The 926,150-nt window shown below is 42.8% G+C and overlaps 1 long non-coding RNA gene across 1 annotated transcript; it reads right to left on the reverse strand.

Annotated features, from left to right (window-relative positions):
• Window positions 1-202,752: 202,752 nt before the first annotated feature.
• LOC132420744 (uncharacterized) lies at window positions 202,753-758,513 on the reverse strand. The gene is made up of 3 exons (XR_009518424.1): window positions 758,356-758,513; window positions 402,863-403,025; window positions 202,753-202,827 (listed from the first exon to the last, which is right to left on the reverse strand). It is a non-coding gene; the product is annotated as an uncharacterized lncRNA (long non-coding RNA).
• Between the last annotated feature and the right edge of the window lie 167,637 nt (window positions 758,514-926,150).

Raw genomic sequence — 926,150 nt, forward strand, 5'->3', positions numbered from 1 at the left:
CTAGGGTCTACTCTCTTATCACCCAGGCCTCTAAACATGCGCATACCCAAATGGAAAAAGCGCTAGTGCGGGAAAACTCGAGGGCAGGTCCCGCGCCGACGTGTAGCCCCCGCTCCCCTTCGCAGGAGGGGGCGCTAGGTCCCAGCGGCCAACCCTGGCTCGTGCGCCCCTGTCGTCACCGAGGCTTCCCAGGCAAAGTTGGGAGAGAGAGGAGGCGTGCGTCTATCACTCTTTCGTGCGTCCTAGGGAGGGACTCAGGCCCCTGAGGGTGTTCAGGCCCCAGTTAACCCCCAACGTTTCCCCCTGCCGTCCACCCTCCCAACTCTGGTTCTCAGAATGTCCGGGAGTAAACAATCCCAGATTAGGACACGCGCAGAAGGCGGCTCCAGCCAGGATGCAGTCAGTTGCTCCCTACTTCTGGTCCTAGCTTACAAAGATCCGCCAAATCTCAGAAAAGTCTGAAAATTCTTCAGCCCTGAGACTGGATTCAACAGACCGTCGTGGCACACCCATCTCCAGAGTCCCGAATGCCAGGTGTAGGAGGGCAAAAAATCAAGTGAAGTCCTGTGCTGTTGAAGCAGGGCGCGGGGAAGGAAAAGAAGAGACTGGCTACAGTTCCTTAAAACGTTTATTTTTATTCTCTTTAAGGGCCACACTCCTGTTCTCCAGCTGGGTAATAAATGAAGCTAATGTGGCTGACTTGGGCTTTGTTTTTTGTTTGTTTGTTTGTTTCTTTTTCCTCGTAGTTTCCATCACTCAGCCATGAAAATTTAATGACGCATTTAGGGTTATTACCTCCAGAGTCATTGGGCTAAAAATATTTAGCCCAATGCACTCCTTGTAGAGCCAGTAGGCCCATGGCTGGTACATACAAAGTGATGGAGAGACCCTCCCTGTCTCCACAAAATTCACGACCCATTAAACTTATTCCATAATAACAGCTTCTGTACAAATGGAGGCCCCAGCAAACAAAGGCTGTCGTGCTCCTCCTGAAAAGATAACAACTTACATAGAGACAGGAAAAATGCGTGAGGTCATTGGCCGGATGCAATCTTGGGAGAAAAGTTGATGGGCGGGAACTCCCAACAAGGTGAGAGGGAGGTACCACCGGTGGATACTACTGTTTCTATTTACTTACGGGTGTGACCAGCGAACCTAATGGTGGGGACCAGAGCAAGTGGCTCAAGTCTCTCCAACTTTTCTAAAGTTCTAGAAAATGGCAAGAGTTGCTACAGAACACTTAAGATACATTAGTAGAAAGTTCAGGCTCTCCAGGCAACTCTATTAGTTTCCTCATCTGTAAAGACAGACCTCCGGAGTCTGAACTCAATACAAAGAAAACCAGGGGACATGGACAAACCACAGAAGACTTCACTGAAATACAGAAAGGGGGTGTAGAAAACTGTTAATGCACTTCAAACCACTGGGACAAATGTGAAACCTTATGTAACTGAACATAGGTCTAACTTTTCATTGACTCTCCAAAAAGTTTCTCAATGCTTGAGACAGCTGTGAAACATCAAAACAATTTATACACATGTTAAGGCCCTGCCTTTGAGAATTGTGGACTTCACCCCCTTCCACCTTGTTCTGTTTTCAGATGAGGTTATGATTACAGACTTTGAAGGGAATACCTGACACCGAGTGGCTCAGGGATAAAAATGGAAGATGCTCATGTAAAACTCTCTGTTCAGTGTTGGAGAAGGTGCACCAGGGAAACTCAGCAAATTCCCATTAAATCTGACAGGGGCAACAAGATACAACTGTTCCCAACTCCAGGCTGGAAGAAAGTTATACAGATGCTAACTGCAAACAAGCTGCCCACCAAGGACCTAACAGTCTTCAGGGTTAAACCAAATCAAATCTTAAAGTACCATTTTAAGTTTTTATGCCAAACATGTCAAGAAACAACTTACTTAAATATTAGGGTGTTTTTTTTCTTCTCTTAAATAATAATATAGTTTGTATTATGTGTGGCATAAAGAAAAAATCAATAAACATTCCTTTATCATCTACCCTGAGAAACAGCAAAAATGTTTACATTGCTTATTACATTCCAGGCACCATTCTGGGTGCTTTCCATTCATTAACTCATTTAACCCTCATGACAGCCCAGATAGAGAAGTACTCCTCTTGGTGTGTACTGGATCCTGAGTCATCTTTGACAAGTTACTTACCTCTCTGAGCTGCAAAATCTCAGTTCTACAATAGTGATACCTGCTTCATGAGATTGTGCAAGCTTTGAATGGAAAAATATATTGAACATGGCTAGCACTGAATAAGTCACCCAGTAAACATTGGTTCTCATTCCAGAACAATTCCAAAAATAGTTCACTTTAAATCAACGAGCATTTACGGAGTCCATTTTATATATCAGGCATTGTGCAAGGCATTGGAAATAATGATGGTAAATCAGAAACAGATCCTGCCTTTCAGGATCTCTGAGTCAACTGAATAAAAAACATGGGCATGAGTAGTAGCATGCAGATGGGTAGAAAGGCGTTTTATTGAACTTCACGTAATTCATCTGTATGCACATGATTCTTAAGACACCCAGGGGGGCAGCCTCTATAAGTACTGTTTGAGACTGACCTGCAATTGAAAGCAAAACCAAATGTCAGAAATCATAAATTCAACCAGCAATAATCACTCCTCCAAAGGAAGGGATGAAAAGTAGCTCATTTTGTGTATTATTACTTGTGTACATTACTTAAAATTCTGTTTATTCCTACAATCATTTCAAATATACCTCTCATTGGATGGAGTATAATAAAATGAATTTGCGCTGTAAGCTCTGGGGATTTCAAACAAATTATTACATAGCCACTGTTTATTAAATAGTTTGTAGTGCTCACTTATGCCAGGAATATGCTAATATTTCTCTACGCATAAAGCTCTCAAATTAATAAAATTTTGAACAACGTTCAGTAGGAACATTTCTACCCAGCTTATTAGAAACATCATGTGTTCCAAGTATACTAAAATACAGAATGCATAAAATTTCAAAGGTTAATACCAAAGGTATATAAGCCTCTCATGGTCCCTTTCATTCAAGATCACACTCAGATTCTATTTGTTTATTCCAAAAATATTTACTGATTGCTTACTCTGTACTAGGCACAATGTTGGGCACTGACAGAGGAAGAAAACAAAAAGAAAAAAAAAAATTTGCTCTTAAACAACTTACAGGCCCATGAAGGAAACCCATCATTGCATTGCATTGCATTGCAGTAAATGCTATGATAGTGATAGTGCTAAGTATGGGATGCTAGGGGGGCATCAAATCTGGGCATTTAACCCAGAGTAGGATGTTAAGACTTTGTGAAGGAAGTGATACCATCTTGAAAGATAACTGAGTAACCAGGTGAAGCAGGGAAAGGTATTATGATTTCACCTATATGAGGATCAAAAACAGGAAAAATAAACCTATGATAAGAAATATTAGAACAGTAGTTACCTCTGTGGAGGGGGAGTGCCTGGAAAGGGGCACAAGGTACTTTCTGGGATAATGGAATATATGATATCTTTAATGTAGGGTTGGTTTAAATGGGCAAATACGTTCATCAAAACTGATCAAACTAATCTTAAGATCTATGCATTTCAATATATATCTATTTTATCTTAATTTAAACAATTTTAAAAAGAGCACGCACAGAGAAAGTGGAGCAGCCAGTGAGACCCCACATGTTTATGGGAACCACACTACTGATCTCGGGTGGTCTTGGCCTGCAGCGGCTTGAGGCAGGGTTTTGGTTCCCAGCCAGAGATTAAAGTCAGGCCGCGGCAGTGAGAGCACTGAATCTTAGCCACTAGACCACCAGGGACCAGTGGTCAGTGACAAGATCCTGGCCTGTCAGCTATATAGAAAAGAATTTCCACAGAGAGACGGAAAGTAGTGAAACAAGTAAAGTGTTTGTTGGGAGGGAAAAGGGTATGTGTGGATAGACACACAGGTGGGCTCAGAGAGAGTCGCTCCCCTGTGGTAGTTTGAATCACTTTTATGGGGCATTTCTTCCGGGTTTCCTTTGGCCAATCATCTTGCTTTACCTGGTTCTGAGTCCATATTTAGTTTATCTCAGGATCCTCCCGTGCGTGTGCGCACATCTCTTAGCCAAGATGGATTCCAGCGAAGAGGTCTATGGGTAGGTTGACATCACCTACTATGAGGTGACGCCCCCTCCCTTTTTGACCTCCAAGGAGCCCTTCTGCATGTGTGTAGTCGGGAAGGTCTCCTTGACTTCGAGAATGAAGAATATGTGGTCTTTTATCTCTTATCTGGACAGGGCTTAGCTTCTCCTCCCTCCTGCCATTTTGGAGTATCTGTCCGCAGGGGACAAACTCCAGCTGTTCAGACTGGGGCCCATCTATCTCCTGCCTCACTAGGATGGCCCAACATATATCTGTGCTAATATTGCAAGTCCTGAATAAAATATTCTACTCTCAATATAAAAAGAGTGCTGTATGTTGTGCATAGCACTGCCAAAGCAATGAATGCGTTAAAAAAAAAAAAGTATCCTCTAAAAAGTACATTAATGCAAGGATAGTTAAGCCAAAGTGGAGCATATTCCACAAAATGAAAGCACTGACCAGTGATGATGTGGGTGTCATCAGAAGGCAAAGAATTTCCTGGCACAGGAGTTAATCAAATATAGTTTGGATGATGGCTTGGCAGGAATTCAATGGAGAAATTCAAGCTTCAGATGGAGGAAGTAAACGGGGGAAAGACGTCTTGAGCAATAAGACCTTTACATTCTCCTTCTAAACCCTGATATTCTATGATGCCTTGAAGAGTTCTTATTAAAAAGCTCTGAAACCATAGTCACACTTCACATGGTTCTCTCCTCTCCTGTCTCAAGAAGCCAATAAGAGGCTATAACTCTATACTGGAAGATATAGGCTGCATGGTTGAATTTGTATGAAAACCTCACAAGGGAAAAGTCGCCACTTTTCCTGGAAGCATACTGATGCAAATCACACTTTATAAAATGTTTTTTTAAATAAAAAAGAATGTAATTGCTCATTGAATTGTAATATGAATGCAAATTAACTTACAGTAATTATACTGTGCAATTTTCTACTTTAAAAACTTAGAAAATGGAAGAGACCTGATAAGTAATTTGAACTTAATTCTTCATTGTGTTGCGTCATTATGCAATGGTTACCGTAAGCAATTTGCTCTGCTTTAATGTAAAATGTTTTTAGTTTATACCTTTACATTGGCAGGACTTAAATAAGACCATTCCATAGATACAGGTACTTGTTTTTCCCTCCCACCAGTGCCTTGTAGAAACAATGAAGATTAAAATTAATATAGCACAAGGGAATTTGTGAAAGATTCTTCATATATTTTCATTTTGGAACCTTTAGCACATTAAGTGTCTCTATCCTAAGCACTCAATGCGTTTTAGGTCAGGGAATTCCTAACCAAATAGGAGTCCGATGATCAGCATTCACGCTTTAATGGCAAGACTTTGGCATAGAAATAAAGAAAATGCGTGCTAGTCCCAGCTCTGCCACTAATTAACTGTGTGACCTTCCCTATTCAGGCCCTCATTTCACTCATATGTAAATTAAAAGGTTGGGCTAGGTGATTTCCAGCTTCCTTCTCAGCCTTTACAGTCTGAAATTGCTCTGCACTCACTCTTTGCTCTGCATTGTTTGAGCAACATGAGTGACAGTAAATGAATTTCTTATTTAGAATTAATGACCCTCTGAATGAACCGCAAGCCCTCTAGTTCAGTCATTCATTGCTAAAGAATGTCTAACACAAAGATTATCTGTGATGACGCGAATGTAAAAAATAATAATTACCCGTTTTCATGCTAATAATAATTTGCATGTGTAGTTCCCTCAGTGTGGATCCTGTTAACTGCAAGGCAAAGATGCAGAGAGCTGGGGATCTCATTAAGCAGCGGCACGGTGTAGTGGAAAGAGAGGGAGTAAGGCTTGGAATCGCGAGACTTGGGTTTGGTATTTCCTGCGGCTAATAACCAGAGGAAATTCATCAGCCTCAGGAATTTCATCTCTTAAGACAGGATGCTTTCGGTTACTTCCCTGGAAGTTGTAAAAATTAAACCCATAATGAATGGAAAAACATTTGGTCACCTGGATTGGTAAATGTCTCATTTCATCCTCTTAACAACCCTGTGAAGTAGGAGCTACTATTATCTCTGTTTTCCAGCCCTCTCCCCAAAAACACCGAAGGTAAGAGAAGTTTAATAACTTACTCAGAGTCACAGCCCATGACACTTGTCTGCCCTGTCTCTGCAGAGGGGATAGTAACATTCCTTCACCTTCTGGAGTCCCATAATGACATATACAGTATAGATTTCTTTTTCTCTCAACGTATATAGCCTTTTTTTAAAAAAAGGGAACTATTTCATCTTCGCGTAAGTAACAGGACTGTAAATGTCCACTCCTCAGCTACAAAATGGCAATAAAAGTACTTATATTTCTCTAAAGGATTCCCTTTAATTGCCTCTTTAGCATTTATCCCAACCACACCCAGTCCCTTTCTCCCTTCCTAAAAACCTCAATTCACATTTGGGAAAGTATGTAATTTCTCAGAAGCTGACTTCATCCACAGCTCTGGATTGGAGCACAGGACCTAAGCTAAGCCAGTCAACACACCCTATCCCCTTGACCAGACTGGTTGGTTCAGGGGCTAGCAGAAAACTTAACTTTGCCCATCCAAACTTCTGCTGGAAATACTGAGACAAAAAATAGCCTGTAGCCCAGGAAGCAACAGTGTGGGCTCCTAAAGGGAACAGCCCTTATGATAAAGTTGGACCCAATGAGGTCAAAGCAGAGAGAGCAAAAGAAATCACAACCTGTCACATCACTGAGTCACTGCCTAAAGCCAGCATTACCTTCAAACTAACATGAGGCAATATATCCTTTTTATTGTATTAGCCAGCATTATTTGCAGTTTTCATTACTTTCCACGAAAACCAAGCCATCAACTCAATGAAGAGGTATTAAAGACGTAATGAAGTCATGAATGAGGAATTGTAAAAAGCTATGCAATCATAGGGCTTCCCTGGTGGCACAGTGGTTAAGAATCTGCCTGCCAGTGGAGGGTACATGGGTTCGAGCCCTGGTCCAGGAAGATCCCACATGCCGCGGAGCAACTAAGCACGTGCGCCACAACTACTGAGTCCGTGTGCCACAACTACTGAAGCCCGTGCGCCTAGAGCCCATGCTCGCAACTAGAGAAGCCACCGTAATGAGAAAGCCCACGCACCTCAACAAAGAGTAGCCCCCGCTCGCCGCAACTAGAGAAAGCCCGCACACAGCAACGAAGACCCAACGTAGCCAAAAATAAATAAATAAGTAAATTTTAAAAAAGCTATGCAGGGGGCTTCCCTGGTGGCACAGTGGTTGAGAGTCTGCCTGCCGATGCAGGGGACACGGGTTCATGCCCCGGTCCGGGAAGATCCCACATGCCGCGGGGCGGCTGGGCCCGTGAGCCATGGCCGCTGAGCCTGCGCGTCCGGAGCCTGTGCTCTGCAACGGGAGAGGCCACAGCAGTGAGAGGCCCGCGTACCGCAAAAAAAAAAAAAAAAAAAAAAGCTATGCAATCATAAAGTTTAATAATGGTGATTATGACAACAATGAAAATGATGATGGAAGTGAAGAAGGAAATGAGAGCCTTTCAACAAATATGGCACCGAAATTTCATGCATAGCAAAAGCTTCCCTCCGTGATTAAAAAAAACCAGTTCGTTCCTCTATGTTGCCACAATTCATCTTATAATATTCTAGTAGCATGCTCATATATCCCTGATCAAAGCACCACAGATGATGGGTCTTTTCCTGACCACACCTTCGACATGTGTCTCCATTACTCTGCTCGTGCTGTTTCCTCCTCCAGGATTGCTCTTTCCCTTTCCCATTTATTGAAATCCTTCCCAATCTGCAGGATCTAGTTTAAATGAAGCTCCTTCCCTTCTCCAATCATTCTCTCTTTTCACTTTTTTTATATGTTGGGTATCCTTATAATCCTGATCCCTGCCATGGAGCCATTTTCACATGTCTGGATCCCCCATAGAGACTGTAATCTCTTAGAGAAGATGCTAAGCTCCTTATAAACAGCAGAGAGAAAGAGATGTGTGCAACATCTGTCCCTGCACTGTCAAGGGTGACTGAGCCGATGTGGTTGTAATTCCACCAGTGAGCAGTCATCAACCAAAAATATATAAGGAGCACCTTATGAAGAGATGAAAACACCCTGTAAATAAGAATGTTTAGATCACAATCTAACTGGGAGTTTTGAAGAAAGACAGGAGAATGGATGACAGAGGAAGGAAGGAAAGAAGGAAGGGAGGGAGGGAGGGAGAGAAGGAGGGAGGGAGGGAGGGAGGAGTATGGTTTGTGGAATGTTGTCAAAGGATGCCAAGGCAAAGCTCTCCATGGCTTTTGTCTGTCTTCCTGTGCCTTGGGGAGAAAAAACATGAAGCTCTTGTTAGCCATGCCTGTTCTCTAAGGGATATCTCCAGAATGATTAGAAATATAGAGTCTCTTCTATATGTATCCCAGGTAGCAGTTTTATTGTACATTTATAAATATAGAATAAAACATAAATAGTGATTAAGATCATATAATTTTAAACTACAGCTTCATTTCTAATATTAGTTCTGACACTACAAGGGAGTCAATTTGGGTGAGTTCTTCAACTCTCAGCTGCACTTACCTCACCTGTAAAATGGGGATAATGACAGATGATTCTAGTGTCTATTTTAATTATTCAATAAAATAGTGTTTGTAAATGTTTGCCATACTACTTGGTATATGCTAAGAAACTTAATAAATCAGTGGCTATCGGTAGTAGCGGTTGCAGTAGTAATCACTAATTGGCACATGGCTATCTCTTTTCTGGTCACTCAACTGTCTCTAGAAGAGCTACCCTTGGGATAATAAGCACAGATATTCCAGAGTATAGCCATGAAAAGCTTTGGTAACACTACTGCCAATCCTGGTACTCAAACTGCCTTAAAAAATGCCCCTAGTCATGCTAAGCATGACAAGTATTAAGACACTGGTAGATTTTTTTTTTTTTTGAGTGAGCTTCTTTTCCCAAAAATCAATAATCATTGATCATAAAATTCCCCATATTTTCAAACATTTACTTGGGTGGTATACTATAGCACATCATTATCCCTATAAAAATGTTACTCTCGGGCTCTTGCATTCCCATATGTTTTCCTGCCTAGGAGATAAAGAGTTAAGACATACAGCTGACATGCCCAGAAGTGTCAATGACCCTGGGTCTTAGCCGGTAGAAGAGTGCTACTCCTGTGAATGTCATTTGCCACACGTGTATCAGTGGAAGCTACTTTGGAAACTATTGATACAGGTGAATGGAAACTATCAAAAGGCTTTGAACATTTGAGGGAAAGGGTCAGATTTGTGAGGTAGACACATCACTCTCATAGTAGAAAGAAGGTCAAGTAATATATCCAACCCACCCTGACGTCAGGCATTTCCTTCCTACTTTTTGCTGCATCACACCCCTACCCAAACACCACTACTCATGTACACTGAGAATAAAAGAGCCTGAAATTTCACTTAAAAATAAAAACTAAACAAATATCTATCATGGGCACATAATGTTACTTCCAGAAGAAAGTTAATATTTCCTGCCAAATTCTAAAAAAGGACACTTAGTCATTGGGCATCGTCTGTATCTGGATTAACTAAATCATAATGTTTATGCAGTTTAGGGACATGTGAGTCTGTAGTTGCTGGTTGAGTGGGATGACCTGAGATGGTCACACTAAGTTGGAATGGGTTTATAGTAGGAAGGCCAGGTCATAGGAAGAATCAACATACTACTGTGTGCAAAGGACCATGACAAACATTAAAAAGAGATGCTGTTGGGAACACAAACATTCTCTTGCACGCTTCCCTCCCAGGGATCCTCCTAGCTCCCTGACACACACACACCATGCACCTTCACGTCTCTGGATACTTTTCCTCATGCTCCTCCCTCTATATGAAATGCTCTTCTCTACCACTTTGCCTAACTAACATTCTTCAAAGCCTAATTCAAACTTTGGCCTTCTACCCACCCCATCCAAACCCTGTTCTAGGTACTATCACTTGTTCTCTCAACTGTATTATTTAATCACCTTATGAATCGCTGTATTATAGTCATTTGTTTAATGCCTGTCCCTCCAAAAAAGGAAAAAAAAAAAAAACGCAATTTAAATCCTCCTGTTTAGAATACATCAGTGGTTCCTCACTGTATTTAGGTTTCCAAAAGTCTTTATAAAGGCTTTCAAGTCCCTCGATGATCTGACCCAGCCTCAACTCACTCCACTCTTCCCCTGCTCAGTATACTCCAGCCACAATGGCCTTCATTCACTTCTACAAAGCCCCATCTCAAAGCCTTGGCACATAATGACCTGTTTGTTGGAACAGTCTCTCCTGACCTCTAACAGCCTCCCTCTCCCCGGGCCCCAACTCCTACACAGTCACTGATGGTCAGCTTAAATGCCACTTGTCCAGAGGTCTGACCTGACCTCCATCCTTAATGAGGTCCCCTTGTTAAAATCTTTGAAGGCACCCTGTAATTTCCCTTCACAGACCTAATCACAGTCTATAACTATTATTTATAACTATCTATAATATATAATTGTGTTTTATAATTATATCTTGACTTCATCTCTATTTCTTCCTAGTAGACTATAAACTCCATAAGAGCAAAGAAATGTTTTTGTTTTTGCTTGTTGTTTTTGTGTTTGTTTGGTCACTGTAGTGGGTTGAATGGTGTCTCCCGAAAATATATGTCCACCTCCTAATCCCAGGAATCTGTGAATGTGAGCTTATTTGGAATGAATTTTTGTAGTCTTGGTACACAAGTTAGGATCTTGAGATGAGAAGACAATCCTGGATTATACAAGTGGGTCCTAAATCCAATTATGAGTGTCCTTATAAGACACACATTGAGGAAAGACAGAGAAGAGAAGGAGGCAATGTGACCACAGAGGCAGAGATTGGAGTGATGTGGCCACAAGCCAAGGAACACCTGCAGCCACAGAAACTGGAAGAGGCAAGGAACAGATACTTCCCTAAGCACACAGCTGATTTTGGACTTCTGGCCTCTAGAGCTATAAGAAAATAAATATCTGGGTTTTTTTTTTTTTTTTTTTTTTGCGATACGCGGGCCTCTCACTGTTGTGGCCTCTCCCGTTGCAGAGCACAGGCTCAGAGGCCATGGCTCATGGGCCCAGCCGCTCCACGGCATGTGGGATCTTCCCGGACCGGGGCACGAACCCGTGTCCCCTGCATCGGCAGGTGGACTCTCGACCACTGCGCCACCAGGGAAGCCCTATCTGTTGTTTTAAGTCACCAAGCCTGTGGTAATTTTTTACAGCAGACTTGGGAATCTAATACAGTAAGTTTACATTCCTAGTCCTAAACAGTAACTACGTGTTGGATGAATGAATGGGTGAGCATTCATTGAACAAACATCATAGACATTCATCACTACACACCAGAACGTACCACGGTGAACAGAACACAGCAGATGTTCAAAGTATTTATTAAATTTTATCGAGTTGGATCTCATTTTGTGGAAATATAGGCCTATGACATTCTTAGAGCTTAAATATGCAAAAGAAACTTAAAGATAAAGCTTAAGCAAATTTCTTCTTTTATAAATGAGAACAGTAGAGTTGAGAAAGGTTATCTGACTTACCCGTGGCCACACAGCAGGCTCAGGCTGCAGGAGATTGCATTTATTTATATAGTTCCTATACCAACATCTGCCAGAGTATCTTCCCTGAGTACAGTTACATCATTCTCATTAAAATCATTTGCTATGTTGTTAGTTAAAGACGCCAGCGTTCATTGTCATTAAACTAGTCAGTGTGTGTAGGTCTACAGTGATAATAAAATACATATTGAACTAAATCCCAAGAATTGTAAGATAAAAAATCTATCCATTCAAATTCCAAGGAATCCAAGAGGGAATAGCAACACTAGATAGACATTTACTATTACATTTCACTTGATTTAATTATGATTTCATGACTGGTATTCAAATATTTAAGAGCTTATCAGGGATTATCTATTCATTTAAGAATTTACCCCAAAATATATTAAAATGTATAGAATAAACCAACTCACTTCAGATCAAGGTCTTCCCCACTTAATTTCTTTTTTTGTTTGTTTGTTTGTTTGTGGTTTTTTTTGCTTGTTTTTGCGGTAAGCGGGCCTCTCACTGTTGTGGCCTCTCCTGTTGCGGAGCACAGGCTCCGGACGCGCAGGCTCAGCGGCCATGGCTCACGGGCCCAGCCGCTCCGCGGCACATGGGATCTTCCCAGACCGGGGCACGAACCCGTGTCCCCTGCATCGGCAGGCGGACTCTCAACCACTGCGCCACCAGGGAAGACCCCCACTTAATTTCTGACTTAGGGATAACTCCACTTGAGGGGCCTCTAATGATTATGGTATAAATTTAATTCTTTCCCTCAGATTACCTGGTGCGTGGCAGAAAAGACTGCATCTGTTTCTATCAATATAAAAGGAATATCTTGAATCAACCCTTCTTTCCTTCTTCTTCCTCTGCATGGGAACACAATATAACTCTGGAAATCAGAATTTGTGTAATTATTTCACCAGTCTAATTTTATGATCTGAGGCAACTAACATGACCTATTTCTGTGTCACTCACCCATCCACCTATCCAGCCACTCAGGCATTAATTCAGAAAGTACTGATGCCAACCTACATCATCTGATTCCAAAACTCAAGTTCTTTTTCATCACTGTGTCCCCAGTCAATTCATCCCCGTGTAAATGCACCATTAATACCTGTCTATACCTGTCTCTAAAATGAACTATATGATGATATTTCTAGAAACTGGCATATTATGTCCTTTGCGTTTATTATGTATAACTAAATCTGGAGAATCTAGTTATAGTTGGAGGAATCCAGAAAGTCATTTAGTTACGTTCCCAGCTGCAGATCAGTTCTTAATTACGCACATCTATGTAAGTTTATGCATTATATTCCTAAGTATCCTTGGGGCTGGAGCCTTCAAAGTCTCACCTGAAATCTGTTCCTCTGAACAACTATGTCTGGTTCCATTCAGAAAGCCTATATTATGATCATTCATATGTTCATTTATTCAAAAACTCCCTGAGTGTACTCCTCGTGAATGCTGCGCTGGACTAAGCACTGATACTGAGGCAATGAAAGACTAGTTCTGTTCCAAAGTAACTCACAGAATAATGGGAGAGGAAAGTAAGTAAACAGGTAGTTTTGTAAAATAGTGTCCTAAGTACTAAAACACAGATAATTACTAAACGCTTGAAACACCTCCCCATGTCCCCAAAGAGAAGTATTCAGGGTGGGAGAGTGACCAGCAAGCCTTCAAAAGCAGGGGGTTTTGTGAGTCTGTTAGGACAAAGGTCATCCCTTCCTTAGCCACTCACCCACCAGATTCTTTACTACTCAAAGGGTCTCTCCAACTAATTCCTTTCCAGTGACACCGGTCACCCTGTTAAAATTCTCACAGAAGTTCCAAAGAGAGAAATCCTTGTGAAGATTTCTCTGTCTCTGGGCAACCACGGGGCCACTGCCCAGATGAGATATAACTGTTGTACCTTTATTTGTGCCCATATTTGCAAGCGGTTTGTTATTGCCTCAATATATTTCATAGTTTTTAGAGGAAGATTTATCCCTTCTGTGGGCTTTCTTTTCAGAAAGGTCAATAAAGAATCAGATTCCTAGAGAAAAATACTGTATGATGGTACATAATGTGAAACCCAAATGTGATTATACCGAGCCCTTATTTAAAATCATTTAACGGCTCCCCAGTGGCTGCAGGTTAAAATCCAGTGTCTTTAATCTGGCGTACGGGACCTCCATGGTGAGCAGCTGCCCACTCTGCAGCCGCATATTTCATCAAGATGCCCTAACATGTTGGAAAGCACCAGGCAGAACCTTTAGGTTGTAGGAGTCACTGAAGGGCTTAGTGGAGAAGTGATAAGAGCTGGACTACATTTACAGAAGCTTGTTCTACATTCCCTGAATGAAGCAATTGAAAATCCATACGTAACTCAATTTGCTTCCTCAATACCCTTTTGGAATGAGGCAGACCATAAATTAGGAAGCGAAACACAAAGTAAGAAAATAAATAATAAAAATGTTCATAATAACCCTTTACAAAAAATACAACTATAAAGGATCTCCACAGGGACTTCCCTGATGGTCCAGTGGTTAAGACTTTGCCTTTTAATGCAGAGGGTGAGGGTTCGATCCCTGGTCGGGGAGCTAAGATCCCACATGCCTCGCAGCCAAAAACCCAAAAACATAAAACAGAAGCAATATTGTAACAAATTCAGTCAGGACATTAAAAATGGTCCACATTAAAAAAAAAAAAGGATCTCCATGATATTTACTATTGCTTCTGTAAAGATGTCAGTCTGAAGGTTTGCAGACAGCCTCCCTGAGTTATGCCAGTTGCAATCCATTAAGTATTCTCAGACAACTGGGAATCTTGACAAATCCTGAATCACCCAATAGTATGTAAATAGCACTCTATATGTCCCAACAGTTTTGCACAGGTGCATGGGGGTGTATATGTGAATTATTGTGTTTAGTTATTGTCATACTGTCCTGCACCCATTTTTGAAGTGTGCCTTGAATTCAGATGTTGATTTTCCTTTTTGAAAAAATAAAATGTGAAACACAAAAACTCAAACCAGTTAAGAAATATACAACTGCTCTTCTCTACTGGGCAATAAACTAGTTACAGGGGAAAAAACCCTCCAGCAACTTAGAATCAAAATAACCCAATCTGTAACTAATAACATTTGAGTGTTGTATTATTATATTGAACAAACAATCACTGAATTTGTCTCCTTTGATGGATTAATTAATTCAATAAATACTTGCTGTGTATGTATTAGACACACAAAAAATAAAATTATTGTCCAAGATATTATCGTTGCCTTCAAGGAGCAGAGTATTTCCATTTATTTTGAGGTCCCAGTAGCAAGAAATCAAAACAAATACAGAACATAATTTGATACATCCTTCATGCTATCAAGCTCACCCCTACACAGACACATACACACAGATACACACACACACACACACACACACACACACACACACACACACACACACACACAAACATACAACACTGAAAACAGTGATTAAGAATTGGCCTTACACTGTTATTGAGCCCGGGTCTAAGTCACTAAACCTCATCTACTTTATGCTCCAAATGTTGGTAGGTCCTTACCTTCCCACTTCTGACCTTAAGGCTCATTTTTTAATAAGAACTTTTATTCCCCCCCTTTTTTTTTTTACTGAATTTCCAACTAGGATTTTTTTTTTTTTTTCGGTATGCGGGCCTCTCACTGTTGTGGCCTCTCCCGTTGCGGAGCACAGGCTCTGGACGCGCAGGCTCAGCGGCCATGTCTCACGGGCCCAGCCGCTCCGCGGCATGTGGGATCCTCCCGGACCGGGGCACGAACCCGTGTCCGCTGCATCGGCAGGCGGACTCTCAACCACTGCGCCACCAGGGAAGCCCCCAACTAAGATTTTGGTTCCTCCCGAGAAACAACAGCTCAACTTGTCTTGGATAAACATTTTGCCCTCTGATCTGCGGGCCAGAGGCCACTGTCAAGTTCAGTAGGAGAGGGACAACTCCCCAACCCACTCACCATGTTATAACAAGTCCCCATCCGACAGCCCAACATAACAGCCCCACATTTCAAAGGAGAAATGTGTAAATGTAAGAAATATGATAGACCATGAACCGTAAGTCAGGATTCTGCTTGCTGTATGGCAGTATAAAAACAAACGAATATTGCACTAAAATAGTGACTAAAAACCAAGAAACTCTAGGTGTGCCATCTTGTGGAGATCCCTTTTGCCACTATATCAGCTGGAGTCCCCACTCACCCATTTTACCATTTTAGTCTCTTTTGGACTTGATTCCGTAAGTGGTTCCTAGGCAGAAGGTGGATTATTTAGGTGCCTTAGAGACTCTTTTCCAATCTTACCAATGGCTCTGAAACATTTTTCAGCTATATCATTTAGTGTATTTTTCCTCAGCTTGTGAAAATGTGACATATTTGACATGACTTGCTATATCTGTAAGGTTGATTTTATTTATTCTATAATTATTTAGAGTGTTAAATATATGACAGTCTCTGTATCCAACCACTGAATAGCCAACAAGAACAGCTATGATCCCTTCCTTTAGGGAGCTCACAATCCTGTGTTAAAAGACACTTTACATATTAGGGTCATGGATATGCTGCAGGTTGTTTTTTACTAGGGGCTCCTAATAAAAATCCTTAAACAAAAACTACTGGAGCATCTTATGCTCCTGGAATTATTTTAATAGGCTAAACAGCCTTCTTATTATTTAACTGGAAGATAATGACTGAAATGTAAAAGACTAAGGGAGAGTGACCACATTGACTTAAATTCATACTAAAGTGTAAATGACTAACATTGGATATTATTTTATGTATAAAGCTCTTGATAGGGTAGAGCCAAAGAGGAGGGTACACTGGGTTCTGAATTTGGGGAAATCATGGCAGAGAGAAACTTGATGTTATGAGGGGAGAAACTGTCTAGCAAATAATCCAGCTTGTGGTGGGTCCTTTGTAATATTTTTTTTGCTGAAAAGAATACCAAGCTTGAAATCAGAAGTTCTGGGTTCCTGTTTGGGCTCTACAATTTTGTTTTGTGGCTCTGAAAAAGGCCCCTATTCTCTCTGGGACTGAAGTTACTTGTTTATAAAAACGGATAAGATATTCTGCCCAATGATATCACAGATTTATTAGGAAGGTAATATTGATCATAGGCCATAGAACTGTAAGGTGTTAATAAGGCAGGAACACTGTTCTGTCACGTGGATACCTCAAATTATTTTCAAAACAAGAATGAGACCAGTGTAAGCTGCGGACACTGATTTAAATTAATTATACACACACAAATCTTTGTTGGTCCAATTACAAAGTTTTACTTTCAAACTTTAAAACAATGAACTTCAATTTACCTAAAGCCATGCTTTCAGATTACAATAACAGATGATTCCTTTATGCCTTTCAAAGGAATTATTGTGCCACAGGGCTTAGCTCACATTTTTGAAATAAATGTGTTCCAGTAGGATTGTCTGGTTTCTGTTATCCAATCATTCTACAGTTGACACATGTTATATATAGTTCAATGAAAATACCATAACGCTTTTGAAAGAGTTGTGTTTTCTTAAGAAGGCATGTTTCTTGCTTTATATTAGCCATGATTTAATTGCGGGTCATGAAACCCAATGGACAAAAGTCTTTCAGGTCAGCATTCATTACACATCTCCTCCTTGCCTTGGGATGGATCAGCTAATTCTCGACCCCAGACTCCAAGACCACCAGCTTGCAGACACGCGTTTGCATTAGTCCCACTTGGGTAACTCTCCCCACTTTTGTTACCTCCCAATGCTTGCTGAGAGGTTAATTTACTGAGGTTCAAAGAAGTTAAGCTTCTGTCCACAGGCACGTGGAAAAACGTGAACCTCTAAGACTTGAACTTAGGTTTCTAGGGCACCAAAGCCCATATTTGTTCTTCCTACCACATCGTGCTAATTTGTAGAACATCTGACTTCTCCATAGTGAGACTCTTTTTTAGTGGAAGAGACCTGGGTTGTAGTATTCTATTAAAAAAAAAAAAAAAACTATGTTAAAAGATGTTTTGTGATGTGTAGGACAAAAAAGGCTATTTAAATTGAAATCATTTTCCTAGTATCCAAGATCTCTAAATCTCATGCACATTAAGTTTGAATTAACACTAACAAGGGTCTAACAGCTTTGATGCTGTGTTCTTAGATAATTAAATTCTTAGAAAATCATTCCACATTTGAGGGAGAAGAGGACACAGAGAGTTCAGTCTTAATTCAAAGTCACTTACACATTGTTACCTGCTGTTTCCAGGCCTTCACAGAATCAGCAGGGAGGATTTGATATTAAAAATGAGGGTTCCCTCTCTCTCTCTCTCTCTCTCTCTTTTTTTGCCAAGCCCTCAGGGTTGGGGGAATGGTGGAACTGTCCACTGGAACTCTTCCTAAGCTATCACCTTACTTTGGCATCTGTCATATACTGGAAGATCCAGGCCGTTTGGCACATGAAACTGAGGTTCCTATCAGCAGTACCCCTTCCTTTACAACCACACCCCACTTTATGTGTCCAAAGCGCTTCATAGTCTACAAAGCCCTTTCCATTCATTATTGCATGTGACCCTCAGATCCACCTGCAGAACCTTGAAAGATGGTACATACTTCCACATCACCATCCAGAGAAAGTGGCAGGCTACCAATGGGCCTCATCAGGTAGCATTTACCTTGGATAACGCTTTCCATCCTAAACTAACATTTGACCCTGAGACTTAAAGCCACAAGCTAAATCTTGTTGTATCCTAGAAGTAAGCAGGCTTGGGAAGAGTAACTCACAATAACAAACCTCACAAGAGGCTGATGAATACACTTAAGTTCTAGCTTAAGATTTTAGGATGAGAAATAGAACTGCCAGTGGGTGGTAATCATTACATCGGCATAATCAGGGCACTTTGTTCCAGGACAGCCAAGTTATCAGAAGGTCGTTTGATTTTCAAGATGAGAAAGCTAAAGCTCAGAGAGGACTTCCCTGGTGGCGCAGTGGTTAAGAATCCACCTGCCAATGCAGGGGACACAGGTTCAATCCCTGGTCTGGGAAGGTCCCACGTGCTGCGGAACAACTAAGCCCGTGTGCCACAACTACTGAGCCTGTGCTCTAGAGCCTGCAAACCACAACTACTGAGCCCGCATGCCACAACTACTGAAGCCCACGCACCTAGAGCCCATGCTCCACAACAAGAGAAGCCACCACAATGAGAAGCCCGTGCACCACAACTAGAGAAAGTCCGCGTGCAGCAATGAAGACCCAGTGCAGCCATAAATACATAAATAAATAAATAAAAATTAAAAAGAAAAATCTCAGAGAGATGAAATAACTTGCTGTAAACAATCTAGCTGGTAAGCAGAGAAAACAACTGGAACCCTCCATCTCACCCCAGGGATAGAACCAGCACAAGGACGGAAGAACCAGGGTAGCGGGGCTGGTGGTGGTCCTTGAGCTAGGCCCCTGTCTTCCTCCTTGTTAGTGCTTAGATGGGCACCATGGATGCTAATCCTCATGTCTCTCTCTTTAATGTCTTTGAGTGATCCCCAACCCTGAATTAGTAAAGTATAACTTCAGCTTTGTTCTGGTTTGGGAGGGGGATGCTGTCCCTTTAAGGCAATTTTGTATATTTCTGCTTCGATCTGGTATGTGCTGGTTTAGAATTGGACCCTCAGACAGTCACCTTACTTCCTAGGTTAAGATGGCACTCTACAACCAGCTCTGTTCGCCAGCACATAACTCTTCCTAGTAGGCGGGGTGGGAATTATGACCCCCATTTTTCATTTGAGGAACTGGAAACTCAGAGAATTTCTCAAAGCTCCTACAGCTTGTAAGCAGAGGTTCCAGACTTACTCCACACTTCGGGCTTCAGGTCGTGTGCTCTTTCTACTATATCACAATGCCTAAGGACAACAGTAATCATAATATTCATTGACCACTAAATATCTTAAATGCACTAATATATTTGAGCATCACAGCAGCTCTCACTGTTATTATTCCCAGGTTTTCGATGATAAAATTATGGCACAGAGAAACCAACTAACTAGTGCAAGGGTGCACAGTGAGTAAGTAACAGAGCCAGGATTTAAACTCAGTCTGGCCCCAGCGTCTGTGCTCTTAACCACATCCTCACAAGTGGAAGAAAGAAGACTGCTCTGGTGTGGGGTTTCAGGGTCTTGGCTTGGCCGAATATCCTTTGCTCATCTATTGACCAGTGAGTGCTGAACTCTGACACTGGGGCCTCATTCTGGCTTCTAGGAGGGTTGTGTAGCTTCTAAAAAATGCAAACAGTGACTCATTAATTACTCACATAACAGTGTAGTGGAACATCCGATGAGATAAAGACTTTGTGAATGGAAATTACACCACACGGAGACCCTGCGGAGGAAGGCAAGGAAGCTCAGCCTCTGAATCCAAGGGTCCCAAACAAGGAGAAAACTAGTATCTACTCGCCGGGACTCTCACATCCAGCCAGCCCACTCGTTATTGATAACGAGTCAATAACGTGTCATTTCACAACGTTTGCAACACTACACAGCTTGAGGGGAGAAATAAGACTTCAGACTCTGGTCTGTCTGACTCCAAAACCACTGTTTTTTCTCCCTAGCATGATTGCTCCCAGGACATAATCATTTCATTGTAGTCACAATCTCAACCTCTGACTCCCACTTCCCACCTCCTAAAGGTGTCACTTTCCTAGATGTAAAGACTTAAAAGCCATAATTGAACCAGACTATCAAATGCCGGGATAATCCATGTTTAGCAAACAGAATGTGGGGGAAAATTTCAAGAAAGAGTTTTCTGAGTGTTTGTTTTTGAAATGCCGTTCCCGTGAAGCCCTTAATTCAATTACTCCCGGCCACAATATGGAGCTCAGGAACCAGTGTAGGCAGTTACTGTAAGAGAAAAGACCCAAATGCATGTTTCCCTGCTTTGGAGAGACGCTGTGAACTTGCAGGAAGAGGAGGGGAAAAGAGGGTCAGGACTAAACATTTCCTGGGCCTCTAGAATGGGCCAAGCACATTCATAATTCCCCAGAGTGCTCTCAACAACCCTGTAAACTAGGTACTACTGCCTTTTTCTACAGATGAGGGAACCAAAGACAGCTAAGCAACAAGCATGGAGTCACCTAGCTTGTAAACGTTGGAGTCAAGTTTTCAGGAAAACACTACCCTCCCCCATATTCCCAGCAGGCACATCCTCTCTTGGCTTAGCTTGAGAACGTCCATTTTCAGACATGTAAAAGTCCTACAAAGGTCAGAAAGGTTAAATGATAGAGCTACCATTTCTAGCCAGTCCTCTTTCCGCTCTTAAGCTCTTACTAGCCTATGCCCCAGGCTCTACCTGGTACAACGTGAACATTTCATTGCACTTCCGAAGAAAATACAACATGTAAAGGACCCTATAATAAGCATCTTGTGACTGGAGACCATACCTTGTCTGATCTATGCATCATCGTATCCAATGCCTGGCCCAGAATAGGTACTCAATAAATGTGGAAGAGAGGGAGGGAGGGAGGGAGGAAATATTATAGAAGTAAAAGTAAACTGGTAGAATTTGGGAGTTTATTACATGGGAAGAAGTTAGAGAGAAGGGAGAGAAACCAAGAAGATGAAGACATGGGCCATCAAGAATCTTATTGTCTAGTAGATGAGGGTTATGTCTGTGAATATCTATCGTCAGTTTACACAGTGTGTTCTTTTAATAAATGAGAAAGTGTTCCAATTATCTTTTTATTCTGAAGTTTATATTCACTTCCACCACTTGAACTACAAGGAAGGAAAAGATTTAACCACATTTGTACTTTCTGTATTCACATCTGAGAAAATCTGCTGAAATGTTTTTTTAATAAGATTCAAGAAAATGCCCCTAGCCAATCAATAAGCCAGGAAAAAAATACTCCTCTGGTGAGTTGGTGAATTATCCATGTGTTGGTATTTTGGAGCTACAAGAGCCTCATGTTGTTTTACTGAAACTTATCCCACAGGATATTATCAGGAAGTATCATGTAGTTCTGCAGGTTAGCTGATCTGCAAGAAGGAGGTCAAAGAGTGGCATGAATACCGTGAAACACAACTCCAACTCTGTAATCTAATTTCTAAGTCCTCAGACACGTTCTTACTGAAAACATAACCCCCAAAAAATAGTATAGACAGAAATCAATTTTCTCACTTAATCAGCTTCTTTGTGAATTCAACCATAAATTATGTGCTAGAGGAGGCTAATCACATTGTATATGAATCTCACAAAATTTGCATTAATTACAAGCTAAGATGTAAGTGCATTATGTGGCATTGTATGTATTTTTAGTTTATCTCATAAAAAAGGTTATAGCTGCTTATGGTAGACATGACTTCTTTATTCTCCAAACGCATAAAAGAAGAAAAACAAAATCCTACGGGTTGGTTTAGGAAATGGTGTCTTTAGGAAGAAGATAATCTTTTTAACTCTGCTGGTTCTTGAATCGCTGCTAAAGCAGCATCTCCGAGACACTTGCAAGAGTCCCCCTCTATAGCTAATCTCCTTTGAAGCCTAGAAGAGAGGTGCCTAAGAACCAGTTACCTGAATGATTACAAACCTCTGATAAGGTGATTCTGGGTTAGGTTTACTGTGTCCAGTCTTTACTACTATTCTTCAGACCCTCAGGTGACTAATAGTGAATGTGGTTCCTATTCTTTCCTATTTTATGGTCACGGGGCTAATTCCCAACTGTCTTGGAAGTACAGTTATAAGGGGGAACCAAGTTATAAGGAGGAACCAAGTTATAAGGGGGAACCAGTTATAAGGGGGAACCAAGTTATAAGGGGGAACCAGTTATAAGGGGGAACCAAGATGATAATTAGTTGAGGAGCTGTTTAGTTGGGAGGAAAAGTCCCTTTTATGGCTAGAGATGCCAACATATAATACTCTGTTCATTCTTCCACTCATTTCATAGACCTCTACTGTATGCCTGTCATGCACTAAGAATTAAGTTGAGCACTGGGAATTCTAAAATGAACAAACAAGAAATTCTCCATCTTCAAAGACAGCAGTCTGGTAGAGAAGGTAGAATATAATCAAATTATATCAATATTGTGCTGCAAGTGCTTTAATAAAGATATGTGAAAGGAACAGTAATTGATACAAAGGAAAGAGAGAACAACTTCATCTAGCAGGAAGGGGACAATTAGGGAAAGAGGAGGAGAAGATGCAGAGCTTGGTCTTGAAAGATGAAAAGGGATGACAATCCAGAAGAACAAAGGAGATTTCAGGTAGAGGGAAAAGCACGTTTCAGGTAGGGGACCACTGTATGTAAAGGGGACTGTAAGCAGTTTCTAAGGGGCAGCAGTGACAAGATGGAACAGGAAGGGATGCGTCAGTTCATGGAGCAGACAACCTTAACTGTGTGTGAGTGTGTGTGTGCGTGTGTGTGCATCAGCTCTATCTGTCTATCTATCTATCTATCTAGTGTGTGTATGATATAATTTAATGCTCATAAACCCGAGGTAGTAATTTTCATTATCTGAAATTTACAGATGAGAAAGCTGAGACACATCTGGCTATCCAAGGCCACATAGCTGGGAATTAACAGCAACTAAGTACAAATGTATGGAGTCTAATCCTAGAGGCATGTCTCTTCATCATTACATGAGAGTTTGGACTTTACCCTTAAGACGTGGGGAAGAGTATTAAAGAGAGGAGTGTTATGGTAAGAGTAGGTTTTACGTAGATCCCCAAACCACAGTGTGGAGAATGGACCACAGGCAGAAAGACACTTAGGATACCAATGTTAACCATCAAAGCAGTATAACGAAGACCTAAACTACTGCAGCACAGTAAAGTGATTTACCCAAAGCAACATAATCAGCTAAGTCAGGACAAGAAAGCAGGGTCTGGACTCAGCTCACCATCCTGCATCATTCATGATCTCGTTAAATATGGAATCAAGAGAAAAGATCCTCTATTCTAATCTGCAGCTGGGGTCCTGAGTCAGAACCTAGAGTTGAGAGAAACTTAGGTTGATTCAGTACATCTGTCTTCTCCAATCAGGAATTCCTTATAGAACATCACTGTCAGATGATGATCCATTGTGTGCCTGAATTCATTTCCACAAAATGTCTTTCAAATGATTAACATTTACTCAGTAAACATTTATTGAGCATCTATTGTGGTTAAGGCTGTAGATACAATGAACGAAACCCAACAGAATCCTTCAGGAGCTTACAATGTAATACTAAAAGTTGTTTTCCTCTAATATCTACTTATTGTCACTAATTTTATTCCCTAGAATTATACATAGTAAGCTTATTCTCTTATGCATGGTAGCATTTCAAATACTGAAAGATTTGAAAGCTCTCGAGTGTTTCTTTTTCTCTTTTCCAAGCTAAACACTCAGTTTCTTCAACAGTTTTTCGTATAAGGCAGTCAGAGTCCAAGATTGACACAGAAATCAAATCAGTTATAATTAGAAAGATTGCAGATGTTGGTGGCTTTGAGGTATCTGATCACTAGGATCATGGAGGGCGCTGTATTAGAATTCAAATTAGAGTAAATTTAAAATAAAAATGCCTTAATATATTTGCACCTACACTCAAGATCAAAATGAAGTTATTGAATGAATCTTAATAATCAGAGGCTTCTGGTTTAAAATAGTATTAAAAAAGTAGTTGGAGAAAACCTCTGTCAATCTTCCAAAAAAGACAGAAAATCCAAAAACTCATAAAAACACACTGATAACCAGTGTCAAGACAGTGACAAATTATTCAAGAATTGCTCATTAACTACAAGCACTGAACTGTTTAAAATGTAATCAATGTTCCAACCATATCATTCCCATCTGATCTTTAAAAGGATGCTTCTTCAGCCCTTCCCAGTTATCTCCACTCTGATTCCAAAAAATAAAATCTGTTTCAACTTGAAAACTGGGCAAACATTCTTCTCCTAATGGTTTCCACTTTTGAAAGAAGAAAGTAGAGCCCAGAGTGTCCTTCCTAACTTTCCATATTAGAATTCTTTTTATAACCACTCCAAATCATAATTCCTGGAATTAAAAAGACAAACAAAATTGGAATCAGGAAGAAAGACAAAATGTTAACGGTAGTGCAATGAATCCAAGGAGGTATGATTTTCAAAAGTAAAACTGTAAAATTGCCAGAGACGAGGGAGGAGGAAACATGCAGTCCTGTAGCAGTGAATCCTGGGGACCGTGGTTCGTATACACTTCATCTGGGATTGTGGAGAGGAAGGCAAAGAGGAAAGAACCTGTCTCAGTAGCCCTAAACAGATGCGTGGTAAACACAAGAATTGTACTAAGGACTCTGTGCATCAACCTGCCATCCACTGCAGATCTGTTAAAGGAATAGACCAGCATGTCAGTGGACAGAAATTGGAGTCAAGGGCAATCCACATATCACATTTGTTGGCAAACACTAGATCTGAATAGAGATCTCTCCTGTTAAAGGCTGAGTAAATAGAAAACAACAATATCAACATGGGGACGATAAAGAAAAGTACTACAGAGAAAGAGAAAAGGAATTACATATTCAGAAGACCTTTGAAAATTATCTATTGCAGGAACTCTAGAAGAAATAATTTTGGAAATCTATTTGGCATCCTCAGTGTATGCAGGAAGGTATGACCTTCATGAAACCAGAACCAAAAGCCACAAGAAAGAAGGACAGAAGTAAACTAAAAATGTTAAAATTAAAGCCTACTTTGGAAGTGGTAAAGAACAAAATAAACCCTGAGAACAATGGGGTTTGTGATGAAGAGGACAAATTTGAAAAATTTCCAGAGGGAGAAAAAGGGCAAAGACCCATCAAAATAATTAGAAGGTGATAAAAATGGAGGACAGTGAAGAAAATCCACTGTAAGAATTATAGGATTGTCTGAGGAGCAAATGAGAACTGAAACAGAAGGAATAATTTAAGATATAATTGAGGAAAACTTTCCTGAGAGGAAAAACAAAGAGCAAAATGACAACGAATTTGAGCGTACAGATAGCAAAAGCTTGTTGCATTTTAGGTAAAATCAGTTAACAACAGACATACATCTATGTAGAACCTGGAAAGAATGTCAGTTTATACTGTTTTACTAATAAATTGTGGCAAATACTTTGGTGTTTGTGTGTGTATGTGTGTGTGGTGTGTGTGTGTCTGTGTGTGATTCCCTTCCAGTAAGACATTTAATACATAAGAATAGATATATGAAACATAGATATAAGTATGAAATATACATACATTTATATGTAGCACATATGTACACATAATATGCATATTCTTTTGTAGCTTTCTTTTTTCAATTAACAATGTGTCACAAACATTTTCTAGTGTCCTTAAGGATTCTAAAATATTTTTACAGTAGTCCATCACATCATGAGCTATTTAACTAATGCTTTTAAGTCATTCTAATTTTTCATGATTATAAATATAACTGTATTATAAACTTTACCATAAACAACCACATTTCTCTTTATCCTATGAGGTAAATTTGTCAAACTTAAACTGTTAGATTAAACAATATAGATAATAATTTTAAGTTATAAATTTAAAAATCCTAGGTATTCCCTGACCAAACAGAAGACTTCCATTTCCTTTGAGATGATCACCTGCAAGTTAGCCTAAGACTTCTCTTCAATACTTCAACCAGAAGACAGCAAGGAAAAGCCCGAAGTCTTCTCAGAATAAAAAGTTGCAACTCAAGGTATTTAGGCTGAGCTAAGCTGTCTTAATGAGTAAAGGCAAAAGGAAGATGTGCAAAGGCTCAAATAATACGCCACTTGTGTACCCCTATTTTAAAAAATCCTTGATAAAGAAGATGTGGTAGATATATACAACAGAATACTACTCAGCCATAAAAAAGAATGAAATCATGCCAACATGGATGGACCTAGAGATGATCTTACTAAGTAAAGTAAGTAGGACAGAGAAAGACAAATACCATATGATATCACTTACATGGGGAATCTAAAATATGATACAAATGAATTTACTTACAAAACAGAAATAGACTCACAGACATAGAAAGCAAACTTATGGTTACCAAAGGGAAAAGGGGTGGGAAGAGATAAATTAGGAGTTTGGGATTAATAGGTACACACTACTATATATAAAATAGATAAACAATAAGGACCTATTGTATAGCATAGGGAACTATATTCAATATCTTGTAATAATTTATAATGTTTAAAAATGTATAGTTTGATAAAAAAATTTTAATTAAAAAAGAATTATTACAAATGCAGTCATGTAATCTTAGCTTTTATATGTGCAGCTAATAATTTTCTTATAATAGATTCTACAAAAGTTAGTTGTCTTCATGAGTCATGTGAAGACATGACTTTTTGCTCTACCTTTAAAAAATTAAATGAGATTAAATAATATATTATGTGTTTATAAACCTTTTAATGACATGGAAAAATATGACGCAAAGTCAAATGATAAAAAGAAAACAATTTAGATTTGTATAGAGGATGATCTGCCTATGTAAAGAAAAACCAAAATCAATGTTTAAAAGACTAGAAGACCAAAATCTTAAAATAGGTTTCCTGTGATCAGTAGAATTTGAATATTTTTCCCTTTCCTTATACTTTTTTTGAACTTCCAGAATTTATATACGAAGCATCACTTTTTATAATCACAGGAGGAACATATATAATTCAAAATGTTTTGATGAAATAACTTTAACTGAGCAAAGTGAAATCAGATTTAAAATTTTTTAATTTTTGTAAACTACTTGTAAACCTATCACCAAAATATGCTATTTTATGTTGTGTTCTCTTTCAATCAATCTACTTATAAATGGTTTTTATACCTGTAATATAGCTATATACAATTTTAAATTCCCTATTTTCTACTCAGTTTTATTTCATAAATAAACATATGCATATTTCTACTTGGAGAGATATCACACTTGGTATGCTACGCTGGTAAAACATTCCATCACATGTATACACTATGATTTATAAAAACAGTCTCTTATTGTGGGGCATTTAGGTGTTGGAAGTTTGTCATGATGACAAATGCCACAACTTTGTACTCACAGCTCTTTTCTTCCTTTTATAAATTTTTGGGATATACTCCAGAACTGTAATTTTTATGCATAAGGGAATGCATGAACATTGTTATGGTTTTTGGTATGTGTTACCAGATCACCCTCCAAAAGGTGAACCAAAGGAAAAGCCCACGGGGCTTCTTGAACATGAAACTAGAAGAGGCGTTGGCAATCAGCTGAATGGTGCAATTCTAATTTTACAGGAAGAAATAGGAACTGAGAGTAGTCACTGGCTCCAGGACCCAAAGCAAGTTTCATACAGAGCAAAGATCAAACTTAGACCTCTTGACTACAGAGCTCCTCTCACATCACTGTGCCAATGTATTCTCTCTCTCCCTTCTCAATCCTTTTCCTGGAGATGAAGGAAGAAAACTGTGTTGATTTTAGTTTAAGGCAGTGGAGGAAGCAAGAATTTGCTTCAGATCAAATCCTTGCTTTGCCACTTGTAACTCTCACCATGCTGCTTACTTTTTCTGGCCCTCAGTTTTCTCATCTGTAATACAGAGATCCTAATACTGTGCCCATTTTACAGGTTGTTGTAACATTATCTCTATAATGTTGCGGAGCCAGCACTAGCTCATATGGCACTTTGTGAGGGTTAGAAGAAATCAGTCCCCTGAAAAGGTGTGCAAAAGCTAGAACGCACCATTTCTTGAGCAGATAGAACCTTTGTGCCAGTTAGAAAAGGCGTTCCTTCCCCAGGGGAAGCGGAGCCTAACAGTGTGGGGAGCATTAACACAGGATGATGTCAGCTCTCATTCATCCCTTCGTTCTGGAGCCTTCACGTTGAACCACAAGGGGAGGCCCAATCCGTGGGGCACCATTCGTATTCTCATTCTCATTATTATTTGGGAGAGAGGACAATTTCTTTAGGACACTCAGCCCATCCATCCTAATGCCACAACAGTGAAGGCAGAGAATACTTCCTGGCCAGCAAGAGTTAACAGAGGGCTAAATCCCACTGCTCTGAAGGCCATCAAGGCCAAATGCGAGCGCTGACCTTCATTCATTCAGGCTTTGTGCTTCTGCTGAGGGGCTGCAGTTTGCCTGGTGCACCTGCTCTTCCTAATTTGGCCTGTTTGGGTAACAAAGCTCCCAGCGATCATCTAAACCTCATTTGATGCACCTGTGAACAATTCATTATATTAATATAACAGCAGGGGAGGAGCAGAGACACTAATAAATAGACTTTAGCTGCCAGGACTCCTCGTTGCAGCCGCGGAGGCCCTTTGCTTACACTCTCCGGCCCCAGCGGCACTGGGAAGGTCCTGCAGACCACACAGGATGTGTCACTTCCCACAGCTGGCCAGAGTTAAGCACATCAATGAACTGTCTCTTCTCAAGATTTGTAGAATTTCCACCTTATCCGATTCGAAAAATGTGTTCTCAGGTAGAAATGGAGCACGAGTGTTGCTAACTAAGTGTTGCTAACTAAGTGTTGCTAACTAAACGCTTTGTTCAGGATCTGGGCACCCTCTTCATGGCTGAATCTCCATTTATCTCAGCAGATCTGTACCACAGCGGCACACAGAGCGATTGGTCAATGTCTTTCTTTTGGTGACTCTCAGCACTTCTGTGCTGGCCTAATGCTGGAGAGAATTTTCCCTTTTCCATCCCTTGAGAAGATACCCACGTACGTTTTGTAATGCTCTAGTTTACCGCTTCTTCCAAACCATGGGTTGTTTTCCTTTTTTTCCCCCACAAACATAACCCACTCAACTTCAAACTAAAACATGTAGGTTCTGGAAACCAAAATCAATCTATAGATGTTTCAACGTGGTGTATGTCACGCCCCTCCCCCATGCTCCCCCAGTATGTGACCCCTGACTTCCTCTCCAGCCCTGTCTCTCCCCACTTCGCGTCGCGTGCTTCACGCTCTAGTAGGAAAAGGAAACTGTTGGCAGTTCCTCGCAGATGTCACCCTGTTCCCTGCCCCTGTGTGTTTGCCCAAGCTGTGTCCTCTGCCACAAATGTCCCCCACTGCTCAGTGTGCCTTGTCACCTCTTACTCATCCTTCACATTTTGCTCAAGACTGGATTAATTATCCCTCATCTGTGCTCCCTGCTCACACCTCTATCATTACATCAATTCTCTCCTATTGTAACTACCCTGTTATGTTTCTATCTCCCCCCTCCCCTCCCCCAGGAGTGTGAGCTCCAGAAATGTAGGGGTTGCCCTTACTATATGTACATCCTCACTGGATGAATAAAACCATGAACAGCTTTTTGCTGGAGGGAGATGAGGGTAGAGGAGAAAGAAATACATAAAGATGGTGAGACATGGAACTGAGTGGTGTAGGTGAGAACACTGGCCCGAGGCCAGACCTCCCTGCCTATCACTGGCTGTGTGAGCTTAGACAAGTCAGTTCACCTCTCTAGGCTTTTGTTTTTTATTCCATAAAGAATGTTGGGTGATCTTTGGAGCTCAAGGGATTCTGGTGCGGTGAGGGTTGCCCACAAAGCAGGTGGGCAAAACAGATGGAAATCTAGTATTTTCTTTCCTCAGATTCAGCTTCATTTGAAGAATGAGCTCTATGTCTTTAACTGTTGGCCTGAGAAAGCAGTTAACAACTACCGAAAACTCCCAAATGCTTGACATACACTAACTCATATCCTCCTTACGATAACCCTATGAGAGGGAAATACTGTTCCCATTTTTCAAATGAGGAACTGAAGCACAGAGAAGTCAAGTAAAATGCAAATGGACACACAGCTCAACAGTGATGAAGCTAAGATTTGAACTCAGAGTAAGGGGCCTTTCAGGACTAATACTCGGTGGTTTTAATATTGAGCTGAGGATGTAAATAAAAACTACACCTATGTACATAATGTAGTACTTGCAGAGCACTAAGCCAGCGATGCAAACCTGATGGCTGAACAGCAGAGCCCAGAGAAGGCAGTAACCAGTCTGGCTTGGCATATGCAACAAGGGCGCTTGGTGGTAGTAAAACTTTGCGGCACCCCCAAACGAGAGCAGGATGCAGACAAGTGGACAAATGCAGGAGAAACATTAGATCTAGGAGAAAGGGAATATAATCTAATATAAAATATAAAATGAATGTGTTTACCAAACCCAGAGGTAGCAAGGGCTTCACAGTCTATCTTTAAAAGGCATCCATTCCCTCTTGTCACTGCACAGGCAGGCCCTAGTCAGGGTCCGAGTACCAGCTGTATCACTTACCAACTGCGCTACCCTGGACAGGTCCCTTGGCCATGATGCACCTCAGTCTTCCCATCTTTAGAACAGGGTTAATGATAGTGGATTATATGTGACAGGATGTGTGGTTTATAATAAAGTGCAAAGGCACCAAGGTTATTACTATGCTTGGGCATATTTTAACTATTTTCAATATCCTTATTATAAAAATTATGTACCTATAATTCTTGAAATAGCAATATAATATGGATTTCTATTTTGGAGGTCTTAGATTTTTATTATCAGGTAATACATTCTAGCTGCACATTTTTGCCTCAAGGGAGGCATAGAAAAGAAATATAATGCTCCAGATTTATTCTAAGAGGCAAGAGGGAAGATCTCTAGGATGAGTGTGCGGTTTACTTTCCTGCTGTTCCAAACTTTTGGTGGCCTGGAGTAGCAGAGTTTTGTAACAGCCATTGCAAAGTAAATATCTCAGTGACAATGAAAGAGCTACCCTTCTTTGAATTTCCCACAACACTTAGCTCAGCACCAAGATTCAGTGGGATTTTACTGGATTCTATGCTATGCTATTGTTTCTAATCTCTTCTATTTATTCATTCATTCGTGAAATATCTATTGAGAAACTATTTTGTGCCAGGCACTCTATTAGGTGTGTTGATACAACATAAATAAGACATAGCACTTGTCTGCAAAGAACCGATCATTTTGAGTCAGATACAGACATATAAACAACAAATATTTGCTACATCTATCTCTACGTTGGAGAGCTCCTTATGTAGAACACAGGCTACATGCTAGCGTAAAGAAAACCTGGTATACAGGATTGAAAGAAAACCCAAGAAGCCCAGTTATCCTAACCTTGAATTTTTCTTGGTTCCTCAATAAGTGAATAAATACTAGCTAACATTTCATGAGTACTTACTAATAAACACTGAACTAAATATTTTAATGGACTCTCCAATGAACCCTTACAACACTATAAATATGGGTTTTATCATTATCCCCATTTTAAAGATGAGGAAACTGAGGCTTAGAGAAGTTAAGCAACTTGCCATGCTCTCTTTCACCTATGAACACTTTTATATGTGCTGTACCCTCTGGAAAATGCCATCTCCCTTTTTTTCACTGGTCCCCCCTCACTCACACCCCCCAAAAGGCTAGATAACTCCTAACTCCCACCTATGCTTCCAATTTTGTTTTGAGTATCACTTTCTCAAAATAGCTGTCTTTGATCTCTTACACCTTTATTTCTCATAGCACGTGTACTCTGCAATCTTGGCTTACCATCATGTACCAGAATTGCTTGTAGAATCTTCCTCTCCTCCACCAGACATAATCTCCATGAAGGCCATTCTGCCTTGGGTTTGTTTCTTTCATTAGTATTTTCCAAGAGTCCAGCAAAGGGCTCGGCACTTAGAAGGTTTCAAAAAATATTTCTCAAATGAAAGAAGGGGGGAAAAGGTATGCGAAACATTTCAAGTAGCCATCAAATTCAAAAGATCTCCAAGTACTTAATAAGAAATTCTTCCTGGGGTCTTATCATACTGTTTCCACAGCTGGGAAAAGGACAGTAGATTGGTGAATTGCACCAGTTATCTTAGGCAAGTTGACATTTGTTGTACTGCAGGGAATTTCTCTTAGCACAATATTTCCTGGGAGGAGCAGGTAAATATTGAGACAAGATACACGTCAAGTTTTTTTTCCGTGAACCACTGTACAATAATCAATTCCAGAGATAACAAAGGCATTTGTTAACAGCTCCTTCTCCTTTTTCAGAGCTCAGTTCTCAGTCTGGCGATGTTACAAAGCTCAAGAAAAGAAGTGTTGTTAGCAGATGCCATCCACTTGTCAGAGGAAAAATCCAAAAGGCATTCTGTAATACCTCAGCTTTTTTACATACAGATAGTCTTTCTGTCCCCTAGTTCATCAAAATTCCTGATGGAGTGGCTGTAGAAATGGAAAGTGAGGGTTTTACAAGCAGATTAAATGAGAAAAAAGCTCAGTCCAGCAGAAAAATCTCCTTGCACAGTCCTCTGGTTTTCAAGTTATATTTTCACAAACAAGAGTCATGGCCAGGGACATATGTTTCCCTCTATTAGAGTATTTTGCACATTGAACGTGTTATTATTATTATTAATATCTTTTGGTCACCTGTGCTAGATTTTGAGGGCAAAACTTTGTTTCTTTTACCTTTGTACCTTTGCCTACCTGGGTAGCACATCGAAGGCCCCTGGTGTATCTGCTCTGAGCAAATGAATGAATGACATGAATGAACATTCAGTGAAGCCAGTGCAGCCCCTACTTGGAAGAGCTACATAATTCATTCTTGGATGGACTTCTGTAGAATTTCTATCAAGTACTTTTGGAATTTGCCTATGCAAACAGATTAATAGAGCTAAAAACTCTTTTCAAAAGATAGGATCAAAATTGGGGATAGATTTTCCTTTTTATTCTTTCTGAAGACAAGATGCTTTTCATTTTGGGCTTAAACTGTGGCCTGAGGAAGTCCAGTTGCCTCTGCATCCCACTGGACACACCAGCAGGGGCCTAATATGTGTGTAGGCAGGACAGATGAATGAGTGAATGATGGATCTTCCTGTTGTCTTGGCTTCCCTTAGTCAGTGTCTGAGAGAGCAGAGAAAAACCTGAATGGAAAGACCAGGTTGAAGCAAGCAGGCAGCACACATCCTACCTTTGGCAGAAGTGTCTTCTGATTCGACTGCCAGAGGACAGAGCTTCGTTGAGCCTCGATGTTTTATATCCCAGCTGTCATCACCACACTCTAAGTTCTGTTCTTGGAAGAAACACTGTCAAGGCCTTACCTAAATGTTCTCTTTATCTCTAGTGAGCCATGAGGATGTAAGACCCTGGCTAAGGACCAAGCCTAGCCATTTGTTCCTGGCCCCCCGACACACTGACTGCATTCCCAACCTTCAGGGCAAGTGTCAGGAGAATCTGATGTCCAGTCACCTCCAATCCATGAATTGTGGCTCCATTAAGCCTGAAAGGATATCCCAACCCTCCCTTATCTGTTCAAACCATTCATCTATCTTACAGAGAGAGCCGAAGGGAGTTTGCAATTTCTGTGGGTACATCAAAGAAATAGGATTCATTTTTTCCATGTCTAATGACTGGGGTCTTTCTTCTTCAGCTTCTTCCAGTCTCCCAATTTCCTATATGCTTGATTCCCTGCCCCCTTTTTTGTGAGAGTTAGGGAATTTTGGAGAGAGGAAAAAAAAAAAAAAAAAATATATATATATATATACACACACACACACATTCAAATTATGGTTCTGCCATTAGGTGTGAGACTGTGGAAAAAGCAGATAAGCCCTCTGAGTCCACCCGGTCGTCCATAACTTGGGGATCATAATACTTAGGTATCAGAGCTCCAGGGAGGATCATATTACATAATGTAGTCACTGCTGAGCCTGAATGTTTATGCAGTAGTTTTCAATTTCTGCATAACAAATTACTGCACATTTACCAGCTTAAAAAAATACCCGTTTATCCTCTCAGAGTTTTGTAGGTGAGAAGTCTGGGCAGGCTTGGCTGAGTTCTCTGCTTAGGGTCTCACAAGGCCAAAGCCAGGGTGTTGGCTAGACTGGGCTCTTATCTGGAAGCTCTGGGGAGGAATCAGCTTCCAGGCCCATTCAGGTTGTTGGTGGACTTCAGTTCCCTGTGGTTGTAGGACCGAGGTCCCTGTCTCCTTGTTGGCTGTTGGTGGGCACTGCTCTCAGCCCCTAAGGCTTACCTGCGTTCCTTCTCACACAACCCTCTCTGCCTCCTAGTCAGCAATGTGGTGCATTGACTTCTGATTTTTGAAACCTCTCCAACTTCTTCTTTTGCCACAAACCAGAGAAAACGCTGCTTTTAAATAGCATGTGTGATTAGATTAGACTCGCTAGGTAGTCTCCCTTTTGCCATATAATGTGACATAATCATGAGAATTACATATCATAGTATTCACAAGTTCCAACCACACTCAAAAAGGAGGAAATTACACAAGGGCAAGGCCACTGAAATCCGTTCTTAGAATTCTGACTACCACAGTGTATCAGAGTCACCTTGGAGCTTTCTAAAAAAAATACTGATTTTTCTCTACCATAGGCCCTCTCAATCAGAATGTCTAAACGTGGGTGCTGGGAATTTGTATATTTAAAAATTTCTTCATATAATCTGTACATAACCAGTCTATGAATGTAATGTGAAAACCATTGAGTTAATGTATTCAAAGAGCCTTGTACAGTGCCTGCGATATAACATGAACAGAACACGTGTTATTTTCTGTTCCTCTTACCTCTACTATCTTGCTACTAAAAGTGTGGTCCATGGGCCAGTATCATCATCATTTAGAAGCATTTTAGAAATAAAGAAGCACAGGTATCACCTCATAGACTCAGAATCTGTATTGTAAAAAGATCTCCAGGTCATTTGTAACACTGCCTTAGGAAGCTCTCCTAAAATTGACCCATATTATAAACCCTAAAAGGCTATTTGAACTTACTGCTTATTTCCAAGTGGATGTGTTTACACAAATATTTCAATTCGATTAGAATCAATTCAACTAAATCCCAGACCATTTTCCCACATTTTATTGTATACCCGGCACAATGATAGATGGTATATGAAGAAAAAAGAATTGTAAGTTATAATCATGGTTTACTAATGCTCACTCTGTTACTGGATGCATAAAATACACAACAATTTGAGGCAGCAAGTTTGATAGAACGTTTCGAGAACTGTAAGAGCATTTTATTTCAGAGTAGACAGGGAGAAGACCTTGAGCTGGTTCTTGAAGGATAGAGGTAGACATTCTTTAAAAACTAGTTCAAATGTTACTTCATCATTCATTCATTCAACAAGTATTTGCTGAGCTCCCACAAGGTACTGGACACTCGGAGTTGACACTGTTCCTAAGCTCCAGGGGCTCTCTTGTTCTATATTTTGGTCTCATGCATTTATTGTATCATTCAGCACATTGCACTGTATGTCCTTGTCGAGTATGTCAGGTTCCTGCAAAAGATCTTGCACTTAACAGAGACCAAGCTACACTTTTTTTGGTATCTGTTTCAGCACAACAGTGCTTGACATATGGTAAGAGCTCAAGGAGTGAGTGAATGAATGAATAGATGAATGACAACAAGAAAGAGAAAGGGCATTTCTGTGGGGAACATGCATGGATAAAGGTGTGGAGGGAAGAATGACCACAGCGTCTTCCAGAGAGAATTCCAAGCTGATCTGATATGAGAGTTCATCCTGGAACAGTTGACGGAGTAAGGTTCCTTGGAGCTAGAGTATAGAAAAATTGGAATTTTAGGATGAAAACTGTACTTTCCAATTAAATTCAACAGACATGTGTTAAGCTGATGAACAACAGGGAGCTACTATAGGACCTTGGGGGAAACTAAGGAGGTTGGCATATGGTTTGGAATTGCACTGATCAAGTGGTCCTAAATAAAAAAGATTAATATGGCAGAGATGGAGGCAGAAAGGCAACGTACAGGTGTGTGCACATACATGTGTGTGTTTAATGTGCGTATTTGGGGGTTGTAAGGAGAGAGGTATCATAGCCATCCAAGCAAAAAAGCATGAGCAGATGCTCAATATGGAAACATTCCCATTTCAAACAAGCCAGAACATGTAAAAATAGACGGATAGGCCAACTCCGTCCCAACACAGCTCTGAGGAAACATCCTTGGAATGCTGACATACAGTTTACTCACTCATGTATTCAGTCTTGCATTCATTCAACAAATATTAACTCAGTGCTGGGCACTGTGCTAAGGTCTGGGATTACAGAGATGAATAAAATAAGAAAACCCTCCAAATTAAAGCTATTCACTCTGTTAGAGGATTAATCACGTTAGTGACAAGATAAAATTGCTCAAAATTGAAGATGAAAAACGTCTTCTGCAAGTCCTTTAAGCTTTCATTCAGAGTCTGATATTTTCTGGCTCAGCAATGTGGTTAAGTGGAAGGCAGACAGATGAACCTGGTGCTGAATCCATCCCTTACTAGTTACCTGAGTTTATGTTGGTTTTTTCATTTGTAAATGGGCATGATTCCTACATTACAGGACTGTTGGGAAATTTAAGGAAATGATCCACATATGTGAAGTGCCTAGGTAAGTGCACGGCACATTGAGAGGCTGAACCTAGAAACGGCGAATCCAGGCTACATTACTTCTGGCTTCTAGTCACATTTAGCCAGGGGGGCACCAACAGAATCAGAGGGGAAAAGGAGAAAGAAGTTGGGTATGTTTTCTCCATTTCTCTCCTACTCCCTCCTCCTTCATCCCTGTGCCCCTGGCAGAAGACACATCCCTCTGACATGCTAGGTCCCACCAACAGCCCCAGCTCCTCTCCTTACTCCTTCAAAGCAGTGGCAATGCTTCCTGCATTGCTTACCCCTGCATGGGTGCTTCACCATCCACTATTGGCTTCTTTAACGCTGCCCATATCTCTGTAAGTCCCTTTGTTGGTCTCATCATTTGAACCATCTAGGTTGAATTATAATTCCTATCAGTATCTTGACTGTTACAAAGATATTAAATTTTATCAGCAAGGCCACAACTTCTCCAAGTGTCTTCCATGAGCTATTCTGCGGAAAAGAGCTTTCTATGGTCAAATAAGTTTGGGAAATGCTGTATATATGATCTCCCTCTTTGGGAGTCACAATATATATTAACATATTAAAGGTTCAGAGAAGTCTGAAATGAAGAAATGTGTTTAATTTTATTTAACAGCATTTTCTATACTCATTTGACCATGAAAGTATTATTTCATGTAACACCTATTAACATCCTACACTTGAGGAAATGCTGAACCAGGCTAAACTAATAAGATAATTTGTCACATTTATAGTGGTTTGAGGGCAAAAGAACATCGCATTCGGAAGCAAGATTTGCTACTTCTTGTCCTGAATCTGCAACTAACTCATGGAAGACCTTGGGCAGACATCTCACTCTACCGGAACTCAGTCTCCATAGAGAGGCTAGAGAAATGAATCTGTTTTTTCCCTCCTACAAATCTGACTCCAAGGCACATTCAATATTTTCATCAACATGAGCAATCTTGGCAGTTGGGGTAGATGTATCCCAGGCATGTTTTGCTTTGTTTCTTTTGCAACTGCAGCTTTTCACCCCCAGAGTTTTACTTCTTCACAGTTTTCCTATCAGTCAAGACTCCATAATTTCAAACGCACTTGTATCGAACTACACAGAAATGTTTATAAAGCAGCGTTCCACCGTTTTTAATGTTCTTTCCACTCCAGCACACTACAGTTTCTGCAGTAGTAAAGTGATGGTACTGAAGGTATCTCCAGACCTAAGGTCTTATGATGAGCTGAATATGCTACTTTTCATTTAGTTATTTACGTATCATGGAGGGGAGAGCCCCCAACAGAGTCTTGTAATGTAGTGGGTCAGACGCCCTCATTCTCAGAAGGTCTCATGCAGAAAAGCAAAGCCTGAACACATTTAAACTCTTGATGATGACTAGTGATGCACAAGAATCAAGGCATCCAGTAGCGTCTTAAACCCTAGAAACACCAGCAAGAAAGAGCTCTGTCTATAGCCACCAGAGCAAGCCCACAGACATTGCACTCTGCTTGGCTGACATTATTCCATCCATAAAGCACAGTCCAGATATTTCTCTCCACAAGGCAAATTGTAGCTCACAGGAAATGGAATGGAATACAGATTTCAGTTCTCAGAGTTTTAGATAAAAATGTAAATGAGGAGCAATACAATAATTAAACAAATCATTCACAGGAATTTTTATGGCCTACTTAAAACCCATCAGCAGAATTCAAGACACAGCGAGACATTCTGAGTCCTCAAAATAATTGATCTGAGACAAGGCAAACACTCATCTAATCGCCATACTAGAGCTGAAGCAAAGGAGCAGAGAGTTTCCGACTTTCTCATACTTTTACTTCCCCCCCCCCCCCCCCCGCTGGATATTTGAGGAGAAGGTGATGGATCAAATTCCAAAGAAAGGTCAGCAAGACAGTCTCATATTAACAGGTGATATGATCTATCACCCAACTTCAAAGCCACCTGAGACGGTGATGACTAAAACTGTGTGTAAAGCAAAGCCATCCTTTCCAAATGGGGACAAGGAGAGGAAGGCACTCTGTGAAATGACTATTTTCCGTGTAATTAAAAAATACAAGTGTTCTCTCCAAAGGTGAAGTTAAAATTTCCTTAACGCACAAATCAAAATGTTGAATGCACTTCATAATTATTGACTAATGTTTGGAATTAGAATTGTGATGCACATATTGGGTTGTCTCTCAGATCGTCACATATCTGTATTATACACCACTTGAGACAGAGCTAAAAGCCATTTGAGATGAGCTCAATGTAAATGTAGATGTTTGTCAAGGTTGACGTATGCGAGATGTAACTATGGCTGGAAAGGGCCTAGAGTGTAGGCTGGGGAAATAGAGTTATGCAAAAGAAAAAATCTGGAATTGCCGAGAGAAAGAAAGGATGCTAGCGGTTAAAACCAGAGGAAGCAGGAGATTAGAGCACGTATTGTTTCCTTTCTACAAGTGAGACGATGAAGCTGAGAGAGGCACGCCGTCGAAGTCCTCTGGTAAGTAGCAGAGCCAGGATGACAACTAAAAATGGATTCCCAAGCTGGTTCTCTTCCCTGCACATTTTGTTGGCCCCCAGCCAAGTTCTGGCCCATGTAGCTTTAGGCTAGTTCAGCTATAGGGAAACCGGTATTTGCCTCTTAACTTTTAAGACCCATGGTGGGTCATTCTGGGAAGAGAGGTAAAACTGTACCAGCTTGATTTAATTAGGGACATATTTTTACTTAGAAACAATACTCTCCTCTTAACATTTTGCTTAGCATGTTCATACCCTTATATTTATGGTGCACAAAAGAACTGGATTCTGTAGCAAAAAAATACAGGAAGATCCTTCTTCCTTTCCCTCATGGCTTTGGGTTTAAGAACAGTCTTCTCTCTAATGCACAGAGCAGGGAGGGTTTGCTTTATTTCTCTATATAGCACTGAAGCCCTTGACCTCTCTGGGAAGTTCATCATGCTCTCCTCTGTGTTATTTCTGGACTCTGTACAGGACTTAGGTTAGAAGTTATCACTCAGATTGCACTTATAGTGGAGGCAAAGTGGTCAAGAACTTGCCTTCAGACAGATCTGTGATCAAATCCCAATTTACTAAAAGTGACCGGACAAGTTAAACTCTTTGTGCCCCAGTTTCCTCACTTAAAACAATGGGGCAATAGCCCCCGCAAAGAGTGTGTGATAGATTCTCTTGGTGTCTTAGCTGGGCACCATCCCCCAGCTGCCCTGAATGTTGGCTGGGCACATCGTGAATCGATCATTTGCATAAGAATCCTCTTCTTAAGGTTCTGCTTCTAGGGAATCAACTAAAGACAGAGTTGTGAAGATTAAATGATAAATCAGTTTGCACATTGCCCAGCATGGGTAAAGTATTCCCAAATAGTAGCTATTATCATATTATTAGCCACATATCTGGAACCTTTAACACAATTCCTGGCACTTTGAGGTGCTCAATAAATTATACAAAGTGAAGCTATGTGAAATCACATCTTGTCACCTATGCCTCCAATCTGAGTACCCTGAATATCCGTGGAGGTGTCTGTATTGAACTCTATCTCTATCATCTCCAGGTAACACCTCCACCTCTATCCATTTCTGTATATTTTCCTTTAACCACAACAGCCATAAAAATGTCTATTGTTTTCCTAAAGACAAGATGCTTATCGTGGAGAGAGAAAAAAATACAGTTTCTATTCTTAAGAAGTATAAATGTGTTCCCAGATTTACTATCAACATAAAATAAAAGAACAATGCATATCATTAGATTTCAGGAAGTATTTAGGGATAAACCATTAAACCATTATAGCTTTATAAGTAACCACATTAATGGGATATTGATCTATTTAAAGTACTTACTTGCTTTTTCTCCTCTTTAAAATGCTGGAGTAATGATAATACTGAGTGTACGATCTGAGGAATTCAAACAGCTGAACTTGTATTTTTAAAATTTAATTGCCCCGTGAAGCAGAGAGCAGGCTATTGTAAATACATAATAAAATTAAACAAGATTCTGACACTTGATGATTCAGATGTCATGACCCATGGAATACTTTTGCTACGAAAATTAGTGGTGCTTCTGGGTTGCTTCCATTTTCACAGCCATGAAAACAAGTCCATCTCCCCTCACTCAACTGTCCCCCACCATCTATGTCTGCTAAACAGACCAAACCTTATTTAATCCAAAAAGAGACAAAACACAATGAACAAGTTTTATGAATATGGGTTCGCTTTTTTGCTTGCATTAGGAAGTATGAACTTACATTTCCCATTGTTCCAGAGAGCATTATAAGTGTAGGTCAGAAGTGTTAGGGAGAAGAGGTTTGGCTTCATGGCTCTGTAGGAAAGTATTTAGCCAGAAAGACACATCCTGTTATAAGAGATAAAAGTGTTTGTATTCATGATGAAATTCAACAGTTGGGCAAAAAAAAGGGTGCTCTTCATCAAAAGAGGGACACATCCCAACAAAATAATTCTCCTTCAGAAACTCTAGTGTCAGAGGCAGACAAAAACACAGAGACTCTAGGGTATATTTGAGAATGTCAGGACATGGAAATATCCTTAAATATGTATTATAATGATGCTAGATGCCTGAAACCTGGAAATGTTGGGGTACTAAAAGGGGAGGTATTGGGTCTAGGAGAACAGAGGTTGTGTGGTCTGTACTCAGTAGGGGAATGAAAGATAAGTAAGGAGCACATTGGCCTGGGCCCCCAACCTAGGAAGCAAACTGGCATCCCAAGAAGGTACAACCTACCTCTTTTTCCAGGGAGAATGGCCAACGAATAGTAATTAGCATTCATAGGCTTAATCTTTGGCTAAGAAAATCATGGCAGAGAGAGGAATGTCAAATAACTCGCTGGAAGTCACACATATTAAAAAACGTTATTTTTGGCCCTCAAACTGAAACTTCTATGTACAGAGTGCCATGTGCTTTCTGCACACGATCTGATAGCAGCCCTATGAGATGAGAAAATTGAGGCTCTGAGAAGCTACTTGAAGTACTGAAGATGTTACCAGCCCTCAGTGGTAGAGCCCAGCTATGAGCCCAGGACTTTTGCCCAACTGTTGAATTTCTTCATGAACATAAACACCTTTATCTCTTATAAATAGGCTATTTCATTCTGGCTAAACACTTTCCTACAGAGCCATGACTGCCTGCTAAGTTCTGTCCCTTAACTGCTAGGTAATACTGGCCAACACCATATTATAATCACCTATCTATTCACTCAGCTCCATTATAGACTGTGAGGTCCTTGAGGGGAGGAACTATGTCTTGTTATCCCTATTATTCCCAGGACAAGCCACAGGGCTTGGCTCAAAAATATTTGTTGAATGAATGAGTGAATGGACTAGATTAAATGGTACCTAGGATAAACCTGGTTCTCAGGTGTGCCTGTAAACAGTGTGATCATGAATGGAAAATTTTTCAAATGCACATTTTATATTATGTGTGACATTTCCCACAGTGCCTTTATCTACGTATAAAATTTCTCATTCCTTTGTGAAGATCTCCCTGACCTTCATCCAAAGCGATCACTCCTTCTACTAAACTTTGTTAATACATTTATTACAATAGAAAGAGGCCAAAGGGAACAATGGGCTAGGCTTCCTCTTGGATAAGTATCAATTTCTTCATCTATGAAATGGTGGTCCTCCCATTGGCACTTACTCATTTAATATGTATTGAGTGATTTCTGGGTGGCAGGCATATATGTGCATGGTCCTAAAGCAAAAGAGTGGAGTAGGACACAGTTCATGTTCTCACGGATTTTAAAACTTAGAGTTGGAGACAGACGTGGAAACAGATCATTACAACGTAGTGTAGAAAGTGCCGTCTTGAAGACCATGTGCCAGGGGGGCCCAGAAGAAAACTGCTGGGCTCAGCCCTGGGATTTTAGGGAGAATCTCTTCAACGTAGTGGCTAAGAGCTCAGGCTCTGGATTCCAATCCCAGCCTGACCACTCAGCACTTGTGTGACCTCAGGCAATTTACTCAATGCAGCGGTCACTTCCCATTTCCCTGTCTGTAAAATGGGAATAATATTAGCTCCAACCTCAGATGTTTGTTCTGAAGATGAAAATGGTAAATAACGTCTAAACTTTAGCTCCGTGCCAGACACATAGTAAAAGTCTGACAAAGGCTTCACAGAAGAAGCTGTGTCTTGAACGGTGAGTTGGAATTTGTTGGAGAAACAAAGGTATTACATGGAGAAGGCCTTCTAGGTGGAACAAACAGAATGCAAAATGGTTGCGATGTGTGAGGTTTTCAGTCCATCAATTTTAAAACCCACAGTAAAAAATACACTTGACATCACAATTTGGTACACACACATAACTAAAACCATAGTTTAGTAAGACAATACTTACTCTCACTCTGTGTAATATACTCTGATTTATTCCATTCCATTCCATTCTATTCTAATTTTTTTTTAATGTTAAGGTTCCTTGAGCTAATTTTGTGACCTCTTAGTGGGTCAAGACATACAGTTTGGAAAACACTTATTTTAGAACACAGTAAGTGCTGTGGTTTTCCATAGCTGAAGTGTTGGGAATAAAAGGAACAAAACCTGATTATGTTACACACTGTTCCTGTTCCTAGGCCCTGATATGAATAAGAGTGATTAGAGATGAAGTGGAAAAGAAAGTCAGGGTCCTTATCCTAAAGACCCTCACAGAGAAGGGAACCATCCTACACTGCTGGTGGGAATGTAAATTGGTGCAGACACATGAAAACAGTATGGAGGTTCCTCAAAAAACTAAAAGTATAGTTGCCATATGATCCAGAAATCCCACTCCTGGGCATATACGCAGACAAAACTATAATTTAAAAAGGTACATGCACGCCTACGTTCATAGCAGCACTATTTACAATAGCCAAGACATGGAAACAACCTAAATGTCCATTGACAGATGAATGGATGAAGAAGATGTGATGTGTGTATGTATATATATATACATACACACACACACACACACACACACACACACACACACACACACACAGTGGAATATTACTCAGCCATAAAAAAGAATGAACTAATGCCATTTGCAGCAACATGGATGGACCTAGAGATTTTCATACTAAGCGAAGTAAGTCAGAAAGACAAATACCATGTGATATCACTTACATGTGGAATATAAAATACAACACAAATGAACCTATCTACAAAACAGAAGGAGATTCACATACATAGAGAACAGACTTGTGCTTGCCAAGGGGGAGGAGCGATGGAGGAGGGAAGAATTGGGAGTTCGGGATTAGCACACGCAAACTATCATATATATAATGGATAAATAACAAGGTCCTACTGTCTAGCACAGGGAACTACTGATATATTCAGTACCCTGTGATAAACCACAATGGAAAGGAATATGATAAAGACTATATATGTATATATATGTGTGTGTGTGTGTGTGTGTGTGTGTGTGTGTGTGTAATTTACCAGGTTACCCAGGTGCTTGATGTGCAGGTGCTGAGGAACCACTGTGGCGTTCTGACACAATCGGTTTTAAGGGTCTGGGTGATCACTCTGGCAGTGGTGTGCAGGATGGCTCAGCAGGGGCCTGGATTAGAAGGATGTCATGGAGTTATGCTTTGATGAAAGCTCTGAATGACTGCTAGATTCTATTATGATAAACTTGGCAGTAAATTGCACACCTCCTCCTAAAATTCAGTGCCTTTCCCAGGACGTTGAACCCTCTATCCTATTTATGCTTGTACAAAGATTTGGCTGGGGCTAGAGAAAGCCCAGGGCCTCAGGGCTACATGAGTAGATCTGCTTTCCAAGGGTAAGAGCATCTGGTAGTTAAAGTATTAGAGAGGCTTGTCATGATGAATTTTATTTTTAGCAAGTGATTTGAAAATACTGTGCACCTGATCTGAACTCTAACCCATGGGACACGATTTTTCATAAACAGAAATGTAATGCATTTTCTGAAATAGTATGAAATTTAGGTGGTTATCAAAGGCTACTTTGTTAAAATTATCTGCTGGTATTTGATGTCAGAGGCTATTTGCAAGCAAAGTTTTTGGCAAATTAGGATTTAATGGTTAGAGAAACTAGCATTTAATGAGTGCCTACTGAATGCAAGTGCTTTTATACATATTATGGTAGAAGTTCTCGTAAACAACCTTCACTTAAACAAACTGGTAGATTAACAGGGTTCCCATTCTTTTGATAAATCTATTAACTATATCTATTATAACTTTAAAGAACATGAGTAGCTTGTAGATTTTTTTTTAGAATACCCATGTACTTCCATTCACATTGGATGAACTATATGCTAACCATATATTTGTTTATCCAAATTATACTTGTTATTTTTGTCCTGTAATCTACCAAGTAACATGCACATTGATGCGATATATTCACAAAAAGAAATATTTCATTTCATGAAATCTAAGTTGAATGCTTTGGAAAGACCTGATAAAATAAATGGACTGCCTAATAAAATGTTGGATTAAGTTGGAATAGCACAACTATAAAGGATAAAGGCAAGTGGTAAAATTTTTAAGTGTTGTTAAGCACTCATCCTATTTTTAAAAAACTGACACTGGAAATTATTTTTAAATGCTTTATACATATGGTTCATGCCAAGGGTCTGGTCAGTGGGCTGTATTCTCCAAGAAAAGCCCTTGGCTTTAGATGAGAAGATTGCTAAATAAAAGAATTTTTATACCCTCGCTGCGATCTATTGAAAGTCAGCCCTCGAGACAAGGGTTTGTAAAAAAAATATAAAAAGAGAGAGAGAGAGAGAAAAAAAAAGAAAGAACAAAAAAAAGAAGAATTTTTATATTTATTTTGAAATAAGCTATTTAATGTCTATATGTATTAGTTTTTTATTACTCACTGATATTCTGATTACCTAATGCAGCATAGTGAAACATACGAAAGTTAGTGGCTTAAAGTAACAATAATAGTCATTTTGGGGCTTCCCTGGTGGCGCAGTCGTTGGGAGTCCGCCTGCCGATGCGGGGGATGTGGATTCGTGCCCTGGTCCGGGGGGATCCCGCATGCCGCGGAGCGGCTGGGCCCGTGGGCCATGGTCGCTGGGTCTGCACGTCCAGAGCCTGTGCTCCGCAATGGGAGAGACCGCGGCGGTGAGAGACCGCGCACGGCAAAAAAAAAAAAAAAAGTCATTTTGTTAATGAATCTGCATTTTGGGCAGTGCTGAGTGGGACAGCTCGCGTCTGCTGTATTGGGGCAGCTGGAAGGTCGGGGGCTGGGGTCATGTGCAGGATAGTGCATTCACATCTGGCAAGTGATGCTGGGAAGACTCTAACAGCTTTGGGCCGGCACAACAGGGGCTCCTTGGGCATCTTTTTCTCTGTCTGTGTGGCTTCTCCACATGGGCTCTCCAGCATGGTGGCTTCAGGGGAGCCAGAGTTCTTACAAGTCGGTTCTGGGCTCCCAAAGCACAAATCACAAAAAAGAGTAAGCCAGGTGAAAGCTATATTGCCTTTTACGATCTAACCTTATAAGTGTCCTTTCCACTGTAAGCTACCCATCAGAGCATTTACAAACATGCACCCAGGTTCAAGAGGAAGCAGCATGGACCTGCCTCCGATGGAGGAGTGTCAGTGTTACATAACAAGAAGACCACATGGGATGAGAGACAGTTTGGCCACCTTTGGAAAATACTATTTGCTACACCTGCCTTAACTTATTATTCTTTTCAAATAACTGGCTAAAGATCCTGCTATCATTAGATAAAGGAATTTCATTGGAATTAATTTAATTCTTACAGCAAACCTCCTAGATGGGCACCATAATCACCATGCTGTGAACCTGGAAGCTGGGGCTCAGAGAAGCAGAGTGACTAAAGCTTGCCCTCTTCCCATTAAAACCTGCGGCCTTTCTTCTTTTGATAGGATTTGAGACTTGTGTTGTATATGTAAGCATTATGACCATCCCAAGACCTATAAACCGACACAACCCACTGGGACATCCAGAAACTGTGACGGACAAAATGGAGTTTGGATGATTTCAGTTCCACTGCACATCAGACACCACCTATATAAGTGTCTCTAAATCTTTGCTATACATTAGAATCATCTGGGAAAACTTATAAAAAAATTCTGATTCCCAGGTTGCATCCTATACCAATTAAATCACAACATCTGGGGGTAGAAGCCAGACATCAGTCATATTTAAAGATTCCCAGATGATCCCAAAGTGAAGCAAAGTTAGGGAGCTATGACCTAGATTCTCCCCAATCTAATGTCTCTTCATTTCAAGTTTCTAGGAAGTCTTGCCTCTCTATCCCTGTCTCTTTCTCTCTCATTTTTGCTATTGTACTTGGTATCTCTAGTTCTCCCCCAAACTGCTTACCCCAGGGATTTTACTCTGGTAGTATCTTCTGCCCAAACTTCAGACCCTTAACTATAGCAGAGAGCTAGCTAATCAGTGTCTTTACTGTTCTGCGGCTTGGTTTTCTCATACATATTATAGGGAAATGATGATGATAATAATAATACCTACATTGCCATGTTATTATGAGGATTAAAAGAGATAATGTAGGACATATTCAATAAGCTTCTTAAAATATTTGTTGAATGGATGAAAAACATTGAATCATTTCACAAATTTATTTTATGACCGAAGAAATTAAGTCAACATGAATCTGGTTTCAGGTATTAAATACAGATTAAATATTCATTTTAGGACACATTTGTTTTAAGTTTAACACACGGGTTCATGAATAACACTATAAAGAATCCATTCCTTAAAATTTTAATATAAATATCTATACACAAGGGTAAATAAGTGGGGGATTTTATCTCCTCTGACAAGGGGGGGAAAGGCCATTTAAAAATATTACTTATCCCCTTCAGACAGAGAGTGGAGGTGAGGCACAAGAAAACCAAGTTCACATGCAAGGGTCATGATAAAAAATGCAGGTGCTGTGAAACATTTATAAGGGCCAAGTGTAAGGCGGTATGTAGGCTTGAATCTGAAATTACATTATGGCATTAAACAGATCTCCCAGAGGCAGATTTGAAACTTCCAGAAAAGTCTGAAAATGACATCTTTCAAACCGAACAATCATCAAATATGCCCAAGTCATTACCACAAAGTACTTTGCTAATGAGATAGGCTGAAGAAATGGCTAAAAATAATTGACCCCAGTTTTACAGCTGAAAATTGTAAAAAAAAAATAAAAAAACAAAAAAGCTATTGCAGGGTACGAACCTAGAATTAGACATTGGCAACTGTTTGGCATATTAAAGACAAACATTAGGACATGTCTGGCTCAGTACAGAACCATTGCCAATAGCTTTTTATTCACGAACTTCAAATTGCTTTACAAATGACTCGATGTCATCTTTTCTCCTGTAAATTTTATTCCCCTTGTACAGTGCTATGACTTAAAAAAAAAAAGACAGTCTCCCCAAGATCTAACGAGATGTTTGCTCCAATATCTTATTAGGTCCTTGCACAATGCTATCAATTAGGCAAGGCAGATTTTATTGTTCCCATTTTGTAGATAAAGACGTTGAGGTCTGGAGAGGTTAATAACTGGCTTACATCTTTCAAAGTCTTTCAAATGTACTGCTCTGTCTCAGCTAAACAGAAACCACAGAACAGCGTGGGTACCTGTATAAGTGTTTTTCAGGAAGGAAGTCAAGATAGGAAGAAGGAAATTAATGTCTATGGAGCACTTATTATGTGAATTATTGGACACAATGTGGAGAATTGCTTCTGATGTGTTAAATATAACAAGTAGGCTATGAATTGGATGTACCTAATAATCCCAACTTGAAAATATGCAGAGGAAAAAGACGGGAAGAAAATATACCAAAAGGTTCAATTTTGATTACCATCATTTCTCAATTTTCTGTCATAAACATGTATTATGTTGACCATTGAAAAGAATAATTTATTAATTCAACTTGTCTATGGAGTATATACCAGGCATTGTTCTATACACTGGAACTTGGCAGCAGAGAAGACAGATGCAATCCCTGCCCTTATGCAGCATACGCGCTGGAGGTGAAATGAACAATAAAGAGGAAAATCAGTCCATCCATCAATCAAAAATATTTCCTATGGTGATAGTGTTACGGTGACTGTAGGAATAAGATGACAACAAATGCACAAGAGGGGAGTCGGGGCAAGATGGGCAAAATTGAACATAAACCTGAAGGATGTTAAAGAACATACTATACAAGGTCTCAGAAAGAAGCATGTCAGGGCAGGAAACATCGAGAATAAAAGCCTGAGGTAGGAATGAGATTCAAGTGGTGGAAGAAGAGCCTACAGGTCAGTGTCACCAAGCAGAGCCAGAGATGAGGGGGCAGAGGAAATAGTAGTCAGGGGCCAGATCATGTTGGGCCTTGGGAGCCATGTAAGTTGTCTGGACTTTATTTAAATGTGATGAGTAAATTCGGAGTTTCTTGAATACAAGAGTCCTCCCTTACCGGGGCGGGGGCGGGATACATTTGAAGACCCTGATGGATGCTTGAAAGTGCAGGTAGTACCACAGTACCAAACCCTATATATACTATGTTATTTCCTATACATATATACCTATGATAAAGTTTAATTTATACGTTAGGCACAGTAAGAGATCAACAAGAACTAATAATAAAATAGAACAATTATAACAATATACTGTAATATAAGTTACATGAATGTGGTCTTTCTCTCAAAATACTGTACCTATTTAAGGCCTTTTCCATCTTAACTAATAAGCACTTACCATGCACTGTTGAGGTGTCACTAGCATGAATTTCTTCTTCCTCCTTCACAATTTCATGAATAGAAGATTTGATCTTAGCGACCTCGGCCTACCACTTTTTTTTCTTTCTGTGTTGAGAACTTTCACCTTTTCAATTAAAGGAAGCACTTTACAGTTTCTCTTTGGCATATCTGATTTGCCAGCATCACTACTCTTGTGCTTTGGGACCCTTATGAAGTAAAGCGAGGGTTACTTGAACATAAGTACTGAGCTACCAGGACTGTCGACCTGATAACCAGGATGGCTACTAAGTGACTAACGGAAAAGGGGATGATTCAGGTCCTGTTCGGGATGAACTGGGGTGACGCCATATTTCATCATGCCACTCAGCATGGCACGCAATTTAAAACTTACGAATTGTTTACTGGTGGAATTTTCCATTTACTATTTTTGGACCATGGTTGACCATGGGTAACTAAAACTGCAAAAAGTGAAACCTGTGGATAAGGGGGTACTATTGCATGTGTTTCGGGTAGGGGAATCACGAATGATCTGATTTACATGTTGCAAATACCTGTCTGGTTGCACGTAGAAAAGAGCTTGTAAGGAGGAAGCAAATGAAGGAGACCAGAGAGTGAGAATTGTTCAAACTGTCTAGTCCAAGTAAGAAAAGATGATGGTTATTAGTGAAGTAGGACTAGAGGTGGTGAGAAATAATTTGACTCAAGTTTTTTTGTTTTTTTTTTTTTGGTCTGAGTTCAAATGATGCTTCCATTTACTAGGTAGGGAAGCCCAGGGAAGGAGCAGGTTTGGGAGAACACTGAAAAGTTCTGTTTAGGACAGCCTAGATTTCCCAGTGGGGACACGGTGTAGGCGGTCTGGAGCTTAGGGTAGTGGTCAGGGCTGCAGACATATATTTGGGAGTCATGAGTATATGAATGACGTTTAAAGCCATGTGGCTAGGTAAGCTCACCCAGGGAGAGAGTAGTCAGAGAAGAGGGCTCAGAACAGAGCCTGGGAGTCCTCCAGCATTTAAAGGTCTGGAAGAGGAGAAGCCAGCAGCCAAGAGTGAAGACTGCAAATGAACAGCCATGAGTTGATAGAAGGTAGAAGAAAACTGGGAGTTTAAGTTTTCTTGGGGAATAAAAGAGAAAGAAAGAGAAAGAATGGGTTCTTGGGGTTGGTGTTATATACACAAAATGCCTCCATGCCGCTGGTAAATAAATTATCTCAAAAATGTGTTAACATTTCCTGGAAAATCACAAGAAGAGGGTAAGAAAGGGTTACTGACCTCTGAGGCAGAGAGCTGGAACTTGAGATAAAGTCCTGACACTGCCTCTTAGCATTTCTCTCAACTTGAACACATCAAAACTGTAGGCAGCTTGGCCGTCTCTTCTGGAAAACCAGGATGACAGAAGCCAACTGCAAAACCTACAGGCGGGACTCCCCTGGTGGCGCAGTGGTTAAGAATCCACCTGCCCATGCAGGGGACACGGGTTCGAGCCCTGGTCCGGGAAGATCCCACATGCTGCGGAGCAACTAAGCCCGTGCGCCACAACTACTGAGCCTGTGCTCTAGAGCCCGCGAGCCACAACTACTGAGCCCGCGTGCCACAACTATTGAAGCCTGCGGGCCTAGAGCCCGTGCTCCACAAGAGAAGCCACTGCTGTGAGAAGCCCGTGCACCGCAACGAAGAGTAGCCCCCCCACGCCCGCGCCGCAAATAGAGAAAGCCCGCGCACAGCAACAAAGACCCAATGCAGCAAAAATAAATAAATAAATTAATTAAATTAAATACATTTATCTTAAAAAAAACCCTACAGGCTTAGCAGAGCACCCCTCCTCTGTGCTACCCTCTTCCTGCGACTCTTCCCCCAACAGTGCGTTGGACTGAAACATGCTGCTTCCAGATCTGACTCCAGCTTCCAGGCAGTGAGTTCCCCGAGGCCAATGACACCATTTTATATATGCTGGCTCCCAAGCGAGGCCTGGTGCATGGAATAGAGGAGGATCTGGCTCTTTTTTTTTTTTTTTTAAACACTTTTTTTTTTTTTTAAACATCTTTATTGGGGTGTAATTGCTTTACAATGGTGTGTTAGTTTCTGCTTTATAACAAAGTGAATCAGTTATACATATACATATGTTCCCATATCTCTTCCCTCTTGCGTCTCCCTCCCTCCCACCCTCCCTATCCCACCCCTCCAGGCTGCCACAAAGCACCAAGCCAATATCCCTGTGCCATGCGGCTGCTTCCCACTAGCTATCTACCTTGCTACGTTTGTTAGTGTGTATATGTCCATGACTCTCTCTCGCCCTGTCACAGCTCACCCTTCCCCCTCCCCATAACCTCAAGTCCGTTCTTTAGGAGGTCTGCGTCTTTATTCCTGGATGAAATTTCTACCATCTTTACTAGCAGTGTAACACTGGACGCTTTACTTACCCTCTCTGCTCCTCAACTTCCTGATGGTAAAATGGGAATTGACACCTACGTCAGAAGGAGATAATGCATGTAAAGTGCTTAGCATAGCGCTTGGCGTTGGCTAGGAGGGAATACATTATTAGTACGAGCACATCTCGTTTTATTGCACTTTGCTTTGTTGCACTTCACAGATATTGCATTTTTTTTTTTTTTTTTTTTTTTTTTTTACAAATTGAAGGTTTGTGGCAACCCTGCATCGAGCAGGTCTATCAGCACCATTTTTCCAAGAACATTTGTTCACTTTGTGTCTCTGTGTCACATTTTGCTAATTCTTACAATATTTCAAGCTTTTTCATTATTATTATACTTGTATGGTGAGCTGTGGGCAGTGATCTTTGATGTTATTATTGTAATTGATTTGAGGCATCACAAACTGCGACCATATAAGACAGCAAACTTAATTGATAAATGTTGTGTGCATTCTGACTGCTCCACCAACTGGCCATCTCCCCATCTTTCTCCCTCTCCTTAGGCCTCTCTATTTCTGGAAACACCACAGTATTGAAATCAGGCCAGTTAATTCCCCTAAAAGTGGTTTCTTGAGATGAAATCTACTCCTGGTGAAGATGCTATGAAGATTGCTGAAATGACAACATAAGATTTAAAATATTACATAAACTTAGTAGACGAAGCAGTGGCAGGGTTTGAGAGGATTGACTCCAATTTTGAAAGAATTTCTACTGTGGGTAAAATGCTATCAAACAGCATTGCATGCTACAGAGAAATTGTTCATGAAAGGAAGGATCAATTGATGTGACAAACTTCATTGCTGTCTTATTTTAAGAAATTGCCACAACTATCCCAACCTTCAGCAACCACCACCCTGACCGGTCAGCCGCTATAGACATCAAGGCAAGATCCTCTCCCAGCAAAAAGGTTGCGACTCATTGAAGACGCAGATAATGGTTAACATTATGGTTAAATGGTTAAAATTAAGGTATGTACTTTTGCTTTTCTAGACATGATCCTATCACATACTTAATAGACTATGGTATAGTGAAAACATAATTTTTATATGCACTGGAAAACGAAAATATTTGTGCAACTCATTTTACTGTATATTCACTTTATCACAGTGGTCTGGAACTGAACCTGCAATATCTCTAAGGTCTGGCTGTATTTGTGTTGCCACACCTTTGTGATCCACTATCTGCCCTTCTCCATCCTGCTGTGAGCCCCAGAGGATCATATGATTAAAACCACAGGGTCAGGTAGATCTGAATTTAGATCTATGCTCTTCTGTTTACCAGCTGACTTCGACACCGACGTGTGACTTTTAGCACCCTGAGCCTTAGTTTCCTCTTCTGGAAAGAGGGGAGAGTAACACCACGCCCAACGGGCTGTTGGTAGGATAACTGTGAAAATGTGATTAAGTCCTTAGCACTGGTATCCTCATTGTGTCATTATCTCTGTGATGTGTAAGAAAGCCCTTGTAAACGATCATACAAATGCAAGAGATGTTTTAATTGTTATTCACAGGAAGGTCCATTGCTGCCAGCTATAAGGCTGCCCTTCACTGAAAGGCTGCGTTTCTCCTTTCTGTCTTTTACAGGGATCTGCGATCATTGACTCCTCTAAGATTTGGCCCTGGCTCACCCCCTCCAGGAAGCCTTCCCTAATTAATTGTACTTTGTCTAGTCTTTTATTCTCCAAACACTCTATCCTTGGAAGTAATTCAGATTGACAAAACAGATGAATTAGGGTTAATTAGTTATAGCACTAGAGGATTCCTCAGGATTGTTTTAAATCATGCACTCCCAAAGCACAGTTCAACCACATGCAATTTACAAACATTTGATTAACACGCAGGGGCTCTGGGACGTCACTATTGCCCAAACTGAGGTCCAGATTTAGTTTGGGCTACTCAGTGCACGTATATTAAATGTTGCTCTGCTAGTCTTCAGAGCAACATTTAATTGGCTTTGCCTCTTTCAGCATTTAATATTAAATTCCCAAATGAAGGGGACCCTGACTTTAATTTTTATTACTTTCAGGGAGGAAATACCCCAAAAGGGTGTCATAGGTGGGACTCAGAGGCAGGTAGACTGCCAAGCTGATTTTTGACAAGCAAAGTAGTTCATACCTATTGTACTGTCTTAATTGCCTCTCTGTTATGGAAAGTGTGGACTTCCTGGACTGGCAGCAAACTGCAGACCAAAAGAGGGGCCCTGAGGGGAATATTACTCATAGAAGCAAGGGATTGTAAAACTAAAGACCAAGACAATAGTTCTAGAATTGTTTTTTCTTAATGTGTTCCTTTGTTACTCTCCTGATCTGTCTCAGGATAAAGATCTGCTGTAGTTCTGGTACCTGGCTTTTGTATTTGGTGTCTCTGGCTCTTAACCCCTGGTTATCCAGTCAAGGAGTCAGGCTTGGTCACATTCTCTCCCATCCATCCAGTGTAAACAATGGTAACAGTCTGCTATTAACAGTCTCCTTCTGAGACAGGAGGGAAAGGGGCAGTACACAACTGCTAGAAAAGTGAAGAAGGGGCGCAGCTGTTAGGATGAGATAAAAATAGGCTGGAACTGGCTGAAACCAAGGTGGCATCACAAATAGTCTGGTCATTGACCTTTAGCTCCTTATATCTTTATTATAATACTAAAAATCACTCCCCCTTACGCCCTCCATCTGAACATTTCTTTAGATCTATCTATCTATCTATCTATCTATCTATCTATCTATCTATCTATATAGAATCGACACATCCTTTTAACAGCCAAATAATATTCCATAGTATAAACTGTCACAATGTATTTAACCATTACTATACTGAAGAACATTGAGGTTATGTCCTTTCTTTTACCGTTATAAATAATACTGTAAGAAGCATCCTTATACAGTTGCACTCACAACCTACTTTTATTTCTATTGAAGATATCTAATTATTCCAATGGGTCCATAGATGCATGGGTATAATTAGGTTGACTTAGAATGAATCGTGGCTCAGCTGGTACGCACATTTAAAATTTTATAGGTGCCATACAGAGTGAAGTAAGTCAGAAAGAGAAAAACAAATATCATATATTAACGCATGTATATGGAATCTGAAAAAATTGGTACAGACGATCTTATTTACAAAGCAGAAATAGAGACACAGACGTAGAGAACAAACATATGGATACCAGGGGGGAAAAGGGGGGTGGGATGAATTGGGAGATTGGGATTGACATATATACACTATTGATACTGTGTATAAAATAGATAACTAATGAGAACCTATTGTATAGCACAGGGAACTCTACTCAGTGCTCTGTGGTGACCTAAATGGGAAGGAAATCCAAAAAAGAGCGTATATATGTATACGTATTGCTGATTCACTTTGCTGTACAGTAGAAACTAACACAATATTGTAAAGCACCTATACTCCAATAAAAATTTAAATAAATAAGTTAATAAAATTTTATACATGCTGCACTGCCAGTTATTATAAGACAGTATAATTTATAGCTAGACTCCCTTTCCACTCACTAGTTGTTGATTTGGGACAAATTATTCAGATTTCTGAACTTCAATTTCCTCATCCACAAAATGGAAATAATACATTTTTTGAAGCATAAAGGTAATGAGTCTATGCCACCTGGGACAATCTAGACACTTAATAAATTCAACTCTTTTATTATTTTGTTTGCTACTAAAAGGCAAATCCTAAATATACAATTAGCAGAAAAACAAAACCAAAGGCATATGGCTGGAAGACTCAGGCTAATCCTAGCTCTCCCATTACTTGGTGTCAGCCTGGGCAAATCGTTTGAATCTTCAGGGCCTTCAAATCCACAATTATTGAAAGTGGGGGTCAGAATAAGCTGCCTCTAGGTTCTTCTGTAGTTCCACGACTTCTGTAATTGGTTATTTTATTTCCAGGGATTACTAGGAAGAAGCTATCAATCTTTTAGATCTACACAGATTATTTGCACTGAGACAGAGGCAAGATTATAAAATAAAACAAACAAACATCCCAGGCCGGTGCCTTAAATACATGGTGGAGAAACACAATCAGCCCCTAAAGAAAGCATATTCTCTCTGATCTGAGCTGTTGGCAGATCAAAGCTGTGGTACCCATATCTACTAGGTTATCAAACTTTCTTTACAAAGAGGGGCATTAAACCATCTCTGGGGAGACTTGGAATTAGGAAATAGGCTGGTCTCTAAGGTACTTTTAAAAAAAGCCAGTCACAATTCCTCAGTCCTCCAGGCAGGCTCCATCTGTCCCCACCAAGCTCCCAAAAGCCTCCATTGACGATGACCCCTCAGTCTGTTCTGTAGTCTAATTACATGTGTGTCTAAACTCAACAATCAGCCCTTACATTTAACTGACTGTTGTTGTCCCGAAATGTCTGGCCCAGGGCCTTTCTTTGGCCTGAAAGAGGACCAAGAAACTATCGCTGAGTGGAATGAAACTGTGCAATTATTTTCCTTATATAGTTACACTGATTAAATGCTATAATTGAAGATACTCAGAATACATCTTTTGGAAATGTAGCTAAATTGAAAGTATGACTCATAAACCATTAATGTGGGAGAAATTTTAGACAGTCTCTCTCCCAATACCTTCATTTATTAATTTACTCATTCACTCAACTAAGGTTACTGTGTTCTCGAAGAGGAAACTTCTAGAAAAGGTCCAAGTTAAGTGACAATTTCAAGGGTGCACAGTTAGCTGGTAGAAGAGCTGAGACCAAGACTTGGGCTTTCTGATTCCTGATTTAGTGCTCACTTTGCCACATTGCAGCAATAATCAGCAATTTAGTGACTATAATTCCATGCACCATAGCTTTCCATGATATTTTTAATATATACACATCATTGAGTTTCTTGAAATTTTAGTTCTCTGGGATTTTTATGAAAAAAAATCATAACCCATAAATTTCCCTTGTGATTGTTTTCTCTTAAGTCATCATGTTATATAGCAGAACATTTGTTTTGGTTTAGGCCTACAAACTAGAGAATCCGTTAATAATGTCTGGAGAAGCTACCATGTTTCTGATAGAAAATGTCATTCATTTAACAAAAAGTCAAAATCCATAGCCACTGCTATTTGGATGGTGTCTAAACAATGAGTTATGGAGTTTCTTCAAACCAAAGCAAGGGCTGTGAATTGTATGTTCCTCCTGACCCCCCATAATGTCTGAAATCTGATGCCATGTCCAAGGTGGAAAGTTGATATAATAGGAACTTGCAGAGTTTTGGAGTAACAACTGTAACAGATTCTTTTTTGGTGTGTGCTGAATATAATTTACAGGTAGGAGTTTTTCAAAGCTGAGAAGGACACAACTTCTACATACTCACTGTAATTACTGGAAGTGTCTAAACAAATGCAGGGAAGGCTTGTCCCACAACAAAGAAGAAAGCATAGGCTTTGGAGCCAGGTTTAAATTCTGACCCTGTCACTTCACATCTTTGTGAATTAGAAACTCATCTGTCCTCACTGAGTCTCAATTACCTCTTGGGTAAAATAGGGATAACGATATATTCCTCATAGGGTTGTTGGAAGACAACACAGAAAAAAATGTGACTGTGCTCAGTACAATGGCTGGCACATAGCAGGTGGAGCCAGAGACACAAAAATCATGGATAAAATGAATCCAGTAAGTAATGACAGCAGAGTTGAGAACAACTACCAAGAAGGGTCCATACTGGCACCAACAGTTCATCAAGATGAGGAATGTGGTCTACGTGAGGTCCTACATGGGCAATGCCACATCGAAGGAGAAGAAAGGACGGCCTCTTGTTAAAGCAGAGAAGTAGTTTCCCACGAAGTAACACATGAGATGCTTCCTGTTAAGAGAGGAACAGGAGCTCTTTGCAGCCCAGATTGAGATTGGTCAAGTAAGATTTTCTAGAATAGGTGAGTCATGAACTAGAGCTTGAAAGTTAAGTGAGATTCCAATAGACAGAAAGGAAGAGGGTAGTAGTCCGGGAAGACTACCTGCACAGCAAAGCCTCAAAGGCTGGAAAGTGACTGATATATTCTGTACCTGGAGCAGAGATAAGTATTGAGAAAGAGGAAAGGATAGAAGAAGAAACTGCAAAGTGTATGTATTCTAATTTGTGGAAGGCCTTGGTTGTCAAACTAAGGGATTTGTGTTCTCTCCGGTTGACAAAGAAAAGTCACACGCATGATCTCATGAAGAGTGGCCTTTTAGGAAGAATAATCTCAAGTTTGAGCAGAAGTACTGAAGAGGCTGAAGGCAGTAGGAGGTTATGGATTAATGCAGGGCGCTCTGGGGCTGGGCTCAGAGGGCTGGTGATTTTATGTTCCAGCATCACTACTTGATAGCTGTGAAACCATCGGTAACGTATCCAGCATCCCTAAGCTGCAGTTTCCTTTTCTACAAAATGGGAATAAGAAAACCAGGATTTTGTGTGATGTTCACACCCACAAATAAATTGATAGGTAGAGAATTACTCTGTAAACTCTGCAGCAGGGCTGGTCAACAGAAATTTCTGTGATGATGGAAATTCTTTATGTTTATGCTGGCCATATTGCTTGTCACTAGCCACACTTGAAATGTCACTAGCCATCCTTGAAATGTGGCTAGTGTGACTCAGTAGTTGAATCATTCATTTCAATGAATTAGATTTAAACTAAGTAGCCACCATGTTGGACAGCACAACTCTAGAGTCTAGGAAAGTGGTAACAGAAACAACTTTTAAAGGAGAAAGACCCAAGTTTCAAATACGTTTTGACCCAATAGGGCAGTCACTTTAACTCTCCAGGAGGAAGAGGAACAGATATATTGTCAAAGTAGCTAGATGTCATTGAACTCTGGGCTCTAGCCACCAAGGACTTCTTGCGTCTTCTACACCACACCAGGCTCTTGTGAGCCTCTGTGTAGCTCTGTCTGCATGGAGTGACCCTCCACCTTGGTCCCTTGACTTTGCTTGGAGAAATCAGAGTTTCTTTCAGACTTACTTCCGCCATCTGCCACACATCATTCACAGAGTGGTTCCCAGCCTCTCTGTAGATTCTTAGGCTGGGTTATGTCCTCAGGCTACCCTGTGATTCCCACTACCACAGCACATGTCACATGTCACACTGCAGCCTGTCTCCCCCCAGGGGCTGTTAGTACAGAGTGGGTCCCACTGAATGTTAGGGATCAAATGTTTTTTATGGCAAACTATACAAAGCATAACATTTGCTACTTTAACTGTTTTTTTAAGTATCCAGTTCAGTGGCATTAAGCACATTCACATTATCTACAACTATCACCACCATCCATCTCCACAACTTCTTCATCTTCCCCAAACTCAAACTCTGTACCCATTAAACAATGACTCCCTATTCCCTACTCCCCCCAGCCCCTGACCACCACCATTTTACTTTCTGTCTCTATGGATCTGATTATTCTAGGTACTTCATATATGCAGAAACATATAGTATTTGTCCCTTTGGGACTACCCCACCTCACCTAGCATAATGTCCTAGAGGTTCATCTATGTTGTAGCACATGTCAGAATTGCCTTCCTTTTTAAGGCTGGATGATAGCCCATTGTATGTATCTACCACATATTGTTTCTACATTCATCCGTTAGTGGACACTTGGGTTGCTTCCACCTTTTGGTGAAATTATGATAGTGAATAATGCAGCTATGAACATAGATGTATGGGATCAAATTTTGTATCATATTTTTCTGTGTCTCCAACTCAAACTGGCTGACCTACAAAGGGTATAAAATGATAAAAGATGTTTTATTCATCACAGGATGCAAATAGAATTTCTGTGCCACGCACTATTCCTGGAAATACAGGAGATATCCAGTAAAAGTACTGAGTACAAGGAAGTAAGAAAGGGAAAGATGAAAGAAAGGAAAAAGAGAAGAAGGAGGGAAGGATGAAAGAAAGAAAAATAGAAGGAGGGAAAGAGGCAGGCTGATTTATTCACAGCTCAGACCTACACATGGATTGACTTGGCTTTCCTATTGAGAATGTCCATCACACTGGAAAAGCCCATCTCAAACTTCACCTGAAAGGTGTTCCTTCTCTTTCTTTTTCTACCTTTTTCTTTCTCTTCCTTCCTTCTTTCCTTCCTTCCTTTCCTTTCCCTTCCCTTCCCTTTCTTTTTCTTTCCTTTTCTTCCTTTCTTTTCCTTCTTTATTATTTTTTAAAACTTGGTCTCAGAATCAGAAGGGTTGTGTATATTTCTGCCATTTGACTGAGATAAGTCACAACCCCTGAAGCTCAGCTTCTTCATCTTTGCAATGAGACAAGCTCATCTTCCCAGATCTGTGCATGAATGTGTGTTTGGTGCGAGGATGAACTATCAGTATACACAGTGAACCCTAAAGAACTATATGAACTATAGAGATTTCAATTCTTCTCCACAACTTTTCTTCTTCTGTGTTTTAATTATAAGAAGTCAATTAAAATCCATAATGGAAAAAGAGACTGGAGACTTAGGGAGAGTTTCATTTTAAATTCCATTTCTAAGCATAGAGACGAGGCGTGTCAAATTGTTAAAAAAATTTTTACATTCTAATCACTTTCTGACTCGAAGTTTCAAGTGTTCTATTTGGGCTTGACACAGTCAGTGAAGATATTAAGCTTTTATAACACCAGAAAGTGCTAACACACAACTACAGTAATACTCCAGCCACGGGCGACATTTAGAGAATCCCCAGCTACATAATCACATTAACATTTAATGTGCCCAAGTTCAGCTAAAATATGTTTCCTCTCTTCTACATCTCCTTCCTGAAGCAAAACTGCCAGTGGAACTCGAGAATTCCATTTGTGTCCTGTGTTGAGTCCCCCGCAGAAAGGGGGATCCCCCAGACCTCTTTCCCACACAGGCAGCTCCCCGAGGTAAACACAGCTTGTACAGGTGGGCAAACATCTTTTATCATTTTCCACCCTTTATAGGTCAGCCAGTTTGAGCTGGAGACACAGGAGAGTTCCCAGAGAAATTCATTACTGCCACTCATTCTGGTTTTCCGTCTCAATATAATTAAACTTGGCTAATTGTCTATCATGATTAAAATCATGCCAATAACAACCTTGTTCTCACGTTTGGCTCTGTTCCAAACTTGTTAATCGCTCTTGTTTTAGAGGAGGTCATTCCGTACCTCACCTCAGCTGTGAAATTCCTTATACATAACGTGCTTAGATAATAAGATCATCCTTGGGTGACCAGGAACCGTCAACAAGGATGGCACAGGCTGTGGCTAATATACGGGATAGCTGAATCACAATTCTTAACAGCCTGGAACACCATGCTGATTTTAACACAGTGCTATCACACTAGGGAAAAAACGTAAAGTCCCGAATGTGGGCTCAAAGGATTAACTGCACAGGGATAGGATGGCAGGAGTTCCCAAAAGAGACTGGATTATATAAAGTGGGCCCCAAGTTCAATGTGAATCCGTATGGCTTTTAAAAATACAAGATATGGGGACTTCCCTGGTGGTCCAGTGGTTAAGACTCCACTCTTCCACTGCAGGGGGTGTGGGTTCGATCTCTTGGTCTGGGAATTAAGATCCCACATCCATGTGGCCAAAAAACAAAACAAAACAAAACCAAACCAAGATATGCCTGCCTTAACCGCAATTCAACATCTCACCTAATCTAAGAGGTATTGGTGATAAGGTGTACTATTATTTTATGTACCACTAGGAAAAACTGATGCTGCCAATTAAAAGTTGTGATGATACTTTCATGTCATTTAGAATTTGAATTTTATACTGGTGAGAAATCTCTTGGACGCAAGTGTATCCTCTATCATGCAGCTCTGTTTCCGTGCTTTCCGGAGAAGAAATAACGTTTCATTTCAAAGCTGAATCATAGTATAACCTTTTTGAATATCCTGTAACTGTCAATCCAACTCAGCACATGTAGTAACGGCAATGTGCATAACTCAGTGGAAGTGATGGCGGGATGAGCTCTGACCAAGTGCCTGAGCAGAGGTAGTGATGACTTCCTGTTGGCCGGCAGTGATGATAAGATGTCAGAGATTCGAGGATGCGGCCTCATTTCCCAGATACGAAAATGTGGAATAAATATGTATGTTAGGGTTTATGCAGTTTGGGATAGGGTCTAAAGCAAGAGAGATGATAACCCTGCTCTCCTTAATGCTGGTGAGTTCTGTATCTTAGGGAAGAACATGAGCTCTGAGCAACATTTTCTGTATGAGGCTCTTCCTGATTTCCGTATGGCTTCCCCTCAGTTCTCACTCAACATTGCACAGGGCTCCGCTTACACCAGCTGCCGCAGTGTGATGTCATTTTTATTCCCATGTTCACTTTAGAAACTGTATGGTCCTTTAGAAACTCTAGGAGGGTCAAGGGAGCCTTCTTTATTTCTGTCCCATTAGCAATTAGGGTGTGATATAACACATAGTAGGTGCTCAAGAAATAAAAGAACAAATAAAAGAAGGAATGACTATTATCCCGTGATGAACTCTGGGTCACACAATAGATTTCTCTCGTAAGAATTTGGAAAACATTATTGTGATGAAATGATGCTCAAGCAGTTTTAGTTACCGGAATACAAATGTGGTGTCGTTGTTAATGAAATTCCTTTTACATCAACAATGCCCCTGGATCTGAATTTCAAACAGCCTCTCACCTCCCTACCTCACCTCCGCACTCACGTGTATAGACCCTGTGTTCTCATGAGGAGCCCTCAAGACGATGTCAACCAGCTCTGGGTGCAAAACTCACTCTGCCACTTAACTGCTTGAGGGAACTTGAGGTTTTTACTCTCACTTGGTCTCAGTTAAAGAGACCTGCCCCCGAGACTGCCATGAGGATGAAATGCCACCTGGACAGCACCTACGACAGTGCCTACTATACTATAAATTCTCAGGAAGTTTTAGCTACGGGTTTAGAAAGCATGTCATAATTTACAAAGAGCTTTTGCTCTTACCGTGTCTTCTGGTTGGCATGCCAATCCTGAGAGGAAGCTCTTCTATTTTTATGTTTCAAACAGTAAAATTAAGACAGAAAAAAATCATAGTGGCAGATTCTTATCTAACCCAGTTCTTATCAAATAATGTTCATTTTTTTTAAAAAAAGGATTTTCAATCTAGAGAGAACATTGGAGATGATCTGGTCCCAAACTCTCATTTATCACATAAGGGAACGAGGAGCAGAGAGAGACCATGATTTGCTTTCAGCACCACTCACCTGCTGGTGGAAGAACTGGGATTGAAGCTCACAGATGTGGACTCTGAAAAAAATGCTTATTTCAGTATTTTTTAGCCAAGATGGTGTACAACTCTGAGGATTGCATCCTCCAGTGGGAATACTTTCCGGTGCTCTGTGGTCTACTCCTGTCCTCCTCTCCTACCTCATTTTCTACTGACATGACTCTCCTCTCTCCTTCCACACTGATTTTTCTGTTATCCCTCAAACATACTCATTCCCCTACGTACTTGCTTTCTGTCCAGAAAGCTCTTCTCCTGCTCCTTTCCACGTCTGCTTTATCACTTAATTCAAGTCTCTGCTCAAATGCCACCTCTTCATAGAGGAATTCTCTATCCCAATTAGCCTGTAGACCCTAAATAAAAGAGCCCCAATCCACTACCACCTAACGTTCTCAATGCACTCGCTCTGCTATTTTCTTTATAGCACTTATTATTTCCTAATGTTATGTATTTATTTGCTTATTTAATGTTATGTCTCTTTCACTATGATGTAGGGTTCATGAGGGCAGTCACTGAGTTTGTTTTGTTCATCATTGCGTCACCACCAAAACTATGCCTGGCACACAGTATATGCTGAAAATATTCATTGATTGTCTACTATGTTCCAAGCACTGAGATAGGCCCTGGGGGGGTGGTGGGAATTGTGAGTCAAAAAGATATTCCCTCTGCCTTCCTGCAGTTTCTAGTCTAGTAAGGGACACATACATTGATTAAATAATTACAGAAGTATATGGTAAGAGTGTGTAATCAGGAGAAGCAGACTAGTCTTGAGATTCTGGGATTACTTCCCCAAGGAGGTAAATTTCTGCATACACATCTGATGGATAAATGTGTGTAAACTAGGTGAAGAGAGTGGAAGACCGGTGTTCCAACAGAGAGAACACTAATAATATGTTCTACCGGCAAGAAGGGGTAATGATGGAGGGCAGGTATCAGGACGATGGGGAAGTGGGTAGAAATCAGACTGTGGGAGACTCCTCAGGACATGTTAAAGATTTTGGCCTTTATCCTGTGGGCCACGAAAAGCCATTGGAGGATTTTAATCACAGAGGTGATAAGTTCAGTTCTGCCTTTCTCAATGATCCATTTGGTGATTGTTTGAAGAATGATGGGCAAGAGGGTAAGGGAGGGATCAGAATGACTAGTTAGAAGTCACTGCAACAGATCCAGAGGGGAAGTGACAGTGGCTCATACTAGGGTGAAGACTGTGAAAGTGGAAATGGATGGACCAAGATCTTAGAGTTACACTTAATGGGATTTGGTCAAGCACCAAGATTGAGGAAGAGGGTGTGTCAAGGATAACTCTGAGATTGTTTTTTTTTACTTGTGAAATTGGATGAAAGGTATTGATGGAGAGATGGAGAATCTTGGAAGATGACAAGTTCATAAATGTTATTTTGGATGTGCCGAATTTGAGATGCTTTTGAGACATCTAAATGCAGGTGTGAAATAGCAAGGAACATAGGTCTGGGGCCCAGGAAAGATATATCTCTGCACTGGAGATACATCTGGCCCTCAAGGCTATAGGTGTATAAAGTGTAGAGGACAGTCTGAGAAGAGGCCTACAGTGGTGCTTTATGAAACGCCATCATTTAACGGCCAGGTGGAAAAAGATGGATATGAAAGGGCACAGAGAAGTGGCCAGAAATGAACGAGAAACCAGGAGAAATGTGTCCCACTGAGGCTGAGGGTGGAAGGTATCTGTGGAGAAAGGCATGATCAGCAATGGCACACGTGGCAGGGAGGTGGAGGAAAGAGTGCTGGGGTGGGCCTTTGCGGTTGATGACATCGAGGCCATTTGTGGACTAGTGAGGGCCATTCAAGTGGAACAGTGCAAAAAGAAACCAGATTAGAAGAGGCCAAAGGGAGAGTAACAAGATTTGTAATGGAGATGGCAATAAAAGACGGAACTTTTAAGAAGAATAGGTGTGAAGTTAAGAGAGAGAAAGAGAAAAGTTTATAGTTGGTGGGAGAATGGGTGGGATCCCTGGTAGGTTATTCATCTATTGATTCAACACTGAAGACTCGAGCATGTTTAAATGATGATGGGAAGGAACATCTTCTCAAAGAACATGTTTCAAAGCCTATGTAAATGAGCTGGCCTTGGCAAAGGAATTAAGACCACTCTCCTCTGTTGTAATTAGGAGGGCAAAAGGGCAGGAAGGAAATATTTATTGTAGAGAGTGAGAAAATAAGTTGAACAGAGAGGCAATCCTTTTGAAGTTGGTGGTCATGCCAGTCTGCCCATTGAAGTGACCCTCCAGTCACCTGGGCAGCCATGAACGCCAAGTGAAGACTGATTCAGCTTATTCTAGACTGGGGTTGTTCTAGATGTAGGTGATAAAAAAACCAGAGAGACACTGAGTGAAGTAAGTCAGAGAAAGACAAATATCATACGATATAGCTTATATGTGGAATCTAAACTATAAAGAGGTACAAATGAACTTATTTACAAAACAGAAGTAGAGTCACAGACGTAGAAGACAAGCTTATGGTTACCAAGGTTTATGGTGGGGAGGGATAAACTGGGAGATTGGGATTGACATATACACACTACTATATATAAAATAGATAACTAATAAGAATCTACCGACAGGGAGATCAGCTCGGTGCTTTGTGACCACCTAGAGGGGTGGGATAGGGAGGGTGGGAGGGAGGGAGATGCAAGAGGGAAGAGATATGGGAACATATGTATATGTATAACCGATTCATTTTGTTATAAAGCAGAAACTAACACACCATTGTAAAGCAATTATACTCCAATAAAGATGTAAAAAAAAAAACGTAAAAAAAAAAAAAAGAATCTACTGTATAGCACAGGGAACTCTATTCAATACTCTGTAATGGCCTATGTGGGAAAAGAATCTAAAAGAGTGGATATATGTATATGTATAACTGATTCACTTTGTTGTACACCTGAAGCTAACACAACATTGTAAGTCAACTGTGCTCCAATAAAAGTTAAAACAACAACAACAACAAAACCAGAGAGGCAAGGAAGTTAAAGATTGTGACAAACGTGTTACGGACATTATGTTGAATAAAGAACACACTTATCATTTTGTTTCCTGGTTGGACGGAAGACATTTTCTCTTTCATGCATTCTTATTTTGAGCACTTTTTTTAGGCGAGGTTTTAGGCTTACCTGGGTCAATTTGGTTCACGTCCACCCTTTATATTTGACTGTGAACTGCTTTGAAGGAAGGGGCCGTAACTAATTCATATCTGCATTGTCAATGGCTGGCTAGGTATTTTTCACATTTTGGATGCCTGATAAATGATAACTAAGTACATTGTATAAACTGATGCATGTGGAGAACATTTAGGCAGGACAATTACCAATAAAAACATTTATCCATTCTTTAATAAGAGAAATAATAATCACCACTATTCTTGATACAGATTTATGGTTTGCTTCTCAAAATAAAACACACAGAGTGAGCTGAAAACTAGACTAAGTTCTGAAGGAGAGAGGTGGTCATTATTTTTTCAGTTCTCTTCGCTAAGGAGATGTTATTGCTCCTCCTTCCAGAGAAAGGAGAAAAAGGGGAACCAACCAGACTAGATCACTTTAAAATTCTTCATTAGCATCCACACTGAATACATTTCAATGGCAGGAGCCTTAACACAGCTCTCACTATATCTGATGCACGGAAGACGAAGCCTGCCAATCTTGCAACATGTCTCGCGATGAAGGAGGTCAACATATCAGAAAATAAAATCAGTGGCAGAGATTTCAAAGAAATTTATCCCGAGAGTTCTTCTCAATGAATGCAGTGCAAGACTGAAGAATTCAATTACATGAAAAAGAGGCCTTTTAAAAATACCATGCCCAGCTGTTAGTTTTTTGTCATTGCTAACATGAAGGCATATTGTTAGCCATCAGGAAATCCCAACAAATTCATACATTCAGATCACAAGGGATTTGTTTGGTAGATGGATCGGAAATCTGGTCTGCCTCTAGCTCCTTACCCAAGATTTCATTTCTGCCAAGGAGAACGTTATCCGTAATCAAACACAGAAAAATCTAGCTCGTTGCCACTGAGCTGGTTTATTCCTTTAGAAAAGAATCCTGCTTTTAATTCTGATGGAACATTATAATTAACATTTTTTTTAAAATTTGGGGTTGACCAATTGGATGTCTTCTCTCTTAGAAAGTAGAGATGGTGAAGGGTTGTCTAAGTACATTCTGGAAAGCAGTAGCCTTTGTATGAAGAGCCTTAAAAATTCATCTTATCTTGTCTCCTAATAAATCAACATCTAGGGGTTAAGTCAAAGGAAATAATATTTTAGACTCTAAAACATAAAGCTTAGCTTATATAATTGTTCACTGCCGCTTGTTGTGTAGTGATCTCCTGTAAGACTAACAGCCATAAATCTGCTACATCCTGGCAATACGTGTTCCCTCACAAGGTGACTTCAACACTCCTGCTATCCAGAGGTAGAAACTATTTTCCTATCCCTTGATTTTTGACTGTTTTTTTTTTTTTGACTTGTCTTGACCAAAAGAATGTGATGCAAGTAGAGTTTCACTGGGTTTTAGACCTCAAGAGGTCTTGGAGTTTCGTTGGCCCTCTTGTCATGCCACCCTGACATCTCCATGTAGGAAAGCCAGTCTAGCTTACAAGAGGATAAAAAGCATTGAGGAGAAGAGAGGCACCCCAGTGCTCAGCCAGCATCGACGGCCAGGCATAGGAATATGGTCATCTTGGACCTTCACACTCAGCTGACCCTCTAGCTGATAGCAGCTGCTTGAGTGAGTCCAAGGCAAACCAGTAGAATCCACCCAGCCACCCAACAGAAACATGAGAAATAATAAAGAAATGTTGTTTTAGGGCATTTAAGTTTTAGGATGAGACACTCAAAGTGAGGCATACTTGATACACCAAAAAAATGGAAATAATAAACAATATTGGAATGGTTAAATAAATTATGCTATAGTCACATGATGGAATATCATGCAGATATTACACGTTATTTAGGCAGAGAGTTTTTGGTGGTCTGGGAATGTGCTTGTGTTACAATGTTTAGTAAAAAGAAGTATGAAAAATTTTATATATCATGGGCTCTCATTACAGAGAAAATGGCTGGAGAAAAGATACCAAACATTTCAAGGGCTACTAATGATTAAATCAGTTATATCTTTGAACTTGTGTTTTCTCCTAGTCTGTTCTTTTTAGTTTTATTTCAGCTTCCTCCCTTTATTCAAGCCAACAATCATAAATGCTTGTTAAAATAGTGGGTCCCAAATTGAGGCAGAACCTTTGCTAGTGTTTTTAGGAAAGATCACTGTCAATATTTATACTGTCCTGCAGAACCTCCTTCTCTCACAGCTCTTCTCTCTCTGCAGTGTCAGTGGGAAACATGGAAATGAAAGAAGCTCGCTGGGTAGGACAGTCACTTGTGGAAAATTTAATCTGGGCAAAATAGTTAAAGAGGGATCAATAAAGAATATGTTTCAGGTTAGGAGGCATATTCTAGTTTGGTTTCTTTCATAGCACTTAGCCTTTCTTTGATGTCAGGTTTTCTATCTGTCTGTTTATTTGCACATCTCTACATCTAGCATGCTAAGTCTGGGATTTTATCTATCTGGTTCCTGCTATATCCTGATCATAGAACAATGTTAGCCATAGAATAGCACTTTAAATAAATATTCATTGAATGAATAAACAATGTAATAGAGCAAAAACTGGCTTCATATTCAGCAAGTCTCTGTCAGATGAAAACGTAGTGGAGAAAATCCTGGTCTTAAGAGTCTGCAAACCTACTCTAGAAGTTCTTTAATTTTGGAAAAATCCTCTCACTTCTGTGTGTCTAAATTCCTTGCTATGAAGGAATTTTAGAAGAGGGAATGCAAAAATTTACCCTCAAAAGGTAGACGAAAGATTAAGTGAAATTTATGAGAAAGTAAACAGTAAATCCTGGACAATTTTAAACTAGTAACAATACGTGGCACTTGTCTATGTGTCAAGAGCATTACATGCATTCACTCTTGTCCTTGTTGCTGTAGGATGTAGGTATTATTATGTTTCCCACTTTGCAGATGAGGAAACTAAGCCTTATGGAGACTTGGACAAGATAGACCAGCTAGGAAGAAGAGTTAGAATGCAACCTTGGTAGAGTTTCTTGGTTGGTTCCAAATCACATACTCATTCTAATATAATAATAATTGCATTTGATAACAGATAAATGCTACCATCATGATACAAGAATGTTAAGATTCTTCTCTCTTTGCTCCTTTTCTGACAAACTCAGATTCTCGAGATTGACAACATAGGATGCTCTAGTCAAATTCCTGAACTTCTCCTTAGGGCACTCTCCTTGGATCCCTTGTCTTTTATTGCCCCGGGATTCAGACTGTACATTCTAGAAAGAAAAGAAATGCAAGAGCCATATTGTTTCTCAGTCTCCAGGTCCTGCCAATTTAATATGTACTCATTTCTCTTATCTGAACTGACACTGCCCTGGTGTGGCCCCTAAAATCTCTCCCCTGGACCTTTGCTGTTCCCTCCTAATGAGTCATTTTGCTTCTTGTCTCACCCCTCCCACCTGTCATCTGCACTATGTCAAAATGACCCATCTGTAACTCTGACCTTACCATGTCACTCCCTCTTTCCTATCATTTACAAGGAAGTCCATCAACCTAGCAGAATATACAAGACACTCTAAGACTGAGTCCTTTGTCTTGGTTGTTAGTCCCACACTACTCATTCCCTGCCTGGCAATGTCTGGCTGACTGCTTACCACCCTTCTCACATGGCCTTATTTCTCTTCCTGGTGTGTTTACTCAGGGTTACCACAAATTCTACTCATAATTCCCTTCCAGCCACCAGGACTCAGCTCAGGTGTCACCTCATCCAGGAGGTTCTCCCCAGTCCCACAGATGAATTGGGTACCCCTCTTTCCTGCTCTTAATACTCTCTGCTTATCTATTTCATCTACCAGAAGGTGAGCCCCGGGATAGCAAAGGAATCCTGTCATTGCTGTCCATGAAGCGAGAATGATATTGGGACCTACACTTTGTAGGATTATTATAAGGGTTAAACGGCTTAGCATATGTAAAGTGCTTAGAATAGCATATACAGCAGCAGTACTCATGGGAAGCACTCAATAACTGTTTGGTATCATCTTAATATTTTCAGAAACCTGTACCACATCTGGCACATAGGAGGCACTAAAGTAAACATTTGCTGATTTTGAGGCACCAGATTGTCTATACGGTCAACATGGTTTAACAATTTCATAATGAATTCTTAGCATCTCCACTGCGTGTCCTTCAAATAAGAAAACAATTTAAAAATTGTCCATTTCAACACAAGGAACCAGGATTCCTTGGAGGAATAGCTGATTTTGGTCTGGGGCAAGCAATATACAAGAGGAGCCCAAAGCATCTTATAGCACCAGAACGTAAGGAAGTGACAAAACAAAACAAAGCAAAACACATGCCATGATGGGGTATCGAAAGGACATGAAAGCCCACTGAAAGACGTTCTATTGGTCAAAAAAAAAAAAAAAAAATCTGAACAACAAAATAAATAAAAGAGTATTAGATTTTTAACACAAAATATAAAATAACTATCCATGAGTCCATACTGATATAAATAAGTGACAATATATAAATAAATGAGAAAGAATAGAGAAATCTCTTGTGCAGAAGAATTTCAAATTATTTCTGTAAATACTTTGCCCTCAAAGAGGTGGAGCAAAACTCCATACTCCTTGAGTCTGGGTGGGGTCTGGTGATTTCGTACAGTACAGAAAAGGAGCAAACAGGAATGACTTCAAAGTGGAGAAGCCAGGCAAACACCATCTCGGCCAGGTGATCATGGCCGACATCAATCTGGATAAGTCTTGATAATACGCACCTTTGATGGGATGTAATGAAAATGGTACGTCATCTTTGTGGGGTTCCTCCCCAAAACCTATAACTTGAGTCTAACCGTGAGAAAAACATCAGACAAAATCTAATTGAGGGACTGAGAAACATTCTACAAAATACCTGATGAGTATTCCTCAAAACTGCTCAAGTCATCAAAACCATGGCAAGTCTGAGGAAACTGTCACTGCCAAGAGGATCCTAAGGAGACCCGAGGACTAAATGTTACATAACATCCTGGACAGGATTCTGGAGGAGAAAAAGGACATGAGGTAAAAACTAGGGATATCTGAGTAAAGTATGGACTTTGTTAATGCTAATGTATTAATTGGTTCATTCATTGTGACAAATATACCATACTACTATAAGACGATAATGGTAGAACAAACTGGGTGTGGGTTATATGGGAACTCTGTACAATCTTTCTATAAATATAAAAATATCCTAAAATAATTTTAGTTTTTAAGAAGTGTCTATTACATGCCAGACACTCTGCAAGATATATTTCGCTCATTAGCTAATTTAATTCTTGCAGCAACAGATGAGAATATTGAGTCTCAAAGAAACTAAGAGATTTGCCTAAGGTCACACAGCTAATAAATCTCAGAACCAGGATTCAAGCCTGGGAGTATCTGCCTCCAAACTTCATGATCATTTGATGACATGGTATCGAGACTCTAGGAAAAGAAGGATTCTTCCTGAGGAGTGCAAGTGGTCAGAGAAGGCAGTGGGTGTCATCATGCAAGACGAGGATGAGAGTGTTAGTGATTAGCATAGCATAGATGCTCAATACTTTTGATTTCCTTCCATAATTCTTGCACGTCTAGGTTTCTTGACTAACTAATATTCTTATTTCGATGTTTTTACTTTAGGAACGACTACTTAATTTCTTAAACAACTTCCTTATCCACTCTAAGAAATAAGTTTTGGAACAACATTTCATTTTCCACTCTACTTTTCCTTAGAGAAGACTTTCACTGCATTTTTGGCTTGGTAACTTTGGCTTAGGGGAAGTCTTTCTTGATGTGCCAGAATCCTCCCGAGCACAGCAGGGCTGCTGAAATTGTTTGACTTTGCATTGCATTGTTAAGAAATAAAATAAGAGAAAAAAATGCAAGAAAGTGGGAACATTTTGCATCAATATCCTACTTCATTTATACTCTTTCTATTGGAGCATTGATCAGTCTCTTTTAAGTCTTTAAAAATGAAACTTGGAAAAAGAAATTAGTTTCTAGTAAGTTTTGATTATTCTTCCCTGGTGGACTCACACTGTTTTATCATCAGTGTATTTTCCCCCCTTTTATGTTTTCTGGGCTTCTGGCATGAGTTTTACCTCATGGAATGAAGCCAACAAAACTAGTCTCTATACATACATACAACCAAAGATTTTCTTCCCAGTATATATTTATTGAGTCAGTGTACGACTCTTTCTCTCCGTGTGTGTGTGTGTGTGTGTGTGTGTGTGTGTGTGTGTGTGTGTGTGTAGAGAAAGAATAACAACGTCCAATTGATTTACCACGTTGAGTCCAATCAATGGTCTTATAGTCAACCACTAGGGCAGGGAACTCCTGCCCATGCCCATCCCACCCCCATTGGCCTCCCCCTGGAATTCCTACCTTTTTAACTACCTGCTCTGCTGGCCCTCTTGCATTTCAAACCTACAGGCTCCACAATTTTCCCACTTGTCTATCCCTGTTCTCCCAGTTTCTATACATTGCACCCATGTCACCACCATTATCCAGATGGGAAGTTTAGAGGGGCCTTGGACTCTTCCCCTGGGCACACTCCCTTTCTCTGTTCAATCGCAAACTCCTGCTTCCCCTCCTTTCTAGTTAATCCAAGGTCCTCATTATTTCTCACCTGGATCCTTTCAATGATCTCCTAATTAGTCTCCTCACCTCCAGGATTTCCCGTCTATAACCTATCTTCCATCCCCCCACTGGTTTAATTTCCCTAAAGCACAGCTCTAAGCCTGTATCCCCACTGCTAAAACAGTTAAATGGCTCCCCACTGCCTCCAGGATAAATGCCAAAATCCTTATCTTGGCATTCAAGGCCCTTCCCCATCTGGCCCTAAACAACCTTTCCAGACTTATCTCCTATTACTGCCCTACATGAATTTTGTGTTCCAGCCAAATTGATCCACTTATTACCGCATGCCTGTGCTGTCTCTGATTATGAGCCTCTCTGCTCAAGTGAATTTTGCTTTTTGGATAGGTTTACTCATTCCTCTCTGTTTGCCGTTAAAGGTAAGCCCACCTAACCCACAAGGTTACTTCTGGCCACCCAGCCCCACCTAATTACCTGTCCTGCTAATTTTGCCTTTTATGTTTACCATTTTAGTGCATGTTCTATGTTTCCACCTCAACTATGAACCTCTCAAGGACAGTAATGGCGGATGTGGTGGACACTTTCAGTGAGCTGGCTCTCTATCAGCCTGTCTTGAAAATAAAAGCATGAGGGCCTGAGTTATGAGATAAATCTGGCAGCTGTCCTCACGATGTACTCAGCATCGTTCTTTCCCTCTGGCAAGTGGGGGTCTGCAGCAACTAAGTCCTTCTCTTTCCTTCTGTCCTCGAGGTTCAGCTCTCCTCCGGGAAGCTTCATGGTCTCTTTTGTAACGGGCTTCCGCATCTACAAGTGACCTTATCCACTGGTTTCCAAGATGTGCTCAGAGATATCTGAACTCCAGTGGAAGATTCTAAGTTGTCTTAAATGGGAGGGGCCTTTATCTCTTTCCTACCTCCTTCTCTCTGTTGATAACCTACTCCAACACACACACACACACACACACACACACACACACACACACACACACACACACACGCTCCTGAGTCTGATTTCAATGGACTTCTACCACAATGATTCAAAAATATAGTGAACCCAAGAAGAACTTGTTAAATATGTAGATCCCTGTGTCCTACCCCTAGATATTAGGATTCACTAGGTCCGGACTGTGACACAAGAACACGTATTTTTAACAAGCTCCCTGTCTGATTCTACTGATGGTCTGAGAACCACACTTTGAGAATCACTGTTTTACATTGTGGCCCTTCATTCCTGCCCACTGGCACTTTCAATCTGGACCACTTTCTATTTCTGAAAATTTCTCTGAACATTCCAACCATGGTGCCCTTTGCTCCACTTCTGCTTCAACAGCAGTGACTTTCCTTCTAACCCTATCTCTCAAAATCCTACCCACCCACAGGAATGCATGGCTCATGAGAACAGGGACGTTTATCCCTGTTGTTCAGTGTTGTATCCTCAGCACCTAGAATAGTGCCGGGCACATAGGAGATGCTAAAAAATCTTTGTGGAAGGAAGGAGCGAATCTGCTAAGGGGGAAATCAAGTGCCATTGCTTTCTTGAAGCAGTTCTTGATCACTTCCAAAAGAAATGGTTGCATGTTCTCAATCTTAGCACCTTTTTCCCTGTACTTGATCTTATGGGTTGGCAAACTCTTTTCTATAAAGGGCCAGATAAACATTTTAGGCTTTGTGGGACATATAGACACTGTTGAAACCATTCAGTTCTGCAGGTGTAGTGCAGAAGCACCCAAAAACAATATGGAAACAAATGATCATGGTTGTGTTGCAATAAAACATTATTTATAAAAACCAGGCAGATGGTGGGCTGGATGTGACCCATAGACTGTACTTTGCTGACCCCTGCTCTATTAATTTATGTATAAAATTTCTTTCTTTGGTTAGATTCCTAGATTATAAATTCCTTGAGGCAGAGACAGAATCTTATTAGGAAATAAATGTGTGTGTGTACATGGGCATTGTGCATGTGTGTCTGTGTGCATGTATGTTCACATGTGTACATATACATTTATATATGTAGATACAAATACAAAACACACACACACACATATCGAGTGCTTGTGAATGTATTATTTAACTTCTTTGATCCTCAGTTTTCTCATCGCTAAGACCTCCTTCTAGGATACTAGAGATGAAGTGCTTAACCTATAACACATGCTCAATGAGTCTTACTTTCCTTCCTCTTTTTCCTTAAAACAGCACTGCCATCCCCTCTACAGTGCACTCAGCAAACATTTATTGTGGGCCTACAACGTCAAAGGACCACACGTGGAACTCAGTGAAATTCTGAGGTGAATGAGAAGAGAGCTGGGAGAGTAGCACCCATTCTAGATCAGGAGTCAGAGATGTGTGACCTAGTCCCAACTCTACTCACTCCTTCCCCAGCACATTGACTTTCCCATTCTTGGAGACAGCCATTCCATACCTTTTCATTCTCCTCACGCCTCCCAGAGTCCCTACTCACACCCTCACCTTCTTAGCTAATGACCTCACCTCATACTTCACTGCAAATAGATGCTACCATAGCATTCTGTCACATTCCAACCTCAGCGCTACAAACGCCCTCTCAACTCTCTGCACCTGTGCTCTGTGCCTTTCCTCCTGCTCCCATGGGTGCAGTGTCCCTACACGTATCAGAGCCAGACCCCACCACCCACCTCTGAGGCCCCTCCCTTCTCCCTTGCCAAGGACTTTTGTCTTTTACACATATTCTCTCTCCTTTGCATCATTAGTCATCCACCAAACATGCTCTCATATCTCCCATTTAAAAGCAAAAACAACGAAAGCCCTAAAGATGCAAGTGAAGTTCCCTTTCCCATTCATATTTCTAGCCCATTCCAATTGGCCTCCTTCACCACTCTCAAGGCCAGCAGTACCCTCCATGTTGCCAAGTCCAATGGACACCTCTCTATACTCATTTTACCTGTGGGTGGGATTCCAGACCTGACCACTGCCTCCTTGAATTGCTTTCCTCTCTTGGCTTACACAGTTTCAGCACCCCTGGTGGTTTCCATCTAACTTCACTGGCCTCTCCTTCTTCATCTCCTTGGCTGGTTCCTCCGCTTCCTCTCCCAAATCCTGGGACTCCTGTATCTTCTCTATCCACACATTCTCCCTGAGTGAGCTCACCACGGCTGTAAGTACCATCTAAATGCTAGTGACCCCCAAGTTTCTATCTCCAGCACAGAATAATATCCTGAGCTCTAGATATCACCGAGTTTTCTACTAGATGTCTCAAATGTAATATGTCTTCAGTGAAGCTCCTCATAGCCACCCAAGCCAGTCCTTCTCCAAGTCTTCCTCATCTCAGCAAATGGCACCTTTTTGCTTAAGAAAACCCCTTGGAGTCACGCTTGATTTCTCCCTTTTTTCACACTCTCTCTGCGCCAATCTAATCAAACTCTATTGGTTGAACTTCCCAAATCTATCTCCACTTCAACTCCACTAGCCAACCTAGTTCAACTGCTTGTAACAACCTTCAGACCTAAACTTTTCCTCTGGCATCATTAACCTCCCATTCTACTAGTTCATCACCATTGCCTAGCAAACAGGCTCTCCTGTCTCCCCTCTTAAAAGCAAGACAAAAACCATGGATGACTGCAATACTCCCTAACTGGTTTTCTACATAACTCTACTCCCCCAAAACCTATGTTCCACATGGCAGCCAGAAAGCCCACCAAATAAATATAAATCTGATTGTGTCCCTTCCATGCTGGAAACCCTTCCCATTGCTTACCACTGGTAAAAACAAAAACAAAAGCAAAAACAAAATAAAAACAAGCTTCTGCCTACCTCCCAGGCCCCAACAAATGCCATTCTTCCAGCCCATGATGTTTCATCCACAAGGACCTTCTTGCGGTTGATTAAACCCAGCAAGCCCCCTCCTACCTCTGGGTCTTTGAATTTGCTGTTTCCTCTGCCTGAAATGCCCTTCAACTCTTTCTGTGGCTGCCTCATTCTATCCTTTAGGGCTCAGCTTAATTGTCCCTTTTTCAGAGACCCCCTTCCATGACCACCTTCGCTAGAATAATACCATAACGTGCAAGTGTTCTATTTGATATTCCTCTGTTTATTTCCTTCATAGACATTATCACAACAAGTTATTCATTGTTTATTAATTACCTCATTTTTTTTCTAGTTTGTGGCCTGTCTTTCATTGACAAATGTAAGTTCCATGAGGACAAGACTTTGCCATAATCATTGTAGAGTCCTAACACTTAGTCTAATGCTTAGCACATGGTAGCAGCTCAATAAATATTTGTTAAATGAACTGATGACACGTTCTCATCTCCAGACCTCCACCCAGCCATTTGGGATACCTCTCTTTTCTTTGTCTGCTTGGCAAAGCTACTTTTGTCATCCAGATTCATCCTAAAAAGCACCTCCTCTGTGTTTCTATTCCTCTGGGAGGTGGCCACTCCTCCTTCTGTGCCTTCATGCTTTCTGTCCCCACCTCTATCACAGCACTAGTAATAATAACAATCACTCCTGTTTATCGAGCATCACTCCACATGCAGTGCCAAGCGTTTTAAAAATATTGTCTAACTCAAAATATACAACCTCACTCGGAGATAGGAAATATGCCCTCCATTATACAGATGATAAAACTGAGTCCCAGAGAATTTAAGCAACTTGTCCAAGGTCACAAACTAAGGCAGAACCAGAGATTCAAACCCAAGTCTGTCTAATTGCAAAGGTCATTGTCTTCAGCACTGAGCTACAGCTTATACTTTCTTGCATTGTAATTTCTTACATAGCTGTCTCTCCCAACCTTTCTGAGAGCAGCTCTGAACATCCGCAGGATCTAGAACCCCACTAGGAACAGAACTGGTGTTTAAGAAATATTTGTGGAACAAAGAAATCTGTCATCCACAAGTTGATCGAACACTTTCTGAACCTAATAATACATATTAACAGCCAGGAAGAAAGGAGCAAAAGAAAGAAATTCAGTTGGATGGCTCCAAGAAGGAGGTACGCAAAACAGCTAAGTGGGCGAAGTGTGTGGAGTCCCAGCCTGGATGCTTTTCACACGAAAGACAATACCAAGGCCACTGCCAAAGAAGACATGCATTATGTAATTAGGGAGCACACTGCCAGCCATTACTCCAGAAGCTATTTCAAATTGAAACATGCCGGTGTTTGCTCATGTCCCTGTTCACATGAACAAAAGGCCTACATCTTGGAAACTGCTTTTCTTTGTTTGTTTGTAACAGCTCAAGGCATTCTTTGCTTGGCAGCCCGTGGCACAATCTTGCTGCAAGCACTGCCTGGACCCCAGGCGCTGTGGACTGTCGGAAGGAAATGAGGAGGTAAATGAGATGCCCGGTTTGTGCCTGGGGCATGGTGATTGGATGGCGTCATGAGACAATGGAGCCTGTGGGCTCCTGCCTCCTGGGGTGCGACCCATCTTTGTAGATGGCAAAACGGGGGCTGTCTGTGGGAACGACCTGGGAACACCCACAAGGACAGGACAGACCAGGGCTGCGTCTCCCATTTCTGTGCCAGGCTTGCTATACTTTCTCATTTGTTCCTGACAGCAACATGGTATTCCCACTTTGCAGATGAGAAAACTAAAGCTCAAAGCATTCATGACTTGCAAAGGTGACACAACCAGTGGCTGAGCTCAGGTGTAAGCACTGGTTTGTCTGACTATAAACTCTATGATTATTTTTCCGTCTTGTTACCAGTGAAGCTCTCACTTCACTCCTGCCATATTGGCATACTTGCTGTTCCTCAACCCTCCCACAGTCCTGCCCTGGAACTTTCATACTTGTTCTTATTTGTGCCTGACTGTCTCTCCCCTCAGATTATGCACGTCCCACCCCACTCCTACCTTCAAGTCCTAATACAACGTCACTCTCTCAATGAGGCCTTTCCCAACTGTCATTCCCTATCTTCTTCCTTTCTTGGCTTTTCTCCATCAAACGTATTACCATCTGACCTAATAAAGATCTACATTTATTTTCCTTGTTGTTTTTGCCTACTGTCATTTCCCCAAAACTAGAATGTAAACTCCATGGAATCAGTAAAACTGATGTATGTCTAGAGCCTAAAATAGTGTCTGGCACATAGCTGGTGTTCAATAAATGTGCACTGACTAAAAGAATAATTTGAACTTCCAAACAATTTGGACATCAGCAGACCAAGTACATCAGTATGAAGTTAATGCTTCTGGGGGGAAGTTACTGAGACAATAAAAGTTGGATCAAAGAGCTGGCAATACTGAATAGTACGGAGAATGGTATGCTAGATCCAGATTGTCTGGGCTTGAATGCTAGCCCCATTCCTATTAATTTATCATCTTGGATGAGGAGCCAGACTTCTCTGTGCCTCAGTTTCCTCATTTGTAAACTATGTATGATAAAAGTATTTCTTACATAGGGCAGTTTTGAAGATCGAGCTAGGAGACCTTCAAGATGGCGGAGGAGTAAGACCCGATCACCTTCCTCCCCACAAATACGTCAGAAATACATCTACATGTGGACCACCTCCTACAGAACACCTACTGAATGCTGGCAGAAGACCTCAGACTTCCCAAAAGGCAAGAAACCCCCACGTACCTGGGTAGGGCAAAAGAAAAAAGAATAAACAGAGACAAAAGGATAGGGATGGGACCCGCACCATGGGAGGGAGCTGTGAAGGAGGAAAGGTTTCCACACACTAGGAAGCCCCTTCGTGGATGGAGACGGCAGGGTGGGGGGGTGGAAACTTCGGAGCCATGGAGGAGAGCACAGCAACAGGGGTGCAGAGGGCAAAGTGGAGAGATTCCTGCACAGAGGATCGGTGCCGACCGGCACTCACCAGCCAGAGAGGCTTGTCTGCTCACCGGGTGGGGCGGGCGGGGCTGGGAACTGAGGCTCCGGCTTCGGAGGTCGGATCGCAGGGAGAGGACTGGGGTTGGCTGTGTGAACACAGCCTGAAGGGGGCTAGTGTGCCACGGCTAGCTGGGAGGGAGTCCGGGAAAAAGTCTGGAGCTGCCAAAGAGACAACAGGCCATTGTTTCGGGGTGCGCGAGGAGAGGGGATTAAGAGCGCTGCTTAAAGGAGCTCCACAGATGGGCGCGAGCTGCGGCTATCAGCGCGGACCCCAGAGATGGGCATGAGACGCTAAGGCTGCTGCTGCCGCCACCAAGAAGCCTGTGTGCGAGCACAGGTCACTCTCCACACCTCCCTTCCCGGGAGCCTGTGCAGCCCGCCACTGCCAGGGTCCCGTGATCCAGGGACAACTTCCCCGGGAGAACGCACGGCGCGCCTCAGGCTGGTGCAACGTCACGCTGGCCTCTGCCGCCGCAGGCTCGCCCCGCACTCTGTACCCCTCCCTCCCCCCGGCCTGAGTGAGCCACAGCCCCCGAATCAGCTGCTCCTTTAGCCCCGTCCTGTCTGAGCGAAGAACAGATGCCCTCAGGTGACCTACACGCAAAGGCAGGACCAGATCCAAAGCTGAACCCCAGGAGCTGTGTGAAAAAGAAGAGAAAGGGAATCTCTCCCAGCAGCCTCAGGAGCAGCAGATTAAAGCTCCTCAGTCAACCTGATGTACCCTGCATCTGTGGAATACCTGAATAGACAACGAATCATCCCAAAATTGAGGCAGTGGACGTGGGGAGCAACTGTAGACTTGGGGTTTGCTTTCTGCATCTAGTTTGTTTCTGGCTTTATGTTTATCTTACTTCAGTATTTACAGCTTATTATCATTGGCAGGCTTATTGATTTGGTTGCTCCCTTCCTTATTTTATATATATATATATATATATATTTCCTTTTTCTCTGTGAGTTGCATGTGTATGCTTCTTTGTGTGATTTTGTTTGTATACCTTTGCTTTTACCATTTGCCTTAGGGTTCTGGCTGTCCGGTTTTTTTTGTTTGTTTGTTTAGTATAGTTTTTAGCACTTGTTATCATTGGTGGATTTGATTTTTGGTTTGGTTGCTCTCTTCTTTCTTTCTTTCTTTTTTTATTACTTTTAATTTTTTTAATTTTTAATAATTTTTTATTTTAATAAATTAATTTTATTTCTCTTTTCTTCTTCCTTCCTTCCTTCCTTTCTTCCTTTCTTTTTCCCTTTTCTTCTGAGCTGTGTGGCTGACACGGTCTTGGTGCTCCGGCCAGGTGTCAGGCCTGTGCCTCTGAAGTGGGAGACCCGAGTTCAGGACATTGGTCCACCAGAGACCTCCCAGCACCACGTAATATCAAACGGCCAAAGCTTTTCCAGAGATCTCCTTCTCAACACTAAGACCCAGCTCCACTCGACGACCAGCAAGCTACAGTGCTGGACACCCCATGCCAAACAACTAGCAAGACAGGAATACAACCCCACCCATTAGCAGAGAGGCTGCCTAAAATCATAAAAAGGTCACAGACAGCTGAAAACACTCCACCGGATGTGGTCCTGCCCACCAGAAAGACAAGATCCAGCCTCATCCACCAGAACACAGGCACCAGTCCCTTCTCCCAGGAAGCCTACACAACCCACTGAACGAACCTTAGCCACAAGGGGAAGACACCAAACTCAATGGGAACTACGAACCTGCAGGCTGGGAAAAGGAGACCCCAAACATAGTAAGTTAAGCAAAATGAGAAGACAGAGAAACACACAGCAGATGAAGGAGCAAGGTAAAAACCCACCAGACCAAACAAATGAAGAGGAAATAGGCAGTCTACCTGAAAAAGAGTTTAGAGTAATGATAGTAAGGATGATCCAAAATCTTGGAAATAGAATGGAGAAAATACAAGAAACATTTAACAAGGACCTAGAAGAACTAAAGAGCAAACAAACAATGATGAACAACACAATAAATGAAATTAAAAATTCTTTAGAAGGAATAAATAGCAGAATAACTGAGGCAGAAGAACAGATAAATGACCTGAAGATAAAATAGTGGAAGTAACTATTGCAGAGCAGAATAAAGAAAAAAGAATGAAGAGAATTGAGGACAGTCTCAGAGATGTCTGGGACAACATTAAACACACCAACATTCGAATTATAGGGGTCCCAGAAGAAGAAGAGAAAAAGAAAGGGACTGAGAAAATATTTGAAGAGATTATAGTTGATAACTTCACTAATATGGGAAAGGAAATAGTCAATCAAGTCCAGTAAGCGCAGAGGGTCCCACACAGGATTAATCCAAGGAGAAATATGCCAAGACACATATTAATCAAACTGTCAAAAATTAAATACAAAGAAAAAATATTAAAAGCAGCAAGGGAAAAACAAATAACATACAAGGGATTCCCCATAAGGTTAACAGCTCATCTTTCAGCAGAAACCCTGCAAGCCAGAAGGGAGTGGAAGGGCATATTTAAAGTGATGAAAGGGAAAAACCTACAACTAAGATTTCTCTTCCCAGCAATGATCTCATTCAGATTCGATGGGGAAATTTAAACCTTTAAAGGCAAGCAAAAGCTAAGAGAATTCAGCACTACCAAACCAGATCTACAACAAACACTAAAGGAACTTCTCTAGTCAGGAAACACAAGAGAAGGAAAACACCTACAATAACAAACCCAAAACAATTAAGAAAATGGTAATAGGAACATACATATCTATAACTACCTTAAATGTAAATGGAATAAGCGCTCCAACCAAAAGACATAGATTGGCTGAATGGATACAAAAACAAAACCTGTATATATGCTGCCTGCAAGAGATGCACTTCAGACCTAGGGACACATACAGATCGAAAGAGAGGGGATGGAAAAAGATATTGCATGCAAATGGAAATCAAAAGAACGCTGGAGTAGCAATTCTCATTTCAGACAAAATAGACTTTAAAATAAAGACTATTACAAGAGACAAAGAAGGACACTACCTAATGATCAAGGAATCAATCCAAGAAGAAGATATAACAATTGTAAATATTTATGCACTCAACATAGGAGCACCTCAATACATAAGGCAAATGCTAACATCCATAAAAGGGGAAATCAACAGTAACACAATACTAGTAGGGGACTTTAACACCCCACTTTCACCAATGGACAGATCATCCAAAATGAAAATAAATAAGGAAACACAAGCTTTAAATGATACATTAAACAAGATGGACTTAATTGATATTTATAGGACATTCCATCCCAAAACAGCAGAATACACTTTCTTCTCAAGTGCTCATGTAACATTCTCCAGGATAGATCATATCTTGGGTCACAAATCAAGCCTTGGTAAATTTAAGAAAATTGAAATCATATCAAGTACCTTTTCTGACCACAACGCTATGAGACTAGATATCAATTACAGGAAAAAATCTGTAAAAAATACAAACACATGGAGGCTAAACAGTACACTACTTAATAACCAAGAGATCACTGAAGAAATCAAAGAGGAAATCAAAAAATACCTAGAAACAAATGGCAATGAAAACACGATAACCCAAAACCTATGGGACACAGCAAAAGCAGTTCTAAGAGGGAAGTTTATAGCAATACAGTCCACCTCAAGAAACAGGAAACATCTCAAATAAACAACCTAACCTTACACCTAAAGCAATTAGAGAAAGAAGAACCAAAAAACCCCAAAGTTAGCAGAAGGAAAGAAATCATAAAGATCAGATCAGAAATAAATGAAAAAGAAATGAAGGAAATGATAGCAAAGATCAATAAAACTAAAAGCTGGTTCTTCAAAAAGATAAAAATAATTGATAAACCATTAGCCAGACACATCAAGAAAAAAAGGGAGAAGACTCAAATCTATAGAATTAGAAATGGAACAGGAGAAGTAACAACTGACACTGCAGAAATACAAAGGATCATGAGGGATTACTACAAGCAATGATATGCCAATAAAATGGACAACCTGGAAGAAATGGACAAATTCTTAGAAATGCACAACTTTCTGAGACTGAACCAGGAAGAAGTAGAAAATACTTCAACAGACCAATCACAAGCACTGAAATTGAAACTGTGATTAAAAATCTTCCAACAAACAAAAGCCCAAGACCAGATGGATTCACAGGCAAATTCTATCAAACATTTAGAGAAGAGCTAACACCTATCATTCTCAAACTCTTCCAAAATATAGCAGAGGGAGGAACGTTCCAAAACTCATTCTACAAGGCCACCATCAGCCTGATACCAAAACCAGACAAAGATGTCACAAAGAAAGAAAACTATAGGCCAATAACATTGATGAACATAGATGCAAAAATCCTCAACAAAATACTAGCAAACATAATCCAACAGCATATTAAAAGGATCATAACCATGACCAAGTGGGGTTCATCCCAGGAATGCAAGGATTCTTCAATACGTACAAATCAATCAATGTGATAAACCATATTAACAAATTGAAGGAGAAAAACCATATGATCGTCTCAATAGATGCAGAAAAAGCTTTCAACAAAATTTTTTTTATGATAAAAACCCTCCAGAAAGTAGGCATAGAGGGAACTTTCTTCAACATAATAAAGGCCATATATGACAAACCCACAGCCAACATCATTCTCAATGGTGAAAAACTGAAAGCATTTCCTCTAAGATCAGGAACAAGACAAGGTTGCCCACTTTCACTGCTATTATTCAACTTAGCTTTGGAAGTTTTAGCCAGGGCAATCAGAGAAGAAAAAGAAATAAAAGGAATCCATATCAGAAAAGAAGAAGTAAAGCTGTCACTGTTTGCAAATGACATGATACTATACATAGAGAATCCTAAAGATGCTACCAGAAAACTACTAGAGCTAATCAATGAATTTGGTAAAGTAGCAGAATACAAAATTAATGCACAGAAAACTCTTGCATTCCTTTATACTAATGATGAAAAATCTGAAAGAGAAATTAAGGAAACACTCCCATATACCATTGCAACAAAAAGTATAAAATACCTAGGAATAAACCTACCTTAGGAGACAAAAGACCTGTATGCAGAAAACTATAAGACACTGATGAAAGAAATTAAAGATGATACAAACAGATGGAGAGATATACCATGTTCTTGGATTGGAAGAATCAACATTGGGAAAATGACTCTATTATCCAAAGCAATCTACAGATTCAATGCAATCCCTATCAAACTACCAATGGCATTTTTCACAGAAGTAAAACAAAAAAATTCACAGTTTGTATGGAAACACAAAAGACCCCAAACAGCCAAAGCAATCTTGAGAAAGAAAAATGGAGCTGGAGTAATCAGGCTCCCGGACTTCTGACTATACTACAAAGCTACAGTAATCAAGAGAGTATGGTACTGGCACAAAAACAGAAATATAGATCAATGGAACAGGATAGAAAGCCCAGAGATAAACTCCCATACATATGGTCACCTTATTTTTGATAAAAGAGACAAGAATATACAGTGGAGAAAAGACAGCCTCTTCAATAAGTGGTGCTGGAAAATCTGGACAGCTACATGTAAAGAATGAAATTAGAACAGTGCCTAACACCATACACAAAAATAAACTCAAAAGGGATTAAAGACGTAAATGTAAGGCCAGACACTATAAAACTCTTAAAGGAAAACATAGATAGAATGCTCTATGACATAAATCACTGCAAGGTTCTTTTTGACCCACTTCCTAGAGAAATGGAAATAAAAACAAAAATAAACAAATGGCACCTAATGAAACTTAAAAACTTTTGCACAGCAAAGGAAACCATAAACAAGACGAAAAGACCACCCTGAGAATGGCAGAAAATATTTGCAAATGAAGCAACTGACAAAGGATTAATCTCCAAGATTTATAAGCAGCTCATGCAGCTCAGTGTCAAAGAAACAAACAACCCAATGCAAAAATGGACAGAAGACCTAAATAGATATTTCTCCAAAAAAGATATACAGGTCGTCAACAAACACATGAAAGGATGCTCAACATCACTAATCATTAGAGAAATGCAAATCAAAACTACAACGAGGGCTTCCCTGGTGGCGCAGTGGTTGAGAGTCCGCCTGCCGATGCAGGGGACACGGGTTCGTGCCCCGGTCCAGGAGGATCCCACATGCCGTGGAGTGGCTGGGCCTGTGAGCCATGGCTGCTGGGCCTGCGTGTCCGGAGCCTGTGCTCCGCAGGGGGAGAGGCCACAGCAGTGAGAGGCCCGCGTACCACACAAAAAAAAACAAAAAACAAACTACAGTGAGGTATCACCTCACATCAGTCAGAATGGCCATCATCAAAAAATCTACAAAAAATAAATGCTGGAGAGGGTGTGGAGAAAAGGGAGCCCTCTTGCACTGTTGGTGGGAATGTAAATTGATAACAGCCACTATGGAGAACAGTATGGAGGTTCCTTAAAAAACTAACAATAGAACTACCATATGACCCAGAGATCCCACTACTGGGCATATATCCTGAAAAAACCATAATTTAAAGAGTCATGTACCACAAGGTTCATTGCAGCTCTATTTACAAAAGCCAGGACATGGAAGCAACCTAAGTGTCCATTGACAGATGAATGGATAAAGAAGATGTGGCATGTATATACAATGGGATATTACTCAGCCATAAAAAGAAACGAAGTTGAGTTATTTGTAGTGAGGTGGATGGACCTAGAGTGTGTCATACAGAGTGAAGTAAGTCAGAAAGAGAAAAACAAATACTGTATGCTAATACATATATATGGAATCTAAAAAAAAAGGTTCTGAAGAACCTAGGGGCAGGACAGGAATAATGATGCAGATGTCGAGAATGGACTTGAGGACATGGGGAGGGGAAAGGGTAAGCTGGGATGAAGTGAGAGAGTGGCATGGACATATATACACTACCAAATGTAAAATCGATAGCTAGTGGGAAGCAGCCACATAGCACAGGGAGATCAGCTCAGTGTTTTGTGACCACCTAGAGGGGTGGGATAGGGAGAGTGGGAGGGAGACACAGAAGGAGGGGATATGGGGATCTATGTATATGTATGGCTGATTCACTTTGTTCTAAAGCAGAAATTAACACACCATTGTAGAGCAATTATACTCCAATAAAGATGTAAAAAAAATAAAGATCGATGGAGTTATTATGTGTAAGGTATCTAAGATAGAGCCTGGCACATTGTAACTTGCTTTTATTATCATTATCTATTTAACTATCAGTTCCTTTGAACCATCATGCTGTAAAATTTTCTCATGAAAGGATGTAAACCTAGGTTCATCTCTCTTCAGGCACCAAGAAAATCACCCAACCATGCTGAGATTATTGTGAGAAGGAAAAGAAAAACACAGAACAAAATAATGCAGAAAACAACCAACACCTCGATTTCCTATCAGCCCTCGGTTAAAAATCAAGCCCTGTAGCAGTATGTTCGGACACTTAGGCATTGATTTCAAGAGGTAACTTAGACTTTCCCTGAAATAGTAAAAGGGTAAGAAATTACAAGGCAATGATACTGGAGTAATTTGATTTATTTAGGGAGAGAGTGAGCTTTGTTAGCTTATGACCATCATGACTATCCCCTTCATTTCCTCAGAACCAAGGACATGGCTGGTGTTCAAAGCTCAAAGCAACACATAATATATGAAGCAAAGTACTCGTACCAGCTGGATCCTGAAGGTCAATAGTCCTCTCCTTCTTGAAGGCAGGGAGAGCTGGATAATTAACTAGATTGCTCTTGGGAAGTGTCCAGCCTATGGGCTACTGTGCCCAATGCAGGCACCTGAACAGGATCCCCTGTTACCACCCATTCACTCCTCTGCTCTTTCCTTCGACAAATATTCATGGATCACTGTTACGGTGCCAGGCCCTGAGCTAGCTACTGGGGTCACTGAGGTGATAAGAAGGACACGGTCCCTGTCTTCATGAGGATTTACAGTCTAACAGGCTCTCATGCTGACTGAAATGATGGGCTGGAGTTTTCTGTACTCAGTTTTCTAGAGGGAAGTAGAATTCTCTCTTTCTCTCTCACTCACTCACTCTCTCTCTCTCTCTCTCTCCTTCTGTACCTACCTTTCATCTAATCATCCCTCTATCTGTTGAAGACTTGCTGAACACGACATGCCAGGTCCTGCTGCAAGGTGCAAGGGATTACAGTTGACCGTGTAAGTTATTTCATGGTTATGGAGTCTGTCTTGCTCCACAAACAATGTAAGATGGGGAGAACTCACACAAGTAGATCAATGCTTTAAAGTGTTACGGTTCCCACAGGTGTGGGGCTTTGGGGTGGGGCAGATGGAAGAGGACTATGTTTTTAAAGAGAAAGGGGGGCTTCAGGCAAACACTGGAGACTGGATATTGGGACCAATGAAGAAGACTTCCCATCAGACATGGTGTGAGGTTAGACTTCCCCCAGACGACAATTTAAGATGTACACGTTAATACCGAAGAGTCTAAAGAAAAACTACATAGGGCATGACAGTCAGGAAGGGAGAGAAAAAGTGGTTATATCAGCGATATTCATGAGACGTAAGACTTTCTTGAACCTGCTAATTGATAAGTACATAAAGGCGTATTCACACCCCCGCAAGGTAACTGCTGTTTCAACTTTCTCTAAAACTTGATCTCTCACTAGATGGTCCTTTAATCACTAATGACAGCTACGGCTTCTACAACGACAAGTAGAGAAGAATAAAGCCATACTCCTCTGATCTTTTCACCTGATTGCTCAAAAACTTCTAACGGCTGCAATCTCCTACAGAATGGAGTTCAAACTCTTCGCCATCATTCTCCAAGTCCCTCAAGAAGGCTCCAGCTTTCTTTCTGCTCTTTCTCCCACTGCTCCTTTCATGCAGCTAAGAAAGCACCACGTTGGACTGTTTGGACTGCTGTAAATGCCAACTTCTATTTCCACACATCTAATCCTTTGCTTAACGGGTAGTTTTTATCAGAACGCTTTTCCCAACACCTTGTCCTATGGAAATGCTACCCAGAGTCGGAGTCCATCTCAAATGCCACTAACTTATGTATTCATCCATCTATTCGAGAATTATTTATTGAGTACCCTACTAAGTGTCAGTCCTTGGTAATAGCAAGATGAATGAGAAATGATTTCTTGCTCAAGGAGTTTGTGGCCTTAGTCAAAGGTGGAGGAGGGGAGGAAGCAAATACAAGTTTGATGAATTATTTCTCTGATTTCTCCAGGTCATCAAAATAAATCTTTGCTTCCAAAGTCCCTGGCACAAGGGGCAGACATACAGTAAGTGTCATTTACTTATTTGCTTGTTTACATTTACTTATTTGCTTGTTTGCTTAATTATTCATTGTTTATTCGTATCTCTATTGTTACACCATTCTTTTCTTTGTGCCCGGTTCCTCTAGCAGAGGGCAAAGGTCTTGACTTGACTGCTTCTAGATACTTCTGCTCACCGTGCCTTCCACACAAAAGGTATCCTAAATGTTTGTGGGATAGAAGTGAATTGAAACAGGGAAAGAAAAGGCCAAAGGTGAGGTAAAGGAGAGCTGAGAGGCCAAAGTCATCCATTAATTTCAGTTTGAGTATTTTAAACCGTACGATTTCCTCCAGGTTACTAAAGCAAATTTATCTGAGCAAATAAGCTTTCATATTTGCATTTCTTTGAACGCTAATTTGACATGCAAATAAGCCACTAACTAGAGCAGGGCTTCAATCAGCAGTTTTTAAACAGAAATCCCCATAGCTATTGAGATATCTGTGCTTAGAAAGAAACCAGCATTAGCCAGCATCGGTAACAATGATAGAAAGTAACTTTCTCCACATTCTTCTTGAGGTGCTCTATCCACCTCTTCCAGGGCCTCTTTCCCTGAAAATCAGACTCTGAGAGCTGATACCAATGTAATGGCCTTTCAGGCCACTTGGTCCAGCTCTCCCAGCTCTCAGATAGCATCTTCTCTGCCAGTGGCATCCAGGCTCTCTTGATGTACCACCAGCAACAGGGAGCTCGTTACCTCTTAAAAATGTGCTTTCACAGTCCACAAAGACGTTCTTATATCGAACAAAAAAATTCACTTCTTTGTAGCGTCATTCCTGCCAGAGCCATACAGATACCTCTCTTCCATAAAACAGTGCCTCAGACGTTTGCACACAGCAATCGGATATACCATAAACATAATGGTAGTCACCCTAATCATCACCATCATCGTCACCCGCACTGAGTCTCAACTATCGCACTCCATTCTCATCTCTCTTCACTTGACTCTGGTAAGCCCGTGTCCCCCTCTGTGACTTTTACATGCCACTCCCTTCTGAATGACTAGCTTTTGATCTTATCACTCAGGACTCAACTCAAATGTCCCCTCTTCAGAGAAGCTGTGTCTGACCTTCCTAGCTGAAACTGAACTATCCTCATGCCGCCTTTCCCTACATACTCCAGGCCATTTTCGCTGCGTTAACCTATATTTTAAAACTAGAACTCACAACTCTCTGAAATTGTCTGGTGTAATAAAGAGTGTGACTCCATTTTTCATGTTGGCTGACAACTTTTAAGCCTGATTCCTCCCTCTTCTGGCCCACTTCTAGGCAAGCTAGGAAGCCTGGCGAGAAAGCCTGGGTATGCCCTCCTTTGACGTTGGTGAGAGGTTCAAACCATATAAACCTCTACCTGTGTGCAGAGACCCTCACCCCATGCCTACTCCCTACCCACTGTGAAAACTCCAAACCAATCTCATTTCCTGGCTTTCTCAAACCATTTCAGACCAGCTTGGGAGGCCTGCCCTAATCTCCCCAGAGAGCCTTATTACATGAGTCATATTAATAAATCATTTCATACCTTGTTGGTGTATGTGTGGCATCATCAGTTTCAACATCGGAACCGACTTTTGGGTGGGAATCCATTCTGTTTCCAAAGAGGGGCTACAACGTCTGTTTTATTGATTTGTTCGTCTCTCATTCCCTCTTTCTCTCTCACTGAAATGGAAACTCTGATTTTCTACCATCTCTGTGGGGCACAGAGAGATGCCTGCCTGAAGTCAAGGCTCAGTAAATACAAAATGAATGAAGAAATGATTCTGGAGGCATCTCTCTGGAGCAACTCCAGTTCATCCCAGACTGAGTGGAAAATTTAAAAGATGTGATTATTAGAAAATTATTTCTTGACCACAGGACAAGATGGCAGAGTAGAAGGACCTTTAGCTCACCTCCTCTCACGAGAACACGAAAATCACAACTAACTTCTGAACAACCAACGATACAGAAGACTTGAACCTACCAAAAAAGATATTCTACATCCAAAGACAAAGAAGAAACCACAACGAGATGGTAGGTGTGGTGCACTCATGATATAATCAAATCATACATCCCCTGGTAGGTGACCCATGAACTGCAGAAGAAATGATTCTGAAGTTCTTACACTAGTTTTCCTTATAACGGTCCCAAATAATGGCTCCTATACGCTTACGTCCACTAGTTACTACTAGCAAACTAGGTGCCAGACACTGTTCTTAGTGCTTTATGTGAATTATTTCCTTTATTCCTTATATCGACTCTATAAATATTTATCTCCATTTTAGAGGTGAGGAAGCTGAGGTACGGGGAAGTTAAGTAATTTGCTCAAGATCACATAACGAATAGCAGAGCTGGAATTATCATGCAGATGATGGGGCCACAGACATTCTCCCAAGCATCTTGCTGGACCATCTCCCACTGCTGCCACTGCTGCTCTGCTATAGCTCCTCTATCATGTGCTGGACCCATAATCATCTCCTCCAATTCTCCCACAGGCTTCAAGGTGAGTATCCTAATCTCCATTTGCAGATGAGGAAACTGTGGCTCAGAGGGTCGGAAGACTCCCCTAGACATGGCAGGTTGGTTGTAGATCACCCTGCCACCCCACATCAAAGCCCGCAGAGGGCTTTGAAGGCATGAAATTAGAAGCACAGGGGAACAGACATCTGTGCTGAGAAACAGGTTATATAGGAGGGTTGTTTGATAACTAATAGTAAAGATTTGGGGAAATTGCCTGAGTTCTATATCCTACTGCACATTAATCAAAAATAAAGATTCTTCTAATTAACACTTAGCTGTTCAAAGGAATATAATCCCCTGACACTTCCATTGATCTAAGGGAATTGCTTTTTTAAAAAAAATATGTAATTTTTAATTGTAAAAGCTGTATATGTTCACTGTAGAAAACTATGAGAAGACTTTAAATAACTCATATTCCTATCACCCAGTTGTAACTATTAGAGAGAAGGTTTTTTTTGAAAGATGCAATGCTTGGAAAGATAAATTCTTAAAAGTGTGCCATGACTTCATGTTAAATTCTGATGTTGCTTCTAACTACTTGTGTGATTTTAAGAAGTTATTTTATATCTTGAGTCTCAGTTTCTTTGCAGGAAACACCTAAATTAAACCACCTGTTAAGATGATTTGTGAGTTCAAAAACAACTATATATGGAAACACTTTGCATGCTGACTAGAGCATAGTAGGGTCCCAATAAGGGTTTATTTTATTTTTTATTTCCTTCCTTCCTAACTCTGAGTCCCACACTTTTTTTTAAAGAGTAAAGACAATGGCTACTTCCTCTTTCTTCTTCTGTACATGTTCACCACTAATCAACCAGCTTCTATTCTGATGTGGTTCCTGAACTGGTAAAGAATACATTTCCTTGACCTGAGAGTTAAGATGCTCCTTCTATAAGTTCATAACAGTACTTTATTCTAGAAAAATCTGAGGGTGTTTTTAAAAATCTATTATTCTTAAGTTTTATTACCATATTAGGAAAAGTAAGTGAAAATTACACCAAATTCAGTTTTTAGCGTTAACTCTCACATGGGAAAGAATAATCAGAATAAGGATATTATTTGCAAAGAGTATTAGACATTGTTATGCTGCTATCAATTAAAAGCAGGCAGGAGGTTCCCTGGATGAACTTAGTTTTTCCCTTTCTGCACATACTGAGGAAACAAGGTCAAAGTAACTGTAGCTCCTCTTATTAAGGAGCTCCCAATCAAGAGAGAAGAGTAAATTCATAATTTTGGCAAATTTTGGTAACGAATGTTACAATAGAAAGATACTCAGAAAAACATGTCTAAGCAGGCTGGAAATTCAAGGGAAGCTTTCTAGAATAAGCCCTTGAGCTGAGTTTTGACATATGCATAAGAATCATCTAGTGGGAAAAAAAGGGGAGCGGCCATCCAGGCAGAAAAGACATTGGGAATACATATGGGCATGAAATGTATCGCTGTTTTCCAGAAATTGGAAGAAATCACAATCATTCAGTGAGGCTAGAATGAATAATAGCAGCTAACACACATTGAATACTAACTATGGGCTCCCCATTCGCATGGAGTTTACTACAGGGACAGTCAGAGACCCAAGAACCTAAGGGCAGAAGCAGAGATAGGATGCAGAAGTGAGCTAGACCAGAGAATCAAGACTCTCATTGGGAACGTCTTTCCCTCTGTCTCTCCAGACAAGTTTTCTCTGCTTCACAGATCCAGAAAATATACAGTATAGCTACAATGGTCCCTGAGTTTTGCATGTTTTCAAAATGTACAGGGAATGGATTAACTGGCCCAGCCTGTGTCAGTCAGCAGTGAAGGGGTGAACAAGGTCAATTTTAGGAAAAATACAGACCTGCTTGCAACCATGCTGATGGGAGTATTGCACAGAAGAGCAAATTCACAAAAGAAGGCGGCAGACAGATAATTCTCACTGGCCTCGTCTATGAAGGCAATTGGTCATAAATCTTGAGAGGCAGGCAAGGCATCTTATCATGAAGTTTTTTGTCTGATAAGCTAAACCATGTTCATCTCATACTGAACTTCATGAGCAGGCTCTGAAGGATTGGAGCACATGAATGATACGAGAGTCAAACCTTCATTTCAGAAAAGTACTCTGGTAGAGGTTTTCAGGTAAACCTAATGGACCAAATATGGGTGCATTTATCTCCATTCCCTCCCAAAACACTAGCCCAAAATGACAACCATAGTGTACATAGAGAAACAAACACATGCAGAGAAAGAGAAAGGCAGAGGAGGAAATAGCAGGTACAGGGAATATCATCATATTTTTGGAAGATGGATTAGAAATGAGCTAACTGGACAGAAGCTGAATCCTGAGAGCCTACAGAAGGGATATCAAAGTGAAGATGGCCCATTAACCCCAGAGCATCCTAGAAAGGGCTGGGATTTGGAGGCCCTGGGTCCCGAGAGAGGCAAGAATGAAGCTCCATGCTGAAAAGGGGTACGGCTAAGACTGTATACAGAACAGCTAGACAACTAGAGCTCCTTCCCTGCCCTGTGTAGTCAGGTGAATATTATGCTCTCACCCTTGTAGGACTTAAAGGTTTGTCCGGCAAAGCAGTTGCACCCTAGGAGCTCTAAACTCAGGGATGCAGGAATAGTGAAAAGCAGAGGCAGTGCCCTACTGGAAACAGGGGACTAAGTAAAATTTGGGTCCTAAAGTGCTAGACTTCACCCCTAACTCCCATTCCCTGCCTGTTTTGAGAATACCACTAACTGGACCCCTGGCTCTTCCCAGGCAAGAGATTCGAGAATTTTCTAGGGAAAAACAGATTGGTTCCAGAGAAAATACCAATAGATATCAATACTTGGGAAGACAGAGAGAAGTGTATAACTTCCAGTGAAAAAGCTGGCTTGAGAGAGTAAAGTCTATTTGACAAGCTTGTTTTCTCTCCCATCCCAACCCAACTCACATGGCTTCCAATCAGCTTTTTATTGCCTAGCAATTATATATGAACAAGCATCCAATGTGCACCAGACATTGAAGAACACCTCCAATGGGAAATTCTGAGTTCATTATAAACAGAAAATATACTCATAAAAAGCAAAGATACTGCAGGGAACATAAGAAAATAATAATTTTAAAAGGACTCATTATATACTTGGATGAGAAGATACAACATCTATAGAGAAGGCAGAACTATAGAACAGGAATGACATGAAAAAGTATGATCTCTGAAATTTAAAAAAGTATCACTAAAAAAGTTTAAAGGTGAAGTTTAGGAACCATCACAGGAAGAAAAACCAAAGAGGAAAGGAATGGCAATAGGAGAGAGAAGATGAAAAACCAGATGACAAATTCAGGAGGTAAAAAAAGATCTGACTAAAAGGACTTCTTGGTGGGGGGTCGTGAGAGGAGAGAGCGAAAACACAGAGCAAGAGTGATCCACACAATTATGTAGGAAATTTCCCAGAATTAAAGACATGAGTTTCTAAATTAAAAGTACCCAGTGAGTATCCAATACAATGACTTGAGGGGAAAAAAAAGACTTACACCAAAGCATATTACTGTTAAATTTCAGAATAATAGTAGTAAGGAGTAGAACTTAAAAACTTAACAGAGATAAACAACAAAACAAAACAAACAAAAACTAACCAACTAATCAGATAAAAGTTGCTCACTATAAAGCAGATGGAATGAAAATGGCCTTGGATGTGGAAAGCAACACTAAATGCTGGGAGTCAATGAAGCAATACTTAGAGGAAATGATTTTCAACCCAAAGTCTATACCCAGCCAAATCATCAATAAAGGTAGAATAAAGAAATGTCTAAATACTTCCCTGGTGGTGCAGTGGTTGAGAATCTGCCTGTCAATGCAGGGGACACGGGTTTGATCCCTGGTCTGGGAAGATCCCACATGCCACAGAACAACTAAGCCCGTGCACCACAACTACTGAGCCTGCACTCTAGAGCCCATGAGCCACAACTACTGAGCCCGCGCACCTACAGCCCATGCTCTGCAACAAAAGAAGCCACCACAAGGAGAAGCCCGTGCACCGCAATGAAGAGGAGCCCCAACTACAGAAAACCCACACGCAGCAACAAAGACCCAACGCAGCCAAAAAAATTTTTTTAAAAATAAAGAAATGTCCAAACATTCAAGGACTCAAAAACTTTACTTGCTGTGCATACGAACCTAAAAAGATACAGAAATATGTGCATCTGCCTAGTGAGAGCAGTATACCAAGAAACAGGAATATATAGAATCAAGGAAACAGAAAATCCTGCAGAGAAGAGTGGTAATGGGAAATTCCAGAACAACAGCCATGCACTGACCAGTAATCAACTGGTCCATACTGGAGCAGGAGAATGGAGGGTTGCAGAAGTGAGGTCAACAGGAGACCAGAAGAGCTGAAGGATAATTTGGAACTGCACGCAATTATTTGGAAAAATTATTAAGTACTTGAGAGATCTGTTGAAATATTTGAAAAAAAAAGAGATAGACACAGAAAGGTAAACAAATGGAAAAAGGAGGCAAATATTAACTGTAGAAAAAAGAAGAATTTGTAAGAGAAAGGGAATACAGTCATGATACAAAAATTGGCTCTGAGGTAGATGATAGTTGCAACACAGTTATAATAATGTAAAGCTAACTATTGGTGTAACTCAAAATCGTGAAATACATTTATTGAGAGGATAGAAGAGATGGAGTGGAAATGGTGATGGATGAAAACTAAATCTTCAACAACAAAAACAAATGTAAATAGATAATTAATAAAATGTCCAACCAAAAATAAATAGTATGAGCGTAATACTAAGGCACATGAAAATATATACTAGAAAAAAAAAAGTAATTTGTTGCATTGGAGGAGTAAAACCTGGGGATGGGGGGCAGATGGGAAAAGGGACTACTGTATTTCATTGAAGGCTATTTCATACAGCTAATTGTTTAAACCATAAACACAGAAATATACTGATTAAAATGTTTCCAATAACATTTTTAGAAAGAGAAAAACAATCACTTTGATCTTACCTAGTGTGTTAGGGATTATTTATATCTAAAAAGCTTGGAAAGGCCTCCTAGGAAATTTGTTTATTTTGTAAGATTTTGGAAACTGTACAAATCAAAGCCTGGAGTATTTGAGAGGGCTGCACTAAAGAATACTGTCAGATTGGACTTCCTAGCAGAAAATTAGGTTTTGAGCTCTTCAGAATTTATCCAATAAAGTCTATGGTTCTTCAAATTTATTTTTATTTAACTTTTGTGCCAAATTAATCATCAAGCTTGTACCAGGAGAACCTGGGAAAACTTCTAAAGCATCTTAAGTCTGAGGGAAAACCAAATGGGCCAGAATTCTATAACTCAAGTGATTTGCTGACTAATCAGAAAATATTTGCTAACCATCTACTATTGTAGAAATGGTGGTAAATAAGAAAGATAAAGTTCCTGCCTCCCAAAGCTCAGTTTATAATTTCTGTGGGAGAGAATGAGACAGGAAAAAAAGTGAAGAATTATTAGCTGAAACATTTTCTAAATTTGATTTTTTAAAAAGAGAAACCATTGGTCCAAGAAGCTCGGTGAATCCCAAGTAAAATAAATACAAAGAAAACTACACCTAGGCAGTCTTAGGTGTAATCTCTTAGGTGTAATCTTTTTTCTAAAAAGACTTCAAGTCTTTCTAGTCTTGAAAACCAGATAAAGAGAAAAATCTTAAAAGCAACAGGTGGGAACAAAAACAAAGCACCACATTATATGCAAGGGAAGCATAATACGATTAACAGCAGACCTCACAAGGGAACCAGGAGAGATCAGAAGGCAATGGAAAACTTTAAAGTACTTAAAGACAAAAAAATTACTATCAACCTAAAATTCTATATCCAGTAAAAATATTTTTCAAAAATGAATCAAAATAAATACATTTTAAGATAAATATAAACAGAGACAACTTGTAGTCAGTAGAATCACACTACAAGTAGTGCTAAAGAAAGTTCTGCAGGTTAGATAGGTGACATATTAAAAATATACATACACATACTTCTTTAAAGAACTACTGACATCATAAATGAAAAATAATGAGAACATATTGTAGGTTCTATAACATATGCAGAAGTAAAATATATGATGAAGAGCACAAAGGACAAGGTAGGTGAATAGAATTATTCAGTTGTAAGTTGTTACGTTATTGACAAAACAGTATCATACAAATAGTATAATATTTGAAAGTAGCATAAGTCAAGGTGCATAGGTAATTTCTACAGCAAGCTCTAAAAATTAACACAAAAATGTACAGACAAAGTTAATAGAAGAGATAAAATGAAATATTAAAAGAGTGCTTGGTTAACCAAAAGGAAGTCAGCCTAGGAGAAATAGAACATAGATAGAACAATAGAGAACAAATACCAAGATGATAAATTTAAATCCAACTCTACCTTATTTACATTAAATACAACTAGATTAAATACCATGTAAAAAAACAAAGATTGTCTGACTAGATAATGAGGCAAGACACAACTATTTGTCACTAAAAAAAATGCACTTTATGTATAATGATTCAGACAAGTGGAAAGTGGAAGAATAGAAAAAAGATATACAATGCATAAGGAACTTGGTGTGACTGTACTAACATCTGATACAGCAGACTTCAAGACAAACAATATTACCAGAGACAGAGAGGCAGCTCATAGAAATAATTGAAAAGTTCAATTTATCAGAAGATAAAACAATCTTAAAAATGCATGGGCTTAATAGCAAACCCGGACAGACTGACTCTGGAGTTTATCCTGCTCCCCTGTATAATCCAATCACCAAATAAAGAATTATAAGCTGCATTTGTGATTGTACTCTCACTCTTCCTTGTTGTTCATTCACAGAGAGATAAAAACATTTCTACAGATCAATGTTTGGGCATCTCTAGTTCCATTTCCCACGTCTTTTTCTGGGAAACAGATACACAACTATCTACTCATTCAATACACACTTATTAAGTGCTTATTAGACATATGACTGTATAGAGCATCTATTTTATGCCATGAACTTTGTCAGTTGCTAGGGAAGCGATGAGTAATTAACACAGCCCCTCATATCATTAAAGCATTCATATACTGGTAGAAAATCTAGAATAAATCTATGATACTATACCCTGAGATGTATATAATAGTGGGATATGTACAAATATTTTGGCACAGATTGCTAGGAAAGCAACACAATATTGAATGCTACAAGGCTAAATGTATGACTATTAAAATTTACTTTCAAAAAAAATCACTGTGCAACATTTGCTATATCAGCCTCTCTGGGTCTCAGCTTTCTTTTGTGCTAAAGGAAGAGATTTGGGGTCTGTGTTCCTATTTTTTCTACCCTCTCTATGTTGCCATATGTAAATTGTGACATATAGGTGACCAGTTCCCTCCAGGATCCATGCTGCCTATCATCACGTTGGGCACATGAACCAACATGGATTTTATGGACAGAACATATGCCATCAGCACATTTAGGGGAAAGGATTTGTGGGAATTTAGCTTATAATGGAACTCAGTGGGATCTTGCACTCTTTAATACATGACAGAATGCAATGGCAAGAAATTAAATATAGTATACGTGGAGAGACATTCAGCTAACTTCTTCTATGCTTGGGAAAAGAATCCACCATGACTTGACGGAGAGAGACAGAAATATTACTTGTGGAAAAAAGCATTTATAGGGCTTCCCTAGTGGCGCAGTGGTTGAGAGTCCACCTGCCGACGCAGGAGACACGGGTTCGTGCCCTGGTCCGGGAGGATCCCACAAGCCGCGGAGCGGCTGGGCCCGTTAGCCATGGCCGCTGAGCCTGCGCGTCTGGAGCCTGTGCTCCGCAACGGGAGAAGCCACAGCAGTGAGAGGCCCGCGTACCGCAAAAAAAAAAAAAAAAAAAAAAAAAAAAAAAAAAAAAAGCAGTTGTATTGCAAAGAGCATAAGAAAAATAGGTATTCTGATTTCTTCATTCAACCTCCTGATTTCTATCCATTGAATGACTTTCTTGGCAAACAATGACATACAGAATGTTCATTAAGAGAGCCTGTCAGCTTGTGCTTGAATTCTTTTCAAATGTTTAGTGTGCTGTTATCCAATTAAATAATTCAAGGAAGGCATTAAAAAGCACTAAAGAGTGCCATAGAAAGTGTCTTGGTAACAGGAAACAGCAAAGGCAGGGACCTGGGGTCCAGGCTCAAGCTAGGCTCCCACTGTTTCTTGATGACCAGAGGATCTTTCATTGACCTCTATCACTAGATGCCCACACCATGACAGCAGTCAGCAATACTGCCAAGCAATCCCTCCAAACCTAGTAAGCTAGGTGATGGGAGACTCCCTTACATCAAAGGAAGTTCCTACATCGGCAAATCAACTCCCAGGACAAGGCAGAAAATGTTCTAGGCCAAAAGAAGTTCTATATGAGGAAGGAGGGAAGGAGGAGCGATGTGATCAGGGAAACAAGAAGGTTGAAATATGGAAGTATAGATCAAACAGGGAGCTGGAGTGAACAAATTAAAGGGGAAAGAAATGAAGTGGCTGTTAAAGGGAGTGGGGGGTAGGGAGGAAAAGGTGGGCTGACAGCCAGCGAGGCAGGGGTAAATGCTTAACCAGTTCTAGGTGGAAAAATAAAGCCCTGCTCTATAGCATTTGCTTATTCCTGCGGTGCACATAATCCCACCATGGCTGGTTCCATGCTACCAACGTGATGTCACTAAATGTGGAGTTGGGAAGGGGTCTGCAGAAGCTCCCATGTTACGACTTTCCCACCAGATGCATACAATTGACGTAAATAACCTCAAGTGCATAGATAGTCATAAAATGTAGTAAAATAACAAAGAAGTGATGTGTTTTGAGTATTAATTACCTTTGTTTTCAATATAATTTATTTAAGTATAGTTTCATCTAATTAATTTTTTTTTTTTTCTGGGTGGTGCACGGGCCTCTCACTGTTGTGGCCTCTCCCGTTGTGGAGCACAGGCTCCAGACGCGCAGGCTCAGCAGCCATGGCTCACGGGCCCAGCCGCTCCGCGGCATGTGGGATCTTCCTGGACCGGGGCACGAACCCGTGTCCCCTGCATCGGCAGGCGGACTCTCAACCACTGCACCACCAGGGAAGCCCCCAATTTAGTTTTTAATAATGGCTATTTAACAACAGGCTTGCAAATTCCTAGTAATTTACGTGTTGAGCCATCTAGGTTTAACCTGAATATCAGTGGGGGTCCAGGTAACATTGCCCTTCAGCAGGTAGGTTTGCTTCTCTGGGCTACGGATGGGGTGGGGGGGAGGAGGGCTAATGTGTTGGGGGTGGAGATTCTTAGGGCAGAATAATTGTTCTGTGGTCTTTTTGCAAAACACAGCTTCTCTGAAGAAGGGCTGGGGGGCTTTCCTGGTGACACAGTGGTTAAGAATCTGCCTGCCAATGCAGGGGACAAGGGTTCGAGCCCTGGTCCGGGAAGATCCCACATGCCGCAGAGCAACTAATCCCGTGCACCACAACTACTGAGCCTGCGCTCTAGAGCCCGCAAGCCACAACTACTGAACCCACATGCCACAACTACTGAAGCCCGTGCTCCTAGAGCCCGTGCTCTGCAACAAGAGAAGTCACCACAATGAGAAGCCTATGCACCGCAATGAAGAGTAGTCCCCGCTCACCGCAACTATAGAAAGCCCGCACATAGCAACGAGGACCCAGTGCAGCCAAAAATAAATAAATAAAATTTTAAAAATAAAGAAAGAAAGAAGGGCTGGTAGGGTAGGGTAGTGGAAAGTATTCTGGACTAACAGTCATCCTTCCAGATTCTGACCCCAGTAGGTTGGATTAGATGCCCCATCACTTTCTTCTCTATGTCATTGTATGTACCTTGATCTGGCATTTTCCATATTGTACTCTATTTTGGTTTATTCTTCTTTTCTGTTAGTCTAGAAGTCACCTGAGGGCAGAGCCTACAAGGCTATACTGTTTGCAGTATAACTGGTCCAAAGTAAGGTACTCATAGGTAATTTTTGAATGAAAGAATCACTACTGTAACTTGCTTCTATCCGTTTTCAACCTACCTCCATAAGAGGTTTTCTGTTGACTCCATCTTGTTGGATTTTGTTAGGTATATCAGAGGGGGGAGCAGTATGGCCATTCGAGTCAAACAGCCCAGTGCTGGACTCCAAGGACCTGACTCTGGCATTTGGGCAACTTGCTTAACTTCTCTGAGCCTCATTTTTAATGAGGGAATAAAAATGTCCTCTTCATATAGTTGGGGGGTGGGAAATAAGACAACGTGTATACTGCCAATCAAGAGAATAATAACAACAGTAAGAGCAGTAAACATTTACTGAGTGTTTACTAGGTACCACTCACTGTCATTATCACTTTATGTGTATTAACTCATTTCATCCTCATAATAACAGCGTTGGGCAATATCTACCATTATCCCCATTTGACAGATAAGGAAACTGAGACCCTAAGATGTCCAATAACTTACCAAAAATTTATACACAGTTTATAAGGGAGGAAGCTGACGTTCTAACCCAGGCTGACTGGCTCCAGAGATCTCTTTCATGATATCAAAACGCTTTTGCCCCAGAGCTTAGTGAAATTTCCAAAGGTCTAGAATATAATGACACGTATCACCACACTCTCGCCCCCTCCTAACATGTTTATATCTTGTCAACGTGGTACTCCCATTCTCTGCCCAATCTACACTATAGTCCTATTCTCTAAATCATATTTCAGAAGTCAGATTTCCCTCTTTGTGTTGAAACTCAGCATTCATTATGCTTCTCATTCAGGATCTGTTGCTTCTTATATAGAATGTATGCCCCTGTGACACCTGGCATAATATTTTCTAAATGAAGGCAGGAAGGTTTAATTATTTTTTACATCCTATTGCTTTCCAAAAAAATTTTTTTTGGATGACTTAAAACATTTACAGTAAAATAAATTAAACAGAATGAGGGTAAATAATTGGGGCCAGGAATATGTGAGTATAAATAGAAAACAGAAATAGAATATTCATAATATATTTAAAAATTATATATACACAAACCATAAGGGTCATATGATGGTTATGACTGAGTTTCAAATAATATCTATCATGTATCTATCTATCTATCTATCTATCTATCTATCTATCTATCTATCTATCTATCTTTCAGCTTCCTGGCAGCCAAAGTGAAAAAGAATGCATGTACAATAACGGCAACAACAACAAAAACTCATTACCAGTTTAAAAGGGGAGAGAATAGGAATTTCAGTAGATCCTCTGGTGGGTGGGATTTTATATATGGTATGAAACAGGGAGTGAAGAAGTGGTCATTTTCTTCAAAAGAGCACCAGATCAAATGTAGCTTCAAGAAATGATTCTAAGGCTTCACATGACCCCTTTGAGCAATGTCAAGGGATTTGAGGAATTCCAACATAAAATCAGAAGAGCCAACTCTATTGTACATACTGAGGAGACCAGCCAGCCCATCTTTGCCTCGAAGTGGAAACATAAAGAATGCCTCAGTCTTTATTTCCTTTTCTCCTAGGGACCTCTCCATTGTTACTTTACTCCCACACGATATATTATTTTGAGACAGAGAAGAAGATGGAATCTTCTCTCTGTCCTCATGGTTGAACCATTCATTCTGCAGATTTGGATAATATAATCACCCAGGAGTGCTCTGAAATGAAATTATAGAACTGGCCTGGTTTGGAGTTTCTCAGAAGAAATGGGTCTGCTCTGAAAATTACTTGCTGCCCTTTGCAATGGTGGCAGTTAAATAACTCAACAAGAGGACCCTCAGAGAAAATCAATACACAGCAAATTGCAAAAATGTGGATGTAATTTCTGGGGAAAGTGGATTTGATATGAGTCTGTTGGCTGCCAGCATGGAGTCACTCTCCAGGTGGACTAAAGCATGTTGCACCACTTGGCTCCAAATGCTGGGCTGGCCACCAGCTCGCTCTGCAGGTGAGGTCTACAAGTTGACCTCAGGGCTTCAAACAAGTTGACCTCAGCTCAACCCTGCTCCAGGCTATGGGAGCAATTCTGCCCTGAGGTAGGGGCCTGATGCGGGTCCAGCCATATCTGACCCTGGGCATCAAGCCCCTCTGCCTTGTGATGGAGAGCTCACCCTAGTGCAGACTTTTCCTTGTGCTTTGCCTGGGGTCCTGGTCCTAAGAATGGGAATCCTGTTGTGTTCCTCATTTCCAGAGTCTCTGGCTTGGTAACCTGCCTACGCTAGTCTCTAGGAAAAGCCTCTGCTTGCCCTTGTTCTCGCCCAATGCCATGGGCCAAAGGAAAGAGCTTTTAAAAAATGTAAATGAGATAATACAACTCCCTTCTCCAAACTTCTCAATGGCTTCTCATTGTGTTTACAGAAAGCCTTGGCCAGTGAGGCCTTGTATGACCTGGCTCCTCTCTGTGCTCCATCTCATCTTATACTAGTCTGTTCAGACCTTACCCAGTTCTCTCCACTTCTCCAACAGGTGCTCGCACCCATGGTGCTCTCTGCCTGGAATGCTGTTCCCCAGGCTCTTGGCAGAGCTGGCTTCTTACATCCTTTAGGGTTCAGCTGAAGGGCACTTCCTAAGCGAAGACTTTCCAACAGTTCTTTCTAAAGTAGCATTCCTCCCTCATTATTTCTGTCGCCACATTAATTTTCCAACCTCAAGCCATACTAATTGTGTTTCTTTATTTGTCTTCATGTTTATTGTCTGTCTCCCCTGCAATAATATAAATAACACAAGGGCAGAGAACACAACTACTTTATTCACAGCTGTACTCCCAGTGCCTAGCATTGTATCTAGGTCTTAAGAGGTGAAAAGTAAGTATTTGTGGAATGAATGGATGAGTGAATGAATCATGAGCTAATGAATGTTCTAGATCCCTGGTGCTACCTACTTAGTTGCCTGAAGTTACCATTGCAGAATCTATTGTCTTAAGGGGATTCTACTATTATACATTGTTGGATATTCTTGATGAAAATGCTTCGCCATCATGCTCTCTGTTGTCTACATAGTGTTTTTCTAAGCTTTTTGGGGGATGTAGTGGAGCCCTTTTATTAATTTTAAATGCAATCTTGTGATGAAGTCTAAAAGATAAAACTGATAAAAATGCATCTGCTTTACTCGACTTAGGAGTGAGAAGACTCAAGCTTCCCCTGACTCCCCTCAGATACTACTGTAAAATCTAGGGTCCTTTGCAGCATGGCTTGGCAACCTGAAGTTCAGTAGCTGCTTCATCAGCTGTGTGCTTTGCCTTCTAGACTGGACTTCCCTTGGCAAATGGTTGGGTCAATCCACCTTTGATCACCAAGCATCAGTACCACTCTAGACTGATTTTTACAGCAGTCTCTCCTACTGTGCTTCGGCCCTGCAACTAATTGTTCCACGTGTCACTACGCCACAAAATACATCACCAAGACCCTGGATGTGAACAGTTGGTCTCGGAACTTGATGGGAGCCAGCGACAAATCCCATAACACACTTGATCAGTCTGCTAGTGCCAAGAAAGCAGGACAGATTTCTGCGAAAGGATTCTAACAGATGGGATAATTCAAACCAGTTTTATTATTGTCTTAAAATGTATCTAATGCGCCCACAGTGAGGCTTCTAAGGACCCTGACAAAATCTGAAGTTGAAATGAAACTGCAAAAGCATATGCTCACCAGATTCTCAGAGTCAGCAAAGTCTCCCCTAATTACTGCTCTGGTTCCAAACAAAAAGAAGCCTACTTAGTCACCCTGCCCAGAGGCATGTCTCAATAAACCAGTAAACCTCATACTATGTCCTGGAGGCCCTGAGCTCTGATCTCCCAGGAAAAAAAAAAAGATAATTGAGTGAATTGGAAGTCCTTTACATTTACTTTTAAAGCCTGGTGGTCCATTTCGCAGCCAGCTCTATCAGGCCAAGTCTTATGCATGCTGTCATCTTTCTTGTTCTCCCTCTTCTGCCACCCTCTTACACTTTTGAGGACCCTTGTGATTATAGTAGGCCCACCTGCTAATCCGGGATCATCTCCCCATCTCAGAGTCAGCTCACTAGCGACCTTAATTCCATCTGCAACCTTATTTCCCCTTTGCCACGTCACATAACATGTTCACAGATCCTGGGGATTAGGACACAGACACCTTTAAGGAAACGAAGGGGTGTAGGTCTGCACACATTGATCAACTGAATGAACAACGTGGGAAAAAATAAGCTTTGTCTAGTCATCTGTTTTTCTATTCAAACCATGGTTTTGAATTGACAATGTATCAAGACCTAGAATTTCAAAATAACCCCAAAGACTGGAAGTTTGCATTTATCACTTTGAAAAGTCCATTGACTATCTCATGACTTTAAAAATAATAAATTGTAATGATATTGGAGAAAACAAAAAAAGCCTGGTGGTAGGCTCATGAGACAGAAAACTACCCAGGGCAAGAGAAGAGGCATCGACCACAGCTGAGGAGACCCAAAGTTCCTTAAGATGTCCTCAAGACCTTCCCTTTCTGGGGCTGGGTCCTGCCTCCCTCCCCAGCCTCATTTCCTGTGCAACCTGCTTCTCCTTTTCTACACCATCTCCCCCCTGCCCCCCATCATATTGTTCTATGCCTCTATGCCTCTGTTCACATAGGTTCTGTTGTTTGGAATTCAGAGACCCTGGACCAGGTCCCAAAGCAATGCCTCTGCCAGATGAGGCCTGGCACTAGGTATTAGAGATGCAGAGATGAACCACATACAGTCCTGCCTTTGGCAAGTGGGCAGTGTAATCTGGAGCTCTAAGTGTCAAAAACACACCAGACTTCAAAAACCGAGTATGAAGAAAAAGGTAAAGGAATAAGCAATTTTTTGCTTTTTTTTTCTTAACCCCATGGCGTTGGGCTACACCCTGCAGGCCTGAAAACCCTGTAATTAATTGCCCTGCCTCAAGACCTAGGAAAGAGCCCAGAGTCAGTGACAGAAACGTCAACGATTTAATAGATAGGGGATCTTACACATCTGAAGCAAAAGGGTCCGGGAGCGACACGCCACTGTGGATGGCAGATGGCAGGCAGGATGTGGCAGCAGTCTTTGCTACTGAGGGAGATTACCAGTTATAGGGGAACTGACATCAGGTTGGCTTGTCGGTTACCAGGGAAACCCCTCATCATCCCTTTGATAAGCCATCATAGTGGAGATGTTCTGATCTAAAGATCAGAACAATCACTAGCTGGGGCTGGGGGCAAGTATGTAGGCAGTCACTGATTAGGCTCTATGATGAAGAGGGAAGGTCAGTCATGGGAGTAGGGTGTAGGCGAGGCAGGAACTGGTCAAGCAGGGGATGTACAGAGAGCAAGAGGACAGCCATCTTGGGTGGCCTGACCATACACACGATGAAATAATAACATTTTGAATACACTGTGTTAAATAAAATATTAAAATCGATTTTACTTACTTCTTTTTACCTTTTTTAATGTGGCTACTAGAGAATGTGGAATTACACATATGGCTCACATTCTATTTCTATTGGATGGAGCTAATTTAACGGAGTGATTCCTAGACCCACCTGGTCATCTGAACCATCTTAAAAGCTTTTCCAAAAGAGAGATTCCAGGTCTCCAGCCTCTGGCAATCCTGATTTAGTAGGTCTTTATGGGATCCTGAAATCTATTTTCATGATGCTCTCTAGGTTATTCAATGGCTAAGATCATCCCAGTTTGAGACAATGGTCCCCATATTACCCTGGGCTTCCCTCTATTGCAAAGATGGTCAACCCTAATACGTATCAGAATCACACAGGTAGATTTGAAAACTAAAAAGTTAACTCAGCATCATCAAGATTTACGTTCAACTGGCCTGGGTAGAACCCAAGTATTTTTTTTTTTTAAAAAAAGCTCTCAGGTGATTCTCAAGTGTAGCCAAGGATGGAAACCACTGCTCTACCCCAACACTTACTACATACACTGTAGTTTTCCATGCACTTCTCTGATTCCTTCAGTAGACTGTGAGCTCCCTGAAGGCATCTTCTTTGTCACCATATCTCTTTTGCCTATAGTAGAGGCCTCGGGAGTGGCTGAATGAATCCTTTATGATTTGACACTTTGGGGATGGCTCTTCTGTCCTGGCTGCTCCGGTTTCTACTTCTGGCTTTGATACTGCTTATTCTTTGGCCCCATGCCCCTTTTCTGAGCAGCTGGCATCCCCAGCTTCCTGCCTCCCTGTAGGTTTTTGTTCAGCAGTGAGGAGTGGGCCTCGCTGACTCTCTTCCCCCATGACTCTGCTATCCTCACCACCCCCATTTATTCTAAAGGTGGAAGAAAAAGAAAGAGCCGAGGAAGATGTTATCTTCAGTCACCTCCTCTGACCTGAGCCCAAGTCCCATGACTCAGCACACTAGGACAGACAGCAGCCTGTCCAGCACCCAGAGCACTGCGCCATGGGCAGAAGATGTGTGTGTTAGGCCTAGCGCTGCCACTGACTGCCTTGGGAGTGTAGCATCCCCTCTTTGTCCTATATTATTCATCTATAATCGAGTACGGCAGATCGGCAAAGGAAAGTTCTGTGTTCATTACGGCAATGGGATTCGTTTGGAATCCCTGTCCCTCCAACTCTCCATCTTGAACAAAAACCCAAGAAGCATCTATATGCTCAGGCAACAAGCTCAGGATATAGAAAAGAACAAGGGGGAAATGCCTTTTGCACAGGTCTTGTTTCCACACTGTAGCCTTAGCATTTCAATTGTGATGCCTTCCTTTCTCTGAGAACTTCCCAAACCTCCCTCCTCCCGTGTTGGTTTCTCAGACCTCAGCCAAGCTGTTCTCCAACATTCAAGGCCTGTATCTGCTTTCTTGGGAAGCAGTCATTGGAAACTCAACACCAGCTCAGCTTATAGAGACTGTCTAATTAATGACCAGAATGCTGATTCTCTTTGAAAAATATTTTAGAATGAACATTTCACCACCCCATTGTTGCCTTGGAGGAGTAGATGAATTGGAAAAACAAACAAATGAATAAAAATCACTGAAAAGCTTTAAAATAACAGAGTCTAAAAGAGGAGGGGGCTGGTTTTCTAGATTTGAAGTAGGGGATTTAATTGTAATCCTGAAAGAATAAAGTAGCTGACTCAAGCACTTATGTTATAAAGACTATTTCCTGCTACTATTCAAAGCTGTGGCAAAAATAGTAATATATGGTTTCAAATTATTTTGAGTCACTGTGTATGTAACTGACAAAGAAGGGGGGAAAGTGGGTATCTTTTGTTAACTAAGAAATTACCTTTCTTCTCTAAATTCCCTGAGAAACCACAGGACAGACACTGAACCAAATGATTCTGATTGGAACAGAAACCTTTGAGCTACTTCATACAATTACCTGTTTTTTTTTCTGCCAAAGGGGGGAAATCTGCTTCCAGATGAATGAGTGGGTAATTGAAAACATGATAGGATTACAGAAGACAATAAAAATAAATGTAATTTAAAAAGGCCAAAGATCATCTCCGACTTGTACATAAATAATGAAGCTACGTGAGGTGAGTCATGAGAAGAAAGTCTCTTCGATGTGAACTTGGGCACATCGATGGGGAAGCCAGGCGCTTCCAGGGACAAGTGACATAAATTCATACAGATGAGACCCAGGCCTAATTAATTTTCCAGCGTGGAGCCTAATTAGTGAGGGTGTACCCTAATAAGCGGGTGACACATTTAGGTGGTCGCGGTGTGGCCGCACAAAACTGGGTGGCCCGAACTATTGACAAATACAAGTGCAACATGTGTGTCCTATAAATGGCTTAAAACATATGTTGAACATCTACTGTATGCCAAGTCCTGGCCCAGGGACTGTTTTTTCTTTTTTTTTTTTTTGCCTTACGTGGGCCTCTCACTGTTGTGGCCTCTCCCGTTGCAGAGCACAGGCTCCGAACGCGCAGGCTCAGCGGCCACGGCTCACGGGCCCAGCCGCTCTGCGGCATGTGCGATCCTCCCGGAACAGGGCACGAACCTGCGTCCCCTGCATCGGCAGGCGGACTCTCAACTACTGCGCCACCAGGGAAGCCCCCAGGGACTGTTTTTTAAAATCCTGGTATTATCATCTAATTCTGTCAGGCAGACTTTCTTTTTCCCATTTTGTGGATAGAGAAGCCTAGCCTTGGAGACATTTGGACAAGCCCATCTTTGTAGCGCCATTGTCACAAGGGTGACTTTCCTGAGACCCACCTCCAGGTTTGGAGGTCCTGATGCACACCTTCTTCCCCTCAGCAATACTTTCATTTCTGAGACATGTGGTTACATTTTTGAAAATGGGCACATTGACGTGGGAAAGGAAGATATAATAGAATGGGTTCTAGATGGAGGTGGGGGGGCGTAGTTTATGGGCTGATGTTTGCTTTGAGCCTGATAGAAGGAAAGAAAGGAAATCGCCATTTAGGGAACCCTACAGATGTCAGACATTATTCCAGGGACCCTTGACAACCATAATCTCATTAAGTATTTCCACAGCACCAGCAGTGGTTGTTAGATACTGTGCTATTTTCTGGCCTTAGAGAACTTAAGTCACTTTCCTAAGGCTGCCCAACTCTGAAGGAGTAAAGCTGGGATTAGAACCCAAGGGGCTGTGTAAGAATAAACACATGGAAATGGAGCAGAGAGCATCCCAGGGAGGAGAGGTTGTGTGCAAGGCACAGATGAATGGAAGTGTCCAGGGCGTATTTGGAAAATAGTCTCATATTACTAATGAGTTAAGTAAGATCCAAGGAGGCCCAATAAGTTGCCCAAATGGAAAAATGTACGGGATGAAATAGGACAATGTCTGAGAAAGTGCCTGAGGCAGCAGCTGGCTCTCTGGGAGTTTAATAAATGTTAGTCCTTTTCCTTTCTCTTGAAGTCACTCAGTACAGACCGGAGCCAGGTCTTAAATCCAAGTCAGACCCCAAAGGAAATCCTTCTTGTGCTGCATGGTGCGGAAGGGGGTGGTGTATTCTGAGTCTGTGTGCAGAGGACACGCCCCCTGGATACTACCTGAAGATGAGGAAAGAAACCTTCAGCAGGAGAAAAGATGTAAGGATGGTTGGAAGCATGAACAGCTTACTAGGCAGGCCATACAGTGAAAATAAGGGCTTTCCAAGCAGGGGGAACAAAAGCCAGGAGACCAAAGAGTTCAACAGGGTTGGAGCTTAAAGTACTAAGAAGGGAGGAGAGGGATGTGGCTAGGAAAGTAGACAGGAGTCAGGTCTGGAGAGTTTTGTGTCCCCTGCAGAGGCCCTGGGTCTATCTAGGGTTGACCTGAAACCATCAGAGTCCCTTAAACAGGATAAGCTAAGAACACCTAGATTTTCATTCTAAATAGTCATGGGGTGAATTTTATCCCTGTTTGTGGTAGCCAGCCTCCAAGTTGGTCCCCAGTCCCAGTGATGTCTGCCTCTTGTATTCACACCCCCGTGTCATCCTCTCCCACAGCTATCAGGGTTGGCCTGTGTGACGATAGGGTATATGGCATAAGGGATGGTATAGCACTTCGAGATTAGGTTATAATAAACCTAAATAAACCCAATAAACCCACAGCTTCTGTCTCTGCCTCTGTCTCTCAGATCACTTGCTTTGAAGGAAGCCACCTACCACGTCCAGAGCAGCCCTATGGAGACCCCACATGGAAAGGAACTAAAACCTCCTGCCAACAACCCTGGGCATGAACCTGGAGGCAGATCCCCCAGCCTACCAAGCTTGCAAGTGAAGATGGGCCCGGCTGACACCTTTCCTGCAACCAGAGAGACCTGAAGTCAGAATCATCCAGCTAAGCTGTTCTCGGATTCCTGACTCTCAGGAACTGTGTGGAACAATACATGACTGTTGTTGAATGCTAAGTTGCAGGGTCATTTGCTGTGCAGCAACAGATAACGGATCCACTCCTTAAAGACGAGGAAACAGATTCAGACCGATGAACTGATGTAGGCAACACCACACAGCTTAGTAAGTGCCGTTCTCAGGTGTCTGGCTTCAAATCCACTCTTTCTGCTACAGCATGCTATTTCTATTTCCCTTAGTGGTATATCAGGATCAAGTTCTAAACACAATTATTTCAATCTCACTTCATTAGGAATTTCTCTCTTTTCAAATTTATTATCTTGAAATATAGTTGATTTACAATGTTGTGTTAGTTTCTGGGGTACAGCAAAGTGATGCAGTGAGAGTTTGCATTTGCTAGTCCCAAACTCCCAATCCGTCCCTCCCTCATCACCCCCCTTCCTTGGCAACCACAAGTCTGTGAGTCTGTTTCTGTTTTGCAGATAAGCTATTTGTGTAATATTTTAGATTCCACACTATAAGTGATATCATATGGTATTTGTCTTTCTCTTTCTGACTTCCTTCACTTAGTGTGATAATCTCTAGGTCCATCCATGTTGCTGCAAATGGCATTATTTCATTCTTTCTTATGGCTTAGTAGTAAAGAATTTCTTAAGTTCCTGCTATGTGCCAGGGACTGAGCTGTAGAGTGGACAGCACATCCTTGTAAGGTCCAAGATGAATTAAACCCTGCCCCTGCCCCTGCCCTTTATTTCTCTTATAAGAAACTATGGTAAAAGACTGTCATGTATAATAGAACAAAACACAAAATTGTATTACAGTCATGAGAAAGCAGCAACTGACTCATTTGGGGTAAAAGATGTAGAGAAGGTTCCCCGGAGATGATGACTTTGTATCTGGGCCAAGTGGAACAGGATTGGGGTGGAAGGAATGGCATCCCTGACTAGAGGGAACCACAGGAGGAACGACGTAGGAGTGCAAAACAACTAAGTATATTTTGGAAATTGTTAACACTTTTGACGACAATCAAAAGAGACTAAACCTACACTGACAAAAGTAGAAGAATACAACCAATGCAAGGGAACACGCATTTTTGTGTCACTAATCACTCAGATTTTTGTATGGCTAGTCATTGGCTTTAAGAATCAGCCATTTGCAGCAACATGGATGGACCTAGAGATTATCATACTGAGTGAAGCAGGTCAGACAGAGAAAGACAAATATCATATGATATCACTTATATGTGGAATCTAAAAAGGAAAATGATACAAATGAACTTATTTACAAAACAGAAACAGACTCACAGACTTCGAAAACAAACTTATGGTTACCAAAGGGGAAACGTGGGGTGGAGGAGGGATAAATTAGGAGTTTGGGATTAACATCTACACACTACTGTATATTAAATGATCAACAAAGACCTACTGTATAGCACAGGGAACTCTACTCAATACTCTGTAATAACCTATATGGGAGAAGAATCTGAAAAAGAATGGATATATGTATATATATAACTGAATTACTTTGCAGGACCCCTGAAATTAACACAACTTTGTAAATCAACTATACTCCAATATAAAGTTTAAAAATTAAATTAAAAAAGGAATCAGATTAACAATTTAACATTTTAATGCCTATGGCATTCTAGCATTTTCACAATAGAGCAGTGGGTACTTTGCTCGTCATTTTTCTACACATCATTTCATTTAACTTGCATAATTTGTTAATCCCCACTCCTCAGATAAGACGATTAAAGGCTAATGAAGTTAAGTAATTTGCACTAGTGATGACGGGTGGATATTAAGCCCAGGTTTGTCAGAGGCCCCTGTACTTTCTGATTCATATTTTGTCCTTTTCTCAGATGATTGGAAGAGCCTCCCTATTAGCCTTCCTGCTTCCACCCATCTCTCCCTCCACTCTCTTCCCACACAGCAGCCAGAGCGGTCCTTGTAAAATATACATCCAGTGGTGCCACTTCTCTCCTCAAACCTTCCAGCATTCTGTCTCTCTTGGAATGACATCCAGGGGACTTGGCCCTGGAGGAACTGGCTCCTGGCCACTCTCTGATCCCACCCCTGGCTCTTTGCCCCCTCACACATTATGCTTGCTGCATTTGCCTGGAATGTTTCTGCGCAGTTGACTCTCTCCTTACGCTCCTGTCTCTGACTGGCTTTCCCCAGTGACTCAATCTTATGTAGACCACTCCCCAAGCCTTAGCCTTCCAGTCCCTTCTATCCTCTTACTCTGCCTTATTTTCTCCATTGCACATATCCACCTGACATTGCATCCTTTTATTCCTTTACTAGTTTACAATCTGTCTCTCTTCACTAGGATGTGAGCTCCCTAAGGGCAATAAGTTTTATCTGTATTGCTCACGGCTACTGAGGGTGACTGACTTGTCCCAGTTTTCCTGGGGCTTTGCTGGTTTTAGCACTGAAAGTCTCACATCCTGAGAACTCCCTTCAGTCCTGGGCAAACCAGAATGGTTGGTCACTCTACTGATGTTCCTCTTCAACTGTTGGGCTCAAAGCCCTGGGTGAGGGTTTCCCTGGTGGCGCAGTGGCTAAGAATCTGCCTGCCAATGCAGGGGACACGGGTTCGAGCCCTGGTCCGGGAGGATCCCACATGTCGCAGAGCAACTAAGCCTGTGCACCACAACTACTGAGCCCGTGAGCCACAACTACTGAGCCCGCATGCCACAACTACTGAGCCCGTGTGCCGCAACTACTGAAGCACGTGCGCCTAAAGCCCGTGCTCCACAACAAGAGAAGCCACAGCAATAAGAAGCCCACGCACCGCAGTGAAGAGTAGCCCCTGGTTGCTGCAACTAGAGAAAGGCCGTGTGCAGCAATGAAGACCCACTCAGCCAAAAAAAAAAAAAAGCTCTGGGTGATCCAGCCTCTCTGACCATCATCTATGGTACCTGCCAAAGGCAGAATAAGTACATACTAATTAGTCATTTGGTCTCCTCCTTTGGAAACTTCTTCAAGCCTTCCAGTCAAAACCCATAGCTGCCTCCTCCTGATTCCCACCTCATGTTATAAATACCTTCATTTTATTCATAGTTTACATTCTAGTTGGTTCTACTTGCCTCTCAGGCATTTACTAGGACTGTATACCTCTGGGGGAGAGGAGCTATACTTTTGTGTCCCTAGAATACTGTGTAAACAGTTGTATGTCCAAGAAATATTTGTCAAAACGAATATTTGTATAAACCTAGATGAAGACTCCATAGCGAAGCTTCCATGTCAAAGTCATCATTCTCCTTGAATGGAACCATCAGAGGAGATGTGTAGCTCCGAGCACAGCAAGGGACGCTTCCACAGCAAAGAAATGGACCAGGCTGGGAGCTGAGTGGAGGGGAGTGTGTGTGTGTGTGTGTGTGTGTGTGTGTGTGTGTGTGTGTGTGTGTACGCACGCGCGTGCACGTCTGTGTGTGTGCCTGTGTTGTGTGCATTTGGAGAAGCAGGTGGCAGATATGGGGAGAGGGGAAGAAGCTGATAAGACTGAGGAACAGAAGCAGAGCAAAGATGACCAAAGGAGTCATGGAAACAAGAAAAGATTGAGAAAACAATGTAAGATGGGTCCTATGACTATGGTTAAGGATGTTTACTGAAGCATTTGTATGTAAGAGTGGACACATGAAAAATATCTAAGAGGAGAATACATGTGCTGACATGGAAAGCTATGCATTATGTATTTTAGGCAATAAAATGATATGTGGTGTGGTATCCATCACCGTGGTTAGCATCACAGTTCTGGAATCTGGCTGTTCCAATCCCAGCTCCTCCACTCCCCAGCCCTGTGATCTCAGGCAAGGTACTTACTCTCTGAGCCTTTGGTTCATCATCTGTAAAATGCAGATAATAATAGTATCCCTGGGACTTCCCTGGTGGCGCAGTGGTTAAGAATCTGCCTGCCAATGCAGGGGACATGGGTTCGAGCCCTGGTCCAGGAATATCCCACAAGCCGCGGAGCAACTAAACCCGTGCACCACAACTATTCAGCCTGCGCTTTAGAGCCCGCGAGCCACAACTACTGAGTCCGCATGCCACACCTACTGAAGCCCGTGCACCCTAGAGCCTGTGCTCCGCAACAAGAGAAGCCACTGCAACGAGAAGCCCGTGTACTGCAATGAACAGCAGCGCCCCCCTTGCAGCAACTAGAGAAAGCCCATGCGCAGCAACAAAGATCCAACACAGCCAAAAAAATTAATTAATTAAAAATAGTATCCCTTCATGGGACACTTTGAGGATTAACTGACTTGATAGGGGCACAGATGCTACATATTGCTATGTTGTTATTACTATAGGAGCCTATTTAGAGAGAATAATATGTGCATTTTAGAAAACAATGTAAGGATATCAGTATTGATAGGATTATGGCTAATGTCAATTTTTTCCTTTATGCTTATCTGTAGGTTCTAATTTTCTCCAATAAATGTAAATTAATAGTATAGTTTTGTATAAAAATGAAAATAAACAGAACCAGTAAAATGAACTGAGGTGGGTATCAGGATTTGGAGTACGAAGCCAGGAAACTGAGGAACCAGAACAGAGACCAAGAGACAAAGGACACGAGAAGGCAAGGGGGAGGGAAAGCAGTCAAGGTCAAGACTGGAGGTGGCCAGTTACCCACATCGGGCTTCTCTGAGCTTACTCTGGGAGAGCAGACCACGAAGGCAAGGACAGAACAGGCAAAAGTTGTCGAACTGCTGCATCATCTCAGAAGTGTTAGGCACATATATTGGGTACTGAGGACTGTTTGAACTGGCTCAACAATCTGTTTTTATAATCTGGGTTAATTTTTAATGAATTAATTTTTTAAAAAGAGCACCCGAAACTTGAAGCTTCTTTTAATTTGAATCTCATACTACTAAGTTGAGATACTTAATTCTTCTAAAAGAAAACCTCTTAAAGAAAGAGTGTGGCTTAATGCAGTAATTCCATTTACAGAATAAAGGGTCGGTTGCAGAGTTCATTTCCTGCCAAGATAGTAGCTACTGAGAACTCTGGGTAAAGCCCACAGCTGATGTTACCAAAGCACAACGGTCTCACTTCACCTGGGTCTGCTCAGAAGAACTCTGAGAGGAGGTGGCTTTCATCACTGGGAGTGCATTTGTTTTTCAACGAACCAATATGCACATAAAAATATATGGAAGCTAAATGCAAGGTGGTGTCCTGGAATGGATCCTGGAACAGAAAAAGGACATGAGTGGAAAAACTGTGAAATCTAAAATAAAGTCTACAGTTGAGTTTTGAACAAATGTACACGGTTGTGTAAGATGTTAACATCAGGGGGAACCTGGTGAAGGGTATATGGGAATTCTCTGTATTATCTTTACATTTCTGTAAGTCTGAAATTATCTAAAATTGAAAGTTTCTTTAGACACCTCTGGAAGTGGCTAATGACTAAGTGTAGTAATAACGGTTGAGTTCCTATTATGTGCTCAGTGTTTCCTTACATTGTTCCTTACATTGTTTCAGCTGATCCTGTGACGTTGTCCGGTAGCTAGTCCCTGCAATGTCTCTCACATCGGCCATCTCCTCTAATGCCCCATCAGTACCTCTTCCCAAACCACGTCAAATCCCTCTCACCTGGTCTCCCTGACTCTAACATTTCCCACAGCCATACATCCTCCGGAGGAATCAGACTCACAGCTGATCTTCTCACTCTCAGCTCTACAACCTGCTATATCTCACCGAGGCACAGAGCAGGGTTTCTCAAACTCAGCACGATTAAAATTTTGGATCAGGTCATTCTTTGCTGTGGGGGCCATCCCGTGCACGGCAGGATGTTTAGCAGTGTCCCTGGCCTCTGCCCACTTGATGACAGTAGCCTCCAAAAAAGTCTTGAGACATTACCGTATGTCCCCTTGTTGGAGCAAAGTCACCCTGGCTGAGAACCACTGGCCTAGAGAATGAGGTCTAATTCCTTAGTCTGGCGTTCCAAGCCTTCCTGCTATTCCAGTCTTCGGCTTTCTCCATTCACCTTACTTCCCTCCCATGATAGCCATCTTACCCTTTTTGGACATTCTGTTTACACCCTTGCATCTTTGTTTTTGTCTCTTTGGGAATTCCATCTCCCCAGTAAGCAGATCAATCCCAATCCTTTAATATAGTGGCCAGCACACAAAAAACTCTGTTAAATGAAATGAATAAATAAATGATAGAAAAAACTTTTGGTCCATCTGTCTGCAGCCATGTAATGCAACGTTATCTCCTCAAGCATAACTTCCTTCTGTGTTTTTCTTCTCCCGTTGTCTTCTATCTGAGTTTATCTGTTGTACACTATATGTGTACAACATAGTTATAATCATTGTTACTTACACATCCATCTCTCTCTCTCTCTCTTCCCCCATCAGACTGTAAGGTTATAGGATATTAATAAGTACTCAATGTTAGCTTGGTATTTATTATATTCTAGGTTCTGGGGCAAATAACTTAAAAAATATCATCTCACTTATTTCCCATAACCACACTCTGTGACAGGTATTATTATTATCATCTCATTTTATAGGTGAGAAATTTTAAGCTCAGTGAATTGAAGTTATTTTCTCAAGGTCACACATCTAGAAGGTGGCAGAGCTGAGATTTAAATTTAAATCACATAGCAGAGTTCAAGTTCAAAACCGCGCACTAAGGAACCATTTTTTTACTGATCCTTCCGGCTTTTGTACCAAGAGCAGAGCTTTTTACATATGGAATTTGTGCAACAAAGACCTAGTTTTTCAGCTGTGAAATCTAACACCATCCAGGTAAAGTTATAAGCAAACCTCCTCTTTGGGTTTTCTAGTCTTTCACGAGGGCAGTCCACACAAATCACTACATCATGTGATGAGGACTCAGTAGAACTTTCTTCTCAGAAGACTAGTAAAGAACCTTCCTTCCTTTGCAACTTAGCCAACCAGCTTGGAATGTTTCCATGCAGTGCTTGAGCCTGGTTCAGGCTTTGCCCAAGGGCGTATGTCACTGGGTCTATTGGATGTATATTAGACCGAGGCAGCTTTAGACTTAATATATGAAGGTTTTCTAGCATTTCATCTTCTCAGCAATAGTAGCTAATATTAACATGCATATTTACTATGTGCTAGCCTCCATCTTCAGTACCTTATGGGCATTAATTTATTTATCCTCATAATGGCCCAATGAGATACGTACTATTACTTTCCCATCTTACTAGTGAGGAAACTGAGACACAAAGAGCTTAAATAACATGCCCAAGTGATATGGCTCCAGAGCCTACAACCTTAACCAGTATCTTATATTGACATTCAAAGATATAGACTCTTCTGTGAAGTACTGAGAACCCTGTGACTGAAGGTATTTAAATAGAGGTTAAAATTCTTAATATTGCAGGTATTGTAGAGAATATCCCTGCATTGGCTGTGTTCCTACGTCACTTTGTTCAGATCATTACAATAGCAGTGGTCACCACCTATAAGACATAGTTGTTAAACAGCCTGACAAGTTTTTTTTTGCTGCAACTGTGAATTTCTTCAGTGCAAGAAATGGGTCTTAGCTTTGCATCTTCCATAATGTCTGAGCTGTAGTAGGTTTGCAATAAAAATTTGCTGGATTTGTTGGCTAACTAAGGGCTTGAGCACAGAGGTCTGCAAAGGAAGTTATAAAGAATGTGTCGTATTCTCGAATCTCTCTAAGTCAAAGGCATTTTGCTCTCTGGGGCTTTGCTTGGCAAATGTGATGACATCATCTACGGCCTTCCCAGTCCTGAAGGTTAGATGGCATGACTCCTGGGGAGGTTCCCTAGCTGGTCTTCAGGCAGGCCCCGAGTCCATCAAGGACAATCTCTAAGAGTCTGATAAATCAAGCTATAATGAGTCAACCATGCTCAGTCAGTTGAATCCCTTGAATAGCTAAAGACACTAATACATCTTTCGGAGGGGAGACGTTGGATTGTGCAATGAAACAGATAATAGACCTTTTTTCAGGTCAGCATGAATGAGAGTAAGAGCAAGGCTTTAAAATTTCTATTAACTTTTGATAATTCTTCCTAATTTAAAGACAGAACAAAGAAAGAATTTATGAAACAGATTTTAAACAGAAATGAGATTTACAGTGGGTAGTTCTAAGTACCAGATACCAAGAAAAAAAAAAAAAAGTAATGTGAGTTCTGCAGGCATTAGGAAGGGGGCAGGACCGTTCTTTCTTGCTAGGAAAGGCTTTGGAGGGGAGTGCTCTCAGGCTGACCAAGACTGACACCTAAGGAGCTGTCCCCTCTATGAACAGGTATATGCTAGATGCTAAGCAGATGCAGCAGGGTTTGGAGCCCTAAAGACCTGGTGCAGATTCTGAGTTCTTCGAATAGCTGCAAGATTTGTGTACCTCAGTTTGTTCTTCTATAAAATAAGGATAATGATATCTTCCTTAAGGGCACTTGAGAGGATCTGAGTTAATGTACAGAAAAAGCATGGTACTGAGCAAACTGTCAATAAATGATATTGCAGGCCATCCACAGAGTGGTGGACAGGAAGTGGTAAACTCCTAGCTCTCACAGAGGCCAGACCACTCATGCTGGGATGCTGTTAACAGGACTCCTACATGGACCAGGAATTTGGTTATTTGATAGCTCAGGCACAGGATGCTTTGATTCTATACCATTTGCTGCTAAATTACTATTCCAATTATATCTCTCTTACCGTATCTGTAAACCTTCTATACAGACTTACTACTCTCCGTTGAGTATCCATGCCTTTAGGCCTTTTGACCACCATTTAACCACCCATCCCTCTCATCTACCTAGTAATAACGGGAGTCCTTCTAACACGTCTGTCCATCTGTCTATCTGCCTACATCAATCTATCACCTATCAATTTATCTGTCCGCCCATCCATCCATCCATCCGTCCATCCATCTATCTCATCTATCTTTTATTTATTCTAGGTCCTCTTCCCAGCTTTATCTTTACTTCTGCTCACATCCATCCGTCCATCCATCTATCTCATCTATCTTTTATTTATTCTAGGTCCTCTTCCCAGCTTTATCTTTACTTCTGCTCACATCTCGTCTTCTGAACTCCCTGAGGGCACTACTTTCTTGGTGTTTACCATAGACTGTCCTTTATTTTTAAGATAAGTACCTAGTAATCTGTTTCAAAGAACAAAACTTAGTGTCTTGTCTTAGTCATCTTTGTATGCCTCAAAGGGGTTAAAACTATGGTGCAGAGGAGAAAGTGAGTAAAATTTATAAAGCACTTACTTGGTACCAAGCAACGTACAAGGTTCCTTACCTACATTAGTTCACAGAATCATTGGGAACCGCCCTGAAAGATTCCATTATTCTCACTTTACAGTTGAGGAATCTGAAGCTCAGAGGGTTTAAATGTCTTTTCCAAAGTCACATACAGTGGTAGGGTTAAATGTGATTATCCTAAGACCAAGCATTTCCACCAAATCACACTCCCTCCATCTGCACTAGGAATATGCAAATGTGTCTCAACTTGCATGCCGCTAACATTCATTACTTTCCATGAGCACTGTGGGAATGAGTCCAGAAGGCGTGCCATCCATTTGTCATCCCTGATCTCCACCGCTCAGTAGATACGAATTGTTTTCCCTACCATCTCCTCCTCACCTCGTGAAGGTGTCCATAAGCATAGCCTGGAAAGAAGCACAGCCAGAATGCCAGCCCCTCCCTTGGTAGTCCTGCCCTTCTGTGGCACAGAGCAGGTGCGTGATGGTAATGATGATGGATGAATAAATGAATGAATGATTAAATGCATTACAAGGAGGCTGAATGGGGTCTAACGTACTCAGATTCACTGGAGTCTTCTAAGAAATGAAAATGGAGAATTAGCAAACAGAGTTCAGGCAACTTGACAGACCCCTTGAGCTTCCCTCCCTTAGTGTGAGGACACGGGGGCCACTTGAGGGAAAGGCAGACCTAAGATCCCACTGCTGCCTGTGGCATCATTCCATATGCAAATACGAGCCTGCTATTTAAAGAACTCTGCTCCTGAACTCATTAGGGCATCTAAACTCAGACTCAAGCCGCCAGGAGTCTGCATAAGTGGTGTGAATCCCCTAAGAGCCGGAAGGAAACACCATCTTCTTGATGGATTAATTTTTAGGCAAAAAGTGGCAGAGAAATGATTGCAGGAACTTCTTTCCCCAAGATTTGAAACAGGCACTTCTGATTATTAACCAGGGGGCCAAATGCCGAGGTCATGTTCCAAGGCAGAGTTTGGACTAGCAATGAATGACTTCCTCTAGCAGAGAAAGTATGCTAGCACCTTCAAACAAAGAGTACACAGGAGAGACACAGAGCAGTTGAGAAGACTCACTTCCCTCTCCAATGAGGAAAGCTTCTTCTGGGCACTCCCCTCCCCCCTCCCCCCTGTGGATCTGAGTCACCAAGGCAGTGCTGCTGTATTCTGGCTTCACAGAGGACACTGCCATAGCCAGTGGGGTCGGGAGAGGTCTTTCTCACCGCTGGGATATCTCTAAATTAGCTTAGCTTCTTCTGACCCTACTGAAGTACCTGCCATGGATCAGCGTTCATTCTAAAAACCCCAGTTTAGGGTTAACTTAACAAATCCAACTGAGCTCAACAAAAATTCACTCAGTGGTATGCACCTTGCTCAACACTGGAGATACAGAAATGAACAAGGTGGGATTGCTGTTTTCAATGAACCCGCTGTCCAAGAGGACAAGCAGAAAGAGAAATAATGACAAAACAGCACGCTGGGTGTGGTGGTAGTGGGAATGCTGACGCTATAGAGTGTGAAGGAAGGGCTTCTAGCCCCCTTTGGGGGAAGTTTGGTTATAGTTCCTGGAAGATAAGCTTGCTGAGAAATGTACTGGAGAATGAGTGGGTTTCAGATGGGAGGGGATAACATTCCAGATAGAGGAAACTGTGAGTAAAGGCATGGCCTTGGGAACCAGAGTTTGGGGTGCAGAACATTTCCATCAGATCAACGTTAAGAGAGAGTCACTCTGAAGGGTCATGGTCAGGACTGATGCGACTGAAGACTTAGAGAGGTGACAAGTCACAGGTGGTCCTTCTTGGCCAAGGAGCGGGCAATTTAGAGCTCTAAAGGATTCTACATAGGGAAGTTAAGCATTCAGATTTATGTTTCATTCTTAGAGGACGAATTGGACCTGGTGAAAAGGAGGTAGGAAGATTGCTCTGGGACGATAATCTAGGAAATAGATGATGAAGTCCTTACATTAGAGATGGAGAGAAGGTGACAAATTCAGGATGATTAGTGGGGCTGATTGTATGAGGCTAGTAGGGAAAGGGAGGGGGAGGAGCCTGGGATGATTTCTGATTCCAGCTTGGATACGTAGGTGGCTGAGGCTGGTGTCCATTGAAACAGAGATGAAGGGGGAAGGGCTGGGGAGGACACAGGACAGTCATGAGGGTGGGGAGTAAGGAGTTGAGTTCTGGTTCTCTGAAACCTCTGGAGGTCATGAATCTGGAGATGTCCAGCAGATTTTTAGGAGTAGGAACACAGACTTTGGAGTTTTTAGTGGGGGGAAAAAAAAGGGAGTTGAAAGAATGTGGGCATGAAGTTCATGTGAGGGAATGCAAACAGTGATAAAAGCAGTCAGGGCAGGAGCCCATTCAGTAAAAATAAAGGAAGAGGCAGCCACAAAGAAGTAGGCCTGCTAGGAAGACCACTGACAAGCCAGTGCTGTGCACAGAAGCTATGGGGTTAGGGGGTTCAAGAAGTAGGGAAGACTTGGGGTCTAATGCAGCAGGGGCAAGGTGAGGACGGGGGAGGGGTGCTCACTGGGGCTGGCAGCAGCGCTGTCACTAGGGACCAGAGCTGGCTAGGGGATCCACACAATGGAAGGAGGATGACCAGGGTGGGAGGCGCTGATGGGAGGGTTCTAGGAGGGGTGGTGTCAAGAATCTCGGCTGAGAAGGGCAGGAAGGAGAGAAAGCAGCCACTAACAGAGGCAAATGTCCCAAGAGAAGTTTCATTTGTTGTTTGTTTAGGATGAAAGAGACCTAAGCAGATGTATAGGCTGAGAGGAAGTAGCAAGTAGAGAAGGAAAGAGTTAAAGAAAAACTGAGAGAGGAGATAGATATTTGATGGAGTGAACTCCTAAGGAGGCGAGAGGAGAAGGGATTGAGAGTCAGGGGAAGGAAGGCCCCCAACAGGGAAAATACCTCTTCTTCTGAGCTGGAGGAAAGGAGGGGAGAATCCTGCAGAATCCAATAATCTCAGAGAAGTGTTTAAAACGTATGTCAGACAAACAGGCCCCCTCCTCTCTCATTCACTTAGTAGGCTTGTGAGCTAGGAAAGTTACAACTTCCCCAGCTTTGTTTTCCTTACCTGTGACTAGGCTAATGGTACCTCCCTGGCAGGTTATCAGTGCATCAGATCAGGTATGGAAAGCATTTAGCGCAGTCCTGGAGCATAGTAAGTACTCAATAAATTGACGTGTTTGTACTGTTTTTATCATGGAGTTTATCATTATACAGTTCGATTATGGATGTAATATGCTTTTGTGGTTTCATAACAGCACACCTAACCATCATTGCATTTGCTAACATAAAAATGTTTTGAAATCCAAAGAACTTTCTTAAACTCTTTTGGAACAAAATTGTTTTATTAAGTAAGGACTGTATCCTATAGAATATATTATATAATATATATTTATATAATCTGACATGTAAAATATTATATATGTTAATACATAGGCATATATTATATTCATGTATTATACGTATGTGATATACATTATTATATACATATAATATACATATATTATATTATACATTAAAATATATATAAAATAGTCCTGAGGTAGTTCCTTGTCATTTTTTTTTTTTTCTGTAGACTTTCTGGCTCTGTCAGTCTTAAAAGTTTAGGGTTTTTAATGAAACACTACCCTACAAGAATTTTGACAGTGTTCCTCTTGCACTTATTTTAAAACTGATTCTGAAAAGCTTCTAGAAAGGTTTTTCAAAATGGAACATATTAGAATGTGGAAACTCACCGAAGAAGTTATTCATCAGAGCAGAGCATTTTGTGGGGCTGGTTTCACCTCATTTAACGGAGTCACAACATTATAGGTGGGTTGGGCTAGATCCAGATGACATTTACATAAAACGCTCCAGTTGGAGCCTTCAGTCTTGGGCATCTTTTTTTTCCTTTTGTTTCTTTCTCTCTATCTCCTCCCTCCCCCCCCTCCTTCCTTCCTTCCTCTCTTTTTCTTTCTCCCTTACTCTTTCTTTTCTTTTCTTTCTTTCTTTCTTCTTTCTTTCTTCTTTCTTTCTTTCTTTCTTCCTTCCTTCCTTCCTCCCTCCCTCCCTCCCTCCCTCTCTTTTTTCTTTCTTTCTTTCTTTCTTTCTTTCTTTCTTTCTTTCTTTCTTTCTCTATCAAGAGCAAATACAGCACTGTGCTTATGGAAATTAAATAAACAGGTCAGTAATCACCTCTGAATAAGTCTTCAGAATTGACAGAAGTCATTTGTTTCGTAAGTTGCTGATCACTGGTCAGCAATGGGCATTTCTCTCTGACGTGGGGTCAGGTGCTGTAGGCACTCCAGGCTCAGAGACAGGAAGAGACATGTTTCTTTCTCTTAAGAGATCCTCACTGACAAGAACATTGGGATTTAGGGCATGGTTTTTCCAGGGTCACAGTGCTAGTAAAGGTGGGACTTGCAACTTGAATGTAGGGTTTCTGGGTCCAAATGCAGTGCCGTTTCCTGTACGCCTATGCTGATTCTTTATGAGAAACAAGGTCTTTTCAAAGGGATTTACAAACATTGGCAAGCAGAATATGAAATCCATTCTCTCAGCTAAGAATATTCTCTTTCATTCTTTTACATTCTACTTAGAAATGAGCCTTGTCCTCATTTCCACTCCCAGTTAAGCCATTGGGTTTGTCTACTGGCTACTTAACTATGTATTTTGAGCTATGACATCCTGGTTACAGGCCCCACACTTTTATTGGGGGTTGGGGGGCGAGGAGTCCAGTACAGATTGAGAAGGGATGACGTGTAGAACAAGACATGCTCTAAGTAAGAAGCATGACGTTTTACAGTAACTGAACGGCAGGAGGAGAAGTATCTTAATGATGTAATTCAGACCCTGACTGCTAGCCCTGCCTTGGTGTCATGATCACCAACCATTTTACAGATGGCAAAACCGAGGTCTGTGTACACATTCTTCTACTCATTGTACCTAAGTTGCACACGGCGCAGCCTTGCAGCCTGGCATCTGAGAAACGAGTTAAGAATACACAGAAATGGCATAGACCAGTTGTCTTAACTGTGTTTATGCTGGGAATTTGAGGGAGGTACATTAAAGTCTTTCCAAGAAATTACAGCAGTTGAGTATAAGGTCCTCCTTCCAGCTGGAAAAGTATGTTTGGGCTAGAAGACGACAAACAAATGTCTGTTCCTAATTTTCAAGGTGATAAAGGCATTAAGAGATGGGAAATATTCTGATTCTAAGTACTAAACAAAATTGGAGGACAAAACTGAGGTTAGATCATTTTTCCAACATACAAAGGGGAAGCAAACAGGAAACTCACCATGGCTAAAGGAAATCAGTGACTTGGGTTCTAGCCCCAGCCTGCTTAGCGAGCAATGTGACCTTGGGGAAGAACCTCACCCCTCAAACTCTCGGCTTCCTCTTCAAAGAGCTGCCAGTCGCTGTGCTTCGTATCCTCATAGGATCATTTGGAGAATCAAGTGAGTCATCAAATGGAAAGTGCTTCGGAAAATATAGTTTTAAGTGTTAAAGGAATGTTCTTATGTTTCAAGAAGGTAAAGCCCGTGGGAAATCCTAGAGGTGAGAAGAGGGCCAGCTGGGGGTGACATTAGCAGTAAGAAGTGAGGAAATAAATTGACTTATTTTTAGGACAGGACACAGAGGTCCTGTGAGGCCCTGGAATTGGCTGTAGAAAACCAAGGTGGAAATCAAAAGGCTTCAGCTACAGGTGAGGTTGGGGCCAAAGCCACATCTAGGAAGCTCTATCGCATGGCAACCAAGCACGTGACTCTAGAAAGGCCTCCTGCATTTAAGTCCCCACACCAACTCCCCATCCCTTACTTGCTTTGGGGTCTTGAGTGAGTCATTAACCACTAGGCCTTTGTCTTTCCATCTGCAAAATGGGAACAATCATACTTCCCTCATATAGTTGCACTGAGGATTGAATACATCAATGTTTGTGAGGTGCCCAGTGCAACCATGTACTCAGTTTAAGAGTGTGGGCTCCAGAGCCAGAATGCCAGGGTTCAAATCCTCGCTCTGTTACTTACCTAGCCATACCCTCTGAGGTTCTCTGGCCTCATTATCCCCACCTATACCAGGGGTAAGAGTGTCACCTCCCTGATAAGATTACTGTGAGGACCAAAGGAGTCCGTCTGTGTAAGTGCTTTGTGCCTGGCATACAGGAATCCCTCAATAAACGGGAGCTTGTACATAATCAGATTTATTCTAATTACTTTTTATTAGTGAATGCACACTGAGCATTTGAGTGAATATATATTTGAATCCTCAAATATTTTCAGACCTGAATAGAACCTAAAACGGCCCACACCCTCCCCCCGCCCCACCACCAGGGCCCACAGTTTGCTCTCTAACACTCCGAGGGCATATAATTGCTCCTGAACAAACAGAATCTGTCTCTGAGTTTGGACATCAATGGACTTGAAACACACATTAGGATAATCTCTTAACCATGTCCTATAAATATTCATTGTGGTTTAAACCCTTGTCACGATGGAGGAGCCCAACAACAATTCCTTGGGCTGCCGAGTTTCCCTGTGTCAGAGCAGCCAAGGTGAGGGGGCGAGGGCGGGATGCTGCAGGAAGGAGCCAGGGCCGCACCTGGATAGGCTCAGCGCATCCTTCCACCTCCACCCACCACCCCGCACCTGCCTGGCCACTCACAATCACTCCTCTCCTCCCACAGGGAGCTCAGCCATGGCCTCAAGTCATTGGGCCTCCCCAGCACCTAGCACAGATCCTGGCACAGTTTGCTCTACAAAGGTTTGTTGAATAAATGAGGAAGCCTTAGTGGAATGACTGAATGAGGATTAACAGTTCTCCTTGACCATTCGAAGGGGGAGGAGGAGATCTCACAATCCTTGGCGGGGATGTGAGGCACCCCGGGCATTCAATGACGGCCAGAAAGAAAGAGAGGAGTGACTCTGGAAAGACAGGGACTGGAGATGTCAGAAGTCCCTATTGCAATGTCATAAGGATTTTTCCAAACTGGGGTCTGACTCTGGTGGATTCTGATACGCAGGGTGAGGTGGACCCAGAAGCAGAGGTCCCCAGGGAAAGAGCCATGCTTGCAATCAGGTAGGAACAGCCCTTTCCTTTCCCCAGGACCCCAGCCAGTGCCTGGGGCAGGGGATGGAGAGGGCGTGGTTGGAGGATTTGTAGGAGGTACAGAGGAGGGGATTGTGACTGGGCACCTGTCAGGGCTGCTGCTCCACGGGATGTGATTTAGGGCAGGCCCTGCTTCAGGTGGAGGCTGGAAAGCTAGGTAGCAGGCATTCGGCGAATTCCTACTTGGCGCCACAAACTAAGTGCTATTCATCCATTATCTCATTTAATCCTTATACTTGTTGAATCTCCATGTTATCAATGAGGAAAATGACTTCAATAACTTCATTCTTGGATCACACAGCTTCAAACTGATGAAGATTCAAAGGCAGGTTCATTTGATTTCAAAGGCCATGAGATTTTTCAGGATCCTTTGTTCCTCTCCAGGCTTGTGTCCTGGGTAATCAAGATAGGCAGGGGTAGATAGTCCAGGCAGATATCTAGACTAGAGCCCCAGGCTCAGGGTAACAAAACAGATGCTAGATCCCGGCTGCTGGTGGGGTCTTCCTATTGGGTCCTGTTCCCTGGGTGGGCCTGGCTCAGGAGGAGAAGTATCTTAATGATGCAATCCAGACCCTGATTGCTAGCCCTGCCTGGTGTCATGATCACCAACCATTTTACAGATGGCAAAACCGAGGTCTGTGTACACATTCTTCTACTCGTTGTACCTAAGCTGCACACAGCACAGCTTGCAGCCCAGCATCTGAGAAACGAGTTAAGAATACTTAACTCGGATGAACTCACAGGTGACAGGGATCAGGGACAAACGTACAGCACCTGGAAACCTAATCATGCAGCCCTAGACTGAGGACTGGTAGGCAGGGCCTGCCATTCTTGTTTTCTGGTTGCTTTTCGTTCACTCTCTACCTCCTCACCCATAAAAAGATACCTTACAGGGAAGAAAGAGGAGAAGGAAGAGGTAAACAGACTAATGAGAGGCTGTCAGACATCTCCTTCCTATATTGACACAAATGAAGGAAGCTGCTGGCCTCATTACTGGGTCTCCCCCACACGATCACAAGGCTGGAAGAGAACAGGGGGCAGGGTGAAGGGGGCACAAGGAGCCTTGCAAGTGGCTCTGTGATTTTATGCAAATTTCTTAACCTCTCTGGGCTTCAGTCAAACACCCTGTAAAAAGGAATCACTGACATAAATGATGAAAATGAAGTTCTTTGAACCTGATGAAGAGACAACGTAAATGTTGAATTGTATTAAGAGCACCTTGAAAGTGAAAGTAAGATTCCTACCTCTAGTTAGTTTCCAAAAGACTTTCACATTCATTGCCCTGGCTGTGATTAGGTTGAGTGGTGCTGCTATTCAACCCCATTCTACAGCCTGGAAAATTGAGACTCAGAGAGGATACATTGTGTTCAACGACAACAAGTTGAAAAGAGATGAAACTGGATATTGGGAGATGGTGTCGCATGACGTAGACAATACATATGGAGCCAGATACAGCCACAGCCTAAGAATGGTTCCATTAAAATGATAACGCTGTGATGTGTTGCTATGTCTGTCGTAGAAATGAAGAAGCAACGCTGCAAAGGCTAAGAAACTAGCACAAGGATAGAGCACTGTGGCTGAGCTATGAGTCCAAGACTGTCCAACCCCCACCAAAGACACAGACCTGCTGACTGCCCATCTCCACGTGAGCAGTGTGGGTGCTGGACCCGCCTGTCCCACGCTGCCCTGCAGGGCCTGTTCCTCCCAAGGCAGGCCCGGCTCCTGTGGCTGCTTCCCAGCTCACCTCTACGCGAACTTGACTCGAAAGGGTTTACTAAGCAAATTAATAATGTAAACGAGATTGCAGCTAGCACCTTCCATGCAGGGAAGGCCTACTGCACAATAACTGTTTGCATACAAATGAAGGCTGCAGTTGAAAATGAATCTGTAATGCTCTGGAAAGCAGGCCATCAAGGCCGCTGACGGGGGATACTTTGGTATCTCTCGCATCCTTCTTGCTATTACATGAATTACAGCAAGTCTGCAATACAAAGTGCTGTATACCTTAGGCTGCGTTTTTCATACTAGGCTTTCCATTTCCTCCGCACAATAACCTAGGATGGTGCGTGTTAGGAAGGTTCCCATTTAGTTGATGAGGACACTGAAGCTTTGAGAGGTTGGGAAACTAGTCATAGCCCCAGAAGACAGCAGCATGGGACCTCGAACCCAGAGTATCTGCCTCCAGATTTAGCGGCTAAATCTGTGTGGCTAAAAAACAAAACAAATCGTCTTTCTAAAATTTAGTTGTTTGTAAGCCTTTCAATAATATCTGACCTTTAATTGATTACTGAATGCTAAGGAAGCATGAGATCATTTAGTTCTCACATAATCTATGAAGCTGGTATTGTTATTTCCATAAAGAGTCGGAGGCTCACAGAAGTTATGTGACTTTTCTAAGACCACGTGGCAAGTGGTTGGACCTACATTCAAATCGGGCCTGGCTGAACCCAAATCCCAGCTCTCATCCACCCTTATCTTAATTTGCTCTGGGGGTAGGAGTAGCTGTAAAAAACCCAGAACCCTGGGCCCTACCAAGACCTGCTGGATCATAACTTGTGAAGGCTGACTCTGGATGACGTCAACTTTCCGAGGACTCTGATGCTGCCGGTCTCTGGGGAATGCCATTTCGCCTCTTCTTTAGTTTCGATAAGGGTTCTTTAATGTCCCCCTTCCTTGAAGTCCGTGGGCAAATGTCCCCCAAATGGCAGAGGAAAAAGGTACCAGCTAGCTAGAGATGTCACCTCCGAGACGGAGGTACCTGCCAGGGAGGGGAGAGAGCCCTGGGGGCCTCCATTCCAGTATTTTCATTTATCATGCAAATGAACGGAGTAAAATTAGGTCATGTCAGGGGCTTGCAAATCAAAATTGTGCCAGAGGGCCCTTCCCTTAGCCCAGCGTTCTTCAGATGCTTCTATTTCGGAATTTCCCATCTAATCAAGGAGCTCCTGGTGCCAGGTCTCCTCGGCTCGAGGGAGGTCCATGGCCTGGGTCTTTGGATTTGCAGTAATGATTCTCAGCCAGGCCTCAGCTTCCGGCTCTGCTGAATCCAGACAAGGGACCACTAAGTGCTCGCACTGTGAGTTCAATGAAAAAAAAAAAAAGCTGCACGGCCTTGGAGTCAGAGGCCTGCCTGGATTAGATCTAACTGATGCTGTCAGGGCACTGCCCCAGACTGGATGCTTCTCTGCACAGAACTGATCTTCCAGGGAGCTCACACCTGGGCTCTGCCACTTATGAACTAGGGGACATGGGGCCAGGCCCTTGGCCATCTGAGCCCATCTCGCTGTGCCTGACACTATGCAGGTGTGCTCCGTATATACGGCATACGCTTGAAGAAGTCAACTCCTCATGTTTGCCAGTGGGTGATGCATTAGGGATATATATGTACAGTCAAAGGTCGACTTTGAATGCTCCCCTTGTTAATTTGGTTACACATGCATTCACCGTACAGGTACTTGCTCCTGGTAGGAGGGTTTGTGTGGATTCGCATCTGTCCTTTCCCTTGAGCCTGGGACTACATTGCTGACTCCATTCCTAATTCTCTGAGGCGAGACAGTCAAGCTCTTTGCACCCAGTCAGGATTTGCTACCTGCTGCTGAACCGCTGCCCGAATAAATGAATAATTCGCTATGGAAGGAGCTGGTCTTTATTCAAAGCTCCAGCTTCCTTTGATGGGCTGTATTTGGCAGAATAAAGAAAAGTTCGGCACTCCCAAGGGCCAGGGGGATAGAGACAATGACCATCATTTTCAAAGACCTCACGGTGTTTTAGAAATGACCCACCTGAAATCTGAACCATGCAGCTACGCTTCCCCACGACAGTAAGGAAGATCTGGGTGTTTAATAAATTCAAGAAAGCCAGTGACTAAGGGGGAGCTGAAATTCAGAATATTTGTTTTATTTTTAGTAGGTTTGTTCTCTTTCCCTTATTTGTAGTGTTGGCAGCCCCTTAGATGCTGGTGTCCTTATTCCATGGTAGAAAGATATTGGGCTTTGAAAACAGATTCAGTGGAGTTCAGAGCCTTACCCTTTCACTCCCTGGCCTTCTGACCCTGGGGGGCCCCCTCTGATTCCCCTGCAAATGAGGTGACAGAACTGCTATCCACTCCACAAGGCTGCTGGGAGGCTTAGCTGAGGGGGAGATAATGAAAGTGCTCTGTAAACCATAGCTCTATATAGATCTAATTAACATGACTATTTCTGTTCTCTTAGTTCTATTTTCTTCTCTTAATAATTACAGAATCTTGGGTTTGGAGGAGAGCAGATGCACGGTCCTCCTTGTTAGAACCAACTGGAGAGCTGGTTCAAGTACAGACTCTCTCTGGGCCGGTCTTGGTGGTGGCGGGGGAGAGGGACCCTGTGGTCTAGAGAGCAGCCAGGTTTGAGAAACACTGATCTAGTCCCTGAACACCTGAAGCCTCTGCAACCTCCCCAGGAAGAGGTGTTTTCATCATATTACCAATGCAGACCAAGAGAGAGAGACCTGGACAATCTAAAGGTTTTAGTATACTCACCGCTGTCTGGGGAGAACACAGCACACCACACAGGGCCACTCAGGGAAGCACCAGGGTTGGCCGTCAGTCAGAGAGAGATGGGGGATGTGGGAAGGGCTTTTACTGTGGTTTCTTCCAGAACAAAAGGGTGAGGCAGGGCAAGCAGGCTTAGCATTGGCTAGAGTGAGTAATTTCAACAGGCACTGTGACATCAGGACGGTCCCTAGTTGATACCTGGCCCTGGGATGACTAAGACAGGTGGATAGCAGCCTGGAGTATGAGAGCCCAATAGGATAAGTGGTTGAGGTTGTGGACTTTGTTGGCTATTGAAGACAAAGAACTGACTGACCTCAACCAATCCCTCAAAACTAAGTCAACATTTACACCCTTTAGGATGGCTGCTATCAAGAAATAAAACAAAACAAATAAACCCCCAAACCCAGAAAATAACAAGTATTGACAAGGATGTAGAGAAATTAGAATGCTTGTGCACTGTTAATAGAAACATAAAATGGGGCAGCCAATACGGAAAACAGTATGGTGGTTCCTCAAAAAATTAAAAATAGAACTACCATATGATCCAGCAGTTCCACTTCTGGATATATACCCAGAAGAATTAAAAGCAGAGTCTTGAAAGGATATTTGCACACCCATGCTGAGAGCAGCATTATTCACCAACAGTCAAAAGGTGGAAGCAATACAAGTATCCACTGACCGATGAATGGATAAGCAAAATGCGGTCTATGTACACAATGGAATATTATTCAGCCTTAAACAGGAAGAAAATTCTGGTACATGCTACAACATGGATGAACCTTGAGGACATTGTGCTCGGTGAAATGAGCCAGTCACTAAAAGACAAATACTGTATGATTAATTCCACTAATATGAGACCCTAAAGTAGTCAAATCCATAGATACAGAAAGCAGAATGGTGGTTGCCAGGGCCTAGGGGGAGGGGGGAATGGGAGTTGGTGTTTAATGGACATAGAGCTTTAGTTTTGTAAGAAGAAAAACATTCTGGAGATTGGTTACACACCAACGTATGGCTAAGATGGTAAATGTTATGTGTATTTTACCACAATTTTGAAAATCTGGGTCAAGACAGTACACACATATACAAAACTACATTACAAGTGGTCACCTACCTCTGCTTGGATATCTCCAAGGAGGCAGAGCTCACTGCCTCATCAGGCAGCCCCACTGAACTCCAGCCTTCTGACTGTGAGAACCTGCTTCCTGATACTCACCTAATACCTGTTTTCCTGTACCTTCTACCCTTTGGTCAGAGTTTTCCTTTGGGGCCACATAAACTAAGCCTTACTCTTCTTTCACATGATGCCAACTATTGCAACATTTGGTGCCAGGATCCTTTCTCTTTTGGGGTTTTCCAACAGGTCTGTACTTGACAGGGGTTCAAATCTCCTCTCCTCCTTTCACTTCTGTCTGATTCGCCTTGTCTGAGCGGGAAAGGGGTAGTTGCATGAGAAAATGCTCAGACTGTACAGGGAGTTAGCTGTGAAACCTGAACCAGTGATAATAACCACAGCTACTAGTCGCTAAGCATCAGTTACATGCCAAGCATCACACTGGTGCTTTATAGCCAACACATGGCATCCGCCTCACGATCCTATGAGGTGCGTATTATCGTGCCCGGTTTACAAATGGGTTGAAGCTCAGAGAAGTGAAGATACTTGCCTGGGGTCACTCAGCCAGTACCCCGGGAGCTTGCACTAGAACACAGGGCTGCCTGACATCGTTCAGATCAGGGTACTTTCATTTCCTGACCCAGCCACACTGGGCCATGACTAAGAAAATTAAATTCTGAGCCAAAGCAGGAGAGATGTCTACCAGCCTATAGATCTCTCTCTGGGCCTCCTCCGCAGGGACGCTTCAGGGACTCAAGTGACTCTGCTGGTTTTATATGCGAGGCTGGTGGAATGCCTTGTCAAACACCCAAGCATATTTTTGTCACTTTAAGAAATCAAGGCAATTTCTGCGCTTGACAAAGGTAAAATCTTTTAAAGCTTTGGAGGATTGGGAAAGGGAATAAAAAAGACGTTAATAGAATGACATATTTTTAGTGTAACACTTCAGAGAAAACTCTGGGGGAACAAAAAATAAAATGAACGACCTAAATATGTTTTTTTTTTTTACACTAGGAGCTTCAAAGGAGTGGGCTGTGCTGGATATCTGAGTGCCCCAAATCTGTAAAGGATTGAAAACAATGGGAACCCTCTTGGACAAAGGCCCTGCTTTAGTCTGTAAACTGCACCAGGCTGAACGCCGGGTTAACTACTTTGAGCTGACTGACTACGGGTGAATTACTGGACCTTCTCAGTGTCAGCATCTGTAAAGTAAGGACGGTGGTACTAACCTCACAGAACTCTGGTGAGATTTATATGAAACCGACGTATATTAAAATTGTATTAAATATTTATTATATTTAATGTAACATATCTATATAACATATAGTATAATGCCTATATTACATTTAATATTTATATTAAATCAGTTATATTTGATGAAATGAGTGGAAAGCACGGTACGTGATAGGCATGTTCCAAGGGAAAACGGAAATGTTTTCCTTTAATTTAGTGGCAGGGCTCTTAGTTGAAAATTGGACAAACAGCTCAATTAAGAAGACTATTAAGATATCTTCTATTTTCGCTACGTTCCTGAGAACCTAGCAAATATGAATTCTGCAATCAAATGTGAACGTTATAAGTTGATAGGAGCCTACCCCCTCTTGTGGGTGCTGAGTGTGAGAGCCTGGCTGGGGCATCAGGGGTGTCAGGAGGTGTGGACCCTGCTTCTAGCTTCATTACAGGGGCAGGTGTCACCCCAATAGCCATGCTAATCCTTACTAACAGGATTCTGGCTTTGTTTAGATAACAAAGCAGCAATTTGCTCAGGGAGGGTGGGCTCAGTCCCAGAAGTTGAATCATGATTGATCAAAGCTTACCACGGGAGTCTCATTCCTTTTTGCAGGTGACTTTTAGCAATGGGGCCATGACCGAATTCTGGCCATTGAGACAAAAGGCGGGGGGTGGGGGCGCTTCAAGAAAAGATTTTCCATTCTGATGAAATCCTTTTCCTTCCTGCCTCTGCATTCTGGCATGCGATGATGTGATGCCCGAAGCAAGGCAGCCTTCTTGTGACCATGAGGGAGAAAACCAAGAGGTCTGGAAAAGTGAACTCAGAGGGCTGCAATTATTAAACTGCTGAGTTAACAGACCTGGGAACTGCCTGCCCTGTAATTCTAGTCATGTGACATAGTAAACCCCAGTGTTTTCAACTACTTTTATCCAGGTCACCCGTTTCCAAAAGCATCCTAAAGGATACAAACACTAACTCATCCTGTGACCCTAGATACCTGCCCTTTCTAGACCTCAGTTTCTTCTTGTATTAAACGTGGGGTTGGATTAGATTCATGTTGGCAAATGAGTAGGTAGCCCATGGGGCAGATTCAGCCTGGTAGCTGTGTTTGGGTTTCCCTGTGCATCATACAAACCAAACTTACTAAGAAAATGTGACTCCTGTACTTCCTAAAACTCTTCTAACTGCCCTTTTGAGCCGCTACCCTCATGGGATAGTGGTGAAAAATGGAATCTTGTCTGTTAGTCCTGCCTCCCTCTCTTCTGGAACAAAGGGTCTTTTTGGACACCTTGGCTCTTCTCTGTAAATGCTCATGGCCAAGGGTGAAATAGAAGGGCTTACATGCTCTTGTGGCTTTAGAACTATGTGGTTTTCTCTAGATCTGCTGTAGGACCGTAGGGCACGTTGTGGCCCTAGACCCTGTACAGAGTCTGGTCAGACGTAGCAGGCCTTTATGGTTCTTTGGAATATTGTGTTGCCGCTACAGCTGAAATCTTGGATCCTAGACAGAGTCCCTGTATTTTGTAACCTCGGTTGTCAGGTCTCTTCCAGCTGTCTGTGCTGGACCCCTCCACATTCCTTCCCTGGGATGTCCAGGGTGTGGACAGGTGCTGGGGAAGCAGGAATAGTACTTAGATCTGTTATCGGAGACATCTCTGTACACACGTGTGTTACTATGCTCTCCCGTGGGATGTGGTACCAAGCCAAATGCTGAGAGTTCTTGTCTCTCCCAGGCAATGTCCAGAGGAGTGGGCTCTGGCTTCCTGTATTCTTGAGTCCCCTCATCCCTGTCTGGATATCTCCATGACTAGTCCCTGCACCCCTTGTCAAGATGAGGCTACACAGTAGGAGGTAGAGGTGAGAGATGAATAAGAATCCTGCTATCTGACTTCCTCATCAACTTCCTCCTTTTCACATACCCCCAGGACAAATGACCCAAGTTTTTCTTTTCTTTATCCTGACTGGAAGGGACAAATCCTCCTGAATTAGGACGCACGATTTCATGGCAGACAGGTAGGAGAAACCTCTAAACCAGGGACAACAGAAATCAAGAGAATTTTTAAAATTATATCATTGTATTATATTTAAGATCATTTTTCGTTTGTCGCAATATTTTAAAAAATTATAAGATTCTAGATATAAACCAAGATTTTTTATCTTCTCTTTAAAACTTAGAAGCTCTGGCAACATGGAACTCACACTCTTGCAGCACAATAATTGGCTTGAGCTGAGTAGTGTTTTCTTCCCTTCAAGAGTATGTGTACCCATATGGTCACCTTATCTTTGAAAAGGGAGGCAAGAATATATAAGGGAGAAAAGACAGCCTCTTCAATAAGTGGTGCTGGGAAAACTGGACAGGTACATGTAAAAGAATGAAATTAGAACACTCCCTAACACCATACAGAAAAATAAACTCAAAATGGATTAAAGACCTAACTGTAAGGTGAGACACTATCAAACTCTTAGAGGAAAACATAGGCAGAGCACTCTATGACATAAATCACAGCAAGAACCTTTTTGACCCACCTTCTAGAGAAATGGATATAAAAACAAAAATAGACAAACGGGACCTAATGAAACTTAAAAGCTTTTGCACAGCAAAGGAAACCATAAACAAGACCAAAAGACAACCCTCAGAATGGGAGAAAAGATTTGCCAATGAAGCAACTGACAAAGGATTAATCTCCAAGATTTACAAGCAGCTCATGCAACTCAATATCAAAAAAACAAAAACCCAATCCAAAAATGGGCAGAAGACCTAAATAGACATTTCTCCAAACAAGATATACAGATTGCCAACAAACACATGAAAGAATGCTCAACATCATTAATCACTAGAGAAATGCAAATCAAAACTACAGTGAGACATCATCTCACACCAGTCAGAATGGCCATCATCAAAAAATCTACAAACAGTAAATGCTGGAGAGGGTGTGGAGAAAAGGGAACACTCTTGCACTGTTGGTGGGAATGTAAATTTATATAGCCACTATGGAGAACAGTATGGAGGTTCCTTAAAAAACTACAAATAGAACTACCATACGACCCAGTAATTCCACTACTGGGCATATACCCCGAGAAAACCATAATTCAGAGTCATGTACCACAATGTTCATTGCAGCTCTATTTACAATAGCCAGGACATGGAAGCAACCAAAGTGTCCATCAACAGATGAAAGGATAAAGAAGATGTGGCACATATATACAGTGGAATATTACTCAGCCATAAAAAGAAACAAAATTGAGTTATTTGTAGTGAGGTGGATGGACCTAGAGTCTGTCATACAGAGTGAAGTAAGTCAGAAAGAGAAAAACAAATACTGTACACTAACACATATATATGGAATCTAAAAAAAAAAATGGTCATGAAGAACCTAGGGGCAAGACAGGAATAAAGACACAGACCTACTAGAGAATGGACTTGAGGACATGGGGATGGGGAAGGGCAAGCTGGGATGAAGTGAGAGAGTGGCATGGACATATATACACTACCAAATGTCAAATAGCTAGTGGGAAGCAGCCGCAAAGCACAGGGAGATCAGCTCGGTGCTTTGTGACCACCTAGAGGGGTGGGATAGGGAGTGTGGGAGGGAGGGTGATGCAAGAGGGAAGAGATATGGGGATATATGTATATGTATAGCTGATTCACTTTGTTATAAAGCAGAAACTAACATACCATTGTAAAGCAATTATACTCCAATAAAGATGTTTTAAAAAAAATATATATATGTATGTATGTATTAGGGACTTCTCTGGTGATCCAGTGGTTAAGAATCCATCTTGCAATGTAGGGGACGCTGGTTCGATCCCTGGTCAGGGAACTAAGATCCCACATGCTGCAGGGCAACTAAGCCTGCATGCCGCAACTACTGAGCCCGTGTGCCCTGGAGACTTCACGCCACAACTACAGAGCCTGCGCACCGCAACTAAGACCTGATGCAGCCAATAAATAAATAAATAACTATTAAAAAATATGTATTAAATGAATGAAAAAAATGAGCAAATGAACATGTGGTCAGTGTTTGGCAACACTCAAAGGCTATCTATAATTATTACCTCATTGATCACCATTGCAACCCTGGGGGATAGTGTCCCCATTTTAGAGGTGAGGAGACAGGCTCAGAGATACAGAATGACTTCCTCGTGATCACACAGAACCAGGCTTGGCAAGCAGGTCCTTTGATTCTGTATTTTTTTTTTTTAAAGTATAGTTGATTTACAATGTTGTGTTAATGTCTGCTGTACAGCAAAGTGATTCAATTCTTGTTTGGGGTGTAGTGGGATCACACACCAGGTTAGACCAGCAAGACACAGCACTTCCACAAGGGAGCAGCAGGATGACTGTGGTTGGGGCCATTTTCAAGTTCAAAGCCAGCAGAGGATCCCGGGAAGGCCAGAGAGGTGTGTCTGAGACCCTTTCTGGGACTGTGAGAGACCTGAGGCTGGATGGATAAATTTGTCCCATCACATCCCTGACATCTGAACCCAGCTCTGGACAGTTCCTTTGGCTCAGAAGTGCCTATCTTGTGTCACCCAAGTTATCACTTGTTGATACAAAGTAACTAGAGAAGAATCAAAAGCAATGGACCACCATCTTTCTATCAGAAGGCAGGGCTGTTTCTGCCATCATACTAGGAGCTCCCTGAGGACAGGGACAGTGTCTCACCCTCTTCTGTGTCTGAGAGTATAGAAGTGGTGCAGAGAACTCAAGGACCCCTCTTCCCTGGGAGAACCAGCTTGGACCACACCAAGACTTGACCTGGGGCAGACAGACAGTCAGGTGGTAGCAGCAGCTCCACTAGCTTTGTTCCACCTGCCGGAGTGGACCGTGGGAGTCAGGGTCACATAAATTCCTCATGCCACCCTCCCCTTTCTGTGGGGCTTGGATTTATCTCCACATGATAACAGGAGCTCCATGCACCACCACTCAGGAAGAAAAGAGGTCACCCCATCTCATGAAGATAAATACCATAGCATGGTATGACAGCCTCCCTGGGCACCCCACACCGTGTAATTACTATCATAATAAATATTATTACAACCACCAAAAAAAAATAAAAAAACAGTATGTGTACCATCTGGCTCTTCACAGTCTGGACATTCCCCGTTGTCTTGGACCTTGAATGCATCCAATTCATCCATCTATCTTCCCCTTCTTGGCATTTAGTTTTCTAAGATCCACTCCACTTACACAGTTGGGACTCTATGGTCAATACCTCTCCCTGCTCCCACCCCATGGCCAGCACCCTGCTAAGCACAGCCAGGGAATATAACGTATTACAGCCTGATTAAACGTATGATTATCGCATGAATATATAATATATTATATGTAATTACATAACCCAGTTAAGTATGTACAACTAACACTTATTTATCAATAACAAGAAAGGGTTCATAAAACCCTCTAAGAGCATTTGAACATGTCACTTCGCTTCTGTTCTTTGAACCAGCTGTGGGACTGTGTGCAGGTTACCAGGGCCAACTGGACTCCTATTTCCTCAACCATGGAATGAGGAGGACAGGACTAATTCCAGGGCTCTGAGATTACATGAGTTCAGCCCAAGAAGCACACATGCTAGGATTAGGAGACCCAAGGAGTGTAAGATAGACCCTCACCTTTAAGGGGTTTATGGTCTAGTTGGGAAAATAAAGCAAAAGCACACGACAGGGAAAGCATCACAAAGCACAGAGGGATCATTGAGTTCCAGGGGCTCAGTGCTCAGAACCACACGATCTTAGAATCAGAAGGAGCTGTAGAACCTCTTCCTTTCCCACCAACATCTTCACTGACCTCCTCTTCTTCTCTGAAAATGCAATTCAGCATCACCCCTGCTCCTCCTGAAGCCCCCAAGTCTGGGGGAGTTAGTACCCTCCACAGTGGTCCTGCAGCTCTGCACAGTTGCTGTTTGTCTGTCCCCCACTGTGCTGTGACTCTTGAGGGCTAGGAATGCAATCGATATCCGTCTTATTTCCCAGAATTCCCTACCCATTATTTTGGTAACAACACTCCCTTCTCCTTGAATTAACTATGCCAGCACCTCATTCCACGTAGTCCTGATGAAATGGCTGGTAAAGATTTCCATCACACACACACACACAGACACACACAGACACAGACACACACAGACACAAACAGACACACACACACACACACACACACACACACACACACACACACACACACATCCTCCCTCTGGTGAGCAAATAAAATTAGGCCAGGTTCTTTCACCAGGGAATCTGAGTCTTAAGGGAAGTGACATGCTGTGACAGAATATTGAAAGAATTTGAAGCAAATCATTCTTTCCACAGAGTCCATTTGTTCCTGCTTCTGTTATCCACTGGCCTGTCCTTGTTCCCTCACTCCTCCCTTGGATGTTCAATCCTTCCTTAACTCTGAAGTCTTCATGATACTCCCCCTCCTCTGCCTTCTTTACTTTAAGTTCGACAAAGCCATTGCTCTCTGTTGCTTACAACCAAGGATCCTAACTCATTCTGGGATCAAATCTCGTTCAACGTTGGTGCCTAACACAGAGTCTGGCATATGGTGAGCTCTGGAGACAAAATATTAAATGTTTGTTAAGTGAATAAATTCTCTACCAATGCCACCATCCACTCTATGGCATCCCTGACAGATGGCCATCTTTCATTTATCTATTAGACCATGGCCAACAAGGGAAAACTCAGTCTCTCACTAGGCAGCTGAGGCTATTTGGAAATTTTCCCCAAATGAATTCTATCACACATCCCAAATTGTTAGAAAGTTCTTCCCAAATGAGTTAAAATCTTACTCTCATTGCCTTCCCCCAGCTATTCCTTGTTCTTTGCTGGGACCATGAGAATTCTTCCATCAGATAATTTCAAAGTCAGGGCTAGCCACATCTACAGGGCTTCACAGTTCGTTAAGAGTTCTCTAAGGGATAATAATATCTCACATTTGAAAGGCAAATAATACTTAGAGGGTTTTCAAAGCTCTTTACCAAGCACTAGGTAATTTATTCTTACAAAAACTCTGAGACGCAGATTGCCGTGGGATTACCAGTTCTCCATTTCACATGTCAGGAGGCTCTATCCCAGAAAGATCATCTAATTCTTTTTTCCAGGTCACACAGATAATAAAGGGCAGAGTTGAGACTCAATGTCTAATCGTTATGGCTTAATTCTCCCACCTTTTCCGTTTTACCCTGAGTCTCTCACCACAAGATTATAACAATCATCTCAGTGATGAAGATATGGTTTTAAAGGAGGTGCTCTGTTTCAGCTATCCTGTTGGTCAGTTTTAAATATATTCTCTAATTCTTCCATCATCCAAGAGTGTATGAGTATTTCTATATCATGGTTGAGGAAACTGAGGTTCAGTGCAGACAAGAGACTTGCCCAAGATCACTAGGTAATATATATTAAAGCTGATATTGGAACCCTGAATTCACACGTCAGACATACAGGGAATTGGATCATGCTTGTGTGAGCACCTGGCCTGTGCCCCAGAAGTCCACTGAGTACCGTTCAATTCTCTGACTAGGGATCAAGGTCTCAACAAGGTCAACAGCCATTCCCTTATTCACTATCCCTGTGGCTTCTGGGGCCCCTTTGTTGCTCTCCTCTTGCATTTTCTAAAGTCTTCCTCCATCTCCTGCCCTCCCCTCCCCACACACCTATCTGCATTAAATGGTTTACAAAGTCCTATCAGGAGCTTTCATTGCAGAATGATTTAGGGGGAAGAGGGGAGATTGGCTACACACATGGGAAGCATTCGGGTCATTTTTATTTCTCCATCTGTGGGCAGCATCAACTTAACATGGAAAGTGTTTCCCACAGCTGCACTAAGACCAACAAGAAACATCTGTATTCTGCTACTCTGCCCCCCCCCCCCCCCCCCGCCAAAGGAATGGTGTTTTCTTAAAGTTCATCTGCAAGGTTCTATTCCTAGAACTGATAACACTATAAAATAATGGTAAAGTTAATTATTGGCAAATTAAAATAGAAGTGCTTTCTAAATTCTTGGGACATTCACATTACTATCAAATGAGTTTATTGTGATTAAAATGATTAATGACATTCCAGTAAAAACCAGAGAATTAAAATCCTGAATACAAAGAAGGTTAAAGTCTTTTCATCATTAGAGTACATCAAGGAAAACCGCTGAGTGTCCTCCTTATCTGTTTACATTAGCAAAAGAGACACAGAGCAAATAAAGAAAATCATTTGAATCTTCACAAAAACGAAAATCTGGGGGCTCATTTTCTTATTTATGTAGCATTTGGAACCAGCATGTCTTGTACAGGAAGAGAAACAATAGCTCACTTGTAATTTAAACAAAATAGACAGACCAATGGAACAGAACTGAAAGGCTAAAAATAGACCCAAGCATATTATAAGATTTCAGCATATATTCAAGAGGGCATTTTAAAACTGGGGAAAAGGCTGGATTATTAAATAAAGGTGTGGGGCAACTGGTTCATCACTGACTGAGGGGAGATAATTACCTTATATGTTACCCCTAAATAGATTCCAGAACAAAAATAGCTAGATAAAAATGCATGTGAATATTTCTCTATATCTATTGTGTTGAGGCAGGCAGGACAGTAGAAGCACCATTCCAAAAAGAGAAACCAGAAAAGACGACATTAGTAGATTTGATAAGATACAATTTAAACTAAATCGAAAAGTAAATAATAACATGGAGAAAATATCTACAATATATTTGAAAGCGAAAAGGATAATATCTTTGATATTATTTTTTTTAGATATAAAGACTGTCTTTGATATATAAAGATCTTCTACAAATAAATAAGAAAAAGCCAAGTTTCTGATATAAAAATGAGCAAAAGACTTGAAAGAAGAAATAAAAGCAGCCAATACAACTACAACTATGAAAACATTTCCCCCTCAGTAGGAGGTAAATAATGCAAAATAAAATAAAATAATGATTTAAAAAGCCTTACAATAAACAAGTTGTGAGTTTACAGAGCGATAGATGGAACTGCTTAGATTTTGCTGCAAGAGTATGAATTGGCCCCAAATTTATGGAAAGCAATTTGGAGAAAACAAAGAAACAAACAACAAAAACTTGTATGCTGTATTAGTTTGCTAGGACTGTCATAATGAAACCAAGTCTCCCTAAAACTGACCTCCCCTTCTGAATTTATGATTAATCTCTTTATCCAAAACATGATTTCCTTCTTAGTCCCACCCTGTTCCCCTCAGGATTGAAGAGTACCAAAGAAAAGGGGGGATTGAAACTGAGCAGGTCCCTGTGGGGTCTTCCCTGGTACAAAAGCCCCGTCTTGTCCCCCATTTCTTGTTTGTAGAAAAAGGCTTTAGTCTCCTGGCCTTCCCTGAGTTCCAAAGAGTAGACTGAAACAGTTACTAATCAGGAAAGGTGAGGGAATGCAGAAACAAAGGAAAAGCTGTTAAGGAAGAAAAGTAATGATAGCTTAAATAATAGTTCAGCCATGAAACAGAGTCCTAGTTCCTCCTCAAGGGATATAGATAACAATCTGACACATATCTTTTAGTTGTTCTGTAGAAACTAAGACCCCCACCCAGGTAGGGGATGGTGAATACATGCTGACCACAAGCATGGAAACCCCAGACTGGTTGGAACCAGAAGGTTGCTGATTAAGATTCCCAAGACACCACACTGTTACCTCACCATCAACCAATCAGAAGAAAGTCCACAAGCTGACTGTGCCCCCTGCAACCCTCACCCCAAATGTTGCCTTTAAAAACTCTTCCCTGAACACCATCAGAGAGTTTGAGCATGAGCTGCCCATTCTCCTCGCTCGGCACCTGCGATAAACACCATACTTTCCTTCACACCAACCTGGTGTCAGTAGATTGGCTTTGCTGTGTGGTTGGCAAGTGGACCTAAGTTTAGTAACAACAATAAAGTACCACAAACAGGTGGTTAAACAACAAAACATGATTTTCTCACAGTTCAGGAGGCTGGAAGTCCAAGATCAAGGTGCCAGCAGGGTTGGTTTCTCCCGAGGTCTCTTTCCTTGGCTGGTGGATGACTGCTGTCTTGCCATCTTGTAACACCATCCTTCCTCTGTGCACACACATCTTTGATGTCTCCTTCTCTTTGTAAAACGACACTAGTCTTGTTAGATTAGGGCCCCACGTTCATGACCTCATTTAACCTTAATTACTTCTTTAAAGACCCTATCTCCAAATACAGTCACACTGGGGGTTAGAACTTCAATATATGAATTTGGGGTGTGTGTGGGGAACACAGTTCAGTCTGTAACACACATGGAAAGTATATTATGAGTACATACACACACACATGTACAGACCATAAGAATATTCTTACCCTTTTGCCCAGTAATTCTAGATCTAAGATATTACCCTAAAAAGCATACAAAGCAAACAGACAAAACCCCTCCTCGTTCTTAAGTAGACGTACCTCTCATCCTATATCCTATTTCCTAATCTTACTTTCCACTTCAGTAAAATTGGTGATAGACTACTGAATCAGATTCTTTTGAGATGGGGTCCATTCATTCATTGTTATGACTTTTTTTGAAGAGTAGTTTTGGGTTCACAGCAAAATTGAGAAGAAGGTACAAAGGTTTCCCATATACACCCTTGCCCGCTAACGTGAACAGCCCCCCGTTATCAACACCCTGCATCAGAGTGCTACATTTTTTATAACTGAAGAACCTACATTGACACATCATAATCACCCAAAGTCCACAGTTTACACTAGGGTTCGCTCTTCATGTTATACAATCTAAGGGTTTGGACAAATGTATAATGACATGTATCCATCAGTTTAGTATCATACAGAGTAGTTCCACTGCCCTAAAAATGCTCTGTGCTCTACCTATTCATCCCTCTCTCCCACTGTAACCCCTGCCTTATTTTTTTAAATTAAATTCTGAAGTGCTCCTGATATGCAGCCAGATGATGGTGAAATCACTTTGTAAATGACTGTAAAGAATACGAGAGGGTGAGATGTTATTGCCTGTAAACCCTCCCCCTCCCCTCCACCACCATCGCCACCCTGGGGAAAGCTGCATTGCCCCTTGAATGGAGTGTATTCTTGGTGGAGGGCAGCGTGGCTGGGTGCAGAGCACCTCTGCTGGGGGATCTGGCAGACCTGGCTGAGATTTACTCTGTTCTTAGAGACTGTGTGACCTCGGGCAAATCCTTTACCTTTTCTGAGCTTCAGTCTCCATTATCTGTATAACAAGAAAAATAACACCTACCTGCAGAGTGGTATAAGGGTCAGAGATCATTTAGGAAAAGCGTCTGGTGGCCGGCCCATGTTAGATGTCCAGGAAATGGATGATATACTATGATGATCATCACCACAGCCACTTCAGGAACGAATGAAACAACCAAAGTCGTGATGGCAATACCAAAGTGTAGGAATATCCAGATCAAAGGTATCTTATAAAAGTTGAAATTCTGAATTGAGACAGTATGTCCTGGAGGAGATGGTCTATGTTTTGGAGGCAGATAGATCTGGGTTCAAATCCTGATGGAAAGGGGCAGAACCCTGTGCCCCTACCCACCCTAGTACAAAGGCCTCTCCATGTCCCCTGCCACTTGTTTGTAGAAAAGCTGAAATCTCTCAGGCTTCCCTGGGTCACAAAAGAGCAGGTTCAAGCAGTTAAGGGTGAGGACAATAGAGTCATAGACTCAGTTTCTGATGCACATCCCTGACTTGTTTTACAGATACTATAACTGCCACCAGAGGGAAAAAGCTAACTGCATGATGACCAGACTGCAGTCACGACTTAAGGTGCTCCATCTTGAGCAATACTGTGTTTATGGCTAGCAGTATTCAAGGAAGTGGCCTTAACAGAATGGGATTAACGCTACTGCTCATAATAATCTTTATCTTTGTGGGTATCAAAATGATTGTAGCGGGCTTCCCTGGTGGTGCAGTGGTTGAGAGTCCGCCTGCCGATGCAGGGGACACGGGTTCGTGCCCCGGTCCGGGAAGATCCCACATGCCGTGGAGCAACTAAGCCCGTGAGCCATGGCCGCTGAGCCTGTGTGTCCGGAGTCTGTGCTCCGCAACGGGAGAGGCCACAACAGTGAGAGGCCCGCGTACCGCAAAAAAAAAAAAAAAATAATAATAATTGTAGCTCATTTTGCCCATATATGTAAGCAGGCAACTAAAACTGTCAGAAAAGAGATGCCTCAAACCCATGTCAATACCTTTCACCCTAAGACCTCAATGTCCTTTCTCAGCATGAAGGAGTCACAGAACACGGACCTTCATCCCTAATCCCATAGAAATGGAATAATATCTGACGGGGGTGGGGTTTGTAGGCAGCTCTTTGCAGGAACCCACTTTCAGCAGGAAACACTTTTTTCTGGCCAATTTAAGCGAAACTACATTGTGACTAACTTTTAAATCAGGCGCCCCCATGTTCTACTCATCTCTGGCCCTAGCACACATTTCAAATCTTTTGAACACACGATACCTTGCCTAACCTGTTGGTTCTTTCCATAGATCAAAAGAAGTAGAAATGAAGAATAAGTAATTAACAGATGACCAGATCTCTTTCCCTAGCTTCCCCCTCAGTAACCTTGTGAACAAACTATGTGAAGAAGATAGAATCTAAAGACAGATTAGAAGAAGTCTGGGGAATGGTGATGACTCTGACCACATATCTCAATGATTAACTGAGATTACTTCCCTTTTTCCCTTTAAAAACTTTCATGGGGCTTCCCTGGTGGTGCGGTGGTTGAGAGTCTGCCTGCCGATGCAGGGGACACGGGTTTGTGCCCCGGTCTGGGAGGATACCACATGCCGCGGAGCAACTAGGCCTGTGAGCCATGGCCACTGAGGCTGCGCGTCCGGAGCCTGTGCTCCACAAGGGGAGAGGCCACAACAGTGAGAGGCCCGCGTACTGCAAAAAAAACTTTCATGGCAGAGCAGAATCTTCGGAGATGGTTTTGGGGGGACAGAGTCCAACATCTCCAATTGCCGGCATTCTAACTAAAAGCAACTTTCCTCTCTACCAACATTTGCCTCTCTCTCAGGTATTGAGTTTTGAGTGGCGAGCAGCTGGACCTGAGTTCGATAACACTGACTCTGCCAACTGACAAGGTAAATAAATCCAAGTGAGTTGCTTGTACTTTATGCGTCTCTGTTTCTTCATCTGTAAAACAAGGTTGATAAGTTCACTTCACAATGTTCCTGTAAATAGGCATAAATGAAATAACCCAAGTACAACACTTTGCACCGTGTCTGGCACATGGTACGTGCTCAGTAAGTGAAGTCATTTTTTGCCATTGACAGCGCATATCTGCCTCAGACAGGTGTGTTCACGTTGACGGTGTCAGAGGCCCTGGGGAAACCGTCTAGAGCAAAAGCTCTGATGAGTAGGTACAGTGGAGTTTTTCATTCTTTAGAGAATCTTGGGAAGGAAGAGGACTAATAAGTTACTTCATCTGTTACCTTCTTGCTCAAGGATCCCTGGCTACAAATACACTCTGTGATGTTTTTCTCAGATAAGTTACAAATAAGCCCCAACTTGCCTTGAAAGGATTTCTGCCATCTAATAGGCTGGGGTGTTAGTCCTGATATGGTGAAATCCCTTTAGTAGAAAGGCTGTCAGTGGGGCTGGGCCTTTCCTGAGTGCTGGCACTTAAGGAGAAAGATAAGGGAAGATTTCCAAATAGGAACATCTGGAAATGGAACAGGAAGGCTCCAAGGAGAGGAAACACTTATTATTCAAGGCTGCCTTAGGCAATGTCTTCATGGGAAGGTTCCCTGGGACCAGGAATCAAGGATTTGAGGACTAACACTCAGGATTTTAAGGAATAAAGCCACGAGGTCTGTTTCTAGAGCATCCTGGGGTCACTTCTTTCCTCAGGAAATTTACAGCCAGATCGAAAGGTCAGCCAGTGCGGTGGCTGCCTGGGACACCCATATATAGAAAGTAGCAAAATCTCACTGAAATTTAGAAAGTATTGTGCCAATTAATGCAAGAGGCCACATAGGATTTTTCACACAATGGATGAAATTAAATTGGTTGCCATATTAGTGAGGAGTCTTTGGGTTACACATAATAGAAAACCAAGTCAAACTAGATTTTTTTAAAACTGTCGCAAAATACATTAACATATAATTTACCATCTGTATCAGTCAGCTCCAGTCGCCTAGTATCATATCATATAACGAAATATCACAAGCTTGTGGCTTAAACAGAAACTTATTTTCTCACAGTTCTGGAGGCTAAATGTCCAAGTTTTTTTTAACATCTTTATTGGGGCATAATTGCTTTACAATGGTGTGTTAGTTTCTGATTTATAACAAAGTGACTCAGTTATACATATACATATGTTCCCATAAATGTCCAAGTTTAAGATGCTGGCATGGTCGGTTTTTGGTGAGGCCTCCTTTCTTGGTTCACAGACGGCCACCTTCTTGCTGTGTCCTCATACGGCCTTTCCCCTTTGCAAGCTTGGAAGGAGAGCTTTGGTGCCTCTATCTCTTCTTATAAGGACACCAGTTCTATTGGATTAGAGTCCCACTCATGATCTCACTTAACCTTAATTACCTGTTTAAAGGCCCTATCTCCATTACAATCACACTGGAGGTTAGGGCTTCAATATATGGATTATAGAAGGACACAGTTCAGTCTATAACATCATCTCAACAATTTTAAGTGTATAATTCAATGGTATTAAGTACATTCACACTGTTGTGCAACTGTCACCACCATCCATCTCCAGAATTCTTTTCATCTTCCAAACTAAAATTCTGTACCCATTAAACAATAATTTCCCATTCCTTTATCCCCTTAGCCCCTGGAAACCACAAGTGCACTTTCTGTCTCTACGACTATCTCATAGGAATAAAATCCTACTGTATTTGTCCTTTTGTGTCTGGCTTAATTCCTTTTTAAGGCTGAATAATATCCCCACTGTATGTATATACCACATTGTGTTTATCCATTCTTAATGCTACCATGAATGTGGGTATAACGGTATGAAACAGGAGGGAAGGGGGCAGGACACAACCTCTAAAAGAATGACATAGCCATAGGACATGACAAAAACTGGTTAGAACCAAGTAGGTCCAAGATGGCAGAAGATTTGACTTCCAGTGGATCCTGAGCCTCATACGCTCATTGTTAATACATTAGCGTAACCCACCAGTGCCATAACAGTTCTGAGGCCAACCATCAAAGATCACTGGGTGGTGGCCCAATTCCTGGAAATCTCTGCCCCTTCCCCAAAATAGTTGAAATAATTCTCTCCCTCATTAGCCTATGAAATTACTCAGCCCATAAAAACTAACCACAGCATATTTGGGGGCCTCTCGCCTTCTGAGATGGCCCACACTCTGTCTGTGGAGTGTGTTGCTTTCTAAATAAATCCACTTCTTACCTATCACTTTGTCTATCACTGAATTCTTTCTGCGAGGCGACATCAAGAACCTGAGCTTCATTAAGTCCTGAAATCGGGTGTGTGATCTCCATTAAAAGACCGTGGGTTCATCAGGAACAAGACAAGTTTGCCCACTCTCACCACTCTTATTCAACATAGTTTTGGAAGTTTTAGCCACAGCAATCAGAGAAGAAAAGGAAATAAAAGGAATCCAAATCAGAAAAGAAGAAGTAAAGCTTCTTCTTTGCAAATGACCTGATACTATACATAGAGAATCCTAAAGATGCTACCAGAAAACTACTAGAGCTAATCAATGAATTTGGTAAAGTAGCAGGATACAAAATTAATGCACAGAAATCTCTGGCATTCCTATACACAAATGATGAAAAATCTGAAAGTGAAATTAAGAAAACACTCCCATTTACCATTGCAACAAAAAGAATAAAATATCTAGGAATAAACCTACCTAAGGAGACAAAAGACCTGTATGCAGAAAATTATAAGACGCTAATGAAAGAAATTAAAGATGATACAAATAGATGGAGAGATATACCATGTTCTTGGATTGGAAGAATCAACATTGGGAAAATGACTCTACTACCCAAAGCAATCTACAGATTCAATGCAATCCCTATCAAACTACCAATGGCATTTTTCACAGAACTAGAACAAAAAATTTCACAATTTGTATGGAAACACAAAAGACCCCAAATAGCCAAAGCAATCTTGAGAATGAATAATGGAGCTGGAGGAATCAGGCTCCCTGACTTCAGACTATACTACAAAGCTACAGTAATCAAGACAATATGGTACTGGCAAGAAAATAGAAATATCGATCAATGGAACAGGATAGAAAGCCCAGAGATAAACCCACGCACATATGGTCACCTTATCTTTGATAAAGGAGGCAGGAATGTACAGTGGAGAAAGGACAGCCTCTTCAATAAGTGATGTAAAAGCATGAGATTAGAACACTCCCTAACATCATACACAAAAATAAGCTCAAAATGGATTAAAGACCTAAATGTAAGGCCAGACACTATCAAACTCTTAGAGGAAAACAGGCAGAACACTCTATGACATAAATCAAAGCAAGAACCTTTTTGACCCAGCTCCTAGAGAAATGGAAATAAAAACAAAAATAAACAAACGGGACCTAATGAAGCTTAAAAGCTTTTGCACAGCAAAGGAAAACCATAAACAAGACCAAAAGACAACCCTCAGAATGGGAGAAAATATTTGCAAATGAAGCAACTGACAAAGGATTAATCTCCAAAATTTACAAGCATCTCATGCAGCTCAATAACAAAAAAACAAACAACCCAATCCAAAAATGGGCAGAAGACCTAAACAGACATTTCTCCAAAGAAGATATACAGATTGCCAACAAACACATGAAAGAATGCTCAACATCATTAATCATTAGAGAAATGCAAATCAAAACTACAATGAGGGCTTCCCTGGTGGCGCAGTGGTTTAGAGTCTGCCTGCCGATGCAGGGGACACGGGTTCGTGCCCCGGTCCGGAAAGATCCCACATGCCGCGGAGCAGCTGGGCCTGTGAGCCATGGCCGCTGAGCCTGCGCATCCGGAGCCTGTGCTCCGCAGTGGGAGAGGCCACAACAGTGAGAGGCCCGCGTACTGCAATAAAACAAACAAACAAACAAACAAAAACTACAATGAGATATCATCTCACACTGGTCAGAATGGCCATCATCAAAAAATCTAGAAACAATAAATGTTGGAGAGGGTGTGGAGAAAAGGGAACACTCTTGCACTGCTCATGGGAATGTGAATTGGTACAGCCACTATGGAGAACAGTATGGAGGTTCCTTAAAAAACTTCAAATAGAACTACCATATGTCCCAGCAATCCCACTACTGGGCATATACCCCGAGAAAACCATAATTCAAAAAGAGTCATGTACCAAAATGTTCACTGCAGCTCTATTTACAATAGCCAGGACATGGAAGCAACCTAAGTGCCCATCATTGGATAAATGGATAAAGAACATGTGGCACATATATACAATGAAATATTACTCAGCCATAAAAAGAAACAAAATTGAGTTATTTGTAGTGAGGTGGATGGACCTAGAGTCTGTCATACAGAGTGAAGTAAGTCAGAAAGAGAAAGACAAATACTGTACGCTAACAGATATATATGGAATCTAAGGGAAAAAAATGTCATGAAGAACCTAGGGGTAAGACAGGAATAAACACAGACCTACTAGAGAATGGACTTGAGGATATGGGGAGGGGGAAGGGCAAGCTGTGACAAAGTGAGAGAGTGGCGTGGAGATATATACACTACCAAACGTAAAATAGATGGCTAGTGGGAAGCAGCTGCATAGCACAGGGAGATCAGCTCGGTGCTTTGTGACCACCTAGAGGGGTGGGATAGGGAGGGGGGGAGGGAGGGAGACGCAAGAGGGAAGAGATTTGGGAACATATGTATACGTATAACTGAGTCACTTTGTTATAAAGCAGAAACTAACACACCATTGTAAAGCACTTATACTCCAATAAAGATGTAAAAAAAAAAAAAGACCGTGGGTTCAAGTCCCAATCTGCGTGGCATGGTTTCAAGTACACATGGATGTTTTTTATTGTGATGGTGATGATGGTTTCCTGGGTGTACACAATGTCAAAATTTATTAAATTGTACACTTCAAATATGTGCAGATTATAGTGTGGCAATTATTATTTAATATAGCTAAAAAAGCATACATGAAGAAGAAATATTTATTGGGACATTTGACTGGGAAGTTCAGGAGAGCAGCTAACCTCAAAAGGGCTCAAATTATATCACCCGGATTTCAAATAATGGTTATGAGTACCCTGTGCTTTGCTCCTCTCTCAGGCTGCCTTGTCCAATGTGGTGGCAAAGATGATAGTTCTTGGTTTACACCGTTTTTACAACTAGGAATCCTACAGAGCAGAGAATACTGCTTTCCTCCAAGTTCCATAAAAGCCTGAGCTGTTCTTATTGGCCTACGTTTGAACCAACCATTCTGGTTAGGGAAAAAGCGTTGTCTTTGACTGTCCAGTTTGGATGGGTGCCCAGCCATGTGACGGGTAGGAAGGATTTATATCATTAACTATAAGGAATAAATTCCCATTAACAAAGAGGGATTTTGTTACCAGAAGAGCTAAGGCAGACAGAGACTCCAGATGAGTATGGACGCCTTGCTCTCCTGAGGAAACTGCCCTTATATGGAAATAAAAATACACAGTTTGCCAGTGACCCCCTGTGTCATAGAGTATTCTTGTGATCTGCATATGAGAGCAAATCCTTACAGCTGTCAATGTCCCCACCAGCCTCCACGAACCCCAGATCAGCCAGCTAGGTAGGAGTCACCTGCAGTCAGCGGCCAGAACGTCAGCTGGAAATCGGAAACTGAATCGTCCATAGCCTCATGCTATTTACCTAGGAAATAATAATTTATTTTATTCTACTATCTACATGTCGAACGCAAGAAATTTGGGGGTTCAAAAAAATCACAATTCTAACACAACTCCAAGTAGTCCAAATACACTATTTTGAATATATTTGCTAATTTAAAAAAAAATCAGTTTCTCCCATTTTCATTAAGTAAATTCTAAACAAATACTTTAGAACTGTAATTTTAGAAAGACACCAAATTTTTAGGATGCCACCCCCAAGCATCTCGGTCTAACTCTGTTATGCTGCTCTCCCTAGGTTAATTGGGAGCTACACAAACGAAAGTGAGCAGGTACTTTGTGTTAAACGCTAGACAAAGCCTTTCCCGCACAGAATCACTTAGACCCCCTATCTCTTCAGGACTCAGAGATATTCAATGCTTGGTCCAGGGTCACAGACAAAATGACTGAGTGGCAGTTCTGAGATTCAAAATAAAGGTTCTTCTGACTCCAAATGCCATGCCTTGTTTTTTGATTGTTTGTTTGTTTTTTGGTTTTGTTTGTTTTTCTGTGCAAGACCTCCACTTCCATTGTCCTTTAAAAGATCCTTAGTCCTGCCTTTGTCTGATATTACAGATATTGCTGGGAAGCATAGTCCCTTACTGCATAATTCCAAGGGATACATTATCCGATGTTCTTCTGAAAGCCCATTGTGTGCCCTGCCACATAGAGTTGTTAGGAAGCTCAGCATTGATTCCAAAATCCTAAACGTGATCTAAAACCCTGGATATAATCTGGCCCCACGCCTACCCTCTGACTTCATCTCATTTCCCTTCCCCTCTACTTAACACGACCTGACAAGCTGCAGGTGTCTCAGCGCCTCAGTGGTACCAAGCCAGTTCCCCTCAGTGCCTTCCCATGGGCTGTCTTCACCTACCTGGGCCAGCAATCCCCACACACTAATATCTGACTGTTGCTCACCTTTAGGTATCATTTTAAATGTCATGTTTTAGGAAATGACTCCCCTGGATCCCCCAGAGGGTTGTTACCCTGTTTTGTTTTCTCAGGGCACCCTGCACCATGCTTCTCTTCCTTAGCAGTTAAGACAACTGGTACTTAATTACCCACGCTATTATTTCTTTAATGTCTGTCTCTATCTATGGACCCGTTCACAGATATTTTCTGATACACCTATTGTAACGCCTACTAGGTGCTTATTGTCTGAGGCACCGAGGCTAGAGCAGTGTCAGAATATGAGCTCTGGGAGGACTGAGACTTGGTCTGTTTTCCTCCCCATTTATCCTTCAGCCTAGTCTTGTGTTCCACCCAGAGCAGGAACTGAAAGAATGAATAAACGAAGAAAGGAAAGAACACCGTTAATTATTTATGTTAAAGCCGCACTCCATCCCCATCACTGGCAGGCTGACTCTAACCCTATTATCTCTGAGTCCCCAGCACCTAGCAGAGTGCCTGCAAGGAGCGTGAGCTCAAAAAACACATACTCTATTTAATGAATCAGTGAATGACTTCAAGCAATCAATTTAATTTGGCATATGCCTTCCTCTTAGGTGTGCCCATTAATTACCAATTACCAGTGTTTACATTCCAGTGCTTAACCATTTTTTGCTAGCTACTATAAACTCTCTGGGATGAGAGAATTGGCTTCTCAAACGACTTCCTGCATAAATTAGCCCATCTGAAAGCAAGTGTTTATCCCCGGCTCTTTGAAATTCACATCATTCGCACCAACACCCTGCTCAGACAGTTCTTTAATTCCAGTCACCTGGGATTTCTTCCTACCTTTGTTGCCAGCTCCAGCCTAACGCCACATATCTTATCCACCTGGATTTACATACAAGAAAGGTCTAATCAAAGCCTGCCTGATTGTCACATCTACCCCCGGTTACAAATCTGCCATCTAATCAAGAAGACATACAGCAAATCAACATGCACTTCTTTCTGAAATCTTTTGCAGAAAAATGGGAAAGCAGGAGTCAGAGCTGGGAACAAGGGCAGCAGGAGTCAACCAAGGGAAAATTTCCTCCCTAGGTGCAGAACACTGGGAAGAAAGGGACAAGGCAAATGCTTTGTCTGCAGTTTGATACAACAGTGGGTGTGGAAGGAAAACGAATGACCACAAAGTAACATATAATCTAGGGAGCCTAATGGTGTTTCCACCCTGATGTTCTCAGGATCCACAAGGCTACAAAGTTAGAAACAGAGATCCTTTAGTCTAACCCCTTCATTTTACATTTTAGGAGCTAAGTCAGGTTCAGAGAAGGGAATAGTTAATGATAATATTAACTTTGCGCTCTTAGAATGGGCAGGCTTTGCAGGCGTGATCTCTTTGGACCCTCACAATTCCTATATTTGTATTCTTTTACTCTGCCCTTAATACAGATAAGGAAAACAAGGCTTAGCAATGTCATTTTTCCCATCCACTGAGCAAGTAGGCAGTGAAGCCAGGACTCAAACTTGATCGATCATTGGTCCATTCAGCGAACATTTTTTCACATTCTACTAGATCAGCACATCTTAAACTCTAATGTTCATACACGTCACCTGGAGATTTTGTTGACATTCAGATTCTGATTCTGTAGGTCTGGGGTGGGGACTTACTCTTCTCACAAGCTCCCAGGTGATGCTGCCAGTGCCAACACTCTGTTGCTGTGTGACCTTCAGCAAATTGTTTAATTTCTCTGAGCCTCAGTTTCTTCAGCTATAACATAGAACAATAGTACCTATGTCATAGATGTGTTTTACGTGAAACACTCTCTGTAAAGCTCTTAGCAACATCCCTGGCCTATTCAGCAAGAGAGAAAACACTCAGGAAATGTTGCCTATTATTATAGTGATAAACTCTGTACCAGAGACCGTACTGGGGATACACAGATGAAAAGACATTGTGTCTGGCCTCAAGGAGTTGTAATCCAGTGGGGAGGAAAGATTTGGGCTGTGATGGGCAGTGAGAGGGAGCGTGGAAGTTCAGAAGACAGCTTCTTAGCCTTTTATTTTCTGCCACGCCCAAGGCACACCAGAGGAAGAAATCAAGGTAAGTGGCCGATTGGCGTGTGGTCATTGCCGGCCACTAAACAGGGCAGTTTCTCACCCAGGGGCTGAGCAGCCTTTCGGAGCTGATATGATCTGAGGTGATCACTGCAGAGGGATTTCCTTAGTGCTCTAGGTTCCCTCTTCCAAGACCTGGAATCCAGCCATCTGGTGTCGGTCAAGACTCAAAATTGAGATATAAACCCTTATATATTGATAGAACTCTAAACTTTTCTCCTCTGTCCTTTTAGACATGTTTTTCCCTTCTCCTCTCCCGTTTTCTAAATTCTATTCAGCCCCCAAGACCTGCCATGTTAGTCACACCTGCTAAAAGTGAGTGACGGCTGCTTGTGTTAAAAGCCTTCATTTGTTATTAGAGCTGAAGCTTCCACTGAAGTTCTTCTAGTTGATTTAAACTTCTTTTCTTTCCCCCCTAAGAGCATAATTTAACAATTCTCTATAATTGAGAAAACAGAAGCCTAGACTAAAAGCAGGTTCCTGATGTAGGGCTCTCACTGCTACAGCCCTCTGTTAGAACAGTAACTGTCAAAAGCACAAGGTGAGGATCCCTAAGGAATCTTAGAAAGCTGGTAACACATTTGGCATCCTCCCTGGAGGTGCTGGAAACAGCCTTGCTGGGTGCAGGTCCTGGCCTTTGAATTGCACAGCTCTCCCCACCTGGAGCCCAGTCGGCTCCATCACTGAGAAGCAGCGGTGAGATGCTTGAGCACATGACCAAATACGGCTGAGCCTCCGGGTTCTAAAAAGTGACATGGAAATACGAATACCTGCTGACAGGTTTGTTGCGATGATTCGGTAATAATGTATGTAGAACACCTGGTTAGTAGGCGCTCAGCGGGTGGTGGGCATGTCCAGGGTTTTAAGCAAAGTCAGTCATTCCCCAGTAAAAAACATTTGGCTGGCTGGCTGGCTGCACATGGCCCTGAGGCTACACACAGCATGAGGGGCTTAGCCTGGGGTGTAGCCCTTGGGAATCTGCACCCCGTGTTCCTCCCCAGCCTCCTGCCCATCACAGCTCCTTCTGCCCCTCTATTCCACTCTCCAGCCCTGCAAAGTGGCTTCGAGTTCCCGGAACTCTGCCGCCCTTGCTTTGGACCAGTGCTTTACCAGGAGTGTTCACTGGTTCTTTCACCCCTCCCCCAACAGCGCACATCCTGGCTCATCCTTCCTGGCTTAATCAGGTCTCACGATTGATCCCTTCTCAGGAAGCTTCCCCACATGTACCACCAAGCCCAGGCAGAGTCTGTGTCCTTCTGTAACATTTATACTCTCTTGTGGAGCAGCTCACAGAGAACCCGTCTCCTCCTTCACCATGTCTGCATCCCCCAGAAGGATGTAAGCTCAGTGCAGGCAAGAGCTGCAACTGAGGAGCCCTGTTTATCATCCTCTCTCTCTCACCGCATTCAGGGTCTGGCCCAGAGTGGGAACTCAGTAATAATTGGAAACAAAATGGGTCAGACTAACAGTAAGAGTACTGAAAAATAAAGAATGTCACCACTGTAGCGTGAGCAAGACAAACAGGCTTGTCCCGTTGTTCAGACAAAAATTTACACAAACAACTTCATTTCCAGCCTTTCTAGAACAAAGCAGGACTTAAAATAAAATAGAATACAATCAATAAAATAAAATAAACCCATTACCAGGTGCCTGGGAACAAGGGTACCACAGCCAGTGTTGCTTGTCTATCAAGAAACTCTAAAAGAATCCAGGATGGTCAATGCAAGGTACTTGGAGCTGGGGTGGGGATGGGTTTAGGCAGGGCCTCTCTGAACCAAAGAGAGAAAGCCGCCCTCTAAACCCATCACTGAAAAGCCGAGCTCTCTCCTTTTCTAGTGCTTACAGAATCACTTCAACGTAAGCATTGTCATGTAATGAGTTGTCAGGCTGAAGATGTAATTATTGCAAAGAGGAGAAAAATTTCAGAAGTTGAGCTTTAATAGAAAAATGAGATGGGAGCTCTGGCGTTCAAGTATAAAACAAACTTTTTAATATTCATTCCTCCTGCACTCTTTGAAATTCACCTTCAGAGCTCCAAGGTGAACAGGGGGAAAAAAGTTCAATAATTTTCAAATCCTAATTATAATTCATCACAGGTGATTAAACAAGGCTGTGGGTATTTGTTGCTCACCACTATTTTTTCCTCCTTACAGTGGACATTTAATTTTAATTAAAAAGGGAGTTTTTCTTTTCTGTTTAAGGATGTCTGCTTACCTGTGCTTCTGTCTCTCTTTCCCTGCATAGAGACTCAATTCCTCCATCCCCCATTGCTACTAGATACAGAATACTGCATACATATTAATGCCTTTTATTCCGATGGAGAGCCTATTACTTTATCCACCTTCAGTGTCTCTATACTTCCTGAGGCAGCCCATCCAAACTCCACAGGCTGCCTTTCCAGGTCCCCAGAATTTAGCCAGCACAGTCTCTTAAATTTCTGAGCTTCAATTTCTTTGTCTGAGAAATGGGGATGATGATAATAAGATCTATTTTGCTACCCAAGGTCGGAACCCTGGGAAAATGAGATCATTTCTTCTACATTTACTGAAGGACTGATGCGCACCGTGACATCAAGTAACCTATTAAATGCTCTCCAAAAGTTGGCTATTGTTTCTGTTATTGATAATTATTTGTTCATTCATTCACTCAACAAACATACTAAATTCCTTCTGTGTACCAGGCACTCTGCTAATTTCTAGGGATTAAAACAGAAAAGAAAATGAACCATATGCCATCTTTTACCATGAGGACTGACCCAGTTTAAACACAGAAACAGACAGGAGAACAAATATTTCTGATTCCATTTGATCCTCACAGAAATGCTCTGAAGGTACATAAGAGATGGGATTAGGAGTAAGTCTTGTGTAGCTTTGTAGCTCTGTGACCTTGGGAAAGTTCTTTAATATTTTGGGACTCAAAATTCATTGCATAAAAAGTAAGGTCAACAGTATTGTTTCTACCAAGCTTTGAATACTGTATAAAGATTATTTTCCTTGATTTTCTATATTCTCTTCCATAACTCTCTTATGCTCCAATCACACTTCCTAGCCTTTACGGCTGTGACTTCCCCTGCCTAGGCACTTTTCTCATTTATGTCTGGTAAACCTGTAGTCACTCTCTGAAAGTTAGGATAGATGCTGTGAAGCCTTCTTACACCCCTCAGGAGAATTTGCCTGGTAATAGTCCCATAATATTTCTCTGTTCTTGTCCTGATTTCAGCCCAGATCCTGTGGTACAGAGTGAGTTACAGACTTGTCTCCCCCAGATGGTGAGCTTCCTGAGGACAGCATCCTAGTCATCCCTTTACTCCATGCCTGCAATAAAGTGCTGAAGGGGCAGTCAGTGAATGGACGAAGGGGTGTGTGTTAGGATTGCTTGGTTGTAAGCAACAGAAATGGACTTTAGCTACACTAAACGGAAAGGTAATTTTACTGAGAGGATACCAGGTCATTAAAAATGTGGCAGTGAGATGAAGGATCAGGCTCATGGATGGCTGGAAACTAGGGCAGATGGAAGGACCTAAGAAGCAAGAACGAATGGATCACAGCCAGGGGAACCCACCCAACTCTCTTCCCATCCTCGCTGCATACCTTTCTAGATTTGAACTCTGTGAGACAGTCTGACTGGATAGGGAGAGCGGAGCATCTTGAATGTCAGTCCTCCTGACTTCTCTTAAGGGGATAAAGGTTGATCCCCAAAAGGAACTTTGGTTGCTGGTTCCAAAAGAAGGGGGTATGAGTGCTGTTGAGCCCCACATAACAAACGTTCACCACAGGCTGAGCGAATAAATGAGCGCCTCGAATTCTGTGACTTATTTGTTTCTGAATCCCAGGGCTTGGCTCAGTGCCTATCAATAAGTGATCTTCTTTATTCATACTTATTTTAAGATCTGCTCTGGAATTCTTTTTTAAAGAGATAGACTTTATTCTCATCTGCCACTGGAGAGACTGAACAGTCAAACCCAGTCCTCTCTATACAGGGCTTTCTGCCAGACAGAAAGGCTCAATCTAATCACTCTGACCATCTTCACAATTATCAGTCTTCTTGTTTAATAAATCAGTTGAGAGCCACCCACATCAGCCTTTAGGAAGCCGCAGAACAGTCAGCCTGGATGGGCAGGCACAACCGAAGTGCCCTTGTTCTGTTGTCCTTTAATAGTGCAAATTTACAGCTGTGTCTTTTGCCACTTCCTATTTTGTATCGGTTTCTGAAGCTTCATTCTCCATTAAGATCAAGTTTACACAAGAGGCTCTAAGCAGAGCAAACTCAAATCAGACGTTTTTGGATGGAACCCAAAGCCCCTGACAGTTCACAGGTGAGGAGGATTAATTTCATTACCATGCTCCTGACACACCCCCTTTCAGAGTGGTTTAACACCGCTGTTTAGTAAACGGTGTTCGCCTCCTGCTTCTGGTACCAGCCACATTTGCATATTCATCAGAAGTGTGTGCACAGTATTAAACCCGGCAGTTACTGCACTCCTCATTCCGGATTCCCTCTGTGAATGCTGATACCTCTTCCTCCGGCTGGTGCCATAATTTCCTCAAGGTCAGCCCTTGCCGGCATCTCCCCAGGGAATCGGGAGCCGCCACTGCCTTGAACGAGCCACGTGCTGCTGCTTTCTGCACACTCACTGGGTGTGACTCCGTGTGGCTCCAGTGAGTCTGACTTGAAGGGCTGTACATGGGATGCATGAGGGCCAGGTGAGCACTAAAAGTGGTCCCACAAGAGCTCGTTCAAGTCTCGGCTCCAGCACATGCCTTCCTTGATGCTGGTTGCTTTCATCCACTGAGCCTCCACATTCCCATTTGTGAATGAGATAAAGTTTCCCTTTATGTTGACCGTCATGTTGACCACTGGAGATTATTTCGGCAAAGGCTTTTTGTCATCTATGAAGCTATATGGACAAGTAACAAGTTTTTGTTCTTTCTTGTTCTCTTATAAAAGAAAATAAGGAGAGGAAGCCCATGCTCGTCCATCCCATAGAGGGATGAAGGCAAGAGAGACAGGCCGACAGACTGATAGATACGGTTTCCTGGCCAGCCTTCCGCTGTTATCCCTGCAGAGACCTCAGACATCATTGCCTAGTAGATAAGAGATTTCCCCAATATACCCTGTCTAAATTACTGGTCCACAGAATCAGAGAATACAGTAACAATACATTGTTTTCAGCCACTAAGTTTTGGGGTAGCACGTGATGCCTCAGTAGATCACTGCAATGTAGCCAGCCTCTCCAAGTGTGCACTTGAAGTCATAACTCACTAGGGTCCTTGCCTTTGCACAAATCCTATTCCAACCTTGCGATAACCTGACGATTTCATGTCCTTAAAGTTGGTGAGAGGCATAAGAGCAGTATCACTTGTCTTTACCTATCTCCTTTGCTATTTTTCACTCAGATTTGGAACCTCACTTGGAATGTTCTGTCTGTTGTATTTTGGTGTCTTGGACAAATCTTTCCAAATAACATGTGGTTACAAAAATAAAGAATAAAGACAATTTTTAATAATAAGATGAATTGGGCTTCCCTGGTGGTGCAGTGGTGGAGAGTCCGCCTGCTGACGCAGGGGACGCGGGTTCGTGCCCCGGTCTGGGAGGATCCCACATGCCGCAGAGCGGCTGGGCCCGTGAGCCATGGCCGCTGAGCCTGTGCGTCCGGAGCCTGTGCTCCGCAACGGGAGAGGCCACGGCGGTGAGAGGCCCGCGTACCGCAAAAAAAAAAAAAAAAAAAGATGAATTGCCATGAAGAATATAAAACAGGCTAATGGAACAAAGTTACTGCATACTGCTATAGCTAGAGTGGTCAGGGAATGCTTCTCTGAGAAGGTGATGTCTGAGCAAAGAAATGAAGGATGTGAAGGAGGCAATGCTTCCTGAGTTGAAATAATTTTTCTTTCCTCTGACCTCATACTGTCCTTCGTACGCCCAGTGGAACATCTATCACAGTCGGCCTATTCCCGGAGTTATTTATTTTTATTTCTGTCTTCCCATCAGGATTGTGAGGGTCTGGAGGGCAGGCATTACCTTATTTATCCCCACATTCTTCTATGATCTTGCATCTAACAGGTGTTCAGTAAATGAGTGCTAAATAAAATGCAAATCAAGTTGAGCGTGGATCAGAAGCCCTGTTTCATAGAGACATTTACCCAGAAACGGACATGCAGTTAACTGCATGGGAAAGGACCAAAGGCACTACCTGTCCTTTACAGCAATATTTAAAGGGTTGGCTTCAAAGAGAAAATGCTGTACTATAGCCTGATTTCAAGTGAAGAGGGCTTCATAGACTATACAGACACCTTTTCTTGACTCCAAGTACAAGTTCCACTTCTTGCCATGGTGTGTATTCACGTGAGGATTAATTTTAATGTTGTCCAAATCCAATAGGTTTCCCATGATCCTTACAAACAAAAGAATGTGGCTACTCATTCATTCCCTTGTCCTATTTGCAATTATTTGTTTTCTTATTCATAGTGTTAATCCTCAGCCTCTTTATAGATAACATCTTTCTCCAATTCGTATTACTGAACACTGATGCTTTCTTCTAAACACATACAGTTTAATCCCTAAAGCAAAATCTTGATGGATGGCTGTGGGTACTATATTCATGATTTGCATTTTCATCTAAAGATCTTCAGTCAGCCATACTTTGTAGGTCAATATTTTTCAAGATATATTGGTGAGTCCTTAAATCAATTTAGTGGGTTATGACCAAAATTTTATTTAAATTAAATTGAGTAACAGAAGATATCATAGTATATCTAAATAAAGGTATGCTTTTTTGAACCTTGTGTTTGTGAGTGTGTGTGTGTGTGTGTGTGTGTGTGTGTGAGAATACACATGTATGTTTGCACTGGTCACAGTCAAAAATGTTTAAAGTTACTACTGTGAACATTTCTCCAATAACATCCCCTACTAGTCATCATTTTTTTCTTTATGACATCTTCAGGTTTCATGTGCAAACATTAACTTTCCATGATGCCCAGTATGACTTAACGTGGCCAAACTGAACTCATCTTCTCTTTGAATCTGGTTCTTCCTTTTGCCTTCCCTATTTTCAAGAATTACCGTTTACCCACTTACGTAAACTAGATAGCACAACATCTACATTCAACCTTACAGACATAACCAAAATGTATCCCTCTCCATCCATTCCAAAAGCCCATGCCTTGGATCAGATTCTCATCTTCCACTGACTGATCATCACATTACCCTGCATTAGGTCTTCTTAGTTTGAGCTCAGTCCTGCCCAGTTCAAACTTCATTTAGTTGTTTGAATGAAACTTGTTGATATAAAAATTTAGTTGGACTGTACCATTTTATTTCCCCTTCCTCCAGTGATCTAATTAAGATTAAAATAAAAAAGTAACAAAAAAAGGGAGGGGAGTGATAAATAATAAATGAGATATGAGACATGTAAGCAAATTGAAGGAAGTTGGAAAGCAGCTGGATGATGGGTCCCCAACCAAGCAGTCCAGTTATGACTGAGGGGAGTGGATTCAGCTGGTAAGGGTGCTCATCAACCAGGCAGAACCATGGAGGGGTCAGAGTTCAGATTTATCAGAGGGCAAAGAGAGGACTGCTGGAGAGTTAACACCTTTGCTTCTTCCTCCCCTCCTATATGCAGCACGTAATACCCTAATACCCAGAGGAAAATGTCTCTACACTCCAGACCTTCTCCACTGAGAGATGAATGAAAAAAAATATGTATGTGTATGTATATTTATATACACTATGAAGAATAGAAATGATTTATATGAGAGTATCTATAAATATATAAAACTTGAGTATATATAATTTATATATAATTATGATTCACTACATACATATATATAATTTAACTCTCTGGTTAAATTTCTTCATCTGAGAAATAAGGTCACCTCCAGTTCTGACAGTCTATGATTTTCTCTCCTACATGAAAATTTGTATCGGTTCTCTGATCATTAAAGCAACCTGCTGAGTAGATATTTAAGAAAAGGGGGGGAATGGATTGCCCCCTTGGATTTGGGCTTCATTACTAGTAGCATCCTGAAGGAATTTACAATTAAGCATTTGAACCCTCAAAACTAAGGGCTTGGTAAGACATGGGAGAAAACATATACTTAGAATAGACTTATTAATAATACCATTAATAATACCATTTTAAATTAATAATACCATTAAATTAACCACTATTAAATGCTTGTAATATAACAGGCGTTTGGCTAAATACTTACAGATATGATTACACTGGGTATTCAAACAACTTATCAAAGTGGACACTATTGTTTCCATTACACAGAAGGAGAAACTAAGGCTTAGCGAAGGTGAGCAGCTTCACAACCTCACAGAACGAAGCAAATTGCAAAGGCAAGTTTCTATGTCAAGTCTCCAGACTCTAAAACTTGTGTTCTTAATGTTACCCTGCATTCTACCACCTAGTGATTAAGCTCTTCTATTAGCTTCAAGTCAATTTCCCTGTGTCTCAGTTTCCTTACCTGTCAAATGGGAGAAATTCCTGACTTGTATTGCCCTTATAAGATACTGAACTTAATGCTGCCTTGATAAAACCATGCGCCATAAAAATGTAAGTTGTAAATATAAATTGTAATTTGAATGCCTTTGAGTCTACAGTTCAGCAGAGCCCAACTCCCTGTGACTTTACACCAAGCCTATTTATACCTCTTGTTCTCTGCTTAGAGGAGACTGTAGGCATTTATGCAGTCCCTGGACTAGAGGCTGGAAGCTTACAAAACAATAAATACACTTTAAAGAGCAAAGGTAACAGTTCATTAGAAACTGTTCCTTCACATGTTTCCCTTTTCTTGCCATTGGCCTACAGAAGTGGATGCTGGTTTCATCCTCTGGAAATTCAGGACAGTCACCGGGTTTTTTGTGAATACTAAATATACAAAATTCTAAGGCAGAAGAAACGTAAAGTACTATTTTAACAAACAATATATTTTGCAAAAGTTTGTGCACTATGTCAAAAAATAAACTTAGAAAAACAGGTCCCGCCATTTTGTTACACTCCAGATGTTAGAACATCTCGTCTAGTCATTTTTGCGTGTATCTCAAACTTAAGGTCAGTTTGTTTGAAACACAAGTCTTGCTGTATTTTAAAAATAACATAGTCTGGACAAATAGAATTCTTCTGGACAGGAGCAAAGTTAGTGCTATTTGCAAATGGCCATGGAAATGAGGTACCCACTGGGTACACAAGAAGTGCTGGGCACTGGACACAGAATCCCCTCTGATATGCTCGCCTAGAAGGGGCTCCCTGTGTGTCCTCAGCTCCTGAATCTCAGAGCCCTTTATTCACTCATGGCACTTTGTCACCATTGATCTGTTCTCCCTCCTGGACTGAGCACTCTTGAGCTTAGAAGCTTGCCAATTATCTTTCATTCCGAGCACACAGTAGGCTTGAAAGACATTCCTGTTAAATTCGTCTTGTTTAAAGCCACAGAGTTTGTGGTACTTTGTTACAGTGGCCCTAGGAAACTAAAACAATATTCCCCTACCCTCCATTAGACTGTAACTTCTATGAAGACAGGCATTAGTACCTAGCAGGGTACTTATAAGATAGGAGGCATTCAAAACCCTTTGTTGAATCAATGAATAAAAACGTGAACGATCTGGGAGGGATAAATTAGGATTTGGGATTAAAATATATATACTACTATATATAAAATAGATAATCAACAAGGACCTACTATATAGCCCAGGGAACTCTACTCAATATTCTGTAATAACCTATCTGGGAAAAGAATCTGAAAAAGAATGGATATAGGTATAGGTATAACTGAATTATTTTGCTGTACACCTAAAACTAACACAACATTGTAAATCAACTATACTTTAATATAAAATAAAAATTAAATTAAAAAAAGAAAAAAGATACAACAACAACAAAAAGCCCCACGAACAATCTGTTAGTCTGTGTCTTCCATATCAGAGTGGCTTGAGGGCGAGGATTCTACCTTATTGCATCCGCACACCCATCCCCATTCCTGCCTGTCGCACAGCAGTCAGCTCCACAAACTGAAGGAAGTAACAGTGCATTTGTCAAGACAGATGATCTGGAAAAAGTTGACACAGTCATGGTTAAACATGTTTGCGATGCACACAGTCTTTTAAATGAGAAGTGGACTGCGTGTAGTCGAGGACAGCAGGAGGTAGGTTGTTTTGTTTTTCCATAACTGACTCAAAGCTCCCAGAATGCAGCTAAGAGGAAAGAAGTCCAGTTGTGACTGAAAAGAAGCTCAAAGACACGCACGTGTTTTATTCTCATTCCGTATCAGAACGGCATCTCTGATGAAAAGATGCAGTGCCTCCTGATGCTCTGAAAACCCCTACCCACGAGGCACTGGGAGCCTGGAGACTGTGGGAGGCCTCGAGCCCCCTCAGCAGCTGTCCTAGGACCCCCGGCTCTGCCGGATATGCCAGCCTCACGCGCAGAAGCCGCTTCCCATAATGCAGTTTGGCTTCTGCACTCCATGGATCAGCCAGGGCCGATTAAGTAACCAATTTATGTTCTCAGAGCTGTTTAAATGCATGCTGTGTCTGCACGATAGACGGCTCTGGCCTCCTCTGAACCATCCTTCCTTCCCCAGGATTTTTTTTTCTCCCTCAAAACTAAATATTAAAAGGAGTCCAAAAGAATACTGCAAGGGAAACAGGAAATTCATATTTTTTTCTCAGCTAATTCCAATGAAGTCTTCTAACCCAGACGGCATGAATAATTCTACCTATGTGAGTGCTGACAGAGATATGGGTCATAGGCCCCCTGGAAGGCAGGGTGGCACCGCAGAATACACATGGGCCTTGGAGCCAGGGAGGCCTGGGTCCAAATTCCAGATGGGCAGCTCTTAGAGCTTTGGTCTTGGGCAAGTCACCCCACCTCCCTATTCTTTGATCTTAAAGAATGGGGATATAACATTTTACTTTCAGGTTGATGCAAAGTTTCGAAGTACATATACAAATACCAGCACGTGAGTAGCTCTAATTTGGAATCACAAGCTCAGATTTCCACGGGGGCCTGGCAGGTAGCACTGGCCAGGTGGGACCTATAATGAACTGGCAAGCGCTCCCCCATCTCACGGGGCAGCTGCTACAGAGCTACATCCAGCTAGGGGTGAGCATGTGGAAATAAGAGCCCCATGCCAGAGCTTCCCACTTTTCAAGAGAAGCAAGAGTTACAATTTTTTCAAAATGTGAAATCTCTTAAGCTTTAGATGTGGACAGCAAATTAAAAACAAAAAGTACTGATGAGATCAAAGATATCATCTATAAATAGAATCTGGTTTGAGGTCCATTACTTAACGGTTTGTGCTCTAAATAAATGGTCATGATTATTGTAACTTCGGGGCAACTTTTAGAAACAGAGAATATCATACTGTCTTAAAGAAATGCTTTCAGGTTGAAGCATCATTTAATAATACTGGTCTATGATGAAGTTTCTGCTGCCTTGTGGTGAAACAACAACAAAAAAATGAGTTTACCCCACCTCCTTACCAAAGGCTAAGTTTACTCCATTTAAAATATTTTTAAAGATCTTGTGTGTGTGTGTGTGTGTGTGTGTGTGTGTGTGATAAAGTCTTCATTGTTTACGACATGATGATGACGGTGGGTAATAAGTTGTTTTTCACGTCCTCACTAGGAAAAATTATACATTGACAACACTGTTTTGGACTCCCTCCCTGTTTAAATTTAGTCTTACTGTTCTTTTTTAAAAACATGCTAGGGCTAGCAACCACTGGTTTGGAGCATTTCTACTAATGCGAATTTTGTTACATGAGCTGTGTCCATACCAGGTAGTAAAGGCTGTTCACTGCTCCTCATTACTTAATTCCCCTCCCTCCTCAGTGAGTGACTTACTGATGCATGGGGGGAAAAGTTCCTAACTGGGTGCCGTAATTTGTACCAAATACTTGTTTTTGATTAATTTCTCATGTTAATCAATAAAAGAGTGAAAACTGAGTCAAAGAAAAATTGTTCTTTGAGGACCTTCTTGGGTCTAAAAATAATCTTCAAGCAATTCTTAGTGATACTGCAAACACTTTGCAAGCTCTAGCAACTGAAAAGCATCTGAGGGGTCTACAATGGGATCACAGCTTGGCGTCATTTGCAACTCTGCTATTATCCTGTAGAGGCATCCCAAATGCTTCGCCTAAAAGTACACACAGATGGAACTATTCTGAGCCTGTAAGAACTTACCGGTCATCTCTAGCAACCCAAATAACTTGAGATGACATATCATGTTCCTACAGGCAATTCACAGTGAAATATCATCACTGCTGACTTTGGAGGGCATCTGTAAGTGCTGAAATGGTACCGTAAATACTCACAGGTGATCTGTAATGTTACTTATTTTTACTCTCTACAAGTAACAATGAGAAATGAGTATGAGTTTCCTAAGGGAAGGCACTGTGGCTTTTCTTTCTTGACCCCTAGTTCTCGCTCAGTGATTTGTACCACTTTCTCGCTGGCTCACTCACCATCCCCTGGGTACCCGGACACTTTCTCTGATCCTCAATTATGTCAAGCTCATTCCTGCCTCTGGGTTATTACATTTGTTGCTTCTTCTGCCTGGAAGGCTCCTTCTCACACCTTCCTCAGGATGACTGTTTCCTACAGTTCAGATATCAACTCAGATGTTCCCGCCACAGAGCAGCCTTTCCCTGACCTATGAATTTTGAGTTTTTGCCCCAATCACTCTCAAGGGCACTTAATGCCACCTGAAATTATTTATTAGCTCTCTGTATACTGACAGCCTTTACTCTGCTTAGAATAAGAGCAGGGACCTTGTCAGTTTTGTTCACCTGGTTTCTCCACAACATGGTCTGGCATATAGTAAACACACAATAGATAGTCGAATGAATGACTATTGAACATGGTGCAACTACCATAGGCAATCTGTGAGATTCTACAAGAAATCTATCATGTTTTATAAATACTTATAGGAGGTCCATAATGGCAGTGTAGGCATTATAGATAATCTATGGGCTCCGGTAGGTCACCTGCAATCTGTGATGGACCTCCTATTCCAAATGTTATGAAATGGGGCTACAGTTTATTGAGAATTGCTTGGTAGAGAAGAAAGGAAAGGTATTTTGCAGCTGCCACAGACGTAGGAGTAAAGGCATGGCAGCAAGAGAAGGGTCTGAAGTCCTGGGACCCAGGCATAGGCACGGCTGGAATATCAGCCATGCTCTGAGCACGGCAGATGACTAGAGTTGGATAGGGTCAGACCATGGAAGACTCTGATAGGATGGAAAGGGGTTTTGACTTCAGTTCTTCTCCCTGAGCATCAGATTCCTCACCTGTACAATGAGCTGGCTGGGCTATGTTAAGGATGCTTACTAGCCAGGGGACCATATTCTCTCATTCTGTGCCGGTAGCGGATGTTCTTGGTGCCCTGCCCAGACCCCTTTACTGGGCTGCTGCAGCCACCTCCCAGCTGCTGTGAGTGTTGGCTGCTGATGACTCACAGCTGCTCCCTTCTCCCAAGAATAGCCGTCTGCTGCGGAGAGCCACCGGGCTGGGAATTTGAGCGCCATCACCACCTCCACTGGCTGCAGCCAATGCCTAACCACCAGGGTGCAAAAGGTCAGTCCCCTGGCCTCGATTCATGCTCCAGTGGGCAGGCTAGTCCTCAGCTGAGCTCACATCCTTGCTTAGCTGTCTTCCCCTGCTCCAGTCTGCTTTCCCCTCGTCTTCTGAGAGCCTTCCCTCAGTAGATCACTTCTCCAAGAATCCTTGTCTCAAGCTTGACTTCTAAGGAACCCAGACTAAGACCAGTCCCTAGACACACACCACTAAATGGATCACAACCTCCTTACCCTTTAACTCAGACTCAGTCTTGAAAGCATCACCACGGCAGTTCAAGTAACCCTTCCAATCCATGACTATTGGTATTGGAGAGAAAACCTGTTTGCCAACCCTGAGCTAGAACGTTGCTAAGGTCCCTTCCTTTGGTGACATTTTATTAAAAATGACACTTTTTAGGAGACTTGAACTTGTGCTGTGACTTGAGGCGGGGAAGCAGAAAGTCAGAGGTACTCATGTTGGAGAAATTTCCAAGTCTGGTTTTCCCAAGACTCACTTTCTGTGCTCCGCCCATGAAGGTCCCCTGCCATGAAAAAGACCAGATACCAGATTCCATTCTCCGAGCACAAAATTGGGCACCCAGGATATCCTCTCTAAACATCTGGGGATTTCCACATTAACCCAACTTCCCATTTTACTTCAAAAAGCACTTCCTGCTGATTAGATCCAAGGGGTCTAATGGTGTGGACAGCACAGATGCTGAGAGGACCAACTGAAGGATTTCTCCATGGAAACAGAGGGCTCCAGGGAAGAGATCTGAATCCTCAGGAAAAGGAAAGAAAACTCCCACACACCCTGCAAAACTCACTGAAATGGGAAAGAATACCACGCGAAAGGAGTAGCAGACTGGTTGGGAAGGCTTCCCGCAGGGTTGCTTGGGAAATGTTTCAGTAAAGCAGAGGGAGGGAGGGAGCCCCTGTGGGTTCTGGTACTTTGCTTTCTCCCATGAAAGGAACTGGTGTCTAAAGCAATGCAGCTGTCACTGGGGAAGCCTGGATGGTGTTGGGTTCTGAGGTGGGACCGAGTGATGGCAGAGACATGGTAGCAGAAGAGAGCCTAGGGCAGCCTTTCTTATAGTGTATCTTCTGGAATTAATGTTTGGTGGAATATTAACAGCTATTACATGAATAATGGCATTGTTATTTCTGATTGTGGGATCGATATATACGTGTGTGTGTGTGTGTGTGTGTGTGTGTGTGTGTGTGTGTGTGTTTTAAACTCAAGAGGCAGCTGAGCAGAGTTTAGATGCTGGAGGCACACGGCAGTCCAGTCCTGGCTCTACAGTAACTGTGTGTCCTTGAGCAAAAGACTTAACTGCTCTGTGCCATGGTTCCATCATCTTTTAAAATGAGGGTAACAATAATACCTCCCCGTAGAGAGTTGTCATGAGAACTAAATGATTTAGCCTTTGTAAAAACACATAGGGTGTGCTGCGTGTTTGCTACGTAAACAACGTGTTCATCTTGTCAAGTGTAATTGAGGAAAAAAATGGGTTAAACTGATTTATTTAATGCAGGACTCCTCAGAACCTAAAGTGTTAATATCTCTTAGGACAAGGATATGATGTATAGCAGTTCCAGAGACCTTGTTTTCAAGGAACAGGAGAAGCATCTATGTAACAGTTAGCAAGACACTTGTTGAAAGGGATAGTGCTATGAAGTGAGAAATAAAGGGAGTGAACTCACTTTTACTGAGTACCTGGTATGTGCAGTGCTGTGCTGGGAGCATCCTTTACCTTATTCTCTTTCATCTAACTACAACCTTGTGAGGCTGCTCCCCCCTGCCCATTTTATAAAGAATCAGAGCTTCAGAGAGATGGGGTCACCTGGCCAAAATCTCTCATGATGCATCCTGATTTTATCAGACTGCCAAGCTTCCTCCTTGCAAAATGAAGGTAAGGGAGCAGCTCAAGGAGAGAGGGGACCCGAGCTGGGTCCAGAGCAGCGTGGGATTCTGACTGAGGCTTGAGAATTAGTAAACTCCACCTGAGACAGAACAAGAGAGTAAGTCCGTCAGACATCATCACAGCAAGAAAGGACCAAGTTGGCGACGAGGACGATGACTGGGAAGTTTGACAGATCCCAGAATCCTTGTGTTCCCTTCACTTGTGACTTTGTTGCTGTCTGCCTCTAAGAGGGACCAGTGGTCATTCACTTAAAAGTAGATTTGTGGACCTGTCTTCAAGGTTATCAATAAAGGGGATGCTGGGGAATCTGTTTCTCCGTCCTGTAACAGGTGAGAGAGCGAGCCAGGGTGAGGCCTTACAGAAGATGTGTGCTTGGTCTGGAAAGGGGGCTTTTCACACGAGGCCCTTCAGTTCTCCAACAGATGGTGAGTTTCATATCCCAATCCACCTTCTTATATACCTAGACATGTGGTGGCGAGGGACGGATCTCTTCACTCAACCAACATTTATAAATCGAACAAGAAACACCTGGAGGTCTTGTTGCCTACCTCCAGGCTTGTCTCCAGGATTCCAAAGAATATGCTAGTTTTGTACGAGGTCAATGGTCCAAAAATGCTTATTCAGCAAATGACTGATTTAGTGAACCCGGCTTTTCAAATACGCAGAGAAGAAGAGTATGTCCCATAAGCGGATAGGCTCCCAAATACATATGTTAACAGAACAAGGAAGTGAGAGCGAGGGGAAGGGGGTGGATTAAAAGGGATTTGAGCCAAAATTAAACACAAGAAATGACACCATAAAACTCCTAGAAGAGATCATAGGCAAAACATTCTCTGACATAAATCGTACTAATGTTTTCTTAGGTCAGTCTCCCAAGGCGATAGAAATAAAAACAAAAATAAACAAATGGGACCTAATCAAACTTATAAGCTTTTGCACAGCAAAGGAAACCATAAAACGATAAGACAACCTATGGAATGGGGGAAAATATCTGCTCATGAAGCAACCGACAAAGGCTTAATTTCCAAAATATACAAACAGCTTAAACAACTCAACAACAACAATAAAAAAAACCCAAACAACCCAATCTAAAAATGGGCAGAATACTTAAATAGACACTTCACCAAAGAAGACATACAGATGGCCAACAGGCACATGAAAAAAATGTTCAATACTGCTAATTATTAGAGAAAAGCAAATTAAACTACAATAAGGTGTCACCTCACACCCGTCAGAATGACCAGAATGCTGGAGAGGGTGTGGAGAAAAGGGAACCCTCCTACCCTGTTGGTGGGAATGTAAGTTGGTGCAGCCACTATGGAAAACACTATGGAGGTTCTGCTAAAAACTAAAAATAGAACTACCATATGATCCAGCAAACCCACTCCTCGGCATATATCCAGACAAAAATCTAATTCAAAAAGATACATGCAGCCCTGTGCTCACAGCAGCACTATTCACAATAGCCAAGACATGGAAACAACCTAAATGTCCATCGACAGATGGATGGACAGAGAAGATGTGGTACACATATACAATGGAATACTACTCAGCCTTAAAAAAGAATGAAATAATGTCATTTGCAGCAACATGAACGGAACTAGAGATTATCATACTAAGTGAAGTAAGTCAGAAAAAGACAAATACCATATGATATCACTTATATGTAGAATCTGAAATATGATGCAAATGAACTTATCTACAAAACAGAAACAGACTCAGACACAGGGAACAGACTTGTGCTTACCAAGGGAGGAGGGGGTTAGGGGAGGGTAGACTGGGAGTTTGGGGTTAGTAGATGTAAACTATTACATATAGAATGGATAAACAACAAGGTCCTACTGTATAGCACAGGGAACTATAGTCAATGTCCTGAGATAAACAATAATGGAAAAGAATATAAAAAAGAATATATATATGTATATATGTATATATATATATATATATGTATAACTGGATCACTTTGCTGTACAGCAGAAATTAACACAACATTGTAAATCAACTAAACTTCAATAAAAAATGCATAGGATTATGATGGAAACAATATGGGAATATGTTCAGGGAGATGTTTTTAAAATAAATCTGTAACATAGAATGCGCTTTGTTAAATAATAAAATTTAGAGTATGAACTAAAAAAAGAGGAGGGAGGGGCTCTGAGCCAAGACGAACTCTTACACAAGTTGTGAAGCGGGTGAGGTTTATTAGCACTTACCCCCCTCCCCCTCCCCCCTCTCCCCACTAGGCTACTCCCCATCTTCACTTTTGGAACCTCCCTTCCTTCCTCCTGGAGTTTCTTATGGAGAGATCGAGAAGAGGCTTGGGGGTCAGGAAGGTCTGGAACAAGATCCAAGTTCTGCCACAAGCAGCGTGGTCTTGTGACATCCTCTGACCTGAGGCTGGTGTCCTCATCTGTAAAACAGAGCTAAGGAGACAGTCTTCCTAGGTTTGTCCTGGGGATGAAATGCTGGACCTTGCACCTGAGGACACCCAGCAGATGTGCTCTCCACCCTCCTGCCTCCCCCTCCCCCCTGAAGCAGCAGGGGCGGGTGAAGGGACACCATCTGAGGGGCCGGGGCCAGGGCCGGACAGAAGCGGGAGGGCGGTGCAGCGGCTGCCATGCCGCAGGCTCCAGGTCTAGAAATGGGGAGGGGTGGCCCAGCAGACACAACTGCTGCTCCAAGCCATCGGCAATGACGGAAGGCAGGGCTTTTGTCTGCATTGCCTCCCGCTGCAGACTGTCACTTCCTCGCTGACAAGACAATGCGCAGACTGTCCTAGTTTCTCATACCCACCTTCTGTCTGGGGTTCAAAGGCTTGGGTGTGTGTGTGTGTGAGAGAGAGAGAGAGAGAGAGAATGAGCTTGTGTGTGTGTAAGAGAGAAAGAGTGAGCTTATGTGTGTGTGTATGTGAGAGATTGTGTGTGTGTGTGTGTGTGTGTATTAAGGGGGGTGGGGATTACCTGAAAAACATCAAAAGTCTTTCTTTGCCTCAAAGAAAGGCAAATCTTATTGCTCTTGAGAGGGAATGACAAGCTGGTAGTCTCGTCACAGAAGAGCTCTCCCTACACTCACCATGACTTTTAAAATTTCAGAGCAAGGGTTGGGCTCATCCAGGGGTTCCAGTTCCTGCTGAGGGTCGGCAGGGGGGATTGAGATGCTCCCTAAGCAGGTTTTGTCTGAGGACGCCCAGGTAGGCAATTCCATATCCCCTCCTCGTGTGTGATCTATCACTGCCTGCTCCCCTGTACCTGCAGGCAGCCCGGCACTGTGGGTGCTCATTAAATGCTTATTACATGCAGAAGTGTCTTTGGTGTTAAGTGAGAGGCTCAGTGCTGACAGTGACCGGGATGGACTTGCCTCGAAAGGTGAGCACAAGCCATTTCCAGAGTGGAGGTGCTTCTCTCGTTTGCGTGGGTTCATTACCAAGTCCGTCACCTGACACACAGCAGGCCCTCAAGCATTTCTTTACTGAGATGTTTGTTGAACCAACCAGTGGCTTGACCAGATTCAATCGTCTGCATACTTTTCTTGAGCTTTTTGTGTATAGAGACACAGACATGGAAGCAAACTTTAGCTGACGTCCACCAGCAGGCCTTGGCAGTGGGGTCCAAATGCAAATGCCTTTAGCAGTCCTGGAAGTAACCCAGATGTGTGAGGCAAACGCACAAGATAAGAAACAGGAGATTGGGAAGGCAGGCGTTCATGCTCAAGTGTCGCTCACAAAGGTGAGTGTGCATTTTTGCCATCAATTTCTGAAATAATTCTCCTGTATCTTTAATGATACATTTTGAGATTGTTAAATTTTTCTATTAATTAGGAAAAGGCAGCTGGCATGGAAGCACTGAGAGGTATGGGGGACTCCTTACCTCTGATGTGGAAATTAAGGAAGGTAACTGCAAGGCATATTTTCCTCAGTAAACCCTGCCATGGCAGAGCTGGCCACGCCCACCCCGAATGGAATCCTTAGGGTCTAGGCCAAAGCAGGAGAGTTGGGCAGAGATATGGGTTTGAATCCAGGCTGCCCTATTAGCTGTGCGTCTGTGGATGAGACACGAAACTTGGATGAGCTTGTGTTTCTTCGTGTCTCAAATGCGGAAATAATAACTTCATGATAACACGTAGAGTATTTTCTGTCCTAAGTATTTATCACATGTTATTTAATTTATTCGTTACAATGACGAATCTCGTAGCTACTATTCTTCTCTGTTTTATGGACCAGGGAATGAGACTTAGACAGACTACGTAACTTGGCCAATATCACACAGCTAATAAAGTCTGGTAAATTCTGGACTTGAACGAGGGCTACCTGATTTCAAAGCCAACGTTCTTAAGCGCTTTGCTGCTCCGTCACTGCCCTTGTGTAATTTTATGAGGACCAGATGATATTTTCTCTATGGAGTGCATAACAAAATGCCTACCGAGAATACAGACAGTGCTACTCAGTGTACTTCTAATCCGACCCTCTTTGGGCTGTTTGTTAGAAGTTTCCACAAGGTGTGAAAACACAGAATGACCCTCACCTTCAGTATCTTACAGTCCAGAAAAGCAGCACACGGCGGCTGAGCTAATGGCTGCCATCATTCTGGGGAGCCTCACTATGGGACCCACCGGTTTCAGGCCATGGGGATGACCCAAAGTTACCCCAAGGCCACCCAGGGGTTGTGCTGCCACGACTTTGAAATTAACCCTTGTCTCCATGTCTCAATAAGCGAGGTTTTTCAATAACAAGGCAGGGGGATTTATGTAGGGGCCATTTGTCTTCATAATAAATTTATGAAACGATCATTGCTGCTTTTTCTCCCTTCGTATTTGTCATTGGCGGCGTGGTAATTGGTGTTTGAAGCCTGTGCTGGCACGTCATCAAACGAGCCTGCTATTCTGATCAAGCGAGGCTGGCTTGGCAGTGGGAAGCCGGAAGAGCTGACGGGAAGCAGGGAGGCACGGGCCGCAGGCAGTGAGATCTTCCCACGGAAGAAGTGGCCCAAGGCTTTGGGGTCTCAGATTAAGTCATACACCCCCCGCCTCTTCTACAGCACCAGGGCACGAAGGGCTCTATCGAACGTGTTCATCTCCTTAAACAAGCACAGGTTAAATCCGCACACCAGGATGGTGGGCTACCACCTCATTACAGCACGTTAATTATCATCACCTCCAATGGCAATTAATAACAATTAAGGGTCTTGTAATAACATAAGCACTGTGTGTAGCTACTTTAGAAGCTGCAGGAAAGTAGAATGGATGGTTCTGGAATACCCAAGTTGGGAGGGTCAATGGCATTCTCTTAAAATAAGAGTATGGAAGACGTTGCCAGGCTCTGTACACTGAATAGCAGATGCTACAGGCCACCCCCCGCCCTGTCCCTTGAGGAGGTAAGGAGAGACACAGGGGACTAAGCGAGGCCCACAGACAGGCTTATTTGGCCAGGGAGGTGTTTTTAAAAAGTCAGAATTAGAATGCCCTGAGGCTGGACCTGCATTCTCTAGCATGTTCCCGAGACTTGTCTTGTTAGACCTGCCTGTGCCCTGAAGTCAAATCAATCTCTGCTCTAGGGTGAAAAGGAGTCCAGGAGAGGTCTGAGGCAGCAAGCCTCCTTCCAGGTCTGTTGTGAGGAGTAAATGAAAGAATTCCTGTCATGCACTCAAAACACTGTCTGGCACATAGCAAGCACTCAGAGTTCAGCTTTTTTTTTTTTTCTTTTTTTTTTTTGCGGTAGGCGGGCCTCTCACTGCTGTGACCTCTCCCGTTGCGGAGCACAGGCTCCGGACGCGCAGGCTCAGCGGCCATGGCTCACGGGCCCAGCCGCTCCGCGGCATGCGGGATCCTCCCGGACCGGGGCACGAACCCGCATCCCCCGCATCGGCAGGCGGATTCTCAACCACTGCGCCACCAGGGAAGCCCAGAGTTCAGCTTTTTTAAACAATGACAGGAAAACCATGGTTCTCTTCCCCAGTGAGGCAGGCTCTTGAAGACTTTGAGCTTTCATACCTCATTATGGAGTCTGGATAAGAGAGGCAATTTGTAGACCCCAGGCAAGCTGTGTGACCTCTCAGGAGCTCCTCAGCGGTCAAAGGGGATAAATATCCAAATAGTCCTACCGCACACGTGTGTCATCGAACTAAATGAGAGGATACATCAAATAAATGGCAGTGACTTTCTTTCTCCTCCTGTCTTTCCGGTGTTTAAGGCTAGAGGTCAATGGGTCAATCGGTCTCCACCTAGGTTAACAGTAATACAGGTTGTCTTTGTCAAATCAGGAAGAGCGTTTTGGTGCACGGGCTTTTGGCGTCAGATGATCCTAGGATGAAACTCAGCTTGGCCACTTACCAGCTAGTTGACTTTTCCTAGTGACCCGAATTCTCGTTTTCTAGTTGCCATATAGATGGAATGGAAACCTTGAAAGGAACATGATAGGGTTGGGGACACTCAGTGAGGCAGGTATGCCAAGCTCTTAAGCAGTGCTCCATACTTAGCAGTGGTTAAGATGGCTGTACCTAACTCAACGCGAGAACTCGCCTTTTCATTCAAGGGCATCCTTAACTCTCTATGGATCGTTGCTTCCCATTGGTGAATTGAGTTTGATATGTTCATTTTTACTCACTCTTTTTCAACCAAAACTTTAAAAAATGACACTGTATACTTTAAAAAGTTGTAATTTTATGAAATCAAGGTGCATTCTAAAAAACTGCATTAACAAAAACATATACCGTTCCAACCAAAAACTCCTCTTAAACTTGGAGCTAAGTTAGTAAAGAAAACAGCCTTCTAAAACTTACTTGGGAGTTTTCGTACAGATCCTGGCAGAAACTATGCTCTGGAATAAAATATTTTTGCTAGAGCAGCAAATGCTTTCTTTCTTTAATGCATTGCCAGTTTTCTAAGGTTAAATACATTGTCTACAGCATTTTCATTTGTTAGATTTTTCTCTTTATCTTGGGAAATTGCAGAGACGATGTAAATCTAAATATAATTTAATGCAAATGTATTCAAATAATTATAGGATGAAAAATGGCCGACAAGTCAGAGCCCCCTGAATGTGTTAAAGACGGATGATGGCCAGGCGGGTGCTTTTGCCTTGACAAGGTCGGTGTGCTGTGTTCAACAGCAGTGCAGACAGAGAATCCAGGGCATATGTCAGACAGATATCGTCGGCTGACAAGCAGCAACCTTTCCCTACCACCCCTTTCTCCCTCCTTCCCTCCCTCTCTTGCTTATCCCTCTTTCCCACAACATATTCATTTTCCTCTCTTCTTCCCTCTCTCTCTTTTCCGTCTACCTCTTTCCTTCTCTCTTTTTATTTCTCAATTTCTTTTCCCTCCCCATGTCTTTCTATGCCTGGGTCTGTGTGTCTTTCCTCTCTGTATCTCTCTGGCTCCATTCTGTGCCTGTGTTTTTTTTTTCCCTCTCTCTTCTTCTGTTTTCCTCACGCCTCCTCCCCCTCCATCCATCTCCTTTGCTCTATCTCAGCCACTTGGTCCACAGTGACAGGCCAGCCACCGGGCTCAGCACAAGGAGTGGACAAAAGGGAGGCCATGGCTCCACCTCCGCCCTTATGGGACTCAAGGTCTCATGGGAGGGGCAACTAGAGAAACAACCACCCTGCTGAGAAAGGGGAAATGTTACGCTGGACTCAGCCAGCACGCTGGGAGACTCACCTAGTCTCACCAGTCTTGGAAACTGGAGGGAAGTTAAATAGAAGGTGAATATTTAAGGTACATCTTGCAGGGTGAAAAGTTGTCCAGATAGAGTAATCGGCAGGAACTGACCTGAACACACAAGCAATCGTAGAGTTTAAGGAGTGGAGGGAAGATTAGGTCAGGTGCTACTAGATCAGAGGAGAGAGAAGGACGGCGTGGAGATGAAGACAGAATAGAGCAGGGATGTGTTAGAATGAGAGACCTTATAATAGTACATCAGTCCTGGCTGTGTACAAAAGTCCTATCTTTTGGATTTCACAGGCCAGTTTAAAAAAAAAAAAAAAAAAGCTTGGTCAGGCTCTTTATCTTGTGAAATAGGGACATTTACAAAAAATACCTACTATGAGCATCATAATTTTATGATGCTAATGACATTTAAACACAACACTAGTAGAATAAATAATTAGAATAAAGGATATTGGTTTAAAATGGATCATTTAGATTTACATAAAGTTCACTGTAATGTCCTTTTTTTCTCGAGGGAAGATTTTATTAGCTGCCAGGATCACTACTCTTCCACGGATCTGTGCTTGGGAAGCAGTACTGTGTGCAGAGTCAAGGAGGCTGTACTTGCATTTGGGAAGCAGACAGGAGCTGGCAAATGTTTCTAAGGAGATGAGGCAGCTCCCTTCTGCCTGTTGTGTTTTGTGGGTCACAAACCACGGTGGGTTAAATTTTCATATGTATCATTGGAGGATGACCATACTCACCACAGTGGATGGTGGCGGTAATTAAAGTTACCAGGGAATGAGAAGCAATTTAGAGATATATGGAGAGCCAACTGAAGGGATCATTAATATTAGAGGGTGGTCTAATCTTAACACTTGATGTCAGGTGCAGATAGGTAGGGATAGGACCACCCGGAATCATGGTGGGGGTGAGTGGTGAGGTTGAAGGCTTCCGTGCCTTTCAAGCCCCTGTATTTTGCTATCATTGCCCGGGCCATTACTGTGTGCCAGGCACCTGCTAAAAGCTTTGCTTGATTATCCATTTAACTTAATTCCTTGCAACAACTTTTGTGTGCTCATTAGGTATAAAATGACATACTTGTTTAGCATTAGACAACTAGTGGTGGGAAGAGTCATGCCTTTCTTTTTTAAACCACTGTATACCCAGAACCTAATCACTAAAGGACATATAGTAAGTGTTCAATGAATAGTTTTAATCGAAAAGAAGATTTCTCAAAGACCTCATAATGATTAAGGGGCATAGATAGAATTCTAACCAAACCATGACTCCATGGCCCATGCTTGTAACTACTGCATACCAGTGCCTAGATTTCCCTCTCCAAGTACATCCCTGAAGTTATCACTCCTTCCACTAGCGACTGGCTATGCTGGTAGAAGAAGATGCTAAGTACTTATGCTTCAAGGCCCAGTTCCATTGTTACCACCCTGGGAAGGCTCTATAACTCCTCTCGAAGTTGTGGCCTCCTCTGTGTACCACAGCTGATGGTACAGTGAAAAGAACACCTGCTTTGGACTGAGATGATTTGGAACTGAGTCCTGACTGCCTCACATAAGTTGAGTGACCTTGAGCAAGCCACAGCCCCTCTAGGCTTCTGGTTCCTCATGTGTACAAAGGGATAATAACTCTCACTTTGCCTAACACCCCAGGGGTGTTTTAAGATCAAAGTCAGTGAGTTGACATGTCAGAAGCATTTATAAACTGTAGTGTTCTGCACAAGTGTCAGCTATTAATTAAGAGGTCAGGCTGAAGTCACAGCTGGAAGACACAAAGAAAGGGGCAGTTCAGATATGGACAGGAATGTGGCAGATACTGTGGCCAACTTCGTGAGCACCTCCCCATTCCTTCCTTGTCCCAGAAATCTCAGTCAATCATTCATTCATGCCTTCCTTCACTCATCACACATTCACTGAGTGCTCACTCAGTATCAGGTACTCCACCCTGAAAATACCGAAATGAGAGGATATGATCCTATCTCTTTCCCTAGGAAGCTCATCATATGTTGGGAAGACAGACAGTAAATTGAAACTGTTATCAAACGCTTATATTATTTGGTCACATATGGTCTTTTTATGAGTCACTCAAAAAAAAATCTGTTTTTGGGCTTCCCTGGTGGCGCAGTGGTTGAGAGTCTGCCTGCCGATGCAGGGGACATGGGTTCGTACCCCGGTCTGGGAAGATCCTACATGCCACGGAGTGGCTGGGCCCGTGAGCTATGGCCACTGAGCCTGCGTGTCCGGAGCCTGTGCTCTGCAACAGGAGAGGCCACAACAGTGAGAGGCCCGCATACCGCAAAAAACAAACAAACAAAAATCTATTTTACTCATTATCAAATATCTTTTCAGTGCTCACATTTGCAATCTGATTTCCTATTTTGTTTTCATGTGTTATATCCATAGCTTATTGATTATTTTATCTGGTACTTTTATCAAATTAGTTTTATGAATTTTTACTCTTCTAATTTCCAGTTTTTATTCCATTTCTTCAATATTTTCTGACAGTCTTTGTGTTTGGAGAGTTTTCATTTTGTCTCAAAGCAATAATTACGTCTAACACTTACATTGTATTTACTGTGTGCCCAGCGCTATTCCGAGACTGAACGTACATTTACCTAATTACAGTCTATTTGATCTCTCCTCACGTGTCTCCACAGCATTTTTCTACTTTCAAAGAGTTCTTCTGGTTATTACCAATTTTAAACCTTTGATTAAAAACATAAATGTGTAAAATCGCATAAAATTATATAAGTAATTAAATCTTCAGAAACACGTACAATTCTTATGAACGGTTCTCTGCTCTGTATTGTATTTCACAAAAGTGACACATTTACTGTCACATGTTGTAGAACTTCTGAGCTTATTTTAGAAAAGGCTGTAGAAAATACACCGGAAACATATACATTTCTTATGGCCAGGAGCTATTTATGCCCCGCCAGTATCAATATTTATAAACGGATGTGGATTTCATGTGACCACTTACTGGAGTGTTCATATGAGAAACCACCTACCTATCATTCATTAGAGAAACATGCCTGGGTCCTTTAGAGCACTACAGAGGTAGGGATGGGAGAGCAGAAGGTGTGTGACAGGTGTCAGTGGAATACTATCAAGGAGCTAAAGCAACTCAAGTAAGAAGGAGGAGGAAGGAAAGTTTTGGAACATTGTATTCCAGCTGCCATGACAAAAGAGTTTTCGACCACTGTATTAGTTTGCTCCAGCTGCCATGACAAAGTATCATTGACTGGGTGGCTTAAAAACCGAAATGTATTTCTCACAGTTCTGGAGGCTGGAAGTCCAAGATCAAGGTGTCTGCAGGTTTGGTTTCCCCAGAGGCTTCTGTCTTTGGCTTGCAGATGGCCACCTTCTCGCTGTGTCCTCACATGGTCTTTTCTCTGTGCAGGTGCATCCCTGGTGTCTCTCTGTGTGTCCAAATTTCCTCTTCTTATAAGAACAACAGGTTGGATTAGGGCCCACCCATAAGACTCCATTCAACCTTGATTACATCTTGAAAAGTTCTATCTCCAAATGTAGTCACATTGGAAGTTAGGGCTTCAACATATGAATTTTATGGGAACACAATCAGTCCATCACAAACATCTTCAAAACCTGGCTCCAATGTCACCCCTTCTGGAAAGCCTTCCCAGATTTTCCCAGACAAAGCTAATAGTAGGGATTCTCATATGACACTGTCTATTCTTCTTTCTGCCATGTGCTGCACTGTGTTGCAATGATCTTTTCTCTAGGATATACTCACCCCCTCTCAACTGGGAGACTCTCTTCTTTGTATCTCCATCACCCAGCAGTGGTTTGGTACAGTGGGTGGAGTGGGATTATAAAATGACTGATCAATGAATTGAGGATGGAATGTGTCGGGGTTTCTCAAAAGAAACAAGAGCATCTTCAAGCCAAGTGAACAGAATGTTGGCAGGCTACCAAGTGAAAGGAAAGATTTGACCAAGTTTAAGTTTGGATTGGGAATCCAACCATACAGATGCAGGACTGAGGGCTAGTGGCCAGGAGCAGAAGTGCTGAGACAAGATGCTGCAGTGGGAAGAGCCTGAGTGTGGGAACCAGAAGGTCCAGATTCAAATCCCAGTTTTGCCTTAAGGCCAGACACTATAAAACTCTTAGAGTAAAACATAGGCAGAACACTCTATGACATAAATCACAGCAAGACCCTTTTTGACCCACCTCCTAGAGAAATGGATATAAAACCAAAAATAGACAAACGGGACCTAATGAAACTTAAAAGCTTTTGCACAGCAAAGGAAACCATAAACAAGACAAAAAGACAACCCTCAGAATGGGAGAAAATATTTGCAAATGAAGCAACTGACAAAGGATTCATCTCCAAAATTTACAAGCAGCTCATGCAGCTCAATAACAAAAAAACAAACAACCCAATCCAATAATGGGCAGAAGACCTAAATAGACATTTCTCCAAAAAAGATATACAGCCAACAAACACATGAAAGAATGCTCAACGTCACTAATCATTAGAGAAATGCAAATCAAAACTACAATGAGGTACCACCTCACATCAGTCAGAATGGTCATCATCAAAAAATCTACAAACAATAAATGCTGGAGGGGGTGTGGAAAAAAGGGAACCCTCTTGCACTGTTGGTGGGAATGTAAACTGATACAGCCACTATGGAGAACAGTATGGAGGTTCCTTAAAAAACTAAAAATAGAACAACCATATGACCCAGCAATCCCACTACTGGGCATATACCCTGAGAAAACCATAATTCAAAAGGAGTCATGAACCACAATGTTCATTGCAGCTCTATTTACAATAGCCAGGATATGGAAGCAACCTAAATGCCATCGACAGATGAATGGATAAAGAAGATGTGGCACATATATACAATGGAATATTACTCAGCCATAAAAGGAAACGAAATTGAGTTATTTGTAGTGAGGTGGATGGACCTAGAGTCTGTCATACAGAGTGAAGTAAGTCAGAAAGAGAAAAACAAATACCGTATGCTAACACGTATATATGGAATCTAAAAAAAAAAAAGATGGATCTGATGATCCTAGGGGCAGGACAGGAATAATGATGCAGATGTAGAGAACGGACTTGAGGACATGGGGAGGGGGAAGGGTGAGCTAGGACGAAGTGAGAGCGTGGCATGGACATATATACACTACCAAACGTAAAACAGATAGCCAGTGGGAAGCAGCCGCATAGCACAGGGAGGTCAGGTCGGTGCTTTGTGACCACCTAGAGGGGTGGGATAGGGAGGGTGGGAGGGAGACGCAAGAGGGAGGGGATATGGGGATGTATGTATACGTATGGCTGATTCACTTTGTTATAAAGCAGAAACTAACACACCATTGAAGAGCAATTATACTCCAATAAAGATGTTTAAAAAAAACAAACAAAACAAAAAGAAACAAATCCCAGTTTTGTCACTCACTGGCTAGAAGCTGATGGGCAAGTCATTCAAGTGCTCTGAATTACAGTTGGCTTAATAATCAAATGGGGTCATACTACTTGGTAGGAGTGTCTGAGTCAAATGAAGAAACCTATGTAAAGAACCCACTACAGGATCTGGTACATTGTAGGCAATTGACAAATGATAGAAACTTCCACAACCAAACCATGTCAAATCTTTCAAAATGCTGTCTAGGTAGTCACAACTTAGCTCTCCAGACTCCTCAAGGAGCTGAAAGAAACCTGAACTGATTTGGAAATATTTGACCTGCCAGAGGGAGGCCTTCTAAATCCACCGTGGCGAAGAGAAATTGTCCTAGCATTTCTAATGGGGTTTTCCTTAAAAAAATTACATTAAGCCTCCTTGGAGTTCAAATGAAATGCACTCCCGTGACAATACTCAGAGCTTAATGTTCATAACATTTCAGAATAAAAAAATCAGTTCTGTGTTTACTTTGTGCTTATTAAACAGAAAAAAGATGAAGGGAGCAAATAGAGGAAAGATAACCAAGATTATTTCCAATTTCTCAAGATATCCTTTCCACCTGGATGCTTTGATAACGGCATAACAGAAAACAAAGTCTGGGGTTACGTAAGGCTCAAAAATAAGGGAGAAAAAGTCCCTCAGTTCTGTCATCCAGATGTTTTATTTGTGAGGTAACAAAAAGCCAAAGGACCAAATACTGGGGGGACTGACTTCAATTTTAAATTGTCTTAATTTTTAAAGACCTTGAGAGGTCATCTGGAACCTGTGTAAATTTGAAAACTCCTCATCTCAATTAGTTTTGAGAATGACAGAACAGGAAATTGTATAACCTGCTACAAGAGCCCACTCCGGTGTTCAACAGCCCTCACCTAAGAAAAATGCCTCTTAGTGTTAAGCTAAGTGATTGTTTCTGCTGAGAAAAGACGTCAGTCACTTGTTTCACCCAAAGGGTAAAAAGCATGGAGTCTATATAAAAGGGACTAGGTAACTTAAGAAATAGTGAAAGCTACTTTGGTTTTAGAGGCCAAAGAACTGCATTCAAATCTTAATGCTGGCTCTTGCTAGCTGATGACTTCAGGCTTAATTACTTCACTTACCTGAGTACCATTTTCCTTGTTTGTAAACGGGAGTCCTGGCCTCAAAGCATGTTGGGTACTCCATACAAGGAGGGGACTTCCCTGGTGGCGCAGTGGTTGAGAGTCCGCCTGCCGATGCAGGGGACACTGGTTCGTGCCCCGGTCCGGGAAGATCCCACATGCCGCGGAGCGGCTGGGCCCGTGAGCCATGGCCACTGAGCCTGCGCGTCCGGAGCCTGTGCTCCGCAACGGGAGAGGCCACAGCAGTGAGAGGCCCGCGTACCACAAAAAAAAAAGGAACAAGTAGGAAGTAGTGAATTCCAAGTTGTGGTATTACAGTATACTATGATATTTTTAAGTACTGAAATATCCATTCATTTGTTGGTGCACTATTTAAACTTTTCTTAAATCTGAAATTTCAGTTATTAATATCTGGAGAGCAAGATCATTGGTTCAATTATTCAAATTATGTGAAAAGACAAACTGATGCAAAATCCACAAATCTAGACAGCTCCAGGCCTGTCTGGATAGCAATAAGCAACTATATTGTGGTCTTGCAAAGTTCCTGCTGAAGGAACTTCAAAGGATTTCTGAAAAAGTAGAATATGAATGTGACAGTATGGAAATTATTACAGGTACTTCTGCATCAGATTTAGCAAATATCTATGATGCAAATGCAGAAGATGGAGGCAAATCAAATGTTTTCTTTGGCAGGGTGTGGGTGGGGTGAAGTGGGAAAGACCTTATCAATACCAGACCTACAGTCTTTGTTGGGATGGATGTGGAGGAGGGGTCGTTCAGACAAGAACTCCTCATAACTATCAAATAAGAGGTAAAACTATTTGAACATGAAACTTGGAGGAAAATATTTAGGGGTAACTCCTAACTATCTCCAGACCATTCATCTGACTAGTCAGAAAATCACCAGAAAGAGTTTTTTCAGCAGCAAGAAAAGCTTGCACAGAAATATTTTTGCAACTCAGTGATGTCACTGACTCACTGTATTTTTAAACTCACACACTGTTAAGAAGAGCAAATAATATTTTCATTTTCAATTTGGATAACTGATTAGATTTTCCTAAGTTATGTGCCTTTTAGGTTGTATTTTGAATATTTATCTTAATGAACTTTTATTTGCCAATAATGGTATTGTAGTTATAATGTTTCTCTTTTATAAATTTACATTTTTCCTAATGTTTGTAGAATATTTATATGTTTTTGAATTTAAAATACATTAAATAATTTAGTTTCTTTGGGCTTTTTATTTTATAAATTCTCTACATTTTCAAAATAAAATTTTGATAGTATGTCAAATAAATATTGAAGTAACAGAATTGTTATCTCGCTGCAGCATTGTAATCACTAAAGTGGAGTCAGCCAAGTTGAAAGTAATATGACATTGGGCAGGGAGTGTACCAGGACCTAAAGGAGGGGTCAGCAGCCCAAATCAGCAGAAGCAGAGGAGTCTGGCTTTTCTCTCACTCAAGGATGGTAACTTCTCTGCTTGACGTTAGCAGGCTGTGGGGCCTTCTGGTAGACCATATCAGGCATTAGTATCAGGAGAGACGTTAGATTTATTGATTAGGCAAGTGGGTCCGAGTGAAGTCAGGCACAGCAAATATTCCACTGTGGACTTCGAAGGGAACAGCCTGCAGAGAGTAGGAGATTATGGTCTGGAAGTATATGAGATTTAGGGAGGCCAGACACCCTAAATTGCAGAACTGCTGTAAGGATTAAATACTAAATAGTCTCTGGACGCCTTAATAAGGACTCTACATTATACATAAGGGATTATTATAAGATGTGGTATAATATAGTACTGCATAGCTCAGGAACTTGGGGCAAGTTATTTAACCTTGTTGTGACTCAGTTTCCACATCTGTAAAATGGTGTTAACAACAGTGCACATTTAACATTTACCATTTAACACAATGGTAGAGAGAATTATGTGATTAATACATGGAAAGGGTTTAGAGTAATCCCTAGTACATGGTAAGAGTTCAGGATGCTCTATGCCTCTAAAGCAAAGTCATTATTAGTATTATCGTTTTAAACCCAAGAACTCAGTACATCCCAAGGGAGAGTGGTAAAATGAGAATTTTTAAAATTGCAACATCTAACTTGCGTATCAAATACAAAGGTTTATAACCACAATACAAAACATCAATTTGCAAATGTTAATTTATAAAAACATAATAAAAATGTAATATAATTTTTGTATAAATTATTCTAGTATAAGTTACTAAAAATGAAGTCATTTTTACCAAAATAGAAAAGTAAATCTCTTTAATGATGCTTGTGTGAAATTTGGCATGAGTTTAGCACAAATGACTCCTGTTCTAACATGGGATTGACCACAGCAGATGGGAGATTTCATGTACTCTCTGAGCCTGAAAACAGAAGGAAAAGCGATAGGTACTTAGCAGAGCAGAGGGAGTTAAGACCCAAGTGTCTAGGATGAAACAGGTGGGGGGCTTTGGTGCCAACAATAAGCTTGCCAATTCACCCAGGGAATTCAGTGCTTGAAGAAAAGGAGAGACAGAGGAAGATGGGGGTAGCTGAAACACTGGAGAGGACTGTGTGAGGGTTGTGAGAAGAAGGGAAACTACATTCTCAACCACAATATGAGGAAGTCAAGAGATATTGCCTGAAATTGACAGATCAAGACATAGCAATATAAGCGTGTTATTTAGAAATATGGAGTTAAATAGCCAAAAAACCTAAAATGGTGAATGTCTCGGAGTGGTGGGTATATGGAAAGTAGGAGACTGCTAGTTTTGAATAGGAGTTGTAGCACTATTTTTTTTAAATGCATTACAAAATAAAGCAAATAGAATATACTCGATTAAACAGTCGTTACTATCATAGTCTATTAAATAAGAGCAAAGATATGATCAAAATGGGAAAGGTTAGTGATGAGCTTTCCCTAAAGCAGACAGCAATTACTCTATAAAGTTGCCTTATCTGTTTTATAGTTAAAAATATTGTTCTCTAAACCAGGCTCAAAACTATGTATCACGCATGTCAAGAACTGAGGCTTCCTCAGGTTGAGCTCTCTGTCACTTCAGTTGTGGCTGTAACCAGGGAGCACGATGGAGAGCAGCTGTGTCCTTCTCATCAAGCACCCACAGCCTTGTGAGGAGAGGACCAGCCTGGGGGTGGGGTGGGGTGTCCACACTTCTCCTAACAGAGTTTGCTGTCAAATTTGAGCCTGTTGCAGATCCACCTGGGAGGCTTGTGAAAATAGGTGGGATGCTGGGCTCCCCAACCAGAGTTTCTGATTCAGTGGTCTGGGGTGGAGCCCGAGAATTTACTCTAACCAGTTCTTAGGTGATGCTGATGCTGCTGGTCCCGGGACCACACTTTGAGAACCAATGGCCCAATACGAGGTGGGCAAGTGTGCAGTGCAGCAAGGGCAGGTTACAGAGGACTGGCTGAGGGAAGAAGTCTGTTCCTGGGAAGGTGTTTGAAAAGGCTTTGTGCTGTGACAGGAGGGACAGAGTGAGGAATCTAGGTGCCCTACATATTTTCCAAGGCTGGCATTTTGATGTCTTTTAATAATCTTCCTGGCTCAGCCCAACAGTCTCTACTTTAAAGAAATGTCTGGTTCTCACAATTCTAATAATATGTGCCCAGAATAGGGCCCACCAATGAAAGTCTGAAAAATAGATTCAATTATCCTTCTCTACTATTGAACCTAAGCTATACCATTAGAAGCAGCCAGACAGGCTGAGTGAATCACAGGTACATTTTTCCAGGTATCTAAGAAGAAAGAAAACAGGTTCAAAGAAGCAGACCTAGTCTGGAAGAGCCTGAAAAAGGAGATGATGCTTTCTTTTAAAAATGATTAAAAATATTGACAAATGTTATATGACCGATTTGACCTATTAATTTACCAGCCAAAGCTTGCTGTTTCACAGGGTCTATTGAGATCAGAATTGCAAATATAAACTTAAAAGTGTGTCATGGTTGGGACATCCTGGACCTGAGGGTGAGTTTAGGCAATTAGTACATAAAGGCGGGGAAATGGAAAGTAAAAAGTGCTCCGTTCAAGACCTAGCTCCTGGAGGGAGACAACGAGCATCTGCCAGTCAGACTCTTAGGTCAGCAGGGTATGACCTTGGACAAGTTAACATCTCTGAGCTTCAGTTACCTCATCTGCAAAGTGAAGATAATAGTGGTCCATACTTTGTAGCGTTATTGTAAGATTTAGCATGGTCCCTGGCACACGGTATTGTGCTAAAAGGATGTGAACTGTAATAATAGATAAAAACAAGCTCTTTGAAGTCAGATTAGTGTTCATATCTAGGCTGTCACTTAGTAGTGATTCCCTTGGGCAAGTTACCTTTCTAAGGCGTAAGTAACTGTGTTAAAATAGGGATAATAATATATAATCTTTTAGGATTACTCCAAGGATTAAACGAAAGCAAGTATGATAGTATGCATATCCCTTGGCTATATTAAGTACTCAACAAATGAAATTAGCACTACATATATGAAGTCTGACTCTTATGAATATTACTTTTCCTCATCTGTAAAAATAGAACAAATATCTACCCCACCCTCTTCCAAGTTTGGTTTGAGGCTGAAATAAGACAATGAATATGAAAGAAACTACTTTTTATTCATTCATTCAACAAATACTTACTGTGAATCTTTTGTGTACCAGGACTGTTCTAAATGCCAGTAATATACTTGTAAACAAAAAAGGACATAATATCTGCCCTCATGGAGCTTACATTTCTGCTACTAGAGTGGAAGAGGGAGAGATGAATAAACAAATAAATATATAAAGTCAGGTAACAGAAATGCTTTAGAGAAACATAAAGCAAGGTAAAGATGGGGCTGAGATGGAGCAGTTGTGCTATTTTATAAGAGGTGGTCAAGGAAGAAACAGCCAATAAATGGCATTTGGGTAGAGATGGGCAGGACATGAGGGGGTGAGCCAGGCAGATGTCTAGAGGACAGTCCAGGTGGAGGGACAGTCCAGTGGGTCTAATACTCCTGGGATGGGAGCATGTTGGGTGTGTTCAAGGAGCAGCCGAGGGAGGTGGGGGTGTGAGCCACAGATCACATGGGAATTTACAGGGCACTGTCACCACCTTACTTGTGTCCCACCAAATTCATATGTTGAATCCCCAACCCTCAATGTGATAGTATTAGGAGACAGAGTCTTCCTGGAGGTAATTAAGGGTAAATGAGGTCATGAGGGTGGGGCCCTAATCCAATAGGACTGGTGCCCTTATAAGAAGAGCCCATTCCCTCTCCTGCTCCCCCTTCTCCTCCCCATCCCCTGCTGCCTGCACACAGAGGAAATGCCATGTAAGGACACGGCACGAAGGCATTGTTTGTTGAGTCAGGAAGAGCAGTATCACAGAAACCGAATTTGCTGACACCTTGGCCTTGGACTTCTAGCCTCTAAAACTGTAAGAAAATAAATGTCTGTGGGTTAAGCCACCCAGTCAGTGGTATTTTGTTATAGCAGCTCATGCAGACTAGTATACCGTGAAAAGACTTGAAGATGGGCATCCATTGGAAGACCTTAAGCAAGGACAGGACACTGATGCTTTTGCTTTTGTGTGTAAAATATGGGGGACAAGACTGAAAGCTAAGAAATTAGTTATAAGGTTATGACAATAATCCAGGAAAACGATGATAAGCTGCTAAGACCAGGGTGATAGCCATAGATAATGTGGTGAGAAGTGGCTGAATTCTGAGTGTAGTCTGAAGGCAGAACCAGCAAAATGTTCTTGGGGATGGGAAATGGAGTATGAGAGAAAGAGGGGTCAAATGTGACTCCAGGGTTTTTAGCTGAGCACCCAGAAGACTGGAGTTGCTGCTCACTAAGATGGGGAAGGTTGAGGAAGGAGTAGCTGGGGTGGATAACCAGAGTTTGGTTCTGGACTTTTGAAGTGTGCGTTACCTAGCAGTTTTCTGATGGAAATGGTTGGGGATGCAGATGGAGTCATGCGTCCTAAGTTCAAGGGAGTGGTGGGATTGGGGATGAAAATGTGGAAAATGATTAGCATACGGATGGCATTTAAAGCCATGAGACAGCATGATCAAATTTTTAAGTAATAAAATGTTATGTATTTATAAGGATATGCATAAATCAGTTGGGGTCTTTGGTCCCCTTCACTCTTCAGATTCATTACAGAGATCCCACGTTCAGTCTTTCTCCTCTTTGTGTTTTACTAGTAATATATGATGCTGTTTTAAAATGGGATGAGGAGACATCTACTATCTGTCAATACTTTGCAAACAGAATATTTTACTCTTTCCATAACATATCACAGGGATATCCCAGTTGCCAAATCTATTGATAGGTTTGCTTAGCAGCTGTTCCACACTTAACTATGTGTTTAAATACTGTGCTAGCAACTGGGGAAACAATGAGAAAGATACATTCCCAGCTTCAGTGAGTCATGTATTTGCAACAAAGTGTGATAAGTGTGATGACAGAGATAAATAGGAATCCCAGAATCCCAGGGGATGGGTGCCTAAATCTTGCTGGAACCAGCAAGGGCTTGCCAAAGGAGGTACCATCTGGTATGAGTTTGAGCTAAAGGGCTGGTATATGCAGGATGTGTGCAGGGGTGGGTGAGGTCACAGGACCAGCCTGAGCACCAGCACAGAACTAAAAGGATGGCCAAAAGGACATAGGCAGGCCAGGGGGCTAGGGTTAACATGAGATGCAGAGGGTGATAAAGATATGATGCTGGGACTTAGACAGGGGCCGGGGTATGTAGGTCTCCAAACTCCTTATTAAAGAGTAAGGGATTAACATCTACCTTGGAAGGAGGACTGGTACAAGGGGGCAATGCATGTTTTTAATAGGGGGAGTGTTTACAAATTAGTAATAGGTGTCAGAGTCACTTTAAGTAAATAACCCCAAAGAGTGGAAAATCTTTGGGTATGAAGGTATCTTCATATATCACTGACAAAAGTATAATATTCCAAGGAAACCACTGTTCAATAATAGGGAAATGACTAAATGAATTATGGTAGATCTACCCAATGACAGTCCCTTTACTCAATGGAACATTACTCAGTCATTTAAAGTGATTGATAGTAATAGAACCTGGCACCATAGAGAAATGCTTATGGTATGGGTGAAACAAACCAAGCTTTATATTTCTATGCTTAACCTGATAACTGTCATATAAAACATGTCTACATAGACTGGAAGAAATACATGCAAATGATGGATCATGGTTAGTTTTTTGTTTTTCTCTAATTTCTAAACTCCATGCAATATGTTTAGATTGGTTTGAAAATTAAAATTCATAAATACGTAAACAATCAAAAAGTTGCTTATAAAATAAGCATGACATTTGTGTTACTTTTCATGAATAAAAACAAAAATCATGTGTGATAACTTTATGAAAGTTAAAAATAAAAGAGATAAAAATCAATGTTATATGATTTTTTGTATGAAGTACACGTTTGCAGCAGTACTGGGTGAGGAGTGTCATGTCAGATCACATGGCTGGGGCCTGTTGAGAAAGCAGATTCCCTGAAATGGTGAGTAAACCATTGTTCTTCTCCAGACCCTGGCACACAAACCATCCTTATCTTGATGCTCTTGGTTTGGACCTAGTGCAAATGCTCTCATAGTTATAGGTCAGCTTAGTTTTAACCTCATCTCAATAATCTGCATTGCTGGAGAGAGAGGGCAACAGTTCAGGATAACTCAAGTTCCTCATCTGTCAAAAAGGAAATTGAACTAGATCATCTCGGAGACTCCTTATAGTCCTAGAGCGTCCTGATTCTTCTTTTTCTTACAATTTCGAATTCAACGGTATGTTTCCAGTGATGTAATGCACTCTGTTCACATTTTATTTTTAAATGTAGTATACTAACTTACAATTCTATAACCATTTATACTTTATCATTTTCACATATATGTTACCACTTGCTCTCCACAATCACCTCTGATTCCCATTTCCACAGGTAGGGGAACTGAGGCCAAACGATCATGAGTGAAGGGAGACGCAAGAAACCAGGGACACAGAGCCAACAAGTGGCAAAATGAAGGTGATAATCGGGTTTTTCGTTCCAAAGTAGGCCTTCTATCCACTTCAAAATAGCTCCCTGTGCTCACTCGAGAGCCTATTCCCCTGTTCCAATCAATCCATGTTTAAGATTTAACAACTCAAATGGGATATTAGGTAAGTTAAATGGGTTCAGCACCAAGAAGTCACTAAAAGCCAAGAATGACTACATTTTATTGAACCTAATTGGTGAGTCATCTGGGAGCATTACCTTCAATGGGACACCCAGGACTAGTATCCCCAGCTCAGAGACACTGATACTTAAAGACACCAGCAATAGAGTAACATTAAAGCCGTGTGTTACACACAGAAAGATGAAAAATCTAGGGGCATGCAAGCTTTGGATGGTCTTTGTATTGCCCCTGGTAATGCTCACAGGAAGAGACGTGCTTGGCTTAAACAAAGTTGGCCATTAGATAAAATTTCTATAGAAATTTCATTTAGAAGAATCATCTTGCAGCAAATTGGACACCACTACAATATTTGGTGCCTGGGGAACTTACTCCTGGTAACTTACATTCAAACTCACTCCTGGCATTAATGAACTCTATAAAACTCTTAATGGAGCCTTAATTTTATCATCCCTAAAACGTAGTAATGGCAATTTCCTCTAAGGTGGCTATGCAGAAAAAAATTAGCAAACTAAGGCCTGGGGGTGAAGTTGCTGGGGGAGGGGGTTAGATCATTTTGGAAGAGCTGGTCAGCAGAGTTTTCCGCTTTACACAGGACTCTGTCGTAGTCCCTTTCCCAACTTTGATCTGATGTTCTCACACTTGACTTCAGCTAAGTTCCTGGCTTTTTCATGGGTGAATCCCTAAGTTTATTGGTAGAACTCTCCCAGTTCCCTCTTTTTGTGGTTCAGTTCACCCAGCATAATCTCTAAATAAAGTATTACATGTCGGGGGCTTCCCTGGTGGCGCAGTGGTTGAGAGTCCGCCTGCCGATGGAGGGGACACAGGTTCGTGCCCTGGTCCGGGAAGATCCCACATGCCGCGGAGCGGCTGGGCCCGTGAGCCATGGCCGCTGAGCCTGCGCGTCCGGAGCCTGTGCTCCGCAACGGGAGAGGCCACAGCAGTGAGAGGCCTGCGTACCGCAAAAAAAAAAAAAAAAAAAAGTATTACATGTCGGGCACATTTGTGTGTGATCTGTTCAGAACAGATCTGAAAGTCTGGCTATTTGTATTCAAATCATCTCTGCCCTTTTATCATCCCTCTTTCCCTCCCTCCATCCTTCCAAGAAATCTTCGGGGAGCACCTACTCGATTATAGGCTCAGAGGCTTAGGGGAATAGTGGACATCACAAATTTCATCCAGATAGGTCTGGGTTCACATACTAGTTCAGTGATTTACCAGCTGTAAGACTTAGAGCAAGCTGCTACTTCTCCGGTCCTCTGCTTCTTTACTTAACACTGTGACTAACGATTGCTTCCTTACATGTCTGTGGTGAGGTTTATCATCATTAGCATATGAGGGTGATCAGTGATTTTTAAAAGATTCTCAGAGATAGATACTAGAAATAAAGATGCAGAAAAACTGAAAAAAACAAACCAAAAACCCATGATCCTGGCACTCTTTCTTTCATAAGAGTGAAAGAAAACGTAAACAGCAATTACAATACACCCTGTTAAGTGATTTAATAAAGAATCTCCATGGCTGAATCTCCGTGGATGCAGCCACGTCCATACAGGAGGGTTGCTGGTTTTCTTTACCCACGGGAAGCTGATTCCCTGGCCCTCAGGTTCCTACTCTGATGTAGCTTGTCCCAAGCAATAGGGGCCTGGGTTGACCAGATGCCCCAGTGGACCTCATTATGCTTTCTGGTGCCACTCTGAGATTACAAGATCCCCTCCCGCAGCACCACCCACCCCCATTCTAGTTCTTTGGTCAGTCTTCCTGGTCTGAACTTATTATATATCCACTCCTTCCCTCAAGCCCTGATCTTTTCTTATCAACCTTAGGTGTCTCTTGGTTCAAATTCATTTTCTCCCCAACACTAAAAATAAGAATCCTCATGTTACAACCCCATCCATTGCCTGGAGATAATATTCACCTCTCACACACAGGCAGGCCTCCTCCAGCTGTGCCAATTTAGTCCTGTTCTGTTGCTTCATTCATGTGAATAGGATACCTTTGGCAGGTGAGGTGTTATGAACATCAACATGTTAAATCTTCAGTAAAGTCATTCTACAGGGCACGTTCCCCCCCATTTTGTTTTGTCCAGGATGCATCATAATGTCCACTAATATCTCTAGACTTTTCCCTTGAGCTCCTTGGCAATTCATTAATACATACACCCATCCAACAGAGGTTTATTTGAAGACCTACCATGTGCTAGGCATTGTGTTATAGCATTCCTTTGATCCTTGTGAGATTGGCAGGTGTGTGTGTGTGTGTATGCCCACACATGCACGTATGCACACACATGTAGAGGGCGGAGGATAAGGCAGCTATTTCTTCAACTTTGGCTGATGTTCAATGATAAATGTGTGCAGGGGAGCAGGGCGAGGCTTGGCCACAAATGTGGATTTCAGCTGTCACCTATATCCTCCACATCTTTGTCTAGGATCCACACACCTGCCAATTACAGAAATTTTTCTAACCAGGTTTGTGAGCTCATAATTGGTTGCCTATGTCACACTTAAGAATAGGATGGGGCTTCCCTGTTGGCGCAGTGGTTGAGAGTCCGCCTGCCGACGCAGGGGATGCGGGTTCGTGCCCTGGTCCAGGAGGATCCCGCGTGCCGCGAAGCGGCTGGGCCCGTGAGCCATGGCCGCTGAGCCTGCTCCACAACGGGAGAGGCCACAACAGTGAGAGGCCCGTGTACTGCAAAAAAAAAAAAAAGAATAGGATGTTTCCACAGTCACCTCTTCTGCTCACACAGAGACCTTCCTCTGCCAGGGAGGACAGAGGCTCTCTTCCTTGAGAGGCCATCTATACGATGCATTCATAACAGTTTCATTTGTATATACTTAATTTCATCATTGGCTGTGTCACTTTTTAAAGTCCCTGCATTGTAGCTATTAGTTTCTTTTTGTCATCAGCTCTATTACAGGTTGTTCTGTCACGTTCTGTTTTTGTATTTGCTTTTTTGTTAGTTTTAAATACTGGTTCAAATAAGAAAATGTACAGTCATTCTTTCATATTTCACTGCTTTGCCCTTTTTTGGCCAGCTCTGTAATATTTTTGATTTACAAGTAATTTTGAAATATATACCTTTTTTAAAAGGAACAACTATCCACTCAATTTCTCCAACCTAAATCTTCTTCAAGAAATAATTTAAGCAAAATGTTACTATGGTAGATGCTGAATAAGAATTTAGATTATTGCTGTTTCAAGATATTTACTTTTTATTGAAAAATAAGAGTGTCCTGATTGGCTACTCTACTAGAAATTCTGAAGTCCAACGTTGGATCATAATTGTCATCTTCCCGCCTAGGTGTGAGCTAATCTGAGACTGGAGAGATGTACAAGTACAAGAGGCCTCAAACATCTAGAGCTGATCAGGTGTTATTGGACTCAGAGGGCCTGAGCACAGGCAGGTTGGCTATTAGTACACCCATTTGGCAGCTGAGGAAACTGAGGCCCTCAGAAGCTAACTATCAAACAGATGCAGTCAACACTGCACTGGCAGGACACAAACACAGGTGTTGTGATTCTAAATTCTATGCATCCCTCCCCTCCCACTATATCACGTTGTACCTTGTAAGCATTCAGAATCAAGGTATAGTCTTCAAAAGGCATGGGAAGGATGAAGAGGAGATAGGTCTGGGGAAGTGGAATGGCTAGAAGGCCTCTCTAGTATATTCACACTAATGGAGTTAATTTCATTAAGAGTCTGACCCTGAAGCTCAAAAAGGCGAGAAACCAGAGAGAAAAATTTTAATGGATGAGATGTTGTGAGAGGACTTAGGGTTGAGAGGGACAGAAGTCCCAAGAAGAAAGCGGCATGTGCCCTGGGCTGAAAAACCACATTTTTGGATTACGAGTTTAATTTGATTTTTGCTACATTACAGAAAGGGGAATGGTAGAGGAGGTAGAAAAGGAATGGGCTTCCTTATGAAGTAGAGAGCTCCCTGTTATAAAAAGCTTACGACTCTCTGTATTAGTCAGGGTCAACCAGAGAGGCAGAGATAAGCACCAGTAGATTGTGTCTGGGCGTGTGTGTGTGTGTTTGCTCACATACGTGTGTATACATATGTATATGTATATATACACATATGTATATACACATATAACGTCCTAGTGGTTGGTTCTGTTCCTCTGAAAATATGAATGAATCCATTATATATTACATATACACATACATTACATATTTATATATATTTAATAAATATATATGTGTTATTTATTTAATAGAGGGCTTTGGACTTATGCTATGGTGGGAACTAGTTAAGCAGTCTATAACTCTGTTGTATCATATCTGATGCTGGAGCTCGAAGTCCACTGGGCAGGCAGTTAGGAAGGAAAGATGGATAGAAATAATGAGGAAAATCAGGAGCAGCCTGGAACCCACAGGCATGAGCTGAAACTCCATGAGGGCTCAGTAGAACCTTGGTTTTCACTGCTTCCCAGCTTGCCAACGTGGATGACCTGCTGGAGCCAGGGTCTTTTCTCAAGCAGCTAAATGCACACCTCTGGATGAGTTAGAGAAGCTGGAGGAGGGAAAGGGAGAGCACTCGCCGGTCTGGATGCTGCTTCAGGCTGTCTAGGTGAGTCAGCAGATCAGCAAAAACATGTGAGCTGCAAAGTGGCTGCTGCATCCCTTCCATCCTGCAGATCTCCCAAGCCTCTCCCCCGTGGTCCACGCTAACTGGAAACAGACAGGAAACTGAATTCTGAGTAATGTACTTCAGTCTAGCCAAGTTGGCATACTACAAGCCACCGTACGATGTGGGAAGGAATACTGTGTCTGGGGGACAGTTGACTTAGATGCTCTCCAGAGGTACAGCAGAAGCTCAGGGAACCCAGCAGGCCTTCTGACTGTTCAGCGTCCGGGTTGCTCTCTGGCCATGGAAGGCTCCCTGTGCACCCACCGATTCAGCTGCTTTCAGTGCCTTGTCACTAAGGATTTCCATTTTCTAAGACCACTCAAAGAATGGGAAAGAGTCTCCCCAGCTTCTCCCTTCTTTATTGCCAAAGATCAACACACCTGCCTTTTGCATTTTAAGGATTTATAACAGCGTGTATTATCATTATAAGCAACAATAATAGTAACATTATTCATTGAGAATATATAACATGCTGGACCCTTTCACATGTACTCTCTCATTAAATTCTTACAACAATCCTGTGTGAAAAGTATTATTGTTACCTTAATGTTACTGATGTAAAGGTTGAAACTTAAAGAGATTGATTTGCTCAATGTCAGAGAGCTGTTACGTTTTGGAGCAGATTCCAATCCAAGATATTCAGCTTTGGAAGCAACACCACCACCATCACCAAAAATAACAGATAAGCGAAATCACCACATGGCTAAGAACCCTCTCAAAGCTTTATAGTTAAGCCCTTGGTATTTAGAATCTCCTACTTCCTTTCAAGTTGGAGAATCTGTGATTCTGTCAGAAGAAAGCGGGAAAGTAGAAGGGTAAGTAGAGAGAATCTGAAAAAATAAAAACAACAACAGCAACAACAAAAAAGGAGGCATATAGGAGGCACCAAAGGGATAAATGCAAGAAGGGGGGAAAGGGAGGAAGATAAGAAGAAAACATTTTTCCTGTCTTATTACTATTCGACATGGGAAGGCATGATTTCTCATGTATGATGGCTATAAATGACTACAATTGAATAAAAGGTAGATACATCTAATCAACACAATAAATAAATAGCCAACAGCTCAGTTATGACAATTGATGACTTTCAAGCAATTTTAAAAGGTAAGTGGCAACAAAGCTCAAAAGAACACCAAAGAATGGGGACAGTGGTTTTAGCAGTTATTCAGAATTGGGTCCCTGGGGATATCTTCTGAGCATTCTCAGGACAGGGCAGATCCTAGGTCACTACAGTGTTGGCTAATGAGAACAGGCAGTCCTTCAAGTCTACTTCTAGGAGACAGCAACATCACGAAAGCCTTTGAAAATCATGAGTGCATGCTAGTATACAGATCGCTGGTTGCTGAAGACATATAACAGACCAGGCACGTGACTCTCAAACCAGCATCTTCATTGCGCTGCTGCGCGGCTGTGGTTCAGTGCCGCTGAGCAGCTGATCTGTGGAATGTTTTGCCTTGAACCCCTTCTCACCTAGCACAGAGCTGCTCATCCTTTGAGGTCCAGCTCAGTAGCATCCGGTGTCTCAACACAGTTCCCAGCGTTGTTCTTCTGGGCTTATTTCTGTCTGTTCTGTGTGATAATTAATTGTTTACCTCTCTGAGCTCCTCGAGCAGGAGGATTGTAGCCTCCATTAATGACATTACAAGTGCCTCGGGAACACTCTACAGCTTAGAGTCACTGCACTGCTCCCTTGTCTAAGTGCATGCCACCCTGACTACTTAAAAGCCTGGAATTCTTCCCTTCCCAGGCTTCTCAGATTTCTCTCTTCTTTGCCATCCCCACTGACCCTACCATCGTTTACTTCATCATTATACCTTTCTAGGAATAAATGAATAATCTTCAAACATCTCCTTCACCAATGCATGATTTGTCTTCACTTCAAAGGGCTAGGATTTTTTCAAATTGGAGAAGTGGTACTTAGGATTGAGCCCAGAGGTAAACATCTAGGGCTCCAACTCCCTCCAAAGCTATGCTTCAAATCTTTTTTTTTCAAACCATGTGAACAGTCTCTCCCCAAATCAGTCATCAAAGAAACACTGTTCTTCCTTCTTTGGCTTGTTGGTTTACCCTTCTTCACTGAACAAGACGGGAGAACACTGCAGAGCCCCTTCACCATGACCCAAGTAGGAACACAGACCCCTGAGCTGCCTCAGCGTTTAAAAACCAAGAATTTTACAACAGAATACACTCACAGTTGATAAGGCTCCCACATACCTGATATTTCCACCCTTCAAAGCTCTTTTGGACACACTGATCTTAATCACAAAAGATAGATATTATTCTACCCACTTTATAAATAATGCAACAGAGGCTCAGAGAACTATGGTGGTTTGTGTAGGATCTCACAGCTGGTTAGTGGCAGAGTTCAGAAAATAAAAGCCCTTGAATTCCTGAGTCTAGATGAGGCACACATCTGAGAAAGCTTCTCCTCCATTACTCTGGATGCTTACTGATTTTAAATTTTTAAGTCATCACATATCTATATATTTTCAACCTCTGTCTACAGGCAGAATGCATTCGAGAGATTTATGAGACAGGCAATCTAGAAAAGATGACTGTTTGCAGAAGCTACTGCTCCCCAGTCCTCCTTAGGTAGAAAACCTTCATTTGTCTTCCCAAATTCACTCCACCTCAGAGAAGAGCTCTGCGGATGGAAAAGCAAAATAAAAGACCAGACACAGTCCAGCTGCAAATGATCAGCCTCTTCCCTCCACTGAGGTAATTTACAAGCTTCCCCTACTTGGCGCAGTTACTGACATGCCTGGTGAGCTCAGCTGAATAACCTGGCCAGCTATGGGGACGGCGCTCCCCCACCCCAACCCCCATTTCTCATTTAACTCTACTCATTAGAGGAGGCTGTGGTGCAAGCCAGGTTGACATGTCAATAAGTCACCAAGGAAATGCAAAAATTGACAGCTGAGGAATCCCAGCCCCCAGCCTCCTCCACCACAGAACTCCTCAGAAAACAGGTTTCTCAACCTCTTCACCAGGTCACTTAAATGAGTAGTGACATTTGAGTCCCTCGGAGTAATTAATTTCCTCTGTTTCCAATAGCTCCTCACATTTTTAATGAATTTTTACAAGTCTCATATCCTGCAGCCTCCCAGCTCCCTCTCCAGTGCCATTGTTCCCCAAGGTCCCATAACAAATAGCTCCCACTCGTATTTGCCTTGCAAACTCACATAAACTGGAAATGATAAATACATTATCTGGGCTTTTTAACGGACCATTGTTTAATTTTCTATGCTTGTCTGGCTGGGAAAGAGATGAATATTACCTTGTGGAGAATAAGATTTCTATTCCATATAAGGGGGGTTGGGGGTAATCTATAGCAGAAATGCAGCACTCCGTTCATCCTAATAGGCAGGGCTGCTAATTAAAAGTGTTAGGAAGGGACATCCATCCACCAGTCTGTGATTCATTCAGCATTATCCCTGGTAAACAAGAAATAGATATTGGAATGAATGCTTCTAATTTGTCAAAAGAAGAGGCATTTTCAATTGTGCCTTTTTGGCTCCCCGTATGAAGTACATAATTCAGTGTTGCCATCATTTAAAAGTTTAGGACCTCAAAATAATAGTACCTGTCCCTAAACCTCGTAAATCTCCAAGTCTGTTTCCTATGTAGAAACATTCATCTTATGCGTGGTTTGACTTTAGTTTGCACAATTGAGAATGGTTCCTTGTGTTGGTAAATATATTGAAACGGGGCATTTGAGAAGGGAGCTGACATAGTTATATTTAAAAATCAAACCAGTCTGAGCAACCTATTAGGAGAGTCTATAATCTGGGCAGGAAAACTGAAGGCTCTTAATGACATTTACTAGGTACTTAAGAAGAAGGGAATCAATATTCTCTTTCTCTAACCACAGACACAAAGTAGACCAGAGAAAAGCGACCCTAGGCACCAATTCCTAAAGGCTCCATAAACCCTCTAGGGTTTAAGGAGGAACACGAAGCACAAAAGCCATCACTTCAAGAGAACCCTGAGACATCTGTGAGCGTATTCCCAGAGAGGAAGGTTTCCTTCAGACCAGCAAGACAACCAGCCTCAAATATTTACCTTTGTGTTGTGCAAAATAGTCCCTCAATCATGAAGATGTAGAGGCAGGGTTCACCACCATGTCTTGCTGAATGCTGCAAACAAATAAAACACGATATTTAAAAAAGTAAACATTATTTAACAGTCTTGTTTTTCTTCCCTCTATTTCATTCAAGAAACATTAACTAATTTCCTACCACACAGCAGGCATTGGAAATACAGAGATGGATTAAACAAAAACACTCCCAACAAAAATCAACAAGTACAGCTCATTCGTAAGTACTGAATGAGAAGTGGTCCACAATGCCTCTTAGACAGGAGGATGTGTGTGTCTGTGTGTGTGTGTTTATAGGTGTCACTTCCTGAGACATATGTGTGTGCACACACGTACATTTCTACACATACACAGAAGCATGGAAGATTTTTTAAAGAACTTCCCCATATTTGTAATTTGTCTGACTCTCTAAAGGCTTGAGCTCTTGCCTTGAGATCAGTAAAGAAGAGGGAGGGCACTGGAGAAAATGTCAAAGAGTCTTAAAAGTGATCACACCCTTTAATCTGTAATTCTCCTTCAGGAGGCCTTCTCAAGGAAACAATCACAAATGCAGTCCAATATTTATGCACAGATATTGTCATCACAATGTTGTTTTTAAGAGGGAAACAGCCAAAAGAAGAATGATAACGTGAATGTTAGTATTTCTACACAGAATAATATTATGTACATGCAAAAATATTTAAAAATTTTTCAGGATATGGGAATATATATATATATATATATACAACGTAGCAAAATTTTTTACAAAGCTTGAGCTCATCCATGTAGAAATTAGTCTTAAAAATATGCCAACTGTTAACAGTGCTTATTTCTTTGTAGTATGATAATAGGTTATTTTTCTCTTGTTATGTTTTCCAAATTTTCTACACAGATCACATATTATTTTTCTAGGCAGAAAATGAACATATGAACAAATTTCAGCTTCAATATCACCATTTCTGTGCCACTTCCCTTGCATCCTCTTACATAATTGGGAACTCTATGTTCCATGCTCCCCAAGAAATAACTCCATTCTGAAGGTGACACTGCACAGGAAATGTCCATTCCAGCTGCCTCTTTCTAGTTGTGAGCTCCTTAGAGGAAGTTATCATGCCTTATTAACCCTTGCTTCCTGTGAACCTAGTCCAGAGACAAGCTCATAGCTGTCACTCAATCAATGTTTGCTGCATAAGAGAAGGAATGAGTAAGTGAATGAATTAATGTAAAACTTAACAAATGGAACTGACTTGACAAAAATACATTAAGAAAATTGTTCATTCAAAATAATCAGTGGCAATAAAAGTTAAGTTCCATTTGGATTCACAAAAGATAGAAGAAGGTGGAAAGCAGAGAGAGTGCAATTTTTCAGCAAAGACAGTGGAACTGTCTATCCCAAAAGAGACTACGGTTAAAAAACACAGACAGGAGGCTTCCCTGGTGGCGCAGTGGTTGAGGGTCCGCCTGCCGATACAGGGGACACGGGTTTGTGCCCCGGTCTGGGAAGATCCCACATGGCGTGGAGCAGCTGGGCCCGTGAGCCATGGCCGCTGGTCCTGCACGTCCGGAGCCTGTGCTCCGCAACGGGAGAGGCTGCAACAGTGAGAGGCCCGCGTACCGCAAAAAAAAAAAAAAAAAACCAACAAAAAAGACAGACACACAACTCAACATAATGGAATATCACAGCCTACTGATGTTCCAGTATATTCCAAGACGAAGAATCTGTTTAAGGCTGGCATATCTATCTAGTAACAATATCCCATAATAGCAACTCAGTTATTTTACATGTTTGGAGTTACGTATACACAAACTAAGTAGATACTTATTATTAGTTTAATCAGCAATGGGTGGTTGACTCCCTACTGAAGGAAACAAAAAAGCTACAGGATAGATGGTTGCAATGTTTTATACAAATTCAATTTAGTTTATTCATAAAACTAGTGAAATATAGCCAGGATATTAATATATAGTTATACTTCTCTGGAGATAGATCTGGTTTGAATACCATCTCTGTCTTTTAAGAGCTGAGTGATCTTGGGCTAGTTATTTGACCTTTCTAAGGCTCAGTTTTCTTACATATAAAATGGGATAATAAAAACACGAGCTTAATAGGGTTATTGTAAAAAACAAATAAAATGAGAGAAGGCATGGCATTCAAAACAGGCTTCAAGCTCATGCCTGTTTACATGAAGATCTGGAGTTCTTACACATAAACCAGCCTTTCTTTTTATTATGTGCCATGAAGTATGCTAAACACTAAAAATATTACCTCATTTCATCCTCACAATATTTGTATGAGGAAGTACTGTGTTTTCCATTTATAATTCTCTTTATTTCTGTCATATTGGTAGTAATGCCCCCTCTTTCATTTCTGATTTTAGTTGAGTCTTCTCTCTCTCTCTCCTTAATCAATCTAGCTAAAGGTTTATAAATTTTGTTGATCTTTTTGAAGAACCAACTCTTGGTTTTATCGATTTTCTCTATTGTTTTCCTATTCTCTATTTTATCATATTCTTCTACTTTAAAGATGAGGAAACTGATGCCCAGTTTCAATGTTATTAAGTGTCTGAGTCAAGATTCAAACCTAGACTGTCTGGTTCCAAAACCTAATCTCATTAACTGTTCTGAAGACACCAAATCTGGGTTTGCACCAATCTGCAACTCATGAGAAAATTCAGCTTACGGTTTTGCAATGTCACACCATATTACTTGATATGCTATGGCTTGAACTTTATTCCCTGGTAGTCACACGTAAGTGCCCTCCTATTTCTTTTTTTTTTATTAAATACTTCAAGCATGAAGTTGAGTGTAGACATAATTATAACCAAAAACTATGTACTACCACCCAGCCTTGTCACATATTATAATTCCATCATATTTGCTTCAGCTCTTTCCTTTTTAAAACATTACAGAATATAAGCAGATTTTCCCATGAATTCCTTCCTAATTCCAAAAAGATAACTACTCTCCTAAATGCCCGTGCATGTTTTTCTGCGTCTAATACATGTTTGCATCCGTAAACAATACATAGCACTGTTTTGCCTGCTTTTTTGCGGAGCACAGGCTCCGGACGCGCAGGCTCAGTGGCCATGGCTCACGGGCCCAGCCACTCCGCGGCATGTGGGATCTTCCCGGACCAGGGCACGAACCCGTGTCCCCTGCATCGGCAGGCGGACTCTCAACCACTGCACCACCAGGGAAGCCCCTTGCCTGCTTTTTAAAATAAATTTATTTATTTATTTATTTTTGGCTGCATTGGGTCTTTGTTGCCGCACGTGGGCCTTCTTTAGTTGCGGTGAGCGGAGGCTGCCCTTTGTTGTGGTGCGCAGGCTTCTCATTGCGGTGGCTTCTCTTGTTGCAGAGCACTGGTTCTAGGCGCGCAGGCTTCAGTAGTTGTGGTACACAGGCTCAGTAGTTGTGGCGCACGGGCTTAGTTGCTCCGCGGCATGTGGGATCTTCCCAGACGAGTGCTCAAACCCGTGTTCCCTGCATGGGCAGGTGGATTCTTAACCACTGCACCACCAGGAAAGTCCTGTTTTGCCTGCTTTAAAACTTTGTTTAAATGGTATCCCACTGTAGGCATCCATCTGAAACCTGCTTATTTTGTTAAATATGTTTTAAAGTTTTTACTGCTTTGGTAGAATTAGCTTAAATTCTTTCATTTTAACACTTAGATAGTATTTTATCATATGTTTATATTCTGACTGATTCATATTGATGGACATGTGAGCTGTTTCCAAATTGTGTTAATACAAATAACGCTGTGATGGATATTGTTATACTCCTGAGACACATATTGTGAGATTTCTCTATGGACTTGCTGGGCCAAAGAGTATATGCATCCTCAAAGTTATGAAATGTAACAAGTTGCTCTACAAAGTGGCAGTAGTAGTTTATACTAGTTCATATCATTATCAACATTTGGTATTGCCAGACTTTAAATTTTTTTCAATCTGATGGATATAAAATAGCTCATACTTTAATATGCATTTCTCTAATTACTAATGGGACTGGACATTCTTTTATTTTTTATTTTTATATTATTTTTTCCTTCTGCTTTTTATATGCCTATTTTTCTACTGAGTTGTTATAAGAAGGAAACAACACACACTAAGTACATAAGAAAGCAAAATACCTAGTATGTCAGATGGTCATATATGCTATGGGCAGACCAGAAGCAGAGAAGGGGTTGGAGTTCAATCTTAAATAGGGTCGTTACGGAAGACCTTACCAGGAAGGTGACATTTAGCAAAGTGCTAAAATCAGTGTGGGCACAAAATATGGGAAGCAAAATGGTAACGTTATAACATTTGATCAAGATACGTAGTGGTACATAGGGATTTGCTATAATTATATTCTATGCTAATTTGTATGCTTTGGATACAACCCTTTTTCAGTTATATATATTGCGACTGCTTTTCCTAGTCTAAAGCTTATCTTTTTATCTTGTTTATAGTGATACATAAAACTTTTAAAAATTTTAATATAATATATTAGTACTTCACTTTAAGGTAGGTGCTTTATTTTTTTGTTTTATTCAGTAAACCCTTTCCTACCTTTGGATCATAAAGAAAGTCTCCTATAGTTCCTTTTAAAGTGATGCCTTCTGGGGGCTTCCCTGGTGGCTCAGTGGTTAAGAATCCGCCTGCCAGTGCAGGGGACACGGGTTTGAGCCCTGGTCTGGGAAGATACCCCATGCCGCGGAGCAACGAAGCCTGTGCGCCACAACTACAAAGCCTGTGCTCTAGAGCCGGCGAGCCACAACTATTGAGTCCATGCGCTGCATCTACTGAAGCCCGTGTGCTCTAGAGCCCATGCTGCGCAACAAGAGAAGCCACTGCAATGAGAAGCCCATACACCGCAACGAAGAGTAGCCCCTGCTCGCTGCAACTAGAGAAAGCCCGTGGGCAGCAACGAAGATCCAACACAGCCAAAAATAATAAATAAGTAAAAATAAAATAAATTAAAAAAAAATAAAGTGACGCCTTTTGCATTGAATCCACTTGGAATTGATATTCTTTATATGATGTCAGGTTAGAATTCAACAATTTTCTGTACAGATATGCATTGTCCTTATACCACTTATATCTTAGTCTATGATTTCTGCGTTGACTCGTAATGATGGACCTAACATGTATTAAGTTTACAATCAGTATGGTTTCTTTTTGAGCTCTAGATTTCATTTGTCTAGCTTTCTATTCCTGTGCAAATAAATACCCATACTCTCTTAATTACTCTAATTGTATCCTAAATTTTCAAAATTAGTAAGACATATCCTTTTGTTCACCTACCCATTCATCTGTCCATCCATCCATACATATATCCATCTGTCCCTTTTTATGTATTCATAAATATTTGTTGAGAGCCCAACTGTGCCAAACACTAGTTTGGTCACTAGGGATTTACCAAGAAACTAAACAGATATTCCTGCCCTCATGGAGCTTACATTCCAGGGGATGGAGACAGACACTGAACAAATAAATGATAAATACTGAGTATGCCAGATGGTGATAAGTGCCATGGAGACACACGAAGCAGGGAAAGAGGATCCAGCACATGTTAACACCCGATATAATACATACGCCAAATAATCTAATGGGACAAAGATGAACTTTAAATTCACACTAGATATTTAGAGTTTGCAATACAAATTTAAAATGCTTATGCTTGGAATCTAGCGGTAGTTTACAACTTTTGGTGAAGAACCTCTACCCTCAAGGGATGGTGCATGAAAATGCACCCTGTCCTTGCCAGGCTGTGACTACGTAGGAAAGTTTGTTCTAGTCACCTGGAAGGAGAGGTCTGGGCATACATGCATTCTGTCTGGTCCTTTATTGCAGCCTGACTCAAAACACTGGTCTTGGACCAGAAGGACACTGCAGTTTGTCAGCTGGACAGTGTGGGAGCCTGGAAAAGTTCCTGCTTCTGGAGAGCTGGGAATAAGCCCAGAGTTCTCAAACATGGCTCCCCCCGCCCCAATACGAATGTTTTACAAGCTGTCTGGAGGTGTTACATGGTTAAAATTGAACAAGCACTATCTTCGCTACCTTACTCAATTCATAGAGTAAAAAAGCCAATGGATACCTGCATTTTAAAGTTTACCTGTTTCACCCCAGTTTTTTACATCTCTGGCAGTTACCACCTTTACTCTGTATGAAATTTTGTATATTTTCTTTTTAACGCAATGGGCTCTGTATAACTCTAGACAAGTTATTTCACCTTTCTAAATTTCAGTGTACTCACTTTAAAACAGGATAATAATACCTAATTGCAGACTTGTTGTAACCATTAACTACTGTAGTGAAAGACCTTAGCATAGTGACGGTATGTGGTAGTCATGGAGTAATTGGCAGGCCTTATTATTAGCATTGTTATACAAATAGTTCTAGGTATTTGTCAAAGATCTCCAAGACATGTCCATGTCCTGGTATCTGCCTGGGTCTAGAGTCCCAGCCTGAGTCTAGAACTCCAGCCTCTCTGGGGCTGTTCCTGTCTGAGCATATATGAATTCAGACCTCAAGTCCCAGTTCTGGCCCCAGCACTGTAATATCATCAACATGTGAGGGCTCCCTGTGTCCCAATGAGAGCTATGAGGTGTAAACAGCATCAAAGTGTTAGGGTTACCTCATTTACGTATCCCCCCAAACTCTACAGCCTGTTGGATGGGCATTACAGAGCTGGCAATATACACTAGTTATATCTAGGATCGACACATTCGGCTTTGCTAATTTGCATACAACCAATCACAGCAAAGGCAACACCTCTAGGGGATCAGTAACACCTCTAGGGGAGCCAATCACAGTAAGGGAGTTCCTACTACCAAGTGTGAGGATTCCAAGTTGGCACGGCTCCACTGCAGGGGCCCACTGACTCTCCCTCTCCTCATTTTCCAGCCAGTCTCTGGCTAGAGGTCTGGAACTTGCTCTGACAAGAACCCTCAGGCTAGATCCAATCCACAGTGACAGTTTAGCAGCAGCTTGGACAGTGACAGCATCCATGCCAGGACAGTGACAGCAACTAGTGGGCCAGCAGAGGCACCCTCCAAAGGTGAGAGTACTGTGACCTTTTACCTCTACCCCAAATGAATATGTGTGCGTGTGTGTGTGTGTGGGGGGGGGGTGTGTGTGTGTGTGTGTGTGTGAATGTGTTAATAAGTATTGATAAGAAGGAAAGTTTAGTCAAGAGAGGTTAAATACTTCTATGTTGGATACTTCTTTGTTACACTGTGTAATTCTATAATAAATATCAGTCATTGAAAAAGGTGATCTCTGGTTGGGTTCTGCTACATGAAAGACAGGAAACAAATATAGTATAGTTCATAGGTCTTGAACTTCCAGTAGCTTTGGCAGACTGATTCACCTATTCCTTTATCCATCTATCCACCCAGTCTTCCATTCAAATGTTTATTGAACCCTATTATAGTTCAGACATAGTTCTAGGCCCTGGTGATACCACGGTGCTCGCAGATGAATGGGGATAGACAAGTAAGCAATGACGACAGACTAGGATTAATTCTAAGACAGAGATAAGCGCTAGGTGTTAAGAGAGCACAGATGGGGTCCACCTTAGAGGGAAGTCCATGTACTTCACTTCAAAGCCAGTTTGAAAAAAAAGAAACAAAAAAAACTTTGGCACTATGGCCCTGTTTGTTCCAATTACTCTGGGTCTTCTAGCATCTCTCCTACCCCTGCTTCTGCATCTTGCAATGTTCCCGTGTCTGCTGTCTTTATGTCCATCTCCCTGTCCTGCTTCTTGCTTTGCTCTTGGTCTAGATGGACTCTGGGCCTTCTCAGTTGTGACTTTCAACACTTGCATACACACAGCCTTCCCTCCTTCTCTGGAAATTCTCATTCTGGGTATTTCAGATCATGAACATGCCCAGTTCTGTTCTCTGGAGCCCAGTGCCCATCCTGTAAGGCAAACAAAGCAGTTTGTCCTTTGAGGGAATTCTGGGGAGGCTCCTGGGTGAAATTTCCTTTGCCCTATGACATCTCCAGATGGCCCCTAGAGGCACACATACCCAGCACAAGGCTGCCTACCATGTGTGTCTGATGGCTAAAATTAAGGGCAGCAGGGCAGAAAGTAGATCTGACACCACAATTAGACAAACTTGCACCGAGGCTGTAAAACACCCTTGGCCAGTAAATTGTCCCACTAATTAGTTTATTATTTCATTTGAGAGATCAAATACATAAATAAAATTAATAAGCCCTGCAAAATAAGTGCATCACTGGAAATAAAAGTATTTCTCAGGTCATTGCCTTAAACACAAACATTACATGCTAGAATAATGTTAACACAAGAAAGGCAGATCACGCTGCCTTGCAGGCTGGAATGTACCAGCAGCAGCTGGAGGTTAGGGGAGGGAGTGGGTGGCGAGCCCCGGGATGGTCTGAGAACATGAATGGTGTTCTCTACTCTGTCTCCACTTACTGTGTGACCTTGAACAAGTCAATTTCCTCCCCCACCCCCACCGATGAGCTCATTTCCTTATGAGTAAAAAAAGGGGGTTGGACTACTCCAGCTGTGACATTTCACGATTATGGGAATCAAATGAAATCCAAACCTGGATTATTACGATCTTAGTAAACAATTCGTAATGAAAATGAAATGATATCTGAGAATCCATTATAATATTCCAGTATGGATTTAAGAACTTGGAGAGATCGTAGATAATATCTAACTCTACATTCACCTAGCAAGGAAGGGAAAAGGGGACAGAGCTCGCATTCTTTGAGGGCCTATTACGTACCAGAAACTATGCTGAGGACATTCACATATCAACCCTAAGAAACAAGTTCAGAGAACAAGTAAAATGCGGCCAAATCCACACAGAGAACAACAAAATTAGGTTCCCTACTCCCTGGACAAAGGCTTTTTCAACAAACTGTGTTTGATCGTCCAGTCTTTTACTGGAACCCCAGGCCAGGTTGCTTATTGCCTAGCAGTTCACCGGACTCTTGAGAGATACCATGGGTGGTGGGCCCTGTGTGGTGCCCCTTTGTAGATCAGTTATACAAGTACAGATGGCAAAAGGAATGGTGGAGTAGAGATGGACAGCCCAGATCATGTGACTTCTCCCAGGCATCACGGGACAAGATGTGTGCACAGATTGCCCTTTAGGACTAAAGCATTCACTCCCCAGAGACCGGAAGTGTTGAGCTCTGAGCTCTGACTGCTTGTAGCTGAGTACCTGCTTCCCTATCTTCCTTGGCTGAAGACCATCTCCTCTCCCAGAAACACTGCCCCATCCCAGGGACAGCCTGCATCCAATGGCCAAGCTGGCCTCCTTGATTCAATTTGGCACCATTCTGCAGGGCCGTCCCTGCTTCAGAGCTTCCTACAGAATTGGCTGAGGCCTTTGCTGTGACTGCATCATTGTTTAAATCCCCCCCCCCGCTTAAACCTTCAAAAAGTACAATACAAACAAACAATTCAGCCCAGGTAAAGAAGTAGTAAGAAATGACAGTGAACTTGTATAGAATAAGAGCCCTGGAAACAAATCATTCCTCAGGATGAGACTTCTGGTCTTGGATAGTCTAGGTAAAATCAGGTATAGGAAAAAAAAAAGTCCTCTCACTCTGTCTAAAGGTGCCCCCTGTTAGGGGGATTGAGTCCCAAGGGACCAGTGGAGGCAGGGAGGTGGGTTGCCACTAGAGCAGGTGGAAGGCAGTATGATATAATGGAAAGGACAGGAGCTCTGGAGCCAAAGGAGCTACGGCCAGATGTTGGCTCTCCATAGCCTCAGCCATGGTACTAAAACTCAATGAGCCTCAGTTTCCTTAACTATAAAATGGGGATAATCCTTATCTTGCATGACTTTTCTGACCTTTTACAACCTGTATTGACACTGACTATATGGAAACTTTCTCTGGAATCATGCCCAGAGAGAAAATGCTGCAACTTTGCAGGATAATGATTTCACCCAAGGTCTTAAAATCTCCCTTGTGCAGCCCTTGTTTTGTCTCTGACTCATGGGGACACAGTGCAGTGGGCTTCTGGTGGAGGGTAGTAATGAAAGAAAAGGTCCTGGTGAATTTTAGCCTCAGGAATGGCAGGAATGATGGGACTTAAGGATGACTGTAAACATGAAAATCCCAGAGGTTTAGATCTACTCTACCCTCTCAGCTGCCATAACCTGAGACCTAAACTCCTACCGGGAAATCAGAGAGATTTCTGGCATCTCATGGTTTTTGCTTTGCTTTCTTTAGTGCTCTCTGCTCCCCCACTTTTTTGAGTTAAAGCAAATAAAGATCTATTGGCTAGAAAAAGCGCTGTCTAGAAATGGTTACATCACTCATTAGTTAGGTATACAAATGTAGGGCAATGAGACAAACACTCTTTAGAATCATGTACAAAGTATTATGGAAGCAGAATGGAAGGAACATTTAACCTCAGTGACAGACCTGGGGCAGAGAGACAGAAATGGTCTCCTAAGGCAGTGACTCTTGAGCTGAACTCGATAGGCTGTTAAATGGGAAAGAGACCAGTGCAATCCAGATGGGAAAAGAAATAGTTCAGTCAAGATGGACAGACAAGCTCAGGGTGACTGCACTCAGGGATCAAAGGATATGGTATGTGTACAAATAATCGACAGGAAATGCAAGGCTGGAGGGTAGATCATTTGATATTCATTCTTGACCATTATATTGACCTTCCAAATTCAATTTTTTCTCTGCCAGTATTTAGCATCATTTTGCAATTTGACTACCATATGCAATTAAACCATTCTAAGCATTTGAAGAAAACATCATTATATCTTAAAGGCATATACATAGAAGCTCAGAGATTAAAAATAAAAGGGACTTGTTCAAAGTCACCTATTAGTAAGAGGTCAAGATGGGATACAAAAGACTTCTGACCTCAGATCATCAATTTTTTTCTCCTAAACACTAATAAAGTGAACATTTATGACTCTTTTTTTTTTCTTGGTCTCACTATATTGTACAATACCCTTATTTGTTAATTACTATTTTAAAGTATCTATGGTAATGGGAGCTAAATATCTTTCTCTCCCAATGTTATCTACCAAATGGTTTTAAAAAAAACACAACCCATTGTTCAATATTGAATAAAAGGCATATTAAGACATATCTTAAGGTATGTAAATCACAGCTTTAGGGTTAATTTATATTATTTTACAGTATACATATGATTAATCCTCATTAATATGAAACTCTTCTTTGTTGGGGTGCTATATATAATTTTTAAGTGGCTAATTAAACAAGAGCAGAGAGAGATCAAAGGCTGCAACCAGAACTTGTGCTCAATTCTCAAAGGTCAGTTTTGAATATGAATGTAAATGCAAGTGTAAGTTGGTAGGATGGGGGGGTGGGTAGAAGTAAAATTCATGATGAAATCTTAAGAGTCCATGAGGAAGCAACATGGAATAGTGAAAAAATGTACTCTTTTGGAGTGAAACAGATATCAGTTCTGCAGATTATTCTGTGTAAATTAGAACAAGCCTCTCAACCATTCTGAAGCTTGGTTTCCTCTTCTACAAAGTGAGGTTGTTCTGGGATTAAATAAAAGGATGGATGGGAAATTTCCTGGGGGTCCAGTAGTTAGGACTCCGCGCTTCCACTGCAGGGGGCCCGGGTTCAATCCCTGGGTGGGAACTAGGTTCCCACAAGCTGTGGGGTGTGGCCAAAAAAGAAAAGGATGTCGGCAAGTGCTTGGTACATGGAAGCATTTGGTAGAACTATTAATAGTCTTCTGAGCCACTGCCTCCACATCTTAAATTGATCTGGAAATATGGCTTTGTGGGAGCAAAGACAAGTTGATGTAGACAAAGCAAAGAGTTGATTTTTTTAAAGTAAATTTTCTCTAGTATATTTAGGAAAGAAGCCATACATATGAATTCAACTAAGACATAAATTGTGAGCTATCGTCTCTGGAAATGTGGGCTCCTGGCACATTGCAGATATATTTGTCTTTCGTTTTCAACACATACATAGCTAGGTAAATTGCTCCTTTTAAATTATTTCACGTACTATGTAAACATTTACAACTTTAAGCCAAAATAAATCCCATGCCATAAACTTAAGACACAGCTTTGAAGGGCAATTTGCCAATATATAACAGAAGCTTTAAAATTTGGTTAAACCTATGACCCACTTTTAGAAATTCATCCTAAATAAATAATTATGGATATGCCCGAAGATTCAGCCATAAAACTGTCTATGCATCTTTATAATAGTGAAATATTAGCAATAAAGAGATTCAATTAAAAAAACAAGAAATAAAGAGATGCAACAACAGGGGTCTAGATAAATAAATTTTGTCTTTCCATATTATGAGGCCATTAAAATGATAATAAAGAAGAATATTTAATGCCATTAAAATAAGTTCTTAACATTCTAAGTGGAAAAAATGTAGGATAGCAGAATGTACATGAGACTACTTTTGTAAAAAACACTTATGTAAGAAAAAGATGAAAGAAAATGGCCCAAATGTTATGAATAATTATCATAAGCATGTGGGAGAGCTTTATTTTCTTCTTCTTGCTTATTTGTATTTCCTAAAAGTTCTACCATAAATATTTATTTTTATTTTAGAGGATACTAATCTTCTCAAACTTATATTAAAATCCATGCCATAAATAACTTGAAAACACAAACAATATTCTGGAAAAATACATCTGTATAGAAGTATTTGAAAAATACAGTATGTTATTCTATTAAATGTTAGGCAAATTCGGGACTTCCCTGGTGGCAAAGTGATTGAGAATCCACCTGCCAATGCAGGAGACATGGGTTTGAGCCCTGGTCCGGGAAGATCCCACATGCCGCGGAGCAACTAAGCCCATGCACCACAACTACTGAGCCTGTGCTGTAGAGCCTGCGAGCCACAGCCACTGAGCCTGCATGTCACAACACAACTACTGAAGCCCGCACGCCTAGAGCCCATGCTCCGCAACAAGAGAAGCCACCACACTGAGAAGCCCGCACACTACAACCAAGAGTAGCCCCTGCTCGCCGCAACTAGAGAAAGCCTGCGTGCAGCAACAAGGACCCAATGCAGCCAAAGGAAAAAAAAAAAAAGTTAGGAAAATTGATAAGAAGAATAATTGGATACCTTAACAGATAAATGAGGAAGGGACATGAATAAAATAATTAATACAATGAATACACAGGTATGCAGAAATTTTCAACTTTAGAGGAAATCAAATGCATGCAAATTAATAAAATTTGGTGATTCTAAACCCATTAAATTAGCATAGTTTAAATAATAATCAATGATAGTAGGGAAATACATTTTTGCATTCATTATAGGTAGAAGCTTAAAATGGTTCAATATTTTTGTAAAATACATAAGCAATGTGTATCAGTTGCCTTAAATATTGCTAATGTTTGAATGAATGATTCCACTTTTGGGAATCTGGGAATGATTCTACTTTAGGGAGTGGTTTAGAAATCACTCTAATTGTAGAATCTCTATTATGAACAAAAACGTTCAGTGTAGCATTATTTATGACAGGATAATTGGAAAGAAATGCCTATCAGTGGGAGAGAGAGTGACATTTTCATTACAGAAAAGTGTCTAGCTATTAAAGCAATAGTTAAGAATGCTACGCAGTAAAATAAACTGTGTATTTTTTTAAGTGAAAAAGCATGACTCACAACAAATTTGTGTGTGCACACTCAAACACACACACACATTCACTTACTCACTCAAGTACAGAGAGACAACCTGCAAGAAAATACACCAATAATTTTTAAAGGTGTTACCTTTGGATTGTAGAATTGAGGGTTTTTTTTCCTTAACGTGTGTGTATGTATGAGTGTGTGTCTGTCTGTGTCTCTTTGTGTGTTTCGACTTTCCTTTAATGGACATGAGTTAGTTTTATAATGTGGAAAACCTCTCTATGAAGTAAAAATTTAAAAAAAATTGACCTTGTGCCCTTAGGAAAGCCTAAAAGAGCTAGCCCTCAATGCAGAGAAAGCCAGCGGAATATTTGCCCATTAACTAAGGTAAGAAAGTTGCTAGAGAAAAACAAAGCAATAGAAGTTAAAGGTAGTCTGCATCCATTTACAATCTGGCAGGTATCTTAAATCAATTTTATGGGGGACATATTCAGCTGTAGAAAACCATGCAAAGGAAAGGATAAATTATATTTCTTTACCTTTTCAATGTGTGTTTAGCGGGGAAAAAAGGAGGAGAGTGACCATAATGAACAGAAAAGGCATTAAAAGCGAAAATCAAAGTGGGCAGGCATAATATCAACATTGTTATCCTTCCAAATATGTGTGTATGGGGCCAACAAAGTTGGAACTGTCCACTGAGCTTCCCAAAAAAAGGATTTTGGCTGGGATGCATGTCTGCTGGACAAAAGAAACTGGAGAGAGAGGCCAAGCGGTCAGCGATCCTTGGAAAATATTTGTGCAACCAGTACATCTGAGATCTAATCCCACTTGTCACTAATTGATCACCAACGTCCTTGTGACTCAGTCTTCTGATCTACACAGTAAGGGTTCATGTATTCGTTAAATATGCATTGGGTGCTCAGCACTGTGCAAGGCAGCAGGACGCAACTGTGAACAGATAGACCGTGGCCTCTTCTCTTAGATGCTGGTGGGGAGAACCCCACTGCGGAACAGTATAAAGCACAGGTGCTAGAATAAGATGATCCAGTTCTACCTTTAAAACTCCTACTTCAAACCCTTTCATCGCTTGGCCCCTGGAAGAGCTCTCCCTCTTGTTTTCCTGCATCTCCTGTTTGTCCTTCTTCATGCTCCTCTGCTGGTCTTCCTTGGTGATCTGTACTTCTAAGCATCAGTGTTCCAGAGCCTCCATCTCCTGCCTCTTCTCACACTTGCCCTTTAGGTGATTTATACCAGTCTTGTGACTGTAAATACCACTTTATATACTGATCATTTCTGGGTTTATTATCTTCGGCCTCGACATAGCACTTTAACTCCAGACTCATCATTCCACTCGGCCACTGAATAGTCATTTCCAACTTTCAATGTCCAAGAAATGGGTCTTAATTTGGGCTCACCCCAAATAAAAACCCTGTTTTCCTAAACTCTCCCTGTCAGAAAATGGCTACTCTGTTCTACAGGTGACTCAGGCTAAAATATCTGGAGTTATCTTTGACTCTTCTCTCTTTTTAAAAAACCTCACATCTCATCCATCAGCATATCCTATTGGCTCAACCTTCAAAATATATTCAGAAGCCAACTTTCACCATTTCTCCTGCTGTGACCCTATTCTGAACAACCATCATCTTTCACCTTGATTATTGCAATAGTATGCTCACTGGTTTCCTGCAGCTCATCACCCCTCTTCAGTGTAGTCTCAACAGAGCAGATAGGCTAATGCTTTATTTAAAAAATATGAGAGAGAAAGAGAGAGATTGGATTGGTTCTTATGTTACCCAGTGTAAATGCCAAAGAACTCAGCTTGGCCAGCAAGCCCCTGCTTGATCCAGCTTCTGGCTACTACCCCGACTTCACCTTCTGCTACATGTCCCCTTGCTCAATATGCTCTTCCTACACTGGCTCCCTTTGCTATTCCTCCAACATGCTAGGCACTCTTGCTGCCTCAGGGCTTTTGTGCTGGCTATTCTCCCTGATTGAAAAGCACGTCTTCCAAATACTGCCTGGCTTGCTCTCTCACCGTCTTTACATCTTTGCTAAAATGATCTTCCATTATTGGAGAGCTTTCCCTGATCACTCTACATAAGGTTTCAGCCCACATTCTCAGGGCTACTGTTCTGCAAAACTCCAGGGAGTGGCATTTGCAACATAGTCCAAGTGAATTGTGACCCTTGAAGCTGTGCAGTGTACAGCTTGAAGAGCTACACACGGTAGCCCTGTCCGTCATCCTGTCTCCTCTTGTTTTGCTTTTCTTCATAGTATTTGATGCTACTTGGAATCGTTTTTCAGCTAATCGTTTATTGTCTCCCTTATCTCTGCTGTAATGAAAGCTTCACCAGAGTAGTGATTTTGTCTGTTTTGTTGACTGCTGTGTCTCCAGAGATTAGAACAGCACCTGTCTTGTAATAAATACTTAGTAAATATTTACTAAGTAAATGTATGAATAACTTATGGCAGGTTACTTAGCATCTAGGCTTGTGCTATCCAATATGGTAGCTACTAGCAAAATGAGATTATTGAGCATTTAGTTAGTTAAAATATAGCTAGTGCGATGAAGGAACTAAATATTTTAATTCTTATTTTAATTAATGTAAAATTTAAAATGGAAGCAGTGTAAAATGTTTTTTCCATTAAACTCAACGTCATTGTTTTTAATAGAATTACATTTCACTTTAGCAATTGCATTATGTAAGATATTTAAATTAAATTCTTTTTACTTATTCAATGTGGATACTAGAAAATATTAAATTACACATGTGGCTTGCACTATACTTTATTGAACAGCACTGTTTTAGTTTCTTTATCTGTAAAAGGACAATACCTACCTCACAGGGGCGTTGTGAAGTTTGAATGAGGCAACACAGGTAAAACACCTGGCCTAGTGCCTGGTACATAATAACTGCTCATTAATGCTAGCCATTATTGTATCATTGTCTTTATTATTAACATTATTATTATTATTGAATGTGGAGCATATATGTACATATAATAGGGCCCAAATCTTATCTGTGAGGTGAGGAAAGGTTTCATTTTGAAATGTGTTTGAGCTCAGTTCTAAAGGAGAATTATGGCTAGGTTAAGCAAATCTTAAGAGTGAAAGTTGACAGGAGATGCACTGGCCAAAGCATTCCCAAAACAAAGGACAAAGCCGCAACTCAAATCTGAGTTTTTCTAACCCCAAAACCTGTGCTCTGAACCGTCGTATGATATTGCCTCTTAAAAAACTTGTATCAATTGAAATGAAATGTTAAGACTTACAAGGAGAATCTCTAGATCCTAAAATGGGCCCATTTAAGCTTGAGATAAGCAACTTTGAAATTTTATTTGATTTACTACTTTGCAAACTCCACGCCTGAAGATCCCTAGGGCATTCTTTGGACTTAATATTTAGTGCATGAGAACTCTACATGATAATTTAAAATTTTCTTTCCTTATTTTATTGTAATCCTAAACATTGGTGTATGTATATTATAAATCATACGTACAGACGCTTTATAAATGGGCTATGAGATTTCCATGCCAGCTTCTGTGATCGCGTCTATGATTACACTGGTTCCCATGATTACCAGTGTGCTGGCAGTGCCGAACCTTTAATTCAACGCTCCTCAAACCCAGCGATCAAGGACCATAGGGACAAATCAAAGGTCCACAAGATTTTATTTTATATCTTTACATTTAACAGAGTCAATGCAGAAGACTTGACCCATCCAACCCCATCTCAGTAGAATTAGTACTAAGAGAAGGAGAAGAGGAAAGAGAAAGAAGTATTTTTGATTGGCAGTCCAATTCAATTTTAGTCAAATGCTTTAGATTACTCTAGAAAACCCATACCATATTCTGTAAACTGATATATACCTAAGTATTATTATGATTTTCCCGCATTACTATTCATATACATGTGTGTGTGTGTATAGACACACACACACACACACACACACACACACACACACACACACACACACATATATATACACACCAAGCTGTCATAAACATACTTTACATGATAACTTGCCATAATATTTGGAAAGTATTCGTTACAGGACTTTGGGCATCATCAAATCATCTGGATCCCCCCTGATAAAAAGTGTTCTTAAGTCACTGCTGTACCTGGAGGGACCATTCTAATTGGCCTCGCAATGTACCCGAGGGTTAAATTAATTTATGTGAGTCTCACAGCTGGGCAGCTGCCCAGCACTATATACTAGCAGCTGTTTGACACAATAAACCAAGAATAAGATTTTCTTGCAGCAAAAATAAATTTTTAACAATGTCGTGCATTTCCACAGAGGCAAAACACAAGATATGATTTCTGTATGAGATGATTGTGATAGAAGCCTCCTCGGAGGAAGGGTGTCATTTTCTAAGTCAAGGCTCTGTCCTGCCACATTATTTAAGCACAACATGACATGGAAATATATTTAATAGGATTTGGCTACAGGCAAAAAGTCTGAAAAAAAAAGTACAGGGATTCTAAGAATGTGCTGTTGAGTTATGCATGGAATTCAGAATTTACTAGAATCGAAATCCTTAAGACACTCTTTGGCTCATAACAAAACAAAACAAGACAAAACAAAAATTCCTCTCAAGTGTAGCTATACTGGTATTCTCATTATAATAGCCGTCATATTCCCCAGGACCACCGAGAAGATCAAAAATGCATCTTTATATTTATTTCACAATTCAGCTCCACTGAGACTATTTTTATTCAGCACATACTAAATAACTGGCACTTTACCAGACTCTTTGCAACTTTCTATTTATTAGTAATAACAGATAGCTGTAGCACTTGCTTGGGTGCACTTTGTTTCTATAATTTTGCACCAATATTGCAAGGTAGGTAATTATGTTCTTGCCATCTTTGATCCAAGTGTTTGGAGCACAATGTGGTAGTGATTCACCTTGCACCGTTCAGAGAAGAGCAACCTGTAGGGACAGAGGAGCAACAAGACAGGAAAAGCCTGGATCCCTGCAACACATTGTGGAGCTGAGCCATCATTCCAGCTCTGACCAATTACCCCAGGGCTATAATGTGAGGAGGAGAAACATCCTCTACTTTGTTTAAGCCACTGTTATTTTGGTATCTCTTTTGCATATGGGTCAACAATCTATAGTCCAGCTAATGTAGATCGTGCACAAAATTGCAATCTAGGACACTTAGAAAAGAGGGAAATTCTTATTTTCAGGCAAAGAAAATAGATACCAGTAGAATTGTTGGGTAACTGCTGGGAAGGAAAAGAAAAAGTGGAAAAACACAAAATTCCCATTGTTTAATTGACAATTATCATATGATCTAAAAGAGAATAAACAGTATATCCCAAAAGCCAAAGAATGCAGGAAAGAACAGAGCTAGGTCATGAATCCTGAATCTATTACATAATGCAAAAGTTAGGTTGGACAAAAAAGAATGTTTTCAGGGAGAAAGACAATTCTAGACACATGGTAGGCACAAAGCCAATATTTATAAATTTAATGAACATATTGGCCTTTTAATCAAAATATTATGAGTTTAACATTAATCATTTAGACCAGTGGCCAGCAAAATTTTTCTTTAAGGGTCAAATAACAACAACAATGACAATAATAATAAACATTTCATGCTTCGTGATCAAGGGGCAAAATCAAGCATATTATGTAGTTGTTTGTATAACCACTTGAAATGTAACCATTTAAAACATTTCTTAGCTTAAGCCTCAGACCAGATGTGGTCTGCAGGCTGTTTGTCTACCCCTAATTTAGACCAAGGGGGCAATAGAGGACAGTTGTCCCTCAGTACCCATGAGGGATTGGTTCCAAGAACGTCTAGTCTCCCTTTCCCCTCAGATACCAAAATTCGAGGATGCTCACGTCCCTTATATAAAATGGCATAGTATTTGCATATAATCTATGCACATCCTCCCTTATACTTTAAATCATCCCTAAATTACTTGTAATACCTAATACGATGTATATGCTATGTAAATAATTGCTGGCATGTGGAAAATTCAAGTCTTACTTTTTGGAACTTTCCAGAATTTTTAAAAAAAATTTTTTTGGTCCACCATTAGTTGAATCTGAGGATGCGAAACCCATGGATACAGAGGGCCAACTGTACTAAGCTGACTCAGTAAAAGATCTGTAGTCTAAAAGATCTACAGCCAACTGTACTAAGCTGACTCAGTATAAGATCTGCAGTCTAGGGCTTCCCTGGTGGCACAGTGGTTAAGAATCCGTCTGCCTGCCAATGCAGGGGACACCGGTTCGGGCCCTGGTCCGGGAAGATCCCACACGCCACGGAGCAACTAAGCCCGTGCGCCACAACTACTGAGCCTGCATTCTAGAGCCCGTGTGCCACAACTACTGAAGCCTGCGCACCTAGAGCCCATGCTTGGCAACAAGAGAAGCCACCGCAATGAGAAGCCCATGCACCGCAGTGAAGAGTAGCCCCCGCTCGGTGCAACTAGAGAAAGCATGAGCGCAGCAACAAAGACCCAACACAACCAAAAATAATAAATAAATAAAAATAAATTTATAAAAAAATACTATACTAATATCAATAAAAATAATAACATATTTAAAAGATCTGAAGTCTAAAAAATTAAAAATAAATATGCAGTAAATCAACCTTTGATGGGTCCCTATTTATTGGAAGCGCAAATTTTCTCATGTGACTCTTCACAAGGTGGCCCCAGGTTGCCTTCTTGGTCTCACCCATAGATCAATCAGACTGCTCATTATTTTCAAATCACATACACCTTTGCTCATGCTCCTTCCTTTGCCCTTTCCTGCCTTGCTTGCCTAGAGAATTCCCTTGTACATTAAATCCAGTTGACAATATTACCTCTTCTGTATAACTGTCTCTAGACCTTACCCCTACCTCATGCTTTAAGTCAGTATCACTCCTCCTGTGCTCTGATACTACTTCATTCATGCCTCTACTATATACTTTTCATGTGTACAAAATATGATGATTTATATTTCTCTCTCTCCCAGATTATAAGCAGGGACTCGGTTTTACTTTGGCACCATGGGCAGTGTGCACCTCACAGAAGTAGTCATTAAAAACAATACTGTTTATTGAGTCTCTTTTGTGTCCAGTACTGTGCTAAGCTCTTAGAAACGTTATCTTATTTAATTCCCACAACATCCATTTGAGACAAGCTTTAACTTCCTCATTTTACAGATAAGAAGCCCAGAAAAGTTAAATAAATTTCTCATGGCCTCAAAGCCAGTAAAATGACAAAGCTTGAACAAACCCAGTTCTGATGGATCCCAAAGTCCATGATCTTGACCTGTTATGTTGATGCATTGATTGCTGAACAAGCAAATGAAATATGTAACTTACATTAGGCTAATATCATTTCCTGCTGAAGCATTTCTAGGATCTGTTTTAATTTTTTTTTTTTTAATGAGAATGTTTCCTAGTTAATATTATAGGTATTCAGAGGCGACAGAACCTAAGAGATCGACTGGTCCAGCTCCCTTCTTTTTCAGATAACTAAACAAATTAAATTTAAAAAAAAGTAGCTATGAGAAAGCACTTTTTTTTTTAACATCTTTATTGGAGTATAATTACTTTACAATGGTGTGTTAGTTTCTGCTTTATAACAAAGTGAATCAGTTATACATATACATATATCCCCATATCTCTTCCCTCGGGCGTCTCCCTCCCTCCCACCCTCCCTATCCCACCCCTCTAGGTGGTCACGAAGCACCGAGCTGATCTCCCTGTGCTATGCGGCTGCTTCCCACTAGCTATCTATTTTACATTTGGTAGGAGAAAGCACTTATTTTTAACCCAAGATCACACAACTTAAACCCTGGCCTCCTGCTGTGTAGTCTCGAACTTTCTGGGTCATCCCTTGCCATCTCCAGCATGTTCACAAGGCTGTCACCTATAGTCAACCTTGTTCCACATCACTGAATTGGTAGACTCAATGTTAATTTTTAAAATAAATGTTGAAAATGAAGTCTTTACAGTAAGTTAAAATTGTTCTTCCAATTGCACACAAATTAATAAAATAGACAAAATTGCCTTTGCCTTCAGTTTGGAATAATACCTGAGAGTGGGCTTGATGGTCCTCTCTAAGAGGACCCTTCCAACCCTCTGCCACTAGGCTTACTCTTAACATCGGGCTTATCACAATGCATTGTCTTTGGTTGTTCATTTATCTGTCTCTCTCACTAGATTCTGAGCTCCCCAAGAACATGGACCACATTTATATCCCTATTACCTAGCTCAGTTTTTGTCACAGAGTTGATGAAGATCTGTGAAGATTTACTGACTTAGTGACTTGAGGTTGGACCTAGGAGATATGGCCGAGGGAGACCAGTAGGGTGGCTCTTCTGGGCTATGGGTGTTATTTGGAACTTACGGAAGTCATCATCATTGCATATTTCCCTGTTCCACAAAGTCTTTTCCTTAAAAAGTTGTTAGAAAATTCCTGTGAGTGAAACTTTGGCACTTTTTTCCCCTAAGCCTGAAGATACTAGGAGAATCCAGGTGGTCAAATTCAGTGTAATCAGCGTTCCTCAGGGAACATTGTGAATGGATGAATGGAGACTGATTATACAGTAAACATTTAGATTCTGATTATTTCATATTGACATTTCAGAGCAGTAAATATTTTTATGCTGGATTCAGCCTATACCATGAAAATAACTCCCTCCATGGCAGAGTCTACACATATAATTGTATAATTTAATACTTTCATTTAAAACAGTTCTTTTAAAAATCTTTTAGATTTTAAAAGAGTAATTTCTTATCTGAGAAGACTCAACCTTAGACTCTCTGGGCCAGAGACTAATTAGTCTTTCACTAGGGAAATGGAAGGTTCATTTTTCTGAAATTGACTATTTTGATTTGGGTATTTTCCATTCCTAGTGCCAATCAAACCCACATGGAAGCAGTCAAAAAGAGTTAAAATAGAAACCTCCATGGAGGGACATCAAGTGGATAGCTTTTGCTTTTGCTGAAAAAAGGGTGGTTTCAGACATTTACTACCAAGAACAGGAACAACCCTAAAGGGTTGTTGAGGAAATGCATGTTGAGTAATAAGCAGACAGGTTTTGGAAGAGAACCAGCTCAGAAGATTATTAAAGTTATGGGCATGCTGGGCGTGGGGGATGTTTTAAGCCATCTGGTCTCATAAACTCATAAGTAATTGTATCGCAAGTATTCATGAGCATTTTACAGAAGGCAATTGAAGAACTCTTTTGCATTACGAGTCTAGTACATCTCCTAATTTCCAGCACTTGTAAAAGACCCAAGAAGAGAAAATGTGAGCTATGATGTCCATTTCATCAGTGAGCAAATTGACAGTCAGAGAGGCTGGATGACTGACCCAAATGACACAACTAATAAGAGTTCATGAAAAACGCTTTCCCTTATACTACTCTGAGAGGTGAGATGACCTAATTGGGAAGTAGGTGAAGAGTAAGTAGGCATGCTCTGTTCATCTCCACTTTCCCTCTTCCTTCTTTGGGAGCCAGTAGTCTTGTACAAGACATGAGTTCTCCTCTGTTCCACCATGCCATCAGTCTCACCTGATCCAGGAGTCAGCCTAATTCTGGGATTCCACCAAAGGGACCATTTAGCTAAAAGAATAAAGCCACATCCTATGACATGTCCTGCATCATTAATAGAGATGATATTCTGGCCTCCATCTTTATTCTTTTACTTTATTGTTTAACATGCTCAGTACACAGCAGGGAAGAGGGACGCTATTTATTGTGCCCATGGAGACTCCAAAAGTAACTTACAGAGAGTCAGGATTCGAATTCTTCAAAGCTCACTCTCTAATAATTTCTCTAAAATCACCACTCTGGTGACAGCAACAGTAATAATCACCAAATAATCTATAGGCTCCCCTACATCTTCCTGCCTTTCCTATAATTAGTTTGGGGCCCTGTTACAAGTTCTGATTCATTAGCCTATAAGCAAAAATGATGTGTGTCATTTGGGGGTAGCAACAGTCCACTGCACCATATGCTGAGATGGTGGCATCACCATCTCCCTATAAGAGGTAAAGAGCCCAGAGATCCTGGTTCCCTGAGTGACCACATGGAGCAGTCTGTGTTCTCTAGTCATATGGGGCTTCATATGAGTAAGAAAAACAAACTTTTCATATGTCAATACCCCCATCCAGAGATTTGGGAGTTATTTTGTTTCAACAGCATGGCATAGTTATACCTTACCAGGAACTGACTAAGGAAATAAGGGCCAATGTAGGTTCTGGATATGGACAAGCTGGTCACAAGGCTAACACAGAAATATCACAGCAAATAAGGAAGCTTGGCAGAGTCATGATAAAACAACAGTGTCAGCCTAATCATCATTCCTTAATAAGGGTGTTCCTACTACCTTAGCTATTACCATGTATCTGTCTTACTCATGAATTAAAGTCTAACCTCTTTGAGGACAAGGATGATATCATAGCCATCTCCATGCCCTCTGTACCCAGCACAGTTCCTGGGCATGTCAAATTGTCAGTATATGGATGTGGAACAGAAGCGACATGAAGCATTGGTAATTAATACCAGAGCTGCAGTGGAGTTATTATGTCTTTGTATTATTTGTAATTATCATTAGCATAAATTATATGTCTATTCATCATAAATATATACATATATTTATGTTTAAGTTAACTATTTAGTAAACTGAATATTGTTCATTATATAATAATCAGGCTTTTATTTTAAACAGGCATTTGTGTTCCAGAGGTCACGCCCATCGATGCAATTGATTCAGATTGCCCAAGTGAAGGAGAGAAATAAAAGCTTTGTGTTTTGAAAATTATTAACAAAAATATCTAAAGACTCAAGAGGAGATAGAAAGAAATTTGAAGCTGGAAGGGACAAAGAGCCAAGCCAGTAGCAGAGCAGCACCTAGAGGTGGACAACACCACTTTAGAAAATAATAATTCTGTGCATCTGTAAGGACCAAGGGCTAAGGATTGGAGCCAAGGTTACCACTGAGGGTGGAACAGAGCATTTAAGGAGTGGAGTAGAGCTTTGCTGGAAGACAAGCCAGCAAACATAGCAATGTAAGCCAAGGAGACACTGCCATAGATGGAGAGGCAGTGTGCATAGATGAAGGAGAAGCAGATCTGTTCCCATGCTGACCACCACCCAGGAAAGTAATGCTGTATTTCACGCCAACCCAGAGGAAGGAGATTCTAGCTGGCTTTAATGCAAACTGAACAAATAAAAAAGATATGATAGCTCTTATATGCCGAGGTTATGGAGCAATTCGTTCCTGTTACATTCTTAAGGCAGTGTCTTAGGTTCAGGGATGGATTACAAAAGAACATTTGGCAAGATCCTTGCCCTCAAGAATTCAACTAGTTATCTGGGAAAAGAAAAGATAAATGGTAACTACTGGCACAGGAATCCTTTAACCCAAGGAAAAAACCCAGCAACCTCAGCTTGGTAGCCTTGCCTGTTAATGACATGCCTCCAAACTACCTCTCTTGTATTTTCTACCATGAACCTTTCTCTTGCCAACTCCAAGTTCTGGTGAAAACTGGTGATGTTTTCACTAATTTCAAAACATGCTATGTCTTTTAAAAGACTTGAATTGCTGTTTCCTCTGCTTGGAATACCTTCGTTTGCCTAAGACATTCCTATTCAACCTACAAGATCTAGTTTTGATTTCTCTTCCCTGATGCTCTTTTGGTTCTCTCAAGAAAAATAAACAGATACATAGATAGATACATAGATAGCTCTTATATCTATACATTATCTATTTATCTACCTACTGACCTACCTAGAGAGGGGATATTAATATTATTGAGCTCATATTATGTGCTTGCTCTTATGGCCTGAATTGTGTCCTTCCCAATTCATGTGTTGAAGCCCTGGCTCCCTGTGACTGTGACTTGGAGACCAGTACTACAAGGAGATAGTTAAGGTTAAATGAGGTCATAAGGGTGGGGCCCTGGTAGGATTGGATTAGCGATCTTAGAAGAAGAAACACCAGAGAGCTTGTTCTTATTCTGTGAGGACACAGCAAAGGTGAAAACACAGTGAAGGTGGCCATCTGAAAGCCAGGAAGAGGGCTCTTACCAGAATTCAACTATGCGGGCACCCTGATATTGTACTTCCCAATTCCAGAACCGTGAGAAAAAAATTTCTGTAGTATTTTGTTACAACAGCCTGAGCTGACTAGGACAGTCAGTGTTTTCTTTCTTATGTTGTGCCTTCAATGACTCTAACCACCAGAGTAGTGGGTATCATTCCCCCTCTTTCACGAAATGGAGACCAGAGCTCTGAGGGGGAGATTATGTCCCTGTAGGCAAATAGTGGAGTGGAGATTTGAACCCTGGAAGGTCTGTGCTCTTTCTCCTCCATATCCCTGCATCCCAGGCCTTCCTCTGGACTGTCAGGCAGTACCTAGTACACCCCTGGGTGATAGCAGTCTTCACACCACATGACAAGAATCTATTTTCCATGTTAAAGAGTGTGATAAAATTACTCGTAAATGGTAGAATTATTTACCCCAGAGAATCTGAACAACCAAATTGATAGATCATCATAATTAATAAGAGGTATTCACATCAACTGTTACAGAAGTCCAGAGACATGGAGAAATCCTTTGGGCTGGGTAGGGTATACTTTCAGCCAAAAAAAGAAATGTGTTTTAAATGCTCATTCTTTGCCAGGTACTGTTATTCACTGGAAGAAGAAAAGAGATTGCACTGGACCTCCCCTCATGCTTGAGTAGAAGTAAACATTAAATACTAATTTTCTGTTCTCATGTGTCATTTGACTGGGGTCTGGTCAGCCTGGGCTACACACTGGAATCATTTAGGAAACTCAAGAAAACATTGATGTCTGGGTCGCACTTCCAGAGGTCTTTATTTCATTGGTCTAGGATCTTGCCTGGCTATCAAGAAGCTTAAAAAGCTCCCCAAATGACTCTGATATGCGGCCAAGGTTGAAAATCAGTGTACTAGCAACACAGAAGGAGGAGGGGGATTCCAGGTTTAATAGAGAGAAGGAGAGAGACAGAGGGAGGAGGGAGAGAGAAAGAGGGAAGAGGGTGAGAGCAAAGCAGAGGCACATAGAAGCAACCTTCACTCCCATTCCCCATTTAGCGGCATTTAACAAGTGCCCATATTGTGAGAAACACGGCAGAGGACCTATTAATACAATTCAGAGAGGATGCATTAAGAACTAAAACAACGCAAAAATCAAACACCATTGTTTATTTAGTGAATGTCTTTCAAGGGGCTGTAAGTACTAGAAAGACATTATCTTAATAAGCTCCCAGCATCTCTGCCAGGTAGGGGGCAGGTTAGGCTTTTATTAAATGATGCCATATTGAAGTACATTCTTTGCTTAAATCAGAGACTAATGTATAATTATATAAACTATGGGGACCAGTTATACACTTAACATCGTAAGGATTCTAACTCAACTTAGCAGAGGAATGCTGCCAGATATGGAGTCTCAGGGGATAGGCTGGGAAAAGAGACCTGTAGAGAGGCTGAAGGAATAAAGAAGGAATAAAGTAGTAATGACATTATTATCACTATCACTATTATTCAGCCTTACGGTGCCAGGCATCCTGCTCAGTGTTTCCCATGTATCCTCTCAAGTGTGCATTCTATTTTAAATGGTATTCCCATTTTATAGAAGAAGAACATGGTACAGAGAGAAGTCAAACAACTTGCTCAAAGGCAAACAGCTCCCAAGTGGCCAAGTTAGGTTTTGAATCTAGGTCTGATGTGAATGGACTCAAGAGCCCATTCTCTTAATCTTAGGCATTCTTTTAAGGGAGGATGAGGTAGGGAGACAAGTCAGTGAGGATGAAGTAAAGAAATTAAAATTTCCCTCCAGGTCTTGAAATCAGAACAGGTTCTGTAGGTGAGGTGGTCGATGGGGATGGTTTAAAGAATGAGCAGGTAGCCAATAGCTAAAAGCATCTAGACTGTAGATCTCAGAACAAAGGCCTCAGAATGAAGACCTCAGAATGAGGGGATTGTAGGTGGAAAGGCAGAGGACCACTTCATCATCTTCAGTCATCCCAAGAGCACTGTTGACAGTCTTCACACCATGGGATGGGATGAGGGAGAAAGAGTGGTTACCATGCACTAACCACTGAATTAAAGTTTGTGTTTTGACTATACAAACTTCTTCATCTAATAGTATGCTAAGAACACTTGTGAGCCATGTGTTGGGTTCAACACCCACACACACCTGTTTGGTATTCCAGGATACCATATATATTACCATATATACAAAACAAAGTGAGAGAGTCAGATAATTTTCAGTTGAAGCCCTTGGGAACAGCAACAGGAATCAGAGTTCCTGGTGTAAACCCAGCATCAGCCCATTCCTTCACTTTTCAAGTTTAAGGTACTATTTATATTGTGCACTACCCACGGGCCAGGCATTATGCTAAGTGCTTGAAATACATCATCTCATTTAGACACCACAAGAACCCCAGGAGCTGGTACTGTTACTAGCTTTGATTTCCTGATGAAGAAACTGAAGCTTCAAGAGTTAAATGGGCTCATTTGAGATCACACAGCTTGTAAATAGTTGAATGGGGATTAGAACCCAGCTCTTCTTGACTCCAAGGTCTATGCCCTTAGCCAGTATAATGGAAATGGCAATATGGTAGATGTTACCTCCCCATGGGCATTATAGCCTATGGGCTTTCATTTTTTGCAAGTTTAGTATGAGAAAGTAGAATCTGGTGACAGCTACAAAAGCAAACATTAGCTTTATAGTTAGATTAAGAGATAAGATAGGAAAGAGAAGAATTCCAAGGTACTCAGCGATGGCTAGTTCCCATCCGGGGTACTATGCTTTAGCTCTAAGCCTACATTTTTAGAGAGATGGTGTATGAGTTTCCTACAGCTGCTGTAACAAATGACCACACATTTACTGGCCTAAAACAATACAGATTAATTATCTCATAGTTCTGCAGTCAGAAGTCTGCCACAGGTCTCAGGGGGTTAACATCACAGTATCAGGAGGGCCTCACACCTTTCTGAAGGCTCCGGGAAAGAATCAGTTCCTTAACTTTTCATTGTCTAGAGACCACCCACACTTCTTGTCTATGAATGTTCTCCTTCCCCCATCTTCAAAGTATTTAGCAACAATGGTTGAATCCTCACAGCACATCATACCCTCGCTCCAGGGACCTGCTTCTGACATCGTATCTCTTTCTCTGACTCGTCTTACTCCCCCTTATTTCACTTTTAAGGGCTCTTGTGATTACATTGGGCTGAGAATTATCTCCTTATTTTAAGGTCAGCTTATTAGCAATCTTAACTCTATCTTGAACCTACATTCTCCCTTACCATATAAGGTGAATATATACAGGTTCCAGGGTTTAGGACATGGACAACTTTGGGCAGGGGGACTATTATTCTGCCTGCCACAAATGTTGACAAACTAGATCACAAGTCAGAATGATGTCTAGGGAAGCAAGAAGATGGCTGAAAACAATGCAATAGTACAGAAAGGATTAAAATGAAAAGTGACAGTCCTTTGTCTACTTCCTAGCCATAGTCTCACTTTCCAGAAGTAACTATTTTCAACCTGTTTTTCTTTTTTTTTTGGGGGGGCGGGGTATTTCTGCAAGTTACCTCTATATTTCTAGATTGAATGCTTATCAAGCTCTTAATTGCTGTCTCTGTATTTGCATTAGTTTTCCAGGGTTGCCATAACAAAGTTCTATAAATTGGATGGCTTAAGACAACAGAAATTTATTGTCTCTCATTCTGGAGTTTAGAAGTCAAAAATCAAGATGTTGGCAGGACAGTGCTCCCTCTGAAACTTTTATAAAAGAGACTCCTGCCTTGACTTCTGCTGCTTCTTATGGTTTTTCAGGCAATTTTTAGTGTCCCTTGGCTTGCAGCTCTATAACCCCAATCTCTGACTTTGTCATCACACAGCATTCTCCCTGTATGTCTTTGTGTCTTTAGACGGCTGTCTTCTTATAAGGACACTAGTCATATGGGATTAAGGGACTACTCCACTCCAGTATGGCCTCATCTTAACTAATTACATATGCAACAACCCTACTTCCAAGTAGGTCACATTTTAAGGTCCTGGGAGATAGGACTTCAACATGGCTTGTTTTGGGGGGGACACACTTCAATCCATAACACTACTGTCTATGCGTTTCTGCAGCGACCAATGAAGACATTAGGAAGAATATATGGAGAAACAGGGGCTCTTTATTTAAAATAATAACTAAAAGGAGAGGCAGCTGGTCCAAGATGCCAGGAGAAAAACATGGATTGGTACCACATTAAAAATATGGTAAAGAAATAAGAAGAGTATAAACCCAAAGCTATGTCAAATACAGAAAGGGAATCATGAGTAGATGAGAGATTTCAAAAAGTTTCTGAAAAACAGAGGGTAGAGACTGATTACTGATGAATGAAGAGAACCCACCTGCACTACTGAATTCCCAAGAGTTTTCATACCTGGAAAAGTAAGTGTGATGGAAGATGTGGGGTGAGATGTGAGGATGAAAACAGGGAGACTAACTAGAAGCCTGGAGATGGAGCAATAGCCCTATACCCCCGATGCACTACGTAGCCAGCCGACAGGCATCTGACCAAGACCGGCCCCTGCTTGCTCATCTCAGCAACACCGGCCAGCCTACAAGCCCCACCTCCTCAGAGCCCTTATTCGGCTTCTTTAAGTCTCCTCCTGAAACAGGAGCAGACAACCAAAGATGCTCAGCTACCTGGGGAACACTGGCAACATGAAGGAAAAGATCACGATAAAAAGCCACAAAAATATTCAGGAAACAAGAAAATTTTAAAAAACCTCACTAGTTTATTTTAAAACATTCATAAAGATATTGTAATCATTAAAAATGATGCATTTTTAAAGGTAAAAATAAGAACAAACTCCTGGAAATTAAAAATGTGATTGCCGATAAAACAATGAAAGAAAAAGAAAATATGTAGTAGAGTATGAAAATAAGGACAAAGAAATAAGGTTAAGAACAAATGTTCTGGGCTTTCCTGGCAGCGCAGTGGTTGGGAGTACGCCTGCCGATGCAGGGGACATGGGTTCGTGCCCCGGTCCGGGAAGATCCCACATGCCACAGAGCCGCTGGGCCCGTGAGCCATGGCCTCTGAGCCTGCGCGTCCGGAGCCTGTGCTCCGCAACGGGAGAGGCCACAACAGTGAGAGGCCCGCGTACAGCAAAAAAAAAAAAAAAGAGAACAAATGTACCGAGAGAAAATGAGTCCTAACTTAAAATTCTTTGTTAATTAAAAGTGAGGGTAGACTTAGAACTCAGGAAGGCAAGGACTCAGGAAGTTCACCTGCCTTTCTTAGGAAGCTATCTTGTAAAACAAGGTAGTAAACAAAGAAAGAGAATGCCGAGAGACCCCTATGACAGAATATCCTACCCAAGAAGGTCACAGGACAACAGCTGGAAGATTAGAAGCATCCAGATTGGCTCAGGAGCCCAGGGCTAAGGAACGAAGTCACCAGGTAAAATCAGGTGCAGGTAGAGGTGAAGGCAGTGATGGGATTTGAAGAATTAAATAGTATCATCTAGGGACTTCCCTGGTGGCACAGTGGTTAAGAATCCACCTGCCAATGCAGGGGACACGGGTTCGAGCCCTGGTCGGGGAAGATCTCACATGCTGTGGAGCAACTAAGCCCGTGAGCCACAACTAATTAGCCTGCACTCTAGAGACCGCAACCCACAACTACTGAGCCCGCGTGCTATAATTGCTGAAGCCCACACACCTAGAGCTTGTGCTCCGCAACATGAGAAGCCACCACAACGAGAAACCCACACACCGCAACGAAGAGCGGCTGTCGCTCGTTGCAACTAGAGAAAGCCCGCGCATAGCAACGAAGACCCGGTGTAACCAATAAATAAATAAATTTACTAAAAATAAATAAATAAATAGTATCATCTAGAAGATGGGAAATGCTGGTACAAGTTGAGTATGAAAAAGGAGATTCCATTTAAACTTGATTCCTAATGTCTTGATTCCTTGATGCTAAAGTCTTTCTCTTCTGAGTGATGCAAGAATTGAGACCTAGGATCTAGGAGAAGGAGACCTAATCTGGACACGATAATTGGCTCTGCTGTGAACACTATTACATAGTGATAATAATTCAAGTTCCATGATTCATTTTTTTAATTTATTTATTTATTTATTTATGGCTATGATGGGTCTTTGTTGCTGCCCGCGGGCTTCCTCTAGTTGCAGCGAGTGGGGGCTACTCTTTGTTGCGGTGCGCGGGCTTTTCATCGCAGTGGCTTCTCTTACTGTGGAGCACAGGCCCTAGGTTCATGGGCTTCAGTAGTTGTGGCACACGGGCTCAGTAGTTGTGGCACGTGGGCTCAGCAGTTGTGGCTCGCAGGCTCTAGAGTGCAGGCTTAGTAGTTGTGGTGCACAGGCATAGCTGCTCCACAGCATGTGGAATCTTCCCAGACCAGGGCTTGGACCCGTGTCCTCTGCATTGACAGGTGGATTCCTAACCACTGCACCACCAGGGAAGTCCCCCATGATTCATTTTTAAGTTTAGGAATAAAGCCGCCAAGAATTCACTGAAGACTTAATCATGGTTGCAGGGTGGAAAGCAGACGCCATCAATTTGGGATGTAGTGGGGAAACATGGGTAGAAAGGTGAGGTCAGTAATGGCATCGTCTTACAAAATGAGGAGTAAAGAGAGACTGGATGTGGGTGGTGGGACAAGACATGGATGTGAAGTGCGCTGGGAGGAGCAAAGGTGACCCAGAGAGGAACCGGAATACCGACTGGGAGGAGTGGGTTTATGAAATGGACAAAATCCTCATCAGCCACTGCAGGGGTCTGCAGACAATATAGAGACAACAATTAAGAACTTGATAAGCAGTTAATTTAGACACATAGTCTGCAGAAAGATGCTCTCTCCTGCCCCGCTCCCCCCCACTCCCCCACCAAATGTGAAAAAGAGTTGGCTCTGGAGAGTGGGACTATGGGAAGGATGTAGGCAAGGACTGTCACTTTTCATCATAAGCCTTTCTGTCCTTAGGATTTTTTCCAATGCTGTGCATGTATTATTTTAACAACATAAAAATACAATAAAATGTTTTTATTGTGGAAAATTTCAAGCATTTCTTTCTTAAATTTCTAAGTTTTTTTAAATTGAAGTATAGTTGATGTACAATAGTACATGTTACATGTGTACAATATAGTGATGCACAATTTTAAAAGGTTAAACTCCATTTACAGTTATTATAAAATTCTGGCTATATTCCTTGCATTGCACAATACATCCTTATAGCTTATTATATACATACTAGTTTGTACCTTTTAATCCCCTACCCCTATATAGCCCCTACCCACTGTTAACCACTAGTGTGTTCTCTATATCTGTGAGTCTGTTTCTTTTTTGTTATGTTCACTAGTTTGTTGTATTTTTTATATTCTACATATAAGTGATACCATACAGTATTTGTCTTTCTCTGTCTGACTTACTTCACTTCCCATCATACCCTCCAAGTCCATCCATGTTGTTGAAAATGGCAACATTTCATTCTTTTTTATGGTTGAGTAGTATTCCATTGTGTGTGTGTGTGTGTGTGTGTGTGTATACCAATATCTTCAAGCATTTCTACAAGTACGAGAAAAGGGTAGAACCCTTGTTATTCAGCTTCTCATTCTCATCAGTGGACGACTCAACTGCCAGTCTTGTTTCATCGATATCCCCAACCATTTCTCCCCTCCATATTATTTTGAAGTAACACCTACATATTATATATACATCCCTAATTATTTCAGTATATATGTCTAAAATATAAAAGTTCTTTTTTAACTTAAGCATAAACTATTAGCATACCTTAAAAAAACTCCTTAATACTAACAAATATCTAGTAAATGCTCAAATTTCCATTATCCCCTAAATTTTAACAAATAATTTTAATGTGTAAATCTTTTTTTTTGTTTTCAAATAAATAAAAGACTTGCATTAAAAAAGGAGCCAATGGGCTTCCCTGGTGGCCCAGTGGTTGAGAGTCCGCCTGCCGATGCAGGGGACACGGGTTCGTGCCCCGGTCCGGGAAGATCCCACATGCCGCGGAGCGGCTGGGCCCGTGAGCCATGGCCACTGAGCCTGCGCGTCCGGAGCCTGTGCTCTGTGGCGGGAGAGGCCACAACGGTGAGAGGCCCGCGCACCGCAAAAAAAAAAAAAAAAAAGGAGCCAATTCAGTCTGTATAACTACAGAGAAAACAGAAATAGAGAAAAAGTTTCAGTGAAATATCAGAACTTCTCAATCAGGAGAACTGTTGGAATGAGCTGCCTTGGGAGGTGACAAATTCATGTCCTTCTAAACAGGCAAACGGAGCCTGGATGACCAGTTGTCTTAGGAGGGAGTTTTTTTCCTATGGTCCCTAATCATACCCCATTCTTTAACCCTAAAGACATCATGAATTCACAGAGAAACCTTACACCCGAAAGCTATTTGTCTATGAGCACAATTTTAGAAGTCTCAGAAGTACTCAGAAGTCTTTTTTTCCTCTTCTCCTCCTTCTTCTTCCATTCATATATTTATCAGGTTTAACAGTTTTCCAAGCCTCTGCATTGCTTTCAGAAGCCTTAACTTCCCAAAAAACTGTAAATCATTTGAGGTTACGGACCTTACCTGTTGCATTGCTGAATCCCCCAAATTGAACACATAGTAGATGCTTGTTTTAAACTTGGTTTCCGGGGAAGAGATCTGAGACCCGGAAGTCTGAAGATGGGAGGTTTACCAAGGGCTGCTCTCTGAAACCATATCTGTAGCAGATGTGGTAAGTGGGACTGGCAGAGGGACAAGGTAAACTGTGACGCACTGGAACAGAAGCCTCAGCTGATCTTACCGGGAGCTGTGGGGTTGGGATGATTCTTCGTAACTGTCCCAAATGTAGGCAAGGGTAGGGTCATGGTACTCCATCCCATCAACTAATCATTGAATACAAGCTGTCTCTTAAGGCAGAGGTTTACCCTCAGGCAAAACAAGTCTTTTGTGCCAAGGGCAGTAGCTAGACAGGGACTCGGTGAGGAGCGACATCTGCCAGCACTCCCAGCACCAGGGGAATATGAACACCCCAGCCCTAAAGGGAGGCTCTGGGCAGAGGACCTCTACAATGCTCAACTGGTGTGTGCCTATGTGAACTGCAGCCAGAGCTACTGCCTGCCATGGTCCTCCAGGCCCCAGCACTTCAGCATGATCTTGGATCCTTCTCGGAAAATATGATCGATTCCTCTTACTTTCCTTAGGTGTTCGTACATAATTCATGCCATTTGACTGGTATGCCTTGCCTTTCTTTTCAGCCTGGATTTTCCAGAATACAATTCCTGGTCTTGGTTCTTGAATTCTTTGGCTAATTTATCATTACATCCTCTTCTCTTGAGACACTTTATAATGTCTTGCAAATGCGGCAGGTATAGACAAATGGCAATAATAAAAGTCAAAGAAAGAAGTTCCTGCTTGTGTTTTGACGCCCCCATCCCAAACCCTAACCCTAACCCATCCCAAAGTCATCTTCTCTGTGAAATCTAACTGCACTCTCACAGGCAGAGCTAACAGTAGGGTTTACATACTACAGGCAATTTAGCTTGTAATGAGCCTGTCTTTCTCACTCTGCTGCCAATTCAACTCATAGCTTGTTCATTTGCTTCCCCTGGGCCTAGCGTGGTTCTGGCACATAATAGATGTCCAATAAAAGCTCCATCGGATGAATGAATGAATGAGTCGAAATTTGGGATTTTTCTTATGGCCCAAATTCAGTTATTTCTAGTGTTTTCCTGACACTTTATAATTGTTGCTAATGTGGTTCACAAGCAGAACTGGGAAATAAACACCCAGATAATAAGCCTACCTTGTGTAGTTCACAAAATCAGCATAATAAGCTCATGTTTTAAACGAAAAAGGGTGGGGGGGAGGGGAGTACAATTGCAGCTAAAGCCCTAGCACAATCAGTTTTAATTAACATTGCTCATTGTGAGAAATGATAAGGTTTCAGTCATTGTAATTGCCAGTGTTGACAATTAGTTAAAGTCATTAACATCTCAACACCTAAGATAATACATACTTACTGAATTTTAAAGATGTGGAGGAAAGGTAGGGAAGAGTTGGCAGGAAATTCCTTCAGTTTTGCACAGGCTCAGTAAACAGACCCCGTGAACAATCACTTTCCAGTTTTCTTGGAGAGCTGAAGAGAGATACCTAAGATACCACTAGCCTGGCCTCCTTCCTTATTATCCACAGTGCTACAGGGAGATTCTTCTAAACACGCAAGTTTCAGTGTGTTACTCAAACACCGCCAGGGTTCCCCCACTGCCCACAGGAAAGAGCCCAATCTCCTTTGCATTGAATTCAAAACTCTTGACATCCAGCTCCATTTTTTCAGTGCTCCTCCATTCTTCTTGTGTTCTTCTCTCACACTAACTTACATCCAGGCAGTTCCTCTAGATGTCTTTGCTTTTTTTTTTTTTTTGCGGTACGCGGGCCTCTCACTGTTGTGGCCTCTCCCGTTGCGGAGCACAGGCTCCGGACGCGCAGGCTCAGCGGCCATGGCTCACGGGCCCAGCCTCTCCACGTCATGTGGGATGTGGGATCTTCCCGGACCAGGGCACGAACCCATGTCCCCTGCATCGGCAGGCGGACTCTCAACCATTGCGCCACCAGGGAAGCCCGATGACTTTGCTTTTTAGTGCCTCTTACTTTGCATAGACAGGTCCCCTTCTTTTAAATACTTTATACCCCTTTTTTTGCTTGATAAACTTCTCCTCTCTTTAAGACCCAACTCAAATGACTTCTGTCCTCAGGAAAAACAACTTATTCCTTTGTGCTTCCTGTGAATTTTTTTTGGGGGGGACAGTCCATGTAGCACTTACCACGTGATATTATAATAACTTAGTAATTCATCTCTGTTTCCAACAAGCCTATGTCTGCTGGGAGTTCTTAATGTCTAGCCCAGTGCCTGGCAAACAGTAGACCTGCAACAACTGTCCATTGAGTGAGCAAATCAATGGGTAGATGGAGAGATAATTGAAAAATGAACGAGGTAATGAATGAATGAATATGTTCATCAGCACATGGCTCCCTCAGCAGAGATGTCTGCATAGGTTGAGCAGGAGTCATATTTCTTTGGCATTTAGAGTTTCTCTTTCTCCTTACTAAATTCAGAAGGGAATGAAGGGAATACGACTATCTTCAAAATTCTCATTTAGTGTCTACATTGGTTTATGATCTAAATTAGACTCACTAACTATAACAACATCATCAACAAAGACTGACACTCGAGTCCTATATTCTCCACAGTAAGTTCTTTACTTGTAATAACTCATTAAGGTTTCACAGGTTTTTGAAATAAGGGTTATTATTATTATCCTTACTTTACAATTAAGCAATTCAGACAAACAGAAGTTTAGAAACTTGCCCTCAATCACCTAACTAGAAAGTGGTTCTTTCTCCAGGATCACCTTTACAGGCTCCAGTAAAAAGAAGACACACCACACAGAGCTGGTGAACACGCGTTCTGTGAGTAACCTTGATGCGCCCACACTGGGCTGCCCATGCATGATCAAGCAGTCTTAGGGTGGAGCGTTGGGGTGATGAGGATGCAAAACAAAAGAGAGAGATGCTGTTTCACAGAAGTGATTCTAATTTTTTTAAAACTCAAAGAGAAGGACTCATCAGTTAGAACTTAAAAGGAAACATTCTAGTGTAAAATTCAAAGATGGCATTTTAATAGTATTATTGTCCCTTCGCCACTGTTTTCCTGCTCTCCTCCCCTCCTGAATTTCTTCTACTTCCTTTTCTTTTCTTTAAATTATTTATTTATTTATTTTTGGCTGCGTTGGGTCTTCGTTGCTGCGCGTGGGCTTTCTCTAGTTGTGGCACGTGGGCTACTCTTCGTTGCAGTGCGCAGGCTTCTCATTGCGGTGGCTTCTCTTGTTGCAGAGCACGGGCTCCAGGCACGTGGGATTCAGTAGTTGTGGCTCGCAGGCTTGGTTGCTTCATGGCATGTGGGATCTTCCCGGACCAGGGCTTGAACCCATGTCCCCTGCATTGGCAGGCGGATTCTTAACCACTGTGCCACCAGGGAAGCCCTCTACTTCCTTTTCTAACTTACTGGCAGCATCACCAGTCACTCAATTTCCTAGTTAATTTGACTTCTCCGTCTCCTTGCCTCTTAGGTGTACCTAGATTCACTTAGGTGAACCAGTCTTCACTGTGTCCCTCGGTCATTACCTGAGTTCGGATCTTCCTTATCTCTCAACTGGTTTCTCAACTCCAGTTTAATATCCTTAATGTACTCTTAGTTACCATGATGGTATTTCTTCAAATAAAATACTACTACTACTACTACTGCTACTACTATGAAAAATAACAACCTTGGCTACAATCATTTTATGTGTCCCATTCTCCCAGGACAGAGAACAAACTCATTCCTTTGGAGTATAAGTCCATCCCTGATCTAACTACTACCTACCTCAATTTCCTTATCTCCAGCTACTCCACCATCCTTCTCATCTTTGGCTGTACATGCCATGGATATTTATAACACTATTCCTTTTCTCATACAAAGGTAAGTATCCTTTAATCTTTTAAAACATAATTCAAAAGGTATAGCTTCTCCAGGAAGCCATTTCCTGGAGGAAAGTCTACTCTGCCCCCAACTTGGAAAAATAATTCAAATTCTCATGCTTTCCTCTAATACTTTACATCTATCTCTATGTTAGCATGCATAGAATGGCTTAACTTTCTCCATTACATGTCCTATTTAACAACAATCTGAGCTCCTTGAATACATGAACCATGTTTTAGTCGTTTGTGTATGATCAGATTCAAGAGCAAGGTTTGGCATATGGAAGATACTTAATAAAACTTTTTAATTAAATAAGTCAGATAATTCCTCATAAAATCTATATTTCTGGCTTCTCCTGAAAAATTGGAAGATCTGTCAAGATTAGACCTGATTTCCTATGCTACAGAAGAGATTCCCTAAAGGCTAAGCACTCTCTAGTTTGCTGCAGTCCCCACCAACCTCTCTTGCTTTCTCCTAGCTGCCTTCACCCATTTAGGTTACCTCCCTGGCTCTGAGGGCCTTCTATTTTGGAATATACATTGCAGCATCAACTGGGGATGGGAGATAAACTCAGTTTTAGTTATGGTTTATTCCAACCTTGAGGTGCTATGATTCTGAGCACTGTTCTCAAGTAAAAAGTAATTTAGATCAGCAAAGGAAACTGAACAACTCCAGTTTTGAGTTCCTTTCTAAAGCAGCAGGATTCAAGATATTATTACCTATTTGGTCTTTTGAAAAAATCAGTTAAAATACAAGTTTATGTGAATTCATTATGGTGAAAGAGCCAACTCAAGAAAGTAATGTAGACTTTATTCCTGTGTTGATCAATATGTAATTTTGTATGTATCTGACAAAGGAAGCAGAATCTGAAAAGTAGGACAATTCTAATTGTCTCTAATTGCATTATGCAAATGTTTCCAATAGATTTATTAGTCTATTGAACTTACTATTTTAGCAGTTGGTGTGACTCTGAAGTACTCTGAATCTTTGGAAAAGTCATTTTTCCTTCCTTCCTCCCTCCCTCCCTCCCTTCCTCCCTTCCCTTCCTTTCCTTTCCCTTCCTTTTTCTTTTTAATGTAAAAATTATCTAGAATTTCTAGAGCCCAGATTAAGGACCTGGGAACTAGCCCTGATTTGTTCAAAGCCCTGATTTGAACAATGGAGGCTGGACTTGGTGATCTGGCTATAACACTTGTCTTCCCACTGAATTCCAGAGAAGAACTGGCTGATCTGATTGGTTGGACCATTTTTTTTGTTCCTTATTATTCCACGTATACACCTTCTGAAGAGGTATGTATGCTCAGTACAAAAAAGTGACTTTCCCTCTATAGCCAAAGGTATAGATGATTTGGGAAAGGAAAATCTGAGCTCTTTAGTGTGATGTTATAGAAACTGTACTAAATTATGGGAGGAGAGTGGTCACAAGCAGCCGCCTATCATCTTTATATCACCCATAGTCATTTGCATAGTGTTTTGCTCATAGTAGTATTCAGTGAATCTATTGAATAAATGCCTGGTCTAAGAGCCAGGCAAACTTGTCTTCCATTCCAAGCAGTTAAGTGACTTGCCTTCTGGTCACATCTCAGATTATTTGATGGTAAAAATGTAAAAATAACTGCCTATATACTTCAAAATCATATTAAATAATGTTAGAGAAGGATGCTGTGATCTACAATACATAGAAAAGTTGAGGTTTCACGGTTGCCTTCCAACATCCTCACAATTGGAGTCTCCCTCTCCCTATGTTCTTGTAACTTGTGGTTTAACTTTTTCATCTTTGCTTGGCACTGGAAATTTTTGTACACATATCTGTCTGCCCAAATAAGTTATGAACTCCTGGAAAGTAAAGGATACATTTGATTAAGTCCCGTGGCTCTATGTTTAACCTAGAGCTTTGCACATAGTGGAGGCTCAGTGGATATTTGATTAAATTATTTAAATCCATGCTCTAAAGAAGTAAAGTACAATCAAGCAGAGAGAATAATCTTGCATTCATCTCTAACCAAGATAGTGTATATGTATGTATGTGTCTGTCTATCTGTCTATCTATCTATCTATCTATTTCAGGATGAGTTCTTGAGTTCTGGGATGATGAAGAGGCAATCACATAATAGATCATCTGGGAGACAAAATGGTTGTAATTTATAAAATCAGATAATAGAAAACCAGAAAGCTATCCTATGCTCTCTCTCTACTTCACTGCCACAATAAACATATTCCCATAAAGCTTCCCTCTCTCATAAAAATATGAAACAACTTTAGAATTGGTCATTTCTTGGAATTTCACTTGGAAATCACTTCTCTTGTTCATTTTGAACGTGCCTACTAGATCAAGCCTGCTGAGAGGGTATTAAAGTTTTCTGTATTCTTAGTATTTTTGTCTTACTGATTATATCATTCAGGTTCCAGTCAAGAAAACAGATATCATTCTAGGTATTTTGCTCAGGGAATTGGTTGCCTAAGTTATAGAAGAGTACAATTATTTATTTATTTTTTTAATTGGAGTATAATTGCTTTACAATGGTGTGTTAGTTTCTGCTTCATAACAAAGTGAATCAGTTATACATATACTAGTACAACTATTTCTGAAGGAACAAGAAGAGGAGGTAACATTAACAGAGCCCAGAAGCTGAGGCCATCTAGTGGGAGCTAGAATCGCAGAAGAAAATTCCAGTGGGAATGGGGACCAGAAAGAGAAGATTGTCTGGCTGGAGCTTTAGCCAAGGAGGAGACACCACACTAGAGTCATGTGGAGATACGCTGGTGTTCCTTCCTCCTCCTACTCTTTATTCTTTTTGTCAGCACTTCTCCGGAAGACAACAGGCAAGAAAGCTTGGAAATAGAGTTTCCTACAGTACAGAGCAGAGGAATACAAAATAGAGCAAGAAAAGGGCAAAGAATAAATCTGAAAATAAATAGGCAAATGACCAGCAAGTTGATTTATTAAGTACTGAGAGGTGTATGAGAATGTCTTGTCACAAATTTGAATTTTTTGTTTTTTCTGTTTGATGCTGATGGTATAAATAACAGGTACTGACAGGTTTAATATATATGTATGTATGTATACGTTCTTATAACAGCCCTATGAGGTTGGTTCTAATACCATTATCTCACTCTACAGATGAGAAAACAATGAAATAAAAAGAAGTTACATAAGTCACATACCTGGTAAGTAGCGGAATTGTGATTTGAGCTCACGGTAATTTGTTTCCAGAGTCTATGTGCTTAACTACTATACCATATTACCTCTCTACCAATTGCTGCTTTACTGATTTTAAGCAGATGTTATTAAATGCATATATGTTTATAATCGGTATATCTTCTTGGGGAATTGTTTCTTATGCCATTAGGTAGCAACTGCCTTATTTCTTAACATTTTTTCAGTAAAAATATGTGTTTTTCCTGATATTTTTATAGGTCCAGAGGGTATATTTTAAATAGTATTCAGCAGTTTGTATATTTTCTCCATTTTCAAAAACCTGTCAATCTTTCAGGATCCTCATGGTTTAGGTAAATTTCTTTAGGTAATACATAGTTGGATTTTTTAATCCAATGTGATCTGCATATTTTAACTGAGTTTAGTTTTATATATATATATATATATAGTGACTACTGATACCTAAAGATTTTTTACAATGGTTTGTTCTTTCTATCTGCTATGCATTTAAAAAAAAGTCCCCTTCTTTTTTCTATTGGATTAAGTTTTCTTTACTCCCTATTTTTCTCTCCACCAGCTTAGAAGATATTCATTCATTTATAGACTTTAAATAAGTATATTTAACTTCAAATCTAAAGTTAATTAAGAAAAGCTCTCTCTATTCCAAAACAAAGGGGAAAGGATTTTAGACCAATTTTAACTCTAGTCACCTTTCATTTCTTACCTTTTATTTTTTGCCTAGTATTGTAGGTATATCTTATATTTAAATCCACAAATTAGTGATTAGTTGTTTATCATATCTCTCTCCTACTAAACATATAACAGTGATGCATACCCTTTTACAGTAGTGCTTCTTAACACATAGTACTTAATACATATTTTTGGACTGAATAAATAAGTGAGCTTTACTCCCACGTTTATCAATATCTTTTTTCCTCATCCCTTCTTGTATCTTCTTTCATGGTTTATGTTATTTTTTTCAGAAATATATCTTAAAATATAGCACTTAAATTTGTTAGTAAACATTCTTAGCTTTGTATGCAAATGTCTTTTTATAAACATACCTTGAATTATAACTTAGCTGGGTATAGAATTCTAAATTGATAATTATTCCTTCTCAGAACCCTGAAGATATTATTTTACTGCTTTCTGATTTCTAATATTACTTTCGGTAAGTTTTCTGTTTGTCATTTTTTCATAGATAATTTGTCTTTTCTCTCAGGTCACTTTTTAAATCTTTTCTTAGTCTCCAATGTTTTTCCTCCTATAATTTATTTTTAAATAATTATAGATTCACAAAAAGTTGCAAAATATACAGGGGAGTCTTGTGTGCCCTTTATTCAGTTTCCCATAATAGTTACATCTTACATAATTATGGTACATTACCAAAATCAGAAAAGTTTTGAATTCATGTGATAACCACCCCAACCAAGATACAGAAGTACTCTATCACTATAAAATCTTCCTTATGCCTCCTCTACTTCCTCTGCACCACCTTCTTTAATCCCTGGCAACTACTAATCTGCTCTCATCTCTACTATTTTGTCATTTTGAGAATTTTATATAAATGAAATCATACGGTATGTGACCTTTGAAATTAGATTTTTTCCATTCAGAATAAAGCTGTTGAGATCCATTCAAATCCATTCAAATGACTGCATCTATCCGTAGTTCATACCTTTTTTATTACTGAGTAGAACTCCATGGTATGAATGTACCACAGTTTAACTATTCAACTACTGAAGAACATTTTAGTTATTTCCAGGTTTTGGCTATCAAAATGAAGCTGTTATAAATAGATCAAAGTTTTCATTTCTCTCGGGATGAATGTCCAGGAGTATGTTTTATGAGTAAGTGTATGTTTAGTCTTATACGAAACTGCCCAACTATTTTCCAGAATTGCTGTACCATTTTAAATTAACAAGACAATGTATCTAAGCATAGATTTATATGTTTTATATATTTACATGTGTTCTGATTCAATGGATTCATGTAATTTCATTGATTCTGAAAAATTTTGAGCCATTAGCTCTTGGAATATCTTTTATTCCTCATTTTTTTCTATTTAACCTCCTAGAAATCCAATTAAATATGTTGGAACTTTTTCTCCTATTCTCCATAACTATTTTTTACTCTTCCTTATGTTTTTTACCTCTTTATTTCTCTTTGTGCATTTCAAGTACTTGTGTACTCCAGTTAACTAGTTATGTTTTCAACTATGTCTACACTACTGTTTAACTGATTTATTGAGTTTGCTTATTTTAATGACCATATCTTTCATTTGTAGAAATTCTCTTAGATAATTCCAAAGATTTTCAGTTTCTTTTTTCTTGTGCCCTTACTATATTTTTATTTTTCCAAGTCTCTTATATGATTTTATTAATTTAAACATCCCTCTTTTATAATCTCTATTCAACCTTTACATCACCTGCAGTTCTTGAGTGTTTAATCTTGTTGTTTGGTGCCTGCTGACTCTCATTCATAGTAATGTGTTTCCCTGTACATTTTGCATTTCTGGATTTTGATTTCATCATCATATTTCTCTATGGAAATCTTAGGAAGCCTGGGTTGAAGGTGTATCCCTCCAGAAGTTTTCTATTTACTTTTGCCAGGTATCCCAGGGTCAAGTTTGCTCTTGGTTTAGAATTTCATACTATGAGATAATATACATGTAAGGTCTCCAATCTAACTCCATGCAAATTAAAGCAAATTTTTTTTCACCATCCATAACCCCAAACAATGCATAAACCTCACTATTGTATTTCTAATCTGATGGGTTAATCAATTTTACTTAGTTCATTCTTTTATATAAAGTCAGGCAGGCTTTACGAGGGTTTTCGCAGTTTAAATGGAGAAAATCTAAGGACTAGTATCTTTTCCCAATGTGGACTTAAAACTTACATCCCATGTTATTAGTATTGCCACTTTTTCTCTCCACTCCACAGCTATCACTATTTCAACATACTGGTTTTAATTTTGGGTTCATTCTTTGGCTCAGGACTCTTATAGTTTCCCTTTATTTATTTTTTTTAACGAAGTATAATTGATTTACAATTTTGTGTTAATTTCTGCTGTACAGCAAAGTGATTCAGTTATACAAATGTATACTTTTTTTAATATTCTTTTCCATTATGGTTTATCATAGGATACTGAATATAGTTCTCTATGCTATACAGTAGGACTTTTTGTTTATCCATTCCATATATAACAGCTTCCATCTGCTAACCCCTACCTCCCACTCCATCCTTCCCACAACCCTCTCCCCCTTATTTCTTGTAATCTTAGTCTTGCATTTACAAAGTTTACTTTATCCAAGTATTTGATAGTGTAAAGCTCTTCAGGTTATCTAGACCACCATATTGTTAGAGATGAAAAATTGAATGCATCATTTTTACATGAAAGTTTTATATTAAACTTCAATGGTCCTTCAGCAACTTTTATCTTAATCCCTCTCTCATATTACTCAAAATTTTAATAACCACCATATTACAAATTTCTGTGGTTTTTTTTCTCCCCTGCAGATAAACATTTCACAATGAGACATTCCAAAACACGACACACTGTTTTAGTCAAGTACTATATATTTTCAATTCTTAAAAAGGATTCCATCTTTTCATGTGATGATGGTATTACCTCATTTTAGAAACATAGCTTTGCTTAACATGCCAACTTAACAATCAGGAAGTGACTACTGTCACAAGCAGTTCTCCAAGGGACAAGGAGAATACCCACCAAAGTGAGGACTACCTACAAAAATATATTATCTTTGTTATTTTTATTCCAAATAGTTAAAGACTCAACTCCGTGGATTTTTCTCTACTGGCACCTTGATTATTAACTCACAGAAGTGTAGAATGATAGCGTCACAAGGGACTGTTAAAATCGAGTTTTGTGATATACCTTTTGGGAATTGTGTAGCAAATCACCTTTTAAAAATTAATAATGATGTACCCAAGCTTCCAAATTATTTGATTTTTAATTTTTAAAATAAATTAGAACAGGATTCAAGGTCATCTTGAAATGTCAATCTTACTCAGGCACTTTCCGATATGCTCACTTGAGCAGGAAGAAAGGGGAGAGCTATAACCAGTACGTGGGTAATTGTGCGCAACCGTGGGGCTGCCCTTGGGAATGTGTGAATATCACTTGTCATTTGTTTTATAAAGAAAAAAACTATTGAAAACCATTAGTCTAGCTCAGCCCATTCATTTTACAGATGCAGAAGCTAAGGCCCAGTGAGATTTCACAGCATAAGTTAATGGCTGAGATGAGATTTGAATTCAGATCCTCTAAGTTATAGTTAGTATACTTTCTACTATACCACAAATGAAAAGTGAGTATTTTAATAGCATCTAAGTGGAAAACAGAGTGCCGCTGGGTTATTTTAGGATGTTCACATTTTTCTCACTGCATTGAAGCATGCTCTCTTTCGATCAGATTAAAGCTGACAGAGATGAAACAGTTTTGGGCAGATATCCTTGGGTTGGCTCCAGGGCCTCTAATCTACATTTCATCATGATACAAGCACATGTTCCCATCATTGGTACACCCGTCTGCAACAGCCGGGATGTGAATAGCATGCTAACCCAATTTCCTCTATGAATTTATTACTTACTCTTCATTTAAGTTCATGAAACCTAACGGAGACCCAAATAAACATAACAACCTTAACAAGAAGATCTTGGCTGAAGAACCATGCTCACTAGGCAACGTAATCCCAAGATGAAGCCTCAGAGGCAATGGGGAAAAAAAATCAGTCTTGCAACAATACCTTGGGGAATCTCTTCCGAAGATGATTATAATGAAAAATTTTGTTAGATTACATGGTAGAAGTTGAAATATATGAGCAAGTCATGATTTGGCAATAAAATATAATTCTTGTTTTAACTTGGTACAGCTCAGTGGTACCAAATTGATCCACGATTTTCAAAATCAGAGGTGTGGCCTTTAGAACAGAGTGGAAGATGGCAGAGTGTGCGGAGAGCGAATGGAAGCTATAATGGGAAGGCATTTTGGAAGCTGAGTCCAAATGTAAATTGGTTGTTAGAGAAACTATTCAGATCCATCTGGTGGCTGCATGTGATGAATACTAGAAATCCCATCAATGGATATTCACTTTGGCAATGGCAAAGGAAAGTAAAAGAGAACAAGGGAGGACACCAGAGTGTGGATGTTGGACTCAAACCCCCTTGCAAATGTGCAGCAAACACTCCTCCCGTGTTTGAGCGGGGAAACATGAAAGGAGAGGAGTTTTTTAGTTAAAAACAAAAAAAGTAAGAAGAAGAAGTGTCAGGGACATCATAACTACATTATATAACCGAGGGAGGGAAATGGCTCTTTGCTTGCTGAACTTCCAGATTGTCTGTCTACATTGATTTATTCATTCATTCCACCTACATCTGTTCCTCAGCACCTGTTATATTCCAGGCACAGTACCAGGCACTCAAGACAAAAATATGAGAGAACTACATTCCAGCCCTCAAGGAACTCTCACTCTAGTGGAGGAAGAAGACTCTAAAGAGATACAGTAAAGTTAAACAGATAAGAACCAAGCTATATGTATCAATAGTTATGCACATACTACCAGCCAGCTACTGTTTTAAGTCCTTTACATATATTGTCTCATTTAATTCTCGTTGTATCCCATCAGGTAAGTGTAACTATTTCTCACACTTTACAGTGGGCAAATCGAGCACAGAGAGGTTACATAACTTACCCAATGTCACACAGCTAGTAAATGGCAGATCTGGGATGTGAATCCAGGGAATCTGGCTCTAGTACCCAAGCTTTTAACTACTAAGATCTACTCCCTTCTGAGCTAAAAAAGACAGTGTGAAACATCAGAGGAGAAAGTCGCTCTGTCTACAGTGTGGGTGGACAGGGTGATAATAGTGCCGGTGATAAAACAGGGAAGGCTTTGCCAGGGAGAAGCCCCCTAAACTGGGTTTTGAAGAAGATGGTCTGGACAAGTATAGCATGGGGCAACCAGGAAGAGGAGGTGGCTTGAATCAAGTCACTGAAGCTCGCAATGGAAAAACATATTTGGTCCTGGAACCCCAGGAAGCTCCATATGGCTGCAACATAGGAAAACTGATGATGACTGAGGATGACACAGGAAAATGAGTGGCAAAAGAGACCGGATCATAAACGAAGGATTTTGTGTGTACATCTCAAGAATTCCAAGTTTATCCCGAGGGCGAGTGAGAGCCACTGTAGGGTATTAAGTAAGACAGTTCAGATTAAATGTGACTTTACGTAAAAGAACTCAACCACAAGGGTGGACCTGAGTTTGAAGAGGTGGTGGGGAGAAAAGAGGTTAAAGGACCTTTAGAAATAGTCTAGGATGGAGGGGGTGGGGGAAGAGGAGGTAAAGATGGATGATGTAATACTAACTGGGAAGGAATACACAGGGAAGAGGATTACATTTTAGGATAACTATCAAATTTCCATTCCACTTTGCTTTGTTACTCTGTTGGAGTCCAGGAGAATTTTTTTGGTAGACCAGAAAAAAAAAAAGAAGCAATTTTGAAGAAACTGACAAAGTCTCCTGGGAATCTTTCTTTCTCTACTGGCCATCTTGAATGGATGCAGTAATCAGCTGTATTTGACTTGATTAATTTTACCTAAAAGATACTTTGTAATCAATAGTTAAAACAAACAGTATCCAGGCTTAATGCAGTCGGGTTATTAAACTTATGGTTATTTCTTAGCAAAAAATAACTTCAAAACGTTCCAAGCAGTTTTGAGTAAGAAATGACTCAAATTTCCCAAGTTTTTTGTGATTGAAATATTCAATCAGATAACACCAGGGTGAAAATAATGAAGCCTTGAGAGGATGTGTTTCATCAAGTAGAAAATAATTTAAAAGGCATTCTTAAGGATGCAAAAATGACTGTGAAAAAATACTGACTTCCTGCCAAAGAAAGGATTATTCCAGCTCACCAGAAAGAGAAGGAAAAAAGACACCTGTTAGCAGTTTAATGCTAATATCAATTCTGTTTTCAGGCTGGAAATTATGCATCAACAAAAATATAAATATAATTTTTTTCACAGCTGTGTAAGTGAAAAAACATATGTTGAGAAATCAGAGATGACTATTATCCATTATTCAAAATTTCCACAGCCACTGAGTGAATCCAGTGTCAGAATTAGGAATGTACAATGTTTTTTAACTAATTTAATTTACATTGTTGGCTGATGAAATTCCCCAGAGAACCACAATGTGGAAAACTCTTCCCTGTCCGCCATCAAAACTGCTCTGCTATTCACAGGGGCCAACATGGCTGCTAATTTCTTGTCTTCCCCTGGAGAAAAGTCAAGCAGGGTTTGTGGAACTGGAAGAGAAGCCACAAGCCAGAGGCAGGTGGGCCAGGACCACCATAAACACTTCCCCTCGATTCAGATGAAGCCTCCTAACGAGATTCACAACAAGCTCATGAATGAGAAATACCATACAGGCAGCTCTGAGCTTAAAGAAGACGAAGAAAGCAGAATTAGCTGAATAAGTATTTCTTAGAAACTATTTTCTACACTCCTAGAAGCCTGATAGGTGTTATGATGCCAGAGGTGTTACTTGTCATTCTCCACGACCTTGAACAAATGACTTCCCTTTTCTGAGATTTGTTTTTCCCTTCTGTAGAATGCAGGATTAGAATGGAATGGCTTTTCTGTGGTTCTCTCTGGATCTCAAACCTCGATGAGTTTCCATTTTGGGGTCCCAGTCCTGTCCTCAATGAGCTCAGAGTTACACAAAATCCATATGCCTGGCGCACCTGAGATGATGAACTAAATTAATGATCAAAAGAATAAACTGAAAATACCAAGAGGAAGGATATTCTGTCTATGGACCATTGTCAGAGCACTGTCTGCTGTAATCCATTACTTTATTCCCTCGCACACTCTCAATCCATGATTCCATTCGATCCTCAAAGCAATCCTAGGGTGCAGATTCCCTCCCAAAGACAAAGGACTCTGCCCAGAGAATGTGGGACAGTGAAGATTAAGAGGTGGTGAATAGTCAAGGTAGGAACTAAAACTAGGTCTTGCTGATTTTGGCACCACAGCTTTTAACCACTGCCCCATCCTGCCAATAACAACGGCAGGGAAATGAGCCTGAGGTTGGTTTTGAACCCATGAAGGCAGTGAGGTGTAAGAGAAAGATCACTAGGCTTGCAGTCAGATGGACCTGGGGCTTTATGGTAACACTGCCCCATGGTACCTGTGTCGTGCTGGGTTCTCCAGGCTTGATTCCTCATCTGTAAATGGGGATGTCAACGTTCACCTTGTAGGGTTATGTTGAGGCATTAAGAAGCTAATATCAAATGTTTGGCCAATAGCACATAGATAGGAGCTATTTTCCTTCCTCTCACCCTCCTCTTTCCCTGTGTTCCCATTTTTTTTCAGGCCCTGACCAATTTCTTTCCAGTTTTCTGCTTGTCCTATTTGTGTGCGTGGTTTGTCTATAGAGACTGCAAACACTTAAAGGTCACCATTTGCTCAGTCGGGAGGGAGGTAACCATCCCATACTACAGGCACCCTGTCATATACAGCACCGCTCGGCTCCTGGGCCAGGCTCACATGATCCTGATTAGCATACGCCATCTCCCTTGAAGGGAGAGAAAGCACCAGATACACATCTGCAAATTGCAGTCCTTCATTAGCCTGTGTACTGATACTGACGTTACAATTTTCTAGTCAACTTATCACCCACCCAGCCTTCCCTCAGCTCTTCACTCCCGACCTGCAGCCATGCTCTCCTCCCAGGCAACTTCCTTGAGGAACTCCACCTTGTCAGAGGTGGCCAGTGGCGTTCCGTGATGCCACCAGCAAAGGATATGTCCACTGGAGGCAAGAAAATGGGTGAGCAATTAACCAGAATCCTGCTGGTTGGAGACCCCATCCCATCATTGATGCAGTTGCCCGGAATTGAGAAATGGAACATCTCTGGATGTATACCTTTCTTCAAACCGAGAAGCAAATTATGAAGAACGCTGTACTTGGACTCAGAGGGAAAGGAGGGTCCAATATATAAGAATCCACTATGTGCCAGCCTCTTCACTGTCATAAAAAACATAGTAGTTAACTCAGCAGTTAACATTTAGTATGCACCAAGTACTGTCTGAAGTGCTTTTAAAATACTGGCTCATTTAATCCTTACAACCACACTCTGAGATAGAGATGATTAACTTCTTCGTTTTACAAAGGAGGAAACTGAACACAGACAGGTTAGACAATCTGCTCAAGGCCACACAACTGCTAAGTGACAGAGGCAGGATCTGAGCCCAGGCAGCCTGAGGTCTGAATCCAGGCTCTTAGCCTCTTGGCATAGAGAAAGCAGGAACTTCTTAGGAAGTGTGACGGGGACCGGTAGCTGGTCACTTGCCACAGAAATGAGTGGGTATACTAGGGAGAAGCCCTTAGTCATGAGCAGTCAGCATGCTGTGGGTGTCCGTGCTGTGGGCGTCCGTGTGACGCATGGAAGGAAAGGAGAGTGTTGGTTAATCTGGCCAGTTGGTTAAGGAAGTAGACTGTTAAGATACGATCTTTTTAAAACATTTATTTTATTGAAGTATAGTTGATTTACAGTGTTGTGTTAGTTTCTGGTGTACAGCAAAGTGATTCAGATATATATATGTGTATTATATATATGTATATATGATATATGTATTCTTTGTTTTTACATCTTTATTGGAGTATAATTGCTTTACAATGGTGTGTTAGTTTCTGCTTTATAACAAAGTGAATCAGTTATACATATACATTTGTTCCCATATCTCTTCCCTCTTGCGTCTCCCTCCCTGCCACCCTCCCTATCCCACCCCTCCAGGCAGTCACAAAGCACCGAGCTGATCTCCCTGTGCTATGCGGCTGCTTCCCACTAGCTATCTACCTTATGTTTGGTAGTGTATAAATGCCCATGCCTCTCTCTCACTTTGTCACAGCTTACCCTTCCCCCTCCCCATATCCTCAAGTCCATTCTCTAGTAGTTCTGTGTCTTTATTCCTGTCTTACCCCTAGGTTCCTCATGACATTTTTTCCCTTAAATTCCATATATATGTGTTAGCGTACGGTATTTGTCTTTCTCTTTCTGACTTACTTCACTCTGTATGACAGACTCTAGGTCTATCCACCTCATTACAAATAGCTCAATTTCATTTCTTTTTATGGTTGAGTAATATTCCATTGTATATATGTGCCACATCTTCTTTATCCATTCATCCCAAAATTTATAAGGAGCTCATGCAGCTCAATAACAAAAAAACAAACAACCCAATCCAAAAATGGGCCGAAGACATAAATAGACATTTCTCCAAAGAAGATATACAGACTGCCAACAAACACATGAAAGAATGCTCAACATCATTAATCATTAGAGAAATGCAAATCAAAACTACAATGAGATATCATCTCACACCAGTCAGAATGACCATCATCAAAAAATCTACAAACAATAAATGCTGGAGAGGGTGTGGAGAAAAGGGAACACTCTTGCACTGCTGGTGGGAATGTGAATTGGTTCAGCCACTATGGAGAACAGTATGGAGGTTCCTTAAAAAACTACAAATAGAACTACCATATGACCCAGCAATCCCACTACTGGGCATATACCCTGAGGAAACTATAATTCCAAAAGAGTCATGTACCAAAATGTTCACTGCAGCTCTATTTACAATAGCCCGGAGATGGAAACAACCTAAGTGTCCATCATCGGATGAATGATATATGTATTCTTTTTTGTATTTCTTTATTACGGTTTATTACAGGACATTGAATATAGTTCCTCGTGCTACACAGCTGGATCCTGTTGTTTATCCATTCTATATATAATAGTTTGCATCTGCCAATCCCAGACTCCCGATTCTTTTTTTAATTTTTAAAATTTATTTTTTATTGAATAAAAGATTCTTTAAATTCTATAGGGCTTTACAGTTTTCAAAAGTTTCACACACATAGTTTTGTATAATCCCATAATAACCCTTTTTATCCCACTCCTATATTGCCCTGCCCCCCTTCCCTCTACCCACTGGTAACCACTCATTTGTTCTCTCTATAAGATATGATCTTCTGTATTATTATATTATTATAATTATTTTTCCCATTCCATAGAATACTTAACGAAACACAGAGTGGATACATAACTTGTCCAAGGAAGGATTTTAGGCCAGGGCTGTATGAATTCTCAGCCCACCCTCTGCTGAAGGTTCTCAGTGTCATGAAGTCTCCCTAAACTATAGATCAGTCTTTATACGCAGAATTTCTAGAACCAACTTTGCCTTCCTAAGACACAAGCACTGTCCCCACTTCTCATTAGTACTGTCTCAAAAGCATCAGTGTAACATCCAGAAGCAGGAGTAATTCACAATTTTCCAGAAGCAGGGAAAGCAGGGAGTGATTCACAATTTATGTGGAGCCCAGAGCCACAAGGATGCTGTACACAGAACAAGCACTTCGAGCACACATGCCGAGTTCTGGTGAACTGAGTTGATTGCACACTCTAGCTCCAAGATAAAGCCTGAAATGCTGCAGCCTTAGGGATGGATAAGAACTCCAGAGAAGCAGAAGGCACACTTGGCTTATTCCGGTAGCCTAATAGTGGCAAATACATGGCATAGGTGCTATCACTTCCCTCCCCGTCCCCTCTGAAGGCTCGCCCAGCCCACAGAGTGCCGCCAGCATGCCTTGAGCACAGCGCCGTCTCAGACTTCTCAGCGTGGTATTCCCCGCAGTGATACCCACTGATGAGACCAGGCATGTGGACATTGAACGTATTTCCCACCCCTGAAAAACCTGAGAAGTGGACCCAGTACGTTTATACCATCTCATGTCCAATGTGATACTGTCCATAATATATTGCATTCTTCCGCACTGACATTTCATATATGCCTTTCCAACGGAGGGAACCTGAGAGCTCATGTGTGACATGTGGGCAAGAAAGAGTCCTCTGGAAGGGAAGAGCCACAAGCCTGAAAGCTGGCCCATCACACATGACGTTGATATATGGATGCAAAATGATGGGTGTGATGCTACTTTGAGTCGGAGTAGCCTTAGGCCCATGGAACTCAGCCCACCTGAGTTATCCTTCCCAAACCACAAACCTCTCCACCTGAGAAGAGCACTGGTAACCTCTCCCACTCCAAAGCATGGAAGGCAGCCTTGTCAGAGGGAGCATTTAACGCACTCTTGTGACTGTGTCATGCCCATCCTCAAAAGCCTTCAATGGCTCCCTATGGCCTGCTAGATGAACACCAAGCTCCTTGATCTGCTAGGGCTATTACAATCTTGGTTCTCCTATTCCCAACTCACAGGCTTTACAAATTTAATCCAACCCGTTTAAATTCCATAGTTAAAGTGGACACTTTGCAGATCCGCAAACGAGCTGGCTGACCATGGTCAAGTTCCTTAAACTCTCTGTGCTTTGCTCACTTCACTTAGAACGGTGCCCGGTACTGAGAAAGCGCTCAGTAAATGCAAGTGATTATTAGTGTTCTGGGTCGTGTGTCTTCGTCCATGTCCGTTGTATGTCTCTGAATGTATGTCTGTTTCACAGCATTCTGCTGTTTAACCCTACTTGTCTGTGTCTGCCTCTGGGTCTCCCTCTTAAGTTCTCAGACCCCATCCCCAAGCCCAGAAAGATATTTTGCCCTTCTGAAAGAAGTCTCTGGGTGTGCAGGGCAGAGCCCTCTCCCAGGCTGGCTTGGTTACCACAAAGCTTTTCCTACACACACAGGGTATTTTCTGCATCCACAGAAGAATGACAAGAGTGGAAATGTTGTGCTCAGAAAAGCAGGGTTTTTATTTCCCAAGACCTCGTTTCTGTTTTCTCTTATCTTGACACATATTCCTACAAGCAGATACGTGGTGGCCCCCGTTAGCTGACTGTGGCTGCATTTTTCACGGGGGCAAACCCACTTGACCTTTCTGTTTCTACTGCTCTCACAGTTCCCTTAGGAAGGCTGCTGATTGGCCCTTTCGGATTTATAGCCTGTGAGAGTTTATTAAATTAGCAGAGGACTGAAGCAAACACCAGTGTGGGCCATATTCTGTTTCAGCCAGTAGCATTTCGTATTCAAGAAAAAAATTTGAAAGGAAAAAGTTCTGAAGACAGATGGTGTTGATGATTGTACAACAACGTGAATGTACTTAATACCCCAGAACTTAAACTTAAAACTGGTGACAATGATAAATTTCATGTTACGTATATTTTACCATAATAAAAAAAAAAGAAGAATCAATGACTAGATGGATGTATATCATAAGTGCACTTCTTACAGGTTGTTCTTTCTATTCCTGTCCCTCTTGTTTACTTAGACAGGGATGTGTATATGTTTAAGAATTATCTTCGCTTCTTCATAATAATACGAGCCTGGGCAAGGAGCCGACTGCATTCCAGCACCTCACATCACGTGATATTAGGGTAAGGGCATTAGTGGGGAAGTGCATTCTCGAATAAGAATCCTGTGGTCTAGTCCTTTCAGGGGAAGTAGGCAGAGTGTGCAGAAGAGATGCACAGGTAATAAACCAACCTTGGGAAGAACAGGGGTGTTGGTGTCAGAAGACCTGGTTGGAAATCCCAGTACCATAACTGTGGGGTATTGTGTGTGTAAGTCATGTCACCTCTAGGACTTCAGTATCATTATCTGTGAGATGCGGGGTGGGCAAGGGTGGTGGAGGAAAAGGATAAACTGTAAAGTGCTGTGCTCCTATAAGGCCACCCCATTAGCGCCGGCAGCTCCATCTAGGGTGGGGCTCGGCACAGAAGGAGTAGATGGCTCAGGACGAGGCAGCAGTCAGAGCAGGTCGGAGGTTATCAGCATTGAGACTAAGGCTATGATTTACCAGGTCATTGGCACCGCTTACTGCAGAGAGCACTCGATCATCAGAAGGAAATAAATCCTTAAATCTTCCACCTACTTCTGTTTCCTCGCCATTAAATCTGGAGAATATAAACTCCCTTTGCAGGAAGGTTTACTGATTCCTAAGGACAGTGGCTGACCTTAAAAATCCATCAGTACCTGTGTGTCAGGTTAGCCTGTTTCAGGGTAGTAGAGGCCAGGGTCAGACTTTGGACAGTGATGTGGAATGAGGCCGACTCCTGGTCCAGGACAGGGCGCAGGTCGAAAGGAGGTAGGAGGCTGGCATGACCCACAGACCAGAGAAAGGAGAGACTGGGTGTAAGTCAATGCAATTTCAGTCATGATCAGACAGACCTTTGGTGGCTGGAGTCATGGCTGGAGTCTATGACAGCCACTCCACGTATGTATGACTCGCACAGAAGGGCCCTGCGTTTTGTTTAATGCTCTGCTGATGCTATCTTGAAATCTGCAATTTTTTTTAACAAGGAGCCCTGATTTTCATTTTGCGTTGGGCCCTGCACATTATGTAGCCAGTTCTGCAGACAGGATGATATGACTAAATGCCTAGGTTCTCCGGTATGTTCTAATCTTGTCAGGGAGTCAAGAACTACATAGGAAGATCTTGGGTTGAGGAAGAAGAAGAGAGGGAGAGAGAGAGAAAGAGAAAAGGTGAAGATAAGGAAATTAACTATTAAACTCAAATATTACTTCTTCCACGAGGCTGCCCGAGTCCATCCTATTTAAAATTGCAACCTCCTCCCTGTCACCCCTCTCCTGATCCCCATTTCTCAGCTCTACTTCAAAATAAATTTCAATAGCATTTACTATCTGCTTTATTTATCTAGCGTGCATATTTTGTTTGTCCCATTCTCCTAGAACATATGTTCCAAGAGGGCAGGAATCTGTAGCTGTTTAGTTCATTTGTTGAATCCAATGTGCCTAACCCCCCCTGGCATTCTGTGAGCCCTAAATGGATTTTCCATAGATGAAAGAATGTATCAAGCCCCTCACAGGTGCTAAGACCCATGCTGGGTCAGTTCCATGGTTTATCTCATCTAATCCTTATCAGGACCTTACAAGACTTGGTCATTTATTTACTATGTATAGGAGCCAAGTTGGGTCCTAGGGGCACAAGTATAAAGAAGTCAGATGATCCACCCTCAATTTAGGTACTAGTGATTTAGAGATACCCATTTACAACGAAGAACCTGAGGGTCAGAGAGGTCGAGTCGACTGCCAGATGTTAATATAGAGAAAATCCATGCTTTTATGGAAGTGGATGAACATCCTAAGGAGAAGAAAAGCAGAGAGAGTGAGGAAGAGGAAGTTGGGGAGACAGCTGATGGTGGGGCTGGCATGGGAGAGAAACCATACTCTAAGTTCGAAATGGCTTGTTTGGGAAGGTGAAGCTCGGGAAGGGAAGGGAAGGGAGGGGAAGGGAGGGAAGGGGAGGGAAGGGGAGGGAAAGGGAGGGGAGGGGAGGGGAGGGAAGGGGAGGGAGGGGAGAAGAGGGGAAGGGAGGGGAGGGGAGGGGAAGGGAGGGGAGGGGAGGGAGGGAAGGGAAGGGAAGGGAGGGGAGAAGAGGGGAAGGGAGGGGAGGGGAGGGAGGGAAGGGGAGGGAGAAGAGGGGAAGGGAGGGGAGGGAAGGGAAGGGAAGGGAGGGGAGAAGAGGGGAAGGGAGGGGAGGGAAAGGAAGGGAAGGGAAGGGAAGGGAATGGAAGGGAATGGAAGGGAAGGGAAGGGAAGGGAAGGGAAGGGAAGGGAGGGGAGGGGAGGGGAGGGGAGGGGAGGGGAGGGGAGGGAAAGGAAGGGAGGGGAAGGGCCCCAGAAATTATCTTAGGAATTCATTAAACATGAGCATTTTCTTGAGACTTAGCCCCACATCTGAAGGGAATGACTTCCTACTCACCCAGCCGTGACCTTCCCCCAGCCCCCTGATGACCCAGGACACATCACCTACGTGACCTCTAAACCGAAAAGCTGTGCTTTAATGAAAAGAATCCTGAATTTGGATCCAGGAAACTGGATCGAAGTCCCATCCTTGCCTCTCTTGGTGTGGCCTTGGGTGAACCAGTCACCTCACTGCTCTGAACCAAGCCATTCAAATGCGGGTTCGCATTTACAACATGTATCGAACTGTGGTGTTGCTTGAGAAACACTGAACATCATAAGAGCAGCCCTCGGGGCAGGCTGGAGAAAGTACTGAGCCCAGAGCCAAAAGTATCGCCTCCTTTTCCCCAACTCCTTAAGAGCTGTATGGCCTTAGGCAAACCTCTCAACCTCTCTGAGCCTCAGTTTCTTTGCCTATAAGTCACAAGGCCTTAAGCAAAGAGCTAATAGGGTGAGGAAAATGGCTGGCCTGTGGATTGCATTTATAACCTCAACCCCATTAGCCCAAGGTCTTAGCCATCTCTGCAAATTTCACTCCTAATCAGCCTGGACCTGCACAGGATCAAATCTCACAACCAAAGCATGTAATCAGTTCTGCACTTTTTCATAAAAAGTTTTGCCTTTGAAAGTTGCAGAATGTGCCTGATCTGAAGTCCCAACTTTGCTTACCTCTTGCTGACTCCTTTTGCCCAGGTTGTATATAATATACAATATAATACTGAGGTAGGGTAGAAAGTGAGGGGTCCACAGGGAACCTGATACACTTTCCCAATTCAATTGCAAGAGGCAGTTCAGTTCTCTGTATGGGAAAAGTAGTCAAATTATTGCAAATGTCTGGTCAATTCCAAATGTCACCAGCTACCAGTAAACAACAAAAAGCTGGCTACATTCAGGACAGGATCATTTAAAAGATAATTATAATAAGTGATTTAAAGGAGCTCTTTTAATTACCACTACGTATCAAAGCCTCAGGAAGGCATTCCAGAAGAATTGTTTTCTATTGTAACTGCATAAATTTAAATGCCATTCATTTCATGTCTGTCATTCACTTCTCTTCTACTTCATTGATCTCTGTATAGGGGAATTCAATGCCTTCCCTTTCATTTGGAGATTTCATGGTTTCAACTGGAAGAGCTTCGTTTTCAGTCTTTCAGCTCCCAAATGCCATTTCCACTCCACACCATCTCCAGTTCCCAAATGCCATTTTCACTGTGTAATTTTGTGTACGAAATGAAGGCTAAAACAAACAAACAAAAAGTGAGACCAGGTCAAGGAACTGGAAGGACCACTAGCCTTGTCACTAAAAGACCAAGATTTTACTTCTGGCTCTGCCACTAATTTGCTGTGTGACCTTGGGCAAGGTCCATTACCTATCTGGGCCTCAGTTTCTGCATCTATCAAATGCGAGTAAGAATAATCCCTCCCGCTGCTTCTCTCACAAGAAAGGACTATGTAAACCATTCATTCATTTAGCCAGTCAGTCAATCACTCAATTATTATTTAATAAGCACTTACTATAGTCTAGGCAGAATGCTAGCACCCAGGACAGAAAACGAGTGAAGACGCCTCTCTAGCAAGAAGCTGCTGTGGAGGGGAGAAGACAAGAGAGTGAGTGCACCTCTTTGGGTTACATGTGCTCTCTTTCCTGTTCTGTTGTTTCCCTTTTAGTTTGAAAAGTCCTGATTTTAGAGTCTCAATAGATAATGAAACAACAGCTTGGTTTCGTCCAAAAATAATCCATTCAATCTTGAACTTTTGTCCACACAAATAGATGCTTATATGGTTCATTTTTTTGGCCACTTTGTTTAGAATGTTAAATATTCACAGACATAATGAAAACTTTTCCTCATATCAGAAAAGAAAAAAGTGGTTTCTTAACAATGGGTATTTCCAGTCTACTTTCAAGGCACTGTCTAGGCCCAGGATGAATGTACTTCTAGGAGAATGAAATCAACAGGATGTGGAGAAGTGATGGCCCTTTTGATTCTCAAATAAACATTTCTCAGAGGGATCTTCCAGGTCCTCAGGGGATTTCACAGTGATACATTCAAATGTCACCCATCTGTACAAATATCAATATCTAAGTTTTTAAAAAAGACCTACATTTTTTAAAGTGGGCTATCAGAAAAGTACATTAATGTCTCCCTACATCGATTGCTATATTCTGCTTATAAAAATGGTTCCTGGGCTAACCTTGGAAGTCTGAGAAGAAAGGAACCACATAGAACCAATATATTTTTCAGCATTTGAGATGTGTTCGTCCCCCTTTCAAAGATCAAGCTAAGACTGGCATTCAGGGGAACCAGAGAACAAGGAGCAAACACAAGGGGGCAACACTCAGTGGTTGAAGCAAAGGAACCCAAATCAAATCCCCGTCATGACCGAAGCCATCGTGAAGAAAGAGACCTTCCTCCAAGGGGGTTTGGACTTCCTGAATGTCTGATCACTGTTGGGAAGGAGACACCGAATGCTCAGAAACTGCAGCTTGGGAGAAGAAACTGGGTTGAATTTGAAATCAGAATTGCTTGGCTGAATCAAAGCTTAGATCCTGCATCGATATGCAGACTTAGGTTATTTCACCTCCTTGAGGATCAGTTTTGTGGACTGTAAAGTGGACGCGATACTATATATGCTAAAAATGAAATAACGTGATAAAGCTTTATGACCCAAGTGAAGAAAAGAAAGTGTCCCAGGTGAAGTGAGGTGGACCAGTATTCTAAATTGCTCTAATGAGGACCTTGACTTCTCCTCTCCCTGTCTTCCCATCCTGCTTTCCTTCTCTCCCTCCCTCCCTCCCTTTCACAGGGGAAAGAGCATTTTCTGAAGCCAGGAGAGAGCCATAGGTATAGCTGTAGCTATAGGAGAGGGCTCTCAACAGGAGCTGTGGCCTCAGGCAGAGGAACCCATGGCCTTGGCAGAGAAGGAGACTAACTGCCCTGACCCATCTTCATCCGCCTGATTTCTGCTGGTGCTTTCCATTGGCCAAACCCAACCAGAAGCCAGAAAACCAGGAGGCCAGTTGATACAGTCCACTGAGAGCTCTGTGGACACTGGCGGAGCTCGGATCTGAAGAGGCAAGCACAGACCCTTCGGCACCAGAATATATACAGCAGTTTAGAACATTCGAGAGCCACTGGGCTTGCGTCTGATTGAATCCTTGTTCCCCCCACTATGGTACCTTGCATGGGGCACTTACTCTGTCCATGTCTCAATTTTCTTATCTACCTATAGGTTGCTGGGAGGACTAAATGAATTAGTATTCACAGCCACTTAGAGCAGTGCCTGGTCTATCCCCAGTGCTCTAATGGGCACCAGCTTGTACTATTTCACATAGCATACAATGGTGAACAAGAAAGAGGCGTGAGTGCAAGTCTCTCTGAGCATCCTGAACTGCGACTCACACCGGACCGCCTCCTTGATGTCTTTTTTTCTTGCTCTCAGACATGGCTTGTGGTGCGACCATTTTGAGAAGATGAGGTTATAGAGAAAGACCAGCAAGGCAGTGGAGTATCGTCTTTCCATTTTATTTCCCCCTCGTATAGTCCTGCTACAATTTTTGTCTTCATGAAATCAGGACCCGTGAGCCAGATTCCTGTCAATTACAAACATCTGTCCCCACCTGCCTCCATCCCTGACGATGTGGCACCAGGGAAGAGAAGCGGGTCATCCCGAGGAAGCAGCTGAAAGTCCCGCTCAGTCCCAGGCCCTGCATTCTGCTTTGCAACATCAAGAGTCCTCAGCCAGGGATTCTGTTCACCCTGATCACCTCACCTCCTTGCCCCTGGAAGAGACAAGCAAATGGCTGAGAAGTATAAGAAAGGAGCCCTGGACCAGGAGTCCAGAGAACTGTGATCAAATCCTAGCTCTATCCTGCCTGAGCTCTGTGACCTTGACCAAATGACAGTTCCCTTCTTAACCAAAGGTTTCTTAGACAGAAATCAGACTTGAGTACTGAAGGTGAAGGTTCTTTTGAATCTAGAAGGGAATCAGATGTCAAAGCTAGCAGTCATCGTAAACTGACCAACGGACAAGGAGTTAAAAAACCTGTGCTAGAGTTTCCATTCTTGTATGATTAGCCCTGTGACTGGGGACGAGTCAGGTCACGTGCTAGCCCTTAGTTTTCCCATTTGCAAAATATCTACCTGGCTTATAGCTAGATGGGAAAGTGCTTTGCAAATTACTATGTATATTTGAGGCAGGTATAAGGAACATATTATTACAGCTCTGTTCTGACCTCAAATGCTCACCACACTAATTGGCAGCCAGCGTTGCTATACACACCCCACCCCAACAGCCAAGTACCTATTTACTGACTGCTCACAGCCAGGAGTAGTGGGATAAATGCCAGGAATCGGCGTCTTCGCTGTCTGTAACTGTAGCCCACACCCTGGCAGCACGTGAGTGCATTGCTTTCATTATTTATACTTAAGAAACTCCACATAATCGTTCAAGTTCAAAATTTGAATAGATTGCCAGGCAGCTTGTTGAATTATTTATTTTAACTGGCTTATGTCTGTATTGGGTAATTCTTTCCATGTGCTTCTACTCTATCAATAACAGGATGTGATTATTGATTTTTCTAAAGCCATTAGGTTCAATGAATTGTTCAATTAGTTTTACGATTTCAGATGGATAAAGAGGCAAGATTACCACTCTCGGCAGTTAGAAACGACTTTTGAAAAGGAGGATAATGCCCTAATTTGTAAAGTGCACACGTGGATGGGAGAGGCGGGCTCTACGTGGCACATGTGCATCGAAGCTTGCATCACTGCATCCTGGGTCTTATAGGAACCACCTCCTAAGCGCTAAGCTTAGGGGCTGTCAGTGAACACGTACTTGTGGTCATGTTTACCCATCGATACTGTCAAGCTATTATACATCCAGGTGGACGGTAAACCCACAATGACTGTAAAAGATAAATAGTAATAGACAACGTCATATCTAGTTCTGGTCCTAAATCTTTGAAGGCTACTCATTTTCTGTAGAAGAAAGTTCAAAGTTCCAGACAGACAGATCCAGACAATACCCTGTGTGAAACTCACAAACATTTTCTTGACTTCAGCCCTGCGCTTGCACTATTTTCACAACCTGAAGGCTCTCACATCTCTTTCTATTACCGTCCTTTTCACAGGTCGGGGAGGAGAGGAGTACAATACAGAGCTTCCCAAACTTCAGTCATCAATGCATCAAGTCTCATACCCCTAACATTAATGGTATTATACTGCACTTAAACAGTTTTTCAAATGACACACTCTAACTCTTAAACACGTACACCAGCCTCATTCTATGCATTTGCACCTATATAATCTTGGGTTTAAGATTGTAGTCCTATTATTCGTGGTACACATTAAAACACATACACAACCATTAAACCATGAATGACATAAAAATCATCTCACATACTGCTGGGGATTCCCACATCACATTATAGGAAATTTGGCGATAGGAGATTAGATTTCAGACTCTGGCAACAGGCTTGGGTTTAAATGCCAGCCACTTGCTAGCCTTACTTCCTTGGGCAAGTTACCTACACATGCTAGGCCTCAGTTTACACTATCACAACATGAAGATCAGAACAGGACTCCCATCAGACCACTGCTGTGAAAATTATATAAGGTGATATGTGTAAATTGCCTAGAACTTGACGAACATCATTATGCGCAGTTCTGCAGATACCTATGGAGAGCTATTACATCACGGTTAGGAGCAAGGGTTCTGGGGCCAGACTGCCTGGGTCCAAATCCTGGTATTGCCCAATCTTGGGCAAATCTCTAAACTGCCCAGTGTCTCAGCATCCTCAGAAAGTTGCCAGGAGATTAAGTCAATTGACGTAAATATAGTACTCAGAGGACCGTCTATAAACAGAAAGCCCATCATAGATGTCAGCAATTGTGATTATCTTTGCTGTGTTCCAGACACCAGGCTGTGTGCTAGTGATACAGAAAACTGACAGAGAAGTTAAAAATCTCCACTTTTTTGTGCATTTTATATGCAGGTGTGTCAGTATAGACAAAGTACAGGCATGGAGAAGAGGAGAAAGTGGTTCCATATTGGGCGGGGGGGCAGAATAAAGGAGGGCTTCACAGTGGAGGTGACATTAAGCTTGGTTTGAAAGAAAGATTGAGGTGGGGTGTTGAAGGATGAAATTGATTCCTCTAGACCAGTTTAGTGGACACTTCCTCTGGGAAGCCTTCCCTGGTCCCATAGGCACAGTTAAAGGCTACTTATTGTTTGAGGGGGAGAGAATGGTGTTGGACATTGATTTTTTTTTTTAATATTGAGGGACTGACCCATGGTAAGTACTTGATAAATGTTTATGGAGGGTATGAAGTCACCTCTCCTCACCTAGCTTCATTTCCTTATTCGTAAAATAAACATTCTTTCTATTGCCTCTCTGTTATTGTTCTCCCACAGAAAGAGACTAATTAATATTAACAATAATGAAAACTAACATATATCGAATGCTTCCAATATGCTATACAATTTACATATTTCACTTTATCCTCATAACAATCCTGTCAGGTGGATATCGTTATTATTCCCATTTTATAGACAAGTAAGCTGAGGCTTAGAAAGTTCAGGTAGCTCTTCCAAAATCAACCACTAGCCTAAAACATAGCCCACTTGTCCCCAGAACGTGTCCACAACCACTATGCCACGCTGTGCCTCAAAATGTCTGAATTAAATTCTGCTTCATGAGGAAGTGATGTCAACTCCCCGGATGGGGCCATTTACTGAATAATGCACAGCCATTTCTCAGATGAATGAGGAAAGGGGGTGAAAGCCAACTGCTTCCGGGCCCTGGCATAGGCTAGGTCTGTGCAAATCCACATGGTATGCAAATGGTTTATAGCATCAGAAACAAGCTTCCCAGAATGAATCATTTTGCTTCCATTGCTGACTGAGAAATACTCTGCTGATGGTTCGGTCGAGCACAAGCTCAGCTGGACAAGGCTAATTAGGACTGAAGAGACCCAGGGCCTCAGTTGAACTCCTTGGTAATCAGAGAATTATGAAGTTAATATACAAGTATAATCTGTAATAAGATGAAGTGAAGGCAAATAGATTCTAATCACTGTTAACTTTCCCCATGTACGGCTTTCATCAAGTAGTGTGTATCGGATCTCTAAAGGAGAAGTAATCTTCTAGCAGGCCCACAGGGGCGGAGGTTCAACCACCTGGAACAGGTTGGAAGGGGAAAAAATAAGTAGGGCAATGGAATCTTTGGTGTACAGTAAACAGTGTTCATTTAAGCGGCATATACAGCCCTTAGATGATAACCACGTAACACAGGGGGAAATTTCTTTGGGCTCTTCAACCCACTAAGGGGACATTTCACAGATTCAGAACATTAGCCTTGGAAGGACCTTAGAGATTTATTTTCTCCAACTTTCTTATTGTACAGATGGGGAAACCACGGCCCGGGGAGAAGTAGGTGGTGGGATGTAAAATAAAAATAGAAAAATAGAGAGCATGGTATTTTAGAAACAAGATTAACAGTGAATCCAGGGAAAATAGTTTTCTGTCAGCATGTGGGATCTACAGGATAGGACATAGTGAAAAGGCAGACAAGTCACCCTAACCTCAGCTGGCGACAGTGAGATATAGCGGGAGAGGACCACACAGCTGGAATCCTCCGTGTGGTAATGACATGATAAGGACAGTCCACGTCTGATGTGGTCCTGGGGCTGGTGGCCTGCGGGACTGCCCTGAGCACAGGACCTGATTCTGTGAAAAATATCAATATAGGCCTATGTACTTGAGAAACTCTCTTGCTCCCCCCAGGTCCGTTGCACCTCCTTCAGCACAGACAATGACAAGAGTGACCCATGTGATCCGTCACGCATCACACAAGGAGAAGGATGGGCTCTCTGGGGAGTGTGTGGGGAACAAGCGAATCTGGAGGTGGGAGGGCCCGGAAGGCCTCCCTGAGGAACGCTATGCATGCTGACATCTGAGAAGTGGTAGGGTTTAGGCTAGGAGGGCGGGATAGGAAGCCTAGGCGACCCAGGATGCTACTTGTGCAAAGACAGCAACAGTAAGAAGGTGTGGGAGAGAGGGGAGCATCAGGGCCAGGCAGATATGCCGAGCGGAGAGGGGCTCCCCAAAGCATGCCACAGCTATGCCCTGGAGTGTGCGCCCCTGGGTTCGTGAGGATGTGAGGGTCCTTGTGGGTGTACACAATCAGTTATGGGTGACACATACAAAATTCACTCCATGTCGTGGCCGCATTTGTTCACAACTACTCCTTTAGTTGTTCTTGTGCTGCCCTGAATTAAGAGAGCCTCTTCGGGTATTATTAAGAAAGGGTAGGGGCTTCCCTTCCCTGGTGGCGCTGTGGTTGGGAGTCCGCCCGCCGATGCAGGGGACGCGGGTTCGTGCCCCGGTCCGGGAGGATCCCACATGCCGCGGAGCGGCTGGGCTCGTGAGCCATGGCCGCTGAGCCTGCGCGTCCGGAGCCTGTGCTGGAGAGAGTGTTTGAGCAGGATCTGCAGGCGTCAGGCTGAGCCGTGCCTGACTCAGAGAACAGGCAAAGCCACCGGGCAGCTTTAGAAGACTGTCGTCAGATCGCTAGTGTGATAATTGGGGGATAGTCTGTCAAGGCTCATGTGTACTCCTTAGTCTAAAAATACCTCTGATGAGAGCCACTTACTAGACTGCTCTGCAATCTCTCCGAGTCTCCTCGGTAAAATGGAAGTTTTAGGAATTTTCCTTTGTACATTACAGGACTGCCTTGAGGATCAGGAGAGACCATTTGAAAATCTTCAACAGTTACTTTGTTAACACCAGCATATTCTGTTCATTTAGCCCCTAAACAAACTGGTGATCTCAGAACTGGCACCATTCTTTTTTTTTTTTTCCAGTACGCGAGCTTCTCACTGCTGTGGCCTCTCCCTTTGCGGAGCACAGGCTTCGGACGTGCAGGCTCAGCAGCCATGACTCACGGGCCCAGCCGCTCCGCGGCATGTGGGATCTTCCCGGACCGGGGCACGAACCCGTGTCCCCTGCATCGGCAGGCGGACTCTCAACCACTGCGCCACTAGGGAAGCCCCTGGCATCATTTTTAATACATGAGATTTAAGGATCAGAAAGGTCATTCTGGCTAAAGTCACAAAGGAAGCTGAAGGAAACTGTGACATCGGGAGTCTGGATTCTCTGTCCTATGTCCCTCAGCATCTTGCTCCTTGGACTCCCTGCATGGGGTAGGGGGTGCCCTCTGAACGAAGAAGAGCCAGTTAGGTGTGCACAGACCTCTCCCCATGACAATTCATCACTGATAGGTGCAAGGCGTGCCCTGAGGGCACCCTCCATCTGAGCATCTGAGCATCCTCGCCCTCAGCACAGAACAAACCACGACGATGACACGGTTCCTGCCCAGTGGGAAGGAAAACTAAATGGTAGGCAGGCCTGCCATCCAAAGACAGTTCCACTGACAATTTCATTTCTCAGTTTCAAGGACAAAAGCAAAGGTTGGAAAGTTTTGCTTTGAACACAACACTCTATATCTCTAAAGAGCATTAATCTCTCTTCTTCTTTTTTTTTTTTTTTTTTTTTTTGCCGTACCCGGGCCTCTCACTGTTGTGGCCTCTCCCGTTGCGGAGCACAGGCTCCGGACGCGCAGGCTCAGCAGCCATGGCTCACGAGCCCAGCTGCTCCGCGGCACGTGGGATCTTCCCGGACCGGGGCATGAACCGTGTCCCCAGTATCGGCAGGCAGACTCTCAACCACTGTGCCACCAGGGAAGCCCAATCTCTCTTCTTTTCAAATATCCAATGTCTGCTCTAGCAACGTGGAATCTCATGTCAGAAATCTGAGTCTGAGAATAAATGTTGCCATTTACTAATTGGCAATGACCTTGGGCTGGCTTACTCTCAATATAGTAATTTGCAGGTTGGGGATAGTAACATCCAATTCTCAGAATTGTTGTAGGGAATTCTTACAAAAGTGGACCTAGGGGAAAAATTTGGAGGTAAGAGTATGTACTCAGTAAAACGCAGCTTTGGTGCTTTACTCCCAAGGAAGCGGCTTATCTATATGTCCTTTCCACCTAGCACAGTGCCTACCACAGGGGAAGGTACTCACCAATGTCTGCTGAAAGTTTAATTAAATGAGTATGAATACTCAAATGTGTATGTAATTGAAGTATAGTTGTTTTACAATGTTGTGTTAGACTTTGGCGTACAGCAAAATGATTCATTTATATATATATATTTTTCTTATATTCTTTTCCATTATAGGTTTTTACAAGATATTGAATATAGTTCCCTATGCCATATGGTAGGCCCATTTTGGTTATCTATTTTATATATAGTAGTGTGTATCTGTTAAAACCAAATTCCTAACTTATCCACCCCCCTTCCCCTTTGGTAACCAAAAGTGTGTTTTCTATGTCTGTGAGTCTATTTCTGTTTTGTAAATAAGTTCATTTGTATCGTTTTTTAGATTCCATATATAAGTGATATCATATAATATTTGTCTTTCTCTGTCTGATTTACTCCAATTAGTATGATAATCTCTAGGTCCATCTATGTTGCTGCAATTGGCATCATTTCATTCTTTTTTATGACTGAGTAATATTCCAGATAAATGCCATTTATTCAACAAAAACCCATTGCATGTCTACTACTTGTCAGGTACTGCTGTATGATGTACAGAGATTTGACTCCCAAGACATCTGAGACGTGGCATACCCCTTATTTAAAGGTCAGGAAAATGAAGTAGGTTGGCCAAGTTTGCTCTAAGAGGAAGTGGCAGAGTCAGGACGTAATCTGACTCTGGATGACATCAAAGCACTTGGTCCTGCGCACTAAACCTTGGTGCAGGTCCACCACCAGGAAGAGGCAGGAGGATGTCGTCCGTAGGCACATGGACTCTGAGGTCAGATAGCCCGGGCTGCCTTCCTGCCTCTCCCACTCATGAGCCATGAGACCACTGGGCCTCAAGTTTCCTCATCCTTAAAATGAGAGTGCTTTATTATTACGTGCCTTATAGAGTTTTTGTGAATGTTAAGGAAATAAACATATGTGAAACACCGAGAACAGTCCTGATGTGTGACTTGCATTCTCACTATTATGGCTATTTAATGGGATGCCAGGTTGTACTGTGATTAAACTTCCTCTCAGTATTGCTGGAGGTTAGATCTGAACCAATGGGCACAAGTTAACCAAAATTCAGATTAAAATTGGAGACAAGCAAGATATTTCAAACAACTAGAATGGCCAGGGCAGCTTCCCAGAAAAATGAGCCCTCACCACCTAAGGAGATGTTTCAGCTGCATCTAAAGGACCATCGTGTAGAAGTCTGGACTAGATGGCTTCCTCTGAGAATTCCCGGAGTGCCAGGAGGCTATGAGTCCATGGCCATATCCACCCGTGAAGTTCCAGGCCAGTGACATCATTTGGCATGCTAATGAATGGAAATATTTTCTTGCAGGCTGGCTGATTCAAGCCATGCGTACGATGAAAAGGGCAAATCTTTTCATGTGAAATTGTGCATGAATAGAGACTCATTGCCCACATAAAATGCATTTTGGGGAAATGGCTTTCAACAAAGCAGGGTAAGAATACACTGTGAGCTCTTGTGATATGATCATTTGCAGGAGGAACTCAGGCTGATGTTGCAGAAGCCATTGGTCTTGTAATAGACTGAATATTCCTCTTTGGAATCAGAAGTATACATGATTAAAATACCATCATCGTGGGATGGAGTGGAAGGGAGGGGAGGGAGTTATTATCTATGGTGTATCTACTCTGAGTGAGACAGTGAGCTTGGTACTGTATATGCCATCTTCTAATACTATTTGATAGTCATGAAAGGAAGGCACAGAGAGGTTAAGAGACATGCTCAGAGTCACACAGCTAGAAGCAGTGAAGTTAGGATTTCAACTATATTTCTTACTGTAGACCAGTGGTCAGAAGCTGGTGACCCATGGGTGAGTACCAGCCTGAAAGAATTTGTAAGAGAATTGAATTAATTGATCACACTAAAAAATCAGAGTATTTTGTAAAAGGTACATCTACACTTCCAGGCTCTTTTCAAAAGTTGGAAGAGCTGGCAGCACTGGGTCCATAGTTGAGCAGGGCAGCAATTAGGTGGAGCTGAGCAGCCATTGCCTCTTACGACCTAGGCATGCCCTTTCCAGTTGCGTAGCCTTCTCCATTCCACATCGTATTACATCCTAACTGTAGTGGCCCGTTGACTCGCAACAGTTTGTGTCGTGATCCTTACTTTATATACTATGCTATCAAAATCAAGGGCAAGAAATGATGGATGGGAGAAAATAGGACAGGGAAAGGGGGTGCACAGGGAACGGGTTGGGGAGGTGGGAGATGAAGAAATCCAAGACCAACACGAGAACTTGAAGCACCACAACCGGAGATGTCACCCTGCCTCTGTGCTCTGCTCAACTGACCAGCAGAGCCTTCCTATTTTGCAGAAGCTAGTAGCTCAGTCCTCATTTTAGTCTAAATGCTCTTATTTCAGAAAAGATTGTAAACCCAGCCTGGGGGAGAAAATCAATATGCATGACATTTCAAATAGCTCTTTGGTCAGCAGAGGTCTTTCAGGTTAAGGAAAATCAGGACAGATGTGTCATTAGTGCACTGAGCAGGCCTCGTCTTACTGCCCTACCTGATTCTCTTCCTCTCCTCTTTGTTGCTAAGTCATCCTATCCATCCGTAAAATGGATCTTTTCCCGGGATTTTCAAAAGTCCTCAATGAAAACGTCATCAGTATTGATCATCTTGAGGCGTCTACCCCATCTCCCTTTTTGATTTTCTACTGCCTTCCTTTCTTAGCCAGTCTCTCAAAAATGTCCCTCCTGCTGCTGTTTTTCTATTTACTCAACACCTGCTCACCCAAGGAGCAGGAAAGAATCACACTGGTGAGCGCTGGATGATTTTTTTGAAGATATTTCAACATCACACTTAAAATTTCTAGCACTGCCTTTGTTTGCAACACTGACATCACAGGAGACCTTCTTTCGTGTCTCTCCTATCTACCTATGTGACCTACCTTTGAGTGAGTTAATGCACCTTTCTGAAATTCAAGTCTCTCCTCTGGATAAAGCCTACCTCACACCACGGTGATAAGCATTGAATGAAATAATAACATGAAAGGGTCTCCCAACCTCCAACAGATTATATACATTTAACACATGGTAACTGAAATAAAATCTCTACCTGAAACTGGCTGTGTGACCCTAGGCAAATCTGTTAACCATTCTGGGCTTCCATTTCTTTTTTTTAATTTATTTATTTTTTTGCGGTACGCGGGCCTCTCACTGTTGTGGCCTCTCGCATTGTGGATCAACAGGCTCCGGACGTGCAGGCTCAGTGGCCATGGCTCACGGGCCCAGCCGCTCCGCGGCATGTGGAATCCTCCCAGACTGGGGCACGAACCCGTGTCCCCTGCATCGGCAGGCGGACTCTCAACCACTGCGCCACCAGGGAAGCAGGGCTTCCATTTCTTGATCTGGGAAACAGAGGGAGCTGGGCTAGATCTCCAAGATGTCTTGTAACCTAATGTTCTATGTTTGCTGAGCTGCAGGGATCCTCAATTTGCCTCTCCTACTCCCTGTGAGTCTTGGATGCGAAGGTCGTGTCCTTTCACCTTTGCATCCACAGTGCCTAGCAAGACCCTGCAACTCAAAAAAAAAACCTGATGAACTTGCCAGCTCTAGCCACACAAACGCCTCTCATTTACTGTTGTTAGGACTGTAGGGTTGCTCTTAACAATTTATCATCGCAATAGTCCCACCCCAGGTCCTCCTAAAGGAAAGTGCCCCCCTCAAGCTGCTGCTTAAGGGACAACCATAGGTGGCTGATTGATGTGTCCCCTGAGCTTACTGCTCAGCCTCAGGTGACTGGATAGAGGTGAACATACGATCTTATGGTAGCCAATCCAAAGGCAGACCAGACCAACGCCTGGGAGGAGCCAAGTGGGAGGGGTGAGAGGGAGGAAGCAGAGAGAGCCCCAGGGACCTGGGGCAATGTGATGGTTAATTTATGTATCAACCTGAGTAAAGCAGATTGCTCTCCTAATGTGGGTGGGCCTCATCCAATCAGTCGAAGGCCTGCCTAGAACCAAAAGACTGAGAAAGAGGGAATTCCTTCTGCCTGACTGCCTAGATCTGGGACATAGATTTTTTTTCCTGCTTTTAGACTCAAACTAAAACTTCAGCTCCTCTCAGATCTCCAGCTTACCAAGTGCAGCTCTTGAGACTTAGCATCCACAATCACGGGAGTCAATTCCTTATTGTAAATTTCCATATGTGTGTGTGTGTGTGTCTATAATATAGGCAATCAGATTCCTTTTTGGGATTCTGAACTAGGAACTATGTAGGGCATGATTTTTGGCTCCTGTTAGAAGTAGGAACCAAAAGTGAGAAGAAGTAGAGAGAAAAGTGAGGAAGGGCGAGGGCCGTGAAGAAGAGTCACACACTTGAGGGGCTGCAGTAAGTCCAAGTTCAAGGAAGCAGCAGGTGCTGAGACATCAATGTGTCTGGAAGGCGAGAACAGAGGGGGCCTGAGTGGCAGATGGAGGAGGTGCCTGTTCTCAGCCCGGATCGCTCTCTGGTTCTAGTCCTTATCACACTGCTTTTCCTTGCAGCACTTTGAGTGAGAATTGTTGACTTTTAACCAGAAGAGGTTGACCGTATTAGAGGCTTAAAGTCTGCTGCAAAAGATTAGGGTGAGGAAGAAAGAGAAAAGAGGCAGTGAGGAGGTGCATGAGGAAAGCATGGATGGAAAAAAGATGAAGAGGAACAAGAAGGGTGGGGTAGGGGCAGTTGGATCCAGGCTGAGAGCCAGTCACTTGCGGGTTGTCTAGCTGTCCTCAAACACTACAATCAAGATAAGAGGACTTTCCTCTCCATTTCGTGTTCTTTACTTAATAAATAAATAAATAAGACAAACCTGCCTATTTCCTCCCTGGAGAATTGAATGCGATCAGTTCTGGCCATAAAGCCCCCTGGAGAAATTCACCGTGTTCAGGAAACATTAAGAGGCTGAAAGAGAGATGGTTTCTAAGTCTCAGAGGAAGAAGCTTCGCAGTGAAGCCTCGGACCTAATCATTTTATCCCTTCCCTCGGCCTGGTCACACTGCCAATTCCCCCAGCAACAGCAATCTCTCACAAAGGAAGAATCTCAGCGCCCAGGCGCCAATTCAAACCCACAATCAAATAGAAGCCTGAGTTCTCCACTCATATAATTTCTGGTAAACACTGTCAATTTCAGACTTCCAAATGGTGAGTATATTTTTATTCATTTTAAGTTATCCTCGCTTTCATTTTCTTGGAAAATGGGACAACTGGGTAACCCGAGGGGTTTGATTTTCTGTACTTATTTATATGTTTCAACATATATATATGTTGACAGGTATATACACCTGTCAAGACATAAACTGTCCTTCGATGTTGAGACAAAGGAAGAACCATTCCTGCGTGTCCCAAGTAGGATACTCAAAGGCATGGGGTGTGGGGACATCCTTGCTTTTAAGCTCTGTAACAGATTAAAGGCAGAATTGGCACAAGTTTAGCAGGGAGAGAACATTAGCAAATGAATGAGTTTTTCTCTGTTTACAAAACAAATGCGTTTTCTATCGGCTGGGCAGGCAGTCTTCCTCCATTGCAGACCATTAATAAATGAAACTCTATTTGGTTTTCACAGGCATATTAGTCATCAGTGTCACACCGATGGGCAGGCTGGTGCTGTGGAAGACTCTGGGGTCAGAAAGCCAGCGATTCTGATGCTCGGCTCCAGCACTCACTACATCTGTGGACTCTGGTGCATTTCTTCATCCAAGCTGAGCCTCTCCTTTAACATCTGATCAACTGAAGTGACAGAATGTAATGTGTACCGTTCTGGCAAGGGTTGAATAAAATCATCCGTGCAAAGTGAGTGGCACCATGCCTGACCCTTGGTAGGCATTCAGTAAATCTTCCCACCTTCCAAAAAAGAAACTTTGTAATTTAAACAACTAAAAGCCAGGAATAGCCCTGCCCCAGGCAACATAATATTTCACCACTGCAACTGGATTACAAGCAAAAGGGTAATTCGTGAAGTTGTTGACCTGTGTTCCCCCGGGGCCATAGCAGCATGTTGGTTTCATAAAGAGAAGGAGAGGTGATCCCTTTCAGCAGCTGTGCCCTGCCTGAGTCAGGAGAGTTCACCTGGGGTCCCTGGCCTTCTCCTGCCCGTGTCCAAGAACTGTAGGTCTCAGGCTGCCCACCTGAAAGCTGACATTTAAAACAGAGGGCATAGAGAGAGCCCTCAATCTTGTTCTGTACAAACATGGCTGATCACCTCATTTAGGAATCTAAGACCTGCCCGACTGCTGGTTGGAAATGTGACTGCTGCTCTTAAGTTCCTCTGATCCCACTGCCCATGGCCTCCGACCTGGTGACAACAGCTAGGCTCCCAGCACTGGACATGGCTGGTCCATCTGAGGAAGCGGCAGGCGGAGAAATAAGTACATGGGCCTTGGAACCAGGAGGAGATTTCAATACCTGGGTTCACTATTTGAAATCTCAGTTTTCTCCTCTGTAAAATGACACTAGCAGGGCCTCCATCCCAGGAAAGCTGGATTTTCAAATAACATAAGTATTGGCTAGCTGGGACGTGGTAGACCAGTTCTCTACCTCCCTTCCCATCACTGCTCTGTTTACAAAACACTTTCAGAGCCAGAGGTGTCACCCCAACTCTGTTTGGAGGATATAATTACTCTTCCTTCATATATTTGGTAATAGAAACTGAAGTGCAATGAGCTTCTGGGACCTGTTCAAGTGGCATTTAGTAAGTGGCGGAGCTGGGCTGTGAACCTTGGACTTCCAATCCTAGAAGTGAGATTCTTTCACTTCCAATTCAAGAAGTGAGGCTGGCAAGTGCCTCAACACATTAGCGTCATGGACAAGCATTTTAGAATCTAAGAGCTACAATCACCCTTAGAGAGTCCAATCTTCCCATTTTAAACGTGGGAAAATGAGTCCCAGAGAGTGAATTAACGTGCCTGGCTCACACCATTGTCTGAGGCGGAACTTGATCTCATCTCTGCCCCTCTTTTCATCCCCAAAGCCAGGTTCTTCGCTCTAGAACTAAAGTCGCTGACTGGGGGTGTGTGCGCTGGCTTGGTTGCAGCCCTGTTTTATGCTCACTCACAGTTTGCTATAATCTTCCCTCCCCGTCGTCTTCTCTACAGCTGCTATACACGTGGGCATTATCTTCCTGGCCCCTGCAGACATTTGAGACTGCAACCCCTACTTTACGGAAAGCAATTTTTAACTTGAATAAACAGATTCTAAAAGCAGCTAAATACAGCCCAACAGTGATGTTTTTTTCAAGGTTGGCTTTTATTCATCGAATTTGACAATTAAGAAATTGAGACTCAGAGAAGTTGAGCAACTGACCCAAGGTCTCACAGCTCAGGAAGGCAGAGCCGGGGTTCAGCCTGGCGCATCTGACCCCTGCTCTTTCCCCTGCCCTGAGCTGCAGTTTACAGCCGTCAGAGCTGAGCTCCAAGACAACAAATTTACACTGCATGCCTTCACTTTCATTCAAATGAATCCCTCAGTATACAATGACTCTAGGCAAGTTTGCCAAAAACCAGTTCCCTGAATGACCAGCTTGCAAAACAAACAAACAAACACTAAAACAAAACCATTCTCAAAATGGCATAAGGCTTCAGAGTGAATCTTGATATCTATTAAAGCGAATCAGTTCTCTTTCTTTTCCATCTCCTCCTTTTTCAAAAACACTTGGCTAATCTTGGCCCTTTACTCTTCCACATGAATTTTAGGTTCAGCTTGTCATTTCCCCTGAAAAACCCTGTTAGGGTTTTGATTGGAATAGCTTTGAATCTATAGATGAACTGGGGAGAAGAGGCATCTTTATGACATTGAGTTTCCCTGTTCATGAATAGGGTATCATAGTCTCCATTTATTCAGGTTTTTCTTTTATGCTTTTTAATAAAAGTTATGTAAATATCTATTTTTTTCTTCTGTAAATTTCTCGCAGGAGAAATTCCTTCAACAAGAATCTACTGAGCACATAGCATATGCGAGGCCAAAACTGGCCCATCCCATGTGAATAAAGTTTCCTATTTTTTCAAACTTTAACCACCTTGGTTATTCTAGTGCCAGTTTCACAAGCGGCTCATGAGCCTTCATTTGGGGTTGCTAACAATTACATTTTAAACTTCGAGCATTTCTGACTGCTGACAATACACAGAAGGAACAGGTTCCCGGGACCCATGGACTCATCCTCTGTCAGAATGTCTCCTCCCTGGTAGTTTTGGGTGTGTTGTTTCAACTTCTCTCAAAGTGAAAAAGCTATTTAAGCCCCAAAGACTTTCCAAACTTCACCGTGTGTCTTCCATCACCGTGTTGCCACATACAGGGCTCTGAGCCCTAATATTGGCAGTACTGGATTCTGTTAATTAGCCATTTTTCTTTCTTAAATGCAAGCATCTGATTAGCAATGAGATCACACAGGCCTTACTTAAAGCAATTAGTAGTAAATACTTGAGCTTTGTTCAATGAGGTGAGATCTAGGAGCCTTCATCATGTGGGAAAGAAAAAGCCTTCAGAAAGGATAGACTGGCTGTTCCGGTACTTACTCTACTCCCAGCACCTAGTCTGTTAAACGGCAGTGGGGTTTCCAAAATAAATGTTTCTTAAAGAGAAGCAACAACGCTGGCCTGAAAACTGGGTCATCTCCCAACTTCTTTTATCTATTCAGCAAATAGATGTTGAGAGCTTACTATGTACCAACACTGGGCTAAAGTGCTGGGATACAAAAGATCACAAAGATAGTCATGGTCTTTGCCCCCATGCTCATGTAGTCTGGTGTGGAATATACACAAATCAACTTTTATCAAGCAATAAATAAAAAGCTTAATATTATGATAAAGAAAAACAGAGGAGGCACACTTAAGACATAGGAGTTTTGGGGAAGGAGGGGTGATGCAGAAAAGGACCCTGGAAGAGGTGATTGTTAACTTGAGAAAGTAAAGGAAGGTTAGCATACCTACAGAATGAATAAGAAAGTGGGGGAGTGGTAAAGAGAGATGAGATAGGAGAAATAGGTGAGGGCAGATCAGGCAAGGAACACGAGTGAGCCATGTTCAGGAATTCAGACTTTATCTAAGGACAGGGACATCATGGGGGTTTTTATTCAGGAAGATGACATGATCAGATTTGCTTTTGGAGAGTTCATCAAGGAAACAATGAGGGGGACAGATTGAGATTGGGAGGTGAGGAGGTGGGAAGTCCACTTAGGCGGCCACTTCAGTAGTCCACGCAAAGGATGATGATAATGGCTTCCAGTAGAGTAAAGTTACCAGGAATAGATGAGAAAGTTGAAGCCCAGAAGGGACAAGTGACTTGCTCTCCATACGCCAATGGGATGGTAAAGCAGGATTTTGGATGAGTTCAGTAGGGTCCAAAGCCTATCTTTTTACTGTACCCAGTTTTCCTACCATGTATAAGGGACAAGTTAGTCTTGGGAGATTAAGGAAGGATTGAGTGGAGTGGAAAATGGACTGGAAGGAGAACATCCTAGAAATGGAAAGACCTACTAGGAGCCTGTTGCAATAGCACACAAAAGAGGAGCTCAGGAAAAAAGAGAAGGGAATGAATACTGGTTGATCGGTACAGAAGGAGGTAGTCTACAGCAGTGCTTCTCAAATTTTGAAGTGCATAAGAATTCTCTGGAGATCTTATTAAAATGCAGATTCTGAGTCAGTAGATCTGGGGTGGGGCCTGAGATTTTCCATTTCTAAAAAGCTCCACAGTGAGGTCAGTGCTGCTGGTCCAGGGCCCATACATTGAGTAGCAACAGTAGAGCAGCGGTTAACAGCCCAGTGTTTAAGTCAGACAGACCAGGAACTGAATCCTGGTATTGGTATATTGGTACGTATTCACAATGTGACCTTAAGGAATGTATTAGTTTCCTAGGGCTGCTATAACAAAGTCCCCCAAACTCAATAGCATAAACAACAGAAAGCTATTTTCTCACAGTTCTGGAAGTTAGAAATCCGAAATCAAGGTATCAGCAGGGCCATGCTCTGTCTGATGGCTCTAGGGGAGAATACTTCCTTGCCTCTTCCAGCTTCTGGCTTTTGCCAGCAATCTACAGCATTCCTTGGCTTGTAGACTCATCATTCCAGTCACATGGCTGTCTTCCCCCTCTCTGTCTTCACACTGTCTTCCCTCTGTGCATGTCTGTGTCCGTACCATGATTTCTCCTTTTTATAAGGATGCCAGTCAAATTAGATTAGGGCTCACCCTAATGACCTCACTTGTACTTGATTACCTTTGTAAAGACCCTACTTCCAAATAAGGTCATATTCTGAGGTACTGGGTGTTAGGACTTCAACATACCTTTTGGAGGGGGGGATATAATTCAACCCATAACAGGCAAGTTATTGCACGACTCTGAGCCTCAGCTTCTTTATCTGTACAGTGGAGATGATGATTCTTCCTTTATAGGGTTAAATTCAATGAAATAATAGATGTAAAGTGCCAACACACAATAAGGGCTCAAGCCATTATAGTTAAGAATTACTAGGCACTAGGACTTCCCTGGTGGCACAGTGGCTAAGAATCCGCCTGCCAATGCAGGGGACACAGGTTCAAGCCCTGGTCTGGGAAGATCCCACATGCCATAGAGCAACTAAGCCCATGCACCACAACTACTGAAGCCCGCCTGCCTAGAGCCCGTGCTCCGCAACAAGAGAAGCCACCACAATGAGAAGCCCGTGCACCGCAATGAAGAGTATCCCCCGCTCGCTGCAACTAGAGAAAGCCCACGCCCAGCAATGAAAACCCAACGCAGCCAAAAAATAAAGTTTTATTAAAAAAAAAAAAGAATTATAGGCACTTAATATACATGTCACTTAAACATCACAACTGCTGCCCTGTGATGCAGGTGTCATCATTCTCACTGGATACCAGATGAGACTGAGTCTCAATCTGAGTCCCAACAAGGATAAGAATTTGCACAAAGTCTTACTAACATTAAGATTTAGAAGATGGCGGAAGAGTAAGACGCGGAGATCGCCTTCCTCTCCACAGATACACCAGAAGTACATCTACGCGTGGAACAACTCCTACGGAGCACCTACTGAACGCTGGCAGAAGACCTCAGACCTCCCAAAAGGCAAGGAACCCCCCACGTACCTGGGGCAAAAGAAAAAACTAAACAGAGACAAAAGGATAGGGACGGGTCCTGCACCAGCGGGACAGAGCTGTGAAGGAGGAAAAGTGTCCACACACTGGGAAGCCCCTTCGCGGGTGGAGACTTCGGGAGGCGGAGTGGGGGAGCTTGGGAGCCGCGGAGGAGAGCACAGCGACAGGGGTGCGGAGGGCAAAGAGGACAGATTCCAGCGCAGAGGATCGGGCCGACCGGCACTCACCAGCCGAGAGGCTTGTCTGCTCGCCCGCCGGGGCGGGCGGGGCTGGGAGCTGAGGCTCCGGCTTTTGTCGGAGCGCCGGGAGAGGACTGAGGTTGGCGGCGTGAACACAGCCTGCAGGGCGTTGGTGCGCCACGGCTGGCCGGGAGAGAGTCCGGGGAGGGGTCTGGACCTGCCGAAGAGGCAAGAGACTTTTACGTCCCTCTTTGTTTCCTGGTGCACGAGGAGAGGGGATTAAGAACGCTGCTTGAGAGAGCTCCAGGGACGGGCGCGAGCCGCGGCTAAGAGTGCGGAGCCCAGAGACGGACATGGGACGCTAAGGCCGCTGCTGCCGCCGCCAGGAGGCCTGTGTGCGAATACAGGTCACTAGCCACATGCCCTTCCGGGGAGCCTGTGCAGCCCGCCACTGCCAGGGTCCCGGGATCCAGGGACGGCTCCCCCGGGAGAGCGCACGGAGCGCCTCAGGCTGCAGCGTCACGCCGGCCTCTGCTGCTGCAGGCCCGCCCCGCACTCCGTGCCCCTCCCTACCCCCCCGGCCTGGGTGAGCCAGAGCCTCTGAATCAGCGGCTCCTTTAACCCCGTCCTGTCTGAGCAAAGAACAGACGCCCTCCGGCAACCTACACGCACAGGCGGGGCCAAATCCAAAGCTGAGCCCCTGGGAACTGTGAGAACAAAGAAGAGAAAGGGAAATCTCTCCCAGCAGCCTCAGAAGCAGCGGATTAAAGCTCCACAATCAACTTGATATACCCTGCATCTGTGGAATACCTGAATAGACAACGAATCATCCCAAATTAAGGAGCCCTGTGGATGAAAGGCTCTTGGTGCTGCAGCCAGGAGTCAGTGCTGTGCCTCTGAGGTGGGAGAGCCAACTTCAGGACACTGGTCCACAAGAGGCCTCCCAGCTGCACATAATATCAAACAGCAAAAATCTCCGAGAGATCTCCATCTCAACGCCAGCACCCAGCTTCACTCAACGACCAGCAAGCTACAGTGCTGGACATCCTATGCCAAACAACTAGCAAGACAGGAACACAACCCCACCCATTAGCAGAGAGGCTGCCCAAAATCATAATAAGTCTACAGACACCCCAAAACACACCACCAGACGTGGACCTGCCCACCAGAAAGACAAGATCCAGCCTCATCCACCAGAACACAGGCACTAGTCCCCTCCACCAGGAAGCCTACACAACCCACCGAACCAACCTTAGCCACTGGGGACAGACACAAAAAACAACAGGAACTACGAACCTTCAGCCTGCAAAAAAGGAGACCCCAAACACAGTAAGATAAGCAAAATGAAAAGACAGAAAAACACACAGCAGATGAAGGAGCAAGATAAAAACCCACCAGACCTAACAAATGAAGAGGAAATAGGCAGTCTACCTGAAAAAGAATTCAGAATAATGATAGTAGGGTTGATCCGAAATCTTGGAGATAGAATGGACAATAGAATGGACAAATTGCAAGAATCAGTTAACAAGGACCTAGAAGAACTAAAGATGAAACAAGCAACGATGAACAACACAATAAATGAAATTAAAAGTACTCTAGATGGGATCAATAGCAGAATAACTGAGGCAGAAGAACGGATAAGTGACCTGGAAGATAAAATAGTGGAAATAACTACTGCAGAGCAGAATAAAGAAAAAAGAATGAAAAGAACTGAGGACAGTCTCAGAGACCTCTGGGACAACATTAAACGCACCAACATTCGAATTATAGGGGTTCCAGAAGAAGAAGAGAAAAAGAAAGGGACTGAGAAAATATTTGAAGAGATTATAGTTGAAAACTTCCCTAATATGGGAAAGGAAATAGTTAATCAAGTCCAGGAAGCACAGAGAGTCCCATACAGGATAAATCCAAGGAGAAAAACGCCAAGACACATATTAATCAAACTGTCAAAAATTAAATACAAAGAAAACATATTAAAAGCAGCAAGGGAAAAACAACAAATAACACACAAGGGAATCCCCATAAGGTTAACAGCTGATCTTTCAGCAGAAACTCTGCAAGCCAGAAGGGAGTGGCAGGACATATTGAAAGTGTTGAAGGAGAAAAACCTGCAACCAAGATTACTCTACCCAGCAAGGATCTCATTCAGATTTGATGGAGAAATTAAAACCTTTACAGACAAGCAAAAGCTGAGAGAGTTCAGCACCACCAAACCAGCTCTACAACAACTGCTAAAGGAACTTCTCTAGGCAAGAAACACAAAAGAAGGAAAGGACCTACAATAACGAACCCAAAACAATTAAGAAAATGGGAATAGGAACACACATATCGATAATTACCTTAAACGTAAATGGACTAAATGCTCCCACCAAAAGACACAGATTGGCTGAATGGATACAAAAACAAGACCCATATATTTGCTGTCTACAAGAGACCCACTTCAGACCTAGAGACACATACAGACTGAAAGTAAGGGGATGGAAAAAGGTATTTCATGCAAATGGAAACCAAAAGAAAGCTGGAGTAGCAATTCTCATATCAGACAAAAAGACTTTAAAACAAAGACTATTAGAAGAGACAAAGAAGGACACTACATAATGATCAAGGGATCGATCCAAGAGGAAGATATAACAATTGTAAATATTTATGCACCCAACACAGGAGCACCTCAATACATAAGGCAAATACTGACAACCATAAAAGGGGAAATCGACAGTAACACATTCATAGTAGGGGACTTTAACACCCCACTTTCACCAATGGACAGATCATCCAAAATGAAAATAAGGAAACACAAGCTTTAAATGATACATTAAACGAGATGGAGTTAATTGATATTTATAGGACATTCCATCCAAAAACAACAGAATACACATTTTTCTCAAGTGCTCATGGAACATTCTCCAGGATAGATCATATCTTGGGTCACAAATCAAGCCTTGGTAAATTTAAGAAAATTGAAATTGTATCAAGTATCTTTTCTGACCACAACGCCATGAGACTAGATATCAATTACAGGAAAAGATCTGTAAAAAATACAAACACATGGAGGCTAAACTATACACTACTTAATAATGAAGTGATCACTGAAGAAATCAAAGAGGAAATCAAAAAATACCTAGAAACAAATGACAATGGAGACACAACGACCCAAAACCTGTGGGATGCAGCAAAAGCAGTTCTAAGGGGGAAGTTTATAGCAATACAAGCCCACCTTAAGAAGCAGGAAACATCTCGAATAAACAACCTAACCTTGCACCTCAAGCAATTAGAGAAAGAAGAACAAAAAAACCCCAAAGCTAGCAGAAGGAAAGAAATCATAAAAATCAGATCAGAAATAAATGAAAAAGAAATGAAGGAAACAATAGCAAAGATCAATAAAACTAAAAGCTGGTTCTTTGAGAAGATAAACAAAATAGATAAACCACTAGCCAGACTCCTCAAGAAAAAAAGGGAGAAGACTCAAATCAATAGAATTAGAAATGAAAAAGGAAAGGTAACAACTGACACTGCAGAAAAAAAAAAAAAAAAAGATTTAAAATCCGGTTTTCTCCAAAGGGCCTGACTAGGGGGTGTGGCAGCAGAGGTAGAGTTAAAAAATCTCTCCTACAGAGGCAACAGCAGAGAAAAATGATGATTACTTTTATTTAATCGTGCAGCCACACGTGCCGAATACAGATTCTGGTTTCAAAGATGAGGCGTTCAGAAAGCTCAGGGGTTGGAGGAAAGAGGGGGCAAAGGACAGATGATATATGGAGTCCAGTGGATTCATCACGTTCATTGGCATCTGTCATCTTTTTTCATGTTTTAAGGCTGCATCGGCATTTTTTAATAGGCCATAGAAGTTCACAATCAAACTTTCAAAGCTAAAGATACCTCCATGCCATCCCGGAAAATAATTTTTTTTTCCTGAAAAACAAAACACCTGAGTGTTTTCCAGCCAACAAAGAGAAATGTGTAGGCTGTGATGAGTAATTGAACCCACTTTTGTCTGTCTGCAATAAACATTTGCAAAACACATTATCCTTTTGACATTTCCGTTAGGATTGCTCATACTCTATTTTCTGCGAAATGCCTCCCATCCTTACTGGGTTCCTGTAATTACCTCTTTGGAAGAAGACCATCTCAGGCCTTCAGAGACATTATCAATTTTAAACAGTTGATTCCTAATATTTATTGACGTTGCTGTTTATACTTAGCTATCTCTTGAGGGGGAAGAAGCAATGGCAACTTAAGAAACTATACAAAGATTTGGATAGCCTGATATCTAGCCAGAAGAATGATAGCGACGGAGAAGGAGGTGGCAGTTAGAACACATTCCTTCCTTTTTTGTCAATTCTATGCTCATTGCAGGGCCCAGTAGGGGTAAGGAAGTTACACTGCCTGGGCTTTGTCATTTTCAAGCTGTGTGGCCTTGGAAAAATTGCTTAAACGTTCTGTGTCTTAGTTTCCTCACCTGTAAAACCCGGAGAATAACAGCGCTGATTCATAGATTTGGCTGAGAGGATTAAGGAATTTAATATGTTTAAACAACTTAATTATGTGTATATTATCGTATGCACTCAATAAAAGGTAATTATGATTGTGGTTATGATTAGTTCACATGAAGAACGATAGCCTTGAAGTCAAAAGATGTTGCCACTTACTGACTGCGGAATCGCCTTGGTTTCACCCGAAAAATGGACCTATGCAGTGTTCATATCATGCGGAATATTATAAGCCACAGTACGAGTCTTTTTTTTTTTCCAAATTGTAATGGGCTGCACCTGAGACGCCTTTTAGCAGGGGAGTTAAATGGTCAGATTAGCATTTTACAAGATTATTCCTACTGCTCTTCGGGGAATAGGCTGGGCGAAGGGGATGCTAAGAAACCAGGTAGGTGAGACATGACAGGGGCCCATGATGGTGAGGGAGGGGTTGGAACAGAATGGACTCAACCTGTAAATTGCAGACAGACTCCCCAGGACTCAGTCATGGAGGGGGGATGTGAAGGACGATTCCTGGGTTTCGAGACAACCAGACGGAAGGGCAGCTCATTGAAATGGATGCAGGTATCTACACTTACTCTGGAGCAGAAGCAGAGAGAACCCAGAAGGAAAGGAATAGAAATGTGTGTAGAGAGAAGAAGAGGAAAGGGAGGAAGACGAGGGACAGATCTGTGGAGAACCTAAACTCCCCACAGGGTGTTGAAGAATGGCACCGCAGGCTGACAGTGCGCCCGATCAAGGCTCGCAGGAGAGGACACGGCCGTATTAGAGGGACGCCGCACCTGTCACTTTGCACAGAACAATACAGCTTCGAATGGGTGCTTAGTCACATTATTTAAGTGTGGCCTTGCCACCAAAATACATGATGATGTCCTACGGCACAAAAAAGGACTTATTTTGTATCACTGCGTATGTTTAGCCCAGTCCCATGTGTATAACAGAGTTCTGGGTAAATGCTCCTTGAATTTGGAAAGTTGTTGGATAAAACACAAAGCATTTATTTGTCATCAACACTTGGGAGCCTCTGTTAAGCTCTGGGAGTACAGAAGATGAAAGAGACAGAGCCCGTGCCCTTAAGGACATGGATCTTCCCTGGCAGTCTTTCCTTTCCTCCTCTCCTCGCCCTCCCCTCTCCTCTCTTCTTTTTTCCTTCTCTTCTTCCCCTACCTCTCTCTCTCTCAATTTCTGTCTGCTGTCTGCTGTTTCTCTCTCTCTCTCTCTCTCACACTCACATGCACACACACTCCCCATACTGCACCAAAAGGGGAAATCAGCAGCCTGGAGTCCAAAACTGAACTTTTCTGCAGATAGAAACTAGGTCTGCTCAACATGTCTGCTATCCTCCTTAGATCAACAGGCTAACCATGGCATGTCCTCCTCACACTGATGGCAGAGTGCAAGAAAGCAGACAAGCCCAATTTGAAGCCTCTGCCGGCAGCACATCTGCTAACATCTTGTTGGCCAAAGCAAGTCACAAAGGCAGAGTCCAAAGTCAAGGTACAGGCATGTACAACCTGCCTCCAGCAAGAGAAGCTATAAAATTCGTTGATAAACGGCATAGGTACAAGGATGGAAACAGAACCGTGGTTACCTCGGACAAGTCTTTTCCATCCTCCAGGTGTCATCCACAGTGTGAAATGCAGTCCTCAAGCAGCACACAAAATGATTTTAGGTGGCACATGAAACTTAGTGAATTCTTGGATATGGTATTAAATAATATTAAGCACATAAACTAACGATGATTCATGTTTTTTAATTGAAGTATAGTTGATTTACAATGATGATTCACTACTGAATTTGCTTTCAATATTGCCAATTACCTTAAGGAGAAAGTCTGAGTTCACGCCTTTAACAAGCCCATGACCCTTGCTGATTTCCCGTTTTAACAATGAGCTAGCAGGCCACAAGGTCAAGCTAAAATTTCAAAAGATTGCTTTGTTTTCATTTTATTTATTTGTGACCATTTTGCCTTTATAGCAAGTGATGCTGACGTCTCGTTAGTTACCTACATAAAATTTCATTAAAAATACATGTATTGGGACTTCCCTGGTGGCGCAGTGGTTAAGAATCCGCTTGTCAATGCATGGAACACGGGTTCGAGCCCTGGTCTGGGAAGATCCCACATGCCGCAGAGCAACTAAACCCGTGTGCCACAACTACTGAGCCTGCGCTCTAGAGCTCACAAGCCACAACTACGGAGCCCACGTGCCACAACTACTGAAGCCCGAGCGCCTAGAGCCAGCACTCCACAACAAGAGAAGCCACCGCAATGAGAAGCCCGCGCACCCCAACGAAGAGTAGACCCCGCTCGCCACTAGAGAAAGCCCGTGCACAGCAACGAAGACCCAATGCAGCCAAAAATAAATAATAAATTTTAAAAAATACATGTATTTAAATAAAGATGTGAGCCTATTTAAAGAAAATATAAAGCAAATTATTGGCAGCATGTAGATGGCAGAAAATCATGGCTATGGGGCTTGAAGTCTGGTAAATTCTGATCACTGCCAACTTCATTGCTCCAGCTGTGGTCTTCACTTTTACCCCAAGGGTTTTCCAGAGGAAGATGAGCAGCAAGGGGTTTGTCCTTCTCTTCCAGAGGTTCCTAAGACTTTTCATTCCCCCTCCCCTCTAAATTCCAGGGGCCCAGCTGCTAATACGACTGCCCAGCCAGATCTATTTGACTGACATGCTCGTGCCTACACAGCAGCCAGAGTCAGTCTCCCAGGGCTGTCCCTGCCCTTGGCATTGTGACACATGGGCCCAGATTCCAAATGTCATGTCGCATCTCCTTATGGCACCAAAGCACCCTTGTGAGCAGGAAACCCTAACAGATGGCTGAAATGCCTTCAAAAAGACTCCCCCAGACAGCCTGGGAGATGCACGGAGCCCTGTCATTAGTGATGGGTTGCAACATACGCTCAGGAAAAAATGCCAGAGGGAAGAGTGGTTCCTGCACCACCGCATCCACGGAAAGCTTCTTCAAATGCTGCGTAGCAGCTGCCTTAGACAGAGTGCCATTTGCTTTTCTAAAATATCTATTAAATCCCTGATCCCTCTATCCTTGTTTCCCTGGATGTTTAATGGTCCTAAGAGGGTGTGAGGGAAAACTTTTTACTGACATTGAATATTTCATCAAAAAGCAAATGAGGGCGGCACAGTGGTTGAGAGTCCGCCTGCCGATGCCGGGGACACGGGTTCGTGCCCCGGTCCGGGAAGATCCCACATGCCGCAGAGCGGCTGGGCCCGTGAGCCATGGCCGCCGAGCCTGCGCGTCTGGAGCCTGTGCTCCGCAACGGGAGAGGCCACAACAGTGAGAGGCCTGCGTACCGAAAAAAAAAAAAAAAAGTAATAAAATAAATAAATAAATAAAATAAAAGCATTAATTTTCTTTTACTGAAATAAAAAAAAAAATCACTACTTTGCCCATTTTCATTTCACTGGTGACCAACAGCACTCTGTGGACCAGGATTTGGGAACTGCCGTTCTTAGACTGGGAAACTTCTACTCAGCCTGCCAATCTTCAGGAAATCATGACTTTCTCTGGGATTTTCCAAAGCTGAGTCCATGCCATGCAACTCCCCGCCCACGACCCTTTGTTTCCGGACCACCCTAAGAGAAGCCCTTTATCTCTGATCCCACTGCGCTGTGACACCTGGTACTACTACCCAAGGCAGGGATGGTGGATTCAATGCAACAATTCATTCCAACAGCTACTGACCATGTTCCTCATGGGGGCCAGGCCGTGAGTGAGGCATCAGACGTGCAGAAGTGAAAGGTACTAGCCCTTCCCTTAAGTGGCTCACATTGTAGTGGAAGAGACAATAGAAATGGTATAAGTGGGCCCTGCCACCCATTCCATACTCCCTCCCTCTTTGTCAAATGGGCAAAGGAAATGATGAATAACGCTACACAGGCTAAATCACATAATCCGTATTTCTATTCAATGTGGGGAACCCCAAATGGGATCCAATGATTGAATTCTCCTCCCCAAAGCTATTTCAAATGCCTATTCTTTTTAGAAGGGCGCCACAGGAACACAGAATGCAGGATGCAGAAAGAGGGCACTCAGGATGCAGCCACTAAGTTTGCAGACCCCATGGTAGGGAGACAAACCCCTTGAGTCAGGCAGACTTGGTTCTTAAAGTGTGTTTTAAATCTTTGCTTATGCAAAGGCTGCGATCTCACTGACTCTTATACTAAGAACCCAAAGGAAGCGACCAGTGTCAGAGCATACCTAGAAAAACAGCAGCATGAGACAAAGGGAGGCAGCCAACAGAATCTGGGGGGAGAGATGTAGACCACACCGAAACAGAAATGGTTCAAAGGGAGCGGAAGCAGGCAGTCGATTTCAGAACCCACTAAACAGTATGCAGAGCTGCAGACAATGGTAGGAGGGCTTTCATTCCTAAGAGTGTGTTTGGTTTTCATTTAACTTCTTTGCTGTTCCCATAAAGTCCTGAGTTAAGACAACCTCTCTGGTCATTTTTGCACAGCAAAATCTGAACCGAGTGGATATCACCAGGTACCTACAATGAGCAGCTTTCTATCAGGTAAGTAGATAGGTAAGTAATAGTAGCCACTCTTGTGGAGGATCCAAGGACTATCACAGATGTTCTCTCAACACATGTGATAGTGATATTCCCTTTTCAGTTGAGAAGCCAAAGCACAGAGAGGCTAATTACCTTGACCAAGAACACAAAGCCAGTGATGGGTACCCGGGACTTTGCTGAGAGCACTGAGAGCTCAAAGGAAGCAGCCAGTCCCAGTCCCAGAGGGACTCTAGGTATCAGCTGCCATTCTGAGCCCAGTCTTGGGTTTTTGATACATCAAAACTGAAAGCTGTGCTCCACAGTTTATGGGTCCCCAAACCAATAGAAGATTCATAAAGATGATCGAATGGTTGGAAAATAGCCCTTATTCCTCTTGCGAGGGGGTACTGTGATTAGTATTGATACAAAGAAGGGATGGATGACATAAATTAGGAACTTGGAAAACATAAATGAATTTTAGAAGGGATCAGAAGATATGACATAGGAAGGAATTCAAAAGTTATCCTAGATGAAAATACTCAGGTACATAGGGATATAATGTTGCAGTTACTTTGCCCAACAAATTAGTAACAGAGCAGTGATTAGAATTCATTTCTCTGATATCCTAGCCCAATATTCACACCAACCACATCTGGCATTTAGAGGATGCTCTACCAACAGATGAAGAAGACTATGGACTATAAAGAAAATTTCATCAGAGAGAGAAAGAATAATTTTCCTCCAGAGTCCAGACTTTTAAGGGCACTGCATTTTGTTGTCAAGGAAGGCTGGGGGGACATATTCCCTGGGTAAATATCTAAAGGAGATTCTTTAGCTGTAGTCCTAGGCAGAGAACCAGAATACACCCAACAACTGGTCCATTTTAGTTCCTGGAGCAAGGTCTGTCATCAAGTCCTAGATGACAGCTTTAATACTATTCCCAAGTTCAAAGGTTTCACTCTCTTATCTGCTGCTTCTAAAGCCCTGGGCCTTTGAGCGTTGGTTTTCTAAGGACAAGTCTCAGACCCCTGAGGAGTGTGAAAGTGGATTCCATTTCCACTCAGACGACAGCCTCACGTGAGAGCATATCCAGAGGTAACAATTTTCTCGTAAATCTGCTCTAATCAGGCTTCACCCCACCACCTCTACCGTACCAAAGCAGCTTGTGTCAAGGTCACCAGTGACCTCCTTGTTACTTAACCCAATGGTCAGTCCTCAGTCCCTACTGACTGTCAGCATCACGCCACACATCTGGTCAACCTCCTACATGAAGGACCTTCTTCACTTGACTTTCGGGAGGCCATTCCCCCTTGGTTTTTCTCTCCTCCCTGGGTACCCTTTCTTAGTCCCATTTCACTGGTCCCTCCCACCTCCTCAACCTCTAAACATCAGAGTTTTCCAGGTCTCCATCCTTGAACACTTTTCCTTCTCTACCAAGACTCACTCCTAGCTCGCGTGCCACAACTTCTGAAGCCCACATGCCTAGAGCCCGTGCTCCACAACAAGAGAAGCCACCACAATGAGAAGCCCACGCACCGCAACGAAGAGTAGCCCCTACTCGCCGCAACTAGAGGAAGTCCGCGCACAGCAACGAAGACCCAACAACAAAGACCCAATGCAGCCAAAAATAAATAAATAAATAAATTTATTTAAAAAGAAAAGACTCACTCCTTAGGTGACCTCAGCCAGTTTTATGGCTTAAATACCATTTATCCGGGGACAACTTACAAATTTAGTTAGCCCTACCTTCAGAACACAGCCTAACCACTTTTCACCACCTCCAATACTACCACCATCATTCCTTGTCTGGACTATAGTTACTTTGTTTCCCTCCCTGTCCCCACCCACGTGCCCTTAGAGTTTATTTTTCACGCAGCAGCCAGAGTAATGTTTTCAAAGCATAAGGCAGAAAGACGTCATTCCTTCATGCCTCTGCCCACACATCTCTGGTGGTTTCTTATCTCAGAGTAAAAGCCAAAGCCTCCATTAAATCTCTCATGCGTCATGCTACCCCTCTGCTTCCAGCTCACCCTACACTAGATGCACCGGTCTCCTGTCTATTCCTCACGCATGCCAAGCGCAACTGGACCTCAAGGTTTTCCCACCTGCCCTTCCCTCTGCCTGCAGTGCTCTTATCCTGGATACAGTTTGCTCGTTCCTTCACTCCCTTCGGGTCTCCATTCCAATGTGATCTTGTCAATAAGGCTTCCCTTGATCACCCCGTGTTATATAGCAGCTCCCCTTCCTCCTCTGTGTTCTCACTACGTCCCTTATTTCCGTAGCAGTTACCACGGTTGTACAAACCATCAATTCACTCTTCTGTTGTCTTCCCCACTAGAAAATAAACTCCATAATCATTGAGGTTTTGTTCATTTTGTTCACTGCTCTTTCTCTACCACCTCAAATAATTTCTGGCACAGAGTAGCTACTCAATAAATAGTTACTGAATGAAAGAACCAAATTAGCAAACCTTGTCCAAGATCTGTAATCAAATTCAGGAAGCAATCCATTTAAAGCACCATGGAAAGCAGAAGCCTCCGTTCCCCACATCTGACTGCTCGAGAATCAAAGCCTCCTTTCCTCCTCCATCTGTACTCTAGGCTCCCTGAAGGATTCAATTCCTCACAAAAGTATTAAAAATGAACCATATCTTATATAATCAGGCATCGTGGTTAAGAGTTGAGGTGCTTGATCTAGGCTGCCTAGATTCAAATCCCAGCTTCTATCTCTTACTTGCTGTGTGTCCTTGGGAGAGTAACCTAACTTCTCTGTGTCTCATATTCCTTCTCTGCAAAATGGTGATAATGTTAGTACCTACCTCATGAAGTTGCTATAAAGATTAAAGAAGATGTATTACATTTAAGGTACTTAGAAAAGAATCTGGTACATAGCGAGTACTTAAGTGTTAACTCAGGTTATTACTAACAACATGTTGTCCAAATAACGCTCCTTTTTGTTCCCCAAGAAGCTTTAAGGGGATCTAAATATATACCATATGTATGTATTTATTATTAATTAGGTAGGTATATAGATGATATATATGTATGTATATATGCATTTATTTAAACTCCATTCATTTTTTTATGTCCAGCCTCTTATTTTCCTCATAAACCCTGAAGCAGAGCTCAGCACTTCTTCCCAAAGAATCTACTTCACCAAATATTAACGAGCAATACTAAAGAGAGGGTTTATGTCACATATCCCACCAAAATAATGTAAAAGATCTTCATTGATAGTTCTCTTCTACACCAAAATTGCTCGAGCCATACAATCAGCCAGCTTCTCCCTTTCTGCTTCTCCTCCTGGTTCTCTGCTGCTTCCTCCAGGATAACTTGGCCCCTTCACCTGCGCGCGCATTGCCCCTCCCCCACCCAGTCTTTCTGTCTGCTGCCCCATTGCATCAGGAGCCCCTGCAGGGAGCTACAGCTTCCTTGTATCTTACTCTTGTATCCTTATATCCTTGACACCTAGCAGAGGGTCTGCTATGTAGTACAGGTTCTGTGGGCTAGCAAGAGAATGAATAAGTGAAAGAATATTATATGTGAATCCATCTTCTTTTATGGAGGGGAAGTTGGGAAGAAAGAATATTAAGGGGCCTGTGGAACAGTCAGAAAGAGACCTCAGACTCTCTTGCTTCCTCCACCCCATCTACCACCAGGACCAAGTACTTCCAGTAGTGGGCTGTCCATTAAAACTTGGAATGATTCTAAACTTCCTGTCTGTTCTGAAGATCAATGTCACCCCAGAAGCCAGTTCTGGGCCTTTTCAATTGCTGCTGCCTTTCTTTCATTCCCTACAGGGAAAAACTAATCAAACATGTAAGGAAGCTTAAGAATATTCCAAGGAGATCTGATTGTTCACTGGTGGCCAGTTTCAGGAAGTGTATGCTGATGGACACAAATCCCATCGCCCACTGCCTTTCTGCACAGGCTCCATCCAGCCTGAGCAGGGACCTGCGTCTCATGGAGAGTGGCCCAAGAAATGGCTGCAGGAAACAAGCCCTTGTTTTCTCCATTTATCAAAAAAAAGCCCATTCAGTGAGCAGTTTTGGGGTGTTTTAGGAAGGCCTTTCCCTTCTTCATTCTCATGGAAAAACCATAACTAGCCTCTATCCTCTGCCTATGTGGTATATCATAGTACCCTTTCCCCTGTGTCCCAGCAAGGCTGATCCTTTGCTCCTCCATCCTGTTCACTGGTCCATGGCCTTTCGCTGTATCTTCAACATTTATCATAGTCACTGCTCTCCAGCTGCAATCTTGCCCCTACAGACAATGAGCTTCTTAAGGGCAGCATCACATGATGCCCAGTATACACCCAGGAGTCAATCAATTGGGTGAAATACATAAACAAATGGAAAACACAAGCAGGTGCACATTCCAGCTCTGATCTAAATACCTTTTTAACTAGATGAGCCTCAGTATATGAATCCGTACAGTCAATCCCCTCATTGACTGCATAAGATTGTTGAGATCATTAAATGAGCCAATAGATACAAAAAGGCTTTGTAAAGGTAAAATGCCATACGATTAGAAAGAGTTATTGTTGAAGAATATACTCCGCTTAATTTTGCATAGCATAAAAATCAAGTCCAGAACTGTTTTTTAAATACCATCCAGCCTAAGTTTAACAATAAAAGAGGTCAAATAGGAAAAGTGATGAATGGATGCATTCAGAAGTGCAAATGACTTTTTTAGCTGAGAAAAGAAACAAGCAGCGGCATTTGTAGTATATTACTACAGTACAGGAGACGTCAAATTCGTGATGGGAGAGGAGAGGAAAAGAGTAGGTTATGATAGGATAGAAGAGAAGGAGAGGGCCGATAAGGGAGTTGGGAACACACAAAGATGGGTATAGCAGGAGGGGGAACCCTTATTGTCTAACACATTCTGAGTAAACGAGGTGGTGATGTTACTTAATACTTACAACCACGCTGTGAAGATGGTATTACAACCCCATCTTCAAAATGGCAAAATCCAAAATTTGGAGACAGTAAGTGAGGTGACGCTTGAGACTGTAAGCTCTACGAGGTCAAGAGCATTTCCCTATGCCTGGGGAAATACCTGGCACATCACAATCAACTTAGATATATTTTATGGAGGAATGAAGGAATGAATGTGGCACAGCTGTTAAGTGGCAAAGCCGGAATTTCAACCACAGGCTGATTAGGCTCAAAGCTCTTCCCAGTACCCCACAATCAAGTTTATATTAAGAGTTTGTAATTTATAAAAGCTACAAGACCAGCAAAATTCAGAAAATGACGTAACTGTCCACTTCTGTGAAATAGAATAATTAGCCACCACTGAATAAACATAAATACAAATATTAACACTATGTCATAGGTCCTAAAATTTCCTAACAGGAGAGAGCTCCGGTTGACTGTACGGTAGGGTGGGTACAGGTTGGTAGTGAGTGCTGTTCTATTTAGTTATAACTGTCTGGCTTAAATGTGAATTTGGGAGAGTAGTTATCCCATAGAAGTCTCACTCCAATAACAGATGCCTATATTTTAAAAATTAGCTTTATGGATGCATAATTTATGTGAAATAAAATGAACCTATTTAGCTATATTTATTATTAAGTTTTAGCAAAGGTACACACTTGTGCAGCCACCACCATCATCAAGATACAGGACATTTCTATCACTCCTAAAAAGCCCTTTATGATGTTTTTCAGTGAATTTCCTTTCTCCCAGCTCCCACTCAAGGAAGCCACCGATCTGATTTCTGTCATTATAGATTAGTTTTCTCTATTCTAGAAATTCATATAAATGTAATCATACCGTATGTAAGGTTTGGCCTCTGATGTATTGCGCCCATCATACTAATTTTGAGATGCATCTAAGCCATTGTATGTATCCGTACTTTATTCCTTTTTATTGCTGCTATTCCATTGTCTGGATTTATCACGATTTGTTTATCCATTCACTTGTTAATGGACATTTGGGTTGATTCCAGGTTTGGGCTATTGCTGTAAATAAAGCTGCTGTGAACATTCATGTGTAGGACTTAGTACAAAAATATGTTTTCATTTATTTTAGGTAAATAACCAGTGGAACTGCTAGGCCTAGGGTGATAACATGTTCAACGCGATAAGAGATTGGCTGTTTTCCAAAGTGGCGATACCATTTTACCAACCACCAGCTTTGTATGAGAATTCTATTTGTTCTACATTGTTGTCAACACTTAGTACTGTCAGATGTTTTTGAAAAATTTTAGCCATTGTAGTAGACATTCTCATTGTAGTTTTAATTTGCAATTCCCTGATGATGTTGGGAATCTGTTGCAGGTTGAATTGGGTCCCCCAGAAAGATATATTGACGTCCTGACCTCCAGTATTTGTGAATGTGACCTTATTTGGTAGCAGGGTCATCACAGATGTAATCAAGATAAGATGAAGTCAAACTGGATGACTGTGGGCCCTAAATCCAGTGGCTGGTATCCTTGGAAGAAGGTCATGCAGATACATACATGCACAAACATAGAGAAGAATGTTACGTGAAGACAGAGGCAGATGTATCTGGATGGAATGATGTATCTACAGACTTAGGAATGCCAAGGAAAGGATTTACCAGCAGCTACCAGAAGCTAGGGGAGAGTCATGGAAAAGATCCTTCCCTAGAGCCTTCAGAAGGAGCATGGCCCTACTGAGACCTTGGTTTTAGACTTCTGGCTTACAGACTTGTGAGAGAATAAATTTCTATTGTTTTAAGTCACCCACTTTATGATACGTAGAAAAGCCCTAGGAAACTAATACAGCATCTTTTCATGTACTGATTGGCCAACTGTATGTCTTCTTTTGTGATGCAAATATTCAAATCTTTTGTCCATTTTTCAGTTGAATTGTTTACCTTCTTGTTATTGAGTTGTATACACACATACACATGCACATATATACATACATACAGAATGCCAGGCATACAATAGGTGTCCCCAAATAATACCTATTGTTAGGTTTGCTTCACACCCTACACACACACACACACATTCTGGATACCAGTCGTTTGTTTGGAATATATTTTATGAATATTTTCTCCCAATCTATGGTTTTTCATTTTCTTAAAACTCTCTTTCAAGAGCAAAAGGTATTAATTTTGGTGGAGTAAAATTTATCTGTTTTTCCTTTTATATCTCAGGCTTTGTGTGTCCTAAAAATATTTACTTCAAGGTGATGAATATTTTTTCTTCTAGAAGTATTCCTCCAGAAGTTTTATAGTTTCAGCCTTTCTGTTGGGTCTATTATCCAATTCAACTGATTTTAATGTACAGTGTGAGGTGAGGATCAAGTATTTTTGCCTCCATATGAATATTCAGTTATTCTGCCACTATTTGGTAAAATGACAGCCTTTACCTTGATAGAATTGTTTCAACAATTCTGGTGAAAAAAGATTGAACATATATGTGTGGGTCTATTTATGGAATCTCTGTTCTGTTTCATTGAATGATATGCTCACATCAATTCTATTCTGTGTTGATTATTTGAAATAAAGTATTGTAAGTCCTCCTACTTTGTTCAGCTTTTCCATAGCTGTTTTGGCTATTTTAAACCTTTCTCAATTTCATATCAATTTTAGAACAGTCTTATCAATTTTGAGGGGAAAGGGCCTGTTGTGATTTTAATTGGGATTGCACTTAATCAATGAGTCATTTTGGAAAGAATGGACATAATAAAAATATTGATTTTCTAACCCAGCAACATGGTAAGTCTCTTCATTTGTTTGAGTATTTTAAATGTTCTCCCAGCAATGTTTTGTAGTTTTCACTGCATAGGCCTGACAATTTTGTAGTTAAACTTATTTTATGGTATTAAAGAAATTATTTCCTTGTTTACTGCCAGTATATGGAAATACAATTAGTTTTGTATATTAAGTTTTTATCCTGCAAGCTTGATAAATTCACCTCTTAGTTCTAGTGGCTTTTTTGCAGATTGTTTAAGATTTTCTACATCTGTAGACATGGACTGTTCTACTTCTTTCTTTCCAGTCTCTTGTCTTTTATTTATTCATTTTTCTTACTAACTAGTACTTTTAAACTAACTAGCACTTCCAGTACAATGTTGAATGGAAGTCATGAAAGTCATCCTGATCTTATGGAAAGTGTCCAACCTTTCACCGTTAAGTAAGATATTAGCTGTGGCTTTTCAATGATGCCCTTCATCAGCTTGAGTATGTTCCCTTCTCTTCCTAGTTTGCTGAGAGCTTTTATTATGAAAGTGTTGACTTTTCCTAAATGCTTCTTTTCTAACTATAGAGACGATTACATGGTTTTCTCCTTTATTCTAATTCTGTTTATATCATGAATTTCACTGATTAACTTTCAAGTGGTAAACCAACCTTGTGTTCCAGAGATAACACTTGGCCATAACGTATAATTATTTTTACTTACTGTTTGTTATCAGTATAAGGCTGGTCTCCTCTAAATTCCAAAAGATTTTGTGTGGAAGTGTTATAATCTTCCTTAAGTGTTAGATAGAATTTGCTAGTGAGGTTATCTGCAACTGGAGTAAAGTTTATTATAAATTCAATTTCTGTAATCTATATTGGACTACTCAAGTTTCCACTTCTTCATCTATAAGTTTTGTTAACTTTTGTATTGCAAGGGATTTGCCCATGCATCTAAGTTTCTGAGTTTATTGGCACAAAGCTATTCATAATATTGCCTCATTAACCCTTTAATATCTGTAGCATCTACAGTGATGTCTCATCTTTCCTGATTAACATTGGAATTTGTGTCTTTCTCACTCTTTTCTTGATTAGTTTAGTTAGATGTTTTTTAAAGTTTTATTTTAAGTATAGTTGATTTATAATATTATATTATTTTCAGGTATACAGCATAGCAATTCAATATTTTTATAGATTATACTCCATTTAAAGTTATTACAAAATTATGGCTATATTTCCCTGTGCTGTACAATACATCCTTTTTGTTAAAAAGCTACAGTAATCAAAAGAGTATGGTACTGGCACAAACACAGACACACAGATCAATGGGAAATAACAGAGAGCCCAGAAATAAAACCACATACTTATGGTCAATTAATCTATGACAAAGGAAGCAAGAATATACAATAGAGAACAGATGATCTCTTCAAGAAGTGGTGCTCAGAACACTGGACAGCTACATGTGAAAGAATGAAATTAGAACATTCTCTAACACCATATACAAAAATAAACTCAAGATATTTTTAAATGTCATTTGTTCTTTCTTCTTGACCCATGCGTTATTTGGAATATTTGACATTTAAAAAATTGGTTTCTAATCTAATTCTGTTATGATTAGAAGAGATCTAATTAGAAACTGATTTTATGGCTCAGAATATTGTTTATCCTGGTGCACCTGAAAAAAAATGTGTATTCTGCTGTTGTGTGTTGGTTGCTAGCGTTGATCAAGACTTCTATATTCTTACTGATTTTTTTGGTGTGTATATTTATCTTATCAATTACTGAGAGAGGAGCACTATAATTTCCAAATTTAACTGCCGTCTTGTTAATTATTCCTCTCAGTTTTTATTCAGTTTTTGCTTTACATATTTTGAAGCTCTGTTATTAGATCACTAAACATTTAGGATTGTTATATATTCTTGACCCTTTTATATTATGAAGCGTTTATCCACAAGTGGTACTATGTCTTGTCCTAGAGTCTACTTTGTCTAATATAAATATAGCTTCTCTACTTTTGTTATGATCTATGTAGTCCAACTTTTAATTTTAACCTGTGTTTTTATATTGAAAATGGGTTTCTTATAGACAGCATGTAGCTAGGTCTTATTTTTAATCCTGCCTCTATTTTTAATTCTCTGCCTCTTCATGTGCATGTTTATACTAGTTACATTTAATGTAGTTACCAACATGGTTGGATTTAAGTCTACTGTCATGCTGTTGGTTTTTATATGTTCTCTGTTCAATTTTTTTTTCTCCTTTTCTCCCTCTTTGTTGAATATTTTTCTTATTCCATTTTATCTCTGCTATTACCTTATTAGTTATAACTTTCATTGTTTATTTGGTTACATATTTGTTTACTTATTTATTTTGGTGGATGCTCTAGGGTTTACAATATATGTCTTTAACTCATCACAGTCTAATTTCAGATGATATTATACTATTTCACATATAAGAATACTACAACAGTATACTTCCATTTCCCCCTTGCATCTGTTGTAATATCGTTGTCATATGTTTTACTTACACATATATTGCAAACTTCACAATACCTTGTTCTTTTAGCTTTAAATAGTTTATTATCTTTTAATGAAAAGATCATCCTCCCTCCCTCCTTCACTTCCTTTCTTCCTTCTTTCCCTCCTCCTTTCCTCCCTTCCTTTCATCCCCCTTTTCTTCCCTCCTTCCTTTCCTTCTTCCCCCTTCCCTTCCTTCCTCCCTTCCTTCCTTCTTCTTTCCTTCCACAAATATTCTCCAGGGAATGGTGAATCAGAAGTAAAGACCAGAAGAGACCCTGCCGGCATTGAGTTTACCTTCTGATGAGGATAAATATGGGGACAAATAAGTAAAAAAGATATTTCAGATACTGGAAAATTCTATGAAGGAAATAAATGAGTGATGTGATCAGAGAGTGACTGAGGAGAAAAACTTTATATACGGCCATCAGGAAAGTTCTCTCTGAGGAACTAACAGTCAAGTTAAGACCTGAATAAGAAGGAACCAAGACTATAAAGAGAGCAAAAAAGCACTGCATGTAGAGGGCTCAGCAACTGCGAAAGCTCGAGGTGAGAAAGAGCACATTTATTATAGAAACGGAAAGGTCAATGTGACAGAAGCAAAATGGAAAAGGGGATTAGTGGTACAAGGTAAACTTGGAGAGACAGGGAGGGGGGAACCAATTCACATGGGCCCTATGGGCCAAAGCTAAGGGTTATGTTAAGTGTCATTGAAAGCCTTCATAGAGGTTTTATTGTTTGTTTTTGTAAGCAGAAGAGTGATGATAAATACAATTTCTGGTTTTTCAAAATATAATTCCATCTCCTTTATGAAAATTCTTAATAATGTTATAATTTTAAAGGCCTACTGATAAAATTTAAATTGAATTTCACCAATATTTATTGAGTAGATACTATATGCCATGTGTTTGGAGAACAGAAATAGATAAGATTTCCTCTGACTGCCTGAATCTCAAAATCATGTTCAGAAGCCAGACATAGGCCAAGTCACTGTGACTGCTTCCCCATTACTGAGCAGAGAAGAGGAAAATATTCGGTGTGTTAAAAATAGATGTTAAGTCTGAAAACTTTCTACCCAGAAACAGTTTTCCTATCACACCTTCCCTCTCTAGTTTATCTATGGAGACTATGTACATGTCCCCAGCAGGAAGAGAGGTCTGATATATTGTACAACATGAAGAATATAGCCAATATTTTATAGAACTATAAATGGAGTATAACCTTTAAAAATTGTGAATCACTATATTTCACACCTGTAATTTATATAATATTGTACAACAACTATACTTCAATTTTAAAAAAAGTGATCAAAGAGATGGGTCCAACATAATGACCAATGCAGCCAACAATCATGAGGGGATGTTAAAAGCATTGGGTGAACAGGAAATTCACATGGTCTCAAAGTATCATCTCACAGACTGCCCATAAATTACGAAGCGGAAAACGTACCTTTACAGTGAAGAGATCTGATGGGCACAACCTACCCAAGAGCTCAAACTTAGCATTTCCAAGGGTAAGACAACCTGACAATATGGACCTCTGATGTGACACAATAGGACGTACACACTACCTACATGCTATTCTTGACAAAATGTTTCATGAGGAAACAGACAAATCCAAAAAGTGGAACATTCTTCAAGACAACGGTTCTACCTTGGAGGGTATTATGCTAAGTGAAATAAATCTGACAGAGAAAGACAAATACTGTATGTTATCTATGTTTATACTACCATGTATAAAACAAAGAAGCTACAAGGATATATTGTATACCACAGGGAATATAGACAATATTTTATAATAATTATAAATGGAGTATAACCTTTAAGTTTGTGAATCACTATTTTGTACATCTGAAACTTACATAATATTGTAAATCAACTGTACCTTAATTTTTAAAAGTCAAAAATAAAAAAAAAGAATCACACACAAAAAAGGAGAGAGATCTGAGACTACCAAAACCATTATATATATATTTTGTGTATATATATATATATATATATATATTTTTTTTAACCTGACAGTTCTAATCTCTCCATACTGCTTACTAAAGACTAACCCTGAGACAGAAGAATGATGCTTTGAGCTATAAAAGAAAAAAGTCATAACTAAATGGATTTTAGCTTGAGGAATGGGCAGAGCTAGATAATCCTCTGGAGGTCATGGTGGGAGACCATGGCTCAAAACCAAGTATCCTATTATAAGAACCAAAACTGGAATCATAGGGACTCTAAACATCTGGAGTTTCCATCTTTCAAAAAATAAATATACATACACATATATGTATATATATGTATATACATACATAGATATGTGTGTGTGTGTGTATATATATATATATATATACACACATTGTATAAATCATAGGCCAGTTATATTCCTCATACATTTTTTAACACGTTAATCTCATATGCTGTTTTAACTGTAAACAGCACAGACATTTAAATTAAATATATAGTTAAACCAAGGAGAAGACAAAAATGGAAAAGCAAGAAAAATAACTGAAATAGATTATGAGAGAATTTAATAAATATGCATCAAACTAAAGCTAATTATTAAGCAGCAAGTCCTGTCAGAGACAGGTACTGTCTTAGGAAATCTTCCTATGCCCAAAACTTCTTTAATGATTGATATATACAGGTTTCTTCTTTACCATGCATTCAAATAGATTTTTTTTCTATCTTGTAATATGTTTAATATATGCTCATTGTTTTAAAAAACTGAAAAATTTGAAAACTGGGAAGTACAAAAAAGGAAAAAAATACCCATATTTTGAAAGGTATTAAAATTTCCCCATATTTTGAAAAACAGAAAAAGGAAAAAAATTACCATATCACCACTACCACCCACTTTCAACTTTCTGTATTGTCTCTTTTCCATCTTTTGTTATATGCATATCTTATAAATTTTGTTTCATACATTTCTGCTATATACATACATTATACATACATATATACATACATTTCTGCTGCCTAATTATTTTTTTTTAATTTGACTTAAAACATAACTCCATACTATTGGATTATTTTTTAAATTTTTTTTTAAATTGAAGCATAGTTGATTTACAATGCTGTGCAATCTCTGCTGTACAGCAAAGTGACCCAGTGATACACATAGAGACAGGCTTTTTTATATTCTTTTCCATTATGGTTTATCCCAGGATGTTAAATATAGTTCCCTGTGCTATACAGTAAGACCTTGTTGTTTATCCATCCTGTATATAACAGTTTGCATCTGCTAACCCCAAACTCCCAGTCCTTCCCTCCCCCAGCCCCCTCCCCCTTGGCAACCACAAGTCTGTTCTCTATGTCTGTGAGTCTGTTTCTGTTTTGTAGATAGGTTGATTTGTGCCATATTTTAGATTCCACATATAAGTGTCTTTCTCTTTCTGATTTACTTGACTTAGTATGATACTAAGTGGATACAGTTATGGCTGACTAATTTTCTGTCACACAGATATAACCATTCTCTATGGTCAGAATTAAAACAAGGTGCTTCACTTAGGCTACTTCCATTTAAGCTATTTGAAGAATCCAGTATTATAGCCAATGGCATGGGATACGATGAGAGAACTCTCAGAAACCCCACCCCGACTTCACTGGGGTGTGAAGCAAACCCAACAATAGGTAGTATTTGAAGACACTTATTTTATCCCCGTTGTTCTGCTAAGGGCTTCACACTCACTTGATCTCTTTTAAACCTAAAAAAAAAAAAAACATAACAAAAACAAAAAAACACAAAACCCTATGAAGTGAGGACATTCCCATTTTACAGAGGGAGAAACTGAGCCTCCCAGAAAATAATCAGTTTGCCTAAATCATACAGTTGTGTAAATAGCAGAGATGAGATTTAAACACAGGCCAATATGATTCCAAAGTTTTTTCCCAGATCCCAATATGGGACAGTTATAAAGGTGGGTCTTTGGATCTGGCTAAAACAACTAAGAAAGAAAAAGTACAGTAGATGATTTGGTGCTGATTAAACTGGACACATTTTTATATTAAAAATAATGGATCATTTGGTCCCTTGAAGATGGTAAAATAGATTTGGATCTTTACCCTCTTAGGGCAGATTTATGATCCAAACGTCTTAAAGGCACAGTTTTCCTTATTATGTCAAAATACAAATTCTGAGAGGTTTAAATAGACAGTAGGTCCAGAGAGGAAAGCAACTAACATTTTTTTAACATCTTTATTGGAGTATAATTGTTTTACAATGGTGTGTTAGTTTCTGCTTTATAACAAAGTGAATCAGTTATACATATACACATGTTCCCATATCTCTTCCCTCTTGCGTCTCCCTCACTCCCACCCTCCCTATCCCACCCCTCTAGGTGGTCACAAACCACCGAGCTGATCTCCCTGTGCTATGCAGCTGCTTCCCACTAGCTATCTATTTTACGTTTGGTAGTGTATATATGTCCATGCCACTCTCTCACTTTGTCACAGCTTCCCCTTCCCCTTCCCCATATCCTCAAGTCCATTCTCTAGTAGGTCTGGGTCTTTATTCTCATCTTACACCTAGGTTCTTCATGACTTTTTTTTTTTCCTTAGATTCCATATATATGTGTTAGCATATGGTATTTGTTTTTCTCTTTCTGACTTACTTTACTCTGTATGACAGACTCTAGGTCCATCCACCTCACTACAAATATCTCAATTTCGTTTCTTTTTATGGCTGAGTAATATTCCATTGTATATATTGCCACATCTTCTTTATCCATTCATCTGATGATGGACACTTAGGTTGCTTCCATGTCCTGGCTTTTGTAAATAGAGCTGCAATGAACATTTTGGTACATGACTCTTTTTGAATTATGGTTTTCTCAGAGTATATGCCCAGTAGTGGGATTGCTGGGTCATATGGTAGTTCTATTTTTAGTTTTTTAAGGAACCTCCATAGTGGCTGTATCAATTTACATTCTTACCAACAGCGCAAGAGGGTTCCCTTTGCTCCAGACCCTCTCCAACATTTATTGTTTCTAGATTTTTTGATGATGGCCATTCTGACTGGTGTAAGATGATATCTCATTGTAGTTTTGATTTGCATTTCTCTAATGATTAATGATGTTGAGCATTCTTTCATGTGTTTGTTGGCAGTCTGTATATCTTCTTTGGAGAAATGTCTATTTAGGTCTTCTGCCCATTTTTGGATTGGGTTGTTTGGTTTTTGTTATTGAGCTGCATGAGTTGCTTGTAAATCTTGGAGATTAATCCTTTGTCAGTTGCTTCATTTGCAAATATTTTCTCCCATTCTGAGGGTTGTCTTTTGGTCTTGTTTATGGTTTCCTTTGCTGTGCAAAAGCTTTTAAGTTTCATTAGGTCCCATTTGTTTATTTTTGTTTTTATTTCCATTTCTCTAGGAGGTGGGTCAAAAAGGTTCTTGCTGTGATTTATGTCATAGAGTGTTCTGCCTATGTTTTCCTCTAAAAAGCAACTAACTTTTAAGACACTTTCAATATTCTAAGAGTTTGAAAAACATTAACTCACTAATTCTACACACTGCAAAGCAATTATAATTAAACGTACTTTACAGATAAGAAAACATTCTTCAATGTTAATTTAATTCATACCTCCTACAATGTAGACTTTTAATACCTTGGAGTTTATTAGTCTCACTCTTAGCCAAATAGTATTTAGGTTAACTATTTACCTTTTCAGGTAGACTCCTTTTCTTCCAATTAGAATGCAAGAAGCTTAAGAGCAGAGAATGTTTCTTAAAACCAGAGAATAAAATCTGAATCATTAAGTTCTAATCAACCTCATTACACTGGCCTCATATTTTATAGATGAAAAGATGAAAAGAGAGGGCAGATGACTTGGCCAAAGACACACTGCTTTATAAATCTCATTGCAGAGCTAGACATTCAAACCTGTGCCTTAAATCTTGACCCACTCGTCCCTGTTATATATCACTCACTTATGATTTCCCATATTATCCTGGTTGCCTAGATCTGTGCAGACACACATGCTTACAGACTCAACTGGCTAATTTCCCTAGAGGTTATGTTACCATCTATGCCAACAGTGCGCAATAACCCAAATGCTCAATCAGTACTTAGATCTTCTAGGACCACCTAGCTGTCTCTTGTCCAAGTCGGCAAAGTTTTTTTTTTTTTTTTTAAGAATAGGAGAAGACTTAAGGATAAAGGGTATTATCTTGGGTGCTTTTTAATATTTGTGGGTAAGAAGGTCATGCTTTGGAGCTACACGCATTGAACGCCTAATGTCACATTGATATTCAATATCGGCAGCTACAGCTTTCCTAATGAGAGTGGTAATTGGGTGTATGTAACTAGAAGTCATTGCGATAAATAGATTGATTTTAGTTCGCAGCTTGACCACCACCATCTGCAATGAGTTTAGAAACAATGTAGGGGGAGGGGTGGTTCTCCAGACAACCAAAGAAAACCATTTAGCATGAATGGCTGGAAATGACCAGTTTTCAGTGTCAGTCTGTGCACCATCTAAATGTTCTAGCAGCCACATCTACAACTTTTGAATTTCCCATGCAAGCTTTTCTGCAAGGCTAGGATTCACTGTTCAGAAAGTATGTTATTTTTTAAATATTCTTTTGTTTAAGGTCAATATATGTCAGACACCTGTACTAATACATACACTATTAATAGCTAGTATTAATAAAACTAATAGCTACTATTAATAATAGCTATTTATAAGGGCTTATGTGCCAGGCACTGTGCTCCGTGCTCTCAATGTTTTAATTTAATCCTCAACACAATCCTATTAATACTACTATTATCTCTAACTTATAAATGTGGAGGTGGAGACTTACTGAAATTAGCTTGCCCAAAATCACCCACTAAGATATAATAAAAGCTAACATATTTTGAGTTATGACTATGTGCTTGACATTGTTTGACACCGTTTAATCCTTTTAACAACCCTATGAAGCAGGTATTATTTTTATGCCCATTTTACAGATGATAAAACTGAACCCTGGAGAATATAGGGTTATAAAGCTAGTAAGAGGTAGAATGAGGCTTCAGACCCAGACAGTTTACCTCTAGAATCTGGGCTCTTCAACACCATATTGTGATGCTTCTTCAAACTGGTGATTCTGGGTTTAGACATAGCTTTGTCTGACAGCAAAGCCCCCACCTTAACCACCACAGGGCATGACTTGACTCTGGGGAAAGCGTGATGGATAAAATACCGTTACTAAGTTTTTCAACACCTAATCCTTCACAATAGCATTTTAAAATACCCGTGAAATACTAACGGATAAATCTAATAAAACACTGTAAAACTTTAGCAGCAAATTGTATGCTGCTACCATAAAAAGAACTAATGAGATAATTTAGAAAAGACCTAAACAAATGGAAATATAAACTATGTTAATGAGTTAAAACTCAGTATTATTAACATAACAATTATCCCCAAATTGATCCATAGATTCAATGTAATTTCAATCAAAAGTCTATAAGGCACTTTTAGAAAGTAATTGACAGCTAATTATAAAAATTATATGGAAATATAAAGACCTAAAATGGCTAAAATAGTTCTGAGAAAAAAAAAAAGGAACAAAATTGTAGGACTTAGACTACCTGATTTTAAGACTTACTGTAAAACTACATTAATCAAGCCAGGGTGGTACTGCTACAAGGATACACAAATACATCAATAGTACAGAACAGAGAGTCCAACAATAGGCCTGCACACACGTAGTCAACTGACTCTTTGACAAGGTGCAATGATAATTTAACGCAGAAGGGATATTCTATTCTGCAAATGGTGCTGGAACAATTAGAGGCCCATATGCAAAGAAAAACAAAAACCCTCACACCATATACAAAAATTAATTCAAAATGAATCACACACCTAAACTAAAACTCTAGACTTGTAAAACTTCTAGGAGAAAACAAAGGAGAAAATCTTTGTAATCGTATGTTAGGGAAAAAAAAATGCTTATGTAGGACAAAAAAAGCATAAACCATAAAAGAAAAATCGGTTTATTGAACTTCATCAAAATTAAAACTTCAGCTATTCAAAAACCTTCTTAAGATTATAAAAGACAAACCACAGAGTGGGAGAAAATATTTGCAAAACACATATCTGTTAAAGGACTTGTATCCAGAATATGTAAAGACTTCTTACAATTCAATAAGAAGAAGACAACACTATTTTAAAAATGGGAAGAGATTTAAATATTCACTTTATCAAAGAAGCGATGTGAATGGCAAATAAGCCTATGAAAAGATTCTCCGCATCATTTGTCATTAGGGAAATAACAATTAAACTGTAATTAGATGCCACTAGACACCTATTAGAATGGTTTGTTAACAACAAAAATAAATGATACTAATACCAAGTGATGGAGAGAATATAGTGTACGTTTATGTATATATATACATATATGTGTGTGTATGTATATATATATATATATATATATATATATATATATATATATATATATATATATATGTATTTTTTTTAGGCTGTGTCATGTAAAATGGAGGCTCTTACTTCGCCAACCAGGGATCAAACCCATGCCCCCTGCATTGGGAGTGCAGAATCTTAACCACTGGACTGCCAGGGAAGTCCCGTGAATGTATATTACTGGTGGGAAGCAAATGTTACAGTCACTTTGTAAAACAGTTTAGCAGTTTCTTATAAAGGTAAATATACACTTACCTGATGATGCAGCCGTCCTAGGTATTTACCCAAAGGAAACAAAAACATATGTTCACACATAGACTTGTACATGAATATTTCCAGTAGCTTTATTCATAGAAGTCCCAAACTGGAAACAACACCAGTGTCCATCATTTCGGGCATGAGTAAAACATTTCAGTTACATTCATACAAGGGAACACCAGTCAGCAACAGAAAGGAGCAAGCTCATAATAAAAAGGAGTGAACGACTGCAACATGCAACAACATAGGTAATTTTAAAAGCATCGTGCTGAGTCTATAAAGCCAGACATGAAAAGCTACCTACTGTATGAGTCATTTACACCACACTCTACAAAAGGCAAACGAGAGGGACAGAAATCGGATCAGTGGTTGCCAGGGACTGGAGGTGAGGGGGTGGTTACTGACTGCAAAGGAGTATGAGGGAACTTTCTGGGGAGAGAGGAATATTCTGTATGTTGATTTTGGTGCTAGTTACATGACTGTACCTATTTATTATAACTCTTCAAACTTTACATCTAATAAGGCAAATTGCTTTCTTTCTTTTTTGGCGGTACGCGGGCCTATCACCGTTGTGGCCTCTCCCATTGTGGAGCACAGGCTCCAGGCGCGCAGGCTCAGAGGCCATGGCTCACGGACCCAGCTGCTCCGCGGCATGTGGGATCTTCCCGGACAGGGGCACGAACCTGCATCCCCTGCATTGGCAGGTGGACTCTCAACCACTGCGCCACCAAGGAAGCCCGGCAAATTGCTTTCTGTATGTAAGTTATACTGCAGTAAACCTGACTTAAAACTAACAAAAAAGAATCTCCCGTAGAGCTTGTTGAAACAGATTGCTGGGCCTCACCCTGGGGGTTTCTGATTCTGACTGAGGTCTGGGAGTGGGAGGAGACTGCATTTCTAACAAATTCCCAGGAGGTTGCCGGCTGGAGACTCACCACCCCAACCGACATCAGGGGGAAGGGGTCTGTACTCAGCCACTGGAATAAGCTCTTGTGCTGTGGGCCATTTGTCCTTAAAACACATCAGTCCCCAGGGCTAGTCACTTGGGCCTTCTCCATTCAGCCAATGACGGCCACCCAGGGGTTCTGCCTCGGCTCTTTGAGGCTTGAGGCCCATTAACCCGGGAGGCGAAAAGCTTTCCCCACTGGTGAGAATCTTGCAGACAATGGCACCAGAGGATATGGGGCCCTTTTAAAGGCCCACCTCTAAAGGCTATGGCTGGGGGGGAGTGCCATTGTCTCATTGCTATTGGACCCCTTGGTCTAGTGGATCCTTTGCCAGATGGGAGCAGCCCCCAGAGAGCTCGTCTCTCTGGCTCCTTCCACAGTTCCCTGTGTCTCCCCACCCATGTCTCTCCATCCTATTTCCCTTTCCTATTTTCTTCTCTTAGGAGAGCATCTCTTTGCTACTGTGCGTGGACTGTGGCATCAGGCAGACATAGTTTGAATGCCAATTCTGCCACTGACCGTGTGCAATTTGGGACAACTTGCTTTATCTTCTCTGAGCCTGATTTTCCTAACTGAAAGGAGGATGATGAATGTTACCTCATAGGTACACACGTGTATGCTAAAAGTACGTGTAATCCCGTGTGGGTTGGGACTCTTCATTTTGCCTCAGAATTGGCAGCTGGCACCCAGTACTGAGACAAAAGAATCCCTATCTAAAAGCCACCACCAACAAATGAGGCCAGTCACCTCCCTTAGGATTTACTACAAAGCAGCAAAACTGACTGTGCTGTCCCCCCTCCCCCAACCCATCACCACCTTCTCCCCTCCTTCATTTATAACAAAGCAAAACAAACTCCCAGAGGAGATGCTGAGGAAGAGTCACTGGAGGCCTTGGGAGGGCAGAGAGCTTGGGGCAGAGGCTTGCCCTTCACTTGCCTGGGCCACCACCTGGCTGCCCTCAAGGCCAAGGATGTGCCAAGGATGAGTGATGTCCTGTGGGTCGAAGGTCATGGACATTGGCTAGGCTTGAGCTGACTTGACTGCTGGTGGGCAACGGGTCCCCAAAGCAAGAGGCTTTGATGTGGCCTGGTTAGGGTGTGCAGTGACAGAGGGGGACTGCACTGGGGCCTCTCGAGAGCCCCGCATATATCCAGCATTTAGATATGTGCCTCACAGAAGGTGAAGAGGGATAGTGAGTCCCCATGAAATCAGCAAGACGCAACCAGCAGAGAAGGGGAATTATCATGAGCCAGTAAGAAAGTCATGTTTGCCCAACCAGCTCCCAGCCTCAGAGGAGATGAGCGCTGCAAAGGAAGCGAGAAGCATTTCAGAACCAACCCCAAGGGTCTTTTTCCTACCATGACCCCTAAGCCACAATTCTAGCCAGCACAGGGGAGGGGCAGATATGAAGTCCAGTGTGAGACTGGAGTTGTACATTGGATGAACATTGAATACCAGAAAAGGATTGGAAGCTTATGGATTCTGCCCAACATAGAGAATGAGAAAAGGAGATTTTACGAGCACGCTGCAAGCAGTGAATAGAGAAAAGAATCAGGCTTGTATGTCACCGAGTTTGGGTTCCTCAATACACTAGTTGTATATCTATATAAAGCACCTGGTATACGACAAGACACACCTACTCACACACGCGTGTATGTGTGTATTTATAGCCTGGTAGATGAGCTATTAGGAATCATGAAAATAACAAGAGTAATTGTAAAGAGAAATATGGCATTTTTATATTACACAGCCTTGATCTACGTTCACATGTACTTGCCCACATTCAGTAAACCCTGATTGGGTCCTTTTTCTGCAAAGTCCTGTGAGAAATACAGAGATTAATTAGGCAAATCTCTACCTTCAGGTAGCTTATAGCCTATTAGAGGTGTTCCAACATATAAGAAACATACCGAGAAGTATGATACAAGGTGTCTAGTACCAAAGAAAGACCTCCCAGTTTGTGAATTCCCACCATGCCGCTGGCCCTATGACGATATTTGACATAGTTTATCTCGCTTCTCACAACAGCCCTTTCAGCTAGGTCTTATGATCCATTTATGTATACCCCACCCCCTTAGTCTTGCTACTCCTAGTTCTATTTTTACTAGCTACCATTATTTGAGCTACTAGGCTTGACACATCCATTACGAAAAGGTAAAAGGATATGACTATTTCATTGGAATGAAGTGAAAAGAGCCTATAGATTTTATCATCAGATAGACCAGGAGTTTAAATCCTGGGTCTGCTACTTACCATGAGAACTTGGACAGGTTATTTAACCTCTCTGACCCTCAGTTTTCTTATAATAACACCTACTTTGCAGGGTATGATGAGAAATCAATGAGACAATATATGTCAAGCACCTACCACAGTGCCCAGCAATGTGTTATCCACAAACACTCTCTTCCTACCTCCTGCACATCCAAAGCGAAGTGGCTCATTGTGTGCATAAGCCCTGGGCTCCAACCCTCCTCTCCCCACCCCCCCGTCCCCTGACCGAAAGTCTGGGGAGGCTCAGACACCCACTTTAGGATGAGTTGTTGCAGACTCACCAATCCATCACTCCAGGCTTGACCCAATCTCTGAGCACACTTGCTTCTTAATCAACCTCCTCTTGTCAGGATTCACCTTTATTTCTTCCAAGTGCTACTCTCTCTCCTCTAGAAGGGAATTTACGCTCACTTCCGGCATTCATCTCCCAACCTCTGCTGTTAACAGTCACCGAGGCAAAGAAATTTTTAACGGAATGTCTACTTTTCCTAGTCAATAAATTACACTGAGCAAGTCTCTGCAGCCCTGCCACCCCCTCCTTTGCGGACTTATTGGACATGTACTTGAAAAACAGGCTATTTATCTCTGTCCCTACTGTCGTCTTCCCCTCTTCTCGTCTTGGCGTTCCCTTATCAATTTGCATTTGTCTCTTAAAATTGCTCTAATCTAACCAGGCTTTGTGGAAGGCTTGGCCATTGTGCAGGTTCCTGTTATTTTCAATGACTTTTCCTTTTATTTCCCCTTGTTCCTGTCAGATGCATGTGTTTATTTTTATGTCTTATTTATTGCTAGATGGCAGGCAGGCATTCCAGGTAGATATGCCTGTATCTTTGAGGACTGTCTTTTTCTATTTGTCCTTTTATATCATCTCTTTACAGCTGTTCTTCCATTGGGCAGGTCCTAAGATGCTATTTGTTGAAGATTTTTAGACTCCGACGCAGTGAAAATAAAGGTAGGTTGTCTTTTTCTAGAAGCTGCCTAAGAGCAAATGGTCATCAGCCAATTTCATTAACTCACAGGTCAACTCTCCTTCCTCAGCTGAGGTGCCACCTTTGTTGTAAGTTTCCTTAGGCACCTGGGCTGAGGTAACAACTCTGTTGTGTCTGCTCCCATGAAGCCTCATTCATGTTTTCCCTGTTGGAATTTTTTATGCATCTGTCTCCTCCAATATATCGATATTTGTCTAGACAGCAGGGATGATTTCTTTTTCCTCGTGTACTCTTAGCTTCCAGCACAGTGCCGTTTACTTGTAATAGGCGCTCAACAAACATATTTAAACAATTGATTTCTTAGAAAGTAATATGTTGCCAACTGGCTAGAATCCCAGTTCTGAAATTTCCTAGCTGAGCCATTAAGCTCCTGGTCTTCAATTTCATCTTCTGTAAAATGCATATGAATTGCATTGTTGAACAAGATTTTAAAGATGACAAAGCTAAACTTGATAGATGAGGAACCTCAGGTTCCAGGTGGGAAGGGTGGTACCTAGAGTGGGCTTTTAGGTCCACCATCTGGACTGAATGGTATTTCATAGGGATTTGCTGATGGACTCATGAAGCAAGTTTAGTGATCCAGATACAATGTCTGGGACAGAGCCCCAGAGTACAGAAAAAGGTGCACAGCTTCAAGTAGGCAGAGAAAAGAAATGAACAAGATATCCTTTCCAGATGGGGATTTTTGAGTCCTCAGGTTTGTGAAAAATTGTCTCTATGACCTTTCCTTGGAAACCTGGACATAAGGGACTAGAAATGAATGCTGCTTCACAGGAATGGCCGGGGGTTACTGAGATAAATTTTTCATGATGTACTGAGTTCCTCAAAAAAGGTACCATAAGAATGCTGAACCTGACAACAGTTCACAAGGAGTGGACATGGGGGTGAAAAGAAGGCCCTGAAGGAGAGACAAGTGGGCCTTGAGTGGCAATGACAGCAAACATGGTGGCCATGATTTGCTCCAGTCCTATGCTGCCGATGGCATTGAAGAACTTCAAGGGAGTCTCAGCCCCACCAGTCCTTTGGTCAACATTGACCAAGGCTGCAGAGAGGCAGGGAGTTATAACAGGAAGCCAGTGTAGACTGGTGGCTGATTTGTGTTGGACTTCAGAGTTGGGAAGACCAGGGATTAAGGTGTGGCTTGACCACTAACTCCCTATGTATACTCACACAGGTTTCACTAAGGCTCAAAACCGTAGCTTCCTTTTCTGTAAAACACTGGTAGTGAAATCACCTTCTAGGGTTGTGAGGATTAAGTGAGATAATGATTGTAAATCACTAGGCATTTACCAAGAAGGCTCAGCCCGCAGAGGATGTGGCCTCTGGAATGCGTCCCCCAGCCCTCTGCATGTGTTCCATGATCAGCGGTCCATTTCTGAATCCACAGAGTGCTGTCTAGTTGAGGGGGCTCAGCATGTGTCTTGGTGTCCTGATTAGTTTTGGATGCCTTGACGAAACTGGGGCCCAGCCTAAATTTTGGTGCTAGGCTGGGGTCCTGATACCCATCGCTGACTTGGCTCCACAGTGCTAGCTTCCCCTTGAACCATAAACACTATCTCTGGCCTGGAAAAGACCTGCCACCGTATTCCAAAGGTAAGATGGGTCCGCTTGGACGGGCTAATCCTAGCTTCTCTCATCCCCAGGAACCTGGGGTTTCAGCTGCTGGTTGCTACTGTCACAATCCAACTTTTTGTCAACATTAGCAGAGAAGGCGATTGAAACCGTCTAGGGAAGTAGCAAACAGATCCTCATTACCAACAGGGTAAAGTCCAAACTCCTTAGTATGGGCACCAGGCCCATCATGATCTGGCTTCTCTCTGTCTCCCTGGCATCAGCTACTCCAATGTATTCTTCAGTTTCTGTATTCTACCCATGTCGTACCACTTGTTTTCTGACAGTGCCATGTTTTTTCAGACCTCTCTACCGGAGTACATGCTTTTCTCTCTTCTTCGAATGCTCTACATTTTCACCAGACAAAAACACTACTCACTCTACAAGCTGCAGCCTTGGCACTACTTCCTCTTCAAACCTTCCCTGACCCTGATGGGCAGACCAGGGCATGCCTTTTCCTGTGCCTCCACTGTATCTGAGCATATAGGTCGTACATCACACCATACTGGGTTACTATTTTCGTCTCTATATGCGTCATTTCCCAAACCTCTCTCTCCTCCCAGATTTTCAGTCCTTGGAGAACAGTGACTATGCTTTATTTATCCATGTATCCCTAGCACACAGCACAATACCCGGCTCCTAGTAGGTGTTCAAAACTATGTGTTGCTTCAATGAATAAAATTAATTTCCATGGCACAGTTCTCACCTGGACCTGGTTTCCTCCCAGCATGACCCATGGCTGTAGATATCTGAATTATGGCCTGTAGTGCTCAAGCAGAAATCAGGATCTTAGGGGACCACAGTCACTTGACCTACTAATGGTGCCCATGGGAAGGTCACACTGTTTGCTGGAGCATGTAGCACCAGGATGTAACCATCCATCCATCCAGTCAGCTGAATCCACCCTAATGGTCCATGGAATGACCCATATCATAGCTTGACTCTCTCTCATCCATCAGAGTTATTGATTAAGGTGGCAGTGCTAACACGTGCTTTAGAGAACACAAGTGATACAGGAGACCACTAGCAAAAAAAGGTCCCATGGTCAAATAAGGTGGGAAATGCAACCTATTTTCTCTCCCTCTAGGAGTCATAAACCTTATTTACGACATCAAAGTTCAGAAAAATTTGTGGGTAAAGACATCTATTTAATTTGTTAGCCCAGTGCTTTCCAAACTTATTTTACCATGAGAAATCATTGTCCTTGTTACACCTCTTTACATCCCAGAGAGTTGATGTTCTGTAAAACAGGCTTTGGGAACTGCTAGATAAAGAAATTCCCTTGGAGGTAGGGGAGATCTTCAAGGAGAGGGGGTTTCTAGATAAAGGAGCATAGAAAGAGATACACAGGTAGCGAATAGGTCATAGAAGGATATTAAATACCAAAGTATAATTATTACAAATTTCTCCTACATTTTCCTCATTTTAAAAATTCTGGTATTGCAGAGTCCTAAACAAACCTTCTGAATGGCTTTTCCCTTACACATAGCCTGCGTGACTTTTTCTTTTATTCTTCAAAATATAACCACTCATGAAACATAATGCTTGGCTATATGTAATATACATATATATTTCAGCAAATGATGTAGTGAGGGAAATGCTGGTGTAAGATTAAGAAAATAAAGTCTAATCCCTCTTCATGACTTACAGCTATAATCCTGGGAAGATAGATAGCCTTCTCTAATCCTAAATTTCTTAGTCAGTATAATGGGGAAAATAACTCATGCCCTACCAAAGTCACAGAACCCAATGTCATTGATACATAAAGTACCTTAAAACTACAAAGCACTATATAAAATAAGGTATCGTGATGCATACATATGCTTGTGGTAAATTTAACTCACACCAGAACTCATGTGTACAGATCAAATGTAATTTATTTATTATCTTCTAAGCCTAATCTGGGCTTCCCCTCAAACTCTTTTATGATGGTTTGCAGGGAAAAGACAATCTAAGCGAAAGTAAGTGCCCAATTCTGTTTAAATTAATCCCAACTCAATAATTTAAATTCCTTTAGGTGACACCCAGTGTCTCTGATTTGAAGAAAAAAATAATGTTCCATTTGGGACATGGTTCCTCCCTTCCTCTGTTCTTCTCTCGGTGTTACGTCCAGATGCACTGGGGAGGCCTGTCTGAGAAGCCCTTGAGAAGGCAAAGGGGAGCAAGGATTGTCAGGTGGAACACCCCCTGCCCGTTTTGGTCTCCGGGGCCAGGACCCTTGACCTCTTGGCTCTGCTGGCCCCCCTATCCCTGAGGGTGGTGTGAGTCATAGTCTGGTTTCTCCCTCAGCTTGGCCTAAGCCTGGTTGCCCTGTCCTCAGTTTCCACTGGCTGCAGACGCCCAAGTCTCTGTCATTCCCTGCATCCGGCCCACCGATCATTCCTTCTCCTCCCAGCCTGATGTGGGGTTCATTGTCTGCCGAGCCCAGGGCTCAGCATTCTGGCTCCCCTTTCTGCATCTCTCTGTCTGAACACATTAGGCTACACTGCAGAGTCCTGTGGGGCAGCCCCAAAGGTGTTCTCTTTGTAGAGTCCTAAGAATGACCTGGAATAAAAGTCCTTTGCCCTCAGTATTACCCATAGTTGCCCATGGCTTTGGCAGCTCTGGCTTTGGCTTGGAGAAACGAATCTCAGAGCCCATCTGCCTGCCTTGTTTCTCTCACTCTTCTTTCCAAACAACCCTCCAGGTTAGAGAAAGGCTTTCCTTTAATTCTCCGGAGTTAAATCCTCCCACCAATGGCAGCTACCCCTGTGCTTTTCAGATACTCAGAACTGGATCCACAAGAATCAGCCCTAGGTAGGTTAAAGGGCGAGAATGAAGGCCTGTGGGAATTTCTCACTGAAGACAACAGTCTGGTCTGCAAGCCTATTGTCTTGCTGTATAATCCTCCTTGACAAGTCAGGAGATTCATAATACCTTCCCTCTTCTTCCCACATTACTCCATAACACATTTCATGTAATCTTGGCTCAAACAGATGTATGTCTTGGCCACTTAGGACAAGATATCTTTTGTATTAACTTAATACAAAAACAAATACGAGAAAACCTACAGACACCAGAAAATGATGAAACCCGGAGATCCCTGATTCTTATTTCAGTGATAGTAATCATTTTTTTACATGTATACAAAAGACTACAGTTTACAAACTCTAGAAAAATAACATAGGGAAGAGTGCTTTGTTTGAGTCAATAATAAACAATAACAATCTGTATGGTCTGAGACAGGTTTCTGAACCGCTCTGACTCTTAGATTCCTTATCTGAGTGGGGAATAGAGGTCCCTATAACACTGCATGCGGTTATCATGAAGATTAAATGCGATTGAGTCATAGAGAAAATTATAAAGAATCATACATATGTTAGTTATTATTGTCTAATTAGAGCCGCACAGAGGACTATGATCATTACAGTCATCATTTATCGTGTGCTTAGCGTGCGCCAAGAAGTGTGGTGAGCACTTAAGGTAGATTAAGTCATTCAGTTCTGGCAATGCCGCACGAAGCAGTACTACTCTTCTTATTCCCATTTTGCAGATGAGGAAGTCTAAGGCTGAGGTGGAAAAACTGGCCTCAAGGCATTCAGCAGTGAGTGATAAATCCAATATTCAAACCCAAATAGCTTGCCTTCACAGTTCAAGCTCTTAACCATCATGCTCTGGGGCCTCCTGCTCTGTATGGAAGGCCAAGGATGTAATGATGGTGATGCCCATGTCAATGCCAAGAAAAAGCAAAGAGCTGAGAGGACTTGGGCCAACATCACACAGCAAGTTAAGGGCAAAGCCGAGTGAAGAGTGAGGGGGCATGATTTCTGATCTGTGGGGAGCTCTCTACCACATCTGGCTGCCTGCTTTGACAGGGGTCAGGGAGCCAAAGACAGACAGCCTCGGGCATTTTGTCTTCTACGCTTGCTCTGCCGAGATCTTCTCAGAAGTCTCAAGGTCCAGAGGAGAGAGATGCAAACGTCTCACACTCCCCCCCACCAACGTGCCGATTCAGCTCGCATTAGTCTTGTTAAAGGAAGTTGGCCATTTCGTGTCACAGCACATTACATTTATGTGGTCTCACCTCTCTCTGCTGGAAAATGAGGTAACTAATTCATTTCAGCAGCTTTTCCCTTTCTGCCTAAAATGTGTCCTCTGATGATGATAATGCAGAAAGATGGGAAATGTTATAATATGATCGGTCCTTCACTGTGGATTAGGAATACATTCAAAGCAGCATTTCTTCCATGTCTGGGCTCACTTTCAAGACTATCTGTGTGGATTAGGGAACAGTATGGTTTTGCAATGCTAAATAAGGTATTTTATGTTCCTCCTGCTATCGTTGGGTTTGACAGAAAGGGGAAATTTAACTTCGGGGGAAGGTATTACATATGCCTATACACATTCATGCACATAACGGAACATTTATTTTTGTCAGTGGAAGAGGCACTTCTCAGAAGGTCACCAGCTGTCGTGCAAGAAAATAGTCAATGTAATGTAATGGTTAAGAGGACGAGCTCCTTGATGCCCGAGTTCAAGTTCTGGATCTACCATGTAGTAGCTGTGTGACCTTGGGCCAGTTACATAACCTCTCTGTAAATGAACTTCCTTGACTGAAAAATGAAGATCTATTTTCATCATCGGGTCTTTGTGAGGATGAGATGAGACTGAATGAAGGGAAAGACCTTGGTACAGTGAAGTTTCTAGAGTAGGGAGGAGGGGGTTTCCCCGGTACCCTCAGACCCCACAGGGGGTGGGCTGTTGTCCTAACAGCATCATCCTAGAGCCTTTGGGTCTCCCCAGTTCTTTCTATCATACATAAGTTAAGTCCATGAACTTTTAAAAGGAGTATAACTCTTTAGGAATGTGACATTAAAAACCTGGGAAGACCCAGTTTGGGAATAAAATGAGAGGTGTGGGCTTTGATAGGGAAGTTACCAGGGCCACGACACATAACCTCAAAGTGCTCTCAAGGCCAGACTGAATAGTTTTGACTGTAGGCAGTACAGAGTCATTGAAGGTTCTGGGGGATCTTTCAAGAAGATTAAGCTGGTCCTTGAGTAGACATTAGATCAGAACAAGGGTCAGCAAACTACCACCCACAGACCAAATCCAACTGGCCATCTGTTCAGTCTGCAAGCTAAAGATGTTTTTGCATTTTTATTGTTTTAAATTAATTAATTAATATTTTAAAATTGAGCCGTAAGTTACATATCTTATCTCACGTGTACAACAGAATGACTCCATATTTGTATATGTTGAAAAATGATCACCATGATAAATCTAGTTAACATCTGTCAGCATGCATAGTTACAAAAGGTTTTTTTATGATGAGAACTTTTAAGATCTACTCTCTTAGCAGCCTTCACATGGGCGGTCTAGTTTCATCAACTCTCATCGCCCCTGCTGTACGTTACCTCCCCAGGCCTTGTTTATCTTATGACTGGAAGTTTGCACCTTTTGACTCCCTCTACTCACTTCATCCATCCAGGTTTTACATTTTTAGATGGTTGAAAAAAAATCCAAAGAATAGTGTTTCATGACATGTGAAAATTATATGAAATTCAAATTTCAGAGTTCATAAAGCTTTCCTGGAACGCAACCATATGTGTTTACTTATCGTCTGTGGCTGCTTTTTCTACAATGGCAGAATTGAGTAGTTACAACAGAGATGATATGGCCTGAAAAGCCTAAAATATTTACTGTCTGGTCTTTCGTAGATAATATTTGCTGATCCCTGGACAGGAGGGTTGATTGAACAGGAGATAAGAGCTAGTTTGGGATGCTAACGTTAATATAAAAACTATCATCAATTATGCATTTACTAGCTGACATGCATTTTATTTGTATAAACATGTTTAATACTCAGGACAACCCCTATGCCAGCATCTAAGTAACTTGACCAAGGTTATTTAGGAAGGACAAGGCAGAGGCATAATCTGAACTCCTATCAATGGACCAAAGGATCTGTGTCCTTAATCATTATGCATACTGTCTTTAACAGTCAACAAGAAAGATGGTGAGGAACGGAAGAAAGGGAGGAATTTAAGAGATATGTTAGAGATACCATCAGCAGGACTCAGAGGGCTTTTTTTCTTTTTTTTTTTTGTTTTTGCGGTACGCGGGCCTCTCACTGCCATGGCCTCTCCCGTTGCGGAGCACAGGCTCCGGACGCGCAGGCCCAGCGGTCATGGCTCACGGGCCCAGCCACTCCGCGGCATGTGGGATCTTCCCGGACCGGGGCACGAACCTGCATCCCCTGCATCGGCAGGCGGACTCTCAACCACTGCGCCACCAGAGAAGCCCTACTCAGAGGCCTTTTGAATGGCAAGTATCAGGATAAAGTTAGAGAAGAAAATATCCCAAGGTCTAGATGACTGAGGCCGGTCAGAGTTCCACATTGCTTGCAAGGGTCCAAGTTTGAGCATTCTCAGTAAAAATTCAGCTTCACATGAGCTCTTCATGTTAATATTCTGTCATCACTCTTGATCTGCTAATCGTGCCAGTTGGGTTCCCAAGCACTAAAATTAAAGCTAGAAATTTGTCATATACCTTCCCCATGCGATGGAAATACAGAAGGTGAAAGTTCCAACAGTCAAAATGAATTACTCAGCGAATTCATTTGTCACCAGAAGGTAACTGGGATTTAAGCTACAGTCTCAGAAAGAAATCTATCACATCGCATGATCACTCGCTTTAATGGCAGCCTACGTCTAATTTTCATCCCCACCCAACCCCTTCTCATCAGACCCAGTAACCTGCCAGTAGTATAATTTGACTTTTTTTCCTGCTGCCCCCCTGAAATATCAAACGTCAGCTGAGACAAGAAGCACACTTAAAGTATCAATAGGACACTGGATGTGACTGCCCTAGCTTGGAGCTGCTGGTATTAGGGATTTTTACAAATTCATTTATTCATTCATTTATCCATCCACAGACAAGCATTTACTGAGAACATATTCTATGCCAGGCCTGAAATTGATGCTGGAACTCCAAAGGAGAATAAATCATATTCCTACAGATAAAGTGGTAATTCTAGCATATGATTTTAAATAGGCTCAGAAGATCCCAAATGTGTCATCAAAACACAACCCCTCACTCCCTCTATCACCAAGACATGGCATTCCTCTCCACCTTCTACTCATTTGTGTCTGAATTTTTTTTTTTTTTTTTTTGCGGTACACGGGCCTCTCACTGCCGTGGCCTCTCCCGTTGCAGAGCACAGGCTCCGGACGCACAGGCTCAGCAGCCATGGCTCACAGGTCTAGCCACTCTGCGGCATGTGGGATCTTCCCGGACCGGGGCACTAACCCGTGTCCCCTGCATCGGCAGGCGGACTCCCAACCACTGCGCCACCAGGGAAGCCCTTGCTGCCATTTTTTGATGAGTAAATCTATAAGAAAATATCAGACTGGACTATGAGGAATGGAGAGAACAAAGAGACCTGCATTTATTCCTGTCTCTGAAATGAATCGTTGAGAGACCTTGAACAAGTTCCTTGTCTTATCTGTACTTTTGATTTCTCATCTATAAGATGATGGACTGGGATAGCCGTAGCTATGTATACAATATGAAGGTGGAGGTGCTTGGCTGAATTCAGGAGGGCTGAGGGGCAGGGAGAGGGGTTGGAGACGCAGAGCCTCCCCCTTTTCCCCAGCCTTTCCTTTTCACAAAGGGGAAATTCACAAACCCTGGGGAATATACTGTAGTGTCATGAAAAAGATGGAAAATATATTTGGAGTGTACTTTTGGGGAAGGAAATTGGATAAAGTCATTCGCAGCTGTGTCCTCCTCTTTAACTGCGCTAAGCCACTGTGATAGGCAAGATGAAGCAACTGTATCACTCTGGTAAGCCCCTGGGTCTGATGTACCCAGGAGAAGGTTCCCTTTCTCCTCAGAATGGGGGTCTGTGGAATATTCCAAGAGTGTTTCCCACTTGTCACAAGTGGAGACTATTGTGGTGCAGACCTTTCTAGCTCAGATAATGATTTGAATCGATTCCTTGAACTCACTCTTGAACAAAGCTGGGGAGATGTGGTTTCTAGCAGAAATCAGGCCACGGTGGGAAAATAGTAAACATTTTAACATTGAAACATTCACGGAAAGACACACCCATCCCTAAGGAGGAGTCTCCAACTCAGAGTGTATCTTTCTCTACTTGGAGTTTAAGAGTAGGAGACCAGACAGGACCGTTGGGTGAGGCTGTTACTTATTTTATTATTGTTCTTTAAAAAAACTTTTTTTTAAATTTTACATTGGAGTGGAGTTGATTTACAATGTGTGTTACTTTCAGGTGTACAGCAGAGTGATTCAATTATACATGTACATATATCTATTATTTTTCAAATTCTTTTCCCATTTAGGTTATTATAGAACACTGAGTAGAGTTCCCTGTGCTATACAGTAGGTCCTTGTTGATTATCTATTTTATATATAGTAGTATATATATGTTAAAGACCAATAAGGAGACATCTCTACTTCTAAAACAGGCCCTCTCTAAATCCCGAGTGTCAGTTAGCTTCGTGTTACAGGTGGGGTTTTCTGGAGGAAGATGCAGAGACCCAGTTAGGATATAAGATTTTAAATAGAGAACAAGAACTAAAAAGGAAGGGGAAAGAGCAGGACTGGGCAGAGGGAAAAGTTGAACTATGAGTGGTCTCAGCGAAGCCTATCCACCCCGGCGGGAGCTCTAGAGTGAATACTGTCTGCCCAGGTGCCTGGCCTTTATATACCTTCCTCCTTGCTTCTCTCAGGCACCAGATGAGGCTGCCAGGAAAAGCATGACCTCACAAGGTGGTCTCTGCAGCTGAGGCAGGAGCTGACAGCCGGAGGTTGCCTGCTGACCTCACTCCACACAGCCAGGCAGTACATCCTTCCTTAAAGGAATGCCTAAGTTGCCCACCACTGGACCCTCCATGAAACTGATGGCACAGACGGATGGTTAAGGAGAATGTAAAGAAGGTACAGTTTACCAGGGTGCTGCACGAGTCCTTGTAAATAGTACTGAACTGCACCCATAATCCTCAAGGACAAAGGAAGGTAGCAATTGGTATAACCTAGAGAAAGGATTGCAGCAGTGGCCATAACTCTAGGAGTGAGCTGGGGCCTTAGGTCAAGAAAACACAGCAGGTATCAACCTGTAGCTTGGGAAGGAGGGAGCTGTCCGTGAAAGAAAGGTTCTGATCTCTTTCGCCTACTTTCCTTTCCCCTGCTTGTACCTATCAGTAGAGAAACCCGACAGAAGCCAGAGGGCAGACAATGTCAGTTGACGCAATCTCCCTGGTACGGAGCAGGGGGGGAAAGGTAGACTGCAGCTCTGGAGGGGCCAACAAGAAATATCCAGCACTCTCTGATACCAGCTCTAGGATTTAAACAGTTGTTAGATGATCCGGGAACATCAAGATCACAGAAACAGAGTCTGGCCAGAATTAAGAGCCCACAGTGAAATCCTGTAACCCCTTCAATGTCAGTTTTACTGCATTAGATTTGGTCCCCGGACTAACACTAGATCTTGGAAAAGGCTACAGAAAAAAGGGCCTTATGTGTCTCTACCTGTCTTGGCTCTGTTTTTTTCTTGAGGCAGTCTTCTCCATCCACATCTTCATTGATCCTTAAGACTCAGAGGTCAGAGACCTCTTTGCTTCTTCCATTAGCTCAGTTTTTTTTTTTTTTTTCAAACTATGCATTACAATTCATTAGTAGGTTATGAAATCAAGTTGTCGTGGCCAAAGCTTTAAAAAAAGGTACAGGACAGGTTCTGTCACCGTGCACTGCATGTTAAACAAGAAAAAAAGGTAATTATCATTCTGTGAAACTTTGGTTTGGTTATGTGCATATGTACTGAGTCAAAATGTAAAATTAATATATTTCTTATTTTCTTATTGGGTCCCAATAAAAAGTCTGAAACATTATCCTAGTTGGTTTGAGATCATAGAAAATAATTATCATGAAACATGTATTACAGATAGCCACATCTCCTTTCTACAATGGATCAGGAATGGGGGTGCAGGGATGACGATCAGGAATGCTGGGAGATTCAAGGTTGTAAAGCCAGTACAGACTTAATTGTTGGTTTTTTCAGGGTCATGACATACTCCAATTGTCCAAAAGATTATCTCAAAATTCCTACTTTTCCTCTTTTGTTCTTCCTACAGTAGACTACTTCCAGTAGCCATCATTTACACCTCAAAGGTGACCTAAGGCCTTACTCTAAGCTCAACAAAGTACTCAGAGGCCGAGGTGGAGCTCTGGCCCCACGCAAAGGGAGGAATTAGATCCAGAGAGCAGCTCGCTGGGAGATGAGATGCCTGCAGGTCAGTATCTCCAGGACTGTTGTCCATTGCCATCTGCAGAGGTATGATTTCCCTTTCTCAAAACAGATGTGCAAAAGCTCACACAACTGGCTGCCAGCTTCTTCCTCCTGAACAGCATCCTGACAGCTGGCTCTCCCATTATAACTATGTTAACAATTCAGCAGCCTTTGGTACCCAGGCTAGAACCATGTGCATTTAATTGTCTTGGATGATTAAGAGTTAACACTGCTGACCCACCCAGAGGGAAACTGCATGGAATATCCAATTAGAGGCAACCAGCCTCTTTGAAAATAATCCAGTGTACCGGGGATACCTCACAATAATCGGGATAATCATAGCAATTCTAAATATATCTATTTTGAAAGCAGTGAGCCATTTCTCACTCATAGAAACTTTATTTGCTAGAAAGCAGATTCTTGCAATCATTCAAATTGGAGATGTGTCTTTTGTTGTTGTTGACGTTCCCCATAGCCTCTCGGGTGCAGGAAGGACAGAGAAAGCCATCCCAGAGGAGAACAGAATCAATCCCAGCTGCTCATTAAAAGGTAAACCGTCAATAATCTTTGTCAGGCTTTTTTATCTTGGGCTTTAGTACATGATGATCCCTAAGGCAGCCCGCGGTATTGAGATGTAGCTGGGCTCCTGGTTTGTTCATCCCCACTGGTTCAGGATTAACCCTCTGCATGCCGCTGCGGACTTTCTCTGAACCACTTCTGAACCCTGGATAGGCGAGTATTATGAGGCTGCTATATCCATCTGCAGGAGGCATGGTCTTTCCTTTGGAAATATATAAATAGCTCAAGGCGCTTGGGAACCAAACGCAGCCATTAGGAGGGAGCCGCAAGCGACAAAAATTCAGAAGGCGGTCACCAAGATTTCACTAATTTATTTTACTTTGTTTTGGTTTTTTTTAATTAATTTTTATTGGAGTATACTTGCTTTAAATGTTGTGCTCTTTTCTACCGCACAGCAAGCTGAATCAGCTATACGTATACATAGATCCCCTCTTTATTGGATTTCCTTCCCATTTAGGTCACCACAGAGCATTGCGTAGAGTCCCCTATGCTATACCGTATGTTCTCATTGGTTGTCTATTTTATACATAGTATCACTAGTGTATCTATGTCAATCCCAATCTCGCAATTCCTCCCATCCTCACCCCCTTTTCCCCTTGGTATCCGTACATTTGTTCTCTACATCTGTGTTTCTATTTCTGCTTTGCAAATAAGATCATCTATACCATTTTTCTAGATTCCACATATATGCATTAATATATGATATTTGTTTTTCTCTTTCTGACTTACTTCACTCCGTTTGACACTCTCTCGGTCCATCCACCTCTCTACAAATGACCCAATTTCATTCCTTTTTTATGGCTGAGTAATATTCCATTGTGTATATGTACCACATTCTTCATCCATTTGTCTGTTGATGGACATTTGTGTTGCTTCCATGTCCTGGCTATTGTAAATAGTGCTGCTATGAACATCGGGGAAGATTTCACTAGTTTAAAACCAACTCATATAATGGGCATTTATTGAAGCCTTTATACTAATCCCTCATATTTGGATTTCAGTTGGTCCTCACTATCATGGTGTGAGCGAAGGGTTATGATTCTTATTTTGCATAAAAAACTCAGAGAATGTATAAAAAAATAAATTAAAAAAAAACTCAGAGAAGGTAACTGACGGCTAAAGACACCACCGTGTGTAATGTTTTAAAGTATGATTCATGTACTGATGACTTCTGAATTTCTATCTCCAGTTCAAACTGCTTCTGGAACTACAGACTTGCATATCCAACGATGTACTTGACTTCTCCAGTTGGATATTCAAGCCACATCTCAAACTTCACACGTCCGCAACTGAGCTCTTTATACATAACTGCAAACCTGGAGTTCATGACAACTCCGGCCATCCATTGCTCAGGCTCCAAACCTTGCAATCATCCTTGATGCCCAGTCCCTCATCTGATTCATCAGGGAATCCTTAGATCCAGAATCTGACCATTTCTCACCAATTCTACTGTTGTTCCTCTGGTCCTACTACCATTATCTCAATCCCTCAGATTACTAACTCATCTTCTGTCTTTTCATTTTCCCTTGCCCTTTCAGTCTATTCCTAACATATTAGCTATTGCAAACCTAGAAAATCAAGGTGAGTTCTCTTGTTCCTTTGCCCTAACACTCCCATAGCTTCCTGTTTCACACAGACGAAAAGCTGACATTCTTCCTATAAACCTAAAGGCCCTACTTGATCTGGACCCTGTTACCTCTCTGACCTCATCCCCTAGGATTCCTTCATTCCTCTGCTCACACCGTCTCCTTAGATTTCCTCTGTCTGACCTACTCATGCTTTGGGGCCTGTTACAGGTTGAATTGTGTCTCCCCCCAAAAAGATATGTTGGAGTCCTAACCCCCAGTACCTCAGACTATGACCTTATTTGGAAATAGGGTCTTTACAGAGGTAGTCAAGTTTAAATGAGGTCATATGGTGGGTCTTAATCCAGTAAGACTGGTGTCTTTATAAAAGAGGACATTTGGACACAGCAACATGCACACCAGGAAACCATGTGAAGATGAAGGGACAGACTTAAGTGATGTGTCTATAAGCCAAAGAATCCCAAAGATTGCCAGAAAACCACCAGAAGCTAGGAGAGAGGCCTGGAGTAGACCCTTTCCTCATGGCTCTTGCAAGGAACCAACCCTACAAACACCTGGATCTCAGACTTCTTGCCTCCAGAATTGAGAGACAGTAAATTTCCACTGTTTAAGCCACCCGGTTCATGGCACTTTGTTGCAGTAACCCCAAGACATAAATGCAAGGCCTTTGTCCTTGCTCTTCCACTGTCCTGGAATATTCTTCCCCCAGAGGTCCCATGTCCTTTAGCTCCTTATTTGGTAAACCATTCTCTGGGTACCTTACCATAAATGAACACATATTCCTTAATATATCCTCCCTCCCTTCCCTCCTTTATATTTTTTCCTTAAAACATGTTTCACATACTTGACTTGTTTCTGTTTCCCCCCACTCCCATCTCAATTCCAGGAGGACAATAAATTTTTGGAGGGAGTTGTTTCGTTTCTTGCTGCATTCTCAACAGACCTGCATGTAGGAGTCATTCAATAAATGTCTGTTGAATGCATAAATGAATGAGTCTCTCCCTTTTCTCCCCTACCATACTGACTACCATCATCCTAGTCTAGGCAATCATTATTTCTCCCTACACCCTGCTATCAGCTCTTAACCTGCCTCTCTGCTGCTGGCCCCATCTTCTCCAATCCATGCTCCAAATTGCTTTCAGGAGTCAGCTTTCTGAAAAATACATGACCTCTTTTTTTTTCCCTAGTGAGAAGCTCCTTTAGTGGTTGAACCACAAGCTTCTGGATAAAGCCAAGCTCTCCATGGCATGGCATACTCATTGTTCTGTAGACTGTCTGCAGCCAGAGGCACTAACCATTCCTCCTGTCCCTGTAGAGCATCCTGATCGTCCCGAAGTTTACTGCCCTCTACCTTGACTCTGGGAGGGCCCTCTAACCTGTGTGACAAATAGAATGCGACAGAAGTGATGCTCTATGCCTTCTTTTACATGAATGTTTGTAGCAGCTTTATTAGTAATATCCAAAAATTGCAAACAACCTATATATCCATCAACAAGTGAGTGAACAAATCGTTGTGCCCATACAGTGGAATACCACTCAGCAATAAAAATGAACTATTGATACATGCAACAGCTTGGATGAATCTCAAAATAAGTATGCTGAGTTAAATAAGCCAGACTGAAAAAGGATACATACTGTATGATTCCATTGATATAAAGTCCTAGAACATGCAGACCAAACGGTGACCAACACCAACTGAAGCAGAGACAAACTGAGGAATCATGAGCAACTCAATGGCTTTTTGTTTCTAGCACATAGTTTTGGGGTGTCTTCTTGTGCAGTAACATGATTGAAACTTCTTTAGCCTCATCTCCAACAGCGCCCCTACCTCCACTTATTATATCTGCCATAGCGAATTACTGCAGCTTCACAAATGTATCGTGTGTTTTCTCTCTCCTCTCATACACACACACACACACACATGCACACACACACACATCAGAGCATTTCCACATGCCACTTTTACCACTTGGAGTTGCTCTCATTTTTGTTCACCTGATTAACTGTAGCCTCATCCTTCCAGCCCTGGCCCACCCTTCCTGCTCTGAAATCCCCAAGTCAGGGCACTCAGCACCCTGTCTTCTAGACACGCCTTGATTATATTCTCCATCGGGGAGAAAGCTCATTGAGGGTAGGAAAAGCATCTTATTCACTGATTTGGCTATAGTACTCAGCGCTATGCCTGGCACATGGTGAGCATTCAGTAAATGATTTTGAAATAATGAGTTGTACTGAATGACTAAATGCTTCTACAGATGCTTATAATTTACTTGGGGTAGAGGGGGAAGATTAAAATGCATGAAACAATTAGAGAACAAAGCAAAACAGTATAAAACCAAATACCAAACGGGTACCCAGTGTTCACAACTTCAGAAATACTCTTATCTTGATAATTGGTTCATGCTATATTAGGTTCTTCATATTAGTAGTAATTAGAATAATAATGATCCATTACAATGAAAACTTTAGTTTTCAAAATGCTTTCACATGCATTCTCTCTTTTGATTCGACTCCAATTATTTAGCGACAAAGAAGTCATAGAATCATTTATGCCAAATCATGTAACATGAGGAGGTTTCTTGTCATTTATTCTTTCCTGAACTCAGTTGCCTGTGAACCAGACTGCTACTCAAATGTTTGCGTGAGCTTTAGGATACGGTGTCATTTCTCTGTTCCCCAACAAAAGTAATAAAACATCGGGTTAGTGTTCCCCAGGACCAGAGCCACTTCACAGACTTGCAGCCTTTTTTTATTGGCTAAAAACACCCAATAAAATAACATAAACTGAAAATACGAATCTATGAACAGAGGGGCATTCGGTAAATGCAACATAATGCCATCTAAATAAACAACTACGACGAACACATTCTACATAGAGATAACCTAGTCATTTGCAGCTTGGCAATTCCATTTCTAAATACTCAAACGTTTCTCTACCCAAGAGCAGAAAAACATCATTCAAGACCAACAGGATGACTGGCTGTAAACTGAGTTAAACCTCACCAGAAGAGTATTTTGTCCATTTCAGCTTCCCTATCATTACAAGATACTATTTATTGAACAGCTACTCTAAGCCAACTATTGCTGTACTTGGTACTGTATTAAGTGTTTTAGCTTCATTATCTGTAATCTTTAGGCGTTCCTAAGAGGCAGGTATCATTATTCCCATTTTACAGGTGGGAAAACTGATACTCAAAGAGGTAAAGTGAATGTCACACCACAACAGAAATAGCTGGTAAGTGGCTGCTAGGATTCAAACTGAGATCTGTCTTCAAAATTAGTGCTCCCTCTACCTTAAAAAGTTTGCTAATCCAAGAATAAATGAATATTTTAGAGTTTCCAGTAATTTTAGGGACCTGTCATTTCAACTGTTTCTCATTATTTTTCCTAATGAAAACATGAATAATTAATTGAGGACTGACAGTCGCCTCCTGGTACAAAGCACTCAGAGTGGCAAATGGGTCCTCCCTACGTGGAAAGAGAGGAAGGAAGGAAGGAAGGAAGGAAGGAAGGAAGGAAGGAAAGAAGGAAGGGAGGGAGGGAGGAGGGAGGGAGGAAGGAGGGAGGGGAGGGAGGGAATCTTCCTTGATCACACAGTTGTTTGCTTTCATTCTAGGTGGAAGGAAGGAAGGAGAGAGAGATAATTAGCCTGATTTCTTACCCTTAGGTGTCAGATACAAGCAGAACCTCTGTATTTCCCATGTGCCTCTCCTCCTTACAGGATCACAAAGCACCCAGGACTAAAATGCCCCCAGACATGGAAGAACCAGTTAATCAGGAGGGGTTTATTGGGGCTTTCGAATTTCCCGCTGCAGGACATCTGTACCAAGGACCTTAACTCACCAGCCTAAAGGGATCTGCTGGGAGACCGTGAAACCTTTCTTGATGGGTTCCCAACCCAGCTGTCTCTGCCAAAATGTTCTGTCTGCTGAAGGCTTCCCTCCCCACTCCTGGGCCTTTTAGAGTCCCAGGGAGGAGAGGGAGAAAAAGGTAGTGGCAAGGCCCACCACTGAATTCTGCTCAGGGATTTTCCTAACACATCGCTTCTATGATTTCAGAGCTTCGGTAAACGGGAATGGGGCCTCCTTAAGAGGGCCTGCTGTTGCACTCTCCAGAGAAGGTAGGAGGATCACATGGGAGAGGGGACATTGGAACAATATCGAATAGTGAATAGAAATTTGCCAACTGGAAAAATTAGGAAATGTGCATGTGTGATGTGTGTGTGTGTATTTGTGTGTGGAATAGGTTGGGAGGTTGGGAAGGAAAAGGGCAAAGGAACTAGCCTGTGCCAGACGTATAGCGGGGAGGCGGGAAGGCACACTCTGCACGTGCAGTTTGCTCTGCCTGCAATCGCCTGACCTGTCCTCGCCTCCCTCATCTGATTAGTACCTCATGCTCATCTTTCAGGCTGCAGCTGAAATGTCACTTCCTCCGAGAAGACTTCCCTCACACCCCAATTCTTGGATAAGTTCCCACTTTGTGTCTCAAAGAAGAAGAAGCCTGTACTTCCCTAAAAGTAGTATTTATCTTATTTAGTGGCAATTTCCCACTTACAACTAGAGTTTGAGGTCTGCATTAGTTTCCTATTCCCTAGGAAACTATATAACAAAAACTACCACAAAACTATATAACTATATATATATAGTTAAACTATATATATATAACTATATATAACAAAAAAAATATATATATAGTTAAACTATATATATAACTATATATAACAAAAATTACCACAAACCTAGTGTCTTAAGCAAAATAAATTTATTCTCCTATAGCTCTGTAGGCCAGAAATGTGAACTGAGCCTTACAGGGCTACAGTAAAGGTGCCAGGAGGACTAGTTCCTCGTGGAGGCTCCCGGGGAGAATCCATCTCTTGCCTCTTCTGGCTTCTAGGGGCTGCTGGCATGCTTTGGCTTGTGGTTGCATCACTGCAATCTCTGCTTCCATGGTCATATTGCCTTCTCCTTTTCTGTTGTCAAATCTCCCTCTGTCTCCCCCTTATAAAGACAGAGGTAGTCTTCCTAGCTCAAGATTCTTAATCATATCTGCAAAGTCCTTTCACCATATAAGGTGACACTCACAGGTTCTAGGAATTAGGACCTGGGTATCTTCAGGAACTATTAGCCTACCACAAAGTCCTTACTGTCATGGGCACCATCTATTCCCCACTCTGTCCCTAGTGCCCCACACTGGGTCCAGCCCATAGTAGGTACAAAGTGGATATGTGTTGAAAGGATGAATTGAATCAGTGGATGGGTGGAAAAACGGATGCTCTAGGTAACCCAAGCCATACGGGTGTGACTATTGACAGGGCTGGACACAGAGCAGGGGAAGGAGGGGGAAGGTTAGAGGTGGGGGAGGGAAAGAAAGGGAACAGACACCAAGGAATTTTACAAGAGGGTTCGGCAGCTGCCAGGCAAGTGGGAATATGTTCATCACTCAAAGGAAAATGCACCAGCAGTGCCAGCACTGCTCTCAGAACCTCTCTGCCTGATGCCAGGAACCTTTGAAAGTGCATTTTTTTCTCATTCATGTTCCCAAACAGTAAACAGCATTATCAAACCCAATCTTACAAATACGACTCATTGGCATTTTCCGATCATTTATACTGATTTAACCTGCAAAGGGTTTTCCCGTCCACTATCTGAGACTCACACCGACTCCTTAGAGGGAGGTATGGAAACTCTTGTAATGAAGAAACAGATGAAGAAACAGAGGTTCAGAGAGGACGTGGATTCCTGTTCATGGTCACATACTGAGTTAATCTACGTGGATTGTTCCAACTTCTGCTGGGCGGTGCTATCTGTACTACCACCACACACATAAGGCTCGGTCTTTTAAAGGATCATATCACATACTACATGTATGAAGGCATTTTGTATATTTATACACTCACCCACCTAGACATACACATATACATATCTATGTAATACCATATAGCATTGTATATTCTACACAGTGACATGTTTATATGCACCTGTAACATACAGATCTGGTAGGAAAACACTTGAGATAGCATTGAGAGAGTGCAAAGAGAAAAGAATTATGCTCAAATGAAATAATGGAAGGGAAGCCCTTCTTTACTCTTAATAATTAAGGAATGGAAAATGAGGACAAATTCTTAAAGACCAATATAGAACACTTGGATATTTTTTGGATTGAAAGGCTAGATGCTAATCAGGGTATGTGTCCGACTCCTCCAGAGCAAGGAGTCATTCATCCCTACATTCTCAAACACCTCAAATATCAAGACCTTTCTATGTGGTAAACACTGCACAGTGCTGGGACAGAAAGACAAATGAAGACACAGTCCCTGCCTCCAAGGAGCTCACAGCAGAGGGACAGGCAGATGTGTACATCCAGCAATTATCCTACAACGTGCCAAGTGCTTTCATTGCTCTATCCCGTGGAAACACAGAGCCAGGGCATCTAAATCAGGCTTCGTTCATAGGAGACTTTTTAGTAGAGCTGGTGCTTGGGCTGAAGTGAGAACTGGCTAGATGAAAAGTGTTCAGTAAATGTTTATTGAATCAACCAGTGGATGAATAACTGAATGAAGAGGACACTAGTTTCTCCCCATGGGTTTGATCCCCTCCCCTGGCAACCCCGCCAGCTCTCCACCCGCTTTATAGAATCAAGTATGAGAATTTATTGTGTCAAAGCCTTAAGAATTCATAGACTATTGAGGTAGCGGTTGTCATACTCAATAAAGAAACCCACAACTTGGGGAAAATGAAAGTATCAGCAGCCTCTTCTAATAAAAGAAAATCAACAGTCTGGTCTCTCTCCACGTTAGGGAACTTTTTGGATGTCCAATTATCAGGCAGCCTGGAAACAAGTTTCTCTTCCTAAGATAAACAGCCAATGACCGAAGCACAATTTATATCTATTATTTTTTCATCAGGCTCCCATCTCAGTCCGGGCAAGCCTAAATAAGAAGAACTATTAGGAAAATCGGAGGCAAGGACACAAATGAACGCTCTACCTCTGGCATCTGTTGCGGGTCTGATCCTGAACAATGTGTGTCTTCCTATGTGACATTACCAGCACCGAACTGGAAAATAAAGAGTCTAACTACAGATATGGTCTATAATGAATCCATCTGGCCACACATCAAGTTTTTAAACATTTACAGTTATGGCCCTGGCCTTATTAAACCTGCAGGAAAACAGGCGCCCTCAGGGTTTACATGTGGGGCTTGAAATTTCTAGAAAAACATACACTCGTTTCCTAGATGCTTGAGATCAGGAAATGGTATGAAAACATCAGGAAAGTGGCTTGCAGGGCTTTCTCAAACTGCATACATACAGGGCTCAGTAAAGATCGTGTATGAGCTGTCAAGTCCATATTTGAATCCATTCCCATCTTGAAAATCTATTCCGTGTTGATTGTCCAAGAAGAAGCAAATCCGGCAAATTAATGGGAACAAGTGATAAATACAGGAAAATAAAGAACTCCCTTTTATCAGGGGCAATGCAAAAATAAAGATTTGAGACAGAGTTGGAACCCAGCCTTATCAGCGTTCTCTAGAAGGCAACGTGGTTTCCTTAAAGAACCACATGGTTGGGACACCAGGAGAGTCTCCAGTCTGCGTCTGCCATTGTACAAGGGCAGGCAAATCACTTAATCTCTGAGAGTCCGTTTTCTCATGAGTAAAATGGGAAAAACTGTAACCACTTGCTCACAGGGTAGTGTGAGGTTCCAATGCTGTTGCAATGGTTTTCAAACTGTGGTTTAAGAATCACTAGTGGGTCTGGAAATTAGTTTAGTGGATCACAACTATTATTTTTAAACAAAATAAAATTGGAATAGAATAAAATAGAATAGAATGGAATGGAATAGAGAATAGCTCACATATCATAAGACTGAGGACGGTCTTGTAAAATTTTTGTTTCATTTATATGTGTGTATGTATGGACTAGGTTGCTATGTTAAATGAATTTGTTTTTCTAAATTAAGGCTATACTATATGAAAGATCTTTGTAAAATGTAAAGGGAGGTCTCCAGGGAAATCTTGTGGCCCAGCAATTGCAAATGGGTTTTGTTTTGGTTGTACAGTTTTCAATTTTTTAAAAATAGACTTCAGTTTTTAGAGGAATTTTAGGTTCACAGCAAAATTGAGAAGGTACAGAGATTTCCTATATACCTCCTGCCCCTACGAATGTACAGCCCCACCATTATCAACCAGCCCTCCACCAGAGTGATACATTTGTTACAACTGATGAACCTACATAGACCCATCATTAAGGCCCACAGTCTTTAGTTTATATTAAGGTTCACTCTTGATGTTGTACATTCTATGAGTTTGGACAAATACATGTATCCATTATTATAATATTATACAGAGTAGTTTCACTGCCCTAAAAATCCTTAGTGCTCCATGCATTCATCCCTCCCTCCCCACTAACCCCTGACAAGCACCAATTTTTTACTACTACCATATTTTGCCTTTTCCAGAATGTCATATAGTTGGAATCAGACAGTATGTAGCCTTTCCAGATTGGCTTCTTTCACTCAGTAATATGCATGTCTTTTCATGGCTTGAAAGCTCATTTCTTTTTAGTGCTAAATAATATTCCCTTGTCTGGATGTACCACAGTTTATTCATTCACCTACTGAAGGATACCTTGGTCACTTCCAAGTTTGGGCAATTATGAATAAAGCTGCTATAAACATCTGTGTGCAGATTCTTATGTGGACATAAGTTTTCAGCTCCTTTGTGTAAATTCCAAGGAGCGTGATTGCTGGATGGTATGGTAAGAGTATGTTTAGTTTTGTAAGAAACTATCCAACTATATTTCAAAGAGGTTGTACCATTTTGTATTCCCACTAGCAATGAATGAGAGTCCCTGTTGCTCCACATCTGCACTAGTATTTGAGGTAGTCAAATGTGTTCTAGATTTTGGCCATTTAATAGGTATGTGGTGGTATATCACTGTTGTTTTAATTTGCAGTTCCCTGATGACGTACAATGTGGAGCATCTATATTTTCACATATTTATTTGCCATCTGTATATCTCCTTTGCTGAGGTATCTGATAAAATCTTTGGCCCACATTTAACCGGGTTGTTTGTTTTCTTATTGTTTCGTTTGAAGAGTTCTTTGTTTATTTTAGATAACAGTGCTTTATCAGATGTGTCATTTGTAAATATTTTCTTCCTGTTTGTGGCCTTTTTATCCTCTTGACAGTGTCTTTGGAGAGCAGCAATTTTTAATTTTAATGAAGTCCAGTTAATCAATTCTTTCTTTCACGTATCATACCTTTGGCACTGTATCTGAAAGGTCATTACCAAACCCAAGTTCATCTAGATTTTCTCCTATGTTATCTTCCAGGAGTTTTCTATTTTTCACTTTACATTTAGGTCTGTGATCCATTTTGAGTTAATGTTTGTGAAGAGTATAAGGTCTATGTAGAGATTCATTTTTGTGCATGTGGACGTCCAGTTGTTCCAGCACCATTTGTTGAGAAGACTATCTTTTCTCTATTGTATTGCTTTTGCTCCTTTGTCAAAGATCAGTTGACTGTATTTAAATGGGTCTAATTCTGGGCTCTCTGTTCTGTTCTGTTATTGTCTATTCTTCCACCGGTACCACTCTGTCTTGATTACTGTAGCTGTATACTAAGTCATGAGGTTGAATAGTGTCAGTCCTCCAACTTTGTTCCCTCTTTCAATATTGTGTTGGCTATTCTGGGTCTTTTGCCTCTCCTTATAAACTTTAGAATCAGTTTGTCAACATCCGCAAAAATAACTTGCTGGGATTCCATTGAATCTATAGATCAAGTTTGGAAGAACTGACAGCTAGACAATAGTAAGCCTTCCTATTCATGAACATGGAATATCTATTTGTTTAGTTCTTTCACTTCTTTCATGAGAGTTTTGTAGTTTTCCTTATAGAGCTCTTATACATATTTTGTTAGACCTAAGTATTCTATTTTGGGGATGATAATATAAATAGTATTGTGTTTTTAATTTAAAATCCCATGTGTTCATTGCTGACATGTAAGAAAGTGACTGACTTTTGCAAATTAATCTTGTATCCTGTAAACTTGTTATAGTTGCTTATTAGTTCCAGGAGATTTTTTTGTTGATTCGTTCAGATTTTCTACGTAGAGAATCATGTCATCTACAAAGAAAGCCAGTTTTATTTCTTCCTTCACAATCTATATATCTTTTATTTCCTTTTCTTGTCTTATTGAATTAACTAGGACTTCCAGGATGATGCCGAAATACATTAGTGAGAAAGCACATCCTTGCTTTGTCCCTGAGCTTTGTGGTAAGGCTTTGTGATTCTTACCATTTAGTATAATGGTAACTGTGGGGTTATTTTTTCGGTAAATATTCTCTAACAAGTTGAGGTTTTAAAATTAGAACAAAATTCGAATGCACTCAACAGACATTCATGTTTCAGTTCCCTCAACTGCCACCATCCCTTATTTTCAGCATGTTTCATTCATGTTACCTGCTTGACTCCTGGAAGCTTCTGAATTTGTGATATCTAAGTAAACCATAATATGGACATAACTCTAGTTTTACACTTTTCACCCTGAATTAGAATTGTCTCTGCAATTGTCCCTGAAATTCTTAAGAACAGGAACTTGATCTTTCGATGTATGCTCCAGGCTGACAGTGTCCTTTACATAATAGCTGCTTAATAATACTTCTTGAGCAAAAGAACATTATCGGTGGATGAAAAGCAGAGTCAAGATTTCCAGATCCTTGTCTGGGCTCAGACTTTGCCATTGGTCGCCTGGGTTATATCAAGGGAGTCATTTTCCTGCTCTGTGCCTATGTTTCCCTTGCTGGTAAAATAAGAGTACTGGACCCAAACCAGTGTTTTCCATACATGGGTGTGCTCTGGGAAATCCACAAACAATGAAAAGTGCCTGTCTGCCAAATGAGGAAGATTTAAACTGCCAGAGGATCCCATTTATTGCTTTCACCTGTTTTATTTATTATCTACCTTAAGATTTCATTTGACTAGATGCTCTCGAAGATCCCATCTAGCTCTGCCATTCAAAGACTCCAGGACCCCCAGTGTGGTGCTCTCTCAGGCACGCTCTAACACCTTCATTAAGCTGTTATGTTCTTTCTTCAAAGCCTGCTAAGCTATCAGCGACTGAGGCGGTGGCTAATATGAATAGAACATTTGACAACACAAGCAGGCGGATTCATTTGTTCTCTGCTTTCAGAGTCCAGGCGAATGGTCCCATCTTCCTTTGGACTCCTGCAATTCCTGATGACTAACTGCATTCATCTCCTCTGATGTGTGGCTACTCCCATAGATCTTGCTGGGAACTTTCTGTTTCAGGGGTTCATCTATCAGCCAGTGTGGATTAGGAGGACATTTAATGGAGAATTCATTATGATGAGAAATCTGTGAGTTGCAGTCATAAAATTTGCTCTCGCTTTTATGGAAAGCTTCATCATCCGCCCACTCTTCCTGAAAACGACTGCTACCAGGCTAACCCTCCCACCTCTGGTCTCTTGCTCCGTTTTGCAATGTTTGCAATGTTCACCCAAACATGTTATTTGATTCATTTCAGCCTAGGATTATTGAGTGCCTGTTATGTACCAGGTACTGTGCTAACCATGACCAGTAAACCAAGGTGTGCTTTACACATCTATGCCCTTGACCACTGGCATGTCCTGTTCCCATTTTATTCCTTCTCTCTCAAGATTAAATTCACTCACAAATTCTATTAACCCTTTTCTGACCCACCCCTCATAAACTAACTCATCATATTCTGGGCTTCCACATCCTGACTTCTCTCTTTTGATCACGTTTTACCTTGTGCCTCTGTTTTCTTAGCTTGTGGGGAAGATAAGATGAATAAAGAGAGGTAAAGCACTTAAGTTGTGCCAGCTACATGACAGGTATTAAATAAATATTAGCTATTATCATTGTTATACTTGTAACTGGCATCTGAGCAGACAAAATAGAACAGAATGCAAGAGGGCTGGGCATTGGGATGTGTCATTCAAAGGGAGGAGGAACAGATCCAGAAGGTTGGGGACGTGCGGATTCCTGGTCCAGGTGTGGAAACGGAAAGAGATGGTTTGGGAATGAAAAGAGATAATGCTAGAAACATTCTTTTGATTGCTTTAGATGTCTGGTCCAAGCTATGACCAGCTGCCCATGAAGGGTCAGACATCACGAGTGTCCTCCCTCTCCAGCTCCCCACCCTGCAGCTCTGGAAGGAAATTTCTGTGCTGGCCTTTCAAGAGGAGCTGCCTCAGGCTTTCAGCTCTGGCTACCAGAGTCAAGGGAGAAGGTCACACTTCTTGGCAGTCGAGGGTGAAGGGCTCCTCAGGCAACACTTGATCTGCCACTGCTTTTCTGGCAGCCCGCTCAAAATTATTGATTTGAGTGTGTGGATTAGAAATGAGGGTTAGAGCTGCAAAGGGGCCTGCTACTCATCCCTGATAGAACTGGTATAATTTGAGAGATTCTTGGTTAACACCCTCTCAGAGGATCTAAGTCTAGGCGTTCTTCAAGAAGAGGAAAATGTCAGTCTTCACCTAAGGACAGAGTCCTCAGTACAACAGGTCTCAATGCCCTATTCATCTGTCTACCTACAAACTGGCCAATTCAAAGCATAAATGCAGTAATACTTAGTTATTATCACATGGTCATATGGGGGCTTAAATGCTTCCTTAGAATATATCTTTCATTGAAGTATAGTTGAGTTACAATATTTTATTAATTTCAGGTGTACAATAGTGATTCAATATTTTTATAGATTATATTCCATTTAAAGTTATAATAGGGCTTCCCTGGTGGCACAGTGGTTAAGAATCCGCCTGCCGATGCAGGGGACACGGGTTCGAGCCCTGGTCCAGGAAGATCCCACATGCCATGCAGCAACTAAGCCCGTGCACCACAACTACTGAGCCCGCGAGCCACAACTACTGAAGCTTGCAGGCCTGGAGCCCGTGCTCGGCAACAGGAGAAGCCACCGCAATGAGAAGCTTGTGCACCGCAATGAAGAGTAGCCACCGCTTGCTGCAACTAGAAAAAAGCCCGCACGCAGCAACAAAGACCCAATGCAGTCAAAAATAAATTAATTAATTAATTAAAAAAATTAAAGTTATTATAAAATATTGGATATATTCCCTGTGTTGTATAATATATACTTGTAGCTTATTTATTTTACACATAGTAGTTTGTACCTCTTAATCCCCTACTCCTACTTGCCCCTCCCCGCTTCCCTCTCTCCACTGGTAACCACGAGTTTTAATGAAAATTTTTACTCATTTGTTTGTTCATTTCTTGACCCATTTATCCATCAAACAAATACCTCTTAAACCCCTGGAACAGTACTTGATATTTAGATAAATAAGCTAAAAAATAATAATATAGGGGCTTCCCTGGTGGCGGAATGGTTAAGAGTCCACCTGCCAATGCAGGGGACACGGGTTTGAGCCCTGTCCCGGGAAGATCCCACGTGCCGCAGAGCAACTAAGCCCGTGCGCCACAACAACTGAGCCTGTGCTCTAGAGCCCAAGAGCCACAACTACTGAGCCCGTGAGCCACAACTACTACAGCCTGTGTGCTTAGAGCCTGTGCTCCACAACAAGAGGAGCCACCACAACGGGAAGCCCGCGCACCGCAATGAAGAGTAGCCCCCACTCGCCGCAACTAGAGAAAGCCTGCGCGCAGCAAAGAAGATACAACACAGCCAAATAAATAAATAATAAATCTTTAAAAAGAATAACTATATACAATCTCTGTTCTCTATCGATCACAGGCTAATCATCAGAGAAAGAGACTGAAACACTAGAGTGTGATGAGGGTTACAATAATGATCAGGACATATCAAGGCTTGGGCAAGGCCCTTGGGAATGGAAATAGCGAAAGGATTGAGTCAAATATAAAAGTGCTGTTTTAAAACACAAATGAATGTGTGCAATAGACACGTACAATCCTCCCTCCACTGCTGAGCCCCAACCCGACCCTGAGTCTCAGCACATTTATGACATGCCCTATGTCCCTAAACATCCTCCCACCTCAGAGGCCTCTGCAGGATGGGCTCAGCATCAGAGACCTAAGGATGTTTCTCATACTTGTCGCTTGGTAGTAAAACATGTTTCTTTTTCCTATGGGCTAAATAAAAAGTTCAACATATTCTATAATATTCACAGAAATGAAAATAATCACAATTGCTAGCACTTATTGGGTTCTTATATATACTACCTATTCGGCTAAGCACTTTACATCCATTTTCTATTTAGTCCTTATAAAACCCTGTGTGTTAGGATCTACTGCTGTTCATTTTACAAAAGATACCACGGAAGCTCACGGAAATCGGCCAAAGTCACCCAGCTAGTATGGGACGGAGCTTCAACTTGAACCTGTACCTGCCTCTTAAACCAACCCTCCTCACTGCCTTATATTGTTTTACAAAGGGGGCTTTGGGAGCATAACGGGGCAATTAGAAAAGCTTCACAGAAGAGCTGAGTGCTGAAAGACAAATTAATGAAAAAGAATTAAAAAGTCTGTTTGTCTTAACTAATCAACTAGCCTCTCTGGTTCTACAAGCCTATGAAGTTCATTTTCTTTTAATTTAATGAACTGACAGACAGTAACTCAGTGCCTGAAATTTGGTAAATATCAAAAAAAGAATTCTACTTTCTTTCTCTTCACCCTCCCTGTCTTTTATCCCCATGAGCCTAGCATAGTGCTAGATACATATTTGACTGGTGACTGATGGATGGAGACAAAATCTGAGATTTGGACACCCTCCCAGGTCATCAGTCACGACGCAGGGCTTGAAGGTGACAGCGACATATCCCCAGCCACGGTTCATACAAAAACAACAGTTTATTTCAAGGCACCGTTGAAAGCCACTCCTTTGCTTTGAGAGTGTTAATTATTTCTGAAGTGTAAGAAAGTGTATCCAGACAGGGGGTAGAAATATCCAGACCTTTTGCTACTCATTTCAAAAATCAGATTCTATTTCTTTACAGAAGATATCTTGGTTAATCGAATGTTACATTAGCTTTTCATTTTCCTTGCTGGTTTCTGTCTCCATTCTCTCCTGTTGTTCCACAATCGTTTTCAGACATTTGGGGAGTGGGTGAGGAAAGGGAAACCGTTTTTACCAAGCCAAGAATAGTAAATAGGGCTAATTTTCCTGGATGCTTTTGGAAACAGAAAGCCCCAAGAACAACTTAAGAGATATCTTTCTTTGCTGGCAAATTCATTTGCCATAACGAGAGGCGGTCATCTTTCCTGAGGAGTCTGAAATTCCCAGATAAAGATGAAAAGATGGTGTTTCATCATAATGACACGGATCTGCATCCCCATTTATTTTGTGCTCCAGCAGCAAAGTATCCTGGGGACTGTCATTCTGCTTTGCAAAGTGGGAAAAGATTTAGCCATTCAAATAATCCGAAAGTAAAAAGAGGCACCAAAGGGAAAGAGCACAGAATAGCAGCTTTACAGTCTCCTTTGGAAAAAAAAAAATTCAAACTGCTGACCCAGATAGTCAGAGTTTATAACCCGCCTCCTCAACTCTGTCTGCTACTGGTGCTCTGTAGGAGAGAGTATTTCTTTGGCTGTTCCCTAATAATAATAATTCTTTACACTCCTATAGCACTTTAGACTTCTTTCACAGTACTTCCATTATCTCATTTGATCCTCAGAGTAGCTCCACGAAGTACACAGAGCTGGGACCATCACCTCCATTAACAGATGCTGGTGTTCGTTCACAAGTCTCACACTAGCCCTTTTTGTGGTTAGAAGAGCAGAAACCACAACCACATGTTCTGGTCCAAAGGCCAGATTTCTTCTCTCAGAAACCTAGTCTTTCCTTCTTGGAAGGTTCACAAATGTCAGCAGCTCTCAAAGTTACAAATTTCACCATCTTCAAAACAATTAATTGCAAGGGTTTACTCTGAGCCAACGCTACGGAAAAGACAGGCCTGCTCTGGATAACAGAGACTGCTGGGATCTTTACCCGTCTTTTTTATACTTGGGTGCAAGACTATTTGGAATAACTTCCGGTGAAAAGCTTAATCATTAAAAAATAAATTTTAAAAATGCAGAGGCTGTACTTGAGAACTCCTCGCTTTCCCTTACATCCTATGTGTTTCAGTTGTATCCTGTTGCCGCCTAATTCTACCTCTATTTTCAATCTACAGCTGGGTTATATTTTTACCTTCTGGTTTAAATACATTTCGAATGTGTCAGTATCATTGCTTCTGCTCCAGATTAATAGGATCAGCCAAAAGGATGGCTGACAGTTTTGTTGCTATAGAAACTGGTCCTAATGTTACACAGCTTGCCTTTCCCCTATTTTGCCATACATCTACCCAGCTATGGAACACAGACATCTTTTTGTTTCACAAGGAATTACATTAAAAAATTAAGCCATAATTTCATCCTGGGTTAGTCCCCATTCTGTCGAAAAGAGTATTAAATAATATTAAGAAGCATGCAGAAGAAAGTGGGAGTTGGTGATAACATTACCTGATAACTTATGAGCCTCCCAGGTAGAAAGAGAATACACGTTGAGCGAATTATCCCACCTGCTAAATCTGTGTTCTTTCCTGCTGGAGGTAAGAACTTCAAGGCTTTTCCTTAGCAGACCTCTAAGCCAAGGCAAGACATCCCACCTTAGCCTGTGTGCCACCAAAGTAAGTCTCTTCCTCTCCCTCCTGCTCACCCACCCATCCACCCACACACACGCAAAATAGCTTCTGGACAGCTGTTTCCTTAAATATGTCATCAACATCGTCCAACATATCACCTCCATTGTACACTGAAATTCTTTTTCCACAGATGCACCATGGCCCCCAGAGAAAACCTCTCACACAGAATTAAGATGTAAAGTCTTAGCACTTAATGATGCAGCCAGCACGTATGGTTGGTGCCAGAAGGTACACTCAAGAAGCAAGAGAGGAAAATGAAAAAAAGAAGCACCCTGGGAAACGACTGGGAAACACAGCTTCTCCAACCTCTGTAATGACTGATGTTTATCCAAAGTAGAGGCAATAAGCAGCACGCTAATTGGCAGGACCTAAACTGTCAGATGTCCATTTGTCACAGCGATGATGGTAGTGACAGGTTATGCATTCGAGTGAATTTCTCCCTTTCCCATTACAGGTTTAAATAAAACTTTCACAACCATTTAGGAGGCGCAGATGACCAAAAGGGACACATTCCTTAGGCAGCTCTCCAGGTTACCAACAGCCTTTCTATCATAAATGAAAATACCAAGAGTTTGGGTGGGGGGGGGCGGGGGAGGCGGTGAGGGTTAGATTGAGAGTTTGGGACTGACATGTACACGCTGCTATATTTAAAATAGGTAACCAACAAGGACCTAATGTATGACACAGGCAACTCTACTCAATATTCTGTAATAACCTAAATGGGAAAAGAACTTGAAAAAGAATAGATACATGTATAGGTATAACTGAATCACTTTGCTGTACACCTGAAACTAACACAACATTGTTAATCAACTATGCTCCCATATAAAATAAAAATTTTTTAAAAAGAGTCAATCACAAAGCACAGTGTTAGAAAATCAAATCAAAGTCAAATCAATAAAATGAGTGTTATTGTACCATCACAAAAAACCAAAAACAAACAAACAAAAAACCCAAGAGTTTATGTCACCCATTTCCGGTGTTTCAGAGAATGAGTTTGCATTGAGGAAAGGGCCATAGAGAAAATGTTAACTGAGCCTCTGTTATATGGCGATATTCTGATGGGGACTTAATAACTGTGATCTTATTAAATTTTCACAGTTTCTATGAGGTAGAGGGTTATCCTCAAATCCGCTTGACAGATGAGGCAGCTGAGGTTCAGCAAGGGCTAAATCTTGTTCCTAACACCAGGCTTCTCTCGTGTGGCGGAATTGGAAAGTGGAATGGCCAAAAGTGGGGAGAGTGTGTATCTGAACATTTTTGTAGTTTGCATATATAATCTACACAAAATGCAACATGAGCTAATTAAAGGATAATGCCTGTGAACTCAAGATAGCTCCTCCCCATCTGCCACCCCCAGGGAAATATTTCACAGTGCTGGTCAGTATCATGCTGGCCATGGTAATTAGCAAGGGAGGACTGTTTTTAGTTGAGAATCCAAGTAGGAAGTGTCTTTTCTTGCTAAAGGGAATGCTGATACAGCAGGCAGATAGCAGTGAGGACCACAGAAAAGAGGGTTAGTCTGGACATAGCCGCATTGGGTAAGGGTTCTTCAGAAAGAAGGATCTGCAGAGTAACCTAAGAGCTCCGGGTGTATCTTTTTTAAGTAGGGTCACCATGTAATTTATCATTTGAACCAAGACTCTTTTGATAATGAAAGGGGACATGACTAATAATTTATAGCTGAACAGGAAGCATAAACTGGGACTTTCTTGGACAAATCCAGAAGGATGGTCACAGGCTAAAAGCTGTCACTCTCAAAGGATTATTTAGTCATTCAAGTAAAGTTCTTATTTAAAAACATTGCTGATATTATCCCAGACCAGCACTGTCCAATTGAAACAATGCAAGCCACAGATGTAAGTTTATCTTTTCTTGCAGCCACATTTAAAAAGTAAGAAGAAACTGGTGAAATTAATTTTAATAATATATTTGACATAGCCCAGGATACCTACATCATTTCAGCATATAATCAATACATAGAAACCATTAACGTAATATTTGCATTCTTTTTTTCAAACTAGATCTTGGAAAATAGGTAGGTTTTGGAGGTGCTGAGACCGAGGGCTCCCAGGAGAAGAGGAGAGAAAGAATTCTCTATACTTTCCACATAGAATGAAGAAAATTCTGCCAGAAAATTTTTTAAAAAGAGAACCATATTTTTCCAGCTTTATTGAGATATATTGACATATAAGAAACACAGTGTTCTTTAATCAAGTGGGGATTCTAAACCTGAGTTGGAAGAAAAGGTGGTGAGTGAGAGGTGGGACTCGAGCAAGAGAGGAGGTGGAGATGACACATGGACCCTGGAAAGGAAGCGTGAGGGTCTTCATACAGAAAGCAAGCTGGGCCTTCTGGAGGAGAAGCAGGTGATGTACCTGTGGAAGACAGGAGAACACATCCTGTGTTTCTAGGCAAGAAATAGAGAATCAAACAGGATCTGGATGAGACTGGAAGCCCCCTGAGGTCCAAGCATACGATTAATCTTCATATCCCCAGCATGCAACATGGTGCCCAGTGCAGAACAGTAACTCCATAACTCTTGGGTGGATGAATCTCCAGGCTCTGATGTGTACAAGGAGACTGGGCCTGGGATGAAGGGAGGGTAACTACCATTTGTGGGTGGCCTGCATGTTCTAGCATCACATGAGCTATGTCATCTCATACAGTGACACCGAGGTCAAAAATGCTGGTCCCGCTTTAAGGATGAGGAAGCAGAGGCCCAAAGTGGTCGATTAACTTGTCAAAGGCCTTCCCCACTAGTAACCACCAACGCTGGGATTTGAACTTAAGACTGTTTGGTTATGAAGCCTGTGCTCTATGAGACCACTGCTGTCTAGCCAGTTGGTGGCTGTCTTTTGAGAGGAATAATAATAGTGATGATAATAACAGTGATGAGGATGATGATGACGTCCTTAGCTAATACATATATACTATTTGCTAAGTTGTCGGCGCAGTTCCACGCACTTACTCTATTTTGATTCATTTAGTCCATACAGTCACCCCAGGAAGAAGCTGTTATTATGATCCCCATGTTACAGAGGAAGCGGTGACACAGAGAATTTAAGCCACTTGTCAATGGTCACACAGCAGGTGAGTGGCTGAGCTGGAATTCGAGGCTTCGTTGCTTGGTTCCAGAGTCCACAGATTTACCTCCCCTCCCCCCCCATCCCCAGTGCCTATCAGGGAAGGTTTTGCATTATATGCTATGAATGTGGTCAAGTTGTAGGACAGAAGATAGGAATTTGCCTCAGAAACTGAAGCACGAGGTTTTGTTCCCGGGACTAGGGCTGATCACTTTTCAAATCTGACTGATTGTTCTTCCGGGGTGTGACTTAGAGAAATAGGACACCCAAGATGTGTTACCTCAAAACGGGTTGAGAGCTTCATTACTGAGCGGGATACAACACATGCAGGTGTTCTCAGCACAGGATTTATATTGATATTTGACCTTAACAACAGCATGTACAGAGACCGATAGACATCAGATATTCAGTAGCAATTTTATCCGAAGCCAACAGTAGGCTATGCCTCTTAACCAATACCACAGCGTAACCTCTGAGAAAAAACCAAATAGTTATTCCCCGAGTCAGTCATTCGTTGCCTGAGCTAATATTTATGGCTTTCATCCCCAGCTCTAGCCAGCAGAGAGCGCTTTGTCGAGCTTCAGGGATTCCAGCGGCAGCTAGGCAGAAGAGCACTCAAGTTTTCAGGAAAAATCCACCACCTCAGAGCTGGGAGGAGGAGTTGACAGGTGACCTGCCTCGAGAAGAACATGGCTGACCTCAGGCTGATGAGTGGCCTCAAGGGGTACCTTCCATGAGGGTAGGAGGGTATCAGCCCAATGGACTGGGGAAAGGCCTACCCTGGGGTGTGTTCTTGTGGCCATTAAACCCCATGACCTCAGACAAGGCACTAACTGTTCCAGGTCTCAGCCTTCTCAGAAGTAGCATGGAGGGACTGGCTCAGTTTCATGCAATATCCTTCCAATTCTATGCTGAGCTATTCCAGCTCATTCCCACTCCTAAACAAAAGCCCAGATCCTGGGAATCTCAGGTTGAGTCAGAGCTTTGGGCCCCCGGCTCGCCCAGAAGAGAAGCTCTCACATCTTCACCATCTCTGGAGATGTTCATCCAGCCTGAGACAGTAGATTTTGGATGTTCAAAGGGAACTTATTTCGTCAACTCGCAAATTCAAGAACATTACCCTCCAAGAGAGTATTGCCTATCTAGCAGAGAGCAATAAATGAGAACATCAGAGGAGGCAGGGCTGTGCCTGGAAAGGAGCATGGGCAATAGCAGGAACTGAAGGTAGATGGTAAAAGCGTTTGAATGTTTCATTGAATTGAGACCTTCGGATTTTATTCTGTAGAAGATGGAGTATCATCACAAGTGCTTATGCCATGGAGAGGGTAACCTCAGTGGGTTTTAGAACAACATATCTGGTAGCACGGCAGAAGTTGGACAGGAGAATGCAGACAGACTTTACTCTTTCATTCATTCACTCATTTATTATAGTGCAAACAATTATTGAGGTCCTCAATGAATATCTGTTGACTGAATAAGTGACCATTTGGTCCCCATAAGAAAAATTTTCCTCCTTAGGCATTTTGCTCCTTAGTACCTGATGTCTAGTAAAAGCATAATTGCCCTTCAATGACCTAATGTGGGAATGTTGTTCAGGTTGGGTCCCACAGTGGATGAGGTCCCAGGCAAAGGGTAAAGAAACACCACCTTGGGAAAATTGATACCATTTCTGATGTCCTGGTTCTGACTCCCTCTTGGAATAATTTCACATGCCCAGCTGCATCAGCATGTTGAGTTATACAAGGTAGCAGGCTGTCGCACTGTAACAGGCATGACATATCATTCCATCTATGCATGAAATTAAAAAGATGTGGTTTGCTAGAGATACAGCAGATAAACCAAACTTGCTTCTCAGTCCATCTACTTTTATTCACATGTGAAAATCGCAGAAGAAAACGAAGAACCAGTCAGTCTGATTAACTGCCCATAGATTGGTGCCAATAAACAGTTTCATACCATCCACAGTTAATGAAGTGGGGCGTTTGATGTTTATTGAGTTCCTACTATGTGCTTGGCACGCTAGCAGGTGCAATATACAGAGGAATAAACAGAACCTGCAGAATATCAGAGGAGGGGCACCTTACCCAAGCTGAGAATGTTAGGGAAAGCTTCTTTCCCTAGAAGTAATGCCTAATCTGAATGTTGAAGGGAAACTGAATTCACCAAGAAGAAAAAAGGGAAGAAGCAGGGCCAGGTATATATAGGTGGCCGAGGGGAGGGGGGAGAAAGTTTCCCCACTTTGTGTACCAGGAGAGAACATCTGCTGCAGACACAGCTGCCCAGAGCTCCAACATGGACAGCGAATTTCTGCCAGAAGGTGAAGAGATGCAGTGAGCAGGCGTCGGAGCAGATGTGGCAAGTGCGTGGGGTTAATCAAGCATTCTGCAGCCAGCAAGAGAAACAAATGCCCCCAGGGCAATACTGGCAGCAGCTGGCAGGAGATGGCACCGACTCGAGCTCTGTCCGCCTGGAATAAGAGGCTCTCTGCCACTCGGAGGACTGAAGGCATTCACCCGGTGCTCCTGCCTGGACCCTCCTTGTTCACAGAGAGGGCAACAGAAAGGGGGAAGGGAAAAACATTAGTAATAGTGTCATGACCTACAATAAAGAAAGGAATCAATAATCATTCTACGAAGGAAAAAGAGAGACGAAGAAGATGGCTATTTGGTAATTTAATGGTTTCTATTTGCTTCTCTGGCTTTGATTTTACAGTTGGGAAGGATGTGAGTGTTATTACATGGCAATGAGGTTGCTATGGTAACTCCTTATTGTTTAATATAAGACTAGCTAAATCTTAGATAAGTTACTGGGAGAAAAATTAATGCTGCCAAAGGCCAGATTCGGTTTTTGATTCTTTCTGTGTGTGTTAACACTGCTGCCTGTTTCCCCTTCATAACCTGCCCTTCTCCTATAGGACATCAAACACTCATCAGGATGAAGGATGGCTTCAGTCATTGTTGAAGGGATCCTCTACCGTGGAAAACTAACCAGGGCCCAGTGGTCAAGGGGAAAAAAGTCAACAAAAGAGGTGGATGTCTGTGCCCAGGAGAATTCAAGAGGTAGCTCAACCCTAGCTTTGCAGTCCACCATACCTGTGCTTGAATTCCAGCTTGGCTGCACAGCCATTCTGTGACCTTGGGCAATGAAACTTCCTGGACCTATTTCTTAATCTTCAAAAATGGGGAAAATAGTGACATCCATCTCGCTGAGTTTTGTTGGGAAAAATAAATCATAGAAGGTTGCAAAGTTTTTAGAGAGGCAATATTTAGTGCTTAATAGTAGCTATTCTTTTTTTTTCTTTTCTTCCTCCTCCAATTTTGATAATGATAATGATGATGATGACGGCAGCGACTATCGTCTTTTTAATGTGTTAAGGTCCAGTTCCAAAGCCATGACTTCCAGCTTATCCTGACTTCCCTGGAACACACAAAGCTTGCTTCTCTCTGCACTCCCTTTGGTCTGCCTGTAGGTGTCACAAGGTGGCACTAGGTTGGGATGAGGAAGAAGTAGAGAAGAGGGAGTCACTGACAAGCCCAAGAGCTTGCTTTGTCCCAGGTCCTAGGCCAGGCCCTCACTTGCATTATCTTTCTATGTTACAACACGTCAATGATGTGGATGTGCTTATCCCCATTATACAGAGGAAGAAACTGAGGCTCAGAGAGGTTTACTACTTGGCTGATGTTCCCACAGCTCATACATGGTAGGTCTATAGATTTGATTTCAAAACCCATGCTTTTTCACAGCGCCACACAGCCATTCTGAGTATCCATTTTTATGTGTTTTCTTCTGATACATTTCTGTCTTATCTCCCCCTTGCCCAGCAATCTTGGCAACTGGAGGTGGGCCTTTGTTCCTTCTTCCTTGTGTTCTGCCCCCTCCCCTGTTCCAGCCATAGCACACAGGATACGCTCAACAAAAGCCTGTTGATTGAGGTATTGGAATAAAGTCAAAGAAAAAAAGTGAGACAAGAAAAATGGATGCAACCATGTCTGCAGACAGAGACTGACTTGGCTTATGTATTGAGTCTCAGATTTCAAATGACAGCAAGGATAAACAAAGACAAAAACATCAAACCTCTGACATAAGTGACAATCAGGGGCAAAACAAAGGCTATGAAAATAGTGGTTAAAATAAAGCAGGTGAGCAGGGAGATCAGCTCGGTGCTTTGTGACCAACTAGAGGGGTGGGATAGGGAGGGTGGGAGGGAGACGCAAGAGGGAGGAGATGTGGGGATATATGTATATGTATAGCTGATTCACTTGGTTATAAAGCAGAAACTAACACACCAAAATAAATAAATAAATAAAAAAATAAAGCAGGCGAAATCTGAAGAAAACTAATTAACTTTCCAATTATGTCAGGAACTTTCCAATTTCCAATTATGTTGTAAATTATAAGTTTTTGCACCATCAGAAAGGAGGCTGAGGGGAAAGGATGACAAACCAGAGGTTTCAATAACGCCAGAGAACACGTAACTTTCATTAGTAGGTAGCTCTGGCAGTAATATTATAAAAAGCATTCTGGTTTCCTGAAATTCCCTTGTAATGAATGGCTTCTCAATTCAATAATTTTATTTCAGTTTATCTATCACCTTGCAAGCCCATGCTAAGGAAACCTAGTAGAGTGCTCTTTTGGATAATTTAATAAATGTTTCATTTTTTTCCCAACTACCGCCTCCCCTCAAGTAATAACCTTGTTGGGGTGATAGCCTCAAACGACAGACAAGAGGTCCACTTACAGTGTCTGCAATGAGGCTTGCTCCTCTCTTGGCAAGGTGCATGAAAATTTTAAAAAGAGAGCTGTGAAACTGTGTTTCGAGATTGACTGACAATTTTATTAAATTCTGAAGAATTCCACTTAAGAAAAACGAAGTACGAAAACCATGACAATTTTAGCATTAGATGGTTGAAAGTGTCTTGTGGCTTTAAAAACCTCACAGGACTGAGCTTGGATTCAGGCTCTATCTCCCGTTTGCCTTCTGCCTTTTAGTTCACGGGACCCCCATTTTCTCATCTGCGTAAGATGAGTAGAATAATGCCTACTGCGTATGACTGCTCTCATGCTGCAAACAATTAATGCACGAAGTGCTTGGTAGATTGTAGGCAATCATTCAATGGTTTTTTCGTGAGTAATAATACCTTCAGCTGATAGGATTCATTTTTTCACCAACAAACATTGACTGAGAGCTTCCTGCCAGATAAGACCCTGTGCTAGATGCCAGAGACCTAGTAATGAAAAACAGTCTCGAGTCAGAATCTGGTGGGAACACAGCTAGTTCTCTCTCTCTCTCTCACATCTCTTTGCTCAGCCTGCCCTCCTCCACCTAGAGATTCCCACCTCAGCTGAAGGTCCGTAAGTCCTCGGTAAGACTTACTTCCACTACAGCTACCACAGCCCCCAATTGCTTTGTCTGGTATTACCAGACAAAAAATTGGGTAAATGCAGAAGATGCTTACACCCATTATCTCAAGTGAGTAACAGCCTACACTTCAGAAGTATAATACTCTGTCGATATCCTCACTTTACAGGTTGGGAGGCTGAGGTGCAGAGAGACATGCCCAAATCTATTTAACTCCACAAGTCAAATCCTTCCCCGTGATACTCTACACTCACTCCTGCTCCGCTATGTGAACTGGCCAGACAAGGACTGACATCTTAATCGTGAAGATGAGGAAACTGAGATGAGGGAGAGGAACTAACACACCCACTGTTACACTATAAGTGACAGGTGGAGACAACATTAGAACCCAGGTGCGTGGTCACTTGCAGAGTCGTTCAGTCACTCAGCTCACATGCACTGAACTTAGAGGGACCATTAAATACTGGGTAACCTCTGAATAATAATGATAGCAATAATGATGACACCATCCATCAGTTAACTTGTACTAACTCTTTCTCAAGCACTCTGGAGAGAATGCTGGATCTCATTCATCTTGGCCACAATACTATAAGATAGGTCTATTACTTTTCCCATTTTTACACATGGGTAAAGGGCACAGATAGGTAAAGCAATGTGCCCAAGACAACACAGCAAGTATAGCTAGGATTTAAATCCAGGCAGCTGGATGCCAAAGTTGGCCTTCTTCACTGCTTCACTAAATAGTCTCTCCTACTCACGCGTTGGCTCATGTGTGTACATGGATGTGAGTACATGTGTCTCCCCACGCACATGAAGAAAATAAGATCTAGTCCTCTGTGCAGGATGGAATTAACATACAGGCCTGCGGCTGCTGTCTTTAGAAGGACCTGCTTGCAAGATTAGTCCTTGGCCGATGACTGGGAACTTGGCTCTGAAAATGGTCCCTACCTGTTAAGACTCGTCCACTGTACCTAGACTGTTTATGCAAATAATTTGGTTTACGCTAAATATCTGCTTTCCTTCTTGGAGACTGGAATTTTGTAATTGTTAGGCGGAGAGTACATATGTGACCAGACCCCCAGTAAAGACCTTGGGCACTCAATCTCAAATGAGCTTCATTGGACCAGAAACACCTTAACAAACACTGCTGAATGTTCAGTGTTGGGGGTAGAACACATTCCGTATGACACCTCATGGGAGGGAGAGAGGTTAGAAAGCCTGAACATGGATCCCTCCAGACTCCACCTAAGTTTTTCCCTTACTGATCTAGGTGTGCATCCTTGCTGTACCTCTGCAAGAAGTCTTAGCTGTGAGTATGATTATGTGTTGAGTCCTCCTAGTGAATTAATGAATGTGGGCATGATCTTGGGTACCCGTAGAACACTGTCTCACTTATAGGCTATGAAAAAAATTTCCTCAAATTAACCAATTAGTAAATATTTCTTTATTAGACTCCTAAAATTTGTTTCCTTCCAGTTTTATTAAGATCTAATTGACAATACAACATTGTATTAGTTTTAGGTGTACAACATGATGATTTGATATATGTATATATTGCAAAACCATTACCACGATAAGTTTGGTTAACATCCAACATTTCACATAGTTACAAATTGTTTTTCTTGTGATAAAAAACTTTTTTAGATTTACTCTCTTACCAACTTTGAAATATATGATGCAGTATTCTTAATTATCATCACCATGCTGTACATTATAGCCCAGAACTTATTTATCTTATACCTGAAAGTTTGCACATTTAACCACCTTCTTTTATTCTTTTTACTTTGACCGTATTTCTTGTCTTTGTCCAACCATTCATTCAATAAATACTCATCAAGAACTTACTCTGTGCCAGGGACTGTGCTAGGGAATAAAATTTATATTCTAGTGGAGAAGACGCACATGAATCACACAATAGGACAAACATAATAATATTAATAAAATCATACACACACACACACACACACACATATAATAAATTATGATCCAAGATACAAAGGGAAAGCACAAAGAGCTATGTCAAACTATGGCAGGCCTGTCTGACTTAGATGGAAGTATCACAGAAGACTCCCCCGAGGAAATGACATTTCAGCTGAAGTCTGAACAACAAGTCAACTATGTGAAGGGAGGATGGGGAACAGAAGAGCAGGATTTTGGGGGATACCTCTCATCTCTCTTCCAAGTTTTAAAACCTGGGACTATTTAAATAAAAGGAAAAAAAAAATCACTCCACCGACTAGCCATTCTTGTCACGAGGATAGTTGTAAGAGCCATCAGTGGGACCTTACTGACGTGTCAGGAAAGAGGAATCTTCCAGAATGTTCTATAGGCCCTTTGTGGGGCAATCTTGTCCCAGCATTTTGAATGACTTATGAGAATGCCAGACAACAGTGCTCTCCACTGTTGTGTGATTTTAAGTCAGATGCTTCTCTCTAGCATTGCTGACAGAGGATGGTCACGCCTGGGTCATCTCAGCCAGCCCTGGGTCTTCCACAGTGGAAATCAGGGCGTGCTGTCATTGAATAATTGCAGCTTGCCTCCTGAAATGCAGATGTGCAGTCAATGGAGAGGATTCAATTTGTGGAGGGGCAAAGAGGGAAAAAAAGATAGAGGGAGTCAAAGTAGCTGCAGACTTTCTATTTGTTCTCTCCTGAGTCTTTGGTTACTCAGAGGACTGCAGTAGATTTGTCTATATTTCAAAGGGAACTGAACTCAGATGCCTGGGCATTTGGGAAGGGGAAGGAGTGGGATAGGACAGGGGCTAGAGATGGACTGGGTTCCATCTAAAACTGGCCTTAGGGCGTCACTGTGGGCTTGGGAGAGAGGGATGAAGAGCTGTGAAGATTCCCTTCTTTTCCTTCTCCACTGTGAATCCTGACATAACATACCCGATCCTATAGTCATGTGAGGTCAGGCTGGGAGGAAGGAAGCTCTGTAGAGCAAAGGGGAAATAAAGCGAGCCTGGGAAGGACTTCCTACGCAGTAGTGCCTGGGAAAAAAGAAGAGATGGGCTCCTTCCTCTTCCAGGGTATGCAAAAGTCAGGATTTTATAAATCTGCCCCTAATGGGTTTAACTGGTCATTGCTATTCCATATTATGGATGGTAGATCCTACTATCTTTCTTTAGAAAAGAGATCAAATTAAATACCTATTATATACTAGGCACTCTTCTAGGTGTTAATGCATATTATTTAATTCTGAAAACAAACCTAGATGTTTAGTTCCTATGTTATACATTTAGAAATGGGTTCATTTATGCATTTTCCCTATGAACATTGAGTGCTGCATGTCTTACAGTGCATCAGGTACTTTACAGCTTTATTTCATTTCATCCTTAAGATAAAGAAATTTTCACTATATAAAAGAGAAAACTCACATCCATTCCTCCTGTTCTCAGGTATGCCGCCCCTTCTAAGAGCCAGCTACTGTCCTACACTCTAGTCAGGCAGGTTTGCCCAGGACCACACAGCTTCCATCTCAGAGAAGAGGGTGGGGAAACAGAAAGATTAATGCCAGGATCACAGAGCAAGATGTAGAGTTGAATAAATAGATGAATGACCGAGTGAGTTTGGTGAATGAATAAATAAATAGAATGGGTGGTGAATTGAGAAGCCGGCTAAAAGTAGAAACAGCAATATATTCTCACAAAGAGAGCTGAATATTTTCAAACTCATTTCTAGCCTAGCCTAACCACATGAAACCCCAAACATCATTCAGCATGGGCAACCAAAAGTCATCAAACTCGGAAAGGCCAAAAAAATGAGGAAAGAAACTCACTTTGCTCAGACTTGTTTGAGCTATATGGTTTAACACAGTTTAGGACCGCGGTCACAAAACCCTCAGGAAAAATCTTATGTGTTTGAAAGTATCATATTAAATTCCATTTCATTACATTTTTCCCAAAGAGCATAGTAATATCTGTGTACGATATTTGTAACAAAATGCAAAAATGCGCCTTGTATTTGCATCCTATTAACCTATTTAAAATCCCAAGCAGAAGAAGATGAATTGGACTCTTCTGCAGTCTAATGCATTAGAATATAAAATGTGGAAATATAAAGTACATTAAACTACTGCAAACAATAATAAGCACTGTAATTGTGATGCAGTGATTCAGATCGCAGTAAATTCACATAGTTTGGACTACAATATCACACTGAGGTAAGGAATGCCTGTGTGAGGTACCAAAGGGAGCCTTAAGGAAATAGAAATTGTGCTGCCTGTACTCCCACCATCCCATTAAGAATTAACCTCATTTTGAAAATAAAATATACATAGCTAAACAACATGAAGAGAAACTTCCTGTTGCTCGCCCCCTTGACACAATAGATGCTCAATGAAAAAGTACTGTGGGATTAGATACATATGTCATTCATTCTCCAAATATTCATTAAACCCATTACACCTACTATGTACCAGGCACTAGGTTATTCATAAAAAGGAACAAAGGGAATACATACAGGGGAGCAGAAGAAACAGAAATGTGGCCAAGTGCGTCTTCCAGGGCTGAGGCCCACCCGCATCCTCCCACGTGGTTGACAGACGTGTATTCAGGCAACAGGATAACCCACGCGCTCCTTCTCAAGTCTACCATCTCCATTTTTTGTTAAACTTGAGGGGTCTGGGTTCATTTTCACTAAATGAGCCATCAGATCTCCTTAGAGAGGGTTCAAAGTTTCATGAAGGAGAATCATTTGTGCTCAACCTTGAAGAACTAGGGAAGGAGGGGCGTTCTCTGGCAAACGGATCAATATGTGCAGGAGCGCCAATGAGAAATTAATGTGCTAGTGCAGGGTGGGAATAATACCTGCATCGCACTTGATCATAAGGATTGCGAACATGATTTTAGATTCTACGCTCAGACTGAACAGTTTAGTAGCCCGGTAATTCGGCACAGATATTAAGCAATATTATGACTTAGGGATAGAAAGGCAACTGACATGTGTTGAGTGCTCGTTACATGCCCGGAATCATGTCTAGGACTCTGAAATCAGCATCCCAGTCAATCTTTAGAACCTTCTTTATGGTAGCGATCAGCGTCCCTGCTTTCAGATGAGGAAACTAAGTCATAGAGAAATTGAGCAACTTTTCCAATGTCATATAATAAAGAAGGCTACTATGATGAATCCCACCTATCCGGCCCAAGCAGCAATTGTCATTATAAATCAAAGACAGCCTCTGGGCATTTAAGATCAGGAAACGAGGCCTACGGAGTCCAAGTGACTTGGCCAACGTCATCCAGTGGTTGGCAAGACCTGGACATGAACCCAAGTCTCCTGATTCCCTTTCTAGTGCTCCACCAACACATCAGGACCTCCAGACTCCCATTTCCCCAGGTACAGCCCGTGCAAACGAGGGAGACAGTGCAGTGATAGATTGTGCCTAAGAGCTATTTTAATAGCCCTGCTGTTTTGCTGGAGAAACACAGATGCTGTGATTTGCTCCCCCTGAAGCCTGCAGTCTGGTTACTGTTCAGGCAGCCACCAGATGCTGCTGTCCCCAAAAGACACCTGGAAGCAGCCAAGCTTCCGAGGACACACAGGGACCACCACCTGGATGAGCAAAGCCCCGCGACATTCATCAGTAGCCACCCTGGACCTTTGCTGATATAGACACTCCACCCACTTGGCCAAGGCCCCAAGGAAAATGGATAATTAGTGTTCCTGGATATGAGGACTCCCCACTTTCAATGATGCTCCCTCAAAACCCAGTTCAAGGCCAGTCCTACCTCATGGCCCAGTCTGACTCTTTAAAGTCTGGAAAGAAAAGAGTGGGGGAAAAAGGAAGTCATTAACATTTACTACGTGACCACTACTGCATCCGCTGTCTAACAATTGGTGTCTAATGACTGTTCATCTTTACCTCGACTCTGTGAAAACGTTATTATGATCCCTGTTTTACAAATGAGCGAACCAAAGCTAGAGAAAAGTGAAAAAAAGCATCAAAATATAATACAGTTCATCTTGGGTCAAGAAGGGCTGGACCATTGGTCTGAAGGGTTCCATCACTGTTCTCTTTCAAGGAAAATGGCAGCAAAGATGACTTTCGATACTTAGCATATCATTCGCCTTCAGATGAAGTAACTGACTCTACAATCCCTGGGGAGTCACTCCCTAGCCTCTCTCTCTCTCCTACGGCAAAACCGTCTTTTCAAAATGGCTCTCTGCCTCCAAACACTGTGGCTCGAAAGCATCTGTGCTCCCTCTTTGGGGGATGAGGGAAGGAGAGGTGGAGGGACGCAGAAACTAAGATTTATCCAGAATCCCTGTTCATAAATGAAAACCTGTTCACAGTGAAACAAATTTCCCATCTATGGTATCTCCGCAGCTCATTCGACATCTCCCATCTCTTGATTATCACTGTGGGTTGCAATGTACACTCTATTAAATGGGCAATAAGCACAGCGAGGGTTATCACTGCACATAATAGCTCACAGAGATCTTGTCTTTTACCCCATTTCAGAGCCTTCCACGCCTTCCTCCTACACCCTTCCCATCTCTGCACAAAAAGAGCCAGAAATATGCCTTGATCTACGGCATAAAGTCTCATTATTCATTCAACAAACTGAACACATCATCACAGCCCCCAAAACATGATGTCCCTCCAGTCTCCTCATCTCAGAAACTGCATCTCCATCCACACAGCTCCTCAAGCCAGAACCCCAGGAAGAATCCCTGGCTCCTCTCTCTCCTTCACTGATCCCATTAAGTCCATCTCAAAATCAAAATCTACCTCCTGAATAGTTTTCAAATCCATCTTCATTGACACCATCCAAACTATCAGCGTTGCTCCCTTGGACAGAGACCTACAACAGGTCTCTCTCCCACCCCACCTTTCTTTTCCTCCCCTTACCACCATTCCCCATCCATTGTCCATTTATCTCTGAAAAAACACAAATCTGATTGTACTGCTTTCTGTCCTTACCATTCAGTGTGGGCCCCTGTGGACACTGGGCCAGGTGTTTTTCATTGATCATTCATTAAAGTGTCCCCAGGTCTCCTCTTTCTTGTAGGGGGAACATCTCCTGTACCCTCATGTCTCTACCCTTATGCCATGCCCTCCAGTACTCATATCATCCTGTCCAAGGTAACTTCCAGGCTGTGTTCCTTTGGCCTGAAACATGGTTAGTCTTTGCTCCAAATCAGATCTGCCCTCTAATGTATGAAAGTGGGTGGATGTCCAGATGATGGGATTTCATTTGGAAAGAGGGAGATACCTGTCCTAAGGTATCTCCCTCATTCCAAATTAGATCATGTCCACACCTACACCACCACTGACTGAGCGTCTGTTCTGTGCCAGGTACTCTGCTAAGCCTTGACATATTTTGTAACATTAAGCATCACAAGGTCAAATGGCTGCTGATCACAGAGCTGGATTTGAACCAAAAGCCTAGAATATTAACTGTTATTCCCTTCCTTTATTACTTGTAGCTCCTTAAATGTCCTAGGCTGTTTTCTCCTTGCCCCCCAGCCCCACCCCACCAACTACTTTCTATAATCTATGTGTGGCATCTGCGGTTCTTTTTGCCTGCTGTGCACTTCCACTTTGTTTTCCTTGCAAACTCCCATTTATCCTTTAACATTCTCTGTGAATCTCTCCTTGAACCCTTCAGAGTCCTCTGTGTTCTTCTGATTTGTTTATATTCTTCTATCATAACACTGACCACACCTATCATAATTAACTCTTTATCTGATTGTTTCATTCATATCTATAACCACTGGGTGTGAAGTAGAGTGTGGGCCCCATCATAAAACTGCTATCTGACCCTAGGCAACTCACTGAACACTCGGAGTTTTATTGTCTGCCTCATGGGATTAGCGAGAGATGAAAAGTACGAATACATGTAAAGTGCTTAGAATAGTTCACGGTACATTCATGGTATATGGTAAGTCCTCAATAAATGTTGTGTGTGTGTGTGTGTGTGTGTGTGTGCGCTCACGTGCATTTTTTTTCTTTTTTTCTTCCCCCCACTAAACAGGGAATGTCTCAGGAATGAGTCTTGGTAACTGTGTTTCATTCAATATATGACAGTAAGGAAGATAAGTACAAACATATTAGTAACTAAGTTATCCTTTAAAAAAAGCAGGTTGCAGAATTGATGAGTGCCTGTCATATACTGGAAATTGGTACTGCCCCTTTAGAAAGCAATTCTGTAATATATATCAAGAGTCTGGCAGTATTTACATAACTTGATCTAATAACTTTCACTTTGGGAAATTTGTTCAGAAGAAATGTGCAAAGATTGATTTGCTCATTCATAAAATACACAGAAATGACTATTAGGTGCCATGCACTGTGCTAGGCTCAATAATTATTGAATTTTTAATTATAAGGAAACATTTGGAAACAGCCTAAATACTGATCTATAGGGACTATATACCATGAACTATTATGTACTTATTAAAAAATATCTTGCAGGGAACATTAATGCGATCAAATAATGCTGTTTTTAGAAAATTAGGATACCAAAGAGTCATAAAATACAATCCCAATATTGTGTTACATTTACATGGAACAGAATCCTTGGAGGAAATGCAAGCAGAAAGTTGAAAGTGATTTATTTGGATGGCAGAATTATGGGTGATTTTTTAAAAATAAATACATTTATTTATGTAATTTATATTTGGCTGCGTTGGGTCTTTGTTGCTGCGTGCGGGCTTTCTCTAGCTGCCGTGAGTGAGGGCTTCTCACTGCGGTGGCTTCTCCTGTTGCGGAGCGTGGGCTTTAGGCATGTGGGCTTCAGTAGTTGTGGCACATGGACTCAGTAGTTGTGGCTTGCGGGCTCTAGAGTGCAGTCTCAGTAGCTATGGCGTACGGGCTTAGTTGCCCGGCGGCATGTGGGATCTTCCCGGACCAGGGCTCAAACCCATGTCCCCTGCACTGGCAGGCGATTCTTAACCACTGCACCACCAGGGAAGTCCTGGTGATCTTAATTTTCATCTTGAGTTTTTAAAAATATCTAAAATTTAGATCATGATTATATATTACCCACGTGCAAAGAAAAAATAACTGGTATGACTGAGAGATATAGAACTTAGAGATATATATTCTTTCAAAGGGTATGAATCTCCCTTCTATGCCCCACAAGAGGCTCAGGAACAAAAAAGAGTTGTAATAAGATTTGGGGAAAAGAGCATGGGCTTTGGAATTCCACAGCTGGCTCTATGGCTTTGCCACTTACCAACTATGACACCTCAGGCAAAATACTTCATCTCTCTGTGTCTCAGGTTTCTCACTAAAAAAAAAAAAAAAAAAAAAAAAGATAACCTGGCTCATTGCAGAAGCTTAACAAAAACATGAGCTTTTCTTAAGAGTCAGTCTGTTTCCAAGATGCTCTGGGGGATGTCTCTGCAATTCTCCCAAATGCAAACCAAGTGTTGGAAACCTTAGGACTAGAAAATGAGTAAGTTAAAACAAACCCCACCAACTTAAGTGGGTGGTTAAGTGGGTGGCTTAGGCCCCAGACTCTTGCTCCATCCCCACAAGATGCAAATGAAACCCAGCATTTCACTAAGTGACCTTGACAGTTCTCAACCATGACACCAGGGGAAGAGACCAGCGTCCACACCACAGTCCCCAGCGACCTGAAGTACCCCGGGTCCCCTATCCTCTGATCTTCCATCCCTATTGAAGGATATATAGAACAACTGCATTTATAATTAGTATTTTTGTCATTTAAGGTTCACAAGATTTGTAGTCAATTATTGGCTAAAAAACATTTATTATTTGCAATGTATTATTAGTTTATTATGGCTCATTGCTCTAAAATACTTTGTTTAATCCTTTGCAGGTCCTTAAACACAAATATGGTAGCTATTAGCAACCTCTTCAGTCAGGCATAAAATTGTACCCAGAGGCCTCCTAAACAATAGAGTGCTTTGCAAAGATTAAATCAGTGTACACAGCTGTGAAGGAGGCTATTAGGAAATGCATTATCATTTTGTTTTACTGTTACTTTTTGTGCCACGGTGCTTGTGTCAGTCCATCAGCTAGCCCTGCCCTCTGCCCCATAAGTGGAAGGGCCACCACATCTTACCAGGTAAGAGGCAGCCCCCAGGAGCCATAGGGACCCGGCCTCTCCGTGTGAGGTTAAGGGGACCTGGGACCTGTCGGATGGAGTCAGCCCAGAAAAAGCATAGCATTCCAGGTCTCCTTTCCTTCAAGGAGGGAGGCTGTCCTTATTCCCAAGCTTCCTGAAAGATGCTCATTTCAAATAAAATAATTGTTTTCCTGTTTGCCTTTGATTATTAAAAATGTCTGCTGCCTCCAGAAAAAGGAGGGGAAAAAAGGGAAACTATTTTTTATGGAGCCCCTGTTACGCTGTAGGCCCTCTCAGATGGCTGTTTATTCATTCAACAGGACACACTTTGTAGACGGTTCTGAAGCCACATGGAAGAGTAAGCCCAGGGCTCAGCATCAGGTCTGGGAGGCAAACAAACAATTCGGGTACATCCAATGCTATGTGATGAGTGTAAGGCTTCCTAGTGAAAGGATTAGCTAAGCCAAGTTAAGAAAGACAAAGGGAAAACAGGCAGCAAGAGATATGGGGAGCTGTAGGGATGGGAGAGAGGATATTCCAGGCTGTGAGATCACCACGTGCAAAGGCAAAGAACAAAGTACGAAACAAGGGCGTATCTTATTTCATGAAGTCCCCCCAACAACCTTGCTAGGTGGATAGCATCCCTTTAACAGAAGAAAAGCCTCTTTCTGCCCTAATCCTTCTACCCCTCACTGTCCTGTCCGTCAGTGGCCCACATAACACAATGGCAAGAATCCTTTGGATTCATGTCAAGTCTGAATTCAGCTTTGGTTATTATCCATTTGGGTGATTTTAGACAGGTCAGTTCTCTGAGCCTCAGTTTCCTATCTGCAAAATGGGGGTAATAATACCCACTTCATAAGATTACCATGAAACTTCTATACAATAATACATCAAAGGCACCCAGTGTATTATTTGTCCCATAGCAGAGACTCAAAAAATTGTTGGTTTCCTTCCTTCTATACTTAGGTTATCAGTTCAAAATTTGTCTCTCCCGGGAAGCCTTTCAAGATTCATCAATTTAGAAATTACCTGAGGGAAGGGACATATTCTGTATTGATATTTTCCAGAAAAACTTTGCACACAGAAGGCTTTGGAGAAAGATCAGTGAAATTGAATGAACTTGGCTGTGTAGTCTGCTCACCTAAGAGCCTCTCCAGTGTAGCTTCAAGCTCTTTTGTCCCGACAGGTGAACACCCTGGGCACTGGGACAACCTTCCCTTTTGCCTTCTCTTAGAAGGCTGTGGAAGGAAACAGGCAGGAACAGCAGGGCCTGACCTTTTTGGACGTGTTTCCTCCTGACTTGCTATATTGGAAGAAGCAGGAATTCGACCAGGTTTGACCTCCCAGGAAGCTCTGTAGCCCCATGAGCTGGTAGCTCCAGCCACAATTACTCTCCAGCTGTTCCCTGAACACACCATCTCTTTCCAATCTTACACAACACGCCATTTGCCATGCCGTCTTCCAGGAACTGTCCTGCCCTCTCCTGCCACTCTAAAACTCCAAGTCATCCTTTAAGACCCAAGCATCACTTTTCTAAATTCTCTCAGGGAGGGTTACTCACTCTACCTACGACCCCACAGACCAGCATTCATACTTTCATCTTATATCTAAAACTCTGAAATAATTGATTCCCAGATCTGTTTCCTTTCGTGTCCTGTGATGTGCTGAAGGACAGGAGTCCTACCTTTCTCATCTCTGTATTCCCAGTATATAGGATAAAGGATGGCACGTCGTAAATCTCTGGTGAATGAATGAGTGAATCCTAACATCCAGGAGTAATCCTGCACGAGACTCAGACATACTGAAACCAGCCTGGCATTTGCCAGGGGCTGCAGTGTGAATGGCGGCCGCCTCAAGAAGAAATCATTACAGAATTCTCTAACCCCTTCCTTTCTGAAGGTTGGGCCCAGAGGAGCAGAGTCCCTGCTATGATCATTCAATGTGGGCTTTCCCCCTCAATTCAGCCCACCAGATCACTTATCCAATCTCCCCTCATGAGCTGGTTATCTTCTGTTTGGTCCCTGCCGCATCCATTCTTCACCCATCTCTGCCCTCCGTTGTGACCCAGGATTCCTGTGGACAGCTTCACGGGAGCTTCGTTGACTTATGGCTCTTTGCTGGGTTCTGCTAATGGGAAGCTCTGAGGGGAGGTCAAGGGGCAGTAAGGAAAAGAGGCTGGGGTATTTCTTCCCCTCTCTTGCTCTGCTTCAGAGCCTCATCCGCAGCAGCTGTGCCCACCCAGGAACACGTTGAGAATTAGTCACCATCTGATGGTTGGAACCGTGAAGTGTCGAATTTTGTGCAGCACACTGGGGCTGGTTTGGGGGCTGGCAGAGATGGATGGATAGACAGGAGGAAGGGAAAAGGGAAAGAACAATGGGGGAAAGGTGGGCTGATGGATTTTTCAGTCTTGCATCCCATTTCTGGTGATCATACCAATCTGACCCTCTATCTGTTTTGGTAGACACCACAGTCAAGTGGAAAGAGAGTGAGTTCTGCAGAGAACAGAGAGGTTGGCGTTTAAGCCATACTCAATCAGGCTGTTGTTCAACTTGGGCAAGCGAACACCTCTTTGAGCCTCAGTTTTTGATATCTATATAATGGGATAATATGCCTCCTTACACAGTAAAGAGAATGTCGTGATGTTAAAGTTTGTGAGAGAGTTGACCACAGTATCCCAGACACAGCAAGAGCCAGATCAAAGGCAGTTTTCTCTTCTCTGGCTCCTGAGTGATAAATAGATTGAGTGAGTGAATGAAAGAACAAACAAATCCTCTTTCAACAAACCTTTTGTTCTATCTTAGGTTGAGGTAGAATCTGCCCTCCTTTAACTTTTACCCATTGGACTTAGACCTGCCTTCTGGAGGCAAACAGAATAAATCAACTCGCTCTTCTAAATGAAAACCCTTCAAATATTCCTGTTTAATAAATTGAATAAATAGACTCCACTTTAATAAATTCTCCCTAGGCCGGCAGCCCTTGGCAAGGCAGGCAATATAAATGAAGAAGATGCCTGCACGTGAAGTGCTTTACAGACCACATGACTGCTACCCTACCAGAGATGGAGGGGAAGTAGTGGAGGCTCATTTAAAATGAACCAGCAGTGAACCACAAGCTTTGGCCTTTCTAAAGAGAGCCTAGATATCGTACACCTTGATTTTAAAAAGGACATCATGCATATTTAAAAAACAATCCGTCCTCTCCCCCTTGTGTATTTCTTCTTTGTTTGTTTATTTCAAATACACAGAATACCTACTCTGTGCCATGTACTGTGCTAAGCTCTTCCCATGCTTCTCTCATTATCTCATTCGGTCCTTACTCTAAGGGAGATATAATGTCAGCGCCCCTATTGCACAAATGAGGGAACTTTGGCTCTAAAGTCAAAAATTGCATCCAGGGCACATAGAGCTACAAGGAAGGGAGCTGACACTCAAAGCCAGGTAGGTTTATCCAGTGAGTTCTGCTACCTAATGGTATCTATGGAAGAATGGGGCAGTATAATGAGAAGGCAACACACACACACGCACACACACTGCATTGCATCAGGTCTTGAAGGGTGTTTTCATCCTTCAAGAAGGCAAAAAGGAAGCAGCCTGAACCAGCGTGTGGAGATGTTTAAGAATCAGTCTGATTTGGGGGATGGTTAGTAGTAGATGTGTCTGAAGCACAGAGTATAGCTAAGGCTGGCAGGAGATCGGGCCAGACAGGTAGGCTGGGACCCAAGTGTGAAGCACAAGAATGTGACACAGATTTACGGAGCCTGGGCTTCACACAGCTGCGATAAGGTGGCTCAGGGAACAACTATCACTATTCCTCTGAGGCTTAGGACCGATTTTATTGAGTTCCATGCTCAGTGGCCTGGCTACTCACCCACCATTACACTTCTGTCAATACTGGAGCTCAGAGATCATTTTTTAGGTTCACCCAGGACTGGCTAAAAACAGATATTCAGCTTTTAAATCACTAGAAGGGGAAAAAAAGTAGGAAGATGAGCTAGCCCATATAAAAAAAGACAGGAAACAAAGGGAGCCCCAAGAAAGTATAAAGAAGAGAAAGCATGAAACAAAAAGACAGGAATAAGACCAAACCTATCAGTTATGACAGTAAATATAAATGGTTTAACTCTCCCCTAATAAAAGATAAAGTCTTTCACATTGGGTTAAAAGCAAAATCCAACCATATGCTGCTTACAAGAGATGAACAGTAAAACAAAAACAAGAAAGAAAAGGGGGGAAAAGCTGGGCAAATATTTATCAAACATAGAAACAAACAAACAGAAAGCAGCAACTGGCAACATTTCAAAGTAGAATTCAGGGCAAAAAGCATTATATGAGACAAAGAAAGTTATTTTATATTGATAAACGGCTCGTTTTACAGTAAAGCAATAAGAGGTGTGCTGGTACATAATGGCAAAGTATATAAAGCAAAAACTCTTAGAAATATGACATAGTGATAGAAATAACCTTCTTGAAGTTGACTTTAACAAGAAAGACAAAACTAGAATACCATTTTTATTTTTATTTTTTTAACATCTTTATTGGAGTATAATTGCTTTACAATGGTGTGTTAGTTTCTGCTTTATAACAAAGTGAATCAGCTATACAGATACATATATCCCCATATCTCCTCCCTCTTGCGTCTCCCTCCCACCCTCCCTATCCCACCCCTCTAGGTGGTCACAAAGCCCAGAGCTGATCTCCCTGTGCTATGCGGCTGCTTCCCACTAGCTATCTACCTTACGTTTGGGAGTGTATATATGTCCATGCCACTCTCTCACTTTGTCACAGCTTCCCCTTCCCCCTCCCCATATCTTCAAGTCCATTCTCTAGTAGGTCTGTGTCTTTATTCCTGTCTCACCTCTAGGTTCTTCATGACCTTTTTTTTTTCTTAAATTCCATATATATGTGTTAGCATCCGGTATTTGTCTTTCTCTTTCTGACTTACTTTACTCTGTATGACAGACTGTAGGTCCATCCACCTCATTACAAATAGCTCAATTTCATTTCTTTTTATGGCTGACTAATATTCCATTGTATATATGTGCCACATCTTCTTTGTCCATTCATCTGTTGATGGACACTTAGGTTGCTTCCATGTCCTGGCTATTGTAAATAGAGCTGCAATGAACATTTTGGTACATGGCTCTTTTTGAATTATGGTTTTTCTCAGGGTATATGCCCAGTAGTGGGATTGCTGGGTCAAATGGTAGTTCCATTTTTAGTTTTTTAAGGAACCTCCATACTGATTTCCATAGTGGCTGTATCAATTTACATTCCCACCAACAGTGCAAGAGGGTTCCCTTTTCTCCACACCCTCTCCAGCATTTATTGTTTCTAGATTTTTTGATGATGGCCATTCTGACTGGTGTGAGATGATATCTCATTGTAGTTTTGATTTGCATTCTCTAATGATTAATGACGTTGAGCATAGAATACCATTTTTATTAAATTATGTATCCAACTCTAAAAATTGCTAAAAACTAACTTAATTGAGTTCTTACAATGATCCAGGCACTGTTCTAAATATCTACATATACTATTATCTCATTTAATCCTCGCAATAACCCTGTGAGTTAGAAAATTATTATCCCTGTATTAAAGATAAGAAAACTGAAGCACAAGGAGGTTAACTAATTTACCCAAGATTATAACACAACTGCATTGTCATAAGAGATTAAGCCGTGTTCCAAACTGAAGCAGGTATTCCCAGAGACTGCCCTTTCAGCTAGTATGTTAATCTCAAAGAAAGAATGCATGTCTTTTGAAAGCAAACTAGGACACTGATCATTCAAAGTAAGAGTATGCCAGGATACAAAGAAAACCTCAACAAAATCAGAATGGACAGAAAGTATAGTCTAAATAATCTGACATAATAATGCAGATTAGTAATGTAGTAAGTCAAGACATTATAACACCAAAACCTGACCAAGATAGAACATGTATGTACGTACATGTATACACCAACACACACATGTAGGTTAATCATAGGAGTGTGATACCAAAATTCCACATCAAACATTTGCAAACCGATTTTACCCACTTATTAAAGAAGTATCATGACCAAATTGACTTTTTCCTGGACTACAGGGATATATACATTAATATAATACCTCTTACCAGTAATTCAAAGGAAAAAATGACATGGTCATTTTGATAGATCACTTGTTCCTACTGAGTTGTAGCCTTCTAGCATGGTGAGCAGGGCTGGAGGTGTTCAGAGGCCAGACAGAAGGGGCTGTTATACCACATGAGTTACCAAAAACAATCACTCAGACACAAGCAACAATGCAGAAATGATCACGAGTGGCTAAGCCAGACTAGTTGCAAAACAATCTAAGGTTGAAGGAACCTTCTCAGTTGGTTCTCGACTGTCCCAAATCAAGGTCAAGGCCTTGCTCTGGATCTGAAGCTCTACGTGGTCATCACAGGCAGGGTGGTGCTGGTGGGTGTGTCTGTGTGTATGTAGGTAGTGGGGGCAACTACATGATCCAGTTTTGTGAAGGGGGTGCCCATGAGGTTAGACACTTATCAGGGCCCGGAAATCCCAGGAGCGTCCATTCCAAGACGCGATCCTCACACCTGAAGGAAGAGAAGGTCACATCAAGATTGGAGGTTATGCCTGAAGATATTCCTAGAAAGTTAGATGTTACCTCCAGGGACTCTTTGAATTTTCTACAAAAGGGGCTTTGGTTTCTACAATGTTGTAAATTTAAGCTGCTATTCTCCTGAAATTGAGCCTGCTTCTTGTGCAGCTAAAACTTGAGACAGGACAATAGAGATGGTCGGAGGAATTTATGTTTCTCTCAAATAACAGTCCTGGAGGACCATGCCACCAGGAGTGCCCTCACGAGGGACAGGACACAGGCTGTAAGAAGCAGGGTTGAGACCCAGGTTAACTGGCTTCCCAGGCAAATACAGTCATGTTTTTAATGTTGATTTTTTTAAATTAAAAATAATATATCCTTTGTGGACAGTTGGAAAACCCCAACAATGACAAGAATTCACATCTGGTAACATTTTGGCTTTTTTCTTCCCAGTAATTTATTTTCTCTGAGTACCAAGATGTGTATGCATGCATATGTACATAATTATAAAAGCAAAATGGAAAATATCATTCATGTTTTATATCCTACTTCATGCTCTATTTCGTCATCGTTTGTGTGGAAGGGGGAGATTTTAGGGAAGAATTGAGCATGGAAGGTGAGATACAGACAGAAAAGCTGATGCTGGATTTGGCTAGAACGTCCCTGTTGACGAGGTGAGGCCACACAGGTGGAGCAGACTACACCTCTGGACACAACTCAGAGAGCTTCTCTGAAGAGAAGGGGAGAACCAGGGTGGACGGCAAGGGGATTAAGGCAGAAACGTGTAACACAACCAGGCACCACAGTTTGCACCTCAGCTCAACCACTTACAAACCACAGGACCGAACAAGAGCGTGAGGTGTGGACTGATCAGTGCCCGGGGGTGTAGCACCTTTCTACCAGCACATCCCATTGGATCTGTACTATCAAATCTGGTAAAGGAACTGAGGCGTCAAGATGTGAAGGTCACGTTGTACAAAGGTGCAGAACTGGCGTTGAAGCTCAAGATCACCTAACTCCAGACAATGTAGGTGTTTTGAAATAAGAAAATTAAACCATGTATTATAAAATACAATTGATAGCTTACATAATTAGGTCTTAATAAAGACAGAAGAAGACATACATCATAGCTGAAATCCTTTGTTTTTAACCATTAGGTGCCCTAAGTGCTTGTATGGGAGCCTGGTGGCCTGGCTTGGTCCCCATCAGTCTAACACGACTGTGTGTTCAGTGTGATACACTCCCACACAAGGATGCCTGCTGCCCCTCTGTATCTCACACAATCTTGCTTCCCAACGTCATTTTTCCCTCCATTTGACTGCGTGGCCTGACCTAGAACAGCTATGCGCGATTTGAAATGTAAGCATTCCTCTTCCAACTCTCTGATAAAAATCTTTCCCCTTTAATTATGCTCCCAGTGGCTCCTCGCCCATTCCTTTTCACTTCTGCTAGGTGCTTTCAAGTTGCGTTTTCTTTCTACCCCCTGCAAACTCCCCAAGGCTTAGCTTCAGAGACTGGGCTCTCTCCAGACCCAATCAATTCCAACATTCAGTTAAGCTAATTAAGTTCAGGTTGCCATCAATATATTTCTTAATTATGGTTGAAATATAGGTAAAACCTAGAATTGTTCATCGACAGCCCTTAGCCTCAGCTGAAAGCTATAGCATCTACCGTTACGAACTCCCATGGGTCAGATCGAGGTTCTGACAATAGAAAGACCACATGTGTATTTGCATGGGATTTGCATATATCTACACAGGTTAGTCTCTTCACAGATTTCCAATTAAAATGTTATTATTTCAGGCTCAAAGTTGTTGTTTCCTGATTTTCCTAGTCTCTCGTACCATCAGCAACACCTGATCACTTTGACATTGACTTTTGCCTGAGGACAGCAGGATATAGGGACGAGAGAGGGCAGCTGCCGTGATCTACGGCACGTGGCGAAAGCCCCAACTACCGGTGCACACCTCTGAGGTGGGCTGACCCTAGCGATCGAGAAGTTTCCTCTGGTGGAAAGAAGACCCCAGGCAAGTCTTGGAATAGCTGCTGAGCTGCTGAGCAGAAGAGGACTACGATTGTTCTGGATGGCTGGGCTGGTGTCCGCCTCTCCTTCCCTACTACCTGCCCTCTTCCCTCGCTTCTGGCTCATTTCTTTCCTCTCAATGAGTCTTTTTTCCCTGCAAACCATGGATACCAGAAGAGCCTTTCTGAAACACAAGATCTGGTCATCTCATTCTTCAGTTTGGAATGTTCCCCCTATGCTGAAAGCTACAATCCTAGCATAATATGTGAATTCCTTCATCATAGCTCGTCCTTCCCGCTGTAGCTCTTGACTCCACTTTGCATCCTGGGCTCCAGATAAGGTGAATCACATGCAGTTTTTTAAACCTACCAGATGCCTTCATCCCTGCAGGTCTTTGCAGGTATGGCTCCGTCTGGCCATCAGAATGTATTTTGCCCTGACATCCCACAAATGGCTAACTCCTATGCTGTCTCCTACCTTGAAGCATCCTTCCTAATTGCCTCCTCCTACCTCTATGTTCCAAATACTTTCATATGTATATCCATAGCGCCCCCATGTTTCCCTCTTCCCTCCACTGGTAAAAATCACGAGGGATCCAAGGACTTCTGTGAGATCCAAAGAGGACCACCCTCTTCACCAGCCCCTGTGTCACCACTGGCAGGAAAAAAGATGGCTCACCCATGGACGCCACCTCTCTCCCTGCCCCATCCCTCACCATCTCACCACTGCCATCTTGCTTGAGGCCATCAGAAATAATCTCTCTCTCTCTCTCACACACACACAGGCCATCCCTCAAGCAGGTTCTAATCATCATGGGGCTTTATAGGCAATGATGTAACCCCAACCTCTATTTTTCTCCACTGCATTTATTATATTTAGTATCATCTGACACACTGATGCGTTTTTTACCTAGTTATTTTTTTTTAATCAGTCTACCTCCCTCCTCCAGAATGTAAGCTCCATGACAGAAGGGAATGTTGTCTGTTTTATTCATAGTAATATCCCCAGCACCTAGAAAAGTGAATGACACACAGTATGTGCTCAATAAATAGTTGTTGAATGGACAGACTACCAGCAGGAACTTCTGCATGGCTCCTTCGGATGGATGTGGCAGAAGCTTTACCAAAGGGCTGTTAGATAGCAATGCATATGCAAGTGTTTGGGGCTACCTGGAGAAAAGCCACTTTGAATAACAAATGAGAAAAGAGAGGTAAAAATCCAGGTGGCTGGCAGGAGGGGGTGATTACTTGAGCTGCTGATTTATTGTATAGGTTTATTAAGGGAGATATTTGGAAAGTAGATTTTCAGAAGTTCTAGCTGCATATTGTGATGGGAATCTCTCTTTGCTCGAGAAAACCTTGAGTAAAAATCCACATTGATTTTCGCTGAATGTGAAGCGAATGAAGAACTTAAAAGGGAAAAAGAAAGCCCATCTGTATATCCCAACAGTGAAGCTTCAGGCAAGACATAGAATTGAGGCTCAATACATGTAATGAATGAATGGATGAATGAATGAATGAAATGAACCACAACCAACCGGTAGAAACTTAAGGGCGTGGATTTTGTCTCAATATGAAAAACTTCTTAAAATCCCCTAATGTCCAGAACTAGAATGAGCTGTTCCCTTTTTTTTTTTTTTCTATCAGCAACAGGAAAATCATCTCATCAAAAATGTTGGAGGAGAAATGTCTATAGTAGAAATGACATTAGACCAGATTAGTGGTTTCCAAAATGTTATGAAGCCTAGAAGATCTAGGGGTTGTGCTTCAAAGGTTATTTCCTGGGACGGGGGAGGGCCTAGAATGCAGGCTTCTCAGACCTCGATGTCTGTTTTAACCAGAGCAGCTATTTTTTAATTGTATTACATATTCATTCATTCATTCAACATACATGTTAATACTAAATGCCTACTGTGTGCCAAATACTGCACTGGTTCTCTGCAAGTCTTTTTTTTTAAATTTATTTAATTTATTTAATTAATTAATTAATTAATTTATTTTTTTTTTGCGGTACGCAGGCCTCTCACTGTTGTGGTCTCTCCCGTTGGGGAGCACAGGCTCCAGACGCGCAGGCTCAGCGGCCATGGCTCACGGGCCCAGCCGCTCCGCGGCATGTGGGATCTTCCCGGACTGGGGCACGAACCCGTGTCCCCTGCATCGGCAGGCGGACTCTCAACCACTGTGCCACCAGGAAAGCCCCCTCTTTTTTTTTTTTAAATTGAAGTATAGTTGATTTATAACGTTTCAGGTGTATAGCAAAGTGATTCATATATATATATATATATATATATATATATATATATGTATATTCTTTTTCAGATTCTTTTCCATTATAGGTTATTATAAGATATTGAATACAGTTCCCTGCGCTCTGCAACTGTGTTTATGAAAATAGTTTTCAGCTTAAAAAAATTTCAAATAATATTGGAACCCTAAGACTCCAACTCTAAGACTGATGCTTCCACAAGCTGAGTAAAAATGATTACCCAGTATACTACTGTAGGGTGTCCACAAGGTCCCATGAGTGGGACTATGCCACTTTTTCTGGGAAAAAAAAGGGAGTGTGAAGTCATCATGGTCCAAGGAAGAGCCCATCATGGGAAGGAGGAAAGGCTTGCATTCGTCAAGTCCCTCTGAGCGATGATTTATTTCCAGCACCTCGCCCCTGTCAATGAAGTAGCTACTGTACACACAAAAAGCTTATGACCAACATCTATAAAAGTGATTATTACACCTCTCACAGAAGGGTCTCAGTGGGGATGTATTTATCTGAGGACTGGGTCTATGAGGGACTTTGGATGATACACTCGGGGTGTAAAGCTAGTAATCAGCACTTAGAACAGAGCCTGCACGAAGAAGACGCTCCAGAAATGCACTTTCACTGACTGAATGAAAGCTGCTGTGTTCACGTGACCCATGCAGATATTTGATGGGAGCCCCACTCAGCTAAAACACAAGCATCTCTAAGGGTGTTCACTGGTGTCACTGATGTTGTCTCAGAAGTGAGAGGAAGGAAGGGCCTTGTCTCAGCCAAAGAAAGAAGTTGCTAAGAGTATAGAAGGCATAGGGCTTCTGTGGTGGCACAGTGGTTAAGAATCCTCCTGCCAATGCAGGGGACATGGGTTTGATCCCTGGTCTGGGAAGATCCCACGTGCTACGGAACAACTAAGCCTGTGTGCCGCAACTACTGAGCCTGCGCTCTAGAGACCGTAAGCCACAACTACTGAAGCCCACGTGCCTAGAGCCCGTGCTCCACAACAAGAGAAGCCACCGCAATGAGAAGCCCGCGCACTGCAACGAAGAGTAGCCCCCACTCGCCGCAACTAGAGAAAGCCACGCACAGCAACAAAGAACCAAAGCAGCCAAAAGTAAATTTAAAAAAATAAGTACAGAAGGATGAGAAACTTGAGAGTAAACCAACTATGTGACACTGTAATTGGAAATAATTTAAGAAAAGCAGGAAGGGCAAGTAGGCATGATCAGACAAAGAAAAATTCATTTCCAAATGTGCTGAGAAAAAAATCTTAGGTTTAATTCTTAATATGGCTAAAGAGGGTTAACCATAAAAGTGAAACACTGACCACAGCATCATGAGGAGTCTCAAGAAAGTAACATCTGGATTAACTCAATAACACTGACATCTGGAGAAGGGTTCTGAAGACAATGGAAATATATGAGGAATAATAGAATAAGTAGTGATGATGGTGACAATGATGATAGTTAACACTTACATAGGGCTTTCTGTGTACCAGGCACTGTTGTAAGCACTTTACATATAATAACTCATTTTATCCTCATAACAATCCTTTGATACAGGTACTATTATGACCTCCATTTTATAGATGATGAATCTGAGTTTAAAAGTTAAGCAATCTGTTAATGGTCACACAGCTAGAAAGTTGAAGCAAGTGAAAAATATAAGATGGATGTAGGTGGGAATTATCCATTCACTCAACTACCATTTACTCCGTACTAGCTGTGTACCAGGCACTATGCTAAACGTTGGACTTGGGCTTTACAGAGAAATGTTTAAGGTTTGATAAAAGTCATTAATCAAGATAAAAGTATTTTAAAAGTATTGCAATTTTGTCAACATGGAGCCACAGAAGTTCACATAGGAAAAGATCTTAGACATTACCTGGTCCAAGGTTCTTATTTTACCAATCGGGAAACTGAAGCCCAGAGAAGGGAGGTGACCTACTCACTGGCACAGCTGATTAGTGACAGAACAAGATCATTCAACACTCTAATCATGCAGGATGTTTCATTTGTTCTCAGTTTGGAAAGATAACATGAGTTATCAAGAGGGAACTCTTTTCCACAGTAGTTGTACCATTTCATATTCCTACCAGCAGTATATGTGAGTCCCAGTTGTTCTTTTTTCTTGCCAACACTTAGTACGATTAGTCTGTCTACTCTCTTTACTCTTAGTCTAGTGGGTTATAATGGTATCTTATTGTGCTTTTAACTTGTAGCTCCCTATTAATGATTTTTAGCATCTCTTCATGTGTTTGTCATCTTTATCTTTTCTTTGGTGGAGTTTATGGGATTATCATATTTTTGAGTGGTAAGAATTTTTTTACTTATTCCAGATACAAGGTCTTTGTCAGATAAACCTTTTACAGATATTATCTATTTATTTATGTATTTATATTTTCATTTTTATTTTATGATATTTTTCAGCTTTTTAAATTTCATATTGGAGCATCGTTGATTTACAATCTCCAGAGGCAGATGGCTGTGTTAGTTTCAGGTGTAGAGCAAAGGGATTCAGTTACACACACGCATGTATCTATTCTTCTTCAGATTCTTTTCCATTATATGTTATTACAGAGTATTGAGTTCCCTGTGCTATACAGTAGGTCCTTGTTGATTATCTATTTTATATATAGTAGTGTGTCTATGTTAATCCTAAACTCCTAATTTATCCCTCCCTCCCACCTTTCCCCTTCGGTAATCATAAGTTTGCTTTTCTTCTAGTCTGTGACTTGCCCTTTCAATCTCTTTTCCAAGTTCCCTGAGTGGAGCAGTTTTCTTGCATTCCCTTCCATATTGCTAGAAACTAGAACACAACAATCTTACATATTGAAAATATTCAGTAAACTTCAGTTCAATGAATGAAACAAGCTCTAACTTTAAACACTTCAAGCCAAGCACGTGAAAGGTGACTTTGTTTCCTCAATTTTCCAATCTGTAAAATCAAGATAACTAACTAATTCAGTGGGTTGTTGTCAGAGTTAAGTGAGTGAATGTGAATGGATTTCTTTGACCGATGCTAGGAATAGAGTAAGAGTTTAATAAGTATTAGCACTATTTTATTCTGTTATCTGAGGGAGGAGAAGTGGGTCCAAAGGGTTGAAATCATAGGGAGGCAGACTGTCTCAGTTTAGTGAATTATTTTCCATTGCTGTCCAATAAATGGAATGAAATAAATGGCCACATGAGCTTCTTGGCTGCCCATCAATGGGAGCATTTAAGCAGAGAGAAAATAACCATTTGGTCAAGTTCTAGAGGAGATGATTGCTACCTTGAGAAAAATCCTGGACTTCTGTGTCTCTCCTGTTCCTAAAAAATGTTTGACTTCTGGTAAGAAATGATGGTAATAATAATAACAATATATTGTTATTATTAATATTAATAACGGTAATAACATGTGTATATATTTTATAACACATATAACACATTATAAGGCATAGATAGTGTTTATAATATATGGTATATCATACATTATAATGTATATTATATGTAATATAATAAATTATTATTAAGGATATACTGTTGTGCTGAAACTTAAAAAGTATTATTTAAATCTTGCAACAATCACCTAAGGTATCATCTCTATTCAACAGATGAGAAAAATAGGCTCAGACGTGGTAAATAACTTGCCCAATAACAAACAGCTCGGAGGAGCAGACCTCTGAGCACAGGTGCATTTGCATTAAGTCCATGCTTGCAACCCGGGTACTCTGTGGCCAGTCTCCTTCTGCTTAGTCGTAGCCAAGTGCTGCTGAAACAAACGAGTCCCCAACACCTGTGCCCCAGCCCCACTGCAGCATGTCTCTGAGCCAGTGGACATAAGTATTTAGGTCTTGGTCCACAGCTGCAGGATTCCTCTTCTGTTGGCTCAGCAGGTCACCCAGTGAAGTGGCCAAAGACCAGGACCAGGGCAGTCATGCCGGAGGTTAGCCACCTGGATTGCTTTCCACCAGGCACAACCAGCTTCCTGGGGGAATGACGTTCGCCAACTCCAGCTGGAACAGGGCTTTTTCTTCCGGCATATGGGGTGTTTATTTGTTTTGGAAGTCCTCCCTAGAGGCAGCTTTCTCACAAGGCAGTAGGGAATATCCCCATTTGGTTCTTGTCCATCCAGCCTACACTATTTATGCTGTCATTGTAAAGCTGTGGGACCCTGGATCTTAGTCACCCAAAGATACTTCTGTGGCTTTTCAAAACCAGGCCCGGTCTTCCGAAAACAAGTGCCTGCTTAACCACCATCCTGATCACCCGCACCTGTTGGCAAGATAACCCTGAGGATATTTACAGGTGGAGCCAAACAGACGTTACCTAGCAACCAGCAGGCTAGGCTGGGGTGCGCCCTTGTGTTCTGAGTGCGATTCTTCAGGCATCTTGGACGCTATGGAGAATAAAAGCATGCCACGCCGTGAGGAAGCCGTGAGGCTTTGGAGTCGGACCCTCCTTTGTGTAACCCTGACTCTCTGACTCCTATGACCTTGGGCAAGTTGCCTAAACTTTCTGAGCCTCAGTTTCCTGACCTAGAAAATCAAGAACAATAACAGTACCTACTTCATGCTAATGCTCTGAACATAATGGATGAATGTAATGCATGAAAATAAAATATAAGGGACAACATTCTGTATTAAGTAGGTATTCAGCGAATACTAGTTCCCTTCAAAATACTTTTTTTTTTTTCTGTGCTACATTTGACAAAAACACAAATGTAAGCATCTGAAGGAGCAGGATCTAGTTACTTCTACCCTTTACTTGACTACACAGTAAACTGCTGTGTCCTTAAGGAAGTCTTTTAACTGCTCTTTGAAATATTTCCCTTGTTTGAATTGTGGGGACCATACTAAGGGTTGTTCTGGAGCCCACTTGAAATTAGGGATATGAAAAAGCTCTGAATATCAGAATATGAACGCAAGAGGTAAACTAAATATACTGTTGGTGTTATATTTAGTTGAAGGGACATTAGCATACTAGGATGCTAACTAGAGACCTTTATTTAATAGCAGTTTTTAACTTCATCTAGGTATGGCCCTGGTATTCATATTGGTGAAATGGATATTTGAAATCACGTTGAAGCTTATCTACCCACCCACCCCTTGTTTATTTTCATTTTAATCTCTATTTTGGTTTCAGGAAATGTTTCCCATTCCTAATACCAAGAGAGCTCATTGTCAGGGCAGGTAAAAGTGTTCCAGGGGCTGTAGTTGTACTAGTTAGCTTGGAGAAACCAAGAGCAGAATGGCCCAAGGATGAATGTGAATTATAGAGCATTATGCAAAGTTTTGTTTTTGTTTTTTTTTTTTGCGGTATGCGGGCCTCTCACTGCTGTGGCCACTCCCATTGAGGAGCACAAGCTCCGGACGCGCAGGCTCAGCGGCCATGGCTCACGGGCCCAGCCGCTCCGTGGCATGTGGGATCTTCCCGGACCGGGGCACGAACCTGTGTCCCCTGCATCGGCAGGCGGACTCTCAACCACTGCGCCACCAGGGAAGCCCTATGCAAAGTTTTGGAGCAAAGTAGACAGGGCTTGAAGGCCCCCTGGTCTACTGCCTCCTAGCTCTGAGGACTTGAATAAATCATTCACCTCAATAAGCTTCAGTTTTCACATCTGCAAAGTGGGCGTTCTACAGCTTATCTTGCAAGGTTGTTGAAAGGATGAGAGCAGTGAATATAAAGTACCTATTAACTTGGTTGGCAAATAGAATATTCTTAATATATAATACGTATTAAATACGGTATTAAAATGGCAATAATAACTATAGCTGAGAAGGAAAGTAGAGCCCAAACAGAGGAACAGTTCCACATGTTTGGTCTAAGCAGCAAATCTGAACAATTAAGAGGAAATAAATGTGGGAGTCACGAGGCAGGGAGATGAGAAATATGTCAGCAGGTGAACTGGTGGAGATAAATAATTTGGAGCCCAGGCCAGGAAGTAGGTCCAAGTTTTGGAATCCCAGTTAAAAGGCACAGAGCAGACGTGTCAGCCACTTAGGGAAGCTTTGTCCTCGTGTCTTTGCCTTTACCGGCCATCTCTTTCTCCGTCAGGACTCAAATGACAACCCCCTGCAGAAGTGCCTGATGGAAAATAGGTTATTAGCTAGAGAGGAGACCGGGATGCTCTGGGCACAGGGTTCTGAGCAGTGACAGGTCTGCATTCCGCACTTGGAATCACAATCCCTGAATGTCAGGGAACGGGATTTCCCTTAAGAATTGCCCACGTGACTAAGTACCCCTCAGGTTAGTGGAGTGACCAGTTTCCCCCAATTCAGTTTATTCTTAATCAGGTAACACAAAGATGCCTTTTGGCCATTGTCTCCCTGACTTCTTACCTCAGGGAGCCTGATTCGAAGGAGTTGCTGGAAGCAAAGAGAGAGAGAACTTGAAATGAATTCCATCAGTCATTCAATCCTGTCTCAGCTTCCTGGCTGGGTTGGCTACCACAGCCAGCCCCCAGAATCATCTGTCCTGGCAGAAGTTAGGTCCAGCAGCTAGGAGCCGGAGATCTGTGTCAGTGAATAACTTCAAAGCGAGTGGCTTTCCTCTGTTAAGTCTGAGCACTAACTATCACCTATGCACATCACAGAGCTCAGGGAACTCATGGAGCAGCTAAGACCAATAGTGCCCATAAGTGCCTTACTTTGCAATAGCCGGACTAAGAAAAGTGGTTCGGAGTTCATCTGTACAGATAGTTAGTTGTCTTTTTACTGCTACTAAGTCAAGCAGATTATTGAATCCACTGTGGGAATGGAAGTTCTCTAAGCTACCAGGAAACTGGGGCAGGTTATTTAAACGTGTTGAGCCATAGTTTCCCAATCTTTTAAACAGGGATGTAAACAAATAATTCCTAAAGCTCCCTTAGCTTCTAAATACACACACACACACACACACACACACACACACACACACACACACACACACACTTCCAAGTGAAATTGTCAACCAGACTTGAATGGATGGACCGGTGACAGATCGTGACACTTCCGTAAGAGCAACCCACATTCAACATACGCCTATCACACAACCCAGCAATCCCATCTTTAGGTTATTTGCCTGAGGAAAATGAAAACATATGCCTACACAAAGACATCAGACAAATGTTCATAGGAACTTTATGGGTTATAACCGGAAACTAGACACTGCCCAAGCGTCCAACAGTTGAGTGGGTGAACTAGCGTGGTGAAGCCATACAATAGGATACTAATCAACAATAAAAAGGAACAAACCATTGATACACTTGATGGCATGAATGAATGTCAAAGTAACTAGGATGAAAGAAAGCATCCAAAGATTTTATACCCCAAGATTCAAATTTTATAAAATTCTAGAAAAGCAAAGTAACTGGAGGGACAGATATCAAACCTGTGGTTGCCTGGGTATGGGGGTTGTGTGTGAGGGAGAATGGGAGGTTGAAATGAGGGGAGTTAGATTATAAAGGAGCGTAAGGTAAATCTGGGCTTTGATGGGAATGTTGATTATCTTAATTGTGGTAACAGTTTCACAGGTGGATGCCTATGTCAAAAGTCATCAAATTGTACACTTTAAATATGTATATTTATTATATGCCAATTATACCTCAATAAAACTGTTAACTTTTTTGGTGGAAGCATGTGATCACATAACAAGATGGCCCTGTGGTCCGGGGCAGTTTTCTGAGCCATAATTCTAATCTGCGGCTTTGATAACCTGGATGGTGTGGAAGCACATAAATTCCACAGCACCAGCATTGAATGCCACAGGGAACTGCTAGGCACTCAAGACAGAGTCTGTCACCCCTTCTGGTAAGGCTGCAGATTCTTTGTCCCAGGCACGGGGTTTCTGTGGAAGCAGATTAGGAACTGGAGATGGTGGGAGCGTAGCTTTCAGAGAAGAGAAAAAGAATAAATTTGTACACAGGCTTTGGGTTGATAAGTGATCCACTAGGGCACCACAGAGGAAAAAGGAAACAGGAAGATCTGAGGTAAAGCTAGGACTTGGAACATAGTGCACGTGTGATAAAATCATCATTAATTCTTCTCTATATTCATCAAATCTGTACTGGGCTCCTACGCTATGGCAGACACTATTCTAGATGCTGGAGATACAGCTGTGAGCAAGAGATAAAATCCCTGCTTTCACAGAGCTCACATTCCAGTGGAATGAGACAGAACATCAATACGTCAAGGAAGACGTACAAAATCAGGAGCGACGTTTGCTCGGAAGAAAAAGTAAAGCCGGGCAGCGGGTGGTGGTGGTACCAGGCACTGTTTGAGGTCGGTAGAAACCAGAATGAGCCAGGTGGGGATTGGGGAAGAAGACTCCCTTCTGGAGAAGAAGGGATAAGGGCTATAATTCATAAGAGACTGAAGGTGAAGCCAGGGCTCAATACGTCTTTCCATAATGGAATACTGATAACAATAACATAATGATCGCTCCTGCTTATTGAGTCTTTCCTATGCACCATGATCTTGACTAAGTGCTTTCATCCTTACAGCAACCCCACAAGGCAGGTGCTCGTGTTACTCTCATTTCGCCGCTGATAAAACTGAGACTGAGACCGTGTAAGGTGCAGAAAATGCACCCACAGGTAACGATCAGCTGAGGAAGGGACTCAGATCCACCAGATCTGTCTGACCTTCGATCCCGAGCTCATAATCACCTAGTAGCCACGTCAGGGTGCATTGGCTCGTGAAGCCCCAGCAGTGGACTTGGGATAAGTTATTTTTACTTCACAGTTAACTGTCCCGTATCCAGTTCCTTCCTTGCTCATTTCTGATGAAATGTTGCTTTGTCATGGTTCCATGTTCCACTGCTTTCATGTGAATCATGAAAGTACATACTACATAAAGATAAAATACCTAGAATTACTCTGGAAAAATTGAATTTGACATTTTTGCAAGTCACTCCCTCTGCTTCACGTACCATCAGACTGGAGAATTTAAAGAAATCTTGCTGTGGAGCACAGGGCTGCTGGAATCTTAGGAATGGTCTAAGCTACCATCACTGCTCGCCTGGACCACGGGTCTTCCAATCTTCTCTTGCTCCTCCCCATTCTTTCTACTGTGTCAGAGTAACCTCTTTAAAATACAAGTCAAGTCCCCATAATTAGTTATCCTTATGCTACCTACTGTATCAAATACAGTTCAACACTTCAGTGGCTCAAACCTGTAGAAGTTTATTTCTCATTCACAAAGCAATCCCATCCTCACGGAGCTACGAGCCCCATGGTGAGTTAGGGACCCAGGCTCCTTCTACCTTGTGACTCAGAGCTGCCTTCTTCGAGAAGTGGAAACATCTAAAGAGCCCAGAGAAGGCATACCTGCCTCTTCAAACCCCCAGCCTGGATATACATCACTTCCATTCACATTCCTTGTCAGGCAATAATCATGTACCCACATCTTGAAAGCAGGGGCAGGGGCAGAAAAGGCAGTCCCTGTTTAGACAGCTGCCCACAGGGCCAAGCCCAGATTATGGAGAGAGGACCACACAGTTTTGGTGGCTTACTAGATGCTCTCACACAGCCTCTCCCCCTTTGGCTTAAGCTCCATATGATGAAATTCAAAAATCTTTAACAGCCTACTAGGCCTATGTAAGCTGACTCCTGACCCACATACCCAGCTTTACATCAGGCTGTCCCCATGGTCTCAACACTCCAGCGACAGTGGTCTCTCTAGGCCTAAAAAATGTCATGCTCTTCAAGGCTCACTGAGCATGATAAACTCTCCCTCTTCCTCCTCTTTTCCTCAGTCCCCATTCTTCATGGGATTTCCTTTCACTCCCTTTCACTTTGGACTCTCTCCTTGTACCCCCAGACTAGGCTACTTCCTCCTGTCCTAAGCACTCATCACCTCCATCTCCATACCCCTCCATCTGCTCCCTGCCATGCTCTCAGGAAATCCCAACCCACTTGCAATGACTTATTCAGTTTCTGAAAGCACAGCTAGAATCAGGCTGTGGATTCAAAGCGTCCATCTACAATCAACGGGTGGGGTCTTAATACTTGGCCAGGTTATGTATAACTTCCTTTGCCACCATCTCCTCATTTGAAATATATGGGTAATTATAATGCATCCTTCACTGATTATAGTGAAGATTGAACAAGACGAGGTAGGTAAAATAATTAGTGTAGCCCAAGGTGTATAACAAACCATAACTAGTGGCTGTCATTGTTACTTCCATGAGGATGAGCTCTGTAACCGTTCACCTTATTCGCTGTTATATTCTCAGAACTTACGCAGTGCCTGGCCATAGCGGGCATTCCCTAAATAACTGTGAAATAAAGTAATGCTCTCCTTTTCCTCGTGTATGGTGGGTTCCCCTAAAGAAACACGTACCTGTGCTTTGTCACTCTTCCTGCGCTGGCCCATGTTCATCTATGAATGAGACAGAATTGCAGGATAGCCGAGTAGCGAAGTGCACAGCTTTGGAATGAGCCTGTGAGGCCCAACTTGGTTATTTCCTAGGGGTCCAACACAGAGGAATTTTCTTCTCATTTCTTCACCTCAGTTTCCCTGATTGTACACTGGAGATAATAATCGGGCATGCCTGGTAGAGCTCTTGAGGGGGGAACAGTGCCTGACACAGAGGAGGTCCCCCAGAAATCATAGTTGCTATTTAAAACAATTAGTTGTGAGGGTTTCTTTTGACACCAGGAGATGACCATGGGATTCATTTAACATGCTTTGCCCTTCCTTCTTTCCCTTGGGTGGATTTTTTTTTTTTTTTTTTCCGGTGCGCGGGCCTCTCACTGTTGTGGCCTCTCCCGTTGCGGAGCACAGGCTCCGGACGCGCAGGTTCAGCGGCCATGGTTCACGGGCCCAGCCGCTCCGCGGCATGCGGGATCTTCCCGGACCGGGGCACGAACCCGCTTCCCCTGCATCGGCAGGCGGACTCCCAACCACTGTGCCACCAGGGAAGCCCTCCCTTGGGTGGATTTTAAAGCCATGATATTTGTGGACTCGCTGGGTTGTATGTTCCTTTGAAAAGAGGTAGCTGAGAGCAGGCAAAAACTCCTGGACCATATTTATCTGAGGTCATGGAATAGTACCTGATACAGTCTCCATCTCAGACTTGTTCCAGGCCTTGCCTTCCCTCTCCGCCACTGAGTGTGGGACAGAGGCATGGGGGCAGTAATGGAGGAATTATCACGTCTATTCTGAAAGAAGGCATTTACCTAATTGCAAAAGAACACATCCTGGCCGCAGACAATAAATGGTGTGTGATGCTTCCATGAAGTGAGATGGATGGAGCTCTCCGTTGCTAACCGGCCCGTAACCAGGGTCATTAATCACACGTGGCACACCCATTGCCAGTAATGGACTTCACCCCGGAAAACTCCAACTCACCGTGCCAGTGGGTTAAAGGGAAAGCCTCGCCTGTTATGGAAATATAGATCTCCCATCAGGATTAACCCTGGGCGTTTGCCACCCCTCATTCCCTGAAAGCCCCTTTTAATTGATTTTCTTTCTTATTTTCTCCGACCTGGCGGAGAGCTTACCTGCCAGCCTCTGCCTGGACCCAGAGACTTGGCCTGAACTATATGAATTGCTAAGAAGCCTCTAGTGCACAAGAAATCTCCCCTCTCTCCTGCCCTTGACAAGAAAAGTAACTAAACCTCAAGAGCAGATCCTCGTTTTTTCTGCCAGACCCCACAGCCCTGCAGACAAATCTGGGTGGGAAAATGATCTGACATCATCAGTTACAATTTACGGAGGGCCTGCTCTGGGCTAGGCACGGGGCTTCGTGCCCATTTCCTCACCACAGTTATCCTAACAACAATTCTAAGAGGCATTTGGCTCTCCGCTTTTCTTGGTAAAGAGACTAGGGTTCAGAGAGGTTAAGAGACTTGTCCACGGTTGCAGAGTGAAGGGCAAAGCTGGTGTCCAAATGGGCATGCCAGATTGCAGAGCCTGTGCTGTTTCTGAGATGCCCACCTCGAAGTGCCGATAGCTATCTTGTCTTTCGTGGACTGCCATCTGAAGTTTCCTCGAAGCCACAGCTAAATCCCTATTTCCCTCTTAACCAGCAGTAGAGAAGCAAAATAGCACTGGATACTCGAGATGATCATGAAAAGCAGACTTTCATTTTAAAAGGCAGTTAAGTTCCACCACATTGACACTCTCAAGCTAGATCCAGTAAATATTGCTTAACTTAATAAACAGACTCTGGCCCAGCTCCAGTACTTCAAAATGTTCAGGGTGAAGAGGGTTAGACATGGTTTAGTCTACTTCCTTTTCAGGGGAGAACCATGAGATTGGGTCATTTGTAATAAATTCCTTAGCTGTGCAGAGTTTCTGCAGAGATACTATTTACTTAATTTGATTAAGAAGGAAGAAGCCATCCCTTTGGGGGTGGGGGAGTGCGAGCATATATTCTCATAAGCCCTGAGTGGTCCTGAACCAGAGGTGGTAGAATTGCATTTTCAGGTCATCCCAGGCCTGTAATAAAATAGCTGAGGCAACTGAAATGATGTCTTTTGTGCTGGGAGGTCATTTGCAATGGAAAGGGTTTGCTATTGTCATTTCTGCTGTTATGTTTGGTTGCATGAGGTCACCTGATCTGGAAGAGGCATGGGCAAATTCTTCAGCCTGGCCTGCAAGGTTCTTAATGAGCTGTCCCCAGCTTGTCATTCCACTAGGGCTACTGACATCTTAAAAGGACCAATAATTATTTGTTGTGGGGGACCTTCTGTGCATTGTAGGATATTTTGCAACACCGCTGGCTTCTACTCACTAGATGCCAGTGATACCATCCCAGCTGTCACAAACAAAACTAACTCCAGACATTCCCAAATGTCACCTGGAGGCAAAACTGCCCTCGGTTGAGAACCCCGCACTAGAGTATTGTAATTTGTATTGTTCATTGTGTCCTTCCCAGAGGTTGTAACTGTGCCTGACACGTAGTAGGCACTCAATAACAATTCGCCATTGAATCAATGCAGCACAGCATCCAGTCTTATGATCCACTAGGCTCTCTTTCACACAGCATCCTCTTCCTCACCCATGCCCACTCTTTGTCTTTCCTACCTCTATGTCCTTATTCTTCCACCTAAAATATTTTCCTCCTTCATCTTGACAGATTAATAACCCATCTTTCCCTCAAGATTCCATTCAAACACCATCCTAACTAAAGCTATTCTTTTTTTTTTTTGCGGTACGCGGACCTCTCACTGTTGTGGCCTCTCCCATTGCTGAGCACAGGCTCCGGATGCGCAGGCTCAGCGGCCATGGCTCACGGGCCCAGCCGCTCCACGGCACGTGGGATCCTCCCGGACTGGGGCAGGAACCCATGTTCCCTGCATCGGCAGGCGGACTCCCAACCACTGCGCCACCAGGGAAGCCCACTAAAGCTATTCTTGATCACCCACATGGAATATATCTCACCATCCCATGGTCTCCTTATGACCTGCTGTCTCTTACTTTTATGGCTTCTAACACTTTCTGAAAGAGATGATCTAATCCAGTGGTTAAGAGACCAGGCTCTGAATTGAAATTAGAGTTCCATTCATACTGGCAGTGAAACTGTGGAAAAGTGACTTAATGTCTCAGAGACTATTTTTCCATCTCTAAAAGACAGATAACAATACTATCTCAAAGGTCTCCTGCAGGAATTCAATGAGATAACATATTTGATGGGCATGGCCAAGTCCCTGGTACATAGGAATAAGTAGCAGTTATCATTTTTCTCCCTACTAGAATGAGAGTTCCTTAAAAGCAGAGCCCAACGGACAAAGGATTAATCTCCAAAATATATAAACAGCTCATGCAGCTCAATGTTAAAAAAACAAACAACCCAATCAAAAAATGGGCAGAAGACCTAAAAAGATATTTCTCCAAAGAAGACATATAGATGGCCAAGAAGCACATGAAAAGCTACTCAACATCATTAATCATTAGAGAAATGCAAATCAAAACTACCATGAGGTATCACTTCACACCAGTCAGAATGGCCATCATCAGAAAATCTACAAACAACAAATGCTGGAGAGGGTGTGGAGAAAAGGGAACCCTCTTGCACTGTTGGTGGGAATGTAAACGATACAGCCACTGTGGAGAACAGTATGGAGGTTCCTTAAAAAACTAAAAATAGAACAACCATATGACCCAGCAATCCCACTACTGGGCATATACCCAGAGAAAACCATAATTCAAAAAGACACATGCACCCCAATGTTCATTGCAGCACTATTTACAATAGCCAGGTCATGGAAGCAACCTAAATGCCCATCGACAGACAAATGGATAAAGAACATGTGGTACATATATACAATGGAATATTACTCAGCCATAAAAAGGAGCAAAATTTGGTCATTTGTAGAGATGTGGATGGACCTAGAGTGTCATACAGAGTGAAGTAAGTCAGAAAGAGAAAAACAAATATCGTATATTAACGCATATATGTGGAATCTAGAAAAATGGTACAGATGAACCAGTTTGCAAGGCAGAAATAGAGACACTGATGTAGAGAACAAACGTTTGGACACCAAGGGGGGAGAGCGGGGGGTGGGTGGTAGTGGGATGAATTGGGAAATTGGGATTGGCATATATACACTAATATGTATAAAATAGATAACTAATAAGAACCTGCTGTATAAAAAAATAAATAAAATTCAAAAAAAAATAAAATAAAATCATGAGGCAGGTTCTGCCACGGTCAAAAAAAAAGACAGAGACCAGTTCTTACTCATCTTTATACCTCCAGTATCTAGGTCAATGCCTGATAAACAGTGGCTACTCAATAACTCTACTGCATATACAAAAGCAGTTGGTGCTTCGAGCTGGGAAATCCTCCAGGACAGTAGATTCATGGACTCTTACTGTATAAGAGAAGAAAGAATCTAGTCTGAGCTCCTCATTTTACAAGAAGGAAAAACCAAAGGCCAGGGAGTACAAAAAGCTTGCGCACAGCAGCACAAGGTGATACAGAACCAAAAGTCATGTGCCAAACCCGCTACCACCATCCCCTTGCAGACCATTTTCCTTAGGAGAAGACCAGCAGAGTCCGTCTCTCTCCTGTTTGCAAAGCAGCAACAGGAGAAATGTGCCTTGATGCGTGGGAAAGCTAATTAGAGCTAATTTATCATCTTTCCTCAGAACTACGATGCCGGGTGGAATCTGCTCGAGGTCTGCGCTGCAAAGAGAAATGTTTTTGATTATATTTACACATCTGATTTGAGAAACACATGGAAACCTAATCACAACTGTAATAGCAGGCTCATTGGCCCTCAGCAGACTTATCTTGTCTGCATGATACGTTTTCCAAGGTACAGCTCAGGCTTCACCTTTTTCATAAAGTTTTCCTAGACAGTGTTCTATATAATTCAAACCCTCTCTGAGGCACCTGAGAGAGTAAATAGTGCTTTGGAGTTGGGCAGAGTAAATGACTTTGGGAAAGGTACTTCTCCCTTCTTAGCCTCTGTTTCCTCCTCTGTAAAATGGGGCAATAGTATCAACCTTGTAAGTTTGACGTGAGGTTGCAATGCAATACTGTATGTAAATGGCACGCCCAATGCTAGATGCATACAGGAGACGCTCAGTGTTAGCCTATACCTATGTATAGGTCTAGGCGTTTGGTACAGAAAACTCTGACCCTGCCTGTGAGTGCTGACACATCTTCAGCCTCGATTCCAGGCTCTGCGCTTGGGTCTGGAAAGAGCTCTGGGTCCAGCATAATGGGAAGATGACTGGAGTACAGCTGAAAGGCCATCTTGTAGGAGGAAGACGAAGTAGCATGATATAACGGAAAGACCATGGGCTTAGGCATTACAAAGACTTGTGTTGGAATCTCAGCTCTGCCACCATCCAACTGCAGGACTTTGGGAAATTCACTTAACCTCTCTGAGCTCAATTTTCTCATTGGCAGCACTGGCGAGAGTCTCTACCTCATGCGGCAATTGTGAAAATGAATTTATATCGTGTATATCGAAATGCACAGCACATCATCAGATCAAAATCAATGAGTATGCAGCAGAGACTGGCCCGAGACTCCTAGGCACTTAGCACAGACTCAGTAAATGTGGTCAATGAGTAAATGATCTGGATGGAGCTACTTATAATCTGGGATGTCTGGGGTAAGGACACAGAACACTGGATTAGGAGACAGAACCATATGAGTTTATAGCCCAACTTGGCCAATTCAGTAAACACCCATGTTCCCAAGTCTCAATCTTCTCATCTATAACGAGGTGATCCTAATGAAGATAAAAGAGTTGATACTGGTGAAAAGGATTTTTAAACTGTAAAGTGGAGTTGCATGATATCTGGAAAACATTTAGTATGGTACCAGCAAATAGCAAACCATTCAAATAAACGGCTGACGATACCATTACCGAATGCTTACAAAGCACCAATTTTTAAGGGCCAGTCATGGGGATTCCACTGTGAACGAGACAACCCCTGCCTCCTTGGACGAGCATCAGGAATACAACCCCTTCCCCTCCTCACCACCACCGATGGAGGGACTGGAAAGGCTAGGGTACACAGTATCCATCCAGCTTCCGATGAAACAGCACACATGCAAAATACATGCTTGTCTGTATGCCAGTCCGTGGCAAATGCCCTCATTTCCCCTTCATTGTAGGATTTTTTTTTTCATTTTATTACAGTTTTTCATGTTTTGTCTTTTGTCATGTTTCCCTTTTTTGTTGCCAGGGGACCTGTCTCTAGAAACAATTCCATCTCGCAAACATTCTTCTGATTTCTTGTGTGAAGCGTATACTAACACTTGGTTACAATGCTGTAGAAAATGAGGAACAGGTTCTGAGGGGAGGGCCTGAGGGCTCTTCCGAGAGTAGAATAGGTGTCAATGTGTGAAATTACTGATATCCATTTTGCCTCTTTAATACCCACTGACACCAACTCAGATCTATAGCCCACGTCACCTCTTCTATTAATGCTGTGACAGGCTACCCCTTTGTGGCCCCTGATGAATCTCTCCTCCTGCATTTAGGTCCCTCTTCGTCCCCTCCACAGCCCTGAATCTGGGATTGTTCTGAAATTTTAACCAAGAGAATATGGTGGAAGTGACGTAGTACCAGTTCTGAGCCTAAGCTTTAGAAATCTAGATGCTTCATGAATGTATTGATCGTTTAACTCTCACTGCATCCCTCTGAAGTAGAATTATCTAAGAGCTAATTATAGTTTTCTGGGTGTCAGGTACTATTTTAAAGGCTTCAGATGAACTGACTCATTTAATTCTCACATCAGCTTTATGAGGGGAATGATATTATTATAACCATTTTACAGGTAGGGAAACTGAAGCACAGAAAAGTTAAGTAAACTTAGAGCCAGTCCATCCGATTCTCACACATTAATCACTATGTTGAACTTCAGAGGGGTTAACCGGCCCAAAGTCACACAGAGGCCATGGCAAGGCTGGAATTCATACTGGCTTTATTGACTACAAAGTCTGACCCTTCTGGACTACGAACATCTAAAAGACTGTTCTGGTTCTGCCAGGAACTTCACCTAAACCCAAAGGCAACTGCTACAAAAAATACAAACATACAGCTTGCAGCCAGTGGTCATCTTATCAGAATTTTACAGAATCCTTCTCTGGTTTCCTTTTCCGTGTGTGTGTGTGTGTGTGTGTGTGTAAAACTATATATGAAAGTGAAAGCACTTCTAGATCCCTACTTTACTCCAGACTCAAGATATAAATTCATTGTTCATTCCACCAACATCAAAGGGTACTAGCTACAGAACATTCATTCATCCAGTCTACAGGATTTGATCAAGTGTCTTCAGGGTTACTGTGCTAGGTACAGGGGCAACAGTGGGGAACAGAGAGCAAACAGACTCCACTCTCACATACTATACAGCAAGTCCCCTTGGGATCTAGACGGGCTCTGCTGCCTAGGGGCGTGTGACCTGGGAAGGTACCATACACTCCCGGAGCCTTAGTCTCTCATCTGTAAACTGGAGCTTCTCTATCACAATCTACATTATAAGATTCTTATGATTGAAAAATGTAATAAAACAAGTGAAATGCTTAGCAGAGTGTCAGATACAGATGGCAATCAGATGCTTTCAAAGTTATTATTATTAATAATAGTTTAATTTGAAAAAATAGAAGTCTAGTGTCTACCAGGCAGTGTCCTAGGTTCTTCAAACACAGCAAGCAATAAGGCCTGTTCCTCACCGTCAAGGGGTCTGCAGTCCTAGTGAGGAGAACAAACGTGCACATGGACAGCTGGGCTTGGAGTCATAGATGCCGTCACAGAGGGGTGTGTCCGGTGTCACTGGAGCACAGAGGACATACAGACCGATTCCTTGTAGGTGGGAATGTGGTTAAGGGGATGTTGGAGCAGTTCCACGGAGAAGGGTGCTGGAACTTAGCCTTGGTGTTTGGAAAGGACTTGGATAAGGAGAAATGTGAGAAGGGAAATGTGAAAAGGGAACTTGAGGCAGAGAAAAAGGGCTGAGCTAAAGCATGGTGCTGTGATTGTGCTTGGATGGTTTCCAATGAGGAAACATTTTCTGGGAGTCGGGGTCTGGAATGGGTCATTGGAGAACAGGAAGCAGGAAGCGAGCTTTATCATATAAAGAGGCAGAAGAAATTGATTGGAAAAAACCCTTAATACCAGTGGATTGATTCATCAATAGCTAAAGAGGCTTATGAATGCAGATCCATAGATATAATTTATAGATATGTATGGATACAGCTATCTTGACTCCTTCTGTCTTTCTTTCTGCCTGTCTGTCTATCTATCTTCTGGCTTACTTTTCTTTTCTCAAAAATAAGTAGGGGATGGACCTAGAGTCTGCCATACAGAGTGAAGTCAGAAAAAGAAAAACAAATGCCGTATGCTAACACATATATATGAAATCTAAAACAATACAAACAAACAAATGGTTCTGAAGAACCTAGGGGCAGGACAGGAATAAAGATGCAGACGTAGAGAATGGACTTGAGGACACAGGGAGGGGGAAGGGTAAGGTGGGACGAAGTGAGAGGGTGGCATGGACTTATATATACTTCCAAATGTAAAACAGATAGCTAGTGGGAAGCAGCCGCATAGCACAGGGAGATCAACTCCGTGCTTCATGACCACCTAGAGGGGTGGGATAGGGAGGGTGGGAGGGAGATGCAAGAGGGAGGGGATATGGGGATATATGTATACGTATAGCTGATTCACTTTGTTATAAAGCAGAAACTAACACACCATTGTAAAGCAATTATACTCCAATAAAGATGTTAAGAAAAAACAAATAGGTAGGATGAGAGCAGGGTCACCATTGTAGCCATAATGCCCAGCACAGTAACACGGAAGGCACCTGATAAAATCTTGTTGAATGGATGAATGAATGGGCTATAACCACCATGTTTGATGTTTGTCAAATGAACAAATGAACTTACATCGTGAATGTGGAGGAAGTTGGGTAGTTTCACAGAGCAGGTGACATTTAATCTTGACATTGTTGATGAGTACAACTTAGCTTAGCAGAAATGGGCCATTTCTGGGAACATGTGTACAGACATCAACAGTCACTGCCCAGTGTATGGTAGAGTGGTGAAGAGCATGGATTCTGAGACCAGGGTTCAAGTCCTAGCTCTGTCATTTAACAGCTGGGAGCCCTAGGGCATGTTCCTTAACTTTCTGTGTCTCAGTTTCCTCATCTGTAAAATGGAGACAATAAGAGTACTGACCTTACAGGATTATTGTGAAGACACAGGTGATTATTACCACAATGCCTGGCGCATAGCCAGCTCTACATAAACACTCACAATTACTAGTAGTATTATTGTTGAACCCTGAATGCCATCAGCAGAACGAACACTCTAGAGTCCTCTATTACACATAATTCAGTTCTTTCTTCATATATTATAACTGAACAGTCTACATGAGTCTCTTTGACACAAATCTCTTTGGTACAGATGAAGACCAAACAGCTTGGGAGTCATTTCTGAAAAGATGAGTAAAGGAGTATAAACAAAAAGAAATGAGGGAAAAAAGAATATGTTGAATGCCAGGATTCAGAGGGATTGTTGCAAGACATTAATGAGCAAAGAGATCTGGAGAAACTGTGTCAAAGCTTTCTGAGAGAGAGTGAGAACAATACCTGGGGAATGCCAAAAAGAGAGATGATAAAGGGGAGATGACAGCTCCCTGCAGGCCTGGACCAAGTGTGATGGAGAATAAGCAACAAGGCCAGAGGAAAGCAGTGTGTCTTGTTACGATCCTTTGAGAGGCTTTAAATCAGCAGTGGCTTCCTGGCAGGGTGAGGCAGGGCTCCAACCATTACAGGTTACCCAGAAGCCACCAGAGAAAAACGGAGAAGGAAAGCCTTGAAGAATGAGCATGGTCCCCGATGTGATGTGGTTTCCATAGAGACCAATCTCTCCATGGTAGCCAGGAAGGGCAGTTCCTGTCCTCAGAACAGTTAACAAGCTATTAGACCAAACATGAAGATGCCAGCAGGTGAGTAAAATGAAGCTGCTCTATAACAGCTGTCTGTTTGCTAAGATCAAACATGGAAAGAGACGGCCATAAATCAGCCCGGCCACTGCAGCCATTGAATCAAGTTCAGGGCAGTGCGACAGAATTTCTAACCTGTAAGTCAAAGCCCAGGGACCACATCCCAGAGGTACACGCTCAGAAGAGTGATACTCAAGATTCCCCAGACTGGCCTGACGATCCAAACAAGATTAAAACAAAAGAAAACAAGATGGCAACACCAATGGACAGGAAGACAGTAACAAGAATGTGGGAAAGACGAGCTGAGAAAAGTACAGGAAGGCAGCAAACAGAGGGAGATTTCACATTGTTTTGCCCAACATTCAGTCAGAACTGAAGATAGAGGCTGGCTTTGCAGCAAGCAGCGGTATCTGCTCAGCGTAGGATGGCAGGACCAGGATTTGAAACTAGATCTTTCTCAGAGCAGGCACTTTGGTTCTAGGGCTGTGCCTCTTCAGGAAAGTGTCCAAAGGAACCAATGGGCAACTACCTGCTTCACGTACGATCTACTCTCTAAACACAGAAAATAATGTAGCAGGATGAGGAATCTGTTGTGTGGTGAGACCTGTCCTCTAAAGGGGTGCAAGGCCCCTGGGGTCCACTCTGCCTTCTATGAGAATGTCTATTTGCACAGGTGATGGCTCAACACCCAAAGTCCTTATGTCCAGTCCTTGACTCCCTGGAGCCCACCTCTGCTTCCTTTCACAGCTGGGCTATGTTTAAAACATCACACACCCCTGTCCTGGTACATGCTTTTCCTCAGCCCCAAATGCCCTTTACCTCTCTTTCCATTTCTACTTCTCTTCAAATCTCAGCTTGAGGGCCATCTGATTCACTCACTCACTCATTCATTCATTCAATCAACAAGAGCGAAGTACTCACCAAGTACACAGGATGCCTCTGATTCCGTCCTCATTACTTCCACATACCCTGCACTTACGTCTAACAAAACACATCACACTAGGCCAGGCTTATTTATCGATGTGTCTGTCAAGCTCATTAGATTTTAGATTCCTTGAGGGCAGATTGGGTCTTGCTTACTGTCTAGCGTAGTTTCCAGAACTGAGCACGTAGCAGGTGCTCAATAAATATTTATTAAAGGATGAATAAAAGAGTAAATGAATGAATTGCTTTTCTAATTCTCTCCAGGTTGCCGTACTCTGAAGGGAATTCTCCAAGCCATCAAGTTGGCCTGGGATGAAATGTTTTTGTGCACATTACTTAATAAAAAGGGCTCTGGGTCAATTGAAAAATTTAAAGTCAATATGAAATTGATCCTCAACAGCACTTTCTCCTCCAAACATATAGACAAAAGGACATTTCTGAAACATAAGTATTAGTGTTGCATTTCCTGTTCCAGAGACTCAGTGATTGTTGTCACCTCCAAGTCCAGCCCTCATTAATTTATGGGGCATCCAGCATAATCAGCAACAGGTTTCTTGGCAGCATGACTCACAGACCAGCCTAGAATTTGGGGGAGTCACTAAGCTGCAAACAGAGCAATTTCCCTTCATGCTCTTTTCTCTTAGAAGTCACTGAGCACCATTTAAGTTAAGTTGAAAATCTTTGGGCTGAATTTCAAGGGCATCCCAGCAAACTAGTCCCCCTCAACTATGCAGGGAAAGAGGGTGTAGACGCCCAAAATAACACATCCCATAGCACCTTCAGGAATTCCCATCCCACCTTTGCTCAGTTTAGAAGCCATATAACTAAAGATACGCCTAGGAGGGGGAAAAAAGCAGTCAGCAGAGGAGAAGAACAAAACTCTTCTTGCTGGAGGAAACACAATACAATGAAAGACAGATGTACCACATGTGACAATGCTTGGGCACAGTATCCGGCACATAGATGTCTTCATCACCAGAGGAGATGGTTGTGATCATCGATTTAGACTGGCTTCAGACAGAAGTGGGAAGACGATTCAGGACCCCTTGCTTAAGCAGCAGGGATGCTGATACGGACTGCACGCTTGTGTCTCCCCAGAACTGATATGTTGAAATCCTAATCCCTAATGTGATGGGTTTAGGAGGTGGGGCCTTTGGGTGGTCATTAGGTCATTAGGGTGGAGTGCTCATGAATGGGATTAGTGCCTTTAAAAAAAAGAGACAGGGAATTTCCCTGGTGGTCCAGTGGTAAAGAATCCACCTTCCAATGCAGGGGACTCAGGTTTGATCCCTGGTTGGGGAACTAAGATCCCACATGCCATGGGGCAACGAAGCCCGCACACCACAACTACTGAGCTCGCGTGCCTCAACAAGAGAGCCCGCATGCCGCAAACTACAGTGTCCACATGCCCTGGAGCCCCCATGCCACAACTAGAGAGAAAAAAAATCCCCACACGCCACAACCAGAGAGAAGACCGCGCACCGCAACAGAAGATCCCGTGTGCCGCGACTCACACCTAAGACCTGACACAGCCAAAAATAAATAAATAAAAGAAAGAAAAAGACAGAAGAGACAGGACAGCTGGCTTCCTCTCTCTGCTCTCTCTGCCAGGTGAGATACAAGGAAAGGATGGCTGCCTACAAACCAGGAAATGGGCCCTCAAGACACTGCATCTGCCAGCACACTGATCTCGGACTTCCCAGCCTGCAGAACTGTGAGGAATAACTAATTGCTGTTTAAGCCACCCGGTCTATGGTGTTTTTGGTACAGCAGCTTGAGCTAAGATAGAGGTGAAGTCATGGCTTCCGGGGCTGGCTGACTTTCCTCTCCTTTGATTCTGTAGAATGGTGCAGTGTTGCAGCCCAAGTGCCCCCTTGCTCAGAATCATCTGGTGAGAACCAACGATGCCTTAGAACATTTCATTCAGGACGTTTCACCTTTCTCCTGGTTGAGGTGCCGGCTGGACATGAAGTGGGCCTTGACTGCCTGGATGCCAAGCTGGACACGCAAAGAAAAGATGGGGGGTGCTTCCCTAGTGGCGCAGTGGTTGAGAGTCCACCTGCCGATGCAGGGGACACGGGTTCATGCCCCGGTCCGGGAAGATCCCACGTGCCGCGGAGCGGCTGGGCCCGTGAGCCATGGATGCTGAGCCTGCGTGTCCGGAGCTTGTGCTCCACAATGGGAGAGGCCGCAACAGTGAGAGGCCCGGGTACGGCAAAAAAAAAAAAAAAAAAAAAAGATGGGGGAGACTTCCCAGGATGAACACCCCCAAATTTCAGGTGAGGGTCACAGTGACAGAGACTCCTTCAGACTAAGGCTCCAGGTGGTCCTGGTGATGGTCCTGTGGGGGCAGGGACAGGGTGGGGAATGAAGGCAGGAGAGGACTATGAAAAGCTGCAATGAGGAAAGGGCTTTACCCCAAGGTGCGCCCCTTTGAACGCGATGGGAGACGCCAGGCTTTAGCTTCCACGGTGTTACAGATAATCTGCCCCAAGCTTCTGTAAGCCAGGCTAGATTCTGTCTCTTCTGTTTCCCCAGAGGCCAAAAGGATCACAGCTAAGAACAGGTGTTGGTCAATGCTGTCAGTAACACCACACCGCAATTCCATCCTTACCTCCTTGTTTTCTAGTTATTTGAAGAGAGTGTGTTCATAGGTCCAACCACTGAAGCCCCTCATATTTTGACCCCAGGCCCTACTTGGCATATATATGTGTATGGTGTGTGTGTGTATATATATGTATATATACACACACACACCATACACATATATATAGTATTGTGCAGCATCACAGCCCAAGTGCCCCCTTACCTCATATGGAATTTGAAAATAACGGTCACATTTAATGTCACAGCAATACTATAAAGAATGTGGTTTTATTTGCATTCTAAAAATGAGGTTCAGCGTGGTTAAGACACATGCCCAAAGCCATACAGCTAGTAAGCAGTAGAGCCAAGACTTGAACCCACTGTCCTAATCTTAAATTTTTTACTCGGTTCAGTTTTCCCATTTTGAATACCAGTTAGAGTTGACAGTTATGCTCTCTAGCCCAGTTGTGGGCCCCTTAGTTTGCAGAAATCCTGACTTTTATAATGTCCTCTGGTCTCCAGCCCACTGTTCCCCCTCTGGACTTGACACAGTTCTAGAACACGGCTTGCACATGCCCTTTGGCTCTTCCCTCCTGAGATACTTGACATCTCCCCTACATGAGTCAGTCCTGATCCAAAGCCCTTCTTCTTTTCACTTAGAAATTGTTTTTAATGATTTTTTTTTATATTCATAAAAGTGATGCATTCTCAATCATAATATCAGATTTAGAAGAAAAAATATAAAGAGGGAAATAAAAGCTCTCCTTATCCTACTACACAGAGAAATTCACTCCTAATATCTTAATGCCTTGTCTTCAGCCTTTTTAGGGGTCTATGCCTATACACCTAGAGATATGTTTGCATCAAAATTGGAATTGTGTTGTACATAAAGTCCTGAAGCTTACCTTCATGTCCATATGCCATTAAGAACAATAAAAAATTCTTTAGAATGTTTTATTTAATGACTACTTTATTTGAATATGAAAAACTTTAGTGAAGCATTTTCCTCCTTTTGGGAAATTTTGTTTTCCCTTTTTCAAAACCACAAGTAATGTGGAAATAAACTTGTTTATTCATACATCTTTGTAATTTCTATTTTTAGGATGGAATACTGAAAGAGGAATTCTGAGGTCAAAAGTTATGAAGTCATTTCAGGCTCTTCCAGATGATTTTTATTAATTAAATCTTCACCAGTAGAATTCCATTTTACACTGGAAGATAATTTTTCCTGGAAGGTCCGCTCAACGTGGTAGCAAAGGGCAATCTTTCAGATGATCTTGCATTTGTTTGAGTAGGAACTGAGTTTAAGGGAATGCCAAGACAGGACTCTGTGTTCATCTAGGCTGGGAGGGGTTATGGTTAATGCAGCTAGCATTGCTTATCCTAACTAATCCACAGGGAGTGTCTGATTTACTTAGTAGTCCCCAAACCAAAAAGCCTCAGCTGGTTCTTTGTGTATCCGTCCACTAATCTGCTTTTGACCAGCATGGCTTTTCACAGAGGCATGGGTGATCTGTAGTCCCTAGCATCTAACCTACTGTTCAGCATCTAGTAAGGTTTACCTGGGTGTGGGTTCATGTGTGTTCAAGGAATGAATGAAAACATACAAAAACCTCACAATTCCAACTGGCTGATATGTAAGCAAGGTACACTCTGCCAGCTGAAGTGGATCAGCATCTGGTCTCTATGTAAAGAGCTTCACCCCCAGAATAACCCCATTTCAGCTACACAGGGCATCTGTACACTGCCTCCTATCAAGAAAAACCCAATGCTGGGGACCACCCTTAGGGACAGAGGCTGTTGTGCAGAGGAAAATGGTATTTCCCAACACAGTTGTTTCTCTTCTCCAGCTGATGCTAATTACAGTTTGCTAAATGTAAACTGGGGATACATCTCGCCCACCCAAAAGAGTTCCAGAAATGGGCCTGTTGTCTTCACAGTAACCTGGGAGCAGAAAGCTCTGCCTCCTTCTAAGTCTTGTATCTGTTTTTCCTCCCAATATGACACAGACAGGTAAACACAAAAAGGTCCACTCACAGACAAGGTGAGTTTGAAATTTCAAATGATCCCAACCTCAGGGCCTTTCTTTTGGTCGCTTGCTCTGATGCAAAGCTGGGGCATGAAGTGGAGTCATGAGGAAGACACTGCCTGGCTGGCAGGTGTGTGTGGTGCTATGGTGGCACTCTGGCAATGCAAGTTACACAACTAATTATACTGAAACAACAAACTCGAGCTTTCTTGAAGGGGCTCTGCCCATGGGTCCACCATATTGTCATTTTGCCACACAATCATTCCTTTCTTCCATTTTAGCATCATTTGTTGAATTTTCACCCTCTATTTAAATCCTCCTCATTTTAGGACATTATCAAGGGTCACCACCTCAGGGCAGCCCTCCCTGGTTTTACACTCCATATGAATACATTCACCTTTCTTCAATGTTATCATAACACATTGCTTGGGCCTCTTTTATACTATTTTCAGTGTCTGTGCCTCTGCTGTCAAATCTGGAAAACAAGACTGATGGGTCTCTAAGGTCTTTTCATGCTTTTCTTTTTAAAACTTTATTTTTTGCATTCTTAGGAATAATAATCAAATGCTTTAAAAATGGTACAGTATAGTGCTGAGATTGTGGCTTTGGCACCAGAAAAACAAAGTTGGAGCATCAACTGAGTTGCTTCTAGCTGAGTGACCTAGGCAGGACTAACCATGTCTTTGGCCCTCAGTTCTCCCATCTGTAAAATGGCAAAAATGCTGATGTGACATCACAAACCTACACAGTAGATTAAATCAGGTTGTGCCCGTAAAAGCACTTTATAAATAAATAGCTGTTCGTATTAGCTGTTTTAATAAAAAGCCCTGAATGGCTCTCTCCCTACTCTAAGGAAACTACCACCACTTCTGGATTAAACATCTTAAAATCTAACACCTCTGATTCTCAGAATCATGCCCAATAATCTACACTGTCTCTCTGTCTGTAGAACAAAGATTCTTCATTAAAAAGCAACTTTGGGGACCCTCTCGTGTGTGCCTACTTTGTATTAAGCATTTGCCAAGCTTATGCCACATAAACAGAGTGAGAGAATTAGAGAGGCTTAGTTTAGGGTCAAGTCCCAGGTCTGCAAATGAGTATTTGCATGATCGTGTGAAAATCGCTTCGCCTTTTGAATCTTAGTTTCCTTGTCTATAAATCAGTGGTGATACTGCCTGCTATAAAGGCAGTTGTGAAAATGACCACGTGACAACACTCAAAGCACACAGACACGACAGCCGGCACAAAGCAGGCACTCCACAAAGACCAGTCCCTTTCTCCTTCTTTCCTTTCCCTTTGAGCACCAAGGTTCTAGAATTCCACAATATAAAACATTCATACACATAGATGAGGGGTAGATGATGGGTGGTCTCTAGGGGAGTGATGTCAGAGAAAGGTTTTACCAGAAACTCCACTCCAGTATCACAAATGGGCCCTGCTTGAGCCTGTCACCCACTGTGCTCATCACAATATTTTACAGTGAGCATTTAACTTTTTTTTTTTTACAAAATAGAAAGATTATTCTCAATGATGCATGTGATAAACCTTTTAGAAATATTAAAGGTTTCACAGCTCAATGTTTGACAGACTTGATTAATCCCTTCCACACAAATATATTCAGCTGTAGTTGGGTTTTAAAGCTCCAAGAGTGTTTTTTTTTTGATAAAGGTAAAGAAAAGGTAAAGAGCTTTTAAAAAGAGAGAGGTTCTTGTGCTGCACGGAATAGACAAAGAATACGAAGACCCAGAAGGCTGCACGAGAGGATGGAGAGCTGGAAGCTGGGGGCGGTGGGGAAAGGAGGTGGGGCAGAACAGTGCTTTAAAAGCTCTCTTCCTTGGAGGAGTTTTCAGATGAAAGGCACACATTCTGCCTGACCACGGGCCATTCGTCCAAGAGTTTCCTTCTCTGCTCGGTTCCAAAATGGATGATGTGGGGGGGGGGGGGCAGGGCAGAACAAGGGCAGAACAAGCTTCAGAGGGGAGTAAAATGGAATTTACCATCACCCCCTTTCATAGTCCTGGACCACTCAACAGCAGCCTGCTTGCTCCTTCAGTCACCAAGGCTATTAGCCTATTTCCCACACCAACCTCTCCAATTCCCAATAGGATTTTGAGCTCCTCGAAAGAACAGGGAATAATTTTTGGCCATTTTTCCCCCTCAGCACCTACCTTAGCTTTTTGATATAATAAGTGCCTAATAAACATTTGTTAAATGGACAGAGTTGGTGTTTAAGAAATCCTTGACAAAAGGGTCGAATGACAAAAGTGGGGGCAAAAAAAACCCTACTTAAGAACAATGCTTTAAAAATTACTATCAGATTCCACATCCTTCTGATTTCCATACTACAAAAGAAGACTGAGTTTACAACCTAACCACTGAAGCTTCCAAATAAAGCCTCATTCAACAGATACTGACTGAGCGCTACAACCATGCTACGCAAGTTGGACACAGTTCCCTGCTCAGCCACATGGCCTGGTAAAGGAGACTTGTCATCACTGTGGGAGGTGCTCTGATGGAAGGGTATATGGGAAAACATGGGGGACAAAGGAAGCTATACCAAACCCAGCATCTTTGTTCATGGGAGATGTTAAAAGAAGCCTTGAGAATGAGCAATACACGCTTAAGCTGAAGGTTGAAGGACAACGCAGAGGGAGACTGGGGAAAGCATACTTCCCCGTGTATCATGTACAGAGTTTTGATCTGCAAACTTCCATTTAAACTTCAAAGGGAACACTTGCTCTGCTAATCAACCTCCCCGCACGAAATCTCAAAATGTCATCCCACCCTGCCCCTAGGTTTCCTTTGACACCCAGGTCAATCTCCAACCCCAACCCCTATTTACTTTTATGGAAGCATTTTCCCAGAACGAAATACCAACATATTTGCCACAAGATATTATGGGGGGCAAAGGTGTAATTCAATTATGTGACTTAATCAATTCAAATGGCTGATGTACAAGGATCTCGGGATGCCATCCAGCTTTCAACTCAAGGCATATAATTGTTCCATAATTTCTTAATTCTCCCACAAGACAGTTTAAATTAAAGGATGTCAATTTGCAAAGCCAGACCGCATTGTATTCTTAAATTGGGCCTGAAATAGCCACAGGATGAAGGGTAATAAGGCAGAGAGCAGAGCCCAGGGTGCCTGGTGCCGTGCGAAATTGTTTAACACGGTCAGACCCTTTAATCTTCATATCTACTGATGCAGAAAGTAGCGTATTTCTGTCACTTATGATAAGAAACATTACTTTTTAAATTCCTTGGTGAGGCCTGCAGATCTTCTAGGCAGCCAAGATAGCAGGAATCTCTATTTCTGTGTCTGTGAACGTTTCTTCTTTTCACTTAAATTGGTTTTATTTTAATCCATTTAGTCTCCAGTCTAAGTCAGAGACAAGTAACCTGAATGGAACCACACAGGAGGAGAACAAAGCCTTCTGCCTTTCAGTTCTCAGATTCTACTGCCTACCGGCTCCTTGGATAATTACTGATTAAACAAATACTAAACCTGAGGGTATAAACTTCAGGACAGGCAGTTAGCTCCAGAAAGGGAGAGAATAGGAACGGCATCCGAGAGAAACAAAATCATGCTCCAAAGTGGAGTGTGCAGTGGAGGGGAGGGGACGATTTAAACTATTATCATGGAAGAGTCAAGTATTTTACTTACATGTGTCCTAGGAAACGCTTGGGTCAATGCGTCCAGGCTGGGTGGGGGTAATGCTGGGGAAATGGAGGCCCCAGGATCTGGATCCAAGAAACGGGATGATGTTTTCCCAAGATTGCCGGAGCCACAAGTCAGGAACAGTCATGGAGAGAAGCCAAGGACATCGCTATAATGAAAGAAGTATGTGTCAATTTTGAAAGCAAACCGGAGTTAGCAGTCACAACGGTGTTTAGAGTTGAGTGGCTCAGGATGAAGCAACATCTAAAGTGTACGCGGTGCGTGTAGGTGGGCTTGGGGCACAGGGATCCGAAGGAATTGTACCAGGCTAAACAAGAGGGCATTTGTCAGTGTCTCTGTGCCAAGTGTTGTGTTAGACTACGTGGAGCATAGCATAGTCATCAATCTGTATTTTAAAAAGTTGGACTAGGTTATACATACACAGGTTAAAATGCAAAATGTACAAATTCCACATTTCTCACTTCTATGAATCTATCTGTAGGATAAACACCTAGAAGTGGAATTACTGGGTAAAGAAAACATGTATTATAATATTTGATAGATATTGTCAAATTACCATCTACAAAGGCTGTGCAATTTTACAATCTCTTCAGCAATACATGAAAAGACAACTATGGGAAAGTCCTCCCCAAAAGAGCTGGTCATAGGTCTTTATTTGGTGAGACACAAGATATAAGGCATAATAATGACAACAATAATGCTAATATATAATGAACGATCATAGCATTTTAATAGCAGTTTTTAGTCTTTATATGGAATAATCCATTTATTTCCAGCAGTTACCCACTGACATAGGTACTATACTGTCATCATTAAATAGATAAGGAAACAAACATAGAGAAAGTAAGTATCTTGCTCTTGACCACAGCTATGAAGGGTGGGGCTGGGCTTCTAGCCTGGCACCTGACAGTACTTCAACACCCAAACTTTAACCATTAGCTCTTATTCTAGGAGGTACCTGTTGTAAGAGGGACACACAAATAGGAAACCGGAGCTGGGGTATGTGTCAACGGAATCAGGGAGACCAGTTCTTTCCATCTTAATAGAAGTAGACACAGCCTATTACGTGGGGAAATGTTGGGCTATAGTGGATGATAAGCAAAATTCTAAGAAGAACACGTTGACACATTATTCTTACTTTTTTCTCCTACCCTTTTCACTAGAAAAATTATTCTATCAATATTCATGATGTGTAGAAAGGTCAAAGCTACAAAGATGAAAGCATGGGGTAGTCAAATGAACATGCTACTTTAAGTTACCCATAGACTTAAGAACCCAACCCATAGACTTGGGTTTGAGTTCAAGTTCTACCACTTTTTAGCTGGATGATGGCAAGCAAATTATGTAACCTCTCTGAACCTCATTTTCTTCAAATGAAAACAATGAGTCTATAATCCCGGGAAAATGCTTACGATGACTCAATAATACAAAATATAAACAGTGCCAAACATTCAACAAACGTCATTAGTTATAAGCAATTTCTAACTACCTGTTTGATTTTATTCTCCGTTTCTCTTTACAGACCCTCTGCTTTCAGAAGATTAGTTTATTCACTTTTCTCAAGCATGATGGAATTTTCCAGTCTGCTTGCATGTCTGCATTCCGTTCTCTCTTGCTGAAATACTTCCCTGTCCCCAAGTCCTACCTATAGGAATTCTACCATTAAACCATCCAAGTTTATATCAAATGTCACCAACTCCACAGCGTCTCTTGAATAATGACCTCTGCAGTAAACTACCCCTAAGTGGTTTTTATTTTTTTAACATCTTTATTGGAGTATAATTGCTTTACAATGGTGTGTTGGTTTCTGCTTTACAACAAAATGAATCAGTTATATATATACATATGTTCCCATATCTCTTCCCTAAGTGGTTTAATCCCTGAGTACTATTGAATTCCTGTTTATTGGGCTCTACTACTTTTAATAATACTTTGAAGTTGGTATTATTATACTAGTTTAAAATACTAGTTTAAATCATAATACTAGTTTAAATAATACTAGTTTAGGGTTTCCCTGGTGGCGCAGTGGTTGAGAGTCTGCCTGCTGATGCAGGGGACACGGGTTCGTGCCCCGGTCCGGGAGGATCCCACATGCCGCGGAGTGGCTGGGCCCGTGAGCCATGGCCGCTGGGCCTGCGTGTCTGGAGCCTGTGCTCCACAATGGGAGAGGCCACAGCAGTGAGAGGCCCGCGTACCCGCAAAAAAGAGAGGCCCGTACCCTCTCAGCAGTGAGAGGCCCGCAAAAAAAAAAAAAAAAAAAAAAAATACTAGTTTAAAAATGCTTTCCTATGTACCAGGCACTGTTCTAAACACTTTCTATACCTCACTTAATCCTCCCCACAGGTGACAGATAGGTACTGTTATTATCCCCCTTAGACAGTCCTGACTGTCAGTCACTATTAGCATGCCTTATCTGCAAAGCTGGAATGAAGGTCCTACAGGGCAATGAGGCCATGAGCATAATACTTAAGCTTGTAGGCTTTGGAGTCAAAGAACATGGGTTCCAGTCTTGGTCCTGATCCTATCAGCTGTGTGATATTTAGCAAATTACCAAATCTCTCCAGGCATTGATTTGGATTTGTAAAGGGGATGCTGATAATACCAACTTCAAAGAGCCATTATAAGGCTTAACTGAGTTTGCAGATATAAGAATCTGAAACAGTGTGTGACATACGGTGAGCACTTAAATATCAGCTCCTATGATTGTTATTTAAATAGCAGGTAGCTGGTTTCCAATAAAAGGCTCCCAGTCACCACCTCGAATTTGCTGTTCCCTCTGCCTGTACTGCCTTTTCCCACCCTCACCCATCATTTCACTGCCAACTTCAAGAACTCAAGGCCCAGGTCACTGGGATCTTGCTCTAGCATCTCCTACTCTGTAAAGCCTCCCTTGATAGCCCCCTCTGCAGAGAGAGAGCTCCTTCCATCCCACCCTCTATTATCATATGCCCAGCTCACCTGTACCACTCATCTTACTGTGCTACAATTCCTTGTTGTCAGTCCTGCTCAGAACTATGCGCTCCTGGAAGATGCCTTATTTATTTATTTTTATAAATGTATTTATTTATTTTTGGCTGCGTTGGGTCTTTGTTGCTGTGCGTGGGCTTTCTCTAGCAGTGGTGAGCAGAGGCTACTGTGTTGCGGTGCGTGTGCTTCTCATTGCGGTAGCTTCTCTTGTTGTGGAGCATGGGCTCTAGGCGTGTGGGATTCACGTGCTCAGTAGTTGTGGCTCTGAGCTCTAGAGCGCAGGCTCAGTAGCTGTGGCGCACGGGCTTAGTTGCTCTGCGGCATGTGGGATCTTCCTGGACCAGGCCTATGAACCTGGGTCCCCGGCATTGGCAAGCGGATTCTTAACCACCGTACCACCAGGGAAGCCTGCTTTAGTTATTTTTAATCCCCAGTACTTAGCACACTACTTGCATAACTGGCTGCTCTGTGTCTATTAAATTAAGAAATAGATGAATTAAAAATGTAAAAAACAATAAATGATACAAATGAATTTATTTACAAAGCACAAATAAACTCACAGACATAGAAAACAAACTTATGGTTACCAAAGGGAAAGGAGGGGGGATAAATTAGGAGTTTGGGATTAAAATATATACACTACTATATATAAAAGAGATAACCAACAAGGACCTACTATATAGCACAAGGAACAAGACACAAGGTTATTACAAGATATTGAGGCTCTTAATATCTTGTAATATCTTGTAATAACCTAAAATGGAAAAGAATCTAAAAAAGAATATATATATAAAAAAATTAGATATATATTTGTTGTACTCCTGAAACTAATACAACACTGTAAATCAACTATATTTCAATAAAAATTAAATTTTTTTTAATTTAAAAAAGTTAAAAAAATCTTAAGACAAACAAAAAACCCCTGAATGCTAAACAAGGGAAAGTTACCAAATTCTTAACTCACTACTTTATAATTCACTGAAAAGTCACTCAATCTCCCAATCAAAGCATAGAAAAGAAACTCTGCTAAAAGTAAATGTTTTATAAAAATAGGTGAGAAGGTTCTGTAAAGCGACCCATAGCATCTCTATCACCTGCATCTTCACTCACCACACTGCCAAGGTATTGATATTTTAGTGATAGACACGGCAAAACGATAGATCCACCAGCAATTCATAAACTCAAGACATTAATAGACACACTGGCTGCTCAGATATAAGTAGAGCATTACGGAAGGAAAATAATAATTAACTCATGAGGAGAGGGGCAAGGAAACATTCTATTAAAAGGGAAAAACTCCCAAATGAATATAATCTCTCTCCACTACAGTATGAGCATTAAAATGAATGGTGTTGGCTTTTCTGTGGTTTGGATCATCATTGTATTTAACAAGCTGAAGTTAACTTCACAGCGAAAAAAAATAAATTAAATGTGCCAGTGTCTCAGGAAACTTCATTTTCTGAGTGAATAGCCAAGTTGATGCACATCACCAGAGTGGCTGACAATCAGTTTTCCATACTGGTGTGCTCTAAATGCAAAAGGAAACCAACTCTTCATTTAAATTATATTGCAAATCACTTCTTGCCTGCCAGATGGCAGTCAGCTGCAGTAGGTGGCTTTCACATAGGGCCCCAAATACAACATTGGTTGATTACTGTTAATTTCAAATTAATTTCAAACTGGTGTGTTTTGGGGGGGATGGGCATGCTATCATAGCGCACACGATGCTGAGGAAATTTTACAGTGGGCGACTGACTCAAAGGCCAACAGTATATTTGCCATCAGATAAAAATGCACATTCACAAACAAACCAAGACAAGTCAATTATTCCCTGATTCACTATTCCCTGGGTCCCTTCGTGCAAAGAAAACTATTTATACTCCCCATCAGATGGATACACAGTATCGTGGTAAACAAGCCCCTGATTCCACTATTCTATATTATATTTCCCAGGGCACCTTCCACTGTGGAAGTCATTAGTTTTGGTCTTTTGGTTCCTGATTTATCAAAACAGACATTTTGCTAGTGAGCTCAGTTTTATCCCCGGATGCAGAACAGTTAGGAGACACAATTTTTGACCAACTGAATGAAACAAACAAAACATGCTTTGTAATCTTTTGGTGAGGGTGACCGGAAATTTCTACTTCTCCACCTTGATGACTGGTATGTCGATAAATACTAAAATCAGTGCTCGAAATCTGGCCATTCTTTTCCCCTTCCTAGGTTAATAGTTCAAAGAAACAAACCAACGGCATCCTTGCCCTCTGAATTACTTTCAATACAACGTACTTGAATCAGATCATTCAAAATTAAGGAAATTGATCAGAACCAACATCTGAAAAAAATTAACATGAGCCATCATATTCCATTGGTCAAATCAATAATACTCTTTTAAAAAATAATACACAGTGTGGGCAAGGGTTCTGGGGACAGATTCCCCTGCACTGGAGATAGCCCTGCTCCCGGGATGCCGGGTCACACACAGCATACCCCCAGCACACTGTTGTCATTGACGGTCAGGAACCGATCAGGAACGTGTGGCGCAGATGGGAGCGTTTTTTTGCTCAGATGGTCTGGCATGGAATCCTAGCTCTTTCACTTGTAACTGTATTATCGTAGGTAAATTCCCTTTTTTAATAAGCCTGAGTTTCCTATTTGCAGGGCTGTTGTGAGGATTTGGGGTAAACACACCTTGCAGTGCAGTGCCTGTCATAAAGTAGACGCTCTGTCAACGAGAGCTATTATTATAGTAGCCTTTAAACAGAATCCCTTTCTTCATTTACGAGTGTTTCTCACCATACTACCAGCATCATCAGTGAGTACTTGAGATATCAGGATCCATATAACTAATGGACTAATTTACAGATGTGTAAATACCCAGTGTGCCCTGAGACCACATTTTCTGTTGTGTGTAAGTCAATGTATTTCAATAGCTGAAAGCTAATTTCCACGTGGGTCTTTGACCTTTAAAATTACTGAATGCCTTGCTCTCTAGTGACAGTATCTTTTCTGTACCTGACACTGATTTGCAAAATTAGATGTCCGGAAGGCTAAAACATAATTTTTTATGAACAAGACCATAGCATAACAAGACTGGGACTAGCTTATTAAACCTAACTACAGTAAAGTCTTGGTGACCATCAAGGGACCAGGCTTCTGCTGTAGCAGGATCTTTAGGCAGGGGAGCCACAGAGAGGCTTCTGTGAGAATGTTCCACAGCTCCTGTGAGTGCATGGGGCACTGTGCACGTAGAGTGAAGCAGTGGTTCTCAAATTGCATATTTGAGTCACCTGGGGAACTTCACAAATCACTGATGATCAGGTTCCACCTGACCTAGTAAATCAGTCTCTGGGGGTAGAACCTGTACATTAGAAAAATTTTACAAGCTTTCCAGGTTATTGTAATGGGGAGCCCAGGTTGCAAAAATTCACTGGAGTAAAGAAATGTTCTGACTGGCGTGATGGTCTTTAAAATTGGTGTTCTTTCTTTACGTAAGAAGGTTGAAAAGTGTGGAAGCAACAAGAGGAAAAACAGAACACATAAAAGAAGAAGAGATGGAGTGCAGGAAGAATGGTCTGGATCTCGTGGTCAGGGGAGGAGGGGTAAATGGTAACTAAAGCAGGGGATGGTGCTGCCCTGAGGATCGGGGAGCTGGGGGCCAGAGCAGGTCTGCAGTCTGGGGGAGGAGAGGCTGGACAGTAGCCATGGACTGACACACCATCTCTCCAGCTCTTGAGAAAGTAACACCACTCTCAGGACCAGGGAGGAACACCAGCAAGGGGTGAATGGGGAAGGGAGCGTACGGGTAAACTGAGGGAAGAGAGTCACTTCTGCTGCCAGGTCTATAGCTCCAGCTTTTCACCTCCGACTGCCCCAACCTCTTTCATACTTCCCTACTTTTCCATGTTCCGTTCCTTCCACCTGAGATCACTTTTCTCCTCCACCCCGCAAATGCCATCAAATATCGCCTCCTGGGTGAAGTCCTTCCCGATTTCCTCCAGCACAGTTTACTGTTCATCTGTTCAGTCCAGAGCATTTCTCCCAGAACACTTTATGTGTTCCCCTCAGACACAACTCATCACATTATAACAGTCTCTGCTTTATGCGTATGCCTTGCTTGCTCAATTCTGGGTGGTCTTCTGTTTCATCCTTGGTCTCTGCCACAGGACCCAGTACGAAGTCAGTATTTTTTTTAAAGGAGCCTACAGCACAGTAGTAGACTTATATTGCTGTCTGTCATCTGCCCAGCATCCTTTTTATAGCTGGCCCATCCTATGGGATTCTAGAACAACTGTCAATCACGATGACTTACCTGACCACTGGCCTTACAGGTCAGCATGTGACCCAGGCAGGGTAATTGAGCACTCCCACAAGAACTGCTACACGGATATTGAGGAAGAGGGTTTCTGTTCCGAGACGTATAAGGATTTTACCTGAGTCTAACAAAATTATCTTGTTTGCAGGAAGTCTGGAGCTCCCTTTGGCAGGAGCGAATATTGCTAAATGTTGACACATTTAGAAACAGAGAGAGGTCGAAATCGATAGATGAAGAGAGAGGACGAACCCTGATGGAGGCATTTTAGCGCAGCCAGGCCAGATATACAGCCATCACTCAAGTCTTCCCAGTTACATGTGGCAATAAATTCATCATTTTGCCGGTGTTACAGTCAGATTCCTATCACTTGCAGTGGAAGTTATCTGTACCAACTCAATCATGTCACATTAATGCTATTGAAGACAAAGTCCCCAGTCATACAAAAACATTACACTTGATTCTTTTGTTTAAGAAATCAGTAGAGAATAAGCTCATTTTAAAACAAAGGTGTTCAAACTGTTTGACAGGGTCCAAGGTATGCGTGAAGGACTCTCAGGAAAGAAATTATGGAGAAATTAGAAAGCACGTGCCAGGGGCTTGGCCTGCTCCTTCTTTAAAGTAACTCTTTATTCTGTTTTATATACTGAGATTCTATAACTCTACTTGAAAAAAAAGGCCCCACTGCTTTAAGAAAGAGTATGAAAACGAATGCATTAAAATATACCCTCAAAAACAGTATAATATTTTAAATAAAATTTTCCCACACATTAAAGATTAGTCCTCAGCTCCATGAAAACTTTGCTTACATGAGATGATTCATTCTGTAAGGGGCCTGGGGAACTGAAGTTTTGCTATAATTGAACAGACGGCTGGAGACATGAGACAAAGATGGAAGGATCCCACCATCATTCCTGGGATCTAACAGGACATTTTGTCCCAAACCCTCCTGTGGCAGGAGGCAATGCCAAATGCTTGTTGAATGTGTTGCAAGAAATCCCTAGGTGGCTAGGAATAGAAGGTTCTGCACTGGACAGTCTTTGGGAAACTGAACTAGAGAGAAACCCTGGAAAGGAGTTAGGAAGAAAAACTTCCAAAGAGCAGCTTTTTAAACTTAGTCACGTGAGTTCAGAGCCTGAGTCACGCTTGACTCCTCTGCCTTCATTTCCCATGCTCAGTCCTACCTGCCTGCGTCATCTTCTCATAACCCTCAACCTCATTTCTTCTCCACCTTCACTGCCTCCGAGTCTCATCGTTTCTTTCAGGGCAGTTTTTTTGTTTGTTTGTTTTGCAGTACTAGGGCCTCTCACTGCTGTGGTTTCTCCCGTTGCGGAGCACAGGCTCTGGACGCGCAGGCTCAGCGGTCATGGCTCACGGGCCCAGCCGCTCCGCGGCATGTGAGATCTTCCTAGACCGGGGCACAAACCCGAGTCCCCTGCATTGGCAGGCGCACTCTCAACCACTGCACCACCAGGGAAGCAGGGCAGTTTTATGGTCCTCCTTCCTCTAGCCTTTGCAGGGTCCCCATGTTGAGCTTCTCAAATAAAAAGGCACCACAGCCCTGGCCTCACTGCTGCAAACCTGCCCATGGATGAGGTCCAACCCTCCGGCCATGGCCATGCTCGTGTACACCTCCTCTCCCCGCCACCACTTCCTGTCGCACAACACAGATCTGTAGGCGTTTCTGTCCCAGGAGTCAGTGCCTTTGCCTGTATATCCCCTCTTTGGGTATGTGCAGCCGGGGCTCAGAACCACTCTTCTACACCGGTGTTTCTCCATTTTTAAAAACTGCTTTAAAAAAATTTCTTAGGGCTTCCCTGGTGGCGCAGTGGTTGAGAGTCCACCTGCCGATGCAGGGGACACGGGTTCGTGCCCTGGTCCAGGAAGATCCCACATGCCGCGGAGCGGCTGGGCCCGTGAGCCATGGCCGCTGAGCCTGCGCGCCCGGAGCCTGTGCTCCGCAACGGGAGAGGCCACAACAGTGAGGCCCGCGTACCGCAATAAAAAATAAATAAATAAAAATTACTTAGGGGGACTTCCCTGGTGGCACAGTGGTTAAGAATCCGCCTGCCAATGCAGGGCACACAGGTCCGAGCCCTGGTCCGGGAAGATCCCACATGCCGCGGAGCAACTAAGCCCGTGCGCCACAACTACTGAGCCTGCACTCTAGAGCCCGTGAGCCACAACTACTGAAGCCCGCGCACCTAGAGCCCGCACTCCGCAACAAGAGAAGCCACCGCAATGAAAAACCCACGCACCGCAACGAAGAGTAGACCCCGCTCTCCGCAACTAGAGAAAGCCCGCGCGCAGCAGCAAAGACCCAACACAGCCAAAAATAAATAAATAAAATAAATGAATTTAAAAAAAAAATTACTTGGGGATCTTGTTAAAAGGCAGGTTGTGATTCAGGAGGTCGGGAGTGGGGCCTGAGATTCTGCATTCGTAGCAAGCCCACAAATGCTGCTGACGCTGCTGGTGAAGGGATCCCACCTTGAGTAGCAAGATCTGCCAACAATTACAGTGGAGACCTTCCCTAAATAACCTCCCCTCACTCACCGCCCTAATGATTAGGTACATCTGATAGCCTTTGCTTGCAAGCAGATGATGTTGAAATGTCTAATGAATACTTATTGAATACTCACAATGAACCAGGCACTGAAGTGCTTTTCACTTATTAACTCATTTAATCAGCACAACAACCCTATGAAGTAGGTTACTATTAGTATTATCACTTGCATTTTTAAGCTAGGAAACTGAAGCACAGAGAGGTTAAGTAACTTACTCAGGATCACACAGCTGGTAAATAATGGACGTTGGCTTAAACTCAGGGCAGTTGTCTCTGAAGCGCACACTTTTGTACCCTTATCCTATGCTACTCTCAAAGATTCTCAGCTGAAGGAGTCCTGCCCACCCGCTTCTCAGCTCTTTCTGCTTTCCTCCATCCCAACAGGCAAAATAATATATTGCAATAGACTGTTTACTTGCCATTCTCTCCACATCAGGCCCTCTCTGGTTTAATTCTGAATCCCAGGCACCCCAGGCAATTCCTGGCATACAGTAGATGTTAATTACATGCTTTTAAACTATTGACCTGCATAAAGATTCATAGAACTTAGCAACTTTTCCACTTCTCTCTGACAAAAGTTAGTTTATTTCACTGGTTCTCAAACTAGCTAGCATCAGAATCACATGGAGGGCTTGTTAAAACACTCACTGCTGGACCCCACCCCCAGAGCTTGCATCAGTAGGTTTAGGGTGGCAGCTGAAAGCCTGCATTTCTAACAAGTTCCCAGGTGATGCTGCTGCCGCCCGCGCCCTCTGATGACCACACTTTGAAAACAACTGTTTTATTTAGTCCTCATAAATTCTTAAGTTTTCTTTCACAAAAGATCCTAAAGCACTCAACAGGAGTTTCAGAAAGAGATTATCAAAAAACTCTGCGACCAAAGGGAATTTTTACCTCTCCTATTCAGGAGCATGAAAAAAAGTATAAAATAAATATCATAGCATTTTACTAACAACACAGCTAGAAACTGGTTTTATTTTCTATTCGAAAAAAAAAAAAGAAATAAGGTGAATTAGCAAGTGACATTTACAGCAGAAGTCAAAAGCAAGTGGAGAATTTGGTTTTAGATGATCCAGAGGCAATTACATCAACTTTGGTGTACTGTGTACTTTTGACTTGGATTCTCTGCACCAGGCACTCGGGATGCAGTGAGAGCCAGGCAGGCCTGGCCTTTGCCCTCAGGAAGTGTGAAGTCTAGCAGGAAAGGCAGCAAGAAGCAAGCAAGTGTATAAAGAAATGAAATAATTATACAGACTGAGAAATGTTCTAGTAAGATAAGCAGTGTGCTAAGAGAGAATACTGGGGGGAGGGCAGTGCTCATTTTAGGTAGGGTGATTGTACAGGCCTCTCTAAGGAAGTGATATCTCATTACTTGAGCCCATAAGAATGAGAAAATCCAGGAAAGCCAGGAATAGCCAGGAAAGAATATTCCAGACAGAGGAAATCACAAAGGTGAACACCCTGGGTATTAGAAGGAGCTCAGTAAAGGCCAGGGTGCTTGGAGCACAGGCATGAGGTGGACCTTGTATCGCACAGGGAAGATTCCGAATTGCATTCTCAGTGTAATAGGAAGAAGCTAGAAGGATTTCAGCAGAAGAAAGGCATGTCTGATTTGCATTTGAAAGAGATCACTCTGGCTGCCCTGTGGAGAAAGGCTTGTAAGGGGCAACAGCAAAAAGGGAAAGGATCAGTCAGGAGTTAATTTTCTGTGCAATGTGCTACCTGAAACACCTAACAGCTGGTGGAGGGTGGGCGTGGGGAGAGGTTTATCAGCTGCACCAGTATAAAGTTTTACATCCTATTCAAATAATCTACTTGCATTGCACTGTTTAAAGACAACATGCTAAACTGGTCTAGGCTAATTGTAGCAAGTTGCTGCAATGCAGACCTCCAGCTCGCTGAGAAGTCCATAGAAGACTTGCTTTGAGAGCATCCTTAACTGAATGGCTGTGTATAATCCACAGAAGGGACGATTTAAAGAATACAGTGGGCCCTTGAGAGCTGAAAAAAGCAGATAGTGAAGTGATATTTTCCTTTCTTACAAAATAAGTCCTTTTCAAATTATAATGAATTCAAGTCTGTGGATGGCCATCAATAACAATAGCCAACACTTACATATGCCCAGGCACCAAGCCCTACTGTCCTAAGTGATGATGCATCTTTACTTATTCAATTCACCCATGAAGTAGCCACTATGATTCCATTGTTCTTATTTAATAGATGAGGAAGCTGAGGCACAGAAAGGGTAAGTAATTTGCCCAAGGTCACACAGCTGAACTGACCTTAACTATTGAAACTGAGGCTTGACACTGGGCTGTCTGGCTCCAGAGTTGTGGCCTTAACCATCATCATACTATTGCTTCTAGAGAATCTGCAAAATAAGAAGACATAACTTTACTTATTGAAAGGGAGACCCCACATTTTAAATTTTGTTGTATTCCTAGCATAATTCCTGACAGAATAATCTAGCTCTGAAGATGAGCTGAACCTGAATACTGAGCTTCACTGCCCACTATTAAAGAAAAGACACAAAATCAGAGACGGCACCTGAGTTCTACGATAATATCCTCATACCAATGACATATGCAAACACAAAAATGCACACTGATGTTGTTAAAAGACTCCGCGGAATCTCAACAAAATTATATGTAACTTTAGATCCTGTGGAAGAGGTACCAAAACTCAGTTTTTCTAAAATAAGCGAGAGAACATTCCAGAGGAAAGCATGCATGTAGCTGCACCAACTGTTGACCCCCAAACATAGTGGGTGTTGAGCCAACCAAGCCCTGCCTGGCATCAGGGATGAGGCCTAATTCACAATGGTATTGCCAGAGTCAAGGACAGTACCTGGCACACAATACGTGGCATAAAACTGGCTGAGTGGGATGGGCAGATCCCTTGAAGTCCCCGCCATACAGTTGACTAGCTGCGTGACCTTGGTCATGTCACTTACTCTCCTGGGCCTCAGTTTACCTGTGTGTAGACCAAGGATGATATTATCTTCCCTGTATCTTTGTTGTGTATATGAGGGAAGGGACAGAATGGAAGTGAAGATCTTAGTGCTTAGCCCAGGATATATAATCAGTAAGTGATAATTGCTGCTGAAAGAATTATTATTACTACTGCTACTACTATTATCACATGCTTGTAGATTTCAAAACTAGCAGCAAGGCCAAACAAGTTACAAAAATAAAACCTTTAACATAAAAGCATGATCGCAGTCTGGTTTTTGAGAAATATTTAATAGGAAATATGTTCTTTGTCAGTTAAAAGAAAATACTGGACCAAAATGACTTGATAGAGAAATCTGAGAGATATTTTAGTATAGTGGTTAAAGGGATAGACTTTAGACCAAACCCTAGCTTCACCACTTACTAGCTGTGTGACCTTAGGCAAGTTACTTAACATCTCTTGGCCTCAGTTCTCTCATCTGTAAGATGAGAGTGTTCATAGTAACCGGCTTCATGGATTTATTATGAGCATTAAATGAGATAGTATACATAAAGCATTCAGACACGCCTAACAGGATGTGAGCACTCAGTAAGTGTTAACTACTGTGATTATTAGGTGGTCGTTTCCACTGTGTGGGTATTTAACGCATAATCAGGAAACTAGTGACAACATGAAACGCTGGGCTCCTGGTTTGTGTCTGCCAGCGGCTCACAAGGAAACGGACTCCAGAGAAAAGTGAAACGTTGCCACTCTCATTATATCACAGCACTGGGGCAGTTAGAGATGCTGTCTGGCCATCCTAATAACTACAGGCTGGCTATTTAATGACTTACAAAAATAACAAGAAAAAGGAACCCTTATTTGATGCCTAAAAGTTACAGAAAATGAAAGAGAAGGTTGGGGTGTGTAAAAAGTTATTGTTCTGATCCTCAGGGCAATTAGCGTAATCAGGACAGATACAACACAGTGCACTGGCGAATCCAGAAGCTCCTTTTTCCCTTCCATCAAAGGATAATATATATTTTCACCTTCAGAAAGGTTAGGTAATTATAAATGTATTCTCCTTACTCATAATATTTGAAGCAAGTAATTGTTGCCCATGGGAAAATGTTTAATTATTTCTGATGAACAGTTGTGGCACTGAAACACGAGAACATGACAGGCAGTGTGGAAACCATGGCCCAGTTCTTAATTGTGTGGGAATCTTGTCTTTTCAGCGTGGAAAAAAAAATCCCATATTGATTTTTCTCTCAATTGATTTCACAAAATTTTCAGTTTAGCAACAGTGAGTTTCTCCAATTATAGCCTCTTCTCGATTCCCTAGGCTAGAGGCTACCTCATGCCTTCGTGATGGAAACCTCACACTGCCCAGCTAGTGCCCTTTGCTGAACAATACAGCCTCATAACTGTACCCCCTCCTCCCCTAAGCCAATTTAAAAAAAATGAAGTATAGTTGATTTACAAGATTGTGTTAGCTTCAGGTGTACACTAAAATGATTCGGATATATATATATGTATTCTTTTTCAGATTCTTTTTCATTATAGGTTATTACAAGATAATATAGCTCCCTGTGCTATTCAGTAAATCCTTGCTGTTTGTCTGTTTTATACATAGTAGTATTTATCTGTTAATCCCATACTCCTAATTTATTCCTCCCACCTTCCCCTTTGGTAACCATAAGTTTGTTTTCTACGTCTGTCTTTTTCTGTTTTGTAAATAAATTCATTTGTATCATCTTTTTATATTCCACATATAAGTGATATCATATAATATTTGTCTTTCTCTGTCTGACTTACTTCACTTAGTATGATAATCTCTAGGTCCATCCATTGCCGCAAATGGCAATGTTTCATTTCTTATGGCTGAGTAGTATTCCATTGTGTGTGTGTGTGTGTATGTGTGTGTGTGTGTGTGTGCGTGCACGCCATATTTTCTTTATCCAGTGTCTGTGGATGGACACTTAGGTTGCTTCCACATCTTGGCTATTGTAAAGAGTGCTGCTCTGAACATTGGGGTGCATGTATCTTTTCAAATTAGAGTTTTTATCTTTTCTGGATATATACCCAGGAGTGGGATTGCTGGATCATATGGTAACTCTATTTTCAGGTTTTTAAAACACCTCCATATTGTTCTCCGTAGTGGCTGCACCAGTTTACATTCCCACCAACAGTACAGGAGGGTTCCCTTTTCTCCACACCCTCTCCAGCATTTATTATTTATAAACTTTTTGATGATGGTCATTCTGACCAGTGTGAGGTGATACCTCATTGTAGTTTTGATTTGCATTTCTCTAATAATTAGCAATGTTGATCATCTTTTCACGTGTCCTAGGCACAATATTTTTAAAGGCAGTAGGGAAATGGCAAGGGAGTGCAGCTTTGGGATTGCACATAGAGATGGAGGAGCCATTTCTCATTCCTTGTACGGAGTAAAGGACTGAGTGGAGGAGGGGCTTTGGTGCCCTGTTACGGATGCTTCATGTTATGGGTGGGAAACCTGAGACCCAGCTGGGGAAGTGGCTTGCCAGAAGCTACCCAGCAAAAGCAGGTCTTAAACTGAGATCTTCTGACTCCAAATCCAGAAAGAGAAGCAAGTTGAACTGGGAAGATTCAGTGCAGTTGACGTGACAATCTGAGGTCAGCCCTGGCAGAAAGGAATGGGTTCTGCGGAAACTGGTAGATGAAAGGGGTTGAAGGGGTAACTGTCAGGGCTACAGACACTCCCCATTAGGCCCTCTTCCCTGCAGCTGGTACCCACTGCCCCTCCTCTCAGGGTGGCACGGAGTGGCTAAGAGCAAGCGACTCTGGATTCAGACAAACCTGACTTCAAAACTGCCTTTTCCTAACAATGCAATGAAATAGGCATCACTATCCCATTTTACATGTTTAGGAAACTGAGGCCCAGACAAGTCAAGGAGCTTTCCCAAGATAAAGTTTGACTGGGACTTTGACCCATGTTTGATTTTCAAGCCTACCACCACCAACGGCTGGGATATTTACATAAAATATTTCTTTACATTTACAAGCTGATTTTAAATCTAAAATTGGTAGTTTTGTACCTGAAATTTTAATCCACTTGCCCATTAGAAACTGCTTAGAGACATGTATGGTGCTAGTCAACTCTTCTTAAATGGAATTTTTATTGAGATAATTGGAGATTCACATGAAGTTGTAAGAAATAATAGTGAGGTCCCATATACACGATAGTCAACTTTTTGATAAAAGTTTTATGAAAGACTCTGGACCAAGGGAACTTAATAAAAAGAAAAATGTCAGGCAGCAAATACAGTGGTCCAGATTTATAAGACCTTATAAGTCTTTACAAGTCTTCAATTTGTAAGGGGTTCATATTTCTTTTTTAAGTTTGGAGGTATTAAAGCTCTGTTGCCTGGGTTCAAATCCAGCATCACCACTTCTCAGCTCTATGATCCCCAGTGAGTTACTGGGTCTCTCTGTTTCCACACTTGTGAAAAAACAGGTGATCATAGCCACCTTGCTTATAGGATTGCAGTGGGATTAAATGGGTTAATACACATAAAGTGTTTAGAATATATATTCAGCTGATCATTGGTATTCTTGGCATGTATCTACATTTTTTTTTTTTTTTTTTTTTTTTGCCTGTTTACTAACTCAGGAAACAAAAACTCAATCATTTCCACCTATTTCTTGCCCTTTAGTGGGAGGGTGGGGGAGGGGAATGGTTTCTTTCAGAGACTCAGAATAAGGGTGCAGTTTTTTTGTTTCAACCTATACAACATTTACTTAATGATTTTATTCATCCATATCAATTATAAACATTTTCTTTCATACGTGGAAAATTCAATTTTTTTTTTTAATACCAGATTTCCCTTCTTATGGGAAGATACTCAAAGACACCAGCAGTTTCTTGCAAATGTGTGAATTTTATTCCTTTCTTTTTTTGAAGTCTTGAATAGAGAGCACATGATTTTTAAAAACTCCTCATGAAGTAGAAGCTATTTCCTAATTCCATCTATGCGCGTAGTTTATGTGTTCCAAATTAACATGGGTGGGGATTGCTTCCGGATACTGGAGGCAAAATAAAAAGTGATATGATCCCATTGTTAGATATGGAAGTCCTTAGAAAATTCTCTCATTTTGTCCTGTTCAAGAAATATCTCGCTAAAGAACACAAGCAGTACTTGTACCTATATTATAGACTGGTAAATAATTACGTTTAACAGAATAAAGGTCAAAGCTGTTGAAGGTGTCTTAGGTGTTATTGGGCTCAACTCCCCCGACTCCAACCCGTTCCCTACCCCAAAACCACACACATGCACAGACCACCACCACCACGTCCACCACCCTCATTATCATTGCCACCACCTCCATCATTACCACCACTTCCATCATTACCACCACTTCAATCATTACCACCACCTCCACCACCCCCATCATCATTACCACCACCTCCATCATTACCACCACCTCCACCACCCCATCATCATTGTCACCACATCCATCATTACCACCACTTCCATAATTACCACCACCTCCATCATTACCACCATCTCCACCACTCCCATCATCATTGCCACCACCTCCATCATTACCACCACTTCCATCATTACCACCTCCTCCACCATTACCACCATCTCCACCACCCCCATCATCATTGCCACCAACTCCATCATTACTACCACCTCCATCATTACCACCACCTCCACCATGCCCATCGTTATCACCTCCTCCAGCATTACCACCACCTCCATCATTACCACCACCTCCATCATTACCACCACCTCCACCACCCCCATCATCACTGCCACCACCTCCATCATTACCACCACTTCCATCATTACCACCTCCTCCACCATTACCACCATCTCCACCACCCCCATCATCATTGCCACCACCTCCATCATTACCACCACTTCTATCATTACCACCATCTCCACTACCCCCATCATCATTGCCACCACCTCCATCATTACCACCACTTCTATCATTACCACCATCTCCACCACCCCCATCATCATTGCCACCACCTCTATCATTACCACCACCTCCATCATTATCACCCTCTCCACCACCACCATCATCATTGCCACTACCTCTATCGTTACCACCAGTTCTACCACCTCCATCATTACCACCACCTCCAGCATTACCACCAGCACCAAAGTCCGTAAAACAGCAATTATGTGCTGATTTTCACAAAGTCACCCACAGAGTGAATGGCAAGCAAAAAGGTTTTTCAGAACCCTCATGATCCTTTCATCCAACCTTTATTTAAGCTCCTGCGCAATGCACAACATTTGTTTCTCAGTCCTGCTCCCTAACTGGACTAGAATTATATTCATCTCTGAATGATCTGTGCCCGGCACGGGGTTTCTCCCTCAGTGGTTCCTCAGGAAATATGTCCCCAATGGAATTGAACGCAGAGCTCCAAGTTTCTGATACCAGCTTTCTATCCCAGACTACCCTGCCAGCTTCCAAAAGTCCTGTTTTTCAAGGGTGGTTTTATAAAAGCCAGTGTTGACCTGGAATTAGAGAGAAATACTAATGGGGCACAGGCTCACGGCAGAGCTATTAGGGAAAACTGCAGGCACTGAGTTAGTGGGATGGGGGCAGTCTCCCATAGAGGCTGTGCACTGTGGGATGGTGGGTGGACCCAAGAAGACATCAGTTCCCTGCTGCCTCTTTATTTGGGAGCAGGGAGACATTCTCTGGCCACTTATGGAAAACTTGAGCTTTGCTATCAGGGTATCAGCCTCACAAGAATGAGGAACACCCTGTTGTAGGATGCCAGCCAGAACCCAGGGAGTTTTCACAGCAGACAAGGCGAAGCAAGCTTAGCAGGACGGTAGTGGCCACTCTGAGGACACACTGGCTTGTCTCTCCTCAATGGAGAAATTGAAGTCAATCCATCCTTCATAAGGTTTCACACCGTTGTCCACCTGGCCAACCTGGGTCAGCATTTAAGTCTCTGGCCCTGCTCCATGGGGAGGGATAGTAATATCACTGTTTACGATGGGTCTCTGTAATGATGTTCCTTTCTTCAGAGGCCTTCCCTGACTTCCCGGGTCAGTCTGTTATAAGCTTCCTATTGGAATAGCAACTGGTATATCTCAGTGCATTTGTAATCACTTGGTCAATTCCCCTCTTCCTTGCTAGATCACTAGCTCTACAGGGAGAGGGACTATATTTTCCAATTCATTGCCATATTCCTTGAACCTAGCACAAACTAGGTTCATTTAAAAAGTGTTTATTAAGCACCTACTGTGTACACACTGGTACACAGTAGGTGCTTAATAAACACTTTTAAAATCAATCGATCAATCACTTTAACAATAAATGAACAGGGCTTCCCTGGTGGTGCAGTGGTTGAGAATCTGTCTGCCAATGCAGGACACACGGGTTCGAGCCCTGGTGTGGGAAGATTCCACACGCCGTGGAGCAACGAAGCCTGTGCGCCACAACTACTGGGCCTGCGCTCTAGAGCCCGAGAGCCGCAACTACTGAAGCCCACGTACCACAGCTACTGGAGCCCGCCTAGAGCTCGCGCTCCGCAACAAGAGAAGTCACCGCGATGAGAAGCCCGCGCACCACGACGAAGAGCAGCCCCCGCTCGCCGCAACTAGAGAAAGCCGCCCGCGCACAGCAGTGAAGACCCAACACAGACAAAAATAGTAAATAAATATAGAAATAAATTTATAAATAAATAAATAAACAAGAAAAACAAATAGTATATAGTCCTGGAAAGCTTACAAAGTACTTTTTACATGTATTAACTATGTTGTTTAGTTCTCATATAATCCATGTGAAGGAGGAGTATTATTCTAATTTTTAACCTAAGAGGAAAACGAAAGGTTGAAGCAGTTAAACTGCCCAGTAGCAAGGTTGAGAGTTAATCAAGTTGGGACCACACAGCCCAGCTCTTTCCTCCTTGCTCTTTAAATTCTCTTTCTCTTCGCCTAACCCCCAAAGATAAACTTAGAATCACCAGCGCCTTCCATCCCCCGCACCTGCTGTGGGATCCCAATTAATAACTGCAAAAAACATTTGCTATTGTTCTGAGGAGCTGGGAAATCAGTGTGTTCATTAGCAAGCTCCCCTCCCTGCCGCCAGCCAGGAAGAGGAGGTGCTGGGGCCTGTTCTCTCTATTTCTCCTCAACCATCTGTGACTAAAATGTTCTTTGAAATGCACTCTTCCCCAACTCTCACAGTTAGGATTCCATCTCATCTTTCTCTCTCTTCCCCATACTAACACCCCCATCCCCGAAAATAAAACCCCAGAACCCCATTCCATCCTGTTGATCTGCTCCTCTTTCACAGACCCTCTCTCGTCAGCCAAGATCCAGCGGCAGCTTTAGGTCTCAATTTTTGTTTAAAAGGAAAGCAGGCTTTCATCCTCCATGCTTCCCCGTCTGCCAGGTGCTGTACGCATAGCTTGTTAGTTACAGACCCTCCAAAGAGAAGGAAGATGATGTAAGATTCAGACAGAGGCTATATCTGAGCCCGCAGGACCCCAGCTCCCCCAGTCCCTCCTGCTCAGAGCCAACCCCATCTCCTGGTGTGCAGGCTGACGGGCCAGTGGCCAGACTAAGACGAATCTCAAATGACGTGAGTTTGGGGAATCCATTGTATATAGTACTGAACTTGATTTATATAGGACCAGCCACCGAGGACAGTACAACACTCTTTTAAAGCAAAATTTAAAGCTACCTAAAAGCTGCAGTTATAACACAAGGAATAACTGAGTACCCATTACCTAGACTCACCCACTTTTAATATCTTGCCACATTTGTTGTCTCTCTTTCTCTATATACTTTTTCTTTTTTCCTTAAACCCTTTGAGAATAAGTTGGCAATATTATGAACCTTTTCCCCTAAATTCTTTAGCATGTTTCTTCTAAGAACAAGAGGATATTCCTGCATAACCACAATACTATGATCTCACTCAGTACATTAGAGAACTGTTATCTAATGTACAGTCTATATTCAGATGTCCCCGATTATCCCAATAATGTCCTTCAAACCTTTCTTTCCCATGTAGGGTCCAGTCAAAGACCACGTGCTGCATTTAATTGTCATTTCTTGTTCGCCTATAATCTGAAACTGGTCCTCAGCCTTTTCTTTTTCTCCATGATATTGACACTTCTGAACAGCATAAGCCAGGTTTTTTTTTTTTTCCAGAATGATCTTCAACTTGAGTCACATGATTCCAATTCAACCCATCATTGGAGACATTAAATTTATCACATGATTAATAGGTGTGTATCAGATTTCTTCACTGTAAAAGTACCTTTTCCCTTTTGTTAAAAACAAAACAGCAGGCCCAAAATGGAGTCACTTATGCTAAGCCCCACATCATCAAAAAGAGACTTAACTTAATTACAGTTTTGGCTCTCCCAGAAATGGAATCTTAAATCTGTCAATAAGGAATTGCCAGATCAGCACTAGGTAGGTAATCTGCCTGATAGACCCCTGCCATCCCCTAAAGACATAACCTTGCAATAACCAATGTGCTTTTTTTTGCCTAGTATAACTTCTTTGTCACGGCTCCCTTCTGTCTATAAAAGTCTTTCATTTTGTACAGCTCCTCAGAGCTCCTTTCTATCTGCTAGATGGGATGCTGCCTGATTCATGAGTCATTGAATAAAGCCAATAAGATGTTTAAAATGTACTCAGTTGATTTTTGTTTTTTACACTGTGTAATTAATTGGTATTCTGTGGGAAGCTATTTGAGAGCATATGAATATCCTTTTCCCAAACAAGTTTTCATACGATGGCTTAAGCATCCGTTGATAATATTTACCTAAATCAATTATTATAACAGTGGTTGCAAAATAGTTGTGCTCTGATGCTGTCATTCCACATACATTAGTTTTTCCTGCAAAAAGAGTTTCCCTTTCACTCTTCAATTTTTAGTATCACTCTAGACTCATGGATTCCTTTTTGTATTATTCAGTGTGTTAGAATCCCTTTTTGTCATTCTTCTCTCTGTTGCTCTAACTGAGTATCTTGGAAGGAGAAAATATTAAGTCTTCTAGCTCCTTCTCATCCTCTTTCTCCCCAGTGTCAGTCATGTGAGGGTTCACTTGCTGATCCCTCCTATTCCCTGCTGACATTTATTCCTGATGGGGAAATCTGAGAAGTCACACAGAAGGATCTGGAACTATATCATGATGCCCATTTTCATGCTGAGCTTCTTGAGGGATGGGGTCAAAGCTCCTCATGGCTGTGTCCCCAGCACCCAGCATGGTACCTGGCAGGTAGTAGGTGCTCACTGATTATTGTGAAGGCAGCCCAGGAATGATTGCTTCAGCCAGGTACAAAGCAGCGGCTCAAAAATCTCAGACAATCTTTATTAGAGGACAGGGAAGGAAAATTCACCTTTACAGAATACTTAGAACGTGCCAGGTCCCTGATGAACTTAGCAAAAAGCTGCCATATTAGCTCAGACTTTTACCTGAGAAGTGAATAAAAGTATCTGGTGTTTTTAAGCCACTGTCATTCTGGGTCTGTCACATTTAAAATGCAGATTCTGATTCAGTGGGTTGGAGCTGGGGACTAAGATTCTGCATTTCTCACAAGCTCCCAGGTGAGGCCGAGGTGCCGCTGCTCTGAGGACCACTCTGCACTTCTGTAACAGCAAGGCACTACTCTGCTTCATATCTATGCATTTGTAAATGCTGTTCTCTTTGCTTCAAATCCTTGCCTCTCCTGGTATATCTGGAAAATTCCTATTCATTCTTTAAAATATTGTTCAAGGGTCATCTCCTCTTTCCTTTGCCACTTGTTTGTGAGCACCTACTATGTGCCATTGCTGGTTTAGGACCTAGGATCCATGAGTGTACAAGAAAAATGTGGTGTGTCCTCTCAGAAACCCCACACTCTAGGGGGAAGAGAGAGAGACTGTAAGATAAGCAAACACACAAACCAACACAAACAGTGACAACTGCAGTAGGTACCGTGGAATATGAGGAGGGAGAATGACCAGGGATGGGTTGTCCTTTAGGCATGTGGCCAGGGAGGAACTTTCAGAGGGGAAAATAATTGAGGTAAGATCTGAAAAAAAGAGAATAAGTTGACCCTATGAACAACTGGAGGGAGGGAAGAGCATATGAGGCAGAGGAAGGAGAACGGGGGCAATGCCCCAGAGCTTGGAATGTTACAGGACCTAAAATAAAGCAGTTGGAACTTAAAGGTAGTGAGAGATGGGGAGGGAGCTTGGAGCAGAGATGGGAGGAGTTGAGAGCTAGGTCATGTAAGACCTTTGGCCATGGTGATGTGTTAGAATTCCATTGCAAGTGAAATGGGAAATCACTGGAGAGTTTTAAGCACAAGAACGATAAGATTTAATTTATGTTTTAAGAGATCACTTTGGCCGCTTCACGAAAAATGTATGGTAATAACAGCTAATGATAATAGCTAACATTTACTGATTGTGCTTATTACACACCAGGCATTGCTGAGTGCTTACATATATTAACTCATTTAGTGCTCTCAATAACCTTATGAAACAGGTACTGTTATTATTCTCATTTTATGGATGAAATTGAGACAAGAAAAAAGTTAATAAACCTGTCCAAGTCACATAGCTAGTACATGTTGGAGGCAAGATTTGAACCCAGGCAGTCTGGCTCCAGATTTCTGGCACTTCATCACCCTGTTCTACCTCAGGAGAAAGCATGAAAGCAGGGTAATGCATTAGGGCAGACTTGCAGCAGTCAAAGTGGGAGACGTTGTAATAGGGAAGAACAAATATGACTCCAAATTAGATCTGTTCCATTGCCTGTGCTTAGTCATCCTGGCTCTGCACCTTTTGCAAAAGAATGCTGCCTATAGCCTGAAATGTACAGGAGAGCCTATTCTCAGGGCTCTGACCTTTAAGAATCCATTCATATAACGAGAAAAACTTGTAGAACAGAGAATAACGTTGGTCTTGTTGGAGGTTTACAGGAACATCATGATCTGACCTACGTGGACAGCTACAAGAACAAAGGATTCCAATACCAAGAAGTTTGCAACAACTAACCATGCCTCTCCCTCACCTTGCCTTTAAAAGTTCTTTGCTGAAACCCTTGAAGGAGTTCGGGGTTTGGGGGTGTGAGCGAGTGGTCTCCTTGCATGGCCCTACAATAAACCTTTCTCTGCTCCAAACTCCGATGTTTCAGTTTGTTTGGCCTCGCTGTGTGTTGGACACATGAATTTGCATTTGGTAATAATGTTGCTGGCTTGGTCTAGAGCAGTGATAGCCAAGGTGGAAAGAGGGAAACAGATTTAAATATTATTTGGGGAGGTTAAAAGACAAGGAGCTATCAAGAATGGCTTCTGAAGTGTTGGACTGCAAGCAGATCGGTGGTGTATCCATGTGCTAAGATGGGGAAGTCTGGGAGAGAAACACGTTCGTTGAGAAATCAGAGTTATGCTCCAATGTAATTTTTGAGGTGGCTATTCAATAAACAAGCAGGGAGGAGATGAACAAGTAGGTACGAGTGTAGGGCTCAGAGTAGAAGTCTGGGTTAGAGATGGGAATTTGGGAATCACCAACATGAGTGGGGTATTCACCACCACAGGATTGAGTGTAGCTGGAGAAGAGAGGAAGGTTCAGTAGTAAAACTAGGGTTCACTCACTTATAGAGATTGGGAAGAAGAGGAGAAGTCAGAAAAATAGACGGAAACACAGTGACCCGAGAAGAAGTAGGAGGAAAACCAAGAGGGTATGGTATCAGAAGCCAAGATAGATAAGCTCCTGGGCAGTTAAGTGAGAGGAAAGGAGAGAAAATCCATTAAATGTGGCCTTGTGGATGTAACAGAGTCTTCTATTACCTACAAATATTCCATTCTCCGTTTCCTTAGTCACAGCATCCCCATTGAGGCACATATGGTTTGGAATAAAGATCTTATTTCCCAGTCTCTCTCACAGCTAAGTGTGACCATGAAGCCAGGCTCTGTAAACAGAAGTGTTGTGAGAAACTTTGGGGAAGGATCCTTTAAGGAGCTGACTCAACAGGCAGAAAAGAAGCCCTTTTCCCTTCCTGCAGCCTGGAATGTGGTTTAGATGATTGGTACCACCGCAGCCATTGTGTATGTAGAGGAGTTGGCACAACAATGTAGAGTGTTGCATAATAATAATGAACACAGGGCTTCCCTGGTGGCACAGTGGTTAAGAATCCACCTGCCAACGTAGAGGACACGGGTTCAAGCCCTGGTCCGGGAGGATCCCACATGCTGCAGAGCAACTAGGCCCGTGTGCCGCAACTGCTGAGCCTGCACTCTAAAGCCCGTGAGCCTCAACTACTGAGCCCACGTGCCACAACTACTGAGGCCCGTGCGCCTAGAGCCTGTGCTCTGCAACAAGAGAAGCCACCGCAACGAGAAGCCCACACACCGCAATGAAGAGTGGCCCCTGCTTGCCGCAACTAGAGAGAGCCCGCATGCAGCAACAAAGACCCAACGCAGCCAAAAATAAATAAATAAAATTAAAATAATAATAATAATGAACACATACCAATATAGTCTCAGTTATTGCTCTAAATGCCTTATATGTTTTGAATTATTTAATCCTTAAAACAACCCTATGAAATAAAGATCATCCTTATTTTACGTGAGAAAAATAAGGCACAGAGAGGTTAAGTAATTTGCCCATGGTCCCACAGCTAGAACATGGCAGAACTAATATACAAACTCACGCAATGTGGCTTAGTTGTTCCTAACGACTCTGCCATACTCCCTGAGATGGAGGTTTGGGGGCACTTAGTACAATTAGGCTGACTGACTGTGTGCTTTTATACAACTGCCTGCAGATGTTCTGGTGCCAGGCAGAGGGGCAGACAGCTGGGCTCCCCAGAACTGTGGTGTGGACAGCATTGTAGAACAGAGAGGGAGAGGGAAAGCTATTGAGGCCTGTTACTCCACTGACTGTATTGATGGACAGTGGACTCTAAGTGAAGTCAGGCGAGGAGGGTACCCAGGCGGAGGGTGGGCCTTGTCATGTTAAGATCCCAGGTTCCTCTTCTCTAAATCGATAGCCCTGGATAGCATGACTGCTTAAGTCCCTTCTAGCTCTAAAATCCTACAATTCATTTGGGGCTCAATAACTATTTGTTGAATGAATAAATGAACAGATGTGTATGCACATAGGCAATACACATTTTCTTAGCAAGTATACATATAAAGATAAGAATGTAATATATGTTATATATTTGCTAAGTAAATGAATATTGTAGGCAAAGAAAATACCTACATCTTTGGGAAACATACAGACACACATATCAATAGCATTATTTCATAATTATATCATATCAAGCAAAAACACAACTGCTGCATATCATTGGATATTCTGTATCCAAATGACTGAGGCTTTGCAGTAGGTCTTAGAATGCTTTACCAGGGCGTAAGCAGGGCTCTCAGTATTGCCACTCTGGGCACTAATGCATGATGCATGTACATATGTGGGAGGCTGCACATAACACAGACATCTGGTGGCCACAACTTCTCTACCTCTTCCTCACACACCCATACTGAAAAGGTGGGATAGGGCTGGCGAAGAGAAAACTGACCATGGGGTAATTGGAAACCAGCAGGTCTCCTGACCTGATGCAAAGACACTCCAGGGTCTGTATGAAATTACACTGAAATTGACTAGCACACAAGCACTGCCTATGTTATTATTTTAACCTATTTCATAGTATAAATGCTCACTTTCAAAACAGTGATAAGTGTTGCAGTGAGCCCTGTTTGTGTATTAGCTCGTTTCAGGCTTTCAATGACTCTGTGAGCTAGATGCTCTTCCTAGCCCCATTGTAGTGATGAGAAAGTTGAGGCTAGAGAAGTTCATCCTTTGCCCTGAGTGACAGCTATTAATGGCAGCGCCATAGAGGGACCTCAAGCTGTGTGAAAGCTGAGCCCTCTCTTCCTCCTCACCATCTGTTGGCAAGTCGTTCACAGGTATAAAGCGCTACTTTCTACTTCTTTTAACAGAGTTGCCCAAGACACAGCTTTTCTGGGACTCCTCTGCCAGAAAACCAGGGCCTCAAAAGCTATCTGTGTGCCCTCTGCTCTGATGACTCTCTCAGAGACCTCCAGCCTCCCCGCCTTTAGCTCTGACGCCTGATCGGGTTACTCATCCTTACGCCCATACATTAGCTAAACCCATTAACCTGACACGACTCCACTGACATGCTATTCAACAAGCAGCCCAACAGCTGATTTAACCGATATAGATTTACTGCTTAACGCTAGAGAGGAGGGAGCCGGGAGGGAGGGAGGGAGGCAGGCGCTAGCGCCCCACCGCTTCCCGGCGCTGATGCGCAGCCAGCGATCCTCTCCTCCAGCAATTACTGACGCTAATTAGCAGCTTACTACAGATCCGAGGGAAGAGACACCGCAGAAGCCCTGCCTACCACATTCTAGGTGCAGAGCCTTCAGGAAAGGCCCTTGTCAAGCGCCTGTCTGGGAAGAACCTGGCAGCTCAGAAACCAAGCAAATTGTGAGGGGTAGAGGGAGGATCTAGAAAATGGCCTCATAACCTGGGGCCGTTCTGTTTTCCGCTCCCAGCTTTGGTCTGGCTGCGGCTTGCATCAGCTGCGGCCCTGGGCTTCCGTGGCGAATGGCTCTCATTCCGGGCACGCAGCTGGCTGCCAATCATGGAGGCATACGGCTCAGATTCCTGAAGCCAAGTCATCTGCCCTCTGACCCAATTCTATGGATTATCACAAGAACAAAGCAGTTGGGATTCAGCCACTGTGCTGCTCTTCACTTTAGGGGATGCAGGTCTATTTTCCTTTTTCTTTTTTCTCCAAATATGCCTATTTTACGCGATACCGAGGCACTTCTAAGTTTAGAAGATGGAGTTGATGAAGGAGAACGAGGCTCTTTGTGGGCAGGGGGAGGGCAGATATTTCTTAAAGGGACGCAGCTAGAACAGTAGAAAACAAGCTAGACTCGTCAGGAGTCATGAGTTTTAGTCTTCATTCTGTGCTGTGTGACCTTGGGCAAGTCACATCTCCACTCTGAAACTTGGGGACCCAGGCTGTCTTCGTAAAATGAGCAGTTACCTCAACGACCTGTGAGGTCTCTCCCAGCATGCCTATTCTCAGTTGATCATAACCTAGAGTCCCGTTACAGTAGTGGAAAACTTAGTGAAATAAGCTCATAAAATAATATTAATTTCTAAAATAAACCTTATTTTATAACAGATTTCTGTGCAAGAGAAGCATAATGTGTTTTCTTTGCTTTATTTTTAATGTGAAATTGAACTAAGAAAAGATCTGATACCCTCGAATCTACAAAGTGAACAAAATCAACTCTATGACTTTGTATCCTTTGGTTAGAGAAGAAAAAAAAAAAAAAAAAGGAAGTATTAAATTGTGATTGCCCATTGCAGCTATCTACTGGGTAACAAATGTTGCTGAATCTGTGTCATTTAGCAAAAAATACTGCAAAGAAAAAGAATATTACAGGTTTAGTATCTTAATTATGTCGATTTTACATTCAATGAACTCTTGCCAAAATAAATTGCGTATATTATCTAAAAAGCAAATGTTAATTAAAACTGTATCTTGATAGCGTGCCTGGTTCACAAGACATTCTGAGCATATGAGATTATATAGCACACATTAGCTACAATCAGCTCAGACTGAAGGTTTGGGTCATTTCAATGATTCATGTGAAGTCAGACAGCATTGGCTGGTACTGGTGTCTGACAGCAATGCCTCACATATTTATATAGAAGATGCAGCTTGATCCCAACTTATTTTTCCAGACGAGTGAAGTGTCTCTGCCTGCTCCAGAGTTTCATAAATAGGAGAGCTGACTTGAATTGCCATTAATTAGCTGTTTAACACAAAGCTACCCAGCGATCACTGTATCCAGGGGACAAATATAAAATTCCCAGCAAGGAAATGAGACTGGGGAACAGACACAGAGAACTGGAGGTCACCATATTCGTCACTTGTCTCTTTCCCTCTGCTACCCTGAGCTCGGATGTCCCCAAGACCAGACCATCATCCGTTCACCCTGATAGGTGGGTAATTGCGTTCTTGAGTCACAGCATCTGGTCTTTTTTGAACATCTTCACTGCTGAGCAGTGTACACAAAGAACAAGGTCCAAATGCTGCAGAATTGATTCTTCCGCCCTCACCAAGAGGCACTGCTCCAAAGCTAGTTTAATTATAGGTGTTTAGACGTACGGAGATGAATACCTAGGGAACAACTGTTCTACAGCACTGCTCTGGCAAGCGTGTACTTTCTTTTCTATTTTTTTTTCCATTTTTCATTTTAACAAACAGTCAGCTGTGTGCTGCACATAAGTGATCTGTAATCAACAAAACAATAAAATGCCAAGTGTTAGGAAAAGGTCAGGGGAGGGTTTTCAGGCAGGAGCCTGGAGCCACAGTGTGGCCTGGAATGGCAAGGCTGCCATTTCTACTGGAATTCCAGGGTCAGTTCACTTCTAGGCTACTACCAGTATACTCTTATGGAAACTCAGATATGTTCAACAAGCCACTCTCTACCTGCCTGTAAAGATCACTGGAAAATGGCCTTTAAATGTGGGCCTCCATTATTTGAAGTTTCTGAAGGAGTAGCAGCTATGGAGGCCAACAGATGTGGGTTTGGATCTCATCACTACTTAGGAGGTGCGTGATGGTGAGCAAGTCGGTTCACCCCTGGGAGCTTCAGTCTCACTGCCTGAGAGTGACAGGGCCTGCCTGTAGGGGCAGATGTGAGGCCTGATTGAAAGAACAAATGTGGGCACTTAGCATAGTACCAGATTCTTAGTGATATTTAGGAGCAGCTACAATTCATTCATTCGTCATCCATCCACACAATCAGCTTTTACAGAGTGCTGACTTCGATTATTCAGAGGCAGATTTATGCACAAAGACATTTGGAAAAGACAGGATTTTCGACGATAGTGGAGCCATGGAATGGATAACCACTGAACTGGTTTAATTCCCCCCTAGGGGCAGTATACAAGGATGGGGAGGAAGGGGGACTCCTTTCTCTGTGTGCTGGCCATATGCCTGTTTCGTCTCAGGTCCCATTTCTGCCCTTCTCCGCCTAGGACCCCCAAACGTGCTTTTCTCAGGTCCTTTTGCCTGGTGGCTTTTGCTTCAGTTTTATCAACAGAAGACCTGGTAGGATATTGCAAAGCAGGAGGAAGAGAGAAGGAACTTCCTTCCGGCTTCCGGTTTCTGCCAGCATCTTTCCAGCAGCAGTGTAGAGCTAGGATGTCCAGCACCTTTGGGCAGTGTCCTCTCTTACAGTGCCAAGCCTCCTTCTGGATCCTGGGGCCAGAACTTAGCAGGTCCTCCACAATCTCAGGACCAGCCAGGTGGTGTCCCCCGAGACCCCAGCACCAGCCATACAGCATTAGCTCTGCGTTCTCATCACCAACCTATGGAATTCTTCCACAGCTCAGCACCACAGCCCGGCACCTGATGTCCCAGCACAAGCCAGGCTGTGACTTCTCTTTGGTTCCAGCCTCAGCAATCCCTTCTCACTGATTCCAGCATGGGCTGGTCCCCCAGCCCCGTGGCAGTACAGCTCCTCAGGAGGGGGCTGCCTAGCTTTCCTTCCATTCACTCAGCCCTAGGTGTGGTAGCTGCTTCCAGTACTTCCTAATCTCTGACCTACCTCACCTTTCCCTTTTGCTCTTTCAACCTTTCAAACTGTTTATAACGAATCTCCTGTATCAAAGTCCCTCTTTTCCCACTGGACCCTGACGCCCTGTACACCCTGCATATTTGAACACGGACATTGAAACCTGAGGGGGAGGGGAGATTAAGGAAGTTGTTTTAAAAGACAGCACCCTTTAATCCAATAATTCTACTTCTGCAAGTCTTAAAAGTGACATCGGCTAACTCCATTCTTCCCTCAAGCTTCACTTACACGTCACCTCCTCAGAGAGGCTTTTTTGGCCCCTGAATCTAAATTCTTTGCCTTGCCATATCAGCCTGAATCTTTCTTTCACGATACTCATCATGATTTGCAATAATCTAATGTGATTGTATTTGTCTGTCGCTCCGTTAGGTAATAAGCGCAGGGATTCTCAATAAGAGCAGGAACTCTCCCAGCAGGAACTTTGGTCACTGGTCTTTCCAGCACCTGGGAAGGTGTACCTTGTACAGGTGCTCAGAAATAAACGAGCGGCCAAAGATGTTCATCGTGGCATTGTTTATACTTAATGAAAAGCAATAAACACCACACATACCCACTATGATGAAAGTGAATAAGCATATGAAGAATCCATTCAACGGATCAACATAACCATCATATTTAGCCTGATATAAAGGTTTCTTGATGTGTGGTCCATGCGCCACATTCCTCAAAATCGCCACAAATGGTTGTTAAAATTCAGATTCCCAAGCATCAACCCCACACTTTCATAAGCTCTTCAGGTCATTTTCATGCACCCTAACTTTTGGGAATCCCTGGACCAACCAGGATTCATGTAAATTGCAGAGATCTAGCACTAACTTGAAAAATGTACTTTACCGTGTTGGTTGGGCAAAACAAAAGTAAAGCCAATCAAGTAAACAAAAAAGTAACCAATCAAAAGTAACCAATCAAAAGTAACCAAACAAAAAACAAGGACAAGTATATAATTCAATTAGATAAACAGAGAAGTAGGTATGTAGCAAGGTAAACAGACAAACGAAAAACGAATATAACAACTTTTAAAAAAATCATGGCAAAAGAACTATAAGGAAATATACCAAAATACTTTTCTTTGGGGAAGGGCTAAAATCACTATTTTGTCTTCGTCTTTCTGATTTTCCATATCTTCTGAATATCTGATAATAAGCACGTATTTTGCAATGGAAAAATACCAAACCAAATCATCTCTAAAAAGAAAAAAAAAAAGAAAAGAGATTTTCAGCAGATGACCCAGTCCAGCTGAAAAGGCCAGGTCAGGCTCTCTGACCTCTCCTTCCCTGGGTTTCTTGGGCTGTTTCTCCATCATTACTTGTCACCCATAGGGCATGTGATGTGATCATTTCCTTAAATCTTACCCCGTCTGCACTAAAACCAGAGATTGGCAGCTGGTAAGCCATTGAAATTTCATACTTAAGACATCAAGGCTGGCAGCCTTGCTTTCAATTCCCCTCAGCTCATCTTCTTAGGAGAAAAGTTTCTCAAAAGCACTTGATCCCTTGAAGTTATTGGGCACCACATTTAGCCAAAGCCCTGCTCAGACTAAAGAGGCAAAGTTGGAGAGAACCCACGCACAGTATATTAAAGGCTTGGGTATGCAAGTGATGTGGAGGGAAAAAAGAAACCAAGCAGCCGATCCCCTCAGAGCCCCTTGAGTCCAGTTCCTGACAGACTGCACAGGTATTGTCACGGGAGGAAGAGAAAAGATGGCAAGTATGGCCGGAGTTAATCTTTGGAGAGACTCTCGCTGCAGACAAGCCCAGAGCCCACCATTACCCAGGAGGAGCATAATGGCACACTGTTAGGCTGTCTCCCAGGAGGAGAATTTTAGGGGAGCCCTCTGACATCCTTAAAATAGAGTCCAGCTCAGCTGAGCTGCTGGCTGGGGATGATACTTCCAGCCTGCTGCCAGTTCTAGAGCTGGCAATTCTGCACAGAGACCACAGGCCTTCATCCTCAGCGCTCCATAAAGACAGTCACTTTCCCAGGCAGGTGAAAGAAAATGATCCTGATTTCCTATAAGGTAATAGGCAAAAGTGCTCCCTGACAGCGGAATCGGGCCGTACCAGCCAAAGCACCACCTCAGAGCAGATGACTTGACAGGCATTGACAAAGCCCAAGTGCAGTCAGCAGGCCAGCCCGCCTCTCTCCCAGACAATGAAATTACCATAAAGACCTTGGCAAGTCCCCTTCGCTGGTCTCGACTCTGATTTTCCTGCTACTTTAATCCATTCTAACACAGGTAAACCTCCCCAAAGCCCAGATTTCATCGGGTTCAAAAACCCAGAGCTACAGAATCGAGGACGAATTTCACAGCCTGGCATCCAAGTCCTTTCATATTCTAGCTCCAAGCAGTATATTTTTAATGTGTAATAATAATAGCAATCAACCTGTCTTGAGTGCTCACTAGGTACTAGGCAATATTCTTAGGGTTTCTTAAAAAAAAAATTCATTTAGTTCTCAAAATAACCCCATGGTGATTAACAGATACACACTACCATGTATAAAACAGATAACAAGGACCCACTGGATAGCACAGGGAACTATATTCAATATCTTGTAATAATCTATAATGGAAAAGAATCTGAAAAAGAATATATATGTATAACCGAATCACTTTGCTATATACCTGAAAGTAACACAACACTGTAAATCAACTATACTTCAGTTAAAAATAAATAAGAAAACAATGAGCCCCATTTTACAGATGAGGAAACTGAGGCACAGACATTAAATAGGTCAAGGAACTCGCCTGAGGTTATACAGCTAATAAGTGGGAGAACCAGAGCTGGAACCCAGCAGTGTGACGTCACACATGGCCCACACGTGCACACCTGTAACCCCCATGCTTCCCAGTCATCCCTGGAAGGAATGGTTCCCCTGCCAGTCGGGCCGGTCTGAACACTTTTCTCTAAATGTGTCTGCCCTACTCCCCCTGTCCCTCCTCCCCATTGAGTAAGCATGATGTGTTGCTCCCCAGGCCCATGGCCAGACATGAGCCTAGGGCAGCCTTGGATGGAGGGCGGTGCCCCCAAAGGAGCCCAGAGGGGCCTGTATTTGACTGACTGTGCTTCAGGGCCATGGGCTCCCTACTGAATTTTGAAAGAGGATGGTTCATTCAGGCCCCTCAGTAATAAAATGAAGAGAATAGTCCTGCCCCATACAGTTGGAAACAAGGTTCAGTGAGAGAAGGGTGAAAATGGCTTTGGAAACTTATGATTGCATCTTCCTTTGAACTCCCACAGCATGCTTTACTAACATCTCCTTTACCCTTCACTGTGCCTATTAGCATCTCAGTTCCCCTCCAGGACCCCCTCCCCAGCTGCATATTAAAGAGGAGGCACATCACTGAGTGGGTTGTGTGGGTATATTTCCTTTCAAAGAGGGGAGGCCTTGGGTGCTCTGAAATCAGCTGTCCATGTACTTGTGGGAGCTCATCTGCTGCTGTCCTTAAAGGCTTTAGGGTGAAATGCTGTGTCAGGAGCTGACTGCAATGTGCCCAGCCCTCCCCTCCCTACACCCTCTGCCCCTGTTCAGCACCGCCCATGTGAACGTGACGTGGTTTCGGTCTCCAGACACCCATCTGGAGACGGTTTCCTACTGTCCTCCTATCCAATAAGAATGGGACCTAATTTTTAAAAACTGGATTTACACTTTAAATGGGTGAATTGTGTGTTACGTGAATTATATCTCAATAAAGCTGTTTTTAAAATAACAGAAAGCAGGGCTTCCCTGGTGGCGCAGTGGTTAAGAATCCGCCTGCCAATGCAGGGGACACGGGTTCAAGCCCTGGTCCGGGAAGATCCCACATGCCACGAAGCAACTAAGTCCACGCACCACAACTACTGAGCCCACGTACCACAACTACTGAAACCCGTGCACCTAGAGGCCATATGCTTCACAACAAAGAGAAGCCACCACAATGAGAAGCCTGCGCACCGCAACGAAGAGTAGCCCTTGCTCGCCGCAACTAGAGAAAGCCCACACGCAGCAGCGAAGACCCAACGCGGCCAAAAATAAATGAATAAATAAATAAACCTGTGACTCTGTAAAAAATAAATAAGTAAATAAGAGAAAGCAGCCATAGACCGTGTGTAAATAAGTAGGCGTGGTTATGTTCCAATAAAAGGTCACATACCAAAAAAACCAACAACCCACAACTGATTTCAGGCTTCATGCTAATCACATGGGGTGGTTGCAAGGGGTGATGGTGTATTGGCAAGAGCCCAGGACGTGGAGTAAGACAGACCTCAGTTTGAATCTTGGGTCCTTCCACTTACAGTGTGTCCCTGGACATGTGACTTTGTTCCCTAAGTCTCAATTTCCTCTGCTGAGAAATAGTGATGAGACTGCCTCCTTTTGTTGGGAGGGTTAAAGTTCAAGACATTCACAGTATGCCTGACACAAATAGGCACTCAAAATTGGCACTTCCTTCCTATGCCAGCGTGGTGGCTCAGGAAACGGAGCAGCCCACATCCCTGCCCGCAGCACCCCCGTTTACCGGAGCTCATGGAAATGTACATTTCTATAGGTACATATACAGCAGCATGGGGCAGGTACACAAGCCTAGCAAAGCATGTGAAATGGGGCACCAGATACAATACGGAGTGAAGGGCAGTCAGGGATGTCTCCTCAGGGCCCAGAGGGAGTAAGCCTTGAGAGAAGTCTTGGCAGATGAAAGGACACAGACTCTACATCAGACAGCATGGTTCTAATCCCTGCTCTGCTCCCATTTTCCGTGTGATCTTGACAAAGAAACGTCACCTCTCTGAGCTTTGATGTCTGTTCTGAAAAAAGAGATAGTACATAACACAACTTGCAGGATTGTTGTGAAGTTTACAGGAGATAATGAACAAATGTGTTTTGATGGCTAAGCTTCCAATGAATTCACGGACCAAGCTAGATGTCAGATTAGGGGGAGTCATAAAAATAAAAAGGCAAAGATCTGTGACCAACAAGGACCTACTGAATAGCACAGGGAACTGCGCTCAGTGTTTTGTAGTAACCTATAGGGAAAAGAATCTGAAAAAGAACATTACATACATATATGTGTGTGTGTGTGTGTGTGTGTGTGTGTGTGTGTGTATAAAACAGAATCAATCTGCTGTACACCTGAAATTAACACGACATTGTAAAACAACTATACTTCAATTTAAAAAAAAAAAGATCTGTGAATCTCTAATAATGTGCCGGGAGTTGGAAGAAGTAGTTCAGTGTGAGTGTATGAGCACATGTGCATACTTGTATCTGTATTTAAAACAAATCCATTTAAGGGAACTTACTCCTAATAAAGGCCCAGGGGAAGCTAGGTGGACTCAATGGCTCCATGTCATTGCAGCCATCCTCCTCCCCAGCCTAACACAGATTTATAGAGTTTATTTTTCTTAAGTTGCTCTAAGTGCTTCAGCTGTACTCTTTGATTTAGCTTTATGACATTCCGATGCAGTTAGAGGCAGGTGATATTATTTTCATTTTATCAATGCAGCTATTAAGCGTGAGAGGCGAGTTGCTTAGTCCATGGAGCTGGTGGGGCAGAAAGGGACCTTGAAGGTCATGTAGTCAGACCCTCATGCTGGGGCTACAATTCCTTCATTCTTGCTAAGGGCTTATCCAGCTAACATCTGAATGCTTCCGGGGACGGGGAATTCAGTCTGTCAGAGAGAGAAGTCTAAGTATGGGCTATGGAAACCCTTTTCTGGCAAGGCTAATTTGGAGGCAGCCTGGGCTTGATGTCTGAGAGGCTTGGGTTCAAATCCCAGCCCCACCATTCACTAGTGGGGCAAATGATCGATCTCTCCATGTTCCATACTCTCATGTATAAAATTAGAATACAAAAGATCTACTTCCAAGAGTTGTTTTGGTAATGAAATAAATAATAGGTATCAAATTACTTTGGCAAATATAAAGCAACACATACTTGTAAGTTCTCATTAGTTTCACTGTTATCATAAAGGCTTTCACCTTGGCAGGTATCATCAGGCATTGTTGCTGTACTATTAATTAGCACAACGCTTCTGATGGACAAAGTGGCCCCATTAACCAACATTTAAATATACACATTCTTTTTGACCTGCAGATTCTACTTCTAGGGATTTATTCCACAGATCCACTTCTACATGTGAACAATATGTTCAAAGATGTTATTATAATATTATTCATCACTTTATCATTAGTAATTTAAAAATACTGGAAACAATCTTAATGTCCTTCAGTAGGGAGTTAATTAAATATTATAATATGGCAATACAATGGAATACACTGTTGTATTGTTAAGAGAAAGAATTCTTTCTATATGTGCTGGTATGGACTAATCTTTAAGATATATTATTTAGTGGAAAAAGTAAGCTGCAGTACAGGATATGTAGTCTGGACCACTGTATTCAAAAAGAAAAGTGGATATAGTATGCTCACGCACACACACATGTGCGCTCTTAGACTCTGGAAAAAATACACAGGAGGTTGGTAAGAGTGGTTGCTTCTTGGGAAAGAAATCAGGGAACTGATTTTTACTGGATGCATTTTATACTGTTTTAATTGTTTTTGCCACTATATGTATTCCTTCTATAGGAACAGAAATAAAAGCACTATAAAGATGCTGACTCTCTAACCATAAATCAAGTTTTAAGGGGCAGAAGCACATCACTGTCCACCTCTCAAAAAATGGCCACCCCATGCCAATCCTCAGAACGGTCCTGTCACTTCTTTCTCTCATATCTAACTATCAACAACTTCTATCTGCTGCATTTTTCACACGGGTCCACAATCAGATCACCCCCTGCCCCTCTGCTGCTCCCTCCCTGGGCTGGCCCAATGTCTCCTCCCCCTTGGACCTCTGTGCTACCCTCCCCACTGGTCCCCCGGCTTCCATTCTCACTCTGTAGTCTCTTCCCCACAGTGAAAGAGCCCAACGGAACTTCTTGAAAACCTAATTCAGATCACATCAATTCTCTGATCAAAACCCCCGAACAGTGCAGGCGTCCCTACCACCGCCCTGAGGACCCACACGGCTATGGCCCCAGCCACCCCTCTGACCTCATCTCCTAGCCTCATTCCCCTGCTCATTCTGCTCCAGCCACATTGGCCCCTTGGTGTTTCTAGAACTTTCTCCCACCTTTGCACCACTTTTTTCCTCAGCCTGTAAGGTACTCCCCATATAGAGCTGTATGCCTGGCTCTCACTTCCCTAAATGCCACCCTATCCCTTCCTTCCCCACTTTTACAAAATAGCACCCCTATTACTATTTTTTGTTTGTTTGTTTTTTGTTTTTTTGCGGTATGCGGGCCTCTCACTGTTGTGGCCTCTCCCGTTGCAGAGCACAGGCTCCAGACGCGCAGGCTCAGCGGCCATGGCTCACGGGCCCAGCCCCTCCGCGGCATGTGGGATCTTCCCGGACCGGGGCACGAACCCGTGTCCCCTGCATCGGCAGGCGGACTCTCAACCACTGCACCACCAGGGAAGCCCACCCCTATTACTATTTATTCCCTCCTTCTGCCTCGTTCTTCTCCGTGGCAATATTCCCTGCATGACCCTATTTGTTCATTGGTTTGTATAGTATCATCTCCCCCATTAGTGAGAACTTCAACATCGTTCTTAGCAGAAAGCACAATGGTAGACCCATGCAGTTACTAATAAATGCCTGGTGACTTTAGTTGGGACATTTATTAGTGCAATAGAATGAGAATTGGACCAGAAAAAGGAGACCTGAACCCTGAACTCTTGTTCTTGCTTACTTATGCCCGATGACATCAAGCAGATCTTTTCACTTGTCTAAACCTCAGATGGTAGTAATGGCTCCCAGCCCAGGGTTTCTAGGCCCCTGGTGGTTTCAGGAGGTTGTCACAGGGCTCCATTGTCAGTATTTCTAAGTGTCAGAAAGATTTCCCTAAAGTGTGTGCTATGGAATACTAATATATGTTCCTCAACAGAAAATGAGGGGCAAACCCTCCCTTGTTGGCTATGAGACCCTCAAAGTCATAGGCTTGGTGTCAGTCATGAGTCTCTGCAGCAGATGGTATAGGCCTGAAGTTAAAGATAGGGAAGGAGGGGGAGAAAGTGAGAGGGAGGGAGAGAAGAAGGAAGGAAGGAAGGAAGGAAGGAAGGAAAGGAGGGAGGGAGGGAAAGAGGGAGGGAGGGAGGGAGGGAGAATGGAAGGAAGGAAGGAAGGAAAGAAATGTTTGGGAATCACTGAAAAAGAGGAAGAAAGGAATTAAAATAAAGACAGAAAACAGAAGCTGAGTAGAGTACACAGCCTGAGAGCCGAATGTCTGGGGCAGCTTTGCCCTGAGGAACCACCATCCATGAAATGGTCCTATTTGTTCCATGAAAGAATTTCCAGGGACAAGTACATTGAGAAATGCACATCATGATGAACCGCTCGTGGAAATATATGATGCCCACCCACAAGCATAATAAAGTTCTGAGAAGATTTTTAGTTAAGGGCCCTGTCATCTCAGTGTTCCCAAGCTTTCTTTCGACTATAGCACTTCTTCCTTTCTTTTCCTTCCTCCCTTCCCTCCTTCCTTCCTTCCTCCCTCTGTTTCTCTCTTTCTTTCCTTCTTTCTTGTCTGAATGGAGAGAGAAAAGACAATTTAGAGAACAGAGACAGAGAGCAGAGACTCAGGCTGAAACCCTAGATTAATCCATGTCCAATCAGTCACGATCTCCTGAAGCTTTCAGCGTGACTCCCCTGTCTGTAAAGAAGTGGAATGGGAAGGACAAGAGAGGATTACAGGCTTCTTTCAGTTTTGCACATAGGAACTGAAATAGGGATGTCCCACTGTTCTAAAACAGAAGTGGGAAATGATTTTGCCTGAAAATAAAGCCAGAGCGAGGAAGTGTGTCTCCCAGTGACGAGTGGGATGTGCATCATCTAAATGGGTTGGCCATGTGTGATCAAACACCCATGAGCCAGTTCATGAGAAGGGCAGGACAATCAAACTGATAGCAACAGGTAGGCAAACACACCTCTTCATTTTAGGGTGTGTGATCACCAAACAGTCACAAACATCAGGCCACAGTCATGTGCGTAGTCCCGTATCTACAACTGGCAGTTAGCAATTCATTAGACAAGGTAAAAATTGCCCCCTCACTGAACTCCAAGCTGTCCTCTGCAAACTTCTTTTAGGGCAGAGGCAATGTCTGAAGTGATGTCATATTCCGGACCCCAGTACAGACCCTGAGGATGAATGAATGAAGGAGTGAACAATAGGAGTGAACGAATCTGAATCTCAGGGTCATCCTGTGTATAATGGGGCAAACCATGGACCTCACAGGGTTATTGTGAGGATTTTATAGGTGGTTAAGTGTTAAACCCTTTTGTTTTCTCAGACATAGCGTTAATAATAAACACCTCCCAAATAAGGAATGGAATTTTGGTAGGAATGGAGAAAGTGCAAACACAGTCCATAATTTTCACTTCCACATTTCATACAAATGCAAATCAAACACAATCCAAGGGAGGCGAGAAGAATTAAAAAGAAACGTTCCTAACAGACAAACATTTGGGCATTAAAGTCACCAGACTAACACAGAGCTTTCTTTCTATTCGTACCCTGCAAGTTCAAACTGTGTTAAACAAGGCCGAGTACCAATCTGAAACACCAAAAATAAATAAATAACCATCGTATAGTATCTTGACCCTTCATAAGGCAGTTTTTTATTATTCTCTCCATTAATTCACGTACTTATTCAGACAACAGTTAATGAGCGCTGTTTAGGAGTCCTCCACTTTGAAAGAGTGAACCAAGCACCTCCAGGAGCTGACTGTCTGATGCAAGAGACAAACAAATGGAAACTTACCTCATTTGATTTTTGTAACTACCTGTAAGAATGCTGAGACATCACAATATCAATTTTACAGTCTAATATACTGAGGGACAGAGATTTACTAATTGAGAACTCCAAGGCTGGAGTTACACAGACAGGAGAGTGAATCGCCAGGCCTGCCACCTTCTCACTGGGGGACCTGGGACCATGAGTTCCTTATCTTCTCTGTGCCTCAGTTTACTCATCTGAAGGATAGTAATAATAATAAGCCCTCCTTCAAATGGATTAAATGAGTTTATTGTAAGGTTAAAAATAAGTCAACAGAGCTCTTGACATGTAGAGCCCCTTAATAAACGCCAGTGATCATATTAACATCTTGAGTTTTATTCATGTTATTATTGAGTTCTAGTAGTAGTTTTACCTAACGTCATACGATTAATAAGTTTCAGAATGGGATTCAAAGCCATATGCTCTCAGATGAATATCTGTGTACTTTCCACGTAAAAACAGAATAGGTTGAGAAACACAGAATCGTGGGTCTGAAAGGAAACTCAGGGATCATTGAACTTCAGTTTTCCTCCTAGTGACTAGTGGTCATCCCGCCTCTCATCAAGATCTTTACTCCCTACTTAAAAAATTAACCCTTAAGGACAATTAGAAAAGTATGCCTTGAGTTGAGTCCCACGGTCACTCCGAGTCACTGTTCAGATCAAGAGCAAGCCTTCGCCTTCTACATCATGAGAACCTTCTGGAGCCAGTGATTATACTCTGACTCGTCTGTGGGATGATTAACAAGCTGTGTTTCCAGCATGTAATGGGTCACACTTGAAATACACGCCAGCAATGTACAGAATTTATGGAAACATTGCTCATCCTAAGCAGAGGGGCTGTGCCGTTTTTATTCACTCACTCAACATTCATCAGGCAGCCTTTATGTGTCAGGACCACAGAAAACAGAACACCGTCCTTGCTCTCAGAGAGTTTCAGACTAAAAAAAATAAGTTCTCTGGGTAAAAATGTTCTTTCTTCATGGTTCTAAGGAATATAGGTCATCTGGTCCGACTATCCCTTTCCAGAGGCGTCAACTGAGGCCCCCAAATGTCAAATGACTCACCCAAGGTCACAGAGTAGGAAAACAGCAAACTTGACTACATGTCTTAAGCAAGACATGTAGTCAAATACAAATGCTCATAGGTTGATGACATAAAGAGGTCTGGGGTTTCTCTGGGGCCTACCCTGATTTCCTTTTGACCTTGGACACTGGGCTTGTGGATGAGTCTCAAGGCTATCACAGGGGATGCCCATTTCTGCTCCTTGACAAGAGCTCCTTGGGGTATTTAAAAATACATTACACCATGTGTAAGCTGGAGCACATTCTCATGGATGGTTACACAGAGTCCTGGTTCCACTCCCTACTGGGCCACTGAGACTGTGATTGACTTGGGTGTCTGTGACCCTGGGCCAATTTTCCTCCGCAGAATTGTGGGGACAATGGGAATTCCCAGGCACACTGGTCCATTGTGAGGATGGATTGTTTCTCCAGGCCCATAAAATTCTCTGAGTTCCGCTGAGAAAGGCCTGATTATTATGAGCCCTTTGAGAGTTCCCCTTCCTTTGTAACTAAAGTGAAACTGTACTTTATCTCATTAGCTACACATTATTATTGGTCACCTACCGAGAACTTGCAAGATTTCACATGTAAATTAGCCTGGGTCTAGGAGCCAAAATGGGATAAAAATTTGGGCAGGTGTGAGGCACTGGTGAACCAGGTGTCAGGGGGCTTGAGTTCTCAAATTGGCTCTGACCCTTGCCCTGCTGTGTGGCCTTGGGCAAACTTCTACACCTCTCTCTTGGTCTCCCTGGCCCTCATCAAATGGAGATAATGATCCTATCCTTGTTTTCCCTGCCTTGCAGGATGTGAGGCTCACACAAGACACAGACACGAAGGTACTTTGCAAATAGCAAAGCCAGGTATGAGCATCAGGTATGACTATTAAAGATGGTCTCTAGCTTATGGAAAATTTGTCTCCAAAGTTTGGAAGTCATGGGCTGAAATCTTGGGACACCAGCACTCCTCAAAATAATGTCATGCTTAGGAGTGAGGTTCCCAGGCAAGCTTAATAGAATTCCACTTAGGGACTTCCCTGGCGGTCCAGTGGGTAAGACTCCGAGCTCCCAATGCAGGGGGCCAGGGTTCGATCCCTGGTTGGGGAGCTAGATCCCACACACACGCCACAACTAAGAGTTTGCATGCTTCAACTAAGAAGTCTTCATGCTGAAACTAAAAAAGATCCCGCATGCTGCAATGCAGCCAAAATGAATAAATATTAAAAAAAAAAAGAGAGAGGGAGAGAGAGAGAGAATCCCACTTAGCCCCAAATCGCAAAAACAAAAGCAACAGGATTAAAGGCACCATTTCCATTATACCTAATCACCTTCAATAATATAGTTTCTCAAGAAAAATGCATTCTGGATTCTAAGTCCCCCAGAAGACATCTTCCTTCCCAACAGCCTTAAGTGAAAGGGGGTCACAAACTTGGGAACCAGGAAGGCTGGGTTCAAGTCCCACCTTTGCTACTCCCCTAGTTAAGTGACTACAGGCAAATGAATTAACTTCTCTGATCTCCAGTTTCCTTATCTGTGAAATGCAATTGATGATGACCACCTTGTGGCCAGTAAATGAAGCTCAGAGCAAGCATCACACCCAAGATAGTTCCCTTCTTATACGTGAAGGACTTGCTAACTCTTTTCATTTCCATAAAAAGGCAAATTTCTATAGCTCTACAGCAATCTCTCCTGAAGAGTCAGAGATCTGGGGATAGAGGTCAGCTGCCCCGTGGGGTGAGAGCTCCAGCCTCAGTCCCCCTCCTGACTCTACATATGGGTAAGTGAATCATAATCATCAGGCTTAAAGAAACCATCCGTAGTTACAAGTGTCCCCTCCTGATTTAACAGGAGCAAGCCAGCGGCAAAACTTCTCTAGGGCAGTGAAACTACTCTGTGTGATACTATAATGGTGGATATATGTCATTACACATTTATCCAAACCCACAGAATGTACAACTCCAAGAATGAACCCTAATGAAAAATATGGACTTTGGGTGCTGGTGGTCCGTGTAGGTTGATCAGGGTAACAGATGCACCCCTCTGGGGAGTGATGCTGTAGCAGGGGAAGTTATGCATGTGTGTGGGTCAGGGGTTATATGGAAAATCTCTGTACCTTCCACTCAATTTTTCTGTGAACCTAACACTACTCAAAAAGAGTCTTAAAATTTTTTCTTGTGGTGGTAGAATGTGGGATTGTGAACTGTCGGTTCAATTCTTTCACTAAATCACATTTCATTCTGATCCTAAGTGCCCTGTAAATCAGGGTTTATCAACTTAAAAGTTAACAACAAACCTAAAAGTACATTCCTTTAAATGGTGCACAAGTTTTAGGCTTCCAATATGACCATGAGGCTTGTCACTTTATTTGGAAGGCTAGTAAATGTTTAAGGAATTTTTTTTTTTTGCTTTTTCTCCAACATTGTTATAACTTTCAAACACGCTGAATACTTTTATAATGAACACCCATGTACCTACCACTTAACATTTACTATGCTTATTTCATCACATTATCTACCCATCTATCCATTCCTATTGCCAACCACCAATCTTATTTTTTGATGCATTTTAAATTAAATGGAAGACATCTGTATACTTTCTCCCTAAATACTTTAGCATGAATATCATTAACTAAAGCTCAACATTTGTTTTTCTTTTTTTTTTTCTCTTGAGGTAAAAATTAGATACAATTAAATGCATGAATCTTACATGAAGATTCTCACTAAATAAGTTTTGACAAATACTTATACTTGTACGACCAAAGCCTTGACTGAAATATAAAACATTGCCATCACCCCAGAAGCCCATTCTCATTCAGAATCTAGAGGCAACAACTATTCCTTTTTTTTTTTTTTTTAAATGTGGCCTCACTGTTGTGGCCTCGTGGCCTCTCCCGTTGTGGAGCACAGGCTCCGGACGCGCAGGCTCAGCGGCCATGGTTCACGGGCCCAGCCGCTCCGCGGCATGTGGGATCCTTCCAGACCGGGGCACGAACCCGTGTTCCCTGCATCGGCAGGCAGACTCTCAACCACTGCGCCACCAGGGAAGCCCATATTCCTTTTGTTTCATGGTAGGTTTCGCCTATTCTAGAACTTCAGATAAATAGGATCATACGATATGTGCTCTTTTGTGCAAGGCTTCTTTCACTCAGCATAATGTTTTTGAGATTCCCCCATGATATTGTATGTAACAATAAGTTGTTCCTTTCTATTGCTGACCAGTATTTATTTGTATAAATATACCACTGTTTACTTAACCATTCTCTCATTGATGGACACCTATTTCTAATTTTTGGCTAGCGTGAACAAGTCTGCTATGAATATTCTTATAAATGTCTTTTCCAGATGTAGGTTTTCCTTCTCTTTGGTAATTGGCAAGTTGCAGATCTGCTGGGTCATAGGTTAGGTGTATGTTCAGTTTAAAAGAAACTAACAGGCCCTTTTCCCTGTTTTTCCTCTTTAAGAGGTGGTGACATTTTCTACTCCTACCAGCGAGCAGTCGTAGCTGCACACGTTTGCTAGCATTTGCCGTTGTCAGTCTTTTTAATTTTAGCCATTTGGGTGGGTGTATAGTGGTATCTTGTGAGAAAACTGATTTTTAAAAGACTCAAAATTATCTGAAAATAAATGAAACATCTTTGAGCCAGAATTTTTTAGAAATACAAATATTTCTAATTGTATTATTTTTGGATGTGTGGAACTAGAGGGTTAAGAAGGAAAAAAAAATCATGTTCTGTCAACGTCAAAAGCACAAAGATAATAAGAAGTATAGCTGATATAATATGCTTATGTTCCAAGAACACCCTTCTAAGCTCTTTACATGCATAAACTCCCGGTAACTACCATGGATTGAATGATTACTATGTGTTAAGTACCTAGCACTTCACTTGAGCTAACTTAATCTTCTCTACAGCTTTGCCAAGTCAGTTTTTTTTTTTTAAAGATCTTTTTTTTAATTTAATTTAATTTTTTTTTTTTTTTTTGCTCTGTTGGGTCTTTGTTTCTGTGCGAGGGCTTTCTCTAGTTGCGGCGAGCGGGGGCCACTCTTCATCGCGGTGCGCGGGCCTCTCACTATCGCGGCCTCTCTTGTTGCGGAGCACAGGCTCCAGACGCGCAGGCTCAGTAGTTGTGGCTCACGGGCCCAGTTGTTCCGCAGCATGTGGGATCCTCCCAGACCAGGGCTCGAACCCGTGTCCCCTGCATTAGCAGGCAGACTCTCAACCACTGTGTCACCAGGGAAGCCCGCCAAGTCAGTTTCGAATGCCATTTTTCATAGATAAAGGACCTGGCTGGCCCAAGACCAGTAAAGAATGGGGCCGGGATCGGAACCCACACCCATCTAACTCTAAGACCCACACTTGGGCTTGGTACTTCTTCACTGGGCCTTGGGGTCACCCTGACATGGAGGACATCGTGCTGGACCCTTCTCCCTGCTCAAATTTCCAAGCTTCCTTAAAGTTTCCATCTGAGCAAACTGTAAGGCAGGGGTACGACTTCTGCGGGCTTAGCGCTCTGCCAGAGAGAGGAAACAAAACTTCCGTGACCCAAGAAGCCACTCTCCCCTAAGGCAAGTCATTTCTGGCTGTTCCAATTTCATTCGCTTAGCAACTTCTGAGACTCAATCTCCTGTTCCTTCTCTGGAAGTTAAACTCAAAGCCTAATTGAGACATACATCTCCTGCCACCAGCTGCAGGCCTTATGCTGACTCATGTCTGCTGCAGAGGATAATTAGCAAGGTAACCTGGCACTTATGACAGCACAGCTAGTCTCGCATGGGAGGCAGGAGGGCTCAGGGGTTAGGACCATCTCTTCTGGAGTCAGAGGGGCCTGCGTTTGACCCCTGACTCTTATCACATTCTAGCTGTGTAACTTCTGGTAAGTTGTTTTACGCCTTGCTGAGCCTCACTTTCTGCATCTGTAAAATGGGCATAATAATCCTATTACATCATGGAGCTCTTCTGAGGATTAATCGAGGTAATGACTAAATTATTCATCACAGTTCATGACCTAGTGCTCAAGAAATGTTGATTATGATGATGATGATTGTTTAATGGTGTCTGTCTTCATCTGAGATTTTTTTTTAAAATATTTATTTATTTGGCTGCATTGGGTCTCAGCTGCGGTTCGCGGGATCTTCATTGTCAAGTACGGGGTTTTTAGTTGCAGCATGTGGGATCTAGTTCCCTGACCAGGGATTAAACCTGGGCCCCCAGCACTGGGTGTGTGGAGTCTTAACCACTGGACCACGAGGGAAGTCCCTTCATTTGAGATTATTAACAAATGAAAGTGAGTGTTACTGCTGGGGTAGTGAACAGTCTACAGGTCAATGTTAGGAGAAATAAAAGACAATGAACAATTATTCTTCACCAACTAAATGCTGTACTAACTATATTCATATTTATAATGATTCTGAGAGAGGGGATTAATATTTCCATTTTACAGATGGGGAAAGCAAGTCACAAAGTGGTTAAGTAACATTAACAAGGGCAATAAGGAGGTCAGAGGCAAGATCACCATCAGAAAAAAAAAAAAGACTGCACAAAAAACTGTCCTAGGCAGATGCTGTCTCAGGCTGTCCACAGCTGCTGGAAATGCTGGGGACTAACTCTGTTCAATTTGGCAGGTGGAGAAGGAAACTTGAAACAGATCTCAATTTTTGCAGTGGATGGAGTGTAATGTGAAAGAAAGATAAAGAAAGCAAATGATGGGCCCGATCATTGAACGACCTGCTTTTAATTTCAGGCTTCATGTCTTTCCTAAATGGTGACCTTGGGGCTGTTAATCATCTTGAACCATGGTTTTCTTATCTAGAAAGTGGGCACACTTTTGGAGGAACCCAAAGGCAACTATATAGTGAAAACTAAAGCCTTATAGGCAGGTTATTCCAAAGAAGACAGCAGCCCTTAAATAAATAATCAGCCTCGAGAGAGAAAGGTTTGTACTTCTGTAACTCACATTTGCTAATTGATTTGCCGTCTGTGATCATTGGCTGGAGCCTGGACCCCAGTCACATTTAACTCAAACTATATTCTGAATGGATCCACTCCCCTGCCTCTCTCCAAGTCCAAGACACCATCAGTTCTTGCCCAGGTCACTGATTTAGGCCCCAACCAGCCTTCCTGCTTTTCCCTCTGCCTCTTCAGCCCACTATAAGGTAGATCATGTCACCCACGTGCTTGGAACCTCTTAGTGGTTTCCAGGTGCTTTCACAGTTAAACCCAAGCTCTCTTCAAGGGCCTAAAACACCAACATGTTTGGGGCCCTGCGGACCCCACCAACCTCATCCAACACCCTTCCGTCTGCTGCTGATTCCCTTTGCTCCAGCCACACGCGCCTCCTTCTCTTTGTGACTCAGCCAGGCTGTTCCTACCTCAGGGCCTTTGCACCAGCTCTTCCCTCCATCCATGATGCATTCCCCGTGAGTTTTCACATGGCTGCCTCTCCTCATGTTCAGCCTTGGCCCAAATATCTTCTTCCCAGAAAGGACCTCCATGATGAACGCTAATTAGCCCCCAGCTTGCTCCCAACTCCATCACCTTGATTCATTTCTTTGTAGTCACCATTTATTTCCTTCTTTTTTAAAAAAAAATATTATTTTATGTATTTATTTTTGGCTGTGTTGGGTCTTCATTGCTGTGCAGGCTTTCTTCTACTTGCGGCGAGCAGGAGCTGCTCTGCGTTGCAGAGTACAGGCTCTAGGAGCGCAGGCTGCAGTAGTTGTGGCACGTGGGCTCAGTAGTTGTGGCTCGCAGGCTCAGTAGTTGTGGCGCACAGGCTTAGTTGCTCTACGGCATGTGGGATCTTTCCGGACCAGGGCTAGAAACTGTGTCCCCTGCATTGGCAGGCGGATTCTTAAACACTGTGCCACCGGGGAAGCCCTGTAGTCACCATTTGATATCGTTTGGGGTTAGTCAGTTTTTCCTTTTACTTTCTGATGGCTGTCCTGCCTGACTACAGTGTAAGTTCCAGGAGAGCATAGGCCTTTTCTTAGTATCTCAGCACTCCTGTGTTTAAAATCAGGCCTGGCACATAGTTGGTGCTTGGTCAATATTTATGGAGGGTACAAATAAATATTACTAATCTTGGAACTGTTTGATAATGGCGGCAGCCACATAGAGAAGGAGCCCAACATGACTCTCCTGCACGATCACTCTGGTTGCTGGCGGGGTGGGGGGGATGGGGGGAGGGCTTGCCTGAAATCAATTTAGTCAGTTATACCTGCCAATCCAGTCCAGCCTGGAGCCTCTTAGCTAGCATCCCACTAGTACCAGAAGAAAAATAGCAAAACTGCTCATGAGAGAAGGAGGCAAATGAGCTAGAGTTGCATGTCCATAACAGGCCATCAGAGTCTATAGCAACTGTGGTGACCCCTGGGAATCCAGATACCAAGGGAGGCAGGTGGGGATGCAGAGAGAAGGCTGGAGGGAGGGAGACGGGAGGTGACCTAGAGAAATAACAGGACAGGGGCCAGCAATCAGAGGTGGAGCTTTTATAGGTCCTCTGGCCACTTCAAGTGCTCTGAGCAAAACAGCATCCCTAACCTAAAACACCAACAGCTTCAAAATCTGTTGCTGATCATTCAAGAGTACCCAGGCCAGGTCAGTGGGCTGAGGAGCTCAAACCTTCCTTTCCTGCTTGTCAGTGGCCACTCCTTACTGCCTTCTTGAACAGCTGACATCATGGAGCAGGCCCTGCCCTTTCCAGTCTGATGCACTTCCCGAGTACACTTCTCTTTTGGGAAAAGGAGGACACCACGACCCTCCCTACTGCTGTCAAGCCTCAAGGTCAGCTGCTTCAGTGGCCATGGGACCTGTGCATGACATTGCCCACTGGCAGAGGTGAGCTCCTGTCCAGATGGTCCCAAAGTGAGAGCCAGCTGACTGTGCCTGTCCAGGGAACATTCTGGGCCTCTGGTTGTGACTAAGCAGAATTAATCAGCTCCTCCTGTTGTGGAAATCCCTTTTCATGGGATCCTCTGGATTCAGAGTTAGAGGTATTTAGGCTTCACCGCCTGTTGGCTGTGTAACTCTGGGCGAGGCACAGGACACTTCTGAACTTCCCTCGCCTCTTCCTGTGCAATCAGGATGATGACACTCCACACATCTGCTTCCTACGGTGGTCGTGAGATGGGAAGTGCTCCATTATTGAATGTATCACATCGCTCCTGAGATGTTTGCTCTCAAATCTGTCTTCTCTGTTGGGTTATGAGCTTCTTGAGAACAGGAGCAATTTCTCAAGACAACAGGTGGTATTTGAGTCATGCTCAGTACAGGGATTTAAACGAATGTGAAATACAGTTAACAATCAGGACTGATTTCCAGGCAGTAAGTATTTGCAGGATCACATTGGTTCTTACAATATTGAAATATTTCCATACCATCTGTTCCATGGATGGAGCGTAATGTTAAAGAAAGATAAAGAAAGCAAAGGATGGGTTCAATCATTGAAAGACCTACTTTTAATTTCAGGCTTCATATCTTTCGTGACCCAAGCCCCTACTCGCCTGCAGTGGCCACAGGGCAGCCACTGTCCCTCCCCAGGACCTCTTCACATCCAGTGACTAAAGGGTTAACACCTGCCTTAGGGAGCTGGAGGGCCAGGTCACAGCTTTTGCTCTTTCTGCTTCTCTTTGCTTACTCTGTGCTGGGCCAAACCAAATGTTATTAAATCTGTTCAGTGTCCCCTAATGACTCATTACTTTTCAGTATTCAAACAGTATTAGTCAAATGAATTTCTATGAGTGTCTTAGTTCGATGGCTCTAACAGAATATCATAGACTGGGTGGCTTACACAACAAACATTTATTTCTCACCGTTCTGGAGGCTGGAAGTCTGAGAGCAGCATGACAGCAAGGCTGGGTTTTTGATGAAGGCCCTCTTCCTGGTTTACAGATGGCCAGATCACTGTCTTCTCTTGTCTCCTCACACGACAGAGGCAGCTCTGGTCTCCCCATCCCCTTATAAGGACACTAATCCCATTCACGAGGGCTCCACCCTCATAACCAAATGATCTCCCATAGGCCACACCTCCAAAATCCAGTACATTGGAGATTTAAGCTTCAACATAGGAATTTGTTGGGCCACAAACATTCAGTTCACAGCAATCAATGCCCCATAAGAACTATCTAACAAGCCAAGTGTATATTTAGGGACTTGGCTCTATTCAACCCACTATGTTCTCACTCATCTTCAGAATGTTGAGATGCTGAACACACTTTCAGAAAAAGTCTCCCTTCTACCCCACCTGCTCTCCAGTCTTGCCTTCATCTAGCCAACTCTTCCTTGTCCTTGCGGTCTCAGCCTAGAGGTCATTTCTTCCATAAAACCTTGACACTGCAGGTCAGAGGAGGCTGAATCCATAGCCTTGTTCCCCACCTGGACTTGTCTCCCCACAGGGCTGCAAGCTCCTGAAAGGTGCTGAGTGAATTGGTGCTGTTCTCCACAAAGCATCATCATCCTCTCTTACAGATGTGGAAAGCAAGGCCACATGAGGCCAAGGAACCTCATGTACACCATGCCTGGTGTACATCTGCTAAGTACTGGAGCCAGCTTTCCCACTGAGGTCGGGTTTGGGGCCAGGCTTGTGCCTTTCCACTGCCCTGTCCCGTCCACCTGGCACTGTGTCTGGAGAGCACATTATGGCTCCAACAAATGTTGGATGAACAAACAGCCTCACAACATATTAAGAAACGTTATGCCCCTTATACAAATCTAACACAGCACCGTGAAAGGTTGGACTATTACTATTATTTATACAGAAGGCCAATCCCATGATAGTAATGATGAAGACAAATATTGAAAAGACCACAGAAGGATGCAAAAACTTCAGGAGAGGCTAAATGTTTAGGTTTGGTGCACAAACTTTAGGGACTCTGGGCTTAGTTTCAGTGAGGGAGACGGGTCCTTCTAAGTCCAGGGCAGCAAATTTCAGGGGATTGAGGGTCGTGCTGCCTGCTGCATGTTGATACTCGGCAAATAATTTGTTGGCTCAGTAACTGTTCCAAAAAGAGGAGGTCTTAGAGATTTCAAGGAAGATGTAGTGTGTGCTGATACTTGCTGCACTGGATTTGTGAGGAAGTCACCTCCTTGAATCAAACTCAGAACCCCTAGCGCCTGTGCCCTACCTTCTCACTTTACAGAAAGGGCAGCCACAGAGGTCCAGAGAGGTTAAGTGCCTCGCCCAAGGTTACATAGCCAGCGGCAGGCAGAGTGGAGGATGAGAACTTCCATCTCCTAGCCTAATGCTTTTCGAACTTACTGTGCAAAGGAATCACCCGGGAACCTTATTAATAAGCAGATTCCAATCCTGTGGGTCTAGGGTAGAGCCTGCCATGCTGCCTTTCTAACCAGCTCCCAGGTGACACCGATGCCCCAGGGACCACATTTGGGTAGCACGGTCCTACCCACAGTTATGTTCTTCCCCACCCTTCTCCCACTAGTGTAAAAACCAAAGGCAAATGAAGAATCAAAGGACTGAGTCCTGCGATGCCCAATTTAAGAAACCCTTACGGGGAATGCGAAGCTTTCTGCCAACGGTAGCCTGCCAACCTTCCTGCGAGGACAAGGTAGCTCTTCATTTCTCCAGTGCTAGTTTTCGGTTCTAGAATCACCAAGTGATAAGGAGAGAAAACCCTAACAGAGGTACCCCCAAATTGCTTCTGATCCATCTGCTTAATGGCTGTAAATGTCCAGGGATGCAGTGAGCATCTGATTGCGAGTGGAGGAAAATGCAGCACCCATGCTTTCGCATAACACTGCATGTTCATGGACCTGGAATCCCCTCCTTCAGGACTCAGGCGTGACAGAGGACAGCTCCCTGCCCCCGACAACACCTCAGGATTATCAAGTGGCTGTAATTAAATTATACTGCAGGCTTTCCAAGTTGTGGATTCAAGTGCAGATTTGGGTCTCCCGGCAATAACACATCAGTAACAGTGCCTGACGCTGGAGGTGCTTGGAAGGTGCAGTTTACAAGGCGCTTGGATATTTATTTTTTTACCCACAGAAAAGAGGCCTGGCAACATCAGGTTACAAACAATTAATTTGAGGTTCTAGCATCTCATTTACTGCAAAGAATATTTTATCAGCACTTTGGGTCTCTGTTTCCTCATCTGTGAAAGAGGGATATTAATAACATTTCTATCTCTAACAGCTGTTATAAGGATTAAATGAGATCATGGATGTGAAAGATGGTGGAAATTATAAAGAACAAAGCACTTGCTATTGTTGAAATCCTTTTTAATCTGGTATGAGAAATCTAATGGGGTGGTGAAAAAGTTCCTCATGAAATTGGAAAACCGGATTGTGATCTTAGTGATGCACTAACTCTTCAGGTAACTTTGGGCAAGTCACTTAATTTAGGACCTCAGTTTACTCATCTGTAAAATGGAATAGGTCAAGTGTTTTCATTTTTGTTTTTTTCTTTTCTGGGCAGAGGCAATAAAGTAGACAGATGTTACCCAGATACTCAATATATAACCAGGAGTTGGTCGGCAGCCAGGGTCCTCTGGACCAGGGTGCACTAAGTCCACGGTGAACCTATGTTGTTGTCAATGCACACCATTGCATCATTCCTCACAAGCCATATTGTAGGATGACTTAGCCTCCATCCCAGGGCATATTGTAATCCATCAGTTAGTCTTTCAACCAACACTGAGCAACTGCAATAGGTCAGATTCTGTATGAAGCTCAGGAGGATACTCAGAGGTTAAGTAAGGGCCAAACCCTCAGGAAGCTTTTAATCTAGAGAGGAGATAAGACAGATGCATTTTTTGGGTAATATTTATTTATTTGTTTGTTTGTTTATTTATTTAGGCTGTGCTGGGTCTTCTTTGCAGAAGGTGGGATCTTCGCTGTGGCATGCAGGATCCTTTAGTTGCAGCATGCGGACTTCTTAGTTGCGGCATGCGGACTCAGTTGCGGCATGCAGGCTTCTTAGTTGTGGCATGCGGACTTCCTAGCTACGGCATGCAGACTCTTAGTTGCGGCATGCATGCGGGATCTAGTTCCCTGACCAGGGATCAAACCCAGACCCCCTGCATTGGGAGCGCAGAGTCTTACCCACTGGACCACCAGGGAAGTCCTAAGACAGATGCATTTGAAACTACAACTAACTACACAAGGTAGTACTCTGTCTTCAGGTAGAGTTAAGACCTCCAAATGGAAGTGATGATAGGTATGTGGCACACAGAGCATTAATCACCCCCATATCCCTTTTTCTCTTGTATTTACTAATACAATCTCCCAAGTTTCACCTGGGCATATGACCATCCAACAGAAGACTCCATTGCCCAGCCGTGTTGCAGCTCGGTATGGTCATAAGATTAAGTTCCAGTAAAGAAGTCAAAATGATGTATGCATTTTCTAGATCTCAATCTTTTAAAAAAAGTTGCCTGCCTTGCACTTTTTCCTTCTTCTTTCCTGTGTGCTAGAACCTGTATGTGACGGTGGCCAGACAACTTTGACCATTCAGAAGAGAACATTACCATGGGGAATGGCTGAGCAATAAGATGGAAGGAACAATGGTCCTGCAAGACATAGAACAGAGTGATCTACTGTCTTGAACTGCCTGTTCACTCTGGTTAGGTGAGAGAGAAAGTTCTACCTTGCTTGAGCCATTGTTCTTTGGGCTTAGCTGTGCTTACCATAATTTGTTATATATTAAGCTATAGGTAGCTTACAATCAGGGACTGTTTATCCATTCACTCATTCATTAAACATTTATTTGGCATCTATAAAGTATCAGGTGCTGTGTAAGGCACTCTCACATATTTTATCACAGTTAAACAATGCAAAGCCAAAGATTACTGCCATCCTCATATACAGATGAGGAGATGGTGACCAAGAGGCATACAGTAACTTGCTAGAGGTCACATGGCTAATAAAGGACTGACCAGGGACCAAACTGAAAACCTGCCGACTGTCTAAAATAAGTTACATTCCTTCCACTATATCTACACAGCACCAGACAAGAGCTGGGGATACTGAGTTACAAGACATGGAGACATTGTCCTCATCTTGAGAAATAATGCTGTGATTAAGAATCAAGAAACAGGGCTTCCCTGGTGGCGCAGTGGTTGAGAGTCCGCCTGCCGATGCAGGGGACACGGGTTCGTGCCCCGGTCTGGGAAGATCCCACATGCCGCAGAGCGGCTGGGCCCGTGAGCCATGGCCACTGAGCCTGCGCGTCCGGAGCCTGTGCTCCGCAACGGGAGAGGCCACAACAGTGAGAGGCCCGCGTACCGCAAAAAAAAAAAAAAAGAATCAAGAAACAATGAGAATATAATGCAAGAGTAAACCCAATCGCACAGTTAATTATGTGGTAAAATCAACACAAGCAATTATTATTTGAGCTGTTACAGCTGAACCACCTTGAAGTGGGCTGGTATGTGTTGGAGGGCAAAGGGTTCCAGAGGACCCCATGGAAGAGGCCCCTATTCCATTGGAAGGGGCTGTTCAGAGAGGCACAAGTCCTGTCCCTGCCCCCATTGGACCTGCCCTCCTAAATAAGGAGTCATGATAAATTGACCCTCATCATTCAACATGCCTATATTTATTATGTATATATGAGTACAGCCTATAGAAATAGAAATAATAGTCACTACCCATCAGGAATAGTCACCAGTGGGAAAGCATGTAATTTATAGGCAGTGGCTGTGAGAATGCTCCCTCTCATCTAGAATGGCCATAAATTGCAGAAGTAGATACACAGATAGCAATTCTTTAGATTTGAGAAAGCAAAGAGCTGTTTTATATTATGCAATTACCTAAACCCACCATTCACCACACTCACACCCAAGATTTATGGTAACAAGGGAGCCATGCATGGGCCCTGGGGCATTTTCTCCTGATTTATAAGGAGGCATTCAGAATGAGAGAAACGGCCAGGGAGAGTTCTGCCGTGGAAGGAGGAAGGCCAGCAGGGACCTAGCCTGCTCCTGCCTGAGAGATGGTAGCAACACTAGAACTGGCTGGCCCTTCAGCGCTCACTCAGCCCACCGCCCGGTGTTACGCCACTCTCCATTGGGCAGCAGGTGTTTCTTTACCTGTGTGTGTGCCCCACATGATGCTATAGGCACCTTAAGTGCAAAGACTTAATAGAAGCCGGAAAGCACAGGCTTTAGAGTGATTCCACCTTGAATTCAAATCTAAATTCCATCATCCAACAGCTTCAAAACCTTGGATAAGTTGCTCGGTCTGTTTCCTGTAGATGTTAAAATGAATATGATATCCATCTTGCAAGATTAGTATCCTGATTAAATCAGGTAATAATTATTAAGTACCTTTCATTCAGTAAATTTAGCTTGATCCCTTCTCCATATCCAACCTGTATCTCTACTGCTTGGTACAATTTCTGCCAGGTGGTATGTGCTTCATTAATATCCAATGAATGAATACGTCAATAGTCATCTGTGATTTTGGAATTTATGACGTAAAGGTGTTTTAAAGATATTACTTATCATTGTCCCCAGACCTTGGAACTAGGGGACCTCCCAGAAGAGAAGCTTCCATGGAACCTAGTCTTGGAATCTAGCCTTGGTCAGAGTCAAGGTTATCCAGTTAGCTTGGAAAGTATCAATAATATCTGCCTGTGGAAACAACGGACACACCTGTGAGCTCAACAGGACACTCCAGAAAGCGCTGTCTCATCTGTCTCCCTGTACCTTGTCAGCGACCCACCTCCACAGCTTGTTACATCTCACTTTACATGTCATCGTGTCATCACACACCCGGGACAGAGCAAGCACAGACACGTACAAGCACATATCTCTTCTCTCTCTACCATGGTCACCATCATCATCTTTACATGCTGTCTTGGTGAGATACTGAAACCTGAGAGTTGGAAGGGACCTGACAGGTCACTTACTCCAGTGTAGAATGTCCTGTAAACGATCTTTCAGCATCATCTTAACTGTGTCGGACCCCCCCAATCAACTTCCTGACACCTCTGATGATTGGAAACTGATTTATTCTGTGGAGCTTATATCTCCTTCTTGAAACTTTCATCCTCAAGCCCAAATTCTTCCAGGTAGAGCCACAAAGGGTGATTACGGAGGCATCCTCTAATTGTATTTTCTCAACACTGAATACTCTTTGGGTTTTTTGTTTGTTTTATTGCGCTTCCGCTGAATCAGAGGCTTACAACTTGGTTCTCTCAGGAATTCTCCTCTAAAAGTTCTCCTTCAGCGATTCTTAACTTGGAGAACCTAATGAAACCTTTCTAGAAAAATGCACATACATACATAATATGTATACAAATCTCTGCATTCAATTTCAAGAGTAGAGAATCTCCAAAGCCCACCTACCAATCCCAGGATAGAAACTCTTATTCTAGACTGTGATTTCCTGAAAGGTTGGGGCTTTACCTCAGTGACTGTGACTTTACTCCAAGCACAAGACTGGCACCCAGTAACTGGTCATTTGATAAATGTTAAATAAATGAAATCTGGTCTTAGTGAGCGTGCCGAGGTGCCCAGGATGGGACTACACTCTTTCAAGTGTTCCTAATCCACAAAACAGGTCTGTATACTAGAGACTGCTACACCCATTTTACAGGTGAAAAAACTGAGTCCCACAGATCACAAAGCCAGCAAGTGATAGAGCCACAACTGGGACACAGGTCACCAGGGTTCCACTAAGTCACGCTGCTTCCCAAAGCAGCGCCTACCATTTTCCACCTCCCAGTGTGGAGATTCTCTGTACATTTCTCTTCTCTGAAGCAGGCATTACTCAGAGAAGTCACAGCAGCCTTTATCAGAACAGAATTGTGTTTCCCCCTGAGTCTGGGGAGTGAGATGCACTCCAAGTGGGACAGATGGTCACACGTGGTGCTATCTCTCCCCTGCGAAGAGCTAAAGTATTGATGCTAACATGTTGATTGGAGAGCAGGCTATGATGCCCAACTCCCAGACTGCTGCTACTCCACAGACCCTAAGACTATGCTGTAACTGATATTTTCTTTGCCTCTTCAGATCCACTCTCCCCACCTTCTTAGCAGGATCCATGACCTCAGAAATTGACATAACAGCTGCATCAACAGGCTTTTTGCCCTCTGGTTTCCTGTTGGATTCCAGCTGTTGGATACCAGACAATGGGAGGCACAGGCAAGACAAGAGAAGGAGGAAGAAGAGGAAGCCTGAAATTTATTCCCCGGCTCTCTCCACCAACGTTCACTCTGGCTCCTGAAAGGGGGCCCTCTCCCCCAAAATACCTTCTCTGGATTCTCATAGCTGTTCCTCTCCTTACCCTCTCAGATGCAGGCAGTGTAGTGCAGGGGTTCTGCATTACTCCTTGTTGGTTTCCTAAACCCTTCCCACATCTTTATAATAATCCCTTTAATAAACTTTCCTCAAGTTTCCCAGTTTGAGTGTGCGTATGTTACTTGCTCGGACCCCATCTGATACCCATGCCCGGCCACCACCCTTATTCCAGCTGAGCAAAAACATTCAATATTTACATGCAGAGAAAACAAATGGAGAAGTCCTAGATTATAAGAGTTGGAAAAAATCTAAGAGTCCATTTCCAAGCCCTCTAGTCTATTAATAGTAACGGCAGTGGTGTCATAACAGTGCTGATCATTGAGCCTCTTCTATGTGTCGGGTCTTACATAAATTATCTCAATTCCTCATACTTTTCCAAAGTAGGCACTGTAATCCCTGTTTATAAAAGATGAAACCAGGGCATAAAGACTAACTTGCCCAGGACCTCACAGAGGGTAGAGAGTTGAATGAAAATTTGAGCTCACCTTCATCTGACTCATAGCACGTGATCTCCATACTTAGACATCCTAGAGATGATGACCCAGAGACCCAGAGAGCACACACTTGCCCAAGGTCACCTAGGGAAATAGCTGCAGAGCCAGGACCAGAAATGAGTGCTCTGGGCAGCCCACCCAGCGACCACTATACTTCATTCAGCGTGTGTCAGGGTTTCTCAACCTCAGAACTATTGACATTTTGGACTAGACGGTTCTTTGCTGTGGGGCCATCTTGTGCATGGTAGAATATCCAGTAGCATCCCTGGGTCTACCCTCTACATGCCCAGGAATACCTCCCTCACCAGTCACGACAGCTAAAGATATTTCTAAACCTTGCCAAATGTCTCATGGAGGGAAAAATCTCTCTCGGCTGAAAGCTCCTAGTATGTAGTTCAATTCCATAGTGTTTAACTGACTCACGTTCCACACGTCAGACAGGGCAGGAAACACAAAGATGATTCAGACCAGGCCCTCAGCATGTCTTCTGTCCAGGGAGGACAAAACCTAGAGGTGGGCGCACAAGCAACTCCCACACACACCCTAACACACCCAGCATCAAAGTGCTTGGGAGGGCAGCAGAGGGACAGGTCGGTGCCTGTGGAGGCCGGAGGGAGCTGGCTTCCCCTTAGCTGGGGGGAAGGAGGCTGCAAGGAGAGGGCAGCCCATTAGTTTGCCTTAAAGAATGTGTAAGACTCTGCCAGGCACACAGAGAGCCTGCAAGAAAGGCAATTCAGGTCGTGGTGTGTCCCGAGTAGGAGCACAGATCGCATCCCCAAACTCTCAATAGAATAAACCGTGGCCTCTCTCTGAGAAGTCCAGCTTCTCCTGCAGGGAGTATAATGCCTTCCAGCTCCCTCCTCTCCTGCTTCATCTCTCCTTGTTCTGTGACTTGTACTTCGGGCTCAAGAAGCACTATGGCGCCTTCACCGCTATGTCCTTGCTTATGCTCTCATCTTTGCCTGGATCCTTTACTCTGCAACCTCACTCACCTGCTTCCTAGGCTTCCTGAAATCCCACATTTCCTTAGAGACAGAGCTCAGACATATGGCTGGAAACCCTTGCTTGGGTAGGAGGCCCCGTTCAATGCTTTCATAATAATTTATGTACATATAAATAAAACATGTATATTAAAACTTGTATATCATACTACACACACATATATATATATATCTCCCCCCACCATGACTACTTACTCAGTAGATTATGAATTTAGCTTGAGTCTTGAGGACAAGAACTGTGACAATCATTTCAGTATTCCAGACACTTCATAAAATGCCTAGAACTTAAGAGGGGCTCACTAATGGCTAATAAATAAAAACTAAATGAATGAAAGAGTCACATAAAGTTTTAATAGCCTAATAAACCACCAATGATGTATATGTTAAGTGAAAAGGAGACAGGTTACATCATTGAATTTACGATCACCAATGCAACAAAAGAAATCGAAAAAAGACTGGAAGGAAATAGCTTCCAACATTCACACTGGTTTTTTCAGAGTTGTGAGATGGCTGGTGACCTTTGTTTTTACCTTTATAATTTTCTCAACTTTCAAAAGTGTATAGAGTAAACACGCATTATTATGTAATCATAGGATTTTAAATAGCTCCTCTGGGCATTTGCTGTGTTCACCATCAACATCTATCCTTGGTGTGGCACTAACATCTCAATTTGGTTTTGGAGGAGGCAGTGCTGTCCTCGTTCTTAACCATTGTGCTTTAAGTCGATTCCAGCCCAGGCCATGTGATTCCAGCACATGACCTTGACTAAATCAGTCAGTGCAAGCCTTAGCCTCAGGGATTGATTTCAGCACTGAGCGTGACCCAGCAGGCCAGTAGGGAGGATGAGATTCAGTTCTGAGGCACTTACGTGAGCTGATGTTTCCATCAGCTCAAGCATCAGAAGATGCTTTCTGCTGGACTGGGTACCAGAACAGTGTGACTCTGCAGCTGCCAGGGAGGCCACACTGTCCAGATTAAGGAAGCTGTTAATCTAGAGGAAGCAGAGCCATGCGACAGAGCCCTGGGTCCTCGTTTGGGTCCTGAGTCAAGCCAAGCCTGAAGTCTATTCTACCTCCTTGGATACCCTGTTCCTTTCATTACCTGTTTAAATATTTGTAATATTTCACACCTACAAGAGAGTAATAATAAACAACTATTCGCTTAACACAAACACTGTGCTGCCTTTACCATTGCACCAACTGTGTGCCCCTACTTATCCTGTTTCCCTGCCTTCCCCTCCAGCAACAACCGTCATCCTTAATGTTGTGTTAAGCAATCCTTTTCTTTTTAAAAATAATTTACCACATATCCCTAAACAATACATTATTTAGATTTGGTTGTTTTCGTGCTTCATAAAAATGGAATGGAATCATACCATATGTGGTCTTCTGAGAATTGCTTTTCTTATCCAACATTAGTTTTCCAAGATTCATCTATGTTGTTCCAGGTAGTGGTAGTTCATTTATCTTCAGCACTCTAAGAATTTTCATCTCTCTTTATAAAGAACCTTAATGGGAGTTTCAAACTGCCAGCATCCTCCAAGGGGAAGGAAGGAAAAAGAAACCAGCATTTGAGAACGGTTTTCTAAGCCCCCATGGTAGTCACTGTAGGTCCAGTGTCCCTTAAATCCTCTGAAAAATTCAGTGAAGGGTATATGATTATCTCCATGTCACAGATGCGGACATAGATGATCACGTTTTCAAGGTTATCAAGGTAGTAAACTTCATGGATGCCCTGCGCATCTTCTTCCTAATTCACTGCCAGACAATTCTTTATTACCTTCAAAGGGAAACTTAGGAAGCCTGATATTTCGATGAGAACATCAAACGAAAGCACCCCCTTCAGTGCTGAAGAGACAAGGCTGTGGGGCTACACCTGGTTCAAATCCTGGGTCTGCTGTTTCTTTGCTGGGCTCAATACCTAAGTTTCCTCATCTGTAAAACAGGGACAATAATAGTATCTACCTCCTTGGAGTGCCGTGAGGATGAAATAAGTTATAATAGCAAAGAACAAAGAACAAGTACCTGGCACTTGATAAATCCTTAATACATGTCAGCTGCTTCTCTATATCCATTTTCCAGCTTTACTTCTGAGACATCACACAGTTATATTTCATCATCTCTCATCTATGATAATTGCAACTGCTTTCTAACAGGTCTCCCTAATTTCTCCAAGCTCTCGTGACATTGCCAGGAGGGATATTTCTAAAACTTAAATGTTGCCACTTTACTCTCCTACTTAAAACTCCTCGCTTCAATCAAATAAGGTCCTTAAATTGACATGATCAATTTATACTGCAATATTCTCTATCTGCTTCTGTTTCCCCAAACACATGATGCGTTTCATGCCTTCTTTGCCTACTCTGTTCCCTCCGCCTGGAATGTTCTCTCCCGCATCTGATTACATCCTATGTTTCAAAATTCAGCTCAGACATTACCTCCCCTCCTCATTTCAACTCAGAGGCAAAGCGCTCTCTTTTAAACCAACAACACCCTGGGTAACTCTCAGGGCACTACAGTTATTTGTTTCTCTTATTTTGTTCTCCCCCTGTGGACTCTTACCTCCCTGAGGGCAAGGTCTGTGTTCTCTCCACTTCTGGTCTGCAATTCCTAGTTTATAACCAGGCACCTTGTGGTACTCAAGAATGTTGAATGTTGTCAAGATAAAGTCCTCAGCTGTGCTGAGTTAAGGAACTAACAAATGGAGAGGCTGGAATTACGCTGCTTTGAGCAGAATGATTGTGATTCCCTTGCAGACTGGGGAGCTGGCATATTAGCACGTAATTTATTAGACCCGAGCACGAGCTTGTTTTTATAGGCAGAGCGTCTATTTTAATGGTTAGATGTATAACCACAGTTTTCAATCTGCTCCTTTCCCCCAAGAGAAAATCATGAAAGGAATTAAGAAAGGATGGAAACAGAGGGGAGAAAATTAAGTCCTCTGTATCAGAGAGAAGGAGGAGCCTGATTCGCAAGGAAACATACACTTACCTAGAAAGTTAAATGAGCACAACGGACAAGTTTTTGCCTTGTGTATCATATTCATATTACCAATGTGACCAGTGTAGCAACTCTGAGTTACCCAGCTGTTTCATTTCTGGGAAGCTTCCCTATTGCAAAACTCTTCACAGAAAAGTTGCAATGTGATGAGAGGAGCAATAAACCTTGGAACCAGAAGGTTTTATGTTTGAATTCTGAATCTGGGACTTCGTAGCTGGAGAGCTTTGGGAAAGTGACTTCATAGAGTGTTGGTTTTCTCATCTGGCAATTGGCAAGAGTACCTAATTCAAAGGGTACTCTTTGATGGGATGAGGTAATGCTCATAACACAGTCAGCAGATCACCTGGTACTTGGCAGGTGCCAGTAAATGTTAGCGTGTAGTACCATTCCTCACTTTTGCTGAACTGGGGACAATGGTGGTGGAGGTGGTTAGCATTTGAACCAAATCTTCACATAATCCTTGGGTGCAGGCACAACGTTCAGCCTGGGCTTCTTACAATGCTGAAGACGATCTTGGAGGATGGTTTTCTTGGGAAAGCTTTAAGAGGGGGCAGATTTAAACTGGTATTTGAAAGATGGTGTGCTTTGGTTTCATAGAGGGCAAAATGAGGACATTCTGTTTAGAAAATATGTCCTGAATGTGCTACCAGGCTCCCGACATCCATTCATTCCGTCTTCCCTTTACTAACATACTTCTTCCTTTATTTAACTGGGCATGTGGCTGTCCAACTAGAAACTATTCCCAGCCTTCCTTCTGACTAGGCATGACCACTAGGCATGACCACTAGGCATGACCGCAAGTTCTGAAAGATGGGACATGACAAGAAGTTGCTGTGGACCACTTCCTAAAATGAATTTGCTTATAGTGCACGTCTTCACCCTCCTTTGTGAGAAACGGCATGGGGGTGTGGTAGAGTCATCTTTGGTCATGTTTGCAGACAGTGAGGGATGGTAAAGCAATAGGACAGAAGGAACTGGGTTCCTGGTGACCGTGTGGAACACTGCCACCCTACCCACTTGGACAACCCAACAGCTCCAATTTTACACACGAGAGCAGTGCATCTTTCTTCTGGTTAAGCCACTGCCATTTGATCTCTTTTATTACAACCAAACCAATATCCTAACTAACCATACCCTGGGGATATATGTGAAGGAAGAAATGAGCCTGAATGTGTGGGGACAGAGGAGACTGGTCTGAGTGGTGTGGGACTCGAGGGACATTGTTCCAGCTAATGATTAAGAACTCTCCAGACAATAGGGGCTTCTTAGACAATGGGTGAATTTCCAGGATGTCCGGCCCCCTCCCGAGAAGGAGGGAGATAAACAAAATAGGTGTCTGTCAAAGACCAATCAGGCAGCTGGGGAGAAGGAGGGAGATAAACAAAATAGGTGTCTGTCAAAGACCAATCAGGCAGCTGGGGAGAAGGAGGGAGATAAACAAAATAGGTGTCTGTCAAAGACCAATCAGACAGCTGGGGATAAGTTCCCTCTCTGGTCCGAGCCTAAGCCGGGACCAATCAGCAGGAGAACACAACCAAATCTATAATTTACATACAGGGAAGTGGGAACCTATAAAACTGACATATTCGCGCCCAAAAGGGTTTCTTCTTCGACCTCCTGCGTGAGGACCAAGGAACCCCGGTGCACCGGCCTTCAATAAACCTCTTGCGTTTTGCATCGACTTCCGACTCTTGTTGATTCCTGGGCGAGTCGAAACTCCTAGGAGACCGCGCAGGTCTAACAGTGGAGAAGAGGATAAGTATCTGAGAGGAATGAGTAAAGATGAGGAGAGGATACTTGCTTCTAGATTCTCCATGGGAGGAAGGCTAGGAATCTTGAATTGAGGGTAAAATAAAGCCTCCCCACCCACATGCCACCAAAAAGAAATGGAATCAAATTAAAGATAATCCAGGAAAAAGAGCCAAGCAGACACATTCCTCTCATTACCATTCAACCCAGCATCAGCTCAATTCATAGAGTAGGATTGGGGCTCAGAGGACAGAATCCAACACGTCCTCACCAAGGGGGCAGTCCACTTTCTGCTAATAGACCATCTGCACAGATGGGAAACCAGGTCGAAGAGAGGCAGCCCAGTCCATTCTGAAGAGCCCTCTGCAAGCTCTGACCTGCCCTTACCATAATCACCCTATTGTCCTAGCTCTACGTCCTGGGACCACACAAAGTGAGTAGAATCTTTGCATAATCCATGTTTCCATGTGTGAGGGTGGCTCCCATCGAAACCGAGCAGGATCCTATGGGGCTCCTGGGCACAAAAGCCTTTCTGTGTTCCCTGTTTCTTGTTTATAGGAAGTAGGCTTCATTCAGCCTCCATGACCGTCCCTGAATTCCAAAGGGCAGGTTCAAACAGTTGCTAATCAGGGAAGGGGAGGGATGTACACACAAGGGAGGAGCAATCAAGAAACAACAGTGCAGCCTTGGGGCAGGGTCCGGTTTCCCCTCAAGGGATATACATAACAATATCTTTGAGTCCTTTTGCAGATACTGAAATCCCTAGCAGGAAGAAGTTAACTGTACACTGCCCACAAGCCAGTAGACCCCAGACCAGTTGGAACCAGAAAGTTGATGATGTTGACTCCCAATTACCTCACCACCAACCAATCAGAAGAATGTCCACAAGCTGATCATGCCCTCCTCTTTGAACCATTACTATAAAACTAACTACCCCCTCCAGGGTGCAACACACAGTTTTGAGGGCATTAGCCCACTGTGGCCCCCTTTCCCTGGCAAAGCAATAATGTTATTATTTTCTACTCCACCCAAAACTCTGTCTCCGACATTCAACTTGATACCAGTGTACAGAGGCCAAATTTCGGCTATGCCATCTAATGGACACTAACAGCTCTTTCATCCACTCCTTCTATTTACATATTCTTATTTTTGTCTGTGCAGACAGAATTCCCACCAAAGCTGAGTAGCCAGGGGCCAAGAAGCTTTCCTTTCTAGGCCCAGTTTCTCTATCTGAAAACTGAAGAAATTTGACTTTTCTAATCACAGGTCCTCAAATCAAATACTCTCCGAAACATGAATGTATACAGTGGCAGACATTGGACAGTGGGGAATGGTGATGACTGTGGGGGGCTGGAAAGTGCATCCTTAACTTAAGGATGGTAGTGTGGAGATTTGAGGTGTTTTTGCCTATTGTTTGCTTGTTCTTCCTTTTGACTTTAAAGCCGTCAGACACGCGAAGCACATCTGAAGGCTAGATATATGCAAGTTTTTGACTTCAGGTCTGAATGTGTGTCATGACCCCTCTAGCCCTAAAATCCCATGGTTCTTTTAAACTGTCCCATTTTATAGAGTGGACTCTAACTAGGCCATCCTTTTGGGCCAAAGGGAGCAGATGTATCCTTGTGCTGGGTGTCCTCCGTATGCCCCTCCAGATCCCCTTGCCATCCCTTTCCACCTTGCCCTGGGGATCTGTTAAGGACTGTGTCAAGCTAAGTGCCTTGACTTCTGACTCGTAGTTGGGATCGGCCAAGGAGAGGCACAGCAGAGAGTGGGCAGGTGGAAGGAGAGATTGAATTCCCTGCTCCTTCCCTATTGGTCTGCCAGTTGCAGGGGCTGGTTCCCAGTGCTGAAGGCCATGGCTCCTATCTGCAGGCCCTTCCTTCCCTAAGCTACCTGTCTCAGTGGGTTCAGATAACCCTCCCCCAACCCTTTCTCTCTCAGGCCAAGGAACAGAAATGGCTTTCCACTGGTGATAGCCTTTAGATACTTCACCATCCCTTTTTGGTTTCTTAACCCTTCCCACACTTCTGTAAATAGAACCTTCTCTAAAGCCTCAGATTCTTCTTCTGAGTATATACCACGTTCCCTGTGGGGACCCAGACTAACTCATTCTCAATGCTCTTCCTGATGTGCTTCCAGTGGGGAGAGGGGTCTATCCTAAAAAGTCCAGATGTTTTAGTCTCCAAAACATAGTTTATAGGATGTAATGTTAATTAGATGCTTGTAGTGGTTGTCTATTTTTCTGTCCTTTTAGCACCCTCCCTTCTGGGAAGAGTTGAACAATAGCTTCTTCCTTGATCCAAAATATGTAGAAGGACCAATCATAGTGCCCCTCACCCTGGTCATAGAATGGCCATGTAACCCAAGCCAGAAAAAGTTCTCTCAGGATGTTTTTGAAATGGAAACGAGAGAAGAGGGTCCATTCCTTTTGGATGGTGATGCTGGGAAGTGGAAGGTCTGGGAGTTGCAGTGAACAGGTTTCAGCCTCAAGGAGAAAGTTGGGCTGTGATAGGAGCCTGATGAAGCTGAATCATAGGAAGAAGTAGAGAGTCCAAAAGGATCAAGGTTGGTTTGTGTTTGAAGACCAGCCTCCTCTCATCCTGAAAGCCCAGCACACACCAGACATCCTGCAGTTTGCCTTTGGTTGACTTTTTTGCTTATATTTCCTTTTTTTAAAAAAAAAAATTATTTATTTATTTACTTATTTATTTATTTTTGGCTGTGTTGGGTCTTCGTTGCGCGCACAGGCTTTCTCTAGTTCCGGCGAGTGGGGGCTACTCTTCGTTGCGGTGCGCGGGCTTCTCATTGCGGTGGCTTCTCTCGTTGCAGAGCACTGGTTCTAGGCGCACGGGCTCAGTACTTGTGGCTCGCGGGCTCTAGGTGCGCAGGATCAGTAGTTGTGGCATGCGGGCTCAGTTGCTCCGTGGCATGTGGAATCTTCCCGGACCAGGGTTAGAACCCGTGTGCCCTGCATTGGCAGGTGGATTCTTAACCACTGTGCCACCCGGGAAGTCTGCTTATATTTCCTTGAGTATAGTTTCTCTCCCAATTAATGCATTCCTCATGGAAATAGAGTTCAGGATTGGTCTGACTCCAACTGACCAGGTACAAGACCTCTTAGAGAAGCGTTCAGCTCTACATGGTGAAATGCCTGCTGGATCCTCACTTTTGTGTAGTGTTTTGTGGTTTATAAAATGCTTTCATACCTATTGTTTCATTTTATCCTCACAACAGCCCTGGGTGACAAATAGGGCAGAGAGCATTATCCCCTAGTAACTGACATGAGTCCTAGGGTTCAGAGAGGCAAAGGTCCCAAAGGTAAAGCCAGTTTTAGCTTTGGCCTTTGACTTTGGTGGAGCCATGCCAAACCTTCCCTCAGAGAGGCACAGTGACTATGTTCAGACAATTTGTTCCCCGATGGACCTTGCTTATATCCACACTTCATTTGCCACTGCCTTCTCTAGGTTTGAAAATACTTTTTATGCTCTTGAGCTTAGGATATACAATCTGGTCTACAAAAACCTCCGGCATGAACTCTGGTACTCGGTGTCCCAGCTTTTAGCCTCTGTGATGTGCTGTTGATCTTGAGGTTCGTGGCTGGTTTTCTCCCTCCTGATTCCACCGCTCTTGCTTCAGCTCAGCCATCCGTCTCTAAACTGCTCCTCTGAGCAGGCCTAATGGGCACTGCTTGGTGTGAACTAGACTCCAGCCCCGGAAGGTCAGGTAGCTGAGGAATCGGGGATCCCTGTTTAACCTGACTTCGCCCAGTGTCTTTTGCATGGTCTCTCCTTGAGTGCAAATCAAGGATGTGCCCAAGGACAGAGAAAGATCCTGCTATTCAGAAATAGGTGCACTTAGATTTTCCCCTAATAACAGTGCCTTCTTGTGCACGTGCCCCACAGTCTAACAGTCTGAGGGTGGAATGGACTTTCTAGTCTCGCTTTCAGTTGCCGTGTAGAATCTCATACAGAAAAGTGTAGAAGTTGGAACAATACAGCACGCTCTTTACAAATGAGACAAAGGACTGAAATAGAGGATGCAGCCCAAATTAGCACCAAAGCAACTCCCACTGATGAGAAAATTATCTGACTGCAAATTACACACTGTGCTACTCCACGAGCTTCATTGAAGTTTAAGGTATTACATTAATCAAAATGAAGCAGGAAAAAAACCCCAAACAAACCTAGAAAAACAAATGCACCAAGGTGAAGAGGAAGGAATATGAATTAATATTTGCAAAGTACCCACTATGCACCAGTCTATATCAATCATATAAATCCCATTTAATAATGTTCAAGAGCTGGTGGAAAGTGAAATGCCAAGAAGTTCAGGCACTTAGCCATGGTCTAATCCAAGATTACAAGATGGGTCAGTTTGGCCTCATAACCCTACCCCCCAAAGGCAAGACTGACTTTTATTCAGCTGAGTAATATGAATCAGAAAAAGAATCTATTTTGTCCAAGGAAGGGAATATAGCAGGTCTAATTATCACAGATAAAATGTATTAAGTCAGGGAAACATTTACAGATCACCAGGTATATCTGTCAGGGTCCCAGCAAGAAACTGGTGGCACATTCAAATGAGAATAGCTCAGTGAGGGACTAACTATAAAAGTGTAGACGAGGGAAGGGAAACTTAAGGAATGGGGAAGGAGCCCAGAGGTGATAATAGTGGAGGTTAACACCCCCCAGGCTGGAAGGGAAGAGGTAGCCATTATCAGAACCTAAATGAGAGGGCGTTCTGGAGAGCAGCGCCCCTGGAAGGATTAGTGACATTTGGGACACAGCCAGCCCAAGGTGACCTGACAGGGAGGGAACCAAAAAAAAATACCTGGACCTCACTCTCTTCTCTTCCCACTTCATCCAGAAGCCTTAGGGCACTGGAGCCCACTGATGTGCTTCATGTAGGTCAGTCTCCTGGGGCAGGGGACAGAGTAGAGAAGGACTGAAAGGCAATTTAGTTAAGAGAAGACATCCAGCATACCAAGAAGTTCAGAAAAACAGACAAGGTAAGGAGGAGACTGCAACTGACTTACCTTCTCGCAACCTTAAGAGTGAGGTAAGCCTCACTCAGGTAAAGTTTGACCCAAATAGATAAGAGGCTAGAAGGACACTTGAACCACTCTAGGTTGGCTATCCCTCCTGTTAGCGATATGATGATTTTAAAAATCACATGCAGGGCTTCCCTGGTGCCCCAGTGGTTGAGAGTCCGCCTGCCAATGCAGGGGACGTGGGTTCGTGCCCCGGTCCGGGAAGATCCCACATGTCACAGAGCGGCTGGGCCCGTGAGCCATGGCCGCTGAGCCTGCGCGTCCGGAGCCTGTGCTCCGCGACGGGAGTGGCCACAACAGTGAGAGGCCCACGTACCGCAAAAAAAAAAAAAAAAAAAAAAAGTTTAAAAATCACATGCAAATGAAGCAGATATTTTAATGAGATGTGGAGCAACATGTGATCTAGTTAAACCCTGTCTTGGGGGAGAGCCTGGGAAGATTTGGGGAAGCATCGGCACAACGATGTGGAGAAGAGCTTGGTTCTTCACGGGATTAAACTGAGATTACTCCCTCAGAAAAATCTTGGGTCCACCAGATGCTCATTTCTTTGCAAACTTGAACATAATCAATGTAAATAAAACTGAATGTGATCTAGCGAATGAGGAAATAAAGTCCTAGAGGTAGTGAGGAACTAAATCATCTAGTACAGTTACCAACTGAATCGGGCCCCGCTGCCCGCCACTTACAAAAGCAAACTCGTAAACGTTGGAAGAGGGGAAAGTTTTCTTTGGTCAGAATGCCGGCAATGTGGAGAGATGGTGGACTCAGTGTCCCCAAAGAACCACTTCCGAATATTCTGCTCAGCCATGAAAGTTTTAAAGGAAAGCTGGGAAGTAATCTCAGTTAATCACTGAGATGGGGAGGTCAGAGACATCGCCATCCCCTACTGCAGGTAGGCTTGTTCAATCCACTTGATCTTCCTCTAGATGTTACCTTGTTCACACAGTTTGTTCTCGAGATTACTGAAAGGGAAGCTAGGAAACAAATCTGGTCATCTGTTACTTATTCTTCAATCCTACTTCTTTTGATCTACAGAAAGCACCCGACAAGTTAGGCATGGTATGATGTGATCCAAAGATGTGAAAGGTGTGCGCGGGTGAGAGATGAGTAGAGCATGAGGGTACCTGGTTTAAAAGTTAGTTACAATGTAGCTTTGCTAAGGTGACAAGAAAAGGGGCTTCCTGCTGAGGGCACTTTCCTGCAAAGAGCTGCTTACAGTATGTCAGAAGATTTTGGATAGAGCATTGTGTGACTTGACTTATATTTTTAATAGGGTTGTCCAGAAAAATGTGTAGAGAAGAGGTTGTATGAGAACATGGATGGATGTAGGAAGACCAGTTAAGAAACTACTGCAATAATTCAGGTAGCAGTGCAGGTGGTAATAGGTGGCCGTGGTCAAATTCCAAAGACTTTTTTTTTTTTTTTTTTTTTTGCGGTACGCGGGCCTCTCACTGTTGCGGCCTCTCCCATTGTGGAGCACAGGCTCCGGACGTGCAGGCTCAGCGGCCATGGCTCACGGGCCCAGCTGCTCTGCGGCACGTGAGATCTTCCCACACCGGGGCACGAACCCGTGTCCCCTGCATCGGCAGGCGGCATCTCAACCACTGCGCCACCGGAGAAGGCTTACCCAAGGTTTTTGACCTAAGTAGTGGGAAGCATGAAGCTGCCATTTGTTATGACAGGGGAGACTCCACACTGTAGATGAAGCAGTATTTTACTTGAGGTGAGGCGGGAAATCAGGAGTTTGGTGTTGAACATATCAACGTCAAGACATGTATTAGACACCCAAGTGAGAATGTTAAGTAGGTCACTGGATATATAAGTATGGAGTTCAGTGTAGAAACCTAGGCAGGTGATGTACATTTGGGGATTGTCAGCACATAGATAGTATTTAAAGCCACAGACAGGATAGGGCTGCCAAGAGAATGAGTGTTGACAGAGAATAGCAGAATCCTAGAGCACTCCAGAGTTTAGAATCTGGGAAAACGGGGAAGAACCAATAAAGGAAAACCAAGGAATAGCTGATGAGGTAGAAAGGAAATCATCTGATGACACTGCTCCATGGGCAGAAACTAGAGAAGAAGGAAGGTAGGTGAGTCCATGGTTTCTAAATATAAATAAGAATTAGGACCTTGGCGTTTTGTACCTGACAGTCTATAAAGCTAGACTTCCCAGGAATTTGATTGAAAACTTGTTCATGTTCGTATCTGACTGTCAGAAGAATATTTGAACACAAAGTATGAAATGCTTTGTTGTGGCAATTACGACCAGTGATTGGAATTCCTTGTTCCAATGTGATGTGCTAGTTGCAAGGTTCTGGGTAAGTCGGTAGAAAGAGCATTCATTCATTCATTCATTCATTCAACAACTATCAGTTTATGGCATGCCAGGCACTGATGCAAATGCTGGGGACACAGCAATAAACAAAAGCCAAGAGAAATTCCAGGCCCCCCAAGAGCTTTCTTTCTAGCAATCCATGTGGAGGAGTGAAAGGGGAAAGGGGGTGAAAAATCTCAGCAATCCCACTTAACAACTTGAGCAAGTCACCTTCGTCTCTTCCTTTTCCAATGTCTCATCCAGAAAAGGGGATTCAGAATATGTATTAGTTTGCTAGGACGACCATAACAAAGTATCACCAACTGGGTGACTTAAACAACAGAAATGTACTGTCTTATAATTCTGGATATTAGAAGTCTAAAATCAAGAAGTGAGCAGTGTTGTTTCCTTCTAAGGGCTGTGAGGGGAGGATTTGTTCCAGGCTTTTCTACTTGACTTGTAGATAGCTGTCTTCTCCCTGTGTCTCTTCCCTCTATGTGTATCCATCTCTGTGTCCAAATAATCCCCTTTTATAAAGACACAAGTCACATTGGATTAGGGTCTACCCTAATGATCTCATTTTAATTTGATTACCTCTGTAAAGACCCCATCTCAAAATAACGGTGTACTCTGAGATGCTGGGGGTTAGGACTTCAACTTATCTTGTTTTTTGGGGGAGATGCAATTCAATCCATGACAGAATACTTGTCCTTGTGTCAGCTCTGTGGATGGCTATGGGGCTCCAGGCACACAGCAGAGTGGTTGGCACTCACTCTGGACCAACCTGTCCATTCAAGAACGGTCTCTGAGTGCTAATGTTGCTTCTTACTGACCTGGGTTTATCATTTAACCTTTCTGAAAAGTGGGAGGGGAGAGAGAGAAGGATGGGACCTACGTCATAGGATCATTGCAAGGTCAAATATAGGAAAATATGGACCTTGCATATTCCAAGTATTTGATAAATGGTAGCCATTAGTCTAAGTATTATAAATGCTTGCAAAATAAATTTACATGCAAAAAGAGATGTGAAGGTCTTTATATTAAAAAGTGCTCTACAAAAACCAATATTCTTACTTCTAAACAGTTTTTAGGTTTACAGGGCATTTTTCCCATCCTCACTTCGATGAATACTATTATTCCCATTTTACAGATGAGAACATTGAAGCTCAGACAGGGATGTAAAATGGTAGGCAAGGGATTAGAGGGGCTGCAGTGTTTCAGATATACTAAGCATGGTGCTCTCTTTTCCATTTCCTTTTTTTTTCTCCGTTGTCATCCTTTAGCTCTTAAGCCCACATACCAAACATGCCATAATATAAACAGTCAGGACAAGAAGCTGTCCAAAGGAATTCAGAACATCTTTGCACTCCTTGCTGAATAATTAAAATCTTCAACACACTCAAGCTTGGGCTGGTTTCCTAAACGCTTTCACGCTTTGGAAGCTGGGGAGCTTGACTCCTTGGGGACCTTTCTGTTCTTTTTCAAACCCAAAGCAATGGACTTGAAAATCGAAATCCAAAAAGCTAACAAAGACCTTATTAATTGTGGCTCCTTTATAAACAATTTTTTTCACTCTTTTCCCCCTCTCTCTAGGCAACCCTTGCATAAAAATATCCATTCGCCAACTGTTCACCAACTGTTCTTCCTCTCGCTGGCGTACCTTGTACCACGTTCTAAGATGCCAGAGTGCGTTTTTGCTGCAGCCCTCCACGCTGCCCGGGCTTGCCGCCATCAGGTCCTGCTACAGAGAAGTGTGTGGGACAGGAGGGAGGGGGTGTCTTTGGCAGAGGAAGCCTGGGCCATGTGGCAATTAAGACTAAGGTGGGAAAGTCGAAAGTCGGTGCCCATGTCATGAGCTTTGGAGTCAGAAAGACCTGGGATTGAATCCCAGCTCTGCCACATACTTGCTGTGTGTTGTCATTCAAATTATGTTACTCTCTGAGCCCAAATCGGCTCTCCTGTAAAAGGCAGATAATAACTGTTTCTAAGAATTGTCATGAAGATCAAATAAACTCTTATATGTGACAGCCTTGATATGGCGCTTGGCATGTTTTACTAGCTCAACAAATGTGAATTTCCTTTATCTCCCTTTAACTACTGAAGCGCTTTTGATCCACTAAGAAAAAGAGGCAAACTCACAAAAAGGGAAATCCACGCAAGTGTTAAATATTAAGCAATACAGTAGTGCAAAAGATGGCATAGGACAGTATGTGGTGACTCAGAAAGAGGAAATGGTGCTAGACTTCCGAGGAGGGAGAGATTTTTGGAAGCTGAACAGAGATCCTCATACTCTACTTGGGGAGTCTGGTTCTAGCCCAGCTCTACCACTTAACATCCGGGTACACTGAGGCAATTCATTCCTTCATTCACTCCACAAACATTCACAGGTGCTGACATGGGCGAAGGCTAAGCCATGGAGGCACCGATGAGTAGGTTTCAGCCTTTAGAAGTCACAAAGGAGCCGCCAGCTCACAGAAAAACCTGTTGGCACAGCTACCTGCAAACAGGTAGTGGCAGGTGAGAGAGACAGAATCACGTGGCTGTTAATGGAACAGGCCTGGAGGAGTTGGACAGACTGGGGACCAAATACTAGCTCAGCTAGTAACTAACACTGTGGTCTTGGCAAGTGCCTTAAGTTCTCTGAGTCTTGTTTCCCTCTTTAGAAAAATTCAGATAAAAACAATTACTTCCTTAGGATGTTGTGAAGGTTAAATGACATACATAATGCTTGGGAAGACATAGCATAGTATTAGTACATGAGAGTCAATAAACGTTAGCTGGTATAATTCGAGGTAAATATGTACATACATATATTCATATATTTTAATTATGATATATATGCATGAGTATATATAATGTATATTTGTATATACTATGTCTATGTAATATATACTATGTGGGTGCACATATAATATATATTTTATGTGTAAATAGGTATAATATACATATGTACATATGTGTACATACATATGTATATATAATGTATTTACATACACATATAGTTTTTACAAAGTACTGTGGAAAGCCCTTAACTTCTAAACTTTTCACTTTCCTTTTTATTTAAATTATCAGTTGGGTCAGCATCCTCCCTGTGACACATCGTTCTTCCCATGATCTGACTCACCCACTTCCAGTACCATCTCTGACCAACTGAATCCCCATCCCCCAATCCCATCATGCTGCACCATAGTAGACCTGAAGGTTTACAAGAGTTAAAGAAACTTTAAAGTTAAAGAAAACCTTAAACTTTAAAGTTAAAGAAACTTTAGCAAATCTCCAAATCATGAGGGTTGATATGACAGCAAGTACATCAAAAGTCCATAAAGAACCGGCACTAAGACCCAAATTAAAGGTCAAGAGATGGGCAAGACATAGTCTTTATTGAATGCTGAGTTCACAGGCTTACATTTAAGTCCAGACAGTGAAGGACTCGGACTGTTGTGGCTGTCTTAAAGTCTGGTTCAGCAACTTGGTAGTTAAAAGAGTGGATTCAGAAGTCAAATGATCTCAAATCAAATCCTGGCTATGCCTCTGCTTGGCTGGATGACCTTGAACAAGTTACTTAACCTCACTAGGTCTCCTTCTTCTTATCGCATCTTTAAGGGGGATATTCTTAGTGCCTACCTCAGGGTTTTGCTGTGAGTATTGAACGTGATAGCGCTTGGAAGCTGATTATCACTGTACATTTCTGGTATATAATCATTTCTCAAAAAACATTAGTCACGGGCTTCCCTGGTGGCGCAGTGGTTGGGAGTCCGCCTGCCGATGCAGGGGAAGCGGGTTCGTGCCCCGGTCCGGGAAGATCCCGCATGCCGCAGAGCGGCTGGGACCGTGAGCCATGGCCGCTGAGCCTGCGCGTCTGGAGCCTGTGCTCTGCAACGGGAGAGGCCACAACAGTGAGAGGCCCGCGCACCGCAACAAAACAAAACAAAACAACGTTAGTCGCTGTTCATATTATTCCTCTTATTTATCCATGGGTCTGAATGTACGTTTAACGAGACATTTTCATTCGGAACAATGTTGTCCAGCTATTTCCTCCAATAAGCTTCATCAACTAGGTGACGGATGTGCCCCTTCCTATTATCATCTCACCACTTAGAGAAGAATTTCTTACACATTCTTTGGCTAAACTCTCCTCCCATGGTTTGTTCATTAGCCACACTATGCCTTTACTGCCTAGCTCATCACCAAAATGTTTGCTCATTTCCCATCTGCCTCCCAAATTACATCTCCATCAGGTCCAGCGTTTCTTGTGTTTCTTCCCAGACATTAGCAGTGATGTTTGGCCTCTCACCTAAGTTTTTGCCTTACTGGAGAAAACATGAATATTATAGTTAAGAATCTCAACGGTCCACTCTTACTGCCTTTCTCCTAATTTTGTCCTGCACTTCTTCACTTCCATACTTTTATATACCTTTGTAAATGATTTACGCTCCTCCCTTTGGCTCACCTTTCCCCTCACCCTCTTTACCTGGCTTATTTCTCCCATGTCTTACAAGATTAAGCTCATATATGACTGTATCCACTCATTCACTCAACCACAAACATTATTGGAGCATCTACTATGTGCCAGATACTGTGCTAGGTGCTGGAGACATAAGGTAAGCAAAATAGATGACGTCCCTGCCTTCATGGGGCTTGGAGTCTTAAAAGTCAGACAGACATTAATGAAATTATCACACACACAATGAACTTTAGACCATGAGAAATGCCATGAAGGAAATGCCCAGGGTGCCATGAGAGCACATACCAAGGTGACCTGGTCCTATAGGGAGGGGTCAGGGACAGAATCTCAGAACAAGCGACATTACTCTGGTTGAGGTATCCTCCTCTGCAGTTTGATATTACACTTAGTCTGTAGCTATTATTGCATTTATCATGGTATATTGTTATTCTCTCTCTCTACTACCAATCTGTGAACTTTTTGAAAGCTAGTGAAGCATCTTATTCCCAGAGCCTATTACAAGCCTAGCACTTAGTAGGGACTCCAGAATTGATTATTAAATGATTCTGTTGTTGTTGCTGCTATATCTTTAAGGATCCTTGGAGCTCCAATATTTTTCTCTCAACCTACCCCAGGATCAGACCAGAAAATTCTGATTTTAGAGACACCCTGCTTCACACCTATGCTGCTGCCCACTTCCCCTTTCCCCCTTAATCATCCCATGGGAAGAGATGCTGTAACTCCAACTTAGCCCCAGGGCAGCTCTCATCTGCTCTGCCACCAAACTCATATCGCGTAACATTTAATACACGTGTATAATGAATGCTGCACACACTTGGCAGTGCCTCTGTGCACCATGTCATTATAAGCCGTATTGACAGCAAACAAGTCACATATTCTCCCTGTGAACACTACAGGAAAAAAGAACATATAGTTTTGTTGTTGTTTGTACGTTTTTTTCCAAGTCACATTGGACACCATTTGCCTTTCATTAGAAACACCACGCTGACAGTAAAATCACATCTCTCCAGCATACAAAGAGGAGAAAAACAAGCTGTTTGGGCCCCCTGTGAAGGGAAGGAGCAGTGGCATGACCCTTGGCGGGGGTAAGGGTAGCAGAAGAGGGTGTTTTCCTGGGCTTTAGTGGTTCAGAGCCCCTAAGAAGGGAGTTGATACCCTCTAGTCCCACAGGGTCTGCCTGTGTCATCATGTTCTGAAGTCTTACTCAAGTCTTGCCTCTTTCATTCACCCGTCCATCCATTCATCCATCCATCCATCCATCCATCCATCCATCCAGCAATGTATTTAAAAAAAAAATTATTTATTTATTTGTTTTGTTGCACCAGGTCTCAGTTGCAGCAGGCGGGCTCCTTGGTTGCAAGCAATGTATCTTGCATCGCTAAATATTCTTTCTGGATTTAATTTAGGGGTGAGTTTAGAATGCTAAAATATATTGAGCTCTTACTATAGGCATCTGCTACATATTTAATTTTCACAGAATCCCCATGAGGTCAGTATTATTGGCTGTTTTCACATACTTGATATCCGAGCCTCAGAAAGTTCAAGGGACTTGCTCAAAGTTACCCAGAGAGTAAGAATAGGACCTGAACCTATCTCATTAGAGAGAGTAATTAAATGAATATTTACCAAACGTCTCGATTGTGAGGCACTGCCCATATTTCTAGTGTAGAGTTGATATTGGAATTGTTTATACCCCTGACTTCACCCCTAGACAAGCTCCTGTATTTATTTACTTAATGTGTACTCAGTGGCTTCTCTGTGAGTTTCCTGAGAGTAGGATTGATGTCTTAGTTATTTCTATAGTTCTAGGCTACAGCACAGTGCCTGGGACAGGGAAGAAATGTGAAATCTACTGGAAAAAAAGAGAGGAAGGGAGGAGAGATGGAGGCAGGAAGGAGTAACTGTCTAGTGGAAGACACGCATGTAAACAGTGAACTGGGCTAAATAAAGGTACACGTTATTTGCTTGGAGAAACATTGACGAATAGGTGGTCAATGGCTACCAGATGAATAAAAAGAATGTTTTACCAAAGAGGAGTCACTTTAGCTATTTATAAAGACTAAGAATTGCAATGTGTGAAAAACGGAGGGAACATTATCAGTAAAGGCAAAGAGATACGGTAGTGGAGACCATATCACAGGAATAGTGAGTAATAGGGTAGAAATATAGAACTATGGATAGGCAGAGTAGGAAATAAGGCTGGAAAGGCAGTTTGGGGCCATATCATGGAGAGTCTTGAGTTTCCTTCTATTTTATTCAGGAGGGGATGGAGAGGTCTATCTCATGTAAATTTCCATTCACATAAACTTGTAAACTTTTCTTCTAGAAAAGAATGCAGAAAGGCAACAGGGTTGGGTGAATTGAATAATTCAGTGAAGAATATGGCCTTAGGAGTCAGAGAGTTTTGAGTTCAAGTTCTAATGGTTGTATCGCCTTGGGCAATCTAAATCTATTCTCTAACCCCTTGGTTCCACATATGTAAAATTAAGAAGACAGTACCTACCTCACGGGTGGTGAGAATATAGGAAATAAATATGCAAAGATTCTTAATAGTTTCTGGCATATAATAACTTTTTGATAAATGTTGTGGATTATTTTTCCCATCATATTATTCTCAGCCATATGAGCTCAGATAACATAAACAGGAGACACTCATAGAGGAAAGAGCAAAGCACCCACAATTTGGAAGTCCATTCATCTTTCTATCCAGCAACATTTACTGAGAACCTACGTGCCATCTCTAGCTGCATTCTATGAACTGGTAATATGCAAAGGAGAAATAGACAGTCTCGTCCTCAGGAAGCTTACAATCTTTAGGGGAGGTAGACGGAAAACTGTAATACTGCAGGCTAAGGGCAAATGATAAACAGACTAGTAAAATGGAAGAGTGTCATGGGCTGACTGTGCATTTAGCAAATTTCTTCATCTTTCTGAGATTCAGTGTCTTCATCTTTAAGTGGGGGTGGAGGGGAATGATAAGATCTGATAGATTCTTATAATAACTTGATGAGCTAACATAAAATTAAATTAAAAAAACTGGCACCTCAGCTGGCTCACAAATGATCTTCAATAATTGCTTATTTACTGTACCAATGGATTAGTATTATAATAGAGGTACATACAAAGCACAGAAGTGCTATATGGAGAGTGTGCTAAGGTGGGATTGTATTGAAGGATCAGGGAAAATCTTTGCTACTTCTCACTGTGGTCTATCTTGAGTAGTTAAGGAGGCCATGATAAGTTAAATATGGCTGCAAATTCTTTGCAACTTATTTCATTAAGAAGTGGAGTCAATTTTCTCACCTCTTGAATCTGTGATGGACTTGCCACTAGAATGGACTTTGACCATTAGAATGTGTGAGAACTGACATTTTGTGAGTTCTGGAGATTAGGTCTCAAGAGGAGGAATGTTATTCTATCATCACCATGTTAGGAAGCTGGTGTGGCTTACTGCAGAATAACAAATCACATGGAGGAGAAATGAGGCAGCCCAGCCAGCATACAGTACTACCTACTAGACATGTGAGTGAAGCCATTTTGAACCTTCAGCTCTGTGACCCTCCAGCTGAATGCAACTACATGATACAGCCAAGGAAAACCAGCAGAGGAACTGCTTAGCCAACCCAGAAAATCAGGAGAAATAATACATTGTTGTCATTTTAGGTCACTGTATACACAAAGAAGGTGAATAATCACTGCTTTAAGTCTAGGGCAAAAATGTCAAGAGCTTTTAAAGTTCCAGCTTTAGGGCAGGATCAATTACACAGCAGAGAGCTGCCAATTGCAGTTCAGCCTTCTCTGGGAGCCACAGCACCACTGGAGCTGTCCTAGGTGCTGACTGTGTTGCCCATTTCTGGTTAATTAGCACTGCCCTTTCCTTATAGGTAGTTACTTGGACACACTGCTAAATCACATTAAAAATGTCTTGCTTTGTTAAACAACAAGGGACCCAGATGACCTAGTAATGCTCACCTGTTTGATCCTGAATAGTACCTACTATTGTCCACGATATTGCCCACTGTGATGAATATCAGAAGATTTTAATCTAGGTATACCTGAATTGGATCATATTCTCAAGCAGATGTGCTCCCTTATTTCCATGAGGCCTCTGAAAGACCTCTCAGTCCTGAAATCCTTAGTGAGACAAGGTGTGGAGTTGGAAAATACCTGGTTTGGATTCAGAAAGAGCAGTGCAATTCAGAGTGAAGCTTCTGGAATTAAACTAGCTGGCTTATCAGCTACATCACCTTGGGAAATTTTGGGAATAATATTAATACCTACTTCATGGGTTTGTTTGTGAGGAGTAGACTATTAAATGTATATAAAATGTATTTAAATAAATATATTAAAGGTATTTAGAAGAGGGTTCAATCCATAAGTGCCCAATAAAGGTTAGGCATTTTAATGAAGATGGTGAATGATAATTACAATGACTGATTATAATGATGACAATACAGATATGGCTTTGAATCCCAGCTCTGACACTTATTAGCTATGTGACCTTAACGTCACAAAGTTTTGGTATTTTCTTTTTCTTTTCTTTTTTGCGGTACGTGGGCCTCTCCCGCTGCAGAGCACAGGCTCCGGACGCGCAGGCCCAGTGGCCATGGCTCACGGGCCCAGCTGCTCTGTGGCATGTGGGATCTTCCCGGACCGGGGCATGAACCCACATCCCTGCATCGGCAGGCAGACTCCCAACCACTGTGCCACCAGGGAAGCCCTGGTATTTTCTTATATAACATGGGGACACATGCTTGTTGTAATGATTAGATGAAGAAATGAAAAGAGAAAACACAGTGCAAGACATATAATAAATACATAATATAAATGTTATGTTATTCTCTTCTGGGAGTCCCTATTTTCCTAAGACTTAGCAGATCCTGGAATATTATCTGAAAGAATGTGTATCTGTGTTTGGGTTGTGTGTGTGTCTGTGTGAATCTGTAACCACAGAAAGTATAAAAGTCACTAAATGAAATGATAATGGGTTCATGGAAATCATTCTAGGGTCTCCTGTGCCCTCTCTGTCAGAGAGAACACCCTCTCAGTCCACGGCTTGTTGCCTTTGCTGTTAAGAAGCTATTGAGATAGATTAAAACAATAGCATCAACAGAGGTATAATTTTCTTCCATCTCTCTTTAATTAGCTGTGAACCTCAGGGCTTTCCAACTAGTAACAGAATCAGAGAAGGCAGGAGGAACAGAAACCTACCATTTGAGTTCTTGGGATGAAGTAGCACTTACTGGAAACCATTCTGAGAATCTGGATAAAAGATGCTGCAAGTTTTTCTCTCATCTCTTTTAAAAACAAACCTCTGTCTGTCATCCCATTGCCAATTACAGCCTAGAAAATTGGCATGAAAATATGCATTTTAAAATGGTGGTAGAATACAGATGCATGAGTCAAGAGGTCTCTGCTTTGAGCTGTCACAAACTCGTTTTTTTTTTGTTTTTTTTTTTGCGGTACGCGGGCCTCTCACTGTTGTGGCCTCTCCCATTGCTGAGCACAGGCTCCGGATGCGCAGGCTCAGCGGCCATGGCTCACGGGCCCAGCCGCTCCACGGCATGTGGGATCTTCCCGGACCGGGGCACGAACCTGTGTCCCCTGCATCGGCAGGCGGACTCTCAACCACTGCGCCACCAGGGAAGCCCCAAACTAGTTTTTTTTTTTTTTAATCTCCTTTAAGTCTCAATCTTTCTGACCCTTAATTTTCTTATCTATAAAATGGAGGTTGGATTAAAATATAGTTACAATTTGTCAATACCTGTCATTTGCAGAGCCTTACAACAATGCTATGAAATGGGTATTTTTATACCCAAATTTCAAATCAGGACACTGAGACTTAGAAGGCTCAATTTCCTCAAAGATGCACAGCTGGGAAACAATGGAACCCAGGCAGCCATGGATCTAAGTCTTTCTGAATTCTTCCACTCCATCATAAGACCTCCCATCTTTCAAACCCCTTCCAATGCCATAAGTGTTGTGTCATTTGCATACTGTTGAATTTTTGTCTGCTCGGAGGTAAAGAAATGCCACATGCAAGTTCTTAAACCTGTCCCCACCATTCTTATTTATCTGGAATAATTAAGGAATAAACCGAATAATCTGGTCACCTAATCACTGTACATATTTCACATGAATGTTCACTTTTCAAAGAGTTAGCAAAACTAATTTAAGAACTCAGTATTTGTCAACCAGAAGGCAACAGAGCCCAGAAATCATGAAATTTTTACACGGAGTTCAAGTATCTGAATATCCATCAGATATTTCTGTAAGTTGAAAAAAGAATATCTTAGCAATATCTAAATCAGTATTTTTCAAATGTGTGTGCATAGCTCCATAAATTTAATGTAAGCATGTTTCTTTATCTAACATTTGTATATACTTAACATCTGAGTTCATTTAAAAATGCCATCATGCTGTTCATTGTAGCTTTTAGTCATCATGTTTTTTCTCATCTAATCATACCAAATAGCTACTACACATCACAAAACTTCTTGATGTTAAAAGGAGTCCTCAGTCTAAGATAGGTTAGAACTGCTTCTTTGCATACAAGATTACAAGGTGCATAAAAATATGTTGTCTCATTTAATTCTTGCAATCAAGTCAACAATCATCATGGAGCACCTCTGAGAGATTTTTCCTAGTTGCCTCTCTGCCTGGTTGGATTCTGGAAAAATGGAAATTTACTACCTTTCCATTTTAGATCAGTTTTGTGCTTTGGGATTATAGACAATAAATCTTAAGATTGCAAAGAAAAATAGATTCCCAACTAGAGGTGAGAGAGCTTTGCTTCAGAAGTAGTCAAAAAAGTATGCGCAGAGAATATCACAACCCATGTTCCTGTCTCTGAGAGGTTTAGCTTAGCCAGTCAGATTACCCATAAACCCGTGCAACACACAGAATATTCCACTGTGTCTCTCACTGATTTTCCCAAGGCTCCTTGCTGAGATGTCCTGAAGCCACAAGAGCACAAAAAGAAGGATATCCATTGCTGGATACCTGTCACCTTTGGAGAGCATTTCAGCTAAAATCAATAGACTACCCAGAAGATACTGGTGCTTACTCAACATGAATAAGAAATACAGTCCTTTCAAATCCAAAGCGCATAGTCACTGCTATAGACTGAGCATTTGTGTCCCCATATGTTGAAGCTCATTCCCATTGTGATGGTATTTGAAGGTGGGGTCTTTGGGAGGTGACTAAGTCATGAGGGCAGAGCTCTCATGAGTAGGATTTGTACCCTGTGAAAGAGATCACAGAGAGATCCATCACTCCTTCAGACACGTGAGGACACAGCGAGATAAACCCTCTATGAACCAGGAAGTGGCCCTTCACCAAACACTGAATCTGTCAGTGCCCTGACCTTGAACTGCCCAGCCTCCAGAATTATGATAAATAAAGGTTTGTTGTTTAAGCCACCCATTCTATGGAAGCTTGTTGTAACAGCTCAAGTGGACTAAGACAGTCATTCAGTTTCAAATCCAACCTCCCAGAATCTAACTGCCTAAAGTAAACATTTATACTTCTTTATCCATCCGGAACTTGGCTATATTAGATGTCTGGACCAATGGTCTTTAGGGAAACTCACTATGCAATTTTCAAATTATTAGTGTCCTTGAGGTCTGGCACAGAGACCCAGGGCCTTCCAAGAAACCACAATTTTCTTTTCTTTTTTTTTTTTTTTTTTTTGCAGTACGCGGGCCTCTCACTGTTGTGGCCTCTCCCGTTGTGGAGCACAGGCTCTGGACGCGCAGGTTCAGTGGCCATGGCTCACAGGCCCAGCCGCTCTGCGGCATGTGGGATCCTCCCGGACCGGGGCACGAACCCGTGTCGCCTGCATCGGTAGGCAGACTCTCAACCACTGCGCCACCAGGGAAGCCCCACAATTTTCTATGAGAGATAAGAAAACCTTCAGTGACTACATAGATTGAAAATTAATTCCCCATGGAGGAAAAAAAGTTATCTGAAAGCTTCCTGGGCTTCAGACCATAGAGTTATTATTCACTGTATTATTTTCAGAACATTTTTGCCTCCATGATTCTGTTTGATCTTCATGATGGCAACACAAGGAAGTGGGTATTATATGATCAACCCTATTGAAAGATGAAAACCAAAACAAAACAGAACAGATACTCTGAGAGGTGATTTTGTCTGGGTACAAGCAAGTGAAGGCTTAGATCTTCTGGCTTCTTCAAATGTATTTTTTTCTGCTACTCTTTGCTCTCTGCCTTCAGCAATCTCTGATTTTCTCTTGGCTCGGATAGAATTTTTCTATTGTTTACAGACTCCCTTATCTGCTTCCTTGTGCATTATCTATCCGCACTTACGAGTGTCTTGAGCAGAAATTGAGCAGATTTCCTCCCGTGCTTTTTTTTTGAAGGTCAGCTGTTTACTCCTGTTTGCTCAGATTTGATTTTGATGGCTATCCATCCGCAGTAATAGCTGGTTTGTCTAGACTTCAGGCAAATTACAAAGAAAACAGTACGGGTGAGGAAGAGAGAACATCTTTCTAGGAGTCAAGAGGCCTACATTCCAGCCCCAGCAACTTTACTTACAATCTGGGTGACACTGGGCAAGGTGTTAAAACTACTGAGTCTTGGGCTTCCTTGGTGGTGCAGTGGTTAAGAATCCGCTTGCCAATGCAGGGGACACAGGTACGAGCCCTGGTCCGGGAAGATCCCACATGCCACAGAGCAACTAAGCCCGTGAACAATAACTACTGAACCCGCATGCCACAACGACTGAGCCTGCATGCCTAGAGCCTGTGCTCCGCAACAAGAGAAGCTGCCACAATGAGAAGCCCACGCACCACAACCAAGAGTAGCCCCCGCTCGCCGCAACTAGAGAAAGCCTGCGCGCAGCAACAAACACCCAACGCAGCCAAAAAAAAAAAAAAAAAAAACACAAAAACCTATTGAGTCTCAATTAACTCATCTTAAGACAGGAATGATGTTATCTGTTATCACAGGGGGGTGTGGTTGGGGGGTGGGCATTATGAAGCTGAAATGAGGTCAGAGATGATCAAATTGTACCAACTGTAGATAGCGGCATTCTGTCAAAGGTACAAATCATTTTATACCAGGGATCACAAATCAAATGTCTTCAAGGGACATGTAGGTTTTAAAAGAGTGGAGCAGGCAGGTTTAGTAAAACTGTGAGTGGTGGGACCAGAATCCACAGGAGCCTGCTGGTCCCACCAAAGGCATAATGCTTTAATTCCACAATACTAATCTGCCAGCCAATCCAAACACATGTGCTGGTCAAACTGGGTACGTGGCACACCAGTTTGTGAATCCCATTTCCACTATAATATCTCCCAAATCATGGGCTACAGATCCCCCAAGGGTTTCTAGAGTTATTTCAATACAACATGAATATATATAATAGCAAACATTACCTATCACCTGTAAATGCCATGTACCTCCAGATAGTAGCATTTTAAAATGTAAGTAGATGCCATTACGATTACTTAATAAAGTATACATTTATTCAAAAGCATAAGCAAATTCATATTAACTTTTTGTCAGTGTATAGTTCTCAAGCAATGGACACTAAGCACATTCAGCTCTTCTTATGGTGGTTGGTAGGGGGCAACACATCATTTTTTACTTTAAAGGGGGGCTTCATAAACTTAGATGTTGGGAAACAACTCTAAAACATTTTCAAAATTAAATTAGACACCCAAAGGTTATAAGTAAGCATAACCAGTTAAAACAGTCAAAATAGAAGGACTCCTCTTGGGGTGGCCTGAGGATATAATGTTAACGTGGATTTGCAGGGAAAGCAAGAAAGACCTATGCTGTTTATAAACACTTTCTCAGCAGTAACCAAGTGACTGGCAGAGTCTCCTGACGTGGCGGCATAGGAGAGAAGAGGTGCATACCACACAGAGAGGGCCACACGTTCACATACAGTCCTAAACAGCCATGCGTGCATGTGACTTGTGTGTATGTGTATGCACGCACGCACACACGCACACACACACCACTGAGCTATAATCTGGACTCCTCTCTGTATGGTTTGAACCCCAGTGTACACAGGCTCTCATTCCTGAAAACTGTAAATGTTTCCTTTATTTGGGAAAAGGGTCTTTGCAGATGTGATTAAGTTAAAGATTTTGAGATGGGGAGATTATTCTGGATTATCCAAACGAGCCCTAAATGCAATCACATACGTCCTAATAAGAGGGAGGCAGAGGAAGATTTCACACACACACGCACACGCACAGAGGAGAAGGTGATGCAAAGACAGAGCAGAGAGAGATTTGAAGAGGCTGGCCTTGAAAATTGGAATGAGGCAGCCACAAGCCAAGGAATGCTAGCAACCACTAGAAGCTGAAGAGGCAAGGAACAGATTTACCCATAAGCCTCCGGGGGACTGCAGCCCTGCCGATACCTTGATTCCCACCCAGTGAAACTGATTTCAGACTTAAGGCCTTGAAATCTGTTGAGAGAATACATTTCTGTGGTTTTAAAGCCACGAGGTTTGTTGCAATTTGTTACAGCAGTCACAGGAAACGTATATAATATACCTCTCCTCAATACATATTCTACACGTATACATTACACAGGCATATCAAATGTATATCAACTCTCAATGCACAAAGCCCTTATACACAATAAACACATCTCCCTGAAAACCCCCCTTATAAATACCCTAGAAACTGGCACCACCATTCACCTAGTTGCTCAAAAACCAGGTGTTAAACTCAATCTCTTCTCCCCTCAAACCTGCTTAGTCCATTAACAAGGCCCCAGATCTACCTCCCAAGTATCCCCAGTCCATTCACCTCCCTCCACCTCCCCTGCAACCATCCTCCTCGAGTCACTACTACGTCTTTCCCAGACTACTAGATTAGCCTCCAGTCTCTCTGCTACCTTTCATGCCTCCCTATGACTTCTCCAAACAACACCCACAGTGGTCTTTTAAAACCCTTAATGGGATTATGTTACTCTCTTACTTTAAACCCTCCCAATATGGTTTCTAAATTGTTCCCAATAAATCTCCTTCCCATTTCCTACAACACCTTGTGTGATCTAAAGTGTATATCCAAAGGATAGAAGTTATCTAGGCTGGGAGGAGGGAATGAAAAGGAGAAGAGTATCTGAGGCTATGAGAACAAAATATGCAAGAATATATGGTTTGTACAGGGACCTGCATGTTACTCATTTTATTTGTTTATTCAACAGGTAAGTGTGACTGCTTATCATGGCTCAGGCATTGTGCTGCTTCCTAAGAATACAGCTGAGAACAAGATCCCAGACTCATGACACTGAAATCTCCAGGGGCAGGGCCTGATGAAACGTATTATTATAAAGCTCCCTTCCACCCCCCGAGATGATTAACCGGCCAGGGTTGAGAACCATTCATCTAGATGAACTCACACTGCTGGCTTCCAGAAAAAAGAAATAAAGGGACTGAAGGAACAGAAGCCAAGCTAGCCAGTCCACAAAACTGCAAATGTGGACAAGCTTAAGGACTCCAGAGGCAACCTCCATTGCATTCTTATCTACTACGATAGTCAGTAATAGTTCTGAGAACTGTCGCACTATTAACATCTTGGATTTCTTTCCTTCATTTGGGTCACTATCCATCGAACTCCTGACCTGGGCAAGCTGGGACCACTTCTTGTCAAGACCAAGCCAGAGAGCACCAAGCCCCCCAGATATAGGCCCTTACAGTCTTGAAACTAGAGGCCCCAGACCACAGGGTCTGGGTTGATGAGATCCTGGGGACCCAAGGGCTTCTCTTATTTTTCATTCCCCTGGATTGTCCTCTGGAACTTGGGACAGAAAGTAGCCCATCTCCTTTCCACCTCTCAGGTCACCCAGCATCAAAGAAATTACAGAAGCCAACCAGCCCAGGGATAAAGGGTTCGCCTCCCCTGTCTCTTTCATTTGAGGGGAAACCTTGCCTGAAGCAGGAGCAAAGCTCCAAATTGATGTAATTTGAAATTGCAAACTGCCGGATGCAGCTTTGCTTCTGACTGCCATCTGCTTTTCCAGCGTGCAATGACACCAGGCCTGTTTTTATTGTGTTTGCTCAACCTAGGCCACCAGTAAAATATGAATAATTTCCCCAGAGCCTGGGCGGTTTGCGTGCTTTGGATGCTATACGAACATTCATCAAGCTCATACAAGTTATGAGCAAAATAATTTTTCTCCTTAAGCGGGGAGGGGAGGAAGGGATCTGGATTTCTATTACTTGTGCATATCTGTAAGTGACACTTTTTTCGCTCTCTCTGCTCGGGAAAAGGAAAACAAGCGTATTGCTCCTGGCCCCAACATGAGATACATTTCTTTAGAGAGAGATAGTTTTCCAGTCAAACAAGAAAATAAGTAATCTGTGGATTCTAGTAAGATAAGATAGAAAGTCAGGTGCCATCCCTAAAGGCTCTTTCCCTGACTCTTCACATGCAATTTGACACTAAGTCTGAGATCATTCCCTTCTCTCCATTCCCACTGCCACTGTTTTAGTCTAGGCCCTTTCCAGGGCAGGGAGTCTGTTTCAGTCCAGGCCCTTTCCAGTCTGATCATTACCATGATCAGCTGCCTCTGATGTCCTAACCCCTCCTAATCAATTTCCCTTTCCTCTCCCAAACTATCACCACAGATGGCGTTTATTAACTCTCTGCAGGGTTTTATCAGTCACTGTCTTCAGAGCCTTCCTGGGCTCCCCACTGCCCTAAAGATGAGGTCCACATTCTTTAGCATGATTGACAATGCTTCTCTCTCTTTCCATTTCCACACCAGCATCCTATGTGCCCGCTGGTCTTTATTTTCCTAGTGCAACACACCCTCTCCTCCCAGTGGGGTTTGCAGAGGACAGAAGATGTACAGAGCATCACACATGGTATCTGGTCAACAGCATGGTTCTAGAAATGGCAGCTGTCATTATTATTGTCATACTCATTATGAAAAACTAGAGTGCTATCCAGGTCACCCTGGTTGATCTCTGTCTTCATCAAAGGCATCCATGTCTTTTTTCAGGGGAAGAAAAAAATAATAAATTGATTCCACTCTTTCCTTCCACTTTGATGCCTTGGAAGAATGGCTCCTAGCCTCCGCACTGTACATAAAAGGCCATATTGCAAGGTGGTTAAGAACTCTGGGTACAGGGCACCTTAGGTGAAAGGCTGGCTCTGCCACTTAACTAGCTCTATGAATCTGGGAAATCCACTGAAGTGCTTTGTGTCTTCAGCTTGACTCTCTCTAAAGTGGGCATTATCATAAAGGTCTACATAGAAGCAATAGACAAGATTGAAAGATTCAGTAAGTGGTGAGCGCTAAGAACCAGACTAGGTACGTAGTAAATACTCAGTGAGTACTAACTCCCGTGTATACGTATCTCTGAAGGCAGCTTTGCACATTCTGAAAGGGACCGCAGGCTCTCTTCATGCAATGCCTTGGCCCAGGCCGTTTTCCTTGCCTGGACTTCTCTTCGTCATTGTCCATCTGGAGATAGATAGACTGTGTCTTCTTCAAGGCTCAGCTGAAAGGCCACTTCCTCTAGGATGCCTTGACAGAAGTGAGATTTAGGGTACGTTACACTTGGCTTTAAGTGCAACACTTTCACATTCTATCTGCATAATGTTGAGTAGGTTGACTGACCCGCCTGAGTCTCATTTCACTCCCCTGTAAAATGGAGATATTATCCTCCTTAGAGGATGGTTGTGCGTCCCATTCAATACATTTCATTTCTCCAAAACACTTTCCCTTTACTCCTATTGTGTGTAGAAATTGATTAATCCCTCTGCCGGGCTCCCCCTAAAATATATGTACTTTTATTATAGCTACAGTCACTCTATTTTCAGAACTAAAAGTTAGCACTTGCTCCTATCTTGCCTAGATTATTTTGACTTTACCTAACTGTTGCCTTTCTGTCCAGTCCTGTTTCCTATTTTCCTATACTCAGAGCTGCCTCCTAAAAACACAAATCTGATCAAGTCACTCCCCTGAGAGCAAAGGCAGGAGCAAACTTTGATGGAATCTCTTTACCTATAAGTCAAGTTCAAACTCCTTGGAATGATATTTAAGGTTCTCGACGTTCTGCCCAAGCTTGCCATGCCAACCCCAACTCCGGCCACTGCCCTGCTGTGAGTATTCATTGCTCCCATTGTTGCCAGAACAAGCCATGGACTCCAGGTGTGTTTCAGAAGTCACCTCTACCTGGAACGCCCTGCTGTTACCCCTCATCCACTGAAATCCCACCCACCATCTAAGGCCCAGGTGAACCACCCTTACTTTTCCAAAGCCTTCCCAAATCTCCGCTCTACCCATATCCTTGCCCCCAACAACTGGAATAAATGAAGTAAATTAACAAACAGGGAGACTGAAATTTCACAGCCAAAATTAGGAAGTAGCAGAGATGGGTCTCAAGCCCAAATATTCTGATTCTAAATGTTTCTAACACACTTCCTTGCCCCCACCCTTTGCTGCTTCTCTCTCTACCTTCCCCAAGACACTCATAACCCGTAACAACCAGGAGCTGCAGAACTCTCAGAAACTGTGTATATCTGAAACTCTCAGTCATGTAGGGTCATTTGCTGCTTTTGTTTCCCTTTTCATTTCTGACACGTCTGATGAAATGGGCTCTCTCATACACTGCTGGCAGAAATCTAAGTGGATGGAACTTTTGGAAAGCAGTTTGGCTGTATGTATTACAAGTCTGCAAAATATTCACGCTTTTACTTAATCAGTCCTTTTCTGTAAATCTCTTTTAGGAAATTAATCAAAAATGCACATGCACGCACACACACACACACGCGCGCACACACACACACACACACACACACACACACACACACACACAGAGATATTACAGGGAAAGATTGGAATCAGCCTAAATACCTAACAATAAGGTTAGGAACTTCAGTGGCAATGGTTAGGAACTTCAGTCGTAGAATCAGAGAAAACAAAATCCTAGCTCTACTTCTCAATAGTTGTGTCACCTTAGGAAAATTATTTAACCTTTAGGTGCATTAACTGTCTCACCTCTATATTTGTATCTATAAAGAGATAATACAGAACCTACTTCACAGAGTTAGTAGAGAATTGAATGAGATTTTGTAAAGAAAGAATTTAACTCAGAGTCTAACACACTGAAAGCTCTTAATAAAGATAAGCTCTAAAGAATAAGTCCTGGGCTTCCCTGGTAGCGCAGTGGATGAGAGTCCGCCTGCCGATGCAGGGGACACGGGTTCGTGCCCCGGTCTGGGAAGATTCCACATGCCGTGGAACGACTGGGCCCGTGAGCCATGGCCTCTGAGCCTGCGTGTCCAGAGCCTGTGCTCCGCAATGGGAGAGGCCACAACAGTGAGAGGCCCACGTACTGCAAAAAAAAAAAAAAAAAAAAAAAGAATAAGTCCTACTACTAGAAGTACTACTAGTAGTAGTAGTATTATGAGGAGGAGGAGGAGATGGAAAGGACAAGAAAAAGAAGAAGAGGAGAAAGAAGAAGAAGAAGGAGAAGAAGAGGAATGGGAAGAATAGAAGGAGAAGGTGGAGGGGAGAAGGGGGAGGGGGAGGAGAATAAATAGAAAAGACAGCCACTGGTTATAATATTACCAGTTATTAAGCATTATGTTTACAGAGTTTGAATTAATAATATGGAAAATGAATTAATGATCAGTGAAAAAGTAGGATTCCAGATTGTGTGTACAGTCATCATCTAATACATTTTTTTTGCATCTTTAATAGACCTTTATTGGAGTATAATTGCTTTACAATGGTGTGTTAGCTTCTGCTTTATAACAAAGTGAATCAGCTATACATATACATATGTTCCCATATCTCTTCCCTCTTGCGTCTCCCTCCCACCCTCCCTATCCCACCCCTGTAGGTGGACACAAGGCACCGAGCTGATCTCCCTGTGCTATGTGGCTGCTTCCCACTAGCTATCTATTTTACGTTTGGTAGTGTATATATGTCCATGCCACTCTCGCTTTGTCACAGCTTACACTTCCCCCTCCCTGTGTCCTCAAGCCCATTCTCTACGTCTGCATCTTTATTTCTGCCCTGCAACTAGGTTCATCAGTACGTTTTTTTTTTTCTTAGATTCCATATATATGCATTAGCATACGGTATTTGTTTTTCTTTTTCTGACTTACTTCACTCTGTATGACAGACTCTAGGTCCATCCACCTCACTACAAATAACTCAATTTCATTTCTTTTTATGGCTGAGTAATATTCCATTGCATATATGTGCCACATCTTCTTTATCCATTCATCTGTCGATGGACGTTTAGGTTGCTTCCACGTCCTGGCTATTGTAAATAGTGCTGCAATGAACATTGTGGTACATGACTCTTTGAATTATGGTTTTCTAAGGGTATATGCCCAGTAGTGGGATTGCTGAGTCATATGGTAGTTCTATTTAAAATTTTTTTTTTTTTTTTAGCTTTTTAAGGAACCTCCATACTGTTTTCCATAGTGGTTGGATCAATGTACATTCCCACCAACAGTGCAGGAGGGTTTCCTTTTCACCACACCCTTTCCAGCATTTATTGTTTTTGGATTTTTTGATAATGGCCAATCTGCCCAGTGTGAGGCAATACCTCATTGTAGTTTTGATCTGCATTTCTCTAATAATTAGTGATGTTGAGCATCTTTTCATATGCCTCTTGGCCATCTGTATGTCTTCCTTGGTGAAATGTGTATTTAGGTCTTCCACCCATTTTTTAATTGGATTGTTTGTTTTTTTGATATTGAGCTCCATGAGTTGCTTGGATATTTTGCTGATTAATCTTTTGTTTTTTGTTTCATTTGCAAATATTTTCTCCCATTCTGAGGGTTGTCTTTTTGTCTTGTTTATGGTTTCCTTTGCTGTGCAAAAGCTTTTAAGTGTAATGAAGTCCCATTTGTTTATTTTTGTTTTTATTTCCGTTACTCTAGGAGGTGGGTCAAAAAAGATCTTGCTGTGGTTTATGCCAGAGTGCTTTTCCTATGTTTTCCTCTAAGAGTTTTATAGTGTCTGTTCTTACATTTAGGTCTTTAATCCATTTGGAGTTTATTTTTATGTATGGTGTTAGGTAGTGTTCTAATTTCACTGTTTTACATGTAGCTGTCCAGTTTTCCCAGCACCAGTTATTGAAGAGGCTGTCTTTTCATCTAGTACATTTTTTAAAAAAAATCTTAGAAAAATGCTGGTAGAAGAAGTGCTTACTGTTAGCAATAGTTATACCTCAGTGATGAGACCATGTATTTGTGTGTAGAGGATTGTAATTCTTCAGTATCTTGGCTTTGTTTTTTTGTTTTTTTTTTGCCGTACGCGGGCCTCTCACTGTTGTGGCCTCTCCCGTTGCGGAGCACAGGCTCCGGACGCGCAGGCTCAGCGGCCATGGCTCACGGGCCCAGCCACTCCGCGGCATGTGGGATCTTCCTGGATCGGGGCACGAACCCATGTTCCCTGCATCGGCAGGCGGACTCTCAACAACTGCGCCACCTTGGCTTTGTATATTTTTTGTCTGTGTGTGCCCATCCTTGCCCAAACAGTATCATGGTTATCCTGAAAAACATGGCAAACCACATTAGAATTTTCCTTTATCTCTATTGTCCTCTGACATGAATTCAGTACTGAGCAAATGAACCTTGTTGACTGAACAGGCAGTATTGTCCTCATCTGTAAAATAGGTACAGTATGTGTCATGGGTTTTTGGTAAAGATTACATGAGTTATTTTATTAATGATGCCCCAGGTGGTGCCTAAAACATAATACTGTTCAATGAATATAAGTTTCCTTTCCGTTGCCTCACTTACTTCTCTGCTTTATTTTAAAATGTCCAAACTGGCTGGCAGTAAAAGAAGTGGCTCTGAAAACCCATTCTGTCACTGGCCTCTCTGGAACAGCTGACTACATAGTGCATTTGGATCAACTGTCAACAGGCTTTTGGTGATGGGAACACTGGTCCACAGAGAAAGGCGACTGACCAACTCAATGCTGGCCACCATGGGTTTGTGAGGGCTGAGTACAGAGGAGGGTGAGGTTCGAGTTCTAGCATCTGCTCTTTGGAAGTTCTTCAGTGCCCCTCTGTGAGAGCCAACTCTGGCATTCAGGCCAAAATCCAGTCCCAAGAATTAATTATGGTTAATGGAAAATCTTCTTCTTCTGTAATAGGAAGTCAACCTTCATTTCTTGTCCCTGAGCCCCGGATGATGGTGTCATGTTCCACCTACCAGGAAGCACTTTCAGGTAATAAAAAAGTTCATTTCAGGTCAAAGAGTTTGGCTCTTTGCTCAGGCGAGTTGTGGGTTTATCCTGGTGGCCAACTTAAGTTAGATTTAACCCTTCCTTCATTTATTTACTTAGTGCTTGTGGGCAGTTACCATGCACCGTATGCTGGGGATGCAAAGGTGAATTGCCATTTAGACCAGAACCTGTTTTAGATAAAGCGTCAATATTAAGCAAAAGGATCAACCGTGTGGTTCACTTAAATGACCGTTGTGCTTTTCTAGTCTATATATGATTGTGGTAGAACAGGAGTGGTGGATTTACCATCAAACCATTCAAGCCCAAGCTCTGTTCCTTCTTAGGTATCAGACTTTATGTCTGTTTCTTTATAAAATGCAACACCAAGCTGCTGTCAGGATTGGAGCTAGTCTATGTACATCATACAGCAAGCCCAAAGCCTGACTCAAAAAGCAGGTTCATGTTAGTATTTTCATTGTGGTTTTAGTATCTTTAAGAAACCCTGCTGCCAAAGAGGAAGAAGGTATATACCTCGTCTTCCCAAAGCTACCTTCAAGCGAGCAAAATTCTCTACCATCATGAAGTCAGATGCCTCCCCACTTTCTCTTTACAAGCACTGCCTTCCGCTACTGGGGATTGATTTTAGTTTCTCTTGTATGACTTATTCTGGCACCTCCCCCCTCAGAGAGGATGGAACAGAGTATGGGATGGGAGTTAACCTTTCCTGAAAGTCTTGTGTATGCCAGGCATTGTCTTCATACATTTTACCAACATTTTCTCATTTAATTTCTGCAGCTGGGCTTGAGGTAGGTATTACGGCCCTGTTTTGCCAAGATTTGGAGATGGAGGCTCAGAGGAGAGGAACCTGAGGTCGCAGAGCTCTTAAGTTATGAAGCTGGTTTGCAGCCAGGTCTGTCTGACTCCAAATCCCACCTCTTTCATTGTGCCCTGAAGCCTCTTGCCCATCCTCTTACTCAGTTAGGTCACTGTGTTTTCTCTCTTAGGAAGGCAAAATGCAGAGAGAGATAAGCCTTCAAATGCTCAATCTCTCTGAGTCAGACTTCTGACACACAAGATGCACACATTCACTACAATTTGTAGCTGAGAAGAGCCTGGACCTTTAATATATTAAATAAAAACGGAAGGCTTGAGGGCTTCCATGACTAGTTTGAACCCATGCAGAAAGCTTGTGGTGGAGTGACGACCAGAAAGTGTCCCTTCCCAAACACAGGAGCTATCTCCTTATTTAAAGCCACTTTGAAAATTCAAGGAGCGGAGTGTGGGTGGGGGAATCTGGCCAACATATTCTGGGCATCAAATGATGGGAATCCCAGGCGGCCAATGAACTCACTGGACAGAGAAGAAGAGAACACAGCCTGGGTGCAGAACTGCCTTCCAAAGTACAAACATGAATGCTAAACAGCCCTCCAGCTGCCAGGACGGCAAGAGTAACAGAGGTTCCCAGGCAATGAAAGAGCAAGGCAGTGAGGGCACGGTTGAACTTGTCATACCAAAATAAGAGTCACTAAGGAGGATCCCAGTCCCGCTGTTCTGGTGGAAGGGCTGTCACTGTCACTCATCAGCAAGTAGAGACTTGCTCATACAGAAACTTGAAAATAGAATATCTCCTGAGCATTTTCTTTCGAAATTCTCCTTGTAGAAGCCTCCTTATTCTTTCATAATCACCTCAAAGCCATCCCCAGTCAAGTACTAAAGTACATTCAAAGCAATTAGAGAATCTAGCTACAGTGAGCCCCAAATGTGCTTGGGGTTGTTCTCTGGGAAATGGTTCAGTGGACATTTTCCCCAGAATAGTGTTATTTATGTAAGGAAGATGACTCTCTTTCCCAAAGCATAAAAATACACCCACATACACACACACACACACACACACACATACACACACACACACACACACACACACATTTACCATGACGAGTGGATGCAACATCTCAAGAATGAAATGTTGTGTTGTGGGTTACAAGCCAAAGCCAGGCAGCACAGCTCCAGTGAAGCACTTAGAAATTGTTGCAAAACAATATCAAGAAATAGGAGCTCGCCGTCGTGAAATAACAGCTGTAGGATTTCAGGGCTCAGGACCAGATTTAGAAAAGAAAGAAAAAAAACAGAAAGAAAGAAAACCACCAAATCCACTGCTTCAAATATTCTGTTGGATCTCCAGGGTGGTCTCGTGTTTCTAATTAATATTTCTCACTAATTACGTGCAGGATCGTAGTGTGCTAAATGCAAACTCGCTCCTTTCCCAGCACCAAGCTCTGGCAGGCAGAGGAGGAAGGCACTCTAGGAGGAAGACTGGGCAGCTTCATTGTGATGCAACAATTAAGAATATAATTTTGGAAGATGTCAGCAGCCTAATTACTCATAGGGCTTCCAGCAAATTAAGCAGTAGGTGAATTAGTTCATTTAATGAGATCTTGGAGTTTGGAGGCAAGGTACTTTTACTTTGCATTTGAGAAACCTATTTCCCAACTAGATGTTAATAATTTGGGTGCCCCAACATGCTATTAGCTCAACAGGTTTTGCAAAAAGCATGAAGACCAGTTGCTTAAAAGGGTCTGTAAGCCACTTAAATCGCATTTCTCTGTTCTTTGTCTACTCTCTCCCTCCCCCTTTTTCTTTTCTTCCCAAATGCAATTGTCCAACTTGGAAAGCATATAGTTCAGGAAAAGGGTTTTGGAAACTCCAGTCTTCAGGGCAGAGTTGGAGGAGGCAGAGTAGAAATTGGGTTGAAACTCCGCTTTAGTATTTTTATACCTCTCTAAGTCTTTGTTTCTGCATCTGTCATATGTAAATAATGACATCCATCAGTATTACAGTTTTTGTGTTTACTAGTTGAATTCCTTTGCAGGATGGTATGCCTTGAAGACAGATGATACATGATATTTATCTCTGTATTCTACCACCTACCACTGTACCTGGAATATAATATGTGCTTAATAAGTGTCCTAAACGGAAATTAGTAATTTCACTGTGGCCGGTGTTCCTCATTCACAGCACCAGTGCAGAGACTCAATTGCTGTCTGTGACACGGGGCGCTCAGTGCAGTCAGAGAGGGTGTTAATCAAGCCACAGACCAGAGATTGGGGGGCCGGGGAGGGGGCACTCCCATTCATCGATATGTGGTATCCTAACAACGCTGTAAGGTAAGGATTATTATCCCTTCTTTTTATGGATGAGGAAACTGAGGCTCAGAGATTAACCAACTGGTGAAACTGACACCCAGTTGATCATATGTATTTTGGGGCAGTGTCCCTCACGCTTGGCACTGAGACCAGTATAGGAGGCGTCACGCTGTGCTCTGATTGGGGTGCAGCTCCCCGGGGGGGCTGAGTGGGGGGAAGGGAAGGGAACCCCTAGCCTGCCTTCCACCCTATCTCCTCTCCAGTCTCCCTGACGGAGGACCACATGTTTTCTGATGGGTTGTCTGTCACCTTCCTTTCTAGTGTGGAACAGGGTCCACAGAGGTGAGATATCCCAATTCTAAAAGTTCCTATTTGTGACTTATCAGGGTGCTGTCTTCCAAAGCCATCTCCTGAGGCTGAATCCAAAGCCACATTCTCTCCAAGGCTCTCCAGGGAGCTCAGCACCTCCAAATGCCTATTATTATTATTCCTGTTTTAAGTAACTGCCATTCATTGGATATTCATTGTACGCTGGGCACTGGGCTTTACACGCGTGATCTTATTTAACCCTCACCAAAAAAAAAAAAAAATCCATGAGATAGTTACTACTAGTATCTCTAACTCAAGAGATAAGGATACTGAGGGTCAGAGAGTTTAACTAAATCTTTCAAGGCCACTGGGCTTGTAAGGGGCAGAGCTGAGATTCCACATCGGGTTTTCTAACTCCAGATCCATGCAGGAACTGTTCAATATCACCTGTACTGAATGGCTCTGGTAGTTACAAAATATTTTGTTAACAGAAATATTAATATTATATTAATATTCATTTTTTGTCTCTCTGGAGTTTCCATCTACTTGCCATGGTTTTCCCTCTGGACCCACAAAGAACAAGTTGACTCCTTTTATAGGGTGCTCTTCAGATAATGGGAACTCCAGCTCCCCCTAGCAGACGATTCCATCCAGCCACACAGACACATCTGGATTCTATTTTCTATAATGGTAACTCACAGTTACGTTTGTTTTGAGGGGTTGTGGTTTACCTCTTACAGGATTCATTTCACTGACCTGATCCCATTCAACTCCACTACAATGTTACACGGGGGGTATTGGTTCCCTAGTTACAGAGATGAGGAAGGCTCAGAAAGGTGAAGTCTATTGTTCAAAGGCAAAAGATCAAATAGCAGAGCTGAGAACCCCAGGATTCCAACTGGTATATGTCTAAAGTCAAGGCATGTGCTCCTTCCACTGTGCTATGAAACCTTCCTGAATGAATCAATGAATGAAAAAATGAAATATACATGGCAGAGTATAAGCACCTTAAGAAAGGTCCAAGCAAACACTAAGAGCTCTCGGCTCAGAAAAAGAGTTGCTTTGTCTTTCCCACCAGGTCTTTAGTGAGGCTGCACTAATTACCATTTATATAAGATGCCTGCTGCCTCTCCCGGTGCTTCAGAGAAGTTTTAATTTGCTGGTGAAGGAGCTGGGGGAGGGAATGGGGAGTGCTGTGAAGTGTCCTCTCCAAAGAGGAGTGATTTCTGTACAGAGAAACACTGAGGTTACTAAAGGGGAGGAAAAAAAGCAGACCACAAAGATGACAAGTATACCTGGGATGCGACCGCATGCCTGGAGCATCTGGTGGGTAGCATTTGCTTGCCCTTTCATTCCTGAGATTGCAATTAGGTAGCTAATATGAGAGAAAACTGACAATCGGGTTGTCCTACTGAGCTCGGGAGCTCGGGGCCAGGGGAATACTTACAAGTCCAGTCCCACCCAGAAGAGACTCATCTGTGTTAAAAATGAAGATGCCCTAGAGGGGGTCAATACGTGAGGCAACTGGCCCATTTCAGTGATGCAGGCGGAGTGGTGAGAAAATCAAAAGCTTGCCCCCATCTGGACTGAGCTTGCCAGGGAAGAAGAGCCCTGAGGTTACCCAACGGGAGGCGGGATGCCACAGCAGAAAACTCAGAGCATTTGCCGTCATACAAGCCTGGGTTCCGGTTCTGAATCCCCACTCACTCCGTGGCTATGTCATCTTGGGCAAGTCACTTACCCTCTCTGAGCTTCATTTCCTTCCAATGAAATGCATCTCAGGTAGGGGACTGGAGAATCACAAATGACTATACATAAAATTCTTGGCACATGGAAGGTATTTAAGAAACCTGAGTTCCTTCCTCTTGGGAGAAGCCCCCTCATACTGAGCTAGGACAGGTTCCTGTCACTGACACTCATTTTCCCCTCCGGTGAGGTTGAATCCCCAGAGCCTAATGTCCCCACGCATGTAAGTCAAGCATAGCATGGTGCTGATTGGACGTTAGAATCCACAGGTTACCTGGTGGAAAATTCGAGGGTGGGATCGAGGGGAATTGAGAGAGATGGAGTTGGGGACCTCAGGCAGCCGGCATTCCCGAGACTTCCAATGGTTTAACAGCCAAGGTACTCTGGAGTCTCCTCACAACGTTAAACACATATAAATACCATTTTAGAATCACCAGAGGTTTCCATATTGGCTCTGCTCAGGGCAGCTGAGAAGCAGAGAGGACCTCAGCAGCCTCAGTCCTGGGTCCTTCCTTCGCCACTCAAGAGCCTGGTTTCCTCGGCTCAAAGCGTTTTCAGAGGTCATCTAAAGTCCACAGGCCCCCGTCCGCGAGGAAAACACAGATGCTAGCGTCAGATGGGCCTGGCTCCAAATCTTAGCTTTGCTACTCACTAGCTATGTGACCTAGGGCAGGTTACTTTAATTCTTTATGCCTCAGTTTCCCCCTATATAAAAATGAGATAATGATGCTAATACCTCATGGCATAGGCGTGAGGCTTAAATGGGTTCATTTAAGCCAAGGACTTAGAACAGCTCCCCAGCACGTAGCTGTCCTCTTCACCCCACTCTGGGTAGCTGTCCTTCCCCCACGACCGTGTGCCCTCCCTCATCTCTGACTTCCTTCTTACTCTGTTTCTTTGAATGGAAAGATGTTGATGAAACTGCCAATGACATATATGAATTTCGAAGCAGATCTCCATCTTTTATGTGGGAAGGACATCAGGGTGTCAACCTCGGGGCAGCTAAATGAGCATCTGTAGCCCGCACATGGGGCACTGGGGACCAGAGGCTCAGAGAAGTAATTGCCGCAAATAAGACTCAACTGGACACTGATTTATTCAGCCTGTTTGCTTGATTTCCACTTCGAGCTCGTTTCATCAGTTATTCCTCTTTGTTGTTCCTTCTCAGGAACATGACCCCAGCTCATCGGGATGGAAATGTGCTCACCCATTACCTCATTAATTTCTGGGACTTTGCACTGTCACTTACACCCCCCTCCTCTACTTTCTTCCCCCCCCCCCCCCAGATTCAAAGTATCGGTCGGAACGAGACAAATGACGTGCCATTTCTCCATAATGTGTCAGGACCTGTATCTGCCATTTGCAACCCTGACTGTTAAAATGGCCCAAGCCAGGCTGCAGTGCACCCCAGGAGCTCATCAATGTGAGGGTGCAGAAGGGAGGAAGCCAAGGCCAAGAATGGGGAGCTGGTTGGACGGCAGAGGTGTCTTATCAGTTCCCAGGAGCTGGCATCTAAGGATGACAGTGAACTGGGACCTCATGTGAGTGAGTCCAAAATAATGACAATGCTGGTGCGAAGACAGCACCTATTAAACTCTTACTACATACATATGTCATCCTACGTATCTTTACAGCAACTCTACATGGTAGACTTAGAGAAGATAGCTGACTTGCCCAAGATCACATAGCTGGTAAATAACAGAAATGGGATTCAACCCCATGTATGTTTCCTTACAAATGCCATGCTCTTTACCACTACCAAAGTCTTCATTTGTTTAATGTCCCCCCGAAGCATAACAGCATCCATTTTCTAGGTCCTCTTCTGGTTCAACTCTAAGAGTCTTAACACACGTCCATTGTTTCTCTCCTTACAACAAGCCTAGGAGGACCATACACAGAGTTTCGTTTACCGAGGAGGAAACTGAGCTTGGGGAAGTTAATCCACTCACAAAGGGCACCCAGCCTTAAGAGGCAGAGGAAGGGCCCCACCGCAAGTCTTCCTGAGCATGAAATGATGTTCTGTCCACAAGATCTGATGCCTGTCCCCAGAGGTCCAGACCGATGATGGGACAAAGAGCAGGAGGGAAGGCACTGGACAACTGGAGAGTAAGGGGCGGCAGGGTAGGGGAGAAGGACCCAGAAACACAGTGCCAGACTTGTGGATTCTGGCAAGGAAATCCCAGAAAGAATTCCCAAGAGGTAAATGAGGTCAGTTTTTCACACTAATTCATGTCAGGGATGGATTAGGGTACCCAGATAGGCGCCCAGGGCTCACCCCAGGCTCTTTGGATACCAGGGTCATAGCATCCTTCCAGGACATGCCTGCTGCTGGGGAGGAAGGAGGGGAAGCACCAGTGGAGTTCCTGCTGTGATCAAGCACCGTGCTCTCTATGGTGTTGTATTCAATTCTTATAACAACTCTGCAGAGCCGGTCTGTTACCTTCCCTTCACCCTTTACTCTAACTTTCTCATGTCTAGCACAGTGCTTAGCACACATACATGTATAATAGTCATGTGTGGAGGTGATTACTTCATTCGTCTTCAGTTCTGCAGGCCAGGGAGAAATTAATAGAAACAGAAGCTGTTACTGAAGCATTGCCTTACCTCCAAGGAGTGTTGAATACTTCTCCAATCAGTAACTCTTCTAGTAAGCTAAGGCTTGAGCTATGTTTGAGGTCTTGTAGATATCATTGCTACCTTGCTTTAATTCAGTGTATTAAGTTCAACAAACATTGACTAATATACACCCGTTGTTGGGCACAGTGCTAGGGACACAGAATTAAATATGGCTCCTGCCCCGGAGTCATCCCTTGAGGGTGACGTGGACTTGTAACAGTCAGGATGCTACAATGGGAGCAGCACAGGGACGGCAGAAGCACAGGAGCTGTGGGAAGGATGCCCAGAGGGGAGAGGCACGGGACCAGGCTCTACAGGCCAGAGAAAGGTCTCTAGAGGAGCTGATGCCTAAACAGGGACTTGGATGCCCAAGAGGTGAGAAGGTAAAGTTGGGAAGTGCATCCCAGGCAGAGAGACCTGCAGGTAGAGAAGCACAGAGGCACAATGCAGGGTGGGGATCTATAAGCAGCCCGCTCAAGTCCCCTGCGAGGGGTCACTGTCCCTCTCACAGAGTGGAAATCACTATTTTTTTAAATTGGAAAGATAGTATTTCTTTTACTTGAAGTATAGTTGATGTGTAATGTTATATAAATTACAGGTGTACCATGTAGTGATTCATAATTTTTAAAGGTTATAGCCCATTGGTAGTTATTATAAAATATGGGCTATATTCCCCATGCTGTACAATACATCCTTGTAGCTTATTTTATACCTAATAGTTTGTGCCTCTTAGTCCCCTAGCCCAGTATTTCCCCTTCCCCCCCCCTCCCCACTGGTAACCACTAGTTTGTTCTCTGTATCTGTGAGTCTGCTTCTTTTTTGCTCTATTCACCAGTTTGCTGTAATTTTTAGATTCTATCTATACATATAAGTGAGATCATATAGTATTTGTCTTTCTCTGTCTGACTTATTTCACTAAGCATAATGCCCTCCAAGTCCATCCATGTTGTTGCAAATGGCAAATTTTCATTCTTTTTTTTTATGGCTGAGTAATATTCCATTGTGTATATGTACCACATCTTCTCTATCCATCCATCTGTGGATGGACGTTCAGGTTGCTTCCATATCTTGACAATTGTCAGTAATGCTAGGAATACATTTTTTTCTGATTATAAAATTAATACAGTCAAGTTAAGTGGAAGGTGTCAGAGACAAAAGAGAACATCCTGAATGATTCCATATATATAAAGTTCAAAGACAGGCAAACTTAACCTATGCTGTTAGAAGATGGCATTGTGGTTACCTTGGTGGGGTGTGGACTGGCAGGGGCTGGGGTGGGCTTCAGGGGTGCCTGAGCAGCTGTACTTCTTACTGGTAACAAGGGTGTGTCCATTAGAGAAAATTCATCCAGTTCTGTAGATATGATTTGTGAACCTTTCTGGACGTACGTGTAATACTTCAAAATAAAGCTTACATCAAAAAAAGGAATGCAAAGTTATTAAAAAATAATTTAGGCAGTGCAGATAAAGATGAAGTAGAAAGTATAATTTGACTACCCAGGAATATCAAAGAGACTATTTAGCTCCCTGTGCTTCTCAATCTGGCCCAGAGGAGGGTGGTGAGAAGCAGCACTGAAGGTTAATGATTTGCCCCTGAATAGTTTCCCTTATAAGGAGGAGAATCACGGTCATCAGGGAGAGGACAGGTTCTTTGGATGGATTCTCCCACTTTGTCCTAACTTATCCCAGAGAGAGCGCATCTCCCCTTTGATGGTGCATAAGCCCTGCTTAGGTAGGTGTGAGCCTGGCAGGTTGAAGGAGCAGTAGGGAGGCTTCTGGCTGGAGCCAGGTGAATGCAGGGAGGGAGTGAAGATTGGGCAGGTGAGGCAGGCAGGACCCTGGTTCCATAGGGCTTCAGACACCTTGGGAAGGAGTTTAGATTTTAAGTGAGATGTCATTGTAGGCTTTTAAGCAGAGAAGTGACATAAATGGATTGATGGTTTAAAAAGACCATTTTGCCTGTTGTAAAGAGAGTTGGTGGGGGAATACAAGTGGGGAAACAGAGGGACCACTTAGGATGCAGTTGCAATGGTCCAGGAGAGGTCAAGGTGGCTTGAATCGAGACTGAGGCAAAGGAGATGGAAAGAATAGCACAGATTCTAGACAGCGGCTTAGACTAGCTCATGGATTGGATATGGGAGATGAGGGATGGGGAAGAATGTTAAGGAATTAAGCAGATTACAGTGGGAGGGCTGAGTAAAATCTCACTGTGGGTGGGAACTCGGGAATCAGTTTTGAACATGCAAATACGAGATACTTGGGAGACAACCACCTGGAAACAGGCAGAAGGCAGCTGGAAGTCCCAATCTGAAGATCAGAGGAGTACTCCGGAATGGAGAGGTGTAACCGAAGTTTTATTGCTTACAAAGCACTCTCACATTTGCCACTCCATTTCTCTTTCACCACCCTTTCGGTTATAACTGGGAACTCTATTCCCCCAGATGAAGAAACTGAGGTTCAGAGTGGCTGAGTGTCCCACACCAGCCACATGAAGAGTAAGCAACGGTGCCTGCAACAGAACCAAACTTACTCTATTTATTTCTATTTGCTTTAAAATCAACCCAAATAGTTTAAACTTGATAGGTCTTTGTCATCAACATGAATTGTGGTGTTCTGGGAGAGGCACTTAGGGGCCACGAGGATATGTAGGCACATTTGACATATACTAAGTGGCCAACCCTACTGTGCTCATAGGTCCTGTGTCTGCTTGTTACAGTTTGTATGTTACGTCCCTCACTGTCACCTTGACTTCAGACAGATGCTTCTTCCTGCTGTTAGAACAGAGTGTACACGTCTAGCAACCCTTCTATATTTCTTCATAATCGCTTGTTTCGAATCTGATTTGGGTCATCACCCAAGTAACTTTCAGAACTGTGTCTATGAGAGCATATGACTTGCCCTGTTACATGCTCTCCAGCATGCTTTACTTTTCCTTCAAGGCTCTCATGACATCTAATTATTTGTGCAATTTTTTTGTTTAATGTCCGTAGTTCCTGCTAGATCATTACTTACTGCTCTATTCCCTAGTGCCTAATATTTTGCTTGGCATACTAAAGCTTTCCCATTCAATATCTGTTGAATGAATAGAAAGAAACTCACAACTGAGCAGATGGCAGACACAAATGAACATTCTTCGGTACAAAGACAACAGTCCCTACCCGGAGAAATTCACCAGTCTCCCAAGTGTTCATGTCCTGTCTTTAGACCACCTATAATCTCCTGGTGCCAGATACTTTTTAGAAGTCCCACCTGTTATCACTTTCTTTAGAGTAACATCCCACAGTGATGTGTCCCATGGGATGCAAATTGAGCTAGAAAATGATTGGTGGTTGGTTCATCCTCTGTAGGACGCATATCCCGGTAATTGTGTTAACCTTACAATAACGCAACTCTGCATCTTACATGGAGGCTTTAGACTCCCCTTGGATCCTTATAAAGATATTTTACTGTATTTCTAGGTGCTATGTTCTCCTTGCTAGACTGGCCTTCCTTCCATTTAATCCAGTTGGGTCTGTGCCCCTACCATAGAGACTTCAGTGACCAGGAAATCAGGTTCTACCTCCCCAGCCCTGATGGAGTTACCTAGGAAAGAAGGGGTTACTATACATTGAACTGCTACCATATGCAGGAGTAGCCGTCATCATCACAACTACATGCTAGGTAAGCCTCAGTATACATTTTTACAGGTAAGAAAAAACCCTAAGGTTTACAGAGGTAAAGTAACTTATCAATGGTCATATACCCAGGATTGGAGCTTTAAGTTTCCCTACGGACCCTCAATTAACACTTGATGAGCACTCATACCTCAAAGCACAACACATTTGGGGTGCTTTTGATTATCCTTCCGGTCACCCTAATATTCCTTGGGAGGACCAAAGAACTGATGGATATTTCCGAGAGGGCCAGAAATCTCTGACCACTCTCCCAGATAATTCAAGTTGTTACTCCATTAAAAAAAAAAAAAAAAAAGGATGCAATAATAATACTATTGCTGGCCATGTCTTAGAGGGGAGGGACCACCGGGGTCTTTCCAATGAACAGATAACATATTTAAATGCAGTCCATCAGTCAGTAATCCGCTGCCATCCCATCCTGGGAGAGCTGCTTTATTGAATTTTGTAATTGCCTGGATGCTCTTATTCATTTCTGTAGCTGTTGCTATTAATTAAATATTTTTGTTGAAAGCTCCCTGTGACATTTCTTGCCGCATTCTTGAATATCTGATAAGATATACAGCCAAGTACACTGGTACCCGCTGCATTGGGCTGATAGTCTTGTCCTAGTTTCTAACCCTCAAAACACTAAAGAAATGACACAGTTTTAGTGGAATGAGGACTTCTATTGTTACAGGATTTGGAGAGATAGGGGGAGTGCAAGATTCTCAGTGAAATAGATGCAAATGTCACGTTTGAGAGCTCATTGTGCAGGTTCGAGCTGGAAACTGGACTAGACTCTTATTCAAAGGCTTAGTCCATCCCTTAGGTCAAAGAAAGCTCGGCGAGACTGATTCCGACAATCCCAACCCCAGTGGAAACAGGCGTTCAGTCATTCATTCAACAATATTTAACTGGTATCACTGGAAGCCCCTCTATGTACCAGGCCCTGGGCTAAGTGCTGAAGTTACAGAATTTAAATAATAAAAATTAAAACCAAAACAATCTCTGCCCTTAAAAAATAAAATCACAGTCTATTGGGGAACCCAGGCAAACCTACTACTTAAGGGAGCATGCTTTAATTCCAGGTGTAAACTAACAATAGTAACAGCTGAGGCTGCAGGGCCTCTGACTATTGAGAAAATCCTGGCAGCAAAAGGCACAAGGCAAAGGGAATGAAGTATACATAGAGCAAGGCGTCCCAGTCGAGACCAAACTGACGCATAGTTTGTACGTGGAAGTGACAGGCTGGGGATTCCTCTGGTCCTCCATGAATCTGGATAACATGTATGTTATGAACTTAAAGTATATTTGCTGTACAATATCATATAAGTTGCAGGTGCACAATATAGTGATTCACAATTTTTAAAGGTTATACTCCATTGTTAGTTATTATAGACTATTGGCCATATTCCCCGTGTTGTACCATATATCCTTGTCGCTTATTTTATATCTAATAGTTTGTACCTCTTACTCCCCTACCCCTATCTTGCCTCTCCCCCCCTCCCCTCTCCCCACTGGTAACTGCTAGTTTGTTCTCTATGGCTGTGAGAGCTTTTATTTTTTTCCTTGAAAGAGGAAGGAATCCGAGACCAGAGCCTTTGGGGTGAAGAGGAGGACAAAGTGGGAGAGGATAGCCTCTGTCCCCCACTTAATTTCCAGCCTGGGTTGGAGCCCATATGGGCAGAAAAGGGGGGCCAGAAGCTGAAGCAGTTGTGTCCATAAGAGACCGTGAGACTTCGAATGTGGCTTAAGCAGCCGTGGGACCCAGATGCTCGGAGCACTGCGGGAGTTGGGGTGCCAGGCCTTGCTCCTTCACAGATACCGGCTCGCTCCAGCATCTCCAGGACCAGCAGATTTGGGGCATGGGGAGGAAGCAACTCTGCATGGATACTGGACTTCTCCTAACCGGCATGACTGTGGTGGCAGTAGAGGGGGTCCTTCAGAGGACTTTGAGGATGGAGAGCAACAAGGTGGGGTTCAGACCAGAGAGAAAAGGGGGCCAGGTATGACAAGTGTAGCAGATAGACTGGTTTTATGAGAATAGGTGAGTGCCCCCTAGACACACCTGGAGATTCTCAGGGTGGGGCAACTCTGAAAAGTGATGGCATTGGGGGGGAGGGCCTTTCAGCCTGAAAAATTTGAATGTAACTGTGAACAAGGTAAAGCAGCTTTGGGATATTTGAACTGTTTAGTGACTTAGAAAAAAAAGAAAGAAAGAAAGAAAAGAAAAAAGGAAAGAACTCAGAAGACAGTGGCAGATGGATGAGCCCCTTGGCCCAAGCAGAGAATCTGCCAGAAGAACTACTGGAACCGAGCAGTGTGGTACAGTGGAAAGAACACTGCGGGGCAGGGGACACTGCTTTGCTGGTAACTGTCTGTGTGACGTCTAGCAAGTTACTGCCCCTCTCTGGACCTGTTTCTTTGGCTATAAATGAGAGGCAAGACCATTTCAACAGTACGTTTCTGCTCCTCTGGGTCCGAGATTTCAAAGGAATGACTTACAGGTCCTCAAGCTTGTAAATACAGGAACCCCCTAACACCAGGTGAGGGATGCAGATGTAACTATAACAAAGTGAGAGACGACGGGCAGAAAGTTAAGGTTCTCATGGCAACCGATTCATAGCAGCTTTGCATTGTTAAAAGGGCTTCTCCCGACAGGCCGATGAATAATCCCAAAATCTACCTATCGTGTAGGAATTGCCAGGGACTCTTTTTTGGGGTCTGGGTTGGGGTACAAAGGCAAGATTAGCCAACCATCTCAATGAGGTTTTTAATCAATGCAAACATTTTGGGGCAACACTTTCCATGCAGGTGCCCAAATAAAAAATGCATTTATATTTAACGAGGCACTCTGTCTATTTATTATTTATGCAATAATAAGTGCCAGTTGGTTATTAATAAAATATTGCTCAGTCATTAATCCTCAATAAATACAGTTAGAGTAATTAGTATGAAAGTGACACAGAATACTTCATAATGAGAAGGTAATTTTCTCTATGGTAATGGATTATTCAAGCAAACCTTAACTTGCAGTTATCAAAATCAAGACCCTCTAGGGAAAGAGACTAGGGAGTTAGAGTATAACCTTGAAAACTTTGAAAGCTTAAAGACTTGAAAATGAGGCCAGCAGGTGTCCTCAAACTGTTAATAAGAGTCTCAGGTTTCTCAGGGGGAAAAACCATACAAAAGCCCAAGCACATGGAGGATCTGGGATAAAAGCTAGAATTTAACCATAACTAAGTTGAGTGACCTTGGCAAAGTCATTTTCTACACAACCTACTTCCTTCCTTTGAAAAATAAGGATAATGCTATCTCCCATTAAAAGTTGTGGTGAGAATTAAATGAGATTATGTATTTTTTAAAAACCTAGGGCTGTTCCTAGCACGTAATAGATGTTTGATAAATGAGAGTTCAGGCTAAATCCCATCAATAACGAAGTGTATTCCATTAGTGTGGCGAAGGGAATCATAAGTCCTGTTTCTTAAGGATCCCAAATTTCGGAAACTTAACTTCACCTGTTGGGTTGAAATTCATGTTCCTCATCTTTACTCAAAATTATGACTGTCACTTATGAGCCCTTACATTGGTCCTTCCTGGCAGATCCAAGCTGTTTTCACAGATGTCAAATCACCTTGACAGCATCTTACTTCTGATTGTGACAATAACACAGAAGAAGAGAAAACTGTACATCTGAGAATTTAGAAAAGTGAATTCCCATTCCAGCCCTGCATAAGCTTCTGTCAATCATTCACCTCACTGGGCTTCAGTCTTATCACAGGTTGCGACAATTTCTATAAGACTCTCAGTATTTAGCATGTAAGTATTTTAGGATTCTTTCTTTAAATAGTGGGTTCTTAGAATTTTCTCGTCTTTACAGACTTCTTTTAAAGCCAAGCCATTCTTGGGAAGAACAGTGCTATTGGTGACCCTGGAGAGTTCAAAGAATCACGGTTGGGGGAGGAGACCCCACCCCCCACCCCTGCCCAGTGATTCGCTTAATGCAACTCAACTTCCAGAAATAGTGCTGAGCTGCGAGTGAGGGTTGAGGAGAGCAGGGCTGGGGGCTGAGGGCAGGGGGATGTTGGAATTTCCAACTAGCAGAAAAATCTGACCCAAAGAGCACTGAGTGAATGCAGAATCCTGGTCATTTAGATCTCATTCAGTTTCCAGATAATGACCCCATTGCTGCCATAGGTCTCCAATTCAATTCGACAACTCCAAGTGTATTCTGTGTGCCAGGCACCATGCTAGGCAGGGGACTACAGAGCTGAATACATCATTTCTTCCCTCTAGAACCTTGCAAATGAACAAATCACTGTATTAAATATGATCAGTGCCAGAAGAGAAACAAAATGGTATCTTTATAAAACCCTTTGTCTGTCTTCTGAAAAATAAAGGTAGGAGGGGAATGAAAGCCCTTCACAGACTTCCTTAGAAAGTTCTTACCTATTTTGAGCTGCCTCTTTATAACTTCTCCCTGGCACTTGTAGAAATGTTGTGTACACTGCCAGAGGCAGTAGGGTATAAATATATATAGGTATAGGACGGTGTCCGACCTCCAACCAGCATGGGCTTCATTTCACCATTTCCTAACCTTGTGTGTGACCTTGAAACAACTTACTTAACACCTGAAGCTTCAGTTTCCTCAGCTGTAAATCTGGGATAATAATAGTACCTTCCTTACTGAGTATTTGTGAATTGCAAATGAGTTAATATGTTTAAAGCACCTAGAACAGTGCCTGGAATATAACAAATGCTCGATAAATGGCAGCAAATATTATTATTAACACTCTGCCCATTTGCCCCAACCTGCCACGTCTGATTCTCCACAGGAGAAGCTTTTGGACTGGATGCTCAAAATCAGACGTTAAATTATATATTGAGAAGAGCCTGGGTTTCCAAGACAGTCGGACACGAGTTTTAACTTGCCACCTGTTGTTTATGTGCCTGGTGGGAGTTTTTCAATCTGTCTTAACCTCAATTCCCTATCTATTAACAACAAACAAACAAAAACAAACAAAGAAGGAGATGGGATCTGGGAAATAATATACTACCTACCCAGCAAGGTTGAAAACTATTGGGTTAAACAGATTAAAAGAGGTTTTGTTTTGATTTGGTTTTGGTTTTGGTTTCTCCTGCAGGACTTATTATAACCGATCTTATATACACTTATGGATTTCCAAGAAGGGGATAGAACATTTAGGGTTTTCCCAACTCTTTTAAGCACAGAACTCTTTTTGATGGCATACCTACTAACATTTGCTGAAAACTGGAATTCTCTAGAAAACTCTTTGGAAACAGTTTAATCTAAATTCTTCCTGTTTCACAGACGAGGAAAATGTGGTTGGGGAAATGTATTAGTCTGCTTGGGCTGCCATAACAAAATATCATAGACTGGGCAGTTTAAGGAACAGAAGTTTAATTTCTCACAGTTCTGCAGGCTAGAGTCCCAGATCAAGGTGCTAACAGATTCTATTTCCAGTGAGGGCTCTCTTCCTGGCTTGTAGATGGCTGCCTTCTTGCTGTATCCTCACATGGCCTTTTTTCTGTGCATACAAGGAAGGAGACATTTCTCTCTCTCTCTGTCTATAACTCTCTGTCTCTCTCTCCTTCCCCTCTTTCTTCCTCATGTTATAAGGCCATCAGTCCTGTCAGATCGGGGCCCTTACCTTTATGATTAGGACCTCATTTAACCATAATTATGTAAGGACCTCTTCTCCAAATATAGTCACATTTGATGTTAGGGCTTCAACATGTAAATGTGGTGGGGGGACACAATTCAGCAAGAGAAAGTGACTTTTTCACTAAGGCTGCACATAAACTTGTGGGAAACTGACACCAGAACCCAGAACTACTGCCATGCAATTTGATGTTGCTTCAGGGACATTTCCTGACTGACTGATTGATTGATTCATTGAGACAATCCTTTATTCATTCATTTTCCTTCCAGCACTGAGTGCCAATCATGTGCATTTCCCCATGCTAGGCTAGGCTACAGGATTACAGAGAAGAGAACAGACCCACTGCTCTCAAAAAGGAAACCAAGATTCTAACTCGAGAAACAGGCGTGAGAACACAGTCTCAGGGCACTGGGCTCCTAGCATTCTGAACAGCGAGGTGCTTATCCGTGTCCACCAGCACTTGCCGGCATCTTGCAGCAGCGGGCAGAGTAGAGGAGGCAGTCACGTGGAGCAGAAATGCAATCCTGGCACTGAATTTGCTAGCTGGATGGCACAAGGCAAACTACTTGACCTCTCTGTGTGCCGCAGTTTCTTAATGTGACAGATAAGGATAAAACTTTGTAGTTTGAGGAACAAATGTACATATGTATATAATCTAGCATATTGCCTGGCACATAGTGGATACAAGAAATGTTAACTCCCTTTCAGTTGGGGAGAGGAAATTAGAGGGATTTTACTTCTTCTTCTTGGACTTAACAAGTATGTGTGTGGCTATATCAATTTTAGCTCCCCAGGATCCCAGGTGTAGTGCTGGTTTGCATCGTTTCATCTTCCATCACTGCAAGGGAGAGATCCCACTGAGAGAGATTTATTAATAAGCACATGTACTTTGTTGCTAAAAAGCCATTGAACCTTTTTTTAAAAAAATGGTTAACATCTGTGTGCTGCTGTGAATATATCCATATATATTTTTAAACTTCCTTTAAAACCTCTTTGGTTCCTGCCAAAGACCAACCCTCCTTTAAGGAAACTTTCTTTATGAGCTATCACTTATTTATCACTTAGCACGGACCAGGATCTCGTGCTAGGTATCTTAGACACATTATTTCTCTTAATCTGTAGAACAAGCCAGAGAGGGAAGCCTTATTAAGTCTATATTTTGGTGAAGATACTGAAGATCAGCTAGGTTAGAGGCAGGGCAGCGGTTCTCAAAGTGCAATCCTGGACCAGCAGCAGAGGCACCTGGGCACGTGTTACAAATGCACATTCTCAGATCCCAGCCCAGCTCCCATGCATCAAAAGCTCCAGCAGTGGGGTCCAGCACTCCCTGTTTCAACAAACCCTGCAGGTGGTTCTGTTGCATTTGAAAGTCTGAAGGGTTTGCTTACACCAGCCAGGGAGTAGTGGGGGGGACAGGGGGGTGGGTTGGAGCTTGGATCTATCTGACTACACAACAGGGTCTTTCTCAGCTAGGGATGATTTTGCCCCTTCCCACCCTAAGCAGACACTGGGTGATGTCTGGAGACATTTTTGGTTGTCACAACGAGGGGATGGGGATACTACTGGCATCTAAGGGTAGAGGCCATGGAGGCTGCTAAAATCCTTCAGTGCACAGGACAGCCCTCACAACGAAGAATTAACCAGCACAAAATGTTAGTAGTGCAGAGGTTGACAAAAGCTAGCCTACAGTTTCATGCTGGCTTGTCAAAAGACACTGAAAAGGAAGGAAAAGTGAGGGAGAGGAGGAAGAGAGAGAAAAAGAGAGGCAAAGAGGGGAGAAAAGGAAGAAAGAAAGAGGGGGATATTGAGAGAGGGAGGGAAGGAGGGAGGGAGGAAGGGAGGGGGCTAAATAGATGGATTTGGAGAGCAGCCAGTGGGAAGGGCTGTCCTGCCCTTGGATGTCAGGAAACTGATGACCAAAATGGCCATTTTAAAATCATTGTGCTGGAGCTTGGGGGCTACACAGAATGGAAACTAAATACGTTTTCAGTATATCATACTTAGTGGAACTTCTGGATGTGAAATGTACTTACAAAATAATGTGGCGTTTCAAAAGAATATCGTCCTCTGATAAGCCAGGGTCTGGAACCAGAAAGAAAATATCCCTATGGACAATCACCAGACTGTAACAACCAATGAATGTGATTTGTAACTTGCAGCTGCTATATTTATTTCAGCATGCTAACATCGAGACGTTTGTCACCTTACCAAATGCCTTTAATATTTTCTTTTGCAGCGTGCGCTCGAGTCTCCCCTGTCTGCCGGCTCCATCTCATACCCTCAGTCTCTCTCTCCTCCCTCAATGCTTCTCTCCTCTCTTATTGATTGCCCTTCCATCTTCCTCGTTTCTCTCTTCCCTCCCTGTCTTTAGTCTTTTATCTCCCTGCCTCCTGTCAATCTCTTTCTCTCCCATCTTTCCTCTCTCTCAATTTTTTCCCATCATCTTCTCTTTGTCCTCCCTCTTTCCTTCTTTCCCAATTTCTCAATCTTTCTATTGCATTTTTCTCCAGTTTTCTCTAAATCATTCTCCTTCTTTTTCTTCCTGCTCTTGATCCCATTCTCTCTCCCCCCTTTCTCTGGGTTCCTTAGTTTTTCTCCCTCTCCTCTCCTTGCACCTTCAAAGTTCCAATCCTTTCCCTGGCCCCTCCTTTGCTCTTTCCATCCCCCCTTACTACTATCTGTCTCAGTAAAGCCTTATCCAGTGCATTGCCTTCTAGTAAAGGGCCTCCTTTTCAGAAACAGGTGTGAGGATGCATGCTTCTGGAAAGGAAGTATTGTCACTTTGGGGGAACAGGGGTCATCCCAAATGTGAAGGCATAAAGACTGGAGATGACCCCTCTGCTACCGAGGAGCCCTATGGCCTTGTTTCTGATGGTGGTGGGCATAATAATAACTCCCAAAGATATCAATCTCTGGAACTTATAAATGCTACCTTATAAGGAAAAAGGGTCTTGGAGATGTGATTAAGTTAAGGACTTGGAGATAGGGAGATTATCCTGGTGGACCCTAAATGCAAACATTGTGTCCTTTGTTTTTTTTGCGGTACGTGGGCCTCTCACTGTTGTGGCCTCTCCCGTTGCGGAGCAGAGGCTCCGGACGCGCAGGCTCAGCGGCCATGGCTCACGGGCCCAGCTGCTCCGCGGCACGTGGGCTCTTCCCGGATCGGGGTACGAACCCGTGTCCCCTGCATCGGCAGGCGGACTCTCAACTGCTGTGCCACCAGTGAAGCCCCATTGTGTCCTTTTAAGAAGGAGACAGAGAGAGGTCAACACAAACCCAGAGGAGAAGGGGATGGGAAGATGGAGGTAGAGATTGAAATGAGGTGACTACAAGCCCAGGAATGCTGGCAACCCCCAGGAGCTAGAGGATGCAATGCAAAGAACAGATTCTCCTCTCCAGTCTCTAGAAGGAGTGCAGCCCTGCCAACACCTTGATTTCTATACAGTAACACTGATTTCACACTTTTGGCCTCCAGAACTGTAAGAGAATAAACTATTGTTGTTATAAGCCACCAAGTTTGTGGTTATTTTTTGCAGCAGGCACAGGAAACTAACATGCCGACCTTGAGTCTTAAGCCATCCCAAACACAAAGGTCTGAGTTCGGAGACTGTCTCTTCTTTTCTATTAGTCTGTGACTCTCTCCTTGGCTGCTGAATTGACAGGGCCCTCGGTTATAATCTTAGAAGACTTTTTTCTTTTAAACTTGTGGGTACTTTGCATATTTTGGTATCTGTAGATTACGAATGAATTCTATAGTTCTCAAATATAGTACATTTCTAAACCTACCTATTTTCAGCCACTTTATACCTATCCATCAGCCTGAAATCCACACTCTTTTCTTCCATGGTCTACTAGGATGTAGCTCTGAGTCCGACAGACCTGGCCTACGGCTCATCACCTAGGAGGTTTGCATAGTTATTACATCTCTCTGAGCCTCTGAATCATTATCTATAAAGCAGGGATAAAAGCTTCTCTTTAGGTACCCAAGGCAAAGAAATCAGCAGAGAGAATGCAAGGCACATTATACAGGGAGACCCACAACATCTTAAATAAACAAGTACTTTGACGCCAAATGACACAGAGCATATAGAGAACATTAGAGAGCATATAACTAACAAGCAAACAAATAAATAAAAAATAAGAGAGTTTGGACCCAGACAGACCTGGGTTTGAATTCTAGCTCAACTACTTACTGGTTTTCTAAATTGGGGCTAGTTATTTATCCTTTGAATCCTTTTCCTTATCTGTAAAATGGGGACAGTACTATCGATACTGTATTGGTTTATTGTTGGAAGGATTCATTAAGATGCACGGAAGGGCTCATGAGAGTGTCTGGCATATAGTATGTTTATGGTGATGAGTATTAGTAACAAACCTCTTCATATGTGTGTTCGTTTTATTATCTGTATCTTCCTGGAAAAATCCCTTAAATACCTGGAGCCTTAAGTGCCCCAACTGTGATAGAGGGATACCTGTCCCTCCATCACGGGTAATTGTAAGGGTTTGACGGAGTCACATGTATTATAGTGGCTGGCAACAGGACCACAGCACAGCCACTGTTACACGATGGGCATCATCTAGTTCCTTTCTAGTTCCTTTCTTCTTCCGACTGTCAAGTATATTGTGCTCCTCTCCGCTTCACTGATGAAAGAAACCTCAAAGAAGAAACTTAAGTTTAATGGTTTCCCTTTCCTGACACGTTTTGGATAGCTGGCCCTCAGTTTTATGGAAATCCAATTGACGTCCTTTAAAATGTGCGTTGTGGTGGGAGAGACTTCATCTTACCAGACAATTCTTCATTTAGCCGAAGTGCTCAAGGGTTTCTTTAAAAATGCCCTTAGCTACTTTCTTCTGAAATAGGATTCAAATGCGGAAACTGTCATTAACCCAACTTGTTAGGGCCCCTTTGATTACAGGAATTACACCTATGTGGGGCAGGATTGCTCTGCTCTTTGTGTGTGGGTTTCAGCATTCAATCTGCCTCTCCCGCACCCTGGGTCCGTGTCAGTGCCTTCAATTTAGATTGAAATTCCACTGGGTCATTGCTTTCTGACTGGCATCTGTGGAAGCTTCCCACGCAGGGCGGCCATGGGGGAAATGCTGCCAGTCATCACTGTCAGATGACTGCTCAGAGCACCTGTTGGCCTGGAAGTTTACAAACAGGAAGCAGAAACTGACACGGCCCATTTTCACAGCCCCTGTCTAGTTTTGCTCTGCCTGGCTCTAGGTCCAGAATCCATCTCTCTTTTGTGCCAGCCTGTCTTCCTTGGCCACACCCAGCTGAAGGCTGAAAGATGGGAGGTGGGGGTCAAAGACCAGGTAACTAAATTAGCATATGTAATTCATCCAAGACCTAGTGCTAGGCCATCCGAAACTCTGATTTTGAGATGGAGATAACGGATTCCTGCCAAGGCAGAGGAGCTACAGAAAGAATCAGAACCTAGGAGCTGGGAGAAACAGGCAGGGGAGACCAAGAGCAACACTTCATGTTGTAGAGTGATTCACAGTTTTCTGAAAGGCTCTCTCCCTTACACCCTTACGTTCATTCTTCCCAGTCACCCCAGGGAGGTCAGTAGTAATATGCATTCTTTTTCATATGTTATACATATATATGTGTTGATGCATGCATATTTTACAAATACATATATATTGTTGTAGAAATTGTAGAATTTCTTATTGTAGAATTATTGTAGAAATTGAGGCTAAGTGTCCTGGCCGAGGTCACACAGCTGGTTCACGGCAGAGCTGGGATTCAAACGCAGCTCAGACTCCATGGCAGGCCAGGATTGGGGATACTGTGCCACTTGCCACTGGAAGCTCTTGGTTTAGCTCAAAGTCCCCAGCCTCAATCCAGGGGCCAGCAGAAGGACACAGGTGGGGCTTGCTGGACACACAGTGGGAAGCAGAGGACTCAGTAGTTTCTGGATGGAGCATCTTATTAATAATGGTTGAGGGGCTCTGTGGCAAAGCCCAAAGAAGAAAACAACTACGATGCAATCAGAGCGAACCTGGGCAGCTTCCACTGGCTGGGACATTGCTCAGGGCAGAGGCAGTGGAGCAGAGGGAGCCAGACTGCTGGGATTCACCTCTCTGGTTTTTCCACTAACCAGCTCTGCAAGCTACTTAACCTCTCTCTACCTCAATGTTCTCATCTGTAGAATGGGGGCAATAATAATTTTTAAAAAGGACTATCCTCATAGAGTTGATAGGATGATTAAATAATGCATCAAAAGTTCTTAGAACGGCGCCTGCAGCAGGCCACCTCTTCTCTCCCAAGCTGGTTTTTATAAACAGGTTCATTTAGGACTGGTCGAGCTTTTCAGAGCTGCCATCCTGCAGGCTGCACAAGACCTGCTCTTGGGGCACGGGCATGGCAGCATTTGGAGGTCTCTAAGGAATAGGCTCACACTCCTCTCCCTGCAGGGGCAACTAGTCAGTCTGCGCTCACCAGGGATTTTCCTTTAGTTGGTGACGCTGTCCTGGGCACATGTAAACTGGCGTGTACATGAGATTTCTGAGCTCCATTCCCAGGGTTCGTGATCCAGTAGGTCTGGGTGGGGCCCAAGAATCTGTATTTCTCACAGGGGCCCTGCTGAGCCCCCTACCCACTGGGGGAGGGGAGAACGGCCTGAGAGGCCTGTCCCCACCTCCTCCCAGCCAGGTGTCACTGCTTACCCTCTGAGCCTCAGTTTCTCCATCTGTAAAAGAGTGGAAGGCTCCTGACAGAGCCGTCTTGAGACTTGGAGTGAGATTATCCGGGGGAAAAAAGTGTTTACTAGCGCCTGGAGCTTAGTGAACATTTCACACATATTCGCCCAGACTGCTCTTTCATTACCATTTCACAGAAGGTTTGTGAGGAGGGGGCCGAGGCAGCCAGGGCCTGCTGCAGAGAGGTGCTCAGAAAAGGTCTCTTCAAAATCTGCTACATGCATTTCAAACCTAAAGCCAGCCTCCTGAGCAGTGGAAAATAAACACATTCATACCGACTGCCCCTGCCCACACCCGGTTTTCTTCTCTTCTGACACAGGTACGCCTCCTCTCACTGACCATACAATTTCTATCAGCCTCCTCGGCCACCAGTAAGCCATTCACTACGAGGAATCCCTGCTTTCCAGATGAGGAAACTGAGGGTTTTTTTGTCCAACTAGGGAGAGTTTCAACATGCCCACATTTTAGTTTATAACTTTATCGCAGTCTGTTTTATATATGATAGAATTCACCCACTTCAATTGCACAGTTCAATGATTTCTAGTCAGCTTGCCCAGTTGTGGGACCATCGCCATAAGTCAGTTTGAGAGCATTTGCATCACCCCATAAGATCCCTTGTGCCCTCGCCCTTTTAAACTGGCAAGGTTGGTATGGGAGTTGGAAGGGTTGGGGGCAGGGGTTGGTGTTATAGGCAGGGCAGAAACACGTGAGTCTGTCCAAACACCCAGGCCAGAGTTTGAGACGCAGGGCCCAGGGCTGGTGTCTGGGGTTGGAGTGGATCATTGTCATTCAGAACACAGGCCCATCCCTTCACGGTGCTGAGGCCTGCTGAGCGTGTGGCCAGAGGACATCGTGATTCTGATACATCTGCAACTTCAAGGGAGGCTGCTTTGAAGAGGAATCAGCAAACATACTACATCCTCGTGGGGATCCTTGGGCCCAGATACCCAGACAGCCTGCTGTGGCCAGGAGGGGCTCTGTGTACCTGGCCTTGATGAAAAAGAAAAAACAAATCGGGCTTCCCTGGTGGCGCAGTGGTTGAGAGTCCACCTGCCGATGCAGGGGACACGGGTTCGTGCCACGGTCCGGGAAGATGCCACATGCCACGGAGCGTCTGGACCCGTGAGCCATGGCCGCTGAGCCTGTGCGTCCGGAGCCTGTGCTCCGCAACGGGAGAGGCCACAACAGTGAGAGGCCCGCGTACCACAAAAAAAAAAAAAAAAGAAAAAAAGAAAAAACAAATCAATGCTTCAAGATCCGAGGCCAGATAAGAATACTGAATAAGATACAAAAAGCAGATCCCTTTTGATCCTTCAGGTCACAGGAGTTCAGCTGCATGTGGGTCATAGTGGCTGATTAATAATAATAGCTACCATTGTTGAGAAATTAATTCGTGGCATGACTGTGCTAACAAATCTGTGGCCCATGCATTATGACATCATTTAATTCTCACAACAGCTTTTGAGGCAGAAATACTTTTTGTTCCTATTTTTTTTTCCCTGAGAAAACTAAGGCTCAGAGAGGTTGAGAGACTTGCCCAAACACACACAGTAAGGAGGTAACCAAGTCAGAATTCAAAACCAAATCTATTTAGTTCCAAAGCCTGTCCTCTCACCACATAACGCAGCAGTGGAGGCCTAGGGACAGGGAGCCCGGGACCAGCACAGTGGCGGCGTTTGGGAGTGTGTCCCATCAACCTGCTCCCTTAACCCCGCCGGGCGGCCCCGGAAGGCAAGGCGCTTTTCCGCACACCGCTAGATCCCCGGCACTTGACGCCGCAGTACCTGGCACCCAGAGGTCTCAGTAAGCATTTACCAATTTAACATTGTTGAGCCTCCACCATGAGAGGTAAAAAGACACTGAAATACCCCGGCTTTGTCACTCAGAGGTTGTGTGAGTGGCAGCTTACTTCTTTGTGCCTCAGTTTCCTCTGCCAACTACAAACTGGCACTGCCATCTGCCTCTACAGGGATTAAATCGTGAGTTGCTGCAGCTGCTGACCTTCACCCCCCCCCCCCCCCCCCCACACACACATAGGCGTTCAGGGTGCAGATCAGGAATGAGGCACTCTGTGCTCTGGGAAAACCCGGCAGAACAGGTCTTCAGAGAGTTAGCTATTTTCAGAAGAAGATTTTATGAGCCCAATTCTTGCCTCTCCTCGTACCTAAGAAAGCACTAGAATCATTAACGGTGACATCTGCTCCTCGTGACTAGTAGCCAGCGTCTGCCAAAATGTGTGCTTGGTGCACGTGCTGCTTCACTAACGTCATATGTAACGCTGACCTCCCCCACTGCCTCTTCGGAGCAGTGTCTCAGAGCTCTCTGAAATGCTGTCTCCCAGGCTAGAGTCCTCATTTTGTCCCAAATAAAACTTAACTCACAACACTCACATTGTGCATGTTTTTTCAGTCAACACCTCATATGTCAACTAAAAAAAAAAAAAAAAGTAAGGAAATGGAATCATCAGCTTCAGAGGATTGTTGTGAGAATGAAACACGCTTAGTATCTAGTGTCATAAAATCAGCTCTCAGTAACTGCTAACTCTTACATGTATTAAGAGTATCCCTTCCCCGGAGATTTCAGCTCATATAGGCAAATCATCTTAGCAAAGGGTCAAAAGGAGAAAGTAGCTGAGACAGGACCTGAGTTTCTATCTCTGGACCCCAAGGGACTCCAAGGCTTTTTCTTGACCTTACAACATTCAAGAAGAAATGTTTGTTGACTGACAGGCATGCTGGGACGCTAACTCAGAGCCAGAAGAGATGTACTCATACAAACCAGGTCCCAGAGCGCCCATGTCCTCCACAGGAGAGACTGCACGGGCAGCTCAGTGGGTCCAGGACACGGGGGACTCCTTACCTATGCTCACTCTCCCAGACTGAGTCCCTCTTGCAAGCACCCTGTCTCTGCCTCCCCTCCCTCAGGAACGTTCTCCTGAAGGTGAAACATGTGAATTCTGAAAGGGAACAGTGAATAGTTGCTCTTGTGCATTGTTATGCAAATGTTACACAAATTGGAGTCTTAAATCTTGCCCTAATGATGCCATCCTGCTTTGTCTTCCAGCTTCCCTGACACCCATTCTGCGATGCAGTGTACAGATGTTAGTTTATTATGTACACCAATAACTCACCCTCCATCTCAGCGAGGTGGGCTCTTGGCAGCCACCGTCGCAGCCCTGATAGCGATGGAATGTGCCCCCTTGAAAGATGTGATTTAAGCTCTCCGCAGCCCACAATTCAAACTTTCTTTTATCAGGGCCCAAGAGGCAGCTAATCGTGCGACGGAGTGATGGCAAATCCAGAAACAACGCAGATCCCACAAAGAGGCTGATTAAAAGCTTACTTGAAATTTGGAAAATAATAATTTTTAAAAATGATAACATTAAAAAAAACCCTCAAGATGCACAAAGAAAACCAATTTAGTTCGAGCCAATCCTTCATCCACAGAAGGATTAGAAGAAAGGTTTTGCTTTAGACTAAATGTGGAGCCGGCTTTGCAGCCAAAACATATAACGTCCCGCTAATTATTCTTTCAAGCTTCAACATGTACTTTATTAATCTTTTTCCCGCTTTAACAGCCACAGATGTAGACTTAATTCAGTGCGTAAGCAACAGAACTTGTTTAAGTTCAGCATGTCAGCTGCATCTTTGGGGTTTGCCACTCAAGGGCGGGTGACGTCGGCAGGGCTCAGACATGGAGAACACGTCAATCATGTTTGGCATTACCCTTCCAGGAGATAATCTGTCTTTAGCATCTCCTGGCCAATGTACTCAAGACAGAATGGTGTGGAGTCTTTCAGAGTTGCTCAAAGGAAAAGAGACAGCTGAAGGAGGAATAAAAGCAATGATGATACGTAACACCCTCTCTTACCTAAGTATCTAGATGTTCATTCCTCATGATGGACCCAAAAGAAAAACAGTACAAGAGACAATATGATTAAATAGCAATTACCTGGAAGCTAAACACTTATAAAGTTCAGATTTATTTGTACGTTTTGGGGGCCATGTTCTACTTCACTCTTTCATGTATCTACCCATCTATTTATGCATTTATAATTGAATAAATTATATTACTTTATCATTATAATACCTACAGAGTCGGTATTGAGTACCTACTATGGGTCAAACACTGTGTATGGGAGCTAGGCAAGTAACATACAAATATCCTGTTCTTTAGGAGAAGGAAGAAGAAGAATCACCATGTACCGACTGCCTGCTATGTGTTGGACACTGTCCAGAGAACTCTCAGTAACCCTCATACCCTGAGAGGTAGACATCAGCTTCATTTGCAGGTAAGAGATCTGAAGCTTGGGAAGTTTGACTAACCTGCCCAAGGTGACACAGCTAGGATACAGTGGAGCGAGATTCAAATCCAGAACCACCAAAATCCTAACTCAGGATCCTTTCCAATCCCAAATTAGAAATTCTTAGGATCTGTGGATCATGTGATAAACAATTGTAATGTAAGGTGAAAGTGAACATTGCTTAAAAAACAAGGGGATAATGTATTTGGAAACTTAGAGGAAAGAAAGAATATAACTAGTTTGTGGAGGTAGGGGGATTCGGGAAGGATCTCTAGAGCAGGAAGTGGTTGACCTACGTCTTGAAAGGTTAAGCATATAGGGATTAACATTAAAAAGGACATTTATAGAACAGGAAGCAGCCTGAGCAAAAACATGGAGGCTGGAAAGCAGGGATTACATTCAGGGAAATCTAAGTAGTTCTCAGTGCAAATAAAGACAGATGATAAAAAATAAGTGTAGAAATGAAGTAAGGGATCAGACTGCAGAACTTCCGATGTTACACCAAGTATTTTTCTCTAAAAAAAAAAGCCAAAGAAAATTGGTTCCATCTTCCACCTATAGTAAACTTAGAGAAATGCTTAGTTTTATACCAATGTGAGACATATTAATGCACCTCAAGCCAAATCTCCTTGTTGTATATATTCAAGTCTCAGCAGGGCATCCAGTATCAGAAGACCCGAGTTCAAGTTCTAGTCCCTGTGCTCATCAACTCAACCCTGAGCATGTCACCTTATTTTGTTACAGCCATGTGGCGGTGCTTGATGAGTTACATTATTCCAAAAGACAACGGGCTTCCCTGGTGGCGCAGTGGTTGAGAGTCCGCCTGCCGATGCAGGGGACACGGGTTCGTGCCCCGGTCCGGGAAGATCCCACATGCCGCGGAGCGGCTGGGCCTGTAAGCCATGGCCGCTGAGCCTGCGTGTCCGGAGCCTGTGCTCCACAACGGGAGAGGCCGCGTCAGTGAGAGGCCCGCGTACCGCAAAGAAAAAAAAGACTCACAGTCATAAATGCTGGCCAGGTTAAGTATCATGAGCCAACCACATAGTAGGACTATTAATGGGAACATTTAAATAATACCCATTATGTATTTATTTATCCACACGTATTCCAGAAATGATGTGTACACACCTACAAACACAAACTAAGCCCAGAAACCACAAAGATTCTCTTATTTCAACCCCAGAAGAGCTCTGAAAGTTAGATAGCATTATCCCACTTTACAGATGAGGAAACTGAGAACCCAAGAATTGACAGCTAAGTCCAAGATCGTATTTCTAGAAAGTGGGAAAACACAGTTATCCGAAATCCAGTGTTCTTTCCAATATACTACCATTGCCTCATTCCCATAGCCATTTAACTTGCTCTTGTTTCTCAATCTGTGTGTTCTGGAACATTTGAGAAGTGTCCAGCTAAACAATGTCCCAACTTCATTTTTGTTATATACTACATACTGTCAGAGAAATGCTAAAATAAGGGCATTGTGCAGGGTGTCATATATCATTGGGATTCATGCCACCTATTTTATAGGATATATGATTGTTTATAGGATAAAGTGTTGTTGGGAGGATAAAATGAAACCACGTAAGTGAAGATCTTTGGGTAATATAAAGTAGTGTAAGAAAAAGGCTCTATTCCCCTTTCAGAGGAAATGTTAAAAACATGTCTTTAAGATAATTAGTTTTTAGTCCACTTGTTCTCTTCTTCCCACTACTATGATATAAACTCCCCGACAGCTGAAAGCGTACTCTACTTGCCTTTGACGTCATCATAGCACCCTGAATAGCTCATATTTCCAAGAAACTCAGTTCAGTAAATTAAATGATAATCCACTGTATTTAATTATGGTGATGATGATTGCTAGAATTTGTTGAGCACTTACCATGTGCCAGGCATTATGTTACGTGTTTGGTATTTGTTAATTCTTATGATTTCTATAACAAGCCTTGGAGCTAGCTACTGTTATTTCCCCCATTTTCCAGATAAGGGAACAGGCAGAGAGAGGTGACATGGATTGCTAGTCCGTAGCCGGACTGGGATTCCAGGTTTGGCAGTCTGGCATGTGTCCCCAGTGCTACCTTCTGTTAACAACTCTTATCCAGAAGGTGTGAAGAGTCCTGAATGGTTCATAGGCTCCATCACACCCATTCCCTTATCTAATCCTTATAACAACCCTATAAGGTAGGCAGGATTATTCCCACCTTAGAGATGAAAACACCAAGGCTCCAGGCCACACACTTGATTGGAAAGCAGCTGTGTTCTTTTATTACAGAAAGAAGCATTATGTTTCCGCCTTCACTCAGGAAAAAAAATATCTGAAAAATTCCAGGAATTCTCAGAGCAATTACAGTCTCTTGCTACAAACACAACAGAACCTTCTTCAAAGTACCACGCATGCTTGGAAGAGCACACACATAAAAGCGTAATTTGAACACTTGTCGGTTTTACCCCCTTGTTGCAAGAGAAGAAGAATGTTTATGCACCAAAAAAAAAAAAAAAAAAAAAAAAATCTAGCTGCATTTCTCAGTTTAATTAGTTTTGTCAAGTGCCTGCAATGTGATATTCATGTTAATTTCCCCATATCCCATTTCAGTTTCTTTATATTCCACTTCAATTATTTGCTTAAAAATTGAGAGAGGCACAATGACTGTGTTCAAATTCCACTCCACTCAACTAACATTTACTGATGTTCCATCCTGCCCTGGCCCTGCAGAGCTGTCGGCAACACAGCCCACGTGTTTCCACTGCCCCTCCGGTGCCCATCATAGACATCCCTCAGTGGTCAGTGCACCTCCCTACCACACACCCAGCCTGGGAAGGCGAAACCTCAAAATCTTTCTCAGCAGGGCTTTGCAGATAATCACTGCCAACTGATTGAAGCTGACACGGGGAAAGTAAAAGCTATTTGCCATCCTAATGTTCAACATTTTCTTGTAAATTTCCTTCTCCTTTAATTCTCACTATCTCCTTTAACGAAGGTAGTGGTATCTCCATTTTTATACACGAGGTAACTGGCTCACAGAAGTGAAAAGTCCTACCTAAATGTTAGATATCACACCAATAAGAAGTCTCCCTGGCCTCTTAGATTTAGTGTAAACCTCGCCAGGGCTTTACTTTCTGATGGCTTGTGGGCCTGGCCCAGCCTGGGTCTACTTTCCCAGTCTCTAAAAGGGAATGCAAAAGGGAGTAGGAAAAAACAGTCTCTACCAGGTTAGACTAATCCTGGGTGGTACGTATTCTCACATTAGCCTGTGGAGCAACCTTTAGTCTGTATTTTATAAATGAAATTGTCAGATCTGGAAGGAGTCCAAGTGATTAGTCCCAACTCTTCGTTTTAAATCAAGGTCCAACATCATCTCATTTAGTCTTTATATCGTTAGTCTTTGAGGTAGCTATTATTGTCCTCATTTTACAAGGAAGCTGAGGCACAGAGTGGTTAAGTGATTTGCCTAAGGTCACACAGCTAGTTTAATGATACTGAAGATGCCAACTCAGATCTTTCTACCTTATAAGCCTGAATATTTACTGAATTTTTTTTTCTGATTTCCTCTCTTTTCCTCCTAGAACATAAATATTTAAGGTAATCAACCAAAAATAATTGATTTCTTATTTCACATCCTTTCTCTTTCACCTCCTCCTAAAAATGTTTGAGCACATACCTCTATTTTTAACAAATATAAGACTGCATGTTTATATATTTAACAAATGTTCTCTGAGCCTTATACAGCGACTGTGGGATAAGAACTGAGTCACAGACTCAGTTTCTGACCCCAGGGAGGTTATGGTCTGGTGTGAAGACGACTGACCAGCCAGAAGACAAAACACAGTGTGATTCTGACAGCAGAGATACAGGGGTTGGGGAAGCACAACTGAGTTCTGGATCTACTAGCAATTAACCAGGGCAATTAACATAGCTGCTGAAACAAACAACCCTCAAACCTCAGTGGCTTAGCCCAGCAAAGGTTTACTTCTCACACCACAATGTGAAACGTGTTGAGAGGCTCTATTCCACAGGGTGACTCAGGGACTCCGGCTCTTCCATCTTCTATCTCTGTCATCCCTGGAGCCTCTTCAGAGTCCTCTGCTGGTTGCCCCCATCTGGCCCACAATGAGCAGGAAGAGAGAGGGTGGGGCAGATTGTGTGAGAAGGTTTAGAGCCAGGCCTGGATGAGAAGTACATCCCACATGCCACTGGCCATCTAGCCAGTCTTGCCTCTGGGGTGTAGACTGACTAGATGCTTACTGTTCCTCTTCCTTGGTGCACAAGAAGACTACACTCCCCAGCTTTCCTTAGAGGTAGGGGCCATGTGGCTGGGTTCTGGCCAATGGAATGGCCCTGAGTCCCCCCTGCCCTTGGAGGAGGGTCCCCTAACTCACTTCGGTGAGAAATCAACTGTTGTTGTGTTAAGCCACTGGGATTTTAGGATTATTTGTTACAGTAGCTTTTGCTAAATTATCCTGGCTAATAGAGATCCCATTTCCTTTACTCTAAAACGGAAATAATAGTGCCCTGCCATGAGGATCAAATAATAAAATAAGCGCAAAAACTCCCAAGTGATCTAAAGTAGTATGGTTACCATTATTCATTTTACCCTAGAAAAGCAGTTGGGATCCCAGAAATAGAGATAGCAAGGAAAGCTTCGCTGATCCATGGTGAGCTGCTGGACAGGAGATCCAGGCTCTTCCAGAGACCACAGCAGCACTGACCTGAGCCATACACTCCACAAAGACAGTGGAGTTTTTCCTTGGGCTTCTTCCTTTAATAATAACAACCCTGTACACGTGCACTGGTTCCTTAATTAAGACATGACTGATCATCAAAGAGTATGTCAGATGGTAAATGTCAGACACAGTCGTGGTAAGATTCCTTCCCATACGTCTGGATGGCTGTTTTCAACCCACAGCTGCTCCCTGCTTCTGTCCTATTGCCCCCATTTTATGTAAATAATGTTAATAACCATCAATGGTGTGCTGGAGCTGGCTCACACCAGGTGAAGACAGTGTATACTGGCTCAGTTGTGTATATCGCCTCCCAACTCCTGTTAGCTTGAAACCAGCCATGGGGGCAGTGCTACACCATGGAAATCAACACATGGGCAAATCATGCTATTTTTCATTCATTTTTTCTTTTAACAAGAAAGCTGCAGTGTAAAAATTTACCAGCACAGCACTGATAATAATACAATTAATAATAATAACAACAGTAATAGTAATAATAATAATAGCAGCTATCATTTCCTGAATGCTCTCTATGTGCCAGGGCTCCAGACTTAATAAATGAAATATATATAACTTCACTTATTCTTCATAACACCCATGCAAGTAGATGTTAGTGCATTATTGCTACTCCAACATGGAACCTGAAGTTCAGAGAAGGTAAGTAACTTGCTGAATGACACAGAGCAAGGAATTGGGAGAATCAGGTTTTGAATACAGTTTTGTCTGTCTGATCCAGGCTCATCTTATTTCTACCCTGTTACATTAGATAAAAGGAGAGCTTGAGCTTCAAAATTAAATTCTTAAGGGTTATTAAAAGTTTGCTTCTACCCAGAAAGAGGAAGAATAATAAAATACCTCAAATGCCTCTGTCTTTGTCTAAGGTTACACAGTTTTGTAAAAACACTCACACGCTGTGGATATCAATCCACTAGCAGTTGCTGTGGGTGATTTTAAGCAGTCATTGCCTTGCTGTTTTTGCAGGATTGGGAGGCTGACTCCATGCAGTTGGGTGATTTGTCCTGCACCCAACAAGGATGGCAGGTGCAGTCAGGGCTCCTAGGCCCTGGGTCTTCCAGCCCACTGCTTGGTTTTGGGACTTGGAAAATCAAACTGCAATCATATCTTGTCCCCATAAATTATGATTGCTTGTTTATGAGTCTGCCTCGGACCGTCCCACGTGAGTCTCCCGACAGAGGATTTAGCGGTCTTCCACCTCCGTGCCTCCGGAGCAGAGCGTGGCACTTGGTGGACGCTTTATAAATATTTGTTTAATGACTGACTGATGGATGTCACGGAACTGAGGGAATGGACCCGCCTGATTGAATAGGGGAGGGATGGAACATAGACGCTGGCAGGGAAAGTCCTCCCCCAAAAGGAGGGGACAACAGAAAAGAAGAAGGAGGAAGGGGGACACGGAACAGGGAAGCACCGGTCATCGGAGAACAACTACAGCCTCTTTTCAGCGTTTGCTCAGGGCCTGTGCTAAGTTCAGCCCTCACAAACCTATTGTGAATTTGATGCTCCTTTCGTGAATCCGGCAAGAGAGCCAGAGTCAAACAAGGGGGGGCACTGTGGCAGGTGCCCATCCGTAGCTTGGCCTCAGCGACCTGGTCTGACCGAGGCCACATGCAGCCCAGGGGCCTGAGACAGAGACACATGTCTTAGCCGTTCTGGTTCAGCACCATCCCTGTGACTCTGCAGAACAACTGTCTTTCCTCTCAGAGTCCGCCTGGCATCACATCTGGCCTCTGGCCCCCCGTTGCTCATATCCCTCCAAACCTCTCTCTGCCACGCCCCGCCCTTATCCCGTCCACACCTCTTCATACTCTTGGCCCACTTTCCTATTTCCTGTTTCCATTTTGTCCCCAGACATGCTATTTAATTCTGTTTCTTGGCTATGAAGTCTGACTTTACTCCTTAGTCACAGTTTATACTTCTGATTATGCTGCCTTTGGTCTTAACTGGACGAACATCTTGTCTGGTCCAGCCCAGATGCCAAGGCTACTCCTGACAAGCCTGTCCTGGGCAGGCACCCAAGCCTCCACGGCTTCTATTTTTTTCTCCATGGAGATTGTGTTGGTCATAGCATCTGTGTGCCCAACATCTATTCCTTCCCAGAATAATTTGTCTAAGGCAGCTTTCACTCCATCCTTGTTGCACCTTAACATTATCCAGAACGCTTTTAAAAAATCCAATATCTGGGCGTGCTGCAGATTCTCTTCTTTAAAGTCTCAGGGGTTATTTAATGTAGAGCTAGCAGGACTTCCCTGATGGCGCAGTGGTTGGGAATCTGCCTGCCAATGCAGGGGACACGGGTTTGATTCCTGGTCTGGGAGGACCCCACATGCCATGGAGCAACTAAGCCCGTGCGCCACAACTACTGAGACTGCGCTCTAGAGCCTGCGAGCCACAACTACTGAGCCAGTGCTCCTGAACAAGAGAAGCCACTGCAATGAGAAGCTCGCGCACCACAATGAAGAGGGGCCCCCGCTCGCTGCAACTAGAGAAATCCTGAGCGCAGCAACGAAGAACGAATGCAGCCAAAAAATACATATAAATAAATTAAAAAAAAACTGTAGAGCTAGCATTGAGAATCACTGATCTACGCCAACCTGTTAATCCCATTTCCCTTGCAAGGGAAGGGACTGGAGACTAAACCCTGGAGCAAGAGATGGGAGAAGCAGGACTTCTGCAAGAAGGACACCAGAAAGAGAGGCAGTCCTTTCTCAGCATCAGGATGTGTCATTTCCAGATATAAAGCAGGAAACTGCTGCTGCCACCTTGCAATGATGGGGCAAAGCCGACACACATGATGGAGAGTGAGATGGAAATTGGACACTGAGATGGAGACAGAGTCAAGTGAGATGGAAAGACCCTGGGTCCCTATCACATCCTTGAACCGAGGTACCAGCCTGACCTTGAGCCTTGTTATTTAACGAGGTTATATTATTTTGTTTTTATTGAAGTATAATTTACAATGTTGTGTTAGTTTCAAGGGTACAGCAAAATGATTCAGATATATATATATATATCCTTTTTCAGATTCTTTTCTATTATAGGTTATTACAAGATATTGAGTAGAGTCCCCTGTGCTATACAGTAGGTCCTTTTCGTTTACCTATTTTATATATAGTAGTGTGTATACATTAATCCCAAACTCTTAATTTATCTCCCTCCCACCCCCTATCCCCTTTGGTAACCATAAGTCTGTTTTCTATGTCTGGGAGTCTATTTCTGTCTTCCAGCAATATGGATAAACCTAGACATTATCATATTAAGTGAAGTAAGTCAGACAGAAAAAGACAAGTATCATGTGATATCACTTATATGTAGAATCTAAAAAAATGATACAAATGAGATAATATATTGTTTAAGTCAGGGGTCAGCACATGTTTTTCCTGTAAAGCAGGGGTCCCCAACCCCGGGGCCGCGGACCAGTACCAGTCCACAGCCTGTTAGGAACCGGGCCGCACAGCAGAAAGCGAGCGGCAGGTGAGCCCGCGAAGCTTCAACTGCCGCCCCCATTACTCGCATTACCGCCTGAACCGTTGCCCCCCTTCCCCGCCCCTCCACCCCCATCCATGGAAAAATGGTCTTCCACAAAACTGGTCCCTGGTGCCAAAAAGGTTGGGGACCACTGCTGTAAAGAGCCAAAGGGTAAACATTTTAGGCTGTGCCAGTCATACAGTCTCTGAAACAGGTACTCTGCCCTTACAACATGAAAGCAGCCATAACGACACATAAATGAATGGGCATGGCTGTGTTCCAATAAAACACGACTTGCAGAAATAGGCAGAGGCCTGGACATAGCCTGTGGGCCGTAGTTTCCCCATCCCTAGTTGAAGTCATCCTGAGTCAATGTGTTTTGTTCTTTGCAGCTGACGGTGTCAAGTGATACAAGGACGATTTCCCAAAGTTAAGGCTGCATTACTGACCCCCTCCACCCAGCTGAACCCCATAGGCACAATTTTATGTATCTGTTAGTCATATCCTCCTTGGGTCCTGCAGGCACTTACTCAAAACTGATCTCGTCTTCCCCACATCCATCTCTGGGTCTGCTTTTCCTCCTGCATGCCCCACTTAGCAAGTGGTACCAGTACCTTGAGCTGCTCAAACTAAAACCCCCTAAGTCATCTCTATGGCCTCTGTCGTCATTAGCCAACCAGCCACCCTGTTCCATCCACCCTACCTACAAAATATTTCTCAACCCTCCATCCATCCAATACTACTTCCTATGTGCCAGGCGCAATGCCAGGAACTGAGACTACCAGGCACAAAGCAGATAGGATTCTCGATGTACAATAAACAATAGCTGGTACCTGCCGTTACTCAGAACCTCCTATGTGCCAGGCTCTGCACTAGGCGCGTTACAGTAAGAAGTCTGATCTTCAAGGTACACCTGCATGCACACGGTATTTTCTCTTATTCATAGATAAAGAAACTGAGGTTAAGAAAGACTGAATCACTTGTCATGGTCACAGTGGCACAGTGTGGCAGCACCAGAGCGGGAGGCAGATCTGTCCCCACACCAAAGCCCAGGCCCTCCTCACTACCCCTGTCCCCTGCTTGGCCATCCTTGGACTGGGGGGGCTTTCTGGACCATATCGTCATTTTGGGAATTCTTGATCAGCGAGTACCTAGGATGACACCTGGCTCTCACTTTGGCAAAAAGCCCATGACAAACATCTCATCAGCACAAGAGCTGTGCAATTAGGCACAGGCTGTTAAAACACTCATGTTGGAAACCAACTGCTCTCTGCCACCTGTGCCCAGGCAGAGCTTTCTCCTGGAAATCGACAAAAACCCAAGTGCCAGGGGACGCAGAGGCTGGAGATGCTCAGCAAGATGTTCTTTCCAAAGGCGTGCTCTGGCTGCTTCTGCCCTGTCGTCTTCCTGGTCACACTGCCAATTTGGAGATAGGAGGCTGATTAAAGAAACAGCCCTAGAACCGAGCAGACCTGGGTTTAAATCCTGCCGAGGCCTCAGGCAAGTCAGCAAATCTCTCCTTGCTCCTGCCTCACCTCTAAACCGGAATTATGCTACTTACCTATCTGGGTGGTCCAGGGCGTAGGAGTCAATAAGGTTTGTGAAGAAGGGAGAGTATGGTGCAGACCTGAGCCAGGGCTCAGTGAGTGGCAGCCATCTTCCCTGCTGTGGTCGCCAGGGTAACAGGCTCCCAATTGGAAGCGCCCACTTGGAGGCCAAGCGGGGCTGGTAGAGGAGACTATGTATATGGAGGACCTCGCAGCAGCTCAGGAGTTTCAGCCCAATGCAGATGGAGCCCCAGCCCTCCTCGGGGCTGCTGCCTTCCCCGTTTCAGATATTCTGCTCACTGCTTCATGGGCATATGACATTGAATTATCATGGTCCTGCAGGATAAGCATCCCCAACTGACAGGTAAAGATAATGAAGCTCAGAGAGATTAAGTAACACCCTACAAATGGCCAGTGGTAGATTTAGGACTTGAGCCTAGGTTTTCAGGCTCCAGAGTTGAAGCATTTAACCATGCCACCATTCCGGTTCCCATCTTCAGACCCTGCCCTGCTTATCATCAGGTGGGTGGTTGACGGTACTCTCACCACCATGAGTAGTCCTTGTCTTATACCATGTGTCTCCCTAACCTGTTTAATTCACCAGATTTGGGGCTCTCCCTCATCCTCTTCAGCAGCACCCCGCCTCCCCAGCCAGGTACTGAAGGAACAGCCAGTGTCTGCCCTCTTACCTGTTTAGCTAAAACTTAGAGGACCCCCATTTATGGGGCAACTCATAGCCAGGCAATCTGTTTGGCACTTTAATATAACATCTCATTTACTCTCTATAACAAGGCCTCGGTAGGTATCATCAAGCCATTTTTCAGATGATAAAACCAAGGCTCAGAAACGACAGCTCTTGAATGCACAGGTGGAATTCAAAGGTAAGACTGATGCTCACAGCGCCTACATCCAAGTGCTTTCACCCCCAACTCGGCACTCATATTCTCTCCCTCTTTCTGTCTCTGTCCCTCCCCTTGTCTCCTTTCCTCCCTCCCTCTCTTACCCCTATTTCCCCCCTCCCTCCTTCTCTCTCTCTTTCTGGCTTCATTCCAGTAGCTGGAGCTCTTCTCTAGCTGCCAGCATCTCTGGATCCAGCCTGTCCTAACGTCCACAGATCTTAAGAGTGCTGAGTTCCCAAACCTTGGTTGCCTAGCAATAAGCCCTACCTCCCTCTCCCTTCCCATGGCCCTCAACTCCCACTCCAGGCTGTTTGCAGTAGACTTCCAGTCACTTCTCTTACCCTTCAAGGATGTCCATTTTAACCAAAACATTTAGTATAAGGTTACTGGCCACTAGAATCAGGGACTCACAATGGACATTTGCCCAAGGCCAGGACCTTAGAGATGCAGCTGGCAAGAAAAGGTCTGGGGGCCAGCTGACCTGGAACTTCCAGGACCAGGAATTTACTTGACCAATGTTCACTGGGTATTCAGACTCCAGTCATAATGTACATTTGTAGCTCCACCAAGAAGCACTCCTCTGTGGGTTTTGTGATACGGTGCCCTCTGCCTGGGCCCATCCCATCCTCACCACACTTCAACATTTTTTTTGTCTGGCAAACTCTCACTCTTGGTCCTTCATTCCATAAGAAACTTTGACTGTCAACTACTCATTAGGTAGTACTGGACTTTTCTATGTGCATGGCTGTCTCTTCTGTAAGCCTAAAAGTTCATCAAGGGCAAGTAGTGTGGATTCCACAGATCGTGGTACAATGCATGGAACCCAGTGAGTGTTTTTAGATAGAAAGGCAACAGAGGAGAAGTAAGAGAGAGAAGGAATAGAAAAAGGGAAAAGAGTGAGAAGGAGGGGAGGAAAAAAAGAAAGAGGAAAGAAGTTAGAGAAGAGAAGAAAGAGGCAAGGTAAGAGAATGAGAAAAATAAAGCAGAGGGAAGAACTGCACACAGTCTACTGCCTTGGGTCTTAGGAGGGGGCACAGAGATGAGTAAGACCAAGTCCTTATTCTAAGAGAGTTCACAGTCTCCTCAGAGAGGCAAAGTCAGGGTGATGAAGAGAGTTTGGGGAGCAGGCACAGCAGTGCTGTGAACTGGAATAAGTCAGTCACAAATTCCAACTTGGGACACTGCCTGTGTATGGTAGGAACTGGTTTTAAATCCAGTTGTTGGTCGCATCTTCTTCTGGATTTGGTGACAGTGATGAGGTTAGAGCCAGGCTAGACATGGCTTAAATAGATAGGTTCTTCTTTCCTACAATCTTATCCAGAAAGCCTGAAATGCCTGATGTACACTGCCTAGTACAGTGCCTGGCACACAGTAGATGCTGAATATTTATGGAATAAATAGATAAAGGCATAAAATGATTAAGGAACACAGGAGCTTACTTCGAGCATCTCGTAGGCATATTACATGATTGTTGAATGACTAAAGGAATGCGTACAGTGTGATTCCTGATACCTACCCCAACGCCTGGCACACAGTAGGTAACATGTGTTGAATGAACAAATTTCAACAGGGGCTCCGTCATCATCTCAAATTGCCATCCTAATCCCCCATCCCCTGCCTGGATCTAAAGGCAAAGGGAGGCACTTTTAAACATTTCTTAACAAGCTGATGTTTGCTGCATTGCACACAGACTAGCAAGGTCTCAGGCTGCCTTGGTTAAATGACACGGAGTCTGAAGCCTTACTACATAGTTGTTTGTTTCTCTAAGAGACTGAAACATGTTCCAGAATATTTGAGTCAATGTATCTTTGCAAACATGTTAGTACATATTTCACTTGACCTTCAATCCCTATTTAAATCCTTCTTAATCACTTTTCTGGAATCAAAACGTGTTAATTGGTTTCATAATCATTTCCAGCTTCCAAACCCCCAGTGACATTTCCCCCTCCTCCATGCCCTTCCTAGCCTTCCCTGAGAAACTCAAAGCAGTACCCAGTTATCAAATTCCTGTGGACAAGGCTCAGGGTAGAGATGGTGCATAAAGGAGAAAAATTGCAGTTGTGTAATGACTGCCTTGGAGATTAGGCAGAGGCCAAAGGTGTCATCTGAAAATATTATTATTATAGGGAAAGGCAATGTAATACAATGGAAAGGCCATGGAATTTGGACTTAGAAGACCTCTACTTAAATCTCAGCTTCCCCACACATTGGCTGCATGACCTTGCACTAGTCACAGTCTGTCTGGGCCTCAGTTTCTCTGTCTATAAAATGAATGGTCCAGATATAATAACCTCTAAGATGACTCCCAGCTCTAATATTATGGGATGTTAAAATGGCTCAGGACATTCTGATGGCCAAAAAAATGAAGGGTGATTCATACTAGTAGAGCAATTCATATTTTATTTATTTTTAAATTATGGGAAAGTTCTTTTGGCCAGCGATAGAAGCCCCATTCCCTGCTGGAACAAATGCCCAAGACTTCGAAGCTATAACGTTAGGTATTAAATCTAGAAAATAGAAGGGAATAAAAGTGTGCTTTCCCATTTACAGCCTTATTAACAACTTTTACGTCGTCAATAATGTGGTCCATTTTTCAACCCCAGAAGGCAAGAAAATATTTAGCACAGCAAGAAGAGAATAAATAAAATTTATTGCCTATGTACTATTAATTACTATTTATCCAATGCCTACCATAAGCTAGACATGAGGTCAGCAATATTTCTTCTGCTAACTCACTTCATGTCTACAACTGCACCGTGAGATAGGCATTGTTTTCCCCATTTTGCAGATGAGACGCCTGAGACTCAACAGGATGTGACTTTCCCAATATAATATAACCAGTAAGGTAAATGTGAGCCCAGGTCTGTCTGATACTCTGACCAATATTTTTCCTATTGTATCATTTTTGAAATATTCCTACTGAGTAGAGAGCTCCCCATTGGTGGGACTAATCAAGCATCAATTAGAGATGCTGTAAGAGGGATCACTGTTCCAGAGTAGATCCTGAGTGGTTAAACTGGATGACTCTTAAGTCCCTTCCTGTCTGAGAGTCAATGATTCTATGACCTTAAGTCACTGAAAGCAGAATAATAAGAAGCACATATCACTAAGCCCCCCTCTCCAGAGAAGCTGCAATGTGTGATCTGGTTTTTTCTTTTTAACGTTCACTATGACTATCTTTCTTCCAAGAAGAATAACATCTCTCTCAGATTCAGAAAAGTCCACAACCTGTCCCCTGGCAAATGCTGTCATTGTTCCATTCTTCTGATGATGCACTAGAACCGTAGAATTATTATTCTGCATTAAAACTTGTCTGTATAATCCCAGGAGGTAGAATGAGGAATGTGAAATTTAATTCAATAGCATAAGAAATATCCACCTGTAATCCCAGGCAACATTAAGCTGGGCTACCCTGCTTAATAATGAGTTCCCTCCTTTTTACTGGAAGTGTTCAAGAAAGTGCTTAAATACCACTTCTATATGAAGCATGACCACGAATCACCTAAAATAACTCTTTCTTCTGCTTATTACAGCTGTTATCTCTAGAATTCTTGTAAGGAGCTTTGAATATATTTGAGCTTCCTCACTCGACAACGAACTGCGGACAGAGATTACGCCTCTGTGCAAGGAACTTTGTGTAACAGCGTACTTCATGAGACGGACTCAGAGCCATTGTCTTCATCATTACTAGTATTTAATCAAGAGAAATTCCTGCTATTTCTCCAGCAACTGGGCAACTTCAACTTTGACATCTGTAAATGGTTCCTCTCAGGGAAAGAGGAAGACAAAGCTTTCCTCTTTAAGGTGCCCTGATAGCATAGCTGATTCCCATTGAGAAATTGGGTAAAACTGCTGAGGTCAAGGGGTCTCCCGAGAAGAAAACACCAGGACCCTGCTAGTTACCAAAGGATGTCAACCAACAAAGAAAGTGCTGCAGAAATGAAGTTACCGTAGGAAATAAGGTCATTTGAGCTTGTGACCGAAGCTCAAATCCATAGCTTGGAGGCTTAGAGGAAATACTGGTTTGAACCCAGCACACAGTGGAGACTGAGTTCCTCCAAGCTTAATCTTCCTAGTGTGGATGTCATCCCTTGGGCACAAGAGCTGAGCATGTGTGTATAACCCACATGACCACCTACTATGTGCTAGTCACTGTGCTAAATGTGTTTCATATATTGACCCTCCACCCTATCAGGTAGTTACTTTATTATTGTGATTTTATGGATGAGGAAACTGAGGATAGACAGTTAAGTAATATGTCCAAGTTCCCACGGCTAGCAAGGGGTAGAGCCAGGACAGAGCTCCAGATATTCCAGATAAAACCATTGGGAGGGAGACTTCTAAAGGAAAATAGGGAAATTCCTACCAGTAAGAATAGATGGGGCCCCAAGGGATTAAGTGGAAAAATGAGAGGGATGTGAGTATACGATACCCATAGCTGGAAAAATGGGAAAAGCATGGAATGTGGCTGAAAAACCAAAACAGAAAATGATGATAAGAGAGCAACTTGTATTGTCAGAGCAGAACTGGCCTAGGAAAATGGAAGTCTGGAGGCCAATGTAGGAGTGGGTACAGTGGAAAGATTGAAAAATCAGGTAAAATGAAAACAGAGAGCGGTGGATCTGAAGGAGAAACAGGGAATGCTCTCGATCAATTCTAAGCAAAATGAAGCATCCAGTTAGATCGAGGTGATGTGAACCCAGGAGCTAAGGCTGCCGTTACGCTCAGAAGCGGTTAAGGGGCTGGGGACCAGGGACGTCGAACAGTTCGTTTAGGTAGGCTTCTTTCTCCTCTTGAAAAGCATGATGTTCCTTGGTGGTCTGGTGGTTAGGATTCGGTGCTCTCCCCTCTTAAAAAGCAAAGCTATTCCTGACAGTCAAGGAAATATGGCTTCCAGGAGGTCGGCAGAAGGGCTCATCTTGCTGGAGAATTCAGGTTATTAGTTGACCTCTCTGAGGAACCTAGAGAGAGCCCATGGGCAAAACCCTTAATAAAACCCTTCCTCACAAACAAAGTCTCTAACCTCAAAGCACCTGAATGCCTCGAGGATCTGCATATTCTTGACTTTTTCCTAAAGCACCACTCAAAGGCTCTCCAAGACATTAAGTGTCAAACTATTGCCCCATGCAGACCTCCAAATTTAATCTGCTGGTGAAATTACAACTGATATTAGAGACACTTCTTTTTGATTCTCATCTTGCAGTACAGAAATGCAAAGGGGATGCCTTGGAGATGCTAGAGAGACTCAGTGGAGGCCCTGAGGAAGTCAAGTTCAAATCTCTCCAAGTGAGATTCACAGGAGCAGGCTTGTGCCTTGTGAGGATAGACCTGGGTTTGAGTCCCAGATCTGCCTGCGGGGACTCTAGGCAAGTCCTTTCCCCACTGTGAGCTTCCATAAGAGGACGGGACTAAACGACCTTTAAGGTCCCAGCAGTTTGTCTATTATTGTTATTGATACAAGTGTGCTAAGAGGCATGCTTCATTGTATATTTGAAATACATTTACTTTTTTTTTTTTTGCGGTACGCGGGCCTCTCACTGTCATGGCCTCTCCCGCTGCGGAGCACAGGCTTCGGACGCGCAGGCTCAGCGGCCATGGCTCACGGGCCCAGCCGCTCCGCGGCATGTGGGATCCTCCCGGACCGGGGCACAAACCCGTGTCCCCTGCATCGGCAGGTGGACTCCCAACCACTGCGCCACCAGGGAAGCCCCAATACACTTACTTTTTAATTTCCTGCTGTCCCCTTAAAATAAAATCAGCTATGTTAAAAGCAAAATCTTTATCCTTTATATACTGAAGTATTTATGGGTATAATAACGTAATGTCTGGGATTTGCTTTAAAATACTTGAGTCCCTCCCCCTACTCTCCAAACAGGGATAATGGATAAAATAAAATTAGCAAAATGTTGAGATTGTTGAATCTGGGAAATGGGTAAATGGGAGTTTATTATACTATTCTCTCCACCTTAATTCAGCCTTTAAAGTTTTGTGGTATTTTTTATCAATATTTTTATTTATTTTATTTATTTTTATTTTTGGCTGCGTTGGGTCTTTGCTGCTGCACGTGGGCTTTCTCTAGTTGCGGTGAGTGGGGGCTACTCTTTGTTGCAGTGCGCGGGCTTCTCATTGTGGTGGCTTCTCTTGTTGCGGAGCACGGGCTCTAGGCACGCAGGCTTCAGTAGGTGTGGCACGTGGGCTCAGTAGTTGTGGCTCGTGGGCTCTAGATTGCAGGCTCAGTAGTTGTGGCGCACAGGCTTAGTTGCTCCGCGGCATGTGGGATCTTCCCAGGCCAGGGCTTGAACCCGTGACCCCTGCACAGGCAAGCAAATTCTTAACCACTGAGCCACCAGGGAAGCCCCAGGCTTTAAAGTTTTCACAGTAAAAAGTTAAATGAATGATACAATAGAAAATAAATACATTCAGTGGGATAGTCTTTCCCTGCCCCTGGATTAAAACTCCGTGACTTTCCTGCTTACCCTTAGGAAACAGACAGTGTACAGAATCTTTAAGGCACAAATGTGGTTTGTTTGTTTTTTTAACATCTTTATTAGAGTATAATTGCTTTACAATGGTCTGTTAGTATCTGCTGTATAACAAAGTGAATCAGCTATACATATACGTATATCCCCATATCTCACAAATGCAGTTTTAATTCAGAAATGAGAATGTACAGTCCAAGGTGGAAACCAAACCCCGACCATGATTTAGTGCCCATCTTACATCTCTCAGTTGTGGCCATTTGAGGATGGAGACTCAGAGAGGGCATGACTGGCTGAACTGCCCTTTGGTTTCCCTGATCTGCCTCTGCTTGTGAGCTAAGTATGTTTTCTCATGCCTACCCCACCTCAGCCCCAGGGGTGGCAGGTGAGAAAGGAGGAAGGAGAAGAGGCAGGAAAGGTCTTACTTGGACTTGCCATAGTAAGGCAAACTGGCTTTAGAGACTCTGGGTCTTGCAGATGTTTAAGGCTGCCTCTTGGTCTAATGAGCAATTTTGAGGACTCTTTAGAGCAGCGCTGTCCTATAGAAATACAATGCAGGCCACGGACGCGCGCCACATATGTAAATTTCACTTGTTTTCTAGTAGCCACATATTATACAGTAAGAAGAAACAGGTGAAATTAGCATAAATAATATATTTTATTTAGCCTAGTGTATCTAAAATATTATCATTTCAACATGTAATCGATATAAAAATATTAATATTTTACACTCTTTTTTATTAATTATTTTATACATATTAGTGTATACATGTCAATCCCAATCTCCCAATTCATCCCGCCCCGCCGCTCTCCCCCCTTGGTGTCCATACGTTCCTTCTCTACAGCTGTGTCTCTATTTCTGCCCTGAAAACCGGTTCACCTGTACCATTTTTCTAGGTTCCACATATATGCGTTAATATACGATATTTGTTTTTCTCTTTCTGACTTACTTCACTCTGTATGACAGTCTCTAGGTCCGTCCACGTCGCTACAAATGACCCAATTTCATTCCTTTTATGGCTGAGTTATAGTCTATAATATTTTATACTCTATTTTTCATACTAAGTCTTTAGTATGAAACCGAGGCATGTTTTACACTTTCAGCACATCCCCATTTGGAGAATAAATTTCAAGTGCCCAATAGCCACATGTGGCTATTGGCTATCATATTGGACAGCATAGTTTAGGGGCCCCCATGCCTGGAGACTTCCGGCTTGCGTTCCCTTGCCCATACACTCGGTGACCTGACTATACATCCCAGTTTGCCTGGGGAGTCCTGGGTTGAGTCCTGTTGCCCCAGCTTATCATTCATTAAATTACTTGGTTCTTAGTGCTCCGTTTCTCTCTCCCCAGCATCCCTGTTTGGAGAGTGAATTATATGGTCACCCTGCCTGTACCTCTCTATCCTGGATGGGAGCTGGTGGCTCCATTCCCAACCTCGTTTCCAGGTTCCCTACTCAAAGGGTCGGGCCATTGTTTCCCTAGATCAAGGGTCAGCAAACTACAGCCCACAAAGCTAAGAATGGTTTTCACATTTTTAAAAGACGGCAAAAACAATATATGACAGAGATAACATGCCTCCTGCAAAGCCTCATTTACTACCTGGTCGTTTACAAAATAAGTTTGCTCACCCTTATTCTGTATCTTCTGGGGAGAAAGGAGGTCAGACCCCAGTCCACGAAGCTCCCACCACAGGCCGTTCCCTCTGGGATTGCGGTGGAGAGGCAGGTCCTTTCCCTCTCTCACCTGGTTGGAGGGTAGGAGATAGACCACTGCCTGCATTCCTCCTCCCATAACGCAGAGTGGAGACTCTGCAAGAACATCCTTAAAGGAGATCTCATCACTCATCTCCCTTTCCACTCTCTCACCCTTAGGTCATTTCCTCTAAACATCTGCAGTAATGTAATTTGGCATCTCACTTTAAATTTTCATTTCTATCATAGCTTAGTATCTAGTCAAAGTTTCAATTTTAAGCTCTGGTTACTATATTACCATCATCCCATCACGACTGTCAACACCATCATCATGCATAATGTGTTTCCTCGAAGAGCCTATGAGTTTGTTTGGGGGTAGGATCTCTTTTGTCTCATTTTTGAATCCCTGGAAGCACTTAATACAATGCCTCATACAGAAGAGATCCACAATAAACATTGTTTGAAAGAATTAATGACAATGAATTCATACACTCAACACTTCAGCCCAACTAAACAACTCAAAATTCTCTGAAGACAAGGACATCTTTTCCCCAAGTGCCTTTGCACATATACTACCTGGTATTCGTTTCCCCTTCCCTTCTCATCTACATTCTCCAAGATGCAGCTTGAATAATACAATAATAAAATTGTGTTAAAAGTTAAAAATAAACCTCTCTGATTTCCTCAAATATAAAATAACAGCCCCAGCAAAACCTTTCCAGATCCTCCCTGGAAGTATTTAGCATTCTCATCCCACAGCCAGTTACCCATATCTCTCTTTTTATACTTAAATCAGTGCACCTTATCTGGTTGTATAATTGTCTCTCTCACCAGATCTGGGCTCTGCATGTTACAGTTACTCGGGAAGCCTTTAAAATATACTGATGCCTGGGCTCCATTCCAGACCAAGGGAATCAAAAGCTCCAGGTTGGGGCCTGGGCATCAGTATTTTTTTAAATACTCTTTGGCGATCTAATATTCAACCAGAGTTGAGAACCACTGTACAAAATAGTGAGCTACTACAAGGCAAGGACCATAGTTTGTCTCTACAATTCTATAGTTATTAGCAAAAATTACCTTGGACTAAATAGTTGTCAAATGAATGAACAATGAACCATAACAGGAGTATAAAGAATAATTTATGTTAAGTCTATTCACAGAAGTTTGTTAGAAACTGTTGTGAGATAAACAACTGTATGTTACTATAATGACTTCTGATTAACCAGACAGGTTTATTTAACATATGAAACACACAGGATGACTAGAAGTCCACATCTAACTAAGCAGTTTTCCTAATCGTGGTAAAACTAGACCCTAAAAGAAATATAGATGGGTCCTGCAAAAAGATGAACATTAAGGCAGTTCATTAGCATGGCCTCTAACCAAGTACATAAGACAGACCTCCAAAGACCCCTCGCATAATGTAGATATATTTCAAGGTTGTTATCCTACAACTGTCAAACCCAGGCTCTCCTTGCCTTTTGCTGTGCAATTTGTACTTGAGACTGGCACGAGAGTTTTTTATTAATTTGTTTGTCAAGCAACACTCTTGTAATTATCCTGCCTGTTAGTAGCATTAAGTACAAACATATCTCTTGGTTTTTGCTTGTTAATTTGTGCCTCTCCTATATTTAGAGCTAGCAATAGATGTAGCCAATTAGAAAATTGCTGGTGGTCAGGGGAGGAAGACATGAAGTCCTCTGCATGTTTTTGCTGGGAATTAATCTGCCATGAACTAGGGTGATATGGTGGAAAAGGAGCTCTGGGTTTGAGTTGGTCCCTGTCATTTACTCTGTGTCCTTAGACAGGTAAGTTCACCTCTGTGTGCCTTGCACAACCCCTCTCAGCAATGGCAGGTAATAATGAAATCTATTTCAAATGCCCAGCAGAGTTATGTGGGTGAAATAAAATAATGGGTGAGAAAAACATTTAATAAACTATGAACATCAATGCTAACATGCTTGCTTCATTCATTCACTTGCAAACTGGCTTTATACCTAATGTGCCAGGTACTGAAGGGGTACAAATATTATAATGATGATTCTTATTATTATTGTTATCATAGGGATGATGTTATTAACACGAAGTCCTTTTGGTATCTTCTGATGGTTAATTTTTTGTGTCAACGTGACTCACCATAGGGTGCCCAGATATTTGGCCCGACGTTATTCTGGGTATGTTTATGAGGATGTTTCTGGATGAAATTAATATTTGAATTGGTAAAGTGAGTAAAGCAAATTTTGCCCTCCTTAATGGGGGTGGGTTGCATCCAATCAGGTGAAGATCTGAGTAGAACAAAGAGAACAAAAAGGCTGAGGAAGAGGGAATTTCTCTCTGCCTGACTGCCTGAGCTTGGGTATTGTTTTTTTCCTGCCTTCAGACATGAACTGATACATCTGCTTCACCCCAGCCAGCTCTCGGACTGGAACGACACCATCATTTCTCTGGGACGCTAGCTTGCCGACTGCAGATCCTGAGACTTTTCAGCTTCCATAATTGCATGGGCCAATTTCTTATAATAAAGCTCTTGGTGTATATAAATAAAAATATCTATTTATATAAATAGATATAAGAATAAAACATAAATCTCTTTATATATGTAAACAAAACCAATAGAATGTGTATGCGAATATACACATCCTATTGTTTGGTTTAGATGTGTTGGTTTAAATATGTATACACTTATTCCCACACTCACACATCCTATTGGTTCTGCTTCTCTGGAGAACCCTGACTAACACACATCTCTGGCAATATAAACCCTTTTTTTGGCGGGGGGGGGGGGGTGGTTTCAGAGATAATCCTCTTTAAATATCAATAAAATTCCTTAAGTTGGTAGAATTGTTTTCAGTGCATCCATTAGAAGTAGTTATGTAAGCCAGTGCTTATTAGAATCAGCTGGCCAGCTTTAAAAAGTTTGATTCCCAGGCCCAAGACCAGAAATTCTGAATTAGCACCTCAAGGGGGTAGAGCCCAGGAACCTGGATTTCTAATGGTCTTCCCAGTACTCCAAGACTCATCACAGCTGGGAACTACGCATCTAAGTGGTCTGACTGAGGGAACTAGGAACCACAGATCCACCCTGGTGTCTGAAATCCCATCACCTCGTGTTCACAGATTTGGTTTCTCTCTCTTGTCTCTTGTTAAATGCAGATGAGCTAGAGAGATAATCTACAAGGCATTTAACCATAAATTTAAAATATATTTATCCTGAATTCAGCTCTGCTCATGTTCTTCCTGGGTCCAAACACCCTTGGGGTCTCCCCACTGCCTACTTAATAAAATCCAGTTCCCCTTGAATGGCATCCAAGTCACTTCAAAATGTGACCCTTGGATAACTACAGCGTCATCCTTCATGACAATCACCCACGTCCATCTCACAGTCCAGCTGGCACAAGGGTCCCACGGGTCCCTTTCTGATGCCATGCATTGCTCCTGTTCTCACCTCCACCTGGAGGGTAGTTACTCCAAACTCTTATCCTCCAAGTTTTAGCCCAAATGGCATTTGATTCATGAGACTTCTCCAATACCTCTCCTACAGACCGCTTTCTATCAAAGCCACTGTGTTCATGTCTCCCTCACAGAATGGGAGCATCTCGAAAGCAGTGGTCCACCCTGCACACCTGTGTCCCCAGACCTCTGACCTGGCACACAGTAAGATTCACATACATGGACTGAGTTGATCCAGGCTATTTTCCTACTTGGTTACCAAAAGGGAAAAATGAAAAAGTTGGACATTTAGTTGCAAAATTCAGAAATGATACAGAAACAGGGCACAGACTGTAGGTCAGGCGGCACAGTGTACTGGTTAGAAGCAGGAGCTTTGGAGAGACACACCTGGCCTCAATTCATGCCTCTCCTACTTATTAGTAACCTGGTGGGTCAAGTTGCTTCACCTTCAGAGTCTCAGCTTCTTCATCTCTAAGTGAGGATGCTGATGGTATTACTTCACGAGACTCTTATGAGGATTAAATATGCCAAGAACTTAGCAAGTCATCAGAATGTATTATATTTACTTAATAAGCTGTACTTGTTATTAGCTCTTTCTTATTATTTTATCAATGTTTTAGCAAATGAGCACAGGCCTGGACAATGGAAGATTCCTGATTTGTGGGTCAGTAGAAAAGCTCAAGAGTCCTCAAGCTAACTTATCTCGTGGCCATTTCCATTTCTGAAGGGTATCCACCTCGGGGGCGGGGGAGGGGGGGGAGAAAGCCCGAGAGTTATGTCCTCGTCTTTCACAGGTTGCCTCTCTTCCCTGATGAATCTCCTTAAGGAATATAGATTTATGTGTGTGCTCTGTTTCCCAATAGTTAAAGCAACTCATTTGCCGCCGCTAAGCATCCATTCTTTCCCTGGAGGTCGATTTGCAAGGTGCCTGCTCTTGTCAAGGACAAGATTGATAGACCAGCGGCCACTGACTTGACAGCCAGTGCACTGGGGCTGGCCTCCTCTCTGTCTCTGGGCTGGAAGGAGGAATGGGCCAAACTCTTAAAGCCATCCTTGGAAATGAAAAGTGATCTTTGATACCATTTGATCCAATCCACTGCCCTGGAGACATGACAAAGCTCCCAGGCCTAGATCAGGGGAAAAAACTTAGAATAAAGTACAGAGCTGTGGTTGCCAAAGGGCACTTGTCTGTAACAAAGACAGCCCTGTTCTGGGTGCAATGAGAAAAAGAAGTACAATGTGGTGAGGTTCTCATAAAGGTGAATAAAGATGAATGGGTTGGATTTTCTAAATCCGAGGTTAAGCTCTTTATACATTATGATTTAAGATTACTTTTCTTTTCTTTTTTTTTTTTTTTTTTGCGGTATGTGGGCCTCTCACTGTTGTGGCCTCTCCCGCTGCGGAGCACAGGCTCCAGATGTGCAGGCTCAGCGGCCATGGCTCATGGGCCCAGCCGCTCCACGGCACGTGGGATTCTCCTGTACTGAGGCACGAACCCGTGTCCCCTGTATCGGCAGGCGGACTCCCAACCACTCCACCACCAGGGAAGCCCTACTTTTCTTTATATAATGATGATAGACAAAGCCGACTTTTTTCTTTAATGTCCTTACCTGGGTAAATAAAAGTTGACAACTCTAGGTCCTTCTCCATGTTTTTCTGCTTTTTGTTTTCCTTTTTCTTACTAGCCTATAAAATCCCCAAGAGTTTGGGACTCTCTGATATCAAGATTGAGAATGGAGGCTCTGGAATCAGAAAGACCTGAATATTGTTGCACTTTTTCCAAGTTGTATAACTTTGAGGAATTTACATAACTTTTCTGTGTCTCTAAAATAGTAACAATAACAATAATGCCCACTTTACAGGATCCTCTTGTGATTAAAAGAGATACCAGATGGCGTGTGGTTAGCACTGGGCCTGGCACAAAGACGGGGATGGTGGGTGGTTAAATAGATTTTCAAAAATTCACAATCATGTGGATAAAATATTTAAATGAAGAGCAAACTCAGAAGGAACTAAGAGGGGTGGGATAGGGAGGGTGGGAGGGAGGGAGACGCAAGAGGGAAGAGATATGGGAACATATGTATATGCATAACTGATTCACTTTGTTATAAAGCAGAAACTAACACACCATTGTAAAGCAATTATACCCCAATAAAGATGTTAAAAAAAAAAAAAAAAGAAGGAATTAAGAAGCACTTAATTCCCCTGTGTGGGATTTTTCCTAGACTCAGCCAGTATGCTTTGAGAACTGCTGTTTTTGGACTCAGAGAGACTGGGTTTATATGCTACTCACCTGAGCTAACTTCTCTGAGCCTCTGTTTCCTCATACCATAGAATACAGCCTCCCATTTTAGAACACCAACACACCAAGCATTTTATACACATCCTTAACATACACAGCAACCCTATAAAATAGATATAGTCGATTATCATTATTTGCAAGAGTGGTGTTCTATAAAGCTATGTCAATACTGAACCATTGCTCCTAAGGGAGACACAGGGTTAGGTTCCTGTGAGCCTCTGATCATAACATTTTCATCAACCGATCAATACACATCTTGTTTTATGTGTGTTTCTGTCTAAAGACACCTTATTTAATAAATAGTGTTGATTCCTTACCATTGAACTCATGGCCCCAACAGCCCTATAACTTGTTCCCCAGTGAAACATCTCTAACACGTGCATTTTCTCCATAAAGCCCATCACAGCCTTCTTGAGCTGAGGAACACCAGACAGCACGTCAGCACTATACTTGGGGCCATGTTAAACAGTGAAATTACCAACAAAAAGCACAAAAATGTGAAACACATGGCACTACACAGACCTTGCAAAGGACACTTGTTCACAGTATGAGAGCTGAGACAAGAAGGCAGGGCTTCGCCTTGTTGGACCCCACCTGGAAATAAGTGCAATGGGCAACTCAAATTTTTATTGCTCGGTGCATGTCTGCTAATGACCACAAAAGTGCCATGAGTATTGAGTTTGGGGTTACAAATAAATTTTAGTAAGTAGGTGTGTTCCTAAATAAAGAATCTGCAAAAATAAGAATCAACTGTACTATTCCCGTCACAGACGAGGAACATAATGCTCAAAGAATTTGTGTCATACAACTTGTTAGTGGCTAAATTGATTTGAAATTGGGTATATACATCTCCAAAGAACCATGTTCTCTCCTTGCTAACTCTGGCATCTAGAACAGCCTGTGTCCTGGTATTCCATCTATGAAACAGGAGGGGTGTGAATAGCTACCTCACAGAAAGATTGTGAAGATCAAATTAGCTGATGCCCTTGAAGGTGCTTTGTAAACTGTAGAGCATTATACAAATGTGAAAGAGTTTTACAAGTAGGTTCAATTGAAGCGAAGTTACACTACCTAGTATTAAGGTCAACTAAAATGAACTCCTTAATTCTCCCACAGTAGAAAGAGACCAAGAAGAGAAGCAGGACCTTGAGAGGTCCATGGCTGGGTAGCCCTTATCCCAGCAAACGATGAGAATCTGGTATTGAAACTAATTCAGTGCTGCCTCAGTGGGGCTGCTCTTCCAGGATTCCGAGAGCAAAAGAAGTACTTACAGTATATTTTGGTTAAAAGATCAAAATGCAGGCTGCATGAACTAAAAAAAAGTGTTTCTGATGTCAAGTTTGCTTACAGTTGCTGTTGCAAAAATCCATCACTGAGGACCACACACACACACACACACACACACACAAAATCAACTGCAGAAGCATTAGCCAGCAGTGTGGATACAAATGAATGGGAGCATTGTCTCAAAAACCATCTTCCAGCTACTTGCTGTGCCTTAATGAGGGAGGGGTCTTGGAGCCCACAGACTCCGTGTTAATTACAAAAGGGTGTTTAATAATTGAGGACAGACTCATCCAAAAAAGATCAAAACAATTAACCATCTCTGATAAACGAATTGGTAAATGGGACAAAGGATTTAAAAATGTTCGTACCCTTTAACTCACTAATTCCACTTCAAGAATGCTACTAAAATGATCAGATAAGGAAAAACATTGACACATAAAGATGTTCACAGTGTACTTGCTTCCAAGTTTTAGCTTTTATAAGTAATGCGGAATTGGTTTTAAAATTATGATATATCCATACAAGATATTAAATATTATTTTAAATCATTTTAAAGAATTTTTAACAACCTGCACAAATATGCAATAAGTGCAATATTAAGTTAAAAAAAGTAAAAGCGGAGTACAAAAAGTATGACTCAAACTGTGTTTGTGTGTGTGTGTGTGTGTTCCTAAAAACAAAACAAACAAAAAATTGAAAGGAAATATACCAAATGTTAACAATCATTGCTTACTTGTTTGTGAGATTATGAGTGGTTATGAGTGGTTTATATTCATTTTTTTAATTTCCAAATTTTCCACCATAAATATATACTGTTATTATTATTATTATTATTATTTTTTGCGGTATGCGGGCCTCTCACTGTTGTGGTCTCTCCCGTTGCGGAGCACAGGCTCCGGACGCGCGGGCTCAGCGGCCATGGCTCACGGGCCCAGCCTCTCCACGGCATGTGGGATCTTCCCGGACCGGGGCACAAACCCGTGTCCCCTGCATCCGCAGGCGGACTCTCAACCACTGCACCACCAGGGAAGCCCCTATACTGCTATTATTTTTAAGATGGGGAGGCAAACAGCACAATGAAAGTACAATCCAATTTGCTGTCACACACTACACCAAAAGACTGCTTTGATGAACAGAAGCACAGATTAAATAAGATTTAGCCTGTTCATCTAACAGGTCACTGATCTGTAAAAATATCAGATTTTTCAAATCATTTATTATTAAGCAACTAGCTGGAGTGTAGCCAACTTAATTAAACAAAGAACATGAGATGGCCTCATACCCAGAAAAGTCCCTGAGGGCCCAGGACTCTCCTTTCTTCCTCTTTGTACTGTCAGACCCTTGTGCCTGCAACAGAGCAGGAGCCCAAGAAGTATGTATTGAAAGAATGAAGGCATGGGAGAATCTGCTGCCGTAAAATCGCAGTTCAGAAGCCATCTGTCTCATCTCTCATTCATTCATGTTCTCATTCAGAGTTTCATTCAATATATATACATATGTATATATATATTATATATATATTTATACATATATACATATGACTAGGCATGGATGGGCTTCAGGACACGTAATGACCCGTGACAGTCCTACTACACACACAAAGAACATCATGGAATAAAAAGGTATGGGTAAAATGCTAAGGGAGTTCAAAAAAGGGAAGAATGTCTTCAGGTAGGAAGTTCCGCAAAGACTATCTGGAGAGAGTAGCATTTGAGCTGGGTTTTGAAGGATGGATATGAGTGAGAAAAGTGAGAGGGCATCTCACTGAAGTGATGACATAAGCAAAGTCTCAGAGAAGACAAGCAATGCTTTAGTTTGGATAGACCTCAGGAAGGTAGTGGGAGGGAGGCTGAAGCCATACCTTGGGGCCTGATAACATAGGGAGAGTTCTGGATAGCATGTGAAGATTTGCTTTCTCCCACAGATAAAACAGAACAATGGAAAGTCTTTGGTAGGAGAGTGCCCTGTGCAGAGAAACGCTTTAAGATACTGGGGCAGCAGTGAGTGAAATGGGTGGGAAAGGGTGATGGCAGGACCTGAAGTGGGGCAAAACTCCCCGCGGCAAAGATCTCCAATGAATGGCTGGGAGGCTGGGAAGAGCCAACCAGCTCAGCAGCTGCAAACTCCAGCTCTCTGCTGCTGCTGGATTTCCTTTAAGTTGAGATGCTACGGACCAGGCCTTAGAGAGATGCTTAGACTCTAGGCTTAACCACAGCCCCTACCCCTCCTCCCCCTCAGAAGCAGCTGAATTGCTTTGCAAATATATGCAGATACATGCGAATAACAAAGCCATTAACATGTGCCCTAAGCCTCAAAGGGAAAGGTTTGCTTTGATCAAAGCTCATAATGGGATATATCCAAGGGGCAGAAAAACAATATCCTGCTTAGCCCAAACAAGGGAAGGTTTAGATTCTGGAACAGAATGCCAGGCCTTAGTAGCTGCAGTCCAGTTAAATATTAGGACGTATGGTTTTCCCCTTCTGCTTCCTGTCTCCTAAAATTGGAATTGCTATAGAAGAACTTCCCTCTGCTTCAATTTATCATGGCTGCAAGTACTGATAAAAAACGTGCGGGCGTGTGTGTGTGTGTGTACGTGTTCGTGTGTGTGTACGTGTGTGTGTGCGTGTACGTGTGTGTGTGCTTGTGTGTGTGTGTGTGTGTGCTGAATCTGACCCTGTAAACTGTGCTTCTCAAAGTATGGTCCACAGACCAGCAGCACTCACATTATCTGGGAGAATGTCAGGAATGCAGAATCGCCAAGCAGAGTCCAGTCCCGGAATCAGAACCTGCATTTTAACAAGGGATCAAGTGGCTGATTTGCACGCACATTATGAGGACCCCTGACCTACATGACCCGAGCATCCATAATTATAACCTCCTAAAGGCCAGGACTATTGCTTTCTTACCTTCAGATCCCCCAGGTACAGTGCATGGGATACAACCTGTCATCAACATAGGTCTCTCTTTCCTCTTCTTTGAAATGAGCTAATACCCATCTCAAGAGCTATTGCATGGAGTGAACAGAATATTAAATGCAAAATGTTCAGGCACAGTTCCTGGCATGTAGAAGGAGCCCAAAGTTCTAATTCCCTCTCCTTTCTATTCCCTGTTAAAAGCAATTTGTGAACTGTGTACTAATAACTTACGTTGAGCAGTTTGTAGTTTTTAAAACATCTCTCTCATCAAATCCTCGTGTTTAGGCAGCAGGAGCTGCCAGTTGTGTTTCACCAACCAGAAAAGTAGGACCCAGGTTACAGGACTGTACCAAGTCATAAGGCAGTAGGAGCAGAACTGGCATTGGAATCAGGCCCCTTCTAATCCACCCTTTACCCCGCAGCCACCCTGCCCATGATGCAGGGCAGGTCACACACGTGCCCTGTTAAAACTCTTCTACGTACAGGGAGAATCTAAGGTCTTTTGCACAGCTCAGCAGCAGACAGTGTGATGCGATCTACACCGCAGAAGGCGCCATCTGATGACAGGATGGGCACGGACTGGTGGGTCAGGTAGGACAATGTTGCAAAAAACCCAGGGAAACTGCCGCGGTCTGACCCCTGCCTGTTTCTCTGGCTTCAGCTGCTTCTTTCCTCTTGTTTCAAGTCACATTCTTCAGCCCAAAGTCATCGGGACATTTCACATCTCTCTCAATTGACTAGCGTCCCTTTCACTGGAATGGGTTTGTCTAACCCTAATGCGTCAGATAGATTCTATTCACCCCTCCAAGGCCCACCTTCAACCTTTCCGCTCTGCCCTGTGCCCCTGGAGACTGATCCCTCTGGGCCACAGTGAGAGTTCCCAGGTCCTCTGGTTTCCAGCTGGGTTTGGCAGGGGATGAAGGGAAAGGGATGAAGGGAAAGAGGGGCGTGAGATCAGTATTTATTCCCTTGGCTCTTTTCTACAATGTCTCATGAGAGCTGACTGGAATCCTCTATGGAAGAGTCCCACCTGCCAAGGAGAACAAGGCTACGGCCCTTTCACTTTCCTGATTCTGGTAACTGCCGCCTCCCCTCATCTCACGGGGTCTGGGTGGTATCAACTGAGCACCACATGCCTACCCTATTCCTTCTGGTTTCCTTATACCCTCACCTTTGGAAAAAAAAGTCTTCCTTCAATGGTCTCGTTTTAATATACCACTTATTTTCCGTTGCAGCATTCTTCATCCTGCCAAGTCCTATTCATCCCTCAGAACAGTCCAGCATCACTATCTCTGATTCTGGGACACCTTGGGCTTTCCTCTCACACCACTTTTACATGGTAGTAATAGTGCATGTGTTCTTGGGGCTTCCCTGGTGGCGCAGTGGTTTGGAGTCCACCTGCCAATGCAGGGAACACGGGTTCGGGCCCTGGTCCGGGAGGATCCCACATGCCGCGGAGCAACTAAACCCGTGAGCCACAACTACTGAGCCTGCGCTCTAGAGCCCATGAGCCACAACTACTAAGCCCACATGCCACATCTACTGAAGCCCGTGCGCTCTAGAGCCTGTGCTCCGAGAGGTCACTGCAATGGGAAGCCGGCACACTGCAACGAAGAGTAGCCCCCGCTTGCTGTAGCTAGAGAGAGCCCGCGCACAGCAACGAGGACCCAACACAGCCAAAAATAATAAATAAATAAAAATAAATTTAAAAAAATAGTGCGTGTGTTCTCATCTGACTTCTTCAAAGAAGGGAATGGTGTTTTTATTCTACTTTGTAGCCGTGGCATCTAGAAAGCACTCTATAAATTTTTGTTGAATAGATCAGTTAAGAATGACAAAGTTAGTTTTTCTTAAAGAAATTTCTACTGACATTTTTATTTTCAAGCATTGTTATTCTATGCTTAGAGTGACCTTTAAAAAAAAAAAATCACTTAGCCTGGGCCTATTCCAGGCAAACTGGGACACAGTCACCCTAATTATAGCCCACGCATAATGGTTTGATATCTAGATATGGAGTGAAATTCAAAGACTCTAAAATCGTTGGAAGGAGGGGTAAGTGTTGGAATTCTTGGATGGTCACTGTAATCCCTCCAGGACTGCAGGAACCTGTGTAATTCCCTCCACTTGAGTGTGCCCTGGCCCCAGCAACTGCTTCTAGCAAACAGAATACAGCAAAGGTGACAGAACGTTGCTTCAGCAATTTGGTTCCAAATGTGACTTCTGCCTTGCTGGCAGTCACTCACTGTCCCTGGCTCTCTTGCCTGCTTGCTCTGATGAAGCAAGCTACCCTACGGAGGGGCCCACACGGTAAGGAGAGAGGGCAGCCTCTCCCCAGCAGCCAGAGGAACTGAGCTCTCAGTCTCATTGGCTGCTAGGAGCTGAATAACCAATAAATACTGAGTGAACTTGAGAATGGGTCCTGCCGCAAACCTGGGGATGACTGCAGACCCAACTAATACTGGAGCTTAAGCTAGATCCCAGAACCCAGAGAACCCAGTTAAATCACCCCCAGATTCCTGACCTGTAGAAGTTGTGAGATATTAAATGTTGTTACTTTAAGCCACTGAATTTTGAGATAATTTGCTAGGCAAAAATAGACAACTAGTAAAGGAGTTTCTCCAGTTTAAATATCAGTGACATGGTTCTAGTCAACCAGATCCTGCAGTCAGAATGGGAAAATCAAAAGGAAATAGAGAAAAGTGTCGAATGTTTGTAAATTACAGTTTGTCTGAGTAGCACTTAGCCCAGAAATAATGACCTCCCATCCCAAAGAAGAAATCCAATGACATCACTCTATCTAGCTGACCTGAGTCCCCCTGGGCCTTAGGGCTTTTTGTCTAAAGGTGATTTGATTTTGCAGCCCCTGGCCCTCCTCCCACGTATGAATCCAGTAACATTGAAAATGAGCCACTTACTGAGCGTGATAGATTATCCCCAGAATGGCCCCAACGATCCCCTCCATCCCTGTCTATGCAGGCTGCTTCTCCCATCAACAGGTAGAGTCTACTCCCCCTGTACCTTGTGTCTTACTCTGACCAACAGAATGGGGCAGAAGCAACACAGGGCCCATGCCAGGTCTGGGCCTTAAGAGGCATGGTGGGATTTATTTTTGCATTCTTGGGAGTTCTGAGATGCCATGTTCAGAAGTCTGATTACCCTGCTGGAGAGGGGAGAGGGAGGGCACGTGGAGAGGAAGAGGCTGCAGTAGATGAGAGGGGGTGGGCGTGACCAGCCACTCCTGCCACCCAGCTGCAGTATAAGTCATGTGACAGAAACTGTCTTCCATCCTCCAGCTCCAGGTGAACTACCTCAACCGACACCACACAGAGAAATAGGAGCTGTTTCCAATGAGCCCTGTCTCAACTGCAGAATCCAAGCATATAAATGGTCCTTTCTGTTTTTTTTTTTTTTTTTTTTTTTTTGCGGTACGTGGGCCTCTCACTGTTGTGGTCTCTCCCATTGCAGAGCACAGGCTCCGGACGTGCAGGCTCAGCGGCCATGGCTCACGGGCCCAGCCGCTCCGCGGCATGTGGGATCCTCCCGGACCGGGGCACGAACCCGTGTCCCCTGCATCGGCAGGCGAATTCTCAACCACTGCACCACCAGGGAAGCCCGGTCCTTTCTGTTTTAAGCCACTAAGTGTTAGAGTGATTTCTTACATGGCAATTGACAACCAGAACTCTGAGGAACTGAGATACCGCCGAGCACTTAGCTAGACTTTTCACCTACACCCCCCATAGTCCTTCAAGGCCAACTCTGTGACATGGGTGTTGCCACCCCCTTGAAGATGAAGAAACTGAGGCCCAGAGAAGCTAGCTTATCCATACAAGGTGGTTTATAATGTAGAAAAGGTCACACGAATCGTGAGTGAGAGTGAGAATTCACATGCTAATCATTATGACTCTAAAACATGTGTACTTTACATCCAACACTGAGATAGCGAGATAGCGCCCGGTTCAGGGCTGCCGTCGTAGTTTAGGAGAGTGGTACCTCCTGAGTTGTGAGATGTACACTCAAAGGCAGCGCCAGCCCCAGGACTTGGGAGATGAAAGAAAAGCAAACTCCCGCCCAAGGGGAGACCCGGCCTTCTCAAGGAACAGGTGAGCTAAGGAAGATGGCAGCTTTGGGAAAAGATGTGGGCATCAGGTTCTATGGGTGTTTATGGCTTGTCAATAAAAAAAGGATTGACAGTGACCTATCTAAGTTTATCCTATAGTTTACTACCACTTCTCCCATAGTTCTCCCAGCTTCCTAGCCAACTTTTCTGCTTTTTCTCCTTAGCATTTTCACCATCTAACACACTATATATCTTATTTATTTTTCTCTTAGGTCTCTTGTAATCTACAGTGGGTTGTGTAAGCCTGGGACAGTCTTAGGATGATACAGAAAGGTTGTGAGCTTCCCCTCCTCCCAGGGTGATAGCAGATTCCCACCAAATGCTGGAGCTGTTCTAATGTAACTTTGATTTAAGTTGTGCCCAATGGCGAGGAGGATGCACATACACACAGCTTTCATGGTAGATAGGAGCTTGCTTTTGTTACCGCGGAATATCCCTTAGCCTGGAGTGGGGCTGCAGGAAGTAGAGGAAAATAAATTGCTAACAAGTGAATGTCCTTCAGATTCTCACCCCAGTGAGAGGGCAGGGGAGCTGGAGAGGAGGCTGTCTGCATAGCCCATGGGTCCCCTAATAGTAATGATAGCAGTTATCAAGTGCTTAGCCTTTGCTATAGTATTAACCCATTTAACTTTCTCAACGATTCCATGAATTAGAAACAATTATTAGCCTCACTTTACAGATGAAGAAAGCAAGGCACATATAGGTTAACTAATTTGCCCGAGGTCATGCTACTAGCTGGTTACCAAAGACAGCCAGCCCAGGGTTGGGGGTTCTGCCTTGACAGTCGTGATGATACAATGATGCAGTTGGTCCAGTGTGCCCGGCCACCTCGGGCAACACACAGAGGGGACGGCTCTCCCCTTTTTGTGAGTTTATCTGAGGCTAGCTATGGTTCATACAGCCTCCACTCAAAGTGACCAGTCGTTTCATTATCTACTTTATCGCAATCCATCGAACACTCTTATTCAAAGGTCAAATGAACACTTTTATCATCATCCCAGAACATTGCAATTAGAGGCCGAAGGGCTTCTGCTAATTTTCTCAACAGTCTGTGCTAATAAGGCCCAGCATATGATAAAGCAGTGCCTGGTGCAGCTGAAATAGGGTGGGATGCAATGAGAGTAGCAGGTGACACGGCCCAAGAAGCGGTCCTAGAGAGATTTGTAGGTCCTGGTAGGGAGGTTAGAATTTTATTCCAGTATTAAGAGACGCCACCTGTGGCAGGAGGCCTGTGTTCTCTTCTGCTTCCTGGGCACACAGCTGCACCACACTTTCCAGCCTCCCTTGTAGTTAGATACAGCCATGCGCCAGAGTTCTAGCCAGTAGACTATAAGCAGAAGTGATGTGACTCGCTTCTGAGCATGGGCCCGTTTATGCGTCCCATGCTTGCTCCTTCCCACTGGCAGGAAGCCCCTAGGATGCCTTTGTGTAGCAGCTGCTGTCAGGGCTCCACTCGTGACCTTGGATCACTGACTCCGGGTGTTCTTTCTCTCCCAAATGCCAGCACCTGCACCTCCTTATCAGTGGACTCTCCTCAGGGTGTCAGAACCCCCTTTGGCTGCACACACAGGTTGCTAGGAGTACCTGGGAAGGTACCTCTCCCTAGAGGCAGCCCTTAACCAATGAACCACAGGCATGGGCTCACATACTCCAGCTCCCTTCCCCTGATGGGACACCTGTGTGTGTGGGGGTGGCTATGGCATCTTCAGATCTTCCCTTGTGGGACTAGGCTACAGTTATCTCCCTGGTACCTTGCTTGATATCACACCCTTGCTTAATATCACACCCTTGCTTAATTTCCTTCCCTTCATCGTCCCACTTCCCCATTTCTATATCAGTTTTTTTCCCAGGAAAAGTTCCTTTTGTATGAATCCTGGTTTCAGGGTCTCCTTCCAGGAAATCCAACCTAGGATATCTTTGAAACCATGTGTTAACAAGGTCTGAATGACTCCTTAGAGTAGGGCTACCCTGCTGATTTATTCACTCATTCAGGTCATAACTATCGTGTATGAGCTGTTACATATTTTTGGATCCTTTTGCTACAACAGCTAGCCTACCCCAACGCAATTAATATAATTAACACTGCTGTAGGTTATATATGAAAGTTGTTAGTAAGTTCTAAGAGCTCTCATCACAAGGAAACATTTCTTTTTCTTTTATTTTGTATCAATATGAGATGACAGACATTATCTAACTTATTGTGGTACTCATTTCATCACGCATGTAAGTCAAATCATTATGCTGTACACCTTAAACCTACACAGTGCTATATGTCAATTATTACTCAATAAAACTGGAAGGTAAAATAAAATAAAATAAAATAAAGCCTTTATGTGGAAAATAAATTGGAGGGGGGCAAGAGACAAAATGAAGAGAGCTGTGAAAAAGTTCTTATAAAAGTATAGGAGACAATTGATTGTGACTTCCCAGACTTGGACAGAGGCAAGTGAGTGTGGACATTCCACACACTTCGGAGATGGAAATGGGATTGGATGCTAATGGATTGGATGTGGGGATGGAAGAGTGGAAGGAATCCAGAAGGACTCCTAGGTTCTGGATTGGTGATGAAAAACATGGCCAATCATCAAGGAAGCGCAAATCAGAACTACAATGAGCTATCGCCTCACACCTGTAAGAATGACCATCATCAAAAAGAACACAAATAACAAATTGTTGTCGAAGATGTGGAGAAAAAGGAACCCTCGTACACTGTTGGTGGGAATGTAAATTAGTGCAGCCACTGTGGAAAACAGTATGGAAGTTTCCCGAAAATATAAAAATAGAACTAGCATATGACCCAGCATTTCCACTCCTGGGCATATATCCGAAAAAACCAGAAACACAAATTAGAAAAGATACATGCACCCCAATGTTCTTAGAAGTATTATTTACAGTTGCCAAGATATGGAAGCAACCTAAGTGTCCATCAACAGATGAATATGTATATGTATGTGTGTGTGTATGTGTGTATATATATATATATATATATATATATATATATATATATATATATATAAATACTACTTAGCCATAAAAAAGAAATTTTTTCCATTTGCAGCAACATGGATGGACTTGGAGGACATTGTGCTCAGTGAAATAAATTAAACAGAGAAAGACAAATACCGTATGATATCATATCACTTATACAGGAAATCTAAAAAAATACAACAAACCAGTGAATGGAACAAAAAAGAAGCAGACTCAGAGATACAGAGAACAAACTAGTGGTTACCAGTGGGGAGGGGTAATATAGGTGTAGGGGGTGCTGGGAGGCACAAACTACTGTGCGTAAGGCTCAAGGATGTATTGTACAACACAGGGAATAGGGCCAAATTTTGTAATAACTATAAATGGAAAGTAACCTTTAAAACTTTATAAAAATTAAAAAAAATTTAAGCCTATGTACGTGATGTACAAATCATCTCCCTCCAAGTATTGTAGAGCAAACTTGTAGTTGGATCCCCTGTCATGCTATCTTGGTTCATCTTACCTAATTTTTCTTGCTTTTCCAAAGTAAAGAAAAAAGAGGCAAGTGTGGATCAAGGCTTACCAGTCAAGCACTTGTCCATGACCCTGATCCCTCACCTGGATCTCCTGTCACCTGGGTTAGCAGGCTCTCTTATACCAAAACCACAGTTTGCAAATGGCACACGAAAAGAGACTTAGCCTGATGGGGTGTTATTGAGGAACCAGGATTTACAAGCAGGGCATGAACCGGGACCCTTCCATTCTGGGAGAGCAAGTCTCCCATCAGAATCTGTAGGGTGTGAAAGGATGATCTGGACAGAGTCTCTGCTTCCAAGGAGAAAATGTCCAGATGAAAAGATGAGTCATAATCTTCTCCCCACCTCAAAGTTTAATATGCATATTAAGTGAAAGTTCCCCCCCCCCCTTTTTTTTGTCATAAGACAAAAAGATACTCTGAAGCTTAATTTCAGTGTCTTCAATTCCCTGACCCCTCCCGGGCATCACAAAGACCATTGTATATTCAGGTGTTTCTCACGGGTCTACCTGTCCCTCCTTGCCTTCATCCTTCCTGCCTGGGCAGCCTCTGAGGGCCTCCCACACCCCGCCCCCACAATGAGCCCTTGCTCTATTAATGATGTCTTGCTTTCTGTATTTCTGATGCTTTGATATCTGGGGTCTTGATATACGTTAGGGTTAGCTTAACCTAGAGATAGTAAACAGCTCTCTCATAGTGCACTTTTCAAATGCAAACCAACCAATCCAGCTTCCATACCGCCAATCCTTAACACCCCAGGCCACTATCCACCTACCCTAAACACTCCAAGGCCAGGTACAGACAGCTAGGGACAGCCTCTATGCCCCAGAATCTGCTGAAATGATTTAAACTAGCCAATCCTAAAGCTGTTCATCCTGCCTCTTGTTCTTTCCCATGGAAACCACAATAAAGGCTTTTGCCCCAGATTTCCCACGTCTCCCTCTGCCTTCCCACCAAATATGGAGCAACCTGTATGGATCCCGTGGTGTGGTGTGTCCCCTCTTATTGGGATCTGAGGGTAACAAGCTATTAATGACGACTGTCTCCTGATCTGGTGGCTTTGCCATACCTAAATGATAATAAACCCATATTATTAAATCTATAATAAAATCTATATTTTAAAACAAGTACCCTCAACTCAGAGCCCTCTATCCCTTCCCAGGTCCCCCGCAGCCTACAGGAGTTTACTGCCTGAGACTCATGACTCCGGCCCAGTCCTTTCCCTGGAGGCTGTAAGAAGCAGTGCAGCACAGCACTGAAGGGTCCAGATTTTGGAGTCAGAATGCCTCAGTGACCTGGGGAAGGTTCTTTCAACTCTCTGTGCCTCATTTTCCTTCTCCTCATAGAAGGATAATTAAATTACCCATCTCAAAAAATTATGGTGAGGATTGAATGAAGCAATGAATGTAATGTGTTTGGAATAGTGTCTGGCATGTAGAAAAATTCAATAACTGTTAGTTGTCCCCATTATCGATATTATTAGAGAGCAAAGGGTGATAGGAAAATTAGCCAAAGAACCTAAAATTTTCCATATGGTTTTACCAAGGCTTCCACACATGGAATAAGGGGTGGGCGGCAGAGAGGAATGATTGCATATTCATAAGCACCTCCAACCAAATTAATTGATAGGGCACGATAGTAATAATGAGAATTAATTTCCATTTTAATAACTTCACATGCTACATGTTAAGTATAGGTCCATATTACCAGCGGTCACACAATTTCCCCTTTGCATCTGTTCCGTGTTGATTATGTTGTCAGGAAAGCAAAAGCTAAATCCCTTTTTAAGGAAGAAAATAAAATCTAATTTAATAACACTGCAATCCTGTTGAAAGCAGGATTAAATCTTAATAAGGGTGGAAGGATGTCGTGTTTCATGTCTATTCCTCTTGAAGCCCTGGCAAGTTGTTCAGGGATAGAGACCATGTTGTCAAAAGACTTCACAGCCCAGCCCTGGCCTCAGCTTCCAGCATCCGTATGCAGCAGAAATCTCTGATGGTGCTGACACTTCTATTTTCACTTTTCCCTTCCTGGTGCTTTTTCTCATTAAAGCAGCTTGATTCTGTAGTTTCTACCAGTACCGATGAAGATAAAATGACTCCCAACTTTTATTTTGACCTTATAAAACTATATAATTGGTACAGAACCTTCAGGCTAAATGAGTTTCCTTTGGATCAAGAAGTTGGGTCAGAAGATTCATAAACTTAAAAAACATACCACATGTCCGAGTAGAATTAGCTCACGAACCAATATTTTATTTTAAGTATTGAAACGCAGGTCTCATACCCATCTCCTGAAAGTTTAGTTTTTGATTTATTCATTTTTTTCTCTTAAAAATAAACATAACACCTCAAAGGGTAACAAAAAGGCCTCCATCTCAATTCTCTCCTCTTTCACTCAATCTCATAACTTGCAGGGAGTCCTCATCACCCAGTGAAACTGTGTCCGAGCTCCTAGGAGTTGCATCCAGGACCCTTGCCTGATCGCCCCACCTCACCTGTTCCTGCTTTGTCACACATATGCACCAGTTCCGCAGTACAGTTCCCCAAAGAGGCTATGCTGGACCCTAGCTCTGAGTCTTTGCAGAGGTACTACTGCCTATCTGGAATATTCTCTCCTACTATTCCTTCTGCCACACTTCCACTCCACCTGTAAGAGTTAGCTCCGATGTCTTCTCCTCCATGAAGCCTTTCAGGCCCTCCCCTGATGATCTGGGGCAGATGCTCAGTGCTTTCATGGAATCTCGTGCAAGCCTGCATTTTACAATGATCAAACTCTACTGCATTGATTTGCTTCCTTGTCTCTCATTCCTTGTAGGCTGAGAATATGGAGGATGGAAGTGCCTCTTTTCATCTGTTTCCCTACATGGCACCTAGAACAACACTTGGCCTATAGCAGGCTCTCAGCATATGTTTGGAGAATGATTAGCGAGAGCCAAACTTAGACAGTGCTTATTATACATCAGACACAGCTTTATATAGTATAACACCTATATCCACTCATTCAAAACCCCCAATGCCCAAGCTACTCTTATCATCATCCTCATGTTACAGTGGTAGAAGCTGGGGCATTGAGGGGTGAAGTAATCTCAGTCCAAGGTCACACAGCTAACGAGCGTCAGAGCGCAGAGCGGCAGTGTAGATTCCAGTCCAGGCGGTCTGGCTGTAGAGCACACACCCTTAAACACTACCCCATGGGCTTCCCTGGTGGCGCAGTGGTTGAGAGTCTGCCTGCTGATGCAGGAGACATGGGTTCGTGCCCCGGTCCGGGAAGATCCCACATGCTGCGGAGTGGCTGGGCCCGTGAGCCATGGCCGCTGAGCCAGTGCTTCCGGAGCCTGTGCTCCGCAACTGGAGAGGCCACAAAGAAGGGTCTCCGTGACAACGCCCTGTGATGGGCAACTAAGATTCCTCTAAAGTGTTGGGACCAGGCTGGCTTCCTTGTGTCTCCAGACCATGGAGGCCTCAGAGGCTGTGTCAGGGCTGGTGGGGAAAGAATGTTCTGATGGATGGGCCACTCCCAGAGAGAGACAGAGCAAGCAGATGGCCCTGACATGATGGGCCAGGCACCTCTGCTAAAAAGGGGTTTGTGCCCCATACGAAACCCCAAGCCCCGCAGCTGAGGCAGTTTAAATGCCCACATGGTTGGACTTTTGGATGGTTGACAAACAGTAGAAGGTACACATATTCATCCTCAGCTGCCACAGCTCTTCCTTATGATCTGTCATGGGTCAAGCCAGCACTGCCCCAGAGGCCACCTGGGGCCCCGTCACAGGTGGCTGCTGGGCTGAGGAACACAGGGAGGGGAACAAAATTACAGGGCCATGGATGAAGAGATGCCAGCTTTTTCAATGTCCCTCTGACCAAAACCCGGTTGGACATCTTACCAACCACCGTGCTTATGCTCCACTCCGGGCATGCTGAGGCAGGTCCAAATTAAGGACAGTCTTTTAATGGTACCATATTTAATAAATGGAGGCTTTAAAAATGTTTCATTTTATTTTTAAAACATTCAACGAATATTTATTCAATGCCTACAGTGTCCCAAACACTGTGTGAGGTACTAGGAAGCCAGAAATGAATAAAACAAAGCAAGGAAAACCCCATCTCCCCCAGTAGCTACCACTTACTGGCTTCTACCATGTGTCGGGTCTTCTAGGAGGTTGCACACGCCCAAAATTAACCTACTGAGTATACTGGCAGTGTATACATGGCACATTGAAAACATACACACAAAGGAGAGGGGCGGGGACAGGGGGAAAACCCCTTAGAAGCACTAGACATTGCCAGAGACAGAAGCTGAGAAAGGATATTCCAGTGAGGATACATGGGCAAAGGCTAGTCACATGGAAGTATGAAACAGCAGTCAGTAGTTCAATATACCTGACATTCAGAGTTCAAGGAGGGGGAGTTGGGTGACTTAAGAGGAAGCCGAGATATTCTAAGGAGCTTAGATTTATCTTGAAGGCATGGGGTACCAATGAGAGATTTCAAGTGAGGAGGAAGAAGCCTTTAGTATAATCAGATTTGTATTTCCAAATGAGCATTCCATCCACCATGGTGTGGGGTGATCAGAATCAGGAGAAATTAGACGTAGGCATTCTAAGCGGGAGGGAGATGCATGCTAACAGCTGAAACGTGGCGTGTAACATCGGTACCAAATTTTATCCATCAAACTCAGTACAAAGGAGTGTATAATAGGAATATGAACAGATCAAATGTCCCGACAACATAGCCTAGAAATAACGGATCACTGAAACATTCATATATAGCCACCGTGTGGCTGTTTCCCAACTGTTAACACATCGGTGGTAAGAAGGCAGAAGAGAGACCAAAATTCTCTGTCCCTTGTAGGCAGATCTTGTTAGCAATATACCAATTTCTCCATCAACATGAAGGGACCTCGTGGAGTCAGTGTAAACAGGGGTCCGGGGATTTAATTCAGTATTAGAAAGTTGATCCCTTAAGGTGCTATGAAAACAATATAGATTATATATATATATATATATATATATATATATATATATATATATATATATATATATCTTCAATTCCCAGTAGAATTTCAAGGTTAAAAAACACTTAAAGCTGGCAGGAAACACAGGGACTGCACAGCCTAATTTAAACTCCTCAATCTATGGATCATAAAGTTCTTTACCTCTTCTGCTCTCACTGCTTGGAGTACCCTTCTAAATTAAGCCATCTGACAAAACCCTACTTGTCCATAACCTGAGACGTTCTCAAAGCCCCTCCCATGATGAAGCCTTCCTTGAATCCCATAGGATTAATCATTCCCTCTTTGAAGCTCTGGTAGTACTTATTGTCTGACCTTGCTTTCCTCATCCGTGAAATGGGATCACTATTGTGCCACGGATCGAGTGCTTGGCAGAGTCAAATTGAGAGGATAATCTCAACCTAGCTATTTCATAGGACTGTTAGATGTGCCAGACACCTGCCTATCTGCTTTTAGATCTTTTCTCTGTCCTTCACTGTCAAGCCTGCCAGGAAACAACATTTCCCAAGCTCCCTTGCTCGTGGGTTTCCAAGTCTGTATGACCAATTTGAAGGACTATGGGGTGATTGGAGGCTAGGAGGAAGAAAGAGGCCAGGATATTTCTACCCCCAAGTCTCTTGGCTGTGGTTGGCATCTCCTCCATGGCTCCTTTGTGGTTCTAGCTGCTGAAGGTGACCCAGGGCTCTGAGATTTGCTGGTACCACTTTCTTCCTCTGTTCCTCTAGCCTAAGGGTTACAATGGCTTCCTCCCATCACTGATCTCTGGCTTGCCTCAATGTCCCCCTTTGGCTTCTCAGCTTTTCCATCACCCATGCAACCAACTCCTGTATAGAATTCTCTCTGTTTGAAATACCCAGGACATTTCTGTTTTATGGCTGGATCCTAACTGATATACTAGTCAAAGAGAAAAGGAGTGGAGAAAATAAGTAATATCACTGACATAGTGTGTCATGTTCTTGCTGTGGGTGTAAGTTCATGATTTCAGTATAGCACCATGGTTAAGGTTACAGACTTTATCAGTGAGAACAGGCTTCGGGTCTCAGTTCCGACACGTACTAAGTAATCCCAGCGTCAATTGTCACTTGTGTAAATTAGGGAGAAGACCAATAACCATATAGAGAGTTATGAGGATTAGTGATCATATTAGCAATTAGCACCGAACCCAGCACATAGTACTCACAGTTAGCTATGATTATTAACAACAAATAATAATCCAAATAAACCTATGAGGCCGGGGTTATTATTCTTCATGACATGTAAGGAACTGAGGTTCATAGATGTGAAATAATGTGCCCAAGGTTATATAGCTGATGGACAGAGACGCTAGGATTAAAATCCTGACTCCAAGTCTTTGCTTTCTCCACTTTACAGAGTGGGCTCACCGATGGAAACACACAACTGGAAAGCATAAAGTATGTTCCAATTGTAAGGTAGGAGCTGTGCGGCTCCCTAACAATTTACATGCACTTTTGTTCGGAGCAGAGTTTGGGAGGAGTCAGAATCCTGACAAATGCTCTCCGGCAGGCAGACCAAGAGCACTGCAGGGAGAGTCAGGGTCAAGGTCAGCAGCAGGATGTGCTTTGCCATTGCGGGGACCGCCCCCCACCCACCGTGATCTGCCGTCAGGGGGCTGCGGGGCGGACCTCCCTTTCTCATTACTGCCCTGCTGAGGGGGTAAGAGCTAATGGACTGTTGGTCCAGGGGGAGAGTTGGCAGCTCCGCACAGATCGTTCCTCAGCATCCAGGCCTGAACCTGTGACCTGAACCCCTCGTGCAGGGCCACTCCCCGCCCTGAGACGGCCGGCGTTAAGATCCCCTCATTACTGGCCATGCAGATTGTTCCCGGCGATAATGAGGCCGCAAGAGAGGAGACAGTCCTGGGGGAGATTCAGAGAGCCGAGCCTTCGACAGTGGCTGAGATCCTAACCTGCCATTTTAGAAAATTTCTTTCTAAATTGCCAGGAATAATTTTCTCCAGGGAAACTCTGACCCTTCTCTTTGTCTTTCTTCTTAGACTATGTGCCGAAAGACACGCAATTCCATACCCACTCTCCCCTTCCTTCCCTCCCATCTCTGGTTTTCTCTCCACTCCTCCTTGCATCCTTTCCTCCACTTCTCTCTCTCTCTTTTTTTCCCCTGTGTTCTTTCTCTGTTTTTTTCCCTTTATTCTTCTATTTCTTCACATGACATAGTGGCACAAGCTCTGGAACCCGATATCTTCGGGGTTCAAATCCCTGGTAGCCGAGGACCGGGGGCATGTTTCTCAACCTTTTGGAGTTTCTGTTTTCTTACCTGCAAATTGAGACTCAGCGTCTCGGGATTTTGAAATTATTAAATGAGTTCATTTATATGAAGCCTTGTAAGGTACGTGGGAACATAACTGGCACAGAATAAACGTGGGTACCTTCCTATATTCAGAAAAGCTTTATTGAGTTGAGTCTTATTACGTGTGAGGTCACGTGGCAGACACTGGGGGACAGAACAAGACCTGGTTTCTTCTCCCAAGGAACTTTCCCATTTTGATACTGAAGGAAGGCCAGGGAATTTTGGCTTTTTAAAAAGTAAACGGAGATAAAGGTTGTGCCCACTTATATCAAGTATCCAATGGGATATAAGTATTTTTTTCTAAAGCCAGGCAAACTGGGGTAAAGGACACCATGGTAACGGAAATGTGCATATAGTCCAAACCACTTACTTGGGCTGAAGCCTTGCCCCTGCAACAGGGTATGTTTGCAGAAAGAATAACTGTGGTTTTTTTTCCTATTCTTTTCTATTAATTCTATTTTCAATTGATTTTTTTCTAATGTAGGATTATGAACTACTTTCAATCCCTCTGAAACCAGAAAGAATGTGAATAAGGTAACAATGGAACATCAGAGTTTTATTTGCATTTTTTAAATTACTAGTGAGGTTGAATATATTTCCACATCAGCTTTCAGCTATACTTTGCCAGTATCTCTGTTTTATGATTTTTAACTGGCTACTATCTATCCGGTATCTTTTCCACCATACTGTGAGCTTCTAAAGAACAGAACCTGAGTATTACTTATCTTTGCACCTTTTGTGCAGTATGGTAAGGCATTTCAGACCGAGCGGGTGTTAAATAAAAGTGCTCCTGCCACGTGCCAGACACTGGTGCTGGGGACAAAGAGGTGGGAAGCTCCCAGGGATACATTGTAAGTCCCATGATGCCTGTACTCTGTGGGCCACTCACTGAATGAAGGAGGCTGACTTGGCGCTAGTGGCCTGGGTTCCAACCCAGCTCTGTCGCTTTCTGGCTATGTGACCTTGGGCAAAGTTGCCTCATCTCTCTGGGTCTCAGTTTCTTTAGCTATAAAATAAGGACATTCTAGATAAACTCCAAGATCCCTCCTAATTCTTATCATGACATGATATTTATGCACATATTGAGGCTGAAAAAGTATGTTCAAATGTTAGTTATTTTAAAAGTGTTGTTTAATTATTCTATGGGTTGTATCGAGCAGTGCTGTCCGAGAGAAATTCGATGCAAGGCATGAATGTGAGCCACCTTCTTATAATCTTAAACTTTCCAGCAGTCACATTTGAGTGAAAAGAAACAGGTGAAATGAATTTAAACGGCACATTTTTCTTTAACTGAATATAACCAAATAGTATCATTTTAACAGGTGGCACTAATTATACTTCAGGTTCTCGATAGCCATGTGTGACCTGTGGCTGCCACGCTGGACAGCGTGGTACGGGAAGCGGTGTGCGGGAAGCTGGCCTTTGCTGCTGCGGCTGCCCCCTGAGGGGCACACAAATGAGTGGCATCTCACAGAACATGGGGGATGGTGCAACGAAGCTCCCGGCCTGGGTGTCCTGCTAACTATTATCACATGTGCAAATCTGAAGACCCTCATGCCATTCCATTCATGTGAGAAATATGGGATCTTCTGCTGACACTGTCTCAGGCCAGGAAGTGAATCAGGTCATCTCTCTGTCTGACCTGAAAGTATAGTCAAAGACTGTGTATGCAGAATCCAGAAATAAGAAAACATAAATGATGTGCACTATCTTTACACTCCTTTCCCATGACAGTTATGTTCAGAGTCATTCAGCAGCCACACTGAGAGACTCCCCAGGGCCTTTTGAGTCAACAGGGAAAGAACTGATTGTCTGGTGTATTTTGATTCTTTGCAAATTGGTACCAAACATATGATATACATGTTGGGATCTCCCAGTAAACAGGACATTTGATTTGCTGGAAACATTCATTTTGGGATAGTGGAAAGAGCATGGATTTTGGAGTCAGACTCGGATTTGACTCTTAAATATGTCATTTGCCATGTGACCTTGAGTTTGAAACTTCATCTCTTTGGACTTCAGTTTCCTTATCTGAAAATGGGAAAATCACTCTTAGTTTGCAGGATATTTTTTAGTATTAAATGATGATTATTTAGTCAACAATATTTATTGAGTACATATTACATGCCAGGCATTGCCTATGATGCCATATACACAGCAGTAAACAAGATAGGATCCATCTATTCCTTCAAGGGGCTTTTAGCAGGGTGGAAAAACAAATATTGCTTAAAACTACTAGTGTATGAAAAGAGGACATGCAGGGCACTATGGAAGCATGAAGTTGGGAACCTTATGTGGGTATTTCTCAGGCAGAGTTCCCTGAAGAAATTATATCAGTGGAGACTATAAGAATGAGTAGAGATCATCTAGGACCAGGACAGTACGGAGAGGAACAAGGGATGAACAGGGCAGCATTCCAGGCAAACAGAAGATGTGCAAAGACCTGAGGCAAGAGGCAGCATGGCTCATTTGAGGATCTAAAAGCAGTACAGAACAGAAAGAGGAGACCAACAGGGCTAGAGATTCATGGGCCAGATCCAGCAGGCTCTCATGAGCCTGAAAAGGTTTAGGCCTGCATTCAAAGAAAACGGAGCTATTGGCAGATATAAGAGAGAAGAGTCATTATTATATATATATATATTTTAATCTTTCTGGCTACATAGTAAAACATCGATTCAGTTATGGTGTGGAGAACAAAGTAGAGGCTATGGCAGGAATAAGGGTGAGATACGATGTGTCGTGTGCAAGTGTGATCAAGAGGAGGGCATTAATCTAGGCAATATTTAGGGGCATGAGAGAAAATTAGCCAGACTGCCTTATCTTCATGATGCTCAGTGCCATGTGGCTGATTGGTTTTTGCCTGGTGCTGTGCTGGTCCTAACTAGCCACGGTCCATTCAGCAAGCATTTCCTGATGCCCTACTCCATGCTGCATAGTGGCAGAGGTGCTGGAGATACCTCAGTCAATACAAACAGACCAGAATTCCAGCCCTCATGGAACTTATGTTCTCTTGGAAACATCATAAGGATAAGACATGCAAGTAGCTGCCACATGGTAGGCTCCAAAAAGTACTAATTCGCTTTCCTCCTCCCTTTTCCAATTGTGATGGAAAGCACCCCAATTTCTATATTTACATTTAAACAACTCTCTATGAAATCACTCTGCAGTCTAAACCAATACTGTGATTCCAAATGAAAGTAGGAGATTCCCACCATGGTGGCAACCATACTCTGTTGGTAACACCTAGGTTTGGATTTGACTTCCCATCATCTCACTGAAGCCGTGGTCCCACCTACTGCCTGTGGTTATTTTCACTTGTACGTAATACTGAAGGGAAGAAAGAGAGGGAAGAAGTTAGGCAGGAAGTATAAAGCTGGCCAGAAATCAGGGCTTTCTTCTCGCCAGACATGAACTACACACCAGCACCACGGTGGTCCTTTAAACCACAAATCTCCACGTGTGACATTTTCAACCCCATTTGACAGATGAAGACACTGAGTCTTACAAAGTTTTCTGGGTAGAGAAGCTGGTCTGTCTGACTTGATGTAGCTAACCTGTGTTTCAACCTTGGCTCAGTTATGTATCAACTGTAAGGCTTTTAATCCTCAATCTCCTTTTGAAAAATCAGGGTTAAAATGTCAATTTCACCAGGTTTTTTTTTTTTTTTTTAAATAGATCAAAAAACATGGTCTATGTAAAGTGCTTGGTGCACAGAATAATTATCAATAGATTTTAGTTGCCTTTGCTTCTTCTATTCCCCCACTAAGAGATAACATCTCAGCTCCTGTATCTACAATTTAAACAATTACTCCTGGCTTAAAGACTCCACCAGTGTAAAGTATTCTCTCCACTGCTCCAGCCTTTCTCATAACCTCATGCCATTCGTGCTTGGTCCAGCTTTTTTGCCTCAGCTCCATCAGGCCTCTTGGATTCCATGTTTCCGCCAGCAGATTGGCATGGGGAGACCAGCTTCTCTCTTTGCGAGCACAGACCACCACATTAATGAGAAGTATTTATACGCTGTGCGTTGAGAAACCCACAACTCCTGACTGCAATGCAGGAAGGGCTGCCTGCAAGGCCGCTGGTTACAGCTAGACATAAAACCCATTATCAGCTCATTGGCTGTTTGGACATAAAACCGCTTGGTCCTGCAAAGGTATTTCCCTGTTGAGGGGGTAAGTTTAATAAGAAACACAGATGACAGTAAAAAGCACATTTATTTCCCATAACCTACAGAAAGTCTTTATTGCATGTAGGAAAAATAACAGGCCTCTGTGAATTACTGGTCTGCAATTCCACTGAGGAGGTTTGGGGCATGGAACACAGTGGGGAGAAACTGCTGTTTTAAAATCCAGGACCCAGAGCTGAAGAGGCAAAGGAAAAAGATGAGTTTTTCTGAGAAACAGACGACAACTCAGTATCAAGCAATGGTCCAGCAGGGCCACATTCTCGAGGGCATGGGCAGTCTTTCTACTCAGCGGCAGGCAGACTAGGGCAAAATTACTAAGCAATAAGAACATTCTCCTGTCAAATAATTATTTTCAAAACAACATCATAACCCATCTTTTCACTGGACCCTTACAATCCAATTGGGGAATAAACAAAAGGGATTATTGTCCCCATTTTACGGATGGGGGAATAGCATTAATGTGAGATGTCCGGGACTGCAGAATGTACTGCTGTGGCAGGCAGAATCCAGTCCTTTGGAGACCATGGGCTCTGCAGGTCTGGCTCCTGCTACCCCTCTGACCTCACTGCATTCAGTTCCCATGGTGCTGCATGCTTGTTGCTTCCCAAATGCTCCCACGGGCTCTGGCCTCAGGGCCTCCACCCTTGGCCTTCCCTCTACCTGGACCAACCCTCAGGTATCAGAATGGCTTCCTCCTTCAACCCCATTCAGATCTTTGCTCCAGTATCACCTTCTCAATGATTCTTCTTGCAGCTGTATTTCAACTCTCAATCCCATCCCAAGTATCCCCCCGTCCCTTTTCTGCTTTGTTTTATCCACAGCACTGACCATTTTCAGGCAGTCTGTTGTCCTTATTTGTTTGTTTATTGTCTATTTTCCCCATCAGAATGTAAGCTCCACGAGGGCAGCGAGTTTTGTTGGCTTTGTTCGCCACTACCTGCTAGACCCATGATGGGCACACACAAGATGCCCACAAATGCATACTGAATGGGTCAATGGACGAATGAATGCTGGACAGAGTGACTGGCCACCGGCCTTCACGAGAGGCCCCACTGGGACTTCCCTGGTGGTCCATTGGTTAAGAATCCGCCTTCCAATGTAGGGGATGCAGGTTTGATCCCTGAACTAAGATCCCACATGACGCAGTCCGACTAAGCCTGCGTGCAACTATTGAGCCCGTGCGCTCTGGAGCCCACGTGCCACAACTAGAGAAAAGCCCTCATGCCACAGCTAGAGAAGCCCGCGTGCCACAGCAAGAAGCCTACATGCCGCAACTAAGACCCGATGCAGCCAAATAATAAAATAAAATAAAAATAAGAGAGGCCCCACTGCAACAGATTGCTGTTCAGTGTTGTTCATAATAATAGCAACAGTAGTGAATGTTCACTGAGTAGGTATTACCAGTGCCATGCACTGTGGTAAGTACTGAAGTCGTATTCGTCTGTATAGACGTCTCAATAACACCACACGGAGGCAGATGCCCAAAGTCACACAGGTGGTTGGAGATGGATGGAGTTAGTGATGTGAATGCAAGCCTTTCTCACCCCAGATCCCACGCTCATTCTTTTTTTTTTAATTGGAGTAGAGTTATTTACAATGCTACGTTAGTTTCAAGTGTACAGCAAAGCGATTCAGATACACACACACACACACACACACACACACACACACAGATTCTTTTTCAGATGCTTTTCCCTTATAGGTTATTACAAAATATTGAGTATAGTTCCCTGTGCTTTACATTGGTTATCTATTTTATATACAGCAGTGTGTATTCTTAGTGTTAGATTATAGCGACTTTCTCACCACCATCTAACTTGCCTGTTTTCCGGCACCTAAGCTCTCCCTTTTCATGAATATTCTAACGCAAGATGTTGTCTGTCTGCCTCTCCAGATCCACTCTCTAGCCCTCTCCACTCGGCTCAGGGCCCCATGAGTTTGATACACGTGGACTACATCAGTGGACCTTCTTGTTCTCTGGCTTCCGGTTGGGGCCGGCCAGTGGGGTCTCAAAAAGAGACCAGAAGGAAGAAGGAGTCAAGGCAGGGTGTCTATTCTCCTGGCTGTCTTCTCCCTCTGTGGTCACCTTGGGCTGGCTGCCTCCCTCAACTAAAGGTTACAGCTCTTCTCAAGGTGGCCCTCTTCATACAGTGTTCTGGTTTGGGTTCCAGTACCTGCTTCCTGAGCTGCATCTTTCAGATTCAGGGGTAAGAGCCTGGTGTCCTGCTCTCTTGTGGTTTCTTTATGACTTGCGCATACCTTGGTAAGCAGCCCCTTCATTAAACCCTCCTTGAATTATCCTAATCCAAGCCTGCCATCTGCTTTCTATGGCGACCCTGACTGATGACACATGTGGTGAACTCTGAGCTCTGAGTTCTTCCTCTGGCCTCACTCAACCTGACTCTCCCTCCTTCAAAGGGAGTCTGCATTTGATATACGTAAAGTGCTTACCACAGTCCTTCATACATGGTAAGTGCTCATGAATGTTGGTTTATGATTATTATTTATTATTAGTCCCTTCAGAATCAGGTTCCTATCTTTGTTTCACTCTCATTCATTTCCACTCCCCTTGACCACCTTCGCTGTACTGGGTTGAACAGTGTTCCCTCAAAATTCATTTCTACCCAGAACCTCAGAATGTGACCTTATTTGGAAAAAATGTCCTTGCAAATGTAATTAGTTAAGTTAAAATGGGGTCAGACTGGATTAGGGTGGGCCTGTGACCGGTGTCCTTATAAGAAGAGAAAACGGAGACACACACAGAGGAAAGACTGCCACATCAAGACCGAGGCAGAAATTGGAGGGATGCAGCCACAAGCCAGAGAATGCCAAGGATTTCTTGCCACCCCCAGAAGCTGGAAGAAGCAAGGAAGAATTCTTCCCTAAAACCTTCAGAGACAGCGTGGCCCTGCCAGCACCTTGGTTTCAGATTTCCAACCTTTAGAACTGCGAGAGAATACATTTGTATTGTTCTAAGCCACTCCGTCTGTGGCATTCTGTCACAGCAGCCCTAGGACACTAGCACACCCCCCAACTGCACATCACAGCTAGCCTGAACTTTGAGCTCAGTGGACGTAACTCTTTCTATCTCCAGGTCTTTGGATAGACTGTTATTGCCTGTTCTTAGGAGCATCCTCTCCCCTGATCTCCACTTGGCCACTTCCTGCTTGTTAATTTCTCCATTGTGCCATTTCGTCTACGAGGTCTTCCCTGACCCTCCAAGTCCAGTTTGGGGAAACCCCTCTCTGAGTTGCACCGTGCCCTGAATCTTTGCCGTCATGGTACCCATCACATTACACAACAGTTATGTAGCTGGCTGTCCATACACCGTAAGATTCATAAGGACAATAGGGGCCACTGTCTTATCCTTAGCTGTATTCATGGTACCCGGCATGTTTTAATGCTGACTAACGCTCATTGAGTGCCTACTACACGCTCAGCATTGTGTTAAGCACTTTATTTGTATGAACTCATTTACTCCTCCTTGCTACCCTGTGAGGTAGGTACTATTAATTTCCCCATTCTACAGTTGGCCATCATGGAAAGCATGGGCTGAGACAGAAAGGGGCCCATCTGTATTATTCTTGGCATTCTTCCAGGCGTACTTTGCAATTCCACCAGCAAACCTCACCATATGATTTCGGTTTCCAAGTGCAAATGCATCGTTGCCTTAAACTCATTTATGCTGCCTACTCCCGCTCTACCTCCCATGCTCGACTGCTGCATGGTGCAATAACTCTGCCGGCCTCCGAACAGTTTTCCTAGTAATCAAGGAGGCACAATTGAGTCAAAGTGTTAATATTTGCTCAGCACCAAGACCAGCCGGAGGCCTCAACCTTCATAGCAATGCCCACTGGAGCTCCAGAGGAGCGGGACACTCAAAGGCTGCTGCCCGAGGCGGGGGTGGGAGATGCAAAATCTCATCGTGTAAAAATGTGCTCCCTCTCCCCTAACCTGGGCTTTCTGGCATACAGATGAGAAGTGGTTTAAAGTAACATAAGTGGAAACTGGACACCCGTGCAAGCTACTGAATCCTGGAGTCCCTGATTCCTCATTCATTTATTCGACTGCCATATTTTAAATATGGACTCTGTGTCAGGCATTCCACTAGACGCTAGAAACCCAACACACAAGAAAGGAAGGAATTATCCTCTTCCTGGCCTTAGGTAGGACCACACCTGCTGCTTGATGGCCCTCTGCTCTATCTCAGTTCCTTTAAGACAACTGCAATGACTCACTGAGAAAAGTGAGGAACTCAGCAGGGCCATTTGCAATGAAAGTTTCAACCCCACCTGCTTGCTCCAAGCATAGCCCTGTCCCATCCTGCCTCCCTCACTCCATCTTGTCTCTTAGCATGAATTGCTGGTTCAGGATCCTCTTCCTTCTCCCCTGGGCTGTTCACTGCCATCACACCTTCCCTGGAAATACCACAATGGAGTGGCCATGAGTATGGTCTGCTACGTTGTAGCTCTATCGTCATAGGGAAGCCTGAAACCCCAGGTGCCTTTTTTTCATCCTTAAGATGATGATGAGAATGACAGCAACTACTACTTTGGAGGGTTGTTGGGACAACTGAATGAGTTACCAGGCAAAGTGTTTAAAACAGTGCCTGACCCACAGTCGGCCCTCAGTAGACATGATGAGCTAATTCTATTATTAATGTTGTTATTACCTGATTGACGCTGGGTACACACATGAGAGAGCCACTGCTAAGTCTCGTCATCTCCTTCTACTTATATATGTAGTTATTTATCTGTTTAACAAATGTTTATCAGTCAGGCACTAGGCCCCATGTTGGGAATTATGGGAGGTACAGAGGCAAGTAAGACATAGTCCTTCCTTTCAGGGAGCACATGGTCTAAAGGGCAGACAAGCAAGGAAGGATTACTGATAGCCCAATGTACAAGTGGAATCCTTTACACATTTATCATTTTTGTTATTTTTTTAATTTTTAAAAAAGTTTTATTTTATATTGGAGTATAGTTGATTTACAATGTTGTATAGTTTCAGATGTACAGCACAGTGATTTAGTTATACATATACATATAGCTAATCTTTTTCAGATTCTTTTCCCATATAGGTTATTACAGAGTATTGAGTAGACTTCCCTGTGCTATATAGTAGGTCCTTGTTGATTATCTATTTTATATATAGTAGTGTGCATAGGTTAATCCTTTTTAATCCTCCCATCAACCTAATGGAGCAGCCCCTCATTATCGTCATCCCATTTCACAGATGAGAAACTAGAGTCATAGTGAGGTTAAGCAATTTCCCCAAGGCTACAATAGCCAGGAAATGGCAGAGAGAGGATGCAACCCAGGCAGTTGGCTCCAGAGCTGATGCTTGGAAGTCCCTAGGCTATGCTGCTGTCCCAACACTGAAAGCCATGATAGGAAAGCTTCCTGGAAGAGTCTGGGGAGGCTGCATGAAGGAGATGGATACTTGACACATGAGAGGGGTTTTTTTGTGCTCTGCAAGGCCAGGCATACCAAGCTAGGGGAGAGAAGGTCCTGAGCAAAGATGTTCGGGGGTAGTGGGTTAGTGTAGGGATGGCAGGAGCTGGCCTCTGTGTTCTGGGGGACGGTGGCAGTGGGTGGAGGGAGTGTGGGAAAGGAGCTGAAAGTTAGGTGGAGTCCAGGTTAAGGAGTCTGGACTTTTTCAAACCAGAGGGTGCTGAGTTCTTTCTCCATTCTCTGCTGGCCCCTCCAAGCTGAGGAGCAGATAGAGAAGAGAGCCAGGTTTGTGGCCTGGCTTCTCTGTATTACGGTCTAAGCTGCAGAGAAAAAGTTATTAAGACTTGTGTGGACAGACCAGTTTTTAACCCTAGGTTACCTTCTCCCTGTTGTGTAACCTTGGAAAACCCTCTTCACCTTTCTGTGCCCATTTTCTCCCCTGGGCAGAGAGGGACTGGTTAGAGCCGCCTTACGGAGGAGGTAGGTAGGAGGTCAAAGTGAGAAAGTACAGGTGCTCAGGCAGGGATGACTTTTTTCCAAGGGCTCTTCCTTGCTACCCTTGCCGCCCTCTGGGGAGCTTGTGAGTGCAGGCTGGGGAACCTGCCTGAGCACCCATTAAGTTCTGGACTGCCAACAGGAACGCTCGCCTCGGGTTTTGTAAGTGAGTGCACACAAGTCCTAGGGTAGACTGCAACTCAGCCGCCTCGGCCAGGAGCCATGGGCTGCTAGAAGAAAGGGGACATCAGCCTGAGCAGTTTCTCCCCAATTCCCTTTGCTCGCACACCCGCTCCTGCCGTGACGTCACATTCCGATGTGGGGCATCTGGCTCCTCGGCAGGAGGATGCCACATTCTAGCTGCGGGAGGCCACGGTTTGGGGAAGTCAGCCAAGCCAGGGGCTGTCTGCTTCCCTGCTGTCTCCTCCAGTGCTGCCAGCAAGAAGGAAGGGGAAGAAGGACGGGACCCTGATCCTCAGCGACTCAATCCCCTTCCTTAGGCAGAGCAGGGGACCAGTGGGGGCTGGAAGAAGAGGATGCTCAGGGGCTGAGATGAACTCCAGAGCATCCTCGCTGGCCCCATTCCTTCATGTGCATAGCTTTGACATTCCAGGGTGTGGAGGGTGAATGCAATGACAAGTCTACGGGCTTTGGAGTGAAATAGACTTGGCTCTGAGCCCTGGCTTTGCAACCTTGAACAAGTTGCTTAGCCTTTCTGTGTTAGTTTCCTAGGGCTGCCATCATGAGGTACCATAAACCAGGTGCCTTAAACAACAGCATTCATCATCTCACAGTTCTGGAGGCTAGAAATCTGAGATCTAGATGTTGCTGGGGTAGGTTCCTTCTGCGGGCTGTGTGGGTGTGAGGGTGACTCTGTTCCATGCCTCTCTCCTAGCTGCTGGTGGTGTGCAGGCAATCTCTGGCACTCCTTGGCATATAGAAGCATCACCCTGACCTCAGCCTTCTTTATCTGGAAGTCTCCCTCTGTGTGTGTGTATGTGTGTGTATGTGTGTCCAAATTTCCCTTTTTCATAAGGACACCAGTCATATTGGTTTAGGGCCTATCCTCAGGATCTCATCTTAACTAACTACATCTGCAATAACCCTATTCTCAAATAAGGTCACATTCTGAGGCACTGGAGGTCAGGACTCAACATGTGAATCTGGAGGGGGAGGGGACAATTCAACCCATAACTTCCCAGAGGCTGTTTCCTTCTCCGTGGAGTGAGGACAATAAAGCCAGCTTCCCAGGGCTCTGTGACAGTTAAATGAGGCAGGAAAGGGAAGTACCTGACACAGAGCAGTCAGGAATTAGTAAATGTGACTTCCTTGCCCCAAAATGGGCAGAGAACTCTCTTCCATGACACTAACCTGCTCCCCATAAATTAACCGAATTTAGTATCCTAACATGTCCCTAGTAGGAATGTAAAGACCATTTAATCTAACTTCCATTTCAAAGAGTGAGGAAACTGAGGCCCACAGAAGGAAAATCGTTTTGCTGATTTAATGACTAGCCTTGGGCTCAAACTCATTTTTTTGCTTAGAATAAGAAGCCATCTCATCCAGGGAAACTTCACTATATTAAAATATCCTATTTATAGCTCCTCACTTCCCTATAATAACACTAAAAATGTGTCTCATGTAGCACACGTCATCTTTCCCAAACCTCTTCCACAGCCATCATCTTGTTCAAGCTTTACCACAACACAACAGAATCACCCAGGGCACGGATAACTTGTCCCCATTGGACAGATTAGGAAACCGAGGCTCAGATTGCTACAGAGCTTGTCGAAGGTCACAGGCCTAATCAATGAGGAGGTAAGGATCATAACTCGACTCTTACTAGTCTTTGTTCAGGGCTTTCTCCTCCACTGCATGGGTTTTCATGTGGTTCAGTCACTTTCCAAGGGGAGAATCCTATGCAATTCAAGGAGGGCTTCTCTCTCCATGATTCCAGCAGACCTTGGCTGGTCTCCAGGCCTCAAAGACCTTCTACATGGCTATTCCAGATTCCTTTTTGAAACACTCATCTTTCATCGTGCCACTCTGCCACTCAAAGACATGCAAAGACACAAAGCTACCACATGGGAAAACACACCGAGGTCTCCAGGTCCTGCTCCTGGAGCAGGCTGGAAACACTCACCATGGCGCCAGGAATCCCATCCTCAATGCACCGTCAGGTGGGACATACGACAGAGGGCCTGCTTGGGCACACAGGTGGCTTTCTGTTTTGAGACAGTGTCTCAGCCCTCTGCAACCTACAGACCCAAGAGGAGTGGAAACCATGTGTTATGCTTGCCCTCCCATGGATGGGCCCAGAAGAACCTACATCAGGACCTGGGTGAGCTATTTGCAAGAAATGTCAGGAATGCACACAAAAAGAGACAACTGCATGTGGGCGTGGATGAGCGTAGAATTAGAAAGTTCGAGAAGGCCAGAATCCAATATTTCAGCCTATGAGCTAATATCCTTGATTTATTGATTAACGAATTGGTTCATTCACCATGCACCGATCACTGATGCAGGGAGTATCATGTGATAGGTCCTGGGCTTGGCACTCTTTAGCAGTTAGCTGGACAACACAGTCCCCATCCCCAGGCAGACACTGGTCCTGGATAGCAGAATATTAGAAGAGGCCCATAACCGGAATTGTTTTAGGGATAGAAAAGAACAAAATAATTATGGAAAGTAAGGCAAGCAGCAGAGCCTTTCAGTTGCTCTGGGGTTACCATGCTGTAAATAACAGCACGTAGAAATGACCTGGGGGTCCAATAACTGAGAAAAGGTACAGGTCATCTTGTCATACGAGGGGGAAGAATGACACCTTTTTCAATGACTGAAAATTAACCTCATCATAGGAAAAAAAAACGGGCAATGTTTTGTGGGAGCAAGGCTCCCTGCACATAACCCCACTCTGTAGACCAGAAGCACTGTCATCTAAAGTCAAGTGTAAAGCCCAGAGCCCCACATTGAGCACACATTCAGTCTATTTAGGAACCAGAGAACTTGTAGTCTAAACTTTTGTCAAGCCAATTACTAGCTAGAGAGCTCAGAGGCCTTAGTTTTCACCTGTGAAATGGGTATATTCACAACCAAAACCTTAAGAGCCAACAATGTAGACTCTGTGGTTTCCCTGCATGGTCTCATTTAGTCCACAATGTAATCCTGTGAATTGGGTCCCAAGTCATTATGATAATTCACACTGGGAATATGACACATGAAAGGGGCAAGCAAGTTGCCGTTTCCATAGCTACTAAGTAGAAGAGACGATCTGAGATCTTAACACCTTTAATAATAATAATAACTGCTTCCCAGTGATGAAGTGAGGAATAAATGACACCACAGGTGAGAGAATTTTTCAAAGATCACCAAGTAGTACACACATATGAGGGGGCTTATTATTTCTTCCCTTCCTGGGCATGAACTGACTTTCAATAAGCCAAGAAAATTCCATTTCCAATCCTACTCTCCCTTTATCCTTCAATTGTTACAGTAAAAGGAGGGCCTAGGGATTTGGGAAAACAGTCAGGAGCCAAAGAACCAGCTACGGAGATGGGAGATGGGAGAGGAAGAAGCATAGGGCCTCGTTGTACACAGTTTGCAGATGATTTGCTGGGACCAATTACTCTCATCTTAATTAATGAACACACAACCCACAATCTGTCTGAGAAATGTGATAAAATATGGCCCGTGTCTGGAGGTTGCAAGTGTGCCAGCCCTGAGATCTGGAAGCACCTTACTCCACCTGCTGGACTGGGAGTCGCCATGGAGACCACATCTGAGCAACGAGATGACACTGAAGTTTGGTTCAAACCCCCTCTCTGAAATGTGTGTGTGAAGAACTTACCGTTGGCTGGCCCTGGACTAGACAGGGTAGACTTCTCAGAGTAAAGGCAGGCCACCCTCTGCCCTAGAGCGCTGGGAGAGGAGGGTGGCTCACCAACTGAAGCGCCTTCTGTGTGCAGAATAAAGACGTGGCGTACGGTGCCTGGCGCTGCAGGGGATTCCGGGGCAGAGGCCGAGGACACAGACCTGATTTCTAGTGACTTCGCCTAGACAATTGCTGATGCCAGCAGAGAAATGTACAGAGTGCTTACTCTGAGCTCGGCACTGTGCTACTTAAGCGATTTGCATGCATTACCTCATTTAATCCTCACAACAACCGGTGAATGAATTGACCCTTTACCGCTAAGATTTGTTGAGCACTTACTCTGTGCGATTCATGCTCTAGGCCTAGCATTTAAAAGCTCGTGCCAGATCGCTGGCTGCTAAGTGTCACAGTCAGGATTTGAACCCAGGAAGTTTAGCTCCAAATGCTGAGGGAACTTAACCATGATATTATACCAAATTCATTCACCTGATATTTGTTGAGTACCTTCGAAGCAGACAAGAATCTTATATTTTAGGATAGGAAACTGGAGGTGAGGGGCAACTGTAATAATCAAATCCAGTTCACGATAGACTCTGTTCGTGCTATAGAGAAATTGCACCCGGTAAGAGTGGGGCGCGGTGGTCTCCTTTTGGCTCTGAGGGGGCAGAGCCACAAATGGGTGGGTCCCCCTGAGGCTGCTCTGAGAGTGAGGAGGGTGTAGGATGTTAGCATGTCCAGTGCCCTGGGGTCCATGCCTGGGAAGGAGGCACAGGAAGCAGGGGTCCCTAGAGCGAGACATCAAGCTGCAATGCAACCCCAAGGACAACTTTGGCCAAACCAGGGGGAGTCCTGGAGCTGGACCTGCCATGCAGAGCTTTCCGATTTGGGACTTTATCTCTCCATGTCAACAAGTCACTAGATGGGTGCTACCCAAGGAAGAATCTGACCTTGGACGAGGCAGCTCTCTACTGGTGAGCAATCCCGGGAGGGGCCAGCAAGCAAAAGCTGTCTTCCCACTGCAGTCCCAGCAGCTGGGCCAACAAATCCGCCTTGAAAGGGGACCTGGGGGCACCCCACAGTGTCCCCCACAAGTGGTAAGGGAGGGGGCTCTTTGTGGCTAAATCCTGAATAAAATGGAATCACGAAAGTGATGAGGAACCCCAACAGCAACCCAAGCAGGGGGGTGCTCTTCCAGTCGGGGAACATCCTGAAAGCAATAAATGGGTACACGAGACACTGTGAGACAGGAAAGTAAGTACACACGCAAGTCCTATTTTAAACAATCACCCAGGGGTTAAACCCCTACTCCTGAACGGTGGAGGCCTTCAGCAAGACCTGCGCTATTTGGTTGGAAAAACAGACTAATTTGTTAGGCTTAGAACTCTCATAAAACTATTATTTGCTACGTTATAATGACCTTTCAGATTTAATTAACCACAGTTGCTTTCAATCAACAGTGTGTGTGGCCATTAAACAAATAATCATAGATACAAAATAACATTTAGTATATGCCAGGCCCTGTTCTAGGCGCTTTATATATATTAATTCACATAATCGCACAATGATCACTTAAAGTAGGTGTTATTTTATGGGTGAGGAAACTGAGACACAAAGAGATTAGTAACTTGGCCAAGGTCGTGTCACTAGTAAGAAGTAGAGCCAGACTTCAAACTCAGGCACCCGGGCTCCCAGGCAGGGCTCTGGACCATGGCCTTGTGCCCCTGCCCCAGGAGTTCGCTATGGTCTTAACAGAGTCCAGCCCAAGGTGTGAGAGTCCTGCTCGGCAGATATCACCAGGCATTGTAATCACCTGTTTGTCACCTGTCCATTTTCCGCCCTGCAGTCAGAGTGATCTTTTCCAAACAAAATAAAATAGTCCCCATTTCAAAGGCTGAACTTCCCATCTGGCCCTTGTGGCTCTTAAAGGCCTGTCTCCCCAGTCTAGGCCTACAGTTCATTCCCCCAGCATCCCAACACCACCTCAGTGCCTTTGCACATGCTGTTCCCTCTGCCTGGAGTATCCTCTCCCCCTCTCAGTCCCCCCTTGGACTAGTAAATTCCTTCTTGTCTGACAATCTTGGATTCCCTTGTTATTCTCTCTCATTACACATTTCATTTTTCCCCCATAGTATCAAATATAATGTTAATTCCTTACTTGAGTGATTCACATCACATTGTAAACGAAATAAGCAATTGTGTAATTCGTTGTTTCATGCCTATTTTTCTACTACAACGTAAGTACCAAAAGGAGAGGAACTTTGTCTTGTCTATCACTGTACAGCCCGGTCCCTAACACAGTGGCTGGCATAGAGAAGGCCAGCGTTAATGCATGAGCTTCACTGATAAAGCAGAAGAGGGAAGGTCAAACTAATTACTGGCTTCTGACACCTTAGGGTCCTCTCCTGTAAACAGTGAGATCTCCTCGCTGTGGGAGGGTTAGAGCTAATATATATAAAACCCCTATTGGAGTCCGGCAATTAGCAGCCCACCAATAATCAGTACCTATAATAATACCATTCCTATTATTTTATTAGTAACATTACAAAAAGGAGGGGTATGGCCTAGGGTTTCAGAGTGCAGACTCTCCAGACAGCACCCTAGAATCAGATCCCAGGTATGCCCTTTACTAGCTGCGCTGGGCCTCAACTATCTCATCTGTAAAACTGGGGTAATGGAAGTTCTGTACTCAGGGGCTGTGGTGAGGGTTAAAAACGAACTAAATAAGGCATTCAGGATGGAGTCTGGTACATAATAAGCTTCATCTCAACAAATTTCATATATTATTACGGAAAACAGTAAAAAAGCAAGACAGATTTAAAGGCAGGCTTAGCATGAAGAGAAGAACACAATGGATCAGGAGCACAATTCCCAAACATCTGAAGTGGGGTCACTTCAGCAGAGGCAATAAAAGAGGCAATAAAAGAGGCACAAGGTTTCTCCGGTGAAACTCCAGAGTACAAAACTAGGATTGAGGTGTAACATAGGGCAGGAAGATATTGGCTCAGCAGATGAGATGCTGGATAAAATAGCAAGTGTCTCACCTCTGGAAGTATGCACAAAGGGGCTGACTGGCCACCTGCCAAGAGTGATGTAAGGGAAATTGGATGGGAGGTTATGGTAGAAGCCCTTACCTAAAGGTCCTCATGTCTGTACGAGTCTGAGACTGTAAGCTTCTCTAATGCTTCCAAACTCCATGCTGAAATGTTTTCTTTCTTTAATTCAGCTACCTTTAGGACAAAGGGGACATATTCATTCACCATAGGTCAGGAACATAGCAAAGCTTAAAAAGTTGTCTGCATGGATTTCTGGAACATTCTAGAACCTCAAAAGGAATGTCATGGGTTAAACCAGCACAGATCTCTGACTCTTGGGTTCGGTGTTCCTCCAAATTGGACTGCACGAGAGTGAGTGGGACCAGAGGAAAGCAAAGGCAACTCCAGTGTGTTTATTACCATCACTCTGCTTGGGATTACACACACTATGGTCTCCACGGGCTTCACAGGCAACCTTGGCCCTGTCCCCAGAGGGCTGGATGTGGGGACCCCATCTCTGCTGCATGAAACGAGCACACAAAGGCATGGAAGGAGGTTATTGTGGCAGGAGATGGCGGGAGAAAACTAGGCAGGCTATAGGGCTGATCCGCCATATAACACAGTCCCTTCCGTGTCTCCCCCCACAGTACGTAATGCACTTTCTCATTCCACAGAGAGCTCAAAATAACTCTGTGAAATAACTTTTATTGTTCATTCACTCATTAATTTATTCAATGTGTATTTATTGAGCACTTACTATGTTTCTACTTATTGCTCTCTTACTGTATACCAGCTCCTATTCTAGGTGCTGACCAAACTCATCCTTTTAACTCTATATTTGAGGAAACAGATACAGAGATTAAGTGACTTACCCACAGCTTTCAATGGGTGTGCTAGCCTCTATAAGAACAACATTATTCACTCTCATGATTTAATTAAGATAAATAATTAGATTCACCAGCATCAGTGTGAGTAATAATAATAACTATTGTTAGTACTTGGCAGTCTACCAAGAACATAATACATAACTCACCCTATGAAGTGTGAGGGCAATTACCCCTCTTTTAAAACTAAATATACTAAGACTGAGAAAGAATAATAAACACGCTCACCCAGTTCTCCCAGACAGGAAGTAAAAAAGAAAGTCTGCTATGAGAATATCACTCTGTGACCCTAAATGCCTTGCCAGCATAGCACACCTATAATCAATATTTAGTGTCGCCATTCTGAAATGATATCCTATATAATTCATCCATTATTTAATTGTCATTTTCCAAGAACCCAGTGAGAAAGAGAGCATTATCCCCATTTCAGAACTGAGAAGACTGAGGCTCAGAAAGTCTAGGGAACCTGTAGTAGATACAAAGCAGTAAGGCTTTGAACCAGGACTCAAACCCACATCTTCTGATTCCAACACCCTTGCTTCTCTCAGTAACCCCCATTACCAAATACCCATCTAAAAAGCCTCCTATGGAGAGAGGGAAAGCTACTGGTGTTGCCCACAGCATCAGTACCCCAGTCGTTCCCTTTTTTTTTTTTCCTTCCAGACATCCCAGGGAGAGGCCTGGGGTTCTTGGTGGGGTAGTATGGAGAGAAGCACATGCCTCGCTCAGTACTAGGCCAGGCGCTTAGGAACCGATCCATCAGGGAGCTGACACAGTTTCAAATGCTCAGTGTCCTAATTACTTGATGATCCGTCATCAGGATGATCCGTCATCACAGAGATGGAATGGGGGAGGGGCAGGAAGATCGCGTTCAGCTTATGCCTCCACAAAGGAAAGGCAGGTAGAAAGACTTCAGACGCAATTTACAGGAGAGAAATCTCTGCTGAAGTCCATGATCAATTCCAAACAGTGGTTCCGGGAGAGGCAGGAAGGGGATTGGCATTTATTGAGCACCTACTATGTGTCTGGCATCTATGACCTGGATTACCTGGATTAGCTCATTTGATCCTCACTGTGACCCTACAAGAGGGATTAACATATGCCATTTGCAGGTGAGGAAACTAAGGATCCTGGTGGCAGACAGGCCCGAGAACTAGGCCAAGGCAGATCAAGAAGCTTAGACTCACTCCTGCAGAAGGACACAGATAGTTTTAACCAGGACAGTGGTATGGTTGGAAATGGGTTCTAGAAAAATCACTCTGTTGTTGTGAACTGAATGTATCTGAGAAAGCAAACACTGAAGGCAAAATGTTTAAAAGTATGTATTCAAGATATAATGAGGGCCTGTCACTAGGATATACAAATGAGGAGTGGCTAGATCTGTCAGTCATCAGAAATGCTAAATCCACATCTCTAGGAGGCCAACTGGAGGCCAAGAAGCGGGAAAGGAGTAAGAAGGGTCTGTGCAGCTAGACGGATGCGATGGTGTTGCCATTCCCTGACATGAGAACGCAGGCTTAAGGGCACACGTGATGATTTCAGTGTGAACATGCAAAGAGGCTGGGGCTTCCAGGTGGGGATGTCCAACTTGCAATGGAAACCAGGGTCTGGAGCTCAGGGGACAGACCGGATGGTGGGGGACGTCATCAGCATGGAGTTGACAGTTGAAGCCAAGGGCATGGGTGGAGCTACTGTGGGCGGAGGCACAGTGAGACATGTGAGTGGAGAGGAGACTGGAGCTCTGGGGACACCAAGAAGATCAAGAGCAACCCAAAAGGCTTAGCAAGACCGGCCAGGACAGGAAGTAAGGTGGAGAATCTGCATTTGCTTATAAAAGACTAAGTCCTCTTACACTGGATATTCATTACGAAAGGAAGGCAGCTGCTAGTCTAGCTGAGGCAACACTGTCTCCGATGTGATCTGTATCATCCTGGGAAAACACACAGTGTGGATGGGGAAGGATCTGGAGTCCACATGAGAAACAACCGAGAACAGTGTCTACACCAGAAGAGAAAGTGAGCTGCTGGCCTGCTCACAGAAGAGTGTACAAGGACCGTGGCCATGACTCCCCTCCACGAGCAGGTGCTGAGAAAAGCACGGTACCATTGCCCTCTGACACGGCATTGATGTTTGACACACAAGTGATGCCAACCAAATATGGAAGTGGCCATTCCTGAACCTAAAGAATGAATGCATGGAGAATAATGCTTATGGCTACCCAAGGCTAGAGACTCATGAAGTACCTGTGACCTTGTCAGCAAAATAATGGAGACAGATACCTTCCCACTATCCTATTCTTCCAAGTAGGAATGATTGAGAAATTCATGGAATCATAGGATCTCAGAACTGAAAAGGACCTGAAATGTCATTATCCTGAATGTTAATTGATGCATTAATTTCCTAGTTAATTCATTCACTCTACAAATATCGATGGAGCACGTATCATTCCCAAGCATTGTTCTACGAATGGGGGACACAACAAAGAACAAAACAGACTGTAATTCCTGCCCTCATGGAGTTTACATTCTAGTGGGGAACATGCAGAAATAAAAAGGTAAGTGAGTAAAGTACAGTATGTTAGATGTTGAGCAGTTTTCTGGAGAAAAATAAAGCAAGATGATTTAAATAAATAAATAATGCAGGAGAGTTGCAATTTTAACCAGATTAATCACCATGAACTCTTTTTACAGTAGTCTCAATGAATGGTCTCCCCTCCCTACATTTGCCTGCATACCCATTAGTTAATTTGACGTTTATTAAAAACATGAAAAAGTCAAATGTCATCATCATCACCAGAGCTAATTTATCAAAGATTTATTTCTGGGCCAGTCATGGTGCTGATTGATTCACAAGCACTATCTCATTTTATCGTCACACTAATATGAAGGCGTTACTATCATTATCCCGTTTTAAAGATTAAAACACACACACACACACACACACACACACACACACACACACACACACGGAAGTAAAAAACGCTAGCTTTCACAGCTCTGGGCTTAAAGTGCAGCCCTACCATCTACATAATGGTAGGAGGGTTACCTAACTTCTCCAAACCTCAGTTTCCTCATGTGCAAAATTGGAGACCAGACCTAGCTCACAGAGTTGGTATGAGAATTAAAAGACATACACATATGACAAGGTAGGAGTCAAACCACACAGATCTGTCTGATTCCAAAGCACACACCTTTGAGCACAAGCTATCCTGACTTATTTTTTGAGCTGAGGAGATTGCTAAGCAGCAATGATTATAGTAATGGTAAGATGAAAACATTGATATGATCATGCAAAATATCCCTGACTCAGCAGCTCAGCCCATCAGTTTAGAAAAGAACAATGACATTCTTTACAGTTCTCAGACCTTGAATTTCTGCCAGGGCTGAAACCAAAAGAAAAGCAAGACTGTATTATCTATCACATCAAATTTCTCCAGGCTTCTCATCTACTTCCCAGACTCTGTTTCTTCCAAATAGATAAGTAGGTGTGCCCCTACATACGCACAGCCCTGGCCATGATAACAATCGCCAGCACTTTTACAGGGCTTGCGTAAACCAAGTACTTTACACGTAATAACTCATTTAATCCTCACCAACAGTCCTAATGAGGCAGTTACTCTTATCATTATACCTGTCTTATAATGGGGAAACTAAACCCCAGAGAGGCCATGTAACTTATCCATCACATGGCCACTAAATGGTTGAACTAGCGTGTAATCCCAGACACTTTAACGTCAGAGTCCACGCTCTCGACCCTATGCTGTACTGAAGTAGTTGCATTATTCAAATCACCATGCTTTCTCCCATTGCTCTGTCTTCACACATACTGGCTCCCTGTCTGGAATGTCATTCTTTCCTCTCCCCTCTTTCCACATTCCTACCTGACTAAGTCCAAGTGTCCCCTCAAGATTCAGCTCAGGATCATCTCCCCTGAAAAGCCTTCTGTGACCCCACCCACCTCCACCTTCCATAATGAGTATCCTCTCCTCTTCCCTGGGCTCATACAGTACCGCATGCTTACCTCTATCACAGCGCCTGAACAGATGCTCACACGATTCTGTATTATCCTCCCCCCACCTCACACCCACCAGATTTGACTTCCTTTGAGCCTAAGACTGTATCTGGTAGAATGCCTGGAGCATAGTAGGTCCTTCATAAGTCCTTCTCGAGTCTATAGCCAAGGTTAAGTGTGACAATATTAGATGTATTGATGGTTGCAGCTCCAGCATGCATACTTTCATGGACCATTTCTTATAGATTTGGAAATTCCAACCGGGGAATTTCAAACCAAAAATTCAGGGAGAGTTTGGAGTAGAGATGGGGGAGCTGACTGGCTTAAGTCAACTTGTCTCTGTGACTTGTGCAGGAACGCACACATAACCCAGGCTTAAGGCATTCAGTGCCACCCATTACACTATTTAGAATAATTTGGAATGGACGACTGACTTATAAAGGTATAACCACAGGAAACTTGGAAATTAATTCACAAGCTAAATAAACAGAAAATGTTACTCTGTTCCCCAGTGGAAGTAGGAGGCATGGAGTCCATGGGGATTTTATCAGTTATTCTGAAATCACAAGGAATGAAATTGGCTCCATAAAAGGTAGATCAAAGAGACAGAAAGAACATCACTTTGTGATACTGATGAGCCATAGGTTCAAACCAACCTTGAGTTCTCCCATACCTATGAACTTCTTAAATATATGAGCCAATAAACCCCACTATTGTTTAAGTTTCTTTGAGTTGGGTTTTCTATTATTTACAACCAAATGCACTCTAAATATTTTCCTGTCCAGCTGATTTCAGTGGTTGGAGATGTGAGGAAGAGTATACAACATAAAGGAATAATACGGGCAAAAGCAAAAAGTGGGGAAGTATAACACATCATGGGAGATATTACTGAAATAGTACCTGAACTTCACTCTGTGGTTACTGGGGACCCATGGATGGTTTTATTTTTTTTTATAAATTTATTTATTTAATTATGTTTTTACTTTTGGCTGTGTTGGGTTTTCGTTGCTGCATGCGGGTTTTCTCTAGTTGTGGCGAGCGGGGGCTACTCTTTGTTGCGGTGCACGGACTTCTCGTTGCGGTGGCTTCTCTTGTTGCAAAGCACAGGCTCTGGGCATGCGGGTTTCAGTAGTTGTGGCACATGGGCTTAGTTGTCTGCGGCATGTGGGATCTTCCCGGACCAGGGCTCGAACCCGTGTCCCCTGCTTTGGCAGACGGATTCTTAACCACTGTGCCACCAGGGAAGTCCCCCATTGATGGTTTTAGAGCAAAGGAGAACCTGTTTCAAGCTGTGTATTAGAAATATAACTTTATATCATTAAGCTTCAACTACTATTCTATATCTACATCTCTTTGTCTTTAGTTTTACAGGTTACTATTCATAAGGAAAGAATAATAATATCCCAAGGTTTCCACTAATAGGTAAGAAAAGGGATCTCTGAAGTTAAGTGGAAAATGATATTCTCAGGGAAGATTCTGGGGGAAAATGCTTTTGAGAAACAGATGGTATCCCAGAGCCTCAAATCTGTTGGCTGATAACACCAAGGCAATGAACTTTATGCCAACAATTAAACTAGTCTTCCCAGTAAAATGGCAAACCCCTCAATCACATGGCTCCCAACGATACTGCCAGTATGAAGTGTTTAGATTCCTCAGGGGAAAATAAGATGAAAACTTTGCAGCAGCAGTAACTAAAAAGAGAAGATCACTGTGTAAGAAGATAAGGGAAGATAAGTAACATTTCCTCAGCAGCTAGTCAGTGCCATGTGATGTTCCAGGTGGTTGCTGCTCATCAGCTTACTCCATCCCTAAAGAGCAGGGATGCAGACTCCAGACGGCATTACCCCCAAGGTCCACCACATCACGTGTGATTTTAAAGTTTTGAAGACTGAATCACGATGGTGCTAGGCAGATGCTCCCCTTCTCCATAGCCCAGCTCAAATACCACACCTTTCATCCAGTTTCCGTAACCCTATTCCCCCTTTGGCTTGCTCCTTCTTAGGGTCCAAGAGCACCAACTGCTTATCCCAGACAAATGAACATCCAACCACCTAGGGAACGGAGACTATCTTTTCTTACCATTTCTGCTAGTTAGGACGTTTTACTTGTTATTTTAATAGAAAGCAATTCAAGGTGAATTGAGAAGAAAACTGGGTATGGTAGTTATCAGAGGACATTCAGAAATAGTCTGGGTACCACTTACTAATACATGGTAAAGTTCACTTCATTCCTTTAACAACAAATGTAGTCATGTGACTTGTTTGGCCAATGAAATTGCGAGCAGAAGCAATCTGTCACTTGCAAGAGGAAGTTTTAGAGCCAGTGCACATTTGCCACATTTACTTCCTACCAAAGTTATCGTGGAAGCATGTCAGGCTACTGACTGCATCTCTGAGTGAGGATGATATGAAATAGCTTCCTGGTAGAACACGTAGGTTGGCACATAGAAAGAGCAAAACCTATGTGGTATGAAACCACTGTGATCTGGGGTGTGCTTGTTACAGAAGCATAAATTAGCCTATCCTGACTGATCCAGAGGGATGTGTTATAATGACACACGAGTGTGCTCTGGAGCCCAAGGTTAGACATGCAGCTGGGCTTCAAGAAGGCACTAGAACCAGGGCCTATAAAGCGGCCCAGCTCTCTCTCACCTGTGTTCCACTCTGCGTGTGTGCGTTGGCCTCTTTTCCTCCCTCCATCTCTGACTGCTTCTCTCTGTCTCTGTCTCTGCCTCTCCCTGTGGGTCTCTCTGTTTCTCTTCCTGCACCCCTAGTCCACCTGGTCGGGGAGTAGGGGGAAGATGTTTTTCCAAATCTTTTGAGTTTACTTATCACAAATCCCTCATCCTCCTCTGTCTGTCTGTCTGTCTCTCACACACACGCACACATACACACATCATTATTTGGCTTCATTCCCAAATTACCAGGGAAGGGACTCTGATCAGCTTAACTTAAGATCCGGGGCCCACCCCTAGTGCAATCAAATATGGCCGGTGGGTGAATGAAAGAAAATGGCCATCGATGAGGGAGGCATTTAAGGTGAGTTATTGCGAATTAGACGTATAATAATAGCAGCTAACACTGAGACAAAGACTCCTCTGTGATGGTTATGGTTCTAAGAGCATTATGTCTATGAACTCTCAACATCCTCAGAAAACCTCTGTGAGTTAGGTCTAATATCACAAGCCCCATCGTACAGATAGGAAAATGGAGACACACAGAGGTAGGTTAACTGGCCCAAGGTCACAGCTGATAAGAAGATCAGAGATGTGAACCCTGGCAGTCTCACTCTTACGGGAGTCCCTGTACTTAGGCCCAGTGCCATGCTGCCTTTTATATTGTAACTGGCAACTGCTATAAACACCTTGTCTCTTGAAGCAGAATAGAAATCCATGACAAATATCCCTCATATGTATAAGAGTGTTTTCCAAAAGGAAGGAGCCAGCGTTACTAACCACTTTGTAGATGCATCTATATTAAATGATTGTTGTCACTGAATGGTAGGGAATGTCTCTCAAGAAGTTAATTGACTTGCCCAAGTTTTTATAATTAGTCAATGACAGAACCCTGACTCCGACCAAATCTGCTGATTTCAAATCCAGCACACTTTCAGAACTATCAGGGTATTTCTGCTGATGCCAAGAATCATGAATAAATCCTGTTCCCCTTCTGCTTCAGTGCCTTCACTATCAATGATGGCTCTGAAGGCAGTGACAGAGGGCTCTTTCCAGCAGTGATGCTGGGGAAGCTGAAAAGCCAACTTCCGGGCCATCCCCAGCTACACCCTCCAGCACCAGGCTTTTGTAGTATCATCTGCACCCCAAGCCAGAGAAGAAGAATCACTGAGCTCTGGAATGCAGAGTCGGCAGGAACCTGAAATCTCACCAGGCTAGGGGTTCTGGGCTGGGCTCCATCCCAGCAGCAAACTGGAGAGGGAACCAAGAACTTGGGAACAGGCCAGGTGGTCAGAGTGGACACACGTGGAGAGGTCAGACGGGGAAGCTGCAGCCCGGTGCTCTTTGCGGGCGGGATAGGGAATTTCTTCATCTTCACCCTGGGTAACTGCACATCTGACTTTTCTAGACCCTTTTTCTGAGGACAGAGTTCCTACTATTCCATCAGGCTGTGCTGTTATTGGTTCAGGCCCTGAGAAGCTGGAGCCTTAAGGGGCAATGGTTGTTGCTGAGATCTGGGGGGAGGGGGTGGCTGGGACAGGTGGGGGATGACCTCACGCACACCCCTTCTCTCTAAGGAATAATAATCATTAATAATGATGATGATGGTCACCCCCTGTGAATCACTTGTCATGGGCCAATCACGAGCACACTCATATGCTGATCCAATCCAACTATTCAAAGAAGAGATGATGAAAGCTAAATGATGTCCAAGATCACAAAGCAAATAAGCCCAAACCCAGGATTTGAATTCCCACCTGTCTGATTCCCCAAATGTTCCTCTGCACAATGCTGTCACCCCAGGGGGCATATGAACCGCAGCAAGTCGGGGAATGGCCTTGAAATTGACCAAATGGGCTCATTACTCCCTAGATGAAGAGAAGAGAAGGGAAAAGGGGAAGTCAGGAAAATAGTGAGAATGAAGAAGACAGCGACAGCAATGGATAGGAAGAGAGAAATAGCAGGAGGGAGAGACACACCAGGAGAACAAACCTTGCATTGACAATCGTATGTAATTCTAATAGGTCCGGAGGAGAGAAAGGTGGAGAAGGATTACAGGCTGGGCAATTGTTCTTCTAACCTTAGCTCCCCAAAGATCAATGGGTGTGCCAGCAGTCTAATTGACTAAGTACGCCTGCTATTCCTCAAAGCCAGCTGCTTTTCCAGAAGAAGAGAACGAGAAAGAAAAGATCAGCAGTTTCTAAAGACTGGGGACCAAGTCCTCCTCATGCTGCTTCTGCACTTGGGAATCCACACCATACCTCTCAGTGCCCAGGGGCGGGGGGGGGGGGTTCCCTCAATTCCCAGAGGGCAGGGTGTAGGCACTTGGCAATTATTGATCCTAGAGTTCTGAAACAAGCAGCACTGAGCTCCAAGCACTGCTCTGCTCCAGAGTCTGAGAGTTCAAAGACAGGAGACTCCGTTTCTTCTCTTTAATGATTCACTTTGTCTTTCCTCAGTGCGTTTCACAAAGATCCGCAATTTACAGCTGTCTGTGGACATGCCTGCCAGCCCCAGGGAAGGAGAGGGGACGATCAGAGAAGGTAAGCAGAGCCCAGGTGACAAGAGAAACCCCTCTACCGCGTGCCTTCCAGCATGGAGTGCCTCCTTGTTGGGGTTCAGGCTCCCTCTGCCCTTCATTTGCTACTTTCAGGCTTTGGAGAGACACAATACTCAGAAGCTTTCCACCTATTTTCTTATCTTAATTCCTTAAAGAACTACTGCCCTGAATCCCTAAATTCTCTCTTGTTTGTGTGGCTTGCGCTAAAGAGTTCCTTGCAAATTAGCTCAGTGACCTTGAAGAAGTTACTTACTCTACCTATACCTCAGTCTCCATAACTATAAAGTGGGGATAATCAATATATATACATTACAGTGTCAATGCGAGCATCAAATTGTTACAGGAAGGGCTCCCCTGGTCTCTCAGGGGGAAGTTGTTAGGGGAACCACTGACTGAAACCGCCCGCCCTACCCAGGCACCACAGTAACCACTTGCATGAGTTATCTTATAACAGGAGGCCCTGGTAAGGAACGCAGAACTAACAAGCTACCGCCAACCAGAAGAATTCAGGAAAGGTCAAAAGGAGAGAGGAGACTCCAGTGCATATGTCCTACCAACCTCCCAGAATCCTCCTCACTGGAATCCATCTTGGCTGAGTGATGCGCGCGCCACCAGGAAGGACCCTGGGTCAGAGTGATTGGCCAGAGAGAACCCAGAAACTAACCCAATTACCGTAAAACCCGAGACTGCGAGCCACGTGGCAGAGCAGTCCTCCTGGGTTCCCTTACCCTGCTGCTCTCCACCCGGGCGCCCCTTCCCAATAAAGTCTCTTGCTTTGTCAGCACGTGTGTTTCCTTGGACAATTCATTTCCGAGTGTTAGGCCAGAGCCCACTCTTGGGCCCTGGAAGGGGTCCCCCTACCTGCAACAAAATTGGTTAATATGCATGTAAAGTGATTAGAACAGAGCCTGGTGTTCTGTTTTGTTTTGTTTTGTTTTGCGGTACGCGGGCCTCTCACTGCTGTGGCCTCTCCCATTGCAGAGCACAGGCTCCGGACGCACAGGCTCAGCGGCCATGGCTCACGGGCCCAGCCGCTCCGCGGCATATGGGATCCTCCCGGGCCGGGGCACGAACCCACGTCCCCTGCATCGGCAGGCGGACTCTCAACCACTGCGCCACCAGGGAAGCCCGAGCCTGGTGTTCTGTTGATGGGCAACGAAAGTTCCCAAGAAGAAGGAGGTTCAAGTTTCTTTACCTTGTTCTTTCCCTTGAGCCTAACCTCAGATGCCAGCTCTCTGCAACCTCAGCTCTGAATCAAACAGGACAGAGGGGAAGGGGGCAACATCACTGGAAAGAGAGTGGGAAAGAAGAGGAAGAGAAGGGAAGGGCAAAAATATTCACTGTGTATGATGACATGCCAGTCATGTGCTTGAGGCGTCGCTGTTATTTTTAATGTTAATAAATATAATGAGAGTGACATTATTCATTCAATGCACACAGTGTCAAAGCACTTCCTACAAGGTAAGTCCCATTAGAGGGCATGAAATGCACAAGCTCGCTTAGTCCTGACAATAACCAGAAAACACAGGTTCTGTTCATTATCCCCATTGTACAGATGCGGGGATCGAGCTCAGGGAAATTGGGAGACCTTCTTTTTGGTGGAAGGATTCAAAGCCGAGTCTGTGATTTCACATCAGCACCACTGAAGCTGTGAGACTATTACGAGTCTGGGCCTTCTGGAGAACTGGCCAATGAGAGTAATTCACAGGTCCAAGAAGGGAGAGCAAGGAGGCTCCTTCAAGAACAGTTTCTCTTTTTATTTCCACCGTCAGAGGAGGTGAGCGGGCAGTGTATTAATCCCCCTTAAGGTAGGAAGAGACAAAAGCTCAGAGAAGTCAAGTAGCCCAACGAAGGTCACAAATAGCCATGGGTTAGATGCCCTTCACACTTATCACTGCATTATACACTTAGTTATTTTATCATCTGCCTACATCATCTAAAGGTAAGCTTCATGAGGTCAGAGATGTTTGTCTATTTTGCTCACCCTATATTCCGAGCACTTAAAACAGTGCTTGGCATATAATCGGTGTTCAGTATTGTTGAATAAGTTGTGAGTTAATTATCAATGAGTTAATCACACCGTATTATAATTGCCTTGTCATTTTTCAAATCTCCACTATTTAAAACAATGCGGTCAGGGATTGTATTACAGGTGTTTCCTCCATGTCTAGTACAGTGCCTGGCACATTGTAGGTGCTCAATAATTGTTCTAAAATGAATAAATGAATGAATGAGGCAGAACTGAGTTTCAAACTTTGACCCTGATCTTTGTTTCTCTTCCCCAGGTACTGGAAAGTTCACTGGAGAGGATGAGGTGGAGGCAGCTGCGTGTAAATGTGGCTTAGCAAACAGAAAGGGGAGAGATGTGTCCTGGGACAGGTATCTGGGGAATGCAGGGTCTTTCTGTTAAGATGCACTCAAACCCCCAACTACTGCCTGCACTTCAGTGACTTAATCAGAAGAGAACCCGAAAGCATCTCCAGTGACTCTGACATCCTAGAACTGAAGGACTCTGGGACACAGGTGGTGCTCTCATCTTTTTAATAAAACTTTACGACTCAATCAAGATTCTGAGGGTTTTTGTTTTGTTTTTTTAATACACGGAAGGTCTGTGACTTCAGAGGGTGTGAAAACTCTTCCTCATATCTTGACAGAACAGTTCTCCATCCAAGGGAGGAAAAATAAGCCCAGCCAGGTAAGCACCCGGAATAACAGATGCGGTTTTCCAAGATTATGCCCAAGGGAGAAAAAATAAAGATTTTGCTGTATGCAGATGTCCTAAAAGCAGCAAGTTTATCCTGTAACCTTGCCAAGGCAATGCCTGCTGTTCTCAGAGCTAAGCCAGAGTAAGAGAAAGGAGAGAAATATTCAAAGAATAAATCAACTGGAAGCTCCAAGGCAAACACGAACAGAATGGGAAGGCTCCTCATGTTGAAGTCAATCATTACGATCAGGCTGTGCCTTTCCTTCCTCACAGATGTAGGGTTATAGCAGAGCTAGTTTCCTCTGGAGGCAGTGAGACGTACTGGGAGGAATGAGATAGGTCTGGGTTGGGATTCAGACTCTTCCACTTACTGTATAACCTCAGGCGAGTGACTCAGCCTCTCTGATTTGAGGATGTTGGGAAAGCAGATCCCAACCCCCAATATCTACCCATACTGCCACCGATGCTTGATATCATACCATTAGCAGTAAGTATTCCCCGCTATCAAGAATTCCCACCTGGGCTTCCCTGGTGGCGCAGTGGTTGAGAGTCCGCCTGCCGATGCAGGGGACACGGGTTCGTGCCACGGTCCAGGAAGATCCCACGTGCCGCGGAGCTGCTGGGCCCGTGAGCCATGGCCGCTGAGCCTGCGCGTCCGGAGCCTGTGCTCCGCAACGGGAGAGGCCGCAACAGTGAGAGGCCCGCGTACCGCAAAAAAAAAAAAAAAAAAAAAATTCCCACCCTCTGCAGTCTTAGTTGAGTCAGAAGACCTAGGAGACCACATTCTAGCAACAGGCCAAGGACACTAAGCTAATAATTGGCAGAGCCAGGACTCGAGCTCGCATCTGCTTAACTCCAAAGCCAGTGAGTGATTTTCTCCCTCTCCCATTTTATCTTGCAAAGACTGATGAAAACCAGGACCCACAGGGTGAGCTCAAATGAAATCAAGCCTAATACCTCATGCTAATTAAGGCAGCAGTGTGAGACAGGGAAAGAAGCACTAATGTGGAGTCAGAAGACCTGAGTTCAAATCCCAGGCTTGGGCGCTTATGACGTTCTTATGACCCTGAGAAAGTCTGTTTATTTTACTTCACTGAGCTTCAGTTTCCCCATGTGGAAAATGGGGCTAATGCCTGTGTCAGTCAAGATATGCTAAGTTGGGATGCACCAACACGTCAGTGACTTAAAATAATAAAGATGATTTTGCTTATGCTATATGTCTCTCCCAGTTCACTTGCTGGGCTTTTCTCTACATTAGCCTCATTCCAGGACCTAAACTAATGGAAGAGCCACTGATTGGAACATTTCTGGCCACCTGGCAGAGGAAACAGAAAACCCAAGATGGCCTCATACCTTCACTTAAATGCTCAGCCTGAAGTTAATAAACATTATATCTGGAAGCTCACAACTCCTTGGACAGAACTGGCTGCATGATTACCCCCCAACCACTGCAGGCCAGAAATTATTCTCCTACTATGCTCTTAGAAGAATGGGGAACTAGAACCTTCTGGTGAATGGCATTAATGGCTACCTAGTTGCCCATCCTGGTTCCCTCAAAGGGATCCTGGTAAGATTAACTGAGAAAATATGCAGGAAATGAGAAATGATGTAGAACAATGAAGTATAAAGAATAAATTCTATATCTTTGAGCCTTAAATAGCAGTGGATAAATAATTCTCCATCTCATCCCCCCTCCCCTATTTAAATGCACTTTCTTCTGAGAAATGTGACTGGTGGGGACTTCTAAGTTTATCTGCTGAGGTCAGAGGCTTGCCTTTCCTAGCCCGATATTTCGGGATGCAGTAAAGGAGTGTATGCCTTTCACTACCACAAGACACTGAAATGGTAATGCAAACTTTGAGCTCATGAAAAAGTGTGTAATCCATGAGAAGTATCATAGAATTGTAGGATTCTAGATCCTCAGGCTCTCAGCCATCCCTCAGCCCACATGCTCATTTTTTCAGAGGAGGAAAGAGAAGCCCAGAGAAGGGCCATGACTTACCCACAGTGGAAGGACTGAGACCAGAGTCCAAGCTTCCTGTCTCCCAGCCACACCATGCTGTAGGCTTCTCTTCCCTGGTTTTTCATTCTGATGTGGAATGTTTATACCAAATCCAGTCTGGCTTGCAGTTAATCTGTTTATCCTTTAGGCTCTCTGAGTCATTGTTCTAGCAATACCCCAAAACCATTTCTCAGTAATCAAGTATGGAAATAAAGGGTCATCTATAGGTCTTTAACCAGCCTGCAAAGGCCTAATTCAGCATTAAATACCTAGTGCTCAAGAAAGATTATACCAACAGTGATTTAAAAAAAATACAAAAATATAATTCCTGTCCTCAAAGAGCTTCCTGTCTAGAGAGGGAGGTAACGCGAGCACCAAGATGACTAAGTCAAAGGTACTCTGAGGGTGCAATGGGGGTCCAGAAGTTGAGATGTGGGCAGGAGAGGGTGTGGGAGGGGAAGCAGTCAGGGAAAGCTTCCTGGAGGAGGTTTCACCTGAGATGAACCCTTAACAGATGATGAGGGCGGAGTGGGGGAGAGAGTCAAAGGAAGAAGAGAGGAAGGGCATTCTAGGCAGAAGAAGGAGCCCAGATAGATAGCTGAAGAGGAAAAACAGCTCATTCAGGGGACGGCTGGGCCCAGGCACCTGTGCAGAAAGGTCAGTACATAATAGAGTGATAGGCAGGGGCCAATTCTCCAGGCCTTGGTGAGCCTGGGTGAGGAGTATGGACATCCATCATCTGAAAGCTCGAAGGAGCAGGGATCATGGCTATTATCATGGCTAGCCTGTAGGCTGTGGGAAAACGGGCTTTTAAGGGGTTTGAAATTTACTCCTCTCGTGCAAAAACCAGTCAAGTGGCTTAAAGGAGAAAATGAACCCACTTCAAGAGAGCTCTAAGTTGTGATTTCTGATAAGTGGAATGCCTGGGTGTTAATAAAACAGCACAAGGGCTTCCCTGGTGGCACAGTGGTTGAGAATCTGCCTGCTAATGCAGGGGACACGAGTTCGAGCCCTGGTCTGAGAAGATCCCACATGCCGCAGAGCGGCTGGGCCCGTGAGCCACAATTACTGAGCCTGCGTGTCTGGAGCCTGTGCTCCGCAACAAGAGAGCAGCGATAGTGAGAGGCCCATGCACCGTGATGAAGAGTGGCCCCCACTTGCCACAACTAGAGAAAGCGCTCACACAGAATCCAAGACCCAACACAGCCCAAAATAAATAAATAAATTAATTTAAAAAAATAAATAAATAAAACAGCACAAGACACTGCTTTCTTCTCCTCAGCTCCCAGAGTGGAAGCACACACATTTACTTACATCTTTTCCCTTCCAGCCCCCATGTGAGGGATATTTCTGGTGGAAAAACAGTCTCATCTGATCATTTCTTTCTTTAGATTTTCCTAATCACGGAATAAGCAAGCTCACCCCAAAGGACAAACCACAGATTTCATTTACTCAGTAGGAGGCCCTGGGGACAGAGGCCACATTTTCCTCCTCGGGCAGGAGTCCCCTGTCACCCTGTGCATCATCCCCCCACCCCACCCCGCTACAGTACTTTCGTCTTCTTACTGGCTCTTCTCTTCCACGCACTCTGTTTATGCCTCACAAAGCCTGAAGTCAAGGGGGGGGTGCAAGGGAGCTCAGGAAGCGCTGAATGACCAGGAAGAATGCATGGATTCATGTGGCAAACTTGAGTCTGTATTGTGTGAATTTAGTGATGCGGGACGTCTCACAGTAAATCAACCTATGATAACAGTTAGTTGTGCATTTAACAAATCACTCATCCCACAGATATGTGAATGTTCATTATGGGGCAGGCACTGTTCTAGGCTTTTGGGGAGCATCAGTAAATAAAATAGACAAAATCTTTGTTTATGATGTTCATATCCTAGAGAGAGAGCCCAATGAACAAACAGACCACAATGACAGGTAGGATAATGACTCTGAAGAAGAAAAATTAAGCAACATTAAACGAATAGGGAGTAACCAGTGGTGGTCAGGGAAGGCTTCCTGAGGAGGTGACATTTGAGAGGAGACCAGCATGCAGTGAGGGACAAGCAGTGAAAATCTGTTCAAGCAGAACAGCCCAGGGCGGAGGTACAGTAAGTATAGACCCTGCTCTCTGTACCGTCAGAAGAGCAAAAAGGTCACTGTGGCCAGAGAAAGGGCAGCAGGGGGAGAAAAATGAGGTCAGAAATATTCAAGGGCCATAGGCAGGACCTCCACATAGCCTACTGAAAAGCTACATATTTTACTTCAGTGTGTTTACTAGACTTACCATGGTGATCAGTTCATAATGTACATAAATGTCAATTACTATGTTGTACACCTGAGACTAATATAACATTATATATCAACTATACTTCAGTAAAAAAAAAAAGTTAAAATAAAAATTTAAAAACCAAAAAACCCCCTATATGTTTAAAGCCTTTAAATAACTTTTTTAAATCTTGAGTTTTTAAGCCTTTATGTCCTCATCTGTAAAATGGGAATAATTGTACCCCATAGGATTGTCGACAGGATCAGATGAGATATTCCTGGCAAAGATAAATTTCAGTAAATGTTACAGTATAGGTGATCTATTATTAATATTATTGTCATTATTGTTGCTGTCTCTCTGCTTTAGAATTGGGGTGGAGAGGTTTATATGAAGCTCAGGGCTTTCTTCCTTTTTCTCTTCTGCTTTGCCTGTGCATGTCGCTGGGTACCACTGTCTCCTTTGTGTGCCTCTGTTTTCCCTTCTGCCATGGGGAGGGAAGGAGAGTGGCCCAGGGTTGGCCAGAATCAATCCTGTTTTAAAAGGTGACTCACTGGGCTTCCCTGGTGGCGCAGTGGTTGAGAGTCCACCTGCCGATGCAGGGGACACAGGTTCGTGCCCCGGTCTGGGAAGATCCCACATACCGTGGAGCGGCTGGGCCCGTGAGCCATGGCCGCTGAGCCTGCGCGTCTGGAGCCTGTGCTCCACGACGGGAGAGGCCACAGCAGTGAGAGGCCCGCGTACCACAAAAAATAAAAATAAAAAAATAAAAGGTGACTCACTGATGAAACATATCCAGGGGTAAAGAAATGCTATACTTCTGGTTGCAGTAAGAGCTGTGTAGTTCCAATCTTAAAACGCAAACTGGGAGCTGGAACCAGACCCCCATCTGAGTGCCAGTGGTAGCACATTACAGTGGAAAAGCCTATCTTTTGTTTGTCAGAGACCTGGGTTCAAGCCCGAGTCTCATCTGTTACTGTCCAGCAGGTCCCTGGGCAAGTCTGTCCTACTTTTCTGAGCTTAAGTTCCCTTCTCTATAAAATGGAGAAATAAATACTTACCTCTGAGAGAGAGGGAGAGGGAGAGATAGAGAGAGAGAGAGAGAGAGAGAGAGAGAGAGAGAGAGAGAGAGGGAGAGAGGAATATATATATGTAATATTTAAGTTGCATAAACATGGGATTATCACAGGAACTGTAGAATAAATGATAATGACTATGTTGGGGAAAACATGTTTGAAAAATTGCATGCATGTACAGGTCAGCATCCCACAAGTGAGTTAATAGCATAGGTGCATTTTGTTGCATGACAGTGAGATTGCCTTTGGAAGCAAATGGGTAGAATACACTTGGGATTTTACATGAGGCATTTAACGTGTGCCAGCGTAATGGAAGACTGGTATTTGATCAGGAAGAAGAAAATGAATCCTTTTTTATAGAGGATGTTGGTTTAGGAAATTGCCTGTTACACAGGAGCAGTGGGACAGGACAGCTGGAGGAATCGGGTCCATATCCGCCTCTCCTATGTGATCTCTTCTAGAACCCTCTGGCTTAAACGTCGCTTCTCAAAAAATAAGGCGAATACCATGAAACTGCTGCCCTCTGCCTAGGCAAGAGTTCCAGTGGCTCAAGGTCATCTTGATATTTTACTTTTTCTCAATTCAAAACGTTACATAAGGGCTTCCCTGGTGGCGCAGTGGTTGAGAGTCCGCCTGCCAATGCAGGGGACACGGGTTCGTGTCCCGGTCTGGGAGGATCCCACATGCTGCGGAGCGGCTGGGCCCGTGAGCCATGGCCGCTGAGCCTGCGCGTCCGGAGCTCGTGCTCCGCAACGGAAGAGGCCATGACAGTGAGAGGCCCACGTACCGCAAAAAAAAAAAAAAAAAGTTACATAAAATCTCATATTTTAAATACAATCAGTCTCCTTTACAAGGGCTAAAAATCCCCAGCAAAATAAAATTATTTTCTCCTAAAGGCTCCAACCCTCCTCCACTTTTCCTATTGAGGTGTTGTTGTATATTCCACTAAAGTATTTAAATGTTTTTAATTAGATGATGATAAGGCACTGTTTTCCAGGTCTGCCCTGCACGGGGCAGAACCATCACTCTCATCACACTCCATTTCAAACAGGGGGTCTGCAAAAGGAATTCATTAGCAGAGCTGCTGGAAACTGTGGGACAGCCTCCCTTGGTAATGCCACTGCCTGAAATCACAGTTCCAGCTCAACACCTTTCATTGAAGTTTGTCATGACAATGTGAACATGTATATGTATATGTATATATACATATACGTAGTCGTTTAAAGAATATTTTTTGGTTTGAAGTCTCCTATGTATAGATGTAGCGGGAGTGATTTAAAGCATCCTGCTGAAAGATCTCCCCAGCGCACACACTTTCTCTTGTCCATCTGTCACTATGTGTACAGTTCCACTATTAGTATCAGGCCCTGGGGAGAAGGAAACATCCGGCCACTTGATCTGATGTTTGGAAGGCTTTTTTGGCATCTCATTAAACACAGATTAAAGTTCGGAGCTTCTAAAGCTCTAAGCTACTTTTCCAGTCCCCACTCTGGCTGCTGGCCACCACCTCTATCCTCACTGCCTCACCATCCTACACCATGTTTCTTGCTCCATAGAAATACTCACCATTCCTGAACACGGCGTGCATGTATCCCCACGCCTCTGTGCTTTCACCCCCGCTGTTCCTTCTACTTGGCATTCTGTCCCCTTTGTTCTCTGGCCAGAGAAGCCCTATTCACTCTTCAAAGTCCAGTAAAATGTCTTCCATTCACTCTCCCGCCCCTTTGCTTCAACAATGCTTGGCATCTAGCACTTCCCACCAGATAGCGCCATAACACACTGGGAAGTCCCTGTGGAACGGCTGTTAGCTAGACTGCAAAGAGCATGAGCTCTGGAATCAGACTCACCGGTTTCAGTTCTACTCAATCACCTCCTGGCCATGGGACCTTAGGCAAAATGTGTATCTTTTCCAAGACCTAGGTTCCTCAAATATACTATGGAAACAATTGCGTGGAAACAATGATTATACCTGCATGGTATTTTTGAGGTGAGAGTTGAATATCATAGTGCATATAAGATGCTTAGTAGGTAGAAGGTACTAGATGTTGGAGCTATGATGTATCCGCAGCTCTGTACTGGGATTCAATAGCTATGTTCTGAGCCTTGTTATTCTCTAGGTATGGCCGTTTAAAGGCATTTAACACAATGGAGTAGCACTTTAAGAAGGAAAACTTAACATAAATCCATTAATCATGGAAAATAAAGGATTACCGTCCTGTTATTGTCTGCACATCAATTCTCATTATACGCCCATTAGGTCACACTGACAAGCATAGGCTTCTTTAAGAAGGCTCCAAAAATGGGAAGAATCTCAGATTGGAGGAGCTTGATCTAACATTGGGGCTCAATGAATGCCAATCACACCTACTGGGCCAATCAGCTGTGAATTAAGTATGATCCCAGTCGGGAAACTAGAACTGAGTGGGAGGAGATTGAGAGTGGGTGGACCTGAGAGTAGGATTTCAACCCAGGGCAGGACAGGAAGTTTGCCCTGCCAGGAAGTAGAAGGGCATTTACCACTTGGTAACAGGAAGCTGAGATGGAAAAAACAGAGCAAAAGAGGAAGGAGGAAAGAAATAGAAATTTGCACAAATCTGTCAAGGCCTAAGTGACAACATCTAAATGACATTAGGGCCTAGTCAAGCTCTTCAATGTTTGGTGTATTCATTCCTTTCTACATTCATCTATTCATTCATTCAAGTATTTATTGAACACCCACTGTATTGCAGGTGAATTCCAGGTAAACAGGAATTAAGTATAGTTCCTGTCTTCTTGGAGCTCACATTCTACTGGGGAATGCGAACATATGACTCTTTTTACTGTTTCTATCAACCATTTCCTCCATCGTTCTCCAAGCATGCATAGTGAAGTTCCTTTTGTAAATGTCAGCCTGGCATTACTATGCTAAGGAGATCAAGAGAGAAAGCTGGGTTCTTCCCACACTTAAACCAGAGTTTAAAACAGAGAACACACAGCTCAGAAATGAAAATAGAGGATTCCAATCTCTCCCTGAGCAGAGGTTCTTATTTTAGAGCTCTTGTCTCTAACCTTAGAAGATTAAGGTATTGTCTGAACAAGAGCTTTGCCTTAATAATTTTAGGGAGAGTATTTGAAAGACTGAAAAAAATGAGACATAGGAGAGCAACGTTTTGCTGAGAGGAATCCAAGTGACAGAGAAGGATCTGCATTCACCCAGCATCTGCTGTGTGCTACATGATGTGGACATTCATCCACCTAGAAAAACTCATCTTCTGATTAATTAATGAAACCTTCACGCTTTGTATCTTCTTTAACAGAACCCTTTAGGAAATAGCCATCAGGGAGAAACGTTGAGCCGCCTCTCGCCACCACCTTAGTATAACAAACAGGAAAGCCAGACACACCTACTCTAGGAATTAAGTGTGATTCTGGAGTACGCTCAACCAGATACGAAAGGAAATAACATTAACTCTCTCAATGATGAGACAGTAGGTTGTTCACCTATTTATTTATTCACTTCATTCATTCAATAAACGTTTCTTGAGCACCATCCATGCAGCAATTATGGCGTCAGGTCCTGGGATATGACATCGAATAAGACATGATCTCCAGCCTCGAGAAGCTCACTGCTTGGTGGAGGGGAGAGTCACCAAGGCTACAGTGCAATGCGATGGTGCCATGAGAAAAGTTAACAAAAGCAGCCCAACACGGCGTGGGAGGGACTATTTATGAGATGTGGGAAGAGTCCCCATGATGGAACCCAGGGCAGGAGGGGAAGCAAAGCACAGAGGGCAGGACATTCCAGGCAGAGGGAAGAACTCCAGATAGCTTAGCAGTAAGTGCGTTATGAGCCATCACTCAGCAAAATGGGGCACGGATCCCCTGCTCACTTCCTACCACAGGTCATCGCTTTTGATTTGACCGTGACTTATGGCCTTGTGAAAATCCATATTGTAGCCTAGGAAAAACACAGTCCAGAAGCATATAGAGAAACAATGGCTTCAATCCTGGCTTTGCCTCTCTTACTATGTTTAGGGGGAAGCCATTTAATGTCTCTGAGTCTTAGCATCCTTTTCTACAAAATAGAGCTAAAATACCTGCCTAGCGGGGTCATTGCAAGGGTTCCATGAGACATTGTGCGTGCAGTGCCTAGGCCTGGGTCTGTTCTATGTTTACAAGTACATGACATTTTCCTGTCACTATTATTGCTGCTACTACCCCTACTATTATTATCTTGAACAAAGATTAAGGTTTTAAGTTAACGTCTTTGACTGCAACCGTTTCTGGAAGGAGAGATAAGTTAGAAGAAAAGTTCCCCCTCAGTAAAAAGGTTTTCAATGTTCTCTATTAGGAATCATGAGCAATCTGACCTTGTAAAAAATAAAATGGTCTGAATTCTTTACATCCTGGCTTGGTTCCTAAAGGCAGCTAAAGTGATATTAGAGTCAAAGAGAAACATTGCAGGGAAGGCAGGAGCCTTAATTTCCAAGGAGAATCAGATGGATAGCCCCAGTGCCCAGCAGTAAATCTCTTAGTATTTATGAAACTGAAATTACACTGTTCTAATAAAAGTTAAGGAAAGGTACACTCTACATAATGGCCTCTTGTTAGGCCTTCCTGATTACCTGAGCTCTGTTTTCCTGAAAACCCCCAGCCCTGTCGTGTTTCAGGGCCACCATCCGCTGGGGGGCAGACAGGAAGTGTTTATTTAGCCAAATGAAAATTCACACTTAAATAGAAAATACTAGTGGCATTTGGGTTGGAGAAACAATTACCTAGACTCCACACCGCAGCTGCAAATTGCATCAGCAGTAAAACCAAGTCGGGGGCAGAGATTACAGCGCTGCTGCCTGACATCAAAGGCAGCCAGCCTTGTTTCTTCATCTGCGGTTTGAACATTATTTCTCTTTGATCTTGGGCACCAAGAACCGGCGTGGGGGAGGCAGGGAGGCGAGGAGGTACCGTGTTGATGTGTAACAACACACAGCCCACTGATGTTTCGTGGTTGAAATGCCAAGCGGGGTCAGAAAAACACCATTGAAACAAGTGGCTGAAATGTAGAAAAAGAATCAAGACGACACAGTTTCATTCAATCACTCCATCAAGTCTTTTTGGAGAGGCAGCCACATGCCCATTCCTGTGCAGGCCCCTGGAGGGGAAGGGAAGGGGACGGATGACAGAGAGCGAGAGGGTCGCATGCCTTAGAGTCAGAGACCTGGCTTCAAGGCCACTTTTGGTCCTATTGCCTGAAGGATCTGGGACACGTTACTTAACTTTTTGCATCTTAGTTTTCTCTTCTCGTCCTATCAGGCCCCTATTCCCTTCTGTTTACCTCTAGGCTCATGTCCCTTGGGGTTTAAATTTAGCCTTCAGAATCTGGGCTCTAAGTCATCCTCGTCTCTCTCTTGAACTTAACCCAAACCACAACTTTCTTAGGGTGGGCATCCTGTCTTACCTTTAGCCCCCCAGTTCCTACCTCCGAATCCTCGGGCTGGCACCTCAAACATCCCACCCACTACTCTTTTAGAAGAACAATTCAGACAGATGCGAAGTACTTAGCTGGCACTATAGGGGCTACACAGATAAAACAGTCACAGCCCAGCTCAGAGTCAGGGGGGCAGCTGGGCTGGAAAGGAGGTAATTTCTCTGGCAGATGGGGCTCAGAGAAAGGATACCTGGGGACTGGTCAAGGAAGCCTTCCTGGAGGAGGCAGCATTTAAGCTAGATTCTGAAGGATGAGTAGGAGTTCTATAGGTAAGAGAGTTTTAGGTTGAATAGGTTGATTCAGTGTTACACACAATTATTAACCCATGCTCCTCAAAGGCACTCCTGAATATTTCACACTTCGTTGCACCCTCTCCACAGCCACTGTCATCTAGATCAACAACTTCCAACCTGCTTCCCACAAGGATCGACAGACTCCTTGGGACCCCTTTCAGGAGTTACTAAGGAAAGCACAGGAGGGGAAATTGTTCTGGGCCCCTCTTTCCAGCTCTTTTTTTTTTTCTAATCAGTTTTATTTATTTATTCTTTGGAGTAAGCTTTCTTTTCAGCAACAAAGCCTATGGGGTGTTTGCCAACTGCAGGTCTAGACCCCAGCAGAGACTGCTGGCTTGAGCTTTCTGTCACCAGCCTCTGCTCTTCCAACCATGTCACAGCCCCCCTGCCAGCTGAAATCTACTGCAGCCCTCAGGGCGTCACCACCCAGAACTCCCGCTGTGTGTCCCGGGGGAAATAATAACTCTTATGTTTGTTTTACGTATATACTGCATTGCATCATTACAATGATCACCCTATGAGCTAGGCAGTATTAGCCTTATTTTATTGATCAGAAAACAGAAGCTCAGAAAAGTTAAGCACCATGCCCAATGTCACAGAGACGGTAACTTATAGACCTGACATCCAACCACATTGCATCAGTACAGGACACGACATATGACCACAACTGTCCCTTCCACCCCCAGCTCACCATAATCCCCCACACATATCTCATAAACCAACTAAACTTTCACTTTTCAAAACATGCCTGTCCTTACACCACTCTGTTAAAACCAATTCCTAGGCTTTTCATCTTAGTAACCAGTATGATCTTCTACCTAATGACCCAAGCGCAAAACTAATGACTCCTCTTACAGTCATCTCTCTCGCGACCATCCACAACCAAAAGATCCACTAAGTCCTACGGCTGCTAATTTTTGTCGTATCTGTTAAGATGCTTTTGGCTGTAAGCTGTTTCAAAGAAAAAAAAAAGAACCAAAAGTAGCTTAAACTTTAAGCGGTTTACTGTGTCACAGCACAGACAATTGCAGAGTCGGGTCATTGCGAGATACAATGGTACTTTTGAGGTAAGTTCTTTGGTCCCCAGGGGGCTGGCTTATCTCTTTCTCCTCACTTCCTCCTAGACCCAGGATGGCCACCGTGCTGGTTTCTTCCCTCAGTCACAACTAGAGGCAAAAAAGATGAATTTCTCTTTGTCAACCTTTTTTCAAGAATAAGAAACTGCTTCCCTGAAGCACCTTCTGCCACCTCCAGTTTCCAGAAAAATTCCAGCTCCTTTCTTCATCCAGAATCGTATCACACATCCTTGTTAGTCCAAACCCCAGCAGAGGGAGGAGAGTGGCCATGACTGAATTAATCGTTAAGTCACTCTCTGATCTGGGGAGGGTCCCCTATTAGGGTAATGTCTAAATGAAGAGTCAGCTCCCAAGTCAGATCAGGTCTCCTTCAATAAGGGAAGCAGGGAAGGGGAGAGATGTGGGGGGACAGCCAGCTGCTCCTGTGCAGACTCTCCTGCCATTCCATCCTCTTCCATCCCGACATTCCATAGATCAGCCAACATCATCCCTTTATCCTTCACTCAAAATTCCTGCAACAGGTTTCCAACTGGCCTCTCTACTCTCAATTTGATTTCTTCTAACCCAACAAGCATTCTGCAGCCAGAGTGAAGTTTGCATATCACAAATACAATTATATCTCATCCTATTTAAATATTTCAGAGGCTCGCTACCGCCACTCTAGGGTGGCATACAACCTCTCCCCTACGCCTCGAGCTTCATCTGCCTCCCATTTTCTGCTATCTCACCTCGCTGGGAACACCAGACCACCCTTTTCTGCCTGAAGAACCCTGCTTATCGTCACTCAAGACCCCATGCAAGAGTTTCTTTTCCAGCTCCTGGATAAATGGAGGCCCAAAGCGCTGAATCTAGTTACTGGGCATGGGGGTGGTGTGGTGAAATCGACCCAGAGGCAGCAGAGTGTGTAATTAGGAAAGCTGAAAGACAGTGGCTAGGGACAGAAGGGGATTGGGGAACATGACAGTTTAAATAAAGGGTGCATCCAAGGGGGTAAAAGAAAAAAAGAAAAGAAAATGAGAGACAAAGCACAAGAACAGCAATATGGGACGTGGAAAGTTTTAAGAGAATGCCTGAGACTCTGGAGCGGACTTTGTGACAGTGTCTGGGGCCTTCTGCTGGCACAGGGAGGAGATGACAGGGCACCAGCAGGTCCTCCCCTGGCCCTTTTGCTACTGGGTCCATTGCTTGCCCTTTGCTGGCTCTGCTCTCTACTACAGAACCCTGATCCCTGCAGGCCACATTTTTCTGGGCTCCTACCTTAGCTGGCTTCTAGCTGGTGGAGAAACAGAGGGTGAGTGGGGGAAGCTTGTTATTCCCCTCGGGCACCCCCTTGAGGAGCACTGCCCGCGGCTCTGTGATCCCGTGGCCAGACCCCCTGCTGGAGAGCCCACTGGGGTTCAGCTGCTCCATGGTGACTTTGGCTGCCCGGCTTCAGTGACATCATCCCAACGCTTTGTTCCTCCAACCTAAGGGGGGTAGCAGCTTCCTGCCGTGGCTAATCGCAGAACCCCTCCCAATCTCCTGATGGCTTTCCAGCTCCTCCATTGCCACCGTGTAACCAAGTATCTGAAATAAACTTCCTCTGTTTTACATGCTTTGAATGGATTTTGTTTTCCTGATTGGACCCTGACTGAGGTAGGCACCGAGCCAACTCTGTAAGATTCCTCTGTGAAATCCCTCCTTACTCCCTCTTTTGTGTTGCTTTTAGTAAGAAGAACAATATGATGATGTGGCTGGCAATCTGGGAGACCAGAATTCAAACTCCAGCTCAGCCACTCACGAACTGAAAGCCTGGGGTAAAATCATGTAGTCTCCTTAAGTCTGGGCTTTTTCAACAGAGGTTAAAAGTAGTATCTTCCTTTTAACCATCATTAGGACTAACTAAGGTATTGTATACAAAACATTTAGTCCAGCCCCTGACACAAAGTAAATACATATGAAATGGTCCTCTATACCTGCCTCTATTATAATGCTTTTCCACTGTGCCTCACCAGGTGGGGTACCTCACCGTTCACGCTGCACATCACTGTTCACTCACCAGGTGAGTAAGTTATTGAAGTGTCTTTGACTTCCCCTAGAGCAGTGCTTGTTAAACTTGACTGTGCATTCAAAGAACTCTGGGATTGCTTTAAAATGCAGATTCTGATTCAGAAGGTCTGGGGTGGGACCTGAGATTTTGTACTGTAATAGGGAAGAAGGAATCTGACTCCATATTAGATCCGTTTCTTTTACTTTAACCTCTGTATTCTATTGCTTTTGTTTCGAGTTAAGAATGTTGCCTATAGCTTGAAATATACAGGATAGCCATTCTCAAGGCTCTGACCTTTAAGAGTAAAACACTTTTCCATTTATCTAAAGATAAAAAGCCTCAGAACAGAGAAGAACATTTGTCTTGTTGGAGGTTTACAGGAACATTGTGACCTGACTCTATGCAGACAGCTGCAAGAACAAAGGATGCCTACACCAAGAAGTTTGCCAACCACACCCCTCCCTCATCTTGCCTTTAAAAATGCTTTGCTGAAACCCATTTGGGAGTTTGGGGTTTTCTGGGCATGAGCCACCTGTCTCCTTGCATGGCCCTGCAATAAACCATTCTCTGCTCCAAACGGCAACGTTTTGGTTTGGCCTCACTATGCAACGGGCACAAGAACTTGCATTTGGTAACACTATCACTTCCCCCAGCTGATGCTGATGCCGTGGTCCAAGGACCACACTTTGAGTAGCAAGTCTCTAGACTAAGGCTCGGCACACTTTTTCTGTAAAGAGTCATGTAGTAATTATTTCAGGGTTTGGGAGCCACACAGACGCTGTTACAACTACTCAACTCTGCCAGAAGAACTTTATTTACAGAAACAAGTCCTGGGTGGGATTTGGCCCCAGGGCTGGAGTTTGCGGACTCCTGCTCAGCAAATTGTCTCGGGACATGGTCTGAGACAACCTCCTTATTCTCATCACCCAGCACAGAACTTGGCACAGAGTAGGCACTCAATAAATGTCAGATGTGCGATTGTGTATACTCTATGTATATTCAGTTTCTAATGCACAACTGGAAACACTAAAGTTGTTAGAGGAACTATTGACTGAAACCGCCCACCCTACCCAGGCACCACAATAACCATTTGCATGGGTTATCTTGGGACAGGAGGTCCTGGTAAGGAATGTGGAACTAACAAACCACCACCAACCAGAAGAATTCAGGAAAGGTCAAAAGGAGAGAGGAGACGCCAGTCCATATGTCCTACCAACCTCCCAGAATCCTCCTCGCCAGAATCCATCTTGTCTGAATGATGTGCGCACCACCAGAAAGGACCCTGAGTCAGAGTGATTGGCCAGGGACAACCCAGGAACTAATCTCGTTGCCATAAAACCCAAGGCTGCGAGCCACGTGGCAGAGCAGTCCTCCTGGGTTCCCTTACCCTCCTGCTCTCCACCCGGTCTCCCCTTCCCAAAAAAGTCTCTTGCTTTGTCAGCGTGTGTGTCTCCTCGGACAATTCATTTCCGAGTGTTAGACAAGAGCCCACTCTTGGGCCCTGGAAGGGGTCCCCCTTCCTGCCACAAAGCTAGTATTTATTGAGTGTTTACTATCTTCCAGGAAATGTACTAGGTACATTATTTTCTTTAATGTTCATGACCCTCTTAAGAGGTAGGTATTATTCTTATTAGCCCCATTTTGCAGATAATGCACATGTGTTAGATGTGTGTCCATAGGTCACAGGAAAGCCAGGTTTCAGGACAAGGCAGATTTCCAAGTCCAGGCTCTCTATCTCTCAACAGTGAGCTTGCCTGGAGACCCCTTCCCACCACTTTTTTCTGGGCTTATTATAATTTCCTGGAAAGCTGCAATCATATCAGTATTTTTTCTTTTCCCTGTCACTCTAAATTCCCGCAATAGTTGGGCACATGGTAACTACTTGCCAAAGTATTCCTTATTGATATTTTAAACTGTCCCACCCTTAACACTTAGTGCTGTGAATCTGGTCACAGGGAAACGTCTTGACGATCTCTGTGTCCTCAGCATATATGTAGTAGAAGTTGAGCCTGAAGGGACCAATTATCATATCTAAAAATGCCTTAAAAGGTATTAATAATTTAGCAGTTACATTCATGCAGACAAACCTTCCTGACAGTGTGTAAGTCCTTGGAGGTCAGAGGCTCTGTGTCCAGGAGAGACCTGGGCATTTCATGGTGTTAACGATGTATGTGTTGACCAATAAAAGGAGGAGCAAAATAATACAGTTAGAAGAACAGGGGATTGGGGGCTCTCCCCCGACTCAGCTGCAGTCTAGTTTTGTGTTTTTATTACCTTAAATTTCTCACCAGAAAATAAGGGCTTTGGACTAGAGCATCATTTGGGTCCTCCTGGTTTAAAAATGCTATTGCTTTAAAAAAACAATGATAACATCAAAGAGATTCTGAAGAGTGTCTGCCCTTAAAGATAATGAGCCCAAATGACCAGGATTTAAAAATTAATGTCACTGCTGTGTGACCGGTGTCCCTGTTCATGCAGTATCATCCCTTTTCCTTGGCCACCTTTTGGTCCACCATGCCTACCAATTTTTAATTTGTTTCAAACCAAGAAACCAGATAATAAGGATTATTATAATTGTTCGTAAAGGAGGTGTAAATTGATTATAATCTAACAGTCTTAGAGACCTCTCTAAGTAATGAAGATGAGATTTAATGAATGTGCTTTGTGATAGCTATTTCGGCCGCGGTGTGAGACCGCGCACACGCGTGTATGTGTGTGTGTATACACATGCATGCTTTGCACTTATTTACATGTCTGTTAATGAGGTCATTAGACCCTGGATAAAAGTAATCAATAAGACAGTGATACTGGGTTATTTTCCCTACTTAATGAAGGAGGAAACCACAAATTGAGATGGTTGGGCAACTTCTGCCAGGATACACACCCAGAAATTAGGACTCCTGATTTCTAGTCACCGCGTGAAGGCAGAATCAAAACAAAAAAAAAAGAATCTGTGGTATCCAAACGTTCCCCAAGTTACCAACATCTTGAAGGCAAATCCCCCAAACATCTCTGCTACCTCCTCTTCAAGACCGCCTTGTACCCGACGTGGAGAAGTCTAAGGCTGCATTCAAAAGCAGGCTAACTGCCCACTCTCCTAATATCTACTGGCACCCCCACCACGAGGCACAGGCGAGGCTGCTCACCCCGAGACCCCATTGCTTATGGGATGGTGAAGGGCACATCCCCTAGCATAAGAGTGTTGCCAAGAAGCCTCCCTTGTCCTGCAAATCTATCTGTCAAACTACAGAGACCACCCCAAAGGCAGAGGGCAGGCCTCACCTTAGCCCTGTCCCCAGATTCACTCTTAACCTCTTTTCATTGTACAGATATTTGGATGTGACCAGCTGAGAATTCAACAGCAATTGCTAACATTTACATGCTAGGCCCTGTAACGAGCATTTCACATTTACAAACACATTTAATATTTGACAACGACCCTGTGAGATAGGTACTATTCATATCCCCATTTTACAAGTGAGGAAACTGAGGCACAGAGAGTAACATGCCCACACAGCTGGCAAGTGATGGAGCTAAACAGACACCCAGGCAGTCCGCTCTTATCAGTTATCACGACTGTCAGAAGAAAGACACACCCTCTGCTCCCATGGAGTTTCCCCGTAATGCGAAACACAGAGGTAAACCGTCAATTTTACTAATAATGATATGAAGGAGATGTTCCAGGAGGTTTGAAAACATATAACAGGGGGCTGATCCTTGTAGTGAGGGAGAGGGGTATCAGGGAGCTCTCCCTGGAGAAAAACTATTGGCACTGAGTTCCCGGGATAAGCAGGAGATCATCAGGTTGAGAGAGATATGGGTCTCCCAGGCAGAAGGAAGATGAGGGTGGAGGCCTCAAGGCAAAGAAGAGCATGAAACATGGAAGGAACTGTAAGAAGCCAGAGGGGGAGGGAAGGAGGCACCAGATGAGGCTGCAGACGGAGCCAGTGTCTGCACCCCAATGGCCCTAATGGGAGGAGAGCAGGATGCTACCACTGCCTCTACTGCACAGATGGGGAAACAGGGCGGGGAACAGAGGAGAGTGGAAGGTCACCTAGTCGGGGGCCTCTGTGTGACCCATCTGGTCCCCCACCCCTGACTCCGGCTCTCTTTTCTTGCTGCTTCTGCTCAGTTAGGATCGCGGCAGGTGTTTCCAAAATGAAATTATACTAAGGACTCTTTCTACTGAGGAAAGAAGATGAAACATTTACTGAACATTTGCTCTCTTATTTAATGTCATATAATCAAGCCCTCACAACAAAATGTTTGAGGCTTCTTTTACAGTTTACAATTCTGGGAATGAAAGGATTGGAGAGATAAAGAAACCTGCCCACCATCAAACCATGGGAGGTGAAGGAGCCACCTTTGAGTCCAGACCTTTGCTGCTCAAATTCATCTTCTCCTTCCACTGCTCCACGCTGCCTCCTACTTAAGTGGGCAAAGCAAGCAGTAGAGGATGCCACAAAAAAAAAAAAAAAAAAAAAAACACTGAGAAATCAGTCTACAAGAGTACATAGGGCTTCCCTGGTGGTGCAGTGGTTAAGAATCTGCCTGCCAATAAAGGGGACACAGGTTCGAGCCCTGGCCTGGGAAGATCCCACATGCCGCGGAGCAACTAAGCCTGTGCGCCACAACTACTGAGCCTGCGCTCCAGAGCTCGCGTGCCACAACTACTGAAGCCCGCACACCTAGAGCCCGTACTCTGCAACAAAAGAAGCCACCGCAACGAGAAGCCCGTGCACCGCAACAAAGAGTAGCCCCCGCTCACCGCAACTAGAGAAAGCCCGTGCACAGCAACGAAGACCCAATGTAGCCAAAAATTAAAAAATAAATTAAAAAAAAAGAAAGAGTACATAGAGGGCATCTCCTTTGCTGGCGAAGTTCATAAGCAATAGCGTGAAATCCTCCCTCCCTGCAGCCTCCCACCCTTCCCCCACAGTCAGGGCCTCAGCTGGAAATGATGAGATGACACACTCAAATTCAGCAACTGGAGGAGAGTTTAATAAAAGGCCTGTTTATAAAGGTGTAAGGTGGGTAGAGGGAAATCACGGGGACGTAGTACCGGCTCCATCATCATCCTCATTCTGAAGGAGCAGGGGAAAGAGTGCTCACCGGACGCTGGAGAGAGGGCGGGGGGACTGTGTGGAGAGGGCTGCCAGACAGGATCTGGGACATTTATCCTCAGTGACACCACAGGGCAACAGCTAGGAGAATAAATACCCCAACTCACTCCCCTCCACTCCCTACATCCTGCTGATGCTCCCCATTGGCTAAACCCAACCGGAAGTCACAGAGTGTTACGGGCTGAACTGTGTTCCCTAAAACTCCACGCGTTGAAGCCTTACCCCTAGTATTTCAGAATGTATCTGTTTACGGAGATTGAGTCTTTAAAGAGGCAATTAAATGAAAATGAGATCATTAGGGTCCACCCAAATCCCATATGACTGATGTCTTTATAAAAACAGGAAATTTGGACACAGACATGTACAGAGGGAAGACCACGTGAAGATATGGAGAAGACGGCCACCTGCAAGCCAAGGAGAGAAGGGCCTCAGAAGAAACCAACCCTGCTGACACCTTGATCTTGGACTTCTAGCCTTCAGAATTCTGAGAAAATAAACTTCTGCTGTCGAAGCCACCAGTCTGTGGTGCTTTGCTATGGCAGCCCTAGCAAACGAATACAGAGGGCAAGGAACCTGGATGATGTGGTCCATACAGGACAGCCTCCCGAGGCACAGAGCAGGGTGGGGAAGGAAGGAAAGAGGCTATGGAGGGGCAAATGGAAGAGATCCAGCACAAGTCCTACATGGGCCCCTCAGAAATGGGTATTTCCTGACGTGCTAGAACAACATCTCTAAGGCTGATAAAATCCCACTTGAGCAATGCTTGTCCACAGGTGAGCTGTGCTCACCCTTTCTGACCAAAGAGCATTGTCCCACCACTGTGCTTCTTCCCTTCCCTGATCACTCACCCCAATCCCAGCCAGGCTGGAAGGCTCACCTGGAGTCACACCTCCATGCACTCCAGGCCACATCTCCTCCCTCCCTGAATCCCCAGGGATGGTCTAAACTCTTACCTGCACGTTTTACTAGATTTCCCAACAGTAAAATAATGAGGATCCTGAAAACAGGGACGGTGTCTTATTTATTTCTGATGAACAAAAGAATGACCAATGGATTACATGAAGAAAACGAACATTTCTTGATTACCATCAATGTAACAAGTACTATGTTAAGTCCTTTCTAGTCTTTTAACTCTGCCTGAATCAAAAGCAAGGAACCGGGAAAAAACTATTATTTATTCAGCATTTACTATGTGCCAGGCAGGGGTGATAGCAAAATACTTCATAAGCCATACAGCGCAGGTACCAACTAACATATCAGAGCAGATGCTGGCCACAAACGGGACCAGCTGACTCAGGCAGCTGTTAAAGACCAGCCAGGTACCAGGCACTGTGCTGAGGAATCTCTTGTGCACTATTTCACTGAATACAGTACTGACTGAGGTAGGTATTATTATACCCTTTATAAAACCCAGAAACCTGAGGCACACAAAAAACTAAGACTGTTGTATAAGGTCATGCAGAAAATAAAAGTAGAACTAGGACTCACACCCAGGATCACACCCAGGTCATGCTGGTTTGTCTTAAGACACCACCTCTGCATCAGGGAGGGGGGTGGGATGGTCCCTCACCTGGGGACATGCTCCTCCCAGAGAGTCACATGGCTTACTTCTTCCAGTCTTTACTTAAGTGTCATCTCCTCAGCAATTTCTCCCTTTTAAAATTAACCTCTTCACCGTCACCCCAACACTACCTTCCTTTTGAGCTTTATTTTCCTCTGTAGCATTTTTTTGGACATTTTTTTATTGTGGTAAAATATACTTCACATAAAAGTTACCACATTAACCTCTTTTAAGTATACAATTCAGTGGCTTTAAGTACACGTACAGTGTTGAGAAACCATCACCACTACCCATGTCTAGAAATTTTCCGTCATCCCAAACAGAAAGTCTGCACCCATTAAACAATAACTCCCCACTCCCTCCCTCCTTGACCCCCAGGAACCACCATTCTACTTTCTGTCTCTATGAATTTGCCTATTCTAGCTACCTCATACAAGCAGAATCATACGATACTTGTCCTTTGGAGTGAGATTTATTTCACATAGCATAATGTCTTCAAGGTTCAACCGTAGTGTAGCACATGTCAGAATTTCATTCCTTGTTAAAGTTGAAAAATATTTGTGTGTGTGTGTGTGTGTGTGTGTGTGTATAAACCACATTTTGTTTAACTATTCATCTTTCAGTGGACATTTGCCTTATTTTAACCTTTTGGCTATCGTGAAGAATACTGTTATGAACATGTGTATACAAGGTCTGTTTGAGTTCCAGCTTTCAATTCTTTTGTGAATATACCTAGAATTGAAATTGCTTGGTCATATGGTAATTCTATTAACTTTTTGAGGAGCCACCAAATTGTTTTCCACCTCCCTAGCATAACTATCTATCATACTATATGTTTTACCAATTTATTATTTATTTGTCTCTTGTTAGCTCTACACATAACAACTAATTTAAACCTCCAAATGACTTTATGGGGTAGAAACTATTATTATCCCCATTTCACATATAAGGAAACTGAGGCAGAGAGAACTCAGAGAAAGTTTTGATTACTGAATGTCAACATCCATGAGGATGTAAGCTCCAATGAAGGCAGGGATTTCTTTTCGTTTGGTTCACTGCTATATCCCACATACCTAGAACGTGCCTGGCACAAAGCAGGTGCACAATAAATATTCACTGAATGAATGAATGAATTTGATGTGATTCCTGATCTTGAAGTCAAGGGTCCCAAGGACCAAAAGACTGAGGTAAGGTCTTTACCCAGGGTATCAAAACAATAACATCAAAGAGGAGAAAAGATGGATGTCAAGGAGGGAAACCAGAGATCAGAGTAGGGGACACAATAGTGCTGGATCGATGTGAGGCTGCAGAAAGGAAAACCAGTCATCAGGTCAGTGGCTAAGGGGAACGCAATGGCATGGGAAGAGGCATCCAGGATGAAGCGAGGTGCACAGCTCAGAACAGAGAGTGAGAACAATATGGGGGTGCCGGGGGAGGGGCTTAAGGGGGGATGGCTGGATAGTGGGTGAGGGGGCCTGCTCGATGTAAAAAACCCCAGAGGATCCTATACCATGTTTTGAACTTAAGGCCCAGGACAGGACCTGGCACGTACAAAGTATTAACAAATATTTGTTAATTGATTGGTTTCTAACCCTAACCTGTCACTAACTTGACAGACGGCTAGAGGCAAGTCACATCCCTTCTGTGCAATTTATTTTCTCTATCTGTAAATATAGTGGATATGAAAAGATCAATGAACTAAACTTTTTTTTTTTTTAATTATAGAAACATTTCCCCCGCACCAGAATCCCAGACAGAAGAGTAAACACAAAGGGCATTCAAAAGGGGAGCTGGAGGTCAAAAGCCCTGCCCCTCAGCCGTCTACTTCACAGTGGCTGAGAGTTGGTTTCTCCGTGCTCCAGACATCCGGGCCACCTGGCCCCTGAGGTTCAATCCCCTCTGACACACATCCCCATCACGCCTGCCACAGGCCTTTCCACACAGCAATGGCAGACATTCACTCCATACCTACTGGTTGACAGATGCTCTTCTGAGGTTTTGTTTTTTTTAATGTATTAACTTATTTAATCCCCAGTTTAGAGATGAGGCTATTGAGGCACAGAAAGGTTAAGTCACTTCCCCAAAGCTACACAGCTAATTGGCTGTAGAGCTGCAATCCAACCTGTTATCAGCTTCATTTTTACCCACAACTCTTTCTGCCTCCCACAATGGTGCACACAGTGCACTGGTGTGTGGTTGAACGGGACCAAGGAAGGGATAGTTTGATGGAGAGAGGAAAGGGAGAGGAAAGAGAACATATAGAAGGAGAAAGAAGAGAGTGTGATCAAGCTGGACCCCAGAAAGCGCTTGACTCTACAGGGGAGGTGGCTTCCGAGTGACGCTGCCTGCCAGGGCGGGGGTATCAGGAACCAACCTGCTGCCCTCCCCAAAGTCCTAGAACCATTGATGAGACGCCTTCTCCTTGCTCCACGTTCTCTAATCCAGAGATGGTCAAATCCTATTTTTAAAGCAAGATCTTAGAGAAGGACACTCTTTAAGAGGACTTTTCCTGAAACACGGGAGATGTCAATTTACCAAAATGACTTTTTTTTTTTTACTGGAACAAGAAAAATCTATGTTTTGTGAATAACAATAGGAAATAGCAAGCTGTGCGTATTCCCAAAGACTTCTTTTCTCCTTTAATGAATTTAATGAATCAGCATACATACAACTCAATAAAAAAAATATCTGAAAAGCCTGGAAAGCATCATTCAAAGCCTTTCAACCAGTCATTTTCATATTTCCTGAAACCAGCATTTCCATTAAAGTGGTAAAACGTTACACAAAAGACAGAATTCTACTGTAACCTCAGGAAAAGGATGCGAAAATGGACAATAGATGGAGGCAAAGGACAGAACTTACCTGCAGGAACAGAGGGTTGCTCAGTGTTTTTCAGAGGATCTACTGCCATCTGGGGAGGGACAATTCTTCTTTCTTGGATGAAACATTCTTCATATTCTGGGGTGTTCAGCATCCCACCTTGACCGACTATACCCCAGTAGCAACTTGAAGCCACTGTAAACACCACTAAAACCACGCTCTACATTTCTAGTTGCCTCTTAGAGGGACAGGACTGACCTGAGCTGAGAACCACTGGTAATCAAACTGGTAAATTCAGGAAACACTGATTGAACACCCCCAAAGACCCTCAAGCAGCCCACAGTCTAATAAGAGGAAAGGGGAGATACCCTGAACAGCACCAAGCTATCACTCAAGACCTTGTGTGGTACCTGATACACTGTAAGCCTTCTGTTAAAGCTTATCTAATGTAATACAAAACACAATGTCTACAAAACATAAAATGAAATATCCTCAAAGGCTAGGGTCCATCGTGCCTCAAAAGTAACTGATTAAGTCAACCGAAAATATAGTCTGCAAATACCAGAACCAGAAGGGAACGCAGGGATCACCTAGTCTAGGAGGTGGCAGGCCCTTTCTGGAAAGGGCCTGAGTGTCAATAATATTTTAGGCTATGGGGGCCATACAGTCTCTGTTGCAACTACTCAAACTTTGTGTTATGGCTTGAGGTCAGCCATACAATATGTACACAAACGGGTGTGGCAGTGGTCCAATAAAACTACTTGCAAAATAATTTAAATAAATGTCGAAATATTGAAATGTTTAAAGACAGGCTCAGTATTACCAAAGTTTTTCTTTTGCCTCAGGCTCCAATATGGTTCCACACCACCCCGGTTACTGATCTTATCACCATTTCAATTTTTGATGATGTGCTCATCATGGAACTTCTGGCATTCGTTGTGATTTTTTTAAATATGGCATTTGAATATTACTTATCTTCATGACTGAGTTCTCGGTGCTTTCTTAAACTTTGCCCTGGAGGCTAGCACCTCACCTAACTTGACCTAGTTTGGGTCCTGCCTCAGGCTTCCCAACCTACACCTCTGTCCCTGGTCTTCCTTGAACCAGCCCCTTGGTCCATCTTTCCGATGGTGCCACTCATTGTCAAACTGAGTCCTAGTAACCAGGCTGTGCATTTTCAGGCTGGGGCTCACGTCTGGGCTCCTTCACCCTCTCACTTTTCCTCCCATTTCAGAGGAACAACAAATCCCCTTCCCACATCCCATGTCTGGCACGTCTCACCTTCAGACCCTTTGAAGGATCAGCTTCTGTTTCAAGAAGTCTTATCTAGAAATATTCCCAATGCCGCAAACCTCTCCCTAAAAAGTATTCTCCAACGATTGCTAAGAAAACAGTATCTGCCTCATCATATCTGTACATCAGTGTGCTAGGCACAGAAAGGCAGATACAACAGAGAAGTCTCCCTCACCGGACGGTCAACCCTCAGAGAAAGGACCTCCGTAGCCCCATATCTAGCACACAGTGGGCCCTCAATATGTATTTGTCAAATTAAAGTGAACAAGCCCTTTCAGCTACATTTTCAGAGTTTAGATGACTGGGGCAGAAACAAAGAAGCTCGGAAGGACAGATTTCACGTTTTTAAAAGGAGAGAAAGGCAGTGCTGTTTTGTAGATTTTATTAGTTGAAATGAAATCACTGGGAAAATTGCCAAGGTGGGCACTGTGGACAGCGCCGGACCCAGAAAACAGTCATCACCACTTGTGCTCTAACTAGCTGGTTTATTGCAGGAATATCCATGTGCTTTACCCATTTTTGATTTCCAGTATGCTCCTGTTCCAAGAGAAGGGAGAGCCAATTCAGAAATAAATCACTGCTCTCAGCTGACCCCCCATTTCCCAAATCCCGAGCCTTCCTTTAACCCATGCATTTAATTTCTCTTAACATATTGAAATGTGTTGAAGGGAATTATGAGGGAGATGGATGAGACAGGTCACAAACACTGGTACGCACATTAAAATAAAGAAAATTAAACGAAAGATTAATAGGGCAGACAGGTAACCATGAAGTGTGATTTCACTTTGAAGCAATTTATTTCCATTCAAACTGTGATAAATAACCACCAAGTGATACAATAAGTACCCATTTCTTGGTGTCGAACAGGATGTGGAAACTATTCTCTGAAGTGAAAACATCCCATGGACTTTTCAAAAGGGAATGTCACACATTCAATAAAGCTACAAACCATGACCCCAAAAGAAATTGAATTGGCCTGTTTGTATTCCCATCGCTATGTCTGAAAAGTATGTTCTCACCCTCCAAGGCAAGCTTCTCTTTCTGTTTGATAAAGTCTTGTGATCTGCAACCACAAAAACTCTGAGGACTCCATAAATTTTGCACGTTGGCACTCCCTCATGAGATCAAGCACCAGAAAAGATGTCTGCTGCAGAGGGCAGGGTCTCAAGGTCATGGAATATTCCTAGTCTGGGTGGTTAGCAATGGTCATTTCTAAATGCCCCCTAGGCTTGACAATAATTGAATACTTTTTTTTTTTTTTTTTTGCGGTACGCGGGCCTCTCACTGACGCGGCCTCTCCCGTTGCGGAGCACAGGCTCCGGATGCACAGGCTCAGCGGCCATGGCTCACGGGCCCAGCCCCTCCACGGCATGTGGGATCCTCCCGGACCGGGGCACGAACCCGTGTCCCCTGCATCGGCAGGCGGACTCTCAACCACTGCGTCACCAGGGAACCCCTTGAATACATTTTAAAATTAGGTCTCCTTCCGTTCAAAGCAAGACCCCATCTGTAAACATTCATCAACACCCGTCAGAAGGCTCTTCTTTGCTGGGGTTCTTTCCCTCTCATTAACATAACGCTGCCATTGCTTTAGGGCCCACCACGTGCTTGCTGGGTGTGTCCACACACCATTTATTTTCAGAAACACTGCTGACAGGTGAGGTCAGGAGATAAAGAGACAAATTCTCTGATGGAAAAAAGCATTGGATTAACAGTGAGAAGACTTGGGTTCTAGTCCTGGACTGGTCCCTTGCCAACCATGCAAACTTGGACAGTTCATTTAAACATCTCTGACACTCAGTTTCTTCATTTATAAAATGGGGGTGATGTTATATACCTACCTCAAACCATTGGAAATTGTAACGCAGTCAACAAATTCACCACAAGCTCCTAAGTGTTTTGTTGTTGTTGTTGTTGTTTCTGATTTTTTTTTTAAGATTTATTTAGTATTTTATTTATTTTATTTTTGGCTGCGTTGGGTCTTAGTTGCCGCACGCGGATCTTCCTTGAGGCATGTGTTATCTTTCATTGCAGCGCGGGGGCTCTTTGTTGTGGTGTGCGGGCTTCTCTGTAGTTGTGGCATGTGGGTTTCCTCTTCTCTAGTTGTGGCACGCAGACTCTAGGACGTGTGGGCTCTGTAGTTGTGGTGTAGGTTCCAGAGCGCTTGGGCTCTGTAGTTTGCGGCAGGTGGGCTCTAGTTGAGGCGCGCCAGCTCAGCACTTGTGGCACGCACGGGCTTAGTTGTCCCGCGGCATGTGGGATCTAAGTTCCCTGACCAGGGATCGAACCCACGTCCCCTGCATTGTAAAGTGGATTCTTTACCACTGGACCACCAGGGAAGTCCCTCGTAAGTGTTTTTTAAGCACTGACTCAGGTGCACAAGGCACTGAGTCAGGAGTGGTGGGAAGAGTTAGGGAACAGTCCCCACTTCAAGGAAGTTTCCATAGAAGAGGGAAAAGCAATGTGTATGCAACTCACCCCAGCAAGGCTATTCTGAGCCTCTCTGTCATTTCCTGCTTAGGCAACCTAGCGGTCAGACTTTCCCTATCCATTCATTCAGTCAGTCACCCTTTGATTCATTCATTTATTTATTCAACAAAACCTCATCTAGTATCTTCCACGTGCCTGGCACTGAGGCACAGAGATGCATCACATCAAAGCCCCTGCCCTCAAGAAGCTCACAGCCTGGCAAAGAAGACCACAGCTTTCCAATATGCAAAGAACTCTAAATAAATAGCTTACTACTTCATCCTCAAAACAACTATATGGAGTAGATACTGTTAGCTCCATTTTAAAGTTGAGGACACTGGGGACCCAGAAAAATGAAGTGATGTGCCAACCCCGTGAAGCTTTCAGTGACAGGGCAGCACTGGAATCGTGGTTTTACCACTTGAATGCAGTGTTCCTTCTTTTACTCCAGGAGTGTCTGCTAGGAGAGAGGACCTGCTGTGAACTGAGCCATCTTGCTGAGACCATGACTCCACCAACCTCTTGTAAGTTCTTTCTCTGTAGAGCTGGATCCTGGTCTCTGTACTGAGCCCGCGAGCCACAACTACTGAAGCCCGTGCGCCTAGAGCCCGTGCTCAATGAGAAGGCCGCGCACCGCAACGAAGAGTAGCCCCTGCTCTCTGCAACTAGAGAAAGCCCGCGCGCAGCAACAAAGACCCAATGCAGCCAAAAATAAATAAAATTAAAAAAAAAAAAAGGAATCTAACCCAGCGTTTGAGGAGCCAGGGCGGGATTAACAGAAGAGGAACGGCCAAAAGGCCACCTGAAGGACCTCTGGCTAGCCAAAAGGGGGGCCAGTGTGTTTCACGCAGAGAGAACCAAATGAGCAAAGCCTGCAAGAAGAGTGAGCGTGAGACTTTGGGGGACCCACAGTTTGTTTAGGGTGGCTGACTACAGAGAGCAAGAGATGCAATAGGAATTTGCAGTTAGAGAGGAACTCATGGATTGGACCATGCTGACTACGGGTGAGAAGTTTAGGCTTCATTCTGAAAGAGATGGGGAGTCATGGAGGGATTTTCAGCAGAAGGGAATGTGATCAGATTTGATTGTAGTAAAATAACTCTCACTATTTTTTTGAGAATTAACTCAAACAAGGAGACTGAAATCAAGGAAATCTGCTGTAGGAAGTGCTGTGGTAACGACACAGGTGTGAGATGATAGTGAAGTTGAACTAATGCAGTAGAGGCAGAGAACAGACAGAATTGAGAGATACCACCCTTAGGGTTGGTTGTTGACTTCAACACCTGCTTGAATCAGTCCTGGATAAGCTCGCCGGATACTATATCACAAACAAAACTAACACTAATAATGGTTTCACTTATCAAATCCTTACGATAAAGCCAGGCACTAAGCTAAGATCTTTAAATAAAGTACTGCATTTAAGAATGAAAACAAATCAATGATGTTCTCAGTTATTCCCCCTATTTTACAAATGCAGATTCCTAGGACCCACTGGAGCCATACAAAACCCCAATCTTCAGGGGTTGTGCCCCCAAATCTGCACTGAGATCCTGTGATCTTACTGTGAGCTAAATCTTCAGAGCCACTGCTGTGAATTCCAAAGTCTGTGACAATTTTATTCTGGGGAACGGCTTCAATTAAAGAAAAAAATAATAACTTCAATTCCAAAAATAACAATTTCAATTAACCTGAGCTGCCTTATGCTTAATGACATATAAATGCTCCAAATAGTACGAAATACCCCAGTGACAAGTACATAAAACATTTAGCTGAGCAGGAGACTGACAGGCACTTTAAAGCAGAGATATTACTTTAGAGAAAGGTGTCTTTGGGGGCCCCAAATGGAACAGGCTTTTGATACAGAGAATGGTTCTGGGTTGAAGGAGGATGACACACCCTGGATTCAAGGGAAGCCCTGGCATGTGGTCAGACTGTAGAACCTTAGTGCCAGAAAGGACCTGAGGCACCCTGAAGTGCAAAGGTTTTCAAACTGTGTTCCAGAGACCACTAGGGTTCTTTAAACATCCCTAAGGAGCAAGGTGGAGGCTGAATCTTCAAGGGTTTGGGCTCTCCTCAACCCAAGTAGCCTAGCCTCTCTTTTAACTGTTTTACATATCGTGTTTGATCTTGAATTATCTTTAAAGGAAGATATGGGGAGAAATAAGAGAAAGAACAAGTCCACCACATGTTTTCTGAGCATTTGTGTAGCAGTGGAACCAGTAGGAGCATGGAGGATACCAACATGAATAATGTTCAGCCTCTGCCTGCATCTGCTAAGGATCTTTGGTTGCAAGCAACAGAAATCAACTCCGGATAACTTAGACATGTAGTTGGATTTCCTAGAAGATCACTGAAGGTAGCTCTGGAGTGGACTGGAGAACTGAACAATCAGACTTCAGACAGGGCAAGAGCTCTAAAGCTTTAGGAATCGAAGTAGGGAGAGCTCACGGGCAGATTTCTTAAGACTGTCAACAGAATGATTCTGCTCTAACCCTTGAGTCATCCTCCCCAAGAACCAACACTCAGGAAAAAACTAGAGTCTGACTGGCGCAACTTGCGCGATGCTCACGTGGGCCCAAAACATGGGAATATGGAAAAGCTGATGGCTGAGTAGACTTGAAAAAGCAAGGATTACACCCCAGCCAAAGCACATGGGAAGGGGTACGGGAATTCTCCAACGCCAAAGCGGGTATTGTTGACCAAGGAAGGTAGGGTAGAAGTTGAACAAGGGAAAAAGCAGGTGTCCACTAGATTTCCCACGAAGAGCTTAGTTTCAAAGGCGGGCGGGGGGGGGGGGTTGGATATTTTTCGTTCTGCCCACCAGCTCCCATTCCTGATTTCTTCTCCGCATAATCCTTCTCTTTCACTCTGTGATAATGAGTAGATGCTGGTATGTCCTCGCAGGCTCATTCACCCTAGCCTTAGTTGATTGGTCCTGGGGTGAGCACCTGATCCATTCTAGGCCAGTCAGGGACTCTCCCTAGATATTTAAACTTTAAACTGAGTCCTCAAGGATCACTGGCAGCGATTTCTCACCACACTCAGGAAGCTGGTCACAGAGAACAAAGACACAGAGTCAAGAGACAGAGAGGAGTGTGGCTTTATTTGAGCCTTAGGCTCTAGTTGTCCCTGGAGCCAAACTACTCCCTTGCCCTTACCACTGTGACATAAGGTAACCTAATATTATCAGCAACAAATAAGCAAAACACAACACTTTCTCTTTGGCCTAAGTTAGTTCAAAGTGGGATTCGATCACTTTGAAGATCAAAAGTATATTCAGCGGTTTCAGTGCATAAATAGCTACTATCAAGGCCATTCAGGACAAATGCCATCAGAATGATCTGGTGTTTAGAAGAGGAAAAAACCACAGACATAATTCGAATAGCTCTCGTTTACCAAGCGCCTAGTGAGTCAGGCATGCTAGGTACCTCACACACACGATTCAATTTACTTTTTGCATCAGCCCTGCAATGGTATATTATCTCTATCCCATAGGTGAGAAACTGAAGCCAGAGAAGTTAAGCAACTCACACACAATTGCCCAGCTAGGAGATGACAAAATCTGGATTACAATCTGAGGCAGAAACACACTTTCTCTGCCCTGCAGCCGGAAGCACAGTTAGTGCTCTTTTTTCTTTCCAACAACGGGCAGGTCCCCCAGGAGCTCATCCAGAATTACAATCAAGTTGCATCTCTACCCCACTGAAGTATAAAAATCTTTTCTTTTTGCTGACTCTAGATTCAATGTTAATTATCACCTCATTATAGCCCATTGTTATTTAGGTTGTTGCTGGGCAGTGGAATCTGCAAACATATTTCAATAGGACTTGACCCCTCAGGCCACCCCGACTGTTGCATTTCTCCCTGTGTGCAGTTTTTACAACTCTCTGTTGTTCACTATGGTAAGAATTTATAAGCCTGACACCTTGGCCAGGGAATGGCGCATCACTGTTTCTGAGTTAGGGCCCTTCTGGGAGGGTGGAGCGTGGGGCAGAGTGTTTCGTTCATTCAGCCGGTGAGGATGCGTGTTATTTGTAGGCAGGACCCTATCAATACAACAGCACAAGTCTTCTCTGCAGATGCAGATAGCACCCTGGGGTAGAAGCAGCAGTGTGTCTTAAGTCAGAGAAGCTATGATTTCTGCCAGTCTTTGCCTCTACCAAGCTGTGTGATCTTGGGCAAGTCACTTCCCTTCTCTGGGCCACCATCTTGCCATGAATAAAATAAGAATGCTGTTCTAGGTCATCCAGTCCCATCAAACACCCTGGGTGGAATGCTGGCCAGGAGCAAGGTGTTCTGTGTGAAAGGAGTTGTGGGATCAAACAGACTTGAGAAAAGCCACATTAAAGTTAAATTGGCTTCATTACTGATGAGTTTCCGAGAGCCTTGAATATACTATTTGTTCCCCTGCCCTATGCAACACAGGAGGCAGCATTGTCCAGACTTTTTTTTTTTTTAAGTCACGAAGGAATCTGATCCTTTTTTGAAGAACAATTTTTCACATTCCGCAGGACATGGTGTTTTCTTGGAACACGGTTTGGGAACCCTGGGTCAGGGCATCTGTGCTTTCCTTTTTCCCCTGGAAAACCCTGTTCATCACCTCAGTGTCTGCTCTCATTTCATTAAGTGCTCTTTCTCTGGTACCATCCTGGAGCTATCCACTTCTCTCCATTTCCCAACTGTGGCTGCCATAATCCAAAAGCCACCACTCACTCATTCATTCTCTCATTCTCTCTCCTCCCTCCCTCTCTCCTCCCTCCTTTGGCTCTCCCTCCTAACTGCTTTCCACGTTTCCCCTCTTGATCTAACGATAATCCCTTCTCCACAAAGCAGTCAGGGGTCTTGAGGAAGTTAGACTGGATCCTCGATGGCTTAAAATGCTGCAGTAAAGTCCCATTGCTCTTGGCATAAACCCAAAGGCCTTACAATGGCCCAGCAGGCCGCACACGAATCTGGGCCCACGCTCCTCCCTGACCCTCTCACGCCTCTTGCAGCCTTTCTCCCTATCCCGCAGCCACAATGCCCTGGCATCTACTGTTTCCTCTGTCTGGCATGCGCTGCCCTTGGATTCTCACACCAATTATCCACTTGTAATATGAAAATGAAAAATGAAAAAAAAGGAAAAAAAAAAGCAAGGAGAACTCAGCAAGGAGAAAAGGCGGTGAGTAGGATTCTGGCCAAAAAGGACTAAGCTCTTGATTAGTTGGAAGGGACATGGGAGAGGGATGTGCTAGCAATGGTGCAAAGGATTCTGGTTCGGACAATCCTGTGGCTCGTGGTACCCGGCGGAATGACGTGCCTTCCAAACTCCTCCACATGACTGGCTAGGCTGTGACTGGCATCCAACCTGCAGAATTTGACTTTTGCAGACATCTGATTCTTAAAAGGCCCAGCTTTTCCTCTGCATCATCCACTGTGCCACCATAAAGTATCTGTTGTCAGAGGCTGAGGCACAAACAGCAAAAACTTCCATCTAATGAGAGTGTATGAGTGTGGGTGTGTGCTTGTGTACTGGAGTCCCTAGGGGGTTCTTGTAAACGAAGAGCTCACTTCAATGACCCCATCGTGGTAATTAATACACTCCCCTAAGCAGACTATGTTGCCGAAGGAAAGATAAGCTGCTCTCAGATAGGGGCGGATGTGATGCCAGGAAATGTGAACAAACCTTAGAAAGTACAGAAGGTCCTTGAAGCACGGGGAGCATCTGCAGATAAGAAGGTTGTAGTAAGCAGGAGTTTTCACATACTACTTTGGAGTTGACAAAGCACTTTCATAATCATTATTTTATTGACTCTCTCAAGCATGATGACCGTTCAAGATGACAATATTTGAGTAATACTGGAAGGTGTCCCCCAAATTCAAAGACATAGATTGAATTTCCATGTCACTATTCAGAGTAGGTATATGGCAGAGGGATGTAGAGACTGAAAGAGAAAGAAATGGCTTCTCTCCACTAGGGCAGGAAGCAGAATTATCTAGTCAAGAATGGAAACATGTTGGCCATGCCCATTTGCATACCACTTAGAGAGCGATAGCTAGAGGTAACCAACAGCTGGTATTCCAGTCTCATTGCCAGGACGTCCCTAATGTGGAGCTGGATGCAGAACAGGGGCCATCAAACTGTAGCCCATAGGCTAAATACGGCTTCCTGCCTGTTTCTGTAAATAAAGTTTTATTGGAACACAGCCATGCCCGTTTGATTATGTATTGTCTATGGCTACTTGCGCACAACGATGGCAGAGTTGAGTAACTGCAAGAGAGATCATAAAGCCATAAAGCCTAAAATATCTACTATTGACCCTTTGCTGACCCTGATGCAGAACAATGTACAGCATCAAACACTGTTGAGACTTACTCAACACCAATTCTTAACACTCTTCTCCCTGGTCACCCTTTACAACAGGTGAGGCTAATAGTCACGTATGCATTGTTACAACTGTGCCAATTCCTCATTCTTGGCATCCACTGCGATTGGTCTATGGCTGTGCCCCACTGATTGCTAATTTTTGTGTGTGTGTGTGGTATGCGGGCCTCTCACTGTTGTGGCCTCTCCCCTTGAGGAGCACAGGCTCTGGACGCGCAGGCTCAGCGGCCATGGCTCATGGGCCCAGCCGCTCCGCGGCATGTGGGATCTTCCCGGACCGGGACATGAACCCGTGTCCCCTGCATCGGCAGGCGGACTCTCAACCACTGCGCCACCAGGGAAGCCCTGATTGTTAATTTTTAAAAATATTGTCCCAATGATAGAGGCTAGAAAGATAAATACTCAGTTTCCCAACCTCCCTTAAAGTTAGATGTGGCCAGGTGACACAGTTCTAAACAATTAAATGGAAGTGGAAATCTGCTAGAAGAATTCTGGGAAAGTTTTAGCTTCAGTTTTTCCTTCTTCTTTCTTCTTGGACAGTGATACGATGCCTGGCACTGAGGCAGCCATCTGGTGAACAAGAGGTAGAAAGAACCTAAGTCCCTGGAGGCATCTTTAAACAAGTGAAGCAATGCTAACAACTGCCTAGAAGTAGACTTCTTCCTAGGTGAGGAATATTAAATTCTACTTGTTTAGGCTGCTATTATTTGGGAGCCATGATTTGGGGCTACACACATTCCTAACTAATACAGTAGCCACAGGCTTCAAGTATTTCAGGTCCCATTAGCCAGGTCATCCCTATGGCGAGATGGCTACATCAAGCTCTTCCAATATACATTAGACTTATCTGACTCCCTTGATCTGCTTCAATGCTCACCATACAACTCTTGATTAGAACATGCCTGATAAATGGGTTGTGAGTCAGAGATAGCAATTCTAGTCCTAGTCTGCCAGTGATTGGCCCTCAGTCCCTAAGCATCCTTCTTGCTCTTTCTAGATTCTCAATTTCTTCACCTAGAAAATTTAAAAAGCTAGACTTCGGTCTACTCTTTCCTCTTGTTCTCTCATTCTGTAATTCAATTCTTTAACTCTAAAACTGCATAAAGAAAGAATACAGTGACAACCTCAATTAACCATTAAAATAATTACAAGCTTCCAGGTGGTTGCCAGGGGAGAGGAGGTAGAGATGATGATGCTGTAATTCTCATTGTTTGTTAAAAGGAAAACTAGAAGCTTATAAGCGGGACAGTTTTTACTGATGCAAAATTCAAAATATAAAGTTCAAAATTTGTAAATAAGACAAAAGACCACCTAAAGGACAATGCCTTCACCAGTGGGCTTCCTTTCAGTAAGCCCCAAAAGAGCAGTGCCAATGCTAGCATACTCCTTTACTTCTCAAAGATGGTCTATTCATCTTCCAGTTGATATTAATAACATGTATATTACAACATTATTTTTCCACTAAGCCGAAAACGACGACAAACACTTAATAAGCAATGCCAGTTACTAATGCACACCAGATATTCCTATTTGTCTCTCCCAAAGCTCAGAGGCTTCCCTTCCTACCAGAAGAAAAGTGTTGCCTGTACTATTAAGTAACTTATGTGTGCTCAGTGCTTTATAATAAATAAAGTGTTTTAATCTACTTTGCATTTGGTCTTCATGACGATATGTGAAGGAGACAGAATCAGAATAATTACCCCCTTGTTGCAAATGATGAAACTGAGGCTCGAAAAGCTGAAGTGATAAGAGAAGGTTGCCCAGGTTTGGTTCAGGACTGAAACCAAACCCCGTCCCATTTGACTCCATGCCTGGGGGCACTGCAGCGAACACTACACCTCTTTCCATACCAGGCGCTGCGCACAGCTATTTGCAGGCACATCTGGCAGGGGCTTCTCGCGAGAGTGATCCGGGACCTCATTGGGTGATTTCCAGGCAGCAGCTCCACTCTATCTCTGTTTCGACTGCTGTCAAACAGAATCAATGAAGCTTCAACATATTACCTCAAATATATAGTCCTGACAGCAGGTTCGATGCCTTACAATAGCCTAGTTATAGCTGATTTTTAAAAATTAAGCTTAGACACAGGAAAATGGAACAAAGTGGAAATAAAAGATATGAATTGAGTCTTGGTCTGAGGAATCAATAAAGGACAGCCATGGTTCACTGTAGGTCTCTACGTCTGAGCCTGACTTTAAAGACCAGGAAATCACCAGCTGTTCCTCGCTCTGGGTATCCAGGTCACCACTCTCAGCCTCTCTCATTCATTCACTCATTCAGTAATGCAGGAGAAGAGATGAATGGGATACACGTCTGGAGAGGGTATAGGACACGCCGCCTAAGAGCAAGGACTTGGACGTAGAGTTTAAAACATCTTTCTTGCCTTGAATTCCCCATCTTTAATAATAAGCATAATAGGTAATACTATTAAGAGATAACTTCAGGCCAGGCACTGTTCTGAGTTCTTTACATGTATGAACTCATTTACTCATCACAGCAACCAATGAAATGGGTACTATCTTTACCCCCAGTTTACAGATGAGAAAACTAAGGTGCCAAGAGGTAAAGAAGCTTGGTCAAAGCTGTATAACTAGGAAACGGTGGTGCTGGGCAGTACAGCTCCAGAATCCATGCTCATAACCACCACCCTGTCCAACATGTAGGCCAACGTTGTCCAATAAAACCTTCTGCTCTGATGGAAATATTCTGTGCTTCCCAGTATGGTAGGCACTAGGCATATACAGCTACTCCAATACATGGCCACTAGCCACACGTGGCTATCAAGCTCTTGATTGTACAACCCAGGAACTGAATTTTTAATTTCATTTGATTTAAATTAGTTTAAATTAACTTAATTAATTTAAGTGGAAATAGCCGTACGTGACTCGTGGCTATTGATTGTCCAGAACAGCTCTACGCTGCAAAACACAGATAGTAACACTATATTCATCATAGGCCCGGAGGTTCTTGTGCAGTAAATGTCTGTAAACTGCTCAGTCCAGTGCCAGGCATATAACAGGAACTCAATCTATGTGAGCTACAAATATTTACCTACAATCTCTTCTCTGAATTTTAAAATCCAAAAAGGTCTGAAAGCACAGTTTTATGTGTGCATGCATGTGTGTGTGTGTGCGTGTGTGCAATTCACTTTGAATTATAGCAAATGCTTTATCTGCATCTATTGAGACGATCACGCGGTTTTTGTCTTTTCTTTTGTTGACGCGGTGTATCACATTGATTGATTTGTATATGTTGAACCACCCTTGTGACCCTGGGATGAATCCAACTTGGTTGTGGTGCATGTGGTGTGATCCTTTTTATGTGTTGTTGCATTCGGTTTGCTAATATTCTGTTGAGAGTTTTTGCATCTATATGTAACTCATTTTGGCAGCATATCTAAACTGATCTGAATCCATTTGAGGGCACAAACTGACCTGTATTGACGGAACGCTACTTACAGTGTTTATTCACACTACATTTATTTATTACAGATTTTACTGCAGAAATATGAATGTGCGTGATGACGGGTGCTGCCCCAAGCCTGGCAGGGAGTGTTGCATACTATGTAACATACGTATCATATGGTCTTTCTCAGATCTGAAATATTCTAAATTTCTGACAGACATCTGGCCCCTGAGGTCCCACGTCGGTGATCGTGGTCCTGCATTTGCATTTTTATACTGGGCTAGCTATGACGGACAGAGCAGAGAGAACCAGGCCTGACCTGGAAACCTGAGTCCATGCTAGTGTTTCCATCGGAGAGGAAGGCACTGGTTCCTCAGAAAAGCTGGAGCAGAGATGGGGCTGGAGCCGCCCCAGTGGGGAGCAGACAGACCCAACCCCCGGACGAGGGAGCTTCCACAGCTGTGCTCGTCATGGGGCAGCCGCATTTCCAGCCCTTGCTTTATGAATCTGCTCGATAAGTTTATGTAAAGAGTCCTGAAAAGAAAAGGACACGATGCTCGTATTTCTTTAGTGAGTTCGTGATTCTAGGTGCTCTTCTGCGCCAGGCTGACGCTGCCCAGAGCTCCTGCCCCCCTTGTACGGAGCCGGCCTCTGATCTCCTCTTCTCATCTTCCTCTGGGCCCTACCCCTGTATTCCAATATGTCAGGGTTTCAGAAAAATGGGCCTGCCTTACATGTATCTCTCATACTGGGAGCTGGCCCCAGTACCAGAAATGTCTCTTACTGGCCTCATCCTTTCAGAAGAGGCATTTTATCCTGTAGAGATCTCAACTTGAAAGCAATGCAGTGAGGTGGAGTCTGTACTTCCTAAGTGTGTGATTTCAGGTAAACCACTTAGACTCTCTGAGCCACAATGGGTGTCCCTCCAAAGCATTCTTGTAGGAATAAAAAAATGCACCTCAAAGTGCCCTAGAAGGATGCACGGGGCACTGTGAGACACTCACGGAGTGGTGGCTGATAGATCTAAGCCTCCTGTCCGTGGACCCTCTTTGTCTAAAAGTGAAGTCGCCATCTTTATCCCAGCGGAGACGGAGAAGCATGGGTTTGGAATAAACCTGGAGGATCTTATTCTACAAGGCCTGCAACCCCTGTGAGCCTCAGTTTCCACATCCGTATAAATGGGAATAAGGCTTTCCTCTCACTGTAACAGCCTGAAAGAATCAGAGGGGCCCTACATATCTAGAGAACCCCACCCAGTGTCTGGCTCGCGGTGCATGCCTCTCTCCCCCAGCCTACCCTTCCCTTCCACTAACAAGCCAACGGCACAAAAAGACCGTGACATTTTCCTTTCAACTTCAACTGCCTAATAATTCCTAACGAAGAATGACGGAATTCAATACTGAAATCAATGAAGAGGAGCCACGTGGCCCTTCTTAATCAAAATCTAAAACGACAATGCCATCGCCTGCAGCCACATCCGGGGAAGCATCACTGGGAGAAGAAGCAACGGAACAGAGTGCTTTTCAGAGTCACCTTCTTTGGAGAAGCAAGAGGCAGGCAGAGCTGGCCTCCGTCTTTAATGTAAGGATATAATTCCAATTTCACAACTTAATTATGAGTGGATGAAAAGGACAGCGTGAAAAACTAGGTGTAGGGTAGGGAGTTTCATCTCGTTAGGTTCACTGACACCTCATTAGGGACTTTGAAAAACATTCTGCTTGCAGGCAATTTTGCTACTGTCTCGACTTTTTTCCACGTTTATCTGGCTCCATTTATTTGACTTGACACAAGTAGGAAAATGGGATCTTTGATTTTTTTTTTTCTTCAGCTCATCAACTAGCACTCCTCGTCCCCCACTTCGAGCTGCAGGTTCTTTGTCAGGTGATGATCAGTGACGCCATAGAATCAGAGCTGCCAGAGTGATCTTCCAGAAACCTGAGCCAGATCACGCCAGGCTCCTGCCCCAAACCTTTAATGGTTCCCCATTGTCTATAGGGTCGCATCCAAACACATGAGCATGACATTCAAGTACTACCTACTTTTCAGATTCATTTCCTACCTCCTTCTTTCCAAATGTCCACTCTGATTGCAACAGGGCTACTTAGCATTCCCCAGGCCCAACAGAGGGCATCATGATGTCCACGATGTTTCCATCTTCTTTTTCAGTTTCCCCTACAACCTGTGAAAACATCATTCATCTCCAAAGTTTCAATTCAAAGATTCAGGTTTCGGGGGGGAGGGATAAATTACGAGTTTGGGATTAACAGATACACACTGCTATATATAAAATAGATAACCAACAAGGGCCTCCTGTATAGCACAGGGAACTATATTCAATATCTCATAATAACCTACAGTGGAAAAGAATCTGAAAAAGAATAGATTTATACACACACACACACAACCATATATATGTAATATATGTATATATATGTACGTCTAACTGAATCACTTTGCTGTACACCTGAAACTAACACAACATTGTAAATCAACTACACTTCAATTAACAATAAGGGGAAAAATGATTCAGTTTTCTATCAAAGTTTGCTTGTTTTTCCCAATCCAATACTTCCTCACTCCTTTGTATCACCAGTACAAAGATTCTTAGTACCAGGATCTCCTGTCTTGAATGTTAGCCAGCGCTTCACGTCTGCGTGCCCACCCAACTGTGAGCTCCTTGAGGATGGAGCCCTGCTATAGTTAACTTTCTACTCTCACTACTGAAACACATCACACAGGTGTGTCCCAGTGAGTTGTGAGTTGTGTCAGAAGCTTCCTCTAAGATACGAAACTTGGCCAAAAAAAATATATATATACTATTCAAAACAAATGAAAGATATAGCTTTTTCTCCTAATAATTGGCTTTCTCACTCCTTTCTTTGTTCTCTTGAGCAGAAAAGGTTCAAGTTAAAGTTAGAACGTGAGGGATAATGCATATACCTGAGTGCTCCCACAGGCGTGTGTCTTGTGTGTGTTGGCTGAAAAATAAAAGCATTGAGAAGCGCCACTCTGTAACCCCGTCAAGTCACGTGACAATGTGACAACTATACGGAAGACAAACCGCTGTCCTTGATCACATTCTGAGGTCTGGGATTCGTTCCCTTGACTTTGACGTGCAGCACCGTCCACTGTACCACACCATCGCCAAAGGAGGAAAAGTCTGACCACGTGTGGAACTGAAGAGAATGTCCTGGTCTCCTAAGGACTATGTACAGTTTATTTATTTGGAGATTCTGCCATTACTGCATGTTAAACCTACTGAGAACCTGAATGAATCCGTTACTGCACGTTAAACCTACTGAGAACCTGAATTAATTGTTGCAACATGGCAAAGGGATCTGTTGTCAGGAGATGCGTGTTTAATTTCCTGCAAAGTGCTAACTGTTACAAAATAGCAGGATGGCTTTTGGCAAGTCCCTTCTCTGGGCCTCCATTCCTCAACTGTAAAGCCATAAACTTTAAAACTGTTGCACAATCCCCAACTTGCAGCTTTGTTATATAGATCAAATGAGATGACGTATATGGAAAACTGCTGTGTCAATCATAAAGCATTCTATCAATGGCAGTTAGTAATTAGTTATTGGTATTAGGAATTAGCTAAGGGTAAAATGCATTCTCTTTAATAACAAAATCCTTTGTTGTTAACAGCTTCAGACCATAGTGGAGAGAATGGGCTTTAGAGGCTGACATCCCTATGCTCAGTAATTGGCCCCATCACATACTGGCCATGTGATTTAGAATAAGTCATGTAACCCCTCTGAGGTATGTGTCCTTCTCTATAAAATGGGGATGATAGGATTTTAGTGATTGTTATTAAGGACGAATCCATTTCTGAAAGATAGAGACATATAAATGATTAATCACAGCAAAATTGCTCAAGCATCATGCCAAACAGAACACAGAAATTGCAACGGAGCACCAAGGGGGAAGTGACTTTCAAGGAGCTGGTTTTTGCAGAGCGAGTAGGAGTTTTCCAGGAAAGTCAGGTGGGGAAGTAACATTCCAGGAAAAAATACCAAGTGCAATGAATGGCAGAAGTGAGAATGTCTTGAAATCTCTTGATTTCTCTTCCTTCTGCTTTCCTACATTCAAAATGAGATTAGAAAGATCTGCCTTTCTCCTGTTTTTCTGAGATGTTCTGAAGGGGAATGAGACCATGAATTCATAACACAATTCAGTCCAGGGAAAAAAGAAATATACACACTCAATATGGCTATCATCTCTCTTTAGAGCTGGCCTCTGATTAATAACCATAAGAGCAAGTAATCTCTATGACATCATTAGGCCCAGAAAGGACTCTATGAGGATGGAAAAGGGCCTATCATTCCTCCACTGCCCTCAGTTGCATTTTCCCAAGTTCAAGACATGTGGAGAAGTAAAGTACAGGTACAGTATGTCCGCATTGTCTCTCAGAGCCTTCCTGGGGAGTATTTTCTTAAGTCCCTGCTCCACCTGAGAAAGTCTTTAAAACCAGAGCCGCAGATACAATGACAAACTATAACAGGATTTTCCAAGAAGAAGCAATTGATGATGGGGGTGGGGGCAGGGAGGAGATGAATAGCAAAGTAGGTCAAAAGAAAAGTATTTGGGGCGCTCTCTTGTCTTCAACAAAATGAAAACATTTTACCTTGACAAAGCTCTCAGGTTTTAGGCAGCCTTGTAATTTACCCTCTGTAGAAGACACAGTTTCCCTTTGTTCTATGAAATCACGCAGTGCTCAATGACAAGTCCCTCTTAGAGATGAGGTGGGCCCTTCCTAGCTGTGTGATCTCAGGTAAGGCATTTGGCACCTCTGGTCCTCAAATTTCTCATCTGGAAGATGAAGGAATTTAACTAACAGATTGGTAAAGTCTCTTCTGGCTCTTAAAAGTCTTACTCAGCTCACATCTGAAACCCTGTGCTAATTAAGCATGGGGGGAGGGGAAGGAGAGGGGCATTTGTAAGGTACAGGCTGGGTCACGTTCAGTTTACAGTCAGACATGGGAGGGGAATCTGACAGTCACCAAAGAACTACCGTGTGTAACACACTGTGCTAGATTCTTAATATCCTTGTTTTCATTTTAACCATGACATCAGCCCCGTGAAGTGTTGGAGGGTAATGACCGCTCCTTGCTTGGCACACCTCGAAGTCCAGAACCAGTTGAAAGATCTATACAAAAATCAGACAGAGAGAAATCAAATGCTCAGATTTATTGCTGACGCAGCTGGATTGGAGAAAGTGCCAGTGTGTGACCAGAGTCAAGCTTCCTAGAACTATCCCCTTCCTAACTCCCTTGCAAGGCTACCTTCTGTAAGAAGGCAGGCAAAGAGCACATGTATCCTTTACACAAGCAGATGCAAAAGTGAACTCCCAGACAAGGCTGATCCTCTGGGCCAGCCCTCCGCTCACATTCAGTAAGCTGGTGAGGCCGTCCTGGTCCTCTGGGAGACATGGAAGAGTAAGGGCAGAGCGAGCAGGAGTTTTCTGCTCCTACTTTCCTGAAGGTGGCATGGAAGCTCTTCTGTAAAAATGGGGGTCGTCATGCAGGATAAGCAGCCCCTTCAAAACTATGATTAACCATGTTTACAGGAGCTCAGTGACTCAAACTAGCCGCCCAAGGTGACCCAGCTTGTAAGGGGTAGGGCCAGGGTTGACAGTCAGGTCTGCCAAACCCTCTCTCATCCCACTCTACTGCACGAAGCCATGTGCAAACACGCACACACAGCTTTGGTGAGTCACAGTGTCATGGGTATCATGTGAATAGTAGAAATGCCATAGACTATTTTAAAATATGTACTGTAAACATCTAGGTTTTCAGAGTAGCTTGTCATCTCAGCATCTCAGTTACTGTGAAGATACATATGTATATAGACGTGTGTGTGTGTGTGTGTGTGTGTGTGTGTGTGTGTGTGTGTATATACCGAATCTCTGTGTGTGTGTTTATGTACCACCATCTTGTAGCCTTGTAGCAATAAGCTTTGGGATGCACATAAACAGCAAAGGGAATAAAATGGTTGCTATGCTATCGATTATATATATCAACTTAGATTTCTATATATAATCCCCACAAGACTTTATTAATCCAGACACATGAATTTACACAGAAATGAGCAATTATAGATTTAAGCACCAGTGCTCTAAAAAGTTACCTTGAAAACAAATAACGTTCTTTGTACCCTATCTTTTTCTCATCCCTGCTTCCTTAAATACAGTTTAAGAAGTCAAGTCAGCATTATCAACATCAGCTACGGGGCTGTCGTTCAGTAATGAATCAGAGGCTGGATTGTGTTCGGGAGATGATGAGCTACTAGTATTTACATGACTATGCTTTGCCAGGACGCATATCTACCTGAATAGTATTGGGATATCTGTTCTTTTGAATTTGCATATTTTTGATTAATTACAGGTAATGAGCTAGATATTAAGAACCACCAGATTAATGATTAAATAGTTGACACAAGATTCTCCTTGGTGTCTCCCCATATTTTAAACAAGGAAGCAGTCTAGCAAAGTAGTTTAAGACTGTGTACTATGGAGTCAGATGCCACCTGCCACGTGTCAGCTGTGTGTGCTTAGGCAAGTGTCTTTGCCACTCTGAGCCTTATTTCTCCTATCTATAAAATAGAAGTGATAATGGCACCTTCGTCACAGGAGAGCATTCTGAAGGTTAAGTGAAATCATTCACATAAAGAAATTAGTAATATACCCAGCATACACTAAGCATTTAGAAGGAAAATGGTCATCCCTATTGTATGAGGCAGGCAATATAGTGATAACGGATATGGTTCTAGAGTCAATCTGTCATTGTTTATTATTATTATTTTTACTATTACTATTATTATATTTGAATCGAGGGAGATTCAAGACCTGCTTTTCTTATATTTCTGATGTACTTATGTGGTAACAAAAGATAGAAATTATAAATAATATAGATTGAAGTATTTTGTTTGGGACTTGTATTGAACTAAGTACTAATCTGCTTAAGGTGAATTTAGGAGAAAATCCAATGGTCTTGAAACAGACAGCACAACGGTTCAGTACTATTAGGCATGGGTTCACTGTGTTGAATGGGTTTTGCTTATTTGTTTGGTTTTTAATTAGTACAATCTTAAAAACATGAATTTTGATTCAGCCCATTTGAAATTCAGCATATTTTATCCTGGGCTTAATTCAGTTTCTAGTTGATGTAAGCTCCTTTAATTCTTTTAAGAAATATGTATGAATAGAGTGCAAATGATAATGCTAGCAATAAAATAATATTTACAGATCATTTTATACTTTGTTTTTTTTTTTTTTTTGGCCACACCACACAGCTTCCAGGATCTTAGTTCCCTGAGCAGGGATCGAACCCATGCTCCCTGCAGTGGAAGCATGGAGTCCTAACCAATGGACCACCAGGGAAGTCCCATCATTTTATACATTTTAGAGGACTTTAAGGACATTCCCTTCTGCTAAAATCCCTTAGGTTCATGGATCAGGGACACTCAGCCCATTGTATAGGTGGGAACACTACAGAGGTGAGGCCAGCTTATGATGATACTACTGACCTAAGCTATGGGGTAGGCCAGTAAACAATGTGAAATCCCTATTGCAGGCCCCAGGAGACGGAGACGGAGACGGGGAAGGGGACAGGCCATCACCATGGAGGAGCCAGAGGATGGGAACGGGGTGCTCATGAAACACTGGACTCGATTCTTTAAGACCTCTTCTATCCGTTAATATTCTATGTCTCTATGAAACAGAGCTTTTAAGCATCAAACTGATTTTGTCCTGGAACGAGGTCAGTCTGGCCTTTTCTCACAGAATGTGCCCTATAAAAAGAAAACGTCTCAAAGGACCCTCTTGGCATGGATGCCCTGCTGCTCCCCTTCACTAGACCAGGGCCAAGATTCCTATCGAGGTCACTAGAGATGAAGAAGGCAACACACCAGGCCCTTGAGACTTCTGAGCCTCCCAAAAAAGCCAGTGCCCCAGGACTCCCCACAGGCGAGGGGCAAGAGGAACCCTTTGAGGCTCAGCTTGAATCCGCCAGCCTTTCAGAACACTGAGAAAGTGAAACACAGCAGTTCCATGACTACTCATTTGGAAAGAGCCCATCTTTTTCAAAACGTGGGTCTTAAAAGTGGATCATCTATTTTTGCTTTTGTTGCTTTTGCTTTTGGTGTCAAATCCAAAAAGTCATTGCCAAGACTGATGTAAAGGAGCTTAACCCTTATGTTTTCTCCTGGGAGTTTTCTGATATCAGGTTGTACATTCAAGTCTATCCATTTGGAGTTGATTTTTGCATACGGTGTAAGATAGGGATCTGGTTTCATTCTTTTGCCTGTGGCTGTCTGAAAACAGGATAGGGAAGAGATCTGTACTCCCATGTTCATTGCGGCATTATTCACAGTAGCTAAGATGTGGAAAAGACGTAAGTGCCCACTGACAGATGAATGCATAAAGAAGATGTGGAATATATAATGGAATATATATTATATATACATATATATATATATATATATATATAAAATGGAATATTATCCAGCCATGAGAAAGAAGGACGTTCCTGCCATTTGCAACAACATGGATGGAGCATTACACTAAGTGAAATAAGCCAGACAGAGAAGACAAAAACTGCATGGCATCACTTATATATATGTAGAATCTAAAATTAAAATGTCAAACTTACAGAAACAGAGAACAGAAAAGTGGTTGCCAGGGGCTGGCAGATGGGAGAAATAGGGAGAGGTTGATATAAGGGTACAAACTTTCTGCTATAAGATGAATAAGGTCTGAGGATCTAATGTAAAACATGTATAATTGAAATTTTCTAAGAGAATGGAACTAAAATGATCTCACCCAAAACAAAACAAACACAAAAACCAAAGTGTATTGTTTTGCCCCTCCCCCTCTCACACAGGTGGGGATCTGTGAGGATCTGCCTGCGGTCTGCATGAGAAGCATAACCTTGATCTATCAATGTCACCCCTAAGAGGGGCACCTAGGATCACCAAACCAAGATGCGTTCTGGATGAGGCTGCCCAGCGACTCCTGCTTAAATTGTCCTGGAGGGTTTGCAGCCTAACAGAAAACTAAAGTAGCAGTCCCTGTCCTTGAGGATGATATAATTAAAGTGGATTAAAATAACCTAGATAACAGTTCTGACTTTCCTGCCCTTTGAGATTTAGATGCTGCTCAATTTCTTTTTTTTTAATTTTTATAAATTTATTTTATTTTATTTATTTCTGGCTGCGTTGGGTCTTCTTTGCTGCACGCAGGCTTTCTCTAGTTGTGGTAAGCAGGGGCTACTCTTCGTTGTGGTGCACGGGCTTCTTATTGCCGTGGCTTCTCTTGTTGCAGAGCACAGGTTCTAGGCACATGGGCTTCAGTAGTTGCGGCACGCGGGCTCAGTTGTTGTGGCTTGTGGGCTCTAGAGCGCAGGCTCAGTAGTTGTGGTGCACAGGCTTAGTTGCTCCGTGGCATGTGGGATCTTCCCGGACCAGGGCTCGAACCCGTGTCCCCTGCATTGGCAGGTGGATTCTTAACCACTGCACCACCAGTGAAGTCCCGATACTGCTTAATTTCATGACCTACCATTCAAAGTTCTCACTTCTGTACATTCCCATGAGCTTATACTCTCTTGTGTGTATCCCTGTTTTCTGTTTACACGCAAAGTGGCAGACCAGTATCAGGTGTTATTTCTTAAAAACTAAATGTGTCTTTGTCCCCTTCCTCTGTCTCTGATTTTTGGCATCTAGCTGCTACAGTTGGGGAAAGGGCCTAGTTTAACATGCAAGCTTCTCTCTGGTCTAGTTGCATGACTACTTTTTTAGTCTCAAGACTTCCTTTTTCCCTACTCTGCATCTTATACCCCTGCTTGGCTAACACCTTGCTATTTTATGCCTCTGTGTTTTTCTGCAAAGACTACATTTCCATCACTTACTCTCTTCATCTCCTGGCCAACTCCTATTCATCCATCAAAATTCCACTCAAAAATTGCTGGCACCAGCCTCGAAAGCAGCCCCCTGCCCCGACACATCTAGCAGGCAGCCTCGGCCAGCACCAGAGCCCCTCCGAAGAGGTACCCTGCCCACCACACCTGGCAGGCAGCCTCTGCCAGGACTGGCATCCCCCCAAAATGGCTCTTGACCCGGGGGCTGGTCCCACATGCCAGAAAGCCTGCAACAGTCATGGTTGGGCTTTACAGCCCACCACACCAGGAGCCAGTCCCACACACTAGCATACCTGCAGCAATTGTGGACCAGCCAAAACAGGAGGGCATACCCATCACACAGGGGATACTCCTGGAGCACCTGGCTCTGGTGACCAGGGGAGACCATGTTATTGGGCCCCCAGGACACCTTTTACATAAAACCACTCCTTCCAAACTGGGAAACATAGCTAATCTACCTAATATGTAAAAACAGAGAGTTAGACAAAATAAGGAGACAAAGGAATATATTCCAAATGAATGAATACAACAAAACCTCAGAAAAAGAACTAAATGAAACAGAGATAAGCAATCTGCCAGAAAAAGAGTTCAAAATAATGATCATAAAGATGCTAACTGAACTTGGAAGAAGAATGGAGGAACACAGTGAAAACTTCAATGAAGAGAAAATAGAAAAAAGAACCAGTCAGAGCTGAAGAATATAATAACTAATGAAAACTACACTAGAGGGAATCAACAGCAAATTAGAGGATGTAGAAGAATGGATCAGCAATCTAAAAGAGAGTGTAGTGGAAACCACCCAATTGGAACAGCAAAAAAAAAAAAAAAAAAAGAGGAGAATTTAGGGGACATCTGGAACAACATCAAACATACTAACATCCACATTATAGGCTTACAGAAGGAGAAGAGAGAGACAAAGGGACAGAAAATCTATTTGAAGAAATAGAATAATGCCTGAAAATTTCCCTAACTTGCTGAAGGAAACAGACATCCAAGTTCAGGGAGCACAGAATCCCAAACAAGATGAACCCAAAGACACCCACACCAAAACAAATGATAATTAAAATGTCAAAAGATACAGATAAAGAGAATCTTGAAAACAGCAAGAGAAAAACAACTAGTTACAAAAACAACTATCAAAATACTAATGGCATTTGTCACAGAATCAGAATAATAATTCTAAGATTGGTATGGAACCACAAAAGATCCCAAATAGCCAAAGCAATCTTGAGAAAGAAGAACAAAGCTGGAAGCATCATGCTCTCTGATTTCAAACTATATTACAAAGCTCTAGTAATCAAAACAGTATGATACTGGCACAAAAAGAGACCCATAGATCAATAGAACAGAATAAAGAGCCCAGAAATAAACCCACACTTCTATGGTTAATTAAAGGCAGGCTTTTCAATAAATGGTGTTGGGAAAACTGGGCAGTTGCATGCAAAAGGATGAAACTGGACCTCTTTCTTACACCATATACAAAAAATAAACTCAAAGGGGATTAAAGACTTATATGTAAGACCTGAACCCATAAAACTCCTAAAAGAAAACATAGGCAGTAAAATCTTTGATATCAATCTTGCTAATACTTTTTTTGGATCTGTCTTCTTAGACAAGGGCAACAAAAGCAAAAATAAATACAAGTGATTACAGCAAACTAAAATAAAAAGCTTTTGCACAGGGGAAAATAAAAAACATCAAGAAAACAAGGCAACCTATCAAATGGGAGAATACATTTGCAAAGGATATATCTGATAAGGGGTTGATATTCAAAATATATAAAGAACTCATAGGACACAATATCAAAAACAAACAATCCAATTAAAAAGTCAACAGAAAATCTTAATAGTCATTTTTCCAAAGAAGATATAAGATGGTCAACAGACACATGAAAAGATGCTCAACATCACTAATCATCAGGGAAATGCAAATTAAAACCACTACAAGACACCACCTCACACCTGTCAGAATGGCTGTTATCAAAAAGACAACAAATAAAAACTGTTGGCGAGGAGATGGAGAAAAAGGAAACCCTTGTGCACTGTTGGTAGGTATACAAATTGGTGCAGCCACTATGGAAAACAATAAGGAGGTTTGTCAAAAAATTTAAAAATAGAGCCACCATACAATACAGCAATTTCACTTCTGGGCATTTACATGAAGAAAATAAAAACATGAATTTGAAAAGATATATGCACTCACTACAGTTTTACTTACAATAACCAAGATATGGAATCAGCCTAAGCGTCCATCAGTAGATGAATGGATAAAGAAGATGTGGTATACATAAACAATAGAATATTATTCAGCCATTAAAAAAAGAATAAAACCTTATCATTTATGACAACATAGATGGACCTAGAGGGCATTATGCTAACTGAAACAAGGCAGACAGAGAAAGACAAATAACATATGATTCCACTTATATGTGGAATCTGTAAAACAAAACAAACAAACAAATAAAACAGAAATAGACTCATAGATACAGAGAACAAACTGTTGGTTGCCAGAGGGGAGAGAAGTGGGGGGGTTGGGCAAAATTGGTGAAGGAGATTAAGAGGTACAACCTCCCAGTAATAAACTAAATAACTCATGGGGATGTAATATACAGCATAAGGAATATAGTCAATAATACTGTAATAACTTTGTATGGGAACAGATGGTTGCTAGACTTATCATGGTGATCATTTCATAAAGTAAATGTTGAATAACTATTTGTACACCTGAAACTAACATAATATTGTACATCAACTATACTTCAATAAGAAAAGAATTGCAGGCTCATAGACTCCCGTCCCAATGCCTAGTCTGACCCGTCTGATTTGGATGCACTCTGCATTTCCTTCATAACCTGTCATGGGGTCTTATCCTATTTGTCTACATGACTGTCTCCCATCCTTGTCTCTAAGCTCCTGGAGGATGGGACGCGGTCTTACTTCTGCCTCCAGCAGATTTCCAGGGCTTGTGTATAGTAGGTGTTTCATACATTTTTTTCTTTTGTTGTTTCATTGACTTAGTAATTGAGCAATTAGTTGATTGATCTCTTTTAGTTGCTCAGAGACCTTTTATCCTCATTCAAGGCTCTCAAGTGTTTTTTGACTAGATAAAGTTGCTGGACAAATGAGGAATCTCCAAGTAAGTGGAGGTCACTTTGTCAAGTTTCCAAGTGTTCTCCTTTGATCCATCTATAATTGGCAGCCAGGTACTGCAGAACAGCCAGCCTGGTGTTTTCTGTCAATGTAATTATTCTTCACAGGGCTGGTAATAAGCACCATTGCCAATTTCATCTTTAGGGCCTTTCAATTCCCCCCTTCTTCAAGCTCTGCATTTCTTTCCAGGCTCACTTCCTGATTCCCAATGCACATAGGGTCCTCGTCCTCAGCTGGCTTCTCAGAAGTTTGGGGGTCTGCTTCCACCTCTATGACTAATTGGCTGTGTGACCTTGGGCACATCACTTCCTCTCTCTGTGCATCATTTGTCTTCTTTGTCAAATAAGGTAAGAGGGAAAATGACAGTCTACCATTGAATCGAAGCCCAGGAGACAGACAGTGCCTGGTAGAAACTGGCTTAATGTAGAGTGGAGACTCTGGAGCCATGGGCTGTGCTGTCTGCAACCTGTACTCCAATCTCACTTCCCATCTTCAGTTCTGTCAATCATCCAAGGCTCTGGTTTTTTTTTTTTTTTTTTTTTTTTGGTGAGGAAAAGACATTACCTCTCTGATAGGGCTGTTGTAAATCAAAAGGGTTAATGGGTATGAAAGATCTCTGGCAACTGTGAAGTTCTACAATCATTACAGTTCCTCTAAAACAAACCATACATATCAATGGGGGTGTTCCATGACTTAAATCACCGTTTCCCAAAGTGCATTTCATGAACCTGGTTCTGTGAAGTATTTACAGGAGTTAAAGGGTGAAGGGGTAGGAAAAGTGAGGTTCTGTGGTCAAATCAATATAAGGAAAAACGGGATGACAAAGTTAAATGAGGGTTCTTTACTGAGGAGGGCCCTGCCTTGACTAGCTACCATGCACTGTGAGTCTAAAAGGGGAACATATTTTTGCAACATTTCTCAATCCCTTCTGGCCATGGACCTCTGCTGCTTGATAGAGCCTCACAGGAGCATATTTTGTGAAATGCTGCCCTAAAGGAATAACGTGCTGTAGGAATCTTGGACGCTGTTAAGGGATTTAGGGGAGATATCCTGGGCAGGTAAGAGGTGCTTTCTGCATGTTTTATTTCCAAACCCCGTGGGAAATAAGCTGCGGCAGTCATAAATCATAAGCTGTGGAATGCTGGGGGGTGGGGGGTTGGGATTATAACTTGGAGTCAGGACCCCTGAGTTGCAACCCTAGCTCTACCACTAACTCCCTGTGTGACCCTGGGCCATTCTCTGAGGCTCAGTTTGCTCATGTGTAAAATGTAGGGCCGGATGGTGGGAGCATCAGGACCACCAGAGACCAGTCAGAGATGCCCGGATCACTGCCACAACGTACCTGCTGAGGGGAAAGAAGAGGAAGAACATATTTGTTGTCATAGGAAAACACAGCAGCACTCAGCTCTCAGATAATCGGTTCAGGAGCAGGTCATCTGGAATTCAAGGTTCCCTGGTAACAAGGCCCTAGATGGTAGAAACTGAGGTTAGCATATGAGCAGCCTATTCGAGAAGACTCTGATGGGGAGATGCCCTCACCACTAGCTGCCCATCTTCCCTCCTAACACTTCAAGAGTGACTTAGACACCACTTACCCTGGGGCTGGGGTCTCTTCCCGTATTACCTCAGTATTTTCATAGGTCCTCCACACACCACACCCACCACCTAAATGTCTACAGCCTATCAGACACTGGAGAGGTCAGTGTCTCATGGCCCCCTAACACTTAGAGCTGCATTAATCTTGGACCCGTGGCAAAAAAGCTGACCTCAATATTCACAGCCATGCTCTCAAAATACCAGATTTATGACATGTGGAAGGCATCTGCAAAGTTTCTCATTTGCATTTCCTGCTCAACTGGTGATAGAGTGAAAGCATTAGCTGCAAAGCAAGTAAAACCCAGAGGCTGGAAGGAATTCAAATCCATTTGATTCAACAAGTGCTTTCTGAACATCTTCTAGGCAACTGGTAGCTTCTTTGTGCAGAGCAGAGGGTAAGGAGGGGACTTCCATTTATCAGAGTTATCAAGAACTATTACCTTCCTGACATAGCTATTCTCTTTAGTCCTCACTGTGAGGCATTTGGTGACACCATCTGACAGGTAAAGGGGCCCAAGAAGTAAGTAACTTGCCAAATATCACAAATAAATAGGGAATCCAGAATTTGATTCTAATATCTGTCTAATTCTAAAGTCTGAGCTATTTCCACTAGAACCAAGCTGCCTCACCAGTTATGGATGGAATAAGGAATTGTGACCCTCAGGAGGTGATGAGGGTTTGGAGAGATAACACAGGACAGAGAGGGCAGAACGGTGGGAGGTACACAGAACTGAGAATCGGGAACTCTGTGTGTTTGTCTGCTTTGATCTCTGAGAAACAAATAAAACTACATGCTTATACACCTATATCTGTTTTTTAAGACCAGTTAAAAAGTACAAAGATTGACCTATGTTCTGCTTCACAGAGTCACAGAATTTCAGAATATGATTTTACAAGAGGCCATATAGATCATCTTATCTAAGTCCATTGTTTCAGAGATAAGACACCTTAAATAACTTGTCTAGGGTCATATAGTAAGGAAACCACAAAAGTTGGCCTGGAACCTGTGTTCCTGCTTCTTAGTCTACTGCACACCCCATTACACTGCTTCTCAGCTTTTAACTGAGCCCAAGAGAGTGAGTGTCTCATTCACATTTATCCATCGAAGTCCATTCATCCATCCACTGTCCATCCAGCCATCCATACTCTATCCACCCATCCATCTATACAACCTCCATCCATCTACCCTCCATCCAGCATCTATCCATCCAACCACCCATCCTTCCACATACCCATCCACCTACCCTCTATCTATCTACCCTACATCCATCTATCTCCCATCCATCTACGCATCAAGTCATCCTTCCTTCTAGACAACTCTAGTCAAGCACTTACTCTAAGCCAGGTCCCATATCAGATCTCAAAGAACTCCAAGCTTCCTGCCTGTTCCAGTAGCATGTTTTTACTGTAAGAGTGAATCTGGACCAAAGTTCTATTCCACGGTAGCAGGCTATATATCCAGGTGTCACAAATAAAGAACATACCAGGTGAGAGAGGAAGGTTCTCCAGGGCCTGAACTTGCTATCATTTTTCAGCCTAAATGCCTCCATAGGCATTCTGGTGCTTGAATGGATGGCACATATATGTATCTGAGCCAGGGATTGTGGGAAGGCGATGGTCTGACATTTGGGAGTTGGTCAAGACCTGTAGCTCTAGCCTAGAGCTGGCCTGAAAAAAATTTCCTCATAAAAACAATATTATAATTTCATTAAAAAATAATGAATATTGGCAAAATTTTTGCCTGATTAGCCATTCACCAGTATTTGCTGAGAACCAATGATGCATTTCATGTTTTTCAGTTAACACTCACAGTATGTTTATAAGGTAGATACTAAGGTCTCCTCCCCCTTCACTTTATGGATGCAGAAGCTGAGCTCAGAGAGGTATGTACCCTTCCCATAATCACAAAGATAGTAAATAGAAGAGCCAAGATTTTAAGCCAGGATTCTTGGACTTCAAAGCTCATACTAAACTAAGCTGTCTCCCAAAACAGTTTGTGCTCAAAAAAAGAAGGAATAACTCCTTGTTATAGGGTTCAGAGAAAGGCTCACAGAATAGAATTCCAACCAGAAAAGAGGCGGGGTTCTGGAGAGGGCCCAAAAGGGCATCCCCAGGAAGAGAAACAGCTTGAGCAAAGGCACAGAAACAAGAAGCATGGGCTGGGTTAAGGAAACACTAGGTGGTGATAGAGCCATGAGCTGGGAGGAAGTAGGCGGGGTCATGTTGTACGTGATCTTCACCCTATGAATAATGAGGAGCCAATGAAGGTATCTGAGCAGGAAGGTGATACAATAAAATCCACGCTTTCAAGATACTCAATCTAGTGGTGAAAAGTATGAAAGCTTGAAGGAAGAAGATCCTCTAAGAGGACAATGTTTAAGAGACTCCTCTAGAAAAGAGGGAAAAATGTAGTTACATGAAAATGTAACTAGGATGGCAATGGCAAGAAAGAGAAAGGAAGAGAAGAATGTAAAGATGCTAAAGTGGTTGAACAAATGGTTGGGTGAGTGGATGAATGGCTGGCTGGCTGGCTGGCTGGCTGGATGGATGGATGGATGGATGAGTGGTTGGGTGGATGGATGGATGGGTAGATAAAGGGGTGGTTACCTGTGCTTGTGTTAGAATTTCTCTATAGGAATCTATCTCCCTTCCTTTGAGCTTCACCAACAGTGTATGTAATTTTGGGCTTTTCCCCTAGTGAGACCTCAGTAACAACCGTAATTATAGACCTGGCAGCCTCCACTTCTTTCTATCTTCTGGGTAGAAAGGCCACAACATGGAAACCTCTCCACTCATCCACTCTGCACATCATCTTGAGACTCTTCTACCAAACCGTGATTTTGTCATGTCTTCCCCCACCCCGATTGTCAATGGGATTAAAAAATATGTGATTTGTTCTGTCATTCATGACATGTACTAAACACTGTACTAAGTGTTATGATATAAAGTCTGTGAAAAGCCTAAGCTTTGCTATCAGACTTAATTTGATTTGATCCTGACCAGACCACTTCTTAGATGTGTGACCTTGGACAAGTGACTTAATTGTATTCAAACATACCTATAAAATGGTCATAACACCAATTTATAGGGGTGTTATGGGAATTAAATGAACTTATACATAAAGTGGCCAGTGCACAGTAGATGCTCAATAAATGGAAACTATATCTTTAAATAAGATCTTCTAATCCCTATTATGGAGCTCTTTTTAGCACCTTCCTGTTTTCTCAAGCATCATTGGGTGTCCAGGTTCCCTTAAACAGAGACTCCATCTGCAGTGGCATGTTTTTTGCATCTGGAAGATTAGGCCGTCTCATACCACCACCATCACTCTTTCTCATAAATCCACAAAGCTAATATCCTTTTTTCATCATTTAACACTGGGCGGCTCCATCCCTCTAACTTTCCAGTTCTTTCTCTATTGAGGCGAATTCTCATTGTTTGGTTCAGATACCACATGAGGCTTGATAGGAGAATTACACTCTCTAGCTTTCCCAAGCATTCTGCAATGCCATCAAGTGTCACAACTATATCTTTAGCACTGACATCAAAGGGAAGTGTCATATTCAGCAGAGCCTGCAAGAGGCAGTGCTGTGATCAGGTATCTGTGTGTTAGCAAAGGACTGGTATTTGCCGCATTTGTCTCCCTCCATCATCTTGAACAATGTCACAGTAGTGAAAAGGATGGGGAAAATCCTTAAAAGTATGGAAAGAGGAAGGTCCCAGGGACCAAGTGAAACTGCTTCTCTTTGTTCATGCTCTTCCCTCTGTCTAGATCTTAACCAACTGCCCAAGCCAATACCATGGCCTCCTCTGTCAGCTCCATTTCTGGTCGAGGTGGCCATGGACACTCCCTTCGCACAGTCAGCTGGTCCATAGCAGGGCAAGGGTCATGCTCTCACCTTCTTCATCTTCCCTACCAGCTCCCGCCACACCTCATTTATCCCCCTGCCACTTGGCTGCCCTCTGTCCCTCAGTCAGACAGGGATGAAACAGGAATACGATGCCAGGAACATTAAGCTGGCGTTTCAGAAACAGTTTTCATGGAACAGCGAGCTAAGCATGATTTTTAAAAGGAGGGTTTCCAGACCAACTGTTAATTCCATTTTTAATTCCTTTGAGGTTCCCTGGGGGACGGAGTGATGGTGTTTTTGTTTCTGCAGGAAATGGAGTTTCTTCATCCTTGTTCTAGGGGAGATGGGTACCACCATTAAAACTGCAGTCTCATTCCCGGCCCTCGTGAGGGCAGAAATTGGAGCTTCTAAATACAAAGGGAGAGCGTTCCTTGGATCTAACCCTTTGTACCTTTTATTCCCCTGGGTCAGGGAAGGAAAAGAAGAGCAGGTAACCTTACAGCATCTTTGCTGGACCCCTAACCTGCTATATTTCAGAGAAACTTCCTTTTGCACCTTTTCTCACCTGCCTAATTCCTTCTCAGACTCCCCCCTCTCACCACCGTCCCTGATTGCCCCACTGCACAGAAATTGCTCCCTTCTCGCTGCCTTCTCTTTACGCCTCCATCTTAACAACTCTCACGGTCTGATGTTATACTAATCCATCGTCTGTACTTCTCACCAGAAAGTGCCGTGAGTTCTTTAAGACAGTGGTTCTCAAAGTGGTCCCTGGAGCTGTAGCATCAGCATCACCTAGAACCTGTGGCAAGTGAAAATTGTTGCCATTCTCCCTTCTCCAATAAACCCCAGCCAGACCTACGGAGTCAGAAACTCCGGGGTGAGCCCAGCAATCTGAGCTTTAACAAAGCTCCCAGGAGATTCTAAAACGTGCTAAAGTTTGAGGACCACTGCTTTAAGGGTGGCACCAGGTAGAATACCCACCCCGTCCGCACACACAGTAGGCTCTCAGTAAATGCTTTGTGGAATGGAACTGTTTAATGATACAGCCTCTAACATGCTGCTGATTATAATCTATAATGGAAAAGAAGACACGTGAAGGATTCACTCAAGAACAGGGATGAGCTACATACGTGCGACTGGCCAGCTCTCCACCCCACTAGTGCGTCTTAGACCAACATAAAATGTTTCAAAAGATCATTTCAGATATCAGTGGGTGTTCATTCCAAATCAGTTGATCACTGCTTTGTGTCTGAGACATCCCTGGAATGTTTATTGCCAGGAATTCTTCATTATTAAGGATGGTATTTTGTTGGAGAGTTCTGAAACCTCTGTTTGCACTGAAGCTGTCTCACAGTCTTAGAGGATGGTGCCTACAGCATTTGGGAGCCCTGGCAGAGGAGGGCGGCAATAACGGTGCTTATTATTGTATAGAGCAGGTCAAAATCCTGTTCCCTGGAACACAAAAACTACCTAGAATAAGAGCCTGAAATAACACAGCTGTCCTATAAGATATTATTTGCCTCCAGTATCTTCATTGTAAAGGATTTCACTTTACTTACCTTTCTCAAGAAAGACTCCCAGCAACGAAACAAAAGATAACAGTCCCAAGACCCAGAGCCTTTCTACCATAGGGTTTTCTTACCCCCAACAGTACCATATACCTATAAATGTATTTTTTTTCACACAACCAGATTTTAGTGACACAAATAGAATGACATCTTGCCAAAGCATTTTTTACTGAGTTTTCTTCCATGTAATTCCTTCCTTCCATTTAGTTGCATTTTATTTCTTTAAGGAGGGTCAGTGCATTTTAATCACAATGTACACTGGCTTGCTAGAGCTACTGATGCAAAAATTCAAAGCTCAGTTCATTTAGATGTGAACTACCAAGTCCAGCGAGAGAAGCAAAGGGTAAAATGAAATTACACAGCCTTTTGGCTGATTTCCTATTTCTGTGTGTATAAAGGCATGGGATGGCCTTTGATGTCCCTGATTCTGGAACAATAAGGCCCTAGAAAGAGTTCATATTATATTAATAGCATGTTATTGAAAGAGATAAATATAAAACCCAATTTAAAAAAAAACTGACTTGGCAAGTAAAGATTATCAAAAGTCCTTTCTCTCTTATTTCAAAATAACAATCAATGCCAAAATAATAACACCTGTACAGTGCTTTGCAGTTTACAAAACGCTCTTATATCCATTAAGTCAATTAACCATCGTGGTCATTAGTAATAGGTAAGATTTATATAGAGCTTATGACATACCAGGCATTGTGCCAAGCACCTCACAGGGATCATGTAACTTCATCTTCACAACACTCTTCATGTGTGTCCTCATTTTACGCAAACAGAAACTGAGGTTAAGTGACTTAGGTCACACAGCTAGTAAGTGGTAAATCTAAGATATAACCCAAGCCCTCTGATTCTACAAGCATCTGCTAGTACCTACTAGTATTTTATACTAGTATTCTTCTAGTATCTAGATACTCTCCACTAATATCTAGTATCTATCTAGCAGCATATTAGAGGAAAGAAATTCCAGCTCAGCTAGGTGAGGTGATATGCCTAGGGTCACGCAGCAGTAAGTAGCAGAGCCTGAATGAGGACCCAAGTGTCCCCGCTCGCGGTTCCGAGACAGCCCCTGTGACCTCTTCATGAAGTGTACGCAAAGAGGACCAAGCCAGACAAAGGCCCTTGTTGCCATTCCAGCCTTCCTCCTCCGCAGGCAGCGCTCCTTGTGTCTAGCTGAACTTTCCTTCTATAATTAACGCAGAAAAAAAAATGAGGAAAAATTGTGAAGAATGAGAAATAAGAGCTACTGAAAAAGAACATAAACAGAAGCAAAGTAATCGTCAGTGAGGGGAAGGGGGCTAGGAGTCGAGCATGAGAATGCAGACGGGAGACGGAGACCTTTTGTACTTGCTCAGTTCAGAAAGGCCACATTGTACTGCAGGACAGAACCAGCCCAAACTAGTTTCACGTGCCAAGGAATGCCATTGCGAACATTCCCTTCACAGTGACTTCTCCTCCTGCAGGAGGATGCAAGAACGACCAGTCTTTTGCATGGCTCCCCTGACTTCCAGACTGTGGGCTTCTGGAGAGCAAGGTCCTGGCCTGAAGCTGCAGCGCCTTGCATAACGCCTAGCACCCTTGAAACTCCCAAGGGGTTTTGCTGATTGGAACTGCAGAGAATCTGGCTACTAGTAACAGAGAGACAGGATGGTTCCACTTCTCTGCCTCAGTTAGCCACCTGTAAAATGGGGACAATCATAGTACCTCCTTCACAGGACTGTCCTGTAGATTATATATGACATGTATATAAGGCATACAGCACATCGTCTGGCCCCACTGGGTGTTCCATAACTGATAGTCATTGCTGTTAAAGTTAATATTGGCATCAAATGAAATCAAGTCACTATCCACTGAAATTACTTGGACTATCTAGACCAGTTTCCTCATTTTACAGATGAGGGACTGAGCTCCAGAGAGGGAGAAGGGCTTATCCAAAGTCACTCAGTATTTAACAAGGAGAGGAAATAGAAAACCAAGGCTACCTACTACCTTTCGGTGCAATGTTTGTTTCTGACGACATGTGCTTCACCGACATGAGGAGTGGAGTTCAGAGTAAAAGCCAAATAACTTTCACTGGAAACCTACTATGTGCTAGATATTTTCACACCTATTTTCATTGAATATATCTCATTTAATGCTTCAGCATAAGCCTGCAAGAAGCAGGCATTGTTATTAAGTCTAAGGATTGGAGATACTAATTTAAAAGCTACCTAGTCAACCATAAGTAAGTGTTGGAGCAAAGGATTCCAATCTAGATCTATCGCACTCTGAAGCCCATTGATCTTTCACTAAGAACCACTATAACCTGGAGACAGAAAAGCAAAGTCTAAAGTGCTGAAGAAAACCACTATGACTTTTGCTCCCAATGACAAGCAGCGTTCAACGTTTAGGAAGCCAGGGAAGGTAGCATGGAGTCATCCCCTCAACAAAATGGCCTTGCTAAGCTTGTCTGCGGTCTGACCTACCATCTGCAACCCCCCCTACCACCATCACTAGTCACACACACCTCAGTCCAGTTGGCAACTGCCCATCACCAGGACTACTGCCCATCTCCTCACTGGTCTCCTTTTCCCATTCTCTTACCCCTGAAGCGTACAGTCAGCCCTCCATACCTGCAGGTTCCACATCTGCAGATTCAACCAACCACGGATCAAAAGTATTCAGAAAAATTCCAGAAAGTTCCAAAAAGCAAAACTTGAATTTGCTGCATGCTGGCAACTATTTACATAGCATTTACATTGTATTTACAATTATTTACATAGCATTTGCATTGTGTTAGGTATTATAAGTAACCTAGAGATGATTTAAAGTATATGAAAGGCTGTGCGTAGGTTAGATGCAAGTACTGTGCCATTTTATATAAGTGATTTGAGCATCCACAGATTTTGGTATCTGCAGGGGTCCTTGAGCCAATTCCCTGAGGATACCAAGGAATGACTCTATTCTCTACATGGCAGCCAGAGTGATCATTTCAAAACATACATCAGACGATACTATTTCCCTGCATAACCCTGCCAAGGGCTTCCCGCTCTCTTAGAATCAATTCTGAACTCGTTGTCATGGCCTTCAAGGTCCTACATGATTTGGCCTCTACCCGCCTCTCTGCCTTCATCTGCTACCTCCTTCTCCCTTGCACTTGACACATAGACCTCAACCTCCCTTCAGACCTTCAAACGGACCACATGCTCTCCTGTCTCGGGGTGTCAGGAACGCCCCTCCCCACACTTCGTCACTCAGCTACTTCTTGTCATTTAGGTCTCGCCTCAAATGTCCCTTCACAGGAAACAGTTCTTCCCTGACCATCCTTTAAGAGTAGCAGCCCCTAGCCGGCTCTCTCCATTACATCACCGCTTTTATTTTCTTCATGGTACTTCTCATTAACTAAAATTATCTTGTCTGTCTGTCTCTGTCTCTGGTCAGCAGATAGCAAGCACCCAGCGTTACAAGTTTTATGAATAAACGGACATAAACAAGAGATTCTAACAGGGGTTGCCTCCAAGGAGGAGGAAGAACATAGGTCTTGATTACCATCACATAATTATGGTGAGGGGACCTGAGGACTGCTGCGTACGGACAGAAGACCGACTTTCTTCCCTCCCCATCTTGCAAATGGGTGGCGATGGGGGGCGAGTGCTAATTTGAAGACTGTTTGGGAGAGCGCATAGCAGGAAGGAAGCCATCAACCGTCTACCCTTGGCGACAGTTACCCTGACAGCAGCTGCTATGGACACACTTCCTGAATACTAAACTGGGTTCACACAGGGCTTCGGATCCCACATTTGACAAGAGTCATTCTCGGGCCCTGAACCATCGACCTTACACAGCTCAAGCAGTTCCCCAGGGCAAACAGCGCTTGTGGAACCTTAAGTTGACAACAGAGTGTTGAAACCAACAGCTACGTGTCTGCATGCATACCTTGCTACAGGATTTGTACCAAAGAGTTTTCACAAAGCCTGCTTCTCTGCTCCCCGCCCCACCTCACCCACACTGTTATTTTTGCAGGCTTTTACTGATAAATATGGGTTTACTCTTAAAATGCCACACTGCAATTTTGAAAGTAAAGTAGCTAATGTAAAGGGTAATAGAAACAGGAACAACTCCTCTTATAGTGGTTCTAAGACAACTGCTCACTGGTGATGCTTTCAGCCACAAAGAAAGGTTAAATACGCTTCAGGGCAAATTTTTATGATTACTCAAAAATAAGGGGAGCGAGCCCATGACTAAGTACCTTCCATTCACTGAAGGCTTTCTATGGACCAGGCATGTTTAAATGCATCATCTCTAAGTCTTATGTGTCTCTGCAAAATAAGTGGTGGTATCCCTATTTTACAGATAAAGGAAGACAACTTCAGAGAGGCTAATACATTTCCCCACACTTAATAGCTGGGAAGTTACAGAGCCAAGATTTCAACCCAGCTAAGCCTGGCTCCAAGGCCTGTGGGTTTTCTACTACGATCCCTGTCTTAGCCCTTTTGGGGCTACTATGACAATATCACAGAGTAGCTTATAAACCACAAATTTATTTCTCACAGTACTGGAGGCTGGATGTCCATGATCAGGGGGCAGTTATGGTTGGGTGACGCAGGGCCTCAGACCCTTTACCTGAGGGTGTCCTTACATGGTGGAAGGGGCTAGGGAGCTCTCCAGAGCCTCTCTTATAAGGGCACTTATCTTATTCATGAGGGTGGAACCATCTAGGCTTGAGCAACTTCCCAAAACCCCACCTACTAATATCACCACTTTTAGGGAGTTAGGATTTCAACATATGAACCTGGGGGGCACACAAAAATTCAGACCATAGCACCCCCCAAAACTGCTAAGGGCCCAGATCTTACATGCAGAGCCTCTGTGGTCCTACAAAACCCAAAAGCCATGGTGAAGGTAAAGAATGCAGCAATTGAGGAAGTGTTTCCTTTGTCTGAGCAAAGCACCTTTAGAGCGTTTTTCCATCCTCTATTCACAGCCAAGCTTCTCCCCCCAGAGCAGTACTTGACCAAAAATAACTCCATGACAGGCTAAAATAGAAGAAGGAGCACAGAAAAAATGTGGCAAGTTGCCCAAAGGGGTTTCCTCCTGGACCCAAAACTCCAAGGCAGTGAATTTGCCTTCAGGTAAAATACAAAGATATGTAAAGTTAAGAAAAAGGGGGAACAGGGAGAGATGGGAGGCCTGCTTTGCTGCACCAAACAGGCCTAGGGTAAGTACTACCAGCTCTTGAATAAGAAGACCACAGTTCTGGCTAAGCATTTCTCTCTAAGTCAGCCCAGAAGTATCAATTCTCTTGACAGTTTGTATGGAAGAAAAGGAAATTGCCTCCGAGGCCATCCGAGAAGTGGCTGCCCTGGGTTCCCACCCCTGGCCAGACAGAGGAGCTCATTCCCTCATCTGTACAATCCTTCTGCCAGTGGTTCCTGAATGCCTGCCACGCCAAAAGCATCTGGTAGAGTCTGAGGATAAAGATGAAAACGATCTGCAATTCCTTCCCCAGAGAGTTCACTTTAGCCAGGAAGAGAGACTGGCAAACATACAGTTAAATATAGCTGGATAAATAGTAAAAGGAGGAATATTGGAGGAAGAGTTAAAAAAAGAAGGAAACAACCAACTCTGTGAGGGGAAGGGCTTCTTAAGCTGGGTTTTAAATAACAAGTAAGTCTTCAAAGATATGGGAATCAGGAACAGAGTTGATTCCAGGGTGAGAAATTGACTCAGAGTGTGAAAGGGCTAGGGGAGGGGCGAGGAGGTCAGATCCATCAGGCGAACATAGGCTAAAATCAGTACTTTTCTACCCATTTCCATTGCCAACTGAAAAAAAAACCCACAAAAACCCCACAACCTAAAAGCTAAGAATTATGTTTTATTTGGAGGATAAAACTGAGGACTTTAGCCCAAGACACAGCATCTAGATAACTCTGAGAGGGGGCAAGGGGGGAGCCAGGATACGTAGGAGTTTTTGCAACAAAGACCAGGGGGTCCGAACCTCAAAAGATCACTCTTAATGAAGGAAAACCAGATATTTCAAGTTAAGGAATTTAGCGCTTTTCTATGTGTGGGAAGATGCTAGCGTCTGGGCTCATTGAAATCGTTCCTTTGATATGCACCTCAGCTATCTGGGGCCAGTATCCAGTGCATTTTTCTCATTCTGGGTCTCCTCGGGGTGCACCATGTGGGAGTGGAGTGGCTGAAGTGTTTGATGGCTTGACGGTGGGCGTTCTGCTCCATCCTGAGTGTCCGGGCAGCTGTAGTGGCTGATGGTGGTAACTTCCTTTGTTTACTGACGTGGCAGGCAGCATTCTTAGTCCACCATGTCACCCAGTGATGCGCTTAAGAAGGTACGTATGTGAAGGGAAATTCTCACAAGCCCACAGAGGAACAAACTACACCCCACATTCTGCAAGGTGGATGTTCATTATCCCTGGATCCTGTCCATGTACGTGAGGGGCTGATTCTTGGGCAGGTATTTGCCTAATGAGATGCTCCAGGCCACCCCTGCCTCATCAGAGAGAAAGGTAAGAGAAATGTCACAGTGAGTCTGTCTCCCAAACAAAACCACCCGTAATGGGAAAATGAAGTGGAGTCTGAACAGTGATACAGTCAATTGTTACATCGGGTACGAGACTTCCTCTTGGCAGCTCCTGGCTCTTCTAAGCACTACTCATACACCTCGGGAAATGTAGGGAAATCTTTGCTTCTCAGTCTCCTCATCCGTAAAATGGGGAGAATGATGCTTATGGCACAGGGTTATCATAACAGGGGTATGTGAATGCTTATGCAGTGTCTGACTTTTCCTTGTTATTCTTGTTAGCTTCCATTCTCTTCTCCTTAATTAAACTACCATTCATGATAATGACCATGAAAGATGACATTGTCAATTTCTCCTCTTATTCTTTTTTTTTAAACAGTGTGGAGATTTTTCCTTCTTTTTAAAATATTTATCTATTTATTTATTATTTATTTATTTATTTTGGTTGCACCCGGGTCTTAGTTGCGGCATGCAGGATCTTTTAGTTGCAGCATGCGGACTTCTTAGCTGTGGCATGCGGACTCTCAGTTGCAGCACGCAGACTTCTTAGTTGCAGCGTGCATGCAGGATCTAGTTCCCCGACCAGGGATCGAACCCAGGCCCCCTGCATTGGGAGTGTGGAGTCTTACCCACTGGACCACCAGGGAAGTCCCTCTCCTATTATTCTTAACAAATGATCCGCAACACGTGTGCAGCATGTTGCAGTTTTAAAAGCATATTAACATCTGTCGGCTGATTTGGTGATGTCAGTAACCTTCCGAGTTAGACAGGAGGAGCTATGTCAATGACACAGATGAGGAAAGAAGTGACTTTCCCAAATTCACAGTTATCACGTGGCAGAGGGTAACAGGCTTATCCTTTATCTCCAAAGCCCAATTCCTTTAACCGCGTGGTATTGCATCTCTGAGTACTCTTCTAGAAAAAACCTAAAACATTAACTTGGCAGCATTAGGAGCAAAGCTGATCTTACTAAGTGTAATCTTAGTAACAATCCCTTATGAATTATGGAAACTTCTCCTACGGCATGGCAAGTATCTTTGCCAAAGCTCGTTGGTGCATCTAGAGATTCAAAAGACAGAGACCAGGTCTTACTTGTGCCTGCACCCCCTGTCATATCGGGCACGCTCAATACACGTTTGCTGGATGAATGGACGGGTTTTGTGGGCAGTTAATGATTTATGAACTATTTCTACATCCTTCATCTTATTTGATGTTTCCCAAAGCTCTGAAACATAAAGGAAAGCTGATATCAGTATCTGCATTTAACACAAGATTATATACAGGTCACGCCCAGGCTGCTGTTGCTTTCTTTCTTCGAAGAATTCAAATGGACTCATACCCCTCCTGGAGCAGAACCCAGCTGGATCCCACACACGGCTGTTGCCCTGCCACACAAGTCTGCTTAAAAGCCAAGACAGACACTGTTTTGTATTATCTCTCATATCTTACAAAATACGTCAAATTCTGAAAATCTCTGTGATAATTAGACCAAAAAAAAAAAAAAAGTTGAAGCTGAACCATTCAACCTGGGATAACTGTTACATTCCTATTCTTTCCCTTTCTCACCTCCTTTTGGTCTCCATTGTCTATAACATGGCGTATTCGTCTTCCTCCACAAAAAGAATCCACTTCCTAGGAATAGAACTGTCAGGACTGCGGGAGCCTTGCTCTCTGTGTAACCCTTCCTGTTGGGTTTACGGCACACAGCTTTTCCTGAATGGCCTCCACCTTCAGTTTCTCCTCTAGCCCTCTCAGAGCTCTTCCCCAGCGTGGAGTCTTGTGATGCCAGCCCCTTACACCAGGTCCACTGGACTTACCCAACAAATGCTGCACACATTGCTTAACCTGGTTCTCACAGTATCCAAAATCCATATCCTACTTACCTTTGCAGCCCCATCTCCCAAGTTTCCTCTCCGTATGTTCTGCATTCTACCAGACTAGGAAAGTCAAAGATTCCCTAAACAACTTCCGTGCATTTCCTCACATCATCCCCACCCCATCGCCACTACCAGGGATGAAGGCTCCACTCCTAAGACCTCTCCCCATCCTTCAAGGGCTTTTTCTTGAAACCTCCCCTAATTTCCTTCAGCAATTCATTCAAACAATATTTAGGAAGAAACTCCTTTATGCCCAACAAACCTTACCCTCAAGGAGCTTGATATCTACTGAGCAAAACAGGCCCAGCTCAGAGAAACCCAACTCAATAAGGGTGCTATAGCAGTGTCATTGCAAAGCAATGGGTCAGCCACTGGAGAGGATGTGGGAGAGTGCATCCCGACACTCACTGAGATTGCTAGGCAGAAAGTGAGGGGGGGGGGGGAAGACACAGCACCAGGCAAAAGTCCTGTGTCATGCGGCCTTTCCTCCTTCCCTCCTTTCCTTTCTTTTATCATTCCTTCCTTTTTCCCTCCCTCCCTCCATTCCTTCCTTCCGCCCTCCCTCCTGCCCTCCCTCCCTCCCTTCCTTTAACAAGCCTGAATGTGTGCTAGGAATAAAGAAATGACTGTTATGTGCTTCCTGCCCTTGGGAGTTTAGAATCTAGTAGGAGAGACAGAGATATAGACAGGGCTCTACCATAGGGTGAGACGCACTGTACCAAGAGCTGGGGGACGAGAGGAGAGTAAGTGGCTCTGCCTAGCAGAGTCCAGGAAAGCTCCAGAAAAGGGTGATATTTGTCAGAGGGTATTTGTCAGAGGATATTTGTCAGAGCTCTAAAAGGGAGAAGAAATTTACCAAGGAGAGAAGGAAAGAAGGGAGGGAAATGAAGGGAGGGGGAGGGGAAGGAGAGGGAAGGGAAGAGAAAAGAAAGGAAGGGAGGGGGAAAGAACATTGCATCAGTCAGTCCAGTCTGAGAAAACAACTATCTCAACTACTTTAGCACAGAGACTGTAATTAAAAAAAAAGTGCTAAGTAGTTGCAAAATTCTTAACTAAGTAACGGAGAGATTAACAGGAACTCTAAGGCATCATGAAGGTAGTTCTAAACAACTTAGAAATTCAGAGGGAGAAGCCCATTGGTGCATGGTGGCATGAAACTCAGTCTCCAAGGAGGGCACTACTCAGATGGGGCTGGTGTCTCTGAGCTCAGAGGAGGGGACCCATGGGCTGGCCCAGATCTCTGAGGACTGGCACCGACCAGCTGGTGCTAGTGTCTCCTGAGTTATGACAAAGCTGGGTCTGCAAGTGTTGGGAAAAGTGCAGCCTGGATTCAGCTGTTGCTACAGGAAGGAACTGCAGCTGCAGAGGTGAAGAAGTATCTAGATACTAGGTCAGTGGTTCTAAACCAGGGGCAATTTTGTGTTCTAGGGGACATTTGGCAATATCCAAAGACACTTTTTTTTAAAAAATAAATTTATTTATTTATTTTTGGCTGTGTTGGGTCTTCGTTTCTGTGCGAGGGCTTTCTCCAGCTACGGCGAGCGGGGGCCACTCTTCATCGCGGTGTGCGGGCCTCTCACTGTCGCGGCCTCTCCCGTCGCGGAGCACAGGCTCCAGACGCGCAGGCTCAGTAGTTGTGGCTCATGGGCCTAGTTGCTCCGCGGCATGTGGGATCTTCCCAGACCAGGGCTTGAACCCATGTCCCCTGCATTGGCAGGCAGATTCCCAACCACTGCGCCACCAGGGAAGCCCAAGACACTCTTAATTGTCACAGTTGGGGAGCTGCTATTGGAATTTAGTAGGTAGAGGACAGGAATGCTGCTGAACATCCTACAATGCACAAGAAGCTCCCTCTCCCCAGCAAAGAATTGCCAAGTCCAAAATGTCAATAGCGTCAAAGCAGAGAAACCTGTTCTAGGTTAACACTGAGAGGGACAGGAAGCAAACAAGAAGGTGCAAATCCCAACTCCCCCCATTCAGCTGTGGTGTCTCCCTTTAGCATCCCCTATTGACAGAGCCTAAAAGGGAGCCAGCGGGCAAAGCAGAAATGTGTCCCAGCCCAGAGTCACAAAGCTGAGCACCGAAGGTTGGGTTTGTAGCTGAGTGCCCGTAAGTTAATAACAGGTACAAACATTTCAAGCCAGGTTCTCAAAACAAGCGAAGCCATGATAGCAGATCTAGGCGTGGCGTTTGAGGGCTAGAGTCAGCGGCCATGAGCGCTACAGCAATGCCAAGTACATTGTAGGTGCTCAGACTGGAATTCAGCAAGCATTTATTCAGTGAATGACTTCAAGATGAAAGATTCCCAAGCAGTACTTCCTCCAAACCAATACTGGTGGTTTTTCGAAATTTTTCAACTTGAGAATGAACCCAATGTCTCATGATAGTGAATACTTTTCTGTCCCTGAATTTGGCGTCTTGCTTTCTGTCTGTCTGTTATCTTATGAGGCATAGAGTACGTCCTGACATTTAGATCGCAGAATCTGTCAAAAGTGCTAGGATCCTTTTTGTTTTATCACTACTTTTTATACAAATGAGATCATGTGACTTTTACTCATCTATAGTATCTTGGAGATTTTTGCATACTATTAATAAAGATTTACTTAGTGCTAGTTATCCCTTACAATATATTTTACCACTCTTATCTCACTTTATCTGGCACCTTCTTTCCCATCTTTTTTTTTTTTTAATTTATTTATTTTAGGCTGCTTTGGGTTTTCGTTGCTGTGTGCTTCCTTTCTCTAGTTGCGGGGAATGGGGGCAACTCTTCCTTGCGATACGCATGCTTCTCATTGCGGTGGCTTCTCTTGTTGCAGAGCATGGGCTCTAGGCATGTGGGCTTCAGTAGTTGTGGCACGAGGGCTCAGTAGTTGTGGCTTGCGGGCTCTAGAGCACAGGCTCAGTAGTTGTAGCGCATGGGCTTAGTTGTTCCGTGGCATGTGGGATCTTCCCAGACCAGGGATTGAACCCGTGTCCCCTGAACTGGCAGGCAGATTCTTAACCACTGAGCCACCAGAGAAGTCCCTCTTCCCCATCTTTGGATGAGAAAACTAAGGCTCAAATGTAGTAAAGTGAAGTAGCACCTTCAGTGGAAGAGTGAAATTAGAACCTGCACAGGTGACAGGAAAGAGGCTTGAATGTTTCTTTGAGATGGTTATATTGCCGTGTCCCCTACCCCTTCCCAATCTGGGCATGTTTCAAGTACAGCTAGGTTCTTATTGTATGCTAAACCCTTTACTTTTTCGCCCATGCATTCTACCCCCACTCACTTGCAGAACCAATGGAAACATTCAGGATGTTAGTTTTCCACCAAAGAAAAACATAATCTAGTGAGAAAGACAGAAAAGTTAACAGATGAGCTCAGAGAGCATGGTGTCATGAAGACAGGGCAGAGAACCAGTCCTGAGAAGTCAAGGAAGCCCTATGTATAAGGTGAGACCTGCAGGAGAGGGAAGAGATAGATGGAGAGGGCAGGCTGGAAAGGAAAGGAACAGCATGTGCAAAGTACAGAGGAGAGAAAGAACATGATACATTAAGGGTCTGCAAGTTGACTGTGGAAGGAGTTTAGACTGAGAACAAAACAATGTTGCAAGAGGAAACTGAAGCAATAAGTAGGAACCAGAACAACACAGGATTTGTAAGCTATGTGAAGAAATTGGGACTTTATAATGGTACTAGCTAATGATGTGAGCACAGCCATGTGTCTTTTTTTTGTGTGTGTGGTACGCGGGCCTCTCACTGTTGTGGCCTCTCCCGTTGCGGAGCACAGGCTCCGGACGCGCAAGCTCAGCGGCCATGGCTCACGGGCCCAGCCGCTCCGCGGCATATGGGATCCTCACAAACTGGGGCACGAACCCGCGTCCCCTGCATCGGCAGGCGGACTCTCAACCACTGCGCCACCAGGGAAGCCCCTCATGTGTCGTCTTTGAGTTTCGGTCTCCACTGTGTAAAATGGTAATAACAGCATCTGCTTTGCCTACCAAACGAGATCTGAGTTGTTCAAATAAAATATACACAGACACATAGACACATACACAGACTTACATGGAGATTGGCTTAGGAAGCTGTCATACATTATCACTACAGCATCCCAAGTCAGTTTTAGAAAATAGAAGCAGCAGCCTTCTCTTTCCTTCCATTTCCCTCAACCCCTGTGGAGGAAAAAGTCCACTTTGGAAACGAAATATTCTCCCTAGTCCTTTGGCAAAGCTTTCTCAAGCAATAATCCATAAAGCAATCTTCATTGAAATTGTATTTCAGCCCCCCTCTGCTGAAGATATAAATACGTGTGACTTTAGCCTCAGAATGGCCTTTGTGCCTTCCTGCCCCTGGTGTGTACCTTCCTAAGTGGCTGTCCTCGCTGTGCGCGCCAGCCTGTGTGATAACATTATAATTTTGTGTACATTGTGCGCTCAGAGGCCATGCTGAGGCCAGCATGAGGAAATGGCAACTGACAGCAGGCCCGGTCTTCTTTGTGAATATCTGTGGCTTCCTCCTTTCTGGGTTTACTGGGTTCGAGCCGCTGGATTTAGGTGGCTGGCCCCGAGGCATGGGTGCAGGTACCATCATGCCTCTCGTTTGAGTGCTTTGTAAAAGAAAAAAAAAAAGGAGGCAGCTGCAACTGAAGGGTGCATAGGCACAAAGAATGGCTTGGGTAGGAAGGCAGGCAACAGATCCAGAACTGAGTTGTCTGGGCCCCATGAACTCTGAGTCACCAGAATCCAAAACCAAATCTGGCAGGGCTTTAAAAATCACCAGGGTTAATGGTTTGCATCATCTTTCTACCTACTGCATTACAACAGCTCCTCACCCAAATACCTTTTATACAGCTAATTAACAACTCTGCAGACATTTGAGAAATATTTACTAAATGCCTCTTCTGAGCTAACACTTGTGGGCACTGGGAATTCAGTGATGAACAAGGAACAATTTATCGTGCGTGGAACGTATGATGGGTAAGGAATCGATTGTGTGATCAGTGCAAAACGCTGAGCTTTCTTGATGAAGACAAGTTCCTAAAGGGCAACGGCCCACAAGGGGTTAAATGAAAAGCCATATTCTGCCTGCCCTAGTGACTAGCTCTAATGCTAGTATTCAGAAAGGTTCCACCGCCATCTCTTTTTGCCTTTACTTATTCTCTTCATTTGCATGGAGAAAGGAAAGCCAAAGCCTCTTATCCATTACCCCATGCACTGAGCCACAGACCCAGACAGAGCTCAGATTTTCTATTTAATTCTCCAGCCTGCAAGGGGCCATTTACCTATTGTCTCTGTCTTAGCCAAACGTAATGGATTAGTTCAGAGCCCAGGGGGAAAAGGCAATGAATACTGTGTTCAGAAGGAAATCTATACAGAGTGGAGATATGAATTCAGAGGATGAATTTATAAAAGAGAAAAGTCTAATGAGTTTACAGGCAACCCCTGTGAGTCCAGGGGTCGGGCCTGTGCTGTCCAGAGCCACGACTCTCAGTCCACATCTTGGATGGTCCCCTGTGCTCCACCAAAGGCTACCGCTAAGCTCACCCTAGACCAGGGCTATCCATCAGCAGGGGATAAGGTGAGGCTTAAGGGTGGGAGGACAGGTGTTTTGGCTACATCAGGCGGAGAGAAACATCTACTTCAGCTGCGTTTCCTTAGAAACCCCACCAGCTGAGAATGGAAAAGTACCCACACAGTCACACAGGATGACTCCTGACTCTTTCATCAAAGATCACATCCCAGAAGAAGGAGGAAGACATTCTTAGGCAGCTTAAGCCTTCAGGCAAGGTCAGAGAAAGCAGCCTCCTGCAAAGGCCCAAGGAAGAAGCGGGTCTGGCTCCCGAAAGGATGCAGCCACAGGCAGGGAAGCAAGTCAAATATACACACGCAAGTGTGAGAAGCCCGGATGATTAAGCAAGGGGGGAGAAAATATCCTGATGGGATATTCCGATGAAGTGTGAGTTCCCATAGAGACCCCTTTGTGAATAACCAGGAAATAATCACATGACCTTCACCTCAAACCGGGAACAAATCTGGTTGAATCTAATTCTGAAAGCAGCTCAAGCTCTTGCCCTTGCTAGCGAGCTCCAGCTCTGGAACCAGAACTGATTCTCCACCATGTAATAGCTCTGTGACTCGAGGCAAGTTCCTTGACTTCTCTGAGCCTTATCTGTGAAAGGAAGAAAACAGTCCCTTCCTCAGGGTAGTGTGAAGAATTAAGGGAGATAATATGTGTAAAACACTTAGGACAGTGTCTGGCTCACTCTAAGAACTCCTTCAAGTCAACAGATAAGGGAGTACAAAGTATTGGGTGTAAGATAGGCTCAAGGATGTATTGTACAACACAGGGAATAGAGCCAATATTTTGTAATATCTGTAAATGGAAAGTAACCTTTCAAAATTGTAAAAAATTAAAAATAATTTTTAAAAGTTAAAAAAAAAGAAAGAATGAAAAAAGAAAGAATACATGCACAACATGGAATGAATCCCATAGACATCATGTTGACTGAAAGAAGCCAGAAACAAAGAGAACATACTGTATAATTCCATGTATATGAGGTTCAGAAAGAGGCACAACGAATTGATGCTCAGAATAGCATGTCTGGGGGGTGCTGGCTGGGAAAGGGCATGAGTGAAACTGCTGGGATTCTGGAAGTGTCCTGTCTATTGATATGATGGTTAAATGAGTGTATACATATATAAAAACTCTCCATGCTGTATACTTAATTTTTTTTCTTTTAAGTCCTATTCATTCACCATACCAGTTACAATGCACTGTAAGCACTATACTGTTTTTATGTCACTCTTCAATTTTTTTTCTCTTTTTTTAAAGAAAATGTGAAGAAGCCTGTAGAGTGCTTAGTATGATGTCTGGTCCAGAGGAAGTTTTCAATAAGTGTTACTATCACCTGAAAAAAGTCCAAAGGTAGCATCATCATTACTATTACCACCATCATCAGTAGCAACAACATGACAGAGCCATGTCATCAGTCTTCTCCCGGGTCATCACCACGTGTGACAGCAACTGCAGGGAATGAGGAAGCTGGGTGGAATTTAGATATGTGTTGGCCGATGCCTTCTGTAATGTATTGGATCTAGAGGTTGATTATTAAAACCCTGATCCTGTCAAATAGGACTCAGGAGAACTCATCCTGGGAGCTGGGCAAGAAAGGCACTCCTATCCCTAATGCTCAGCTGAGGAACTCAGGGTGGTAAAGACTTGGGTGCTAAGGTCATTTGTCCATGAATACAGCTGGTGAAGCAGAGTCGAGGACAGAAGGAAAGTCTTCACTCTCCAAGGTATATCAATCTGTTTGGAGAACTTCTTTCAAGGTATTTAGAGACAAATTCCTCAATCCTGAAGGGAGAAATAAAAACAGGTTCTGTTTTTGTTTTAAAGTTCTTCTACAGAGAAAGAGACCTTCCAAATATTAATGAAGAAAACTAAGCTTAACTGCCACCTGCATGCTGCATGACATACGGGTAGAAATGAGGGTCTATGGTCTGAGGTAGAGTCAGTGTCCCTGTTCCCACCACCCCAGGCAGGTGCAACAGCAGGAAGGGTCCTAGGAGTGGGAGGGGCGGTAGGAGTTGTCTGTGATCTCTGAAAAATGTTAGAAGGTAAAGTATTTGGTTCTATTAGCAAGGTAGCTGCCTTGCTCAGTGTGCTCTGGATAAGACAATAAACATTCTGGGGCCTCCTATCATGTACCCAGCACCATTAAAGGAGCTCAAAATACAGCAGTACCTGAAACAGAGTCAGACCCTGCCTTCATTTGGGCTGATGTTCTAATGGGAGAGACAAATAATATACAAGTAATGAAATAAAGAAATAATCCAGTGGAGGAGTACACTTAAGTGGAATAACTAAAAATGGAGCAGAGTAAGAGTGGAGAGTGATGGTGAGAGCTATGTACATAGGACATTTACAAAATCCTCTCCAAAAAGTTGATATTCAAACAGGAACCTTTTATGGAGCTAACCTGGGCTGAGTTACAGTTCATATGGGGAGCAACCAGTTATACATGTATTGGGCCTCACAAAACAAGATGCCCTCAAATGCTCTGTAACTACATCACTGAAAACCAGTCATGCTCTACCGCCCAAGCAAAGCATTTGCACCGAAATCCAAATCACTGGGCTCTACAAAAGTTGTATCACTTTGTTATGACATAGGTCCTATAGACTTCAAATATTTTAGGGCATGGTTACCAGACTAAAGGAAGAATGCCCCTCTACAAAAGAGTATATGCTTGGCATGCCCAGGTGCCTAGAATCCCACCAACACCAGCCCAGTGCTTTTTCCATTATTATGTCACTAACATATGCTGGGAGACTGGGAGACAAATAAACAAGACAGCTCCTGCCTTTGAAAAAAGACATAATTGAATAGATGGACCAGTCCATGCACAACTAACAACAGTACAACATAGGAAGTGCTATAACTATAGTGTATTGACAGTAATGAGCCAATATAGGGTATATCTACAGTCTTAAGTCAAGTAATGTAAATACATAAGGGCCATCCATTGCCCAACTACAAAAGAGGTTAGAATGTAGGCAGGAAGTTGAGATGCAAGCTAGAAATAAGTTTTACCACCAAAAGCATTACCGTAGTGCTCAATGAATCTCACTTAAAGAATGAAGTTATCTCCCTTTTTCACCTACTTAAGAAACAGGTACTGAATGCCAACCGTGTGCTAGGCTCTTAATGCACACTGTGATAAACAGACCAAGGTCCCTGCCTTAGGGAGCTCAAATCCAGTAGAAGGGAAAGGCTTGTAAACAGACATTTACAATGTATAGTCATGAATGTATATGGAGAGAAGCCTGGGAACAGGGATAAGGGGACGTTTTTTTATGGGATTTAGGAATGCTTTGCAGAAGAGAAGACAGGGTCTGGACCTTGCATTTTAGGCAACAGGAAGAACATTATTCAAAATCACAGAAGCTTAGAATAGCAAGATGCTTTAGAAAACTCTGGTGTAGCTAGAGTACAGAGTAAGTAATGAAGAGTTCCAGAAGAGAGGAAATAATAAAAGCTAACACTTACTGACTACTTACTGAGTGCTAGACACTGTTCTCAGTGATCATATATGTATGTAAATTCACTTCATCATCTCAGTAATTTTACAAGTATTATCATCATCCTGTTTCACGGAAGAGAAAACTGAGATGGTTAAGTACCTTGCTCAAGGCCATTCAGCTAGTAAGTAGTAAAACTCAGATATAAACTCTAGAATTAGTACCTTAGTCACTGAATGGTCACTGAGAATGTAGAGGCCAGGTTTAAGACTGCTGACTTCATTATTTGGCCATACGGATCTCCTTAAGGCTCCTAAGCTGGGGCATGACATAGTCAGACTTACTTTTAGAATGACTGGGCTGACTACAATACATAGAATGGGATTCGAGGTGTACAGAATCAAAAACATGATGACCAGTTAGGAGGCCTTTCAGTGGTGCAGGGAATTGGGGCTGAGGGTCTGATGGTAGGAGGGATCAGTGGATACAGGGCAGCTGGGGCAGGCTATTTAAGGGGAAGAGGTAATGGCACTTGGTGACAGACAGGATGCAGGACATAAGAGAGAAGGAGGTATAAAGGATGATCCTTCAAAGTGCAGATTCAGCCTTGACAGGCAGATTCTGCCCTTCAAGTAATGAGAAAAGAGGGTAGTCTTACCATGGCAAAGAACAGAGTTTTAGGAGATTGACGACGTTCTTGTCAAGTCTCTGAGCCCAGGTGTGTGAATTCAGAAGGCTAATCCAAATTACAACCATCCTTAAGCAGGCTGTCAACCTCACAACGACGCTGCTTTCTTTCTTCATTCTTCTTTTTTCTCTCTTTCTTTCTTTCTTCCTCTCTCTCTTCCTCCCCTCCCTCCCTCCCTCCCTTCCTCTTTCTTTCTTTCTTAGTGCAACCATATTGGGTTTCTTTATTGTAAAATAACAAATACACATGCAGAAAATTCAAACAATATGAAAAATACAAAAAAAATAAAATCAAAGTTGCCTGAAATCTCACCACCGTTAACACCTTGGTGAAGGGCTTTCCAGGCATTCATGATGCACAGCACATACATGGACACACATTCACATACTCACACGTGGCAACTCTTCTTTTTTACTTTGGAGACCTGCTTTTTTCACTTATACTCTCATGGAAATATTTAAAGTCAGTGAATCTAGAGCGAAGTCCTCTTTTTCAGTGCCAAGGCGGTATTCTATTGCCTGTATGTACCATAGTCTATTATGAATTCCAACAGCAACCGAGTGAGGAGATGGGCAAATCCTCTCCCTTCAAAACGTCTATAAAGCTGGACAAAACTAACAAAATCAACCATTTTCAGCACTCTGGAAATTGACCAAAAGCAGAGAACAATCTGAGAAACATGGATGCTTGAAAATCTGCTGAACGTTGGGTCACAAGAGTGAGAATCTGTTGCATTCTTGCCGGGAGCTGCCTCCATTCCCATCACCCATCAGCCTCTGCTGATGTAAAGTTCTAAGAGGGCAGGACAAACGTCAAAGGCAAGTAGCTTCCCTGCCAGGGAGAAAGGGGCTCCTTGGATTTGAGGGGTGGGAGACAGCTGCTCTCAGGGGTGTTTTCAGTGGAAGTGATGACCCTTGAGATGGTCAGCGGGGACAGTCAAGGCATCACTAGTCTGAGATTGCAGTCATGGGAGAGAGAAGCATGTTCCTGGCTGAGGCTGCTCACATGTCCACACACTCCTGGCTGATCTCGAGGCTGAGCACATATACACAAGTCACAGCAGGAAGCACAGCAGAAAGCCAAAGCCAGGGCACCCCAACTTTGAATGTGCTCTTCTCCCCACACACAGTTCCAAGGCAGCCTTCCTGGCTTGAAGTGTTCGAACACAACCTTTGTCTGATCGTTGACTGGGCAAACACAGGGCAACTCTTAGGCTGAAAACAAACAAAAAACCTGAACATAGACCTCGACACTGTACACTGAGAGAGGAGGGAGGCAGAGCTCACAGACTGAGCTCATGTAGGTTACTAAACAAAGAAGCAAACAAACAGACAAAAACAAATAAGAGCGATAGTAACAATTCAGAATTCAGAGTTACTAAAATATATTAACTAAAATGTCCAGATTTCAACCATGAAATTACGAGACAAGCAAAGCAGCAGGAAAGTAGAACGCAGACTGGGGGGAGGGGCGTGGGAAGCAGGCAATAGAAACTCTCTTTGAGTGTCCCAGATGTTGGATTATGCAGAACAATACTTCAAAGCAGCAATTATAAACGGTCCAAGAGCTAATGAATTTCAAAACTTTGCAACACATCTCTAAGCAACAGTGGGTAGAAATAACTAATTATTTCCACTTAATTTCTTCTCTGTTTTGCAAAGTTGACTTGGAAGGGATTGAAATTGGTGGTGAATGTGTGTAAGCAACACAGGAAAGAGAGAAAGGGTAGAAAAACTATTTGAAAAAATACTGGCCCAAATTTTCCCATAGTGGTAGAAATCTACAAACTTTAATTGTTGGAAGCTTAACCTACAAGCTTCAAGAAGCTCAATGAACCACAAAGTAAGATAAATACAAAGAGATCTACACCTACACATTATCATAGTCAAACTGCTGAATGGCAAAAACAAAGAAAAATCTAAGTAGTAAGAGAAATCAATAATGAGTCCCCTGCATGCTAGACATGTATTATATGTCCAATATTTTGTTGTCATAAGCAGTGCTGGAATGAACATTTGTCTGATTATCTCCCAAGGATAAATTACTTGAGGTGGAATTGTTGAGCCAAAGGATATCCTCATTAAGTAATCTCGCTTGCCCTCTGACCCCAGTTAGCCCTCTTATGGCATACTTGCTATTCTCTCTACTTTTAAGTTTCAGATGCATGCTGTTCCCTCTTCTTGGAACTCTCCACCACATCCATTCTTCCATAGCTAATTACTTCTAGTGATTCAAGTCTCAGCTTAAATATTTTCCTGGATAGACCTTCTATGATCATTCAACCAAAAGCAGAGCCCATCCCCCCCCACTCCCATTTCCCTCTCTCACAGAACCCCAATTATTTCCTTTATAGCATTTGCCACATTTTATAATTGAAGTCAATTCTGTGACTCCTTGTTTAATGTCTCTCTACACCTATTAAGACAGGGACATTGCTTTCCTGTTCACCACTGTATATTAATACTTAATACAATGCCAGGCACATAATGGAGACAGTAAATGTTCACTGAATAAATTTGCTTTGTTAAGGCAAACACATGTTAGAATTTTTTAAAATAAAAATCTCTGCTGTAGCCAACCTTGCCCCAACCCCACGATCAAAGTCTCCATCTTTGGTTTTATTGGCCAACTTCCTGCCCTTCCTTCTTTGACATGTAGCCCCTGTCTCATCTCTCCTAGTTCTCTGCCAATAATTTGACCTGGTACCTGGGTTTTGATAATCTGCTTTGGACCCAGCATATCCTGCTAGATATACAGTCATGCCCCTCCAAAAGAGGATTCGCCCTCCAGCAACATACACTGAGCCTCTGCTTAGCAGTGATCTGGGTTTTCGCTGCACCATCTCTTCAGGTCAACTCACAAGGCCCAAGATTGCAAACTACTTTAGTTGAGTCATGGGGACTGAAGGGTTGTGTTCCTCATTTGGTCCATAGGAGAGGCCATCCTTCCTGCAGTGCAGAAATCAGTACATGCTTGGAAGATTTAAGAGAGAAGATTATGCATTACCACAATTGGCATAAATTGGCACATTGCTTGTTAGAGCACAACAGCACACATGTGCCAGAGTGGACTTATGAAAGGACATGAGCATATTTGTGTGTTCAGTGTTGATATCTACAAATGGAACAGCCCCCTAAAAGCTGAGGGCTTCATTTCTGTCATTTGGGGGGTTTGTTTTTGCTTTTGTTTTTTACTGAAGTACAGTTGATGTACAATATTATATAAGTGACAGGTGTACAAGACAGTGATTCACAATTTTAAAGGTTATACTCTATTTGTAGTTATTATAAAATATTGGCTATATTCCCTGTGTTGTATAATATATCCCTGTAGCTTACATTATACATAATATATAGTTTGTACCGCTTACTCCCCTACCCCTATATTGCCCCTACCCCCTTCCCTTTCTCCACTGGTAACCACTAGTTTGTTCGCTATGTGTGTGAGTCTGCTTCTTTTTTGTTATATTCACTAGTTTGTTGTATGTTTTAGATTCCACATACAAGTGGTATCCTATGGCATTTGTCTTTCACCGTCTGACTTATTTCACTTAGCATAATAACCTTCATATTGCTGCAAATGGCAAAATTTCATTCTTTTTTTATGGCTGAGTAACGTTCCATTGTGTATGATATATGTGTATATATATATATATATATATATATATATACACATATATATATCTATATCTCTCACATCTTCTTTATCCATTCATCTGTTGATGGACACTTAGTCACTTTCATATCTTGGCAACTGTAAATAATGCTGCTATGAACACCGGGATGCATGTATCTTTTCGAATTAGTGTTGTTGTTTTTTTTTTTAGGTTATACCCAGGAGTGGAATTGCTGGGTCATGTGGTAGTTCTAATTTTAGTGTTTTGGTTTTTTTTTGAGAACCTCCATACTATTTTCCATTCTGTTGTTTGTGTTATAAAGTGAAAATGGGACTCTCTGAAGAGGTATATTATGCATCACAAGGAGAACAATATCACTCTCACTGCTGATGAAGGTGTTAAGAAATTCATACTTGTTCCTCCTGAACAGTGACCATGATGATGATGATAATGATGATGATGATGATCTGGGCACTCAGTTTCAAACTGGGTGAGTTTCTGAAAAGCCCTTCCTATGACCCCAGTAGCCACTCAGCTGTTGACTGAACAGAGTTCAGTTAAAAAAATTAAGAGCTCCTTTTCTAAACTCCAAATCTCATATCCAAGTTTAAAGCTTTACAACATATATCCAAGCAACAGTAGAGGTGATCAGTGTAATTATTTCCACTTAAGTTTTTCTCCATTTTGTATAGTTGGCTTGGAAGATATTGAAATCAGCAGTTAATATGTGTCAGTAAAAAATATATCCAACTAGCTGATAGTATTTCCTCACAAACATCTCCCTAATCCATTCAGAACAGGCATTTAGTACAAAGGCTTTTCGAATCAGCCCTGATGTTTTCAAAGGCCTTCTGAGTTTTATAGTTTATAATAGCCTCCTTTTTATTTTTTGAATCATCATTAAAATGCAGCATGACGGGAAGACTGAAGTGATTCTCACGTACACATTATAATTGACATTGTGAAATTCTACCAGTGACATCACCTGTTAGGGACAACAAGGGTGTGGCTTCAGCCTTGAGCCTGGATGCTACTCCTGACCCTCTGATATCATAGGAAAAGAAAAAGGAAGGAGCCTCAATAATAACCTAGCTCACCCTTTACTAAATGCAGCAATCCCCTCCACTACATCCTCACTGGTTCCTTCAGCTTCTCCTTGAACACCTGTGATGGATGCAGGAAGATTACCTCAGAATAGAGGTTAGATCTGGGGTCATGTCCAGTTGATAGATGTATTTTTTTAGTTAATATTTTTTCATTGTTAGTAATATTAAAAAATTAAGAGATTCTGCACAAACACCTGGTTGCCTGACTTCTTTGAAGGAATTATAATTCTGGACTCTCTGGGCCCCATTCCCACATGAAAATAACACAGTGGGGCTGAGGAACAGATGCTCCCTTTGAAAGGAACACAGACCCTCTAGTTTACCACAGTCCCTACCACTCCCTAATGTCAACTGGACTACATTAATCACCACACTCACACTGTTGTTTTTCTTATAGTAAAGAAAAACATGTTTCCCCTGACCTCTCTGGGAGATCAAAGACAGTTTGAAAGAGCTCTGATTTCTTACATCAAGGTCACTCTCTTCAGCGAGACCCCAAACTCTGTTGAGGAAACCTGAAGGGCTCCCTTCCCATCAACCACCTCTCTCAACCAGTTTGCCATGCAATTCCTGCAAATCTCTCCAATTCTCTGTGCATCAGTTTATCAATCTGCAGAAAGGGGCCCTCTTCTTGATCCTCGCTGCCTCTACCTGACAAGACGGCTACAGAAGCCATTTGATAACATTTGTAAAAGGGCAATGAGCTTCCCGGAGGCAAGTACATTAGGACACATGTTAACATGCTGAGTGTCATTAGAGTTGCCTATCTACCTCTAAGTGATACTCATAGAAGTAGTGCACAACCCATGGTCAGCTAACGCTAAGCAGTATTTCAAGCCCAGACTCTACTACAGACCTATAAACTGACTAAATACTGCAGAGAAAATCCCAGTGTTGTGGGGAAGAGGAGTAGAGCAAGAGGTACTCTGTTATAATCAGTGATGCTAAAGACAGGGAATGAAAAGACAAGAGGTGATAAATCTGGAAAACAATGTCGTTATCACTCATTGAGGGCATAGTAAATGCTACATACCTTATATGCATGATCTAATTTAATTCTTTAAAAAAAATCTCTATAGCTATTATTATTTTCAGTTTACAAACTGGGAGCCTGAGCCCCAGAGAGGTTAAGTAATGTTTCCAAAGACACACAGCTAGTAAATAAGTGAAAAGGCCATGTTCAATTTAAGGGCCTGAATTCCTCACTGCAAGCCAATTTTGCTTCTCTATACATAAGGGGTAAGTGAAGAAGTTGCATTTATTAAGTAAATATTATGTGCCAGGCTAAGTGGTTTTGTGTTTGTTTGCTTTTTTCAAAAAAAAAAAAATAAAAAGCTCTGAGGTATAATTTAGATACTATAAAATTCGCAGGTTTTAAGTGTACAGTTCCAAGATTTTTTAGTATATTTCCGAAATGCCACAATCTAGTTTTAGAACATTCCCATCACCCTGAAATGTTGCCTTGTGTCTGTATGTAGTCAGTCCCTGTCCCTACACTCTGCTCCAGGCAACAACTAATCTACTTTCTTCCTCCATAGATTTTCTTTCCTGTAGTTCTTATAAATAGAATCATATAATAAGTGATCTTTTACATTGGGCTATTTTACTGAGCAGATTTTTGAGGTTCATCCATGTTTCACCATCTCATTGCTTTTTACTCCATCATATGGATACACGCTATTTTGTATGTCCTTCTACCAGTTCATGAACACCTGAACTGATTTTTTTTTTTGGTTTTATAAATAATGCTGCTGTGAGAATTACCAAATAAGTCTTTTGGGTACATGTGTTTTCATATGAGTGAAATTCCACCAATGAGTGGAATTCTGGGTTGCATGGTAAGTTCCTGTTTAACATTTTAGGAAACTGTCAAATTGTTTTCCAAAGTGGCTGCACCATTTTACATTTCCCCTGGCAATATATGAAACAATACTTACTCAGTTTTTCCACATCCTCACTAACACTTGTTATTATTTGACTTTCTGATTACAGCCATTCTGTTCCAGGTGGGGTAGTATCTCATTGTGGTTTTAATTTGCATTTTCCTAATGACTAATGATGTTGAGAATTTTTTCATGTACTTATTAACCATCTATATATTTTCTTTGATGAAGTATCTGTTCAAAACTTTGGCCCATTTTTGAAGTTGTTTGTCTTGTGCTAGGTTTTACACATCACCTTTCTCACTACTTCACTGGGACAAGTTAATGTGTTTTTTCTTAAATAAATTTATTTATTTATTTATTTATTTATTTATTTATTTATGGCTGCATTGGGTCTTCGTTGTGGCGAGCAGGGGCTACTCTTTGTTGCAGGGCGCGGGCTTCTCGTTGCAGTGGCTTCTCTTGCTGCGGAGCACGGGCTCTAGGTGCGCGGGCTTCAGTAATTGTGGCACGCGGGCTCAGTAGTTGTGGCTCACAGGCTCTAGAGTGCAGGCTCAGTAGTTGTGGTGCATAGGCTTAGTTGCTCCACGGCATGTGGGATCTTCCCGGACCGGGGCTCGAACCCATGTCCCCTGAATTGGCAGGCGGATTCTTAAACAGTGCGCCTGGGACCAGGGAAGTCCAGGGACAAGTTACTGTTATCCTCACTTTTACAGATGAAGAAACTGAGTCAGAGAGAGGTAAATAATTTGCCCAAGGTCATTCATTCAGCTAATAATGGCAGCAGTTCTTCTGGCTCCAAAGTCTCAGGTCCTTTCCCTATTAAAGCTACAATGTGGTGGTCAGTAGCTGATAACAGCTCAAAGACATGTCTATATGATCTACACTTAAAAAAAATACAACCAAAAAAAAGAAAAAAGAAAAGAAAGAAACTAACAAGAAAGGCTATAATTTTTTAAATAGAAATACCAAATTTTGCAAGGATATGGAGTACCCAGACATTTTATATATATTTTAGTGGGAGATAAGCTTGTCATCCATTTTGGGATCTGTTCAATAGCATTTAATAAATTTACACAAATGTCTACCCTTTGATTCAGTAATTCTATTCCTAATTATTCATCCAAGAGAAATAAAAATATTTGTTCACAAAAGAGTTATAGAAAATTGTTCAAAAAATGAATGGATTAACAAATCATGATATATTTGTATAATGAAATATTAACCAACAATAAAAAATAAATAAATTACTGACTGCCACACACATACAAACAAACAAAAAAACCCCAAACAATCAAGACTTAAAAATTGGAAATCCAAAAACAAAGAAATCCAGATTTCTGGCTTCTTGTGAAATGAGAGCACATGTAATAGCACTGGGCCCATATTCCTCAGCAAATCCTTCTGTAAGAGCTGAGTAGCAGTTGTCAGCCCCAGACACACCAGAGAGCCACATATAGCCCAACCTCCACTTTATTCACCTATATCCCTGGCCCTGCAGGTATTCAAGTTTGCAGCCATCACCCTGCACTGGGCTATGCTCTGAGCCACCATAGGAAACTCTTCATACAGGTAAAGAAAACCCAACTCTACTAGAATATACATATTTAAAAACTGCATAAAGTAGTCTGTGGCAAAAAGAATCTGTAATTTAGGATGGTATTTGCTGTAGAGCAAAGTTCCCCTGGGGCAGTTGTATTAAAAAAAAAAAAAAGGCTTCAAGCTCATCTCCCCCTATCCAATATGTTAAACAATATTGTAAAATTGGAGCTGTTCCAAATAAAAGAAGGTGGGGTTTGAGTTGTGTTATTAATCCTATTTTACAGAAGAAGAAACTGGGGCTCAGAGAAGTTCACTAATTAGCTCAGAGTCACGCAGCTGGTGGGAAAATAGTCCAGTTAGAACGCAACCCCAAGACCTTAGGAACTGAGGTAAGGGCTCTTTCTGCACCAGAGCTACCCACTAAGGGCCAATGTCCTCACTTAGAATACATCTGCCTTCTTAACTTCTGTGTTTCCAGTGTCAAGCATAATATCTGACACACAGAAGACACTCTATAAATATCTGTAAAGTGAATAAAGTGCTCCAAAAATATATGTGTTTAAAAAAATGTTACATTTTAATTTGATAACCGGCATGGAGTTTCAGGTGAGAGAAAAACAAATAAAATAAGTTCTGTATAACTGTCTTAATGTAGCTGATTATTCAACTGATATTGGAGGGGAAAAGATCATACATTTACTGAGCTCTTTCTATGTACAGGTATTGTACTTGTTGCTATGAGATTTGAGGGAATGTCATATAGTGCCTGATCCACATTGGATTTAGAAAGCTACTGGGGAAGGAAACAGATTTATTAAGTACCCAGCTGCCCTACTTATTCTATTACCTTTAAGCCCCACAACAACCTTATAACCTGTATATAAGCAATCTCATCTCATATACAAAAATGACCTGCTCAAGGTCACCCATACTTGGTGACGTCCACTTTGCACTGCCCCACGAAAGTGCACTGCTTGAAAATTTACATTTGTGACCCAAGAATTAAACAAGAACAGAGGAAAACAACCCTTGAACTGTTACAAGCCAGTTTAAGAGTCACTGCAGAAATGCCATGAATTAAAAGGAGAGCGACTCTCTGAGCCTCAATTTCCTCATTCATAAAATGGGTCATTAATGTGCCCCCCTCCCAGTGGGGTTGTGAAGATCAGCTGCTTCAGTGGATATGGAAGGGGTTTTGAGACAGAAACTGTAAGATTCTTTGTTCCAACCCTTGCATGTGGCCTCTGTCCTCTCTTTGCTTTTCAAAACTGTTCTTCCCAAGATCACCAGTGACTTCCTACAAATCAAGTAGTAGCATTTTCACAGTCTTTTCCAACCATGTTCCCCCTGCAAACTTTTGGAAATGTTTGACCCCAGAATTTACTCCCTCTCCTTTTCTCTGAGACAAACACTCTGTCCTATATCCCTGTCTTTGTCTGTCTCTTTCTGTCTCTCTCTCATGTACACACACACACACATACACACACACACACACACACACACACACACACACACACACACACACACACTGTTATGGGCTGCACTGTGTCCACCCCCAAAATTCACACACTGAAGTCCTAACTTCTAGTACCTCAGAGCATGACCTTATTCGGAAATAGGGTCTTTACAGATACAATCAAGGTAAAATGAGGTCTTTAGGATGGGCTCTAATCCAATATGACTGCTGTCCTTATAAAAAGGGGAAATTTACACACAGGAATAGACATGCACACAGAAAAAATGTCATGTAAATTTTGGAGTTATGCTGCTACAAGCCAAGAAACTACCATAACCTAAGAGAGAAACCTGGAACAGACCCTTCCCTAGTACTTTCAGAGGGAATAAAGCCCTGCTAACACCTTGATCTCAGACTCCTAGATTCCTGAATTGTGAAACAATAAATTTCTTGTTGTTTAAGCCAGTCAGCTTGTGGCACTTGGTTATGGCAACTCTAGCAAATGACTACACACACACACACACACACACACACACACACACACACACAACATCCATCACCTCTCTTCTGACCATTCCTTCTCTGATTCCTTTCCTCTCTCTAATATCTTTATGTACCTCTTCCCCAAGGATATGCCTTGAATCTTTCATTTCTCTGCGTACTTTCTCTACTCTATGTCTGGTTGTTCTGATCCAATATCATGACTTCAGTGATCCCATCTATATGGACACCACATTTATTTCTCCTGTTTGACATTTTCATTTCTAACAAGTGTTATCAGAGAGCCTAAAAGCACCTACCAACAGGTACCTGAGTCAGTTCTAGCACATTTCATCTGTAATCATGAAATAATAATTTCCCCCCTTGGTTAATGTGGATCCCTTACAGGCAGTAGTGTCATAATATCTGGGCTATGAAAATAATCAGACCCAAGTTCTAAACCTGGTTCAGTTTCCTCAACTATAAAATAGAAATTAAAAATAACATCACTTTAAAAAATAATTATTTTTTTAAAGTTTAAAATAACAATCAAAAATTGTTATAAAGAGTGACTGAACAGAGGAAACTTAACACAGCCTCTTAGATAGCCTCATCCACCAGAGGGCAGACAGCAGAAGCAAGAAGAACTACAATCCTGCAGCCTGTGGAAGAGAAACCACATTCACAGAAAGATAGACAAGATGAAAAGGCAGACGGCTATGTACCAGATGAAGAAACAAGATAAAACCCTGGAAAAAAGAATTCAAAATAATTATAGTGAAGATGATCCAGGAACTCAGAAAAAGAATGGAGGCAAAGATTGAGAACATGCAAGAAATGTTTAACAAAGACCTAGAAGAATTAAAGAAAAAACAAACAGAGATGAATACAATAACTGAAATGAAAACTACACTAGAAGGAATCAATAGCAGAATAACTGAGGCAGAAGAACAGATAAGTGACCTGGAAGACAGAATGGTGGAATTCACTGCTGCAGAACAGAATAAAGAAAAAGAATGAAAAGAAATGAAGACAGCCTAAGAGACCTCTGGGACAACATTAAATGCAACAACATTCACATTATAGGGGTCCCAGAAGGAGAAGAGAGAGAGAAAGGACCTGAGAAAATATTTGAAGAGATTATAGTCAAAAACTTCCCTAACATGGGAAAGGAAATAGCCACCCAAGTCCAGGAAGTGCAGTGAGTCGCATACAGGATAAACCCAAGGAGAAACATGCCGAGACACATAGTAATCAAACTGGCAAAAATTAAAGACAAAGAAAAAGTATTGAAAGCAGCAAGGGAAAAATGACAAATAACATACAAGGGAACTCCCATAAGGTTAACAGCTGATTTCTCAGCAGAAACTCTACAAACCAGAAGGGAGTGGTATGATATACTTAAAGTGATGAAAGGGAAGAACCTACAACCAAGATTACTCTACCCAGCAAGGGTCTCATTCAGATTCGATGGAGAAATCAAAAGCTTTACAGACAAGCAAAAGCTAAGAGAATTCAGCACCACTAAACCAGCTCTACAACAAATGCTAAAGGAACTTCTCTAAGTGGGAAACACAAGACAAGAAAAGGACCTACAAAAACAAACACAAAACAATAAAGAAAATAGTCATAGGAACATACATATCGATAATTACCTTAAATGTGAATGGATTAAACGCTCCAACCAAAAGACACAGGCTTGCTGAATGAATACAAAAACAAGACCCATCTATATGCTGCCTACAAGAGACCCACTTCAGACCCAGGGACACATACAGACTGAAAGGAATGGAAAAAGATATTCCATGCAAATGAAAATCAAAAGAAAGCTGGAATAGCAATACTGATATCAGATAAAATAGACTTTAAAATAAAGAATGTTACAAGAGGCAAAGAAGGACACTACATAATGATCAAGGGATCAATCCAAGAAGAAGATATAACAAATATAAATATATATGCATCCAACATAGGAGCACCTCAATACATAAGGCAACTGCTAACAGCTATAAAAGAGGAAATTGACAGTAAACAATAATAGTGGGGACTTTAACACCTCACTTACACCAATGGACAGATCATCCAAAACAAAAATAAATAAGGAAACAGAAGCTTTAAATGACACAATAGACCAGATAGATTTAATTGATATTTATAGGACGTTCCATCCAAAAACAGAAGATTACACTTTCTTCTCAAGTGCGCACGGAAGATTCTCCAGGATAGATCACATCCTGGGTCACAAATCAAGCCTCAGTAAATTTAAGAAAATTGAAATCATATCAAGCATCTTTTCTGACCACAACGCTTTGAGATTAGAAATGAATTACAGGAAAAAAACCGTAAAAAGCAAAAACACATGGAGGCTAAACAATACGTTACTAAATAACCAAGAGATCACTGAAGAAATCAAAGAGGAAATCAAAAAATACCTAGAGACAAATGACAATGAAAACATGACGATCCAATACCTATGGGATGAAGCAAAAGCAGTTCTAAGAGGGAAGTTTATAGCTATACAAGCCTACCTCAAGAAACAAGAAAAATCTCAAATAACAAATCAAACTTTACACCTAAAGGAACTAGAGAAAGAAGAGCAAACAAAACCCAAAGTTAGCAGAAGGAAAGCAATCATAAAGATGAGAGCAGGAATAAATGAAATAGAAACAAAGAAAACAATAGCAAAGATCAATAAAACTAAAAGCTGGTTCTTTGAGAAGATAAACAAAATTGATAAACCATTAGCCAGACTCATCAAGAAAAAGAGGGAGAGGACTCAAATCAATAAAATTAGAAATTAAAAAGGAGAAGTAAAAACTGACACCATAGAAATACAAAGCATCCTAAGAGACTACTACAAGCAACTCTATGCCAATAAATTGGAAAACCTGGAAGAAATGGACAAATTCTTGGAAAGATATAATCTTCCAAAACTGAACCAGGAAGGAATAGAAAATATGAACAGACCAATCACAAGTAATGAAATTGAAACTGTGATTAAAAATCTTCCAACAAACAAAAGTCCAGGACCAGATGGCTCACGGGTGAATTCTATCAAACATTTAGAGAAGAGGTAACACCCATCCTTCTCAAACTCTTCCAAAAAATTCCAGAGGAAGGAACACTCCCAAACTCATTCTGAGGCCACCATCACCCTGATACCAAAACCAGACAAAGATACTACAGAAAAAGAAAACTATAGACCAATATCACTGATGAATATAGATGCAAAAATCCTCAACAAAATACTAGCAAGCAGAATCCAAAAACACATTAAAAGGATCATACACCATGATCAAGTGGGGTTTATTCCAGAGATGCAAGGATTCTTCAATATACGGAAATCAATCAATGTGATACACCATATTAACAAACTGAAGAATAAAACCCATACGATCATCTCAATAGATGCAGAAAAAGCTTTTGACAAAATTCAACACCCATTTATGATAAAAACTCTCCAGAAAGTAGTCATAGAGAGAACCTACCTCAACATAATAAAGGCCATATATGACAAACCCAGAGCAAACATCATTCTCAATGGTGAAAAACTGAAAGCACTTCCTCTAAGATCAGGAACAAGACAAGGATGTGCACTCTCACCACTATTATTCAACATAGTTTTGGAAGTCCTAGCCATGGCAATCGGAGAAGAAAAAGAAATAAAAGGAACACAAATTGGAAAAGAAGAAGTAAAACTGTCACTGTTTGCAGATGACATGATACTATACATATAGAATCCTAAAAATGCCAGCAGAAAACTACTAGAGCTAATCAATGAATCTGGTAAAGCTGCAGGATACAAAATTAATGCACAGAAATCTCTTGCATTCCTATACACTAATGATGAAAAATCTGAAAGAGAAATAAAAGCAACACTCCCATTTACCACTGCAACAAAAAGAATAAAATACCTAGGAATAAACCTACCTAGGGAGACAAAAGACCTGTATGCAGAAAACTATAAGACACTGATGAAAGAAATTAAAGATGATACCAACAGATGGAGAGATATACCTTGTTCTTGTATTGGAAGAATCAATATTGTGAAAATGACTATACTACCTAAAGCAATCTACAGATTCAATGCAACCCCTATCAAATTACCAATGGCATTTTTTATGTAACTAGAACAAACAATCTTAAAATTTGTATGGAGACACAAACGACCCCGAATAGCCAAAGCAGTCTTGAGGGAAAAAAACAGATGGGGAGGAATCAGACTCTCTGACTTCAGACAATACTACAAAGCTACAGTAATCAAGAGAATATGGTACTGGCACAAAAACAGAAACACAGATCAATGGAACAGGATAGAAAGCCCAGAGATAAACCTACGCACCTATGGTCAACTAATCTATGACAAAGGAGGCAAGGATATACAATGGAGAAAAGAAAATCTCTTCAATAAGTGGTGCTGGGAAAACTGGACAGCTACATGTAAAAGAATGAAATTAAAACACTCCCTAACACCATACACAAAAATAAACTCAAAATGGATTCGAGACCTAAATTTAAGACCTGACACTATAAAACTCTTAGAGGAAAACATAGGAGGAACACTCTTTGACATAAATCACAGCAACATCTTTTTTGATCCACCTCGTAGAGTAATGGAAATAAAAACAAAAATAAACAAATGGGACCTAGTGAAAGTTAAAAGCAAAGGAAACCATAAACAAGATGAAAAGACAACCCTCTGAATGGGAGAAAATATTTGCAAACAAATCAACAGACAAAGGATTAATCTCCAAAATATATAAACAACTCATGCAGCTCAATATTAAAGAAACAAACAACCCAATCCAATAATGGGCAGAAGACCTAAATAGACATTTCTCCAAAGGAGACATGCAGATGGCCAAGAAGCACATGAAAAGCGGCTCAACATCACTAATTATTAGAGAAATGCAAATCAAAACTACAGTGAGGTATCACCTCACACCAGTTAGAATGGGCATCATCAGATAATCTACAAACAACAAATGCTGGAGAGGGTGTGGAGAAAAGGGAACCCTCTTGCCCTGCTGGTGGGAATGTAAATTGATACAGCCACTATGGAGAACAGTATGGAGGTTCCTTAAAAAACTAAAAATAGAATTACCATATGACCCAGCAATCCCACTACTGGGCATATACCCAGAGAAAACCATAATTCAAAAAGACACATGCACCCCAATGTTCACTGCAGCACTGTTTACAATAGGCAGGTCATGGAAGCAACCTAAATGCCCATCAACAGATGAATGGATAAAGAAGATGTGGTACATAGATACAATGGAATGTTACTCAGCCATAAAATGGAACAAAATTGGGTCATTTGTTGAGACATGGATGGATCTAGAGACTGTCATACACAGTGAAGTTAGAAAGAGAAAAACAAATATCGTATATTAACACATGTATGTGGAACCTAGAAAAATGGTACAGATGAACTGGTTTGCAGGGCAGAATTTGAGACACAGATGTAGAGAACAAACATGGACACCAAGCGGGGAAAGCCGTGGCGGGGTGGGGATTGTGGTGTGATGAATTGGGCGATTGGGATTGACATGTATACACTGATGTGTATAAAAATGATGAGTAATAAGAAACTGCTGTATAAATAAATAAATAAAATTAAATTAAAAAATTAGAAAAAAAAAAGAGTAACTGAACAAAAGAGTGCCACGGGCTCAGCATGGTGTTGGGTTTATAGTAAACATAGTAAATAACAGCTATATTAATAGTAGAAGCTTTCTTATATACTACAGTCAAAGGTCAGCAAACTTTTCTATAAAGGGACATATAGTAAATATTTTAGCCTTTTCAGGACATATACGGTCATTGTCATATTTTCTTCTTTGTTGTTTGTCTGTGTTATCGTCAGGGTTCTCCAGAGAAACAGAACAAATATTTATTATAAGGAATTGGCACATGTGATTTTGGAGACTGAGAAATCCCAAGATCTATAGTTGGCAAGCTGGAGACACAGGGAGAGCAAATGATGTAGTTTTAAGTCCAAGTCTGAAGGTCTGAGAACAAGGAAAACTGATGGTATGAGTTCCGGTGTGAGTCTCAGTCTGAAGGCAGGAGAAGACCTATGTCCCAGCTTGAAAACAGTCAGGTAGAGAGAAAGAATTCTCTTTACTCAACCCTTTTTGTTCTATTCAGGCCTTCAACAGATTGGGTGCGGCCCACCCACATAGGGAAAGACAATCTGCTTTACTCAGCCTATGATTTAAATGTTAAACTCACCTAAAAACATCTTCAAAGAAACCCCCAGAGAATAAGGTTTAACCAAATATCTGGACACCCCTTGACCCCATCAAGTTGACACATAAAATTAACCATCACATTTCGTTTGTTTGTTTTACAACCATCTAAAAAATGTAAAAAACATTCTTATCTGGTGGGCTACATACAAACAGCATGCAGGCCAAATTTAACCTTTGCCACAATCTGGTCTAGAACCTCCAATTCCATGTTGAATAGAAGCTGTGAGACCAAACTTCCTGTCTTGTTATTGATCATAGGAGGAGGAAACTTTCAGTTTTTTCACCATTAAGTGTCATGTGAGTTATATGTTTTTCTTAGATATGGTTTACAGTTAGAAGTTTCCTCTGTTCCTAGTCTATTGGGAGGTTTTGTCTTGAATGTTGAATTTTGTCAAGTACTTCTTTGGCTTCTATTGAGATGATCATATGATTTTCATACTTTATTAATATGGTATATTATATTAGTTTTGGCAGGTTAAGCTAAGCTTGCATTCCTGTAATAAATTTCACTTGGTTGTGGCATATAATCTTTTTTTATATGTTTGTGAATTCAACTTCCTAACATTTTCTTGAGGATGTTTGCAGCTATATTCATGAGGAATATTGATCTGCAGTTTCACTTTCTTGTGATACCTTGTTTGGCTTTGATATCAGGTTAATACTGGTCTCATAGAATAAGCTGGAAAGTGGTCCCTCCTCTTCTATATATTGGAAGAGTTTGCAAAGGATTAGTGTTAGTTCTTTAAAAGTTTGTTAGAATCCTCCAGTAAAGCCATCTGGGCCTAGGCTTTTCTTTGTGGGAAGATTTTAAATTACTAATTCAGTTTCTCTACTTGTTATAAGTCTATTCATAATTTTCAAACTCTTTTTTAGTTGGTTTTGTTAATTTGTCTCTTTCTATGAATTTGTCCATTTCATCTAAGTTGTCTTACTTGTTGGCATGAAGTTTTTCATAGAATGCCCTTATAAATATTGTAATTTCTGTAAGGTCATTAATAATTGCTACAGACTGAATGTGCCACCTAAAATTCATATGTTGAAATCTAACCTCCAATGTGATGGTATTGGGAGGTGGGGCCTTTGAGAGGTGATTAGGTTATGAAGGTGGAGTCTTCATGAATGGAATCTGTGCCCTTACAAAAGAGATCCCAGAGAGTTCCCCAACCTCTTCTGCCATGTGAGGACCCAGCTGGAAGATGGAACGAGGAAGCAGGCCCTCACCAGACACTGAATCTGCTGGCACTTGATCTTGGGCTTCCCAGCATCTAGAACTGTAAGGAATAAATTTCTGTTATTTATAAGCCACCCAATTTATGGTATTTTGTTACAGCAACTGAACTAAGTACTACAGAAATGCTACCTTGGTTGATTTTGGTCCTTTGTGTTTTCTCTTTTTTTCTTAATCAGTCTAGCAAAAGGTTTGTAAATTTTGTCAATATTTTCATTAAATTTTTGGTTTTGTTGATTTTCTCTATTTCTTTCTGTTTTTGTTTCATTGTTTTCCACTATAATTTTCTATTGCCAGCCTTTTGCTTGCATTGGTTTGGTTTATTCTTATTCTTCCTGTTTTTTAAAGTGGAAACTTAGGTAATTGATTTGAGATCTTTCTGTTTTTCTAACATAAGCATTGAAAGCTATAAGTTTTCCTCCAAGAAATGCTTTAGCTGCACCCTGTAAATTTTGGTAGGTTTTTTCATTTCCATTCAATATAAAATATTTTCTAATTTACTCTGTGATTTATTATTTGACTCACAGTTTATTTATAATTGTATTGCCTAATTTCCAAATAACTTGTTAATTTCCCAAATTTCTTTCAGTTGTTAATTTTTAACTTGATGCTGTTGTGGTTGGAGAATGTACTTTGCATGATTTCAATTCTTTTAAATTTATTAAGGTTTGTTTTATGGGCTAGCATACGTCTATCCTGGAGAATGTTGTATATGTGCTTGAAAAGAATATGAATTCTGCCATTGTTGGGTGGAGTGTTGTATAATTGTCAATCAGGTCAAATTGGTTGATAGCATTGTTCCAGTCATCTATATACTTGCTGATTTTCTGTCTAGTTGTCAAATATTGAGAGCAGAATATTGAAGTTTTCAACTGTTATTATTGAATTGCTTATTTCTCTTTTTAATTATTTTCATTTTTTTCCTTTTTGTATTTTGGGACTCTGTTGTCAGCTTTACAATTGTGATAGTGTCCTGATGAATTGTTGCTCTTTGTCCCCAGTAACACATTTTGTCTTAAAATCTATTTTGTTTGATATTAGTAGAGTGGCTCCAGCTCTCTTTTGGTTATCTGCATGGTATATCTTTTTCCATCCTTTTACTTTCAACCTATTTGACTCTTTGAATCTAAAAAGTGTATCTTATAGAAAGCATACAGTTGGATGTTTTTATTACCTAGTCTGATGATCTGCTTTTGACAGGAGTGCTATTCACATTTCATATGAGTACTGTTTACAATTAATGTGATGTTTACATTTAATGTAATTATTAATATGGTTAGATGTACATCTGTATATTGAAACTTGTTTTCTATATGTCTCATGACTTTTGTGCTCCTCCTGTCCTAACTTCTTTGGTGTAAAATAGATATTTTCTAGTGTACCATTTTAGTTCCTTTTTGGATTTTTTTCACTCTGTCCTTTGAGTTATTTTCTTAGTGTTTTTTCCTGGGATTTCAATATGCATCCTAATCTATCAGAATATACTTCAAAATAATACCAACTTAATTCCAATAAAATATAGAATCTTTGTTCCAATAGCTCTCTGTTTCCTTTCTTTTCCTTTGTTCTATTATAGTCATATATATTACATTATTACAGGTTATAAGCCCCAAAATACAGTTTTATAATTATTGTTTGATGCAATTGTCTTTTCAGTCAATCAAGAGAAAAAACATACATATTTACTGTCTTTTGTATTTACCTATGTAATTAATTACAAGAGTTCTCTATTTATTCATGTGAATTCAAACTATCATCTCATGTCATTTCCTTCCAGTCCCAAAACTTTCTTTACTAATTCTTATAAGGCAGGTCTACTGGCAACAAATTCTCTCTGCCTTTTTTATCTGAGACTATCTTTCACATTTGTTTGTGAAAAATAGTTTTGCTGGATATAGAATTCTTGGTTGATAGGTTTTTGTCTTTCAGCATTTTGAATATGTCATCGATAGAAACCTTTATTGTTTCTGGTGAGAAGTTTGCTATTAATCTTTTTGTGTTTCCTCTGTATGCAATGAGTTGTTTTACTTTTGCTGCTCTTAGGATTGTCTCTTTGTGTTTGGTTTTCAATCATTTGACTATCATGTGTCTAGACATAGATTTCTTTGTGTTTATCTTACTCAGAGTTAACTGATGTTCTTGGATATACAGGTTAAATTTTTAATTAAATTTGGGAAGTTTTAATTAAATTTGGGAAGTTTTAATTAAATTTGGGAAGTTTAAATTTGGAAGTTTTATTCAAATATTTTTTCTTCTCCTTTTTCTCTCTCATCTTCTGAAACTCCCATTAAACATATGTTGACATGCTTCATTGTAATCCACAGGTCCTGAGACACTGTTCATATTTCTTCATTCTTTTTTCTTTCTGTTCTTCAAATTGGATAAATGCTATTTATATATATTAAAGTTCACCAGTTCTTTCTTCTGACATCTTGAATTTGCTCTTGAGCATTTTCCATTTCAATTATTGAACTTTTCAACTCTAGAATTTCCATTTGGTTCTTTTCTATAATTTCTATATCTTTATTCTCTACTTAATTAGTCATTGTCAGCATATTTTCCTTATTTTTTAAAACATGATTTCTTTTAAATCTAACATATTTGCAATAGCTGCTTTGAAGTGATTTTCTAATAAGTCCAAATCTGAGCACCTCAGAGACAGTTTCTATTGACTGGTTTTTCCTGTACATGGGTCATACTTTGCTGTATCTTTGCATGCTACATTTTTTGTTGAAAAAATAGACATTTAAGATAATATACTGAAGGAATTCTGGATTCTGATTCCCCTCAGAGGTTGCTTTTGTTTCCAAGGTTTTTGTTGTTGTTTATTTGCTTACTGACTTTGCTGGACTAATTCTATATAATATGTCTCCCCCAAATTGTGCAACTGCTAATGTTTATGCTCAGACTTTTTTTCCTTTCATTCATTTTTATTTTAACCCTGGCTTCCTAGGGTTTGCCCTAGCTTAGCAGTCAGTCAATGACTGGTCATAAGTAGTACTTAAACACCTCAATTTAGTAAGATATCTGCCCTTTTCTAATGGACCTATATGTGGGTTGAAGAATATACTGAAAGTTCAAGCAGTTAAACTGAGCAGGTTTACTTTCTGATGGGCCTTCTTGCATCTCCTCTACGAGTTCACTAGGTCTCACATTCAGACAGATCAGTAGTTAGTGAGGGCACTCTCTGATGCCTCCTGAGGATGTACGCAGCCTGGCACATATGTGTAGCCTTCCAGACCAACAGGGATACATGGCAGCTTATTAAGGTACAGTATAGCTATCTCATTCTCTGGATCTCTTCGTTAGATTTCTGATATAATCTGTTGACATGTGTCTTGTCCCAATATTTGCAAGTATTTGCAAGTTGGCTTTCCAAGTGTTTGCCACTGAGATTGCTATTGTTTTTAACAAAGCCTCTGGGAATACACACTGCTCCAAATCAACCTACTCTGCTCTAGCAGCAGAGCCGTTAGCTTTCAGTTTGCCCTGACATTATAGAACTACACTATATGTTTTATAGGGCTCTTCTTTGCTCTTATGGGAGTAGGAGAGACCTGCCCTGGTCCAGTACTGCCTGAGATTATAGAAGGAAAGTCTTATTCTTTAATCTGGTATTAAGAAATCCACTTGCCTACAGATATAAACCACATTCACCAAAAGTTTTAGTAGAAATAAAGAATTTTTAAAAACATAACATGTTCTTTTTCTACATAAACTAATCTCAGAATTGATTAGATTAAATATCATGTGGAGAAGCATTCCTAATAATTGGGACTAGAAACCCAGGTCCCTGAATTCTGGATCAACTAAACACTCTGCATCCTATTCAAGTCTCTCATCTTGAATGATAATAACAACAAACAAAGTGGAAAAATGAGGGCTTCCCAGTCTCCAAGTCCACTACCCAAATACATGGAAAAGCTACTTGGTATAAACCGCTTGAAACACAGTAACATCAGCTAAAAACAATGCTCTATCCTTTAATTCAATTTCACGCTCATTCCAATTGGCTGGAGCATGAATTCTAAGAAATGAGTGGTTGTTCACAGCAGGTGCTGAGGTGAGCTCATGTTCTGGGGAAGGCCATGCTTTCTCTGGCTAGCAGATGTTTTGCTAGCTGACATTTAGAAATGAGTCAAAGTTGTCTTTTGTTATTATGCATAATGGATCTCAAAGAATACATGAAAAGCCTTTTACCCTAATTCAGAATGCACTTTGTCTCTCTGAAGGCTACACTGGTTGAGTTCTTAAATACACAGGCATGGGGCCACATAGAAGAGACTAATATGACTGAGTCTGTGTCTATGGGAACAGTCAAAGACATTGGTCATGTTTAGCATGAAGAAGAGCAGACTGCACCCAAATCAGCCTGTTAAATTAAGGAGTGGGAAAGGCTCCTTATTACCTTCTTAGCTGGATAAATGCTCTTATCCCATACTCTGAGAAAAAGTCAGTTATCTTTTCTATTCCCTGGTTAAACTGTAGGAGAAACCACTGCTGGTTTGATGAGAATTACTACCTAATCAGCATATTCCACTCCTGGTCCAACTCATCAATATCAAAGCTAACCCACCCTACAGATCTGAAAAATGAGAGGGAACCATAAGAAGAGAAGAATGGGTAAAGTGCCATGGATGTATAGTCTCATTATCTGCAGGAATCTGTGGTTTTCAGTTTTGTGCTGAGGAAACATACATAAATGGTACCCCAAGCCGTATTTTCCTGGCATATCTCTAGGGCCTGTAGCAAATACATGCTGGGCAAGCATCCTGCTGCCATATCATGTGGCCGTCACCCAGATTGAATCCTTCTAGTCTGAAGCCTTACTGACAGCTGGGGAGCCTGGAATGCTTTTCTAATTGGACACCAGGCCTGGCTATAAGGTTTGGTTTCATGCTGGGTCCTGAGGCTCGCCACAGCTTTTTAGAAAAATTTGAATCTCTGAGGTATGATTTTCCTCTGCCAATACTTCTGGCAAAGTGGCTTCATGCTGGAACTTCAGCAGTCTCCTAGAAGCTCAGACCAAGTCAGCTACACCCCTCACTTTCCCAGCCAGCAGAACTAACTGCACCTAGATTGGGCCACCCTCCAATAGATGGGGAAGGCTGTTGCATTACGGAAAGAACAGAGCTCTCGATATGGGAAGACTTGTATTTGGATGCTGCTGCGTTTCAAAATCTATATGACTTTGGGCAAGTCATTGACTTTCTCTGAACCTCAGGTTGTTCATCTGTGAAGTATGAATACAGTCACTGACCCCAGAGTTTGTGTGGCAGAGACTGTGGTGTACCTCACTCAGCAGGCATTTAACCCCCTTCTAGCTTGCATTTTGTTCTACAAGCAAAACTACATTTCCTGCACTCTCTTCCAGCAAGGGTACAGTCATGTAACGTAATTTCCTCCATTTATACACAGCCACCCAAGACGTCTATATGGACAAAGAGCCACACGAGGAAGTGGCCACATAGGGCGAGAAAATCTGGCAATTCAAGTGGCAGAGACGTCTGCTTCTTCTGGAGCAGCCAGGGTAGAATTTCTGATTTCAGGCCTGAGTGACAAAGAAGTCAAAGGGCAGGCTCCAAGGGCAACAGATTTTCTACCAGAATGAGACCATAGAGTGGCTTTTCCTGGCCATGGTGCTTTGCCAGTGTAACATTCAAGCCTTGTTATCTGCCTCTTTTTGAGCTATTGTGAGCTATATAATATTCTTTAATCAATCCTCTTCTGCTTAATTCAATTGGAGTGGATTCTGTTATCGGCAACCAAGAAGGCTGGAGATAGCAGTTGTGAGGAGAATTAAAGGAGTAAATAGAAACTAAAATATCTTGTAAACTCCAGGAGTTAGACAAATGGCAGAAACTTACAACCTTTTGCTTTCTTTTTAAAGATGAACACATTGCAGAAAATCTAGAGAAGAGAGTTGTGATTTAATTCTCCAAACAATTCTGTGAGCGGGCATTTCTATCAGTTCTCTATTTCTGCGAGAATGTTAAACAACAAACCACCCTAAAACTCAGTAAATTATTTAGTTTGAGAGTCATGTAGGTGGTTCTGGTTTAGCCTGGATGTCCTCATATGTTTGAGAGTTAACTGGCTTTTTGATAATCAGGCTGGCTCTGGCTGGGGCAATTTAGCTGACTTTCCTTGTCTCCATGTCTCTCTCATATTCCAACTGGCTAGTCCAAGCATGTTTTCATGACCATGGCAGATGAGCAAGGGCACAAGTGGAAACGCACTAGCATTACTTAAGCCTCTGCTTGTATCACATTTGCAAACATCCCATGTCATACAGGTCAGAGTGAGAGAGCACTGCAGAGTTACATGGCAAAAGGTGTGGATACAGAAAGAAAGGGTGAAGAATTGGGGTCAATATTGCAATCTGCTGTAGCATACACATCTTAAGTTTATAGATTTTTAAAGAGGCTCAAAGAGATTAGATAAATTGTCTTGCCTCCCAAACATAATACATGGCGGTGATGAAAGATAAACCCACTTTAATCTGACTCCCAACACCCGGAAACATTCTGCTATACCTATACAAATGTATGTGTGTGTGGATAACTATATTTTATATATTTACACATTTATGAAATATATACTAGATATATATGCCTATATACACACATATCTCTATATGTGTAAATATACACATATATATACATACACCTATATTATTGTGTATGTGTGTCTGTGTGTGTGTGTGTATATATATATATATGTATATATATATATATATATATACATATATATATATATACACACACACACACACACACACATATCTGTGTGTATTAGACATACAGATCAAGGGCTCATAGGCCAAATCCAGCTGTTTTTAAATGACCTGTGAGGTAAGAATTTTTTTATATTTTTGAAGTTTATAAAGTCAAACAAACAAACAAAAAGAATATGCAACAGAGACCATATATAGCTGGCCTGAAAACCCTAAAATACTTATTATATGACTTCTTACAGAAAATTTGCTAGAGAATGGACTCAGTGTATGACTTGTTGATCCAGAGGTTCCACTTTGGATCAATATGTAGAACTTACAAGAAACATTCTATTAACAATTCTCCCTAAACACAAGGGGCTGAGTCTCCACGTACTGAGTTTCTCAACACTTTAAACATTCAAGTGGAAAGTGAATATTCATCAGAAATAGCACATTTCTATTTGGAATAAGAGCAAAACCAGATAACCGCAAAGGCCTGTCTAGTGCTGAGATCCCATGAGTCTACATCATGAAGCTAGGATTTGATGCATAAAGGGTGATTACTGGAAGATTCAGTTACCCAAATATAGAACAGCCTCTCTAGTGGAAATGTCACAGGCCAAAAATAAACAATCAGCCAGGTAACTTAACAACTTGGAATTTATTAAATTATATCATTAACATGTTAAACATTGAAGGTGGTGGTCATATATACCTGTCATCCTCAAAGGTTAAGAAAGGCGTTAACTCATTTGTTTTTTCCTGTGTACATGTGTATGACCAAAATTGCAGGTAGTTGAGCCTTCAGTAAATGGAATTTTGCTTGTATACCTGAATTTCATGGGTCTTGAATGTTCCACAAGGGATCCAAGCACAGCAAAATTATTTATACACTAGGACCACTAATCAGGGTTTAATTAGCCTTATAATTAGAAGGATAAACAGAAGTACAATTCCCAAATTGCTCATTGCTTTTTTTTTTTACATGTCTATGGTGCGCTATTTTATTTGCCTTTGCACCTCCCGGTATTTTAGCACAAACTTAATCATTAAAATGTGTTAAATATTGAATGAATTACTTGCTTGCTTTCTACAAAATTCAGCTTTATCATATTTGCTTAATTACAATGTCCAAGTGTGTCAACTATAGGCAGAGTCAGCTCTGTGGGTGTTACTGAAAGAGAGGAAAAGGATGTTTTTATCCCCAGTCATACTGTGGTTCTGCAGTTTTGTCCAGTGCAAAATACTGGTGCAGATTCACACGGATTGTTGTCATTTAAGTATTAGTTTTCCCCTGAGGTTTATTTAGTTTTATCTTCAGGAAAGTGGATTGTCCTGCTCTGCATTTTACAAGTGAAGAAATTGACACGCCGAGGAGTTAAATGGTTTGCCCTAGGTCACTCGGTCTAGGACAAGGTTTCTCAAAGTAGGGTCCCCAGATCACCCTGATCAATATCATTTAGGGTTTGTATCAGACACCTTGTATGCACCCCTGGAAATGCACTTGGTTTTGCCTCTCTCTGGGGTGTTCAACCACCTGTTTGACCCCAGCCATCCAGGTAACCACCTGCTCTCCCAGGTCCCTACTGACTTCCCATGAGTGTAATATGACAACGCCTGGGTTATGCCAATGGCCTGTGCCTTCAGCTCTCATCCTTACTGCCATTTCTGAGGCGTAAGATGTCGCAAGATCCACTTGGCACCAGACGTTTTCCATCCAGAAGTGCAGAGGAGTTCACGCTCTGTGAGCAAGCCTCTACCCCATGGGAAGGGGAGATAGTGGATTAAGTCTTCCCCCTTCCTTCCCCTGCTCTGACCATCCTGAGATACAGTGGTTCCATAGGCTATTGGGAGATAGTCTTGTGAGAAATCAGTTTCATTTGTCATGAAACTGTAGTCAGTTCAATCACATACTGTGCACTGGTATTACTCCCTTCCTTCCTCACTCCCTTTTGCCCTCCTTCTCTGGGAGTCTAGTTCCCAATAAAGTGGTAGGATATAAGCTTTTGCCTTGGCTTTGCCCTCTGGGATCCAGGCCAGCAATGACTGAGTTGGGGTACCTGGGACTGGGGCATTTTTAAAGCTCCCCACATGATTTTCAGGCACCTACAATCAGAGAACCACTGGATCTACAATGTGAACCTAGTGCAAAGAACTCTAACTTCAGTGATCTTTCCATCCTAATTTATGCTGGATAAAAGAAAGACAACCTCATTGTTTTTATGCTGGGCCAAGGAGAGAAGGAAACCCCTGACAGATTGCACCACATCCACTCCATGCTTCAAGGGGCTGCTGAGCCGTACCTGACACCTGACTATACCTCCTCCCACGCAGTGCATCAACTCACCAGCCCATCTAGGCATTCGGTCCAGCTCATCGCGCCTGCGCTGATTGGTGATGTCAGTTAGGTTCCACTCTTTCATTTCCTGGCTCATAGTCAGCCAGACACACTTCTGGGTATGATTCCACTGTCCCCCCCCTCTCTTCTCTCTCTCTCCCCTCCCTTCCTTCCTTCTTCCCTTCCTTCCTTCCTTCCTCTCTCCCTCCCTCCTTTCCTTCCTTTCTTCCCTCTCTTCTTTCTTTCTTTCTCTTTGCCTCTCTCTCCCTTTCTCTCTCCCCTCCCTCCCTCTCTTCCTTCCTCTCTCCCTCCCTCCTTTCCTTCCTTCCTTCCCTTTCTTCCTTCTTTCTCTCTTTCCCTCTCTCTCTCTCCCCCCACTTCCTTCCTTCCTTCCTTCCTTCCTTCCTTCCTTCCTTCACAAACCACTCCAACCCTAAAGACCCTGATTACCATCCATTGCCTCTTTGTTGGGAAAATATGTTAAAATAAATAAATAAATAAAGCATAGCACTTCCTGCCCCACAAGTGATCAGGGGACAGCGGTCTCTGGTGCTTTATTATAGCTATTTTCACCTTCAGTGTCATATCTCTGAAGCTGGATTAAAAGGGATACTGCTGGCAAACATCTTTGGAAATGCTATAAATAGCAAATCAGCAAGATCGGGGAACAAAAGAGAAGCGCAGCCAGTGTAATTAGTTCACTTACTGAGCAAGTTGTCTATTCTGAGGCTGAGGACTGTGTTCTAGCTGATGAGACTGTGGGATGGAAGACAAGGAAAACAGACTTCCCGCCCAGGCTGGGAGAAGGGCACACGTGTGACGTCCATGCCTCACTGGGCTCCCAGAGTCCCCATCCCAGGGTATACACAGTAGCCTACAGAATTATGGGGAGGCAGGAGTGAAGAACTGAGAGGTGTGCCACATGGGAAGGAAATCAAGGAGCCTGAGGCTGGAAAGCAAACAGAAATACAGGACACAGGGAGGATGGTGCAGGACCCAGGTCATCAGAGGAAGGAACGGAGAAGCGTTCTTGTCCAGTGTTTTCCAAATAGCAATGATCATAATAACGTGAGCTAATGTTCACTGAGCACCTACTACGATTATAAGCACATTTAGTCCTCCCACAAACTCCCTTAAGGTAAGTACTGTTATCATCTCCATTTTACAGAAGAAGAAACTGAGGTGCAGAGAGATTAGGTACTTTGTACAAGGTGACACCTCTAACAGCAAACTTGATAAAACAATGGAATGTTTTTCCTTTTTTTCACTCAGAACCCCATTAATGAAAACAGATGAAAGCAGAATGATGGAAGAAAGGATCCTGTATCACAGAATCCCAGCATTTGGAATTCTAGAAAACCATTGCTTGAGCACAAGCGGAGGATCAGAGAGGGGAACACAAAGTGGCCAGTTAATAGTGAAGCTGGAGACCACAGGTCTTTGGAGCCCACCACACTGCTCCTTCCAGCACTGTATTTCACAGTTGAAGGGCTGCTCGTGAAAAGCTCATCTCCCCTTTGAACCACCACTGGACTGAGAACTTGGTTTTCAGCATCTATGACAGCTTCTGCTTCCTAACTCATTTTTGAGGTCCTTGAGAGCAGAGTCTGTGCCTGTTTCATCTTTGCAGCTCCCCACAGACTTAGCACAGACTAGTATACAGCTGCAGCTCAGTGAATGAAACAAATGAATGAATGTTTTGAAGGACAGAGGAATACATGAATGAATATGTCAGCACCTTTTAACCTGTTATACAAAAAACTAACACTGTGGAGAACACAAAGTATTTCCATGCCTCACACGATCTTTAATTTTCAATACCAACTGAGAAGGACTTCAGGTACCTGAAGGAAAGTTTATTTCCCGAGAATACATATCTAAGAAGTCAAGGAGCCAAGATGGTGCTTAGGTCTTCCAACTCTTAAAAATTAACAGCTAAGGACAAATGAGATACTTAGAGTAGCCGAGCTCATAGAAACAGAAACTATAAGAGTGGTTGCCAGAAGCTGGGGTGGGGAAATGGGGAGCCGTTGCTTAATGGGTACAGAGTTTGTTTTGCAAAATGAAAAGAGCTCTGTGGATGGATAGTGGTGACAGAAGCAACAATAATGTGAATGAACCTAATGTCATTGACCCGTATACTTAAAAATGGTTATGATGGTAAATTTTGTGTTATTTGTATTTTACCACAATTAAAATTTTCTTTAAAAAATCAGTAGCTAACATTTATAATGCATTTGCTATGTGCCAGCACCATTTTTCAACACGTTATGTTCTTTATACCTCACAACAACCCTAGGAGGTAAATACTCTAATTATCTCTATTTACAAACGATGAAACTGAGTTACAAAGAGGTGAGGTATCTCGGCCAAAGTCATGGATAGTAACCCAAGAGCCAAACCCAAGGTGTCTACTTCTGTCATGACAATAAATGAACAAAGGGAAGACAGTTTGATGAGAAATTTGCCGAAGGAGCACAAGTTGCACATTAGGCAAATGTACCTATCTCTCTCTAAATCTGTTTCGTGTTACCTACCTCACCACCTTTGTTACACTGGGGAAACTGGAAAATATGTTTTTTATTTCAACTCACTTCTCAGACTGAAAGAGAGCAATCAGTTCGGGAAGCACATACACTCAAAGAGCAGTGACTCTGTATTCAGATAGGACTCGAGTTCAAATCCTGACTCCAGCACTGTTGCCTGTGTGATATTTGACATTTCATGTGACCTCTCTGAACCTATAAAGAGAGATTATGTTTTTGTGAACATAGATATTATCAACACTAAATGAGATAATATGTGTAAAAGCAATAGCCCCCCCCCCACCGCGTAGCTCAACAAATATTAGTTCTCATTCTCATAAAAAAAATATTGAGGAATAAAAATATCTTGTCCTCAATTCTTAACACTTATCTAGTACACTCTTCAGCCTCTGGGTATGAAGATGCTCTAACAGTTCTGGGAAGATTAATATTTGTACTATTTTTCAAGATTTACATAGTAAGATTCCTCAGTAAGTCAAAATATGGTCATCTGAAAGAAAATCTTTTACTTCTAACCTAAATCCACTCTAATACTGATAGCTGACTGACCCTCCCTGTGCTGAAAGTCCATTTGTAGGTTCTGCGTATCTTCTTCCCGCAGGCCTTCATTCTTCCAAGGTGAATAATTCCAGCTCCATTCATCCATCTCAACTTCCTACAGCATCACTTTAAGCCATGGTGTTGGTGCAGAGTCCTAAGGGTCCGATTGGGGCTTAATGGAATCAGAAGATTATATTGAACCCAAATAGTGGCCTGATAATTGTCCAAACATAGCCTACAATGCTATTCAACCTGTGGTCCATACTAGTCTCAAGATTTTTTTCTGCTTTTGTTGGTCTCAATCATTCCTCTGATATAGTAATAAACTCCATTCTCAGTAACTAAGAAGAAATGATTTTGTTGTTTCTGTGTCTTTGTCTATCATTTAGCTATGAATACACTAAATATAAGACATCAGGGAGAATAAAATTAGGAATTACACCTGAATCCTGTTCTCAAGGAGACTATATTATAGTAGAAGAAAAAGACAAGGGCACAAATAGCTGTAGGAAAGTTACAAGGGCCACAGGAGAGAGAGATCATGAACTTCTTACCTTACTGGTTACTATATGGTAAGTGCTTAAAGCATGGTGGCTCTTGTATTTGTGAAACCCATAAAATTAAAACAATAAAAGATACTTTGGGCTGGGGGGATGAAAATCAAGAAAAGCTCCAGAGGAAAGATAACTGACTTGAAGATGCGCAGAATTTGCTATCAGAGATAGAAGAATGCAATTCCAAGGACTGGCACAGTGAGTGCAAAGACCCAGAGGTACAGAGACAGAGGGACATAGAGAAAAGAGTCCTTTAAAGGAACAGAGTCTGGAGAAAATAACAGAAAGAAGGAAAAATAGAGGAAAAGAGAAGAAGGAGGTTGGGACAAAAACAGGATAAAGAACACACCTGCTATTTCACCAAGAGTTCTATGGAGAGATTTTATTTTTCTCCCTAAAATATAAAGAAGTAATTTTTGTGGAACAATGGCATCATTCATTCATTCATTCATTTATTCAGTAGTATTTTCTAAGCATGTGATTCGCTGCTTGAATATATCAAAGACAAATTGGAAGATATAGTGTCTGCCTTTAAGTCACTTAGAATCTATAACATGAGACAGATATGGAACAACAAAAATAACACAAGACCTAACATTTATTGAGTGTTTATTATGTTCCAAGTACAATGATCCTAACAGTAAGCATTACAGTTAGCTCTATTCATGTGAGCAAACAAAAGCTTAGAAATGTCCAGTAACTTACCCAAGCTTACAGAGCTAGCATGCAGTACAGTTCAGATTCAAATTCAAACCCAGAAACTGACTCCTTCCCTCTTAAGATGATGCATTCATGCTCCCAAACAGTATTATGCTCTTTACAGACAAAGGGGAAGAACAAAGGCATGCATGGTTACTTCAGGGAGACTGTAAAAGGTTTCACAGAGGAACTTAACTGAATATCGAAAGATATAGACGGCTATTCAACCAGCAGATGGGAAAGAGAGACTGCATCTTTTTACATCTTCTTGCTTTAAGTGGTGGGTTCTTCAGTGGCAATGAGTAAATGAATGTGTTTCCATTCAGCAAGTCTAGCCGTTCACCCAAGAAACCGAGCCCCATTAATATACTGCTGCCGTATCCAATAAAATCATGAAGTTTCTTAACCAATAACTAGGTCAATTCAAAGACAGGAAGTAGCATGTGCAAATACCAGAAGTAAAAAAGCAGTCTTGTGTGTTCTGGATCCACAAGAAATTGAGAGGAGTTGGAGCCCCAGGTGTAAGGGAGGGCCCTATGAGAAAACAGGCTGGAGAAACAGGGCAGGAGCGAGCAGGGTTTTGTATGTCATACTAGATAAGCTGGGGTTTCTTTTATAAGCATAGGGCAATTACTAAAATAGCTGGAGAACAACAAAATGACAAGTGTATTTTAGATACCTCTTGTGACAGGGTGACCAGACTGCAGATTAAGAGACCATTTAGTTTGGAGAACCCTGAAATATTCCAAGTGTGGCAAAGAAGTTTCCTTTTCTCCCGGGCATGGCTAGGGTATGCTTCCCAGCCTCCCTTTACATGAAGCCCATGTGACAGTACTAATACAATGAGGATGGGAAGGATGCATATTACCTCCAGATCTGGCCCCTGAAAACCTCCCATGAGAATCTCCTATTCTCTCTTCCCCATCTTCTAGCTCCATGCAGAGAACAAGGCCCTAGATGATGGTGGAGTGAGACAATAGGTCCCTGAATGACTGTATGGAGAAGAGCCCCCCTGCAACCTATGCTGACCTATGACATGCATAGGAAGTAAGGTTTTGTTGGATGAAGCCACAGTAAACCATGACAAGATCCGTTGAAGGCAGTGAAAATTGGAAAAGAGCAGGGGATGTATATAACATACGCAGAAGTAAGATAGACATGACCTGGTCATAGACTGGATCTGAGCTATACTTTTCACTTTATGGCCTTCAGAAGAAATAAAAATTCACTAGAAGAATCACCCACCTTTTGAAAACAGATAGGGACATACAAGAGAGGCATGATCAAGGGCCTAGCAAAATTCAAAACTACATTTGAGCTCTGCCTCTTCCTTAATTTCTACTTAACAGCTTCTGAGAAAATAATTCTGTGGCAAAATCTCACTTGGAAATTAAACCCCAGGCATAATGTTAGTTCAACATGAGTGCATTAATGCTGCTTTGTACTGAAAGCTGTAAATGTAAATCTATTCCCATCATCACAAGTTTGATTGAGATTCCCAAGCACAGTAGTTCACACTGCATCGTATTTTCAGTTCCAATACTAACAGCTACGAAGCAGCTCTTCAAAGAAGGATTTGTCAGCTTCATATCATGGTAGACAGGACGAATCAGCAATGCCAACATTTTGCTGAATTCTCTATTCTTGCTGATAAGTTAATCTAGAAACGATGAGAGCTGCATCCAGGGGAGAGAAAGCCAAAGTAGAGGCAGCTGTCCCAACACTCAAAGTGGCATTTCCCTTGAGAAACTCAAAGCCACTTTCTACAGCAAATAATAATGGCTTCTTCATCCCCACAACAGTGTAAGGGGTGCTGTGCTATGCAGGCTCCAGAGATACCCAATGGAAAGAGAATGAAGACGCAGAGTGAGAAGACATGGGTTCAGTTCTCAATCATATAATATTATGATGAGCTTGGTTTAGTCCTTGCCATATGCATGGCCTTCATCGGTATCAATTAGTACCTACAAATGTTGTATCCTATTTTATTTTATTAATTAATTCAGTTGTCTCTTCTGAAAATTCAAGCAGCAAACTAGAAATGCCACTTGACAGGTGGTCTTTCAGTATACTGATCCACTGGACACGTTGATCCTTCCAAGATGTTGCCTGTGCTTGCTGGACACCAGAAGTCCATAAAAAGAGTTGATAAATAAGTCAACCACCTTCCCATCTCAATACTCCACATCCCATGAGAAGAAAATATTGGGAAACCCTTTCCAGGATGTCTCTAATTCTGGAAACTGACAAATGTACACTTGAAAGAAAATGAAGAACCCCAACTCTCAGGGTTTCACAGAGAAAACTGGTCAATATTCTGTGCTCACCGTTTGCTCTAATCCCAGGGGAGGTTTTCCAGAAAGAGGCATTCAGCTCTTAGAAAGCAGGGAGAGGCTCCTGGCAGAGGCCTACGAGGACTCTGAGCAAATAACTGATCTCCCGCTTCCTCAAATTTCTCTTTTTAAAAGTTTTCTCCAGGGCTTCCCTGGTGGAGCAGTGGTTCAGAGTCTGCCTGCCGATGCAGGGCACACGGGTTCGTGCCCCGGGCTGGGAAGATCCCACATGCCGCGGAGCGGCTGGGCCCGTGAGCCATGGCCGCTGAGCCTGCGCGTCCGGAGCCTGTGCTCCGCAACGGGAGAGGTCACAACAGTGAGAGGCCTGCGTACCGCTAAAAAAAAAAAAAAAAAAATGTTCTCCATATTTCTTTGGAGAGTCCAAATTTAATATTTTAAAATCTGGGACAAATTGTGACTTAATTATTTGTTTTCAAGGTACATACTTCTGCCCCGCGATGGAATGAGACTTGGTATACAGGTAATGTATCTGATAGGTAGCAAAGTATGAGAGTGAAGGACACAGCATCTGGACCGACATGCTGAACTCTACTTCTACTGTTCACTTGAGCAAGCTCTTCCATCCCTTTATGCCTCAATTTACTTAACTGTGAAATGAGAATGATGACAGTCCCATCCACTTTACAGGGTTTTTGTGAGGATTAAACAAGCTAATAAATGTAAAAGTCTAAAAGAGTGTTTGGCATACAGTAAATGCTTTATAAGTGTTAGCTTTAAAGGAAAAAAAATCAACCTGGAAATTAGATGGTAGTGTTGAAGACTGCACAGCAGTCAAAGTTCTCACTTAAGCCTGCCTTCTTACATTTATTGGTTGTCTTTCCATGTATCCACATATTATGATCAGTTATTCTCTTCTTAAAATGAATCGGATGAATTCCACATTGGTTACTGATAGTAACTGCCACTATCTAAGCACCTACTATTACCCATATGATGTCAGTATTATCTGCATTTTACAGATGAAACTGAGGCTCAGAGAGGTTAAGTGCCAAGGTCACTGGAGTAGATTAAAGACGGCACAACTTCTCCGACATTTTCCTATTGAGAGGCGGGGTTTATTTTCTCTCCTCTCAAAGCTGTGCTGGTCTGGCCAACTGAGTACAGCCGAAGTGATGGTATGCTGGTTCTAGCCATAGCTTCACCCATCTGAGAAATAAGGATCCTACTAATACCTGCCATGTCTGCTTTACAAAGTTGTGAGGATCAGATGAGTTAACGGATGTGAATGTGTTTTGTAAAGCAGAAAGCACTATACAGGCATTAAGAATTACTATCATTCGTACAAGCTAATTACACTCTATATTATTATATAACAATGAAAATCACCTGCACTGTAGGGCTGCTTTGTCCATATGTGTAAGTTAGACTCTGGGGACCCTAAAGAACAACACACAACACCTACCCCTCCAAACTGTTCTCCACAGGTAGGTTATGTCTCTGCAACAGCAAAACATTTGTTCCATTCAATTCAGCCATTTTCATTTAAAGTCACCTAAACCAATTGCTTAGTAGCATGTGAGCCAAAAGAAAAGAACACAGACAGACCTGCCTTACACCATTGATTTCTGGGAAATCAAATCAATAAATACGTGATGAGCACCTAGGCACTGAGCACTGTGCTTGGGGCTAGGTGATTTAAAAAAGGAAAATCAAGTCAAAAAGGTCCTGTTCTCAAGAGGTTAAAAATCGTGATGGCGGAGTACGGGAAACGGGGCAGCCTGTTGGCAGGGACCCTCGGTGGATCGTTTGGTAAAACATAGGTCCTCTGTCATGTCAAAATGTGTTCCTTAAAGTTTCTGTTCTATGATTATAAATTGCTAAATAATGATTTGTCTTTAATTAAGACACAACTGTAATAAAATATTTTACCAGGTTTTGACCTGCCATTAGGAATGTCTGGACTTTAAATGACTAAGGTCATCTCAGGATGAGTGCACCAAGGCAAATCACAGCTAATATCGTCATGCCACTCCCTCAAGACTTAGTCAAGGGTTCACCTAATCTACGCAGGCTTCCTTGATTTATCTTCCTATATGCACCCAACTCTCTCCATACACATATACACGCACTCGGATACACCCAGACCCTTCTCTCTTCTGCCAGAAAATTCTCTATTTCTCCACATCACAGTGGTTCTCAAACTTTAAGGAGCATCACAATCCCTGGGGGCTGGTTAACACACAGATTGCTGACCCACAGACGGAGTTTCTGATTTAGTAGGTCTGAATGGGTGGGGCCTAAAAATGTGCATGTTCAAGCGCTCAGTCGATGCTAATAGCTCAGGTCCAAGGACCATGCTATGAGTCTACTGCTGTGTCCTATAGCGTTGATCAGACTGCACCGTAATGATCTCTTTGAATGTCTCTCTAAAAAGATGTATGAAGTGTCTCCTGTGTCTCCCAGTAGACCATGATGAACTTCTTCAAGTGCAGGCATTTATCTTCTTTGTAAGCCCAGAGCCTAACCCAAAGCCTGATATATAGTAGACCTGCTGAATGTTTATTGAACAAATGACTAAATGAAGGTTACATCTTGAAGTCAAAGGGTTTGCATACACAGTGCATTTGAGAAAGACTCAAGGGTTCAGCCAGCGGGTATAGAGCATGGCCATGTACCTGGTATACCTAAGACACTGCCTACAACAATTACCACACTACCCAGCCACAGAGCAAGCACCAACTTTATTACTGGGCTTAGATTCAAACTAAGTTTGAATGTGTCATGTGAATATAGAATCTAGAATGAGGAGCAAGCCTAAAACCAAGTCATGAGAGAACATTTTTAAAGAACTGGAAATGAAGCTTTGGAAGAAGATTAAGATTTCAGGTGGTAGGTTGGCTGGGACGAAATGGAGTTAAAGTTAGGTTGACACAAAGAACTGTAATGAGAAACATAGAATCAACTTACTGTTGGAGTCTCAGAGGGTGGAATTTAAACTTCCATTAGTAAACATTTATCTGTGTCCCAGGAATGAAGTACTAGCATTCAGAAATGAATCAGACACAGTCCCTACTGTCTAAGGAGACGAAGATCTAACTGCAAGCGGTTTACTCGAGAGGTGATGCCTAGAAGCGCTAGTAGGGGAGGGAAGACATGAGAAATGAAAGGACGGAAGCCACGACCGGGGGTGACAGTACACAGATGACCTCTGTGAGCAAATGCAGTTCAGTCTCATTGGGGACCTCTAAGGGGTGACAGACTGTGCTTCAGTGCTGTCCCACCCCAGGGACGAGAAAGCTGAGATATTTACCCACCAACTCCCATCTGTAGTTGGCTGAAGGCTGCTCCTGGGGATGTGAATTCGTGGGTACTTCCAACATGCTGCGTTTGCAGGCAGATGTACCAAGAAGCCTCCAGCGGAATGCTGTGAACTAATGGATATGGGTGGGGCACCAACAACATCTGCTATACCTACTCACAAAAAGTGCCTAGAAGCCAGGGGAAGGTGAACATAAACCATCATCTGTGATGCAATTCCAACTAAGTACTAAGGGTTCCTGTGCACCACGAGATTCTAAGGTTCACTGTGATTAACAACTAGCTTGTAGTACATATATGATATTATTGGCCTGCTAGCAGCCGTCTAGTAAGAGGTACTGCTATAATAATATCCATGTGACCCACGAGAGGTTTGAGGCCAAGCTTGCTGAAGCAACTTGCCCAGGGTCACATAGCAAGTTGGAAACAGAATCAGAATGACACAGAAACCTGGCTGGTCCCCATCTGAGGCTCTCTGCTCCACAACCCAGCAGCACACGTTAGGCATCCTTAATTTACAGCCCACGTGCAGACATCCACCTGAGTAAGGATCCTTTCAGATAGCTCCTTCTGGCAAGCATATTTTCTCTCTCAGGCTCTGGTCTAATAATAGTACCATTCTGCTCTGCAGAGACCCTCTGAGCTTAATTCATCTGCCGTGCCCAAATCACCACTCTCCAAGGCCTTTTTACTCTGTAGTTTATGACCTGGTTTATTCCCACGCCCACAATAAACTCCAGTGTTCCCCTGCAAGGGCATGTGATTTTCAGACAACATGTGTTTCTAAAACTGCAGTTTGCTGCTAGTGTTTATCTGAGGTCTTCTCACCCATGGCCCCTAGAGGCCCTGAGATCCTGTTTGTGCTAGTTAAGTATATAAAGTGACCCTAAAGTAGGTTTTAATTAATTCAGCTGTTTAGCTCATTGAACTAAAAAATATCAAATTAAATGGCTTCTTTTTAGCCTAGTGCTTTTGTTTCCACTGTGTTCCACTTCATCAGCTATTGGGACCAAACCATATGATTTCCCCAATGCTGTCATTAAAATTCTTTAATTGAATGATGAATGTGCCAGGAAACCCCATGAACACTGGTCATTAGAAGTAGCATGAAAACACCAAGATGCTACGTAGATGGAAGGCAGTGTCCCTCTCTCCGTGCTCTGGAACCCTCTCTCTGATGCTTTCTTCTTCTCTACTGCAGAATGGACCCAGTCTGTCCCAGACTCTCAGGAGGAACCCAGAGAGGTAAGGTCAAGTTCATATCCCTTTCTGATGTCAATGTGTGAAACTTTCTCAAACCGGCCAGCTGAGTATTGTTCTAACCATTTATGGCTTTATTTGTATGTATCAGTTTCTAGGAAGAACACTTCATCATTGTACTGAGACTGTGCCATAACCTCCCACAAATGATACACCTACTTGTTGCACCAAATGCCCTTCACTCCTAGATACTGTATTGCCCAGTTCCTGCTGTTCTATATGACTTAAACATTGATTGAGCATCACCTTTGTGTTAGGTCAGTAGTTGTGGTAGATTGCAAACACGACCACAACCCTTGCACTCATCCATGTATTTATGCCATTTGCTATGTGATTTTGCAGGTGAAGTGGGGGCATCTATTTCCCTTCCCCTTAAACCTGGGCTGGTGTTGTGCCTTTAATTTAGCCAATACAATGCGGCAGAAGGGATGGTGAGCCAGTTCCCAGCCCAGGCCCTAAAGGATTTGCACCCTTCTGCTCTCCCTCAGGGCTCTGCCTCCACCATGTGAACAAGTTCAGTCTAGCCCTGCTGCAGGAGGAAGGGGCCATGGAAAGCAGCGCTGAGTTAGCCAGCACATCCAGCTGGAGCCCCAAACATGTTAGAGAAACCAGCCAAGATTAAAAAAGCCTCAGCTGACTTGTCAATGCACCCCACAGATACATGAGGAAGGCCATCCTAGACGCATCAAGGCCCTCAGCTGACTTACAGACTCATGAGCTAATTGAATACTTGCTGTGATAAGCCACTAAGTTTTGGAGTGGTTTGTTATGCAGCAGTAACTAACTGATACAGTGGGTTTTTAAATGTGGTGCTGATGGATGCTGGTGGTATTATGGACTGAATGTCTGTGTTCCCCCCATAACTCATGTGTTGAAGACCTAACCCCCATTTTGGCTGTATTAGAAATGGGGCTTCTACAGACTCACAGGTATAGAGAACAAACTAGTGGTTACCAGGGGGAGGGGGGCGGAAGCACAATGTAGGGGTAGGGGATTAAGAGAGAGAAACTATTAGGTATAAAATAAGCTACAAAGATATGGTATACAGCACGGGGAATGTAGCCAATATTTTATAATAACTATAAATGGAGTATAACCTTTAAAAGTTGTGAATCACTATACTGTACACCTGTAACAAATACTAAAAACAATTGAATTTAGAAAAAGAAATGGGGCTTCTAAGAAAATAAAGTTAAATGAGGTCAAAATGGTGGGCCCTTGATCCAATAGGACTAGTGTCCTTATAAGAAGTGACACCAGAGAGCTTGTTCTTTCCCTGGGGACACCCCGAGAAAAGGCCACGTGAGGACATTGTGAGAAGGTGGCCATTTGCAAGCAAGAAGAGAGCTCCCACCAGAAACTAAATCAGCTGGAACCTTGATCTTGGACTTCTACCCTCCTGACTATGAGAAAATAAATTTCTATTGTTTAATCCACTTACTCTATGGTGGCTTATTATGGCAGCCCCAGCAGACTACCGCAGTGGCAAATATAAAGGAATCTATGGGGTATGGAAACATATGCCCGATTGGAAAAAGTGAGAAAGCTTCCATTAAACCTATTCCTACTGCTGCAGTTGCTGATTAAAAAGCAATGTGCTGGAGAGAACTTCAAGATGGTGGAGGAGTAAGACGCAGAGATCACCTTCCTCCACACAAATACATCAGAAGTACATCTACATGTGGAACAACTCCTACAGAACACCTACTGAATGCTGGCAGAAGACCTCAGACCTCCCAAAAGGCAAGAAACTCCCCACGTTCCTGGGTAGGGCAAAAGAAAAAGGAAAAAACAGAGACAAAAGAATAGGGACCGGACCTGCACCTCTGAGAGGGAGTTGGGAAGGAGGAAAAGTTCCCACACACTAGGAAGCCCTTTCACTGGCGGAGATGGGGGGTGGCAGGGGTGGAAGCATCGGAGCCATGGAGGAGAGGGCAGCCACAGGGGCGCGGAGGGCAAAGCGGAGAGATTCCCGCACAGAGGATCGCTGCCAACCAGCACTCACCAGCCCGAGAGGCTTGTCTGCTCACCCGCCGGGGCGGGCGGGGCTGGGAGCTGAGGCTCGGGCTTCAGTCGGAGCGCCGGGAGAGGACTGGGGTTGGTGGCGTGAACACAGCCTGAAGGGGCTAGTGCGCCACAGCTAGCCGGGAAAGAGTCCGGGAAAAAGTCTGCACCTGCTGGAGAGGCAAGAGACCATTGTTTTGGGGTGCGCGAGGAGAGGGAATTCAGGGCACTGCCTGAATGAGCTCCAGAGATGGGTGCGAGCCACGGGTATCAGCACGGACCCCAAAGATGGGCGTAAAACGCTAAGCCTGCTGCTGCAGCCACCAAGAAGCCTGTGTGCAAACACAGGTCACTGTCCACACCACCCCTCCGGGAGCCTGTGCAGCCCGCCACTGCCAGGGTCCCGTGATCCAGGGACAACTTCCCCGGGGGAACGCACGGTGTGCCTCAGTCTGGTGCAACGTCATGCCGGCCTCTGCCACCGCAGGCTCACCCCGCATCCGTATCCCTCCCTCCCCCCGGCCTGAGTGAGCCAGAGCCCCCGAATTGGCGGCTTCTTTAACCCCGTCCTGTCTGAGCGAAGAACAGATGCCCTCAGGCGACCTACACACAGAGGCGGGTCCAAATCCAAAACTGAACGCTGGGAGCTGTGCAAACAAAGAAGAGAAAGGGAAATCTCTCCCAGCGGGCTCAGGAGCTGTGGATTCAATCTCCACAATCAACTTGATGTACCCTGCATCTGTGGAATACCTGAATAGACAACGAATTATCTCAAAATTGAGGCAGTGGACGTGGGGAGCAACTGTAGACTTGGGGTTTGCTTTCTGTATCTAGTTTGTTTCTGGCTTTATGTTTAACTTAGTTTAGTATTTAGAGTTTATTATCACTGGTAGATTTGTTTATTGATTTGGTTGCTTTCTTCCTTTTTTTTTAATATATAGATTTTTGGGGTTTTTTTCCTTTTCTCTTTTTGTGAGTATGTATGTGTATGCTTCTTTGTGTGATTTTTGTCTGTATAGCTTTGCTTTTGCCATTTGTCCTGCAGTTCTGTCTGCCCATTTTTTCTTTCTTTTCTTTTTTTTTTTACTATAGTTTTTAGCACTTGTTTTCATTGGTGGATTTGTTTATTGGTTTGGTTGATCTCTTCTTTCTTTTTCTATGACTTTTTAATTTTTTTTATTTTTGATAATTTTTTATATTACTAACTTTATTTTATTATTATTTTTTTCTTTTCCCTTTTCTTCTGAGCCATGTGGCTGACAGGGTCTTGGTGCTCTGGCCGGGTGTCAGGCCTGTGCCTCTGAGGTGGAGAGTCATGTTCAGGACATACATCCAGCAGAGACCTCCCAGCTCCACGTAACATCAAACAGCCAAAGCTCTCCCAGAGATCTCCTTCACAACGCTAAAACCCAGCTCCACTCAACAACCAGCAAACTACTGTGCTGGACACCCTATGCCAAACAACTAGCAAGACAGGAACACAACCCCACCCATTAGCAGAGAGGCTGCCTAAAATTATAATAAGGTGACAGATACCTCAAAACACACCACTGGACACAGTCCTGCACACAAGAAAGAAACGATCCAGCCTCATCCACCAGAACACAGGCACTAGTCCCCTCCACCAGGAAGCCTACACAACCCACTAAACCAAACTTAGCCACCCGGGGCAGACACCAAAAACAACGGGAACTATGAACCTGCAGCCTGCAAAAAGGAGACCCCAAACACAGTAAGTTAAGCAAAATGAGAAGACAGAGAAACACAGCAGATGAAGGAGCAAGGTAAAAACCCACCAGACCAAACAAATGAAGAGGAAATAGGCAGTCTACCAGAAAAAGACTTCAGAGTAATGATAGTAAAGATGATCCAAATTTTTGGAAATACAATGGAGAAAATACAACAAACGTTTAACAAGGACCTAGAAGAACTAAAGAGCAAACAAAAAATGATGAACAACACAATAAATGAAATTAAAAATTCTCTAGAAGGAATCAGTAGCAGAAAAACTGAGGCAGAAGAATGGATAAGTGACCTGGAAGATAAAACAGTGGAAATAACTACCACAAAGCAAAATGAAGAAAAAAGAATGAAAAGAATTGAAGACAGTCTCAGAGACCTCTGGGATGACATTAAATGCACCAACATTCGAATTATAGGGGTCCCAGAAGAAGAAGAGAAAAAGAAAGGGACTGAGAAAATATTTGAAGAGATTATAGTTGAAAACTTCCCTAATATGGGAAAGGAAATAGTCACTCAAGTCCAGGAAGCACAGAGAGTCCCATACAGAATATATCCAAGGAGAAACAAACCAAGACACATATTAATCAAACTATCAAAAATTAAATACAAAGAAAAAATATTAAAAGCAGCAAGGGAAAAACAACAAATAATATACAAGGGAATCCTCATAAGGTGAAAAGCTGATCATCCAGCAGAAACTCTGCAAGCCCGAAGGGACTGGCAGGACATATTTAAAGTGATGAAGGAGAAAAACCTGCAACCAAGATTACTCTACCCAGCAAGGATCTCATTCAGATTTGACAGAGAAATTAAAACCTTTACAGACAAGCAAAAGCTAAGAGAATTCAGCACCACCAAACCAGCTCTACAACAAATGCTAAAGGAACTTCTCTATGCAGGAAACAGAAGAGAAGTAAAAGACCTACAATAACAAACCCAAAACAATTAAGAAAATGGTAATAGGAACATACATATCAATAACTACCTTAAATGTAAATGGATTAAATGCTCCAACCAAATGACATAGACTGGCTGAATGGATACAAAAACAAGACCCGTATATATGCTGTCTACAAGAGAGCCACTTCAGACCTAGGGACACATACAGACTGAAAGTGAGGGGATGGAAAAAGATATTCCATGCAAATGGAAATCAAAAGAAAGCTGGAGTAGCAATTCTCATATCAGACAAAATAGACATTATAAAAATGACTATTACAAGAGACAAAGAAGGACACTACATAATGATTAAGGGATTGATCCAAGAAGAAGATAGAACAATTTAAATATTTATGCACCTAACACAGGAGCACCTCAATACCTAAGGCAAATGCTAACAGCCATAAAAGTGGAAATTGACAGTAACACAATCATAGTACGGGACTTTAACACCCCACTTTCAGCAATGAACAGATCATCATAAATGAAAATAAATAAGGAAACACAAGCTTTAAATGATACATTAAACAAGATGGACTTAATTCATATATTTATAGGACATTCCATCCAAAAGCAACAGAATAAACTTTTTTCTCAAGTGCTCATGGAACATTTTCCAGGATAGATCATATCCTGGGTCACAAATCAAGCCTTTGTAAATTTAAGACAATTGAAATCGTATCAGGTATCTTTTCCAACCACAACGCTGTGACGCTAGATATCAATTACAGGAAAAAAACCTGTAAAAAATACAAACACATGGAGGCTAAACAATACACTACTAAATAACCAAGAGATCACTGAAGAAATCAAAGAGGAAATGAAAAAATACCTAGAAACAAATGACAATGAAAACACGACGACCCAAAACCTATGAGATGCAGCAAAAGCAGTTCTAAGAGGGATGTTTATAGCAATACAATCCTACCTCAAGAAACAAGAAACATCTCAAATAAACAACCTAACCTTATGCCTAAAGCAATTAGAGAAAGAAGAACAAAAAAACCCCAAAGTTAGCAGAAGGAAAGAAATCATAAAGATCAGATCAGAAATAAATGAAAAAGAAATGAAGGAAACAATAGTAAAGATCAATAAAACTAAAAGCCGGCTCTTTGAGAAGATAAACAAAATTTGTAAACCATTAACCAGACTCATCAGGAAAACAAGAGCGAAGACTCAAATCCATAGAATTAGAAATGAAAAAGGAAAAGTAAAAACTGACACTGCAGAAATACAAAGGATCATGAGAGATTACTACAAGCAACTACATGCTAATAAAATGGACAACCTGGGAGAAATGGACAAATTCTGAGAAAAGCACAAACTTTTGAGAGTGAACCAGGAAGAAATAGAAAATATAAACAGACCAATCACAAGCACTGAAATTGAGACTGTGATTAAAAATCATCCAACAAACAAAAGTCCAGGACCAGATGGCTCACAGGTGAATTCTATCAAACAATTAGAGAAGAGCTAACACCCACCCTTTTAAGACTCTTCTAAAAATTGCAGAGGAAGGAAAACTCCCAAACTCATTCTATGAGGCCACCATCACCCTGATACCAAAACCAGACAAAGATACTACAAAAAAAGAAAATTACAGACCAATATCACTGATGAACATAGATGCAAACATTCTCAACCAAATACTAGCAAACAAAATCCAACAACACATTAAAAGGATCATACACCATGATCAAGTGGGATTTATCCCAGAGATGCAAGGATTCTTCAATATACGCAAATCAATCAATGTGATACACCATATTAACAAATTGAAGAATAAAAATCATACGATCATCTCAATAGATGCAGAAAAAGCTTTTGACAAAATTCAACACACATTTATGATAAAAACTCTCCAGAAAGTAGGCACAGAGAGAAACTACCTCAACATAATAAAGGCCATATATGACAAACACAGAGCAAACATCATTCTCAATGGTGAAAAACTGAAAGCATTTCCTCTAAGATCAGGAACAAGACAAGGATGTCCACTCTCACCACTATTATTCAACATAGTTTTGGAAATCCTAGCCATGGCAATCGGAGAAGAAAAAGAAATAAAAGGAACACAAATTGGAAAAGAAGAAGTAAAACTGTCACTGTTTGACATGATACTATACATATAGAATCCTAAAGATGCCAGCAGAAAACTACTAGAGCTAATCAATGAATCTGGTAAAGTTGCAGGATACAAAATTAATGCACAGAAATCTCTTGCATTCCTATACACTAATGATGAAAAATCTTAAAGAGAAATAAAAGCAACACTCCCATTTACCACTGCAACAAAAAGAATAAAATACCTAGGAATAAACCTACCTAGGGAGACAAAAGACCTGTATGCAGAAAACTATAAGACACTGATGAAAGAAATTAAAGATGATAACAACAGATGGAGAGATATACCATGTTCTTGGACTGGAAGAATCAATATTGTGAAAATGACTATACTACCCAAAGCAATCTACAGATTCAGTGCAATCCCTATCAAATTACCAATGGTATTTTTTACAGAACTAGAACAAAAAATCTTAAAATTTGTATGGAGACACAAAAGACCCCAAATAGCCAAAGTAGTCTTGAGGGAAAAAAAACGGACCTGGAGGAACCAGACTCCCTGACTTCAGATGATACTACAAAGCTACAGTAATCAAGACAGTATGGTACTGGCACATAAACAGAAATATAGATCAATGGAACAGGATAGAAAGCCCAGAGATAAACCCACACACATATGGTCACCTTATTTTTGATAAAGGAGGCAAGAATATACAATGGAGACAAGAGAGCCTCTTCAATAAGTGGTGCTGGGAAAACTGGACAGCTACATATAAAAGAATGAAATTAAAACACTCCCTAACACCGTACAGAAAAATAAACTCAAAATATCTTAGGTCTTTAATCCAGACACTATAAAACTCTTTGAGGAAAACATAGGCAGAACACTGTATGACATAAATCACAGCAAGATCCTTTTTGACCCATCTCCTTGAGAAATGAAAATAAAAACAAAAATAAACAAATGGGACCTAATGAAACTTAAAAGCTTTTGCACAGCAAAGGAAAACATAAACAAGACAAAAAGACAACCCTCAGAATGGGAGAAAATATTTGCAAATGAAGCAACTGACAAAGGATTAATCTCCAAAATTTACAAGCAGCTCATGCAGCTCAATATCAAAAAAACAAACAACCCAATTCAATAATGGGCAGAAGACCTAAATAGACATTTCTCCAAAGAAGACATATAGATCACCAACAAACACATGAAAGGATGCTCAACATTACTAATCATTAGAGAAATGCAAATCAAAACTACAATGAGGTATCACCTCACACCAGTCAGAATGGCCATCATCAAAAAATCTACAAACAATAAATGCTGGAGAGGGTGTGGAGAAAAGGGAACCCTCTTGCACTGTTGGTGGGAATGTAAATTGGTATGGCCACTATGGAGAACAGTATGGAGGTTCCTTAAAAAGTAAAAATAGAACTACCATACAACCCAGCAATCCCACTACTGGGTATATACCCTGAGAAAACCATAATTCAAAAAGAGTCATGTACCACAATGTTCATTGCAGCTCTATTTACAATAGCCAGGACCTGGAAGCAACCTAAGCGTCCATCGACAGATGAATGGATAAAGAAGATGTGGCACATATATACAATGGAATATTACTCAGCCATAAAAAGAAATGAAATTGAGTTATTTGTAGTGAGGTGGATGGACCTAGAGACTAACATACATAGTGAAGTAAGTGAGAAAGAGAAAAACAAATACCGTATGCTAACACATATATATGGAATCTAAGAAAAAGAAAAAAAAAAAAGGTCACGAAGAACCTAGGGGCAGGACAGAAATAAAGACGCAGATGTAGAGAATGGACTTTAGGACACGGGGAGGGGGAAGGGTAAGCTGGGGCGAAGTGAGAGAGTGGCATGGACATATATACACTACCAAATGTAAAACAGATAGCTAAGTGGGAAGCAGCCACATGGCACAGGGAGATCAGCTCGGTGCTTTGTGTCCACCCAGAGGGGTGGGTAGGGAGGGTGGGAGGGAGGGAGATGCAAGAGGGAAGAGATATGGGAACATATGTATATGTATAACTGATTCACTTTGTTATAAAGCAGAAACTAACACACCATTGTAAAGCAGTTATACTCCAATAAAGATGTTAAAAAAAAAAAGCAATGTGCTCAGCACTGGGAACATAAAGATTAGAGGTTGGGGTCTCTACTTCCAAGTTATTTGTATTCTAGTGAAGGTGAATGTGACCAGCTTTCCTGGTTTTCTGGGACCATCCTGGTTTTAACATTGAAAGTCCCATATTCCAGGAACCCCCTCAGTGCTGGGCAGCCTGAGATGGTTGGTTGCTCTCGGTCCACTAGGAGAGACAAATGTCCAAACAGGTAGTTTTAAAGTGAAGTGTACGTGCTTTGGTATTGATAGCTGTAGTACTATTAATAGTAGTAGTACTACTCGTAGTAAAATCATGTCCAGAATATATTGGACGCTTCTTATACGTTATGCATTGTGTTAAGTTCTCAATATAGAGCTCCTTATTAATAGCCACATCTGTTCTGTAAAGTCATCTCATTTCACGGAAGAAAATGAAATCTCAGAGAGAGTCAGTAACTTGCGCAAGACCACAAAGTTTGTAAATTGTGGTGCTTGAATTCAGTCTCAGGCTAACTCCAAAACTTACTTTCTTAAATATTAAACTGAACTTGCCCCACCACATACCTACTCTCATCAATGCAAAGAACAGAGCTGAGAGACAGAATAATGGGGAGGAAGCCAAGCCACATTGGGCCATTCAAAGAAGGCTTCCTGGAAGAAGTGACACCTGAAATGAATCTCAAAAGATAAATCGGAGTTTGTCAGAAGGTAAGCGGGATGAGACACTTCAGGTGGAGAGAACAGGTTGGACAAAAGTACAGAAGCATGAAACCACACGGGCTAGGTGGAAATTGTAGTCTGATTAGCTTTGCTGCAGTACAGAGTATGAGCTGGGGTTTGCCAGGAAATAAGGCAAAAGACACAGTTATAGGTTGGAGTCCTAGTAGTTATAGCCAACCGGATCCAGTGAGAGATGGGCTTCCTTCCATTTAAAAACATTTGCACAAGGAAAACAATTAATCCTCTTTGTTGTAGAACATTTTTCATGTGACAAACTGATTTGGGAACTAACACCACTGCACTTGTAAATCTGGAGCAAAAACATTGTCGTATCACATGCTGAGAACCTGAGGCTAACAAAAAAAAAAAGGAAAAAAATATACCTTATGAAAAGTCATTGGCAAATGTGCTGAGTTGCTGTTTTCCAATGCAAATAGTGACGAGAATGAAATAAAGACGCCATCTAGCCACTGCATAATGGATTTTTTTTTAAGACCAGGAATGTTAATACCATGTAGACCTTTCAGCAGAAAGGCTAAATATGTTTGATTGATACATATGCCAGACATGTGAACAAATAAGAGAGCCAATAAAAATGTCTGGTCCAATTGTACTTGCTATATTGAAGGTATTTTTCTAGCTGGCTTAGGATTATTTATTCCTGCATTGAAAGATGTTTACCGAGCATCTTGTACTATATTCTGGTACTGTCCTCGGTACTGAAAACACATTTGGGGAATATCTGAACCATAACTTTAAAGGCATTATAATTTGATGGGAAAGTAGATATGCAGACAATTAGAAAATGATGTTATACTTGCTATATCAGAGGTGTATATAAAGTGCAATGAGAAGGTTCCTTTTAATCTGGCCAGGAGACTCGGAAAAGGCTTCAAATGACCTTTGACCTGACTCAATAAGAAGAGTTTTCCAGAAAGGTGTAATGATAACGACAGCACTACCATCTATCTATTGAGCACTTAAGTACCACTCAAAGCAGTAAACTTTTTATACACCTTATTGTGATCCTCACAATAGCTCTATAAGGTAAATATTATCACCCCAATTTTTTAAATGGAGAAACTAAGCCTCAAGAAATCCACGATCCAGCAACTAAGTAATAGAACCAGGATTGGGATCTGTGTCTGCTTGACTCCAGAGCTGGGGTTCTTGACCTTATGCTGCATGTTTTCTCCCTAAGGAAAGGCATTCCAGGTGGGAGGAAGAGAACAAGCAGAGGCACAGAGCCTGGAATTGGCACAGCGTGCTCAAGAAGCTGTCAGCAGGAGTGCATGGTCAAGCACTACGAATGGAGAATGATAAAGGATGATACAAAAGCCACATCGTGGAGCATTTGGTATGTCATGAGAGATAATCTGGACTTTATCCCACCAAAGAATGGGTTAATAGGTAAAGATAATAGCAGAGCATTCTTCCTGATCAATGTTCTCTTTCTGAGATGAGAAGATGTACCGCGATCCACGTCTAGATCATTCCCTCTGCCAGGATAGAGATGAGTAACATCAGAACCCTACGGTCTAAAATGCTTGTGTTGGGCCTCCCTGGTAGCGCAGTGGTTGAGAGTCCGCCTGCCGAGGCAGGGGACACGGGTTCGTGCCCCGGTCCGGGAAGATCCCACATGCCGCGGAGCGGCTGGGCCCGTGAGCCATGGCCGCGGAGCCTGTGTGTCCGGAGCCTGTGCTCCGCAATGGGAGAGGCCACAACAGTGAGAGGCCTGCATACTGCAAAAAAAAAAAAGATAAAATGCTTGTGTGTGAGAAGCTATGTTGCTATAGAGAATTCATATATTCATGTATTCAGTATTTGTTTTTATTCCAAGTTTTTTTTAGCACCTATCACGTACCAGGTCTTGTACTAAGTACATGAAATTATGGTGAGCATAACGAACACGGCTTCTGTTCCCAGGGAGCTCACGTATGCACGAAGTAGAAAATAAACAATGACCAAATATTTAGTCACAAACTGAGATGGGTTCTAGGAGGGGAACGATGCTATGAGAGGTTAAGCGGAAGGAGTCTGGGAGATATGACACTTTCTCTGAGGGAATGTTATTTCAAGTGAATTCTGAAAAGTAAATAGAAATTAACTAGGTAAACTGAGGGAAGAGAGCATTCTAGACAGAAGGAACCAATTCTGCAATGGTCCTGAGGTAGAATTTATCATGGGTTGGTGGAGAAATAGACAGAGGCTTAGAGCAGAGAGAGCAAGGTGGGGAGAACAGGCAGACCTCATTTTTACTGGGCTTCACTTTATTGCACTTCACAGACTGCGTTTTTTACAAATTGAAGGTTTGTAGCAACCCTGCCTGCAGCAAGTGTATTGGCACCACTTTTCCAACAGCATTTGCTCACTTCATGTCTCTGTGTCACTGACTGATAAAGCAGCGGCAGGGTTTCCGAGGACTGACTCCAATTTTGCAAGAAGTTCTACAGTGGGTAAAATGCTATCAAACAGCATTGCACGCTACAGAGACATGGTTCATGAAAGGAAGATTCAATCGATGCAGCAAACTTCATTGTTGTCTTATTTTAAGAAATTGCCACGGCCACCCCAACCTTCAGCAACCATCACCCTCGTCGGTCAGCAGCCATCAACATCGAGGCAAGACCTCCACCAGCAAAAAGACTGCCACTCACTGAAGGCTCAGATAATGGGTAGCATTGTGTAGCAATAAAGTGTTTATAATTAAGGTATGTACATTGTTTTTTTAGAGATGCTACTGCACACTTAAACATAACTTTCATATGCACTTGGAAACCAAAAGATTGATGTGACTCACTTTATTGTGATATTTGCTTTATTGTGGTGGTCTGGAACCAAACCCACAGCATGTCTGAGGCATGCCTGTACTGGAGATGAGGCCAGAATGGCAGGTGGACACCAAGTCATGTATGGTCTCATAAGCCATGGTAAGGACACTGCTCTGGTATCTGGAGCCTTGTAAAAACTTCTTGAGAGTTATTTCCACATTTAAGATCTATCCTAAAAATATCTCCACTCTCTGACACAGTTATCTATATAACTTCTAGAATCTCTTTCTTTTGTCCTAGTTGCTTAAAAAATCAGAGCTAAAATTATTTTAGACATTCCATTCAAATCGATATGGTGATATGTGGGTCTATTCAGTTCTTCCAGAAATTTCCTCTGAAGTGATATTGATTTTTCACATTCAGAAATTCATTCTAATGAAATCACTTATTCTGAAGATCACGTTGCATCTGCTCTTTGCTTTGTGAGTTTTGCAATGGATTTTAGCCAAAGCATGAGTAGTTGACAAACTCCAGAAATAAGTCATACATCTATTATTCCAATCAAACAAATGGAGGAGAAAAGGGAGGTTAATACGAGGAAGTGAGAAGAGGCACAGCTTTTAAATTGCTACCATCAGAAGGTAGTATTTTCTATTTCCTAGGATTTTGAGTTTTAAAAAAATTCTCGAAGTGCTTTCTCCCCTATATTTTCTAATTTTCTCCTCACAACAACTCATGATTCTCCCCATTTTTTGGATGAGGAAACTGAGCCACTCAGAGATAAAATAGATTGCCTGTGGTCTCATTGTTAGTTATGGTGGAAATGGAATTCACAGTCAGGTCTAAGACTCCAAAGTCAATGCTCTTTACTCTACAACCCACTGCCCGCCATGAACAAACAGAAATGATTTTCGGATGCTCTGTCCATAGGGATGATCAGTGCAGACACAGTGAGTACACGATCCTTTCTAACATTTCACAGCTGGTCTACCTTATAAAGTAGCTGTGATCTTCTGCCCCCAGATCCCACCAAACCCCTTCCCTCCCGATGGGTTAAGCCTCACCTCACTGTGTGGCTTGATAAAGGAAATCCTGGGAAATTAATGGCCTTGTTACCACCATTGGTGCTTAATGACCTTGCAGTTCCCTGTGGAGTGTATGGGCCAGTTTGTTAATGAACCACTTCTTCATTCTCTGGTTCCCCTGTAAGTCTCTTAGAGTAGCATCAGATTTTGAAGCCAGAAAAGAACAGATTGAACACCGACTATACTACAGTCAGTGTTTAGTATGGTCTAGCACTATACTATGTGCTTTGTATGCACTACCTTGCCGATGCTCATTGAATCTGAAAATGATCCTGTGGTGCAGCCATCATTATCCCTATTTTACAGATGAGCAAAGTGAGTCACAGAAAAGTCAGTTAACATGCAAAGACCATACACCTATTAAGTAGTAGAGCCAGGATTTGAATTCATGGAAGTGAACTTTAAGACTCATATTCTTAACCACCAGGATGGATATCCTCAGGCAATTCTGCCTGAAACCCTGACACTGAAGCTGTTTGGCTGGTTTGCTTTGGGAAGGGTGTACAGACCTAACTACATTTATTGCCTCTTCCCTTATATCAAAGGTTACAGAAAAACCATCCCCTACTCTTGCAGCTCCCTGAAATTAAGATAAATGCAGCTGGTGGGCAGAAACATAAACACATCCCTTCTTATATTAACATAATGGAGTACAACATCTCAAGGATTTTATTTCTTCCCATCATCCCCCAAATTAAGAGGAAAGCTTCATGAAGCTATAAGGAGTGAACGAGGGAACATTTCATTGGAATGCTTTCTAATTTCTTCTGATTCAAGTTTCATTTAGGTACAAATCAGCTGGTTGTTAAAACTTAGTTAAATGACAAACAGAGCTGGTTGGTGGTGGTAGGGTTATCAGTGTTCCAGATCCAGCAATGGTTAAGAAACCCTCAAACCTCCCTCACCTGGAATTTTGTCTCTTTTGAATGCTGGTTCTACAATTACAAAAAAGGCTAAAAACACAGATATACACACATATATATCACTAAAGCTATGTTTTTATTTTTATTATTTTTTTTTGCGGTACACGGGCCTCTCACTGTTGTGGCCTCTCCCGTTGCGGAGCACAGGCACTGGACGCGCAGGCTCAGCGACCATGGCTCACAGGCCCAGCCGCTCCGCGGCATGTGGGATCTTCCCAGACCGGGACACGAACCCGTGTCCCCTGCATCGGCAGGCAGACTCCCAACCACTGTGCCGCCAGGGAAGCCCCTAATGCTGTGTTTTTAATATCAGTATCTTCAGGTAAGTATCTGATGTTGGGAAAGAAGGACTTGCAGTGATCCGATCATTTTTAGAGGTCAGATTTGGTATCACAAGGAAGGGGAGTGAAGAGCTGTGGGCAACTTACCCTTTTGTGAGCCTCAGTTTCCACATCTCTAATGAGAAACTTAAAGAATCCCTGAGGTCTTTTTCAGCCTAGATGTGCATATAGAGGGATTTTAAGCTGGAAGATCATATAAGGGAAGGTAATATAGGTTTGGCTAAAACCAGGTTACTTTGTTGAACTGCTAAAGGGTCTAATTCTGGAGTCTACCTCATTTTGCTTTCCTACATCAGGACTTCAAGACCTACTCTCCTCATCCAACAATCTCTGTGTCTGATGATCTCACCTCCTAAATTGTTTCTTATGTCCACCCACTGCCCCTCTCCATCTCTGTGCTATCAGTTTAGGCCAAGCCAACATCATCTCTTACTTGGATGATTCCAAGGCCGTTTTAACTGTACCCACTTAACTCTGTCCTTTACACTGCAGCCATAGGAACCATTCTAAAATGCAAAACATGTTACTCTCTAGTTTAAAACATTTCAGTGTCTTACCATAGTCTATGGGAGAAAAAAAAAGAAATTAAAAAAAGAAAGACCTTCCCAACCAACTTCTGCTTACATTTCCACTGCCTCATTTTTCACTGTCTTGCATCATAAATTTCATGCTCTAAAAATGCCAAATTCTGCAATGCCACGTCATGCCATTAAATCCTCTGAGCTTTTGCTTTGGCTGTTCTCTCTGCCAGGAGTGCACTACCCTACTCTTTCAGATCAGTAGCTTGTACTCATGAATCCTCTGAGCTAGATGACTCCTTGGGAACAAGTACCCTCGTTGTGTGCTTCTGTAATACCCTGTTCATACCTTTTGCTTATCACTGGCCACATCACCTTTAAGCTGTAAGGAACACCAGCATTTAGAGGCGACCCTTAGGATTAAAAGCTGGTAAAGGAGACTCAGAAGGATAAACCAGGGAGGATGCGTATACCAGGAGAGTGTGGCAGAAGAAAAGCCAAAATACAAAGGAGTTTTTTTGAAGATGGGAATATACAGAGAACTGCTAAAATTCAACAATAAAACAACCCAATTCAAAAATGGGCAAAGGGGCTTCCCTGGTGGCGCAGTGGTTGAGAGTCCGCCTGCCAATGCAGGGGACACGGGTTCATGCCCCAGTCCGGGAAGATCCCACATGCCGCAGAGCGGCTGGGCCCGTAAGCCATGGCCGCTGAGCCTGCGCATCCGGAGCCTGTGCTCCGCAACGGGAGAGGCCACAACAGTGGGAGGCCCGCGTACCGCAAAAAAAAAAAAAAAAAAAAAAAAAAAGGGCAAAGGACCTGAATAGACATTTTTCCAAAGAAGATACACAAATAGCCAATAAGCACATGAAAAAATGGTCAACCTCACTCATCATTAGGGAAATGAAAATCAAAACGACAGTGAGATATCCCCTCACATCTATTAGGACAGTTGCTACCAAACAAACAAAAAACCCACCCGAAAATAACAAGTGTTGATGAAAAAAGATGTGGAGAAATTGGAACCTTTGTGCACTGTTTCTGGGAATGTAAAATGGTATAGCTGCTGTAAGAAACAGTATATGGCAGTCCTTAAAAAAATTAAAAATAAAATTACTATATGATCCAGCAGTTCCACTCTGATATGTATCTAAAAGAACTGAAAACAGGGACTCGAACAGATATTTCTTCACAGCAGGATTATTCACAATAGCTAAAACGTGGAAACAATCTAAGTGTCCATCAACAGATAAATGTATTTTTTTTAATGCAGTATATACATACAATGGAATATTATTCAACCTTAAAAAAGAAGGAAATTCTGACATGTTCTACAACATGGATGAACTTTAAAGATGTTATGCTACGTGGAATAAACCAGTTACAAAAAGACTAATACTGTATGATTCCCATTATACAAGGTACCTAGAGTAGTCAAAATTATAGGGGCAGAAAGTAGAATGGTGGTTGCCAGGAGCTTGGGAAGGGAAAATAGGAAGTTATTGTTTAATGGGTACAGAATTTCAGTTTTACAAGATGGAAAGAGTTCTGGAGATGGATGGTGGTGATGGTTACACAATAACCTGAATGTACTTAATGTCCCTGAACTAGGACCTAAATAGAAATTTCTCCAAAGAAGATATACAGATTGCCAACAAACGCATGAAAGGATGCTCAACATCACCAATCATCGGAGAAATGCAAATCAAAACTACAATGAGGGGGCTTCCCTGGTGGCGCAGTGGTTGAGAGTCTGCCTGCCAATGCAGAGGACATAGGTTCGTGCCCCTGTCCAGGAGGATCCCACATGCCACGGAGTGGCTGGGCCCGTGAGCCATGGCTGCTGAGCCTGCACGTCCGGAGCCTGTGCTCCACAACGGGAGAGGCCACGACAGTGAGAGGCCCGCGAACCGCAAAACAAAAGAACAAAAAAACTACAATGAGGTATCACCTCACACCAGTCAGAATGCCATCATCAAAAAATCTACAAACAATAAATGCTGGAGAGGGTGTGGAGAAAAGGGAACACTCTTGCACCGTTGGTGGGAATGTAAATTGATACAGCCACTATAGAGAACTCTATGGAGCTTCCTTAAAAAACTAAAAATAGAACTACCGTACCACCCAGCAATCCCACTACTGGGCATATACCCTGAGAAAACCATAATTCAAAAAGAGTCATGTACCAAAATGTTCATTGCAGCTCTATTCACAATAGCCAGGACATGGAAGCAGCCTAAGTGCCCATCGACAGATGAATGGATAAAGAAGATGTGGCACATATATACAATGGGATATTACTCAGCCATAAAAAGAAATGAAATTGAGTTATTTGTAGTGAGGTGGATGGACCTAGAGACTGTCATACAGAGTGAAGTAAGTGAGAAAGAGAAAAACAAATACCGTATGCTAACACATATATATGGAATCTAAAAAAAAAAAAAAAAGGTTCTGAAGAACCTAGGGGCAGGACAGGAATAAAGACACAGACATAGAGAATGGACTTGAGGACACAGGGAGGGGGAAGGGTAAGCTGGGATGAAGTGAGAGAGTGGCATGGACATATATATATACACTACCAAATGTAAAATAGATAGCTAGTGGGAAGCAGCCACATAGCACAGGGAGATCAGCTTGGTGCTTTGTGACCACCTAGAGGGGTGGGATAGGGAGGGTGGGAGGGAGACGCAAGAGAGAGTGGATATGGGGATATATGTAAACGTATAGCTGATTCACTTTGTTATACAGTGGAAACTAACACACCATTGTAAAGCAATTATACTCCAATAAAGATGTTAAAAAATTTTGTTTTTAATTAAAAAAAATAAAAATATCTCAAATGAAAAAAAATGGTTAAGATGGTAAATTTTATGTTATATATATTTTACCACAACAAAACAACTGGGTAAAAAATAAACATGGTGTTCATCTCCTGTATAAAATTCTGCTTGGACATCCTGCGAAATGAGTTCTGAAAAGTGACCGCTGGATTGAGCCATATAGAATTCCTTGGTGATCTCAGAAAATGCTTTTGGGATATGTTGAATAATGAAAGAACACACAGATTATTTCTTTACTGATCTCAATTCTTACTTATGAACTTGTTAGCTTTCAGAGGCAGTAGAATTGTAGGAGCAAACTTTTTGCAACTTTTAAAAAAAAAAATTGAGATTGTCTTATGTCAGAGCAAGGCTAAGTTTTTGACCGAGATTACCCTTTCCAGGCAAGTCGATTCAAAGTTAGTGCTCTTGGGGCAAGCCACTGTGGCCTCTACAGGGCTCTTTTGTCTTCTAACTGGAGTGAGCAATCCTGGAAAATCTAATCACAACAGGTAGGAGTCAGAGCTGGGGTTTTCTTGCCAGCAGTCGGATTTTTTATCACAGGCAGGTTTCAGAGAAGCCAATGTATCAAAGGTCATTTGGAGAGAGAGATGCTCTGTTTCCCTCTCTGCCTTGATACAGCTGCAGAAATGGGTCTCACTGAGGACATCAGCATGAAACCACATACCCTACCGTGGTCTACAAGGCTGACTGCTTGGTTCTCCTCTCCTATAACCCTCGCCCTGGTTCTCTCGGCTCTGACCCTCCTGGCCTTCTCTGCGCACCTTAAACACTCCAAAGTGTTCCGTTTGCTTAAAATTCTTCTTCAAGGTCCTTGCAAGTCTGGCCCCTTCTTGTCATTCTGGTTTCAGCTCAAATGTCCTCCCCCCCTCCACCTCAGAGAGGCCTTCTTTAACCACCGTGGTCACGGTAGCCCTCAACCCCAGTCAACCTCTGGCCCACCTCCGATGGTATTGTCTTCACAGCACTAATATCTCCAAGAGATAGCCCTATTGACCTGTGTGTTTGGGTGGTCATCATCTGTCTCTCTGTTTTAGATTGTTAGCCTCTTGAAGGTAGGAGGCCCATCAGTCCTCACACTGATATATCTTTATTAACCAAACAGCACCCAGCACAGATTAGGTACTCTGTTAAATGAATACATAGATGAAGGTTTTCAAGTGACTGCAAATGTTCAGTCATAAGCCAAGTTCTGCACATCTCCAGTTACTGCCTCCTAATTACTCCTTGAGGCTCCCCAAAATGCTAGAGTCTGTTTCCATGGAAGGATATGATCCAGTGAGTGGTTCTTAGGCTGCATTAGAACTACTGGGGTTTAAAATGTAGGTTTCAGGGCCTTACCCCCAGAGATTCTATTTAAGTGGGTTGGAGGGGGGCTCTGCCCACTGCAGGGGATACTGACGCCACCAGCACACTGCTCTTGGAGAATGCAGTTGTATAATTTAGTCTCTGCACCTTCATACCTCATAGACCAAACTGTGGCAACTCTGACCTTGGTGTATGCCTGGATGGATGGATAGATGAATGGATGGATGGATGGATGGATGGATGGACAAATGGACTGTAACTCTTACAGGCCAACTAATCCAGAAGGAAGGCGACAGACCATGATGCTCTTTCCAGGCAGGGACTGCAGGAAAAACTAAGGTTGAAGAGATATTTGGGATGTCTGATGGAGAGAAAGATCAGAAGCCTTGATTGTTGTTATTTAGAGATGGCCTCTGAAACACAACACAAAGGGGGCTGAATTCACATGGATGTTCTCAGGGCTCCCAGAATTGGGGTTCAATTCTGGATCACTAGAACTGCAGTGTGATCTGGGCAAATGTATTTTGGCATGGGATTTTGGATAAGCACATCATAATTACAACAAGCATCCTATACGTTTTAGCACTTTTTATACATTAACTCTAATTCTTGAAACAACCCTAGATGTTCCTGTCTGCATTTTACAAATTTAAAAAAATGGCATTTGAGACAGGATAAGCAGCTTGTCCAAGTCAAGGTGATTGGCAGGGATGGGACCCCAGGTCTCCGTGGCTCCAAAGCCCATGCTGCTTCCACTCTACAGCCCAGGAGAGAGATGTTTTGCTTCCTAAAGTTCAACGTTTGGGTGTTTTGTGTCTGCATATGCTTGTGCGGGAGGGTGAAGAGGTCAGTGGCTGCCTGTACATGAGTGTGTTGTAGTTTGGACCATGTCTCTGTGGGTGCCTGTATCTGTTGGTTCCTCTGTCCCTGGACCTGGGTTTGAATCCCTGGGCCAGAAGCTCTGTGTTGCCTGTGTTAGGGTGCTGGGAAATAAGGAAGGAGAGCAAGTCAATGAAGTGAAGTATTTAAATCAAATATTCAACGACCACAATGTGTGCCTCTTTCCCAGAGGGAGCTTTTGCGTATGGGTTTTTACATAGAGAGAAAAATGTCCATCTCCTCAACTTCCCAAGAGACGGACACTTCCTATGAGCAGATTCTTACAACACCTGGTGCTTTAAGATTCTCCTTTTAGATTGTGGGTGGTTTTCAGAAAGGGATTTAAGATGGGGTTTCACACATTCTCCAAGTGCTTTTCTAAGAAGTAAAACTCCCACAATCTTGGCCACTTCATTTTCACTTAGATCTGTGATATTCTTCTCTCTGTTTCAATTTAAAGTAAATATACATTATTCCTAAGCACAAAGCGATATGAGCACTAGAATAAAGAGAGATGGGCTCTGAATCCATGGCTCAGATCCCCATGGTTCCTCTGGATTTCTGTCTAGACTGGTCCCTTCCCCTCCTCAAACAGGATTCTCCTACTGGAATCTATGAATGTGCTGTCTCTGGTTCTGGTTCACCCCTCAGAGCACACCTATAAAGGAAGGAGGAAGGAAATGCTTCTTACAGGTAGAAAGGCAGGAAGTGATGGGGTAGTGGCAGAAGTCCCATTCACATCTCCTCCTGGCTGGGCACTGTCTCTGACACACACACATCCAGCCATGCCTCTCCCGTAGTTAATTTCCTTCAAAGGCTTCCCCTGGCCTGAATGAGTGGACTCGGCTGGGCCTGCCCACCCTCCACTACTGCCAACCTCTGGAGTCCCTCTCCTAGTGTTGGTGACATGTCAGCCACCTTCCAGTCCCTCAGAAGCATCAAGCACTTTCCTGCCTTGTGACCTTCTGCCCACAGTTGCCTTATCCTATGAACAACCCCCACCTTAGTCAATTCCTACTTGTCCTTCAGGGTTCAGCTCAGAGAGCTGTTCTACTTAGGAAGTCTCTGGTCTCCCTGCACACACACAAGGCCAGATCCACCTTCTGCAGACTCTCAATGCACCCATGGTTACTTAGCTGTGTCATCTGCTTTTTTGATGACTGTCTTCCCCAAATAAAGAAAGCTCCCTGAGGGCTGGGACCATGCCTGCCTCATTCATCTGTGCATGTCCAGGGCTTATAACAGGCTTTTCATTTAGCAGGTATCAATGGAGTAAACCTTTGCTGAATGAAAAAATAAATGAGCCCCAGGTTCTTTATCTGTAAAGTAGAGATAATAATAAAACTCCTATGAGGATTAAATGAGATAGCAGAAGTGACACTGCCTGGCCCATAACTAGATTTTGTTTTGTTTTCTTAGTAGCTCATTCCCTAAATAGAGAAGAATCAAAAATGAAATCAGCAGTCTCCTAGGACTGTAAGCTTTCTGCCACTGGAGGCCTTTGAACACAGGATGGATAACAATTTTGCAGGGATATTGTAGAAGGATGGTCATGAGTCCAGATAAGTGGTTCTCAATATTGGCTGCCCATAAGGATCAATTGGAAAGTTAAAAAAAAAGACTGATGACCCCAAAGATTCTGATTTAATTGTCCAAGAATGGGATCGGGGAGGGAATATTTTTTAACCCAGGTGATTCTAATGTGAACCATGGTTGTGAACCACTGGTTTAAAATAGATGATCTTTAAATTTTCTTCTTGTCATGAGAGGATGTCACTCCAGGGAAGTGAAGACCACTTGTTCCTTCTGAGGAAAAGGGAGAGAAGGAGGAGGAGACGGATGGGGAGGGGAAAGGGGAGGGAGGAGAGAGAGCAGAAGGAGGACAGGAGGGGAGGAAAGAGGAGAGAGGGAGAAAGAGGAAGGAAGAGAACCCTTCAGCACAGCAAATCTTTTAATTTAAAAAATGAAAATCTATAGCTGTGTAACTCTAGAGTCAGCCACATAGCATTTGGCAGACCACTGGCTTTGGAATTTCAGACCCTCTCTATTGAAGAAGGGTGAGCGGACTTCCCTGGTGGCGCAGTGGTTAAGAATCCGCCTGCCGATGCAGGGGACACGGGTTCGAGCCCTGGTCCGGGAAGATCCCACATGCCGCGGAGCAACCAAGCCTATGCGCCACAACTACTGAGCCTGCGCTCTAGAGCCCACGAGCCACAACTACTGAAGCCCACATGCCACAACTACTGAGCCTGTGTGCCTAGAGTCCATGCTCCGCAACAAGAGAAGCCACTGCAATGAGAAGCCCACGCACCGCAATGAAGAGTAGCCCCCGCTCGCCGCAACTAGAGAAAGCCCACGCACAGCAACGAAGACCCAATGCAGCCAAAAATAAATAAATAAATATTTAAAAAAATAATCTTAAAAAAAAAACGAAGGGTGAGCCTTTCCAGCCCTGCAATTTGGGGTAAGTCACTTTGCCTCACTGAACCTGTTTCTCCAGGTTAAAATGGAATTAATGATAATCTTGTCATATACATTTTGGGAGAATTCAATAAAATAAGATATAAAAAGGAGTCTAGTAAATGTTAGCACAAGGTAAATCCTCAGTAATACATAATAACAATATATTATTATTATTATCAATGTGAATACATTTTATAAGCCCAAGTATAGTTATAAGGCATTATCATTGTGACTATTGGCCGGTCCAGGTTGAAAGCTATTGAATTGATTTTTTTTTCTCTTTTTGAAACCCAGAAGCATTCTTAGAGAGCTGTGGTTTTCTCTTGCTTTCCTGCACTGATTCAGTTTTCTTAAAAATATACACCCACACTCACACATATACAAATGTATATACACACATGAACATACACATATTTCTCCTTTTTTCTGAGTCCCCATGCAGAATGACACCATGCCTGAGAAAATATGCATAAGGATTTATCGGGCTGTGCTGCTTTCCCCTGGGTGATAAGGTCACATTTATATTGCTAGAAATGATCCACCCACTCGTTGCTCGCAGGATCCTTATAGAACTGAACACCTGACCCTAAACAATGGGGGAAGATTCAAAGGACTGCGTTGCAAAAAAGGGAATTTTCAACAGATTCTCTGCATTAGCTTGTAACATGATGGCAGCTCCCGAGCATGTCCTGTTTGAAAGATCAGTCCCTGGTGCATACAAGCGAACCATGTCACACCTCCCCACATTGACATAGCCTCCTTCCCAGGCAGGAAGCATGCCCACTGGATGAGCATGGCTGCATCCCTCATGAACTGTGACCACAGACAGGCCCCCTAACCTCTTTGGAACCCTTTACTTCATCTGTAAAATGGAGCCCTAATACTTGCTCTGGTGACTTGACAGAGATGCCTGAGGCTCACTGGCATAGCATGTGGGCAAGTGCTTTTTGCCCTGTGGAAAGCTGTGCAAGTGCAATGTGGCATCACCAGCATGGGGCTGTGCAGAGGATGGCCAGGACCGCCAATGATGACTGCGCACCTCAAGGTCTTACGGAACCTTCAGCTATAGCTCACAAAAGCCTGGTTTGTTCCTGAAGATGTCCCAGTTCTATTGGTCCTACAGGTTCCACAGCCCTATAAGGCAAACACCTAATGTTCCAGGTGTTAAAACTGCCCAGCTGGGGCTTCCCTGGTGGCTCAGTGGTTGAGAGTCCGCCTGCCGATGCAGGGGACGCGGGTTCGTGCCCCGGTCCGGGAAGATCCCACATGCCGCGGAGCGGCTGGGCCCGTGAGCCATGGCCGCTGGGCCTGCACGTCTGGAGCCTGCGCTGCACAACGGGAGAGGCCACAACAGTGAGAGGCCCGCATACCGCAAAAAAACAAAAAACTGCCCAGCTGGTGGGATACTGGCTGGATACATGCAGTAGAGCGATAGAGATGAAGAAACCAAATATGGAGGTCGGAGTGTTTAATATATTGGAGCCACCCTTCAGGCATAAGGACAGGCTAATGGGCTAAAATGACAATGGCAAGAGGTAGAAAGATGTAAGTTTAGCACCAAGTGGGCTTTTCAATGCTCTTTGAAACTGCAGAACTCAAGTTTAGGGACGATGTGGTTATCAGCTTTTTATAAATGCATGTCATCAATGCCCACTGCAAATTCTGGAATGCCTTGGGTAATCCATCAGGTGGGATGCAGAGGCAGAAGAGCTGTGAATACGTACATAAACACTTTGAAAACAATTTCCTGGGTAATAATTACATTGTCTCTCTCCTCTTCCTACCATGGTGGAGAAATCCTGCTTAAAATCATGTCCTACAGATAGATACTCATTGCACCAAGCCTGGGGCTGGTTCAACCTCCAATTCACCTCCTGGGAACACAATATCTTCCCATCTTTTTCACATTATCTAAACCTACACGAATTCCCTCTAGATGTACAACACCTGACAATTTGCCAAGTCCCTTTCCATTTAACTATTTTATTTGATCCTCCCAACCTTATCCCCATCTCACAGAAAGGAGCCTGAGCCTCAGAGGAGTGATGTGATTTCCCTAAGGTCACACAGCTAAGAAGGGACTTGAATCAAATGTTGATCTCCCAGATCTTTATTTACAGTTCTTTCCAGTTCTTTCACACAAATAAAAAAGACTATTAGTGTTAGTATTCAGCCCATTTGTCTCTTTTTTTAAATTTTTTTAATTAAATTTATTATTTATTTTTGGCTGCATTGGGTCTTCATTGCTGCGAGTGGGCTTTCTCTAGTTGCGGTGAGCGGGGGCTACTCTTTCTTGCGGTGTATGGGCTTCTCACTGCAGCGACTTCTCTTGTTGCAGAGCATGGGCTCTAGGCATGCAGGCTCAGTAGTTGTGGCGCACGGGCTTAGTTGCTCCCCAGCATGTGGGATCTTCCCGGACCAGCGCTCGAACCCACGTCCCCTTCATTGGCAGGCGGATTCTTGACCACTGCATCACCAGGGAAATCCCCCCTTTGTCTATTTTAAATAACACTAGTTATTATGCGGTAGACACTGGGCTAAGAATTTTATATAGTATCTAACTTATTGCCCAAAAACCCTTCCATGTAGGTAGTATTGTCCCACTTTACAGCTAAGGACCCGGAGGCTCAGAGGTGAAGAGACTAACCCAAGGCTGCAGTCAGCTTAGCCGTCCTCTCCTCTAAGTTACTGCTCTGAGATGCATGACTGGGCCAAGGGTCTGCTTTGTGACCCCCATGGCACTGATCACACTGTGTGGCTAGCATCTGTTCAGACATGTCTTCTATCCAAATGCAGGGCCATGTCTTAATCCCAAGGTCCCCTGTACCGATTCCAGGGCTGACACGTACGACACGTGTGCATAAATATCACAGCACACAGGGCATAAGCACAGAGCTGGATTTTGAACATAAAGCTCTCTGCACCCTGAACATCTTATTTGGTTCTGTCAAAAAAGGCTCCCACACAGGCCCCACAGATCCAGGTTCTGTCCAGAGAAAATTCTCCTTCTCTCTTAAGCGACTCTAGTCATCTCTCTCAGCCAGAACCAAAGGCGTAATTGGGTTTCTGATGAAAGAACACCAATCTTGCCCTCAAAGATGACAGTGCTTGGGTGAGACCAGAGATGGCGAGGCATACTTAACAAATTTTTCCTCCCATCTCCGCCTAAGGAAGACGAAGTTCCAATTACAAATTTCCTGAGCAAATTGCTACTCAATTGCACAAAGCTGATTTTCAAGGCATTGACACCTCCTTGGTTTGCTTGCTTATTAGATACAAAGGTTGGAAGGACGCAGGAGTATTTAAAAGCCAGTTTTCAGACCAATGAATCTGAAGAAATTCTCTTTATTGGTCTGCAAGAGGAGGCAGTGGGGCCGGGGGGGAGGCAGAACCAGATCTGATAAAGGGGATTAAATGGCCTTATACATCTGACAGCAAAGAACAGTCCCCACGGGAATCCCAAATCCTGCTGGTGCTAATAAAGTGCGTGATATTACTCCGGTAATATAGTGTACAACATAAGGCGTCTGGATCTGGGGCCAGAGCCACGACCTACATCTTCCGCAAACCAATTTTCTGCTGGGTTGGATGTGTAAAAAAGAATCCAGATACAGATTTTTTTTTTTTTCCTTTGAAAGAAGAATTGCTTCTCTGGCTTTTTTACCTTGGCCTGTCTTCTCCTCCCACCCCCTGCGTTCTCCACGTGGGAATTACTTCTAATCCGCTCACGGGAGAAATCACTGCCTCCCTCAACTGTGGACTATTATGGGACAATTGGGCCGCTTGTTGGCTTCCCAGTGGCAGTGGGGTACAGGATAATCGGCATAGAATTTGCAATCAGACAAACTAGGTTCAAACCCTCATTCTCCCATTGGTAAGGTGTGTGCCCTTGAGCGAGTTTCCCCTTGCTTCTCTGAGCCTAGGTTCCACAAGTACCTCACAGAAGTGCCCTGAGTGCTAGATACTGCCTATTAAGTGCCTAACATGAGGGCTTACGATAGAGGAGGTGTTGAATAAGCAGTAGCGATTAGTAGCAGTGGGAGAAATAGTAGTGGTAGCTTCAATTGGTAAAGCTTAAAAGGCAACCTCATTAAAGGAATCGCACTTTTTTGGCAAGGAGTTTAGGAGGTGAAAGAAGGAAGCTTATTAACAAGATGAACAGCAACAATGCTCTATTTATCTATTCCCAGCCATGGAGCATCTGCTGAATGTGATGCTATGAGCCTTGTTTAAGCACTGAGAAAACACAGACAACAGTCACTCACTTCCACGACCTTGTATACTAGTGGGGACACTAGGAAATGTAACATGCAGCACAGCACATGTTGCATGCTGTCCCTAGTAATTTAACATCAGTTATCTCATTTGACCTTCACAGGACCTTCTTTTTTTTTCCTTTTTAATCTACCCATTTGGTAGGTTCAATGCAGCTTGACAAATTCACATGTGAGGCAGAGCCAGGATTTGGGGGACCTTCTAACTGCTCTCCCCCAGCTCTTGATTGCTTTGGGCGTGAGCCACTCTGGGATGGTCCGGGCTTGTCCTGTGCTTGGAGCGCTAGCTCTGGCCATCTCAGAATTCAGGACAATTTCCACTGACTACAATTATTCTGTTCAAAAAAATGTTGGAGACCCCCTTAGACCCAGTCCAGTGTGGCACAGGTGAGATGCTATACTAACGTTGCTTGGCTGATAATATAAGAATAATAACAACAGATATATAATATCTTTCCTTGGTAGCACACTTTTCAGTTCAAAAAGTGCTTTGACAAATGCTGGCACTAGTTTGTTTGCTCTTTACTGGTAAAGGTAGACGTTATTATCCCATTTCACAGATGTTTAAAAAGGAGGCTTAGAGAGGTTCAGTTTCTCAAAGCCACAAAATAAGTAAGGCACAGAGGCCGGGCTTAAGGTGGGTGTGCAGAAATCCAAGTCTTAGACTCTTCTTGAAATTTGCAGTCATCTGACTCATCAAAGGTATGATGTGAATGCCCTGAGTCTACAGAGTGGGCCATAGTTCCCTCCTCAGAGCAGTTGGAGTGCAATGGAACTGTTAAGAAAAAAAAAATGAAAATATCATCTACCTCCTCAAAAATAGTTGACATTTATTGAGTGCTCGCTCAGTGCAAGGCATTCTGCCAAGGGAGTATTTTGTACCAAGGAGTATTTTGTATCGTCCTTATGAGGAGTATTTTGTATCATCCTTATGAGGCAGGTCCCAGGATCCTCTTCATTCTACACAGGAGGAAACTGAGGCTTAGAGAGGTGAAGTAACTTGCTCTAGGCACAGGGTGACAGATTTTAAATTTGAACTCAGGCAATCTGACCCACAGACCCTAATGATATCGTCCTTTGTTGACTCCCTGGCACAACCTCCTACCAATGTTTTCTGGAGAAACCCAACATTTATTGACGATATTTACTGATTGCCACCAAGTGCCAGATGTAGCCCTCCATGCTAGTTATATTGACTCATTTCATCCTCACAAGCACCCGATAAGGTAGACATTGCTACCCCATTTTCCAGAGGAGGAAACTGTGGCTAAGAGATGTTGAGGGTCCAAGATTGCAGAACCTGCTAAAAGCAGAATCATTCTAAGACATAGAAATGTCTAGGGAAAAGTTCACTCTTCCTTCCACAACTTCTAAAAGTAAGTAATCTGAAATACACAAAGGAGAAAGGTACAAAGAAGGAAAATGGAGGCCACAGAGCCGAATGGCTATCTGCCGGGTCCTAATCACAAAGCCATCCAAAATCAGGGAGGGTAGAGTTTGCATAAGGCTGGATGAGTCTGGGAAGGCTCTATGGAGGGAAGGAAACTCCAGGTGCGCCTTGAAGACTGGAAGAAATGTGGATGGGTCAGGTATTCCAGGCAGGGGAACAGCATATTCAAAATTCAACTGGGGTCTAGAAACAGATTCAAGTAGCAAAGGGGAGCCCTGGTAAAATGGTACGTGGTTGAAGGAAGCCTACTTAGCAGGGTTTAGGCTTGTGTCCAGTACTGTCTACAAGCCCTGCATTCACAGCACACTGAGATCTCTTTGTTCTCCTCTAGCATGTAGCCCATCAGGAGCCTACGCAACAATGGAAAAAGTCACAGAGAGAAAATAAACGAAGAAGGAAGAAATACCATATGAATCTCATGTGGGGCCTTCTGGAAGGGAGGAAGAAGCCGTGCGGGGAGAGAAGAAGAGCTTTAATCTGCCCACAGTGCAAGGTGGTCTCAGCTCTTCCTCCGCTCATCTCTCCCCTTCCTTCCCCTTCCCTCCCAGTATTCTGCATGCAACAGCAAATGTATGAATGCTTGGATGCCTTGGCAAAACACTCTCTGAGATTTATTCCTGTTGGACAGTCTTGTATTCTTTTTTTCCCCCTGCTGACGGCTCTGTCAACAGCAGGCTCCTCTGTGAGGCTGTGAATTTGGAGATCACGTACCTGATACAGACACTGTTGCTTAAAAACCAGACCAAGAAAGAGGACTGCTGAGATCAGGGTGACCAGCAGCCCAATCTGGCCCATGACCTGAGAGTCAGTGAGACCTCAGAGCTTGGTGAAAAGACCGTCTAGGGTGGGGGACAGGGCAGTAGTCCTGCGAATATGATCAGTTCGAGGCAAGGATGTGTTGTTACCTGGAGATGGTTCCAGTAGTTCAAAAACTAGATCCATTTGGATGAAATCCAACCATGGCCTTGTAGTATTTTGAAGCTCAAGAGTTGAGAAGCCACTAGGATAGTAGGGCACTAAGTGAAAAATGTTTTGTCAAGTGTGAATATCTATATCAATGTAATGGCTTATAAATATTACCTTTTTTGTGAAAGGCAGAAAACTGTATATTTCTTTTGTCTATTTTTGGAAATTAGGTACCGGTAAAGGCAAAATCTTAGAAGCATCGAATTTCAGAGCTGGGAAGAAATTCATTCATCCCATCAACAAGCCTTTGGGGCTGCATCTGGGAATCAGGTTAGTGTGGGCCCTGAGGAGCTGGAGAGGAACCAGACCCAGGCCCACAGCCCCTTTAACTGCATAAGGAAACACACTCAGAAACTGACTACCCCGCATCAAGGTCTCCCAGCTGGAGAAGAGGGTGGGGAAGGAATGGATTCAAACCAGGAGATTTCAAAGGATTCAATCCAGGAGGCCTGACTTCCAAACCTGTGACCTTCCCCCCAAGCTCCTCCGAGCCATGGACCACCGGAATTTGAAATTGCACAAGAAATCTGCATTTCGGCTCCTGGAACACATGACCGTTTCTCACCCCAGATTGTTCTCAGCTCAGTATGAAAACATATAACAGGGTATGAATGCCTGAGTGAAAGAAAGACCTAAACTTAAATTATTCCAGAACGGCGAGCTATTATCAATGATTGACAACCAGTTTCAACTCTCACCAGTAACAGCCACACACAAAGTAAGCCTTCAAAAGGAGCTGGGTTCCCTTCAATTAGCAGAGCTGAAATGAAACCACTTAGAAAATTATACTATTGGGCGACTGGTGGGTTTTAAGCATAATAAGAAAAATAAAGGCTTGGCCTGATGTTTACCATCAGCTCAGCAAGAGACATCAGATTTGCCAGGACTCGGGACCACACATTTTCCTGGAGTTCACGCCTGTCTGCCTCTCTGCCACCGCTCCAACCCTGGATCCATTCATTCTTTCATTCCTTTAGCAAATATTTATTGGTTCCTGACTGCCAAGGACGGAAGCTACAATGTGCAGCAAAACAGATTTAGTCTGTGCTTCCTGGAGCTCTCAGACAAGCCAACAGGATGGCGATCCCTTGTGATGGGTGACATCATGGGGAAAGGCAGGGTGCTCAGAGGCAGAGCAGAGAGAGGGTCTGACAAAACTGAGATTTCACACTGCACAGAAAACAGTCCTGTGGACAAAAAAGAAAAAAAAGCCTGCCCAGCAGGCAGTGTGCTCAGCCACTGGGAGAAAGACAAATGTGGCCAGGGCAGGGGGCAAGCAGCCTTGGAAGGGGGAGGGGGCTCCTTCTGCTGTGCCTACTTGTCTATTTCCCAGGAGCTGTGGAGTCACAGCTCGGGAAAGCTGGAAGAGCTTCGAGTCACTCAGCACCATTCATTCAACAGACCACATCCCAGCAAGGGCGAAGGCTCAGAAAGGAATGAGAGCAGGGCACACACAGGGACCTGCAAGTGATTCCCTGGGACCAGACTGCCCAGGCCAGGTGATGGGGGGCCGGCAGTGGGAAGGACTTGCACTTTATCCTGAGGCAATGGGGAGCCACTGAAGGCTGGGGGCAGAGGAAGTAACACCCTCAGGTTTGGGATTTGCCAGACACCACTCAGAGGCTGAGATACAGAGGCCAGGCTCTGAGTTCTGAATGACTAACTCCAGGGCCTGTGACCTTTACCCAGCCTCATATCTGTGGCATTCCTAGCATCTGTAGGGGCCTGACCAAGGAGAAATGGACAAGAGAAAACAGAAAGCCAGGTATGCATCTGGTTGAAGAACAACTGCAGGACAGACTTGCTTCTCAGACCTGGGTCCCAGTGGAATAGGATACTATTCTAATATTGAAAATTAGATTCTGTATCTGCCTCTGTCTATAACTAGCTGTTTAACACTGGACAAGTCAATGTTCACCGCCCCCTAAGCCTTAGTATCCTCATGTGTGTGATGGGCGGAGGGTTAGGTAGCTAATCAAAAATGATCATTACTAACATTCAGTGAAATCTTACTCTGAGCCTGGTGTCATATCTCATTTCAGGCCTACAAGCACCCTGTGAAGTAGAGATTCAATTATCATCATCTCCATTTTATAGCATGGACACTGAAATTCAGAGATGTTAAATAGCTTGATGAAGATCACGAATTAAGTGAGTGCAGAACCAGGATTCGAATCCAGCATTCAAACGCTTAGCCATGAAAACTTCCTATTTCAGGACACTCGGAAATTTATTTCACAAGGATTTTCTGAGCACCTAGACTGGGAGGTTAAAAGATGAGGAAGCAGAGTCCCCTCAGGGCAGAAGATAGACATACACTCTCTATCAGGTTGGGAGCCCTGAATTCCAGCCCTGAATTCCAGCCTTGGCTGTGTCCGTGAATCAATCTGTACGTAGAGAGTGTGAGGCTGTGTACAGAGGAAGGAGCTGTGACAAAATCATCTCTCTGGGTCTCCTTCTGTACTTTGGACTCCTGCTGTGTCAGTAGGATGTCACAGAGACCCGGGGCTGAGATGACCAACACCTGGCACAGCTCTAACAATGGCATCATCTCCAGTGAACTAACCCCTCAAACTGGCCAGGGCTGGCTGCCCAGCGTGGTCCTTATTGGGTCGATCCAGCTGCCAGGGTCTGGATAGAAGATACCGCTTCGGCCCTCGGAGCCAGGCCATTCACGGTGGACAGAGCAAAGGGCCCGGTCTGCAGAGAAGTTTCCTTGTGGTAGGTTGTGCTATTAGGTCAGGCCTGGGGCCAAAATAAGAGAGCGATGCCCCTGGTGGCAAGCGTAGATAAGCACCACACCGACACACACTCCCACCTCCCCGGGCAACCCCAGGCTGCAGTGTGCCTGCCAATTACAGCTAATTAGCCACCTGTGGGGCAGGGGCGGTGGAAAGGTCAGAGAGAGAGGCTTCGGAGAGGCCTGGGCCTCCCCTTTGCCCCCCAGCCCCCTGGCAGCACCTGCAGGAGCGGAGGCCTGCAGACCTGCCCCCCGCCCCCCCGACTCCCAGGTGAGCCGCCCAGCTCTGACTGATGAGCCGAGGCCGATGGTGGAGGGCACGACCTGCAGAGAAATGTTTTCTGCCTCCTTCTAATAAACTTTTTCCCCGAGATCCACGGCTGGATTCTCCCATGAATACAGCCCCAGGTGTCAGGGGAGGGGCGACAGAGGTGCACAGTAACAGCTCATTTAGCAGGGAACAAATGGTCTCCTTTCAGGCCCCAAAATAACACATTATACACTCAGACAAGCGCAGGGGCCCGAGACCGGTGTCATGTGGATTGGAAAGACAAGCAGAGGACACAGCACCCGCTTCTTGGAGAAATCCCCTGACTGATCCCGGGAGGAAAAAAAAAAAAAACTCACAAAAACCAAAAAGTGATATTTCTTTCAAACAACCCAGAAGGTAAAATGTGAAAGCATCAGTTAGAATAAAATATTGAAATCAGGATGATGATTAACAGTAATAATAGCTTATACGCGCGTGTGTGTGCAGTTCCCTGTCATTCATAATTCACTTTCACATGCATCATCTCCTTGAAGCTCCACTACACCTTCACGGAGCAGGAAAGGCGAGAAGCAGCGTCCACATTTCCAAGAGAAGGATCTGGGGAGCCTGTAAGCTTAAGCCCACCATCACACAAGCCAGATGTCAATGCCAGAGTCCAAACCAAGCCTTCTTCTTCTTTTTTTAAATTTTAAAAAAAATTGTGGCAGTGAAAGCACCAAATCCTAACCACTAGACCACCAGGTGCTCCCAAACGGTCAACTTTATGTTATGTGTACCTGATCGCGATTTTTTGTGTGTGTGTGTGTGCTGTGCTGCTCGGCTTGTGGCATTTCAGTTCCCCAACCAGGGATTGAACCCTGGCCAGGGCAGTGAAAGCCCGGAATCCCAACCACTAGGCCACCAGGGAACTCCCCAAACCAAGCCTCCTAATTCCAAAGCCACTGCACTTTCCATATTAGGATGTCCGATCCAATCTTTGTTATATTCCTTTTATACTTTTTTGAATCATAATATGTTAGCGCTGGAAAGGTCCTTAATAAGCACTGGAAACCTGGAACCCAGAGATGATAACAATATGCTCAGGACGGCACATCAGGTTAGGACTGGGTCCTCGGTCTGCAGACGCTCTCCAGACCCATTTCTGCCCCCTCGACTTCCATTCAGTCCCCAATCACAAGGGATCTCGCTACAGACACCAGTAATAAAAATATTTTCATATTGTCCCCTTGAAAATAGTAGCGGCCAGCAACTAACATATTTCTTTTTTGACACGAGCCTTTATTTCTAATAAAGCGATAACCTTAATGCGGCGGGAGAAACGAGCACAGAAGGAAAGAAGCAGGAGCGTTCCCTGCAAGCAGTAGGGGTTCCATAAATGTTTGCTGAATTGAATGGAGGGAAATAAGCATGGGCCCAACAGGGAAAAGAGAGAAAGAGGAGGTATTCTGCACACACGTAGATGGAAATGCCTCTACTCTGTGTGAGACACTGTGCTGGGAGTTTGGCACAAAGAAGACATTTGCTGCATTCCAAGCTGGTTTTCAACATCAGCTTCAAGCTCCCACTGTCTTTACCTCGTGCGCTCGCAGAGAGAGCACAGTGGGATGTGTGATTCCAGGCAATCCCTTGGAAAATGTTTGACCTTCACTGAAGTTCTGACACTGTTTTCCGTGTCACCTTAGTGCCAATTTTTTTTTTTTTTTTTATAGGGAAAACTTCTGGAGTTGAGAAAGAAGTATGTAAAGGAGGCAGAACTCTTAGTAAAATGCCAGTGGCAGTGCAATTACTGTAACCCGATAGCAGGAGGCATTGTCTCAAGCTGCCACTGAGCTCACGTGGCAGAGGATTTTCCCTGACGGTGACTTCCATCGATTTCTGTCTGTTTTCACTCCTTCTTTCAATCCACTGGTGGTTTCAAAGTATTTGGGGGAAGGCGCTACAGGACGCAGGAAATGTCACAGATTACCACTTTACACTTTGGTCTAGAAAGGGTTCTAGTGATCACTACTATTTATTGAACACCTGCAATGCTAATGATTATCTTAGAATCAAAAGAATAGCTAAATTTTATTGAATATTTACTATGTGTTCTACGCTAAACACTTTATGCACATTATTACATTTAGCCTTCATACAACAACCCTCCGATGTTTAAGTTGCCAAAGTTATATAACTAACTGGTGCAAAGTTAGATTCCAACGTCAAAGTCCACGTTCTTTGTCGGTACTCTACCATTCATTCTTCTATTCATTTGCACAACCACTGTGTACCAGGCACTGTGCTAGCTCTGGGATACAGAGATAAAAGATTAAACCCCATGTTCTTAGGAAGCTCTCAGGAACTCGAGCGGTCAGATAAACTAAAGGTCACATATGATGTGCTAAGTGTAGTCACAGAAGGGATTGCTGGGTTCTTTGAGCATATCCAGGAGGGAAGCCTAAGCCAGTCTAGGAGGCACTGAAGTAGATTCCCAAGGAAATGATGCCTCGGTCTTAAAGGGTCAGCAGAAGGCTGTCACACGAAGGATGGCATGGAGAGCAGATCACTCATGATGGGCAGAGTGGGGGGCAGCAGGCACTGAGACACAGAGGCATGGGAGAGCATGGGCAAGTTCAAGGGTCTTCTAAGTAGTTCACAAGGGACTGCAACCAGAGGAGAGAGTGAAGTAGTGAATGAATAGAAGACTGGAGAGGAATGAGGCTGAAAAACAGGATAGAATCCAAGAAGAGGCTTTCTGTCACGCTAAGCGGTTTAAGTTTTATCCTGAAAGCCAAGGCAGCCCCTGAGGGTTTGTACACAAGTGTGTGCTGTTCAAGGGGAAAGCTTACTGCCTACTTCCACTCCACTCTCCAGAAGGGAAAAGCAGGGCCGCAACACTTCCATCCTCTCTCCTCAAAGGAAACGGACTGATTTATCTTTTGGGTGAAATCAGAAGAGAACCAACATGTGTGGCTATAGCAGATATGGTCTCTCTCGGCACCATTCCAACTCCATATTTGCATTTCTTATCCTTCTGCACGAGATCCAGAAAGGACTACAGGGTGCTCTAGGGACCAAGCAGACACACTTGCATGAGGGTTGGAAGGAGGAAGAGAAAGATAGGCAGTATCTGCTATGTGCAAGGAGAATAACTCTTCTGGAGCAGCTCAGATGAAGATCCTCCTGTCTCCAGCTACAGTGTCATCTCCACCCTATTATTCCATGGTGTGGTTGGGCAACCGCGCTGACATCCAAGCTTGGCCCCTCCTAGAATGCTATTGGCTACCCAACAGCCATTAATAAATCCCTTTCTGTTTAAATTATGGCATCTGCAACTAAGCACCTAATTGACACAATAGAACAGCTCCTTTCCTTCTGTCATTCAGAGCTTTCTGACCTCAGAAGATCCTCATTCACTGTTCATCCATGAAATAAGCCTATGAGGCCACTTGTGCTCCTACAGGGGAAAGGGAAACCTGTTGATATCCAGCTCAGACCAACTTAAAGAGGAAGTTCGGGAGGCCTGACATAGCTGCACAACCTAAATTCTCCAATCAAGCATTAACAGAAATAAGATCCAGTTTCATCTTTTTAACTCCAGTATTCAACTCCCATGTGGTCTTTAACTTGGAGAGAGAAAGGGCATGAGTAACTATTATCTCTCAAAACCTTCCCCCACCAAAAAAAAAAAAAAAAAAAAAAGACATCACATTTGTGCTTTGGAAGCAGGGAAACCAGTTAGAATCAGCCATTTGGCTGGAGCAAACCCAATTCCAGAGTCAGCCTGGAGTAAGGGAAGGGGTGGATGCTTCTGTGTTAATCAGAAAAGCAATGGGAGCCCATGAGGTACAGAAACTTCAGCTGTGAGATGCAATCTGTTGATTACCAGGAAACCCTTTTTGCAAAAGAGGTCTCAATCTCAAACTCTCAGCTCACTTGTATTATTTGCAGGGGGCTGATTTCCCCCTCGACACTCACAGAATTGCCCAACACACCTGCTTCCAAAGCATGTGGTCTCCACACCTGAACCTCTTAGAGCTGAAAATGAATAAGAAATTGGAATAACTAACCCTGCGTGGAGCCCTAAAGGACTAGACAGGACAGGAGCTAAATTAAAGCAGTATCAGTCAGGAAGCCTAAAGGTTTCTAGTCCCTGAACCTCTTATTAGCAAGCTCAATTGTCCCCTCCCTAAAAAACAAGGAGAGAAAGATTGCAAATAAAGCTGTCTTTGTTGACTAACTAGTGTACACTCTATTCAACAATGGGAGGTAGTGAGCAAAAGAATAGGTGATGATGGCACTCAAGGGCTGGCAACCCTATGAGAAAGCTGTGGAGACACGGGGAATGACGGGAGTAGGTGTGGCTGAGGCCACCAGAGGGCCCACCAACATACCTCCTCCCCATCCTCTAGCATAGCCCCCAATTCTGACACATGGCCACCCAGAATAAAGACAGTACTCTTTAGCCTCCCTTCTGTTAGGAGTGGCCAGTTGACTAGGGTCTGGCCAATGAGGGTGTAAAAAGAAATGATGCGTCCAACTTCTAGTCATGCCCTTGAAAGAAATGGGGAGGCCCTCCCAGCCACCTAGTTTGAATGAGGAGGTTGTGATGTCCCATCGTGGTTGATGAGGATGACAGCAAAGTCCTAGGGATGGAGGAGAGGCAAGCTAGAAGAGCTTGGCCCCTGTATGATTTCACAGCTGGGAGCTGCCCTAAGCACTCAGACTTTTACAAGACTGAGATATGTACTTCCACCATTTTAAAGACACTTTTAAGTGGCTTTACTTGGTGTCTTGCCTACATGCACTTGGACCGATATTCTAATTCATTGAAATGGCATGCCAACACTTCACTTATCCAGCAATTTCACTTTTCCAGAAAACAGTTATAAACAAAGATAGAAACAAAAAACACCCCCAAGCAGCCAAACATATTTTCACTGGCAGCTGGTGCACTTTATTCATAGGAATAACACCCTGGCCAAGACTTGGTTGGTGCTTACGGACCCACAGGAAGGGAGGAAGACTGCTTTCAGAGGCAGATAGACTGACAATATCAAGACATGCTGACACAATCTGACAGTGAGGGAAGAGACTACAAAGGTATAAAAAATAGATAGGAGAATTTAAAATCCATACATCCATAGGTCTCGGGACACTCATATATATGGGCAAACAGTCCTGCATGTCTAAATAGCCCATAAGAATACAAAATATATAACCTGACACAATAGTTGATGTTCAAAATGATACTTCTGAGTCATAATCTATTTTAAAAGCAGGGAAGTATGAAATTCACCTACAAATAGTTTCAAAATATTGGTCATCTTGAAACTTTGCTTATTTGAAACATCTCAGTCTATGTGGTGCCCCACTCATAAATTATTTCATACAATTCAATGTTAAATGAAATACATTTGGATATCACACTTGTAGTCAGTGTTAAAACCATTCATTCTGAACCCACGCTTTTTCAGGACTCACCCTGAACGTGATGTCCTAGAGATGAATCAGACTCATCGTTGCTGTCTAGTAACCCTTGGTCTAGATTTGACATAGACAAATAAAGAGATCATTATAATACTAGATCAAACCTCTAAGGAAGGAAAATCAGATGTAATGTAGATGAAAGAAAAAAGATTACTATCTATAATCTAAAAGAAACCCTTATAAAATGATAAGACAAATCATCCAAAGAAAAATGGGCAAAGACAATGAATTAGTTGTCTATCAAGAAGTGAATCCAAATGTCCAATAAATGTGAAATGATGCTCTTCCTTGGTAGACATCAAGAAAATACAAAGTAAATAGCAATGAGATATCACTCGTTACTTATCAGGTTAGCAAAAGCAAAAGAGAACGATAGTATATGCTGTTGGCAAAGATGCAGGGAAATGTTGCTTCCTGCATGCCAATGGAAATGAGAATTATTATATTTTCTTTGGAAAGATATATGGTACCACCTACTAAAACTTTAAAAAGCATACATCCTTTGACTCTGAAGTATTAGTTTTGGGAATCATAAAAGTTACAGCATCAACAGATACTGATAAATGTACAACGATGCTTATTTCAGCATTGCTTGTAAAAATTAGTGGAACAGGGCTTCCCTGGTGGCACAGTGGTTGAGAGTCCGCCTGCTGATGCGGGGGACGTGGGTTCGTGCCCCGGTCCGGGAGGATCCCACATGCTGCGGAGCAGCTGGGCCCGTGAGCCATGGCCGCTGGGCCTGTGCGTCCGGAGCCTGTGCTCTGCAGCAGGAGAGGCCACAACAGTGAGAAGCCCGTGTACCGCAAAAAAAAAAAAAAAAAAAAAAAAAAAAAAATTAGTGGAACAAGAGTAAATGCCCATCAGAAGAGAAATTGTTGAAAAATCTGTGGTATGTCCATAACACTGAAACTTATACAGCCATTGAAAAGAGTGACATATCTATATCAACTGACTGGGGGAGGGCTGCAGGGGAATAGTGTTTAAAGTGATAAAGGCACTATGTCAAGGAATGCATATATGATCTCATGTTTTAAGTCAGTGACAAAAATCCCTATGTTTGTATATGTGTGTGTATGAACATGTATAGGAGTTTAGAGGAAGACATGGAAGGCATCCTGGTTGTTAGTTTGAGGGGCAAGGGAGAGTAAATAAGTAAATGACTACATTAAAAAATAGATGACCAGGATAAAAAGTAAACAGTTTGCATAATAAGGCAGAGCCAGTAAACGTATATCTATCTACGTATGCTAACATATGTGTCTAAAGAGATAAATGAAAGGATGATCACCAAATTTTAGGCAAAATAAATAACTGAAATTTATTTATAAATTTATTTATAAATAACTGAAAAAGCGACTTTTACCAGCTTCTAAAGTTTCTTCTATACTTTTGCATTTCTTACAATGAATTTGTTTTATTTATATGATTTGAAAAATTAATAAAGTGATAAAAACAACCCGTGTCAGGGCTGGTCAATATTGAGTGGCATTAGCGAAGAAGCCTTCACGTGGGGCATGATACCTGAACTCAACTTCAAGATTCTACTGGATTGGGAGGAGACTTGAAAAAGGAGGGTATTGCAGGCAGGAAAAACTGTAGCAGTATGGCGGTGGAAATAAAAATGGGGCCTACCCTCAGACATCCACCTCATCTGGAACAGAAGATAAAGAACAAGCAAATGGCTGGAGTTCCATAACCACAGTAAAACCAAACAGATAAGAAGTATAAGTGGCCACCGTAATGCATGTACAAAAATGTGATTTTTTGAGTTAACATTAACAAATGAAAACAGCTTGGTTTCTCCAAGTGCTGTAAAGTGACAAATATTTTGAGTTCTTAGGACTCTGTCCATGGTGACACCATGTGTTTCAGTCAGATGTAAACTTCAGTTGGGTAACATTTTCTTTTTAAACCCTCCTTCCTGTCAGTTTCCAATTCGGCTATAAATATTTGCTAGCAGAAAAAAATGTCACTAAAAATCTAAGCTCAAGCTACCCAAAAAAATGGTCATTTTGAAACAAGAAGAAGTCATATTCTGCATATTAATTAAACAAGAAGTCTCAAGACCTAGGGATCAGAGCTCATTTAAAAAAATTATTATTTATTAAAAGCTTATGAATGCAAATGAATTCTTTATTTAGTATTCATTCTTATTTAATTCTGTCCCCTTTGAGACAGAAACTACATGTGCTTTGCTGATAAAGTGAAAGGTTGTCTGATGTCACGGGGTCTCCTGTCATCCACAATATGGCTGTTTATGTCAGGAGTGTATGTATTAATGGTATAGGATTCTTGCAGTGTCACCAGCAAAGAGCCCGACTGATAGTCACTTTATTGCTCAGGCCAACCAGGGTCACAGAGCAGCTCAAGGTAGGCATTTTCTACCAGAGAAGCACTCCCCTCACTCTTTCACAAGATACCTCTTGTTCTCTAAGTGGAAGTTAAAATTATAAGAGCCCAACTTTCCTATTCCCTTCACCATATTAGGAAGCATGGCGGACAATATTATTATTCCATTTCCAGGGAATTGAAAGAGATGCAGGGAACTATCAGGTAACCCTTCATACACCTGACAGCGAAACAGGAGAAAAAACTCAAGTCCCTGAAACTTAAAGCCTATGTCTTTTTAGACAGTGATCCTCTGAATATTGGGCTAACAATGAAAAAACAAAGTAAGAAAATTTTCATCATTTCAAGATCTGCTGGATTTTAAGAGCAGCAACAAGGATCAGTGGAAAAAACAGAGACTGGAGAACAAAAATGAGAACAGATGCTAAGACCATACACATGGGGTCCAACCCCAGTTCTGCACTTACTGGCAATGAGACTCAGCACTTATTTAACCTCAGTGCGCCTCAGTTTCCTTCTATAGAAATATGGGGTTGCTCTGAGAATTAATGGGATAACATATGAAAAGCACCCATAAGCACAAATAGGTACAAGTAAAGAAAATTGTTATGGAGGCAGCAACAGTGACAACGATGACAAAGGTGGTGATGATGATATGATGATGATGACGATGATGGTAATGGTTCCACTGCTGAGTAACTCGAAGATCTTAAACAGGTCCCAGAATCTTACACACTTGAACAGCAAAGAGCACAGACTACCTGTGCGCAAATCTCATTTCTACGACTTAGCTGCATCTCATATTCCTTATTTGTAGAGTGTGAAGATAAAACAAGTTAGTCCATCTCAAGTGTGCAGAGCAGCACTTTGCCCAGAGGAAATTTTTGCCTCTCTTAAATAAAGCAGTTGGAGAAAAGGATCTACAAGTTCAAGTTCTATTATATCACCTGGTCAGGATTTCCAGTCCAGAAGAAACAGTGTGGTTAAAAAAAAAGACTACAGTCTCTAGAGTCAGAAAGACTTGAGTTCAGATCCAAGTTCTGAAAATGCACTACCTAGGTGAGCTAAGACAAGTTAATGTCTCTGATTGACGGTTTCCTTCTCTAGTCATTAGAATCTCAGCAAATATTTGATACTTATTGTACCAGGCACTGTTCTAGGTGACATATATCAAGCATCCGTTAACGGGAGCTGTACCCCACCCGGAAGGCAGGTGCTAGAAACGCCAAGTTCTGGAGGCCTCCAGCACCCACTGCCTCAGTGACAAAATATCCCAACACCAAAGTTTCAAACCATCCCATTAGGTTTTGTAGCATAACTATGTCCACAGTTGCCCACCAAAGTCTCAAGTAACTCCATTCACGATTCTGGTGCAGAAGACTTCAGACATGCAGATGAGCAGACAAAAGGGTCCCAGGATGCAATGGTCCCAGGAAATGTGGACCCTGCCAGTGCTGAAGTCCCCAGACATGGCACCAGCAACGACCACCCCTTTTCAGGAAGCAGCCCTACCAACCGGGCTTCTTCTGTCCCATTGAGTCATGCACTGAAGGGAAAGCAGAAGTTTCACTGTCCCTTTCTGGGATCAACTCTCACATCTAAGAAAAGGGAATGAGCCTTGGGCCCCAGTCCCGGGTCCTTCCTGGCTCTAGGGGCTCAGCCAAGTCATGTTAACTTCTCCCGTGTGTCTCCCTTTCTCATCCGTAAAAGGATAATGACACCTGTGAAGACGTGGGCTAAGGGCTCCATAGACTTTTTTTTTTTTTTTTTTTTTTTGCGGTACGCGGGCCTCTCACTGTTGTGGCCTCTCCCGTTGCGGAGCATAGGCTCCGGACGCGCAAGCTCAGTGGCCATGGCTCACGGGCCCAGCCGCCCCACGGCATGTGGGATCTTCCCGGACCGGGGCACGAACCCGTGTCCCCTGCATCGGCAAGCGGACTCTCAACCACTGCGCCACCAGGGAAGCCCTCCATAGACTCTTAAGCTCTGAACAAGTACTGGGCATATATAAAGCTAAGATGCTTTTCCTTTTGGTGCCCACAGATCCACTCATGGAATAATAGAGTGTAAAGAGCAGAGGCAATAAAATGAAGGAGGCCTGGGTTTGAATCTGGACCCCACTACTCCTTCCCTCTCCAATCTGGCCAATTTATATAATCTCTTGGAGCCTAGCTTTCTCTATCTGTAAAATAAGGACTACAATACCAATCACATAAGGCTATTATGAAGATTAGTAAAGCAATTTATTTAATGTAATTAAAAATTAAACCAAACTAATATGTGTTCATTTATTCCATATTTGTTGGGCACTTACTACACGTACAACTCTGCATTAGGCATTATTGGCATATATATAGATATACTGTATACTGCATAATCCCTGCATATGATCTAGCTAGGAAAATATGATATAAGACAAAGGTCAAGAAGACATGCAAGTATTTAATAACATGTGCATTAAAAATAGAGGATATTTAGGTGTGGGGGGGGGAGGCTGACACTTTTTACACACTTGTGTACCATTTGAATTAAAAAAGTTTTTTTGTAATCAAAATAAAGAAAAAATATAAAAATAGTGAAAGCAAGATAAAATAAGAAATAAGTGAAAAGATGTTACAAATGTTAATCATCCTTTAGAAGCTCTTAAAGTGAATGTATTCATTGACCATCACTCACATAGCTTTGTGCCCATCACTGCGTTATATATACCTTGAGACTGAAGAGGTGGATAAGTTATCTTCACTTAGAAAGAACTTACAATCTACTGGGAGAGACAAACACATGAATAGTATTGATACTTCCAAAGAAGTGTGTTAAGAGTGCTAAGGGAACACAGCTTCCTGAGGGAAAGGGATCTCTGAGTGCACGTGACTTTTGAGATAGATCCTGAAAGATGAGTGGACTTTACCAGGTACAAGAGTAGGAGGTATTTTCCAGACAAGGAAAGAAGGTTGCACCTGCAAAGGTACGAAAGCCGTGTGTAGTATGCACGTGAAATGTGAGTGTAGTGTGTGTATGTGTGTGTGTGTGCGCGTGAGAGAGAGAGAGAGTATGTGGCGATGCTGTGTATATGAGGGTATGAGTTCGTTTATGAGTGTGCATGTGTGTGGTGGTGCATGTTTGTGTGTATGTGCGTGTGAAGCCCATTAAGAGAAAGCAAGAAGTCCAGGCTATGAAAGGCCTTGAAGGCTATGGTCAGTGATTTGAATAACATGCTTTAGGCAACAAGGAAACTTTGATGTGTTTTGATCTGGGGAGTACCATGATCAAAGCTACCCTAACCATAATCCTAACCCTAACCCTTTAGAAAGACGATGTCACACCTGTAGAGAGGGACCATACTGGAGGCCAGGAGATGAGTTGGGAGGCTCTGAGGATGGTGTGGACTGGAGTCAAGGAGGCTGGAGCAGAGAAGACAAGTTGGGATAATTGCCCCATCACTCTCAGTTCTGGGAGGCAGGTAAGAATGTTTACTACACTCTCCTTCATTTTTCTTCTTTCCCCCAATGTTAAACAAATTAAGAATGCACGATTTTTAAAAAGTTGTCAATTCTATGGAAGACAGATCTAAAACAAAGGAATACCTCCCCTCCAAAGTTGTTCTGACACCCAGCCTGGCCGAACGGAGTGCCCCAGCTTGACCCAAATAGGAGTAGGCTCCCGAGGCACAAGCAAACAGACCCCCTTCCGAGCTCTGACCCCATACTGACAACTGGAGTTCCGGCCAAGGAAGAAACAAGAAACAGAGCTAATGGCTTTCTGTGGCACAATGTTTATTTCATAAGCAATTATCTGATGATGTCAACGCTGAAGTCCAGGCTGTCTAACTGCAAACAGTCTTTCGCAGTTTGGGGTTTTCCTTTACATTTTAGAAAAGCCATATGATAAAACAAAACTTTGCTTTCAGGGGGCCCTTCTTTCCCCCTCTCCGTACTAGAATTCCTCCTCTGTTTTCCCTCTCTGCCTGTGTGTCTCCTCTTCCTCTGCCTCCCCTCCCCCTTTTCCACTGTCTGGCTGTATGTGAAGTCTGGGGCTGTCTCTGTCTCTCTAGCTCTCTTACTACTGTCCCCCTGCCTCTTCCTCTTTCCCTCTTTTCTCTCTCCCTTCCTTCTCCGCCCATATCCCTTCTCACTATATAAAAAAAAGCTTCAATTTTAGAACAGGAGCAAGGTCTTTTCTAGCACAAGAGTCAGAGCAACAAATATGGTCACAGTAAGGTGACTAGCTGAGTCCAGCTTCAAAAAAAAAAAAACCTTGAAAAAGAGAGAGGGCTGAATGGTGGCCCTTGATTCCGAGGAAGGCAGGTGGAGCCCATGGGTCCTACTTGTCCCTGGACACCAGTTTTCACTAGGCAGTTTTCCAGCTGGACAATTCCTATTTGTTAATAAGCCCCAGACAGTCCCCATCCCTTTCTAATGGGAGTGAGGTGACACGACCGCTGCCACACTGCACTGCTTAGTTACTCCTCTGGATCAGCTCAGAAAGGAAGAAAAGCCGTAAAAGTCAGAACCAGCTAAGGTCAGTACTGCGGGGGATCTCAGAGACCACCTGTTCCAACCTGATCAGGTCACTGGTGGAGAGACCGGGTCCCCAGCTTGCTAAATACCAGGGGGACCCATTATTAGAAAACCCAGACCTAGGACCTGTTGCAAAAATCCCCCTACCCTGGGAACACCTCTAGGTTTTTGCCTTCTGAACAAGAATCCACGATACAGGATCCAGATGTATCAACAGATAGAAGAGGATTAAAATAGAAACAGAAAGGGGTTAAAATACACACGGGTGACCATCAGAAATCCACTGCATGCTCCCCTCAAGAAGGATTTGAGCATCAAAGTCTGCTGAAGATGGGGCTGCAGTGGTGGAGGGCTCTAAGCTCTGAGGACCTCTTTAATATGGCTGTATTGTAATACTGCAGCGCCAAACCCCGCCAGTCATTCCAAAAAAGCAAAAGGAAGCCCCGCTCGGCAGCAAGAACTTCCCAGCCCTGGAAACAGACTGTCTCCGTTTGGCACCCATTTAATAACCGCTATACTGAACACAGGCAGGGGAAATGTGTATCCTTGGAAGGCACAGCACAGGAACCTCCCTTTGCTACAACGCGATTCCTCAGACATGAACCCGAACTCAGCCTCTCAGAGCAACGGCAAAGCCACGGAGAGGCGATTTACAGACTAGAGCCCACCAGAGATAAGGGGGATGGGGAAGGCACGCAGGGGACACACCTTTTCTGAGCTGTTTGAAACATGCTGCCTGCAAAGTCCTCCCAGAGTATGCTGCCAAGGGTTACTTTCCTCGGCAAAAACTGATTCTCTCTCCCCACACCCCCTCTGTCACACACACACACACACACACACACACACACACACACACACACACCGCAACCCCCGCGGCCACCACACATTTGAATCTTTTTCATCTTAAATTCCCAGAAATTCCCTGATCAGCCCTATCTTTTCGGAACAGCCCATCCACCTGGGCTGGATTCCCACCTCATCACCAGGGAAAGCCTGGAGAGCCGGGCATAATTATTTTCCTACAAGGTTATGCCTAATTGGCCACTAACCTAATTGATTAATCATCTCATTTTTCAAGGCAGCATCAAAGAGCCAAGCTGAGTGGGGAGAGAGAAAACATGCGTCCGGGTGGTATATGGGGTAAAATTACAGTGAGGGGGAAAGACACGACCACCACCCCCGCCAGCCCCAGCCAGCTTGCCTGGTTTCTGGACACAGAGGTGGCCAGAAAAGAACAGAAAACCCAAAACGTGCTGGGAAACTCGCAAAACCTCAGAAGGACCGAGCTGGGAGCCTCGACGCCACCCAGCCAGCCTGAGTGCAGCCGCCTCCGACGAGTATGAAGTTGTTTCCCCCGGGCCGGTAAGGGTTAAATGGCTGAGCGCCAACCCAGCCACGGCTGGCTTCGGGGCAGCCAAAGCCGCTAGTCTCAATGTCGGGGAGTCCGCGTGGAGGTCCCCCGGGGGTCGCCCTCTGGCTGCGGCAACTTGCGCCGCGCGGGGCCCTCGCCCAGCCTTTGCGCGCCGCCCAAAACTTTGCGCACACTGCAGCCAACGCCGCCCGCCTCGCAGCCAGTCCCGCGCCACGAAGTGCCCTGGGCCGCCCCTCAGCAGCCGCCGCTGCCGGGCTTCGGCTCCGGACTTTTCCCCGCTGCTTCCGATTCCCACCCAGGGGGCTCCCTCGCGGCTGCTGGAGCTCGGCGCCCGCCCTGCGCTGGGCTGGCTGGCGGTGCGGGCGCTGCGTTTCAGATCACCACCTCGCCGGACCGGGCGGCGTGCTACCCCGCCCCGCCCCGCCCACCCCGAGCCTCCCACGCCGGAGCGGGCGAGCGCAACACCTTCTCTCACCTTCCCCGCCCGCCGCCGAGGACCACACTCTCCGCTTAGCCCTCTTCACTCACCCTCCGGATGCAGCAGGAGAGGGCGAGGGGTCTCCGCTTTTGTTCCCTGGGGCTGGCAGGTCCGTTTGGGGCCAGGGCGCGCAGGAAATGCCGCGAAGGTGTGTATCCCGGACGGGGATGCTCACTCCCAGCAGCTCTGCCGGCAGCAGTAGTGGCGGTGGCAGCGGCGGCAGCGGCAGCAGTAGCAGCAGCAGTGGAGATTGTGCCGGCTCTCTGCAGGCCACATCTTTCATACCTTATACATCACTACCGCATTCCCCCGAATAGGGGAGCCCCACAGCATTTCGCCACCTAGCGCAGAATGCAGGCGCCGGCAGCAGTGGCGAAGCCAGATCCGACAGGACACGAGCACCGCTGGAGGGGTGAAGGACCTCAGTATCCACTGATAGGTTCCCTCCCAGCTCCGATCACAGCGAGGCCTAAAACTTGCAGCCATTCCGCAGTGCTCACCTTCTGGGACTGTCCGCTTTCCAGAGAAGTCTGGACTTCAGGCCAAGTAATAAGGATTTATCAGAGGAAGCTCTCCCTGAGCTGCCGCCGGAGTCTTGGTCCGCACATGCTTTTACACTGCCTCATCCTCACTGGAGTCTTCACACACGAGGCTTTGCAGCAGCAGACACACACTCTCTTGCACGTGCAGAATCCCCAGAGACGCATTTCTGTGCTCCCCACCCCATCCAGTGTGTGGGCACAGGAACAGGCAGACAAGAGTTGCAGTTGCAGTTGTGTGACCCTCAGAAAATTGGCAGATGAATGATGAGGCTCCATTTCTTCATCTGCAAAATGGGAACCAGATTATCTGTCTCGTAGCATAATTGTGAGAACGAAGTGAGATAAACACAGACCTTGACAAAGGTTAAGTGACAGCAAATGAGAGGACTTTTCCCTACTCAGTGCAGGTCTGCCCTTCCTGGGATAATAATACACGATAACCATTCATTCACTAAAAATTTACTGTATGCTAACTGTACCCATCTCCATTTTATGGAGTAGGGTAAGACTTTCAAAAAGATAAAGTAATCCTTACTCTCTGGAATTTGCTGTCTAGTATGAGGATACAGAAAATAAACAAGTAAATTAGCAAGAAACTGGCAGATAATAATAACTGCTTATGACAACAATTTAAACAGATGGTGACGTGTGATAGGAAACAACTGGGGTAGGACATCAGGCTGGGGGCTGGAAAAGGATTCTCTGAGAAGATGACAACTGACCTGAGACCAAGAAGCATTAAAGGCAGCGGGAACAGCAAGTGCAAAGGCCCTGAGGCAGGAATGAGTTAAATGTGTTTGGGGAGCAGAAGGAAACCGACTGTGGCTGAAATGTAGCAAGGAGGGTGATTAGTGGTATGAGACAGGGAGGTCAGAGAGAGAGGCTGGTCTTATGGGAGGATGTCAGTAGGCAATTTGTTTGGAGTTAGCAGAGCTGTGGTTGTTAGGGGATAGGAAACAGTGTGATCTGCATTTGTAAAAGCTGCCGCGCAGAGAATGGACTGGAGGGGGCTTAGAAGCAGGGGGAACAATCAGAGTCTCCTGTAGTGCTGAATAAAAGTCCCTTTCTATTCCCTGGCCTGCACAACCTCAGTGACACCCCCCCCCACGACCACCCCCCCCCCCACCCGCTTCCACTAGGTCTGCAAGGGAGAGAGGCCACTTGCCAGGAACTGCAGGAGCCTGGGTGTGGATTTCTCCCACCACTCTCTGAGGATCCTTTTCCTTAACTGGCAAATGTAAATAATAATATATATTCTCATAAAATTATTGCAAGGATTAAATGAGACGGTGAAGGCACCTAAGCTACTAAATAACCGTTCATTTCATCTTTACCCGCCACTTCAAGTCCCCAGGCTCCTCCAGAGTGTTCCTACTGTACCTCTGTCCCCATCTAGGAAAAGGAAGGGTTGATCCCCCCTCTCCAGGAACTTTCCTGTCCAGGGCCTGCCAAGGGAACCTGTTAGGTCCAAGAAGATTTCATCTCAGCACCTAGGGAAAGGCTTGCATTGGTAACGCTGGCCTCTGTACCCATCTATCATCTTCTCAAGCAAGAAAGAGATTTTCATTTTGTTTAGGTCCTTTTTATTTATTTTTTCCTGTCTGCCATCCCCATCTAGTTTGAAGCATTCAGGACATCATCATATGAGCACTCGAGGTATAAAAATAGAAGGGGAAAAAAGGGCTGCGGGGCGGGAGAGAGCCAGAGATGGCAGGAAAGGAAAACAGGCAGTCCTTTCTCTTAGCAACAGGAGGAAAGGTTCTCAGCTGAGACACATGATCATTCCCTTACATCTGTGCGGTATAACAGATTCCAGAGGCCTTCAGAATCCTTCCCCTCACTGATACCACAAAACCCAATAAGGTGAAACAGGTATGTAGGACCATTGTTCCCCTCTGACAGGTGAGGCAGCTTCACCCCCTGCTAAGTGAAGTAGCAGAGCTGGCACTTGGGCTCAGGTGCACTTGACCTTCTGCCTCTCCATGCCTGATGCTTCAAGTGGCCCCAATCTAATGGTATTGCCTAACTTCTGAGACCCTGAAACATGTATCCAACTGAAACCCAGACCTGTGAGTCTCAAAGACAGTCAACTCATTCCCTTGTACCCAGCTCAATGCCCTGCACTCATCCCCATTTTTCTCCAAGCCACTTTTATTTAGAAACTAGGATACTGAAGTCCAAGCAGGGATCTTACATGTTAAGTGGCCCTAGAAGCTGACTTAATATCTCACTATTGCTGGGTTGAAATCAAGGACAGAGTAAGCACCACCGGGTGCATCTTTGGGTTACTGCGTGGTTATCAGAGAGAACGTGAGACCTGACTTTGAGTCCGTGCTCTGTCATTTATAGTGTGTTTTTGAGCAAGCTATCAACCTTCTTTAAGTTTTGATTACCTCATCTGTAAAATAGGGTCTGCATGTGTGTGAGGACTGAAGGAGATGCTCTAAGGGTGAAACTTACATAGTATCCTTTTCTCCTCCTCCCCTTCCATCCCCACCACCATTGGTGTGCCGGTTAACAACTGACTCTGGGCAGGGAGGGGAAAATTGTGGCATTTGCCAATTTCCTTGGTGTAAATATCCTCACCATGGCTGATTTCAAGGTACCAACATGATGTTACTGAGTGTGGAGTTGGGAGGAGGTACATACATAGCTCTCGTGAGCCTATCCAGCTGGACCTGGAACACCACTGCCCTCCACTCCGAAAAAGCAACCCCGAACAGGTGAGCGGCACCTTATGGCTCCCAATACCCTTTATTCCATATCACCTCCTGTGATAGTCACAAGAATTCTTGAAGGAAAATGCCATCCCTCTATCTGACAGAAGGGGAAACCGAGACTGGGAGGGATTGAGTGATTTGCTCCGAGTCAGACAGCTAGTAAGTAAAAGAGGCAGGACTCAAGCCTGGGCCTCGTGGCTCCAAATCCAGGGACACTTCCACCCCCGTCTCATCCACTCCCTATGAGATCACTGCATGAGGCTTGCCCGTGTCTTTCTCTTTCGGTGCTAAGATCCCAGGGCCTGAGCCCCTGTTTTGCAAACTGACAGGCAGGAATAGTAATCCCAGCCTTGCCTTTTTCACAGATGCTCTGAGAATCTAATGAGATAATGCAGATGAAAGTACTTTGCAAAGCACAAGGCACCCTATGAAGATAAAAGCATGAATATTACAGTTAGTGGCTGAGGGAAAAATGGGGAGCAACAAATCCCAGGCCCTGGGGGGACTTATCAACCACAGGGGAGGCAGGACCACCCTGAACACCCTCACATCAGATCTACGCTCAAAGGGAAACATAAGACGAGATATATACATTCAGTGCCCTGCTAAACTCTTACTGGTAGAAAGACAATTGGAGTATGAAGCCAGAACAATGTAGTTGTAATTACAGGCAAAGACAGAATTGTTTCAGAAGCCTTGCTGTTTTTCCCTCTCGCTGTCTATAGAAATGTGGTCGTTCCTTACTCTCATGCTTCCCTCTGCCCCACTCACCCCTGTCTGAGAGGTCAGGATCACCAGCTTAAGGCAAAGGGAATTTATTGGCTGGTGTCACTTGGCAGTCCAGGGTGAAGCCAGCCCAGAGTTTCCATTGATTCCCATGATGTCATCATGTCTGTGATCTCTCTCCCTCTCTGTCTCTCTCTGTCTCTCCCTCTCTCCCTCCTTCCCTCCCCACCTCACCACCTCTCCCTCCCTCTTTGGCTTTCCTCTGTTTCTTGCCCTTCCAGCAACCTCTCCCCTGCAGAAAGCTTCTCTCCTGTATGGAGAGCTCAGGATGGGGACATGGCCACTGAGAGCTCTACACTTGTATCATCTCAAGAAAGAGAGATTCTCTCTCCCACTATGAAACATATGAATCCTACCATATTACAAAAAAGTAAATAAAAGTTCTCCCTGTCCCAGATTGGCTCACATGCTTAGCTAACCTCTACTCTGGCCAAGGGTGAAGAGATACCATGACTGGCCAAGCCTGACACAGACCCAATCCTGTAGCCAAATGCCGTGGAGTGTGGGAGAGGAAGTCCCCCTACATCAAGAGGATCCTGTTACCAGATAAGAGAAGGAGTACCAGGGAGACAAAATTGACAGGCATCCACTGTGGCGACAAAGCCAAATTCAGACACTGGCTTCCCCAAAGCCTTAGCCCTTTCTGTGATCCCACACGGATTCCAAGCTTGGAACACGGCAGCATTAGAAACCTGAGATGGCTAGTGGGTTGCATCTAGAATGATAAAGCTCTGTAAGTCAATGTCTGATGTATTCCTCAGTATATAGCACATTTTAGGCACTCGGTTAATGTTTACTGAGTGAATGACAACACCAGTCAATTGACAGGAGATGGAAGGATTCCAAGTCCCTATCAGAGATCAATAGAAAAGAAAGGTGGGATTGATTACTGATGGAAGCCATGAGTGGACTGGATGGTGCCTGTATTTGCTACATATTTGCTGACCCTGCCTTGTAACCAAGACCCAGTGTGGCAGGATTATCAGTTGACATAATCTGGAGAAGCCCTTGGTAGGGCTGCTGCTTAATATCGAGTGCCAAATAGTCCTTAGAATACTCCACTTCCAATCCTGCTGGAGAACAGCATCTAGCTCATATTGGCCTAGTGGTATTGACCCACCTGTGATAAGCTGCCATTGTGAACTTAACGCAAAGTCTGCCTTGGGCCATGCACATTCTCTCAGACTTGTCTTCTTCACGACCCACAGCAAGCACTGGCAGGCGAATGAATACTCCACAAAAGGAAGGGCTGGAGGGAGAGGGGAGGGGAAGATTGCCAACAGTATGGAGGGTCCTTAAAAAACTAAAAATTGAACTACCGTATAACCCAGCAATCCCACTACTGGGCATATACCCTGAGAAAACCATAATTCAAAAAGAGTCATGTACCGCAATGTTCATTGCAGCACTATTTACAATAGCCAGGACATGGAAGCAACCTAAGTGTTCATCAACAGATGAATGGATAAAGAAGATGTGGCACATATTTGCAATGGAATATTACTCAGCCCTAAAAAGAAATGAAACTGAGTTATTTGTAGTGAGGTGGATGGACTTAGAGTCTGTCATACAGAGTGAAGTAAGTCAGAAAGAGAAAGACAAATACCGTATGCTAACACATATATATGGAACCTAAAAAAAAAGTCGTTCTGATGAACCTAGGGGCAGGACAGGAATAAAGATGCAGACGTAGAGAATGGACTTGAGGACACGGGAAGGGGGGAAGGGGGAAGGGTAAGCTGGGATGAAGTGAGAGAGTAGCATTGACATATATACACTACCAAATGTAAAGTAGATAGCTAGTGGGAAGCAGCTGCATAGCACAGGGAGATCAGCTCGGTGCTTTGTGTCCACCTAGAGGGGTGGGATAGGGAGGGTGCGAGGGAGACGCAAGAGGGAGGAGATATGGGGATATATGTATATGTATAGCTGATTCACTTTGTTATACAGCAGAAACTAACACACCATTGTAAAGCAATTATACTCCAATAAAGATGTTAAAAAAAAAAAGACAAGGGTGGCTCTCGTTCAGATTTGGCTGGTAACTAGCTCAGTGATCTTAGAAAGTATCTGGGCCTCTGGGTTTGGTTTTTTTTTTTAATTTATTTTATTGAAGTACAGTTGATTTGATTTACAATGTTGTGTTAATTACTACTGAACAGCAAACTGATTCAGTTATACATATATATATATGTTCTTTTTCATATTCTTTTCCATTATGGTTTATCCCAGGATATTGAATATAGTTCCCTGTGCTATACAGTAGGACCTTGTTGTTTATCCATCCTATATATAATAGTTTGCATCTGCTAATCTCTGGGCCTCTGTTTTGCACTCAACTAATGTTCATCAAATGCCTATCCCACTTGCAATTAGTTCTCACCATAAGCCTGGTAGGCAGGAATTATTATGTCTATTCTGCAAAGAGGGAAACTGAGCCCCAAAGAGATTGAACTAACGTGTCTAAGCTGCCGTGCTCCAAGGTAACGTGGCCAGGATTTGATTCTGGGACATCCTGGCCCTACTGACTGTGCTGTTTCCCCTGCCTCACGGCTGGTCCCCCAGGGCCTCCAGTCACAGAGCTCAGCTCTGGGGTCCATGCAATGAGGGTGTGCCTTCCAGCTCCGCCTTTCTCTGAGGGAAAGAGGGGACTGAGAGCCATGTGCTACCTTTTTGAGAAGGGGTATTTTTCTCCCTCTTCAGTGGCGGTTTAAGAGAACATTCCTCACTATCACTGGCATTATTGCCAAAGAATCTATGGGTACACGGTTGCCAGGGTGATCAGAGTGACTGCAGTGAGGACGGACTTGGCAGGAAAGGCTCCATGGAGCTCCAAAACAGCGTGGGCCTCCCTTAACAGCTGCAAGCTGCCCCTTTCCAGTCGTCCCCTCTCTCTCCAAGCGTCCAGCAAGTAGACACTGCAGTGCCCTTGAAGGCTGCTGGCAGGTTTAAGGAAAGAGGGAGCAAGATGGGGAGGAGAAAAGGTGGGAGCTTTAGAGACTTAATAGATGTTGACTGGTGGAGATTCATTCAGAAATGTGCTCCGAAAGGAAACTACAAACAAGACGAAAAGGCAACCCTCAGAATGGGAGAAAATATTTGCAAACAAATCAACGGACAAAGGATTAATCTCCAAAATATATAAACAGCTCATGCAGCTCAATATTAAAAAAACAAACAACCCAATCCAAAAATGGGCAGAAGACCTAAATAGACATTTCTCCAAAGAAAACATACAGATGACAAAGAGGCACATGAAAAGCTGCTCAACATCACTAATTATTAGAGAAATGCAAATCAAAACTACAATGAGGTATCACCTCACACCAGTTAGAATGGGCATCATCAGAAAATCTACAAACAACAAATGCTGGAGAGTGTGTGGAGAAAAGGGAACCCTCTTGCACTGTTGGTGGGAATGTGAATTGGTACAGCCACTATGGAGAACAGTATGGAAGTTCCTTAACAAACTACAAATAGAACTACCATATGACCCAGCAATCCCACTACTGGGCATATACCCAGAGAAAACCATAATGCAAAAAGACACATGCACCCCAGTGTTCATTGCAGCACTATTTACAATAGCCAGGTCATGGAAGCAACCTAAATGTGCATCAACAGACGAATGGATAAAGAAGATGTGGTACATATATACAATGGAATATTACTCAGCCATAAAAAGAAACAAAATTGGGTCATTTGTAGAGACGTGGATGGACCTAGAGACTGTCATACAGAGTGAAGTAAGTCAGAAAGAGAAAAACAAATATCGTATATTAACGCATATATGTGGAACCTAGAAAAATGGTACAGATGAACCGGTTTGCAGGGCAGAAATAGAGACACAGATGTAGAGAACAAAGGTAGGGACAGCAAGGGGGGAAAGTGCCGGGGGAGGTGGTGGTGCTGGGATGAACTGGGAGACTAGGATTGACATATATACACTAATATGTATAAAATAGATAACTAATAATAACCTGCTGTATACAAAATAAATAAAATAAAATTCAAAAAAACCGAAATGTGCTCCGATGGTAATCAGAGGCGTGCATCGCAATGCCGCAGTTTATGACACACTTACTGTGTGCACTAGTTCCTTGAACCCTCCCCCTTCTCTCCACAGTGTTAGTTTAGCATCATGTTTACATTGTCTGTTTGCCTAACTGTGGTCCCCTACCAGCCTGCGAGTTCCTTGAGGCCATGAGCTTTGTGTTGTTCATCCTGGCATTCCCTGAGTCCAGTGACTGAGCTGGCACGAATATGGGCCTGGGAAACATCTGATGAATGAATAAACATGCTGTGTAAGTGCATGAACAAGCACCCATCCAGCCTTTCTGACCCTGAGTCCACCAAAGTGATCTTCTCCAACTTCCGAGCTCCTATAAAAATTACTGCCTGGCAATTAATTTGACCCTCATATGTGGACTTGCGCCACCTCTTGAGTTGTATTGACCTATAATTTGAACACTTCTTGTTATTAAACATTTCACATGGGGATTTATGTCTTGTTTTCACAACTGGACTGAGAGCTCATTCATTCATGCAATAGGCACTCATTGAATTATGCACTGATTGTCACATGGGTTGCCTCATTTAATCCTCCCTTCTTCTCCGTGAAGGTCTTCGTTCAGACCCGACTGTGTGTCATAGGCCCTGTGCTCGGCGTACGATATCATTGGTCCTCGAAGAACTCAAACTCAAGTGCCTTGAAGGGCTGCATTAGTAAGCTCGAGGGAAGCAGTTGATTGCTCGGAGGGAGGGAGTGTGTTTGCACAGGGTGTCTGTACGTGGCTGGGCAGCTTATACACCTGCAAAGGGCCCCAGTGAGAGGGTGAGGATGGGCTGAAATGCAGCCTTCCCTGTGCTCCCCAAACCATGCACCGGGGGCAGAGCAAAGTCTAGCTGCAGGTAGGAACAACTTTTCTTTCACTGGAAGGCCCTTCGGCCTACCAAGAGCTACTTTTTTTCCAAGTGCACAAGGACACTGCAGGTGCTAAGGAAGGGCCCATTACTTATGCTGTGTACTAGGGATAGGCAGAAAATCAACTTTAGGGGGCACACCTGCCCATCCCCCAGAGGCATTAAAATCCAAGTAAATGGATTTTTATACAAACGGAATACTTCTGTAAAACAGATTCCACTTGGGGGCTTCCCTGGTGGCGCAGTGGTTGAGAGTCCGCCTGCCGATGCAGGGGACACAGGTTCGTGCCCCGGTCTGGGAAAATCCCACATGCCGCGGAGCGGCTGGGCCCGTGAGCCATGGCCGCTGAGCCTGCGCGTCCGGAGCCTGTGCTTCGCAACGGGAGAGGCTATAACAGTGAGAGGCCCGCGTACCGCAAAAAAAAAAAAAAAAAAAAAAAAAAAAAAAACAGATTCCACTTGGAGCCACCGCTAGTTTCTAATCGATTCCTTAAACAACCCTACAAAATAGACATTAGCCATCCAATCGAATAGTTGGGACAACTTAAATCTCAGAGAGCTGAAGTGACATCTTTGAGGTTACAGTTTAGGATGTGAGGTTTAAACAGGTAAAGTAAGTGCGAGAGCTAGAACTGGAACTCGGCTTCTCTAACGTAATAGGTCCTGGGCCCCCTCCTCTTGACCACTTGGCTTCTGCAAGACTCCAAGCATCCAATGGGGCACTTAGTCCAATGAGGCCCGGGAAGGTCTGCTGATTTGGATTTTAAGTGTGTGCTGCTGTCATAAGGAGGCTCCACCCCTTTACACCCCCCGACCCGTATAACCCCGACCTCCATACTCCTGTCCCCCACCCCACTGCCCACCCCCAACCCTATCCCCCCAACCCTGGACCACCCCCCCACACACAGGGACACACAAAGATAACGCGGGGCTTCCCCAGCACGGGTCCCTGGGCGCTCCCCTGTCCTGGCGTTGCCATGCGGGTCTCTCTCTTCACACCCCAGAAGGAGTCTGAGAACCCCGTGCGGGAGCGGCTGTCTGTCAGCCTTACAGGCAGTGATGAGTTGCTGCCGACAGCAGACATGCCGGGGGCACAGAGGACCCGTTCTGTTTACTTTGCCTCCCTACTGCTCAGTTGTTCAGCCCAATCTGTTTCAGGAGTTCATTCAGTGAAAAGAGTGAAAAAGAAAATCCTTTAAACCAACTGACCGAGATATTTTACAGGTCTGGCTGGGGGCTTCCCAGCAAAAGGAACAGTCTGTGGTTTCCAAGGCTCCTGACTAAATGAGGGCTCGGCTGCCCACTCTGCTACTCAATCACTGTGTGGCTTTGGACCAGGCACTTGCCCTCTCTGGGCTCAGGTTCTTCTTCATAAACACAGGGCATTGGACTGGACGGGGTCTGAGGCTCCTGGCAGTTCCGTGGGTGATGGTTAATGACTCCTGGCAACACTGGACATGGGGAAAACACTAGGTATTGAAGGGGGACTGGCCGCTCGGTAGAGAGGAAGATTTGGTAGGTAGGTGAGGAGCCCAGCCTTCAAACACTGTCAGCACTGATGACATTACTTGACTATGCCGTTTGGTACCCTTATAGGGCCAGGGATTAATGCAGGTTGGTAGGTGTTGGAGGGTTCTATGAGAAGGATTATGCCCTTGGGGATCTGACTCTCTAGAGAAGCAGCAGTGTCCTGTGTTAACAGGAAAAGGCCTTTGAAATCAAAGTGCCCTAGGTTCAATTCCTGGTTCTGGGGAATTCCCTGGCAGTCCAGTGGTTAGCACTCCGTGCTTCCACTGCAGGGGGCCCAGGTTCAATCCCTGGTCAGGGAACTAAGATCCTGAAAGCTGCAGAGCATGGCCAAATAAAAAAATAATAATAAATAAAAAATTAAAAATGAGAGAATAAAAAAAAAAAATACTGGTTCTGCCCCTAACACTCAACAGATAATACTGAATGAATGAGCTCACTGTGTGTCCTTGGACAAATTGCTTAACTTCTCTGAGCTGTGATTTCTCTCTATTGTTTTTGTTTTGTTTTGTTTTTTGCGGTACACGGGCCTCTCACTGTTATGGCCTCTCCCGTTGCGGAACACAGGCTCCGAACGCGCAGGCCCAGCGGCCATGGCTCACGGGCCCAGCCACTCCGTGGCATGTGGGATCTTCCCGGACTGGGGCACGATCCCACGTCCCCTGAATCGGCAGGCGGACTCTCAACCACTGCGCCACCAGGGAAACCCCCTCCCTCTATGGTTAAAAGGGACGATAATAATGCTGACCTTACAGGGTTGTGAAATTAAATGAGGTGATATAATTAGCTCCCAGCAGGCAATCAGAAGTACTAGTTTTCTTCTCCTTTCCTCTTTCCTTGAAGAGGCACAACATAAAACTGCAAAAAGCTTAAACAAACTAGAACAGAGACAAAGGATCCAGAGACAGAGCAGTGTGTGTGCATATACCCACTTGTGATTTGATGGGTTGGGAGACAGGGCAGGATTTCATGGGAAGCTCCTTAATCAGAATTCTCCAAGAAATGCTTGGAAGTTTGGAACATTCTGCCTGTCTTTCTTTTGCCTTCCTCCCCGTGCTCAGGTTTGGCAATATCCTACGCACCGTTCAGGGCTCAGTTCAGAAGCCACCTCCTCTTTAAAGACTCCTGTGAAGCCTGAGCTATCTGTAACCTCTTCCTCCCTGGACTCTCCCAGCCCCTCCTGTGTGCACCCATCCCTTTGGACTATGTGTCACAGCTATGTGCCTCTTATATCCCCACTAGACAATGTGCTCCTGCAGGTTAGAAACCAGGTGGGTCTCACTTATTCCCATTACATCTCAAAAAGATGTAGGCCTGGCACAGGTGCCCAGCCAATGTGTGTGTGGAATAATGGACCACTCCCTAGAGGAAATTAGAGAAAGGATGGGAGAAGGTCCATGACTTTGAAGGACTTTTTCCAAACCTAATTTAAGATTCCTAATTTTCTGTCCCAACCACAAAAAGTTTGTAAGATACAGCTTTTGTCCTTAAAGAATGCTCTTGTTAGAAGCAAGGCCAGTCTAACTGAAACAATAAAGTAACAATCATTATAGATAACACTTTACAGCTGTCACGAAGGTCCAGGAAATGCTCTAAGCACATACAGATTAACCACTTTAACCTTTACAATAACCCTATGAGGTAGGGACTATTATGAAATGCATTTTGCAGACGAGGAAATCAAGCCCAGAGACTTCAGTAATATGCCCTCAGCTTGGAAGTAGGGGAGCTGGTATGTGAACCCAGGGAGTCTTACTCTAGAATCTACATGGCACTCCCTGAATACAGCAGAAAAATTGCCTGTGATCCAGAAAAATCGTAGGTTATAACCTCTGGAACCTGGGGCAGGTCACTAATCATCATTGGACTCTAATCCCCATCAGAAGGTAGTATCAGAGCCGCTCTTCTCACCTTCATGGGCCCTTTACCAAAGTAAAGCAACAGCTGAAGTTACCAGCTTGGGGGAAATACTAGGGAGGAGACTAGAACTACAAGTGGTCTGCCTAGAGGGCGCTGGGCCCCTTTCCTGCTTCTTTCTGGTGATCCTATCGGCCTCCCATGCGCAGAGAGACAGTAGCTGGATGCTCCCACTGCTATCACCTCTTCTGCCAGCCACTGGATTGATAAGGATGCACCATCACGATGCAACCTGTCCACATCATCACTCTCCTCAACACTGTCCTTACCGCCTAATCATTAGCCTCATGTAATGGGCCGTTGGTGAGCTGTGGCCGCTGTCTACCTCCCCAACCCCATTTCTGGCCACTCTCCAGCCAGCGCCCTCAGTCCAGCCAAACCAAACCCCTGCAGGTCCTCGAAAGAGCCTTCTGTCTCAGGCCTTGTACCTTCGTGTATGCTGTTCTTCTAGTCCTTCATATCCTTCCCTGCATTCTCCCCCTCTAACTCCCACTGATCTTTCAAGAATTCGTTCAGGCATCATCTTCTCTAAGATTTCCTTGAGGCTCACCCCACACCCTAATCTGTGTTCCCTGATCTGTGATGACACAGTACTGTCATTATCTCTTTTCTCCTCTGGCTTCCTGGGGGCTCTATAAGACCCTGAGGGCAGGGACAGTTTCTTTTATCTCTGTATTCCCCAAACCTGGGGTAGAGGTGTTCAATAAATGTTGCTACATAAATAATAAAGCAATGCAAAATTGCAATGTATGCAGGACTTGATATTTTTCTCAGGCTTATGAGGGAAATAAGATAGAGAATTTTAAATATTTGTAATCCCATATCAGAAATAAAGTTTTGACCAAATTCACAAAGCTAAGAAACAACAGGGGCTTCCCTGGTGGCGCTGTGGTTGAGAGTCCGCCTGCCAATGCAGAGGACACGGGTTCGTGCCCCGGTCCGGGAAGATCGCACATGCCGCGGAGCGCCTGGGCCCGTGAGCCATGGCCACTGAGCCTGCGCGTCCAGAGCCTGTGCTCCGCAACAGGAGAGGCCACAACAGTGAGAGGCCCGCGTACAGCAAAAAAAAAAAAAAAAAAGAAAGAAAAAAAAAAGAAACAACAAAGTAGGAGCTGAAACTCAAGTCCTATGTCTTTGAGTGCATCCTTTGAACGGCCCCAAAGTAGCACTGTTTCCTTGCCTAGGTTTTAAATAAGTTGAGAAATAAATAATTGTAATTATGGAGACCAAAGTGTCAACTGTATTACTGCTAGAGGCCAATTTGGAGGACATGGCTTTAGGTGTCTTAGCCTATGTGGCTTGCAAATATTTAACCCCAAAACTGGGCAGACATGCCCACCCAGTCAAAGGCACAGCTGAACTGTCTTACGTGGGATGTCTACCCAGGTAAGACCTAAGGAATGAGTGAGCAGAGGGGAATCAATGCTCTCTGCAAACAAACTCTCTCCTGAGAGAGAAGGAAGATGGATCTGAGCTAAGCGTGCCTAGTTTTTGTTCCTAAATTCACAATCAGAAAAATTGCTTTAATTCTCCAAGGGAAGGGCAAATAAAGATCAGGAACATGCAAAGAGAAAATCCTTCCTCTTAGTAAACAGGAGTGGGAAAAAAAATATCTGTCTCACTCTAACAGCAACCCAGACGACAAGCTTTCAAACCCAATCTGAAGAAAAGTTCAATTCCCTAGAAATCCCCCAGATGAAATTTACCAGGCCCATCCATGGACTCATAGATTTTCCCAAAATATTGAGTTTGAGACCCCTATGAACATTCAAGCAATGATGTCTAAGTGGTCTATCGGGTCTACATACCCGTAGCTCCAGAGTTAGTCTGGGCTTAAGAGATCACTGTAGCAGTTGTCAGTCTGTAGAGATAATTAAAGATATGGGGAGTGATAAGACTCTCCAGAGAGTGGGTAGAGTGAGAATGGAAATGAGTCTAAAACTCATCCTTCTAGAACACCATCAGTTAAGAGATAGAAAAAGAGGGAGAGCCTGAAAATGTCAGTGAGGAGTGGCTGGAGATGTAGGAGGAGAGGACTGACCTTGTGAACCAAAGGGAAGGGAGGTTTATGGATGAGGGAGTGGTCATCTGTGCCACATGTTGTTGAGGGATCAAGCTTGAAGTAAGAATTGAAAAAAGAGCATTGGATTTAAAGTGTGAAGGTCAACAAAGAGTCGTTTCAGTGAGGCGATATGGGCACAATACAGAATGCAGGGGATGATTGGGAGGTGAGCAATACTTGCAGATAACTTTCAAAAAGTGTAGTGGGGAGGGAGGAAGGAGAGGTAGGGCAGTGGCTGGATGTATAGATTAAGTGGAGGAAGAAAGTTTTTCTTCCATTTGAAATATAAAGGTATTTAAGCATGCCTATGGGAAGAAGGAGCCAGTAGAGAAGGGAAAGATGAAGACAGAGACAGAGCCGCGGTGAAGGCAGGAAAATGAGATCCAGAGTACAGGCGGAGAGTTTAGGAACATGGATTTGGAATCAGGCCGATGAAATTCAAATCTGCTTACTAGTACTCAGAACTCCAACAAGTTATTTAGCATTCCGCCCCCTCCCCAAACTCAGTTTCCTCATTTGCAAACTGGGTATAATAAATAATATCTTCCCTCACTTCCAGGTGGGAGCCAGTGTGTGCTTCACTCTATTACTCTCTTTTCCCTCTGACGTAACAACCTCAGTGTTCACAGTGGCTGTCCTACCCTATCACGCTGAGCCTCGGAGTCAAAACAAACATAACGTTGAGTAGAGTCACCAGCCAACCTATGATAGACATGCAGCATGAAGAAGAAATAAACCTTTGCTGTTTTAAGCCACCTAGATTTTGGGTGAGCTTGTTACTGAAGCATCTCCTAACCCATCCTTACTGATGTACTATCTTGTCAAATTGCTGTTGAGAGTTACACGAGAAAATGTGAGATTACGGCATACAGAATCAGATAATATGGAAAACAGAAACCACCTAATAAACAATGATTCCTATCCCTTATTGGGAGCTGTAAACACTCAGTGGATAAAAAGTATGTGAAGTTGTTTATGGGATGCAAAACTTGTTTTAATAGTAATGATGATAGATAATATTTGTTGAACAATTGCTACAAGCCAGATTCTGGATAGAAAAATGTCTTTGCTTTTGTTTGCCTCTTTTCCCTGGCATTTATTTTCTCTCCTTGCTGATCATTTCTGGTGATCCTTTTCAATCAACTAGATACTGTATAACTTGACTCTCAGTGCAGAAAGGGACCCCAGAAATCACCCAACGCAATCTCTACCCAATGTCAGGACTTCCTTCACAATTTCCCTGGTATGTAGGCATCCAGATTTCTCTGAATCACTCTCTGTGACAGGTTGCTTGCTGCCTCATGTGGCAGTTGCTGGACCATTAGTTCTAATATGTCAGGGCCTATGTTTGCCTTGTTCACTTTGGGATTTCCTGCGGTAACATAGAAAGTTCATAAATATGTATTAAAGGAATAAGTTGCCATATGGACAAATTTTGGATAGCTCTAATTTTAGCTTCCTTGTCTGTAAAATGATGATATTAACACTGATCTTGGAAAAGTTTACATGAGATAACATGTGAATGCACCTGGTACATTGCAGAAACTCTGTTAGTGCTGGTTCCCATCCCTTCCCTCATTTCTCCTTTTTAAACAGAGCCAAAAATAGACTAATGCTACAATACAAATTGACCCATTGACTGGTCTTTCAACTAATTTTCTATAAGCAAATGTATGAGCCATTCCTGGAATAAAGGCATGAGGTGTGTGGTGTGCACTTAAAAAATCATGGACTCGCAGATTTGGGGAGGCAGTGTAGTTCAGTGGTGAGAAATTCAGGCTCTGCAGTCTGATAGGTTTGGATGCAAATCTACTACTTGTGGATTGTCTGACCTTATAAGTTTCTTATCTCCGTCAGCAGCCATCAACCTTCTTATCTTTAAATGAGCATATCTCAGGGTTGTGGTAAGTCCTGAAGAAGAAAATTGATGTAAAGTGCTTAGCCCTGGGCCTGGAACATAGCATATACTTATTAAATGTAAGCTATTGGTGTTATTAGTTTAGGGTATTAAGAGACCTTAGAGGCCATCTAGGCTGACCCCCAATCAATTCAGAACTCCCGGGTAATTAAACCCTGTCAGTGATGTGTTGGTTTTCACCACCTCACTTCCGTAAATAGATATAGTCTGTCATCTTGAAATATCTTGATGTATAACACTAGCTGCTGTAACAAAGAAATCTAAAGTGTATAAAGCTCAACTATGATGGCAGTTTAGTTCTTATTCAAGTTCTAAGTTGGTTTTCCTGATTAGTGGGTGGTTTTCCTTCAAGTGGTGAGTTAGGGATATAGGTTACCTCTATCTTCAACACCTAGCTTCCAAGGAAAACCAAGCTTGTTTACATCAAGCCATTAGAAGAAGAAACCACATCTTCTTGTTGATTCACTTGGAACTGGAGTCACATTTCTTCTCACATTCCATTGATGAGAACTAATCACATGACACCTTCTAAATGCAGTGGGTGCTGTCAAATATAAGAGCTACCTGGCTTGGTGGCTATTTCCCAGTGGCCATCTATTCTACTTCTCGGAAAGGGGGAGCACGCATTTTGATGGTCAGCTAGCTATATCTTTCATAATTGATAAACCTACTGTCATCTGTATTTTCTTTGCTGTGATTTGCACAGTCCTAGAAGAAAGGTTTTAATTTAAACATGGCAGCCCTAAGGTATTATATATCTTGTGGCATAACTCATAAAAATTTCAAATGAATTTTATGATGGAGGCAAAAAGTAGAATGTAGAATGTGTTGGGAACTTGAAGGAGAGCGTGATAGAGGAACAGAAAGTTAGAACTGAGTAGAGTTAGCAAAAGGTACTTTACACATAGAATATATCACATAATGCTAACATGAACTCTGTAGGGATGACATATTCCCCCATTCAATAAACAAGGAAACTGAGGATCAAAGAGGTGGCATGGCTTATTCAAGATCACTTAATGTGAAACTACAGAACTCAGACTCAAACCTGAATTGGTCTAACTACCAAGCTGAGGTTCTCCCTTTCTCCAGGTGTGAATGTAAGAGGAGCCTCTCAGCTTAAATATCTCAGTCCTCCCCACTGCCCTGCTCTCTCCTCCAGTTAGTCAAACTTTCACCAATTCTTTCTCTTCCAGGGAGAGTAATCTTGCAAGTGGTTTTAATTCTCACTTTCACTGGCATTGCATTGTACATTTCACCCATAGGCATAATTATAAGCATGTCTACTGGCTTGTCCACTTTTATTGACTCCTCTAATCAAAACCATTTTTCCATGTTCCACAAAGGGATATTAAAATTTTTTTTCTTTACAGTGGAATCTATGAATATTCCACTTGAAATATCCACCTCCTTTCAGCCAAGTCCCATCCACATATTGCCAGCTATGCCCCTGCCATTTTGAATGGGAAGGAAAGGCATAGGATCAGAATTACTGGAATTGGAATATGAAATTCCACATTGGATTTGGCTTTGTCTCTTCAACCCAGTGTGAGATCCCAGTTTTGAGGGATGATAAAAAAAACTAGCTTCATTTGCTCTAGGTGATATCCTCATAAATGATTCATATTTGTCTAATAAGTAGTATCCACCCCTCTCATCCAGGAGGCACCCGTCGGCCACAAAGAGCCAACTATTGAATTTGACACTGACAGATGCTTATTTCTGATCACTCCCATTTATAGGAATCTCTTTCCAGCTCTACACACACACACACACACACACACACACATCAGAGTATGTGGTACAATTCATGGGGAACATTAATTAGTGCATATCAAATGTGAGCTTGACAGGGCTATGATTTAAATACAAAGATGCCTGAAGAATTATGATTCAATATTTGAGTTCCACGCTAGTTTGATGCTATTGTATTCACCTGAACAAATACAGCCTGGCATCCTACCTTCTTCACAGCTGTTTCACTCTCTCCCTGTAGCCTGGTAGGTATGATGGGGCCTCTTCTGTGAGGAAAATGGGGATAGGATTCTACACATTGCTCAGCAAGTGGAAGACAGTTGAGCGATGTGGTGGGCTCCTCTGCCCTTCCCTCTGCTGTCACCAATTGTGGTTCCATGAGCAGAACAGATCACCCAATTGGCTGGGTGCCCCATGGAAGCTTTCCTCCAGAATCTGACATATTAACTGTGGGACATCCATCACTTTTTTTTTAACCCTAATGAGCCTCATTTTCCTCATTCATAAAGTAGAAACAATAATCCCTACCCCTCACAAAGTTGTTGTATATTTATAAGCATTTACATGCTTAGGATGATCACTTATGCCAAGCTCTGATCTAGCATTTACATGCAATCTCATCCATTCCTCACAAGAATCCTATGAATCCATGAATGAAAAGGGAAACTGAGGAGCAAAGAATTAGGGAATTTGCACAAGGGTACCCAACTAGTAAGTGATGGAGTAAGGATTCGAGCAGAAGTCCATACTCTTACTCCACCCCATCCTGTCAGTTCTCTTTTGGCTTTAAATGGGCACTCTTCAGTTTAAATCAGCTTAAGGAGAAAAGGGAATTTATTGGTTCTCTCAACTAAATAGTTAAAGGAGTATCTAGCATTTGGTCTGGCTGGATAGAGATTCTCAATGTCAGCAGGGTTCTTTCTCTGCTCTTCTTATACTCTTTGTAGGTTAATTCAATTCTTTCCTATTTCCACTGTGTCAGCAAAAACAGTCACAAGTGACTCCAGCTTACATCATCCTTATACTTCAAGATATTAAAGGAAGAGAGTATCTTTCTCCAAAGGTCCTGAAAAGGCTTTATTTGGCCTACCTTGGGCATAGCTTGTCCCTCACTGTGGCCAAGGGAGGAGTATTGTAACTGGGATGGGGGCAGAGGGAGGTCATCTTTTACTGAACCCCCTGGAATGAGGAGGAGTGGTTCCTCCAAAGAAAGGGATTCTGAGCAGGCATTGGTATATGTCCACCTCATAAGGATTAGAATAGCATACAGCAAGAACCTAATACACAGTGCCTCTTATTTCTTAACCCAGAGATGAGACAATTTCTAAAACCCTCTTTTAAAAGTTCTTGCTTCATGAATTCACACATGATATATTCAGATCATTCAATCTGGAATCCCATCTATTCCAAGAATCCTCCACCCCCTCCAATTTTTATCCCTCAAACTTCCCTATTGCCATTCATATTCCTGGCTGGTATGAGAGTTATTTATGGCCAATTTATCCATCAAATTCTTCACCCCTAATTAGATTCTGAGCTATGCAGGGACCCAATCTTATTGACTTACAGTAGAAATGGAAGCTTGGGCATTGCAACTGAAGAGATCTAGATTTGAATCCTAGCTCTGCCACTTATGAGCTGTATGATCTGTTGAAGTTACTTACCCATTCTTAACTTCATTTTCCTCATCTGTAATATGGTGATGGTAATACATATCTTTCACTTAAAAATATTATTTCATAGACACATTTCAATTTACAATGTATTTAAGGCAGCTTATAACAATGCATACAATGCAGTAGAAAAACAAAAATATTAGGGCCAGAGAAATCATAAATTACAGTAGACATTTAAGACACGAGCAAAAGTAAGGATGCCAATACATAGATCTTCATAATTATTACATTATAACAGATTGTACATAATTATTAAAATGAGCTGTACATTTCTCAGGAAGAAGTAGTAGAGGGAATCTTGGGAAATTAAGTGATCTCTCTTCTACCCTCTATGCATAATAGAAATATGAGGAAGACACATCCCCGGTCCTCATAAAAGCAAAGTTTTCTGGCTCTTATTTCTGAATAGTCACCCAAAAGGGGATTAGGGGTAAATGAGATCTGGAATGATATATAAAAAGCCCCTGATTGTTGGTTCAAAACAAATGCTACCCAAAGACACAAAAAAATGGAATGACATTTCATGTTCATGGATTGGAAGACTTAGTATTGTTAAGATGTCATACTACCCAAGGCAGTCAAAATCACAATGGCATTTTTTGAAGAAATAGAAAAATCCACCTGAAAATTCATATGGAGTTTCAAGAGACCCCCAAATGGTCAAAATAATCTTTAATAAAAAGAATAAAGGTGGAGGTTTCACACTTCCTGATTTCCAAATCTATTACAAAATTACAGTAATCAAAACAGTGTGGAACTGGGAGAAAGACATATAGATCAATGGAATACAGTAGAGAGCTCAGAAATAAACCCATGCATATATGGTCAAATGATTCTTGACAAGGATACCAAGACCATTCAATGTGGAAAGGCCAGTCTTTTCAACAAATGGTGTTGGAAAAACTGGATATCCACAAAAGAATAAAGTTGGACCTTACTTCCACCACTACAAAAAGTAATTCAAACTGGGTCAGACATAAGATCTAAATCTATAAAACTCTTTAAAGAAAACATAGAGTAAAAGCTTCATGATATTGGATTTGGTAATGATTCACTGTATATGAAACCAAAAGCAGAGACAACAAAGATAAAAACAGATAAACCGGAATTATCAAAATTAAAAACTTCTATGTTTCAAAGGACACAATCGACAGAGTGAAAAAGCAACCTTTTGGGAGAAAAAAGTTTGCAAATCATATACCTGATAAGGGGTCAATATCCAGAATATATAAAGAACTCTACAAATCAACAACAACAAGAAAAAACCCCAAATGACCCAATTAAAAACTGGGTAAAGGACTCCAAAGAAGATATACAAATGGCCAATAAGCACAGGAAAAAATGCCCAACATTGCTGATCACTAGGGAAATTTAAATTAAAATCACAATGAGATATCACCTCACACCCTTTAGGATGGCTGCTAGCAAAACGAACAAAAAGAAAAGAAAATAACAAAGTGTTGACAAAGATATAGAGGAATTGGAACCCTTGTGCACTGTTGAAGGGAATGTAACATGGCCTACCTGCTAGGGAAAACAGAATGACAGTTCCTCAAAAAAATTAAAAATATAATTACCATATGATATAATAATAACACTTCTAGGTGTATATCCGATAGAATTGAAATCAGGGTCTCAAAGAAATATTTGTATACCTATGTTCCTAGCATCATTACTCATAATAGCCAAAAGGTGAAAGAAAGCCAAATGTCTACTGACTGATGAATGGATATACAAAACGTGCTATACACATACAATGGAATATTACTCAGCCTTGGAAAGGAAGGAAATTCTGACACGTGTTACAACATAGATGAACCTTGAGGACATTACGCTAAATGACATAAGGCAGTCCCAAAAGGTAAATACTGTATGATTCTTCTACATGAGGTATCCGGAGTAGTCAGATTTATAGAAATAGAAGGTAGAATGATGGTTGCCAGGGACTGGGGGGAGAGGGGAGTGAGTTGTTGTTTAATGGGTATAGAGTTTTAATTCTGTAAGATGAAAAGATCTGGTGATTGGTTGCACAACAATGTGAATGTACTTAACACTACTGAAATGTACACTTAAAAATGTTTAAGATGGGGGAGAGATAAATTAGGAGTGTGGGATTAAAAGACACACACCACTACATATAAAAATAGATAAACAACAAGGATTTACTATATAGAGCAGGGAACTATATTCAATACTTGTAATAACTTACGATGAAAAAGAATCTGAAAAAATAGATATATAACTGATTCACTTTGTTGTACCCCTGAAACTAACACAATGTAATAAGTCAATTATACTTCAAGTTAAAAAATATTTTTAAATGTTTAAGATGGTAAATTTTATGTTAAGTGTATTTTGTCCCAACTAAAAATTTGAAAATATTAAAAAACAACAACAATAAAAGTCAGTTGCTTCCTAATGCAAACTTCCTTCCTTTCTGTTCCTAGCAGAGTGCTTTTCACAAAGCAAGAATGGATAAAATTCGGTTGGGAAGTTCTGGAAAAACTACAAGAGAAGACACTTTAATTGCAACACAAAGGACGAGATAGACAGCTCCAGAACAGAGGACAAGCAGTGTGTGTAAAGCGTGTGAGAGAATAGCCTAAGGATCTGGGAGTCCAGGTGTGAGCTGAGCAGAGAAAGTGATGGCCGATGAGGCTAGAGAGAAGCAAGGTTTGTCTGTCCTGGTAAGGAGCCTGGACTTCCACCTGGAGACACCAGGAGGCTTATTACTCACAAAATGGATTGGACTCATCAAAACTGTCATGTCTCCATGATTTGAGAACTGGCTATCTAGAGTGTGAATTATCCAAGTCTTGACATTTTCTCCATGCTACTTTCTTCTTCCATTTCACTGACTGTCAACATCATAAATATCATGGAAATAAGGAATGTTAGAGATCATGTAAATCATGAGATCTGACTTGGTGGTGGGAGAAGGGGGATGTTACATAGAGTCAACTTGTGGTATGAACTCTCCTTACTTCATGAGGGTGACTTTTGTGTCCTGCCCAGTTTGTAGGAACCCAGTATACACAGGAGGCACTCTCTAACTACTAGTAGAACACAGGAGAAAATGGTACAGAGACTGAAAGCCTATTCCTTAATCTAGTATCGCTTTGCCTGGAGGTAATCTTAGTCACGATCTGGGGATAAGGAAGCACTGGGAAGTTCCTGTTGCCTCTGATGCTCAATGCCCAATACATGGAGCAGGCAAGGTCGACCTCAGAAGCATCTGAATTCAATCCTTCCTTCTGTCATTCACTCATTCAGTCGGTGCCTCCTAAGGGTAGGGCACCACTCTGGGAATTCAGAGATGAATACAGCCTGCTCCCTGCCCTAAAGGACCTCACAGTCTAAAAGAGGAAGACAAATAACAAATGATGCTCTTATCCAGTGTCACCAACGTTATGTAAGGTACGTTTCCAGACCTACCCCCTCCTTCATGAAGCCTTCTTGACCCCTTGACAGTAACTTCTGGTGGTCTCTCTCCCTAAGAACTCCAAGAGTACTTTATTCTCTACACCACTCCCCTGGAGCCTGCCAAACCTGGCCCACCTGTCTAGTTGTTGGCATATATTCGATCCACTGTGTCCTCCTTCATGACAAGGACTTTCTCACAGTGACTCAACACATCCCAGCTTTTCACATTTGTTTGCTCCTGCCGTTCCTTTTGCCTAGAATAATCTCCCCAGCCCTCAACCTTCACCTCCTGGTGAACTCCTATTCAGCTTTGAAGGCCCCGCTCAAATTTCCTGGGCAGTCACTCCTACCTCTTTGTGCCCACAGCATTGTCCTCCTACTTGTGTAGCAGTTACTGCACTGTTTTGAAATGTATTCATGTGCACGACTTCCTAGTCCACAAGACAGGACTAGAAGCATGGTTTCACCCTCTATCGGGGGTGCAGAATCAGGCAGTGTGTTCGTTAAGGTAAAGCAAACTGCTCTAACAGATAAAACCTAAGTCTCAGTGTCCAGCTCATGTAAATTCCAACCAGATTTTCCTGATCAGTGGCAGTGGGAGGTTGTGCTCCATGCCGTCATTCAGGGACGAATTTGACTGGTGTTCTGCAATCTTCATGGTTGCCGATATCTCCCTGGTGTCCTTGTTAAGTCACCAGATGGGTGACAAAATAGAGAAAGGACCTATTTTGTCCTTTGGAGACAAAATGGAGAAAGGACCCTCCCTGCCTAACCACCTTTGGCCATTAGGGGCACACATGTCCTCTGTTTACATCCCAGCTGGTCACGCAGCCCCTCCTGAATGTGTGAGGGGGCTAGAAACTGTAGGCCCTGGTAAGACAGCCACTGTCTTTAGAATTACCAATCCCAGTGGTAATTCTAAACTGTGAAAGGGAGCAGGGGTTTTTGAAGGACAGGTGGCCATCTCCACATGGGTGACAAAATAGACCCTTTAAACACATGCCCGTCCTACTCAGGAGATACCAGGGAAATTTCAACCTGCAGCCTGGGGAGGCTCAGCATTTAGACACTGAAAGAGAAAGGTGATGTGGGGAAAATTCTCAGATTCCTAAAAGGAACTTGGCAGAGACAGCCTACAAACAGTATGAAACATTAAAAGATAATGCCATTTAATTTGGTCCTGTAATTATAGTTACTTCTTCCCAAAGAGCCAAGAATAAACACTCTAATTACTCTACAGGTTATATGGAGATTAATAAACCTGACTCCTTCAAAATCTCTCCCTGCAGAAGTATATAGCTCATAAACACGAAAAGTCAGGGCTACACCTGACCGGTTGTTAGACCCATCTCCCTGGGTGGAGAAAGAAAGGGATTGTAAGGTGAGTATCTAATTTGCTCCATGAATTGTAACAAGCATTTTATATAAGTCATTTAAACTAATTCTCGGAGCAAATCCTTGAGTAGGATATTATTGTCCCAATTTGCATATGAGGAAACTGATTTTCAGAGAGGTGGAGATACTTTCTCAAAGTTGCACAGCTGGGATTTGAGTCTAGGGCACCAAAGCCCACACCTTTTCCACTGCACCAGGTTTTTCCAGGGAAACCTCTAAGGCCTATACGAAGTCTCTCTTCTCAGAACTCTGCCCATGGAGGATCGCTTGGTTGTAAATATACACCTTTCATAATTAGTTGCCCAAAGGGCAGATGTTGTCATCTCAGATCAGGCCCCTGACTTATACCAGCAACTGTAGTGAAAAACCTTCCTGGAGGGGCTTGACCTTCAAATGCCTCCTTCCAGCCCATCAGGCAGAGCTTTTACTATGACTTTGTGGATGGGCTCCGCTGAGCTCTCACAGAAATCAGCACCTGCAGTTGGACTCCTTCATGCATTTATATTGGCCTCATCAACAGGATGACTCCAGGAGATCAGGACCAACCATCTGTACACCCTGAGCCGGGGCTCCAGGAAGAAAAGAATTACATTGAGACAAACAGCAGGAGACAGAGGCTGCCAGGCTATGGATGAGAGGGAGGCCTTCTTCAGGTAAGGGCATCTGCAGTGTGAGCTCCAGAGAGGAGAAATGCCTCTGTCTGCATGAAGCCTGCCCTCCTCTAATGCAGGAGGCTCTCGCTTCTCATGAAGAGCCATCTGTGTCCATCTTTTCTCTTCTACACTCTACCTCCCCAGCCATGCCATGTTCTCTTCTTTCACTGAACTCCTGTCTCTTTCTGGGCACTTAGAATGGCTGCAGCCTTGTGTAGAAAAAAGAATAGGGGCAGCATAGCATGGCGATTAAGAGAATGCACTTGGCAATGGACAGACCTGTGCTCTGGTCCTGGCTTAGCCACCTAAAACCTTGGGCAAGTTATTCCATTAGGGACTTCCCTGGTGGCACAGTGGTTAAGAATCCGCCTGCCAATGCAGGGGACACGGGTTCTATCCCTGGTGCAGGAAGATCCCACATGCCGTGGAGCAACTAAGCCCGTGCGCCATAACTACTGAGCCTGCTCTCTAGAGCCCGCGAACCACAACTACTGAGCCCGTGTGCCACAACTACTGAGCCCACGTGCCTAGAGCCCGTGTTCTGCAACAAGAGAAGCCATTGCAACAAGAAGCCCGCGCACAACAATGAAGAGTAGCCCCCGCTCGCTGAACTAGAAAAAGCCGGTGCACGGCAATGAAGACCCAATGCAGCCAAAAATAAATAAATAAATTTATTTATTTATTTATTTATTTATTTAAAAAATTATTCCATTATTCTGAGCTTTGGATTCCTCAAAGGTAGAATGAGGATAATTGCAATGCCTACCTCATAGGATTGTCATAAAGACAATCAAACTGTTAAGCTTAATACAATTGCCCAATTCCTAGATTTTTTAAAAGCCTACAAATGAAAGACAAGGGATTTGGAATTTCTAAATCCTGCATGGCACTCTCCAGCTACATCACATTAGGCAAGTGACTTAGATTCTCTTGGTACCAACCCCCTCATCTGTGAAAGAGGAGGGAGAGGAGGAGAGAAGGAGATGGGCTGCCCCTGGACCTTGTGGAAATGATGAAAGTTCCAAATGATGTAACATTTATGAAACTTCTGAGGCAGGGGGTGGGGATGGCAGTCAAGGAGCTCCCTGTTTTGATATAGAAGCAAGACCAAGAAAGAGATCTGACAATCTGTGAGGTGGTCTTACTGTGGGGACCAGAGACTGTTAGAGCCAAAGAGGTTCAGAGAGGAGAGATCCATAAGGGCTACAAGGGGAGGTAGGATGGGCCATGTCTTTATGAATGAATGGGGGTTGGCAGAGATAAGTGGGCCGTTCCTTAGTGGTGAAATGGGCACAGCCCATTTGCTTGGGAAGGAAGGCAAGTTGAGGCAGGTGAGCAGGGAGGACAATCCCCTGACTAAATCATTATCAGGTACAAAGGACCATAACTTGGTATAAGTAGGATGGGACCTCACCATGGAAGGGAGTTGGAGAGGGGCGAAGGAAGGAGAGAGATGTATTATTTCTGACTTTTGATGTGAGCATCTGTTATCTTTGCCTGCCCAACGTCCATTTACCCTGGTTGTCCTGTGGGGAGGCCCCACCCAATTCCAGGGACTGGCACTGAAGTCCGTCTGACACTTCACCCAGGTTATGAAGCCTGAAATCTGGCATTCATCCTTGACTTCCTTCTCATCTAGACAGCCCCCAAGGTCTATAGATTCTACTTCCTCAGTAACTCTTTGATCCACCCGTTTCTCTCCATCTCCACTGACACCCCCCACCCCTAATCCAAGTCATCCTCATCTCTCATCCGAGCACTTGCATCCACCTCCTAACTGGTGTCCTTGCCTCCACTCCCCTTTCCTCTAATCCATTCTACTTCCTGCAGCCAAAGCGACATCTTTCTACAGCACAGATGTCCCTATCCTATTTAATACCTTTCGGTGGCTTCACATTTTGTGGCTTCAGAGGATAAAACTCCAAACTCTTTACTGTGGCAGGTCCCTGTTCATTTGGCATAGACTCTAGATCCAGACTGCTTACATGATCGCTTTGTAATCTCGGGCAGGTTATGTAACTTCTCTGTTCCTCGGTTTCCTCATTTGTAAAATGGATATAATAATAGTACATACTTTAAAAGGTTGTCATGAAGATTAAATAAGTTAATATGTGGAAATCACTTAGAATAATGCATTATAAATGCTTTTTAATTGTTGTCATCACCATCATCACCGCCATCAATATCATCTTCGTAGCTCATAATCTTTCCCTTTTGCTCTCTGTTACAGCTATACTGAGATTTAATTCCTCCTAACATACTATCTCCCCTCAGAATCTTCTTATATGCCGACCCCTAGATCCACATACCATGATTCACCTTTTATCTTAATCCTCTTTCTCAGAAAAGCCTTGCCTGACTGCCTCAGATGGGAGTAAGATGCCCATCTCACTTTCTCACTGTACCCCATACTCCCCCACTTTGCAATATTCATCACACTGGTAATTACTTATCCAATATGTCTCTTACCCACTGGATTATAAACTTCTTAAGGACAAGGACCAAGTAAATCTCAGTCACCACTATTCCACCTGCCCTACTCACCACTGTACCAACTCCCACATAAAAGGTGTTACCATGTTTCACACCATTTCCTTTCTCTGTGCCTCTCATTTTTGTAGTGGGAGGCATTCCTCCCATTGGAAATGAGTTTCCCACTTACTTATAGCACTCTTTTATTTAAAATTATTTTTAAAACCAACCAGAAGATTGCATTTTAATCCAACTAGCTAAATTATTTAAAATATCTATAAAGGCCATTTTCAGCCTTTGTTCTAAAAAGGGGGGTGGGGTAGGGAGCAGACTATAGAAGCCACGCATGATCTAGAATTAGCAGCGCTGAGGCTCTGAAGGACCAGCAAAAGCTGCCACTCTGCCCACTTGAAAGATGTCTCCCAAAATAAAAGACATGCCATCCACTGACACTTGCATAGTCTTGAAAACATTCGTGTTCAGCCTCATGCCAAAAGAGTTTGGGAGAAGAGGGAGCGGCTGCTCCCAGCTCTGCTGGCAGCCACTTCTGAAGCTGCCATAGCAACAAGTATAGACTAAAAGCAATCCTTCCATATTAGGTGTGAACTGACTCCAAACAAGGAAAATCGTTTTCAGAGAAGAAGCCAACTTCACTGGGAAACTCGTAGGAAGTAATTCTCAGGTGACCCACCCGCTGCCTTCTACTTCCCAAACCACCATGTAATAACATGGAGGAGTAAAGATAATAATAGTAAAACAAATAAACAAATCTTCCATCCCTTCAGATACCCAGGCATACAACCTTACTTAATAAAGTTGCACAGGAGTCCTCCCCCACCCCCCAAATCCCAGCACCCTCCCCTCTTGTTCTGATTCTCAGCTGCATGTGTAGGCCATCCATCTGCCAGTGCACATATGGGTAAAAGAGGCAAGCCAGGAAGCAGAGAGGAGAAGAAGGATTTGTATTTCATAAGCATGTTCTCAGCACAGGAGTAGAAAATGCATTCACCCAAAACTGAGAAGAGGGTGATGGGTCTGGGGCAGTGTCGTCTCAGCTTGGAATGACCCTTCAAATGTGGGTGCTACCCTGCCATTTGTGTTCCAGTGGTGGCAGGACGTACCTCCCTTCCCACTGCACCTTACGCTGACCACCCAACCGCTTCCAACCACTCGTCCACTCCCACACAATAGCAAGACTCTGTGCGGCACATGAGTCCCGGCCCTGCTTATGTCCTTGTCTGTCTTTATCCAGGTTCTCCTCTTTGGCACTAAATGAGCTCAGATCAGAACTCTGACACATAGTTACTGTGCAACCTTAAGCGAGTACCTTCATAGCTGAGCATCAGTTTCCTCAGCTATAAAACAGGGCTAATCACATTGCCAAACTTAAAGGCAAATTGTGAGGATTAAATGAGATGATGCATGTAAACCTCTTATCACAGTATCTGGCTCACAATAAATGATCAGTAAATGCTAGCTTTTTCCACCCTCAAGCTTCATCTTCAAGCTCACCTTGGAGCTGCCCACAATATCTAGTCTTGGCAGATTTTGTCCTTGGGGCAAAGACCACGTTGCCTCATTCATCTTTGTCTCACTGATTTGTCTACAGTCCCAGTTACCTAATACATAGTGTCTGGCTCAGTGTAGGTGTTTAATACGTGTTAGTTATAGAAATGCACAAATTGATGGATGGCTGAATGAATGGATGGGTAGATGGTTGGAAGCATGAATAATAAAGGGGGGAAATGCACCTTTTTCTTGTCACATTGAATGAAGAATCTGGTTCTCTGGCAAGCCATCCAACAGAGACGAGTTGCCCAGGTGTGTTCACAGACTTGCCTGATCATCAGGTCTTTTCTGACCAGAGGCGGCTGCATGGAGCTGGCTGGATATTTCCTTCTCCATCCATATGGGAACTTGGGAATTTGGCTAAAGTGCTGGTATTTTGTTTTGTTTCTCTTTCTTGTCTTGACACTGAGGCTCCTTTTCTTTCTCTCCTTGGGAGTGCCAGCACAGATGCCAGCTGGCCCCCTGGCTCAGTTAACCCCATCCAGCCCGCCCTTGGAGAGCTCTGCCAAGGCTCCATATTGCTTGGCATTGCTGTGAACCCACATGGCTCCCTGCCTCTTGATGTTTACACTGCTACCCTGCCTCTCCTTCAGTTCCCCCAGACTGGCTTCTTCCATGAACAAAGCCACATCAGAAGAGACCTGGAACTAAGCACAGACCTAGAAGGGAGGCAATACATAAGGCTGTCAGGTGCTTTCCCTGGTGCCCATGGCACAGCTATGACCACTTTATAAATGAGGAAGCTGGAGCTCATAGAGGTGAAGTCACACAGCTGGGAAGATATGAAGCCAGAACTCAAACCCAGGCCATCTGACCACAGAGCCTGTGCTCATTCCAATGCACCCAAAATCCTCTCATTGTAATTCCAGTGGATTTTTTCCTATCCTTCTTGCCTCCTATCCCAGCTCCACAGTCTATGTTAGGTTTCTTGCTTCCTTATTTCCTCTTACTTTACAGAGGGGTAAACTCAGGCTCAGTAGTAGTGAGGGGTCTATGCAATCACGAAGTCTTATTATTGGGAAGGAAACAGAGATGATGGAATCCATCCAGATGATGGAATCCTGGCCAACCACATATACACTAAAGCAGCAGAGCTAGTCCTAGAGTGGACACTTTCTGATTCCTTGAGGTCTAAGCTAACTCCATAGCATCCTCTGCTTACACCGTGTGGTATTTATAACATACGTTGAAATCAACTGTTCGTACATCTGCCTCCCATTCTCTGATGGAGACTTTGTTTATGACGTGTCCCAGATATCTAGTGCTGCATAACAAACTACCTCAAAATTTACAGACCTAACCTTTTTATTATCTCTTACAGTTCTATGGGTAACTGGGCTCAGCTGGGCAGTTCTTCCTTGGGGTCTCTCATGTGGTTACAGTCAGTGACTGAAGCCAGAATCAGCTGAAAACTCGCTGAGCTGGACACGCAAGCTGACTCGTTCATTTAACTAGCAGCTGATGCTGGCTCCTGGGTGGGAACTCAGAGGGGCTGTCAACCAGAGCATCTACGCACGGGACTGGGGCTTTGCTCAGCATGGCAACCGGGTTCCAAGAGCAAGTGCTTCAAGAAGCCCAATCTGGAGCTGCAAGGCTTCTTATGACCTAGGCTCGAAAGTCCCACTAGGTCACCTCCCACATTCTGTTAGTCAAGTAAGTCACTAAAGTCAGCCCAAATTCAAAGGGATAGCAAAAAGTTTGCCACTGTCTTTGATATGCCACAGAAAGAGCAGGTCTTTTAAAATAGATAACTAATAAGAACCTGCTGTACAGCACAGGGAACTCTACTCAGTACTTTGTAATGGCCTGTATGGAAAAAGAATCTTAAAAAAAAGTCATATATGTATGTGTATAACTGATTCACATTGCTGTACACCTGAAACTAACACAACATTGTAAATCAACTATACCCCAAAACAAATTAAAAAAAAAGAGAGAGAGGGTCTTTTAATCATCTCTGTGGTCTCAACACCTTGAATAGCATCTGGCATACACAAAGACTAAATACTTGTTGACCAGACTAAAACGGACAAATTGTGTGGGATGGAAGAGAGAGAGTGTGCTGAGACCAACTTCAGTGACCTCTACTTACTCCCTTGAAATCTCTTGGTGCCTTTTACTCCAAATAACGTAAATGTGTTTAAAAATAAATCTCTTCCAGCTCATCTGAAGTTTCTGTCTGGATCTCTTTAGCAACCGGAAGGACATCAGCACAGTAGCATCATGAGATGGAGAAGTTTCCAGCCTGGCTGGTTATGTGTATAGACCCTGGAGTCACACTGTTTAAATTTGATTCCTAGCTTTACCCCTTTCTAGCATATATGTTTAGGCTAAAGTTCTTATGTCTCTATTCCTTATCCGTATAATAGGATAATAAAAACTCTACCTCTAGGGTTATTGTGAAAAGTTCATCACTCAGTAGAGCACCCAGCATGTAATAAGTGCTTAGTGAACATTAGCTACTATTTCCAGGCTTTCTTCCCCTTTCTTAAATCTGCATTGAATAAACATCACCATAGCTTGCCATCCACTTTTCCTTTCCTTTCTCTTTTCAACTACGAGTTCCTACTTTTTCTAGGTATCACCTTTGTTATTATGTCTGGATTTGTATAGAATTTTATACTTTTCGAAGCACTCTTGCATCAATTTAGTGCATCCCCTTGGGATCTTTAATAAAGATAACAGAATTGTTGCAATTATTGCCATTTTACAGATGACTAAACAGAGGCTAAAAAATGTGAAATATCTTGCTCAATGTCATCATAGTAAATTATCAGAGCAGAAATAGAATTTCAGTGTCATGATTTAGATTCTACTCATTTCCATAATAACCATGTGATCTCTAATGAGGTCACTGATGATGTCAGATGACACATGACTTTAAAGTCCAAAGGAAGTCATTAGAGTCTGGGCTTTCATGGACCTCAAATTAAAAGTGAATGTTTATTCCTACTGAATTATCAAAATGGATTTAGGCTTCTAGAACAATTTGAAAGGCAATTAATTTTCCTCAAATAAGAGCAGCTGTTCTTGCCAATGGATATTAAATAGAAGTCTTATGACGATTTAGAATTTGCTAAGGATTCTTGGAAGCCAGACCAGGATAATTTTATAGCCAATTCAGAGAGGCAGGTGCCCTCTCCCCTCTGGATCTAATTCATGGCTTATGTGAATTCTCTGGTTTGGAGAGACTCTATGCCAAAGACAATAAGACAAACCATCTTGATATGAATCCAGCACACTCAAGGATGACCCAGAGCAAACTGAGTAAACCCTACACGTATATGGCATTAGCAAATGAAGGTATTCACAGTGGTAGCCAACACAAAAACTTTCCAACAAGCTAGAGACAGCACAATACGAGAAGAGAGCACTGGACTGGAAATGAGAAAGAAACTTACGTGATTTAAGTCCCTATCATGTTCAATTCAAAACAACAAACATTGAGCACCCACTTGGTGATATGTGTTGTCCTAGGGATGAAGACATATGGCCCTTTTTCAAAGAGCTTATAATCTAGTAAATCAGAGACACCGCAATTTCATGATCATGTGGTAGGTGTCTTGATAGGGAGATGTGTAAAATGATATACAGAGAGTGACATAAGAGCACCTGGAAGGGACACCTAGTCCACATTGGAGGAGGGGCAAGGAAGGGCAGAGGAGGCTTTCTGAGGGAGCTGTCAGCAGATCTGAATTGTGAGCAAAGTGTAGGTGTCATAAAGGCATAGAAGAACTTGTAAGGGCACCATAGGCAGAAGGAACAGAATGAGTAAAGCATAGAGCAGCATGGTGTGGGAAAGGGAGACCATAAATCACTCCATATTATTCAAGCAAAACATGTCAGGCAGGAAGCAGCAGGAGATAAAGATAGAGAAGTAAGCATGAGATAGGCAGTGTGCTCTGGAATTAGTATCATATTATCTAATCTATATGTCACAGTACTTGTTAAGATTTTTAGTATTCCCCTATTTTACAGATGAGAACAATAAGGGCTAAGGACACTAAAAATTTTCTTAGCTTGTCTCTGAAGCTCTGAATATGTCTCCAGAAAAGCTGTATTCTGATCTCATGTGAGATGTATACAATTTTTTAGGGAAATGCCTCTTCATTTCTGTGTCTCTTGTCCCTTTTTGTTGAAATAAAAGGGACAAGCCAGGATACTTTCTCAGGCCACTGCCTGCTGCTGCATGTTATGATACTACAGGCTCCCTTAGCGGCTGCTGCAGAGCCAGAACCACGTGCTTGTTTTCAGCACCATGGAGAGGTGCCGCATTGCTGAGAGCTGCAGACCCGAGGGTCAGCCAATGTAGAGGAAACCAGGAAATCCACAAATCTTCTTTTAAACAAGACATCAACAAAGGCAGAAGGGCAAGGAGAAGGAATATCAGGAGAGGAGAGAGAAAGGGAAATTGTCCATCACCAGTGTTTTCGCCAGCAGCCACTGAGCAATATGCTGAGTGAGACAAAGCGAACAAAATAAAGGGAATAAATTGTAGCAGCAACATGTCCTCAACATCATAATACAGATGCTGTAATCATACAAGGCTAATAGCCTGAGCCATTCCGCAGTCATCGAAAACAAAAAAATTGATGGGACATGCCTTGTGGCGGCTCACAAAAACCAATCAATTAACTTGCTGACCATGGCCTGAAGGCAAGGGGAGGCACAATGAAATTCTGTAACTGGTGGTTTATTTCCTGAATCACACAGCTTCCTCTTCTTTTTCTCTTTCTTACCTTTAAGACAGGTGCTCTATGGTCTCATGTATCTCCCTACTACAATTAAAAGTTCCTCTCCAGAGAAGATCCACTATCTGATTTATACTAAGGTGTAAGTGGGTGCTAAAACTTAAAGAGCTGTCTCTCATACGTAAATCAGAAGGGATTGATCCACGATAATTTAAGCTCCATGAGAACAGGATAGTTTTCTTTCTTGTTCACAGCACCTATAATGGTGTTTAATATGTGATCAGTAGTGACAACAGCAATAATATTAACTAATATATATTGAGTGTTTACTATGTGGCATGTGCTCTTTTAATGCTCATAACAGTTATATGAGATAAGTAGTATTATTATCTCACTTTTCATATGGGGAACCTGGGGCATAGAGAAGTTATTAACTTCCCATGGTCATATAGCTAGGAAATGCAGAGGCAAGAGTCCAAGACAGGAAATCTAAATCCAGAACCTATGTTCTTAACCACTATACTATAATGATGAGAAGAAAAGATGGAGAAATGCACAGAGAAACCAGAAAGTGATAGACACAATAGTGAAATTTGACTCAAAACTTTAAAAATATTATTAGAGCCTCTGAGGCCTTACAATGAGGATTAAAATAACAATTCATCAATTCCACTTAATACAGAGGGGATGTGCTGAGCACTGAGGATACAGAAATAAAAAAGAACCTGCCCTCAATGTGTTCATAACTAGTGATGGGCAAGGACAAGTAAAAAGACAAGAGGATAAGATGGTATAATGAATGTTTAGATAGAGGTTAGTGTGGGTGCTATGGAAATTCAGAGAAAAGGCACCTTAGAGTTAGGGAGTTGGAGTATTACCTATGATAGGTGCTCTCTGCATAGATTCTAGAAAGCTCACAGCTTAGTTATTAATAGGGTCAAGAGGTGTAGGAAATTCTCAAGTGAAGACATGAAAAATTGACGGACCACATTGGAATATTAGAGATCATGCAGTTTAACCTAATGCACTCTACAATCTGTTTATTCGACAAATATTCTGAGTACCAAATATGTGTCAGGCTCCGTGCTTGGCACTAGGGATGTAAAAATAAACAAGCAGACATTTTCTGCCCTCACTGTGATCACATTCTAAAATTTACATTTGAGATTGGCGAAACTGAGGCCCGGAAAGGTAGAGTGTCCTGCCTAAGTCTGGTCAATGAGGTGATGGTAAAGCGTAGACTCAAATCCAAGGTTCCGGTCCACTGCTGCCTCTCAGGAAGTGCTCGTTGAATGAAGGAGTGGATAGTGAACAAGGATGTATTGTAAAACTCCTCAGTAAGCAAAGAAAGAAGTCATTAGCTTGGTAATTAGGCAGAAGTCATGGGTTGAGACTGACTAAACTACCAGATACTGCCAGGACATCAGCTTGTGAACAGAACAGGCTGAAATGCCTGAGTCCAAAACCTTCATCTTGGACATCAGCTTTCCTGCTCCTGCTTTCAGCAACCCCCTGTACTTCAGTGAGTTTGTGCATCTTGTTTCCATTTGTTTTTTGTTTCTGCAAATCCTCAGCAAGCCAAGGAAAATCAAAATAAAAAATATAACTTACTGAAGCAGCCTCAGAAAGCCCCAGGAGAGATGGCAGCAGTCATAAGAGGAGAAAATAGCCAAGCAGAGTATAAATAAAGCCTGCACACTGATGGAGAGGCTAATTCACATAATCCCTCCCCCATTCACTCTGGAAAACCACAAGAGAACCCGGCACTGGCAGCGTAACCTTTACATGACCCAGCTGCTGGCTGCATGGTCCAGCTCTCCAAATGCAGGAGAGCACCCACAGCTTGAGTCTGATACCGAGGAGGGCTGTTCGGAGACATGAGATAGGCCAATAGGTAGAAGCCATAATAAATACAATTCTTTGTGTTGAACTGCCTCATTTGCCCTCAAGGTGGTCAGTCTAAGAAAGGCTCAAGATAAGACATCTCAGGAATGCCCCAGTGTGAAGTAATCAATGGATATTCAGTAACATCTGCTCAGAAGGACTCCTTGGGGGTGGGACTGGCCCTCAGCCAGCCACTCAGAGAGCCCTCTTTGAGCTCATGGTTGTTTGAGCCCTGGCAGTACATCTTGTAACTGGTGGTTTATTTCCCATATCGTTCAGTCTTCCTTCTTTCTCTTTATCACTCATGGCTGAGTCCTTTAATGTCTTCTATCTTGCCAGATGTTAGGATCTAGTCTAAACCCTGTAGACTCAAGCAGCTGACAGCCCCCTAATTTACCCAAATTCTACCAGTATATAAATGATATCATACTAGAGAGTTGAGATGGAATTTCATCAGATAGGACTTAACCATCTTTGGCCATGGGAAAACTACCCAGTTGCCTGATGCAATATGAACTTCTGGAAAAATTACTCATCTATATAAATTCTATAAAAATTAATTCTTAACATATCCATTCATAGCATCTTAAGTGGCAAGTGGATGGAGGGAAATTCTAATTCAACACCTAACATGTTTTAGTTCCATTCAACTCAATTAAATTTGAACTAAAAAGTACTTGTTAAACACTTACTGTGTTTCAGGTACTGTGCATGGTCTTAGGATACAGGGGTGAAGGAAACACAGGTCCATCTTTGAGGCACTTACCATCTAGTAAAAAAGTCATGGAAAATATAAATCCAGTTTCAGAAAGAACATGCCATAATCATGATACAGACTGCACTTCAGCTTAGAAGAGAAAGGAGGTTATTTGCAACCAGGGCAGAGAGGGTATGGCTTCTGGAAAGTGCAAAGTTAGCTGTGATGGACAGGACTTGGTAGCTACACATAGGAAGAACACATTCTAGGTAGATAGTACAACAAAAACAAACGCTGGCATGCTAGATGTATATACTGTTCTAAGGAGTGAAATTCCGTGCTTTGCCCAGAACATTAAGTGTGCACACGTCGATGATGAGGGGTAAATGATGATGAGAAAGATTTAAGGCTGAGGACTCAAATTAGTTCTCCTACTCATTATCAAAGCACTTTATAGCTATCACTCGATGCTCAAGGATCATGTTCTTTGGAAAGCTCCCCACTGACCACCTGTTGCTGGTTTAGGTGCCTCTTCTGAACAATTGAGATTTGGCGTTATAATTTTCTTTTTTTTTGCGGTACGTGGGCCTCTCACCGTTGTGGAGTCTCCCGTGGCGGAGCACAGGCTCCGGACGCGCAGGCTCAGCAGCCATGGCTCACGTGCCCAGCCGCTCCACGGCATGTGGAATCCTCCCGGACCAGGGCACGAACCCGCGTCCCCAGAATCGGCAGGCGGATTCTCAACCACTGCACCACCAGGGAAGCCCTGACGTTATCATTTTCCATTACTCCTCACCTTTTCCCCTAGACAGTGAGCCACTTGGGGGCTATGACTGCCTTATTCACTGAACCCCCATGCCAACAGGGTTCCTGGTGGACAGTAGGTACTCAGAAGAAATGTGTTGAATTAATGAATTTTACTTGCCTTTTGTGCCTTTGAAGCAACTTCTCACACAGGTGTGGAGAAACTGAATAATTGGCTTCAATCACAAGGCCAGTCATGGCAAAATTTATTTTCAGATTTTCTTGTTTCGTGGGGTGGCAATGTGTGTGTGTTGATGGGGGTGGGGGGAGCAGGTAGGGAGAGCATGTTTTTCACCCTCTGTCAACTCTAGAACTAGAGAGACCACAATGGCTTTTGGAGTCATTGATCCAAATTGTCCAGAGAGGCTGTTTCTGACCACCTCCACTCTCCTCATTCTCTATATCCTCAAGCCATGTTTTCTCAATATGACTTACATCCTATATTCCTTTTTGTTTGTTTGTTGCCATTCCTTCCTCTCTAAAAGGAGAGTAGAGGAGAGATTTTTGTCTGCTTCACTTACTGCTGTATACGTGGCACCAAGGACATGCCTAGCCTGTTCTAGTGTTGAATAACTAAGACAACAAACACAGTGGGATGCAAAGGGAAGAAAAGCTAAAGATAGCAATGTGCACATTAAAAGAAGTGAGACAGTCAACAAGTCTTTGTGGTGTGTCCACAGTGCTAAAAGCCTTCTGGTAGACACTCAGCCTGAGGGCAATGGTTAGCCATTGTCCTGCCTGAATGACCTGGTACTACGACCAGCCAGCAGAGGCTTTGCATAGAAACACCAGTATGGCACAGATCCTTCTGGGGAGGTAAGCAGCTGCAGGGCTAGTGAAGAGTGCGTCAAGGACAGCTGAGGGGCAAAGCACAATCCATGAAGGTTCCAAGAGGGCCAGAAACCAGGAATGCAGCAGAAAGCATGAGAACCAAGTGAACAACTAAGAGCTCCAGTGGCATGTCCTGCTAGAGGCTCATGTATACATTGTCTCCTGTCTCTATACTTTTGCATATGCTGTTCCCTTCATCTGAGGTACTGTTCCCCAATGCTTGCTTGATTAGCACCCACTCAAATCTCAGACCTTATCTTTCACATGAAGCCTTTCCTTCTAGTTTATTCCTCCTGGATGCACTGGGAGCACATAATTTTTTAATTTAAAATTTTTTTTAATTTTTAAAATTGTAGTTGATTTACAATGTTGTGTTAGTTTCTGGTGTACAGCAAAATGATTCAGTTATATATATATATATATATATATATATATATATATATATAACTGATATTGAGAGATATATATATATTATTTTCCAGATTCTTGTCCATTATAGGTTATTACAAGATATTTAATATAGTTCCCTGTGAAGTTCCTTCAAAAACTAAAAATAGAGTTACCACATGATCCAGGAATCCCACTCCTGGGCATATTCTAGAGGAAGCTCTAATTTGAAAAGATACATGCACCTCAGTGTTCAGAGCAGTGCTATTTACAATAGCCAAGACATGGAAGCAACCTAAGTGTCCATCGACAGATGAATGGATAAAGAAGATGTGGTACTACCAAATGTAGAATAGATAGCTAGTGGGAAGCTGCTGCATAGCACAGGGAGATCAGCTCAGTGCTTTGTGACCACCTAGAGGGGTGGGATAGGGAGGGTGGGAGGGAGGCTCAAGAGGGAGGGGATACGGGGATATATGTATACATATAGCTTATTCACTTCGTTGTACAGCAGAAACTAACACAACATTGTAAAGCAATTATACTCCAATAAAGATGGAAAAAACAATCAACAACGACAGAAAGAGAAGATGTGGTATACTCAGTCATAAAAAAGAACGAAATAATGGCAACATATCTTTAACACTTGTTATGTTGGATTGCAGCTTTAATAAGTGGCAAAACTGTTGAAGGTTCAAAAACTCAGGGGGGAGCCAGACTATCTGGGTTCCAATCCCAATCCACCTCCATTTATCTGTTTACTTTGGGCAAGTCACTGATCTCTGTTTCATCTCCCAAATGGCAATAATAATTAGTACCTATTGCATAGGGTTGTCCAGGAAAGAAAATGAGTTAAATATTTAAGGTACTTTGGGCAGTGCTTGATAAATAGTATGAATTCAATAAAATGTTAGTTCCTGGGGAGCAAAACCCATAATTCTGAAGCAACTTCTCTAAGTCAAGTACTGTGATAAGACATTTTATATATGCCATTTCTTTGTTATTCTTAACAACCTTGCAAGGTAAGTAGTATCAAACCTGTTTTTCACTTGAAGAAATTAAAACTTAATAGGATTTTTTAAAATGTGAGCTTCTTTATCTGTAGAATGGAGTTAATAATGACTATCTCAGAGTTGTGAGAATTAAGAGATAACATATCTGATTTAGCAGATGACTTGGAAGATAAGATGAGTATTTTAAGTGACCCATCACTTTGTGTTATTTGATTAGGTTGCTTCAAGTCCATATCAACATCAGGGTCTAAAGGTGTGATGATGAGTACAAATGCCCCCTGCCCTTGAAGAGCCCATGGTTACTGGGCTGTTGCAGTGGCTTGTGGACAATAACTAGGTCTTCCTCATCTCAGGACTCCCCCAACCTGCAAATGCCCAATGGAGGGCTCTTGCATGGTTTCCAGAATCTGGTTCCAAGAGACCTTTGCTCCACTTCCCTTTGGGTTCAGGAGACAGAATAAAGGGAATGGGACAGACATATTTAATGGATATGCCCATTTATGCTCTGGCTCCCGGTGGATTATAATAAATGTTAAAACGGAAATCCCAGCAGAGTCATATAGAAGCATGGTGGGGAAGAATGTAAATCTAACTGGTTGGATCAGAGAAGGCTTCCTGAGAAAGTGAGATCTGAACTGTATCTTGAAAGCATGGTGTGATTTCAATGACTTCATAAAGAAGACGTTTGAGAAAGTAGGAGCAGACTGAACAAAGTTTTAAGGAGGAGCTTGTGCCAGACTATCTGGGAACATCCAAGTGTGGTTGGATAGGGTTTTCTGGGGGAAAGGGCAGAGCTGACAAGGAATGTCGCTGTAGTGGGAGGTTGGGAGAAAGCCTGCCATCTCTCTTGTCAGGTAGAACAGATGACCCTCAAAGTGCCTTCGGGTAAACTATTTTGATTAACTAAATATTACACACTGAAAGACTCTTAAAGAATTATATGATTACCAATTACTGCAAAGGTGTTGTGGATATCATTCACTCCGTCATATACTGGACGCTTTACATCTTCACGACAGCTCTAAGAAAAGTTATGCTTCTTCTTGGCAACCAGTTCAACTTATTAAGTGGATATTCAAACGGCATGAATATTATAAAACTAGTATTTGTTTCCCTGTTTCTGCTGGCAACGAAGAAACTCAAAGCCAAACTTACGGCCACATGTAGCAGCTGTGGCAGATCACATGTTAAATATCAATAGTTTGCTTACTGATTCTACCACTGTCCTCATCTTATTTTCCTACGATGATTGTTTCTTTGTCCATCTTTGCTCATTTATCTCATCTTTTGACTTGTATTGTTTATACCTATTGAAGACACTGCAAGTCCTATTTTGGAATGAGGTAGGGTTAGGGTTAGGGTTAACCCAACATTAAACTCTTTAGTGTAGCCCAAGGCTTTCAGCAGGACAGCAATGGACACGGCCTTCAGGAGGAGCCTATGCCTCTGCAGCACCTCTGTCATCACTCCAAGCCTGCTGCAGCTGGCAGGACAGGCATTCCGCAAGCCCAGTTGACACCTGTCACTGCACACATGCCAGGGATGGTGAAGGGAAGTTGGAAAGAGAATGAAGACTCAGAGGGCTAGGGCTGAGCCAACTAAATGCTTAGATAGGGGGCATGGTCCAAGCCAAAGACTGACCCTGAATGAAAACCGCCTGGAATAGATAAAAGCAATGCCTGGCATCACTTTTTCTGGGAAGCTGCCCAGCCTGAAACAGGTGCTCCTCCTTTGGGTTCCCAAATCCTTTAGAGTTTATCCCTCTTTGTAGCACTTCGCATTACTTTTCACTACATGACACTATGTCCCTACATCTATTTACTTCTGATTACCTCTTTCTCTTTTATGTACATAAAAATCACTAGAGATTGTATAAAACCCAGACTCCCTGGTTCCATTCCAAAAGGTTTTGATTTTATGTTTTGAGTGAGGCTCAGGAGTCAGCATCTTCAACCAGATTCCCAAGTTATCTGAAGTTAGTTGTCACAGATCTTGGGAGATTTTGTCTGGATTGAACTCCTAACAAAGAGGAGACAAGGTCTGGCTCAAAGTATCACACCTCATTTTACAGACAAGCAAACGAAGGCCCAATCAATCACATCACTTATCCAAAATCTCCCAGCCATGAACTGGGGAAGCTAGAATCAGAACTCAGGTCTGCCTGATTCCCAAGGGCATGCCCTTCCCACAGTCCCAAGCAAGGAGGTGATAATGGCTTACCTCGGTTGTATCTGAATAGGTTTGTGCTTCCCAGGGAGTGTGCCAGATGATTGGCTGGGGTGTGGGAAGAGCATATTGGAACTTCAGTTCATATTTAATATATCCATTTTTATTTTCATATGTTTATGACATAAGTGTAAGTACAGAGAAACATGTATATAATGAATATATAAATAAACATGCATTTATGGGGTGCTTGACCCAAAATACCTTACCGATGGGGTGCACGGTCTAAACCTTGGGAGGTAACTGATTCAGCTGCCTTTAATCTGTGATATTAACACGGTGGCGCTCAAGCCCATGTCCCTTAAAAACACTGCGCATGGCATGTGACACACGCTGCTGAGACTTCTGAGGGGGCAAAGCAAGAGATGGGTGAGCATGACTACCGCGGGAACATTAAACACTGCTGCTCAGAATTTCTAGGAACTGCATTTGTCTACCAAAGGCTGATGGTGATGTACTGGGCTTGCCGGGACCACCTTTGTCTGCCGCATAACCAGGGGCTGTCCAGCCATGTACTTCCAGGAGGCAGAAGCAAGCAACTCTCTGCGGGGGAGAGGGGCCTGAGGACTCAGGCTCAAGGACAAAGCTAGGTTTAGGCCAAGAAGTGACTCCTCTGATGACTCATGGTAATGTAGAAAAGTGGGTCGGGGTGGGCCCAGCTCAGAAGGAAGAGGAGGTTCTAGAATATGTTTTTCAAGGCCCGAGCATGGCGGAGAAGCTTAGTATTTGGAACTGAGCTTTAGGAAGGTGGCGCCAGTTTTAAAGACTGGCCAGGAGAGAAAGCAAAGAAGTCGGCCTGGGGTCATCGAGATGGCGGAGGCAGGGCTAATGCCTACAGTTCTGCACATCGTGCCATGCGTAAGGGGGGCATTCGAGGGCAGGAGTGGGAGCTAAAATCCAGCCCACGTGCACTCTGCTTACCAAGTTGGGGTCTTGGTGTGGCCCTGTGTTAGCAAAGAAGGGGCAGATTTTCCTCATTTGTCTGCCCAGAGGGGATCCTTTTTCTAATTGACTCCAGGGATGGGTGGGGTGGAGTTTTTTTTTTTTTTTCCTAATTTGCACAAAGGTGTGGTATGGGTACCTGGAGACCATGGATAAAAGGTCTCACCCACCATGGGATTCCACATCATGACTCAAAAACATCCAGGAAAACTACAAATATGATGTGCTAGTTATTACTGGATTGCCTGTGGAAGCCTGCAAAGGGTGAAGTTGTGTGCTGTTGTTGGCATATTGTCACTTTCAAGACTAACAGAAGAGCATAGGCAGAGAAAGCCATAAAATAAATGAAGTCAGGAATTCACAGCAGTGCTGGGGAAGGCACTAGACTCACACAAGCTGTTAAGACTGTTAGGTTTGAGCCAAGTTTACCTCAATGTCTGAGAAGAGGGGAAAGTCCATGAGACTTTGGTTTACTGTAGGGGCATTTGTATGTCTCTTTCCTCTATAGATCGTTGGGACCTAAACTGTCTGCTGCCATGAAAGTTAGAATGGAAAGAGCCAAACACAAGGAAACTGAGGCTCAGAGGAACTACTTCATCTTTTTGACTCTGGACCCAGACTACTTTGGGTTCAAACTAGCTCTGTAACCTTGAGCAAAATAATTAATCTGACTGTGTCTCAGGTTCCTCATCTGTAAAATGAGGATAATAGTAGCATCGACTCAACAGGGTTGTATAATAATTCAGTGTATGTGCCCAGAACAGCAAGCACTATGGAGATGTTAGCTTTTCTTGTTATTATCATTTTGCCTTCTATGATTTCATTTAATCCTCACCACTACACCCGGCTAGCTGTGCAAGGAAGTATCTGGTCTCCTCATCTTATAGTTCAGGACTCTGTAGTTAAGGATGGAGAAAGGAGGGGCTGGGGCATCAGGGAATTTGCCATCATGGAAACTAAGAGACAATTTTGAGACTGGTGTATACTTAGGTCTTTGATGAGCACGATGGCATTGAGAATGTCACAAATTCATCCCTTCTCATTATAAACATTGTACTATGACACAGAAATAATAAGAGACTAACACATTCTCATTATTCCAAGAAAAATCTGTTTTCTCAAGAATGTTCTCTCCACTAAGGGGGAAAATGGCCATGATGTGCCAAAGAAAGACACTAGATGGTTGTTATATGAGCCCTAACAGGGCCCTGATGCAGGAACTAGGGCCTGGAGAGAGACGCGTGATTGGGTAGAGGAGAGCAGAGGACAAGCAGGGGGAACCTGAACTAGGTGTGACCTAGAACGGCTCCTGTACTTTTCCTTTCTGAGGGTGGGGGAAATCAATCAATGCTAGAAATGCCAGTATATATATATATATATATATATATATATATATATATATATATATATATATATATATTTTAACATCTTTATTGGGGTATAATTGCTTTAAAATGGTGTGTTAGTTTCTGCTTTATAACAAAGTGAATCAGTTATACATATACATATGTTCCCATATCTCTTCCCTCTTGCGTCTCCCTCCCTCCCACCCTCCCTATCCCACCCCTCCAGGCAGTCACAAAGCACCGAGCTGATATCCCTGTGCTATGCGGCTGCTTCCCACTAGCTATCTACCTTACGTTTGGTAGTGTATATATGTCCATGCCACTCTCTCACTTTGTCACAGCTCACCCTTCCCCCTCCCCATATCCTCAAGTCCGATCTCCAGTAGGACTGTGTCTTTATTCCTGTCTTACCCTTAGGTTCTTCATGACATTTTTTTTTTCTTAAATTCCATATATATATGTTAGCATACGGTATTTGTCTTTCTCTTTCTGACTTACTTCACTCTGTGTGACAGACTCTAGGTCTATCCACCTCATTACAAATAGCTCAATTTCATTTCTTTTTATGGCTGAGTAATATTCCATTGTATATATGTGCCACATCTTCTTTATCCACACCAGTCAGAATGGCCATCATCAAAAAATCTAGAAACAATAAATGCTGGAGAGGGTGTGGAGAAAAGGGAACACTCCTACTGCTGGTGGGAATGTGAATTGGTACAGCCACTATGGAGAACAGTATGGAGGTTCCTTAAAAAACTACAAATAGAACTACCACATGACCCAGCAATCCCACTACTGGGCATATACCCTGAGAAAACCATAATTCAAAAAGAGTCATGTACCAAAATGTTCATTGCAGCTCTATTTACAATAGCCCGGAGATGGAAACAACCTAAGTGCCCATCAACGGATGAATGGATAAAGAAGACGTGGCCAGTATATTTTTAATGTCATCTATGTGCCAGGCATTGTGCTCACAGTCTGTATGCATTATGTCATTTCATCTTCACAACAGCTTAGTGAAATAGGTAATATTATTAGTTTTTCTAAAATAAAAATGTTGACAATTAGAGAAACTGCTAAGAATTTTGCAGTCTCAAACAGCTATTGGGTAAGGGCATAGGACTTCAGACTTAGGATAACATGTTTAAGCACAGGGGCTCTTTTTTTTTTTTTTTTACATCTTTATTGGAGTATAATTGCTTTACAATGGTGTGTTAGTTTCTGCTTTATAACAAAGGGCATCAGTTATACATATACATATGTTCCCATATCTCTTCCCTCTTGCATCTCCCTCCCACCCACCCTCCCTATCCCATCCCTCCAGGTGGTCATACAGAACCGAGCTGACCTCCCTGTGCTATGCGGCTGCTTCCCACTAGCTATCTATTTTACGTTTGGTAGTGTATATATGTCCATGCCACTCTCTCACTTTGTCACAGCTTACCCTTCCCCTCCCCATATCTGCAAGTCCATTCTCTAGTAGGTCTGTGTCTTTATTCCCATCTTATCTTTAGGTTCTTCATGACCATTTTTTTTTCTTAGATTCCATATATATGTGTTAGCATATGGTATTTGTCTTTCTCTTTCTGACTTACTTCACTCTGTATGACAGACTCTAGGTCCATCCACCTCACTACAAATAACTCAATTTCGTTTCTTTTTATAGCTGAGTAATATTCCATTGTATATATGTGCCACATCTTCTTTACCAATTCATCCAATGATGGACACTTAGGTTGCTTCCATGTCCTGGCTATTGTAAATAGAGCTGCAATGAACATTTTGGTACATGACTCTTTTTGAATTATGGTTTTCTCAGGGTATATGCCCAGTAGTGGGATTGCTGGGTCATATGGTAGTTCTATTTGTAGTTTGTTAAGGAACCTCCATACTGTTCTCCATAGTGGCTGTACCAATCCACATTCTCACCAGCAGTGCAAGAGTGCTCCCTTTTCCCCACACCCTCTCCAGCATTTATTGTTTCTAGATTTTTTTGATGACGGCCATTCTGACTGGTGTGAGATGATATCTCATTGTAGTTTTGATTTGCATTCCTCTAATGATTAATGATGTTGAGCATTCTTTCCTGTGTTTGTTGGCAATCTGTATATCTTCTTTGGAGAAATGTCTATTTAGGTCTTCTGCCCATTTCTGGATTGGGTTGTTTCTTCTTCTGTTATTGAGCTGCATGAGCTGCTTGTAAATTTTGGAGATTAATCCTTTGTCAGTTGCTTCATTTGAAAATATTTTCTCCCATTCTGAGGGTTGTCTTTTGGTCTTGTTTATGGTTTCCTTTGCTATGCAAAAGCTTTGAAGTTTCATTAGGTCCCATTGGTTTATTTTTGTTTTCATTTCCATTTTTCTAGGAGGTGGGTCAAAAAGGATCTTGCTGTGATGTATGTCGTAGAGTGTTCTGCCTATGTTTTCCTCTAAGAGTTTGATAGTTTCTGGCCTTACATTTAGGTCTTTAATCCATTTTGAGCTTATTTTTCTGTATGGTGTTAGGCAGTGTTCTAATCTCATACTTTTACATGTACCAGTCCAGTTTTCCCAGCACCACTTAGTGAAGAGGCTGTCCTTTCTCCACTGTACATTCCTGCCTCCTTTATCAAAGATAAGGTGACCATATGTGAGTGGATTTATCTCTGGGCTTTCTATCCTGTTCCATTGATCAATATTTCCGTTTTTGTGCCAGTACCATACTGTCTTGATTATTGTAGCTTTGTAGTATAGTCTGAAGTCAGGGAGCCTGATTCCTCCAGCTCCGTTATTCGTTCTCAAGATTGCTTTGGCTATTCGGGGTCTTTTGTGTTTCCATACAAATTGTGAATTTTTTTGTTCTAGTTCTGTGAAAAATGCCAGTGGTAGTTTGATAGGGATCACACTGAATCTGTAGACTGCTTTGGGTAGCAGAGTCATTTTCACAATGTTGATTCTTCCAATCCAAGAACATGGTATATCTCTCCATCTATTTGTATCATCTTTGATTTCTTTCATCAGTGTCTTATAATTTTCTGCATACACGTCTTTTTTCTCCTTAGGTAGGTTTATTCCTAGATATTTTATTCTTTTTGTTGCAATGGCAAATGGGAGTGTTTTCTTAATTTCACTTTCAGATTTTTCATCATTAGTGTATAGGAATGACAGAGATTTCTGTGCATTAATTTTGTACCCTGCTACTTAACCAAATTCATTGATTAGCTCTAATAGTTTTCTGGTAGCATCTTTAGGATTCTCTATGTATAGTATCATGTCATCTGCAAAGAGTGACAGCTTTACTGCTTCTTTTCTGATTTGGATTCCTTTTATTTCCTTTTCTTCTCTGATTGCTGTGGCTAAAACTTCCAAAACTATGTTGCATAAGAGTGGTGAGAGTGGGCAACCTTGTCTTATTTCTGATCTTAGTGGAAATGGTTTCAGTTTTTCACCATTGAGGGCGATGTTGGCTGTGGGTTTGTCATATATGGCCTTTATTATGTTGAGGAAAGTTCCCTCTATGCCTACGTTCTGCAAGGTTTTTATCATGAATGGGTGTTGAATTTTGTCGAAAGCTTTCTCTGCATCTATTGAGATGATCATATGGTTTTTCTCCTTCAATGTGTTAATATGGTGTATCACGTTGATTGATTTGCGTATATTGAAGAATCCTTGCATTCCTGGAATAAACCCCACTTGATCATGGTGTATGATCCTTTTAATGTGCTGTTGGATTCTGTTTGCTAGTATTTTGTTGAGGATTTTCGCATCTATGTTCATCAGTGATATTGGCCTGTAGTTTTCTTTCTTTGGGACATCCTTGTCTGGTTTTGGTATCAGGGTGATGGTGGCCTTGTAGAATGAGTTTGGGAGTGTTCCTCCCTCTGCTATATTTTGGAAGAGTTTGAGAAGGATAGGTGTTAGCTCTTCTCTAAATCTTTGATAGAATTCGCCTGTGAAGCCATCTGGTCCTGGGCTTTTGTTTGTTGGAAGATTGTTAATCACAGTTTCAATTTCAGTGCTTGTGATTGGTCTGTTCATATTTTCTATTTCTTCCTGATCAGTCTTGGCAGGTTGTGCATTCCTAAGAATTTGTCCATTTCTTCCAGGTTGTCCATTTTATTGGCATAGAGTTGCTTGTAGTAATCTCTCATGATCTTTTGTATTTCTGTAGTGTCAGTTGTTACTTCTTCTTTTTCATTTCTAATTCTATTGATTTGAGTCTTCTCCCTTTTTTCTTGATGAATGTGGCTAATGGTTTATCAATTTTGTTTATCTTCTCAAAGAACCAGATTTAGTTTTACAGATCTTTGTTATTGTTTCCTTCATTTCTTTTTCATTTATTTCTGATCTGATCTTTATGATTTCTTTCCTTCTGCTAACTTTGGGGTTTTTTTGTTCTTCTCTCTCTAATTGCTTTAGGTGCAAGGTTAGGTTGTTTATTCCAGGTGTTTCCTGTTTCTTAAGGTAGGATTGTATTGCTATAAACTTCCCTTTCAGAACTGCTTTTGCTGCATCCCATAGGTTTTGGGTCATCGTGTCTCCATTGTCATTTGTTTCTAGTTATTTTTTGATTTCCTCTTTGATTTCTTCAGCGATCACTTCGTTATTAAGTAATGTATTGTTTAGCCTCCATGTGTTTGTATTTTTTACAGATCTTTTCCTGTAATTGATATCTAGTCTCATAGCACTGTGGTCGGAAAAGATACTTGATACAATTTCAATTTTCTTAAATTTACCAAGCCTTGATTTGTGACCCAAGATATGATCTATCCTGGAGAATGTTCCATGAGCACTTGAAAAAAATGTGTATTCTGTTGTTCTTGGATGGAATGTCCTATAAATTTCAATTAAGTCCATCTTGTTTAATGTATCATTTAAAGCTTGTGTTTCCTTATTTATTTTCATTTTGGATGACCAGTCCATGGGTGAAAGTGGGGTGTTAAAGTCCCCTACTATGAATGTGTTACTGCCGATTTCCCCTTATATGGTTGTTAGTATTTGCCTTATGTATTGAGGTGTTCTTCCTATGTTGGGTGCATAAATATTTACAATTGTTATATCTTCTTCTTGGATCGATCCCTTGATCATTATGTAGTGTCCTTCTTTGTCTCCTGTAATAGTCTTTATTTTAAAGTCTATATTGTCTGATATGAGAATTGTTACTCCAGCTTTCCTGTGATTTCCATTTGCATGGAATATCTTTTTCCATCTCCTTACTTTCAGTCTGTATGTGTCCTTAGGTCTGAAGTGGGTCTCGTGTAGACAGCATATATATGGGTCTTGTTTTTGTATCCATTCAGCCAGTCTGTGTCTTTTGGTGGGAGCATTTAATCCATTTACATTTAAGGTAATTATCGATATGTATGTTCTTATTCCCATTTTCTTAATTGTTTTGGGTTCGTTATTATAGGTCTTTTCCTTCTCTTGTGTTTTTTGCCTAGAGAAATTCCTTTAGCATTTGTTGTAAAGCTGGTTTGGTGGTGCTGAATTCTCTCAGCTTTTGTTTGTCTGTAAAAGTTTTCATTTCTCCATCAAATCTGAATGAGATCCTTGCTGGGTAGAGTAATCTTGGTTGTAGGTTTTTCTCCTTCATTATTTTAAATATGTCCTGCCAGTCCTTTCGGGCTTGCAGAATTTCTGCTGAAAGATCAGCTGTTAACCTTATGGGGATTCCCTTGTGTGTCATTTGTTGTTTTTCCCTTGCTGCTTTTAGTATGTTTTCTTTGTATTTAATTTTTGACAGTTTGATTAATATGTGTCCTGGCGTGTTTCTCCTTGGATTTATCCTGTATGGAACTCTCTGTGCTTCCTGGACTTGATTAACTATTTCCTTTCCCATATTAGGCAAGTTTTCAATTATAGTCTCTTCAAATATTTTCTCAGTCCCTTTCTTTTTCTCTTCTTCTTCTGGGACCCCTATAGTTTGAATGTTGGTATGTTTTATGTTGTCCCAGAGGTCTCTGAGACTGTCCTCAGTTCTTTTCATTCTTTTTTCTTTATTCTATTCTGCAGTAGTTATTTCCACTATTTTATCTTCCAGGTCACTTATCCGTTCTTCTGCCTCAGTTATTCTGCTATTGATCCCTTCTAGAGTATTTTTAATTTCATTTATTGTGTTGTTCATCATTGTTTGTTTCCTCTCTAGTTCTTCTAGGTCCTTGTTAAATGTTTCTTGCATTTTGTCTATTCTATTTCCAAGGTTTTGGATCATCTTTACTATCATTATTCTGAATTCTTTTTCAGGTAGACTGCCTATTTCCTCTTCATTTGTTAGGTCTGGTGGGTTTTTATCTTGCTCCTTCATCTGCTGTGTGTTTTTCTGTCTTCTCATTTTGCTTATCTTACTGTGTTTGGGGTCTCCTTTTTGCAGGCTGCAGGTTTGTAGTTCCTGTTGTTTTAGGTGTCTGTCCCCAGTGGCTAAAGTTGGTTCAGTGGGTTGTGTAGGCTTCCTGGTGGAGGGGACTAGTGCCTATGTTCTGGTGGATGAGGCTGAATCTTGTCTTTCTGGTGGGCAGGCCCACGTCTGGTGGTGTGTTTTGGGGTGTCTGTGACCCTTCTATGATTTTAGGCAGCCTCTCTGCTAATGGGTGGGGTTGTGTTCCTGTCTTGCTAGTTGTTTGGCATAGGTTGTCCAGCACTGTAGCTTGCTGGTCGTTGAGTGAAGCTGGGTGCTGATATTGAGATGGAGATCTCTGGGAGATTTTCGCTGTTTGATATTACGTGGAGCTGGGAGGTCTCTTGTGGACCAGTGTCCTGAAGTTGGCTCTCCCACGTCAGAGGCACAGCACTGACTCCTGGCTGCAGCACCAAGAGCCTTTCATCCACACGGAGAAAACTGAGATCTTTATGATTCTGAGTCTTCCCATCCAAAAGCATCATTCATCTTTCCATTTGACTCAGTTTTCTTATCCGCTGGTTGCCACTTCTGATTTTCCCCCAGCGTCTGGGAATGCACTCGGTCTGATTTGAAGCTGTCTAGGTTCCCCCCAAGACTCCAGGATGATGCCCCCTACCCTCCAGACCTTGGCACTGCCACGTCTCAGCACAGGGGCTCTTAAGCCAAGCTGCTTTTGTTCAGGTTCGGACTCAGACATTTTCTAGCTGTGTAGCCCAGAGAAAACTACTTAACTTTTCTGAGTCTCCACTTCCTCATCTATGAGATGATAAGATGATGATAATAGAAAGTACTTCATAGGGCTATTAAATTTGTATATGTAAAGTGCCCAGAACAGAAAGTGACTACAGAAATGTAACTAATAAATATTAGCTGTTGTTATTTTTATTACTTAAAAAAAATCACTGTTTTTATCCTTGCCCTGGAGGGCTTTGGTGTTACCCAGTTCTGAATTAGAACTCCCATCTTACCAATTCTAGTTTCTTAATTGTTGCACCAGGCATGTTGCCTGTTGGTATCTACTTCTGTTCCCCACTTTACCCTGTTCTGCTCTTATTAGCGGGGGAGGAATCCTACCAATTATAAGGATCCCTTGCTAACTGGCTCTCAGCTGAATTCAGCCAATAAGAAAGAAGTACCGGCTAGAGACTGGAGGGCAGGAAGAGGACACCCTACCTCCTTCAGGACTCCAGCCCTCACCTGATGCCTTTACCATCTATGGTCCCACCTCCCTCCAAGCAGCCTCTATCCTTTGTTCCAGTTCCCACTGGATGGTCCCTGCTCCTGGGCTCTGAGAACTGCTTCTCCTCCCCCCTTTTCAGCCCAGCCTAAGGTTGGTAGCTGCTTCCTGCTGTTGCTATTTTCTGGGTTGCCTCAGTTAGCCCCATATGGCTTTTCAGTTCTTCTAACACTTTTGTAACCAGTTGATCATACTGAATTCCTGCCTATTGATGAGCTGCTTAGACCCCAGCTGGTATAAATCTAGTTTATGGAGATGAACAGAACAGGTAAGAACAAAATCAGGCATGATCCTAAACAGATTAGCAGGATAAGGACTCTGGCTCTCCAGAAGCCAATGCAGGAACCCAGTCATCATGACTGAAACCCAAAAGGTGAAGCCCAAGCCAGAGCAAGGTGACATGACACCTATACATGGAGCATAGGACCTATACACGGAGCATGGACTCCTTCATGAAGGCAGGTCGGTACTAAAATCCTAAGGCAGGACTGAGCCTTCAGGTACAGATCTAAAGGTTTGGTCTAGAAGGAGAAGGGGGAACAAGGCAAGGCCTGAGAGACCCCGGAGGGTTGGGTGTTAAGCACATTTTAGCTAATTTAATTACACTGTAGGAGAGCCGTAGGAGAGCTCACAATTTAAAGGAGCCCTGTGGGGAATCTTTTTGTTCTGCAAATAATTATCCCCCTAATTTATTTGCTTATGTTTGGATTTTCATATATTGAGTTTGTTTATTTATTTATTTATTTATTAATATCCAGAAACAATAGGGCCCAACTCAGCTGGGGACAGGCAGTTGCTTTGAATTAGGCACTGATTCGAATAAACCACAATCAGTTTAGTAAAATTTTGATTATATTAGCCTTGCAAATAGTCTTGCCCAGGGTAAGTAGCAGTGTATTCTGGGTAAGTAAGGGGGAAAAAATGAAATTATGATTCCAGGACATATCAGGGCTGGAAAGACCCTAGAGCTGTCAGGAATAATCTTAAATACCTGGTACTCAGGTCCTGTTTGAAATACCTTAGCCAAGGCATGTGCCAAGTGTATCTTTGAAAGCCATCATTTGTCTAATGGTAATTTCCACTCACTGGTCATGGTTTTACCTGCTGGGACCACAGGAAACAAATTTGCTCCCCAAGACTCACTCTATTTTTAGATATCTTTGTTCTTAAAATGAAAATTTCTAATTTCTTCAATCATTCCTCCTGTGACACTTCTTCCGGAGCAGAGGACGGGTTAATGAGTTACAGTATACACACTAGATAGAATAATACGTTACACTAAAATAATACTGCTGAAGGAGGAAGGGAAACTTAAAAATGCTAGAAGACAAGAGCAGATTACAAAATTGGAAGGAAGCCATTTCCATAGTGCTGAACACTTAGACTCAGGTGTGCTTTTGTGTTTTCTAATTGTAAAAATAATTTGGCAACAGTACAAAACGCTTAGAATATAGAAAAAAAGACCTCCAAGTTCACAAATGACAGTAGCTGCCCAGTGCTGCCCTATGGATAAACTCTCTTAGAATCATCGGAAGCTGATCAAAATTGGAGACCCCAGGACTCCATCTTACTTACTGAATCTCTGAGGATGAAACCGGGATCCTGTGTTTTTCACTCACTCCCAGGGGGCTCAGATGTGCAGCCAAAGTGGGAGTCACCGCCTTTTTATCACAGCAAACAATGATCATCTCTGTATTCCCTTCCAGTCTTTTTTTCACATGCATATGTTTATGCAATTGTAAAGATACTCAACTTTGAACACAAATATTTTTATGTAACTTTGAAAAGTAAGTGTTCTTTGAGCTGAAATGTCTGCTCAATATAAAAATACAGGGAAGTCAAGAGAAGAAAAAAGTCTCCTATAATCGACACCCTTAGACAACCACCATTACCATTTTGATATAAAATTCTTGTCTTTTTTCTAGGCATCATTTTTAATTGGTTTATTTCATTGGGATGATTGAGCTGCACATGAAATATTGAAATCTGTATTTTTCTGAACACTGTGATAGCACAAGTTTTTCCACACTATTACAAACTCTTCGTAATATTTGACCCCTGCTGTATTGTTTGCCATCATGGCACTGACAAACAATTTTATGACACACATCTCTGTGTGTAAAGCATTTGATATTGGAGTATTTTCTTACAATACATGGCAAGACACAAAGTTATTGGATCAAAGCATATGAATATTTAAGACTTTTCTTTTACAAAAAAGATCAAATCATCATAATTACCTAAAAAGTTCTATCAAGTAGGTCAGCTCATTCCCTAAGCGTCTCTGTTCCTGGAATATTTAATTCTATTCTACAAAACTAAAACTGATTCTGCAAGGGAAAACATCTCAAAGATGCAAAGAATTCCTTGAACAAGCTACACAGAAATCTCATTATATGGCTGAATCTAAGGTGTCCTTGCCATGGAGCTGACATGCAGGGGAAAGCTACATAATGAGGATCTTCCTAGGTTTCTAGAACTGGGTAGGGAGGGTCTGTGAAAGGAGCACCCCTGCTGTGGTGCCCTCTCTGTGGAGGAAAGAATCATCCCTCCCAGGGTGCCTGTACACTGGTCAGGGCTCAGCTGTGTGGATGGTAGGGTGGGAAAAGAGGAGCTGGCTCTTTGACAAAAAGAAAAGAACTCCGAGTGAGTGCTCATTATTGGAGATCTCGGATTCTCCTGGAGAAATAACGAGTGCCGCCAGTGCTCTGTGGATTCCTCAAGGACCCTTCAGGAGCAAACAAGCTGGGTTTGATTAGGCTAACTCAACAACAGGAGTCCACCAGGGGGAGGAGAGGGGAGGAAAGGAGGATTTAGAAGGGGCAAAGTGAAGTTTTGAAGGGGATGTTGAAACATAAAGAAATAGTCCATTTTAAATACCTGATCTTTAATACAGTGCATTCAATTGAAAAAGCATCATCCCTTCTAAGAATCTGGTTGATAATCTCAGGACACTAGGAGTTGGTGGACAGATGCTGTTCGTGCCCCATCCTGCTTCTCCTCGTCCACCTCTGAGACACAGGTATCTCAGGTGTGGTCGTGGGTTTCCGGCATACCGACAGCTTCCCATCTCAAGTCCCTGCATCTCACTGTTCCTCTGCCTGAGGGTTCCTCAGCACCTAGTGAAGTTTGCTTGGCTGCAGAACTGAGAGGAAATTAACTCTCCAGGGACAATCTTCAACCAATGGGGAATGAGGGTAATGGAGCAATACCCCCCAGCTTCTGGCTCATCTCTAGAGACAGTTCTGAGGTGCATTCTACAGGGTTTCTCAGAATGTCTCCAGTGGGATTGGGCCCACCCTGTCCACTGCAGCAACCCATCATTAATGCACATGTTATTAACTTACTTCTCTTCCCTATCTCACTTTCCCTACTCTCTCATTAGTGCTTCCCAAGACCACCTCCCAAATAAACTACATAACTCAAGCCCTTGTCCAAGAGCCTACTTATGGGAGAACTAAACTAAGATAGTAACAATTTTCCACCCATTTTATACCCACTGAGTTTCAAAGGGCCCCATTGACTTTCCCAAGGTCTCCAGTTGCCATGTGGCAACATCAGAACCAGAAGCTGACTCTTCAACTAGTGTTCTCTCTACTCTACAAGGTAGTTTATTTTACAAACCAAATAATAACTATGTATTGAGTACCTATTAGTCACTATGTGGTGTACTGGGAACCCCAAGTCAGTGAAAGAGAAAGAGACAATTACTTACCATAATGCAGTATCTTAAGGATAGCAATCATCTAGTTCAATTCCATTATTTATTATTCAGAATTTATTTAGGGCCTACCACATGCCATGCCAGGCACTTTGCGAGGCACTGGGAACCTAAAGATGAATGAAGCCTGGCCCCTGCCCTTTAGAAGGTTAGAATCCTGTGGTGGGCAGGAGGGGCAGGGGAGCTAGACTAGACACAGACACAGACACTTTTCAGTATACAATGGTAACTGAGAACATAGTACAGGATGATACAGGAGCAGAGAGGACTGACACCTAACTCAGACCGGCAGGATGAGTATCAGAGAACATGTTTCTTGAATGAGAATCATTCATTCATACATGCAATCAGTATTCCCTGAGCTTCTACTGCATTCCAGGTGGCATGCTAGGAGCGTGGACTACACTGGTGAATCAAACAGCTGCAGTCACTACTTCAGGCCAGAGCTGAGCCTTGAAAGATGCCTAAAACCTAGCCAGAAAGAGAGGAGTGGGGAAAGGCCTTCCAGAGGGAGTGAGCAGTACCCGCCTAGCCAGGGAAGCATGAAGCAGCATTAGGAGGTGAGGTGTTTTTGCTGTGTGTGTGTTGGGCCGGGTGGAGGTGGGAATAGCATTGCTGGAGCATAAATGAGAAGAGAGAGTGCCAAGAAATGAGCTGCAGGGTTGGCCAGGGACCATTTCATGGTTGCACCTAGGCAAACAAGTCACTACAGGAACACAGTGGAAGGAAGGGGTGTGGTTAATTCTGGGAGGGAATGGAGTAGGCCGTCAGGGAGAGCTTCAAAGAGGCATCTGCATTTGAGCTGGGTTTTGAAAAAGGAAACTCTAGGAAGATTTGACTTATTCTGTAGTACAAATCCTGTTCCCTGTGCATACAGAATGACAATCCAGCAAACTTTCTTCCAGGAAACACATTCTTCCAGGATGAGATTCAGGATGCCACATATCACTGTGCAGGGCCCAATCTACACAGCTAAAAACAGTGGCCTGAGAGTGGTTTGCTGGGAAGGCCTGACCTCATAAGGGATCTCTCTCATCCTTTTATCTAAGCACATGAAAGCCATCCAATTAGATATGCATTCCTTTGGATTGAACTAGTTTCTCTTCAAAAAGCCTTTTTTAATGCAAATATGCCAGATGGAGGGGAAGCCATGACACCTGACATCACAACACTGACTGGGTCGATTGGAAGACTAGAGCTAGGAGACCCAGCTTATTTCCTAATGTTCTCCTCTCTCCTCCTTCCACAGTTGAGGCACTTGACCATTACTATTCTCTGTCAAAACACACAGCTCCTAGAATGCATCTGAGTCTCAAGTAGAAAGGATTTAAACAGACACACTCAGCATCAAGCCACCCTGGCAACCTTTGAGGATTTCCTTTTTTGGATAACCTGGCTTCTAGTTGCTGTGATTGCTTGTCCACAAATTACCACTTGCTGGACTCAGCAACCTGCTGATTAGTCCTGGACCACTGTTGCTACCACTTTGCCATCCCTCTGTGCAGAAATCTCTAGACCACTTGGCTGTGGGTCTCGCCCAATGGGAAATAGCCTCTTTTACCACCTATAGCTGGACAAGGACCTAATTCTTAAAATGAGTCCTCACCACTCCCCACATTTGGGGGTCTGCCTGGTCAAATCTCCATATAGAAAGACAGCGTTTATTTTCTCATTTATTTCAGAAGACCTAATGAGTACCTACTGTGTACACGGCCTTAAAGAGGGCCTCAGGGGTCCAGTGAGTGAATGAATAATCGCTATGCAGTATGAGATGGGAGAAACTGGAACTGAATTGTAAAAGGGTGATAATAGGAAAAGGTTTAGGCTTAGAGCCTCTTTGAGCATTAGTCTTCTCAGCTGCGAAATGGAGATGATATTATCTGTTTGCAGGGTTGCTGTCGGGATTTGAGGTACTGTTATAGAAAGCATGCTGTAGATATAGATGTTCCATACACAATGGATCTTGTTGCTCCTGGCTAGCATGAGACTGTTGAAGGGCCTATATGGACTATAAAAGCTTCACTTTGGGGCCCTTCCATGGAATGCTTGCATTTTAATAGAGCAGTTCTTCCCAACTGCATTGCTACAAATGTTTTACAGTGTGCCCAGATATTGAGTCTCTCCTTCCTGTGGGTGACTGGAAGGGGTGGGGCTACGACTGGGGTCCTTAAGCCTTCCTCCCAACTCTTCCTTGTTTTTTATAAATAAGGGACCTAAGGCACAAGCAGGTCCACAGATTTTTCCTGGGTTACATACCTATTAAGACTATGGCATATAGTCAAACCTGGGTCTTCCAACTACGAGTTCACTGCTTTCTCCCTTTCCCTTACTACTTTCCTTATTCTAGGCAGGTCCATTTGTTAATCTTAGAATGGGGTGAAGTGAACATAACCCTGCAGTGGGCTTCTTTCCCAGAGATAATGAAGGTCCTGTAACTGACCCAGGAGCACTAATGACTGCTTCAATACATGCTCTAAGCATCTTCACAAATCTGTGTGCAGATGGACAGGAGCAGACCTGGAATTGCCCGGAGAGGTAATGTTACAAGCTCAAAGTTAACAAGCTCAGCAAAAGTCGGGGTAGGAAATCTCACAATGGAGACTAATAAAGAAAGTAGGATTTTGGATTGGCAGACAGCTGGAGAAATGTTCATCTTGATGATTCCTGTCCAGATTTTGCTTAATTATTTCCAATACCTTGATTTCAAAAATAATGTGCTTCCCCTCCAGCACCCCCCAATTTTGATCAAGGCAATTAGTCAAATGACTACTTGGCTGATCACTATCAGTCTATCACACACACACACACACACACACACACACACAGAATCCTAAGAGAATGTGGCATGGGACCGGAGTCTGAAGTGTGGTGTCTAATTTCTGATTCTACCATGCACTTACTCTTAGACCTTGGGGAAAGATCTGTTACCTCAATGAACATCTATTTATCCATTTATAAATTGAGGGTGGATATCCAAAAAAAATTTGCTTTCATACAATTTGATATAGAAGAGTATTCAGAATAAAGCTGGAATATAATGGATGCTATTCCAAGAAATTCATGTGGGAATTTAAGATGGTCCCCAGAGGACAACATTAAAGAAGGTACAATATGTATAGGTTTTTCAATATTCTGAATTACTTGCTGAAAAGAAGTTAAATTTAGAGTTAAGAATTTGGACATTAGAGTTTTGGCCTTCTCTTGACTCAGCAAAGACTTTGCCTATGGCTCCTTAGGGCATATTGTATTGTCTCTACTCAAACACATGACTGCCGGGGTCCTATGTACACAGACTGCCCAGTTATTCAAACCTGAGTTCAGGCCCATGAGGACTCTACTTGTTGCAAATTGAGAGACGCAGGAGGCTCACCCGCCAGCTGCCCACAGGTGTTATCCACATACACCATGTGCCGGTCCCGACCATCAGGTTGAGTTTAGTAAGTCTACTCCTTACACAAACCAATATTCACTCATAAACTGATAGTCAGTCATTCCACAAGCCTTTATTGAGCCCTGGGTGAGAGGCGGAGGTTGGGTGAAAAGATGGCACAGGTATGATTCCTACCCAAGGTCTCCTTCATCTAGGAGAGGGGACAGGTGGCAAAGACTCTCTCCTTGTCCAAACTTTAGTCAGGCTCCTCTGAGTCCTCTTCTCTATTAGGCCTTGACCTTGGGCCCCATCCTTGGCTTGTCAAGCCAAGTTTTAGCAAAGAGCCTTGCTAAGTCAGTTTAGCAAGAATCCTCACCCTTGATATGTAATCAAGTTCCTCATCCTCCACCCTTGATATCTAAGTCCTTGACCTTCCTTTAGCAATAATGCTATTAAACTAATTTAGTAAGAATCCCTCTACCCTTGATGTCTAATTAAGTTTCTCTCAGTAATTTTCCATCCATTGACCTCCTCACTCTACTTTTTGGCTATAAATTTCCAGCTACCTTTGCTGTATTCAGAGTTGAGCCCAATCCTATTGTAGTAGCTCAAATAAAATCTGTCTTGCTATTTTAACAAGTGTCCAGTGAATAATTTCTATTTAATGCAGGCCTGCATACAGCTAAACATAGTGCAGTGAATAACACTTGCTTCCATTCCTCAAGCTCCTACTAAAAGTAATGGTACCAATAGCTAACACTTATTGAGTATTACTTGGGGTCAGGCACTGTGCTACATACTTTGGCAGCCGTATTCCCTGGAAGCTCTAATCAAAGACTGAGCACAGTGTGGAGACTAGGGCCTGGCCATTTCTGCTCAATGCAAAAGTCCTTTATGGGCAGTCTTGGTGTCAGAGCTCCCTGTCAGCCTGACCAAGACTTACTCAGAGCTGAGCCATAGTCTGCAGCTCTTCCTACCCATCCTTGCTTCCTTCCTCCACTCCTTTCACATGTGTCAGAACTGCATCTCAGTCTGCAGCTCCCCCTGATGACTCCTGTTCCCTTCCCCCTTTATATTTCACAGGCGTTACTCCCAATAAGCCTCTTGCACTTCTAACTCTGTATTCACATCTGCTTCCGGGTGGATCTGAACTGACAAGCATCCATTATCTCATTTAATCTTCACCACAACCTTGTGAAGTGGATACTGCTATTATAACAGTTTTTTAAATTGAGTATAGTTGATTTACAATGTTGTGTTAGTTTCAGGTGTATAGCAAAGTAGTTCATATATATATGTATATATATATATATATATATTCTTTATATATATATATTTTATATTCTTTTCCATTATAGGTTATTACAAGATATCGAATATAGTTCCCTGGGCTATACAGTAGGTCCTTGCTGTTTATCTATTTTATATCTAGTAGTGTGTATCTGTTTATCCCAAACTCCTTATGTATCCCCCTTCCCCCCTTTCCCCTTTGGTAACCATAAGTTTGTTTTCTATGTTTGTGAGTCTGTTTCTATAACAGCCAAGACATGGAAGCAACCTGTCAATAGACAGATGAATGGATAACGAAGATGTGACACACACACACACACACACACACACACACACACACACACACAATGGAATATTACTCAGCCATAAAAAAGAATGAAACAATGCCATTTGCAACAACATGGATGGACCTAGAGATTGTCATACTGAGTGAAGTAAGTCAGACAAGGACAAATATCATATGATATCACTTATATGTGGAATCTAAAAAACTCATACAAATGAACTAATTTACAAAACAGAAATAGGCTCACAGACTTAATGATTTTATAGATAAAGAAACTGAAACACACAGAGGTTAGGCAAACTATGCACAGTTAAATGACAAAGCAGATTCCAACCCAAGTATGACTTACTGTAATAAAAGCATTAGCATCTAATCCCTTCTATAATTAATATGAGATAAAGGAAACAAGAACATGACCCCATCAGACCCTGTGATCACTAGTTGAGAAAGCTTGTAGACTTGCAGATGAGGTCTACCCAGCAAGTATAATTCCTGCCCTAAGAAAGGAAAATGGCCTAAGAGGGCTGGAAGATGCAAAAAGGCAGTTCTGATGCTACTACAGTGATGGGTTCCAATTTTAAAAAAGAATATGTAAAGAAAGTAATATGGTTTTGCTGGATATCCTCCAATGAGCTCTAAATTTTAAAGGATATGTCAAAACCATTCATTCAGTAAAATGTTTATCACGTTACTGTCATGACGCAGGCACTGGGGTATGGCAGTGAAAGAGACAGACACTGTCCTGCTCTGTAGGAACTTCTAAGGATTATGAGATAGAATAGAAAAGCTTAGAAGGGTTGAACTTCAAGTCACCCTCCATCATTCATTGGCTGTAGGATCTTGGGCTGGATGTGCAAACTTCTGATGAATCAAAAGCACCCTGGAACCTATAAAAACTGAGTCAGGTGGTTCAGAATGTGTTAAAGCTTATTAAAGTGCTAAAGTCAATGCAAAGGGTATTATGAGCAATTTTCAGACTAAGAAGGAGAGAAAGAAAGGGACAGGCCCAGTACTTGGAAACGAATAACGAATGTTTATGGAGAGTGGAGACTGGTAGTTAGGATCATAGACTCTGGAATAGGACTATTTAAGTTTAGATCCAGCTACAGCCACTTACTTGTTGTGTGATTTCAGGCAAGTTATTTGACCTCTCTCAGTTTCCTCCTTTGTAAGACAGTACTGGCAGCCCTACCTACTTAACAGTGCTGTTTTGAGGATTTGAGGAGTTCACAAATATATTGCACTTAGAACAGTGCCTGCCATACATTAAGTGTAATATTAAATATTAGCTTTTTTTTTTTTCATCCTCTGGGATCTATCTTGGTTATCACCCAAGACTCCAGCATGACTACTTCCATGTCTTGACCCCAGCCTGCCTTACTCTCTACTTTGGATCTGCCCAACACTGTCTCTTTAAATTAGGCTGACCCACCCATAGTTTATCAAAAAGAACCCAATAAGACAGATATTTGGACAAAAGCCCTGGAGTGTCTAGTCAGGGTTCCAGCAGAAAACAGATGGCATACTCGATTGGGGTAACAGGATTATTCACAAAGTTGTGGGCAGCATACAGGGAAACCACAGGGGATAGTGTGGCACCCCGGGGTTAGTAATAGGTGGGGCTCCCTGATGTCTCTAGGTCTGAAGGGGGAAGGGGAAGGAGAGATTAACAGAACCAGAAAGCGCAACAGGGACACAGACTGGCGGTTGAGAGATGCAGACACCCCACGATGGTCTGAAGAGAGGAATCGGGGGGAACAAATCCCTTGACCTCCCTCTCCCTCCTCCCCACCCTCCTTCCAGTCTCCTGCCTGTCTTCCCCATTGTCTGTACTCATTCAGAAACCACATAACAAGAGATTCATTTACTCTCCATGTTGGTCTGCCTCCAGGGGCACAGAACGGGATACAGAATAGAAGACAGCAGAACTGATAGGGCTAACAGAAGTTACCCAGCCTAAATTTTAGCCTCATAGCATAATTTGCTCTTTGCTTTATGCTCCCTTCTTAACTTTTTGTGGTTCCTCAACTGCTGGCTTTAATCTTGCTCCATGCACCTGAGTACAGGTTGGGCCCTCTGGTTGTATTCTTTATAATCTCCCTCAGAAGGGGTGTCTGTTCTAATCCATCCCCTTAAACCTTGCCTCATGTCCATACAACATGGCCCTGTACGCACTTAAAGCAAGCTCCAAACTGTGCTATTCTGTTCTAGTTCTTATCTGCCTGATTCCAAAAACCTGATAATACTATTCATAAAATAGATAACCAACAAGGACCTACTGTAGAGCACAGGGAACCATCCTCAGTATTTTGTAACAACCTATATGGGAAATGAATCTGAAAAAAAAATAGACATATACGTATGTATAAATGAATCACTTTGTTGGACACCTGAAACCAACACAACATTGTAAATCAACTGTAGTTCAATAAAAAAATCAAAAAGGAAAAGAAAAAGAAATAAAGAAGATGTATCTGAAAAAAAACCTGATAATGTAACTACTATAGTTTTAATGTTGACTATTATTAAAAACAAGGGAAAGATTAAAAAACAAACCAAAAAACCCCCCAAACCTGATTATATTCTTTGGCCTTGACATCTTCCTGCAGTCCTTTTGGTGTGCTCCTCTGTGGGTTCAGTTGGCCGTGCATCTGGTGTTACACCTCGGTTTCTCTGTGGTTCCTGAGGCTCTGTGGATTCCTCGGCTTTTGTGCCCCTTAGTTTTAGGTGGAAGCTCCCCACTACCTTGAATCTCCTAACTGCTGGGACAATCCACAACACCGATCAAGGACACATAATACTTTGCACTTAACTTTGAGCTGTATTTACTCACTAACACAGCAAGTGACCATCTCTTTGATCGCACTGGATCTTCAAAACAATCATAGGAGATGTGTGTTATTTTTGCTCCATTTTTAGTAAACTAACTCTCGGTAGAGTGAAGTGACCTGTCAGATGACACCCAGCTGGCAACTACTAGGCACTAGGATACCTTCTTTATATAGAACGTCTCACCACAATCTCAGCTCCATGACAACAGGGATTTTTGTCTGTTTTGTTTACTACTTCTTCTCCAGTGCTTAAAGGAGTATCTGTCATAACAGGAGCTCAATAAATGTTTATTGAATGAATATTGAATGAATGATTCCATTGGATACTCATTCCAACCCCAGAAGGGAAGTATTGTTATTTTCATTTCATAGATGCGAAAACTTAGCAGGTTAAGAGAGGTTAAGTAGTTTCCTTTAACTCACATCTAGTTAGACTCTAACCCAACTGTGAGTCCAAGGCCATGCTCTAAAGGGTGCTACTGTCAGTGTGATTCAGGGACCAAGGCTGGACTGTGAATTTTTTTGTTTCTGGTTTGTGATGAGGTAAGTATAGAAACCGAGGGTAAAGCTTGTAGAAATTCTTATAGAAGCAATTTAACATTGCTTTGATATGCCAGTATGTGACTACTGTCTTGTCTTACTGTACGAGATGCCGACTAGGGTTCTGTTGAATTCACAGAGACAAGTTGCTTGTGGTACAAAGCACATGCCAGTAGTAGGACCGTGTATCAAATCCTTAGCTGATTAGAGATAAAAGAAGAGACTAGGTTTTCCCCACAGATATTTTGATAGGCACTGCTCTAATTTACTCCATTTGTGCTAAATTCCAACCCTCCATTCTCCTCCTTTCAGACTCAGCCCTACTGCTAAGCACAAGGGGAATGTGTGTTTTCATTTTTTGGCTTCCTTTCTTCTTTCATCTGACAAACATTCACTGAACAATTTCTATGTGCCACGTCCTCTGTTGGGTGCTTGGGTACAGACTGGATGTAGCAGGGCCTTGCCTGTACAGCTGACCCTTGGAATTTACACATAACTTGGTGTATCTGCATGTTCATGGACCTCTATTGGGTAACAAAGAAATGATTTCAGGAGAAGTCTTATCAAGGGAGAGTGAGCTAATGAAGTCACTCAGGCTCTCTGTGGTGCCCTGGAAAAATGCTATTTGTTTCATTTTCACAATGATAGAACTGCAGCCCTGAGATGGGGACTCAGAAGACACAGGGCATGAGCTGACTGACACAGTTAAACTGATCCTTTGTTCCGTTAGATCAGGGCGACATTATTATGAACTGGTTTATGCTATTCGTGTCTGAAATAACAAGATTCTGACTTTCTCCTGAACATTCTTAAAGTGTATCAGAGATAGTGATCCCATGATGCTAACATGGGAAGTCACTGCAAAAGAAAAGGAACAATCAGTTCAGTGAAAATGACTGGTCAGAGCACTAAATCTTCCCCCAAAGAGCCCAAGGTTAGAATCAGATTGTGTTTAAGTCTCAGGTCTGCTGCATGGTGACCTGTGGCCATATACAAGTGACTTAACCTTCCTGAGGGGCAGAATCCTCATGTCTAAAATGAAGATAATAATTCCTACTCCCCAGCGCTGTCGCAGGAATTTGTGCTATAAAGTCAATACAGGAACCCTGCCACAATACTCATAAGTGGTTGTGGTGACTGATTTTGTTTGCTGCTGTTAGTCATAATGGGTACAAAGCTGGGCAGGAAGGTCTCAGCCTGTACACTTACCTGCATCAAGTGCAACAGACTGTCTGGGTTTGAATCTTGGCTCTGTTGCTTACATACTGGCATGTAACAGGTGCTATGCAAATGTTTATTTAAACTAAACTAAAAGGGTGGGTTTGATCCAAACAAGAAACCCGAGTCTAAGGTAAGAGCTCATTGATTCAGCATTGGTTTACTGAGGGCTTCCATGACTCAGGCATGGTGCCGGGCACTGGCGACAAATAGTGAATAGAGTCTCTACCCTTGTGATGCTCAAATCGGGGGAGAAGGCAGGCAAGACAACAAGGAATTAACAGAGGGAGGTGGGGTGGAGAGGGAGAGAATGTGAATATGAATAAGGAGGGTTTGGGATCGGAAAGGAATGTCAACCTAAGGAAGGATACTTATGCTCAAACATTAGGCAGACAAGAAGGGAACAACTTTCCAAAGACCAGACCCATGACCAGGGCAGCACCTGACCATTATAGCACTCGGCACACTTGTTAGAGCTGCCCCTTTGTTTGTCTGTCTCCCCACACCAGACAGTAAACCCTACGAGGTCACGACCATCTGCTTTGCTCTCCACTGTCCTCCCAGCGGCTCACGTGGGTTTGTTCTTAATAAATATTTGTTAAATGAAGGAATACATATTCCAGATCTATTTGCAAGAGGTTTCCTATTTTGAGTTATATAATAATAATAATAGCTAGTACGTAGTAATCATTTAGTTTGTTCCAAGCGCTGTTCTAAGTACTTTCTGAGCATTACATTATTTAATCATTACAACAACCTATAACCAATCAGCAAATTTGTCAGGAAAATGTTGTTCAGAAACTCTAATATGCACAGCAATGGGTGAGATGCTGGGGAGGAAAGAGGGTATTGAGCTTGCCACAGTGCTCTTCCATTGGTCTTTTCCAAACAGCTCCCTTCTCTCCCTTTCTCTCCCTGCTTAAGTCGACTTCTGCCTCCAAAAATCCAACCAGGCAAGTCCTCTGCCAAAGGCCTTACCATGATCTTGTGGGAATTGGGGTGTTTGCTCCCACCCACTCTGTGCTCCCTAACATCCTCTACACACCTTGTAGCAGGCAGAATTTCTTGGAATGGCCCTGAAGATCCCACATCCTAAGCCCTGGAATCTGTGAATGTGATGAGAGATCACTCCCATGACTGTGTAATAAGGCACAGCTGGGTTTTAAAAAGGGAACGTAGCCAGGTGAGCCAGATCTAATCACAAGAGCCCCTGAAAGTACAGTCCTTTCTCAGGTTGGCAGCAGAACAAAAAGGCAGGAGAGGAAGGCAGGGAGATGTGGCAGAAGAGAAAAGCAGGGGGTCAAAGCACAAGAAGGACTCCATCCTCCACTGGCTTGGAGACGGAGGGAAGGGGCCACGTGAGAAGGAATGTAGTTGACCTCTAGGAAGAGTGAGCAGCCAGCAAAGTAACAAGAACCTTAGACCGACAACCTCAAGGAACTGGATTCTGCCACCAACCTGAAGGAGCTTGGAAGTGGATTCTTCTCCTGAGCCTCCACATAAGATCCCAGTCCAGCTGACACCTGGCCTTTGACCTTGTGAGACTCTAAGCAGAGAACCCATCTGAGCCCATCTAGATGCTGTGAGCTGACATGGTTATTACTTTCAGCTGCTAAATTTTTGGTGCTTTGTTACACAGAAATAGGAAAACGAATACATCCCTTTATCCTAACACCCTCCGTGTAAACATCTCTTTACTTGTCTGTATCCACCTGTAGACAGTGAGTTCTTCAAAGGCAGGGACTGTGCCATGCGTCACTTTATCTTCAATGAGCAGCTCAATGCCTGGCAGAGAGTCGGTTCCCAATAAATATTTGCCCTTGAACTTAAATGAATTCAAGCAAGATTAGGGATCTGAAGTGAGCACAAATAAAAAATGAGAGAGCATTTCAAGAGACAAAGTGACCCAGGGGCTGGACTGAGCTCCCATAACTGTCAGGGGAGGTTCGGGATGAGTGTGGGTTGGAACATTCAGGGAAGGCTTGAGCTTGTTCCTTACTCCATGAAATACCTCCTCACATCTCACCTCATGCTAGACACATTATTCCTACTAATGCAAAGAGAATCTGAGCTGGTGTTGGAGGAGATGGATCCCCCTGAAAGCTCCAGATGGACATTTGGGGCATCACTTAATAGTCTGTGCTGACGTTGCATCCTGAGTGGACAACTCGCAGATGTTTAGCCTCCAGCGATTGTGATGGAACCTGGGAGAGACTCCTACAAGTCTATTACAGGCCTGGTCTAGGGAGCTGTCCAGGAAGTGGGCCATCCTCGGCGACTGTGACCCAGACCCAGCATATTCAGACACAGAAACACCAAATGTGAGACCTTTGGGTATTAACTCCTGTAGTTTACAGATGAGGAAACTGAGGAGCAGAGAGAGGATATAAGTAGCCTGTGCTAAAGAGCAAATTAGTCTGAGAGCTGGGTCTACAGCCCAGGGTTTCTGATTCCCTAATCCACATCACCACTGCCTCCCAGCAAACATTTGACTAATGGTCTCAGGCTCTTATTCTTCCCCAGGGAATCTCGATCTTTACTCACCTTGAAATTTAAGACCTGAAAGACAGAAAGGATGAATATTTTAGCTAATCTAAGCATGCGCTGTAAATCTTTGTCCTCTTTCGCATGTGTTGAATGTAACCCTCTCTGCAGCTAACAGACATTTGGCATCTTTCCATGGTGATAGTGCTGGTTCTAGAACAATTGTCTCACAGGCAGAGAGCTGATCATTGTAAGGCAACAAATTTGCAAAAAAAGGTGGTTTTGGAATCAGGGAAAAGTGTGCTGGGCATTCGTGTAAGTCAGGGGTATTGGGTGGGGGCGGGGGGGGGGAATTGGGACGAGCACATTCCTAGGATTATTTACTGATTATTTCTTTTCGCATACAGAGGTGACAAGGAGAGATATACACATTTTCTTTAGGTGTCAAGTAGGGCCTTTTCATTTCACACAGCAGGATCCATCTGACTTCCTTCCTCAACAACTTGCAAAGGCTCCACGTTTTTACAGAATAAAATCCAAAGGTTGTATCCCGGCATCCACGACTACGGATACTTTAGTCTCAGGTACAGTTTCTGCTTCACATTCTACTCTCACGTCCCTTTTAGATTAGGATGTTTTTGTTTGCACATAACAGAAACCAAACCTGAATTAACATAAACAAAAACGGGGCTTTATAATACAATGTTTGTTAGGATCCGTGGAATCCATGGACGGAAATGTGACAGGGACAATTTGAACTGGGGATTCAAACACGCTAAGGATTCTTCTCTCTCTGCCCTCCACTCCTGTCTGCATAACTTCTTTACTATTTTCTTTTTCTTCAGAATGACTTCTCTTTGTATCACGAGGAGAACATGGATGGCTGCCCGCTGAAGTCACTGGTAAGTTACTGGCTTCTCTTTATAGGTTCCTGTTCTAAAATTCCAAGAGATCAAAACTGATTGGCCCCATTTGGGTCTCCTATACTCCACTGGGGCAATAAATTGAGAACAGTGCCCAGGGGCTCTTTATACGAATATAGCAGCTCCCATGGTCACTTTTTCTAGGAAAGAAGTACTCATCTGACATCCAATAGGTGTCCACTATCTTTCTGCTGACTTGTTCTAGCCAACTCTAATATTTCATTCATGTTTTTCCCATCTGCTGTTCACTGGTTAATCATAGACTCACTACATTGTTCAGGACTGGCTCAGAAAAAAACAGGCAAAGATGCCTATAATGAAGACGGAGCTAGAGAAGGTAGAGACCATGACTGGGAAAATTGTTCATCTTGCTTTTGGTGAGTGACAGATAGCAATCATTTATTCATTCATTCAAAAAACATTTGCTGGACTTCCCTGGCGGTCCAGTGGTTAAGACTGCGCTCCCACTGCAGGGGGCAAGGGGTTCCATCCCTGGTCAGGATAAGATCCTGCGTGCCGTGCAGCACAGCCAAAAAAACCCAGAAAAATTGCTAAGCTCATATTCTTTGTCAAGGTGTGATATGCTAGGTGTGATATGGGGAGAGCAACCCATACTCTCCTGTCTGGAAGGAGCTCACATTTTAGTACAGGAAACAGAGTGTAAACAGATCATTCTAAGATGGCATGAAATGTGCCTGGATAGAGGCACATCCAGAGGGCCTCGAGGACACACAGGAAGAACACTCTGGAAAGGCCTCAAGGAGGTGATGACACTTACGTTGAATCTTAAAAGCCAAGCAGGTTCTGCTGAAAGCAGTAGCCATGTGAGTGTGAAGTAGTCACCAACTATTGGTGGTTAGCTGAGAGTGGCCAGGGGCTCATCTTTTCCAATGTGTCAAGCACTGTGCTATGTGTTTTACATTTATTTTCTCATTTAATCTTCACAATGGCTCTGTGATGTGGGTACTATCATTACCATTTCAGAGATGGGGAAACCAAGGCTCAAAGAAGTGGGCTAACTCGCCCAGATTTTCAGCATGCCTTCAGTGGCAGTGCTGGGATTTAAACCTAGATCTGTTTACAATCAAATCACATTCTCAAGCGCTTAAAGATGATTAGGAGCCCAAGTATTTTCTATGAATGAAATTGTGAAAAAGAAATCAGGCCTCAGCTCCTCCAAGATCCTTACGATGCCCATGATTCAAGGCCTGGGACAAGTTGAGCACAGATATACCAGATTCCTATCTGTACCTGTGCCAGTCCTGGGTCCTTCACCCTCAGATCCATCTTTACCTTTCCTCTATTCATTGCTCTATCTCAAAGGGGCTTAGACCTGATACTGTGTTTCCCAGATTCCTACATCAGCTGATTTCAAATGAGTTCAGCCAATGGGAGGCAAGAGATTAGAGGGTGAGGGAGGGAAAAGCCAGCTTTCTCTCCCTACCACTCCTTAGGTCCGCATCTCTGGCAGTAGTTGCATTCCCAACACAGCTCTAGCTCCCACCTGGCACAGTGTGCTACGGTTTCTGCTCCCCCCAGGTGACTCCAACTTTAGTGATACCGCTTCCCCCCTCTAGTTTAGAAGTTGTAGTGGCTCTCTCGTGTTGCTGATCTCTAAGTTGCCTCACCATTCCCTCCTGCCTTCTCAGATCCTCCATTACCTATGCACCTTATTCCCTACATTAAATGTCCTGCAATTGATATACTTAGAATGGCTCATTTCCAGTTTGGGCCCTGACTGATATGGCTCTCTCCTCTTTCTTGCTATAGCCGTGTGGAACCAGAGCCCTCACATACCCATCACTCTTGCCCTTTGTCACTCTTTGGTGGCAGAGTAAAGATTATGATTTCCCCCCAGGGGCTTCTGGATGAATTATAATTTGCTGTTGCCAAAAATACTCAGTGGTAGTTTTCTACACCTGTGCTCCTTTTAGTATTCTGAGTTTTACCTTTGTATCTAGGCAGATCACCAGGAAGCTGCATAGTTGCTTTAAATTACCGTAAACACCCACAAAAAGGCTTCCCCAAAAGAGATCATAATACTGGTCTATCTTGAAAGCCTTTCCCAGCCTCGACATGCCCATCAACCTACGGGAATTGATTTAAAGGAGACAGGACACTGCATTTCAACCGAGTCTCCAGCTTGAAGAGGACTATTCACCCCACGTGAGTAATTCACACAAGGGCTGTGTGCCCTTTGGATTTAAAAAAATTTTTTTTATCAGAGCTAACATATCTTTGCAATTATCAATGGAATAAATTCAACGAACTCCTTTATTATACATCTAGTACATGCCAGGCACTTTACCAGGTGACCAAGGTCTTAAGATAAATAAGACTCAGTCGCTGCCCTCAGGAAGCTGCCCATCCAAATTCTTTTGGAAATTAGTGTAGCAAAAAGTTTACATTTCCAAGTTTTCTTATTTTATCTGGTAGGGCAAACATGCATCCATCAAAATCCCCATCTTACCTGTCTGCCAGGAATCTCAGAGCTAATTTTAATCCTCAATCATAGTAACCACATTAGTCTATATAATTAGTGATTTTGCCTCTGCCTTCTTCCAGATATATTGTCTAATTCTATTTTAACGGCCTTATTTTATACATATCTTTGATGGTAGGGCCCCTCAAATACCTTCTACATGTTGACTGAGTACATATTACAAATAATACATGATCCCTCTTTGTAGGAACATCTAGTATATAGGTATATAGTAGATGCTCAATAAAGAATTGATTTATTGTCAAAATCAGATGATAATCCAGCCCATAATCGAATGCAATTGCTAATCTATTCATGACAATTGCTTGTGCCAATATCCTCAGGCGTCAGTTCTTTTGAGTTTTTCCTCATCATATTAAAAGAGAGAGAGAGAGAGTGAGCTCTTGTTTCCTGGTGCCAATTAAGGCATCTTAATAGCTTCTTGAGAAGACTAATTGCCTCACTTTTTATGTCCAACATGATACTCAGCAATTGGACCCCCATCAGGCCATCCTGGTTGAGTGAGTATAATTTGAATCACCCTCATCATGCTTGGAAAAGCAGCCGCTCTCGGGTCTCTTAATATTCAATCTGGGGGAAAAAAGTTCAGTCCAAAGGGTTTTATTTTTCTTACTGTTGTTTTCTGTTCCAAGACACCTGCCTCTCGGTTGATCATGTCTGAATGTTAAAATGAAGCACCTCAGAGTCCCTTGAAGAAAAGGGATGTGGTTAACTGCTGGGTGTGTTGCATGTGCATGCTGGGGACTCCTATAGAATTCAGCTGTTTCAACTTGAGTCTCATTAGAATACCTCATTAGAATACATCCCCCTATATATATTCACCGCACAAAGAGAAACTAGAGGGGCAGCTGGAATAACCAGAACATAAGACAGGCGCGGCCAATGCCTAGCACATATGTCACCATTCCACTGTGCTGTCGCCACCGTAGATACCACTAATCAACCTGTCCCTCTTTCCTACTGAGCCCTACTGGGCCTCAGAATCTTTCTCAACCCAACACCCCAGGCATCCACTACCAGTGGATCAGATTCAGCATATGAGAGATTCTTATGTGTTGCCCTCTCCTGCTTGTAGCTCTCAGGCTACAGTCTTAGATTGGACACCTGAATCCTGGGGCATCTGGTGATAAACCCCAGGCCTACGGGAATTGATTTAAAGGAGACAGGACACTGCATTTCAACCAAGTCTCCTGCTTGAAGAGGACTATTCACCCCATGTGAACGGTTCACACAAGGGCTGTGTGCTCTTTGGATTTTTTTTTTTTTAATTTTTTTTTTTTTTATCAGAGCTAACATTTCTTTGCAATTATTTTCTCTGTTCTCATTTTACCTTTCTTTTAGACTTCAGACTTGGCCATTTGTTATCTGGTAATGTTGGGTGAATCTCTTTACCTCTCTAAGCTGGGGTTTCTTCATCTCTGAGAACACAGCACCTTCCATAAGCTTCTTGAAATTGAATAAACAATAAAACTTACAGCATAGGAATAAGCAGCACAAAATTTGGAACCAGAAGTATATTAAGCAGATTAAGCTCTGATCTGTTGATTTCTATCTGTAACACTTTAGATCAGTTGTTAACCCCTCAGAACGTGTTTTCTCATCAAAAAAAAAAAAAAAAAACCAAAAAGTACTGATCTCATAGGGCCATTCTAAGGATCACATTGGTGCTGCAGGTAAAGGGCATACACATAACCATATGAAAAGTACTCCACAGGCTCTGATTGTTTTGACACCTGGCTTCTAGCAAGCATGGACCAAATCTTAATTCCCCTTTGCTCAATTCCTTTCTGAAATAATCTCATCTCCTCTTTTACTTCCCAGAATTAAAGTGAGAGGTGAAGCTTTGTTGATCTGAGTAGAAGTGAAAACCTTCTGTCAGAGAGGAGGGAGGGCCACCAGGAGGCTGCCCATGTCCTGCCCTCGAAGGATTCAGATATGGACTCTGCCACTCAGTCACCCCACCTGCCTGTACCCCCATCCGCCCTCTGGCCAGTGGCAGGCCTCTTTGGCTACGGAATGCTCCTTCCCAGGTCTCCAGGAGACAATGTATTCAGCTTCGTAATTACATGCTTCTCCCCAATCACGTAGCGTTATACACCACATCACCGCACTGCAGAAAAAAACCCCAAATGCTAATTAGTCCTCGAATTATCATTGATTTGATTTGATGTTGAATAAGCTTTGCCATTTAGATTTAGGCAAGAACTTTAGATTCAAAATGCTTTCTCTCAGATCAGGGTTTTAAATAACTTTGTGGGGCCTGTCTTGCCTGTTTGGTGTGTTTATGTCAAGAAATCAGTCTGGCTGCTCTCCCTGGCTGCAGATGAATGCCAGGTTGACTGAATGCAAGGGTGGAATTATCCTCTCGTCCAGTGCTCTACACCTGAAGCTCCCGGGAGCACCTGAAAGCAAAAGTCCCCATCTTCCATGAGGACAGAAGGGAGGAGGAGAAAGATGCAAAGAGCAAAAGAGGCTATGTTGAATCGTTAATGCCTGAAATGAAGAAAAGGTGTTTCTGGTTCCCATTAGATGGGGCTTCTTAGTAGCTGCAGGAAGCCTGCCTCTTTCATAGGCACCATATCCTTTAATTCTGACAACAATCCGGTGACACGGGCATTTTCACTTGTGGAGAATAAGGCTCAGGAACATGAGGTGACCTCACTCATCACAGAGCCAGTGAGTAGGAGAAGATGATGCTTATCTCCAGGTCCTCCGGTCCAAGCCTATGAAGGGTGGGCTCATGCCCTCTCTTTGGTCACTATTTGTCTCTTGGGTCCCCATGTTCCCGCAGCCCACCTCCAAACCCCTCAGCACTTTTCCCCACTCCGTACTCTTGGTGTTTGTGTGCTTTTAAATTTTCCCTCTGTGAACCATGCTTTCAAGTGATTATATCAGCGAGAAGAAAGGGAAAGGAACAATATTGAACACCTAAGTATTCAATGACAATCTAAGAATACAAAAATTTACCTTTACTAACTAGTGTCTATTCTTGTCATTTGGTTAAAATTATCTGTAACTTGTATGGATGACCTTTTTGAAACATGGCTTTAAAAATAAGAGCTAGGGCACAATTTCACTGAAGTCTGTATTTATGTTATTAATCCCCGGGTTGGACTTTGTTTAATAAATCAGTGCGTACTCTATTGACTTTGACTCTCCTTCCTATGATAATAAATGTTTGAGAAAAAAAGAAAGGGTGGGAGGGAGGGGAGGAGGGAGGGGAGGAAGTGCGGGCAGGCAGAGGGAAGATAAGACAGCGATCAACATCAAAGTCCTCAGGCTGTACCATTACAGGAGAACTATCAGGCCCAGCCCACCCACGCCCCTGGTCACAATTCCCTCTCCCTCATCCAAACTCTCCACGACAGGCAGTGTGGTGCAGTGGTTAAGTACATAGGCACCAAAGCCAAATTCTGGAGATTTAAATCCTAACTCTACTGCTTACTAGCTGAATGAGCTTGGGCAAATTTCTTGATCTCTTGTCCATCTTCCCCCATGTGCACAATGGGGATGATGGCGTTGACTCCTTTGTAGGGTGGAGTGAAGATGAAATGAGCACTGTAATACTAGCATGCTGTCCACAGTTGTTAGTTGCCATAAATTCACAGACGTGCCGCCCAGACCTCTTCAAGGAAAGACTTGCTCCCCAGCCTCCAGCTGTCAGCTCCTTCAAGATCTGCTTGCATAGAGCTACCTCACCTGATGTCACACCCTTTCTGGGGTCACCATATCCCGTGATTGAGTGAGGCAGGGGTAGAAAGGCATGGCCATTTGGGTCCAGTACAGTACAGCTTAATGGGCAATACTTGCTCCTAAGCCCTGCAATTTGGACTAAGGTTAGGATAGTGATACCTTTAAGAGGGTGGGAGGAGACAGCGAGAGATGGGGGAGAGCACAGAGGTAGACGTGAGCCATCAGTAATGTTTTCAATTTTTGTCTGTGGTGGTAGATTCCTTAATTGTTTAATTTAGAAAATAAATGACGGAGTGGGTGAATGAATGAGAAGTAAATATATACAAATAAGTAAAAATTTACAGCAATAAAGAATCCCCACCAAAAAAAAAAAGAAAAAAAATGGGGCTAAGGTTTTGTCAAGCCTGCACTGCAATCTAACTTCTCCCTCTGACCAACCTTCATGGTTCTGATCTTTTCCCTTCATGTGTGTGGATCCCTGATAAACATCTTGCACCCCAAAATCCATCTCGAAGGTCTGCTTCTGTAGCACCCATGCAACAACTATAGCTACTGTTATTAAACCCTATCAATTTCTCTTCCTAAATAACTCTTAATACAGCCCTGCTTCTCCAGTCCTACCATTTTCCTGGTTCAGGTCCTTACCGTTTCGCACCCAGACCTTCAGCTTCCCCACTGACCCTATCACGTCCGATGCATCTTCTCCATCTCCATCTTCCAATGGTTCTCTACAAAGACGTGCTTGACTCTCTGCTTTTTCTCCATTGCCTGCCCTACAGGATCATGTCCTAGTCCTTAGTGGGCATCAGACACCTTTGGTTCCAGCAGCCACCCTCCCTCTGCTCCTTCCCTTCTGCCCCCAGACTGTTTAAAATTCCTTGAATTCTTCATGGACTTCCCTACTTTATGCTTGTTTTCTTGCCTTCTTCTTAGCCAGACCAATTTTTGTTTATGTTTCAAGGCCTAACTGAAATATCACTTCCTCTGAGAAGTCTCCCCAGTCCCACCAGGCAGATATATTTACTCTCTACCCACGTAAACTCTCGTCTTTGGATTTAATTAGTAGTGTTGCATGCACTTGGTTGTTAGTCTATTGTTTCTTCTGTTAGTTGGTGACCAACTTCAGGGTCTGCATTACAACTATTTATATATATATATATATATATATATATATATATATATATATAATCTTTGTGTATTTTTCTTACTACAAAAGTAGAAAAGGTTAAAAGTAGAAAATTTAGAAAATGCAGATAAGCAAAAGAGTAAAAGTTGCCCATAAATCTCAACACCACTACTAACCACTAATTACATTTTTCTGTGTATTCTTTCAGCCTTTTTTCTGTGTGTACACATCTATTTTAATGTACACATAAAAACTGAACTATATGTACGTGCTGGTTTTTTAACCTGATTTTTAAAGTTAATATTCCAACAGATTTTATTGTTTAAAGAGTCCTTTTACAGCATTATTTTTAGGGATGCTAGTTTTCCATTTTATGGATTAGCCATAATTTATTCAATCTTGCTTGTGTTTTATTCATCTTTTTATTCCAACACGTAACATAGTATCTGAAATACAATACATACTCAGTAAATGTTTACTGATTGTATCTCTCTATATTAAGAAAGGGAAAAAATTTAAAACCTTCCTCAAAGGAAGGTCCTGACGCTGACCTTATTTCTTGCTTGCTCTTTACTGTCAAATCTCCTAACACTCTTTACACTCACAGTCTGAACTTCCTCAGCTCCATTTACTCCCTAATCCATGTTGGCTGGCTTCTCCGTCTACCTTTCCTCTGTATATGATTTAGGTGACCTCCTTGTGATGAAATTCAATAGTTTTTGGTCCCCATCTTGCCAATTCTCTCAGAAGTGTGTATGACTACTGTAGATTCTGCCTTTCTTCTCAAAACCCTCCTCTCTAAATCATCTATGACCCCGCCCTCCTCCTGGTTTTCCTCTTGCTTCTCTGCCAGAGCCTCCTTTCCCCTGCCCATCCCTGAAATACCTTCAGTATCTCTTTTTTCCCAGGACAGTTTTTAAAATGCCATTATACTCCAAAGAATGACCTGTTTGCAAAAAGCAGAAATACAATTTAAACTGTCTTTGCCTAAATAGGTGGGGAATTAATTATTCACAGGATCCAAGAAAGGGATGAATAATCAGATACAATCAGGACAGTAAGACAGCTGGACATCAAGAACAATTGGACATGGAACTTGAAAACTACCCATAATGGCATATGCCAGTGTCTTTTCTCTGACTTTCTCAGTGTGTCAGCTTTATTTTGTCTCATTCAGGCTGTTTTCCTTCACAAGAGAGGAAGCATGGAGACCTAAACCTTCTTAGGCTCACATCACTCATTTTATTTCTACAGAGAGAGGGATTGATGCATTTTCCTAATACCGGCTCTAAAATTATAAAGCAAGAGCTTGTATTGGCCAGACTGAGGTCAGATGCCTACATATAAACCAGGAGGTGGTTCCTGCAGATTGCATAGTTGTAGTAGGGGAAGGGAAAGGCATAGTTCTCAGAAGAAAAAAATTAGTCTCTTCCCAGAAAAATGAGAGGGATGCAGTTGAATAAATAAAATTATAGTTGTCCGCTAAAGCCTTGATAAAGGATGTTAGCTAAAGAGTTATACACGAAATCTGAATGAAAAGATGCAAAAAGAGCATGCATATGTCAGGGCATCTATAACACTGTGTGTGTGTGTGTGTGTGTGTGTGTGTGTGTGTGTGTGTGTGTGTGTGTGTGTGTGTGTGTGTATGAGAGAGAGAGAGAGAGACTGAGATATTATATGTGGAGGTTAAAACTTATCTGTTCATTTGAGTCAATGCCTGGGTGAAAACTCTGATGAGACATTTTAATTCCCTTTATTCTAATGCCCTGTTCATCAAGGCTAATTTGGCTTCCCTAGCTTCAAGAGCAAAAGATCTTTTGGACAGTGTACCAAAGAGCTGGGCTGCTAAAGAATGTATAGCTCCAACTGCAAACAAATATCTAACAGCTGTTTTTCACAACAATCTTTTGTGAAGTTCATCTCGTTTCCTTCGTGTCTAGCACAGAGTAAGATCTCAGTCTTCACAGAGTGAATGCATGAAAGAAAGCATGAGTGAAGTCCCTCTGAAGCCATTCATGCTAGTGTAAATAATAATAATGTCAATCCAAATGTGCCAATGTGAAGCCAGACCTGAAACCATGGTGACACCTCTCCTACAAGGATATCTAAAGGGGGGCTTTTGTTATTTTTGCCCCATGGACCTCGTTTTATAAAATATCTTCCTTGTCTATAATAGCTTGGGGATTATTTTTCTGAAGTATTCTCTGTTTTACTGAAATAGGATTATATATTCCCACCTATTGGCATGCGATGTGCCTGCACAAAGAGAGGGAGGAATCTGCATCTTGGCCTCGTTGACTTTGAGCTTGGCCATGTGACATACTTTGACCAATGGGATGTCAGGACTATGTGACACTTGCCATATCCAATCAGGAGCTTTAAATGTGCTTGCAGGGCGTGGCTTGATCCCTCTCACCCCCACCTCAACCACGAAAAGAGCATTTCCCAGCTAGTGGCCACTCCTTTGGTTTAGGTTGCAGGACGAGAAGACACATGAGCTAAGTTGAACCCAGCTGATCCATAGCCTTCATGTAATGTGAACAAGAAATAAATATTTGTTGTCATGAGCCTCTGAGATATGAAGCTGTTTATTATTGCAGCAAAACCTGACTAATATACTATCTAAATAACCTCTACATATTGTCAAAACAAACATTTCCCATTTTTTATTTCATCAAGTGCCATGCATAACCACTAGCCAGCATGAGTCAGGCAGGTGAGAATTTGCTAGAGTGGAAAGCTTGTGGGCAATGAGGTCCATCAGATGGATACCTCATGTAGCCCAGATTCTTCCTCTCCACAAAACCCTGTTAAGTGGTGAAAATGAAGATCACATTATTGTTAGAATGAAAGGAAATGATGCATGTAAGATGCTAGCACAGCATATACTTTATTAGTGAATGATTGTTCAGTGAAGGAGGGAAGGAATTCATGAATCAATGAATAAATTTCATATTCCATTCATTCAGTCTCTAAATATTTACTGAACACTTATTATACACTAGCCCTTCTTAGAATATGGTGTTAAATAAAATGGGAAAAAAATATCTACCCTCATAAAGATTAAATGCTCATGGGAGAGACAGTGAACAACCAAATAAATAAGTAAATATATCATGCAAGGTAGAATAAGTTCTATAAAGAAAAATATCTGGGTAAAATAATATCACATTAAATCATGGGATGATCAGAAAAGCCCTCTCTGAGAAGGAACACTGAGCAAAGATTTGGCTTAAGTCAGGGTACTTACCATGCAAATACCTATAGGAAGAGCATCCCAGAGAGAGGGACTGGCAACATCAAAGGCCCTGAGGGGAATGTTCTTGAGATGCTCAAGGAAAGGCAAGGAGACTTGTGTGGCCAGAAGACAGTGAGAAAGTGGAAGAGGAGAACCAAATAGGGTGGAGTGGCCTGGAGCCAGATTCTGCGGCATTTTATAGAACTTCAGACTTTCCTATAGGTGTGAAAGGCAGTGCTGAGGAGTTCTGAGCAGGGCAGCGACAGGCTTTGACTTAAATTTGAACATTTTGCTCCATGGAGGGTAGGCTGGAAGAGAGCAAGCAAGGTCACGGCGTTGCACGACTCCAGGGGCATCCTCACACTGAAGTCGACGTGGATGGTGTCCCTGGAGTTGTGCTGTGCACGATGTGTGTGGTCAGAGTCACTGGCCTGGTGGCAAGGCTGGAAGTAGGGGGTTCAGTCAAGCGAGAGCAAAAGATTGCTGTTTGGGGCTAGGATGGTAGTGGAGGGGGTCAGTGAGAAGTGGTTGGATTGGGATTATATTCCAAAGGTAAAGCTGAGATGTTTGCTGATACATTGGATATAGGCTGTGAAAGAAAAGCAAAAGTCATAGTTTACTCCAACTTTGGGTTAAGTAACTGGGTGAATTATGGTGCCATTTACTGAAATGTGATATACTGGGGGAAGGGCAAGTTTATGGAAGCTGGAAGGAGAATACGTCAACAGTTCTGTTTCCGCCCCACTACCTTTGGGATGCTTCACACCTAAGTGAACACGGAAAACAGGCAAATGGAGATGATTCTGAAGGTCAAGAGGAGAAAGTGGGACTGAAGAAATACATTGGTAGTCATCAGCATATAGATGCATCTAAAGTCGTGGAACTGAGTAAAACCCCTCCCAGGGATGTCAACCAGGAAGAGATCCAAAGCTTAGCCCATTTCTTTGTGTTTCCCATGGGGACTAGCACAGGATCAGGCATGCAGTGGGTGCTCAATAAGTGATAGTTAAATTGGATGTAAAAGCTTTGGGCCAGAAGAAAGAATAAAATGCAGATGCAAACATCCATGACAGAAAAATGACCTTGGCATTTTGCCCTTTAGGCTATAAGATGCATCTTGTTCATTGTCATTGCTGTGTTCTGGTTTACTATTTAAGGGTTATCTGAGTTCTGATCCCAAAAGAGAATGCTCAGTTGGCATTCACCTTGGGTGTCTTCTCTATCTAGATCTCTTGCTCTGAGATTGTTTTTTTTTTAAATTGATTTTATTTATTTATTTTTGGCTGCAGTGGGTCTTCGTTGCTGTGTGCGGGCTTTCTCTAGTTGTGGTGAGCGGGGGCTACTCTTCGTTGCGGTGCACAGTCTTCTCATTGCAGTGGCTTCTCTTGTTGCGGAGCATGGGCTCTAGGCACCTGGGCTTCAGTAGCTGTGGCTCACGGGCTCTAGAATGCAGGCTCAGTAGTTGTGGTGCATGGGCTTAGTTGCTCCGCAGCACATGGGATCTTCCCAGACCAGGGATCAAACCTGCGTCCCCTGCATTGGCAGGCAGATTCTTAACCACTGCACCACCAGGGAAGTCTCAGATTTAGATTTTTTATTTGAAATAATAATATTTATAATAATAACAGTAGCTTCTATTTATGAAGCCCTTATGACGTCTCAGGATCTTTAAAAATATCCTTGCGAGAATCCCGTGAATGAGGTATTACCATCCCCAATTCGCAATGAGGAAACAAAATCCATACTGCTCCTAACCGGCAGAAAGGGGACTGGCACGTATTTCGATTTAGCTTCAAATTCTGGACTCTTTCCATACTTTCTAGCTACAAGAATGTAGTCCGTTACTAAAAATGGGTTTAATTGGATAAAATATTCATTTTTTATATTTAGGATAATAATAACATCTCTCATTTGCTGAGTGCTTGCTGTGGACCAGGGAAATATGCTAAGCAATTCTGATGCATTATCTCATCGACTCCTCGTTAGGACAGTATGAGGTAGCCATGATTATAGTCACCATTTTACAGATGGGCACATTGAAACTTAGGGTTAATAACTTCTCCAAGGTCATACAACTAATTTAGTAGGAAATCCAGGATTCTAGCCCAAATTTGGCTCCAACACCTTAGTACTTATCCAATGCAATGGCTAAAACTTGCAAATTAATAATGTGCAGGGGGCTTCCCTGGTGGTGCAGTGGTTGAGAGTCCGCCTGCCGATGCAGGGGACATGGGTTTGTGCCCCGGTCCGGGAGGATCCCACATGCCGCAGAGCAGCTGGGCCCGTGAGCCATGGCCACTGAGCCTGCGTGTCCGGAGCCTGTGCTCTGCAACGGGAGAGGCCACAACAGTGAGGGGCCCACGTACCGCAAAAATAATAATAATATTAATAATGTTCAGAACAATAAATAAAAGCTAAATAAGAAAAATGTTTTGGATCAGAGGAATTGGTTACGAGAAAAAAGCAACTTATATGATGAATTTTTAAAAGACATTTTGAACCAGATATGAAATTTATTTTATAAATATTTTTCTTTTTTCCAAGCAGCCCAAGAGGCAATGTTAAAGTCACTCTTTAATGTTATTTGGAATGAATCATTGTAGCATAATACACTGGGGAAGGGCTTGCCTTCAAAAACTGACTTCAAATCTCAGCTCTAAAACTTATTGGCTCTATAACCTTGGATAAACCACTTATCTTCTCTTGACTTTAGGTTCCTCATTTGTAAAATCCAAATACTGACAATTCGGGAGGGGATCAAATAATGGGATAAACAGGAAGTATCTTATAAGGTATTTATAAGGAAATACAAGGAAAGTGCCTTGTAAATTGTGAAGCACTATAAATATATATATATTATTATTATTAATATATGTAAATGAACACGGAGTCTCCAGATTTAAATGGACAAAGGAGCAAATTACCCAGAGAGACAATGGCTTCCTTTTATTGCAGGCACACAGTAGGTGTCCAATAAATGCTTACTTAAGTTCAATGGGTTTAGAGTTTCAGTTATGCAAGAAGAAAAAGTTCCATAGATCTGTTGTACCACCACATGCATGTAGTTTACAATACTATAATGTACACTTAATAATTGTTAAAAGGGTAAAATTGTTATGTGTTTTGTTACCACAATTAAAAAAAATAATGACTACAATTTTGAAGACAACTCTCCATTTCAAAAGTGTCTTCTAAAAGCCATGGTTACCCTTGAACCCCTGGGGAACAACTTCAGAATTCCACACAAAAGCAAAGCCTTATTTCAGAAATAAACTTTGATGTTGGAAAATGAAAGACAAAAAGCTGCTTCTTGGGGGCAGAGAGGACTTCTCTCAGCTTCTCTCGGTTTGAGAGGCATATAGCAACCTGAGAGCTTCTCCCTGTCCTTCATCTCTGAGCTCCCTGCTGCCCCAGCCTCAGCCCTCCGGACACCCTACCTTTCCCCATGCTTTTACACCTCTGTCTGCTGCATCTTCCTTCCTGGCCCCTCTTGAGTCCTTCATTCCTCTCAGTGATCCTCACGCGCCCCCCGCCCCCCGCAACTAGCCTATATAGAATTAAGGCATAGATATCCTTTTACATTTGTGGAATTACTGAATTTTTTTAAAGTGGTGACATCCCTGTTAATTTAGGAAATTCCAATCATTCCCTTTTAATTAAAAATTCAAGAGAATTGGACATTTTGTATTCAAGTCATTCATTGAACAAATATTTTCCAGGCCACAGCTCCATCTGGGAATGTATTTGTGAAAAAGACAAGACTGGATCCCTGCCCTCATGGAGTCCATGATCTTGTAGGGGAGACAGATGAGAAAAGAAGCAATCAAAATATGGTGTGAACAAATTCTCGCATAGGGCTCTTCATAGCAGCACTATTAACAATAGCCAAAGGGTGAAAATAACCCAAATGTTCATCGACAGATGAATGGGTAAGCAAAATGTCATATACACACACAATGGAATATTACTCAGGCTTAAAAAGGAATGACTATCTGATACATACTATATACCATGGATGTACCTCAAAAACATTGTGCTAACTGAAAGAACCCAGACACAAAAGATCACATATTGTACCATTCCATTTATATGAACTAGACACAAAAAACAGATTGGTGGTTGCCAGGTGCTAAGGGGTAAGGGGAAATGGGGAGAGATTGCTTAGTGGCTACTGGGTTTTCTTTTAGGCTGACGAAAATGCTTTGGAACTCAATAGAGGGGGTGTTTGCACAGCATTGTGAATGTGCTAAACCTACTAACATTGTGAATGTACCACTGAATTACATACTGTAAAATGGTCTAATTTTATGTTACTTGTATTTCAATTTAATTTTTTTAAATATATGGTGTTAAAGGTGCTGTGATGGAGTAAGTACAAGATGAAATTTGTTTAGGATAAGTTTCGTGGAGGAGATGCCCTACGAGGTGGAATTTTCATCCATTACACAAATATTTATCAAGGCTTCTCTGCACAGCAGGCCCGGTTCTAGATGCTGTGGATACAACTGTGATGACAACAGGCAACCTCCCTGTCCTGTCACATTTGGCAGGGGAGCATGGGAGAGGCAAACAAAAATATAATAAAAATATTTTATATTACGTTAGGAGGTGATAAACGCCGTGGAAAAATATAGTAGAGTCAAGGGCTTAGGGAGTTCTAGAGGTTGATGAAATACAGCAAAATTATCCAGACAAAAGGGAAAATGTTCAAAGGCCCAGGAGAAAGAGAGTCTGACATTTCACTAAACCTTATAAAATTTCTTTCTACTTGTATGTGGATAACTCATGAATCTTCCCCATCCTGAGCCAGCTTAATCTTTCTCTTTTATTCCTTACCTCATTTAATGTTATCTGTCAAGCTAAAACTTTAGTGCTATTTTTAGCATGTTCCTGTTCTGTATGACTTTAAGGTAATTTTCCAAACAGAAATATTTTAGTTGCTGTTCACTGAAGATTTTGCAGTGCTATTAACTCTAAAATTAATATTTAAACATTTAAATGCATGATTTTATGAGATATGCTGCAATCTTAAGAATGATTCTGTGATATCCTAAGCCAATATTCTTTCCACTGAATACTTCTCCAATTTTATAATTTGAATTAAGAGGGAAGAATAGGATTGCCTTTTAGAAATTCTAATCACAGCTAAGTTTTTCAAGATTATTTCTACTCCATGAAACAAACTAACATTGATTTTATTAACTCTGTGGTAAAAGCTATAAAAAAAAAAAATGAGAGAGCTGATCAGTAAAAGAAAGATATCTCCGACCAAATACATTCTGATGCTTTTCTCTAAAAAATGTTGCTTTCATGCTTTTGTCAGAGAATCTTAGAGTTTCCGGCTTTCCACTGTAAACATCTTCTCTCTGTTCTCCCCCAACCCACCCAACGAAGTCCTTTCTATTGTTCTTTAACAGGTGCTAGAGACATCCATTCCCCAATTTTTCCAGGACAATAATAAAAGCGCAGGAATGAGGGTCAAGAGGGGAAGACATGTCACCCTAATGAGCCAGGCTCCTTGAACCGAAAAGCCTTCGGCTCAGGAGTCTCTGGTGATCAGCTTGTACTGAATTCAGCTTCCTTTTGTTCCCCCTACCGACCGCACCCTCCCACCCCACTCCACTCCCTCTGAAAGGATGCGAATGATGAGGTCATTAGAATAATAATACAACTTCAGAGCCCCAGATTCGCAGACAGCAGCTGAGTTAAGGTGGACCTGTGCCTCTTCATCATCATAGTTTCTCCCTCATCTAGAAAAGATTCAAGAGCCTGTAATGAAAGGAGTGTGCGGCTTCTCAACTTCCCAAGTCACAAAATCACATGTCACAGGGATGACTTGCTGTGACTACTCCAGATGGAAATAGCAATAAAATTCTAGGGCAAGAATGGACTAAAGTTGACATTGGAAGTTGAGTTGGAATCCACATGTTGTGCCCTTACTTCTTAGTGCGACCTCCATCGAGTCACTTTACTTCAAAACTTAGTTTCCTCATCTCTGAAATGGAACGCCTACTTCTCAGAGTTGTCTTCCATAGGTGGAAAAATTTGGCACATAGTAGGTACTGGAAAAAGATGAATCTCCACAGATGTTTGCTGAAATTTCCATCTTGCTGCAGACTGCATATTCAAAATGTTGTGCATTTGAGGCCTGTGTTGATGAAACAGCTGGGTGGTTACCAGTGTCTTTTTCTCAACTTATGGTCAGACGTTCTGTGCCCCATGCTGATCCAGCTAATGCAGTACATTACCCACATAGTATCATTTATCGGATAAAAGCAATGTGCAGTAACTTGAAGCACAGAAATTAAGACTTAAGGGAAAGGAGGAAAGTGTGTCATATGACAGTCAAGCTTAAGACGTACAAGTCTTTCCTTATTATATCCCAAAATAAGGCCCATCTTCCTCATAACAGTCCATCAGTTAAAGGGAAGGCACCTTAGAGATTACATAACCTGAACCACAACTGAAGAATGGAAAAACTGTGGCCCAGAAAAGTCACATGATTGCCCCAAACTGACAGCTATATAGGACGGAAGCTTGGACTAAGACCCAATAATCCTAGTTCCCAGTCTTATGCTCTTTTACTCATATCCCCAGCCTCCCTTAGCAGAAAGCAATAGAGACCATTTTTTAAATTGGAAAGAACCTTGGAGTTAACCTAAAACATAAAAATTAGTATCATTTATTAAACACAGCATGCCCTATGTAGGGATTATCTGCAGTTTACAGATGAGTGGAACTTAATATTCAGATGGGGTGAGTAACTTATCCAAGGTCACAGAGGTAGTAAGTGAGGAGTTGAGATCTGAATCCAGGTAATCTGACTCATGCCCTTAACTAGTCCTCAACCATGATTTAAGCAAATTCTATTACCTACTAATAAAGGAGGCAAATAATATATTGGAAAGAACTTGGAATTGGGGTTAGACAGACCTGATATCAGAATCTTTGCTCTGCTAAACACTGCTATTCACCAAGAGATTTTTTTTTTTTTTAAATGCAGTGTGGAAAGATACCTAATCTCAAGTTAGTTATAACTTCCCTAGCTGTGTGAGTGTCCTGGTTAGTAGTGTTTCTCTCCCTCCTGGTAGACTGTAAACTCACTAAAACAGAGCAGCATCCACACCTTTCAGCTTCACTATTGTATTTCCAGCATCTAGGAAAGTGCTTGGCACATGGTAGACACCCAATAAATAAACATTTTATTGAGTGAATGGGAACCCCAGAAAGTCACTTTCTCTGCTTTGGCTTCACATTTTCCATTTATAAATGTACTTTTCGGCAAGAGCAATTTCTAGCTCTTAGATTTTTCTGAATATTTGATTCTGGGATGGCCAGAGAGATAGTGAGAGTTGCAGCTTTTGGAATGTCCACATATATGAAGCTACTTACAGACAGCAGCACTTGAGTTTCTAGCAAACTAAGGCCAAGAAAATTAGGTATTTGTAAGTGGAAGAGGCCACAACTCAGGAAGAATCTGAGAAACTTTGAAGGTGGCTTAATCTTGGAAGAGCCCAAAAGATTAAAAAGTGTCTCAGTGAATTGGTCAGCTTGGATTTACGACCTCAGGCTGTATGGATTTACTATCAAGAGGCAATGCCTGTGGGCTCCAGTGATCAGCAACAGCCTAATGAGAATGTGGGTGAATCTATAATTAGTGTCTGAGCCAGATTAGCATAATACAGCAGAACAACAGATTTTCATTCAATATTCATTATATCTCATCCTTTCTTCTGAACTCCAAACACATATACTTAACTGCACACTGTACATTTCCACATGAATGTCACACTAACATCTCAAACTCAATATATCAAATCTGACTTCAATATTTTTTGGCTCTCAATTTCATTCTCTCTCCATTATTCAAAGCTCATAGCCCAAACAAAAATCCTGAAGGCTCCTAGACCTCCTTCAGTCTCCTTCCATTAAAACGCACTGATTCCATCTCTTTATTATCTCCCACACTTTCCCCTTTCTCTCATTCTCCCACCACGTATACCCAGTTCAGGCCCTCATAACTGTTTGCTCAAACTGTTGCGACTCTCTTCTAAATGATCTCTTGCATTCTAACACTGGCTGTCCAAATACAATCTCCACACCCACTACACCCAAACAAAGTGTTCGCTAGGATTAAAATCTGGTCATTTAACTCTCCGCATAAATTCTGTTCATGCCTCCTTTACTTATAGGCTACATCCAAACCTCTTATCTTGCAGTCATGACTTGGCTCTTGCATACCTCTCTAGATCCATCCATCAATAGTCTCCCACTTGGCTCATATGTTCCAGCCCCAACTCTTGCCCTTTTCCAGAGACTTGGCATCCCTGAAATGCTGGTGTGGCTGTCCATGGTGCTGAATCAACTAGCATTGGCTGTTGCAGTTTTCTGTGGGATGCTGGACCCTCTTGTCCAAATGCTCCTAGAACTCTAAGTTTTTCTTTGTTTTTATTTTCTGCATTGATGAAATCTTTGAAATTTGTCATACAACAAAAATATGCCTTTTTCATCTTTATATACTGGGTTTAGGTGGTTCTATTTTTCTTTTGTGTTTGGAAAATAAAATGGGGAGAAACATTTATGAATCTATGTACCAACATGTTTTACTTGGTTGCTATAAACATTTATTGATTATCTATCAAGATACTGGTAGCACTGGATCAGGCATTAGGCAAAAGAAAGGAGAAAAGAGTCTGTACCCTCTAGGAGCTCACTGTTAAGGAAAGATGTAGATATGCAAGTAAGTAATTAGAATGCAGTGTCAGTAAGGGATAGAGAAGGTATACAAATGAGTTCACAGAAATCATGGTAACGGGACATATATTAAAGCCTAACATGTATTAAATATTTAATATACATTGATTCTCATTCAGTCCTTACAACAACTACACATGATAAATATGTTTATTGTCTTTATTTTAAAATTTAGAAAACTGAAGCTCAGAGTGTGCCGATTTCTCCAAAGTCACATGGCTACTACATAGTGTAACCTGGATTTGAACCTAGGTCTGATGGTTCTAGTAATAACACTTAACTCCTTCCAACTCTAGCTTGCTTTTGCCCCAGCAGTATCTAATCATGCCTAAGGATTAGATAATGAAACCTATCAAAGGAGAGACTGGGGATCATTGGTGAATTCAGTTCCACTTCAACTTCCATTTAAGGGAAACATGGGATTGTAGAATCTTTGGATTGGAAGTGGTTTTTGGTATCAGATAGTCTAAAACTCTACAGATGGGTGAACTGAGACACAAAGAGGTTTTATTATTTATTCAGTATCACATAATCATCAAATACTAAGTTTATATCTACAGCTACTAGGTTTCTCAAATCTGAGGCTGTTACCATTTCTATATCACTGCATGGGTAGTACTCCAAAAGATGGAGAAAAAAATGGCTAGAGAGTGAGATCAAAGAAAGAACAGGGGATGGGTGGGGTGAAATGATGTTTTTTCTTTGTATGTTCCACATTGGCCAAATTCCTAGTAATTATTAATATTTAGTAAAATTTTTTAGTAAATGAACTAAATGTAAACTGGACCAACCAACCCCATCTGGGATCAAAGTTCAGTTAAATTTTGATAAGGAACATGTATTAAGTAAAAATACCAGTTTCCCTCCCTTTCTAATATGTGCTTCATTAAAAAAAAAAAAGGCTTTACTGAGCAGTTACCAAATGTCAGTTAATATGTTAAGTGCTTTACACTTATTATCACATTTAATTTTTTAACAATTTTAACAACCATATGAGTTAAGCGTGTTAATATATTGTCCCATTATGATGAGGAAAGAGGTTTAAAAGTTACTCAAGATTAGAAGCTATGATAGAGATAGATGGGATTTAATTTCATGCAGTCTGACTTCAGAACCCATGAGCTTAATCACTACACCATACTCCCTGCCAACCTCACTTCAGTGGAACTAAGAAAACCTGTCCTTTTTTTACCCAGAATAGGAAGAAGGATCCTTTGGTCCATGTGAACCAGTGTGAGAATATCAATTTTGAAAACTGGAGAGAGGAAACTTCATATAGGCTGAATGAAACAGGAGAAAACATTAGTAGAGGTGCTCTGGGGAGAGTCCACTGTGTCCTGATCTCAATGAACTCCCTTTCCTCCCAGGTCTGCCTCACAAAGGGTCAGAGAGAGACATTGATTCTCCCCTGGCAAACCTTAAATGATCCTCAGCCAGATGGATTCCACCAGGTGAAATTACTTCAGCCACTACGTGTGCCCCATCCCTAATCATACCCTTTTCCCAGGACACTCATGATCTCTGATGAGAAATGGTTCTAGAGTCCCATTTCATGATGCCAGCTGAGACCTGATTATTCCTGGAACCACAGTTTTTTTTTTTTCTTTAGAAGATGTTGGGGGGTAGGAGTTTATTAATTAATTAATTTATTTTTGGTGTGTTGGGTCTTCCTTTCTGGTCGAGGGCTTTCTCTAGTTGCGGCAAGCGGGGGCCACTCTTCATCGCAGTGCGCAGGCCCCTCACTATTGTGGCCTCTCTTGTTGCGGAGCACAGGCTCCAGACGCGCAGGCTCAGTAGTTGTGGCTCATGGGCCCAGTTGCTCCGCAGCATGTGGGATCCTCCCAGACCAGGGCTCGAACCCACGTCCCCTGCATTAGCAGGCAGATTCTCAACCACTGCGCCACCAGGGAAGCCCTGGAACCACAATTTTTAAGGCTGGAAAAGCATTTACCATTCTCTTGTCCTCAGACTTTCAAACCTTTCCTCACAGAGTCCAGGGTCCAGGGGAACATCTTTGGGGAGAAGACAAGATGGAAGTGGGAGGGTTAGGGCTCCTGACTTCAACCAGTTCACCTGCTCTGGTGCCCTTTGAGAGAAGGATTATTGTATAAGGCTTAAGAGCTGGGGCACTCAAATCAGACAGCCTACGTCTGAATCCAGCTCCACCACTTACTGTCTGTGAGACTAGGGTAAGTTCCTTAACCACCTGTGCCTTGAGTGCCTTGTCTTTAGTATTTAGATAATAACAGTATTTATAGGGTTGTTGGGAGGATTAAAGTTTTATATAAAGCACTTAGAATAATTCCTGGTATGATATAAGCACCCAATAAATTTTAGCATTATTATTTTGCTTACTTTCTACACTGGTTTCTGTGTTTAGATCCTATAACTACTAATTTTTTTTTTTTTTTTTTTTTTTGAGAAAACCAATGGTTGCATTGGACAAGTGACTTTTGCATGTTTTCACAACAAGTTAGTGTGGAGCTGAACTCAGAACCCGGGCTTCCCGATTTCTTCCCAGTGCTTATTCCCTTAGATCCCACCATGTTATCCTTGCTACCCTCATCCCCAGTGATCATGAGAAGGACCCCTGAGCAATCTTGTCTTTCATCATCTTCTTTATAAAATGGGATTGGGTCAGCAAGAATCCTTGCACTTTTTCCGCTGGTAAAAATATTGGGAGAGTCAAGTGGACCTTAATTTAGTGAGTTGGTAGTGAGAGTGGGTAGAAGATCACCTATGCAATTTCTATTCCCTCTGCCTAGACGGAGATCTTGAAAGAGATTACCCCGAGATCTTGAAAGAGCTGGTTGCAGTTCAAATATCCCTTAATCCAAAAGGCCTTCCCTGACCACTCAAACTAAGGTATCATGGTGCAGTCACTCTCTACCTCATCATTTTATTTTCTTCATTGCAGTTACCACTACGTATCTGAAATTTTGATATGTTTTCTTACTTATATTTTGTCTGCCCTACTATAAAATCTATAATATAAGAAAGTGGTATGTCTTGATCTCTGCTATGTTCCTAGTACTTAGAACAGTGTCCAATAGGTAGTAGATTCTCAGTATATATTTGTTTAGTGGATGGATGTATGGATAGTTCAAAGGGAGGAAGGAAGGAAAACTGAAATGGAAAGGAGGAAAGAAAGTAGGGAGGGGGAGGGCAGATGAAAGGATTGATGGACAGATGGATGGATGGATGGGTGGATGGATGAATAAATACAAAGAGAATGAGGGAGAGCTTTGTGCACTATAGGACCTGTTTTAGTTCCTTAGACTTACCCTTTGAATTGGAACAGAATGGTTTTCAGGGGTCACTCAAGTCACACAAAATCTAAAGGAGAAAAGAAGGCCACATAAGGCATCACAGGTCTGAAAAGTATGAATACATACAGTCTTCTTTAAAGTGAGGAAGAAAAGATGTCAGCTTATTGCTACAAGGGAGACTAAAGACTAAGTGTCAACGGAGGTATCGTGTTGACCAAAAAGTTCGTTCAGGTTTTTCCATAAGATGTTACAGAAAAACCCGAATGAACTTTCTGGCCAACCCAATAAAAGGAAGGGTCAGGGTTAGCTGACAAAAGGTCGGGAGGAGAAAGAATCCATGTTGTGCTGTGTGAAGAGCAGTGGGCAAGAAGCCAGGCGACACTATCAGCTGTGTGCACTTACACATCTCACCTGACCTCTGTGAGTCTGTTGACTCTATTTCCCATATTGTTTTCTATATGTGAAGAGAGGGACAGAAGTTGTGTGCTTCCTAGGGTTGCTGTCTGGGTGTACTAAGATAATGAATGTGAACTGCCTTGTGAACTCTCCAGTGCTGTGGACACAAGTGCTCTATTCATTATTAAGAGAGAATAGGAACATTGCTGCTTAGCCTCTGTCCTTCCTTTTAGGGTTTCAGTGAGGGCACAGGATGAATCTCTCGCCCTTGGTGCAAGTCTCCAGTGCTTGTCACTGTACTCGACATGTAGTGGGCACTCCAAAATGTTTGCTTAATAGTAAAATGGCATAAAAACAGGAAGAGTACCCCTTTTCATGAAGGAGGCTTTGGAATGGGACCAACCCGAGTCTGAATCCTGCTGTACCACTTCCTAGTAGTGTGACTGTAGGTAAATTATTTAACCTCTTTGAGCCCCAGTTTTCTCAGCTGTCAAAACAGTGCTGCTTACACTATTTACAATAGCCAAGACATGGAAGCAAACTAAGTGTCCATCGACAGATGAATGGATAAAGATGATGTGGGGTGGGTTTGTGTGTGTGTGTGTGTGTGTGTGTGTGAATATTAGCCATAAAAAAAGAATGAAATAATGCCATTTGCAGCACATGGGTGGACCTAGAGATTATCATACTAAGTGAAGTGAGTCAGACAGAGAAAGACAAATATCATATGATATCACTTATATGTGGAATCTAAAAAAAATGATACAGATGAACTTATTTACAAAGCAGAAACAGGCTCACAGACATAGAAAACAAACTTACAGTTACCAAAGGGGAAAGGGTGGGGAGAAATAAATTAGGAGTTTGGGATTAACGGATACACACTACTATATATAAAATAGATAAACCTGTATAGCACAGGGAACTATATTCAATATCTTGTAATAACCTATAATGGAAAAGAATCTGAAAAAGAATATATATACATATATGTGAATATATATATATATATATCTGAATCACTGTACTGTGTAACTGAAACATAATATTGTAAATCAACTATACTTCAATAAAAAAGTTATAGAATAATATGAATAGGCAAAAATACCCCATGCTGCTCAGTTCATAAACTTGTTGTGAGGACTAAATTAATTGATGTTATAGAAGGGGGCTCCTGAGTACACAGTAGGTGATTTAAAGAAAGTATCTCTTGTGATAAAGATGAAGGAAGATCATTAAGCATCAGAGATAAAAGGGATGAGAGATGAGATTGGTGTCCCAGTGGGGTGGAGAAAAATGGGATGGATTCTTGACAATCACTTCATCTTGCACTGCCCCAGGGACATAATAGCTGTAAGTCAATTTCCTGCCTGTTGCGCATGTAGCGTGAGCCTCAGATGAGAGGACAGTTTATGTGGCCAACTGAGCATGAGAGGACACAGACCCGAGCTGTCTCTGCCTCTACTCCCTGCCTCAGTCTTCTCTTCTATAAAATGGGGAAGGGAGAACTAGGTAATCAAAAAAGCCCCTTCTGGATGTAAAACCCCATTTCTCCAAAGGAAAAATGATGGCAGCCTGAGGTGAGTGGATGGAAGAGACAGATTTCCTCTTTTCTTGGCAGATGAAACGTGTATGTTGCTTACAGTCATGTTGAGAGGTTAATTAACATCACTGAGCCTGTTTTCTCATCTGTAACAGGGACTATTAATCCTTCTCTTACAGGATGGTTGCAATGGCAGAATGAGGTGATATGTGCTGGGCACAAGACAGGCTCTCATTAAATACTCAAAATCTTCTCATTCTCGACTACCCTCTCACCATCCTTCCCCATTCAGGCTAGGGCTCTTAACCCTCCCTTACTCTACTGCTGTGACTGGCTTCGAAGGGCCTCCTTGCCCGGCGTCCAATAAATGCATCTGCTTCTCAATGAACAAAAAGGGAAAAGCTCCCATTCAGTCCCTTCAGCCCACCTTCCACTGGGCTGTCAGGATTATCCTCAGAAGCAAAGCTCTGCTCTCATTACTCCCCTGCTCAAAAAACATCTGTGGCTCTCTCTCCATCACCTTAAAACAAGGACCACAGTGCTTGGCCTCTCTGGTACTGTTAATTCACCACTACTTGGAACAACCCATTTCCCAGCCAACCAAAACTCAGCTGCAGGTTCCTGTTTTTGCACCACCCCCACTCCACCTATAACACCAGCAAAGGAAAAGGATTATGTCTCCTCTGGATACTGAAAGCCACATGGGGAGATTTCACCCTGGTGCAGTCCAAATCAGAATCTGCTGCATCAAAGTGGAAGAATTTCTGCGTTGTTTTTCTCATGAAAACAGTACTTCCTCAGTAATGAATTCATCAGGGGCTCTTCCAGCCCCTAGTCTCGGGGATTCCCCTAACATAACAATGCTTAATTTCCTCCATTTCTCCTCCTCTAATGGGGGCTGTCAAGGACCCTCCTCCCAGCATCCTCGCAAAAGATGCATAAATCCAACTGGAAGCTTTCCATGACCGTCACATTTCTGTTCTAATCAGCAGCCCTTCCCCCCATCTCCTCTTTACTCCAGGGACCAGAGATACTCCAATCTCCCTCCTAAGCTCCCCCCATGCTGAAGAGGAGTTCTGGGCCTCCCCTCCCCCATCCCAAGAGGCTGTAGCCACTCATTATCCAAGGAGGCTTCTGCTCAGAGGTTCATTTCATCTATCAGTTCTGAGCTTCACCTGTGACCTGAGCCTTCCTTGGGTCACAATCTGCCCTCCTCCCTCCCCCTCCCGGGTCAATTCCATAGATTTTTGCTGCTGCCAAGAGCAGCTTCTAGGGAGCTGAGGAGGGGCATCAGGAGAGATTGCCTGTCTCAGCTCTGAGTGAGGCACTGACGAGAAATGGGACTTGTAACGACTGCAGCTCAGTGATGAGAAAGTGATGGGGCCCCACCACCACCGCTCAGACCCTCCTCCGAGCCCTTTGCACTTACCAGGTGAAACGGAAAACATTTTGATTAGGCCTAACTGGATGATAAATACGGGAATCCAACCCATACAGACTCTAAATCCATTTCCTGATGCAGATGAACGGGCAGGCGGCTCGCAGCCTGATCAAAACTTTCCTTGGCTAGAAGCGGAAATGAAGGCACCCATGCCATCACCCACTGAACTCGCAATAGCTGTTTATTCAGCTTTTATGAGAGGATCCTGTCCTCCACACAGGGCCCCCGTATTGCAGTTTTAACAGCAATGTGTGCTGGTGTATGTCATTTCAGGATATTGTAAAATCAGAGCTTTAAAAAAAACAAAAATTTTGAAGGTCCTTTAGTCAGTGGAATCAACTTGCTCTTGTTATAAAGCACTGAAACCATTTTTTGCAAATTACATCTTACGTGGTAACTCCACACAGAAAATAGATTAAAAAGGGAGCTTCTGTGTATAAATGATGCTCTTGAGAAACTAGGGCTTCCAGAGAAAGCTCTTTGGAAATACAGTGATTCGTTCCAGTCATCAAGCATACATAGGTAGCTGTTCTACCATATCCTGGCATGCAACCACTAGCTTGATTAGCTCTAATGATGAGAAGTTCACTGGGTTACAGATAATGTCGTTCCTGTCCTAGAACCTCTTACTGATGAATTATGCGACCGTGGGCAAGTCATTGAACCTCACTAGACTTCAGTATCCTCATGTAAAGCAAAATAAGAACAACTGCCTGTTAGAAGGAAAAGATGAAATACCATGTATGGAAACATTTAAAACTCAAGAAATCAGTAGGCACACTGGTGGAACAGAGAGCAATCTATAAGTGAAAGGACTGAACTTGAATTGCAATTCACACCTGAGTCTGCCACCTATTAACTGTTTGACTTTGGGCAACTTACCTAAGCTCTCTGCACTTCAATTTTATCATCAATTTCATCACATGATTCACTGAGCTGTCTGAAGATTAAATATGTGACAGAGATGCGTTTTATGAAACACAGGGGATGATGATGATGATGATTGCTATGAATAAGGTGCACATAGGAAGCCAGCCTCAGCCACCTTGATCTTGGTGGGGAGTTGACAGTTACCACATTCAGATCAAAAAATTTCTGAGCCAGCTGGCAAGGACACTCCTCCGAGGCTCAATCAGGTTTCCTGGAGCACAGTAATTGTGTCATAAGGGGGAGGAGGGTCACCATTTTTACGTGAGGATACTGAGGTCTCAGTGAGGTTAAATGACTTGCCCATTGTCATGTAACTTGTTAGTAAGAGGTTCTAGGACTGGACTGATATTATTTTTAACTCAATCTAATGAGCTTCTTTTTTTTGTTTTTGTGGTACACGGGCCTCTCACTGCTGTGGTCTCTCCCGTTGCGGAGCACAGGCTCCGGACGTGCAGGCTCAGCGGCCATGGCTCACAGGCCCAGCCGCTCCCGGACCGGGGCACGAACCTGCGTCCCCTGCATCGGCAGGCGGACTCTCAACCACTGCGCCACCAGGCAAGGCCTAATGAGCTTCTTTTTTAAAAAAAATTTTTATTGGAGTATAGCTGCTTTACAATATTGTGTTAGTTTATACTGTACAGCAAAGTGAATCAGCTATATATATACATATATCCCCTCTTTTTTGGATTTCCTTCTCATTTAGGTCACCACAGAGCACTGAGTAGAGTTCCCTGTGCTATACAGTAGGTTCTTATTAGTCATCTATTTTATACATAGTATTTATCGTTAGAGATAATCAAGCTGATGGTTGCGTGCCGGGATATGGTAGAATGGATGTGTACGTAGGCTTGACGACTGCAATGAATCAGTACATTTCAAACGGCTTTCTCTGGAACCCTACGTTCCTGAAGAATGTTATTTATTGAGACGCTCCATTTTTATCTACTTCCTGTATTGAGATACTATGTACGATGTTATTTGCAAAAGAAACAAAAAACAAAAAACACCTTCGTGCACAATGCTCGATGCTTTATATGCAGAAAATCATTTAACTCTTGTCTGCTCTCAGATCTGTTCTCACCCTTCCCCAGTCCACTCTCTACCACAGGGAGGCTAACCCTCGCCAACTACAAGTCCAAGGCCCATTGCCAAAAGGCAGGGTTTAGACAGTTAGAGGCAATGGGGGATATTGGAAGAAGGGGGGGGAAAGAGAAGTCAGAGCGTTTCTCACCTCAACCCATTTGCTTTAGGCACAGTCTCCAGCAGTTGCTGTAGCTCCCTAGTCAGCCCTTTAAACCACGATCTGAGCTCCGGCCAGGAAGCCTGCCTCTTCAGTACCTCCCAGTCCTGACTGATTACCCCAGGATGGCTGCCTGCCAAGGTCCCGGCTCCCACTGGGCTCTGACACCAGGTCTCTGGTTAACACTGCCTTTAATCTAGTGGTTTCCTACCCTTTCAAATCCTGGGATTGCTTCACCTTCCCCAGGTTGCTGTGTCGCTCCTTCTACCACTCTATGACCAATTCATATAAAATTCCATTTATTGAGTCACCCAACATGAGTTGTTTCCTATAAAGCCCTGATGAATACACACCCTAACAATTCTATGAAGTTATTATTTTTCCTTATTTACCTTTGAATGAACTGAGTCTCAAAGAAGTTAAATAATGTACTCAAGATTACAAAATAGAGTGGCTGAACTGAATCCAAACTCAGTCTATGAGACTTTCCAGGAAGTCTATGTTCTTTCCACCAAACCACAAGCCTTCCCTTCAGATTAGTTAAATCATGTGAGGCTAGAAGTCTCTAAATTCTGGAGAAATCCATGTCAAGAATTACCAAAAAAAAAAAAAAAGAAAAACTTTTGATTTTGTTTCAGGTTTTCATTTTTTTGGTATTGAGAGCAGATGCTCTATTGTTTGAGGCTCAATTTGCTTTTAAAAGACAGACAGTGATATAGTAAAAAGAAAATTGAAGATTAAGTGGGCTTCAGATTGAAGATCTTGAGTCTGCTCCTAACTTGACTATGAGACCTCAGGTAACACTGTTGTCCTCTTGGGGCCCCGGTTTCTGTATCTTTAAAATGGGGTCTTTGGACTCAGTTATCCAGCATTCTGATTCTGTGATTCTAATGGCATGGTTATATAGTGATTTTTGCTTCACACTACAATGAGACTTTACACACGCTGGAATATTTTTTGGCACATGAAACCCTAAATTAAAGTGAATAAAGGAAGTCTTTGGCATGCCACTCCTGAAAGGTTTTCAGACCCTGAATTAGAATGAACAAAGGAAGACTTGGCAGGAGACTTCAGAAAGGTGGCTGACCCTGATTTAGATCATCAAGATGTTGTTAGGGAGATTGCAGTGCTTGGCTGGCTACAGCTCATCCGGGGAAGTTTCATGGAAAAGGTGAGTTCAGAACAGGGGTTCTGAGTGAGGAGAGGCTCTGGCTCACATCCCACAGGCTTCTTCACTCCCAAGGGGGCACCTTGTACCCCACCTGCAGAACAAGCCCCACCCAAGTCTTTGGAAACTTACTCTGTTCCTACTCAGGAGAAATTTGTGAGTCCAGGACCTTAATGGCACATAACATGAGGATGCTGACCATGCTAGAACCTCGGTCTTGGTTTGAGTATCTGAGCTCCTTAGCCTGAGTCCCCATTTTTCCCTTAGTTCCATGAAGTGGTACCCAGTGCCTCAGTCATTGCTCTGGTGCCCATACCTGAATCATAGTCCCACACCCCAGGGTGAAAGTCAAGGGGCTTGAGCAGGTGCCCACTGGAGAAAGTGTTGTCAGTAGCAATTGTCGGCAGTAGCTATCCAAGCCCTGTCCAAAGAGAAGTTCCCCAGCTCAACATCTGGACCTGACTGCTTCAGGGGAACAGGCATCCTTGTAAAGAAAGGGGCTCGTGTGAGCCTCAAGTCTAAGCAAGGTTCTTGCACAAGCCCACATATAATCATGGCCTCCACCTTCAAAGAGCCAAATACAAGAAACAGCTGGGAAAGACCAAAGGAGGGTCATAGGATAAAATTGCTCGTGGCCTTCTCACTCTCATATGCAACAGCTCTGAGAGCAGGGGCCACACGAGACAACAGGGGCCCTGCTAGAAGCAAGAGAACTTTAGCCAGGATGCTTGTAACGTGGAGCATTGTACAGGGGAGGAAGGTCAATGCTGATTTTCTTGGGAAGGGGTGGGGCTGTTGAGATCCATAAGGGGACTGCTAGAGTCTTACTGGATGAACACCTTTAAAGAGGATGAATCTAGGTAATGGCAGGGCTGTTCCTGGATGTGGGGGAGTGAGTGAGGAAGCCAGTAGGTAAGGCTTGCAAGTTCAGGACCAGAGGGAAACTGCTAAATTGTTCAGAAAAAATGAGGAGCTACTGACCACTCGGTCACTGGTTCTCCTTCCCCACTCCTCCCCCGTGTAGCAGCAGCCTGTCCTTTAACTCCATCAGTGTGAAGGGATGCCTTGTTGCTGGCCTGCCCAGGGCACCCACTTATCCCAGTCATGTCTCAGTCTGGCCTGACTCACAGGGTTACAGTGACAGCACATACAAGGTATGTCCTCCAGTGGACACACGGGAAGCACTGATTTCTTCTCCGGAAATCTTCATTTTTCCTCTTGTACCCAGATACCTCCCCTGCCTCCTCTAAATTGATCTACATTGCTAGGGTAGCGATGTAGGGAAAAGGTGATCCATGTATACATGCTGATGTCTTCTTCCAAGTGCCATACTTGAAATTAAGTCTGAAATCCAACCTTCCTATTAGCAACAGTAATAAATGGTTATTGAAGACTGAAAAATGCTGATGAAGAAATAGAATTAGTCACCCATCAATATGCTCAGACTCTCAGTAGACAGACATCAGGTGTGCGTGTAACATTTGTAGAGAAAGGAACCATCACCTAGGGATGAATAAACTTAGAATTGGAGTTTAGAGTTTTTTTTTTTTTTTTTTTGCGGTACACGGGCCTCTCACTGTTGTGGCCTCTCCCGTTGCGGAGCACAGGCTCCGGACGCGCAGGCTCAGCGGCCATGGCTCATGGGCCCAGCCGCTCCGCAGCATGTGGGATCTTCCCAGACCGGGGCACGAACCCGTGTCCCCTACATCGGCAGGCGGACTCTCAACCACTGCGCCACCAAGGAGGCCCTAGAGTTTAGAGATTTGATCAAAGGCAACAGCTAATGGATGCCAGTTCTAACTGCAGACTCAGCTCTTTCTGCTTCATTGCAGCACAAGAGACTATCAGAAAAAAATGAGTCTGACTGAGAACGACACATTACATAATTCCAGGAGTCGCCATTCACATTGAAATCTATATAAACACCACTGCCTGGAGTTATGCCATGCAGTACATAACTGGATGCACTGCATGCAACACTGGATCTTTCCTAGGAAACTCCAACAACTCTTTTCCCAAAGGCCCCATTCTTTATTCATGCCCACTTCATGAATTCATGTTTTGAAATATTTAGTTTCTCAAATAAACTTCATTTATAAGGTATAAAGAAATCACATTCCCATTGTTTTAATGATCCAAAATACTATAAAACATCTATTGATGTTTTTATCATCAGGAGATAACCAAGGTTACAATTTCAAGTTGATTTCATTCCACCCAAACACTCATAGATTTGACCTTTGAGTTAGCACATGAAACCTTAAAACAAGTAAACATTTTGTTTCCCTTAAACCTCTTGACATATTAAAAATAACTAGAGAACCCCACTGCTACCTTGATATTAGTGCTGTCACAGATTTTAGTTAACCATAAGATCCTGCTTTAGGAACCCTAGACTTCACTATACCAATATAACCAGGCTGGTCAATTGTTTATTGAGTTTGAAATTAGTGGATGGGGGAAAAAAAAAAAAAAAACAGAAATCAAAACCTTTGTAGGAAATACCATAAAACACATACACGAAAAGATTTTCCCTGTTTTAATTACATTTGTTAACATGGGCAGAATAGGATGACAAGAAAATACCAACAATTCTACTTTCTTCTTTGTTCACCAAAAAGAAAGAAGTGAAGGGAATTGGAATTATAATGCATTTTTTAATCTACTATGTGCCAGGAACTGTAATCATTACAAGTATTTCCCTTGTTTAATAAAAAAGGAAACTGAGGGCTTCCCTGGTGGCGCAGTGGTTGAGAGTCCGCCTGCCGATGCAGGGGACACGGGTTCGTGCCCCGGTCCGGGAGGATCCCACATGCCGCGGAGCGGCTGGGCCCGTGAGCCATGGCCGCTGAGCCTGCGCTTCCGGAGCCTGTGCTCCGCGACGGGAGAGGTCATAGCAGTGAGAGGCCCGCGTACAGAAAAAAAAAAAAAAAAAAAGGAAACTGAATTCCACTTAGCTAAATACATTGCCACATATCCAGTGAGTGATAAAAACCAGGATTTGAATTCAAGATTTCCTGGCTTAAAGTCTATGTGTATCTTTCCTTTATTATGCCATTTTGTCCCTGAAGAGAAAAACAGTTCAACAGACAATTACCAAGCTCTTGCTTTGTGTCAGGCATTCACCTTCACTCATTCAACAAATATTTATTGAGCCTCTAGTAGACGACAGACACTGTTCCTGTTACATAGTGGCTCGTGGTCTAATGGGGGAGACAGGCAAGCAGCTCATGGGGAAACTGATAGAAATGCAGTGAGAATAAATGGACGTAGGGGTGCAGACGAGGGACCTTTCTTATTTTTGTTTTTCCCTTTTCTTTTCTCAATGTGGTTATCTCAGTGCTCCCAGGTCTAAAAAGGATGGTCAAGGCATCAGCCCTATTCACATTCAGCCCAAGGATAACACTTGAAACACATCGATACAAGCAAAGATCCCTCTTCTTGTAACATATTATAAAACATGGAACACGCAAACCTGCCCCATCAAGGGAACCAGTGTAATTGGTGCACCTTCTCTCGTAGCATTTAAGGTGTTATCTCTATAAATACAGTGCATTTTGCTTTAATAAAAAATGAATTTTCCAGAACAGTGATAGTATTGACCTTACACATTATCCAAATAGAAATTGTAATGAAACAAGCCGAACAGTCAGTAGTTTTAATAGATATGCAAATATTGGTCTTTTCTTAAAGGTCTTTCGGCCTACTCACACGTGTCTCTTATGTGTCTGAGAGGATGGATTCAGCCTGCATTTATAATCTAGGAGGACATAGAGGAGGAGGAAGAAAGAGGGAGGAGGGAATGTTTGTCAAACAATTGTGGACACTAGAGTCCAGGAAGATTGTGCCTGCGTCTACAGCTTCAAAAACACGTTTTGGGAACCTTCTGTGTGCTCAGTTCATTTATATGTGCTACCTCATTTGATCCACACAACCTATGACACAGGAATAGATGTTGCTGTTTTATGGGCGAGAAGACCAAAGCTCAGAAAAACGTGTAACTTCCCAAATTCATACAGCAAATTCATACAGCTAGACCAAAGCTCAGAAAACGTGTAACTTCCCAAATTCATACGCTAGAATCTTCATCCTAACCTTCGTACCCTCAATTGGTTGATTTTTCATCGAAAACTCACCTGGTCAAAGTCTAGCTATAATAATCAAACGGAATCGATAAATTCATTTCCTGATTAATTCAATGGACAGTTATTGAATGTCTGCTGTGTGCCAGGTCCTTTCCTAGGTATGATAAAAATTTATGAAATATCTCAGAAGTGGTTTCTGATCTAAAGTATCCTGAGGTTGTTAGGAGATGCCATACCGACTTCAAAGAAACTTAAAAGGAAATAGAGAAGCAAACCCACAACTTATTTTTCCATAATACAATGTTTCCAAGACCCTTTAGCCAAATTCACCAGCCAGTCTCCATGTGTGAATTGGACAGTTCAATTTCAGGGTAAATGTGAATGAGAAGGTTATATGTTTCCATCCTTAATTATCTCTAGATAGATTATACACTTTGTGGTCTACCAGTGGAAATTTGCAGCTAGTTTACTGACCAGATTGAACTCGATGCGCTGCAACCATGGAAGAATTTTATTTTTCTCCCATCACTCTTTTCCCTCAAGCTCTGATGAATCTACCCCTTAATAACTGTCTGACAGACCTCTGACCTTCCTGGTCACTTTCACAAATTAAACTGTCCAGCCCAGATTGGATCAGTTATCTCATCCCAATTTTATGCTCACTTCTTCCTCTCACTCCTGACCTTGGAGACCTAGGTATGAGGAGCTTGTGTGTGAAGAGAAGGCTTGTATGGTCTCTGGACACCTCTCTCATTCCCTTCCTCCTCTGGGATGGTGGGGTAGAGAAAGAGACAATATAGGATAAGTATCTCCTACCTAGGGTTGTTTCCCTTTTTTCTTGAGTAACTCTAGGTTGCCATTAATTCCTCCTGTGTTACAAGAAATCAAGTGATGCTTCTATCTTAGGCAAATGCAAAGTCTTAAGAGCACTTAGAAAAGCAGGGGTCAGATCAGCCAGTCCACTGTAGTGATAAACAGCATAACTAGAAATGAGATACCAATCTCCCCTCTTGAAAGCACTCCAGTCTCTGTAAGTATCAATACTTCTCTTGGAAGTCTCCTCACTTAGCTGGAGGGAACATCCATTGGGGAGGGAAAGAAAAGACCACAGTATTCCTCCCAAGCCAACAACTTCTAATCCTGGCCATCTTCCTCTCCTCCTCAGTCTTCTATGTACGCAGCTTTATAGAAATAGATGGAGATGAAAACTGGGATGAAGGTTGAGGTTTCCAAAGTCCTCAAAGTAGTGTCTGCCCTCATTCACTTGGCACTTGATTCCCTTTGACCTGGACTTTGGGTTCTGATTGCCAATCTGGGCAAACAGAAAAGTTCTATTCAATAATCTACATGTAGAATGATAGCATTGGCCTATACGTTGTCTGTATGTCTGCAAGAATCTTGCCTGTTTGTGTGCCATACACTATAGCTGGTATAAGACAATCGAGGTCTGCTTGAAGGGAGCTTACATTCTAAAAAAGAAATTTAAAAAATATATGCATTCATACATAACAACCAACAATACAAAACCAATGACAAGTACTATGCAGGTTATTATCCTAGAAAGTAACTGAAGCAAATTTATATTACACGATTTAGAAAGGCTGTTCTATAGAGGTGACATCTGCACTGTGATTTGAGTTCACAAGGCAAGAACCAGTACGGTAAGACCAAGAAAGAACATTCAAGACAGTGAGACTAGCTCAGGCAAAAGCTCTAAGATGAAGAACTGCGTGGGTGGAGCCCAGTAGAAAAGAGGGCAAATGATACAAGTTTGGGTCAGAGATGTACATAGGCCACAGACCTCATGGGATTTTTTTTTACTAAAGATTTCTTTTTACTGTATTCTAGATGATATAGGAAGCCCCTGGAAGATTTTAAGCAGTGAAGTGACGAGATACGGGTTTTAAATGGATTTCTTTGACAGCTTTTCGGCAAATGGGGTAAAAGTGGAAGTGAACAGTGACTGAAACCAAAAATGATGGGTGGTTTGCGCTAGGTCTATAGCAGTAAGAACAGAGAGAAGTGGGAGGATTGAATATACGCTTAGAAGAATAACGCACAGCACTAGCTGATAAATTGGATGCTGGCGGTGAGGAAAGGAGAGAAATCTAAAGTAACATGCACATTTGGGGCTTAAGGAACTTTGTGGGTGGCAGTGTCGTTTCTGGAGAAGAGAAATAATAGAGAAGAAGTAGTTTTGAGGGTCAAGAACTGTCTTTCAGTCATATAAAGCTTGAGATGACTCCACATTGGCTTTCAAGTAAGAAAGTCTGGTGCAGTAGGCATTTAGAGACGTGAATGTGAAGTTCCTGAGAACATCAGAGTTAAGGAAGCATATTTAGAAACCACCAGCAAACACGTATTTGAAGCTGTAAGCCTGGATGTGTTCATGGGCATTTAAATCTTGTTAAAATGCAGATTCTGATTTCGTGGGTCTGGGGTAGGGCCTGATAGTATACATATCCAAGAAGCTCCTAGGTGATGCAGGTGCAGACCTCATTTTGAATGGCAAGCGTGTAGAGAGGATGGGTAGATAGAGAAGGTGGACCAGGACAGAGACCTCTGAAATCCAATGTCTACATCAGGTAAAGAGGGAGTCAGTAAAGGAGACATCCCTCCTCCCTTCCCCTCAATTCTTTCCATCCTCCCTCCCTTGCATCACCCATAAACATTTATGAGAGCAATTAGGTGTCAGGAGCTGTGCTGAACAGTTTCTTATGTTCCTCTATCGACTGACCGTTGCCAAACCTTAATTCAGTCTTTTATTCTGCAGGTAAATTTCCCATCCCCTGCTGCTAAGACTTTTCTGCTGAACTCAGAGGCTCTGTTTACCTGTTTCCAGAAATATCCAGATTAGAAATTGAAGAACGTAAACACCTGTTTGAAAGGATCCCCTCAGAAGCCTTAAGTACCTCTGGGCAGATGAAGCAGGGGGAGCAGGAAAATGTGGGGCTAGAAAGATTTGGCTAAGCTTGACCTTGGGGATGAGAAGAGCTGGGGATTTAGAAGTTCAGCCATCATCGAAATGCAGCCAAGTGAGGAATACCTCCTTCTAATTTCAGGAAAGAAGAGACAGACTGTTTCCTTCAAAGTCAGGCCTGTGCTCCATCAGAATAAATACTGATTTTGCTTGACAAAGAAAAAAAAAAAAGAAAAGAAAGAAGCATAACAGGGAAAAAACCCACCACCAACATCTAGTTAAGGGAAAAAACTCAGACTGAACATGACTCATTTGAAAGCAAACAAGCTAATTAAACCAAGGATGTCTCTGAAGCAACCCAGTCCCCTTCCAGCCCAGCTACTAAATTGCTTCTTGCTTACTTCTCAGCTCAAAGACAGAAAGGAAACAGAAGGTAGGGACACAGACTAGATTTATGCATGAAGAAAACGATGGTGATAAAAGACAGCAATCAGAGCTGTCAGCCTCCCAACAGAGAACTGTTTAAAATAGCACACCATCAAATAAGAGCTGCCCGTGTACGAGTCAAATCCTGTGATCCCCTTTGTACATGCTTTCCAGAATTCCAGAATAATATGACTAGTCTCCTTGCCTTTTTTCTTTTCTCCTCTCCCCCCTCTCCCTCTCTCTCACACACACACACATAAACACACACACACACACACACACACACACACACCACAGTTAAAGGATGCTGGAATCCAGGATGGCTCAAAAGAGAGGAAAGTGAACTTGTGATCTATGATTTACCAAAATATTAGGTGGAATAGGAAGATGATAGGTTGTTTTGTTAGTTCATGACTCTATTCCCTCTATTTTTAATAACGAGAATGTCTTGCCTATGAGGAAGAGCTCCCAGAATGAAAGCAATTTCACACACATGATCTTATACCATACCAGCCTTCATACCAACCTGTGAAGGAAGTAAAAATATTACCTTTCTTGTTTTCATACACGAAGAAACAGACTCAGAGTTATAATGGGATTTGTCCAAAATTACTTTGCAAATCAACACAAAAGGACATAAACCAAGGGTTTTGGTTCTCAAGTTCAGGGTTCTTTCCACTCTACCACACTAACTTTAAACTTCTGGTTTGCAATGTTAAGTGTGACAGGTTTGTCTTCAGGATATGGTCAAGCTGTGTTCCCTCTTCCCTGAAGTGTGCTGAGTTCTCAGCTCGGGGGCATTTCCTCATCCTAGAATGTGAAGGTCATCAAGGCAAGTCAATGAGTCTATTGTTAAGAGCTGATAGGTCAGAACTGTGCTGTAGCTAGAACAGAGGATACTGAGGAGCTTAGGATGCACTGGATGCTTCAGGAGTCAACAAATGCTTGTGTTAAATAGCAAGAAGGGGAGAGTGATAATAATAATGATGATGGCAATAGTGCATTTATTCACTCAATTAGTATTTCTTATGTTCCAGGCCCAGCGCTGTCAGTGGGAAGATGATGATGATGATGGTGATGGTGATGGTGATGATGATGGTGATGGTGATGGTGATGGTGATGATAGTGAAGATGACTGTCAATCACAGAACTGAAAGAGCACAGGTTTAGAAGTCAAACTAACGTAGGTTCAAATTCTAACTTCATCACTCACTGGCGGAGGGATTTTAGGCAACGTGACTCATCCATCTTTGAGCGTCAGTATACTCCTCTCTCAAATGGAGGTGATATTAACTGCCTTGCTTGCCTTTATTTCACGTCTACCAAGTTGACCACCTACTCTGTACCAGGCAAGGTGCTAAATGCTGAGTACACACAGATGAATAAGACTCCACTTCTGCCCTTGAGGAAGCCATGTTCTAGTGGGGGATACAAAGCTATATTCCAATATCTACTGTTAGTAGCTATGAAAACGGCAGGCATGTGCGTACAGTGTACTCTGGGAGCACAGGGAAAGGTGTGATTAATTCTGTCTGGATTCCAGGGAGGGCTTCAAGGAGGAGGTACTTCAGATGGACCATGTAGAACTTTTACAGGTGGAGGAGAGAGAATAGCGAATGCAAAGGCAGAGGAACTTGAAATAGTGGCTTTCTGTGGGAACGGCAAGCTTCTGTTGTGACCATAAAATGCGTTTGTGGATGTGAAGGTGTTCCGGACTCCATGAAGCACGGAGGCTTCATCTCGTCTTGTAGCCTTTCTATCTTTCTATCTGCCTTTATTTACCCTGCTTTCCGCTACAGTTTCTGCAAAAAACACAGCCTCTCTTCCACAGCCATGGGGCTGGACTCCTTCAAGCAAAGGAGACAGAGAACACAGATTTTGTGAAAGGATGAAGAGGAACCACCCAGAGACACACTGCAAGAAGGCAGCTTTATTTCACCATCAGGAGCAATCACGTGCACTTGTAGAAAGACAAACACTGAACCAAGAGGACTTCAGGCTTTGGAGCAATCACATTAGGAACTGTAACAACTTATTTTCTAACTATACAGATAATACATACTCCTTATAGAATATCTGGAAATACAAAAAATGAAAAAGAAAAAAATACTCAAAACTCTCATCATTTAGGTAAAATAACTTTGATGTTTTCTTACTTTTTTCCCCCAAATCAGAATTATTCTAAATAAATTGCTTTGTAACCAGACTGATTCCAATTAAAACTATTTTGTGAATATTTTCTCATCATGGAATTCCTCTGCAACATTTTTTTTTAATTTGAGAGACTGCAGATATAAAAAATGATTCAGAAAACATAATGAATGCCCATGTACCTACCTCCCAGCCCCAAAAGCGAAACGCTACAGACATGTTTGAAGCTCTGGAGTCTGCCATGATTGCTGTGGCTGGAGATCTGCAGAGAGGCAAACCACAGCCTCAGCCCTCCTGCCTGCTTCCTCACTACCGGGAAGTTCTCAGGCTGGCACAGTCAAGGTTATGTGTTTACAGAGAAATAATTCCATGGCTCACCTCAACAAGCTATGTCTGGGGGTGTCCCTACTAGGTGCTTTCTGCTCTCCTGTAAGTCAGATCACTAAGGAAAGGCTTTCATTGTGTCCACAAAACCCCACTGTGTGCAATGACCCACGTGATTGTTTTTATCCTTACGGGACTGTTTCTTCAGGGCAGAGAACTTGTCTTTGTTGTTCATCCCAGTACCTACTGTGGTGCCTAGTAAGTGCTCGTGAAAGAGTGGCAAGAACTTTCTAGCTCCAGGGCATGATAACCTAGAGGTTAGGTTAAGAACATGAGCTTTAAAATCATGAGGTTAAGGTTGATCATGAGTTTTAAAAGAATATGAGCTTTAAAATCAGACTCCCTGAGTTTCAGTCTCAGCTCTACCATCTTCTTGTTTTTAACTCTCTAAGCCTCAGTTGCATCATGAATAAAATTGAGAGAATCATAGTTTCTACCTGCCTCTCAGCTGTTCTCAACCTTTGAGGCCAACAGCTCCTTTCTCGTGGCCCCTTCACTGTGGCCTAATATGCCATCATGAAAAATCCATTCCATTATGATAATAACATTCCTTTGGAATGCTGAATTAGCGCATACATGCTCCCTTCTACTGGAAGCTGCCTCACTCCAGGCTCTACTAAGTGAAACTTGGTTTTTAAATTCCTCTGTCTCCTAGCTGGTTGATTGGTTCAGAGATGCACCACCTGGACCACCTGCACCAAGCTTGGCTAAGAACTCTCTTTTCTGGGATTTTTGAAATAGAAACCCAGAATGCTAAGGTTGGTCCCTCCTAGAGACAGATGCTAAAAGATGTGAAACTCAAGCAGTTTCCTGTTATGTCTCTCATCCTGTGGGGAGAAAACTGGCCTGTGGTGACAGCAAGTGAAGTTAACACATGGAAAAGAGCAGAAGGCTTCTGGGCCCACATTCTAGAGTTCCCGAGACCCACTGCCTGCCTGCCCTTCCTGAATGTTGATAGTTAGACTATTGTTTGGATTTGGATTCCTAGGCCAATAAATTCCTCTCTTTACTTACACTCAAGGTTGCTGTATCACTTATAGCTGAGAGGGAGGGAGGGAGGGAGGAAGGAAGGAAGAGAGAGAGAAGGAGGAAGAGGGGGAGGAGGAGGGAAGAGTAGAAAAGAAGGGAAGGAAAGGGAAGGGAAAGTAAGGGAAGAGAAGAGAAGACTATTACTTTAATTCTTTGAAAGTATCCTCAGAAGGGGCAATACATTCCATCAGTGACACCTAAGAGTAAATTAGAATCAGAGAACTTCAAATGTGGAAAGGTCCTTAAATATAATTTAATCAAATCCAAACTTCTCATTTACCAGTGAGAAAAATGCAGAGCAAGGAGGAGACAGAGCTTGCCCAGATCACTCTGTGGGAAAAGCAGAGTCACAGCGCCCTAGCTCAGGCTATCATAATGCTGTAGACTGAGTGGCTTAAACAACAGGGGGAAGTCCAAGATCAAAGTCCAGTAGGGTTTGGTTTCATGTGCAGGCTCTGCCTGGGTTATAGATGGCTACCTTCTTGCTGTGTGCTCACATGGAAGAGAGAGACAGAAAGAGAGAGAGAGGAGCTCTCTGGTATCTCTTCTTATAAGGGCACTAATCCCCTAATATCAGGGCCCCACCTTCATGATCTCATCTAACCATAGTCACTTCCCCAAGGCCCCATTTCCAAATACCATAATACTGGAAGTTAGGACTCCAATGTATGAAATTTGAGGGGATACAATTTAGTCCATGATACACAACTTTAGAACTTATAGGGCTGGAATTGTCTTTAAAGATCATCTAGTACAAATTCCTTGTTGGCAAGTGGGGAAATTAAGGTCCAAGGAAATACAGAGATTTTCCAAGGGCCCATCATGACCTGGTGGCAGATTTTACCCACCAGATTATTCTCTGAAAGGCTAAGAAAACCTAAAGGCATCAACAAGTATGTGAGGCTGCAAGGAGGCTGCTGGTGTGGGCTGGTAATGGGTGAGAGTAAGTGTAAAACAGCAAAGACATTTGAATTTAGGCAATTCCGCAAACCTCACAGTTTTGTTAGGGGGAGCTGATCAGACAAGTTAGTACACACTAGAGGACGTTGCCAGCCTTGCCTATTTTTTTCATTCTCCTGCAGCCGACCACCAGGCAGCAATTATTCATTCACTCCACAGCCCTGAGTATTTGGATATGCAAATCAACTGTGCCCATGCATAATTAAGACAGACACTGTGGAAAGTTTCATTTTCTGGGGGAAAGTCTGCCAGACAGCTGGAAAGAAAGGTCCACATGGAGCACTGCCTCATTTCCTTATCTCAGACTGTGGGTTGAGGGTAGTGGCATCCAGCCTTCTCCCACCCTGTTGTCTTCTGTTGCTGCATCGGGGAGCCTCAGGGGTAGCCCTTGTCTCCCCCTTCCCAGACCTGGAAAGACTCTGGGGCTTTCCACAAAACCGTCCTGGGACGGAGTACTTTCCACCTCCAGTAAGAGCAGCTATATGCCTAGGGGCAGAAGTTTGCCCTCTTTCTAGGGTCAGCAAGCTCACTTTATGACCCAAGAGGAAGCTATTTCTAAAGGACAACACTTGGGGAATGTTTTTATAAGTAGCACACACAGGTTGTTAAACCATTGCCTCCCAACTCCAAATACACCTTTATTTATTTATTTTAATGAATTAATTAATTTATTTTTGGCTGTGTTGGGTCTTCGTTGCTGCGCAGGGGCTTTCCCTAGTTGCAGTGAGCGGGGCTACCCTTCACTGCAGTGCATGGGCTTCTCATTGCGGTGGCTTCTCTTGTTGTGGAGCACGGGCTCTAGGTGTGCAGGCTTCAGTAGTTGTAGCTCGCGGGCTCAGTAGTTGTGGCTTGTGGGCTCTAGAGCACAGGCTCAGTAGTTGTAGCGCACGGGCTTAGGTGCTCCGCAGCATGTGGGATCGTCCCAGACCAGGGCTCGAACCCGTGTCCCCTGCACTGGCAGGAGGACTCTTAACCACTGAGCCACCAGGGAAGCCCCAAATACACTTTTAATACACAGCTCTGTGATGCTGGAACTGGGATTTCAGCCCCTGAGGGGAACACAGTTGTTCTGGACTTGGTACCTCCGAGGAGAGGTGAAGAGGTTGGCTCTGGGAGTGTGATAAGAGGTTAAAAGCTGAAACCACCTGCTACTGGAACCAACTACTGCTTCCAGAGTAAGGAATATGCTAGGCTAACAGTGGCAGGAATAGCAAGCAAACGGGGAGCAGGAAGGCCTTCTCCCTCTTTCAGCCTTCCAGTCTTGCAGAAACTATCAGGAAGCCAGCTAACGACAGAGATGCATTTTTACAATCCCAGTCCCAGCACTGCAAAACAGAGTGTGATGAAATGGTAGATTTGGAGCTGAGAGACAGTAACAGCTTAATAACCGGCACAGTCAACCCCTTTGGCTACCCCTTTAGCATCCACACCCACCTCTCTCTATATATTCGAATCTCTCAAATGTAATTGCAGCTACTCCTGAATACTCTGTAAATTAAACACGGCATTGTAATGCTAATCACCAACATCAATCCTTATGTGGAATAATAAGGGGAAAGGGGGAGAGAGAGGGAAAAAGAGAAAATAGTTTTGTCTATTTATATGCATGGGTGTATGTATGAGTATGTGTATGTACTCATAACAAACAAAGAAGAAAGTACTAATAGCTGCTACCATCCTTGTTTCTTTCACTGGTCAAAGGCCATAGTTGGTATTTATAACTTCTTTACTCTTCCTTGTTTCCTTTGTTCTCGGCCAGGACCTCAAATGATTGGGTTCTTTACCTGACAGTGTGACCTAAACCTTCATTCTTGAGGAGTCTGAATCATTTGTCCTGGCTTACTTTGATTACTGTCATTTTCCATTAACTTTTACTATTGGATATGTCGTTACCAAGAGGTAAGTTGATCATCTGGACATTCCTTGGCATGTCATACTGGTCCACTCTATTGATGAGCTCATGTTAATCAGAATTCCAAGTCACCTGGATGCTCTCCTATGACACATGCACAACAGAGGGTGGGAAGTAAACCTTAAGATGATTCTAGGCCTGCCACATAACCGAAGGTTTTGGAGATAAAGTCAGTTCTTTTATAATGCTTCTTTTGAAAACATAAATTTGTTCCAATGTGATTGACATTTTAGGGACAGTTTGAGCATAACAGGAATTTCATATTTGCTTATGAGTGTTTTTGTCCTGCAAGAAACACTAAGTGAACTAGAAGAACACCCAAGTGAACCAAGCCACATGGGAATAAACAAAATGTACACAGGTACACACTTCAAATATGTACCAGCTACCTCATTTCACTGCGTGCCACACCTATCCAGATCTGGTGTCAAACTTTGCATCCAATTTCAAATTATCCTCCATCCACCGCTTCACAATAATTCACAAGTTGCAACTACCTAATGGCCACATCCATAAGCAAACTTCATATCTTTTCCAAGGTGAAGTTTCATATGTACTAGTACTAATCATGTCACCTACCTCTGTTACACCTCTACTTCTTCCTCAGTTCACACCTATGACTTTTCTGGGGAATCCCTAATCCCCACAAAGTAGGTAAAAGCCCGGGACTATTCAGTAAGGGTCAACTTCATATATTGGCGCAGACTGAAAATATACTGCTTCTGCTCGGCAGCTTTGCTTGGACGTCTCACACCAAGCCCCACAAGAAATCATCGGCTGCAGAGAACGCACTAAACAACCAACTGGGTAGCACAATTCACCCCAGTAAGGCAACCAGTTTCCGTACTCAACCACCCAGTGCTTGCCCAATGGACTCAAACACCAAGCATCTATGTGTCAGAAGTGGAAGCCATGCCCCACAGCACTGGGCCCTCTCACCAAGACTGACTGAGCCACTACTGCAGAATGTCCAACCTATAGACAGCAGAGACCAAATCTGAACCTTCAGTATAGTACCATCTCTTAAGTAGACTAACCAGCTACTTGGTGGCAAGTTAGTCACCACAGTCCTCTTCCATCCTGGAGGGAGGAGTGATTTGTTCTAATTAGGATTGATACATATTCCAGGTGTAAGTTTGCCTTTCTTTCCCACAGTTTTTCAGCCAGCACCGTTACCCAAGGGATCCATGGGATCCTGCATAACAAAACCTTGGAAACAGGCACCCAATTTATGTCCATAGATGTAAGTGATGGTCATGTCACATGACCATGAGCTCCACTGATGCAGCGATATGTCACACTATCCAAAGCTGTTGGCTTGATAGAATGTTGGAATGGCTCTTAAAGGCACAGCCGAAGCACCAGCTCTGGGATAACACCTTGCAGTGTCAGAGTGCCGTCCTGCTAGATCCAGTTTATACTTTGAACCAATGCCCATTCTATGGTGATGCATGCCTGACAGGTAGAATACATGGATCCAAGAAGAAAAGTGTGGAAGAAATGGCCTTTGTCACCATCCCTCCCAGCGACACACTTGGGGAACTTGCGCAAATGTTTGCTTGCTCGATATTTTGAACTCCTCATACCAGTAGATAGCAGATTTTTAAAAGGAGTTCCTATGGTGCCAGGGGTGAGTGACTATTGTTATCATAAGGAGACTAGTCGGTGCTATATATCTGGGGCGTGGAGGAATACATCTGGAACTCAGAGGATTTACAGGAACATCTCTTAATTTTTCTATGCCCAGTGATAACAATGAATAGCAATTACAGCAACGCCAGCCTGAGAAAGGCATGGTAGCTAAAAGTTCTGAGACCTCAAAGATAAGAAGCTGTGTTACCCCACTGGGCAAGCAATGTAAACTAGGAGAAGTGCTAGCCAAGGGTAAGTGCGATTTAGAATGAGAGGAGGGAATGATTATCAATATGGCCTTAATGACAACTGCAGTGGCAGAGACAACATCTCACTGACCGTTCTGCAGGAGAGTTTTTGTTTGTTTGTTCATTTGTTTGCTTTCAGAATTATGGCAGGCCACACTCTTGCAAAATCAGTGAGAAGTTGCAGGAAACTTGGGCAGAAGTGGACCTGGGCAGTCCAAGGGGTAGACTGTAGCATACTGTATTGGCATCTTACTCTTACTGCCTCAGCCTTACTATTTCCACTGAAATCAGTCCATCATCCATCTGCGACCTTGCCCGATGTTTCCTTTGGCCACTGGAAACTTCTCTGTCGACACACGGGACAGGGAGAAATACCAAGGAATTAGTAAGCCCCCAGAAGCAGACCTCAAGCAAGGACTAACAGAAGTTGGTGCATAAATAACCCATCTCCCTTGCACCTTGGGTGGAATAGCTCTGAAGTGGTGTTTAACGCTGACTCCTAGAATTTCCCAGTGTTATTATGCTCCATTTCCCCTCAAAAGTAATGTGTTTGATAAAGCCCTCTTTATTGGCTTGCTTTCCTTCTCTGTTTCACACTCCATCTCCCCTGCCAGGGTGTCCTATATTATCTACCAAATTAAGTATCAGCATCTGAATCTTTGTCTCAGGGTTTACTGCTGGGAGAACCAAAACAAAGACAATGCCATATCTGATTGATTTTGAGACCCAGATTTTAAAATCCTGCCAACAGTACTTTATCTCCCTGAATCCTTCCCAACACCCACACTGCACTCCTGGGACCCCAAAACAGTGACAAAGTGGGTCGTTAATATATTGTAGGCCCTATGAATCATTATACAACCTTTTCTGGCTTGTGTACCTTTGATGATGTCCTTCCTTTTTGAATGGCCTTCCTTTTTGAATGTTCTCTACCAATATCATTTTCTTCACCTAAGAAAGCAATGAAAATAATACCTACCATACAGTGTTGCTGGGTGCATTACCTGAGTTCCATATGTTCACTTTCTAGTACAGTGCTAACACAATACTCAATAATATTGTTGTTAGTATTATTAACAACTACTGCCTGTTAAAGTGCTTATTCATTTGTTGATCTCAGCTTGAATATCTCCTGCCAGGCTTCCCTAACCCCATACTTACATCCACCTCCAGGTTAAAATTAATCTTCCCCTTTACTATGCTTTCATAGCAATAGGTTTACAGCACTCAATTAATGTCTTACCTACAGTTACGCTTGTATATGTCTGCCTCCCCACCAGCCTCCTATTGACCAAGTTTTATTCACCCTCCCCCAAAAGTATGTACTGGCTGAACATGTTGAGATCACGCTTTCCACCTTTTCCTTCTGCAAACCCCTCACCCTCACACTGCCAAGACCTCCTGAAGAGATTATGTTCCATCCAAAGCCAAGACTATTCCTCTCAGCAACAGGAGGATTTTTATCAAAGATGTAGTGATACTAATAATGTCTATCTGATAGCACTTTATGGTGTATAAGGTGCTTTCACTTACACATTTAATCATTCATTTTGGAGGCCAAGTATTGTCCCCATGTGCCAGGGGGGCAAAGAAGGAAAACAGCCGTATCTGCTGTAGACTGTGGCTCTATACTGCTCAGGCCTGAACCATGAGAAAAAGACAAGGGAGTCAAGTGGATGTCAAGGTAACAACATTACTGCTTGCAGAGCTGCACAGTGAACATTGTTTGAATCAAACGTCAAAATCAGGTTTCCTCCCAGACCACCTCCTGCCCCTACCACCAGGTATATAGCCCTTGAGATCTGGCCAAGGAAAAATTCTATGGAACAGATAATTACTCAGCCAACTACATTGGATTTAGCACGTGCCTTGCACTCAGAAGTGCCATTTATAGCATATTAACTCTATCCAATCAAGAAGAATTTCTTCCCATATCATTGAACAAGAACCGGAAAGAAGGGAGGAAGGAAGGGAGGGAGGGGGGAGGAGGGAGGGAAGCATGGAAGGAGGGAGGGAAGCATGGAAGGAGGGAGGGAAGCATGGAAGGAGGGAGGGAGGAAGGTAGTTTTCCTTCACAGGGTGAGATGATTAAAAGGTAACAAGTTAGGATAGAAAGGTTTCTCAAGTATTCTTTCCTCCTAAGAAATGAAGTGGAAATCCCTTAGGGAAACAAGAGCCCTAAGAAATAGATTCCCTCAAAACATGTCCTCACGGACCTCTCAGTTTAATGGGGATTACGTATCCCTTGTGCATAGGGAAAAGGTGTAAATAGTTTGATAGATTCTATATTCCAGCTTAATGAGAAATGATAAGTTGGAGGAAGGATGCTAACTTGCTTTGGAGATGATCAAGAAAATGTATTAGAGTCCATAAAATGTTTATTGTCATTTTTCCTGAACACTTAAGATATGCAGGCAGTGGGGCGTCATTGATTCCTCACAACGTTATTAAGTTAGTAGGATTACTGTTATTCGATGGATAAATGATAGGTAGAGAGTAGAAGTGACTTATCTAAACTCACAGTGGGTCGCAGGATACTGAATCCATTCCAGATTTGATCACTTACTAGTCCTATGACTTTGAGCAAGTCACTTAACCCCTCTGAGCCTCAGTTTCCTCTTTTGTAAAATGGGAAATATTGATGTCAGACCTGCATGACTCCTGGCGATTCATACCCTATCTACTTTAAAAGGTTTTCATGGAGGGAGATTAAAAGAGATAATGCACATGAAAGTGTTTTTGGAAAATTAAAAGCCTGGATCAATGTAAGGGATTATCAAGGTCATTACTGCACAGCCTAGTGCAAATTGGTGGCAAACACTTCTGACTCTTGCCCATATCCACTCTCCTTTCTTTATTACATTAACAGAACTCTGATTCTATTTCAGAAGACCATGTACCTAGTTAGAAATATTCACATCCCAGATTCCCTTAGAGCCACACGTAGCCATGTGACCATTTCCAGCCAATTAGATGTAAGATAAAGTCTACTGAGCAGAGTTTCCAGAAATGTTATCGTTTCTCTGATAGAAAGAGACAGACTCCACTGTCGTGCGGTTCTTTCCTTTACCCTTCTTCCTGCTTGGAGTGCAGACTTGATGCTTGGAGACAAGACATCCATCTTGCCACCATAAAGACAAAAGCCATATATTCAGAGCAGAAAGCAAGAAGGACCCCAGGTCTTGAATAGTTGCTCGAGCAGTTGCCCTAAGTCTAGATCATCTCTCTGACTCTTGTTCCCTTCGAAAAATAAAGCTATATTTGTTTAAGCCACTGTGGTCAGGTTTCTATGACATGCAGCCAAGCACCATCCTAGCTGACCACAGCTGTTAATCACAGCCACAAGAGAAGGGTTAAAATGCCTTCTCAGGCTCTTTACTATGATTCTTCCTTCAGCGTCATTAAAGAACATGATGCCGTAGGACAGAACAGGAAGAGCCAGATACTTTAAAAGTGACTTTTACGCCCAATTTTGAATTCCGCAACTGTTATTAACTAGCTGTGTCCTCCTAAACAGGATCTTAACTGTAAAACGACAACAATGATCTGCATTTCACAATGAGTTCTACATGAAAAGGGCATGGTGCATATTAAGTATTTGACAAATGATTATGGTGTTTGGGGTTGGGGCAGAGGAGACCCTAACAGCATTTTGAGGTTCTGATCTGGACTTGAGGGTCATGAGTCCTTGGTGAAGACGTGTACTTGCTAGTTGTTTGGTCAAACCCTGTTCTGATGCAGTACTACAGGACAGGAAAAATCACCCATGAAGCCACCAAGCCAGAACTCCAGCATCTAAATTAGCGTCAACAACTGCAGAGGCAGTGCGGCATAAGGTTAAGAGTTCTGGCTTTGGGGCCATACCTCTAGGTTTGGGTTCTGGTGCCACCTCTTTCTACTTACATAACCTGGGTGGATTACATCATCACTCTGAGGTTGGATTTCTTCCTTGTCTGGTACACGAACCCCACAGAGGTTGTCAAGAGGCTCCAATGAGATAACATATACGAATATGCTCAACCTGCACAAATATTACTGATATTTATATTTTCCACTATGGTAGAGTAATAAGCCCAGTGCTGGCAGGGTGGGGGAAGAGGGCAGGGGAGGGAAGAGTTTGTTGCAGCCATAAATTGAATCCCAAATACACAGATTAACTAATCTGCAAAGAACCACTGTTGGAGGTTATTTAGGTCAATGCTAGCTTTGAAGCAGACCCCACCACTTAGCTTGTGAGGTGGTAGCTGCCTGCAGGGCAGCAGCACTTGGGAGGATGGGGGGCAGATGCTGGAAGAGGGGTTCAAAGCCCTATGCCTCTCACTGGCTCTTCTCCACTGTAGCCATCTCTCTGAGGACCCAGCAGGGCTAAAAATATACTTTGTATCCAACACAGCTCAATATATTTGGGGCTGAGGAGGGATTGGGGGAGGGGAGAGCCTAGCTGAGCACTGCCTGTTGGTAATAAAATCCCCCAGAATGCACACAGCTCCTCTAGAGGAAGCTGCCCAGGTGGAGACACACCCACTCCTGGCCAGTGGACGCCCTCCTCTGTGACCCTCCAGCTGCCCCTCTGCTAGCCAAAGCCTCCCAGGAAACTTATTACCAGGATCAAGTCCATTCTGTTCTTAGGGCCTTGCATCCGTTGCACTTGGGTTTAAATATAGATGGTGTATAAGCGAGGGAGGGAGAGCAAAGAAGCCAGGGCTGCTCCTGTAGCAGTCACTGCTGCTGTGGCCCTGCATCTGCACAGTTGGGTGTCACCAACATAACCAGGGGGCGGGGAAAGAGCACAATTTTGGAGTCGGGGGACCTGAGATCAAGTCTTATAACCTACAGTCTCTGAACTCTGAGCCAGTCATATAACCCCACTGATCCTCAGTTTCCTCAAGCTTCTTGTGAAATATTAATTTCAAAAAGCAATAATAACAGATGAACTTTATAATAATTATATCTAACATTTACTGGGTAGTTAATACATGCCCTGTTCTAAGCTTTTTACATGCAGTGTCTCATCCCATTTTGACAATTACCCTATGGAGTAGGCATTCTATTGTCCCCCGTATTCCTCATCTATTTTATAGATAAGGAAACTGAGGCACATAGAGGTGGAGTAAGTCACCAAGGGTCAACAGAGAGTAAGAATAATGTGTCGATGTAATGAACAGAAGGTGTCCGGCATGCAGTGGGATTCACTCAGTGGTAGCAATCCCAGGGAGGTATGCCTGCGTTAACAGAGCAGCTCTTACTTACTTTCCTTCCCTTTCCCCATATGCTATAATGATACACCCATCATCTCACACTAACCCTGGGAGGTGAGCAGTATCAGTACAGATGAGAGTATCAATCAAGAAAACAAAACCACTCTAATACTTCAAACACAGAGAACTGAATATAGGGACCTCATCAGGCAGTGACGGGGGAGCTGAAGTAGCAACCCAGAGTAGTAACAAACACGAAATTGCTACCACTTCCAGGCCTTCTGGCTGGATCAAGAACCAGCCAGCCAGAAGCTGGGACCCTTGAGGAAGAAGCTGTTGAGAGTCGCATCATGGAGAAGATTCAGTGGGCATGCAGGTGGCAGATGCCCTGGCTTCCCTTCTCTCTCATCCAGTCTTCTGCTAGGACCATGCATCGATCAGGCCTAACTGGAAGTTGGGGAATGTAGTTTCTCAAAATATGGAGCAGAACAGAGGAGGGGAGAGAATAGGCAAACAACAGCCACGGAAAAGAAAATATATGACTTATTGGAACCATAGAGTGTACATCCAGGACTTGAGTCCAGGCCTCCTAACTTTTTACTCTTCTGGGATGCTTCCCAGTCCCTTGACTTGTGCAACAAAGGATTCTCTCAACTCTTTATTCTACTTATTATACTATATTTTCTAGAGCTTTTCCAGTCTTTTCAAGCCTCAAACCCTGCCCTAACCCTAATCTCTTTCTGCAGTTGACCTGGTTCCCATGTCTTCATATGGCCTCCAGACCATGTGATAATTATTTGACATCCACCTGCTTACTCTTTTTCTGAACCCAGTCTTAGTGCCTTCTCCCAATCTGAACAAGAGTGCCCCATCCACCCCATATCTGTCTGGGTTCAATCAGGGAAGCTGAAACTCTATGAGTATTATGGAATAAAAGATGTATTGTAGGAATAACACTTTATATAACCGTGGGAGAAACTAGGAAGCAAGGGCCCAAAAGGAGAGAATTGGAGGAGCAAACAGAAGTCACCAAGCAGTCCTCCTGAGACACTGGAATGGGTGGGCAAGGTGGAGCTCATAAAGGAATATGGGCAGCCAGGCATGTCCAGCTGCTGGGGCCATTCTGCAGAGGGAAACTGATGGAAGAGTCTTTAAAAGACCATTCCTGCATCTGGTTGTGGGTCTGGGAGTGAGCGAGCAGGAAGAAGAGCTGAGAACAGAGTTGAGGATAGTAAGGACAAGCTGGAATTTTCTGACATTTCTGCATCTAACTCTCACCATGAAAGAGCAAAGACAAGCTGGATTCTGGCTGCACCTCTGTAGGTTCCCCTCACCTGTTTAACCATGATGACCTTCAGAAAGTAATGGCTACTGTTTCACTTGCACTTCCCAAACCAAATGCAAATTTCTCTTTTGGGCAACTCCAACCCAGAACTATAAAGGGCAACATTGGTCTAGCTCAGCCAGTTGACACAGTATGAAGTCACCCCACTCCCCTACTCCAGGCTAATGCTACCATCTGGATGCCATCCCTTCCTCTGGGGACTCACACTCTAGATTAAAACCTCTCTTTCCTATACTTTCAAGTATTCATTCTCCACTGGTTCTTTTCCATCCATCCCAAAACATGTGCAGTCTCTCCCATACTATAAAAAAAACCTTCCCTCCACAACTGCTACCCTCTAAAGAAAGTTGCTACCTCTTCTCTTCTCCCCCCATTTCCACCAATATTTACAGGAGAAGAAATGGAATAAATGATGCTCCCCAAACCTAACCACCTGCTTCTTAACGCCCTGTCATTGAACTTCCTGCCTGCCTCCCCAATGAAAGGTCCAGCCCAGTGGGTAATGATACTCTGCTCTTGACTAATCCAAAGTTCCCTTCTTCAGGGCTCACCCCGTCTATAGCATTTGACACTGTTAGTGATTCCTTCTGTCTTGGATTTCACTCCTTTCTGGCCTTCTATGACTCTGTTCTCTCCTGAATTTCCTCCTCTTCTCAGGCTGTACCATCTCATGATCCTCTCTTCCTTTGCCCATCCCTTAGATGTTGGGATTGGTCAGGGTTCCAGTTGTGGACATCTCACTATATACATTTTCACTCAGTGAACCTACCCAGCCCCGGACTTCAAATATATCTACCTGCTAATTTCTTCCTAATCTTTACTTCTAGTTCAGACTGCTTTCCTGAGCTCCAGAAAGTTATTTCAGGTACTAATGGCCAATACTACAAGGTGATATCCAAAGAGGGATTCTTTGAGTGAGCAGAGATGGAGTGAATAAATACTGAATAATAACAATTAGCTAATGATTTTCAAGCTGTTAAGTTCTCAGCATTATGCTAAGAGTTTTACTTGCACTATCTCTTTGTATCCTCACAAACTCTAAGAAGTAGATACATTTTAGCACCATTTTACAGGTAAGAAAACTGAGGCTTACAGAGATAATAAACCTCAGGCCTGGCCATGATTAAGTAAATGCTATTGGACGTGCCTTGAAAAGGCAAACCGTAGAGTGGGAGAAAATATTTGCCAAATATATTTATCATTAAAAAACTAGTATTGAAAATATGAAAAAATACTTGCAACCAACTTGATAAAAATGGGCAGAAGGTTTGAATGGATACTTTACCAAACAAAAGATTGACAACTTCGTTAGTCATTAGTGAAATGCAAATTAAAACCATAATGAGCTATCACTGTACTCTAGCATGGTTAAAAATAAAAAGACTGATAATACCAAGTGTTGGCAGAGACGTACAACAATTGGAACTCCAATGCATTGTTAGGGCTGATGGAGAATGGGCAGGTACCTTGAAGACTATTTGACAGTTTCTTGTAAAGCTAAACATGCACTTACCATTTGAATAGCAATATTAGCTCTGAGTATTTACTCAAGAGAAATGAGAGCATATGGAAATAAAGCAAGACCTGTACATGAATGTTCATAGCAGCTTTATAAGTGGAAACAATTCATATGTCCATCATCTGATGAACGGTTTAACAAATTGTGGTATATCCATACAGTGGGGAAAAAATGGCCTTCTAATTAAATGGTACTGGAACAACTGGATAACCATTTTAATGCAATAGAAAGGAACGAACTGCTGATACATGTAACACCATTGATCAATCACAAAAACATTATGCTAAGTGAAAGCAACCAGATACAAAATGACTCTAATTATATAAACTTCTGGGAAAGGCAAAACTACAGGTCCTGAAATCAGATCAATGGTTACGGAAGGTTGGCTATGGTAAGGAATTGACTACAAGGATGTATGAGGTTACTTTTGGGGGAATAAAAATGTTCTATCTTGACTGTGGTGGTGGTCACATTACTGTACATACGTGTCAAAATTCATTGAACTGTGTATATAAAATTGGCGAATTTTATTGCATATAAATTATATATCATAAAGTTCATTATAATGTATGGGAAGTGCAAAGAAAAGATATGTACAGGATATTGAGGAAGCAAAAAAACCTGCATAACTTAGAATGAAAGCTTTCATGGAAGGTCTCTGACAGTCTAGCTGAATCTTAAAAAATAAGAAGGCATGAACCAGGCAGAAAGTGGGTCCTTGTGGCTGATTCTGCAAAATGAGAGCCCCTGTTAGCCTCCATTGGCCAAGGGCTAGGAATGGGTCCCAACATTAGACTGCATTTCGGAGGATGGGAAGGTTTGGTGAGTTCCATTCTTAAGGCTAAAATGGAGAACGGGGTTCGATAGGTCTTGTAATTACCAGTGCATATGTAGAAATAAACACCAAGGATGATGTGTGAGGAACTTTGACAGATTTCAGAACTCTTATCTCTTCTTTCCATCTCTGTCACAGGGACATGGTATCAGACTTTGGGCAAGTCATTCCCCTTCTCTGGACACAGTCTGACCATCGGTAAAATGGGAGGGGAATGAATAGGCTTGATGATCTCTAAGGGTTTTTCCTTCTATAACTTCCTTTTATAACACAACAGTCCAGAATGCTACTGGGTGTGCACTCTTCTGCTAGGTTTGGTATGTCCAAGAGACCAGGGTTCTCTAATTTGAAAAGATACATGCACCCCAATGTTCATAGTAGCAGTATTTATAATTGTCAATATATGGAAGCAACCTAGTGTCCATCAACAGAGGAATGGATAAAGAAAAAGTGTTTTATATATATATATATATATATATATATATATATCAATACAATGGAATATTACTCGGCCATAAAAAAGAATGAAATTTTGCCATTTGCAGCAACATGGACGGACTTAGAGGGCATTACACTCAGTGAAATAAGTCAGACAGAGAAAGAAAAGTACTGTATGATATCACTTATATGTGGAATCTAAAAGAACAACAAACTAGTGAATATAACAAAAAAGAAGCAGACTCACCGATATAGAGAACAAACTAGTGGTTACCAGTGGGGAGAGGGAGGGGGAGGGGGCAATAAAGGGGTAGGGAAGTAAGAGGTACAAACTATTCGGTATAAAATAAGCTACAAGGATACATTGTACAACATGGGGAATATAGCCCATATTTTACAATAACTGTAAGTAGAATATAACCTTTAAAAATTGTGAATCACTGTATTGTACAACTTACATAATATTGTGCAGCAACTATACTTCAATTAAAAAAAAAGAGGCCAGTGTTCTGAATTCCTGCCTGTGTGTCTCACTGCCTTTTCTCTTCGTCCTCAAAACATCCAAGGGTCACATGCAAGGAGGGGGAAAACAAAGAAAGGAAGATAGAGCTGGCCAGGAAGGACAAACATCTAGAGTTCTGCCTGGAGCTTATGTCCTGGGAAGTCAGAGCTCCTCCTCTGAAGGCAGCCAGGTACTCCAGGTCTAGAAGCAGGAAGCACCATTCATTTGACAAACATTTGAGTGCCTACTGTGTACGATACCGCGTATCCTTATTAAGTGCCTCGTGGGAGGCTGGTGCTAAGACTGAGCAGTGAAAAAAACAGATGTGACCCATGCTGTGGGAGTTTAAGTGGGGGAGGCACTGATCAGATTTAATTTTTTGAAAATTAAACTGGCTCCCTTGCCTGGAATGGATCACAGGTGTAAGTCTCCCTAATTTTACATATAAGGAAATCAGGGCTTAGAAGGACTAAAAGTCTTGCTCCAGCTAGAGACTGATTCTTAGCCAACTGTACAACCTATGCTGGCTACAACCTACGCCCTGTCCATCACGGCGTCTCTTTCTATTCATGATATTCGAGCAGGAGTACAGAGGGGGAGGAGGGCCAGAGAGGGAGAGAGAGGAGGTGATGGAAATGACGCACCTCCGGTTCACGATATGCTGGGCTCACACTTTAAGTCGCTCCACTGTGATGCACTCTGTTTGAGCCTGGTCGAGGGGCCACCTGCTCCCAGGGGCTCCGGTCAGAGGAAACTGCCGGCTGCCGCTGCCCAACAAAGATGTCTCATTGCATCTTGTTCCTATCGATTACCTACCCACCAAAGTGTCTCTCATTGTTAGGCATTCCCCAGGGGCCAGAAGGAGAAAAGGGGTCCTTTCTCCTTTTTTCCGCTTTTAATGACATCCAATCCTACCCAGTGACCTATGCCCTCTTCCTAGAGGCAGGAGAGGGGGAGGGAGGAGGGAAAGGAGAGAATGAAAACAAGGAGGTAGTGAGGAGAGGGGGAGGCACAGACACAAAGATGAGAGATGGAGGGAGACAAAGGGAGAGACAGAGATACAAAGACAGAGATAGAGAGATGAAAAGAGACAGAGACAGACACATAGACAAAGAGAGGCAGCAGAGAGACTCAGAGGCTGAGGGAGAAAGAAGCAAATAGAGACAAAAAAGGGTCTCTACTTTGACTTAAAGAGTCTAAGAGTCTCCACATGGGAGAGACAGGGGCAGAACCAGAGAGAGAGGGAGAGAAAGAAGGAGACAGAACAGCAGTAGGACAGAGACAGGCAGAAACAAAGCAGCGGGGAAATAAAGAAGAGATGACAAGAGAGAAGCGGGTAAAGAGAAAGAAAGGGAGGAGAGGAGGGAAGGAGAGAGAGCCGGTAGCACTAGAGGTCCAGGGGCTGAGAGGATTCCTGAGGGACCCGTGCGGAGCCCCAGACACAGCCCAGGCACATAATTCCTATCCCAAGTGTGTGGGGATGGGTTTTTCTCCTATTCCACCGGTGGACCCTGTTAATCGCCCCACAGCTGGAAATGAGAGCTCCTGAGAGGCAGCCAGACCCTGCCCAACACTTTGGTCCAGGCACTGAGACCGGAACTGGCTTTGGACTTGGGGGCTGTCATGCTCCAGGACACGGGACTCACCACCCTCACATTTCCCAGAGTTTCTCTCTCCTTCGGCTTCATGACCCCAAAATAACACTGACGCCCAAACCTCTATGGCCAGCACAGCCCCCTGAGCTCTGCACACCAATGCTCCAATGTACCAATCCCCCAGCGTCCCACTGCCTCTCACAACAGCCTCTGATGCCTTCAGCACAGACACAACTCAGCTCAGCATCTTCCCACCTCCTTGTCCAACCTGTTCCTTCTCCTGACATTTGGGCTCCCAGCCCATCATCCCAGCCAGAAACCTGGGGATCACCCTTTCTTCACCCCACATCAAGTCATGCATCTTGCCCTCTGGACTTTATCTCCTCAACACTTCTTAACCTCTCCATGCCTCCATCTCTGCATCTGAAACATAAAGGTAACAATAGTACCTACCCATTGGGTTGTTAAGATAATTCAATGAGCTATTGTATGCAGAACACTTGCAACAATGAATTCCTGGCCTAGAGTAAGTCCTCAGTAAGTATCAGCCAGTGGTTAGTAGTCACAGAAGGTGTTCCTTCCTGTCCATCCCGCTGTCTCGGCCCTCCTTCAGCCTAGCATCCGCTCACAGCCACGGCACTCCCTGAACACTGTCTCCAGGCACACGGATTCCAGTCCATCCTCCACAGCCACCAGGATGACCTCCCAACAGGACAGACAACTCTCTTTCCACCTTCCCCCAGAAAACCATTTGGGGAGCCCATGTGGACACAGGATGGGGTTCAAGCGCCTCTGGTGGCACAAAAGGTCTTCCATGCTCTGGACTTGCCTAGTCTCTCCTCTTTGTTTCTGCCACGCCTTATCCCTCCTAAAGACGCATCTGTGCACACCATGCTGTTCTCAGCCTCCCTGCTGTTGTTCCTTCTTCCCGGAACACCTTTCCTCCTCCCAGCACCCCAACTGCTCCATTTCTTAAGTGTCCACGTGTACCTAGCATTTTACGTATATCATTTCTAATCTTCCCAAGACAGGCACTCACCTCCCCTCTACAGAAGGAAGGGAGGCTCCACGGCCTGTCTGAGACACACAGTTGTGAGAGGCAGAGCCTGGACTTAACCCCAAGGCCCTCTGCTCCCATGTCTGCACCCACTGTGCCACACGGCCAACAGGTACTACAAAAATAACAGCCTACGTGTATAGAGAAGTTCCCGTCTCAGGCACCTGCTAAGCATCACATGCACTACCTTGTTTAATCCTCCCAATCACCCTCTAAGGTAGGTGCTCTTTTGCAGGGATTCTTATTCTCCCCATTTTGCAGAGCAGGAAACCAGGGCACAGAGCGGTTGAGTAATTTGCCCAAGTTACCAAGTGGGGAGCTGGGATAGAAAGTAGGCAGGCTGGCTCCAGGACACACTTCCCAACCTGCAGAGAAGGGGTGACTGGAGAATGGATTTCCAGTCCTACCCCTACCACTGCTGTGCAACTTTGTCGAGTCACCTAGTATCTCAGAGCCTCAACTTCCTCATCTGCAAAATGGAGATAACACCATGCTGCCTTAACTCCAAGACCAGGCCGAAGACCAAGTAGAAAAAAAAGGTAGTGAACTGCTTTGTAAAACCCAAAGAAGGGAAGACCACCACATATGGGGCTGCAATTAAGCGGCAGGCACTGGAATTGTGTTTTCATACATTATGGCAATTCAGCCTAATCACAGCTATGCGGTGTCGGCATGATTAGTCCCACTTTACCGTTGAGAAAAGCAAGGTCAGCGTGGGGCATAGGCGTTCAGCTGAATATTCACAAAGTATTTAATTTGCATTCATAAAGCACTTTACAGTAAACAAGATGATTCATTTTGTTTCTTTTTGATCCTTGACAATCTTGTGAAGCAGACAGAAGAGAAATTCAATCTGTTTTTGCAGATAAGTACTTTCCTAACTCAGGCCCACAGAGATCTCGTGATTTGATCAAGGTTACACAGGCAGGGAGGGAAACAGGGCCTTCCACCTCTTAGGCCAGCTTGGCTATTTGAGAGTCAGAGTGGTCTGTCTATGTGCTTTCAGTGCCAAAGATGGGAAAAGAGCAATTGTCTCCCTTTTCAGGTGGGAAAACCAAGTCTTTTATAAGTCAGGTAAGTTGACCAGGTTCATGTATAGTAAATGGTGAGTCTGGGAACCAAGCTCCGGTAGTCAGACTCTGGAGCCCAAGCTCTCACTGTTTGCATCCCGTCCAGGTCAACTCTGGGGCAAGGAGGTGGGTAAGAATCATCTATCTTTTCATTGATTCCATAACACACATTAATAATAGCAACTTCCAGTTACTGAGCAATGAATAATACATGCCAAATGCTTTACTCTAATCCCACAACCCTGTCAGGAGGCTTATTATCCCTATTTGACGGATGAGGAAACAGACGCTCCAAATGGTGACATAATTTGCCAATGTAATCTTCAGAGCCAGGACTTGAACCTAGGTCTGTAAAATGCCAAACCCAAGCTTGGTCCATGAGTGAGATACTGTGTTAGGGTCTCAGGTGATACAAGGGGACTAGACCTCGGATTATTTACGACTCTTTGGTTGTAAGTAACAGAAACCAACTCAAGCTAGCTTAAGCAAAAAAAAACGGAATTTATTATAAGAATATAGCATGTGTTTTGAAACTTAAAATGCAGCCAGCCTTTTGAAAGGCCGAAACAAGGAAACAGAAGTCTGTCAGCAACCCAGACAGGCTTCTACTTTCCCTATTGTCTGCATTTCTCTGCCCCTTGCTTCTCCCTCTAAAAACCACACTTCCATGCTTCCCAATCCTCATGGCAGGCCATATAAGTATTCCTGAGTTTTCATATCCTCTCTCAAGTGTCGAATCTAGACAGAGCCAGAACCTCTGAGGCTTCCTCCAAGTTCCAGAAGATCACCTGAGTGGCCCAGCTTGGATGACCACCCATCCCTGGTCCAAGCAACAGTGGCCATTAGAATGAGGACACCTTATTCAAACATGACAGTGGGTGGGGAACAGCCCTTAGAGTAAGGAAGAGGAATCGTCTTCCTTACATCAGAGTAAGGGAGAGGAAAGAAGATACCCCAAAGCTTTTTTTTTTTTTTCTTTTTTTTACTACTGATTAGATCCTGGTCCCTAAAGAACTAGAGTTAGCAAGTGAGACAGGCAGATAATCTCCATCCAGCCTTGCATGGGTCCTAAGAGAAGTATATGTACATTGCTGAGACAGCTCGGGGGGAAAGCAACCAACTTCGCCAAGGAAAAGCAAGAAAGGCAACTCTTGTAACCATTGCACAAAAAATCATCAGAATTTCAGAGGTAGTCACATTTTAAATGATGCGTATTGTGTGTGTATGTATAAACAAAGACTGTAACGCACATTTTTAAATTTTAGATTATGAAATATATATACAATATGTTGACATTCACAATTGAAGGTTATTATTTAGGTATATTAAAGAGAATTACATTAACGTTTTGCTATAAAAAATTACCATATAGGGCTTCCCTGGTGGCGCAGTGGTTGAGAGTCTGCCTGCCGATGCAGGGGACACGGGTTCGTGCCCCGGTCCGGGAGAATCCCACATGCCACGGAGCGGCTGGGCCCGTGAGCCATGGCCGCTGACCCTGCGCGTCCGGAGCCTGTGCTCCGCAACGGGAGAGGCCACAACAGTGAGAGGCCCGCGTACAGCAAAAAAAAAAAAAAAAAAAAAAATTACCATATAAAATTTAAAAGACAGGCCAGATGGGTTTTTATGTTTTAGCTGCAACTACATAAGAGTGCAAGGACTAGGGAGGCAGTGTGGTCTAATGGAAAGAGCACTGTTATCAGAAACATGTGCATTTGAAACCCAACCCAGCTCTGAAATTTACTAGCAGTGTGATGCTGGGAAAGTTATATACCGTCTCTATTTTGAAATTTATTTATTTATTTATTATTTTTGGCTGCATTGGGTCTTCATTGCTGCGCGCGGGCTTTCTCTAGTTGCGGCGAGCGGGGGCTACTCTTTGTTGCGGTGCGCGGGATTCTCATTGCAGTGCTTTCTCTTGTTGTAGAGCACGGGCTCTAGGCACGCAGGCTTCAGTAGTTGTGGCTCGCGGGCTCTAGAGCGAAGGCTCACTAGCTGTGACGCACGGGCTTAGTTGCTCTGCAGCTTATGGGATCTTCCCGGACCAGGGATCGAACCCACGTCCCCTGCACTGGCAGGCGGATTCTTAACCACTGTACCACCAGTGAAGTCCCTACCCTCTCTACTTCTAATTCCTCTTCACAAACCAGAGCCCATGGTACCAAACTCTTAGGGTCCTTGAGAATGCTGACTGGCATAACTGATGTGGGTCAAATCATGTCACTCCTCTGCTCAAAGGCCTCCAAGTAAAGGCCAAAGTCTTTCCCATGCCTGGCAAGGCCAAGAGGGATCTTCCCATCAGCCGTCCTGTGCCATTATGTATCTCACCTCATCTCTGTTCCCCCTCATTCCCTCCTTGACACCCCTCCAGTGACAGCAGCTTCCTTACTGTCTCCCAAACACCCTACCCAGGCTCCCACACCAGGGCTGACACCTGCTGTTCGCTCTGCCTGGGAGCCCTTCCCCTTGCCATCTTTAAGACACACCTCTCACCTTCAAGTCTTTGCTGAAAACTCATCTTCTCTGAACACCCTATATAAAACTGCAACCCCTCTCCCCAGCATGACCTATCCCCCTCTCCTGCTTTTTCTCTATTATTCATATCCCCTTTATTTGACTATATAATTTACTTATTTATTTTACTTATTGGCTGTCCTTCCCCATCAGAACATAGTCTTCATAAAGGCATGGATTTTTGTCTGTTTAGTTCATTACAGTATCTCAGCAATCTACACAGAGGAGGCAACTCGAGAGATTTACTAAATGCATGAATACGTGAAGGCAGCTAGAACAAAACTCAGCACATAGCTGGCACTCAATATCACTTCCTTCCTTCCACATCTTCCGAAATGACTGCTTTTCCTCAGGTCTAAGTTAGATGTTAGTTGTAGCTCATGTTTTCTTTGAACTCAAGCATATTTCATATTCAGACTGCCCATATGTCAGGGGTTTTCCTCTCTGGATTTCTATCCTTGCTTTTTTTACACGTTGTATGCACAGAGAAGGTGCTCCACAAATATTTGCTGAATTGACTTATTTATCCAAGTCCCAGGAAAGGTAATAAAAATGTTTTGTCTACAGCTGGCAACACCTGTGATGATCAATTCTTGATACAGTCTTGATTACACTGAGAAATCCATATGCTGAGAAAGGGTGAAGATGAATGTCCTCTGGCATCAGGCATGAGAAGGGCCCCGTATTCACAGGCTCCTGGAGTAGACATCTGCCGTTTTTATTTGTCCACCTCCCTTAGAAGAGTCACTACTCTCCACTCCGGTCAGATCATTCTAGAAGAGCTACCCATCTTTGGACCAGTCCTGCCCCGTGCCCTCTACTATGGGACCCAGACCAGCCACTTATAGTGTCCCTTTCCTCTGGTCCAGTGAATGGCCCTGTAGTGGCCCAATCAAACTCCTTTCCCCCCACCCCCCAAAAATGATTACCTAGCAGGGTAAGGTTCTCGCTTTTTTTAATGTAATGAAGATGGAAAGATTTGTATCAGGGGGCCACAGATAGCCATCTTTCCTGCTGCACTAAGAAAGTCTGCAATGGGAGAGAAAAAGAAAAACATACATGGAGAAGAGACGAGAGAGAGAGAGAGAGAGAGAGAGAGAGAGAGAATGTGAACAAAAGCAAAATCTGCTGTAGCCAAATATTTGGAACAGTTGCTGACACATAGTAGGCACTCAATAAATAATGTTAGATGAATTATTGAAGGGGACGAGGAGAGAGAATTGGTGACTTCACTTGTATCTGGATCCAAACACTTATTCATTTTTTTCTGCACTTATTTATGGAGTTAGTACCATATGTTAGGTGCCATGCCTGAGGCTAATACCGGAAGTGAGCAGACTGACACGTTTCCTGCCCTAAAGCATCCTCCTTCTAGTGGCAAATGTTAACAACAAACAAACTATGACTTGCTGTAAGTCGAACACCTCCGTGAGGAATGCCTTAGAACCACCCACTTTTTTGGAACCTGGGGACAAGCTGCCCCCAGTTCTCAGGGTGTGTTCCCAATGGTGATGTCTCTCCCATGTGACTTCACACCTTGGCTAAGCTCAGCTATCTCTCTAGCAAGAACTGGAGATTTTGACCTGAGACACAGAGACTGGGATGTATTGCAGCTGAGTTGTGCTAAAGTCAAAATTTTAGAATCAACTTGTAGAAATCCTGCTGCTGAGAGACTGTCCCTGGTCTCGCTGATTCTGAGTCTTGGTTAGTTGATTCTTTTGGATTCTGGAAACTTCCCTAGGACCTGTATGTACGTTTCCCTTTTTGCTTAAGCTAACCGAAATTGGGATCTATGTTTGCAACCCAAGGAAACTTCACTAAAACAAAAGCCGTCTCTCAACTCTGGAGAATAGAGACAAACTGAAAGAAAAGAAGTAAAATCTATAGTGCTTTGGGATTTTCGTAAGACTTTTCCGGCACCACTTCCTTTGAACATCCCAGCATCCGGGAAGAGGGCGTCATTATTTACTCTTATCTACAGATGCAGAATCCTACCCTCTGTAATGTTAACTGTTAGATCAAGCTTTAAAGATCAGAGAGACTTCGTTTAAAACTCAACCACTAGCTGTGTGATCTGAGCGAGCAATTATCGCCTCTGAGTCTCAGGTTCCTTGGGTATGAAATGGGGAGAGGAGGTTTTGTCACTCTCACAGGGCTGTGAGGATGAAGTCAGATTCTGGGTGTGAAGTTGGACCTTGATAGCTTCCCAGGTGCTCAGGCTCCTGGCCACTACCCTCCCAGCCCTGATACATGTTTGCAAATGTTAATTCACATATACACACACACCATACACATACACACACACACACACACACGAATGACTTGAACAGGGTTTGAAACTTGGTCTTTGACTCTAGAATCTTCACTCTGAAAATTACCTTCAAGCTTTAACTAGCATCATGGGGAGACTCAAGTCTACAATATGGAAAAACTTGGGCTTATTTGGTCTGGAGAGGGTTCTAAAGAACACTTGAAGGATTATCATAGGGAATAGAGACCAGAATTGCTCTGTGAGTTCTCAGAAGCAGAACTAAAGCCAACAAGTGATGGTTACCAGGTTTCTGCTTAGTGTAAAGAACTTTCTCAGGGCCAACACGCGCCAACTTCCATAGAGGTGGTGAGACCCCCGTCAGTGGCACTGAGCAAGCCAGCTGAGTGACCTGCTTGGAAGGCATGTCAACAGAATGCAGGAATGAGATGTAAGTTCCTCCAGGCCCTGAGATCCTAAGAGCCTTTTCAGTACAAGATGTACATTTGAGATTCTCAGGCAAGTGCCTATGTCTTGGGGGTCAGATTTCACAAGCAGTTAAGTTCCCATTGAAAGCCCAAGGCCTTAGTGGACTGTTACAAGATGAAGGGGAGAGGCTGGGCCATTTGTTGGCTTTGACGTGAGTCCTAGATTCCTCACGTCTCATGTCTCTGGTGATCGGGACCAATCATGATCATTACACAGTCCCCAAGGCAGCTGGGACCAACAGGACTAACATCACTTATCAGCCCTGAGGGCCACCTGGATTAAGTTTGTCTCCTTCACAGACTACTGAGAAGAGTGCCTGGCCCAGGCAGACTGTAGGAAAAGCAGCCTCCCTTTGACCAAGAGCCATGGCTCTGAAGTAGGAAGCAGTGTATTGCAAAAGTTGCAAGCCCTCCCTCAGGGACCCTAAGAATCTAGGTCCAAATCCAACTTAGTCTATGAACCGAGCATCGTTAAACCTCTCCGTGGTTAAGTCCCTCATCTGTGCTACCCAGGGTGGCTGGGAAGATGAAATGGGAATAAACACTCTTAGCACAAAGCCCACGGAACCGTGGGTGCCCAGGGAGTAGCAGCCCATCCACCTTCCTCTCTCCTCATCCCTCTTTGCTTTCCTCTTCCTCCAGGTTCTAAGACCCTTCGGCCCATATTAATCTCCCGGTTGGGCGGGTGGTTCCAGCTGGGCCTAGCAGGCTCTCTTGCCATATCGATCACCCTGACTCCCTGTGGTCAGTGCTTTATAGTTTGTAAAGAGCTATTCACACAGCTGATTGCATTGAATCCTAAAGGCTCACTTCCCACTACTGCCCTTCCTGCTTCCTCACTCCTCTCCCCATCACACCCACCACCACATGTTCCTCAAACAAGCCAAGTCTTTTCATCACCTAGAGTCTTTGCACTTGCTCTCCTCTCTGCCTGGAATCTATCCCTAACCCATTCCATCTGAAAACCGGATCCTCAGCATGGGGTTCCCTCCAATGCCGCACCTCGAAGAGGCCTCCCCTGACCCCTCTATTTAAAGCAGATTCCTCCCAGGTACCTTTGTCACATCATCCTATTTTGATTCTCTCAGAGCACTGATCATAAGTCTATAAACTCATTCTGTGTTTACCTGTTTATTGTAAGGCTGCCCTTTTAGAGTGTAAACTCCATGAAGGCCTGTCATCTCTCTGGTTCATGGCTGCATCCTAGAGCCTGGCAGAATGAGGCGCTCAGAGGGGGATGAGTGAATGGATGCGTGAATGAACAAATGAACGTTGTCGTTATCATCCCATTTCATGGATGAGAAAACTAAAGCTCAGTGCAGACTCACCCATCTCTCATAGGATTGTGTGGCTGTCCTCTCACTGCCCCCGTGCTCCCTTTGCTTTGCTCTAGGAGGCTGGCGACTGAGCAGGACTCAGGGAAAGGATAGGCCAGCTCTCAGTAAAGCATCCCTGGCCCAGAGCTACAGGAACACACAATTTGTTAGTGCGACCAAGTCCCAGGCACTGTGCACCATGCTTGATGTGCATGATGTCACCTCAATCCCCATGGTCACCCTCTATTCATCTCAGAAAAGGAAAGTGAGGCACAGAGAGCTCAAGGGCCTTGCGTGAAGTCATGGCAGAGAAGGACTGCCGACCAAGACCATCCGACCCTCACATCGGGGAACCATGGGGCGATGCAGCCTCCTCTCTCAGCTCTCACTCTGGTGACCAGCAGGCATGTGACAGACCCTGTGAGACACAGGATTACCTTTGAGCTTAAATGGAGCCGGAAATCTTAGACTCTCTGAAAGCAAAAGAGAAGAACCGCTTTTGAGAGGCACCCACCTGTAATTGGCATGGCCCAGTGGCATCTCCCTCAATTTATCATGAGGCAGAAATCCTGCTGAAGTCCCTGGAAGGCTGTCCCTGCTTAACGAGGACACGATCCAGCCCTGGGCGGTTCCAGCCACTTTCAAAGCTGTAGCCCAGAGCCAGTTTTAATGATCACGGAAGGAACTTCTGAGAGAGTTGTAAGAGGACGAGGGGATAATTGCACTAGAAATATATGCCGCCGATGACAATGGCTCCCTGGCCCTGGGCTCTTCAGGAGACATGGACTTCAAGGTCAGTTCCTCTGGCACCTGCTCTGATTCTCTCTGACTCTCTCTCCAAGATAATTATGAAAGAAAGATAGTATAAATCCCCCACACACCGCCATCCCCACCCACCATCTCACAGCCCTCCACCTCCCACCCCAGTGAAGCGGCAGAAAAGAATGATTCTCAGTGGCCAAGGTTAATGAAAACACCGTGGGTTTGAGAGTGGGAAGCTTGACCATGCTCCTCACCAGCTGTGTGACCTTAGACAAGTTACTTAACCTCTCTGGACCCATTTTATTTTTTTTCAGCTGGAGATAAATATATCAATTAATACCTATACAACGGTCCATCTAGAATGTCAGTGACAGTGGCTGGGTGTGATAATGTTATCACTGCTAGTAGCAGAGAAAGAAAGATTGACATTTGACTTAGTGTTATTACATATTTCTGGTCTCCAAAAGTTCATTCGTGCCTGTGTAACAAAATCATTAACACGTAAGCGTTCCTGTCTTCCCCCTGCTCTCGTCTCCTACCTCCCCCACATCCCCTACCTGCTAAAGAAAACGTTCTTTGTACATGCAGCTCCTTCCTGGCTCCACTCCCCGCCCCCACCCCCAAGGGAGACTTCCAGCCCTTTTTTTTTTTTTAGATTTCTGTGCTTGAGATCTGAGAGAATGGTTAGTGCTCAAACACCGCTCCCTCCCTGAGGCCCTCAGTGACCTTCCACCTCTTTTCTCTCTACCAGATATGCAAACTCCACGGCAGCAGGGACTTGGTCTGTTTTGTTCACGGCCATATACCGACACCTGCTACAATCCCAACACGTAGGTATTTGTTAGCATCGTAGGCGTTCACCGAATAAATGAAAGAGAGATGAATGACACCAGTGGTTTCTCAACCATGGCTGATTTTGTCCCTTCCCCCAGAGGACATGTGGCAATGTCTGAAAATATTTTCGAATGTCACATCTGGGAGGGGTTGCTACTGGCCTCGAGTGGATAAAGGCCGGGGATGCTGCTAATATCCTGTAATGCACAGGACAGAATGATCCCACAACCAAGAATTATCCAGCCCCAAATGTCAAGAGCGTCTAGGCTGAGAGCCCTACCCCACTCCAAGCGCAGTCGGCTGTCCGTGCAGCATGTGCCCTGTGACCATCCCGAGGCCAAGACTCTGTCATTTTTCACTGGTTCCCCTGCAACATCCATCTATCAGATGCCTCCACTCTCGTCGGCTAAAATCTACTCTCCGCGAAGCGGCCAAAGTAACATTTGAAAAATCCAGTCAGTTTCCTACTAAGAACCCTTCAGAAAACCTATGGCTTCCCATTGCCCTCTGAAGAAAATCCAACCTCATTACTGTGTTTTACAAAGCCCTGCTTTGTGGTCTGGCTTTCACCTGCTTCTCTGTCCTGGATTCCTACCACCTGTCTCCTCCCTCAGTTCCATCCATACTGACTTCCTGCTTCTCTAACTGGAGGTTCCCAAAGTGTGATCCTTGGCCTGGCAGCATCAGCATCCCCTGAAACTGGTTAGACACGCAAATTCTCCAGCCCCACCCCAGACTTACTGAACAGAAACTCCAGGGATCAGACTACCAACCTGTGATTTAACAAGCCCTCTAGGTAACTCTGAGGCATGCTCAAGTTTGAGACCCAGTGACCTAACAGAGAGGCTCATCTCTACCTCAGGACCCTTGCATTTGCTCTTCTCTTTGTCTAGAATATTCTTCCCCCAGATCTTTAAGGGTTTAATATGATTAAACCCTTGTCCTTCAAGCCTCAACTCAATTGATACCTTCTTACACAAGCCTCCCCTGCACACTCTATGTAGGTAATATCTGTCCCAAGGTAATATCATATAACTTCATTACAGGCATCATATGATTAAATTCTAACAGTCATTTATTTTCTCTCTCCTCTACTATAATGTAAGCTTTACCGAAGAGCAGGAACCTTGTCTGTCTCATTCATTTCTCTCTCCCTAGTGCCCAGAGCAGTGCCTTTCAAAATATTTGTTAAAGGAATGAATAAGTGGAAAATCTAATTAGTGGGGAGCAGAAGAGAAACTAAAAGAGAACCAAAAAAGGTATCAATTTATATTATAATGAGTAGGGACAAGGAAAGAAAGAAAAATAAAATACTCAAACTGGGGTCTTTAAGACAATTTTAAGAAATAAAAGGACCAGAGGCTTGAGAAAGAGGAAAGGGAGTTTTGAGAAGTGCTGCTGAAGGTCTACATGACATACAGTAGAGACTCAGTTTCCCCTGAGCCACTGACCTTTACTGGGTTGACTGTGACCTCATGCAGAGGTGATGTGGGGACGTGGGACTGAAGAGGTTTTCCACATGAACTTCCTGCATTCATTCGTTTTAGAGACTTGGCTTTTGGAGAGCACAGAGGAGAACTAGATACGAACCCTGTCTTCAAGAAGCTGAACGTTTAATCTGGTAGCTAAGACAGGCACAGAAGCAATCATGTACAAAGACAGACAATGCTAAGAAAGGAAATGTGTTTATGACCTTCTCTAGGTGAAGCATCTCCTCAGTGCTTTACATAAAATATCTCAGGTGATACCCACAGAAACTCTGTTAAGTATCCCCATTTTACAGATGATATTAAAAATAATAACAGTTGTTGAGATTCTGGTCCAAATGCTCTCTAAGAACCCTCATTGAATTTTCACAACACTCCTATTAGGAATTAACTACCAGAGGCCCCTTTGCACAGATGAGAAAAATTAAACCTCAGACAGCTGAAGTGGTTTGTACAAGGTGATAGAGCACCTCTGCTCAAAATAAACAAACAAACAACAACAAAAAAGCCCCTAAGGACCCCTGTTCTCCCTGGATGTTAAGCAGACAGCGTTTTCAGCTTCATGTATGGAAGAACTTTTCAACCAGCCTGGCTGTCTGACCATGTGATGGGTCATCTCATGAGCTGGTGAGCTCTCTTTTGCTCTATGCATCCAACCAGAAACCAGCAATCATCTGTCTGGGATAATGTCGTGACTTCTGTCAAGAGAGGGGTGTTAAACTGACAACTTCTAAGTTTCTGGAGGTACGATCCCACGATTTCATTCCTAGGTACATGGCTTTGGGACAGTCCTTCTCTCTCGACTTCATTTTTGTGTCATGGGATTATATGACCATTAAAGTTCCTTCCAGACCCCGCACTCAAAGGTTCTCAGATTTAAAGGGTAGACATAGAAGTCAGGGTTGCTGAGCTCTAGCCAGGCTTCTGGCAACCCTCAGTGAAGGGCCTGTTCAGCCACATGACCTGGGAGCTTTGAAATTAACTTCCTTCCCATTTTGCCTCCAGTTGCCCACAAGTAAACCCGTATTGCGGAAAATTCCAGGCAGCAAAAGACTGGTGTGATGACAAAGACTTTTGGAGTCACTCCCACAGCAGGCTTGGGAAACTGTACTTCCATCCCTTCAACACCCCTCAAAAAACTCAGTTTACTCGAATTCCAATTATGCTCCAGTGATCTCAAATCCCCAGAATTCCTTTTTCCCGAGGCAAAAGTAATTGGATTTTTCTCCTTTCAAGTCTCAGCCAACCCTCCCCTTCAACAGCACGCTGGGCTCTGGGGCCACCTGGCTCTGTGAAGGAATTGAAAAGATGCCACGCAGCTTTCGGAAATCATACATAAGATCTTTAAGGATGCTTTCTGCAGTGGAGGGGGAGTTTTTATTTTTTGCTAAATCACTTCCAGTCTTCAGATAACAATTCTGCAGTCTGTTAAGGTCTTGAGATAGAATTTATGATTCTGGGGAATAGCTCCTTCTTCCTAATGAGGCTCTTTTTTTCTTTTTCTTTTCTTTTTTTTTTTTTTTTTTTTTTTGCGGTACGCGGGCCTCTCACTGTTGCGGCCTCTCCCGTTGCGGAGCACAGGCTCCGGACGCGCAGGCTCAGCGGCCATGGCTCACGGGCCCAGCCGCTCCACAGCATGTGGGATCCTCCCGAACCGGGGCACGAACCCGTGTCCCCTGCATCGGCAGGCGGCCTCTCAACCACTGCGCCACCAGGGAAGCCCGAGGCTCTTTCTTTTGCCTTCCCCCACCCCACCCCCTTCTTGAAGGATGCTGTAAAGGGGGCGGGAGGAGAGGGAACTGATTACCTCCACTACCTAATGCGTACAGTTCCTCCACACGCACTGTGCTTTGTACCGACAAAGCACTTTAATATCCACAGTGTCATATCATCCTCATGAAGAGGCTAGAAATAGGCTGAGCGAGTATTATCGATTTCATTTTCCAGAAGAGGACACTGAGGCTCCACTAGAGCAGGATTCAAACTCGCTTCTTCTGATCCCAAGTCCAAGGCCCTCTCCAACATGCCATGGTGTCCCCCTCACTACCGTGTGGCCTCGTTTCTCTTCCTGAGTTCAGAAGAGGACCCAGGTTGGAAGGGCTGAACTTCTAAAATGACAGGTCAAGAATTACAAGGTTACTGTCGTGTGATAATGAGGGAGACCTGTCTTCCTTCCCAATCCCCTATATATGAAATGAGGATAAGAACACTATCAACCTGGCATATCGTAAGCACTGAATACACGGGAGCAAGTGACAAGTAAACAGGCACATACAGGACAATTAAGTATGTGTACAGAAGTCTTTGGGAGCATCTAATCCATTGGGGATGGTGGCCAGGGAAGGCTTCCTGGAGGCCATGACCTCTAAGTAAGACATCCAAGCAGGAGTTGTACAAGCAAAGGAGAAAACAATTTCAGGGAGAGGAAATGGAACTGCAGACACTGTCCTGGAATAAATAGCAGGCATGGAGTGTTCAAACAAGTCTAAGAGTTCAGTGTACCTGAAGCAAAGAAGGCAAGACAAGGATGTGCGTTAACCATTTCCTTTTCAGAGACTTGATGATGAGAAAATCTTTCCTATGTCTGGATCTCTGGCATGACACTTACAGACTTCTGTAGTTTGGCCCTAACTTACTTTTGAAAGCTACCTCTCAATTTTGTACTATTCACATATCTATCAACATCCAGGCCTTTTTAAATGCTGTTTCTCCTCCCAGGAATGGTTCCTAAGGTGACTATTTGGGACTTTGATTCTCAGGACCCCTTCACACATCTTTGCTAACAGAATTCCTCTTTCTTATGGGCCACCCATTCCATGTTATTCAGGTGGGCTCACCCTGAGCTAACCCCACCACCAGACTATAACCCACAAAGAATAACCCACTCTCTGGCCATAGTAATGGCTTCAGGTATGGACACCTAACCCAAGCCGAGCCATCCAGAGTCCTCCATTGACTTTTCCGCTGGAGTCACCATTCCTGTGATTGGAAGGACATGAGTTTAGGGCTGCCAGACCATCTTGCCTGCCTCTCAAAAGGAGAAAAATCTGAGGAATAATGTCAAGTGGGGAAAAGCAGAGCCATAAGATGGCAGGAGAAACAGAGGCAGGAGTCTATCATTTGAACCCCTTGATTGATACCAAACTAGAACCAGCTTTCCTCTTAGATTTCCCAGTTATGTCAGCCAAATAATTCCCTCCCTCTCCTTTTTTCTTAAACTGCTTTGAATTAAGTTTTTGTCACTTCAAACCAAAAAGCGTTCTAATTCACTTCTGACCCCATTGTCACCTGTCATGGTTTAACACAGTTACCGACTCTTCCATGATCATCTCAGTCAGAAGCATCACCCACTTTCCCCGCCATCCCACCACATTCGTTATACTCATGGAACAGTCAGGTCTGCAGTAGCCAACCGGCATTTACCACATCATACCGTCCATGGTAGAATTTGGCATATATCCTACTGAGCATCTGAGAGGAAAACTAGTAGGCAGGCAGCCTTGTATCCCCATGGTGTGTATTACAGTATCTACTCCTGAGCAGATGCTCAATAAATGTTTGTGGAGAAAAAGAAAAGGAATATGAAGGAAGAGCATTAGAGATGAGGGTTCAAACTGCAGGTTTAATATTTCCTAAATGGGTATCCTTGGAAAAGTCACTAATCTCCCCTAGACTCAGTTTCTACCCTTTTTTACTTCCCCTATAAAATAGGGACACTATTCATTAGGCTCATTTCAGGATGGAATAAAAGAATGCATGTTACCTACTTATAACTGCCAAATCGTGGAAGCAACCAAGATGCCTTTGGTAGGTGAATGGAGAAATCAACTGTGGTACATCCAGACAACAGACTATTGTTCAGTGCCAAAAAGAAATGAGCTATCAAGCCATGGAAAGACGTGAACAAAATTTGAATGCATATTGCTAAGTGAAAAAAGCCAGTCTGGAAAAGCTAAATACTGTATAATTCCAACTACATGACATACTGGAAAAGGCTAAACTATGGAGACAATAAAAAGATCGATAGTTTCAGGGGATAAAGGGGGAGGGTGGGGAGTGAAGAGATGAAGAGCTGGAGCACAGAGGATTTTTAGGGCAGTGAAAATACTCTGTATGAGACCATCATGTTGGATATATGTCATTATACATTCATCCAAACCTGTAAATGTACAATACCAAGAATGAACTCTAAGATAAACTCTGGACTTTGAGTGACTATGATGTGTCAATGTAGGTTCAACCCTGTTAAAAATGTACCCTTCTGGTGAGTAAAGTCAACATTTGGTGATGTTGGGACTTCTCTGGTTAAAACTTCGCCTTCCAATGCAGGGGGTGCAGGTTCGATCCCTGGTCAGGGAGCTGAGATCCCACATGCCTCGCGGCCAAAAAACCAAAACATAAAACAAAAGCACTACTGTAACAAATGCAATAAAGACTTTAAAAATGGTCCACATCAAAAAAAAATCTTTAAAAAAAAAGTGGGGTGATGTTATGCATGTGTGGAGGCGGGCAGTATATGGAAAAAATCTCTGTACCCGCTTCTCAATTTGTAAACCTAAACCTGCTCTAAAAAATAAAATCTTAAAAAATTAAAATAATAAAATGTTAAATGCTCTTCAAACATTTAAAAAAAACGCATGCTACATGCTTTGTAAAATCTAGAGATATTTATTTAAATAAGTTAAAGTTTCAGTCCCTAGCGCTGGTCAAAGAATAACGAGTCCAGAATCAGAATCCCAGTTTGAGGTATCTCTGAGACGAGTGATCAATGTGAAAAGTTGGTTATTCTGGGCCTCAGTTGACTCATTTATAAACTGAGGTTAGGGAGAAGAGGATTAGGTGAGTTTTAGGAACACTCTCTCACTCTATGATGTGATAACATCATTCACTAATAGCTTAGCACTTGGTGTCTTACAATCTCCTCCATGTCCATGGAGGCAAGTTGTTAGTCCAGGAGCCTGAAGACGGGCAGGGTCCCCCTTTGTCATCCCTTCTCATCAATAAAATCTTGTACTGAGGGCTAAAATTTGATAGCCACCATGCTAGGTAGTTATCACTCATTATCTCATTTATTCTTAAAAATAACTCTGTGAGGTAGGATCTATACTCTTCTTTCTAAACACAGAAAAACTGAGGCACAGAAGCGTTAAGTAATTTGCCTGAGCCCCACAGCTAGTAAGTGGTAATGTCACTCAAACCTGGGCGGCCTGCTTCCAAAGCCCATGTTCTTAACCATTACACTGCACGGCCTCTTTGTGATTCCCACTGTATCATTTGACAAAGGCTGAGAAGGACAGACCTAGATCTGCTCCAGGTGGCCTCTGCAGTCCCCACCATGCTAACAGCTGTGTGTGCTGGGGGCCTGCGTTGAGTGGGAATGCCATGCTGCTAATGGAAGAAAATGTAATTATAGAGCATAATTACAGTGTATCATATTCTGTAATTACACTGACAGTATTTAATATAGAACATATTCTGAAGCTAAATGGAATGGAAACACCCCCCAAACAGAACAGTCAGAGCTGCTAAGAACCTATCTCTCGACATTAGGGAATCATAGAGACCTCTTTATCACGCTCCCCATCTTAGTAGAAAATACCATGGTCCACCCATGGCCCACACCCCAAACTTGATGCTCTCCAGCCCTCATCTTCACATCCCATAGACTTTACCTCTCAAATCTGACCCATCCTCTCCAACTCCACTGCTTCTTTCCTGCTTCAGAAACTGTCATCTCTCCCCTACTCTATTTTTACAACTTCCAACTGGTCTTTTTGCTTCCCAAGATGCCCTCTGGGTCAGCCTCCACACTGTAGGTGAAGGAATCATCCCAGGATGTAAATCTGACCACATCACTTCCTTACTTAACACTTTTCAGTGGCTGCCCATTGCTGAGTCCAAACACCCTTGTTCTGCACTCTGGGCCTTGGTGATCTGGCCTCTGATCCCCTCCCTGACCTCACCTCCTGATACTTGCCTCACACCCCTGTGCTCCAGCCATTCTGAACTATCCATGCAGATTCCAGAATCTCTCATTTCTCCCTGTTGTGAATGTTATGTTTTGCCTGAAATGCTTTCTTTTCACATTTTCTCTAACTCACACTCATCCTTCAGGAGCAGCTCATATGCTGTCATACTCAAAGACTTCCCTGACCCCCAGGCTGGTTTGGGTACCACTGACATGTGCTCCTACAGCATCTTCCAGCAGGAAGCTCACCCCACTGTGTTGTAACTGTCTGCTTTCTTCTTAGTGTCCCCATCGAGACTAGGAAGAACTTGAGGGCAAAGACTGTGCTTTGTTTTGTTTTTATTTTGTTTTTGTTTCTATATCCCCCATACCTAGAGTGATGCCTGGTGTCAAGTAAGTATTCCACATTTCTTGTGTGAATGAGTGAATGAATGACATATTCAAAGAATCACGTGCAAGCAGTAATGTTTTTATTTCTATGACTATCTATAGGGAAAAGCATAGAATTGTAGAGGGTCACAAATTGAGAAGCCTTTTAGACCTTCCTTTCATTTTAAAAATAAGAAAAAAGAGCACTAAAGAAGTGAAAAACCTTACCCAAGGTCACACAACAAGTATATGGCAAGTCTAGGAAAGAAAAGAGGCTTTTCAGTTCTGAGTTTAGCACTGTGCTATAGTATGGAAAAATATTTACCTATATATAGCCAAAGATCTAGGCTATGGGGAAGGGGTGTCTGAAAAAGTAAAAAAAAGTTAACAGAAAATATTCAGGTAAAAAATTATCATAATTTTGTGTGGTTTGTCACACTTGGCATCACATCCTGTACGATTTTCTTTATCTAGGTTTCAGAAAAAGAAAAGAAATCTACTTTCCACTTAGATGTGGGTTCCACTGGACTTTCTCACAGTCACTGGCTGCCCTTGGGGAATATGTATGTGCTAGAGAGAAGACAAAAACAAATGAAGCAGATGCAGAAATCATATCTCCACTTCATCTGATGAATGCATTCAGGAATTAGTTTATTTAGAATACAAAATACCTACTCGCACTTGTGAAATGCCCCAGAGACCAAAATATTCAAGAACTAAATCTGCACAACATTGGGCTTTCTCTTCCTCCCCATCGATTCATGTATTTCTTCATTCAACAGTTATTTATTAAGTACCATCTATGTGCCAGGCACCAGGATCAGAGCAATGAACAAAACAGAATCCGTACCTTCATTGAGCCTACATTTCAGGGGCTATGTTTCCGGCTGATAAGGCACCTGCCACAGCGGCCAGCCAGCAAGGGATATAATCTCAGCTCTGCCACCAACTGGCTGTTGAATTTGGGTAAATTGCTCGGCTTCCATTTCTTAACTTATTAAACAGGGATATAATTAGACCCCTCGTTATAGCACTATTGAGAGGACCAAATGAGGCATTCAAGTAAAGTGCTTATAACTGTGTGTGGCATGGGGTAAACCTCAATAAACAGCAGCTTCTATTCCATCCTGTTTCCCACCCATGTGCCCTCAGAGAGATGCAGAATACTAAAGTAGCCAGGAGTCTCGGTGAGGGTGCAGTCCCACCATCTTATTTTACAAGACAGGTAAATGGCATCTCAGAGGAGACAAGCAGTGTGCCCCAGGTGATACAGCATATTGGTGTTAGAGTCTCAGCTGTACTCTGATCCAAGGCCACCCCTGTGTGGGTGACCCCAGAGACCCGGGCCTGACATAGCGAGTCACACATTTCAGGCTCTGAACCTCGCACTTCCCAGCTCTGTTGACCTAAGCAATTTATGTAATCTCTCTGAACCTCCATTTTCCCATCCGGAGAATGGGTATGATAATGCTACTTATGATGATAGTATTAATCAGTCATAATTCTTCCCTCTCAGCTGGGAGGCTTTAACGAGACATGTTGTGATAAAGGGGTAGTAACTGTAAAGGGCTACACTGTCCAATAGAGTAGCCACTAACTACAGGTGGCTGTGAGCACTTAAAATGTGGCTGGTGTGACTGAGACATTGAATCTTTAACTTCAGTTAAGTTAAAAACGAATATTCAATTCAGTTACTAGAAAATGTCCAGGTATTCCCAATTGGGGTAAGTGAATCTACTTTTTCAACAGTCTATTTTATGAAATCTTAATACAGATCAAGTGTTTCTGATGAAACGTGTTTCTGATGAAAATTTGTCACCCAAATTGAAATGTAAACGTGTGAAATACATATAGGATTTCAAATATTTCGTATAAAAAAGTAAAGTATCTCAATAACTTTTAGCTGGTTACATATTGAAATGATCTTTTGGATATATTGAGTTGAAATTTATTTTTTAAACGAATTTCATCTTTTATGCTTTTTTCTTTTCTTTTTTTTTGATGTGGCCACTGGGAAATGTTTACTTTCCTATTGTCTCACTTGATAGGTCTACTGGACAGCGTTAGTAAAGGGCCACACACATGGGAGCAGTTATCTTCCTTCCTCTCCCTGTCTTCTGGCTGTTCTTACTCGTCCTGGATGGGAAAGTGGACCATTTAGGATCCTTTGGGCCCAGCCAGTAAAAATCAGCTCTGGTTATCTTAACCAAATAGAGAAGGATGAGAATCTCATGGCTCCAAGGAAAAGCTGAAGCAGCAGGTCTGGGAAAAGATGCAGGGCAGGACCTAGGGAGCAGGGAGGCAGAGGTGGTCCCTGCCTCCTGCAGGCAGTTCTCTATTTTCAACCTCCATGTCACAATACTCCAAATTCCAGGAAGAGAGAATCTAATTGCCTAAGTTTGACTCATTTGCCAGCCCCTTGGCTGGGGAGGGTAGGAGGATGGGAAGGCACTTTGATTGACAAACCTGCGAAGACACTATTTAGTAGAGAAGAATCAGTCCCCAAAGGAGAATCAGGGTACTAGAGGAAAGAAAATGGATCCTGGGCAAGCAAGAGTCACATATGTCACTCATCGCAGTGGCCTGGGTACGGGTAAATGCTTAAGAGCTATAATAAGCAGCGGGTGAGTCTCTGCTCTGACACTGAGTCGTCACTCTGTCTCTTTAAGCCTCCGTTTCCTCAACTAGAAAATGGGAGGAGAGTGTACCTGCTGGATTCCCTCCCACTGTGAACCTGTCACAATTGCTTCAACTCTTGCTCTTGCTCTTCTTGGGGCTGGACGCCCCTGGAGAAACTAGGGGGGCCTGTGCCCTATTGGAAAGGGAAGACTCAGTTTTGACTGCAGGTCATCCTCCCATCCCACTCCCATCCCCTGCCATGGCACTGCAATTCTACCACTCTCTCACGTGTGCCTGAGACCCTCGGCCACATCCTTGCTCTCTTACCCTCTCTCATAGCTTTGCTGCAAAATAAAAAATATTAAGACCTGGCATGTTTAGAGAAAACCCTTTCATCTAATTGGTTAGGAATTGCTAATTCGGCAAAACTAGTCTCAGGAAGAGAACTTAATTCCTGGCACAATCTCTCCTGTTAAAAGGGAAAGAAAAGATGGTTTAGAAATTTATAAAAAGCCATACTACCAGCCCCAGCTACACTCCTTGGTGAACAGCTTCCTCATCTGCTTGCAAAACTGCTGCTTTGAAAGACAGACCAGTGGCAAGAAGAATCCAGCAGAACTGGGTTGGAGTCTCAGTTATGCATGCACCCGTTCATTCATTTATTCAGCAAAATCTAGAGAAATGATTAAGACCTAGTCATTGTCATCAAGGAGTTCACAGTCTCCTAGAGTCTACTACAGATCGATAAGTGAGCAAATACCTACACAGCAATACAACAGAGTCAAGAACAAATCGTTACAGGAGCTAGAGGAGGAACCAACTAAGTCAACCAGGGAAAGTTCTTTGAGGGAGAAGATTATTCTAGGCAGAGGAAGAGAGCAGCGAATGCAAAGCCAGAGATGTTATTTGTTTGGAGAGTGGAAGTAAGTTTAGCTGAAGTCTAAGTTGCATGATGGGATGGTCAGTGATGAGCTCCAAGTTAAGTCACTTCATCTTTCTACGATTCTGTTCTACCATTTGTCCCCAACCACCTGATCTCTAAGGGTAGTTGGAAAACTGAAATTTAATTCTTCATGAACATCTTTTGCACACTGCAGTGTATTGTGGAGACAGAGGTGAGGGTGAGTTAAGAGCGCCCTAGTGGCCCTACGTAAATGACAAGAGTTCGTCAGCCATGCACTTCCTTTGGCAGAATGGCAGCGAGCATTTGTTTTTGCTAGCTCTGCTTCCAGCCCTATGCTTATGCAAATTCAGAGACCCCTGGACTTTGGCATCTCCTTCTTCCTTTCCATGAGCTCCTTGGTTTTGGAGTAAAATACATCTGGGGTCAAATTCTGGTCTGAAACTGTACCAGGTGTGAAACTGTAAGACTCTCCTTGGCCCCTTTAGCTTCTAATTTCCTCATCTATAAAATGGGACTGATATTGTCTCTCACAAGGTTCATGAGGATTCAATGAAATATTTTATGAGAAAATTCCTGGTAAACTTTCTCATAAAATATTATGAGAAATATCCAAATATCTCTAAGATCATTTTTGCCACCATTATTTCCCTCTTACTTCTCAATGAGAACCACGTGTGATAAATAAACCGCACTGTCATCTCAATGAGAAACATATTGTATTGAAGTCAGACCTGAATTCTAGTCCGAGTCCTGCCCTTTTCCTTTCTGATCCCTTCCCCAGCCCTTCCTCTGCTTCTTTCATTGTGTCAGGAACGATATTTTCCAGGCTTCTTTAACTACTGGCTTCCCAGCAGGTGTAGCCACTGAGATGCTCTCAATGAAGCAGGAGGCTGGAGGACAGGAGAAGGGGAAAAGCCAGGGCATTTCTTCTTCTCTTGCTCTGCCTCAGGTGCTGTATCTTGCAACTGCCGTGTATCACAATAGCTCCAGATCTTGCTGCGTTGCAAGAGTTCTAAGTTTCCCAGAGTCCTAAGGTTCTAGCTCCTACAAGATGGGCCTGGCTCTGGACCTCTGATAACTCCACCTCCTCCTATTGGCCCTTTAGCCCTCAGGAAAGTCACAGCTATCTGCTTTTGACAGTCCCTAGGTTGCCTCTCCATCCCATTTGGCTTCTAGCTTCTTCTATTCCTTGAGTTTTTTTTTACTATCTGAACTGACTGATAACCCAGGTGAGTCATTTCACTAGTAAAAGGAAGCCAGTGGATGAACCTACCTCTAAGACATCTTCCACTTTTAACATTCAAGGAATTGTTTGTCCAGGGAATTTCACAGTTGCTCATGTTTCCTTCTCCTGCTAAGTTCTTTCTCTCTCTAGCCACAGCCATCTCTCTGGTTCCATCAGTTTGCTCCAAATCAGAATTAATATCCGACCATACCACCAATACTCAAAACTTGGATATATAACATCAACATGCTCCCAACCCAGCCCTGAATTGGGAGTAAAAGATTTAACTGCATCATTCTTTGTTGTGCGTTGGCCCAGCTGATCTTTCTCTCATGTGCTTCTAGAGGCAAATCATAAGCACCTTGGATGGGTGTGTTTGTAGCGCCTGCTGAAATCACCCAGCTCAGAGCAAAGGGCTCACAAAAGGTATCTGCTGAGAGTCTGGTGAATAAATAAATAAATTCAAGGACTGGCACAATGTAAGTCCGCTTGGTCCTAAGTTTTTAGAGTGCCCTACCTTGAACTTTTTATGCACAAACTGATTTCAAATTCTGGCTCTGCCACTTATTACTGTGTGACCTTGGGCAGCTCTAATGTCTTTGAGATGTTGCCTACTCTGCATCTCTGAGGGACTGGTTCCTACCTCACAGAGTTATTGTAAGGATAGATGGAGCTGAGGACTATTTTCTCCCCCCCCCTTGAACCCTGACCTCCTTGCAGACTTATATCTTGCCTCACCATCACCCCCCCCTCCTGTTTCACGTCCAGACACGGCTCCTCTCCTCTGCTACGATTTGGAATGACAAACTCACTGCCATGCTATACCAAACACCTTTCTGGTGGTTCCCCGCTCCACACTCTGTTTCTGTTGATTTACCCTAATCCATGAACGAAAACCAGAAGGCTCTCTCTTTCGAGAGCTACGAACTAAGATGACAAAACTGCTAATGCTTATTTCCAGACCACACAATCCCCAGGCCACATCTAACACATTCAGTCAGGACAGTCATTCAGATTCCAAAGACAATGGCATTTCTCTCCACAATTTGCAAGCAAAGCAATAATGCTCTAATTATGTGTCTATTATCGTCGTCATCATAATGCAGCCACATGGATGGTGGCAACAAGGCTGGGTTAATATATTCATTAGGAACAGGCAAGAGCAACATGACATTAATACCGCTAATAACACCTAATTGAGCTTAATTACAGTGTGATGCCTAATATATTGTGATGAATTTATTCTCAAAGTATTTACATATTTGTAGTTAAGTAATTAGCATTCTGCCCATAAGTAACTCCTCAGAAGTCCACTCCAGTTCTGGAACAGACAGGAGACCAAACCCAACCTCCTGCTTGGAATGGCCTGGCCAAAGAAAAGCTCTTAATTTGTGTGGAAATATATATGTCACGTCTTCCTCAAAGGCAAAGGGAACGGGTCCCACTGGGAAGGCTTTTGTGGGAAGATGGCGGCAGGAGAGAGATTTGCTCCTGTCCACTTCAAGAGTCTGACCGAGATTAAGAGCCTGCATGCTGGGGGCTTTGCTGTGCTTGTCACACCACACAGGGAGCTCTGTGATCTGTCCTAGGTGACAGACTTGAAGAGGGACATCCGCAAACTGGGGGAGGGTGATCCAGGTGGAGAGAGAGCCCACAGAGGTGCACCTGAAAGTACTCATCACATTTAATTTGCAGAGAAGAGTCACTGAGATATGAGAGCTGTCTTCTTGGGCTTGCAGGGCTGACATGGGGCAACAGGAACAGACTCTGAAGTGGACAATAGCATAGATTTTCAAGTCAAGGAGACGTATTTGAATCCCAGCTTGGCCACTTCCTATCCACATGACCTTGGGCCAAATACACCCTGTCTCTAGGCCTCCGTTTCCTCTTTGGGTTGTATTAATTACATCTTAAAACAGGAGACGATGCCTGAGATCTGGAATCCCAGATTCTTCAGCTTACCTGCCTCATGGAACAAAGATTCAATAGCCCAGGAGCTAGAAGAAGACTGTATTGCATTCTCACCACGTAAAGCCTGGTGACGTGGAGCAAGTAACTGGATCACCGTAGAACTCAGCTTTCTCACCTATAAAACAAAGATTAATATCACACCTAACAGGATTGTCATGAGAATTGAATGAAGAAAATAATTCATGGAAGGTGTTTTGCTTGGAACACTCAGCATACAGTGAGCACTCAATGATAGTATTATTATTACTATGGCCGCCTCTTTTGTTTAAGGTTCAGCTTCAGAGGAGAATATCCACCCTAGCTAGTTGAGGCAGAAATGGGGTTGATTATAGGGATTAAATGTCCGAGAGGGTTATTGACTGTTGAAGACAAGCTCAAGGTTGAATTTTCAAGAAGAAACTCCCAAAGCCACGCCATAGGTCGCAAGAGAGCTGCTGCTTCTCGTACCATCAGAGGCCACCCAGCAACAAATCCATCTTCATGGCCATAGTGAGGAAGCCACTGTGATCAGGAAACTGCCGTGATTAGGAGGCTATGACTATGGCTGCTAGCTGCATAGCCACGTGGTGCCTGTTGCAATCGCCTCCAGCTGCACTGCCACAGACACCCTGCATCTCAACCCCCATGAAGCTGGTTCATGGACAGAGAAACCTCTGTTCCTGCAACTGCAGAAAAAAAAAAAAACAAGACTCTGCCAGTTTCCAGCAGAAGTAGCAGAAGGAAGGCCTCCCTCACTTCTAAATCTCACACAAGCCGATCTGATTGGCCGAACTCCAATGACAACTAGAACCCCAACTGCAGGGGAGTCTAGGAAAGGAGTCTTGAAAATGACCTTTCAAAATGCTGCAGTACAGAAAAGTGCGCTACAAGGAGGGTAAGAATGGATACTGAGTTCTAATTTACCATATCCGTCATGCCTCCACTGTGCTGTTCCAAGGTGAATAAACAACCTTCTAGGAAAACATCCTGTCTACTACTAGCCAGGACTTCAGCTCCAGAGCCCTCTCTGGTTGTCCATACAATTTCTGAAAAAATCTCTTTTGCTCCTCCAGCTTAAGAACCAGACAAGAATTTAGGCAAGTAACTACTCATTGGGCCTTTTCCTTAACCATGTCCCAATCTTAAATCTGACCATTTCCACAGCAGGAAGAACCTTGCCAAATCCAATCCCAAAAGAGAGAGAGCACTTCACCCTAAAGCACAGAGCTGACGCCCTAAGCACAATGTCCGTTTCTCCTTTTGTGATCCTGTTTATGCTCCACGGAAGGGGGAGAGCAAAGGGAATCTCCCAACTGGAGGTCAGCTTAGGCTCGTCTTACGGCCCCAGCCCTGCGCTAGCTATCCTCCTGTGCCAGTCGCACCCTCCCAGATCCACTCTCTGCCTTTCTTCTGCCGAGAGGCTGACCCGCAAGGCTAACATCTCCAGAGCTCCTTACGTTTAAGTTTCCAGTTGAGTTTGCCCAGTGGGACGTACTGGCAGAAAACCCAAGTCAAGAGGAGAGAGAGGAGGTATTTCTTCCCTGCTTCCTCCACCTATCAGCACTGAAGTTCTGGCAGTGTCTACATCCCTCTGTGGCTATGGCTCCTGCCAGGTAACTCTACTTCCTGGGCTCCGGGAACACCTTCTTCTCTTTCACCTTAAGGCCTAGGGGAAAGAATGACTTTCCACTGTTCCTAGTTCCTGACTACATCAACATCACCTGCTGGCTCATTTAGCCCTGCCCCATTCTATTTGATTCTATTACTAAATTCTCTTCGGTTAAAGAGTATTTCCTGCAGGGCTCCTGACTAATACAGGCTGCAAGGAAAGTCTATCTAAGACAGATCATTTCCCCTTTTTTCAAAACTTAATTCATTGATATTCCTTTCACTCCTCCCACTAAACTCCCCACTCCTTCCAAAAGGAGCTCTACCGTGTGCTTGGGCTATATCAGAGTTCTTCGCTCCTAGCAGAGAAGTGAAAGGTGGGGAGGATGCCTTGGCTTCCCTTAGGAGTTAGAATGTGCAGGAAACACATGGTTAGAAGAATAAAGTGAGATGACACAGGCATCCTGTGCAGAGTGCTGGCCCCCAGTCAGTGCCCAGCTGTACAGTCAGGCCATTCAAGTTGGCTGTTCTCTCGTTCTCTGTAATCCCCTGCTTAACCAGTCCCTGCTTCACTCACATGACTACCCAATCCTCTTAATTACAGGGCTTAATTAGTCCCTGGTAACTGGTGAGCCCACCTGATGTCAATTCCCCCTATAAATGGTATCCTCCTCCCCCAAGTAGCAAAGCCCGCTGCCATGTCCTGTTTGCCACCTGCCGTCAAAGGTAGGGTGTCGCTCTAGGACCTTTTGCCTAAGATGTCCTGTCCAATAAACCACTGATGTCTCTATCTATGTCTCTGGGCTCTTTCTTCAGTCTCAAGGCTGGGCAACGACAAGGCTTGCAGGCCTGCAGGGTGCAGCCCAACACCAGTGCATGATGGTTCCCTGCCCTCTTTCATTCTCTCCCTTGTCCCCCAATCCAGAAATCAAACAATAACAGGCAGAACGATTAAACACTGAACTCTGCAAACAAATGATCAGACTCCAAATCCAAGCTCTAGGGTCCGTGATGTTGGGCTAACAATTCCCCCATTCTGTGCCTCTATTTCCCCCTCTGAAAATATTGATTATAATAGGAATATCTATCTCTTAAGGTTATTATAAGGATTAAATGAATAAACTGTACAAAGAATTTAGAACAGTGCTTTGCACATAGTAAATAAGCTCAATGAACTGTTGTTTGTTTAGTTTGAAAACATTGTATGATAAGACAGAGATACAAGCCACATTCTGGGGAAGGGAAGGGTGCTTGTCAGGTTTTGATGCTCTGAGCACAATTTTGTCTTTAATAGGAAAGTAGGATCTACTTAGTCCAGGAAATGATTGTAGAACAATTCCTAAAAGGGGTTTTATAATCCAGAACTTTTGAAAGATGACACAAGGATGAAAAAATAATAATAAACCCCCAGCCCGAAGAGAGAATTGTATGCCCGTGTATATCAGGAGATAAAATGGGCACCAGTATCAGTCTCCACAACCTCCTCAATAAGGAAGTGGTCAAGGATGACCTGGGCTTAAATGTCCCTCTGCCACTTGGTAGCCACTGACCCCAGGCAAGTTACAGAGCTACACAGAACCCTCAGTTTTCTATCTTTAAAAAAACGTGGGTCGAAGAGGGCTTCCGGGAAGATGGCGGAAGAGTAAGACGTGGAGATCACCTTCCTCCCCACAGATACACCAGAAATACATCTCCACGTGGAACAACTGCTACAGAACACCTACTGAACGCTGGCAGAAGACCTCAGACCTCCCAAATGGCAAGAAACCCCCCACGCACCTGGGTAGGGCAAAAGGAAAAAGAATAAACAGAGACAAAAGGATAGGCACGGGACCTGCACCAGTGGGAGGGATCTGTGAAGGAGGAAAAGTTTCCACACACTAGGAAGCCCCTTCGTGGGCGGAGACTGTGGGTGGTGGAGGGGGGAGCTTCGGAGCGACGGACGAGAACATAGCAACAGGGGTGCTGGGGGCAAAGCGGAGAGATTCCCGCACAGAGGATCAGGGCCGAACGGCACTCACCAGCCTGAGATGTCTGCTCACCCGCCGGGTCGGGCGGGGCTGGTAGCTGAGGATCGGGCTTCGGTCGGAGCGCAGGGAGAGGACTGGGGTTGGGGGCGTGAACACAGCCTGCAGGGGGTTAGTGCGCCACGGCTAGCCGGGAGGGAGTCCGGGGAAAAGTCTGGACCTGCTGAAGAGGCAAGAGACTTTTTCTTCCCTCTTTGTTTCCTGGTGCGCGAGGAGAGGGGATTAAGAGCGCTGCTTAAAGGAGCTCCAGAGACGGGCGCGAGCCGCGGCTAAAAGCGCGCACCCCAGAGACGGGCGGGAGACGCTAAGGCTGCTGCTGCCGCCACCAAGAAGCCTGTGTGCGAGCACAGGTCACTATCCACCCCTCCCCTCCCGGGAGCCTGTGCAGCCCACCACTACCAGGGTCCCGGGATCCAGGGACAACTCCCCCAGGAGAACGCACGGCGCGCCTCAGGCTGGTGCAACGTCTCGCCGGCCTCTGCCGCCGCAGGCTCGCCCCGCACTCCGTGCCCCTCCCTCTCCCCAGCCTGAGGGAGCCAGAGCCCCCGAATCAGCGGTTCCTTTAACCCCGTCCAGTCTGAGCGAAGAACAGACGCCCTCCGATGACCTACACGCAGAGGCGGGGCCAAATCCAAAGCTGAGCCCCGGAAGCTGTGAGAACAAAGAAGAGAAAGGGAAATCTCTCCCAGCAGCCTCAGAAGCAGCGGATTAAAGCTCCACAATCAACTTGATGTACCCTGCATCTGTGGAATACATGAATACACAACGAACCATCCCAAATTAAGGAGGTGGACTTCGAGAGCAAGACTTATGATTTTTTCCCCTTTTCCTCTTTTTGTGAGTGTGTATGTGTATGCTTCTGTGTGAGATTTTGTCTGTATAGCTTTGCTTCCACCATTTGTTCTAGGGTTCTATCCGTCCATTTCTTTTTTTTTTAACTTTTTTCTTTTTTTTTCTTAATAATTATTTCTTATTTTAATAACTTTATTATATTTTATCTTACTTTATCTTCTTTCTTTCTTTTTATCCTTCCTTCCCTCCTTCCTTCCTACCTTCTTCCCTCCCTCCCTCCCTCCCTCCTTCTTTCTTTCTTTCTACTTCTACTAATCTTTCTTTCTACTTTTTCTCCCTTTTATTTTGAGCCGTGGGGATGAAAGGCTCTTGGTGCTGCAGCCAGGAGTCAGTGCTGTGCCTCTGACATGGGAGAGCCAACTTCAGGACACTGGTCCACAAGAGACCTCCCAGCTCCGCATAATATCAAACAGTGAAAATCTCCCAGAGATTTCCATCTCAACACCAGCACCCAGCTTCACTCAATGACCAGCAAGCTACAGTGCTGGACATCCTTTGCCAAACAACTAGCAAGACAGGAAAACAACCCCACCCATTAGCAGAGAGGCTGCCTAAAATCATAACAAGTCCACAGACACCCCAAAACACACCACCAGACGTGGACCTGCCCACCAGAAAGACAAAATCCAGCCTCATCCACCAGAACACAGGCACTAGTCCCCTCCACCAGGAAGCCTACACAACCCACTGAACCAACCATAGCCACTGGGGACGGACACCTAAAACAACGGGAACTACGAACCTGCAGCCTGCAAAAAGGAGACCCCAAACACAGTAAGATAAGCAAAATGAGAAGACAGAAAAACACACAGCAGATGAAGGAGCAAGATAAAAACCCACCAGACCTAGCAAATGAAGAGGAAATAGGCAGTCTACGTGAAAAAGAATTCAGAATACTGAGAGTAAAGATGATCCAAAATCTTGGAAATAGAATAGAGAAAATGCAAGAAACATTTAACAAGGACCTACAAGAACTAAAGAGGAAAGAAGCAATGATGAACAACACAATAAATGAAATTAAAAATACTCTAGAAGGGATCAATAGCAGAATAACTGAGGGAGAAGAACAGATAAGTGACCTGGAAGATAAAATAGTGGAAATAACTACTGCAGAGCAGAATAAAGAAAAAAGAATGAAAAGAACTGAGGACAGTCTCAGAGACCTCTGGGACAACATTAAATGCACCAACATTCGAATTATAGGGGTTCCTGAAGAAGAAGAGAAAAGAAAAGGGACTGAGAAAATATTTGAAGAGATTATAGTTGAAAACTTGCCTGATATGGGAAAGGAAATAGTTAATCAAGTCCCGGAAGCAGAGAGAGTCCCAAACAGGATAATTCCAAGGAGAAATACACCAAGACACATATTAATCAAACTGTCAAAAATTAAATACAAAGAAAACATATTAAAAGCAGCAAGGGAAAAACAACAAATAACACACAAGGGAATCCCCATAAGGTTAACAGCTGATCTTTCAGCAGAAACTCTGCAAGCCAGAAGGGACTGGCAGGACATATTTAAAGTGGTGAAGGAGAAGAACCTACAACCAAGATTACTCTACCCAGCAAGGATCTCATTCAGATTTGATGGAGAAATTAAAACCTTTACAGACAAGCAAAAGCTGAGAGAGTTCAGCACCACCAAACCAGCTTTACAACAAATACTAAAGGAACTTCTCTAGGCAAGAAACACAAGAGCAGGAAAAGACCTACAATAACGAACCCAAAACAATTAAGAAAGTGGAAATAGGAACATACGTATCGATAATTACCTTAAATGTAAATGGACTAAATGCTCCCACAAAAAGACAGATTGGGTGAATGGATACAAAAACAAGACCCATATATTTGCTGTCTACAAGAGACCCACTTCAGACCTAGAGACACATACAGACTGAAAGTAACGGGATGGAAAAAGATATTTCTTGCAAATGGAAACCAAAAGAAAGCTGGAGTAGCAATTCTCATATCAGACAAAATAGACTTTAAAATAAAGACTATTAGAAGAGACAAAGAAGGACACTACATAATGATCAAGGGATAGATCCAAGAAGAAGATATAACAATTGTAAATATTTACGCACCCAACATAGGAACACCTCAATACATAAGGCAAATACTAACAGCCATAAAAGGGGAAATCGACAGTAACACATTCATAGTAGGGGACTTTAGCACCCCACTTTCACCAATGGACAGATCATCCAAAATGAAAATAAATAAGGAAACACAAGCTTTAAATGATACATTAAACAAGATGGACTTAATTGATATTTATAGGACATTCCATCCAAAAACAACAGAATACACATTTTTTTCAACTGCTCATGGAACATTCTCCAGGATAGATCCTATCTTGGGTCACAAATCAAGCCTTGGTAAATTTAAGAAAATCGAAATTGTATCAAGTATCTTTTCCGACCACAGTGCTATGAGACTAGATACCAATTACAGGAAAAGATCTGTAAAAAATACAAACACATGGAGGCTAAACAATACACTATTTAATAACGAAGTGATCACTGTAGAAATCAAAGAGGAAATCAAAAAATACCTAGAAACAAATGAAAATGGAGACACGATGACCCAAAACCTATGGGATGCAGCAAAAGCAGTTATAAGAAGGAAGTTTATAGCAATACAATCCTACCTTAAGAAACAGGAAACATCTCGAATAAACAACCTCACATAGTACCTAAAGCAATTAGAGAAAGAAGAACAAAGAAAACCCCAAAGTTAGCAGAAGGAAAGAAATCATACAAATCAGATCAGAAATAAATGAAAAAGAAATGAAGGAAACGATAGTAAAGATCAATAAAACTAAGAGCTGGTTCTTTGAGAAGATAAACAAAATTGATAAACCATTAGCCAGACTCATCAAGAAAGAAAGGGAGAAGACTCAAATCAATAGAATTAGAAATGAAAAAGGAGAAGTGACAACTTTCACTGCAGAAATACAAAAGATCATGAGAGATTACTACAAGCAACTCTATGCCAATAAAATGGACAACCTGGAAGAAATGGACAAATTCTTAGAAATGCACAACATGCCAAGACTGAATCAGGAAGAAATAGAAAATATGAACAGACCAATCACAAGCACTGAAATTGAAACTGTGATTAACAATCTTCCAACAAACAAAAGCCCAGGATCAGATGGCTTCACAGGCGAATTCTATCAAACATTTAGAGAAGAGCTAACACCTATCCTTCTCAAACTCTTCCAAAATAGAGCAGAGGGAGGAAAACTCCCAAACTCATTCTACGAGGCCACCATCACCCTGATACCAGAACCAGACAAGGATGTCCCAAAGAAAGAAAACTACAGGCCAATATCACTGATGAACATAGATGCAAAAATCCTCAACAAAATACTAGAAAACAGAATCCAACAGCACATTAAAAGGATCATACATCATGATCAAGTGGGGTTTATTCCAGGAATGCACGGATTCTTCAATATACTAAAAACAATCAATGTGATACACCATATTAACAAATTGAAGGAGAAAAACCATATGATCATCTAAATCGATGCAGAGAAAGCTTTCAACAAAATTCAACACCCATTTATGATAAAAACCCTGCAGAAAGTAGGCATAGAGGGAACTTTCCTCAACATAATAAAGGCCATATATGACAAAGCCCACAGCCAACATCACCCTCAATGGTGAAAAACTGAAAGCATTTCCAGTAAGATCAGGAGCAAGCCAAGGTTGCCCACTCTCACCACTCTTATTCAACATAGTTTTGGAAGTTTCAGCCACAGCAATCAGAGAAGAAAAGGAAATAAAAGGAATCCAAATCAGAAAAGAAAAAGTAAAGCTGTCACTGTTTGCAGATGACATGATACTATACATAGAGAATCCCAAAGACGCTACCAGAAAACTACTAGAGCTAATCAATGAATTTGGTAAAGTAGCAGGATACAAAATTAATGTACAGAAATCTCTGGCATTCCTATACACTAATGATGAAAAATCTGAAAGTGAAATCAAGAAAACACTCCCATTTACCACTGCAACAAAAAGAATAAAATATCTAGGAATAAACCTACCTAAGGAGACAAAAGACCTGTATGCAGAAAATTATAAGACACTGATGAAAGAAATTAAAGATGATACAAATAGATGGAGAGATATACCATGTTCTTGGATTGGAAGAATCAACATTGTGAAAATGACTCTACTACCCAAAGCAATCTACAGATTCAATGCAATCACTATCAAACTACCACTGGTATTTTTCGCAGAACTAGAACAAAAAATTTCACAATTTGTATGGAAACACAAAAGACCCCGAATAGCCAAAGCAATCTTGAGAACGAAAAACGGAGCCGGAGGAATCAGGCCCCGTGACTTCAGACTATACTACAAAACTACAGTAATCAGGACAGTATGTTACTGGCACAAAAACAGAAATATAGATCAATGGAGCAGGATAGAAAGCCCAGAGATAAACCCACGCACATATGTTCACCTTATCTTTGATAAAGGAGGCAGGAATATATAGTGGAGAAAGGACAGCCTCTTCAATAAGTGGTGCTGGGAAAACTGGACAGGTACATGTAAAAGTATGAGATTATATCACTCCCGAACACCATACAGAAAAATAAGCTCAAAATGGATTAAAGACCTAAATGTAAGGCCAGAAACTATCAAACTCTTAGAGGAAAACATAGGCAGAACACTCTATGACATAAATCACAGCAAGATCCTTTTTGACCCACCTCCTAGAGAAATGGAAATAAAAATAAATCAAATGGGACCTAATGAAACTTCAAAGCTTTTGCACAGCAAAGGAAACCATAAACAAGACCAAAAGACAACCCTCAGAATGGGAGAAAATATTTTCAAATGAAGCAACTGACAAAGGATTAATCTCCAAAATTTATAAGCAGCTCATGCAGCTGAATAACAAAAAAACAAAAAACCCAATCCAAAAATGGGCAGAAGACCTAAACAGACATTTCTCCAAAGAAGATATACAGACTGCCAACAAACACATGAAAGAATGCTCAACATCACTAATCATTAGAGAAATGCAAATCAAAACTACAATGAGATATCATCTCACACCAGTCAGAATGGCCGTCATCAAAAAATCTAGAAACAATAAATGCTGGAGAGGGTGTGGGGAAAAGGGAACTCTCTTGCACTGCTCATGGGAATGTGGATTGGTACAGCCACTATGGAAAACAGTGTGGAGGTTCCTTAACAAACTACAAATAGAACTACCATATGACCCAGCAATCCCACTACTGGGCATATACCCTGAGAAAACCATAATTCAGAAAGAGTCATGTACCAAAATGTTCATTGCAACTCTATTTACAATAGCCCGGAGATGGAAACAACCTAAGTGTCCATCATCGGATGAATGGATAAAGAAGACGTGGCACATATATACAATGGAATATTACTCAGCCATAAAAAGAAACGAAATTGAGCTATTTGTAATGAGGTGGACAGACCTAGGGTCTGTCATACAGAGTGAAGTAAGTCAGAAAGAGAAAGACAAATACCGTATGCTAACACATATATATGGAATTAAAAAAAAAATGTCATGAAGAACCTAGGGGTAAGACAGGAATAAAGACACAGACCTACTGGAGAACGGACTTAAGGATATGGGGAGGGGTAAGGGTGAGCTGTGACAAAGTGAGAGAGAGGCATGGACATATATACACTACCAAACATAAGGTAGATAGCTAGTGGGAAGCAGCCGCATAGCACAGGGAGATCAGCACGGTGCTTTTGACCGCCTGGAGGGGTGAGATAGAGAGGGTGGGAGGGAGGGAGACGCAAGAGGGAAGAGACATGGGAACATATGTATATATATAACTGATTCACTTTGTTATAAAGCAGAAACTAACAACAACAACAAAAAAAATACGTGAGTCCTATGATACTTTCCTCTCAGGCTGCTGTGGAGACCAAGCACGAGAACCATTGTAAAGTGGATGAAGGCTGCCTAACCCATTCCTCCCTCCACACCCCTCCCTGTGACTAGGCTTTGCTTATGGCCTCACTCCAAGTACAGCCCTAAGATACAGGATCTGTTACCTGTTGAGCTCTTTGGGGTTTGGCTGTTGCATGCTGTACAGGTAGCTACTCCCTGTCTCCCAGACTCAGGGTTCTGGGTCTTTAGTTTCTGCTTTTGCTGTCTTCTCCTACACCATCAGTATTGTCAGTCTCAACGGAAGGGGCCTATGAGTCTCCCTTTTGAGGTGAATAGATTCTTCTTTCTTGACACCATGCAGGATCTATGCATAGCAGCCCAATGACATGCTCCTTGTGCATCATTATTGAACAAACCCCAGGAAGGCTTAATGAGCACTGCTGTTAACCCATCATAGTCCAACATGGAGATTTCACCAGGCCTATGGAAGGAAGTTAAAAGGACGCTGCAGAGTCCAAAGTGGAATAACCACACCTGTCACTGGGGTTCTTTGTGCTCTGTTGTGCCTGCATCCTGCCTAGTCTCCTCCCCACAGAGTGAGATCCTCTAGAAAAATTGGAAAAAGGATGGTCTAAGGCAAACACGCCATCTTTACCACTGGATTTATTCCCTGAATCACCTTGCCTCTGTTTAAATAACCTAGGGGGAAAATCTAGAGTAGTTTCTATTTTCTAGTTGGACCCCGACTGTTATGGGGAGCGAGACTATAGACAGGAGGCCAGTCAGGAGGTGTGGCAATTGTCTTAAGATGAAAGACTGGGGATTCAAAACTAAGACAGTAGCAGTGGGATGAAGGAGAGAGGAAGGCGATCAAGAAACATTTTAGAGGAAACCCTCCTACATTGTTGGTGGGAATATAAATTGAGGTAGCCACTATGGAGAGCAGTATGAATGTTCCTTAAAAAACTAAAAATAGAACTACCATATGACCCAGCAATCCCACTCCTGGGCATATACCCAGAGAAAATATATAATTCGAAAAGATACATGCACCCCTATATTCATTGCAGCACTATTTATAATAGGACATGGAAGCAATGAAGCATGAATGTCTATCGACAGAGGAATGGATAAAAAGGATGTGTACATATATATAATGGAATATTACTCAGCCATAAGAAAGAACAAAATAATGCCATTTGCAGCAACATGGATGGACCTAGAGATTGTCATACTGAGTGAAGTCAGACAGAGAAAGACAAATATTGCATGATATCACCTGTAGGTGGAATCTAAAAAAGGGTACAAATGAACTTATTTACAAAACAGAAGTAGAGACACAGATGTAGAAAACAAACTTATGGTTACCAGAGAGTAAGGGGGGGGAGGGATAAATTGGGAGATTGGGGTTGACATATACACACTACTATATATAAAATAGATAACTAATAAGGACCTACTGTATAGCACAGGGAACTCTACTCAATACTTTGTAATGGCCTTTATGGGAAAAGAATCTAAAAAAGAGTGGCTATGTGTATATGTATAACTGATTCACTTTGCTGTACACCTGAAACTAACACAACATTGTAAATCAACTATAGTCCAATAAAAATTTTAAAAAAGAAACATTTTTAGAAATAGAACAATAGGACTTGGTGACCAGTCTAATCTTAAACACGAGGAAGAAAGGGGCATTAGCAAGTCCTAAACCTCTTGGTTTGAGGAGCACGTGAAGATGACGATGTCATTCAGTGAGGCAGAGCGTGAGTGGTGAATAGTTTGGGAGGTGTTTTTAGTCACATATCTAGTAGATAATGAAGCATATGGCTCTGTAATGACCATTTATCATTTTGTATCCCAGAGCCCCTTCCTGATGGGAATAGCAGCCCCTTCTGTTTTCAGATATTGTTCTAAATAATTGATCTGAATGGAAGCTGACATCTTTGTCTGAGATTCTGCTGACCTGGCTCAATCAATTCATGAAAAGGTAGGTCCTTGAATCAGGGAAAACCAATCTGAATTCTTCACCAGGATTTTTTAACCAGGGCAAAGGAGCCTCTTTCCTCCCTTTTTATAGAGATTGTGAGCTAGAGATGTGGGCGGCCAGAAAATCATGGAGAAGCCAGTCTGAGAGAATGGCGCCAACAGGAAAGGCAAAGCAGAACCAAGTATGGTAAGGACCACCTTGTAGGCGGCTGTGAGTACAAAAGGAGGTAAGCCACATGAAAAGTCTAGCACTGGGCATGGCACTTAGTAGTTACTCAATAAGCTGTCTTAACCGAGGGTACCAACTGTGAGCTTTGAATGGGCAAAGAAAGGACCGGATGATTTCAACCAGAGAGGGGATGACATTTGGAATGAGTTTTGAAGGATGGGTTGAACTCCAACTGGGAGGGCTGGATTTTAGGAACTCTCTGGCTCCAGGGGAGTCAGGAGTAAAAGCTGCCTGGCGAGAGCCTGGCCTGCCCTGTCCCGTCCGCGAAGTCCTCTTCTCCAGAGGAGGCTTTGCAGAAGAAGCCTGCCTGCCACACTCAGCCTGCAGCCGTGACCTTGCTGAGCCTTGAGAGTGACAAGAACAGAGCCCATGATTATTAACCTTACCACTTGTTTCTGTAGTTTATTGTGACAAGACAATGCAATAAGGAGGGAGGTAATCAAAAAGCAATTTTGTAGCAGTAAGCTTAAAGTGACAAACCTTGCTTTTCCTAAATAAATCATCATTATTCCCATATGGCTCAGGACTGACAACTTGGGTTTCCTTAGTAACTGAGTACTTAGCTAAACCTGTGGCCCAGTGCGAGTGAGAACGAGCTGCATCTGGAGAGGAGAACCAGTTGCCAAGTCTTTCCCAGAGGTCTCCTCCTCCTTGCAGATGAGCGAGGTAGCCATTAGCATTCTGGCTTTCACATCCTCCGCATGCACTGTTCTCTGGGGATCCCTGAGGTCTATGACACATAGTAATTTGTCATTTTGCAGCATCATTAATTTGGTTTTTGAGAGCTATTTGCTTTGTGAGTAAGTGGGTTTGGGAACCCCAGCATGCATACCTCAGAGGTTTACAAGGTAATGCTCATGAACTGAATGCTAAAAATGTGCAAAACCTGGTTTCTCTGTGAATCAGATTTCTGAAAAGAAAAACCAGGAGCTAATGCTGGTAATGGAAGGGAAGAAAAAGTAATGAAGACGAGGGAAGCAACGGCTCTTAGGAAGGAAAAGTTTTGTGGCCAAAGTAATATATTCTGGATTGACATTTGCAAATAGCATCTGGATTTACAAGGGTTTCTGAATATATCCTTTGTGAGGGTTAAGAATCTATGGTGCTTTTTAAAAGCTAGCTCCTCTACACACTACTGTATATAAAATAAACAACAAGGACCTACTGTATAGACAGGAAACTATACTCAATATTTTTTTTGTGTGTATATACATACATATACATACGTATACATATATATATCTGAATCACTTTGCTGATACAACATTGAAACTAATACAACATTGTAAATCAACTAATACAACATTGTAAATCAACTATACGTCAATAAAAAAAGAAATAAAAATTTAAAAATAAATAAATAAAAGCTAGCTTCTTTCTCCCTTCTTCCCTTCCTGTTTTCCTCCCTTCTGTGTACACATTTATATGTGTACACTTAGACCTACCTGGTCTAAGCCATGGGCTCTACACACAGAGGCTGCACAGCCCCAGTTGTCAAGACCTGACAGCCTGGCTGGGGAGACAGACAGGTGGACAGATGGGCTACATGTCCAGGCTGGGAACTCAGAGGTGAGCGTGACCATCCCGGTCTGCAGGCTCTAGTGAGGAGCCACGGAGGGAGTGATGTTTGAGCCAGGCCCTGAGGGACATGTGGGATTTGACACGTGGGACGACGGGCCAGTGGCCTAAGGAGTGGTCTGAAGTCTAGTGGAGCTTGAACATCAAGTCATTGGAGGCTGCGGGTGGGTGAGTTTGGGACAGACTTGGAGGGGCCTGCACTCCACACTCAGAACCCTGCCATGCCAAGATGCCTCCTCCAGGCTGCCCTCTACTTACCCTCCAATTCTCTGGTGCTTCTGGCCTCAGGGCCTCTGATGCAATGGGCTCCTCCTCCCCACTCCCTGCTTCATCAGCAGCCTACAGCTCTTGCTTTGAACTCCCCTTCCTTGGAAATGACAGAGAGCCTCCCATAAACACTCCATCTAAAGTTTCTATTTTTCTTCATGGTCTTTAACAACAACAGCAACAAAGAATTCTACATTTATTCTTTAGTTTACTTGTTATATCTCTCATCTCTTTTAGTTTACTTGTTATATCTATCATCTCTCCTAGACTCTAAGTTCCTGGAAATCAGAGGAAACTTTTTTTTTTTTTTTTTTTTTTTTGCGGTACGCGGGCCTCTCACTGTTGTGGCCTCTCCCGTTGCGGAGCACAGGCTCCGGAAGCGCAGGCTCAGCGGCCATGGCTCACGGGCCCAGCCGCTCTGCGGCATGTGGGATCCTTCCGGACCAGGGCACGAACCCGTGTCCCCTGCATCGGCAGGCGGACTCTCAACCACTGCGCCACCAGGGAAGCCCCAGAGGAAACTTTTTATTGATTCATGACTGCACCCTCCATACCCGAGAGCGGGCCTCTTTGCACATGGCTGATCTTCAACAAGTGCTGGCTGAATGAATGAATGACTGAATGAAAGAATGAATGAATGAGTTAAGACTCAGTTTAGAGGTCACCTCCCCCACCAGCCATCCCTCCAAGTCTGGAACTGTCCTATGTGTGTTTCCTAATGCCTGTGCTTACCCGATCACAGCGCTTACTAATAACACAAAATTGAAAGCGTTTACTTGCCTGCTCTCACTACCGCAACCAAGAGCTCCCTAAAGGCAGAGGAACATCAGTCTCCCCCATCCAGCGCCTGGCAGAAATGTTTGTTAAACTGACACTTTGCCCCCGTAACAGGAGTGTTTTCCTGGGTGGTTGGAGGAGGCTGGACACTTTCTGTGAGTTGCCACCACCCTCCCCGTCCCGTGGGAGGAGAGGCTGGATGAAATGGGTTTCCTTTGGGGCTCCACGGCTGGGGTTCCTGCTCTGTGGTCCCAGCTTCCTTCCTGCTGATGACATCAGGAAAGCAGGGCTGGCCCCTCCTGCTGGCTGCCAGCTCTGCGTCAGCATCCTGTCTGCGTCAGCATCCTGTCTGCCTCACAGATGCTCCTCTTTGCAAGCTGACTGGTACCCTGAGGTGACTGCCTGTGCTCCTGCATGCGGACAATAAGGTTGTGGGCTGTGTTTGAAAGCAGAGTTTGAGCGGCCAAGACGGGTCTCCCACACCGCCCCACCAACCCCAGCTTTTTCATTCCCACCCAGGGTGCCAGCCAGATTGGAGGGCTTCTCTCAGGAAGGTGCAGGATTGCCCATTTGGTGTGTACTTCACATGGGTGGTCTCAACCATGCCTCTTAACAAACAGCCTTGGGAGTAAAAAGGGTAGAGCTTAAGACAGGTCAGCTGTGTGGCAAGGGAATGTGTGCATAGATTGTGATTTTAAAGAGGGTGGCAGGGTACTCACTTTGAAGGTAACATTTGAGAAGGAATTTCAAGGAAGTGAGGGCATTAACCAACTGAATCCCTGGTGAAAGAACATTCCAGGCAGAAGGGAGAGCGATGCAAAAGCCCCAAGGTGGGAGCTTCCTAGAGTGTTTGAACAGCAAGGAGGTCTTTGAAGTTGAGCGGAGTGAGTGTGGGCGAAACTCATAAGAGGTGATGTCAGAGGAAAGGCTGAGGGGGACAGACCACGTAAGCCACTGAAGGACTTTGGCTTTGCTTGAATGAAATGGGGTCCATCGTGGGGATGTGAGCAGAGGAGAAGCACAATCTGACTTGCATTTCTGAAGGATTGCTCTTGCTGCTGGGTCGAGAACAGACTGCAAGGGGGCAAGGAAAGGCAGAACTAGTGCAGGAGAAGCTTGAATGACCCAAGCAAGGGCAGCATGGGAGATGGCTTGGATGAGGGTGACAGAAGTGGAGAAGGTGGCAAGTAGCAGCATTCTGGATATGGAAGGTAGAGCCGACAGGATTTCCTGAGGTATTGAAAATGGGATACGAAAGTAAGATTTTTAAAAAATATGGACGATATACACCACCAAATGTAAAATAGATAGCTAGTGGGAAGCAGCCGCACAGCACAGGGAGATCAGCTCGGTGCCCTGTGTTCACCTAGAGGGGTGGGATAGGGAGGGTGGGAGGGAGACGCAAGAAGGAGGAGATATGGGGATGTATGTGTACGTATAGCTGATTCACTTTGTTATGAAGCAGAAACTAACACACCATTGTAAAGCAATTATAATCCAATAAAGATGTTTAAAAATATTAATAAATAAATAAACATGGATGACTCCATGGTTTTGAAAGAGAACAAGAGAAAAAATGAAGATGCCGTGCATTGAGGTGGAGGAAACAGTAAGTGGAACAGACTGAGGAGGAGGCAATATTAAGTTTTATTTTGACTTGCTGAATTTGGGACGGTTATGAATCTGGGGTTTAGGAGAGAGACCTGAGTGGAAGATATAAATTCAGGATTCATCCCCAATAGAAATGGCATTTAATGCCATAAGAATGGGTGAGTCACCAATATAGTGAATGTAGGTGGAGAAAAAAAGGAAAGCCTAGCCTGGTATGCTCATTAGGAGGTTACTTTGATATCCACGAGAAATTAGACACATTGTGAAAACTGAACAGGGTCTATTCTCTGCATGCCCTAGCTCACTCACTCCTTTCTCAAACTTCTTGAAAAATAATCTAATTTCTCAGTGTCCACTTTCCCCCCACCTAGCAATCTAGCTTGGGCTCCAGTTACGCCACTGAAACCTCTTGCTCCAAAATCATCGAAGACTTCCAGCGAAGGATCCTCAGTGTCGTTCAACACTGTTTTATGAGCACGCCGACCTTCTTGAAACTCCCATCTCCAGAATATAGGAAATAACAGATGACCACAAGCACTAGGATATTTGAGAGCCTGATCCTGTGGATTGCATCACGTGGGACCCCTGGCTGGTTGACTTAGATTGGGTTCATCCAATGGGAGACTGGTGGGCAGAAGGAGAGAGTAGTCAGGGTTGGTCGGTTTGTCCTCTGCTTTCTCCCTGTTTTCCTTCCCCACATCTGGCAATAGCTGCATCCTCCTGCTTCAGGATTCCAGTCTTCCCTGAGCTCTGGTAGAACTTTTTCTTCTACTGTTTTTAACTTTTCTGTCTCAGTCTCTATGACTGGATCATCCTTTCCTGTGCACTAGATGCTGGTATTCCATCCCCACCAGTTTTCTTTTCTTTCCTCATGTTATACGCTGTCACTGACCTTGTTTTACCCCATGGATTTAGCTACCACTCATCTTATACATTATTAAATACCACAGCTATACGGCTATTCCCCATGCCCTTCCAGGGGAGTGGTAACACATGTACTTGCTGGACACCTCCAGTGGATGCCCCACAGACACCTCCAAGTCATCAATCCAACAGTGAACTAAGCTTCCGTCTCCACGAAGCAATAAGAATGGATGAGGTCATTCCCAAGAGCCTATCTTCCTTTGCTCGGTCATCCCTTCTGCCTGGAATTCCCCCTGCCTAGCCCCTTGACCTCTTTCATCCTGGTCCTTCTCCTGAAAGAATGAGATGGTTTCTTTTCCTGCCACCACTCCTGTGTTTTCACTGCCCTCAACCTTGTGTCCTCTTATTGG

The sequence above is a fragment of the Delphinus delphis genome, chromosome 1 (assembly GCF_949987515.2).
Source record: "Delphinus delphis chromosome 1, mDelDel1.2, whole genome shotgun sequence".
Lineage (NCBI taxonomy): Eukaryota > Metazoa > Chordata > Mammalia > Artiodactyla > Delphinidae > Delphinus > Delphinus delphis.